Here is a 1,153,433-nt window from a genome sequence, read left to right on the forward strand (position 1 = left end):
TTTCTCTTTTGTTTCAAATTCCTGGATCGAGTCTACTGCTGGTGTAGACTTCCTCAGGGGTACACAGAGTCACCTTCCTTGTTCAACCAGATTTTGAAAAATAATTTGGAGTCATTAGAGATACCTTTGCAATCGACTCTGGCACAGTACATTGATGACCTATTGATCGCATCTAAGACAAGGGATGAGTGTAAGTATGACTCGATTGCCCTGTTGAACCATTTGGGAAAGTATGGCCATAAAGTGTCTCTACTGAAATTGCAGTACTGTCAGAAGGTAGTGAAGTATTTGGGTCATCAAATTGAGAAAGGGTCAAGGAAAATATCCAGGGAGAGGATTACAATGATACTGAAGATAAGTCCCATGACCACACAGAGAGATGTCAGAAGTGAGTCCAGGACTAATGACCCTGCCACTTACTTTTTAGGTCTCGCCTCCTGTTCTGTTTCTGCAGCACCCTCCCACCTGCTCTTCTGTCCCTGTTTTTTGCTGCCCCTCCTGCCCGCCCCTGTCCCTTCTCTCCCCAGCACTTCCTGCCTTCCCAACCCCCTCTTCGTTTATTCTCCCAAAGAAGAAAGAAAAGCGCTATGAAGTAGCCAGCTCTGCCTGTTTCATAGCACTCTTTTTTATCATCTCATCATCCACCCCCACCTGCCCTCCATTACTCACCTCCACTTTCGCCACCCTGCCCCTCCATTAGCCACCCACACCTGATTGTCAAAGCCTGTAGCTCGCCTATAAACGAGACCTAGTAGCTTTGCCAAGGCTGACTTTGGAGGAGGACAAGCCTTATCATGCTCACATAGGGGCATTGTCTGGTTATTTGAAAGCTGTCATTCCAGGTGTGAACGTCACAGTGGGGACCAGTCTGGTTTTCCTCTAGTAAATCACCAACTGTCACGGGGTGGACTTCACCTGCGTGAATGCATGGAAATCCTCCCACCTATCAGATTCTGGCCAACTTTTTGTGTGTCTCCTTAATGAGTACTCACTTCATGTAGCAAGAACTGGACAACGACGGAGAAACACAATCAGATGAATTGAATGAACATTCAATATAAACATTGTGGTTTAAAACCGATTTCATATTCTGCGTGTTTAAATCTACTAAGCGATGATTAATTGTGACGCTTTTATTTTTGTAGAGTTTGGTATTGTTACGGGACAGCAAATATATTTCTTACAATATCTACTGTAGACAGAATATAAACATTATTTGTTTGTCACACAAATGCAGACTACCTATGGTCGTCATTAAAAGAAATGGTGAAAATAACACAAAAAATGAATATTTAACATGGTGCTAATGTTCCACAGAATGCATCAACAAACTAGACCCTAAGGAATATCCCTAATTGAAGAATGACAGCACCATTTCACCAGTCACCTCACAATCGTTATAAGGCAACACAATAGTTCTAAACAGAGGGTGACTGCATAGAAACTTTAATTATCTGATACCTGAAAGATCTGCAGCTGTCTGAAGGAGCAAATATACCATCATGTTACAAAAAGGCTGTGTCCTTTATTTAATGAGTATCATACATTTTTGTTTAATAGATTCCGAACAAATGTTATCCTCTAGGAATCGTTTTAGTTATCTGTAGACCATGCAGCTTGACCAGCACTCATACAAATAACTACCCGAGTTGTCATGTGTAACAATATCATGGACTCTTGGGAATAATCAACGGAGTTCATTTAGCTCTACAACACAAATGAAAATCCAGTGGGTAGCCAGTGTGTCTTGGGCCATAGTGCAAGGACTCCTGTGCAGCCAACCCCTGACTATTGCCCAGCGTTTAATATTATCTGTTTGTCATGGTAGCAATGGTTCAAACCATAGTTACCTAAAGGCAACAGTATTTTTTGAGACTCAAAATTAAGCAGCATGTATAGCAGTGATAACTGAGGAAAGTTGTGGCAGGAGAGCCAAGATCAGGTTTATGTCTAGCTAGTGAAAGGTTTAGCTCTTCGAAGAGCTAATACTTCTTCAAGAACCTTAGAAGGACTGTGCTGTGTCTCCGACGTGTGACTGGTTCAGGGCACCCTTCCTTTCTGATTGGTGGTTTTGTATAATGCAATGATTCTTTGCTGCCAAAGCCTGTGTTCGGTGCAGCAGCCAATCAGAACTAACAGAATGGACATTTTGAAATTGATGTCCAGCATCCATTTTTGCTACTAGAGTGGGATTTCCTTGCTCTGTGATTGAGCTTGCCATTGCACTGTAAAAACAGAAAGATCTAGAAAGTTGTAGTAGTATTGCTAATATAATTTGGTTCTGCTGAGCCTGAAAATAAGGTGCACTGTGCTCTCTTGCAAAGTTGCCAGACCTTACTGAATGTTTGTTGAAGCTAACAATAGACATAGGCATGGATATAAGCATAGTATACTTATGTGAACACAGTGACACTGCATGAATGGATGCTGAATTGCAGTGGCCATATCATCAGACTGAGTCTCAAAAGCAATTCACCTCATCCTTAAGAAAATAACGCCAGCCAAAGCTTCCTGCATAAACTGACGCTCTGTCGCAACCTCCCTTTTCCCAGCAAGATCATGGAAAAAGAGCTCACAAGACATCTCTTGTATGTTAAACAAAAGCAACTCCTACTTGATCTCCAGTCCACAAATTCTAACTTTCCAGGGGCTCTGAGTCAGCACCAATATACGGGAGCACCAATGAACGGAAGGAAATCCAAATTTCCATGGAGGAAGACATGAAAAAGTATATTGGGTTCCTTGTCGTTTGCAGTCTACAACACTCTTGATCATAAAATACTATTGGAAAGGTTGGATTAGTGGCACGGATATCTGGAATTTTCATTTAGTGGATCAGATCATTTCTGTCCAACAGCAACCAAAAAGTTAGAATCTGGTATTTCAAAGGATCCCACCTTTAGAGATTACAATGTTCATAATCTGAAAATTAAATATCACATGTAATTTATATGACCTGAACCATGATGAGCTGGCTAGCAAATTAATGGATTGAAGGTATGGTTATAACTTTTGGTTTACTGTTTTATACAAAAGAACTCTGACTAAGCGATTGTGGGTGATGGGTGTAATCTAGAAGAAGCTACTACTTCACATACAAAAACATACATGTGAAACTACTTACCACAATTAAGTACATTTAATTAGACTTTTTGCACTCTGGAGCAATTGAGTGTAAGAGCCTGTCATTTATAAAGTGGGTCATTGGCAATGGAAAGCCTCTTGAAATGTGACATGGATCAGATAATGGTAATGACAAGCAGAAGAGTGTACAAGAGAAATAATGTATGTTTCTCTTGAGTGCTTAACTTGCAAAAGAATGAGTGCTGGTGTTCAAACTCTGCTTAGAAGCCAGTGGCAGGTGCCATTAAACAGTGGTTCACCAATACCAAGGCTGAATAGCCTTCAATCCACCTCATGCCTCTTTAATCCACTACCAGACACTCCCTGCTCCTTTATTTCAACCTTGTAGATACCTGCTTTCCGTCTTTCTCCTCCTCCTTCTTTAGCCCTTAGTTGTGTTTTCCTTCTCTTGCAAATGTCTGATGAGGAAAAATAAGTGCCGAGCCTCAAAAATGAGTGCCGATGTACCCCACTGGCAACCACCAGCCGAAATTCAACATTGATACTTGGGAGAGAGGTACCAACATGTTTTATTGTGTGTTGTGGTGCTGCAAGAGAAAGAGGACTACAAAACACATTGTCGAGCTACCCCAGGCATCACTACAATGCAACTCTTTGTTTCAACATTCTGAAGGAATTGGTATCAGGCAGGCCTCAAAGGCAGAAGCAGAAGCAAAACCAGCAAGTATTGGCAAAGAAAGTAGGTCTGGCGTTATTGTAATGCAGCAGCATGAGCAAATGTGTATCAGATGAATAAATTAATGTTTCTCTATAGAGAAGGCTGTCTTGCCAGTGATATAATCCTATTATGTTTCTTTCTCAAAGAAATGTAAAATGACAAGGGAGAGTTTAGTATTGAATGGCAAGACAACTTTTTCTTTCTAGGAAACTAAAAGATACCCAGCCCCTGAACACTAATTAGAAGCTGTCACAAGGGAAGAGTGGGCTGGGGAAAATAAGAACACAAGTCAAAGGAGGGGGTGTGGTATGCAAGAATGAGAGAGGGTGGATGGAAAATGATGAGCACACAAGCCTATAATCTGGACATGGGGAAAGAGGCGAAGATGCCATAAGGAGGTACAGAGAGGTGGCACACGGTCAGTATGCCGACTGAGGGCAACTATCTTGTAGGAGAATGGAGGGCCTAGGGACCCCCAGAAATTTGACTACAGCTGGGTTCAGTAAATCACTGCATTCACCTGGAGGGGTATTCCTGCCCTCCCGTTTGAAGTCCAAGTAGGTGCTGCTACATCTCTCACTAATGTGTGGGCCCAGGGCAGCACTGAGTCTGTGGCTGCTCTTAGGGCAGTGCATGATCACTAACAGAGCACACTCTCCCTGTTTGCACCGGGATAACTGTTTGAATGTGCGCCATGGCACAAACAGGGACAGTGTGCCTGTTGCATGCTACTGGTCCTGAAAGTTATGGAAATATATGGAAGCAGTGAGAGGTGCCGCTGAAGTGCTGTAAGCAATAAACCTGCAAACGCGGGTCATGTTGCATGGCAGAAGAGATTAGGGTTGATGATGACGAGAACAGACTTTCTGCCTTGTGATATGCACTAAAACACTGTTTGCATGCATATTTTGTAGCAAATCACTCAATTCTCATACACTACATCCTGTAGACAAACTGTAAAGGTTGACCTTTTGAAACTGTTGAATTCAGCATGCACAGACAGTTCAGCTGTTTTACCACTTAGCAAAGATATTGCAATGTTCATTTTGGAAGCCAGTCTCCGAAAAGTGTAATCACCATAGATGTTTAAGGCTACTTTAGGAATCCTAATATTCGCATTCGTAGCACTTTCTCACTGTCATTCTTTTTTGGGGTGACTCTCTTGACCTTTTGTATAGATTATTATAAAAAGAGGCAACAATGGTCTGTATTAATGCACATTCCATTTGTCTTCCAAAAGTGTTAAGGTTTAGGTGCTCATAAGCTCCAACACATCTGTTGCCCTGATGTGAATGGTCTCACCAGAAACAAATCTGCTCAGATTAGTGATACTAACATAAAGTAGAAGAGCACTCTATTTAACAATGTATTGGTAATCAAAACTCAAGAGTATTAGTAAATATTTTACTGTCAATAGACATATACATTGAAGAAAAGAGACAAAGTATTACAGTGTGATAGAAATGCATCAATCGACACAAAATCTAACTTTCTCCTGCATTATTTCAGCATGACACATAGTCCTTGATATAAATGATTATTCATATCCCTCAAGTTGTAGAGGTTGGGATCTGTATAAATGTTCTTAGTCAAGTCGAAGGTTCAGCCAACACGTGTTTCATCCCTGATGAGAGACTTCCTCAAGGCTGATAATCAAAAACTGTGATACACGCTCAAGCTCAAATAACCATAACTGAATTAATCTCACTGTATCCCGAACAGTAAGTGTTGTTCCTTATAATTAAGCTAAATGCTTCATGCATGTCCAAAATATATTTTGTGTATTTGATCACTGTTAGAAATGGGGTTTTTGGTTGGCAGTCAGGTTACCCTCTGTCCAAGCAAAAGCCCTCACTCTAGTCAGGGTAAGTCACACACTATCCAAGATTATCCTGTGCCCACCCTCTGGTAGCTTGGCACGAGCAGTCAGGCTTAACTCAGAAGGCAATGTGTAAAGTATTTGTGCAATAAATCATACAATACCACCATATAACACCACAAAAATACACCACACAGTGTTTAGAAAAATATATAATATTTATCAGGATAATTGTAGGTCAAAAAGAAATAAAGTTGCAATAGAAAATTGTAGAAATATCACAGGGAGGTGATATAAAGTGTCTTAAGTCTTTAGAATATAAACAAAGTCTCTTTCAAGCACAAGTACCTGGTTGGGAGTGGAAAAATCTCCTCAGAGGGCCACAAGCGAAGAGGTGCGTGGAAAAAGGTGTGTGTGCGTCGATTTCTCCCCAGCACACACGGACTTGCGTCGTTATTTTCCACACGGGGAAGTCGGCGTCGGTTTCCGGCGCGCAGACAGTCTCTTTCTGTGGATCGCGGGGATTACCAGATGTCCCGGGTCTGTGCGTGGATTTTCCTGCTTGTTCTCCGGCTGCGCGTCGGTCTGCGGGGCTGCGCGTCGAAGTTACGATCTCACGGCAGGCGTCGCGTCGATTTCTCCTCTAGACTTCGATCTGCGGGGCTGCGCGTTGAAATTACGATCTCACGGCAGGCGTTGCGTCGATTTCTCCTCTAGAGGTCGGGCGGCGTTGTCCTTGCGAGGCCGTGCGTCGGATCTTCGATCGTCCCGAGAGCGTCGCGTCGATCAGCGTCGGAGTGCGGCGTTTTTCTCGCCGCGAAACAAGCTGTGCGTCGAAATTTTCGGCGCACGGAGCGTCCAAGTAAAAGAGGGAAGTCTTTTTGGTCCTGAGACTTCAAGGAACAGGAGGCAAGCTCTATCCAAGCCCTTGGAGAGCACTTTCACAGCCAGACAAGAGTTCAGCAAGGCAGCAGGGCAACAGCAAGGCAGCAGTCCTTTGTAGAAAGCAGGCAGGTGAGTCCTTTGAGCAGCCAGGCAGTTCTTCTTGGCAGGATGTAGGTTCTGGTTCAGGTTTCTTCTCCAGCAAGTGTCTGATGAGGTAGGGCAGAGGCCCTGTTTTATACCCAAATGTGCCTTTGAAGTGGGGGAGACTTCAAAGAGTGGCTAAGAAGTGCACCAGGTCCCCTTTCAGTTCAATCCTGTCTGCCAGGGTCCCAGTAGGGGGTGTGGCAGTCCTTTGTGTGAGAGCAGATCCTCCACCCTCCCAGCCCAGGAAGACCCATTCAAAATGCAGATGTATGCAAGTGAGGCTGACTACCCTGTGTTTGGGGTGTGTCTGAGTGAATGCACAAGGAGCTGTCAACCAAGCCCAGCCAGACGTGGATTGTAAGGCACAGAAGGATTTAAGTGCAAAGAAATGCTCACTTTCTAAAAGTGGCCTTTCTAGAATAGTAATATTAAATCCGACTTCACCAGTCAGTAGGATTTTGTATTACCATTCTGGCCATACTAAATATGACCCTCCTGCTCCGTTCAGATCAGCAGCTGCCACTTCAACAGTGTATGAGGGCAGCCCCAATGTTAGCCTATGAAGGGAGCAGGCCTCACATTAGTGTAAAAAGGAATTTAGGAGTTTTACACTACCAGGACATATAACTACACAGGTACATGTCCTGCCTTTTACCTACACAGCACCCTGCTCTAGGGGTTACCTAGGGCACACATTAAGGGTGACTTATATGAAGAAAAAGGGGAGTTCTAGGCTTGGCAAGTACTTTTAAATGCCAAGTCGAGGTGGCAGTGAAACTGCACACACAGGCCTTGCAATGGCAGGCCTGAGACAAGGAAAAGGGGCTACTTAAGTGGGTGGCACAACCAGTGCTGCTGGCCCACCAGTAGCATTTAATTTACCAGCCCCATGCACATAAAGTGCACCTTACTAGGGACTTCTAAGTAAATTAATAGTCCAATCAGGTATGATTCAAGGTTACCATGTTTTAAGGGAGAGAGCATATGCACTTTAGCACTGGTTAGCAGTGGTAAAGCGCGCAGAGTCTAAAAACCAGCAAAAATGAGGTCAGAAAAAGAAAAGGAGGAAGGCAAAAAGTTTGGGGATGACCCTGTCAAAAAGCCAGGTCCAACAATCACCTTTTGACCACTGATGGAATCTCCAAAGGTAAAGATCATCACCAGGTGATAAAGAATCTGAAAACACCAGTAAAGTACTAAAAACAGAAGGAAAGGAGACAAGTCATGGTACTGTGCTGCATAGATCTAGACAAACCTTTATAAGAGTTAGAAAAACACACCACATGCTCCCAAATAGTGAACATAACAATAAAACTATTACATCAGTAACTGTGCACAAAGATAAACATTAGCACCATGAGATACAAAAAATAAAAGTGAGAAAAGACTAAAGATGACCTGAAATGAAATGATGTGCTTTATGCATCGCCAGACTGCACATATTGCAATTGCCACAGTAGAAAAATCCCTTAGGGGTATCGGGTAGCCATGTTTTCACGGTGTCATCATATAAAGGTGGCAACCAACTATTACATATAAGATCCCTAATAGTTTTACCCCTCTCGTGTATAATTTTTGGCAATCTTAGTCCTGGCTTGATTTATGATTTCCCCAGAATAGCCTCTTTGTTGAAATTTTTCTGAAAGGCAGTCCAATTCTAGCTCGCACACCTCTGGGTCACTGCAGTTTCTCTTAATCCTTAACATTTTACCATAGGGTATTGATGAGATCTGGCAAGCCGGAGGAGCACTACTAGCTACAAATAAATAGTGACCTACTGTAGGTTTACAATATAGTCTGGTCTGTATCTCATTATCATAACTCGAAATTTCAATTTCCAAAAGATGAATAGAACTTTTATTGAATTTGAGTGTGATGTGTTGATTGAAATTATTTCTATTCAGATGCCTATGAAATTCCAACAATGATGTCACAGTTCCTGTCCAAATAAGAAAAATATCTTCAATGTATCTCCCCAAAAATACACATGTTCTGTCAAATGAGGGGGACCCTTGGACCACAAATGCAAAAAGATCAAAGTGACCCATGTAAGGTTAGCAGATGAGGAAGAAAAAAGCAAGCTAATTTCTACTCCTTGGGCTCGTCCATACCACTGTCCTTCATGGACAAAAACATTATTTTCCAAAAAAAAGTCAATCATATCAATAAGCATGTTTGTTTGTTCCATATAAGATGCCGACCTTTTAGATAAAAAATGTATGACTGCTTCTAAGTCCTGATTTTTGGAGATGCAGGTAGAGAGAGATATGACATCCAAGGTGGCCCATGTCATATCTGCTGACCATCGTGGTTGTTCTAATTTATTTAATATGCCTTTAGTATCTTCTAAAAAAGAAGGAAGGTTTCTAACAAATGGTTTTAGGAACATGTCAACATATTCCGATAGTCCCTTCGTGGGAGATCCAGTGCCTGATATAATTGGAAAGCCTGGTGGTTTGACCTTGTCTTTATGTATCCTTGGTAAGAGGTAAATACATGGAACTCTCGGTTGGGGGTTCCAAATGTATGTAATTTCTAAATCCCTAATCAGACATGCATCCTGCCATTTACATATGTCTGCATTTACTTGTGTATTAATATTGGTCAAAGGATTCCCTTTTAGTTTTACATAAGCTATGATAACAACCAGTTGACAATCAATTTCAGCTACATAATCCTGTCTATCTATTAAAACTATCCCTTGTCTGCTTCCTTAATGACAAGGGATTTGTTGTTACTAGTTTTATTGCTAGTTGTAGGAAAGTACCCTCTTTCTTGGCATGGTTACCCCCATTCTCTGCCTGATGTCAGTGTGCTTGACAGTGTTCAGTGGGATCCTGCTAACCAGGACCTCAGTGATTATGCTCTCTCCTCTAAATTTCATTGTTACTTACTATTAACACAGTATTTTACCCATAATTGGCATACTGGTGCCCCCTTATAAGTCCCTAGTATATGGTACCTAGTACCCAGGGCATTGGGGTTCCAGGGGATCCCTATGGGCTGCAGAATGTATTTTGCCACCCACAGGGAGCCCATGCAAAGGCTTCTGCAGGTCTGTCATTGCAGCCAGTGTGAAAAGATGCAAGCACCCTTTCACTGCCATTTACACTGCACCAGGTCACTATAGCAGGCCCTCCAGACCTGAGGGCAGGGTGCAAAGCGCCTGTGTGTGAGGGCACCCCTGCACTAGCAGAGGTATCCCACGACCTCGAGGACCACTTTCCTGGACTTTGTGAGTGCGGGGACGCTATTTTACGCATGTACTGGACATAAGTCACTACCTATGTCCAGCTACATAATGGTAACTCCGAACATAGGCATGTTTGGTATCAAACATGTTAGAATCATACCCCAGGGCTGTTGTAAGCATTGGTTGTATTATTCCATGCACTCTGGGGGCTCCTTAGAGGGCCTCCAGTATTGCCATTTCAGCCTTCTGAGGTTTTCCAGGCAGTCCCAGCTGCTGCCACCTCACAGACAGGTTTCTGCCCTCCTGTTGCTTGCAGGAAGGCAGAACAAAAGATTTCCTTTGTGAGAGGCGTGCTACACCCTCTCCCTTTGGAGGTGTTACATGCCTGCTCAAGCCACTCGAAATACTTTGAAGGGCACATTTGGTGCCCTCCTTGCATAATCCAGTCCACACCGAAGACCCTCAGCCCCTACTCTGGTGCGAAACTGGACAAAGGAAAGGGAGGGATTACTCCCCTGTCCATCACCACCCCAAGGGTGGTGCTCAGAGCTCCTCCAGAGTGTCCCTGGGTTTTGCCATCTGGATTCAAGGTTGGCAGGGAACTCTGGGAGCATCTAAGTGGCCAGTGCCAGCAGGTGACGTCAGAGCCCTCCCCTAATAGGTGCTTACCTGGTTAGGTGACCAATCCCCCTTTCAGGGCTATTTAGGGTCTCTCCTTTGGGTGGTTCTTTAGAGTAGAAATTGCAAGACTTCAGCAGGTACATCTGCATTCCCCACTTCGACTTCTTGCTGCAGGAACTGCATCTGGCCCCTACAGGAACTTTACAAACTGCAACCGAGAAGCAAGACACCTTCTGCAACATTGTATCTTTAGCTCCTGCCATCAACTGCAAATGTTTCCCGGTCGTGCAACCTCTGAAGACAGCCCGTCTACAGCGTGCATCAGAAAAGCAAAGGAATCTCCCTTGGGGTGAAGGAGTCACTCCCCTGCTTCTGCTTACACCAACTGCAACGGAGACTGGATCTCCTCTCCTGCTAAGCTGCGTAGATCCTGCATTACAGGTGGTGGACTGAAGTGATCCCGATGGTCCTCACGTCCAACTGTCCAACTTTGGTAGAGGTAAGAGCTTGCCTCTCCATGCAAGACAGTACCCCCTTGCACCACGTGTTTTGCAGCTGCCAAGGTTTGTTGGCATCGTTCCACCAAGTTCTTCGTGCATCATGCAGCTCCAGCCCCCAGCACTCTGTCCTATGGCGCACAGCTTCCTGAGTGGTTTCCTGGCAACGTGGGAGCCTTTTTCGTAGTGCTTCATGGGCCTATTTTGCACTTTCCTTTTCCCATGCTGTGGGACTCCTGTGCACTCTGCCTGGTCTTCCGTGGGCTCTCTTAGTTGCTGAGAGCCCCCTCTGACTCCCTCTCCTGGGTAGAGCCCACCTGGTCCTTCCTGGTCCAGGGGCAGAGCCATTATCCACTAACCGCAAGCTTTGTGTGTGCCAAGGCTTGTTGGTGGACTCCAGCAATGCAAAGCAGACTGCAATCCTCCATCCAGCGTGGGACATCATTAGCACCAACTAGGAACCAGACTCCGTCTTCTTGGGTGCAGTACTGACTGTTCTTCTTCACCGGTGGTTCTTCTTTTGCACCTTCATCTGGGTTAGCATGGGCTCCTGTTCTCCCTGGACTCTTCTGTGCTTCTTGGACTCAATCCCCTTCTTCCACAGGTCCTCAGGTCCAGGACTCCACTGTTGGTGTTGTGCAGTCTCTTCTGGTTCTTGCACAATTCTTCTTTTCATTTCTGTGTGTGTCCTGGGAATGTTACTGTGTTTTACTCCTGCTTTACTGTCACTGGGGTGGGTTCTAGTACTTACCTTTGGGGTTTTCTAGTACTCCCAGCTCCCCTCTACACACTACACTTGCCTAGGTGGGGGACCGACTTTCACATTCCACTTTCCTAGTATATGGTTTGTGCTTCCCCAGGCCCATTTCTAGCTATTGTGATTTTCACTAATTGCACTGATTTCTAACTGTTTTTATGCCTATTTCTGCATACTAGTGTAAATAATTTGCGTATTACTTGCCTCCTAAGGAAGTATAGTCTCTATGGTATTTTTGGTATGTGTGTCACCAAAACAAAGTAACTTTATTTTTGTAACACTGAGTATTTTCGTCCATGTATGTGAGTACTGTATGACTACAGTGGTGTTGCATGAGCTTTGCATGTCTCCTAGATAAGCCTTGGCTGCTCATCCACAGCTACTTCTAGAAAGCCTGGCTTCTAGACACTGTCTTCGTTTAATTAATAAAGGATAACTAACCTGGTATAAGGTGTAAGTACCATAGGTACCCACTACAAACCAGGCCAGCCTCCTACATTGGTGGTGCAGTGGTGGGATAAGAACTTGCAATTGCCTTATTACTCGGTCACCTGGTACAGGAATTTAGGCCCTCATCATGACATTGGCGGTAAATCCCGCTTACCGCCATGGTGATGGCTGCCAACATACCCCTGCGGTGGCGGATATCCGTTTGCCATATTATGACACACACACCAAACCGACAGAATACAGCCACATACACAAATCCGCCAGCCCAAAGGCAGTGGTAAACTGTCAATACCAACACCATACCGTTACGCCAACAAAACAACGGCCACCACATCATGACCCAAGAATCACCAAGGTGGAAATTCAACGGCTGTAAACCATTGGCGAGACCCACCACCGCGCTCAGAATGGACACCCAAATACTAAATTAGACAACATTGGCTAATTCAAACAAAACACACACCTGACACCCATACAAACACCACACCCACCCACTCACACCACTATAAAACACACACCCACATTACCCACAGCCCCTTACGAATACAAATCATTGCCACTAGACAGACATCAAGACCACTGTGACAACTACACACACACCCATACATCCCTCACGCACTCCACTACGCACACCCAATCACACTACCCAACACCCACACACTTACACACACCACACAACACCCTTGGACCCACAAAGGCACCCCCTTTTCACAGATGAGGAGTTGTGGGTCATGGTGGAGGAAATTGTCAGGGTAGAGCCACAGCTGTTTGGAGCACAGGTACAGCAGATATCCATTGCAAGGAAGATGGAGCTATGGCGGAGAATCGTGGACAGAGTGAACGCTGTGGGACAGCATCCAAGAACAAGGGACGACATCAGGAAGAGGTGGAATGACCTACGGGGGAAGGTAAGTCCAGTCGCAATAAGGCACCAGCTCGCCATACAGAGGACTTGCGGTGGAACTCCTCTTCTCCCCCACAGCATGGGAGGAGCAAGTCTTGGATTACTGCATCCTGAGGGGCTCACTGGAGTAGCTGGAGGACTGGACACTGGAAGGTCAACATTTACCACTTATCACCCCCCCATACCTGCATGCCATCTCACACCCTAACCCTCACTCCCATCACTCCACTCCATCCCACACACTGCACCAACACAGATGACTAACCCCAATGCCAAGCCCTGCATGCCATACCAATGCATGGGCAGCCCTCCCAGCCCTCCATGGACACCCATCACCAAAGCATGCACAGCATAGGGGTACTAACAATCACACAATACATCAACATATACATTCAAAGGTGGCAGGGCAACAGCAACGATAGAGGGGAAGATATGGATGTACAATATGTCACAGGCATGAAGCATAATACATCACTTACATCCCCACAGGTGCCCCAGCCAATGTCAGCGGAGAGAAGGTGCCACGACTATCCAGTCCCCCAAAAGAAGATGCCCCCAGTGATGACAGTAACTCTGGACTTCAGGATCTGGATCAACAACCTGGCCCATCAGGGACCACTGGTCAGTCAGTCACCCCAGCCCACTTACAGTCCACCACAAAGCCTCCACCAACAGTAGCCAACACCACAGCACCCACCCAACATACCCACACCTCTGTTCCCAGGACACGTCAATCAGCAGTGTGCCCCCCTGTACAGGGACCCCAGTCCACACCTCGCCCAAAGACAATCAGGGACCTGGGGTCAGTGGCAGTGGGCACACTGTTCAGGGGACAGAGGCACAGGGCAACAGGAGCACTGGGAGGACCGCTATGCACCAGGGGGAGGACAGGCCCAGGGAACTGACTCTCCACGAGGCACTCACTAATGTCCTGGGGCCTACCAACAATCCCAGGACATGATGGACCAGATCCTTACCAACATGCAGGAGAACAAGCGGCTGCAGGAAGAACACCATCAGGAGATCAGGGAAGACGTACAGGCCCTCAACACTAGCATGATCTCCATAGCAGGGGTGCTGGCAGACATGGCCAACATCATGAGGGAATGGACTGCACAGCAACGGGTCCCTACCACTAGCCAGTCCATTGACCAGACCACCACATCCTCTACAGCTAGTGGACAGGAGGCCCGCCACAGGACCTACTGGCTACCAGCACCCCTCCACCTGCAGAAGGTGAACCACCCCGCAAATGTTCCCTACGACCCACACAGAAGCCAGAGACACTTGCCAAGACCACCTCAAGGAAATGAGACTTTACTGATTGTCCCCCTTGTGTCCCACCCTGTCACTTGGTCCACTTTGAACTGCCTTTGCTCCCCTTCCCATGGCCCCTTAGACACTGGACCTGTGCTACAAACAGACTGGAACAATACCCTGGACTTTCCTCCATCATCGCTCCATTCCATTGCACTTTTCGGTCAATTATTTGCACTACAATAAACACCCTTGACCACAATTTGAGTGACACTGATTTATGTGTTGAAAATGTGCATTTGTGGGAACAGTCACATCTAGTGCAAATGATCTGAAAACTGTGACAGCATATAAATAATGACCTGTAAATGTATGCAAAGATCACATCAGGATATTGTTGTCATATCACCAACATCTGGAAAATGAGAAGCCATAGGTGACAGTAAGTTGAGATGCAAAGGAAGTGAAAGCCATCATGCTACAACCGCACAGAAAACATCATGGTAATGGTCAGTTCCACTGTCTATGTCTCACCTGTGTGTCATTGGAAGTATTGACTTATAACTGATGTTATGTTGTCCTCCTCCTCATCCTCTGCCTCCTCATCCTCACTGTCCCCAGGGTCATCTCCAGTCCCCTCCTCCTGCAGAAAGGCACGTCATCTGAGGGCCAGGTTGGGCAACATGCAGCATGCCACTACTATCTGGCAGACCTTTCTGGGTGAGTAGCACAGGGATCTACCTGTCAGATGGAGGCACCTGAACCTGGCCTTCAGGAGGCCGAAGGTTCGCTCTATTATTCTTCTGGTTCACCCATGTGCCTCATTATAACAGTCCTTAGCCCCTGTCATGGCATTCCTCACAGAGGTCAGGAGCCATGATAGGCTTGGGTAGCCAGAGTCACCTGCAAGTATTGAGGGACAACATGTAGCCTTACACAATCCTATGGGGATAACACCTGAAGGCATACACTGACAAGACAGTGGGTGGGGACTCACCTATTAGCCACACACTGTGCCTCTGTAGCTGGACCATCACATTTGGGATGCTGCTATTCCTCTGGACAAAGGCGTCATGCACCGACCCAGGATACTTGGCAGTGACGTGGGAGATGTTCTGGTCCGCCAGGAACACCATTTGCACATTGAGTGAGTGGAAACTCTTCTGATTCCTGAACACCTGTTCATTCTGGCGGGGGGGACAAACGCAACATGTGTATCGTCAATTGCCCCAATAATATTCGGGATATGCCTTCACAGTGGCCAAACCTTCCACCTGAGTGAAAGCAATGTAGCTGCACATGTGTTTCACCAGGGCAGACAAGACCCTTGCCAGCATGATTGAAAACATTGATTGTGACATTCCAGCTGCCAAGCTCACTGTCACTTGGAAAGAACCAGTTGCCAGGAAATGGAGCACTGATAGCACTTGTACAAGAGGGGGATCCCAGTGGGATGACGGATAGCTGATATCCGGTCAGGCTCCAGTTGGGCACATAGCTCTGTGATTGTGGCCTTGTCCAGTCTATAAGTCAGAATATTGTGCCTGTCCTCCAGTGTAGCCCAAGTCCATAAGGGGGTCTATACAAGGGGGATCGTCTTCTCCTCCCATTTATCTGCAGCGGTAGATATCTAAGGGACACAAGAGTGAGTAGGCTGTCACAGTTTGAACAATGAAACCACCACCTCAGTGTACATAGTGCATTTATGTGATGGGACAGTGGGAATGGCAAGGTATGTGCAAATCTAGGCAGTGATGTTGTTAAGGTTAATCTGATCTTTGCCCACCACCATGAAATGGCGACCGCCTGTCCTGTATGTAGGGACAGGTGGAAGTGAGGTAACTCCGCTGACGTTGGGCGTCCTGGCGGAAGGCGGTCTAGCACTACTGTGCAATTCCTCTTTTGATGATATGGGGCTCTATGGAGTACAGTGGCCAATGGGGATCTGCGCCGACGGTGATGGTGTACACCGCCACGGACGTGACCGCCATCTTCTATCCGATTCCTCACTTGTTTCCTGATCTTCCACAGGAGAACACCTACACTGCGTGTGCTGCTATGACCTGTGTCTGGAACCTAGCATGGCCCGTGTGAGTGGGGAAAGGGCCCCTGCCTTCACTGCGGAGGAGTTGGAGCGATTAGTGGATGTGGTCCTATCCAGTACGGACTGCTGTATGGGCCTCCAGACCAACAGGTGAGTACACCTTGGGCACAATGCATGTGGGAAGGATGGATGGAGATGTGTGTGCAAGAATTGTGTCAAAGGGGGGGATAATGTCTTGTGGTGGTGTACATGGTGTGCACCGGGCGATGTGTGTGCCAAGGTGGTGATGATAACGGGATTAGTGGGCAATATGTGTGACATGCTGGATTGTATGTGTAATGGTGTCCTCCTGTCTGTATCGCCTCTGCAGGTTAGCGCCCATTAAAACTAGGGATTATGGCGTGCCATCGCCAAGGTCATGCGGAACCTGAGGGTCTATGGCAGGCGGCGCACCCACTGTTGGAAGACCACAGAGGCCCAGCTGGGGATGACCTCCCAACAAAGAAGGGGTGCCCGTCGGAACCTGGCCCCTCCTGATGGCCCGCATACTGGCGGTGGCCTACCCAGAGCTGGATGGGCACAAGAGGGCATCACAGCAGCCACAAGGGGGTGAGTACAGTGGCCGTTACAACACAACTTTGTAGGTGACATGTGATCCGGGTGGTGGGTGTTAGTTAGTGGGTGGCCCTTATTGCCAGGCCAAACATTGAAGCATGATCCAGCTCAAGGGTAATGGTTGAAAGGGAAAACAAGGTAACCTAGCTAGGTTGCATTCCATGTCAGACAGGACTTAGTGGGTCCCAGGAGGGGTCCAGTTAGTGGTGGTTGGCTCTCATCTTGATGTTGCATATAGCCAATTGTTCGGCAGTGCAATGCATAGTGTTAAATCCTGATCACTGTGTGTGACGATACTGTGTATGCCTTCTGTGGTGTTGGTGCAGTAGTTGACTTTGTGCCCCCTTCCTCTCTCACCCCATTTTTTCTTCTGTCATCCTGTCCATGTGTGCATTAGCGTCATCTGTCGGAGGAGCAGGGGCACCGACGACAGAGGGAGCTGCATCCCACAGGGCCCAGGAGGCAGAGTCCACCGACGCCAAGGGAACCAGTGGGGTGGAGGGCGATGGGAGCACCACGGCGGAGACAGGAGGTGATAACACTGAGGGGGTCATTCCGACCCCGGCGGGCGGCGGAAACCGCCCAAACACCGCCCCGCGGTCAAATGACCGCGGAGAGCATTCCAACTTTCCTGCTGGGCCGGCAGGCCCCACGACACCCGTTCCCACCAGCCTCTTCCTGGCGGTGTAAACTGCCAGGAACAGGCTGGCGGGAAGGGGGTCGGAATCCCCATGGCGGCGCTGCATGCAGCGCCGCCATGGAGGATTCCCTGGGGCAGGGGAAAACCGGCGGGAAACCGCCGGTTTCCCTTTTCTGACCGCGGCTTTACCGCCGTGGTCAGGATTGCCCCGGAAGCACCGCCAGCCTGTTGGCGGTGCTTCCTCTGCCCTCTGCCCTGGCGGTTAGAATCCGCCAGGGTCAGAATGAGGGCCTGAATCTGATTCTTCCTCCGATGGAAGCTCTCTGGTAGTGGCAGACACTTCTGGGACCACCACAGCTACAGGTACAGCCGCCACCCCGTACCAGCACCGCACTCCCAGTAGCCCCTCTGTGAGTTGCCCGTGCCTGCTCACCCAGGAGGGTGGGCATCTCCTTCGCCCCAGGCACCTCAGGCCCTGCCCCAGTGAGCCCTGCTGCCCTGAGTGAGGAGGTTATTGACCTCCTGAGATTCATCTCTGTAGGGCAGTCAACTATTGTGAATGCCATCCAGGGGCTGGCATCCCAGATGCAGCAATGCAATGCATCCTAGAAGGCATCCAAGGTGGATTGGCGGCCCAACAGAGATTGATTCAAGCTCTGGCCTTCTTTCTGATGCAACCATTGTCCCTGCTACTACCGTCTCCCCTTCAACTACCACTTCCCAGTCCCAGTCTCCTCAACCCCAACCCATTCCATGCACACATACAGACGAGCATGGATGCAAGACATCACAAAAGAGTAGCACAGTCAAACACAGGCACCCCACTTCAGCCCACAGGAACTCATGCAAATACCAGACAGTAGCACACACAACCACATCCACTGTCTCCCCCTCCTCCTCCTCCTCCACCTCCACCTCCCTCACAGTCACCGCCACACTCACACCTGCATGCACTGCACCAACATCCACCACCAGCATCACAACACCAAGCAGCACACACACCTCACTAGCAGGCACCTCCACAACATCCATGCATGCGTCACCTGTGTCCTCTCCTACCCTGTCTGTACCCCCCTAAAGGACACAAATGCAAGCACTCAGACACCCAACAGCCATCCACCTCACACACGCACACTGCCCATGCACCTGCACCCAAGTCCAGCAGACGTACACCTCCAACAACCACTCCCTCAACCTCCATTTCCATCCCTCCTCCCTCTTTCCACCCCATCGCCCCTAAGAAGCTTTTCCTTGCCCAACTTCACCTCTTCCCACCCCCACCCATCCTACCCGTAAGAGCAGGTCACAATGACCCAGCACAGCACCTCAGCCAAACAGTCTTCCCCGACAGTGGAGGCACCTCCTAGTTGTGGAGGCAGGACAGTGATGGATCCCACTCCACCAGCCAGGAAGGGTAAGGATCCCACACATCCTGCCAAGAAGGGGAAGAAGCCCTCGACTCCTGGCATGAAGGAGAAGGATCCCACACCCCCTGCCATGAAGGGGAAGAAGCCCTCGACTCCTGCCATGAAGGGGAAGGAGCCCGCACCTCCTACCATGAAGGGGAAGAAGCCCTTGATTCCTGCCATGAAGGAGAAGGAGCCCTCGACTCCTGCCATGAAGGGGAAGAAGCCCTCGACTCCAGCAGAGGCTGGCAGGGTGACTCCACAACCACCACCAGTGGTCATGGAGCCCTCACTTCCAGCTGAGGCAGTGCAGCCCATTCCTTCTGCAGAGGCTGCACCTACACCTGCTGAGACAGTGCAGCCCTCACCTCCAGCAAAGGCTGCCCAGAAGGCACCTTCACCTGCTGACACAGTGCAGCCCTCACCTCCAGATGAGACAGTGCAGCCCACTCCTCCTGCAGAGGCTGCACCTTCATCTGCTGAGACAGTGTAGCCCTCACCTCCAGCAGAGGTTGCCCAGGAGGCACCTTCACCTGCTGACACAGTTCAGCCCTCAACTCCAGATGAGACAGTGCAGCCCTCACCTCCAGATGAGACAGTGCAGCCGTCACTGCCAGCAGAGTGCATGTAGGCCACCCTTCTGGGACTGCTGTACAAGGAACCCCCTCCAGAAACAGTGAGCAAGTCACCCACCTCAGACACTGTGACCTTGCACTCCCCAGCACAGAGAAATGGGCATGGATCCCCCTCCAGAACCAGTGGGCAAGTCATCCACCTGAGAGACTGTGGCCTTGTACGCCCCAGCACAGAGAAATGGGGTTGGAGCCCCCTCGAGAACCACTGGGCAAGTCACACACTTGAGAGACTGTGGCCTTGTACTCCTCAGCAATGTGAAATGGGCATGGAGCCCCCTCCAGAACCAGTGGGCAAGACATCCACCTGAGAGACTGTGGCCTTGTACTCCCCAGCAATGTGAAATGGGCATGGAGACCCCTCCAGAACCAATGGGCAAGGCACCCACCTGTTAGACTGTGGCCTTGTACGTCCCAGCACAGAGAAATGGGGATGGAGCCCCCTCCAGAACCAGTGGGCAAGTCACCCACCTGAGAGACTGTGGCCTTGTACTCCCCAGCACAGAGAAATGGGGATGGAGCCCCCTCCAGAACCAGTGGTCAAGTTCCAGACTTCAGCTGAGGTGCCCCCCAGCCCCCATCCCCCTGAGGTGCCTGCCCACTTGCAAACTGATGCACCTGCAGAGTTCTCTGCGGATGATGTCAGGGAACAAATTGGGCCTTGGACTGTGCCCTGTGGCCATGTGGGCCCTTTGTACTTTGGGCTGGGCATTGGCCCTTTGTGGACATTTGTACATCTCTATTTTTTTATACAATTGGTTCATTTGGTGGCTCTTCCCGTTCAATACATTCTCATTACTGTCTTCTTGTTGTCCTTGTATTATGCCATGTGTTGTGTGCCATTGGTTTACGCTTGCAGCTGGTTGTGTGTACAGTGTGTGTGTGTCTGGTGTGTGTTGTGCGTGTGTTTGTCACTTTCCTTTTCCTCCCTCCCTCCCTTGCGTGCCAGGCGGATGTACTCACCGTTGTCGTCTTCGTCATCGCTGGTGTTCCAGATCGAGCATGGAAGAGAAGAGCATCGGGAAGACTTGCAGTTCCGGTTCCATGGCAGCTTTGTCCTTCTCTGTGTCTCTGATGGTGAGTATTTGCTCTTCTGTGCAGTGTTTCCGCCAGGCTTTTGATGGCGTTGGGTCCTCCCCGGAAATCGTAGCAGTGTACTTTGTCGTGATATGGTGGGCGGTAGTTTGTCTTCCACCTGGCTGTTGATGGCGACCGCCGGCATGTGTGGTGTTAACGCCCTGGCGGTTGGTGTGGTACATTGGATGTCTATGATTTGGCAGTAATTACTGCTGGCCTGTTGGTGGTATTTCCGCCACTTTATCTCTCACCACCAATGTCATAGTGACCACCTTAGTCTGTTTCCTTCTTTTCTGAGAGACTAGAGGTTAGGTTGGTTAGGTACATCCTACACCACCCTAGCACACATACCATATCTACAGCTGGACCTAGCTCTGAGGTCATGGACTCTCCCCATGAGGGTGTTGTGTAACAATTTTTGTTATAGGTTCATGCATGTTATTTTAGAACACTAGGCCTGCCGCTGTGCACTTTAACCTAGCTATATTTTATTCAGCTTTGTTTATTATTTTAACAATAGCCACATTTGCTGTCTGGTTTTATTTTTCTCTATCTAGCTGTTCTTTGCCTCGGCCAGCACTGCGTTCTTAAACAAGACATTTCTTTCACTCTGTGCTTTCTCAAGGCTGCAGTAAGATAGGTTGCCGGTAAACGTGGTAACGCTTTGTCTCTAGTGTTCATAGAAAAATACACATCCTTATGTAGGGACATTTTCCCAGAACATCAGCTGTTTTATTATAAAAACACTTCTTTGTCCCATACACATTAGAGGGAGATTCCAGCCAGGTGACCACAACTGTATGCTGATTGCTGAATGCTTTGCTACAGCTGCTTATACCAACTTCAGGCGTTTTGCTCAGGTATGAGGGATGATGTCTTCCTAGGGGAACCTGAAGGACAGAACTAGAGCTTAACATGCTGTGCTCTAATATAGCCTAGGTAGGAATTATTTTAATGACTTTAGTGACAATGGTAGTGTTATTTTTATGCTTCACTCTCCTTGTCACAATTTTAATCCTGTCATGCTTCATCGTCCTGGTTATTGCAGTATGTGCCTTATTATCTAAGATGCAGTTGATTCATTAAAATCTTATTAAAACATATACTGCCTCTGACTGTCCTTGGATATGTGAGACTAGTGTAACTGAGAGAAATGGATGTGATCTGAGTGACCAAGATTTCCTTGAGAAGTCAATTGTTTCATGCTCTCGGTTGCCCAATCATCCCTGCTCTTGGGTAGAGATGAGGCACTGCTAGTAGTTAGCCGGAGCAAAACCCGGATTAGGCCAACAGGTGTCACCTGTAGTGGGTTAGACTCAGTCCCCCACACCGCAGGTGATTTTGCTACTCAAATCCAGTAGTCTCATTAGAATAATGAAAGCCTACGCGACAAGGGCATGACCTTCAAGGAATTGAATGGGCTTTGTTCAGAGAGGAAGCTAGACATGGGGAAGAACCCTAACAAGAGTTTTATTCTGTGCCTCCTTCCTCAGGATGACCAGAAACATGTTGGTAGCCAGGAGGAGGAAGAAGACTCTTGCCCCGTTGAGTTAGGAGATAATCTTCCAGGCCAAGGGGAGGGTTCTTCAAAAGATCTTGCCCCTAGCAGACCACATAGTGTAGTTGGTAGTGAGAGGGGAAGTCACTCAGGTAGGGCTCCCTTTACACCCAGAGGACAGGTAACCAGGGTCACTAAGACTAGGGAAAGATCCACTTCTGCTTATTCCCATGTCACCTCAGAGTCTGAGGGGTTACACTGTACAACTCCAGGGGAGGACTCCATAGATAGAGAACTCAGAAAGCTGAGACTGGAGGAGGCCAGGCTGAGGCTGCAGCAGCAACAACTAGCCCTAGATAGGGAGGCCTTGGCAGTGGAGAGGGAGAGGCAGGGGTTGGGGTTGGCACCCCATGGTGGCAGCAGAAGCTCAAGTTTCAGGGTTTGTAGATTCAGGGAGTTCTCCTTTGATTCCAGAAATCTGCACAAAATTGTTCCCCAATACAAGGTGGGGGATGACATCTACAAGTGGTTTGCTGCACTTGAGAGTGCCTATAATGTTCAGGGGGTCCCTCAAAGGAGGTGGGCTGTTATTTTCTGGTTGTCCTTCTCTGACAAGGGGAGGGCTAGACTTCTCACTGTCAGAGAGGAGGATTCACACAATTACAATATCCTTAAGACAGAAATCTTAGATGGTTTTGCTCTCACCACTGAACAATATAGGATCAAGATCAGGGAGACCAGAAAATTCTGTTACATCTTTAGAAGGCTGGTTACATGGCAGCAAAGTGTCTGACTATGAGGGCTTGTATAATCTGTTACTGAGAGAGCATACTTTGAATAACTGTGTGTCTGACTTGTTGCACCAATACTTGGTAGAGTCAGATCGGACCTCTCCCCAAGAATTGGGAAAGAAGGCAGACAAAAGGGTCAGAAGAAGAGTGAGCAGAAAAGCTCATACGAGGGTAACAAAGAGAAGAAGAAGGATGGTAAGTCACAGGACAAAGGTGGAGACAAAGATAAAAACAAAGAGTCTTTATCACGCCCACAAACTTCTTCTCGAAGTGGGTCTAAATCCTCTTCTCACAACAATCAGAATAAAAAGCCTTGATGCTATATTTGTAGAAACAAAGGCCGTAGGGCAGGAGACAGCTCTTGCCCTAAGAAAAGCACCAACCCTCCCATCCCCACTACCCCCGCTGCTACAACTAATGCCCAAAGCAATAGCAGTGGTGGTGGGAAAACTAATGCTACAAATAGTCAGTCCAAGGGTGCAGCAGGGCTCACTCTGGGAAATGTAGTGGGGGTTGGATTATTTAGGAAAATCACTGAAGCTGTTTTAGTCACTGATATTGGCGTTGACCTTGCCACTCTTGTTGCTTGTCCCCTTAATATGGATAAGTACAACAGAAACCCCTAATAAAATGGTGTTCAGGTTGAGGCCTACAGGGACACAGGTGCCAGTGTCACAATGGTGACTGAAAAGCTGGTGGCCCCTGAGCAACACCTACTTGGACATCAGTACCAAGTGACTGATGCCCATAACAACACTGTAGGCCACCCCATGGCTGTTGTTAATCTCAAACAGGGGGGGGGGGGCGATTACTTGTCCTAAAATAGTTCCGGTATCCACAGACCCACTTGTAGAATGTCTACTAGGGAACGACTTGGAGACTTCAGCTTGGGCTGAATTGGAGTTGGAGGCCCATGCAGCCAAAGATATGCACTCCTGGGCATATCTTTGTTTTAACCATGGCTCAGGCTAAGAAGCAAAGAGAACAGGGAAACTTGGATCCTAAAACTATGGACCAAGAGCTTCCCAAGAGCAGGGCTAGGAAGGGTAAAAAGCTATCACCTATCCCTCCCTCCACTGATGATTCCCCCTTTGAGAAGGATGAGTCAACGCCCTGGACAGAACCTACACCTGAAGAACTTCAAGCTGACACAACTGAACTGGTGAAGGGGGCCTGCCAGGGAGGAGTTAAGTGTGGCTCAACAGACTTTTCCCACATTTGAGGGGTTGAGACAGCAAGCTGTCAAAGAAGAAGCAGCGGATATCAGTGGCACCCACAGGGTGTACTGGGAGGGAAATCTCTTGTATTCAGAAGCAAGGGAATCCAAACCTGGTGCCATCAGGAAATTGGTAATCCCTCTGCAATACAAATACTTTTTGTTGACCTTGGCACATGATATTCCCCTTGCTGGACATCTGGGGCAAAGTAAGACCTGGGACAGACTGGTCACTCACTTTCACTGGCCTCACATGTCTGAAGGCACCAAGGAGTTTTGTGTTGCTCCTGTGGCACTTGTCAAGCCAGTGGCAAGACAACTGGCACTCCAAAGTCCCCCTTAATCCCACTGCCAGTTGTTGGGGTATCCTTTGAAAGGGTAGGGGTTGATATTGTTGGCCCCCTTGGCCCCTCCACAGCTTCTGGAAACAGATTTATTTTGGTGGTGGTGGACCATACCACCAGGTATCCAGACCCATACCTCTTAGGACCACTACAGCTCCTGCAGTGGCCAAAGCCCTACTGGGAATTTTTTCCAGGGTAGGTTTCCCAAAAGAGGTTGTATCAGACAGGGGTAGCAACTTCATGTCTGCATACTTGAAAGCAATGTGGAAAGAGTGTGGTGTAACTTATAAATTCACAACACCTTACCATCCCCAGACAAATGGGTTGGTTGAGCGTTTTTACAAAACACTCAAAGGTATGATTAGGGGACTCTCTGAAAAACTCAGGAGGAGATGGGATGTCCTGTTACTATGCCTCCTCTTTGCCTACAGGGAGGTACCCCAAAAAGGAGTGGGCTACAGCCCCTTTGAACTCCTCTTTGGGCACCCAGTTAGGGGTCCATTAGATCTTGTAAAGGAGGGTTGGGAGCAACCTCTAAAGCCCCATAAACAAGATATAGTGGATTATGTGCTTGGCCTAAGATCCAGAATGGCTGAGTACATGAAGAAGGCCACTAAGACCCTTCAGGCAAGCCAAGAATTGCAGAAGCAGTGGCATGACCAGATGGCTGTCTTGATAGTGTACCAACCAGGGCAGAAAGTGTGGGTTCTGGAACATGTGGCACCAAGGGCACTCCAAGACAAACAGAGTGGAACCCTTAAAGCACAAAAACAGGCCATGTGTTCTGCACCTGTTCTAAAAAGCCCAAATTATCTAAGAAGTTCATAGTTCAGACTGATGCTTCGTAGGTAGGGGTGGGGCAGTAGTTTCACGGCTTAGTACAGAGGGCCAAGATAAACCAGTGGCTTTTATCAGCAGAAGGTTGACCCACACAGAATAGCGTTGGTCGGCTATAGAGAGGGAGACCTTTGCTGTGGTCTGGGCCTTGGTACTCACTTCATTGTTCAGACAGACCACAAATTAAAGGAGACAACCTTAAATTGTTGAGGTGGTCCATTTCCCTACAGGGTATTGCCTTTACAGTGGAACATAGACCTGGGGGAAACTACTTCAATGCAGATGGACTCACCAGATATCTCCACTTAGACAATGAAGGATTATCTGGGCAAGGTTCGCCTTATTGTCCCTCGTTTGGGGGTGTTAGTATAGGAAAGTACCCTCTTTCTTGTCATGGTTACCCCCATTTTCTGCCTGATGTCACTGTGCTTGACTGTGGTCACTGGGATCCTGCTATCCTGGACCCCAGTGATTATCCTCTCTCTCTTCTAAATTGGTTGTTAGTTACTGTTAACACAGTATATCACCCACAATGTGCATACTGGTGACCTCTCATAAGACCGTAGTATATGATACCAAGGTACCCAGGGCATTGGGGTCCCAGGGGATCCCTATGGGCTGGAGCATATATTTTGCCACCCATAGGGAGCCCATGCAAAGGCTTCTGCAGGACTGCCATTGCAGCCTGCGTGAAAAGGTACAAGCACCCTTTCACTGCACCAGGTCACTGATAAGTCACCCCTATAGCAGGACCTCCAGCCCAGAGGTCAGGGTGTAAAGTACCAGTGTGTGAGGGCACCCCTGCACTAGTAGAGGTGGCCCCACAACCTCCAGGACCATATTATCGGACTTCGTGAGTGCAGGGACACTATTTTACACGTGTAATGGACATAGGTCACTACCTATATCCAGCTACATAATGGTAACTCCGAACATAGGCATGTTTGGTATCAAACATGTTGGACTCATGGCCCAGGGCTGTTGCAAGCACTCTGGGGCTCCTTAGAGCTCCTCCAGTATTGCCATTTCAGCCTTCTGAGATTTTCCTGGCAGCTCCAGCTTCAGCCACCTCACAGACAGGTTTCTGCCCTCCTGTTGCTTGAAAATTTTGAGCCCAGGAAGGCAGAACAAAGGATTTCCTTTGGGAGAGAGGTGTTACACCCTCTCCCCTTGGAAATAGGTGTTACAGTCTTGGGAGGGGTAGCCTCCCCAAACCACTGGAAATGCTTTGAAGGGCACATTTGGTTCCCTCCCTGCAACGACCCCCAGTCCTTGCTCTGGCATGAAACTGGACAAAGGAAAGGGGAGTGACCACTCCCCTGTCCATCACCACCATAGGGGTGGTCCTCAGAGTTTCTCCAGAGGGTCCCTAGGTTTTGCCATCTTGGAATCAAGGTTGGCAGGGAACTCTTGGAGCATCTGAGTGGCTGGTGCCAGAAGACGACGTCAGAGCCTTCCCTTGATAGGTGCTTACCTGGTTAGGTGACCAATCCCCTTTTAGGGCTACTTAAGGTCTCTCCTTTGGGTGACTCTTCAGATTCGGTTGCAAGACTCCAGCAGGAATCCTCTGCATCCCCCACTTCGACTTCTCACTGTAGAAACTGCAGCTGGACCTTCCAGGAACTCTACAAACTGCAACAAAGAAGCAAGACGCCTTCTGCAACATTGTATCTTCAGCTCCTGCCAGCAACTGCAACTGTTTCCTGGTTGTGTATTCTCTGAAGACAGCTGATCTTCAGCCTTGATCAGAAGAGCAAAGGAATCTCTCTTGGGGTGAAGGAGTCCCTACCCTGCTTCTGCAGTGACCAACTGCAACGACGACCGGGCGTGTGGATCCCCTCTCCTGCTAAGCTGCGTGGATCCTGCATCACGGGTGATGGAGTGAAGTGGTCCCGATGGTCCTCACGTCCAACAGTCCAATTTTGGTTGAGGGAAGAGCTTGCCTCCCCACGAAGGCAGTACGCCCGCACATCACGTGTTTTGCAGCTGCCAAGGCTTGTTGGAATCCATCCATGAATTTCTTCATGCATCATGCAGCTCCAGCCCCCAGCACTCTATTCTGTGATGCACAGCTTCCTGAGTGGTTCCCCGGTGACGTGGGAGCCTTTGTCGTAGTGCTGCGTGGGCCTGTTTTGCACCTTTCTTGTCCCCATGCTGTAGGACGTCCGTGTGCGCTGCCTGATCTTCTGTGGGGTCTAGGAGTTACTGAGAGCCCCCTCTGGCTCCTCCTCCTGGTCCCAGCAAGTGCCATTTTCCTATAACAGCGAGCTTTGTGTGTGCCAAGGCTTGTTGGCGGACTCCAACGATGCAAACCAGGCTGCAATCCTCTATCCAGCGTGTGACATCACTTGCACCAACTAGGAACCCGATTCCGTCGTATTGGGTGCACTACTGACTGTTCTTCTTCATCAGTGGTTCTTCTTTTGCACCTTCATCTGGGTTAACAAGGGCTCCTGTTCTCCCTGGACTCTTCTGTGCGTCTTGGACATGGTCCCCTTCTTCCTCGGGTCCTCAGGTTCAGGAATCCACTGTGGATGTCTTGTAGTCTCTTCTGGTTCTTGCATAATACTTCTTTTCATTTCTGTGTGTGTCCTGGGAAAGTTACTGTGTTTTACTCCTGCTTTCCTGATCACTGGGATGGGTTCTAGTACTTACCTTTGGGGTTTTCTAGTACTCCCAGCTCCCCTCTACACACTACACTTGCCTAGGTGGGGGAACCGACTTTTGCATTCCACTTTCTTAGTATATGGTTTGTGCTCCCCCAGGTCCATTTCTAACTATTGTGATTTTCACTAGTTGCACTATTTTCTAACAGTCTTCATGCCTACTTCTGCATACTAGTGTATATAATTTGTGTATTACTTACTTCCTAAGGGAGTATAGTCTCTATGGTATTTTTGGTATTTGTGTCACCAAAACAAAGTCCCTTTATTTTTGTAACACTGAGTATTTTCTTTCATAAGTATGTGAGTACTGTTTGACTACAGTGGTATTGCATGAGCTTTGCATGTCTCCTATATTAGCCTTGGTTGCTCATCTACAGCTACCTCTGGAGAGCCTGGCTTCTAGACACTGCCTACATTTCACTAATAAGGGATAACTGGACCTAGTACAAGTACCATAGTTACCCACGACAAACCAGGCCAGCATCCTACACTAGTCGTTCCTGATATGTTAGGTTATGGGAATGTTTGTATTTTCCTGAACTTAACTTATGTTTGAATTCATAAACGTCCCTTGTTATTAGTTTATCAAATACATCAATTACATTTGTCAGTGCTAGACAGGGTGTGAAAGCGGATTGAGGTCTTAAACCACTCTCCAGAGTCACATTCTGACAGACACAGAGATCCTGTAATATTTGCGTGTGACCAGATTGTGTCGAGTCATCGTTCTCTAAAGATAACAATATATAGATGTTATGTACATCTTCAATAGTGTGTTCGCTATCAGGTAAGTTGAAATCTTTTGCACAGTATGGGGTATGTTTTTCAGAAAAAAAACTCCTAAGTTTTAGCTGTCTTATAAACCTAAAAAGGTCAATGTGTATTTGCGTTGTGTTGCAATAAGTGGATGAACAAAAACCTAAGCCTTCACTCAAAACATTTATTTGATCTTGTGTCAACATGTGACTAGATAGGTTGACAATGGAAATGTTTCCACCCAAAGAGGCATCTCAATTTCCACTCCCTTCTTGAGCAGACAATACTTTTAATTATTCTTATTTTTGGATCTGGCTCTGGTTTGCATTTCTGAAGTTTCCATTGACCTCCATTCCTCCTTTTACCCCTGCATATTATTTTTGGAGTTTTGGAGTGGGATGTTAAGTGTGTATTCTTTTGTTTTCCAATCTGAATCTTTTTCCCTAGTGTAAGAAACGGGAGGAACTATCTTCCTCTGTTTTTGAGCTGGTACTTGCAACATCACTGCATGTACGTCCATCTTTGTCTGGTCCTCTCGATACATCAGAGAGTTCAGATTCAGTTTCCAATGTGCTATCATTGCCAGTCAATTTAGTGTCTGAGCTTTGTTTGAAATACTGTCAAATTTCTTGGCGAAGGTATAGATTCTGCCATTCTTGTAATCATTATCATCTCTATGAATCTTAGTCAATTTTTTGTATTTGATTTAAGCCTGGTGTTTGTCTAAGACCTCTTTTAGTATTTTGTCATTCTTATTGTTCACTTCAGGTAAGTTTAATGCTGAAATTTATAATTCCAAATCTTTAATTTCCATTAGTGAATATTCTCTTGTTTTCTTCAGCATGTTCAACCAAGATACACATCATGCCCCTTCGGGCCTCAAAAATAAGTTGTTCCCACACTATTATGTGTTTAGGAAATAAGTCATCAAATGATGGAAAGATAATTACTCTTAGTCCCCTAGGAACCTTCTTATCGCCAATATACTTTTTTAATATGGTCGCATCCCACCAACATGATAGCTCTTGTTTCTTCAAATATCAAGAGAGCATGTATTTCCTTTTTATGCCTGCTGGATGTTTAATATTTTGTTCAACTGAAAGATTTTCAGTTGTCTTCTTTCCAAACATTTCCTGAAACATCCTGTCTCTGTCATCATTAAAGAGTGTCATCCTTACTGGAAATAGACCTTCAAGTATAGGTATTGTCTGATCTAATCTGGGAATGCAAAACACCACTAGTATTAACTAATAAAAAAAGAGGCAACAATGGCCTGTAGTGATGCACATCCCATTTGTCTTCCAAAAGATTCAAGGTTTAGGTGCTCATACGCTACAACACACCTGTTGCCCTGATGTGAATGGTCTCACTAGAAACAAAATCTGCTCACATTACTGATACCAATATAAGGCAGTGGAGCCCTCTAATTAATGATGTATTGGTAATCAAATGTCAAGAGTACAAGTAAATATTTTACTGTCAATAGACATATACATTGAATTAAAGGGACAAAGTATTACAATTTGATAAAAATGCATCAATCTACACAAAATCCAATTTTCTTTTGCATTATTCTAGCATGAAACATAGTCCTTGAAATAAATGATGATTCTTATCCATCAAGTTGTAGAGGTTGGGATCCGTATAAATGTTCTTAGTCACGTTGAAGGTTCAGCTGACACGTGTTTCATCACTGATCAGAGACTTCTTCAAGGCTGATAATAAAAAACAGTAACACACTCTCAAGCTCAAATAGCAAAAAAATTAAATTAATCTGACTGTATCCCGACCAACAAGTGTTGTTCCTTATAATTAAGCTTAATGCTTCATGTATGTCAAAAAATATTTTGTATACTTGATCACCTATTGACCAGTGATGGAATCCCCAAAGTTAAAGATTATTACCAGGTGATAAAGGATATTAAAACAACAGTAAAGTACCAAAAACAGAAGGAAAGGAGACAAGAAAAGGTACTGTGCTGCATAGATCTAAACCAACATTTATAAGAGTGAGGAAAACACACAGCATGCTCCCAAATACTGAACATAAGAATAAAACTATTAGATCAGTAACCGTGCACACAGAAAAACATCAGCAGCATGAGATACAAAAATTAAAAGCAATAAAAAGACTAAAGATGTCCTGAAGTGAAATGATGTGTTTTATTAAACGCCAGACTGCACATATTGCAATTGCCACACTTGAAAAATCCCTTAGAGTAATCGGGTAGGCATGTTTTCACAGTGTCATCATATAAAGGTAGCAAACAACTGTTACATAAAAGATCCCTAATCTGCCCCCTCTTGGGTATCAATTTTTTTCGCTCATTTGGAATAATCTGTGAAAGTGTGGCATCTGTATTAAGTATGTGCCAATGCTCACATAATATTTTATAGAGAGCACTGCTTTCCCTACTATATGGTGTACACAAGAAAATGTTGGTTGTTTTTGAATTTTATTTGTGTGTTTTTTCAAAAGAGAGGATTGTGAAACCCTGGCAGTCTTAGTCCTGGCTTGATTTATGATTTCTCCCGAATAGCCTATTTGTTTAAATCTTTTGAAAGGCGGTCCAATTCTAGCTCACACTCTTCCATGTCACTGCAGGTTCTCTTAATCCTTAACATTTCACTATAGGGTATTGATGAGATTTGGCAAGCTGGATGAGCACTACTAGCCAATAATAAAGAGTTACTTGCTGCAGGTTTACAATATAGTCTGATCTGTATCTCATTATTATAGCTCGAAATTGCAATGTCCAAAAATGAATAGACCTTTTATTGAATTTGAATGTCATGTGCATATTAAAATCATTTCTATTCAGATACCTATGAAATTCTAACAATGATGTCTCAGTTCCTGTACAAATAAGTTCTGTCAGGTGAGGGGGACCCTTGGACCGTAAATGCGAAAGCTCAGAGTGCCCCATGTAAAGGTAAGCATATGAGGGAGAAAAGCGCAAGCCCATTGCTACTCCTTCGGCTTGTCTATACCACTGTCCTTCATGGACAAAAACATTATTTTCAAAAATGAAGTCAATCATAACAATAAGCATGTTTGTGTGTGCCATATAAGATGCTTACCTTTTAGAGAAAAAATGTCTGACTGCTTCTAATCCCTGATTTTTTGGGATGCAGGTATAGAGAGATGTGACATCCAAGGTGTCCCATTTCATATCTGCTGACCATTATAGATCTTCTAATTTATTTACTATGTCTTTAGTATCTTTTAAGAAAGAAGGAAGATTTTTAACAAATGGTTTAAGGAACATGTCAACATATTCCAATAGTCTCTCCATGGGAGATCCAATGCCCGATATAATTGGACGGTCTGGTGGTTTGACCTTATCTTTATGTATGTTTGGTAAGACATAAATACATGGAACTCTCGGATGTCGGCTGGAAATGTACTTACATTCTAAGTCCATAATCAGACATAAATCCTGCCATTTACTTAAATCTGCATTTAGTTGTGTTGTAGTATTAGTCAGAGGGTTCCCCTTTAGTTTTACATAAACTGTGATATCAGCCAGTTGACGATCAATTTACTAAATACATCAATTACATAACCAGTGCTAGACTTGGTGTGAAAGTGGATTAAGATTTTAAACCACTCTCCAGACTCACATCCTGACAATATATAGATCTTGTAATATTTGCCTGTATCTAGATTGTGTAGAGTCATACCGTCGCGGCTGGCGACTTGGCATGATGGTGGGGCGGGGTGCAAACAAATGTATATATACATAAAAAAGTGTACTTAGCTCTTCGCCGAGCTGCTCCCGTGTCGCCGCCATCCCACTCTAGGCACAGGCTCCCAGCCTGCCCTGAGCCAATCATGACGCTGCTCAAAGCAACGTCATTATTTGCTGGAGCGCCCCGGCTGGGTGCTCCAGCGCAGACTGGGAGCCTGCGCAGGCTCTCTCCAACGGTGCCGAGATGGAGAGAGCCCTTGTGCGTATGTATGTTTGGCCAGCCCAAGATGGCTGGCCAAACATACACGCGCACTGAGGGGAGTGCTCTGTGCACTCCTCTCACGCTCGTCACCCCCATGGCCCCAACCCTTTAGAAACAAAACAACAATAAACAGCGTTTATTGTTGTTTTGTTTCTAAAGATTGCAGCTCCTGCTGCTGCTGGGGGGGGTGCTGGAGTCATCATCCTCTATAGATAACAATATCTAGATGTTATGTACATCTTCAATAGTGTTTTCGCTAACAGATAAGTTGAAATCTTTTGCACAGTATGGTGTATCGTTTTCAGAAAAATAACTTCCTAAATTTCAGCTGTCTTATAATCCAAAAAGATGAATGTGTATTTGCATTGTGTCGCAATAAGTAGATGAACAAAAACCTAAGCCTTTACTCAAAACATTTATTTGATCTTGTGTCAACATGAGACTAGATAGGATGATGATGGAAATATTTTCGCCTGAAGCGGCATCTCTATTTGCACTCCCTTCCTGAGCAGACAATACTTTTCATTGTTCTCATTCTTGGATCTGGCTCTGGTTTGCATTCTCAAAGTTTCTTTTGACTCCACTTTTACCCCTGCGTATTCTTTTTGGAGTTTTAGAGTGGGATGTTAAGTGTGTATTCTTTTGTTTCCCAATCTGAATCTTTTTGCCTCGCATAACAAACGGGAGGAACTATCTTCCTCTGTTTTTAAGCTGGTACTTGCAACATCACTGCATGTACTTCTGTCATTATCTGGCCCTCTCGATACATCAGAGAGTTCAGATTCAGTTTCTAATGTGCTATCAATGCCAGTCAATTTAGTGCTGGACGCTTTGTTGGAAATACCGCCAAATTTCTTGGCGAAGATATAGATTCTGTCATTCTTGTAATCATTATTATCTCTACAAATCTTAGTCAATTTTTTTGTTTTTGATGTAAGCCTGGTGCTTGTCTAAGACCTCTTTGAGTTTTTTTTATCATTCTTATCCTTTACTTCAGGTAAGTTTAATACTGAAATTTCTAATTCCAAATCTTTTATTTCCTTTTGTAATTTTCCTCTCTTTTTCTTAAGCATGTTCAACAAAGATACACATCATGCCCCTTGAGGCTTCAAAAAGAAGTTGTTCCCACTCCATCATGTGTTTAGGAGATAAGTCATCAAATGATGGAAAGATAATTACTCTCAGTCCCCTAGGAACCTTCTTATCGTCAATATACTTTTTAAATATTGTCGTATCCCACCAAAGTGATAGTTCTTGTTTCCTCAACTTTTCTAGGCGCATGTATTTCCTTTTCATGCCTTGTGGATGTTTAAGATTTTGTCCATTCGAAAGAAATTGTGTTGTCTACCTTCAAAACATTTCCTGAAACATCTTATCTCTGTCATCATTAAAGAGTGTCATCCTGACTGAAAATAGACCTTCAAGTATAAGTATTTTCTGATCTAATCTGGGAGAGCAAAATACCGCTAGTAATAACTATTATAAAAAGATCCAACAATGGTCTGTAGCAATGCACATCCTGTTTGTCTTCCAAAAGTTTCAAGGGTTAGGTGCTCATACACTACAACACACCTGTTGCCCTGATGTGAATGGTCTCACCAGAAACAATTTCTGCTCAGATTACTGATACCAACATAAAGTAGTGGAGAACTCTGATTAACGATGTATTGGTAATCAAAGCGTCAAGAGTATAAATAAATATTTTACTGTTGATAGTGCTATACATTGGAAAAAAGGGACAACATATTACAATTTGATAGAAATGCATCAATCTACCAAAATCCAACTTTCTCCTGCATTAGTTTAGCATGAAACATAGTTCTTGAAATAAATGACGATTCATATCCATCAGGTTGTAGAGGTTGGGATAAGTATAAATGTTGTTAGTCACGTCGAAGGTTCAGTCAACATGTCTTTCATCCCTGATGAGAGACTTCTTCAAGGCTGATAATAAAAAACAGTGATACACCTTCAAGCCCAAATAACCACAACTGAATTAATCTCACTAGATCCCGACCAATAAGTGTTGTTCCTTATAATTGAGCATAATGCATGTCCAAAAAATATTTTGTATATTTGATCACCTATTGACCATTGATGGAATCCCCAAATTTAAAGATCCTTACCAGGTGATAAAGAATATTAAGACACCAGTAAAGTACCAAAAAGAGAAGGAAAGGAGACAAGACACAGTACCGTGCTGCATAGATCTAAACCAACCTAAAGAAGAGTGAGGAAAACACACTGCATGCACCCAAATAGTGAACATAAGAATAAAACTATTAGATCAGTAAATGTGCATAAAGATAAACATCAGCACCATGAGATACAAAAAACAAAAGTGAGAAAAATACTAAAGATGTCGAAAGTGAAATGATATGTTTTATGCATCGCCAGACTGCACATATTCCAATTGTCACACTTGAAAAGTCCCTTAGCGGTGTCGGGTAGCCATGTTTTCACAGTGTCAGCATGTAAAGGTGGCAAAAGAATGTTACATATAAGATCCTCAATGGTTTTACCCCTCTTGTGAAAGATGTTTGGCTTATTTGGAATGATCAGGGAAAGTGTGGCATCTGTACTAAGTATGTGCCAATGTTTACATAATATTTATGAAGGTAATTGCTATCTCTACTATATGGTGTACAAATGAAAATGTTAATTGAGCCTGCTTGTTGAGGTTTATTCATGTGTTTCTTCAAAAGAGATGATCGTGAAACCCCGGCAATCATAGTCCTGGCTTGATTTATGATTTCCCCCGAATCAAGCAGGAATATAGCACAAAGTCCAGTCTTTTTCCCCTTTCACAGGCAGAAGCAGCAACTACAGGATAGCCCAACTTCAAAGAAAAGTTTCTGTTATTTACAGGATCCTGCCTTGCCCAGGCCAGGCTCCAGACACACACCACAGGTTTGGAGACTGATTGTGCACAGCCCATTCAGGTGTAAGTGACCACTCCTCCCTCCACTCTAACACAAATGGCCCATCAGGATATGCAGGCTACATCCTAGCTCCCTTTGTGTCACTGTCTAGATTCACAAACAGCCCAACTGTCAGTCTGACCCAGACAGGGAATCCACAAACAGACAGAATCACAGAATGGTTTCTAAAAGTGGCATTGTCAAACTAACAAACTAAAAACCACCTTCACTAAATGGTGTATTTTTAAATTGTGAATTCAGAGACCCCAAACTCCAGATCCCTATCTGCTCTCAACATGAAACTGTACTTAAAAGATACTTAAAGGCAGCCCCCATGTTAACCTATAAGAGAGGTAGGCCTTGCAACAGTGAAAACCAAATTTGGCAGTATTTTAGTGCCAGGACATGTATTACGCATCAGTACATGTCCCACCTTTAACATACACTGCACCCTGCCCATGGGGCTACTTAGGGCCCACCCTAGGGGTGCCTTACATGTAGAAAAAGGGAAGGTTTGGGCCTGGCAAGTGGGTACACTTGCCAGGTCGAATTGGCAGTTTAAACCTGCACACACAGACACTGTAGTGGCAGGTTTGAGCCATGTTAACAGGGCTACTAGTGTGGGTGGCACAACTAGTGCTGCAGGCCCACTAGTAGCATTTGATTTACCTGCCCTGGGCACCTCTAGTGCACTTGACTAGGGACTTACCAGTAAATCAAATATGCCAATCATGGAAAAGCCAATTACACATACAATTCACACAGAAGCACTTGCACTTTAGCACTAGTCAGCAGTGGTAAAGTGCCCAGGGTACCAAAAACAGCAAAAACAGAGTCCAGCACACAGTCAAAACATGGGAAGCAGAGGCAAAAAAGATAGGAGAGACTACGCCAAGGATGCCAGGTCTAACAGCCTCTTTGTTGAAATCTTTTTGAAATACAGTCCAATTCTAGCTCACACACTTCCGGGTCTCTGCAGTTTCCCTTAATCCTTAACATTTCACCATAGGGTATTGATGAGATCTGGCAAACTGGATGAGCACTATTAGCCAGTAATAAAGAGTTACATGCTGTAGGTTTACAATATAGTCTGGTCTGTATCTCATTATCATAGCTCGAAATTTCAATGTCCAAAAATGAATAGACTTTTTATTGAATTTGAGTGTGATGTTATATTAAAATCATGTTGATTCAGATACCTATGAAATTCTAACAATGATGTCTCGGTTCCTGTCCAAATAAGTAAAATATTATCTATGTATGTACCCCAAAAATACACATGTTCTGTCAGGTGAGGGGACCCTTGGACCATTAATGCAAAAGCTCAAAGTGACCCATGTAAAGGTTAGCAGAGGGAGAAAAGTGCAAGCCCATTGCTACTCCTTGGGCTTGTCGATACCACTGTCCTTCATGGACAAAAACATTATTTTCCAAAATACAGTCAGTCATATCTTGTCTCCTTTCCTTCTGTTTTTGGTACTTCACTAGTGTTTTAATATTCTTTATCACCTGGTAATGATCTTTAACTTTGGGGATTCCATCAATGGTCAATAGGTGATCAAATATACAAAGTATTTTTTGGAAAATGCATGAAGCATTAAGCTTAATTATAAGGAAGGACACTTATTGGTCGGGATACAGTGAGATTAATTCAGTTAAGGTTATTTGGGCTTGAGAGTGTATCACTGTTTTTTATTATCAGCCTTGAAGTAGTCTCTCATTAGGAATGAAACACGTATCAGCTGAACAACCTCTACAACTTGAAGGCTATGAATCATCATTTATTTCAAGGACTGTGTTTCATGCTAAAATAATGCAGGAGAAAGTTGCATTTTGTGTAGATTGATGCATTTCTATGGAATTGTAATACTTTTTCCCGTACATTCAATTTACACGTCTATTGACAGTAGAATATTTACTTATACTCTTGACTTTTGATGACCAATACATCGTTAATTAGGGTGCTCTGCTACTTTATGTTAGTACCTTTTGTATAGATGCCTCTGAGAAGAAATGTGGCCTTATATTGATGGTAAACATAAATGAACACATTATTTATGCAAAACACCGCATATCAAGTATTTATATATGACACACTGTCCTACATTTGTCCTCTTAATGTCAGCAAATCCTACAAGTTGCTGGCAAGTATTATAAATAATATAAAAACATATTTTCAGTGAACTTCGTTCTGGGTGCTATACCACACTGTGAACATTATCTCTATCCAAACATCCTTAATAAAACATGAGTTATTGTTGTATACATACTGGTGGTGTTGGTATAATGGTTGACCCAGTCAATGCAACTGGTAACACTAGTATACACTCCTGGATATTCTTTTCCACAAATACTCCAGCTGGCGATTCCATAAAGAATAAATTCAGAGGTATCTTCTTGCAGACATACCAATGGACCTCCTACATCACCCTGAAACAAAGACGAATCAAACACAGGTACTTGAAATACATTAATTTTCAAGATTTATATATCACCAAGTGGTGTGTAACAAAAAAATTAATACATATTCACACAGTAAAATATACAAAAGACTTGTTTGTGGCTACGTACCCAAAACGTAGTCACCCTACTCAGTGTCCCTTATTTTTGGAGCAAATGATTTATGGATGTTTAAAGGCGTGGGCATTCGTTTCTGCACACTTCATGAAGGTCTTAATACCTGGCAACCCAATAGAGTGAGAACACCTTTCATGTGGAATCTGAAATGCATCACATGATTGAAAAATAGGCACAGCTCTCCAATTTTCGTGGCGGCAGTATTGCCTTATACAAATCGCTAATAAAATAAATGGAAATTAAGGGCATCTTGGAATGCAGAGTGCTTTGAGGCGAGAGGTTTGAAGAATGAATCTGAGGTGAATGAAAATGTTTACAAAATCAGATCTTACAGATAGATACACAATTTACCATACTGACGATTTCGGTTCAGCAAAATATTGTAACAGTCATTTTGTGGCAATGGAAGCTATACAAAAGCAAAGCATAAGCAAGTTACTTTCTGATAGTTCTGAAAAATTCAGCAAATCGATCTGGCATGAAATGTTCAAAATTTAGCAATTAAGCATTTACTGAGTTCCACAGGTGGAATATACATTTTTAACCTCTCAGGTTAAATGAAGCATTAAATTATATGTTTGTTCACAAAGGTATTTCATAGCTATTTTGAACTTGACACTTTATTTTTTACCTTTCACATTCTTCGAGTCACAGAATAAATATTACATCATGATGGTCTAGCATGTAGAATCTGCTTTTGTAACATTTACACTCTATTATTTTAATTCTCTCACCTACCTAAGAATGAAAATTAAATACACTATGGGCTTTATTAAGACTTCGGCAGTAGGAAAAGGCCCCGTCGAAGTCCCACTGTCAGGTTACTGCCAGTGCAGTTCCCTTCCCACGGGCACTATCACAAGTTTCCCACTGGGTCAGCGGGCAGAAACAGAGTTACCGCTCGCTGGCCCAGTGGGAAACAGCCCCTAGCATTGACGCTGGCCCATAATAGAGCTAGCGGCAATGCTGGGGGCATAGGGTGCACCAGTTGCGCTTTTCACTGTCTGCCTTGGCGGTCTTGAGACCGCCAGGGTCATAATGAGGCCCTATATATATCTTTCCATAAATCAATTACTCATCAATCATTAGGACCTTTGTAATCTGTACAAAAAGGTATCCCATTTATGGACATGCAACACCAAGCTGGTCATTACAACATTGGCTGTAAAAGCCGCTTACCGCCGTGCAGAAGACCGCCAACACACTGGTGCGGCTGCGTAATTCCGCCACAGTCATTATGACCCACAGCTCGGAATCCACAAAAATCCAGACACCCACACAAGTCCGCCACACCAAAGGTCAGTGATAAACTGGGAATAACAAAGCCTCCACCATTACGCCAACAGGAATACGCCCACACTATCACGACCACTAATCCACGTGGCGATCTTTCAACCGCGGTATTCCATTGGCGGTACACACCGCCGCGCTCAAAATACAGAGACATTTACAAAACACTACCACATTGGACAATTCCAAATACACACACCTGATACACATACACACACCACTCCCACACACCCAATACAATATAAAACACACACCCACATCACCCACAAACCCTTACGTCAACAATTGCGACTGAAGGCCAGAGAGAGACACCACCATCTACAAACTAGCTTCCACAGGCACTCAACACCATCACTTACACAACATCCAAGCACCTCACACAACACACCTCTAAATATCATCCCACACATCACAACACACACCACCCCACACATCACCCACACCACCCCATGGCCCTGCAAAGACACCCCAGGTTTTCTGAGGAGGAGTTCAGGATCATGGTGGAGGAAACCATCCGGGTAGAACCACAGCTATTCGGATCACAGGTGCAGCACACCACCATAGCTAGGAAGATGGAGCTATGGCGAAGAATCGTGGACAGGTTCAACACAGTGGGACAGCACCCAAGAACACGGGATGACATCAGGAAGAGGTGGAACGACCTATGGGGGAAGGTGCGTTCCGTGGTCTCAAGACACCACCTTGCGGTTCAGAGGACTGGTGGCGGATCCCCACCTCCTCCCCCAGAACTCACTACATGGGAGGAGCAGGTGTTGGCTATACTGCATCCTGAGGGCCTCGCATGAGTAGCAGGAGGAACAGACTTTGGTAAGTCAAACCTTTAACTACTTCATCCCCCACCCACCTGTATGCTATCACATACCCCCACCCTCACCCCCATCACTCCAACTCCTCACGTATGTCCCAATATCACAAACCACACATTCCAAACCCAAGCCCTGCATGTAACACCAAAGCATGGACACCCATCACCAAAGCATGGCCATTGCACATACCCATACACCCCCCTAAACCATTATCACACAAGGTCCTACACAGGTATTCAAGCACTGGGTACATGGTCACCCACCCATTGCACACCATGGCACACACAGATGTAATAATCATGCCTTTACACCCATGCAGGACCCCTACCCAACATCACTGGACAGGAGGGTCCAGATATGTCCGCTCCACCGACAGAAGAGGCCCACAGTGATGAAAGCAGCTCTGTTCAACTGGATCAAGATGACCAGCCTGGCCCATCTGGTACCTCAGGACAGTCGGTCCCATCACACTGGCACAGGCCACTACAGAGCTTCCCCCCTCTGGAAACACCAGCATAGCACCCACCCAGCTGGCCCATACCTCTGTCCCCAAAACACGTCAAGCAGTAGTGTGTCCACCACTACAGGGAACCCAGGCTAACCCACCACCCCAACAACACCAGGTACCTGGGGGCAGAGGTAGTGGGCACACGGTTCAGGGGACAGATGCACAGGAACACAGGGGAACTGGGAGGGCTGCTGTGCGACAGGGGGAGGACAGGCCCAGGGAACCCACTCTCCACGAGGCCCTCTCCAACATCATGGGAGCCTACCACCATTCCCAGGAGACAATGGCAACGGTACTGGCCAAGTATCAGGAGTCCCAGCGGCTGCAGGAGGAACAGTATTCGGGCTACGGGGAGGAACTCAAATCCATCAATTCCACCCTGGGCACCATTGTAGGGATGCTGAAGGAACTCGTGAACACCAGGAGGGACACTGTGGCACAACAAGGGGCCCCTGACACTAGCCTGGACGATGAACTACCCACCACCTCCGCCGGCGCTAGTGGACAGGAGGCACCGCCACAGGACCACCACACCAGCACCCCACACCCTGCAGATGGAGAACCACCCCACAAGCGGTCCCTGAGATCCAGGACAAAGACAGAGAACAATGCCAAGACCCCCGCCAAGAAATGAGACCACCCTGATTGTCATCTTTCTGTCCCACTTTGTCAACCTGTCCATACTTAAAATGGCCTAGCTCCACTTCCTATGCCCCTTTGGACAATGCACCTGTGGGACTAATAGACTGGACTCTGCCATGGACATTCCTCCACCATCACCCCTGACCATTTTACAACCACCTCCACTATTTAGCACTTAAATAAACACCCTTAAATCACAAAGCAATCAGTAGTCTGTCTGTGCTTTCGAAAATGTGTATTAGCAATAACAGTGGCAAAATGCTATATCAAATGTAATGTCAACATACCTATGTCACACAGCTCTAGTCTATGCGGAAACAAAGCAGATGTCACACAGTGGGACCCACATCTGTGAAATTGTAAGGGAAAGTGACAACTCAGTGACCATGCACTGGGTGAAAATGACAGACAGATGAGAGGTAGTAGAATTAAATCAGATGTAGCAGGCAGTGTTGTCTTCTTACCTGTGTCTCACTGGAAGTATTGCAGGATCACTGTGTTCCTGTTGTCTATGTCATCTTCTTCTGCTTCCTCGTCTTCACTGTCCACAGGCTCCACAGCTGCCACAACACCTCCATCTGGACCATCCTCCTGCAGAAAAGGCACCTGTTGTCGCAAAGCCAAGTTGTGAAGCATACAGCAGGCCACGATGATCTGGCACACCTTTGGTGAGTAGAATAGGGAACCACCTGTCATATGGAGGCACTGGAACCTGGGCTTCAGGAGGCCGAAGGTCCGCTCTATAATTCTCCTAGTTCACCCATGGGCCTCATTGTAGCTTTCCTCTGCCCTTGTCCTGGGATTCCTCACTGGGGTCAGTAGCCATGACAGGTTGGGGTAACCAGAGGCACCTTCAAATGTCGAAGGACAACTTTTGAACAAACACTAACTCATAGGAACATCCTCAGACCCAGACACCTAGTCACACTGTATTGGGTCCATGTCCTCACCTAATAGCCACACACAGTGCCTCTGGAGTTGCCCCATCACATAAAGGATGCTGCTATTCCGTAGAATATAAGCGTCATGCACTGAGCCAGGAAATTTGGCATTCACATGGGAGATGTACTGGTCTGCCAAACACACCATCTGCACATTCATCGAATGGTAACTCTTCCGGTTTCTGTACACCTGTTCACTCCTGCGGCGGGGGGGGGACCAAGGCCACATGTGTCCCATCAATGGCACCTATGATGTTGGGGATATGTCCCAGGGCATAGAAATCACCTTTCACTGTAGGCAAATCCTCCACCTGAAGGAAAACGATGTAGCTCCGCATGTGTTTCAGGTGGGCAGACAACACTCTGGACAACACGTTGGAAAACATAGGCTGGGACAACCCTGATGCTATGGCCACTGTAGTTTGAAAAGACTCACTTGCTAGGAAATGGAGTACTGACAGCACCTGCACTTGAGGGGGGATTCCTGTGGGATGGCAGATAGCTGACATCAGGTCTGGCTCCAACTGGGCACACAGTTCCAGGATTGTGGTACAATCAAGTCTGTAGGTGATGATCACATGTCGCTCCTCCATTGTCGACAGGTCCACCAGCAGTCCCTACACCAGAGGATGCCGCCATCTCCTCACACGCCCCCGCGGACGGTGCCTATGGAGGAGAACAGCGAGCAGAGAGTCAACCAACTCTGAGGTATGTAAACACAGCTTAATCAGAAAAAATTAGCAAATCGACATATGCCTTTATTAGTGTTTAAGCAAGGTCTAGATATATGTGAGACAGACCAAAATAATGCCACGTGGGCCCATGAAATGGCGGCTGCCTGACCTGTAAAGTGGGACAAGGGGATATGAGGTAACTGCACTGGCATTGTACACCGTCGTGGTAGGCGGTCGAAGACCGCGGTGCAATCCTGCATTGGTTAACATCGGACCCTATGGGTCCCAGGAGCCAATGACGATGTACGCCGGCAGTGACGGTACACACTGCCGCGGACGTGGCTGACATTTTCTCTCTGTTCAATCACTTGATACCTGATCTTCGACAGGAGAGGATCTACACTGCAAGTGCTGCTGTGACCTCAGTCTGGAAGAGACAATGGCTTGTGCGTCTGGGGAAAGGCCCCCTGCCTTCAGCATGGAGGAGTTGGAGAAACTAGTGGATGGGGTCCTCCCCCAGTACACGCTACTCTACGGTCCTCCAGACAAACAGGTAAGTACACTGTGAGCATGCTGTATGGGCAATGCCTGTGTGGAGTGGTGTGGATGAAAGATGGGGGGGGTGAGAATGAGGCGTGCATGAAACGACAGTGAGTTCATGTGCGTCATGGCAAGGGTAGGGATGCGGGCCAATGACTGTGACGGTGCGGACGGTAATATCTTCTCCTTTTCCCCTGTACTATTCCTGTGGGTCAGCACCCACCAGTGGAAGGACATTTGGCGTGCCATCGTCAAGGAAGTCCGGACCCTGGGGGTCTACCACAGACGAAGCACCCGCTGCTGAAAAAGATGGGAGGACATTCGCCGCTGGAGCAAGAAGTCGGTGGATGGGCCCAACGTGGGAGGGGTGCCCGACGCACCATGACCCCCCTGATGTTCAGGATCCTGGTGGTGGCATACCCGGAGTTGGATGGGCGCTTGAGGGCATCACAGCAGCCACAAGGGGGTGAGTTCACTCTCATTCTGCTGATTCAGTGCGCATTGGAGGTGACTGGGTGTGGGAGGTGGGCTGTGGGTTCCGCTAGGCCAGGGCGAGTTTAGTAGGCAAGGTCCCTTCTTAAGGCAGGCCCTGTGGCACCCCACCCCACCTGTGTACAGTGCCAACTACACCTCGTCAGGCTCCTGTGACATCCATGTGTGCAGCAATCGGGCACAGCCTTGTAACCAATGTCCCTGGGATTGATTAGGGAACTCCAAGTGCACGGAATAGTGCAGGGGGCTTCTGTGTCTGTAGTGTCCGCCAACGGTAGCGGTATTGCATGCACTGAACATGTCTTTCTTCTGTCTCCCCTTTTTGTGGTCTCCCTGTTCTTGTGTGCATTAGCATCATCAGGCAGAGGAGCAGTGGCACTGGAGCAGGAGGGAGCTCCATCCCAAATGGCCCTGGAGGGCGACACAACAGAGTCTGAATTCACCAGTGGGACGGAGGGCGAAGGGAGCTCCACGGCGGGGACAGGAGCTGAGACCAGCGATACGGGCTCCTCCTCTGATGGGAGCTCCCTTGCGGTGGCGGGCCCATCTGTGCCCCCTGCATCTACAGGTACAGCCACCACCCCCCCTACCAGCACCGCCCTCCCAGCAGCCCCTCAGCGTGTGTCCAGTGCCTGCTCACCCGGGAGGGTGGACATCTCCTTCGCACCAGGCACTTCAGCCCCTGCCCCTGTCACCCCTGCTGCCCTCAGTGAGGAGGCCATTGACCTCAACACACAAGGGAAGATCTGGCAAACATAAGCACCACACATCCCACAGGCACTCACGCAAGCATCATACACATGCAGACACACCAACATCCCCTGCCTCCACTGTGTCCCCCTCCTCCTCATCTCTCTCCTCCCTCCCTGTCTCGTCTCCACTCACACCTGCATGCATTACATCCTCAGCCACTACGTCCGTCACCAGCACACCCACCACCACACACCTCTCACGTGCAGTCACCACCCCCACTATCATTCACACATCCCCTGTGTCCTCTACCAGTGTGTCTGTGAGCCTACCTCCCAAGGTAAACAAACGCAGCCACTCACCCACCCAATAGCCATCTACATCACGACAGCCTCCAGCCCATGCACCTTCACCCAAAGTCACCAAACCTACACCTCCTACAACCATTACCTCTTCCTCCACTCCCAAACCCCCTCCATCTACCCGTCCCAGTGTTCCCCAAAAACTTTTTCTGGCCAACCTTGACCTCTTCCCCTCATCTCCCCCACCCCTTCAATCTCCTAGGGCCCGCCTCTCCAGGTCCCAACCCAGCACCTCAGCCACAACATCTGCGGGACCAGTGATGCCAGTAGTAACCGGCTTCTGGAGTGCGCCAGGCAGCAGGGCAGCCAGTGTGGCTAGGAGCCAGAGCACGGACAGTCCCCACCTGTAAAGCACAAAAAGTTGGGCAGTGCCCGGCGGGAGAGAGGAAAGAAATCAGCCACCAAAGCCGCTCCCAGTGGGTACAGTTGGGAGTGTGGAGACAGCTGTGCCACCATCCAAGGTGGGGAAGGTGCACAGTAAAACCGGCAAGTCTGGGAAAATATGCACGGCGGACAAGACCGCCACCAGCACCGCTGCCCAGGACACCACCGCCACCAGCACCGCTGCCCAGGACACCGCCGCCACCAGCTCCCCTGCCCAGGACACCCACGCAACCAGCACCGCTGCCCAGGACACCCACGCAACCAGCACCGCTGCCCAGGACACCGCCGCTACAAGCCCCGCTGCCCAGGACACCCACGCAACCAGCACCACTGTCCAGGACACCCACGCAACCAGCACCGCTGCCCAGGACACCGCCGCCACCAGCACCGCTGCCCAGGACACCGCCGCAGCAAGCACCGCTGCCCAGGACACCGCCGCAGCAAGCACCGCTGCCCAGGACACCGCCGCAACAAGCACCGCAGGCCAGTGAGCGCCAAAGATTCCGGCGCTACTGATGCCGCCACGAGCAGGATGAAGCACTCTGGGCACAAAGCCTCCTCCAGAACCAGTGGAGAAAGGCATCCACTACCTCAGTCCTTGGCAGGATGAAGCACTCTGGGCACAAAGCCCCCTCCAGAACCAGTGGAGAATGTTATCCACTTGAGAGACTGTGGCTTTTCACTCCCCAGGATTAAGCAGTGGGCAAACCACCCACTGTAGAGACTTGAGAGACTGTGGCTTTGCACTTCCCAGGATTGAACAGTGGGCAAACCACCCACTGTAGAGACTTGAGAGACTGTGGCTTTGCACTCCCCAGGATTGAACAGTGGGCAAACCACCCACTGTAGAGACTTGAGAGACTGTGGTTTTGCACTCCCCAGGATTGAACAGTGGGCAAACCACCCACTGTGGAGACTTGAGAGACTGTGGCTTTGCACTCCCCAGGATTGAACAGTGGGCATGGAGCCCCCTCGTGGATCTGGCATTGTGCACTCATCCGGCTGAGGTGCCCCCCCTACCCTTCCCCCTGAGGTGCCTGTTTATTTTCTATCTGATGCACCAGCAGTGTTCTCTCCGTCTTGTTCGGTATTCTTGGTGTATATATTTGTTTACAGTGTACATATCTTTAAATATGTATATGTTTTTGATTACTGTATTTGAATGTATTACAATAATTTGACTCATTTCCGTTTGTACTTGAATTCTTCCAGGGGGCCTTGTGGGGGTGTAACTGTAATTTATCATGATGTATTAGTGTGTGTGTTGTAGTGGGTGAGGGGTGGGGGTTTTGCGTGTTGCGTGTGTGTCACTGTTTTTTCCCTCCCCCCTCCCCTGTGTCGTAGGTGCAGTACTCACTGTGGTCTTCGCCGCCGGCGTTTGTGCTCCTGGTAGAGGAGCAGGAAGATAAAGGCTGGAAGAATCTGGAGCTCGGGTTCCATGGCGTCCTGGTTTCTCGTGGGGTGTGTAGAGGTGAGCGTTTTCCCTTCCAAGTCCTGTTTCCGCCGTGTTTATGTTTGCGGTAAATCCGCCCCAGAAAAGGTGGCGGATTGGACTGTTGTAATTGTGTGGGTGGTAAATTGTCCTCCGCCTGTCTGTTGGCGGTTACCGCCGCGGTGTTTGTTTGTACCGCCTTGGCGTGCAGAGTGTTAAAGTGGCTGTCTCTGTTGGCGGTTTCCGCCACGGTTGGAATTCCATTTTTTTCCGCCGGCCTGTTGGCGGTTTTACCGTAGCTTTAACACCGACCGCCAGGGTTGTAATGACCACCCAAATGTTTTAACTGTGTGCTTCTAAGATTTTCTGAAATGTAAAACCTAGGTCTGTGGATGTATATGTCAGCATCTCCACACATGCCAATGTTGTTGTTAGACCTGATAGCCTTAGAGTGGTCATCCCCCAACTTTTTTGCCTGCCCCCGGCATTTTTCTGACCCTGTTTGTGCTGGTTTTAGGACTCTGCACACTTTACCATTGCTAACCAGCCTTAAACATGTTAACATTGGTTCATCCCTAATTGGCATAACTGATTTACTCATAAGTCCCTAGTAAAGTGTGCTACATGTGCACAGGGCCTGTAAATTAAATGCAACTAGTGGGCCTGCAGCACTGATTGCACCGCCCTCCTAAATAGCCCCTTAACCATGTCCCAGGCCTGCCATTGCAAGGCATGTGTGTGCAGTTTCACTGCCACTTCGACTTGGCATTTAAAAGTACTTGCCAAGCATTAAACTCCAATTTTTCTACATATCAGTCACCCCTAAGGTAGGCCCTAGGTAACCCATAGGGTATGGTGCTATGTAGGTATAAGGCAGGTCATGTACACTTGTGTTTTATATGTCCTGGTAGTGAAAAACTCCTACATTTGTTGTCCACTACTGTGAGGCCTGCTCTTATCATAGGCTAGCATTAGGTCTGCCCTCATATACTTTTTGAGTGGTAGATTCTGATCTGAAAGGGGTAACCAGGTCATATTTAGTATGACCAGAATGGGAATAGAAAATCCTGCTTATTGGTGAAGTTGGATTTTATATTACTATTTTAGAAAGGCCACATTTAGAAAGTGAGCATTTCTCTGCACTTAAAAACCATCTGTGCCTTACAGCCTGTCTCCAATCAACGTCTAAGCTGGGCTGGTTGACCGATCCCTTGTGCATTTCACCCAGACATCAACAAACACAGTACACTCAGTCACACCTGCACTTATCTCCATATTGAATGGGTCTTCCTGGGCTGGAAGGGTGGAGGGCCTGACACATTCAAAGGCTAGTGGCATGCTCTCACACAATGGTCTGCCAAACCCCCTACTGGGTCCCTGGCAGACAGGACTGCACTGAAGGGGAACTTGTGCACTTCAAAACCACTCTTCAAGTCATTTTTTGGTATGTAAACTGGGTCTCTGACCCCACCAACTCAAACACTTCTGGCCCTGCACCAGAACCTTGTCAGAAGACCTGCCTGGCTGCCCAAAGGACTCTCTGGAGTGCTTTGCTTCAAAGGACTGGGGCCCTGTTGTTGCCCTGCTGGCCTCTGCCTGTGCTGGAAGGACTCTCCCTTCCCCCAAAATGCTCTCAAAGGGCTTGGATTGAGCTTGCCTCCTGTTCTGGGGTCTCAGGGACTACAAAGACCTCAACTGCTAGCTTTTTGCTAGTACACCGACTTCGGAATGACTTCAGTGATGCCAGCAACGCCGCAGCCTGCTCCCGCTCTCTGGACCTCACTGCACACAATGACTTCGGCCTGCAATGCAAGTCTGGCATCGCCGCAACTCCGCTGACGTCACTCAGGGTCATCGCAACACTGCAAAGTCGACGTCCTGATGGACCGGAACCAGCGAACCCGCTGGGTCAAGGAATCGACGCATCATGGACAACGATGCATCATCTCCACCTGCATCCAGACGGAGCCGACACCGCACCTCCACCTGCCTCACAGCGCGGAACTGACACCTCTCTCCTCAGATGCCGTAGGGGACTGACGCCGCACTGTCTCCACTGATGCCTCTTTCCGACTCCGTGCGATGTCCTTGATCTTCGTTTTTAAAAGGTACTGTACCTGGGGGTCTGTGTGACTCCATGACCGGCACTGGTGGTGTCAGATTATTGGGAACGATGTGACAGACCCAGCTGGAGCTATTATGTTTTCTAGGTGCTTTAGTTGGATTTCATCTTTAAATACTCACAACTTTGCTTGTGCACATTGGATTTTCATTGTTTGAACAGTATTTTATTCAGATAAATATTCCCTATTTTTTCCAAACCTGTGTGGTGTCTTTTTGTGGTGTTTTCACTGTGTTACTGTATGATTTATTGCACAAATACTTTACACATTGCCTTCTAAGTTAAGCCTGACTGCTCAGCACCATGTTACCAATGGGTGGGTACTGGATAATTTATATTGTGTGTGACTAACCCTGACTAGGATCGTGGTCCCTACTTGGAAAAGGGTGTATACCTCTGCCAATTAGAGACCACATTTCTAACATTTTCTAACAGTTGTCATTTCTACAAGCCATTCCTCAAGTTGTAATTTCCTCATCTTCTTACATTGTTTTGATATGTTTCTCTTGTTGGCCTCTAAAGGCTTTCTTCAACTACAATCAACAAAACCTTTCACTGTTACTTTGTCAGTTCATTGACACCACCAAATAGTTATTTTTCTTCTAATTTTGTACAGTGATCCAATTGATTAAAACATTCATTTATTGTACCCATCTACCAGACATGTTCATATTAATTTCAGGTATTTAGGTATGAGCTTCTCCGATTGTTCCACTCTAACTTATCTGTAATGGGGGATAAATATTGCCCATCTCTCCAAGGTTCGCATGAACAAATTGTCTGTATTGTATTTGTGTTACCCTGGATTTTCTTTAAACATATTCAGGAACTTCTATGTGTGCTTTCAGAATTGCAGATAATGTAATATTTCTATAGGTGGATGTCTGCATCTTGATAGCAATTAAGAGTTTTTTAGATATTCAATTTTTTACGATCATGTGTTTGTTCTTAACTGCTGTGGTTCTTGATTTGTACAGGACCTGATTCACAAAGGTAAACTTACACTTTTGTGTAAGTTCACTACTTTTAAGTAGTCACAAACTACATATCGACTTCTCTGTCTTTTTACTTCCTATCCGTATGTGTGCAGAGTTCTGAGACCTAATTGGGGAGTTTCAAGGTGCGAAGAATTCCACACACATAAGTCTAAGGAGTGCAGAGACATACATCTCTGCACCTAATTTGTGAATACCTAAAAGTAGTAAACAAACAGAAAAATGTAAGTTTACCTTGTGTAACAGGCCCAATTGTTTAGATCCTCCTAATACACAGTAAGGGCATGCCAGAACACTCTTTTAATTGGCACATCACTGAACATAACTTTGCTGTCTTGAAGTTCCAGATGATATTCAAATGCATGTACTTTCTCAATGTATACATCCAACTTGGAGTTTCCTTTCTAATATGGAAGGGGCTTTGCTTTCATGAAAAACTGTCTTTATACATCAGAAAAAACAAAACCATAAGCTTAAAAATGAGAGTGTGCAGTCCTTACACAGACAGTCTGTTTATTTTCTTACCTAATTACATTCTACATTAGTGTTACAAATGGGTTCTCTGGTTGGCAGTCAGTTTGCACTCTGTCCAAGCAGGAACCCTCACTCTACTCAGGGCAATGGATAAACACACTTAGATAACCCATGCTCACCCGCTGGGTAGCCTGGCACAAGCAGTCAGCCTTCTCTCAGAGGCAATGTGTGAAGTATTTGTACCAACACACACAGTAAAAATGGACACCACACCAGTTTAGAAAAATAGGCAATATTTATCTATATTAAACAAGGCCAAAACGACAAAACTCAAACAAATACAAGTAGAGTTATGAGTTTTTAAAGTAAAAAGAGTCTTACTCCATAGAAAACAATGGAAATGTTGTTGTTACACAAAGAACCTGGTTTGCATTAAAAATTAAGCTGCACGAGCAAGCATGCCCTGGAAAAGTCTGCAATGTGTCGATTCCTTACTCACAAGTGAGGCCGTGCGTCGTATTTTTTCCCGGTCAGGTAGGCAATGCTTAGTTTTTCTCTCCTGCAAAAAAGCGATGCGTCGATTTCTGGATGGGGCACCTCGGATCCACACAGGTTTGTGATGATTTTGATGCCCACTGATGATGCATGAGAAATCAGACCGCACAGTGGTGGAAAACTGTGCTGCGTGGGGGTTGCAAGATTTTCAGCAGCTGCAAGCAGATGTTGCGTTGTTTCTCCAGCTGTGATGCAGGTGATGCATCGATTTCCAAGCCGTGATGGAGGTGGTGCGTCGATTTCAGCCCCAAGGCAGGTGGCAAGATGTTTTTACAGCTGCGTTGCAGGTGGTGTGTACAATTTTCTCTGCACAGAATCCTGTGCTTGGATTTCAGTTCTTGTTCTACCAGCTTTACCTTTCAGGGGCCCAGGGACTGGATAGGGCGCCAATTGGCAGGGCAGGAGTCTCAGCAGAGAGTCCAGGTGCTGGCAGAAGAAGTCTTTAATGTCCCTGAGACTTCAAAACAGGAGGCAAACTCAGTCCAAGCTCTTGGAGAAACTTCTCAAGCAGGAATATACCACAAAGTCCAGTCTTTGTCCCCTTTCACAGGCATAAGACGGCCCTTCAGGATATGCAGGCTGCACTCCAGCTCCCTTTGTGTCACTGTCTAGTGGAGAGTCACAAACACCAACTGTCAGTCTGACCCAGACAGGGAATACACAAGCAGGCAGAGTCACAGAATGGTTTAAGCAAGAAAAGGCCCACTTTCTAAAAGTGGCATTTTCAGAATGACAATTGAAAAACCAACTTTACCAAAAGAAGTATTTTTAAATTGTGAGTTCAGAGACCTCTAACTCAATATCTCTATCTGCTGTCAAAAGGAAACTGCAGGTAGAAGATATTTAAAGGCATCCCCCAATGTTAACTTATGAGAGAGGTAGGCCTTGCAACAGTGAAAACAGAACTTGGCAGTATTTCACTGTTAGGACATGTAACACACATCAGTACATGTCCCACCTTTAACATACACTGTGCACCCAGCCCATAGGACTACCTCGGGCCTACCTTAGTGGTGTGTTACATGTATAAAAAGGGAAGGTTTGGGCAAGACCAGGTCAAATTGGCTGGTTAAACGTCATAGACAGACAGTGCACTGGGAGCTCTGAGTCATGTTTACAGAGCTACTCATGTGGGTGGCAAAACCAGTGCTGCAGGCTGCCTAGAAGCATTTGATTTACAGACCCTGGGCACCTTACTAGTGACTTATTAGTAAATCAAATATGTCAGTCATGGAAAAGCCAATCACCATTACAATTTACAAAGAGCTCATATGCACTTTAGCACTGGTTAGCAGTGGTAAAGTGCCCAGAGTCCAAAAGCCAACAGAAACAGGTCAGAAAAAATAGGAGGAAGGAGGCAAAACATTTGGAGATGACCCTACAAAAAGGGCCAGGTCCAACAATTAGTGTGTCTATATTTACATAGTATATTATTTCAATATAAATAATGATGTTACTAAAGGTATAAAGAATCTTAGAGAAGATGTTCTTCTTGATCACGCTCCGCTTTACCCAAAGTACAAAGCAAAGTTTCCTTCATCCATGAGCAACCAATCTGATTGAGTTTGGGACTGCCAGTCATTGTAATGATGTTCAAAACGGTTTTGGTCAGTGTCAATATTCTAGACAGAATCTGCACAGCCAGTAGTGTTGCACAGACGTCTATCATTAAAAGAATGGAAGGTCTAGATCCCTGAGTTTTGTACTCAACACACATTGAAGACATGCATTTGAGGGTGCCCACTTTTTCTCTTTTGGTGTCTAGAATCTTTCTACTAGAATTTCCTTCTCCCATGGGACCACCTCCTATTGTTATAGCCCAAAATATTAGACGGCCTCTCCTCTTTGGTGCAAAGCACTGTGACTGTGTTGATAGGAATACCTTCTATAAATTCCAAACATAAACACATATATCTCTATCCCTGGGTTTCTAATAGAAGATTACAAAACAGAGATGATATGGGGTGTCATTGCTTTGTTTCACATACTCATGTGAAAGTTGTAGATAGAATTCCGTTTGTGGTTGTGTCAACTGCTGACCCCCCGCCCTCCCCGGGAAACCCCCTGATACCATTTTTAATCTTAGTGTTACAGCTTAAGTACAGCAGCATTTGAAAGATTAGAGATTGTCCTAAATTCCTCAATTCTTTTTCAGCAGGCTCAAAAGCTCAGTTGGAAGTTTCTTCTGATCTGAAATTTGAATGATGCTCTGGAGAAGCTGAACAAATGTTGTTATGAGCACGTCACCCAATTAAGAAAACTGTATGCACTTTTGCTGTTAATTGTGTTAAATGCCAGAAACTGTTACCACATAATTTAGATAAACTACCTACATAATTTTATCATCCATACCACATAATCCTAGTAGGACTTGCAATAGTAACAATCTGCAGAGGGCTTAGGGCATGTGATTACGATTACGAAATCCATATCGTACGTGTAGCCATGACATATTTTTCATATTTCATGCACCGGTGTTTATACAGTTTATTTTTTTTGCAATGTGAGCATCTAAATATATAGATCAATTTTTCATTTTGGGGATTACCCACATAAAATACACATGTCTAAAAGACAATTAAAATACTACAAATACAAGTACAAAAATAACCAAGTATACATCAGAAACATTCATAAATTAATTATGGCAACGCAGTCTCCTGCACAAAAGCACAGCCCATTAAAGTCTTTCTTCGATGCCATACATTGCACAAATATTTGCTCACATTAAAAAATCCTTAGAGCTATTTCATAATGTGTTATGCCCACGTTCGTACATAACTGTATATCCACTTGAACTGATGGTGGGGGTAAGCAGGGCAAATAAATAATAAATGTCCCTCAGTTTTAACTGCAGCATCACAAGCTAGGCATAGATTGACTTTCTGTTTGATCCAAATTCATTTGTAGGAAAAGATGTTAACAGACAGTAGTGGGGGTGATTCTTACCTTGGCGGGCGGCGGAGGCCGCCCGCCAAAGTACCCCTGCCGGAACACCGCACCGCGGTCGTCAGACCGCTGCGGTGATTCTGGGTTTTCCACTGGGCTGGCGGGCGACCGCCAAAAGGCCGCCCGCCAGCCCAGTGGAAAACAACCTTCCCACGAGGATGCCGGCTCTGAATGGAGCCGGCGGAGTGGGAAGGTGCGACGGGTGCAGTTGCACCCATTGCGAATTTCACTGTCTGCAATGCAGACAGTGAAATTCAAAGTGGGGCCCTCTTACGGGGGCCCCTGCAGTGCCCATGCCATTGCACTGGAGGGGCCCCCAGGGGCCCCACGACACCCCATGCCGCCATCCTGTTCCTGGCGGCAGAGCCGCCAGGAACAGGATGGCGGTATGGGGTGTCAGAATCCCCATGGCGGCGCAGCTCGGAGGATTCTTTTGGGCAGCGGAAAACCGGCGGGAGACTACAGGTTTTCCACTTCTGACCGCGGCCAAACTGCCGCGGTCAGAATGCCCTGCGGGACACCGCCAGCCTGTTGGCGGTGCTCCCGCCAACCCTGGCCCCGGCGGTCCATGACCGCCGGGGTCAGAATGACCCCCAGTGTCCCCAATGTAAATTTAATATGGAGACATCTAGCAAATAATTGAATTGCGTTATATTAGGGAGTAAATGCTCACATTTAGGGATAGACTTAAATCATAGGAATGTATTTACCAACCCATCACTTTTGGGATCTACTTGCCATCTTTCTATGATATTTGACCAGTATTTAAATTTCATAAGACCCTCAGATGATCCTTTGATACAAATAGGGTCATCCCACAGCTCTTAGACCCACAAAGTATAAATCCATGTTCTTACATGTTTGAGTGACAGGTGGTCTTAAACCCTGTCCAGGAGCAACAGCTCCCAGGGGCCATTCCTATATGACTCCAATTCAGCAATGTACCAGATCCACAGCTAATCCAATAACGTTTTTTAAATGGCTAAATGTGCAAATCGTTTGAGGTCCATGTCAGAAAAATGCGTAATAATGGGATGCAAACCGAGAAATTAACTAATGACCTTACAGATTTGTTTTCTGCAATTGTGAGGTCATGTAAATTATGGAGGCTCCATATTTAAGCCCCATATAGTGCAGCACCCTGAGCCTTTTTGATATGCACTTGCATGACCAGAGTCACAGAACTGGGTCGTGAAACTTTATACATTCTTGTGACAGGCTAAACAAGTCTTTGAGGTTTGGGGGTTCTATACAAACTAGTTGGTCAGTTTTAGACCCAAATAATTAGTGTTGTTGGCTCGTTAAATTAAATAACTTCCCAGTGTTAACCTGTCCTTATAACCACTATAGGGCTTAAAATCCACACATCCATTTTATTTCGAGGTATTAATATCTAATCCTGCTGTTTGCGGAATTTTAAGATCCTGTTGGGTAAGCTTTGAAGAGCCATGGAAGTTTTTGAAAGAATTAAGGTGTTATCTGCAAATAACAATGTAATCAACGTTCTGGTATTGAATTTAGAGGAATCGTTATCAAGTATTCAATTACATCATTAATGTATAAAGAAAACAATGTGGTAGCTAGGGAGCTAATAAAGAACCTTAGGGTACTCCTTTCTGAATACGTATACAATCACTCATCTCCACTTTAGCACCTCATCATACTTGGCATCTGTATAGATCCTAAGCAAAACTGACACCAAATCATCTGGAACACCCACGATTTTGAGAATCTCTTTCATGTAATTTATAGGGACCAGATCATAAGTGCTCTAAATTCAACAAAGGCCACAGTTAGATGTTCCTTAAAAAGGTAAACACTCTTCCAGTGGATATGAGCAAAACAGAAGAACTAGTCTGTAGTCCTGATTTCGAGACGAAACCCAAAACCCTGCTTGAAGGTAAGACAAAATCTGCTGCCACTGCATTCAGTCTAATAGGTTGTCTGCAGAGTTTTTGTTACAGATTATCTGTGAGCCATATTGGTTTATAATTAGTCAGATTGGCCCTATTGTCCTTTTTGTAAACAAGAATAATTGTGGTCCTCTTCCGAGTGTCAGGGACACTAGCACAATATTTGATAATAACAGATGAACGTACAGTACCCAAATGGTAGGTTAGTTGCAAATAGATCACCAGGAATCTTATCAGGCCAAGGGGCTTTCCCTGCATTTCAAAGTCTCAATTGTTTCAAAGTTGTCAGATTATGAGAACGTAACCAGATCAGAGATGCTTGTGTTTGGGGTATCTTTAAATTCAATCAGGTCTGGAGCCAACTTACAGTCTTCTGTTTGATAAGGAAAAGAGTAAAGAACAGAAAAATGAAGGATCCAAACATGAGAGTAGATGAAATGCACCACACTGGTGCTTATGTGTAGGTTCAGATATGCTATATATTATTTGTCTAAATATTTATTATCATTTCACTTTGGTGTTTGAAAGAGATCTTACGAATTGTCTTCCTCCCACTTCCTCCTACTTAGTTTCTCAGACAACTGCACAGTTGTGAGCATTAATCTCAGAGAAAGATTGCTTTTAGCCACCCTCCATTCTTTGGAATATGATGGTGTGATTTTAGTTTTTGGGCTACTAAGACAAAATTCCTTGTAGAAAACCTGGCTTTTATATTTGGCCATTTACCAGACGTGTATTTATTTGTTCTCAGAGGCAAATGAATGTGTGTTTAATTCAACAATCCCAGATCGTGGGTAAGAATGGCTTTCAGTATTACAACGACAGCATCATGATCACTGTCATGACAGGGGAATAATCCCCATTTCTTGGAGATATGGCCAATATTTTAGGTCTAAAATAATAAATCAATTTTGCTTTAGAAACTGTCCCTTTTAAATGTATATTTCCCCCTTCTATCTGAGTGCCTACGACTATTGCAGAAGCAAAGGCCACAGTTGAGGGTGAAGGAGGTTACCTGCAGAACCGTGACTGAGCAGCTCCTTATTGATTTTGCCTGCAATGGTGGAACTCCCCGGACATAATCTTCCACTTCAGTAAGGGTACTCATGCATTCCAATGGTTCACACATCACAGTGAAATCACTGGCAATTAGGAGTGGAAAATACTTAGGATTAGATTCGATATGCCCCCAATGATTTGTAGAGTAAAATATTCTTTGCTTCTAGGTGTGGAGGGGTTGTAAATCTTTATGTATTTTTACCAAGAAGCCCACTGGGAAATAGGTTTCCAGTCCAGGAATATCAGATGAATGTATATCCAGTTTTGTAATTTTACAACCTATGCTGGTTTGAACCCAAATCAAAATACAATATGAAAATAAGGCACACTTCTAATATTATTGAACATGTATGGTGTCATCTTCTTTATTTATTCCTTCAGCTCCAATTCCAGCCCAGACAACACGTGTTTCATCAGGGATGTAACCCAATGACTTCATCAGGGCTGTGAATAATACACATATACAGTATTGTAAAGTCAATTCCAATTTTCTCCTTCCTGTTTTATGCCAGAACCATCTCCCTTATACTTAAGGTGGAAACCAAAATAGTGCATGAAGAACTTTCTAAAATCGAATTTCCATGTGAATGTACTGTACAACTCCATATTTAACCATTGTGTCCTTAAGTCCCATCACTATAAGTCATTACATAATACGTTAATTCTATATTAATCTCCATCCATTTGTCATGTGCGGATTGTGTCCAAACATGGTTCTAAAGTTAGCTTATAGTTTCCTGGCCAGCATGTTGTGCACAATTTGTGCAAATGGAATGGTGGATTAAGCTTCAACTGTATTTCAGAGCTACTATCATGGGAGGTACGCAAATCCATGGCTATCAAGCCTTCCACCATGGTCTTATCTGCTATATACAGTTCAATAAAATCGTGAGATTCAAAATGGGAAGAGAAATGCTGTGCATTGATAACATCAGTGTGAATTACAAAGCAGGAATGTTGGATGTGTCTAATCCAGTGGGTCACCTTATTTTTGAGCGACTCTTGATCCTCTCTCATATTAGGTTTTAACTTTGGAATCTTAATCATGGAAACCAGCCTCCCTTTAACAAGGAACCTCCTTCGGTGGTGATTTAGGCCTGTTCTTGGTGCGATCTCCTGTGGTCAATTGGATGCCTTGCAATACTATCTGTTTTAGTTCTACACAATTCATTTATGTTAGCAACTAGGATAACTCTGGTCTTAATGTCCCTGGAATAACTTGGTTGGATTGCCTTTTATACACCTAAAAGAAGTGAAGGGTTAATCATGGCTTTCCATCCCTTGGTATAATAAACCCCCTTCTCACATCCTCCCAAGGCTGTTGACTCCTGTTCGAACACTGAAGGACTTGGTAAGATAACAATAGGCCTTTACAGTCAGTGGTTTGCAATGTACTACAACCAAGTCACCTGTATTAGTCATGCGAGTACCCATTTATAGGAACTCGTGAAGTTTTAAAAGTAGTGTCAAACCCATTGTTTTCACCTTGCTAACCTCTGCTCTTAGTAATCCTGTAATACCAGTGAGGTTCTTCTTGCTTCTCGGAACTCAATTAGTTTCAGTTTTCCACTATTTTGTATTATCTGGGCTGCCATTGCCTTTGGGGAATCATTAGATTGACTCGCAAATGGCAGGAATCTATTATGATAAACAATGTGGTGTTCCACATGAATAACTGGGGTCAACTGGAAACAGGAGTCAATACCACTGACAGTGAGCTTGTCACTTGAAAGGGATGGAGTTGATTCCACTGTGGCACTAAATATATTCTTAAATGTTACACTGTCCTGTCTCTTGTAGAATTTAGAGTCTTTATCAAAACAATTTAGGGCTCTTCCCATTCTTTTCCTCACTCAAGATCGATTTGTCCTCTTCTATAAGAAGGTTGCTATCTTTAAGTGTACAAAGTTCGGAATTGTTAGCGCGTCAGAACCTTGACAAGTAAACTTACAAGGAGACACGCTTAGGCCGATGGACCTTTTGACCACGTTCGGGGGCTTCCCAGTACCCAATATCTTTTTGGCATCACAATGAATATGACAATAGCTCAATCAATATTCACAATAACGAATCATTAAGCTAATCAATAACACTCAATAAGAATCAATATAAGTGAAAACACCATGACCTTTCAGTAATGAATAACTACACCAATTTAGTTAAGTGTTAGGATATTTATTTCCCTATTGGTTACAATCTAAAGTCATTTCCGTTAATCTCACTAGCAATTCATCTCATTAGTAACTCTTCAAACTTTGTAACTAGACACACAATTAATCAATGCATAGAGAATATTCATTCAACATTAACGCATCATTAATAAGAAGCAGCTTAGCAAAGTCACAGTAATAAATGATTCAACAAAGCAAGAATTCAGTCATTTGTCTATTTGCGTCAGATATTAGTGAACACCTTAACTAACCTCGAGTTAGCATCAGCATGTTGGGCTCCATGCAAAACAATTTAGCAAACACAAATTTGGAAAACATCTAACTATGGCCGCTATCACAAAATCAGTTGGTACCTAGAAAGAAAAGGCAAACAGACAATTACAATTATCATCAGATAGTTACCCTCCAACGAACCAGCAATCAGCGTCAGTCTTCGTCCTCAGGACATCAGTCGATTCACCATCAGCAAGGATAGGACAGGACAAAGTCTCAGCATGGCATAGCTAAAGAATAAGGCACTTCACTCATATGGAGGATAAGTAAGTATCAGAATAATGGCTGATTTCTCCTCGGGTTATGCTGTTGTATCAAAACTGTCGAACTTACTCCTAATTCCTCATTGGATAATATTTGGTGCATCATTATCTCTGTCCAATAATTCTCCATGCACCTCACGAAAATTTTCCACAAACCACAGTTCTCATGTCGTTGATTGGCCCATGTTATTGACATCTTCATCGGTTGGAATGTAGGTAAGAAAAGTTACACTTTGCGCTCCAGTCAGTAGTCCCATTGTTTTCTCCTACTCCAGGCAGCCTTGCACCTGTTATGAATTACACTGTTGGATTCAGCAAGAATGTCTCTTTGAGCAAGTCGGGTCCCATGAGAAGGAATTTACTACGGCTACACACACACACATATTTAGCTTCTGGAAAAGTACAGCTTTGTGTCCTTCAGGAAAACAGCACATTGCACGTTAGAAAAACACAGTTTAATATGAGACCAGGCATCTAGGCCCAGACCCTTGCTAACTAAGGACTAGTAATTAACTTAGCAAAACCCTAATACATAACTCTAATATGATATGCTAATACGAATCCAAACATTAGTACATGTTAATTCATCATCAATGAGTTTCATTAGTCTTCGTATAAATTGGTGGCCACTCCCCGTGGGCACATTTCAGACGCGTGCATTATTTTCTACTTTAACACATTTTCTATGCAGTTTCATTACACAATATATGGCAAGCTTTTCATGTTAATATTAATTTAAAAAGACACACTCCAACAGAAGCATGTTTAGGTACCTTATTAGGTTTGATTATTCCTTGTAAACCGTCCACAGCTTCCTCTTTCCCATGCTCTAGCTGGAAAGTGGAAACCAATTAAATAATGTTGGTTACTGGGAGAAAGTGGACAGCTACGTGAGCAGTTCTGCTTGAAGTCCTATAAGGGATTCTGGGGTTCGGAGTCCGTTATTCGCGTCATTTGCATCCCACGCAGCAGGAATGATAGTGGCACTTTATAACTCATTGACAAGGGAGCGGACCCACCACCTTCCATCCATATTTATTCCTTTCCAGAATTCTGGGGCTTGGACTCTCTATGCCAGTCTTTTGCGGCCCGCACAGTAGAATTGAATAAGGTGCTTCATAAGGCGGTGACAAGGAAGAGGCCCACCTCCTCCGACCCTTCCTCCTACTTGGAATAATGGGGCTTTCAGCCCCCTTTTGCAGTCCTTTGCATCACCTAAAAATGAACACACATGCACACCTCAAAAGAGTGTACTTGGCGCATATTTTTTTCGCTATACATACCTCAGTAAGGTAGTTGAGATTCATAAGGAGGAAATGTATTCCCTGGTTTATTTGAGCATAAATTATATGTGTTGCTGACTTGAATTAGACACAATGGGATCTGATTTATGACAATCTTTTGACTAAACAGTATCTATTAGGATCATATTATAAAGCTAAATCTTCATTCTGAACAGCTCAAACTAACCAAGTAGATTTCTTGCTTGAGAAGGAGCCATCACATCTCAAAGGGCTTTGTGTGAGGAAATACATGCAAGGAATAATGTTTACATGATTTTCTTTCCAAGTTCTGCCTCCATCAGAGCCATATTTCTAAGAAGCACAATCAAAAATTTTTTACAAAGGTATTTAAAAAGCAAGCAATACTTAAGGGCATATTTATAAGCCCCAAGAGCCACCTTGCGCCACATTAGTGCAATTTCTTTTTTTACGCTAATGTGGCCCAACGAGGCCAAAATCCTAACGCCATATTTACAAAGTGGCGCAATGCATGCATTGCACTACTTTGTAAACCTTTGTGCGACATTATGCCTGCGCCAGGCATAATACATGCAAAGGGGGCGTTCCCCTATTAGGGGGGGCAAAAAAACGGTGCAAGGAAATCCAAGAGATTTCCTTGTGTCACTTTGTTTGACACTTTTAACGCCTGCACAGAGAAGGCGTTAAAAGGGGGCTTCTGTTATTTATCATGGGCCCCTATGTACTCTGCAGGAGTAACACCAATATTTTGGCGCTCCTCCTGCAGAGTACAAAAATAGCGTCATGAAAAATGATTCCATTGCCCCCTACCCTGCGCCATGGTGCGTCGTATTTTAAATACAGCGCACACATGGTGGCGGTAGGGGGGGCGCTAAGGGGCGAAGGGAAAATGGCGCTGCGCTCAGTGAAGCGCCACTTTCCATAAATCTGCACCTTAATTTCCTCTTCCTGAATTGGTAAATCCCAAAATGTAGAAACATTTCTGCCAAATCCAGCCAGATCTCTGGTCCTTTACTCCTCTAAAGTTACCTATGAAAATCTCGTTTGGAGATGGGATCTTTGACAGTGGCACTCACAATAGGGGAAGAGTAAGGATATCAACTGAAGACTTGGGGAAACATGGCAATGTGGTAAAGTTATGCAGTAGGAAATTTCAATGTTAAATAACTTAAAGACCCGGGACAAATATTGTAAAGTGATTTATGTAGGGACTAGAGTGCCTATTAGCCTGTGAGTTCTCACAGTCGGTTGGTGACAGCCGAGCCACTCCCTCATCCTTCTCTAAACAGCTATCACAAAGTCTGGTGCAGAGTAGAAATGAGCAGTAATCGTACAAAGGCAAAACATACGCCAAATTCCTTCCGCATTGATGTCAGATGCCTCTGCCTACAGCATCTCCTGTCTCGAAACGCATTATAATGTCCTGAAAATTTCCAGCTCTTGCCCTGTTCCTTTAATGAAAGCATGCAGCCCCACAAAGCCTTCCCTATAAATATTCCACCCATCATCTCGTTTTTCTCTAAAGGTCCCAAGTTCGTACGCCAGTCAATACTTGATCTGCTGCTTCAAAAGTTTAACCTTAGTACATTTTCAGCGCTTCCCACCTTCTGTTCCAATTCAAGCACGAGATTTAATTTTATGTGATCACTGACAATTTGTACCTGTCACAGAACTCTTCAGCTCTTACTTCTGCCGTACATTACTGAAGACAATGAATTCTCTTTTTTGGTAATGCCCACAGCTATATCACAGTTAATAGGCAGATGTCCAATTACGTTTGTAAATAAAATGAAAAGGGAAATTGACATAAAAACGTTTTTTTCACTTACAGTGCATGTGTCTCTTCCTTTGCCCTCCGCAAATCCACCACAAACCATTCTCTTAGTGATACTCCCAGGATGATATTTGTAGATGTCAATGCAAGCGTCTTGATTCAGTATAGGAATTGCCGACTGGTGAAGCTTTGCTGATATTGCCGGTACTTCAAAACAAAATCATTGAAGATCAAGTATGTAGTAGATTCCATACATATGAACATATTACTACTTGTTGCTCTAGCCAAGGCCTCAACTACGTGCTTAATTTTGGATTTGCAAAAATAGGTGACAGCATACAGCGGTGCTCAATTTGTAAAAACCGTAATTGCCAGCAACCTTGTCAGAAGGCTGCTGCAGCTTGCACCACTCATAGCAATGGAAATAACAACATAACTACTGATCACTCCTACATGTGTGATAATTTAGACTTTTCTAAGCCACTCAAAGATTTAAGAATGCCTTGGATGGGAGGAATTAGTTATTTTAATGTGTATTTAATTAATACACAACTGTTGTTGTGCTCATCTCTAAATTAGACAGACAGTGCTACCATTTTTGGCAGACTGTCATAAGTGCCAGTGCTGACAATTAAGTCCCAGTGCAAGCCTTGGAAACCAGTGGGTCAAATTAGGCACTGACATATAGTCCAGTGAATAAGTATTTTGGTTTAGTGCAAGGTGTGTCATTTTTTTACATTTTGCAATCCTTCAAGGTCCTTTTGTTTCCTTTGTAAATATAACTCAACATTCATAATTTTACATGTTCCTAGATGCATCCATATATGTGTATGTTTTAAAGGACCTATAGAAAGTGAATTATTAATTGAGCTGGATGGCAGTTCACCTCAAGTATCCAAAACTGTTAAAAAGTCAAAGAAGCAGCACAGTAAAAATCCAGCTTTAATTTATTTAAAAAAATAAAGTTTTCTAATACAAAAAAGTCACATTCAATACGGGGATCTGGAGATATGACTTTTTGAAAGATTTAAGAGAAAATAAGCATCAAGAAAAGTAAAGCATTAAAAGAAAGTACTGCTTGTGTGTTTCCGGAACCTTTGCGTGATTTCAGGACAACGTCAATGGAACACGGATCAAATATGCCAAGCAGCTTTGTCTCAGTCAAAGTTTTTATCTTCTGACTCAGGGCCTGATTTAGACCTTTGAGGATGGGTTACTCCGTCACAACGGTGATGGATGTACCATCTGCTGAAATCTAAATCCCATAGAACATAATGGGATTTAGATTTCGACAGGCAGGATATCTGTCACTGCTGTGATGGAGAACCTGTCCGAATAGTTCTAAATCAGGCCCTTAGGGCCTGATTATGAGCCTGACGGTCCTTAGATCGCTAGACTCATAATGGAGGTCGGACCACCGCACTCTTGGCTCTACATTACGACCCTGGTGGTTGGACCGTTAGAGGACCGCTGCCACCGCCAGGAACATGGTTCCCGACGGGGTGGCGGTGGTCGGAGTTGTTGACAGTCACGGTGGCGCTGAGTTCAGTACCGCCGTGCTGATCACAAGTCCATTTCCACCAGCCTTTTCATGGCGGGGATTCTGCCATGTAAAGGCGGGCGTAAAGCCAATGCTGGGGGCCACAGGCGGACCCCTGCACTGCCCATGGCATGGGCATTGCAGGGGCCTCCCTGCTCAGCATCCTCGGAATGCACACTGTCTGCTATTACAGTCAGTGTGTATTCCGAGGGTGCTTGGAGCACCCTCTTTGCGATGGCATTGGCCTCCGTTCCATGAGGAGAAGAGGACAATGTCGCTACATGGTTTCCACTGGGCTGACCAGCCCAGTGGAAACCATGCTACTTTCCCCTCAGTATGTTTTCCCAATTCCAGCCCACAAGGTTGCTTGGTATTTAAAAGTGGAACATGTAAGAATTAAAGATTTACATGTTCCTACAGTGACTAAACTTTTCCCTGTCTAGGTATTGTGGCTGTTTGTACAAGAAAAGCTAAATTACAATTAAAGTGCTATTTTTGTGATTTGGTTTGGAAATTCCATACAACCATTGTTTTAAGTATTTATTAAAATTCCAAACAATTGGTGAAGGTGTATTTTGATAAATATATAGGAAACCTGACATTTAGAAAGTGATATGTTTACTGTGTGAAGCTCCAGTAGCCCATTTAGCGTTAGCCTGACTTCTGCTGCCCTGCCTGCCAGCGTTTCACCAGGTGAGGAGTTGTGAAACCTTCTCCCAGACAAGATTTGGGCATGTTAGTAGGAAGTCATTGGTGTGAGGAATGCTGGTCAGCTTACCTCAGGCAGGGGTTTTTTGGATGATCAAGAAACTTTAGTTACTTGAAATGGACCAGGGTGAGGCTATCCATTCATAGTTTAGTGTAAAGTAAGACCTGGGTAGAGAGGGGCCTTTTGAACCCGTGCTACTTTCTAGTCATCCTGACTCCACTCACAGCGGGAGGGAAGCTGTTTCCATCACCAGTTTGATGTTGATGCGTAGGAGGGGACTTTCTCTTACCCTAACCTCTCACCACTGGGTGGACTAAAAGCTGCTGCTAGGCGCAGGAAGAATCTGTCACATTGATTTCCCTGAGAATGGTGTACTGTGGGATTGTTTACAATAAGGCAAACAGGATGTGCTGGGATGTGATGGAAAGGGGGAAGGGTTTCCCTTGGTAAACCTTTTACCCATTAGTTAGGGAGTGTCCAGGACTCATCTTCACCCACCGGCTAAGTCCACTGTACGAAATTGTGCTTCACCTTGAGCTCCACAGAATACATATGGAGCTGTGAATGAGCAGACGCCGAAGACGCCTGCTGTGTTTGACCTGTGTGGAGACCTAACAGACTGGACCTGCTCCCACTTTTACCCAGGACTAAGAAGTGAACTAAAATGCTCAGTTGGCTGACCTCCCTTGTAGCTACAGAGGCACCAAAATCTACAATAGGCCTGTTCCCGTAATGATCAGTGAAAGTGGGATCTGACTGGATTGGGCTGGTGGCCTCTGCTGGAACTGGTCTGTTACTGTATGTGCTGCCCCTGAGATCCTGGGAGAATTTTTTCATTATCTGAGGAACCAGGACTAACCACCCAAGCCCCACACACAATTCACAACCCTAGTAGGCATAAAAAACAGGTTTTTCCTGGTCAGAGACTTTTGCACCAGAAAGAAGGCTTTGACAGATCCAAATGGCTAAAGTATCCATTGCATGCTAACAAGCTATGGATTCCAGGCTTGTCTCATTGGAGATTTTCCAACTCCCATTTTTCAGTAAAGATCTAGCATTCTTCCAGACTTAGTGTAATTCCTTTCAGCTATTTTTTTATACGCTGTTCTATTTTCCTAAGGAAAATTGTGACCTCCACAAGCACATATATATTGGAGTGACTGTCCCCTTTTTGCTGCAGAGCACTGTCAATGAGTAACTTTATGAACCAAGCAAGAATTCAGCAACTAGAACTTAAATGCGCTTGGTCAAATTCTGCTGCCCTATACCCGGTGTATGTTAAAGGCGAGCTGCACCTACTGAAGTTGGCTACTGATAACATATATCTGATAACATATATCATGAGAAAATGGCTGAAGAACTTTCTTTAGATTGAACCAGATTACACAAACCAAACAGGAAGGACGTTTAAAGCAAAACATTTGTGAGATTAGAAAAACTCATAAAGTCAGAGTGCGCTAAACAGTGGGGTGGTTTAACACTAAAATTGAAGTCAAAATGATACCCAGATAAGATGAAACACTTGTTGGCTAGAATCTGTATGTGTTGAAACATAGCGAAGTACTTTATTAGGATAACATGCACAAGCAAAACTGTAGAAATAAATTACTAATGTGCCTTTGCTCACACTACCCCATGTTCATATATGCCCCATCACGTGTATTGCATTGGTTCTCAAAATTAAGTCAGATATCATTAAATACCCATCATTACTATTTCATAATGCAAAATGTCCTGATTTGAAGAAAAAGTCTACTACAGGTTGTAAGAAAATGCCCCTTTTGCGTGGTTGCATACATTTGTTGTTGCATTTTGTTGCTGATTTTTAGAATCTGCACATAGGGACCCTGCCACCCAGTGCCCATTGTGTGTGATCTGAGCCCTAAAACATGTTCAAGTTTTCTAGCCCCTGATATTCACATTTAACTCTCCTCTAAGGCCATAGTATATGGAGTAGAAACTACACCTATGACATGGAAAGGTAAATGTCACCTCTCAACTGCAGCACTTATTGTGCCATCCATTAGTGTGACAAGGAAAACATGACTTCATGCCTACCAATGTCTCATGAATCCTGCAGTTTAAATCTGTAGTCCACCTGTCAAAAGAACTCTTTTGACAGAGAAAGCACTTCCTTTAAAAAAAATATGTCACCCCTGAGTAGGCCTGGTATTACATAAGTAGGGTGCCTAGTGTTAGAAATTTAGTCAATAGCTGGCAGAGTTATGTCCCCTGTCCAAGTAGGGACCACAACCCTAATCAGGGCAAGTCACAACACAACCTAAATTATCTTGTGCTCACCCTCTGGCAGCCTGGCACAGAGCAGGCAGGCTTAACTTAAAAGGCAATGTGTGAACCATTTGTGCAATAACTCATAGAGTAACACTGTGAAAACACCATAAAAAGTACTCCACACCAGTTTAGAAAAATAGATATTATTTATGTGACTAAAATTAGACCAAAGCGACAAAAATCCAATATGCACAAGTCAAGATATCACTTTTTAGAGGTTTAAGTAAGTCTTAACCCTTAGGAATCAATGGATGTATCTCTTTAATACAAAGCACCTGGGATGCATAAAAAATAACAGCTCCCCAGGGCTGCAGGAGGGTGAGGTGTTATAAAATAAAGCAATGCATTCATTTTTCTGGCACAGCGGAGATGACACATTAATTCTTTCCTCGCAGGAAGAGCGATGTGTCGATTTCCAGTCACGCAGCCTCTGTTCCTTATTTTGGTGTCGTGACAAATTGATGCCCAGGGACAATGCATGGAAAATCCAAATGCGCTGTGATGATGAAATAGGCACTGCATCGATTCTGCAGGCGCTGTTTTGGTTGTTTAGCTGCAAGACAGCTGCTGCCTCGATTCTGCAGGCATTCCGTAAATTTTTACAGAATGGTGGATTTTCTCCCTTAGGCGAGGTCTTTGATTTCTGAACAGGAAGCAAGCTGACAAGCCCTTGGGGATCACTTGTGGTAGGAAGGCAAATTCCTTCCAACAGACTCAGGAAGCAGCAGGGCAACAAGCAGGAGAGCAGTCCTTCAAGGAAAGCAGTCCAGATGAGTCCTTTGGGCAGCACTGCAGTCCCTCTAACAGAGTCCAGTTGTATGTCCAGAAGTGTCTGATTTGAGGGGGGTCACAGACCCAGTATATATACCCAAATGTGCCTTTGAAGTGGAGAAGACTTCGAAGAATGGTTTTGAAGTGCACCAGTTCCCCTTTGAACCCAGTCCTGTCTGCCAGCAGATCTGTGGGGGGTTCTTTGTGTGAGGTCAGCCCACTAGCCTTTGAAGTGTGAGAGCTCTTTCTCCCTTCCCTCTCAGGAAGACCCACCAGTATGCAGATGAATGCAGATGCAGCTGTGTGTCCTGTGTTTATGGCTGTCTGGGTGGAATGCAGAAAGTTAGCTGTCAACCAGCACAGACCAGACATGAACTGGAGACAGGCTTTAAGGCACAGAGGGCAGTAAGTGCAGAGAAATGCCTATTTCTAAAAGTGCCATTTCTAAAATAGTAATGTTAAATCCAACTTAACCGGTAAGCAGGATTTCTCACTATCATTCCAACCATACCAAACAGGACTATGCCATTCTTTAGAGATCAGACATTACAACTTAAAAGTATATAAGGAAATTCCCAATGCCCGCCTATGAGAGGAGCAGGCTTCATAATAGTGAAAAATGACTCAGGGTGTTTTTCACTACCGGTACGTGTAAAACTTACAAGTACATGTCCTGCCTTTTACATACATAGCATCTGCCTTATGGGCAACCTAGGGCCTAGCTTACGGGTGACCTATATGTAACAAAAGCAAAGTTTTAGGCTTGGTTGGCTAGTTTTAAATTGCAAGTCAAAGTGGCAATGCAACTGCATACACAGGCCTTGCAATGGGAGGCCTGAGACATGGTTAAGGGACTACTTATTTGGGTAGCAAAATCAGTGCTGCAGGCCCACTAGTAGCATTTAATTTACAGGCCCTGGGCACATCTAGAGCACTTTACTAGGGACTTTTACGTAAATCAGATATGCCAATGGGGTAGGATCCAATGTTACCATGTTTAGGGTAGAGGGAACAATCACTGTAGCACTGGTCAGCAGTGGTAAAGTGTGCAGAGTCCTAAAATCGTCAAAAATGACATCAGAAAAATGGAGGGAGGCAGGTAAAAATTTGGGGGAAGACCAACCTAAGGCTTTCAGGTCTAACAGCTAGTATTTAAAAGTAGGACACATAGAAATTTAGGGGCATATTTACAAGAAAATGGCGCATCAGCTCTGATGCACCACTTTTCTTTCAACGCCCTGTGCCCCCCTAACGTCACTATGGTAGCGCTGTATTTACTATACAGCAAGCAATGGCGCACAATAGCCTCATAATTTATGATGCTACTGTGGCACTTTGCTGGATTAGCACCATGAATGATGGCGCTAGTCCAGCAAAGCACAGGGAGGCCCATAGGTTATTTTGGAAATGTCAGTTTAATGCCTGCACTGGCCAGGCATTAAAAATGATGGAAAAAATGGCGCAGTGAAATGTTGTCAATTTCACTACCCCCTTTTTATGGGCCCCCATGCATGGGAACGCCGCCCCCCTGCATACATTATACCTATCACAGGTATAAAATGGCACAAGGGGTTACAAAATGTCACCTGTGCCATCTTGAATTTCCATTTTAATCATGCAATGTGGGTTAGTTTGCAACAGGGCAAACAGTATATGCTGCTAAATTGGAAAGAAATGCCACTGGGAACTTTTCCTTTTAAGTAGGGAGTGTCCAGCAGTCACCCTCGAGCCACTATCTAGTAAATACTACAAAAGTGGCCCCTCACCCACAGCTCAGCAGAGCACTCTCTGAACCTGTGGAAGAAGAGAAGAGCATTGGATATGCTGCTTAAGACCTATGTGGAGAGCTGAATGCCTAGATCTGTTCCCATTTGTACCATAAGAAATGGACCCGATAAGTCAATTGGCTGGCCCCTTGTGGCTAAAGGGACACATAAAGATACAAGAGGCCTTTTTCCTGAAGCAACTATACTGGACCCTGCTGGTAAGTCCTGGCTCCTATGTGCTGCCCCTGATGTCCTGGGAGCTTTAGAAGTGGCATGGAAGAGCTGCTCCCAAAACTCTGTAAAGTTGAGACTTAGAAGATTTATGAACTACTAGATATCCAGGGGACAAGAACCAAGGACTCAAATCAGTTCACACGAGGCGCACCTTCGCTGATCAGGAAAATAGGATTGGTCACGCTCATAACTTTGTTCCATTTCAAAATCATGTTTAGCAGGTCATCATGGCAAGCTTGCTTGTGTTCGGTGCAATCTTACTTGATACAGCTTGCTGTCTTGGCCTGTTGGAGAATTCTGATCCCTCTCAATAAAAGATTAAGTTCAAAGGTAGAAATCATGAACAGGCAAAGGCTTCAAAAGCAACCAGCCGATGAGAGGAATTCTCTGGGCACAAAAGTTGACTTTCCCTACTCGGAGCTTGCCTGCCCAAACCGGCTTCAGCTGGACCTCTCGCAATGCCTATCTAACTTCAAAGGGACTTCACCAGATATAGCTTGCAGCCTTGCTACGCAGAAGGAATCTGATTTCCATTTCAGAGACTAAGGGGGTCATTCCAACCCTGGCGGTCGGTGATAAAGCGGCGGCCAACCCGCCAACAGGCAGGCAGTAAAAAAAAAGGTATTCTGACCCTGGCGGGAACCGCCAACACAGGCCGCCACTTTAACACTCCGACCGCCACGGCGGGACAGACAAACAGCGCGGCGGTCACCGCCAACAGGCAGGCGGCAGACAATGTACCGCCCACCCTATCACAACTCACCAATCCGCCACCTTTTCCGGGGCGGGTGCCCCGCCAATAAAAACACGGCGGAAACAGACTATGAACGGGAAAACGCTCACCTCTACACACTCCACGAGGAAGGAGGACAGCATGAACCCGAATTAAACATCCTACCAGCTATTGTCTACTTGCTCATCTACCAGGAGTACGAACGCCGGCGCAGACGACAACGGTGAGTACTGCACCTACGACACAGGGGAGGGGGGAGGAGGAAAGCTTACGGGCACACACATGCACCATACACCCACCCCCCAACCCAAATACCTACACCCCAATGCAGAGCAACAAGTCAGAGTGACACCCCCCAAACCCACCGGAATAATGCAAAGACACAATTAAAATGATCCATAAAATATATGTATAAATAGCTCCACTGAAGGTATGGGAAATATGCTATATGAATTATACAAAATAAGGAATGAACATAGTCAAAAATATATACATAGGCAATAAGTCCTGCACATTCTGTCAAAGTTCCATAGTCCGTGGGTCAATGTGCACAAACACATGGGCAAAGCCCACACAGGAGACCAGATACCATTGGAGAGAACACTGCTGGGGCATCAGATGAGAAAACTACAGGCACTTCAGGGGGAAGGGAAGGGGGGGCACCTCAGCCACATGAGTCCACGACGCCAGATCCACGAGGGGCCTCGATGCCCACTGTCCCATCCTGGGGAGTGCAAAGCCACAGTCTCTAAAGTCTCTACAGTGGGTGGCTTGCCCACTGTTCCATCCTGGGAAGTGCCAAGCCACAGTCCATCAGATGGATTACCGACTCCACTGTTAATGGAGGATGCATGGTGCCCAGAGTGCTTCGTGAAGCCCTGCTCGGCACAGAACCGGCACTGTCAATGGGCCAGCGGTGCTTGAGACGGCGTTGCCCAGCGGAGCGGTGCTTGAAAGGAAGGGCCCAGCGGAGCGGTGCTTGAGATGAAGGGCCCAGCGGAGCGGTGCTTGAGATGAATGGCCCAGCGGAGCGGTGCAGAGACGGTGGGGCCCAGCGGAGCGGTGCAGAGACGGCGGGGCCCAGCGGAGCGGTGCTTGAGATGAAGGGCCCAGCGGAGCGGTGATTGAGATGAATGGCCCAGCGGAGCGGTGCAGAGACGGCGGGGCCCAGCGGAGCGGTGCAGAGACGGCGGGGCCCAGCGGAGCGGTGCTTGAGATGAAGGGCCCAGCGGAGCGGTGCTTGAGATGAATAGCCCAGCGGAGCGGTGCTTGACAGGAAGGGCCCAGCGGAGCGGTGCTTGAGATGAATGGCCCAGCGGAGCGGTGCTTGACAGGAAGGGCCCAGCGGAGCGGAGCTTGACAGGAAGGGCCCAGCGGAGCGGTGCTTGACAGGAAGGGCCCAGCGGAGCGGTGCTTGACAGGAAGGGCCCAGCGGAGCGGTGCAGAGACGGCGGGGCCCAGCGGAGCGGTGCTTGAGATGAAGGGCCCAGCGGAGCGGTGCTTGAGATGAATGGCCCAGCGGAGTGGTGCAGAGACGGCGGGGCCCAGCGGAGCGGTGCAGAGACGGCGGGGCCCAGCGGAGCGGTGCTTGAGATGAAGGGCCCAGCGGAGCGGTGATTGAGAGGAATGGCCCAGCGGAGCGGTGCAGAGACGGCGGGGCCCAGCGGAGCGGTGCAGAGACGGCGGGGCCCAGCGGAGCGGTGCTTGAGATGAAGGGCCCTGCGGAGCGGTGCTTGAGATGAATGGCCCAGCGGAGCGGTGCTTGACAGGAAGGGCCCAGCGGAGCGGTGCTTGAGATGAATGGCCCAGCGGAGCGGTGCTTGACAGGAAGGGCCCAGCGGAGCGGAGCTTGACAGGAGGGGCCCAGCGGAGCGGTGCTTGACAGGAAGGGCCCAGCGGAGCGGTGCTTGACAGGAAGGGCCCAGCGGAGCGGTGCAGAGACGGCGGGGCCCAGCGGAGCGGTGCTTGAGATGAAGGGCCCAGCGGAGCGGTGCTTGAGATGAATGGCCCAGCGGAGCGGTGCTTGAGATGAAGGGCCCAGCGGAGCGGTGCTTGAGATGAATGGCCCAGCGGAGCGGTGCTTGAGATGAATGGCCCAGCGGAGCGGTGCTTGACAGGAAGGGCCCAGCGGAGCGGTGCTTGACAGGAAGGGCCCAGCGGAGCGGTGCTTGACATGAAGGGCCCCGCGGAGCGGTGCAGAGACGGCGGGGCCCAGCGGAGCGGTGCTTGAGATGAAGGGCCCAGCGGAGCGGTTCTTGAGATGAAGGGCCCAGCGGAGCGGTTCTTGTCACGGCGGGCCCCTGTTCAGCGGTTCTTGTCAAAGCGGGCCCCTGTTCAGCGGTGCTTCTCCCGGCGGGCCCCTGTTCAGCGGTTCTTGTCACGGCGGGCCCCTGTTCAGCAGTTCTTGTGACGGCGGGCCACTGTTCAGCGGTTCTTGTCACGGCGGGCCCCTGTTCAGCGGTGCTTCTCCCAGCGGGCCCCTGTTCAGCGGTTCTTGTCACGGCGGGCCCCTGTTCAGCGGTTCTTGTCACGGCGTGCCCCTGTTCAGCGGTGCTTCTCCCGGCGGGCCCCTGTTCAGCGGTTCTTGTCACGGCGGGCCCCTGTTCAGCGGTTCTTGTCACGGCGGGCCCCTGTTCAGCGGTGCTTCTCCCGACGGGGCCCTGTTCAGCAGTGCTTGTCCTGTGTTTCTAGGGAGCCAGACCTGGCCAAGACTTCCCGCTCAGTCGCCATCCGACCTTGCGGTCGCGGGCCCTCCTGTGATGGAGTCCTGGGCCCGTGGGTGTCGTCCGTCACAACCGGAATGGGACTGGTGAGGCCCTCCTGGGCAGCTCGCCTGCTGCCTGACTTCTCCGCCCTGCTGCCCTTGCCCTCCGTCGCTGAAGCTCTGTGGCCCTTGCCTCCCTTTGATGATGTGGCAGGTGACGGGGCAAGGCTACTGTCCTTGGTGGCAGCTGTCTCAGGCTTGTCGCGCCGGCCCTTCTTTTTTTTTGTCCTCTTCCCAGGGGGTGGGCTGGCTGTTCCCTTGCTGCTGGCCGTTGTTCCTGCCCTAGGAGCTGGTGGACTCCAATAGCCCTGCACTATGGTCACAGTGGATGCAGGGCTGGTGGTGGCTGAGGTGCTTTTTTTACTCTTACCAGATGGAGGGGGTGGGTCAGTGATTGGAACAAGCTCAAGGTTGGAAAGGAAAAGGACTTGGGAAGGACAGGGACGGGTAGGTGTAGTGGGTATGGGAGTGGAGGAAGAGGATGTGGTTGTAGGAGAGTCAAGTGTGCTGTCTTTGAGTGCAGGTGCTTGTGACGGAGGCTGTCGTGAGGTGGATGGCTGTTGGGTGGGTGGCTGCCTGCGTTTGTGTGCTTTGGAAGAGGGGGTGACAGACACACTAGGGGAGGACACAGGGGACGTGTAAATGGCAGTGGGGGTGGTGACTGCACGTGTGCCGACTGTAATGGAGGGTGTGCTGGTGATGGAAGTACTGGCTGATGGTGGTGTGCATGCAGGTGTGAGTGGAGACGTCACAGGGAGGGAGGAGGGAGATGAGGAGGTGGGGGACACAGAGGTGGTAGTGACTGTTGGCATGTCTGCATCTGGATGTTGCTTGGGTGAATGCTTGTGGGATCTGTGGTGCTTATGTCTGGATGAGCTGCCCTTGGGTGTAGAGGTGTGTGCAGGCTGGTCTGATGGTGTGGATGGGATAGGCAGAGGAACAGGAGACTGGGACTGGGTGGAGGGAGTCAGAAGAGGGAGGCTGGAGACAGGGACAATGGCTGCGTCAGTGCTGAGGCCAGAGCGTTGAACGATCGCTGATGGGCAGCCTGACCCGAATGAATGCCCTCCAGGTATGCATTGCTCCGATGCACCTCCCTTTCTACACCCTGGATGGCATTCAAAAGGGTAGACTGCCCAACAATGACCTCCTCACTGAGGGCAGCAGGGGTAACTGGGGCAGGGCCTGAGGTGCCTGGGGCGAAGGAGATGCCCGTCTTCCTGGGCGAGCGGGCACGGAGCGAAGGCTGAGGGGCTGCTGGGAGGGCGGGGCTGGTGCGCTGGCTGTACCTGTTGTGGCGGTGGGCACGGATGTTGCCGCCACCGCTAGGGAGCTCCCTTCCGAGGACGTGTTGGTGTCGCTGACGTCTCCACGGGTCCCCGTTGTGGAGCTCCACTCGCCCTCCGTCTCACTGGTGTACTCGGAGTCTGTTGTATGGCCCTCTGGGGCCATGTGAGATGCAGCTCCCTCGTGCGCCGATGCCACTTCTCCTCCGCCTGATGATGCTAATGCACACATGAACAGGAAGACAAAGAAAATGGGGGTGGGGGAGAAATGAAGACAGGTTGAGTGCATGCATTGGCAACACCGTTGTCGGAGAGGACAGACACAGAAGCCCCCTGCACTAGGCCGTGCAATCGGGGTACACTACTCAGTTATTGTGACTAGGCCTACAGGTCTATGGACGACAAATGCACACATGGGTGAGGCCGGACCATGGATATCTGTACTTGGCACCCTACAGAGGTGGGGGGCGGGGGCACAGGGCCGTGTCTAACGGAGGGGCCTAGCCTACAGAATGCGCCCTGGCCTAGAGATAGCCACAGCCCTCCTACCCCACCCAGACACCTTCACTGCGCGCAAAGATAGCAGAATGTGCTGATACTCACCCCCTTGTGTCTGCTGCGACCGCCGGCGCACATCGTCATTGGCTCCTGAGACCCATAGGGTTCAATGTTAACCAATGCTGCTTTGCGCCGCGGTCTTCGACCGCCTACCGCCACGGTGTGCCACGCCAGCGCAGTGACCTCACATCCCACTGTCACACTTCACAGGTCAGGCAGCCGCCATTTCAAGGGCCCACATGGCATAATTTCTACTGCGTCACACAGGCCTAGGCCTTGCATTGCCACTCATACAAGCCTTTCAATGCATAGCGATTTGTGTACTGTGCAAGCTGTGTGAACGAACCTGTGGGTTGCTTGACTCTGTGCTCCATGTTGTCATTCCTAGGCACCGTCCGCTGGGACTTGCGAGGAGATGAATCCTCCCGTGTACCGACCGCTGGTGGACCTGTCGACAATGAAAGAACGACATATCATACTTACATACAGGCTTGACAGAGCAACTATACATGAACTATGTGCCCAGCTGGAGCCAGACCTGATGTCCCCCATCCGCCAACCCACAGGGATTCCCCCTCTGGTGCAGGTTCTGTCAGTACTCCATTTTTTGGCAAGTGTGTCTTTTCAGACAACAGTGGCCATATCATCTGGGATGTCTCAGCCTATGTTTTCTAAGGTTTTGTCCAGAGTGTTGTCTGCCCTGATGAAATACATGCGGAGCTACATTATTTTCCCTGAGGTGGGCGAATTGGCTACAGTGAAGGGTGATTTCTATGCCCTTGGACATATCCCCAACATCATTGATGCCATTGATGGGACCCATGTGGCTTTGGTTCCCCCCAAAGAAAGTGAGCAGGTGTACAGAAACAGAAAAAGTTATCATTCGATGAATGTCCAGGTGGTCTGTTTGGCTGACCAGTACATCTCCCATGTAAATGCCAAGTTCCCTGGGTCAGTGCATGACGCGTATGCCATGCGGAATAGCAGCATCCCTTATGTGATGGAACAGCTACAGAGACACCGTGTGTGGCTAATTGGTGACTCTGGTTACCCCAACCTGTCGTGGCTACTGACCCCAGTGAGGAATCCCCGGACCAGGGCAGAGGAACGGTACAATGAGGCCCGTGGGCGAACTAGGAGGATCATAGAAAGGACCTTCGGGGTCCTGAAGGCCAGGTTCAGGTGCCTCCATATGACAGGTGGATCCTTAATGTACTCACCAAAGAAGGTGTGCCATATCATTGTGGCCTGCTGTATGCTTTACAATCTTGCTTTGCGACGCCAGGTGCCTTTTCTGCAGGAGGATGGTCCAGATGGTGGTGTTGTAGCAGCTGTGGAGCCTGTGGAGAGTGAAGAGGAGGAAGACAACGGGGACGACACTGACAACAGGGATACAGTCATACAACAATATTTTCAGTAGCACACAGGTAAGAATCACCCACGCCATTTTACATTTACTTAAGGCCTCATGCGTCTCCACTGTCTGTGTTTCCCCCCAGTTCCTGTTAACTGATTTGTGACTTTCCCTTCCCTTTTCAGAGCTGTATGACCCACTGCCTGACTTCAGCTTTGTTTGCCCACGGACTAAAGCTTATTGAAATTGGTATGTTGTCATCACAAAGTAACTGGACATTATTGCACCGTTATGTGTAATACATTTGTTAAGAATACAAGCAGACTCCTGTCATTTTAAGTGCAATAAGTGATTTATTTTAAGTGCTACATATAGGTACCTGATTGTAAAAGGGTGATGGGTGGGGGTGGAGTAATGTCCATGGCAGAGCCCAGTTCTCAGTCGCACAGGTGCATTGTCCATATGCCTGTGGAAGGATGGAGCAGGGGCAGTTAAAGGTTGGACAGGGTGACAATGTGGGACAGTGGGATGACATCAGGGAGTATCTTAGGCTGGCGGGGGTCTTGCAATCCTACTCTGTCTTCTTGTGAGATCTCAGGTTCCGCTTGCGGGGTGGTTCTTCTTCTGCAGGAGGTGGGGTTCTGGTGGCCTGTTGTTGTGTGGGGGCCTCCTGTCCACTAGTGCCGGCGGAGGTGGTAGGCTGTTCCTGGCCTGGGCTAGTGACAGGGGCCCTTTGGGGTGCCACATGGTCCCGCAATGTGGTGACTATCTGGGTAAGGGCCACGACGATGGTCCCCATTGCGGAACCGATGTTCCTCAGTTCCTCTCGGAACCCCATGTACCGTTCCTCCTGCAGTGCCTGGATCTCCTGGAACCGGGCCAGTACCGTCGCCATCGTCTCCTGGGAGTGGTGGTAAGCTCCCATGATGGAGGAGAGGGCCTCTTGGAGAGTCGGTTCCCTGGGCCTGTCCCCACCCTGTCGCACAGCAGCCCTCCCAGTTCCCCTGTGTTCCTGGGCCTCTGTCCCCTGGACGGTGTGCCCACTACCACTGCCCCCAGGCCCCTGTTGTTGTTGGGGTGGTGGGTCAACCTGGGTGCCCTGTAGTGGTGGACACACCGCTGATTTACGTGTCCTGGAGACAGAGGCATGGGCCCGCTGGGTGGGAGCTGTGCTGGTGTTCCCAGAGGGGGTTGGGTCTGGTGTAGCCTGTGGGTGTCTGTGGGGAACCGACTGTCCAGAGGTCCCCGATGGGCCGGGCTGGTCATCTAGGTCCAGGGAGACAGAGCTGCTGTCATCGCTGGGGGCCTCTTCTGGGGGTGGGATGGACATCTCTGGACCCTCTGTGGCGGTGTGGTGGCGTTCGGGTCCTGCAGGGGTATAAAGGTATGGTTATTGCTTCTGTGTGTGGCATTTCGGGTGATGGGTGGGTGTCCGTGTACCCAAGTGCAGGCATTCCCTTGTGGGGGCTTTTGTGAGGGTAGCTTGTGGGGGTGATGTGTGTGTGCAGTGGGCATGCTTTGGTGATGGGTGTCCATGCTTTGTGGTCGCATGTAGGGCTTGGTGTTGGGATGGGTGGGTTGTGATGGTGAGCCTTTTGCTAGGAGTTGGTGTGATGGGGGTGGGGGTGAGGGTGGGGGTATGATTTGGCATGCAGGTGGGGTGGGGGTGGGAAGCAGTAGTGAAGATTTGCCTTACCAGAGTCCATTCCTCTGCCTACTCCTGCGAGGCCCTCAGGATGCAGGATGTGCAAGACTTCCTCCTCCCATGCTGTAAATTCTGGGGGAGTAGGTGGGGGTCCGCCGCCAGTCTTCTGCACCGCAATGTTGTGCCTTGATACCATGGAACGCACCTTCCCCCGTAGGTCGTTCCAGCGCTTCCTGATGTCCTCCCGATTGCGTGGATGCTGTCCCACTGCGTTGACCCTGTCCACTATCCTTTGCCATAGCTCCATCTTCCTGGCAATTGTGGTGTGCTGCACCTGTGCCCCGAAGAGCTGGGGCTCTACACGGACTATTTCCTCCACCATGACCCTCAGTTCGGCGTCAGTGAACCTGGGGTGTCTTTGGGGTGCCATGGGGTGGTGTGGATGAGGTGTGGGGTGGCGTTTGTGGTGATGAGTGTGGTGCGTGTGGTGGTGTGTGGTGTTTGGTGCGTGGAATCTGTGTGGTTGATGGTGTTGTGTGCCTCTGTGTTGTGGGATTGTCTATTCTGTGCTCTCTCTCTAGCCTTCGTCAATAATTTCGGGTCGTAGGGGTTTGTGGGTGATGTGGGTGTGTGTTTTATATTGTGTTGGGTGTGTGGGAGTGGTGTTAGTATGTGTATCAGGTGTGCGTGTTTCAAACTGACCAATGTGGCTGAGTTTTCTATGTGTGTGTGTATTTTGACCGCGGCGGTGTGTACCGCCAATGGAATACCGCGTTTGAAAGACCGCTGCGTGGATTTGTGGGTCGGAATGGTATGGGCGTATTTCTGTTGGCGTGACGGTGGAGGTTTGGTCATCGCCATTTTTTCACTGACCTTTGGTGTGGCGGACCTTTGTGGTTGTCGGGTTTTTGGCGGTTTGCAGGTTGCGGGTCAGAATGACCGTGGCGGTTTACCGCGGCCGCGGCGGTGTTATGGCGGCCTTCTGACCGGCGGTAAGCGCCTTTTACCGCCGATGTCAGAATGACCCCCTAAGAGCCTCATTATGAGGTTGGCGGGCCGACCGCTGGCCCACCAGCCCTGTGTAGAGGAGACCACTGCGGTGCTGGCGGTCTCCCCTCCCAGCCCTAATACAAGGTTTCCACTGAGCTGACCAGCGGAAACCTCTGAACCTCTGTTGCAAAGGGAGAAAGCAGGAACATGAACAAGTGAGATTAAGGGGCAGGTTGTGTCTGATATTTGATAGTAGAGCTATGAGTTTGATTCAAGACTATGCATTCTTGGTATTAAATGCTCCGACATTTGAAAGCACCAGTGGTGGGTTTCTATTACAGATTAAGCTCTGACAAAAATATAGTGAAATGACTAAATATAGTGCAATGACAATGAACAGATTGAGAGACTGAGAGGGAGAGTGCTACTCATTTGTGAAAAGATGGCAGCAGAAAGAGGTTCTTGACAGGAGTATATTTACAAGTTTTCCTTTGCCCAGTATCTATATACCAAAATGTATTTTCCATAGACATATCTATTGAATACTCATGTGAATTTAGGGGAAGGGAGGCTTGCAGTGCATGCTACGGGCCTGAGTAGGTGTGATCTTTCTGCAAGATATGGCTAGACAGTTCTTTGCAGAAAAAGCTTGTCTAAAATGTAGTGTAATCTTTCTATCCCCTATCAGGTTAGAGAGAAACGAAATTGAGTGGAAAAATGACTTTTCGGGCAGGGTCACTGATTCTAATGACCTGGTAACACTATAATAATATTACAATATTACTTCCGGGTATGTAATCATCAGCTGTGTGTTTTAGGATCTGTGGGCTAAAGGATTACAATGTAAAACTTAAAGCTGCACAAAGCAACCAAGTACACGGTATTGTTTCCTGTTACCATGGATTGCGTTTATTTATTTAGTATTTAATTCAGCACAGGAAAAAAAAAACCTTTGGTTGCACAGAAATGGGTGCTGAACTCTTAGTACCAGGCCTCGTGAGGTGAACGAGGAAATGTAGTGAATCTGCATTGTTAGCTACATACCAGTGGCGCTATAGGATTGTGCTTCAGGTTTAGGTTTCAGGCTGATAAAGGTACCCTGGAAACCCCCTTAAACTGTATTACTGAGCCCTGATTCTTTATAGTCAAGGATATGTTTCACTAACAACCTTTGCATAGGCACCTCCTTATCAATGGTCCGATATAGAACTCAGACATTTGTCAGTGTGGTTAGCCCTGCATTTCAAAAATCAGTAGAAGAGGGTGTAGAAGGCTACCAACCTGTCACTGTTTATCTATGAGATTAATTTGTTTGCGTGGCATTTCAATACTGTATGAGTGACATTTTTGGTGACACATTACTACAAGTACTTAGGTCTTTATATTCAGGAGCGATCCCTCTTTTACAGTCTTGAAGACAAACAAGACTAAGGCGGTGATTCTAACCGCGGCGGGCGGCGGTCGCCGCCCGCCATGCGGTTACCGCCAAATGACCGCACCGCGGTCACAAGACCGCGGCGGCCATTCTGGCTTTCCCGCTGTGCTGGCGGGCGACCGCCAAAAGGCCACCTGCCAGCACAGCGGGAAAGACCCAGCAACGATGAAGCCGGCTCCGAATGGAGCCGGCGGAGTTGCTGGAGTGCGACGGGTGCAGTAGCACCCGTCACGAATTTCAGTGTCTGCTAGGCAGACACTGAAATTCTTTTTGGGGCCAATGGCATGGGCCAATGGCATGGGCACTGCAGGGGCCCCCAGGGGCCCCCAGGGGCCCCGCGGCACCCCCTACCGCCATCCTGTTCCTGGCAGGAGACCCGCCAGGAACAGGATGGCGGTAGGGGGTGTCAGAATCCTCATGGCGGCGGAGCGCGCTCTGCCGCCATGGAGGATTCTCAAGGGCAGCGGAAAGTCGGCGGTACACCGCCGACTTTCCGTTTCTGGCCGCGGCTGAACCGCCGCGGTCAGAATGCCCAGTGGTGCACCGCTAGCCTGTTGGCGGTGCTACCGCGGTCATTCGCCCTGGCGGTTTTTACCGCCAGGGTTAGAATGACCCCCTAAGTAACATATCAAGTAACTAAGTAACATTTCAAGAGGTACTTTGCTTCTCGCACACGTTCCTATCTGCCTCCTAAACCCTGTTTGTCTGCCACACCTCTCAAACATAAACCCAACTCCACTCTTTCCTTACACACTATCTATTCCACCCTTCCAGCCAACACTCCCATCAAGCACTCTATCTACTCTACCCTCTTCAAAAACTCAATCCTGCATTCCTCTGTAGCTCATTCTGATCCCTTCCTCTCAGCCATATATTTATCCTGGATGGACAATCTCACTCAGTCTTTCCTCATCCATTTCTCCTCAGGTGCTCATTTTTCCTTGTTCCCCTCAGTTGTCTCCCAACCCTTTAGCAACCCTCAATAACCTCCATCACCTTCTGATGTCTCTTATCTCTGCCAGTTGTGCTTTCTCATTCACCTCCTTGTTGTACTCTTTCTTTTACATCTCCCTGATACTTGATCCTTCAGTTCTTTCAAGAACTCCTCTACTGTGTTCCAGCCCCAATGCCTAATTTGAGAGGGTTGTTGCCGGTGGGGCTTATCTTTGGGGACTGGCACTTATTTATCTACATTAGACTTTTACCTATAGCACAAGATGAAAAATTTTAAAAAAGTGGAAAGATGGAGGAAGAGAAAGGCGGAAAAACTGTCACAAAGGCAGAAAGCAGGAACCTGCACAAGCTAAATAAAGATTGGTGAATTAAAGAGGAATGTGGTGGATTTAGCACTACGGAGCCTTGGAATATTATTCACGCACATTTAATTGTGTTTTTAGAACAAAGCTTTGGACACCAGCACTCTTTTATTTACAAATTAAGCACTATCAAGCCCACCATATCACTACTGTGTTCTGTAGCTGGGTAATTTCCCTTTTTCCTACAAACTCCAATATTCTTTTCAGTCTTGGCTATGCCTTCATATGTACCAATCCTGACTCCCACCAATGACTTTACTTAGTCTTGGGCCGTATTTTACAAGTGGTTCTAGGTCACATGTGCCACACATAGCCAATTAATCTATTCTCTATGAATTTACTATTTTCTTTCACTGTGGAAATGGCTATAAGAACCATTCAATGATTCATTAACCAAAATGTATATCTGAAACAGAAAGAAAACAGCTCCTAAGAATAGGCCCTCAGAATATTAGGATGAGTTTGCAAAGGATTGTGGGTATATTGATGCCCAGAAGCAGCACATCTGCATTCACAAAGATCATTACATGCTGAATAAAGCCCTACACAGACCGAGAGAAAGATGAATGTCTTTGGAATTAGTTTTTTCTGCTTAAAATGATGAACAACCAGAAGTAGCATGTGCCTAATATTTGGTTCTGAGAGGTGCCCACTGAGAGCATTTCAGAACAGTGTCTAGTAATAGCTGGTGAGCGTACATAAGTGTTTGTGGAGACCACTGACAACCAAAGCTCAAATGGATCCCTGATTGTGGACATTACTTTGATCAGTTTGGTTGGCTTTGGTAACTCTTTTTTCACATTCCAAGTACAGAAGTGCACTCTATTCCATCAAACATCTGAGTTGAAACCTTTGTTAGTATCTTTTGCACCTATTTATTGCCACAGCTGTAGGGAATTACTGGCAGTAAAAAAGCAGTAAAGAATAATACCAAACTACATTTACATTTCTGGGCCATCAACAGAGAATCTCCAGACGAAACAATCTCTTCATCATATTCTGACTATAGACAATCGAAAGCCTACGCTTCAAGTTCTGTAAATAGATATGTGTTTTTCATCTTTGGTACAATACACAGGGCAGATTACAGTTGAAGTCATGTTGCTTGGTACTGTCTTGGTCTATACAACCCCGAACCATATAGTTTCTGTCTGAAGGGGACATGCAGAAACCCAATGTATCCCTGATTTCCCAAAGAGATTGCATCCATGTGGCTTAGTGGTAGAAAACGGTGGCTAAAACTGACCCATTTCTGATGTTCACTAAGCCCGAAATCAATGAGAGTGACTAAACCAGCACCGTGATGAATTACTACCTGTAACAGATGTAAGGTTAGCATTAGCACATACTTTCACAAACCAATAGTACCAGTATAAAGATATCCCCTACCGACCACTGCACCATCATTTTATTTAATACCACCTTGTATGATCAGTGTAAATTTATATGATGACAAACATGCTTTGCAAAGGACAAAACTAGCCCATGTGCCCAGTACTGCTTCGGCCATGCCTGGACTGTGGATTTCAGGAACAGCCAAGTGGTTTCTATAACTTAAAATGTGAAATAAAGTGTGTATTGGGCTGATCTGTGCTCTAAGAGCTTGTCAAAACCTGTTGTTTGATTCTCCTGTCTCACATGTAAGGTAGGTACAACCTTGCAATAAATCATTTTTTATAGCAATTTCAATTGGTAGTCTTATAGCGCTTTGTGTGATACACATCAGTTCATCAAGACATACAGAGTTGATCATTGGAGGCATTGACCATGTATGTTGATAACAAATCTATATAAGCTTTAAGGAAGAGGTAATAGAGTCTGGTAACTGAGCAGGAGGAAGTGTAGAAGAAGATTTTAGGTAGAGGCATAACAGGCACCCCTGCAGCCCCTGCAGTGCGGGAGTCCCAAGTCTTTCGTGAATGAAGTGGGAGCCCTCAGCTTGCCTGTGTGGTAAACATGTCTGTTTCTCTAAAGCAGACTGTTCTGAGCTGACACATGCAGACACACGACTAAAGTTAAACAAAATAGTTCATTTGTTTCTCTTTCAGGTGCAGTCTGCAAGGCCTATTTCAAAAGTGTCTTCAGTAGAGCACTGCTCATGTGAGAAGGAAAGCAGCAGCACTGGACTGACCAGGGCCGCAATTTAGGACCTGCAACGCCTTTGGTACAGGTGGACAGCCAACCCTTTATGGGCCCTCCAATCTTTCAGGGGGCCCATTACGCCCCTAGGCCAGTGAATGTATATGATGCATGGGGAACTGAGGTGCCACTTTTCAAATTCTGCAGGGGCTGCCCACTGGCTTTAGGTGTCTACCGAGCAACCCTGTGTTGGTACATGAGACTTTATCAATAACCTTCTGAATCTGAGAAAGATATATTCCACTCTTTGAAAACTTGGGATTGAATTCCATTCCACAGAGGAGAATCTCACGCGTGAAGGGCATTCCCTCCACATTTCTTGCAGTGGGATGACAGATATGTAAAATAGACCAGCACATTTGACGCTCTGTAGAATCTACTTAAGGGTATCTTTTCCTTAAGTGACTTAATTACAGATCCAAAAGATCTCCTTTTCAGGATACACAGACCCTCACCCACTGAGGCAGGGAATTTGTGAGAAACAATAATCCTTAAGTTCCTTTGTTAGAAAGTGGTCAACATTTTTCTGCCATATTGCCCAATCGAGTCATAGGCATTCTTCAGGACCTATTCAAAGTTATGCCCTAATCTATATACGGATGTCTTGAATGACACAGAAATTGATGAAGGTATCGCAAAACATGTATAAACATACATACAAGGACATAAATGACAACAACAAGTACAGTCACAATGAACCTGGTACCCTGGAGTATTTGGACATGTATAAAAATAATAAGACATTTAGGGCCAGATGTACGACCATTTGTTTTGAGACTTGCAATTTGTGATTTCTTTGTGAAAAGCAAATTGCGAGTTGCAAAACAAAATGTACAACAGTGTCTGAGATACTGTTAGCGATTGCCAGATGGGTTGCAAGGGACTCCCTCATTAATATTCATGAGGCAGGTTGCAATTTGCGACCTATTTGGGAATTGCCACACTCACAGGGGTGGTAGACCACCATGTCTGTGACTTCTTTTTAAAAAAAGCACTTTTGTTAAAACGCATCTCGTTTTCCTTAAAGGAAAACGGTATGCATTTCAAAAATAAAATGAAAAGTTTCAGTTTCATTTTCTCAAAGAATGCAGTGGTCCGTGGGTCCACTTCCTGCTCAGAAAAAATATTTGCCCCCCCATTCACAAAGGGGAAGGGGGTCACTTGGGAACCTCTTTCCGTTTGTGAATAGGTTAACACCAATTTGAAATTGATGTTTACAGCAATTGTTTTGCGACCGCATTTATGGTCACAAAACAATCATACATCCTCTAGTGAGTCGTAATTAGGAAGGGGAGTCACAAATCCTGTTTTACGAGTCAGTAACTGCATACCGACTCACAAAATAGAGATTTGTACATAAGGAAAAGCTCCTTTTGGTTGCAAACGGGCTGATTCTGTGAATTGGCCCGTTTGCGATCAACAGAAAGCAACGTACATGTGCCCCTTAATCCTTTTGAGATATCACTTCCACAAATGTCAGAAGGGGAGTTCTTTTTACTTGCATTGTGAAAACACATACCTATCACCCAGTAGCGTCTTGAGTGGAGCTTAAGAGGTGGGACGGTGTGCGCGGGAAGGGGGGGACTTTGGAATAAACATTTATTGTAATAAAAAAGAAAAAAAACACTTACCTTTCACCACTGATGTACCGCTCCTCTCTGTCGCTGGATACTGCAGGCACAGGCTCCCAGTCTGCCCTGCGCCAATCCTGACGCTGCTCAGGGCAGCGTCAGGATTGGCTGGGAGCGCCAAGCCAGGGCACTCCCAGGCAGACTGGAAGCCTGTGCAGGCTCTCTCAACGGGCTTGAGAGAGCCTCCTGCGCATGTGTGTTTGGCCGGCCTGAGACAGCCGGCCAAACATACATGCACAGTGAGGGGGAGCGCCGCTTGCTGCTCTTCACCCCCGTGGCCCCGCCCCTTTACTAGAAAACGATCATAAACAAAGTTTACAATCATTTCCTGGTAAAGGCTTTGCAGCTGCCGCTGCTGGTGGAGGAGGTGACGCTCGTTCGCCCAAACAGAGGAGCCGCCAATGCTATCACCACACGTGAGCACGGCAAACACATGCATCATCACACTTGTGAGTTTTTGCCAGTGACATATTAAATACGTATAGGCAAGCATATAATTTATTGATAGGGAAGCAAGTGTGTGAGCATGGAGGGTAGGCTTACCCTAGCCCTGGAGATTTTAAGGACCCATGGTCAGGATGGCCCTGTTGTCCTCATAGTCATACTCTGTAAAAAGAAGAGTCAATGTCCGAAGACCTGTCATAACACTTAAAGGTTTCACCCATGCATTCAGAAGGCACTCTGACAGCAACAACTTACTGCGTCAGGAGGAAGCATTAGCAGTTCATCTACTGCTTTGGCTCATGTGCCTGGATTTATCTGGGTAGATGCTGTGCTCTCCTTTAATGGGGATCAGATAGCTGCAGGTGAGCTACAACCCTCCTCAAACTGGTGTGTTTGGCGCCATGGCAATATGTGCATGCGTCTGATTATGTAACGCTCAGGCATTCAATGACATTCCCATTTCAGGGGCTGTTGTGAGTAGCGCACGGCCTGAATGTTACATAAGGGGCTCAACCCCAGGTGCCACAACATAGGAGTTCCTCATCTTTAATACTTATTTGGAATAATTTGAAAACACCTGACATACATTGGTAGAAGGTTCATTTTTTATATTTCCATACAATAGATCAAACAAAACCCATATATCTTAGAAGAGATTGTGTATGTTTATAGGCAGCCTTGGCAACAAGAAAGGGATTTTTACCCAGTGTAATGCAAATTCATTATGTAACCAAAACTCTTTTCCAAATATTTATCAGGCGGACAATAATTTGTGTTGCTAGATGAATGCAGATTTGTGATTGGTTATATCCTTAATTTACGTTCTGTGCTGAAAACAATCATTTCCTAAGAAACAGTGATGAAAGAATGCCATCATCCAGGCCAGGTTGGTGGGTTTTTTCTTGAACACCCATCTGTGTTTTTTCTGAAAAATCTATTATTGATGTTGGTGATTGGGCACCGTTTCTAGAATGATTTAGGAAAGATGGTTCTCACTGTGACCTTTTTCCAAGTTGTTGGTTGTCATTTTAGTAGTTGGCCATCAACAGCAATTCTAGGGATTGAAATATTCTGATCTCCCAGCTGGATCGCTTGGTCATTGACATGTTCAAGGACCATGCCTCTGGGTCAATTAGAACTATATTTATTTGATAGCTGTTAGTGTTCGATTAAACTGTAGGGGCTGGTCCAGGTTGCCTGCCAGGGATCAGTATTAGATGTTTGCTTTCACAGTGTGTCCATGTTTCACCTCTTTTTCTCTCCTGCCTCACCTAGTTTCTCTGCATCCTCGGGGGCTTTAGCAGTGTTTCATCATCTGCGTGGTGACTGTTGTGGTGGGTTAGCTGTCATGGTGTGTTTAACACACTGATTTGCTGAGCAGGTGGCATTTGTGGCCAAATTTTCCCTACGAAAAAAGTGTGCTTTTGTGCAGCAGCTATGTGCTGACTTACGTCTATGTACACAAGCAGGCAGCGGTCAAATTCAGGGTTGCATCTTTTTCCTACTGCAGGGAATTAATGCTGTTTTTAGTATATTTTCCCATAGTAACATCGTTGCTGCAAGCATTCCCGTGATCATATAGGAAGCTGAGATGAATTATTCTAAAAAAGGCGAATAAGATGTTTGTGGGATGCATCGCAACGCTTTATCTTCATTGCACTCAACGCCCCTTTGCATTCAAGTCATTTGTTTCTTGTTCGGTTCTTTTCTGTCCTAGTGTTCTTGTGCTTTGTTGTACTTTGCCCTTGCTGTATCTTTTGATAGTTGGAAAGGTTTTTTTAAGTTCTTCTTTTGTTTCCTCTCTTTAGTTGCTTCGTTTCCTTCTCTTGTTATCTGCTGATGACCTAGGAACTACTATTTTGGAACCTTCTTTCTAGTCTCACTTTCCTTACCTATCCTTTGATGAGAAGTGGGCAGAGTGTCGTCCTGTCCCGAAAAAGGCTGCTTTTATCATCCTAATAGGTTTTGCCTGTCCTAAGGTAAGGGTAGCTCTTAGGTTGTCACCTTACAATTTCTCTTGTTGACAAGCTCACTACCAATCAGTAGGCTATTTTTGTTTGAAAGTAGGCAATAGACCTAATACTTTTTCAAAACGAATTTCTACTGTTTCGTAAATCATCTGAGTCTAGTACATATTGTAGCTTGAAACATTTACACAACCTCCTTAAGAACTAAACTGAGAATGCACAAAAGGTATCTTTAAATGGTCTGGGAACAGTAATGTGGGTCCTTTGAATAATTACTGTGGCTGTCTGAAAAATGCTTTATTCAGGATCTATGTAGAAATAACAGTACATAAAGTATTCTTCAGGCTGCCACCAATCTGACACTGAAGGAAACGTGTGAGAAGTTTAAGGGTGAAAGCAGAAGAGGAGTTACATGACGAAAGGGAGCACCTAGGCCAGTATCACAGAAGAAAACAATTTGAAGGAAATGGCTGAACAGTTTCTGAAATTTGGTATGAGACAATTGCAGTTGTACACCCAAAGCATGATTTTCCATGAGGTGCTCAGGACCAGATAACGTTTGGCATTCCACATCCACACGGAATTAGCACAAAAGTGAACACATCATATCCCCCTAACCACATTCAGTTAAAAAAAATAGATACTCTACCTTCATGATTGGCATTCCATCCAGTGTGTACACAGACTGTAGAAGGAGGCACAATATTGCCTGAATCAGGCAAACAGATTGGCAGAACATAATGATCCAGATGAAAGGGCTCAGCCAGTAGCAGCAGTGCAATATCATAGTCTTTTGAGCCCTTGTTATATTTGGGATGGGGAATAATTTCCTTAACTAAACGTTTCTAGTGAGAGAAAAGAAAACACATCCTCATTAATATAATTGCACTCCATTTCTATTCGATAACTAGATAAAATTGGTTACATCATAAACAGTATCTACATTCCTCCACAGAATGAGGGATGTTGCTCTGTCGGAGGTGACTAATAGATATGCATTACCAAAGCCCAGCATCTGCTGCCATTTTCATAAAAGTATTTCAGGCAACGAACCTTTAATATGTCAAATTATAGTGGTGCCGAACAGCAAAAGCCCCGTAATATTGTGTTTGAGTATAGGGAATGTTCCAGAGGCAAAATTGCATTGCACCATACTTGCGTTTATTTTGAAGTTCTACACAAAGGCACGTAGCTGAGGGTGCCAGAGTGAGGTGGAGCAAGATGGCGTTATAAGCTATGAATTGCTGTGGCCTGTAGAATATCAGAATCCTGATGAAAACCCCACCTACATTATTACCATTACTGCACATGGGAGACAAGGAACTTGAGCTGACAATGACGATGGTGAGATATAACAAATCTGAGTAGTGGAAATAGAGCCATGAGGCAAGGTGCTGACAGGGCAGGTCTGAGCACAAAATATTCTTCATCCATATGTACTCCCAATTCCTCCTCAGTGTTCCTGAATGTTCCACTCTAGAGGGCTCTTGGTTAAAAGATCTATATTATTTCCTGAGCCACCCCATCCGAGCTGCAGTGTTCTGTTTGCTGGCCCTTGACATCATGGGTATTTCTTTGATTGCAAAATATGAGAGCCTACATCTATCTCTGTACTGAACCTCATCAAAATGTCTGGCCATCGGGTAATGTGTATCACTCTTTGTCAACGGGTCTCATACATTCCACAATTATACTTTTGACAATATGTATGGTGCTCAAGTGTTCTGGGGCGTGGGGAAACATAGTGCTGCACTTCAGAAAGTGAGGGTCAATAGATATTAGAGATCTTGAAATCAATGGCCCACTGGGTTGAACTCTAAGGAGGAATTGAGAGTACTTCTAGGCGAAGACTAATCTGTATACATTATGTGTTATTTCCAGGCCGATGATAATTCAAATCTGTCCTTTTGTTGATAGGTTTCCCAATATATGTTTTCAATTTGTGTATATGTTTCATTTTTTTAAAGGAGGAAAGGAAGGGGATCTCATTCAAGATCTCTTGTTGCGGGAGCCCCTTCGCTTTTATTCCATCTTGCAGTTGGGTGCTGGTGTTACAGTTACAGATAAGAGGACTCTTTTTCATGTTTATATATTCCAATGTTTTGCCTTGGAAACCTTGGGGCAATCCATCTACGTACTATAATGCTTATTACATGTTCCGACAAGGGTATCCTACCTTCGATGCTTGTTTCAATTGCATATACGATGCCCACGTGGGCTTTATGTATGTGTTCCCAATACATTGTATATTTATGTTTTGACTTTTGTTGGGGACAGTGAGTCCATGTATCTTGTGGACTGACTCATGTGTAAAACATAAAAAGGTTTGATATTGTATTTGGGTTGATTTCACACGGATATTTTAGTTTTACTACTAGCTGGAGGTAGATACCTAAAATTATGTTGCTTCCAGGTATTGGATGGTTGTGTGTAAAAGAATATGTTTCTGCTGCCTCAGTGCCTTTAATCAATATATTGTATGATAAGCTGCTGTAAAACTGTGGTTTTGTTTACTCTCAAGACCTCTACAGTCAATTATATTTAGGTGTTACTGTGTGTTAGAGTATACACAATTGTTTATTTTTGATTTTGGGCATATTTTGTATATTTCCGATATGCTACACCATTTTTACATGGCGCCCGAAGTGAGCACCTAGACTGCTTTGTATTTCTAGTTCACTGGTGTATTTAGGGATTTGGTAAAATTATGCCTGTCATGTGATCAAGGCTGCTGTAGGCCGAGACGCTGTAGGAGTAATAAACCACTTTTGCACTTCACACCTGGCCCAGAATGAACATTTATTTTGTGATATATATATCCTACTGGCAGTAGCCAGTAGGTAGTTATAGTTAGGACCATGTTTCCATAGAAAAAACATTTTTAGACTTGCCTACATCTTTGCCACTGTTTGACGAATCAAAAAAAGTGTGCTGGTGATTCTTGTTGTGCATGGGAAGAGTCGTGGTGATCTGTCAAGTGGGTCCCGAGTAAAAGGGGAGGCGGCACAAAAAGTATGTTTCCCATGTCAATTCCCGTAGGAGTTTTGAACATGACTACAGCCCGAACCCCCTGGATGGAATTATACCAAATTTGACAGAAAGGTAGCATTCAGTACGCAGATTATGCTTTTTGAGATTTGGTGTAAAGTCGTTCAGAAGTTTAGAGGAATTAAAAGAAATCCAAATTTGTATATCTAGAGCCACAGATTCTCCCCAACATTTTTTTCGTGAACAATAATAGCTTGTGCAGAGATCTTCAGAGCTCTGATTGGCTGCCAACACTTCAACCACGAAGTGTTCGCAGCCATCTTGGGACTCAGCTTCAGCCGAGAACCACAAAAAAAGTAACAAAAAAAGAAAAGGGGCCAGCGTAGGGACACTCTGACCCCTTAGCTCTGGTGCTGGGGTACCAGAGGAGACCCCGCAGGGTAAAAAAACACTTTTTTTGTAAATTATTGCAGCAGATTTGTGACAACGTGGCAAATTTGCAGCAACACTTCTTTTAAAAAAACAAGCGCAGTCTTCTGAGCTTGTTTTAAGGTGGGCCGGGTCCCGGGTCATGTAAAAAATAAAGGAGGGAGCACACAGGGCCCCTCTCCTTGACTTACTTACTGCCCCGGGGACCGCCACCTCCCCGGGGCTTTGATTTAATGGTATGCGGGGGACCACCACCTCCTGTGGAAATTCATTTAAAGAAAAGGGGGGGCATGGTCCCCCGCAAATAAAGGGGGGGCGTGTGGCCCTTGACAGCCCCTAGGATGCCACCTCCCAAGGGCTGGACTAAAATAATGAAGGGGGTCTGTTGCGGACCTCTGGCCACCGGGACCTCCACCTCCCCAGGGCTGTTTACAAATGTTGGAGAGTGGCCCGTGGCCCACTCATGAAGCCAACAATGGCCTTAGGGACCACCACCCCCCAGGGCCGGCTCCTGCTATTACCTGGCATAGCAGGACACACTATGCACATAGGTTGCCCTGTAGGGCGCCAGAACAAATTGGTCGGGAGAAGGGGTCCCCGGGGCCGAGATCAGCCCAGGGAGGGGGGACAACATGGCCCTTTCCCCTGAGAAAAATGTACAAGGCCGACCCCCAAGGGAAGGGGTACCCGGAGCCTACATCAGCCCAAGGAAGGGGGGGTGCGTGCCCCCCTCATGGAATTGTAGTGGGTCCCAGGGGCAGGGTCCCCCACACTGGACATATACCCAATGAGGTAGCACTTACTAACTAACCAGTAGAAAGTGCTCCAGTTGGATAGACACTTTGTGCAAACTGTGGACTCTTGTTGGATAAGTGAGCAGGTGAGCTTCCATTCTGGCCATGATGCTCATTTCACAGAAATTAAGCCTCAGCAGGAAGCACTTACAAATATAAATGTAGCAGATGCCCCATTTGAAGCTCCACTTATGGAAAGGACATATGATCCTAATTCCTGTGCTTAGCGAAGGCAAAGCAAGTTTGTTTACTCCGCAATTCCATGTTGAAAAATGATTTAATATCCTTTGTGGAGGTGAATACATCTTTCATCTATTGGGGTACAATCATATACTGTTCAGACACCTTCGGCCATGCGCGGCATGTGGCTGGGTAGTTCTAATGGAGTTGACCACAGGCAGTGGTTGGAATAACTAAAACCATAGAAATTGACTGAAAAAAACAAAGGTTACAGTGACTTTATTGTTAGGAACTAGAATTTTAAAAAACCTTTGAAATTCACTTAAAAACCAAAGGTTACAGGGACGTTATAGTTATGACTTGTGGCTTAAGGTAACTATAACTCACATCCTCGCCAGGCACTGCTAATTACCTCAGATATTACAGCACTCATGACAAGTTTTATAACATCAATAAAAATATCAATGAAACATTAGAAGTTAAATTAGTGAAGAAAAAACTGTGCATGTTGGGGACAAGAGATATAGGGGGTCATTCTGACCCCGGCGGTCTCTGACCGCCGGGGCCAGGGTCGGCGGGAGCACCGCCGACAGACCGGCGGTGCCCGGCAGGGCATTCTGACCGCGGCGGTTCGGCCGCGGTCAGATGCGGGAAACCGGCGGTCTCCCGCCGGTTTCCCGCCGGTTTCCCGCCGGTTTCCCGCCGGTTTCCCGCCGGTTTCCCGCTGCCCTGCAGAATCCTCCATGGCGGCGGAGCGCGCTCCGCCGCCATGGGGATTCTGACACCCCCTACCGCCATCCTGTTCCTGGCGGGTCTCCCGCCAGGAACAGGATGGCGGTAGGGGGTGCCGCGGGGCCCCTGGGGGCCCCTGCAGTGCACATGCCAATGGCATGGGCACTGCAGGGGCCCCCGTAAGAGGGCCCCACAAAGTATTTCAGTGTCTGCTATGCAGACACTGAAATACGCGACGGGTGCAACAGCACCCGTCGCACCTTCCCGCTCCGCCGGCTCAATTCTGAGCCGGCGTCCTCGTGGGAAGGTTGATTTGCCCTGGGCTGGCGGGCGGCCTTTTGGCGGCCGCCCGCCAGCCCAGGGCAAATCCCAAAATACCCTCAGCGGTCTTTCGACCGCGGAGCAGTATTTTGGTGGGGGAACTTTGGCGGGTGGCCTCCGCCGCCCGCCGAAGTTAGAATCACCCCCATAGTTAACTTAGGCCGCAAGTTATTGTTACTTGAAATAACTCTACCTATAACTGCTGAATGTCTCATGTTTTGTGTGAGTAAATTCAGAACCTTAGTATAACGTCACTGTAACCTTTGGTTTTTTAAAGTGAATATATACATGTATAGTGGGAGGAGTAAGAGAAGTACAATAAGGAGAAATAACAATATTTCTTCTTTTTTCCTCATTCTAGAAAGAGGAAAACGCCTCTTGTGATTGTTTTTGTGCAGGAAGGTGTCCCTTCCTGCACAAAAGCAATCATCCCTGCATTGCAGACACCCTTGCACTATGGTGGAAGGTTCCTTGTGTTGGCACATGGCAGTCCATTGTGCACCAGAGCAGGGGAAAAGGGGAGGATTGTGCTGTATTTTGTAGATACGATGCATTCCTGCCCTTTTGTTTTGTTGCAGGGCAGCACAGCAAGAAGGCTTGTGGCACTGCCCTGTATCAAAACTTTGTAAATATGGCCCTAAGTTTACAAGTGGTGTTGCTTATACTGCACGGTAAGAGTACACTGCTAATGATGGAGCCTCCTGCAGGTAGCATATACTCAAAAGCTGTGGGCCCAGGTTACACCTAAGCTTTGGGTAGACAAACATTAATGCTACTATCTGAGGAAGAAAGTTGTCCCCACTGAAAGAGGCACAATGGGGAAGTGTGAACCTAGGCATGGTAAACTGCACTTTGGCAAAAGATAAAATGACACCAGCATCACAGATTCTGAAGTGGATGGACATACATCTGGCAATAAGGGTTTAAAAAATTTCCTTACAGGAATGAAAGATAGCTTAGCCACCGTACATGGGACCCTTACACCATGTCTGGAATAGATTAAGGAAAAAAGTGACAAACATGCCATTTGATTAGGCATGGCAGAGAGAAGAATATCTGATGCAAATTATGATGCTAGTACCTCAAATAGAAAGTTTCTAAAGTTGGAGAAGTCAACAGACTGTAACCACTCTAAAAATTATGATCTAGAAGGGTGATCATGCCACAATATATATATATTAAGATTATAGGGGTGGCTGAAACAACACTCCTGGGGGATCTGGGAAATTTATAAAAGACTTCAAAACAGCAAAGAAGGATTCTCACAGATATTCACAGAGGAAGGAGCGCATATGTTCCTGAGCCACCTCCCTCTCTCCCCAAACCATCAGGATAGTATCATTGCTACATTTGTAAATTACAGAGATAGTGATGTGGTTCCGTGCCTGACCACATCCAAAAATGCAATATATCATGGAAGTTCAGCCATCTCCTTCTTCCCTGACTTCGCCTCAGTGGAACAGGACACCAGAAGTAAAGAAAGGTTTGTGAAAGATAAACCTAAAGTATTCCATCTTGTGCCCTGCTAAACTGTGGGTTGATTGTAATTGTGAGCCCCACTCCTTTCTGACCCCTATGGCAGCCCTGGACTTCATCAAAATCCATGAAAATCCATGACAGGGAACATTGATGAGCTATCAGAACCACCCTGTTCCGCATATGGTTGGGAAGGAGCCCTCTCACACCCTTACAATAAGCAATGATGGCTAACTAACCTGCTCACCTTGCACTACCAAGCAATGTAACTTGTTGATACTGTTGTGATTAAATTACTGATTAGCTGTAGGTTATCTTGATTATTAGAAAAGTATCGATAGCTGTTTTAACCACAGTGAGATCAGTAAGTGGGTTGCTCCTATGCCCTAAGACTATTGGGGTAATTATTGCACCACTCATTAATGAATACTCTGCATACTAACCAGGCAAAGTAGATGACTGTCATAATATCCCCTAATAATATTCCCTACTTAGCTGCAATATTCTACGCCATAACGATCTCAAGAAGCAAGGCAAGTATTAGCATTCTTTGAAAGACATAGAGCCAGATTTAAGAAAAGTGGTGCTGCACCCAGTGCAGTGACATTTTTCTTGCACCCCGTAACCCCACCATGTATCTTAGATTTCCTTGCACCATTTTTTTGGCCCCCTAACGGGGAAATGCCCCCTTTGCATACTTTATGCCTGGTGCAGGCATAATGTAGCGCAAAGGGTTACAAGTGGTGCAATGCATGCACTGTGCCACTTTGTAAATTTGGTGCAGTGACTTTGGCCTCATTGGGCCACATCAGTGTAAAAAAATGACGCTATTGTGGCACAAGGAGGCACTGGGGGCTCTTATATCAGCCCCATAGTATTGATATAGACATGTTTAAGGCGGCTTACATCCAACCTGAAATTCGATACCCATACACAGACACAGACACTTGTGGCTCCAAAAGATACTTCTTTTCATATAATTTGGAGGAGTGGTTATGTTAACCCCTTCGCTGCCAGGCCTTTTCCCCCTCCTGTGCCAGGCCTTTTTTTTGGCTATTTGGGGCAGTTTGCGCTTAGGCCCTCATAACTTTTTGTCCACATAAGCTAGCCAAGCCAAATGTGTGTCCTTTTTTTCCAACATCCTAGGGATTCTAGAGGTACCCAGACTTTGTGGGTTCCCCTGAAGGAGGCCAAGAAATTAGGCAAAATACAGTGACAATTTTGTTTTTTTCAAAAAAATGGGAAAAAGTGGCTGCATAAGAAGGCTTGTGTTTTTTTCCCTCAAAATGGCATCAACAAAGGGTTTGCAGTGCTAAAATCACCAGCTTCCCAGCTTTCAGGAACAGCAGACTTGAATCGGAAACCCCAACAGTGACAGAAATGGGTGTGAAACCAATGCTGGATCCCAGAAACCTAAATATTTCTGAAAAGTAGACAAAATTCTGAATTCAGCAAGGGTTAATTTGTGTAGATCCTACAAGAGTTTCCTACAGAAAATGACAACTGAAAAAGAAAAATAATGAAATTGAGGTGAAAAAAACAGCAATTTTTCTCTATGTTTTACTCTGTAACTTTTTCCTGCAATGTCAGATTTTCGAAAGCAATATACTGTTACGTCTGCTGGACTCCTCTGGTTGCGGGGATATATAGGGCTTGTAGGTTCATCAAGAACCCAAGGTACCCAGAGCCAATAAATGAGCTGGACCCTGCAGTGCGTTTTCATTCTATACCAGGTATACAGCAATTCATTTGCTGAAATATAAAGAGTGAAAAATAGCTATCAAGAAGACCTTTGTGTTTCCAAAATGGGCACAAGATAAGGTGTTGAGGAGCAGTGGTTATTTGCACATCTCTGAATTCCGGGGTGACCATACTAGCATGTGAATTACAGGGCATTTCTCAAATAGATGTCTTTTTTACACACTCTCTTATATTTGGAAGGAAAAAATGTAGAGAAGGACAAGAGGCAATAACACTTGTTTTGCTAATCTATGTTCCCCCAAGTCTCCCGATAAAAATTATACCTCACTTGTGTGGGTAGGCCTAGCACCCGCAACAGGAAACGCCCCAAAACGCAACGTGGACACATCACATTTTTTTAAAGAAAACAGAGGTGTTTTTTGCAAAGTGCCTACCTGTAGATTTTAGCCTCTAGCTCAGCCGGCACCTAGGGAAACCTACTAAACCTGCGCATTTTTGAAAACTAGAGACCTAGGGGAATCCAAGATGGGGTGACTTGTGGGGCTCTGACCAGGTTTTGTTACCCAGAATCCTTTGCAAACCTCAAAATTTGGCTAAAAAAACACATTTTCCTCACATTTTGCTGACAGAAAGTTCTGGAATCAGAGAGGAGCCAAAAATGTCCTTCCACCCAGCGTTCCCCCAAGTCTCCCGGTAAAAATGATACCTCACTTGTGTGGGTAGGCCTAGCACCCGTGACAGGAAATGCCCCAAAACGCAACGTGGACACATCACCTTTTTTGAAAGAGAACAGAGGTGTTTTTTGCAAAGTGCCTACCTGTAGATTTTGGCCTCTAGCTCAGCCGGCACCTAGGGAAACCTACCAAACCTATGCATTTTTTTAAACTAGAGACCTAGGGGAATCCAAGATGGGGTGACTTGTGGGGCTCTGACCAGGTTCTGTTACCCAGAATCCTTTGCAAACCTCAAAATGTGGCTAAAAAAACACATTTTCCTCACATTTTGGTGACAGAAAGTTCTGGAATCAGAGAGGAGCCACAAATTTCCTTCCACCCAGCATTCCCCCAAATCTCCCGATAAAAATGATACCTCACTTGTGTGGGTAGGACTAGTGCCCGTGACAGGAAATGCCCCAAAACGCAACGTGGACACATCACACTTTTTGAAAGAAAACAGAGGTGTTTTTTGCAAAGTGCCTACCTGTAGATTTTGGCCTGTAGCTCAGCCGGCACCTGGGGAAACCTAGCAAACCAGCGCATTATTGAAAACTAGAAAACGAGGGGAATCCAAGATGGGGTGACTTGCTGGGCTCTGATCAGGTCTGTTACCCAGAATCCTTTGCAAACATAAAAATTTGGCCAAAAAAACACTTTTTCCTCTCATTTCGGTGACAGAAAGTTCTGGAATCTGAGAGGAGCCACAAATGTCCTTCCACCCAGCGTTCCCTCAAGTCTCCCGATAAAAATGATACCTCACTTGTGTGGGTAGGCCTAGCGCCCGTGACAGGAAATGCCCCAAAACACAAAGTGCCTACCTGTAGGTTTTGACCTCTAGCTCAGCCGGCACCTAGGGAAACCTACCAAACCTATGCATTTTTTAAAACTAGAGACCTAGGGGAATCCAGGATGGGGTGACTTGTGGGGCTGTGACCAGGTTCTGTTACCCAGAATCCTTTGCAAACCTCAAAATTTGGCTAAAAAAACACATTTTCCTCACATTTTGGTGACAGAAAGTTCTGGAATCAGAGAGGAGCCACACATTTCCTTCCACCCAGCGTTCCCCTAAGTCTCCTGATAAAAATGATACCTCACTTGTGTGGGTACGCCTAGCGCCCGTGACAGGAAATGCCCCAAAACGCAACGTGGACACATCACATTTTTTGAAAGAAAACAGAGGTGTTTTTTGCAAAGTGCCAACCTGTAGATTTTGGCCTCTAGATCAGCCGGCATTTAGGGAAACCTATCAAACCTGTGCATTTCTGAAAACTAGAGACCTAGGGGAATCCAAGTTGGGGTGACTTGTGGGGCTCTGACCAGGTTCTGTTACCCAGAATCCTTTGCAAACTTCAAAATTTGGCTAAAAAAACACATTTTCCTCACATTTTGGTGACAGAAAGTTCTGGAATCAGAGAGGAGCCACAAATTTCCTTCCACCCAGCATTCCCCCAAATCTCCCGATAAAAATGATACCTCACTTGTGTGGGTAGCGCTAGCGCCCGCAACAGGAGATGCCCCAAAACGCAACGTGGACACATCACATTTTTTGAAAGAAAACAGAGGTGTTTTTTGCAAAATGCCTACCTGTAGATTTTGGCCTGTAGCTCAGCCGACACCTGGGGAAACCTAGCAAACCAGTGCATTTTTTCAAACTAGAAACCCAGGGGAATCCAAGATGGGGTGACTTGCGGGGCTCTGATCAGGTCTGTTACCCAGAATCCTTTGCAAACATCAAAATTTGGCCAAAAAAACACTTTTTCCTCTCATTTCGGTGACAGAAAGTTCTCGAATCTGAGAGGAGCCACAAATTTCCTTCCACCCAGCGTTCCCCTAAGTCTCTCGATAAAAATGGTACCTCACTTCTGTGGGTAGGCCTAGCGCCTACGAAAGGAAATGGCCCAAAATACAACATGAACACATCACATTTTTTCACAGAAAACAGAGGTGTTTTTTGCAAAGTGCCTACCTTCGGATTTTGGCCTCTAGCTAAGCCGGCCCTAGGGGGGGGCAGAAATGGCCTAAAATAAATTTGAACAAACAAAAAAAAATACACAATTTTTTTTTTGCCCTGGTGCCTAGAGGTTTCTGACCCCCCTGGGGGCAGATCGGCCTAATAACAATAGGCAGGGGGGGCAGAAATGGCCTAAAATAAATTTGCCCCCCAACATCCCCCACCCCCCCCGGGAGCGACCCTTGCCTACGGGGTCGCTCCCCCTGCGTTACATTGGCACCAAAAATAAAATCCACGGCGCCTAGTGGTTTCTGCCCCCGTTGGGGGCTGATTGGCGTAGCAAAAAATGTCCGATCTGCCCCCAAATGGGGCAGAAATGGCCTAAATACAATTTTCCCCTCCAGGGGAGTGGCCCTTGTCCAACGGGTCGCTGCCCATCTGTAAAACAAAAAAAACAAAAAAATCCCTGATGCCTAGTGGCTTCTGCCCCCCTTGGGGGCAGATCGGCCTAATCAAAATAGGCTGATCTACCCCCCAGGGGGTAGAAATGGCCTAAATAATTCCCCCCCCCCCAGGGGAGCGACCCTTGCCTAAGGGGTCACTCCTCTTGCGTGAAATTCACGAAAACAAAAAGAACTCCCTGGTGTCTAGTGGTTTTGTGCCCCTCCTGGGGGCAGATTGGCCTCATCAAAATAGGCCAATCTGCCCCCAAGGGGGGCAGAAATGGCCTAAATATAATTTGCCCCCTAGGGGAGCGACCCTTGCCTAAGGGGTCGCTCCCCACCTAAAAAAAACAACAAAAAAACAAATAGAAAAAAAAAAAAAGATCCCTGGTGCCCTAGAGGTTTCTGCCCCCAGAGGGGGCAGAAAAGACCTTCCTAAAAAATGCCCCCCATTGGGAGCGACCCTTGCCCAAGGGGTCGCTCCCTTATGTCTATTTCAATAAATAAAAAAATCCCTGGTGTCTAGTGGGCGTTTCAAAAGCCGGATTGCAAGCAATCCAGCTTTTGAAACGCTTGGAGAGACTTCAAAGGGAAGGAAATACATTTCCTTCCCTTTGAAGCCTCTCCGTGCCTCCCCCACGTGATTGAAAGAGAAATGCTGAGCATTTCTCTTTCAATCGCGCTGGAAGCTCTGGGGAGACCCTGTGACAAATCAGCGCGCACTCGCGCGCTGATGTCACAGGGGGGTGGGGGGGTCGGGGGTGGAAGGGGATGGGCTTCCCCTTCCATCCCCGCCTTGGGTTAGCGCTCCCCCCAGTTCCTGTGCCTTGGACGAGGTGACCTCGTCCAAGGCACACTGGAACTGTAGCCTTGGACGAGGTGACCTCGTCCAAGGCACAGAAGCGGTTAACATGTGTGTCTGTAAACTTTATTATACATAGCTGGACAGCTGATACACAAGGTAGAAATGTAACCATGACAGGGCAACTAAACGCTGACATACCTAGTAACACATGGTCCAAATAAGGGCTGCCAAATTTAATTTGCATTGTCACCACTTTTCATATAATCTGGGAGGTGACTTTACTAATGTAGTGCAGATTTACAGATTGACAGGGCTAGTAAATGCCCCTTGCCCTTCATAGTCAGCTACAGCTACACTTCAGCTAACAATGATGTGCAGTTTGATCAACCAATGTTGAGTTCAAAACCTTACAACAAAACAATTTGCGTATTATTACTCGGACAAGGACGCAATTTCAAGGATAAACATCTGGCTGATATCATGCAGTAGGACTGAATGGCTCCCATACTCTAAGTAAGCTCCCACCAACAGTTAGGGAAGCTTTTATAAATGTGATACTGAAGGAACCTGCTCCTTGTTTCTCCTAAAAACTACTCTTTCTATTAAATATTGATAATAACATTCTAGCAGATCTGAGAGCCTGCTGCCACAAATGTCCTATATTTTGCAACAAGATTAGTCAGTTTTATCCCACAGAGTTCTAATAAGCATATTCTGAAGCTCACAGTAGCCCTCCAACTCATCAACCCATTCCTGATAGCGGCTGCACTCCTGTTGGATGCTGAAAGGGTGTTTGACTCTCTGTGTTGTACTTTTACAAATGAAGTGCTGTGGCACTACATACTGAGAGATACTTTATTTCAATTAACTCAGCTACAACATACTGCCCCTACTGCAGGGATCAGAATGAATGGATTGGTGTAGCAACCCTTTGATTCCTAAAAGGGCTGACCTCTTTCACCGCTTTTCCTGGCCCCAGCCAGAGAACCTTTAGCTTGCATGTTACAAGCATTCCACCCACACCGGTCAGATACATAATGCTTATTTCCCTTTTTTGTAGATGCTATAATGTTACATGTGCAAATCCCCAAAATAATGTTGATCCCATAATCAGAGAAGTAGTAAGGGTATGTGCTGAGATAAGTCTGAAATAATCTTGTTGACTGAGAAATGAACAGCAAATTTCCACTACAATAGAAACCAGACTCGGTCTAATACCTGGGGTTCATGCGTGGCCACTTAGGCTGTGAATGTGAAAATAAAAATGACTCCATCTTGCTTGTGCCACATGAACGCACTGCTATTGCACTAAGCTTCAGTAACTAACAATTAAGGGCGGAGCTCAGCTCCGGATGGCAGGGAAAGGCTAGGGATGAGGTAAGATGCTCTTGTTCTGGCATTTATAAGTAACTTTCAATGTTCCAGCTGAAGTGGGAAGAGCGCCTTCTTTATAAAAATCAGTGTACCAAGAAAAAGTTGTTATATGTTTATATCCACTTATAAATAACTCTTTTGCCAGGCCCAAGCCTTCCTTTTTAATACAACTAAGACACCCCTAAGGTAGTCCCTAGCCAGCCCCAATGGCAGGGGCAGTGTATTTAAAAAGTTAGACATGCACTTTTATGATTTACATGTGATAGTAGTGAAAAACTCTAAACATTTGTCACTACTGCAAGGCCTATCTCTCCCATTGGATAACATTGGGATTGCCTTATTATATTTTATAAGTGTAATACCCAAGTATGAAGTGATAGACCTTTCGTGTTTGGTGTCTCTGGAGTCACAATCTAAAATAGTAAGTTATGCTGAAGTCATATTTTAAATTGCAATTCTGAAAATGCTACTTTTAGGAAAATTGCATTTTCCTTCCTTAGCCATTTGGTGACTGCAGCCTGTCTTTGATCACATGTCTCGGGTGAGTGACATCTAGGCTTTGTGTATTCCCTCTAGACAGCCACACAATGGTAGCGTAGGTGTGACTTGATGGGCCGACTGTGTCTTGATGGGACATCCAGCGCAGGAAGGGAGAGAGGAGCTGGACACAGCCTCACTTACACCTGAACAGGTGGTGTCCTGTCTCCACACAAAGGGCTGAATATCGTCTGTAGTAAGTCTGGAGCCAGAGCAGTGAAGGCAGGACACCTGTGCACTTCAAAGGCCTCTTGCCTGGGAGTGAGAAGGACTGGACCTGCATCTCTCCAACCCAGAACCCCGAGTGACTCCAAGGGTTAGTTGGCTGAAGTCTCAGGGACACAAAATACTTCCAACCATCCTGCTTCTACACCTGGAGTCTGCCATTTGTGAGTCTACTCTGCCAAGTGTTGCCACCACAGTCCTGGACACTTAGAAGTGGATTTACAGTGCTCCCAAACAGGACTGACACATCTACTCTGCTGTGAGATGCATCTCTGAGCAGAACCAAAACATTTTTTTTGGCTGAGCGGCACATATTTGAGCAAAACCGATTCATTGCTGCTACTAAGTGGATTGGACCCCGAGCAGAAGACCTATACTGTTGGTGCATCCCACATCTTGGGTTTGAAGCAAGGCTGCCCGATGCTTCCCTGAGCAGGCCCTTGCATCCCTTGTCGACAGCAGCCTCAATGATGATGCCAAGGCGACGCATCACAGCTTCATTGCTCATTGGAACCTGTGCATTGCCTCAGCTGTGCAATGTTTCTAACACCAGCCTCTGCATTGCAAGTCCATCAACAGGATCCTGAATGTTGACACAACAGGACCTCATGACACAGCCTCGCTATATCTCGGAACCAAACCATTGCATCTGCTGCATGACAAAGCTTTGTCTCACTTCCATGCAACTCTCCGCGATCAGGATTTAAGGTACTTTGTTTAGTTTGCCTAATTGAGTCCCTGTAGCCGGAACACGTTCCATCACAGTTGGCCTGAACTTTTGAATTTGCCCCAGTCCGGCGTGACAAGGTAGCCCCGTTTGGACCTTTTGCTGTTTAAGTGCTATACTACAGTTTATTCTTTACATGCTCATATCTCAAATTCTACTGATTTAGATTTTTGTAATTTTGTCTTGTTTTATTTATTCAATTAAGTTCTATTTTCCTAACCTGGTGTGGAATCCTTTTTGTCTAGTGTTTTCACAATTTTACTGTTTGAAGCGTTGCACAATGTAAGCCTGACTGCTCTGTGTCATTCTACCAGGAGGTGAGAACAGGTTAATCTTGAGTTTGCTTGTGCCTTACCCTGACAAGAATTGTAGTTTGCTGATTGAATAAAACTCACTCCCAGTCAACCAATACAACTTCAAGTTCTCCCTGATTAGCCTTTTTTGCTTTTTCTAAATTTATTCTCATTCTACCTGATTATAGTTTCTGTGACTTCACCTGCAAAGATGGAGTTTGAACTTACCAACCTAGGGAGCTACACTGTGGCCCAGCTCAAGGAGGTTTGTCAGGAGAGGGGGATGCCCACTAAGAGGAGCACGAAAAAGTCAGACCTCAAGAAGGACTTGAAGACATGGGCAGAGGCCCACCAGTCGCCAACAGATGATGAGGATGAGGAAGGATCTGAGCAAGACCACCAAGAGGAGTTTGAAGTCCAATCTGTTGAGAGGGTAACATACTCCCAGGACTGGGCATCCCTCCCCTTGCAGGGAGCAGTGTGTCTTCGAGGGGCCTAACTCCAGAGGAGTTGGAAGACATGAGGGACAGAAGAAAGATCATGTTGGAGCTAGCTAAACTAAAGCTAGAGGTACAGAAAGCTTTGAAGGAGGAAAGGTTGTTGCTAACTCATGAGCGAGTCTAAAGGAGCTGGATTTCAAGGCCAGGCAGGCAGAGTCCAGCAATAATGGAGGCAGCCATTCTTGCGTGCCCTCTGGAGAAAAGAGGGTCCACATTTCTAAAGGTCTCCTACCTGACTATGTTGTGAGAGCCGACACTAACAAGTAGTTGAGGTCTACGAGATTGCCTTACAGATGCACAAGATCCCTGAGGGAGACTGGGAACTAGTCTATGCAGGCATACCCCTAGCAACGTGAGGGACATGCTATTGGCTCATTAAAAGGAGGAAAGAATGAGGTATCCCCACCATGAAGGAAGCACTTGTCAGAAAGTATGATCAGACCCCAGAAAAGTACAGACAGAAGATTAGGTAAGCCAGAAGCTGGCCCAACAGACCTGTGTGGAATGAGTTGATTCCTTTTACAAGTCACTGGATGGTTGGGTGAAGGGCAGCAAAGTAAAAGATTTTTAGGGGCTGTACAGTTTGTTTGCAAGGGAGCATGCATTCAGTCTTTGTTTTCTAGATCTGTGCCAACACCTCATTGACAGTAAGCTCCCTTACCCAAAGGAGTTTTCTAAGGAGGCGGACCACTGGATCAGCCCTTGGGTCCAACAGAAGGCCCAATTTTCAACCCCACTGCTTTGATTGTTCTCAGCTAGGACACACGCAGGGGTACTCTGTCTGTCCTAAGAAACCACCCACTGATGGGACCCCTACAGGGGAGGCTAATGTGTCCTTAGGGGTGAGTAGTCCTCAGGGTTGGGTCCTAGACTGTGCCATGATCTCCCTTAGCTGGGAGGTGGACTCACTTCTACCAGGTAAAAGTGAATGGAGTTCCAGTCACTGCTCTGAGGAACACCCAGGCTAGCCAGACCATGGTAGTGTCCAACTACACCTTCACTGGGGGATCGACGTTACATTCCTGAGCAAGACCTCAAAACTCTTGCCCAACCTTTGGTACTCTCTCCTTATCTTTCTTAAACTCGATCCTCCATTTGGCTACGTGTTTTATCTATGGGTCCAAAAGAATTTACCATATCACATCTATGCTGATGACTCTTCGCTGGCTTCTATTGAAGCTAGGACCGTATGTAAGACTGCTTGTATCATCCACAAAGCTTTCCACAATACCACCCCATTACTACCTTGCAAACAAACTCAAACTATCAGGTGGCTCTAGGCCTTCATGAAATGCTGAAAATCTGCTGCTCAGACCTCCAACTTTCAAAAGGGAAATACTTATGCTGCAATCTTTCTCAGGTAATACAATTAGAATTTTGAACTTGCTACCCCCAAACCTTCGCACCACCACCTCTTTCCGGATCTTCAAAGCGGACCTTAAAATTATTTTCTTCCAAAGGCATTTTTCTCAGTAACTCTCCTCGCTAAGCTGACCACCAGACATATGCCCTCTCATTTTATGGCATGACCCTGACTGTTACATGACACTCTTGAATGTCTTAATGACCCCTCTGCTTTAACTCTATAAATATATAATATGTTTCTGTGCAACCCTAACCACTTTAACTTTGCAAAATATATATTTTGTAGTACATATTGGACTTGCAACTACATAACCATGAATAATCGTAGTAGTTATATGTTGTATCACTTATTACCATGTTACTCTGAATTGCTCATGTAACATTCTTTGCTTGATTGAAAAGTCTCTGAAACCTCTGGGTAATGTTTGTGGTATATAAAAACACATAAAAAATAAATAATTAAATAGTGGAAAGGGTAGTTACCCCAGAGCAATACACCGGTCAGGTTTTTAGGGTAACTCAGACCCATGGACAGGACTTCTTCTGCCTTACAGTCGTGGTATTCCTGGAGTGGGTTAGGATGGTAACCCACAGGAGGTTGGGAATTAGTCCACAGATGCCAATAAACTCGATTCTGGGGAATGAGTTGGCCCTGGTGTCAGGGTAACTTGGAGTACCAGTCCCAAGTGGAGGGTACAGGGAAAGGCAGCCAAAACCCCCATCAGGGCAGAGGAGCAACACCCCTGCTGCCGAGATGAAAAATAAAATGGTAATGAAATCAATTATCATTTTATTTTTCACTGCTTCCAGCCCAGCAGTGTTTGTGGGTGTGGCCATTGTTGCTGACTGGCAGCAGTGGAGTGGCACTCACTCCATGAGTTTACACTGCGCAAGCCACTTTGGACAGCTGTCTTGCAACAGCCAGCCTGACATGCGCAGTGAAAACCTCTCCACCCAGCTGTCTTGGACAGCTGGGTAGAGAACATGCACAGACACTCAGTGTCTGCTAAAGCGTCGAGGCAGCCCGCTCCAGCCAATTCTGATTCTGTTCTCATGCTGCTCATCTGCAGCATGAGAGCAGCATTGGGATTTGCAGAAGGGGATGGCTTAGGCTCCATGAGGTGCCGTTTCGCTGACGGCATTCAAGAAGAAAGCAGGAGGATGAAGAATCGTAGTTCAGGGCATTTTTTCTTTTCTTATTTTTTTTGGCCCAATGACAGGCACTGTGAGAAACTTGCATCGCCTTGAGCCTCAATTCCAGAGCAATCAATCACAACATGTTTTAAATCTTTTAACAAGCCATGATTGAGAGCTCTGGCCGTTGAGCCGAAAGGCATTGTGATTTATTACTGTGTTAGGCTCTATGGGGGTCATTCTGACCCCGGTGGGCGGCGGGAGCCGCCCGCCTGGAGGGAACCGCCAGAATCCCACTGCGCGGTCACAAGACCGCCGCGGGTATTCTGGGTTTCCCACTGGACTGGCGGGCGACCGCCCGCCAGCCCAGTGGGAAACAGCCCTCCATGAGGATGCCGGCTCCGAATGGAGCCGGCGGAGTGGAGGATGTGCGACGGGTGCAGTGGCGCCCGTTGCGAATTCCAGTGTCTGCAAAGCAGACACTGGAATTCAAAGTGGGGCCCTCTTACGGGGGCCCCTGCAGTGCCCATGCCATTGGCATGGGCACTGCAGGGGCCCCCATGGGCCCCACGACACCCCTCACCGCCATCCTGTTCCTGGCGGTCGGAACCGCCAGGAACAGGATGGCGGTGAGGGGGTCGGAATCCCCCATGGCGGCGCAGCAAGCTGCGCCGCCATGGGGGATTCCCAGGGCAGCGGAAAACCGGCGGCAGCCTGCCGGTTTTCCTGGTCTGACCGCGGCCAAACCGCCGCGGTCAGAATGCCCTGCGGGGCACCGCCAGCCTGTTGGCGGTGCTCCCGCATCCCCGGCCCCGGCGGTCCTTGACCGCCGGGGTCGGAATGACCCCCTATGTCCCTTACACACCCCTCCACTGTTGAGGGTCACCGACCCTAGCTGGGTACAGGGTGCCAAATAGAAGAGCAGAGTGAAGGAGAGCTCACCTCTTCTCCTGTTCAGCTTCAAAATAATGACCATGGGGCGGGTGACCAGTTACAGGATACCACCCCTGAACTGGTGAAAGGTAGAGTGGGGAAAGGGTGTAAGACACCTGTGGCTACTGCCCCCCTCTAAGAAACCACTGAGTTCAAAGACCCCTGGATGGCTTGGGGCCTGGCTGTGACACTGACAGCTGTCAATGGCCTATGTTGGTTGTTGTACATATGGGCAGAATTTTCCTTGGCTCTGGGACAGAAGTCTGATCCCAGGGATGAAATGGGTCACATCACTTTGTTGGCCATGGCGGTACTGTCTGCCTACTGGGTTGCATCAGAGAGCAAGTAATGGTTAGGTGCTGCACAGATGGGGTCCACAGATGAAAAGAAAGGTACCCCATGGGTCAGTTCAGTGGCTCAGGAGAGTATAAATAGAGAGATCTAACTGAGTGCAGAGAGCCATAGAACTGACAAAGGCCCCTGCAGTAGAGGGCCACTGTCCAGATTCTATTGCCATAGCAGGGAAGTTCACCAAAGTTTTGATTAGTCTACTGCTGGCTTTAGGCTGAAGGGTGCGGAAATGGCCCTTTCTGCAGGGTCATCCTCAGACTTTTTGCGTTCTTTATCTTCTATTTGTTTGGTGAATTTGTTTTAGTTGACCATGGAACTCTGTGCTCTTTACCACTGCTAACCAGTGCTAAAGTGCTTGTGCTCTCTCCTTAAAACAGTGAAACATCTGCATATACCTATTTGGCATATTTATTTTACTTATAAGTTTCTAGTCTATTGTACCCATGTGCCGGGGCCTGTAAAGTAAATGCTACTAGTGAGGCTGCAACACTGATTGTGGCACCCACGTAAGTAGCCCTTTAAACATGTCTCAGGCCTACCACTGTAACGCCTGTCTGTGCAGTTTTACACTGCCATGTTGATATGGCAAAATAACCCTTTTGCCAGGCCCAAAACGTCCTTTTAGGTACATATGTCACCCCTAAGATAGGCCTAGTTAGCCCGAAGGGCAGGGTGCAGTGTATTTAAATATTTGGAGATGTACTTTTAAGCTTTGCATGTCCTGGTAGTGAAAAACTCTTACATTTGTTTTTCACTACTGCAAGGCCTATCTCTCCCATAGGATAACATTATGATTGCCTTATTGCATTTTATAAATGTAATTCCTAAGTGTGGAGAGATAGACTTTCGAGTTTGGCGTCTCTGGAATCACAATCTAAAATCCTAAATGATGCCGGTCGGATTTTAAATGGCAAATTCTGAAAATGGCTCTTTTAAGAAGTTGGCATTTCATGGCCTTTGATTTTTGTTGCCTTCAGCCTGTCACTGATCACATTTCTGGGATGGGTCATAGCTGGGCTGTGTGCCAGCCCCTAGAAAGCCACACAATGGGAGCTTAGGTGTCACTTGATAGGCCATCCTGGACAGGATGGGAGGAAGGAGTTGGACACAGCCTCACACCTAAATAGGTTGTGTCCTGTCCCCACACAAAGGACAGGGAAGGCAGGACATCTGTGCACTTCAAAGGTCTGTCTTTGAAGTCTCCCCTACATCAAGGGTGCCACTGTGTATAAGAACTGGACCTCAGAAACCAGCACTTCAGTACACATCTGGACCTGTGGATACTCTGCCAGGATGAAGGACTGCTGCACTGCTGAAGGACTGCTACTCTGCTGAGCTGCATTCTGCTGGACTCCTGTTTTTCTTGCTGACCTGTGCCTACTGCCCTCTTGCCTGGGAGTGAAAAGGATGGACCTGCATCTCTCCAACCCAGAACCCAGAGTGACTCCAAAGGCTGGTTGGCTGGACTCCTGATTTAAAGTCTCAGGGAGACAAAAGACTTCCAACCACCCTGCTTCTGGACCTGGATTTTGACATCTGTGAGTCTACCCTGCCAAGTGGTGCCACCGTAGTCCTGGACCCTCGGAAGTGGGATTAAGGTTCTTACCAGCAGAACCAACACATAGTTTCTGCTGAGTAGTGCATCCCAAAGCAGGAGCAATGCATCTTCTTGGCCAAGTGGTGCATCCTCCAACAGAACGGAAGCATCGGAAATACTGCTTGGTTTGGACCTGGTGCAAAAGACTTGCATTGCTGCTGCATCCTGCATCTTGGGTTCGACGCATCACCTTTGGAACCACCGCTGCGCTGCCCATAGCAGGTCCTCACATCCCTCGTCGACGGCAGCCTTGAGGACGACCCCAAATCTCTGCATTGCAGCTTCATCAGTCATTGGAACGGGGGCATTGCCTCAGGCGCACAACGCATCCCTGACACCAGCCTTCATATCACAAGCCCTGTTGATGGGATTCTCAACGCCTACACAACAGGACCTTGCACTGCAGCCTCGCCAGCATCTCGGAACCAATGCAGAGCATCGGCTGCACAACGCCCCTTCATGGATCCATGCAATGTGCTGAAGCCTGGAATTAAGGTACCTTGTTCAGCGGCCTTACTAGGTCATTGTAGCCAGCTCATGCTCCATTGCAGTCAGCCTTAACTTTTGACTTTTTCCCGGTCAGTCGTGACCAGATATCCACAGTTGCCGCTTTTGGCTTTTAAGCAATATGCTTCAGTTTATGCCTTAAAAATTCATAACTTATGTTCTACTTTGTCTTTCTGGTTTTGTTTTATTCATTATATTAAGTTCTAGTTTTCTAACCTGGTGTGGTTCCTTTTGTTTGGTGTTTTCACTGTTTTACTGTTTGAAGTGTTGCTTTACATATTGCTTTCAAGTTAAGACTAACTGCTCTGTGCCAAGCTACCAGAGGGTGAGCACAGGTTTATTTGTTCTTACCCTGACAAGACTGTAGTTGCTGCTTGACCAAGGTTCCCTCCTCAGTCAACCAGCAACCCAATTTATCACAGTGGTCTTGACTAAGGGATGAATTTAAGGTATGGCAGGTGGACAGGCCATTGTTCGAAATGGTGATGGAAGTTATTACCCATTGGCTGGACCTCCACTTGCTATATCTAGAGATCACTGCCAGCCCTGCATTGATCTCTGTGCCTTCATCAGAGCTGCCACCATGGCAGCTCATACCAAGACAAAAATAGTTTGGTGCACATCTGCAATGTTTCTGATGGCTGTGCACCAAACCTTTTTGTTTTTCAGAAATAAACTCCAAAAGTGGGAGTTTGCTTAAGAGAAAAAAAAAAAATCTAATGGCTCCACACCGAAGCAGCTTTGGCCTAGTGTGGGGGTTGTGGGGATTCATTATTCTTTTTCAGTCTGTTACATTCAGGATTTATCTGACGATGTCTGACAGAAAAAAGTACATCAGACCCTCTGCGTAAGTAGGGCAGGCGGTCTTATGCCCTTACTCCATTGGGCTTTCAGAGCATTTTTTTCAATGGTGAAGTCAGAAAAGTGACAGGCCCGACTCATAACTCAGTGGGTGGACCAAGGATTTGGCATACAGGGTACATTGTCATAATGTAATGGAGTATCCTGTCTGCCAAACTCTAGATGGGGCCCTAAGTACAAATCATACTGCCCCAAGAATGTTTATATAAGTTGAGAGGGATACTAATTGGACTTGGTTGGGGGTAGGAAGCACGCTATGTTACCTAAAAATTGCATATGAAGAGAGGAGGTCTTACTGTACTGGACTTCCTTGTCTATCACCTACCAACGCAGGCTAAGTCTTGATTATTCAGTTTTCACCATCATCTCACTGTAAACACTTGGTAAAAGATCCTAGGCTGGCTGAGTTGGGTCACCTACAGGCAATGCTGAGTTGAGAACAAGTCCAAAAATTACCTGAGTTGACTTAGACACAGGAAACCACACAAGTCAAACTGGTGGAGTTTGATATCACTAGTGTGTAGGCAGCATCTATACTCCCTCTTCTTCTATTAATGGATAACCCAAGCTTTCTGCCCACCCTTTAGAAAAAACGTAAACAAATCCTATAGGCCCTGGACATCAACACATTTGGCAACCTGTTTCATTACTTTACTGATGTTTATGGAAATAGGTAAAAATAGCTCATTAGGAAAACTAATATGCAACAGTCTGAAGCACACAGCCAGATTACAATTTAATGATTCAGCAGGCCCCAGAGGAATATTATTAAGTCATCACCAAGATAATTAAAAGAGCAGATGCTAGAAAGATATTATCCTTTATGTATGCTGAAGGCAGTAGGCTGTGACATTACTTCACCATCCAGTTAGAATATGGTGATAGGTGGACCTGCAAAAACAAAGAGGGAGAAGAGGTTGAGGGGCTGGGTCTGTCCTCCTTATAGCCTATATAACATTACAAAGGTTGGGTCCTGTGAGAGTTCTTTTAGTTGGGCCTCTTTTGTAACCTTAGGTAGGTGGACCTGGACCTGGAGTTGGACATGGATGTTACTAAAAAAAACTTGGTAGTTCTCTAGTGAACAGGCATGGAAAGCTCCATTCAATCCTAGACACAAACTAATACATTTTAACTTCCTGCATTTCCTCTTTCTTAGCCATAAACAACTAGCTATGTTCAGAGGAATTATGAATGCCTTAAAGGGGTAACCACTAAAGTGTAATCCACATATTACTGTAGAAGTGGACATTGGCAGACAGTTCATCTTAATTATTTAATAGTTATTTTCATTGAATTAAGCATGATTAAAATATATCCGAAAAAAATCTAGGACAAGCAGGCTAAGATACAATGCTTACAAACATGCACAAGATAAGAAAACAATGTTTTCACAGATATATATTTTACAAGACAAGAGTTCTGTATTCTTTCCCAAAAGCGGGCAAAACTATTCTGCTCACCTGGTGATGCTCCCTTTCAGTCCTTCCACTTATATCATGAGCTCCAGCAACTACAACTAATAAGTCTCTGAATTGTTCCCTGTAGGAAAAAAAACATAGATATATATTTTTATTGTGAAACAATCACATTCAAAAAGTTGAAAAATACGTAAAAATACAATCTCAAATGTTTATTGGTATTTAATACACATGGTCATCATTTTGTCAAGAAGAGTGGCAATATGATATATGGCATTTGGCAAACATTATTAAGCCTTTACCCAAAGGTAAGAATAATGCTAGACTAGTCTTTGTACCTACGCAATTGATTTTTGTCATGTTTGCTGCCCTTTCACAACATCCTGAATTGAGCTTTGGGATCCCAACTAAATATACATATTTTGTTATTTACCTAGGTATGATTTTGCCCCATGTTATAAGGATGTCTTTCCACAAGTGTTATTTTTTCTATCAGCCAACAACATTGAGAATATTGACACTAACAGGTCAAGGCCAATTCTAGTAAAGGTGAAATTACAAGCCCCAGCATTATCAGAGATCTTGGCTGAAAAGTAAGAGAAGGTTGCCTTCGTGACGAGACAAATTGACAGCTATGCAAGTTTAATAATAAACACCACAAAAGAATCATTGTATTTCACGTTTGTAAACTTTTCAGTACATGACACACAAACCAATAAATACATGTGACGCACACAAAGATAAACTTAAAACACAGAAACTTGAAAAAAAAACAATGGAGAGGAACAAAGAATGTGGATCAAGCAAAAGGCAAATGAGGAAAATTTAAAAAGTGTCCCGTACAATCCTTAGAAACATGCATGGCTTAAGTAGTCAAATCACCAACAGGGAACATATGATTCACCAAACCATGTACAAGATGGTTCTACTCTGAGGGCCAGAGCAAGATCCTACATTGGAGGAGTTCTTTCAGTACTGTGGATCTAAATAGGAACACTCGATGCAGGGAATGTAAGAAATGACATTCCCTGTAGTATAGAGAACCTACCATGTATTGCTATTTTAGAGAGAGAGGTCTGCCTTTAATTGGATAGTTGATAACAAATATTGATTGCAAAATACAGAATCAATATGAATTTCCATAACTGTCCAGTGTTGTACAGTGCAACTGCTATATTTGAGCACTCATTACCAAGATTATATTTGAAGCCATGTATTGATAAACTTAGAAGCATCTTAAAAGGAAGGTTAGGCCCTCCCTGTGGAAACCTGTCGGTTTTTTCACTTTTGAACTGCTATGGATGCCTCCCAAATTGAATCTCCATCACTTTAATGCTGCTGTTAAAATGTAATTGAGTTGCAACCTTCTGTGCCTACTTTTTAAGCTAATATCAGCTGCTGTGTCCAGCTGGGGTAAAGAGCTCTCTACAGGATGTCTGCATACGTGTAGAGGGTTGAAGAAGAACTGATTGTCTGACTCAGCCTGACATCTAGACACAGGCAGATGTGTGTACAGATGAAACCCAAATTCAATTGGTTGGGACTGGCCAAGGCCTGATAATTCAATTGGGAAAGCAAAAAATGTTCTGGAAATTTTTAGTTAAGTGTAAATATGTAGTGCTTACATTGTTTTGATAAAGTAGGTCTACTATGTAAATTTTGATTAGCAAAGGTTCTGGTTTATTGGACATCCTGTATAGGTTCTGAGTGGGCTGAGGGACTGTCAAGCAATGCCTCAATTTGTATTTGATTATTCATAAAAATACTGTAGCTAAATAAGGGTCATTACATCTGGCCTTCATGGACCTGAGCACTGCTTTTCATAGTGTTAATAGAGATAAACTATGGGACATTATGTTGCGTCTTAAGTTGGACGTGAACCCTAGTTTCTCTTTTACACAACCTTCATTTTTTTGGGACACAGGAGAATACACTTGTCACTTTAAATTGAAGCAGGGTGTTCAACAAGGCTGCATATTAGCCCCGCTTCTCTTCACACTATAATAATAATTTAGGGGAGGGATTAGTTGAGGGTGGCATCGACTTGCTGCAGATTGGAAGCCATTCCATCCTGGTATTGACCTATGTGGACGATGCCGTCCTTATTGCTAGAACTGCCCGGGCCTGGATCGCTTGCTTAATCGTTTTGTTAATTTTATGGATATGTTTGATTTAAGGATCAGCTTTTCTTTATCTCATATTATGGTATTAGGTCCTCGGTCTACTAAGTCTAGACTTTTTAAAATACTGAAAGATATTATAACCTGTGTTCCTTCTTTTACTTATCTCAGTGTTTAATTTGATTCCTCATTGTCATGGTCCGCCCTGGTGTCTGCTAGAAGCATCTCTTTTACTAGGAGTATTGCTTATGTCTTCGAGTTCGCAAAGAGACTGAGACATAAATCCATTAAGATTTTTCTTGAGCTTTATAGTGCTAAGTGATAGTCACTGTAGCTGCCTATGGTAGTGAAATAATTTGCTATATGGACACTTCTGCTCTAGCAGTAATTGAGAATAAATTCCTAAGAAGACTTTTAGGCCTTCCCCAGAGTACTTCTTGTGGTGTTCTCTGCATATGATTATATGAGTAGAATCACAGGCAGAATAGTGGAATGTAGAATGTGGAACATATGGGTTTGAAGAGGGACGGTTGGGATTTGAAGGAAAACAGCAAAGAGAATGTTGATGGATGAGGTGTTATAAATAAATCTGTTCAATTCAATTAACAGATATTTGGTGCGTTTTTGTTTCATCTGCACCCAACTTTGCATTGGTGATGTGGAGTAAACACCTCAACATGGCAGTGTATCATACGCTATGCTTAAGATAGCTGTGTAACAGCACTTACAGAAGAGAAGAAGCGGAGCGAGTGAAGACGTGTTTTCTTAGATTGTGATGTCGTAGGCCAGTCGGAGTTGTCCTGGAGTGGAGACAGCAGTGACTTTGGCCATTTTGGGAAAAAGGAGAAGCTTGCAGCATCGTTGGGGCCCATGATTGTCACTGGGCCGCATGCTTGTTTCATCACTGGAAAGCATTGTTTCTCAATAACTGAGAGTGTGCATTGTGAGCCCAATCCCCTTTAGAAAGTGAGCGTCAGCACGATTGTGGTGGCCATCTTGGAGATGGCATTTCACCAGAATTTCACTGACAGAGTTGTGATGGTGAATAAAAAAGGAAAAGAAGGAATGAGCGCATTTGGAGGCATGAGTAACTGAAGTATAATCAGTACATACGATGACAGGCACACCACAGCCTATCACCGGACCTGCTACTATTAAAGGGAAATATAACTAGAAGTATCGGTGACAGGCACACCTGAGCCTGGAGTCTCATACTTAGTATTACATTAAGCGTAAGCAGTATTTTGAAGCTAGTCTAAAGACACTTTTGTTGTTAAAAATGCAAAATGTTACGCAGTCCAAGTGAATCTGTTTATTCCTGGGGAAAATGGAAGATAATCACTGTGCAAGGATATGTGATTCCACCTTAAGTGCAGAGAGCAAACATGTATTATTAATGCATTGCCTAGGAGGAAAAGGGCAAGAGGTGTTAGAAAATGTGCCTAATTTGAATGTGGAAGAAGAAAGAAGTTTGAATGAATTTGAAATTTGTTTATTGAAAATGGATAAACATTATTTACCAAGACTGAGCGCGATAATGGAGAGATATTATTTTGGAAAGCGAGAGCAAGGAAATTATGAGTCTGTGAAGGAGTATATAACAAGTTTAAGAAAATAAGCAGCCATGAAAATTTGGCATACTGGTAGATGAAAGGATTTGTGATCAGTTTGTGTTAAAGTATACTAGTGATAAGATTCATGAAGAATTGTGATTGAAGGATGAGCCACCTTTAGAGGAGGTAGTGATGGCGGCAAAGAGAGCTGAGTTTTTGATGAAATGTATTACAGAATTAAGATCTGTTAAAAATAAAACAAGTGATAACACAGGAAAAGTCGAAGAAGTGGTATGTGAAGTAAAAAAACAAGGGTATGGTGAATGAAAAAGAGAAGGATGCATGTGAAAAATGGAAAGGAGAATGTTTCTGATGTGGTGTTAGTGGTCATAAGGCAAATGCAAGTAGTTGTCCAGCTTTGGATGTCCTATGAACTGGCTGTGGGAGAAAAAAGGAAATTTTTACAAGTGTTGTCGCAGTAGGAAGAAAAAGAATAATAACATGGTGAAAGAAGACAAAGAGGTATCTCAAGAAATAGTGTTTCAGGTTAACATGTATTTGGATAAGAATTAACACCCCAGTGAAAATGTTATAGTGGATGAAGTGAAACTATTAATGAGATTTGACTCATGTTCACAATTAACCATTATTACAAAACAATGTTTTGAAAGAATATTTGTGAAAGGAAAGAAATTACTGGCAATGGATGTGAACCCTGGAGGGTATGTAGGTCAGCCACTCAAAATGATAGGTTTCTTTGAAGGATGCTTGGAGTTATGGGGAAGACACATTTTGGGAAAGGTATATATTTTGAATAAAGGAGACAATCCATTAAGTTGAGCACATCAAAAAGTGTTGGGGATAGAGCTTAACCCTAATGCCCATCCTCAGGAGCAGGTTCAAGATGGATTTTGTGCAGAAATTTCCAGAGGTATTCTCTGAATCCTTGGGTTGCCCTAGAGAATACAAACATAGTATTAAGTTGAAGAAAGATGCAGTTCCAGTGGTTGCAAATGTGAGGAAAGTCTCCTTGGCATTACAGGAGTTGGTGAGTACAGAACTTAGGAGACTAGACACTTTAGGAGTAATAGAGAAAATAGACGCAACTGAATGGTTGGCTCCCATAGTTATAGCAAAAGAGAATAATGGAGATATTAGATTTGTGTGGGTCTCAGAGTATTGAGTAGGGAAATGGTAGTTGGCAGGTTCCCTCTACCCAATATTGAAGAAATAGTGTCGATGTTGGGAGGAGCAAAATGTTTCACCACACTAGATTTGACATCTACCTACCATCAGGTGGAGTTGGATGAGAATTCACAGGATCGTACTGCATTTATAACACCTTTCGGAGCATTTAAGTTTAAAAGGATACCGTTCAGCCTTGTTTCAGCTGCATCAGTGTATCAACGTATTATGAGCAAACTCTTAAGAAATTTGGAAGGAGTTAAATGCTACCAGTACGATGTGTTGATATTTGGTAGTATAGTAGAGAAACATGATAGTTGTTTTTGGGTGGTATTATTGTGATTGGGAAAGGCAGGTCTCACTCTCAAAAAGAAGAAGTGCCAGTTTGACATGACTGAGGTTGAGTATTTGGGACATTTGATCTCAGGAGAAGGTGTAAAACCCAAACCAGAATTGGTTAACACCATTAAAAACTTAGTGACACCTCAGTATGAAGAGGAAGTAAGTTTGTTTCTTGGAATGGTTGAGTATTATGGAAAGTACATAAGAAATTTAGCAGAGAAATCAGTGAATATGAGAAGATTGTTGAAGAAATTGAAAAAGCTTTTATGGAGTGAGTTATGTGAGGCAGAGTTTCAGAGAATAAAAGAAGAATTAAAAGAGGCACTGTGCTTACAGGCGTTTATTCCTGGCAGGCAGGCATTATCACTGATGCAAGCTCAAAAGGTTTAGGAGCTGTGATGGTACAAGATGATAAGGGAAAGAAAAGATTGATAGCAAGTTCTTCCAAAACATTTAGTGGTGTAGAAAAAAACTATTCAGTAATTGAAAGGGAGACGTTGGCCATTTTCTGGGCTCTCTTAGGAATTTCATTTGGGGAACTGATTTTGTGGTATTATCAGATCATAAGCTTCTTGTAGAAATATTTAGAAATAAGGGCCTGGATTGTATCTCTGCAAGGATAAGAAGATAGATAATTGGACTGCAAAAATGTAAGTTTAGAGTGGAATATTTACCTGGTATATTAAATGTGAGTGCAAACTGTCTTTCAAGGTTAGGTGACGTCAGTCAAACCAAAGAGGAACAAGAAATGAAATAAGGTGTGGAAGAAGATGTTTGTGAAGTTAATTGGAAGGCGAATGAGATTAACAGAGGAAGAATGAGGAGATGAACTAAGTAAAGACGAAGTGTTGGGGAAAGTCATGGAAGCAATGAATCATGGACATTTTCGCAATTTGGAAATCGTCTGGAATTTAATTAAAGGGAAACTGGCTATTGAGAGATCTCTGTTGTTAAGAGTAACCAGTGTAATTCCACCACTGTCTCTGAGAAATAGAATAATAAAACAAGCTCATGAAGGTCATCTAGGGATTGTTAAAACAAAGGAAAATTTGAGGGCAGGTTTTTGGTGACCAAGAATGAATGTAGAAATTGAACAGGCAGTCCAGGAGCGTATGCAGTGTTCTTGTAGTATCAAAGTATTGAAAACCCGTCAAGTACCTATGGTCTGCAGGAAATTACCAAGCAAACCATGGGATGAGTTGTCCATAGATATTGGGGGTCCATGGCAGGGCAAGCAATTCACTCCTTACTTATCTCATTGTGTTGATGGATTTGTACTCAAAATGGGTAGAAGTTAAAAGTAGAAGAGATAGCTCATCCTTGAGTGTGAGAACATTTCTAGAAGACATTTTCATTAATTCTGTCTTTAAATATGCTGTGATTTGTAAATCCCAGTCCATAATTAAAGAAGACTATATAGTTGGAAAATGCAATTTATGAAAATCTGACCTACCTCAGCTGCTGTAGGATAATTCTTGAAAGGAAAAAAAAACACCCACTTCTAGAAAATTGTTTCTTACTATCAAATTTCATTTGAATCTGCAAGTTCAGCCCTAAAATCTATAGAAGTGTTCTACCAAGGTTTCTTAAGCATGGGTAGAGGTTGAAGTACACCCCAGTGGTCTGTTGTGGGAGGCCTTGACTTGTGCCATTCTTGGACATCAGAAAAACAACTAAAGCTTGTGATATTTGCTGACCTTCAGCTCTGGAAGAGTGGTAACACTATCTTAGAACCTGCTCTCATAATTATTTGCAGGGCAGATACAAAACATCTCCATGGTGTAGCAAAGCTTCCCTTTGCTACCTCTGAGGTTCTTGTGTCAGCTAAGGAGCACAAATGATGAATCCCTGAATTGTGACCTGTTTAAAAAAGGAGTGCTAGTTATCCCTAAATACTGTGTGGATAGCCAATATTATCATGGCAGACATGGGAAGAAAAGTTTTCTCCAAGTATTTGGAGCAGACTCTTCTTCCCATGTCAACCATGATAATGCATCCACCTTTTCATGATGACAAACTTGACTAAACTACATTTGAAAAAGAAGAGCAACCATCAAGCACGAAGGACATCAGTACATTACATAGATGTTAAATGTACCAGGTTTTTATAGTCTGTCCGTACTGTGACTTCATGATGGAACCTTTCTAAATCATTACACCAATGGTTGTGAAGGCTTCCTTGTTTACCAAGAATTCCCTATCATAGATGGTACATTTGCATTCTCTAATAGACAGAGTACAGGAGGAATATGCCACTGGACAAAATGTTTCTGTCTTTGGGGCTCATTGGAATAATACTGCCCGAGCAACAGAGAATGTTTCAATGAGAGGATCGATGTTTGACTGTTGAAGGATGGGAGCACTCATAAAGACTTTCTTTAAACCAAAGAAGGCAAATTTGTGTTTCTTTCCCTACTGAAATAAGATTTATTTTACAGCTGTATTGACCGTAGGTCAAATAATAGTTGGAAAATCCTTACTAAAATGTTTGAAAAACTTGTCTAAGCCCAGAAATGTTTGGTTTCCCTTGAAAACACTAGGGCAAGACTACACTAGCAAACATTGTAACTTGGGGGTATCCATTCCAGTACATTTTGCTGATATTTGAAATCCTAAAAAGAAGATCTCTGATACTTCAAAATGATTTTTCTCAGTGTGAAGGAAATTATTTTCCAGTCATGTGAACACTTCCGTGACATGTTCCCAATGTTAGTGTATATTCTAAAAACAATTGTAAGATGTCATCCAGACATACAGCCACAACAATCTCTAGCAAATCTCTGAAAATGTTGATGACAAAGTGCTGGGAGATAGAGGGGACATTCTTCTGGTTGAATAGCATGACTAGATATTTGTAGTGTTTATATTGTATATTTAATACTGTCTTCCACCCATCTCCCACTTGATCCAAACAAGATTGTATGCTATTCTAAGGACTCTTTTGGAGAAAATCGTGGCTGACTTTATCTCATCAACAAGAAAAATATAAGTGGGGGATAGTAATTTGGGGTAATCAATACACTGCATATACTGCAATTTCATCTTGGTTATAAACAAGTTGGGGCCCTGGCTGGGGAACTGTAATGCTTAATGACTGGCTTATCCAAGGTTTTGTTAGGTATTGCTTGAAGAATTTCCTTCAATTTTACAGTCATATCCTGTTGGGGAGGGTGACTATAATATCTCTTTTTGATTGAAGACCTCAGTGAAGATAGCCTTATTTGCAAGAACAAAATCTCCCTTGCCACTGTTTCCCTTAAAAAGATTTTTAGAGTGTAAAACATTTAAACTCTTCATTTTGCGTTGGTTACGGCATAGTAAAAAGTAAGGAGTAGAATGTGAAATGGTGAGAGTGTTCCAGTTGGTCTCTGGATTATGCATTTTCAAATCAAGTAGTCCCTTCATGCCCTGTCCCTGACATAGAACAATTCCTTGAATATCTTCAGGCTCCTCTTTAATCTTAGTAGGGATGCCTTGTTGCAGTTGAAAGGTACACTCCATGAATAAACAGAGGTGCTTGAGTCAACTAAATTGTAGAGACAAATAGGACCTCCTGGGGTGCTAATGATACATTTGTAAAGGTAAGTGGGATTTAGGAGTGACAAAGTCTGACATGTTTGAAATGCTCAGCATAGATCTGTTTTCTGAGAGATGATAACATTGTCACATGAAATGCCCTATATTTCCAGAATAAAGGCATAGGTTCATTTTCTATCACTGTTCCTTTTCCTCAAAAGTAAAAGTCTTTCTTATGTCTCTCAATTGCATTGCCTTTTCTTTAATGTAAATATAATGGATTCCCCAATTCATTTCAGGTATGGCTAACAGGAAGGAGGGATTCCCAAATCCTCTAGCTGCCACTGTGGTACAACCTCCCCCTGAATTACCAAATAATGACCAGAAGGATAGTCTGTTACTCTGGTTGAAGGCACAGACATTTGGAGAAGAGGTGTAATCTGATTAGTGGGATTTAACAAAAGCACCCTCTCCTGGCAAGCAGTCACGAGGCCAATCTCTATCATTTCCTGAAGACAATTCTCAGTGGGATCTATGTTGGATCTTATTGCCTAGCAAACTATTAAGCTTTGACCTAGGATGCAAATTTGCTCAGAAACCCTGCCCTCCCAGAGTCTCCCTAAAGGTATCAATAACTTAAATACCTCACCAGAGAAAGAAGGATGAATGGCTACTTGGTATGGACTATTATTGTTAATAAGCTGGTGTGCAGACTGGATATCAGGTAGTGAATGTAGGAAGTTCTAAATAAGAAAAGGTAAAAGGCAAAGATGCAAAATGTCAGTGCACAAGAATTACAAAATAAGAGCTAGTGTCGAGATGAGTCGCCATCTGTCAGCATGATTTGCTTACCCTGATCCAAGTTGATGCTGGCAATAATGTGAACAAACTTTTCCCCAGATACCAGACATGATCTTGAGGATGTCAAGAAGCAGAAGATTCCATAAAAGCAACAGGTGGTTGGAAGGACAAACAACATATAAATAAGGCAAAGTGATATGCTCTGAGGGAAAGGGGTGAAGCCTAACCCAAGTGGGATCCAAGAAGTAGGAAAACACCAAAGGTGGTAGGACACACGGGTGGGTGTAAACCTGAGTAAAAGCAAAGAGCTAATACAACCACAAAATGTTGCTAGGCAAGAAGACATGTGTCGTGGTTACGTACTGTGAATGATATAATATGCTGTTAAACCAAGAATTAGCATTGTTATTCTTTTCCGTTGGTCTATAGGTTTTGCTTACATGTAGAAGGCTGTAAATGCATTAACAGGGACTAGAGTGAGACTGGCAGAAGGTGAGCAAGCTAAATGCATGTAAATAAATAAGTCCAGAAATGCTGGATATTTGTAAACAGCTAGAGTTAATAGTTAGAGTCCACTGTTCAATAATATTAGTTAGCATGTAGTGAGAATTACATATTAAACTTATACTAGTCTATGTATTTTTTAGGTCAAGCTTAAGCATGTGGAGTGTTGTATACTTTAGTATACTTCTTGTGGGCTTAAAGCTATTTCATTTGTTTGTTTCAGTGCCCTTTAAAAATCCTTGCTTGCTAGTGGTCAGTACTGCCTCTTTGCCCCTCAAAATCCTCTTTCAGAGCAGGGACTAACTACTGTGTAGTTCCACTCAGGTTCTTAATCTCTTGCTTTGACGGACTACTTTATCATGTTTTTGTTGCTCCTGTTACACTGTGGGTGCTTCAGGCCCACAGCGGCTTGTATTTTATTGCTGTATTTGTCCCTCCCACCTCCTCCCATGTTGCTGTCATTCTTTTACATTCATCCCAGTGCTGTCCTTGCCTCCCTGCAGCTCCTCGAACATCTGCTCCACCATTAAACCCTAATAAAAGGCAGCTCTCGGGTTTTGCTTGTTTTCTTTTCTTTTACGCCAGCCCAGCGCATGTTTGTGGAAGCGAGGGCTGTGTGTTTTCACTTTTGTGTAAACAGGTCTCTAAATGTAATTTCTTAGCCTGTAACTCTAACCATAAATTCTGGATTTGTTAGCTATGCCTTTAGTGCGCAGCTCTGAGCGAGCACTTCAGACAGTAGACAGCAGAACGTCCAAGCTTGATTTTCCACTAGTGACAACTGCATCACTGGATGAGGTTGAGTGAGTCTGCACGAAGAGGAACGTCTGATCCAGGAGCAGTCCCAGTTTACAGACCACCAGTAATGCCATTAACAACACCGCTTTCCCATACAAACTACCAATGCTATCATACAACTTACCCAGAGCATGTCAATGTGTCAGTCATATGTGCATTTGACATCACGCACAGCAACAAACCTTGGAAATATAGCGAAGGTTTCAGACATGTACAATGTGACATGGGAAGGTAAATGTGGAGGTTTGGGGTACAGGACTGTACATGGCACTTGCATGGGCTGGAAGCAGATCTCGCAGAGCTTGTGGAGAGGCAGACATCACCTGTTCAGAGAAGGTGCCCCCTAGAGGGCGACATGGGACTTTAATCACTGGCACTCAGCTCCAGTGGTCTGTGGTTCTAGTGTTCGCTGTGCCGCTGCAATCTAATGTTGTGATGTCGAGCCTTCCCCCAAGGGTTTCCAGATCCCACCATCCCCTATGGGAGGCATGTTCCTATTCCCCGACTTTCCCTTTGTAAATAATTATTTTCTGTTTTGTTAGTTTAGTTAAAGTGTTCAAAGACTACGGCTATCAAAACGTTCTGAATGATATCCCAGCCCCTGAAATGTGATGCCTTGCTGACACTAAGTTATCCAGCAACTTCTCATTTTTTGTATCCTCGGCTACCTTTTATCATCACCCACCCCTTCTCTCAACTATATGTATGTAGATATTACAACTAAAATACCGTAGACTCTGAAAAGAAACACTCAATATAAAGGAAAGGATACCTCTAGTCATACCCGCTGCCTGCCTCCCCCAATTTAAATGGCCATCCCTTGCAATCTGTTTCCATTTCCCATTCGGCCCCTCTGTCTGCTGTTCCCTTTAGTCCATCACCCCCCATTAACCAATTACCTGCTTTGCCTCTGTTTGCTGTGCATGCTGGTGTCCTCCTTTGCTGTGCCCTCTGGACAGAATCATAGCCAAACAGAACCTCTTCTTGGGTGGGGTGGGTTATCATCACCCACCCCTTCTCTCAACTATATGTATGTAGATATTACAACTAAAATACCGTAGACTCTGAAAAGAAACACTCAATATAAAGGAAAGGATACCTCTGGTCATACCCGCTGCCTGCCTCCCCCAATTTAAATGGCCATCCCTTGCAATCTGTTTCCATTTCCCATTCGGCCCCTCTGTCTGCTGTTCCCTTTAGTCCATCACCCCCCATTAACCAATTACCTGCTTTGCCTCTGTTTGCTGTGCATGCTGGTGTCCTCCTTTGCTGTGCCCTCTGGACAGAATCATAGCCAAACAGAACCTCTTCTTGTCAAGTTGTACACATTGCATTAAAATGTGGTCTTAGCACCTGCATTCTCTCTTTACAGCTGATGGAATCACAAGAGGGTGTGCGTTAGGAACGTTTAGAGCGTGGCTGCATTTTATTGCCCAGGAGCTCTTGTTTCTACAGTTCCCTACATGAGTAGAGGACAGGAGCATAGAAGCATGATGGCATCATTAATGAGAGTTGAAGCTTGCGATTCTGTTAGGGAGCAAGAGTGGGAAATGGCCCTTCTGCAGGGTTATCCCCAGACTTTTTGCCTTCCTCCTTCTCTTTTTCTGACCTCATTTTTGCTGGTTTCTAGACTCTGCACACTTTACCACTGCTAACCAGTGCTAAAGTGCATATGCTCTCTCCCTTTAAACATGGTAACATTGGATCATACCCAATTGGACTATTTAATTTACCTATAAGTCCCTAGTAATGTGCACTGTATGTGCCTAGGGCCTGTAGATTAAATGCTACTAGTGGGCCTGCAGCACTGGTTGTGCCACCCACTTAAGTAGCCACTTCCCCTTGTCTCAGGCCTACCATTGCAAGGCCTGTGGGTGCAGTTTCACTGCCACTTCGACTTGGCATTTAAAAGAACTTGCCAAGCCTAAAACTCCCCTTTTTCTACATATACGTCACCCCTGATGTGTGCCCTAGGTAACCCCTAGAGCAGGGTGCTGTGTGGGTAAAAGGCAGGACATGTACCTGTGTAGTTTATATGTCCTGGTAGTGTAAAACTCCTAAATTCGTTTTTACACTACTGTGAGGCCTGCTCCCTTCATAGGCTAACATTGGGGCTGCCCTCATACATTGTTGAGGTGGCAGCTGTTGATCTGAAAGGAGCAGGAAGGTCATATTTAGTATGGTCAGAATGGTAATACAAAATCCTGCTGACTGTTGAAGTCGGATTTAATATTACTATTCTAGAAATGCCACTTTTAGAAAGTGAGCATTTCTTTGCACTTAAATCTTTCTGTGCCTTACAATCAATGTCTGGCTAGGTTTAGTTGACAGCTCCTTGTGCATTCACTCAGACACACCCCAAACACAGGTACTCAGCCTCGCTTGCATACATCTGCATTTTGAATGGGTCTTTCTGGGCAGGGAGGGTGGAGGGCCTGCCCTCACACAAAGGACTGCCATACCCCCTAGTGGGACCCTGGCAGACAGGATTGAACTGAAAGGGGACCTGGTGCACTTCTTAGCCACTCTTTGAAGTCTCCCCCACTTCAAAGGCACATTTGGGTATAAAACGGGGCCTCTGCCCTACCACCGCAGACACTTGCTGGAGAAGAAACCTGAACCAGAACCTGCATCCTGCCAAGAAGAACTGCCTGGCTGCTCAAAGGACTCACCTGTCTGCTTTCTACAAAGGACTGCTGCCTTGCTGTTGGCCTGCTGCCTTGCTGAACTCTTGTCTGGCTCTAAAAGTGCTCTCCAAGGGCTTGGATAGAGCTTGGCTCCTGTTCCCTGAAGTCTCAGGGCCAAAAAGACTTCTCTTTTTCATTTGGACTCCTCGTGTGTGAAAAATTCGACGCACAGCTTGCTCCTCAGTGAGAAAATCGCCGCACGCCGACACTGCTCGACGCGACGCCTACGGGGCGACCGGAACTTCGACGCACGGCCTCACATGGACAACGCCACCTGACTTCCAGAGAGGAAATCGGCGCGACGCCTGCCGCGAGAAACAAAATTCCACGCACAGCCTCCCGGAATGACGCGCAGCCGGATAACAAGCCGAGGAATCCACGCACAGACCCTGGGACATCTGGTAATCCCGCAAACCATAGAAGGAGTTGGCCCCCATGCCGGAAAACGATGCACGTCTTCCCAGAGTGAAAAATATCGACGCAAGTCCGTGTGTGAATGGGCGAAACCGACACACACACCATATTTCTTCCCGCAGAACGACGCACGTGTCCCCGCGTGAAAAATAACGACGCAAGTCTGTGTGTGAAGGGGCGAAACCAACGCACACACCATTTATTCACGCATCTCCTCCTCTGCGGCCCTCTGCGGAGATTTTCCACTCCAAACCAGGTACTTTGTGCTTGAAAGAGACTTTGTTTGCTTTTTAAAGACTTAAGACACTTTGGGGCATATTTATACTCCGTTTGCACCAAATTTGCGTCGTTTTTTTCGATGCAAATTCGGCGCAAAACTAACACCATATTTATACTTTGGCGTTAGACGCGTCTAGCGCCAAAGTATGAGTAAAGAGCGTCATTTTTTTGCGTGAACGCCTTCCTTGCGTTAATGAGATGCAAGGTAGGCGTTCCTGTCCAAAAAAATGACTGCGCCGCAAATGCGTCGTATTTATACTCCCGGGCAAAAATCACGCCCGAGAGTGGGCGGGGCAAAAAACCCCGCATTTGCGCCTCTTTTTAACGCCTGGGTCAGGGCAGGCGTTAAGGGACCTGTGGGCTCAAAATGAGCCCACAGCTGCCCTCCCATGCCCCCAGGGATCCACCCTGCCACCCTTGCCCACCCCAGGAGGACACCCAAGGATGGAGGGACCCACCCCAGGGACATTCAGGTAAGTCCAGGTAAGTATATATTGTTTTTTTTTAATATATTTTTTTTGGCATAGGGGGGCCTGATTTGTGCCCCCCTACATGCCTCAATGCCCAATGACCATGCCCAGGGGACATAAGTCCCCTGGGCATGGCCATTGGGCAAGGGGGCATGGAGTCATGTAAATGGCGTCTGGGCGTCGTTAAAAATGGCGCAAATCGGGTGGAGGCGATTTTTTGCGTCAACCTGACTTGCACCATTTTTAAGACGCCCTAACGCCATTTTTCCCTACGCCGGCGCTGCCTGGTGTACGTGGTTTTTTTCCACGCACACCAGGCAGCGCCGGTCTGCTTGCGCCGGCTAACGCCATTCAATACATACGGCGCCCGCATGGCGCTTCAGAATGGCGTTAGCCGGCGCAAAAATTTTTGACGCTAAACTGCGTTAGCGCAGTTTAGCGTCAAAAAGTATAAATACGGGCCTTTATATCACTTTTCAGTGATATCTCAACAAATTCGTATTGCATCTTTTATTGTGTTGATCTACAAATATCCAGATAAATATTCTATATTTTTCTAAACACTGTGTGGTGTATTTTTGTGGTGCTATATGGTGTTATTGTACGATTTATTGCACAAATACTTTACACATTGCCTTCTAAGTTAAGCCTGACTGCTCGTGCCAAGCTACCAGAGGGTGGGCACAGTATAATTTGGATTGTGTGTGACTTACCCTGACTAGAGTGAGGGTTCTTGCTTGGACGGAGGGTAACCTGACTGCCAACCAAAAACCCAATTTCTAACAACAAGGAATGAGATGGACGAAAACAATATGTTTTCCAGAAAACTAAGTACAGTCTGCAGGCTGCTTATGTCTCTCATAATGTGTACTTTCTATTAAACAGTTACTAATGAGGTGGCAAATGATAATCTCTGGTTTTCCTATTGTTAGGAAGCTGCAGGACTGGCAGCAAGCACTAAATACATTTCCTGGTGATAGTTACATGTTTAGTTTGCATTTTGAACTAACTGCTGTTCTTCCTTTGTGTAATCTAACAACATTAGCTTGTTTTAGTATATAAGTGAGGAGCTTCATGGATGGATTAAAGATTGTGGATCATAGGATTAACCCTTGGGAGACTCATTGATGTGGCTTTCAAGGTTGATGGAAAACTCCTGCTATTTCTGTGATTCTGAGGTGAAAACTCTCCTGGCCACTGTTATCTCTTGGATCATTCCATTCTTCACCTATTTTTAGGCAGAGGCTAGGCAGCGCACACGCGCAGTCTCCCTATATTTTGTAATCTACATCTGTGTGCTTGCAACACAACCATCTCACACCCATCATTTTCATTTGTTCCTTGGCCTGTCTTTCAAAGTTCCCTTGATTTCGTGGGTAAATGCTTTATGTTGGTCGTGGCTTGAGGCTGCTTTGTTACTGCCTTGGAGACTGACCCTGTGACATGGATTATTGCATGATCAGCCATATACCTTAGTGTGGCTCACTACTTTTTTCTTTTACCTCACGCTGAGTGGCCATATGTTGTTTCTTCCTCTTTCTTGTTTTGGGCATGCCACTGTTTCTTTGTGGTGGCTGCGCACAAAGGCTGTAAGCTGGAGGGGGGTTGTTTTTAATTTAGTTAAGATTTTTTTTTTTTAAAGGTTCATATAGCTTAAGCTCGATCGCAGGAGCACTTTACTTGAGGATGTGAAGTTTCATGTAGCGCAAACTCAATTGGAGGAGCGCATTACATGACTACATGAAGTTTCAAATAGCACAACCTCGATTTGAGGAGCGTTTTACATGAGTATCACTTCACAAGTTTATCAGTTGAAAAATATACAAACTGGAATATTTAAAACAGAAAAAACACAGAAATCCTCAAAGCGTCTCTCCCGGCAAAGTGGAAGAGCCGATACTGCAGTATTTACTGCATTCAGGAAACTTGCCCCATGATGCTTTGAGGGGCATTTCTTTTTCAAAACATGCTTGCCCATAACTCAGCATCTGGTGGTCCTCTGACAATGGGACCACAACCAAACCATTCAGCTCAACCCACTCTTTCTGTCTAGGTCATCTCTGGGTCCCCACACTAGGTTGGGAGACCCCAAAATAGTAACCTTTCCCACCATTCAATGTCTTTTTAAGCTCTCTCATGGCTGGAACTTTTGTTTTACAGCTGGGAGTAGTTTGTGTTTTAAGGGCCTTGTTTGTAATAGTGTTGCACCTGCTAGGCCTGAAAAAGTATAATGCACTATGCCCTCATGGGGGCTAAACATATGGTTACACTGCATTACATTCTGCCGTTCTGTTTTCATGTGGTTATGCTCTCTAGGGGCTGACTATTTGGTTACATGACCATGTTTCTTACAAATGTTATTGTTATACTGGTGCACTCTAGGGGCTGGTCTGAGTATTACAGTCAGGATACTACAATATTTGCTACACTTGGAAACTCACCCTATAATGCTTGGCGGGGCATTCCTTTTACAAAACATTTTTGCCCATAACTCACCAGGGACCCCAAAATAATAATTTAAAATTATGCAGCAGAGAGGACCAAATTATGGGGCAGGGTTGACCAATTTATGTGGCAAGAAAAGTCCAATTTTGCATTTACAACACCAATAACTCTAACTCAAGCAAATGCAAGACGTATTGCATTGCAAATGTTTGTTGTGCTGATCTTACGACCCTAGCATATGAGCACCATTTTAAATGTTTCCCATGATCGGTATGCATTTGAATAAACTGAATCTAAATTCATTTATATTTTATATAGGGTTTTTTAGTTTTCAGGTAAGCTCTATTATAACAGATAAAACATCACTACATTAATTTTTTTATTTTCAGTAGTAACAGGGAAACACTGAGTTTCACTGTACTTTTAATATTTTCACACTATCTTGTTTCAAAATAATATATGTGCAGTCCCTACCTCTAAGCAAGCATGTTCCCCTGATGGATGCTCCCACAGTGGTCTACTCGAGCCAGTCACTTAATTTGCCCTTGTGACAATCTGAAATGTATCTGGGTCCCCAGAACCTACTTCCACTAACAGCTTGAGAACATTGCTTATCCCATATTGATTGAGCTCTTCAGTGCATGTTTCTGTAAAGTGGCCAGCAGGCTACAGTTAATGAGGTGTAAACAGGTCTCCATCATTAACATTCTTGCTGTGGGCTGGCGCTGGAATTCTGGTAAGAGGAGCTTGAGTGCTGGGAAATTAAACATGCAGAGGGGAAAGAAATAATGAAATATTACTAAAAGTGCAAATTAAAAGAAAGTTACACAGAAGGGAGTTAGAAGCTGAAAGCTGAAGCTGAAAGTAATAAAGAATAATTCTCTATAGGAATGAATCAGGGAAGAAATAAAAAAGCTAAATTCTTTAAGAGCATTGGAAAAAATCATTTTCAAGGAGCAAAAGAAGTAAGCACTGATAACCATTGATTTTTACAACTCTGAAGAGCATAAAGAACATTGAATATTTTCCACCACAGTTCACAAAAAATAGAAACTGAAAAAGGCATGCCTGTATTAACAATGTAGACATTTTAGGGAATCATACATAAGTTTAGTGTGTTGACATTATGACTATGGCCCTCACTACGACCCTGGTGGTCCGAAGACCCCCAGTGCCGCAGTGACGGTCTTACCGCCGATGGGCCGGTGGAGAAGACCGCCACATCATGAGTGTGGAGGTTTGGCCTCTGCCTAACCACCACATCTCCACTGGTACCGCCAGGGTGGTAGGACAACCGAGCCGGAGGAGAGCACCGCTGGGCTGGTGGTCCTCTGAAGACCGCCGGCGGTATTACAAGTTGCCTTTCCACCAGGGTTTCCATGGCGGTAGCACCTCCATGAAAACCATGGCGGAAAGGCTGCCGGCGACAGGAAATTTCTTTCCTCCCAACCCTCCCTTCCATTACATGAACCCCTCACCCCCTTCCATGACAGCACACCCTTCCCCTGCCCCACCCTCCCTGCATATACACACATACACACTCACATGCGCCCCGCATACACTCATTCACCAACACTTAAATACACGCCTTCACCAACACGCATACATACACTCATTCACTCGCACCAACAGACAAGTATTCACACAAACATACCGAAACGCACTCACTTCAACAATCACACACACATTCACACAAACATACTAACACACATTCATACACACTTACATTCACACACGCTGACATACACCCACTCACACATGCACACACAACACCCTCCACCCTCCCAACCCCCTCCCCTGTCGGACGATCGAATTACCTTGTTTGATGAGGAGGTCGTCCACCAGGGAACGGGACCCCGGTGGTTCCACCGCATCAGCGCCCCACCATCAGGACACCACCAGGCCGATTACTGCTTGTAATACGGCGGATGGAGTCCTTTTGGCATGGCGATGGGGGAACCGCATCTGCACCACTGACTGCCAGCACGACTGCTGATGGACTTCCACCCAAATTGTGGCGGAAATCCTTCAGTAGTCATATTATGCTGGTTGGAAGACAACCAGCCCTGACAGTCTTCTGGCACCCGCCGCTTCGGCAGTCTTAGGAAGAGACTGCCGAAGTCGTAATGAGGGCCTATATGTTTAAGTAGTGAGAAATCACTCCAGGCAAGTTGGGAAACTAAATGCAAGACACTCTGGGCCTGATTCTAACTTTGGAGGACGGTGTTAAACCGTCCCAAAAGTGGCGGATATACCACCTACCGTATTACGAGTCCATTATATCCTATGGAACTCGTAATACGGTAGGTGGTATATCTGCCACTTTTGGGACGGTTTAACACCGTCCTCCAAAGTTAGAATCAGGCCCTCTATGTTAACTGGAAAATGTGCGAAGGTGCAATACATTAAGGGGGATATTTACAAGAAAGTGAGTGACGCATCAGTCCCACTTTCTTAGTCCCCCGTGCCCCACGTAACGACATGATGGCTGTGTTGCATTTAAAATAGGACGCACTATGGCGGTCGTTAAGACAATAGCATCTAAATTTCTTGACGTTATTGTGGCACTTTGCTGCACTAGCGTCAAATATTTTGACACTAGTGCAGCAAAACACAGGGAGGCCCATTGATAAAATGGGTTCGTCATTTCAACGCCTGCTCTGAGCATGCATTAAAAATGACAGAGAAAATGAAATCTTGTAAATTTCACTGTGCCATTTTTTCAGGCCTCCCTGCATCAAGACACCCACCTTCCGTACATTATGCCTGGTATGGATTGTGCCACTTTGTAAATATGGAGCAGGAGAAAGGCCTCCTTAATGCTGCCTTAGAGTAAAAAAAATGGCTCTAGGGGGCGCAAGGTGGCGCTAGGGGCTTGTAAATATGCTCCTAAATTTTGAAAGAACTATCATGCACACATTCACCTAGCTTCTGATTTTATCCATGTTACACCGATTGTTCAAGTTTGTTTGCATTGTTAAGCCATTCCAGAATACAGAGAGTAAAAAACGTAAGCACAACACATGCGTTCTGAAAACTGTTAGTAAGCAAGATTTACAGAATGTATTGACACCAAAATGTAGTGAGTTTGGTACAATGTATCAATTCTGAGACATCTGCCTTATGGAAAGGAATGCAAGAATTGTATTTGTGATCAGGGCACTTTAGTAGCCGTAAATAAAGACATTTCCAGGAAAAAACTAATCCCCAAAGATTGAGACTTTCTTACCTTGGGTAGAAATTAGTGATTAGGGACCAGCATGCGATATGTTGACCGTTTCAGTGGCAGACAGTTCAGTCGAGCTGTTGATTTTGGTCAATTAAGTTTGGCAGAGTGCTAAATTTGAGCAAGAAACTATAAATGCCATTGCCCAAAATTACCAGTGCCGCCCAATTCCTCGACTAGCACTGGCTATTTCTATCACTGTCACCACAGGGTCTACCAGGAAGGAGACGGCGACTGACGGAATACAGTTAGTGTTAGCATAAAGAGAGGAATAGGAGGTCAGTGCAGCAGAAAGAGTGTAGGGCTCTCAGCATAGGGAGAAGTCAGGGTGTAGGAGACTGGAAAATAAAATATTGTGAGGGTGTTGAGCTTTTGTCATAGTGGATGTAAAAGGATTGATTGACTGTGGGTGTAGAAGCAGAACAGAGTGGAGAGGGAGAAAGGATCACTGGAAGTTGTACACAAGAGTGTGATGGCAGATGGTTAGTGTGAGTGAAGGGAAAACAGAAGGTTTGTGTGAAGGGAGTGAGTCTGTGAGTCTTAGTGGAGAAGTACGAGTAAAGGAAGTTTAGGAGAGCAGTTGTAGGAAGAAAAGGTATCATCACAGGAGGAAGAGAGTGGGTGTAGAAGGAGGCCCAAGAGTGCTTGACTAGGAATAGAAGTGTGAGCCCAAGAGGAAGAGAAAGTGTGAGTTCAGGTGGAGGAAATGAGATTACACACAGGAGAAGGGCAAGTGTCAGAAAACGAAAAACATGTCAGTGCTAGAGAAGAGAGGAAGATAAATGCTGTGGACTGATAAGTTAGGTGTTAATGGTGGAAGAAGTTGGTGAAGTAACCTGAGGATCAACTAAGGCCCATATTTATACTTTTTTGGCGCCACATTTTGACGCACAAAAGGCGCAAACTTACAAAATGCAGGCCCATGTTAATACTTTTTTAGCGCCGCATTTGCGCTGCTTTTTTACGCAAAAGCGGCGCAACCTAACAAAATGCTGATTTTTCCCCCAGTATAATTATCCAACATCGGGATGCGATCTATGGCTCCTTTTGTGTGCTTTATATTCTGAGCAGCAACCTATATAGGGTGATGGAGATCTCTTGTTTTCAGTTTCGTCTGAACCCCACACAAATGACTCACTTAAAAGGCCAGCAGCGCTCATTTTATTTGAGTCCCATCTTGGCTGTGGGTAGCTGCATCTTACCACCTTGAGGCAAGTGGTATTGAGGAAACAAAGACACTCAATTAGTCACTCCACAAGTGCTTAAAAGCATAAACTATTTGGTTTGCAGACAGGTTATTTTTACTTTTCCACCCCCTGCATGTAAGAGATATACAAGTACTATAAGAATATCAGATGTACCTATCCGTATGAGTATTTATACTGACATAGCACTTACTAAAATATATTTTTTACTTAAATTATTTTAAAGCACCCCTCTTCCCAATGTAGGATGTCACATCACAGACGTGCAATGAACCATACACGTGTGTAAATGAATATCAAGGACATTTCACATAAGACATTACGCATGACAAGGTTTATTAGTCACATAACAATACAGACAGGCATTACTAATATGATTCGGTTCTGGTGAACAGGGAGCCAGTATTTAAAATGTGTGTGGAGTCTACACAACACAGTGGCTGAGGTTGTCTGTACTAATAACTCTTTATCATTATCCAAAGGAACCCTTTTCAGCAACCTTAACATAACAGCTGATAGAGTAAATCATTAAGGCACCTTGATGTCGTTCATAACTCACGATGCAAGGACCGTAGCATTTGACTTGTAACACAAGGATCTGTGCCACATAAACACTAACCCTATGAACTATCTACATAAAACTCCTATCAGTGACTTGCATGTTACTCGTGCTTTGCCAAAGGCACTTTAAACTTCTATTTAGTTTTATTATGAGTCAAACCAGTGACTAGACTGCACACACACATATCTCTCCACTAAGGGTGTTAACCACCAACGTTACCCAGCTGGTATTATGCTCTGTAAGTTGCTGGGCACACAAAGATCCCTGCATTAGGTGCCTTTATCTCATAAGAGATTTTAAAATGCAGCCTGTTTACAGTCGGATTTACTGCCACACTTGTATTTATTGCCAATTTAGCTGGGCAGAGTTATTTTTTTAAATAAATGTATCGGTTGACTTCGCCATGGAAGGCATCTATGTGTCAACAAGGGTGACATCTGTGGGTTAACAGTTCTATCATGACAATTTTCAATTCTGCTAACTCCAGGGGTCCGCGATCCTTACACTTTGTGCCAATAAGATTTCAGCCCACTAGCACCCCTAAATATAGTACATTTTCTTCAGGATTCCAGCTAGATTTATAACTTAATGGGAGACCAATGACTGTGGTTTTCAACATATTTTTTGTTTCACTAAAATAGAAAGTTGGTTCCGCAGCCCCGCCTAAAAATACTGACACGTAGAACAGTCAATATACATATTTTGTTTGCCATTTTTCACAACATGTATCAAAACAAGGGAAATTCAATCATGCAATATTTTGCCAGTGTAAAGAGAAAGCTGAACATTGATACTGGTATATTTTTCATAGCTTTACAAATTAAAGTATACCATGTGCCTTTACTAAGATATGAGACATGAACATTGATATTTCAGACGTTTTATGCATTTGAGGCAGAACCACAACTCAGCCTCTGTTTTTTTAAATGGTCAAATTTGATTTTATTAAATTAAAATATTAAACTTAGCATGAAAAAACACTGTATACTCCATCACAAATTTTTACAAACAAATTACTTTACTTATGGTGTCATGAAACCCCACTTCTTCGAGGCACACTTGTAAGCCCAAACTGGGTGCGTGTCCCTCACTCCTCACCACAGTGGGTTATGATCATATAGATAAGGAGTGTTATGAGTCAGACAAATGTTTGACCATCAAAGGCCTTGCACAGAAGGGTTTGGCCCCTCTCAGGCAATTGGGCAGCGGAGCTTGGTCACTTCCTGTGGAGTTAGGTGCAGGTTGCCTGAGGGAGTTGGGTACGTGCTTAACTTAAAATATGATTTTAAAAAATCACTGAGGACCTCTAAGGTTAAATCAACATTACAGTTAGGTATTATAATAAAATATTAGCGTACCTTAAAAAAATCCAGAAATTCCCTAAAAAAAAGGCAAAGGTTAGAGTGTCATCACAGTTATTTCTTGAAATAAAATTTGAACCAAAATTAAAAAACTGGAAATACCCTGAAAATTGCCAGTTATAGTTTAGTGAACTAACTATTACTTGTTCCCCTGTCATGCACTGCTTATGACCTCACATATTACATCACTCATGACAGGTTAAACAACATACTTGAGATGTAAGATCAAAAGCCTGGTGTGATGGGGCACAAGTTATGTTTATATTGCCTAACTAACTGCCTACTTTTAGTGATTTTTGGGGTTTCTAACCATAGCTGTACTTTTACCACTTATTGTGTGTTTGTGTAATTTAAATGTATATATATTTATTGAAAAAAACCAAAGATTACAGGGACGTTATAGTTAGGCTCTCATTTAAAACGTACAAAACCATAGAAATTCGCCAGTTATAGTTATGGTTATCTGAAGTAACTACAACTCGTGCCTTAAGGTAACTATAACTCATGCCGTCACCATGCACTGCTAATTATCCACAAATTATGCCACTCATGACATTTTTGATAACATGATGAATGATTTTGTATGTTTAAAATGTGAGCTATAACGTCCCTGTAATCTTTGTTTTCTTACAGTGAATTTCTATGTTTTTTAAATTCTATTTCCTAACTATAACCTCCCTGTAACCTTTGTTTTTTTTGTGAATTTCTATGTTTTTTTTTAACGTATAGTAATTTTCATGACTATAACCACCCAACCTTACACTGTGCATGGCCTTCACCCATGTGCAGCAGAGGTTACCTGCAAGCTTGGCCTGCAAGCCAGACTCTACAATCAACCTCCCTAACCACCCAACCCCATGCTGCGCATTGCCCTTTGGCCGTGTGTGGTGGGAGTTATCCGTGGCCTCCCTGGGTGTGAGGATAGGTGTGAGAGGGCTTATCTAGGGGTGACAGTGGCTGCCAGATTGTCTGTCTGGGTGTGAGAGTGCGAACATCAGTGTTTTAGTGGGTGCGTCAGTATGTGCGGGGGTCTGTGAGTAGGTGCATGCGAGTGTCAGTGGGTGTGTGAGTTTTGTAACTGAGTGTGTCTGTGAGTGGGTGCGTGAGGGTCTGACTGGGGCTGTGAGTACATGAGGGTCTGAGTGGGTCTCTGAGTGGGTGCGTGAGGGTCTGACTGGGGCTGTGAGTACATGAGGGTCTGAGTGGGTCTATGAATGGGTGCAGGTGTGTGTCTGAGTGGGTGCATAAGTGTCTGGGTGTGTCAGAGGGGAGAAAGAGAGACAGAAAGAGAGAAAGAAAGGGAGAGAGAGAGAGAGGGAGAGAGAGAGAGAGAGAGAGAGTTTTTTGGGGTTTAATGTCTGATATACTTAGAATGAATTATTTGTGGGCAAATAAAATCAAAAATGTATTTGCTATTTTAAAAAAAATACTTTTTTTTTTAAAGAATCACTGTTACAATAGTGAAACACATCACCTATCAGTGTGCCTTCTCCTGCATCCAGAGGAAGCACTTCTCCTAAATGAGCTCTTCTGGTTTTACCAGTTGAAACAGCAGCAGCCACCAGAAACTGCTTCTGCTGTTGTGCACTAATAGTGCCTTCTGTGGCTGTTGTGTTTGCCTCAGCACCTATCGGAATCTTGCAGGGGCCCTACGGGTGTCACTTAAAGGAGATGTTATAGGAGTTATTAAAGTCTTTGTTAGATCATCAATATTAGTATCTGATGGCTTGACCGAGGTCGAAAATATGGGGGTGTCAATATTCTCTAGAATGATATTGTAAACACTGACTAGATCCACTAGTAAAGACTTCCCCTTCTTACTAGACAAGCAGCGATTTGAGGATTTTAAAGGACTAGGTAATTTAAGAAGGTATGGCCTGTAAAAAGTTCCCTCGTCTTGGGCCTGCAAAGACAATGGTTACATATGTTTTCCCTTTAATGCTCAAGCTTTTCATATGGAGCAGTTCAGATCTTAACTAGGGCCCGGAACACATGGCTGTTCCTTTTGTGCTGCAAGGCAATGAGCTGCACTGACAGTGAAGGCAACAGTGAGGATGTGACAATACTGAGCACCACAGACATGGTTTTGCTGCTTCTTGGGTGCTCCTTGGCTTCACAAACAGCCTGCTAAACATATTCTTGGGAAACCCTGCCTTTATTGGCATTGGAAATGCTTAATCAACCCTTGGCTCTCACTCATACTCAAGTAGGCACCCCTCACCACATTATTCAAAGGCTTCCAGGAGAAGCAAGCAAGATAAGCATAACGCAGGACCTGTGCAGCCGTTACCTTTGCTGTCATCTAAAGGCTGCTAAGGGAGAGAAAAAGCTGATTCAGTAGAAAGCGGAAGTCAGAGGACGCAAAACGGTATTCCCGTGAAGATAAACTGTATAAAATAATATGACTTAAAAACAAACAAGAGCAGGTGGAGAATCATGCTAGACATTCTAACGTATGCATCACAGGGATTCTACACCATAAGGAGGATAGCACTGGCTCTGTTTCCTTGGCTTAGGCATTAAGAAGGGCATATGTGTGGCCAGAATATTCACTGACTTAACCATTTTGTGAGCCTGCATGGTCAATGCACACATTTCAATTCACACTAAGTATTCTAGAACAGTGTTTCCCATCCTTTTGACTTCTGTGAACCCCTACATTAACATTACTGGAACCCAGGGACCACCACTGAATCATTATTGGAATCCTGGGACCGCTCCACTGAGTCAGTACAGGAAGCCGGGGACCCCGGCCTAAACATTGTTGATGATTTGAACCACAAAACAATACACAAAAAATACAGAAACAAGCATTCATCAAACACACAAACAAATGATTTTATCTAATATGTAACCAAATATAAATAAAAAAAATTAAAATTTAATTTTAACAGGCAGGTTGGAGCTTTTCTAAGTTCAACTGACGTCACACATCGTCCATATTCCTTGACATTGACAGTACGTTATAAAATTTGCAATTGTACATTTAACCACTTTATTTATATGCATTATTAATCTGTTCATATTTTTTAATTTTCTAAGCAGTCACGGACCCCCTGAGGAGGCTTAGCGGAGCCCCAAGGGTCCCCGGACCACAGTTTGGGAACCACTGTTCTAGAACTATGTTGGTGATTTTTTTAGATTATAGACTGAAAGAGATGACTCCTGCCAGAGCTTTTAAGGAGAAACCTTCCTCAACACAAAATATCTTTAGTATTTTCTCAGAAATTAGTGCAGAAAGTGTTTGAAGGCGAAAGGAGTTCAAGAACATAATTTCAAAATTTCAAGCAGCAGGAGCAGAGACTTTGATGCCTCAACTCCCAAGAGTTACAGTGCTATATAAGGATACATTCCAAATGTTTAATTTGGTTAAGGCCTGTTAGACCTGACAGCCTTAAGGTTGTCACCCCTAACTTTTTCCTTGCCTCCCTCCACTTTTTAGATACTGTTTTTGCTATATTTTAGACTCTGTGCACTTTCTCACTTCTAACTAGTGCTAAAGTGCAAATGCTCTGTCCCTTTAAACATGGTAACATTGGATCATACCCAATTGGACTATTTAATTTACTTATAAGTCCCTAGTAGAGTACACTGTATATGTCCAGGGTATGTAGATCAAATGCTATTAGTGGGCATGCAGCACTGATTGTGCCTCCCACTTAAGTAGCCCCTTAACCTTGTCTCAGGCCTGCCATTGCAAGGCCTGTGTGTGCAGTTTCACTGCCAATTCGACTTGGCATTTAAAAGTACTTGCCAAGCCTAAAACTCCCCTTTTTCTACATATAAGACACCCCTAAGGTATGCCCTAGGTAACCCATAGGGAAGGGTGCTGTGTGGGCAAAAGGCAGGACATGTACCTGTGTAGCTTACATCTCTTGGTATTGTAAAGCTCCTAAATTCGTTTTTACACTGATGTGAGGCCTGCTCCTTTCATAGATTAACATTGGGGTTGCCCTCATTCATTGTTTGAGTGGTAGCTGCTGATCTGAAAGGAGTAGGAAGGTCGTATTTAGAATGGCTAGAATGGTGATACAAAATCCTGCTGACTGATGAAGTTGGATTTAATATTACTATTTTAGAAATGCCACTTTTAGAAAGTAAGCATTTCTCTGCACTAACATATTTCTGTTCCTTACAATCCACATCTGGCTGGGTTTAGTTGACAGCTCCCATATGCATTCACTCAGACACACCCCAAACAGAGGATACTCAGCCTGACTTGCATACATCTGCATTTTGAATGGGTCTTCCTGGACTGGGAGGCTGCACACAAATATGTCATTCTTAGTATATCGGACATTAAACCCCCATAAAACTCACTCTTTCTTTCTCTCTTTCTGTCTCTCTTTCAGTCAATTTCTCATACTCACACACCCTCACTTATGCACCCACTCACAGACCCACTTGCATTTCAACGGACACCCTCTACTGGGACCCTGGCAGACAGGATTGAACTGAAAGGGGACCTTGTGCACTTCTAAGCCACTCTTTGAAGTCTCCCCCAATTCAAAGGAACATTTGGGTATTTAAACAGGGCTTCTGCCCCTACCAACTCAGACACTTCCTGGAGAAGAACCTAGAACCAGAACTGCATCCTGCCAAGAAGAACTGCCTGGCTGCCCAAAGGACTCACCTGTCTGGTTTCTGTGAAGGACTGCTGCCTTGCAGTTGCCCTGCTGCCTTGCTGCTCTCTGGCTGTGGTGAAAAAGTGCTCTCCAAGAACTTGGATAGAGCTTGCTTCCTGTTCCCTGAAGTCTCAGGACCAAAAAGACTTCATCTCTACAAGAAGGACTCCTTGTGGGGTGAAATTCGACGCACAGCCTGCCAGAAACAACGCACAGCCTGCGCCGCAGTGACAATTTCACTGAGCGCCGAACCGGTACAACAAAGCCCGACTTCGCATCGAGAAGATCGATGCAGCGCCACCGTAGCTGGCAGAAATTCGACACATGGCCCACCAGATTGACGCACAGCCAAGCCAGAACGATGCAGCCAGACTTCCAAAGAGGAATCGACACAGCACCTGCCATGTGGTAGAAATTAAATGCAACGCCCACCGAATCGACGCCGCTCCTGTGACTTCATCCTGCCAGCGCAGGAAATCCACGCATTGTCCCCGGGGTGTCTGAAAACCCCACAACCCGAAGAGGATCCATGACTGAGCGCCGGAAATCGACACACAGCCGTCCCTGCATGAAAACTAAATGACGCATCGCCATGTGTGGCCCGAGAAATCTACGCACACCCCTTTGTTTCCACGCATCTCCTCCTCTGCGGGTCTTTGCAGAGATTTTTCACACGAACTTGGAACTTTGTGCTTGAAAGAGACTTTGTTTGCTTTTAAAAGACGACACTTTATATCACTTTTACAGTGATATCTCAACGTATACTTATTGCATTGAAATCATTTTGACCTGCATATTTATATATTTTTTAAAACATTGTGTGGTGTATTTTTGTGGTGCTATTTGGTGTTATTGTATGATTTATTGCACAAATACTTTACACATTGCCTGACTGCTCAGTGCCAAGCTACTAGAGGGTGGGCACAGGTTAATTTGGATTGTGTGTGACTTACCCTGACTAGAGTGGGGGTCCTTGCTTGGACAGGGGGTAACCTGACTGCCAACCAAATACCCCATTTCTAACGCTGCCACGTTCTTGGAAACTATAGACTGAATGACATATAGTTGAATTAAAGTATTGAATAGGGTAGAGGTTAGAAAGTGACATGGGTAGAAGAGAAAGCAAAAGATAGGCACCTAAGCATAGTTCTAAGAAGCCACAAGCAAAGGGGGGGGGAGGGTGCGAGGAGAGGGAGATGCAGTGGAACTCCTGCCAGATCACTTAGGGTGTGGGGGCGGAGTGAAGGTTGGAGAGAAAACAAAAGTAGGATTGAAGTACGTTGCACAGGTTATATAAGCACATACAGTATACCAGTAGGTTTGAAAGAATTCGTAGAAGGAGTAGAGTAGGAGTTGATTGGACAGAGGGTTAGGACGAGAATAAAAAAGTTGATGTTAAGGTGAAGGAGAGAGACTTTTGGATTGTCATTTGCACAATATTATTATTTGCACAGTATGTTATATGCAATTGCAAATGAGAAGATTAGGATTTTAGACAAATTGAAACGTGCGGGGAGGGGTGGTGACTCTATATGGGCCTTAGGGTGTTGCTCCTGTATCTGTTGCCCCCATATTAGGTGTGAATTGTGAAAAACATTATTTTTTATATTGCTTTTCTGCCCATAACACCACTTTGCTCTTTCTTTTTCCAGGGTCAGGTGCCTTTCTATAAATGAAGTGGTGGGGTTTAATGACTGCAGGCTAAGCTGAAATTCCACTAAATCATGACTTGAAGTGGGCATGTTGGGTTGGACCACTGCAGTTCTGTGTCCAGGGAGACATGCACACTTGAAGTCTACCCTTACCTGCAAACTTTAGTGAGCCTGGTGAACCACAGCCACAGGACCCCGGTCTCCCAAGGAGCACCAGGTTCACTTGCTCCAGCCAATCCTGGTGCTGCTCTCTTGCTGCTGAGGAACATAATTAGGAAGGGAGGATTGACTGGATTGGCTCAGAGCAGGAGGAGGAGATGCAAGCAGATGTCTATAGTATCGGCATTCATGAAGCAGTGCAGTGGTGAAACATTGACAGACAATGGCCAATCACTGTACTGGCTTTATTTTGAAGCTATGCAGTGATTGGCTATTTCCATCCGTCCCTTGCTCTCTTCCCTTCATGCTCAGTGACAGTAACAGCATTGCACACAAGGGAACGAAAGTAAGGAGTTGTGTGTTTCCTGCTGCTGCCTTCCCCAACTAAGGGAGCAGGTGCATGTGGGGTGGGAGCGGCGGCCTTCCTCTTCAGGAGTTCTGCTTTAATCCACTCTCGGCCCTCAGCAACCACAAGCAAACTACAAGCCCTGTGGTGGATTCACTCACAAAAGAAAACAAAGAATATACATTAAAAAAATAAAGCTGAGCAGGCCGGTTTTATATTTTTTAATGCTCAGACTCTGAGTACACCGTTATATAAATGTTACGATTTCACATTTTTCTTCACTGTTCCTCTGGTTAGGATTGGATCGGGGACACCGCCTCCGTACTCACATTGTTGGTTCTAGCTCCGACTTTCTGCGGTATTTATTTTTCATTTACATCTAGCAACCTTGGGTGCTAATCAATTAATATGCACACTTACTCCCCAAAATGAATCACGAAGCCTGCTGGTCCTGGGTAATTAAACTCTGATAAAGATGGCGGTTTTTATTTTTAGGCTATTTATTGCATACTATGACCATTCCATAAGATTTCCTTAGGATATACGTGTGTGCGCGTTAGCAGATTAATGTCCATGTGCCTGATGTAAATATAAAATACCAGAGAAAGTGAAAGCTAGAAACCAACATTGTGAGCAATGCTTTCCAGTATGATGCTTATTGTCAGCAAAACTTTGTTTAATTCTTGGGCTTTAGCGTTTCATATGTTCAGCAAACATTAAACGTGAACGCTGGCCTGGCTGTTCTGATACTGGTAATTGTTTTCTCCTTGGTGTATGTAACTGAGGGATCAACGCGTGTCTTTTGTGTATGCATGTTATTAGAATCTTGCCGAAGCTATGAGTGTGCGCCTTTGCATTTCATTGCACAATTCTGTACTATGTATTTCTGTGGCTAGCCCAGAAGGTATTAGCACTACTGTTCGATCACTACAGATTTCATTTTAGTAGCATCATGGTAAGGTTTCCTTCTGCAAGCAGCGTGGCTGCTAATAGGCTGTGGATACTCCTTCACTTAAGGATGTTAGTGAGATTGGAGCTCCCCTGAACAGATGAGAGATAAACCGTCCGAATAAAAGTGTAAATCATTTTTTACATTGTTGCAGGTTTTTTCTGCTATTTTGCTAATTACCTGTGTAGATGTGATGCACAGAGACAGAGCTAACTATCCTTATTATTGTGATAAATATATTTTTTGCTGGGTCCTATCATAATGTTTCTTTTCTCCTGTAGTGACCATTTGTTACTGGATTACATTGTCTGTTTATTGAATACTGTTTCTAGTATGTGCAGAAAGGGCTGGGCAGCTTAGTTTTAAGAGTTTGGCAGCCCATTGTCTATTTCTTTTCAATAATATTCAGATATTTCCAAACTCACCACAGTGATTTGAGGCAACCCTTTTAGCGTTTTGTTTCTTTTCAATCTGGTTTTCAACTATTTCCAAAGTTTTTTAAAAGGGTTTCCAGAGCATTTCTTGGGAAGCACCACATAATTATTTCTTCTGTTGTGGATGGGCTAAGTACAAAGTTTGTTCTAAATGTGTCAGGGCTACTAAGAAATGTTATGGATGAAATAGCAGGATATCACAGAGTGGCCAATGCAGCACGTGCTGTAGTTATGTTATGGGTCGTTTGTATTGTGCATGACTTGTGAGGTGGATCAAATCTATAAGAGATGGGCGAAAGGAGGTAATCGAACAGATGAGATGGAGTTCAGTAGCGTGAGCTGCTCCTCATTAAGAGAGTTGAGGGTGAAATAATATTCAGCTTTTTCCTGAATAACTTGTCCACAACATTACCAGTCATCGACGAATACCACAGCAAAAACCTCAACAAATAATGCCAGCGCCTCAACTAGGATTCCAGAAATATAGGTGGAAATATATAGAACATGTGTAACTTTTAAGAACAGCCAGGGGAGGGAAGCATTGTTCACTATATTTTGCTGTCCAAATCTCCTTGCTTTCTCAAATTTACTTTAAATTACACTCCTGGTCAGCATCTGCTAGCTCTCCTCTGTGCAGCACTACCTGTGGCTGCTGCTGTTGCCTCTGCCCCGTTTTGAACTGAGAGCCTGCCTGACTCTCAGTTCGAGGCCCACATCCAGCCGCAGGCTCCTGCCTGCCCCTCATCCCTGGTGGCCTAAAGGCGTTTTACTTTTTGCTTATGTTTCTGTGATCTTTATTTTTTCTTTTCTTTGTTTCTTGTCTCTTTCTCTCTCCTTCAACCTTTCACTCTCCCTGCGTTTCCTGTGTTCCATTCCCTGCCCCTGCGGCCCTGCCCCCCTCCTTCCCTGTGGAGCACTTTTCCGCCCTTTCACCTCCCAGATGATCGGTCCCCCGCCTCACTCCCCTTCTTAATGGCAGCCACTGTGCTCTGAGAGGGCGACTCCTCTGATCTCCTGGTCTCAGAGGAGTCGCTCTGCTCTGCGGAGCTCCACCTGTTGCTGCTGCGGCTGCCTCTGCCACGTTTCAAACTAAGAGCCTGCCTGACTCACAGTTCGAGGCCCACCTCCACCCGCAGGTCCCCACCTGCGCCTCATTCCTGGTGGCGTAGTGTACAGTAAGTATCTTGCTGTCTCTTTTGACTTTTTGCTTATTTTTCTGTCATCTTTATTTTTCCTTTTCTTTCTTTCTTGTCTCTTTCTCTCTTCTTCAGCCTTTCAGTCTCCCTCCATTTCCTGCTTTCCATTCACCGCCACTGCGTCCCCACCGCCCTCCCTCCCAGCAAAGCGCTTTCCCACCCCCCAACTCCCAGCTGACCGGATCCCCTCCTACCTCCCCTTCTTAATGGTGGCCGCTGGGCACGGAGAGGGTGACTCTTTTGACCTCCTGGTCAGTGTCTGCTCGTCTCCTCTGCGCAGCTCCAACTGTTGCTGCTGCTGCCTCTGCCGCATTTCAAAACTGAGAGCCTGGCTGACTCTCAGTTGGAGGCCCACCTCCACCCGGAGGCTCTCGCCTGCGCCTCATTCCTGTTGGACTGGTGGCCATGTGCATGTAAGTATCTTTCTGTCTCTTTTTACTTCTTGCTTAGTCTTCTGTCATCTTTATTTTTCCTTTTCTTTCTTTCTTTTCTTTTTCTATCTCCTTCAGCCTTTCACTCTCCTAGCGTTTCCTGCGTTCCATTCCCTGCCACTGAAGCCCCAGCGGCCCCACTCCCTTCTGTCCCTGTGAAGTGCTTTCCCGCCCTCCCACCTCCCAGCTGACCAGACCCCCAGTCTTCCTCCCCTTCTTAATGGCAGCTGCTTCTCACTGAGAGGGCGACTCCTCTGACCTCCTGGTCAGTGTCTGCTCGCTCTCCTCTTTGCAGTTCCACCTGTTGCTGCTGCTTCTGCTGCATTTTGAACTGAGAGCCTGCCTGACTCTCAGTTTGAGCCCACCTCTACTCATAGGCTCTCACCTGCGCCTCATCCCTGTTGGCTTAGTGGCCAACTGCATGTAAGTATTTTGCTGTCTCTTTTTACTTTTTGATTATTTTTCTGTCATCTTTGTTTTTGCTTTTCTTTCTTTCTTGTCTCTTTCTCCTCTTGTCTCTTTCTCCTCCTTCAGCCCCTCACCCCACGTTTCCTACATTCCATTCCCTGCTGCTGCTGCCCCTGTGGCACTGCCCCCTCCCTCCCTGTAAAGTGATCTCCTGCCCTCTCGCCTCCCAGCGGACCAGATCCCCCACCTCCCACCATTTCGTAATGGCTTATGCTGTGCACTGAGAGGGCAACACCTCTGACCTCCTGGTCAGCATCTGTTTGCTCTACTCTACTTAGCTCCACCTGTTTCTGCTGCCTCTGTGCGTTTCAAACTGGGAGCCTGCCTGACTCTTAGTTGGACGCCCACCTCCTCGCACAGGCTCCCACCTGGGCCTCATCCCTGGTGGCCTAGTGGTTACCTGACAGCAGGGGTTGAGCATAGGGGCTGGCAGCAGGGCCTGGCCTTAGGCTAGGTTACCTGACAACGGTTGCCGAGCATACGGGCTGGCAGTAATACCTGGCCACAGGCTAGGCCACACTGTGTGGCAGACCCCCACACTGAAGATCATGCACGATGGGGGAGGTTGGCCATCTACAGGGTTTTGGGGCCGGGCCTGACCAGAGGTCATCAGCTGTGCTCAGTGGGGGGAGTCGAGTGAATATGAAATTCACTGAAAAAAACAAAGGTTAAAGTGACATTATAGTTAGATAAGGTAATAATATTTTTGCTTATGTTAAAAAGAAAATCATAGCAATTCACTGAAATAATACAAAAACTATAATTTAAAAAACAATAAAAAAACACTGAAGTTCTCCAGTGTAGCTTACTGAGCTAACTATAACTGACGCCCCACCCTGATATGCACTGCCTATGACCTCACGTATTACATCACATGTTAAATGACATCAATGATGACATCATCAATGACATCTCAAATTACATCATTGATGACATCACCGATGATGGCAGTGATGACATCATCCAAGCTACTGGTCATCAAATTTCTCTATAAACCGCCAAAAATTTTTAGGTAGTATGGGCAGTAGTAACACCACAATTGTTTACAGCCTAGATTGACTGATTGTACATAAAGTTGTGAAAAATACAGTTACTGGGCATTAGACAGCTAACTATATATTTTATACAGAATATCAGGAAATGTCTGGAACATGCAAGTTTCAGGAGAATACAAAGTTACTATGAGAAACTCAGTATTACACTCAGGGACATGTGTCACTACACTGCCACTCATTGGCACATTGTAGGCCTGAACAAGCACATCATCACTTACTGCGACAATCTGATGGAGGTAAATATACCAAACTGTACTTAGTCCCACTCAGGGACATGTGTTATCACACAGCCAGAGTTCTAGGGTCCTAGGGGGGCTCTTAGAGACATAAACAAGCACATGTTCACGGGTTCCATGGCAATGCAAATGGAGACAAAGACATTATGACGCCTGCTCAAAAGCCATACCTAAGTTGGGAATAGTTTTTTTCAGCCTCTAAAAGAAGAAACAGCAAACAAAATCCAGTTAGCCTTCCTTGCTCAGGATCCCTTTTGGAAAAGAGTGCAGAAATTTGTAGAAGGACAAGTGCGATTTGAATGTGGAGAGACACAGGGCCTGACTTAGAGCTTGGCGGAGGGGGTTACTCCATCACAAACAGAACAGATATCCCATCCGCCAAATACATATTATAGCCTATGGAGATCATAATACGGCAGTCAAAATATCCATTATGTTAGTGACAGAGTAACCTGTCCGTCAAACATTAAATCACGCCCACAGTTGCAGAAACCAATTAAATGTACTGACATCCAAAATGGCTTAAATGACTTAAAAAGTGGGACATTTGGAAATTACCAGTACAGCCGAGTTTTCATTTTTTTTAGAAAATACCTAGCCTCAAACAATAAAAATGAGTTCATTTGCTATGCAGTCTTTATAAAATGTTATGAGATGGGCAACTCCGATTTTGACGCCGGGAACCCCAAAATGCAAGCTCACTGTCCTGCTCATTAGATTACAGTTGTTTCCTGATCACTTGTCTTTAGGTGACTACAGTTTGCTGAAATAGATTTATAAACCCTTTTTCTAATGTGTTGGATCTATCAATCACTTTGTGGATCTGCTTATCAACCAACAAGAAGTTATTTTATGCTAGTGTGTTCTTCCATTCATATGAGGACAGGACTTTTTGTCAGAGGTCCGAAAAACCCAAAACATTACAGATACTAAACATTTTTGAAAAAATGAGATCACCAATTTGGCTACATACATTACAGATGCAGTTGCTTTTATTAACAGTCAATATGTTATCAAAACAGGACAGCTTTGTTTAGTGCATTTTGATCTAGCCATGAGATCCAAGGTTTGCCACCACTCCCAGTTTTCTGAATCTGTGAGGATAATTGAGAGAATCGTACTGGCTGTTGGGCATGAATTTATTTCACAACCAAAACTCAAGTGAAGGAAAACGCCTCTTTTTGCATGATCACTTTCATTGTTTCTGGCTGATGCTGCTGTATTTTGACTAACCAGGCTCCAGTCCATTCACTCTGACCGAAATTGGCTATACTCTTAATGGCATATTTAACGCATCTGCAAGTACCTAGTATATGGTACAAAGTGTGCCTAGATCCTGTAAGGTAAATGTCACTAGTGGAATGCAGCACTCAGCAACCCACTACTGTGACATTGCAGACATGACAGCAGACCTAATACTGTAGCCTGTCTGCCACAATAACCTCTTTTGATAGGTTTAAAGCTTCCTTTTAAATATTAATAAACCACTCCTAAGTAGGTCTTAATGGCCATAAAGGAGGGTGCATGGGTTTTAAAAGTATGACATGTAAAACTTTAATGTTAAACATGTACTTACAGTGAAAATGCCCCAAGTGCTATTTTCACTGGAGTGATGTTAGCTGTTTTGTAGGAAATCTGTGGGTTACAATATTAAGTTTAATAATGTTATCTTCAGATAGAAAACAGCTATAGAATTAATTTCTGGACTTTTTGAAATATGTATGAGAAGCCCAATTCACTGGTAAAGTTGGGTTCATAATAAATATTTAGGAAAAGGTACTTTTAGAAAGTTATCTTTACCTTGCCTAAAGCACCTAGAAGCCCATTTGCAAGAGCTCCAATGGTCACCTAGCAGCTAAATATCCCCTTGATGAGGTGTGAACTTGTTAGCACAGTATTTGGTGTGGGAAGGCATTCTGTTCCTCTGGAGGGATGGCCATTTTGGCTGTTCACAGGAACCTAATTAACCTCAAAGAGGCCTACTGTATCACCGGCAAATGTCAGCTGACACCTGGTTAGTGCCTATTTTGTTCACCTAGACAGGTAGGCACCCAATTCTATTGGAAAAGGAGCTTCCCCTAGAACTGGTTTACAGTGACCACAAAGGAAGGGCCACTGATTTATCAATTTAGGATAAATTTAGGATTTAGGTAGAGAGGTGAAGTGTGGGGTTGTTTACTGTAAGGCAAAGAGCAACTATTGTAAAACTAGGAAGGGTTAACTGTGGGATCTCTTTGGTCAAGGAGGGCCCAGGATTCTCCCCCACCCAAAAGCTAGTAACAGGCAAAAATGTAGCACCCCTAGGTATCTTCTTCAGAACACTACTGTACCTGTGGAAGACAAAATAAGGATTGCACCTGCTGCTGAGACCTTTGAAACAGAACCCTAAGGGCTGCCAATCAAACTCAGGACAAAGAAGCAGATTTGGCTGACCTCCTATTAAGCTACATGCACAAAACAAGCTACCAGAAGCCCTTTTCCTGAAGAGCCCAGCTGACTAGTTCTAACTCAACCTGTCCTGGACTCTGCTGGGCTTCTGCTGGAGTGAGTTGTGACCCTCAAATGCTGTTCCTGAGGGCCTGAGACCCTTTGCTGTGTCAAAGCGCACTCCTCGTTATATCCTGAGAGACCTTGGGCTTAGAAATGATTTGGCTCCAAAGATCTCCAGAGGACTCGGACAAACCTGCCAAGTCAATTTGATGAAGGTGCTTTGCCACTGAGCCAACAAGACCTGTTCATCCCACTAGAAGCTTTTCTGTAGCAGCAAATCCATTTAAGCAGGACATCACAGAGAGGGTACAGCTTGCAGCCTTGCCCTGCTGGGTGAATGCACCAAAGAATCTGGCTGGTGAAGGACCTTCTTTGGGTGCACATTTTAAATTTCTCCTATTTAAAGCTTTCCTGCCAAAAGCCAACGGCTTTAGTGTGATCTCCTCTGATAGCTATTTGGCTCATGGAGTCCTTCTTGGCCATAGCCTGCTGCTTTGCCTCACTGAGGAATTCTGACTTTCATTTCAGAAACTAAGTCACAAAGTAAAACGTCCAACAGGGTCAAACCTGGTTTCTGTAGCTGACTTGTGCTCTATTGCAGTCGGACTTACATCATGCCTAAGTACTGGTCAAGCACAACCAAATGGCCATGGTTGGTGCTTAATGCTTTCTAGTGATATATTTTTTTACAAAAATTAAAAAAATAATACCCCTGGATCCCCTTATTAGATTTTTGTCATTTTGATCAATAATGTATTCTCTATTTTTATAAATTATAGTGGTTCTTTTAGTGAGTTGTGTTTTTGACTTTTTAACTGATCCGGTACATCTATCTGTTTTACACATTTTCTTAAGCCTAAATGCTCTGGCCATAGCTACCATTTGTTGAGCTCAGGATTAAATTACTGAAGCCTTTACTGGACCTATGCAAGAATAGTGATATTATCACTAGTGGTTTGCTACAGTTTGAAATAACCATCTTGTGTATGATATTCCCCTAGAATTTTGCCTTCCTTTGTTAAACCCATTTTTTGCCACCATACTCTTTATACATTACTCCTGCTAAGCAGTAGTGAAGGTTGTGCTCTCCTTTTTCAACATATTGAAACTGGGATATACCTGAATGGCATATTTAAATTACATCTCTAGTATATGGTACTACATGTTCCCAAGGCTTGTGCTCGTAAATAAAGTGCTACTAGTGGGCTGCAACACTCATTGTGCCCCTAAAGTATCACTTTAAAACATGGCTCTAGGCCTGCCTCTGCAGTCTGGGTAGGCAGATTTAAACTACTGTTGCTGTTAGACCTTTCATCCTTGGTGTGGTTTCCCCTGTCTTTTTGCCTCTACTTCCTGTATTTTTGACTGTGTGCTGGACTTCGTTTTTGCTGGTTTTGGTACTCTGGGTACTTTACCACTGCTGACCAGTGCTAAAGTGCAAGTGCTCCCTGTGTAAATTGTGATAATGAGTGGTTATCCCTGATTTGCCTACTTGATTTACTAGTACGTCCCTAGTAGAGCACACTAGAGGTGCCCAGGGCCTGTAAATACAATGTTACTGGTAGGCCTGCAGCATTGATTGTGCTACCCACATAAGTAGCCCTGTAAACATGTCTCAGACCTGCCACTGCAGTGTCTGTGTGTGCAGTCTTGCACTGCCAATACAACCTGCAAGTGCACCCATTTGTCAGGCCCAAACCTTCCCTTTTACTACATGTACGTCACCCCTAATGTAGGCCCAAGGTAGCCCCATTCGCAGGGTGCAGTGTATTTAAAAGGTAGGACAAGTACTGGTGTGTTTTACATGTCCTGACAGTGAACTACTGTTAAATTTAGTTTTCAATATTGCATGGCCTATCTCTCCCATAGGTTAACATGGGGACTGCCTTTAAATATATTTTAAGTGCAGCTTTCCATTGGGAGCAGATAGAGATATCGAGTATGGGGTCTCTGTACTCACAATTTAAAAATACATCTTTTGTTAGAGTTGTTTTTTAGACTGTCTGTTTGAAAATGGCACTTTTTCCACGTTTAGAAAATGGGCATTTTCTTGCTTAACCATTCTGCGCCTCTGCCTGCCTGTGGAATCCACTTCTGGGTCAGACTGACAGTTGGGCTGTTTGTGAATTTCCTCTAAACAGTGTCCTACATATCCTGATGAGTCCTCCTGGGCTAGAGTGGGGAGGGAGGAACTGACATCTGCACCTGAAAGGGCTGTGCCTGTCCTCACACAATGCAGTATCCAACCCCGTGGAGTGTGTCTTGTGCCATGCCTAGACAAGGCAGGATCTTGTGAACAACAGAGACTTTCCTTTGAAGTGTGCCTACTTTAAGTAGTGGACCCAAAACCCCACACTTTTAGAATACTTCTGGATCGAAAGGAACCTCTGCCAAGGAGAAGAGTGGAAGAGCTGGAGGCGGAGTACTGCCCTTTTGCTATGTGTGCCTTGCTGTGTTGGCCTGCAGTTGCTGCTGTTTCTGCCATAAAGAGGAGAAAGACTGGACTTTGCTGTGTATCCTGCTAGAGCTTACCTCCTGTTGGAAGTCTCAGGGATATCAAAGACTTCAGGTTCATCTGCCTACAGCACTAGGAACTGTGTGTTTTGTGCTGCAACAGAAGAAAAACCAACATAACGCCATCAATGATGCTGCTGCCTGCACCGTGATCTGACGATGCTGCACGGAGCCGTGCCATGCTTAGCACCGCAACCCTGGTCTCACCGACGCCACCACCGGATTCTGTCACTGAGCTGCTGCTTGCCCCGTGACCTGTGGGCCCGACCTCCACATCACCTTGCTCACACTGTCTCCTTGGTATCCCCGGCACCGCCGCTCCACGCTGACACCAATGCTGCTGCCTGCACTGTGGCCTGAGGACATCCCTAGTGAGGTACATGAAGCACCGCCCGTCCCACACCGCAGCCCTGGCCCACCAACGCTAGCACCATCGATTCCAGCCTTCTCAACAGACACCCATGCCTGCACCATGACCCGTGGGCACTCCACGGAGCCTGCCCCACATCGTACCGCCGCCTTGGGCATACCAACAACAGTGCTTCAGCAACGACGCCACCACTGCCTTCACCGTGACCTGGAGACACCGCACATCACACCAACTGCTTCACACCGCTGCCCTGATGCCATCAATGCCAGCACTCCATACTTTGTCATCCATCCGGAGTTCGATCTGTAACACGTGTGTCTTCAAGGGCCTGACGACCCCTGCACTGACCTCTGGACCCAAAGCCTGCCATCGCCAGTGATGCCGCACTCTGGATCTCATCACGAGGACCATGACACCCTAAATTTCCAAGGTACTGTTTGTGGGTCTTACCTAGACCTTAGCTGGCCTGTGACCCTGCAGTCGGCCTGAACTGCTGGATTTGTTCTTCACGATGCCCCAGACGGAACTATCGACTTTAAAGAACTGTATTTTTAAGATAATTCTTGCAAAATTCACATCTTTATTACTGTATGTTGGATTTTTCTCGTTTAGGTCTTGTTTTACACAAATAAATATTGGCTACTTTTCTAACACTGGTGTCGTGTCCTTTTGTAGTGTTTTCATTATATTACTGTGTATTATGTTCAAATGCTTTGCACATTGCTTCTGAGATAAGCATGACTTCTCATGCCAAGCAACGCAGGGAGTGAGCAGGGGTTATGTGAGCTGGGTATCCCCCTTGCCCTGACTAGAGTGAGAATCCCTACTTGGATAGGGTGTAAACTGACTGCCAACCAGAGACTCCATTTCTAAAAACTACCATTTTATCCTGGAAAAATAAACTTTTTCCCAAGCCTAAAACGTGTGTTTAATACTTACCCCAAAAGGTGCCCTAAATGCCTATAGGTCACCCTTTATATTTAAAGTTTTACATGTCCTAGAAGTGAAAAACCTAACACATAATTTTTCACTCCTGCAAGGCTGGCTTTCTTATTGGAAAACAACAGGTTACAGTATAACACCTTAGAATGATTAGCTTCAGTTTGGGAATAGCTAAAGAATAATTCAATGACTCATTTTAACAGTAATTTAAAATCCAACTAAATGATAAAGTTGGATTTATATTACTATTTTGGAAATGACATGTTAATACAGTTGCAATTTCCCTGCCTAAATGCAAAGGTTTTACTACCAGTAGCCAGTGTCACCTGACACCTGATAGCTCCCCTGGGGTCATTTGCATATTGCTCGGAGACAATGGATCTGCCGAAGGTAGAACGCCGGACGGCCTGACATCACGGTGGCTTTCACTGCGTTCTTCCTTGGAGCAGCAAATCCTGTTCAACAGTCCTTCGTCAAAGTGGTATCCGACGTCCTGGAACTGTCTTCAGCTACAGCCTTCTGTCTCGATGTGCTAGAGATTTATGACTTCCCTAAAGGTGACTAAGTCCAAAAGTAGAAATCTTCACCATGACTTTGTCCAGCGGCTCTTTGACAACAACCCTCTATCTTCGGACGGCGCCTGCAGCCTTGCCACTATGAACTTTACCATCTCAGAACATTTTCTTGAAAATTCTCAGTCTGAAAGGAAGCCCCAACCGGGCCCCATCCAGTTCTTATATCCGACCCGCGCACAATCGCGGTTGGCCACATTTTTCAATTTTGACCCGGTCTTGCGCAACTAGATGTTCGCAGTTTCATTTTTCAGGTGCTAGTTTTTACTAAAAACTTTAAAAATTCATAAGTCCAGTTCTACTGATCTATTTCTGTCACTTTGGTGTCAAATCATTTATAAAAATTTACTGTATTGCACTATTTTTCTTTTCTGTGTGTGCGCTGCATAAATACTTTACACATTGCCTCTACATTAAGCCTAACTGCTTTGTGTGCCAAGCTACCTACGGTTAAGCACAGGTTAATTTAGTGACTTTTTGTGGTTCACCTGTTAAGGATAGTGGCTGTTACTTGATCAGGGCTCACATCCCAGTCAACCAACAACCCAATTTTTCACACCTGTACATTTCTTATTAGCTAGTGAGGACAATGATGAGTAGCAGCTTTATTTCCATGTTAGGAATTACTCAGTTCCACTTAATGCTGTGCAAAGGTTGTGTTTATAGTGAATTGGCACTCTGCAAGTTGTAATTAAATGGGATACGTGATGATGATGGCATGTACGAGGACAACACTGAGGTGTGGTGCATTGTGCTGTGACTTCAACATTCAGGCCCATATTTATACTTTTCGAGGCAAAACTGCGCTGACCAGTTTTGCGTCAAAAATATTACCACCGGCTAACGCCATTTCTGTGCGCTGTGCGGGCATCAAATTTATACTTAGACGCACGGCGGCGCAAACCACAGGTGTGAGTCATTTTCTTTGACGCACACCACAGCGTCACATCGCAAAGGAAAACAACGTTAATGCTGCGGAAATGACTGTGAGCTGATTTACGACACCCCAAACCAGATATGCGGTGTTTTTTGATGCAATAGCGTCAAAACTCGCCACAAACACAGCAATTTGTGCAGAGGAGAGCCAAAATGGATCCCAGATGCTTGCACAGACCCCAGGAAGATGACAACAGACCAGGAACCAGCCAGGAGGACCCACACAAGACCCAGGACAGGGAGAAGAAGAAAAGAAAGTGTTGCTTCAGTGCAGAGGAGCAGGAAAGTCTGGTTAAAGAGGTGACGGAACACTAGCACCAACTGTTTGTCACCTCAAAGTTGCCAATCAGTAGGAGAGAGGCAATATGGCAACAAATTGTTGACAAGATTAACCGTGTGGCAGAAGTACCCAAAACAGTCATCGAGTGCAAGAAACGCTGGCATGACTGCAAGCACAGGACCAAGGAAAATATGGACAGGAACAGGAAGGCAGCACTGCAGACTGGAGGTGGGAGTCTAGCACCACAGGAGGCCCTGGACCAAATGGAGGAGATGGTTGCAGCCGTCATCCCTGAGGAGATCGTCACCGGGATCCAAGGACAGGACAGTGCAGACTACCAGGAGACAACGCACATGCAGGGAAAGTCGCATGGGGAATTAAAATGCACAAATGTTAACTGCCAGCGGGGGGAATGCCTACTACACAATGCATGTAAGTCATTATATACATGGAGTGGCATGGGTAAAGGGGCACGGCACCGGGCCATGGCCCGTTCAGAGGAAACCTTGGGCACACCACTACACAACCCCAACAACCTTTCAATGGGTGTATGCTGCCATGCCAACGATGTTGCAAAGGTAAAGCCAGGCCAGGAGGGAAGGGCACAACGTCAAACTGGCATCCCGTCACACGTCAGCCACTATACTCGCTACATTAACTAGGGCACAATTAACCACCTCTAGCCATACCTACAACTGGAAAGTAACATTGACAACAGTTGCCACTACCACCTCTGCCGTGTGTGCTGGTCAAGTAGCTAATGGCAGTAACGTCCCCATGGATCAACCACACCCAAATTAGAGGGTTTAGGATGACAATGTTAACAATCCTCTGAAACAAGACAAATGTTCCAGTCCTGTCAAATGTGAATGTCCATAGTTGCCGCAAACATCAGCCAATGTCATCCACATTAGGACAGCACTAATGTCACACCTATGCTGCATATGTTAGGGTTCATCCTGTGCCTGGGTCACAATGCAACATCCCAAATGTCATACCGCTCAGACAGCAGCCTTGAGGGGGAGGGCACATGTAACTGGTCACAGAAATACACCTGCACAGTCAGAGGAGGAAATAGGGCACTGCTATGACTATCAGGGCAATCCAATGTACCACACATTCCCCAACATCAGCAGTACACATTACCAATGCTGATATCCATATTGTGCCACAACAATGATATACATAGTATACGCTACATTTCAACTACATATAGGTGGATGTGAAAGATCAGAGACTGGGGCAGGTCCAGATTGTTAAGTGTGCTGCTAGTGCCATCAGAGCACCCACAGCCAGTGAAAGGCCTCACCATGAGAATGGAAGTAGACGGAGGGTTGAGTAGGACAAGAAGGTGGCAAATCACTATTTGGCCAGAACCAACACCTAGAGGAGATGATGCTGACAAGTCCACAAACTGACCACAATACATGTGACATGCAGGTGGGGCATAGGCCTGGGAGAATGCCCATCTGAAAGACAGGAGCAATGAACAGGAACCAAGATCACAATGTGTAAATCATCAGAAGGAAGGCATGTCACATTACAAAGCCCACAACACTGACACACTAATTGTACCGTATTTCATTGCAGAGGACGATGGATCTCCTGCGGATATGCCTGTCCAGGACTACCCTGATGACATGGATGACCAGCTGACAAACATCAGCCAGCAGACCCTCCAAGAGGTCCTTGAAACCCTCCAGACCCCACCTTCAGTCACAAGGAGGAGCATAGATACAGCAGCCATCACAGAGGACCCACCCACCACCCCAATTGTACGACCTGCCAGCTCCAATACAGCTGAGGACTCTGGCACCAGCTTTGAGAGAACTGTAGTCGGAGTACAGCGGGAGCTGGCCAAGGAGGTGCGGGTGGGGATGCAAACTATGGCAGCCAGCCTAGAGGGGGTGCGTTCGTGCATGATGTCAACTGAAGAACAGGCAGCAGCTATACAAGGGCAAACAACTATCTTGCAGGAAGTAGAAAAATGGCTGAAGGAAATCAGCACAGCTGTAATACAGTTGACCCAACACCTACAACAGCAATCCTGTCAACGCGTGCAGGAATGCAACATTGAACCCCTCAAGGCCGACCTGGATGCCTACCATCGTGATGTGGCTGCTATTCTTAAGAACCAGCAGATCCTCCTTGCAGCAGTACTGCCCTTAAGACCCCCACAGGTAGCAGCTACCGGGATGTCTGACTCCACGTCTACACACACTGAGGTGTGTGTTGCCCCTTCACAACCACCACCACCAAGGGCAGAGGAGGCAACACACACATCAGAAGATGAAGACCAGGAACAGATCACCTTCACACGTCAGAGTACCCGGTAGCACTAGTCCCTGCCACATGGCCACCTATTACCAAGGTCCTGTGCTTTGTAACATGCCAGTCTTGCAACAACTGTACTCAAGCACTGTTTTGCAAACCACTATTTATCTTGTCAGCCTGCCCAGTGATTGCCTCCCACTAACTCATTGGCAAGTCCTGTCCCTCTGCACTCTCTGACACTTCACCCCAGCATGTCCAATGACATGTCCTTTTGCACTCGTGTAGGATCACAATGGAAGATGTCACTTTAATGGACTCACAATCGTGGACGATGTACATATAGCACTACAGCACTTTTAAATAAATAGCACATACACAACCACTTTGTCTCTGTGTCATCACTGAATTTTGCCTCCAGTCAATTATCATAGATTGTCAATACAACTGTCCTGAAATAATGTGGGCTGATAACTATGCACTGTGGCCTGGATTCTACTGCCCCTTCCAGAGGGTTATTTCTGAGGAAAAGAGAAACTATACACCATAATGCTGTGTTGGACAGAATAACGCTTCCTCAAGGGATGTCACAACCAGAAAATAGTGCCTTCAAATTGTTGCTTCAATGCAAAACTAACGTATGTGACATTTCCCACAAACTTAAGCTAACACACACCAAACTGCATGAATGGAGGTGTATGAGTTTACATCCAAATAAGTAATCATGGTGAACAGTGTAACAAATGATCTATGTGAGTTATGTACACTATACTACAAGAGAGCTTATAAGGATTTCCTTGGACATCAGACTGTAGCCCGACTTAAGACAGTGTCCCCAGTACTAAATGTGGAAGCACAGTATGTGACATTGAAAACATACATCATGAAAATACCACACTTTGGGATCCATAGTAACTGTGATTGGTGGTTGCAATGAAAGGCCGAATCTTAGCTAAGTAGCTTTGGGGTAGCTGCCAATGTTACAGCTCAGTTGGGATTTGTTTGCAGCATAGGGCACAAAATCTAATACAAAAAAGACACTGTACACTCATGCCAAGGCCCTGATCTACAAGCATTTGACACATACTGTAAAGGGTTACCTAGATATTTATTAAACAGTAAAAACAGAAGTGAAAACTCGGGGAAAGACCTTACCTACCCTAATCTACTCTAACTACTCATTACCCACAACTGTCCCTAACTAACCTAAGCTAAACTTACTTATCACATTTAACGAAATGTTCTAAACATCAACCCCTCACCCCCCCTTATGAGACGGGACACATGGAGGACAACAGATACTAACCTAAACACATACCATCCTATACTAAACAAATATATATATATATATTTTTTTAAACCTTTTTTTTTTTTAAACACAAGAACCCCAACATTGCCCCCCGTCCACCCACATAACAACAAGCAGTAGAAATATTCAGGCATCCCCAGCCCCCACCCACTAACACTAACTAAACTAACAGCCTATACTAACCTAACACTAAGCCCCTTAAACCCACAAAGTATAAGAACCAGGAAAGAGGAGGAAGGGGAGGGAATCATGTCCGTCTACATGTCTATAGGTTGGCCCTCCGGAGGGTCTTGTTGATGGAACGCACCCACCGGTTGAACTGTCGCACCTCCTGCCGCAGTCTGCTCATCTTTCGAAGGACACGGTCCAATTTCCTTTGCATTTGTGAAAAAGCAGCAGGGTCAATGGCTGCAGCAGGGGTGGTCTGGGTGCCAGCCGAGGAAGTATGGGCCCGTGTTGTGGCAATGGCTGTAGGCTGCCCTGCAGGTGGTGCTGTGCTTGGTCCAGGAGTAGTTGCTATGGATGGTCCCGCAAAGGTCCCAGCTGCTGGTGGTGCCACCTGGGTGGTAGTGGTGGTGGTGGTTGTGGTAGGCAAAGAAGGGCCGCCTTGTGCAAATGCCCTCCAGGCTCCAGAGGCTCGTTCATTGCAATATCTGCCAGCCATGTTGCGGTACCCAGACTCGACCTCAAGCATGTGGCGGTATCTCATTGCCCGCTGTTGAAACTCCCTGACCTGGATGGGAGTCATATTTGCAGCTGTTAAGACAAATAGAAAATCTAACATTCGGTACTGCATTGTGTGAAATAGCACAAGAAGTAAATCAGAGAATACATCTATTGTACTTGTAAGAGCCCATATCATCATACAGATCATTGATTGTCCCTGAGGAAGTACATGGCAAGTCAGCCTACAAAGGTCCTATCACACATAGTACATCCAAACCCTACAAGATGGGTAACAACTGGCATGATTTTGGCATCATAGTTCTGCCAGTTGTCAGCTAAAAATCATGCTGCACATCCTCCACCACTGCCAGGGCTACAAATGTCATTGTACGGGATGGAAATCTAGGGCCACATGATCTGCGAGTTGTAAATGGACTTGCCAGTATAGTAAGCATGTGCTAATCATGAGTGTGTATACTAGGTTCAGACAAGTTATTCACTGATTTACATGTCTGTGTACCAAACTTGTATCATCAGTCCTAGGTACACTATTCACAACCCTATGCCTGTGTCTGGGGGGGGCGTGGACTATCAACTAATAATTTCAACAACAAGGACACCCAGGAAACTTAGGAAAGCTGGACATGGGTTTGGCCCAGCACACACACCACAGGTAAGGAGGATCTCCAAATTGGAGACAGCTAACCCTTGACCGATCCCATCGACACTCATGTTTGGAAATGCAGATCTTTGTCCACATCATTTACTACCAGTAAACCATGACTTAGAACAAACAGAGAGATGCAAGAACACCGCTGGCCATGAGTTGCATGCACACCTAGGCCATTGCACTCAAGTGCCACATACTCGTAGGACTACATGTGGAGCTACATGCTGCTAGGGAGTTTAACATACAGTTCAATAAGTACATTAGTGTGTAGGGAAGCAGAAGTCTGTGGGCAAGCATTTGGCATCCCTAATCTGGGAGAATTCGGGTCTGACTGTCTGACTAATTCACTAATATGGTCCAGTGCGTCTTTTTCTGAATCAAGTTTCATCCACATGACTCATCCCAATTCACATTGCCGTGCCTACAGGACTGACCTAGAATACCAAAATATGGCAATACGATAAGGATTGGCCAACTCAAAGATGGTGATAAAATGATTTCCACTCATGGAAAAAAACAAATGATTGGCTAGCGCATCACACCTTGCTATGTGTCCAACACACAGGAGTCCATCACACATCACCAGCAAACACAACACATAACAGACATATCAACACTTACTGGAGTTGTCTGGGTCCTCAAATCGAGCCACCTCGCCAACAGTGTAGGGTGCCAGTCCACCTGTAAGGCATGGAAGGGAGAAATGTGCTCAATGTCTGTGCACTGTACAACAATTCCAAAGACAAATACTATTTGTAAGATTACATCAGAAAGTAAAGACTCTCAGACATGATGATACTGCATCCTACATACCACAGTAAACATGTACAGACCCAGGGACTCCAGTGAATGATACACACATATCTGCACACATGCAGTGGCCCTAACTATCATGTGGTGGCAAACATGCTCCTTCATTAGTGAGCAGACAAAATCATGGAGTGTATTCGTCTCATCATGTGTATCCATGAGAGACATCCAAAGCCACTTTCCGTGAGGACTGCATTACCGGTCAACCAGCCATTGTGACTATGACAAATTTATGAAACACAGGTACAATGTACAGAGGGCCAGGGACAGTTATTAGACCTCATTTTGTTACAGTTTCTTCATTTGATGTTGCACAGCTATGATGAGTTGCACCAACCATAGAGATATGAACCAATGTGCATACCTTTGGCCAGCCATCCATAATTGAAATGTGGCACTACAAACTCCAAATACCAGTCTAAGATGTTAGCTGAGTGCAGCTAGAACTTGTTACCTATGTGTACAAATCCAGATCAGACATGTATCTGAAATAACTGAGGAGGGGCACAATAATCCCTAAGATTTTCGGGATTTCCATGATCGGTTTCCTCTCCAAACACACATGAGACATATGTTTGCACCACATTGCTATCATCAATTGACGTGGAGCCTGCACTAATTTTCAGCCTCCTGTTGTGTTTAGAAAGTCAGTCTAGCTGTTGCGTCAACAAATGACAGTAATGAGTCAGAAAATTCTATACCTCAAAGGCAACTGTGGCCTATGTCTATACATAATTGGCTCCTGATTTGTGTTGCTGTTTGACACAAAGGCGGCACTAACTTACATAATACAAATGTATTCAGTAAGTTTGCGGAGCTCTTGCTTCCAAACAGCTCGCAATTGTGGTCCTTAACAAAGTAGAAATATGACCCTGTATGTTTCAGTAGCATTCCACACACTCAACAACATTGCCGGCAGATATTGTAAAAATCAGCTGATGTCACTACAGAGCATTTAAACGTGCACATTAACATGATTTGTACTCACCAACAGGGCCACCAAACACAATCCCCAGGTGGTCCAGCAGATCTTGCTCCCTGGAGACAAGGTCAGCCTAGCGGTGCTTCAGCTGGTGGTCGTTTCTGGGTGTGTTGTTAATCCTTTGCAGATGATGCAACACCTTCGCCCACCGGAGCCTCTGTGCCTCAGTGTGATACCCCTGTATCACACGCCCACGTGCCTCAATCATAGTAAATGGCACACCAGCCAAATGAACCAACCCAGCTCCTCCTCTCCCATCCTGCCAAGACGAGGTCTACCTAACATATTGGTACAAAAAGAGAAATAGGGGATAAAGGGGAACAAAGGAGAACAGGGGGAAAGTAGGACAGGAAAAAATCAAATAAACTACTAACACAGCCCAACTATACCCAAACTAACACTAACCACAACAGACTCCCAACCAAACAAAGACAATAGTTTACAACACAAATGACCACAAAAAACACTCAGACAGGATACTACAACAAGTTTTTAATCACAAAAAGACAATAAAAAGACCACACAGGAGACAAATTCACTAAATGCACAAAGACAAATTGAGACACAGCCACACAGTCAGGAAATATCACAGACTGCAAAGTGAAAGTGAAAGTACACCCACTGTACCTAGTCTGTAAACAGGATATCCTATTACATCACTTCGTGCCTAAAATGGTAGGTGTTTTTATTGTCATGCGTCAAAATATTTTGACGCATACAGTCTGCACGTTATTTTTATCGACGAACAGGAGTAGATTTAAGCCCGCATCCATATGGTTCTAAATTGTTTCAAACATAACCAATTTTCGGAGGTGCAGTGTGGAAGATACTGCTCAGGGCCAATGGTTCTTTCAGGGCATTATGCGTCATTTTTAGGCCATAAGCATCATTTTTAGACACATGTGCATCATTTTTTGACACGTATGCGGCAACATTTCAGGCATTAACTGGGTTTGGGTTGTTTTACCATTTTAATGGTACATTACAGTTGTGACAATACTGAGATAGGCTGATTGCACCCACTTTGGGCACGACGGTGTATGGACAGATGTGACACATCATACTACTGCGGACCATGATCCGCTACTTCATGTACAAGATTTTCACTCTTGACTGACGCAATAGATGGCCAAACGTGTGGCCTACATGTATGTATTAGACAAATTGGGCATGTTTGGCGTCAGGAGAGGATAGCAAGGTGACGCACATAAGTTCAATACCTCAATGCCTAGGGCTCAATGTGTGTGCTTTGGCTACTAATATTGTTGTTGACCCACTGTGTGACCATCACAAGATGCATTATTGCAAATATGCTTGTATGCATGTGGAGTCAATGTGTCCAACCCTCAGATGCAAGTCAGTGTGGAAATGAGAGAGGGCATGTGTTAGTCATACATGTAGCAACAACTGGTGTGTGCACTTTCTAGTTTTTAGGTAACACAAACACCACAAATGACAAAGCATGCACCGGATAGAGAGCAGATGGTTGTTCATGTCAATGGTCCAAAACTTGGCCATCACATGTCCTGGAATTTTGGATACTGCTTCCTAGGCACTTGTTGGTAAACCCACCATGAGTCAGGCACATGTACATACTAAGTGGGCACTGTGTTTGTGACACGGAGAGCCAAAGATAAACCACATTTGTAATGTCACGCCACAGTTAAGGTCATATAACTGAGCGACAACTCTCCTGTGGCAGTGCAGGACCAGCAGACCAAGCAGCACGTGGCCACATATTTCCAGTGATCAATTGCACAGAGGTGTATGGTTCATGTGTGTGGGCCAATGTTTATCCTGTATATTTTTAGGGGTCTATGTTGTCACAGTTACATTCAGGTCTAGTCATGAGTCTGTGGTGGCTATTCCTGTATCTACTGAGTATCCTCCGGAGATCAATGGAAGTAAAGCCAATGAGGATTTGAGAACCCACATGGGGATGGTCCTACCCTGTCACTGCAGACGTGTTATGAGACTGTCAACAGGGCAACCTTGGTGTGCTGAGTAAGATCATATCTCAGGATTCATGTACGAGCAGGTGTCATCACAACATTTGTACACAGGTTGGCCTCTAAAATTCCCACTGCATCTGGGAACATCATAGCCTCTGTGCTGATTATTCTCACAGCTATTCACCACGCACGGGTCATCAATATGTTGTGGGCAATGTGAATCAGCGTGTGAACTGTCAGGGTCCTAACATGTGTGGACTTTTCATGCACCTTATCTGACGTTGCTGGTTCTGCTGGAGGCACCATACCCAATCCCTGCATACGGCCATGGTACACTGTCACATTTTGTCGCTCATGCACAGATGAGACCCAGACAAGGGATAGGCCATGATTTGGGTATTTGGAGTCAAGTTCCCAACAAAGGTACGATAAATAAGCAGATTATGCTATACAATGTATTTGAGTATGCATAGAAGAACCACCTGACAAAATACCCCAGGAGGAATGTGAGGGTTGGGAAAGCAACTATGATACATATGTAGCCACAAGGAACCTTTAGGGTAACGCACAGACAGGTGCCAGTCAGGCTAACAGGATGCAGGTTCAATCAGGATCTAGCAATTTCACAAGGTACATACTCAGTGGTCTGACTGAGAGTGGTCGGTGGAGGAACAAGACAGTTGACATGCAAAACTGTGTTTGTCCTGTGTTTTAGAAGGTGACACATTAACTCAAGGGCTGGGCTGTGCTACACAGCTGATTCTTATGGCAATGCATAACAGAGTAATCGATAAAATGGCAGCTTCTATACTGTTCCAAGCATCTGCATGGGCAGTACATGTTAAAATGGCTGGTCTGCATGGAGGTGCTCACAGGTGTTTGCTGCATCAGTCTCTCACAAGTCCTGTAGGTGGGATTCTAGTTTAAATGGCCAACAGTACCTTTCACATGGGAAGCAATCTACAGGTGATAACAGGGCTTAGAGACTACAAGCCAGTGCATTATTTAACCTGAGGTCCATGCAGACAGATGTACAATGACTATGCATACCATACTAAAGGGTGAAGCACACTGGATTAACATTGTGAGTCTGTGTGTGTGTAGAGGAGGGAATATCTGGGTACACACATTACCATTCCAGTGACCTCTTAAGACAGGTAGTGTGAGACCGGGAACATGGGTGTATCAGGACTTAGGACATGGGCTGACATGTACATGGAATGTCATGTGCGCAATGCTTGTCATATGTGTGGCACTTGTGCTATCTATGTTCTGCTTATATGGAACTCTAGTCACACATGGCCCTTGCAAAGATAAGTGATGTAACAGTTACTGCTGTCAAGGGTCTGGCCATACATTAATGTTACTGTTGCAATTGCTCATCCACTGCCTCATGTATGATGCTTTTTGTTCCATTATTGGCTGATAGTGTCTTAGTTGTGTGCCATATGCTGCAATGAATCATGTTGTATGTGTGAAATAGGTGTGGTCCTCTGCTATTGCCCTTCAAAGGTGAAATGTACAGGATATATGTCATTTACGTTGTGTGTGAATGTGACTATTGATTAATACGCATCACAATTGCTTTGGAAATTTCTGTGTCCTGATCGGTATATCAGCAATGCTCCACGAGGCTACACTCTTATTCTGATAGTTAGAGATAAAGGTGAGCAAAAATGATTACCCAGACCATGATATGGTGATTATTATAGGTGTTTATTTACATATATTAATACAGTGGTGATGGTGAGTTGATTCAAAAGAAATTGTTGACAATATGTTGGCGCCTATGCAATCCTACAGCTGTGTTTGGTTGGTCCCCCTCATGTTGATGGCCAGCATGCTCCTCTTCCTCCTCTTCAGGCAGTTGTGGCTCTGGTTCTAATAGGGGAATGTTCCTTCGTACACAAATGTTGTGCAGGATGGCACAGGTTAAAATGATCTTGCAGACCATTTCTGGTGAGTATAGGAGGCTGCCTCCAGTGATGTCGAGGCACCTGAATCTTGACTTCAGGATGCCAAAGGTCCTCTCGACTATGGTGCATGTCCTCCTATGTGCCTCATTGTAGGCACGCTCTGCTGCAGTGCTTGGGTTGCCAAATGGGGTCATAATCCATGGCTGGATCCCATACCCCTGATCAGCTGAAAGAGAAAATGATTGAGATCATGTTGATGTAGCTTGCCCCATTAATATCACCTTGCATGGCAGTAGTTCTCTTGTGTTGTCTGTGACTCATTTGTGTTTGTGTTATTGTGTCGATTCCTAGGCTTCTAGGATGTACCATCAGCATTCGGTTGTTTCCTTGGCTGAACAAGTGCTTGGCTGCTGACCCATTGTCAGCAGTATATTTTGAGAGTTGCAGTACAGTGTGTACTCCCTTGCATTGTGACTTGTGATACAGGTGTCCCTGTGTCTTTACTGGGGATGAGATGATAGTTCCATACACAGAGTCAATTCGACAGTGGTGGTAATACGTTTGCATCTATGTACCATGGACATCCCATACAATTTGACATATGCAATAGATTAATTTAAACATCAGTGAGACACTTACATTTTCCAAGGTGCCAATTAGCCAAACTTCTCCATACGTTGTGATCATTGATGTCTTAACATTTGACTGTACACTAATTTCACAATTGTGACAAGTTCACTGCAGACCTATTTCTCTGCCCTTGGCAAGTTGACTCAGGTTGTAACGTCTACCTAGACTACTGCACATGGTCTAGTTCAGCTGGCTAACTTGGTTGTGAGGTTGTCGTTTTGAGTTTCAGAAGGTCCGTATGTCAGTACATCTGTTGTGTGTGTGTTAATTTGTCACAATGCGCATGTGTAGGAATGTGCACCTTCCATATAGTACCATCAAGATGTGTTCTTTGCACAGTCCACTTGCCTCCTGGTAGTGGGCAATGTGAGAGCAGGAGTTATGTGAGATATTGGAATGGCCTCAATGATTGCATGTGACCTTTATTGTAGTCATCATAATGTTATGTGAGCCATGGTGTTTGACCTGCAGAAAATTACATTCCACACCCCTTACACAGTACGTATTGGCTGGAAGGGTGTTTGTTTGGGTGTTATTGATGTGTTATTGGAGTTTTATCTTCGCAGATATAATGCCAGTTGGCACCATGTGTTTGTCATTGTGTTGTTTTGCATTTCCCCCTTGTGTCTGTGGAGTGGCATCATTTTTTTTTTGGAACTGTACTTTGTCCCTAGGTGTGTCTCCAATTGGGTGAGGATATCAAACATGGCTAGCGGTGACACAACCTCAGTGTGTTCCTGTTCACATGTCGCTGTCGTGAAGTATGTCTTGTTTGTCCTAGAGGGTTGCTGTGCAGTGTGCATATAAGTAGGCTTCTGTACTTACCAACAAGTAGTCCATTTCCATATCGTCCATCCTGGAAGTGTTGATTGATGGTACAGTGACGGAAAATGAATGAATCATGTACACTCCCAGGATACTTTGCCACGATGTTGGTGATCAATCCCTGGTGATCCACAATGGCCTGCACATTGATGGAGTGTGTGTGCTTCCTGTTGCGGTATAGTTGTTCAGTTGCAGCAGGTGGCACAAGGCGTACATGTGTGCCGTCAATGGCACCAAGGACGTGTGGAAATCCATTAATGAGGTAAAACCCCTGTTTTGTCTCCTGCTGCTTCTGCTGTGTGTTGGGGAAGCAGATGTGGCGGGGTGTGAGTGTGATGATGACATCCAGTACCTTGGGCAGGAAGGCGGAGAATGATGGCTGTGAGATCCCAGCAACCAGGGCGCCAGTAGTTTGAAAGGAGCCACTTGCCAACATGTGTAGTACAGCTAGCAGCTTGGTTTCTGGTGGGATGGTGCGGGGTGTCTGCAAGCTGGGTGCCAACTGTGGCTCAATGTTGAGCAGCAGCTGCTGAAAGGATTGCCAGTTCAACCTGTACCTCTGGATGATGTCATGTTCCCTGAGGCCATGAAGGGTTGTCCTGGTGCGGAATATCCTCTCCTGCCTTCTGCGTTGCCTTTGGGGTCCCTGCTGGTGTTGTGGAAGCTGCTGTTGCTGGTCCTGTGCTCTGCGTCTCCATGCACGCTGGATGTAAAGCACCTCCATGTTTTCCTTTTGGAGCTCTGCTGTTGCTCCTGTGTGTTTTCATTAAATACAGGTGTGTTTGCCCCATTTTAACGCCTGCCCTGACCCAGGCATACATTTTTTACGCAAATCGGGCTGTGCGTCATTTTACGACTCCACCTTCCGGCCGTGCGGGATTTTTGCGCGGTAGCATAAATAAGGTGCACGGGTGTTTGTGTCATTTTTTAGACGGGAATGCCTACCTTGCACATCATTAACGCAAGACGGTTTCCTGCATCCAGAAGATGACGCACATGGCGGGATTTTGACGTCCGCGGGCGTCAAAGTTTAAATATGGTGCACTGTTTGTGTCGAATGTGCGTCAAATGTTTTGATGCACATTCGGCTTCAGACGTAGTATAAATATGCCTCTGAATGTGCTTTTGGTACAATTTCAATTTTGCTGCTACCCTCCTTGATGTATACTTGATATAATCTTGATAATATACAGTCTAATTTACCTGAAGCTTTATCTTCTAGTCCAGTGGATCTTAACAGTTTTACTTATGTGGAGTCCCACTTAATCATTACTAGAACCTAGGGAGCTATACCGAATCATTACTGGATTACAGGGTCCCCCACAGAGTCCTTGCTGAGAGCCGGGGACTCCGGCCTAAGCATTTTAGATGAACTAGAAAACAATACAAAAAATACGGAAACAAGCTTTCATAAAGAAATAAACACATGATTAAATATTTTATTCAATTGATAAATATAAACCAATCAAAATGTTAACTTTAATTGGAAAGTTGGTGCTTTTCTGAATTCGAGTGGGGCCACCCATAGTTCAAAGTATAGTCTGTTTGATGCACTTTCACTGTTCCCCCAAATCAATCTGAAGATACTAACTAAATGTTTAGCCTCCAACTTCAAATTCATTCACATTTGCTGAATATTTATAGTGTTTTCAATTTTATATGTCGCTTCTTTTTTATACGTACTTTATTAATCTGTTAATGTTATTTCATTTTATAAACAGTGGCAGACCTCCTGTGTAGACTTTGCAGAGACCAAGGGTATCCCCGGACCACAGGTTAACAACTGCTGCTCTAGCCCTCCCCTTGGCATATTTGGTGAGAACATAATAGAAAGAAATGCTGGATTTCTGTCACTCAGTTTGCTTGGTTTCATGTGTGAGAATAAAATCAATTGAAATTGTTTTGGTGGCATATTGAATCAGATGAACAAACTGAATGTTGGCCATCCCTTTGATGCAAGATATATGAAAGTAGAAACCGTGTCCATTCTTTTATGCCGCTCAGTTTATTTGTGGACAATCTTTTATGAACAACACAAGGTAGTAGGAAATGGTTAAAGATAATATCAATACATTTGCTTACCAGTTACTTTGGAAAGAATTTCAAAGCATTCTTACCTATAATATCAGCTGAAATCGGAATAAATAATCCGAGCAGAATGGTCACCTTGGATCATATGATCAGCTGGGTCCTACCTTATGCATTCTTTAGCAACAATGATGTTGCTTCTTTTGCCACACTAATCAGTACAACATGCTTGAGCTCTCTCCCTTAAACATGGCAACATTAGCTTACATCCAGTTGGCACATTCAATGTACTTTTAAGGCTCTAGTAACTAGTCACTATATGTGCGACTCACTTAAGTAGCCTTTTTAAACATGTCTCAGGCCTGCCACTGTAGCCTTTGTGTGAAGTTTTAAACTGCTAATTTGACCAGACAAAATAAACCCTTTTGCCAGACCTAATACTTCTTTTTTAATACATATAGGCCACCCACAGGGTAGGTTCTAAATAGCCCTCAGGGCAGGGTGCGGTGTACTGAAAAAGTTGGACATGTACTTTTAACTTTTTCATGTCAAACTCTTAAAACCTTTTTTTCACTATTGCAAGACTACCTCTCCTATAGGATAAGACTGGATTACCTTATTAAATTATTTAATGAGTTCCAATCTTTAATTGGGATGAACTAGGAAAGAAGAGTTTGGTGTCAAAAGAATTGTACTTTGAACCCTCTTTAATGGTAAAGTCAGATTTTAAGTCACAGTTCTGAAAAAGTCTTTCTTAGAAATTTGCCATTTTCTTGTCCAAACCATTTAGTGCCTGCAGCCTGTATCCTAGGTCACATGACTAAGTGTAGCTGGCAGTTAGCCTTTGTGTATTGCTCCCAGACAATGAAACAGAGGGGAATGGGTGTTGGCGGGATAGGTCACCTCTGACATGATGGGGGGGGGAGAAGTCACCTCTCAAACTTGCACATCACAAAGGCTCTGCCTGAGCACACTCACAAAGGATTTGACAGTATTCTTTTGTGACCCAATGCAAGCTGGGGCAGGAAAGCAGAAATTCCAAGCCTCTCTGGGGGTGGAAACCTCCAGAACCTTCCTGTACTTCAAAATGGGCACCAGGTATAAATAATGTCCTGAGACCTAACTGTTCAGTATATCTCTGGACCTATGGAAGGCTCAGAAGGATAGCTCTGCTTCTCTGCAAGAAGGGCTGCTACTCTGTTGTCCTGTTGTCCTGTTGCCCTGATGCCTTGGTGCCTGGCTGAGGAGGACTGGACCTGTATCTTGAACCTAGGACCACAAGAGTGACTCTAAGGTCTAGTTTGCTGGCATCCTGATAAGAGCCTCAGGGACAGAAAAGGCTCCAACCACCTTGAACACCACACCTAGACTCTGTCTGCTGTGAGTCCTACCCACTAAGTGGTGCCACCAAAGAGACGTACCCTGGGAAGTGGGCTAAAAGGTGCTCTGCCAGCTTTGTAGGCAGAACCAATGCAGTGTGACGCATCCTTAGTGCTGGATCTTGCTACATAGCCCGCAGTCTCCATGGAACCGCAGCCGCGTGATGCATCCTCGACACAGGCTTTTGCATTGCAAGTCCGTCATCAGTGGCATCTTTGATGACGACACGGGAGTCTGCATCGCAGCACCGCAGCTTCCTCTGAACCACCGCTGTGTGATGCATCTTCGACTCAGGATCTCGCTACATTCCGTAAACCAGGATTTAAGGTACTTTGTTCAGTGGGGTTAACTTGGTTCATGTATCAGGCCTGCACTCCATCATGGTCGGCCTGAACTTCTAACTTTGTCCTAGTCGTGCGCGACAGGATAACCACAATTGGTGCTTTGTGCTTTGAAACACTATTTTCACTTAAATCTTTGAAATTGCATATACCTGATTTAACTGATTGGATTTCTGTTGTTTTGGTCACAAATGATTTATTACATTTTACACTATGTTTATAATTAGTGAGTATTTTTCTTGTGTTGTGTGTTCACTTTATATCTGTTTGACTTGCTACATAAATACTTTACACATTGCCTCTAACTGAAGCCTGACTGCTTGTGCCAAGTTACTAGAGGATTACTCACAGGTTAATTCGGGGTTTGCTTGTGACTTCACCCTAACAGAAGTTCTGGTTGCTGTTTGAGAAGGGTTTTACCCTCCTCAAGCAGTAACCCAATTCCTACATATATCCATTACACAGAACAATATAAGTAATGCTGTTATACAAAGGAAAAACATTACACTGTTTCACACATAAAACATCTTAAGAGAATTCCCTGTGCATAAAGACTTTACCACTGACGTGGAGCCTATTTGGCAATACATTGTGTGCCTCTCAGAAAACAGATATGTATCACTCAACTGGGCTCATGCTCCTATTATGAAAACTGCACCCACCTGTAAGAGGATAGAAACTGTGGACCAAATCAAAAGGTGGTCTACATTTTGTAGCCTTTCCTCCCTGATCCTGAGTATGTGCTCCGTAAAGGTAAGGTGAGAGAACACTGGCTTGGAATGAGATTGGTTTCTCTCAAAACTGTGCTCCTAGGCCCAGACCCCAGATTCCCTGCCACCACACTTTTGAGCCCATACAATAATTGCACTTGCCCTTCAAAAACCCCAAGTACATGATGGAGTATAAGTGAATGAGTTCGAAGTTCTGTCATACATGCAATGCACTGTGTGGTGCAACAAAAAGCATAAACCATCTGCCACAAAGGTGAAAAGTGAGAAGTGATAGGAATTCCAGTGTACATGAAAGGTAACAAGCACCCCAGTTTTGCATCTCTAAAAATGAAATTATTTATGACAGTGCATATCCATCTTGATGCTTACAATCCAATCCTACCTGTAGTTAAAGCAGTGAGCAGCAGTGACAATCCAGTCCTTTTTTATAATTGTTCCTCCACAGATGTGACTGTCTGCTATCTGTAGGCTGACTTGCCAAGGCCAAGAGTAGGGCTCTGCTTCCTCTCCTTCAACTAACTGATGCGAAGGAAACCTGGGAGGGAATGAAGAAACTCCACAAATGTCGTCTGATAAAAGAAAAGCATAAAGAGTTCAAATGTACTGTTTACAAATGTTTCTTTTATTATGCTGTCCTAAATGCTTCATTGGCTTTCACATTGAAAGTCATGTTCCCCAACTAATTCATCCCTTCCCACAGTCGTCTGTGAGACATGCAGAGAAAACTGGAGAAGCCAAATGAAATATCACTTAACTGCTCACCAGCTAAGGGTAGATTCTTACATTACTTTTAGCTAAAGCTTACACCTCTTTAATTGGACATCTGTTTTAAATGATCAACACAAGTCTTCCCCTGGCTCCCTCTAAAAGTGTGATCTTAGTGACATTGACCCAAGGATATCCTATTGACTGAACACTTTCATGGGAGAAATCTTTGCAAGAGACACAGGAGATAAGGGCCAGTTTTTCGGAAAACGTTGATTATCTGTCAGATGAAGATAACCCATATGTAAAACAGATTTATTGAAATGTTTAAGATAAAAATGTGAATGAGGAACATTGGAAGCTCAGATTTGCTATAGAAACTCAGGTTTTGGGTTTTGATAGAGTTGTACCTCAAGGAGTGCTCAATCAAAATCTTAAAAAGATGTCACCTCATAATAAAGTGCCATTATGAAATAACTCTCAATACTTTATGCCTATGCTATTAGCAGTATGGGTTTTATGTACCTCCTTTAAAGGCATCTGGTGATTTTGCTTCCTTACACATACATCTTTGAAAGAGGATTGACTTAAAGTTAAGATGTAACAGACTCCATCCCAATACTTGTTTCCCCTAGTGCTTTTTCTTTGATCCCTTCTGGTTTTCTTGTAGGATCCTCCTAGCCAGACCCATGTATCACTGCAGCTTTAATTGTAACAGCTATTTTAGCTCTAGCATTAAGATGGAAAGATGTTCAGGTACCCATATACCATAAGTCTAAATGCAGGAAGCTGCATCACTATAAAATGGACGAAGATATGCATGTAAGGAAAAATAAAAGAGGATACTTGAGAGGATTTTGTTTGCATACTCAGTTCCTTTTCTTTAATTATGTGATTTATAGGAATGGCTAAGGTCAGTGGTTCTTACATCTTTTACGTCTGTGTACCCCACTTAATCATTACTGGAATCTAGGGACCCCCCCCCACTGAATCAGTGGAGTCCAGGAACCACCAATGGATCATTACTGAGAGCTGCGGACCCTGACCTAAGCAATTTTGATTATTTGAACCTCACAACACACAAATTTATAGGCATAATCATACACAAATGATGAAATACTTAGTTTAATTCAAACAAATATAAAAAAATCAAGGGGGGCGTGGCCAAGGGGTCAGGATGGCGGACGCACTTTTGTAGTGCTCTGGACCCCTCCGTCACCTGCCTTCAAATATGCCCATAATCCGCCTTCATCAGCGGCATCCTCTCGCATGGGGGGCTTTGTCATTCCCCTCCCAGCGCACTGAAGATATCGACCGGCTCCACGGCCGGCTGTGAGGTGGCAGAGAGCCAGGGAGGCTCGCGCCCAAGATGGTGGCCGGCGCAGGTGACCGGCGGCACGAGTCGTGCTGAGAGTCAGGGTGAGCGGTTGCAGTTCCCCTGCTGTGGCTGCTGGGTGACGGAGACGAGGTGGTGAAGGACTGTGCCTGGGTGGCTGGCGCGTCCTCCGGCTGCGGGGACCGGCACAGGACCGGATTGCGTCGGCCCGGCGCTGAAGACGGAGACAGAGTTATGGTATGGGGGGTGGAGGAGCAGGGAAGGGCCCGGGACATCGAGGGGGGGCTGTGCTGGCATCTGGAGGGGAAGCCCCCCTCTCGTCTCTCACCCCTTTCCCCCCCTCGCTCTGGGCAATAATGGTGAAGACACATTGAGGCCAACAGAGACAGAGACTACAGCGCATCGCGGGACTTCCCCTGCCGTCTCCTTTCCCCCCTTCCCATGAGGGGCTGCGGCTTGGGGAGCGGGAGGTCGGAGGGGGCTGCACCGCCCCAGAGGAAGACTTAGCTTGGTCACCTCCCGGGGTCCACTGACGATAGCTGTGAAAGACTGGCAACTGAGATCACGTTGGGCCATAATTGGGCAATGGCGAGCCCCGTTCCCTGAGGCTCCGCCAGTGGCCCACCGAAGGAAGGAGTATGCACTTGGCCATCACCGGTGGCGTCGGTGGCCCAGAGCCACACAGAGTACCCGGACTGGCCCTTTCCAATAGATCTCTACCTGGATATCGTGATACACTCACCGGAGAGGAACCGGTAAACGAACTATGTGCAAAGACAAATCAGCGCGGCAAACGACAGTGCAAACACGCATAGATCAATTCACCACAGGTACAAGCGGACCCCGAAAGGAGGATCGCACCCCGGGTGACAAGGAGGACCAACCGGCGGCGGCCGGAGACTTAGCAACAATCCTCCATGCTATTCATGCATCCCAGGCAGCAGTGGAGTCCAACATAGGAGAAGTCAGAGTAGATGTGGCCCTGGTCCGGCAGGACCTCCGCAACGCCACAGCCCGAATCACAGAGGTGGAAACGAGGATCTCTGTAATGGAAGACGACATGAACGTTCCCAAGGCACAGGTCTCTGCACTCACGTCTCGTACGTCAGAGCAATACTGGAGGGCCGAGGATGCTGAGAACAGGTCTAGGCGGAACAATCTTAGGGTAGTGGGTCTTCCGAAGATCACAGCAGTGACATCCCTTGTCACGTTCCTAGAAGAATGGATTAGCTCCTGGATGCCATCGGACCGTCTTACCCCGTGGTTCGCCATCGAACGAGCTCAGGGGGCTCTACAGTTAAAGCCCCCGCCGGGCTCCCCTCCAAGACTGGTGATACTCCGTGTCTTTAATTTTAAGGCCAATAATGCGGTGCTACAGGAGGCACGCTCCAAAGGAGACCTCTTTTGCAATGGGGTTAAGGTCCTCCTCTTTCCCGACTACACAAGGAATGTGCAACAACAACGGCGTTCATTTCTTGAAATCAAACAAAAACTGAGGGAAATAGACATACAGTATTGTCTTTTATTCCCTTCGAATTTACGTGTGGTTCACGGAAATAAAACTCTTTTTTTTCAGCAACCAACTGCGGCGTGGACGTGGCTGACTGAAGAGATGCCGCTTGGATCGCTGGGTGAGCGCCTCAGACAGACGCAGGCAAGAGAACAGCCTAGCATCCAACAGAAACGACTGGCTGCCAAGCGGCATCGCACACGCTCGAGAAAACGCAGGGAACACCGCAGTTCTCGTTCGAACTCCCCCCGGAGGCCCCATCTGTCAATCCGAAAGGTCAGCAGCCAGTGAAAGGGCTGGGGGAACTGAGAGAGACCTGAAGCTGCAAAGTTCACTGCGGGCCAGATCTGACTCACCAGAGAGCTTTGACCTATCCTGCAGCCAGGCATTGTAATCTTCTGAACGAAGAAACAACTCCAGAGAGGGTGCTACTTACCATGATGAAGAACTAGTATTATAAATAACTAACTACTACAAATTGCATTTCTTTAAGAGATCTGACGAGATGGAGGGGTCCACCCCTGCTGACTCAGATATTGTTTTACCTCACTAGGTTAGAGGGTGAGATGCTAATGTATAGGGGCGACAGATGCTTCTGTGGGGAAGTATGGGGAGGGGTGGGAGTTGGGGGGGATGGGGAGTTCATAAGGGGCAGAATAGGGGGAACCTCAGACCCAAAAACGGCTACACCCAGGGGTAGTGCTGTGACATCTTCCAACAACTATTTAGATGAGTCCGATACAGGCTATGTCGTGGAATGTTAATGGTCTTTTAGATAAAATCAAACGCTATGCAGTATTTACCTTCATACATAGATATCGACCCGATTTGCTCCTGATGCTGGAAACACACATCTCGCGGGAGCATTGCCCCTTCCTGGCACGGAGGGGTTTTGATAGAGTGTACCACGCAGGGTTCATGTGGAGATCGCGGGGAGTTGCGATTCTATGACGCCGCTCCTTTCCTTTGACAGTGGTCCAAGTTTGGAATGACAGTCATGGCCGTTTTGTGGCCATTACTGGGAGGGTCGAGGGGGTAACGGTCAATGTGGTCAGTGTGTACACCCCTCCGGTGCTGGTGCGCGGGACTTTCAAGGACCTAACCCAGTTTCTCGTGGACCTGCCCCCGGGGCTCACTATGCTGGTGGGATATTTCAATGCAGCTCCAGATCCCACTTTGGATGTGGTCGGTCCTGTATCGGCCCACAGGTGCGCTATGGCGGCGAGTCTCATGGACTGGCTCTCGGCTGCGGGGCTCTGTGACACGTGGCGGATGTGACACCTGAGACAGAGGCAATTTACTCATACCTCGGCAGCCCACGGCTCAAAGTCCTGAATTGACTTGATATTGCTGCCCAGCACTGACTGTGGTGCCCTCTCCCATATAGAGGTTTTAGCACGGGGTATCTCCGACCATACACCCCTTCGCTTTGTGATTGGCCATGACCGATCGCTAAACCGGCCTATGCGGAGACTGAATGCTTGGTATCTGCAGGACGAATCATTTGTGGGGCAGCTGCGACAGGCGCAGAGTGAATACTTTGCCCTTAACGATGATTCTGTGTCCTCTCCTGGTACCCTGTGGGCTGCGGGGTTCGGCCAGAGGTTTGATACGAGAGCTAGAACGCTCAAGAACCCAACGTATTGAGCTACTGGTATTGCGGGCATCACGTCTCGAAAGCTAGAGCCCAATGAAGTGGTGTTGCAACAGCTTTCATTAAGACATGAGGAAATTCCAGATTTATCTCTAGAGGCAGTGAAGGCTTTATGGCGAGCGAGCAACGCGAGAATCTATGGTTGGGGGGATAAGACTGGAAAGTTGCTATACTGGTTGATTTCCCATCATCGGTCCTCTAGTATTATTCCCAAAATTTGGGATGGGGAGGCAGGTCGAATTGCGGGGCACCAAGAAATAGCGGAGGCCTTCACTCGCTATTATGGAGTGCTATATAGGGCCTTGGCCTCAGTAGACTTGACCCATACCCACCGGCAACTAGAAGACGTTTCTTTGCCGCGGTTGCCCCTGAATGAGGTGCAAATCCTGGATGAACCTCTCAGTGTAAAAGGGGTCAGAGAAGCCATCTCTGAATTGAGAACAGGGAAAACTCCTGGTCCTGACGGTTTCCCATCAGAATACTATAAGACGTATAAGGATTATTTGGTACCCCGCTTGGTGGCCCTCTTCATGGAGGCGGAGCGGCGGGGGTCCTTTCCGAGGGGACTGGACGCCGCCACTATTGTGGTGCTCCCCAAAACCCAACCCTTATCGCTACACTGTGCAGACTATAGGCCGATATCTCTGATTAACTGTGAGGTGAAAAATCTACACTACTATCCTTGCAACGAGCCTCAAAAGAGTCTTGCCGCAATTAATTCATCCCGATCAATGCAGGTTTATGGCAACTCGGAGTACTCGCCATTGTATCCGCTGGCTACACTTGGCCCTTGCTGAGCTTCACCGACTGCCCCGAGATCTAGCTCTTTTATTCATTGACTTTGAGAAGGCTTTTGATTCAGTGGACTGGGGATTTCTCTTTTTGGTGCTCCAGCGGGTGGGAATCGGACCGAGGTTTTGTCGCCTGGTCCGGGCGCTGTAAGGGTGCGGGTCAACGGGACCCTGTCGTCGATCTTTAAAGCCCGACGGGATACGAGGCAGGGCTGCCAACTGTCCCCCCTTCTCTTTACCCTAGTTGTTGAACCACTGGCTCAGATGTTCAGGATGGATCCAATATACTGTGGCTGGAGGTAGGGGTGCGCCCGCGAGGACAGACTAACCCTATACGCTGACGATGTTCTGCTGTACAAGGGCACTCCAAGTGAGTCGGGTCAATGCAGCCTTCATCTTTTAAGATGCTATGAACTGGCGTCAGGTTTAAAAATGAATCCTACAAAGTCAGTGCTGGTCCCCTTCGTGAACACCCGTGATAGTTTCGACTGGCAAGATACGAAACCCCTCCTTAGAATTAGCTTTAAATATCTCGGTATTTGGGTGACTCTCCTACCGGAGCTAACTTGAGCGAAGAATCTAGATCCGCTTCTGGCACGTGTCAGGACGGACTTGCAGAGATGGCAGGCACTGCAGTTGAATATAATGGCCTGTGTTGCCCTATTCAAGATGATGGTCTTGCCTAGGTTTCTGTATGTTCTCCAGAACTTTCCCCTCCCGATCCTACGTTCATGGTTCCGAGCTTTGGAGGTAGCCGTGGCGCTGTTCCTCTGGAAGGGGTTCAGACATCGAGTGGCAGCGCAGTACTGCCGAAGAGGAATATATGAAGGGGGCCTAGGTGCCTCTGACCCATATCTATACTACCTGGCGACCCAGTTGCTGGTGATTCATGATTGGTTTACTGGAGGATGGTCGGATCCAGCATATCAGGTAGAATTGGAAATCCTGGGCTTCCCGCGTATCCTTGATATGTTGTATGGTACACCCCTCCCCCAAAGCATGGAAGCGATTACCAGGGAGGTTTTCTTGGCATGGTGGGCTGCGCGGCGACACACCCATTGGAATGCTGTTGTTACTCTCCAGATGCCACTATGGAGGGGGGAATGGATGAGCGCAACTGCGGCTCTAGAGGGGTTTGCGGAGTGGGACTTGCTGGGGATTTCATTGGTAGGAGATGTATGGAGAGGAGAGTCGCTAAAGACATTTCAGGAACTGCAGACAGACTTTCAGTTATCCCGAACACAATTCTTTAGATACCTCCAGCTTAGACATGCCCTGGGAATGCACCTCCCGAGGGCACGCCCTCTACTGGAATTCAGCCCACTCGAAGCCAAATTACTCATGGGGAATTTAGGTGGGAAAGGGATTTCACAGGTCTATTAAATGCTAATCAATAATACACCGGACGGCCTGGCCTCGACTAGAGCAAAATGGGAGGCGTGGGTGGAGACCCTTGACGACTTGGAATGGTTGGAGGCACTGAGGGCTCCCAGGACTCTGGCTGTGTCGGCGAGAATTCGCACAGTGGTATTCTATTTTCTACATAGAGCATATCTAACACCTGTCAGGCTCTGCCGGGCCGGGTTGCGTCCCAATGGCCAATGTCCACGATGTGCGGGGGACTCTGCAGATTATTTCCATATGGTATGGTCCTGTCCAATAATGCAGATATACTGGGGTAAGGTGTTAAACGAATTAAATATGATACTGGAGCCGGAGCTACAGCTCTCTGCTAGATTAGTTTTACTAGGGGTGATGGAGGATGTGGTGAGATCCCGAGCGAGCCGTGCTCTTGTTGGCACGGCCCTGCTTGCTCGACAAGAGAGACATTGCCGCCGCCTGGAGCTTGCCCTCCAGTCCATCCTTACAAAAATGGAGAAGAGGAATGGACTGGTGCGCAAACCAGGAGAAGTGAGTGTATGAGTCGAGGGGATGTCCCCGGAAACACGAGAAGATATGGGGTGGATAATTGGGGTTGTTGTCATAGGTCAGAGTGGGTGACAATTGCCTCATTGCTGAATTTAGCTAAGGAAATGCACATGCCTCCTGAAATACCATATGGTCAAAGGTCAAGGATACTTGGAGTTGAAACCTGCGTGCTGTCTGTACCAAATGTTTGGTGATTTTCATTTTGAAAACAATAAAAATTTATTTATAAAAAAAAATAGCAAAATGTTAAATTTAATGGGAAGGATGGAGCTTTTCAAAATTACCGGTGTCACTTGTCATCCATATTATAGTCTGTTTGATGCAATTGCACTGCTCTTACAAATCAATCTCAAGATATCAACATATTTTTTAGCCTCTAATTTCAAATTCTTCACATTTACAGAACGTTTTAACATTTTCAATTTTACATTTTGCTTCTTGAGTTATATAATGTAATGAATCAGTTAATATTAATAAATTTTCTAAGCAGTCACGGACACACAGGGGTTGCCAGACCACAGGTTAAGAACTGCTGTGTTAGGTAATTCATGATAGGGCACAGTGAGCATGATTTGACACTCAATTTGAATGATATGTGCTAACACAATGCATGTCTAACTCTTTTACCCCTTCAATTAATGTGTTTTGAATTTTACTAATGTTATTTATTGATATTATTCAAGTGAGGTTCATTATTTTTCATTTTCATTTTTCTGCCTTTATTCCTGATATTCAATATTTTCTCATGCTTCAATCTGGAAAGTTAATACAAATTTCAAAAGGCCCCAGTGCAGCAACATAGGAATAATTGTGCCATTTATTATTTACTTTGCATTCCCATGGCTCTTCTTAGGTCTTGGTATCTCCACTTGTTGTGTTTGGAATTAGCCAGGAACTTTTGTTTGAAAAAAACATCTTGAAAAATGCATACATGTAGACATACATAAAGGCTTTGGGCCTTTGTTCTTCATTTATTGGTCTGTTCAATTGTCATTCACATGTTGTTTCCTCCCACCACAATACACAGCATGGGGCAGTGCGTTGGTCCCTTCTGTCACTAGCTTTCCTTAATGTCAGTGACGCCATTTTGTTTCTACACATGTGCACATCCAAATAAAGGTTAGTCTGGTGCTAGCGCTGGTAGTCCAATCAGTGTAGTTTTTTTCTTATTTGTTTTTTTGGTGCCACTGACCTCCCTTCCTATCGTTGCTTAAAATATTTATTTCAAGGTAACATTTTAAAAGATAGAGTCCTTAAAATAAAATTAGGGATCATTTGATTTGCAGGTACGAAAGGCTGGATACGTGCCTCGACGAAAAAACATCACACATTCGTAATGAATCTGTACACCGCTGTCACTACAAAAAAATCATACAAAGCAGATAATGAAATTACTTTTACCCAACTAAATACTAACAAAGCAGTTTGTATAGTATCTCCTGTGGCGTGAGCTGTTAGCATTGGTAATTGTTAACGAGGGTTTTTTGTTCATCTCAACCACTTCTTTTTTTCAAGCACGATGTTACAGATACTAAAAGGAAAATATAATTCCACCAGGACAAGTTCTGACATACCGTATGGGGTTCTTTTCGCACTTGAAATGCTTCGCATACTCTTTCTGTAATAGCTTCTTATACCCGTGACACATTGTGAGTCTGTGTCATGTTAGTAATAGTCATTTTTTAAATTACTTATATTTGGGATACTATGACCACCATGTCGATCTTCATTTGCGATATTTATTTTCAGATTACATTTTCAAAAAGAGATCGTTAATTGTATGGAACCTTTTATTTACGATGAAAGCCTTCAGTGCCTGTGTAGGCAAGTCAGTAGACATCACAACACACCTTGCTTGTAGATTATGTTTCTTTGTGAGAGAGAATTCAGCACCCCTCACTCCATTTTGTGTGTAAAAGGCCGCTTTATTGGAAACAGGTGCACTCACAGTGTTTTATCCCTTGGCCTTCTGCCTTACAAAACTAAATCCTCACTATACATAAATTCTCCTATCAACCGTCCCCCCCCCCAAACCTCCCTCCCCCCTCCCTTCCCCCTCTTTATACTTGCAGCTCATTAGTCCAGTCCTCCTTACTTCCCGCTCCTGTTTTATCTGTCTAGTACCTTAATAGTCAGGTGCTATCGTCTTGAGCGTGCAAGTCACCAGCCCCTAAATGTCCATCTTATCTTCGTAGCCCTGTTACTGTCCATCCTCTTCCAATCTGCGTTTGTCTTGTCCTATTTTCACCCCGCCCGTTCTCCTCTGTCATGTGCCCGTTCTCGGTCTCCGCCTGCACCTGTTCCAAGCGACAATACATCAAAACCCCATGCCCGTGCACCCTTTTCAAACGAAGCAACCTTAAAATTAAACTTTCAATAACAAAAACTACCCTCCGCCCCCCTAATCCATACCTTAATCTGGGAGGGAGGACGAGGAAAAAGCCTGCCGCACTTGCAAACAGCCACCAACAAAATGGTGGCCCCTCAAAATGTCTACCCCCATTTATAAGGTAGCCCCGGCTACCAGCCCACAAAGCCCAAAACCAGCCCAAACGGCGCCCAAAACGGCGCGAATGGGCTGTTCCACCTCTGGCAAACCTTCCGGGGGGAAGACTGCCAAGTATGGCGCTCCCCCCCAAAACCCCCTTGCGAGAGAGAATTCAGCACCCCCCACTAATTCATGCCAACACATTCCCCCTTTGCCTTCCCACCGTACCCTATGCCGCACCCTGTCTAAACCCAAGTTGGTCCCCAGCGTAGTTGACTGCGCCTGCTTCGCCGCCCACTTGACAAATGAGTGTCCCACGAGCCAAATTGACAAGAACTGCACAGCTGGCCCCGGAACCGAACCTGCATCAAGAAGAAAACATGTTACTAACCCTCTCCCCTACTCCTTATCGCACATACCTCCTATATGCATTTGACTTCCATCTCCCCAGCTCTAAAAAAACTGCAGCCTTCCGCCACCCGCCACCCGCGCCGACCTGCTTCTGTCGCCATGCCAATCCTAAATGAATGTGTGCCATATTGCGCAGCGTTTAAACCTAGGTACCGCAAGCAGGCCCTCAAAACTGACATTAACTGATAAGCTGACACCGCCTCGCCACTCACATGACGGAAAACCAAGCCCTCCTTGACTGTCAAATTTCGTTGCAATCCTTGAGCTAAGCGCACCGGGCATAAAGTCCCCTTGGGATAAGCCCGTAAAAATACTTGCCGCCCTTTTCCTTGCTGATCAGTCTTCGACCGTACCAATGATATTGCCACCCCTTTAGCTGAGATACAAACATACTGCCATTGAATCCCGCCCCAGTCTGCAGAACCCAATAGCTCCGACACCCTGAACGCTACAAAAAACAACCAAGACATCAATGTCCTGAACAACGCGCATTCCGCTGCACCCTTACAAACTGCATCCACAGCCCGCAAAAGCTTCTCTAATAACTCTAACGTAATCGGCTGTCGCTTCTGTGTTTGAGTCCCCTGTTCCCTGGCCCAACCTTCCAAAATGCGCTGCCCCAATTACCCCACCGACGGAGCATAACCCCACAACAGCTTACCCATAAAAGCCACAGCGGCCAACTTCCCTGCCATGGACACTCTGGACAGTCCTAAATCCACCATGTCCATGATGAAGTTAACCACGTCATGAACCCGCTCCTGCTCATGTCGACGACGACGAGCCGCCGACTCCAAAAAAGCCCGCCAAGCCTGTACATATGTGCGTTGCGTCGACGGGGCCAAGGAATTCACCACGAATCGCAGAATCCTCTGCTGCCTATGCTCCAGAGCGCCACCGGCATCACCGTCCTGCTCACCTGTTCGTCCACGACCAACCCACGGAATCTCTCCCACTGCGAACGAGATAACGCATCCGCAATGTCTATGTTCACCCCTGGCACGTGTCTCGCCCTGAAATAAATGTCACGCCGCAAACATTCAAAAACAAAAACACGAAGAAGCTGTAGGACCTGCGGATCTCTAGCAGATTGCCGACTGATCACTTGTACCACTGCCATGTTATCTACCCTGAAAAGCACTCTTTTGTGCTGTAAATAGTGCCCCCACACACACACTGCAACCACCAATAGAAACAACTCCAGAAAAGCAATGCTCCTCCCACCCGAACGCCATGCTTCCGGCCACTGTTCTGCACAATACTTCCCCTGCCAGTAGATACCAAAACCCGACGCCCCCACGCGTCCGAAAAAATCTGCACATCCCACTCGCACAGCGGCCATGCCTGAATGGGAATTCCGTTGAATGACTCCAAGAAAACACACCACATTCGCAAATCCTCTTTTGACCCCGCGCTAAGCCGTACATGATGGTGCGGCATGGTGCCCCCCGACAAAGCCATACCAAGTCTCCTGCAAAATGTCCTACCCGCCCGTACCACTCGGCACGCAAAATTTAAATGGCCCAACAACACTTGAATTTCCCTCACTGTCGCCTTCTGTTTCATCACCACGTGTCTCATCTTTTCCAACATGGTCCTCTTTTTTTCCTCAGGCAGACGTGCCACCATAGCCACAGTATCTAGCTCAATTCCTAAGAAAGATAAGGCCGTACAGGGCCCCACCGTCTTTTCGGGGGCCAGGGGCACTCCCAGGTCCCCCATGATGCACTGAAAATTCTGCAATGCCACCTTGCAGGACTCTGACTCCTTTGGCCCTGCAAAGAAAAAATCGTCCAAATAATGCGTCACCGCTCTACGGCCCGTGGCCATTACAAAAACCCACTGCAGGAAAGTGCTGAAGCATTCAAACAATGAACATGAACTCGAACAACCCATGGGCAGAGCCTTATCAACATACCAGTTGCCTTGAAATTGGATGCCCAATAACTCAAAATCCCGCGGGTGCACCAGTAGAAGCCGAAAGGCGGATTTTATATCCGTTTTTGCCATGAGGGTGCCCGGACCCAATTCCTCCACCAATGCCACTGCCACGTCTACTGAGGCATACGACACCTTAGAAAGTTCCTCCGGAATAAAATCATTCACAGATGTCCCTTCCGGCCATGACAAATGGTGTATCAACCTATACTGGCCCGGCTCCTTTTTGGGCACTACCCCAATAGGGGACACAATCAAGTTTTTAGGAGGCCAATCCAAAAAAGGGCCTGCCATTCTCCCCTCCGCCACTTCCTTGCCAAGTTTGAGCCGCACCAGCTCCTCCTTGCCTCTCCGTAAATTCTCTGCCCACCGACGCTGTCTCGGACCGTTATATCCCAGTTCAAAACCGTCCGAAAAACCGCACAACAGCAATTGCCCTTGAATCTCATTACCATAAAGACCCACCCAGAACGCCAACTTGTCCAACTTAATTGGCGTAATAGCTTTTTCCCAACACTGGTCCTTTCTGTTTGGATTGACCCTGATTTGCATTGGCACCACCCCCCCTGTTGCTGACTGCTGCCCGACGCCGGCTCCCCGGTAACAATTGGTAAGGGGATGTTTTCCCCCGCACTTGGAGCACTCATGCCTGAACTTAGAGTACTCCCTCGTGCATAACCCTTTGTTAAAGTCCCAGCAGGCACCGGACTCCTTCCCTCCCGGACCTGCAGCCCCGGACACCCCTTTGTCTCCAGTGTTGCTGTTAGGATTGGCCCCACCCTGGGTGGGGCGATCCCGAAAGGGCCGATAAGTAATTGGTAAACCACTGGCCGTAAAAATCGTCTTTCCGAATTTCGCAGGCCCCATCATATGCTGCCACAAGTCTGCATCTATTTCGCCCCATTGGGCCTCTTCATCCGCGGCCATACGCGCCCGAAACTCCTCATCATACTGAGCCCACGCATAACCACCGTAGTTCAAATAAGCCTTGCAAATCACATCCATATATTTTAGCAGCGCCACAGAATGCTCCGGGAATCACTCGCAATAAACGCTCGCAAATATAAGAAACGCCGCCGTCCAATTCTCGATCGTCACTGGGATTCTGGGCCTCTTTGACAGTTCAAATTCCTCCTCCTTCGAGCCTTCTTTCGCCCGAACCTCCCTGTGCAACAACTTTAAAATTTCCACGTACTCCCCTTTCCATATTTTTTCTTTCGTCGCCTGCATTAGATGGGCACCCAGAGGCTTCGCCGTCCCCATATATGGCAACCTTTTACACTTTCCCCCTACTTTTCCCACCCCGTGCTCCACCCCTTTTTTACCTGTCTCCTCGTCCCGTTCTTTACCTACTTGCTCCTTCACATCCTCCGTGGCGACTCCCACATCTGTCACATAGACATCTTTGCGCAGCCGCTCCCCCGTGCCCCCAAACGCGTCGTCCATCCCAGCCGCCACCCCTATTGATTTCAACACTTTTTGCGCATTACCTGTCTGAAGCAAGGGGGGGCGCTCCGTAGCTTTCTGTCTGGGTTCCTTCCTCGCCCTTGACTCGATACCTGTAACATCTCACAAACATTATTAGACTCCCCCCCCCGTCGCCCACCAGGCATCCTCCTCAAAATCTCTCCTTCTTCCACGCTATCATCATCATAATCCAATTGTACGTTCCCCCCAATGTCCTCTATGTCACTACACTCCACCCTCGTCCCCAACCGTGCCTTCTTTACGAAGTCCTCTACTTGCGCCGCCGCACAATACGGTCGCCGCGAGGCCGCCTGATCCCCTTCCCGGTGCGCCGAAGGGCCAGGCCACTCCCCCGTACTCACCAATTTCCTGGTGGGCGCAACACCCAATCCAGGCTGGCTTCTCTGTACTAGTGCCTTGGCCCGTACCGCAGAACCACCACGTTGAGAGTCGATCCAGCCAGCCGCACTGGGCCCCGCCTTCTCTTCTTCCCAGGGCTCAGAGCCCGCCCAAGGCTCACCTGGGTCCCCCTTCTCACTACCGCTCTTCTCCCCCTGCAAAATGTCCAATGTGTCGGTGAGCAGGAACCCGTCATCTAACCCCGCCCCCCTTTGTTTGCCCCTTCTGACCCCTCCCCTCTGAAGCTCAACACTGTCCGAACTGCTTGATCTCGACAGCACCTGCCCTTTTTCCCCACTCCTGACCCCCCCATAAGTCCGTAGGGGAGGCCGCACCTTAAGGGTAATGCCATCCTCCTCCACCTCCTGTCCTTCCTCCTCCTCCACCTCCTGTCCTTCTTCATCGCTCCATTCCCACTGAAAACCCCACCCACTATCTTGCTTCTGCCCCCACCTGACTCCTTCCTTTTCCCCACCCTGCCCCCCTTGCAATCCCCCACCACCCACACCCATCCCACCCAATTCTATTCCCTTTTCCATCTTCCTCCCCCCTTGCACTGAGCCCCCTGCTTCCCACCCGCCCTGTCTGCCCATCTGGCGGCTTACCTCCGCCCCCACTTGTTCCGACCGTGCACCATAAACGGGACTCGCTCCCCCTGGCATCCTCGGGGTATTCCTGTTTAATAACGCCCCCAGCCCTGCCTTTTTTGCTTCGCCCGCCCTCTTAGGCAGGCCACCTTGTGCTTGCCGCGCCCCCAATGGGCGCGGCTCCCTTGACGCCATTCCCCCAGCCCTGAAAACCGCGGGCGGATCACTCCCGATGACGCCCCCGGCTCTGCCCTTCGTCACACTTGCTGGCGGCCTCGCCCCCAAGGGGCCCGGCCGCTGCACTCTCGCCGACACAACGCGCCGGGCAGGCGCGCTTGCCTTCCCTGCCTGCCCCTTCCCAAAGCCAAGACCCCTTACCTGCGTGGCCCGCCGGCCCCCACTACCACGTGGGGGAGAGCATGCTGCTACAGCGGCTGCCACTCCGCTCGCCGCTTGATGCGCTGGACGCTCGTGGCGAGCCCCGACTTCCACCAACAAGTCCAGGCGGCCCGCTTCTTTTAGGAGCTGCATCGCTTGGCGGACACGTGGATCCATCGTGCTCCCCAGGTAAGCGCCCGATTTTGCGTCGCTGCCCTAGCTCTAGTTTTACTATCTAGTTCAAATACCTATTCTCCTCCTCCGACCAAACTCCTATCCGTGCCTTAACCGACAATTCTTGCTATGACCTGCCACCCAAACTTCTGGAAACCCTACTATAACCTGCCAAAAAACGCTTGCCACACTGGCAAGGAAAAAGCCTGCCGCACTGGCAAACAGCCACCAACAAAATGGTGGCCCCTCAAAATGTCTACCCCCATTTATAAGGTAGCCCCGGCTACCAGCCCACAAAGCCCAAAACCAGCCCAAACGGGGCCCAAAACGGCGTGCATGGGCTGTTCCACCTCTCGCAAACCTTTTGGGGGGGAGACTGCCAAGTATGGCGCTCCCCCCCAAAACCCCCTTCTCCTGAATTATTTTAAATGGTCATAACCAGCAGTTAAAGTAAGTCTTTACTATTAACTGCACAGTAACAAAGATAAATCTTAAGGGGAATTGTGCCGTAAGGGGTTAGCATGGTTACCTTTTAACTTGAAACTTTGGAGTTGGAGCCTAGCCAAGATACTTTTTTGATGGCAGTGATCAACACATTTTTTAAAACAGATTGGTGAAATAGTGATACTTTTATTCATTGTGATGAGAGGCTGAACTAAGGGCACAGACGCAGCAGTAAACATCACAACAATCTTTGTACACAGCTGTCTCCTGATTTATTTTAAATGTTCATACATGGCAAATATTAGACTGTTCAATGAACTACAACTGTATATTAACAGCACCCCTTATCCCACTGGGTCTGTGACCTAAGTGGATATGGCACTCAGCTGTTATTGGCAAGATTTTATTTCAAGCACGCCCAGGACCATTTATTTTCAGACATGATATTTGTAGATAGTAGTATTAAGTTACATTTTAATCAAGATCAAATTGATTTCTGAACGGTAACACTATTGGTGCTTTTCACCACCTGAAACGCTACATCTATATTTTTTTATTAATTTTCTCTGTGACAAAAGATCCTACTTGTAGTTATTGCAGTTGTTGATATCTATGTTGGGCACTGCATGCATCTGCTATAAAAGCTGAGATGATGTTGCCCTTATTTTGACACTCTCCACATAATGAAATGGAAATGGAACTTCTGAGGCAGGTTCCTGAGATTTGGATGGAAGTAAAACCAGAGCTGACCTATCTTGCAGCTGCATCCTTCTGATACTGTTAGAGTGAGAACCCTGCATACATTTCTCAAAGCACCTAATTCCAGCTATTTTATTAGGAATCAGCATGCAAAACACTTTGTTCCAATCCCTGCATGTACTAAAATGCGTCTCTAATTACTCTTCATTCCAGTTATGCAGCACCTCCTACTGCCTTTCTGGTTTTCTGCTTATGTAGCAACCCTCTATCCTGCACTACAGTACCTCCACCACTATTGCCTCTATCAACACACACATCAGTACTACCACTATCATGACCACAATCTCCAACATAACTATTATATGCATAGTAATATAACACCACTAACATCTCCATCAACGCCATTACTACTATTAGTTTTATCCTCGCCATCACTACCACCACATCACAGCTACCGCAATCACTACCACTATCATCACCACTGTCACCATCACCTTTTCCACTAATGCCAACATTGCCACCACTGCTACCTCAACAGGCACTATCACAACTACTCTTTCTACAATTACCACTGCAATCTACCACCACTATCCACTACTATCACCACCAACAGTACTACCACCATCACCCCTACTTCTTCCACAACTTTTGGTATGACCACTGTTAGCACTATCATCCCCACTGCTAACCACCTCTAACTTCACCATTTTCTAGGCAACACACAATCAGGATTCAGAAAGAGCCACAGCACCGAAAAAAACAGTCATTGCGGCCACCAACGACATTCGAAACATCCTGGACCGAAGAGAAAGAGCATCCCTCATTCTGCTCGATCTCTCTGTGGCCTTAGATGCTGTCTCCCACAATACCCTTATCAGAAGACTGTACGGGATTGGCATGTGAGGTTCCACTCTCAAATGGATCTGTTCCTTCCTCAAAGGAACAACCTAAAGGGTCATGCTGCTGTACTTCACACCAGAGATCAAGAAACTGATATGCGATGACCCACATGGATTGTCCCTCAGCACCACTCTTGTCAATATTTACTTGACACTGCTCATTAACATAATTCGATCACAAGACATCACCATCAACTACTACGCCAATGACACCCAACTCATTCTGTCCCTGATGGACAAGACAAATAACAGCAGAAACAACTCTGACTGCATGACAATGGTAACAGACTGGATCAGAACCAACCTTCAGAAGTTCAACTCTGACAAGATCGAAGCTCTTGGCTTCAGCAACAAGACCTCCTCATGGGATTCCACCTGGTGGCCGTCGGAGTTAGGACCAACACCCACAGAACACACAAAAATCTAGGGATCCTCCTAGATGACAAGCTCAACATGATGGCTCAAGTCAACACAGTGTGCACTTCTTGCTTTTGCATCCTGCGCATGCTGCAAAAGATCCTCAGATGGTTGCCTCGGAACACCAGACATACCAGCACACAATCACTCATCACCACTAGGCTGATTTACAGTAACACTCTCAACACTGGAATCTCCAAACAACTACAACACAGACTCCAGACAATGCAGAATGCAGCTGCAAAACACATACTTGACCTCCCACGCTGCACCCACAACACACCACACCTCAGGAACCTTCCCAGGCTCCCCATTTACAAGCTCAGCCAATTCAAACTTCTAACAAACATACAAAGCCCTGCACAACACAGGACCAGTATACCTGAACAGCTGCATACACTTTCACCAACCCACCATACAAGACTGGAGGTCGCTCATTCTCCTACATTGCTCCCATGACATTGAATGGCCTCCCTCAACATATCACGGCCTCCTCCTTCTCATTTACTGAGTTCCGAAAGAAGCTGAAGTCCTGGCTCTTTACATAAACTCCTTTGGACCACACACCAACACACCTTTCCCAAATGCCTGGATACCCTCTTGAGTGATTAGTGCATTACACAAATCAACATAACATAACATAATATCATCACTACTACCATCATCACCAGTTCTACCTCTACCACAATGGCCACGGGATTGTGTCTGTATGTGTATAAAAGAGCTGCATTATTCAAGCTGTTTTGTATGTGTAAGTGAAAGAGTAATATGGACATATACAAATAAATAATCAATAAAATCCAGGATTTGTAAAGTGAGGCAGATCACCCATAAGGGTCTCAAGGCACTGAAGTGTAGGCACTAGGATATCAAGTGATTTGCCCAGAATCACAGGATGTTGAGCCTTTGCCGAGGCTCAAACCTGGTTCTCCAGCTCCGATGTTGGCAGCTCAGGCCGATACACCACACCCTCTCCCTAACAAATGACACAGTAAGTGCTTTTGGTGAAAAAGCCAGACCTATTGGCTTTGTCAATGCTTATTTATTTTTAGCTTTCCTATTGGAATAGAAGAAATGTTGAATGTCAATATGAGGTTTAAATGGAGGCAACAGAATTTATACAGGACCTTGAAGAGTGCAGCTGAAATAGATTGTACACAATTAACAGTTGCCTCTGAGGTACCTTAGTTAGATCATCAAGATAAGCTTTATTCGATTTTTTATATAAAAATTTGAAAAGCACACACTACATAATGCAATATCATATGTACGTTAAAATAAGACACACATAAATATATTAAGAAGAATATAAAACCATCAGAAACAGAATTGCGATATAAGAAGCTAATACAAACAGCACAATTATAATCAATAAAAATGAGTAGCAGGGACAAAATGGAGAAAACAAGCGTTTGTCTGTGGATGGTCCATGCTTAGGATAGTACAATAAATGAATGCAGTTGGCAGGGTTTACAAGGGCAGATAGACCAGGCGACACAGTACAAATTTTGATTCTTTAGAGACATGTACTAATAAAACTGCCTCAAGTCATTTTTTATCGTCATCATGTAAACAAATATTGGCATAGACACATACTGTATCGGGATAAAAATACAAAACCGTAATCCCAGAACCACCCTATTTCCCCACTGCTCACCTAAGGTGGAATGCTGCAGAAATATACTTGTACACCATCAAACAGCTGTACTCTGTTTGTAAAAACTGCAGGTAAAATAGGGCTGGCCTGCACTGCTGGATATTTCCTAACTTCAGCAAGGGCAATAAGAATAGTTTCCTTGGGATGACATAAAGTTTACAGAAGAACATAAATGTAACAGACACTGAGGAGTCATTGAGTCACATGGACAAGGCTCTAAACAGGAATCATGAAAAGAATGGCTGGGATATTCTACCACAAAGTGTGCAATTCCAAATCTAAACCTAATTAGATAAAAGCGCTGGGTATGAGATTATGGAAACAGAAGATGTGGCTCCATAGTATGTGTAGTTACGGGGGAAGATAGCTCCCCACTCTCTGTTTCCCTATTTCAGTTGATAGACCATTCTCTCAAGGCAAAGAAGTCATCCCAAAGTTGTTTTTTGGAGATGTTGATCAGTAACAGAGGATTATGATAGCAATCCTCTCTACCTAATAGGGAAGGCTGCTCCTTCACGTAGCTTAACCATTTATATTTACAGGCCAAGCCAGATGACTTGGCATGATTAATTATAGATTCGTTGAGCAGAGTTTTCTGTTTAACCCAGATTGCTCTGCATAACAACAGGGGCCTAATTTAATGTGGTCTTCTAGCGGAACCAACCCCAGTTCAAAGTGGCATACTGTGATAGGGAAGCTATTTGGAACTGAAAGAAGCGTTCTTAGAAAATTATTTTCAGCCACTTGCAAGTTGATAGTTTGACAATAACACCAAACTCCTGCACCAAATATAGCCAATAATAGACATGTTTCACAATAAATATTCAACATTACACCAAGTGGTTTTACGCCCAATCTCTGAGCAAATCTAAAAAAAAGTTGTAGTAGCTTGCTCAACTTTAAGCCTTCTACAGCTAATCAGATGGGTCCAAGAACTATTAAAATCAAACAGAATGTCAAGGTATGTGAAGGTTCTTACATTTAATATTTTTTCCTCATTTAAAAACCGGGATTTAGGCATATTAGAGGAAGGCCCAATAACCCTAATGTGGGATTTGGAAGTATTTGTTTTTAAGCCTAGACCATTCATAAACAAAAAGAACCCATTTAACAGTTTTTGTAGGCGTACACCCACTCTAGATATTAATAGATAGAATTAAAACACAGACATCAGCATACAATAGAGTAAGTAGTTTCCTGGGACCAACTTTTGGAGGATCTGCCTCCACTGCATGAAGATGCTTTTCTAAATCATTTATATAAAGACAAAATAAGAAGGGTGCCAAAATGCAGCCTTGCCTAACACCACATTTGATGTCAAACGCATCAGTAAGCTCACCATTTTTCCCATATCTTACCCTTGCCATTACCCCATTGTGCATCTGAGCTCAAAAATAAACCAAGGCCTAATCAAAACCCAAAACAAGCATGATGGACCAAAGCTTCCCTCTGTCCACCCAGTCAAAAGCCGCTGAAAGATCCATAAAGCCCAGATGGATGCTCCCTCTACTGCTCATGGTATACTTTGAAATCAAAAGATGAAGCTTGAGGCATTGTTCTACAGTGCCTAGTCCTTGTCTGAACCTATATTGGACACCTGAAAAACAACCATTATCCGCCACCAACGCCTCGAGTCTCTCCAAGAGGGTTCTGCCTATAAGTTTGCATATAGAGTTGATCAGTGAGATCGGGTGGTATCAGCGGGGATCTGATCTATTACCCTTTTTAAAAATGGGTATTATATTCGCACTGCACCACAATTTCAAAGGACCTACTTTAGCCACAGATCTCAAAATGTTGGCCATTAATGGGGCCCAAAGTTCTTGACTATCTAAAGAAATATCAACAGGAACTTCCTCTGGACCAGGGGCCTTGTTTTTCCTTGACCGACTCAGGGCAGAAATCACCTCTCCATAGGCTAGGTGATCTAGAGACAGTTTTTCAGGGATGCCCTTGAAGATATCACTTGATAAGGTACTGTCCACTTCCTTGCTACTACAATAAATGGTCAAGAAGTGCTCAACCCAATCTTGAGAAGAGATATTAACACCCATAGGCGTATTATGTGCATAGTTTAAAAAAGTGGATCATATACTGTTTTCCAGAATAACAGTGCATCGCCACTCATAATTGCTCTATTAAGTTTATCTCCGTCATCTCTCACAATATCCTTTTTTCTCTGTGTTATAGCCTGTTTGTATTCATGTCTAAGATGCACCACCAACCCCCTGTCGCATGGGACCTGCTTCAATGCACCCACTAGGTTTCTATGAGCCCTTGAAGAGCTGTTGTCGAACCGCCGCTGGCCTTTGGGTTCGGCTGCATTCTCTTCTGAGGTCAAGAGCCCAGCAAGCGATTTACAGACTATCAAAAAAGCACTTATAACCTCGCTAGGGGAAAGAGCATCACTTAAACAATCTGAAACTTGGATCCCCCACCTCGTTCAATAATCCCCTGTGGACAAGAGAAGAATTCATTGTTGCCCACTTACCGGTAATCTGGCATCTCTTACAGGGGCAATATTCACAGTAGGCTTACCAGTGTCAATATGCAAAAACAGTGGATAGTGATCACTTAACCCGTTATGCAAAATTCCAAACCTCATTTCCTGTGGCTTTTAGGATTGAGTGAGCACAATAAAATCTACCAGACTCCTTTTCCTTCTCCCCAGAATAAATAATATTCTTCTGTAGGAATCTATTGTTAGAGAGAGGGATAGCCTGCACAACATTGAATTAAAAAGGTCCCCACAGGGAGAATGTTCAAAATGGGCAGGATCTTCAGCATCCCAATCAAGCACACCACAGACATTTAAGTCTCTAACGCAGCACAAATTCAAATTAAAATCACCACTCCAAATAATAAAATAATGGGTCATAATTTCATGTAAAACAGAACTCAAAGTACTATCTAGTGAGATGCAATGTCTGCATTGTTTCGAAAGTAGTTATTATGACAAAAACTTAACTACAAGAAGAACTAGTTTGTCACCAAATGAGATGGTTAAAATTTGAAGATGGGGGGACTCTAAATAGGTCTTGAGAATCCTTCTTGTTGAGGAAGTAGAAAATAAACTAAGGAGGCTTACCATGCTGTGACCACCTCTTGACATTTCAAACAGGGTATGAGCAGAGTGAAACCCATCAATATAAACACCCACTCTGGACCAGGTCTCTTGCAAACAGACAATATCATACCCTGACCTTGCTTGCAACGTCAGCCACGTTTCAAAATAAACATTTAAAATCATAGGGGGTTATTCTAACTTTGGAGGAGTGTTAATCCGTCCCAAAAGTGACGGTAAAGTGACGGATATACCACCAGCCGTATTACGAGTTCCATAGGATATAATGGACTCGTAATACGGCTGGTGGTAAATCCGTCACTTTTCCGTCACTTTTGGGACGGATTAACACCTCCTCCAAAGTTAGAATAACCCCCATAATGTTCTAAAGTGACTGGCTGTTGGGAAGCCTTAATAGGTGCTAATAGCTTTGCTGGAGCTGACACTCTATTGGTGTTCATACTAAATACGTTGCTATCAATACTACAATAGGAGGGTGATAGAATAGGAAACGTAGAGAGACAGGGCATTCTCACAATCTCAAGGGGAACAGTAGGGGACCCCAGACCATCTGCAGATAGAAAAATCTGATTAGTGGGTGTCAGTCACTCAACCTGTTGCAGTGTAGAAAAAAAGTAAAATGTAGGGACATTATACACATTGAGGCCATGCAAATTTCCACATACAAATCTTAGTGCATGGACAGCAAGACTTTTATAAAATTACCACAGGGGAATTGCCTTTATGCTTTTCGCTGGAGAACTGACCCAAGCAAAATATTCCAGTAGTGCACCCAAGATTGACCTCTGGACAAAGTTTACAACTATACAATCCCCCACCTAACTTTTTGGCTGGGGGCCGACGCAGTGCACTTGCTCCACATTTATAGTAGCATTCAAGTCCAGATCATGGGCATAAAGATCAGAATGTTTGGCAAAACAATGAGTAACCTTGTTCTTTAGTTGGTCTTAGGCCTCCTCCTGGCCTTGTGCAAGAGCAGGAACACTTTTCAAGCCCACAACCAGTGGAGTAGCCTCTGGGGGAGATGGAGTACTCTCGCCCTATTCAAACACTTCCTCCTAAAATATGGGGTTGGTGTACAACAACTTATATCCCCATTAGCTAAAGTAGCAGACGGAGTAAGAATATGTGGAGTAGATGAACTCAGATCCCTAGCTAGTTGATCAACTGGAGGGCCAGGCAAAATTATCCTAGATGATAAAGAAATTATGGCAGTTTCTGTAGAGGGACATGGGGGTACCGTAGTAACAGTTTCCTGCTGGGTGTGGCAGAAGGCAAGAATTTTCCCCATTTCAATCTCAAGATTGTCCAACTTTTCCCAGATTGGTGTGAAAAGCTTTTTCACAGAAGCCATCAGATCTTTCAAGGCAGAGGCCCATAAGGGATCAGTAAAAGGAGTGCCCATAGTGTTAACCAGCCCCAGACTGGATAGAACTTCAGCCACACCCCTGCTCTTCCGCTTGCACTTGACAGCAAGTGAGCAAACCATTGCAGAGGGAGCTGAAACTGATAAAACGTCACTAAGCCGAGGGTAAACTCCCAAAGGAAGGCACATCCAGGGATAGGACAGGCTAAGTTCGCTCTACTTCATCTGGACTTACTGACTGACCTACAACCGCATTCACATCTGTGGTTTTGTCCGTCTCTGAATGCGCAGCTGGCCCAGCAAGACCCAGGGACAGACACCTTTCAACCAGGTCAATTTCTATGGACATAACTCCACCCGCCCCAGCAAGAACATAATATGTTGTAGTGGTGATTGGTGGCAGTCGCTAAAGTGGTACTTACAGCCTTTTTTTGCCCATCTTCCTTAGAAATGCCCCACCACTTAAGTGTTATAGTGCTAGCAAAGTTAATATAACAGAGCCAAGACTGGCAGGTAGAAAGTGACTAAGATAAGAAGGGAAAGCCAATTAATAGAAGGGCACCTCAATCCCTGTTGCAGAACCAGAGGCCTGAAGGGGAGAGATAATATGGATGAAATAAATAAACCCTAAAGCAAAAACACCAGGACCAAGACAGAAGGCCCAGCACAGTGTCAACTGGCCGCAGATGGGTGCACTCTTGGCCTGGTCTTCACCTGGGCACACGCCTGGGCATATCCTACCCTGTGGGAGAACAACAGGTGCTTCATAGCGTCGTGAGTGGGGGGGCTGTCCTCCTTGCTGGCCCCACCTCAAGCAAGTCCCTCAGCAGAAGTAAAGTCAGACCCAGGTCACAAACAGACCCTCCGTCCAGCGACCGGCTAAAGCAGAAAACCCTAGACCGGATCACCACTGAAAGCGCCTTAATTAACTATGGGACCCATGCTTCTGAGATTCCTTTTAAGGTCAATAGTATGAGTTCTGACAAGAGATTGAAAAAGAGTGTAACCTGTTGAATGCACTTTAATTATATGTTTTCAAGGCAGAGACCATCACAAAAAATATTTGATTTATGTATGTATTATTTATTTGTACACAATGTAGATTCTCCTAGTAAATTATCCTGCCTGATTTTTAATAGCAGCAGTCAAGACAGCAAAGAAAACTACAAATCCCATGAGGCGAAGGTTACATAGCCAACAGGAAGAAAGACGTAGTCCAAAGTAATCCACCAATCACAGACATACGAACTCTATAACACTTAACTTGACTGTGAACAGCCCTTACGTGAGTGATTAATAAGTATTGAACATTGGAAAAATAGAAAACAAAGGGCCAGATGTATCATCACTGCCCTTTGTGAGTCGGAAATAGCGATTTTTAAGAAATCGCTATTTCCGACTCGCAAAGTGCCAATGTATCACATTTGCGATTCGGTAATAGCGATTTCTTAAAAATCGCAAATGCTATTACTGAATCGCAAATTGCAATACCGGCCCCATTCGCAGCTATGGGTCTGTTGGCCCATAGCTGCGAATGTTTTGCATTTTCAAAATTGCGATTTCTGAACCAGAAATCACAATTTTGGACATGCAAATGCCCAGGGTGCTGGGGGCCTAAGGCCCCCTCTGCTGCACCCCAAAAATGGGCATGTGTGCTTTACATGTTCAATTTAAAAATGCATTTTAAATTTTTTACATTTTGCACCAGGTTACCACCTGGTTTCATTTCATGGTATTTTGCACGTGCAAAATGCCATTCTGCGAAAAATCGGAATTTACGATTTTTTGCAGCATTGCCTTTGATGTGGATTTTGCGAATCGCAAATTGCGACTCGCAAAACCAGGTCGCAAGGCAAGAAATCGCAATTTTAGAGATTTCTTATTTGTGGTCTGCGAACGCCTTTCATGCATCGCAGACCACTTTTTTGCACTCGCAAATGGCCGAATTTTGCGATTCGCAATGTTTGCGAGTGCAAAAAAGTTCATACATCTGGCCCAAAATGAATAATGACATAATAAGAGAAAACAGTTATTGGCAAAAGTTCACAAATCCTGGATATCCCAGTCTGGAAGCAACAGTTTCAGCAGCCGACATCTTGTGGAGACCCAGAGGAGGTGAAGAAACAGGTCCTTTACTCGGAAATGGAAAAGCATTATTGGGAAGAAGATTGCATAGAAGTTGGAGTCGCTGTTAGGGGGGATAGAAAACAGAAGGCGAAAATAATATGTTGTGGTGGATAATACTCGCCTCCGTGTCTTTTAACAAAATTAAGACTTTCCTTAATAATTTACTAGGAAAATCTACATTTTACATCAAAAGTGGAGGCTCCTATTATGCCTGTTTAAAGTGAATTAATAACAGTTAAAGGAGCTTGATGTACAGGTTCAGCTGATCTGAGAATGTACTTGAGCGGGAAACCTGCCCAGAAGGCTTTTGAAGCCATCACTCCCCTGGAGGAATGTGCTCCAAAAGAAGAAGTGTCAATGCCACATGACCCACTGGGTGAGGGTAGGAGAATAAACTGGTTTGTGGGGTTTCCTGAAGAAAATCAGGAGTTGTTATGCAGAAGACATTTCCGTTCATAAACCTTTAGGCATTGTCCAACACATAGTTTGGGTTGTTTGGAGAAATAAGGATAAAACACTGTTGATAAGTTAGTTTTTGTACGTCTATAACCTGTGAATAAGACACCTGTTGGGGTGAATTGACAAGATTAAATATCTAAAGCTTTAACATCTGAAAATCTCCTAATAGATATAAGGCATTACAACATAGTAAGCTTAGCAGATAAAATTTTTAGAGAAAGAAGTTCATTGCCAGGCCAAGATGTAAATAGATGTACATCCACATTAACATCCCATAGAGAACTGTTTTAGGAAGAGGAGGATTACAAAATTGTACTCCCTTTAACAGACGGCACACAAGCGAGTGTTCGCCCACGGTTTTCCATTAATGTACGGATGGTTAATTGATATGGCTTACCTATATAAACTGATTGTGCAATAAGTCTTACCTTTGCTAACCTCTGCAGCTAGGAAATTGACAATAAAAGTCACATCCCCTGAAAAGGAACTGATGTATTTTCCCATGCAGCAGCCGACCCATTAAGACCAAGCTAATTTGTAAGCTTTGTAGTTCCTGGAGCCCTGAACTGTTCGATATAGTTTGAAGCTTCTGTCGAAATAAGTGGCACTGGTTGGGTATTCCCGAAAGTTTCCACGCTGAGAGGTTAAGAAGATTGTCTATAATTAATTTGTGAGAGAGACCTAGAGGGTCTGATAGAAGGTTCAGAAAAGAAGGAAGAAAAATCAGGAAGTCTATAGTCAGTTCTAGAAGAGGAGGAAACCACACTTGGCATTGCCAAAAGGGGGCTATGAGTACTAAGAGTGCTTGTTGTCTTCTTAACTGTGCTAACACTCTGTTGATCATGATGAAAGGTGGAAAATCATAATTCAGTGAAGTTGACCAGTTCTGTAAAAAGGCATCTGAGGCTAATGCCAAGGGATCCAGGCACCAGGTTGTAAAATTGGGGAAGTTAGGATTTGAGGTGAGAACCAAAAAGATCTATTTGGAATGGACCCCATTTCTGTTGGAGGGGCTCGATTACAGAGAGATGCAGCTTCCAATCGCTTGAATCTTGAAGGTGATGCGAATGCCAGTCTACTATGGGGTTTGGATTGCATGGTAAATATTCTGCCTGTATAGAAATTCTGTTTTGGAGGCAGAAACCCCAAAAACCTTTTGCTAGTTACGCTAAAGGATTGGATTTTGTGCATCCTAGATGGTTGATATAGCGTACTGCTGAGAGGTTGTCCATTTTGAGAAGAATCGAACAGCAAACTCTGCTTTTTGTTAGGCTTCTGATTGCAAAGGAGCCTGCAAACAATTGATGTGCAATTTGGACCCCTCTTGCTGCCATATGCCTCCAGTTGAGATTGGTCCATAATTGCGCCCTAACCTGCGCAGCTGGCATCTGATTCTAACACAAGATCTGGGGCTGACGGGAAGAAAGTCTTGCCATTGCAGACATCTAAATGGTCTATCCACCACTGCAGTTCTATGCAAGATTCTTCCTCTAAAGAGACGTTGTCTGAGTAAGCGAGGCATTTCTGGAGATGACAGATCTTTAGTCTTTGAAGGGCCTGATAATGTAATGGACCTTGAAATATGGCGTGGATAGAAGAAGAAAGAAGGCCTACTACCCTGGCTAGGGATCTGAGAGAAATTTGAGAACTGCGTGAAGTTTAAAGGAGGCCTGTGAGGAGCCACATCCTATGTCTTGTGTGAAGAATATTCACTAACCTATAGCACCACTTTATGGGATTATTTTTAGGTAATAGACACTTTCTGCTATCCCCCACAGAATGGGACAAAATCGTCTTGGAAACAGAATGTTCTAAATTCTTAGTTAACTTATCCATGAAGGCAGAACCTGCCTGTTCAACTGAGACTTGAATAAAGTAATTTAAAGGATCTTTTACAAACTCATCATCCTCATTAGTATCATGTGGTAGAGGAGAACTATCAATCTCCATGATATGTAATTTATGGAGAGCAGCAACACAATACATAAAACAGGCAAAAAAGGGGTTAAATGAGCAACAGGGAAAGAGGAAGGATAAAGCTCCAGCTTTGGGTGGTGACAAAGGGTGTATCGTGTGAAGGGACAAGGTGGGGATGGAGGAAGGCAGGACCGATCCTTCAAGCATGCAGAGACTTGTGAAACTGCCGAGAGAAATGGAAGGCACCAGTATTATCCTACCAAATGCGATGCCAACAGGAAAACAGAAAAGCTGGAAAGCTATAAATAATCAGCACAGTGGAGGACAGTTTGGAGAATCTAAGATTTTATGGACTTCACTTTTCCTGAGGGAAGATGTAAGGTGGCTGAGATCAAGTTTTCAAGGAAACCTAATAACTCTGTCTGTTGAGAAGGAATTAGAAGAGATTTTTCTGGATTGATTATAAAACCGAGGTCTGAGAACAGAGAACAAGTTAGTTGAATTTGAGACTGTAGAGATGGAAGGTTTTGGTTCATGAGTAGGATGTCGTCTAGATAGATGATCAACCTAAATCCTTTGCTCTGAGGAAGGCAACCACCGGTTTCATGAGGTTTGTAAAGTTCCATGGAGGGGAGGAAAGACCGAAAGGCAAAGAGGAAAAGTGAAACATTTGATTTATCCATTCGAATTGTAAGTACTTCCTTAAGCCTGGATGTATGGGGACAGTAAGATACATGTCTTGCAGAGCCAAACAAATCATCCAGTCGTTTTGGAGTAGAAAGTCTCTGAGATGGATAATGGTCTCCATCGTGAAAATGTCAGTAAATAACTTAATGATTGAAGTGTTTTAGACTGATGACTGGTCTGTTTTTTTATTTTTATTTTGTACAAAAAATACAGAGCTGAGTAAACCTGAACGATTGAGATGACAAGGAGCAATTACTTGTTTTTGAAGAAGAGCCTGAATTTCCATTGAAATGAGATGGGGCATTTATGTTGTGAACTGAGGACGATGAGGAAAAGACAACCGAAAAGGTTCTGAATACATTTCTATAGCATAACCTTACACGGTGTTTAACACCTAGGGGTCTGAAGTTGTTGAACGCCATTTTGGGAGAAAAAATAGAAGTCCTCCTACAGGAAAAAGGCCAGAAGGGAGAATGGCCTGTTTGTGTGGAATATCTGGAAGTTGTATTTATTTGGTTCATTGGTTCATTAGTTATTGTAGCCTCAGCCGGCAATGCGGTTCCTGCCTCTGGCGGCCTCAGTGGAAACCTGGTTGGAAAACATCTTCTTTAAAGACTGCTGGGCCTTGTCAAGAGAGGCAAACATGGCTACGTACTTGCCGAGCTCCGTTATGAAGGTGTCACCAAAGAGAAGGCCTTCAGCTTTGATTCCTGGATCAACCACAGCTAGGTTTTATAGTTTTGAGTCTAATTTTAGAAGAAGACCGTTTCTGCACTTGTGGGTAAGGGCCGAATTGGCATTGCCAAGTAAGCAAAAGGCACGTTGGACCCACAAAGACAGTTTCTCTGGATTGATTGGAGTTTCTTGAAGTTTGGATGCTTTGGCTAGGTCAAAAATGCAGGTTAACGATCCAACTATGTCCTACAATTTATCATGACATGTGTACCATGCTTTGTCGACCCCTTTATGGGGATTTTTTCCGAATTTGGAGAAGACGGTTAGGAGGGAAGGATCTATGGATAGGGTAGAAGTGATTTTTGAGGGAAGAGATGGGCGTGGACACTCTGACTTAAGTTTGGCTCTAATCTGTTTGTGCGTAACCTGGATCAGACATCCCACAAGGTCTGCAGGTAGATACTCTGTGGAATTAGGGTGATGGATATTATTAGGTTCGAACATTGGAACCCCTTACAAATCTGTGACCAAAGTAGGTTTTGAGACCTCTTGCGGATTTTAGGTTTCTTTGTGGGGGGTGGGGCAAAGAGGTCATCATTTTCGTTATTGAGTTTACCATTGTCTGAATCCACATCACCAATGTCATCATCAGTATCAAATTATTATGGATGAGGAAATATGTTTTGTTTTTGCCTTACATTTTAGAGATGATTTAGTTTGAATATTCCCCTCCTTTAACGGAGGCCTGTGAGGAGCCGCATCCTCTGGCTTGTGTGAAGGATATTCACTAACCTATAGCACCACTTTATGGGATTATTATTAGGTAATAGACGCTTTCTGCTATCCCCCACAGAATGGGCCAAAATCGTCTTGGAAACAGAATGTTCTAAATTCTTAGTTAACTTATCCATGAAGGCAGAACCTGCCTGTTCAACTGCGACTTGAATAAAGTCATTTAAAGGATCTTTTACAGACTCATCATCCTCATTAGTATCATGTGTTAGAGGAGAACTATCAATCTCCATGATATGTAATTTATGGAGAGCAGCAACACAATACATAAAACAGGCAAAAAAGGGGTTAAATGAGCAACAGGGAAAGAGGAAGGATGAAGCTCCAGCTTTGGGTGGTGACAAAGGGTGTATCGTGTGAAGGGACAAGGTGGGGATGGAGGAGGGCAGGACCGATCCTTCAAGCATGCAGAGACTTGTGAAACTGCCGAGAGGAATGAAAGGCACCAGTATTATCCTACCAAATGCGATGCCAACAGGAAAATAGAAAACTTGGAAAGCTATAAATAATCAGCACAGTGGAGGACAGTTTGGAGAATCTAAGATTTTATGGAATTCACTTTTCCTGAGGGAAGATGTAAGGTGGCTGAGATCGAGTTTTCAAGGAAACCTAATAACTCTGTCTGTTGAAAAGGAATTAGAAGAGATTTTTCTGGATTGATTATAAAACCGAGGTCTGAGAACAGAGAACAAGTTAGTTGAATTTGAGACTGTAGAGATGGAAGGTTTTGGTTCATGAGTAGGATGTCGTCTAGATAGATGATCAACCTGAATCCTTTGCTCTGAGGAAGGCAACCACCGGTTTCATGAGCTTTGTAAAGTTCCATGGAGGGGAGGAAAGACCGAAAGGGAAAGAGGAAAAGTGAAACATTTGATTTATCCATTCGAATTGTAAGTAATTCCTTAAACCTGGATGTATGTGGACAGTAAGATACATGTCTTGCAGAGCCAAACAAATCATCCAGTCGTTTTCGAGTAGAGAGTCTCTGAGATGGATAATGGTCTCCATCTTGGAATTGTCAGTAAATAACGAAATGATTGAAGTGTTTTAGACTGATGACTGGTCTGTTTTTTTATTTTTATTTTGTACAAAAAATACAGAGCTGAGTAAACCTGAACGATTGAGATGACAAGGAGCAATTGCTTGTTTTTGAAGAAGAGCCTGAATTTCCATTGAAATGAGATGGGGCATTTATGTTGTGAACTGAGGACGATGAGGAAAAGACAACCGAAAAGGTTCTGAATAAATTTCTATAGCATAACCTTACACAGTGTTTCACATCTATCGGTCTGAAGTTGTTGAACGCCATTTTGGGAGAAAAAATAGAAGAAGTCCTCCTACAGGAAAAAGGCCAGAAGGGAGAATGGCCTGTTTGTGTGGAATATCTGGAAGTTGTATTTATTTGGTTCATTGGTTCATTAGTTATTGTAGCCTCAGCCGGCAATGCGGTTCCTGCCTCTGGCGGCCTCAGTGGAAACCTGGTTGGAAAACATCTTCTTTAAAGACTGCTGGGCCTTGTCAAGAGAGGCAAACATGGCTACGTACTTGCCGAGCTCCGTTATGAAGGTTTCACCAAAGAGAAGGCCTTCAGCTTTGATTCCTGGATCAACCACAGCTAGGTTTTATAGTTTTGAGTCTAATTTTAGAAGAAGACCCTTTCTGCACTTGTGGGTAAGGGCCGAATTGGCATTGCCAAGTAAGCAAAAGGCACGTTGGACCCACAAAGACAGTTTCTCTGGATTGATTGGAGTTTCTTGAAGTTTGGATGCTTTGGCTAGGTCAAAAATGCAGGTTAACGATCCAACTATGTCCTACAATGTATCATGACATGTGTACCATGCTTTGTCGACCCCTTTATGGGGATCTTTTCCGAATTTGGAGAAGACGGTTAGGAGGGAAGGATCTATGGATAGGGTAGAAGTGAATTTTGAGGGAAGAGATGGGCGTGGACACTCTGACTTAAGTTTGGCTCTAATCTGTTTGTGCGTAACCTGGATCAGACATCCCACAAGGTCTGCAGGTAGATACTCTGTGGAATTAGGGTGATGGATATTATTAGGTTCGAACATTGGAACTCCTTACAAATCTGTGACCAAAGTAGGTTTTGAGACCTCTTGCGGATTTTAGGTTTATTTGTGGGGTGTGGGGCAAAGAGGTCATCATTTTCGTTATTGAGTTTACCATTGTCTGAATCCACATCACCCATGTCATCATCAGTATCAAATTATTATGGATGAGGAAATATGTTTTGTTTTTGCCTTACATTTTAGAGATGATTTAGTTTGAATATTCCCCTCCTTTAACGGAGGCCTGTGAGGAGCCGCATCCTCTGTCTTGTGTGAAGGATATTCACTAACCTATAGCACCACTTTATGGGATTATTATTAGGTAATAGACGCTTTCTGCTATCCCCCACAGAATGGGCCAACATCGTCTTAGAAACAGAATGTTCTAAATTCTTAGTTAACTTATCCATGAAGGCAGAACCTGCCTGTTCAACTGAGACTTGAATAAAGTCATTTAAAGGATCTTTTACAGACTCATCATCCTCATTAGTATCATGTGTTAGAGGAGAACTATCAATCTCCATGATATGTAATTCATGGAGAGCAGCAACACAATACATAAAACAGGCAAAAAAGGGGTTAAATGAGCAACAGGGAAAGAGGAAGGATGAAGCTCCAGCTTTGGGTGGTGACAAAGGGTGTATCGTGTAAAGGGACAAGGTGGGGATGGAGGAGGGCAGGAGCGATCCTTCAAGCATGCAGAGACTTGTGAAACTGCCGAGAGGAATGGAAGGCACCAGTATTATCCTACCAAATGCGATGCCAACAGGAAAACAGAAAACCTGGAAAGCTATAAATAATCAGCACAGTGGAGGACAGTTTGGAGAATCTAAGATTTTATGGAATTCACTTTTCCTGAGGGAAGATGTAAGGTGGCTGAGATCGAGTTTTCAAGGAAACCTAATAACTCTGTCTGTTGAAAAGGAATTAGAAGAGATTTTTCTGGATTGATTATAAAACCGAGGTCTGAGAACAGAGAACAAGTTAGTTGAATTTGAGGCGGTAGAGATGTAAGGTTTTGGTTCATGAGTAGGATGTCGTCTAGATAGATGATCAACCTGAATCCTTTGCTCTGAGGAAGGCAACCACCGGTTTCATGAGCTTTGTAAAGTTCCATGGAGGGGAGGAAAGACTGAAAGGGAAAGAGGAAAAGTGAAACATTTGATTTATCCATTCGAATTGTAAGTACTTCCTTAAGCCTGGATGTATGGGGACAGTAAGATACATGTCTTGCAGAGCCAAACAAATCATCCAGTCGTTTTGGAGTAGAGAGTCTCTGAGATGGATAATGGTCTCCATCTTGAAAATGTCAGTAAATAAAGAAATGATTGAAGTGTTTTAGACTGATGACTGGTCTGTTTTTTAATTTTTATTTTGTACAAAAAATACAGAGCTGAGTAAACCTGAACGATTGAGATGACAAGGAGCAATTGCTTGTTTTTGAAGAAGAGCCTGAATTTCCATTGAAATGAGATTGGGCATTTATGTTGTGAACTGAGGATGATGATGAAAAGACAACCGAAAAGGTTCTGAATAAATTTCTATAGCATAACCTTACACAGTGTTTAACACCTATTGGTCTGAAGTTGTTGAACGCCATTTTGGGAGACAAAATAGAAGAAGTCCTCCTACAGGAAAAAGGCCAGAAGGGAGAATGGCCTGTTTGTGTGGAATATCTGGAAGTTGTATTTATTTGGTTCATTAGTTATTGTAGCCTCAGCCGACAATGCGGTTCCTGCCTCTGGCGGCCTCAGTGGAAACCTGGTTGGAAAACATCTTCTTTAAAGACTGCTGGGCCTTGTCAAGAGAGGCAAACATGGCTACGTACTTGCCGAGCTCCGTTATGAAGGTGTCACCAAAGAGAAGGCCTTCAGCTTTGATTCCTGGATCAACCACAGCTAGGTTTTATAGTTTTGAGTCTAATTTTAGAAGAAGACCCTTTCTGCACTTGTGGGTAAGGGCCGAATTGGCATTGCCAAGTAAGCAAAAGGCACATTGGACCCACAAAGACAGTTTCTCTGGATTGATTGGAGTTTCTTGAAGTTTGGATGCTTTGGCTAGGTCAAAAATGCAGGTTAACGATCCAACTATGTCCTACAATTTATCATGACATGTGTACCATGCTTTGTCGACCCCTTTATGGGGATCTTTTCCGAATTTGGAGAAGACGGTTAGGAGGGAAGGATCTATGGATAGGGTAGAAGTGATTTTTGAGGGAAGAGATGGGCGTGGACACTCTGACTTAAGTTTGGCTCTAATCTGTTTGTGCGTAACCTGGATCAGACATCCCACAAGGTCTGCAGGTAGATACTCTGTGGAATTAGGGTGATGGATATTATTAGGTTCGAACATTGGAACCCCTTACAAATCTGTGACCAAAGTAGGTTTTGAGACCTCTTGCGGATTTTAGGTTTCTTTGTGGGGGGTGGGGCAAAGAGATCATAATTTTCGTTATTGAGTTTACCATTGTCTGAATCCACATCACCCATGTCATCATCAGTATCAAATTATTATGGATGAGGAAATATGTTTTGTTTTTGCCTTACATTTTAGAGATGATTTAGTTTGAATATTCCCCTCCTTTAACGGAGGCCTGTGAGGAGCCGCATCCTCTGTCTTGTGTGAAGGATATTCACTAACCTATAGCACCACTTTATGGGATTATTATTAGGTAATAGACGCTTTCTGTTATCCCCCACAGAATTGGCCAAAAAGGTCTTGGGAACAGAATGTTCGAAATTCTTAGTTAACTTATCCATGAAGGCAGAACCTGCCTGTTCAACTGAGACTTGAATAAAGTAATTTAAAGGATCTTTTACAGACTCATCATCCTCATTAGTATCATGTGTTAGAGGAGAACTATCAATCTCCATGATATGTAATTTATGGAGAGCAGCAACACAATACATAAAACAAGCAAAAAAGGGGTTAAATGAGCAACAGGGAAAGAGGAAGGATGAAGCTCCAGCTTTGGGTGGTGACAAAGGGTGTATCGTGTGAAGGGACAAGGTGGGGATGGAGGAGGGCAGGACCGATCCTTCAAGCATGCAGAGACTTGTGAAACTGCCGAGAGGAATGGAAGGCATCAGTATTATCCTACCAAATGCGATGCCAACAGGAAAACAGAAAACCTGGAAAGCTATAAATAATCAGTACAGTGGAGGACAGTTTGGAGAATCTAAGATTTTTTGGACTTCACTTTTCCTGAGGGAAGATGTAAGGTGGCTGGCGTCAAGTTTTCAAGGAAATCTAATAACTCAGTCTGTTGAGAAGGAATTAGAAGAGATTTTTCTGGATTGATTATAAAACCGAGGTCTGAGAACAGAGAACAAGTTAGTTGAATTTGAGACTGTAGAGATGGAAGGTTTTGGTTCATGAGTAGGATGTCGTCTAGATAGATGATCAACCTGAATCCTTTGCTCTGAGGAAGGCAACCACCGGTTTCATGAGCTTTGTAAAGTTCCATGGAGGGGAGGAAAGACCGAAAGGGAAAGAGGAAAAGTGAAACATTTGATTTATCCATTCGAATTGAAAGTACTTCCTTAAGCCTGGATGTATGGGGACAGTAAGATACATGTCTTGCAGAGCCAAACAAATCATCCAGTCGTTTTGGATTAGAAAGTCTCTGAGATGGATAATGGTCTCCATCTTGAAAATGTCAGTAAATAACGAAATGATTGAAGTGTTTTAGACTGATGACTTGTCTGTTTTTTTATTTTTATTTTGCACAAAAAATACAGAGCTGAGTAAACCTGAACGATTGAGATGACAAGGAGCAATTGCTTGTTTTTGAAGAAGAGCCTGAATTTCCATTGAAATGAGATGGGGCATTTATGTTGTGAACTGAGGACGATGAGGAAAAGACAACCGAAAAGGTTCTGAATAAATTTCTATAGCATAACCTTACACGGTGTTTAACACCTATGGGTCTGAAGTTGCTGAACGCCATTTTGGGAGAAAAAATAGAAGTCCTTCTACAGGAAAAAGGCCAGAAGGGAGAATGGCATGTTTGTGTGGAATATCTGGAAGTTGTATTTATTTGGTTCATTGGTTCATTAGTTATTGTAGCCTCAGCCGGCAATGCGGTTCCTGCCTCTGGCGGCTCAGTGGAAACCTGGTTGGAAAACATCTTCTTTAAAGACTGCTGGGCCTTGTCAAGAGAGGCAAACATGGCTACGTCCTTGCCGAGCTCTGTTATGAAGGTGTCACCAAAGAGAAGGCCTTCAGCTTTGATTCCTGGATCAACCACAGCTAGGTTTTATAGTTTTGAGTCTAATTTTAGAAGAAGACCCTTTCTGCACTTGTGGGTAAGGGCCGAATTGGCATTGCCAAGTAAGCAAAAGGCACGTTGGACCCACAAAGACAGTTTCTCTGGATTGATTGGAGTTTCTTGAAGTTTGGATGCTTTGGCTAGGTCAAAAATGCAGGTTAACGATCCAACTATGTCCTACAATTTATCATGACATGTGTACCATGCTTTGTCGACCCCTTTATGGGGATCTTTTCCGAATTTGGAGAAGACGGTTAGGAGTGAAGGATCTATGGATAGGGTAGAAGTGATTTTTGAGGGAAGAGATGGGCGTGGACACTCTGACTTAAGTTTGGCTCTAATCTGTTTGTGCGTAACCTGGATCAGACATCCCACAAGGTCTGCAGGTAGATACTCTGTGGAATTAGGGTGATGGATATTATTAGGTTCGAACATTGGAACCCCTTACAAATCTGTGACCAAAGTAGGTTTTGAGACCTCTTGCAGATTTTAGGTTTCTTTGTGGGGGGTGGGGCAAAGAGGTCATCATTTTCGTTATTGAGTTTACCATTGTCTGAATCCACATCACCAATGTCATCATCAGTATCAAATTATTATGGATGAGGAAATATGTTTTGTTTTTGCCTTACATTTTAGAGATGATTTAGTTTCAATATTCCCCTCCTTTAATGGAGGCCTGTGAGGAGCCACATCCTCTGTCTTGTGTGAAGGATATTCACTAACCTATAGCACCACTTTATGGGATTATTATTAGGTAATAGACGCTTTCTGCTATCCCCCACAGAATGGGCCAAAATCGTCTTGGAAACAGAATGTTCTAAATTCTTAGTTAACTTATCCATGAAGGCAGAACCTGCCTGTTCAACTGAGACTTGAATAAAGTCATTTAAAGGATCTTTTACAGACTCATCATCCTCATTAGTATCATGTGTTAGAGGAGAACTATCAATCTCCATGATATGTAATTTATGGAGAGCAGCAACACAATACATAAAACAGGCAAAAAAGGGGTTAAATGAGCAACAGGGAAAGAGGAAGGATGAAGCTCCAGCTTTGGGTGGTGACAAAGGGTGTATCGTGTGAAGGGACAAGGTGGGGATGGAGGAGGGCAGGACCGATCCTTCAAGCATGCAGAGACTTGTGAAAATGCCGAGAGGAATGGAAGGCACCAGTATTATCCTACCAAATGCGATGCCAACAGGAAAACAGAAAACCTGGAAAGCTATAAATAATCAGCACAGTGGAGGACAGTTTGGAGAATCTAAGATTTTATGGAATTCACTTTTCCTGAGGGAAGATGTAAGATGGCTGAGATCGAGTTTTCAAGGAAACCTAATAACTCTGTCTGTTGAAAAGGAATTAGAAGAGATTTTTCTGGATTGATTATAAAACCGAGGTCTGAGAACAGAGAACAAGTTAGTTGAATTTGAGACTGTAGAGATGGAAGGTTTTGGTTCATGAGTAGGATGTCGTCTAGATAGATGATCAACCTGAATCCTTTGCTCTGAGGAAGGCAACCACCGGTTTCATGAGCTTTGTAAAGTTCCATGGAGGGGAGGAAAGACCGAAAGGCAAAGAGGAAAAGTGAAACATTTGATTTATCCATTCGAATTGTAAGTACTTCCTTAAACCTGGATGTATGGGGACAGTAAGATACATGTCTTGCAGAGCCAAACAAATCATCCAGTCGTTTTGGAGTAGAGAGTCTCTGAGATGGATAATGGTCTCCATCTTGAAAATGTCAGTAAATAACTAAATGATTGAAGTGTTTTAGACTGATGACTGGTCTGTTTTTTTATTTTTATTTTGTACAAAAAATACAGAGCTGAGTAAACCTGAACGATTGAGATGACAAGGAGAAATTGCTTGTTTTTGAAGAAGAGCCTGAATTTCCATTGAAATGAGATGGGGCATTTATGTCGTGAACTGAAGACGATGAGGAAAAGACAACCGAAAAGGTTCTGAATAAATTTCTATAGCATAACCTTACACAGTGTTTAACACCTATGGGTCTGAAGTTGTTGAACGCCATTTTGGGAGAAAAAATAGAAGAAGTCCTCCTACAGGAAAAAGGCCAGAAGGGAGAATGGCCTGTTTGTGTGGAATATCTGGAAGTTGTATTTATTTGGTTCATTGGTTCATTAGTTATTGTAGCCTCAGCCGGCAATGCGGTTCCTGCCTCTGGCGGCCTCAGTGGAAACCTGGTTGGAAAACATCTTCTTTAAAGACTGCTGGGCCTTGTCAAGAGAGGCAAACATGGCTACGTACTTGCCGAGCTCCATTATGAAGGTTTCACCAAAGAGAAGGCCTTCAGCTTTGATTCCTGGATCAACCACAGCTAGGTTTTATAGTTTTGAGTCTAATTTTAGAAGAAGACCCTTTCTGCACTTGTGGGTAAGGGCCGAATTGGCATTGCCAAGTAAGCAAAAGGCACGTTGGACCCACAAAGACAGTTTCTCTGGATTGATTGGAGTTTCTTGAAGTTTGGATGCTTTGGCTAGGTCAAAAATGCAGGTTAACGATCCAACTATGTCCTACAATGTATCATGACATGTGTACCATGCTTTGTCGACCCCTTTATGGGGATCTTTTCCGAATTTGGAGAAGACGGTTAGGAGGGAAGGATCTATGGATAGGGTAGAAGTGATTTTTGAGGGAAGAGATGGGCGTGGACACTCTGACTTAAGTTTGGCTCTAATCTGTTTGTGCGTAACCTGGATCAGACATCCCACAAGGTCTGCAGGTAGATACTCTGTGGAATTAGGGTGATGGATATTATTAGGTCCGAACATTGGAACCCCTTACAAATCTGTGACCAAAGTAGGTTTTGAGACCTCTTGCGGATTTTAGGTTTCTTTGTGGGGGGTGGGGCAAAGAGGTCATCATCTTCGTTATTGAGTTTACCATTGTCAGAATCCACATCACCCATGTCATCATCAGTATCAAATTATTATGGATGAGGAAATATGTTTTGTTTTTGCCTTACATTTTAGAGATGATTTAGTTTGAATATTCCCCTCCTTTAACGGAGGCCTGTGAGGAGCCGCATCCTCTGTCTTGTGTGAAGGAAATTCACTAACCTATAGCACCACTTTATGGGATTATTATTAGGTAATAGACGCTTTCTGCTATCCCCACAGAATTGGCCAAAATCGTCTTGGAAACAGAATGTTCTAAATTCTTAGTTAACTTATCCATGAAGGCAGAACCTGCCTGTTCAACTGAGACTTGAATAAAGTCATTTAAAGGATCTTTTACAGACTCATCATCCTCATTAGTATCATGTGTTAGAGGAGAACTATCAATCTCCATGATATGTAATTTATGGAGAGCAGCAACACAATACATAAAACAGGCAAAAAAGGGGTTAAATGAGCAACAGGGAAAGAGGAAGGATGAAGTCCAGCTTTGGGTGGTGACAAAGGGTGTATCGTGTGAAGGGACAAGGTGGGGATGGAGGAGGGCAGGACCGATCCTTCAAGCATGCAGAGACTTGTGAAACTGCCGAGAGGAATGGAAGGCACCAGTATTATCCTACCAAATGCGATGCCAACAGGAAAACAGAAAACCTGGAAAGCTATAAATAATCAGCACAGTGGAGGACAGTTTGGAGAATCTAAGATTTTATGGACTTCACTTTTCCTGAGGGAAGATGTAAGGTGGCTGAGATCAAGTTTTCAAGGAAACCTAATAACTCAGTCTGTTGAGAAGGAATTAGAAGAGATTTTTCTGGATTGATTATAAAACCGAGGTCTGAGAACAGAGAACAAGTTAGTTGAATTTGAGACTGTAGAGATGGAAGGTTTTGGTTCATGAGTAGGATGTCGTCTAGATAGATGATCAACCTGAATCCTTTGCTCTGAGGAAGGCAACCACCGGTTTCATGAGCTTTGTAAAGTTCCATGGAGGGGAGGAAAGACCGAAAGGGAAAGAGGAAAAGTGAAACATTTGATTTATCCATTTGAATTGAAAGTACTTCCTTAAGCCTGGATGTATGGGGACAGTAAGATACATGTCTTGCAGAGCCAAACAAATCATCCAGTCGTTTTGGAGTAGAAAGTCTCTGAGATGGATAATGGTCTCCATCTTGAAAATGTCAGTAAATAATAAAATGATTGAAGTGTTTTAGACTGATGACTGGTCTGTTTTTTTATTTTTATTTTGTACAAAAAATACAGAGCTGAGTAAACCTGAACAATTGATATGACAAGGAGCAATTGCTTGTTTTTGAAGAAGAGCCTGAATTTCCATTGAAATGAGATGGAACATTTATGTTGTGAACTGAGGACGATGAGGAAAAGACAACTGAAAAGGTTCTGAATAAATTTCTATAGCATAACCTTACACGGTGTTTAACACCTATGGGTCTGAAGTTGTTGAACGCCATTTTGGGAGAAAAAATAGAAGTCCTCCTACAGGAAAAAGGCCAGAAGGGAGAATGGCCTGTTTGTGTGGAATATCTGGAAGTTGTATTTATTTGGTTCATTGGTTCATTAGTTATTGTAGCCTCAGCCGGCAATGCGGTTCCTGCCTCTGGCGGCCTCAGTGGAAACCTGGTTGGAAAACATCTTCTTTAAAGACTGCTGGGCCTTGTCAAGAGAGGCAAACATGGCTACGTACTTGCTGAGCTCCGTTATGAAGGTGTCACCAAAGAGAAGGCCTTCAGCTTTGATTCCTGGATCAACCACAGCTAGGTTTTATAGTTTTGAGTCTAATTTTAGAAGAAGACCCTTTCTGCACTTGTGGGTAAGGGCCGAATTGGCATTGCCAAGTAAGCAAAAGGCACGTTGGACCCACAAAGACAGTTTCTCTGGATTGATTGGAGTTTCTTGAAGTTTGGATGCTTTGGCTAGGTCAAAAATGCAGGTTAACGATCCAACTATGTCCTACAATTTATCATGGCATGTGTACCATGCTTTGTCGACCCCTTTATGGGGATCTTTTCCGAATTTGGAGAAGACGGTTAGGAGGGAAGGATCTATGGATAGGGTAGAAGTGATTTTTGAGGGAAGAGATGGGCGTGGACACTCTGACTTAAGTTTGGCTCTAATCTGTTTGTGCGTAACCTGGATCAGACATCCCACAAGGTCTGCAGGTAGATACTCTGTGGAATTAGGGTGATGGATATTATTAGGTTCGAACATTGGAACCCCTTACAAATCTGTGACCAAAGTAGGTTTTGAGACCTCTTGCGGATTTTAGGTTTCTTTGTGGGGGGTGGTGCAAGGAGGTCATCATTTTCGTTATTGAGTTTACCATTGTCTGAATCCACATCACCCATGTCATCATCAGTATCAAATTATTATGGATGAGGAAATATGTTTTGTTTTTGCCTTACATTTTAGAGATGATTTAGTTTGAATATTCCCCTCCTTTAACGGAGGCCTGTGAGGAGCCGCATCCTCTGTCTTGTGTGAAGGCTATTCACTAACCTATAGCACCACTTTATGGGATTATTATTAGGTAATAGATGCTTTCTGCTATCCCCACAGAATTGGCCAAAATCGTCTTGGAAACAGAATGTTCTAAATTCTTAGTTAACTTATCCATGAAGGCAGAACCTGCCTGTTCAACCGAGACTTGAATAAAGTCATTTAAAGGATCTTTTACAGACTCATCATCCTCATTAGTATCATGTGTTAGAGGAGAACTATCAATCTCCATGATATGTAATTTATGGAGAGCAGCAACACAATACATAAAACAGTCAAAAAAGGGGTTAAATGAGCAACAGGGAAAGAGGAAGGATGAAGTCCAGCTTTGGGTGGTGACAAAGGGTGTATTGTGTGAAGGGACAAGGTGGGGATGGTGGAGGGCAGGACCGATCCTTCAAGCATGCAGAGACTTGTGAAACTGCCGAGAGGAATGGAAGGCACCAGTATTATCCTACCAAATGCGATGCCAACAGGAAAACAGAAAACCTGGAAAGCTATAAATAATCAGCACAGTGGACGACAGTTTGGAGAATCTAAGATTTTTTGGACTTCACTTTTCCTGAGGGAAGATGTAAGGTGGCTGAGATCAAGTTTTCAAGGAAATCTAATAACTCAGTCTGTTGAGAAGGAATTAGAAGAGATTTTTCTGGATTGATTATAAAACCGAGGTCTGAGAACAGAGAACAAGTTAGTTGAATTTGAGACTGTAGAGATGGAAGGTTTTGGTTCATGAGTAGGATGTCGTCTAGATAGATGATCAACCTGAATCCTTTGCTCTGAGGAAGGCAACCACCGGTTTCATGAGCTTTGTAAAGTTCCATGGAGGGAAGGAAAGACCGAAAGGGAAAGAGGAAAAGTGAAACATTTGATTTATCCATTCGAATTGGAAGTACTTCCTTAAGCCTGGATGTATGGGGACAGTAAGATACATGTCTTGCAGAGCCAAACAAATCATCCAGTCGTTTTGGAGTAGAAAGTCTCTGAGATGGATAGTGGTCTCCATCTTGAAAATGTCAGTAAATAACGAAATGATTGAAGTGTTTTAGACTGATGACTGGTCTGTTTTTTTATTTTTATTTTGTACCAAAAATATAGAGCTGAGTAAACCTGAACGATTGAGATGACAAGGAGCAATTGCTTGTTTTTGAAGAAGAGCCTGAATTTCCATTGAAATGAGATGGGGCATTTATGTCGTGAACTGAGGACGATGAGGAAAAGACAATCGAAAAAGGTTCTGAATAAATTTCTATAGCATAACCTTACACGGTGTTTAACACCTATGGGTCTGAAGTTGTTGAACGCCATTTTGGGAGAAAAAATAGAAGTCCTCCTACAGGAAAAAGGCCAGAAGGGAGAATGGCGTGTTTGTGTGGAATATCTGGAAGTTGTATTTATTTGGTTCATTGGTTCATTAGTTATTGTAGCCTCAGCCGGCAATGCGGTTCCTGCCTCTGGCGGCCTCAGTGGAAACCTGGTTGGAAAACATCTTCTTTAAAGACTGCTGGGCCTTGTCAAGAGAGGCAAACATGGCTACGTACTTGCCGAGCTCCATTATGAAGGTTTCACCAAAGAGAAGGCCTTCAGCTTTGATTCCTGGATCAACCACAGCTAGGTTTTATAGTTTTGAGTCTAATTTTAGAAGAAGACCCTTTCTGCACTTGTGGGTAAGGGCCGAATTGGCATTGCCAAGTAAGCAAAAGGCACGTTGGACCCACAAAGACAGTTTCTCTGGATTGATTGGAGTTTCTTGAAGTTTGGATGCTTTGGCTAGGTCAAAAATGCAGGTTAACGATCCAACTATGTCCTACAATTTATCATGGCATGTGTACCATGCTTTGTCGACCCCTTTATGGGGATCTTTTCCGAATTTGGAGAAGACGGTTAGGAGGGAAGGATCTATGGATAGGGTAGAAGTGATTTTTGAGGGAAGAGATGGGCATGGACACTCTGACTTAAGTTTGGCTCTAATCTGTTTGTGCGTAACCTGGATCAGACATCCCACAAGGTCTGCAGGTAGATACTCTGTGGAATTAGGGGGATGGATATTATTAGGTTCGAACATTGGAACCCATTACAAATCTGTGACCAAAGTAGGTTTTTCAGACCTCTTGCGGATTTTAGGTTTCTTTGTGGGGGGTGGTGCAAAGAGGTCATCATTTTCGTTATTGAGTTTACCATTGTCTGAATCCACATCACCCATGTCATCATCAGTATCAAATTATTATGGATGAGGAAATATGTTTTGTTTTTGCCTTACATTTTAGAGATGATTTAGTTTGAATATTCCCCTCCTTTAACGGAGGCCTGTGAGGAGCCGCATCCTCTGTCTTGTGTGAAGGATATTCACTAACCTATAGCACCACTTTATGGGATTATTATTAGGTAATAGACGCTTTCTGCTATCCCCACAGAATTGGCCAAAATCGTCTTGGAAACAGAATGTTCTAAATTCTTAGTTAACTTATCCATGAAGGCAGAACCTGCCTGTTCAACTGAGACTTGAATAAAGTCATTTAAAGGATCTTTTACAGACTCATCATCCTCATTAGTATCATGTGTTAGAGGAGAACTATCAATCTCCATGATATGTAATTTATGGAGAGCAGCAACACAATACATAAAACAGGCAAAAAAGGGGTTAAATGAGCAACAGGGAAAGAGGAAGGATGAAGTCCAGCTTTGGGTGGTGACAAAGGGTGTATCGTGTGAAGGGACAAGGTGGGGATGGAGGAGGGCAGGACCGATCCTTCAAGCATGCAGAGACTTGTGAAACTGCCGAGAGGAATGGAAGGCACCAGTATTATCCTACCAAATGCGATGCCAACAGGAAAACAGAAAACCTGGAAAGCTATAAATAATCAGCACAGTGGAGGACAGTTTGGAGAATCTAAGATTTTATGGACTTCACTTTTCCTGAGGGAAGATGTAAGGTGGCTGAGATCAAGTTTTCAAGGAAACCTAATAACTCAGTCTGTTGAGAAGGAATTAGAAGAGATTTTTCTGGATTGATTATAAAACCGAGGTCTGAGAACAGAGAACAAGTTAGTTGAATTTGAGACTGTAGAGATGGAAGGTTTTGGTTCATGAGTAGGATGTCGTCTAGATAGATGATCAACCTGAATCCTTTGCTCTGAGGAAGGCAACCACCGGTTTCATGAGCTTTGTAAAGTTCCATGGAGGGAAGGAAAGACCGAAAGGGAAAGAGGAAAAGTGAAACATTTGATTTATCCATTCGAATTGGAAGTACTTCCTTAAGCCTGGATGTATGGGGACAGTAAGATACATGTCTTGCAGAGCCAAACAAATCATCCAGTCGTTTTGGAGTAGAAAGTCTCTGAGATGGATAATGGTCTCCATCTTGAAAATGTCAGTAAATAACGAAATGATTGAAGTGTTTTAGACTGATGACTGGTCTGTTTTTTTATTTTTATTTTGTACCAAAATATAGAGCTGAGTAAACCTGAACGATTGAGATGACAAGGAGCAATTGCTTGTTTTTGAAGAAGAGCCTGAATTTCCATTGAAATGAGATGGGGCATTTATGTCGTGAACTGAGGACGATGAGGAAAAGACAATCGAAAAAGGTTCTGAATAAATTTCTATAGCATAACCTTACACGGTGTTTAACACCTATGGGTCTGAAGTTGTTGAACGCCATTTTGGGAGAAAAAATAGAAGTCCTCCTACAGGAAAAAGGCCAGAAGGGAGAATGGCGTGTTTGTGTGGAATATCTGGAAGTTGTATTCATTTGGTTCATTGGTTCATTAGTTATTGTAGCCTCAGCCGGCAATGCGGTTCCTGCCTCTGGCGGCCTCAGTGGAAACCTGGTTGGAAAACATCTTCTTTAAAGACTGCTGGGCCTTGTCAAGAGAGGCAAACATGGCTACGTACTTGCCGAGCTCCATTATGAAGGTTTCACCAAAGAGAAGGCCTTCAGCTTTGATTCCTGGATCAACCACAGCTAGGTTTTATAGTTTTGAGTCTAATTTTAGAAGAAGACCCTTTCTGCACTTGTGGGTAAGGGCCGAATTGGCATTGCCAAGTAAGCAAAAGGCACGTTGGACCCACAAAGACAGTTTCTCTGGATTGATTGGAGTTTCTTGAAGTTTGGATGCTTTGGCTAGGTCAAAAATGCAGGTTAACGATCCAACTATGTCCTACAATTTATCATGGCATGTGTACCATGCTTTTTCGACCCCTTTATGGGGATCTTTTCCGAATTTGGAGAAGACGGTTAGGAGGGAAGGATCTATGGATAGGGTAGAAGTGATTTTTGAGGGAAGAGATGGGCATGGACACTCTGACTTAAGTTTGGCTCTAATCTGTTTGTGCGTAACCTGGATCAGACATCCCACAAGGTCTGCAGGTAGATACTCTGTGGAATTAGGGTGATGGATATTATTAGGTTCGAACATTGGAACCCATTACAAATCTGTGACCAAAGTAGGTTTTTCAGACCTCTTGCGGATTTTAGGTTTCTTTGTGGGGGGTGGTGCAAAGAGGTCATCATTTTCGTTATTGAGTTTACCATTGTCTGAATCCACATCACCCATGTCATCATCAGTATCAAATTATTATGGATGAGGAAATATGTTTTGTTTTTGCCTTACATTTTAGAGATGATTTAGTTTGAATATTCCCCTCCTTTAACGGAGGCCTGTGAGGAGCCGCATCCTCTGTCTTGTGTGAAGGATATTCACTAACCTATAGCACCACTTTATGGGATTATTATTAGGTAATAGACGCTTTCTGCTATCCCCACAGAATTGGCCAAAATCGTCTTGGAAACAGAATGTTCTAAATTCTTAGTTAACTTATCCATGAAGGCAGAACCTGCCTGTTCAACTGAGACTTGAATAAAGTCATTTAAAGGATCTTTTACAGACTCATCATCCTCATTAGTATCACGTGTTAGAGGAGAACTATCAATCTCCATGATATGTAATTTATGGAGAGCAGCAACACAATACATAAAACAGGCAAAAAAGGGGTTAAATGAGCAACAGGGAAAGAGGAAGGATGAAGTCCAGCTTTGGGTGGTGACAAAGGGTGTATCGTGTGAAGGGACAAGGTGGGGATGGAGGAGGGCAGGACCGATCCTTCAAGCATGCAGAGACTTGTGAAACTACCGAGAGGAATGGAAGGCACCAGTATTATCCTACCAAATGCGATGCCAACAGGAAAACAGAAAACCTGGAAAGCTATAAATAATCAGCACAGTGGAGGACAGTTTGGAGAATCTAAGATTTTTTGCACTTCACTTTTCCTGAGGGAAGATGTAAGATGGCTGAGATCGAGTTTTCAAGGAAACCTAATAACTCTGTCTGTTGAAAAGGAATTAGAAGAGATTTTTCTGGATTGATTATAAAACCGAGGTCTGAGAACAGAGAACAAGTTAGTTGAATTTGAGACTGTAGAGATGGAAGGTTTTGGTTCATGAGTAGGATGTCGTCTAGATAGATGATCAACCTGAATCCTTTGCTCTGAGGAAGGCTACCACCGGTTTCATGAGCTTTGTAAAGTTCCATGGAGGGGAGGAAAGACCGAAAGGCAAAGAGGAAAAGTGAAACATTTGATTTATCCATTCGAATTGTAAGTACTTCCTTAAACCTGGATGTATGGGGACAGTAAGATACATGTCTTGCAGAGCCAAACAAATCATCCAGTCGTTTTGGAGTAGAGAGTCTCTGAGATGGATAATGGTCTCCATCTTGAAAATGTCAGTAAATAACTAAATGATTGAAGTGTTTTAGACTGATGACTGGTCTGTTTTTTTATTTTTATTTTGTACAAAAAATACAGAGCTGAGTAAACCTGAACGATTGAGATGACAAGGAGAAATTGCTTGTTTTTGAAGAAGAGCCTGAATTTCCATTGAAATGAGATGGGGCATTTATGTCGTGAACTGAAGACGATGAGGAAAAGACAACCGAAAAGGTTCTGAATAAATTTCTATAGCATAACCTTACACAGTGTTTAACACCTATGGGTCTGAAGTTGTTGAACGCCATTTTGGGAGAAAAAATAGAAGAAGTCCTCCTACAGGAAAAAGGCCAGAAGGGAGAATGGCCTGTTTGTGTGGAATATCTGGAAGTTGTATTTATTTGGTTCATTGGTTCATTAGTTATTGTAGCCTCAGCCGGCAATGCAGTTCCTGCCTCTGGCGGCCTCAGTGGAAACCTGGTTGGAAAACATCTTCTTTAAAGACTGCTGGGCCTTCTCAAGAGAGGCAAACATGGCTACGTACTTGCTGAGCTCCATTATGAAGGTTTCACCAAAGAGAAGGCCTTCAGCTTTGATTCCTGGATCAACCACAGCTAGGTTTTATAGTTTTGAGTCTAATTTTAGAAGAAGACCCTTTCTGCACTTGTGGGTAAGGGCCGAATTGGCATTGCCAAGTAAGCAAAAGGCACGTTGGACCCACAAAGACAGTTTCTCTGGATTGATTGGAGTTTCTTGAAGTTTGGATGCTTTGGCTAGGTCAAAAATGCAGGTTAACGATCCAACTATGTCCTACAATGTATCATGACATGTGTACCATGCTTTGTCAACCCCTTTATGGGGATCTTTTCCGAATTTGGAGAAGACGGTTAGGAGGGAAGGATCTATGGATAGGGTAGAAGTGATTTTTGAGGGAAGAGATGGGCGTGGACACTCTGACTTAAGTTTGGCTCTAATCTGTTTGTGCGTAACCTGGATCAGACATCCCACAAGGTCTGCAGGTAGATACTCTGTGGAATTAGGGTGATGGATATTATTAGGTTCGAACATTGGAACCCCTTACAAATCTGTGACCAAAGTAGGTTTTGAGACCTCTTGCGGATTTTAGGTTTCTTTGTGGGGGGTGGTGCAAGGAGGTCATCATTTTCGTTATTGAGTTTACCATTGTCTGAATCCACATCACCCATGTCATCATCAGTATCAAATTATTATGGATGAGGAAATATGTTTTGTTTTTGCCTTACATTTTAGAGATGATTTAGTTTGAATATTCCCCTCCTTTAACGGAGGCCTGTGAGGAGCCGCATCCTCTGTCTTGTGTGAAGGCTATTCACTAACCTATAGCACCACTTTATGGGATTATTATTAGGTAATAGACGCTTTCTGCTATCCCCACAGAATTGGCCAAAATCGTCTTGGAAACAGAATGTTCTAAATTCTTAGTTAACTTATCCATGAAGGCAGAACCTGCCTGTTCAACCGAGACTTGAATAAAGTCATTTAAAGGATCTTTTACAGACTCATCATCCTCATTAGTATCATGTGTTAGAGGAGAACTATCAATCTCCATGATATGTAATTTATGGAGAGCAGCAACACAATACATAAAACAGGCAAAAAAGGGGTTAAATGAGCAACAGGGAAAGAGGAAGGATGAAGTCCAGCTTTGGGTGGTGACAAAGGGTGTATTGTGTGAAGGGACAAGGTGGGGATGGAGGAGGGCAGGACCAATCCTTCAAGCATGCAGAGACTTGTGAAACTGCCGAGAGGAATGGAAGGCACCAGTATTATCCTACCAAATGCGATGCCAACAGGAAAACAGAAAACCTGGAAAGCTATAAATAATCAGCACAGTGGAGGACAGTTTGGAGAATCTAAGATTTTTTGGACTTCACTTTTCCTGAGGGAAGATGTAAGGTGGCTGAGATCAAGTTTTCAAGGAAATCTAATAACTCAGTCTGTTGAGAAGGAATTAGAAGAGATTTTTCTGGATTGATTATAAAACCGAGGTCTGAGAACAGAGAACAAGTTAGTTGAATTTGAGACTGTAGAGATGGAAGGTTTTGGTTCATGAGTAGGATGTCGTCTAGATAGATGATCAACCTGAATCCTTTGCTCTGAGGAAGGCAACCACCGGTTTCATGAGCTTTGTAAAGTTCCATGGAGGAAAGGAAAGACCGAAAGGGAAAGAGGAAAAGTGAAACATTTGATTTATCCATTCGAATTGGAAGTACTTCCTTAAGCCTGGATGTATGGGGACAGTAAGATACATGTCTTGCAGAGCCAAACAAATCATCCAGTCGTTTTGGAGTAGAAAGTCTCTGAGATGGATAATGGTCTCCATCTTGAAAATGTCAGTAAATAACGAAATGATTGAAGTGTTTTAGACTGATGACTGGTCTGTTTTTTTATTTTTATTTTGTACCAAAAATATAGAGCTGAGAAAACCTGAACGATTGAGATGACAAGGAGCAATTGCTTGTTTTTGAAGAAGAGCCTGAATTTCCATTGAAATGAGATGGGGCATTTATGTCGTGAACTGAGGACGATGAGGAAAAGACAATCGAAAAAGGTTCTGAATAAATTTCTATAGCATAACCTTACACGGTGTTTAACACCTATGGGTCTGAAGTTGTTGAACGCCATTTTGGGAGAAAAAATAGAAGTCCTCCTACAGGAAAAAGGCCAGAAGGGAGAATGGCGTGTTTGTGTGGAATATCTGGAAGTTGTATTTATTTGGTTCATTGGTTCATTAGTTATTGTAGCCTCAGCCGGCAATGCGGTTCCTGCCTCTGGCGGCCTCAGTGGAAACCTGGTTGGAAAACATCTTCTTTAAAGACTGCTGGGCCTTGTCAAGAGAGGCAAACATGGCTACGTACTTGCCGAGCTCCATTATGAAGGTTTCACCAAAGAGAAGGCCTTCAGCTTTGATTCCTGGATCAACCACAGCTAGGTTTTATAGTTTTGAGTCTAATTTTAGAAGAAGACCCTTTCTGCACTTGTGGGTAAGGGCCGAATTGGCATTGCCAAGTAAGCAAAAGGCACGTTGGACCCACAAAGACAGTTTCTCTGGATTGATTGGAGTTTCTTGAAGTTTGGATGCTTTGGCTAGGTCAAAAATGCAGGTTAACGATCCAACTATGTCCTACAATGTATCATGACATGTGTACCATGCTTTGTCGACCCCTTTATGGGGATCTTTTCCGAATTTGGAGAAGACGGTTAGGAGGGAAGGATCTATGGATAGGGTAGAAGTGATTTTTGAGGGAAGAGATGGGCGTGGACACTCTGACTTAAGTTTGGCTCTAATCTGTTTGTGCGTAACCTGGATCAGACATCCCACAAGGTCTGCAGGTAGATACTCTGTGGAATTAGGGTGATGGATATTATTAGGTCCGAACATTGGAACCCCTTACAAATCTGTGACCAAAGTAGGTTTTGAGACCTCTTGCGGATTTTAGGTTTCTTTGTGGGGGGTGGGGCAAAGAGGTCATCATCTTCGTTATTGAGTTTACCATTGTCAGAATCCACATCACCCATGTCATCATCAGTATCAAATTATTATGGATGAGGAAATATGTTTTGTTTTTGCCTTACATTTTAGAGATGATTTAGTTTGAATATTCCCCTCCTTTAACGGAGGCCTGTGAGGAGCCGCATCCTCTGTCTTGTGTGAAGGAAATTCACTAACCTATAGCACCACTTTATGGGATTATTATTAGGTAATAGACGCTTTCTGCTATCCCCACAGAATTGGCCAAAATCGTCTTGGAAACAGAATGTTCTAAATTCTTAGTTAACTTATCCATGAAGGCAGAACCTGCCTGTTCAACTGAGACTTGAATAAAGTCATTTAAAGGATCTTTTACAGACTCATCATCCTCATTAGTATCATGTGTTAGAGGAGAACTATCAATCTCCATGATATGTAATTCATGGAGAGCAGCAACACAATACATAAAACAGGCAAAAAAGGGGTTAAATGAGCAACAGGGAAAGAGGAAGGATGAAGTCCAGCTTTGGGTGGTGACAAAGGGTGTATCGTGTGAAGGGACAAGGTGGGGATGGAGGAGGGCAGGACCGATCCTTCAAGCATGCAGAGACTTGTGAAACTGCCGAGAGGAATGGAAGGCACCAGTATTATCCTACCAAATGCGATGCCAACAGGAAAACAGAAAACCTGGAAAGCTATAAATAATCAGCACAGTGGAGGACAGTTTGGAGAATCTAAGATTTTTTGCACTTCACTTTTCCTGAGGGAAGATGTAAGGTGGCTGAGATCAAGTTTTCAAGGAAACCTAATAACTCAGTCTGTTGAGAAGGAATTAGAAGAGATTTTTCTGGATTGATTATAAAACCGAGGTCTGAGAACAGAGAACAAGTTAGTTGAATTTGAGACTGTAGAGATGGAAGGTTTTGGTTCATGAGTAGGATGTCGTCTAGATAGATGATCAACCTGAATCCTTTGCTCTGAGGAAGGCAACCACCGGTTTCATGAGCTTTGTAAAGTTCCATGGAGGGGAGGAAAGACCGAAAGGGAAAGAGGAAAAGTGAAACATTTGATTTATCCATTTGAATTGAAAGTACTTCCTTAAGCCTGGATGTATGGGGACAGTAAGATACATGTCTTGCAGAGCCAAACAAATCATCCAGTCGTTTTGGAGTAGAAAGTCTCTGAGATGGATAATGGTCTCCATCTTGAAAATGTCAGTAAATAATAAAATGATTGAAGTGTTTTAGACTGATGACTGGTCTGTTTTTTTATTTTTATTTTGTACAAAAAATACAGAGCTGAGTAAACCTGAACAATTGATATGACAAGGAGCAATTGCTTGTTTTTGAAGAAGAGCCTGAATTTCCATTGAAATGAGATGGAACATTTATGTTGTGAACTGAGGACGATGAGGAAAAGACAACTGAAAAGGTTCTGAATAAATTTCTATAGCATAACCTTACACGGTGTTTAACACCTATGGGTCTGAAGTTGTTGAACGCCATTTTGGGAGAAAAAATAGAAGTCCTCCTACAGGAAAAAGGCCAGAAGGGAGAATGGCCTGTTTGTGTGGAATATCTGGAAGTTGTATTTATTTGGTTCATTGGTTCATTAGTTATTGTAGCCTCAGCCGGCAATGCGGTTCCTGCCTCTGGCGGCCTCAGTGGAAACCTGGTTGGAAAACATCTTCTTTAAAGACTGCTGGGCCTTGTCAAGAGAGGCAAACATGGCTACGTACTTGCTGAGCTCCGTTATGAAGGTGTCACCAAAGAGAAGGCCTTCAGCTTTGATTCCTGGATCAACCACAGCTAGGTTTTATAGTTTTGAGTCTAATTTTAGAAGAAGACCCTTTCTGCACTTGTGGGTAAGGGCCGAATTGGCATTGCCAAGTAAGCAAAAGGCACGTTGGACCCACAAAGACAGTTTCTCTGGATTGATTGGAGTTTCTTGAAGTTTGGATGCTTTGGCTAGGTCAAAAATGCAGGTTAACGATCCAACTATGTCCTACAATTTATCATGGCATGTGTACCATGCTTTGTCGACCCCTTTATGGGGATCTTTTCCGAATTTGGAGAAGACGGTTAGGAGGGAAGGATCTATGGATAGGGTAGAAGTGATTTTTGAGGGAAGAGATGGGCGTGGACACTCTGACTTAAGTTTGGCTCTAATCTGTTTGTGCGTAACCTGGATCAGACATCCCACAAGGTCTGCAGGTAGATACTCTGTGGAATTAGGGTGATGGATATTATTAGGTTCGAACATTGGAACCCCTTACAAATCTGTGACCAAAGTAGGTTTTGAGACCTCTTGCGGATTTTAGGTTTCTTTGTGGGGGGTGGTGCAAGGAGGTCATCATTTTCGTTATTGAGTTTACCATTGTCTGAATCCACATCACCCATGTCATCATCAGTATCAAATTATTATGGATGAGGAAATATGTTTTGTTTTTGCCTTACATTTTAGAGATGATTTAGTTTGAATATTCCCCTCCTTTAACGGAGGCCTGTGAGGAGCCGCATCCTCTGTCTTGTGTGAAGGCTATTCACTAACCTATAGCACCACTTTATGGGATTATTATTAGGTAATAGATGCTTTCTGCTATCCCCACAGAATTGGCCAAAATCGTCTTGGAAACAGAATGTTCTAAATTCTTAGTTAACTTATCCATGAAGGCAGAACCTGCCTGTTCAACCGAGACTTGAATAAAGTCATTTAAAGGATCTTTTACAGACTCATCATCCTCATTAGTATCATGTGTTAGAGGAGAACTATCAATCTCCATGATATGTAATTTATGGAGAGCAGCAACACAATACATAAAACAGTCAAAAAAGGGGTTAAATGAGCAACAGGGAAAGAGGAAGGATGAAGTCCAGCTTTGGGTGGTGACAAAGGGTGTATTGTGTGAAGGGACAAGGTGGGGATGGTGGAGGGCAGGACCGATCCTTCAAGCATGCAGAGACTTGTGAAACTGCCGAGAGGAATGGAAGGCACCAGTATTATCCTACCAAATGCGATGCCAACAGGAAAACAGAAAACCTGGAAAGCTATAAATAATCAGCACAGTGGACGACAGTTTGGAGAATCTAAGATTTTTTGGACTTCACTTTTCCTGAGGGAAGATGTAAGGTGGCTGAGATCAAGTTTTCAAGGAAATCTAATAACTCAGTCTGTTGAGAAGGAATTAGAAGAGATTTTTCTGGATTGATTATAAAACCGAGGTCTGAGAACAGAGAACAAGTTAGTTGAATTTGAGACTGTAGAGATGGAAGGTTTTGGTTCATGAGTAGGATGTCGTCTAGATAGATGATCAACCTGAATCCTTTGCTCTGAGGAAGGCAACCACCGGTTTCATGAGCTTTGTAAAGTTCCATGGAGGGAAGGAAAGACCGAAAGGGAAAGAGGAAAAGTGAAACATTTGATTTATCCATTCGAATTGGAAGTACTTCCTTAAGCCTGGATGTATGGGGACAGTAAGATACATGTCTTGCAGAGCCAAACAAATCATCCAGTCGTTTTGGAGTAGAAAGTCTCTGAGATGGATAGTGGTCTCCATCTTGAAAATGTCAGTAAATAACGAAATGATTGAAGTGTTTTAGACTGATGACTGGTCTGTTTTTTTATTTTTATTTTGTACCAAAAATATAGAGCTGAGTAAACCTGAACGATTGAGATGACAAGGAGCAATTGCTTGTTTTTGAAGAAGAGCCTGAATTTCCATTGAAATGAGATGGGGCATTTATGTCGTGAACTGAGGACGATGAGGAAAAGACAATCGAAAAAGGTTCTGAATAAATTTCTATAGCATAACCTTACACGGTGTTTAACACCTATGGGTCTGAAGTTGTTGAACGCCATTTTGGGAGAAAAAATAGAAGTCCTCCTACAGGAAAAAGGCCAGAAGGGAGAATGGCGTGTTTGTGTGGAATATCTGGAAGTTGTATTTATTTGGTTCATTGGTTCATTAGTTATTGTAGCCTCAGCCGGCAATGCGGTTCCTGCCTCTGGCGGCCTCAGTGGAAACCTGGTTGGAAAACATCTTCTTTAAAGACTGCTGGGCCTTGTCAAGAGAGGCAAACATGGCTACGTACTTGCCGAGCTCCATTATGAAGGTTTCACCAAAGAGAAGGCCTTCAGCTTTGATTCCTGGATCAACCACAGCTAGGTTTTATAGTTTTGAGTCTAATTTTAGAAGAAGACCCTTTCTGCACTTGTGGGTAAGGGCCGAATTGGCATTGCCAAGTAAGCAAAAGGCACGTTGGACCCACAAAGACAGTTTCTCTGGATTGATTGGAGTTTCTTGAAGTTTGGATGCTTTGGCTAGGTCAAAAATGCAGGTTAACGATCCAACTATGTCCTACAATTTATCATGGCATGTGTACCATGCTTTGTCGACCCCTTTATGGGGATCTTTTCCGAATTTGGAGAAGACGGTTAGGAGGGAAGGATCTATGGATAGGGTAGAAGTGATTTTTGAGGGAAGAGATGGGCATGGACACTCTGACTTAAGTTTGGCTCTAATCTGTTTGTGCGTAACCTGGATCAGACATCCCACAAGGTCTGCAGGTAGATACTCTGTGGAATTAGGGGGATGGATATTATTAGGTTCGAACATTGGAACCCATTACAAATCTGTGACCAAAGTAGGTTTTTCAGACCTCTTGCGGATTTTAGGTTTCTTTGTGGGGGGTGGTGCAAAGAGGTCATCATTTTCGTTATTGAGTTTACCATTGTCTGAATCCACATCACCCATGTCATCATCAGTATCAAATTATTATGGATGAGGAAATATGTTTTGTTTTTGCCTTACATTTTAGAGATGATTTAGTTTGAATATTCCCCTCCTTTAACGGAGGCCTGTGAGGAGCCGCATCCTCTGTCTTGTGTGAAGGATATTCACTAACCTATAGCACCACTTTATGGGATTATTATTAGGTAATAGACGCTTTCTGCTATCCCCACAGAATTGGCCAAAATCGTCTTGGAAACAGAATGTTCTAAATTCTTAGTTAACTTATCCATGAAGGCAGAACCTGCCTGTTCAACTGAGACTTGAATAAAGTCATTTAAAGGATCTTTTACAGACTCATCATCCTCATTAGTATCATGTGTTAGAGGAGAACTATCAATCTCCATGATATGTAATTTATGGAGAGCAGCAACACAATACATAAAACAGGCAAAAAAGGGGTTAAATGAGCAACAGGGAAAGAGGAAGGATGAAGTCCAGCTTTGGGTGGTGACAAAGGGTGTATCGTGTGAAGGGACAAGGTGGGGATGGAGGAGGGCAGGACCGATCCTTCAAGCATGCAGAGACTTGTGAAACTGCCGAGAGGAATGGAAGGCACCAGTATTATCCTACCAAATGCGATGCCAACAGGAAAACAGAAAACCTGGAAAGCTATAAATAATCAGCACAGTGGAGGACAGTTTGGAGAATCTAAGATTTTATGGACTTCACTTTTCCTGAGGGAAGATGTAAGGTGGCTGAGATCAAGTTTTCAAGGAAACCTAATAACTCAGTCTGTTGAGAAGGAATTAGAAGAGATTTTTCTGGATTGATTATAAAACCGAGGTCTGAGAACAGAGAACAAGTTAGTTGAATTTGAGACTGTAGAGATGGAAGGTTTTGGTTCATGAGTAGGATGTCGTCTAGATAGATGATCAACCTGAATCCTTTGCTCTGAGGAAGGCAACCACCGGTTTCATGAGCTTTGTAAAGTTCCATGGAGGGAAGGAAAGACCGAAAGGGAAAGAGGAAAAGTGAAACATTTGATTTATCCATTCGAATTGGAAGTACTTCCTTAAGCCTGGATGTATGGGGACAGTAAGATACATGTCTTGCAGAGCCAAACAAATCATCCAGTCGTTTTGGAGTAGAAAGTCTCTGAGATGGATAATGGTCTCCATCTTGAAAATGTCAGTAAATAACGAAATGATTGAAGTGTTTTAGACTGATGACTGGTCTGTTTTTTTATTTTTATTTTGTACCAAAATATAGAGCTGAGTAAACCTGAACGATTGAGATGACAAGGAGCAATTGCTTGTTTTTGAAGAAGAGCCTGAATTTCCATTGAAATGAGATGGGGCATTTATGTCGTGAACTGAGGACGATGAGGAAAAGACAATCGAAAAAGGTTCTGAATAAATTTCTATAGCATAACCTTACACGGTGTTTAACACCTATGGGTCTGAAGTTGTTGAACGCCATTTTGGGAGAAAAAATAGAAGTCCTCCTACAGGAAAAAGGCCAGAAGGGAGAATGGCGTGTTTGTGTGGAATATCTGGAAGTTGTATTCATTTGGTTCATTGGTTCATTAGTTATTGTAGCCTCAGCCGGCAATGCGGTTCCTGCCTCTGGCGGCCTCAGTGGAAACCTGGTTGGAAAACATCTTCTTTAAAGACTGCTGGGCCTTGTCAAGAGAGGCAAACATGGCTACGTACTTGCCGAGCTCCATTATGAAGGTTTCACCAAAGAGAAGGCCTTCAGCTTTGATTCCTGGATCAACCACAGCTAGGTTTTATAGTTTTGAGTCTAATTTTAGAAGAAGACCCTTTCTGCACTTGTGGGTAAGGGCCGAATTGGCATTGCCAAGTAAGCAAAAGGCACGTTGGACCCACAAAGACAGTTTCTCTGGATTGATTGGAGTTTCTTGAAGTTTGGATGCTTTGGCTAGGTCAAAAATGCAGGTTAACGATCCAACTATGTCCTACAATTTATCATGGCATGTGTACCATGCTTTTTCGACCCCTTTATGGGGATCTTTTCCGAATTTGGAGAAGACGGTTAGGAGGGAAGGATCTATGGATAGGGTAGAAGTGATTTTTGAGGGAAGAGATGGGCATGGACACTCTGACTTAAGTTTGGCTCTAATCTGTTTGTGCGTAACCTGGATCAGACATCCCACAAGGTCTGCAGGTAGATACTCTGTGGAATTAGGGTGATGGATATTATTAGGTTCGAACATTGGAACCCATTACAAATCTGTGACCAAAGTAGGTTTTTCAGACCTCTTGCGGATTTTAGGTTTCTTTGTGGGGGGTGGTGCAAAGAGGTCATCATTTTCGTTATTGAGTTTACCATTGTCTGAATCCACATCACCCATGTCATCATCAGTATCAAATTATTATGGATGAGGAAATATGTTTTGTTTTTGCCTTACATTTTAGAGATGATTTAGTTTGAATATTCCCCTCCTTTAACGGAGGCCTGTGAGGAGCCGCATCCTCTGTCTTGTGTGAAGGATATTCACTAACCTATAGCACCACTTTATGGGATTATTATTAGGTAATAGACGCTTTCTGCTATCCCCACAGAATTGGCCAAAATCGTCTTGGAAACAGAATGTTCTAAATTCTTAGTTAACTTATCCATGAAGGCAGAACCTGCCTGTTCAACTGAGACTTGAATAAAGTCATTTAAAGGATCTTTTACAGACTCATCATCCTCATTAGTATCACGTGTTAGAGGAGAACTATCAATCTCCATGATATGTAATTTATGGAGAGCAGCAACACAATACATAAAACAGGCAAAAAAGGGGTTAAATGAGCAACAGGGAAAGAGGAAGGATGAAGTCCAGCTTTGGGTGGTGACAAAGGGTGTATCGTGTGAAGGGACAAGGTGGGGATGGAGGAGGGCAGGACCGATCCTTCAAGCATGCAGAGACTTGTGAAACTACCGAGAGGAATGGAAGGCACCAGTATTATCCTACCAAATGCGATGCCAACAGGAAAACAGAAAACCTGGAAAGCTATAAATAATCAGCACAGTGGAGGACAGTTTGGAGAATCTAAGATTTTTTGCACTTCACTTTTCCTGAGGGAAGATGTAAGATGGCTGAGATCGAGTTTTCAAGGAAACCTAATAACTCTGTCTGTTGAAAAGGAATTAGAAGAGATTTTTCTGGATTGATTATAAAACCGAGGTCTGAGAACAGAGAACAAGTTAGTTGAATTTGAGACTGTAGAGATGGAAGGTTTTGGTTCATGAGTAGGATGTCGTCTAGATAGATGATCAACCTGAATCCTTTGCTCTGAGGAAGGCTACCACCGGTTTCATGAGCTTTGTAAAGTTCCATGGAGGGGAGGAAAGACCGAAAGGCAAAGAGGAAAAGTGAAACATTTGATTTATCCATTCGAATTGTAAGTACTTCCTTAAACCTGGATGTATGGGGACAGTAAGATACATGTCTTGCAGAGCCAAACAAATCATCCAGTCGTTTTGGAGTAGAGAGTCTCTGAGATGGATAATGGTCTCCATCTTGAAAATGTCAGTAAATAACTAAATGATTGAAGTGTTTTAGACTGATGACTGGTCTGTTTTTTTATTTTTATTTTGTACAAAAAATACAGAGCTGAGTAAACCTGAACGATTGAGATGACAAGGAGAAATTGCTTGTTTTTGAAGAAGAGCCTGAATTTCCATTGAAATGAGATGGGGCATTTATGTCGTGAACTGAAGACGATGAGGAAAAGACAACCGAAAAGGTTCTGAATAAATTTCTATAGCATAACCTTACACAGTGTTTAACACCTATGGGTCTGAAGTTGTTGAACGCCATTTTGGGAGAAAAAATAGAAGAAGTCCTCCTACAGGAAAAAGGCCAGAAGGGAGAATGGCCTGTTTGTGTGGAATATCTGGAAGTTGTATTTATTTGGTTCATTGGTTCATTAGTTATTGTAGCCTCAGCCGGCAATGCAGTTCCTGCCTCTGGCGGCCTCAGTGGAAACCTGGTTGGAAAACATCTTCTTTAAAGACTGCTGGGCCTTCTCAAGAGAGGCAAACATGGCTACGTACTTGCTGAGCTCCATTATGAAGGTTTCACCAAAGAGAAGGCCTTCAGCTTTGATTCCTGGATCAACCACAGCTAGGTTTTATAGTTTTGAGTCTAATTTTAGAAGAAGACCCTTTCTGCACTTGTGGGTAAGGGCCGAATTGGCATTGCCAAGTAAGCAAAAGGCACGTTGGACCCACAAAGACAGTTTCTCTGGATTGATTGGAGTTTCTTGAAGTTTGGATGCTTTGGCTAGGTCAAAAATGCAGGTTAACGATCCAACTATGTCCTACAATGTATCATGACATGTGTACCATGCTTTGTCAACCCCTTTATGGGGATCTTTTCCGAATTTGGAGAAGACGGTTAGGAGGGAAGGATCTATGGATAGGGTAGAAGTGATTTTTGAGGGAAGAGATGGGCGTGGACACTCTGACTTAAGTTTGGCTCTAATCTGTTTGTGCGTAACCTGGATCAGACATCCCACAAGGTCTGCAGGTAGATACTCTGTGGAATTAGGGTGATGGATATTATTAGGTTCGAACATTGGAACCCCTTACAAATCTGTGACCAAAGTAGGTTTTGAGACCTCTTGCGGATTTTAGGTTTCTTTGTGGGGGGTGGTGCAAGGAGGTCATCATTTTCGTTATTGAGTTTACCATTGTCTGAATCCACATCACCCATGTCATCATCAGTATCAAATTATTATGGATGAGGAAATATGTTTTGTTTTTGCCTTACATTTTAGAGATGATTTAGTTTGAATATTCCCCTCCTTTAACGGAGGCCTGTGAGGAGCCGCATCCTCTGTCTTGTGTGAAGGCTATTCACTAACCTATAGCACCACTTTATGGGATTATTATTAGGTAATAGACGCTTTCTGCTATCCCCACAGAATTGGCCAAAATCGTCTTGGAAACAGAATGTTCTAAATTCTTAGTTAACTTATCCATGAAGGCAGAACCTGCCTGTTCAACCGAGACTTGAATAAAGTCATTTAAAGGATCTTTTACAGACTCATCATCCTCATTAGTATCATGTGTTAGAGGAGAACTATCAATCTCCATGATATGTAATTTATGGAGAGCAGCAACACAATACATAAAACAGGCAAAAAAGGGGTTAAATGAGCAACAGGGAAAGAGGAAGGATGAAGTCCAGCTTTGGGTGGTGACAAAGGGTGTATTGTGTGAAGGGACAAGGTGGGGATGGAGGAGGGCAGGACCAATCCTTCAAGCATGCAGAGACTTGTGAAACTGCCGAGAGGAATGGAAGGCACCAGTATTATCCTACCAAATGCGATGCCAACAGGAAAACAGAAAACCTGGAAAGCTATAAATAATCAGCACAGTGGAGGACAGTTTGGAGAATCTAAGATTTTTTGGACTTCACTTTTCCTGAGGGAAGATGTAAGGTGGCTGAGATCAAGTTTTCAAGGAAATCTAATAACTCAGTCTGTTGAGAAGGAATTAGAAGAGATTTTTCTGGATTGATTATAAAACCGAGGTCTGAGAACAGAGAACAAGTTAGTTGAATTTGAGACTGTAGAGATGGAAGGTTTTGGTTCATGAGTAGGATGTCGTCTAGATAGATGATCAACCTGAATCCTTTGCTCTGAGGAAGGCAACCACCGGTTTCATGAGCTTTGTAAAGTTCCATGGAGGAAAGGAAAGACCGAAAGGGAAAGAGGAAAAGTGAAACATTTGATTTATCCATTCGAATTGGAAGTACTTCCTTAAGCCTGGATGTATGGGGACAGTAAGATACATGTCTTGCAGAGCCAAACAAATCATCCAGTCGTTTTGGAGTAGAAAGTCTCTGAGATGGATAATGGTCTCCATCTTGAAAATGTCAGTAAATAACGAAATGATTGAAGTGTTTTAGACTGATGACTGGTCTGTTTTTTTATTTTTATTTTGTACCAAAAATATAGAGCTGAGAAAACCTGAACGATTGAGATGACAAGGAGCAATTGCTTGTTTTTGAAGAAGAGCCTGAATTTCCATTGAAATGAGATGGGGCATTTATGTCGTGAACTGAGGACGATGAGGAAAAGACAATCGAAAAAGGTTCTGAATAAATTTCTATAGCATAACCTTACACGGTGTTTAACACCTATGGGTCTGAAGTTGTTGAACGCCATTTTGGGAGAAAAAATAGAAGTCCTCCTACAGGAAAAAGGCCAGAAGGGAGAATGGCGTGTTTGTGTGGAATATCTGGAAGTTGTATTTATTTGGTTCATTGGTTCATTAGTTATTGTAGCCTCAGCCGGCAATGCGGTTCCTGCCTCTGGCGGCCTCAGTGGAAACCTGGTTGGAAAACATCTTCTTTAAAGACTGCTGGGCCTTGTCAAGAGAGGCAAACATGGCTACGTACTTGCCGAGCTCCATTATGAAGGTTTCACCAAAGAGAAGGCCTTCAGCTTTGATTCCTGGATCAACCACAGCTAGGTTTTATAGTTTTGAGTCTAATTTTAGAAGAAGACCCTTTCTGCACTTGTGGGTAAGGGCCGAATTGGCATTGCCAAGTAAGCAAAAGGCACGTTGGACCCACAAAGACAGTTTCTCTGGATTGATTGGAGTTTCTTGAAGTTTGGATGCTTTGGCTAGGTCAAAAATGCAGGTTAACGATCCAACTATGTCCTACAATGTATCATGACATGTGTACCATGCTTTGTCGACCCCTTTATGGGGATCTTTTCCGAATTTGGAGAAGACGGTTAGGAGGGAAGGATCTATGGATAGGGTAGAAGTGATTTTTGAGGGAAGAGATGGGCGTGGACACTCTGACTTAAGTTTGGCTCTAATCTGTTTGTGCGTAACTTGGATCAGACATCCCACAAGGTCTGCAGGTAGATACTCTGTGGAATTAGGGTGATGGATATTATTAGGTCCGAACATTGGAACCCCTTACAAATCTGTGACCAAAGTAGGTTTTGAGACCTCTTGCGGATTTTAGGTTTCTTTGTGGGGGGTGGGGCAAAGAGGTCATCATCTTCGTTATTGAGTTTACCATTGTCAGAATCCACATCACCCATGTCATCATCAGTATCAAATTATTATGGATGAGGAAATATGTTTTGTTTTTGCCTTACATTTTAGAGATGATTTAGTTTGAATATTCCCCTCCTTTAACGGAGGCCTGTGAGGAGCCGCATCCTCTGTCTTGTGTGAAGGAAATTCACTAACCTATAGCACCACTTTATGGGATTATTATTAGGTAATAGACGCTTTCTGCTATCCCCACAGAATTGGCCAAAATCGTCTTGGAAACAGAATGTTCTAAATTCTTAGTTAACTTATCCATGAAGGCAGAACCTGCCTGTTCAACTGAGACTTGAATAAAGTCATTTAAAGGATCTTTTACAGACTCATCATCCTCATTAGTATCATGTGTTAGAGGAGAACTATCAATCTCCATGATATGTAATTCATGGAGAGCAGCAACACAATACATAAAACAGGCAAAAAAGGGGTTAAATGAGCAACAGGGAAAGAGGAAGGATGAAGTCCAGCTTTGGGTGGTGACAAAGGGTGTATCGTGTGAAGGGACAAGGTGGGGATGGAGGAGGGCAGGACCGATCCTTCAAGCATGCAGAGACTTGTGAAACTGCCGAGAGGAATGGAAGGCACCAGTATTATCCTACCAAATGCGATGCCAACAGGAAAACAGAAAACCTGGAAAGCTATAAATAATCAGCACAGTGGAGGACAGTTTGGAGAATCTAAGATTTTTTGCACTTCACTTTTCCTGAGGGAAGATGTAAGGTGGCTGAGATCAAGTTTTCAAGGAAACCTAATAACTCAGTCTGTTGAGAAGGAATTAGAAGAGATTTTTCTGGATTGATTATAAAACCGAGGTCTGAGAACAGAGAACAAGTTAGTTGAATTTGAGACTGTAGAGATGGAAGGTTTTGGTTCATGAGTAGGATGTCGTCTAGATAGATGATCAACCTGAATCCTTTGCTCTGAGGAAGGCAACCACCGGTTTCATGAGCTTTGTAAAGTTCCATGGAGGGGAGGAAAGACCGAAAGGGAAAGAGGAAAAGTGAAACATTTAATTTATCCATTTGAATTGAAAGTACTTCCTTAAGCCTGGATGTATGGGGACAGTAAGATACATGTCTTGCAGAGCCAAACAAATCATCCAGTCGTTTTGGAGTAGAAAGTCTCTGAGATGGATAATGGTCTCCATCTTGAAAATGTCAGTAAATAATAAAATGATTGAAGTGTTTTAGACTGATGACTGGTCTGTTTTTTTATTTTTATTTTGTACAAAAAATACAGAGCTGAGTAAACCTGAACAATTGATATGACAAGGAGCAATTGCTTGTTTTTGAAGAAGAGCCTGAATTTCCATTGAAATGAGATGGAACATTTATGTTGTGAACTGAGGACGATGAGGAAAAGACAACTGAAAAGGTTCTGAATAAATTTCTATAGCATAACCTTACACGGTGTTTAACACCTATGGGTCTGAAGTTGTTGAACGCCATTTTGGGAGAAAAAATAGAAGTCCTCCTACAGGAAAAAGGCCAGAAGGGAGAATGGCCTGTTTGTGTGGAATATCTGGAAGTTGTATTTATTTGGTTCATTGGTTCATTAGTTATTGTAGCCTCAGCCGGCAATGCGGTTCCTGCCTCTGGCGGCCTCAGTGGAAACCTGGTTGGAAAACATCTTCTTTAAAGACTGCTGGGCCTTGTCAAGAGAGGCAAACATGGCTACGTACTTGCTGAGCTCCGTTATGAAGGTGTCACCAAATCAAGGCCTTCAGCTTTGATTCCTGGATCAACCACAGCTAGGTTTTATAGTTTTGAGTCTAATTTTAGAAGAAGACCCTTTCTGCACTTGTGGGTAAGGGCCGAATTGGCATTGCCAAGTAAGCAAAAGGCACGTTGGACCCACAAAGACAGTTTCTCTGGATTGATTGGAGTTTCTTGAAGTTTGGATGCTTTGGCTAGGTCAAAAATGCAGGTTAACGATCCAACTATGTCCTACAATTTATCATGGCATGTGTACCATGCTTTGACGACCCCTTTATGGGGATCTTTTCCGAATTTGGAGAAGACGGTTAGGAGGGAAGGATCTATGGATAGGGTAGAAGTGATTTTTGAGGGAAGAGATGGGCGTGGACACTCTGACTTAAGTTTGGCTCTAATCTGTTTGTGCGTAACCTGGATCAGACATCCCACAAGGTCTGCAGGTAGATACTCTGTGGAATTAGGGTGATGGATATTATTAGGTTCGAACATTGGAACCCCTTACAAATCTGTGACCAAAGTAGGTTTTGAGACCTCTTGCGGATTTTAGGTTTCTTTGTGGGGGGTGGTGCAAGGAGGTCATCATTTTCGTTATTGAGTTTACCATTGTCTGAATCCACATCACCCATGTCATCATCAGTATCAAATTATTATGGATGAGGAAATATGTTTTGTTTTTGCCTTACATTTTAGAGATGATTTAGTTTGAATATTCCCCTCCTTTAACGGAGGCCTGTGAGGAGCCGCATCCTCTGTCTTGTGTGAAGGCTATTCACTAACCTATAGCACCACTTTATGGGATTATTATTAGGTAATAGACGCTTTCTGCTATCCCCACAGAATTGGCCAAAATCGTCTTGGAAACAGAATGTTCTAAATTCTTAGTTAACTTATCCATGAAGGCAGAACCTGCCTGTTCAACCGAGACTTGAATAAAGTCATTTAAAGGATCTTTTACAGACTCATCATCCTCATTAGTATCATGTGTTAGAGGAGAACTATCAATCTCCATGATATGTAATTTATGGAGAGCAGCAACACAATACATAAAACAGTCAAAAAAGGGGTTAAATGAGCAACAGGGAAAGAGGAAGGATGAAGTCCAGCTTTGGGTGGTGACAAAGGGTGTATTGTGTGAAGGGACAAGGTGGGGATGGTGGAGGGCAGGACCGATCCTTCAAGCATGCAGAGACTTGTGAAACTGCCGAGAGGAATGGAAGGCACCAGTATTATCCTACCAAATGCGATGCCAACAGGAAAACAGAAAACCTGGAAAGCTATAAATAATCAGCACAGTGGACGACAGTTTGGAGAATCTAAGATTTTTTGGACTTCACTTTTCCTGAGGGAAGATGTAAGGTGGCTGAGATCAAGTTTTCAAGGAAATCTAATAACTCAGTCTGTTGAGAAGGAATTAGAAGAGATTTTTCTGGATTGATTATAAAACCGAGGTCTGAGAACAGAGAACAAGTTAGTTGAATTTGAGACTGTAGAGATGGAAGGTTTTGGTTCATGAGTAGGATGTCGTCTAGATAGATGATCAACCTGAATCCTTTGCTCTGAGGAAGGCAACCACCGGTTTCATGAGCTTTGTAAAGTTCCATGGAGGGAAGGAAAGACCGAAAGGGAAAGAGGAAAAGTGAAACATTTGATTTATCCATTCGAATTGGAAGTACTTCCTTAAGCCTGGATGTATGGGGACAGTAAGATACATGTCTTGCAGAGCCAAACAAATCATCCAGTCGTTTTGGAGTAGAAAGTCTCTGAGATGGATAATGGTCTCCATCTTGAAAATGTCAGTAAATAACGAAATGATTGAAGTGTTTTAGACTGATGACTGGTCTGTTTTTTTATTTTTATTTTGTACCAAAAATATAGAGCTGAGTAAACCTGAACGATTGAGATGACAAGGAGCAATTGCTTGTTTTTGAAGAAGAGCCTGAATTTCCATTGAAATGAGATGGGGCATTTATGTCGTGAACTGAGGACGATGAGGAAAAGACAATCGAAAAAGGTTCTGAATAAATTTCTATTGCATAACCTTACACGGTGTTTAACACCTATGGGTCTGAAGTTGTTGAACGCCATTTTGGGAGAAAAAATAGAAGTCCTCCTACAGGAAAAAGGCCAGAAGGGAGAATGGCGTGTTTGTGTGGAATATCTGGAAGTTGTATTTATTTGGTTCATTGGTTCATTAGTTATTGTAGCCTCAGCCGGCAATGTGGTTCCTGCCTCTGGCGGCCTCAGTGGAAACCTGGTTGGAAAACATCTTCTTTAAAGACTGCTGGGCCTTGTCAAGAGAGGCAAACATGGCTACGTACTTGCCGAGCTCCATTATGAAGGTTTCACCAAAGAGAAGGCCTTCAGCTTTGATTCCTGGATCAACCACAGCTAGGTTTTATAGTTTTGAGTCTAATTTTAGAAGAAGACCCTTTCTGCACTTGTGGGTAAGGGCCGAATTGGCATTGCCAAGTAAGCAAAAGGCACGTTGGACCCACAAAGACAGTTTCTCTGGATTGATTGGAGTTTCTTGAAGTTTGGATGCTTTGGCTAGGTCAAAAATGCAGGTTAACGATCCAACTATGTCCTACAATTTATCATGGCATGTGTACCATGCTTTGTCGACCCCTTTATGGGGATCTTTTCCGAATTTGGAGAAGACGGTTAGGAGGGAAGGATCTATGGATAGGGTAGAAGTGATTTTTGAGGGAAGAGATGGGCATGGACACTCTGACTTAAGTTTGGCTCTAATCTGTTTGTGCGTAACCTGGATCAGACATCCCACAAGGTCTGCAGGTAGATACTCTGTGGAATTAGGGGGATGGATATTATTAGGTTCGAACATTGGAACCCATTACAAATCTGTGACCAAAGTAGGTTTTTCAGACCTCTTGCGGATTTTAGGTTTCTTTGTGGGGGGTGGTGCAAAGAGGTCATCATTTTCGTTATTGAGTTTACCATTGTCTGAATCCACATCACCCATGTCATCATCAGTATCAAATTATTATGGATGAGGAAATATGTTTTGTTTTTGCCTTACATTTTAGAGATGATTTAGTTTGAATATTCCCCTCCTTTAACGGAGGCCTGTGAGGAGCCGCATCCTCTGTCTTGTGTGAAGGATATTCACTAACCTATAGCACCACTTTATGGGATTATTATTAGGTAATAGACGCTTTCTGCTATCCCCACAGAATTGGCCAAAATCGTCTTGGAAACAGAATGTTCTAAATTCTTAGTTAACTTATCCATGAAGGCAGAACCTGCCTGTTCAACTGAGACTTGAATAAAGTCATTTAAAGGATCTTTTACAGACTCATCATCCTCATTAGTATCATGTGTTAGAGGAGAACTATCAATCTCCATGATATGTAATTTATGGAGAGCAGCAACACAATACATAAAACAGGCAAAAAAGGGGTTAAATGAGCAACAGGGAAAGAGGAAGGATGAAGTCCAGCTTTGGGTGGTGACAAAGGGTGTATCGTGTGAAGGGACAAGGTGGGGATGGAGGAGGGCAGGACCGATCCTTCAAGCATGCAGAGACTTGTGAAACTGCCGAGAGGAATGGAAGGCACCAGTATTATCCTACCAAATGCGATGCCAACAGGAAAACAGAAAACCTGGAAAGCTATAAATAATCAGCACAGTGGAGGACAGTTTGGAGAATCTAAGATTTTATGGACTTCACTTTTCCTGAGGGAAGATGTAAGGTGGCTGAGATCAAGTTTTCAAGGAAACCTAATAACTCAGTCTGTTGAGAAGGAATTAGAAGAGATTTTTCTGGATTGATTATAAAACCGAGGTCTGAGAACAGAGAACAAGTTAGTTGAATTTGAGACTGTAGAGATGGAAGGTTTTGGTTCATGAGTAGGATGTCGTCTAGATAGATGATCAACCTGAATCCTTTGCTCTGAGGAAGGCAACCACCGGTTTCATGAGCTTTGTAAAGTTCCATGGAGGGAAGGAAAGACCGAAAGGGAAAGAGGAAAAGTGAAACATTTGATTTATCCATTCGAATTGGAAGTACTTCCTTAAGCCTGGATGTATGGGGACAGTAAGATACATGTCTTGCAGAGCCAAACAAATCATCCAGTCGTTTTGGAGTAGAAAGTCTCTGAGATGGATAATGGTCTCCATCTTGAAAATGTCAGTAAATAACGAAATGATTGAAGTGTTTTAGACTGATGACTGGTCTGTTTTTTTATTTTTATTTTGTACCAAAAATATAGAGCTGAGTAAACCTGAACGATTGAGATGACAAGGAGCAATTGCTTGTTTTTGAAGAAGAGCCTGAATTTCCATTGAAATGAGATGGGGCATTTATGTCGTGAACTGAGGACGATGAGGAAAAGACAATCGAAAAAGGTTCTGAATAAATTTCTATAGCATAACCTTACACGGTGTTTAACACCTATGGGTCTGAAGTTGTTGAACGCCATTTTGGGAGAAAAAATAGAAGTCCTCCTACAGGAAAAAGGCCAGAAGGGAGAATGGCGTGTTTGTGTGGAATATCTGGAAGTTGTATTTATTTGGTTCATTGGTTCATTAGTTATTGTAGCCTCAGCCGGCAATGCGGTTCCTGCCTCTGGCGGCCTCAGTGGAAACCTGGTTGGAAAACATCTTCTTTAAAGACTGCTGGGCCTTGTCAAGAGAGGCAAACATGGCTACGTACTTGCCGAGCTCCATTATGAAGGTTTCACCAAAGAGAAGGCCTTCAGCTTTGATTCCTGGATCAACCACAGCTAGGTTTTATAGTTTTGAGTCTAATTTTAGAAGAAGACCCTTTCTGCACTTGAGGGTAAGGGCCGAATTGGCATTGCCAAGTAAGCAAAAGGCACGTTGGACCCACAAAGACAGTTTCTCTGGATTGATTGGAGTTTCTTGAAGTTTGGATGCTTTGGCTAGGTCAAAAATGCAGGTTAACGATCCAACTATGTCCTACAATTTATCATGACATGTGTACCATGCTTTGTCGACCCCTTTATGGTGATCTTTTCCGAATTTGGAGAAGACGGTTAGGAGGGAAGGATCTATGGATAGGGTAGAAGTGATTTTTGAGGGAAGAGATGGGCGTGGACACTCTGACTTAAGTTTGGCTCTAATCTGTTTGTGCGTAACCTGGATCAGACATCCCTCAAGGTCTGCAGGTAGATACTCTGTGGAATTAGGGTGATGGATATTATTAGCTCCGAACATTGGAACCCCTTACAAATCTGTGACCAAAGTAGGTTTTGAGACCTCTTGCGGATTTTAGGTTTCTTTGTGGGGGGTGGGGCAAAGAGGTCATCAATTTCATTATTGAGTTTACCATTGTCTGAATCCACATCACCCATGTCATCATCAGTATCAAATTATTATGGATGAGGAAATATGTTTTGTTTTTGCCTTACATTTTAGAGATGATTTAGTTTGAATATTCCCCTCCTTTAACGGAGGCCTGTGAGGAGCCGCATCCTCTGTCTTGTGTGAAGGATATTCACTAACCTATAGCACCACTTTATGGGATTATTATTAGGTAATAGACGCTTTCTGCTATCCCCACAGAATTGGCCAAAATCGTCTTGGAAACAGAATGTTCTAAATTCTTAGTTAACTTATCCATGAAGGCAGAACCTGCCTGTTCAACTGAGACTTGAATAAAGTCATTTAAAGGATCTTTTACAGACTCATCATCCTCATTAGTATCATGTGTTAGAGGAGAACTATCAATCTCCATGATATGTAATTTATGGAGAGCAGCAACACAATACATAAAACAGGCAAAAAAGGGGTTAAATGAGCAACAGGGAAAGAGGAAGGATGAAGTCCAGCTTTGGGTGGTGACAATGGGTGTATCGTGTGAAGGGACAAGGTGGGGATGGAGGAGGGCAGGACCGATCCTTCAAGCATGCAGAGACTTGTGAAACTGCCGAGAGGAATGGAAGGCACCAGTATTATCCTACCAAATGCGATGCCAACAGGAAAACAGAAAACCTGGAAAGCTATAAATAATCAGCACAGTGGAGGACAGTTTGGAGAATCTAAGATTTTATGGACTTCACTTTTCCTGAGGGAAGATGTAAGGTGGCTGAGATCAAGTTTTCAAGGAAACCTAATAACTCAGTCTGTTGAGAAGGAATTAGAAGAGATTTTTCTGGATTGATTATAAAACCGAGGTCTGAGAACAGAGAACAAGTTAGTTGAATTTGAGACTGTAGAGATGGAAGGTTTTGGTTCATGAGTAGGATGTCGTCTAGATAGATGATCAACCTGAATCCTTTGCTCTGAGGAAGGCAACCACCGGTTTCATGAGCTTTGTAAAGTTCCATGGAGGGGAGGAAAGACCGAAAGGGAAAGAGGAAAAGTGAAACATTTGATTTATCCATTTGAATTGAAAGTACTTCCTTAAGCCTGGATGTATGGGGACAGTAAGATACATGTCTTGCAGAGCCAAACAAATCATCCAGTCATTTTGGAGTAGAAAGTCTCTGAGATGGATAATGGTCTCCATCTTGAAAATGTCAGTAAATAATAAAATGATTGAAGTGTTTTAGACTGATGACTGGTCTGTTTTTTTATTTTTATTTTGTACAAAAAATACAGAGCTGAGTAAACCTGAACGATTGAGATGACAAGGAGCAATTGCTTGTTTTTGAAGAAGAGCCTGAATTTCCATTGAAATGAGATGAAACATTTATGTCGTGAACTGAGGACGATGAGGAAAAGACAACCGAAAAGGTTCTGAATAAATTTCTATAGCATAACCTTACACGGTGTTTAACACCTATGGGTCTGAAGTTGTTGAACGCCATTTTGGGAGAAAAATAGAAGTCCTCCTACAGGAAAAAGGCCAGAAGGGAGAATGGCCTGTTTGTGTGGAATATCTGGAAGTTGTATTTATTTGGTTCATTGGTTCATTAGTTATTGTAGCCTCAGCCGGCAATGCGGTTCCTGCCTCTGGCGGCCTCAGTGGAAACCTGGTTGGAAAACATCTTCTTTAAAGACTGCTGGGCCTTGTCAAGAGAGGCAAACATGGCTACGTACTTGCTGAGCTCCGTTATGAAGGTGTCACCAAAGAGAAGGCCTTCAGCTTTGATTCCTGGATCAACCACAGCTAGGTTTTATAGTTTTGAGTCTAATTTTAGAAGAAGACCCTTTCTGCACTTGTGGGTAAGGGCCGAATTGGCATTGCCAAGTAAGCAAAAGGCACGTTGGACCCACAAAGACAGTTTCTCTGGATTGATTGGAGTTTCTTGAAGTTTGGATGCTTTGGCTAGGTCAAAAATGCAGGTTAACGATCCAACTATGTCCTACAATTTATCATGGCATGTGTACCATGCTTTGTCGACCCCTTTATGGGGATCTTTTCCGAATTTGGAGAAGACGGTTAGGAGGGAAGGATCTATGGATAGGGTAGAAGTGATTTTTGAGGGAAGAGATGGGCATGGACACTCTGACTTAAGTTTGGCTCTAATCTGTTTGTGAGTAACATGGATCAGACATCCCACAAGGTCTGCAGGTAGATACTCTGTGGAATTAGGGTGATGGATATTATTAGGTTCGAACATTGGAACCCATTACAAATCTGTGACCAAAGTAGGTTTTTCAGACCTCTTGCGGATTCTAGGTTTCTTTGTGGGGGGTGGTGCAAAGAGGTCATCATTTTCGTTATTGAGTTTACCATTGTCTGAATCCACATCACCCATGTCATCATCAGTATCAAATTATTATGGATGAGGAAATATGTTTTGTTTTTGCCTTACATTTTAGAGATGATTTAGTTTGAATATTCCCCTCCTTTAACGGAGGCCTGTGAGGAGCCGCATCCTCTGTCTTGTGTGAAGGATATTCACTAACCTATAGCACCACTTTATGGGATTATTATTAGGTAATAGACGCTTTCTGCTATCCCCACAGAATTGGCCAAAATCGTCTTGGAAACAGAATGTTGTAAATTCTTAGTTAACTTATCCATGAAGGCAGAACCTGCCTGTTCAACTGAGACTTGAATAAAGTCATTTAAAGGATCTTTTACAGACTCATCATCCTCATTAGTATCATGTGTTAGAGGAGAACTATCAATCTCCATGATATGTAATTTATGGAGAGCAGCAACACAATACATAAAACAGGCAAAAAAGGGGTTAAATGAGCAACAGGGAAAGAGGAAGGATGAAGTCCAGCTTTGGGTGGTGACAAAGGGTGTATCGTGTGAAGGGACAAGGTGGGGATGGAGGAGGGCAGGACCGATCCTTCAAGCATGCAGAGACTTGTGAAACTGCCGAGAGGAATGGAAGGCACCAGTATTATCCTACCAAATGCGATGCCAACAGGAAAACAGAAAACCTGGAAAGCTATAAATAATCAGCACAGTGGAGGACAGTTTGGAGAATCTAAGATTTTTTGCACTTCACTTTTCCTGAGGGAAGATATAAGGTGGCTGAGATCAAGTTTTCAAGGAAATCTAATAACTCAGTCTGTTGAGAAGGAATTAGATGAGATTTTTCTGGATTGATTATAAAACCGAGGTCTGAGAACAGAGAACAAGTTAGTTGAATTTGAGACTGTAGAGATGGAAGGTTTTGGTTCATGAGTAGGATGTCGTCTAGATAGATGATCAACCTGAATCCTTTGCTCTGAGGAAGGCAACCACCAGTTTCATGAGCTTTGTAAAGTTCCATGGAGGGGAGGAAAGACCGAAAGGGAAAGAGGAAAAGTGAAACATTTGATTTATCCATTCGAATTGTAAGTACTTCCTTAAGCCTGGATGTATGGGGACAGTAAGATACATGTCTTGCAGAGCCAAACAAATCATCCAGTCGTTTTGGAGTAGAAAGTCTCTGAGATGGATAATGGTCTCCATCTTGAAAATTTCAGTAAATAACGAAATGATTGAAGTGTTTTAGACTGATGACTGGTCTGTTTTTTTATTTTTATTTTGTACAAAAAATACAGAGCTGAGTAAACCTGAACGATTGAGATGACAAGGAGCAATTGCTTGTTTTTGAAGAAGAGCCCGAATTTCCATTGAAATGAGATGGGGCATTTATGTCGTGAACTGAGGACGATGAGGAAAAGACAACCGAAAAGGTTCTGAATAAATTTCTATAGCATAACCTTACACGGTGTTTAACACCTATGGGTCTGAAGTTGTTGAACGCCATTTTGGGAGAAAAAATAGAAGTCCTCCTACAGGAAAAAGGCCAGAAGGGAGAATGGCGTGTTTGTGTGGAATATCTGGAAGTTGTATTTATTTGGTTCATTGGTTCATTAGTTATTGTAACCTCAGCCGGCAATGCGGTTCCTGCCTCTGGCGGCCTCAGTGGAAACCTGGTTGGAAAACATCTTCTTTAAAGACTGCTGGGCCTTGTCAAGAGAGGCAAACATGGCTACGTACTTGCCGAGCTCTGTTATGAAGGTGTCACCAAAGAGAAGGCCTTCAGCTTTGATTCCTGGATCAACCACAGCTAGGTTTTATAGTTTTGAGTCTAATTTTAGAAGAAGACCCTTTCTGCACTTGTGGGTAAGGGCCGAATTGGCATTGCCAAGTAAGCAAAAGGCACGTTGGACCCACAAAGACAGTTTCTCTGGATTGATTGGAGTTTCTTGAAGTTTGGATGCTTTGGCTAGGTCAAAAATGCAGGTTAACGATCCAACTATGTCCTACAATTTATCATGACATGTGTACCATGCTTTGTCGACCCCTTTATGGGGATCTTTTCCGAATTTGGAGAAGACGGTTAGGAGGGAAGGATCTATGGATAGGGTAGAAGTGATTTTTGAGGGAAGAGATGGGCGTGGACACTCTGACTTAAGTTTGGCTCTAATCTGTTTGTGCGTAACCTGGATCAGATATCCCACAAGGTCTGCAGGTAGATACTCTGAGGAATTAGGGTGATGGATATTATTAGGTTCGAACATTGGAACCCCTTACAAATCTGTGACCAAAGTAGGTTTTGAGACCTCTTGCGGATTTTGGGTTTCTTTGTGGGGGGTGGGGCAAAGAGGTCATCATTTTCGTTATTGAGTTTACCATTGTCTGAATCCACATCACCAATGTCATCATCAGTATCAAATTATTATGGATGAGGAAATATGTTTTGTTTTTGCCTTACATTTTAGAGATGATTTAGGTTCAATATTCCCCTCCTTTAATGGAGGCCTGTGAGGATCCACATCCTCTGTCTTGTGTGAAGGATATTCACTAACCTATAGCACCACTTTATGGGATTATTATTAGGTAATAGACGCTTTCTGCTATCCCCACAGAATTGGCCAAAATCGTCTTGGAAACAGAATGTTCTAAATTCTTAGTTAACTTATCCATGAAGGCAGAACCTGCCTGTTCAACTGAGACTTGAATAAAGTCATTTAAAGGATCTTTTACAGACTCATCATCCTCATTAGTATCATGTGTTAGAGGAGAACTATCAATCTCCATGATATGTAATTTATGGAGAGCAGCAACACAATACATAAAACAGGCAAAAAAGGGGTTAAATGAGCAACAGGGAAAGAGGAAGGATGAAGTCCAGCTTTGGGTGGTGACAAAGGGTGTATCGTGTGAAGGGACAAGGTGGGGATGGAGGAGGGCAGGACCGATCCTTCAAGCATGCAGAGACTTGTGAAACTGCCGAGAGGAATGGAAGGCACCAGTATTATCCTACCAAATGCGATGCCAACAGGAAAACAGAAAACCTGGAAAGCTATAAATAATCAGCACAGTGGAGGACAGTTTGGAGAATCTAAGATTTTATGGAATTCACTTTTCCTGAGGGAAGATGTAAGGTGGCTGAGATCGAGTTTTCAAGGAAACCTAATAACTCTGTCTGTTGAAAAGGAATTAGAAGAGATTTTTCTGGATTGATTATAAAACCGAGGTCTGAGAACAGAGAACAAGTTAGTTGAATTTGAGACTGTAGAGATGGAAGGTTTTGGTTCATGAGTAGGATGTCGTCTAGATAGATGATCAACCTGAATCCTTTGCTCTGAGGAAGGCAACCACCGGTTTCATGAGCTTTGTAAAGTTCCATGGAGGGGAGGAAAGACCGAAAGGGAAAGAGGAAAAGTGAAACATTTGATTTATCCATTCGAATTGTAAGTACTTCCTTAAACCTGGATGTATGGGGACAGTAAGATACATGTCTTGCAGAGCCAAACAAATCATCCAGTCGTTTTGGAGTAGAGAGTCTCTGAGATGGATAATGGTCTCCATCTTGAAAATGTCAGTAAATAACTAAATGATTGAAGTGTTTTAGACTGATGACTGGTCTGTTTTTTTATTTTTATTTTGTACAAAAAATACAGAGCTGAGTAAACCTGAACGATTGAGATGACAAGGAGCAATTGCTTGTTTTTGAAGAAGAGCCTGAATTTCCATTGAAATGAGATGGAACATTTATGTCGTGAACTGAGGACGATGAGGAAAAGACAACCGAAAAGGTTCTGAATAAATTTCTATAGCATAACCTTACACAGTGTTTAACACCTATGGGTCTGAAGTTGTTGAACGCCATTTTGGGAGAAAAAATAGAAGTCCTCCTACAGGAAAAAGGCCAGAAGGGAGAATGGCGTGTTTGTGTGGAATATCTGGAAGTTGTATTTATTTGGTTCATTGGTTCATTAGTTATTGTAGCCTCAGCCGGCAATGCGGTTCCTGCCTCTGGCGGCCTCAGTGGAAACCTGGTTGGAAAACATCTTCTTTAAAGACTGCTGGGCCTTGTCAAGAGAGGCAAACATGGCTACGTACTTGCTGAGCTCCGTTATGAAGGTGTCACCAAAGAGAAGGCCTTCAGCTTTGATTCCTGGATCAACCACAGCTAGGTTTTATAGTTTTGAGTCTAATTTTAGAAGAAGACCCTATCTGCACTTGTGGGTAAGGGCCGAATTGGCATTGCCAAGTAAGCAAAAGGCACGTTGGACCCACAAAGACAGTTTCTCTGGATTGATTGGAGTTTCTTGAAGTTTGGATGCTTTGGCTAGGTCAAAAATGCAGGTTAACGATCCAACTATGTCCTACAATTTATCATGGCATGTGTACCATGCTTTGTCGACCCCTTTATGGGGATCTTTTCCGAATTTGGAGAAGACGGTTAGGAGGGAAGGATCTATGGATAGGGTAGAAGTGATTTTTGAGGGAAGAGATGGGCGTGGACACTCTGATTTAAGTTTGGCTCTAATCTGTTTGTGCGTAACCTGGATCAGACATCCACCAAAAGGTCTGTAGGTAGATACTCTGTGGAATTAGGGTGATGGATATTATTAGGTTCGAACATTGGAACCCCTTACAAATCTGTGACCAAAGTAGGTTTTGAGACCTCTTGCGGATTTTAGGTTTCTTTGTGGGGGGTGGGACAAAGAGGTCATCATTTTAGTTATTGAGTTTACAATTGTCTGAATCCACATCACCAATGTCATCATCAGTATCAAATTATTATGGATGAGGAAATATGTTTTGTTTTTGCCTTACATTTTAGAGATGATTTAGTTTCAATATTCCCCTCCTTTAATGGAGGCCTGTGAGGAGCCACATCCTCTGTCTTGTGTGAAGGATATTCACTAACCTATAGCACCACTTTATGGGATTATTATTAGGTAATAGACGCTTTCTGCTATCCCCCACAGAATGGGCCAAAATCGTCTTGGAAACAGAATGTTCTAAATTCTTAGTTAACTTATCCATGAAGGCAGAACCTGCCTGTTCAACTGAGACTTGAATAAAGTCATTTAAAGGATCATTTACAGACTCATCATCCTCATTAGTATCATGTGTTAGAGGAGAACTATCACTCTCCATGATATGTAATTTATGGAGAGCAGCAACACAATACATAAAACAGGCAAAAAAGGGGTTAAATGAGCAACAGGGAAAGAGGAAGGATGAAGCTCCAGCTTTGGGTGGTGACAAAGGGTGTATCGTGTGAAGGGACAAGGTGGGGATGGAGGAGGGCAGGACCGATCCTTCAAGCATGCAGAGACTTGTGAAACTGCCGAGAGGAATGGAAGGCACCAGTATTATCCTACCAAATGCGATGCCAACAGGAAAACAGAAAACCTGGAAAGCTATAAATAATCAGCACAGTGGAGGACAGTTTGGAGAATCTAAGATTTTATGGAATTCACTTTTCCTGAGGGAAGATGTAAGGTGGCTGAGATCGAGTTTTCAAGGAAACCTAATAACTCTGTCTGTTGTAAAGGAATTAGAAGAGATTTTTCTGGATTGATTATAAAACCGAGGTCTGAGAACAGAGAACAAGTTAGTTGAATTTGAGACTGTAGAGATGGAAGGGTTTGGTTCATGAGTAGGATGTCGTCTAGATAGATGATCAACCTGAATCCTTTGCTCTGAGGAAGGCAACCACCGGTTTCATGAGCTTTGTAAAGTTCCATGGAGGGGAGGAAAGACCGAAAGGCAAAGAGGAAAAGTGAAACATTTGATTTATCCATTCGAATTGTAAGTACTTCCTTAAACCTGGATGCATGGGGACAGTAAGATACATGTCTTGGAGAGCCAAACAAATCATCCAGTCGTTTTGGAGTAGAGAGTCTCTGAGATGGATAATGGTCTCCATCTTGAAAATGTCAGTAAATAACTAAATGATTGAAGTGTTTTAGACTGATGACTGGTCTGTTTTTTTATTTTTATTTTGTACAAAAAACTACAGAGCTGAGTAAACCTGAATGATTGAGATGACAAGGAGCAATTGCTTGTTTTTGAAGAAGAGCCGGAATTTCCATTGAAATGAGATGGGGCATTTATGTCGTGAACTGAGGACGATGAGGAAAAGACAACCGAAAAGGTTCTGAATAAATTTCTATAGCATAACCTTACACAGTGTTTAACAGCTATGGGTCTGAAGTTGTTGAACGCCATTTTGGGAGAAAAAATAGAAGTCCTCCTACAGGAAAAAGGCCAGAAGGGAGAATGGCCTGTTTGTGTGGAATATCTGGAAGTTGTATTTATTTGGTTCATTGGTTCATTAGTTATTGTAGCCTCAGCCGGCAATGCGGTTCCTGACTCTGGCGGCCTCAGTGGAAACCTGGTTGGAAAACATCTTCTTTAAAGACTGCTGGGCCTTGTCAAGAGAGGCAAACATGGCTACGTACTTGCCGAGCTCCGTTATGAAGGTTTCACCAAAGAGAAGGCCTTCAGCTTTGATTCCTGGATCAACCACAGCTAGGTTTTATAGTTTTGAGTCTAATTTTAGAAGAAGACCCTTTCTGCACTTGTGGGTAAGGGCCGAATTGGCATTGCCAAGTAAGCAAAAGGCACGTTGGACCCATAAAGAGAGTTTCTCTGGATTGATTGGAGTTTCTTGAAGTTTGGATGCTTTGGCTAGGTCAAAAATGCAGGTTAACGATCCAACTATGTCCTACAATGTATCATGACATGTGTACCATGCTTTGTCGACCCCTTTATGGGGATCTTTTCTGAATTTGGAGAAGACGGTTAGGAGGGAAGGATCTATGGATAGGGTAGAAGTGATTTTTGAGGGAAGAGATGGGCGTGGACACTCTGACTTAAGTTTGGCTCTAATCTGTTTGTGCGTAACCTGGATCAGACATCCCACAAGGTCTGCAGGTAGATACTCTGTGGAATTAGGGTGATGGATATTATTAGGTTCGAACATTGGAACCCCTTACAAATCTGTGACCAAAGTAGGTTTTGAGACCTCTTGCGGATTTTAGGTTTCTTTGTGGGGGGTGGGGCAAAGAGGTCATCATTTTCGTTATTGAGTTTACCATTGTCTGAATCCACATCACCCATGTCATCATCAGTATCAAATTATTATGGATGAGGAAATATGTTTTGTTTTTGCCTTACATTTTAGAGATGATTTAGTTTGAATATTCCCCTCCTTTAACGGAGGCCTGAGAGGAGCCGCATCCTCTGTCTTCTGTGAAGGATATTCACTAACCTATAGCACCACTTTATGGGATTATTATTAGGTAATAGATGCTTTCTGCTATCCCCACAGAATTGGCCAAAATCGTCTTGGAAACAGAATGTTCTAAATTCTTAGTTAACTTATCCATGAAGGCAGAACCTGCCTGTTCAACTGAGACTTGAATAAAGTCATTTAAAGGATCTTTTACAGACTCATCATCCTCATTAGTATCATGTGTTAGAGGAGAACTATCAATCTCCATGATATGTAATTTATGGAGAGCAGCAACACAATACATAAAACAGGCAAAAAAGGGGTTAAATGAGCAACAGGGAAAGAGGAAGGATGAAGTCCAGCTTTGGGTGGTGACAAAGGGTGTATCGTGTGAAGGGACAAGGTGGGGATGGAGGAGGGCAGGACCGATCCTTCAAGCATGCAGAGACTTGTGAAACTGCCGAGAGGAATGGAAGGCACCAGTATTATCCTACCAAATGCGATGCCAACAAGAAAACAGAAAACCTGGAAAGCTATAAATAATCAGCACAGTGGAGGACAGTTTGGAGAATCTAAGATTTTATGGAATTCACTTTTCCTGAGGGAAGATGTAAGGTGGCTGAGATCGAGTTTTCAAGGAAACCTAATAACTCTGTCTGTTGAGAAGGAATTAGAAGAGATTTTTCTGGATTGATTATAAAACCGAGGTCTGAGAACAGAGAACAAGTTAGTTGAATTTGAGGCTGTAGAGATGGAAGGTTTTGGTTCATGAGTAGGATGTCGTCTAGATAGATGATCAACCTGAATCCTTTGCTCTGAGGAAGGCAACCACCGGTTTCATGAGCTTTGTAAAGTTCCATGGAGGGGAGGAAAGACCGAAAGGGAAAGAGGAAAAGTGAAACATTGGATTTATCCATTCAAATTGTAAGTACTTCCTTAAGCCTGGATGTTTGGGGACAGTAAGATACATGTCTTGCAGAGCCAAACAAATCATCCAGTCGTTTTGGAGTAGAGAGTCTCTGAGATGGATAATGGTCTCCATCTTGAAAATGTCAGTAAATAACGAAATGATTGAAGTGTTTTAGACTGATGACTGGTCTGTTTTTTTATTTTTATTTTGTACAAAAAAAACAGAGCTGAGTAAACCGGAACGATTGAGATGACAAGGAGCAATTGCTTGTTTTTGAAGAAGACCCTGAATTTCCATTGAAATGAGATGGGGCATTTATGTCGTGAACTGAGGACGATGAGGAAAAGACAACCGAAAAGGTTCTGAATAAATTTCTATAGCATAACCTTACACAGTGTTTAACACCTATTGGTCTGAAGTTGTTGAACGCCATTTTGGGAGACAAAATAGAAGAAGTCCTCCTACAGGAAAAAGGCCAGAAGGGAGAATGGCCTGTTTGTGTGGAATATCTGGAAGTTGTATTTATTTGGTTCATTGGTTCATTAGTTATTGTAGCCTCAGCCGGCAATGCGGTTCCTGCCTCTGGCGGCCTCAGTGGAAACCTGGTTGGAAAACATCTTCTTTAAAGACTGCTGGGCCTTGTCAAGAGAGGCAAAAATGGCTACGTACTTGCCGAGCTCCGTTATGAAGGTGTCACCAAAGAGAAGGCCTTCAGCTTTGATTCCTGAATCAACCACAGCTAGGTTTTATAGTTTTGAGTCTAATTTTAGAAGTAGACCCTTTCTGTACTTGTGGGTAAGGGCCAAATTGGCATTGCCAAGTAAGCAAAAGGCACGTTGGACCCACAAAGACAGTTTCTCTGGATTGATTGGAGTTTCTTGAAGTTTGGATGCTTTGGCTAGGTCAAAAATGCAGGTTAACGATCCAACTATATGCTACAATTTATCATGACATGTGTACCATGCTTTGTCGACCCCTTTATGGGGATCTTTTCCGAATTTGGAGAAGACGGTTAGGAGGGAAGGATCTATGGATAGGGTAGAAGTGATTTTTAAAGGAAGAGATGGGCGTGGACACTCTGACTTAAGTTTGGCTCTAATCAGTTTGTGCGTAACCTGGATCAGACATCCCACAAGGTCTGCAGGTGGATACTCTGTGGAATTAGGGTGATGGATATTATTAGGTTCGAACATTGAAACCCCTTACAAATCTGTGACCAAAGTAGGTTTTGAGACCTCTTGCGGATTTTAGGTTTCTTTGTGGGGGGTGGGGCAAAGAGGTACTCATTTTCGTTATTGAGTTTACCATTGTCTGAATCCACATCACCCATGTCATCATCAGTATGAAATTATTATGGATGAGGAAATATGTTTTGTTTTTGCCTTACATTTTAGATATGATTTAGTTTGAATATTCCCCTCCTTTAACGGAGGCCTGTGAGGAGCCGCATCCTCTGTCTTGTGTGAAGGATATTCACTAACCTATAGCACCACTTTATGGGATTATTATAAGGTAATAGACGCTTTCTGCTATCCCCTGCAGAATTGGCCAAAAAGGTCTTGGAAACAGAATGTTCGAAATTCTTAGTTAACTTATCCATGAAGGCAGAACCTGCCTGTTCAACTGAGACTTGAATAAAGTCATTTAAAGGATCTTTTACAGACTCATCATCCTCATTAGTATCATGTGTTAGAGGAGAACTATCAATCTCCATGATATGTAATTTATGGAGAGCAGCAACACAATACATAAAAAATGCAAAAAAGGGGTTAAATGAGCAACAGGGAAAGAGGAAGGATGAAGCTCCAGCTTTGGGTGGTGACAAAGGGTGTATCGTGTGAAGGGACAAGGTGGGGATGGAGGAGGGCAGGACCGATCCTTCAAGCATGCAGAGACTTGTGAAACTGCCGAGAGGAATGGAAGGCACCAGCATTATCCTACCAAATGCGATGCCAACAGGAAAACAGAAAACCTGGAAAGCTATAAATAATCAGCAAAGTGGAGGACAGTTTGGAGAATCTAAGATTTTATGGACTTCACTTTTCCTGAGGGAAGATGTAAGGTGGCTGAGATCGAGTTTTCAAGGAAACCTAATAACTCTGTCTGTTGAGAAGGAATTAGAAGAGATTTTTCTGGATTGATTATAAAACCGAGGTCTGAGAACAGAGAACAAGTTAGTTGAATTTGAGACTGTAGAGATGGAAGGTTTTGGTTCATGAGTAGGATGTCGTCTAGATAGATGATCAACCTGAATCCTTTGCTCTGAGGAAGGCAACCACCGGTTTCATGAGCTTTGTAAAGTTCCATGGAGGGGAGGAAAGACCGAAAGGGAAAGAGGAAAAGTGAAACATTTGATTTATCCATTCGAATTGTAAGTACTTCCTTAAGCCTGGATGTATGGGGACAGTAAGATACATGTCTTGCAGAGCCAAAAAAATCATCCAGTCGTTTTGGAGTAGAGAGTCTCTGAGATGGATAATGGTCTCCATCTTGAAAATGTCAGTAAATAACGAAATGATTGAAGTGTTTTAGACTGATGACTGGTCTGTTTTTTTATTTTGTAAAAAAAATACAGAGCTGAGTAAACCTGAACGATTGAGATGACAAGGAGCAATTGCTTGTTTTTGAAGAAGAGCCCGAATTTCCATTGAAATGAGATGGGGCATTTATGTCGTGAACTGAGGACGATGAGGAAAAGACAACCGAAAAGGTTCTGAATAAATTTCTATAGCATAACCTTACACGGTGTTTAACACCTATGGGTCTGAAGTTGTTGAACGCCATTTTGGGAGAAAAAATAGAAGTCCTCCTACAGGAAAAAAGGCCAGAAGGGAGAATGGCCTGTTTGTGTGGAATATGTGGAAGTTGTATTTATTTGGTTCATTGGTTCATTAGTTATTGTAGCCTCAGCCGGCAATGCGGTTCCTGCCTCTGGCGGCCTCAGTGGAAACCTGGTTGGAAAACATCTTCTTTAAAGACTGCTGGGCCTTGTCAAGAGAGGCAAACATGGCTACGTACTTGCCGAGCTCCGTTATGAAGGTGTCACCAAAGAGAAGGCCTTCAGCTTTGATTCCTGAATCAACCACAGCTAGGTCTTATAGTTTTGAGTCTAATTTTAGAAGACCCTTTCTGTACTTGTGGGTAAGGGCCGAATTGGCATTGCCAAGTAAGCAAAAGGCACGTTGGACCCACAAAGACAGTTTCTCTGGATTGATTGGAGTTTCTTGAAGTTTGGATGCTTTGGCTAGGTCAAAAATGCAGGTTAACGATCCAACTATGTCCTACAATTTATCATGACATGTGTACCATGCTTTGTCGACCCCTTTATGGGGATCTTTTCCGAATTTGGAGAATACGGTTAGGAGGGAAGGATCTATGGATAGGGTAGAAGTGATTTTTGAGGGAAGAGATGGGCATGGACACTCTGACTTAAGTTTGGCTCTAATCTGTTTGTGCGTAACCTGGATCAGACATCCCACAAGGTCTGCAGGTAGATACTCTGTGGAATTAGGGTGATGGATATTATTAGGTTCGAACATTGGAACCCCTTACATATCTGTGACCAAAGTAGGTTTTGAGACCTCTTGCAGATTTTAGGTTTCTTTGTGGGGGGTGGGGCAAAGAGGTCATCATTTTCGTTATTGAGTTTACCATTGTCTGAATCCACATCACCCATGTCATCATCAGTATGAAATTATTATGGATGAGGAAGTATGTTTTGTTTTTGCCTTACATTTTAGAGATGATTTAGTTTGAATATTCCCCTCATTTAACAGAGGCCTGTGAGGAGCCGCATCCTCTGTCTTGTGTGAAGGATATTCACTAACCTATAGCACCACTTTATGGGATTATTATTAGGTAATAGACGCTTTCTGCTATCCCCCACAGAATGGGCCAAAATCGTCTTAGAAACAGAATGTTCTAAATTCTTAGTTAACTTATCCATGAAGGCAGAACCTGCCTGTTCAACTGAGACTTGAATAAAGTCATTTAAAGGATCTTTTACAGACTCATCATCCTCATTAGTATCATGTGTTAGAGGAGAACTATCAATCTCCATGATATGTAATTTATGGAGAGCAGCAACACAATACATAAAACAGGCAAAAAAGGGGTTAAATGAGCAACAGGGAAAGAGGAAGGATGAAGCTCCAGCTTTGGGTGGTGACAAAGGGTGTATCGTGTGAAGGGACAAGGTGGGGATGGAGGAGGGCAGGACCGATCCTTCAAGCATGCAGAGACTTGTGAAACTGCCGAGAGGAATGGAAGGCACCAGTATTATCCTACCAAATGCGATGCCAACAGGAAAACAGAAAACCTGGAAAGCTATAAATAATCAGCACAGTGGAGGACAGTTTGGAGAATCTAAGATTTTATGGACTTCACTTTTCCTGAGGGAAGATGTAAGGTGGCTGAGATCGAGTTTTCAAGGAAACCTAATAACTCTGTCTGTTGAGAAGGAATTAGACAAGATTTTTCTGGATTGATTATAAAACCGAGGTCTGAGAACAGAGAACAAGTTAGTTGAATTTGAGACTGTAGAGATGGAAGGTTTTGGTTCATGAGTAGGATGTCGTCTAGATAGATGATCAACCTGAATCCTTTGCTCTGAGGAAGGCAACCACCGGTTTCATGAGCTTTGTAAAGTTCCATGGAGGGGAGGAAAGACAGAAAGGGAAAGAGGAAAAGTGAAACATTTGATTTATCCATTCAAATTGTAAGTACTTCCTTCAGCCTGGATGTATGGGGACAGTAAGATACATGTCTTGCAGAGCCAAACAAATCATCAAGTCGTTTTGGAGTAGAGAGTCTCTGAGATGGATAATGGTCTCCATCTTGAAAATGTCAGTAAATAACGAAATGATTGAAATGTTTTAGACTGATGACTGGTCTGTTTTTTTATTTTTATTTTGTACAAAAAATACAGAGCTGAGTAAACCTGAACGATTGAGATGACAAGGAGAAATTGCTTGTTTTTGAAGAAGAGCCTGAGTTTCCATTGAAATGAGATGGGGCATTTATGTCGTGAACTGAGGACGATGAGGAAAAGACAACCGAAAAGGTTCTGAATAAATTTCTATAGCATAACCTTACACAGTGTTTAACACCTATGGGTCTGAAGTTGTTGATCGCCATTTTGGGAGAAAAAATAGAAGTCCTCCTCCAGGAAAAAGGCCAGAAGGGAGAATGGCCTGTTTGTGTGGAATATCTGGAAGTTGTATTTATTTGGTTCATTGGTTCATTAGTTATTGTAGCCTCAGCCGGCAATGCGGTTCCTGCCTCTGGCAGCCTCAGTGGAAACCTGGTTGGAAAACATCTTCTTTAAAGACTGCTGGGCCTTGTCAAGAGAGGCAAACATGGCTACGTACTTGCCGAGCTCCGTTATGAAGGTGTCACCAAAGAGAAGGCCTTCAGCTTTGATTCCTGGATCAACCACAGCTAGGTTTTATAGTTTTGGGTCTAATTTTAGAAGAAGACCCTTTCTGCACTTGTGGGTAAGGGCCGAATTGGCATTGCCAAGTAAGCAAAAGGCAAGTTGGACCCACAAAGACAGTTTCTCTGGATTGATTGGAGTTTCTTGAAGTTTGGATGCTTTGGCTAGGTCAAAAATGCACGTTAACGATCCAACTATGTCCTACAATTTATCATGACATGTGTACCATGCTTTGTCGACCCCTTTATGGGGATCTTTTCCGAATTTGGAGAAGACGGTTAGGAGGGAAGGATCTATGGATAGGGTAGAAGTGATTTTTGAGGGAAGAGATGGGCGTGGACAATCTGACTTAAGTTTGGCTCTAATCTGTTTGTGCGTAACCTGGATCAGACATCCCACAAGGTCTGCAGGTAGATACTCTGTGGAATTAGGGTGATGGATATTATTAGGTTCGAACATTGGAACCCCTTACAAATCTGTGACCAAAGTAGGTTTTGAGACCTCTTGCGGATTTTAGGTTTCTTTGTGGGGGGTGGGGCAAAGAGGTCATTATTTTCGTTATTGAGTTTACCATTGTCTGAATCCACATCACCCATGTCATCATCAGTATCAAATTATTATGGATGAGGAAATATGTTTTGTTTTTGCCTTACATTTTAGAGATGATTTAGTTTGAATATTCCCCTCATTTAACGGAGGCCTGTGAGGAGCCGCATCCTCTGTCTTGTGTGAAGGATATTCACTAACCTATAGCACCACTTTATGGGATTATTATTAGGTAATAGACACTTTCTGCTATCCCCCACAGAATGGGCCAAAATCGTCTGATAAACAGAATGTTCTAAATTCTTAGTTAACTTATCCATGAAGGCAGAACCTGCCTGTTTAACTGAGACTTGAATAAAGTCATTTAAAGGATCTTTTACAGACTCATCATCCTCATTAGTATCATGTGTTAGAGGAGAACTATCAATCTCCATGATATGTAATTTATGGAGAGCAGCAACACAATACATAAAACAGGCAAAAAAGGGGTTAAATGAGCAACAGGGAAAGAGGAAGGATGAAGCTCCAGCTTTGGGTGGTGACAAAGGGTGTATCGTGTGAAGGGACAAGGTGGGGATGGAGGAGGGCAGGACCGATCCTTCAAGCATGCAGAGACTTGTGAAACTGCCGAGAGGAATGGAAGGCACCAGTATTATCCTACCAAATGCGATGGCAACAGGAAAACAGAAAACCTGGAAAGCTATAAATAATCAGCACAGTGGAGGACAGTTTGGAGAATCTAAGATTTTATGGACTTCACTTTTCCTGAGGGAAGATGTAAGGTGGCTGAGATCGAGTTTTCAAGGAAACCTAATAACTCTGTCTGTTGAGAAGGAATTAGAAGAGATTTTTCTGGATTGATTATAAAACCGAGGTCTGAGAACAGAGAACAAGTTAGTTGAATTTGAGACTGTAGAGATGGAAGGTTTTGGTTCATGAGTAGGATGTCGTCTAGATAGATGATCAACCTGAATCCTTTGCTCTGAGGAAGGCAACCACCGGTTTCATGAGCTTTGTAAAGTTCCATGGAGGGGAGGAAAGACCGAAAGGGAAAGAGGAAAAGTGAAACATTTGATTTATCCATTCGAATTGTAAGTACTTCCTTAAGCCTGGATGTATGGGGACAGTAAGATACATGTCTTGCAGAGCCAAACAAATCATCCAGTCGTTTTGGAGTAGAGAGTCTCTGAGATGGATAATGGTCTCCATCTTGAAAATGTCAGTAAATAACGAAATGATTGAAGTGTTTTAGACTGATGACTGGTCTGTTTTTTTATTTTGTAAAAAAAATACAGAGCTGAGTAAACCTGAACGATTGAGATGACAAGGAGCAATTGCTTGTTTTTGAAGAAGAGCCTGAATTTCCATTGAAATGAGATGGGGCATTTATGTCGTGAACTGAGGACGATGAGGAAAAGACAACCGAAAAGGTTCTGAATAAATTTCTATAGCATAACCTTACACGGTGTTTAACACCTATGGGTCTGAAGTTGTTGAACGCCATTTTGGGAGAAAAAATAGAAGTCCTCCTACAGGAAAAAAGGCCAGAAGGGAGAATGGCCTGTTTGTGTGGAATATGTGGAAGTTGTATTTATTTGGTTCATTGGTTCATTAGTTATTGTAGCCTCAGCCGGCAATGCGGTTCCTGCCTCTGGCGGCCTCAGTGGAAACCTGGTTGGAAAACATCTTCTTTAAAGACTGCTGGGCCTTGTCAAGAGAGGCAAACATGGCTACGTACTTGCCGAGCTCCGTTATGAAGGTGTCACCAAAGAGAAGGCCTTCAGCTTTGATTCCTGAATCAACCACAGCTAGGTTTTATAGTTTTGAGTCTAATTTTAGAAGACCCTTTCTGTACTTGTGGGTAAGGGCCGAATTGGCATTGCCAAGTAAGCAAAAGGCACGTTGGACCCACAAAGACAGTTTCTCTGGATTGATTGGAGTTTCTTGAAGTTTGGATGCTTTGGCTAGGTCAAAAATGCAGGTTAACGATCCAACTATGTCCTACAATTTATCATGACATGTGTACCATGCTTTGTCGACCCCTTTATGGGGATCTTTTCCGAATTTGGAGAATACGGTTAGGAGGGAAGGATCTATGGATAGGGTAGAAGTGATTTTTGAGGGAAGAGATGGGCATGGACACTCTGACTTAAGTTTGGCTCTAATCTGTTTGTGCGTAACCTGGATCAGACATCCCACAAGGTCTGCAGGTAGATACTCTGTGGAATTAGGGTGATGGATATTATTAGGTTCGAACATTGGAACCCCTTACATATCTGTGACCAAAGTAGGTTTTGAGACCTCTTGCGGATTTTAGGTTTCTTTGTGGGGGGTGGGGCAAAGAGGTCATCATTTTCGTTATTGAGTTTACCATTGTCTGAATCCACATCACCCATGTCATCATCAGTATGAAATTATTATGGATGAGGAAGTATGTTTTGTTTTTGCCTTACATTTTAGAGATGATTTAGTTTGAATATTCCCCTCATTTAACAGAGGCCTGTGAGGAGCCGCATCCTCTGTCTTGTGTGAAGGATATTCACTAACCTATAGCACCACTTTATGGGATTATTATTAGGTAATAGACGCTTTCTGCTATCCCCCACAGAATGGGCCAAAATCGTCTTAGAAACAGAATGTTCTAAATTCTTAGTTAACTTATCCATGAAGGCAGAACCTGCCTGTTCAACTGAGACTTGAATAAAGTCATTTAAAGGATCTTTTACAGACTCATCATCCTCATTAGTATCATGTGTTAGAGGAGAACTATCAATCTCCATGATATGTAATTTATGGAGAGCAGCAACACAATACATAAAACAGGCAAAAAAGGGGTTAAATGAGCAACAGGGAAAGAGGAAGGATGAAGCTCCAGCTTTGGGTGGTGACAAAGGGTGTATCGTGTGAAGGGACAAGGTGGGGATGGAGGAGGGCAGGACCGATCCTTCAAGCATGCAGAGACTTGTGAAACTGCCGAGAGGAATGGAAGGCACCAGTATTATCCTACCAAATGCGATGCCAACAGGAAAACAGAAAACCTGGAAAGCTATAAATAATCAGCACAGTGGAGGACAGTTTGGAGAATCTAAGATTTTATGGACTTCACTTTTCCTGAGGGAAGATGTAAGGTGGCTGAGATCGAGTTTTCAAGGAAACCTAATAACTCTGTCTGTTGAGAAGGAATTAGACAAGATTTTTCTGGATTGATTATAAAACCGAGGTCTGAGAACAGAGAACAAGTTAGTTGAATTTGAGACTGTAGAGATGGAAGGTTTTGGTTCATGAGTAGGATGTCGTCTAGATAGATGATCAACCTGAATCCTTTGCTCTGAGGAAGGCAACCACCGGTTTCATGAGCTTTGTAAAGTTCCATGGAGGGGAGGAAAGACAGAAAGGGAAAGAGGAAAAGTGAAACATTTGATTTATCCATTCAAATTGTAAGTACTTCCTTCAGCCTGGATGTATGGGGACAGTAAGATACATGTCTTGCAGAGCCAAACAAATCATCAAGTCGTTTTGGAGTAGAGAGTCTCTGAGATGGATAATGGTCTCCATCTTGAAAATGTCAGTAAATAACGAAATGATTGAAGTGTTTTAGACTGATGACTGGTCTGTTTTTTTATTTTTATTTTGTACAAAAAATACAGAGCTGAGTAAACCTGAACGATTGAGATGACAAGGAGAAATTGCTTGTTTTTGAAGAAGAGCCTGAGTTTCCATTGAAATGAGATGGGGCATTTATGTCGTGAACTGAGGACGATGAGGAAAAGACAACCGAAAAGGTTCTGAATAAATTTCTATAGCATAACCTTACACAGTGTTTAACACCTATGGGTCTGAAGTTGTTGATCGCCATTTTGGGAGAAAAAATAGAAGTCCTCCTCCAGGAAAAAGGCCAGAAGGGAGAATGGCCTGTTTGTGTGGAATATCTGGAAGTTGTATTTATTTGGTTCATTGGTTCATTAGTTATTGTAGCCTCAGCCGGCAATGCGGTTCCTGCCTCTGGCAGCCTCAGTGGAAACCTGGTTGGAAAACATCTTCTTTAAAGACTGCTGGGCCTTGTCAAGAGAGGCAAACATGGCTACGTACTTGCCGAGCTCCGTTATGAAGGTGTCACCAAAGAGAAGGCCTTCAGCTTTGATTCCTGGATCAACCACAGCTAGGTTTTATAGTTTTGGGTCTAATTTTAGAAGAAGACCCTTTCTGCACTTGTGGGTAAGGGCCGAATTGGCATTGCCAAGTAAGCAAAAGGCAAGTTGGACCCACAAAGACAGTTTCTCTGGATTGATTGGAGTTTCTTGAAGTTTGGATGCTTTGGCTAGGTCAAAAATGCACGTTAACGATCCAACTATGTCCTACAATTTATCATGACATGTGTACCATGCTTTGTCGACCCCTTTATGGGGATCTTTTCCGAATTTGGAGAAGACGGTTAGGAGGGAAGGATCTATGGATAGGGTAGAAGTGATTTTTGAGGGAAGAGATGGGCGTGGACAATCTGACTTAAGTTTGGCTCTAATCTGTTTGTGCGTAACCTGGATCAGACATCCCACAAGGTCTGCAGGTAGATACTCTGTGGAATTAGGGTGATGGATATTATTAGGTTCGAACATTGGAACCCCTTACAAATCTGTGACCAAAGTAGGTTTTGAGACCTCTTGCGGATTTTAGGTTTCTTTGTGGGGGGTGGGGCAAAGAGGTCATTATTTTCGTTATTGAGTTTACCATTGTCTGAATCCACATCACCCATGTCATCATCAGTATCAAATTATTATGGATGAGGAAATATGTTTTGTTTTTGCCTTACATTTTAGAGATGATTTAGTTTGAATATTCCCCTCATTTAACGGAGGCCTGTGAGGAGCCGCATCCTCTGTCTTGTGTGAAGGATATTCACTAACCTATAGCACCACTTTATGGGATTATTATTAGGTAATAGACACTTTCTGCTATCCCCCACAGAATGGGCCAAAATCGTCTGATAAACAGAATGTTCTAAATTCTTAGTTAACTTATCCATGAAGGCAGAACCTGCCTGTTTAACTGAGACTTGAATAAAGTCATTTAAAGGATCTTTTACAGACTAATCATCCTCATTAGTATCATGTGTTAGAGGAGAACTATCAATCTCCATGATATGTAATTTATGGAGAGCAGCAACACAATACATAAAACAGGCAAAAAAGGGGTTAAATGAGCAACAGGGAAAGAGGAAGGATGAAGCTCCAGCTTTGGGTGGTGACAAAGGGTGTATCGTGTGAAGGGACAAGGTGGGGATGGAGGAGGGCAGGACCGATCCTTCAAGCATGCAGAGACTTGTGAAACTGCCGAGAGGAATGGAAGGCACCAGTATTATCCTACCAAATGCGATGGCAACAGGAAAACAGAAAACCTGGAAAGCTATAAATAATCAGCACAGTGGAGGACAGTTTGGAGAATCTAAGATTTTATGGACTTCACTTTTCCTGAGGGAAGATGTAAGGTTGCTGAGATCGAGTTTTCAAGGAAACCTAATAACTCTGTCTGTTGAGAAGGAATTAGAAGAGATTTTTCTGGATTGATTATAAAACCGAGGTCTGAGAACAGAGAACAAGTTAGTTGAATTTGAGACTGTAGAGATGGAAGGTTTTGGTTCATGAGTAGGATGTCGTCTAGATAGATGATCAACCTGAATCCTTTGCTCTGAGGAAGGCAACCACCGGTTTCATGAGCTTTTTAAGTTCCATGGAGGGGAGGAAAGACCGAAAGGCAAAGAGGAAAAGTGAAACATTTGATTTATCCATTCGAATTGTAAGTACATCCTTAAGCCTGGATGTATGGGGACAGTAAGATACATGTCTTGCAGAGCCAAACAAATCATCCAGTCGTTTTGGAGTAGAAAGTCTCTGAGATGGATAATGGTCTCCATCTTGAAAATGTCAGTAAATAACGAAATGATTGAAGTGTTTTAGACTGATGACTGGTCTGTTTTTTTATTTTTATTTTGTACAAAAAATACAGAGCTGAGTAAATCTGAACGATTGAGATGACAAGGAGCAATTGCTTGTTTTTGAAGAAGAGCCTGAATTTCCATTGAAATGAGATGGGGCATTTATGTCGTGAACTGAGGACGATGAGGAAAAGACAACCGAAAAGGTTCTGAATAAATTTCTATAGCGTAACCTTACACGGTGTTTAACACCTATGGGTCTGAAGTTGTTGAACGCCATTTTGGGAGAAAAAATAGAAGTCCTCCTACAGGAAAACGGGCAAAAGGGAGAATGGCCTGTTTGTGTGGAATATCTGGAAGTTGTATTTATTTGGTTCATTGATTCATTAGTTATTGTAGCCTCAGCCGGCAATGCGGTTCCTGCCTCTGGCGGCCTCAGTGGAAACCTGGTTGGAAAACATCTTCTTTAAAGACTGCTGGGCCTTGTCAAGAGAGGCAAACATGGCTACGTACTTGCCGAGCTCCGTTATGAAGGTGTCACCAAAGAGAAGGCCTTCAGCTTTGATTCCTGGATGAACCACAGCTAGGTTTTATAGTTTTGAGTCTAATTTTAGAAGAAGACACTTTCTGCACTTGTGGGTAAGGGCCGAATTGGCATTGCCAAGTAAGCAAAAGGCACGTTGGACCCACAAAGACAGTTTCTCTGGATTGATTGGAGTTTCTTGAAGTTTGGATGCTTTGGCTAGGTCAAAAATGCAGGTTAACGATCCAACTATGTCCTACAATTTATCATGACATGTGTACCATGCTTTGTCGACCCCTTTATGGGGATCTTTTCCGAATTTGGAGAAGACGGTTAGGAGGGAAGGATCTATGGATAGGGTAGAAGTGATTTTTGAGGGAAGAGATGGGCGTGGACACTCTGACTTAAGTTTGGCTCTAATCTGTTTGTGCGTAACCTGGATCAGACATCCCACAAGGTCTGCAGGTAGATACTCTGTGGAATTAGGGTGATGGATATTATTAGGTTCGAACATTGGAACCCCTTACAAATCTGTGACCAAAGTAGGTTTTGAGACCTCTTGCGGATTTTAGGTTTCTTTGTGGGGGGTGGGGCAAAGAGGTCATCATTTTCGTTATTGAGTTTACCATTGTCTGAATCCACATCACCCATGTCATCATCAGTATGAAATTATTATGGATGAGGAAGTATGTTTTGTTTTTGCCTTACATTTTAGAGATGATTTAGTTTGAATATTCCCCTCCTTTAACGGAGACCTGTGAGGAGCCGCATCCTCTGTCTTGTGTGAAGGATATTCAGCAACCTATAGCACCACTTTATGGGATTATTATTAGGTAATAGACGCTTTCTGCTATCCCCCACAGAATTGGCCAAAATCGTCTTGGAAACAGAATGTTCTAAATTCTTAGTTAACTTATCCATGAAGGCAGAACCTGCCTGTTCAACTGAGACTTGAATAAAGTCATTTAAAGGATCTTTTACAGACTCATCATCCTCATTAGTATCTTGTGTTAGAGGAGAACTATCAATCTCCATGATATGTAATTTATGGAGAGCAGCAACACAATATATAAAAAAGGCAAAAAAGGGGTTAAATGAGCAACAGGGAAAGAGGAAGGATGAAGCTCCAGCTTTGGGTGGTGACAAAGGGTGTATCGTGTGAAGGGACAAGGTGGGGATGGAGGAGGGCAGGACCGATCCTTCAAGCATGCAGAGACTTGTGAAACTGCCGAGAGGAATGGAAGGCACCAGTATTATCCTACCAAATGCGATGCCAACAGGAAAACAGAAAACCTGGAAAGCTATAAATAATCAGCACAGTGGAGGACAGTTTGGAGAATCTAAGATTTTATGGACTTCACTTTTCCTGAGGGAAGATGTAAGGTGGCTGAGATCGAGTTTTCAAGGAAACCTAATAACTCTGTCTGTTGAGAAGGAATTAGAAGAGATTTTTCTGGATTGAATTTAAAACCGAGGTCTGAGAACAGAGAACAAGTTAGTTGAATTTGAGAGTGTAGAGATGGAAGGTTTTGGTTCATGAGTAGGATGTTGTCTAGATAGATGATCAACCTGAATCCTTTGCTCTGAGGAAGGCAACCACCGGTTTCATGAGCTTTGTAAAGTTCCATGGAGGGGAGGAAAGACCGAAAGGGAAAGAGGAAAAGTGAAACATTTGATTTATCCATTCGAATTGTAAGTACTTCCTTAAGCCTGGATGTATGGGGACAGTAAGATACATGTCTTGCAGAGCCAAACAAATCATCCAGTCGTTTTGGAGTAGAGAGTCTCTGAGATGGATAATGGTCTCCATCTTGAAAATGTCAGTAAATAACGAAATGATTGAAGTGTTTTAGACTGATGACTGGTCTGTTTTTTTATTTTTATTTTGTAAAAAAAATACAGAGCTGAGTAAACCTGAACGATTGAGATGACAAGGAGCAATTGCTTGTTTTTGAAGAAGAGCCTGAATTTCCATTGAAATGAGATGGGGCATTTATTTTGTGAACTGAGGACGATGAGGAAAAGACAACCGAAAAGGTTCTGAATAAATTTCTATAGCATAACCTTACACAGTGTTTAACACCTAAGGGTCTGAAGTTGTTGAACGCCATTTTGGGAGAAAAAATAGAAGAAGTCCTCCTACAGGAAAAAGGCCAGAAGGGAGAATGGCCTGTTTGTGTGGAATATCTGGAAGTTGTATTTATTTGGTTCATTGGTTCATTAGTTATTGTAGCCTCAGCCGGCAATGCGGTTCCTGCCTCTGGCGGCCTCAGTGGAAACCTGGTTGGAAAACATCTTCTTTAAAGACTGCTGGGCCTTGTCAAGAGAGGCAAACATGGCTACGTACTTGCCGAGCTCCGTTATGAAGGTGTCACCAAAGAGAAGGCCTTCAGCTTTGATTCCTGGATCAACCACAGCTAGGTTTTATAGTTTTGAGTCTAATTTTAGAAGAAGACCCTTTCTGCACTTGTGGGTAAGGGCCGAATTGGCATTGCCAAGTAAGCAAAAGGCACGTTGGACCCACAAAGACAGTTTCTCTGGATTGATTGGAGTTTCTTGAAGTTTGGATGCTTTGGCTAGGTCAAAAATGCAGGTTAACGATCCAACTATGTCCTACAATTTATCATGACATGTGTACCATGGTTTGTCGACCCCTTTATGGGGATCTTTTCCGAATTTGGAGAAGACGGTTAGGAGGGAAGGATCTATGGATAGGATAGAAGTGATTTTTGAGGGAAGAGATGGGCGTGGACACTCTGACTTAAGTTTGGCTCTAATCTGTTTGTGCGTAACCTGGATCAGACATCCCACAAGGTCTGCAGGTAGATACTCTGTGGAATTAGGGTGATGGATATTATTAGGTTCGAACATTGGAACCCCTTACAAATCTGTGACCAAAGTAGGTTTTGAGACCTCTTGCGGATTTTAGGTTTCTTTGTGGGGGGTGGGGCAAAGAGGTCATCATTTTCGTTATTGAGTTTACCATTGTCTGAATCCACATCACCCATGTCATCATCAGTATCAAATTATTATGGATGAGGAAATATGTTTTGTTTTTGCCTTACATTTTAGAGATGATTTAGTTTAAATATTCCCCTCCTTTAACGGAGGCCTTTGAGGAGCCGCATCCTCTGTCTTGTGTGAAGGATATTCACTAACCTATAGCACCACTTTATGGGATTATTATTAGGTAATAGACGCTTTCTGCTATCCCCCACAGAATTGGCCAAAATCGTCTTGGAAACAGAATGTTCTAAATTCTTAGTTAACTTATCCATGAACGCAGAACCTGCCTGTTCAACTGAGACTTGAATAAAGTCATTTTAAGGATCTTTTACAGACTCATCATCCTCATTAGTATCATGTGTTAGAGGAGAACTATCAATCTCCATGATATGTAATTTATGGAGAGCAGCAACACAATAAATACATAAAACAGGCAAAAAAGGGGTTAAATGAGCAACAGGGAAAGAGGAAGGATGAAGCTCCAGCTTTGGGTGGTGACAAAGGGTGTATCGTGTGAAGGGACAGGTGGGGATGGAGGAGGGCAGGACCGATCCTTCAAGCATGCAGAGACTTGTGAAACTGCTGAGAGGAATGGAAGGCACCAGTATTATCCTACCAAAAGCGATGCCAACAAGAAAACAGAAAACCTGGAAAGCTATAAATAATTAGCACAGTGGAGGTGTCTGGCACGCTGAGAAAGAAAATGCAAGAAGCTGGTGAGGTAAGACGACGATTAATAAAATGGATACCACAGTCTGAGGAGAACGTCGGAGACAGAGCAGGAGGGACGCATCTCTCGAGGGTAGTGCAGCAACATGTCGACTAGCGGAATATGTTAACACCATTAAAGTGCATTAAAGAAAGGATGAGGTAATACATTAAAGCGACAATAAAGGTATATTGTACAATGGTATAATATTAAAGTAAGACACTTATCTTGACTGCGAGCAGGAAGAAAAGAAGGCTATTCACAGTCAAGTTAAGTGTTATAGGGTTCGTATGTCTGTGATTGCTGTATTACTTTTGAGTACATTTTTGTTCCCATTGGCTATGTAACCTTCGCCTCATGGGATTTGTAGTTTACTTTGATGTCTTGACTCCTGCTATTAAAAATCCGGCAGGAAAAGAAAGCATTACAGGAGTCTCCGGTCTTGATATAAAATTAGCTATAGCGAGGTTGTCTTCAGTCAGGTGGCTTAGATTTATTCAGTCACAGCATTCAGAGATCATGGTATGTTTTGACTCAAAGCTCATTTACCCACATGCACTGCTCTGGAGCATTCAGTTACAAATGAAGGCATCAGACATTGAAAAACTAGATACATCTTATAGCATTTATTGCTGGACCCGTCAATAGATGTATTCAAATACACCCTAGTTGAATTTAGTACACTTAAATACAAATGTTATACTAGTAATCATATTTGGCATACTTTTGCCTTTCATTGATTAAGATCAAATGTACAATTTGAAGTCACACTGAATTTCCAGAACTATTACCCGTGCAGCGAGTACTGACCAATGTCAGTACATCGCCGTCCAAGCATTTTGTAACAAGGCATAACTCCAGCTACTAATTTTGAATGTTATCTTCAAAAATCATATCTGTGATTTCTCAGGGATTCATCCACTTTGACCAAACAATCCACCGAAACGTAATTTGTTTTGCCAGCTCCAGATTACAAGCCTATCTTTAAAAAAAGCAAAGATGGGAGTTTCTTGAGATGCACTTAACGCACTAATATTTGCTAAGAATGGATATTTTTGTGGTGTAATTTTATGCATCATTTCTAAAAAGAGAGATTCTACAAACTTACCAAAATTCATCCGTACATGTTGTCTCTCTTGCAGGGGCTCTGCGATCTTTAAAGGTATAGGCAGGTTAAGATCTATAGAAAAACAAGTACCACAGTAAGTATGCAGTAACAGCTTCTCTGTTTTCACGATTAAATTCATATGGGCACTTAGTGTTGATTGATCTTCAAATCTTTTCCACTGTTGCCAAACACCTTTACTCTCTATTTATTATTGTTTTGTGGGAGGGAGAAAAAACAGAAGCAACGTGCATCTTTCACACAGATTTAGCAATTAGACATCTTCTCCAAGGAAAACATTTTTCAGCCTTCATAATGCATTTATGTTGTGGGTGATTCAGGTTGATAAAGGATCCAGTTGAAGTGAACTTGGGGTGCCATTTAAGTTGTCATTACAAGCGGCTTACTATTTCACCTGTTTCCCTCTAACTCTCCAGAATTACTGATTCCAGAAATCCCGTTAGCGCTGTGTGGGGGCTTTACCAAATTCTTCATGGCCATGTGGTATTTTACATTTATTTCCGGGCATTTTCCCCAGTCAGAAAGCCAGAGACACCGTTCCTATAAACAGGGAAAGTCTCTTGATGAAATACCCCAGCCTTGATGGTGCGTAACTCACGTTACCGGTGCCATGTGGCATCTAATGTTAATGGTCCCATCGAAATTTTCAAGCAAGCTGTAGTTAGGGCCTTAGAGGAGTGACTGAGCGGGGCATGCATATAATGTGCGCAAATGACTGGAAGCAGTATGGCAGTAGTAGTCATTGTATTACAAATCTTTTTCATGCCTCTAGCTGACGAAGCCTGTTGAGGAGAACCGTAGGTCCTTGGGATCTGCAGGAATGTAGAGCACTGCTGATGTTTTCCAGCATGCAGGCCACAGGTGCCAAACCAAGTGCATAGAGGCATTGTGCTGCTCTGCTCCCAGAGGACAGCAGGTGCTGGAGCATAGAACTCAAAGAGTATCTTCAGGCAGAAAGCTCCAGAGCTGCGAGTATCCCTAAAGGTCCTGAATCCTGGCTCGAGAGATTGAGTTGTGTGTCACAAGCCACACAGGACAGACCTTCTATCACTTGAAACTGAAATTAATTCGAAGTAGGGAGTCATACGCAATGGTGTAAGACCCAGACCTGTTTAAGTCTACAGCTCAGCTATGGACCTGCGTGTCTGCATATAGAAACCTTTAGATATAAACATTGGCAAATGGAATGTGAGTAGATTAGTTAGTAGCTGAGCACCTAATGGGGTGATCTGGCATCAATTGTAGAGGGTTGTATGGTGGCACAACAGCAGGGGAACAAACAGAAAATGCACTGTAGTTCGACCAGCACTAATTTTCATTGAAACTTTGTCTCCTATCTCGTGTTTATCAATCACTAGGTGACTACGATACCAGATGTACCCTTTTAAGGATGCCATGCCAATATGTGTCTCTGTGATAAAAGCATCAATGAAAAGCAAAGGGGAACAATTAGTGTCCAAATTTGTCAGGTTTCCTAAAGCCATTGCAAGAGGGTTGCCCAATTTCTGCTCCCATTTTTCCCATAAAAGACGTCTATGTCCAGCACAGTGATTTATCTCTCAAATTATTTTTTTGCATGTTTAAAGAAATCCAATAAATTCACAGTAGGGTGATCCTCTCACTCCAGGTAAATAGAGACAATCTAGTCCTGAACCTTACACCTACAATTCATTGATTTCAGGTGTGTTGGTCAAGTTACTGCAAAGAAAGCAAAACAAAACTACAAAACCCAGAATGCATTAGGCTATTTTACAAAAGTCAAGGAATGAAAAGAGGGTTCTTAATGACCTAGGGAAGGTGGTCACTCTACTTCACAATATGAGCCTTTGTTGTGTTTATATCGTTGCCAGGCTTAGGCTGATTTTTAAATACTTCCCATGTAACTTGACCAAGTACAAACTGGGATTTGAATTCCAAATGTCCCCAAAGAACCACAAGCCCTTGTGAGGCATAAAGTTCATAGATACAGATACCCCTATCCCCCAGTACTCAAGAGTGGCTACACTGGTAAAAAAAAAAGTTGACAAGACTCTATGGAAGAAGTTGAAAAAGGCATCTTCATTGCTACTTGAGAGGTGGCTTTTCTTCACCTGAAATGCCGAATCACTGAAATCTCTTTTACCAACAATAGCTTCTGGAAAAAATGCAACAGGGAACCATAGATTTTCCAGTCCATACCAGCTAAAATCCGGGAAACAGGAAGAAATACTGGAAATGAATTGGCCATATGTGCCTGCCCATTCACACACGCATGAGTACATTCCCTGCTACCTTATCTAACCCAGCAGTGACAAGGCCTCAAAGCCTAAAGGTTCTATGAGCAAAATTTCAATACTTAGTTCCAAAAGCATTTTTTTTTAGAATGAAGAGAATATTCTCTGTAAGTAGGGACGATTTCTTTGAAGTGGGTGCTGTAAATGAGTTATGCACCAGGAATGCAGCCAGTTAGGGATAGAGGAGTGAGATCAGGCTAAGGCTCCAGTGGTGGCTGGCTCGCAGATAACAGGAAAGAGAAGATGCAATCATGAAACATCCCACTACATTAGATTCAGCGAGGACCAATCTGGAAATAAAGATCACGATTATTCCTAATAATGCAGAAAAAAGCAGATCAATCACACTCAGAAAGAAACACTGGGGACCCAAGATGTATATCTTCACAAGTGAGGAATGTTCAATGTTCTGAAACAAAAGAAGAGCAAAACTAAGGGCCTCATATAGAGTTTGGGGAGTAGGATGTCTATCACAAACATATTGGCTACCGCATCGGCAGTCTTAGAAGTGCATTATTTCCTATGGCACTTGTAATATGGCGTACATTATAAACGTGACATTTGTGAGAAGTATCCCATCTGCCGAAATCTAAATCAAGTCCTGGATGTGCTCCTGATTGGCTGCCTATTGATTAGATTTGTATTTTGCTAACAGGGACCCTCAAAGAAATTAAATGTTTGCAACCTGAAGAGAAGGGAACATAATTGTATGTGTTTCTCCTTTCTCAACCTTGCACAAGTTTAGCTTATGCCACAAAACATTTTATAAAGTAATATATTAAATTGGAAATTATGCAGTGTGATGTTATCAAGTTTGATCTGCATTGATATGACCTGCATCTGAATAAAGAGGCACACTTTTGTTACCAATGTTGCCATCTATTAATCATATATTCTGATAAGTCACACCCTGGCAACAGAATGTAAAATCGCAATACTTGAGACTCATTTTTACCTTTCCTGTCAGTGCTGTTATCTGCACTTTACCTGCTGTATTGATGAAAACGTAAGTGGCTCGAAATCCTTTGTACACTTCACTGTCGTCTGTAGAAAAAGTAATGTGCATCAAGTTGCTGGTACTCATCACGGGTGGCGGAACCTCCGAGCCGCACAATGTAACTGAAAAATGAGAATTCCGAAAAACAACCATCAACAATGAAGACTTAAGAACACAGACCAAATAGCTTTTAACAATCAGATGTTATATAACAATTGCACAGTTGCGCAAAAATGCCAAGGGTTCAAGAGTATTTGTTGATTGTTTAAATCCTACACTAAATTTGATAGGTTTTATAAAGTTTAGAATTATTAATTGTGATAGCAGTTAAGGATACCTACAAATTACACAGATTAAATATCGCTAATGTTCTCATCAAGCTAATTATAATAATGAATCTTGTAACGTCCTAATCATGGTGGGTAATGCAGCTTCTTGGTGGCTCAAAAGTATGAAACAGTAGTTAGGGGCATAATTATACTTTTTGGTGCAAAACTGCACTAAAGCAGTTTTGAATTCAAAAAGGTTTGCACCTGCTTGCACCATTCTTGAGCGCCAACCGGGCACAATATTTATGGAATGGTAGGGTAGGCTAGCGTAAAAAAAAATGAAGTTAGCTAAGTCGGGGTAGCGGTATGGAAGAAGGGGATTTTGCACAAAAATTGACCTTAGGCAGGTTAGAGTAAAAAAAATGACTCTAACCAGCCTAATGTCATTTTCTGATGCAAAACCATCCATACCACATGACTCCTGTCTTAAGAAAAGACACGAGTCATGCCCACCACCACAATGGCCAGCACAGGGTACCACGGTCCCCTGGGCATGGCCATTGCACCCAGTGCCATGTAGGGGGTCCCATTTCAGAGCCCCGATGGCACTTTGAAAAAAAAACCTTACCTGTACTTACCTATCCTTACCTGGGATGGGGTCCCCCATCCTCCGCTGTCCCTCTGGTGTGCGTGAGGGTGTCCCTGGGGAGGGCACCTGTGGGCTTATTCCATAGTGTTCCACCATGGAAATAGGCCCACAGGTCCCCTAACGCCTGCCATGACCCTGGCACCATTATTTGACCCCTCCTCCCCCGTGCGTGATTTTAGCACGAGGGGATAAATATGGCACTAAGGCCATAGAGTAATTTTTTGGCACAGGAACGCCTACCTTGCATCTCATTGACGCAAAGTAGGTTTACACATCCAAATAAATTACTTTAACTCCATAACTTTGGCACTAGACAGGCCTAGCGCCAAAGTATAAATATGGAGTTCGTTTTTCACTGAATTTGTGTAAAACAATGACGCACATTTGGCGCAAAACAAGTATAAATATGCCCCTTAATATCTGCCGCAATGTAGGAGAGATGACGTTATAAACTACTGAGTAGTTTATACCAATACTAGAGCCAACCTCTCTCTTGTTTCACTACTGCCACCACTGGATATGTGTACTTCTGGATATGTGGCCCGTATTTCAGTGACGCCTAATGATCTTTAAAGGTGGTGAGTGTAATCCTTGCCGTAAATTCCAGTGAAAGTTCAGGTTGACAGGGGTTCTTCCATCAATAACATTTTGAAATAAATAGGGCAAACATTGCTCAAAACCATAGGCTTTGGTAAAACATTCACTAAATACTGAAGTACTTTCAGATGTGCCAAACCACTATCTCATTATAATTTAGGCTCACTTATACTCATTCACTTTGATTAGTAATTTTCAGTCGTATTTTCATTTTCACTCACTGCTACCTATTCTCACTTATTTCCCTTCACTCTTTCTCATGCACACCTTCACACATGCTCTGTCTCATACACATATACACGTACACAACATTTCAGAGTTTATTTTTATTTTACTTACCTCAGCTGTCTTTCTTGGTCCACTTGCTTCAGTTACTAGTGCAGTAGGACCCTCAGGCAGGAACATACCTTACTCGAGCCTCCAGCACTGAAGCAGGAAACTGAAAGTTGGAGTCACCACAGTGATGTGTAGACTCCAGTTTTCAATTTCCTGCTTTTTCATCTCACTCTTGGTGGTGTGGGGGTCAGTGAGGCTCTTGAGGGGGCAGCCTGATTGATGGGTAGAATCGAGCACTGCAAGACTGAAACCTAAAGCACCTATGCTCATATTTAAAAGAAAATGACAGAGCACGATGCTGTGCCAAAATTGGCAGAGCCGTGCTCCGTCATTTTTACAATGCAGGGATGCACCGTATTTAATTGAATGCGGTGCACCCCTGTGTTGTCCCCTGCGCTGGCGCTAAATTGAGCAGCTTAGCCCCAACGCAGGCATACTTGCAGTATCATGCAAGGATGCCTGCGTTGAGGGGTTTGATTGTTTATGTGTGGGAAGGTGTCCCTTCCTGCACATAAACATTCACTAATGGTGATTTTATATTTCTGTGTGTGCTGCAAAATGTAGCACACACAGAAGTGCCAAAGCGTAATATTGAAATGATTGTTTATGTGCAGGAAGAGACACCTTCCCACACATAAAAAATCATGTCTGGCCTTTTGCTCTTTATATGTATGCTGCAGAATGCAGCACACATGGAAAAAGCAAAAAACGAGGAGGAATGAAAGTATTCCTCTTCGTTGCTCCTTGCTAATGCCACCCCTGGGGTGGCGTTAGATTTTGGCACTGCCTCAGGTTTTCAAAATCTCATAAATTTGAGGCAGTGTCAAAATGCAATGGCTGTTGGTGTGGCACATCCACAGCAACACCCATTGCATGTCCCTTCCACGCAAAGGGCTGCGTGTTAAGGGGCTGTATTTACAAGGTGGCGTTAAGCCACAAAAAGTGGTTTAACACTACCTTGTATATACAGCGCAGGGCATAGCTCCACCGGAGCGTCACTAAAAGTGACGCTACGGTGGCACTAGGGGCTCTTAAATATGCCCCCTAGTGCAACCTATAACAGTGATACTGCAGTATGTCACTACTAAAGAGGCCCTGAGACGTGGTAGGCCTCTTAAGCCAGGGTTAATTTATGTTACTGGTGCCTAAAATAGTGTGAAAAACTCACTCCAACAGGAGTATTCAGGAGCTAGCCTTGGGAAAACGGACAAATAAGCTGGAATGGCAAATAGCAAGTTTTTTAAATTTGAAAATACACATTTTTAACAAATTAACAACATTTTGCCAAGTGTGAATCTGCATTGGCAACTTGTTCCACTGTGACTGTACGAGAGGGGAAAAGGAAAGGCTCCAATTTCTAACCATTTGAATTAGATGAGGAGTGCCAAGAGCAGTGCCTAAACATCTGAGACTTCTAGCTGGATGATAAAACCCCATTTTAGGGCACAAATAGTCAGGGCCTGTTCAACACAGAGCTCTTTGGACATGGCAAAGGAGTATAAAAATATATTGCTTCCTAACAGTAAGCAAGTGTAATGATTTTAAACATGGTGATGAAGTTGTGCCCCATGAAGGTGATAAATCAGATGTGCAGCTGTGTTCAGAAATACCTGCATACGAGACAGAAGTGATTCATCTGAAGCTCCTAAAAGAGCATTAGCAGAATCTATGTGACTTCTGATAAGAGTCAGTCTGATGGTCCATCTACAGTTTAGAGGAAGCCAAACAAAAGCTTTTCAAGCAGGTGAAATATTCCAAAACAGGAACCACACATTGCATTCACCTGGAAGACCATTAACAATTTATTAACTAGTAAATTGCCAAGATTTTTATCACCTTTTTTGGGGGGCAGTGGGATTTCCCAGTTCCTTAGGCCACAATCTTCAAACCAGGCCAGGTTAGATTTACCAAATAGCAGAATCTCTGTCTTTACCCCATTAAGTTGAAGACAGTTCTGCATCATCTATAAAGCCACGGCACACATATGATCACCAAACCTGGCCTTTGTAGCTTCCAGGTTTTGTTCACCTTGCTGCGCTGCCCCATGCCAAAATAAAAGGGCAGGAATGCACCGTATTTATCAATATGGCACATCCATGTCCTTTCCCCCTGCACTGCTGCCGTTTCGGTGGCCTAGCACCAATGCAGGCACCCTTGCCCCATGGTGTTGTCAGCAGGATTGTTCTTGTGCAGGTTGGGGCAAATTCCTGCACAAAAACAATTCTGAGTGGCTTTTTCCTCTTTCCATGTGTGCTGCAATATGCAGCACACATGGAAGGAGGAAAAAACTAGGAGAAAAAAAGTAATTTCACCTCATTACGCCTCACTTCAGGAGGTGTAATGCTTTGGTGCATCCCCAGGTTTACATGGTTTTGTAAATCTGTGAAAGCATAAAAATGTATGGGTGTTGCGTGGGAACACCCACTACAACACCCATGGAATGCCTCTCAAGCACAGTAGTAGTATGCGCTGCCTTGCCTTACTCAATATGTATGAGGCCATTCAAAGCCAGCCAGGCAAAGTCACTTTGTGTGGCCTCATGGATATGATTTTGTAGTTTGTGCGTCACAAAAAGTGACACTCCAGCGGCACCAGGGGCTAATAAATATACCATAATCCATAAATCTCTCCATGTGCTCACAAGAAGCTATCTCTCAAAAGCTTTCCTCTTCTCCTAGCCTCTTGAGATTTGTCTCTGTGAACAAGCTTGCTGTTTGTCAAATTTGGAGAAATACAATATTTTGTGTGCATCCTCATGGTACTGAACACAGTACTTCTCTCCTTCAAAAGCAAAAGGAATTTATTAAGGTTTAGGAGAAGACCTTAAAACGTACCTCCTTACTCAACCTTGCGCTACTCAGTTTTGATAACATCATTTACTCCTTGTAGACTAGTACTTGCCTATACATCGGTCAGGAGACTGAAGGTGGCTTACCACCACCCAGAATTACTCAAGCCTCCTCTAGCTTCCCTTCAATTGCATGGTCATATTCACAGGTTCCCCGGAGTGCATGCGTATTGGCATCTTACTGTCCCAACTTTCATTGTGGACTACATCTTCTCTGTTGAGCATAATTGATCCTGCCTGATGTCATGTGATTTGTACACTTCATGTATGCCTAGTACTATGAAATGGACCTAATGTGGTATGCTGCACTTGACAAATGCTTAACATATAAAATAAAACACCCTCCTACATTTGAGATCTTTGGCCTTCTAAAGCCACATGGCACTTGTGATTTGATGCTCCTTCTTTATGAGGAGTGAAATCCCTACAAAAATCATGTGTAGATCCTTCCAGCTTTGGTCAGCTGAGGAGCTGCGTTTAGAAAGGTGCATATGTTGTGATTGGGCAGTTGCTTTTCAGCAGTGTTTCTAGTTTGCCTTACATACTGGACCTTTGGAACCAGTACTTTGTAATCATTTTGGGCTTTAGTTTATGACAAATCACTATGGCCCTCATTCCAACCCTGGCGGTCACAGACCGCCAGGGTGGCTGATGACGGAAGCACCGCCAACAGGCTGGCGGTGCTTCATTCGTCATTCCGACTGCGGCGGTACAGCCGCGGTCGCCCAGCCGGGTCCGGCGGTTCCCCCCGGATTAACCCCGGCTGGGAGAATCCTCCATGGCGGCGCTGGATTCTGACCCCCTTCCCGCCAGCCTGTTTCTGGCGGTTTTCACCGCCAGGAACAGGATGGCGGGAACGGGTGTCCTTGGGCCCCTGGGGGCCCCTGCACTGCCCATGCCACTGGCATGGGCAGTGCAGGGGCCCCCTAACAGGGCCCCATGAAGCTTTTCACTGTCTGCTTAGCAGACAGTGAAAAGCGCGACGGGTGCAACTGCACCCGTCGCACACCTGCAACACCGCCGGCTCCATTCGGAGCCGGCTTCAGTGTTGCAGGCCTCTTTCCCGCTGGGCCGGCGGGCGCTATATTGGCTAGCGCCTGCCGGCCCAACGGGAAAGTCAGAATGGCCCCAGCGGTCTTTCGACTGCGGTGCGGCCATATGGCGGTTCCCGCCAGGCGGGCGGCGCCCGCCGCCCGCCAGGGTCGGAATTACCCCCTATGTGTATGTTTGTGGATGTTTCACAATCATTCGGGACATTCTGGCACAGGAATGCCCACATTTCACCCAATGGGGGCCTCACTCATACAGTAAATCTTTATATGAATGTGAGAAATTGGGTTGTTGGTTGCCTGGAGTGTGAGTCCTGGTCAAGGAACAGCTGCAATCCGTTGCAGAGTGAACCACAAAAAGTCCCTAATTTAACCTGTGCTGAACAGTGGGTAGCTTGGCACAAAAGGCAGTCAGGCTAAACTTAGGGGCAATGTGTTAAGTATTTATGCAGCACACAAACAGCAACACAGTGAAAACACAACACAATAAAAATCCCAATACAATTTAGAAAGAGCAAGAACATTTTAATAAATTATTTGACACCAAAACCATCAAAAACCAATTAGTAGAACTACACTTATGAATTTTTAAAGTTTAATGTTGAAAACAGCAAAAGCAGTCCTTCCTGGTACAGCATTGGTCTGGTAGAGTGCACAGCAGGTCACAGTAGCAAGCAGTCCTTCCTCAGGTCCAGTAGTAAACTGAAGAGTAGGTCTGAGAACCCTATTTTTATACCCTTGTGCCCTGCTTCCAGACGTTGGGAGAAAGTTCCAGAAGGGTTCTTTAAAGTCCCAGATGTTTCCTGCCTCCCCTGCCCTGGCTCCTATCTATCTGTACTGACAATACAGGGTTGTTAAGTCTATTGTATGGTGGCAGAGCCCAGCCTTTTCAGGTGCAAGTGGGACTGTGCTTAGCTCTGAACCCATCAAGTCAATTAATGGCCCATTCAGGCTCTGCTAATCCCACTATTGTTTGACTGTCTGGGTTGAATTTACAAAGCCTCAACTGCCAGTTGCACCCATTCATGTAACATAGGTCAGGCTGCAGGCACATAGGGCCAAGGGCAAGAAAATGTCAACATTCTAAAAGTGGCATTTTCAAACTTGTAATGAAAAATCCACCTTTACCATTAAAGGGGGATTATCATTAGAAGCGTATAGACACCACATATGACATATCTACCACCTCTGGTTTAGGAATTACAGCTTATTAAATATAATAAGGAATCCCCAATTTTATCCTGGTGAGGGGTAGGCGTCACCATAGTGAAAAACGAATTTGGGAGTTTTTCACTACCAGGACATGTAAAACTAAACTTTACATGTCCTACCTTTTAATTACACAGCACCCTGCCCCTTTAGGCTACTTAAGGCCTAATTTAGGGGTGACATATGTAATAAAAGGGTAGATTAAGGCTTGGCAAGGGGTTTTAAATGCCAAGACGACATGGCAGTGGGACACTGTCTTCAGGCTGCCATGGCAGGCCTGGGACAAGTTTTAAGGTGCTACGTAAGTGGGGGGCACTATAAGTGCTGCAGGTCCACTGGTAGCATTTAATTAACAGGCCTTGGGTATATGGTACACCACTCTACAAGGGACTTACATGTAAATTAAATATGTCAATCAGGTATATGCCCATGAAACCATGTTTTACGGTGACAGCACATGCGGGGATTAACAGTGGTAAAGTGCCAAGAGTCCTAAAGCGAACAAAAAACGAATGAGGAAGGCAAAAATTCTGGGGGTGACCCTGTAGAAAAGGCCATTTCCAAAAATGAGTAAATCTGATTATGAAGGTGAAACTGACTTCTATGAATTTGGAACATTGTGCACTCTTTTAAAAAAAGTTATTGGCTGGAGCAAGTCAAGCTTGCAGGTGGAAAGAGCTCTGTGAATGAAGCCATCGGTCTAGCAATAGAAATAAAATGTTTTAATTTCTACATTAGTGTGGGCTCAGTGGCATTCCTCGTGTCACATATTTGTAAGAATGTTTTAACTAGGCTGCACTTGTCTGCTGCTCGGGCTGCTAATGAATCCATGTTCAGCCATGGGGAGAAGCACTGTGAACAGTTCAGAAAACCAACGTCGGAGCACAGGTTTAGTCCTTTATGAATTTACTTACATAAAGAAATGTTTAAAGACTGCGGAATGCGAACACGAATGTTAAATGCAGATAGGGACTGGAACGCCTCACTACTGCTCTGTGTATTAGAGTAGCAATTAACTAACAGGAAAGTGTTTCATGTTTCCAATTCAATAACTGCTGGCGCCCCTTCCCATTAATTGCACTCATGGTGATTCCATGCACAATCACATTTTCGTGATACTACACGTTAACCATTTTTGCAATCAAGTAATAAATGAATAGCCATATGAATGCATGACAAGGTGTTTGATGAATTAACTTGGCCTATTTTGTCTAGATAAGGCACATGGATTTACTCTTACAGACAGTGCTAAATGTCTGCCCCTGTTTTCCTGTGCTGGCCACAGGTACATATTTATCATAGCCTACCACATGGTGGCGCTAACTGGTTTTGAGCAGAGTGTTTAACAATTCTGTATCCATTAGATATATTAGTACCCCTGCCCCCAGGCCAGATTTACGGTTTTGGGTGACCTGAAATAATCCAAATTGTCACATTTGCTAGAGTAGGATAGTTAATAGACAGCACTGGTACTGCCATTTGGCCGCTCTGGTAAGGGCCATGGATAGTTAAAGCTGCAGTGACATCCTGATAAAAGCATTGGGCCTTGTCACTTACTTTTTCACAAATTAAGCATTCCTTGAGGGTTTGAACATTTACCTATGCCTGAGCAGCCTGAATTCTTGGATAAATTATGAAGGGATGTATTTATAATACTCTTTGTGAACTCAATTTACACCTTGTTTTTATCATACTATGTACTTACACAGCACCGTATTCCTTATACGTACCACATTACACACTGACTGTTTTTTCATACTTTGAAGACATAGTTAGTTTGTGCGGAAGCTAACAAAGATTTATTCTGATAAAGAAAACCCATTAGGCAAAGAGAAATGTTTTAATTTGTTTGGACCTATTTTTTTTTAATGTGTTGGATATTAATATCATATGTAATATGAACCTCTGTTTATGTAGGCATGTGGATCATGGAATTGTGCCATAAAGCGTCGATTATGAATAATTGTTAGTGAACGATAAGGAGCAATTGCCCTGATTTATTTGTAATGGAGAGCACAGATCACAAACATGCAAAACACTAGGAGCAAAGTCCTTAAAACTGTTTGAAACCAAAGCCTGCTGAAAATTGGTATCTGGATCTGGACTCTCTTGAAACTTACCTAACTATGGCCCTCATGACAATGGCAGTAAATCCCACTTCCGCCATGCTGACTGCTGCCAACATACCGCCCCCGCAGCAAATTACCGCCACCCATATTATGACCCACACATAGCAATCCGTCACTATACAGCCACACACACAAGTCCGCTAGCCCAAAGGTCAGTGATAAACTGGCGGTACCAAAACCCACACCGTTATGCCAACAGAAGTACGCCCACAGCATTATGACCCACGAATCACCGCGGCGGACATTCAATGGCGCTACATACTGCTGCGCTCAAAATACACACAGTAACAAAACAACACCGCCTTGGACAATTTGAATAACACACACCTGACACACATACACACACCACACACCACTATAAAACACATACACACAATACCCACAACCCTTTACCATCACAAATAAGTGCGACAAGAGAGATAGCAAACCCTCCAACAAGACCACAGACACACACCACCATCACCTATACACCATCCACGCACCTTAAATCACACACCCCAATACAGCACCCCACACACACTCACCCACACCACCCACAATACACCCATGGCACCACAACAACACCCCATGTTCTCAGAGGAGGAGCTCAGGGTCATGGTGGAGGAAATCATCCGGGTAGAGCCACAGCTATTCAGATCACAGGTGCAGCAGATGTCCATTGCAAGGAAGATGGAGCTATGCGGAGGATCGTGGACAGAGTCAATGCCGTGGGACGGCACCCCTGAACAAGGGATGACAAGACACCAAATAGCTGTACAGAGGACTGGCGGTGGACCCCCGCCTCCTCCCCCAAAATTAACAACATGAGAGGAGCAAGTCTTGGCAATCATGCATCCTGAGGGCCTGGCAGGAGTAGGAGGAGGACTGGACTCTGGTAAGTAAAATCCCTATTACTATCACCCACCCTACCTGCATGCCATCACATACCCTTAACCTTACTCTCACTCCCATCATTCCACCAACTCCCACACACACCATCACAACCCACCCCTCCCAATACCAAGCCCTGCATGTAACACCAATGCACGGACCCCCATCACAGACCTGCATGGACACCCATCACTAACGCATGCACATGAGAGAGAATCACCCAGCCCACAAAACACTACTCACACAAGGCAAAGCTGGCAGGGCAATAACAACCATATAGGGCAACACACCCATGCACAAGATAACACTGCATTTACATCCCCCCGCAAGTCCCCCACCCAATGTCACCGGAGAGAAGGTGCCCGCAACTTCCAGTCCACCCCCAGAAGAGGCCTACAGTGCTGACAGCAGCTCAGGACGCCTGGATTTGGATGACCAACCTGCCTCATCAGGGATCTCCAGACAGTCGGTTACCCAGGCATAGTTCCATACCACAACAGAGCCTCCCCCCTCAGGAAACACCACCACAGTACCCACCCAGCAGTCCCATACCTCTGTCCACAGGACACGTCAATCAGCAGTGTGTCCACCACTACAGGGACCCCAGGCCACCCCACAAACACAGGACAATCAGGGACCTGGGGTCAGTGGCGGTGGACACACAGTTCAGGGGACAGAGCCACAGAAGAACAGGGAAGCTGGGAGGACTGCTGTGCGACTGCTGGAGGACGGGCCCAGGGAAGCGACTCTTCAGGAGGCACTCACCAACATCCTGGGAGCATACCACCATTCCCAGGAGACGATGGGCCAGATACTGGACAAATTGCAGGAGACCCAGTGGCTGCAGGAGGGACAGTACCTGGGGATCAGGGAGGACTTGAAGGACATCCACACCACCCTGGTCACCATTGCAGGGGTGCAGGCAGACATGGCCAACACCATGAGGGAGGCAGTGGCACACCACCAGGCCCCTGACACTAGCCAAATCGATGAACAGCCTTCCACCTCCGCTCCCGCTAGTGGACAGGAGGCCACGCCACAGGAACAACAGGCCACCAGCACCCACCTCCTGCAGAAGGAGAACCACCCCACAAACGGTCCCTGCAATCCTGGCAGAAGCCAGAGAACATTGTCAAGACCCCTGCCAGGAAATAAGACTCCCCAGAATGTCACCCTTGTGTCCCACTCTGTCACCCTGTCTACCTTGGACTGCCATTGCTCCACTTCCTATGCCCCCTTGGACAATGCACCTGTGATACAAATAGACTGGACTCTATCCTGGACTTTCTTTCATCATCACCCCAGCCCATTGCACATCACCCTCTAATCATTAGCACTTAAATAAACACCATTTAAATAATACAAGTATGGCGTCTGTCAAATCATGTAACCATATATTTGTTTAACAAGCTTTAAACACTGCAATATAGCTGTACAACATTGTATACATAGGAATTACTTGTAGTTGGCTGCAGTCAACACACTAGGAGCGATAGTGGGGCACAAATATCTGAAAATAGAGATGCCAAAGGGTACAGTAAGTGGCCATAGAAGTTGGAAAATCAGCCTGCCAGTGACAATGTCAAATACAAAACTGTCAATGTAAAGTGTAATTACAGTGTCTTCCCTGTGTGTCATTGGAAGTACTGTCTTATAATAGCACTCTGTCCTCATCCTCATCCTCTGCCTCTTCATCTTCACTGTCCACAGGGTCCACTGCTGCCACACGCCCATTTCCAGCCTCATGCTACTGCAGAAAAAGCACCTTGCGACGTAAGGCAAGGTTGTGCAACATACAGCATGCCACGATGATCTGGCACACCTTCTTGGGGGAGTAGTACAGGGATCCACCTGTTAGATGGAGGCAACGAAACCTGGCCTTCAGGAGGCCGGATGTCCTTTCTATTTTTCTTCTTGTTCGCCCATGTGCCTCATTGTAACGTTCCGCTGCCCTTGTCCTGGGATTCCTCACAGGGGTCAGTAGCCATGAGATGTTGGGGTAACCAGAGTCACCTGCAAATATCGAGGGACAACTGTTAGTCACACACTAACCATTAGGGCCCACATCATACCCATACGGGAACCAGGGCTCACCTATTAGCTACACCCGGTGCCTCTGGAGTTGAGCCATCACATATGGGATGCTGCGATTCCTCAGTATAAAGGCATCATGCACAGACCCAGGATACTTTGCATTGACATGGGAGATGTACTGGTCCGCCAGGCACACTATCTGCACATTCATGGAGTGAAAGCTCTTTCGATTTCTACACACCTGTTCATTTCTCCGGGGGGGGGGACAAATGCAATATGTGTACCATCAATCGCCCCAATAATGTTGGGGATATGTCCCATAGCATAGCAATCAGCTTTCACTGTGGCCAAACCCTCCACCTGGGGGAAAATGATGTAGCTGCACATGTGTTTAATCAGGGCAGACAATACTCTGATCAGCACTATTGAGAACATTGGCTGAGGATTTGCACAAGAGAGGGGGGATCCCGGTGGGCTGACAGATAGCAAATATCAGGTCAGGTTCCAATTGGGCACACAGCTCTGTGATTGTGGCCCTGTCCAGTCTGTAGGTGAGGATAATGTGCCTGTCCTCCATTTCTGCCAAGACCACCAAGACCACCAGGGGCCTGTACACGGTGGGTGTCGCCATCTCCTATTCATACGCATTGTCTGCAATCTAGGGGGCAAACGGTGAGTAGCTGGTCAGTATTCCATATTTACAAACGCTACACTGCAGTGCATCTTGTGACTGTAACACAATATTGTTGTATAGGTCCAAATGGTGCCTATGTGTACTGTGACGCAGTTAGGTGTCATGGCCTGCTTCTCCCTGAAATGGTGTCCACCTGTCCTGTATGGACGTTGTGCGACGTTGCGGGAGGCAGTCGAAAACCACTGTGCAACTCCTCATTGGATTCCATTTGGCCCTATGGGTTACAGTGGCCAATGGTGATGTACGCCGGCAGTGACGGTACGCACCACCACGGATGTGACTGCCATTTTCTATCTGTTTACCCACTTGCTACCTGACCTTCAACAGAAGAGGACCTACACCGCAAGGGCTACTATGACCTGTGTCTGGAACCGACCATGGCTCGTGTCACTGGGGAAAGGGCCCCTGCCTTCACCGCTGCAGAGTTGGAGAGACTGGTGGATGGGGTCCTACCCCAGTACCGAATGCTGTATTGGCCTCCAGACCAACAGGTGAGTACACTGTGAGCACAATGCATGGGGCATGAATGCATGGAGTGCTGTGTGTGAGGTCCTCGTGTAGGGGGGGTTGGTGGAAGGGCCCTGGGCTGTGTGCTGCATGTATGGTGGGCAATGTCAGTGTGTAAGGGGATGAGAGGGCTATGGTGGGACATGAGTGTAACAGGCCGGACGGTCTGACTGATACCTTTTTCTATGTGTATATTTCTGCAGTTTAGTGCCCATCAGAAAAAGGGTATATGGCGTGCCATCGCCAAGGACATGCGCACCCTGGGGGTTTATGGCAGGAGAAGCACCCACTGTCGCAAACAGTGGGAGGACCTGAGGCGCTGGGCAAGGAAGACGGCGGAGGCCCAGCTGGGAATGGCCTCCTAATAAGGAAGGGGTGCCCGTCAAACCCTGACCCCCCTGATGGCCTGCATACTGGCAGTGGCCTATCCGGAGCTGGATGGGTGCTTGAGAGCATCACAGCAGCCACAAGGGGGTGAGTACAGTTTCCCAATATACTACTTGTGCGTGGTGGGGTGGTCTCCGGGTGGGGATGTGGGCCTGTGGGTGCCCTTAGGCCAGGCCGGACACTGCAGGGTAGGTCCCATGTTGGGCAGGGTATGATGTGAACCACCTCCAACCAAGTTTGTAGGCATCCACTACTGGGGAGGGGCCTGTGGGTCTCAGGTATGCTGTTATTGGTCTTAGGTATTACTGTCCATGGCCTGGTGACTAGTATTGTGACTGGTAGTGCATTGCCTAATGTGGAGGGCTGTCCCCTGTGTATGTGTGTGTGTCATGTACGCCATCAGTTGTGTTGCTGCAGCCATTGACCAAGTTTAGCCTTTGTCTCCCCCCCTTTTTGTTTTGTCACCCTGTCCTTCTGTGCATTAGCATAATCTGGCGGAGGAGCAGAGGCACCCGCGATGGTGGGAGCTGCATCCCACATGGGCCAGGAGGCCGAATCCACCGAAGGTGAGGGCACCAGTGGGACGGAGGGTAAGGGGAGCACCACGGCGGAGACAGGAGGGGAGAGTCCTGACAGTGGTACCTCCTTCGATGGAAGTTCCTTGGTGGTGGCGGACACCTCTGTGGCCAACCCAACTATAGGTACAGCCGCCACCCCTGTACCAGCACCACCTCCCAGTAGCCCCTCAGCATGTTTCCCATGCCCACTCACCCAGGAGGGTGGGCATCTCCTTCGTCCCAGGCATCTCAGGTCCTGTCCCAGTTACACCTGCTGCCCTGAGTGAGGAGGCTATTGACCTCCTGTGATCCATCTCTGTTGGGCAGTGTTAGAAATGGGGTCCTTGTTTGACAGTCAGGTTACCCCCTGTTCAAGCAAGGACCCTCACTCTAGTCAGGGTAAAAGAGAATCACCCTCAGCTAACCCCTGCTTACCCCCTTGGTAGCTTGGTTGAGCAGTAGGCTTAATTTCACAGTGCTAGGTGTAAAGTATTTGTACCAACACACACAGTAACTTAATGACAACACTACAAAATGACACAACACCAGTTTAGACAAATAGGAAATATTTATCTAAACAAAACAAGACCAAAACGACAAACATCCGACATACACAAGCCAAGTTATGATTTTTTAAAGATTAAACTAAAAAATAGCACTTAGAAACACAAAATGCTTCGATGAGGTGTTAACACTACATCGTGACGGAGTCGTTCCCAACAAGCCGACACCAGCTGCGCCAGACACGGAGTTGCGTAGACCCCCAAGTACAGTACCTTTGGTGAAGAGTGAAAACAAGTTGATGCGCGAAGTCGTGGATCGCAGTGTATGTGCGACACATTGAATCCGTGCACTTCGATCGGTGTCGGTCATGACGTGGTGTGGTGACTTCCACGGAGTCGCGGACTTCAGCAGGGCTGAAGCGGCGTCAGACCTGCAAAGATCGTTGTGTTCCAGTGAAGATCACGGAGTTGGTTGCAGGCGGCATAACCGGATTTAGCAGCGGCGGCGGTCCGAAGTCGTCCAAAGTCGATTTCCTTGGATTTCCACCAGCTTCCCTTTCAAGGACCCAGGGACTGGATAGGGCACCACTTGTCAGAGCAGGAGTCTCTCCAGAGACTCCAGGTGCTGGCAGAAAGAAGTCTTTGCTGTCCCTGAGACTTCAAACAACAGGAGGCAAGCTCTAAATCAAGCCCTTGGAGATTTTTTCACAAGATGGAAGGCACACAAAGTCTAGTCTTTGCCCTCTAACTCTGGCAGAAGCAGCAACTGCTGGATAGCTCCACAAAGCACAGTCACAGGCAGGGCAGCACTTCTCCTCAGCTCTTCAGCTCTTCTCCAGGCAGAGGTTCCTCTTGCTGTCCAGAAGTGATCTAAAGTCTGTGGTTTTGGGTGCCCTTCTTATACCCAATTTCTCCTTTGAAGTAGGCCTACTTCAAAGTAAAGTCTCTTTTGAATGTGAAATCCTGCCTTTCCCAGTCCAGGCCCCAAACACTCACCAGGGGGTCAGAGACTGCATTGTGTGAGGACAGGCACAGCCCTTTCAGGTGTAAGTGACCACTCTTCCCCTCCCTCCTAGCACAGATGGCTCATCAGGAAAAGCAGGAAAAGCAGACTACACCCCAGCTCCCTTTGTGTCACTGTCTAGTGTGAGGTGCAACCAGCCCAACTGTCAAACTGACCCAGACAGGGAATCCACAAACAGGCAGAGGCACAGAAATGGTATAAGCAAGAAAATGCTCACTTTCTAAAAATTTATTTTTAAATTGTGAGCTCAGAGACACCAAACTCCACACGTCCAGCCGCTCCCAAAGGGAATCTACACTTTAATCAGATTTAAAGGTAGCCCCCATGTTAACCTATGAGAGGGACAGGCCTGGCAACAGTGAAAAACGAATTTAGCAATATTTCACTGTCAGGACATATAGCACACATTACTATATGTCCCACCTTAACCATACGCTGCACCCTTCCCTTGGGACTACCTAGGGCCTACCTTAGGGGTGCCTTACATGTAAGAAAAGGGAAGGTTTAGGACTGGCAAGTGGGTACACTTGCCAAGTTGAATTTACAGTTAAAACTGCACACACAGACACTGCAGTGGCAGGTCTGAGACATGATTACAGAGCTACTTATGTGGGTGGCACATCCAGTGCTGCAGGCCCACTAGTAGCATTTGATTTACAGGCCCTGGCACCTCCAGTGCACTTTACTAGGGACTTACTAATACATCAAATATGCCAATCATGGATAAGCCAATTACCTTACAATTTACACAGAGAGCATATGCACGTTAGCACTGGTTAACAGTGGTAAAGTGCTCAGAGTTCAAAAGCCAACAGCAACAGGTCAGAACACATAGGAGGCAGGAGGTAAAAAGATTGGGGATGACCCTGCATAAGCAAAAAAGTCCAACAGGCAGTCAACCATTGTGATTGCCATCCAGGGGCTGGCAGGCCATTTGCAACAAACAAATGCATTCTTGGAGGGCATTCACTCTGGCATGGCGGCCCAACAGAGATCAATTAAGGCTCTGGCCTCCTCTTTATGGCAGCCATTGTCCCTGTTTCTAGCCTGCCCCCTACAACTTCCTCTACCCAATCCCATTCCCCTCAACCCCAACAGGCAGACCTGCATGCACACAGGACAACACATAGGAGTGGTTCAGGTAAACACAAGCACCACACATCATCCCACAGGCATTCACACAAACACCATCCAGATGCAGACATACCAACATCCACTGACTCCACTGTGCACTCCTCCTCCTTGTCATCCACTTCCCCCCCAGTAGCGCCTCTACTCACACCTGCATGCACTACATCCTCATCCACTACCTCCATCACCAGCACGCCTATCACTACACACCCCTCACTGGTAGTCACCACCCCCACATCCATGCACATGTCCTCTGTGTCCTCTCCCACTGTGTCTGTGCCCCCTCCTCCCAAAGTTCACAAACACAAGCACTCAGACACCCAGCAGCCATCCACCTCACAACAGCATCCATCCACCTCACAACAGCATCCAGCCCATGCACCTGCACCCAAACACAGCAGACAGACACCTCCTACAACCACTTCCTCTTCCTCCACTCCCAACCTTCACCCTCTTCCTGACCCAATGTCCCTAAGAAACTTTTCCTCTCCACCGTTGACCGTCCTTCACGTCGGCCCAGGGTGGTCAGAACCTAGGCGAGCACCTCAGCCACCCAGTCCACGGCCACAGTAGTGTCGACAACTACTGCAGGTGGGAGAGGATTCCAGGAACCAGCCAGCAGCACTGAAAGTGTGTCTGCACCAGGTGCATCAAGGAGGGGCAAGGAGGCAACACCAGCTGCAAAAGGGAAGGGCAAGGAGGCACCACCAGCTGCGAAAGGGAAGGGCAAGGAGGCGCTACCAGCTGTGAAAGGGAACGGCAAGGGGCATGCACTTGCAGGCAGGAAGGACAGGAGGCCTCGTGCTGGTACTCATTCGGAGCCCCCACCACCAACCATGGCGATTCAGCCATCCGAGGCTGCAGGAGAAGGGCTGGAGCCTACCCCCACCACTGCCAGCACTGCCACCAGCACCGCCACCAGCACCAATGACAGCAGCAGCAGCCCCAGTGGGCAGCTGTCCGAGGCTGCCGGGGAAGGGCTGGATCCTCCCCCCACCACTGCTGGCACCGCCACCAGCACCACTGCCAGCAGCAGCAGCCCCAGTGGGCAGCCTTCCGAGGCTGCAGGGGAAGGGCTGGAGCCTACCCCCACCGTCACCAGCACAGGCACCAGCACCGCCACCAGCACCACTGCCAGCAGCAGCAGCCCCAGTGGGCAGCCGCCGAGGCTGCAGGGGAAGGGCTGGAGCCTACCACCACCACTGCCAGCCCCGACACCATTCCTGCCACTGCCACCACTGAGCAGCCATCACCACCGGCGGGCAGTGTGTAGTCCTGCCTCCATGGGCTGTAGTGCGTCCTGGACCCTGCAAATCCTGTAGGTGTGATACCCAGGTGAGAGACTGTGACCTTGCACTCCCCAAGATCTGCATCACAGGACACAATGCCCCCTCCAGAACAGTGGAAGAAGCCATGCACTCACTGCATCCTTCCCGGGATGAAGCACACTGGGCACAATGCCCCCTCCAGAACCAGTGGAAGAAGCCATCCACTCACCGCATCCTTCCCAGGATGAAGCACACTGGGCACAATGCCCCCTCCACAACCAGTGGAAGAAGCCATCCGCTCACTGCATCCTACCCAGGATGAAGCATACTGGGCACAATGCTCACTCCAGAACTAGTGGAAGAAGCCATCCACTCACTGCATCCTTCCAAGGATGAAGATCACTGGGCACAATGTCTCTTCAGAACCAGTGGAAGAAGCCATCCATTAGAGAGACTGTGGCCTTGCACTCCTCAGGACCAAGCAGTGGGCAAACCACCCACTTGGGAGACTGTGGCCTTGCACTCCCCAGGACCAAGCAGTGGGCAACCCACCCACTTGAGAGACTGTGGCCTTGCACTCCCCAGGACATTGCACAGGGCATGTAGCCCCACCTCCAGGACCAGTGGCTTTGTATCATCTTCCCAATGAAGTGCCCACCAATTCCCTGTCCCCCTGAGGTGCCTGTGTATTTTCGAACTGCAGTGTTTTCTCCATGTTGTTGCAGGAGTGAGGTGGGGCCTTGGACTATGTGATGTGGCCCTGTGGCCCACGGACATTGAGGACTGGGCAGTGTCCCTCCATTTGTAAATATGTATATACATTTGGATTTTGTTGCACCTATTCATGTTAAGGTACTCCATTTTATTTTATTTTAATAGACATGCTATGGGTGGTCGTGCTTTCTGAGACAGATTTAGCCATGAATCAGGGGAAGTATTGAAAGGCTGGGAAGAGACCAATATGAGAATGCAGTGAGAATAGTCTCAGGACCCCACACACTCACTGCTGAGTTACTGCTACATCTTGAGGCTCCCACCACATGGAATTTAGGAACAGTGACTGGAACTTGAATAATCTAGAAAGACATCTTGCATGGCAAATGATAGACTGAGGGCTTGGATCTGGCTTTCTCTTGAACCAGAAGCTTTGGACTGGATGTTTTTCATAAAAAACCTGGGTAGGCCCTCCTGAAGTCCACAGGGAAAGCAAGAAAAAACATTTAGAAAACCCAGTTGTGCTGCAGTTTTGATTGTGACATGAAGAAGGAGGGATGAAGAAGCCTGTGTTACTAATGGCTTAGATCTGTAGGGAAGGTCCTAAACGTTTGAGAGCAATAGGAGTTCTTTTGAATACGTTTGAGTTTTGTGCAGTGAAGTTAGAAGTATCCACCTGACAATGGACCATGTATCTCAGGCAACCTTGACCAGCTGCAGATCCCAGCCCAGACTCACTGGAAGAACCAGAGGAGTTTGAGCTTCAAAACATGATTAAGTCCAAAAATACATCATGAAAATGGGAAAGGGAGCAAAGTGACCCTAGAGGCAACAGGACTTCAGCTTTTTCTGGTTTTCATTTCATCCCACAATATGTTTTTGGCACCCAAACTGCAGTCTTCAGCTGGCATAAAAACTCTGCATATCCACAACTACAACTACATGAAACCTGCAGTGCTCAGAGGAATTTTTTCTTGGTGGCAGCACAGCCTTTGCTTTGTTTGTAATCAATAATCCAGATCCTCATAGGGTGTTAATAAGAAGGTCAAGAGAAGAAGCTTGGAGAAGCATTTTGGAGACAAATGCTGTGATCAGATGGGATATCGTCGCTGACAGACTTAGCATGATGCTGTTATTCATCTTTTATGCCTTTAGAACTTGGTAGTGTAGTACTGCTGTTTCTAACCAGGCATGTGCAATATACAATTTTCATTAAATGACAGCAAGTTATCAGTCTGAGTAAATTAGAAGGATTCATGAAAGAATGTTTATCTTCAGGTAATGCACCTGGAATACCGAATAGGTTAGTTCTTCCTTTTGTTTTCAAATTTCAGGTCTAAAAATGTCTAGTAAACAGGTGATTATGAACATTCAAACACCTACATACCACATAGGCTTTGATTTTGAGTTTTGCGTAGCAACATCACTGTATGGAATTTTAATCTGCCTGATTCAGGGTGTGCCAGAACCTTACCTATTTTATTCAGCTGGTGATTCTGGATGGAGAAATTGTATGAGGCGTTGGCTCACTGCCCATTTATTTTGAAGGGAGGAGAATACAATGCACCCCTGCCATAAAAACCCTTCACCTTCTCTTTCTCTACTCCCTCCACTATTCTTACTCCCTCCCCACACAACCCATTTGACCTGGAGTACATTTACCACCAGCATTTAGCAGGTGGTAAACATATGTGTTAAAGTCTCATAAAAATGGGTATTATGTGCTGTTCTTCACCACAAAATTGGTCCCAAAAGGTAATTTCCCATTCCTTGGGGCTTTACATGTAAGAGCATGGTACTGGTGCAATTTACCACACACTTATGGCAGTACCATGCAACTTGTTATCAGGTACATAGCGTTGAATTACTTGCTCTTATCTTGCTCTTATCTTAGAGACAAGAAATGTTACCTATATGTAAATGATTTCATTGATTGACTTCTCATTGTATACTTATGATGAAAACCATGCGGATTGAACATACATTCAACAACCACTCGAGAAGGAAAATCAGTGACTAATGTGGGCAAAATTAATCAATCATTTCTTTGACACTCATGTTATATAATCTTCCAATGTACACTGTTTATATTAGCTTTTAGCACTCTTATCTAGGGCTGCATGATGGAAGATTTTCTCAGTTCTGAATATTCCTCTTGATCCCTGGTATTGCAACCTTCCACCAGCACAAACTGCCATTCTTGGGCTTGCTTTGCATGTTTCTTTTTTGGATCTTATTATGGTTGGTTTTCTGAATTTTGTTGCTTTGCTATGGGGTTGTGTGTTAATTCTTTTTATGTTATTTTACTTTATTTTAATCGTCTCATTGTCTGTGGCATTATCTTTTTATAATTGTTGTTTTTAAAATATTAATTCCTTTCCAAAATATTTCAAGCATCAAAGTGTGGTCTTTGCCTTCTGCCATTTGTAGAGACAGTAGGGGCATTGTTCCTATGACAAATCCCATCTCTGATGAGTATCACAATAATATTTTCTTAGAGTTCTTTTTTATTATATTATTTTGATATATAAATTATATAAATTCTCCTCAAAGCCCTTATCTGAGCATTCCACTATGCTGGTGGTAGCAGGAGTTCTCCAGGTAGGTCTTGCCTTTCTACTATGGTACTTATCCCACCATAGCTGTATTCTCCATGAGCTGCAGAGGTGGTGGTTGCCTAACTACTTCTCAGTAATCCAGATTATTCTGAGGCCAAGATTTCCTTGGGAAAGCCCTTGTATTTCTACTGTCGCTCATCTTGAGGTTCAATGGTAAAGGATTAGGCATAACATATTAGGTAGATGTGATGATAAACAGAGAAGCTCATACATATGTGCAAGTGAGTTTACACATATACAAATATGTGACATAGGGCAAAAAGCACTAAGCCAGTTTGTGGCTCACAAAATCACAGGGTTGGCAACCGACAAAAGGACTTTTTAGTATGTACTAACCCTATTTTGCAATTCTGTAAAGGGTTACCCAATCATGAAATGAATACTGAATTGCAGTTTTGAAGGGGCATGTTTAGAGAGTCACTTCCAAATTGTGATTTGGTATGTAACATACCACTGATTTACTACTCCGGTTCTGGTCGCAAACCCTTGAAAAGGTACCAACTCTTCAAAGGACCTGGAACCCAGGAGAAGAGAAGAGAGCTCCCTACCCCTTTCTGAAATGTTGAAAAATATTTGTTTAGGAGTAAGTCTAGATCAAGAAGACAACTGCCAAACTGCCAACTTTTAAACAATTAAAAAAAACACGAACTTATTTTTTTTTAAGCACCGCCAGTTTACTTGAAGCAAACGTTTACTTTATTGAAATGCAATCACAGACATGGTGGCCGGCTGAACCTAACAGGCCACCTTCCCTATGATAGCCTCCAATCATGCATATTAATGAGATAGGCCAAATTGTAATCCAATGCAAATCCTTCTTTTGGAAACCAACCTATTAGTACATGGGTCAGTTTGCAAAATCTGACTTCTTTGCAAAACTTTGGTGCACAACTTGTACCTGATTTTCGAGAATGAAATGTTAGTGCATCTGGCCCATAGTTTTAAGGTGTTTGGGGCCTCATTTTGACTTTGGCAGTCCAACCACTGCACCACCAAAGCAGCAGGGAGCACGCCCCACCATGGCAGTGGCGTCCCCTTTCCCTATAACAATGTTCCTGCCGGTCTGACCAGAGGGAACATTGCGATAGTGCATTCTTGCCGGTCAGACCAGCAGGAAAAGTGCTACGAGCTAGCACTCGGCTTCCTTAATGTTGCCGAGTGCTATCTCGTAGTTCAGGGAGGGACGACCAGCACCCTCGGAATGCACAGACAGCACGGCTTCCGATGGTGCTGGTCAAGGGGGGCCCTGCATTGCCCATGCCGATGGGTATGGGCAATGCAGGGGCCCCTCAGTGGACCCCAGCACACCCTCACAGGCAGGCTTTCCATGCCAGTCACAACATCATGGAAAGGCTGAGTACAACTCTGACCACAGTCATGCCATCAGGAGCCATGTTCCTGTTGTGGATGGCGTCCCCTGTTGGGTTTGCCTGTCAAGGTTGTAATTGGGTGATTGGACTGCCCGGAGTCCAGCAGTCCAACTGTAAACACGAGTGTGGCGTTCCTCAGAGCTTTTTTTGCAGCTTCTGAGTACCCCATGTTTTTGTTGACACTGCAGGGGCACCACATTTGACTCACTTGCTGTATTCTTTTTGGCGACTGCAGTGTTGTTCTGTGAGATAGGTTGTGCGCCATGGAAGCCATGGCATGAATTTGGCACAAGCCGTGTAGCGGGGCAGCTGTAGGGGCGCCGCTATGACATGTTCGTTGGAGCATGTCTGTGTCCTGGTCCTTTAAGGTGGCTGCAGCAGTGATGTGTTTTTGATTATTTGTTGTACACCCTGGAGGAGACTGCTGAAACACAGGATGACATTCAGGGATCTTCCCTTCTTTCTGGCTTTCTTCTTCTTTAGGGGTCCCTGTTTGCAATACCTGGAAGTTTGTTGGGCCCCACTTATCTGGACGGTTTCTACTGGCGCTGTTTGGTTGTGGTTGACTGGCTTCTTTCATCTGGATTGCTCAGGGTGGGTACAAAGTCTCTCTTTTTTAAACCCATTGGTGCTGGCTAGAGGCTTCCCTTAGGTCCTTTGCCTCTCTTCTCAGGCATTGTGCTGGTTGTTCCTTGGGTCCTTTTTGGCCTTGTATGCTTTTTCTTTCTCCATCTGTGGCATATTCTCTGCCTGTTGAGCATGGGGAATCATACAGGCCTCCTGGGGGGTTTGTTGTGGGGGTATTGACATCATTCCCCTCCTGTTTCTGAGGCACATCTTCAAGATATGGCTAGTAAGCTGTGTTAGGCTTTTAATAGGCACCAGGGGAAGATGTCACCACTATCTCCTGCCTCTTCCTCCGGTTCTGCCTGGTCAGTTTCTTCCCTTTCTTCTGTTACCTTCTGGCCCTCTCTGGATTATGATGAGTAGGATCAGGATTTTCCTGCTAGTCTTCTAGGGGGAAGTATATTCTAAAGGGGGACCTGGAGCCTGTGGTGTCTTACTTGTTTTCCAATCTTCAGCTTCCAGCAGATACGGAACAGAGCATCCCTAGTGGGAAGAGGTTCCATCAGTTTCAGTGCCCTTCTGTTCCTAAACTTCCTATCATTCCTGCTATTCAATCATTGTTGCAGCAGCATGAATGGAGAATTCCTGACATGGTTTCAGTGTTTTGGTTCATGGGACGGCTTTAGCCTTCTCTAGGAGGGACTGAAGTTCCTCAAGTCCTCACCATGGTTCCTTTGATTGCCAATCCCACTGGGAAACCGTCCTTGTTATCCGAGGATGTGACTTTGAGTGACTCAGTGGATAAGAAGGTGGAGTCTGCTTTGAAGAGTTTCACAATGGCCTCACTCTTTCCTTGCGGTTTAAGATTTATGGGGTTTACTCCTCTCAGTTCTTAGTCAAGGATTTCCATTCTCTTTCTGCTGCTATTCAGGAGGGAGAGGATTTTTCTGACTTGTTATGCTGTACGGAGGTACAGGCTAAGTTTCTTTCTGACTAAGCCTTTGATTTCCCTCGGGCTTCTGCTCTGGCCAAAGCCAGTTTGAATGCTGCAATGCGTCATCTTCATTTACAGGTTTGGAAGGTGGAGCCCACTGAAAATAACTGTTTATTACAAATGCCCTTTGGGGGTAGGTAACACTTTGGTGATGAACTGGAAGAGGTCCTCAGGAAGTCTTTCAAAAGTCAGAAGCATGCCCAGCCTTCCCTTCAAAAACTGAAGTTCTGGGAGGGCAGAAGGAGGCGTGCTGATCAGTTCAGGAGAGGGAGGACTGATTTTCAGCAGAATTGTCCAGGTTGCAATGGAAGGGTTCCCAATCTCTCATCAGCCAAGTGCTCAGGGTGGTCCTAAACAGCCTTCCTGACTAGTCCGACCCCCCCCCCTTTCTATCCAGTAGGGGGGCGACTGGGCCATTTCTTTGGAGTTTGGACAGCTGGGTTCTTTAGATTGTATCTCAAGTTGTCTGTCTGGATGTTTCCAGGGAATTTTTGGAACCCCACTTCATTCTGAACACCTGGCCTCGGTATCCTGGAAAGAAACTAGCTCTGCAAGAAATTATCACCTCTCATCGAAGTTCCATCTCAGGAGAGGGGTTGCGGTTGTTATTTTCATGTGTTTCAGGTCAGGAAGGGCACAGGGATTATAGAATGATAACAGACCTGCATTTCCTGAACAGCTATCTTCCAACACTGCACTTCAAGATGAACACCTTGCAGCAGGTTTCGATTTCTCCTGGAGATTACTTGTCCAAAATCGATCCTCAGGATTCATATCTCCTGAGAGTGTTTCAGTGGCATCTGCCTCTCAGCGGTCACTGAGGTTTGGTGTGGGATCCAGGCACTGGCACTTCCGGGTGCTCCTGTTTGGACTGAAGTCCTCTCCCCGGATTTACAAAAAGGTCTTAGCCCTGGTAATGAGACTTCTTCATTCTTGGAGTATGGTGGTCCACCCATATCTTGACCTTCTGCTTATTCAGGCCCCCTCTCTTCAGAAATCACTGGCAGACACAGCCAGCACTGTCCCCAAGTTGAAGGACTTTGGTTTTCTGATCAATATTCCTAAATCTCGCCTGGTTCCTTCTCAGAGGCTGGAGTATATTGGGGCCTTTTTCAACACCATCCATGGGACAGTTACTCTTCCCAAATCAAAGCGTGACAGACTAAGATAATCCATTCGGAACCTGTTGAAAGTCCGGGAGACCTATGCAACGGTTTGGTTGCAACTTCAGGAACAGATGGCAGGTTTATTTTTTGCTGTTGACCCTTTCTTGCCTAGACCCTGTTGTCTCTGTGGTTGTTTCTGTTACTATTCTGCTGTCTCCTTTTGTCTTTTTAGGGAGCAACATTGGAGTTCATACCTTGGGACCATCTTCACCTCAGCCCAATTGTGCATCACATTCTGCTCCACTGGAAACCGGCCAAGGGTGACTATGGTGCTCAGATTCCAGTATCTCCTCCCTAGTATCTCCTCCTGTCTGGGAGGTGCTCAGCTGGTGGTTACATCCTCCGTCTCTGGAGCCCGGCTGCCTGCTTCACTTGCTGGATCCTGTGAATTTGTCTATCGATGACAGCAGCTTGGGTTGGGGAGCTGTGTCCTGGCTGGAGGGCTTTCTTTTCAGTCTGAAGGCTATCCACATTTAGGTTGTATTGAATTGTCAGTTGGATCGGTTAAGTCAGGAATTCTTGTCCTCCCAGGAGTTTGTTGCGGCCTTTTTGGTGTTCAACAAGTTTTGCAATAGTTAGGGAGTGTTGTAGTGAATCTTTTATTCCTACCCCTTTGAATACCAAGCTTCCTCTCTTTTTTACCAGGTTCCTTTCTTAGAATGCCTTGGAAGCCTATGCCCTGACCAGTCCTTGGCCTCCGTGTCTTCTCTACGCTTTCCCACCAATTTCCCTGATTCAGAGTTTTCTGACTTGACTGCTCAGGGAAGAGGCAGAGTTGGTGTTAGCTCTTCCTTTATGGGTTCAAAGACCTTGGTTCCCTCTTCTCAGATGTGGCTTCTTTCTCAGGAGCCTTCTCCCCTATCTGTCCCTCTTCTTACGGTGCAGACTCAAGTTACTTCACTCGGACTGGAGGATGAGAGGGAGTGTCTCGTGAATAAGGGTCTCTCTGTACAGGCGTCCTGTTCTCTTCAGTCTTCTAGTTGCATCTCCATGAATAGTGTGTATGCACATCATTGAGGTTCCTTTGATATGTGGTGCAAGGAAATGTCCTTGTCTCCTGTGTCAACTCCCACCCCGAAATTTTTAAATTTCTTCAGGAAGGATTTGATAAGGGCCTTTCACTTGCTATACTTAAACTTTAGTGGGGCTCCATTAAGACTTTTCATGCCCCCAGGGATAATCTGTCTTCTATTAAGTGCATGGCCTCTAGAATGTTCCAGGGTTTTCAGCTTCTGAGGCCTAAACTCCGTGACCCTTTTATTCCTTGGGATCTCCCTCTGATCCTTTCTCATTTGAAGTCCTCTCTATATGAGCCTTTGGAGTCAGTCTCCCTGAAGTTCCTTACCTTGAAAGGATTTTTTTGGGTGGCTATTACTACAGCCAAACATTTGGGGGAACTGAGGAGCCTGGTTTGTCACCATCTTTACTTGCATATCTTTGATGACAGGGTCATTCGTTCTCTTGATCCTAAGTTACTGCAGAAGCTGAACACCTACTTTCACCATTAACAGGACATTTTTCTGCCTGTGTTGCTTCAAGATCATTTGATCGCCGATCCTTCTTTGTCTTTTTCTCAACTTTGGCCCTGTAAGGAAGGACAAAAAGCCTTCCTTCTTTACATTGCACCGTTGGGTGAAGACAGTGATTTTTTTGGGCTCATCAGACTCTTGACAGAGAGATCCCAGGTGGGGTTAATGCCCATTCCACTCAGGGGATGGCTGCGTCTTGGGTGAAATGGTCTGGTGTTCCCCTCATGACATCTGCAAGGCTGTTAGTTGGTCCTTTCCATCCACCTTAATTTCCCATTACAGGTTGCATTTTGCACAGAGTTCGAATGTTTCTTTTTGTTCTGGAATCCTGATGGCCACTAGCTTTTCTTCTTAGGTGGTGTATGTACTCGTTCCTTTGTTCCTTCAAATGCTTCTGTTTCTGTCCTGGGAGACCTTTGGTTTGAAGGCTGCTTCTTTGTTTGTGGTTTTTGAATGCTGAATAAAGATTATATTTGCTAGTCTTTGCACTGTTCCTTGTTGCCCCTTGGGGGGCTGTTGAAAAAGGTATTTGCTTGGGCATTCTCGCACATAGTATGGAATGGGACAAGGAAGGGAAGGTGAGGAGATAATGCTCGGATTACTTACTGGTAATCTTCATTACTCGAATTCCTCCGACCTTCCTTCTCTTTCCTCTCTTTTATTAGCTCATGGTTTGGTGCTTGGTGATAAAAAAGATGTTAAGTAGAAAGGGGATGGGCTACATACTCTTCGACCTTTCCCTTTCATAGAAAGTGAAGAAACAGCTTTAACAGTGTGTCAAGGGGGGTGAATGGTAACACTCGCTCCACATAGCACAGAAAGGGACGAGGAAGGAAGAATCAGAGTAGTGAAGATTACTGGTAAGTAATCCAAGCATTGCATTAGATTAATTAGCAACTGTTCTTTCCTGAAAGGCCTAGAGTGAAACTGATATTGAACAACATTTAATCAACATTTAAGTTTATCAATGTAATACTGATTGAGATAAAGACTCACCCATGAGTTTGTCTTCTTCTACAAGATCGCTGAACACTCGTATAGCATCACAGCCACAGATCTTACACTGTTCAAGATTGAAGTCCTGGAATGTGAGCTAATAGAAAATACTGATCAACTTTATTATTTGTATAAAGTATTTGTACTTTTAAATATAACTTCACAAAGTAGAAGAGGTGATTACGGACAAAATCCATGTGAGTTTACGTTTGATCTTATTCACATTCACTAACTAATAAGGTGGCGTACAGTTATGTTGATTAATAAAAAAATAACACACAAAGGTGATGTACAGGGGGAGTCTGTCCATATGAGCCTAGGGATGTCCCTCAAGTCTTGGAGGAGGGAAGAGGGGAGATTGATGGCCTGGTCAGAAACTCTCAAAATTCCTGGTCTGGCAGGGGAGAGCAGCAGTGTAGTGCAGGGACACACTAGATGCATGATAGATCGCAAACTTCAATATCACATAAATATTGAATGCACTGTGTGTTTCTGTGAGGCAACAACATGGACAGGTAATTATGCTCTGGCCCATGATGAGCGATGGGCATTGAAACACATTGCTGCTTTTGCTGGGGCCAGTAGCTCCCTCCCGACAGCACATTCTACGGCCACCTACCACACAGAATAATGGTAAGAAACTGTGATCTCAGCCACATAGAGGTAAGAGGAGGCCTTTGGCTGAGCTTATGTGAGTACGTATGTGAGTTAAGATGTATATCTGTTTGTAAGGGAGCCGGTATGAATCACCATGTCCTCATTGTGTGTACCTGTGCATGATGATGTACTATGACTAGGAAACAGAGCTGGCAGGTGACTGACAGAGTTCTACCACTTTCAAAGTTCACAAGCTGCCACTGGTGATACAAGAATGGATAAGAGAAAGGCAACATTGTCAAAGACAGGAGAGAATAGAAGGACCAGAAGAGAACCATGAAAGAAAGCCAGGAGATCAAGGTGGTGTTAGTAAAGTATAATAACTAGAGACCAATACAAAATATCTTTGGAAAATAATTTTTTACAGTGATATAGACATTCATTGGTGCATTTGTAATACGTGTGACGCTGCCTAATATTTTGTTTCTAATAGCAATCTGAAATGCAACATGCATGCATTGAGGGTTGAGAGGGTCACCTTTCTCACTATCATGACTTAACAGTACAAGAGAGAGTACTCTAAGCTGAGATCTTGTTCAGATAGTATCTTTTTGATCCTGCAGAATCATTTCATTAGAAGCTGTATGCTTTTAGCCTTGACATTAATTTGAGACTACAGGTTTTGTCATTTGTCCAGAAAGAAGTTCAATGATTTTGTACTATGAAATATAGCATTATTACAATCAAGGGTACTGATTTCATAAAGACAACACCAAAAAGGTTTAGGTAAAGATTGAAAATAATCTCAGTCAAAAAGGAATCTTGGTGTACTTATTGCCGTCAATTAACAGGACTTCAAAAGGATCTGGCAATTTAGAAACACTGAGATTCATTTGTCAAGTGTGATATGGACCTGTTTAGGACCTTACCATAAATACCTATAAAATATTTGATGATTAACTATGTTAAAGGCAGAAGATAAATCACAGAAAAACAGTAGACAATAATTTCAACTGTCATGTATGCACAGCACAACAAAACAAAGAAGCACAGGGCTATAGTGCTGCACTCTCATCTAAAGGATAATTGTAAAATTTCAATTAATTGTCAGATATACATTGATCAACTAAGGCACACAAATGTCAATAACTTTTGGTTAGAAGGGAAGACCTGAGGTAAGACATAATTTGTTGAGATCAGCATCTACTGATGACTTTCCACAAGGGAAATGGCTTGGGCACTTGGCCAATTTTAAAGCAACTTGAGAATACTGATTGTTCAAACGATAAGGTAACTGCGTTGGGCCACCATGTAGATAGGTCAATCTTTTAGCAATATTTCATAGGATCAGGTCTGTGAAATGGTTTTATGGTTTCATCTCAACAATACTTTTAGAAATGTGTTCTTGAGATTTTTTGAAGCATGACTAACTAACCCAGGAACTTCAGTTAAGGTTTAGGGATCTCCAAGTATCATGAAGTTCATGCAACTGGAGCTTAATATGTTTAGGCTCATATGTATGGAAGGCTTGCGCTATTCCAATGCCACATGAACGTCATTTTATTTACGCTAATGTGGCGTTGGAAAGAGCAAAACCGCAGTGTCAGATTTACAAGGTGGCACAATGCTTGCATTGCTCCACTTTGTAATCCCTTACGCCATATTATGCCTGCACCAGGCATAATGCATGCAAGGGGGGTGTTCTGGCACTAGGTGGGCTGTAAAAATGGCGCAAAGGAATCTATAAGATTCCTTTGCGCCATTTTCATCAGCATTTTTTAACGCATTTTTTAATGCCTGCTAAATGCAGGCGTTAAAAAGAGGCTCCCATTGATTACAATGAGCCTCTGGTTGCTTTGCAGGATTAGCATCATAATTTTTTCCTGCAAAGCGCCAGACTAGCATAAAAAATTATGACGCTAGTCAACCTAACTACCGCCATAGTGCGCCGTATATTAAATACAGCGCACACATGATGGAGTTAGGGGGGCACTAAGGGGCGCAAGAAAAGTGGAGGTGCACTAGGTGCAGTGCCACATTTTATAAATCTGCCCCTCAGCTTTATAAGCTAATAACCCAAGGTTGGTGTTCAAGATCAGGGAGTAGGAACAGATGAGGAAAACAACTGCCCATTTTTGTTGGACAAGGCCAGGTAAATTCCTCAAAACATCCATTCTCCATGGCAAAGCTGGGGTTGATTTTGAAATCCCTCTGGTCCTGGGTAGTCAAGTGGGAACATGGGGAAGGCTCATTTCTTTATTGATCAATATGATTCTTTGTACTCATCCCTTTAATATATTAGTGCGATTTGGTCGCATCCCCATGCATTATTATTTTCATTCTTTGTGTCCCACGCAGGTTTGAAGTATTAATTTACTGTTGTCATTTGTGATTACCCTTTGCAGTTCACAGTCCAGTGATGAATAAAATTGTGAAAAAATCTTACACTTAGGTTGGTGTCAGATGGCATCCTCACAAAGAGTCTTGGCTTCAGTTTTTCCTATTTCACTGTGAGGTTTATAGACCATTTGTATTTAAGAGAATGTTGCTGCCTAACAAACCCACACTTCACTTGAGTGAGCTTCCTTGCTTCCCTGCCTATTTGAAATCAATATTAATAATATTATTTTGTGGAAATACACATGTATACATTATTGCATGTACATCTGCAGAAATAATAAATCATTAAATTCCAATTGGGACATGAAAATTTATTATTTTTTAACAGAGTACTTCTGTCCTTAATGATTAATTATCTTACATTTGATGCCATCAATGTTGAAATTGACTATGACAAGTAATATCTTATTTTTTATGACATCATTGAGGTCACTTAATATCATTAGCGATGAAAACAAAGTCTATAACAATGAAACTATTCTGAGATGATAATGTGAATGGTGTTTTTGTTCTGTGGCCCAACTTAAGCTTCAATAGTTTGGGCTGCGTCTTAGAACTCTGAATTACTTCAATACTTTCTTCAATACATTTTTCTGAAATATGTTGTGCAGTGTATATTGTCTCTGCCATTTTGATTCAAATCTCAGTGAGGCTTTGAAACTAAATATTTTGGCAATGAACATAGTAGACCAATGTGAAGAGAGCATTATTTTCTATGTTGAACAGTACCTTCACAATGTAATGTTTCGGAGCATAAATAACCCAGTGACAACTTGCCAAATTGTTGTACGCATTAGGATAGTTCATACTTTGGATCTCCCCTTCTTCAAAAAGTACAGATGTTGACCCACATCCAGAATCTGGAAAAGAACAGTGATTACTGGCCCACAATAAAAACTGTTGCTAAAAATGTTCATTTCAGACTACACTCTTACTTTAATTTCACAATACAAGCTAAGTAATTTCCATAAAGCTACCCAGACATTAGAGATTAACGCATCCATCCATGAAGTCCAGAATTTGTTGAAGAAATCACAGCAAATTTAGGGTTATTCAAACCTCTCAGGTTACAGGTCTGCTGAGAGCAGTATTTCCATCACAACAATATGTGCTAAGATGAGTACAAGCCAAACTTTACCATTTTACTAAACATTATAAAACAGGTGAAATCACTGTAAATATAGTTCTTACTACTAATGATGTTTTGACCTTGGTCTCAATGGCATGTTACTGGGGAGATGTCTTGGACACAGTACTGCTAGTAAATATAAAACTATAGTATTGCAACTTCAGCCTAGAGTCACTCAGCTCCTTGCTACTAGTAAGAGATTTGTATTATTTAGCTATCTTGCAGATTGAAAATAAACCAATTTTAGATTTGACAATAGGTTGCCTTTTTCCATACACCTTAAAGTCTCATCAATACAAAGGTATGAGAAAACTGGGTAGGTATGTCCTCATAGGCTATCCTTTAATCTGAAAACATATTATGCTACCTCTTTTCCAAATGTAACCTGTGCAGCCCTCTACAATCAGAAGACTCATGAAAAAATCTGAAGTGTCCTTGCAGCCACAACAAACTATTACAAAACTTAATCACCTCTCCCCACTGTCATCCTAAAAACCGATGGTAAACTAATCACATTCAATCTAAGCCCATAACAAAGTTAATACTCATATCCATATATTTCCTGCTGGCTTTGGCATGTACTTCAATTCTAGTATAAACAGAATTGTACCTCCTCTCTCTCTACCTTGTTCATAGATCCTGCTCTTATGTCTTTCATGCCACCCCATACAAATGTGCATGCCAACTTAACCTCCTCAACCATGTCTCTGCATTTGTTAATTCTTTAATCCAATCTTTTAGTTCCTTCCCTGTGCCCTTACCTCATATATCTCAGGTCATTGTTTCTATCTTAAAACAATTTAACCCATTTCTAACCTTTGTCATCTACCTACACTTTTTCAGGAATGCACTGGTTGTACTACTCATGAAACAAACGCAAGAGCTGACCACGTTTATCCTTGAGACTTTTGTCTGGTTTTCTAACAACCTTTCTTCTTCAAAGTCTTGGCTGATGTTTAAAAGAGTCACACTGTAACTTTGGCCTGACAAACAACTTGACAATTACCAGCCTAGCAATTATATGCTCTTCATTCCGTTGAGATTGCTCTAGTGTCTCCTGTAAAATCAAGTTAAAAGTGTATGGACAAATTGAACAACTTGGTTCACCATCAAACAGTTAGGAACAAACATACAAAAGGAGGTTGAACAATTATCAGTGCAAGATTAGGTTAAAAAAAGTAAAAAACCCTACAATAATCGAATTAATGCATACCAGTAAAACGTGAATTAAAATCAATAAATTTACTGAAGCCAAGAATGGCACTACAATTCTCGCTCAAAATACAATAAAAAATTGGCTACTAAGCTAATTTAACTAGAATATCTTATGCTACATTAACTTAGTGCACTACATCTGTGCTCATACTTCTTCACTTTTTAGCTGGCTTTAATAGAGACAATTCTTCTCTTGACATCCCCATCCCCTGAATACTGCTGGTACTACCACTCTTGTTAATATGCCTAAATTCACTCCTCTCCTCCTCCTCCAATGGGTAACCATTAGGGGTTGCTCCTGGGATCTCTAGCCTTTCCACTGTACACATTTGTACACATTTGTATTCTCCTTAACCTTCATGGCAGTGACACACAAATCATCATTCCTTTACACTCTTTCACACTTTTGTACTCAAATTCCCAACTGTCTTACCACTATCCAACACTGGTTGGTTCTAAAATCCTTCAAGTTCAAATATTCAAAAACTGAAATCTTCTATTTTATAGCTTTCTCAACCCCTTTACGATGTCTTCACCAATCTCTATTACCTATATGATCTTGCTCATTCCCCGCTAGATGCCTGCTCAGTAGCAAAGGTATCTGCCTATAAGTCTACTACACAAGTCATTTATAAACACGATTATCAGGAGCATACTAAACTATTCTATCTGTCTACTTGCAGGTCTTGTTAAGTATGCCTTCTTCTCCCTTGCTTTTAGCTCTCCCTTAACATCAGACAACCCATCCACTGATGACAGCCTTGCTCGCCTACGACCAAAAGGTCAGCTCAGTGAAAGCTCTACACCTTGATCTTTACATTCACTTATGGGCGATCCCACATTGGCTAAAATTGTTTCTTACCACTAAGATTCTGAACCTCTCAACTAACCTTCAAATCCTTCCTGCTCCTAAACAGAACTGTGCGTTATTCCACTATTGGTTATTCCATCTTCTTGTCCCACTACAGTGGAATGCCAAGCTACTCAATCACAGACCTATACTAATTAAAAACTAATCTCCTGACCATGTGATTTGCCAGCACTGAGATTCACAGCTCAATACTGCCCCCCCCATTGCCTCTTGGCCTAATGCATACCATGGAACATATGTGCCAGATGTTCCACTAAAAGATTAACCAGACAGATACACTTTCAAATTATCAGCAAATGTCTATATTGAAAAAATAACTATTTTCAAAAATGATTCTTATAGCATCCTGGGGTTAGGCACACACTCCAGTCATCTTTTTGCATCATTCTTGTCAGGGGGTCAAATCCTGGTAATGCCCAGTTAACCCCTAATCCTTTTGGGGTCAACATATGGAACACAATTGGAATTGGGTATGGGCAGTAAGTATAAATGGTGAAAATGGTGGCATGAAGCACTCAGTACAAACTAAGCTACTAATATTCATTTAGTGATGAAAATGTTGTATTTTGCGGCTAACCACTCTCTTCATTTGTATACACTCCTTTATGTAATGTAATCAGTAGCATCTGCCATGTTTACTACAACTGTTGTTTCCTTTTTGTGCGATTACCATGAATCAGTAGCTTTGTCAGACACAGCAATTTCAAAATCGCTATTTTTAGTTCTATGATGAGCTACTCTTGCATGGATCTAGAAATACTGAGAGATGTTTATTCAATCAGCTAGTGGGTGAACTATTAACTGTGATATAAAATGCATGATTTCATGATTGCATGATTGAATAGATACAAAGCGGTAATGCTATCAGAGGTCTCTCTAGAACTTCTGCTAGGTTACAACATGAACTATCATGATAATATTTTCGCATTGTACTTGATAGGTAGGCAGCTCTCATTATTTTACTATAAACATATTAATTAACACAATATAAAGAACACACATTAAATATTTTATGAATCAAGAGGACCAGAATTTTTAAGTTGCCGTTACCTGGAACTCTGTTGTACGGGACCGCTGTGAAATGCAGTGTAAATCCACTTCTACGTTCTCTAAAATCAGAGACAAATTTCAGTTGCACTTTGCTAGATGAAACCAAAATGGGTAATGGGCGAACATCTCCACAGTACTTCCCTAAAAATTAAATTTTGACAAAAAGGAAAAATGAAGACATCCCACGTTAAAGACAAACTCATAAATTTATCAGAGAATGCTAGAGAGAACATTACCACCTCATTTGTCTTCAGCTTCAGAGTTCCTACATACTGAGGTAATGTCTCCCGCAACAATTTACAATCCATCCCCTAAATCCTGGACTTTACCTTTCATTTGTTTTTCAAATACATCCTTCTCAACTTTTCATTTCTATAAGAAGCCCAGCCACACCAGGAAGTTTGTGTCTATTTCTGCCAGAATTTGATACACAACAAACGTGCTGTAATTCATGTAAATATTACTTTTACTACTTATAGTTTGACAAGTGCTCTACAAGTGGATTCCTACATTAAAATTTTACATCTTTTAAAATATTTAGAGAAAAAAAAGTTCAGCAACATTCTTTCTGTTTCTAAGTAAAGCAGAGCATGGTTTCAAAAATGATACCTTAAAAGGCACTTTAAGTACAGGCAACAAAATGCTAAATAGAAACTGACAAGATATACAATGAAAGACAGGCATCTCTTGCCACTCCGGACATAGAGATATGTGTAAAATGGCTTTCATTGTTAAAAATGCAAAGCCCCCTTCCTATGGTTTTTAACACTGGGTTTACAATGTGAAACTATTTCCTCTTGCATTTGTCAACTTTCATAATGTAAAACCCCTTCCTATTGTGTCTTCAGAGAGTTTACAAGGTAAACTTCCTGAAGTAACTTGCTGTACACCCTACAAAGGTAAGAAAGAGCAAGTTTATTTTATAAGTGTGCCTGCAAGGGAGACTCTTCGGCAACTGTCACCCGATAGTTCTAAGAAAGATCTTTCCCACAGCAAAACACTCGGCAGCGCCCAGTTGCTCGTGCATGGAACCCAACACATGGAACATAACATATCCCCTTCCCTCATTAGTTTACACAAAAACATTTAAGAAACTTGTAATGAAATAATTAGAACGTACTAAAAATGCAAACTTTTTGAAATTCTAGCACTAACCTCAAATGAAATCATTACTAAGCTTGCATTGAATTCATAAGACATAACATTACAAAACTTGAGGTTTGATGAATGCCCTATTGTTTTTTTCTTAAAGAAAAACTTATTAAATTTCAAAAATCTTCTAATGTTTTAGGCAACCTTATCATTGCCTTGCCTCGGAGATGTGGAATATGTTGACTTCCTCCCGATATAGTTGACTCTGAGCTATCTCGAGTTAACACCTTTTGATCAATACACTCTGGAATCTTCACAACATTTCTTCAATTCCACACCTTTCCATCAGTTAACAATAGAATACTTATATTCTTTCACTACCTTCAAATGTTTGGAAAATGTAGACTCACACTTTTTGACCCTACCCCTCCTCAGAACGAGTACCCAATCACCAATCTCAAAATCCTCCTCCACATTTTCTCCTACCACTTTCTTCCTCTCTACCCCTTTCGAAAGCAAAGCGCTATGCTTCAGCCCCCTCCACCCTTCAAAAGACTTTTCTGTCACACTGTGGGGAGTTGTGCGGTATGACCATATAAGTTCCTTAAATGCTTTATGCCAACCCACACCATTGCTTATTATCAACTGCAAACCTTCTTTCAAAGTTCTGTTCCACCTCTCAACCAGTCTGTTGCTCTGGGGGTAGTATACGACGCTCTTATGTGTTTGATTTCATACATTTAAAAAAAACAGTCATAACATTAGACACAAAGCGTACTTCATTGTCAGAAACAATAGCTTCAGGTATACCTTTGAACTCAAATAAATCAATTAAGAACTCTACCAATACTTCAGTAGTGACATTTTCAACAAGCTTTACCACCGGCCATTGTGAAAAGTAGCCTACCACCACCAAAGCATACCTTAGGTATCTTACCCAAAGCATAACATGGACCCATGACATCAAAGCCTATTTTCTTCCATCCAGGGCCAATCAGACTTATTTGATTCAATAAAGGTTTTTTCACCACATTCTGACATTTGTCACTCCATGCACACATAACACACTCTCTGATCTGGTGCTCTACATCTCTGTTAACTCCAGGCCACCGGGACTCTAATCTGATATGTTGCGCTCATGCCCAAATGGCCTTCATGAGCAAGTTTCATCACACATTCTTACAATGAAGCAGGAACCACCAATTGTTCTCCTCTCATCATAACACATCCTTCCCTGGATAATTCCACACTTACTTGATGGAAACATTCTACTTCCATAGAAGCAACTCCCCTCAATGGCCATCCCTCTTGCATATGTTTCATGACTTCCTGCAGAATGGAATCTCCCTGCGTCTCTGCTAACCACTCTTCATGTGAAATACTTCCCCTAGAAACCCTGCCTACATCGGTTCTCCTCCACTCCGTCCCTAACAAGCAGCCTTGATAAACAGTCCGCTGATACATTTTAGCTATACTCTAACATCTCCTCATCACCCAGTGGGCTATTGTAGGTGTGGCCCTTCCAGTACCTTTGGTGGAGAAAACCTCAATCAAAGGTTGATGATCCGTCCTAATGGCAAAATCAGTTCCCCACTCATACTTCCTAAAAGAGCTGACGCCCCACCAACAAGCAAGAATTTCTCTTTCTATGGTGGAGTAATTTTTTCCCTGCCTCTTTCAAGGGTGTGGACACATATACAATGGTTATTTTCTTGCCCTCCCTCACTTGCAATAACACTGCACCTAAACCAATGCAACTTGTATCTGTGTTAATGATGGCGTGATCCTTGCTGTCAAACGTTTTAGCTCAGGCACGCATTCTATCGCTATTTTTTACTCATCAGCTTTATCATACACCTGGGGCCTCATTACGAGTCTGGTGGTCCAACCGCCAGCACTGCCAGGTTGCCCCCAGCCAATAAGTTAAATCCAACAACAAATAACATAAACCAAAAGCTCTCATATTACGAACAAAAATGGGTCTGGAGATTACGTACAGATACCACAGGACTCAATGGTGAAATACCATGGTCTTCATTAAGTAAATAGAGGGTACTATGATGCTCTCCATGTCAATCTGGTTCTCTCCCCTCTTTCTAGTCTCCTTCTTCTTCTTCCCCTCGTCCTCCTCTTTGCCCTCCCCTCCCTCTTTCCTCTTCTCTTTTGGGTTCATTTCATCCTCTTTTCTCCCTTTTCCTCTTCTGGTTCGGTTTAATTTCCCTCTATTCCCTCTTCCTGCTCATACTCCCTTCTTCTTTCCTTCCTTTTTCCCATGTTTTTTTCCCCCCAAACCTCCCTTTTCCCTTCCCTCCCCCGACGCTAGCACAACACCAGTCGCCGGCCCACCAACCCATTAGGTACAAACAATGGATTCTCACCTGGTGTTATTCCGTTAGACCCCTAACTATTCCCATACTCAGGAGACTTGTACCAGGGCATCCAGTTCTCCTACCCACCCCGGATGTAGACAATGTTCTCCTGCCTTCTGCTGCACTAATTGTGTTCTCTCCCATCTCTGCCGGCTTTCTCTTTTATAGTGTGTGACTATAAGGGGATACTCTCTCCCTCCCCCAGATCAGGGTCTATTTGCCCTCCATTGACAGGGTAGGAGACCACACCTTCTCCCGCATCTAGTGGGTTGAGGTCCCACTTAGCAGTGTACCTACTATGACTGATTTGATGTATTGCATGGTTATGTGCCTGTTTTAGCATTTAGTATCCCTTGCCGTGTGTAGTGGTTTGCTGTGTCTAGCCTCACATATATGTAATTTGCTAGCATGCAAAGTTCAAGTATTTGTTTTCTTTCATCTACAGGCCTCCCTTGTTAAGCAATCCACAGGTAGGCCTATTTTATTACATAGATCCAGCCACCTCCTACTGAGGTTAGGAATCCCCTTAAGTGCATGACCTTTTAGTGCATGACCCTAGGGATACAAGGCCCTGACGAATGCCACAGACCTTCTTTGGCTTTATCTAGTGGGCAGAAACATGTTGGCCAGTAAGACATTGGCGACTCTCCGAGTCATTATTCTCTAGAAGCGCCCTGTTGTGTTTTTAATCTTACCAACAAACACCGCTAATAAAGGTGTAAAAATACACAGGTGGTTGATTAGGTAATTTTAGTACAACTGGATCCCGATACTATCCAGACAATCTTTATTTTCGTACTCCCTCGAAGTTCTTTTAATGACGTGGTTGAGTCTGCCCACCTAACTGGATGGGGGAAGGTGGTAATGTGATGAAGCATGACAATCTATAGTGTCTGAGACCACCTAGTCCATAAGGAGCAATTCCCCTTAGCCCCTTTTTTTAGCTCCCTAACCACAAGAACATGAACAAATCCCGTAGTCTAGGACACACTGACGCTCCAGGATAATCAAATATTATTTTATCCTTACGTGATACCCCATACTCTTTGTGTAGGTTTTAGTTGCCACCAGCTGACGGCGTGGCGTGCCGGCAGTCTCAATCCACCAGGGCAGTGCTGGTCTCCGGATTACAACACGAGTTTCCGCCAGCCTTTGCATGGTGGTGCCTTTCCATGGCGGTCCCACCACCATGCAACAGCTGGCGGAAAGGGGGTGCCAGGGGCCACATGGGGGCCTCTGCACTGCCCATATGCTTGGCATGAGCAGTGTATGATACCCCAGGGACAGCCCGTTGTGTTATTCACTGCCCGAATTACAGGCAGTGAAAAGCGCAAAGGGTGCTGTTGCACCCCACGCACTGCAACATTACGAGCCGGCATCAATGTTGTGGTGTGTTTTCCGTGGGGCCGGTGGCAAAATCGTAATAGGTACAGCGGAGGGATGGCTGCATATGCAGTCATCCTGACGTGGGACCGCCACAGTCATAATGTGGGCCTCAGTTTTATCTGCTAACATAGGAATACATTTTTAATCATAATCAGCTAATCCCAAGGAAAATCTGAGCTGATCCTTGTTTTTAGGAGAAGGTGCATTTTCAATAGCCGACACCAATTTCAATTTAGGAGAAATACCATTTTGGTCTATCCAATGACCCAAATATTCTACCCCAGAAACACCAATATTGCAAGTTTCCTGTTTCATGTTCAACCCACTCTCCTGCAAAATCTCAAGGACTGTTCTCATGGCATGATCGTGGTCATTATGATTTTCCCCAAACACCAAATATTGTCCTGGAAATATGTCACTTATGATATTTCTTTCAACAATTGATACATGGCCCTTTAAAACAAAGTTGATGCCAAAGATAGACCGAAAGGCATGCGTCAAAACCTGTAAGCACCCCCTGGAGTGATGAAAGATGCCCAGAACTCAGGATGCAGCACTATCTGATGATAGGCAGATGACAAATCCTGGGTAGAAAATACCTTAGCTCCCTTTTAATGAGTTAGCATTCTCCCAATGTTAGGCAATGGGTGCCTATCTACACAGATGGCTGCACTGAGGTACTGGGGATCCACACACAAGCGCGGCTCCCCATTGCTCTTCTTCGCCATCACCACATGGTTCTCTCATCACAATTGAAACACGACATGGCATGTGGACTTTGGGAATGCCTTGTTTTATTATAAGCTTGTGCATCAATCACCTACATGTTCCCAAATCCTTTCAAAATACCAGAAGATACTCTTCCACAAAATTTGATTATTTTACAACTGTCACTTACATGCGTGTCCTCAAGACCTGATCTGGATGATTAGGATCAAAACGTATTCCTAGATCTCTTTGTAGTGATCATCCTAAAAGACTAGCCCCTTCTTTAACAAAATACACCTTGGATTTCACACCCACATCCTGAAATTCCAGCTTGGCTTCCATGTAGTCCACCAAACCTATTGGTTTATTTCTGTATACCACCAAATGCAAATCAGGAGGCTTGATTTCACAATCAGAAAATCTAGGTATTTCTTTCCCAATTAAAGTGGACCACGCCTCTGAATCAGTTGTCACTCTCATTTCAACCCCATCAGTACTGATAACACAATGAGGGCCATCCACGTTTACACTCCCTACATCTAGTATTTGTAGAATAACTTGTTGACATTGCTCTCCTTCACTGTCACATTTCACAGAATAGATCACACTCTTGTTTTTTTCTTACTTTACTTTGTTTCCCCTTGCACATTCTCGCCAAATGTCCCTTAGCTGCCCTTTTAAGTCACAGTTAAAACAGGTCAAGTAATTTCTTTCTTCTTTTTTCGCAGGTGTATTGGATTGCTTTGTTCTTTTAAATTTGAGAGTGATACGTTGGACAGAACTCACTATCCCTATTGGTGATGGCAACTCCTTTAAACCCTAATTTGTTATTTCTGCTCTTTTCATTATGATTATTACCATTTGTAGTGTTAAATCCTTTGTGTTTAATAATTTTTCCTGTATCTTCTTATTGTATACCTTCAAAACTTATTGGTCCCTTAGCATCTCGTCCTGGAAATTCTTGTAATTGTATGTCGATGCTAGAGCTCTCAACCTAGTTTCATGGCTCTCCACAGACTTTCCAGGAAGTTGGCCCACTCCACCACCTCATTCTTTTTCTCTAAAAAATGTGTATCCAATTGATCCATTGCTAGATCATACTTGTCTCTGTGTTCTACTTCTTCATCCTCCGGGTCCGGCAAATATCTTCAAATGCATATGCCTTTGGCTCCCAAATAATATTTAACATCACACATTTACTAGATGCTGTAAAAATGTCACCACCCACTGCTAAAACATAAGCCTCAAATCCCTCTTTCCAATCCTTCCAGGGTTTAAGTAGTTCTCCCGAAGACTGGAGAGTTGAGGAATAATGCAGGGGCTGCAAAACCTTTCATGGCAGACTAAAGCTGGATAAGTGAATAATTAGGTTAGCACAAATATGAGTCACACCAAGAACCAGCCCGATATTAATTTCTGCTTCTATATATTATTGTCACCAGTATATGTCAACTTTGAAATGGCATGCCTATTGGCTAAATATATGGTGCAAAGGCACTCAAATTATTCAAATTAATTTTTCCTCTTTTTTTTCTTTTAATAGCATGCCTATCGCTGATTTCCACTAAATTACTGCAGCAGTGACGTGGCTCCTGAAATTATCTGTCTTATAGCTGGCACAGGCACTAAAGTGTAGGTAAGGGCGTGTCTATCGCTGCAAGGATCAAATCATTGAATCGTTGCTTTACCACTCTAACTCTTAGGCCCATATTTATACTTTTTGATGCAAAACTGCGGTGACGCTGTTTTGCGTCAAAAATATTACTGCCGGCTAACGCCATTTCTTTGCGCCATGCGGGTGTCAAATTTATACTTTGGCGCACTGTGGCGCACACCACAGGTGTGAGTCATTTTTTTTACTCAAACCACTGCGTTACTTCGTAAAGGAAAACAACGTTAACGCAACGAAAATGACTGTGAGCCGGTTTACGACGCCGCAAACTGGATACATGCCGTTTTTTTACACAATTGCGTCAAAAAGTGCCACAAACACTGCAAAATGTGCATAGGAGTGCCAAAATGGATCCCAGATGCTTGGACAGACCCCAGGAAGATGACAACAGACCAGGAACCAGCCAGGAGGACCCACACAAGACCTAGGACCGTGAGAAGAAGAAAATAAAGTGTTGCTTCAGTGCAGAAGAGCAGGAAATTCTGGTTAAAGAGGTGACGTAACACCAACGGCAACTGTTTGTCACCTCAAAGTTGCCAATCAGTAGGAGAGAGGCAATATGGCAACAAATTGTTGACAAGATCAACAGTGTGGCAACTACGGAGAACAGTCATCGAGTGCAAGAAACGCTGGCATGACTGCAAGCGCAGGACCAAGGAAAAGATGGCCAGGAACAGAAAGGCAGCACTGCAGACTGGAGGTGGGAGTCCAGCACACCAGGAGACCCTGGACCACATGGAGGAGATGATCGCAGCCATCATCCCTGAGGAGATCGTCACAGGGATTCAAGGACAGGACAGCGCAGACTACCAGGAGACAACACACATGCAGGGTAAGTCGCATGGGAAACTAAAATGGGGTGGACATACCTACTACACAATGCATGTAAGTCATGATATTCAGGGAGTGGAATGGGTAAAGAGGCACGGCACGGGGGCATGGCCCATTCTGAGGAAACCTGGGGCACACTACTACACAACACCAACGACCTTTGCATGGGGGTATGCTGCCATGCCAAGGATGTTGCAAAGGTAAAGCCAGGACAGGAGGGCACGGTACAGTGTAAAACTGGCAGTCCGTCACACGTCAGCCAGTATTCTCCCTACAGTAACTAGGGCCCAATTAACAACCTCTGGCCATACCTGCAAGTGGAAAGTAACATTGACAACAGTTGCCACTACCACCTCTGCTGTGTGTGCAGGTCAAGTAGCTAATGGCAGTAACGTCCCCATGGATCAAACACACCCAAATTAGAGGGTTCAGGATGGCAACGTTATCAATCCCCTGAAATCAAGACAAATGTTTCAATCCAGTCAAATGTGATTATCCAAAGTTGCTACAAACATCAGCCATTGTCATTAACATTAGGAGGTACACAGCACTAATGACATACCCATGCTGCATATGTCAGGGTCCACCCTGTGTCTGGGTCACAATAGCTCCAATGACACCATGCAACATCCCAAATGTCATACTGCTCAGACAACAGCATTGAGGGGGAGGACACATGTAACTGGTTACAGAAATACACCTGCACAGTCAGAGGCGGAAATCGAACACTGCTACGACTATCAGTGCAATCCAATGTACCACACATTCCCCAACATCAGCAGTACACATTACCAAAGTTGACATCCATATTGTGCCATAACAAAGCTAGACATAGTATATGCTACATCTCAACTACATATAGGTGGATGTGAAAGATCAGAGACTGGGGCAGGTCCAGATTGTTAAGTGTGGTGCTTGTTCCATCAGAGCACCCACACCATGAGAATGGAAGTAGACGGAGGGTTGAGTAGGACAAGAAGGTGGCAAATCACAATTTGGCCTGAACCAACACCTAGAGGATGTGATGCTGACAAGTCCACAAACTGACCACAATACATGTGACATGCAGGTGGGGCATAGGCCTGGGAGAATACTAATATGAAAGACAGGAACAATGAACAGGAACCAAGATCAAAATGTTAAAATATTCAAAAGGCAGGCATGTCACATTACAAAGCCCACAACACAGACACACTAATTGTACTGTATCTCATTGCAGAGGATGATGGCTCTCCTGCAGATATGTCTGTCCTGGACTTCCCTGATGACATGGATGACGAGCTGACAAACATCATCTAGCAGACCCTCCAAGATGTCCTTGGAACCCTCCAGACCCCACCTTCAGTCACAAGGAGGAGCACAGATACAGCAGCCATCACAGAGGAGCCTTCCACCACCCCAATTGTACGACCTGCCAGCTTCTACACAGCTGAGGACCCTGGCGACAGCTTCGAGCGAACTGTAGTCAGAGTACAGCGGGAGCTGGCCAAGAAGGTGCGGGTGGGGATGCAAACTATGGCAGCCAGCCTAGAGGGGGTGCGTTCGTGCATGATGTCAACCGAAGAACAGGCAGAAGCTATGCAAGGGCAAACAACAATCTTGCAGGAAGTTGAAAAAAGGTTGAAGGAAATCAGCAGTAATAGAGTTGACCCAACACCTACAACAACAATCAACGTGTGCACGAATGCAATATTGGACCCCTCAGGGCCGACCTGGCTGCCTACCACCGTGATGTGGCTGCTATTCTTAAGAACCAGCAGCTCCTCCTTGCTGCAGTACTGCCATTAAGACCCCCACAGTTAGCAACTACCGGGATGTCTGACTCCACGTCTTCAAACACTAATGTGTGTGTTGCCCCTTCACAGCCACCACCACCAAGGGCAGAGGAGACTACACACACATCAGAAGATGAAGACGTGGAGCAGGTCACCTTCACCCGTAAGAGTACCCGGAAGCACTAGTCCCTGCCACATGGCCACCTATTACCAAGGTCCTGTGCTTTGTAACATGCCAGTCTTGCAACAACTGTACTCAAGCACTGTTCTTCAACCCACTGTTTATCTTGTCAGCCTGCCCTGTGATTGTCTCTCACTAACTGAATGGCAAATCCTGTCCCTCTGCACTGTCTGACACTTCACCCCAGCATGTCCAATGACATGTCCTTTTGCACTTGTGTAGGATCACAATGGAAGAAGTCAATCTAATGGACTCACAATCATGGACAATGTACATATAGCACTACAGCACTTTTAAATATATAGCACTTACACAACAACTTTGTCTCTGTGTAATGTGACACACCAACCGTGATGGCCATCAGTGATGTTAACCTCAGGTCAAGGATCATTGATTGTCTATACACCTCACCTGAACAATTCTTGGCTGATAACTATTATGCACAATGGCCTGGATTGTACCATCATCTGCCCTCCCTGAGGGTTATTTCTGAGGAAAATATAAACTATCCACCAAAATGCTGTGTTGTACAGAATAACGCCTTCTCAAGGGATGTCTAAGCCCGAAAATAGTGCTTTCGATTGTTACTGAAAGTCAAAACTTACATATGTGACATTTTCACCAATTTTTACCTAATACACACCAAACAGCATGAATTGATGTGTATGAGTTTCCATACAAATAAGTAACCGTGCTGAACATTGTAACAAATGATATGTGTGAGTTATGTATACCATACTACATGAGAGCATACTACCACTCACATTATAAGGATTTTCTTGGACATCAGCCTGCAGGCAGACCTAACACAGTGTCCCCAATACCAAATCTGGTAGCAAAGTATGTGAAATTGAAAACATACAGCACAAAATAACCACACTTTGGGATCCATAGTAACCGTGAGTGGTGGGTGCAATGGATGGCCGAATCTTAGCTAAGTAGCTTTGGTATAGCTGCCAATGTAACAGCTCAGTTGGGATATGGTTGCAGCATGGGACACAAAAGCTAATACAAAAGAGACACTGTTCACTCATGGCAAGGCCCTGATCTACAAGCATTTGACACATACTGTAAAGGGTTACCTAGATATGTATTAAACAGTAAAAACAGAAGCTAAAACCAGGGGAATCACCTAACCTAACCTAATCTACTCTAACTACACATTACCCACAACTGTTCCTAACTAACCTAAGCTAAACTTACTTATCACATTTAACGAAACGATCTAAACATCACCCGCCCACCCCCCTTATAAGACGGGACACATGGAGGACAACAGATACTAACCTACACACATACTATCTAATACTAAACAAATATATATATTTTTTTTTCATTTTTTTGTAAAACATTTTTTTCATTTTTAAAACACCAAAACCCCAACATTGCCCGCCACCCACATAACAAAAAAACAGTTGAAAGAAGTATGAAACCCCCACCCCCCATCCACTACTACTAACTAAACTAACAGCCTATACCAACCTAACACTAAGCCCCCTAAACCCACTAAGTTTAAGAACCAGCAAAGAGGAGGGAGGGGAGGGATTCATGTCTGAGTATAAGCCTACAAGTTGGTCCTCCTCAGGGTCTTTTTGATGGCACGCACCCTCCGGTTAACTTGTGCCACCTCCTGCTGCAGGCTGGTCATTTTCCGTGGGACACGGTCCAAGTTCCTTTGCATCTGGGCAAAAGCTGGTGGGTCTATGGCTGCAGCAGGGGTGGTCTGGGTGCCAGTGGATGAAGAATGGGCCCTTGTTGGTGCCATGTCCATAGGCTGAGGTGCAGGTGGTGTTGTGACTAGTCCTGCAGCTGTTGCTGTAGATGGTACAGCAAAGGTCCCAGCTACTGTTGGTGCCACCTGGGTGGTAGTGGTGGTGCTGGTAGTGGTGGCTGTGGTGGACACGGAAGGGCCCCCTTGTGCAAATGCCCTCCACACTCCGGAGGCTCTTTCATGGCGATATCGTCTTGCCATGTTGGGGTACCCAGACTCCACATCCAGAATGTGGCGGTAACACATTGCCCTGCGCTGAAACTCTCGAAGCTGGATGGGAGTCATATTGGCAGCTGTTAAGACAAATAGAAAACCAAACATTAGGTACTGCATTGTGTGAAATGGCTCAAGAAGTAAATCAGACAATACATCTAATGTACCTGTAACAGCGCATATCATCATAGAGATCACTGATAGTCCCTGAGTAAGTACATGGCAAGCCAGCCATGTCCTATCATCAAATAGCACACCCAAACCCTACAAGATGGGTAACAATTGGAATGATTTTGGCATCATTGTTCTGCCAGTAGCCAGGTAAAAATCATGCTGCATATCCTCCACCACTGACAGGCCAACAAATTTCTATGTTCTGGATGGCAATCTAGGGCCCCAAGATCGGTGAGTTGTAAATGGAATTGCCAGTATAGAATGTATGTGCTAATCATGAGTGGGTATCCTAGGTTTGGACAAGTGATTTACTGATTTACATTTCTGTGAACCAAACTTGGATGATCAGTCCTAGGTACACTATTCACAACGCTACGCCTGTGTCTGAGGGGGGAGGGGTGAACAAGCAACTAATAATTTCTAATAACAAGGACACCCAGGAAACTTTGGAAAGCTGTACATGGGTTTGGCCAGCACACCACAGGTAAGGAGGAACTCCAAATAGGATACACCCAAACCTTGGACAATCCCATCAACACTTATCTTTGGAAATGCAGACCATTGTCTACATCATTTCCTACCAGTAAGCCATGACATACAACAAACAGATAGATGCAAGCACACCTCTGGCCATGAGCTGCATGCACACGTAGGCCATTGTACTCAAGTGCCTCATACTCGTAGCACAACATGTGGAGCTAAATGCTGCTAGGAAGTTAAACATACAGTCAAACATGTTCATTAGTGAATAGGAAAGCTGAAGTCTGTGGGTAAGACTTTGGCATCCCTATTCTGGGAGAATCAGGGTCTGACTGGCTGACTAATTAACTGATATGGTCCACTGTTACATTTTCTGATTTCAAGTTTTATCCACATAACTCATCCCTATTCACATTGCCGTGCCTACAGGACTGACCTTGAATCCCAAAATATGACATTACGATAAAGATTGGCCAACACAAAGATGGTGATAAAATGATACTCCACTCAAGGAACAAAACAGATGATTGACTAGCCCATCACACCTTGCTATGTGTCCAACACACAGGAGTCAATCACACATTATCAGCAAACACATCACAGAACAGAAATATCAACACTTACTGGAGATGTCTGGGTCCTCAAATCGAGCCACCTCTTCAATAGTGTAGGGTGCAGGTCCACCTGTAAGGCATGGAAGGGAGAAATGTGCTCAATGTCTGTGCACTGTACAACACTTCAAAATTAAAATACTATGTGTAATATTAACTCAGAAAGTAAAGCCTCTCAGACATGACGATACTGCATCCTACATACCACTGCAAACATGTACAGACCCAGGGACTCTAGTGAGTGATACACACATATCCGCACATATGCAGTGCCCTGACTATCATGTGGTGGCAAACATGATCCTTCATCAGTGAGCAAACAAAATCATGGAGTGTATTCCTCTCATCATGTGTATCCATGAGAGACATCCAAAGCCACTTTCCGTGAGGACTGCAATACCAGTCACCCAGACATTGTGACTAAGACCAATTTTAGACACACAGGTACAATGTACAGAGGGCCAGGGACAGTTGTTAGCCCTCAATTTGTATCATTTTCTTCATTTGATGTGCCACAGCTAAGGTGAGTTGCACCAACCATAGAGATATGAACCCATGTGCATACCTTTTGCCAGCCATCCCTAATTGAAATGTGGCACTACAAACTCAAAATATCAGTCTAAGATTTTACCAGAGGCAAGCTATAACTTGTTACGTATGTGTGAGAATCCAGTTCAGACATGTATCCAAAAACAATTGAGGGACACAATATTTCTGGGAAAGTTCTGAATTTCCAAGATATGTTTCCTGATACACTCACCGACCACACATGAAACATATGTTTGAGCCACATTGCCATCATCAATTGACGTGAAGCCAGCACTAATTTTCAGGCTCCTGTTGTGTTTAGAAAGTTAGCCTAGCTGTTGCTTCAACAAATGAAAGTAATGTGTAGGAAATGTGTATACCTCACAGGCAACTGTGGCCCATATCTATACATATTTGACACCGCATTTGTGTTGCTGTTTGACACAAAGGCGGCGCAAACTTACAAAATTCTAATGTATTTTGTATGATTTCGCGCTGCTCTTGCTTCAAAACAGGTCACAATTGCGGTGCTAACAAAGTATCAATATGGCCCTGTATGTTTCACTAGCATTCCACATGTTCAAAAACATTGCCGGCAGAATATGAAAAAATCAGCTACTGTCACTACAGAGCATTTAAACGTGCACATTACTCTGATTTGTACTCACCAACAGGGCCACCAATCACAATCCCCAGGTGGTCCAGCAGTCCTTTCTCCCTGGCAACAAGGTCAGCCCAGAGGTGCTTCAGCTGGTGGTGATTTCACGTGTGTTGTATATTCTCTGCAGATGGTACAACACCTTTGCCCACCGGAGCCTCCTTGCCTCTGTGTGATGGTCTTGGATCACACAACCACCTGCCTCTATCATCAGGGGTAGGAAGTGGCACACCAGCCAAATAAACCCACCCAGCTCCTCCTCTTCCATCCTGCTAAGACGAGGCCTACCCAACATTATTGCACCAAAAATAAAGAGAGGATAAATGGGTACAAAGGAGAATAGAGGGAAAGTAGGACAGGAAAATGCAAAATAACTACGAACACAGCCCAACTATACCCAAACTACCACTACCCACAACAGACTCCCAACACAACAAAGACAAATGTTGACAACACAAATGACCACAAAAACACTCAGACAGGATACCACAGACAGTTATTATACACAAAAGACAATGTAAAGACCACACTGGAGACAAAATCACAAAATGCACAAAGAGACAAGTCTATACGCAGCCACACAGTCAGGAAATATCACAGACTGCAAAGTGAAAGTGAAAGTACACCAACTGTAGCAAATCTGTAAACAGGATATCCTATTACATCACTTCCTGCCTCAAATGCGGTGCGTTTTTCTTGTTATGCGTCAAAATATTATGACGCTTGCAGTCTGTGCATCATATTGTTTTTACGCACATGATAAGAAATAACCCCGCTTCCATATTGTTAAATATGTTTCATACTTAACCAATTTCCGGGGGGACAGTGTGGAAATTACCGCTCAGGGCCAATTGATGTTTCAGGGCATTGTACGTCATATTTTGACGCATATGCGTCAACATTTCTGTCATTAACAGGGTTTGGGTTATTTCTCATTTTGAATGGGACTTGACAATTGTGACAATACAGATATAGGCTGATTGCACCCACATTGGGCATTACGGTGTATGGGCACATGTGACAGATCATACTACTGAGGACCATGATCCTCTACTTGGTATACCGGATTTTCACTCTTCACTGTCGCAATAGATGGCCAAACGTGTGGGATACAATTATGTATTACCGAGTTTGGGCATGTTTTGCGTCAAGAGAGGATAGCAAGGTGATAAACTCACTACAATAACTCAATGCCTATGGGTCAATGTGTGTGATTTGGCCACTACTATTGTTGTTGACCCACTGTGTGAACATCACAAGATGCATTTTTGCGAATCTGCTTGTATGCATGTGGTGTCAATGTGTCCAACCCTCAGATGCAAGTCAGTGTGGAAATGAGAGAGGACATGTGTTAGTCATACACATAGCAACAACTGCTGTGTGCACTTCCTAGGTTTTTTTGGAACATAAACACCACCAATGACAAAGCATGCACTGAATAGATAGCAGACGGTTGTTCATGTCAATGTTCCAAAACGTAGCCATCACATGTCCTGGAATGTTGGATACTACTTCCTAGCCACTTGTTTGTTAACCCACCATGAGTCAGGCATGGGATCATACTATGTGGGTACGGTATTTGTGACACAGAGTCCCAAATATAATACACAATTGTAATGTTACGCCACAGTTGGAGTCATATAACAGAGCCATGTCTCTCCTGTGGCAGTGGAGGACCAGCAGACCAAGCAGCACGTGTTCACATATTTCCAGTGGTAAAATGCACAGTGGTGTCTGGTTCATGTGTGTGGGCCAATGTTTAGCCTGTATAATTATTGGGGTCTATGTTGTCACAGTTACGTGCAGGTCTAGTCATGAGTCTGTGGAGCTATTTCCTGTATCTACAAAGTATCCTTCACAGATCAATAGAAGGAAAGCCAATGAGGATTTGAGAACACACCTGGGGATGGTCCAACCCTGGCACTACAGATGTGTTATGAGACTGTCAACAGGGCAACCTTGGTGTGATGACAAAGTTATTGTCTCAGGATTCTTATACCGGCAGGTTTCCTCACAACATTTGTACACATGATGGCCTCTAAAATTCCCACAGCATCTGGGAACATCAGTGCCTCTGTGCTGATTACTCTCACAGCTATTCACCACACAAGCCCCATCAATATGTTGGGAGCAATGTGAATCAGCGTGTGGACTGTCAGGGTCCTAACATGTGTAGGCATTTCATGCACATTATCTGACATTGTTTGTTGTGCTGGAGGCACCATACCCAATCCATGCATACAGCCATGGTACACTGTCACAATTTGTCACTCAGGTATACATGAGACCCAGACAAGGGATAGGTCATGATTCGGATATTTGGAGACAAGTTCCCCCATGGAACAATAAATAAACTGATTATGCTATACAATGTATTTGAGTATGCATCGTAGACCCACCTTACACAATACCCCAGGAGGAATATGATGGTTGGGAAAGCAACTATGATACAAATGTAGGCCCAAGGAACCTTTAGGGTAACACAAAGACAGGAGCCAGTCAGGCTAACAGGATGCAGGGTCAATCAGGATCCAAACATTTCAAAAGGTAAATACACAGTGGTCAGACTGAGAGTGGTCAAAGGAGGAACAAGACAGTGGAAACGGAAAAGTGTGTTTGTCCTGTGTATTGGAACGTAACACATTAACCCAAGGTCTGAGTTACACAGCTGATATGCTGCTCCAAGCAGCTGCAAGGGCAGTGCATGTTCAAATGGCTGGTCTCAATGGCGGTGCTCACAGGTGTGTGCAGCATCAGTCTCTCACAAGTCCTGTAGGTGAGATTTAAGTTCAAAGGGCCAACAGTACCTTTCACATGGGAAGCAATGTACAGGTGATAACAGGTCTTAGAGACTACAAGCCAGTGCATTATTTAACCTGACGTCCATGCAGACAGAAGTACAATGACTATGGCATACCATACTAAAGAGGGAAGCACACTGCATTTACATTGTAAGTCTGGGAGTGTGTAGAGGAGGGATTATCTGGGGACACATATTACCATTCCAGGGACCTCTGAAGAAGGGTGGGGGGAGACCGGGAACATGGGTGTGTCAGGACTTAGGACATGGGGTGCCATGTGCAGGGGATGTCATGTGAGCAATGCTAGTCATACCTGGGGCACTTGTGCTATGAATCTGCTGCTTGTATGGAAATCTGGTCACACATAGTCCTTGCAAAGATAGGTGATGTACGACCTACTGCTGTCAAGGGTCTGGTCATACATTCCTGTTACCAATGCAATAGCACATCCACTGCCTCATGTATGAGGCATTGTTTTACCTTATTGACTGATGGTGTCTAAGTTGTGTGCCATATGCTGCAATGAACCATGTTGCCAACATGTATGTGTGAAATAGGTGTGATCCTCTGCTATTGCCTTTCAAGTGTGAAATGGACAGGATATATATAATTTATTGTGTGAGTGAATGTGGCTGTAATTCATATGCATCAAACTAGTTTAGGAGTGTTCTGTGTCCTAAACGGTATTTCAGCAATGCTGAGAGTTAGAGATAATGTTATGCAAAAATGATTATCCAGACCATGAAATAGTGATTGATATAGGTGTTTATTTACATGTGGTAAGACAGTGGTAATAGGTGAGTAGAGTTAAAAGAAATTTGGGGCAATACGTTGTCTCCGATGCAATCCTGCAGCTGTGTTTGGATGGTCCCCCTCATTTTGATGGACAGCATCCTCCCCTTCATCCTCTTCAGGCATTTGTGGGTCGGGTTCATATAGGGGAATGTTCCTTCTTACACATATGTTGTGCAGGATGGCACAGGTCAAAATTATTTTGCACACCATTTGAGTATAGGAGGCTGCCGCCGGTGATGTTGAGGCACCTGAATCTTGGCTTCAGGATGCCAAAGGTCCTCTCGACTATGGTGCGTGTCCTCCTATGTGCCTCATTATTTGCTGCAGTGCTTGGGTTTGCAAATGGGGTCATGCTCCATGGCTGGATCCCATACCCCTGATCAGCCGAAAAAGAAAATGAGTGAGAACATGTTGAAGTAGCTTGCATCATAAATATCACTTTGCATGGCAGTTGTTCTCTTGTGTTGTCTGTCACTCATTGGTGTTTGTGTTATTGTGTGGATTCCTAGGCTTCTAGGATGTACCATCAGCATTGGGTTGTTTCCCTATCTGAATGGGTGTTTGGCTGTTGACCGGATGTCAGCAGAATTTTTGTAGAGTTGCAGTACAGTGTGTACTCACCTGGAAAGTGTCTTGTGAAATAGGTGTCCCTGTGTCTTAACTGGGGGTGAGATGATACTTCCATACACAGAATCAATTCGACAGTGGTGGTAACACGGTTGCATCTATGTACCCTGGACATTCCATACAATTTGACATATGCAATAGATTTATTTAACCATCAGTGAGACCCTTAGATTTTGCAAGGTGAAAATGTGCAAAACATCTCCGTACGTTGTGAGCACTGACGTGTTAACAATTGACTATGCACTAATTTCACATGTGTGACAAGTTCACTGCAGACCTATTTCTCTGCACTTGCCAAGTCGACTCAGGTTGTAACGTGTACCTATACTACTGAACATGTTCTAGTTCAGATGGCTAACTTGGTTTTGAGGTTGTCATTTTGAGTTTCAGAAGGTCTGTATGCCAGTACATCTGTTGTGTGTGTGTTAATTTATCACAATGCGTATGTGTAGGAATGTGCACTTTCAAAATTGTCCCATCAAGATGTGTTCTTCGCACAGTTCACTTGCTTCTTGGTAGTGGGCAATGTGAGAGCAGGACTGATGTGAGATATTGGTACAGCCTCAATGATTGCACGTGACCTTCATTGTAGTCATCATCATGCTATGTGTGTAATGGTGTGTCATGGTGTTTGACCTGCAGCAAAACACATTACACACCCCTTACACAGTACGTATTGTTTTGAAGGGTGATGGATTGAGTGTTATTGATGTGATATTGAAATATTAATCTTCCCAAATGTACTGCCAGTTGGGGCCATGTGTTTGTCATTGTGTTGTTTTAAATTGTTCCCTTGTGTCTATGGAGTGGCATCTGTTGTTATTTGGAACTGTCATTTGTCCCTAGGTGTGTCTCCCATTGGGGGAGGATATCAAACATGCCTAGCGGTGTCACAACCTCAGTGTGTTCCTGTCGACGTGTCAATGTCATGGTGTATGTGTTGTGTATCCTAGCGGGTTGCTGTGCAGTGTGTATATAAGTAGGTTTCTGTACTTACCAACAAGTAGGCCATTGCCAGATCGTCCATCCTGGAAGTGTTGATTGATGGTGCAGTGACGGAAGATGAATGAATCATGTACACTCCCAGGATACACTGCCACGATGTTGGTGATCAAACATGGGTGATCAACAATGGCCTGCACATTATTGGAGTGTGTGTGCTTCCTGTTGCGGTATAGATGTTCGGTTGCAGCAGGTGGCACAATGCGTACATGTGTGCAGTCAATGGCACCAACGACATGTGGGAAGCCATGAATTTGGTAAAACCCCTGTTTTATCTCCTGCTGCTTCTGCTGTGTGTTGGGGAAGCTGATGTGGTGGGGTGTGAGTGAGGTGATGGAATCCAGTACCTTGGGTAGGAAGGCGGAGAATGATGGCTGTGAAATCCCAGCAACCAGGGCGGCAGTGGTTTGAAAGGAGCCACTTGCCAACATGTGTAGTACAGCTAGCAGCTTGGTTTCTGGTGGAATGGTGCGGGGTGTCTGCAAGCTGGGTGCCAACTGTGGCTAAATGTTGTGCAGCAGCTGCTGAATGGCTTGCCAGTTAAGCCTGTACCTCTGAATGATGTCTTGTTGACGGAGTCCCAGAAGGGTTGTCCTGGTGCGGAATATCCTCTCCTGCCTTCTGCGTTGCCTTTGGGGCCCATGCTGGTGTTGTGGAAGCTGCTGTTGTTGGTCCTGTGCTCTGCGTCTGCGTGCATGCTGGATGAAAAGCACCTCCATGTCTTCCTTTTGGAGCTTTGCTGTTGCTTCTGTATGTTTTCCTTAAGTAGTGGTGTGTTTGCCCCATTTTATCGCCTGCCCTGACCCAGGCGTTATTTTTTTACGCAAATTGGGTTGTGCGTCATTTTCCGACTCTGCCTCCCGGCCGTGCGTCATTTTTGCACGGAAGCATAAATAAGGCGCCCGGGCGTTTAAGTCATTTTTTGGACGGGAACGCCTACCTTGCATGTCATTAACGCAAGGCGGTTTCCTGCATCCAGAAAATTGCGCACATGGTGGGATTTTGGCGTTTGCGGGCGTCAAAGTTTAAATATGGTGCACAGTTTGCACCGATTGTGCGTCAAAATTTTTGACGCACATTCGGCGCAAACAGAGTATAAATATGCCCCTTAGTTCTTTCTAGCTGGTATAAGCACTCAAGAGTAAGTAAGGTATGCCTATTGCCACAAGAACTGAAATGTTTGATTGTTGCTAAGCAACGTTGCTTCAGTGTGTGGTGTCTTGACATGAGCTGTGAGCTTAGCAACACGCCTGAGTTGTGCTGACATAATTTTACTTTTGCGTGACTCTCAGCGTCGAATTGCACCAAAATAACCAGTTTATGCTCTTCCAACTTCTCATCCATGCGACGATTCTACTCATGGTGAACTATCCACCGTCTTTCCAGCCAGCCGCAGCTCTATCGGCAGCGCAAACCTGAAAAACACCACAATCGCCTATAGGAAGCTTCAACAATCGCTCCAACAAAACCAGATTCAATGCTGGATCTGCGACGTTGTCTCTCTTCTTGGTCACTGAAGCCGCTCGTCACCAGTGAAATAACGTGCTGTACACCATAAGCAAGTAAGAAAGAGCAAGTTTATTTTATACATGTGACTGGAAGGAAGATCCTCCAGCAACTATCACCCGATAGTTACAAAGAAGACCTTTCCAGCAGTGCATGGCTGCTCGCACATGGAACCCAACAAATGGAACATAACACTCCCTTCCCACTGTTCATGACTCAGGATCTGCATTAACAATGCCTCCATTTATTATCAGCAATGGACCCACTTCATAGGTAGGCTAGCAAAATTGCTGTCCAATCAAATGCCCATAAAGGAGATAAACAAAGGGGTGCAGTGAAAGCTCCTCTATCTATACTAATCTTTAATTACATTTTTAAATACATGAGCTTTGGTGGACAGATAAAGCCGTCTCTACATAGTCCTGTCGAATCCTGAGTTTGGGCTGGGTTCTGTCTATATAACCCTTCCTAAGCTTGTGGCAACTGCTTCCTCCTTCAATAACCATAAATGTAGAAGTTTGAGTTATAAACTCCAGTTGTGATTAGGGTTTCTATATTTCCAAGTCTGTTAATAAATGTACTTTTATGTTCTTCCAATAGACATATGCACAGTGTTTGCCATGGGTTAGTGAGGCCAGCTAGGTGACTCAATTATCTAGGTTTTCATAATTGTCATTCTACTGGCCTAGAGGTTGTTGAGTCAGATCTCAGTGCAGCTGATTCAACCTTTCATACTTCTGCAATGTTTGATTTAGTAGCCATTAAATTGAGTGTGAGTACCAATTATGATTGCTGTCCTACAAAGCCTTGATAAAAAACACAATAACAAATCCTTGTAGACCTTTTGATTTAAAGCTTCAGTGACACATTATTGATTCACTAGTCTATGTGAGAATTAAACTAGATATGTAGAGTGTATAATGGGGATAGCAGTCGGATTGGTACTAGATGTCCTAAGGAATTTATTAGTTAATGAGTTAATGTTAACAAAATATATATACTCACATCATTGAGGTTGTTGCTTTACCAGAATTTCAGTATTGTGGAATCTTAATTCATGTGCATAATGGTTTGGTACGAATGAATAACATTCCGTTCAGATATTAATTTGTTCTACCTAGTTGGCATGCATGAGTCACTTGAAAAGCCAGGGACGAATCCCAGCTGTTTCTAAATTGTACATGAATGTTCATAGCTGCCAGAAATGTTTATGTGGCACTCTATGCATTCGGTGCCGATATCATGTCCTTCACAATGTGTAGCATTAAGGTACTGGTCGTTGTTCCTCCACTAATGGTTTTCCAACATTTATTTATGCCTGGTCATCCCCTTCCCAATCATCTGTAAACTGAAAAGTCAGCCCTGCAAGCCCTGTGATTGCCACTGAAATCAATGTTATGCTCAGGTAGAAGATTCACGTCCAGCAGTGCTGATTCAATTTTTATATCTATCCACTTATTATTTCACCTCTTCAGGCCTCCAGATAAGTCTCATCAATTTCTTTCTGACCTTTTTTTCAAGATGGCCTAAATGTCCTTTTGTATAGGTAAGGAACCAAAAGTGAACAATGCATCCTGCAACTCACTTCTGAATTTCAAATCCCAACTTGTAATTAATATGTTGTAGCACTTCCAGGAGTTAAGTCCCCTGAACCAGTTTCCCTCTGTGTGGTTCAGACTTTACTTCATCAGCCTTTTACTGATCCTCAGGCTCCAAACAAGGGGCCAGAGTTACAGGACCCTAGCACCTCTTAGCACCACACGTGTCATTTTGTTACGCTAATGTAGCATTAAGGAGGCCATTCTCCTTCGCCATAAATACAAAGTGAAGCAATGTATGCATTGCACCACTTTTTAAGCCCCTGTGCCACAATATGCCTATAACAGGCATAATGTGTGCAGTGGGGGGCATACCCATGCAGGGAGGCCCATCAAAATGGCGCAGTGAAATTTCCAACATTTCACTGCACCATTTTTAGCATAATTTTCAATGCCTGCCTAAGGCAGATGTTAAAATGAAATGCCCATTACTTTCAAGCAGCCTCCCTTTACTTTTCAGGATTAGCGCCACAATTTGTGGCGCTAATCCTGCAATGTACCACAATAGTGCCAAAACTCTTTAACGCGATGGTCCTAATATGGATCCATGGTGCGCCATATTGTAAATATGGCACACACATAGGGCCTCATTATGACTTTGGCGGTCTTTTTGTGAGACCACTGAAGCCACTGCAGGCAACAGACCACCAGTGCCATTTATGGGCGGAAGTCCGATTATGAAGAGGTGGTTGCATCGCCAGCTCCACACACTAGCAAGACTCCTCCCACTGTATTACAAGCCGTAATATGGCTTGGCGGAGTGCTGCTGGCATGGTGTGCTGGCAGTGCAAGACCACCAGGACCCATCTCCTCCCGGATGACCTTCTCGACGGAGATGTAAGTGGTTGTCCGAAAAGGGGGGGGTCTGTGTGTGTTTGGGTGCATGTGTGAGTGTATGCAGAGGGGGGTGTAATGTGAGTGCATCTATGCGGCAGGGGAGGGGGTGGTGAATGCGTGAGTGTATGCCATTGAATGTGAATGTTTGTAAGCGTGTATGTGCACGTGTATGGGGGTCTGAGTGCACGTGTGCGAGTGAGTGGGGGTCTGTGTCTGCATGTTTGCGAATGAGTGGGGGTGTGTGTCTGCATGTTTGCGAGTGAGTGGTGGTGTCTGTGTGGATGAATGGGTATGCCAAGGGGTGTGTATGCATGTGTGCATGAAGGGGTGGGGGGTGTTTGTAAGTGTGTGGACGTGTAGGGGAGTCTGTGCATGTGTGTGGACGTGGGTGGGTGCGTGTGCCAGCAATAGGAATGGGGATTCCTATCACCTGGGTCCATTTCTGCCAGGGTTTTTGTGGCAGGATGACTGCCATGGAAAGCCTGGCGGTTTCCAGTTATGTAACTAGCTAGTAGGCTGAGTCCTGCTGCCGGGTTGGATATGCTCTCCCCCGGCCACGGCGGTTCGACCGCACCGGTGCGGCCAGGCAATGTTGTGGAGGTTTGGCGTCTGCCAAACCCCACAACTCGTGATGTGGCTGTCTTTACCTCCGGGTCCACGGCGGTAAGACCGCCACAGCGAGGCTGGCTGTCTCATGACCGCCAGCCTCATAATGAGGCCCATAGTGTTGTTAAGGGGGGCGTAAGAAAAGTGGAACATCAAAGCTGATGCTCCACTTTCTTGTAAATATGGCTCATGGTATCTCTAGCTGAGGATTTAATAGAAAGCAAGACACTTGGCTGCAGATGGAGACAGGTGATAGCAGGGATCACGGTGCTGTAGATGTAGCTTAAGAAAGGGAAGTGTGCCAATAGTAAAAGGACTAGCAACACTTAATCCGAAAAAAACCTTTACTTATACAATGCAGATTAAAAGGCGATGACTTGCCTGTTTATTGGGTGAGAACTCATTCTCATGAAGTACGAACTGGGATGAGGATCCAGAGTAATGAGGATTACTGGAAAAAGCACAGTGAGGCAGCATACTTTCGATGCTGGTGCTGTATCTTATAATGATTTCCAAGTGCATGTGACTCCAAGTGTTTTGGTAGCATCAATTAGTCTCATAGTGGAAAACCCCTTTTGTCATAACAAAGCCTGCAAATAGCAAAAACACTGATCGAGATCACAAAAGAATGTTTTGTTATGTGAAAACTGTGAACCTTCCAAATTGAAGGGCACACCTGGAATGATTTTCTCAGCTTCAAGGTGATTTTGCTTATTGCTCCCATTTTGTAAAAGAGAAAAACTGCCCCTGCCTAAGAAATTCGTATCTGCAGGGGTTATTTGGAGAAGTATGGACTTTCACTAAGTTTTCCGAAAGCAGCAGACACAAACAGCAGTTAGTGTTGTATAATTGTTTTTGTATTATGTACAGTTCTCACACTAACCTTGTGTATCATAATGATGAATCTTTGTATTGTAACCTCAACAGCCATTACATAGAATAAATGGAACATCAAAAAGACAATTGATTTTATATCATGCACACCTGCTGTCAGAAATAATTAGTCTAAATTCTACCTAATTCCTAAATTATCAGCCGCCGTTGCCTGAATGATTAATATTTTCCCTTGTTACCTTGTGTAAAGCAATGTATTATCCACACATACTTGTACAAAGCTCTCAGGTCTGCAGTCAGATATCAGTTCTGCGGCATATCCCCCAAGCAACCAGTCTTCAGTTCTGCCTTTCCTAAATTCTTAGGTCTCTTTATACCTTCATCAACAATGATCCTTTTTGGAAAGAGGAGAGGGAGCCTCTGTGTAGTCTCTTGTGTTTGCATCACTGAGTGTACAATGCTTCAGTTAGAGACATATTCAAAGGGAAAGCAATTGTGTCAAAAACATGCTTCCTTCCACATTGGCCAGGTGGAACAACCCTGCAACATTGCTTACTACTTGTAGTTCTCTGGACAGTAGAAGGGAAGTTTCTTCTTTTCTGCATTTCTGTTATTTGTGTTAGCACAACTAATATTAGCCTGCTTATAATATAATATATCATGCTTATCATACAATATGGCAATCTCAAGGATGCTGTGAGCTATTATCATCATGCTAAGACTTATGCCCTCATTACAACCCTGGTGGTAAATCCTGCTTTCCGCCATGCAGAAGACCGCCAACATACCGCAGGGGCCACAGAATTCCGCTACAGGTATTACGACCCACAGCTCGGAATCCGCCACAATACAGACACCCACACAAGTCTGCCACACCAAAGGTCAGTGATAAACTGGCGATAACAAAACCTCCACCATCACGCCAACAGGAATACGCCCACAGTATCACGACCCACGAATCAACGCAGCGGTTTTTCAACGGCGGTATTCCATTGCCGGTACACACTGCCGCGCTCAAAACACACACACATTTACAAAACACAAGCACATTGGACAATTCGAAATATACACACCTGATACACATACACACACCACTCCCACACACCCAATCCAATATAAAACACACACCCACATCACCCACAAACCCTTACTACCAATTTTTTTAAAGAAGGCCAGAGAGAGACACTACCAAAAACAACACCAGCACCCACAGACACACAACACCATCTCTTATACAACATCCACGCACCTCAAACAACACACACCAACACATCCCCTCACACATCTCAACAGATACTACCTCACACATCACCCACACTACATCATGGCACCTCAACAACACTCCAGGTTTTCTGAGGAGGACCTCAGGGTCATGGTGGAGGAAATCGTCCGGGTAGAGCCACAGCTACTCGGATCACAGGTGCAGCAAACATCCATTGCTAGGAAGATGGAGCTATGGGGGAGAATCGTCGACAGGGTCAACGCAGTGGGACAGCATCCAAGAACACGGGATGACATCAGGAAGAGGTTGAACGACCTACGGGGGAAGGTACGTTCTGTGGTATCCAGACACCAGATTGTCGTACAGAGGACTGGCGGTGGGCCCCCACCCACTCCCCCACAACTAACAACATGGGAGGAGCAAGTCTTGGCAATAATGCATCCTGAGGGCCTCGCAGGCGTAGCAGGAGGACTGGACTCCGGTAAGACATATCTTTATTAATTTATCCCCCACACCCCACCTGCATGCCATCACATACCCCCACCCTTACCCTCACACCCATCACCCCAACAACCCACAGATACCCCACTAACACAACTCCCACATCCCAAAACCAAGCCCTGCATGTAACACCAATGCATGGACACCCATCACCAAAGCATGTCCAGTACAGAGACTCAATCATGCTTCAAAATCACCAATCACACAAGGACCAAGTCAATAAAGCAAGCACAGGAGTAGAGGGTCACTCACCCATTGCACAAGATGGCACACACAGATACAATAACTACACATTTACATCCCAACAGGACCCATGTCCAACATCACTGGACAGGATGTGCCAGACATATCCAGCCCCCCCACAGAAGAGACCCATAGTGATGACAGCAGCTCTGCATGCCTGGATCAAGATGACCAGCCCGGCCCATCTGGGACCTTGGAATAGTCGGTTCCCCTGACACAGTCACAAAGCACCACAGAGCCTCCCCCCTCAGGAAACACCAGCACAGCACCCACCCAGCGGGCCCATCCCTCTGTCCCCAGGACACGTCAATCAGCAGTGTGTCCACCACTACAGGGAACCCAGGCAACCCCACTAACACAGGACGATCAGGGACCTGGGGGCAGTGGCAGTGGGCACACGGTTCAGGGGACAGAGGCACAAGATAACTGGGAAGCTGGGAGGACTGCTGTGCAACAGGGGGAGTACAGGCCCAGGGGACCCACTCTCCACGAGGCACTCTCCAACATCATTGGAGCTTACCACCATTCCCAGGAGACCATGGGCATGGTACTGGCCAAGTTTCAGGAGACCCAGCGGCTGCAGGAGGAACACTACCTGGGGATCAGGGAGGACTTGAAGTCCATCAACACCACCCTGGTCACCATTGCAGGGGTGCTGGCAGACCTTCTCAACACCAGGAGGGACACAGTGGCACACCAACGGGCCCCTGACACTAGCCTGGGTGATGAACAGCCCTCCACCTCCGCCGGCGCTAGTGGACAGGAAGCACCGCCACAAAGGAACAACAGGAAACCAGCACCCCACCGCGTGCAGATGGAAAACCACCCCGCAAACGGTCCCTGAGATCCAGGAACAAGACAGAGAACATTGCCAAGACCCCCGCCAGGAAATAAGACTCTCCTGAATGTCACCCCTCTGTCCCACTATGTCACCCTGTCCATCCTTAAACTGCCATTGCTCAACTTCCTATGCCCCTTTGGACAATGCACCTGTGAAACAAAGCGACTTGTCTCTGCCATGGACATACCTCCACCATCACCCCAGCCCATTTTACAACCCCCTCCACTTATTTGCACAGGAATAAACATACTTCAATCACAAAACAATCTGGAGTCAGTCTGTTTTTTTCACAAATGTGTAATTGCAATATCAATGGAACATAGCAATGTCAATTTACTTGTTCACATACCAATGTAACACAGCTGTAGGCCAGGAGTAAACATAGCAGAGGGCACAAAGTGGGACCCAGATCTGTGAAATGGAAAGTCAAAGTGACATGTCAAGGTCCATACACTGAGTGAAATGACAGACTCATGCTAGCTGCTAGAATAGTATGAGATGTGGGAAGCAGTAACATCTTCTTACCTGTGTCTCACTGGAAGTATTGCATGATGATGTTGTTTCTGTTGTCGATATCCTCTTCTTCTGCCTCCTCTTCTTCACTGTCCACAGGCTCCACAGTTGCCACAAGACCACCATCTGGCCCATCCTCCTGCAGAATAGGCACCTGGCGTCGCAAAGCCAGGTTGTGCAGCATACAGCAGGCCACGATTATCTGGCACACCTTCTTCGGTGAGTAGTATAGGGAACCACCTGCCAGATGGAGGCACAGGAATCTGGCCTTCAGGAGGCCGAAGGTGCGTTTGATTGTCCTCCTAGTTCACCCATGTGCCTCATTGTAGCGTTCCTCTGCCCTTGTCCTGGGATTCCTCACTGGGGTCAGTAGCCATGACAGGTTGGAGTAACCAGAGTCACCTGCAAATGTCGAGGGAAAACTGTTAGACACACACTAACCCTTAGAGATTACCCCAGACCCAGACACCTATGTCAACTGTATTGGGATCTTGGCTTCACCTATTAGCCACACACGGTGCCTCTAGAGTTGCCCCTTCACATAAGGGATGCTGCTATTCCTCAAAATGTAAGCGTCATGCACAGAGCCAGGATACTTGGCATTGACATGGGAGATGTACTGGTCTGCCAAACACACCATCTGCACATTCATCGAATGGTAGCTCTTCCAGTTTCTGTACACTTGTTCATTCCTGCGGGGGGGGGACAAATGCCACATGTGTACCATCAATGGCACCAATGATGTTGGGGATATGTCCCAGGGCATAGAAGTCACCTTTCACTGTGGGCAAATCCTCCACCTGAGGGAAAACAATGTAGTTGCGCATGTGTTTCAGCAGGGCAGATAACACTCTGGACAACACGTTAGAGAACATTGGCTGGGACATCCCTGATGCCATGGCCACTGTTGTTTGAAAAGACCAACTGGCTAGGAAATGGAGTACAGACAGGACCTGTACTAGAGGGGGTATCCCTGTGGGATGACGGATAGCTGACATCAGGTCTGGCTCAAACTGGGCACACAGTTCCTGGATTGTTGCACGATCAAGTCTCTATGTGATAATTATGTGTCTCTCTTCCATTGTCGACAGGTCCACCAGGGGTCTGTACACCGGAGAATGCCGCCATCTCATCACCTGCCCCAGCAGACGTGCCCTATGGAGAAGAACAGCGAGCAGAGAGTGATCCAACACTGAGGTATCACAATGTGTTATTTGCTGAAACGTTAGTAGTCCGCTATGTGCTGGTATCTGCCTGTATTCTCGGCCTACATAGGTGTGACGCAGTTTATTTCCATGCCATGTGGCCCCCTGAAATGGCGGCTGCCTGACCTGTAATGTGGGACAAGGGGATATAAGGTAACTGTGCTGTCGAAGACCGTGGCGCAATTCTGCATTGGTTAACATTGGGCCCTATGGGTTTCAGGAGCCAATGATGATGTACGCCAGCGGTGACGGTACGCACCGCCATGGACGTGACCGCCATTTTCTGTCTGTTCACTCACTTGATACCTGAACTTCAACAGGAGAGGACCTACACTGCAATTGTTGCTGTGACCTGTGTCTGGAAGCGACAATGGCTACAGTGTCTGGGGAAAGGGCCCCTGCCTTGACTTCGGATGAGTTGGAGAAACTAGTGGATGGGAGCCTCCCCCAGTACACGCAACTGTACGGTCCTCCAGACAAACAGATGAGTACATTGTGAGCATGCTGCATGGGCAATGCCTGCTTTGAGTGGTATGGATGGAAGAAAAATGGGGCGGGGGCTGAGGCCTGCATGTACGGATGGTGAGTGCATGTGCGTCAGGGCGGGACTGGTGGGCAATGACTATGACAGTCCGGATGGCTGAGTAATTTCCTTTCCCTGTGTACCATTCCTCTAGGTCAGCGCCCACCAGAAGAAGGGTATTTGGCGTGCCATCCCAAGGACGTCCGGACCCTCGGGGTCTACCACAAACGGAGCACCCACTGCCGAAAAAGATGAGAGGACCTGTGCCGCTGGAGCAAGAAGACGGCGGAGGCCCAGCTGGGGATGGCATCCCAACGTGGAAGGGGTGCCTATCGCACCATGACCCCCTGATGTCCCGGATCCTGGCGGTGGCGTATCCAGAGTTGGATGCGCGCTTGAGGGCATCACAGCAGCCACAGAGGGGGTGAGTAGACTCTCCTTCAGCTGACTCTGTGCGCATAACAAGGTGTCTGGGTGGGGGAGGTGGTCAGTGGGTTCCCCTAGGCCAGGGCGAACTTGGTAGGCAAGGTCCCTTGTGAGGCAGGCTATGTGGCACCCCAACACCACTAGTGGTAAGAGCCATCTACACCTAGTCAGGCTTCTGTGACTTCCAGGTGTGCAGCAATTGGGGTTAGTCCTCGTCCCCCATGGGCATGTGAAATTTCTAGGAACTGTTAGTGCATGGCGTAGTGCAGAGGGCTGCTCCCTGTGTGTTGTGTCCGCCAACGGTAGTGGTGTTGCATGCACTGAACATGTTTTTCTTCTGTCTTTCCCCCCCTTTTTGTGGTCTCCGTTTTCTTTTGTGCAATAGCATCATCAGGCAGAGGAGCAGTGGCACCGGAGCAGGAGGGAGCTGCAACCCACTTGGCCCTGGAGGGTGAAGCAACGGAGTCTGAAGCCACCAGTGGGACAGAGGGCAAGGCGAGCTCCACGGCAAGGACAGGAGCATACACCAGTGACAGCGACACCTCCTTTGATGTGAGCTCCCTTGCGGTGGTGGGCACCTCTGTGCCCACCGCATCAACAGGTACAGCCGCCACACCCCCTACCAGCACCGCCCTCCCAGCAGCCCCTCAGCGTGTGTCCTGTGCCCGCTCACCCAGGAGGGTGGGCATCTCCTTCGCCCCAAGCACCTGCGGCCCTGCCCCAGTCAGCCCTGCTGCCCTCAGTGAGGAGGCTATTGACCTCCTGAGATCCCTCACTGTTGGGCAATCTACCATTTTGAATGCCATCCAGGGTGTTCAGAGGCATTTGCAACAAACAAATGCATACCTGGAGGCATTCATTCTGGGCAGGCGGCCCAACAGAGAGCATTTCCGGCTCTGGCCTCAGCACTCATTGCAGCCATTGTCTCTGTGTCCAGCCTTCTCCCTCCAACTTCCTCTACCCAGACCCAATCCCCTGAACCTCAGCCTATCCCAACCACACCATCAGACCAGCATGCACACACATCAACACACAAGGGTGGCTCAGGCAAACATAAGAACCACACATCCCACAGGCACTCACACAAGCACCATCCCCATGCAGACACACCAACATCCACTCTCTCCACTGTGTCCCCGCCTCTACGTCCACCTCCTCCCTCCCTGTCTCATCTCCACTCACAGCTGCATGCACTACATCCTCAGCCACTACCTCTGTCACCAGCACGCCCATCACCACACACCGCTCACGGGCAATCACCACCCCCACTACCATTTACACATCCCCAGTGTCCTCTCCCAGTGTGTCTGTGAGCCCTCCTCCCAAACTACACAGATGCAGGCACACACCCACCCAACAGCCATCCACCTCACAACAGCCTCTGGCCCATGCACCTTCACCCAAATTGAGCAGAGGTACACCTCCTACAACCACGACCTCTTCCGCCACTCCCAAACCCCCTCCATCTTCCCATCCCAGTGTGTCTAAAAAACATTTCCTTGCAAACTTTGAGCTCTTCCCTTCACCTCTCCCCGTCCTTCCCCAAAGCCAGGCTTTCCAGGTCCCAGCCCAGCACCTCAGCCACCAAATCCCCAGACACAGTGGTGCCAGGAACTGCGGGGTCATCGAGTGCGCCACCCATCAGGGCTGCCAGTGTGCCACGTAGTGAGGGCAAGGACATTCCGACCAACTCCCAAGGAGAAAAAGGTGCCCACATCCCAGAGGGAGAAGCCGAAACAACCAGCCACCAAGGCCTCAGCAAAAATAAAAGGGGATAGTGGCAAGACAACTGTGGCACCATCAAAGGTGGGGAAGGACCAAAAGCAGAAGAGCAGGTTAGGAGAGGGCATGGTAGCACGGACTGAGGGACCAGTGTCACACCTTACGTCCATGACCACACCAACCTGTATGGCGGCGAACACAACTAGCTGCCCCGCCACCTGCACCGCCACCTGCACCACCACCGGCACGTCTACAGCCTCAGCGACAGTCCCCAGTCTCTTCCCCAGTGGGCAGCCGTCCAAGGCTGCAGGAGACATCCTGCTGTGTCCTTCAGCAGATGCTGACCCATGCACCGCCGCCAGAACCACCGCCACAGACACCGCCGCAGGCACTGCCGCCACAGACACCGCCGCAAGCACCGCAGCCACAGACACCGCCGCAAGCACCGCCGGCAGCCCCTCGACATGCTCGGACAATGGCACCACCGCTGACATGGCTACCATCCCCAGTGGTCAATCGTCCGAGGCTGGAGGAGAGTTCCTGGACCCTGGGCAGCTTCCTTGAGGCATGACTTCCATCACTGTTTGCTCCTGCAGGTGGAAGGCGAAGCCGCATCAGTGTGGGGTATGTCTCTGCCTCCATGGCGTAACATGCTACCTGTACCTTGGCAATCTCGTGGCACACACACCCAGGTGAGGGAATTGTACCGGCCACACTGCACGTCGAGCACTCTGGGCACCAAGCCCCCTCCAGAACCAGTGGAGATTCACATCCACTTCCTCAGTCCTTGGCAGGATAAAGCACTCTGGGCACTAAGTCCCCACCAGAACCAGTGGAGAGATACATCCACTTCCTCAGTCCTTGGGATGAAGCACTCTGGGCACAAAGCCCCCTCCAGAACCAGTGGAGAGATACATCCCCTACCTCAGTCCTTGGCAGGATGAAGCACTTTGGGAACAAAGCCCCCTCCAGAACCAGTGGAGAGATACATCCACTACCTCAGTCCTTGGCAGGATGAAGCACTCTGGGCACAAAGCCCCCTCCAGAACCAGTGGAGAGATACATCCACTACCTCAGTCCGTGTCAGGGTGAAGCACACTGGGCACAAAGCCCCCTCCAGAACCAGTGGAGACTGTTATCCACTTGAGAGACTGTGGCTTTGCACTCGCCAGGATAAAGCAGTGGGCAAACCACCCACTGGAAAGACTTGAGAGACTGTGGCTTTGCACTCCCCAGGATAAAGCAGTGGGCAAACCACCCACTTGAGAGACTGTGGTTTTGCACTCCCAAGGAGAAAGCAGTGGGCAAACCACCAACTGGAAAGACTTGAGAGACTGTGGCTTTGCACTCCCCAGGATAAAGCAGTGGGCAAACCACCCACTGGAAAGACTTGAGAGACTGTGGCTTTGCACTCCCCAAGATAAAGCAGTGGGCAAACCACTCACTTGAGAGACTTGAGAGACTGTGGCTTTGCACTCCCCAGGATAAAGCAGTGGGCAAACCACCCACTGGAAAGACTGTGGCTTTGCACTCCCCAGGATAAAGCAGTGGGCAAACCACCCACTTGAGAGACTTGAGAGACTGTGGCTTTGCACTCCCCAGGATAAAGCAGTGGGCATGGAGCCCCCTCGTGCAGCAGTGGCGTTGTGATTTCATCTGGCTGAGGTGTCCCCCTTCCCCTCACCCTGAGGTGCCTGTGTATTTTTGGTGTGATGCCCCAGCTGTGTTCTCTCCATTTCGAGTCAGGTATCATGTGTGGGCTTCGCCCATGCATTTTGGGCCCAGTGGTCCACGGACAATGATTGGTACACTATCCGGACTTGTGTAGTTGGTGTACATATTTGTATATACAGAATTTTGAATTTTTACCATCTGATTTTTCATGATTACAATCGTTACAATCATTTCCTTTTGTCCTTGCATTCTTCCAGGGGGTGGGAGGCGGGAATATGTAATGTTGCTGCATGTATTTGTGTGTATGTTGTTGTGGGTGAGGGTGGGGGTGGGGGTATTGAGTGTTGCGTGGGTGTGTCACTCTCCCCCCCCCTGTGTTGTAGGTGCAGTACTCACCGTGGTCGTTGCCGCCGCCGTTCATACTCCTGGTAGATGAGAAGATACACCAGCATGGGCAGTACGTGTAACTCGGGCTCCATGGCGTCCTGGTTCCTCATTGGGTGTCGAGAGGTGAGTGTTTTCCCTTCTGTGTACTGTTTCGGCCGTGCTTTTGATCGCGTTGGTACAGCCCCGGAAAAGGTGGCGGATAGGCGTCTTGAAATACAATGGGCGGTACTTTGTCTTCCGCATGTCTGTTGGCGGTGACCGCTGCTGTGTTTGTTTCCACCGCCGTGGCGGTCGGAGTGTTAAAGTGGCTGTCTATGTTGGCGGTTTCTGCCATGGTCGTGATTCCATTTTGTTTCCGCCGGCCTGTTGGCGGTATTACCGCCGCTTTAACAGCGACCGCCAAGGTTGTAATGAGGGCCTTACTTTTGTAGGTTCTAGGCCTTCACAAGCACACTCTAAAGAGTTAGTGCCCTAATGTTTGCCATACAATCAGGCCACATATGTCATTGCGAATCACATCTGAGGGGGTATAAAAGGATGTCCCCCTCCTATTTGTGAGTTGCAATAGGATGTAACAGCGGTTCATCACTACTATTGCATTTATAAACCACTGATCAATTATCCCTCCCTGACCTGACCTGGGGTGGTAACCTATTCACTAAATGGAAGCTGTTCCACCCCAATGTCTTCCCCAGATGTCACCACTTCTTTTTGTTGCAGCACCTGTCCAGTTATGGGACAAGGTCTGATTTCAGAGTTTGACATGCTGGGATGTGACTATATTGATTGAGGTCTGCTGAAACTCATAGGTCTTCATCCATGCATCTGCAGGCATTTGTTGACAGTCATAAAATAGGACTTGTCTCATTAATCTTAAACAGGCATTCCATAATGCTGATTAGATCGCAAAAAGTTAATACAATATTTTTACCCACTGTTTGCTACCCGCCCAGTGGTAGATAAGGCCCAAGGATCCACTTTTAGCACCTTAGTCCCTACTAGAGCCTGCTCACTCAATAAGTGATGGCATTGTGATTTGTTTGATACAAAGTCAGTGCTTGATTTGTAAAATAATGAGTGCTGGTGCCCAAAGCTCTGCTCAGCAGCCCACGGCCAGTAAAGCTAAATATTAGTGCGCCAAATACTGAGGTTGTGTATTCTTGAAAACAACTCATGCCTCCTTAATCCACTGCAAGACACTTCCTGCCCCTTCCTCTTCCACTCTTTCAGGTTTCTGCTTTCTCCCTTTACGACAGTTTCTCAATCTTTCTCTTCCTCCATCTTTCCGCTTCGATTATTATTCACTTTCTTGGTCTCAGTAAAGGTCTAATGCAGGAAATTAAGGTTGGCGACCTCCTCGCCGGAGTCCTTATGAGTTTCCCGCTAGATCGGCAGCGGAATCCTGAGTTTCTCCAGCTCGTAATCAAGCCGGCAGTAATGCTGCAGCCAGCAGGGTGCACCAGCATTCTCACAAAGTTCACAAAGCAGACAGTAAACATTGCAATGGTGCTGGGCAGGTGGGCCATGCACTGTCCATGCCAAGTCATGGGCAGTGCAGGGGCCTCCCTGCGGCCCCCTGCACCTGTTTCCCACCAGAAATGTGTTCTGTTACTGCCATGAAAAGGCTGGCGGAGAACAAGGTCGTAATCCGTAGGGCAGCACTTCTTGCAGCACTGCCCTGGTGGATTACAATCTCCGCCACCACCAGGCTGCAGGGATCCATGTCGGTCCAACTGCCAGGGTTTCAATATGGCGGTCGGACCACCACATCCAAGACGGTCCTGACCACCATACTCGTAATGATCCCTTAAGTGCCAGTACCCAAAAAAGAGTGCTGGTGGACCCCACTGGCAACTACGGTCTCAAATAAGCACTGGGTATGATCACATAAGAATTATGGGACATATGGGTTTTTCATTGGGTCTGTCAACCAGATCCACACACTCTTGGTTTATTGATGAATGCTAGTAAGCTTCTCATTTCAGCCTGTATAGGAATTTGGTTTGCACGCTTAAATATATTAGATTTATATAATTAATGCAACCTGACAGTGTATACTAAAAACAGAAATTAGGGTCATGGACAGGAATATGTGATGAAGATTAGTTATTATTAGGCTGCAAAGTGAGAGAGAAAAATCTATTAATACCTGGGAGCCCAATTACTACCTCCGTTAATTGGAAAGGCCATGAGGGTATTTTGCCATAGTACTAAACAAAAGAGACTAGAATATTGTAATTGAATTCAGGGACAAAGTGCTTCTCTCTAATTGCACTTCTGTATCCAGCTGAAGCAAGGGTTTGGACTATCTTATACTACGCAACCCTGGTAGGAACAGAATGCAATATGAAGCAGTTAAACTGAACATATTTTAAAAAGATTGCTGTTGCACCCGAACATTTCAACACCCAAAGTAGTGGCTCAAGTCGAAACTAGAGAGATAGTGTAAGAAGAAAAATGAATCATGATTTATGATTTGCATCTAGAAACAAAAGTCATTTTTGGGTGATGGTATACTAATAAATCTTTATATAAATTAGTTATTGTTTCTGTGTCAGCGATTACCGTTTAGCTGTGGCGCCTGCTTGGATTGAAATGATCCACTATGGTTAAATATAATTTAAAATCTCTTTTCAAGATGCCCCCAAGGGAGTTTTTACTATAAGGAAAAAATTCAGCAATCTGTGCCTCTGCAGATCTTTCTCCAACAATAATCTATATCCAAACTTTGCAACTGGCCTAATTTTTGAGATTCACTGCCACTCAATATACATTTATCACTGTACGTGGTCCATGGATGTTTTTATTGAGATAATCATGTTTTTAATTTAAAGCTGAAAATTATGATGCATGTATTATTCAAAACTGTGTTGCAGCCGCACTCCAACAATTCAGCATCATTTTCCATCTCATATTTTATATCTCGTTCTCCTTTTTTGGGTTCCCATGGTATAGACGGCCTTGTATTTGAATATTTCTAAATTCATCTGCTACAGCACAACTGCAGTTTTTAAAGACACATTCTCATGTGGTCATGCATTATGATCAAAGTAGTCATTCAAGTGATACATTCTCTATTTGATTCAGGTCGAAGCCCGACATGTGTTGTCTCTTGCACAGCCACGCATGGCCAGCTGCGATTAAACTGGTTTTGGAGGGTCATTGAAGGATTGCAGTTGGCCTGAGAGATCAGCATTAGCAAAATCAATATAGGAAATGACTATTGCTGGGACAACTGAATTTAAATCAGTCAGTGTGAAGAGATGCTTAATTTTCTTAAGGGTGTGGTCATAAAATGCTATGGATTTTATGGTCTTTTGATTCTGCCTTCAACTATTACATAAGAACCAATCCTGAAGGAACCCCAACACATTGGACTGTGAAACCAATATGAGAATAGATATGGCATGAAGTGTTTTTTTTTTCTTCTGGAAATAACTAGGTAGTTCGGTTTATTGATGGATAAGCAGATGTTTTTTGTTCAGTAATTATCATTTTTCCTCTAGCCATAGTTTGAGAAACTAAATACCCTGATGGGATATTGTCCTGCATACATTATTGATTGCCATTCATATATTGATTAATGGTAACGCTGTTCCAAGGACAGACTAAATTATGAGGGGACTAATGTGAAACCCTAGAAGACTCTATATAACATTTCAGGATGCTCAGAAAGCAAACATATCTGTAACTTCAATAGAGGTGTACAGTATTTTAGCTAGTGCCCTCTGGTCATCTGTATTGAAAGTATAAGATAGCGAAAAGGACATGTAGACATGAGCCATCTTTGTTCAGCTGGCAGACAGCGTCACATGGCACTTGATGCCATCTGTTTCTATGCAGCAATCAAATAAAGGTTTTGCTGTACAATTTAATCAGAAATATATGACAATATTTTTTAATGGTTTTGCCCTGCCATGTGACGTTGATAATGAGGTGGAAGTTAGCAAGGACTTTTGGGTGATGGTGTGTCTCTAACAATATAATTTGTTGTGCTCTGGAAGAATTGATAATGTCGCACCAAAAACTGTTAAAAGCTTTTATATCTGATGTGCTAAAATAGCGTTTTATAGTAGTTGGAAAGTATCTACAAACAATATAGGGTAGTTTGTTTCTGGGAATAATCTCTGTATAATAAAGAGCTAGGCAATGAATGTGTTAACAACATTGGCAAGAGGCTGTTCTGCATGATTCATCAGTAAGACAGAGATGCAGTGAGCCGAGTGGCCCACGGACTTCTTGAAGAACTTAGATCAGATAGACCACAGAAGAAGGCAAAAGCTGGAAAAATAACTTAGGGCCTCATTATGAGTTTGGCTGTCGGACCGCCAGACTTCCATGTTGGCGGTTGTGTTTCAGACCACCCTATTACGAGTCATACAAGCAGGACTGCCGACCATCAACCATAAAAGGCAGTAGCGTGGCAGCCGACCTCCTGTGCCAAAAGCACAGTGATCAACCACTGACCTTATTACAAGCACACAGTCATTGTGGCGGACCCCATGGTGGTCAGCCATCGGCAGTCTGAATCACGGCAGTTCGCAGGTCAGCAAAGTAATACACAACTGCATATTGGATGAATTTTTAAACAACACAGCTGACACACGGGTAACTCAACAAGCGGCCTTTGGTTGAATATTGCAGAGTATCAGTTCCCTAGTTGTTTCTACAACGCTCAACTCCACACATTCTCACAACTTCAGTTCATTGTACAGTCACAGCTATTACATCACTTACACTCATGAAAAGTAGCTGTTGAGTAGATCGTCCAGCAAGTCAGCCCCTTTCTCTTCACCACTGTCATCATCACTTGGCATTTCAGGAGTCTCCTTCTGGGATGTACAGGATTTCCCTCCACTGGGCAATGTTCTGGAGTATGAAACTTGCCACAGTGATCTGACACACTTTCCTGGGTGAGCAGCAGAGGGCTCCACCAGTCTGGTCCAGATACCTAAATCTGGCCTTCAGGAGCCCAAAATCACACTCCAATAATACCTGCCATGTTCTTCCAAGGCCTTCATTTAAGCAGACTTCCCCTGGCGTAGTTCAATTCCTTAGTGGTGTCAACAACCAAGGACAGTTTGGATATGGGGAGTCTCCTGTTAAGGAATGTGACATATGTGCAACAATGAGTCACTAAGTTCATGATTGTAGCACCTGACATTGCACACACACACAATCAGGACAGGTGTGACTTACCAACCAGCAAGGCCCTCTCTGGGTACAGTTGTGACATCAGCTGGGGTATGGTGCTGTTCTGCATTATGCAGGAATCATGTGCTGAACCCATAAAATGGACACACACAGTTGAAAAGTAAAGACCTGCTAAACAGACAACTTGCACTTTCATAGAATAGAAGTTCCTTCTGTCACAATGAACTTGTTCATTAGCCTGAGGTGGCACCAAGCCAACACGTATGCCATCAATGGCCCGCACTACATGTGGAAGGCATGCAAAACCATGAAAGTCAGTCTTCACATGGGCTAAATCCTCACGTCGAGGAAACCGGATATCACTATCAAGGTGTTTCAACATTGCTGAGAGGACATCCTTCAACACCAGACTTAACATAGGTTTGGACATATCAGCAGATAGGGCAACTGTATGTTGGAAGGACCCTGTGGCTAGGAAGTGCAATACTGACATGACTTGTACAATCAGTGGTATGCAGGTTAGATAACTAATAGCTGGCATCAGATCTGACTCCAACTGACGACATAAGTCCACTATTGTTTGCCTATCCAGACATGATAATGTGCCTCTGCTCCTTGGCCTGAAGGTCTGGCAGTGGACGCCAGACAGGAGGTTGTCACATTCACCCTCTCCCAGGGTACCTATTTATAACAGGCATGATTTCTAACATTAGTCAGTGTGTCCACAGCAACATACATGAAGCATTTCAATGATATTACGTGACAAACATTTCTGACTGTATAGACATGACACCCGGTACACATCACAGTTGCCAATTACACAAGGCTCACAAATGACCTCCATGGTTTTCAACACATGTGTCCACAACATTGATTTGGACAAAATTCAAAGATTTGCAACACAATTGCCCCTCGAAATGTGGCTGTTTATTCCGGCCACCAAAATGACCATGAGCAGTGGTGGGCTGTGCCCCGCTGTTAAATGTCCTCTTTGCCCTGCAACATACTATAATGGTGGTTGAGTAGTAAGACATAAATGGCAAGACAGGATTGAGATGTTTGTGAGGTAAAAAAAAAACTTGTTTTGTATGTGTTTTGCAGTTTATAAAGCCCATTGCAGCATTTCAGGCTGCCAAAATGGCAGATGCCTGACCTACTCAATTGGGCATTAGTAACTGCCCGCAACCACCGGTGGAAGTCGTCATGGTGGTAGGCAGTTCCAACCGTGATGGACACAGCCCCAGGCTAACATTGTTGCCAGTTGCGGTCTCGAGCCAATGGCTGTGTCCACCGACAGTGACGACCGCGTACATGGCAGACATGACCATCATATTCTGCAGATTCACTCACTTGACTCCTTACTACTATCAGCAGCACCTCCATGACCTGAGCTGCTGTGTGCCATCTCTGGGAGCAATCATACCATATCCAGCCGGTGGTAGGGCCCCTACCTTCTCTCCAGAGGAGCTGGAGAGGCTTGTGACTAAGGTATGGTTTATAGACAGCTCTATGGCTCACCAGAATAGCAGGTAAGTACACTATTTTATATGTACTTCACCATCCTTTTCCTCCTCACAGACTACAACGTGCCAGTTGGACTTCTTGTGTGCCTGTTGTTGCAGTCTGTATGGCATCAATAGGATGTGGAATGTGCAGGTATTGGTGGCCAGTATCATATGTTAAGTTCAGTCACATTGAGTTTTGTGAGTTTTTTGGGGCCCTAGAACATCCTTGTATTTGATGCACATAACGAGGTAAGGAGACATTGCTGCCATCTAATGATAGCTCTTTCCTCATGATTGTTGTAAATGTTGGACAACATATATGTATATGACAGCTTGAGCTGTTTATGCACCGTTTATGAGCCATTTGAGAATCATGTGAGCAATGTGTATAGTGTCACATATCTTTCAAACCACATCTGGCCTTGCTAAACTGTTGTGTTGAAGACATATCATGACTCACTGTGCCCTTCAGGTTACCACACACACCACATGTCAAATTGCTGATGACCTCATGATGAACTGTCATGCATGGAAGTGATGGGAATGGAGTGTCATGTAGGTTCTGTCTGCTCAGCCTGCAGGGACCAGGGCCTGTCAAAGCCAAGAATGGGATCTAATCCATGCTGCAGGAGAATCACTATGGCTATGCAACTGTGGCAAGGTGCCCGTACCCCAGTGTAATGTGAAGATGGCCATCATACATGTGACAGTGCATACAGTTTTTGGGGCTGCAGCTATAGATCAATACTTTCTCTTGGTAAGTGGGAATGTCTATTGACATGATTTACGTGCTGTCACTGTTGCCAAAATTCCTTGTGCCTACATGTCAGTATGTGTCCTTTTCTCTTCAGAAAAACATTTATAAGGTGCTGTTTCATGCATGGTCTATCTGTTTTGAATGGATAATTTCTGTATTCCCTCACATAAGTGTGCATGCTAACCTGTGTGTGGATTAGGACATTTACATTGGGGTATATTTCATGTTGTGCCACAGGCAGAAGTGTGTATCCAGTGATTATTGGCTGACACATACCCTCACCCAGTAGAGCATCTCATTTAGCGTGTACAACAGCAGCAGCAATGAGGGACATGACAGGTAGGCCTAGAGTTTTTATCCACAATGTGCATTTTCATGCCATTGATGCAGACTCATGTAGCAAGGTGCTTTGCACAATGTGAAATGGGGAAGGTATGTAACGTGACTCTTGGCATGCATAATGGAGTGCCTTACAGTTATGTTGCAAACACATGTTTCTGTACAAGCATTAGTCCACAGACATCTGGGTTTGCAGGACCAAAATGGAGACAATAATGTAGCTTCCAATTGGGCAACTGGCCTTATACAACTATTTGCACATCTCTGGGCCTCTCCAACATCCAACGGACTAATGGTGTCTACTGATGCACTCAGAGTATGCCATTGTAAGGGGTACCAGACATTAGTGGTGATTTCCCTTGGGCTTGCTGATTCATTGTGTTGTGGAATTTAGAGGTATATCTCCCTGATATTTTGCACATTTTGTCTACAGTGTGCATTTCCATGCCAAATGTGTCACCTATCTGAGCAACATTAGTGCTACCTCCATTGGGACAAATATCACTGGGTGAAGTGTGCACTGTGGAACTGTTTCCAGTATGACATGAGTATTTCCATGTCACCGTCTCCAGGCTATTGTACTGTTGTCAGCAACATGGCATGTTCTGGCAGCATAACTTTTTTTTTGTGTCATTGTGTATGTGATAAATAGATGTGTGCATGACCTTGTGTGGGATCTGTGGGAATGGAGTTGGCATTGACCTACTTTTATATGACAACAGGTAACTGAGGTATGCCCCATGAGGCAAAGTATTGAAGGTGATGTGGTCTCCTACATGTTCAATGATTACTGTGATTACACAACTTCAGTCATGCAATTGTAGTTGTCTGAAATCCTGTTTGTCCTGTGGGCAACTGTTTACAGTTCAGATGACATGCATGCACATAGTATGGTACATGTATGGACCACTTAGGTGGAGTCTGTTGCTGTTGCTCACTAGACAACAAGGTAATGTTTGCTAATCACAGCTGTTGTTCAAGTGTGATCATGGACATGTGATTACCCTATTTATCTTTGTACTTGCAGCATCAGCCCAGGGAAGCGAAGGAGACAGGGCACAGCCGAGTGGGGAAACATCTGGCCATGGGACCTCGGGTCAAGACACTACCGACACAGAGGAACCCAGTGTCCCGGACAGTGGGGGGAGTGCCAGGGGGAGACCAGATCAACATCCTACTCATCATCGGATTCCTCCTCCAGTGGCCACTCCCTAGTGGTGGAGGACCCATCTTTGTCTGCCACCCCCAGTTCTATTGCCACCCTCCCTGTTGCTCCCCACCCAATTGACTGTGCCTGCTCACCCAAGAGCATTGGTGTTTCATTTGCCACAAGCACCTCTGGCTCAGCCCCGGTTACTCCTGCTGCCCCCAGTGAGGAGGCCATTCTCTTGAGGAGTATTTCTGTGGGTCAGACAGCCATAGTGAATGCTATCCAGGGGCTGTCCACCCAACAGCAGCAGACAAATGCATTCCTGGAAGGCATTCATAGTGCAATGTCTGGCCTAAAGGGATCTTTTCAGACTCTGGCCTCCACACTAACAGCAGCCAGTCACCCCCCCCCCCACTTTCTGACCCCCTTCACCTACCTCTTCCCAATCCAAATCCCCCATTCCTCTACCTATCCAAAGCACACAGATTGATCCACATGCACCCATCTCATCACACAGAAGAGCAGCACCCATAAACACGACCATCACAAAACATACTGGCATGCAAGCACTGAACAGACGCAACATCAGCAAGCACTTCCCTAGGCACCACCACAGCACTCAGCACCAGGAACACACCCACCACACCCACCATACCCACACACACCACCCCAACAGACACACAGACATACACGACATCCAGCAACCCCACAGCCACCACCCCAAAAGACACAAAGACATCCACCAGATCCACCATACCTGCATACAACACCCCAACAGACACACACACACACATCCACCACTCACACATGCAACAGACACCACCTAAACAGAAGCATCCCTGACACATGCACACACCTAAGACATCCACTTTGACACAGCAGACAACCACTCCCTCAACCTCCAAATTCCCACCCCTTCCTCTGACCATCCCTGTTTTCCTAAGACAGATTTTTAGTTTCAGCTTGCCCTTTCCCCTTTCCCCTGTTCCCTCAACCCCCGTACCAACCCCAAGAGGCCCCCACCCACCTCCCAACCCATTCCTTCCACCTCTAAATTCTCCCCTGTAACACCTCCCCCCTGCAAGCACTGATACCCCTTGCCCCTAGAAGAAATCCACCCTCCTAAAAAACATTCCAACTCTCCTGAGTAACATGTATTGGCTGCCTACAGCTGTGTGTGTTCCAGCCTGCTTGCTGATTCATTTGCAGTGTCTGGCTTTGTGGGAAGTGCTGGTTTCACCTAAGACAAAGGTAGATGTTGACTGTATGGATATGTGGGTGTTAATGCAATTGTGGTGTCATAGCATTGTTTTCTGTTTGGGTATGGTTACTATTTCATCTTGTGTTGTCCAATGTGAGCATGTATGGTGTTAGACTTGCCCCCCTGATATGGATTATAGATTCATCTACTGTGTGGGAGCTTGAGTTTTGTTTGTGCAGACATGGAGTGTGTTCAATCGTGCTACTTTGGTTTGTATTTGACTGTGCATGTGCCCATTTAGCTGTGTGTACCTTGCAGCTACTTCATGTAGATGTAGGTCCCATGCAGTTGGAGTTGTATTTGCTTTGTTGCCTTGAACGTCTACATTGGACAGATAGGCATATCATTTGTAGAGATGATGTTGCTCTGTTGTTGGTGTTGTGTGACACAATGTTGTGAACACTTCACTGTCCCTGTGCCTGAGATGGTCAGACGTGTGTTTTTTTGTAGTGTTGCAGTGTAGTGTGAGTGACCTGTCCAAAGTGGGCTATTTTGTGACTGTGAATGTGTCCTTCTTTGTATATGATTCTTACCAATGACACAATGACACGTGTACTTGGTGCACATAGCGTGACCCTCATATGATGTGGCTGACGGTGCAGCAAATTGTTGTTGAGCATAATGACACAGGTAAGTGAGTGTACTTACGGTCATTTGCATCCACAGTGATGTGGATTTTGTGCAACTTTGATGATCAGCGGCAGGAGAAGTATGATGGGCTCCATGGCGGCACCAGACGTGTAAGGCTGTCTGCAGGTGAGTGTCTTCCTTTATACCCCATTTCTACCTGCTGAGATTTGGTGGTTGGACCACCACGGTCACATTGGTGGTAGACAACCTTATAATGTGTCCGGCAGAAACATAGGCTCAGCCAGTCTGTTTGTGGTGCCTCCTCACCACGGTGGTTTGTGATGTCTGGTGGTGCCGCCAGTACCATGCTGGTCTTTGCACCACAGGCCCGTCTGACTCATAATATGGCAGTTCAACCCCAAACACTAATCAGGACCTCAGTCTCTTAAACATGGCCTTCATTTGCTTGATTAGTGACTTAAGGGGTCATTCTGACCTCGGCGGTAAAAGGCGCTTACCGCCGGTCAGAAGACCGCCATAACACCGACGCGGTAAACCACCACGGTCATTCTGACCCGCAACTGGCAAACCGCCAAAAACCCGACATCAACAAAAGTCCGCCACACCAACGGCCAGCGAAAAACTGCCGATGACCAAACCTCCACCGTCACGCCAACAGAAATACGCCCATTCCATTCCGACCCACAAATCCCCGCAGCGGTCTTTCAACTGCGGTATTCCATTGGCGGTACACACCGCCGCGGTCAAAATACACACACCTTTACAAAACACAGCCACATTGGACAATTCAAAACACACACACTTGAGACACATACACACAACACTCCCACACACCCAATACAATATAAAAAACACACCCACATCACCCACAAACCCTTACGACCACAATTGCGACTGAAGGCCAGAGAGAGACAGCACAGAATAGAGTACACCATCACACAGAGGCAAATCACAACATCACCCACACAATATCCACGCACAAAACACCACACACCACCACACTCACCACACTCTACAACACATACCCCACCCCACACCTCATCCACACCACCCCATGGCACCCAAAGACACCCCAGGTTTTCTGACGCAGAACTCATTGTCATGGTGGAGGAAATAGTTCGGGTAGAGCCCCAGCTCTTCGGGACACAGGTGCAGCACACCACCATTGCCAGGAAGATGGAGCTATGGCAAAGAATAGTGGACAGCGTCAACGCTGTGGGACAGCATCCACGAAATCGGGACGATATCAGGAAGCGGTGGAACGACCTACGGGGGAAGGTGCGTTCCATGGTATCAAGGCACAACATCGCGGTGCAGAAGACTGGTGGCGGACCCCCACCTACTCCCTCAGAATTTACAGCATGGGAGGAGCAAGTCTTGCACATCCTGCATCCTGAGGGCCTCGCAGGAGTAGCTGGAGGAATGGATTCTGGTAAGTCAAATCTTCACTACTTCATTCCCCCCACCCCACCTGCATGCCAAATCATACCCCCACCCTCACCACCACCCCCATCACACCAACTCCTTGCAAATGGCTCACCATCACAACCCACCCATCCCAACACCTAGCCCTGCATGCGTCCACAAAGCATGGACACCCATCACCAAAGCATGCCCACTGCACATACCCATCTCACCCACAAGCCACCGTCACAACAGCCCCCACAAGGGAATGCCAGCAGTGGGGTACACGGCCACCCACCCATTGCACACTATGGCACACACAGAAGCAATAACCATACTCTTATACCCCTGCAGGACCCGAACGCCACCACACCACCCAGGAGGGTCCAGAAATGTCCATCCCACCCCCAGAAGAGGCCCCCAGTGATGACAGCAGCTCTGTCTCCCTGGACCCAGATGACCAGCCGGGCCCATCGGGGACCTCAGGACAGTCGGTCCCCCTCACACAGCCACAGGCCACAGCAGACCCACCCCCCTCTGGGAACACCAGCACAGCTCCCACCCAGCGGGCCCATGCCTCTGTCTCCAGGACACGTCAATCAGCGGTGTGTCCACCACTACAGGGCACCCAGGTTGACCCACCACCCCAACAACAGGGACCTGGGGGCAGTGGTAGTGGGCACACGGTCCAGGGGACAGAGGCCCAGGGAAACAGGGAAACTGGGAGGGCTGCTGTGCGACAGGGGGGGGACAGGCCCAGGGAACCCACTCTCCACGAGGCCCTCTCCTCCATCATGGGAGCATACCACCACTCCCAGGAGACGATGGCTACAGTACTGGCCAGGTACCAGGAGATCCAGGTACTGCAGGAGGAACAGTACATGGGGTTCAGGGAAGAACTCCGAACCACTAGTTCCGCAATGGGGACCATCGTCGTGGCTTTTAACCAGATTGTCACCACATTGCGGGACCATGTGGCACCACAAAGGGCCCCTGTCACTAGCATGGACCAAGAACAGGCTACCACCTCCGCCGGCGCTAGTGGACAGGAGGCCCCCACACAACGACAGGCCACCAGAACCCCACCTCCTGCAGAAGAAGAACCACCCCGCAAGCGGGGCCTCAGATCTCGGAAGAAGACAGAGTAGGATGCCAAGACCCCCGCCAGCAAAGGATACCCCCTGATGTCATCCCACTGTCCCACATTGTCACCCTGTCCAACCTTAAACTGCCCCTGCTCCATCCTTCCACAGGCATATGGACAATGCACCTGTGAGACTGAAAATCTGGACTCTGCCATGGACATTACTCCACCATCACCCATCACCGATTTTCAACCATGTCCCTAAATTTAGCACTTAAATAAAATCACTTATTGCACTAAAAATATCTGGAGTCTGCTTGTATTTTGAACAAATGTATTAGACATAACGGTGCCAAAATGTTCAGTTACATTGTGATGACAACATACCACTGTCACACAGCTGTAGTCCATGGGCAAACAAAGCAGAGGTCACGCAGTGGGGCCCACATCTCTGAAAACGGAAGGGAAAGTCACAACTCAGTTAACATAAACTGGGGGGAAACACAGACAGTAGAGAGGCAGGAGACTGTAAGTACATGTAAAATGGCGGTGTTGATTCGTACCTGTGTGCTATTGAAAATACTGTTGTATCACTGTGTCCCTGTTGTCTGTGTCGTCCCTGTCGTCTTCCTCCTCTTCACTCTCCACAGGCTCCACAGCTGCCACAACACCACCCTCTGGACCATCCTCCTGCAGGAAAGGCACCTGGCGTCTCAAAGCCAGGTTGTGAAGCATACAGCAGGCCACGATGATCTGGCACACCTTCTTCGGTGAGTACATTAGGGATCCACCTGTCATATGCATGCACATAAACCTGGCCTTCAGGAGGCCGAAGGTCCGCTCGATCACCCTCCTAGTCCGCCCATGGGCCTCATTGTACCGACAGGTTGGGGTAACCAGAGTCACCAATTAGCCACACACCGTGTCTCTGTAGCTGTTCCATCACATAAGGGATGCTGCTATTTCGCATGATGTACGCGTCATGCACTGACCCAGGGAACTTGGCATTTACATGGGAGATGTAGTGGTCAGCCAAACAGACCACCTGGACATTCATCGAATGATAACTTTTTCTGTTCCTGTACACCTGCTCACTTTCCCTGGGGGGAACCAAAGCCACATGGGTCCCATCAATGGCACCAATTATGTTGGGAATATGTCCAAGGGCATAGAAATCACCCTTCACTGTAGCCAAATCGCCCACCTCAGGGAAAACAATGTAGCTCCGCGTGTATTTCATCAGGGCAGACAACACTCTGGACAAAACCTTAGAAAACATAGGCTGAGACATCCCTGATGAAATGGCCACTGTTGTTTGGAATGATCCACTTGCCAAAAAATGGAGTACTGACAGCACCTGCACCAGAGGGGGAATCCCTGTGGGTTGGCGAATGGGTGACATCAGGTCTGGCTCCAGCTGGGCACACAGTTCCTGTATAGTGGCTCGGTCAAGTCTGTATGTCAGTATGACATGTCTTTCTTCCATTGTCGACAGGTCCACCAGCGGTCTGTACACGGGAACATTCCTCCATCTCCTCGCAAGTCCCAGCGGACGGTGCCTAGGAAGGACAACATAGAGCACAGAGTCAAGCAAACCACAGGTACGTTCCCACAGCTTGCACAGTACACGATTCGCTATGCATTGAATGGCTTGTATGAGTGGCAATGCAAGGCCTAGGCCTGTGTGACGCAGTAGAAATTAAGCCATGTGGGCCCTTGAAATGGCGGCTGCCTGACCTGTGAAGTGTGACAATGGGATGTGAGGTCAATGCGCTGGCGTGGCACACCGTGGCGGTAGGCGGTCGAAGACCGCGGTGCAAAGCCGCATTGGTTAACATAGAACCCTATGGGTTTCAGGAGCCAATGACGAAGTGCGCCGGCGGTCGCTGTACGCACCACCGCGGTACGCACCGCCACGGGTGTGACCGCCATTTTCTATCAGCTTAATCACTCGAGACCTGATCATCCACAGGAGAGGACCTATTCTGCAAGTGCTGCTGTGACCTCGGTCTGGAAGAGACAATGGCTGATGCGACTGGGGAAAGGGCCCCTGCCTTCACTTCTGAAGAATTGGAGAAACTCGTGGATGGGGTCCTCCCCCAGTATGCGCTACTCTACGGTCCTCCAGACCAACAGGTTAGTACACTGGGACCATGCTTTGTGGGCAATGCCTGGGTTGAGTGGGGTGAATGAACGATGGTGCGGAGGGGAGCGTATGAGGCATGCATCAAACGACAGATGGGAGCATGTGCCACATGGCAAGGGTGGGGATGGGGGGACACTCACATCGAGCATGCAGAAAATGATGATATTGTATTTTCTCTCCCTGTACGTGTCACATAGGTCAGCGCCCATCAGAAAGTCGACATTTGGCGTGCCATCGCCAAGGACGTCCGGACCCTGGGGGTCCACAACAGACGGGGCACCCACTGCCGCAAGAGGTCGGAGGACAGCTCTGCTGGGGATGGCCTCCCAACGTAGGAGGGGTGCCACTCGTCAATTGACCCCCCTGATGTCTCGGATCCTGGCGGTGGCCTACCCAGATTTGGATGGGCGCGTGAGGACATCACAGCAGACACAAGGGGGTGAGTACAAGCACATTCTGCTATCTTAGCGCGCAGTGGAGGTGTCTGGGTGGGGGAGGAGGGATGTGGGCATCCCTAGGCCAGGGGAATTTCTGTAGGCTAGTCTCCTCCGTAAGGCATGGCCCTGTGCCCCCGCCCTCCACCTCTGTAGGGTGCCAAGTACAGCTATCCATGGCCTTGTGTCACCTATGTGTGCAGATGTCATCCATTGGCTTGTAGGCCAAGTCTCACTGATTGAGTAGTGTACCCCAAGTGCGCGGCGTAGTGCAGGGGGCTTCTGTGTCTGTCCTCTCCGCCAACTGTGTTGCCAATGCATGCACTCAACATGTCTTTATTCCCCCCCCCTTTTTTGTTCTGCTCTTCCTGTTCATGTGTGCATTAGCATCATCTGGCGTAGGAGAAATGGCATTGGAGCACGAGGGAACTGCATCTCACATGGCCCCGCAGGGCCATGCAACGGACTCTGATTTCACCAGTGAGACGGAGGGCGAGGGGGGCTCCACAACGGGGACACGTGGAGACATCAGCGACACCGACACGTCCTCGGAAGGGAGCTCCCTTGTGGTGGCGGCAACATCCGTGCCCACCGCAACAACAGGTACAGCCGCCACCCAGCGCACCAGCTCCGCCCTCCAAACAGCCCCTCAGCGTTCGCCCCGTGCCCGCTCGCACACCAAGGCGGGCATCTCCTTCGCCCCAGGCACCTCAGGCCCTGCCCCAGTTACCCCTGCTGCCCTCAGACGCTCATTGTTGGGCAGTCTACCCTTTTGAATGCCATCCAGGGGGTGGAAAGGGAGGTGCATCGGAGCAATGCATACCTGGAGGGCATTCATTCGGGTCAGGCTGCCCATCAGCAATCGTTCAACGCTCTGGCCTCAGCACTGACGGCAGCCATTGTCCCTGTCTCCTGCCTCCCTCCTCCAACTCCCTCCACCCAGTCCCACTCCCCTGTTCCTCTGCCTATCCCAGACACACATACAGACCAGCCTGCACACACCTCAAAACCCAAGGTCAGCTCATCCAAACATAAGCACCACACATCCCACAAGCATTCACACAAGCAACATCCACATGCAGACATGCCAACAGCCACTGCCTCCTCTGTGTCCCCCTCCTCCCTCCCTGTGACGTCTCCACTCACACTTGCATGCACCACTTCATCAGCCACTACGTCCATCACCAGCACACCCACCAGAACACTCCGCACACGTGCAGTCACCACCCCCACTGCCATTTACACGTCCCCTGTGTCCTCTCCCAGTGTGTCTGTCACCCCCTCTTCCAAACCACACAAACGCAGGCAGCCACCCACCCAACAGCCATCCACCTCACAACAGCCTCCGTCACAAGCACCTGCACCCAAAGACAGCACACTTGACTCTCCTACAACCACATCCTCTTCCTCCACTCCCATACCCACTGCACCTACCCTTCCCATTGCTCCTAAAAAGTTTTTCCTCTCCAAAATTAACCTCTTTCCATCACCTGACCCACCCCTCCATCTCGTAAAAGTCCAATCTGCACCTCAGCCACCACAACCCCTGGACCTACAAGGACCATAGTCCAGGGATATTGGAGTCCACCACCTTCGAGGGCAGCTACATCGGCCAGCAGCAAAGGGACAGCCAGCCCACCCCCTGGGAAAAAATCCAAAAAAGGCAAGGGCCGGCTCGAGAGGACAGAGACGGCAGCCTCCACAGGCACCACCCTGGCACCGTCAGGGAGTGGGGTACCACCTGGCACATCTCCAAAGGGAGGCAAGGGCCACAGAGGATCAGGCAAGGATGGCAAGGGCAGCAGGGCCGACAAGTCCGGCAGCAGGCGAGCTGCCCAGGAGGGCCCCACAAGCCCCATTCCGGGGGTGAAGGAGTACAACCACGGGCACGGGACACCAGCACAGGAGGGCCCAGCAAGCGAGAAGTCGGATGGCGAGTGAACACCATATATTGGCCGGATCTGGTGCCCTGGAGACACATGTGAAGAACCGCTGAACAGGGCCCTTCAAGACAAGCACCGCTGAACAGGGCACCGCCGTCTCAAGAACTGCTGAACAGGGCCCTTCAAGACAAGAACCGCTGAACAGGGCCCTTCAAGACAAGCACCGCTGAACAGGGCTCTTCAAGACAAGCACCGCTGAACAGGGCACCGCCGTCTCAAGAACCGCTGAACAGGGCCCTTCAAGACAAGCACCGCTGAACAGGGCACCGCCGTCTCAAGAACCGCTGAACAGGGCCCTTCAAGACAAGCACCGCTGAACAGGGCACCGCCGTCTCAAGAACCGCTGAACAGGGCCCTTCAAGACAAGCACCGCTGAACAGGGCACCGCCGTCTCAAGAACCGCTGAACAGGGCCCTTCAAGACAAGAACCGCTGAACAGGGCCCTTCAAGACAAGCACCGCTGAACAGGGCACCGCCGTCTCAAGAACCGCTGAACAGGGCCCTTCAAGACAAGCACCGCTGAACAGGGCACCGCCGTCTCAAGAACCGCTGAACAGGGCCCTTCAAGACAAGCACCGCTGAACAGGGCACCGCCGTCTCAAGAACCGCTGAACAGGGCCCTTCAAGACAAGCACCGCTGAACAGGGCACCGCCGTCTCAAGAACCGCTGAACAGGGCCCTTCAAGACAAGCACCGCTGAACAGGGCACCGCCGTCTCAAGAACCGCTGAACAGGGCCCTTCAAGACAAGCACCGCTGAACAGGGCACAGCCGTCTCAAGAACCGATGAACAGGGCCCTTCAATACAAGCACCGCTCTGCTGGGCACTTCAACTCAAGCACCGCTCCGCTGGGCACCGCCGTCTCTGCACCGCTCCGCTGGGCCCTTCATCTCAAGCACTGCTCTGCGGGGCCCTTCATCTCAAACACCGTTCCGCTGGGCCCTTCAACTCTAGCACCGCTCTGCTGGGCCCTTCATCTCAAGCACCGCTCCGCTGGGCCCTTCATCTCAAGCACCGCTCCGCTGGGCACCGTCGTCTCTGCACCGCTCTGCTGGGCCCTTCATCTCAAGCACCGCTCCGCTGGGCCCTTCATCTCAAGCACCGCTCCACTGGGCACCGCCGTCTCTGCACCGCTCCGCTGGGCCCTTCATCTCAAGCACCGCTCCGCTGGGCCCTTCATCTCAAGCACCGCTCCGCTGGGCACCGCCGTCTCTGCACCGCTCCGCTGGGCCCTTAATCTCAAGCACCGCTCCGCTGGGCCCTTCAACTCAGGCACCGCTCCGCTGGGCCCTTCATCTCAAGCACCGCTCCGCTGGGCACCGTCGTCTCTGCACCGCTCCGCTGGGCCCTTCATCTCAAGCACCGCTCCGCTGGGCCCTTCATCTCAAGCACCGCTCCGCTGGGCACCGCCGTCTCTACACCGCTCCGCTGGGCCCTTCAACTCTAGCACCGCTCCGCTGGGCCCTTCAACTCAAGCACCGCTGACACATTGGCAGAAGAGGCAGGCCCGGATCAGTGTCGGACAGGGCTGCACGATACACTCTGGGCACCAAGAGTCCTCCAGTACCGCTGGAGTCTGTCATCCACTTGAGAGACTGTGGCTTTGCACTCCCCAGGATGGCACAGTGGGCAAGCCACCCACTGTAGAGACTTGAGAGACTGTGGCTTTGCACTCCCCAGGATGGCACAGTGGGCAACCCACCCACTGTAGAGACTTGAGAGACTGTGGCTTTGCACTCCCCAGGATGGCACAGTGGGCAACCCACCCACTGTAGAGACTTGAGAGACTGTGGCTTTGCACTCCCCAGGATGGCACAGTGGGCAAGCCACCCACTGTAGAGACTTGTGAGACTGTGGCTTTGCACTCCCCAGGATTGAACAGTCGCCGTGGAGGCCCCTCGTGGATCTGGCGTCGTGGACTCATGTGGCTGAGGTGCCCCCCCTTCCCTTCCCCCTGAGGTGCCTGTAGTTTTCCTATCTGATGCCCCTGCAGTGTTCTCTCCAATGGATTCGGGTCTCATGTGTGGGCTTTGCCCATGTGTTGAGGACCATTGGCCCACGTACAATGACAGAAAGCCAATTTTGACAGGACAATTTACATATGTGAATATAGTTATGGGATGTTCGACTTACTTATTTACTTAGCCTTACAATATATTTGAATTCCAATAACATATTATTTTGTCTTTGCATTCTTCCGGGGGGGTTGGGGGGTGTCACTCTGAGTTGTTGCTCTGCATTGGTGTGTAGGTAGTTGGGGGGGGGGGGTGTCGCGTATGTGTGTGCCCGTATTCTTTTCTCCTCCCCCCTCCCCTGTGTCGTAGGTGCAGTACTCACCGTTGTCTTCTGCGCCGGCGTTCGTGCTCCTGGTAGAGGAGCAGGTAGACAATTGCTGGTAGGATGTGTAGTTCTGGTTCCATGCTGTCCAGATTCCTCGTGGAGTGTGTAGGGTGAGCGTTTTCCCGTTCGTAGTCTGTTTCTGCCGTGTTTTTATTGACGGGGCTCCCGCCCCGGAAAAGGTGGCGGATTGGTGAGTTGTGATAGGGTGGGCGGTACATTGTCTGCCGCCTGTCTGTTGGCGATGACCGCCGCGCTGCTTGTCTGTACCGCCGTGGCGGTCGGAGTGTTAAAGTGGCGGTCTGTGTTGGCGGTTCCCGCCAGGGTCAGAATTCCATTTTTTGGGCCGCCTGCCTGTTTGCGGGTTGGCCGCCGCTTTAACACCGACCGCCAGGGTTGGAATGACCCCCAAAGTCTTCACAGAGCTAGACTCAAAATAAGCATGATCGCGTACTGCTCAAACTGTATTCTGAAGGACAGGCAATGGTTCCTTGCCCTTCTAATGCTTGAGAAGCAATAAGAAACCTTGCTTGCTCAATAATAAGAACACCTTTAAGGACAAGACTTGTGTGCAAAAGTATCATAAGGTCTAGAAAGTTCCTAAACAGAAAATTCCCAGCAATCTACATATTTAATTCTGTGCAACTTCAATTTAGGAGACATCTGCTACATGTATTAGCCAAAGCGCAGGACAGGAATTTGGAGCTGCAGTTCCCAGGTGTGTTTAGACATTTTGGTTGGACTGCTGCATGGATGCTCCATGCATCATATGGAAAGGGAAGTGTTGGGTTCTTTCGTTGCTATAAATATATATATATATATATATATATATATATATATATATATATATATATATATATATATATATATATATATATATATATCAAACAAAGGCCCTTTCAGGGTTAGAGCGACGCATAAATTATGCAAAAAACAAAGGAGAACTCTGGGAAGTTCCCAATTTTAGGTGGAGAGCTGCTCTAGTAAGGAGCACCCTGCAACACCAGCGACACTCTAGATTTGCTCACCTCAAATGTCTGCTTATCTAGCAAAGTTTTTAAGCATAGGATCAGCACAGTGCTATCCTCGCCGAGCTAGATAGTGACAAAGTCTTTTGCCATTTGTACAGCAAAATCTTTAAGCATAGGATTGACACAGTGTCATCCTCGCCAAGCTGCAAAATGACAAAAGCCATTTACCACTCCAGGCACAGTATTACAGCTTTGGACTGGTCAAATACCGTCCAAGCCAACCTGGAATGAGTAAAGCAACCCCTGACACGTGTTTCGCTCTCATTAGAGCTCTTCAGAGGAGTATAGCTTTGTCCAGACACAAGGGAGCACCCAGTATAAGTCAAACAAAGGCCCTTTCAGGGTTAGAGCGACGCATAAATTATGCAAAAAACAAAGGAGAACTCTGGGAAGTTCCCAATTTTAGGTGGAGAGCTGCTCTAGTAAGGAGCACCCTGCAACACCAGCGACACTCTAGATTTGCTCACCTCAAATGTCTGCTTATCTAGCAAAGTTTTTAAGCATAGGATCAGCACAGTGCTATCCTCGCCGAGCTAGATAGTGACAAAGTCTTTTGCCATTTGTACAGCAAAATCTTTAAGCATAGGATTGACACAGTGTCATCCTCGCCGAGCTGCAAAATGACAAAAGCCATTTACCACTCCAGGCACAGTATTACAGCTTTGGACTGGTCAAATACCGTCCAAGCCAACCTGGAATGAGTAAAGCAACCCCTGACACGTGTTTCGCTCTCATTAGAGCTCTTCAGAGGAGTATAGCTTTGTCCAGACACAAGGGAGCACCCAGTATAAGTCAAACAAAGGCCCTTTCAGGGTTAGAGCGACGCATAAATTATTTGAGGTATTCTCCTTTGTTTTTTGCATATATATATATATATATATATATATATATATATATAAATATATATATATATATACATATATATATATAGAGAGAGAGTTAGAATTGAATACATCTTTCAATATTTACTTGATCATATTTCATTTCATCATTAGCTTATTGTCATAGTATCTTGCTTAAACCTCAGCTCCAGGTCTGGCATGCTTTCTTCTGGTGCGGCATAGTTCATAACTCAAACAACTTGGTCCCGAGTCATACAGCATCTGTTACTGCAGGGGTGTACAGGATCAAAGTAATGAAAACACCCACATGGAGAAATCAGCCTCCATGTACAATGTATCTGATATCCTGCTTGCAGCTGGTATGGGGTCTACTAAATTCATGGTTGGTGTAAGATTTCCAAATATTTTGGTTAGCTGTTTGCCGGTAATGGGTACAAATTCTGTCCAAGAATTCTTAAAATGGGTGAGAAAATCGCCATAATCTACATGAAGTTGAATATGGGTGAAAAATGGAAATGCAGGACACAGAGAAGAAAGCAACAGTCGCTAAGTTTACTTTGATGTATATTGTACAGACTGGAGTGTGAGGATCAGTAATAAATAAATTACACATATTACCTATGATGCATCTATAAAGAGTATTGGGACTGTTTTGTACTAATACCCTGGCTAAACAGTAATAGAGCTTGTCTCTGAGGTACACCCAGTCATTAGTGATTATTATAGTCACCCATGAATATGTTTTCAGGATAAAATATTTGTTTTTGATAAATTCAGTATGATTCTCAAAGGACACTTTTCGCCTCTTTGTGAAATGATAAACTATAGGGGATTAGATGGTCTTGATTGAGGGACTAGAAGTGACGTTTTAAAAGATTCAAGGGTGGAAAATGAAACATTGTTCATATTTTGAAAAAAGGTGTCTTAAAAGCAATTTGTTGATGTTATAGGGTAGAATATCTGCATTTTTCTGCATGGATGCCATTGCTGATTTGTAATTGTGAACTAAATATGCTAAATACAGATCAAAGGTAGCTCGGAGCTGCACATACTTATCACCAAGGTTCCATATACTGGCTCATGTCATAAGGTACTAACCGTGTACTCTAGATCAAATTAAAGCGATGCACTCGTCTGTCCCTCACTGCAAAAATGACTGACTACACATAGAATGACTTGTGAGACAAATAGTGAAGGTGGGGAAGGGGAATGGGATACGAGAGAAAGCAAAGACACACAATATCTACTGGTAGAAATTGGTATCTAAAATAATTATAACATCCTTAATGCTCAGCATCTAACTTTAACAGTCACAGCTATATATACGTTCACGCTAGATTTGTATAACCGTCCTTCATATGAAGCTGACTCTCCTGAAAACTAATATGATACAAAACATACGTAATAGAATAAACACATATAACCTTTCCTTTCTGTAAATGAGATAAATACTGTCAAATTCTCATGTATATGCCCACTGATATAGATGTGCTTTCAGTTTTGATTTATTTGTAGAACAGCTGGAAAATAATTTGCATGAATTATCTCACTGTAATTCCTAATCGTAAACACATACGTATCACCTTCCTACTACTGCCAATACCTTAAATGTTCTTCACATATACATATTATAATCACATGTGCTTGATGACAGAATTTCTTCTGTTACTTAATTAAATAATTCATATTCACTGAACTCTGCCAGAGTCCAAAAGTCTTTGAGTCGGAAAGTATAAGGTCAAACAATTAGTTCAAACTTCATTTTCTGAGTGACGTGATACTCCAGAATACTTGCCTGAAAATCCAGAATTAAGTAAATAATAGTTCATACAAAACCTGATGCATGAAACCACAAAACAAGGCCCTGGGTGCAACACCTTCAAAACCTGATTACCTAATAAGGACACCGTGAAACATGAAGGGCGTTATATTGTGCGAGATGGTCGCTGTCAGCTCAACCCTTATGAAAGTCCTAAGGGTTCGGTAACTTGTACTTATAGTTCTCTATAAAGTGGAGTTGCGTAGAGAATCCTCCTTGAGCACACAGCCTTCCTCTGAGCCAAGGCTACACTTGCTGTGCAACATAAGTTTATTTGCCTTCGAGCATCACTGAACGTGGGCAGATTCAAATAATGAGACCCTCATATTCGTCTCACTACTAGTTGCAAGCCCTGACTACTGGCACCTCATACCTGCTTACTTCAACATCACTCTTCCTTTTAACACTTCTTCACCACTTGACACTGAGCTCTGCTTTTGTAAATGCACTCTAGATTATTTTTGTCCTCCTCTTCCTTAAACCCCATGCTCGATCTTGCCCTTCTAAACTGCTGTTCTGTATTTGTTAATCATTATATGATCATGTTTTTCATTGATTTTTGTTACGCAAACCAAACATCCTCCAAAGAGTCACAATACATATAAAACTACATTAAGCATTATTCAATAAAATAGTTTAATTTCCCTTTTCTTCGGTATTATTTTACTTTCAAGAAGGTTCATTTTTCGGAATTTTAAAGAAACATGTTGCATACTTTTTTTTTAAGCTGATTTCTCTATGTGGCTACAGTATTTGTAGAGATGTTCCTCTAACTATTTCCTGCATTGTTTCAGAATGTTGAAGCCAATAGGTCACAAACAAATCTGGGTTCCCCGAGGTAGCTGTACATCACTTCACCAGAACTGTAGCACCTAATGACAAAAGGAACAGGCCACTTTCTAATAGCCATCTCCTTTGATGATCTTATCTAAAAGGTCATACAGTTAACCAGATTGCCCTGTGGCAATTGAGTGCAGGGTTTGTGCTCAGAGATATGGTCCAGGATTTGTGCTCAGAGATGTGGTCTCTGTTTTATAAGCAGTGGGCTCTGGCTTGCAATAAAAGTTTCTTGTGGTTAAGAGAAGCAGCTACTGTTCCAACCTTGGCATTGGAATTAATCTGGAGAAGGGTTCACACTGTCATAAGGAACGCTGACAGAGGCATGCCAAGTCAATCATCTGTTGGCAAATGCAAGACTCTGCTGTTTTCATTTTGTATTCCAGTCTCTTGACAGACATCTATATTGGAGATTAATCTTGACTTAATTCAGCATCTCTAAATGTAAATGGAAAAACAGACGTGGTGGAATTCTGAGGTCCTAAATGAACTGATCAGAAAGTCATCTTCTCCTTAAAGGAACTAATGCACAACTGAGATTGTAAGGACTACTGGTCTAAACGGTTGTAAGAGGTTTCTAGGTTAGGAAGGAAACTATAGGTACTACACAGCTGATGCATATTTTAAGAATGGAGAGAAAGATGAAGATTCTTTGTATTGACGTTTGTTTGTTTGAGGATCTCCCCATTCCACTTACCAACAAAGCAAAGGGTTGAGGTTTTTTGGTTCTATCTATCCAATAACCAATTGCATTGGTAAGTACATTTACCTGCTGAAGAAACAAGCTATTTCTTTAAGTGCAAGCAAGAGGCACATTTGCACAGAACTTGGCTGAGTTATGGATTCACTATTGCCGCAATCTAGTCCTTTTTGCCACAGCACATTATTGCCCATCCTGCAGTGTCACTCAGGATTTTTTGCCATTTTCTTGAACCCTATTTTTGTCACTTGTAGAACTCTGCGCACTTTACCTCTGTTAACCAGTGGTAAACCACTTGTGCTCTCCCCGTTAAACCTGGTATAATTGGTATACACTTGGTTGGCACATTTATTTTACTTATAAGTCTGGAGCATATATGTTACTATCTGTACCCAATGGTTGGTAAATTAAAATGCTACTATTGAGCTGCAACAGTTGTTGTCCACCGGTAAAGTAGCACTGTAAAACATGTCCCCAGGTCTGTCACCACTGCTCTGGTGTGCACTTTTTAATTGCCATTTCAACCTGGCAAAATGTACCTTTTGCTAGGACTAAGGGGGTGATTCTAAGCTAACCGCCAGAAGACCATACCGCGGTCAAAAGACCGCGGCGGTCATTCTGGGTTTCCCACTGGGCTGGCGGGCGACCGCCGAAAGTCCGCCCGCCAGCCCAGCGGGAAACACCCTTCCCACGAGGACGCCGGCTCAGAATGGAGCCGGCGGAGTGGGAAGGTGCGACGGGTGCAGTTGCAATTTGAAATTCTTTGTGGGGCCCTCTTACGGGGGCCCCTGCAGTGCCCATGCCATTGGCATGGGCACTGAAGGGGCCCCCAGGGGCCCCACGGCACCCCATACCGCCATCCTGTTCCTGGCAGGCGAACCGCCAGGAACAGGATGGCGGTATGCGGTGTCAGAATCCCCATGGCGGCGCAGCAAGCTGCGCCGCCATGGCGGATTCCCATGGGCAGCGGTAAGTCGGCGGTACACCGCCGGCTTTCCGCTTCTGGCCGCGGCTGTACCGCCGCGGTCAGAATGCCCGGCGGTGCACCGCCAGCCTGTTGGCGGTGCTACCGCCAACCTCCGCCCTGGCGGTATTTACCGCCAGGGTCAGAATGACCCCCTAAATCTTCCTTTTTATACTTATTAGTCCCACCTGAGGTAGGCGTTACAAGCACACAGGGCAGGGTGCATGGTATTTGAAAGTTGAACATGTATATTTAATATTATACATATCATGGCAATGAAAAAAACTTTTCTTGACTGTGCCAAGGCTGCTCTGTCATAGATTAACACCTATTTACCCTATTACTTTTAATAAGTGCCACATATATGTATGGGACTAGCAGAAAACTATTTTGAGGAGTCATTTTAATAGTAATTTAAAATCTAACTTCATGCCAAGATGGATTTGATATTAATATTTTAGAAATGGCACTTTTAGAAAGTTGTCATTTTATTGCCTCATACAGCTTTCCTGCCAGCATGCAGTGACTCCTAATGGCTCCCAATGGTGAGATGTCTATTGCTCCCAGAGAGTGGACACTGGACTTTTGGTGTGACGAGGGGGATTTCTCTCCTAGCAGGATGGCCTGCGAGATGTCCCCAATCCCTTCCTGAGCTTGTCACTGGCAGATAACTTTCACACCTAGTCCTGCCTCCCTTTTTCTCTATCTTGTCAGATGGGCTTCAAACCAGAGGGAGTGGAGGAACTGACCAGGACTGGTTAAGGGGGTGGAAGAAGACTTGCCCCCACCCACAGCCTGGCAGTGGGTATATAAGTGGACCCCTCATTGCTCTTGTCAGAACTCTCCTTGACCTGAATTCTGGAATCAGAAGAAGGATGGCTCTGCTGTCTGAGGAACCTAAAGGAAGACTGGATCCAGAAGTGAATACAAGGGTCAGTTGGCTGGCCTACAATTTGAGCTACAGGGCTGGCCAGCAGACCAGTTCTGTAAGTGCTCTAGACAATGCTGTTGGCTTCATTTGGAGTAGGGTCAAGTGGTGTTCCCCAGGTCCTGGGCCCTTGGTTGGTGGTAGACTGTACTCCTTCAGTCCCCAGACTTCATAAAGTGGAACGTAGAAACTTTTTGCCAATTTTCTGCCTGGAGAACCATAGGAGACTGGGATCACAATCAAAGCAACAACTGTCAGGACTTGGAACAAATACGTCCAGTTATATGTGAACTCTTACTGACAATCAGAGACAGGAGAAGAATGGGTGGAATCACCAATGGTTGTTGCCTTAACATATGTTTCTCAGCATTTGGTTCCTCCAATTACTGTTGTATACATTTGGGAAACAAAGAATTCAGTAAAATTGAATGTGTGACAGACATGTTGTGTCTACCTTTGGATCTGTGGTCTAGTGGTTCAGTCTGCAGTCATGTACTACATTGTGCATGATGAAAGAATCATAAGACAAAGTCTTGCGGGTGATTAGAATTAACTGACACTCCCTCATTGCTTTGATCAATGGTTACCATGGATATTATCACAGACATGCCAGAAGATCAATGTTATGACAATGTTTTTGTAATAATTGATGCTTTAACTGAGATGTCTAATTTTAATCCAGTTAAAGGATTACATACTGCCAAGGCTACAAGTCAGTTATTCTTCGAAGCATAGATTCCAGTTCATGGGTTACCCTGTTAGGTGATTTCAGAGAGAGAAGGGCGATTTGTATCCCAATTCTGGACAGCCTTTTGGGGATCTGTTGATATGGAGGTGGTTTGTGCTCATCACCCTAGACAGATGGGCAGACAGAATGCATTAATTAAGAGTCAGAAAAGTATCTCTACTGCTATCCTACTGATAACAAAAGTGGGTACAACAATTAGGGCGTGCACAATACAGCTACAGTAACCCTCTTCTCAGTGATACAAGACATACACGATTTTTCAGCATACAGGGATAGCACACCGGAATGCAAACTAATCTGTTGTCTACATCTATACAGAATCCCAAAGTTACACAGGAACTCAAAGATCTGCAAAGCGAATGGAAAAAGATAAAGCAACATGTGCAGAATGCTAAACACCAAGATAAATTGGAAGGTGATAAGAAGAAAAAGGAAAAGCCAAATGATGTTCCTGGTTCTAAGGTATGGCTTTCTACTACATATCACTGTCTACATGGCATACCTAAGGTGCTACCTTGCTTTATTGGTCCATATAAGGTACAGAAACATGTCAGTACAGTTGCAGTGAGATTACTGCTTCCTTCTTGATTACATGTGCACTCTGTCTCCCTTTTAAAACCTGTTGTTCTTGGCACACAGTTTCAGAAAGTACCTTCCCCACTTATGGTGAAATTTGAACCTGAATATGGGATAGAGGCTGGTCTAGATTCTCATCTTGTCTGGGGCAAATTACAAAAAAAAATTGTTTGGAAGGGATATAGTCCAGCGGAGAGGTCATGGGAGTATGTTTCTGAAGACCATGCCTCTCACCTGATTACATTCCATCTCTATTATGCAATTAAGATGGGGTCTGTGACAGGGTCTCACAGGGGAGTACTGCCAAGACTCCGAATTAACACGTGTGGTTATATGTGAAATACACTCATACTTACAGAGACAGGAGAAGAATGAATAGAAACACAGAAGGTTGTTGCCTTAACATATGTTTTTCATCATTCAGTTCCTCCAATTCCTACTTTATACATTCAGGTAACAAGAAAAGATTCAGTATAATTGAACTTCTACTCATGTGTCACAGACATGTTGAGTGTACATTTGAGCCTGTGGTCTAGTGTTTCAGCCTTCAGTCATGTTCTACATTGTTGTGTCTATTTAAACAGAGCTGGAACAGAGATGTGTGGTTCCTATCTGCTTTTCCTCTGCCAGTGGTTGAAGGAGGCCGCAGTAATCGCTACCTTTCATGATATTCTGTTTCAAGAATTCTTGACTGCTGTCTGGAAGAAAACAGGTTTTGTTTTTCTGCTAATTATTTAAGTATTGCCGCAGTTACCAGAAGCTGATATCCTCTGTTTTTATCTTGTGTGAGTTAAAGAGATTGGAACTCAGGAAGCGTTGGTAATTACTTCAGGACTGATGCAGCTTTCCAAAGCCGATATTCTATGTGTTTCTTTTAATGATTAAAAGAGACTGGAACTCAGACGGTATTTTTTGACACAAGTTGATTCTATTTGTGTTAAGGAAGGATCACCATACCTAACTAGTGACTAAAAGCAGAACTATTCTAGGAATTAATTAAATTAACTTAAAGGTCAGCATTCTGCCTTATTTTGTTTGAAGAAAGAGAACTATAGAGGAGTGTGAATAACAGTTCTGCAATTATTGTAGACATAAAGTGAATGTCATGGACATAGATAATTATATTCTAATCACCAGATAAGCATACTTGGGAATTTGTGCACACATGCTTTGAATGCATATATTAATGTCCATTTAAATCATATAAGATTATGATTTCTCAATACATTTTGCTTTCCAGATATCAGTCAGTCAAGTACTTTGATGGAGCTGAAAGCCATAAAAAGATAAAATATCATCAACACACAGATACATACAAACAGGTAACCAGTATAAAATTACCAGAAATTAATGCATGTGTGTATCAAGGCATATAGTACATTTTTATAACATAAAATCTTCAATTTAGACAAACCTATAAAAAGTAAACATGGCTAAACCAGAAACCTTAAACTAGGATGCATGATAGAAAGGTTCAGGTTTGTCAAAAGTTATACAAATTCTCCTCTCTCCTAATTCAAAGTGCTTGCTGAACATAACTTATAACAGCTACACAGCAATACTCTGAGTCTGGAAAAGGTGTAATCATTGCAAGCCTAAAATATATGATCTAAAACCATATGAACTCAATAATTGACATACAAATTGAAGTCTAGGACACAAATAAAAATCACACAAAAAAAAAATGGGAAAGCGATTGTTCAGAGGTATTGTCGCAAGGGCAATAAGTTAAAATAGAGAACTAGGTGCCCTGCTGAGGGTATGTTACCAGAAAGTGCAAAATGCCTAATTTAAAATGAGTCAAGTACAATCTGTGTTCAGGGTTCAAAATCCACAACAAATATAGTTCTGTACCTTCTGTGGATTTTATATCTAGGTAACGACAAAGCAATCTCATAGATAAACACAGAGTCAGGACTGATTTCTGTGTTGATTAAAAAGGGATTTCACCAAATTCTTTGAATTATTATCAATTTCATTGGGAGAGTAAAACAGGTATAGCAGACCAAGGTCAGAGAAAGTACCCTTGATGTAGGCTAATTGGGGGATGAGTGTTTATGTTGCTGTTTAGATATTGACCATTGGTTCTATGACTGGCTGCTGCCTTCTCCATCGCTTCTCCTTTTTTTCTAGGGGACTCTGCACTTTAACATAGATATTGGAGGTTGAGATTCAGTGGGGCTAGGTGTGCGTATTTTTCTGCAGTTCATGATATATCTGTGGTGGAATTCAGGCACAATAGTCTATATAGATGTATCAGTAGCTGCCTCAGCTTGTTGGTTTGCCCACTGAAGGAAATCTGAGTTCCAGAAACGTTTCTATGTCCGAACATAGATGGCTTCATTGGACCGACACTGAGCAGCAGCCAACAACTTGAAGACAACCACTTTTAATCCATAAAAAGATTCTATTATATTTAACGGGGATGAACTGTTCCCCCGTCAGACCAGTGATTCATCATGGTCGGCTTTAGATTTGACTTTGACCTGCTTTAGTGTGAGCGGTAACTGTGGTTCCCCCATGTGCTTTTTGGTGCCATTTTTAAATCAGACTGTAAAAATTCATATTTCTGGTGATTATTGTCATTTTGGTGTAATTCTTTCATTAAAATATTTTCTATTTTCTATATTGGATTGGGTGTTTTCTTGTGTTGTGTTTCACTGTATTACTGCTTGCGTACTGCATATATACTTTACACATTGACTAGGTTAAGCCTGACTGCTTTGTGCCCAGTTACCAGAGGTTTAAGACCAGATTTATTAAATGACTTTAGAATTGGGTTGCCAGAGTGATTGTGAGTATTCATGGATTTAATCATATTTATTTAGTGTTTCCTCCACTAGTTCCCTCTGAAGTCAAAGATAATATTTTTAGGGTTTGTTCACTTTCACAAAGTCTTACACCTAACCACCCCCGAACCATAATACCCCTTCATGAAGCTGTGCTTGCCAAATCAACATACGAGGACAACCCATATGACGACAACCTATGCAAAACTGGTTTGTTTTTGCTCCTATGGGACCCTTTGCAGCAAATGTTATCATTGGGTAGACCCACAAGGTGAAGGAACCTCACCTTATCACCGAAACTGTTGATGGATTACAAGGTGTTTAAGGAAAGACTACAAACATATGTTTTCCCTGATGGTTATACTGGACTTGCAAAATACTTTTACTGCAGAATAGCATAGGGCTTGACATTTTGGGGGGCAGCAGTGAGGCTGATTGATGTTTGATTGGGAATAGGGATATTACAGCTAATGGGTTCAATCCTAGCAGGTCAGAGATTTGATGAATACATTTTTTAAATTTTTTTTTATAGATTTTATTAAAGTTTTGAAACATAGCAATAACGTTGATATGGTGATTACTCTACTTAAATAACTGATCCCTCTACCCTCCCCTCATGCAACTCCGATTGTGTGATATAGTTCACTGTTGGTGAGTCTCAGTAGGTTTAGCTGCTGTTTTTTTCTTTCGCAGAGCTTTATTGTTCGAGTGCCGTGTTTGAGTCGGTATCGATATCCGAGGTAGTTACACTTGCTTCTATGGTAGATGTGTTTGGGGATTTGAGTTTTTCCAGAATTGAGTCCCATTGCGTGGCGTCGTCTCTGGGTCTTTGCTCCTGAAGTGCTTCGCGCAATAGAACTGATCCTTCTGTGTCTGCCCATTTCTCAAATGTGTTTTGCCATCTGGTCATTTGTGGGCCTGTTGGGGACTTCCAGTTTGTGGTGATTTCTCGTCTTGCCAGGATTAGGGCTAGGTCTATAAACTTGTTGGATATTTTAAGGGCTGAAGGTCTTGGGAAATCCCCTAGTAGAGCCACTGTTGGAGAGTTATTCAGTGATCTTTCAGTACAAGCTGATATTTTTGCAAAGACCCCCTCCCAGAATGCGTTGAGTTGAGGACAGTTCCAGAGCATGTGTAAGAAGCCTGCTATAGGTTCCGTGCATCTAGGGCATTTTGCGTTATTTGTATCATAGATTTTAAAGATCATTTGTGGGGTTAGATAAGCCCTGTGGAAGATGTATAGATTTATTAATTTGAACCTGGCATTTCTGGATACTGGGTAGACACGTGATATGATCTGGTCCCATTGTGTTTCATCCCAGGTGGTTCCTAGTTCTGTTTGCCATTTGGATTTAAGTTTTACTAATGGCAGGCATGTGCAAGCTTGTAGTGTTTTGTATATTCTTGATACCACTCCTTTTTGGTCTCCTATTGAGCAAATAATTTTGCAACTGTTATGGGAGGGGGGTTCGAGGGTCCCTGTTCTCCATGCTTTGTGGGCGATTTTGATGATGGCATTGTGGGTGATAAATAAACCGGGGGGGAGGTTGTATTGGTTTTGTAGTTCAGCGTAGGTGAACATTTTCCCTCCATTGTATAGGTCTCCCAATTTAGTAATGTTGTGAGATATCAATTTGTTGAGACCCGGGATGGTTTGTTTCCCTGAACTATTAGTCAGACAGGACAGCTGGAGTTCCGGTGCATATGGGGTTTTGATGTGAGAGTGTTTTAGGTATTGGGACCAGCAATGTCTGGTCGACTCCCATTATATTGGAAGTCTATTTTGGATTTCCAGGGGTTCAATAGTATTCCCATTATTTTGTCAATAGAGCAGTTTAAGGGGAGGTGCAGTTCAGCAGTGTTTGGGGGGTTGCATAGTAGTTTTGCAATCCATTGTAGTTGGCCTGCCCAGTAATAGATTTCCATGTCTGGGGCTGCTAAGCCTCCCTCGGCTGTGGGTCTTTGGAGAGTTCATATTGCTATTCTATGTCTGCTCTGACCCCATATGAAATTTGTTGACATGGTCTCTATTTCTTTGAATGTTGATTTCGGGATTACGAGTGGGATAGTTGAAAAACAGTATAGCAATCTAGGTAGCACTATCATTTTAAGGAGAGCAATTCTGCCCGTGACTGTTAGAGGTAGTGTTTCCCAGAAGCGCATTCTGGTTCTAATCCCTCTAATTGCTCCTTGGATGTTCCCTTCTAGTAGATCGTTTACTGAGTGGTAGATCCTTACTCATAGGTATTTAAATGTGTTAGGAGACCATGGAAGACCTCTTGTGTTGATGGGTTCTGTGGTGTCAGTGTGCAGTGGGAAAATGGATGACTTCCTCCAGTTAATCCGGAGTCCGGAAGCAGCTCTGTAATTGTCTAGCATACTCATGGCCCCTGGTTGTTCCGTCTCTAAGTTTTGTAGGAAGAGTAGCATGTCATCCGCGTACAAAGCGATGTAGTGAGTCCAGTTATTGATTGGGATGCCCTTATAGTAGGAGCAGGATCTTGCCATTTGGGCTAGTGGTTCTATTGCAATTGCAAAGAGAAGGGGGGACAGTGGGCACCCTTGTCTTGTACCCCTTCCGACCTGTAGTGGGGGGGATATGTAATTGCCTGTTCTTACTCTTGCAGTCGGATTAGCATATAACAGTTTGGTCCATTTTACAAACCGTTTGCCTAGTCCCATTTTCAGCATGGCTTGTTCTAGATAGTCCCACCTCAGACTATCGAAGGCTTTCTCTATGTCAACCGAAATGATCGCCGCATTTGGTAGATTTGGGGGCAAGGAGTGAAGTATTGATGTTAGGCGTCTAATATTTTGGGATGTGCTGTGTTTGGGTATGAAGCCTGATTGGTCTTGATGTATCAGTGAGGTCATGTGGGGAAGTAGCCTATCGGCTAGGATACGGCTAAGTATTTTATAGTCTATATTGAGCATGGATAAGGGGCGGTAAGAGCGGACGTCTGTGGCGGGTCTATCCGGTTTCAGCAATGGGATCATAATGGCTACATTAGTCGATTGAGGTAGAGTATTGCTATTCCATGCTTCTGCGTATAATGTGCAGAGGTGGGGGGCTAGCAGGTCTTGGTACTGATGGTAAAATTCTGATGGAAGCCCATCAGCTCCTGGGACTTTACCCCTTGCCATGCTTTGGATGGCTGCTTTTATTTCGGCAATTGTTATAGGTAGTGCTAGGGATGACTTTATTTCTGCAGCCAGGCCGGGGGGGGAGGGCTTCCAATTTGCGTAACTGGGTGGTGGTCAATGCTTCGGAGGGAGGTGCATATAGATTTGCATAGTAATCATAGAAGACGGCATTTATCTCTTTTTGAGTATATACCTGTGTGCCCTGCGAGTTTTCTATTTCAACTATGATGGTTTGTTTTTTGGGGGTTGCGCAAGCCAGGCTAGTAAGGCGCTAGCTTTGTCCCCTTCTGAATGTTGTGTGGCTAAGTATTGTTTGTAATCAAAACGAGCAAGTTTGTTGCTTGCTGCATAGATTTTTGTCCTGGTTACTACCAGCGTGGGGTGTAAGTCGGGTTGTGTGGGGCGCCTTCTTTCTAGGTCTTTAAGAGATTCTTCCAATTGTAAAAGTTCTGCTTCTATTGATTTTCGGACAACTATGTTTTTGGCAATGCACTTGCCCCGGATCACTATTTTAAAAGTCTCCCATTCGATGGATCTAGTGGATGCGGTTCCTCCATTATATTAAAAAAATCTCCTTTGGCTGTGTGTAGTGTGTATTTGAACGCTTCGTCTTTGAGCATTTCTACTCTAAGGCGCCATGTTGGGATTGTGGGCTTTTCTCTGCCCCAGGATAGAGTGGATAACAGGGGGTTGTGATCTGATATTGTTCGAATAAGGTATTCAGCTGCTATCATGTCGCTCTGTATTTCGAGAGACACCAGAATGGTGTCGAGTCTAACGTGTAGGTCGTGTACCAGTGAGTAATATGAATAGTCCCTTGACTGTGGGTTAGTTGTTCTCCAGCTATCTATTAGTTGCCAGTGTTGTTGCCATTCTACGAACTGCTTTGCAGTTTTCAGTGATTGGGATATTGGTGTCTAAAGTGTTACTAGCTATGCAGTTGAAGTCCCCCCCTATTATATTTCTGCCTGCCAGCAGAGGGTCTATTTCTAGTGACAGTTTGTCTAGGAATTTACTTTGATCGTGATTTGGCACGTATATACTTCCTATAGTTATTTTTCTTCCTCCTAGTCTTCCATTTATCACCACATATCTTCCCTCTTTGTCAATGATCTTGTGAAGTATTTGGAGGGGGACCCCAAGGCGGATCCACGTCAGTGCCCCTCTAGCGTAAGCGGAATAGTTAGTGGCTATTATTTGACCCCTCCATCTTTTGCTAAGGGCTTTGACTTCCTGCTCTGTGAGGTGGGTTTCTTGTAATAGGGCTATATGGATTCCCCTACGCTTGAGGTAGTTGTGGACTTTATATCGTTTGGACATGTTATTTAGGCATTCCAGGTTATTATTTTATACTGTGTTGTCATTGTCTTGATTGATCTGTACTACATTGACAGGATTAGATGTTTGCTCTGTGGTGTGTGCGGTCTGGTTTAGTGACCTATGTTTGGTTTGAGCTCCTCCAACTATTGTGGTTGTGTGTGCATGAGTTGTTCCCTCCCCATCTCTAACAAAGGTTTTCCCCAACTCCCTCTCCCCAGGACCGGATAATAAAACTTTCCCCGTCCAAACCATATTGGTGGTGGAAGGTGTGCCAGGTCCGAGAGCTTGCACTCCAGGCCGTTCTCGGGGCCCGGTAGAGGTATATCTGCTGCCCTTGGCAGATTATTCAAAGTTTATTCTTTACTTTTAGTTGCGTGTCGAGTTCTCCTCGGTGGGGGCCGTATGTTAGTGATGATCAAAGGGTAGTTTAAGTTTGCTGTGTTCGATTCAAGAGGTATTAAATGATTTCTTCTGCTGTTCTGGGGGTGATTTTTGGGAGGTTAGTGCAGGTATCTTGCGAAGAAATGGAGAAGCTCCCACAGCTTGAATCGTGGTCTGCGGTGTCTCCTGAGGCTTGCGAGTGATGTAAGGTTCCTTTGCTCAGGGCTGCTGCTGTGTCTATTGCCTCGTGCATTTCCTGTAAAGATTGGTGTCTAGGAGGTGCTATGTCCACTACCCTATTAGTGGATCTACCCCGTCTTTTGCCAAGTGTGCTGGAGGATCTACTCTGAGTACTTGGAGGTGTGAAGTTAAGAGTTTCCATCCAGTCTCCTGCCAGCTGTGGGGTTGAGAAAAAGTGTGTCTTGCCTTCATGTTCGATTCTCAGTTTCGCTGGGAATAGCATTGCGTATTTGATGCCTTTTTCGCGTAGGATGCGTTTACAGTCATTGTATGAGGCTCTCTGGGATTGGGTTTCCTTGGTAAAGTCGGGGAATATCATAAAACACTGGCTATTTAGTGTGATTTCCCCTTTAGTGCGGGTTTGCGACAGGATGTAGTCCCTGTCCTTAAAGTGCAGTAGTTTGGCTATAATAGGGCGAGGTCTGGATCCCGGTGGGGGGGTCTGCCGGGGACCCGGTGGGCTCTTTCGATCGCAAAAAATGCTGAGAGGCCTTCGGAAGGGACTGTGTCTTTGATCCAGTTTTCTAAAAATGTTTCCATATTTGCCGCAGAAGATTCCGACCCCTCCGGCACTCCGATTAGTCTCAAGTTGCTCCTGCGGGAGTGGTTTTCCACATCATCTGCTCTGGCCTCCAGTGTTTTGATTCATGCTGTGAGCTCGGCCGTCTCTATGGTCGTTGTTGTTTGAGTGGACGTCACCAAGTTTAGGGTTTTCTCCGCAGTTCCTACTCTCGTCTCGTAATAGTGATACATCCACGGTTAGATTATCTATTTTCTGTTCAAGAACTTCACGAGATTCTCTTATGGCCTGCAGGAGTGTGTCCAGGGTTGTTTCTTGTTGAGTTGATGTGGTCTTGGGGGCCGGATGAGGAGGTTGTCCCGGCATCTTGTTGGCCATCGGATCTTCTTGGTTTTGTCCATCTCGTTTTTTGATGTTCCCATTTTGCTGTTCTCATCGTTGGGTGGCGTGTGAGGAGAATCCCGGCCGCAGCGGTTGTCCTGGGCCCAGGCGATTGGCTGCCGTCGCCGGGTGGTTCAGGTGTGTTGCAGTTTTAAGTCAGGTGGAGGATTATTGGGTAGGGATTTTAATCTGTGGCAGGGAGAGCGCTCTGTATCATGTTCCTCGCCGCTGGGTTCTCCGCCGGGGCGCAAGCGCAACCCGGGCACCTGTTGACGGGTTGGGTTTCCTTCTGTGTATGAATCTCCAGTGGCCCGGGGGGGTGATGATCGCTGCATCTTTCTGGCTCCTGGTTGACTGGTGGAGTTTGATGGGCAGGTTCGTATGTATGAGGTGGGGTTCAGCTAGCTGTACTTGAAACGCTTTTGGCCGAGTAGTAGTTTCTCTGGGGTGGCTCCTTGTGTAGGTTTAGATATCTCTAAGAGGTGTTTGTGTCCCTTATTATGTACAGCGCCAGTGTTAGTTTAATGTCTTTCCCCAGTCTCGTTTGTGCATGTTGTTTTTTTCTTTCTTTTTCTTTTTTCTGATTTCAAGGTGTTTGATCTTTCGGCTGCTTCCTGCTCTCCCGGCTGCACGGTAACTCGGCTCTCGCTCGCAAAGGGCCCCTGTGTTGTGTGCTAGGTCACGGTCCTGCCACGCCTTCTGCCATGGGATCCCCCCGCAGCGGTGAACGCTTAATTATGTTAGGACACCAATGGGAGCAAGTATTCTTGGGTTGGTGGTGTCCCTGAGCTAGTCGTTTGCGGTGCAACCCGCTGTTTCAGCGTTAATTTTCTCTTTGTTTTTCCCTTGCCTCTGCCCCTCGGTCCGCCTGGCTCTGCGCTCTCACCTGGGTTTCACATATATTCCGCTGTTCTTCTTTTCCGCTCCTTTTGTTCTCCGGGTCGCACCAACTTTTCTTCCCCAGTTCAGCACGGGGAGTCGGGTGTCTGGGTCCGCGGTTCCCAATTTGGGTGCTCCTCAGTTTCATCGTGGCGGAGTTGGTTTCCCGATGCGGCAGCCATTTTGGGACCCGCGCGTGGTGTAGCTCGCTCGCATTTTTCCTTCCGTACGTCCGCTCTTGGGCGATATCACCTCACAGGCTTCTGCTCGGGGATCCCCTATTATTGGGACCGCTTGTAGTTACGTTTTTGGGCTTCTTTAAGGCAGGATTCTGTCTAGGTCCCGTTCTCGGCCCCGGAGAGCTGCTCTCACACGTGCAGCCTCATCGGCTGCTGGCCACGCCCCCGAGATTTGATGAATACATGATAGTAACTTGTATGTGCCAGAATCATCTGCAGGATGGGAAGTTGCAACATCCATTACTCAGAATCACAAGTCCTGTCAGAGACAGTTACGGATAATCCCAGTGATCCTGTAAGATTGCCATCAAGAACTGTGAGAGGGATGCAATATGCACACTGGAGAAAGAGATTAAGAGACTCTTTCAACTTCCCAACATGGACCAGGTGAGGTTCATTGCTAGTTCGGCATCTCCTTAATCAATTGGTTATAGGCAGTTGCAGAAGCATAGACAAACACAATGTGCTGCATTTTTTCCAATGTGGCACCAGGAAATACTGCACTACAAGAATGCCGAATAATGGACGAGGCCTCGTATTATTATAGATAATGTTATACATTTTGTATAAATTGTATATATTGCTGATTAAATAAATGTGTCTTGCATACTTTTAAAAACAAATCTTGTGAAGTGGTTTAGTTGTTTGCATTTTTGAACATGCTATTGTTGTTGGCACAGTTACTTTCCCAATAAGACAGCTCAGTTTCTGTCTCTATCTGTAAGAAAGTAGATTACTCGTTGAGGGGGGGTGGGAGTCCCATTCAGGCAACAACCACAATCTTTGTCACGGTAAACCACAAAAGCCACTAAATTAACCTGTGCTTATCCATCTGATAGCTTGGCACAAAGTAGTGCAGCTTAATTTACAGTAAAGGTGTAAAGTATTTTCGCAGCACAGAAACACTAATAAAGCAAAAACACAACACAAGTGAAATCCCAAAACAATATAGAAAAATAGCATAAAACTTAATGAAATGTCACAGTGGAATAAATGGAGTTTTATTCAAGTTCTTAGTGCAAAATAGTGGCTAAAAGATAAAAGCACTGACAGCGTCATCTAGTCAAACAAGACTGGGGCAAAGTCTAAAGTTAAGCCTAACCATAATGGAACACGGTTTGGATACACAAGGTTGATTGGGCTCGGCCTTGGTCTATCTTCGGACTAAGAAGACATTTTGAAGAACATTTCTGGAGAAGGAATGGCACGACAGACAGCGGCATCATCAAGGAGCTGCTGGATGGAGTTATGATGAAGAGTTTTACCTTTGGGCTCTGTCACTTTTTTGGAAGCCTAAAATCTCCAGTGACAAACCTGCAGGTGTAGCCAACAAAGGCTCACATATCTGCACGCCTTTGCCAAGAGGTCCAACTGACAGGATTTGCTGCTGTGGAGAAACACGTAGCAGGAGTCACCACAAAGTCAGACCTACCTGTGATGCACCTTGGGTGAATCAGCTGGCACGTAGGTCCGGTTCTCCTGACAGTTCTCAGGGATCTTGTTGGTACAAACGTTTCTCAGTCTCAAGTTTTAGGGTTAGGTAGGAGTAGCACCTCTAACACTACTTGCAAGGTTACAGTGGGCACTACTTTGGGAATTAAGATTCACTCCAGCAGAGGCCAATTGCAGTGTTCAAAGTCTCTGGAGCTTGTTATGGTCCTGTAGCTCATGCAGGAGGCCAGCCAACTATCCCTTGAATTCCCTTCTGGAGGTCCTGGGTGCAATCCCTTCTCAAGGTCCTGGGCTCAAGGAGATGGTCCAGTTCTCCTTCAAGCAGCAGGGTAGTCATCTGGTAGCAACAGGGCAGTCCTCTGGAGATACAAGCAGTCCTTCTGAAGTCTTCTGCAGGTCCTTGAGCATAATGAAATAGTGTACTAAGGATGCAATAGTATACCTGATGTCAGCATTTAAAGTGGGAGGACATACTGGGTTACTCCCACATCTGCTTCTGGAAAGTTCTTCTCTTCCCGTTGCCAAGGCTCCAAGAAATCAGAAGCGACAACACGCTGGTGTCAGGTTCTTTTGTGTGTGCTATAAGCAAGCCCTTTGAAGTGTAACTGGGGCTGGGAACAGCTCTGCCGCCAGCCAGGATGGCCCATCCTGCCTACACTCAGTCAACTTTGTCTCACTGTCTGGCTGGAATACACATACACCGGCAGTGCCATCCACAGCAAACTGTGATTTAAAATCCAACTTTACCATTAATGAGAAGTTAATATTACAATTCATTTGAGTCCAAACATGATATTTGTACCAGTTCCTAATCAAAAGTTAACACTTATTGAATGTAATAGGTAACCCAATGTTATCCAATGGGAGAGATAATCCTTACAGAAGTGAAAAACAAATTTAGGAGTTTTTCAATACAGGACATGTAAAAGCTAAACCCACATGTCCTACATTTAAATACAATGCTCTCAGCCCTATGGGCCCTAAGGGTCTTTATGGTCAACCTTAGGGGTGACTTATATGTAATAAAAAGGTTGATTTAGGCCTGGCAAAAGGTTTATTTTGGTGGGTGGTACAAAGAGTACTGCTGGCTTACTAGTAGCATTTAATTTACTAAGTACTACAATGTACTACCATATACTGGGGATGTATAAGTAAAATAAATGTGCCAATCAGGTATAAGACAATTTTATCACGTTTTAGGGAGAGAGAACAAGCACTTTAGCAGCACTGGTTATCAGTGATTAAAAAGTCCTAATGTCAACAAAAAGCAATCAGAAACCAGGAAGGGTGAAGGCAAAAATTCTGGGAGCACCAGCCTAACAAATGTGGATTTCCAATGAGTTAATCAGAGCACCATTCTCATCACCACGACACACATGGTTAAATCTATTTTCCAACCGCAGAGCGCATTAACTAGTATCACAAAGATTGCCAACCCCAAAAGGGGTTTCTATTATTCAAGTGCATTGTCTGGCTAAGGGCACTCCTTTCTCTCATCCATGGACTTCAAGTGCATGCCTGAATCAAAAATGAAAAATGGAGGTCATGCTCTGTGTAGTCACTGAGGCAATCCAATCCTGTCTCACAGCTGTGGAACATAAAGGTTTATCCCTACTTTTGACCACAAGCACCCAATCCATGGCTTCTACAGGAGCAGTCACTTCTCTTCAACAATCATACAGGGAATGCTTCTCAGACAGCTCGATGTAGCTCCGAGAAACAAACATTTAGGCAACCATCCAACCATGGGTCCTATTACTGCTTAATAGGGACTGTACCCTTCTGGCTAAAATGTCTAATCCTTGTCTTGCTGTTATCAAAGAATTATTTAAGGAGTGGTGCCACATAACAAAGGGTAACATGTAGTGGATTATTTCTCACTTAATTTCAGCCTCTGGCAAATAACAATAATCTTCCTGTACTCCTTAGTTTTCTACAAATCTGTATTAGCAAAAATAGAACTTTATAAAAGCTGAGGAAGTTTACCTCTAGTAGAATCTCCTTCATCAGAAGTCAAGTACTTGCCTGACTCAAATTCTCGAATAACATGCAAAAAGAATTAAGCCCATTTTTACGGAGGGCTTGCGCCATTCCAATACCACATTAGCGTAATTCTTTTTATGCTAATGTGGCATTGGAAGGGCACAAACGCTGCACCATATTTACAAAGTGACACAATGATTGCATTGCGCCACTTTGTAACCCCTTGTGCCACATTATGCCTGCGCCAGGAGGCATAATGTATGCAAGGGGGGCATTCCTGCGCTGGGGGGGCGTAAAACTGGCACAAAGGAATCTATGAGATTCCTTTGTACCGTTTGTATCTGCATTTTTTAACACCTGCTAAGTGCAGGCGTTAAAAAGATGCTCCCATTGATTACAATGGGCCTCTCGGTGCTTTGCAGGATTAGCGTCATAATTTGTTTATGCTAATCCTGCACAGCACCGGACAAGCGTAAAAAATTATGACTCTAGTCACCCTAACTACTTCCATGGTGCGCCATATATTAAATACAGCGCACACATGGTGGCATTAGGGGGCGCTAAGGGACACAAGAAAAGTGGTGCTGCACTAGGTAGAGTGCCACTTTTCATGAATCTGTCCATTAGAGACAAGCTTTCTCAGTCTAAACTTTCTTCAAAAAGACACAGGATATCTCTCAAGAGAACCCAGTCAGAACATCTCTCAAGAGAGCCCAGTAAAGATTTACTTGTACTATCTGAATTCAGAGCACTCTCCACTCACTCTGCTTGAGACTGTACTGAACTCATTTGTCCTTTTCCTGAAGCTAACTATATTCCTGCTTCTCCTTATCTAGTAAACACTGAATTGCATCCACATCAGTGCAGTGACTACTATATTTCTATATACGTTCCATGTTCACAGTCCAGTACTCTGTTGCTTAGCAAGCCCAGGAGGAACTTTTATAAGTGTCTAAATAAAATATATGAGAAAATTCAAATTATTTCTATGACAATAAAATACAGAAACAGGATTCAGCACTGGCACACATGCACTAAAACATTTATTAATTTAATTTATTTTATTAACCTGAACTAAATATAAAAGGCACCACAAATAAATGGCAGGATACGTATTGACTTTATAATTGTTTTTTAAATAGACAATCACAATCTTCTTATAACTTAAGGAAGTTGAAATTACAGACAATTCAACAATTTTGACACATTTGAAAGGATAATCATAGATAAAAAACAAAGAAAACATATATATTCAGTTTAATCAAGTTGTCAACAAAGGCCATATACTTTGATATATTTAGGAGATTCAAGACTCTTTCCTATATTCTTTAAGAATTAGCAATTCTAAGGTCCCCATTTTCAATCATAAGGCTTGAGCAAGACTTCCGTACTGTCAGAATACGTTTCTTAGCAATTAATGAAGCTTTTACATAAGCTTTTGAGAGCCATTCTCTTGTGCTGATGTGCGAAAACACACTTTTTGAGATTATAAAAATGCTACAATGTGATATATTTAAATTGATTTATAACACAGATACGAGTTGATCAAATCACTATTCAAAATGCTTTTACACTACTGCAGCTACACAACATATGTCCATATGTCCTAGTGTTCTTTCATGCTATTGATAGTAATAGTGACACAGATAATTCTTATAGAGAGCACAAATGCCGAAAGGCATCCTGCCGCTAAGTCTGCAGACATAGAGGTAGAAGAAACATAAAAGCACAGTGTTACTGACGGTCAGACCTCTATCTATTCATATCCCATGGGAGAACAGCCATGTTTTAATTTTTAAGAAGCATCTTAAAACTATGATGATTGGGCTGACTTCTAAGTTGGAAGGATAATTTATTCCACAGTTAAGGCTTAAAGTAAGTAAAATTCTCGCCTCCCCAGCACCTTCTTCTGAATTTGGAGACGTTCACTGTCCTAGAATGTGCTGATCACAAGGTTCTCCTGGGAATAGACGAGGAAAAATGTCTTGACAAGTGAGCTTGATCTTTACCATGGAAAGATTTGTGTGCTACACATTAGACTTTAAAGACTACTCTTTTCCTTACAAGGAGCCAATGAAGCTCATGCAGTGCCTCAGCCACTGACTCAAATTTGGGTATTTTCTTTAGAAGTCGAGCCACGCGTTTTGTACGCTCTGAGGTTTCGCTCGGAAACATTGCTGAATGCCTACATATAGGGCATTACAGTAGTCTACCCTTGATAAAATTAAGGCAGTAACAACTGATTTCTGCAGATCCCATCGAATAAAAGGAAGAACTGTTTTTAGAATGAAGTGCAAAAAATAGCAGGAATAAGAGAGTTTATTGTTCTGTGCGTTAAATGAAAGGCTAGTGTAAAAAATGATGCCTACATTTCTGACCAAAGTTACCAGTAGGGGAAGAGGGCCGAGAAACTGAAGCCACAAAGATTGATTTCAGAATGTTGTGTCTTTACCGAGAAGCAAAACTTAAATTTTATCAGAGTTCAACATGAGACTGTTCATTCAACCTACTGTATAATAGCACCTATACAGTTGTTAAAATGGTATGCAGTCTCATCAACATTATTAGAGATTGACACAATCATTTGTGTATTATCAGTGCAGGCCACCGGGGCGAAGCCAAAGGAGTGATTCATTCTGGTCAAATGAGCAACATAAATATTAAGGAGCGTTGGACTGAATGAAGAGCTCTGGGAAACACCACACAGTAGCGAAAAGGGCTTAGATGTAAAATCTCCCAGTGCGACTGATTGCTCTCTATCACAGAGAAAGGAGAGAAATAGTTTGAGGGCCGAGCTCCCAATTCAAATTTCCCTCAAGCGGTCCAGCAGAATCGCATGGTTCATGGTATCGTAAGCTGCCAATAGATCCAGCAGGATCATCGCCACCTCCCGCCTTCATCAAGGATTTTCATCAGTTGCTACTACAAGCGCCGACTCAGTACTGTGATTGGGTCTAATCCCAAATTGTGCTGAATCTAAGATGTCATTTTCTTCTAGATATTTGGAAAGCAAGCTGTTCACATCTTTTTCCAAAATTTTAGCAGGCAAAGGTAAAGGGAGGAAGATTACCTTCTGTACCTGAATTTTACTGAAAACTGCATGATTAGGAAAGCTCTCTAATCTCAGACATTGCCAATGCTGAAATTGGCTGAGAGTAGCTTAAATAGAACTGACGTCAAATGGACATAAATATCAAGTTCTTTTAACTACGCTTGTATAGTTACTAAAATGTTGTATTTATCTATGTTCTTTAGAATAAATATTTATTTATAAATTAAGTAGAATTTCTCCATAGCAATCCTTTAGAATATAATAAATATATTACCCCCCCCATTCAAGAAAGGGAGTAGAGTAGATACTGCAATTGCAATTTCACCACTGGTATCTGTTGACAATAAATAGCCTAATGGTGGAATACTAACAGATTGCCAATCATATCTAAACTGAGGACTTGGGCTAGATTAGTGTGTAGAAGACAGAATGTTTTTTTACAACTCAAAAATTCTCAATGTTTCTTTCTAAAATGTATGTTTTGCAGTATTATACATTTCCTTTCTGCCACACCATAAAAACTTCATAAAACTGTAGTGGATAGCGTTGTTGGAGATTGTGTGCATTTTATAAATGTGTGCATTAATAACAACGTGCAAGATGTGGATTCACTTTCACATTTACATGTACTCACAGACATGGTGCTGTTGCATTTGAAACAGATTTGCTAGTAGTCGTTAGTGTGTTTTTCAGGGCTTACCTTAATTAGATCTTAAGTTTTTCAAGGTCTTTTCACTAGTCCATTGTATTGCATTAATTCACAATAATTTTATTTTGTTATTTTTACTAATTTGTCTTGTCATCTCTGAATGACATTAGCATATAGTGGGCAACATCAATACCCATGTAGTGGAAGAGTACTTAGATGGTAAGGCAATATGACATTTCATAAAACTGCTCTGATTTGCCACAAAATGATTATGTTGCATGCACCATGATGATGTTGAAGAAATTGATGCTTTCCAATGCAGGTAAGCTATTTATAAACCCTCAAATTTGGGGATGGCTAAGGTGATTTTCCGGATTCTTTCAATCTTACTAGGGATACCAGCCGATTTATTCTTGATTTTGCTGCTCATTTGGGACTCAGAATTATTCTGATTTTGCACATCATCCTGCTTCGCTGAATTCCTTTCTGACAATTATTTAATGCATTTGCATTTATACATTCTGTAGCAAGCCTTTTGAATTGTTGCAGTAAATTTATAAAATCTCAATTTCTGCTCTAGAACTCAATTATTGAGTCTCACCTTACTTAAGGGCCTGAATTTTGACAGGCTATAATGTGCCTTATCTTGGGGATACATTGCCTCATTAATTTCAGGTTTAACAATGTCACTGATTCATAAACTTGTGGGCATGATGTTGAGGTAATATTTTTGGATTGAAAAATTCATCCATTCCTGCGAACACAAAGTTTTGGTAGTAAAGGACACTTGTGAGATAAGACCACCTCCTTTCTGTCTTAGGGAGTTCATTTTGCCCTATTTCCCTAGTTTGGCCTCTTACTGCATTCTTAAAGTCACTGTAGATTTTCCTTAGTTGATTTTCCTGGTGGATTTCTTGATTAGTTCTTGACTTGCAGTACTGTTCCTGGGCAAAGAAGACTGTAAGTATAAATATGGCAGAAAGATTCTTGAGATTGAGAGAGTTCTGGTGTGTTATTGAATTATTATGATGTATCGTGTGATGGACTGTTTAATTGTATATGAGGTTTTTAGCAATGCAATTTGGATTCTTTGTTCGTTTGATCATTGTGATTTTGATAAATTTATCCTATTCACAATTTGTGTTGAAGAGGTTTGAAGTTTTGGTTTTTATACTGGCTGATTTGGTAGTTGTATTTATTAAAATCCAAGATCTCAAGTTATTTTGTTGAATTTGTCTGCAAAAAAAGTAGCGTTTTGCAAAGTTCTACATTCATAAAGATAACAATAAATGTCACCCCCACCAACTATTAATTAACTATTCGAAAAACACAAAGCAGTACTTCAATCCCTTGTGTCAATATCTTATTCATTTGACCTCTTTTTTAAATATAAATCAAACTGTTTACACACAATCTCCTTAAACCAACAAGTAGGTATCCAGCATTTGTGGTTCAATGTGCCATTTGTGCCAAAAGAGAAAACAAACAACATAAAAGACAACACAATTATCTACAGCACAGTTACTGTGACATCATAACAAAGTGTACATTTATGTATACATATATAAACACGTGTATGCTAACTCAAAAATAATAACACAGCCTCATCAGTTTCTCAAGATGATATGCTTTCCATGCATTAGTCTCTTGATAGCATAACTAAAATTAAGACACCCAATAAAGCCAGAGGAAAATGTTTCTAAGCATAAAATATCCCCTCATATCAGATTCAGGTATTCTTATTTTATGTGGATTAAATCGGGACATTCAGTGCAGATCTAAGGGAATCATGTGTCCATTCTCTGGTCCTAAATAGCTAACGCATTTTGACCTCAACGTGTAGGGCAAGTATATTCTGATGAGGTCAGCATCAGGGCTTATCATTTTACTTAAGAAGCGGTCTATATAAAGAACAAATGTGTCTTCTTAGGGTTTGTTTTAAAATATCTAGCCATTTATTCATGCAACTATAAAGACTTCCCTCAGTTCAATAAAAGGTGCGAGGGTTAGATACAGTGCGCCTTTTAGGGCTTAGTCCCATGTTACCGCATTCAATTGTAAAATTACCCCAAACAAGTGCTCATGCGCTTTTAAAGAATGCGCTCACCCACCTTGCGATTACAAACAGGGATCCTTCCAGGACGGGTGTGTGTGCTGAAAACAAAACACTCATTGTTTACAGATGCCTATCTGTGCACTTCAGAGGTCCCTTTCCAAATGAGGCATTCATTACCTTTGTTTCAGTTTTTGTGACTTCCAAACCCCTTAATTGGGATCAGAACATTACAACAGTTCAGCGTTCTCCATCATTTGAGGCTGAGCCTGAAACCAAATGATTTTAAAAATGCTACGCGCTTGGTGCACATGTGACATCAAAGCACTCTAAACAGTTCTTGGGACTCATACTGTGATCAACAATTTACTGTATAGTTGTATTTATCCAATAGAGCTTTAACATAATTTTACATCTGCCATTATTATACATCCTGTAGGTAACAGGCTTCATCATGCCGGTTAACCTAAAAAAGTACTTTGAGTAATGCTGAGGCCTATATCCTTGTCCACAGGATATTAGAGTGGCTGAGGTCACTTAGCTGAGCCCACACTGGGGAAGTTAGAACACATTAGTGATTTCAAACGTTTCATTTAAGCCTGTCTCTGCGGCTCGCAATTTCATTATCATAAAGGCTTCCTGTCTTAGTAGCATTCCTTCACTAGCATTTTTCATTTGTCACGGAATGGTCCATCGTATATCAGACAGTTTAGGTCCCATTACGAGTCTGGCGGTCACTAGACCACCAAACTCTGGGTGGAGGCCGGACCGCCTCTAATGCAGTGGTCCGAACACTATATTATGACCACGGCAGCTGTGCCGCAGCCGGACTTCCAGCACCACGAGGATCAGAGATCCTGGCGGTCTGACGGTTGCGGCAGTCCTAATCCAGGGATTTCATGGCGGTAGCACTGCCACAAAAAGGCTGGTAGAGAACAGGAGTAGGGGTCCCCCGGGGGGGGTCCCTGCACTGGCCATTCACTTGGCGTGTGCAGTGCAGGGGTCCCCCTGGCCATCACCCTTGCAATGTTCACTGTCTGTTTTGCAGACAGTGAACATTGCGAGGGTGCTGGTGCACCCTACATCTTACAACATTGCTACTGGCTCGATTACAAGCCAGAGACAATGCTGTAGGTTGTTTCCCACTAGGCCAGAAGGCGGAAACCCAAATTACCACCCGCTGGCCTAGCGGGAATCTCTTAATGGGCCCAGAGGGGAGGTAGCCACTATGGCAGCAACCTCCCCGCCAGACGTTCTGCGGACGGCCTAAACCATTTGCCGAACTCATAATGATGCCCTTTGTGATTATTCTGAGTAAAGTGTTGAATCAATGGAGCGGACATCAACTGGTACCGTATCTGCGATTTATGTTCAGTGATGTGATGTTGAATTTCTTGACATGTCTGACCAATATAATCCTTGTCATATGGACATAGTATACAGTAGATCACATTCTTGGACCAACAGTTATTAGACTCATAATTTCAATGCTGTAAACAAAGCTGCCCCCTTCAAGAGTTCTTTTGCATGCCATAAAGTTCCTGCATTCATGATGGCCTGAGACAGGAGGAAGTCCTAACATGCTTTAAGATTCTGTTGTGCTCTCCTCTCAGTATTCAAATGAACCAATCTATCTTTTAGATTCTTATTTCTCTTTAGTGCAAAAACCGGTAGTTCCATAAATAGTAATAAAGTGGGTACCATGTCCCAGTGATTCCGAATGATTTTCTTGATCTCATTGGTTTGGGAGTTGTTACGCATACCAACTTGTTAGATCTATCTTTTTCCTGGTGATGAAGTAAACAATTATGAGGGGTGTAGCACGCACTCTTCAGAGCCATTTTCAAGAGTCGATACGGGTATCCTCTTTGCTGTAGTTTCTGTACAAGTAAATTAGCGTGCCAAAAGAAATCTTCCAATTCATATAGATGGCGACTTTTCTGAATTAATGAAATTCTTTTCTAAGGTTTGCATGTCAAATTAGGTTAGTGTTATTGGCTCTTTGGTGCCCATCAGTAAGTACTCTAGCAGAGGTGGATTGCCGCTGGATGGGCATTTGGTGTAGTCTAAATTGATGTTGACAAGTCCCATGTACGTACTAGTCTTGTTTCTATTGTTTGTGAGATTTATTTCAGTCTAACTTACATTCTTTATTTTGTGTGTTTATTCAAAAAGGTAATGTGTTAGAAATGGGGTCTTTGGTTGGCAGTCAGGTTACCCCTTGTCCAAGCAAGGTCCCTCACTCTAGTCAGGGTAAGTCACACACAATCCAAATTATCCTGTGCCCACCCTCTGATAGCTTGGCACTGAGCAGTCAAGCTTAACTTAGAAGGCAATGTGTAAAGTATTTGTGCAATAAATCATACATTAACACCATATAGCACCACAAAAATACACCACACATTATATTTATCTGGATAAATGCAGGTCAAAACGATTAAAATGCAATAAGTAGATGTTGAGATATCACTGTAAACGTGATATAAAGGGGGTCATTCTGACCCCGGCGGTCTTTGACCGCCGGGGCCAGGGTCGGCGGGAGCACCGCCAACAGACCGGCGGTGCCCCGCAGGGCATTCTGACCGCGGCGGTTCGGCCGCGGTCAGATGCGGGAAACCGGCGGTCTACCGCCGGTTTCCCGCTGCCCTGCAGAATCCTCCATGGCGGCGGAGCGCGCTCCGCCGCCATGGGGATTCTGACACCCCCTACCGCCATCCTGTTCCTGGCGGGTCTCCCGCCAGGAACAGGATGGCGGTAGGGGGTGCCGCAGGGGCCCCCGTAAGAGGGCCCCACAAAGTATTTCAGTGTCTGCTATGCAGACACTGAAATACGCGACGGGTGCCACTGCACCCGTCGCACCCCTGCAACTCCGCCGGCTCCATTCGGAGCCGGCATCCTCGTTGCAGGGGCATTTCCGCTGGGCCGGAGGGCGCTCTTTTGGAGAGCGCCCGCCGGCCCAGCGGAAATGTATGAATGGCCGCCGCGGTCTTTTGACCGCGGTGCGGTCATTTGTCGGCGGGACCTTGGCGGGCGGCCTCGGCCGCCCGCCAAGGTCTGAATCAGGCCCAAAGTGTCTTAAGTCTTTGCAAAACAAATAAATGTCTCTTAAAAACAATAAAGGTCTCTTGCAAACACAAAGTACCCGGTTCGCGTTCAAAATCTCCGCAAGGGACTGCAGAGGAGGTGATGCGTGGAAAACGGGGAGCTGTGCGTCGGTTTCGCCCCTTCGCACACTGACTTGCGTCATTATTTTCCACACAGGGGAAGGCTTTGCGTCGATTTCTGGCTCACAGACTTGGTTCCTCTTCGGGTTATGGGGGTTTATGGCACCCCGGGGACTGTGCGTGGAATCCTGGTGATGTGGAGCAAAGTCACAAGCGCTGCTTTGATCCAGTGGGCGTTGCGTGGAAATTTCTCCCGCATGGCAGGTGCAGTGTCGATTCCTCTCAGGAAGTTGCGCTGTGTCGTTCGGGTCGGCTGTGAGTCGATCCAGTGGACAGTGCGTCGAAGTTCCAGTCGCAACTCAGGCGCTGCATTGATCTTCTCCTTGCGTAGTCGGGCTGCGTCGTTCCCGTTCGGCGTGTGGTCAATTTCTCACTGTGGGCCAGGCCTTGCGTCATTTTTAGCAGGCTGTGCCTTCACCGCACAAGTAGTCCAGTTGTAGGAGTGAAGAATTTTTGGTCCTGAGACTTCAGGGAACACGAGGCAAGCTCTATCCAAGCTCTTGGAGAGCACTTCTCAGCACAGCCAGGGAGCAGCAAGGCAGCAGGGCAACAGCAAGGCAGCAGCCCTTGTCAGAAAAGCAGTCCCAGCAAGTCCTCAGGGATTCATCACCAGTTGGTTTCTTGTCCAGATGTGTCTGTGAGGTAGAGTGTCTACCCCAAGAAGTGTCTAAAGTCTGTGGTGTTGGGTCCTCTTCTTATACCCATTTTGGCTGTTGAAGTAGGCTTACTTCAAAGGAAAGTGTCACTTGTTTGTGAAATCCTGCCTTGCCCAGGAAAGGCCTCAGACACACACCAGGGGGTTGGAGTCTGCATTGTGTGAGGGCAGGCACAGCCCTTTCAGGTGCGAGTGACCACTCCTCCCCTCCCTCCTAGCACAGATGGCTCATCAGAATATGCAGGCTACACCCCAACCCCCTTGGTGTCACTGTCTGGAGAGAGGTGCAAACAGCTTAACTGTTAAACTAACCCAATCAGGGAATCCACAAACAGGCAGAGTCACAAAAATGGTTCAAGCAACAAAATGGTCACTTTCTAAAAGTGGCATTTTCAAACACACAATCTTAAAATCAACTTTACTAAAAGATGTATTTTTAAATTGTGATTTCAGAGGTCCCAAACTCCACATGTCCATCTGCTCCCAAAGGGAAGCTACACTTTAATCATGTTTAAAGGCAGCCCCCAGGTTAACCTATGAGAGAGACAGGCCTTTCAACAGTGAAAAACAAATTTGGCAGTATTTCACTGTCAGGACATATAAAACACATTAGTATATGTCCTACCTTAACCATACACTGCACCCTGCCCATGGGACTACCTAGGACTTATCTTAGGGGTGTCTTATATGTAGGAAAAGGGAAGGCTTAGGCCTGGCAAGAGGGGATACTTTCCAAGTCGAATTTACAGTTTAAAACTACACACACAAACACTGCAGGGCTACTTGTGTGGGTGGCACAAACAGTGCTGCAGGCACACTAGTAGCATTTGATTCACAGGCCCTGGGCACCTCTAGTGCACTTTACTAGGGATTTACCAGTAAATAAAATATGCCAGTCATGGATAAACCAATTAACAATACAATTTACACAGAGAGCATATGCACTTTTGCACTGGTTAGCAGTGGTAAAGTGCTCAGAGTTCAAAAACCAACAGAAACAGGTCAGGAAAAGTAGGAGGAAGGAGGCAAAAAGTTTGGGGATCACCCTGCAAAAAGGGCATGGTCCAACATAATGCAATTGTTTTTTTCATTCACAGAGAAAACACACTGTGATTGGCTAATCAGCTGAGGAGCAATGCTGGGTTTTGTAAAACTTCACCACAGAGTCACACTGTGATTGGTTGGTTGCTGTAAAAGTCATGCTGTGATTGGTTGACCTTTTGATAGCCCCTATACGATTGGTTGTTGTTTGCTTGCTTCTTTTGTGCTGTTTTTGAATTATTTTGAATGAGAACAATGGCCGCTGTATTGAAAAAGCTTGAGGCCACTAGCATGTTTGCCAAGGAGGAACAGAAAATTCCTGTGGAGAATTTGTCTGCATATGAACTGTTGATGAATATTGGCTCTATACGTGAACCTGGATTCACGATTGCCACAAATACAACTCTGTTGATGAGGACTTGCAATTTCCGTTAGAGCAGTGATTCTTAACCTTTAGGCCTCTGTAGACCCATACATAATCATTACTGGAAGCCAGCAACCCCCACTGTATCATTATTGGAATCTGGGGACTCCCACTGAGTCATCACAGGAAGCCAGGGACCCTTGCCCAAGCAGTTTTGATGATTTGAAACGCAAGACAATACACAAAAGAAAACAGGAACAAGCATTCATAAAACAAATACACAAATGATGAAACAATGTATTTAATTCACAAACAAATATAAATAAATGTAAATTGTAATTTTAATTGGAAGGATGAACCTTTTCTAAGTTCAATCAAGGCCACTCTTTTTTAAAATTTCCATCTAGACATTTTGCTTCTTTAATTATATCCACTTTATTGATCCAATGATATTGTTTCATTTTCTTAGCATTCACAGATCCCCGGAGTAGTTTTCGTGGACCTCCGGAGGTACCCAGACAACAGGTTAAGAACCATTGCTTTAGAGGGTATCTTTAATGTAAGACACCTTGATTTCCCAAGACAGACAATGAATGAGAGAAAGCCATTTTCTAGACCTACACAATTTGAGGCATTGAATAAATGGTAGTGGATGGCCTTGAAGAGAGAAAGAAAATTAAAAACACCAAAAGGGTTCATTTAGACAATGGTTGGAAAGCAAGTGGAACAATCAGGGAAGATGCTGGAGAAAGAATATAGTAGAAGGAGTGAGTGTTGTTCCTGCAACAGTTACAGAACCAGCAGATATGTGGATTAGAGAGTCAGAGATGCAGCACCAAGAAAAGGATTTGGATGAGGACAAACATTTTTAAATAATCTTTTAATTCCAAACCTCCTCTGTATACTGATGGTATACAGAGACAGGGTGAAGTATCCTCAGTGCCTGGTATGGATGTAGCAGGGTAGGTTATGCACCTACAGGCATCAACAACACTTGTAGTAGTGGGTGCATCAGCAAGTGCCCCACCCAAGAATACATAAATAACTTTGTCAAGTAATAGCAGAGAAACTACTATTGTCTCACCAGTTTCTGATTACATGCCTGCTACTGTCCCTGTGGAGCCTCCAAAGGAGAGGGAAATAATATTGAACTTTTAAAGATTGAATTTAGAGACTTTTTTACAAGTGACAGTTGATTTAATTACATTTATGTGTTAGAATGTGGAAAAAAGAGATATTTAATCAGAGAAGTAGCAAGGTGTGCAAATGAACCACATGATAAAGCTGAGGAATTAGCTGGGAAGTATGAGGTTGACATTAGTAGAATCATGAATGTATGGAGAAATTACAAAGTGGATTTTACTAAAGAAGAAATAAATGAATTGTGTTTGATGACTTTACAAGCTCACATTGAGGACCTACTGGGGAAAATAAAAGAATGGAGAAATTAGAAGTAGTACAGAGATAAAAGTGGAAAAAGAAAGTTATTACTAGGAAGAAAGACACAGAGGCAGAAAAGAAAGCAAAGGTGATTGTTAGTGTTTCAGAAGCAGATAATGTGTTACAGTTTCATCTGAGAGAAGGACATGGAAGGAATTATTTGTGTATACCTTGGACCTGAGGTGATCCTTATGCATTTACAGCAAATTTTCCAAAATTAAGAAAGGAACCCGATAATTCATACAAAGAAGTTCATAAATTAATGACAACTTTTGACAATGCTTTAGATTGATTTAGATACGTTATTTGAGATTATTGTTCCTAGTGATCTATGGACTGCATTTTAGTCTGCTGTGGCTTATCAGACTGCGAGGCCAGCTGGAGTTGCACCTAATAAAGCTCCATCTGAAATAGTTGCTGACAAATATAAAGCAGTTATAAGTAATTTGAGAAAGAAGATGCCAGAGAAGGAAGTGAACCAGGAAATTATATTGAGAGCTACGCAGGAGCTAAAGGAGTTTATGCATGTCCATTATGAGAGGATTATGCAGATTTTTTGAAAGCACAGAGGAGTTGAACAGCCCGAAAAAGAAGATGTTAGCAGTTTCGTATCAGCTGTTTTGGGTTTTACACCCTGAGCTTACTTTGCATATTCAGCACAGTGTGATGCAATAGCAGACTAACAGAATTTGTGAGATCTTCAAATATGCCAAGTATTGGAGTGATTCGTTTGACAGAAAGCACAATGATTAAGAGGAAGCTGATGACTGCACAAACACACCCGATTCAGAGATTCAGAGAAAGTGTCAATAATCAGATGATGAGTTCTGATTTGGATTTTCTGTTGCCTGATAATGAATTAAACTCATCCCATGAAAGGTTTTGGAAGAGGACTTGTGAATAATTCTGGAGTGAATGCAAGAATTATTTGCTAGAGAGATATGCTGCTTGTCATTTCTATGGCAAAATTGGGTACCGGAAGCATGAGTGCAGGCAAAATCCAGACCGGATCCAGAATGATTTTTTTTTCCCAGATGCAGTGAAACACGAATTAGATGCAAACACAGTTAGATACCCCAGCCCTATCAGCTTCTGCGCAGAATGTGCAAAATCAAGGGCGACCTGTATGAATCTGCCTTTAGCTCCAATGATGCAGCAAAACATCCGAAATACAATGGCTTACATTCATGGGTACCAGCACCCAATGATTCTGAATACTGATTTCCTCAGTTTAGTGGCATACAGGCCTGGGACATTTTCAAGGCTGTTTAAGTATTATTAGTTACCACTAAAGGGTGAAACTTGTTGGCTAGTCTACTTTCTTTGCTGTCTAGCAATGAAATAGAGGCTTTTGTTGGTTTTCAACTGCATTAGAGTAAACGTATGTGTTGATTAGTACGTACCCTCTGACACTATTTTATTCAAGGAATATCAAACCACATTTATTATTATTATTGACGATTGCCTATTCTACCTACTTAAATATATTTCATAGCTGTGGCTATGGGAGTATTGCCCTCATAAGGTAAGCAGTCAACACTGCTGAGTCAATACTAGTCAACTTAACTCTAGAATTGTAGCGCCATCCCCTTCCCACCCGATAACGACAATTTTTTAAGCAGGTTGCAGCAGATGTGCCAGTTAAAATTGAATCAAAGGAAAACAATCTTTAGGTAAAGAGATAGGAATGATAAAAAGTGCAAATGCTGTTAGGATTAATGTCAAACCCAACACAGTTTGTCCTAGAATTAGGCAATGCAGGCTTCCAAAAGAAGCAGAGAAAGGAATGAAGCCAGTTGTATAAAAATGATAGAACAAGACATTCTCTATTCCTCTGCATTTCTACAGTCAAATGGCCAGGTTTATGTAGGAAGGTACCCAAGCTCTAGAACTTTCAGAAAGTTATTTTTCAATTCAAAGTTTATAAATGTTGCAGAATATCTGAGTCAAATATGTGTAATTTGTCAGAGAAAAAATCAAGGAAAGAGGATAGTGGTTGTTATGAGCCACATTAGCAAGTCAGAGGGCCCATTTACAAGCCTCCAAGCAGAATTCATAGAGATGCCAGTTTACAATGGCCTTAAATGTATTTTGGTGACTGTCTGCTTTTTCTCCAAATCGTTGATACCCAGAGGTCTGTCAGTATGACAGTTGCCAAACTCTCATTACGGGTACTGATACCACAGATTGACTTACCAACCAATACTGAGATAGATCATGGAACTCATTTAAAAAATAAGATTCTTAAATTGATTTTTACAGCTCTCCAGATTGATCAGAGGTTCTATCGTAGTTATTGTCCTCAATCATCAGGCATAATAGAGAATATCAATGGGGCTGCCCATAACAAGCTGACTAAAGTGTGCATCGATCAGTTTGAAATGGCCAGATGCTCTTCCTCTTGTTCTCATAAGCATAAGAGGTACCCCAGGCAAAAAGATTGGACTCAAATCCTGTCTTAATGGGCAGAGTAATGAGATGAGCCTACATATCCTCAGCAACACTTGTATCAATAACTGATGACATTGTGTAGATAATAGCAAAGGTCTGGCACAAGTAGTAAAATCTTTCTCTCATAAGGTGAATTTGTCAATGGCACCATCATAAGAAACTCATTGCCATCCGCTGCAACTAGTTGACGGGATTCTGGTAAAAAAGCAGGTTCACAAATGGTGCCTAAAAAAGAGCATTGGAAAGATCCTCACCAGATTGTGCTTGTGAGTAACACTGCTGTGAAGTATGCTTGAGTCCCACAGTGGATCCATGTCATTCACCAGATAGCAGATGAAGAAGCGGTGACAACAACCCCTGATTCACAGAGTCAAGCTCACATGTTGGAAATTTTGAGACTGGTGAAGTTGCTGATGACGGCTGATTTCTAGTGAAGGTACTAGTGGCCAGTTTCAAATTGAGGTTCAAAGTAAAGAGCTGTTGCAAAGTCATGAGTTGCAGCAAGAAGAAATTGTTTCTGACCCAGCTCATGAAAATCTTCAATTGAGAATTTGAGTCTCAAGAACCATTGGACGAAAAAAGCAGTTCACAGTGAGTTGAGTTACTTTGGCAGATCGAAGTTAATCAGTGAGTGCAGACTCAGCAGTAGTCACAAGTGAAGATGCAAGAGCTGTAACACACAAGGCAGTGGGAATAAACAGTAGTTACAAGTGAAGATGCTAGAGCTGTAACACCCCAGGCAGTGAAAATAATTTACACGAGAAACAGTGGGAGAATGGAAGGTTAGAATCAATCAATGAAGAACAGAAGTAGGTTACCTCAATTCAGAGAACAATGAGAGTGAATTGCCTGGTGCTAAAAGACCAATAAAAGAGAATTCTAAAGAGAAAACATGGCGACTGCATTGTGTGAGGGCAGGCACAGCCCTTCCAGGTGTGAGTGGCCACTCCTGCCCTCCCTCCTAGCACAGATGGCTCATCAGGAAATGCAGACTACATCCAGCTCCCTTTTTGTCACTGCCTAGTGAGAGGTGCAACCAGCTCAACTGTCAAACTGACCCAGACAGGGAATCCACAAGCAGGCAGAGTCACAGAAATGGTATAAGCAAGAAAATGCTCACTTGCCAAAAGTGGCATTTTCAAACACACAATCTTAAAATCAACTTTACTAAAATATGTATTTTTTAATTGTGAGCTCAGAGAAGCCAAACTCTACATGTCTATCCGCTCCCAAAGGGCATCTACACTTTAATCAGATTTAAAGGTATCCCCCATGTTAACTTATGAGAGGGACAGGCCTTGCAACAGTGAAAAACGTAGTTAGCAATATTTCACCGTTAAGACAATAAAACACATTACTATAGGTCCTACCTTAACCATACATTGCATCCTGCCCTTGGGGCTACCTAGGCCCTACCTTAGTCGTGTCTTACATGTAAGAAAAGGGAGGGTTTAGGCCTGGCTAGTGGGTACACTTGCCAAGTTGATTTTACAGTTAAAACTGCACACACAGACACTGCAGTGGCAGTTCTGAGACATGATTAAAGAGCTACTTATGTGGGTGGCACAACCAGTGCTGCAGGCTCACTAGTAACATTGGATTTACAGGCCCTGGGCACCTCTAGTGCACTATACTAGGGACTTACTAGTAAATCAAATATGTCAATTATGGATGAACCAATTACATACACATTTTATAAAGGAGCACTTGCACTTTAGCACTGGTTAGTAGTGGTAAAGTGCCCAGAGTAACAAAAACAGCATAAACAGAGGCCAGCACAAATCAACAACCTGGGAAACGGAGACAAAAAGTTAAGGGAGACTACGCCAAGGATGAAAAGTCTAACAACACCTTACCCAGTACACGACTCCTATTTGAAGGCAATCAACTCAGAACTTAGAACACTGCTCCGGAATGGAGGTCTGGCCAGATTAGCACTACACAAACTCACCAAGGGGATCATCCCTGGCAGACCTCCCAAAAATATTATTGGGCAGCTCCGATCACCTCCATAAACTGGTAGGCTCACATTACCCCACATGAACCAGCTTTTCACCTGGACAGATTCCTTATGCAGCCATCAGATTACCTGAACACGCCTGCATATATCTGGCCCTACAGCCACCGTAGTCACCCTTTGGCATACTGCCTTGAATGCATTGGGATAGATGGGCAAAGTAATGGAAGCAACCCTCTTATGGGATGCTGAAGCACTGGGCACAATAGGCACACTGCTGAGGTTTGATAAACGGGGCCTTATTGGTTTCTTTAAAGTTGGGCACCACTGGGTGAATGGGGAAGTAACACCCTCCGAGGTTTACTGCTATCTCCAGGTACACTGCTCAATTATGGCAATATTGCTTAAGGGAACCTCCCTGCCCAAGTTTTTGCCCCTGGAATACCGGTTACTGGATGAACATATGCCCCGGAAAACAACCTCTCTAACAGACAGGAAGCTACTCCACAAAACCCTTAACAGCCTAATACTCCTAAAGGAAAAATGGGCACATGACCTAGGAAAAATGGAGTATGACGAGTGGGTGTAGGCCCTGGCATCCCCACAGGAAGTGGCCACATGTGCATGGTTTAGACAAGTACAGTTAAGAGTACTCCATAGAACATAGTATGATCAATCATTATTGTTTAAAATGGGTTGAGTGGGGAGGAGGACACCTGATGTGGACGTGGACACCCCGGTATGTTCCACCACACTTTATGTGCCTGCCCCATAATGCAAACCTTCTGTACAGAGGTGGTGGAGTGTATAAGTGCAGGGAGCTCCCTCATGGCATCGGCAAAGTGGTGTCTCCTGAATATCTGGAGAGAGACTGAGGTGACACGTATAACACAAATGTGGTGGACACACTGGTTCTTGTGGTAGCCAATGCAACATCTCAAGACTATAGCGGGTAGAACAGTTGACCCGGTCAGAAGACCGGAAAAAGATATGGATTGGATCATGCTAACCGAAAGGGTGGTGTTTGAAGGTTTTTTGTGCCCCTGCAAATGGACAAAGATTTGGGGACCTTGGGACACATAGAGAGGAGGCATCTGTAATGGCCTTACCTAAAGTTCAGGCCCAGGTTCACAGGGGCTCCATATGACTGCCGACTGATATATGGACAAGCTGGAATTAGGGAAGGGGGATGGTAAACACTGTATGGATCTTGTGAATGATGTCATCAAATGCTGTCATGTTTTGTCTCCACCGTTTAACTGTTAATAAACAGAATTATAAAAAAAAAAATACTGGATCTTGAAAATCCACAATTTAAAATGACTTTACAGGCAGAAAATTAGAAGGGCTTAAAAAATGTAAAACAATATAACAAAAATACCAGGAAATATGACAATTAAAGTAAAAAACTATGGTAATTGTTGAGAGAAATAAAACTCAAGCAACAATAGCAGCTATGGACAGAACTTAATGAGTGCATTAGAAACAAGAATTCAAAGATGTTTTGGTCATTAAAAGGACTTGGCCGGGACAGGAAAACAAGTCAGGCGAGTACTATATAAATAACTTTTATACTTTGCAGATCTGTATGGTTTTGCTGATCAATCCCCAATTACATAATGCTGCAGTTTCCTCAACTTCCAAAATCAAAACAATTGAGGAGATAAGTACTTGTATTACATAGACCGAAACCTCTAGCTCTCCTGGTCTCTTGGTCTCAACAGATCTCAAAAGCCATAATAAGGAAAAGAACAGCAAATTGGTCTACGCTCTTAATCTCTATGTTCAATGTAATTCTGTCTATCGTTAACATTCCTTCATCTTAGAAAGGATCCATTTTGCAAACAATATACAACCAAGGACCTAATTCAGAACCGAGCAGCTACCGTATGAAAGCTTTACTTAACATGGATGGCAAAATCTTCCGCAAATTATTGTTAAAGAAACTACAAGCAAGGGTGGTGAGGTCCTCACTAAATTCCCCCATCAGACTGGTTTTAAGTCAGGTTATTCAACCATGGAAATTTTATTGCCTTGTCAAAAATACTTTTCACTTTAAAAGTAAAAATCTAGCAACCTTGACTATTCTAACGTCTTTGACATGGTGGTTCTTAATAAACTTTGGTCAAATTTGGCATTTTGGGAAATTAATGAGACACTCTTAAACTCAATAATCAAGTTACACTTGGGTACCTGGATTCAAGTTAAATTAAGCGAAGTTAGGGGGTTGACACCCTGCATTAAAATGTCTAATGGTTTAAAATAAGGATCCATTTAAGCTGTTTCATTATTTTTGTTATATATTGCAGATTTATCTGCAATTTTAGACAATAAGGAGGAATTACCTAGTTTTGCTGAAATGCCCTCATTAACTAGTCTTGCTTCCAAGAACAGGTGGATCTGTAAAAAGTTAACTACACAAGCAATTCATTTATTGCAATTTAAAGCAGATCAGGGGAGATCCTTAGGACAAAAAAATGTTTGTTATCTGCAAAATCCTTACAGACATTTAAACCGTAAACTTTGCACTTGTATAGTGCACTACTCACCCTTTAGGGTCTCAAGGTGCTGTAAGCATACCACTGTGGAACCCCTCCTGGCTTTTCCCTGTGAGGGACCCACTCTTGGACAGCCCCAGGGTAAAGCCAGGCATCCAAGCGCTGTGAGGGCTGTTATGGTGATTAAGCAAGCTATTGCCCAGAGGGGGACTCATTAATTAGATTAGGCACTGAGACGAGAATTACCTGGTGCAAGGGAATTGAGCCCAAGACCTGCCAAGGTGGGAATTGAACCCTGGTACCGGGCTAGATCTATGCATCAGGGTCTGCTGCTCTAACCATTGTGCCACACTTCTCCAACACATATAAATCCATCACTGAATAATGGATTTTAAGGACTTTACCTTCTCTAAATTCCACTTGCCCAATTTGAGGGCTCTTGGAACAAAGGAGTGAATCATATGGCATTATGCTGTCTTTGCTCTATGAGTAAGAAATCAATTAAGCATGTTCCTTACATTTATCCCAAGCTGCTTAATACTTGGAAAAAAATAAATCCATAGATTGCATGGAATGGGAACACCCAAGGATGCAGGCAAGTTTGTTTTACGGGGTTTTCAGAGAAAATAATAGGGAGGGTGTTGAACATTCATGGCCTTAATGGAAGAGCCCTTTAAACATGCGATCTGACTGTCTTATGAATATAATATTGCACAGTTCTTTCTAAGTGTTTCAATCCTCTCAGTGTTTTATTGTAAATTAGTTTAAGAAATCTAAACAATAAACTGTTACAATTGCAATTAGAAGATCACCTACGCTCAGACATAGCCTTGCTTCTAATACTGCTGGAGCACTAATGCAGTTTAATACAGAATGAGTTGGTATGCATGCAATGATAATGCAAAACCGATTAGCAAGAGATATCCTTCTTGCAAAGCAAGGGCGAGTTTGCAATGTTTTGAGGGTAATTCCCTATAACAGTAGGGTTATTAATTCCTATGTCCATAAAATAACGAATATTTCTTGTGAAGTCTTATCTTTAGAAGAGAATGGCTTGTGGGAAGCAGTAGGTTCCCGGGTTAGAGAGAAAGGTAAAAGGTTTGGTAATGTTAGTGAATGGACTGACAGTTTAGTAAGTGGTATGTTTAGAATTTTCTGACATGATATTTCTAAACTGTGAGTGTAAAGAGAAAACAGGGTCATCTAAGAGAAAGCAAGATAAAGCTGAGATGAAGGATGCCAGAGATTGAGTATATAATCAACTGATGCTGTTGGAGGAATCAAATGACAAAAACAGAAAGTGATACAGACTGTATTACAATTGTTAGATTAATTGTGGGTTTTTGGTGACTGTAATAATTAATTATTTATCAGAGGGGGAAGGTTTTTTTTAGAATTTGTGTGCATTTTAAACGTACAGAATGTGGATTCACTTTGAATGTAACTGTGGCACAAAATCAAGCAGAGTCATGTTTGATTATTTCCATTAATGTTATTCTTGAAGAAAACTTTCTGACACAGACACTGAAATGTTGCATTTTCCAAGGTCTTTCTGAAATAAGCTTTACCACAGATGTAGTATTTTTTAAAATGTCTATAATCAAACCAACCAAAACTTGGCTGTTTCCCTTGGCATAAATGTCCAGTTTTCTGCCTTTCTACACTCATTTGGTAGTTGTTACAACGTACAAAGAAATTGGGAGTTTGCAAGAAGAAAATACTAATTAATCATCATCACGCACACATTCGACTCAATGCCCCAATATTATATTTAAAAAATAGTATGCTTCCATACAAAATTGTACCAACTTCAACTTGTTAGAATTACATTGATTGTGTTAGTATGGAGGGCTTCAAATACCACTGTATTAAGTAAAGAAATTTGCATTAGAAGGAGAAATATTTTTGTATTTATTCTAGGAGAATGGCAATATCTAATTAAAATTGGTGGATTTCAAGATACTTTTTATTACTTACCAACAAGATGTTCAGCAATATACACTGCTACAAAATCCAAGGTACATGACACATCAAATTCGGTATCCATGCGCGAAAAATTCAATAAGATCTGCATTTCATCAGAGACTTCTATGGTCCATATACACAATCTAAAATTATAGGTCACATTTATTTTATTTGCCATATATGTATATATATATATATATATATATATATATTGTTGTTGTAAACCACATTCTTTGGAAATGTGTCTTTATACTCACTCATTGTTTTCATAAAGTTGATTTTGTATTCCAGGGAAATCTAATACTCCTTCATTGTTTAGCAAGGGACCATCTTGCACACTGCAACTCACTGCATGAGGTTAGAAAGGCCACACAAAATATAAGTGATAGTAAAATCAGTGAGGAAAAATAATAAAAAATGTCAACAATAACCAAGAAATGTCTCACATCTGAGTTTATGTGTAGTGAATGAGACCCACAAGGACTTACTTTTGAGTTATAACTTTAAAATCAGCTTTAAAGGATACATTCAGTTAATGTATCAGTGAAAATGATGAGAAAGTGTCACATTTTTACAAAGATATATTACACAGTGGTGGTGGACATTGTGTACTTATGGTTAAGTCAGTTTTGACACAAGGACATATTATGTTTCTTTAATATCTTTTGTGTTGTTTGAAGAATCTGCTTGAAACTAAAAAAATATATCACTTTGGCGCTTTCATGGACATGTTTGTTCTGATTTGTCAAGTGGGGGCCTAGAATAAGGGGGTACCAAAAATTGTGATATCCCATGTTATTTGCCATACAAAGGTTTGCTCTCACGTACAGAAAGAAATGTCTGAACGGAATTACATCAAATTTGGCAGAAGTTAGAACTTTATTAATAAGGCATGCTTTATGTCACTTGGTGTTAACCCATTTGCCATTTTAGAGAAATCAATATTTAAAGAGGGGCTTATTTTGGGTGTGAATAGATTATCACTGGTAAAACTTTATAGATATCTGGACAGCTGGACTCTAGATATGCTCTAATTGGGACCATTTGAATGGCTTGACAGATCCTTCTTTGGCTGGCCACAACATGAAAAATATGTTGTGGCAGCCATTACAGGTCTCGGGGATTGGCCAAGGAGCCCTGAAAAAAAAGAAATCAAAGGCCACTTACAGGGGCAGGGTGAGCAGCCCTGACCTCAAGGCCATGTGGGGTGAAGATCCCAAGGAATCTTTATGAGGTAAATGAGGTAAAACTTTATAAAAAAATATATTTCCACATGCTTTAGCAAGAATATATACGGAGGTTGCAGGTACTATCAATAACTTAATCATGAAGCACCCATGTCAACATGTTGACCTTCTGTTATCTCCGCTCATAATAAGTTGTTCTCCTTATTAAGGAATCATACCTTTAAAGCTGCTTTATCAACTGTGAAAAAGAGGGAAATAAACTCCAGGTTTTCAAAAAACTGCAGAAAGGCCAAATGTGGCTTAGTAGAGGCAACTAAAATGGGCAATTGGGAAAATATAAAAACAGCTAGGGCCAATGTAGGAATCAAGTGGCAGTAAAATGTCTTAAGAGGAAAACATTTTATCTGATCCTACTGAAGCCTTAAAAAGGAATACTCACTAAGGGTCTAATTTTAATTTCAGCGGACAAGTTAATCTGTCACAATGGTGACAGTTATCCTGTCCGCCAAAATATAGAGCCTATAGGATATAATGGAATTTATATTTTGGTGGACAGGATATCCCTCACCGATGTGATGTGGTAACCCATTTGCCGAAACTTAAATGAGGCCCTAAGGCGTAGTGTTATGGAGGGCTTGCGCCATTCCAATGCCACACAAGCATAATTATTTTTACACTAATGTGCTGTTGAAAGGGCAAAACCGCTGCACCATATTTATATTGCATCTATTGCATTGCGCCACTTTGTAACCCCTTGCGCCACATTGTGCCTGTGCCAGGTATAATGTATGCAATGGGGCATTCCGGTGCTAGTGGGGCCTTAAAAATGGACCAAAGGAATCTAAGAGAATTCTTTGGCCATTTTTCAACGCCTGCTAACTACAGGCGTTAAAAAGAGGCTCCCATTGATTACAATGGGCATCTGGGTGTTTTGCAGGATTAGCGTCATCATTTTTGTCGCTAATCCTGGAAAGCGCAGGATTAGCGTCAAAACGTATGATGCTTGTCACCCTAACTACCACCATGCATATTAAATATGATGCACACATGGTGGAGTTAGGGGGGCGATGAGGGGCGCAAGAAAGGTGGTGCTGCAGTAGGTGCAGTGCCACTTTTCATAAATCTGCCCCTATGTGTTTTGACATATTATAGCTCATGGCAGCCAACATGTGGATTGCCATATCCAATCTATGGATGAAACACCTTGGTGACATAGTCCATCCCACAACCGGCAGACAGTATGAATAATATGTTGTGTAACCTAAACTTAAATACAGCACATAACGAACAGGGACTTGCATTTACCTTATATGATACTATTTCGGCAATAGGCTTGATAAAACGGGGCTAGGCTAGGCACTGACAAAATTCTTGGAGACCTGTACCTTTCTGAACCTAAGATCTGGGCTCCAAATGTAAATGAGGTGCCAAAAGCAATAGCGTCTGGGTCGGACGTTCCTGAGGAGTTGGAGGGGGTGGTAATTGTTCTTATTCCACAAAAAGAAAAGTAAGGAGGGATAGACCCAATTAGTTTAACTGACATGCTGCAGGCAATGTTCTGCAGTCAGGTGTTTAAGGAATGGATGAGAAAGAGCAACGTCCTCATCCATCTACAAGCTGTATTTAGGAGTAAGGTGAGCACGACTGATCAGGTCTTTAGATTTGCAATGAGCTATTGAAAGACAGTTATTTTTAAAATGAGGACATTTGTATCTGGCCTTTCTTAATCTTCAATCAGCACTGACATGATTCCCAGATCTAGAGTATGGACAGTAACAGATAGGGGGTAAGACAGGGATGCATGTTAGCACAGTCTTTGTTTGTCTTTGAATGTTAATTGAGTTGTGGACTACTTTAACTCCAGTACATAAAATGCCCCAAGTGTGGTGGAGAGCAAAGTTTTTGGCCTTGCTATTCACAGCAGATACTTTATTTATTTAAAAAAGTTACAGTCTTTGCTGAATGGGTTTGTGGCTTTTGTGAGGATTGATGGACCCACAGGAGATTTAAGGCGTGAATGATATCTTGGCACAGTGGGAGCTCCATTGCAATTGCAATGGAGTTCCATTCCTTTCAAGACTATGGTCCTCCAGCCCAATTTAAATGTGGGAGGGCCATAGTTTGATGACAGTGGAGACTACTCCATCTCCGCAGTGGTCAAACTCCTCCAATGGTCAATGGAGTAAGGGCCATCAGAGGTTGGGCTGCAAGCCTGCCAACCTAATTTAGATGAGCAGACATATAGCTGTTTTTCAAAGCCTGGAAAAACCTGGCAGTAAGGGCCACTGAAAAGTGCTCAATTACCTGCTTGACATGGGCTGAAACTCCCATGGGGAGGAGGGCATTGTTTTTTAAAAAGAAATGCCCACCTTTGGATTTTCTTTAAAAAAATAAAAGAATGTAACTTTGACATACAGCTCTTTCATGTTTGATGGAGCCATCAGTTAAATGTAGAATCCATTAACAGGAACCACTGTGACAGCAGTTCCTGTCAATGCTTGAAATATCTGCTGGACCAGTGGCCATTTTATTATTTGGTGGGTGGCATGTCTATATGGAGTAATTTACTCCATCACCCTGGAAGATGACAAGCCATTCACAAAATAAAAAATCAGGCCCAAAACATATGTCCTTTAGCTCTCATAAATTGCACAAATGGCCAAAGCATAGGCTGATTTGAGCCGTTCAAGTATAGATGGATGATAAACTTTGATTATCTCAGGGTAATTAATTAGTAATATGTCATGGACAGCTCATATTAGTAACAGTCAGTTAACCCTGCAAATCAGTGAATCCGCTACCCTAAATTTATTAAAATGACCAAGCTCTAGACATGTTTGCCTGCCTTGAACATTTACAAATCTAGTGCCTTGGGTGCAGCTCTTTACAGCATTGAGCTGTGGGGTTATAGTGATCTCACAGGCCTGTGCAAAGAACAGATTCTTAAGAGTCCCGGTTAAATTTTCTCATAGTTCTCCTACATTGCCCTTACACCTAGACAAGGGTCTGAAGGGTATAGAAGACATGTCCCACATGTTTACTAGAAAGAGAAATGGAAGCCCACTTTTTTCTGCCCTTGTTCTAAAATGCAAAGGAGGAGGTGGATAATACATATTTGTCACCTATCAGGTAGGTAAAAACACTTGGTGGCTTTACACCTACCTAAAACTAATACCAATGGCCCAGTTGTGTTTAGTGTGTCTGATTACTTAGTTACAACATGGGCTCAGTAAAAAAAGCCACATGTGTCTGAAACTAGAGGATTCGATCTTAAAAACATTGTGTACTCATGTGTTTGTGTTATTCACTGTATAAATGCACATGCAACTGCATTTTTTTCTTGTTTTATTTGAAATGTTATATATTATAACTGTATTCGCATATATTTATTGTAAATGGTGGTTCCCCTTGAAATAAACAAAATAATCTGAGAAAAAATGATTTTGGGTTGTGGGTACTGGGGTTAGGGCACCTTTTCCATAAGACCACACCTGTGGTAACATGGTACTGGTAACTGAACTGTGGTGCAGGTAGCATTAATTAAAAAGTAGCAGACCCAGCTGCCACCTGTCATTGTGCAAGCAGTAGACTGTGGGCAGTGGGAACTGACTACCTGCTGTGGGTTGGGTGCAGGATCAACCCCCTGCTGTGCACGACTGAAGGATGTGCGCAGCTGCGGGGTTGCATGTCCATGGGTTGGTGGGCACACACAGGGGAGAGCACGATATGGCTACTCAATCCAGGTAAATGTAAATGGTGACAAACAGTACTCCGTGGCCGGACACATTAAAGAGTTTCATGCTGGTGATGTCACAAAACTACAAATGGTACTTATGGACAGGATTGTGCCCAACTTGAGAGGAAGTGACAGGTCTAGAGTCTAAGATGCTTAGAGTCACGTTATATAATCAAATTTAACACAAAGACTCCGCTAGGTTTAAATTCTGATGAGGAACTAGCAGTACCTGAGTTGAGAAGCCGTATGGTACACTGGGGGACTGACTCTCACTCATACATGAAGCAGTAATATATAGCTTGGATTAAGTTAAGTTGAGTAGTTTTTAATCTGAAAGCTGAGACCATACCTGTTTGGGAATCACTTCCGGGTTCAGACAGACCACATGCCCCTCAGACGGCTCATGCAGATGAGGGGTGAAAGTACTAAACTCTTCAGGTGGTCCATTTCCCTACAGGGGATGGAATTTACGGTGGAGCATCACCCAGGGAATGACAACGCCAATGCTGATGGTCTCTCCAGATACTTCCGCCTTAGCGATGAGAGCTCCCAAGGGGTTGGGCAGCTCTACCCACTTTCAGCTGGGGGGGACATGTTAGACATTACTGCCTCAGGGTGGTCACCCCACACTTTTTTGCTTGCCTCCCTCCACTTTTTGACACTGTTTCTGCTGGTTTTAGGACTCTGCACACTTTACCACTGCCAACCAGTGCTAAACTGCATATGCTCTCTCCCTTAAAACATGGTGACATTGGCTTATACCCAGTTGGCATATATAATTTACTTGTAAGTCCCTAGTAAAGTCCACTGCATATGCCCTGGGTGTATAAATTAAATGCTACTAGTGGGCCTGCAGCACTCACTGTGCTACCCACATACATATGGCCTTAACCATGTCTCAGGTCTGCCATTGCAAGGCCTCTGTGTGCAGTTTCACTGCCACTTTGACTTGGCATGTAAAAGTACTTGCCAAGCCTGAAACTCCCCTTTTTCTACATATATGCCACCCCTAAGGTAGGCCCTAGTTAACCCACAGGGCAGGGTGCTATGTAGGTAAAAGGCAGGACATATACATGGGTGTTTTATATGTCCTGGTAGTGGAAAACCCATAAATTAATTTTCCGCTGCTGTGAGGCTTGCTCCTTTCATAGGCTAACAATAGGGCTACCATCATCAACCGTTTGAGTGGTAGGTTCTGATCAGAAAGGGGTAGACAGGTCATATTTAGTGTTGGAAAATGGGTTATTGGTAAGGGCAGGTAGGTACCTACACCTAGCAACAAGCCACTAACCTCCACTTAGGTCCAGTTAGGTCTCAGTAAATTAACCCCAGCTCAACTCTTGGTAGCTTGGCAACGAGCGTCAAGGCTTAACTTAGGAGACAGTGTGTAAAGCATTCAAATATCACAAAACAGTACTTAAATAAAACACAGGAAACAGTTTAAAAATCCAAAACCAATTTATAAAAATAGTTTATATTTTTATCTTTAAAATGACACCAAAACGAATAAAATCGGATAAAGGGAACCGGAGATATGAATTTTTAAAGAATTATTATTTTTCTAGCGCTTAGAAACAAAAAGCGCCAATCGGGTCATCTGGTTGCACCTCGACAGGGGCAAAGTCAAAGTTTCAGGCCGACCGCGATGGAGCCCTGCTCGGCTACAGGTCGCGGGAGGCCTCGGTTAAAAAGTTACCTTCTGACTTAGTCTTTATTTTGAAGATTTTCTTCAGCGGGACGAACCTGCCAGTCCTATCCGACCTCCTGGAGCCCTTCTCCGGATACGCGATGCTGGATTCCTCGGTGGAGATTTTTACCTTCGGACTTAGTCGTTTTTTCGAGGTGAAAATCCTTCGACCGGGGTAAACCTGGATCTTGATCCGACGTCCATGGAGCCCTTCTCGGATACGATGGCTGGGAGGTCCCGGTCAACTTTTCACCTTCGGACTTAGTCTCTTTTTCGGAGATTTTTCTTTACCGGGACGAACCACCAAATCAGGCCGGGTCGCGGTTGAGGCAAGACGGCTAGAATTTCCACGGCGGGTCGGTCCCTCTATGGAGCTTTTTTACAAAAATTCTCAAATCTTCTCCAAACTTCTGGGGCTTCACCCATATGTTCTTTTAAGGTTCTTTTGGGGTCCACAGCTCACCCCAAGGGTCCAGAAGTTCTGAGATGGTCCTTGGGGGGTGCGGACTACCACTCCCAGAATGCACCTGGCGCAAACTCCTTTTTGGCCACTGGACAGTGGTCAGCTGGTCACTTTCTTCAGGAGTTGGTGCAGGGGACTCTGGATAGCAATTTCTCACCTGTAGCAAACAGGGAGTCCCTCCTTGAACCAGTTGAAGCCAGGCAAAGTCCTTCTTGTGGTGAAGCCCAAGTGTGCAGCTGGTGCAGTCCTTCTGAGTGCAGGTTCCAGGTGCAGGCCAGGGGTCCAGCAGGGCAGTCCTTCTTCTCCTTTAGTTCTTTTCTTGTTGAAATCTGGTGGGGATCTGAGGTGTGGGTGCAGGTCTGCCACTTTTATCCTTGCTCCTGGGTGAAAAGCAGGGGGGTCCTGGTTCTCCAATCAGGTACAGGGTCGTCCCCCTGTGATGACCACTTCCTGGGAAGTGTGGCAAAAATCCATCCCAGAAGGCAACATTCTCTAAAAATCCAACATGGCTGAATCTGATTTTTGGAGGTTACATCTGGCTGAGCCCACCCACTGGTGTGGCTAAAAATCATAAACACACCCCTCTCCTGCCCTCTCCTAATCTAATCAAGGGGGCACCTAGTTGTCTGGGGTTGCAGGATGTGGGGGTGTTGCTGGTTGCTCCAAATGTCCTTCTCTGCCTTTGAAGACCAGTTTGGCAGCCCTCCCCCTTCCTGCCTCACCATCTGCTGAGGGGAGATTCTCTCCCACAAGCACATTCCTTTGTGTGAAGCCAGGCCACTTCACACCTCATCAAGGCAGCTTGGCTAAGCTGCTGCAGGCTGGCCAATCAGAGCACAGCAGCAAAAACAATGCAGGGCTGAAATTGGCAACTTTTTAGGTAAAGTCTAAAACTTTTTACCTGAACAAGTTATATTAAATCCAACAACTGGAAGTTGTGGGATTTATTACAACAATTAATTTGATACCAAATTCTTGGTATGCATCTTTTAAGGAGACTTTAAAATTTAAAACAAAGTCTCCCCATTCTAGCCTATGAAGGCCATTTACTACAATGAGGGAAAAACGAATTTGGCTGTTTTTACCTCACCAGGGCTTATAAAACTATTTTTATAAAGTCCCTGCTTATAGTTACATGGCACCCAGCCCTAGGGGCACATAGGGCACACCTTAGGGGTGACTTATATGTACAAATAAGGTAGTTTAAGACTTTGGAACTACTTTTAATTCCAAAGTCGAATTTGCATATAACTTTAATTTAAAAGCAGCCAGCAAGACAGGCCTGCCTTTAAAATGACACTGGGCACCTCAGCAGTGCACCTATGGGTGCACTACCTATGCTGTGGTCCCTAAACCTACATGCCCTACCATATACTAGGGACTTATAGGTAGGTTAACTTAGCCAATTATAATTAGCCCAATTTGCATATTGATTTTACACAGAGCACAGGCCCTGGGACTGGTTAGCAGTACCCAGGGCACCATCAGAGTCAGGAAAACACCAGCATAAAGTGGAAAAGGGGGGCAAAAAGTTAGGGGGCCTCTGCAATCAGCCCTGTTTTCTCACATTTAATATGGCCAGAATGTTAATACAAAATCCTGCTGACTGGTGAGGTTGGATTTTATATTACTATTTTAGAAATGCCACTTTTAGAAAGTAAGTATTTCTCTGCACTTAAAATCCTTCTGTGCCTTCCAGCCTATCTCCAGTCCACATCTGAGCTGGGCTGGTTGACAGCTCCCTGGTGCATTTCACCCAGACAACCACAAAAACAGGATGCTCAGTCACACCTGCACACATCTGCATACTGAATGGGTCTTCCCGGGCTAGAAGGGTGGAGGGCCTGACATTTACATTTCAAAGGACAGTGGCCTGCCCTCAAACAATGTACTGCCAAAGCCCGAACTGGGACCCTACCAATAAGACACTTCCTGGGACAGATACTCTGAACCAGATCCTGCAACCTTCCAAGAGGAGCTGCCTGGCTGCCCAAAGGACTCACCTGAACTGCTTTGCTGTGAAGGACTGCTGCCTTGCTGTTGCCCTGCTGCCTTGCTGGTCTCTGGCTTTGCTGAGAAGTGCTCTCCAATGGCTTGAATTGAGCTTGCATCCTGTTCCTGAGGGCCAAAAAGACTTCATCTCTGCAAAACACTCCTTGTGTGGTAAAAATCAACGCACAGCCTGCCGGAATCGACGCACAGCCTGCCTAGTGGTGAAGGAATCACTGCATCGCTGAACTTTAATGACGCAGCCAGGCACCCCGAGTGGAGATCAACGCAGCGCCAACGTTGCGACCGGAACTTTGACGCACAGACCACTGGACAGACGCATCGCTGAGCCAAAATGACGTGGCCTGACTTCCTGCGGTAGGAATCGACGCAGAGCCTGCTGCGCAGCAGAAACTCCAACTCATCACCACTGGATTGACACAGCACCTGTGATTTCATCCTGCACACCCAGGATTTCCATGCATCGTCCCTGGGCATCAAAAGACACCCCATTGCAAAGAGGATTCAAGCCTTAGAGCTGGAATTTGACGCAAAGTCCTTGCCGTGTGGACAAGAATCGACGCATGGTCTGTGTGCACCCGGAAATCCAACGCACAGCCTTCGTTTTCCACACATCTCCTCCTCTGCGGTCCCTGTGGGTGTCATTTTGACACACTCCAGGTACTTTGTTCTTGGAAGAGACACTTGTTGCTTTTCAAAGATTTAAGACTCTTCTTATCATTACAAAAGTGATATTTCAACGTATACTTATCAAATCCTGATAGTTTTGACCTTAATTCATTCAGATAAATATCTTATATTTTTCTAAACCTGTGTGGTGTATTTTTGTGGTGTTTTCACTGTGTTATTACATGATTTATTGCACAAATACTTTACACATTGCCTTCTAAGTTAAGCCTGACTGCTCATTGCCAAGTTACCAGAGGGTGGGCACAGGATAACTTGGATTGTGTGTGACTTACCCTGACTAGGATTGTGGTCCCTACTTGGACAAGGGTGTATACTTCTGCGAACTAGGGACCCCTTTTCTAACAGCATGTATGTATTTTAGACCAGGGGTAGTGCAATATATCTTAAACCAAAATTGATTTAGCCCACTTGGGCTGAAATGTTCACAGTTGCATTGCCTTATTAGAGGTTGGTTTCGAACTGGGCTTAGGTTGATCATTGAAGTCATACATTTGCGGGGATGGAGTATTTATGTTGCAAACTGCCTATATAATATTAATTAGCAATTATTTAGAACAACTTAAGGGCTCCAATGAAGCAATTGGACCACACATTATGATGTAACCAGTCTTAAATTGTGACTTCTAATCAAATTGTGTGTCAGTACTCATTGCTATTCTTTGTGTACAGTAATGCACTGTCACTTGATTAATACGAACATGCAATGGTAGTAATGGAGATATGTGGCAAAATATGGATCAGGCTAGGGCAGTAAATTTTAAAACTTTCTATAACACAGTGAAGTTGAAAATGTTAGCCTACTTTGGGAAACTGCCTCTGTTACCTTTACGTAGGAATGGCCCACCGGGTCTATTTCCTTCACAGGCACCCTGATGAAGTATTGTATGTTACTTTCAGAGTGCTATATTTGGATGTATATAAGTTGGAAATTGTGATGCTATATGCATGAATATGTACTGAAATTCAGCATTTTTTTGTACTGGAATATTGTATGGAAAGATGAATGCCAATCACTCATATTGATGCATAGGCTCCACTGATGTAATTGACCCATACATACGATAAAATCAGTTTAAAATGGCGACTCCCAGATTTTATGTCTATTGGCTCCTATTGCTGTAAGTCTGCTTTTTGACATGCACCGTCACTTTAAAATCACGAAAGAGTATTGTGTATAAGTTGGCCCATGAACAACAGGTTCAGAACACCGAAACACGTTGGGTAGCAGCTGTTGCCAATAAAATATGGACCACTTTTTGCACATGAGAGCCGCTTCCTTTTTACTGCAAAAGTGAAGCTTGAGTTGCACAATTTAAATCTGGACACGTTCATGCCCGTTGACGCAAGCCGCCGCATGAAGAAGGCCAGGGAACCAAGTGGATGTTGGTATTTATAGATATATTATTATTCCAGAGTGGTGACAGCCACTCTGTAGTAAGAGTTAGGGTGACCAGAAAGAGGGATTTTTCTGATTTTTGTCCCTTTATAACTTTGCACCTGTTTGACGGATGTGTGTGAAACTTTCCAGGCCTGCTTCTCCTATTTCATTTTCGAAGGACTGACAGATTTGCGGGGTTTGGTCAAGAACATGCAGAGAAAAAAGGGGGGGGTCCCAAAACGGGCTTTGTATCCAATACATTTTCCATGGACTTTTGCAAAACCCATCAGCCAGATATATATGAAATGTGGCAGTATTACATATTATGGGGGGCAGATGATTCTGTGGGCTATTGCAGGTAAGTAGGGTGAGTAATTGTTAAGTTATTAATTGCAATTTGGAATAGACTGTTACCCCCTTCAGTTGGGGTGAGAGGCATTTATTGTATTGTATTTTGTTGTAATTCCCTTGGTCATAGTAGGCTGTCTGCCCCTGAGGGGCAGATCAAGGGTAATTACCCCATCTGCCCCCTAAGGGGGCAGCAAGACTTTGTTCCAGTTTATTTGGGGTGGGGGCATGGCCATGCCCCATCCCTCTTTTTTTAAATAAAAATCTTCCCTGGTGTCTAGTGGGTTTTCTGCCCGGGCGGGCAGACCAGGGGTAATAATCCTCATCTGCCTCCCCAGGATCAAAAAGACTGTGTCTTTTTTGGGGGGGATAGTGCATTGCCATGCACATTCTGGGCAGCACCCACCTCTACACTAGTTCCTGGTGTCTGGTGGGCTTTCTGTCCTCCCAGACTGAAAATGTTATAAAACACTGAGGGAGCAAAAGCCCTTGCCCAAGGGCTGCTCCTCTTCCCTGGTGTCTAGTGAAATGTACCACTGTTGGGGAACACCCTTGTTGGGTGGTCCCCAAGCAGGGATCCACTTGGCTGGGGTACCATTGGAAAGGGGACATTCTCCCCTTTCCAACTATACCTCTCCCGTCTGGATCGGTGCCCGTGGGGCTGAGATGCACCAATGCAGATAAAGTGAAAAAATCTGATCAGCACAAGACACATTAATTGTCCCATGATGTAAACCCATAAACAAATAAATAACAAATACAATAGATAAAAAGAAAGAAATCACATTAAATCTGATTGATTGATTATAGTTAGTGTTCCCAAAGATAGGGATTCCTCGGATTTTACCTCCCTAATAGCTTTCCACCCATTTGACGAGTCACCACAAACCTTTCCAGACATATAGCATTTTCTACATTTTGGAGATGAAGTACATTTTTGTGCTCAATCATTAAGGGGGAGACAAGATAAAAGGGAATCCCAAAATCCTTTTTCCACAAATGCATTTTCCATAGACTATTTTATTTGATGTAGCACCAAAACGGCTGAATAGATTTACATGAAATTTGACAGGAATATAAATTATGGTGCAAAGATGATGCTTTTTGGGTAATGCAGTTAAGTAGGGTAAGTATTTGATAAGTTTTAAGGCATTTGAACTTAATGATATCTGTCACCGCTGTACTTTCACAAACTTTCACCAAATTTTTGTAACTACAGCGGTACATTTCCGTAAATTTATTTTAAAACTCTTTAATGAAGTGGTCATAGACTACTTACCTATATCCTAGGCCCTAACATTGAACACAGCCAAAGTGTAGTAAAAACAGCCATTACCCAATTATATATGGGCTTGTCATTGTCATGTACCACAGTTTCCTGCAAAGTTAGCACAGGATACCAAGGCCCAACATATAACTAAGGCCTAGCTTTATTACTGGATTGTGTTACCCTTGTGCCACTCATGGTGGCACATGGGCATTACAACAGTTACCTTGCATTGATTGGTAAATCTGTAGAAACAGAAGACACCGCAATTCACTGTATTGCATTACTCTGCACACCACAATCTACGTTGCTGCTAAATTGCACACACACCTGTATCCCACATCACTTTAGCCACTCCACTAGAAGCTATGCAACATTACTGGAGGCCACTCCATGCCTCTCCACTGTACGAGACTCCACTCTATGCCACTTCACTCTATGCTACTACACTGCATTCTACGTCATCGCACCACACTTCAGTCTATGTCAGTCCACTGTACCCCTCTCCATTGGACGCTACTCCACTATATGCTATTCCACTCTACACCATTCTACTATGCGCCACCACACGCTACTCTATCCCGCTGTATAACCCACCACTCTACAATGTTCCATTGTATGCTATTTTACTCCATGCCACTCTACGCCACTGCACGACATTCCAGTCTGCACCACTCAATTATATGCCACACCACTGTATGCTATTCTACTATACAGTATTAGATTCTACGCCACTCCACTGTTCAACAATCCACTCTATGCCACTCCACTCTAAGCTATTACACTGTACACAATTCCAGTCTACACCAGTCTGCACTATTACACTGTATGCAACTCTGCTCTACACCTCTTTAGTGTGCCCCACTCAACTCTATGCCACTCGCTCTACTCTACTCCAGTATATGCTATCCCAAACTAGGCCATTCCGCTATATGCCACTTTACTCTATGCCACTCCAGTGTATGGCACTTCACTCTGTGCTACTTCATTTTACGTTATTTGATTGGACACCCCCACCAATGTACAGCACTCCACTGTATGCCATTTCACCCTACCCCACACCATTGTATGCCACTCCAGTCTACACTTATCCACTATTACACTCTGCGCCACTCCAATGTACAACACTCAGCTCTACGCCAGTCCACTCAACGTTATTACATTGTATGCAACCCCACTCTATGCCTCTTCAGTGTGTGCTACTTCACTGTATGCCACTCCTCTATAGCTACTCCAGTATATGCTATTCCACTGCATGCCAATCCACTGTATGCCACTACACTCTTTGCTATTTGACTGTATGCCACTCCACCATATGCTGCTTCTCCACTCTTTGCCACTCCAGTGTATGCCCCTCCACTCTACTTCACTCGATTGTATTCAATTCCATTGGAGACCTCTCCACTCTATGACACTCCACTGTATGCTGTGACACTCTACACCATATCCCAGGGGAGCCTGTGATTAGTGAAGGGGGTTGCTGGACCCCAGTTCCTCTATAAATTTCCCCACCTGTTTTCAATCATTGTGTGCTGCAAAGAGATGTGCTCAGGCACACCCAAGGGCATGCTGCTCTTCATGACGGGCTATTTAGGGAATCACATAGAACGTTCATGCAGGGTACGCATACAATGGGAGTCCCGCTGGATTGCCAAAGGTTTGCCTAAGGCAAGTCCCCCTCGCCGTTTGGATTTGCAGAGTATACCACACAAGAGTTACTCAAGAGACCCGCTTCTAGCCCTTAAATCCCCAGGTAACACTTTTATCTGCCCAAAATTGAGCCCCTCTACTCCAGATATGATTCAAACTAGCTGGCAAGTATGTGGCACTAGAGTTATTTACCTGAATCCTCAAAGAGATGGTGTGCCGACAGTCATAGAGAAACCGCAAGTGATTAACAAATCCACTTACATAGGATTTAAAATTAGTTGTGCTTTGATAAATACCAGGTTTCTGGTCAAACACAATTTTGAATTCTCTGATTTTCTGGGTGCTCATTGGCCAGACCTGGTATCTGTAACAGAAACCTGGCCTGACCAGATGTCAGGCCCTGAGATGACTGCAGCGGTACCCATTTTTAACACTATTTTCAGATTAGACAGACTTCACAAGAAGGGAAGTGGGATAGCGGTTATATGCCATGATTCACTTCCCTCTAGTCTTGCTATGTTTACGCCAGTCATGTCTTCTGAGTATGAAGCATTAATGTTTAAACTTGAACTAACCAGAACACAGCCCTTTAATAGCCTTCAGGGCCAAGAGCCTCCTTCACGCAGGTGGTTGGTTCCCTTCCGTTTAGAAGCTTTCATTCTTAAATCTGATTTCACCATATTGGTGACTTTAATTTCCACTTTGAGAACCAGTCGGATCCAGACACGTAACTATTAGTAAACATTTTGTCCTGTTTTGGATTCACTCAGTTAGTTGTTAGCCTTAAGCACTTGGGCGGGCATATTCTTAATGAAACATTTACAAATAACTCTACCATCACTAGCCCGGTCACATTCCCCTTAGCTTGGTCAGACCACAGTGCAGACCTCTAGGACAGTGGTTCCCAATCTTTTGACTCCTGAGGACCCCCAATGAATCATTACTGAAAGTCGGGGACCCCAGCAATTTGTATGACTTAAATTTCAAACATTAAAACAATAATTCACAAAAAATATAACAAGTACACACCAAACAAATACTCAAATTACTAAAGATATAATTATTTTGTATTGAAAGAAAATATGCAAAAATAAAAACTTTTTATTGGGAAGGTTGGCGCTGCATCTCGGCGACTACCTTTTCATTGTTTGGTTTTATTTAGGAAAAGTGAATCCTCGGGTCAGATTCTACATTTCCGGAGCGATTTCTGTTTTGATATTTTTTAGGTATGTAAGATCTGAGAAAGCTTTTTCACATAAATGAGTGATGGGGAAAGGAAGTAAACCATAGGGGCCTCTCATCTCTCCCTAGCCTCTCCCTCACATGTACTTCATTTGTTTTAAAGCACCTCTCATACCACTGTAGGGTGTCAGGGCACTTTACAGGGGACTTAAGGTGTAGGATTCACATGTCATCCACACTGGTAGGCATTTTCTAAGAGTGCTTGGTCTGGAGAAGCACAAACTTAGGACTGAGAACACAGCACAGTGATTAGCGAGGATGTTAGTAATAGGAATGTATTTCTACAGAAGCAAACTTTTTTTAGCAGCATAATAAAAATGAAATACTAGGGAAAAAACAACTTTCTAATTTGTGCCATGCGGTTTGCATGTAGCTCTTTAACGGCAGTTCATAGCTCACTGTGCTAGATTATTATTATGAACTGCACAGTAACAAAAGAATCTCTGTGACAAAAGCAGTAACCCACTGTGCCATGCCCATAAAATACTGTTCTTTGCATGATACACGTTCTTTGCAGCAGGCATATTAACCATCTGCTCTACCTTTGAGTCAAAACTGCCACTTCCCAAAGCTCTCATTCCTCTCCAGGAGGTACATTAATCAATAGACTTCTCTTGACACTTTTATTTTTGTTGTACACGAGCTTTGCAGTGCTTTTAAAACTGCTGAACAAAGTAATAAATATAAAAACACAACTCACATGTTTGTCAGAGGCCCCACTGGAGAAGTGTCTTTCTCCCAGCCCTGGCCTGCGGACCCCCTGGGAATGTGTAACGGACCCCTGGGGGTCCACGGACCACAGATTGGGAACCACTGCTCTAGGAGATTAAGCTTCCCGGTAAAACTCCCTCTTCTGAAATTTCTGGGAAGTCACTGGTCTCTTACGTGTGGCATAGGGATCAAGACTATGAGCTAAATTCCCTTCTTGCTGGATCTCAGTCACAGGAGAAAAATTACATTGATATATGTCTGCGAACGATTCAGTCTGGTTGAAATCTGCCATTAATAACCATTAATAAGCTAGCCCCCGCTTATACCAAAATACTTCAGAGAAATAAGCCCTATGCACCTTGGTTTAATAGTAAAGTTAAGGCTAAAAAAATAAAGCTGCTGAAGGCAACAACACAATTGGAGAAGAACTTATGATCTGACAGAGAAAGATAAATATAAACACTGTATTACAGAGTACAAACACGTCATGCTGACTGAAAAATTTCTTCATTATATTAAGCAAATAAAGTGAGCTAGCAACTCCAATAAAGCACTGTTCCAAACCATTACCATTCTTACTACGTCACCTACGGGGAACTCAGCAAGAAGCAGCCAGGCTTTCTGCAATTCCTTAGCAAATTTATTTCAAGAGAAAGTTGAGGTAGTCTTTAACACATTTTCCTCTAATAACTCCAAATATCATATGAGTGATGTTCTGCCAGTGGCGGACTCTAGAATGATCACTTTCAGCAAATTTGATCACCATACAGATGAACAAGTTAAACTGGCTTTCCTGAACAAAAAGCAGGATCTCCTTTGGACCTGTGTCCACCTAAGATTGTTCATCTAGTGTCCAACTCAATGGCTTCTTAGCTGACGAAGAGCCTGATTTAGATCTTAGTGGAGGGGTTACTCTATCGCAACTGTGACAGATATCCTGTCCGTTGAAGTCTATACACCAAAGAAAAGAATGGTATATCCCAAATCGTTTTCTCTATCGATTGAGGATGCATCCGTGAAGACATTAGATAGGGCTGTGTCTAGGCCATTAATATATAAAAGAAACTATAAGGGTACCAGGACACAGTCCTGGCGCACCCCTCTCTCCAGCTTAAATCAGTCTGTCTGTTTGCCTGAAGAGCTGTACCTGACTGAGAAGGTCATAGTATAGGGCTCTGAGAAACTGTTCCAAATCATTCTCTACGTCTAAACTAGCTGCAATATCCAACAGATTGGACCTAACTACACTGTTAAAGGTACAGGAAAGATCCATGAAGGCAAGGCAAACATTACTGTGCTTTACAATGGTGTACTTAGAAACTAACAGGTGTAGATTTAAACATTGCCTAGCCCCTCCCGAAATACATACTGCACCTCCGAAACCTTGTTACTCTCCCTCACCCAAGTTAGGAGACACTTTAGTACGACCCTACCTGCCAACTTCACACATGAATCCAGCAAGAATATTGGGCAATTGCACTCTGGCAGATGATGGTTGCTCATCTTAAAATTCAGCACAATAACAGCAGTGTGCCATGATTGTGGAAGTCCCGCCTTACAAACAGTGTTAAAACAGTTACATAAGAGATGGGTCCACAGTTTAGGTGAGGCATTGTACAAATCCACGGGCACACCATCAGGGGTTTGGGCCTTGTGGGAAGGGCTCCTAGTAATTGCCTCTGTAACCTCCTTAATGGTGGTGGAGAATTCCAAATCTAAGGAGAACAACTCCTCCTCCTCAACATGTTTGTCAATTATGCTATGTTTGTAAACTTTTTAAAAATGTTTAACCTAAGCTTCCAGGCTGACAGTGGATGGGTTTAGGGCTCACAGATTTAGAATTCTTAGCCTCCCGCCAAAAGGCCCTAGAATCTTTCAGCCTACAAGCCCTGACCATCTTCCCACAGGATTTGTTTTGTAGTTCTTTTTTCCTGTACCATAATGGGGCCTTAAACTCTGCTCTACGCTGTTGAAGTTTACCTACATTTTAAAGCCTCATGTAATAACACCAAGGCCTTTTAACAATGCTGGTCGAATCACTTAGTCTTGTGTGACCCTGATTTACAAGCGTTCAGAAGCCTGCCACTGATGGCTAAATTAAGCTGGACAACTTGATTGGCTGTCACCCGGGGATCATCATAAACAGTGAGACATTTTAATACCAGGGAAAGATGGTTCGAGCAAAGTTTTGACAAAATGAGGGTTATATCAAAAAATTTCCATGCCAAGCACAGGCCTTGTCACTTAACCATTAACACATCCATGGCCTCATACTAGGCCCCCTAACCCCCTTAGCTTATGGGGTTGTGGTCACTAACAACATTGCCAGCTCTAGGAACCCTGGGCAACAAATCACAAGTAACACAAATATAATCAATAGTAAAGGAATATTCTCCCCTTTCAAAGGTAGCTTTAGAGTAATAATTAGGATCCCTAAGTTCAGTTACATTAGTCAGATCAAAAGTCTTAATTAAATGAAGAACAGCTTTCCCACTGTGATCCCTTGGGAAATAATTGTATCCCATACCATTGTTGTCAAACATGTTGCTCTCATTGTCCAGCTGTGAGGTCTCAAGTTTAGCGTTGAAATTCCCTCTAAAATAATTTCAGATCTTTTGTGCAAATTAGCAATTGAACTCCCAGATGACAGATGACATCATGTAATCTGTTAAAATTTGCAGTAATATCTGTATCAAAGTACCCATTGTAGACATGGATAGAAACAACATTTAATCGATTGGGCCACATAAGTAGAAGTGATTGAAGTGATTGAAATAAAGAGCAACCAGAGGTAACCAGGCTGAGTTTACATTCCAAAGTAACTTTAAGCCAAGAGGTGAGGACTGCCCTGGCTCCGCAAGACGGAGTTGGAACTGTGGAGGCAATGTGGAAACAATAACCATCCAAGCTGATGGTTTCAGTAGACCAAGTCTCTTGGAAAAAAATGATATCATAGTTCCATAGTTCCACATAAAGTTTATCCACTCCTCACACACACCTTACTTGCTAGACTGTGCAATATTCCAAAAAAGGATTTGAATCATTTGGGTGTGACCCTTTGTAGATGTAATGCCCTCTTTGCAGCTCAACACAGGGGTTTCTGTAGGGTTTACATTTGGCTGGCCCTCGTAATGTGACAGTTCATAAAGTAGACATGCCCTAAGGGCAACTCATCCGTACTTGCCTCCTTTGCATAGACCTTCTTAGCCTCACAAGGAGCACACAGTCAGTCATCCTGTGAATGTCACTCAATGCGGAAAAATGATTTTGAGTAGGTATATTCAATGAGCATGGCAAGGCAGGCCTCACACGGAAGGGACTCACCCTATCACCGGGGTTTGTCATCAATTTTCTGTAGAAATATCCCAGGGGAAGTATCTTAATATTACTGAGTCTGACATGCTCCTGCTTGGAGGTGCAGAGAAGATCACCTGCCACTCTGAGATTTCTAAATGACACAGTCACCAGTGAATTCCTTGCGGCTCTTCCCAATCCAGCCCTCTCGTATTGCCATAAGTACTTCAGAATAAATATGATTTCTGCTCCTGATGTTCCTGTGGATTCAATGGGTAGCCTTATAAATCAGTTCTACAGCAAACTCATTAACTTTGGGGTGTAGTCTCGGGGAATTTGCTGGGGCAATCAGATAAGGACATGTCGCAGGCGGTATGTCACAATGAGAGACGCTTTTCTGGGCCAAGCCCTCCTGGGCAAGGAGTATCAGGGGACCAGCCTGGAGAGGATCTGTCAAGCGGCAGTAATCACCAATGTGGGAGTAAGAAGCCCCCACAGCCTCCTCCATGCTCCGACAGGCCCACTCTTGGCCCTGTCTTCCCCCTGGGCATGTCACATGTGTGTCCCGTGCTTCTGGGTTATACAGCGCTTATCAGCGAGATTAGGCAGTGCAGACAGCGTCATCAGGTGCAGTGTGGTCTGGGGTATGCAGTCCTCGGCAGTCCCCAGGCAAGCAAAGTCATCAAACGGTGGGAGTAAATTTATGCCATGTTTCCTGTTGACCGAGTATCTGGGGCAGAGGAAGTACCAGTCGCAACTGGAGGGTGCCAGTGATGGGTAGAGAACAACCTCTACAGAAAAAAGCGAGGTGACCCAGCAGCTGGCTTCTCTGGTCAGGGCCCTGTGGACTCTGGACTACACCCCCAATATCAGTTAAAATAAAACCACTGAAATTCACCAGTTATAGTCATCTCAAGTAACTACAACTCGTTCCCTAAAATAACTATAACTCGTGACCCCTTCATGCACAGTGCTGCATAAATGATGTAATTTGACATGGATGTTGCAGTGATATCATGACTGATGTCATAGAACATATCATGAGTGATGTAGTATGAGAGATAATTATCAGTTCATGGGAAGAGCTTGAGTTATAATTACTATAGGTTAACTTTCAGTTTTTCAAGTTACTTTCTAAGGGTTTTTAATGATTAGTATGATATTGGTACACTTCTTAACTATAACAACATTTAAACTTTTGCTTTTTTCAGTGATTTTATTTTGTAATGTCCTTTTCCGGGGGTTGGGTGCAGGGCCTGTCATTCTAAGTAGGGCAGACCTATTGGATTTGTCAAAGGGTCAAATCATCAAACATCAAACAAACAGCAAACAAAAAACAGGGGGTATATTGGCTTTATCAAGGGATCAGCTCATAAACATATATAAAGTAGACCTATAGGCTACAGACCTATAGGCTTTGTCATAACGTTGCCCACAACTGTAATCAAATGTATATTTTAGGAATTTACACTTTGCACTGTTTAATAATATTGATTATCACAATAAGTTTTCAATAAAGCATTTTTAAAATAAAAACATGAAAATCCCTTTAAGTCTTTTGCAACATTTTTAGGCCATAAAATGTAGCCATAGACCAAACCACAAGTGGTCCCTGCACTGAAGAGCATACAGCCATAGCTCAGAGTGCTTTAAAAATATGGTAAACTCTCCTGTGTCCGGATCGAGTGTTTTTCTAAAGTTGCTGGAGCTTGCTGCACTCCCTGCAGTAACCCACAAGATCAAAAAATATGTCTGTGATGCTCCTGCCCAGCTAGGGGTAAGACCAGTAAGAAAAATATAACAGACATATTTACAAGGAGCTTGAGCTGCCATTGAGTCTTTTTTTTATGCATTGGTGGTGCATTCTCCACTCCGCATTGCCCCTTATTTTCAAAGTGAAGCATTAGATTGAATGAGTCAGCTTTTGTAGGCCTGCGTCAAAAAATACCTGCACTAGAACAGGCTGTGCCATGCAGTTTATAATGTATGCCGGGTAAGTGTTCCCTTGTAAAAACCCACTGAGACTGACGCAGTGATATTTACAAGTTTTTCAATTTATGACGCATCTTTGAGATACATTGCGCTAAGCCTGGAATGCATAAAAATTCCAATGCCTCTTCAACCCAGGCATAGGAATTGACGCATTGGCTTCCTAATAGGAATCTGACCACCTGAAGTAATTTAACACACTGTAATAAGTAAGTAAATCACATTCCCTCAATGTGTAGTGGGCCTACACATGTAACAATGATGTTGTAGGATCCCCTTGACCGACCTGTGACCATGGCACCTGAGATATTGACATACACTTGATGTGCTGCCCTGTGTCAAACGAAAAAAAAAAGGAACGGTCAGTATCTATGATATATGACACATTCCTGTCCTCTTCCACTGCACTGGCGCACAACTGGCTGCCATGCGCCAATGCAGGCACGCTTGCACCATGGTGCAAGGATCTCTACATTGTAGGAATTATTGTTTTTGTGCAAGAAGGGACACCTTCCTGCAGAAAAACAACCAATGGAGGCGTTTTCCTCCTTTTACGCGTGCTGCAGAATGCAACACACATAGAAAGAGGAAAAAAATGAGGAGAAATATCCTTATCACGCCCCCCCTCTGGAGGCATAGGCTTTGATGCATTCTCAGGTTTACAAATTCGGGAATGTGTCAAAATCCATGGTTGTTGTGTGGGAATACATACTGCAATGCCCATGGAATACCTCTTTGACTCACAGTAAGGCAATGCAGCGACTTGTGCTGCATTGTCTTACTCCCTATCTACAAGGCCATGAAAAGCCACGCAGAGTGGCTTCGCGTGGCCTTATAGATATGAGTCTGCAGCCAGGCTGCTGGCCCATCACAAAAAGAGATGCACTGGGGGCGCAAGCCACTTGTAAATATGCCCCCAAAAGCTTTTCCTCTGGTCTACCTGTCCATACCCCAGGAAACATAGATGTACTTTTAGAAATGATTTCAGGAAGCCGCATTTGTGTAATATGGTGGTGGTACCCTTGCCTAGATTGGGGCAAAACAAAGCAAGAACAAATATGTAAATTAGCCCACAAAGGACATTATTGGGTGCCTTTTGCTGTGGGCCATATTCTTTATATTTTGGGGTGCCTCAGTCCGACTGGGGATCTCCACAGATGCATATATTGATCTGGGGTTATGTGAGAGCCCCTGCAGCCCTGCTTCCTATCCAGCCAGCACCCATCCTAGGTGGTAGTGCAGGGGCTAGCCACAGTTTTTTATTTTTCGCAGGAGCTTTTTTTTTATTTTTTATTGTCGATCCTTTTAGAGAATTCTGCCATTTTCTGCCCTTGTTTTTTCATTTTGGTCCCAGGGGCGTCCCTCTGGGTCCCCTTTGTGAGGAGTGGGGGTCAGGGTATTCCCTCCCCGTCCTCTTCTATTATTTTTTTGTAACTTGAAGACATGAGAATAAGGGCCTGAGGTAGATCTTGGTGGAGGGAATGCTCCGTCACAAACGTGACGGATATCTCGTCCACTGTATTACGATACCCATCCGATATAATAGGATCGTAATACAGCCAACATGATCTCAGTCACATTTGTGGTGGAGTATTCCCCTTCGGCAAGATCTAAAACAGACCCCAAGTTCTGAGTCCTCTAATGGCTGCCACCAACATTTTTCTCATGGTGCTGGCAGCCAATCAAAGTGCTCACTCTCATGGGAGCCTGACTCTCATGGGAGCAAGATGCCCCAAGGGAAATAAAGCTTCCTGGACCACTCAGAAGATTTCATTTTTAAATTGGTGCTCCTGCAAAAGTCTTGAGAGATCTAGCGGGCCCATACATCGGAATATCTATATTTTTTTCACCCTTAATTTCTCAAAAACTACTAAGTGGGTTTACACCAAGTCACAAAAGGCACATTCTGCAAACCTTCAAAAAACAACAAAGAGGGGCAAAAGTGGGAGATTCGGAGGGAGTACTCCTGGTCCTGTGTGTAAAGCTCCCAACAGTCAATAAATCAGAAAAAGGGGTACACACGGTTCCAAAAAAGGCAGAAGGTTTCTTTCACACTTAATGGTTCTGAATTCAATGGAAACCAAAAATGGTTGAAGCAAGGGCCCTCACTCACCTTCCGGTGACATGCTTCATCATAGGGCCAAGCTCCACGTCAGGCCGGCACTGCAATGCCTGACGGGCCCCACATGGGGGCTCTTTGCCGGAGATCTTTTAGAAGTGATGCACCACCGGTCAAAAATCGTGAAGGATTGATGTTGGAAAAGTTAAAAATGACTAGAGGTAGCAGATCTATAAATTTATTCTATTACTGAAACCTCTGACATGATTAAAAACGATACATAGGGATATAGTAGATTAATGTCTACACTCCCCATATAAAAAAAATAAAGAAACAAGAAACATGTTGGCCTATGATATAGAGTAACACAGGGGACCCTGTGGTTACTTCTTTTTACTACTCTCGATTATGAGATTTAGTAACTATACTACTTTATTTTTTTTATATGGGGAGTGTAGACATTAATCTACTATATCCCTATGTATCGCTTTTAATCATGTCAGAGGTTTCAGTAATAGAATAAATTTATAGATCTGCTACCTCTAGTCATTTTTAACTTTTCCAACACCAATCCTTCACGATTTTTGACCGGTTGTGCATCACTTCTAAAAGATCTCCGGCAAAGAGCCCCCATGTGGGGCCCGTCAGGCATTGCAGTGCCGGCCTGACGTGGAGCTTGGCCCTATGATGAAGCATGTCACCGGAAGGTGAGTGAGGGCCCTTGCTTCAACCATTTTTGGTTTCCATTGAATTCCGAACCATTAAGTTTGAAAGAAACCTTCTGCCTTTTTTGGAACCGTGTGTACCCCTTTTTCTGATTTATTGACATTCTGCAAACCAACATCTAGCTTCCTGACGAATTTGGTGCAATTCCGTTCAGCAGTTTTTTCTGCAGCCTGACTTAAAGAAGTCTTTGGAAAATGCAGGAGGATTATGCGTTTTGGACCCCCCCTTTGTTCTAGGGCCCAGCTTGACAAACAACCCAAAACTTTCCTTGCACAAACTAGTTTAAAAGTAGCACCTTTTTGCAAAGTTCTGTGGAGATTTGTCAAACGGTGCAAAAGTTATTAGCAGAACCTACGGAAAAGCAATCATAACTATAACTATTTACAAATGGTGTATGTCATCTTACAGACAATAACACATATCACATTAGCCTTACCACTTTGACATGAAATTAGTATAATTAATTTGTGTGATTATGTGCTGTTTAATGACATTTAAGTTTAAGTTGTTATCTTTTGGTATAATAATAGGTCATAAGGATTGCATCTGATGTGCGAGTTATGGTTTGAATGGTTGTTGTGTAATTTAGGAAGTGTTCTACTAATCATAATATGCTGATGCCTTCAGGCATAAAATATATAATGTAGGCAACCTTGCTCACACATTAAAAATACTGGTTAAAACCGAGAAATAATGATATATTATTGCCAAAAATGTTATTTTGTCAACCGTGCCACATAATTCCAGTGGCCCAGATTATAGGTAACTACCTGTAACCGGGAACATGTTTCCGAATTAAAACATAAATTCAATATTGTTTTGAACTTAAACATGCAATGTATCAAACATTCATTCAAATTTTGAAGTTCATATTCAACAAGCAATTATTGTTCCAACTCACGTCGCCACATTTGTATAATATATCATTAAGAAAAAATTATATCAAATTTTGCAACATGGTGAGGATCCTTCTTCTTCCTTGAGTAAAAAAATCAGGATATGCTCAAAAATACAACTTTATAACCTTTAAAGATAGTTCTGAAACAGTAATTTACCAATTAGAATTTGTCTACAAAACACAAATAGATTTCTACGAATACCTCATCTTGTTCAGTTCAGGCTTTTATGATCAAAAGATGATCACAAACAGATTTTCCATAATTTGGGCAACATGTTCCTTGCTGCACCAGCAATGTATCTCAGTAGTCAAGCAAGAACACTGAGGAACATGAGGAGCTTCTACTCAGTAACTTCATTATGGGGATATCACTGGTAAACATTATGCGAGTCTCGTTTTTTCATGGGACTTTTAATTTCCTTTGCTGTGTTTCGGTATCTTTTTAGGGTGCATCTAGTGAACATAGAGAGCCTCTCCCCTATCTATAAGCGGCACCAACACTCTGTGTGCAACACCAGCCTTTGCATCCTATGAATGTGTGCACTGCCTGCCAGTTTGGAGTACCAACGTCATGCTCTTGTCAAGAGTAAAGAGGTGAGTACAGTTCACAGATCATGACAAAAGTGCAGTGGGAATGATGGGTAACTTTCTTTGGCAGGAGATTGATGTGTAATGAGTTGTAGTTCGTGACTAGCTATGTGGTTCTGTGGTGAATGAATGTTGGCATAAGAGATGTGTGCATAACTGCTCACACGATGAGATCTATATGCCAAACTAATCACTTTGCTTGAATGACTGTTAGTAGTTCTGTTTGTGTTTTGTTATGTGTACCAATGGTGCACTTGTATAATTTATGGAATAAATCACCGGCCCAGGATTGAGTAGTGAAAATCCTCCACAATCTATATATTTTGTTTTCAAGTAAACGTGTTGGAGGATTTTTAATTGTACTGTCAATGTCTTGATTTTTTGGTAGGGCTTCTCAATTAGCTTTCCACGGCATTTGCACAATTGTTTCAGCAAGGGCCAAAAATTTGGCTGAGAAATGCTAACAACGAGCTTCTCAAAGAGTCAAATTTTAAGAGGGTAGATAGCTGCTATATTTTTGCCCAGGAATATCCAACAACTGAAAACCGCTACCATCCTTTGTTATTTTTGAGAACTGATGCAGGAAGGGGTTCTAGAGAGCTCTTCCTTGATTGGATCCCTGAATTATGCTGAAAAATACAAAATTTCCACCCTACTTCCGTGACAGATGGCCACAGTGTTTGACCCAGAGAGCAGCTGGCATTCAGGGAACCCTACCAACCTCAGACATTTCTCATAGAATTCCAGAGTAGTGTGCTTTGCATGTAACCCACTACTTTTTCTTACCCAGAATGTCCTGCTAATAGCAGGTTAGGTGATATCACAGAATGCCCTCACATTTCTGTGACAGAATGGTAGTGAGTCTGTGGGAAATGACAAATTTCCTACCAACCAGTGTTCCAACACTTTTACTAATAAAAAATGGTACCTTTCTGGAGAGGTAAAAAATTATGTCATCAGATTTTATTCAATGTCATCAATTCTTGAGATGTTGGTAGCTGGGAGATTTAAGCCCAGGGTCAGACAGGTGCCAGAAAAACCTACCAACCCCCAGCTTTCCTGAAAACCAGAGACCTAGGGGAATATAGGTTGGTAAAGAATGCATGAATTTCACAGTGTTTTCTTACACAGAATTTCATGCACACATAAAATGTTGGGGAATTCAAATAATATTCTCACATTTCTTTGAGGAACGTTCCAGAATCTGCAAATAATGACTAAAGTTCTACTGCCCAGTGTTCCCACATTTCTCCAAACAAAAACAGTGCTCCCCTTATGTGGGTCGGCCTATTTCCAGCAAAGAGTCAAACGTGATTTATAAAAATGTAAATATTTTAGCTGTGAAATTCAGTGATACTTGGGCTGTTGGTAGCTGCAGGATATGGTCCAGGGTTGGCTCAAACCAAGGTCTCACAACAAGCCCAATTCCTACTGACATTAACAACACTATATTTTAATAACATTGCTTCATCAAAGGGCTGTCATTTTTTATTTATTTCATGAATCTTGTTAACAGAACACCACCACCTCCGAAATTCTAATAATGCCAGGCACGTTTCTTCCTTTTTCACCCATTATATCCAATTGAGTGAGAAACTTTTGCACGTTCTCCAAAATGAGTATACCATGTTCAGTGCTACCTGTGAACTTTAGAAAATATCAGTGTATTGTTACTGTGGTCATGCTCTGATATTTACACATCCCCCTCAGCCTTAAAGGTGTTACTTACATGTGCTTATCTGTGTGAGCAATGCCATTACAAATATTTGTGAATCTCTTCTACCTTAAGATTGAATGAATGCTCTTTACATTGGCATGTGAATTTCCTTACGATTCCCTAGAAGCATATTTCGAAATGCTCTGTTTTGTAACTTCTATTAAAAGTTACCACAGCATCATAATGGATAATTCCCTTTCCTAAAAACTGTATCTATAAAAATAATCTTGGAATTCCACAGCTTTGATAACCTTTGTTCTGTTAAATACATCAAATGTAATGCAGTAAACTGTGATTAATTTACAAAACAAGAAAACAGCCGCTTTAACATCCTTAGAAATATGTGTCTTTCTCCTGTCTTATTTCCAATTCTACCTTAAAGCAATCTGACGTGCATATTTTGATTAAGCGGGTGTGAAATGTTCCACCTGAGCTAATCAGCCAATGATGTCATAATTACATGTATATTTTCAAGTGTGCCAAAAAATAAACCAGTAATTTCCAATAAAAGTGATTGCTGCGGTCAATGCACTGTAGTAATTTAATGCGTAAGCTGTTAGAAACTGAAACTGAAATAAAAAATACTACATAAAATATGCACCCACAAATATATAGTCAAGGGCAGCTTCTTCGCAATGGTGAAGGAGCGTCGCACCCCCAGGCTAAGCCAGAAGATGGAAGATAAACGATATTTAATTATCGTTTTATGCTTCATCTGCTGGCTCAGCCAGCAGTGTGTTCAAGGTGGGGCAGGGAAGGGCTGTGGGAGGGGGAGGAGGGGAGAGTGCACTAAGTGTGCATTTGTGTTTGGTCAGCCGTCTCAGGCCAGCCAAACACACATGCGCACTTAGGTTTCTCCAACCTGGTTGTATACACAGCCGGGCTGAAGAAACAGCACAGACCCCAGGCTTGCGTATGACTGGCATTCTGAGCCGCACAGAACTATTCTGATGCTGCTTACATGCTATGTTTAGCATGTAAACAGTGCCAGGATTGCTGGGTAGCCAGTGCTGGTGTCCCTTGCGAATGCTGTGACACCACAAGAAGACCAGAAGAGCAACGCGGCATGAGGCGGCAGCGGAGATGACAGGAAAAAGGTACGTTTTTGTAATTATATATTTTTTATTTATTCCCCTGTCCCTCTCCCCGTCTCCCCCCTCGAGGTATGCGCTGGCTGTCGCTGGATCCAGTTATCCTATCTGTGTTAGGCGTATTGAGTCTTATTGAGTCCTGCATCGTATAAGAGTATTGCCTGAAAGATACAGTTTAGATACAATGCTGATGGTTAACAATATATAAATAAATTGGTACTCACTTGTAGCTTTCTTATATGTTGCATCTAAACAAAAAAACAAAGATTTTGTGAAAATTTGAGCTTTAATTAAATGCTGTCTGTTTTATTCTATCGATAATTGTCAGGTATGTCAAAACAGTATACATGGATTTTCAAGGTTAAAAATATAAGAAAAAAATCAGCCCTCCTAAAACACTTTGCATGTACTTTTCAGGTCAAATAATCTGCTTACTGAAGATCTCTTAGGATAGACCAGGTGTTGCATACTATGGGTATGGACCCTCAACAATGGCGCTTAAAATCAGGAATATAATAGCAGACTAATGGCCCAATTTATAATTTTGTGCATGAAGTATTCTCCATTGGCATGCATGGATGTCAATGCACCAAGGGTAGCGGAAGTGACATCACATGTAATTTCATTTTAACTTTCAATCTCACACACATGCAAACACGCACATTCACTCATATACACACTCTTTTACATAAGCACACTCTCACATGCAAGCATGCACAACATACATGTAAATGCAATTTTACTTACTTCAGCTACCAATGAGGGTTATATTCCAGATAATTGTACTCCATTTTTATGGGCGAGCGCAAAGCGCTCCATCCCATTCTGTAATCTCTCTTTGGGCTTCAAACCACACCCATGCCACGTCAGTCACTTACATTGATTTGTGGGCTTGCCTTTTAGAATCCGCTTGCTTTCATTTGTGAAAGGCATGCATACGTCATGCCTTTTCCAGTGTTTATCCCACCTACACAGCACCGGTAAACTACTAAAAACATGCGAGGCTCGATGTTTTCAGCATGGTGTCTGTACTACTTTATCTGTTTATTTTCCACACAGCGCGCTCGCGCTGCATCTTTTTGTCTTTACAACGCTAATAGCTCTAACTTGTTTTATTTAAGAGTTGACATTCTCTCTAAATATCACTGACCCTTTTCTCTGCTGTCTCACATAATGTCACGGCCTCTTTAGAACCCATTCGTTGAAGCGGAAAGAGGCGAGCGGTGACATTGATAGAAAAAAAAACACTACCATCTGTGCCCTGCAGGAGAGGGACCGCTCCCAGTGAACCGCATGCTGCTGTCTCTGTCATGCCGCCCACTTGCTTGGTAATTAAATTCTAATGCAGTTTGGAGGCAATGAAAGTGCTACCCCGACTTGTAAGCCGCTCGCTGCTCACGTGGTGCGGGGTACACAAACTTAAACGATCTCCTGCTCTTTGTGTACCTTCCTGTCACTCTCTGGGGCTCCCAGTTCCAAGGTGTGTGTTTGAGACACGATGCTATCCCTGGGACCTGGGAAGGTCAATGAAGTGGATCATCCAATGGCATCCCTTAGTCGCAGAGCAGTCATCCTCGTGCAGCTTGTGTGTCTGAAGCATTCAATGACAATTCTGGAGCAATAGGGATAGGGCCACTGGAATTATGGGCAACAGAGGAATAAAGAACTCAGCAGAGTTGACTACATTATGTTGCAGGAATAGGCAAATTATGCAGCATGGTGCAGCGCATCTTGTATCAATATAATCTCACTATTTTGTCCAAATCGACTAAAAGTTATACCACATTAGTACCGGTTTAACACCTGTATACAACAATCAGCAGCTGAAAGGTGTTCAGTGCAACAGGGTCTGCCACTGCGCAGCGCCAGGTGTGCCACTTCTTTTTAGTAAATGTTTGACCTGTTTGAGCTAAAAACTTATTTTTTGTGGAAACATGCACATTATACAGCAGATGGTGGATTATGCTGCAAGTAGGGTTTGCATGAATAGGCATCTTAATAGTAGTGTTATCAATATGTTTTTTGAAGAGGTGTTGACGATGGGCCGCAATTGATGTCCAAGGGGATATGTGAATTTTTTAGGGTGAATTATATTAACCCCTTTGGTGCCAGGCCTTTCCCCCTCCTGTGTCGCGCCTTTTTTTGGCTATTTGGGGCAGTTCGCGCTTAGGCCCTCATAACTTTTTCTCCAAATAAGCTACCCATGCCAAATTTGCGTCCTTTTTTTTCTAACATCCTAGGGATTCTAGAGGTACCCAGACTTTGTGGGTTTCCCTGAAGGAGACCAATACATTAACCAAAATACAGCAAAAAATGTGTTTTTTTCAAAACAATGGGAAAAAAGGGCTGCAGAAAAAAGCTTGTGGTATTTTCCCTGAAAATGGTATCAACAAAGGATTTGCAGTGGTAAACTCACCATCTTCCCAGCTTTCAGGAACAGGCAGACTTGAATTGGAAAACCCTATTTTTCAACACAATTTTTAAATTTTACTGGGACATACCCCATTTTTACAATTGTTTGTGCTTTCAGTCTCCTTCCAGTTAGTGACAGAAATGGGTGAGAAATCAATGCTGGATCCCAGACAGCTAAACATTTCTGAAAAGTAGACAACATTCTGAATTCAGCAAGGGGTCATTTGTGTAGATCCTACAAGTGGTTCCTACACCAAAGAACAGCTGAAATAAAAGAATACTGAAATTGAGGTGACAAAAACAGCCATTTTTCTCCACTTTTTACTCTGTAACTTTGCCTGTGATGTCAAATTCTTTAAAGCAATATACCATTACGTCTGCTGGACTCTTCTGGTTGCGGGGATATATAGGGCTTGCAGGTTCATCAAGAACCCTCAGTGCCCAGAGCCAATAAATGAGCTGCACCTTACAATGGTTTTTCATTCTATACCGGGTATACAGCAATTAATTTGCTGAAATATAGAAAGTGAAAAATAGGTATCAAGAAAACCCTTGTATTTCCAGAATGGCCACAATATAAGGTGTTGAGAAGCAGTGGTTATTTGCACATCTCTGAATTCCGGGGTGCCCTTACTAGCATGTGAATTACAGGGCATTTCTCAAATAGACGTCTTTTTTGCACACTCTCTTACATTTGGAAGGTCAAAATGTAGAGAAAGACAAGGGACAATAACACTTGTTTTGGTATTCTGTGTTCCCCCAAGTCTCCTGATAAAATGTTACCTCACTTGCATGGGTAGGCCTAATGCTCGCGACAGGAAACACACATTTTTACATTGAAATCTGACATGTTCTTTGCAAAGTGCCTAGCTGTAGATTTTGGCCTCTAGCTCAGCCGGCACCGGCGCAGTTTAGAAACCTACACACCTAGGGGAATCCAAGATGGGGTGACTTGTGGGGCTCTGACCAGGTTCTGTTACCCAGAATCCTTTGCAAACCTCACAATTTGGCCAAAAAAACACTTTTTCCTCTCATTTGATGACAGAAAGTTCTGGAATCTGAGAGGAGCCACAAATTTCCTTCCACCCAGCGTTCCCCCAAGTCTCCTGATAAAAATGGTTCCTCACTTGTGGGGGTAGGCCTAGCGCCCGCGACAGGAAATGCCCCAAAACACAACATGGACACATCACATTTTCACAAAGAAAATAGAGCTGTTTTTTGCAAAGTGCCTAGCTGTGGATTTTGGCCTCTAGCTCAGCCGGGACCTAGGGAAACCTAGCAAACTTTCACATATTTGAAAACGAGGCACCTAGGGGAATCCAAGATAGGGTGACTTGTGGGGCTCTGGCCAGGTTCTGTTACCCAGAATTCTTTGCAAACCTCAAAATTTGACCAAAAAACCACTTTCTCCTCTCATTTCGGTGACAGAAAGTTCTGGAATCAGAGAGGAGCCACAAATTTCCTTCCACCCAGCATTTCCCCAAGTCTCCCCATAAAAATGGTACCTCACTTTTGTGGGTATGCCTACTGCCTGCAAAAGGAAATGCCCAAAAACACTATCTGGACACATCAATTTTATCAAATACAAAACTACCTGTTTTTGCGGGGGGTACCTGCGTTTTTGGTCCTGGACTCAGCAGCCATCTAGGGAAACCTACCAAACTCAGACATTTCTGAAAAATAGACACCCGAGGAAGTTCAGGGAGGTGTGACTTGCATGGATCCCCCAATGTTTTCTTACCCAGAATCCTCAGCAAAAAATCTAATTTTTCTCACATTTCTGTGTGGGATCACCGCACCAGGAGAAATTTCATCCCACCCAATGTTCCCCTCAGCCTCCCGGTAAAAATTATATCTGATTTGTGTAGGTGGGCCAAGTGCTTCTGACAGGGAAGAGCCAAAAACATGTTGAAATTGAGCGGGAACCAAAGCGGGTCCAAAAGGGCAGTTTGAGAAAAAACATTTTTAGGCTGACAAGTGCAGCAGAATTTTTATCGGTATAGATGAGACTATGCTGGGTGGCAGGAATTTTGTGGATTCCTGCAGATTCAGGAAGGTTCCATCACTAAAATGTGGGAAAATGTGTGATTTCCAGAAAAGTTGGAGGTTTGCAGGGCATTGTGGGTAAGAAAATGGTGCCGGGTGCATGTGAAACACACCACCCTGGAATCACCCAGATGTTTAGTTTTCAGATGTATCTAGGTCTTGTGGATTTTTCTACATGGCAGCGTCCCAAAGTTCATAAAGTGCAGCCCTCACTGTTCCAAGTGGGACGATTTTGAGAGTTAGCCAAGCTTTCATGGCCCAAATGTAAAACCAAAACCCAAAATAATCAAATGTCCTTTTGCTTGCCATGGGATAAGATGTTTTAGTGTGCGGGGGAGAGCTGAAAGTCTGCTACCCCCTTCAGTTGGGGTGGGGGCATAACCAGGCCCATACTGGTTGTTAGCCACCACCCCACTATTTTTTTATTTTATTTTTAATTCCCTGGCATCTAGTAGACTTTCTGCCCCCGGGGTGTGGATCAGGGGTAATTGCCCCATCTGCCCACTGGTAGGCAGAACAAGTTTGGCCCCATGTATTTGGGTTGGGGGTATGGCCATACCCCCACCCTCTTATTTTGGAGAAAAAAAACTTCCCTGGTCTCTGGTGGGCTTTCTGCCCCCCCTTGGGGACAGATGGGCCTTCCAAAAATAGGCCAACAATAATGTGCCCCCATGGGTAGCGACCCTTACCCAAGGGGCTGCCCCCCTAAAGAAAACACACACATGCACACACACCAATCCCTGGTGCCTAAGTGGTTTCTGCCCCCCCGGGGGCAGATTGGCCTAATTGAAATAGCAGAAATAGCCTAAAATAAATATGCACCCCCCCCCCGGGAGCGACCCTTGCATGAAATTGGCGCAAAAAAAAAATCCCCGGTGCCAAACAAAAATTGACCGATCTGCCCCCAAGGGAAATGGTCTAAATACAATTTGTCCCCCAGGGGAGCGACCCTTGCCGAAGGGGTCGCTCTCCACCTCTAAAAACACAAAACAAAACGTAAAAAAAAATCCAAAGAAATGATCCCTGGTGCCTAGAGGTTTCTGTCCCCCCCGGGGGCAGATTGGCCTAATAACAATAGGCCGATCTTCCCCCGGGGGGCAGAAATGGCCTAAAATAAATTTGCCCCCCCGGGGAGCCACCCTCGTCTAAGGGGTCGCTCCACATGCGTGAAATTGGTGCAAAAAAAAAAAAACGGTGCCTCGTGGTTTCTGCCTGCCTTGGGGGCAGATTGGCCTAACAAAAATCGGCCGATCTGCCCCCAAGGGGGGCAGAAATGGTTTAAATACAATTTGCCCCCCAGGGGAGCGAATTGTACAAAAGGGGTCGCTCCCCACCACTAAAAAAAATAAAAAAAAGATCCCTGGCGCCTAGAGGTTTGTGCCCCCCTTGGGGGCAGAAATGGCCTAAAATAAATTTGCCCCCTCCCCCACCGGGGAGCGACCCTTGCCTAAGGGGTCGCGACCCTTGCTGAATTCACCTTCAAATAAAAACTCCCTGGTGTCTAGTGGTTTCTGCCCTTGGGGGCAGATTGGCCTCATAAAAATATGCCAATCTGCCCCCAAGGGGGGCTGAAATGGCCTAAAGATAATTTCCCCCCTAGGGGAGCGACCCACCTCTAAAAAACAACAAAGCAAAAAGAAAAACAACAACAAAAAAATGATCTCTGGTGCCTAGAAGTTTCTGCCCCCGGGGGCAGATTGGCCTAATAACAATAGGCCGATCTGCCCCCAGGGAGGGGCAGAAAAGGCCTTGAAAAAAATTGCCTCACTGGGGAGCGACCCTTGCCCAAGAGGTAGCTCCCCTTATGCCAATTTCATTATTTTTTTTTAAATCCCTGGTGTCTAGTGGGCATTTTAGAAGCGGATGGTGAATGCTCTGAAAGACTTCAAAGGGAAGGAAATTCCTTTCCTTCCCTTCCCTTTGAAGCCTTTCAGGCCCCCATCACATGATCGGAAGAAAAATGCTTTGCATTTCTCTTTCGATCGAGCTGGAAGCTGAGCTTCCAGCACGATGGGGAAGTGGCCTCTGATGAGGTTAGCGCACGAATTCACCCTGACATCATCAGACGTCACTGGGGGGGTCAGCGGGGGCTCGGGGGTGGAAGGGGAAGGGCTACCCCTTCCATCCCTGCCTTTTAAGCCCCTAGCGCTCCCTCCGAGCTCCAGGCCGTGGACGTAACCATTACGTCCTCAGCACAGAAGGGGTTAAGCTTATTAGAACTGCGCGGTATCCTCCCCGCAGTACTGGTCTTGTTGAGAGTCAACCTGTATCATATGATCAAGGATCAGTTGCAACTGGAATTGGTAAATGGTTTGTGTTGGGAAAAAGCAATAAGGGATATGTTAAGGGCAATGAGAACAGTGCCACATATTAGTACAGGTATTGCTCCTTTTTAGGGGCGAGCGCAAAGCGCTCCGTCCTGTGTTGTAATCTCTCTTTGGGCTTCAAACCACGCCCATCTGCCTCAGTCTCTTTCATTGGTTTGTGGGCTTGCCTTTTAAAATCTGCCTGCTTTCATTAGTGAAAGGCATGCATAAGTCATGCCTTTTCCGGTGTTTAGTCCTCCTCGAGCACAGAGACCAAGTACTGAAAACATACGAGGCTCCACGGTTTCTGTCCGGTTTCTGGACTACTTTTTCACTTTTTTTGCAGCATGATCTCACTGGGCAGAAGTAGAGCACTTTGCATGACATTGAACCTGTTACATAGTTGCAAATTGCTGATAGGTTTCACTACGAGCGAACTTTTATTTCCGTTTGTGTGTCTGCTTTGATGGCGGCTGTCAGCTCGTTTATGTGAAACTTTTACTTTTCAGTTTATATGGCAAGAAAAGTCCAGTTAGTTATGTGAAACTGTTTTATTTTCATTTTCAATTTATGTGGCAAGAAACGTTCAGTTAGGAGTTTACAATGCTAATTGCTCTAGCTCAAGCAAACGCAAGACCCATTGCATTGCAAATGCTTGTTTATTACACTAATAGTGAATTATATATTATATGATTCACCATTAATGTAACAAAAAAACTATTTGAAAACAAGGAAGGGGACCCCCAACCAATGTCCTTAAGGACGAGCTGCCATTGTGTTCCTGGCACTGATTTTGCCACCTCTGAGGCCAGGGGTCACAAAGCAACTGCCAGGGGTCGCAAGGGGCAAGCTGGGGGTCGCAGCTGCGACCTGTGGCGACCCCTAAATGATGACCATGTTTGCATGGTGAGGACTTACAGTCTCCTGGGCTGAGACTACTCCGCCTGTCAAATCTTGTAAGTCAGTTACAAAGCATTAGCAGGAATCGACTTCATGGCAGTTCAAGTCTATGCTTTTTTAAGTTTGGGGCAGGGCTACATCAACATGACAGACCTAAGCACTATTTTTTTAATTTAAAAAAAAAATCCTGAAGATGGATTTTCTTTAAATATTTTTTGAAATTAGAATTTTTTTGAAAATAGAAAAGACAACGTCTCTCTTGCCATGTGAGCCCTCTCCCATGGTGAAAGGAGCACATAACAGGTATCATTGCCCATTACGACCAGGGTTCTCCTGGCGATGAAGGTCAGTGAAAAAATTACATCTAATACTCATCTAAATTATGTGGGCAGACTTAGAGGTCTGCCTCCGATGGCCCATACGCCACAGGGCCGTCAAAGGGAATTAATCATGGCAGAGACGGAGCAGTCTTCGAGGTGATTAAACCACAGATCTTCCCGCATATAAATTTGGCAGGCAGACCACAGTCTTGGTGGTGTAGATACTCCGTTACCATTTCAACGGAGTATCTATACCCTCAGGATGTAAATCAGGCCCCCAATCCTTCCCTCATAAAGGTGTGCCATAGGGAACTTGCTGCTTAGCATGACAGACTAATGAAAGGAAGTAACTGGTAGTTCTAAATTACAATTAGTAATATGGTGTTTGGAATAAATAGCCATAGTTTCATCAATTCAGCCTGATTAGTCATAGGCAATTCTGAAAGAAGCTGATCAATAAATTGAAAATATTGAGTAGATGTTCCCAGGAAGTGTAGGAGCTCTGAAAATGGCTTTGAAAAATGATTTCTGGGTTGCTCCACAAAGTCTGAACTGCTGTTGGCTTTAGAATGACAGGCAATGCTTCTCTGAAATGCTGATCACTATGTCTGTAAGATCTTAGTTGCAGTGTAGGCTTGGCTATGTTGACTATGGTGAACCTACTGTACTGCCGACCAACTGAGAGTAAACCTCCTACATGTTTAAGAACAAAAGGGAGTCCTCCTTTTCAGTGGTTGGGGCTCATAGGTGTAGAGGTTAACTGTTGTCAATAAGAAATGGAAAACCAATCACTATCCTCCGTTAATAAATTAATACTAACTACAGTGACTATAGTGAGAATCTGACTACTGCAGATTGTCCTGAGACTTCCAGCTCAATGATTACCCTAAAACAATAGATATATTCCTGCTCAAAACTAAACTCTAGAATGTGCCATCCTCATGGTAGAGCTTCAAAAGTACCAGTAGCATAATGACCTTTATGATACAAAACAAATAGGAAGAATGGGAAAGTGAGGCAAGAATAAACACCCTGAAGATGATAATTTTATGGATCTTATGCCCCTGGCCAGCTGTATATGGATGGAAGAATATAATGGGGCCTAAATATCAAGATCTAAATATCGAGAATCAGAATATTATGAATGTGCCTATAGGTAAGTATAGATTTAATATTCATGATTCCAACTCCATATATCCAGAAGGTATATATCATTAATCATATATATGTAAAGTTACGTACATTACACCTATACCTATCTAGGTATACTTGACAATATTTTCTGTTCTCACTATTTAAGCCTTAGTATTTTGGCCTCACAATATGTTTTCTTAATCTTTTAGCGGAAAACCCTTTAACTCATGAAAACACCACAGGGCGAGTAGTTGCACCAGTTATAAACATGCCTTGAGCATCAAAGTATTGTGAGATTAGCAGTTCTCACTCAGGAACAACATTAGCATACCATGTGGCACTTAACTCTTAACTCCGTATTGGCTCAGAGAAGCTTGGAATAATACAATTAAAATACCTCCAAAGCAACCACAGCACAGTAGTTATTTCTGGTACAAAACTGTAATATTGTAAGCATCAGATCCATAGACAATGGGTCTGATTATGATCTTGGCGGATGGGATATTCCATCACAAATGTGACAGATATCCCGTCCACCGAATTACTAGTTCCATTATATCCTGTGGAACTTGTAATACTGCGGACGGGATGTCCGTCATGTTTGTGATCTGGCCCAATATCTTAACATTTATGGTACTTTGTACTCGACTGGAAGAGAAGGCCTTAGTCCTTTTTTGCCTGCTTCTGAGACTGGGATCACTTTTTGTGGTGATCACGACATTATATAAATTGAGTGTTTTCAGGAAAAACTGAAACAATATAGTCTGACATCAACTATCTGAGCAAGATGGAGGGCCTGATTCACAAACTGCACTTTGTAGTTGTTAGAAATGGGGTCTTTGGTTGGCAGTCAGGTTACCCCCTGTCCAAGCAAGGACCCTCACTCTAGTCAGTGTAAAAGAGAATCATCCTCAGCTACCCCATGCTTACCCCCTTGGTAGCTTGGCACGAGCAGTAGGCTTAACTTCAGAGTGCTAGGTGTAAAGTATTTGTACCAAAACACACAGGTGGTCATTACAACCCTTACGGACGGTGTCAAAGCGGCTGTAAGACCGCCAACAGGCCGGCGGTAAAAAAATTGGAATTACAACCGTTGCGGAAACCGCCAACATAGACAGCCACTTTAACACTCCGACCGCCACGGCAGTACAGACAAACAGCTTGGCGGTCACCGCCAACAGACAGGCGGAAGACAAAGTACCACCCACAGTATCACAACCTACCAATCCGCCACCTTTTCCGGGGCGGATTCACCGCGGACAAAAACACGGCGGAAACAGGACTTCGAAGGGAAAACGCTCACCTCTACACACCCCACGAGGAATCCGGCGCCATGGAACCCGAGCTGCACATCCTGCCAGCCCTCATCTTCTTGCTCCTCTACCAGGAGCATGAACGCCGGCGGCAAAGACAACGATGAGTACTGCACCTACAACACAGGGAAGGGGGGAGGGAAAAAACAGGGACACACACACGCAACACCCCCACCCCCACCCTCACCCACTACAACACACACACTAATACATATTTATACATTATAGTTACACCTCCCAACCCCCCCAGAAGAATGCAAAGACAAAAGGAAATGAGCGTAACCATTGTAATATATTAATAGCAAGTACGTCAAAATATATATATACACCATAAACAAAATATGCTTAGTAGTCTTAGTAGTCCAGGTGGTGCTCCAATTAAGTCCGTGGAACACTGGGCCCACACGGTATGGGCGAGGCCCACACAAGATCCCCGACCATGACGGAGAGAACACTGCAGGGGCATCAGAGAGCATGAAAACAGGCACCTCAGGGGGAGGGAAAGGGGGGCACCTCAGCCGTTTGAGTGTACAACACCAAATCCACGAGGGGGCCACATGCCCACTGTTCAATCCTGGGGAGTGCAATGCCACAGTCTCTCAAGTCTATACAGTGGGTGAGTTTCCCACTGTCCCATCCTGGGGAGTGCAAAGCCACAGTCTCTCAAGTCTATACAGTGGGTGGGTTGCCCACTGTTCCATCCTGGGGAGTGCAAAGCCACAATCTCTCAAGTCTATACAGTGGGCGGGTTGCCCACTGTTCCATCCTGGGGAGTGCAAAGCCACAATCTCTCAAGTCTATACAGTGGGAGGGTTGCCCACTGTTCCATCCTGGGGAGTGCAAAGCCACAGTCTTTCAAGTCTATAAAGTGGGCGGTTTGCCCACTGTTCCATCCTGGGGAGTGCAAAGCCACAGTCTCTCAAGTCTATACAGTGGGCGGTTTGCCCACTGTTCAATCCTGGGGAGTGCAAAGCCACAGTCTCTCAAGTCTCTACAGTGGGTGGTTTGCCCACTGCTGCATCCTGGGGAGTGCAAAGCCACAGTTTCTCAAGTCTCTACAGTGGGTGGTTTGCCCACTGCTGCATCCTGGGGAGTGTAAAGCCACAGTCTCTCAAGTGGATGACAGTCTCCACTGGTTCTGGAGGGGGCATGGTGCCTAGAGTGCTTCATCCTGCTAAGGACAGAGGTAGTGGATGACAGTCTCCACTGGTTCTGGAGGGGGCATGGTGCCTAGAGTGCATTATCCAGCTAAGGACAGAGGTAGTGGATGCCTTTCTCCACTGGTTCTGGAGGGGGCATGGTGCCCAGAGTGCTTCATCCTGCTAAGGACAGAGGTAGTGGATGCCTTTCTCCACTGGTTCTGGAGGGGGCATGGTGCCCAGAGTGCTTCATCCTGCTAAGGACAGAGGTAGTGGATGTATCTCTCCACTGGTTCTGGAGGGGGCATGGTGCCCAGAGTGCTTCATCCTGCTAAGGACAGAGGTAGTGGATGTATCTCTCCACTGGTTCTCGAGGGGGCATGGTGCCCAGAGTGCTTCATCCTGCTCATGACGGACTCAGTAGCGTCAGTGCCCTTGGCGCTCATGGGCCAGCGGTGCTTGAGGCGGCGGTGCCCTGTTCAGCGGTGATTGCAGCGGCGGTGCCCTGTTCAGCGGTGCTTGTAGCGGCGGTGCCCTGTTCAGCGGTGCTTGAGGTGGCGGTGCCCTGTTCAGCGGTGCTTGAGGCGGCGGGCTCCTTTGCAGTGACTCAGCTGCTGGCGGTCCTCTCTGTCCCAGCGGGGCTTGTGCTGGCAGTCCTCTCTGTCCCAGCGGGGCTTGTGCTGGCGGTGGCCTCCTGGGCAGCAGGGCAGGTGCTGGCGGTGGCCTCCTGGGCAGCGAGGATGATGGCGATGGCCTCCTGGGCAGCGGGGATGATGGCGGTGGTGACAGGTGGGGGACTGTCCGTGCTGTGGCTCCGTGCCACACTGGCTGCCCTGGTGGCCGGTGCACTCCAGATTCCAGTGACTACAGGCACCACTGGTCCCAGAGATGTTGTGGCTGAGGTGCTAGGTTGGGACCGGAGAGTCGGGCCCTAGGAGACGGACGGGGTGGGGGAGGTGTGGGAAAGAGGTCAAGGTTGGACAGGAAAAGTTTTTGGGAGACACTGGGATGGGTAGCTGGAGGGGATTTGGGAGTGGAGGAAGAGGTTGTGGTTGTAGGAGGTGTTCGTTTGGTGACTTTGGGTGAAGGTGCATGCGCTGTCATGAGGTGGATGGCTGTTGGATGGGTGTGTGCCTGTGTTTGTGTATCTTGGGAGGTGGCGTCACAGACACACTGGGAGAGGACACAGGGGACATGTGAATGGTAGTGGGGGTGGTGACTGCACGTGAGCGGGGTATGGTGGTGGGTGTGCTGGTGATGGCAGTAGGGGCTGTAGATGTAGTGCATGGAGGTGTGAGTGTAGATGAGACTGGGAGGGAGGAGGGAGACGAGGAGGAGCGGGACATAGTGGAGGCAGTGGATGTTGGTGTGTCTGCACGTGTGTGATGTTTGCATGAGTGCCTGTGGGATGTGTGGTGTTTATGTTTGCCTGAGCTTCCCTTGTGTGTTGACGTGTGCGCATGCTGGTCTGAAGGTGTGCTTGGGATAGGCTGGGGTACAGGAGATTGGGTCTGGGTGGAGGAAGTTGGAGGGAGGAGGCTAGAGACAGGGACAATGGCTGCCATCAGTGATGAGGCCAGAGTCTGAAAAGCTCGCTGAAGGGCTGCCTGACCAGAATGAATGCCCTCCAGGAATGCATTTGTTTGTTGCAACTTTCTTTCGACACCCTGGATGGCATTCAAAATGGTAGACTGCCCAACAGTGAGGGACCTGAGGAGGTCAATGGCCTCCTCACTGAGGGCAGTAGGGGTGACTGGGGCAGGGCCTGAGGTACCTGGGGCGAAGGTGATGCCCACCCTCCTGGGTGAGCGGGCACGGGGCAAAGGCTGAGGGGCTGCTGGGAGGGCGGTGCTGGTAGGTGGGGTGGCGGCTGTACCTGTAGATGCGGGGGCACAGATGTTTCCGCCACCACAAGGGAGCTCCCATCAGAGGACGAGTCTGTGTCACTGGTTTCAGCTCCTGTCCCCGCCGTGGAGCTCCCCTCGCCCTCCGTCCCACTGGTGAACTCTGAGTCCGTTGTCTCGCCCTCCAGGGCCATGTGGGATGCAGCTCCCTTGTGCTCCGGTGCCACTGCTCCTCCGCCTGATGATGCTAATGCACACAAGAACAGGGAGACCACAAAAAGGGGGGACGACGACAGAAGAAAGACATGTTCAGTGCATGCATTACCGCTACCGTTGATGAACATGACAGACACAGAAGCCCCCTGCACTACGCCGCGCTCTTGTGCTCCACTGTTCAATCCCAGGGAAATGGCCTACTAGGCTATGGACGACATCTGCACACATGGATGACACAGGGGCATGACTAGGTGTACTTGGCACTCTACAGAGGTGGGGTGGGGTGCCATATGGCCTGCTTTACGGAGGGACCTTGCCTACTAAACTCGCCCTGGCCTAGGGAAACCCACAGTCCACCTCCCCCACCCAGACACCTCCACTGCGCGCACAATCAGCAGGATGAGAGTGTACTCACCCCCTTGTGGCTGCTGTGATGCCCTCAAGCGCCCATCCAACTTCGGGTACGCCACCGCCAGGATCCTGAACACCAGGGGGGTCATGGTGCGACGGGCACCCCTCCCACGTTGGGAGGCCATCCCCAGCTGAGCCTCCGCCGTCTTCTTGCTCCAGCGGCGAATGTCCTCCCATCTTTTACGGCAGTGGGTGCTCCGTCTGTGGTAGACCCCCAGGGTCCGGACGTCCTTGGCGATGGCACGCCAAATATCTTTTTTCTGGTGGGCGCTGACCTACATGAATTGTACAGGGGGAAGAGAAACTTATTACCAACTGCACCGTCACAGTCATTGGCCCCCATCCCTACCCTTGCCATGTGGCACATGCACTCACTGTCGTTTCATGCACGCCGCAATCTCCCCCCCCTTACATCCACCCCACTCCACACATGCATAGCCCATACAGCATGCTCCCAGTGTACTTACCTGTTTGTCTGGAGGACCGTAGAGTAGAGTGTACTGGGGGAAGACCCGTCCACGAGTTTCTCCAACTCCTCCGATGTGAAGGCAGGGGCCCTTTACCCAGACACTCGAGCCATTGTCTTTTCCAGACCGAGGCCACAGCAGCACTTGCAGTGTAGGTCCTCTCCTGTCGAAGATCAGGTATTGAGTGATTGAACAGATAGAAATTGGCAGTCACGTCCACGGCGGTGCGTACCGTCACCGCCGGTGTACATCGTCATTGGCTCCTGGGACCCATATGGTCCAATGTTAACCAATGGAGCATTGCGCCGCGGTCTTCGACCGCCTACCGCGACGGTGTACAACGCCAGCACAGTTACCTCACATCCCATTGTCCCACTTTAGAGGTCAGGCAGCCGCCATTTCAGGGGCCCACATGGCTTCATTTTTAACTGCGTCACACAAACCTAGGCCTAGACTCAACACACATACAGGCCACTTTTCCGATTAGGATTCGTGTTGTGTGTATACTGTGGGTACGTACCTCTGAGTTGGTTGACTCTGTGCTTGCTGTTGTCCTTCATAGGCACCGTCCGCTGGGACATGTGAGGAGATGGCGGCATCCTCCGGTGTACAGACCGCTGGTGGACCTATTGACAATGGAGGAAAGACGTGATCATCACATACAGGCTTGACCGTGCCACAATCCAGGAACTGTGTTCCCAGTTGGAGCCAGACCTGATGTCAGCTATCCGCCATCCCACAGGAATCCCCCCTCAAGTGCAGGTGCTGCCAGTGCTCCATTTCCTTGCAAGTGGGTCATTTCAAACAACAGTGGCCATAGCATCAGGGATGTCCCAGCCTATGTTTTCAAACGTGTTGTCCAGAGTGTTGTCTGCCCTGCTGAAACACATGTGGCGCTACATCGTTTTCCCTCAGGTTGAGGATTTGCCTACAGTGAAAGGTGATTTCTATGCCCTGATACATATCCCCAACATCATAGGTGCCATTGATGGGACACATGTGGCTTTGGTACCCCCCTGCAGGAGTGAACAGGTGTACAGAAACCGGAAGAGTTATCATTCCATGAATGTGCAGATGGTATGCTTGGCAGACCAGTACATCTCCCATGTGAATGCCAAGTTCCCTGGCTCAGTGCATGACGCCTACATCCTGCAGAATAGCAGCATCCCTTATGTGATGGGTCAACTCCAGAGGCACCGTGTGTGGCTATTAGTTGAGCACCTGGAAGCAAGACAGTGGGAATGGTTGTCTAGTTCTGGGGTTATCCCTACAGGTTAGTGTGTGTCTAACACTTGTCCCTCGCCATTTGCAGGTGACTCTGGTTACCCCAACCTGTCATGGCTACTGACCCCAGTGAGGAATCCCAGGACAAGGGCAGAGGAACGCTACAATGAGGCCCATGGGTGAACACAGCGGATAATCGAGCGGACCTTCGGCCTCCTGAAGGCCAGGTTCAGGTGCCTCCATATGACAGGTGGATCCCTATTCTACTCACCAAAGAAGGTGTGAAAGATCATCGTGGCCTGCTGTATGCTTCACAACTTAGCTTTGCGACGACAGGTGCCTTTTCTGCAGGAGGATGGTCCAGATGGCGGTGTTGTTGCAGCTGTGGAGCCTGTGGACAGTGAAGACTAGGAAGCAGAAGAAGAGGACATGGACAACAGGGACTCTGTGATCCTGCAATATTTCCAGTGAGACACAGGTAAGAATACAAACCTGCCTACTACATGTACTTTAACACTACTACATCTCTACTGTCTGTCGTTTTCACACAGTGTGTGGTCACTGAGTTGTCCCTTTCCCTTACGATTTCACAGATGTGGGTCCCACTGTGTGACATCTGCTTTGATTCCTCATGGACTAGAGCTGTGTGACATAGGTATGTTGACATTACAATTGAAAGAGCTTTTTGCCACGGTAATTGCTAATACACTATTCCTAAATCACAGATTGACTCCAGATTGTTTTGTGCTTCAAGGGTATTTATTTAAATGCAAAACATTGGAGGGGGTTGAAAAATGGTGAGGGGTGATGGTGGAGGAATGTCCATGGCAGAGTCCAGTCTATTAGTCTCACAGGTGCATTGCCCAAATGGGCATAGGAAGTGGAGCTGGGGCAGTTTAAGGATGGACAGGGTGACAAAGTGGGACAGAAGGATGACATTCAGGGTGGTCTCATTTCTTGGCGGGGGTCTTTGCATCGTTCTCTGTCTTTGTCCTGGATCTCAGGGACTGTTTGCGGGCTGGTTCTCCCTCTGCAGGGGGTGGGTGCTGGTGTGGTGGTCCTGTGGCGGTGCCTCCTGTCCACTAGCGCCGGCGGAGGTGGAGGGCAGTTCATTGTCCATGCTAGTGTCAGGGGCCCCTTGTTGTGCCACAGTGTCCCTCCTGGTGTTGAGTACTTGCTTCAGCACCCCTACGATGGTGCCCAGGGTGGAATTGATGGCTCTGAGTTCCTCCCTGAAGCCCAAATACTGTTCCTCCTGCATCCGCTGGGTCTCCTGAAACTTGGCCAGTACCGTTGCCATCGTCCCCTAGGAGTGGTGGTAGGCTCCCATGATGGAGGTGAGGGCCTCATGGAGAGTGGGTTCCCGTCCCCTGGACCGTGTGCCCACTGCCACTGCCCCCAGGTCCCTGCTGTTGTTAGGGTGGTGGATTAGCCTGGGTTCCCTGTAGTGGTGGACACACTGCTGATTGACGTGTCCTGGGGACAGAGGTATGGGCCCGCTGGGTGGGTGATGTGCTGGTGTTTCCAGAGGGGGGAAGCTCTGTAGTGGCCTGTGACTGTGTGATGGGAACCGACTGTCCTGAGGTCCCTGATGGGCCGGGCTGGTCATCTAGATCCAGTTGGCAGAGCTGCTGTCATCACTGTGGGCCTCTTCTGTTGGTGGTGTGGACATGTGTGGACCCTCCTGTCCGGTGACGTTGGGTAGGGGTCCTGCAGGGGTATAAAAGGATGTTTGTTACATCTGGGTGTGCCATGGTGTGCAATGGGTGGGTGACCGTGTACCCCAGTGCTTGCATTCCTGTGTGGGACCCTGTGTGATGATGGTTTAGGAGGTGTATGGGTTTGTGCAGTGGGCATGCTTTGGTGATGGGTGTCCATGCTTTGGTGTTGCATGCAGGGCTTGGTGTTGGGATGTGTGGTTTGTGATGTTGGGACATTTGTGAGGAGTTGGAGTGATAGGGGTGAGGGTGGGGGTATGTGATGGCATGCAGGTAGGGTGGGGGATGTAATAGTTAAGATTTGACTTACCAGAGTCCATTCCGCCATCTACTCCTGCGAGGCCCTCAGGATGCAGAATTGCCAAAACCTGCTCCTCCCATGTTGTTAGTTGTGGGGGAGGAGGTGGGGGTCTGCCGCCAGTCCGTTGAACCGCAAGGTGGTGTCTTGACACCACGGAACACACCTTCCCCCGTAGGTCGTTCCACTTCTTCCTGATGTCATCCCGATTTCTTGGGTGCTGTCCCACTGCGTTGACCCTGTCCACTATTCTTCGCCATAGCTCCATCTTCCTTGCAATGGAGGTGTGCTGCACCTGTGCTCGAATAGCTGTGTCTCTACCCGGACGATTTCCTCAACCATGACCCTGAGCTCCTCCTCCGAGAACCTGGGGTGTCTTTGAGGTGCCATGGGGTGGTATGGGTGATGTGTGGGGTGGTGTGTGTGGTGATAAGTGTGCTGATATGTAGTGGCGTGTTGTGTGAGGTGCTTGGAAGTTATGTGGGTGATGGTCTGGTGTGCCTGTGGATGCTAGTAGGGTTGATGGTGGTGTCTCTCTCTGTGCTTCTTTCTGAATTTTTGGTAGTAGAGGTTTGTGGGTGATGCGGGTGATGCGGGTGTGTGTTTTATATTGTATTGGGTGTGTGGGAGTGGTGTGTAGATGTGTATCAGGTGTGTGTATTTTGAATTGTCCAATGTGGCTGTGTTTTGGATGTGTGTGCGTATTTTGAGCGCGGCGGTGTGTACCGCCAATGGAATACCTCGGTTTAAAGACCGCCGCATGGATTTGTGTGTCGTGATAGTGTGGGCGTATTTCTGTTGGCGTGACGGTGGAGGTTTTGTTTTCGCCAGTTTATCACTGACCTTTGGTGTGGCGGACTTGTGTGGGTGTCTTAATTTCGGCGGATTCCGTGCTGTCGGTCATAATAGCTGTGGCGGATTTCCGTGGCGGTGTGTTGGCGGTCTTCTGCACGGCGGAAAGCGGCTTTTACCGCCAATGTTGTAATGAGGGCCACAGTAACTTAATGAAAAACCCTACAAAATAACACAACACAGGTTTAGAAGAATAGAAAATGTTTATCTAAACAAAACAAGACCAAAATGACAAAAAAACACAATACACAAGTCATGTTATCAATTAAAAAGCAAATAGAGTCTTCATGTAGTTTTAAGCACACACTAACACCGTTAGCGTGAAGATGTGCCTTTGGTACGTTAAAAATAACCCCGCACGGGCGAGTGTGCGGCAAAAAGGGCTTGCGATGCGTCGATTTCACTCACGAGCGAGACCTTGCATCGTTTTTTCTTTTGTCGGGTCGGGCGCATTGTTTTTTCTATATGCAGGAGAGCGATGCGTCTATCTGGTCAGAACTCTCGGGTCCAGGCAGGCCTTGCGTTGTTTTTACACGCCGAGCTGTACTTGTGTCAGAAATCCAGCTGCATGATGATCCGAAAACCACGCATCGTGGGTTGCGATCTCACCAGCCTTTGTCAGCGATGCTGCGAGCTGTTTCTCCAGCTCCGTGCATCGATTCTTCGGTTGCGTTACAGGTGAGCGTCGATTTTCAGCTGCGAAGCCGGCGGCACGTCAATTTCCCAGCCGCAGATCGGAGTTGTGTCGATCTTTCCCCTGCACTGCGTTCTGTGCATGGATATCTTCCTCTTAGGCTGCCAGCTTCTCCTTTCAGGGTCCCTGGAACTGGATGGGCACCTCAGGGCAGAGTAGGAGTCTCTCCAGAGACTCCAGGTGCTGGCAGAGAGAAGTCTTTGCTGTCCTTGAGACTTCAAACAACAGGAGGCAAGCTCTAAATCAAGCCCTTGGTGATCTTCACAAGATGGAAGGCACACAAAGTCCAGTCTTTGTCCTCTTACTCTGGCAGAAGCAGCAACTGCAGGATAGCTCCACAAAGCACAGTCACAAGCAGGGCAGCTCTTCTTCCTCAGCTCTTCTTCCTCAGCTCTTCTCCAGGCAGAGGTTTCTCTTCGTTTCCAGAAGTATTCTAAAGTCTGTGGTTTTGGGTGCCCTTCTTATACTCATTTTCTCCTTTGAAGTAGGCCTAATTCAAAGCAAATCTCTCCTGATTGTGAAATCCTGCATTGCCCAGGCCAGGCCTCAGACACTCACCATGGGGTTGGAGACTGCATTGTGTGAGGACAGACACAGCCCTTTCAGGTGTAAGTGACCACTCCTCCCCTCCCTCCTAGCACAGATGGCTCATCAGGAAATGCAAACTACACCCCAGCTCTAAAGGTAGCCCCCATATTAAACTATGAGAGGGACAGGCCTTGCAACAGTGAAAAACAAATTTAGCAATATTTCAATGTCAGGACATATAAAACACATTACTATGGGGGTCATTCTGACCCTGGCGGCCGGTGGCCGCCAGGGCCACCGACCACGGGAGCACCGCCAACAGGCTGGCGGTGCTCCCACGAGCATTCTGACCGCGGCGGTTCAGCCGCGGTCAGAAGCGGAAAGTCGGCGGTCTCCCGCCGACTTCCCGCTGCTCGGGGGAATCCTCCATGGCGGCGGAGCGCGCTCCGCCGCCATGGGGATTCTGACACCCCCTACCGCCATCCTGTTCCTGGCGGGAGGATGGCGGTAGGGGGTGCCGCGGGGCCCCATGCCCATGGCATGGGCACTGCAGGGGCCCCCGTAAGAGGGGCTGTGCACTGTGCAATGCAGACACTGAAATACGCGACGGGTGCAAACTGCACCCGTCGCACCCCTGCAACTACGCTGGCTCAATTCTGAGCCGGCGTCCTCGTTGCAGGGGCATTTCCTCTGGGCCGGCGGCCGCTCTTTTGGAGAGCGCCCGCCGGCCCAGAGGAAATGTCTGAATGGCCGCCGCAGTCTTTTGAGCCCCTATATGTCCAACCTTAACCATACACTGCACCCTGCCTGTGGGGCTACCTACGGCCTACCTTAGAGGTGTCTTACATGTAAGAAAAGGGAAGGTTTAGGCCTGGCAAGTGGGTACATTTGCCAAGTCGATTTTACAGTTAAAACTGCACAGACAGACACTGCAGTGGCAGGTCCGTGACATGATTACAGAGCTACTTATGTGGGTGGCACAACCAGTGCTGCAGGCCCACTAGTAGCATTTGAACGGCCCTGGCAACTCTAGTACACTTTACTAGGGACTTACTAGTAAATCAAGTATGCCAATCATGGATAAACCAATTACATACAATTTACACAGAGAGCATATGCACTTTAGCACTGGTTAGCAGTGGTAAAGTGCTCAGAGTTCAGAAGTTAACAGCAACAGGTCAGAAAAAATAGGAGGCAGGAGGCAAAAAGATTGGGGATGGCCCTGCATAAACTAAAAAGTCTAACAGTAGTACTAGAAAACATGCTACAAAGGTTTGCCTATACTTATATGTGTGAAGCCCTGACTGCGGTGTCTCCACACATGTAAGCATAGATTTTAGTACTAAGGCCCATATTTATGCTTTTTTTGCGCCGCATTTGCATCATTTATTTACGCAAAAGCGGCTCAAACTTACAAAATACAGTTGTATTTTGTAAGTTTGCACCGCTTTTGCATCCAAAAGCAGCGCAAATGTGGAGCTAAAAAAGTATAAATATGGGCCTAAATGTGGGAGGAACACAGGTGAGTGGGTGGGAAACAGGGCAAACTTAACAGTAAAGAGGGTGGGATTGGGGAAGAGAAATTTACTACTAAAGGGGATTGGATTATGGAGAAAGAAATGGGGTTTAGGGAGTAGCCCACACAAGAGTAAGCAAAACACACTACTCTGGATGAGGAGACATGTAACAAAGTTTTTTAGTAAATTTACACTCAGAGTATAAAAATACCGAAAATAGAAAATTTACCATAAAGTGTAAACGTATTCAAAAGAGTAACTCAGCTTTGTGAATTAGGCTAGAGTTTGTAAATCTGCATTTATTTCAAAGAGTGGAAAAATTAGCAATCACATGTAAGGTAGCTTCACCAATCAGAACTATTTCTGTTTCTAGAAGAGTTATCATTGTGACATAAAAGTGTAAATGTATTGTAAAATATAATGCGATGAGGGCACTTGTACGAGTAATGAAAAATCAATTACTTCTGATCGAGCAAGTCGCATTGTATGCAGCAAAGTAGCAAACTTAAACCTGGAAACTTGGGGGGCCTTGCTTGCTTGAACTTGATTTTTAAGTTGTAATCTCTCTGGGGAAGACTGCAGACAGACAATGACGCTGCTGGTTTTATTCATTTCTCATTAAAACTAATTCTATCTAAACTTGTCTATGGAACAGGGGCGGTTGGTGTTCAAGGGCTAAGGGGCTGCGCCCCTAGCCTTTTCTGGCCTCTTTAGTGAAGCGTATATTTAATTACATGATGAAAGTAAAACATTTTCTGCACAACATTTTCCGAGTGAAAGTTGTGCACTTTGAAAAGCCCCACTGCGCCTGCGTCAGTATGTGGCTGAAAGCTGCACAGTAAGGCTGACAGGGCTTGCCCACGCAAAGCCCTTACATTTTCTCAGAACGCAGTGACGTCCCTGGTTTATCTCCTCCTCCACCAGAAGCCCTGATAGTAAACAGCCTGGAATGTTTTTGTTCAGCCCGGGTTTCTGAAAACTTCATGTCACTCAATATTATTCTCCACCCTTTCCTATTTACTCAAATGGTGGGGTGTGATCAGAAGGGTCTATGTACCAGAGGTCACATTTTATTAAAAGAATGTGGCATTGCGCAAAGAAAATCTCCTTTTCCTGCATTACAAGCAGTCTGTGGCAAAGAAATGGAATAAATACAATAAATAACTCCATCCAGGGCTCATGGGGAGACAGGTGTGTGACCTGAAGACCTCAAGTCATAAATATGCCAAAGACAACCCTGCACACAAGTAAGTTGGAGCTCTATCTTTTTTACAGACAATAAGAAAAAAATCTGTTCTCTCAGCTCTCCTCTCCTTTCACTGCCTCTGTAGGTGATTTCGTCTCTCAAAGGCAGTAATGGTTCCTGTAATTTATCATGGCTAGTTATTGTTTTATTTCTTCTGCAGACTAATGACGTGATATGTCATATTAAACATGTAATCTGCAGCTCAAATAAACGTGTACCTTTTATCACTGAAACTGCTGGATACTGGATGGGTGAGGCAATGTGTAATTGTTTGAATGTGTTTGCAGGGCTTGACTGAGTGGCTGAGAAAATGTGGGTGTCTGTGTATAAGAGTTGTGTGAATGGCAGTGAATGACAATGTGGATGAGTAAATGGGTAGGTGACCAAAGGCAGTGGGTGAGTAGATGAATGGAAATACGTGGGTAGTGAGGCTCACTCACAAGGTGCAATTCCGTCTTGTATTTGTGCCCCACCACTGCTTTCAGTCACCAGCCACCACTGCTATGGAATATAAATTAAGATCCGATGACGATGAGGAGTGGTTCTCTATTGTGATCGTATATTTGTGCAAATTTGGAAGCCACTAGAACTGTACTTAGCATTATAGCCCCTCCATATTTTCAAATATTTAACAGACATTTACGATTAAACTCTAGTAACCTAAACCACTTTGTAACAAAGGTTTGGAAGAGGAGGCTCTGCTAGAGTTGATAAGCATTTATGATTCAGCCTTTAATTTGCTCTTTTCTTAGTGTATCAAAGAGTCTAGATGACCAGAAATCTCACAAGTGAGCTGAGAAGGAAGGGGCGATGGCACGGAACCTCAAGACCAACTCTCAGTAAAAACACATTTCAGAATTTTGTGTCTTACTTTAAAATACCTGCCTCCTATTAACTGTACAGTGACGACGGAGTTGAACCTGACCCACTCATTCATATAGAATGGGATCACATCCTAACACATTAGTAAAACCCTTTTGTGTGACAGCAGTGTACAGTTAGATAATTTCTTGGTTATCTCTGCAGTGATGCTCTCTCATAGCTTGGACCTGTTATTCAGTGGCGCATTGTGACGAATAAAGACATATGATGACATCAACCCTAATATCCTGATAAAAAATAAATGCATTTTGACCCCCTTTTCATTTTAGAAAAGAAATTAGAGCCTGCAGCTATTCAAACGTCCAAGATGGCCATAGATTTCCACAACATTGGAAGGTTCTCCCATTTTGGACGATACCACAGAGTGTGTGGCGAAGTAATGAGAGACACGCATGCATGATGCAACACTTCATACGTTTTTAGAGTGTATTGAGTTCACATGCTGCTATTGGAGAAAAGAGCTAGTTACCTCTTTCCCTGTTCAGTGGGCAAGTGAGGTGTAACTGTTTAAGACCACCTACAGATACAGCCCACTTGAACTACCAGTACCAGGGGCTCCATGGTGGCAGTGCCCATGTAGGCTTAACCACTTCCAGAGGGGTCAGCAGTGTGCAAGGAAGAGGAACATCCTCATGTGGAGATTACATGAAGGATCCTGAAGAAACAGCAGTGTTTTCCTTTAATCAGATTGTTACTATTAACTAGGGGTTGGTCACGTAACCCACGGTGGGGAGCTGGTGCAGTGACATGGGACGAAAAGGTGAGCGTGGTCCTCCAGCCTATCCTGAACAAGCTGCACTTATTTTGGAGGCTGTCCTTTCTGAATTTTTTAAACCTAGAGCCTGCCTTAGATATGGCTTGGTGTTTACTCTTTGAGGCGGGTGTAAGTGGAGGGGAATGGATGGAGAAGAAGATAAGAGAGAAATGGATGAGTGGAAAGGGATGAAAGAAATTACAATGGTAAAGAATAGAAAGGTGATGAGGAGGTGAGACGAAAACTTAGAAAAGATGTTAAGGCTTTAAGGATCAGAGATTATGAAAAAAGAGGGAAGAACAAGCAAAAGAAGCAAGGTGAGAGGAAAAGAAAGGGGCAGTTAGAAGAACATAAGAAGAGAAGGGAGAAAGGAGTTATGGAAGAGTGATAGACAGAAGAGGGGCCAGGAAGAAAATAGGGAGGAGGGTGTGAAAGGGAGGAAGGTGATGAAAAAGAGATGGAGCTTTTCTTTGGAAGACAGGTAGAATTTGGAAAACCATAAGCAGTAGTGTGGCTCTCATTAGTGAAGCATGTGTAGTGATGGTGAGGTCCAGGGACATGATCAGCTCACAGCATTCCCAAAAGACTAAGGTGGTCATTCATTTCGGGAGCACTGAGGATAAGTAGGTGGAACTACGGCGTGTGGGAATTCCACAACCCTGTTGGACCATGCAATCCTGGTGTTTCTCCCAAGGGGCCCATCCTCTAAAATCATGGAGGGTTCCTTAATCAAAATATTCCCTATTATGGGCTACCAAGTATTTAAGGATTAGGTAGGTGTTTTCGGTCCTGAAGAATCGCACTAGATCAATTTTTTGACTACTAGCGAGAAACATGTCGACCAAGATGCAAGAGTAGTACAGGGGATCCTGTCTCTACCTTCACTAACCTCTATACTGGGAGACTTAGGGGGTCATTCTGACCCTGGCGGTTCGAGACCGCCAGGGCCATTCTGACCGCAAGCACCGCCAACAGGCTAGCGGTGATTTTTTTCCCATTCCGACCGCGGCGGTAAAGCCGAGGGCGGACCGCCGGGGCCGGCGGTTTTCTGCCATTTCTGCCCCGGCGGCTATAATCCACCAGGGCAGCGCTGCTTGCAGCGCTGCCCTGGGGATTATGACCCCCTTACCGCCAGCCTGTCTCTGGCGGTTTTCACCGCCAGGAAGAGGCTGGCGGTAAGGGGTGTCTTGGGGCCCCCTAACAGGGCCCCGGCCTGCTTTTCACTGTCTGCATGGCCATTAGGAGCCGGCTCTTGTGTTGCAGCCTCATTCCCGCTGGGCCGGCGGGCGCTAACACGGTAGCCGCCCGCCAAGGTTGGAATCACCCCCTTAGTGATTACTAAGAACATTTCTTGATTTTTTAGGGGAGTTTAGACATTGTCCTATTTTCTCCCCGATATGTGTTTTTAATCATGTCAGAGGTCAAATACCTAATTAAATTATAGTGTACCTCTAGTAATTTTTAACTGTTTTTTTCTCTTTATACCAATCCAGTATTCATTTTTGACCGGCTTGTCATTATCTGCAAAAGATTTCTGGCAAAGAGACCCCTGTGGGGCCCGTCAGGCATTGCAGCACCAGCCTGACAAGGAGCAGAGCCCTATGATGAAGCATGTCACCGAACGGTGAGTGAGGGCTCTTGCTTCAAAGATTTTGACTCCTAGGGACCTGTGATTTATGGTTACATTTTGTATATTGGAACTGTGTGTACACTTTTTTGATTTATAGGTCATTCTGACACAGCATCCCCAAAAGACTGAGGTGGTCATTCTGATTTTGGCTGCCTTTTCCTCAGCCCGCAAAGCCGCAGGAGCCAGAAGACCCTCAGTGCTGGCAGTCTTCTGACCACCATATCACAAGTACTGAAGGATTTCAGCCATAATGTGGGCAGAAATTGTCCAGTAGTCGTGCTGGCGGTCGGAGCAGTAATATGTCCTATTGGTGTTCTGGTGGCAGGTGCTGCTGGTGGTGGGAGCGCCGGGTCCCGTCCCCTCAGGGAGGAGCACCTTGTCAGACGAGGTAAGTGTCCTCCGCAAGGGGAGTGGAGTGGGACGTGTGAAAGGATGTGTGTGAGTGTGTGTATGCGTGTCATGAAAGGGGGGTGGAACAGGGTGTGTTTGTGCATGTCTGTATGTAAATGTGATGGTGATGCTTGTGTGGGTGAATGTGAATCCTGGATCGGGTGCATGTGTGCATGTATGTAGACAGGGGTGGGCTTGTGTGTGTATGTATGTTGAGGAAAGGAGGGGATGGGGATAGAGTGCGTGTGCGTGTCAATGTGGTGAACGTAGTGAGTGTGTGTGTGAGTGGGGGTGTTGTGTGTGTATGTGTGTATGGATTTGGGGGGTGTTGCATCTGTGTGTGTGAGTGTGAGGATGTTGTGAGTGAGTGAGTGTCAGAGTGTGGGTGTCTGTGGGTGCGTGGGGTAAGTACGGGGATTGAGAGTGCAGGGATTACTGGGGGGTTTGGGGAGGTAAGTGGTGGGAATGTTGTATGGGGGGGCTCTTGGGTAGATGGTGGGGTGGGGAGTTGTCTTCCACCAGGGATTGCGTGGCGGTGCTACCGCCATGAAATTCCTGGCGGAAAGGGGACTTGTGATACCGCTGGTGGTATTGGGTGGCCCACCGGGATGAAGATGCTTAACTCTGACCCGCCGGTCCGACTGCCCTGGCGGGATGCATGGGAAAGTGTCAGTTTGGCACAGGCTAAACCGCCACATTTGTAATGTGGTGGTCTTCACCGCCGGCCCATCGACAGTGAGACCGCCACCGTGGCGAAGACCACCAGGGTTGGAATGACCACCTGAGTGTTGATACCAGCAGAATCCATTGCACAAGTCAGGGTCAGTGAAGACACTGGACCTTGTAGCTCCATGAAAGAAATATAACTGTAAGCTATTATTTTCAATTCATATTCTTTAATACTGGGGGCAATTGTGGTGCCGTACCCCTTGACAAATTTCCTGTAGTGCCTGGTGAGACCTAAAAAGGCTCTGGGTCTTTGAGGGGTGCCCAAGCAGGAATTGGTGCAATCTTGGCTTGTAGAGGGACCACCTGGCTGCTCTCTACCTGGTGTTCCAAATACACCAAAGACCCCTGACCTATGTGCACTTGCTGGCCTTGATAGTGAGGCATGCACTTTACAGAGCCCTCAACACTTCCTGGAGGTGGTACAAGTGGTCCTCCCAGCTAGAGCTGAAGACAGAAATGTCACCTAGGTAGGCGGCACTGAAGTTCTCCAACCCAGCCAGGGCCTGGTTGACCAGCCTCTGGAAGGTGGCAGGGCGTTCTTCAACCCAAAGGGCATGCCACAGAACTGATAATGCCCCTCTGGCATTGAGAGCGCTGATCTCTCTTTGGCCCTCTCGGTTAAGGCAATCTGCCAGTACCCAGACATTAGATCCAATGTGATAAGGAATTTGGCAGCTCCCAACCGGTTGATGAGCTCATCAGCTCAGGGTTATGGGGTGCGCGTCAGTCTTGGTGACAGCATGGAGCCCCCAGTAGTCAACACAAAACCTCAGTTTGGGTGTGACGCTGGGTGGAGTAGCTTTTGGGACCAGAACCACTGGGCTGGACCAAGGACTGTTGGAGTGCTCAATTACCCCTAACTCCAGCATCTTAAAGACTTCCTCTTTGATGCTGTTCCTCGCTCCATCAGTCACCCTGTAAGACTTGTGCTTAACAGGTAGGTTGCCCCCACTGTCAATGTCATGAGTACACCATTGAGTGACTCCAGGGGTGAGTGAGAACATGGAGGCGAACTGTCCCTGTAAGTGAGGACACTCCCTCTGCTGCTCTAGGATCAGAGTATGGGAGAAGTTCATACCCTCCACTGACCCATCCTGCTGCATGTCTCCAAGGCAGGTGACATTACTCTTGCCCTCCTTCACCTCAAATGGTACAGACCAATGGTCATGGAGAGCACAGGGCTCTACCGCGGTCACCAACCACACTTTTTGTCCCGGCTGAAACTCAACCAGAGTGGTATTCTTGTTGTACCAGTGTTTCATATCCTCTTGGCTAGCTTATATATTCTCCTGGGTGAGTTTCTGGAAGCGTGCCGTCTGGCTCCTGAAGGCCAGGTTATAGCCAAATACATTCTGGGGTAGCTTCTTAGGAGCTTGATCGCAGCCCTCCTTCACCAAACTGCAAGGCCCGCTCACAGGGTGCCCATACAGAAGTTCAAAAGGGCTGTAGCCAACACCCTTCTGCAGTATCTTCCTGTAGGCAAACAACAGGCATGGTAACAGGACGTCCCACTTATGCCTCATGGGTTCTGAGAGACCCATGATCATGCCCTTCAGGGTACGGTTGAACCTTTCAACCAACCCACTGCTTTGGGAGTGGTAAGGAGTGGCGAACCTGTAGGTAACACCACACGTCTTTCATGCACAGACATGATATTGGTACCCAGGTCAGATACCACCTCCTTGGAGAAACACACACCGTTAAAGATCCCCATGAGTACCCTGGCCAGAGTGGGTGCAGTCACTGTCCTCAGAGGGATAGCTTCTGGATAATGGGTAGTATGGTCCACCAAGGCCAGAATAAACCTATTGCCCATGGCTGTCTTAGGATCCAGATGCCCTACAATGTCAATGCCCACCCACTCAAAAGGGGTGCTCATGACAGGAAGAGGTTGAAGAGAAGCCTCGCACCCAGCAGGAAGGCTCTGAAACACTGGGGTACCACCAGCACACGGGCTTCCCCAGGCTCCGTAACCTTAGGCTCGCTATACAGGAGATCATTCTCCCAGTAAACCAGGTGAGATCCAGAGGCGTAACCAGCTTCCTGCGCATTAGCCTGTTTCTGAAGGCCCTCCCTCATGGGGCCTCCTTCCCACTGCTATTGGTTCAGCCCAGGTAGGTCCTCCAGTTCAGCCACTTCTTCTCCTGTGGGTTGTGGGGTGACCTGCTCAGGTTCAGCCTCCTCCCAGACCGTGGGAATCTCAGGAGTGGGTTTACCACACCTCTTGCCCCTCCTCCTCCTGGTATCCACCTTGGCCACTGTTTCAGGCTCCAGGTCCTTCGGAACACCCTCTCTGGTGGCCATGGACCATGTGGTCATGCACACCCACTCTGGCAATCCTGAAATCTCCAGGTGCGACCTGAGCTCCATCTCCTTCCAGGTGGTATGTTCCAGGTTGCTCCTCAGCAGACAGTCAACAGGCATGGATGGACTCACAGCTACCCTAAAGGAACCTGAGACCCCCCCTATTCAAAGGAAACCTCAGCTACTAAGCATTGACACCTACTGTTGTCTACTGGTACAAGCTGGTAGACCACATAAGGGATTACCTGCTCTTCAGACACCAGATGACAGCGGACAGTTGTCATACTGACTCCTGTGTCTCTCAGAGCCTCTACTCGCCTCTTGTTGATGGTCACCCACTGCCTGTACTTTCTAGTGTTGACAGGCATGAGGGTTGTCTGGACCACCTCTCCCTCACCCAGGGAGACTAGGGTTAACTCAGCTGGCTCCCCACCACCAACTGGGGCCAACTGCTCCCCAAGCTCTACACTCGCCACCTCTACTGTCTGCCCACCAGTAGGGAACTGTGTCCGCATGGGACACTTGGGACTCCCCCTGAAATACCCTTCCTGATTACAGGCAAAAGACTTGAGGAGTTCTTTCCCTGTAGGCTTACCTGAAGGGAACCAACTTTTCTTTTCAATAAGGGGCTGGGAATCCTCATTCTGGGAACTGGTTTGGGGCCCTTTAAAGAACTCCCTACTTTTATCCTTGTCCCCCCTCCTTCTTCTGTTGGGGACCCTGCCTATCCTTGGCTGAGTCTCCCACGTACAACTTCTTTTGGATGCTGGTGCTGAGCCAGCGGTCCATCTCCTTGGCAACTTTCCTGAGGTCAGTAAACTTGCTGTCAATCAAGTGCTGGCACAGCTCTGGAATACAACAACTAGAGAAGTGTTCCTATGCAATCAATTGTAAAAGTAAATTTGCATATACAAAAATCTTCGTGCAGATCCCATGCATTTTCGAACTTTTTTTCAAACGGGAATTTTTTTTTCCTTGTGGAGAAACTTCTACCCTTATACTTGCAGAGATTTGGGGGTATTTTCTGCCCATTGCACCCTGAAATGGGATTTAATTCATCCTTGAACTTGGAGTAAATCTCCATCTGGGTGGAACTGGGTAGTGTTTGTGAATACCCAGAAACACACTACTTTGTGTATCAGGGTCTTTGGTTGACAGTCAGGTTACCCCATGTTCAAGCAAGGACCCTCACTCTAGTCAGGGTAAAAAAGAATCACCCTCAGCTAACCCCTGTGTACCCCCTTGGTAGCTTAGCAAAGCAGTAGGCTTAACTTCAGAGTGCTAGGTGTAAAGTATTGGTACCAACACACACAGCAACTTAATGAAAACACTACAAAATGACACAACACAGGTTTAGAAAAATAGTAAATATTTATCTAAACAAAACAAGACAAAAAAAGACAAAAATCCACCATACACAAGTCAAGTTATCAATTAAAATGCAAAAAGAGTCTTTCTGTAGTTTAAAACACACACTAACACTGTTAGTGTGAAAATGTACTTTGGGTGTGTCAAAAATAACTCCGCACGGGCGAGTGTGCGTCAAAAAGGGCTTGCGATGCGTTGATTCCACTCACGAGTGGGACCTTGCGTGGTTTCTCCTTTCGTCGGGTTGGTGCACGTCGTTTCTTCACTCCACAGGAGAGCGATGCTTCGATCCGGTCGGCACTCACTGGTCCGGGCAGGCCTTGCGTTGTTTTTACAGGCCCAGCTGTACTTGCATCGGAAATCCAGCCGCACAATGATTAATAAACCACGCAGCGTGGGTTTCGATCTCTGAGTTTCTATCAGCGATACTTTGCATCGTTTCTCCAGCTCCATGCGTCGATTATTCGGGCGCGTTTCCAGCGAGCGTCGATTTTCAGCCGCAGATCGGAGTTGCGTCGATGTTTTCCCCTAATAGCGCTCTGTGAGTGGATTTCAAACTCTTGGGCTGACAGCTTCTCTTTTCAGGGTCCCAGGAACTGGATGGGCACCACAGGGCAGAGTAGGAGTCTCTCCAGAGACGCCAGGTGACGGCAGAGAGAAGTCTTTGCTGTCCCTGAGACTTCAAACAACAGGAGGCAAGCTCTATATCAAACCCTTGGAGATTTCTTCTCAAGATGGAAGGCACACAAAGTCCAGTCTTTGCCCTCTTACTCTGTCAGAAGCCGCAACTGCAGCATAGCTCCACACAGCACAGTCACAGCCAGGGCAGCTCTTCTTCCTCAGCTCTTCAGCTCCTCTCCAGGCAGAGGTATCTCTTGGTTTCCAGAAGTGTTCTAAAGTCTACAGTTTTGGGTATCTTTCTTATACCCAATTTCTCCTTTGAAGTAGGCCTACTTCAAAGTAAAGTCTCTTTTGAATGTGAAATCCTGCATTCCCCAGGCCAGGCCCCAGACACTCACCAGGGGGTTGGAGACTGCATTGTGTGAGGGCAGGCTCAGCCTTTTTCAGGTGTAAGTGACCACTCCCCTCCTAGCACAGATGGCTCATCAGGAAATGCAGACTACACCCCAGCTCCCTTTGTGTCACTGTCTAGTGAGAGGTGCAACCAGCCCAACTGTCAAACTGACCCAGACTGAGAATCTCCAAACAGGCAGTGTCACAGAAATGGTTTAAGCAAGAAAATGCTCACTTTCTAAAAGTGGCATTTTCAAACACACAGTCTCAAAATAAACTTTACTAAAAAAATTATTTTTAAATTGTGAGCTCAGACACCCCAAATTCCACATGTATATCTGCTCCCAAATGGAATCTACACTTTAATCATATTTAAAGGTAGCCCCCATGTTAACCTATGAGAGGGACGGGCCTTGCAACAGTGAAAACCGAATTTAGCAATATTTCACTGTCAGGACATTTAAAACACATTACTATGGGGGTCATTCTGACCCCCGCGGGCGGCGGGAGCCGCCCGCCTGGAGGGAGCCGCCATATGGCCGCTCCGCGGTCGAAAGACCGCGGAGGCCATTCTGGCTTTCCCGCTGGGCTGGCGGGCGACCGCCAGAAGGCCGCCCGCCAGCCCAGCGGGAAACCCCTCCCCACGAGGAAGCCGGCTCCGAATGGAGCCGGCGGAGTGGGTATGTGCGACGGGTGCAGTGGCACCCATCGCGTATTTCAGTGTCTGCAAAGCAGACACTGAAATACAAAGTGGGGCCCTCTTACCCCAGGGGCCCCACAACACCCCATACCGCCATCCTGTTCCTGGCGGGTCGGATGGCGGTATGGGGTGTCAGAATGGAGGATTCTGCAGGACAGCGGAAAACCGGCGGGAGACCGCCGGTTTTCCTGTTCTGACCGCGGCTGAACCGCCGTGGTCAGAATGTCCTGAGGAGCACCGCCAGCCTGTTGGCGGTGCTCCATCATCCCCGGCCCCGGCGGTCCATGACCGCCGGGGTCGGAATGACCCCCTATATGTCCAACCTTAACCATACATTGCATCCTGCCCCTGGGGATGCCTACGGCCTACCTTAGTGGTGTCTGACATGTAAAAAAAGGGAAGCTTTAGGCCTGGCAAGTGGGTACACTTGCCAAGTTGAATTTACAGTTAGAAACTGCACACACAGACAATGCAATGGCAGGTCTGAGATATGATTACAGAGCTACTTATGTGGGTGGCACAACCAGTGCTGAAGGCCCACTATTAGCATTTGATTTACAGGCCCTGGCACCTCTAGTGCACTTTACTAGGGACTTACTAGTAAACCAAATATGCCAATCATGGATAAAACAATTACAAACACATTTTGTAAAGGAGCACTTGCAATTTAGCACTGGTTAGCAGTGGTAAAGTGCCCAGAGTAACAAAAACAGCAAATTCAGAGTCCAGCACACATCAACAACCTGGGGAACAAAAGCAAAAAGTTAAGAGAAACCACGCCAAGGATGAATAGTCTAACAGTAATCCTGTCCTGAAAAACTCTCCTCCCACTCCTGGGAGTGGATTTTCTCACAAAAAATCATTGTGTGTCTAAGGACCCAAATCATAAATTAATTTGCGCTCGTAATACACTTTTACAAGCGTTAACAGCAAGATTTATGACTGCTAAGCATTCACTGAATGTAATCTTATACTTGTAAATCACGCTACCCTTGCATATTTGCACCTCACATTAAAATATGATGCTGGAATGAATCTCATGCAAGGATGGGAATGGACATTCAATTCCACACTGAAGAAATACCAATGCAAAACACAGAAAAGTAACATCACTTTCCCAGGTTTGCAGATCCGAAAATCATTTTTAAGGCCTCAATGTTACCAAATCGGCAATTTTCTGTCTTTTATGCAAATGACTGCAGGTGCACATTTACAATTGTTTTCTTGGTTTTATTTGGCTTTAAATCTATTAATTATTGCAAACTCACCTTTTGTGAATATGAAAACACGTGACACTAGAAAAAAGCATCTATTAGTAAATGTGAGTTGAGCATGAAGGTGCAAATAACTTTGAGAATCACCCCCTTTATTAGTGATATGGAATGTTTAGGTACAAAATGTGAGTACATTACACTACAAAACAGTACTATGCGGGTCACCACTTGAGAATCACAGAGGGGTTCCCCACAGCAAAGTTGGAAATTAAATTTTCACTTGCACTGGAAAGGGATGTTTAAGAAGAAGGAAAAATAGATATATATGAAAAACCTCTGCTTAAGAGGCACACTAATTAGTCCTTTTAGGACGATCGTACAGTGAAGAACTCGTCTGCCTGGTGCATCCCCGAGGATGAGGCGGAGAAATCCTGGGCATGCAGGACAAAGGGCCTCATTACGACTTTGGCGGGCGGCGGAGGCCGCCCGCCAAAGCACCGCCGTCAGAATAGCGCTGCGCGTTCAAAAGACCGCCGCGGTAATTCTGAGTTTCCCGCTGGGCTGGCGGGTGACCGCCAGAAGGCCGCCCGGCAGCCCAGCGGGAAACCCCCTTCCACGAGGATGCCGGCTCCGAATGGAGCCGGCGGAGAGGAAAGGGTGCGACGGGTGCAGTTGCACCCGTTGCGATTTTCAGTGTCTGCTTGGCAGACACTGAAAATCTTGGTGGGGCCCTGTTAGGGGGCCCCTGCAGTGCCCATGCCATTGGCATGGGCACTGCAGGGGCCGCCAGGGGCCCCACAACACCAGTTACCGCCAGCCAGGTTCTGGCGGTCAAAACCGCCAGAACCAGGCCGGCGGTAAGGGGGTCGGAATCCCCATGGCAGCGGGAAACCGGCGGAGCACCGCTGGTTTCCCGTTTCTGACCGCGGCTGTACCGCCGCAGTCAGAATGCCCATGGGAGCACCGCCAGCCTGTTGGTGGTGCTCCCGCGGTCGTTGGCCCTGGCGGTCCATGACCGCCAGGGTCAGAATGACCCCCTAAGTGTGAAGGTAAACTTTTAACCGAGGCCTCCCGTGGCCTGTAGCCGAGCAGGGCTCCATCCGGTCGGCCTTAAACTTTGACTTTGCCCCGGTCGAGGTGCAACCAGATGACCCGATTGGCGCTTTTTGTTTCTAGGCGCTAAAAAAATAATAATTCTTTAAAAATTCATATCTCCGGTTCCCCTTATCCGATTTTATTCATTTTGGTGTCATTTTAAAGATAAAAATATATTCTATTTTTATAAATTGGTTTTGGATTTTTAAACTGTTTCCTGTGTTTTATTTAATTACTGTTTTGTGATATTTGAATGCTTTACACTCTGTCTCCTAAGTTAAGCCTTGACGCTCGTTGCCAAGCTACCAAGGGTTGAGCTGGGGTTAATTTACTGAGACCTAACTGGACCTTAGTGGAGGTTAGTGACCTATTGCTAAGTTTAGGTACCTACCTGCCCTTACCAATAACACATTTTCCAACAATAATCAATCCAGAAAAATCTCTTCTAATTCCTTCTCAACAGACAGAGTTATTAGGTTTCCTTGAAAACTCGATCTCAGCCAACTTACATCTTCCCTCAGGAAAAGTGAAGTCCATAAAATCTTAGATTCTCCAAACTGTCCTCCACTGTGCTGATTATTTATAGCTTTCCAGGTTTTCTGTTTTCCTGTTGGCATCGCATTTGGTAGGATAATACTGGTGCCTTCCATTCCTCTCGGCAGTTTCACAAGTCTCTGCATGCTTGAAGGATCGGTCCTGCCCTCCTCCATCCCCACCTTGTCCCTTCACATGAAACACCCTTTGTCACCACCCAAAGCTGGAGCTTCATCCTTCTTCTTTCCCTGTTGCTCATTTAACCCCTTTTTTGCCTGTTTTATGTATTGTGTCATGGAGATTGATAGTTCTCCTCTAACACATGATACTAATGAGGATGATGAGTCTGTAAAAGATCCTTTAAATGACCTTATTCAAGTCTCAGTTGAACAGACAGGTTCTGCCTTCATGGATAAGTTAACTAAGAATTTAGAACATTCTGTTTCCAAGACGATTTTGGCCCATTCTGTGGGGGATAGCAGAAAGCGTCTATTACCTAATAATAATCCCATAAAGTGGTGCTATAGGTTAGTGAATATCCTTCACACAAGACAGAGGATGCGGCTCCTCACAGGCCTCCGTTAAAGGAGGGGAAGATTCATGGGCACTGCAGGGGCCCCCAGGGGCCCCACCACACCCGTTACCGCCAACCAGGTTCCGGCGGTCAAAACCGCCAGAACCAGGCTGGCGGTAAGGGGGTCGGAATCCCCATGGCGGCGCTGCCTGCAGCGCCGCCATGGAGGATTCCTCAGGCCAGGGGAAAACCGGAGGGAAACCGCCGGTTTCCCTTTTCTGACCGCGGCTTTACCGCCGCGGTCAGAATAGGCCTGGATGCACCGCCAGCCTGTTGGCGGTGCATCCGCGGTCCCCGGCCCTGGCGGTCCATGACCACCAGGGTCGTAATGACCCCCAAAGTCACAAGAGATGTGTTGATCGAGTGGGCGATGCAGGGAAATTTCTGTTGCACGGCAGGCGCTGGATCAATTCTTCTTGCAGGAAGTCGGGCTGCGTCATTCTGTGTCGGAGATGTGTTGATTCAGTGAGCCGTGCATCGAAGTTCCAATCGCAACACTGGCGCTGCGTCGATCTCCACTCTGGGAGCCGGGCTGCGTCGTTCCTGTTCGGCGTGCTGTGATTTTCTCACCACAGGGCAGGCTGTGCGTTGATTCCGGCAGACTGTGCATCGTTTTTTGCCCCACAAGGAGTTCTTTGCGGAGATTAAGGGGGTCATTACAACATTGGCAGTAAAATGCGCTTACCGCTGTGCAGAAGACCGCCAACACACCGCCGCAGCCGCAGAATTCCGCCACAGACATTATGACCCACAGCTCGGAATCCGCCAAAATTCAGACACCCACCCAAGTCCGCCACACCAAAGGTCAGTGATAAACTGGCGAAAACAAATCCTCCACTGTCACGCCAACAGAAATACACCCACATTATCACAACCCACGAATCCATGCGGTATTCCATTGACGGTACACACCGCCGCGCTCAAAATACACACACATATACAAAACACAGCCACATTGGACAATTCGGAATACACACACCTGATACACATACACACACCACTCCCACACACCCAATACAATATAAGACACACACCCACATCACCCACAAACCCATACGACCACAATTGCGATAGAAGGCCAGAGAGAGACACCACAATCTATAACCAGGCATCCACAGGCACACAACACCATCACCCACATAACATCCACGCACCTCACACAACACACCACTAAATATCACCCCACATATCATAACACACACCACCCCACACATCACCCACACCACCCCATGGCACGGCAAAGACACCCCAGGTTCTCTGAGGAGGAGCTCAGGGTCATGGTGGAGGAAATCATTTGGGTAGAGCCACAGCTATTCGGATCACAGGTACAGCACACCTCCATAGCTAGGAAGATGGAGCTATGGCGCAGAATAGTGAACAGGGTCAACGCAGTGGGACAGCAACCAAGAAATAGGGATGACATCAGGAAGAGGTGGAACGACCTACGGGGGAAGGTGCGTTTTGTGGTATCCAGACACCACCTTGCGGTACAGAGGACTGGCGGCGGACCCCCACTTCCTCCCCCACAACTAACAACATGGGAGGAGCAGGTCTTGGTGATTCTGCATCCTGAGGGCCTCGAAGGAGTAGCTGGAGGAATGGACTCTGGTAAGCCAAACATTAACTACCTTATCCCCCACCCTACCTGCATGCTATCACATACCCCCACCCTCGCCCTCACCCCCATCACTCCAACTCCTCACACATGTCCCAATATCACTAACCACACATCCCAAACCCAAGCCCTGCATGCAAAACAAAGCATGGACACCCATCACCAAAGCATGGCCGCTGCACATACCCATACACCCCCCTAAACCATTATCACACAAGGTCCCACACAGGAATGCAAGCACTGGGGTACACGGTCACCCACCCATTGCACACCATGGTACACACAGATGCAATAATCATGCTTTTACACCCCTGCAGGACCCCTACCCAATGTCACCTCACAGGAGGGTCCAGACATGTCCACTCCACACACAGAAGATGCCCACAGTGATGACAGCAGCTCTGTCCAACTGGATCTAGACGACCAGCCCGGCCCATCTGGGACCTCAGGACAGTCGGTTCCCCTCACACAGTCACAGGCCACCACAGAGCTTCCCCCCTCTGGAAACACCAGCACAGCACCCACCCAGCGGGCCCATACCTCTGTCCCCAGGACACGTCAATCAGCAGTGTGTTCACCACTACAGGGAACCCAGGCTAATCCATCACCCCAACAACAACGGGGACCTGGGGGCAGTGGGCATTGGGCACACCGTTCAGGGACAGAGACCCAGGGAAACAGGGGAACTGGGAGGGCTTCTGTGCGACAGGGGAGGACAGGCTCAGGGAACCCACTCTCCACGAGGCCCTCTCCAACATCATGGGAGCGTACCATCATTCCCAGGAGACGATGGCAACGGTACTGACCAAGTTTCAGGAGACCCAGCGGCTGCAGGAGGAACAGTATTTGGGCACCATTGTAGGGGTGCTGAAGGAAGTCCTCAACACCAGGAGGGACACTGTGGCACAACAAGGGGCCCCTGACACTAGCCTGGACGATGAACTGCCCACCACCTCCGCCGGCGCTAGTGGACAGGAGGCACCGCCACAGGACCACCACACCAGCACCCCACCACCTGCAGATGGAGAACCACCCCACAAACGGTCCCTGAGATCCAGGACAAAGACAGAGAACGATGCCAAGAGCCCCGCCAAGAAATGAGACCACCCTGAATGTCATCCTTTTGTCCCACCTTGTCACCCTGTCCATCCTCAAACTGCCCCAGCTCCACTTCCCCCCTTTGGACAATGCACCTGTGAGACTGATAGACTGGACTCCGCCATGGACATTCCTCCACCATCACCCCTCCCCATTTTACAGCACCCTCCAATATTGAGCACCTAAATAAACACCCTTAAGGCACAAAACAATCTGGAGTCTGTCTGTGATTTCAAATTTATGTATTAGCAATTACAGTGACAAAATGCTCTTAGAATTGTAATGTCAACATACTCATGTCACACAGCTCTAGTCCATGAGGAAACAAAGCAGATGTCACACAGTGGGACCCACATATGTGAAATCGTAAGGGAAAGTGAAAACTCAGTGACCATACACTGGGTGAAAAGGACAGACAGTAGAGAGGTAGTAGTGTTAAATTACATGTAGTAGGCAGGTTTGTCTTCTTACCTGTGTCTCACTGGAAGTATTGCAGGATAACCGAGTTCCTGTTGTTGATGTCCTCTTCTACTGCTTTCTCGTCTTCACGGTCCACAGGCTCCACAGCTGCAACAACACCGCCATCTGGACCATCCTCCTGCAGATAAGGCACCTGTCGTTGCAAAGCCAAGTTGTGAAGCATACAGTAGGCCACCATGATCTGGCACACCTTCTTCGGTGAGTAGAATAGGGAACCTCCTGTCATATGGAGGCACCTGAACCTGGCCTTCAGGAGGCCGAAGGTCGGCTCTATAATCCTCCTAGTTCGCCCAGGGGCCTCATTATAGCTTTCCTCTGCCCTTGTCCTGGGATTCCTCACTGGGGTCAGTAGCCATGACAGGTTGGGGTAACCAGAGTCACCTGAAAAAGGCGAGGGACAACTGTTAGACACACACTAGCCTGTAGGGATATCCCCAGACCCAGACAACTATTCCCACTGATGTGGTTCCAGGTGCTCACCTAATAGCCACACACGGTGCCTCTGGAGTTGCCCCATCACATAAGGGATGCTGCTATTCCACAGGATGTAAGCTTCATGCACTGAGCCAGGGAATTTGGCATTCACATGGGAGATGTACTGGTCTGCCAAACACACCATCTGCACATTCATGGAATGATAACTCTTCCGGTTTCTGTACACCTGTTCACTCCGGGGGGGATACCAAGGCCACATGTGTCCCATCAATGGCACCTATGATGTTGGGGATATGTCCCAGGGCATAGAAGTCACCTTTCACTGTAGGCAAATCCTCCACCTGAGCGAAAACGATGTAGCTCCGCATGTGTTTTAGCATGGCAGACTACACTCTGGACAACACGTTGGAAAACATAGGTTAGGACATCCCTGATGCTATGGCCACTGTTGTTTGAAATGACCTACTTGCAAGGAAATGGAGTACTGACAGCACCTGCACTTGAGGGGGGATTCCTGTGGGATGGCGGATAGCTGACATCAGGTCTGGCTCCAACTGGGCACACAGTTCCAGGATTGTGGCACGATCTAGCCTGTATGTGATGATTACATGTCTTTCCTCCATTGTCGACAGGTCCACCAGCGGTCTGTAAACCGGAGGATGCCGCCATCTCCTCACATGTCCCAGCGGACGGTGCCTATGAAGGACAACAGCGAGCACAGAGTCAACCAACTCAGAGGTACGTACACACAGTTTACACAGAACACGATTCATAATCCGAAATAAGCATGTATGTGTGCTGCGGCAAGGCCTAGTTATGTGTGACGCAGTTAAAAATAGAGCCATGTTGGCCCCTGAAATGGCGGCTGCCTGACCTGTAAAGCGTGACAATGGGATATGAGGTAACTGCGCTGGCGTTGTACACCGTCGCGGAAGGCGGTCAAAGACCATGGCGCAATTCTGTATTGGTTAACATTGGACCCTATGGGTCCCAGGAGCCAATGACGATGTACGCCGGTGGTGACAGTACGCACCGCCGCAGACGTGACCGCCATTTTCTACCTGTTCAATCACTTGATACCTGATCTTCGACAGGAGAGGACCTACACTGCAAGTGCTGCTGTGACCTCGGTCTGGAAGAGACAATGGCTTGTGCGTCTGGGGAAAGGGCCCCTGCCTTCACATCGGAGGAGTTGGAGAAACTTGTGGATGGGGGCCTCCCCCAGTACACGCTACTCTACGGTCCTCCAGACAAACAGGTAAGTACACTGGGAGCATGCTGTATGGACTATGCCTGTGTGGAGTGGGGTGGATGAAAGATAGGGGGGTGAGAATGATGCGTGCATGAAACGACGGTGAGTGCATGTGCCACATGGCAAGGGGAGGGATGCGGGCCAATGACTGTGACGGTGCAGTTGGAAATAACTTCTCTTTTTCCCCTGTACAATTGCTGTAGGTCAGCGCCCACCAGAAGAAGGATATTTGGCGTGCCATCGCCAAGGACGTCCAGACCCTGGGGGTCTATCACAGATGGAGCACCCACTGCCGTAAGAGATGGGAGGACATTCGCCGCTGGAGCAAGAAGACGGCGGAGGCCCAGCTGGGGATGGCCTCCCAACGTGGGAGGGGTGCCCGTCGCACCGTGACCCCCCTGATGTTCAGGATCCTGGCGGTGGCGTACCCGGAGTTGGATGGGCGCTTGAGGGCATCACAGCAGCAACAAGGGGGTGAGTACACTCTCATTCTGCTGATTCAGCGTGCAGTGGAGGTGTCTGGGTGGGGGAGGTAGGCTGTGGGTTCCCCTAGGCCAGGGCAAGGGTGCTAGTTAGGTCTCCTTTTTCTGGCAGGCCCTGTGGCACCCCACCCCACCTGGGTACAACCAACTACACCTAGTCAGGCTCCTGTGACATCCATGTGTGCAGATGTTGCCCATAGCCCTGTAGGGCATGTCCCAGGGATTGTATAGTGGGCCCCAAGTGTGCGGCATAGTGCAGGGGGCTTCTGTGTCTGTCGTGTCCGCCAACGGTAGCAGTAATGCATGCACTCGACATGTCTTTCTTCTGTCACCTTCGCCCCAGGCACCTCAGGCCCTGCCCTATTCACCCCTGCTGCCCTCAGTGAGGAGGCCATTGACCTCCTCAGGTCTCTCACTGTTGGGCAGTCTACCGTTTTGAATGCCATCAATGGTGTAGAGAGGCAGTTGCAACAGACGAATGCATTCCTGGAGGGCATTCATTCTGGTCAGGCAACCCTTCACAAGCTTTTCAGACTCTGGCCTCAGCACTGATGGCAGCCATTGTCCCTGTCTCTAGCATCCCCCCTCCAACTTCCTCTACCCAGACCCACACCCCTGTACCTCAGCCTACCCCAAGCACACCATCAGACGAGCATGCAGACATAGCAACATCCACTGCCTCCACTGTGTCCCCCTCCTCCTCGTCTCCCTCCTCCCTCCCAGTCTCGTCTCCACTCACAACTGCATGCACTATATCTACACCACTACTTCCATCACCACCACACCCCGCTCACGTGCAGTCACCACCCCCACTACAATTCACACATTCCCTGTGTCCTCTCCCAGTGTGTCTGTGACGCCACCTCCCAAGGTACACAAATGCAGGCACAAATGAACCCAACAGCCATCCACCTCACGACACCCTCCAGCACATGCACCTTCATCCAAAGTCATCAAACGTACGCCTCCTACAACCACAACCTCTTTCTCCACTCCCAAACCCCCTCCAGCTACCCGTCCCAGTGCTCCCAAGAAACGTTTCCTGTCCACCCTTGACCTCTTTCCCTCAACCCCCCACCCCGTCAGTCCCCTAAGGCCCGACTCTCCAGGTCCCAACCTAGCACCTCAGCCATAACATCGCCGGGATCAGTGGTGCCAGTAGTCACCGGATTATGGAGTGCACCAGGCAGCAGGGCAGGCAGTGTGGCAAGGAGCCACAGCACGGACAGCCCCCCACCTGTCAAGCATCGAAAGTTGGCCAGTGCCTGGCGGGAGAGGGGGAAGACACCAGCCATCAAAGCCGCTCCCAGGGGTACAGGTGGGAGTGTGGAGTCAGCTGCGACACCTTCCAAGGTGGGGAAGGGGCAAAAGAAACTGGCAAGTCTGGGAGGATCGGCACGGCAGAGAAGACCACCATCAGCCCCGCTGCCCAGAAGGCGACCGCCATCAGCCCTGCTGCCCAGGAGGCGACCGCCATCAGCCTCGCTGCCCAGAAGGCGACCGCCATCAGCCCCGCTGCCCAGGAGGCGACCGCCATCAGCCCCGCTGCCCAGGAGGCGACTGCCAGCACCAGCCCCACTGCCCAGGAGGCGGCCGCCATCAGCCCCGCTGCCCAGGAGGCGACCGCCAGCAGCCCCGCTGCCCAGGATGCGACCGCCAGCACCAGCCCCGCTGCCCAGGAGGCGACCGCCATCAGCCCCGCTGCCCAGGAGGCGAACTGCTGCCCAGGAGGCGACCGCCAGCACCAGCCCCGCTGCCCAGGAGGCGACCGCCATCAGCCCCGCTGCCCAGGAGGCGATCACCAGCAGCAGCCCCGCTGGCCCAGACAGGACTGCCAGCACCAGCCCCGCTGGCCCAGACAGGACCGCCAGCACCAGCCCCGCTGCCCAGGAGGCGACCGCCAGCAGCAGCCCCGCTGGCCAGGAGGCGACCGCCAACACCAGCCCTGCTGGCCCAGACAGGACCGCAAGCACCAGCCCCACAGGCCCAGACAGGACCGCCAGCACCAGCTCCGCTTGCCAGGATGCGACCCCCAGCACCAGCCCCGCAGGCCCAGACAGGACCACCAGCCCCGCAGGCCCAGACAGGACCGCCAGCACCAGCCCCGCTGGCCCAGACAGGACCGCCAACACCAGCTCCGCAGGCCCTGACAGGACCGCTAGCAGCAGCCCCGCAGGCCCAGACAGGACCGCCAGCAGCAGCCCTGCAGGCCCAGACAGGACCGCCAGCACCAGCCCCGTTGGCCCAGACAGGACCGCCAGCAGCTGAGTCGCTGCAATGGACACCGCCGCCACAGGCACCGCTGCAATGGACACCGCCGCCACAGGCACCGCTGCAATGGACACCACCGCCACAAGCACCGCTGGACCATGAGCGCAAAGAGCACTGACGCTACTGAGTCCGCTACGAGCAGGATGAAGCACTCTGGGCACAAAGCCCCCTCCAGAACCAGTGGAGATTTACATCCACTACCTCTGTCCTTGGCAGGATGAAGCACTCTGGGCACAAAGCCCCCTCCAGAACCAGTGGAGATTTACATCCACTACCTCTGTCCTTGGCAGGATGAAGCACTCTGGGCACAATGCCCCCTCCAGAACCAGTGGAGACTGTTATCCACTACCTCTGTCCTTGGCAGGATGAAGCACTCTGGGCACCAAGCCCCCTCCAGAACCAGTGGAGACAGGCATCCACTACCTCTGTCCTTGTCAGGATGAAGCACTCTGGGCACCAAGCCCCCTCCAGAACCAGTGGAGACAGGCATCCACTACCTCTGTCCTTGGCAGGATGAAGCACTCTGGGCACAAAGCCCCCTACAGAACCAGTGGAGACTGTTATCCACTTGAGAGACTGTGGCTTTGCACTCCCCAGGATTGAACAGTGGGCAAACCACCCACTGTAGAGACTTGAGAGACTGTAGCTTTGCACTCCCCAGGATTGAACAGTGGGCAAACTACCCACAGTAGAGACTTGAGAGACTGTGGCTTTGCATTCCCCAGGATTGAACGGTGGGCAACCCACCCACTGTAGAGACTTGTGAGACTGTGGCTTTGCACTCCCCAGGATTGAACAGTGGGCAAACCACCCACTGTAGAGACTTGAGAGACTGTGGCTTTGCACTCCCCAGGATTGAACAGTGGGCAACCCACCCACTGTAGAGACTTGTGAGACTGTGGCTTTGCACTCCCCAGGATTGAACAGTGGGCAACCCACCCACTGTAGAGACTTGTGAGACTGTGGCTTTGCACTCCCAGGATTGAACAGTGGGCATGGGGCCCCCTCGTTGATTTGGCGTTGTGCACTCATCCGGCTGAGGTGCCCCCCTTTTCCTTCCCCCTGATGTGCCTGTTTTATTTCTATCTGATGCCCCTGCAGTGCTCTCTCCGTCATGTTCGGGTACCTTGTGTAGGCCTCGCCCATGCAGTGTGGGCCCAGTGTTCCACGGACATAAATGGAGCAATACCTGGAATCTATTCTTAGTGCATATATTTGTTAATAGTGTATATATTTTTTTGCGCACTGGATTTTAATAGTTTACAATGGTTACACTCCTTTCCTTTTGTCTTTGCATTCTTCCAGGGGGGTTGAGGGTGTAACTGTGATGTATCAATATGTATTAGTGTGTGTGTTGTCGTGGGTGAGGGTGGGGTTGGGGGTGTTGCGTGTGTGTGTCCCTGTTTTTTCTCTCCCCTGTGATGTAGGTGCAGTACTCACCGTGGTCTTCGCCACCGGCGTTCGTGCTCCTGGTACAGGAGCAAGAAGATGAAAGCTGGGAAAATGTGAAGCTCTGGTTCCATGGCATGCTCGCACCAGAGGGATTTCCAGTGCTATGTGTGTGGACAGCAGAGGGCAGTTCAACACACATGAGCACTGCAGAGTTGGACGGCTCCTGGCCGTCCGACACACACCAATGGTTAATTGTGTAGACTTGGAAGACTACAATAGTACGGAGACAATTGTGTTCTCAAAAGGCCCATTGGAACTGTATGGGCTCTTGAAACAAATAGTTTTTTTCACCGTTAAAGTATCTGCAGCAATGAAGACATATTTCCTCACAGGCTTGCTGAGCAACCGAATCATATTACAATTGATGCCTGTACCCTTTCATTTTTCCCTTTGGGGATGTCAGCAAACCTTAAATTCGATCTTCTAAAATGTTTTTCTATGTCTTCATGTTATGAAAACAAATCTTGATACCACCCAGCACTCTTATCCTGCTCCATCTTCACTGTAGTCTCCAAGGTAGAAATTATAGCTCCTTATCCACAGCTTCAACTTTGAATGTAAGAACTTACATTTTAGAATATAATCAGGCTAAGCCTCCTTTAAAGTGATTGCTTCCTTTAAAATTCCACTATTCGTCTTTGCAGGCATATGATTAAAAGCATGGGAGCTGCATAAGTCAGAATGAGCAAAGACAGGCCTCTCTCCGATTTCTTTCTCTTGCTACGCACCCATCTGCTTCATTGTCAGGTGAGGTCCAGAGTTTTCTGTCTCACTGATTTTCAAGGACTGAGAGATCCTTCATTTCTGGATATGGGAATACACAGCAGAGTCCATAGGGGAGTTTAGCATTTTATGCAGTATGGTTTGCATGAAGGAGACTGAAGCTTACAATTTCATATTGTTCTGTGCACGTAGGCTTTTGGTAAGTCAGTTGAATCAATAGGTTGTCACTTCACGCCAAGTGAGCACCTTTGCAAAACCATGGTAAATAACCCTTGAAAGTTCCTGTTGCTGTGTATGGTAAAGTGTAATTTTGGTAGTTTGTGGAGATTCCAAAGGTTGCCATTGTGTTACATCTACTATAATTTCCCTTATAATAGGTTATGAATGTTGGCAACATTTGTTGTGGCTTTGAGACTGACTTCATAAATAAAAAGTAACTATTTATCTTTTTTTGTTTTAGCAAACCTTTCTTTCTTTATTCTTTTATTCAACTTTGCCCCTTTCCTAAATCTCCTGTTTCTCTTCAGACAACATCATTCTTAAACTCTCTCTTTTTGAGACACTTGTCCTTCCCACTCAGTAAGTGCTCATTTATTAATCCTCAGGGACATTCTCAGGTTCTCGCTGTAAGGACTGGGAAGAGGAAGATAGATGAGATATCATGGTACTGTTAGTTGCTTTGGCACTTTCTCCAATTATACAGTAGTCTTAAAAACCCATTGTTAGAAGGTGAATTATTAGTAGATGCCAGTATGTACCTACAGCGAGCAGTAAGGCCACAATCACACATGAGGTCCAGCCAAGGGCTCATTAAATTAATCCTTGCTCAACCCTTGGTAGCTTGGCTGTGGGTAGACAGGCTCATCTAAGTAAACAAGTGTTTCAAGCATTTAAAACAGCAATACATTAAATAAGTAAGACACAAAACATAATAGAAATCCCACACTGATTTATAAAAATATCTTATATTTTTACGATTAAAATGACACCAAAATGACAAAAATCAAATGTAGGGAACCAGAGACATGATTTTTTAAATATTCAAAGTAAAACTAGCGATTTGAAGCAAATAGCGCTCCAAGGGATAAAAAAAGGTTGTGCTGGACTGGGACAAGGTCAAGAGGTCTGGCCACCAACAATGTAACAATTTTACGCTTACTTCCAGTAGTGTTTCTTGATGCAGGAAAGTGGTCCACAAAACTAATCCAAGGTTCCAGAAATCTGTGAGTTGCTCCTTGGGACATTGGGACTACAATTCTCACAATGCACCTTGCCAAATCCTTAGAGGTCCACTGAACACTGTGCAGCGGGGCTCTTCTGGCAGGAGTTGATTCAAGTAACTCTTAGTAGTTCCTTTATACCTGTTGCTTACAGTGACTCCACTCCTGAATCCTTTAAAAGCTAGGAAACATCCCTTTTGAGCTGAAGACCAAAGTGTGAAGCACGTGCAGTCTTCTCTTGTGCAGTGCAAGGGTCTAGCAGGACAGTCCTTCTTCTTGTTTCCATGAAGGGATCTTTGGGCATCCACAACACCAATCCAAAAGTCTAGAAGCTCTGAGATGGTCCTCGGGATGGTGGGACTACGTTTCCCAGAATGCACCTGGCCAATTCCTTCAAAGGCCACTGGAGGCTGTCCAGCTGGGGACTTCTTGAGGGAGATGGTGCAGGTGAAGTTCTGCTAACCTGTTGCTGTCAGGGAGTCCACTCCTTCATTTCTTGAAGCCAGGTAAAGTCCTTAGAGCTGTAGTTCCTCAGTGTGCAGCAAGTGCAGTCATGCAGAGTGCAGACCTTTGGGGTTCAGGCTAGGGTTCCAACAGTGCAGTACTTCTTCTCCTTTTAGTTTCAGGCAGGGATCTGAGTTGCTGGGCAATTCTCCCATATTTCTCCAGTGTTCCTGGGCTGGCAAGCAGGGGGGCACCCCTGACCTATGGGTTGCAGGGTGCCAACCTCTGGGGTGACCACTTCCTGCTACGTGTAGCAAAACTGTCAACACCAGGGCAGTGGTGATTAGAATGCAAAAACCCAGCACTCTCAAAACAACGTAATTTATGCATTGTGCTGACATGTTGTTGTTTAACCTTTTGTATTGCAGAGTTCAATCCTGAAGACTTATTTTTAATGTGCTTACAAATGCTGTTCATTTGCAATGTATTGCTGCAGGCTTTCAGAGTGTGCTAGGGTGTGGTCCCTTTCCAGGGCCTTCTAGAGACTTTCCCTGCAACAGGCCTGGGTGTGGTTGTGGGATGGGCCAAGACTCTATAAAAAGGAGCCAGCCCAGCTCCAAGTGCTCACTATTCAGAGGTCCAGGTGCAGAGCAGCAGCTACTTCCTGAGCTCCTGTCCCGGTGGCCTATTTGATCTTCCAGACATCTGACTTTCATCCTTCATTTGGAGATCCTTGTTCTGGGCGGTAAGACGGTGGTTGTGCTGGCCTCCTGACGCCGTTATCGAGAACTCTCATGTTCTTGGGCCTAATTTTTTTATGATTTGACAGAGTACTTTGCACGTGTGAAATACGCACTTGAGTGTTTGTGACATTTGCAGGGTGACTTGCGAATCGGCAAGACGCGCAATTAGTTTCATGATAATTTAATCTTGTTATTCATTGCACGCTACCATTTCTTGACATTTGCATGGTGGTTTAAGAATCGGCAAGACGCGCAATTTGTTTTATGGTGTTTTAACTTTGCTGTTCATTGCGCGCTACAATTTCTTGACATTTACATGGTGGCTTAGGAATCGGCAAAAGACGCGCGATTCGTTTCATTGTACTTTGATCTTGTTCATTGTGAGCTGTTATTTCTTGGCATTTACATCGTGGTTTACGAACCGGCAGGACGCGCGATTTGTTTAATGATGATTTGACTTTGATATTCATTGCGTACTATCATTTCTTGGCATTTTACATGGTGACACTTGAATCGGCAAGATGCATCTTCTCTCCTCGAGTTTAATTCATGTTGTTTATTGTATGCCACTATTCTAAGATATTTATCATGTAATATTAGAGTTGACAAGTTATGTGATTTGTTTTCTTGAATCCATATTGTGTTATTCATGGTGCACATTCCTTTTATGGTGTATACTATATATATATATATATATATATATATATAAATCTACAATATGCGCAATTTTTGTTGAAACATTTTAAGAGTACACAGAAGATCAGAGTTTCTAGATGCAATATTGTATGGTTCTAGTATGCATTCTCAAAAAAGGATTTATATGACTGGTTTAAAATTTAGTCAGAATGTTTTTCTGATTCTCATTTAAAGGAAAGTAGTTGATTAAGAAAGTTTTCATTTAATCCATCTTGATTCCCTTACAGGTATACGGCCATCTTGAAACTTAGTCATTTTAAACTTAATTCTTAGATTGTTCATGTTTTCAGAATGATTATGCTTAGGATCATAGTCTAGTATTGATTTCAGGAGATATAATTTTCATATTGTGTGTTCTAACCTTTTTCTTACTACAGGTCTCCTTCCCAGCTGTTTCCCTTCCTAATCCCCTCTTCCCCTCTTGAACTCTCTTAGATTTATCTATCAGAGTCTTGGAGCTGTTCAGTGGTGGACGTGTTGGGAACGTGCGCAAACCCCGAGGATCTGGTGACTCTGACAGAATAGTGAGCCCACGAATTATTATCCTCCTGGTTTGTGTATGCTCTCAGCATGGCCTTGCTGGACGAGTTAGTTAAAGCTATCACCCAGCTCCAGGCAGAGGTGGTATCATCCAAAGAATTGACAACTAGCTTAGCTGAGAGAGTGAGTCAGTTGCAAGATAAGGTAGAGAAGAAGGAACAAAGTCCCACAGGTGTGTCCTGGCCAGGTACTTCTTCTCAGCCTTCTGAAAGTAATCCAACAAACATTTCCCTAAATGTTCCTTCCGCAATTCCTTTAGATCCCCCAGAACGTTTCTCAGGTGACCCTTTCAAAGCGCAATCTTTCCTGGTTCAAGTGGGACTACACTTCACCTGCAGACCACATACTTTCCCCGATGCCCAGTCCAAAGTAGCTTTCTTGTTATCATATTTGACTGAGGATGCAGCTACTTGGGCAATTCCTCTTGTGCGTAAAAATAGTCCCTTGTTGTACAACTGGAGAAATTTTGTTTGTGAGTTTGAGAGAGTTTTTGATCGTAGAACTGTAACACAGTCAGTAGATTGCGAATTATTAAATTTACACCAAGGGAATCAAGACCTAGTGTCGTATTTAGCCAACTTTCCAGGGCCTTCTAGAGCTCCGCAGCTTGCAGATCTCCACCCACCAGATGTCCATTGTCTCAATGTAGGCCACTTCACATCACATCAAGGCAGCTTGGCTCAGCCTGGCAGGGGCTGACTGATCAGAGAAGGGCTCCTGGAAGGCTAGATTTTGTCTCATCGAATACTCCAGGAGCCAAATGTAAAGGCAAAACTAAGCACTTTGAGAACAGTGCACAAAAGATTGTGATCTTTACCATTCATGATACGGATAATGATCCTCATTCTGACAATGCTACTAACAATCCAGACAATTCAGATTTTTGGTTCGGTCCAGTTCCTAAAAAACAAAAAATAATTGTCGCACCTAATGATCCTTTTGACTCCAAAACTGTTTTGGACTCGGAAGGTAATCCTATGTTTGACCCTAAACTCATCCACCATCCCAACTCTACCAAGTGGCTTCCCTCACAACATGTAGGGGCATATACTATAGCCAAACTACATCTTCCTCTGGATAAGCAAACAAGAGATAAATTGAAGGCTGAAGTCCAAGACCCTCATTACCCCTACATATTACTGTCACTTCCACAATCGATCCTTCAATGCAGACATTCTTTACAAAATTTGGCAAAGACCCACCCAAAGGGGTCGACAGGACATGGTCTATGTGCCAAGACAAAATGCTGGATATGGTGGGTCCTTTATCTCCTATTTTTGATATGGCTGAGACAGCCAGATTGGACAATACTGCTATTGATCCAGAAGAATTGTCCTTATGGACTCAAAGAGGCTTCTGTCCTCAATTTTACCCGAAAAGATCAAGAGGCTTCAGATGCAAGGGTCAGCACCTCTACAAGACTTCTCAACCCGCAAGTAAGTGTTCCTTCTGGCCATCTTTTTGTAGAGGGTTGTCTAAAATTTCTCCTCCACAGATGGGAATCCATCAGTTCGGATCCATGGGTGTTAAACACTGTTCAGGGGTATTCTATAGAGCTTTACGACACCCCTTTTCAGACTTGTCTCCCTCCCCTCTAAAGTTCTCTGCAGAAATGACTTCTCTGGTGTCTCAGGAAATCCAGTCCCTTCTACAAAAGCATGCAATTCAACATACTTCCCCTCATCACCTAGGCTTCCTAAGTTTAATATTTTTGGTACACAAGAAAAACAAAAAAATGAGACCAGTCATAAATCTAAGGCCCATATTTATACTTTTTTTGCGCTGCATTTGCGTCATTTTTTGACACAAAAGTGGCGCAAACTTACAAAATGCAATTGTATTTTGTAAGTTTGCGCTGATTTTGCCTCAAAAAATGACGCAAATGCGGTGCAAAAAAGTATAAATATGGGCCCAAGAGTCTTCAACCAATTTGTTGTATGCCGTCATTTCAAAATGAAAACCATTTTGCATCTCAGAGATGCTATTTTACAAAATGCCTGGTTGGTTAGTTTGGATTTACAAGACGCTTACCTTCCTATTCCTATTCATCGTGATCACAGGAGATTTCTCCAATTTCAATGGCAGCTCCTTGGTGTTTCACCAAACTAATGAAGCCAGTAGTGGCCTATCTCAGGGCCCAAGGTATATGATTAACCATCTATCTGGACGACATTTTGTTGATGGGACAGAATCTTCAATCCCTTCTCTCCCAAATGCAATACACTTGTTCTCTTCTACCAGACCTGGGTTTTCTCATAAACAAACAAAAATTGAATCTTGTCCCTTCTCAAAACATGGAGTTTCTAGAGTTCCTTATAAACTCCATAGAAGCGACTCTTCACCTACCCAAGTCAAAAGTGAAAGATATAAAGTCAGAGATGATCCAATCTTTAAGCCTTCCATCCATCTCCCTAAGATCTCTTGCAAGGATTGTAGGACTGCTTTCCTCATCAATTCAAGCCATATTCCCAGGCCCTCTCCACTATCGTGCTCTTCAGAGATTGAAAATTCGTCATCTTTGCAGGGGTCTAGCTTATTCAGACTCCATCCCCCTAGATCACAAATCCTGTATTGAACTCCAATGGTGGCTAGATAAGCTTGAAGCTTGGAATGACAGGACTTGTCATGGTCGGCACATCTCTTACTGCCATAGGCTGCAGTACTTGCATGGACGCCTGGTTTCTTAATGGCTCTGGACTGACCAAGATAAGGGCGACCCCTTCTAGTAGCCACAGTGTTGCCAACTGGAAAAACCACCTCCAGAAGGAGTCCCAGAGGAAAAACCCAAGTAATGGGAAAAAACCTCCATCATAGGATCTCCTGAAAAAGAAGACAACAAATAAACAATGAAAAAAGACAGAAATATAGGTCAAAACTGCAAGAAAAAAGCAGGAGCGAGTGGAAAACTGAAAACAGGAGCGAGGATCACCACCAAGACGGAAGTGTTTGCAAAGCAAAGAAAGAAGGAACTGCACTACTGATATGCTGTTAAACAGGAAGTGACAAAACAGGAAAACGAATGACACCATTTTCTATTGGGAAAGTCTACACAGAAATGAATGGGAAGAAAAGTCAAGTAGAAAAGAAAGATACAATGCATGCTGGGAAGACAACCACGACACAAGAAGACAATATGGAGACCCAAGAAGAAAGAAGACAAGACGCAAGAAGACAAAGAAGAAAAATAAGTAAAAAGAACTGAGTAGCTAAGTGGGGTACAAGGTCAGGAAGGCTGCCAGTGCTCAATGCGCGAACCAGAGCTCAAAACAAGACTCTTGGGGCGCATTACAGCAGGAAAATTCAGGGCGATAACAAAAGATGGGCTGTAGCGGTTCCGGCGTCCCGAGATGCAGACTTTCGGCCTGACTGTGGCCCAAAAAAGGGACGCCGCGGTATTCCGCGGCATCACAGGACTATCTTTGCCTCAGCTCCAGATCTTGCATTATAATCCGATGCAAGTCTGACCGGTTGGGGTGAAAGGTGTGTTCGAATATTGACTGGAGGTACATTGTCTCCACAGGAATCTCCATTGCAGATCAACTGTCTAGAGATGCTTGCAGGCTCTCTTGCGATAAAAAGTTTTATAAAAATCTAAGCTCAATCTTCCATACTTCTTCGAATGGACAACTTGTTGGCAGTCAGGTACATCAATCACCTAGAGGGCACCAAGTACAAACCTTTAGCAGAGTTAGCAAAAAGCTTCTGGTAGTTTTGTCTATGAAAAAAGGAATCCATTTGGGCTAAAAAATTACCAGGGAAATTCAATTTAGTTGCAGATTGGAATTCCTGATTCCTGTTCCACTCCAGTGACTGGAGGACAGATCCTTCCATCTTCAATATCCTGCTTCATAAATGTGGACCTCTACAGATAGAGCTCTATGCACCCCTCTTGAATACTCAGCTTCCTCAATTCTTCAGCTGGGCCAGGATCCTCTAGCTTTAGCAACGGATGCTTTTCAACAAGATTGGTCTCAGTAGATCAATACGCCTTTCCTCCATTCCAAATGATCAACAGGGTTCTCACTCAAGTACGATGACAAAAGGCAATTCTAGTCCTATTGGATCCACTCTGGCAGTCTCAGGTATGGGATCCTCCCCTTCTAGAACTTGCAGAAGACTTTCCATTTCTTCTCCCATCCTTTCCCGAACTCCTTCTCAACCCAGAAAGGTTCCAGCACAATCTGATCCTCAACAATTCTCTACACCTATCAACTTAGAAGGTAGCAGGGCTTCCCAATCTTATCCAGGAATTTTGAAAGAAGCTACGGAGTACATCTCCAAATCTTGGGCTCCTTGAACTACAAAAGTGTACAAATCAGCATGTGTAGGAAATTGCCTGAAAACATGCGAACAAAAGACTGTCCTCTAATATGCAACTTCTTATTTCCTTCAAGAAACCTCATTAAACCAGTTTTCTCTCCCAATCCAACTTGTAGGGTCAAATGGGTAATGTCCCTTGAAGGTTTTGATACTTCCAGATTTGGAGCTCATTCATCCCAGGGAGCTTTTGGCCAGGCTCTCGAATAGAGGACATTCTGAGATTGGCTGACTGGTCTAATAATGTCATCTTTCTTATCTCTTATTGTAAACTGGTTAATACAGTTTCTTCTGTAGTGATTGCTTTGCTTTAAAGAAGCATAATATGAGCCTCTGGTCTTGACATAAAATGTAGATTTTCCTAGTAAATTACGAAGGAAAGTCTTAATATTATTAAAGACACGGAGGCTAGTATTATCCCACTGCAACATCATAATAATTATGTTCTTTTCCACCCTAACAGTTTCATTTCTGCTGCATCATCAAACAACTGAAAAGGATCGAGCTCTTCAAGTTTCTTTAAAGTCACCTTGACATATCACACCTTCTCCTTCATGCAAATTCTGGTCAGAACTGTTTCCACCCGTTAGTGTTGTATTTCTTCATATAGACTTCATACAAGACTGTTTCTCTTTGGTTTTGGCTATTTCTATATTTGTTGCATTTTGCCAATGTATAATACTTATTCATGAGTCTTCTTGCAAAAGAAGGCTACTTGCAGTCAAGTTAGGTTTATCTTATGTTTACCGTATATTGATTGGTTCATCATGTTGGTTCTATTTTGTTCCCATTGGCAGAGTTTCTTCCTTGGCCTATTGGGATTCGTAGTTTTTTCTCTTGACTGTGGCTGCTATTTAAATAAAGCAAGGAAAGAAAGCATAATACTCACCTCCGTGTCTTTAATACAATTAAGACTTTCCTTCGTACTTTACTAGGAAGATCTACATTAAATCGTAATTGTCAAGTGTTAATACTATTCTACTTAGATTTGTTTACTCACTTAAGACCAAAACTTGTTCGCTGTTGTAGTACATTACCATCAGCAACTTGGTATTTGGAACACTTACCCTTGAGTATGCAAGAAATCAGAACACGTGTGGTGGGCTGATTGAACACATTGAAGTAAACCTGACATTCTAAATGCAAAATAAACTTACTAATATTTTGTCCAGAAAACTCACATTTGATAATATAGCCCTCACAGAGAGGGCAACTAACAACTATAAAAGATGTTTACTATTTTCCGTTTTTCCAGAATCTTGTATGCAATAGAACGGTTCTTGCTCTCTCTCATTCAAACTGTGATGGTTTGGATACTCTTTTTCGGGCAAACAAAACTTCAGTTTGACACAACTCCCAATCTACAACTATTGTATGGATTGTCAAATGGACCCAGTTCCAGCATTTATTTTTAAGTCAGCTAATGATGCAATTATTCCAAGCTGACGTATGTTTGACACTTTTCCTTATCAAGTGAGCTTGTACCTACGGACTGAAAACATTCCTTGGCCACAACATTGTTGAAAAAAAAAGTATTGACAAATCTGAGAGGCCTGGCTTGTACTGCAAGTCTTTTGGCTGTTTAATGCTTCTTTTGTTCTGGGTTTTGCAAATATTTAAGTATGGAGGACGATGTCAGGCCCTCATCAATCTAACAAAAGTTGTCCAAAAGAAAACATATTTTTGGGCTGAAAAAGCATACATTGCCATTGTAGCCCCTGGCACAGAAATTAACTTGAGTGTGGATCTGCTCCTTTTGAAACGGAGAATGCAATCACTCGCAGTAAATTTAGGAAATGGCCATCTTTTTCTTGCTGTCCCACCAGCCATATCATTTTTTTCTGGTTGTAAACCTCTGTGCACGTCATCTCTACTACCAGTAGTAAAGTGTCTGTGCTCCCCCTGTTAACATTGGTGAATTGGTATAACCCTAATTAGCATTATTAACTTACCTATATGTCCTTAGTACATGGTTCAAAGTAGACTGACAGCCTGTGAGTAAAATGTCAATGGTGGACTGTAGCACCTATTTTGCCATTCACTACAGTGGCAGTGCAAACATGGTTTCAGGCCTATCATTCTATGCTAACAGAAGCAGTTGAAAAACTGCAATTGGAACTGTGAAAATAAAGATTTTTGACAAGTTTGCTATTTAAAAGTAGGGCATGTAAAAATTCCATGTCCTCATTGGGACTAAAAGCTACTTTTGCTGTAGCCTGCTGGCTCCTCAGTAGGGAAACACTTTGATGCACTCTTACATTTAAATAATGTTTTGTTTGGCTAGGAAACATCATTTTTGGACTCTTTGTAATATTTATTCAAAGTTCATTTCAGTGGTAAAGTTGGATTTTGTTTAATAAATATTAGGGAAAATATACTTTGAGAAAGTTACCTTACTCCTGCCTAAATCCTCTAGAGGCTCATTTGGGTAAGCCTCAAAATGCATCCCTCTAAGAAGTGCTAAAGCCCCAAAGCTCCAGATGAGGTTTGAATACTGCTTCCAAAGTAGCGACAAAAGCCTGAATATGAGAAGCTGCTTTCTATTCCTCTGTCACAGGCTGATGTCAGAATACACCTGGACAGGCCCCTTCTTTTTGTCTCATGTCAGGCAGGCAATAATCCCAGTGTAAGGGAGCTACCTCTATAACTGGTTTGCAGTGAACAGATTGTTGCTTATTTCCCTGGCCACAGCTCTGGGGTTTTACCCCATTGGTAACAGGGCTTCAACCACACCAACAAGTTGGTACCGGGCATAAATGTGACATCCCCAGACCCCCTTCAGAATACTACTGGGCCTGAGGCAGATCAGAAGAAGATGACTGAACCTTCTGTTTGAGACCTGAGAAGAACTCTGAAGGACTGGACCTGCTCCCTTTTATATACAGGAAAAGAATTGGACTCCAAAGATCATAAGGCTGATCTCCTGTTCATACTACAAGGGCAAAACAAGCTACAGATCGTTCTCAAATATTCCCAGCTGACTAGTCTCAACTGGACATGACCTGGGCTCTGCTGGTGGCCTCTAATGGAGAGAGTACTGACGTACCAGTGCTGTTCTTGAAATCCTGGACCCCTGACTCCATCTGGCTGGACTTCTACCACTTCTGAAAAACTGGGACGTAGAAACTTTTTGGCTCCAAAAGACCTCCGGAGGACCAGGACAAACCTGCCAAACTGATCCAACCGAGGTGTGGTGCCCCTGGGCAGGAAACAATTATTTCTCTGCCCAGAGATTTTTCATGACAGCAAATCCACTGCAGCAAGACCTTTCAGGAATCCTATCCTGTCCTATGAAGCTCTGTTCGGACACACCCTGCAACATTTCTCGGCTTTAAGAACCTGAGCTCCAAAAAAGCAAAGACATGCAAATGGAGAAATCATGACTGAGTGAAAGAGCTTTCCTTCCACAAACCAACAGCTTCATTCGGAACTCAGTTGAGGCTTTTTGATCTCATGGAGCCTTCCTCAGCTACTGCCTGCTGTCCTGCCCCACCAAAGACTAAGAGACTAAGGACCCAATTTAATTCTTGGTGGTAAGGATAGTCCGTAACAATGATGATAGAATATCCTTACCACCAGGAATGTGGTCCACTTGCCACGTTTAGATGAGGGCAGACGTTTAGGTAAATCAAGGTGGAAACTACACTGTATCTACCATAATAAACCCCCTTCCGACAGCCTTGGGGAGCACGGTCCATCAGAGAAATGACTACATGTCCACCCTCCCAACTTGGGTTGGCGGACATGAAGTCATTATTTTACTGTTTCTTACTGCCACGTAAAACTTGGTGGTAAGGAACAGTAAAACATTTTAATTCTCATCCTCCATGGGAGAATCTTCCCACTGCAAGGGGAGGATTACTTTTTTCTTTACCAAAGAAAATCCTTCTTCAGGATTTTCTTTTTTTTAAAGAAAAAAAGATTACTGTTTGTTACAGGGCTGCGTCTTTCCTACTCATCCTTACAACAAACAGTAAAATGCATTGACAGGAACGACCATGATGGCGATTCCTGCCAATGACTTTATAAATGACTGCCTGCTATGACATTTATAAATTTGGTGGGCTGAGTAGTCTTGGACTGGCAGACATAAAGTCATCTGCCATGCCATGCCATTGGTGACTACTCTGTCCGCCAAGATTTAAATCAGGCCCTAGGTCCCAAGATAAATACTTTGACTGGGTTGAACCTGGTCCCTTTATCAAATCTGTGCTCTATCATGCTCAACCTCAAATCACACCTAGGTCCTACTCTAGTGCTTAATGTTTTTTTGGATATTTTTCTAATTCAGTCTGGGATTTTTATTGTGTTGTGTTTAGACTTTATTACTGTTTTGGTACTGCATACATATTTAATGTGTTGCCTCTAAATTAAGCCAATCTTCTCTGTGTGATAGCTACCAGGGGGTTGAGCTCAGGTTAGTTTAGTGACTTTAGTGATTCACCAAGACAAGGATTGTGTTTGTTGCTTAAAGTGGGTAGTCACACACTTTCACTAATAACCCAATTTCTTACAGTGAAATTAACCAATGGCTGAAGTGGGCCTACCATCTGCCTCAATTTTTTTGTGCCAGCGGAGGAATCTCTGAGTGACACAATAAAAGACCTTTGGAGGATGGGGGCTGACTGAAGTCTTCTTAAGTAAGTACAAACAACAAAACAAAAGGGCTTGGCTAATGCCAGGCCTAAAATTGAAAACAGTGATCCAGAAGTTACCATATTCTGGCCAATATCTCTTCTGCCATATGTAAGAAAATGGGTCAAAAGTTGTGTGGACTGCTCAAACAATGGGTCCCCGGGAACCAAACACCCCATTGTAGCGCTTGACTCCCTTAGGGTAGCAAAGCAGAGCAGTCCAAGGCCTACTCAAGGGAGGTGGTGTGGGCTAGTAATCACCATTCACAGATGCACAATGATAGCACTCCATAAATCATTGTCTCATGAGGAACAGAGAAGGCACTGTGACTTTCACTTTGTCATCTTCAATGTTGTCTCCCATAAGGTCTTTCTATCCCAACTGTACCGGAAAGCATTAAAGACAGTGCACTAGACTGAATAGCCTCATATTCTAAATACAGAGCTGAAACGGCATCCCTTTCCCTATTAATCTGCTTGCAAAGCAATGGGACATAGAGTTTGATAGGCCTCGTCTTTCAGCTTCATGTTTTTCAATATATTTTTGTATCTAGTGGCCCAGATGATAAGGATCTTTGCCAAGTCATTGGTGGCATATGCTAACAACATTGTCATTCATCTGCATGGGCTTTTTGGGTGGTCATGGAATGATTTTCAAGACTGTCTGATAGTTGTATCCAACAGGATGACGATAACGATTTTAAAACTCAACTCAGACAAAACAGAGGTGTAGGCGGCACGGAAGGACACTACTTGGTGAGCATCCAAATTGTGGCATAGGAATCTGGGTCTTTCCCTCTCTAGTCCAAGCAGTATAGCATTTTGACATTCTCTTGGATCAAGAGCTGATTTTCGGTGGTTGGATAAATAAAGTCACGTTTACATGGTATTTTTACATCATGCTGCTGCAGAAGATGTGCTTATTAAATTCTCGGTCTATCAGTTATTTAGGCGCTTGTATTGCCCTAATTAGTTTTCTTGAATATCTCTATTTGATTGCATGTGTATTTACTTGACAGGTTGCAAATAGTTCAAAATGTATGTGTTCACCTTATTTTAGGTATCCAAAGTGTTCACAACTCTACAATCTGTCAGCATTGCTTTGGCTCTCAGTAGGGAAGAGGTTTATGTGCAGAGCTCAGCATTTTGTAAAGGTTACTGCTACTTACAGGATACGTTCAAGAGCTATCACTCTATTAGATCCATTTGCTCTCTTACTTTAGTATCATCAAGAAAACCCCAATGGGTGTCACTAATTTTCTTTCTATATAGCCAAGCCGTGTAACTGTCTTTCTCTCAGTCTACCGATTATGAAGGACCACTGAAAGTTGTACAAGCTCTTGCTGTTCTAGCCTTCTAGGCACACCATCTATTTTTTATGTGGTTGCTTAACATTGTCAGGAGACACTTTTTGGGTAATCACGCACTATACAAAATCACATTCAGTCATTCATTCTGCTATGATTTTTATTAAGAACTATTTAACTTATTCTGTAAACTGTTAATTATATGTTGTGTTTACCTTTATTGATGCCACAATAGATCCATGAAATAAGTTCTGATATGTTTGTGAAGATTCCAGGGGATCCTCTGTACTCTGGCATTTTGAAAAGATTGCTTTCCCAGCTGCGAGCACATCCTAGCCCCCAAGAGACCACTCCGACTAGAACTGGGGCGCCATGACTACGTCTGCAGATGAAAGGGCCACCAGAATCCCCCTGCATGAGAAAAAGCAAGCTTTGATGAGGAATAAGGCGCTTGAGTATCAGCCACACAGTATGTTGTTCTTGTAACGTAATTCTGACAATAATATGATTACCCCAAAATTTATTTTCTGTCAAAAGTACAAATAAAATCAGTTCCCATAATGCAAAGAGTATTAGCCAGATGGTTGTATTATCAGCAATTCTTGCAATATGAACATCACTGCTTTGCTGCTGCTTAACGGGTGTGTGTCCACACCTGGTAAAATTTGGTCCAGTGTACCTGCACCCATAATTGTATGCCCTGGAACATTAGACCACTCAGAATTGGCTGCAGGTGTATATCCCAGAACATAATATTATAGTCAACTCGCACTGAGGGTCCAAGGGCCTGATTACGAATTTGGCAGTTGGACTGCAGGACCACCATGTTGGTGGTCCTGAATAGACCGCCATTCCGGCGGTCTTCCAGACTGCCCTGTTACAAGTGACACAGGCAGGACTACCAACCACCAAGCAAAAAAGGCAGACCGCCAGCTGCGCGGCGGCCTTGAAATTGGCAGACCGACCTCCAGCGTTGTCAGCACCGCGACCAACCACTGAGCATATTCCCATCACAAAGTCGCCATGGCAATCCTCTGGTGGTTGTCAGCCAATGGCCATCCGGACCATGGTGGTTCGCGGTCAGCAAAGTTAAATGCAACTGCACATTTGATTGATTTAAAAACAACAGAGCTGACATACATTGTCACAGTGGACACACCTGCAAAGGACACTCTAAAACACACCCCTCCACTAACCACAATCATTTGCATTTCCACAGCAAGACACAGAAGCCAGAGCACCAGATTTTCCATAGACTACATAGATTAGGCACCCCTATTTTTCACCATTCTATTGAACACCCTCAAATACTTTTGTCCATTCACACCCTATTGCACTTCCCCTGTTAAGTAAGTGCTGTCACCTGTAGTTTTCGCCCACAATGTCACGTTTTAATAATCCTAGTTTTTCTGTAGATGAGTTAAGAGTCATGGCAGATGAAGTATTGAGTTTAGAGCCACAGTTGTTTGAAACACAAGTCCAGTATACTCCTCCCAGCACGAAAATGGAAATGTGGGACAGGATCATCAACAGAGTGAATGCTGTGGGCACCACCCTGTGCACTAAGGACGACATAAGGAAGAGGTGGAACAACTTCAGGGACAAGGTTCATTCCCTGGTCTCCAGGCACAACTGGTGGCAAAGATGACTGGAGGTTGCCCTCCCAATACCCCAGTAAGTCTCTTTTCCTTGGAGGATAAAGTCTTGGGCATCCTGCATCCTGAGGGCTAAACAGGAATGCCTGTGGGAGTGGAGTCTGGTAAGTCACAAAATAAAAATGTCACCAAAATGCAATGCCATGCATACTCACAGCTCACCTTTACCAACGTGCCCATTGTCTTATTCATGTACATCACCAACATTCAATGCCCAGAGTTTCTGTGTTGTAACACTCTCAATGTGTATTGTTTTCTCAAACATCACAGTTACCAAGGCCAATGACAAGCCATGTGCCAAATGGTGCCTGTAAGTCTTTCAATATCAAAAAATCATCCAAGACCTTATGCATGTCTCAACATGTTCATGTATATTCAAACCTAAATGCAATCTGCATATAGATATGTAATACTCAACATATGTATGTGTGTAGTACAGAGAATGACTTGGATGCACCCCCAGAAGGCACTGTTTCTATAACTCCAACCACCAGCACAGTAATCACATGCCCAAATACATCTGTCAGTTAACTCTCAAATGAAGTTTACTCACCGGGGGAGGTTACATTTGTCACCCAACCACCAGCACAGTGGTTACATGCCCCAATGCATCTGTTTGTCAACTCTCAAATGATGTTTACTCACCTGGGGAGGATACATTTGTCAAGTGGGTGTAGTACAGGGAGTGACCTGACTGCATCTCCCAGCAGGCCCTGTTTCTGTAACTCAAAACACCACCACAATAGTCCTTGCCCCAGTAGCCCTGTTTGTCAACTCTCAAATGAAGTTCACTCACCTTGGGGGAGAACATATGCATAGTGTGTGTAGTAGATAGAGTGACCAGACTGCAACTTCCAGCAGGCCCTCTGTAAGGCCCAACCACCAGCACAGTTGTCACTTGCCCCAATACCCCTGTTTGACAACTCTCAAATTAAGGTTAGTCATCTGGGGAGGTTACATTTGTCAAGTGTGTGTAGTAGAGAGAGTGACCTGATTGCAACTCCCAGCAGGTCCTGTTTCTGTAACTCAGACCACCAGCACAGTGGTCATATGCCCTAATACATCTGTTTGTCAACTCTCAAATGAATTTGATTCAACTTGGGAGGATACTTTTGTCAAGTGTGTGTAATAGAGAGAGTTACCTGACTGCAACTCCCAGCAGGTCTTGTTGCTATACCTCCAACCACCAGCACAGTAGTCACTTGTCCCAATACATCTGTTTGTCAACTCTCAAATGAAGTCTACTCACCTGGAGAGGTTACATTTGTCAAGTGTGTGATAGAGAGAGTGAAGTGACTGCAACTCCCAGAAGGTCCTGTTTCTGTAACTCCAAACACCAGCACAGTGCCCACTTGCCCAAAGACCCCTGTCTGTCAAATCCCAAATGAAGTGTACTCACCTGGGAGTCATCAGGCATAGATCATTCACAAGAAGTGTCTGTCGACATAGCTCCATCTGTACTTGCTAACCCAAACTGAAACTATTGAGGACAGAAATTACACATTACCCAGTGTGTACAACAAGTATTCCGAAGGCCTCAAGATGCATCACCAGATTGGTATAGGCAGCAAACACATTGACACAGCACTGTCTACATGATGACTCTAATCACATGTGCAACAGTCCTATGCCTGCTGCCTTCCTGCATCCCACTCAATTAGGCCTCAAAATTGTCAAAGCCATATCCTGCACTGTGTTGGCTGCATCGTTGGCAAGATGTCATTTTCAGGCCTTCCTCCCAAATGCAACTGATCTGCACATCTCAGCAGCTGCTTGAGTCAAATTGGGTGTCTAATCACCCAATACCATAGTTACTTGGCACAAATGGATTAACTACAACTTAACTTTGTACAGGCTCCCTGCTTACTGTAACACTACACTGTTGGAGGTAGATGTCACAATACAACCATGTACATTTTACATCAACAGGTCGAGCTGCCTCTGGGCAAACAGAGGCCATGGAAAAGACTGCCACTACCCCCCCACCCAGTGATGAAGCCCTCAGTGAAGACAACACTCCTGGACTTCTGGTAGTGGAGGACGGTTCTGACCCATCTGGGCAACCTGGTCAGACAGCAACAGTGAGTCTCACTGTGCCCATAACTTCACCTCCCAGCCCTGTTGATTCCACCTCACAGAAAGCCATTTGCTCTGCCATCTGTGTCACGAGCATAGTGTCTACCATCTTATGCCCCTCCAAGTTAGGGGTCCTGAGGAGCAGCTCCACAATACGGACACTGAGGGTCCAGTAACAAGGTGGAGGGGGCACCCTGTGGCAAAGGCACAGGCCAGTTGAGGTAGGGTGCATGGGATGGATGATGTGGGCCATGCTGGAACCACTCATGCCTTAACAATGCGGTCAGAACAACGACTGCGTTGTTTCCACACATGCCTTTACCATGCATGCCCATACAATGAATTTTCATTGTAAAAGCATGCCTAGTAAATGCATGTGTAGAAATGGCATGCAAAATGGCGTGCTTGGTTCTATCATACCACCCCAACCCGCCCTGAGGCCCAAAACAACCCCCACCCCATACATAAACTACCCCAACACCCCCCACCCACCCTAAAAAAAACTATCCCAACACCTCCACCCTCACCCCTATAAAATAAAGTACCTCGACCCCCTCCACCTGCCCTCAACCTAAAAACAAACTATCCTGACCCTCCCCCACATAAAATTCAACTACCCCGACATCCCCCACGCACCCTGAGCCTAAAGAAAAAACTATCCCAACTCCTGCACCCCTTAAAAATAAACTACCCCAAACCCCCACCTGCCCCGAGCCCTATAAAAAAACTACCTCTATCCCCACCCCTAAAAGCTAAACTACCATGACATCCCCATCCCTGAGCTCTAAAACCTTGCCCCCTAATAAGTAAACTACCCAAGCCCCTTCCCCATCCTAAACCCTAAAAAAATAAACTAATAAACTATCTTGATCCCCACACCCCAGCCCCTAAGAACGAAATTACCTGCAACCCCCACCCACCTGAGCCATAAAACAAACAAAAATACTGTGACCCCCACCCCTAAAAATTAAAGCTAAAGCACTTCGAAACCCCAACCCACCTTCAGCCTTAAATCTGCCCCACCGCTAAAAACTACCAACCAACCCTGCTTCAACCCCAATTACCTCACTGTGTTCTATCCTGATCCTTCCTCCTCTTCTCTCCTCCCTCCCTTCCTTAAGCCTTCCCCATCCCTTTAAAATTAAACTACCCTGCCCCCACCCTAAATAAAAAAACTACCTAAACCCCTACCCCGCTCCTTAAAAAAATAACCCGTCTCCTGCCCCCCACCCTCCCCAACCCCTTAATCCACCCCTCCCCTGCCTCAGCCCCACTCACCTCACCACGTCACTGTGTGACAATTAAACTTCTTGTGTGCCTGTTGTGGCTGTCTGTGTGGCATCAATGGGATGTACATTGTGAAGGTATTGGTGGTCAGTACTATATGTTGTGTTCATTCAAATTCTATTGTGTGATTTTTTTGGGGTCCTAGATCGTCCTTATGTTGGATGCACACAAATAGGCAAGGATACTTTAATATCATCCAATGACATTTCTTTCTTTAAGATGGTTGTAAATGGTGGACAACATGCATGTGCATGAGAGCATGAACTGTGTATGCATCATGTCTGAGTCATTTGAGGCTCGTGTAAGCAATGTGTATAGTCCCACAGATTTTTCAACCCACATCTGACCTTGCAAAGCTATTGTCTCGAAGGCATGTCATGACTCACTGTGCCCTTCAGGTTACCACACAAACCACATGCCACATTGCTGATGGCCACATGATGTACTGTCATTCATGGAATAGATGGAAATGTGAGTGTCATGTAGGTTCTGTATGCTCAGCCTACAGAAATCAGGTCCTGTCACATGTATCTCCCAGTATGGGATCCTGTCCAGGCTGTGAGAGAGTTACTGTGGCTATTCAACTGTGGCATAGTGCCCACTCCCTGTACACCAGCAGATCCTGTGACATTTCAGATGAAATGCATGCATATGGTATGGTACAAGTAGGAGGCACTTTATGTAGTTTGTTGCTGACATCATGGTAATATTTGCTAATCACAGCTGTGTTCAAGTGTTAACAGGAACAGGTGTTGACCCTTTTCTCTTTGTATTTTGTCTTTGTATTTGCAGCATCATCCCAGGCAAGCAAAGGAGACAGGGCACAACCAAGTGGGGAAGCATCTGGCCATGGTACCTCTGGTCTAGACACCACCGACACAGAAGGACCCAGTGGCCCAGAGAGTGAGGGGTGTGCCACAGAGGAGACCAGAGCTACATCCTCATCATCTGATTCAACCTCCAATGGCCACTCCCTAAGACATACTCCTATACCATCATTGTCTGCCACCCCCAGTTCTGTCACCACCCTCCCTGTTGCTCCACACACGCTTGGCCATGCCCGCTCACCAAAGATTGTGGGTGTCTCCTTTTCTGAAGGCACTTCTGTCCGAGCCCCTGTTACCCCTGCTGCCCTGAGTGAGGAGACTATTGACCTCCAGAGGAGCATCTCTGGGTGTCAGCCTGCCATTGGGAATGCCATCCAGGCATTGGCCAGCCAAATTCAGAAAACCAATTCTTTCCTGAAAGGCATTTGTAGTACCATGTCTGGAATACAGAGGTCTTTTCAGGCTCTGGCCTCCTCACTTATAGCAGCCAATCACCCCCACATTCCAGCCCCCTACACCTCCTTCTTCCCAATCCAAATTCCCCATTCCCCTACGTATCCCAAGCTCACAGACACATCCACACTCACCCACTTCAACACACAAACCAGCACACATAACCACAAACAACACAAGACACACTAGCATGCAGGAACTCAACACACACCCACAAACACATCATCAACTACTTCCCCAGACACCCCCATTAACCCACACACTACATCCAGCATACCCACAGACACACCAGAACAACCAGTGACACATCCACCATACCCACCAAATCCATAGACACAATAAAACACCATATCCACTATTCCTGCAGACACCAGCCCAACAGACACACAGACATCCACCACATCCACCATACCTGTAGACACTACCCCAACAGACACACAAACATCCACCACATCCACCATACCCACAGACACCACACCAACAGACGCACACATCCACATTATGCAGATAGGCATGTCTCTTAGCTCTATAATGTCCCTGAGATACATGAAGGGCCAGTAGCTGTGCAAATAGTGTTTTAGGTGTGTGTGCAAAGTGATATGTGTCCCAGGTCAGTGTTTTTCCATGAGTGCTCCTGATGTTGTCACTCCTATTGTGCAGGAATTGTTTACATACTGACAATTGTGCATCCCATTGTCGGTCCATTGTGTTGCAATGCGGATGATGTGTGGCTCCATTACAGGGATGTTTAATGGGAGGGATGTTAGTGTTCTATGACACATCCATACATATTTGTGTTGAATCTGATGACAGTCCTTTGCATGTGTGCAATGTGAGGGTGTAAGCTGTATTGGTAGATATGATGTTGCTGTGGTATTGCTGTTGTGCAACACAATGCTGTGTACACTTCACTGTCCCTGTGCCTAAGATGTGAAGATGTGTGTTTTTGTGTAGCATGGTGGTGCAGTGTCAGTGACAGCCCAAAGGGGGCATTTAATGGCTGTGAATGACTCAGGCTGTGTACAAAATGATATGTGTAATTGGTGCCCCTAGCATGAGCCCCATATCATGTGGACGATGGCGCAACGATCTGCTGTTAAGATTGATGGCACAGGTAGGTGTGGGTACTTACCGGCAGTTAGGTCCACAGTGGCATGGATTTTGGGTTCCATCAATGAACAGCAGCAGCAGCAGGATGTGTGAGATGGGCTCCATAGTGGCACAGTTCCTATAACACTACCTGCAGGTGAGTTGCTCCCTTTATACTCTCCATTTCTGCCTGCTGAGACGTGGTGGTTGGGCTGCCATGGTCACATTGGCAGTATGCAACATCATAATGTGTCCCTTTTTGCGGATTCATCCCCAGACTTTTTGCTTCCTTCCTCCTATTTTTTCTGACCTCTTACTGTTGGCCCTAGGACTCTGAGCACTGTATCACTGCTGATCAGTGCTAAAGTGCAGATGCTCACGCCATCTAAAGTTGGTATGATTGGCTTATACCTAATTGGCATGTTTAATTTACCTGTTAGTCCCTTGTACAGTGGTATCCCTTTACCCAGGGCCTGTAAATTAAATGGTACAGGTAGGCCTGCAGCACTGCTTGCGCCACCCACAAAAGTAGCCTTTCAAACCTGTCTCAGGCCTGCCAGCGCAGGACGTGCATGTGCTGTTTTTTGCCACAGGGACCTAGCATCTAAATTTACTTGCCAGGCCTAGAACTCCCCTTTTTCTATATGTAGGTCACCCCTAAGGTAGGCCCAAGCTAGCTCTATGGGAAGGGTGCGGTGTATGTAGAAGGCAGGACATGTGCCTAGTAGTGTGGCCTGTCCTAGTACTGACAAACAGCCTATTTGGTTTCTTACTGCTGTGAATGCTGCCCTCTCATAGGATTGCATTGGAAATGCCCTACCCTATGTCTTGGGGGTATTGTCTGATTTATGAGGGGTAGCGTAGGCATGTTTGGTATGGTTGTAATGTTAGTGAGAAATGCTGCTTACTGATGTAAGTGGATATTTTATTACTATTACAGAAATGCCTCTTCTAGAAAGTGAGCATTTCTCTGTGCTTATGACTCTGGTGTTTTGCAGCTTGGCTCCAATCCACATCTGGGCAGAGTGACCGTTGGGCTTTGTGCATACTTTTCAGACAGCCTGTACACAGAGAGGGTGGCGGTGTCACAGAGGAGCATCTGCATTTTGACTTGAAACTGGACACAGAATGCTGCTGGAGGGACTTACCAGGAACTACCTTGGACTGCTGCTGCTTTGCTGACCTGTGACCTGATAGGTCACTTGAAGGAACTGCCACTGTCTGCATCCCCTTTGTGCTGGTCTGTGCTAGGCCCTGCCACCAGTGCTCCACCTTTTCTGTCCCCAGAAGCTCTGCAACCTTTTGGATTCCACTCTTAAAGCGCATGAGGAGCGCTTTCCTTTTCATGGGTGTAGAGCCTAGAGAGCGCTTTTCTTGATGCCCTAGCGCCTTGAGAGCGCTTCCCTTTCAATTTACTAAGCACCTTGAAAGCGCTTCGTTTGCAAGCCCTGCAGAAATCACAGCCGCAACCAGGGCGTTTTCCGATCGCCGAGCGCATCAGAAGCACACTCCTTCCAGTGCCCCAGGGGCACGAAGAAAGCAAGAGCGGAGCGTGCGGGCTCATATCGGTGCCTTCGGGCGAGGTACGCTCCGAGGAGCACCCCCGGGGCACCAGAGGCCCTTCCTTCTGGTGCCCCAGGAGCCTGTGGTACACTCACTCAACAGGTCGGGTGTGGGCGAGTGAGGAGCTGACAGTCCCAGGAGGGAGAGGAGCCTCATCAGAGACCCCTCTGGACCCCCAGGGCTGCACAAAGAGCAGGACACGGGGGGAAGGTGAGGGTGAGTCCCCCCTCCTTCCGGTCGCTGCCAAAGGACCGTGAAGCTCCAGTTATTCTGCTAGGGGGCCCTTATCATCGCTGGGCCCCCTTGTTTGTTTTTTTACTTTGCCCCTCCCTCTTTGAGTGTCTGTAGTGGTCCGGGGGGGGGACCCCAGAGATTGTGGGTCCCAGGAGGGGCCCAATAGAAAAAACAGAGGGGAGGCGTGCCACCTCCTATCCCCCCAAATCACCAAACAGCCCCCATTCTGCGCAGGGAGACCGGGGGCCCTCCTTGATATATTTCATGGCACTAGAGGTACCTTTCCATCATCAGAACAGGTACTTTTTGTAACATTTACAGGGATAAGGCTGCTGCTCAGGCGTTGCCTGTCTTTTCTTGATGTTCCTTTTACGGACTTGCTGGGACTGCTCTGCTAACCTGTTTTCTATATGATGTGCAATATGTGTGCTGATGTTCCTTTTATGGGCATGACATGCTGATATGTTTTTATGACTTGCCATATGTTCTCTAATGTTCCTCGTATGGGCATGTATGACACTTTCATGACAACTGCATTTCAATGGTGATGTTTATCCTGACTACTGCTTATGTTGCAGAATAATGAGTGACCAGAGTTTTATATGTGACTACTGCTGATTTCTGCAGGGTAGCAGTATTGTGCAATGTTCTGACAACTGCTTGGGTAGCAGGGTATTACTGCCATGTTGTGTTTGGTCTAATAATATTGTGCACAATACAGTTTATTTTTATATAACTTGGTGTTGTGTTTTCTTTGTGGTGGGGATAGGGCATCACGTATGTTGTGTGTGCTGTGCAAATGCTTTACACATTGCCTCTGGGATAGGCCTGACTGCTCATGCCAAGCTACCAAGGGGGGTGAGCACGAGCTATCTTGGACCCGTTATTCCTTTGCCCTGACTAGAGTGGGTGGGTTCTGCCTGGCTTAGGTACATACCCTAGCCAACCACAAACCCCATTTCTAACAGGTGGAAACACCGGCTCTGTCGGCCTGTTTGTCCTCCTTATCACTGCAACTGTCTGCCCTGCATGTAGGTGCCGGTGGGACTGCGGCGGTCTTCGCTTCATAGGACTGCCAAGATCGTAATACAGTGGTCACACCGCCAAACCGATGGCGGTCGGGCCGCTACCGCTACCGCCGCCATGGCAGTGCATGGACTGCCAAACTCAGAAGCAGGCCCTAAGTCTAAGCTTGTGCATACCCTCCTCCACATTCTTTAATAGACAATGTTCAGTGGTCAATGTATGCGTTTCCTGAATCTATAAAATCTAACACAGGCCTTACATTAACAAAGAGAGCTTTTAAGAGTTATGCTTTGAAGGTAGCAGCATTCCATGGACATTTGTTTTATGTATTTAATTTATTTTATCTGTATCAAATAAAATACAGGATTTGATGCATCATGTCCTACTTACAGATGCACAATGGATATTAAAAAAGTGAGCTTACATAGGGTTTACTCAGCGCACAACTGTGCAGATTTCTAGTGTAAAGCAAAGTGGGAAGTTCTGGGAATCTAGTGACCTAGACATCCATACATTCTGTGCAGAGTTGATTATTTGCCAGTGTGCAGTGCAGTGTTCTGGGCAGAAGAAGAAGAAATGAGATTCTCAATTTATGTCCCCACATTATGTGCAAGGGGATCAGTCTGAAATGGAAGTAGTGACGGGGTATGGGAAGAATAAGAAAGACAAATAATATGCCACAAGAAAAGGAGTCAATGGAAATCTCTGGGCTTGTAGTGATATGGTCAAAGCATTGGTGTGAAACTGGGTTGTTGATTGAAAGAATGAACCTCTACTCAAGCAACAACCACAATCCTTGTCAGGGTGAACCACAAACAGTCACAAAATTAACGTGTGCTTAACCGCTCTAGAATCTTGGCACAAAACCAATCCAGCTTAATTTAGAGGCAATGTGTAAAGTATTTATGTAGCACACAAGCAGCTATAAAGTGAAAATACAACACAAGAAAAATCATACAAGAATTTAGTAAATTTGATAAATTGACACTAGAACAACAAAAATCCAATCAATGTAACCAAAGATACACAATTTTAAAGGTTTCAGATAATTATAGCATCTGAAGGCACAAAGTGTCACTCACTTTATTTAGTCATATGAGACCAGGTGACAGTCACAAGTTCAAGCCTACTACAATAGACCACAGGACGAATACAAGGACCAGGTTAGTTCCAAATTCCCTTTTAAAGTCTTGCATGAAGAGTTCCGTTTGTAGTGGTGGAGGCTGTGAGGAGCTGGGAGAGCATCTCAGAGGTTGTCGCTGTATCATGAAGTGCAGATCTTGAGTTGCTGGTTGTTGCGGACGGTCCCTGTTGCACAAAGACTTAGGTTCACTGGAGCTTTGCATTGGCGGTTGGAGTGGGCAGCAAGATTGTGGCGCAAATAGGCACATTTGTGGTCGCAAAGAGCCAAAAACATCAGGATTTCTCCTTTTCTTCAGGGAGGAGTTCAACTGATGCCAAACCAAGGGGCCAAGACCTGGTAGGCACTTCTTGGGAAGGAGGAACTCAGTCCAGTACGGGCCAGCAAGATGTAGGAAGGTCCAGTTGCAGCAGGTCAGAGGCCTCTGGAGCTTGTTGTGTCGCTGGATATCAGAACAGGAGGTCAGTCAGCTAACCCTTGGAGTCACTTCAGCACGAATGAAGGGTTCAGGCCTGGTCTTCCTTGTCAGCAAGCAAGGCATGCCTAAACAAAGCAGGAAGCATAATGTCCTTCTTCTGTAATATCCACAGGGCCAAAAATGTATCAAATCGTCGGTCCGAGGGTCTCATTTCTATACCTGGTGCCCCTTTTGAAGTGGGAGAAGTGGGACTATTCCCACTACAGAGGTGTCTGGAATTTCCTGCATCACTTCCCTGATCTCAGTTTGCCTCAGCTCACAATAGGCTAGTGTGAAGTCCTTTGTGTGTGGACTGACTGCCTTTGAAGTGCCAGTGTGGGAGGTGACTGATCCGCCCCCCATCAAGTCAGGATGGGGGGGCCAACACCCAGACTCTCAATTGTGATACTGTCTGGGAGGAATACACAAGGACCAACTGCCAACTGCACCGAGTTATTTGATCTAGAATACAGGCTGTGGGCGGTAAATGCTTTGGACAAGAAAATACCAACTTTCTAAAAGTGGTATTTTTAGGATTGTGACTTAAAATATGACTTTACCATTAAATAGAGTTTTAAAGTACAATTGCTCAGGCATCATGCATGACATTCCTACCTGCTCCCAAACAAATGATATCACTTATTAAATGTAATAAGGTAACCCAATGTTATCCTATGGGTGAGGTAGGCCTTGCGATAGTGAAAACAAATTTGAGAGTTTTTCACTACCAGGACACGTAAAACCTAAACCTACATGTCTAACTTTTAAATATAACACACCCTGCCTGATTGGCCATGTAAGTCCTAACCAAAGGCCTAATGTACATATTTAAAAAGGAAGGTGTAGTCCTGGTAAAAGGTTTATTTTGCCAGGTTGAAATGGCAGTTTAAAACTGCACTCACAGGCTGAAATGGGATGGGATTCAATGGCATGCCTAGAACAACTTTAAAAAGGCACAATAGGTCCTGCAGACCCACAAGTAGTATTTAATTTACAGGCCCCAGGTACATATAGTACCATTTTACAGGGGACTTACAAGTCAAGCAAAAGAGCTAATTGGGAGAGAATTCACTATGTTTAAAGGAGAGAACACAAACAATTTACTACAGGTTAGCAGTAGTGAAGTGAAAAGAGCCCTAAACACCAACAAAAACAGGCTCCGAAAGCAGGAGGTGAAAGCAAAACTTTGGGGGTGACCCTGCAGAGAGTGCCAAGTCCAAGCTCACTGCTTATATAAGCATATTAACTAACAAACCAAAAATAAACAATAGGGTACTGCACAAGCATAAATCTCATTGCTGTCAGAACCTTGGGCCAGATGTAGGAAAAAAACAAATTGCGACTTGCAATTTGCAAGTCCGTGCGACTCGCAAATTGCAACTCGCAATTTGCTATGCAGAATGGTGTCTCAGACACATTCTGCAACTCGCAATGGGGTCGCAAAGACCCACCTCATTAATATTAATGAGGTGGGTCGCATTTTGCGACCCCATTGCGAGTATGGGCACTCACGGGGATGGTGGCCTGCTGGAGTCAGCAGACCACCATGTCCGTGACTGCTTTTTAATAAAGCATTTTTTTTTTTTCTATCTGCAGCCCGTTTTCCTTAAAGGAAAACGAGCTGCACTTAGAAAAAAAACCGAAACCTTTTGTTTCGGTATTTTTCAGAGCAGGCAGTGGTCCATAGGACCACTATCTGCTCTGAAAAATTATTTTTGTTTCCATTCACAAAGGGGAAGGGGTCCCGTGGGGACCCCCTCCCGTTTGCGATTGGGTTACCATCCACTTCAAGTGGATGGTAACTGCGATTTCATTTGCGACCGATTTCACGGTCGCAAATGAAATTGAATAGCATTGCGAGTCGCTAATAGGAAGGGAACACCCCTTCCTATTTGCGAGTCGGAAATGCATTTTGCGAGTCGGATCCGACTCGCAAAATGCATTTCTGCATAGCAAAGAGGCTTTTGCGCCTCGCAAACGGCGTTTTTCGCTGTTTGCGAGGCGCAAACACTTTGCTACATCTGGCCCCTTATTCTTTCATACTCCACATTTCTGTGAGAACACTTACAAGGGATGTGCAGCACAATTGATGTACTTTAAGTTCATTAGATTTCCTGTCTTGGATGTTACTAATAATAAAATATTTATAAACCAACTTCCTATTCCATTTAGTTAAATGTTCTGTACTGTCTAATGCAACCAGCTCTCATTTAATGTAAATCAGAGAGACCCTTCAGAATAAATGGATATGCTAAAATATCTATCTTAATGCCATGAGTGCGAATAACATTATTTTGTGATCATAGAACTACCTGAAACAGCATTGGGATTATGTTGATAGTAGTCAGTAGTAGTCCAATCCCTTACCCCATATATCATTAAGATAATGTCCATAGCTACCAAATATGCTTTTTTCTCTTTGCAAAGCACATTTATTGGTTTCCACAAAGATAAAGGGTGCTTCCATTTGCACGTGTCATAATGATACATCTCTCTAAATACAGGTAAAATTGTTCTAATTTATATAAAATTGTATTTCTAAACACCTAAAGGACAATGGATCTTCCTGGGCTTTATATTTTTACATCTGTATTTGATTATCTTTTTTAATTTCATAGTACTAAGGCCCATATTTATACTTTTTGACGCTAAACTGCACTAACGCAGTTTAGCGTCAAAAAGTTTAGCGCCGTCTAACGCCATTCTGAAGCGCCATGCGGGCGCCGTATTTATGGAATGGCGTTAGCCGGCGCTAGCAGACCGGCGCTGCCTGGTGTGCGTGGAAAAAAACCACGTAGACCAGGCAGCTCCGGCGTAGGGGGAAAATGGCGTTAGGGCGTCTTAAAATGGGGCAAGTCAGGTTGAGGCAAAAAAATCGCCTCAACCCGATTTGCGCCATTTTTTCCGACGCCCAGACGCCATTTAAATGACTCCTGTCTTAGTAAAGACAGGAGTCATGCCCCCTTGCCCAATGGCCATGCCCAGGGGACTTATGTCCCCTGGGCATGGTCATTGGGCATAGTGGCATGTAGGGGGGCACAAATAAGGCCCCCCTATGCCACCAAAAAAAATTAAAAAATATAAAAAATTATACTTACCTGAACTTACCTGAATGTCCCTGGAGTGGGTCCCTCCATCCTTGGGTGTCCTCCTGGGGTGGGCAGGGGTGGCAGGGGGGGTCCCTGGGGGCAGGGGAGGGCACCTGTGGGCTCATTTTGAGCCCACAGGCCCCTTAACGCCTACCTTGACCCAGGCGTTAAATAGTGGCGCAAATGCGGGGTTTTTTGACCTGCCAACTCCCGGGCGTGATTTTTGCCCGGGAGTATAAATACGACGCATTTGCGTCGCCGTAATTTTTTTAGACGGGAACGCCTTCCTTGCATCTCATTAACGCAAGGAAGGCGTTCACGCAAAAAAATTACGTTATTTGCCCATACTTTGGCGCTAGACGCGTCTAACGCCAAAGTATAAATATGGCGTTAGTTTTGCGCCGAATTTGCGTCGAAAAAAACGACGCTAATTCGGCGCAAACGGAGTATAAATACGGGCCTAAGGCCCATATTTATACTTTTTGACGCTAAACTGCGCTAACGCAGTTTAGCGTCAAAAAATTTTGCGCCGTCTAACGCCATTCTGAAGCGCCATGCGGGCGCCGTATTTATGGAATGGCGTTAGCCGGTGCAAGCGGACCGGCGCTGCCTGGTGTGCGTGGAAAAAAACCACGTAGAACAGGCAGCGCCGGCGTAGGGGGAAAATGGCGTTAGGGCGTCTTAAAATGGGGCAAGTCAGGTTGAGGCAAAAAAATCTCCTCAACCCGATTTGCGCCATTTTTTTTCGACGCCCAGACGCCATTTAAATGACTCCTGTCTTAGTAAAGACAGGAGTCATGCCCCCTTGCCCAATGGCCATGCCCAGGGGACTTATGTCCCCTGGGCATGGTCATTGGGCATAGTGGCATGTAGGGGGGCACAAATAAGGCCCCCCTATGCCACCAAAAAAAATAAAAAATATAAAAATATATACTTACCTGAACTTACCTGAATGTCCCTGGGATGGGTCCCTCCATCCTTGGGTGTCCTCCTGGGGAGGGCAAGGGTGGCAGGGGGGGTCCCTGGGGGCAGGGGAGGGCACCTGTGGGCTCATTTTGAGCCCACAGGCCCCTTAACGCCTACCCTGACCCAGGCGTTAAAAAGTGGCGCAAATGCGGGGTTTTTTGACCCGACCACTCCCGGGCGTGATTTTTGCCCGGGAGTATAAATACAACGCATTTGCGTCGCCGTCATTTTTTTAGACGGGAACGCCTTCCTTGCATCTCATTAACGCAAGGAAGGCGTTCACGCAAAAAAATGACGCTATTTGCCCATACTTTGGCGCTAGACGCGTCTAACGCCAAAGTATAAATATGGCGTTAGTTTTGCGCCGAATTTGCGTCGAAAAAAACAACGCTAATTCGGCGCAAACGGAGTATAAATACGGGCCTAAATGTTATAGAAAAAAAGAACAAACAAAATGTCATGAAACAGCGGTTTGACACAAGTTGAAAAAAAACTAGTAGGATGGGATATTCTCTTGTACAAAACTGCTTATTACAATAAAAGCAAAATAACACAATAAAATAGAGCTGATGAGAGAACAAAATAAGAAAAAGCAACCAATGATTCAATGTAGAACATAAAAATAAGAAAAAATAAGTTAAGAAATTGTAACTGTAGGCATGACAACCCTGGATTATGAAATGGTAGAAAACCTGATTCAGACCCGTAGACAATTGAAAATGCAACAGAAGATTTCATGAGAAATTATGTCAGAAAAAACCCTTTCAGGAGACATTATGGAGTTCATGGTGGCTTGGTGGTGCTGAAATAGTTATCCAGTGTCTTCTTGAGAGATCTAGACTGTGCTTTCCAGGGGTAATGTTGAAAGGACATGTTATCCGCACACCTTCGGTAAGGGATCAAGGTCAACCAGGATTTGAAAGAGGTGGCAGAAGTATTTTTCCAGTTGTTGAGGATGAACTTACAGGCCACAGACAATAATATATCTAACAGGAGGCGATCATGATGTGACATGACCCTTGGGTCAATGAAACCTTGAATAAGTGAAAGGAAGTCTTGTTTCAGTTGTTCAGTCCTCCAAAGAGGATTAAAATAAAATAAAATACATGGGGGCATATTTATACTCTGTCTGCGCCGAATGTGCGTCAAAACATTTGACGCACATTCGGCGCAAACCTTGCCCCATATTTAAACTTTGACGCCCGAGTCCGCGGATGTCAAAATCCTGCCGTGTGCGTCATTTTCTGGATGCGGCAAACCGTCTTGCGTTAATCATCTGCAAGGTAGGCGTTCCCGTCCAAAAAATGACTTAAACGTCCGTGCGTCGTATTTATGCTACCGGGCAAAAATCCTGCACGGCCGGGAGGCGGAGTAGGAAAATGACGCACAGCCCGATTTGCGTCAACACTTAACGCCTGGGTCAGGGCAGGCGTTAAAGTGGGGCAAACACACCTGTATTTAATCAGAACACACAGAAGCAACAGCAGAGCAGCAAAAGGGAGACATGGAGGTGCTTCTCATCCAGCGTGCACGCAGACGCAGAGCACAGCAACAACAACAGCAGCTACCACAACACCAGCAGGGACCCCCAAGGCAACGCAGAAGGCAGGAGAGGATATTCCGCCCCAGGACAACCCTTCAGGGCCTCAAGGAACATGGCATCATCCAGAGGTACGGGTTGAACTGGCAAGCCATTCAGCAGCTGCTGCGCAACATTGAGCCACAGTTGGCACCCAGCTTGCTGACACCCCGCACCATCACAACAGAAACCAAGCTGCTAGCTGTATTACACATGTTGGCAAGTGGCTCCTTTCAAACCACTGGCGCCCTGGTTCCTGGGATATCACAGCCACCATTCTCCGCCTTCCAGCCCAAGGTACTGGATGCCATCATCGGACTCACATCCTGCCATATCTGCTTCCCAAACACACAGCAGATGCAGCAGGAGACAAAACATTAATCTCATTAATGGATTCCCACATGTCCTTGGTGCCATTGACTGCACACATGTACGCCTTGTGCCACCTGCTGCAACTGAACACCTATACCGCAACAGGAAGCACACACACTCCATCAATGTGCAGGCCATTGTGGATTACCAAGGATTGATCACCAACATCGTGGCAAAGTATCCTGGGAGTGTACATGACTCATTCATCTTCCGTCACTGTGCCATCCATCAACACTTCCAGGATGGACCATATGGCAATGGACTACTTGTTGGTAAGTACAGAAACCTACTTATATACACACTGCACAGCAACCCTCTAGGACAAACAACACATACACCACAACAGCGACATGTGAACAAGAACACACTGAGGTTGTGACACCGCTAGGCATGTTTGATAGGTCTGCAGTGAACGTGTCACACATCTGAAATTAGTGTACGGTCTAATGTCAAGACGTCAATGATCACAACGTATGGAGAGGTTTGGCTAATTGTCACCTTACAAAATGTAAGCGTCTCACTGATGTTTAAATTAATCCATTGCATACGTCTAAAGGTATGGGTTGTCCAGGGTACATAGATGCTAACGTGTTACCACCACTGTCAAATTGAATCTGTGTATGGAACTATCATCTCACCCCCAGAGAAGATACAGGAACACCTGTATCACAAGTCACAATGCTAGGGAGTGCACACTGTACTGCAAATCCCAAAACATACTGCTGACAACCGTGGGTCCCGGGCTCACTGTGCCACTGGATTCAAGTTAGCCTGGCTGATGAGGGGTGAAACCCCGAAACCGGTCCCAGGATGCTTGTTTCCGGTCCAGGGAGAACCTGGCCTGGCAGTTCGGACTGGACTGTTCCCATGAGGAACAGGGTCAAGACTGATTTGCATATGGCTGGGTTCAAACTGGGGTAGCATGGTGAGCAAAATAATGGATGGATTAAACCCAGATCTGTGACTGGGGGTGAATGTTTGATTGGTTCTGCATTCCGTCCATCCAGTTACAGTTACGCTCTCCCACAGCATTTGTGTTTTGCTTTGCTTTTGCCGCCCTAAGTGTGCCGGGTATGCCCAGACATGGGTCCCGGGCTCACTGTGCCACTGGATTCAAGCTAGCCTGGCTGATGAGGGGTGAAACCCAAAAACCGGTCTCAGGATGCTTGTTTCCGGTCCAGGGAGAACCTGGCCTGGCAGTTCGGACTGGACTGTTCCTATGAGGAACAGGGTCAAGACTGATTTGCATATGGCTGGGTTCAAACTGGGGTGACATGGTGAGCAAAATAATGGATGGATTAAACCCAGATCTGTGACTGGGGGTGAATGTTTGATTGGTTCCGCATTCCGTACATCCAGTTATGCTATCCCACAGCGCTTGTGTTTTACTTTGCTTTTGCCGCCCTAAGTGCGCCGGGTATGCCCAGATGTGGGTCCCGGGCTCACTGTGCCACTGGATTCAAGCTAGCCTGGCTGATGAGGGGTGAAACCCCGAAACCAGTCCCAGGATGCTTGTTTCTGGTCCAGGGAGAACCTGGCCTGGCAGTTCGGACTGGACTGTTCCCATGAGGAACAGGGTCAAGACTGATTTGCATATGGCTGGGTTCAAACTGGGGTGGCATGGTGAGAAAAATAATGGATGGATTAAACCCAGATCTGTGACTGGGGGTGAATGTTTGATTGGTTCCGCATTCCGTCCATCCAGTTACGCTATCCCACAGCGTTTGTGTTTTGCTTTGCTTTTGCTGCCCTAAGTGCGCCGGGTATGCCCAGACGTGGGTCCCGGGCTCACTGTGCCACTGGATTCAAGCTAGTCTGGCTGATGAGGGGTGAAACCCTGAAACTGGTCCCAGGATGCTTGTTTGTGGTCCAGGGAGAACCTGGCCTGGCAGTTCGGACTGGACTGTTCCCATGAGGAACAGGGTCAAGACTGATTTGCATATGGCTGGGTTCAACCTGGGGTCGCATGGTGAGCAAATTAATGGATGGATTAAACCCAGATCTGTGACTGGGGGTGAATGTTTGATTGGTTCCGCATTCCGTCCATCCAGTTACGCTATTCCACAGCGTTTGTGCTTTGCTTTTGCCACCCTAAGTGCGCCGGGTATGCCCAGATGTGGGTCCCGGGCTCACTGTGCCACTGGATTCAAGCTAGCCTGGCTGATGAGGGGTGAAACCCCGAAACCGGTCCCAGGATGCTTGTTTCCGGTCCAGGGAGAACCTGGCCTGGCAGTTCGGACTGGACTGTTCCCATGAGGAACAGGGTCAAGACTGATTTGCATATGCTGGGTTCAAACTGGGGTGGCATGGTGAGCAAAATAATGGATGGATTAAACCCAGATCTGTGACTGGGGGTGAATGTTTGATTGGTTCCGCATTCCGTCCATCCAGTTACGCTATCCCACAGCGTTTGTGTTTTGCTTTGCTTTTGCCGCCCTAAGTGCGCCGGGTATGCCCTGACGTGGGTCCCGGGCTCACTGTGCCACTGGATTCAAGCTAGCCTGGCTGATGAGGGGTGAAACCCCGAAACCGGTCCCAGGATGCTTGTTTCTGGTCCAGGGAGAACCTGGCCTGGCAGTTCGGACTGGACTGTTTCCATTAGGAACAGGGTCAAGACTGATTTGCATATGGCTGGGTTCAAACTGGGGTGGCATGGTGAGCAAAATAATGGATGGATTAAACCCAGATCTGGGACTGGGGGTGAATGTTTGATTGGTTCCGCATTCCGTCCATCCAGTTACGCTATCCCACAGCGTTTGTGTTTTGCTGTGTTGAGAGTTTTGTCTGGTCAAATTGTGCTTTTGTCTCCTGTTTTGGCCATTTCTTGTCAACTTGTGAATAAAATATTGTTGTTGTATCCTGTCTGAGTGTTTATTGTGTACAATTGTGTTGTATAGTATTGTCTTAGTTTTGTTGGGAGTCTGTTGTTGGTAGTATTAGTTTGGGTCTAGTTGGGCTGTTTTAGTTGTTTAGTTTAAGTTTTTCATATTCTACTTTCCCCCCATTCTCCTTTGTTCCCCTATATCCCCTATTTATCTTTTGTTGCTAAGATGTTGGGTAGGCCTCGTCTTGGCAAGATGGGTGAGGAGGAGCTGGGTGGTTTTATATGGCTTGTGTGCCATTTCCTCCCCCTTATGATTGAGGCAGGTGGGCGGGTGATACAAGGGTATCACACTGAGGCACGGAGGCTCCGGTGGCCAAAGGTCTTGCATCACCTGCAACGCATTTATCGGACACCAAGGAATGACGACCAGTTGAAGCACCGCTGGGCTGACCTCATCTCCAGGGAGCAAGATCTGCTGGACCACCTGGGGATTGTGATTGGTGGCCCTGTTGGTGAGTACAAATCATGTAAATGTGCACGATTAAATGCTCTGTAGTGACATCAGATGAGTTGTACAATATCTGCTGGCAATGTTGTTGAGTGTGTGGAATGCTTTGGAAACATACAGGGTCATGTATGTACTATGTTAAGGACCACAATTGCTAGCTGTTAGGAAGCAAGAGCTCTGCAAACTTACTGAATACTTTTGCTTTATGTAAGTTGGTGCCGCCTTTGTGTCAAACAGCAACACAAATCAGGAGCCAATTATGTATAGATATAGGTAACATTTGGCTGTGAGGTATAGAAATTTCCAATTCATTATTACCAACATTTGTTGACGCAACAGCTAGACTGACTTTTGAAACACTGCATGAGGCTGTAAATGAGTGCAGGCTTCACGTCAATTGATGATAGCAATGTGGCCCAAACATATGTCTTGTGTGTTTGGTGAGTGTGTGAGGAAAGCGATCACGGAAATTCCAAAAATCTTAGGGATTATTGTGGCCCTTCTTCATTTCGGATACATGTAAGATCTGGATTTGGCGACATAGGGAACAAGTTCTAGCTGCCCTCAGCTAACATCTTAGACTGGTATTTGGTGTTCGTTGTTCCACCTTTTGTTTAGGGATGGCTGGCCAAAGGTATGCACATGGGTTCATATATCTACGGTTGGTGCAACTCATCATAGCTGGGCCACATCAAATGAAGAAACTGTAACAACATGAAGGCTAACAACTGTCCATGCCTTACAGGTGGATGGGCACCCTACACTGATGGCGAGGTGGCTAAATTCAAGGACCCAGACTACTCCAGTAAGTGTTGATATGTCTGTAATGTGTTGTGTTTGTTGGTGATGTGTGTTGGACTCCTGTGTGTTTAACACATAGCAAGATGTGATACGCTGGCCAATCATTTGTTTTGTTCCATGAGTGGAATTTCATTTTATCACCATCTTTGAGTTGCCCAGTCCTTATCCTATTGTCTTATTTATGGATTCTAGGTCAGTCCTGTAGTCCCCGCAATGTGAATTGGGGTGAGTCATGTGGATAACACTTGTATCAACAAGAGTCGCACTGGACCTAATCTCAGATTTAGTCTGCCTGTCAGACCCACATACTCCCAGAATGGGGCTGCAAAATGCTAACCCACAGACTTCTGCTTCCCTATTCACTAATGTACTTATGAAACTATAAGTTGAACTAGCAGCATGTAGCTCCACATGTAGTGCTCCAAGTATGTGGCACTTGAGTGCAATGGCCTAGGTGTGCATGCAAATCATGGCCAGGGGTGTTCTTGCAACTCTGTGTCTGTTGTAAGTCATGCCTTACTGGAAGTATATGATGTGGACAAAGGTCTGCATTTCCAGACATGTGTGGCGCTGGGATTGGTCAAGGGTTTGCTGTCTCCTATTTGTAGATACACCTTACCTGTGGTGTGTGTGTTGAGCCAAACACATGTCCAGCTTTCCTAAGCTTCCTGGGTGTCCTTGTTGTTTGAAATTGTTAGTTGTTTCTTCACACCCCCACCCTCAAACACAGGCATGGGTTTGTGAATAGTGTACCTAGGACTGATGATACAAGTATGTTACACAGACATGTAAATCAGTGAATCTTTGGTCGGAACCTAGTATACCCACTCAGCTATAGCACGAGTACTATACTAGCAAGTCCATTTACAACTTGCAGATCATGAGGCCCTAGATTTCCATCCCGTACACTGACATTTGTAGCACTGGCAATGGCGGAGGATGTGCTGCATGATTGTTAGCTAACAACTATCAGAACTCTGATGCCAAATTCATGCCAGTTGTTCACCATCTTGTAGGGTTTGGATGTGCTATGTGTGATACGACCTTTGTAGGCTGGCCTGCCATGTACTTCCTCAGGGACATTCAATGATCTGTATGATGATCTGAGCTGTTACAAGTACAGTAGATGTACTGTCTGATTTTACTTCTTGTGCCATTTCACACAATGCAGTTCCTAATGTAATTTTTTGCCTTTGTCTTCACAGCTGCTAACATGACACCCATCCAGGTCCGTGAGTTTCAGAGGCGGCCAATGCATTACCAGCATTTCCTGCTGGTAGAGTCGGCTCAGTTTTGCGTCAAAAAGTTTAAATATGGGCCACAGTCTTAAACACGTGAGACAGCACTGCAATAAAAGAACAAACGGTGAAGGTCACCAGTGGCATTGTTAGTTGAATCCACTCTGAGAGACAATTAATGAAGATGAGATGGTATCCAGAATCTTCTGTGCAAGAGCCAGTATTTCATTTGGGATAGGGAGGAAATGATTTTATGAGAGACAACAAATTTACAAATCAGTCCCCAATCCTCATAGCTCCAAATATGTTTAATTTCTTCAGTATGTTTGAGTTTAGGCCTGTGGATTTGGGTTTTAAGAGGTGATAGAATTTGGAGGTTTGGTGGCCAGACTTATTAAAGAAGAAATGAAAACAGCGGGGTCCACACTGGAGTATTTAGTTTTGGATAAACTAGGTTTAAGCTTGGGTAAGTAAAAAAAGTCTATGGCCCTCATTACAACCCTGACGGACGGTGCAAATCAATCAATCAATCAAGGATTTATAGAGCGCACTAATCACCCGTTAGGGTCTCAAGGCGCTGGGGGGGAGCTACTGGTCGTAGAGCCATGTCTTGAGGCGTTTCCTGAATGTCAAGAGGTCTTGGGTCTGGCGAAGGTGAAGCGGTAGGGAGTTCCATGTCTTGGCGTCTAGGTGAGAGAAGGATCTTCCTCCAGCGATGGTGTGGCGGATGCGGGGGACGGAGGCTGGCGGAGTAAAGATTGCGGATGGGGGTGTGAAAGGTGAGTCTATCATTGAGGTAGGCCGGGCCTGTGTCGTGGAGGGCCTTGTGTGCGTGGATGAGGAGTTTGAAGGTGATCCCCTTTGATACTGGTAGCCAGTGAAGGTCTCTGAGGTGGGGGGAAATGTGGTTGCGGCGTGGGACGTCCAGAATGAGGTGGTGGATGCGTTCTGGATTCTTAGCAGCTTTGTTAGGAGTTTGGTTGTTATTTCTGCATATAGGGCATTTCCGTAGTCCAATCGCCTGCTGACCAGGGCGTGGGTGACAGTTTTCCTGGTTTCAACGGGAATCCACTTGAAGATTTTGTGGAGCATGCGGTGGCTGTTGTAGCAGGAAGAAGAGATGGCATTGACCTGCTGAGTCATGCAGTCATGAGTGGAGTCCAAGATGAAGCCCAGGTTCCGTGCGTGGGTGGTGGGTGAGGGCGCCGCTCCTAGAGAGGTGGGCCACCAGGAGTCATTCCAAGCTGAGGGGTTGGTGCCAAAGATGAGGATTTCTGTCTTGTCTGTGTTTAACTTGAGGTGGCTTGATTCCATCCAGCTGGCTATGGCGTGAAGTCCATTGTGGAGGTTGTTCTTTGCAGTTGTAGGGTCTTTCGTGAGGGAGAGGATGAGCTGAGTGTCATCTGCGTTGGAAACTATGTTGATGTGGTGGGTTCGTGCGATGTTGGTGAGGGGGGCCATGTAAACTTTGAAGACCGTGGGGCTGAGCGGAGATCCTTGGGGGACGCCACAGATGATTCTGGAGGCTTCTGACAGGAACGGTGGGAGGCGGACTCTCTGGGTTCTGCCTGAGAGAAATGACGAGATCCAGTTGAGTGTCTTGTCGTGGATTCCAGCATTGTGGAGGCGTGTGTGGAGAGTTTGATGACATACGGTGTCGAAAGCTGCGGAGAGGTCCAGGAGGATGAGTGCTGCTGTTTCTTCTTCGTCGAGCATGGTCGTAATGTCACCTGTGGCAGCAATGAGTGCAGTCTCGGTGCTGGGGTTTCTGCAGAATCCAGATTGGGAGGTGTCGAGTACCTTGCTGTCTTCCAGGAACCGAGATAGTTGGCTGTTTATGATTTTTTCGATGACCTTGGCTGGGAGGGGGAGGAGTGAGATCGTCCGGTAGTTCTTGGGGTCATCTGGGTCTGCCTTTGGTTTCTTCAGGAGGGCGTTGATTTCTGCGTGCTTCCATCTTTCTGGGAAGGTGGCTGACTCGAAGGAGCTGTTGATGGTTTTGCAGAGGTGGGGGGCGATGATGATGTTTGCCTTATTTAAGATGGCCTTGATTCTGTGGGAGGTGTTTGGGGGGTTTTTGAGCGGTGCAAGGGTGTTGGCGCAATCTTCTATCCAACGATGCAGGTTGGTGGTGGCTGTGTTGGGGTCCGGGGTCCCAGGGGTTGGGGCCCGGGCGAGAGTGGAGATCAGTTGATCCGTTGATATTTTGCTCCAGTTGCGTCGGGGGGTTATGTGCGGTGGTGGTGAGTGACTGGTTTCTGGTAAGAGAAGGGGATGCAGCGGTGGTCTGTCCAGCTGAGGTTGGTGGCGTGGCTGAAACAGATGTGGTTGCTGGCTGAGAAGATAGGGTCGAGTGTGTGGCCTGCGGAGTGGGTGGGTGAAGTGACGAGTTGCTTGAGGCCAAAGTTGGCGAGGTTCTCGATTAGGTTGGTGGTGTTGATATCGTTATTTTCTAGGTGGAAGTTTAGGTCATGTAGGAGGATGTAGTCTTTTGAGGCGAGGGTTTGGGAGCTGATGGTGCCAGCGATGTCGTCGCAGAACTGTGGTCTGGGGCCACGGGGTCTGTAGACCAGTGTTCCTCTGAGTGTGTTGTTGGCGTTGATGTGGATTTTGAAGTGGAGGTTCTCAGCGGAGTTAATGGTGTCGTGGGAGTTGGTGAAGAGTCTTATGATGTTTTTGTGGACTATGGCGATTCCTCCTCCTGGTCTGTTGATTCGGTCTCTTCTGGTGATCTTGTAGTTTTCTGGTATTGCTATGGCTACGTCTGGTTCTGAGGCTGAATTCATCCAGGTTTCAGTGAGGAATGCGACATTGGGCGAGTATGTGGTCAGGAGGTCCCAGAGTTCAATTGCATGTTTGTGGACGGAGCGGGTTTTAAGTAGGATGCATCTTAGGCGGTTGTCTGTTTTGATTTGGGGTTTGGAGGATAGGTTGCAGATGAAATTGCAGGGTTTGCAGGAGAAGGGTCCTTTGGTGCGCATGGGTGTGGACTGGAAGCAGATGGAGGAGCGTCCTGGATTAAGGGCATGGAGTTCGTTGGCAGTGTAAAGGTGTTCGGTGGCGCGGGTTGGCGTGTTGGCCAGGGCGTCTGGTGCTGGGCGTGTTCTTGGCGCGGACAGGCGCAGACGTGCTTGCCTTTGGCGCTGCGGCTGGCATAAGAGGGGAGGTGGGAGGGAGTGGCAGCTGGGAGGATTGAGGGAAACCTCCAATGAGAGTGCGGGGCGGGGGCAGCAGGAGTCAGGAGCGGGAAGAGCTCCGAGGAGGAGGGAGTGGGGCGGGGCCGCGGGGAAGCAGCGGTGTGAACCTTCCGGGACACGAGAAGCCAAGAAGCCCAAACAAAGCGCAAAACAATAGCAGCAGTGGTGAGGAGGAAGCAACCTGCCTGCAAGGATGCAGGGTCAGAGCTCGCCGGTAAAGACCGCAAACAGGCCAGCGGTCATTACCGCTCCATTATGACATTGGCGGTTTGGCATAAGCCAAACCGCCAATGTCCCACACCATCCGCCACGGTCTCCAGCCTGGTGGCCGTCACTAGTCTGCTGCCCGTAACAGGACCCCGCATACCGCCATGGATTTCGTGGGGTTTTCAAGCGCCACAAAATCCATGGCGGTATGCACCATCAGTGCCAGGGAATTCGTTCTCTGGCACTGATTGGGGGTCTCCCCCTTTCCCTCCCCCTCCCCTGAGTCCTCCCCCAACACCCACGACTCCCCTACCAACCCCAAAGGTAGATAGGACCCCCTCACCATCCCCCACCCTCTCACCCCCATTGAAACCCCCACACATACCCCCCACACTCCCCTAAACGCACGCTCTCACTTTTCACACACACGCACATACATGCACACATGCACACATACATACAAGTTACATTTCCACCACACACATTACATCCCCGCATGCATACACGCTCCCACACAACCCCTCTACACACTCACTCGCACACTCCCATGCACAAACACAACACACAAAACTCCCCGCCCCCTCCCCCAACGGACGATCACCTTACCTGTTCCGGTGATCCTCCAGGAGGGAACGGGATCGATGGGGGCTGCTCCGCCGCCATCACTCCATAACCATAACACTGCCACGCTGAATACTAGGTCGTATTACGGTGGGCAGTGTTCTGATGACGTAGCGGTGACGGTGGAGCAGTCTCCACTTTACCGCCAACCGCCAGTATGGCTGCTGGTGGCTCTCCATCCAAAAAAGGGCAGAGGGTTGCCAGCCATCATAATATGGTTGGCGGAAGACCGCCAACAATGGCGGTCTTCGGCCCAGCGGTACCTCAAAGACCTCCGAGGTTGAAATGAGGGCCTACATCTGATAGAGAATATTGCAGTTGCAATTCTCTGAGAAAGAGGGCTTGTTTCAAGAAATTAATGCGTTGAGATGCCCACGAGTGCCAAAATAGGGGCTCATCTTGAATCTTGCTTTTGGGTTATACCAGAGTGAAGCCATGTTTGAGTGGGCAACTGGCGTATCCAATAATTTATCAATCCTCAAAAAAGCCCTTTTGTGTTATTTAGAATATATTTAGCTGAGAGGGAGGGAATGGTTCTACTAGACAGAAGCAATATAGGGTGTAAATCTCCCAAAATGTCTTTTTCAGGATTTAACCAGGTGGGGAAGTCGTTCTGAGAAGTGAAAAACCATAAAGAGCCTTGTCTGGCTAAGAAAGCAGTTTTATATTTTCTGAAAATCAGCTATGTTAATTCCTCCAAGAGTTGTTGGGAGGCGTATTTTTTTAATGGAAATTCTGCCATGTAAATGTATCTAATAATTTGTCAAGTTTACAGTGGAAGTCATCAGACAATATTAGGGGGAGCAAGCATATAAGGTAGTTGACATTCAGGGGTAACCATCATTTTGATAGTCTCTTTGTGACCCCACCAGACGAGGAGTCAATTTTTCATTATGTTGAAGGGTTTCTAATAAATCCTAGTTAAATTTTGGGCCCAAATATTTTATGAATTGTGGTTGCCACGACAGATTGAAGGAGCTTAGCAGGTCACAAGTACACAGAATGTTTAATCCTGTGACTTCCAATTTATCTCTATTTAATTTATACACAACAACTACAGTGTATTCGTCAATCATCTATATTAAAGGGAGGAATGAATTGATTGATATATTCTAGTGTGACCTGTGACTTTCACCATAGTCTTGTTGAAGAAACCACTGGAGATGGACATGTTCCTCTGAACACTACAAAGTCAGGATTCAAGGGTCAAAATAAATTAAGAAGGGGCGAGAAGGCATCCTTGTCTAGTGCCCTTTTCAAGATTCAAAGAAGAGGGCATTAGTCCTCCAGTTCTCACTATGGCATATATGCCACCTTAAAGACTGTGTCCATTTTGGCAAAGGTTTCGCCGAATTTAGGTTTTAGAAGAGTTTCAAATAGGAAAGTCCTGGAGATTCGGTTGAATGCCTTTTCGGCATCTAATGTCATTGCCACAGTATTTAAATATCTATAATGTGGCACTTCATCAAGATCCCTAGGTGCCCAGAGCCAATAAATGAGCTGCACCTTGCAATGGGTTATCATTGTGTGCAGGTTATACAGCAATTCATTTGGTGAAATATAAAGAGTTAAAAATAGGTGTCAAAGAAACCTTTGTATTTCCAAAATGGGCACAAGATAAGGTATTGATAAGCAGTGGTTATTTGCACATCTCTAAATTCCGGGCCCCAATACTAGCATGTGAATTACAGGGCATTTCTCAAATAGACGTCTTTTTTACACACTGTCTTACATTTGGAAGGAAAAAATGTAGAGAAAGGCAATGGGTAATAACAATTGCTCTTCTATTCTGTGTTCCCCCAACTCTCCCAAAAAAATATGGTACCTCACTTCTGTGGGTAGGCCTTGTGCCCGCGACAGGAAACGCAACATGGACACATCGCATTTTTACATTGAAATCTAAGGTGTATTTTAGAAAGTGCCTAGCGGTGAATTTTGACCTATAGCTCGGTTGACCCCAAAGGAAACCTACCAAACTTGTGCATTTTTTTAAACTAGACACCTAGGGGAATCAAGGATGGGGTGACTTGAGGGGCTCTCGCCAGGTTCTGTTGCCCAGAATCCTTTGCAAACCTCAAAGTTTGGCAGAAAACAACACTTTTCCCTCAGTTTTCAGCGCTGCAAAGTTCTCGAATCTGAGAGGAGCTACAAACATCCTTCCACCTAGCATTCCCCCAAGTCTCCCGATTAAAATGGTAACTCACTTGTGTGGGTAGGCCTAGTGCCCGTGATAGGAAATGCCCCAAAATACAATGTGGAACTCAGGATGCAGTAGCTTGTGGCACTCTCATCAGGTTCTGTTAACCAGAATCCTTTGCAAACCTCAAAATTTGGCAAAAAATACACTTTTTTCCCCACATTTCAGTGATAGAATGTTCTGGAATCTGAGAGGAGCCACACATTTCCTTCCACGGAGCATTCCCCCAAGTCTCCCGATAAAAATGGTACCTCACTTGTGTGGGTAGGCCTAGTGCCCTTGTCACGAATGGATCACACAACAGTCAATGTTAGTCCTTACATGAGGGCAACTGTTGACTCTGGGGTGATCCATTCCTGACGCAGGCACTAGGTACAGGCACTCAAGAGGGGTAGCGGTTTTATCAGGACAGGTGGGGAAACATTGGGTAGTAGGAATTTTGTGGATCCCAGCCTATTCCTGTAGTTTGTGTGACAGAAATGCAAGAAAAAATAGAGTTTTTATTCAACATTTCACTTTTGCAGGGTATTCTGAAAAAGAAAACATTGGGGAATCCATACAAGCCTCACCTCTGTGGACTCCCCCGGGTGTCTAGTTTCCAGAAATATATGGGTTTCGTAAGTTTCCCTATATGGCCGCCAAGCCCAGGACCAAAAACACAGGTGCCTGCCTTACAAAACTAGGTCGTTTTGTGATAGATAATTTTGATGTCTCCGCAATAAGATTTCGGCAGTGGAATTTGGTGCTGAACTAAATTGGTGAGCTCCCAGGAGAGCACTCTCTCTGTGCTTGCTGACACATGCACCTGCTCTCTGGGTTGGTCTAACCCGCTGTTGTCCTGCTGCACAGACTGTGCTTGCAAAGAGACAGCAGAGCTGTCCTCATCACCTCCCTCAGAATCACTGGAAGAGGAGTTGTTGGATGGGACTCCTCTGACTGAAAAATCACTCTCAGTCTGTGCCATTGTCCTATCCCTCAAATGCTATCTGCTGTCTCATTCTCTGATCTTACGTCACAGCTGTCCTCTATAACCCAAGTTAGGGCTTGAGCAGCAGTCATCCAACAAGACGCCTTCTCTGCTACTGGCTAAACTGTCGCTTAAAAAAACAAGCCTACATAGACAGTCACAAAATTGCTGGTGGGTGTGTGTGATGCGTTCAACAGTAAAGGTCACCTTACCATCTCTTGTTCCCTCAATCAGCGCCTTCTCTCAAGACACTCAAGAAAACAAAAAAGACACACTATTACTTCACCTTGTCACATGCCAACTGTCACAGTCTTTAGCGCCTCTGGCACCCAGTCCGACAATCATTATTGGTGCTCCCACTCCCATGACCTCCTCCTTGGATTCCCTCACTACCACTCAGCAAAAAAGCCCTTCATCTCTCCATAGCTCCTCTGGCACATGCATTTCATTTGTATTGTAGCGCAAGTAATGGCTGGCTTTACTAATCCACTCAGCTATTCATATAAAATACAGATTTGATCTTTGAAGTAGGTATATAAAATTTCTGCGCTACTTTATGGCATCAAAACTGCCACTAGACAAAAGTCAGATCCTTTTCTAGCATAATCACAAGGTTAAGCTTGACTTTTTTATTGCTACCTAAAAGCTATAGTTGAAACGCGTCAGTTGGAGTATGTGCATTGCTTTGAAAACTCAAGCTGCAAGAGAACTGTTGGCAAATATATATATATATATATATATATATATATATATATATATATATATATATATATATATATATATATATATATATATATCTGTGTATATATATATGTATGTAATAGATTACTTTTATATGAGGGTGTAGTTTCCCTGGGGGCCGATCGCAGCCCCCAGGGAAACCAAGCACGCATTGACAAAAGTGATCTCCCTAGATATATATAGATATATTTATAGATATATATATATATATATATATATCTATAAAGACATACATATCTATATCTATATATATCTATATCAATAGATATATCTATCTATATATATATATATATATATATATAAACCATACAGGTATTTTAAAAAATTGCCCCAAGAGGGGGTCAGCCCCGTCAGTTTAATTCTTTTCCATTTTTTATTTTTTTACTATTTTGTATCCCCTGGGTGGCACAATCGCGCTCCCCAGGGGTAAACTAACATTTATTTGTAAAAAATATGCACATTTTAAGGGCTCAACTGGGTATCAGTACTAGATCTTAAAAACATTCTGTCTGGAAGAAGACTTTTGTCCCACAAAAGAGACTGCCACTTTGTTAACTGATCTGCTGTGTTGGCCTGCTTCCTGCTGATTGCTGTGCTGTAGTAGGGACTGACACTTTGCTATCTGCATTGTTGTGTTGGACTGCTGCCTCCTGCCTTGGAGTGAGAAGGGCAGGACCTGCACTCTGCATCCTTGAACGCACGTTTCTCCGAGAGCTTGATGGCTTGCCCCTATTCTCATGCAGTCTCAGGGACATCAAAGACTGCCTGCAACTCACCTGGTTCTCCTGGTTCTGCTAGACTCTGCCATCTGTGAGTCCTACTCTTTCCTCAGATGACCCCTCCAGTCCAGGGCCTCAGAAATGCATTCTACATCTGTTTTCTGCTAAAACCGATGCCTCATCACCACTGCACCAGTTGGGACTGATGCATTGCCTTTGAAAGCTGATGCAAAGGTTGTTCGATGACAGCAGATCCACAGCTTGCATGGCCTGATGCCAACACTTTCTGCACCTCAATGATGACGCACTGCATTAATCTCAGTAGAGTTCCACACAGACGTGGGACCCAACTGCGTGGAAAAGATCGACGCTTCACCTTCACATTTGCTCCTAGACATCCACGCTTGCTCCACCCAAGGTACTGTTTCAGCAGACCCTGCATAGGTTCTGTAGCCACCCTAACTTCCATAGTTATCATCCTGAACTTTGGATTTGCACCAGTTCAGTTTAAATATTTAAATCTTGACCTCTACTTATTGGACGTTTGTTGTTTTGGTCTTGTTTAAATCAGATAAATACTCTCTATTTTTCTAAACTGGTGTGGAGTCTTTTTGAGGTGCCCTTCACTGTGTTTATGTAATTAGGTGTTGCACAAATATTTTACATATTGCCTCTTACGAGCCAGACTGCTCTGTTCTAAGCTACCAGAGGGTGAGCACAGGTTAATTTAGGGTGTGTACCAGACTCATCCTGACTAGGATTATGGTCCCTACTTGGACAGGGTGCATACCTCTGCCAACTAGAGACCCAATTTCCAACAATATATGTACATATATGAACATATTATCTCAGTGGGAGTCACCACTGGTTAGTTGTAGTTAGGATTGCTTTTCCATAGACACAGCATTTTTTGGGTTGCTAATAACTTTGGTGCCATTTGATGAATCTTCACAAAACTTTACAAAAAAAGCAAATTCACTTTAGCTCCTTTTTGGAAAGGTTTGGTGTGATCCATCAAGCAGGGAAAGAGAAAAAAGAAAAAAGGGGGTCCCAAAAGAAAATGTCTCTATGCATTTTCCATAGCCTTCTTTAAGCAGCACTATCACAAAAACTGTTGAACAGAATTACATCAAATTTAGCAGGAAGCGAGATCTTGGCAAGCAGGTTGTGTTTTATGGGATTTGGTGTAAATCTGTTTAGTGGTTTTTTTGAGACATTAAGGTTAAAGGGCATTAGAATATGTTAGAAGGCTGGGTCCACCACCCAGGAGCTTTTTTCCCCTTAGGTCAGGTTGCTCCCGCAGGAGCAAGTGTTCTGATTGGCTGCCAGCAACATTAGAAAAATGTTGTGTGCAGCCATTACAGGACTCGGGGGCCTAGTCCCCTGTTCTGCACTTTACAAAAAAATGATATAAGGGGGTAGGGTAGGAGTAGGTTGCCCCACTAGGCCCCACGAGGAGCCTAGAGGACCCCATGGCCAAAATGTAAAAAGAAATTGGCAGATATTGCCATGATCCTGCAGGTATCCTGAAGATTGTGGCAAAAAAATGGCTGCCACAATTTTGTAATATCTATCTATCTATCTATCTATCTATCTATCAATCTATCTATCTATCTATCTATCTATCTATCTATCTATCTATCTATCTATCTATCTATCTATCTATCTATATTTGGGAAGAGGGCATCAGTAGGGCCCCCAGCCCATTTAGGGCCCTAGGGATCACATCCCCCAAGGCCAGGTATATTTAAGGAGGGGCGGTGTGGCACCTCTCTCTGAGCCTCTGGTGGCCCTGGGGAAAGGTGTGGGGGGGCTCATGGTCCCCTATCCCCAAGCCTGTGAAGGACCCAGAGTCCCCATCCCCCAAGGTAATTATTTTTTAGGAAGGAGGGGGGCATACAGCCCCCCCACCCCTCTGAGCCTATGTAGGTCCCAAGGACCTCACCCCCAGGCTGAAATAATTTTTAAAAAGAAGGGGGCATGCACCCCCTTCACATGTTTTAAAAAGGTCTTGGGGACCCCATCCTCTGGGGAAGGCTCACTTACTGTGCCCCAGGGAGCTCACCCTTGAGACACAGTAGTTTCCCTGCCCAAACTGGCATGGACACAGAAACATGTGTTTTCCTGTCTGTGGAAGCATTTTTTAATCTCTCACCAAAGGGACAGACTTGTATTCTGTTTCCCTGCCCACACAAATGGGGGAAGGAAATAAAAAAAACATGTTGCTCCCATCTGGCAGGAGCATACAAAAAGTAGCTGCTCCCTCTGGGCAGAAGCAATGCTGGCTCCCGCACTATGCATGGAGCCATCTGGGGTTTCAGGGGCCCTAGCGCTCCCACTATGGCCCCCAATGTCTTTTTTTGTGGGTGCCCTAGGTGGGCACCAGGCAACAGAACTATAATGGAGGAAGGCCTCAGGGGAAGGATGGTTCCCAGAGGTCATAACAGACTGGAGGAGGAGTACTGTATGGCCCCTCCCTTTTTAAATAAGGCATGGCACCAGGGGATGGATTCCTCTGGGCCACGTGACCCCCTCTGCTTTTTAATAAAATACGGCGTGTGTGATGGGGTCCCTGGGACCTAAAAAGGCTTGGGGAGGGGTGCCATTTGGCTCCCTCCCCTTTTAATAAAAAAACCGCTCCAGGCAATGAGGTTCCCAGGGCCTGAAAAGGCTCGGGGAGGGGGAGTGCAAGGCTCCTCTCCTCGTTTTTATTATTCTTGACCCCAGGGACGGGGTGCCCAGGACATATTAGGGCTTGGGGAGGGGACTGAGAGGCCCCCTCCCCTAAGATTTTAGCCCTGGGGGATGGGGTTCCTAAGGCCCAAGAAGGCTCATGGAGGGGTGCTGTGAAGCCTCTTTTTTAAACAATAAAACAAATTAGCACACTCAGTGGATGATAGCATCTGTGATGGCACCAATGATGTCATTTGAGATGTCATCAGTGATGCCATAAAGTATGTCATAGAACATGTTGTGAGTGATGTAATATGTGTGGTCATAAGCAGAGCATGGTGGGGCAGGTTATAGAAATCTCTGCTAACTATAGCGGGTTAATTTCCATGATTTTCTGAGTTCAAACATTATTGACATATTCACCTAATTATAATGCAACTATAATGCAACTTAAGCCTTCTGATTTTCAGTGAAGTTTTACGTTTTTTAATCAACAACAGATCTTTCTATCATACCTAACAATACCATTACTTTACCCTTTGTTTTTTTTAGTGAAAACAAATAAACAAAAATATATGTATATATTCACAATTATAAACTGAAAAATATATGCTTACATCTTACCTGCAAAGTAAAGTACTCTTGATGTACAATACCGCAATGTAATGGTACTCCTGATGTAGTGAACACAATGTAGTGGCTTCTGATGTAATTGAACATGATGTATTAACTGACATTCCACAACAGCCATATTGTGGAAATGATAATAAAATAAGGATGCATACTAGGCTTGTTGTAAGGGATCATTTCATACTTTGTCCTGACAACATTGTCTTTCCAATAGCCAAGTAACTCTGGAAAATCTGAAAATACACTGTGAACTCACAATGTTTCAAACCTCTCATAATTAATATAATTAAAGCAATACACTAATCAAGCATCCATTGCACATCCTGAATAAAAAATACACTTCTGAAAAGTAAAAAAAGTTAAAATCCAAACTAGTACACTGCTGTAACAGTAAACATTGACCTATATAGTCACATAAATATTTGGACCACTTAAACTCCCAACACTTAATACACTCAAAGTACTTTTGTGTCTGGATCCTGTTATAGGTGCTGCAGTTTATCCTTTATAAGTCTACAGACTCACCTGTGCCAATATTTAACAATTTACTCCAACATTATTTTGGGTTAGCAATATGCTTGTAGAGAGTACACTTTGAAAGCAATTCATATTTCCAAAATAACTTTTCATCTTTTATATTTTATTCAGTCTATTACAAAAAAGTGCAATAAACCTTGACACAGAAATTCTTTGTGACCTATACATAAACTAACCATACTGATTATGTTGTTAGTGATTTCTTATGAAATGTCATGAGTGATGCAATCACTTTTGTCATTTGAGGTGTCATTAATATCATACACATTTGGCTCACAAACCACATTCCCTCCATAGTTTTTCCAGTTTATAATATTTTAGAGCCTGATTTAGAGCTTGACAGATAGGGTTACTCTGTCACAAATGTGACAGATTTCCCGTCCACCATATTACGAGTCCATGCTGTCCTATGGACATCGCACTACAGCGGGCGGAATATCCTTCACTTTTGTGATGGAGTAACCCATCCGCCAAACTCTAAATCAGGCCCTAAGTTATAATTGGCTAGGGTTTCATACTATACCATTGTTTAACATTTTTGTCTTTCTACAAGGAACACAACACATATATACAAATGTAAATATCTATCAAATGGGCAAAGCATTGAATCTTAGATGCATTATTGTGTTTCATACACTGTGGCTGGGAAGTTACTTTTCTTTAATATCTCAATGGTCATAATTCAATGCAAATGGCGTAACATTTGAACCAGTCACAAAACATGAATTACAAAATTGGCCATACAAAAAGCCATATAGTATTATGTAAATAAAACAAATTCAATCCTGTTATATCTTCTGGAATGTTAATAAAACCTGTTTATTCTATTGCTTTAAAGACAGAAAGAGGAAAGGGCACAAAACAACTGTAGATTAGCATGTCAGAACACTAAAGAGTGCTAGCCAAAAACTGTCCTATTAACAAATTTGTTTATATAAATATTTCTGACATTATAAATGTTATAAACATTATTATATAGTGTAAATATGAAGACAAATTACATGTTTTATGGATGTTCAGTTATAGGTTCCTCAGAAATATAGTTTGACCAATCAAGGAAAGTAAAACAGTAAGATCAAAGTTTTTTCATTCAGTCCATTAAAACCACATTAAAAATAAATTGATTTAATGTATGATGCCTTGCAAATACAGTTTTTTTAGTTATATTTTATATGAGTTTTAACTTAACAGCTCATTACAAGCTGAACCTTTGTAAAAAAAATGTTTACACATAACAATGTGTTTATGGTGATGCTAGTCACACGTCCCTCTCTTCTACAACTTCAATCCCTCCAAAGTCCACAAGATACCTCTGTAATGTGTATTGCAATGGGTTTTCCCATGTCATCCCAGTGCCCAGGGCTGGGGCTTCCTCCCATTCAGCCGTATGGGGTGGGTCTATTCTTTTCAATCCTAGTGTGTTGGTTTCAGGTTCCTACAGCACTAGATAACCTGTGGGCCATCCTTTCCATATTTTTCGTATTTTTGTGGGCAGCCCCTTCTAACATATATTATTTTGGCTTTGACCTGCATAGTTCCATTCCCATTCTCCAGTCTTGGAGTCTTGGGCATGCCTGGCTAACCAATTTCCTGGTGATTTTCCTTATCACTAGCAGGAATCCTAAATTAATCAGTAATCTCTTTCAGGATGTTGCCTCACAGTCCCTCTATATTCCCAGTAATATGAGTGGAGACTGTGCTTTGATAGTTACTGCTGAGGCCTCTTCCAGTTTACGTACTACCCCTTCCCAGAATATTCGGAGTAAGGGGCGGTTTTATAGTGCCATAATGTATGCAAAAATCTCCTTGTTCAATTTTGGGTGGGCAGACCTCGCAGAGCTTCACTGCATGGAATTTCACTGAGTTACACAAAAACTCTTGGAGATTCTGAGGAGTTCCACCAACAGGCAGAAACATTGCAGCTCACGCTGCAATTTAGTGTAGATAGCATGAGCAGCACTGAAAACTCAGAGCGAATGGCACCATGTGTTGCGCAAGAGTGAGTGGCCATTCGAGTTGATTGTGGTTTCTGGCACTCAAGTAGAAAATGTACTAGAGCTATAGCAAATCTTCCTGAGCAGCAGTCCTCTAACCCCAACCAAGTGTTCGAAAATTGCACTAAGGGGTGTCAAAACTCACTTTCTGGACTCTTGCACAAGAAAAATTCCTCCATGTGGCGATTGGTGGAATTCAGCTAGAACTCTGTGTTAAAGAGTAACGTGGAATGAACCAAATTCTGCCATTTCCACAGATGAAAAGAAACATCCTGCCCACCTCTACTTTTGTCCACAGTTTCTCAGGCAGGTATCATCTTAGACTCTACCTGTTTTGAGCAACAGTGCTCTAGTACAGTATTTTTTAAAGAGTATTTTCAGCTGAATGAGGCATTACGTTGTCTTTGTTTTAGCCACTCCTTTAGGGAATTGCAATGTGTCCCTCCAGTAGTTTTCATCCAATGTGCCTGACTGTCTGCCATCGGGCTCTTAATATACCCAGGTTGTCCTGTGTGTTGTTAAATAAGGTAGCATATGTGAGGTAAATGGCCTTCACAGTCAACTGTCCTTTCAGTAATTCCTCTCCAGCGGGGAGTCCTCTTTGGTCTCCTCATCAGGAGGAATTGTCACCTCTAGGGCATGGCAGAGTTGAAGGTACTTAAAGATCTGTGTCTTTACCATCTTGAGTTCCGTTTGTAGGTACTCAAAGGGCACAATATGATTTAAATCCCATACATCCTTTAGTGTTGAGAGGCCAATTGTGTCCCATTATTTGAACCCTTTTAACACGGTCACCGGGCCAAGTCTTGTTCCCAACCATAATGGGGTCGTAGGGGTCATTCTCTTGCCCCATCTAGCATATACAATTTGAAGTGAACATGTATGTCTTTATTTGGCAAGTACACTGAAATGTCTCTTTAACCAAGTCCCAAGGTTATCAACAAATAGAGACATTTAAAATCAGCATGGTTTCAAACCACCATGGAACATATAGGACAGAATTTAAGCTTAAAATGAAAAACATAAACATACAAATTGTCAAATTAAGGCTTATGGATAATTAGTGAATAACACATACTCACAAAATGTTGCTCTGTAAACAGAATACATTAGATCCCCATAATGTAACAATATTTATTTATAGGCTCTCAGTTTTGGTGTAATTTTATTTGACCATGTTATTCTACACAGACAATTTGATTTAGCAATACTCATTTTATCCAAAATATGTTTACACAGGCACAGGCAATTTGAAATATAGATTGGGAAATCGAGGAAATACTTGAAGATTGTGTTTGCTATTTTATGCAAAATAGCTATAGTATTTAAGAATCAAAATATACCTAGTTAACACCCATTGTAAAAATGTGCTAGTTTGGAATTTGGACTTGCAATAATAACATAAGAACACCTTGGATCAATTTTTCTCTTGGTGTTCATTATAATTTGAAATTACTGCCACTGATCATGTTTTCTCATTTGTGTAATATCCACAGAATGTATAGAGAGCTAAATATAGTGCCTTATCCTCTTAACTTAGCACACAGATGAAAAGCTGTTCTTTCATAAAGTAGAAGGAATAAACATCTTTATTTGCAGCTGAATCAAGCAATACACTTGAATGTCATTTATGTCTGAGTATAACACTGTGGTCTTGTCTACTATAATTTTAGGTTTCATTGCTGGAGCCACTGTTAATTGGTAAGCAAATCTCATGATGATTTTGATTTCTCCACAGTGAAAAGTGTCTCCAAAGTATTTGAGAAATGTTTAATTATATAGCGTCCGAACTCTCAACTGAATTTGGATTGCCTTCAATCATTTTTTTTCAACTGTTTCCAAAATCAAAATGGCACAGCAGAAAATCATAAAAGAAACGTTAGAAATTCACTGAAAAAAACAAAGATTTAAGTGAAGTTATGGGTAGGTCAAAATGTCAGTTAAACCACACCATTTTAAATAACCAAAATCACTGCAATTCACCAATTATAATAACATCAGGTAAATATAACTTGAGCTGTAAATTAACCATTACTTGTGTCCTTGCCATGCAATGCTAATTGCCTCCCATACTACATCGCTCATGACATCTTTTATGACATCACCTATTACATCACTGCAACATCTGAAATTACATCATTGATGTTGGAAAATGGGTTATTGGTAAGGGCAGGTAGGTACCTACACTTAGCAATAGGCCACTAACCTCCACTAAGGTCCTGTTAGGTCTCAGTAAATTAACCCCAGCTCAACCCTTGGTAGCTTGGCAACGAGCATCAAGGCTTAACTTAGGAGACAGAGTGTAAAGCATTCAAATATCACAAAACAGTAATTAAATAAAACTCAGGAAACAGTTTAAAAATCCAAAACCAATTTATAATAATAGATTATATTTTTATCTTTAAAATGACACCAAAACGAATAAAATCAGATAAGGGGAACCGGAGATATGAATTTTTAAAGAATTATTATTTTTTTTGCGCCTAGAAACAAAAAGCGCAAATCGGGTCATCTGGTTGCACCTCGACCGGGGCAAAGTCAAAGTTTCAGGCCGACTGCGATGGAGCCCTGCTCGGCTACAGGCCGCGGGAGGCCTCGGTTAAAAGTTTACCTTCACACTTTTTGGAAGATTTTCTTCAGCGGGACGAACCTGCCAGTCGAATCCGACCTCCTGGAGCCCTTCTCCGGATACGCGATGCTGGAATCCTCGATGGAGATTTTTACCTTCTGACTTAGTCGTTTTTTCAAGGTGAAAATCCTTCGACCGGGGTAAACCTGGATCTTGATCCGACGTCCATGGAGCCCTCCTCGTATACGCTGGCTGTGAGGTCCCGGTCAACTTTTTACCTTCGGACTTAGTCTCTTTTTCTGAGAATTTCTTTACCGGGCCGAACCAGCAAATCAGGCCGGGTCGCGGTTGAGGCAAGCCAGCTAGAGCTGCCGCAGCGGGTCGGTCCCTCTATGGAGCTTTTTTTACAAAAGTTGTCCAAACTTCTCCAAACTTCTGGGGCTTCTCCCAGATGTCCTTTTAAGGTTCTTTCGGGATCCACAGCTCACCCCAAGGGTCCAGAAGTTCTGAGATGGTCCTTGGGGGGTGCAGACTACAACTCCCAGAATGCACCTGGCGCAAACTCCTTTTTTGGCCACTGGACAGTGGTCAGCTGGTCGCTTTCTTCAGGAGTTGGTGCAGGGGACTCTGGATAGCAATTTTTCACCTGTAGCAAACAGGGAGTCCCTCCTTGAACCAGTTGAAGCCAGGCAAAGTCCTTCTTGTGGTGAAGCCCAAGTGTGCAGCTGGTGCAGTCCTTCTGAGTGCAGGTTCCAGGTGCAGGCCAGGGGTCCAGCAGGGCAGTACTTCTTCTTCTGTTATTCTTCCTTGTTGGATGTGGTAGGGAACTGAGGTGTGGGTGCAGGTCTGCCAGTTCTATCCTTGCTCCTGGGTGAAAAGCAGGGCGGTCCTAGTTCTCCAATCAGGTGCAGGGTCCTTCCCCCTGTGATGACCACTTCCTGGGAAGTGTGGCAAAAATCAGTCCCAGGAGGCAACGTTCTCCAAAAATCCATCATGGCTGAATCTGATTTTTGGAGGTTACATCTGGCTGAGCCCACCCACTGGTGTGGCTAAAAATCATACACACACCCCTCTCCTAATCTAATCAAGGGGGCACATAGTTGTCTGGGGTTGCAGGATGTGTGGGTGTTGCTGGTTGCTCCAAATGTCCTTCTCTGCCTTTGAAGACCAGTTTGGCAGCCCTCCCCCTTCCTGCCTCACCATCTGCTGAGGGGAGATTCTCTCCCACAAGCACATTCCTTTGTGTGAAGCCAGGCCACTTCACACCTCATCAAGGCAGCTTGGCTAAGCTGCTGCAGGCTGGCCAATCAGAGCACAGCAGCAAAAACAATGCAGGGCTGAAATTGGCAACTTTTCAGGTAAAGTTTAAAACTCTTTACCTGAACAAGTTATATTAAATCCCACAACTAGAAGTTGTGGGATTTATTACAACAATTAATTTGATACCATACTAAAGTCTCCCCATTCTAGCCTATGAAGGCCATTTACTACAATGAGGGAAAAACGAATTTGTCTGTTTTTACCTCACCAGGGCTTATAAAACTATTTTATAAAGTCCCTGCTTATAGTTACATGGCACCCAGCCCTAGGGGCACATAGGGCACACCTTAGGGGTGACTTATATGTAAAAATAAGGTAGTTTAAGACTTTGGAACTACTTTTAATTCCAAAGTCGAATTTGCATATAACTTTATTTTAAAAGCAGCCAGCAAGGTAGGCGTGCCTTTAAAATGACACTGGGCACCTCAGCAGTGCACCTATGGGTGCACTACCTATGCTGTGGTCCCTAAACCTACATGCCCTACCATATACTAGGGACTTATCGGTAGGTTAACTTAGCCAATTATAATTAGCCTAATTTGCATATCCATTTTACACAGAGCACAGGCCCTGGGACTGGTTAGCAGTACCCAGGGCACCATCAGAGTCAGGAAAACACCAGCAAAAAGTGGGAAATGGGGGCAAAAAGTTAGGGGACCTCTGCAATCAGCTCTGTTTTCTCACAATTGATGAAAACACTGCTTGGCGGGGGCACAAGTTTGTGTTAATTTACAGCATGAGCAATACACACTAATGTACATTAGTGACATAAAATGATGATGGTATGCTACTTATCCCATTGCTTTCATCACCTTTGAAATCTATAGCCTCTTCATACACCTACATTACATCTCCAAGATCATAGTGCCACTGACTTGCAATCAAGACTTAATCAAAGTCCTTGAATGTTCCAGAAATTATTTTTTCTTTTTTTGGTGATTTATTGAAGATCCAAGAAAAAAATACACAATACTGCACAGCACAAATTTTAAACAGTCTGTGCTACATTGAGCATATATCTTTTGATTCTTCTTACATAGGTTATAAAAAAATATATTAGTTTGTGATGGATGGAAGTCCACCACAAATAATAAAGTCACTAACCTGTTAGGCACAGTCTAAGGTTCCAGTAATTTAAACCTCAGCGCAATCACTGGTAGCTAAGGCACAGAGAAGACAGGCTTAACTTAGAGATAATATGTAAAGCAATTAGAAGTACCAAACAGTTAACAAGTCAAAGAAACAACACAATAATGAACTCACTCCAATTCATGAAAATAGGAAAACATTGAATAAGTAAAATGACACCAAAGCAGAAAACATTCAATAAAGGAAACCAGGAATGTGAATTTCTAAAGATTTAAGAAGAAAAAGCACCAAGAAAATAAAAGGGCCAATTAAAGTCAATAGTCATGGATCGAGATCCAAAGTGCAATTTCAGGCCAGTACTGATGGTTGACTACACAAAGTTGATTGGTCCTGGTGAAAGTCTGGCATTCAAAACAAAAAGTCAAAATAGGGACTTTTCACATTTGCCAAAGAAATCCTCCCTGAGTGGGTCCCTGTGGAAACTAAAGCTGTTGCTGTGGAACCGAAAGCCAGATACCTGAAGAAGTGTCTGGCAGGTTCCGGTCTAGGGCTAGTTGCTACTGGTCAGCAGGGCACTGCAGGAAAAGGCCTCTAGAAGCTTGTTTTGTCACTATATCCATGGAGGAAGTCAACCAACTGATCATTGGAGGTTTCTTTTTGTGCAGAGTACAATTTGGAGCAGGTCAACCCTTCAGGTCTCCTCATAGGTCTCATGCAGCAGGTGCAGTCTTTTTGTTCTTCTGCAGGTCTAAAACTGTTCTGAGGATACTGCATTTGGGTGCTACAGTGATGCATGGCACTAGGTGGTGTGTGGGGGTGACACTTGGCTCTTAACTTCGCAATGTGATAAATGTTCCTGGGGCAATCATACCCACTTTTACAGCAGTCACTGTTTGTCTTAGTGCAAACAACACCACATTGGCCTTATTTCCAATATCCATCATGGGGAAACACTTCTCCCTTGGTGCAGAGCCTGTCTGCCAACCAAGAGGTGTGGCTAGGGTAATGTCTGTCCTCTTCTCTGAGGTCATTCACAACCAGTTTTTAGAGGTAGCTTTCCTCCCAATGGGCTAAGTATCCCTCTGATGAGGAGGACAAAGGCCAGGCCTTTCCAGGTGTGACTTGACATCTGATTGTAACAGGGAAGGCCCTTTTGAATGCCAGACCCAAATGGTATTTCTGCCAAGGGAAAAACACCTCCTCACTCTCAGACAATTGTCCCTGTTCTGGGAGGAGTCTTCACACCTCATTAAGGTCAAGTACTTGATTGACTGTGGCTGGAAAGCTAATGCAGATTACCCTATAGGTGTTTCAGGCATGAAAAAGGTAACTTCCATACATTACTCTTTTTAAATATTTATTAAAACTCCAACCCCACAATTGAACTGAGCTCAATTTTGCAAAGACTGGTTAAACTGCTTTTCTAGCTGGTCCCAAACCTGAGTCACAAGATTAATATTTTAATCTGTATTCTATTTTTCTCATAGGATAACCAGTGCTTTTCACAGTCAAAATAGCTTTTGGGGCTTGTAAGTATGGGATATTGGAAGATTACATTTCAACAAGTCCCATTTTTAATAATATGCACTCAACCTTGTGAGCCACAAAGTGTATCTAGGGTTGATATTAATTTCAAAGGAAGTTTTTTTCCCAGTTAATTACTGTTATTTTGACAGGTTGGGCTACAAGTTTAAACTGTAGTATTCAGGCTACCTAGGTAGGCCTGAAGCCATGTTTTCCTTGTCACAGTAGTGGTTGGTACAATAAGTGATATTTAACTTTATATGCCATTGGTGCATTTTCTGCATGCTGCACCACTGCCTTATAATAAAGATTAAAATGTTAAGTGCACTGATGCCTCAAAAAGAAGTATCCTGGTGCTGTCAATGTATACCTAAACAGAGCAAAGCAAATGGTAGAAAAAACTGCTTAGTTGTCATATTAAACAGATAGTTCTTCAGTATAATTTCCTAAGACTTTCATGATTGGATTGAACATGGACAGGAATGGGCAACATGCTACATGCTTTAGACATCACATTTGACGGAGTGGCTCCCATCCTGTTTTTTTTTATTTGGGGGCTGCAATCAGATGTTGTGTTTGACAGTTCAGGGTATGAGTGAAAGAGTGCCATGAAAATATGGAGGGCATGTAGGTGTCAGGTCCAACCTTATACACCACTTTATGACAGAGACATAATGCTGTAAAAAGACTTATGAAAGTGATGGGCAAACAGTGAAGTTGGCAGATGTGTTGAGAAACAGGTGGGCTTCTTTTTAGTCCCAAAAGTGCTCATGCCGCCATATATTTTAGTACCTGTAACCTATGTGTTAGATATTGGAGATGTCCAACTAAACAAGGAATTCCCCTTGTCCAACTAGGGAATAATCATAGCCTGCGCAGGTCTTTCCTATAGGAAGATGGGAGGAAATGGAGTCTTCCTTATAATGGTTAACAAACAAAAGCAGGTAGTGGTAAGTGAGTTACTGTGTTACTCAAAGGTAAATTTGGAATCAAACATGATCCCTAGACTTCAGCAATATTAAGGTAGAATCAGAGGAGTGCCCAGTGATTCTGGCCATCATTCCACAGACCACAGGGTTGGCAAATAAGCCAGTTAGGAGTTATCCAATTTCTACATACTCTAGGGATCAAAATACATATGCTGGGTACTGGGAAGCACTGCCCCAGTGTGCAGGGTCTACAAACCAGCAGCATCAGTCCACAAATGCCGTTAACAACACAAAAAGGGAAATTTTCCCATAATTAAAGTTGAAATTAAATGCATTTCTCATTCGCTACACAAATAATATTGGTCCCTTCTCATTACGCACAAATAAGCAGTATATTATGCAAAATATGGAAAAGAAAGTCCTGTCTCAATGTATTTACAGGTAAGAACTGTTGCTTTGACATGCATGGAAGCTAAACAATCCTTTCCCATACAATTCAATTTTTTATAGAATCAAATACAATGTGTTTGGAACATAAACAAAAAAAAATATGGAGTGAATTATAATCATTTCTCCAGTACTCATAAATGTGCCCGAAAGTTTGAGACTCCATACCTGGCATGCATCCTTTCCTCCTGCCGGAAAACCAGCACATATGATAGTTTTACACTGAAATGGACCTCTTAGACTGGACATCACATGCCTACATTCTTCAGGTGCAATGATTGGTAAATCAACTTCTTGTAATCGAGAAGGTAGAAATCCATCTACAAACATTATTAGAAATAATGGAATTATTCAAACAATTTTTGTTTTCTTTTAAAATTAGTGAAACAATTGATAAATTAAGGAAAATAAATTATAGTATTTAGAGGTTATTTTTTATCCATCTTTATTAACCCTTTCTCTGAGACCACTTCATGCTTTTCTGTATAAAAGTGTTCGCAACAAACAAAAAGTGGTTTATTACCTTCATTCAGATTGCTTCAAGTGAAAAACATCACTGATGCACTTGCACTTTGCTGTAAAGCTGATAACCCATTGATTTATAATGCAGCAGCTCCTTAAGTATGTGCTGCATGGTACATCAGTTGGCAGGCTGTGAGAAAGGCTATGTGGAAGTTCCTGTAACTTAAAATCGTAAAGCCAGATACCGCTCTTTGTATTTTAGACAAAGGAAAATTTGGATTGTTTCAATTTGAGTTGTTTGGATATTTATTTTTTATAACATCTTTCATTATTACTTGATTATCCTATTATGGTAGTTCATTTTAGATGAATTACAATGCTAAAGTTTGTGATTGTGAATGTTTTAACCCATTTTATTTGTTGTGGCTTAAGCTGAAAACAACAAAAGTTATGAATGTATAAAGTCACACCACAAATTGGACCCTATCAAAAAGTTAACCCCTCAAGCATAAGAAAATAACAGCCAGCCATGGAAAAAAATCAGATCCCAAGAGATACAATGAGTCACAAAAAAATTAAATATCCAAGAACGAAATACCTCAAACAGATGGATTCACCAAAGAACAAGGATATATTTCTACAACAAAGTTTCAGTTTATGTCTTCCTTAGGTAATACAAGATGGATTGCTCAGTGATTGCACAGCTGACATGCTAGATTTTCAAAGAACAACATGAGTGATAATATACTTCCAGCTAAATTACAGGTACAATTACCAATTAGAACAAAAATTATGAAAAAAGCACTGCAGTCCATAACTCCCACAACAGAAATGCAAACCATAACTCAGAGACCAAATGCAATGCCCAACACCGCATTCTTAATGTGACAGATGCAACTACAAATTACATAAACAGTTGTTACAGGAGTAAGTATCAAAATAGAATTACACTACAAGACATGAATATAGTGTTACTTATTAGCATTAGTTGTGTTATGTGTTAATGAAGTTGTGGTTTTAGTTGTTACTGCTAAGAATGTTTTGTGGTCGTAAGCATTGCATTTGATGTCGCAGTTTACGGATTCTCAGAGGGGTTCGAGAATCCATATGGCAAAGATACTTTTTGCATTTAAATTTTGGACAGACGTTTGTGGATCCCACCACCTAGGCGTGGCAGTCAGGGTATGTCCAGCTTGACCCATTATATGTTTTTTACATGTTTTTGGACACAGGGATTATGTACCACTTTCTGTAATGGCAGCCCGAGAGTACATTTTCTCATATGGCCAGCAAATAATAGGCTATGGGTCAGATGACTCACCTTTGATTTGATGGACCCGAAACAGAAAGTGCCTCGTGTAAGGAAGAATCTTTATTGTTTAAATCAGAGTGCAGAGTCCCACTCAGACACATACTTTAGGACTGTTTCCAAACAGTCCGTGTGTATCTAACCTTTAAAGCTTTGAAGCCCACCTGCCAAATTCCTGTAATGTTAATTACAACCTATGTAACCTTCCAAGACAAAGCCACTATTTTGAGTACAGTTCTAGTTTCAGGCCAAGTTAGGTGTAGTTCCTTTCAGTGTTTTTACCTGTAGAGGAGAGCAAGTATTTCAGAGGGAATACAAAAACTACTGCTATTATTACCCCCATTTAATTTCCCACCTGGACGGATCTGCACATTATTTGTGAAGTCGAAGACAAGGCAATCTTTTTTACAAATGTTATATTCAGAGTCATCAAAAGCACCAAACTATTAGAAAAACAATACTTAAAGGGAAGCTCTGATTTAACCACAACAACAGGGTCACTATTACCAAAGCTCTATTATATGGACTTATATTTTACTTTTTACCCTTTCGTGGTTCTATATTTTTATCAGGGGGTTCTGGTGACTTCATAAATCACAAACTGTAAACTCCGTTGTCTGTAAATGTCACTAGAACACCACCAAAATGGCAGTATTGGACCATATTCCATTAGAAAGTCGTTATGTGTTTTTTGAAGTGCCTGATTAATATGGTGCAACCTGAAGAAAACACAGTTTTTTTCCAAGCAGGGAAATGTTGAATTGGAACAGTAAATGAAACACTGGAGTATACTTTCTGTCTGCAGTGAAAAGACGAATAAGAGCCTGATTACACCTTTGACGGTCGAACCGCCAGAGAAAACCCACTGCCCCAGCTCTGTCAGCCCGCTGTATTATGGTTTTCCAGACGGGCCAGTGGGCTATTCTGCCACAGCATAGCCCTCTGGCCCGTCGGGAAAATCATAATACAAAGGGGATGACAGAGCTGTACAATGTGTGCACAACAGGAAACACATGTATATATTGTGTGTGTAGTACAGTGAATGTAGACATGTTTAATGTATGTGTCGCTCTATCTGCAAGTTCACGGACTGTTGGTATGCATAATGTAGACGTGATGGTGTCTCCTACCTCTGATTACGGGAACAATGGGGTGCAGAGCATCATGGCCAGGTGGGTGCAGCACAGGAGGGACCTGAACACACACACATGCTGCAGTGGAACCCCGAAAAAGGTGAGTTTTTACCTTTTTTTCTACCTTTCCACCTACTTTTGCATGGCGGTCTCCCCGCCACGAAAAGCTCTGCTGAAAGGCAGGTCATGATCTGGATTGTGGTGACCGTTGCAGTACAGCCTCCTGTGGCCGCGGCGTACTTCACCGCCATGGCGGCAATAGGAGTCTTGATGGCTGTCCAGCAGCTGTCTTGAAGCTGGCTTTCCGACAGCATCGTAATCTGTCTGTAGGACCTCCGGGCTGAGGGCAAGACAAATTTGAAGCATGAAATGGGAGAGTATTGAAGAATATGAAAGTAGCTTTTCTGATAATACCTTGGAATTAGAACATATTAATTTTGAATGAACATGTACCATGCCGACGAATCAGGTGATTGTTTGCAAAGCCTACTTAGGGCCACATTAAGGGCCAGATGTAGGAACGAAAAGATTTGCGAGTCGGAAACAGCGACTCCATGCAAATTGCTATTTCCGATTCGCAAAACGATATTCTAGTAAAAATCGATATTCCAATTAACGAGTCGCAGCGGAGTCGCAACGCATTTTGAGACCTCGCAAAAAGCGAGATCGCAAATTGCACGAAGGGTGTGGTCCGGTGTCGCAAATTGCGACTGACTCGCAAATTGCATGCAGGTGGAATTAAACTTTTGAAATACCCACTTCCTGGTTCTAAGTGATGACATCAGAACCAGGAAGTAACCACATGGAACAGAGAGTAGGGAGGAGCCCACCCAGCCCAAACTGCAGAGCCACACCCAGGTGAGAGGAGATGCAGCAACAATGGCTACACAGGAGAAGGAGACACCCAGTGGAGGCAGAAAATGCAAAATCAAGTTTTCTGACAAGGAGTTGGAGGTGCTGACCGAGGAGTGCTGCCTGCACCATGAAGAATTATTTGGCAAGGCAGCAATGAGTGTCTCTGACATCCAAAAAAAGAAGATCTGGCAGGATATCCAGAACAAGATCAATGCCATTGGTGTAAGCCACAGCACCCTGGATGAAATACGCAAAAGGTGGTATGACCTTCGCTCCAGGACCAAGGAGAGGGTGGCGGAACGCATGAGGGAGATGCATGGCACTGGACGAGGGCCATCTACTGTTCCACCCCAAACAGCAATCGAAAGCATGGTGGAGACAACTCTGGAGCCGGAGGCTGTACTGGGCATTGGAGACGTAGACAGTTCTGCACCAGGAACATCAAAAAGTAAGTACCAAAATATATGGATTCACACCCGCATATGCACTATGCACACAATCCCAGTACACATCAGCAGGCACCTCCAGAGTAGCTCCATTCACATTTTTACAATCTATAGAATCGTGCATTATGGGTAATGTAGTACAGTAGTCAAAATATAGGCAAATGTTTATTTTGAGGCATCAAACATATGTGCGAGACTGACAGTTTATCCCCTATGTTCCACAGGTCTCCCAAAAGGCCCCCGCATCAGCGCCACTGTGCAGGGAGAGGAACATGGCACAGACACACAGGAGGAGGCTGCCACAGACACTGCAGGGGAGTGCAGGACAACACCACCCATGGAATTGGCACAGGAGACCATGGACGATCCTGCACTGGGTATGGAGGCAGCCACTGGAACACAAGGGCCAAAGCCTATGGAAAGGCGAACACATGGATCATCAGGGGCAGTGCGTAGACGACGACGCACAATGCAGTCTGTGCGTAGTGAGGATGTGTCCGATGTAGATTTTGTGGGAAGTGAGGCATCCTTATTGAAGAGACAGCACCTGCAAAATAGGCAAATGAGGTTAATGAACTGTAACCTCTCAAGACTGAAGACCACTATCACACATGGGCTGGCAAATGTGGACAACCAGTTCACAACAGTGAACACTCACTTGGGTAACCTGACTACCGCCATAGACAATTTGGTCAGGGAACTGGTGGCTGACAGGGCACAGGCACGGTGCAGGGAGCGCAACACTGCTGCCCGTTTAGACAGGCTAGGTGTGTCCATAGGGCACCTGGCAACCAATACAACCTGCCTGTCAAGGCGCACTGCCAGCCTACAAGTGGAACTAGGGCATTTTGCAGGAGATGTGGTACGTGGACTTGGCTGCATCCGCCATGTGGTGGATCTGCTGGAGACCAGACAGGCTGCAAGGGGCATTGGGGATACCCCGCAGGATAGTGAAGAGGGCACCACTGTGAGTAGTGTGTCTGCCACTGATGCACGTGTGTTGCGGAGTAGCAGTGCACGGCAGGGCTCAGGGGACCAAGCTGGAGTGAGCCATGGTGGCCGCAGTTATAGGAGGCTGTGAAACTGACACGTACTGTTACAGAGGCACATGGACATAATGTGTCCGATTTGACTGTTTTTTTTCCATACTGTAGCATAGTTCACAATGATTTCAACATTGTGGTCCTGCAATAAAAGAGTTCGTTTGTTTGACTACACAACTGGGCTATGTGTGTCTTACATTAGTGAGTGTTGTTATGGTTGCTATGTACCTGCCAAAGTAGTGGGTTGCAATGTGGTTACGTCTCTGTCTGCCCTCCATTGCGATGCTTCTATCCCCAGGCTGTTGGTGTGGTAGCTCTTGCTCCTCATCCTCCGTATCTGTGTCTTCAGGGGTGAGATATAGCCCACGTCTGGTGGCAATGTTGTGTAGGATGGCACAGGTGGCAACTATCCTGCATGCTGTTTCTGGGGCATACTGAAGTGTTCCTCCACTTTTGTGGAGGCATCGGAATCTTGACTTCAACAAGCCAAACGTCCTCTCGACTACAGTTCTGGTCCACTGATGTGCAATGTTGTATTGCCTCTCATTTTGATTGCCAGGTGTTAGGTATGGGGTGAGTATCCATGGTCTCAGGGCATATGCACTGTCACCTGTTTGACAAAAGAGGCAGATTTAGCAGGGCATCGCAGGGTTACACAGTGACCTGTATGTAAGGCTTCAGAGTGTACTCGCCAGTACCTAATAAATATCCTTCTCCAAACTCCCCACGTTCTAGGCGTTGGTGTATCCCACTGTGCCTGAATATGTATGCTTCATGTGTACTCCCTGAATATTTAGCCACGATGTCAGTAATTACATTATGGGCATCACATACCACCTGGATGTTTAATGAGTGGGTACATTTCCTATTGCAGAACACATATTCCAGATTTGCTGGTGGGCAAATTGGTATATGTGTTCCGTCCACACACCCTATTACATGGGGAAAGTTGGCAATTTTGTAGAAGTCCAACTTGGTGCTGTTCATTTCTACCTCATTTCTGGGAAGGTATATATATCTGGACATGTGTGCGAGTATGGCATCTAGGAAACATCTGAAGTTTCGTGAGAGTGCACTTGGGATACCCCACCTGCCACAGCAATTACCCCCTGATAGCTACTCGAGGCCAAGCAGTGCAGTGAGCATAGCACTTGCACATGTGTGGGGATGGCGCTGCATTGCATTGTCTGGCGTTCAAGCTGAGGTTTTAGCAGTTCAATTATCTCTAAGATAACAGCGCTGCTCAGTCTGTGTTTATCATATATCTTCTCAGTTTGTTGAAATAGTGTCTGCCTGGTTCGATATATCCTCTCTTGTCTCTGCCTCCTCCTCCTCTGCTGGGCAGGTTGGACTCTCCTCCTCCATGCAATCATGTATAGTGCAGCCATTTTGAGTAGCCCAGATGCCTTCTGGGTCTCCTTTTATACTTTGGTTCTGGTTACCACCTGCTCTGAATCAGTGGTAATCTGGGTGTGCAAAACGGGCTTTTTGCGACTAGTGGCAATTTGCGACTGACTTTTGCATACATTTTGTCACAAAATCAGGTCGCACTTTTTGTGAGTTGGTAATGGGTCGCATCGCTATTTGGTGCTCCGAAATGGGATTTGAACATCCCATTTTGCATATTGCGGGGTCGCAAATAGAGCTGTGAGCCATTTGCGACTCGCAAACATTTGCTACATTTGACCCTAAGAGTGGTGTTGGTGGTCCGATCTCTGTCGGGTTGGGGGTTGGACAGCTGAATTACGAGTCATTCGGCCCCTGGAGCAAAGACCGCCGCTGTTCCGCCGGCACCGCCAGGCAGCACAGACCGCCATGGTCATGAGGTAGCACAAACAGGCCAGAAGAGACAGTGTATCTGCAGGACACATTATGAGGTTGCACACTGCCAATGTGACTATAGCAATCCAACCACCACATCTCAACAGGCGGAAACAGACAGTATAAAGGGATACACTCACCTGTAGGCACCCTCACGGTGCCGCCATGGAGCCCATCATACACGTCCTGCTGATGCTGCTGATCATCGATGGAGCCCAAAATCCATGTCGCCATGGGCACAACCGATCATAAGTACACATACCTACCTGTGTCATTAAACTGAACAATAGATCGCCGCACCGTCAGCCACATCATATGGGGGGTCACGCTACCGGCACCAAGTACACTTGTCATTGTGTCCCGCGTTGGAATCTCACCCGAAGAAGGACCCATGCACAATCACAATACGTCCCCTTTGGGCAGGTCACTCACACTGCACTGCACCTCTACACAAAATCACTCCTCTGCTCACCTCAGGCACAGGGACAGCAAACTGTACACAATATTGTCTCACACAACACCAACATCACACCAACATCACATCTACAAATGCAACTCACACACTCACATTGCATACATGCCATGGACTGTCGTCAAATTCAACAAACATATGTATGGATGTGGCATGGTACACAAACACCACTTCTATTAAACAGCCCTGTAATGGACCCATAGATCAAACACACTGCAATACAATGGAAGGACAATGGAACTAACAATAGTTTGAGAGACAAATATCCAAAGCTCACTATGCAAACAATTCCTGCACAATAGGGATGAGGCCAGCAGGAGCACTCAGGGAAGGAGGCTGCGTTGGGACACATATCACTTTGAACACACCCCTAAACCAACATTTGCACAGGAATTGGCCCTTAAGGTATCTGTGGGACAAACAATACTAGAACCAAATGGCTTATCTGAACAATGTGGAAGTGCAAGACAACAAAGCACATACAACTTCAACTGCATAGGACATACCTTTACATCAACTAGCTGCAAGGTACACGCAGCTAAATGAACACATGCACAGGTAAATGCAAACACAAACAAAGGTAGCACAACTGAACACACTCCATGTCTGCACAAACAAAACTCAAGCTCCCACACATTAGATTAATTCATAAACCATATCGGGAGACAAGTCTAACACCATACATGCACACATTGGACAACACAAGATGAAATACTTACCATAACAAGCAGTGTACAATGCCTTGACACCACCATTGCATTTTCAACCACATATCCATACAGTCAGCATATACCCTTGTCTTGGGGTACATTAGCACAGCCCAAAAAGTCAGACACTGCGAACAACAGCAAATGAATCAGCAAGCAGGCTGAAACACACACAACTGTAGGCAGAGAACACAAGTCACTCAGGAACAACATTAAGGTACAAAAGGAATTGCAGGACAAATGTATACCCCCCAAAAAACATCTGTTTGGGTTTATTAACTTCAAAGCCAAAATGTCCACGGTCAATGGGCAATGCACATCACTGTGCTCACACTTGACTACTAACTGACAGGTATGACCACAGGAAGGGGCATCAAGTGGGGAGGCAGGCACCTCAGGGATCATCTTCTTTGGGGGGGTCAGATTTGGGAGGGGGGTTTGGTCTTGGGTGTGGGAGGGGTGGATGGCTTTTTGTGAGGGGTGTGCTTCTTCTTGGGGGAGGCGTATAGGTGCTTGCAGGTGGGTCAAGGGAGGCCTTGGAGGTGGAGGGAAGGAGTTGGAAGGTGGGTGGGGGCCTCTTGGGTTTAAAACAGAGGTGGAGGGAACAGGGGAAAGATGAAGGTCAAACAACAAAAACTTTCTTGGGGACACAGGGATGGTCAGCAGGAGGGGGTGGGGATTTGGAGGTCAAGGGAGTGGGTGTCTGCTGTGTCGATGTGGATGTTGTGGGTGTGTGCTTCTGGGAGGTATGCTTGTGTTGGTTGGTATCTGTTGTGTTGGTGAGTGAGAGTGTTTGTGTGTCTTGGAGGTCTGGGAGGTAGAGATGCTGGGGGTTGGAGTGGTGGATGTGTGTGTGTGTCTGTTGGTGTGGTGTTTGTGGGTATGCTGGTAGTGGTGGATGTCTGTGTTTCTTTTGGGGTGGTGTCTGCAGGTAGGTGGTTGTGGTGGATGTCTGGGTGTGTGTTGGTGTGGTGTCTGCGAGTATGCTGGGTGTGGTGGGTGTGTCATTGACTGTTGTGGTGGTGCTTGGGTATGCTAGATGCTGTGTGTGTTACCCTGGGGGTAGTGGGGGTTCCGGGGAAGTGGTGACTGTTGTTTTGTCTGTGGGGGTCTATTGTTTGCTTGTGTGCCAGTGTGGTTTGTGGTGACTGTGCCTGTGTATGCTGCTCTTGTATGTTGAGGTGTATGCTTGCGGATTGCTCTGTGTTCTTTGGGTAGGTAGAGGAAGGGCGGATTTGGATTGGAAAGAGAGAGGTTGAGGGGGGGATGGAAAGTGGGGGTGACTGGCTGCAGTCAGTGTGGAGGCCAGAGCCTGAAAAGATCTCTGTAGGGCATAGCAACAAAAAAGCCTTCCAGGAACGCATTTGTTTGCTGCAATTGGGTTGTGAATCCCTGGATGGCATTCACAATGGCTGTCAGACCCATAGAGATACTTCTCAGGAGGTCAATAGCCTTCTTACTGAGGAAGCAGAGGTAACAGGGTCTGGGGCAGAGGTGCCAGCGGCAAAGAACACACCCACCCTCTTCGATGAGCAGGCACAGGGAAATAGGTGGGGAGTAGCAGGAAAGGGGGTGACAGAACTGGGGGTGGCAGACAAAGATGATACAGGGGGATACCCCGACGGGTCCGTCACCACTAGGGAGTGTCCACTGGAGGAAGAATCTGATGATGAAGAGGATGTTCCGGTCTCCCCTGTGGCACTCTCCTGGCTGTCCAGGCCAATGGGTCCCTCTGTGTTGGTGGTGTCTTGACCCAAGGTCCAGTGGCCAGATGCTTCCCCACTGGGCTGTGCCCCGTCTCCTTTGCTTGCTGATGCTGCAACTACAAAGAGAAATAGGGTCATCACATGTCCATGGTCACTCTTGAGCAACAGCTCTGATTAGAAAACATTTCCATTGTATCAAATAGGCCCCAACAACAAACTCCCCCTAAGTGGCCAATAATTGTGCCATACCATATGCATGCATGCCATCTGAATTGCCAACAGTTGTCCACAGGAAAATCAGGATCTCAGACAACTACAATTGCAAGGCTGAAGTTGTGCAATCACAGTAACCATTCAACAAGTAGAAGACCTCATCACCCTCAAAGCGTGGCCCAATGGAGCAGACCTTATTTACCTGTTGTCATACAATAGTAGGCCGATGCAAAACGCATTCCCAAAGATCCCATACAAGGTCATGCATACATCTGTTTGTCACATACACAGTGACCCAACAATATGAAATAATACTCAAAAACTCGACTATATTGATGACAAAAGTACAATAGCTTGGAGAAGGTAATCCATAACACACTGAATTAGCAAACCCCAGGGTAATCACCACTACTGTCTGCACCCCTTAAAATTACATACTCTGAGTACATCAGTAGACACCATTAGTCCCTTGGATGTTACAGAGGCCTGCAAGTACTTGTTGAAGGCCATCAACATATTGCCCAATTGGAAGCTAAATCGTTGTCTCCATTATGGTCATGCAGACCCAGATGTCTGTCTGTGGATGAATGCTTGTACCCAAACACATGTGATTTCAACATAACTGCAAGTCACTTCATGATGCATGCCAACACTCAGGTCACAAACCTTACCCATTACACATGTGCAGTATACTTTGCTACTTGCTGCCACATCAAGGGCATAGCAATGCACATTGTGGCTCAAATACGCTAGGCCTACCTGTCATGTCCCTCATTGCTACTGCAGTTTTATATGCCAAATGACATGCTATGACACACGAAGGAATGTGCCAGCCAATAAACAATGGTGACACACTCCTATATGGTACAGCATGAAATGTACTCACCTTGTACATCACGAAGCCCACACACAATTTGCCATGCACGTATATGTAAGGGCATACAGACATTATCCCATCAGCACAGGTAGATAATACATGAAACAGCAGCTTACAAATATTGTCCAAAAGAGAAAGTGGTACATGTTGACATGTAGGTACAAGCAATGTTGGCAACAGTGATGGCACATAAATCATGTCAATGCACATTCCCCACTTACCAAGGGAAAGTATTGATCTATAGCTGCATCCAAAGAACAATGTAGGCTCTGTCACATATGTGATGGCCATCTTCACATTACAGACTTCAGTGAGGCACCAGCACCCATCATACGCTGAAGGCAACTAGCCTCTGGGTAGCAGATGCCAATATACTCATTTACCCAGACACATGGCTGAGGACAGTGATCCATCACTTACTTACCTTTGGCCAGTAACACTCAAGAGTAGTGGTCTGTTGCATAGACATTGCATGCACTACAACAACAAACAGTACTTGATTGAATGGACCAACGCATTCACACTCTGTAAGAATGACTCACTGCATACAGAAAGTGTATTCCCTGTCTATGTGTAGACATGTGGAATAACAAATGCAGACTCATGCCACTTCAGGGGTTGGGGTTATGTGCTATGTACCTGTACCACAGAACACTCCTTTGGACATATGTGCCCTTCCTGCAGAAATTGCATCTAACAAAGGCATGCATTATACAGTTTCTGCTATGTGACCCTGCTGCTGTGTCTGTCTGCACTGTTGGGCAGTCAGTTATGCATTAAGCCTCTATAGGACAAATATGACTTGTGGGGAGGTGACCACAGACCTGTGGGAGTAAGGGACCTGTCATGAGAGTGAGACACACACTGACAATGATGCTAAGTGCACATATGGAACAGATTAATGATTTACTTCTGTATACATTCCAAATTTAGTCTAAGAAATGAGGCATTCAGGGTAGGTTTTGCCACCAGAGCCTCATATTGGCCACTTGACAAGATCTGCTGGGGTGCAGGGAGTGGGCAAAGAGCCACAGTTACATTGCCACAGTGACTCTCCCACAGCCTGGAGTAGGTACCATGCTGGGAGATACATGTCAGAGACGCTGGTCTCTGCAGGCTGAGCTGACAGAACCTACATGACATTCCTTTCCCATCACTTCCATGAATGACAGTACATCATGTAGCCAACCGCAATTTGTCATGTGGTGTGTGTGGCAACCTAAAGGGCACAGTGAGTCATGATATGCCTTACAAACAACAGTTTACAAGGGCAGATGTGGCGTTCAATATCTGTGGAACTATACACATTGCTCACATGACTCTCAACTGACTCATACAACGTGCATACACAGCTCATGCTGTCATGCACATACATGTTGTCTGACATTTACAACAATCATGAGGAAAGAGGTGTCAGTGAATGGCAGTAATGTTTTCTCATCTAACTATGTTTATCCAAAACAATCTAGGACGCCAAAAACCTGCACATTGCCCCTCCCATTGATGCCACACAAACTGCAACAAAAGGCATGTGAGTAGTAAAACTGGCACGCATTGGCACGTTCTAGCCTGTGGGGAGGGAAAGGATGGTGAACTACAGAGAAAATCTGAACTTCAGGGACTTACCTGCTCCTCTGGTGAGCCATATAGCTGTTCATACAGGGGTAGGACCTCATTAGCTAGCCTCTCCAACTCATCTGGAGATAAGGCTTGGGCCCTATCACCTGCTGGAATTGGCATGATTGCTCCCAGAGGCAGCAAACATCATCTCAGGTCGTAGAGGTGTTACTGACGGCAGTGTCAGGAGTCAAGTTAGTGAATCTGCAGAACATGGCAGTCACATCAGGCATGTACACAGTCATTACCACCAGTGGACACAACCATTGGCCTGTGATCGCCACTGGCAACGTTAGCCTATTTCTGTGTCTGCTGCAGTTGTAACTGCCTGCCACCACGACGACTTCCACTGGCGGTCATGGGCGATTCTTAATGTCCAGTGGAGTAGGTCATGCAGCCGTCATTTTGATGGCCTGAAATGCTGCATTGGGCTATATTAAGTGCATCACACTTGTGAAAATGTATTTTTGCCCTCACAAACAGGCTTATCCTGTCCTGACATGTAGGTCCTATAGCTCAAACACTATTGTAATATGTTGCAGGGCATAGATGGCATTTAACCGTGGGGCAATGTCCACCAATGCCGACGGTCATTTTGGGGGTAGGAATATCCAGTCACCTTTCAAAGGGCAATTGCTTTGCATATCTTTGAGTTTGGTCTGTATACATGTTGTGACCACATGGTGGGAAATCCATGCTGGCCACATGTGACTCTTGTGTTTTTTGCAGCTGTGAAGTGTACTGATTGCCATGTCTATCCATTGAGAAATGCCTTGTCACATGATATCATTGACATGCACCATGTATGTTGTGCTCGACACAATGACAGTTAGGAATCATGCTTTGTCATACATAGGTACCCAGGGAAAGGGAGGATGTGACAAATTCCTGTCTACTGTCCACTTCCAGACCTTCAGACCATGGAAGAATGATACATAATCCTGCTGTACCATTTAAATAGGCAAAAAAATAGTAGGCTTATGTCATCAGTTGGAGCCAGATCTGATGCAAGCTATTAGTTATTCAACCAGCATACCACCCATTGTACATGTCATGTCAGTATTGCTTCCTAGCCACAGGGTCCTTCCAACATACAGTGACCCTATCAGCTGGCATGTCCCCACCTATCTCATTCTGGTGCTGAATGATGTCTTCTCAGCAATGTTGAAACACCTGGACACCTATGTCGAGTTTTCCCGATGTGAGGATTTAGCCCATGTGGAGGCTGACCTTTATGGTTTTACACGCATCCCACATGTGATGGGGGCCATTGATGGTACACATGTTGGCTTGGTGCCACCACAGGTCAATAAACAATTATACTGCAACAGAAGGAACTTCCATTCCATCAATGTGCAAGTTGCCTGTTTGGCAAATCTCTACATTTCACAGGTCTGTGCCCGTTATCTGGGTTCAGCCCATGATTCCTTCATACTGCAGAAAGGCACCATACCTCAGCTGATGTCACAACTGTACCCAGAGAGGGCTTTGCTGGTTGGTAAGTCTTATCTGTCCTGTTTTTGTGTGTGCAATGTCTTGTGCTACAATCATGAAGTGAGTGACTCATTGTTGCACATATGTCACATTCCTTGACATGAGACTCCGCATATCCAAACTGTTCATGGTTGTTGACGCCAATGAGGAATCCAACTATGCCAGGGGAAGTCCACTTCAGTGAGGCCAATGGAAGAAAAAAGCGGATAATGGAGTGAGTTTTTGGGCTCCTGAAAGTCAGATGTTGCTGTCTTGACCAGACTAGTGGAGCTCTCCTCTACTCACCCGAGAAAATGTGTCAGATCACTGTAGCATGCTGCATGCTCCACAACATCGCAATGCGGATGAATATCCTGTACACCCCAGAAGGGAGGGAGCCTGCAGTACCACAAGGTGAGACCCATGAAATGCTAAGTGAGGATGACAGTAGTGAAGAAGGAGCTGGCTTTTGGGAAGATCTCATCAACAGCTCCTTTTCATTAGTGTATGTCATGTGATGTAATGACTGTGACTGTACAATGTACTATAGGTCTGAGAATGTGTGGAGATGAGTGTTTTGGCAACAACTAGGGAGCTGATCCTCAGCAATCTTCAGCCAAAGGCTACTTGAAGAGTTAACGTTTGACATATCTCCACCTTGATGATGCTGCTTTGGTGTGTCAGTCTCATTGCAATGTAATTTCCTTTCCAGATGCTTGCTTTGTGATTTGTGTAATAGGTATGTTTTTAAGCTTTTACTCCTTGGTTTGTCTTTGTTCAGGTACCTTCACTCTGACATCCTCATGTGGGCATTTCAGAGTTGTGACATTGGCAGGAATCTGATGCTGTTCTTATATACAGAGTGGACATGGATTGTTCCAGGTAATGTACGTCACAGATGTGGGGTGTTTTAGACCTGTGCCAAGGCAGCTTGCACAGTGTTTGTGTGGAAGGTTTGAAGTGCAGGTTGGACTTGTTTAGTGTGGTGTGTCAGATGTTCTCATCATTGCAGGCCACAGTGCCTGTGCCACAACACCGACGTATGTTTGTGTCATACCACCAGATGCATGGTCATTGGATAATGATGGGCCTGTGATCAGGAGCTGTTGTACTGCCCTCCATGGTGGATTACTCTGGTGTGTTATGTGATAAGGCTCAAGCTGGTGACACCATCCACTTTTCTGTTTGTCTATTCTACAGCACAATGTCTGACAAAGCCCTTCCCTTATGGTCTGGGGGACTGTACCTTGGCATGTGTACCTTGACTCAATATGAGTCAGCAATTCTTGGCGATGACAGTCCAGACATTTCAACAGCCTATGTGCTGTACAGTGCAATAAAATGTGTGATGTGGCCAGCCGATTGTAGCAGTGTGTTTGTGGGTTTTGGTAGTAAGCCTTAGCAGGACATTGTAATATACCCCTCCTTGCATTAGTATCTTGTGTCTTCCTTATTTCCTTCACATGATCTTACATCCCTCCATAGCAAAATGTGGAATAGAGGCAGACAGACAATGACTTTGTGAGAGGTAGATCTATTGAAAATTTGAGCAGAAAATAAAATTGGGGCATGATGGAACAGAAAAGTGAACGGGTCATGGTGGATGAAATCAGTGGAGTAGATGTCACACCATTGGAAGTCCAAGGTCCAGTGTACTCCTCCCATTTGAAGAAGATGGTGGTTGAAGAACAGAGTGAATAAGTGGCACACAAAGGAGGTAATTTTGAAAGACGTCACTTGCTGGCAGTGAGGGTGTTTTGCCATCTTCATCTCCTGGATTCTTATTTGAATGTCTCTGCTTGTCTGGGGGTGGGGTCTGCTGCTACAGAGGCAGGGGGGTCTGAGACGGTTTCTTTCCCTGACAGGGCCTCCCTTCCAGTGGCTAGCATCAAAGAAGGGCCTGGTATAGATGCACCAAAGGAAGGAATAGAGTTTTGTTTTCGATCTCTGCTCAGGGTGGCATTAATGTACCTCAGCACCCCTTTTAGGGAGGCCATGTTGATGTTGTGACGCTCCCACTGTCCACACATTTCCTGATGGAAGTCCCTCTTCAGCTGCTTCATTTCCCGTAGTTCTGAAAGTACCTGGCCCATCATGCCTTGGGACTCCTGATAGACACCCACGACTTGGCCAATGGTGTCCTGGCCATGAGCAGCCCCAGTGGCCTCACCCCACTGGCCCACAGAATCCCTCCCACACACCCTACCCCTAGGGGTCTGTCCCATTGACAGGGTGCCCTCTCCCACTGGTTCCTGGACCATCATTGTCAGAGGTGTTGTGCTGTGACTTAGGACCCTGGACTGGGGGGCACACAATGATTGACACTGTGCTATGGACACAGGTTTGAGGGTGCATGGTTGCCCGTGATGTGGAGGCAACCGGGCTAGGAGGTGATGTGATGACCACAGTGAGACTCATTGTTGGCTCCAGAACCGTCTTCCGCGTCCAGTTGTCCAGGAGTATCTTCATCCACAGGTGTAGTGGCAGTCTCTTCAGTGGCCTCTGTGTGGCCAGTGGCAGCTCAGATTGTTAATGTGAAAGATGCAATGTTACTGGTTGTACTGTGACATCTACCTCCAAAACCTTACAGTGACATTTGCAAAGACCTTGTACATAGTTGATTTGCAAGTAATCCTATTGTGACATGTACACGTGGTATTGGTTGTATTGACATGAGATTTGTGGAGCATACCAGATCTCCTTGCCTGAAACTGCTGCATTGTCCCTAATGGGGATGGCCACAGAAAGTCATCTTGCCACCAGTGCAGGCTAAACAATGGCTAGGCAAGCTAGGTTTTTGATTACTTTTGAGGCCCAGTTGAATGTGATGCAGACAGACCCATGGGTTTGTAGTGTATGCAACAGTAGTCTGGATGTGGTCAGTGCTTTGTGAATGTGTCTGCTGCCAATGCCATTCTTGTGATGCATCTTGCGGCCCTTGGGGTCATGGTTTAGCACACTGGGTAAGCTGTCCTTCCTGCCCTCAATAGTTTCATCTTGGGTTAGCAAGTCACTATGGAGCTAGGTAGCCAGACATATCTCAGAGTTGGGCATGATCTGTATCCTGGTCACTCCCAAATGAGTAAACCTCAAATCTGACATAGCAGGCAAGGGTTTTTGATCAAGTGGTGTGGTGTTTTGACTTGGGGAAACGGTGCCTCCTGGGAGTTACAGCTATGTCACTGTTTCTACTGCACACACTTGACCATTTTTATCCTCCCTGGTGTGTAGAGTTATTGTCAGAGTACCTTGATTTGATTTCCTCAGGAGCAGATGATAAATCCTCAGTCCCAACCCAGACTACTCGCAATGAGTTAAAACCTCCGTATTGAGCACCCTGGAAGGGGAAAGGGGAATGGGACTCAGAGAGACTGCCTCAGAGATGATGTACGTCAATACTCTGACTGCCACCTTACGTCTTATATGATTGGATAACGGCACCTGAAAAAAATCACATTCACAATTACTAGGGACACACTAAATCAGTCACTATGCTTTCTTATTAATTAACCTTTTATTCTCTTTAGTTTTCTATATTATTTTCACTCACCCTGAGCTCCCTGAGTTCTTGTTTCTCTCTATTTAAATATTATGGATGTGATAATGAACTTCGTTGAATGAATGCCAAATAAACACGAAGAGTTGTCTGCTTCTTTACTTATATGATGGAATTTTGTGTTCTGAATACGTTTCTCTGCACTTTCTTAATTAATTTGTTGAGTTGCAATATATATGTATATATATAGTTGTTTATGGGTGAACTAGATAAGGTATATTTCCTCTTGATATATATAGTTGTTTATGGGTGAACTAGATAAGGTATATTTCCTCTTGACTGTCTTTTAAATGCTGTATCTGTAAATGCTTATTCGTTATAGTTTGTTTCTTCTGCAAACTCATTAAAGCTGTCTAGAACCTTTTTAGGAACTGTAAATGCTTATTTGCTATAGTTTGTTCCTTTCGTAAGCTCGTTTGAGTTGCCAAGAACTTTTTGTATTTGTAAATGTTTATTCGCTATAGTTCGCTTCTTTCGTAAGCTCGTTAGAGCTGTCAAGAACTTCCTTTAACTGCAAACGCTTCTTGCAATAGTTCCTTCCTGCATAAACTCTGTTGAATTGTCAAAACATTCTGTAGGCTGTAAATACTTGTTGTCTCTGGATTATATTTATTTGTGGTTAACTGGTTATCTGTAAAATTGCATACAACATCTAGTTTTCCTCATAAAACGTTTACCTCAAAAGCGTGCTCTCTCCACTCATCTGGATTCCTGTCAAACCTCAGTTGAAGTGCGAAGCTTCCAAGCGGCCCTGCGTATCCTAGCAACTAAACTGAATGCAACACTAGCACTGCAACTTAACCTTCTGGATTCTCGTCGACCATCTTTGATTTCTCTCTTTGGCCTTTTCTTTGTATTAAACGTAATACTGCTTGGCAAACCTTCTTCCAGCTAGGACATTGCTGTTTCCACTGTGGATACCTTTTTGTCTGCATCCTTATTGCTTTTCTTAGATGTTTAGCCGTCACAGCATGGCAAGTTTGAGTGGTCATGACAGGTTTTGTGGGAGTTCTCTACTAGATGGTTTTGACAAGGGAAACTGGTTTTGCTGTTGGAGTTGGGGAAACAGGGCCAATAGAGATTTGCATTATGGTTACTCCCTGTACGTCTTACTGTTTTTCATACGGTATCCCTACAGGTGAGTGAACTTAAATTGGGATTTCACAGACATGGCTGTTTGGGTATTTGGACCCTGGGCTTGTGTCTAGAGTGAGAGATACAGAGCCTCCTGGCCTTAGCAGTCAGGCCACTCCCCCTACTACACACACTATACAAATGGTATCCTCACATCTTAGTAAACTTACATTGAGATGTGCCAAACTGGGCTATTTGATCGAATGTACACTGATCTGGTGTTTGGAGTTGCTGAAACAGTGTCTCCTGTGAGTTGCAGTTAGGTTATTCTATCGACTTCACACACTTGACCAATGTCATCCCCCCAGGTGAATAAACCTCATTTGTGAGTTGACAAACAGGGTTCTTTGGACAAGGGAACACCGAGTTGGTGATTGGACTTACTGGAACAGGGCCTATTGTGATTTGCATTCAGATCACTCTCTCTACCACACACTATACATATTTCATCCCCCCAGGTGTGTAAACTTCATTCGGAAGTTACCAAACAAGGGTATTTGGAGAGGAGGACAATATACAGGTGGTTGGGTTAACAGTATCAGAGCCTCTTGGGAGTTGCCTTCGTGCAGCCCCTTTACTATACACACCATCCATATGTTGTCCCCACAGGTGAGCACACTTCATTTGTGAGTTGACAAACAAGGGTATTTGGAGAAGGAAGCACTGGGATGGTGTTTGGACTTGGGGTAACAGTGCCTATTGGGCTTTTCTATCAGGTCACTCCCTCTACTTCCCAGCATTTGAGGAATGCTATTTTCCTAGGTGACTGATGGGCAGTAAAGGGATGAAAAATGGTTATGTGGGCAAGTGTACACTTGGCTGGTGTTCGGTTTTGGAGGAACTGGGCAATTAGGCTTTACAGTCATGTCACTCCCTCTACTTCCCAACAGTTAGCCCATGGTATTCTCCCAGATGAGCACACTTCAATTGGGAGTTCACAAGCAGGAGTATTTGGAGAAGAGGACACTGTGCTGGTAGTTGGAGTTATTAAAACAGTGCCTCCTGGGGGTTGCAGTCATGTCAGTCCCTGTACTATGCACCCTATACAGATGTTGACACCCGCGGTGAGTACACTTCATTTGTGATTTACCAAACAAGGGAATCTGGAGAAGGAAACACTGGGCTGATGGTTTGAGTAACAGTAACAGTGCATCCTGGGAGTTGTAGTCATGTGACTCCCTCTACTTCCCAACAGTTAGAACATGGTGTCCCCACAGGTGAGTACACTACAATTGGGAGTTCATAAACAGGTGTATTTGGAGAAGAGGACACTGTGAGGTGAGTGGAGTGACAGTTAATGTGGGAAAAGGTTAGCTATAAGCATGCACATCGTTGCATTTTGGTGACATTGTTAGTGTTGTGACTTACCAGACTCCACTATCACATGTATTCCTGTCAAGCCCTCAGGATGCAGGATGGACAAGACCTTCTCCTCCCTTGGAAAGAGATGTAGTGGGACACTGGAAGGGCCACCACCAGTCTTCTTGGCCTGCAGCTGGTGCCTGGAGACCAGGGAAAGGACCTTGTCCATGAGGTTGTGCCACCTTTCTAATCTCCTCCTTTGTGCGCAGGATGGTACCTACAGCATTGACTCTGTTGACTATCCTGTCCCACATTTCCATTTTTCTACTGAGAGAAGTGTGCTCGACTTGTGCTCCAAACAATTATGGCTCTACTCTTATGATTACCATATTTCATGTTTGAGAGTGATTTGCAGATGAATTGAACAGTTAACTGTGACAATTGTTGCATACACATGATATTCACATATGTTCCAAATCTGTCAAGTCCCATCTCACATTTACTGTTGAATCTGGGTCTGATAAATGTACAATTATACAAATGGACACACTCCTATTCCCATTTAGTGCACTTTCCAGCAAAAAGGTTGACAACATGCCAAATATCACACAATACAGTACAGCTTCACAATGTAATGCTTCAGCATAGGTGTGAATAACAAGCATCCCACAGACTAATGAAGTTAGGGACATGTCAGTGTTTGTCTATCCAAATAGGTAAACAGGTTCGATGTGTCATCAGCTAAACCTTATCACATACCCATACCATACCTCCCAAATGACCATACCCCATATTACTGACTGAGGTCAGTACAACTGTCTCCAGTCATGGAGCCTTCCACTCACCATGGTCAGGTATCTGTAGGCATGCAGCTCACCTATGTCACTCTTGATACACATACACAGTGGCCTGCAATGAGGAAATACAGTGGCAGCTACATACAATTCAAATAGTATCATTATCAACCCAATGAGTAGGTTGAGGTGATGGAGTTCACAGGATGACACGTGTCAGTTACACAAGACCACGCATATGACATCATTGGACCCAGAAAACATGGCACACAAGTCTATTGTGTGGAACAGTACACTACCATCCCACTGTCCTGACAGACTGGGCATGGAACTCAGACACCACCAATATGATACCATACAGTACCTGGACTTATCCATGTTCACTTCACCTGTCAGACCTGCAAATCTCACCTGCCTGTGACACAATTCAGAACTGACCACATAAGGATGACCTTGTGAAAAAATCTGCAAAGTAAAAATGTAATACCAAGAGTATAGGCAGGTAATAATAATAAAGACCCATAAAGACATGTCCTAAATGCAATTGTAACACTGATTGTGCAGTGTGATAAACATTAACAAAAGAGATCATCATGGTAGTCACAACTTCATGTACAATTTTGCATGCATACTTGAGCTATGTACTGCTAAGCAACCAATGAGCTGTCCGATGGTCACACAAAGACCCTTCACAAAGATCCCCAAGCCCCCTAAAAGCCCACTGAGTCAAGTATTTCACAGAACACAGACCTAGAGTCAGTTAAAATACTAATTTATGAGATCTGCACGGTTGTCTCCATCTTCGCACTTATCACTGCCATCCTCACTTGGTAATTCTGCTTTCTCACCCGCTGGAACTGCTTGCTCCCCCTCATCTGGTATATATGGGATCTGACATGTCAGGGCAAGGTTGTGGAGCATGCAGCAGGCAACAATAATTTGACAGCCTTTGGCTGGTGAGTAGAGGAGGACTCCACCAAACTTATCAATGCAACAAAATCTAGCCTTTAGGAGCCCGAAAGTCCCCCACAACACACCTTGTCCTTCTGTTGATCTCACTGAAGTGAACTTTCCCTGGAGTGGTAGGGTGCCTCACTGGTGTCAACAACCAGGGATGGTTTGGGCCTCCATAATCCCATGTAAGGAATAATAACAGGTGTGCAAACATAAATATTGGAAATCCTTACATTTGGCAACAGACATAAAATACTGACGCTTATCACCTATATGACTTACTAACTAGCCAGGCCCTCTCTGTGTATTGTTGTGTCATCGTCTGTGGGATATTGCTATTCCGCATAATGAAGGCATTATGAACTGAACCCAAGTACTTTGCACATACTTGGGAAATGTAGAGGTCCGCCAAACAGACTACTTGGACATTTACAAGTGGAAGTTCTTCCTGTTCTGATACACTTTTTCATTGGCACTTGGGGGAACCAAGGCTACATGAGTACCATCAACGGCTCCCACCACGTGTGGGATGTGCGTCAAAGCATAAAAATCAGCCTTAATATGTGACAAATCCTTAAGTTGTGAAAATCGGATGTAGCTATCCAGGTGTTTCAACAGGGCTGAGAAGACATCCTTCAAGACCAAACTGAACATAGGCTGTGACATCCCTGCAGTTAGGGCCACAGTATTTTGAAAGGAGCCTATGGCTAGGAAGTGCAGCACTGGCATGACTTGTAAAATGGGTGGAATTCTATTGGAATGGCGAATGGCAGGCATCAGATCTGGCTCCAACTGTCGACAGAGATCCATGATTGTCTGCCTATCCAACCGGTAGATCTGGGTGACATGTTGATCCTCCAAGGTCTGCTAGTGGACAGTACACTGGAGGCTGTCTGACCTTTCTCATTCCAGGGTAACTAGATGAAGGAAAATAAGGAGGTATGACTATCAGTCATTGTGTCAATTGTAAGTGCGAAAACACATGTCACACATGATGCCTGGACATGTCATATGAAACAGTAAAAACATGGTACATAGGACATACCTAGGGAAATAATGGCGTATTGCTGCAACGTCATCCCCTTACCTCAATTATGACTTGGAAATAGATACCAAGTCACTGAAAGTCTCAGTGATAATTACATTATTACTATGTTTACACATAATAGACACAAATACCACAAATACCATCTATCCAATTGCCATGAGGGTGCAGAATATGCCACTAATGATACATTACTCACATATCATGAATATTACAACATGTATTTGAATTGTATTTCAAAAACATGGTTGCTCATAGCCAGCACTGAAAACGATGGCATAGATATGTTTCTGACCCCATAAGGCATCTTTAATTTATCTTTCCCAACCATCTAAGGACCTTAAAATGGCAGCTTCCTGGCCTACTGTCCTGGACATTAGGAAATAACCTACGTCTGCCAGTGGAAGTCATTATGGCAGTAGGCGGATACTACCGCTGTGGATATTGCCATTGGAACACATAGCAGCCTTTGGTGGTGTTGGGCCAATGGTGATGACCGCCTGCCGTGATGATCTCTTACGTGGTGGACGTCACCGCCATTTCATACTTCATCTCTCACTTGACTCCTGATGCTGCTGCCAGCAGGACCACTATGACTTTCTGCTATGTACTGCCTCTGGGAGCAATCATGCCACGTCCTACAGGTAAGTGGACCCCTGCCTTCTCACCTGAGGAGCTGAAGATGCTGGTGGAGGAAGTCTACCCCTGTATGAACAGCTCTATGGTGCACTACAGGAGCAGGTAAGTGCACCATGTACACAAATATTTCATTAGCTCAACTAAAGTTTGTTTTACTAAAGGCTGATGAGCAATGTTTCAGTGGTGTACTTGAAGTCTGTATGAAGCCCAAGTTGGGATAGAAGGGGATGAGTTCCTGGTCATGTACTTATGTTTGGTGACAGATTTTGAGTCCTGAAACATTGTGGAGAGTGGTTGATGTATGTTCCCTGACCCACCATGTGACTGTTGCACAAGGTTAGTGGAGCTGGTATACAAGACTCCTCCTGAAATACCATATTTGCACATGTGTTGGCTGTCTGGCATAAATGATAACATGACAGCTGGTGCTGGAGATGCATGTTGTCTGCCTGTTTCCACCTCACATCTGGCCTCACTGCATATGCTCATCTATCAGTTGAGGGGATGGTAAAGACAGTCAGTATTTAGCTTGTTGTACTAACTACTAAGTAACCCTGCCGGTTTTAGCATGGTACATGTGGACATGACAAACTTTTTTATCTATGTCATCCATGCAGGTCAACGCCCATCAGAAGAAGAGGATCTGTCGTGCCATAGCCAAGAAAGTGCAGACCTTGGGGGTCAACAGCCAGCCGAGCACCCACTGTCAGAAGAGGTGGGAGGACCTGAGACGCTGGGCCCAGAAGATCACAGAGACCCAGCTGGGGATGTCCTCCCAATGAGGACGGGGTGCCTGTCGGAAAATAACCCTTCTAATGGCCCGCAATTTGGATGTGGCCTACCCTGAGTTGGATGGGCATTTGATGGCAGCACAAGAGCCTCAAGGTGGTAAGTACAGACCTAACTCATGTTTGTCCCTTCATCAGGTGATTGAGTGAGGGAATGTTGGTTTAGACAATGTGGTAAGTGCAAAGTGTCACAGATCTCCTGTGTAAACATTGATATACCGTATCCATCTATAGCACACAGGTGCTCACATACAAATGTATTTAGAGACCTGTTACTCAACTATGTTGTCCCCTCAGTACAATATCATATCATGGTGCACATATGACTGTGTCATATGTGTACCAATATACAGCATTTTCAACTCATACCCGCCAACAGGTCAATCCTCCCAATGTCATGGTGGTAAGGTGTGTAAGTCCTTGATCTCAGTCCTCTGCAATGTCTCAAGATTCCTGTCTATGTGCAACATAGAGTCAGACATATTCAAGTCTTCTCCAGTTATCTAATGATATCTGATAAGTGAAAGCAGCATGTGAGTCTGTTATGTCCATCTGGCATGTCACATGACATACACGGTGAACACCTTCACACCTGTTACAAGATAATCCCCCTTGGTAAGTGAGGGATGTACATTGACAATTGCAAGTCTCATCAGAGTAGGCAACATGCATGTTGGATAACCTTGAGGTGTTGCAACATTTCTATGGGCACACATATATTGGTCTCAGAGGGTAGGAATGTTACTACCTTGGTAATGTTGTGTTAATGGAAAGTGGCTGAACAGCAATGTCATTGGGCACACAGTTGTAAGCATGACACATAGGCAATGGTAGCCTGTTCACAGTTACAATCTTGACAGATATATATCAACATCATGTATCAATTGACAGGCTCAGTAATGTATCAGCATTGACAATAGTCATGTCTACTTGCTGTTGCTATGAAGAATGTGGCAAATGAGATGAGTCCTGGCTGTTTGGGAACCTAATTTTGGCAATGACACCTATGTGGTGCAGGTGTGGTAGTTCACATACACATGTGACCAGTATTGTAAGTGTATGTAGGCTTGTGGCTTGCATCGTGGTAAGTGTACCTGTTATGTTAGCAACACATGCACTTTGGCCCTGATAATCCTCTGCAGACAGATGTAAGGCTTGCCATGTCTGATGTGTGTGTAGTGGTGTACCCACTCAGTCACTTGGCTATTATTGGACTAATTGCATTAATACGTAGGTCTGAATGTCATCTTTCTGCACAGTATGTTAGTCCATATGTAAGGTACACTCTTTGTGACATCTTGTGGTTGTGTGTGGCATGTAGGTCTGAGCTTACTTGGCTCTTACTTTACTGATAAAGTTTGTTTTCAGAAGATCAATGACCTAGATGACTCGGTCCACATTGTATTTTGAATCCTTGATACATCACTATTGATGCATGTGTGTATGACACGTGTTCTAACTCCCTAACCTTAAATTGGAATGTATGACCATTTGAGTTGTTATAGATTTGTATATGTCCATTGTGTATGGTTGTAAGTATGTGACATGAAGAAGGTATGGCTTGTCTACACTAGACTTGCTTGCCTTTACTTTACAACATGTGTCATAGCCTGGTGCATGCCAGTAGAGTGAAATATTTGTATTTGATGAGTATGTGCTTTGATTAGGGATAAGCAATTTCACATTCCTAAACTATTGGTTGATTGGTGCTTGACTATGTTGTTGTGAATAGGGAACCTGTATCATGTGGCAAAGTCACCTTGTCATGGTTTGATAAGTGCGATTGGTCAACTTCATTCATGGTATTGTTGGTGTCAGTTAGGTAGCTTAACTGGTGTTTCACAATTTTCATATCAAGGGACATACATCATATTTTGTCGTGACATGATGAGCACCAGCAGGTGAAGGAGACGGGGGCACAGCCGAGTGGGGAAGCTTCTGGCCATGGGACCTCTAGTCACGAGAACACTGACAGCGAGGTACCCAGTGGCCTAGAGGGTGAGGGGAGTGCCATAGGGAGACGGATCCAGTACATCTTCTTCAGAATCCTCCAACAGTGGCAACTCCCTAATGGTGGCAGACCCATCTGGGTCTACACCAGTACCTTCTCTGTCCACAACTCCCCATTCTATCACCACCCTCCCTGTAGCTCCACACCCAGGTGGGCATACAGAAATCATTTCAGGCTCCTGCTGCCACACTGACAGCAGCCAGTCACCCCTTGTCTAGCACCCCCCCTCCACACTTTTCGTCCCTTTCCGAATCCCCCTTTCCTTAACCCAACCAAAGACAGGCATGCATCCACCTCAACATCCAAGGGTAGCGCAGACACACATAAGCAACACAAGACACTCCACCAGCACGCTCAGACAATATCCACCTGCAAACACACCAGCATGCACAACTTTCCCTGACACCCACACCACCCCCAACATCAAAGACACAACACCTAACACACCTGCAGACACCAGACCAACATTCACTGATCCAGGCACCACACATATCCTACCTGCAGACTGTACCCCATCAGACCCTCAGACATCCACCCCAGTCACCACACCCACAGACACCGCAACCACTGACTCTGTTGTCTGAGCAGTCTGTGAGGTTGCGTGCAGTGCTTTTGTCCCCCTGGGATAGGGTGTGTAGTTTGTGTGATGGGTATGTGTATGTAGCTGAAATGTTGTTGTCATGGTGGTGTGTTGTGTTAGTGTTGATATGTGTTTGTTGCAGTGCTGTGTGGATTTATTTGTTTGGATTGTTTGAGTCTGCGTGTGTTATGAGCATGGCATAATAGGTTTGGTGTACTATGCATGTGTGTGATGTGTATGTCAATTACTAGGTTGGATGATGGTGTAATTGTGTGTGTTTCATCACAGATGGTTGTATATTGTGTTGTATGTGTGTGGAGTCCCTGGCCAGTGTGTTGTGAGTGTTTGACATGTGTTTATATTTGTGCATTTGTAGTGTTGTTGTTACAAGTTCGTAGTTGAATATGTGAGGCTGGGCCTATGCTGTATTGCCATGCATAAGTGTGTTATTGACGTCTGGTGTATGTGTACTGGCTGCAGTGCGTGGGCTGTGTATGTGTGGGTATATTTGTTGCTGTATATGTGTCACTGTACTATTACGTGTTAGCATAGCCCTCTCACCGACCTCCCTATGGTATGTCATATAACAGTTCTAATATGTACATTTTACAACTGTAACAGGTGAGTATGTGTACTTATGGATATTGTCTTCCTCGTCGGCGAGGAGTCCATTGTGTTTCCGTGAGCAGGAGCAGCAGGATGATGTCCAGTTGTGGCTCCATGGCGGGTCTGGACTAGTATGACTTCCTGGAGGTGTCTCATTTTATACTGTTCGTTTCCGCCTGGTGTTCTGTGGTGGACCGTGGCGGAAATCTTGGCAGTGTACAACCTTGTAATGAGTCCGGCGGAAACATGGTCTCCACCAGATTGGTGGTGGCTCCAATCGACCCCGGCGATCTGACCACACTGGCAGTGCCGGCAGTGCTTTGGCGGGATTCTGTGTGTCATCGGACCGCCAAGCTCATAATGAGGCCTATATAGATAACATGCTTTTTTACGAAAGTACAGTTATTTAAAAAAAATCAGTTGATCTCATATTGTATTTTTCATTATTGTGATTATTATTTCTAGGATGGCCACCGTGCAGGTCAGATAGTGTGATATGATATAGACACATAAAGTGCATTTTACACAATAAACAGCAAATAAAAAAAGCAAAATGCCTTGACAGTGTTGTTATCAAACCAGAATGGGTGATCATTGACCATTGGGTTAAGATATATCTATAAAAATATAAGAACGACGTGATCTTCCTGGTAATTGGGTGGTTTAATTAGAACAGACAACAATGACAAATGTTCTGAACTACAAATCCTGAGTAGAGGAGCATATATATTTATGGCATCCCCTTAGAGGACATTAAATTGAATTGAAGAAATTATTGAACTAACAAACAATTGATCAGAATCATTGTTTGCTTTACTGACTTAAGGTTTAAGATTTACAGGAGTTAATCATAAGTGTAGATGGCTATAGGGTTGAGTATTTTTGTGGATTTGAAAATGTATATTTTAATTATATGCATGTTTTTATATACTTTAGAAATAAAAGCAAAATGAGATTGGTATGTTAATGCTGTAGGTGTATCTAATTGTGGATTATATCATTTTGATTTACAATATATGAGTGATTACATCTGAAGTGCTGCTTTTGTGGAGTGGAGCTTATTGAACCCCCCCCACACACACACAAAAAGGTGGAATCAGGAATTTTGAACAATTTCTCAAACAAAAGTTATATGATTTCAATAAATTAATGTGTTTAAATTTCAGTACTTTGGTCATAATTTTTAGATTTTAACCATTCACTTAGTTGTTTAACTTTATTCCTAACATTTTTTAAATGCATGTATGGGAGGAGTACATTCTCCTACATGTATTACAACCTTCAAAAAATGTATTGAACATTTGTAGAATAGTAATAATCATTAACCCCTCGAGTGCTAAGGGTGAGATGGCTTCATACTCAGCTGTGTTGGAGCTGGCAGTGCTGAGGACAAGCTCAACTTGTCACTTATGTGGCTACAATACTTTGATTGAACGACTGTATTTAGTTCCATCATTGCATCAACAGTGATTATATAAATATGGCTAACTGTGACATTTCACCCATAATATGGTATCATATTGTTTTTATTTAGTTTTTCAAATGAGTTTACATTGTAAAGATATTTAAAAATACTCTCAGCAATTTGGATATGTTTTAAGATGGATTTTTGCTGTCTTAAAGAATGGATTTTCTGCAGTGTGTAACTATTTCTTTTTAAATGTCTATACTCTGTAACATTTTTTATGTTTATGATACATATACTAAAAATAAGACACACTGTTACTCCTGTGAGAAAGGACGACAGGCCATAATGCATAATTTCAAACACCCACTATAATAAATGAATAAGCAATCAATGAATAAACACAATTTGGGCCTCATAGTTTGACAGTCCTAGGACCCACCCCTAAGACACAGAAGTTTCCCTGCTCACACCATTGCAGGCAGGGAAACATATGTTTGCTCCCATCTGGCAGGAGCATTTTTAAATCTCCTGCCAGATGGAAGCAAAAACTGAAAGTCTATACCCAGCCAGCTTTAAACATGTTCCCACCGGATGGGAGCAAACTTCTGTTCTGTTTCCGTGCCCACTGGATAGACACATATTGCTCCGGACCGCAGAGAGCATGCATAAATAGCTGCTTTGGCCGGGAACAATGCTGGCTTCTGCACTAGATGGGAAGCAGGCTGAGGCCGTGGGGGACAGGCACCTACCCCGTGGCCCCCAACGTGGCGGTTGGTGCGTGACCTGGGTGGACACTGGGGCACCCACCTATAAATTAATGCAGGTCCCGGGGGATGGGGTGCCCGGGGACAAAATAGGTTTGGGGATGTGGGACTGTGCTCCCCCTTTCCTTTTTTATTATATTTGACCCCAAGGATGGGCTTTGCGGCATCTAATAAGGCTCAGGGAGGGACTGCTTAGCCTACCTCCCCTTTTTATAATATTTCATCTGGGAGATAGGGTAAGCAGGGGTAAGAAGCTCAGGGAAAGTGAGGTGCATGGACCCTTCCCTTTTATAATAACATGTGGCATGGGGATAGGATACCCAGGGCCTGATAAGGTTTGGGGAAGGGATGCCCTCTCCTTTTTATTGTATATGGCCCTGGGGAAAGGGGTCGCCAAGGCTCAGGGAGCTGCATGCCCTTCCCCTTAGTATATATGTTTTGGCCCCAGGGAATGGGTTCCACAGAGTCCGAAGGCTAACCTTAATCCTTGCATGCTAAAGGCTGTGGGCAGCACTGGGTTGGCAGTGTGCTGAAGGTTTCAGCACAGGGCCTGGTGGCCGGCGAAGCCCTGGGGGAAATTCCCCACTGAACACATCCAAAGACCATTCATTGAGTGGGGTTGGCTGCCTGCAGAGAGTTGGACACAGAGCATGCTGCAGGCCAAACAAATGCCACACATGACCAAAGGCCATGCGCAGCATGGGGTTGGTTGTCAGTAGTGTGTTGAATATAGGGCCTAACTACATGACAGACCCTGCAGCAAACCCCACACTATGCACGGCCAAAGGCCCGGTGGCTGCCTTCTGGGAGTTGGACACATGTCTTGGCTGCAAGCCAGGCCCTTGAGCCAAACCCAAGTGTCACGTGATGAAGTGCTGTTCACAACGTGGGGATGGCTGCCTGTTAGGGGGTCGGCTGCCTCCAGGTAGGTCGGCCACAGGCTAGGCTCTGATGCCAACCCTTGCTGTGAGCAGCCAAAGGCTGTGCGCATCATGGAGTTTTCTGCATGTTTGTAGTTGCTGCAGTTCCTGGCCACAGGCTAGGTCCTGAGGCCAGCCACTTGCTACTCATGGCCGAAGGCCTTCTGTTTGAGGGGGTGTTGGCATTAAAAATGGTAATAAAATATTACTTTATGTTAAATAAAAGCTTGCAATTCACTGACAAAAAACAAAGGTTAGGGTAATGTTATAGTTAGGAATGATAAAATGATCTGTTTTTGTTTATCAAAAAAAACAAAACATTAACTGGAAAAATAATGGTTTAAGTAACATTATAGTTAGGTGTGATGAAAAGACAGATATTGACCAGTTATAACCAGAGCTAACTATAACTTGCCCCGCATGCACTGGCTATGGCCTCACATGTTAAATCCCTCATGACATGTTTTATGACATTGATGTCACTGATGACATCTCAAATGACATAATTTGTGACATCTCTGACTGTGTTAGTTTGTTTTATAGTTAACGTTACATAGTGGAGGGTAAATATAATACACCATATACTGTTAGCAAAACAGCATACCAAATAGTATACCATTTCTTGGTGGAAACAACAATTGCAAATCCCTTCTAAACAGGAGCCTGACAGATCATGCACCTAGAAGAAAAGTCATAGGGTAGAAATTAATCCCCAAATCCTATTTTTTTAAATCTTTAATTTGTGTGCCTGCAGGTCCTAAACCATACAATACCAATATCCCTAACTAGGCCGGTTGAAATTACGGGCCAGATGGATCATGCATTTTTGCAATCGCAAACAGCCCAATCGGGCCGCTTTCATTCACAAAAATGCATTTTGGTATGTATTAATTCCAATTTGCAATTCGGTAACTTCGGCAAATTGGAATTGCAACTCCATACTGATTCAGTATTAGGAGGGGGCGTGTCAAGGACGTCCCTTCCTAATACCAAATCACAGTGGTATGTAGGAATGTTTTGTGACCCAAAATATGGTCGCAAAACATTCGCAGTTTACTGCCTACTTCAAGTAGGTGGTAACCCATTCGCAAACAGGAAGGGGTCCCCAGGGCACCCCTTCCCCCTTTATTTAAAAGCAAAAGCAGACATGGTGGTCTGCTGAGCCTAGCTGGCCACCATCCCTGTGATCATAGCTATTTACAATGGGTTACAATTTGCAACCTACCTCATGAATATTAATGTGGTAGGTCTATTTGTGAGCCATTGGGAATCGCTAAATGAAACTCCTTGAGTTTTATAGATACAGATAGCAATTGTGTAATTGTGATTAGCAGATAATCACAATTAGGTAATTGCTATGTGGTAAAATGATACATCTGGCCCTACATGTCTACATGTGTATAACTACCAATATCCTTAATGAGGCCAATTGCTAATACAGGAATTCTGAATGATCAACATAGGCCTATAGATTTTGTCAAGGTAATAACAATCAATAAGAAAAGCCTTCTGTGTTTGACAATCCATTTACACTTCTTAAACAAGCTTCCACACAATTGAAACAAGTGTATAAAGCCTCTGTTTAAAGGGATATAAAACAAGCTTCAGGTAGACTTAACACATTTCAACATTAACAATAACGTCCTCACCAAGAGACAAACATTAAATATGATCGGACCTGAGAAAATAAATGTTACCATTAAAAACAGGGTCTCACCCACAATCTAAATAAAAGTCCAGTTGTATTACATTTTTTACAGTGATAACCACCATTTCTCTGGGAAGCCATTCTTAAACTCCTCAGTTTCTTGACAACCCTCGGCACCCTGTAACCATGTCATGGCTTTCCACGCCAGGCCCTTTACAAAAGTTATACTCCAGGCAAGCAGCACTGTCCAGAAGCCCCCTTGTTCTTGGGCACCTATGCTCTCTTCCTGGTGGAATACGTCAGCCACCATTACCACCTTTCAAGGGCTTCCTGACCATCTGAGGTGGAACATTTAGTCATTTATCATTCCTGCAATGCTGTGGTCTCCTTTTCTACACACTATATATGACAGTAGCAGCCCCTATGCCATACAAACCTGGACAGTCAGCATATACTCAAAACAATTGTTCATCTGGAATTCGCTCATACAAACATTATAGATAACAAAGAAATATATTCTAAGCATACAGTTAATGTAGTAAAACAACTAATACACTCTAGCCTTATCAGTACTTTTAATTAAACCAGAAAAGTATGGTACCTACAGTAATAGTGTAGTAATTTGTAGGCCACAAATAGATTGTACAAATGTTACATATAAGGTCGGATAAGCAGGTAAATCAATCAACGTGCATGTTATTCCAAAGTGAAAACCCACATAGAAGTAAACAGGTGACAACTGTACGAACAGGCAACAACTTTCAATATGTTTATAAATGCACACATGTGTGAATCAAACAAAACAGACAGATTCTTTTAAGGGCCTGATTATGACCATGGCATAGGGGATTACTTCATCACAAATATGATGTATATCCTGCCCCCTGTATTACAAGTTCCATTATACCCTAAGGAACTTGTAATACTGCAGACGGGAAATCCATCATTTTTGTGATGGAGTAATGCCCTCCGCCATAGTTGTAATCAGGCCCATAGTGTGCTTTGGTGTCTATGGCGTTTCAGACTCTTAGGAATATTGAGTTCTCTTCAGTACTATGAAATAAAAGGGACACCTATGTGGGGATCGAATGAAATTATGGTTAATAGAGGAAGGGAATTTCTATTTTTGGTGTGCTACAGTAATAACAGGAATATTACATGAGTAAAGGGCACTCACGAGGTTGTGATTAGATGACAGAGCCTATGGGTATGATAGATAAAAGCATTTAGTGCATTGTCGCAGAAGGCAAACAATGGAATGGGTATGAGTTAACAAAGAACTCACTAGGATTTGTAAGAGTTCCAGTGACACTCAATTGTGATAGATCAAATGTACTTACTGTGTTGTACATGGAAGAGTAATCAGCTATTAACGGGGTAATTCTTATAGCGTTAATATTAATTTATGGCTGTTAGCAATTAAACTTAGCGAGTTGTGTCACTGTGTGCAATTGATTTGTGTTATAACCCTGTGGGTTGGTTACTAAGGGACAAATATCCTCTTAGTAATGAATGTATCCTGTGTAAGTTAAGCAGCACGATCGAGGTGCTGGCAGCATACCTTGTGTTGATCAGTAGGAGTGAGTAGGCCCTTTTTAACCTGTGTCACTGGAGTGAGGCCTACAGGCTCCTTCATTCAATGTTCTACTGCTGTGTGCTTAATTCACCCCTTGGCCTACATCCTATTGATGTGGAGTGCTGTGCAGTGCATGAGTGGTTTATCTGTGCTGGGTGTATGTGTGCCTACGAAGGCTACAATACAGGGCTAATACAGTACAGTGCAGTGCATGCATGTAAAATGTATGTTCTGGGTGTAGCTGTGAATGATACAATACATGATAGGCTATGGGATCCATTTTAAGACACCAAGGTTTGCATTGTAAAACATGAGAGGAGGAATCCCCCCATATAGATTTGTGCACTCTTGTAAGCTGGATGGGATACATTGGAGAAGGGAGAGCCAGGCTTCCACTGTACACATTGAAGGGTGCTCTTTGATTCAGTGAGAGAGGTCACAAGGAAGGTTTCTGGGAGCATCTCAGGAATGAGATGAGGCTGATAAGAGAATCATATAGAGTCAGGCTGAGGCCCTGAGCTAACCTTTTGAAACACATATCATTCAGGTGTGAACGCTAGTCACTCCCATGGCCTGTGTTGTGGGACTATCAGATTTAGAGTCTCTTCTGCTCTGATGGACTGCTTTCAAGAGAAAGAGAGCGCAGAGGAGTGAGCACTTCAAAAAGAAGCAGACCCCCAAAATAAACTTCAAAGACTCAGGGCCTGATATAGATTTGGGCAGGCAGGGTACTCCGTGACAAGGCTGACGGATATCCCCTCCCCCAAAACATAAATCCCATAGGAAACCATGGGATTTATATTTTGGAGGATCAGATATCTGTCACCGTTGTGATGGAGTAATGTGTCTGCTGAAATCTAAATTGGTCCCTCAGACTTTAAATCACATTTGGTGTCTCTTAATGGACTTTATGAATGTGAGCGTGAGACTTAAAAAATTGTAAACTGCCAAGCAGCAGATGGGCTGTGTGAGGCGGGGAAGCTCTGCATGACTTACACCTGTAAGTAAGACTGGGGGTCAAGGCCTGCTAGACTCCTTGCTAGGTGAAGAGCAATCAGCCTCCTTGCTAGGTGAAGAGCAATCAGCCAGGGAATCCAAGACCACCTCCCTCAAAGCCCGGACCACCTTTGCCTTCCTGCTTGCCAAGACCAGTGCTTCCTGTAAGGAAGAAGACACCGTTAGAGGAAGCAAGGTCCAGTGGGGAGCCCCTTTAAATGGACTCCCCCTGAGAGGTGTGAGGAGATGGCTGCTACACCAAATGGTTCATTCCCATATGCAGGATGAAGTTGAAGACCCTCGTATGCCATAGGAGGGCCACCATGAAGTGAGCCATGTACATTACTCCCTGTATGCCAGGAAGGGGCACTGTGATAAAATTGGTGTGTACACCACCTCTGATATCTAGGGTACCGCTGTTACCTATTCCAGGAGTAAATGCCTTAGGTGGGTAGAGTTCAGCAGAGACCCTTAGCTAACAGTTGGCGCTTCAGAAAGCTAAGGCTGAAGAAGATGAGAAGACCAGAGAACTGGAGATGGAGAAGCTAAGACTAGCTCACCAGGAATGAGAGGGAAAAAAACGAGAGTGGGAGGAGAAGCCGGAAGAAAAGGAAAGAGAGGTATGAAAGGGAAAGGGTAGCCCTTCAGGGAAAGAAATGAAGGGTGCAGCAATGACAACTCCATCTAAGATAAGTAACTATACATCCAGTTCAAGCCAGGTTGTAGCCAAGGTTCCAAAAGATCTTCAGCATGTATGTTTGGATGGTGAGGATATCTTGGAATGGATTGTGATCTTTGAAGTTGCTTGTAAGGCACAGGCCTTAAATGAGGTGTCTAAGGTAGATGCCTCAAGGGGTGCATGCCTTTGGAAGGGACAGCCGTCCGTGGGAGAATGCCTATCACAGACTGGATAGTCTATGAGTGACGAAGGACGCTATAATTAAGCAGTTTGAGATGAAGCCAGTGCAATACCTTTGGAGATTTCGGGACTAAAAGAGAGCAGATGGTGTTCTGCTTGAAAATTGGATTCATGGTGGGTTGCAGGATTGGAATGAGTGGGTAAGAGGGATGGAAGCTAAAGACTTTTATTCTCTTAACCAGGTGATGATGATAGAGAGTTTCATCTTGCTTAGGTAATATCTGTCTGATTTGACAGAGAGTGATCCAGAGTAACTTGCAGTGTTGGCTGACAGGTGGTTAGTTAACAGAGTTTACACAGAGCTACAGCAACATGGTGGTAAGCAAAAGGGGACGAATAACTTTCTGCAGGCTGGTTCTAAATCTGAATGTAAAGGGCAGGGTCATTCTAATGGACTGGAGGCGTGCCCAAGACACGTGGAAATGTTAATGGTGCGTCCAGGAATGAGCATCATGAGAAGGGAAGACAGGGAAGTTATTCCAGTTCCAAGGTGGTGACTTGCTTGAAGTACCACCATGGGGGACACTTTAGAAGAGATAGTCAGGCAAAAGATTGTGGCCCAGCAACACCTGTGTTAGCAGGCATGGTACATGTGGATGAATAAACTCAAGAGGGTCCAGTCATGTTCACCCTAGAAGCTATGGACATCTGGGAGAGGGACCCAGATGCTCTGAAGCACATTCATCCTGACACAAAGGGCTTTGTGCAGGAAGTTAGTATCAATGGGAAGAAAGTGACTGTCCTGAGGGACACTTAGCCTTCCGCACTATTGTTGCGAGGAAGTACTCCCTGGCACCAAGGTTACAGGTTTGGTAGTTAGTGGAGACGGCATGGAGTATCCTCTTGCCAGTGTTGACATTAAGCGCAATGGCAAGGCGACCATGACTGATCTCTGGGAAAGGGAAAAGCAAGATGTTCCATACCTCTTGGGCAATGATTTGATTGCCCATGGCTTGGTGCTAGGATCAGAAGCCTTTACGGCTTGGGCAACATCAATTGCGTTCACCAGAGTTCAGCCTGCACCTCAGAGTAGGACTGGGATCATTACTGATTTGCAGGGACCACGACAAAGAAGTTTGCAGGAAAGGGCATGTTGGGAAGGCTATGGCTGTGAAGAACATCACTTCTGCTCCAGAGCAAGGGGAGGGTGAGACATCTGAAGTGGATTAGTTGCTGGCAACCAGGGTGCTTCCAGAGCAGAAGTTTTTGGTAAGTGCTGGATGGCCTACTGGGAAGGGTTTTGCAGGGCACAAGAGGAATGCCCTGCACTTGGTGGGTGTTTGAAGGGAGCTCAGGAACAGGTCAGCAAAGGAGTTGTCAGGAAATGCTTTGTTGGCTGGCAGAATGGCCTATTTTATAGCGAGGCTGTGAATCCTGAGCTGGGAAATTAGTGCACAGAAACCTCATGTTGTCACTATACCTTGGAGTACCCTTAGCAGGACGATGAGGGATTAAAAAAATCTAGAATAGTTTGGACCCTCTATTCTATTGACCATGGATGTGCAGAGACACTGAGAGGCTCTGTAGAACGTGTCCCATTTGCCAGATGAGTTGTAAGACAGGAGAGAAGACTAAGGCACTGTTAATGTCTCTACCAGTTTTAGGTGTTCTGTTTGAGCCTAAGGGAATAGACATAATTGGTCCATTCAACAGCCCCTCACAATCAGACAACAAGTATATCTTGGTTGTGGTGGATCTTGCCACCAGATGCCTGGAAGCTTTACCTCTGAGTAGCATGACTGCAAGAGTAGTAGCGAGAGCCCTCCTGGAGCGTCTGCGATTCTGGCTTTCAGGGAGCCTTCACCTTGAAGTGTACATCAGGAGTGAGTCTGTGTTGGAAACTTCGGCTGCTGGGGTGGATGATTCCACAACTGGACAGCTGAGCCCATGCTGTATCGAGGACACATAGAGGATTTCTACCATGCACCTCGCTGTGGTAAGTGAGGCGTTGTGTCTCCCCCCATGGCCTTTGCTAACTATTAAGGTGTCAAGCAGCAGAGGAGCACAAAGGAGCGCAAGTCCCCTACATATCGAAGGGTGAAGGAAGGGTACAGAAAGGGTGACAAATGGCAGGGTATGTACCAGAATAAGACACCTCTCCACTGGCATGCTTGTTTTTTATATTTTTTTTATTGTTTTATTGTAAGCACTGCAAGATGGTACAAAACCCAAGAGGGACTGAGGTCCCAACATTTATAAACAATAATACATAATAAGTCAAAGTATATAGGCAACAAATGGAGCAATGGGACATTGGGGGTCATTCCGACCCCGGCGGAAACCGCCCAAACACTGCCGGTCAAATGAGCATACTAACTTTCCGGCTGGGCCGGCGGGCGATCTTCAAAAGATCACCCGCCGGCCCAGCGGGAAAGCCCCAGCAAAGATGAAGCCGGCTCCGAATTTGCTGGGGTGCGACGGGTGCAGTTGCACCCGTCGCGATTTTCAGTGTCTGCTTTGAAAATCTTAATGGGGCCCTGTTAGGGGGCCCCTGCAGTGCCCATGCCAGTGGCATGGGCACTGCAGGGGCCCCCAGGGGCCCCACAACACCCATTCCCGCCAGCCTCTTCCTGGCGGTGTAAACCGCCAGGAACAGGCTGGCGGGAAGGGGGTCGGAATCCCCATGGCGGCGCTGCATGCAGCGCCGCCATGGAGGATTCCCTGGGGCAGGGGAAAACCGGCGGGAAACCGCTGGTTCCCTTTTTCTGACCGCGGCTTTACCGCCGCGGTCAGAATTGCCCCGGAAGCACCGCCAGCCTGTTGGCGGTGCTTCCTCTGCCCTCTGCCCTGGCAGTTACAAACCGCCAGGGTCAGAATGAGGGCCATTGTCAGTTGTTCTTCGAAACCGTTGCCTTAGTGATCACAGTAATCACAATGATAATAACAATCAGAAAAAGCAGTAAAGAGAACAGAGAGTAGAGGGGAAGGGGAAATAAAGGTCGGGATGGGGGATAAGCAGAACTTCATGTTAGAGGACATCCTTGTACGGGGGCAAAAAAGGGATGGGGGGGTAGACCACTGTATAGGGTGGTGGGAGCTGGGTTACAGTGTCGTCTAGCCCCTAGGGAGTGGGGAGTTCACTCCTCGCTGTGCCGGCAGCCGGCTTGTAAGCAAGTCGCAGCGCCTGTATACAGTGTGATATCAAATTGCGGTTGGGCATCTTTACGTTGGGAGGCGGCCTTTCGGAGTGGTAATATACGCCTGGGTAGTGAATTGCCGGGATAGCGAATCAATCTGGATATGAGGGTCTGAGTTCTTTGGCTTCTCTCGCCACAGTTCATGCTTGTTACTTAGTGTTCTTATGCCGACTCGGATGTATGGGTCTACGACCGAAGGTTACTGATAAAAGTGTAATAGGCCTGGATCGTGCCCCTGACGGAACTGAGGAAGAGGGAGAGGAAGAAAGAAAGAAGACAGAGAGAGGGAAGAGGAGAGAGAGGAGAAAAGAGAGGATAATGAGAGAAGAGGGAGAAGGGTAATCTATCAAAGGAAAAAAGAGGGGCAGAGGGTGGGGGATGGGAAGGGGGAGAATGAAAGTGGAGGGGAAGGAGGGAATGGTAGGTGATTTCAGGCAGCCTACGGTCGTCCCCCAGTGAGGAAGGGGGTCCATACTTGGTTGAATAATTGGTCTTGGTCTTGTAGGTTAGATGATTCTTTCATGCGTGGCGATGCGGGTCAGAGCTATGATCCATTCTTCCGGGGTTAGAGAGACAGTCGATCGCCAGTGGCGTAGGATACAGATTTTTGCAGTGGCTAGCGCTGTGTGTAGCAACCTCTTGTGTGGTCTGGTTAAGTCTGGGAGAGAGGTTGTGTCGTGCAAAAGTATGAGGGGGGGAGTGGTACCAGGAGTATCATAGATTCAGCCACGGTAGAGCCCACCACATCCCACAGCGATCGGGCCGTTTGGCAATCTGTTATGATATGTTTGAGATCGCAGTATGACTCTGGGCATCGCCAGCACTTCGCGTGTGGGAGAAGTCCTGTCCTTTGCAGTTTTGCTGGGGACCAGTGACAGTCATGTAAGACCTTAAAGAGGCAGAACTTTAAACGTGCCTCTCGGGTACCTCTGATCAGAGCCTCTAGAATGTCTTCCCACTCTTCTGGGTCTAGTGTCTGTTGTAGTCGGGTTTGCCATTTTAAAAGCAGCATTTCCGAGAGGGGTTTGGGAATAGAGCTGTCGGATGATTAGGTCATAGAGACCCGCCATGACTCCCCTATGTTGCCCCCACTGTTGTCAGTAGGCCACTATGGGTGAAGACCGGGATCCCCATTGGATAACCTCGGTCCCCTGACAGATGCAGTGTTTGAGTTGCAAATATCGCCACTCTTGGCTCGGTTGGAGATTGAATTCCTCCCGTAGCCTGGGGAAGGATTTAAGCGTGTCGTTTTCCAGAATCTGGGAAATGGTATGGATGCCAGCCCTCCTCCGCTGCGGCCAGTCCAGCACTTCACCGCCTATCCGGAGTCCGCTGTTACGCCACAGAGGTGCTTGGGCATGAAGAAGAGGGTGGACCCTGAACAGGCGGTGGGCCCTACGCCAGGCCGCTTGTGTCGCCTTCAAGACGGGGTTCACCCAACTGGTAGATGGAAGGTCGTCGCGGTGAGGCCCTCCGAGTCCCTCCTTCGCAGACAGCAATAGCGTCTCCACAGCTATCCACTGGGGCGGGTCCGGCACTCTGGACAGAGTGTGTGACAGCTGGGACAGGTGTAGTGCAAGTGAATAATGCTCTACTGACGGTAGCCCCATGCCCCCGTGGGAGCGGCGGGCTAGGAGTTTAGCGGATGATAAGCGTGGTCGCATTGAACCCCATACGAATGATCTGATGAGTGTATTTATGTTTCGCAGTTTATGGAGAGGCACCTGTAGGGGGAGGAGTCCTAGAATATAGGTGAAATGGGGCACCGTGACCATCCTTACTGCTTGTACTCGACCCCACATGGACAGGCCCAGTTGGCTCCATTTTGCAAAATCAAGCTTCGTCCGCGCAATGAGGGGGTCAATATTGTCCACCACCATGTGGGCTAGGCCTGGATTGACTAGCACTCCCAAGTATTTAAGGCGTTTCGGTGTCCAGCGAAATGGGAAGCCAAGTAGAGCTGCTCTTATAGTCATCCGCGAGAGGGGGAGTGCCTCGCTCTTATCCCTGTTGATGCTGTAGCCGGAGAGGATTGCAAATCCATCGATAATCTCCATCAGGGCTGGTATGGATCTTTCTAGATCCATGAGAGTTAGTAGGACATCATCAGCATATAGATAGATTTTAGAAATGCCAACCGGTAGTGTGAGACCTGTGATGGAGGGGGAGGAGCAGATAGCCGCAGCAAGGGGCTCCATTGCTAACAGGAACAGGAGTGGTGAGAGGGGTCAGCCCTTCGTGTGCCTCTTCGGATAGGAAAGGGGTCTGAGAGGAAGCCTCCGCAATTGACTCTTGCCGCGGGTTGGTCGTAGAGTAGCCGCACCATTGAGATAAAACTGTCTCCCAGACCAAATCTCTCCAGCGTTGAAAACAGATAAGACCACTCTATGCGATCGGATGCCTTTTCCGCGTCCAAAGACAGGGCCAGCGCCTCCTCTTATAGGTCCCTAGAGGCCCAAAGGGTATGGCATAGGGTGCGCAGGTGGTTCCTCCAGGTGCGACCTGGTACAAACCCCACTTGTGTGTGGTGGATCAGAGACGGTATGACTTTGCGTAGTCTATTGGCCAGGATACTCGCTAGGATTTTGATGTCACTGTTTAAGAGAGATATGGGTCGATAGCTGCCACACAGCAGGGGGTCTCTCCTAAGTTTTGGTATGACGGCTATCATGGCGTTGTTGGATATGGCCCCCAGGGTATGTGTGGAGCAAGCTTCATTCAAAGCTGCGTGTAGTATGTCAATTGCATTCCTCCATATCCATTTATAGAACTCTGCCGGGAATCCATCCTCCCCCGGTGATTTGTGGTAAGGGAGGTCGGAGATGCCTCTTTCTGTTTCCTGCCTGCTTATTTCCCCTTCTAGGAGGTTGCGTCCCTCCTCTGACAGGGAGTGTAGGTCGATACCCGCCAGAAAAGCTGTACACTGCGCTGGGCTGGATGTATTCTCCGATGTATAAATGTGTCTGTAGAAGGACGCAAATTCGTTAGTAATGGCTTGTGGGTGTGTTAGTATTTCTCCAGAGGAGGCGTGGATGGCGGGGATGGCCAGGGCAGCTGTCCTCTGCCGAAGCTGGGCTGCCAGCAGGCGCCCTGCCTTCTCTTCCTGTTCGTAATGTCTTCCTTGTAGTCTCTGTAGAGCATACTCTGCCTGAGAGGTATACAGCTCGTTGAGGGCCATTTGGGCACTCTCTAAGTTTCAGCGCCCCGGGAGAGAGGGGTGTGCGGTATATTGTCTAGTGAACCGGTGTATGTCAAGTTCCAGAGCCGCCTGTTTCTCTTTTCTGTCTCTAATTGCCAGTGCCGCGTCTCGCATAAGTTGCCCCTGCACCGAGGCCTTGGCTGCGGCCCACATAATTCGGTTAGAATTCATGGAGCCTAGGTTATTTTGAGCGAAGGAGGATGCATGGTCCTGTAACTGCAGCTTACCCTGGGGCGAACGGTAGCGATGGACCGCAAATCTTCAAGGTTTACGGCCCGGGGATACAAGGCCCAGGTGGATGCCTATGCAAATCGGGGAGTGGTCCGAAAGGCCGCCCTCCAATATGTGAGTATCGTGGGTACGGGCGACGAGGTTGTGGGACAGGAGAAAGTAGTCAAGTCGGGATTGGGTGCCATGTACCGATGAGATAAAAGTGAATTCTCGCTCTGTGGGGTGGGTCAGCCTCCAGTGGTCCACTAGGCCGTTGTCCGATAATATGTCGGTCTGTAGGGCTCGTTCTGCGTTGTTACTAACGTCCAAGGGGCCCGTTCTGTCAAGTGCTGGATCTCTGGCTATGTTCCAGTCCCCTCCTATTACATAGCTGGATGCCCCTATCTCGGTCAGGAGTCGGTTGATTTGGAGGAAAAAGAGGCGTTTTGGGCCCGTTGGTGCGTAGACCGAGCCCACGCACAGTGAGGAGTCACCCATCTTTAATTTGGCGAACATGAAACGGCCCTCGGGATCGGTCCATGACTTATGAACGGTAGGAGTGAGGGTTTTGCGCAGTAATAATGCCACACCGCATTTTCTTGAGGTGGTCTCTGTGCTGGGGGAGGAGGGGGGTACAACCAAACAGGGCGGTGCCCACCCAATCGCGTCACAGTTTATCGGATTCTGGACCATCTAACTGTGTCTCTTGTAAGAGGGCAATGTCAGTCTGTTTGGAATTGAGATAGGATAGAACCTTTTTCCGCTTTATGAAGTGGGTAAGGCCATTTACGTTCCAAGAAATGATTCGCAGGGGTGCTGCTGGCACTCTGCTTATGTCGGACATCCTTGCGCCTTATTGAGGTCTAGCCGGGTGTAGGAGCACTTGGGACAGGGCAGAGAGGAGATGCTGGGGGGGATTGGGTAGAGAAGGGGTAGGGACTTGACAGAAACTCTAAAGCTGGGGAGGATGAGCAATAGGGGGGAGGAAAGGGCAGGAGACAAGTAGGAGGTGGAAGAAGGAGGAGGAGAGGGATTAACTTCTAAAGGATAAGACAGGTAAACGGAGCTGAAGGAGAAAAGGAGAATTAAGAAAGATTAAGAAAAGGAAGAGAAAAACAGGACAAAAGTCCTGACGGTCTAGGACTGTAACCTGTGGGTCTAAAACCCAGGCCTATCGAGCTTCGTTGCCCGGCCAGCGGGCCCCGGACAGAGGGAGGCGGCGCACACGAGGCACCTCGTCCCCCATAATCTGGCTCTCCCATCTACCCGCAGATCCGAGTAGCATAAAGGGGAGGAGGGGGTGGGGGGTAGGGAGGCAGGGAACAGAGGGGAGGGGGGGAAAGGGCCGTGTGTAGGATGCGTATGGCCAGAGCTGGGTGGGGAGGAGACGTGGAGGTGGAAGTGCGGGTGGGTTACTGTTAGGAAGAAGGGGGTACCACGCTACTATTGTAAATCACTCAGATCAACTGCAATGATACGTTATCAATCGTAGTAAACATTTAGCAACCGTAATTGAAGGTAATCTAAATTAAAACAAATTATTAATGGATAAAAACAGTGTAACAGTTCTGAGGAAATGCTCAAGATCTATTTGAAAGACAAACGGGAGCTATGCTATTGAAAGAGGACGTATTACTAGGTCTCTAAGAAGAGGGAGAACAAAGGAGGATATGCTAAAGCACGTGATAATAAGCAAGAGTATTCAAACACTATCTAGAACAAGCAGAGGCATTAGCCCCCTATGATCATATGTCTATGAGTTCACAAAAAAAGGTACTCATCTCTCCTTTTCGTCTTCTCCGCAGCAAGGGCCCTTTGGTGCGATCGTGCGAGCTCTTGGTCGATTGTAGGAAGGGTCCTGAGGGGCCTACTGTTCTTTTTGTCCTCAGGAGGGGTCCATCGTGGGTTTCAGGGGGGGGGGGCAGGATTTGTCTCTTTCTGATAGCTGTGTGTGCTTGAAGTACTTGGCCCCGGTCGTCGTAGCTTTTCGCGAGTCTCTCAAAATCTCTTCCCCTGCTTTGGGGGTCTGTGGTAGAATGTATTTCAGGTTCAGGTGTGGGTATCGGGTGGGCAGTACTCAGGAGTGGGCCCCGTGTGGTCTGGGGGAGCTGGGCAGTCGTTTCCATGGACTGGGTTTGATCTTGCAGTCCTTCTAAGAATGTTCTCAGGTCCTCCGGATCGTAGAAGTTCCTTGATTCCCCCTTTTTGGTGATCCACATCCTGGTCGGCTCAAATAGACCAAATTTCACATCTAGGCGACGGAGTTGGGTGCGGAAGGACAGGAAGGCTTTCCTCCGATCAGCAGTCTCCTTGGAAAAGTCAGCTGATATCCGGATCTCCAGGTTACCCGATCGGAACAACCCTTGTGTGCGAGCCGTCTGTAGTAGTTGGCGGGCCTGCAAGGGTCGCAGCATGCAGACTATAATTGGGCGAGGGCAGCCATTTCCATCATGTCTCTTGGGGTCCAGCCTGTGCGCCCTCTGGGACTCTCCAAAGGAGGATCAAATGTTATATCTGTTAGCTTGGGTAGTATGTCCCGCAAGTGGGAGAATATGTCTGCACCTTCAACGCCTTCCGGGAATCCAAGGAGGCAAACATTATTCCTGTGGCTCCTGTCCTCCAAGTCCGTCAGCTTGCTACGAAGGTGTGAGAGTTCAAGGTCTCTGTCGGTCCAGGAGGCTATTTGAGTTTCCACAGTTGTCACTCGTTGATCGAGCCCGGACATCTGCAATTGAAAGCCGGCTATGTCCAGACGCAAAGATCTCGTCTCCGCTGTCAGCGCCACCATGGCGTTGTCCATGCCCTCCAGCTTACAGCTCACCGCCGATATCTCCTGCAATATACGGTCCATTGTCGCACCTTGTGTGTCATCCACCATGTTGGAGCAAGGGAGGGGTGGAGAGTCCTCTACTGAGGGATGTTTCTGCTGGCGAAGGGCTTCAGAGAATAGTAGTTGGCTAGCTGGTTTACCCGTTGCTTTGCCCGTCGTCTTGCCCCTGGGCATTGCGGGTCCCCCCATTCAGGTAGAAAAAAAAGTGTCAGACCGTGACGCAACTGGTGCTTGGGACAAAATCTCAAGAGTCAGGCCTCTGGGCGTCCAGACAGCGTGCAGATCCAGGCACAGGTACAGACCCTGGTGTTCCCCCACTTGTCCGAGACAGGGAGGGGGGGGGGGTCGATGTGGTGGTAGGTCTGGGTGGGTGTTAGTTGGAAGTATGGGGGTCGTAGGTGTTCTCCGCGTAAGCACCGGTGGTCTCCCCACTCACCCGGATGGCCCCGGAGCATCTGGGGACACCAGGGGGTGGGGGGGCGGAAGCCCAGTGGTCCTCTGTTCCCGGCCGGGAGAAGGAAAGAGAAGGGAGGGGGAGATCCCCGGTGCTGCCTCTGTTCCCCTTACGCCGTCCAGGCGCCAGCGCTGTGGTCGCCAAGAAAGGAGTCCACTAAGCGCCAAGCGAAGGGGCACGTAAGACCCCACCACCCCCACAGTCCATAAAGAAAGATATGAGGCGCGCCTCCTGCGTCCGCGCTCCTGTCAGTCAGGGGGTCCGGCGGGCATTTGACGTAGTCAGGTATGGAGAAAAAAAAAAGAAAAATAATTCTCTTTTCCTTTTCCCCTGTTCTCCTCCCTGTTTGCCTTTTGCTGCCAATTATTTTTTTTTCCTTGTAATCTTTATTTTTGTAATTTCCTTTCTCTCCCCTTTTGTCTTCCTTCCCTCCTTACTTCCAATCCACCCCATCCCCGTTGGGGCCACGGTGTGGGGGAGGAACAAGCGGGGTGCCACCAGCGATGCCCCCACTTCCCGAAAGGCAGCAGCAGTCCTGAGGTTGCAGTCGTTGTTGAAAAAGGGACTCCACGGGTCCCGGGTTCTGCAGTGGGGGGAGGGAGGGTCACGCGATGTTGCTGCCACTCTCTCCGCGGGCCACCCAGGTCTCCGGCGCGCCCGCGGGGGGCCGTCAGTCTCCAGGAGAGGAAAGGAAGGAGAGGAGCGAGGCGAGCGGTGAGAGCCTCCAGACTCCCACCTCCTCCGGCAGGCAGAGGGGGAGGCGTGGTCCCCAGTCCGGATCCGCCAGCTACTTTGAGGACCCATTGGCCATACCAAATTTGCAAATCAATAATGCAGAACCAATCCCTGAATGCTGTCTTTGGTTTTGGACATGGGGAGGAGACATAACTAGGTCCAGGTCTTCCCAGTTCTAGCGACAGGCAGTGGCCGATTGGTAGATGAAACTGAAAGGGGCCACACAAGAGACAATCAGGGGCCAGTAGAAATGTGAAAGGAATGGACAAGGGGTTAAAGGATTACCCATTGTGTGCAAAAAATTGCCAGACATGCAATGAGTCTGTAGGTGGTGGTGAGCCTGATAAATCCACCCCAGAATATGCAATGGCACCTTTAGGCAAGGAAGACGAAGAGGTAAGCCTCACTCAGGCCCAGTACTCAATCCACTCGATGCAAGATCCATCCTCATATATGCTTAGGCTTCATCAAAGTCGGCCTATGAACAGCCACAGCAGGAAACAACAACCATGCACTTACCATCTCAGATTGGGAAAGAATGTGATATAGGCATTGTCTCAACTATTGTGGGTATGCAGGCCTACAGTTCAATTCATGCAAGTTACCCTACAGCACGACAGTTCCAATTCCTCTTAGAAACCATCCTGGCAGAAATTCGGGCTTTAAGGTGTCACAGGCTCAAGAAATTGAAGCGCTGAATCAAAGACTACACAAAATAGATGAGATCATGCAGCAGGTACTGGTGAAAATAAAAGAAATCGAGCAAACAGTATCAGATCTTGAGGACCTCTCTTTTGATTGGGTCAAAGACATTGACATTAACCAAAAGGAGTTACAGGGTTCGCAAAGTGAAATTGCTGAAATGGAAAATTGCACAAGAAGATCAAATCTGCATGTTATGGGGATCCTGGAGGTGGCAGAAAATATGGGAGGCCATGAGAGCCCTCTCTAGTTCATGGAAACATTGAATAAAACAGATATCCACAAGAATGTCCCTGTGGATCTTTCCATCAGGCGGCCCACCGGGACCCTGCTCAATGCACATCCACTGCACAATATCCAAAGCAATGATTGTCAACTTTGCGGTTATTGTATCAAGGAGGATATTCTTATCAAAGCAATCCATAAGAACTTCTTCCTGTTCCCTGATAAAACACAGATCAGGGTATTTTCTGATATGTTGGCGGTGGCAGATTTTCAACGGAAAGACTTCTTAGAGCTAAATGATTTAAGGCAGCTGGGACTCAGGCTTCAATAGTCCGGCAATCCAAAAGGAAAATATTGTTCAAGGGCCAATTTTATTTATGTGTTATCCTAAAGGAGGCACAAAATGTTCTTCAGAAAGTTCTAAGTTAAAAAGCCATGCAGGCCCTGTACAATATGAAGGCTTAAATGGCTGCTCTTTCCCACCATTAGTTGTCTTAGACCTGCTGTCAGCGATAAAAGCTGCCTCAATGTGCATTTAGAACTTTTTTGTGTGTCATCATATCATTTTATCATGCTGCTAAAATTAAAATTAATTTCTACTTAGGAATCAAGGTCCTGATCATGACTTGGGCGGTCGGGAGCACGCTGCCAAATTGGTGGCCTCCCCACCGCCGCATTATGACACTACCCCCAGACTGGCAGTAGTGTCTGCGGTGGTGTCACTGTGACGGCATGCTTCAGCACATGCCGCTGTAGTCCAGAGCCAGATGCACGTCGGGAGCACTGTTGCCATGTACAAAGTTGTGCATGGCAACAGTTCACCGACACTGCAGGCATAAGTCGGCACAACATGTGCCGCCAGCCACACTGCCCAATGGGCTTACAATCGCCCAGTGACCCTGTCTGGGGCCATTTCCTGCCTTTTTGCCTAGCTTTCCATGGTGGGGTCCCGACATGAAAAGCTTAACAGAAAGGCAGGTTGTGATCAGCACGGCAGTGCCAGCATCCATCGGCACCGCCCCAGCTGACTACGACTTTCCCTAATGCTGCCGCCACAGGACCCAAGATACTGCCAGTCGTGGCAGTCTTGTGATGTTTGGCAATATCCTTGTAATCTGGCAGTCGAACTGCTGACGATGCGGCGGTCAGACCGCCACCAAAGGTACGGCGGTCTCAGGACAACCATACTCGTAATTATGCCCTAAATCTATGTCAGCCTAGTTATCTTGTATTCAGTACTTTCTCTCTTTTACTCTGCCGACTTGCTAAGCTTCCATACAATTTACTTGCACTCAGGCACTAAGATACCTTTTCTCTTCAATTTAGATGACATTGGTCTTGGTGGCCCCAGTTTGTTATGGTACAAGCCATCTGTTGAGGTTATGTTGAGAGTGTGCTATTCACTCCCTTGATGTGTCCAGGTGTGTAGATTTATTTGAAAAATTGCATACCTCATGATCAGCAAGCCTGGGTAGGCATGCGATTTTAGTTTTATCCACTGGGAGTGAATCTAGCTGTTTTAGTATGACTAAGGCATGCTGTCATCCACCAGTTGGGGTAGGAGGGTCATCTGGAACATATTCAGGTGCAGTAATAGGACACTTGAGTAACAAAGTAAGGCTGATCATGGGTGTGCTGGGCAATGTGAAAGTGTAAATGTCTGCTCTTCCCCACCATTAGTCAAGTCATTTATACGCTTTCAAATTTCAATGTACCGTTCTAGAAATGATAACGGCTGCAATGTGTGTTCAGCACTTAGTACTTCGCAATGTGAAGGTTTAGAGGGATGCTCTTCCCCGCCATTAGTTACCTTAGACCTGCTGTCAGTTATAAAAGCTGCTCCTATGTGTGTTCAGCACTTAGCACTGTCATGTTGGCTCTCATTATAACAATGAGACTGCTGGATTTGGGCAGGAGGACCATGGGATTGTGGGGAACTGGGTCCAATTCCACAACGTGTGACAACTGTTGGCCTAACCCTTCTGGCCAGCTAGCAGTACCTCACTAGTATCCAAGAGTAGAGATGATTTGTGGCAGCCGTGTACATGACATTCTGATTTCTCAGGGAAATCATGGTGGAACAGATATTGCCCCGTTCTCTCAGCTACATTCGTCTTCCACATGCAAAGACAAACAAAAGCAGGAATTGGTTAAATAAATGTAATTTACTCAGCTGCATCCTAGATAATAAGATGCACTGCAATTATAAAGATAATGAAACATAATATTAGCAGAGCAGTGACGAATAAAGTGAAACATAGGAAAAGTCCCACCATAGTATCACAATGCTAGGTTTTAGAATACCTACAGCGAACGACAGATAAAAAAATAAAATATCACCGAAAAATTAAGCTTCCTCTAAAATAATAAAATTAATTGTTTCTTAGGCTAAAAGGCACCAGCTGCAGGCCTATGGCTAAAATAAAGTGCCCATAAAATGCTGCTAAAATAATCTCAAAACAGCACTTCACACTCAGCACTTTGCCCTTTTTGTGTGTCATCATATTATATCATGCTGCTAAAATAAGTATTCATTTGTACTCAGATACCAAGAGCCTCATTACGAGTCTGTCGGTCTTTTGGCAAGACCCCTGCTGTGGTGGCCGCCAAAAGCCCGGTATGTTGGCAGTACTCTGACAGCTGTATTACAACTCACACTGTGAAGACCTCTGAAAAACAGCCCAAAATCCCAAACTACCAGGACATAAGAGATGGAAAAGAGGCGGTCCCACCACTACCACCACTAACCCGAAAAAAATCCACCCACCAGATTACGAGTCACAAATCACCACAGTGGTGTTTCCATGGCGGAAAACTATTGGCGTGCAAACCACTGTGGTCACAACTCACTACAGTCAGAACACCACACCACATTGGATAGTTTCAATACCCCACACCTAACACACATCCACACACTTGACACACCTACTCACTGCACTATATAACACACCCCAACCCAACCCACAATCCTTTGCAAACAGAACGCCATTCAGATACTCTGAGAAGCCAAAAATATAGATTTAGCTCTTCTACACTATAGACACACATACACATCTCACTGCACAACAGCACACCTATCACAATACACACATCACTAGCGCACACAATCCACAACAACAGTCTCTAACTCACATCGCAGCACCCACACCTCACCAACTACCTAACACTGCGCCCTTACACACACAACACCCACACACACCGTCTACATAACCACTACCATGTCCCCACAAAAACACACATGTTTCACTGATGACGAGTTGAGGGTCATGGTGGATGAAAGTGTCAGGGTAGAGCCATACCTGTTTGGAGCACAGGTCCAACAAACATCTACTGCCAGGAAAAATTGAGTTGTGGCAAAGGATAGTCGACAGGGTGAATACTGTAGGCAGTCATCCACGCACAATGGACAACATCAGGAAAAGGTGGAACGACCTATGGGGAAAGGTGTGTTCCATGGCATCCAGGTACCAGATAGCCATGCAGAAGACTTTCAGTCTTCTGGCGGTTACTCCGCCACAGTGCACATCATGGGAGGAGAAGGTCTTGGATATACTGCATTCTGAGGGCTGGACAGGAATACCTGCGGGACTGGAGTCATTCATGTCACACAATTGACTAGTCCTACATGCTTGCTCACCACCCAAATCTTCCATATTTAACTATTTTAGCCACTACACCTCTCACCTAATCACCTAAAGCCCCTCTCTGGCATGCCACCTCTGCTCTCAGCCCAACTGCCCTCACAGCCCTTGGAAATGGCACGTTACCTACAGGCTGATCAGTTCACTACGACTCCCAGAATGCACTAACCCATCATTGTGAAAACCTAGATTGTGCACATTACATCACAAGTTATGCATGTACAACTAAGGTACTAGCTACACCATCTAGAATGTTCTAGTGAGGACCAGTACACGGCAATGGCAGCAATACAATGGCACACTCACAATAGCAACCAAAGTAAAACACAGCTACAGCTGAGAGTCCATTCCCAATGGCCACAGATCAAATATCCCGAAATAGACAGAACGGGGTTGGAAAGCAAGATGGTAAAGTCAATGCACATGCACAACATCTAATTACAGTACAATTTCCCCTGCATACTCACATACTGTGTTCCCACTAGGACACCATGGTGCATTGTGCAGATTTAATGTGTGACATATAGCAAGCCTGACTGTTTACTAGGTAACAGTGCTGAACAGTCATGTCATATATTAGACATAATCAGATTGCATCTTCACAAAATTCCGTACACAATTAGTATGACAGTTCTCAACATGGAGTAAGGGAAACAATTTCCAGAGTTGTATGTACAACTAAGGTATGCTGTGCTGCTATTGTCAATGCCATTGCAGGGAATCATGTTAAACCACTGTCTGCATCTCACAAAAAAAACAACCAAACACAATTTCTAAGCTGAACTCTGTGACTCACTCCCTCCATCAGTAGGCTTGCCATTGCCACCGTGGAGAGGATACCTGAGACTCTCAGTTCCCGTCAAGTTAAGGCCCCAGTGAGGACAACACCCTCGGATGTCTGGACACTGATGAACAACCTGGCCCATCTGGGACAGCAGGTCAGTCAACAACTCTAAGCCTCATTCTGTCCACATCAACTTCCCCTAACACTGTAGCATCCACATCACAGGCAACTATTCGCCCCCAAACCTGTGTCTCATAGACTGTTCAATCTATTGTGTGCCCCAAAGTACAGGGACCTGAGTCTAACCTCGACACCCCTGACAATGATAGACCTCCAACCACTGTGAGTGGGCACACTGTGCCAGGGGCACAGGCATGTGGGGTTGGGTGCATGGGAGGAATGCTATGGGCCAAAGGATGGGGCTTCAAAGAGACACAACTGACCGGGAAACCATCTTCAAAGTCTTGGGAACTTACCAAAGTTCCCAAGACAAGATGGGCCAAATTACCACCATGTTAGGGGAAAATCAAAGGCTGCAGAGGAAACACCACCAGGAAGTCATGCAACAGTGGCAGGTACACAATTACCACATGGCTACCATTGCAGGGGTACTGAGGGACATCAAAACCACCATGATTTGTTTCCCCACACAACATCAGGCCCCTTCCACTAGCAATGTTACATCTGCCCCTTCTAAATCTGTGGCAGCTGGTGGAATGGAGGCCCTGCCAGGGGAAGGACATGCCTCAGACACACCACCCTCTGAAGCTGAAGAACACCCCCCCCCCCCCCCACAAATGTGCACATCCATCCAGACATCCTGCTGGAGAAGATGCCAAAACCAAACCCACTGCCAGGAAATGAACCTCTCTTGATTTGACACCCTTGTGTGCCACACAAACACCCTGTTGACTGTTCAGAGACCTACCTCCATTTTCCCATGGTACAAGAACACTGGACTTGTGTAAGCAACTGTTGTAGCAGCTGCCCTGATGAATACATCAACCATGACTTCACTCATCACTTTTATTTTCTTTTGTGCACTTTAATTGTAACCGATAGTGTTTTGATATGCAAAATAATTCACTATTAAACACAGCTATGGTGTATGTGTCTTTTATAACACATGTACAATAGTCATGCTTGCCAAATATGGTGTGGTTATGCCCCCCTCCATCGAGGAGCCAGTGTAATGGTCATCAGGCAGAGGCTCCCTCAGCAGGAGACACATTACAACAGAAATGTCATAGGACAGATGTCAGAGAGGTTGAAATCCAGGTCAACACAATTGTATAGTCAGTATTCCAATCTGCAAATAGAGTATGACAGAGAGTACCATCAGGATGTAAACCATGGTGTCATACAATGTACATACACAGGTTATAAAAGACAGGCCCATGGAAATGTACCTACAAAGCATGGACACACAGATAGCTCCTCCCTACCACCAGGAAGAGGCTGTTCACATAACCATACCATAGTTACAATATCACATATCACAAGGAGCACACAAAGAACATAACAGAGAAACCCAGTACTTAAAATATACATTAACATAGGCCCCATACCTGTAGGATTGGCACTCACCTATGTCAGAATACAGTTACATGCACCTCGAACACCAAAGTTAAAACACAAACAGCTAGGTCCCATGGCCATCACAAAGTACTCCACCCATTGTGAAGTGAGTGGCCATGATCAAACCATCACAACACTGCCACTAACTTCACAAGACACATTCTACACCATTTTACATCCTCCCCAAATCCACAGGTACAAGAAAAGGACTAAGCATTTACCACCCCACTTGTATGAAGGATAAACTATTAAAGTACCACCTTACTGAAACTCATCTAATTTTACCAGGTACCTGTCAGGTACACCTCTCATGTCTGTCAGCAATAACCATTGGCTACTAACACTGACTACCTCAAGCCTAGGTTGCAGAGCCAAACAGGATATAGCTAAATCAGTGAGTGGAAGGAAATGAGAATAGGAGATTGCACGACACATAGCTCATATCTGAGAAGTCTTTACTAGGAGTGTATGTTAGCATCTGCTGTTGCAGTACATGAAAAAGCAGACCATTCTGTCCTGTACGCATTACAATTTATCAGTCTGCATCCACAACTCACACATAGACATTGGAGCTCATTCCACCCCCACTGATAGAGCAAGAAATTAGGTGTAATGGCAGCCATCTACTTCAGGTTGTGCACATTCATCACAACAAATGGTCCATTTCACATACCTGTATGTCAGTTGAAGTACTGATTGATGAGATAAGACCTAGAGTCACCTGCTCCTTCTTCCTCTGGCTCTTCATCAATTGCCATAGCATCATTTACAGTCACTGGTCCAGCTGCCTCCCCAGCATCTGCTATCAATGGTATCTGATGTCTCAGGGCTAGATTGTGGAGCATTCAACAGGCAACAATTATTTGCTAAACCTTGTGGGGCTAGTAGAGGAGGGCTCCACCAGATAGGTCCAGGCACCTAAATCTTGCCTTCAGGAGCCCAAATGTGCACCCTATTACATGCCTTGTCTTCCCATGGGCCTCATTGTAATGGAGTTCCCCTGGCGTGGTTGGGTACCTCACTGATGTCAACAGCCAAGGACGGTTTGGATAGCTTGAGTCACCTGTGAACACAATGGCTAAACAACTCAAAAATTGCATGTGTGACTTGCTATATTGTGATGACAGGAGACATAACTCACTTACACACACAACAATGGAAACTTACCAACCAGCCAGGCCCTCTCTGTGTGGAGTTGTGCCATTAGCTGTGGGACATTGCTGTTCTGCATGATGTAGGAATCATGCACAGATCCTGGATACTTGGCTGTGACTTGTGAGATGTACTGGTCAGCCAGACACACCACCTGGACGTCAACTGAGTGGTAGTTCTTCCTGTTCCTATGTACTGGGAGGAACCAAGGCTACACTGGTGCCGTCAATGGCTGCCTTCACATAGGCCAAATCCGCTCAGTGGGTTAACCTGATGTAGCTGTCTAGGTGTCTCAACAATGCACATAGTACATCCTTCAAAACCAGACTGAACATGGGCTAAGACATCCCTGTCGTTAAAGCCACTGTATTCTGAAAGGAGCCTGTGGTCAGGAAGTGTAGCACTGACAAGACCTGAACGATGGGAGGTATGCCATAGGGATTGAGAATCACCGGCATCAGATCTGGCTCAACTGAGTACATAGATCTATGATGTTATGACGATTAAGATGATATGTCTGGATGACATGCCTTTCCCTCCATGGTGTCCAGGTCTACTAGTGGACGGTACACTAGTGGTTGTCTCACTCTACTCATGGCTGGATAACTATGTTGAGAGAAGTGGAAATACTATGATTTGTTCAGTATGCACACGTGTACACTTTGTTTATTCCCTCACACCTAACATCTGTATAGGATGCCTAGCACATCTGACATGTACAGAACAGCCCATAGCTATGCACTGATTTCACCCTTCTTGGTGCACATTGGCAACCATGACAATGGGATTGGACATATGATACTAATGTTAGAGCATATGTCTGTAAGACTTAGCTGTCCTGCACTAATCACACATATGTTTTGGTAAAGGTCAATATCTTTCTGTGGACTAAGCACCTCTGAGTGGCTGTACATGGTTATCACCATATTTATCAACAAAAAGAGGGATCGGGAGAATTGAAGGTCCAGTGTACGTACTCCCAATACGTCTAATCAATACAAAAAGTACACTGTTCCTAACACTAGGGTGAACAATTAAAGTTTAGGAGCTAGAGCCCTCACACACCCGAAAGGGTGTCATGCTTCATCATCGGGAAGCTCCTCGTCAGACCGGCTGGTGCAATATCTGACGGACTCCCCTTTCGGGGGCTCTTTGCCGGAGATCTTTTTATATATGGTGGCTGCCGTTGAATCAAGAAGGTCAGGCACTCAGTATGGCAGGAGAGTGAAAGAATTTAAGATTGATTAGAGACCCCTTAACTAATCTGTTTACTGGCAATCCAAAAGGGTCACGATTAAGATTAAAAACATAATTAAGTGGAAAATTAGAATAACGCTCAACCACTTTAAAAGCCTGGAGTACTGGGAAATTGTCACCTGACCCCTAGGGTCTGGTCAACATGTTTCGCGTAATTGTGGTCGTGAAAGATCCTCTAATGCTTCATCAGGACCTATATCAAACTAGACTTCTCCCGGCTATATATAAAAGATAACACTAACCAATTATGTGTGTGAGAAATAGGTACCAGTCACTTACATTTTGAGTAAACTGTCCCGTCAAGAGTCTCAAACAAAAAAAGGTCGCCCGCCCTCTTCATGTGGGGGGCCCCTTGGGGAGTAGCATGATCCAGCCTATTGCTTTTTTAAATAGGCGTCCTCGATTTGAGTCACCTACCCGCGGCGTGCTCACCCCGGAGATGAAACGTTAGAGGATCTTTCACAACCACAATTACGTGAAACATGTTGACCAGACCCTAGGGGTCAGGTGACAATTTCCCAGTACTCCAGGCTTTTAAAGTGGTTGAGCATTATTCTCATTTTCCACTTAATTATGTTTTTAATCTTGATCGTGACCCTTTTGGATTGCCAGTAAACAGATTAGTTAAGGGGTCTCTAATCAATCTTAAATTCTTTCACTCTCCTGCCATACTGAGTGCCTGACCTTCTTGATTCAACGGCAGCCACCATATATAAAAATATCTCCGGCAAAGAGCCCCCGAAAGGGGAGCCCGTCAGATATTGCACCAGCCGGTCTGACGAGGAGCTTCCCGATGATGAAGCATGACACCCTTTCGGGTGTGTGAGGGCTCTATCACCATATTTACTCACTCAATACAGCTTTTACTTCCCATTTGCACATTATGGTACACAAACATGATGGCAGTACATACAGATATACAGCAATTTAGGGGATTAAGTGAATGACGGAGATTAGAATATACTTCCATCTATGAAAATGGCAGGTGCCTGACCTACTGGACTCAACAGGTGGAAGTGACCTAAGTCCGCCAGCGGAAGTCGTCATGGCGGTAGGTGGTCGCAACCTCCGTGTAACTTGCCATTGGAAAACATTGGTGTCTTTGGAGTACTTGGCCCAATAGGTATGAACGCCGGTGGTCACTGTCATGTACGTACAGTCGTGACCGCCATCTTCTGCACTACTGCTTATTTGACTCCTGACACTGTTGCTAGCAAGACCTCCAAAACGTGAGCTGCTGTGTGATAGATGTTCTGAGTGACGTTGTATCAGGCATGTGAACTTGTGGGGGTGTTGATGCATGCAAATGGCATAATGTGGAGGCATGTGTGCAGAGACGATTGGTATGTGAGCCTACTTGCTGTGACTGATGTGTACTGACCACTCCTACTGGTATGGTGCATATTTACATGACCTTCTCCTTTTGTCTATGTCATCCATGCAGGTCAACGTCCATCAGAAGAAGGGGATTTGGCGTGCCACCGCCAAGCAAGTGTGGACTCTGGTGGTCCACAGCCGGTGGATCACCTATTGCAGAAAGCGGTGGGAGGACCTGAGATGCTGGGCCCCAGAAGACAGCTGTGGTCCAGCTGGGGATTTCCTTCCAACAAGGGAGGTGTGCCCGTTGGACCCTGACCCCACTAATGGCCCGTATTTTGGCTGTGGCCTACCCTGAGGTTGATGCGAGTTTGAAGGCAGCACAGCAGCCACAAGAGGGTAAGTACTAACTGACTCCATGTACTTTACTGTGGCAGTTAGGTGTTTGCTCTCACACTTTAGCAGCTGTGACACTGTAGTAGGTGCTACAGGTATGCTAACTACTGAGATACATAGTACTCAAGTTGCCTGACTAAAAGATAGAGATCTGGCTTAGGGAATGCGAATATCAATGTTTAGATCACCTATGTCAAGGAATATCTGTGACTGCATTTGGAGATGCAAAACTGCTAGTGCCACATGTGTGACTCTACCCAGCCATATATATGTATGTAAGCTGCTGTATAATCCTACCCATCTAGTATTTCCTGGTCCATTAATCTAATTGTATGAATATGTAGCCATAAGATGTTGGACCACTCCCATCTTTTAAGATCAGATATATGTGCTACATAGTGCCTGACAAATTTGATACAGGGGCTAGTTACCCTGTGTCCTGATAAAGGTATTGACTCCATGTGAGTCAGGCATCTCATTCAGTCAAAACATATAGCCAATATTGGACTGTTCATATGGGTTTATGGAGGTGTCCCTATTGTCCCTTCATAATCATACTATGGGGTAGGTGAAGGTAGTAACGGAAGGACATCCAACTATGGGTGTCTGATTTTGTCTATTTGCCCTTACCAAGCATCTCCATGCCATTGAAATGTGGAAAAATCACTTTTATCCCAATGCCTTTGTTTTGGAGGAGGTAAGTGGGTAGGCTGTCCTACCCTTTGAAAATGTGCAATGTCCATGCCAAATGTGCCAATGCCCTACCAATAAGAGAGCAAAATATAGTACTAACTGCCTACATCATGTCTAAATGGTTACTTCGAGGCAGATCTTGTAGAGTTGGACAATCATTGCTACCCTGAGCCTAGCTGATGTGGGCAGTTTGGACAGGAATTGGTGTTGGCTCACCTCATGTTTCAAGATGTTATGGTTTAGCTGTACTACTATTTCTCATACAGGTGTTGCCGTAGTGGGATATGTTGTCAGTGCAATGGCAGTCATGTAGGTCCATGTGTACATGTCTTTTCAGTGGAATATGTGTGTTGTCTGGACTTAGCTACTGGAATTCACATGTCAGGAATGGTGTGAGTGACATCGGTTTACTCATGGGGTAATTTCGTGGCTCTGTATCTGCATGTCAGATGGAATGTAATGGGCCCTATTAGGAATAAGTAGGCTGTCCTTCGTTTAGTTGTTGTAACTATGCTCTATGTGATTGTCAGTGGATGTCTCATGTGTTCTAGGTAGGCCACTGTAGCTGTACATGCATATCTGGTGTGACATTGAATATCTGTGAATAGTGACTAAAACAATTATTCCTCAAAGATTTGGTGCATGTAGTGACATAGCTGTTCTTCAGACATGGAATTAAAAAATGTGATGGCAACTGTATGGGACTGCCACATGTCTTCCTCAGAGATTGTTGCCATCTTATAATATATGTACAGAGGGAATAGCTAGGCTTGTGATTGGAATGGCAGGTGCTGTGTCGTTTGTGAAGAGACTTCTCTTTACTTGCATGGAACGTGACTTATGGTCAGGGACTGGTCAGGTGTAGATTCGGAATATGCATGATATGGTGTTATCATCAAACTGCATTTCCTAAAGGTGATAGGATAATGGAGAATTATGACTGGATCAGGACAATATATCATCTTTAGCCAGGGCATGATGAGCATGCTGACGTAGATTTACAGATGATTTGATGGGATGCTCTGGTTGTGCTACCTTACATGGATTATGATGTTGGTGAGAGAGATGTCAAATGGCTTAGATAGAAGTAACATGTTTTGTCATGATGTAGGATCTGTGGGTTTCAACATGAGACTACCTTGCCAGGAGACGTATACCTACAGTTGTGCATTTTGTAATGTGTGTATGTGAAAGATGTGATGACCCTCTCTCCCCCTCTCTAGCTCTCCCTTCCTCTCTGTGTGCATCAGCATCGGCAGGCAAAGGAGACAGGGTACAGGCGAGTGGGGATGCTGCCGGCCATGGGACCAGGAGTGCTGATAGCACCGACAGCGAGGGACCCAGTGGCCCGGAGGGCGAGGGAGTGCCACAGGGGGGACTGGAACTAGCACATCATCTTAGAAATCCTCCTCCAGTGGACACTCCCTTGTGGTGGTGGACCCATCTGGGACCACCCCAGCACCATCTTTGTCCGCCACCTCCCTTTCTACCACCACCCTCCCTGTAGCTCCCCATCCGGTTGTCCATGGCAGCTCACCCAAGTGAGTGGGCGTCTCCTTTGTGGCAGGCACCTCTGCCCCTGCCCCTTTCAACCCTGCTGCCCTCAGTGAGGAGGCTATTGACCTCCTGAGGTTGATCTCTGTGGGTCAGTCAACCATCATGAATGCCATCCAGGGACTGGCAACTCAGATACAACAGAGTAATGTGTTCCTGGAGGGCATTCACAGTGCACTGGCTGGTCTACAGAGATAATTTCAGGCTCTGGCCTCCACACTGATGGCAGCCAGTCACCCTTTGTCTTCCGTTGACTCAGCCACAGCGCACAAACAGACAGGCATGCATCCACCTCAACATCCAAGGGTGGCGCTGCCAAATACAAGCACCACAAATCCCACCAAAGGCATGCACACAAGCAACATACACCTGCAGACACATCAACAGTCACTACCTGACCTGACACCCCCACTACCACCAGCATCACATACACAATACCTGACACACCAACATTCACTGATACAGCCACACCAATTATCCTACCCACATTCAGCACAATAGCAGACCCTCAGACATCAACCCCAACCACCACATCCGCTGACACCACAATCACAGACATGCCTACATCCAGCACATCCACCATGCCTGCAGTCACCACCCCAACAGACACTCATCCATCCACCACAGCAACATGGTCTCTGCTAGCCTGCAGGTGGCTACCGTCGACCGTGACAGCCTGACCGCAGTGGCAGTGTCGGCAGTGGTTTTGCTGCATTCTGTTGGGATTACTGCCATGGTCATATTTTGGTGGTCTTATCCCCCAGCCTGTTGGGGGTACGACCGCCACCGCCAACATTTTGGTCCTGAGTCAGCCAAACTCATAATGGTCCCCCAAAAGTCTCTGTCTGCCTAGATATCTTGTATTCATCACTTTCTTTCTTCCACTCTGTCGACTTGTTATGCTGCTATAAAATTTACTTGCACTCAGGTACTAAGACACTTTTTCTCCTCAATTTAGACAATATGGGTCTGGGTGGTGTTTAAACTAAGACATCTTGTCATCCACCAGCAATGGGAGGGGATTCCCGATAGTAGCCAGATGCATTAACAGGGCACTCTCATCTGGAGAGTAGTCAGAGGCATTAACAGTGCACTCTATTAACAAGGTAGGGATGATAAGAAGAATGGTGGGTGATAGAAATGGGGTATTTGGTTGGCAGTCAGGTTACCCCCTGTCCAAGCAAGGACCTTCAGTCTAGTCGGGGTAAAGGAGAATCACCCTCAGTTAACCCCCACTCTTCCCCTTGGTAGCTTGGCACAAGCAGGCAGACTTAACTTCAGAAGCAATGTGTAAAGTATTTGTAAGACACACACAGTAAATCAGTGAAAGCACTACAAAATGACACAACACAGGTTTAGAAAAATAGGTAATATTTATCTATACAAAACAAGACCATAACGACAAAAATCCAACATACACAAGTCAAGTTATGAATTTAAAAAGTAAAAGAGTCTTAAATCCTTTAGAAAACAGTGAGAACACTGTTAACGTACAAAAGTACCTGGAAAGCGTCAAAATAAAGCTGCACGGGTGATTGTGTGTTGAAAAAGGCCAACAATGCATTGATTTCTCACCCGCAAGTGAGAATGTGCGTCGTTCCTTCTACGGTCGGGTTGGCGGGTGTCGTTTCTTCTCTCCCCCAAGAGAGCCATGCGTTGATCCAGATGATCACCTCAGATCCAGGCAGACTTTGCGTTTATTTTCGGCACACAGCAATAATGCGTTGCAATCCGGTCACACGGTGTCCAGAAACCGCGCTGCGTGGGGGCTTGCGTCATTAACAGCAGCCGCTCTGGGTGTTGCGTGTCGTTTCTCTAGCCACGTTGCGTCGATCTTCCAAACGCGATGCAGGTGGAGCGTCGATGTTAGCTGCGAGGCCGGTAGTGCATCGTTTTTCAGCAGCGAGGCGGATGGTGCATTGAAAGTTTCCCCGCACGGCAGTCTTTACGTGGATTTTTGTCCTTTTCCACCAGCTGCACCTTTCAAGGGCCCAGAGAAAGGTTAGGGCACCCCTTGGCAGGTAGTACTCTCAGCAGAAAGCTCAAGTACTGGCAGAAAGAAGTCTTTGATGTCCTTGAGACTTCAACAACAGGAGGCAAACTCAATTCAAGCCCTTGGAGATTCTTCACCAGTTGTGACGCCATGCTCTACCGCGGTGTCCCTTCTTCGAGCTGTGGTAGGGCCGCCGCTCCGAGTATCGGAGCGCTGGCATCGCTGCAGCCCGCGTTTTTACATTTCTTCTCTCGCGGCATGGCCCAGAAAGCACATTTCATGCTCCCGATCGCGCCGCTTTCCCAGCTTGCCTTCCTGATATTTTTTCCCTTCCTTACTTGGGGGGAATCCTCTTCTTTCTTCCTTTTTTCTTCTTCTTTTCTTTCCACTTTGCTTCCTTCCTGGTTCTGGTATCCATGTTGTCGTTTTCTTGGTGTTCTTTTTCCCAGCATGCCTTTTTTCTTTTTCCTTTTATACTTCTACTTTTTTCCTATTCTTTCATATTCTGCCTTTCCCAATCCAAGATGGTGTCGCTGTTTCTACCTGTTTGTCACTTCCTGTCTCCTGTTATATAAGCCTTTCAGTTCTGGTCTTCCTTGTGTTGCAAACACTTCCGCTTGGTGGTGATCCTCGCTCCTGTTTCTTCGTATTTTTCTCAAGTTCCTGTTGCTCTTGGCAAGAGATTATTCAATTTTTTCCCTTTTTTTCATTATCTTTTTCCCTCTTTTTCAGGAGTTCCTGTCTTGAGGTTTTTCCCACATTTTGGGATTTTTCCTCTGGGACTCCTTCTGGAGGCTACGGTCTGCATAGGTGTTTCCAGTCAAGCAGCATTGTGGCTACTAGAAAGGGTCACCTTATCTTGGTCAGTCCAGAGCCAGCAGACAACCGAGTGCTCCTTCAAGTTCTTCATCCAATGGAGGAAAGCGACATGCAGACCGTGACACCAGTGGGAAGTCACACGAAAGTCAGTCTTTGTCCTCTCTCAGGCAGAAGCAGTTACTACAGGAAAACCCAGCAAAGCACAGTCACAGTCAAAGGGACGGTACTCCTCCACCAGCTTCCAGCTCTTCTCCTTGGCAGAGGTTCCTCTTGGTTCCAGAAGTAATCTGATTTTCAGGGGTTTTGGGTGCTCTTCTTATACCCCTTTCTGCTTTTGAAGTAGGCCTATTTATAAGAGAAGTCTCTGTTGTTTTCAAGATCCTGCCTTGCCCAGGCCAGGCCCCAGAATCACACCAGGGGGTTGGAGACTGCATTGTGTGAGGGCAGCCACAGCCTTTTCAGGTGTAAGTGACCATTCCTCCCCTCCCCTCAGCCTAGATGGCCCATCAGAATATGCAGGCTATACCCCAGCTCCCTTTGTGTCACTGTCTAGAGGAGAGATGCAAACAGCCAAACTGTCAACTGACACAGACAGGGAATCCAGAAAGAAGCAGAGACACAGAATGGTTTAAGCAAGAAAATGGCTGCTTTCTAAAAGTGGCATTTTCAAACCCACAATCTAAAAACCAACTTCACTAAAAGATGTATTTTTAAATTGTGAGTTCAGAGACCCCAGACTCCTCATTTCTATCTGCTCCCAAAGGGAATCTACACCTTAATCATATTTAAAGGCAGCCCCCATGTTAACCTATGAGAGAGATAGGCCTTGCAACAGCGAAAACTGAATTTGGCAGTATTTCACTGCCAGAGCATGTAAAACACATAAGTACATGTCCCACCTTTAGCATACACTGCACCCGGCCCAAGGGCTACCTAGGGTCTGCCTTAGGGGTGCCTTATATGTATAACAAGGGAAGGTTAAGGCCTGGCAAGTGGGTACACTTGCCAAGTCGAATTGGCAGTTTAAAACTGCACTCACAGTCACTGCAGTGGCAGGTCTGAGCCATGTTTACAGGGCTACAGATGTGGGTGGCACAACCAGTGCTGCAGGCCCACTAGTAACATTTGATTTACAGGCCCTGGGCACCTCCAGTGCACTTTACTAGGGACTTACTAGTAAATCAAATATGGCAATCAAGGATAAGCCAATGTGCACATATAATTCATATAGGGAACACTTACACTTTAGCACTGGTCAGCAGTGGTAAAGTGTCTAGGGCTAACAAAGCAGAAGAAACAGAGGGGGTGATTCTAACTCCGCCGCCCGCCGAAGTTCCCCCACCAAAATACCGCTCCGCGGTCGAAAGACCGCTGAGGGTATTTTGGGATTTGCCCTGGGCTGGCGGGCGGCCGCCAAAAGGCCGCCCGCCAGCCCAGGGCAAATCAACCTTCCTACTAAGATGCCGGCTCAGAATTGAGCCGGCGGAGTGGGAAGGTGCGACGGGTGCAGTTGCACCCGTCGCGTATTTCAGTGTCTGCTAGGCAGACACTGAAATACTTTGTGGGGCCCTCTTACGGGGGCCCCTGCCGTGCCCATGCCATTGGCATGGGCACGGCAGGGGCCCCCAGGGGCCCCGCGGCACCCCCTACCGCCATCCTGTTCCTGGCGGGCGAACCGCCAGGAACAGGATGGCGGTAGGGGGTGTCAGAATCCCCCATGGCGGCGCAGCAAGCTGCGCCGCCATGGGGGATTCTAAGGGCAGCGGTAAACCGGCGGGAGACCGCCGGTTTACCCTTTCTGACCGCGGCCAAACCGCCGCGGTCAGAATGCCCTGCGGGGCACCGCCGGTCTGTCGGCGGTGCTTCCGCCGACCCTGGCCCCGGCGGTCTGAGACCGCCGGGGTTAGAATGAGGGCCAGAGTCCAGCACACAGAAACAAGCTGGGAAGTAGAGGCACAAAGTTAGGGAAGACCATGCCAGTGATGCCAAGTCTAACAGTTGGCATGCTTCCCTTTCAGGCTGGGTGTTGGGGATGGGGAGAGAGTGCTTCACTGGAGCAGAAAAAATTAACAGCTACATTACCAAGGCTTTTTTGTTCCTTAAGGTTCAGTCAAATTATATCCATTTAGGTGGCAACAGTAAGCATACAAAATGGTGGCAGCTATTACCCCAAAGCTAGACTAAGCACTGATAAACTTCATAGCACAAAAAGTTAAGATCATTTCATGTAACGCCAACAGGACAATAAACAAGAGTAAACAATGCGCCCTGTTTAGATGGCTGTCAACATTTAAGCCAGAAGTGTTTTTTCTTCAAGAGTCTCACCTTAAAGGTAATTTTTCTAAGTCCTTCATTCCTAAAAGACACTCCCACTCGTTTTATGCATCGGCATGGCTGCCATGAGAAGGTAGCAATTTTCTTGGCCAGTACAATTGATTGACCAGTACGGGGTGTTATTTGGGACAATAAAGGGCAGTGACTCTGGGTTAAGATGTCAGTCATGGGCAATCGGTTAAACTTGATAAATTATTATGGCCCTATTAGTGATGATGTAGAGCCCCTAGTACAACTGCATAATCTAGCAATGGCCGCTAAAGGCCCAATGATTTGGGGGGCGTTTTCAACTTTATTCAAGATCTTGGGCTCAACACTTCCAATAAGGTAGAAAAAGGTGCAAAGGCTTGCACGCTTCAATTCCTCACAGTGGAAAAACATAACATTCTTCTAATAGACTCATGGCATATGGAGCATCCACATCTTAAGCAATACATTTGCTTTTCACAACAATTCAATTTGGCTTCTCGATTCGATTTTATTCTCATCACTGGTTCGATTCAGTGCCCAGAAACTTGTATTTGGGCCAGTGCATATTTTATTTGATTCAATTTCAGTTAAATGTACAGCAAAGAGACCAACCCAGAAGGTATTTCAACCACACGTTAGTCTCTGATACATTGTGGCTAGAAAATATGAGATATTTTATTAATTAGTACTTTAAGAATAAGCGAGGCACCGCAAATGATTCAATTTCTATGGGAGGCCTTCAAGGCCGCTTTTCGCAGCCATGTCAAATCAAATCAAATCAAATCATTAACATTTATAAAGCGCGCTACTCACCCGTGCGGGTCTCAAGGCGCTAGGGGGGAAAGGGGGGGTTATCGCTGCTCGAACAGCCAAGTCTTTAGGAGTCTCCGGAAAGCGGAGTGGTCCTGGGTGGTCCTGAGGCTGGTGGGGAGGGAGTTCCAGGTCTTGGCCGCCAGGAAGGAGAAAGATCTCCCACCCGCCGTGGAGCGGCGGGTGCGAGGGATGGCAGCAAGTGCGAGGCCAGCGGAGCGGAGGGGGCGGGTGGGGACGTAGAAGCTGAGGCGTCTGTTGAGGTATTCCGGTCCCTTGTTGTGGAGGGCTTTGTGTGCGTGGGTGAGAAGACGGAAGGTGATCCTTTTGCTGACTGGGAGCCAATGCAGGTGTCTCAGGTGTGCGGAGATGTGGCTGTTGCGGGGTACGTCGAGGATGAGGCGGGCCGAGGCGTTTTGGATGCGTTGCAGGCGGTTTTGGAGTTTGGCGGTGGTCCCGGCGTAGAGGGTGTTGCCGTAGTCCAGGCGACTCGTGACAAGGGCGTGGGTCACGGTTTTTCTGGTGTTGGCGGGGATCCAGCGGAAGATCTTGCGGAGCATGCGGAGAGTGAGGAAGCAGGCGGAGGACACGGCGTTGACTTGCTTGGTCATGGTGAGAAGAGGGTCCAAGATGAAGCCGAGGTTGCGGGCGTGGTCTGCGGGGGTCGGTGCGGTGCCGAGGGCCGTGGGCCACCAGGAGTCGTCCCAGGCGGACGGGGTGTTGCCGAGGATGAGGACTTCCGTTTTTTCAGAGTTCAGCTTTAGGCGGCTGAGCCTCATCCAATCTGCGACGTCCTTCATACCCTCTTGTAGGTTGGTCTTGGCGCTGGCGGGGTCCTTGGTGAGGGAGAGTACAAGTTGGGTGTCGTCGGCGTAGGAGGTGATGATGATGTCGTGCTTGCATACGATGTCGGCGAGGGGGCTCATGTAGACATTGAAGAGTGTCGGGCTGAGCGATGAGCCTTGAGGTACGCCGCAGATGATCTTGGTGGGTTCTGAGCGAAACGGAGGGAGGTAAACTCTTTGGGAGCGGTTAGCGAGGAAGGAGGCGATCCAGTCCAGGGCCTGGCCTTGGATCCCGGTGGAGCGTAGGCGGGTGATTAGGGTGCGGTGACAGACGGTGTCAAAGGCAGCCGAGAGGTCGAGGAGAATGAGGGCGACTGTTTCACCGTTGTCCATCAGGGTTCTGATGTCGTCTGTGACTGAGATGAGGGCGGTTTCCGTGCTGTGGCCTATCAGGCCCACAAAAATAAAGAATACAATCAGTGCTTAATTTGTGCTTGTTGTTTCCGGTGCTGAGCACCAGCACTTATTCTTCGCCCTCAAGCATCGCCTGCGGGCAAAAGGCACATATGGGAAAGATGGAGGAAGAGAAAAACAAAAAAGCGTCACAATAAGAGAAAGCAGAAAGCTGCTAGAGTGAGCTGAAGTGGCAGGGAGCGGCTTTAAATTAAATGAAGTGGCCCAAGATGGCTTCAGGATTATGCTACCTCAATATTCCGTGTTCGCATATTTAATTGCAACAGCTGCATTTTTAAGAGGAGAGCTTTCCGCACCGGCACCTTGTTATTTACAAATTAAGCGCTGAATACAATACTCAAGTCTGCCCACTGCAAGCGGTGATGAAACGCGCTGTAAATACAAATATGTCTATAGGGAACATAGAGGCGAGGAAACAACAGCTTGCCAGACCCAAACAGGAGCTGCATGATTTTTTCCTAATTTAAAAGATTAACAGTCACCAAGCATTTCAACAAAAAATCTACAAGGAAAGGCAGCATATTGGCAAATTTCTTGCAAGGTCCAATAGAATCAGAAAGAATAAACAGGCAATAGATACGATTGAAATCCCAGACACCCATCTTTTAGTGAATGAAAGTAGAGAGATCGCTGAGGTTTTTATTCAGAACTACCAAAACCTGTTTGAGAAAACAGAGGATGTCTCAAGATTCAGGCTAGAACAGTTCTTTCAAACTCTCATGTTGCTGCAATTGATGAGAGAACAAATAGAGGCAGTTATGGAGGAAATACAGGTTGCTGAGGTAATGTGTGCACTTAGACGTAGGCCTAATGGTAAGGCCTGTGGTAGTGACTTTATTCCCATAGAAGTGCTTAAAGCTTTTGCCAAGTAATTACTACCTTATTAAGTTAGCTTGTTTAATCAGTTTAGGGTTGAGAAGGCTATTCCTCGGTCTTTTAAGGAATCAATAGTTGTTAGTTTCCTTAAAAAGATAAGAGTGCCACCAATGTCAATTCTTATAGACCAATCATTCTCCTGAATTCTGATTATACATTCTTTACAGAAATTTGGACTTTGCATATTATTTCACTAGCCAGCAACCTTATTCATAAGGACCCGAGTGGCTTTTCACCTGGCATGCAAATATCTGCGAACACCTGGTTTTTAATTTAAGCAAACAATTACTTTTCTTGTAATAAGGACATAACTGCCATCTAGATGATGGACGCATAAAAAGCACTCAATTCGGTCAATTGTGATGCACTGTTTTTTATTCTCAGGAAATCTGGCTTTCCTGAGTAATTTTTAACAATGCTGTGGAAACTTTATCAACGTGCATTGGCCAAAGTGATTGTCAACTCAAAAGAAGCAGGTGAAGTGAAAATTGATCAGGGCACTCATCAGGGCTGCCCTAAGTTCTCAGTACTGTTTACTATTTTCATTGAACTGCTAGCAATAAGAATTTGTAATGATGCAACAATAGTCCCACCATTAATCAGGATGCCTAAGATCAAGCTCTTTGCTGGTGATAATATATTCTACTTAAAAACTGATAAGGTGACTATCCGGAACGTGTTCAATGTAATCACAAAATGTGCAGGGGTGGGTGTCTGGGGGTGCAAGGGTAACCAAGCTAAAACATAAATTCTACTGTTCAAATTGTTGTGTAGCCATTTTAGTTATAGCTCCATGCACGTTATTTTAACACACTAGACCGCTGTGCACTTTAACCTAGATATATTTTATTCGGGTTTGCATTATTATTATTACAATAACCATTTTTACTGTCTTGTTTTATTTTCATCTATCTAACTGTTTTTGCCTAGCCCAGAACTCTGTTCTCAAACAAGACATTCTTGATCACTCTGTCCTTCATTCAAGGCTACAGTTCGGTACATTGCCGTTGAACGTGGTAGAAGTTTAGTCTCCAACATTCGTAGAAAATACACATCCTTACGTAGGGACATTATTTCAGAATATCAGCTGTGTTGTTAAATAAACACTTCCTTGTCCCTTACATGTTAGAGGGAGACTCCAGCCAGGGAACCATGACTGTATGCTGATTGCTGAATGCTTCGCTACAGATGCTAAAGCAGACCACAGGCCTTTGCTCAGGTATGGGGGTTGATGTCTTCCCAGGGGAACCTGAAAGGGAGAACTAGAGCTTAACATGCTGTGCTCAAATTATAACTTAGATAGGAAACAGTCCATTGATCATAGTGACAATATGATAGCGTTGTTTTTATGCTTCACTCTTCTTGTCACAATTTTAATATTGTCATGTTGTGTCGTCCTGGTTATTGCAGCTCACGCTTTGCTATCTAAGATGCAGTTGTTTTATTAAACTTATTATTGAAACATATACTGCTTCTGTTCGTCATTTCTATATGAGATTCAGTTGGTAAATGAGAGAAATGGGTGCGACCTGAGTGACCACGACTTCCCTGAGAAACCTAGTATGTCATGCGCTCAGCTGCCCAATCATCACTATCCTTTGGTTGAGATGAGGCACTGCTAGTTAGCTGGAGCAAAATCTGTATTTAGAGTGATAGGTGTCACCCGCAGTGGGTTAGACTCAGTCTCCCACACTGCGGACGATCCTGCTGCTCAAAATCCAGTAGTCTCATTGGAATAATGAGAGCCTACGCGATATGGCGCCGCCAACGTTTGGTCAGGCTCTAATTTTCGGGTTCTCCGGAGTATCTCTGTCTCATTATATATAATGACGCCTCAATACCGTATGCAGAGACGTCTGTGGTACTGAGGATTCCCACCACAGCTGCGTAGGCTATCCTACTGCAGCTGTAGGTTGTTCAAGCTTGAACCTTAAAAGGAAAGCCCTATTTGGTGTGCCTTCTCTGAACTTATAGTGACACTACAATGGCAAATCCACAGCAGGTACAGATAGAGGTTAATATGAGACAACCTCTAACTACACATTTATTAGCGATTGGCCTAATGGCCCAGCGGGGTCCAGTCACATTTGTGGTGGATGCCCATGCAGCTTATAGAACAGAACTTTTTTATTCTTGGGTCACATTTCCAGCAGTTGATGGGAACACAAATACATTTCACCAATAAACACCTGCAAATGTGCCTGGACAATACAAAGCATACACATATTTAGAAATACCTTTCTCTTATCAAGAACATAATTGGCTTGATGGCATCCTACCCCACACAATATTACCAGTAAGGTTAGGTCCTCTAAATAATGACAGTCCTACCTGGCCTTTATTTGCCACTTATACACCACATCCTGCGGTTGCAAATTTGGCAATAGCTGAGGTTCGTTGCTTATATATTGAACTATCAGCGATATAGAGATGATTAGTACAATTTGTAATGCAAACATTAAATACAAACCCAGCACGTGCTGCTCCAGCACATCCACATGCAGCAACGCCAGGTTTAAATCCTGCGACTGTACATTCGATCATGGGTAAAATACCCGCCAAACGAGAGGAAACTCCGTTTTGATTAGCACAAAAGATTAATGCGCTGGAGGCAGTATTTCCCCATACGGGACCTCAGGATAAACATAGAATATTAACAATGTGCTTGCCCTTTGGGATGGTCCCTACAGTAGATAACTGTAATACCTGGGGCACGGTGTTTGCCGCGCTCTATACAACCGCACATGGAACACCGACACTTGCCAATTTACCGGAGATGTTGAAACAAATTCAAGATGAATATGGGTCTGCCCCGGCCCTAGATCTAGGGATGCAATTGATGGGCAATTTTGTCACAGTATCCTCAATCATTTTAAGTAATCTTAAAGGGGAAGCGGTGGCAGCTCCGTGACGTTCTGCAACAGGATCAGGAATGAGAGCTGCCTAAAATAATCGCAGAGACCTATTCAAGTATTGGTCGAGATAGTCTAGGGGCCAGACCACAAAAACCACAATTTCAGAGTAAATCAAGTAAAGATTCCCCCAAACAAGCACCTGAGGGTAATAAGAAACGCTGGGATAAAAAGCCACAAACTCCTAAAAAAAAGAGGGGAGAATCTCCGCGTATGGAGACCCCACAGACTAGATATAACCTCAGAAACAGAGATAATATAAAAACGCCTGTTAGATATCAATATACTGATACACGCCAATCTTTTTCCTTTCAGAACTCATCGGAAAAAAGAAATGAGAGAGGTGGGCGATCAGAGCAAAGGACAGAGTACGTGAAATCAAGACAGGAATCACAACACTCTGGAGGTTTCTGTTAAAAAGGAAGAGAAACCTGCCCAACAAAAACCACAATTCAAAAAGAAAAAGGTGGCAGCAGTCACAGTCCGACTCAGGAAGAGGGTCCTCTTGAAGAACAAGAAATGGGCTCCAGCACTGCTAGACTGCGCGGCAGAGGTTACAATAGTTTGCCGAAATCTTCTAGAGCATCTGGAGGTGAAAGCAACTGATGACTTTATACAAGTAGAGACTGCGGACATGCGTGTCTCCACGCCTGATAGGGTGTATAAGGTAACGCTACAGTTAGAAGGAGACATTGAACGCTTAATAGACGCACTCTTTTGGGATCGCGTAGTTAACATATATGATGTCTTGTTGGCCGAACAAGAGTGGCCACCTGAATTTGTCCGTACCTGCCCATATGGAGAAGAAGTCATTAAGCCTTCCTTCTGGCCCCTTGTTCCAGAGGAACTCGTTGAATCCTATTCCACTGAATGGGCTTTAGCACAAGCACCCGCATTATACAGAAATCACGTAGGATGGGATAAAGAATCCCCCTACCATGTAATCCCAATTAAAAGTGAACCTCAACCACAACCACAATATCCTATAAAACATGAAGCAAAAGCACCAGTGAGAGAAATACTCACGCAATTAGAGTACTAGGGCGTAATTGAACCCTATGTCTCGCCAATGAATAATCCATTATTCCCAGTAGCTAAGCCAGACCATTCATATAGCATAGTCTTAGATTACAGGCATTTAAACAGTCATACATGCACATATGCTATCCAAAACTCGCATAACACAGCACTAATGAACAACATATTGCGTAAAAAATAAAAAACAACACTGGACATATCCAATGTTTTTTTCTGCCAGAATATAGCACCTGAGAGTAGAGACTTGACAAGTTTCAGTGCACTAGGCTCCCAGAAAAAAATCTGTCATTTACCTCAGGGGTATAAGAACAGCCCAGGACTGTTTGCAGCTCGTGTTACTGCAATTTTGCACGAGATTGACCCTGAAGCATTGTCCTGTGTAGATGATATCTATTTTACGGATGATGAATTGCTACAACATTTAAGACGGGAAGCCCTCATTGTTGTCGGATTTGCCGAATTTGGCTACAAATTCAACTTCAAAAAAACAAAAATTGCCTTCCTTAGCGTCTTGTTCCTGGGAAAAAGAGCTGTCAAGTGAAGGAAAGAGCATATCGCCACAATTCTTAGAGGAATGCACACAGTTACAACCACCAGATACGATTAAACAAAACTCCAGTCTCTATTGGCTTTCCTCAATTTTGGCAGAACCTACATTCCAGATTATGATACATGCATAAAACCTCTATATGATCTAATACATCCCGATTTTTCAAGTAAATTCTGGACAATTGAACATACACGCATTCTTCGAGAGTTGCAGACAGACATGCTTGCAGCACAACACTTACACACGAGGGACAACAAAACACATTTGGTTATCAGAGTAATAGCTGGGGCCAGTGGTTTCACCTATGTGACATTCAATGAAGGTAGATAGTCCCGATTGCATACAAATCAATCTTATATTCAGCGGCAGAACAACGCTTTGCTCCCATTGCGAAAATTCTCACTGCTGTACAGATGGCCGTCATTAAAGACTTGCCCAAGGAAAACGCATTATTGTCATTTCTCCGATCCCAGCCCTAGAGGCTGTTACAAAAGCCAGCGTTCCAAATGCAAAGGCATTACATCCTCATTGGATACAATGGGCTACATCTCTGACAGCCACTGACGTAGACTACATTTTTGACCCAAAGTTACAAACTCAAGAATTTCTACAATACGAAATAGAATACCCAGTTCCAGCAAGTACATTGCCTATTGAACAATATTATAGAATAATGTACACCGATGGCTCAGCACAACCTGCAATTGGAACTAAACACCAATATTCTGCTGCTTGTGCGGTCGTAGGTGGCTACATGGAGGGCAATAAATGTTGTCCTCTACATACCTTTACGCAAACCCTAGGTGATTGCACAGCACAATTGGCAGAACTAAAAGCTCTGCTGATGGCACTGGAACATACGGATCCTCCACAGCTTACGCTGATTGTTTGTGATTCGTATTATTGTGTCCAGTCCTATAGTGAATACCTGCATTATTGGTGCCAGAATGGGTTCAGAGATTCCAAAGGTAACACCATTAAACACAGATTTCTGTGGGGGAAAGTAGCAGATCTGAAAGAGACTCTACCAAATGTCCACATTGTACACACACTTGGACACCAGCGCGTTGGAATACACGTTGCTGGAAATACATTGGCTGATGAAGCCGCAAAGTCAGCAGTGGCTGTGGCCGCTGTAGCTGCAGTGACTCGTTCGAGTTCCAAACCGGACGCAGACATTTGGGCTGCCGTGACAGCTACGAGTAATGGTAAGCCCCATCCTGAAGGATTTCCTAATAAATATTCATACCAAATTGGGGATCGCCTGAACGCTGAAATTAGAATACCAGGTGTAGGCGAATGGGACATTCCCAACAAAGATATAAGACAAGGGTTGATTAAAGCAGCACATGAGGGGGTGGCATCTGCCCATGGTGGTGTGGCGGCTGCAATTTCGATCCTGCAGGCCCGTTATTGGTGGCCACGTCTCTACAAAGAGACCAAGCAGTATGTCCTTTGTTGTGACATTTGTCAACAAATTAAAGTTTCCACTGCCAAGCGCCCGCCGCAGACACCACTCTTAATTTCCAACAAACCATTACAATGTGTGTACTTGGACCACTGTGGTCGCTTAACACCTGATAGTGCATACAAATATATTTTAGTAGCTGTTGGTTCATGCTCCAGATTTTTATGGGTGTGGCCACAGCGCTCGGCTGATGCTTGGACTGTTATTAAAGATTTGCGAGTCTTTATCGGTACATATGCGGTTGCGCCCTTCCATTCGGACCAGGGCCCTGTTTTCACCTCAAGGGCTTACAGGGACGCCATGGCTTTGTTGGGGGTCCAACTCCAGTACTCGTCTCCATTTCACCCCGAGGTAAATAGTGAAGTGGAGCGATTAAACCATGATTTAAAGCAATCCTTAACAGCCAGAGTCTTAGGTATGGGTCGTAGCTGGCTTAATCACCTATATGGAGTCCAGAGAGCACTAAATAATCTGCCTAGAAGGTCCCTGGGGGGTCGCACTTCTTATGAGTGCCTGTTCAGAACTCAAATGTATGTTCCAGATCTTGATGGTCCTGTCATGGAGGCAGCAGAAACACCTTTTGACATAAATGAACGTGTCAGTGTCTTACTGGAATTGCAACAGTTCCGTGATGATAGTTCTTCTAACAGTGCCGCTTCCACAGGAATCAAGGATGTGCCTGTAACATCTACCGTCTGGATTCCCAAAGTTGGGGGTCTTGTACGTGAGAAAGTCGCTGTGAAAAAGGAATTTGGCCCTTCTTATCAAGCACCAGTCCCAGTACTAGGGATACACAGTACCAGAACTGTAATTGTACCACCGCTGGCAGGTGCCAAAGAAAATCGTTTTGTCACCATCCACAATGTCAAACTACACCATGTGGCCGATCCTGTACAGCCGACCAAGAGGAACATCCAGTAGTTACCGAATCCCTCTCACTACTGGTGAAGAAGTTCCTCTACAAGTTGTATATACCAACACCAACACCTCTCCGAGCTTGGGAAGGGTGGAAGATGATCTTGCATTAGTTCCACTAACATCAACTAATTTAGAAACATCTGACCAAGTTAACTCAACTCCAACACAGACGGATGGTGCTATCTATAGTGTGCCACCACAGGAAACACCTACTACACCACTGACAACGGCTCCGCCATTTGCACAAACTACCTCTGGATATTTGGCTGACTTCAACGACGACTTTTCAGACTCAATCGCCTCTTCGGCAGCTGACTTGTTAAGTGCACGTAAGCTAAAAAACTGGCTTAAAGAAACGTATTTTATTTTTCCATGGAGCTATCTATGGCTCTCTCTGACTGTCTTAGCCTTTATACTTTGGATTAGTTCTGTCATCACCTTTTTCTTATTAATACATGGTCACTTTCTTCCTGAAAGATCAACAGTTGAACTGGTGGAAGAGGTTTTAAAGCCACATTTTTCATCACATAAAGTCCGAAGAGAATTATCCTTTGTGAACATTTCCGCAGTACCAACTCCTGATGGGATTGTTTGGGACAAAGTAATGTTTGATATATATGGTACCACGGAAGTTATTCAAATACCGTATGTGTTCAAATTATCAATGAATGATATAGTAATACCAGGCATTGTTTCTGATGATTGGGATGTGAACACAGTTCATTCCATGATGACTGAATTGCAATATTATACTGTCTTTGAAAACGAAGATGTTTACCAATTTAAAGAAAATTATGGTGATATGTTTTGCTATAATTATTATGGGCACCATTTCAGACATAGAGCGAGCAGCCCCAGAACTGTTTTTAATTTTATGCAATGGGAACATTGCCCGACTCCGCCACAGGGGAGTTCCAAAACATACTCTGAAAAGTTTGCATATTTTTCTGGGCATAATGTGAAAAATGCTGTCATATTATTTTTAAGTACCACCGACTAAGGATATATATATACTTATGACCAATACGAAATGTATATATTTGGAATCCTTTGTTTCCCGGTTATCGATAGAAGGCTATGAATATTGGCTGAAAATGATTGATCGGAAAAGTGTGTGGAGAACAAGAAATTGGCAAATTAAGGGAAAGGAAGCTGTGTTTAGAGCATGCTTTATTCCTGTACAAATGATCTTTTTAAATGAAACAGTACAACAGACAAGTTGTTTGGGCTTAGCTAAAATTAAGGAATTGAACATGCCCAGTATACCTGCCCCCGCAAAGTTTTATAAATGGCAAAAAGATACAAATGCAACTGAAAATCAGCTCGACGAATGGGTCCAGAATGGTACGTTTAATGCATGACTGACACGTCCTGGTGGGTGGTTATTGTGGCCAATAGATACCAATGGGTGTCATCAACGTTTTATTAACTCTACGGGGGGTTTTAGGACGAGTAGGCCAGACCCTCGCTATATATCATCAGAACATGCGGGTATAGTTACAACATATAGGTGGTCATTCTGACCTCGGCGGTAAAAGGCGCCTACCGCCGGTCAGAAATCCTCCATAATTCCGCCGCGGTCGCGGTAACCCGCCACGGTCATTCTGACCCGCAGCAGCCAAACCTCCGAAAATCCGACAGCCACAACAGACCGCCAGACCAGCGGTCGGCGGAAAAGTGGAGGTGACCAAACCTCCACCGTCACGCCAACAGAAATACGCCCATGCCATTACGACCCACGAATCCACGCGGCGGTCTTTCAAACGCGGTTTTCCATTGGCGGTACACACCGCCGCGGTCAGAATACACACAAACGAACAAAACTTAGCCACATTGGCCGATTTGAATTCCACACACCTGATACACATACACACACCACTCCCACACACACAATACAATATAAAACACACACCCACATCACCCACAAACCCCTACGACCAAAAATTCAGAAAGAAGCACTGAGAGACACAGCAGCGATCACAGAATACCATCACACAGAGGCACACTACACCATCACCCACACAATATCCACACACAAAACAACACACACCACCACACTCAACACACTTAACTACACATACTCCACCCCACACATCATACACACCACTCCATGGCACCCCAAAGACACCCCCGCTTCTCAGACGAAGAACTCAGGGTCATGGTGGAGGAAATCGTTCGGGTAGAGCCCCAGCTCTTCGGCACATAGGTCCAATACACCAGCATTGCCCGGAGGACGGAGCTATGGCAGAGGATTGTCGACAGGGTCAACGCTGTGGGACAGCACCCCAGAAATCGGAAAGACATCAGGAAGCGATGGAACGACCTACGGGGGAAGGTGCGTTCCATGGTATCCAGGCACAACATCGCCGTGCAGAAGACTGGCGGAGGACCCCCACCTCAACCCCCACAATTCACAACATGGGAGGAGGAAGTCTTGAACATCCTGCATCCTGACGGCCTCGCAGGAGTCGGCGGAGGAATGGATACTGGTAAGTTGAAGCTTCACTACTGCTTCCCCCCCACCTGCATGCCAAATCATACCCCAACCCTCACCCCCATCCTCGAACCCCACCCTCACCCCCACCCCCATCCTCACCCCCACCCTCACCCCCACCACCATCCTCACCCCCACCCCCAGCACACCTATTCCCTGCCAATGTCTCACCATCACAACCCACACATCCCAAAACCTAGGCCTGCATGCGTCCACTAAGCATGGACACCCATCACCAAAGCATGCCCAATGCATATACACATCCCCCCCACAAGCCACCCTCACCAAAGCCCCCACACACGAATGCCAGCACTTGGGGACACGGGAACCCACAGATACACCCATATGCCACACATTGAAACTATAACCATACCTCTATACCCCTGCAGGACCCGACCGTCAACACACCGCCACGGAGGGCCCAGAATTCTCCACACCCCCCACCCAAGAGGCCGTCAGCGATGACAGCAGCTCTGTCGACCTGGACACCGATGACCAGCCCGGACCATCGGGGACCTCTGGACAGTCGGTTCCCCTCACACAGGCACAGGCCACTACAGACCCAAACCCCTCTGGGAACACCAGCACAGCTCCCACCCAGCGGGCCCATGCCTCTGTCTACAGGGCGCGTCAATCTGCGGTGTGTCTACCACTACAGGGCACCCAGGATAACCCACCACCCCAACAACAACAGGGACCTGGGGGCAGTGGTAGTGGGCACACCGGCCAGGGGGCAGAGGCCCAGGGAAACAGGGCAACTCGGAGGGCAGCTGTGCGACAGGGGGGGGACAGGCCCAGGGAACCCACTCTCCACGAGGCCCTCACCACCATCATGGGAGCATACAACCGCTCCCAGGAGACGATGGCGACGGTACTGGCCCGGTTCCAGGAGATCCAGGTACTGCAGGAGGAACACTATCGGGGGTACAGGGAGGACATCAGAGCCCTCACCTCCACCCTGGTTACCATGGTAGGGCTGCTGCAGGACCTCATCAACACCAGGACGGACACTCAACAACAACAAAGGGCCCCTGCCACTAGCCTGGACCAAGAACAGCCAACCACCTCCGCCGGCGCTAGTGGACAGGAGGCCCCCGCACAACAGCAGCCCACCAGACCCCCACCTCCTGCAGGAGAAGAACCACCCCGCAAGAGGGCCCTGAGATCTCGCAAGAAGACAGAGTAGGATGTCAAGACCCCCGCCAGCAAAGGATACCACCTGATGTCATCCCACTGTCCCACATTGTCACCCTGTCCATCCTTGAACTGCCCATGCTCCATCTCTCCACAGGCCTCTGGACAATGCACCTGTGTGACTGTTACTCTGGACTCTGCCATGGACATTCCTTCACCATAGCCCCCACCCACTTGAAACCACCTATCCCATTTTGAGCACTGAAATAAACACCCATTTTGCACAAAACTATCTGGAGTCTGGCTGTGATTTCAAAATATTGTAATTGACATGACAGTGCAAATATGTCCTTGTACATAGTGAAGTCAACAAACAGCTGCCACAAAGCTGTAGTCCATGGGGAAACGAAGCACAGGACTCGTAGTGGGGACCCCAGATCTGAAATAGGGAGGGAAAAGCCACAACTCAGTCATCATACACTGGGGCAAATAGACAGGCAGCAGAGATGCAGGAGAGTAGTTCACATTTACTAAATTATGTTAGAATTGTTACCTGTGTCCTATTGGAAGTACTGTTCAATGATTCTGTCCCTGTTGTCTGTTTCAGCCCCGTCGTCTTCCTCCTCGTCACTCTCCACAGGTTCCACAGCTGCCACTACACCACCGTCTCGACCATCCTCCTGCAGGAAAGGCACCTGGCGGCGCAAAGCCAGGTTGTGAAGCATGCAGCAGGCCACGATGATGTGACACACCTTCTTAGGTGAGTACATTAGGGATCCACCTGTCATATGCAGGCACCTAAACCTGGCCTTTAGGAGGCCAAAGGTGCGTTCGATCACCCTCCTAGTACGCCCATGGGCCTCATTGTACCGTTCCTCTGCCCTGGTCCGGGGATTCCTTACTGGGGTCAGTAGCCACGACAGGTTGGGGTACCCAGAGTCCCCCAATAGCCATACACGGTGTCTCTCTAGCTGTTCCATCACGTAAGGGATGCTGCTATTCCTCAGGATGTAGGCGTCATGCACTGACCCAGGGAACTTGGCATTTACATGCGAGATGTACTGGTCAGCCAAACACACCACCTGGATGTTCATGGAATGGTAACTTTTTCTGTTCCTGTACACCTGCTCCCTGTCTCTTGGGGGAACCAAAGCCACATGGGTCCCATCAATGGCACCAATGACGTTGGGAATATGTCCAAGGGCGTAGAAATCACCCTTCACTGTAGCCAATTCGCCCACCTCAGGGAAAATGATGTAGCTCCTCACGTATTTCATCAGGGCAGACAACACTCTGGATAACACCTTCGAAAACATGGGCTGAGACATCCCAGAAGCAATTCCCACTGTTGTCTGAAATGACCCACTTGCAAAGAAATGGAGTACTGACAGGACCTGCACCAGAGGGGGAATCCCTGTGGGTTGGCGGATGGGGGACATCAGGTCGGGCTCCAGCTGGGCACACAGTTCATGTATAGTGGCACGGTCAAGCCGGTAGGTCAGGATAATGTGGCGTTCTTCCATTGTCGACAGGTCCACCAGCGGTCGGTACACGCGAGGATTCATCCGTCTCCTCGCCAAACCCAGTGGACGGTGCCTAGGAAGGACAACATGGAGCACACAGTCAAGCAACCCACAGGTACGTACTCACAGCTTGCACAGTAAACGATTCTCTATGCAGTGAATGGCGTGTCTGAGTGGCTATGCAAGGCCTAGGCCTGTGTGACGCAGTTGAAATTGAGCCATGTGGACCCTCGAAATGGCGGCTGCCTGACCTGTGAAGTGTGACAATGGGATGTGAGGTCAATGCGCTGGCGTGGCACACCGCGGCGGTCGGCGGTCGAAGACCGCGGCGCGAAGCCGCATTGGTTAACATTGAAGCCTATGGGTTTCAGGAGCCAATGGCGAAGGGCGCCGGCGGTGGCGGTACGCACCGCCGCGGTACGCACCGCCGCGGGCGTGACCGCCATTTTCTATCTACTTATCCACTTGCGACTTGAACTTTCACAGGAGAGGACCTATACTGCAAGTGTTGCTGTGACCTCGGTCTGGAAGGGACAATGGCTGCTGCGACTGGGGAAAGGGCCCCTGCCTTCACTGGAGAGGAGTTGGAGAAACTTGTGGATGGGGTCCTCCCCCAGTATGCGCTACTCTACGGTCCTCCAGACCAACAAGTGAGTTTAATTCAATATGGATTTGGGGCCACTGGCTGGCATGTTGGGCCTGGCGGGGGGCATGGCGGGGGGCCTGGCGGGGATGGCGGGCATGTTGGGCCTGGCGGGGGGCCTGGCGGGGATGGGGGGCATGTTGGGTCTGGCGGGGGGCATGGCGGGGGGCCTGGCGGGGATGGGGGGCATGTTGGGCCTGGCGGGGGGCCTGGCGGGGATGGGGGGCATGTTGGGCCTGGCGGGGGCATGGCGGGTGGCCTGGCGGGGATGGGGGGCATGTTGGGCCTGGCGGGGGGCATGGCGGGGGGCCTGGCGGGGATGGGGGGCGTTGGGCCACTGGCAACGAAAATGCAGACAAACTTGAACGTGGTATTTCTCCCTCCCTGTACGTGTCACATAGGTCCGCGCCCATGAGAAGATCGGGATTTGGCGTGCCATCGCCAAGGAAGTCCGGACCCTGGGGGTCCACCATCGACGGGGCACCCACTGCCGCAAGAGGTGGGAGGACATCCGCCGCGGGACCAAGAAGACCGCCGAGTCTCTGCTGGGGATGGCCTCCCAACGTAGGCGGGGTGCCTGCCGTCAACTGACCCCCCTGATGTTCCGGATCCTGGCGGTGGCCTACCCTGATTTGGATGGGCGCGTGAGGGCAGCACAGCAGACACAAGGGGGTGAGAACAAGCATTATCTACTCTGTTGTCGCGCAGTGGAGGTGTCTGGGTGGGGGAGGAGGGCTGTGGGTCCCCCTAGGCCAGGGCGATATCTGTAGGCTGGGCACCCCCGTAAGCCCCTGTGTCCCCAGCCACCACCCTCAGTAGTGTGTCAGTACAGCCATCCCTGGGCCGTGTCATCCATGGGTGCAGTTGTCAACTCTAGGCGTGTAGGGCATGTTCCACGGAATGCGTAGCGGACCCCAAGTGCGCAACTTAGTGCAGGGGGCATCTGTGTCTGTCATGTCCGCTAACTGTACCGGTGATCCATGTCCTCAAAATCTCTTTATTTCTCTCCACCCCCCCCCCTTTTTGTTTGTCTTTCTGTGCTTGTGTGCATCAGCATCATCAGGCGGAGGAGAAGTGGCATCGGGGCAGGAGGGAGCTGCATCTCACATGGCCCAGGAGGGACATGCCACAGAGTCTGACTGGACCAGTGAGACGGAGGGCGAGGGGAGCTCCACAACGGGGACGACTGGAGCCTGCAGCGACACGGACACGTCCTCGGAAGGGAGCTCCCTTGCGGGGGTGGCACCATCCGTGCCCCCGCCATTACAGGTACAGCCGCCACCCAGCGCACCATCTCCGCCCTCCCAGCAGCCCCTCAGCGTTCGCCCCGTGCCCGCTCTGCCAGGAAGCCGGGCATCTCCTTCGCCCCAGGCACCTCAGGCCCTGCCCCTGTTACCCCCGCTGCCCTCAGTGAGGAGGTCATTGACCTCCTCCGAACGCTCATTGTTGGGCAGACTACCCTTTTGAATGCCATCCAGGGGGTGGAGAGGGAGGTTCATCGCAGCAATGCATACCTGGAGGGCATTCATTCGGGTCAGGCTGCCCATCAGCGATCGTTCCAGGCTCTGGCCTCAGCACTGACGGCAGCCATTGTCCCTGTCTCCTGCCTCCCTCTACTGACTACCTCCTCCCAGTCTCCTGTTCCTCTGCCTGTCCCACCCACACCATCAGACCAGCCTGCACACACCTCAACACCCAAGAGCAGCTCATCCAAACACAAGCACCACAGATCACGCAGACATTCACACAAGCAACATTCCGATGCAGACATGCCAACAGTCACTTCCACCTCTGTGACCCCCACCTCCTCGTCTCCCTCCTCCCTCCCTGTGACGTCTACACTCACACCTTCATTCACCTCACCATCACCCAGTGTTTCCATCACCAGCACACCCTCCAGTACAGTCCGCACACGTGCAGTCACCACCCCCACTGCCATTTACACGTCCCCTGTGTCCTCTCCCACTGTGTCTGTCACCCCCTCTTCCACACCACACAAACGCAGCCACCCACCCACCCAACAGCCATCCACCTCACGACAGCCTCCCGCTCCTGCACCTGCACCCAAAGACAGCAAACTTGTCTCGCCTACAACCACATCCTCTCCCTCCACTCCCATACCCACTGTACCTACCACTATCCATTGTCCCAAGAAAATCTATCTCTCTACTGCTACCTTCTTTCCTGACCCTGAGCCCCCCCCTCCTTCTCGTCGGGGTAAGAAGATCACCTCAGCCACCACCAGCCCTGCAGCCCCCTTGACAAGGGTGCAGGGGTATTGGAGCCCACCAGCCCGCAGGTCTGGATCTTCGCCCAGCAGCAAGGGGACAGCCAGCCCACCCCCTGGGAAGAGGAGCAGAAGGCGGAAGGGCCGCCGCAGGAGCCCGGGTTCTATATCCCCCCAGGACACTAGCCAGCCACAGTCAACAGCCACAGCTCCAAAGGGAGGAAAGGGCCACAGACTCCCGACTAAGGAGGGCAAGGGCAGCAAGGCGGAGAAGTCAGGCAGCAGGCCTGCTGCCCATGGAGGACCCGTCACAGCTGCCCAGGAGGAGCCCGCAACCCCCATAGCCGCTGCCCAGGGAGGAACCGTCACAGCTGCCCAGGGAGAGCCCACCACCCCCATAGCCGCTGCCCAGGGAGGACCCAGCCCAGCTGGCCAGGAGGGCCCCACCACCCACAGCCCAGGTGGGCATTGAAGGAGCACCATCCCCGCTGCCCAGGAGGGCACCACCAGGCAATGAGCAGTTGGCCATAGAATGGCCGCCGTCTCCAGCACCGCTCCGCTGGGGACCGCCGTCTCAAGATCCGCTGAACTAGGCCCTTCAAGGCAAGAACCGCTGAACTGGGCCCTTCAAGGCAAGAACCGCTGAACTGGGCCCTTCAAGGCAAGAACCGCTGAACTGGGCCCTTCAAGGCAAGAACCGCTGAACTGGGCCCTTCAAGGCAAGAACCGCTGAACTGGGCCCGCCGTCTCCAGCACCGCTTCGCTGGGGACCGCCGTCTCAAGAACCGCTGAACTGGGCCCTTCCAGGCAAGAACCGCTGAACTGGGCCCTTCAAGGCAAGAACCGCTGAACTGGGCCCCGCCGTCTCCAGCACCGCTCCGCTGGGGACCGCCGTCTCAAGATCCGCTGAACTGGGCCCTTCAAGGCAAGATCCGCTGAACTGGGCCCTTCAAGGCAAGAACCGCTGAACTGGGCCCTTCAAGGCAAGAACCGCTGAACTGGGCCCTTCAAGGCAAGAACCGCTGAACTGGGCCCTTCAAGGCAAGAACCGCTGAACTGGGCCCCGCCGTCTCCAGCACCGCTCCTCTGGGGACCGCCGTCTCAAGAACCGCTGAACTGGGCCCTTCAAGGCAAGAACCGCTGAACTGGGCCCCGCCGTCTCCAGCACCGCTCCGCTGGGGACCGCCGTCTCAAGAACAGCTGAACTGGGCCCTTCAAGGCAAGAACCGCTGAACTGGGCCCCGCCGTCTCCAGCACCGCTCCGCTGGGGACCGCCATCTCAAGAACCGCTGAACTGGGCCCTTCAAGGCAAGAACCGCTGAACTGGGCCCCGCCGTCTCCAGCACCGCTCCGCTGGGGACCGCCGTCTCAAGAACCTCTGAACTGGGCCCTTCAAGGCAAGAACCGCTGAACTGGGCCCTTCAAGGCAAGAACCGCTGGCCCTTTGGCAGACGTGGCAGGGCAGGATCTGTCTCGGGCAGGGCTGCAGGATGTCCTCTGGCCAACATGCCTCCTCCAGTGGCAGTGGAGTCTGTTATGGACTGTATGGACTGTGGCTTTGCTCTCCCCAGGATGGCCCAGTGGGCAGGCCACCCACTGTATGGACTGTATGGACTGTGGCTTTGCTCTCCCCAGGATGGCCCAGTGGGCAGGCCACCCACTGTATGGACTGTATGGACTGTGGCTTTGCTCTCCCCAGGATGGCCCAGTGGGCAGGCCACCCACTGTATGGACTGTATGGACTGTGGCTTTGCTCTCCCCAGGATGGGCCAGTGGTCATGGAGTCCCCTCGTCGATCTGGCGTCGTGTACTCAAGTGGCTGAGGTGCCCCCCCTTCCCTTCCCCCTGAGGTGCCTGTCCTTTTTTCTTTCTGATGCCCCTGCAGTGTTCTCTCCGTGGAGTTCTTGTCGTGGGACTGGGCCTTGCCCCATTGCTCAGGACCCCTGTGGTCCACGGACAGTGGTTGGACTACATTTAGTAGCTGTATATATTTTGTACATAGTTTATTTATTTATTGGTATTACTGCTGTCCATATTTCAATATATCTGCCCGTTTAAGTTCTCTTCTTTTGGTCTTTGCATTATTTCGGAGGGGGGGGTTTGTGGGTTGTGACAGTGATCTGTGGGAATGCATTGATGTGTGTGTTGTAGTGGGTGTGGGTGGGTGGGTGTGTGCCGGTAATCTTTTCCCTCCCCTGTGTCGTAGGTGCAGTACTCACCGATGTCTTCCGCGCCTTCGGGCGTGCTCCTGGTACAGGAGCAGGTATAGGAGTGCGGGGATGACCTGCAACTCGGGTTCCATACTGCCGGAATCTCGCGTGGAGTATGTGGAGGTGAGCGTTTTCCCGTTCGTAGTCTGTTTCCGCCGTGTTTTTATCGGCGGTGCTCCCGCCCCGGAAAAGGTGGCGGATTGGTGGGTCGTGATAGGGTGGGCGGTACATTGTCTGCCGCCTGGCTGTTGGCGGGGACCGCCGCGCTGTTTGTTTGTTCCGCCGTGGCGGGCGGAGTGTTAATGCGGCGGGCTGTGTTGGCGGTTCCCGCCAGGGTCAGAATTGCATATTTTGGACCGCCGGCCTGTTGGCGGGTTGGCCGCCGCTTTATCACCGACCGCCAGGGTCAGAATGAGGGCCATAGTGTGGGAAAATTTTGCCAACATTGGTTAAAATCATCCTCACTAGATGCGGTTAGAGAACACCTCAGTCTCCTATCTAACACCATTGATTTACAAGACTTCCTGTTAGGCCCCAGAACACCACGCCAGAAGCGTTTCTTGTATGCGGTATATAATGAAATTTGGAAACTTTCCCAACAAGATGCTGCTGCCCGGTTAAGGCAAATAGGTCAGGAAAATCTAAAAAAGGCATTAGCTGTTGTGGACAACAGGATTTACACCTTATCCGACCGGATATATACCATAAATAATATCGTCTCTTCTGCTATAGACATTATAAAATCAGATATGCCTTCTTTTCACCACAGACAGAGTCAGATCAGGTCCATCATGCAGTTGGGTTGGACGCTTCAAACATTGAAGGCGGGTCGCATTCTCTGGCAGCATGTCAGTGCAAGGGAGATATTTTCTTCCTTTAATCTAATGTGACAACAACAACTAATGGCTAAGAAGGAAGCGACTTATGTCATGCTTAACATCGAGAAATTAGAAAAGCTGCCTTTTACTGTGGCCGAAATACCATCTTCTGAGTGGTTAATACATGGGGTTATAAATCTGCTTATTTCAACACTTCAATTCACCTCCTGTTTAAAACACATTCCGGTAGGCAGATATGAAAAGCTGGGAGACAGTTATATTCATGAGGTGTGGGAGCTTCCCTTCTCGTACAAATGCTTCAGTGGCATAAAAGAAGTCTGTCTTAGCGGTAGTGAATGCGAGACTTCAGTCAGCCACTCAATGGTTTGTAAACAGCTGCCTTTGAATGGGGCGTGTGACGAGTCTGCTGTGAACTTGGCTTGTTATCTGAAGGGAGTTCCAGTCCCCTTGATTAGACCTACATTCCAGGTGCTTTCAAACGGCAGCTACGTCCTCCTCAATGGTGAAGACTGTTGTGGCATGCGGGTCGGAATAGTTTACGTTGTTTCGGTCTCTAAGGTCGTTACATGCTGCGGGAACGTACTCTTTCCCCCCACTAAAGTTAGGGAGGTAGCCGATATTTGGCCTCACATTGCTACTTCAAACGTGAATTTTGACAAGTTAAGCAGACTCAAGGCCTTACTGTTTCAAAAGCATGTGGCCCTTACATCTGCGCGCGAGACCTACACAGTTTAAGTAGCAAGGTCATCAACAGAATTACAGTCCCTGTTAAATGCAAACTTTCCGAGACACTTTGGTGAACTCATGGGACGAATATTCAATGCGTCCAGTACAACTGGAATCGCACTGTTTTTCAAAGCTGTTGGTTCTGGTTTCATTCACACATTCTCCTCTGTGTTCGGTTTGATACCTTCAGCTATCCACTCAATTTTCGGTAGTATTTTGGGGGGATTTCCGATGACTTTGGCTTTATTAGCTGGCATCCTCCTGTTGCTGTTGTTTATGTGCAATGGCTGTCCCGCCACAACGAGGAGAAATGACGGCGCTCCCATCAGCACAGCTGTGTCGTGAACGTATGATGCAGTATTTTGGAGCAACACTCCTGGAGCAATTGGAGTGTGGCTGGTCTTTGTCATTCAGACCGGTTTTGCATTGTGTGCAGCCCGTGTTTCGGTGCCTCTGGTGCTCTACAACATGCACTGGAGATCTGCCTTTCACAGCAGCACTTGCCTGCAGTAGACACTGATCTGTTGATGTTCTCGCTGAGGGTTCATTACCGGACATGCGGATTGAGGTTGCGTTTGCTGCGTGAAGCTACTTATGAGTTACCCTTCCTGGAGGAAGTTGTTGACAGCTCATCAATGGGCACACCACGGGATGCCGCCTTGGTTGACACTGGGGCTACGGAACACACCTGCTCCTTGATCCTTCTTGGCGAGGACTTTCCGATCTTAACATTGGCCGAAGTGGAAGATCTCCTGTTCTCCATGACTCGTACATAGATTGGAACTTTTCTAAATTGACGTGCCCTTCAAATTCGGTTTTATGCCACATGCTCATGTTTTAAGTTGTCACGTTGGATGCTTGTGTGTCCCTTTAACTTGTCCGAATTGACTTTGCTTTTATACATATATCTTAGGTTGAGCTTTTTAGCAATGAAATTTTAGCTTTGGCTTTAAACCACTTTCAACCGACAAGGGGAGGGTGTTGTGTAGCCATTTTAGTTATAGCTCCATGCACGTTATTTTAACACACTAGGCCGCTGTGCACTTTAACCTAGATATATTTTATTCGGCTTCGCATTATTATTATTACAATAACCATTTTTACGGTCTTGTTTTATTTTCATCTATCTAACTGTTTTTGCCTAGCCCAGCACTCTGTTCTCAAACAAGACATTCTTGATCACTCTGTGCTTCATTCAAGGCTACAGTTTGGTACATTGCCGGGGAACATGGTAGAAGTTTAGTCTCCAACATTTGTAGAAAATACACATCCTTACGTAGGGACATTTTCTCAGAACATCAGCTGTGTTGTTATATAAACACTTCCTTGTCCCTTACACGTTAGAGGGAGATTCCAGCCAGGGAACCACGACTGTATGCTGATTGCTGAATGCTTCGCTACAGATGCTAAAGCAGACCACAGGCCTTTGCTCAGGTATGGGGGTTGATGTCTTCCCAGGGGAACCTGAAAGGGAGAACTAGAACTTAACATGCTGTGCTCAAATTATAACTTAGATAGGAAATAGTCCATCGATCATAGTGACAATTTTATAGCGTTGTTTTTATGCTCGTCACAATTTTAATATTGCCATGTTGTGTCGTCCTGGTTATTGCAGCTCAAGCTTTGCTATCTAAGATGCAGTTGTTTTATTAAACTTATTATTGAAATATATACTGCTTCTGTTCGTCATTTCTATATGAGACTAAGTCGTAAATGAGAGAAACGGGTGCGACCTGGGTGACCACGACTGCCCTGAGAAGCCTCGAAGTAAAAAATCTCAATTTTTTGTTCCTTACCACTTGGATATCCCTGGCCGAACAGGGCTGGATCCTTTATCTGCCTTGGATGGTGGACTTTCTCTCCAGTTCTCGAATACCTTTTGATCAGCACTTTATCAGGTATTATATCTGATCCAATGCACTTATTACTCGAGTTTCACGGTGTGTTTCAACTTTATGGGTTTCAATTCATAAACACCCATTATATGTTGTTTGTTCACTTGGTTACTTCCACTATACTTATATGTACTCATCGGTTTTACTGCACCGCATATAAATGCTCTCAAGTCACTTAATATCTCATCACATACGATGCTAATTTTATTCTTCACACATCACTACGCACTCCGGTTACGGAAATGTTTACGACACGATTTTTCACATGATTTTTAGCATCCCTTTTTGCAATTTCTCTCTTGGCATTTTTCTGGTACATACACCTTGAAAACCTGGTTGTATTGTCACATATTAATTTTGGCAACTCTTCATTATACCAATGTACCAATGTATACACATTGTCTATCTAATCCACAGCCTTGACAAAGTCTAGGAGACGAAACACGTGTCGGCTGTTTTGCTGTACATTTGACGACTTGTTGTACACTGGATTGTTGCCTGGATATTGGCATTACCTTTGCACATTGTCAATAAAACTCTACTTGCACCCAAGTTGCTGTCCTCGACCTTGATTTTACGATCACCTGGATCGATCACACAGGACTGCTTGCGGTGTGCCCTGGTACTCCATATACCTACTCGACATTACTGACTGCCCTCGCAGTCAGTAACTCTGAACACTTTGGTGGACAAGTGTTCCTACCGGGTTGGCACCCACCCTCTCTCCAATATTTGCTGTCACAAAGGACCTTTTTCAATGACATTGTATCCACATATAGTTGGATGTGTGGGCACTTTTGGCATTCTCCACCCCTGTTGTTTGTGTTCTAGGTGTGAGAGGGTGTCTCTGAGTGTGAGAGTTTCTGTCTGGGTGTGAGAGAGGGTGCGTGAGGGTCTGAGTAGTTCTGTGAGTGGATGTGGGACGTCTGAGTGGGTCTGTGAGTGGGAGCATCATTGTCTGAGTGGGTCTGTGAGTGGGGTGCTTCAGTGTCTGTGTGGGTCTGTAAGTGGGTGCATGAGGGCCTGAGTGGATCTGTGTGTGGATGTGTAAGTGTATGAGTGGGTCTATGAGTGGGAGCATGAGTGTCTAAGTGGGTCTGTGAATGGGTGTGTGAGGGTTTGAGTGGGTCTGTGAAGGGGTGCAGAAGGGTCTGAGTACGTCTGTGAGTGGATGTGTAAGTGTGTGAGTGGGTCTGTCAGTGGGTGAATGAGGGTATGAGTGGGTTTGTACGTGGATGCGTGAGTGTCTGAGTGGGTCTGAAAGTGGGTGTATGACTCTATGAGTGGGTCTGTAAGTTGATGCATGAGTGTCTGAGTGCTTCTATGAGGGAATGATTTACTGTATGAAGGAATCCGTTAACTTTTTTAAAATGTTCTCAACGACATTTGCGAATTCAACGCAACATTACATAGAGGGCCGCGCTGAACGTTGTGACGCATTGTGAATATTGCATGGCATGAAAAAATATATTTTAAGATCATAATTTGACCCTCAAAGACCCCTATATCACAGCCCTGGGGTCAAGGCACCTCCACCCTGATCCCTTATTCTACTTTTCATTTTATTTTTCGGCCCGAGGACCGTGTCCTATTACCTAAAATGGTGGTATCGAATATGCCACGGTCGGCGCAAAATGTTTTGCAACTGATCCGTGACCCTAAATATAACAATTTATTTCCCCTTTAATATCTCAAAAACTACTGAATGCATTTACACCAAATATCCAAAAGCATAATCTGCATACTGAAACCTATCTTTCTGCCAAATTTGGTGTAATTCCATCCAGCGGTTCAGCCTGAAGTCTTGTTCAAAACTCCAACAGGAACTAACATGGGAAAAACACGTTTTTTGACCCCCCCTTTTTTTCAGCCCACCCTTGACGGCTCACCATGAAACTTTCCATGCGCAACAAGAATCACCAGCACACTTTTTGAAAAATTATGTGAAGTTTTGTCAAATGGTGCCAAAGATATAGGCAAGTCCAAAAATGTTTTTTTTATGGAACCAGCTCAAGAGCATGGAGATCGAACTAGGAGTGGTTATTGTTTTTCTTTTTCAATGGTGCTGGCGAGCTGCTGCACTCCCTATTTGGTGGTGGCCTTGACTCGTCTAGGGGGCACCACAAGCATGAAAATATATTTAGTGAAAATGCCATAGGGCATTATGGGTTGCTCCTTGCTAGGAGCAGTGAGTAATAAAATGTGCTGCTAATTTATTTATTTTTAAATGTTTTGGGTGTCCAACTGCCCACCTGGGACACCCAGATCTTTTCTATTGTTTTATATCAGAGGGTCCCCTTTCTCTGAGCTTTTACAGACCGCAGGGACCTCCCCACCCCCAATGGTTAATTTCTTTTTTGGGGGAAGGCACACACTCTCCCTCTTCCAGTCTTTACAAGCTCAGAAACCCCATACCCAGGGGTCGTATTAATTTTAAAGGAGAATGGGTGCTTAAACCCCTCTCCCTGACCCTTTTTGGGCCCTGGGGACCTCATCCCTTGGGGGCCTTTTATATTAGGGAAGGTGGGTGCAGACCCCTTCCCTGCCCTGAGTATTTATGGATCTAGGTATCCCATACTCTGAGGCCTAATGTGGGTGCTTATGTGTCTACCTGAGGCACCTAAAAGACACAATGTTGGGACCAGCGGGGGGAGTCCCAGGGTCCACGCAGCCCAGCCAGCTCCCGGCATGCATCCATCCTGGGAGATTCGGGAGCAGGCATTGCTCCCATCTGGCAGGAGCAAGTATTTTTCTCTGGTCCCGCCAGGTGGGAGCAATCTGACTTTCCCTACCTTCAGGATTGTGAGCAGGGAAATAAATGTTGGGTCCCACCCAGTGTGAACATTTCTGCAGCTCCCGACAGGTTTTCCCTGTCTGTGCTGGTCAGTGCAGGAAAACTGTGTGCCTTGACACAAGAAGTGAGTCAGCCGCGGGTGTTGGGGTCCCTGGGGCCTTACGTTGCTTGTGTAGAGGGCCTGCGTGCCCCTTTCCCTTTTCATAAGGATTCCAGGGGATGGGGTCTCTGGGGCCATAATCAACTCAGGAAGGGCGGATGTGTGCACCCTCCCCTTTGAATATTATACCCGGCCCCTTAGAATGGGGCCCCCGGGGCTACAATTCGCTCGGGTTGGGGAGCCATACCCTCTTCCCATTTCACAATGATGTCGGGCCCTGTGGGATAGGGTCTCCCAGGCCGGAATCGGCTTGGAGAGGTCAGCTCCACACTCCCACTTCCCAGTATATATTTTAACTGACCAGGAGGTCAGATTTTCATAGGTGGTCGTAGGATATCAGAGAGGTTGCAGCCTAGAGGTCTCACTTGTTTTGGAGAGACAGAAGACAACCAATGGGGCGTGACCGTGCACCGCTGCCTCCATGTGGATCCTGTCTCACTCAGTCTCCAAAATTGCCCATTCGAATAGCACTCGAAGCTGGGCTACTTGGTAGTACTTTTTGACATCATGGAGGCCTAGCCCTCCTGATTGTTTGGCCATCCTCAACACCCTCCTAGAACTCTTTGCACACTTACACACCCAAGCAAAATGATCTGTTGCCTTTTGTAGCGCTTGAAGGTCCTGCTCTGATATTTTGAATGGGAGGGCTTGAAATAGATATAGCAATTGAAGCAACACATTTTGTTTAACTGCTGCCACCCACCCCAGTCAGGGGACATTTGCATTTCACCATCAGAGCAGGTTAGCCTTAATAGCGCTAAGAATCCAGGAGTAGTTGTATCAAATTCTTTTGCCTGTGGCCCAGCGCAAAGTTGTCTGGGTGGAGTGCAGGTGCCTGATTCCCAGTATTTTGGAATTGCCATAGTTGACTTTAAATCCCGACATCTGGCATAGGTAGGTAGCACTTGCAGGACTTTGAGGGTCAAGAGGGTCAGCTTGGTTAGTGTGAGGAGAATATCATCTGCAAAAGGATGGGTTTTATGATATTCCCCACCAAAGGTCATGTCCTCAATATCCTCTAGTCAGCAGATGGTCGCCAGCAGAGTCCCCAACGCAAATGCAAAAAGGTAAGGGGAAAGGGGACACCCATTCTGCATCCCTCTGTGAAAGAAAAGTATATTGGAGTAGTCCTTATTGACAAGTATGCATGCCGTTGGACACTGATATATTGCTGATATCCGTGTATGAATCAGGGGACCCAATCCTATAGCATTCACCACTCTCATAAGAAAAGGCCAGTCGACCCTATCAAAGACATTTTCAGCATCTAATGACAGGACCAACATGGGAAGATTCATGGAATTAGCAATTTCAATGAGATAAAGAACTCTACTGATGTTACCCTCTGCCTATAGCTGCAAAATGAACCATGACTAGTCAGAATCGATAATATAGGGCATATGAGGAGATAATCTATTCACACATATCCTCATGAGGATCTTAGCATCTGTGTTCAATACACTGGCCTTGGATAGCCGCCTTAAAGGTGTCTCAGAGAGTGCTTGGTGGTGTCTTGTCATGTGTGATCTCTTCAAAGTAATGGGTTATAACTTTATTAAGATGCTATCAAGGGTGTCTGTTCTTTAGAATAGCCTTGTCAAATTTCGAGCTAGGGCAGGTTTTATAGTTGAAGAATCCCCTACCCTCCCAGTATATCAGGACATGGTGGGATACAGTTATTGGTTCGCAGGTGATAGTGTGCACATTGTCCACTACATCAAGGGTTCCCCACAGTAGGTTTATGTGGGAACAGGTTCTGGGGATATGAGAGAAAAAAGTAAAGTTCTTTGTGTCCGAGTGTGTAGTACATCACCGATCAACCAAGTCCACCTCCCTCATCCCGTGGAGTAGTGCATGTGATATTGAGCTATGCAGGTATCGATCTTGAGGGTGTCTATCAAAGAGGGTGTCCTGAGCCAAGTTAAAATCCCCCATCCATATTAAACTAATTCTGCTATTTTAGTAAGTAGGTGGGTCAGCAATTGCTTTTATGACTGATTGGGGACGTGCTTGTTAAGTATGTTGTAAGGAGGACCCTGATGGTTCCCTTCCAGGTAGATGCAGCAGCCCTCAGCTGTCTCTTTAGGTATTCTAGTTTTCTCGTAATAGAAGCCTTTGTGGAGAGCTGTTATATCCCCTCCCTTTTTGTTAGTCGTGGCTGCAAAATATTGAGTAGGGTAGAGTTTGTGAGCCATTTATCTCATATCATTGGTTCATAGGTATCTATCCTCCAGGCACAACATGTCAGGAAATATATTTTTCACTTCCCTCCAGATTTTGTGGCATTTCATTGGTGAGTTTTACCCATTTACATTCCAGCAAATGATCTTAGCAATTATCTAGTAAGTATGGTGGAGTAAGTACTGTGTAGTTGCCTTCGTCTGTCTACAGAAGCGAGTTACAATAGTTGGTATAATACATTAACTCTTAATCAACAGTTGGTTGATGGTGTTCACATCCCCAGTCCCTCCCCTCTTTCCCTCTGCCCCCTAACTCCTTTAAGTCCCCCTTCCCGAACAAGGGAGCACCCATTTCACTCCCAGTCAGAGGGTAGGGAATAGATCATTCCCTCACTTGTGCATGAGTTGCATTGCGACTTCCATATCCTCCTCTAAATCCACTTGAGCCACTAGAATATCAACAGGAGGGTGGAAGATTTCAGGCTGATTTTGTGCCTGAGTGGATATCCCAGTGTCTGCTGTAGGCATCATGTAGGGAGGTTCTTTCACCTCCCTCGTCAAAAGTGATTTTCCTAGACTAGAGCTGGTGTGTTATTCAGAATCAAGTATTTATATATATATATATATATATATATATATATATATATATATATATATATATATATATATATATATATATATAAAAGGGTGTACAATAGCTGGCTCCAAGATGTCAGTGACTTAATCAGGTGTGTGTATAGTATGTTTAAAACCCAAGGGCAAATGGAAATGTACGTCAGTGTCTTAGTTCCATATATTTATTTGAAATATTTTCAGGACATGAGACTAAGTCCACGAGTCTGTAATGGCCACCACAAAATTTGTGTTCATGTTGCAGCCAACTAATCAGAGCACTCACTAACACAGTGCCTTCGTTCCCGTGGTAGCGAAATGGCCCAAGGGGAAAAAAGCCCCGTGGGACAATCCGATCGTTCTATTTTTTTAAGTTGTGCTCTTAGTACTCTCACAAGGGTCCCTCAAACCTAACTGTCCAGATATACAAATATTTTTTTAACCTTAATTTCTCAAAAACTACTGAATGGATTTACACCAAATCACAAAAAGCATGGTACTTCCATTCAGCAGTTTTTGTAGTAGCAAGTTCCAAAAATGTTTCTGGAAAATGCATGGAGACTGTGTGTTGGGACCCCCTTTCTCGGCCCTCGCTTGACGGATCAGTCCGATGCATGAAAGAGCTGAGGAAAAAAGAACACTTTTTTTGGAATATTTCATGAAGATTCATCAAACTCTGTCAAAGTTATTGGCAAACCGAAAAATGCCTAACTAGGTGCACCATGTTTCAGGTTACCATGAGCCTTAGTTAAGGGGAGTGGACCCACCACCTTTCAAAATCAATTTGCTATGCATAGAAACAGACTAGTTACATTTCATGACCAAAAGCAGATGTTGGCAGATGCAAACAATTCGTGACGTTACAATATCCCAAATCATATATCAAAGGTTAAAAAAAAATAAAAAACAATGCATCCAGTGATCACAATAATAATTCGGAAACATAATATCCCAATATAGACATAGCTTTAAATGCATCACTCCAATGTTTCTACAGACATAACAATAACAATAATCATGAAAAGTGCTAATCATCAACAAAAAAGGATTAAACACTGCAATCCATTATTCAGAAGGGCACCTATATTGATCAATGCCTAGAGACTGTAAAAATCAGATTGATGCTGTCCAAGTGGGCTTTTCCATGATCAGACTTATTTCTACCAACCCTAGACAACTACAGCATAGGACTCGCACCAATTCTTGCTGACACAGAAAATGTGTGCTACAGTTGGTTGATTTTGATGTGACTTTCAGGGGCGGCTCCTCCATTAGGGCGGAGAAGCATTGCTCCTCCGCCAGCAGCGGCAGCTACAAAACCTTTAAAAGAAAATGATAATAAACTTTGTTTATTATCATATTCTTTTAAAGGGGTGGGGCCACGGGGGTGACAAGCAGTGCGGGGGAGTGCACATCACTCCACCTCACTGCGCAGGGTTGGAGATAGCTTCGCAGGCTCCTAGTCTGCCTTGGAGCACCCTGGCCGCACGCTGCCAGCCAATCCTGACGCTGTTCTGAGCAGCGTCAGGATTGGCCGCAGGGCAGGCTGGGAGCCTGTGCCTGCCTGTAGCAGAGGAGTGGCACGGCAGAAGAGAAGGTAAGTGTTTTTTTAATTAATAAATTTAACTTTTATTCCTCCCCTGCACCACCTGACCCCTTCCGCGCCCCGCGAGCCGCTGCTGGTGACTATGTGACATTCTTCACTTTGCAAGCATGTGAGGCATGGTCATGACATAAGATGCTCCTTGAGCCACCTACTAAGCTTAATTTCAAGTGTGCTATCATTAGGCCTCAGCATTAATGAGAAAATGTTGCCAAACTTCTTGCTTTTTATGCAGGTGGAGCAAGCACAGAGTTCCATGATGAAACAAGAGACGAGTAGCAATAGGTAATCAAAAAGGCATAGCTTGCATTTTTAGTTATAAGGCAGACCTATTAGCTTTGCTGATTCTTATTTTGTTATGTAACAAGCACCCATAGGAGCGTATGTATTTCCTTGCTCTCTTCCCCGATTGTCCCTGTGTTCTCCATATGCTCTCATTTTGCTACCTTTCCCCGTCCCTGATCCTTAGTACTCCCCATTCTGCTTCCTCTCCCATTTAATTTTTTTTTTAACCCTTTTTAGGGGCAAGCGCAAAGCGCTCCGTCCCCTGATGTAATCTCTCTTTGGGCTTCTAACATCAGGTCGCATCAGTCTCTTACATTGGTTCGTGGGCTTGCCTTTTAAAATCCGCTTGCTTTCATTAATGAAAGGGATGCATATGTCATGCCTTTTCCGGTGTTTAGCTCTACTCGAGGGCACCGACCAAATAATGGAACCATATGAGGCTCCATGTTTTCCGCATGGTTCCTGGACTACTTTTTCTATGTATTTAGCAGCGCGATCGCGCTCGTTTATTTTTCTCCATTTAATGTGGCAAGAAAAGTCCGGTTAGGAGATTACAACGCTAATAGCTCTAACTCGGCAAAATGAGAGACCCGTTGCATTGCAAATGCTTGTTTGTTTTTACAAGGAGCAAGTGGCTACAAAGTGCTACACGACTTCTTGGTTTATTTTCTCCATATATGCACACTTCTTTAACATTTTTCCATTGAATTTACCATTTTAACATTACTGTCCGCCATGCTAAGACCGTAAATGAAAATAGCGGTCATGCATCACAACACACCCATGTGCATCAGCGGCCACCTTAAAGTGAGTTTCCTTTAATAGAAAACTCATTGCCAACTTGCTGGCCATGCATGTGCATGGTTTAGGCTTAAATCGCCGAGACCTATTGGCTTTGCCAGCGATTATACCTTTTTTCTTGTGTTCCTCCAGAAGACCTTTTATGGTACAGCTTTAATTTAGCACCATACTGCATATGATGTTGATGTGTGTTTAGAAAGTAAAAATACAAAAAGTTCTACAATGTAAATGTTTGAAACACATCAATATGATGTTATGTACTGATAAAGTAAGAGAGAAAGCCACAATTCGTTTCAAACCTGGGCAGAAAAGTAACATAAAGATCATAAACATAAAGTGCGAACAAAAGATTTAGCAGTGGTCAGATTCAAAGCTCTTTGACGTATATGTGGCAAGGATAAAATATGGGACATTAATGTGAAGGCTTACTTTCTGTCGTCCTTCCCCATCCATAGACAGAGCAAACAAGGCCTGGTTCAAATACTTCATCGAGCGCTGGTAGACACGCAGGCTGAACACTTGGACCTAAAATTTAAGACATGCATTTTTATTAATTTTTTTGAATCGATAACATAAATTGTGTTTTTAATGTAAATTATGTTTTTGTTACCAATTAGGTATTCGTGTTAAACTGACACGAGGGACCTAATTAACAAAACAAGGCTGTCATAGGCCCAATGCAGCTGCTGCGCTGAGTGTTTCCAAAATTTCGGACGAACTAACACTTTCCTGTACATCGAGGCACACCCTGCCTGCCCCACTGTCGTTTATTATAATGCTGTATTTGGCTTTCAGTGTTACGATAATGGGCTGGGAAAGAATGCGCAGGGCCCCAGGATGACAGACTTCCTTCAATGATGGCTTCAGCTTTCCTAGTGCAACAGCAATGGGAAACAATGGGCAGAATCATGGAGGCGACTGAGGCGAGCAGTCTTGCATAGCACACATGTGTGTCTGTTTTCATGTGAGGACGTTTTCCAAAATGCGTATAATTTAACTCGGAATTTCCCCATGTGGTGTAACATCGCACAGCTCGAAAACAGAGTAAAGCAAAAATGTATCACTGTTTCTGTTCTCTGCTGTCACCAGAGCATGTACTATCTTGGAGAAATGCAGAGTGAAATCTATGTGATTCAGAATGCACAACTGCATACAAATAGGTCCACTGCCTTTGCCCTGCACGGCCACACATCTTTCATGATACCTCAGGTAACATTTAGATGTGACCCCAGGTTGTTAAAGTAGCAGGGGTTTAAAGTTCATCAGCAGTGCTTTGTGATACTGACATTCCAAGAGCAACTATTTGCCCTGGTCCAAGGTCCATTGGTCCAAGCCCTACTGCTTCCACTTCCAACAGACTTAGCACATAAAGCTGCATCTCCAATTCAAGGGCAACGCACACTTTACAAATGCTTACTGTCTAGCTTTGGCAGGCATTTGCAATTTACTGCTTTGTATCCTCGAGATCAATCACGTAGCAGGGAAATAGACTTTCTTTGCCAATCTTTTCTTTGTGATTGTTCATAACATACGTTTGCACTGAGACTCAATCATTGCAAATAAGAGCTTTGGATTCACAAAGTCATTACACTTGTTCTCCGCCAACTTTGTAAGCAAAGGTCGTTTTGTCCATTTTCCCATGGTCTCTGCACTTATATAGAAGACTTCTGTGAATGATCAATGGTGTTGGTTACATCTTCCTTCTTACACAGTGTAAGAATATTCCATTCCACCTCTGGGAGTGCAGCAATCTTTTGTGGAAAATGTTATGAGGGTCTGGTCTTAACCCTATGCTGGCACCGGCAGTCAGCGTGCTCTGCTTTTCAGACCATTTGTGTTGTAATCAAAATATAAGCGGAGGCACCCAGTTTTGTGGAATGGAAACATCTTGGAAGGACACAGGTGGCGAGGAAATGCCAATTTCTTGCGTGTGTACTACACACTTGGAGACGGAGAAATATGACATTTCAAACGCGCCTTGCGCCATCCTGTAACTAGTGGGACATCCTTATCAAGAGGTTTGGTGAGTTGATGTCCTGCAAGTATCGTGCCACAACACCGATGCAGCCCTGACTGAATATCGATTCAGGGTAACGGGCCTGAGGCAATGCAGTAAATCTTAATTTTAATTGTCACAGAGACAGAGTTAAGGGGCTTGTGAAGGAGTTATTTTGAATAACGTGCTTGAACGCTTTACTGAAATGTTCGAACACACGTTCTGTTAAGAAAGCAACTCTGTGAATGTCGTCTCTATTAATGAAAGTATGAATATAAGAGCACTGAGCATAAATGATACAGAGACTTTTCTGACCTCTCATAGTGTGTGTGTTTTTGATATTAGCAGAACGCAAAAGCCACAGTGAAATAAGGACTCTGAGAGCGGCACTTTCAACTACAACTCCCAGGATGCCCCTGTGACTATATAATGCAGGCAAATGAGAATCATGTGTGCCTTCAAACGGAAACCACCTGAGGAAGACATGATGTTGAAACACGGTGTGGTGTTTGATAAGTTACTCTGTGAATAAATGGAATCTGCTATTTCGTACCTCTGGGAATGCAGCAATCTTTTGTGGAAAATGTTATGAGGGTCGTGGTCTTAACCCAATGCTGGCACAGGCCATAAGCATGCTCCGCTTTTCAGACCATTTGTGTTGCAATCAAAATATAAGTGGAGGCCCCCGGTTTTGTGGAATGGAAACATTTTGGAAGGACACAGGTGGCGAGGAAATACCAATTTCCTGCGTGTGTACTACACACTTGGAGACAGAGAAATATGAAACTTCAAATGCACCTTGCGCCATCCTGTAACTAGTGAGACATCCTTATTAAGAGGTTTGGTGAGTTGATGTCCTGCAAGTATCGTGCCCAAACACCGATGCAGCCCTAACTGAATATCGATTCAGGGTAAAGGGCCTGAGGCAATGCAGTAAATCTTAATTTTAATTGTCACAGAGACAGAGTTAAGGGGCTTGTGAAGGTGTTATTTTGAATAACGTGCCTGAACGCTTTACTGAAATGTTTGAACACACGTTCTGTTAAGAAAGTAACTCTATGTGAATGTCATCTCTATTAATGAAAGTGTGAATATAAGAGCACTGAGCATAAATGATGCAGAGACTTTTATGACCTCTCATAGTGTGTGTGTTTTTGATATTAGCCGAACGCAAAAGCCACAGTGAAATAAGGACTCTGAGAGCGGCACTTTGAACTACAACTCCCAGGATGCCCCTGTGACTATATAAGGCAGGCAAATGAGAATCATGTGTGCCTTTAAAACGGAAACCACCTGAGGAAGACATGATGTTGAAACGCGTTGTGGTGTTTGATAAGTTACTCTGTGAATAAATGGAATCTGCTATTTCGTACCTCTGGGAGTGCAGAAATCTTTTGTGGAAAATGTTATGAGGGTTGTGGTCTTAACCCAATGCTGGCACTGGCAGTCAGCATGCTCCGCTTTTCAGACCATTTGTGTTGCAATCAAAATATAAGTGGAGGCACCCGGTTTTGTGGAATGGAAACATCTTGGAAGGACACAAATGGCAAGGAAATACCAATTTCCTGCGTGTGTACTACACACTTGGAGACAGAGAAATATGACATTTCAAACGCGCCTTGCGCCATCCTGTAACTAGTGGGACATCCTTATCAAGAGGTTTGGTGAGTTGATGTCCTGCAAGTATCGTGCCACAACACCGATGCAGCCCTGACTGAATATCGTTTCAGGATGAAGGGCCTGAGGCAATGGAGTAAATCTTAATTTTAATTGTCACAGAGACAGAGTTAAGGGGCTTGTGAAGGTGTTATTTTGAATAAAAATGCCTGACCGCTCTACTGAAATGTTTGAACACACGTTCTGTTAAGAAAGTAACTCTATGTGAATGTCTCTATTAATGAAAGTATGAATATAAGAGCACTGAGCATAAATGATACAGAGACTTTTCTGACCTCTCATAGTGTGTGTGTTTTTGATATTAGCAGAACGCAAAAGCCACAGTGAAATAAGGACTCTGAGAGCGGCACTTTGAACTACAACTCCCAGGATGCCCCTGTGACTATATAATGCAGGCAAATGAGAATCATGTGTGCCTTCAAACGGAAACCACCTGAGGAAGACATGATGTTGAAACACGTTGTGGTGTTTGATAAGTTACTCTGTGAATAAATGGAATCTGCTATTTCGTACCTCTGGGAATGCAGCAATCTTTTGTGGAAAATGTTATGAGGGTCGTGGTCTTAACCCAATGCTGGCACAGGCCATCAGCGTGCTCCGCTTTTCAGACCATTTGTGTTGCAATCAAAATATAAGTGGAGGCACCTGGTTTTGTGGAATGGAAACATTTTGGAAGGACACAGGTGGCGAGGAAATACCAATTTCCTGCGTGTGTACTACACACTTGGAGACAGAGAAATATGAAACTTCAAACGCGCCTTGCGCCATCCTGTAACTAATGAGACATCCTTATTAAGAGGTTTGGTGAGTTGATGTCCTGCAAGTATCGTGCGCAAACACCGATGCAGCCCTGACTGAATATCGATTCAGGGTAAAGGGCCTGAGGCAATGCAGTAAATCTTAATTTTAATTGTCACAGAGACAGAGTTAAGGGGCTTGTGAAGGTGTTATTTTGAATAACGTGCCTGAACGCTTTACTGAAATGTTTGAACACACGTTCTGTTAAGAAAGTAACTCTATGTGAATGTCGTCTCTATTAATGAAAGTGTGAATATAAGAGCACTGAGCATAAATGATGCAGAGACTTTTATGACCTCTCATAGTGTGTGTGTTTTTGATGTTAGCAGAACGCAAAAGCCACAGTGAAATAAGGGCTCTGAGAGCGGCACTTTGAACTACAACTACCAGGATGCCCCTGTGACTATATAAGGCAGGCAAATGAGAATCATGTGTGCCTTTAAAACGGAAACCACCTGAGGAAGACATGATGTTGAAACGCGTTGTGGTGTTTGATAAGTTACTCTGTGAATAAATGGAATCGGCTATTTCGTACCTCTGGGAGTGCAGAAATCTTTTGTGGAAAATGTTATGAGGGTCGTGGTCTTAACCCTATGCTGGCACTGGCAGTCAGCATGCTCCGCTTTTCAGACCATTTGTGTTGCAATCAAAATATAAGTGGGGGCACCCGTTTTTGTGGAATGGAAACATCTTGGAAGGACACAAATGGCAAGGAAATACCAATTTCCTGCGTGTGTACTACACACTTGGAGACAGAGAAATATGACATTTTAAACGAGCCTTGCGCCATCCTGTAACTAGTGGAACATCCTTATCAAGAGGTTTGGTGAGTTGATGTCCTGCAAGTATCGTGCCACAACACCGATGCAGCCCTGACTGAATATCGTTTCAGGGTGAAGGGCCTGAGGCAATGCAGTAAATCTTAATTTTAATTGTCACAGAGACAGAGTTAAGGGGCTTGTGAAGGTGTTATTTGGAATAACATGCCTGAACGCTCTACTGAAATGTTTGAACACACGTTCTGTTAAGAAAGTAACTCTATGTGAATGTCTCTATTAATGAAAGTATGAATATAAGAGCACTGAGCATAAATGATACAGAGACTTTTCTGACCTCGCATAGTGTGTGTGTTTTTGATATTAGCAGAACGCAAAAGCCACAGTGAAATAAGGACTCTGAGAGCGGCACTTTCAATTACAACTCCCAGGATGCCCCTGTGACTATATATTGCAGGCAAATGAGAATCATGTGTGCCTTCAAACGGAAACCACCTGAGGAAGACATGATGTTGAAACACAGTGTGGTGTTTGATAAGTTACTCTGTGAATAAATGGAATCTGCTATTTCGTACCTCTGGGAATGCAGCAATCTTTTGTGGAAAATGTTATGAGGGTCGTGGTCTTAACCCAATGCTGGCAGAGGCCATCAGCGTGCTCCGCTTTTCAGACCATTTGTGTTGCAATCAAAATATAAGTGGAGGCACCTGGTTTTGTGGAATGGAAACATTTTGGAAGGACACAGGTGGCGAGGAAATACCAATTTCCTGCGTGTGTACTACACACTTGGAGACAGAGAAATATGAAACTTCAAATGCGCCTTGCGCCATCCTGTAACTAGTGAGACATCCTTATTAAGAGGTTTGGTGAGTTGATGTCCTGCAAGTATCGTGCGCAAACACCGATGCAGCCCTGACTGAATATCGATTCAGGGTAAAGGGCCTGAGGCAATGCAGTAAATCTTAATTTTAATTGTGACAGAGACAGAGTTAAGGGGCTTGTGAAGGTGTTATTTTGAATAATGTGCCTGAACGCTTTACTGAAATGTTTGAACACACGTTCTGTTAAGAAAGTAACTCTATGTGAATGTCGTCTCTTTTAATGAAAGTGTGAATATAAGAGCACTGAGCATAAATGATGCAGAGACTTTTATGACCTCTCATAGTGTGTGTGTTTTTGACATTAACAGAACACAAAAGCCACAGTGAAATAAGGATTCTGAGAGCGGCACTTTGAACTACAACTCCCAGGATGCCCCTGTGACTATATAAGGCAGGCAAATGAGAATCATGTGTGCCTTTAAAACAGAAACCACCTGAGGAAGACATGATGTTGAAACGCGTTGTGGTGTTTGATAAGTTACTCTGTGAATAAATGGAATCTGCTATTTCGTACCTCTGGGAGTGCAGCAATCTTTTGTGGGAAAAAAAAAATATATATATATATATACATATATATATATATATATATATATATATATATATATATATATTCCACAACAAATCACTTCTTAAAAAGAAGAGAAAGTTACAGCCACTCGTGTCACTAAAAGTAAATTTAATGTGGCAGAATAAACAAAACAGCTGACAAAAAAACTCTCTAACGCGTTTCAGGAGGCAAAGCTCCCTTGTTCACAGAGATGTTTTCAGCCCCCATTTCCCTCTCTATTTTACATACTACCAAGAGCAATAACATAAAAAACGGACTAAATTTCCTTTACAGAATAATGGCTGCCATCTTTAAATGTACCACTAGTACCATTAACATAATCACTAATAAACATGAAAATCAACCTTATTCACTGAATTCTCCATATAATTGTAATCCACTTATATATTTTTTATATATTTTTATATCTAATATCACTTCCCGTGTACTTATAACAGTTGACTTTATATATATTCCCCAAACATTACTTGTGACTTTTTATCAATCGATCATTCAATCAATCAGGAATTTGTAAAGCACACTACTCACCCTTGAGGGTCTCAAGGCGCTGAGGAAAGGGGGTGGAGAAAGTGGGGGTGCTGCTCGAACAGCCAGGTCTTGAGAAGTTTCATGAAGGTAAGGAGGTCTTTGGTCTGGCGGAGGTGGGTGGGAAGAGTGTTTCACGTTTTGGCAGTGAGGTGCGAGAATAATCTTCTGCTAGTTGTAGTTCTGCAGACGCGTGGGACGGTTGCGAGGGCGAGGTCAGCGGAGCAGAGATGCTGAGTTGGGGTGTAGAAGGAGAGCCGTCTGTTGAGGTATTCTGGACCAGTGTTGTGCAGTGCTATGTGAGCGTGGGTGAGGAGTTTGAAGGTGATTCTCTTGTTGATTGGGGGCCAGTGCAGGTTTCTCAGGTGGTCTGCGATGTGGCAGTGGCGGGGGATGTCCAGGATGAGGTGTGCAGAGGCGTTTTGGAAGTGTTGCAGCCTCTTCTGGAGTTTGGCCGTGGTTCCTGCATAGAGGGCATTACCGTAGTCCAGTTTGCTGCTTACATGGGCTTGGGTGACTGTTCTTCTATCAATGGTTTCAGGGCTAACAAAAAAAGTGTTTGCACCCTAAACTGAAAAAGATGTTTTTAATATATGAGGAGGCGTGAGTTATAGTTACCTTAGAGCACGAGTTATAGTTACTTGAAAGAACTCTGACTATGACTGCTGAATTTCTATGGTTTTGTGCAAGTAAATTCAGAACTATAACATCCCTGCAACCTCTATTTTTTAAAGTGAATTATATATATATATATATATATATATATATATGTATATATATATATATATATTTATATATATATATACTTTTAGTTTTCATCATATCCTTTATTTTGACACATGCCATTAATGTACAAATACAAATAAGCAATATTAAAAATCACAATTAAAACAAGCTAGCATCAATAAATTACATAAAATACAAATACATTTAAAGCTAAAGGAAGCAGGGTCATAATAAATTCATAAAAAGATAAGTGAACTTTATAGATCGCTAAAAAAGATGAGACGGCCACCACAAGTCATAAAACGATATTCCTGTGCCGAATGCCTACATATTTAATAAGAACTGGAAAACTGCAAAGACAACTGGTTGTGTTGTAACAGTCATTAATAGTCTTATAGTCTCTGGACCCAAAATTCCGGCACAATGGCAAAAGCCACCTCACCCTATAAGCATGATACATGGAACAAAAGATGAAAATATGCTTAAAAGAGCAAAAGGGGCAATACGGGTCGAGATCAGAGCCTGATTGATACCATTTAGCAGTTACTGTACGCAAGGGCAGAGTCCCTAATAGCAATTTCCCATACAATGACCTTGCTAAAGGTGGCTCGATCTCGTCCATGTAACCTTCCATTTTCAAATCATCTGTATGTTCAATAAAGTGAGCAATAACTGACTCCTCTCCCACACCTAAATAATCTATCATCCATGTACCACCAATAAGCCCCCTTAAACTCACATTTAGAGAGTACATAAGCACTCACTGAAGTTGTCTAAAGCTCCCCATGTCCAATTTCGATGAGGTGGTTTTAAGTAAACTGAAATAAGTACCTGGTGGGACTCCAAGTCCCAGGCTCCTTCTTGTTGCTGCCTGCTCCCCCCCACCTGGGGCCACTTTGCTTTGATCGCGGGCGTTATAAAGGGCACTGCGCAATACCGCTCCTGGTTGCTGCCATAAGAGCCTGGTGGGACTCCAAGTCCCAGGCTCCTTCTTGTTGCTGCCTGCTCCCCCCCACCTGGGGCCACTTTGCTTTGATCGCGGCTGTCAGAGACCGAAGGAGGCCGGGCTGGGCACCCCCTCTGGCCCCTAAGGTACGCTACTAGTCTACTTAGTGCTGGGAAGCACTTTTAAAACTCTTTTTTTTGCATCGTTTTTGTAGCTGTAATCCTCAATGGGGAAGCTTAAGGCGAAAGGCAGCCCGCACTGGGCTCTGCAAAATCTAAAATACTCAAAACTAATAAAGCAACGTTACCACACACCAACTGTGTTGCTAAGGAAATAGATGATTTGATTGAAGAAGTTGAACAGATCTTAAGTAATAAGGAGAGGGTCCGACGAAAGGAGCCGAAATCTGGTACCCTCATCCCGTTTTTGACCTCAAGTTCGTGTACTGCCCCCAAATCGCAAACTGTTACTTCACCTCATCAGGTGTCAGCTCTCCAAGGCCCTACTAATATTGGCAGTTCTTCTTCTCTATCTGCACCTCATCTTGATCCTGAAGTACCAAACGACAATGTTACATACTTCACAATTCCTTGTTCTAACCGTTTTTCCTCTCTGGCCCCCCAAGTTCTGGAAAATCCTCTATTAATTTCCACGACTTTGTCACATACGGAGAGTGTTCCTTTACTAAATGACTTGCCAGCACTGGTGTTTAGCCTTAAGAGTGAAATAGGTGAGCTGAAATCTTTATTGCTTGAAATCACTACTCTTCTCAAAAGCAAATTTCTTCTCCCTATCGGTGAGCCCAAGCCAAACTCTACAACACCCAAACACTCATATGTAAAAATTGTTTCCTCAACTGAGCCCCTGCCACCGCCAATAAGCGCAGCAGCCCTTATGGAAGGGCAGCGTTCTTATAGCCAGCATATGTCCTCTTTCGAACGCAATATTCCTCCTTCTTCTAATGTCCCTCTTAAATGGGACACTACTAAAGCTCCCCGCCAAAATTTTAATCCAACTAAGAACAACTATATATATATGTGTAATGTTCCACCTTTGCCCCCAAATACACGGGAAGATAAAGCCTCACTAGCCAATAAGGCCTCGCATTGGCTAATACACGTTAGAGGTTGTGGCTCAGTCATCCATGATGACATTTTATCTGCTGAATGAGCAAATGGTCTTCCTGGCTGTCGAGACTCCATAAAACTCAATTTAAAAAACCCTCATCTGGTAACAGGTCTTTTAGATATGGAAGCACGCAACACAAATAGGAAGTCATCTGCTATTTTTCTCAGCGCCAGTCGCCCCACTGTTGGTCACATGAAGCCGAACTTCCCCTCTAGAACAGCCAACTGGGTCTCGAGCCGTTCTACAGACCATCGAGATTTCAGGCCATCAGGCCCAAAAAGGTGTATCATCTGACCCTGCCCCAATGACCAGCTCCGGTCTTACTTTTAGTGGCCAACCAGCATGCGATTTCGATCTCCAGGTTGCCACCTCTGACATTGATTGACTATACTCCACTAATTCCTGCGTCTCCATTCCTAGCTCAGACCGACGGGCTACAGGTTCCTCACTCCACCTAGTCCAGGTGTTGTTCCTTCTTTGGATTCACAACTTGTTAACATCAATAATTTTACAAACCTGCTTATGGAGAAGCTTATTGACAGCGACCTTCCAGATGACACCCTCGTGAAATCAAGCTGCTTTATTGCCCAGACACCAGCAAAACTTTTGTCCTGGAATGTGGCTGGCATCAATGGCAAACTCGCAGACACCGAGTGGGGGGCATTTGTTGAAAATTTTAATGTATGTATGTTCCAGGAAACTTGGGCCAAACACTGCACATATAGACAGGGGTTTAGTTCTTTTTTTAAACCGGCTAAGCCGTCTTTAGCAGGCAGGGCAGTAGGGGGCTTATGTACCTGGGTAAAATCGACAGAGGTGGGAGGAATAAAGGAGATATATGTGGACTCCCATGATATTTTGGCTATTGCTATCCAACCAATCTCAGGCTCCCCCGTTCTCTGTGTAAATATTTATAGTAGGCCGGGACCCTCTAACCATTGCTCTAGTATTATCGAGCTATTAAACACTCTAATCTCAGACTTCCGTCTTAAATATCACATTATAATAGCAGGGGATTTTAATGTCCAACTTGAATTTAATTTAGACCTTATAGAGGTTATGCAGCCTGAAGATAGTGTATGGAACATTCCTCCCCATTCCACCCAGCAAAACTCATACAAACCTTGCGTTAGGGCTACGCAGTTAATATATCTTATGATATTACATGGTCTCCGTCTTGGCAATGGCCGTTTTCCAGCTGACACTCCTGCAAGACCAACTTTTTTTAGGGGTCCTTATAGTAATAAACTAGATTACATTTTTTTTTATTTAAGAGTTTGGCACCACATACTACATGTGGATGTGGGTAATCCACATACTAGTGATCATGCCCCTCTACAGATTACGTATAAGAGATCTCTCCTAGCAGGAGCCGTATTTCTTTCTGCTTCTCCTGTTGTTATGGAGTTGTCTAGCAACAGCAGCACAGTAAGATGGGACTCTTTTGAGAGATCGAACAAGCTCCGAGAAAAACTGTGTGCTTTAATTTCTTCTCAACAGTTATTTGACCATAGTCTTACTTTTTCTCCAATCGAAGTTACGTCCCTCTTCGCTACCCTGAAAGAGTTGTTTTCTAAACGTGCAAGGCCGCTGACTAACTCTTGTCCCCAACCCTGCTCCAAATGGTATAACAAGAGGTGTAGAGAAGCTAAAAAATACCCTGGTTAGTGTTTTAAGGTCAAAGGACAGACTTGGTATTATTAATGCTAGACATAATTATGCTTTCATATGTAATAAGAGCAAACATGAGCATGAAGAGGAGCTCTGGAGTGACCTATTTGAGGCAGCTAGGACTCACGACTCCAAACGATTTTGGTTTCTGGTATCTCGCAGTGATCAGAACCGAGCCCCCTATTTGGAGTCTCATATTACTCCTGATGCCTGGCTTTCCCATTTCAAAGAACTGTACGGCTCTCCACTGGACCTCGATGCCCCAAATTTGGGACAGCCGATAACATCTCACTCGCCCGCGTCCTCTTTGCCTCTCTTTACATTGAATGAAACTGCGCAGGCCATCACTGCCCAAAAAGCAGCGAAGGCCCCTGGGTCAGATGGGATACCCTCCGATATGTTTAAAGCGGACCAGAACACCTGGAGCCCGTATATTAACAGGCTCTCTAATGCCATTTTGACTACCAGATCCTATCCTGACTCATGGAAAGAGACAATCATTGTGCCTATTTATAAGAAAGGAGAGAGGAATTCCCCGGGAAACTACAGACCCATCAGCCTCCTCGACAATCTCCAAAAAATATTTTGCCATACAATGTTGAGTAGACTGAGTAAATGGATAGTGGAAAACCAAATTTTAACCCACCTCCAAGCGGGCTTTAGAGAAAAAATCAGCACAATAGACCAGATATTCCGCTTCATTTCTATTAAATGGAAAGTTGTTGATGTGAATTCAGTCCACCTATTTGTAGCATTTGTTGACCTAAAATCAGCTTTTGATTTGGTACCCCGCAATAAATTGTGGGAGGTCTTGTCTAAAACGGGAGTCCCTTGCCCTATTTTAAATATCATCAGAGATCTCTACACTGGTAATTATGGTAGAATCAGATGGGGTCGGCAAGGGGAACTAACTGAAAAATTTCCCACTGCTCGTGGCGTGAGGCAAGGCTGTGTACTCGCCCCTACCTTATTTCTCCTTTTCATAAATGCATGCATTCCGTATCTTATGGAGTGCTCCAATGATGCCCCGAAATTAGGAGGGCAGAAGATTCCCTGCCTCCTATTTGCTGATGATACCTTGTTGATATCCCAAACAGCCACAGGTCTCTCAACCCTGCTTTCGAGATTCGTGGCCTTTTGTAACGACCACGGCCTGGAAATCAATCGATTAAAAACTAAGGGGGTCATTCAGACCCTGGCGGGCGGCGGGAGCCGCCCGCCTGGAGGCAACCGCCATATGGCCGCTCCGCGGTCGAAAGACCGCGGAGGCCATTCTGGCTTTCCCGCTGGGCTGGCAGGCGACCGCCAGAAGGCCGCCCGCCAGCCCAGCGGGACACCCCTTCCCACGAGGAAGCCGGCTCCGAATGGAGCCGGCGGAGTGGGAAGGTGCGACGGGTGCAGTTGCACCCGTCGCGAATTCCAGTGTCTGCTGAGCAGACACTGGAATTCAAAGTGGGGCCCTCTTATGGGGGCCCCATGACACCCCTCACCGCCATCCTGTTTCTGGCGGTCGGAACCGCCAGGAACAGGATGGCGGTGAGGGGGTCGGAATCCCCCACGGCGGCGCAGCAAGCTGCGCCGCCGTGGGGGATTCCCAGGGCAGCGGAAAACCGGCGGGAGACCGCCGGTTTTCCTGGTCTGACCGCGGCCAAACCACCGCGGTCAGAATGCCCTGCGGGGCACCGCCAGCCTGTTGGCGGTGCTCCCGCATCCCCGGCCCCGGCGGTCCTTGACCGCCGGGGTCGGAATGACCCCCTAAGTGTATGGTGTTTGGGGATAAAAAAGGTAGGATGCGGCTTGGAAAGAGTTGGCGATTTTGAATATCTAGGCCTGAAACTAGAAGACTCGCACAAGTGGCATTTTCATCTTCAGAAAGCAAATTTCCGTTTGAAACAACGGACGAGTGGTATTGTAAGATTTGCAGCTAGATCTCCTAGCTTTGCCGTGACACCCGCAATCGAAATCTACAAATTACAAGCAAGGGGGGGAGCCCTTTATGGAGCCGAACTGTGGGGCCACTGTAATTTAGATGATTTGACAAAGGTGGAAAACTCTTTTTTAAGGTCCTTGTTAAGAGTTCCTTCCAGTACCCCAATGCTTCCTATTCGAATGGACCTAAATTTGCCTCCTATTTGCCAGATTGCTGCTCTCAGGCCTTTGTTGTTTTGGATCCGTTTATGGTCATTAGACTCTCTTATTCCCTACAGATGTGGGCTAGTTAACCTGATGGCCAATAATACTAGTTCAAAAATCAAGTGGTGTGCGTACGTAGAAAGGATTTTCACACTACTTGGCTTGGGGTCTTATTGGAAGGATCCGCTATCTATTCCAAAAAATGCAACACAGATATTAAAGGATGCATTTTGGCTCCATGTGCATCTTTCACAATTGTCTGTTGTTTCACCATCTTCCATGACGGGCAGTTTCTTACAAATTAAATGCCATTATGAATCTGCGCAATATATGGACATAGTTCTCTCTCCATGTGCACGTGCATTGTATATTAGATTTAGGATAGGCTCTCTCCCTTTGCACATTCTAACATATAAATGGGCCAACACTAGCTGCACTTTGAAGATGTGCCCAATGGGCTGTGCCAGGGAAGAATCTATAACCCATGTCCTTTTTCAATGTCCTGCATATTATAATCAGAGAGTTCGTTGGATTATTCCCTTGTGTAGGAAAATGGGTTTTAAGAACTGTCCACTGGCTTTGAGAATTTTTTAATCTGATCCATCCGTTCTAGTGGCTTGCTGTCTGGCAAAATATTTAGATTCCATCTGGCACTGTAGACTGAACATGCTTAAAAAAATAGAGGTAAACTTAACTATAGACGTGGGGAGTGGCTGTTGATGAACTCACTCGTGAATTTTAATGTAGGCACCTATTACTTTTTATCGCTTAAAGTATTTTTATGTCTAGATATTTTTCATATTTTTTTTAAATAGAAATGTCTTATTATATGTGATACGTCTGGCTAAGCTTGTATCTGATTCTTGATACTCATTATGCAAAATTTTGCATTCTTATATGATCTTATAATATGGTTTGAATTTTTAAAGGGAAACTTTTTATGTTTAATATATACACTTTTATTGTCTAAAGTATTTTTTATGCTTAGATATTTTTATACTTTCAAATAGAAATGTTCTATTTTTTGTGACATGTTCGGTTAGGCTTGTATTTGAATCTTGATATCTTGCACTATTATACGATCTTATAATACGGTATGAATTTCCAGAGGGAAAACCCTCATGTTTAATATTTTTTTATGTAGTCCAACCTTTTATGTTTGAAACTTTTTGTACACAACTTGCTGTTTTGCAAAACTGTGAATTATGGTGTGCTTTTATGGTATTTATACGAACGAACGAAACCAAGATATCTTGGTGGTGCCTGGTAACCTCAAGATTTCCTCCAGCCCCTGGCAAAATGTCAACAAATTGGGAGAAGCCCATACAGGAGGAGGCTAGTTCTAGCCTCTGGGGAACAAGAGAGATGCTAGATGCAAGATTAACTTTTAGTTCTATTTCTACTTTTACTTTTAATAATACAAATACACTTTTACTTCAAACATGACCCCCCCTTTCTTTTTGTGATTTCCTATTCATTACATTTTCCTTTTCTCACACAGCAATTGGTGATTTGAAATGTTTTTCAAGAGGCATGCAGCACCAAAAAACTCAATTAACAAAAAAATTGAACTGAAATACCCAGAAATACAACAGACTAAATACCTACGATAACCCCCTCATTGGCTTCTCCTCCTCCCAGATCTTGCACATGAGGGTGTGTCCCTCCCCCTGCAGGCGTAGCACATCTGTATTGCTTCTATTTTTATTTATTTAATGTTAACTATCCCCTTTCACCGCACCTCCTCTTGTTTTTGTTACTGTTCTGATGGATCGATTATCAAAGCGGTAAGCATATTTCTCTCCTTGCATTTATTTATAAAAAAGGCTTACATGTTGCTCTGCAGTCCCCGTCTGCTTTCGGTGGGGAACCGCTTCGCTTATTGGGCAGTTCTGTATCACTATATCGGCCTGGGACATGCTCCCTGTTCATTTGCAGAGCTGGGGCAGGGAGGTGAGCTGCATCCTGGGCCAGGTAGTTTGGGAGACAAGTGTGTGGCATCCTGAGCCACAGCCGGTGTGTTTATGAGTGTGTCAAGTGGGGGAAGGTGGCAGATGTTATTGGGAAACCAGATCTTGTAGGAAGTGATCTGATTGATTGGTAACACTGTTTAAAAAGGAAATACATGCTGCTTTTAGTGCTTTGTACCTTTCCTGTAAGGAGTTATGTTAAAGTGAGTGAAGAAGCAAAGAAATCTTCGGCCCTCGGAACATGGGGAATCTGATGAGGAGTTGCTGCATATTTCTAGAGAGGACCTGCAATCCTTCACTAAGCAGTCTGTGGATATGGCCATAGTTCCTGGAACAATATAATTCTGTGAACAGAGATACTTTACCATTGCATGATATTTTCCAGTCTCTCATCTGTAGAAAATGGAAAGACATTGCTAAGCCTGCCTCATCCAGTCCTCACTTCCTCGGCAAATGTTATGTATTGGAGGGGTTTGGGGATCAGTTTCTACAGAATGCTAAGATTAACACAATTATGGCTGCTATGTCGTCTTCATCCTTTTTGGCGTCAGACGATTTCTTGAGTGATAATGTGGATAAGAAGGTGAAATCTGCCTTAAAGAGAGCCTATGCAGCCTTAAACTATGGTAGCTGCGCAAACACCTAAGCGGCATATGCCACTCGACTCTTCTTAAGGATTTTCATGATCTATTTGATCAGTGCTGGTGACTTTCGACCGCTGGCCCCGCCCCACCAAGAGGACTCCGCCACCTGTATTACGAGCAGTAATACAGCCTGGTGGTGTCCTGATGGTGGGGCGCTGCTGGCGGTGGGAGCGCCGGGTCCCATCCCCTCAAGGAGGAGCACCTTATCGGACGAGGTGAGTGTCCTCCACAAGGGGAGGGGGTGGGGTGTGTGAATGGATGTGTGTGAGTGTGTGTATGCGTGTCATGAATGGGGGCGTGGGAGGGGTGTGTTTGTGCATCCATGCATGTGTGCCTGTGTAAATGGGGTGATGGAGATGCGTGTGTGGGTGAATATGAATGCTGGGTCGCGGTGCATGTGCATGCATGTAGACAGGGGTGGGGGTTGTGTGTGTATGTATGTTGAGAAAAGGAGGTGGGTGGGGGATGGAGTGTGTATGCGTGTCAATGGGGGTGAATGTAGTGAGTGCATGTGTGAGTGGAAGTGTTGTGCATGTGTGCGTGAATGGATTTGGAGGGGTGTTGCATGTGTGTATGTATGTGCGTGTGAGTGTAAGGGTGTTGTGAGTGCCAGTGAGTGAGTGTCAGGTGTGCGTGTCTGTGGGTGCGTGTGGGTGAGTACCTTTATGTCAGGGTGTGGGGGGTAAGTACGGGAACCGGGGGTGGGGGTTCACTACTAGGATCAGGGGTTCTCTTCTGGGAGCAGGGGGTGGGGGGATTACTGGGGGTTTGGGGATGTGTGGGGTGGGCATGTTGTAAGGGAAGAGGGGGTCTTGGGTAAATAGGGGGTTGGGGGAGTCATCGACAGGCGACAGTAATGCAAATTCCTGTCACTGGTAGCCTTTCCACCAGGGATTTTGTGACGGTGCTACCGCTACGAACCCTTGGCGGAAAGGGGACTCGTGACACCTCTGATGGTATTGGGTGGAACGCCAGGTTGGAGTTGCTCATCTCCGGCCCCGCGGGTCCAACAACCCTGGCGGTAGGAACGGGTAGGTGGTGGTTTGGCACAGGCCAAACTGCCACATGTAATCTGGCGGTCTTCACCGCCAGCCAGTCAGCAGTGAAGTCTGTCACTGCGGACCTGGCGTTCAAAGACCACCAGGGTCAGAATGACCACCTCAGTGTATGACAGTTTATGGGCTTCAACTTCTGCAGCATGAGCCTTTATTGCAGGAAGTAGGATTCTGTGGTGAACACCATGGAAATAAGAACCTAATCGAGATCACTCATTTATAATCTGCCCTTCTTAGGTCCAAAGTTGTTTGGTCCTGAGTTGAAAGAAATGGTGGAAAAAGCAGCAGAGATAAAACCATTACAAAATGTACCTGATAAGAAGCAGTTTTGGTATATAAAGGGCATTTTTCAATCTGGGGATAAGCGTCCCTTTTGAGGCTGGGCCAGTGGTTGAGGACCAAACTTTTGTAACAAATCCCACCGGACTTCTTTTCGCAATCATGACGTCCAGCAGTCCAAATGACTACATGACAGTAAGAGGATGGATCAAGTTCTTTTTCCACCTTTGGAAGAAGGAGGTTTCAGACTCATGGGTCTTTTTGATAGCAGATCATGGTTATCAGATCAAAATTCAAAGATCATCTGCCCAACCCTTGCTTCTGAGTTACTCCTTCTCCAAAAGACGCTATAAAACTTCAGCGTCTACTGTCCGGAGTACAAAGTCAGGCAATAATCAGTGTACCAAAGGACCAGGGAGGGTTGGGATTCTACTCCAACCTGTTTCTAGTCCCAAAACCAGATGGGCCTATAGTCCAATTCACAGTCTCAAAGCTTTAAACACTTTTCTTCTGCTAGAGCATTTCAGGATGGTTTCACTCCAGTCCATCATACCCCTGATCATAAAGGGATATTATACTGCAACACTTGACCTACAGGATGCCTACTTTCATGTGCCTGTTTATGTAGAGAGCCAAGCCTCTTTGAAGTCTGCAGTTGACTACCATCATTTTCAATTTCAAGTTCTGCCATTTAGCCTAGGGAATTCTCCTTGCATGTTTACAAAGGTAGTGCTTTCTTACAATTGAAAAGTGTTGTTTTGTTTGCTTACTTAGATGATTGCTTATTGACTGTCCCTTCTCTTTTTAAGGCGCAACAAGATGTGTACCTGGTTCTTTAGTCCCTGAAAGACTTTGGTCTCTTGATGAATCTACAGAAATCACATCTGATTTCTTCTCAGGTAAAGAATTTGATCAGGGCTCGATGGGAAACTCGAGCAGGAGCAGAGTTTCTCCCATCCGACAGGATTCATTCTCTTCAGTCCAGTGTGAGAGAATTGTTGACACATTCACAGAGTTGTGAGTTGTGCAAAATCCTGGTTACGAGAGCAAGGATTCAACAGATGTAGTCCCATGGGCAAGGTTTCATTTGAAACTAGTGGTGAATCACATTCTCAATCACTGGAAACCCAGTTCACATAACTATGAACTGATGATACCTCGTTCAGCTCAAATTTCACAAGACCTCTCTTGATGATTGGTGCAGGAACATCTATTGAAGGGGGTCCCATTCCAGCTGCTGCCTCTGATGCTTCTGACCATAGATGCCAGTGTGTAGTGTTGGGGATTAGGGTTGGATCAACAAGAGAGGAGGGCTTTTTGGTCCAGTTGGGAGAGTTGCCAGTCCTTGAATTAAAAGGAGTTGATAGCAATCAGGCTGGCGTTGGTTGCTTTTCAGGAAAATTTGAAAGGAAAGAATGTGGTGTTATGGATGAACCATCAAGTGACAAGGGCATTTTGGAACAGTACAAGGAGCTTGCCCCTCAATTTGATTGCATCCCTGATTTGTACATGAGCGGAGGCTCATGTTCTAACAGTTTACATTCAGCAGGACATGAACGTCTGGGCAGACAATCTAAGCAAAAACATGCCATCTTCGGTGAGGTACCATATGTTTCTTCCTCAGTATCACCTGGTCTATCAGAAATCCCTGTGGTTGTATCTGTTTGCTTCCTCGGACAATGAAGTATCCTATTTCTGCACAGAGATGCCTTCTCCTCGAGCATGGATTGTAGATGTGCTAGCAATCCCTTGACCTCAGGGATTGCTGTGTGCTTTCCCCTAATTCCTCTCCGTCCAAGAGTTCTCCAGAAGGTCAGAATGGAATTGGCCTATGTAATCCTGATTGCACCTTATTGGCACAAACGCCATTGTCCAGGGGTCAGTTTTTTAATCTCCTTCACAGTCACTCTCCCCTTCAGTTCCCTGTATTGTCTTTTCAAGTTGTCAAATGGTTGTATCTAACAGATTAGCTGTTGAATGAGTAGGTTTAGAAGAGTTGGGCTGCTCCATACTGGTTGCCTTTGAGATTCAGTGTTCTTGTAAACAATCTACTTTGAAATCCTTTAAGAAACACTGGAACTCCTTTTCTAAATGGTGCTCCTCTCTTTCTAACGATCCAGCTGTGATTGATTTCTTCAAAATACTAGATTTGTTTTGGGATGGTTTTGTGAATGTATTAACACCTACTAATCTTTCCACTCAGTGGACTGCAATAAAGGCTTTTCATACCTCTCGGACTTTTTCTCCACTGGTATTATACTGCAACACTTGACCTACAGGATGCTTACTTTCATGTGCCTGTTTATGTAGAGAGCCAAGCCTCTTTGAAGTCTGCAGTTGACTACCATCATTTTCAATTTCAAGTTCTGCCATTTAGCCTAGGGAATTCTCCTTGCATGTTTACAAAGGTAGTGCTTTCTTACAATTGAAAAGTGTTGTTTTGTTTGCTTACTTAGATGATTGCTTATTGACTGTCCCTTCTCTTTTTAAGGCGCAGCAAGATGTGTACCTGGTTCTTTAGTCCCTGAAAGACTTTGGTCTTTTGGTCTCATTGGTATTCAGGTTACTTAAGAGTTTAAGTCTCAGAAACCTTTTCTTCAAAAATAGATTCCTTCTTGCCTATTGTTTTATAGGGGTTACCATGTGATACCTTTGAACCTCTTGAAGAGACAGAGTTGGTCTAACTATCTGTTAAGATGGCGTTCTTGGTGGCCATAACTTCTGCACCACGTTTGGGAGAAATTAAATTGGAGGCACTCATGGCAGTTCTTCCCTATCTGAAGTTCTTTACTGACCATATGGTGCTTAGACTAGACCCCAAGTTTATTCCTAAGGTCTTCTTCATTATGCTCAAGAAGTAATTGTACATGTACTTACAGACCCTTTCACAGATTCAATTCCTTGTACTTTAGATGTCAGAAGGGCTCTTCTGATTTATCTGGAACACACTAAACCTTTTCAATTGTCTAATTCTCTGCTTATTGCTCATGGCTTTGTTGCAAGGAGTAAAAGGTTGTCTACCCAAACACTGAGTAGATGGGTCCATTAAGCCATTTCTTGGGCATATTTGAGCCTCTTCCTGCTGATGTCCAGGGATTTTCTACTATGGTGGTCTCCCTCTCTTGGGCAGAGATAGGGGCAGTTTCCTTGTGTGAGATTTACCAAGCAGCTACCTGGCCGTCATAACAGACTTGCATTGAACAGTACCATCTTTCTGCTTGTGATGGTTTAGATGGCCATTTTGGTTCTAAAGTTCTTACTGCAGCAATGAAGTAATTCTTGTATTTCTGATAAACATATCTTGCATGTGTATGGCATGTGTTCAAAATGGGGTCTTTGGTTGGCAGTCAGGTAAACCCCTGTCCAAGCAAGGACCCTCACTTTAGTCAAGGCAAAGGAGAAACACACCTGGTTAACCCCCTACTCACCTGTTTGGTCGCTTGGCATGAGCAGGAAAGCTTAACCCAGAAGCAATGTGTAAAGTATTTGTACAAATACACACAGTAATACAGTGAAAACACTCCAAAATGGACACCAAACCAGCATAGAAAAATAGGCAATATTTATCTAAATCAAACCAGACCAATATGACAAATATTCAACATATACAAGTAAAAATATGAATTTTCAAAAGAATAAGAGTCTTACTCGATAGAAAACAACAGAAACATTGATTTCACACAAAGTACCTGGTTAGCGTAAAAAATAAAACCTCACAGGCATGCATGCATTAAAAAAGTCTGCGATACGTTGATTCCTTCCTCACAAATGTGGCTGTGCATTGTTTCTTCTCCGGTCGGGTTGGCGATGCATCATTTTAATTCCTCGCAAGACAACGATGTGATGATTTCCAGATGGGGCACCTCGGATCTGCACAGGTTCACGATGAATTTGACGCTCAGTGATGATGTGCGAGAAATCCGGTTGCACAGTGTTAGAAAATCGCACTGTGTGGGTTTGTGTCATTATCAGCAGCCGCAAGCGGGTGTTGCGTCACTTCTCCAGCCATGATGCGTCGATCTCCCAGCCGCAATGCAGGTGGAGCATCCATTCTTGCCGCGGACAGGTGTTGTGTTATCAGCCGCGTTGTAGATGATGCATCGAAGATTTCCCCGCACATCGTTCAGTGCATGGATTTTTGGTCTTGTTCTGCCAACTTCACCTTTTAAGGGCCATGGGACTCGATAGGGCACCACTTGACAGGGCAGGAGTCTCAGCAGAGAGTCCAGGTGCTGGCAGAGGAAGTCTTTGATGGCCCTGAGACTTCAAAACAGGAAGCAAGCTCAGTTCAAGCCCTTGGAGATTCTTCTTCAAGCAGGAATGCAAAACAAAGTCCAGTTTTTGTCCCTTTTCACAGGCAGAAGCAGCTACTGCAGGATAGCCCAACAAAGCACAGTCACTGGCAGGGGCAGCACTTCTATTCAGCTCTTCTCCTTGGCAGAGGTTCCTCTTGGTTCCAGAAGTGATCTAAAGTCTGGGGTTTTGGGTCCACTACTTATACCCCTTTCTGCCTTTGAAGTAGGCAAACTTCAAAGGAAAGTCTCTGTTGTTTACAAGATACTGCCTTGCCCAGGCCAGGCCCCAGACACACACCAGGGGGCTGGATACTGCATTGTGTGAGGGCAGGCACAGCCTATTCAGGTGTAAGTGACCACTCCTCCCTCCACACTAGCTCAGATGGCTTAAATTGTGAGTTCAGAGACACCAAACTCCACAGTTCTAGCTGCTCTCAAAGGGAATCTGTACTTTAAGAATAGTTAAAGGCAACCCCTATGTTAGCCTATGAGAGAGATAGGCCTTGCAACAGTGAAAACTGAATTCGGCAGTATTTCAATGTTAGGACATGTGAAATACATCAGTACATGTCCTACCTTTAACATACACTGCACCCTGCCCCTGGGGCTACCTAGGGCTTACATTAGGGGTGCCTTACATGTATAAAAAGGGAACGTTTGGGCCTGGCAAGGGGTACGCTTGCCAGGTTGAATTGCCCACACAGACACTGCAGTGATAGATCTGAACCATGTTTACAGGGTTACTAATGTGGGTGGCACAACCAGTGCTGCAGGCCCACTAGTAGCATTTGATTTACATGCCCAGGGCACTTCTAGTGCACTTTATTAGGTGCTTTACTAGTAAATCAAGTGTGCCAATCATGGAAAAGCCAATTACACATACATTTTACATAGGAGAACTTGCACTTTAGCACTGGTAAAGTGCCCAGCACACAGTCAAAACATGTGGAGCAGAGAAAAAAAGACAGGGGAGACCATGCCAAGGATGCCAGGTCTAACATGTGTCCCCCCCAGCTGACAGTTGGGAGAACTGCCGTACCTCATGGGAGTTCTCATCACTAAGACAGAAGAATCTGGACAGACCATCAGCATTGGCGTGTTCTGTTCCAGGGCGGTGTTTCACCGTAAAGTCCAACCACCTCAACAGTTTTGGATTCAATCATCAATTTCCATACGGGGCACCTCGGATCCACACAGGTTCCCAATGACTTTGACACCCAGGGACAATGCATGAGAAATCTGGTAGCATGGAGGTAGAACACCACGCTGAGTGGGGTTTGCGTCGTTATCAGCAGCCGCAAGTGGGTGTTGCATCGTTTCTCCAGCCGCAATGCATTGATCTTCCAGCTGCGATGCAGGTGGAGCATCGATTCTTGCTGTGAAGCGGATTGCGCATCGTTTATCAGCTAATTTGCAGATGGTGTGCTGAAAAATTTCCCACACGGCTTTCTGTGCGTGGGTTTCAGGTCTTGTTCTGCCAATTTCACCTTTGTAGGGCTTAGGGATTGGAAAGGGCACCACTTGACAGGGCAGGAGTCTCAGCAGGGAGTCCAGGTGCTGGCAGAGGAAGTCTTTGATGGCCCTGAGACTTCAAAACAGGAGGCAAGCTCAGTTCAAGCCCTTGGAGATTCTTCTTCAAGCAGGAATGCACAACAAAGTCCAGTTTTTGTCCCCTTTCACAGGCAGAAGCAGCAACTGCAGGATAGCCCAACAAAGCACAGTCACAGGCAGGGGAAGCACTTCACTTCAGCTCTTCTCCTTGGCAGAGGTTCCTCTTGGTTCCAGAAGTGATTTAAGGTCTGGGGTTTTCACGACTTATACCCCTTTCTGCCTTTGAAGAAGGCAAACTTCAAAGGAAAGACTCTGGTTGTTAAAAGATCCTGCCTTGCCCCAGACACATACCAGAGGGTTAGAGACAGCATTGTGTCAGGGCAGGCGCAGCACATTCAGGTGTAAGTGACCACTCTTCCCTCCACTCTAGCTCAGATGACTCATCAGAAAATGCAAGCTACACCCCAGCTTCCTTCGTCTCACTGTCTAGAAGGGATTCACAAACAGCCTAACTGTCAGTCTGACACAGACAGGGAATCCACAAACAGGCAGAGTCACAGAATGTTTAAACAAGAAAATACCCACTTTCTAAAAGTGACATTTTCAAACTAACAATCTAAAAAACAACTGCACTAAAAGATTTGTTTTTAAGTTGTGAGTTCAGAGACACCAAACTCCAAATTTCTCTCTGCTCTCAAAGGGAACCTGTACTTAAAGAATATTTAAAGGCAGCCCCCATGTTAACCTATGCAGGAGATAGGCCTTGCAACTGTGAAAACTGAATTTTGCAGTATTTCACAGTTATGACATGTAAACACATCAGTACATGTTCCTCCTTTAACCCCTTCGCTGCCAGGCCTTTTCCCCCTCCTGTGCCGAGCCTTTTTCTGGCTATTTGGGGCAGTTCGCGCTTAGGCCCTCATAACTTTTTGTTCACATAAGCTACCCACGCCAAATTTGCGTCCTCTTTTTCCAACATCCTAGGGATTCTAGAGGTACCCAGACTTTGTGGGTTCCCCAGAAGGAGGCCAAGAAATTAGCCAAAATACAGTGAAAATTTTGTTTTTTTCAAAAACATGGGAAAAAGGGGCTGCAGAAGAAGGCTTGTGTTTTTTTCCCTGAAAATGGCATCAACAAAGGGTTTGTGGTGCTAAAATCACCAGCTTCCCAGCTTTCAGGATCAGGCAGACTTGAATCAGAAAACCCAATTTTTCAACACAATTTTGGCATTTTACTGGGACATACCCCATTTTTATGTTTTTTGTGTGCTTTCAGTCTCCTTCTAGTCAGTGACAGAAATGGGCATGAAACCAATGCTGGATCCCAGAAACGGAGAAACGGCAACATTTCTGAAAAGTAGACAAAATTCTGAATTCAGCAAGGGGTAATTTGTATAGATCCTACAAGGGTTTCCTACAGAAAATAACAACTGAAAAAAAATATATTGAAATTGAGGTGAAAAAATCTGCAATTTTTCTCTACGTTTCACTCTGTACCTTTTTCCTGCAATTTCAGATTTTTGAACGCAATATACTATTACATCTGCTGGACTCTTCTGGTTGCGGGGATATATAGGGCTTGTAGGTTCATCAAGAACTCTTGGTAACCAGAGCCAATAAATGACTCAGTGGGTTTTCATTCTATACCGGGTATACAGCAATTCATTTGCTGAAATATAAAGAGTAAAAAATAGCTATCAAGAAAACCTTTGTATTTCCAAAATGGGCACCAGATAAGGTGTTGAGGAGCAGTGGTTATTTGCACATCTCTGAATTCCGGGGTGCCCATACTAGCATGTGAATTACAGGGCATTTCTCAAATAGACGTCTTTTTTACACACTGTCTCATATTTTCAAGGAAAAAATGTAGAGAAAGACAAGGGGCAATAACACTTGTTTTGCTATTCTATGTTTCCCCAAGTCTCCCGATAAAAATGATACCTCACTTGTGTGGGTAGGCCTAGCGCCCGCGACAGGAAATGCCCCAAAACGCAACGTGGACACATCACATTTTTTTAAACAAAACAGAGGTGTTTTTTGCAAAGTGCCTACCTGTAGATTTTGGCCTCTAGCTCAGCCGGCACCTAGGGAAACCTACCAAACCTGTGCATTTTTTTAAACTAGAGGCCTAGGGGAATCCAAGATGGGGTGACTTGTAGGGCTCTGACCAGGTTCTGTTACCCAGAATCCTTTGCAAACCTCAAAATTTGGCTAACAAAACACATTTTTCTCACATTTCGGTGACAGAAAGTTCTGGAATCTGAGAGGAGCCACAAATTTCCTTCCACCCAACGTTCCCCCAAGTCTCCCGATAAAAATGGTACCTCACTTGTGGGGGTAGGCCTAGCGCCCACGAAAAGAAATGGCCCAAAACACAACGTGGACACATCCCATTTTTTTTACAGAAAACAGAGGTGTTTTTTGCAAAGTACCTACCTGTGGATTTTGGCCCCTAGCTCAGCCGGCACCTAGGGAAACCTACCAAACCTGTGCATTTTTTAAAACTAGAGACCAAGGGGAATTCAAGATGGGGTGACTTGTGGGGCTCTGACCAGGTTCTGTTACCCAGAATCCTTTGCAAACCTCAAAATTTGGCTAAAAAAACAAATTTTCCTCACATTTCTGTAACAGAAAGTTCTGGAATCTGAGCGGAGCCACAAATTTCCTTCCACCCAGCGTTCCCCCAAGTCTCCCGATAAAAATGGTACCTCAGTTGTGCGGGTAGGCCCAGCACCCACGAAAGGAAATGGCCCAAAACACAACGTGGACACATCCCATTTTTTTACAGAAAACAGAGGTGTTTTTTGCAAAGTGCCTACCTGTAGATTTTGGCCCCTAGATCAGCCAGCACCTGGGTAAACCTAGCAAACCAGCACATTTCTGAAAACTAGAGACCTAGGGGAATCAAAGATGGGGTGACTTGTGGGGCTCTGACCAGGTTCTGTTACCCAGAATCCTTTGCAAACCTCAAATTTGGCCCAAAAAACACTTTTTCCTCTAATTTCGGTGACAGAAAGTTCTGGAATCTGAGAGGAACCACAAATGTCCTTCCACCCAGCGTTCCCCCAAGTCTCCCGATGAAAATGGTACCTCACTTGTGTGGGTAGGTTTAGCGCACGCGACAGGAAATGGCCCAAAACACAACGTGGACACATCACATTTTTTGAAAGAAAACAGAGGTGTTTTATGCAAAGTGCCTACCTGTAGATTTTGGCCTCTAGCTCAGCCGGCACGTAGGGAAACCTACCAAACCTGTGCATTTTTAAAACTAGAGACCTAGGGAAATCCAAGATGGGGTGACTTGTGGGGCTTTGACCAGGTTCTGTTACCCAGAGTCCTTTGCAAACCTCGAGATTTGGCTAAATAAACACATTTTCCTCACATTTCAGTGACAGAAAGTTCTGGAATCTGAGAGGAACCACAAATGTCCTTCCACCCAGCGTTCCCCCAAGTCTCCCGATAAAAATGGTACCTCACTTGTGTGGGTAGGCCTAGCGTACGCAACAGGAAATGGCCCAAATCACAACGTGGACACATCACATTTTTTTAAAGAAAACAGAGGTGTGTTTTGCAAAGTGCCTACCTGTAGATTTTGGCCCCTAGCTCAGCCAGCACCTAGGGAAACCTACCAAACCTGTGCATTTTTAAAACTAGAGACCTAGGGAAATCCAAGATGGGGTGACTTGTGGGGCTTTGACCAGGTTCTGTTACCCAGAGTCCTTTGCAAACCTCGAGATTTGGCTAAATAAACACATTTTCCTCACATTTCAGTGACAGAAAGTTCTGGAATCTGAGAGGAGCCCCAAATTTCCTTCCACCCAGCGTTCCCCCAAGTCTCCCGATAAAAATGGTACCTCAACTGTGCGGATAGGCCTAGCGCCCATGAAAGGAAATGGCCCAAAACACAACGTGGACACATCGCAGTTTTTTTTACAGAAAACAGATGTGTTTTTTGCAATGTGCCTACCTGTAGATTTTGGCTCCTAGCTCAGCCAGCACCTAGGGAAACCTACCAAACCTGTGCATTTTTGAAAATTAGAGAACTAGGGGAATCCAAGATGGGGTGACTTATGGGGCTTTGACCAGGTTCTGTTTCCCAGAGTCCATTGCAAACCTCGAAATTTGGCTAAATAATCACATTTTCCTCACATTTCAGTGACAGAAAGTTCTGGAATCTGAGAGGAGCCACAAATTTCCTTCCACCCAACGTTCCCCCAAGTCTCCCGATAAAAATGGTACCTCACTTGTGGGGGTAGGCCTAGCGCCCACGAAAGGAAATGGCCCAAAACACAACGTGGACACATCCCATTTTTTTACAGAAAACAGAGGTGTTTTTTGCAAAGTACCTACCTGTAGATTTTGGCCCCTAGCTCAGCCGGCACCTAGGGAAACCTACCAAACCTGTGCATTTTTTAAAACTAGAGCCCAAGGGGAATTCAAGATGGGGTGACTTGTGGGGCTCTGACCAGGTTCTGTTACCCAGAATCCTTTGCAAACCTCAAAATTTGGCTAAAAAAACAAATTTTCCTCACATTTCTGTAACAGAAAGTTCTGGAATATGAGCGGAGCCACAAATTTCTTTCCACCCAGCGTTCCCCCAAGTCTCCCGATAAAAATGGTACCTCACTTGTGCGGGTAGGCCCAGCACCCACGAAAGGAAATGGCCCAAAACACAACGTGGACACATCCCATTTTTTTACAGAAAACAGAGGTGTTTTTTGCAAAGTGCCTACCTGTAGATTTTGGCCCCTAGATCAGCCAGCACCTGGGTAAACCTAGCAAACCAGCACATTTCTGAAAACTAGAGACCTAGGGGAATCAAAGATGGGGTGACTTGTGGGGCTCTGACCAGGTTCTGTTACCCAGAATCCTTTGCAAACCTCAAATTTGGCCCAAAAAACACTTTTTCCTCTCATTTCGGTGACAGAAAGTTCTGGAATCTGAGAGGAACCACAAATGTCCTTCCACCCAGCGTTCCCCCAAGTCTCCCGATGAAAATGGTACCCCACTTGTGTGGGTAGGCCTAGCGCACGCGACAGGAAATGGCCCAAAACACAACGTGGACACATCACATTTTTTGAAAGAAAACAGAGGTGTTTTATGCAAAGTGCCTACCTGTAGATTTTGGCCTCTAGCTCAGCCGGCACCTAGGGAAACCTACCAAACCTGTGCATTTTTGAAAACTAGAGGCCTAGGGGAATCCAAGATGGGGTGACTTGTGGGGCTCTGACCAGGTTCTGTTACCCAGAATCCTTTGCAAACCTCAAAATTTGGCTAACAAAACACATTTTCCTCACATTTCGGTGACAGAAAGTTCTGGAATCTGAGAGGAACCACAAATTGCCTTCCACCCAGCGTTCCCCCAAGTCTCCCGATAAAAATGGTACCTCACTTGTGCGGGTAGGCCTAGCGCCCACGAAAGGAAATGGCCCAAAACACAACGTGGACACGTCCCATTTTTTTTACAGAAAACAGATGTGTTTTTTGCAAAGTGCCTACCTGTAGATTTTGGCCCCTAGCTCAGCCAGCACCTAGGGAAACCTACCAAACCTGTGCATTTTTGAAAACTAGAGACCTAGGGGAATCCAAGATGGGGTGACTTGTGGGGCTTTGACCAGTTTCTGTTACCCTGAGTCCTTTGCAAACCTCGAAATTTGGCTAAATAAACACATTTTCCTCACATTTCAGTGACAGAAAGTTCTGGAATCTGAGAGGAGCTGCAAATTTCCTTCCACCCAGCGTTCCCCCAAGTCTCCCGATAAAAATGGTACCTCACTTGTGCGGGTAGGCCTAGCGCCCACGAAAAGAAATGGCCCAAAACACAACGTGGACACATCCCATTTTTTTACAGAAAACAGAGGTGATTTTTGCAAAGTGCCTACCTGTAGATTTTGGCCCCTAGCTCAGCCAGCACCTGGGTAAACCTAGCAAACCAGCACATTTCTGAAAACTAGAGATCTAGGGGAATCCGAGATGGGGTGACTTGTGGGGCTCTGACCAGGTTCTGTTACCCAGAATCCTTTGCAAACCTCAACATTTGGCCAAAAAAGCACTTTTTCCTCTCATTTCGGTGACAGAAAGTTCTGGAATCTGAGAGGAGCCACAAATGTCCTTCCACCCAGCGTTCCCCCAAGTCTACCGATAAAAATGTTACCTCACTTGTGTGGGTGGGCCTAGCGCCCACGAAAGGAAAGGGCCCAAAACACAACGTGGACACATCCCATTTTTGGAAAGAAAACAGAGGTGTTTTTTGCAAAGTGCCTACCTGTAGATTTTGGCCTCTAGCTCAGCCGGCACCTAGGGAAACCTACCAAACCTGTGCATTTTTGAAAACTAGAGGCCTAGGGGAATCCAAGATGGGGTGACTTGTGGGGCTCAGACCAGGTTCTGTTACCCAGAATCCTTTGCAAACCTCAAAATTTGGCTAACAAAACACATTTTCCTCACATTTCGGTGACAGAAAGTTCTGGAATCTGAGAGGAGCCACAAATTTCCTTCCACCCAGCGTTCCCCCAAGTCTCCCGATAAAAATGGTACCTCACTTGTGCGGGTAGGCCTAGCGCACGCGAAAGGAAATGGCCCAAAACACAACGTGGACACATCCCATTTTTTTACAGAAAACAGAGGTGTTTTTTGCAAAGTACCTACCTGTAGATTTTGGCCCCTAGCTCAGCCGGCACCTAGGGAAACCTACCAAACCTGTGCATTTTTTAAAACTAGAGACCAAGGGGAATTCAAGATGGAGTGACTTGTGGGGCTCTGACCAGGTTCTGTTACCCAGAATCCTTTGCAAACCTCAAAATTTGGCTAAAAAAACAAATTTATCTCACATTTCTGTAACAGAAAGTTCTGGAATCTGAGCGGAGCCACAAATTTCCTTCCACCCAGCGTTCCCCCAAGTCTCCCGATAAAAATGGTACCTCAGTTGTGCGGGTAGGCCCAGCACCCACGAAAGGAAATGGCCCAAAACACAACGTGGACACATCCCATTTTTTTACAGAAAACAGAGGTGTTTTTTGCAAAGTGCCTACCTGTAGATTTTGGCCCCTAGATCAGCCAGCACCTGGGTAAACCTAGCAAACCAGCACATTTCTGAAAACTAGAGACCTAGGGGAATCAAAGATGGGGTGACTTGTGGGGCTCTGACCAGGTTCTGTTACCCAGAATCCTTTGCAAACCTCAAATTTGGCCCAAAAAACACTTTTTCCTCTAATTTCGGTGACAGAAAGTTCTGGAATCTGAGAGGAACCACAAATGTCCTTCCACCCAGCGTTCCCCCAAGTCTCCCGATGAAAATGGTACCTCACTTGTGTGGGTAGGCCTAGCGCACGCGACAGGAAATGGCCCAAAACACAACGTGGACACATCACATTTTTTTAAAGAAAACAGAGGTGTTTTATGCAAAGTGCCTACCTGTAGATTTTGGCCACTAGCTCAGCCGGCACCTAGGGAAACCTACCAAACCTGTGCATTTTTAAAACTAGAGACCTAGGGAAATCCAAGATGGGGTGACTTGTGGGGCTTTGACCAGGTTCTGTTACCCAGAGTCCTTTGCAAACCTCGAGATTTGGCTAAATAAACACATTTTCCTCACATTTCAGTGACAGAAAGTTCTGGAATCTGAGAGGAACCACAAATGTCCTTCCACCCACAGTTCCCCCAAGTCTCCCGATAAAAATGGTACCTCACTTGTGTGGGTAGGCCTAGCGCACGCGACAGGAAATGGCCCAAAACACAACGTGGACACATCACATTTTTTTAAAGAAAACAGAGGTGTTTTTTGCAAAGTGCCTACCTGTAGATTTTGGCCCCTAGCTCAGCCAGCACCTAGGGAAACCTACCAAACCTGTGCATTTTTAAAACTAGAGACCTAGGGAAATCCAAGATGGGGTGACTTGTGGGGCTTTGACCAGGTTCTGTTACCCAGAGTCCTTTGCAAACCTCGAGATTTGGCTAAATAAACACATTTTCCTCACATTTCAGTGACAGAAAGTTCTGGAATCTGAGAGGAGCCCCAAATTTCCTTCCACCCAGCGTTCCCCCAAGTCTCCCGATAAAAATGGTACCTCAACTGTGCGGATAGGCCTAGCGCCCATGAAAGGAAATGGCCCAAAACACAACGTGGACACATCCCATTTTTTTTTACAGAAAACAGATGTGTTTTTTGCAATGTCCCTACCTGTAGATTTTGGCTCCTAGCTCAGCCAGCACCTAGGGAAACCTACCAAACCTGTGCATTTTTGAAAATTAGAGAACTAGGGGAATCCAAGATGGGGTGACTTATGGGGCTTTGACCAGGTTCTGTTACCCAGAGTCCATTGCAAACCTCGAAATTTGGCTAAATAAACACATTTTCCTCACATTTCAGTGACAGAAAGTTCTGGAATCTGAGAGGAGCCACATATTTCCTTCCACCCAACGTTTCCCCAAGTCTCCCGATAAAAATGGTACCTCACTTGTGGGGGTAGGCCTAGCGCCCACGAAAGGAAATGGCCCAAAACACAACGTGGACACATCCCATTTTTTTACAGAAAACAGAGGTGTTTTTTGCAAAGTACCTACCTGTAGATTTTGGCCCCTAGCTCAGCCGGCACCTAGGGAAACCTACCAAACCTGTGCATTTTTTAAAACTAGAGACCAAGGGGAATTCAAGATGGGGTGACTTGTGGGGCTCTGACCAGGTTCTGTTACCCAGAATCCTTTGCAAACCTCAAAATTTGGCTAAAAAAACAAATTTTCCTCACATTTCTGTAACAGAAAGTTCTGGAATATGAGCGGAGCCACAAATTTCCTTCCACCCAGCGTTCCCCCAAGTCTCCCGATAAAAATGGTACCTCACTTGTGCGGGTAGGCACAGCACCCACGAAAGGAAATGGCCCAAAACACAACGTGGACACATCCCATTTTTTTACAGAAAACAGAGGTGTTTTTTGCAAAGTGCCTACCTGTAGATTTTGGCCCCTAGATCAGCCAGCACCTGGGTAAACCTAGCAAACCAGCACATTTCTGAAAACTAGAGACCTAGGGGAATCAAAGATGGGGTGACTTGTGGGGCTCTGACCAGGTTCTGTTACCCAGAATCCTTTGCAAACCTCAAATTTGGCCAAAAAAACACTTTTTCCTCTCATTTCGGTGACAGAAAGTTCTGGAATCTGAGAGGAACCACAAATGTCCTTCCACACAGCGTTCCCCCAAGTCTCCCGATGAAAATGGTACCTCACTTGTGTGGGTAGGCCTAGCGCACGCGACAGGAAATGGCCCAAAACACAACGTGGACACATCACATTTTTTGAAAGAAAACAGAGGTGTTTTATGCAAAGTGCCTACCTGTAGATTTTGGCCTCTAGCTCAGCCGGCACCTAGGGAAACCTACCAAACCTGTGCATTTTTGAAAACTAGAGGCCTAGGGGAATCCAAGATGGGGTGACTTGTGGGGCTCTGACCAGGTTCTGTTACCCAGAATCCTTTGCAAACCTCAAAATTTGGATAACAAAACACATTTTCCTCACATTTCGGTGACAGAAAGTTCTGGAATCTGAGAGGAGCCACAAATTTCCTTCCACCCAGCGTTCCCCCAAGTCTCCCGATAAAAATGGTACCTCACTTGTGCGGGTAGGCCTAGCGCCCAGGAAAGGAAATGGCCCAAAACACAACGTGGACACGTCCCATTTTTTTTACAGAAAACAGATGTTTTTTTTGCAAAGTGCCTACCTGTAGATTTTGGCCCCTAGCTCAGCCAGCACCTAGGGAAACCTACCAAACCTGTGCATTTTTGAAAACTAGAGACCTAGGGGAATCCAAGATGGGGTAACTTGTGGGGCTTTGACCAGTTTCTGTTACCCTGAGTCCTTTGCAAACCTCGAGATTTGGCTAAATAAACACATTTTCCTCACATTTCAGTGACAGAAAGTTCTGGAATCTGAGAGGAGCCCCAAATTTCCTTCCACCCAGCGTTCCCCCAAGTCTCCCGATAAAAATGGTACCTCAACTGTGCGGATAGGCCTAGCGCCCATGAAAGGAAATGGCCCAAAACACAAAGTGGACACATCGCAGTTTTTTTTACAGAAAACAGATGTGTTTTTTGCAATGTGCCTACCTGTAGATTTTGGCTCCTAGCTCAGCCAGCACCTAGGGAAACCTACCAAACCTGTGCATTTTTGAAAACTAGAGACCTAGGGGAATCCAAGATGGGGTGACTTGTGGGGCTTTGACCAGGTTCTGTTACCCAGAGTCCTTTGCAAACCTCGAGATTTGGCTAAATAAACACATTTTCCTCACATTTCAGTGACAGAAAGTTCTGGAATCTGAGAGGAACCACAAATGTCCTTCCACCCAGAGTTCCCCCAAGTCTCCCGATAAAAATGGTACCTCACTTGTGTGGGTAGGCCTAGCGCACGCGACAGGAAATGGCCCAAAACACAACGTGGACACATCACATTTTTTTAAAGAAAACAGAGGTGTTTTTTGCAAAGTGCCTACCTGTAGATTTTGGCCCCTAGCTCAGCCAGCACCTAGGGAAACCTACCAAACCTGTGCATTTTTAAAACTAGAGACCTAGGGAAATCCAAGATGGGGTGACTTGTGGGGCTTTGACCAGGTTCTGTTACCCAGAGTCCTTTGCAAACCTCGAGATTTGGCTAAATAAACACATTTTCCTCACATTTCAGTGACAGAAAGTTCTGGAATCTGAGAGGAGCCCCAAATTTCCTTCCACCCAGCGTTCCCCCAAGTCTCCCGATAAAAATGGTACCTCAACTGTGCGGATAGGCCTAGCGCCCATGAAAGGAAATGGCCCAAAACACAACGTGGACACATCCCATTTTTTTTTACAGAAAACAGATGTGTTTTTTGCAATGTCCCTACCTGTAGATTTTGGCTCCTAGCTCAGCCAGCACCTAGGGAAACCTACCAAACCTGTGCATTTTTGAAAATTAGAGAACTAGGGGAATCCAAGATGGGGTGACTTATGGGGCTTTGACCAGGTTCTGTTACCCAGAGTCCATTGCAAACCTCGAAATTTGGCTAAATAAACACATTTTCCTCACATTTCAGTGACAGAAAGTTCTGGAATCTGAGAGGAGCCACAAATTTCCTTCCACCCAACGTTCCCCCAAGTCTCCCGATAAAAATGGTACCTCACTTGTGGGGGTAGGCCTAGCGCCCACGAAAGGAAATGGCCCAAAACACAACGTGGACACATCCCATTTTTTTACAGAAAACAGAGGTGTTTTTTGCAAAGTACCTACCTGTAGATTTTGGCCCCTAGCTCAGCCGGCACCTAGGGAAACCTACCAAACCTGTGCATTTTTTAAAACTAGAGACCAAGGGGAATTCAAGATGGGGTGACTTGTGGGGCTCTGACCAGGTTCTGTTACCCAGAATCCTTTGCAAACCTCAAAATTTGGCAAAAAAAACAAATTTTCCTCACATTTCTGTAACAGAAAGTTCTGGAATATGAGCGGAGCCACAAATTTCCTTCCACCCAGCGTTCCCCCAAGTCTCCCGATAAAAATGGTACCTCACTTGTGCGGGTAGGCCCAGCACCCACGAAAGGAAATGGCCCAAAACACAACGTGGACACATCCCATTTTTTTACAGAAAACAGAGGTGTTTTTTGCAAAGTGCCTACCTGTAGATTTTGGCCCCTAGATCAGCCAGCACCTGGGTAAACCTAGCAAACCAGCACATTTCTGAAAACTAGAGACCTAGGGGAATCAAAGATGGGGTGACTTGTGGGGCTCTGACCAGGTTCTGTTACCCAGAATCCTTTGCAAACCTCAAATTTGGCCAAAAAAACACTTTTTCCTCTCATTTCGGTGACAGAAAGTTCTGGAATCTGAGAGGAACCACAAATGTCCTTCCACACAGCGTTCCCCCAAGTCTCCCGATGAAAATGGTACCTCACTTGTGTGGGTAGGCCTAGCGCACGCGACAGGAAATGGCCCAAAACACAACGTGGACACATCACATTTTTTGAAAGAAAACAGAGGTGTTTTATGCAAAGTGCCTACCTGTAGATTTTGGCCTCTAGCTCAGCCGGCACCTAGGGAAACCTACCAAACCTGTGCATTTTTGAAAACTAGAGGCCTAGGGGAATCCAAGATGGGGTGACTTGTGGGGCTCTGACCAGGTTCTGTTACCCAGAATCCTTTGCAAACCTCAAAATTTGGATAACAAAACACATTTTCCTCACATTTCGGTGACAGAAAGTTCTGGAATCTGAGAGGAGCCACAAATTTCCTTCCACCCAGCGTTCCCCCAAGTCTCCCGATAAAAATGGTACCTCACTTGTGCGGGTAGGCCTAGCGCCCAGGAAAGGAAATGGCCCAAAACACAACGTGGACACGTCCCATTTTTTTTACAGAAAACAGATGTTTTTTTTGCAAAGTGCCTACCTGTAGATTTTGGCCCCTAGCTCATCCAGCACCTAGGGAAACCTACCAAACCTGTGCATTTTTGAAAACTAGAGACCTAGGGGAATCCAAGATGGGGTAACTTGTGGGGCTTTGACCAGTTTCTGTTACCCTGAGTCCTTTGCAAACCTCGAAATTTGGCTAAATAAACACATTTTCCTCACATTTCAGTGACAGAAAGTTCTGGAATCTGAGAGGAGCTGCAAATTTCCTTCCACCCAGCGTTCCCCCAAGTCTCCCGATAAAAATGGTACCTCACTTGTGAGGGTAGGCCTAGCGCCCACGAAAAGAAATGGCCCAAAACACAACGTGGACACATCCCATTTTTTTACAGAAAACAGAGGTGATTTTTGCAAAGTGCCTACCTGTAGATTTTGGCCCCTAGCTCAGCCAGCACCTGGGTAAACCTAGCAAACCAGCACATTTCTGAAAACTAGAGATCTAGGGGAATCCGAGATGGGGTGACTTGTGGGGCTCTGACCAGGTTCTGTTACCCAGAATCCTTTGCAAACCTCAAAATTTGGCCAAAAAAACACTTTTTCCTCTCATTTCGGTGACAGAAAGTTCTGGAATCTGAGAGGAGCCACAAATGTCCTTCCACCCAGCGTTCCCCCAAGTCTACCGATAAAAATGTTACCTCACTTGTGTGGGTGGGCCTAGCGCCCACGAAAGGAAAGGGCCCAAAACACAACGTGGACACATCCCATTTTTTGAAAGAAAACAGAGGTGTTTTTTGCAAAGTGCCTACCTGTAGATTTTGGCCTCTAGCTCAGCCGGCACCTAGGGAAACCTACCAAACCTGTGCATTTTTTAAAACTAGAGGCCTAGGGGAATCCAAGATGGGGTGACTTGTGGGGCTCAGACCAGGTTCTGTTACCCAGAATCCTTTGCAAACCTCAAAATTTGGCTAACAAAACACATTTTCCTCACATTTCGGTGACAGAAAGTTCTGGAATCTGAGAGGAGCCACAAATTTCCTTCCACCCAGCGTTCCCCCAAGTCTCCCGATAAAAATGGTACCTCACTTGTGCGGGTAGGCCTAGCGCCCACGAAAGGAAATGGCCCAAAACACAACGTGGACACATCCCATTTTTTTACAGAAAACAGAGGTGATTTTTGCAAAGTGCCTACCTGTAGATTTTGGCCCCTAGCTCAGCCAGCACCTGGGTAAACCTAGCAATCCAGCACATTTCTGAAAACTAGAGATCTAGGGGAATCCGAGATGGGGTGACTTGTGGGGCTCTGACCAGGTTCTGTTACCCAGAATCCTTTGCAAACCTCAAAATTTGGCCAAAAAAGCACTTTTTCCTCTCATTTCGGTGACAGAAAGTTCTGGAATCTGAGAGGAGCCACAAATGTCCTTCCACCCAGCGTTCCCCCAAGTCTCCCGATAAAAATGGTACCTCACTTGTGTGGGTGGGCCTAGCGCCCACGAAAGGAAAGGGCCCAAAACACAATGTGGACACATCACATTTTTTCACAGAAAACAGAGGTGTTTTTTGCAAAGTGCCTACCTGTAGATTTTGGCCTCTAGCTCAGCCGGCACCTAGGGAAACCTACCAAACCTGTGCATTTTTGAAAACTAGAGGCTTAGGGGAATCCAAGATGGGGTGACTTGTGGGGCTCAGACCAGGTTCTGTTACCCAGAATCCTTTGCAAACCTCAAAATTTGGCTCACAAAACACATTTTCCTCACATTTCGGTGACAGAAAGTTCTGGAATCTGAGAGGAGCCACAAATTTCCTTCCACCCAGCGTTCCCCCAAGTCTCTCGATAAAAATGGTACCTCACTTGTGCGGGTAGGCCTAGCGCCCACGAAAGGAAATGGCCCAAAACACAACGTGGACACGTCCCATTTTTTTTACAGAAAACAGATGTGTTTTTTGCAAAGTGCCTACCTGTAGATTTTGGCCCCTAGCTCAGTCAGCACCTAGGGAAACCTACCAAACCTGTGCATTTTTGAAAACTAGAGACCTAGGGGAATCCAAGATGGGGTGACTTGTGGGGCTTTGACCAGTTTCTGTTACCCTGAGTCCTTTGCAAACCTCGAAATTTGGCTAAATAAACACATTTTCCTCACATTTCAGTGACAGAAAGTTCTGGAATCTGAGAGGAGCTGCAAATTTCCTTCCACCCAGCGTTCCCCCAAGTCTCCCGATAAAAATGGTACCTCACTTGTGCGGGTAGGCCTAGCGCCCACGAAAAGAAATGGCCCAAAACACAACGTGGACACATCCCATTTTTTTACAGAAAACAGAGGTGATTTTTGCAAAGTGCCTACCTGTAGATTTTGGCCCCTAGCTCAGCCAGCACCTGGGTAAACCTAGCAAACCAGCACATTTCTGAAAACTAGAGATCTAGGGGAATCCGAGATGGGGTGACTTGTGGGGCTCTGACCAGGTTCTGTTACCCAGAATCCTTTGTAAACCTCAAAATTTGGCCAAAAAAGCACTTTTTCCTCTCATTTCGGTGACAGAAAGTTCTGGAATCTGAGAGGAGCCACAAATGTCCTTCCACCCAGCGTTCCCCCAAGTCTACCGATAAAAATGTTACCTCACTTGTGTGGGTGGGCCTAGCGCCCACGAAAGGAAAGGGCCCAAAACACAACGTGGACACATCCCATTTTTTGAAAGAAAACAGAGGTGTTTTTTGCAAAGTGCCTACCTGTAGATTTTGGCCTCTAGCTCAGCCGGCACCTAGGGAAACCTACCAAACCTGTGCATTTTTTAAAACTAGAGGCCTAGGGGAATCCAAGATGGGGTGACTTGTGGGGCTCAGACCAGGTTCTGTTACCCAGAATCCTTTGCAAACCTCAAAATTTGGCTAACAAAACACATTTTCCTCACATTTCGGTGACAGAAAGTTCTGGAATCTGAGAGGAGCCACAAATTTCCTTCCACCCAGCGTTCCCCCAAGTCTCCCGATAAAAATGGTACCTCACTTGTGCGGGTAGGCCTAGCGCCCACGAAAGGAAATGGCCCAAAACACAACGTGGACACATCCCATTTTTTTACAGAAAACAGAGGTGATTTTTGCAAAGTGCCTACCTGTAGATTTTGGCCCCTAGCTCAGCCAGCACCTGGGTAAACCTAGCAATCCAGCACATTTCTGAAAACTAGAGATCTAGGGGAATCCGAGATGGGGTGACTTGTGGGGCTCTGACCAGGTTCTGTTACCCAGAATCCTTTGCAAACCTCAAAATTTGGCCAAAAAAGCACTTTTTCCTCTCATTTCGGTGACAGAAAGTTCTGGAATCTGAGAGGAGCCACAAATGTCCTTCCACCCAGCGTTCCCCCAAGTCTCCCGATAAAAATGGTACCTCACTTGTGTGGGTGGGCCTAGCGCCCACGAAAGGAAATGGCCCAAAACACAATGTGGACACATCACATTTTTTCACAGAAAACAGAGGTGTTTTTTGCAAAGTGCCTATCTATGGATTTTGGCGTCTAGCTCAGCCGGCCCCAGGGGGGGCAGAAATGGCCTAAAATAAATTTGCCCCCTCACCCCCCCCGAGGAGTGACCCTTGCCTACAAGGTCGCTCCCCTTGCGTGACGGCACAAAAATAAGATCCCTGGTGCCTAGTGGTTTCTGCCCCCCTTGGGGGCAGATTGACCTAAAATCAGCCGATCTGCCCCCAAAGCGGGCAGAAATTGCCTAAATACAATTTGCCCCTCCAGGGGAGCGACCCTTGCCTAAGGGGTCGTTCCCCATCTCTAAAAAAAAATAAAAAAAAATATATATTTGCCCTGGCGCCTAGAGGTTTCTGCCCTCAGGGGGGGCAGAAATGGCCTAAAATAAATTTGCCCCCCACACCCCTGGGGAGCGACCCTTGCCTACAAGGTCGCTTCCCTTGCGTGACGGCGCAAAAAAAAGATCCCTGGTGCCTAGTGGTTTCTGCCCCCCTTGGGGGCAGATTGACCTAAAATAGGCCGATCTGCCCCCAAAGCAGGCGGAAATGGCCTAAATACAATTTTCCCCTCCAGGGGAGCGACCCTTGCCTAAGGGGACGCTCCCGATCTGTAAAACAACAACAACAACAAAATCCCTGGTGCCTAGTGGTTTCTGCCCCCCGGGGCAGATCGGCCTAATTAAAATAGTCTGATCTGCCCCCATGGGGGGCAGAAATGGCCTAAAATAAATTTGCACCCCAGGGGAACGACCCTTGCCTAAGGGGTCGCTCCCCTTATGAGAAAAACGAACAAAAAAAAAACTCCATGGTGTCTAGCGGTTTCTGCCCCCCTTGGGGGCAGATTGGCCTCATAAAAATAGACCAATGTGCCCCCAAGGGGGGCAGAAATGGCCTAAATATAATTTGCCCCCTAGGGGAGCGACCCTTGCCTAAGGGGTCGCTCCCCACCTCAAAAACCAAAAACTAAACAAAAAAAACAAAAACAAAAAAAATTATCCCTGGTGCCTAGAGGTTTCTGCCCCCCATGGGGGCAGAAAAGGCCTTAAAAAAAATGTCCCCCCGGGAGAGACCCTTGCCCTAGGCACCTCTAGTGCACTTTACTAGGGACCTTACTAGTAAATCAAACGTGCCAATCATGGAAAAGCCAATTACACATATATTTTACACAGGAGCACTTGCACATTAGCACTGGTCAGCAGTGGTAAAGTGCACAGAGTACCAAAAACAGCAAGTCCAGCACACAGTCAAAACATATGGGGCAGACGCAAAAAAGAAAAGGGGATACCACACCAAGGATGCCAGGTCTAGCGTGGTGCAACGTTTTTTATTGCTTGTCTACATCCTCATGTGTAAGGACTGGGAGGACCAGGAACCCATGAGGGGGTAACAAATCCATTACTTATCGGTAATCTTCATTACCCCAATTAGTGGGGTCCTCCATGTCCAAATTATCTTTGCTCTCTTCCCCTCTGTTTGCCTCTACTTTGCCCTCAGCTTAGTAACATAACAGAAGAAGCTGAAGAGATTGGGGATATTAAAAAATAAAATGAAAATAAAAGAATACTTACATGCTACACCTGTTTGGGGAACAAACCCTCATGTGAAAGGACTGGGACAAAGAGGACCCCTAATTGGGGTAATGAAGATTACCCTTAGGTAACAGGTTCATTAATTTTGGCTGGTGAACCTTCTATTGCCTGCGAAACAGATAATTCTGAGTTGTACACCAATGAGTGGTAATTGACTGGTAAATAGGAGCACAATGAACTCATAAAAACTAAGAGGGACTTGATATATTTTTCCTTTCATTTTTGTGGATAATCATTTATTCTTTTTCAGCAAGTAGGGTACAAGAAGCATTCCACCCCGCTCGATTTTCTATAAGGAGTGTCTCTGGATATTGCATCATATCCATGTGGAACTCGATATTGGTGATTCTGGGTAAAATCAGATTACAAGAAGACTAAAAACAGGTCTATATAAGGTCTCGCATCAATCCTGAGTGGTAATAGTTTGCATATACAAGATACTTCCCTGAGAATAACTGACTACTGAACCCTGGAGCTATGGTCCAGGAACCTGAGAAGAAAATGTGAGCAGGAGCAATTACTTCAACCTGCCTCTTTCCTTTATTCTCATGACCCTCCATTGCTGTCCTGGGCCATCTTCACCCTATTTGCCTGAGATGAAGGAATGGGGATTACCAGCAATCCCTCATGTCTTCCTCTATTGGTTCAGTCTCAATGTCTCCCTTCCAGCATTTTATGCCCCAGACTGTGGTCCAGGTGCACCTCACTAGGTGTGTTGCCATATAATGTACAAGGACCCTTTGGAAGCTCCACCCCTTGTTTAAGCCGGAATGTTCTTATTGTCAGGAATTCATGCTATTGTCAATGAGGCCCCTCCTCTTTTAATGCGTAGCTCCACCTTTCTCTTTCGAACAGCATTTGGCACAGCAGCACCCTGCGTAGCCCTTTCAAAGTCTTTTTGTGTCAGCAAGGAGTCGGTACAGGTCTTTCCCAGGTCCCTGTCCACACAGATACCCCTGTCACATACCACTGTCGCACCAATCACAGATGCCAGTAGAGATTACATTTTAGACTGCCTGCAAAAGGGCCTGCCCCAGTCTTCTCACTAATGTGACACCTGAAATCCTACCTGATTGGTTTGCGGTCTTTGCTCTGCAGACTGGTGAATCAGGGGACCTACACCCTTTCAAGTAGATGTTTGTTTGAAAAGGCTGGAGTCATATATAAAAAATAAGGGGAGTGAGGATTTCAAAGGATATTATGGCCACAATGCCAGAGAAACATGATCAGCTGGAGTTTGTGGGAGTGGTAGCAGGCCTTTATGATCTAGAATGAAAATCTCTGAAAGATCAAGGTGGCATAAAAGGAAGATTGAAATTACCTGCACATGTCTTAACTTAACTTCAGAAGGTATGGTGATGTCATGGTCTAGAAGAAGTTACATATGAACCAAAGACGGTGTTGAACGCTAACTGCACGTGTTTTAATACATTTAAAGTAAGTGGAAGATCCACATTGTGGTGTAATCTCTGAGATTTTTGAATTGGGGCATGCTTAAAATTGCTGTGAACTTCAAGCCCTAATAGAGGAACAGCTATGTGCATCTTGTTCCATTCGCCCTTTGAAGGGTTTCCTTCCCAGTAGAACATAATGTCACATAAGAGGAATATTGTCAGGGTATCACCTGGCTTCTTTGATGGTACAAGGGACCCTCAGGGGCGAGCAGCTAAGACTAATACACGCAAAGAAAAATACTGGAAGGAAGGATGCTCTGATTCTCCTGGAACAGTGAGTGATGCAGTGGCATAAGATCCTTCCCTCGAGCAGTCACTGAGATTCACTGTAGACAAGGGTGAGCAAATTATCTGGGCATTAGCCACAACGTGTAGTAACATAAATGGAGAGCTGTGTATGTGTAATCATAAAATACCTTTCTATTGAAAGCAGCAGTTCCAACTGATGCCCTTTAGAAGAAAGGTTAAATTACGCGCAGGTAATCTTCATTACCTGGAATCGTAGTCCTCTTCGTCCCAGTCATACCATGAGGCAATCTGCCTCCAGACAGAATTAAGATTATCAGTAAGTCATTGAAGCTTTACCCTCTTGTCTTATCCTCCTCATTACAGTCATAATAAAATGAGAACATACCAAGCCATATAAACTGCACTGACAACCAAGTGATGCCAAATCTGTGTTTTCTTGAGATGACAATTGCTTCACTGCTCAGCGTAATATACTGGAGCCAAAATGTTCCTCATTCTGATCCAATTTATGGCGTCTGAAAAAAGTTTCATGGGAATACCATGTTGCAGCCCTACATATTTTTGGTAAAGATGGGCCACCTGTTTCAGCCCAAGTAGCTGAACTTGCTCTTGTAGTCCTCCCCTAAATGTGAACTGGAAGCAAAACATATGTAACTTTTTAAACATGTGAGATTGCCAGGTGAACCCACCTCCTTATAGTCTAATTTGACACCTTCTTGACCTTCTTTGCTGTTCCACATGTTACAAAAAGAGATTTTGAAATTCTAAATTCCTTTTATTGACAGTGCTCTACATACAACCAGGGATGAGGGAATCCCCTTCTAAGGGAAACACAAATAATATGAGTTCTTGACAAAATGAAAAGTGGAATAACACTTAGGAACAAACTTCAGGTCGAATCTTAGGACCAACCTGTTCAGAAAAAAATCATACATGAAAAAGAGACAACCAAAGCCCCCAATTCACTGAACCTCTGTGCGCAGGTAATAGCAACCACAAATTAGGTGTGGACCGAACTCACAGAGTTTTACTCTGGGGAATTCATCAGAGTTATATAAAAACTCCGTGAGATTTTGTGAAGTTCTACCCAACCCTAGATTTACAACCCTTCCATCAAGGGCAGATTCTTTGTGGTCAAAAGGAACGCACGTACAAGTAGAAACAAATCAAAGACAGCCGTTTATCTCTCAGCAATTAAGATTATGTAGATTATGGCGGTCATTCTGACCCTGGCGGTTTAAAACCGCCAGGGCAGAGTGCCGCGGAAGCACCGCCAACAGGCTGGCGGTGCTTCATGGGCAATTCTGACCGCGGCGGTAAAGCCGCGGTCAGAAAAGGGCAACCGGCGGTTTCCCGCCGGTTTACCCCTGCCCCAAAGAATCCTCCATGGCGGCGCTGCTCGCAGCACCGCCATGGGGATTCCGACCCCCTTCCCGCCATCCTGGTCCTGGCGGTAAAAACCGCCAGGAACAGGATGGCGGGAATGGGTGTCGTGGGGCCCCTGGGGGCCCCTGCACTGCCCATGCCACAGGCATGGGTAGTGCAGGGGCCCCCTAACAGGGCCCCATAATGATTTTCAGTGTCTGCCTAGCAGACACTGAAAATCGCGACGGGTGCCACTGCACCCGTCGCACCCCTTCAACTCCGCCGGCTCCATTCGGAGCCGGCTTCATTGTTGAAAGGGCTTTCCTGCTGGGCCGGTGGGCGGCCTTCTGGCGGTCACCCGCCGGCCCAGCGGGAAAGTCAGAATGACCGCCGCGGTCATTTGACCGCGGTACGGTCTTCTGGCGGTTCCCACCAGGCGGGCGGCTTCCGCCACCCGCCGGGGTCGGAATGACCCCCTATGTAACATTTGCTGCTACACGCTTACACAGGGAAAGAGGAGGGCCACAGTTTTATACATTTCCAAGCACCAATTAACATTTCCCTTAACTAAGTGCTTGTTAACCTGCCTCCCGCTTGCTTCAAAACTAAACTCCCTCAACTTTATCACTCACTCCCCTGGGGAGATTGTTTCTACTCTTCTTCACATCAGCCGATCAGTATATTTCAGGTGTCCGTTTACATTAAGAAAGCTAAGTAATTACGTAAAGAGTGAGACATGCTGAAAGATCAAAAATCAGACCTGTGCCCAGACTGGCACTGCAGAATCTCCAAACAAGGGTCAATGCATATTAGACAGAGGTTCACTAAAGAATAAAGGTTTTGTTCACTGAAAATTGTCGACAAATGAAAACACCCCCTCTACAGACCCATGGAGACATGACACCGCACTATTACTCAAGCTCTTCTGACATATAAACGTAGAAGGGCCCTTCTCACCAGGCAGCGGTATGGGGGTACAGACCATCTGGTAACTTACGGGATCCACACCAGCCCCCTCAGTGCCCATACGGAATTCCTCTTCTCCCCACACTAAAATCCAATCACCTCCAGGCCTTCAGCACTTATCCTTGTGTTTGCACCACCCACTAACTAAAATACTGTTGGGCCCGCAGCAGCGCATCTTTGAAGTGCATCACTGACTCCTCGGGCGGTGCGGTGGAGCTGACATTGGGTGGTAGAATAGTCCGCTATAGCAGATGCACTCCTTCCTCTCTCACTGTGTTGTGAAGAAAGGGAATATTGGCTGCTATGTAGAGGTGTCAGCAGCCCTTCACCCCGGGTAACTACTGACAACTATGGCCCATGCAGGTGCTTGCATAACAAGCACAAGTGTTTGCCAGAAGAAGCTCTACACTGAAAAAACAAAGCCCAAAACAAACATGGCCTTAAAACAAAACGATTAGGTTAAGAAAGGACATGTGAGCACACTACTAGTTGTAAGTAACTAGTACTGAATGATTAATTACACTGGTGGAGCGGTGGTATTTATTGTAGTTTACTAAATTCCTCCAATTCTTTCGGCTGAATTAAAAGTTCCGCCTACCCTTACCAAAAATGCTGTCTTACATGACAACCAATTGGGACTCGTGCATAAGCGACTGCAAGCACCAGCAGCTCTCTGTCCAAAGATGGGGCAAAAAAACTGGAACACCCTACACATGTGCTATGTAGTGCAGGAAGGAAGGCCACTGAGCAGGACGTGTGCACAAGGGACTGCAAGTATCAGCAGCCCTCTGTCCAAGGAACAGGCAGAGAAATCTGGTCACACCTAAGACAAGCACTATGTAGTGAGAGGATGCCCACCGCACGTAGCGCATGCAGTCTATGCCGGGGTTAAGCCTGGGCCAAAGGTGGGTGTATTTTGCCCTTCATTACCAGGAAGTGTTGGGCTGGACAGCCCTCCTTGGTTTCATCCTTGTCCAGGTAAAATGATTCCTGTCACATTTTGAGGAATTGATTGAGACTCCGTATTATTTGACTATTGGTTTGAAATTGGAAACTGGAATTGGAATCACTTTTCATCTGGCCCCATTAGCCTCTTAAATTTGGTGAAGTGATTAAGCGTAAAGTACGTTAGTCACTAACTAGTAATGTTACACTCCCTAAAGCCCCCAGACTTGCAGCAGATTTAATTGAGAAAGTTGAAACTCTTTTGATTCACGAAGGAATTGCATCGAAAGAATACAATCCTCCAGCAAAGATAACTCATTTTTATCAGAGGAAGGCAAAGGGTTCATGCACAAAATCCAAAATAAATAATGACAATGCTTCTACTTCAAATGTGATTAATTCAGTTAACTTAAGTAAGCTATTGTTTTACCGGCATCAGCTCCTATTATAGACATTTCTCACCTCTTTCATATGTGTTCAATCAATTCTACCTGTGAACAACTCCGAAACTTCCCATGTGCTTTGACCTGAGCCTTCTTGTGAATTACACAATGCTCAAAAAGGACAAGGAACATGTTCTGTCTCCAGATTTGGAAGTTGTTGCTGAATCTGTTAGTGGTTTACTTAGAAGAATTGATGTGTATAACTATGCTAGCCCTAAGTCTGTTGCTAGTGATCCTATATCACTTAGACATGATGTATGAGGGAATGTAACTGGAAGAAGGGCCCATGCTAATAGGGCAACTGTGGTTTATATGGTTAGTGTCCCTAAACTAGGAGAGTGAATTAGAGAAGAAAGCAACTCTCTAAAGAACATGGTCATCTACTGGAGCAGGTTAGAGCAGAGTTGTTTAGCCATCATTCATTCTGATATTGCGGATGCATTTTGAATATCAAGAAGAGGGAATTTGTTCAATATGATCAAGCTCGTTCTAGCAGACCGCAATTTAGTATATGGGCTAATTTCAATGGACGCACGCTCCTTTCTGCCGCCCTTCCAGAAGATTTAATTTAAGTCCCAATTTTTCCTCATTGATTATTCCTGGTCATCAAATAGGCCTGTATCTGACCCAAATGATGTATCTCCCAAAAAGAATATAGCTCTTTTCAACCTTAGTCCTTCTGGTTTGGCAAAGAGAATGACTGACCACCTCTCATTCCTGCAGTTTCACATCCCTCTGACTCATATAATTATTTTGCAGGGAAAACTAGTAGTACTAATAGTAACACAGAAACTGTTTCCACTCTAGCTATCATACATATGTCTGCTCCCATTACAGTTGATAGCTCTAACAGCCCAGGAGAGGCCACAGATAGAGTATTGGGTATGTCCTCTTTTGGGATTTGTTGTCTTTCACAGGAACCAACAAGGAACAGTCCTTCAAATTATTGTCATGGAACATAGCAGGATTACTTTCTAAGTTACTTGATCAGGAATGGCTTGATGTGGAAGACAGCTATCATGTTTTAGTGTTTCATGGACAGCTGAACCTATCCAAAGAATGGGCTATACAACCTTGTTCACAGGTGAATGACTTTTTTTACCAGCTAGCGCTCCAGGTGGGTTGATTATCTGGGTAAAGATATCACTGAATTGTATCATAAAATTACTACTGATTGAATCTCCAGAAATAATGGGCCTAAGTCTTTTTGGACCTCAATGCCTGAGGGTTAAGCTTTATTCAGTTTATAACTGCCCACTGTATTGTTATAGGAAGTCCCTAACCATTGCTCTTCTTGATCTGCAGCTTTTTAGATTAAGATATAGGCCTCACCTTTTGATTGGTACAGATTTTAATGTCACCCTTGAGCCAATAAAGAGTGTAAGTGTTGTGATAAAAGAGGAAGATGAAGTTAGGAGTACCCCTTACTGAAGCCTAGGTTTTTCCCATGAATTGTAAGTGCAGTTCAGATTGCCTAACTGACTCTTTCCCACAGTTTGAGGGCCTGCAATGGTCAATCAAAAACTGATAAAGTAAGATTGTATACCTTTAAACAAGGAAGGTATAAAAGTACGATAGACTACATTACTATGAATATAGTTCTATGGGATAAGACGCTTGATTTTTCAGTAAGTCAAAGAACTGATAGTGATCATTCGCTGCTACACTTAGTCCAATCTCAGGCTGGCCTACACATCATCTCCAGCAAAGTAGAACAAATCAAATAGAGCTCTCCGTCAGTAATAATTATAGATCCATCAACTGGCCAAAGGTGCTGGGTAATTGTAAAATTCAAACAGAGATTAAAAACACTTTTTATTTGGCAGTTGCTCAATATGCAGATGTTCTGAAGTATTGACGTTATTGAGTCCTCATTCATTGGAGTATTGACAAATTGAGTTCACATTCATTAATTTCATGATCTAAGGAATCTATTTCAACAGCCTGCTCGTAATTCACCATCTACCTTGCCTGTTAGAAGAGGAATATGTGGCTTAATACAGAATCCCATAAAGCCAAAACTTTCTTTATTGGTGCAATCAAATCCTGGATTCCATTTAAGATCAGGAAAGCTAGATCTGATTATAGGTGCATATTTATCAAAAGTAAAAGAGAATGGGATGACACTGTTTAGCCACCCCCTTGATTACTGGAAACTACCTACAGTATGGGTCTCTCATTTTGAGACCCTTTGTTCCTCTGTGTCTGGATTGGAGGCCTCTATAACAATATATTCCAATGTGCCTTATAGACCTTGTCCCTCCAGTCCTGGTGATTTTGTTTTATATGGTTGCTACTATGGCTGATATAGACACAGTAAAACCAGGCAAAGTTGAACAAACTTGAATGGCAGATAGAAACATTCTATCCACTTTCCAAGCAGGTTTCAGAGCCTAAGTAGGCACAGTCAACAAAATGTTTAGTTTTGCATTTATTTACTGCAAATATGTTGTCGGTCATAGGGATCACTTATATATTGCATTTGTTGATCTCAAGTCAGCGTTTGATTTGGTCCCAAGGCACTTAGGGGCCAGATGTAGGTAGGTTTCCTTTTGCGAGTTGCAAATTGCGAGTCCCAGCGACTCGCAATTTGCAACTCGCAAAAGGAAATGCAGAAAGGTGTCTCAGACACCTTCTGCGACTCGCTATGGGGTCGCAAAGACCCACCTCATAAATATTTATGAGGTGGGTCGCAGTTTGCGACCCCATAGCGAGTCTAGGCACTCACGGGGATGGTGGCCTGCTGGAGACAGCAGACCACCATGTCTGTGACTGCTTTTAAATAAAGCAGTTTTTTAAAAATCTTTGCAGCCCGTTTTCCTTAAAGGAAAACGAGCTGCAAATAGTAAAAATACCGAAACCTTTTTGTTTCGGTTTTTTTCAGAGTAGGCAGTGGTCCATGGGACCACTGCCTGCTCTGAAATAAAAGTTTTGTTTGCATTCACAAAGGGGAAGGGGTCCCATGGGGACCCCTTCCCGTTTGCGAATGAGTTACCATCCACTTCAAGTGGATGGTAACTGCAAGTTGATTTGCGACCGCTTCGCGGTCACAAATCAACTCTACATCGCGATGCGGTCGCAAATAGGAAGGGAACACCCCTTCCTATTTGCGAGTTGGAATCACATTTTACGAGTCGGTACCAACTCGCGAAATGTGATTCTGCATTGCGTAAGGGCTTTTGCGCGTCGCCAATTGGCGTTTTTCGCCGTTTGCGAGGCGCAAAAGCCTTCCTACATCTGGCGCTTAGGCCCATATTTATACTTTTTTTGTGCCGCATTTGCGTCATTTTGTGACGCAAAAGCAGCGCAAACTTACAAAATATAATTTTGTAAGTTTGCGCTGCTTTTGCATCAAAACGTGACACAAATGCGGCGCAAAAGAGGTATAAATATGCGCCTTATTGAGGAAAACGTTGAGATCAATGGGTCTGCCTGGCTCTTTATTAACGATCATCATTAGTTTGTGTGAGAACAACTACACTCAGGTGCCTTGGGGCAAACAGGATGAGCATACGGAACATATTCTTGTGCAAAGGAGGGTGAGACAAGGGTGTGTTCTCACCCACGCTCTTTTTTCCCTTTTTATTAGGATGTTGTCATGATTCCCTAAATTAAATGACTTCCCTACTCTTCATTATGCTTTGCAGATGATACCCTTTTATGTCTAGAATACCAAGGCCTTAAAAATTTTCTTGCTAAATTCAAGACTATTGTGATTATAAGGGCTTGGAAATTAATACCATGAAAACCAAACATATGGCATTAAATACCCATAGATCTTGTACGGGAAATGGCTCCATAGGCACTACACAACCCAAAAAGGTGGAGAACTTTGAATACTTGGAAACAAAGATTGATAGTAGATTGTCTTGGGGGCCTCAAATAAAGAAAAGTAGATCTACATTGCAGCACTTTTAGGGTTTGAACATGCTTCTGCTACCAGACCTGCTACCCCAGCCTTGGAGATTTATAAGGCCAGGGCTCAGACAGCAGCCCTCTAAGGGGCTGAGATTTTGGGCTATGTAAATGTATCAAGGCTGATAATATCATAAAATATGTTTGTTAGATCTCTTCTTAATTTTCCTCAATCCACTCCTTTGACACCGTTGTTTTTTGATTTAGTGCTACAAAGAGTTGAGCACTTGGTTGCTTTGAGACTTCTTTTATACTGGGTACATGTGTGTACCACAAGTGAACTATCCTCCTTCAATGCGTCTCTTTGAAATAAAGACATATTTTATGTTTAACACTATACCCTGGCTCAACCATGTAAATTCCTGGTTAGTTACATTAGAATTGGGAAGTTTGTGGACAGAACCCTCATCCTTCACTACTTTGGCTAAGTTTACTGTTAAAAGATTTTATGGCTCATATGTCATAGACCGGATACAGCGGGACACTGCAGAAGGGAGCGTACCTGGCTAGCATTTGGAGCATAGACCCTCACCCTTTTTAGAGATATTTGTAGATGTGATCTATCCACCCTTATCAAGGGCACTATTTATGAGATTTCTGTATGGTACTCTGTGCATCAAATGTTTTACTTCAAGTTGGTCCATTTTACAATTCTCCAATGAGCACTGTTCACTTTGTAACTGTCTGGCAGTTAAGAACACAGAACTATTGTTCAATGTACTATTATTCCATGTACTATTCTTCTGCCAGGCTTACTACACAGCTAGGAGGAAGTGGATCCATCCTATTTGTATTAATTTGGGTACATGTCAGTGTTTGCTAACACTGAGGATCTTTCAATCTGATATCTCTTGGGCAATTGAGTTTGCATTAAGCAAATACTTACTGTGTGTGGCTCATTTGGAAACGCTTGTGTCTGCCGTTATAAAACCAGCATTACCTCCTTAAACTTTTTAACAGGAGTTGCAGGGCCTATTAAGGTATATATTGTTTCAAAAGGGATATATTTCTAATATTCACATGTTTGAGTATTTGAAAGCTGGGTGAATCCTATTATCAATATGCAGTCAATTATATACCTAATCATGGTGTTTTTTAACTATATTTGCAATATTATGAATTATTTATAATGTGTTTTTAGGTGTTCATGTTTGGTTTTATCCCCAAAATAAACTTCATTGATTGAATGACATGACAGCCAATTGTAAGAGGCTTGGTCCAGAAACTCAAAGAGGCTTTAATGTAAGCCTTGCAGAACTACAGAAAAATCCCATATTGGAAAGGGGGAAGGCACCCTGGGTCTTTTAAATGGAAAACCTATAAGAAGCCTTTGAACAAGTGGCGATATAAAAGTACATCTGTCTACATCTTGAACAGACTTAATGGCCAACCATTGGGCAGATAATGTAGAGGTCCACAAGCCCCAAGACAAGCCCTGGTCTGAGGAAGTCCAGGATCAGAAACCCAAGTGAAAAACAATGATTGCAGCCCATAGAGCTACACCAATCTTGAAAAGTACACCAGTGTTACTTATAAGACAAAAGGGTCAATGGTTGTCTTGAGGCCAGAATATCTTGGACAACCTCTAAAGAACAACCCATTTGCTGTAAGCCATAGATGACAAATCTGAAGCAGTGACAGATACAGAAATTGAAGCAGAGAAGGTTGTAGTGAAAGCTGTGCATACCCTGCCTCTGCCATTAACATCAGTGAGGAAAACCAGTGGTATCTGAGTCAGAAAGGTGCTATCAACAGAATTGAGGCTTTCAAAGCACCATGGGGAAGAAAAGAATCAGAAGAAAGCACAGAAATTACCCTGGGGCAGAGAGCAATTAATGTATCCACTGTCCATACCCAAGAACAGTCTATCTCGAAACAGAAGAATTACAGAATTGCATTCTAAGAGGTGGTAAGCAGTTCTATCCACAGTCTATTGAAGTGATGACAAATTATATTGAATTCCTAAGCACACAAGTGATACATCACTGATGAGGGAAGATTCCCCCTGAGTCTATATGCCTGAAAATTAAATCGTCCCTGAATGAAAACTGTCCAGTAAGGACAACATGTTTGTCTCTGCACAAAGAAGAAGAACAAGTAATGGACGGAATGCTGAACAATGTCAAACATTCACCCCCAGTACAGAGATCTGGGCCTGAATCCATCGTTTTTTTGCTGCCCATGCCATTCCAGTTTGGACCCAGCCATATGCAAATCAGTCTTGACCCTGTTCCCCATGGGAACAGCCCAGCCCGAACTGCCAGGCCAGGTCTTCCCTGGACTGGAAACAAGCATCCTGGGACCGGTTTCGAGGTTTCACCCCTCATCAGCCAGGCTAGCTTGAATCCAGTGGCATGGGAAGCACCGGACCCATGTCTGGGCATACCCTTCCCACTTAGGGCGACAAATGCAAAAAGAACAAGTGATCGACGGAATGCTGAACAATGTCAAACATTCACCTGCACAAAGAAGATCCGAATGGCCCCAGCATTCATTTCTTGGCTGTTGGTATTCAAATAGAATTTCGCTGCCTGATTGCCTGTCTTGATCACCAGATTGACATCCTTCAACTGAGGGTAATAAACCCACAAAGCTTGCCAGACCATTGCTAATTCTCTCCAGTTGGAGGAGCGACAGCTGTCCTCCACTGACCACTGGCTGCTTGTTTCCTGATCCCCCAGAGTTGCTCCCCATTCCACTTGGTGGTATCTGTAGTCAGCTGAAGGAGAAGAAGCATATATAAAATAACACCTTTTGAAATATTGTCCTCCTACATCCACCACTCCAGGGACTCTTTGATGTGATGGGTGACTGAGATGAGAGTCTCGTAATTTTTGGAATTCATGACCAAACTATCAAATTGTGGTTACCAAGAGCTTGGAGTGAAGCTGTGTTCATGGCACAACTGTCGTAGATGCTGCCATCAATCCTTGTATCCTTAATCATTCTCTCTTTGACATAAAGGGTTGAGTCTACAGACTTCACAGATGAGATTGGAGTATCACTATCATAGTCTGAAGAAGAACCACTCGACCTAGATTGGTGTTGAATTGGGCTCCAATAAACTTCTTGAACTGAGCTGGCTGGAGATGTGATTTCTTGAAGATGATGATGAATCTGAGCCTCTGCAACACAATTTTGATCTTCTGCACATCCTCTTCCTCCATAGATAGAGATGCAGATAACAACCAAACATCTAAATATAGGAATAGTGTGCAACCAGACAATTGAAGGTGTGCATTTGTGTGTGCCAACAGATTGGTGACAACTCTGGTTGATGTTGCCAAGCCGAATGACAAGACTTGAAACTGAAAATGATCCTCTCCCACTGCTAGTTTCAGAACATGTAAATACAAATCCTGCAGATCCAGGATTACCATGAAATCATTTTCTGCAATCAATGAGATTAGACTAGAGAAAAACCATGTGAAACATCTTGAATTGATGTATCTTTATTGTTTATGGTTATTTAAAACCATTACAATTAACAAAGCGAACTGGGCGCGTGACGCAGAGTTAACTATAAATATTTACGATAAAAAAAGAAATCCATTAATAAATATACTCTAAAAATACAGTACAAAGTTAACAAGATGAAAAATAGCATCAAAATTATCAATAGAAAGTGCGATAAACAGTAAGATAAACTGTTTTCGCTCAAGTATATCAGCCAACAGTATAATTAAAAAGTTAATCTTTGGAGCAGACACTCAAAAATGCAATGAATTAATTAAGTGTTAGTGTAACATCAAACAGCATAATAAATCCTTATGGCAGCCATTCTGCACATAAAGGCCCTCATTATGACATTGGTGGTAAATTCCACTTATCGCCATGCTGACTGCCCTCAACATACCGCCGCGGCGGATATCCGATCACCATATTATGACACACACACACACCAATCCGTCACTATTCAGTCACAGACACAAGTCCGACACACCAAAGGTCTGTGATAAACTGGGGGTATCCAAACCCACACCGTTACGCCAACAGAACAACGCCCATCACATTATAACCCATGAATCCCCATGGTGGACATTCAATGGCGCTAAACCATTGGCGGTACATACCGCCACGCTCAAAATACACACACACATACAAAACAACACCACATTGGACAATTCAAATTACACACACCTGACACACATACACACACCACACCCACACCACTATAAAACACACACCCACATTACCCACAACCCTATACGAATACAAACAATTGCCATAACATAGACACCACGACCACAGAAAAGACCAGAGCCACACACCACAATCACCTACACACCACCCACGCACCTCACAACACACACCCCAACACATCACCATACACACCCTCACCCACACTACTCACGCAACACCAGTGGCACCACAACGACACGCCAGATTCTCTGAGGAGGAGCTAAGGGTCATGGTTGAGGAAATTATCCGGGTAGAGACTCCGCTATTTGGAGCACAGGTGCAGCAGATATCCATTGCTAAGAAGATGGAGCTATGGTGGAAGATCGTGAACAGGGTCAACGTTGTGGGACAGCACCCTAGAACAAGGGATGATATCAGGAAGAGGTGGAATGATCTACGGGGGAAGGTACGTTCCATTGTAGCAAGACACCAGCTCGCTGTACAGAGGACTGGTGGTGGACCCCCACCTCCTCACCCACAACTAACAACATGGGAGGGGCAAGTCTTTGCAGTCATGCATCCTGAGGGCCTGGCAGGAGTAGGAGAAGGACTGGACTCTGGTAAGTCAACTCTATACTACTAATACCCCCCTACCTGCATGCCATCACATACCCCCACCCTCACTCTCATCACTCCACCACTTCCCACACACCCCACCTGTTGCGCCGCGCAGCGCGTTCTCAGGACGCGGCGCGCCCCAAGTCTTCTTTGTACAGCGCGAGGCCCCAGATATTATTTTGGGCCTCGCTCTGCCTTCTGTGGTGTCCCTGTTCTCCCCTGACCCCTCCTTACCTGTTTCTTTTTCTTTCTTCTTCTACTTTTTCTTCTTTACCTTTTCGAGGCATTTTTTGTCCTTTCTTTATGTCTTTCCCCCTTCCCATGTTACCTTTTTCTTCCCAGCATTCCTTGGTCCCTATTTTCTATGGTTCCTGTTCTATTCTATCCTATGTACTTTTTCCCTATCTAAAATGGTGTCTTTTTACTTCCTGTTGGTCACTTCCTGTTTCTTGGTATATAAGGACTCTGTTTTCTCCCTTTCCTTGCGCTGCATCACTTTCTGCTCAGATTGTGTCTTCGCTCCTGATTCTTAGCCTTCGGTTCTGAATCTTTTCAATTTTGCATTTACCTGCATTTTGTTCCTGTTTGATTCCTGGTTTTGTTTTCGTTTCAGGAATCCATTTTTTGGAGTTTTTTTCCCCTTTATTGGGGTTTTTTCCCTCTGGCACTAATTCTAAAGGGCACGGTCTGTTCTTGGCGTTTCCACTGCCTGCAGCACCGTGGCTACTAGAAAGAGTCGCCCCTTTCTGGGCCAAAGCCGAACCCTCAAGACCTACGCCACTAGATCTGCGGTTTCCAGGCGCCAGCAGCACGTGAGTCGTGACAGAATGCAGCGCCAAACCATTCCGACATCTTCTGATACTATGGATGACACAGTGGCGGCGGCTGCAGATCCTGATTCATCTTTTTTGACTACTATTCAACAACAAGCTCAGGAATTGCAACAATTGCGCAACGAGAATGCGGTCTTACGACAGGCTTTGGCCCTCCGCAGTGGCGATGTTCCGACTATCTCCGCCTCAACGCCTCGCTTCTCTGGTGAACCAACTAAACTGCGTGAATTCCTGGATGCATTAACGGTTTACTTCGCCTTCAGACCTAGCCAATTCTCTCATGACAGGACAAAGGTGGGATATCTTATTAGTGCATTATCCGGTCCTGCCTTGGCCTGGGCAACCCCGATGGTGTCATCCAACGATCCAGTATTGTCGGACTATTCTGCCTTCGTGACCCGCTTCAAACAAATGTTTAGTCGCCCAGGATTGGAAGCCTCGGCAGAGGAAGCATTATGTGATATCCAGCAAGGTTCCCAGGATGTCCTCCGATATATTACACGTTTCCGTCAATTAGCGGCAGAGACCACTTGGGTGGAGCGTACCCTGGTAACTTTGTTTCGCAGAGGACTTAAGGAAGAAATTAAGGATGAATTAGTACATTCCACCAGAGTTGAAGATCTTCGTGGCCTCATGGATCAAGCACTTTCCATCGAGTATCGTCTTCAAGAACGACGAATGGAGAAGAGAAGGAGTAGAGGAGCGTCTCAGCCAAGCTCTTCACGGATGTATCCACCTCATCCTGAGGAATCTCGTCCTCCTGCTAAAGATATAGAAGGGGAACCCATGCAAGTGGATACTGCTCGAGGGCCACTCTCTGCTAGTGAGAAGGAAGACAGACGGAAGAAGGGATTGTGCCTCTACTGTGGTTCTGCTGGTCACCTGCTTCGTACATGTCCTGTACGTCCACCTAGACCCTTGGGAAACGCCACCTCCCGTCCTCTGTAAGAAGGGAGGGGACGGGATCATCGGCTATACCTTCTATCAGCTCATTCAACGACAATACAACTTACTTGTTCGTGTTACCAGTCATATTACAACTACCTGATGGCCGCCAAGAAAGAACTATGGCATTATTGGATTGTGGTGCTAGTGGTATATACATGGATAAGACATGGGCCACTCATCTGCAAATTCCCACTCAACCCAAAGACATTCCTGAACAAGTACACACCGTGGATGGATCTTTAATATCCTCAGGTCCAGTCGATACTACGACCTTGATGTTAAATTTACAGTTTGGTAATCATCAAGAACACCTCTCTTTTGATCTCATTTCATCTCCCAACCATACCATTATTCTCGGAATTCCATGGTTTACTAGACATAACCCATATGTGAACTGGGTAACCTGGACAATTTCTTTATCCTCACAGTTTTGTCAAGAAAATTGCTTTGCTTCCGATAAATATTGGTCACCAAACAGATTAACACCTATGAAGAGTACTACGGAGTATTCCATCAACACTGTCCAAGGGGTTCCTGAACATTATTTAGAGTTCCAAGACGTGTTTCAAAAACCATCCAGACCTGTATTACCTCCACATCGAGAGTACGATTGTGCTATTCCTTTGGAACCTGGAACAGTCGTTCCCTTTGGGAGGATGTATTCTCTCACGGAACCTGAAAAGGAAGTTCTTAAGGAGTATCTGGAGGAAAATGTACAGGGTGGTCTCATTGTTCCATCATCTTCTCCAGCAGGGGCTCCTCTCTTTTTTGTACCTAAGAAGACCAAAGATCTTCGTCCTTGCATAGACTTTCGAGGCCTAAACAAGATAACTATAAAGGATCGTTATCCTTTGCCCCTCATTAAGGATATTTTAGAGGCAGTCAGAGGGGCTCAACGTTTTACCAAGTTGGATCTTCGGGGAGCTTACCACCTTTTACGTATAAAAGAAGGAGACGAGTGGAAAACAGCATTCAGGACACCGTTCGGTCATTTTGAATATAAAGTCATGCCCTTTGGTCTTACGAACGCTCCTGCTATATTTCAAAGGTTTATGGACTCAATATTTTCCGATCTCTTGAACCAGACACTCGTAATCTACTTGGACGACATCCTTATTTTTTCCAGACACCCCGAACTCCATTCTTCTCATGTGAAACAAGTCCTTCACAGACTCCGAGCACATCAACTATTCTGTAAACCTGAAAAGTGTGAGTTCGATAAGACGGAAGTCAAATATCTGGGTTATCATTTAAGTTCCACCGGCATAGCTATGGACCTAGAAAAGGTACAAGCAATTCTAGAGTGGCCTTCTCCCTCTTCTATCAAAGAAACACAATGTTTCCTAGGATTAGCAAATTTTTACCGACAGTTCATTCAAGACTTTGCTAAACAGACCAGCCATATAACCCATACCTTAAAGAAGGAAAATCTAAAACAGGGGTTTGTCTGGACCAAGGCGGCTGAAACAGCTTTTCAAGAATTAAAGAAGGCATTCACTCAAGCTCCCATCTTGAGACATCCAGATACCAATAAACAGTTTATCGTAGTTACCGATGCTTCCGAAAAAGCTATTGGAGCAGTCTTGCTTCAACTTCAAGAAGATGATGGTCTTGAACATCCTGTTTTCTATTTGTCCCATATTCTCTCTTCAGCTGAACAACATTACTCTGTACTAGAAAGAGAGTTGTTAGCTCTGAAGACAGCCTGCATCGAATGGAGACAGTTTCTGATGGGATCCAAGGAGCCTTTCGAGGCGAGAACAGATCACCGTAATCTGCAATGTCTACGTAATTTTGTATGCCAAAATAGTCGCCAGGCGCGTTGGGCCTTTTTCTTTAGTCAGTATGACTTTTACATCACCTATATTCCTGGATCTCAAAACATTCTGGCTGATGCTCTGTCTCGACGCTATCCAGATTGTACTCCTTCCCCATCTCAGTTTCTACTGGAGCCTAGTAAGATCATTGGAGTTGCTCAATCTTTTCTGGATGAGGTACAACTGGAGTATTCCAGCCTGTCTAATAGCGAAATAGAGAAATTAAGAACCTTTTTATGCAAGAAAGAAGGATTCTTTTTTCATCAGAAGCTGTTATTCCTCCCTACTAACAGAGTGCGAGACAAAGCATTACAGATGTGCCATGATTCACCGGTTGCTGGACATAGAGGTATTAAGGCCACACAAGAACTTCTTTCGCGATCTTTCTGGTGGCCTACCTGGAAATCAGATGTCGAAAGATATGTTCAGGCTTGTCCCATATGTGCCCAAGTCAAGATTCCCCGTAGCAGACCTGCAGGATTACTACAGCCTTTGCCAGTTCCACCAACGCCATGGCATACTATTTCCACTGACTTTATGTGTTCACTTCTGCCATCAGCTGGAAACCAGGTTATCATGGTCACTGATGATTCTTTCACTAAGATGGCCCACTTTACTGCTCTAAAGAAATTACCAACATCCCAAGAATTGAGCCAGATATTTATCGACCATATTTTCCGTCTCCATGGACTTCCACATACCATTGTGTCTGACAGGGGTCCCCAGTATATTTCCCGGTTTTGGAAACATTTTTGCAAGACACTGAATATCAATATAGCACTATCATCCGGTTTCCATCCTCAGACCAATGGACAAACTGAGCGTTTGAATCAAGGACTAGAACAATACCTTCGTTGTTTTTGTAATTCCACCCAAAGCAACTGGAACACTTATCTTCCTATTGCTGAATATTCCTACAACAATTCTGTCCATAGTGCCTCCAAGGTCACTCCCTTTTTCTGTTCCTATGGCTATCATCCGACCTCTTTTCCTACTGCTCCTGAATCTACCTCTCCTCTGCCTGCCATTACATCTTTTTCCAAACGTCTCCTGCAACTCCATAAGCTCATTAGATCTAATTTATTGCACACTAAGAGGTATATGAAGAAGATCGCTGATAAGAAACGTGGACCCACTCCCGATTATCACCCTCAGGATAAAGTCTGGCTTTCTTCCAAATTCTTGCCCTCTCGTCTTTCTCTGAATAAGTTCACGCCTCGCTATTATGGGCCTTTTCGTATTCTTCAGTTGCTCAATCCTGTCACTGTTCGTCTTCGCTTGCCTCATACTTGGAAAATTCATCCGGTCTTTCATGTATCCCAACTCAAACCTTATGTCCCTGATCCTTTCTCTCGTCAGTTTCCTTGTCCTCCTCCTGTGTTGGTGAATGATGTCCCTGAATATGAGGTTCAAGAAATTTGTGACTCTCGCCTTTTTCACCGGCGTCTTCAGTATTTGATTCACTGGAAGGGTTATCCTCTTAGTGAATGCTCTTGGGAAGATGCTTCTTCTGTTCACGCCCCTCTTTTGATTTCTCGTTTTCATCGTTTGTTTCCCTTTAAACCTGGACCTTCGGGGGGGGGACCTACTGTTGCGCCGCGTGGTGCGGCGCGAGCCGAGCATTCGGCTCGCGCTGCGCAGCGCGTTCTCAGGACGCGGCGCGCCCCAAGTCTTCTTTGTACAGCGCGAGGCCCCAGATATTATTTTGGGCCTCGCTCTGCCTTCTGTGGTGTCCCTGTTCTCCCCTGACCCCTCCTTACCTGTTTCTTTTTCTTTCTTCTTCTACTTTTTCTTCTTTACCTTTTCGAGGCATTTTTTGTCCTTTCTTTATGTCTTTCCCCCTTCCCATGTTACCTTTTTCTTCCCAGCATTCCTTGGTCCCTATTTTCTATGGTTCCTGTTCTATTCTATCCTATGTACTTTTTCCCTATCTAAAATGGTGTCTTTTTACTTCCTGTTGGTCACTTCCTGTTTCTTGGTATATAAGGGCTCTGTTTTCTCCCTTTCCTTGCGCTGCATCACTTTCTGCTCAGATTGTGTCTTCGCTCCTGATTCTTAGCCTTCGGTTCTGAATCTTTTCAATTTTGCATTTACCTGCATTTTGTTCCTGTTTGATTCCTGGTTTTGTTTTCGTTTCAGGAATCCATTTTTTGGAGGTTTTTTCCCCTTTATTGGGGTTTTTTCCCTCTGGCACTAATTCTAAAGGGCACGGTCTGTTCTTGGCATTTCCACTGCCTGCAGCACCGTGGCTACTAGAAAGAGTCGCCCCTTTCTGGGCCAAAGCCGAACCCTCAAGACCTACGCCACTAGATCTGCGGTTTCCAGGCGCCAGCAGCACGTGAGTCGTGACACCACCATCACAACTCACTCATCCCAGTGGCAAGCCTTGCATGCCATACCAATGCAAGTGCGCCACTCACTGACCTGCATGGACACCTATCACTAAAGCATGCACTCTAGAGAGAATCAGCTAGTCCCCCACACACCAACACACACAAGTTAAAGCTGCCAGGTCAAATACAAACAAAGAGGGCAACCCACCCATGCACAATATGTCACACACAGAAACAATAACACTGCATTTACATCCCCACAGGTATCCCAGCCAATGTCATTAGTGAAGAGGTGCCAGCACTATCCAGTCCCCCCACAGAAGAGGCCCACAGTGATGACAGCGACTCTGGTCGCCTGGATCTGGATGACCAACCTGGCCCATCAGGGACCTCAGGACAGTTGGTTGCCCAGGCACAGTCACACACCACCACAGAGCCTCCCCCTCAGGAAACACCACCACAGTACCCACCCAGGGTACTCATACCTCTGTCCCCAGGACACGCCAATCAGCAGTGTGTCCACCTCCACAGGGACCCCAGGGCACACCTCATACACAAGACAGTCAGTCAGTTGCAGTGGGCACACCGTTCAAGGACAGAAGCACAGGACAACCGGGAAACTGGGAAGACTGTTGTGTACCAGGGGGAGGACAGGCCCAAGGAACAGACTCTCCAGGAGGCCCTCACTGAGATCCTGGGAGCATACCAACATTCCCAGGATACGCTGGGCCAGATCCTGGACAATGTGCAGGAGAACAAGCGGCTGCAGGAGGGACAGTACCAGGTGATGAGGGAGGACTTGAAGGACATTAACACCACCCGGGTCTCCATTGCAGGGGTGCTGGAAGACATGGCCAACATCTTACAACAGCAGGCCCCTGCCACTAGCCAGACTACTGAACTGCCCACCACCTCTGCTGCGGCTAGTGGACAGGAGGCCCCGCCACAGGACCAACATGCCACCAGCACCCATCCCCCTGCAGAAGGAGAACCACCCCGCAAATGTTCCCTGTGATCCAGGCAGAAGCCAGAGTCTATTGCCAAGACCCTCACCAGGTAATAAGACTCTCCTGATTGTCACCCTTGTGTCCCACTCTGTCACCCTGTCTACCTTGAACTGCCATAGCTCCCCTTCCTATGCCCCCTTGGACAATGCACCTGTGCTACAAATGGACTGGAACAATTCCCTGGACTTTCCTCCATCATCACCCCAGCCCATTGCACTTCCCCCTTTTCTTCCTAGCACTGCAATAAACACACTTTGAAAAAATACATGTATGGAGTATGTGAAATGATTTAAGTGTATATTTGTTTAACAATGTTCAAACATTGGAAATCAACTGTACAGTAATGTTCAAATAGGATAGAACTGTAGTTGGCTGCAGTGAACACACCAGGAGCGATAGTGGGGCACCACCATCTGCAAAAAAAGTTGCCAAAGGGTACATTGAGTTGGCATAGAAGTGGGAATTCACAGCCTGCCAGTGACAATGTTAAACACAAAAATGACAATGAAATGTGAAGTTACACTGTCTTACCTGTGTGTCATTGTAAGTATTGTCTAATCACTGCAGTTCTGTTGTCCTCATCCTCATCCTCTGCCTCCTCGTCTTCACTGTCCACAGGGTCCACTGCTGCCACATGGCCATCTCCAGCCTCCTCCTCCTGCAGAAACGGCACATGGCATCTCAAGGCAAGGTTATGCAACATGCAGCATGCCACGATTATCTGGCAGACCTTCTTGGGTGAGTAGCACAGGGATCCACCTGTTAGATGGAGGCACCAAAACCTGGCCTTCAGGAGGCCAAAGGTACGTTCAATGATCCTTCTTGTTCCCCCAGGTGCCTCATTGTGACGTTCCTTAGCCCTTGTCCTGGGATTCCTCACAGAGGTCAGTAGCCATGATAGGTTGGGGTAACCAGAGTCACCTGCAAATATGGTGGGACAACATTTAGCCACACACTATCACTTATGGCCCACACCAAACCCATACACCAACATATGATGGGTGGGAACCACAGCTCACCTATTAGCCAGTACCTCTGTAGTTGGGCCATCACATTTGGTATGCTGCTATTCCTCAGGATAAAGGCATCATGCACAGACCCAGGATACTTCGCATTGACATGGGAGATGTACTGGTCCGCTAGGCACACCATCTGGACATTCATTGAGTGAAAACTCTTTCGATTTCTGAAGACCTGTTCATTTTGCCAGGGGGGGCAAATGAAATATGCATCAATCGCCCCAGTGATGTTGGGGATATGTCCCATTGCATAGAAGTCAGCCTTCACTGTGGCCAAATTCTCCATGTGGGGGAAAACAATGAAGCTGCACATGTGTTTAATCAGGGCAGACAACACTCTTGTTAGCACTCTTGAGAACATTGGCTGTGACATTCCTGTTGCCAAGCCTACTGTCACTTGGAAAGAACCAGTTGCCAAGAAATGGAGCACAGATAGCACTTGCACAAGAGGGGGGATCCCAGTGGGGTGACAGATAGCAGATATCAGGTCAGGGTCCAGTTGGGCACACAGCTCCATGATTGTGGCCCTGTCAAGTCTGTAGGTGAGGATAATGTGCCTGTCCTCCATTGTTACCAAGTCTACCAGGGGTCTGTACACAGGGGTATGTCTCCATCTGCTATTCATCCACAGCGGTTGCAATCTATGGGGCAAAAGAGTGAGGAGCCGGTCATAAACTGTACATTGTAGCCACAACAGTACAAAGCATGATGTTAATTTGAAATGTATTAGTGGCATTTGTCCTGTATTTACAATTGTGAACTGTGATGCAGTGATAATCCAGGGCCTGCCCCCAAACCCCCCTGAAATGGCATCTGCCGGTCCTGTGTGGAGAGACAGGTGGAAGTGAGGTAATTCCGCTGAACCGCGGTGCAACACCTCATTGGATAATATTTGGCCCTATGGGGTACAGTGGCCAATGGTGATGTACGCCGGTGGTGATGGTATGCAGCGCCGTGGACGTCACCACCATTTCTATCTGTTCACTCACTATCTGACCTTCAACAGGAGAGGACCTACACTGCATGTGCTGCGGTGACCTGTGTCTAGAACCTACCATGGCCCGTGTGACTGGGGAAAGGGCCCTGCCTTCACCTCAGCGGAGTTGGAGTGACTAGTGGATGGGGTCCTACCCCAGTATGGACTGCTGTATGGGCCTCCAGACCAACAGGTGAGTACACTGCGAGCACAATGCATGGGGCATGAATGTATGGAGTGGTGTGGGTGAAGGCCTCGTGTGGGGGGTTGGTGGATGTCCCCTGGGGCGTGCAGCTTGTGTGCTGGGCCATGTCTGTGCAAATGAGAAGGGATATGGTGGCCCATAAGTGTAACAGGCAGGACGGTCTGACTGTAGGTCAGCACCCATCAAAAGAAGGGTATATGGTGTGCTATCGCCAAGGACGTGCAGACCCTGGGGATCTACGGCAGGCGGAGTACTCACGAATGGAAATGGTGGGAGGACCTGAGATGCTGGACACAGAAGACGGCGGAGGCCCAGCGGGGGGTGGCCTCCCAATGAGGAAGGGGTGCCCGTCGAACCCTGATCCCCCTGATGGTCCACATACTGGCGGTGGCCTATCCGGAGCTGGATGGGCACTTTAGGGCATCACAGCAACCACAAGGGGGTGAGTACAGTGCCCATCATTATTACTTAAGCCTGGTGGGGTGGTATCCGGGTGAGGGTGTGTGTCTGTGGGTGCCCCTAAGCCAGGCCTGACATTGCAGAGTAGGACCCATGTTGGGCATGGTTCTGATGTGATATTCCTGCTACCTAGCTAGTAGGCATCCACTACTGGGCAGGGTTGTGTGGGTCTCAGGTACGCTGCAGTTGGCAGTATGTGTCCCTCCCCATGCCCTGGTGACTAGCATTGTTACTGGTAGTGCATTGCATAGTGCGTAGGGCTGTTCCCTGTGTGTGAGGGTGCTGTGTACGCCAACGGTAGTGTTGGTGCAGCCATTGACCCTGTGTATCCTTTTCTATCACACCCCTTTTTGTCTTGTCATCCTTTCCTTATGTGCATTAGCATCATCTGGCAGAGGAGCAGAGGCACTGGCGGACGAGGGAGCTGCATCCCACAGGACCCAGGAGGCAGAGTCCATCAACGCTGAGGGCACCAGTGGGACAGAGGGCAAGGGGAGCACCATGGCGGAGATTGGAGCAGACAGTTCGGACACAGATACCTCCTCCAATGGAAGCTCCCTGGTGGTGGCGGACACCTCTGTGCCCACCCCAGGTACAGCCTCCACACCCCATACCAGCACCACCCTCCTAGCAACCCTTCACCGAGTTGCCTGTGCCCGCTCACCCAGGAAGGTGGGCATCTCCTTCGTCCCTGGCACCTCAGGCCCTGCCCCAGTTAGCCCTGCTGTCCTGAGTGAGGAGGCTATTGACCTCCTGAGATCCATCTCTGTTTGGCAGTCAACCATTGTGGATGCTATCCAGGGGCTGGCAGCCCAAATGCAACAAACCAATGCATTTCTGGAGGGCATTCACACTGGCTTGGCGGCCCAACAGAGATCAATCCAGGCTCTGGCCTCCTCTCTGAAGGCAGCCATTGTCCCTATTTCCACACTCCCCCTCCAACATCCTCTACCCAATCCCATTCCCCTCAACCTCAACCTAGCCAAGCACACAGGCAGATCAGCATGCACACAAGACAACACACAAGAGTGGTTCAGACAAACACAAGCACCACGCTTCATCCCACAGGCACTCACACAAACACCATCCAGATGCAGGTATACCAACATCCATTGCCTCCACTGTGTCCCCCTCCTCCTCGTCCTGCACCTTCCTCCCAGTTGGATCTACACTCACACCTGCATGCAATACATCCTCATCCACTACCGCCATCACCAGCACACCTATCAGAACACACACCTCACTGGCAGACACCGCCCCAACAGCCATGCACATGTCCCCTGTGTCCTCGCCCACTGTGTCTGTGCCCCCCCTCACAAGGTACACAAACGCAAGCACTCAGACACCCAACAGCCATCCCCCTCACAACAGCATCCAGCCCATGCACCTGCACCCAAACACAGCGGACAGACACCTCCTACAACCACTCCCTCTTCCTCCACTCCCAAACTTTCTCCCACTTCCCACCCCAATGTCCTTAAGGCGTTTTTCCTCTCCACTATTGACCTCTTCCCCATCCCTCCCACCGTCCTTCAAGTCTGGCCAGGATGGGTAAACCCCAGGCCAGCACCTCAGGCACCTAATCTACGGAACCAGTAGTCTCCACAGGCACTCGTGGAGGGAAAAGATCCAGGGCACCAGGCAGCCTCACGGAAAGTGTGCCTGCCCCAAGTGCTGGCCGGAAGGGCAAGGAGCCATCCCCAGCTGCTGCCAGGAAGGGCAAGAAGCCATCCCTAGCTGCTGGCAGGAAGGACAAGGGGCCTTCACCACCTGCTGCCCTGAAGAGCAAGGAGCCATCCCCAGCTGCAGCCAGGAAGGGCAAAGGGTCTGCACCAGGAGGCAGGAAGGGCAAGAGGCCTGGTGCTGGGACTCAGTCGGAGCCCCCACCACCAACCATGGTGGTGCAGCCATCCGAGGCTGCAGGGGATGGGCTGGTGCCTCCCCCCACCAGCAGCAGCAGCACCACTACCACCAGTGGGCAGCCGTCCAAGGCTGCAGGGGATGGGCTGGAGCTTCCCCCCACCACCACCAGTAACAGCAGCACCACTACCACCAGTGGGCAACCGTCTGAGGCTCCAGGGGATGGGCTGGAGCTTCCCCCCACCAGCAGCAGCAGCACCAGTAGGCAGCCATCCAAGGCTGCAGGGGATGGGCCGGAGCCTCCCCCCAACACCACCACCAGCATCAGCAGCACTACCACTGAGCAGCCGTCACTGCTGGTGGACAGTCTGTAGTCCTGCGTCCATGGGCTGTGGTGCAGCCTGCCCCCTGCAAATCCTGTGGGTATGACACCCACCTGAGAGACTGTGACCTTGCACTCCCCAAGATCTGCATCACGGGACTCAATACCCCCTCCACCAGAACCAGTGGGTATGGCATCCACTCACCCCATCCTCCCCAGGATGAAGATCACAGGGCACAATGCCCCCTCCAGAACCAGTGGGGAAAACACCCACTCACCCCATCCTCCCCAGGATGAAGATCACAGAGCCCGATGCCCCCTCCGGAACCAGTGGGTATGGCACCCACTCACCCCATCCTCCCCAGGATGAAGATCACAGGGCATGATGCCCCCTCCAGGACCAGTGGGTAAGGCACCCACCCGAGAGACTGTGGCCATGCACTCCCCAGGACCAAGCAGAGGCAAATCACCCACTTGAGAGACTGTGGCCTTGCACTCCCCAGGACCGAGCAGTGGGCAAATCACCCACTTGAGAGACTATGGCCTTGCACTCCCAGGACCGAGCAGTGGGCAAATCACCTACTTGAGAGACTGTGGCCTTACACTCCCCAGGACCAAGCACAGATCATGTTGCCCCCTCCAGGAACAGTGGTGTTGTTCCATCTGTCGGCTGAGGTGCCCCCTGTTCTCCGTCCCCCTGAGGTGCCTGCCTATTTTCAAACTGATGACCCTGCAGTGTTCTCTCCCTGTTGGTGCAGGAGACAAGTGAGGCCTTGGACTTTGTCATGTTGCCCTGTGGCCCACTCACTTTGAGGACTGGGCAGTGTCCCTTTATTTGTACATATGTATATACTTTTAGATTGGATGTACGTATTTCTACTGTATTTATATTATTACACTCACTTTCATCTAGTCCTGTGGTCCTTGCATTATTCCTGAGGGTTACGGGATAAATATGTTTTCTTACTGCATCTGATTGTGTGTATGGTGCTGGAGGTGGGAGGATGTGTGTGTTGTGTGTGTATGTCACTCTCTTTTTCCACCCCCCTCCCCTGTGTGCTAGGTGGCTGAACTTACTGTGGTCGTCTTGGCTGTCATTGGTGTTCGTGGTGGAGCAGGACGTAGAAGATCATTGGAAAAATGTGCAGCTCGGCCTCCATGGCGGTGTGGTTCTTCCCTGTGTCTCCAAACGTGAGTCATTTCCCTTCTGAGGTCTGTTTCCACCAGGCTTTTGATATCATTGGTACTGCCCCGGAAAAGGTGGCAGATTGGATTGTCATTATACGCTGGGCGGAACATTGACTTCCGCTTGTCTGTAGGCGGCTACCACTGTGGTGGCTGTTGTTTCCACCATGGCGGTCGGTGTGGTAAAGTGGTTGTCTATCTGGGCTCTTTCCGCCATGGTCATAATTTGGTGGTATTTACCACCAGCCTGTTGGCAGTATTACCGCCACTTTATCACCGACTGCCAGGGTTACAATGAGGGCCAAAGTCACTTGGGTTAACCTCAGAGGACCCCTTCGGCTAGTAGCGACGAGGTAAGACACAGGTTATCCCATAAAAGATAGTAGACTGATTAATAAAGTGCTAGTACAACATCGAAAAGTATAGAATGTAAATCCTTAGAGAAGCCATTCTACACATGAAGTCACTTAAACCCAGGGGGCCCACTCGGCTAGCTGGCAGAGAGTTAGGCGTAAATTGTCACTCAGTAAGTAGTGGTGCAAAGCTTAAATAAAGTGCTAGTGAATTGCCTCACTCAATCCATCATTAATGTAACATATTATCTCACAATTGACCAATAATCATCAATGTAAGGCTGATGCCCTGATTACAAAAAGAACTATACAAAAGCTCTTGAGAGATAATTGACAAATGATTAAGGAGTGTCTATGAGGCCACAGGCCCAGCCCCTAGCCAACTGAGCTTGGAGGACACAGCGAGAACATATTTCGCTAGCAAAATGTTCAAAACTGTGTTATCTGGGTTTAGGGAGGCAATGATTGCCTGCCGGCATATGCGTACTCCCAGACTGTTCCACTTCACCTACAGTCTACTCCTGCATTCATTCAGTAAAGCTGGGCAGAGGCACATAACATGTTTGAAGGATTCATCACTACCATGACAGCCCCTGCATACTGTATTCTCACTTGGGCCCTGCCAGCTACATAAATGTTTCAGAAATGGCCACTCCCCTGGTGTGAGGCCTATAAATCTTGCCATCAGCTCGGTGGAATATGTGCAAGAAAGGTACGATGCTGGGATTGCTGGTTGGTAACTGCTCATAACGTCCAAGGCGTTAGTGCGTTTAGCAAGTAAGGCTCTGTCTGAATGAAATGACAAAAGGTGGATGTGTTTTTTAATACTCATTTTAAAGTTGAGGTGACTGAGGTTGCCCATCCAAAGATCATCTGTATCCAGCAATCACTTATATTCTTTAAAAAAACGACAATGTGCTTTGCCAAAGCTGCCGCTACTGATTTCGGACCATAATAGTGCCTCTAAACTGCCAATCCAGGCCCCTTGTAGTTTATGACACAGATTAAGGTAGGCACTGACAGCCTGTTGGTCTGGTAAATCAAATTCAAGCCTAATCTGAGCAGAGGATGAGTACTTCGGGAGGTACAATACTTGCTTATAGATTTTTACAATTAGTTTGTTCAGCAAGCTATTGTCCTCGCCTAATAAGATTTCCTTTCTGTGGGACAATGAAGGAGAAGTCTTGGCTGTTGGAAATGGCCCTTTTTGCAGGGTCATCTCTAAACGTTTTGCCTTCTTCCTTCTATTTTGTCTGACCTGTTTTTGTTGGCTTTAGGACTCTGGGCACTTTACCACTGCTAACCAGTGTTAAAGTGCATAGACCCTCTGTATAAATTGTATTGTTGACTGGCTTATCCATGATTGGCATATTTACTAGTACGTCCCTAGTAAAGTGCATTAGAGGTGCCTAGGGCCTGTAAATCAAATGCTACTAGTGGGCCTGCAGCACTGGTTGTGCCACCCACATTAGTAGCCCTGTAAAATGTAGTCTGTGTGTGCAGTTTTAAGCTGCCAATTTGACTTGGCAAGTTTACAGTGTGCAGTGTATGTTAGAGGTCAGACATGTACTGGTGTGTGTTCCATGTCCTAACAATGAAATATTGCTAAATTCAGTCTCCACTGTTGAAAGGCCTGTCTCTCTCATAGGTTTATATGGGGGCTGCCTTTAAATAATATTAAAGCGTAGATTCCCTTAGAGAGCAGATAGAAATATGGAGTTTGGGTCTCTGAACACACAATTTAAAAATACATCTTTTAGTGATGTTGGGTTTTAGATTATTAGTTTGAAAATGCCACTTTTAGAAAGTAGGCATTTTTTTGCTTAAACTATTCTGTGACTCTGCCTGTTTGTGGATTGCCTGTCTGGGTCAGTTTGACAGTTGAGCTGTTTGTGAATCCCCTTTAGACCGTGAGACAAAGGGAGCTGGGGTGTAGCCTGAATGTCCTGATGAGCCACCTGTGCTAGAGTGGAGGGAGAAGTGGTCACTTACACCTGAAAGGGCTGTGCCTGCCCTCACACAATGCAGACTCCAACCTCCTGCTGTGTGTCTGGGGCCTGGCCTGGGCAAGGCAGGATCTTGTGAACAACAGAGACTTTCCTTTAAAGTAGGTTTACTTCAAAGGCAGAATGGGGTATAAGTATTGGACCCAAAACCCCTGAAAATGAGATCACTTCTGGAACCAAGATGAACCTCTGCCAAGAAGAAGAGCTGAGGAGGAGTGCTGCCCCTGCCTGTGACTGTGCTTTGTTGGGCCATCCTGTGGTTGCTGCTTCTGGCTGTGAAAGGGAACATAGACTGGACTTTGTGGTATATTTCTGCTTGTGAAGAATCTCCAGGGGCTTGAACTGAGCTTACCTCCTCTTTTGAAGTCTCAGGGCCATCAAGGACCTCCTCTGATAGCATCTGAACTCACTGCTGATACTCCTACCCTGCCAACTGGTGTCCTATCCAGTCACTGGGCCCTTGAAAGGCGAAGTTGGCAGACAAGAGCTGAAAATCCCCGCACAGAATGCTGTGCAGGAAAAGTTTTGATGCACCATCTGCAAAGTGGCTGATAAATGACGCGCCGCCGGCTTCGCAGCTAAAATCGACGTGCAACACCCGCTTGTAGCTGCTGATAATGATGCAAACCCCATGCAGTGCAGTTTTCTAACACTGTGCAACAGGATTTTCCACGCATCGTCCCTGGGCATCAAAGTCAATCCAACTGTGCCCGGATCCGAGGTGCCCCGTCTGGAAATCGATGCATCGCTCTCTTGCGATGGAGAAAAATGACGCATCTCTGACCCAATCGCGGCCTTCCTTGCGAAGAAGGACTCAACGAATCGCTGCCTTTTCCGATGCACACTTGTCTGCGCAGCTTTTTTTTTAATGCTAACCAGGTACTTCGTGCAAAATCATTGTTTCCTAAGGAGCAAGACCCTTATTCTTTTGAAAGTTCATATTTTAACTTGTCTATGTTCGATTTTTGTTGTTTTGGTCTTGTTTGATTTAGATAAATATTACCTATTTTTCTAAACTGGTGTGGTGTCAATTTTGTAGTGTTTTCACTGTATTAATGTGTGTGTTGGTACAAATACTTTACACATTGCTCTTGAGTTAAGCCTGCCTTCTCGTGCCAACTGAGCAAGGGGGTGAGAGGGGGCTAATCAGGTGTGTTTCACCATTTGCCCTGACTAGAATGAGGGTCCTAGCGTGGGTAGGGGGTAACCTGACTGCCAACCAAAGACCCTCTTTTTAACATTGTCCCCCATAAAGTTTAACCCCTTTGGTGCGGGCCTCCCTGGTGCAGGTCACGACCAGTGGCCAACACCAGGGAGGGGGTTAGAAAATCGCACCCGAGGATTATTTTTTTTTTTTTAAACCCCTGGGAGACACGGAAGCTCTTCCGTGTCTCCCCCGCCCCTTTGTTAGGTCAGCACACCGTGAGGCGCGCTGATGTCACATTGTTTTTTTCCCCATTGGAGTGGGGGGTCTGCCCCATCGGAAAATGGGGCGCCCCCTCTCCCCGGGGTTATATTTTTTTATTTGAAGGTAGCGCTCGATCATGCCCCCCCCGGGCCTTATTTTCGAAATAAAAAATAAAAATACAAAAATAAAATGACACGGGTCGCTCGTGGGCAGGGCGACCCCCTGTGGGGGCAATACTTTTTTTATTAGTTGTAGGGTTTCCCTGGGGGCCAAAGGAAACCCTACAACTGAAGAAAAAAAAAAAGATCTAGATATATATATATCTATATATAGTTATATATAGATATATCAATCCATGTGGATAGATATATCTACATAGATATATAGATCTATCTATAGATATATTCATGTAGATATATATATATATGTGTATAGGGCAGGTGATTGTTGAGCTGTAGACGAAGTTAACTGAGCCTGAATAAATGAAATTTGTGAAACAAGAGATCCCGGAGTGCGGTCGTTCGTGAAGTATTTCATGAATGTTGTTGATATATATATAAATATATATAGATCACTTTTGTCAATGCATGTGTGGTTTCCCTGGGGGCTGCGATCGGCCCCCAGGAAAACCAGACCCACATATAAAAGTGATGTATATATATATATATATATATATATATAATAAATCAAAAACGCGGTGCCGTCTAATAGTGCACCAACAAGCCGCACAATATCCAAAAGCTCGGACTGAATGAAAAAATGAACACAATTGCAAATTAAATGCAATAAATGTTGGCTCTATTTATTTAAAGAAAATTCATGAATGAGACGGCACTTTAGAAAATCATATACAAAACGAGTAAAGCAATAAAGTGCCAAAAACAAACAACTCACACATGCTGTCCCGGCCAAATGTCAATGCGTTTCGGCAAAAGCCTTCAACTGGACATTCAAATATATATTTGCCACCCGTTGTCTTGCAGTTGCAGCTTGCGTCTTCAAAGCAATGCACATACTTCAACTGACGCATTTCAACTGTAGCTTTTAGGCAGCAATAAAAAATTCAAGTAAGTCTTGTGAGTATGTTTCTGCTACAAAAGGATGCCTACTGCAAAGAGCAAATCTGTATTTTATGTAAATAGCTGAGTACATTAGTAAAGTCAGCCATTACCTGCGCGAAATACAAAATAAATGTATGTGCAGGGTGGGGGGTGGCTATGGAGAGATGAAGAGCACTTTTGCTGGGAGATAATGAGGGAATCCGAGGAGGAGGACATGGGGGTGGGAACACCAATAATGATTGTTAGAGTGGGCGCAGGAGGTGCTAAAGACTGTGACGAATGGTATGTGACAAGGTGTTTTTTGAGTGTCTTGAAAGAACGTGCTGATTGAGGGAAGAAGCGCAGGTAAGGTGGCATCTACTGTTGCACGAATCACACACACACACCAGCTATTTTGTGACTGTCTACGTAGGCTAGTGTTTTAGAGCAACAGTTTAGCCAATAGCAGAGATGGCATTCTGATGGATGACTGCTGCTGACGCCGTCACCCGGGTTATAGAGGACAGCTCTGACATAGGATCAGAGACTGAGACAGCAGATACTGAGACAGCATCTGAGGGATAGGACAATGGTGCAGACTCTGGGAGTGATTTTTCAGTCGGAGTCCCATTGGATAACTCTTCTTCCAGTAAATTGTGAGGGAGGTGATGAGGGCAGTCATGTTGTCCCTTCGCAAGCACAGTCTGTGCAACGGGGCAATAGTGGGTTAGCCCAACCTAGAGAGCAGGTGAATGCGGGGGCAAGCACAGAGAGTGTGCTCTCTTGGGAGCTCCCCAATTTAGTTCAGCCCCAAATTTCACTGCCCAAATCATAGTGTGGAGACATCAAAATTATGTGTTTTTGGTCCTGGTTCGGTGGCCATATAGGGAAACATACTAAACCCAAACATTTCTGGAAACTAGACATCTGGGGGAGTCCACAGAGGTGTGACTTGTGTGGATTCCATAAAGTGTTCTTACCCAGAATACCATACAATGCTGAAATGTTGAATACAAACTCTATTTTCTTGCATTTCTTTCACACAAACTAAAGGAATATGCTGCGATCCACAAAATTCCTTCCACGCAGTGATTCCTCACCTGTCCTGATAAAAACACTACCCCACTTGAGTGCCTATACCTAGTGCCTGCGCCAGGAATGGATCACCCCAGGATCAACAGTTGCCTCATGTAAGAACCAACATTGACCGTTGTGTGATCTATTCCTGTCGCGGGCACTAGGCCTACCCACACAAGTCGGGAGACTTGGGGGAATGCTGGGTGGAAGGAAATTTGTGGCTCCTCTCAGATTCCAGAACTTTCTATCACCGAAATGTGAGGAAAAAGTGTTTTTTTTCCAAATATTGAGGCTAGCAAAGGATTCTGGGTAACAGAACCTGATCAGAGCCCCACAAGTCACCCCGTCTTGGATTCCCCTACATGTCTAGTTTTCAAAAATTCACAGGTTTTGTAGGTTTCCCTAGGTAACAGCTGAGCTAGAGGCCAAAATCCACAGCTAGGCACTTTGCAAAAAACAGTTTTGTTTTCTTCATGAAAATGTGATGTGTCCACATTGTGTTTTGTGGCATTTCCTGTTGCAGGGGCTAGGCCTACCCACACAGGTGAGGTACCATTTTTATCAGGAGACTTGGGGGAACGCTGGGTGGAAGGAAATTTGTGGCTCCTCTCAGATTCCAGAACTTTATGTCAACGAAATTTGAGGAAAAAGTGTTTTTTTGGTCACATTTTGAGGTTTGCAAGGGATTCTGGGTAACAGAACCTGGTGAGAGCCCCACAGGTCAGCCCATCCTGGATTCTCCTAGGTGTTTAGTTTTCAAAAATGCACAGGTTTGGTAGGTTTCCCTAGGTGCCGGCTGAGCTAGAGGCCAAACTCTACAGCTAGGCACTTTGCAAAAAACACATCAGATTTCAATGTTAAAATGTGATGTGTCCATGTTGCCTTTCCTGTCGTGAGCATTAGGCCTACCCACGCAAGTGAGGTACCATTTTTATCGGGAGACTTGGGGGAACACTGAATAGCACAACAAGTATTATCGCCCCCTTGTCTTTCTCTACATTTTTTCCTTTCAACTGTAAGACAGTGTGTAAAAAGGAAGTCTATTTGAGAAATGGCCTGTAATTCACATGCTAGTATGGCCACCCCAGAATTCAGAGATGTGCAAATAACCACTGCTTCTCAATACCTTATCTTATGCCCATTCTGGAAATACAAAGGTTTTCTTGATACCTATTTTTCACACTTTATATTTCAGCAAATGAATTGAGGTATACCCGGTATAGAATGAAAACCCATTGCAAGGTGCAGCTCATTTATTGCCTCTGGGTATCTAGGGATATATCCCTGCAAACAGAAGAGTCCAGCACACGTAATAGTATATTGCTTTAAAAAAATCTGACATTGCAGGAAAAAGTTACAGAGTAAAATGTGGAGAAAAATGGCTGGTTTTTTCAGCTCAATTTCAATATTTTTTTATTTCAGCTGTTATTTTCTGTAGGAAAACCTCATAGGATCTACACAAATGACCCCTTGCTAAATTCAGAATTTTGTCTACTTTTCAGAAATGCTTAGCTTTCCGGGATCCAGCATTGGTTTCACACCCATTCCTGTCACTAACTGGAAGGAGGCTGAAAGCACCAAAAATAGTCAAAATGAAGTTTGTCTCAGTAAAATGCCAAAATTGTGTTGCAAAATGTCGTTTTCTGATTCAAGTCTGCCTGTTTCTGAAGGCTGGGAAGATGGTGATTTTAGCACTGCAAAACCCTTTGTTGGTGCCATTTCCAGGGAAAAGAACCACAAGCCTTCTTTGGCAGCCCTTTTTTGGAAAAAAACGAAATTTTAGCTGTATTTTGGCTAATTTCGTGGTCTCCTCCAGGGGAACCCACAAACTCTGGATACCTTTAGAATCCCTAGGATGTTGGAAAAAAGGACGCAAATTTGGTGTGGATAGCTTATGCGGACAAAAACTTATGAAGGCATAAGCGCGAACTATCCCAAATAGCCAAAAAATGGGTTAGCACTGGGGTAGGGGGAGGGGGAAGGCCCAGCAGCTAAGAGGTTAATAATGGCAGGAGGCTTCAAGAAGAAGCCTCTGGCATCGAGGTAAACCCCTAAGTATTTATAGAATTGATCCACTGTCATTTTGTTACTGTTGTAGTACCAGCCTCTACCCCTGTATTTTTTCCTGCCAAATGTTACACCCTTCTTTTACTTCAGATTCACCTCTAAGTTATTAGTGGCTGTATAAATGTGCAGCTGGTCAAGTAAGCGTTGCAGTCCCATTCTAGTATGACTGAATAAGGCAAGGTCATCTGCATACATCAGATTGCTGATAGGCACACCAACTATTTTAGGAGGATGGCTACTGATGGTATTGAGTAGCTGTGTTAAATCTGCCAAGAACAAATTAAACAACAGTGGTGCTAAAACGCATCCTTGCTTCACTCCTTGTGACATACAAATTTTCCTGGACAAGTGTGTACCTTCCTCCAGCTTAATCCGTATCCACATGCCTCTATGTAGCCGAATTATGGCATCCAGAAGCTTCCAGGGGATTCCTCAACTCTGTAATTTGGACCACAGGGCTCCCCCATTGGAACTCAGTCAAACGATGCCCTGAAATCGACAGAACAGCAGTGCATCAAACTTTTTGAGACTGTTACTTTAGCCATAAGGACAGTTATGGCCATTAAATTGGATAAGGTACCTGACTTTGTTGTAAACACTGTTTGATTGAATTGAAGGGGACTAGCTGCACTTCTTCTGCCCAAAGCCGTATGTCCTGCAGGAGCAGACTGGCATAGTACTTTGCCTCATTATCCAGGAAAGTTATTAACCTGTAGTTATTTGGGTCAGCTTTGGAGCCTCTTTTGTGGATCGCTTGTATTATAGCATCACACCATGAGTCAGGTATCAATGAAGCCCTCAGGCAATGGTCGAAGAGACTAGTAAAATACCCAGCCCAAAAAGGAATATCATGTTTATAGAGAGCCTGGGGTAGGACATTTAGTCCTGGCGCCCCATTTGATGTTCCTTTTCTTATGAAATGCTCTATGTGAGTTGTAAGAGAAGCCAAATCCCAGTCATCAGGGTTAGAAAAGTATGAGCCTTGAGGCGGGGGGTAAGCAAACATTTTCACACTGTTGCCCTTATGCCTAACCTCCTCCTCTGTGGCCAGTAAATGCTTAGTTAAGAAGGAGGCTCACTCTACTTCTGAAATGTTAGCACAGTCCAGGCCCCTTTGATTGTTTACTTGCCTGTTCAGTAAAGCCCTAAAGCCCCTCAAGTTGGAATTTTTGCTGGCACAGAGGAGCTTGGCACAGAAATGCTACCGTTTTTTGCACTTCTCGGTAAAAGACACTTACCTGTAGGCTTTTCTGGGCCCGCTTAAATTCATTACATAGCTCCTTGTCTCCTGGAGACTTCCTAGCTTGCCTCAGGGCTCTATTACATGTTCTCCTCTGATCTTTGATCATAGCTGATGTTGAGATGACACTAGACTGTGTTGGCTGACAAATCGATCGAGGGAATTTTATCAGCAGCTAGGGGATAAAATTAATCCATTCCATGATCTGAGAAGCACTATGAGGATGATTTACTAATAAGGACTCCTTGCATATGGCCATCATTGCACAGCTAACTGAACCGTTCCATTAAAGTTGTTTGAGATTCTCTGTGCACAATCCACTATGTGTCACCTGTGCCTGGGAGTGATACGACAATGATAATGACAGCGTAATGGCCTGTGGACGATGATCACTCTCAGCCCGCGGAGAGATTGTAAAAAGACTCCATAAAGGGATACATTTCAGCATTGCAGATTTTTGGGTCAAAGTAGGAGCAGGTTTTCCCATCAGATCTTGTCCAGTTGGGCGGCTCATCTTGGGGGAAGATGCCATTCGATATTATATGACCCATGCAGCTGAGCTGCAAGACCATATATTCGCCTAGTGTGCTGCTCAGACATTTACTTGGCTTAACCTGATCACTAACATTTCAGAGATTCCCCTGATTGGAATTCTCATGGCTGTCAGGAAAATCCTGAAATAGATTTGCATTGAAATCCCCAGTAATTAAACATGCTGCTTTTGTGTAATCGCTTGCAAGAGAGCACAAAACTTTTATTTAGTGATTAAGTTTGAACCTTTTCTCCTTTACATTTGGGCTGATGTATAAATTAATCAATAAAACATTTTCTGCGATCACAGATTGAAGATCACAACACTCCCTTTTATCTTGACTGAAGTATAAATGGATAGCCCACCTTCAGATATGCCATGCATGTGAGGGTATCCCTTAAAGCATTGTACCATCCCTTTTATTCAGATTGTCACTTGGCACTGCAACGTCACCACGTAGGAGCACCTTTACAATTTTTGAATATTAATTGCCAAGTGAGTTTGAGATTGATTTTTGAGAATATGAATAAATTACATAAAAATGTCTGAGTAATGCCCCCCACCCCTTTTTTTGGGAAGGGTTCCACTTGTGTCCTAGATTTATTGTATACCCTGGTCCCTGGGTTATGGGTTATTACCCTTTTTCTAAAAATATAATGACCCTAACAGACCACAGTCAGAACTCTGAGGGGGCTGCTGATCACTCCGAGGCCCTGGCCCTGTGTGGCCGGTCCCTGGGGCCATAATACCTTCAGTTGCCGAGATACTGAGTGTTGATCGATGGACTTCTTTTTCCAAGCTGGAGGTTGAATTAGAGACTTCCTGCGCCTTAGTGGGGCATTGGATAGCTGCACCAGTCGCTTGGTGGCTTAGACCTTGATCCCCATGGCGTCTCTTGATTTCAGTCAATACTGTTTTAAGAAACGTCAGGAGCAAGGATAAACTTCCAATTATTGGAGAACAGCTGCACACTGATTGCACCAGGTCTGTGTTGGATTGCGTTTTAGTAATCAGCTTATTTAAGTTATCCAATTTACTATTGATTCCAGTCGTAAAAATGGCCAATGAAGTAAGACGATCTACTTGCACGTCTAATTTGTCTGTGTGATAATTTAAAGCTGAAACCATGAATTGCAGGGTTTGAAGGAGTTGAGGCCAAATTGTGCCAGGGTGGTCTGTTGTTATGTTGGGGACAGGAATGTCTTGCTGACCTGAGCATCTAATGGGATTTGTGCAGTAGAAGGACAGTTACATAAGGGACTGATCATTCAGACCCATGCCTTCAGGTTTGTTTACAAGATTTTCTGTGCTGTCCACTAGAATAGATTTCATAAGTGTAAGTGATATTATGTCTCCAGTTGGTGCTCGGGTCCATTGAGCCACAGGCAGGCTAGAGATGTTACTGATGACTAAAACTGACCTATTCCCCCATGGGTGCCTTGCATTGTAGAGCAGAGTTGGCGAGGAATCACTTGATATAATTATCGGTGAAAAGTTATGATGGGATGGATTTGTCCGAGAAGATCTAGCTGTTTATTGTAAACTAATGTTGCCAGACATGCTTTTTTTACGGAAGGTTCTATATTTGCTACATCAATATCCTTCAGTGGACTGCTGATGAGACCAGACTAAACCTCGGTGGTGGAGGCCAATGTAGTGTAGTGTGGAATCTGAATAATGAGGGTCTCGCCTCCGCATGCTCTGAGGTGGGATGCTTGAAAGAGACATTGGGCATCATTATGATCCTGGCGGTCTTGGGACCGCCAGGGTTAATGTGGTGGTATCACCACCAACAGGCTGGCAGTGTATACCGCCACATTATGAATGGGCAACCCACCACATCTCCACTCATACTGCCATGGCGGTATGAGCAGCTGGGCCAGAGATGTTAATCTCTGACCCAGCGGCCCACAGAGTACCATGAAAACCATGGCGGTAAAGACTACTGGTGACAGGGAATTCCCTGTCACCGGTAGGCGGCTCCCCCACCCCCCAGCAGACACCTAACCCCCCCACCCAACCCCATTCAAACTCACCCCCCACCCGCGATTCAAACACACACTCCCCCACCCCCTCCGATACATACACACACCCTCACCCCCAACCCCTCCGATACTTACACACCCCCTCCAATACATACACACCCACCAACCCCCTCTGATACTTACACACACACAACCCCACTCCCTCCAATTCATACAGCCCCACCCTCTCCGATTCATGCACACACACCCCCACCCCCTCTGATTCTTACACACACACCCGCCCCCTCCGATTCATATACAAAGACCCCCATACATCCACACACCTGCAGACACGCACACACAACACCCATTCATGCACACACAGACATGCATCCATCACCCAACTGCCCCCACAGCAATACATGCACACAGCCACACACACTCACATCGCCCCCCCACCCCTCTACAGTCACAGCGCCCCTCACCTCACACCTCTCTCCCCACACACACACACACACACACACACACAGACACCCACACACACCACACATACACCCATTCACCTACACTTCCATACATGCATCCACTCACACTCATACATACACACATTCACTCAAACATACAAACGCATTCAGGTACACATTCATACAGACATACTCACACATTCATACACACATACATACAGACATCCTAACACCCATTCAGGCACGCATACACACTGATATGCAGACACTCACTCACTTCGCCTTTCATACATGCATTTACTCACACATATACAACCATGCATACACCACAACACTCACAGATGCATTTACACACACACACACACATACATACACACAGGCTGACAACACGCACTCACCCCACCCTCGGACCTACCTCCCCTGTCAGACGCTCAATTTACCGTGTCTGGCGAGGAGGTCACCCAGCAGGTCTTAATACGGCTGGCGGCATCTTACTGGTTGGGCGGTGCTGGTGTTAGCAGTGCCAGGGTGCCATCGTCCGCCAGCATGGCTACTGCAGGATTTCCGCCCTTATTGTGGGGGAAATCCTGCAGTATCCATAATATGGCGAGCGGAAGACCGCCACCACTGGCGGTCTTCTGGCGCCTGTTGCATCGGCGGTATTCATGGAATACCGCTGATGTCAAAATGAGGGCCACTGTCTTTTCCTGCTGCTGCAGCTCAAGTCTTTCCAGCCGTGTCCGTGACAGAGATCTTTTTTAAAAAGTCACAAAACATAGTCCTGCAAAGGCCTGAGGGGCCTGCTATGTCACTTTTTTGCAGCATGACTGGTGCCAAGCCACTGCAGCGTGTTTTCACAGGATCCATGCTTTTGGTTTTCATAAATGACGACTCCAAGGAGGATGGTGATGAAAAAATTTATGAAGAATATTGATGCTTAGGCCTCGCAATTGGCGGGCAGGGCTCCGTGGGCTTGCTAAGGAGCTTAACACAGCCCTTCTTGTTCCTCCCACTTTGCTAGGTCATCAATGGCTGTTTCCTGGTTCTGCCTGATCTCATGACTCCTTGGTAGTAACCTGGGGCCAGATGTAGGTAGAAAGCAAATTGCGCGTTGCAAATTGCGAGTCCTTCCGACTCGCAATTTGCAACTCGCAATTTGCTATGCAGAAAGGTGTTTCAGACACCTTCTGCGACTCGCTAATATTCATGAGGTGGGTCGCTGTTTGCGACCCCATAGCGAGTCTAGGCACTCACGGACGGGGATGGAGGCCTGCTGGAGACAGCAGACCACCATGTCCGTGACTGCTTTTAAATAAAGCAGTTTTTTTTTTCTATCTGCAGTCCATTGTACCACTGCCTGCACTGAAAAAATACTTTTGTGATCATTCAGAAAGGGGAAGGGGTCCCATGGGGACCCCTTCCCGTTTGCGAAGGAGTTACCATCCACTTCAAGTGGATGGTAACTGCGAGTTGATTTGCGACCGCTTTCGCGGTCACAAATCAACTTACATCGCGGTGCAAGTCGGAAATAGGAAGGGAACACCCCTTCCTATTTGCAAGTCGGAAACAGATTTTGCAAGTCGGTTCCGACTCGCAAAATGTGTTTCTGCATCGCGTGCGGGCATTAGCGCCTCGCAAACTGCATTTTTCGCCGTTTGTGAGGCGGTAATGCCTCGCTACATCTGGCCCCTGGTTCCTAGAACCTGGAACTATAGCACCACCTCACCTACCCCCAACAAGCGCTCCACAGCACTGGGATAGGGGCATGAGTACACTATCTCTTGTCGTCTTGGAAGGTATGCGGCTCTGGAACTGTAGCCTACTATTATGAGGGACTCTGTTGCAGCAAGTTCAAGGACTGTGTTTTTTTTTGGGGTGGTTCTGGATATGCCACACCAACATAATGCTGGACACTGCCACACCAATCATGGTCGTGATGCTGCCCTATGGTCTTGTCTTGCACTCACCCACATACTTGTGCCTCCACTAATAAGATTGACACCTGCAGCTCATGCTACACTAGTTCCACCTGGTCCTGCTCTTGGTTTGACTGCTGATCCACTGATGCAGGGATAGGGGCATGAGCTGCCTCACCCTTCTCTGTGGACAACCCATTTCACAATCCTCCTTGTGTGCTTCAAGGGGGAAGGGCAGTGGCCTAATTGCGTTGATGCCACTGAGAATGGAGGTGATAGCTAAAGGTGGCTGAAAGGGCATAGCAGAATGGAATTGATTCTGGTGGGACTGGCAGGGCTGGCAATACTAGCAAAAGTGCCTCAGTTAAAAGTCAAAAGAGCCAGTGAAGGGGGCCTGCAACTGGGCAGACAGCACAAGGGTTAGTGTGGTGTAACGGCTCAAACCCCAAGCAGTGATGACAGAAGGCAAGCTTTGAGCCACAATGAAAGTTCCAGCGGCTGTAGGGTGAAAAAAGGCAGGGAAAGAAGAAAAGGGTGGGAACAAATTGTCATGCTTAATATTTCCTTCCTGTTGGAGACAGGAAGTAAAAGAAGTGGGGGCTAGGGGAGGCCTGCTGTTCCATTATAATCAGTGACATCAGTGACAGAGAAGAAGAACACAAAATCTAGGTATAGACTCCCATAGTGTGCTACATTTTCCGTCTGGAGTCAGACAGCCTCATGTTGTCATGACTGAGACAAGATGAGAGGCTAATGGAAGACTAGCCTTGCCATAACTGAAGCAGAAGAGGGGCATGTTCCTGTTCCTGTTACAGCAAAATTTGAGGAAAGAACGAAAGCGAAAAAAACAGGCTGCAAGGGCTAAACTAGTGTTGCTAAAATGGCTTAAGCAGCCAGATTTTAGGTCTCATAGACTACTGACTTCTAGACTCTCCGTTGGCTGCGATTAATGCACCTCCTCCTGCCCCACTTGGGGCACACGCTGTGGTTATTTGATCTACAACAAGTGAAGGACATAGCAAAAAGAATATATCAAAAGGGGAATAAAGAGAAATACAATAAAGTGGAAAAATCAGGATATACAAAAAAGGAGCAATCAAGGTTACACCCTGTACATCTAGGATTATTAACCCTGCCATGGCCAGCACCTGTGCCAACACAGCCTGTCTACCAGCGGTCTGCTACTTCACAGTGCACCATAGGTGGTTAGACACACCACAGTGAGTTTTGACACCAAATTTATTTTTCTTCTCTTTCGTGCTGGTCTCACCAGGACCTGAGAGAGAAGGAGAGGAAGTCTGACCCTGCCCCCCAGTGACTGGGAGCTGGTACATCTACAATTGACAAAAGAAAAGGGGGGAGAGCCCATGAAGGTGCTCATTGATCGGAACAGCACCTGAGGGAGCACACCGGCCCCACGACCCCTATCGCTACTCTGCCAAGGAAGCAGCCTACACCCAACCCAACGTGGCGGATGACTGGCAGCGGCAGCGCTCTCTATACATTTTCCACAACAGCATACCATGGTAGGGGTACTACAACTGTTTAGAGAACTTGCAGACCCCACAACTGCCACACTTTGCTGGAAGATATGTTTAGGGAGGTTAGCAAATTACTTTGTTGCTACTCGTGAATGGAATGGAGTTATGAAGAGGTCACGCCCCCTACATGTTGACTGGGATGTAATCTATAAACTTTTCAGGCACCTCTCCAGCACCGGTGCAGTTGATGAGCACGATGCAGCAGTAAAAGCTTTCAATGCTCATTTCGACCCTTAACTAAACCCAGACTTCGGGCAGTTCAAGTTCCGCCAAGCACACCAACAAGAGGGACAATCAATAGACCAGTTCTATGCCAGGCCGAGAGAACTAGCCATCATGTGTACAGCCGATGACCAGCTGAAGGAAATAGAAGCACAAATTGTCCAGGGGTGCTGCAATAAAATGCTCATAGGCCTCATCCTTAGGCAACCTTACCTTAGCTTGGGTGACATTCTCATCATGGTGAGGTCACATGACCTTTCAGCAGCCACAGCCACCGAGATGGACGCCGCAATAAGACAAGCCCCTAAGAAAACCCTCACCATAAAATGGGAAGACCTGCCCCCATGAAACAACAGCCCTTGTTGCATGTACTGCCGGTGAGAAGAACATGCCCCAAAGGACTGCCCAGCACAAGGCTGAATATGCTCCAACTGTGGAAAGATGAACCATTTTGCAACCGTATGCTGAGAGGGCACCAAAGGAAGAGGGGCAAGAGGACGGTATGCGCCCTCAAGAGAAATGAAACAACGGTCTCTAGATGAACCAAAATCACCCTAGGTAACTCCTTATATGCGGAGGCAGAGAAATGCCCCCGAAGACTCATTGCCTGAGGAGGAGGACATTTTCCTCATATCATTCACAAATGACTTGGAGTGACACCAACATGTGTGATTGAGATTGTGGGATCTCAGGTGAAAGTTCTCATAGACACAGGTGCCTCAGTCAACATCTTGGGTGTCCAGCAATGCCGGTGCCTCTAACCCCGGCCAACACTGGTGCCCTTGAGCATGAGACTATTCATATATGGGAGCATCACACCTCTACTACTGAAAGGACACATGATGGTGAGTATCAAGTCAGATGACAAAGAGATCCAAACCACTTTTCACATAGTTGACAGGGAAGCAGACAAGCACCTTGCAGCCACTCAGCTGAGGACTTAGGACTAGTGTCATTCACCAGGAGTTTGAGGGTGTTTCAAAAAGACAAATTTCTATGCAAATTCCCTGAACTGTTTACCAGTCTAGGATGTCTGAAACCCCCACCAATTAATTTGTGCATCAACAAGTCAGCGAAGCCCACCGTCCCTCTACACATGGTGCATCCCCTTCCACTTCCGTCCACTGGTACAGGAGAAACTGGACAAGCTGGGGAGCCAAGGCATGACAGAGAAGGTGTCCGGCCTGACACTCTGCATGTCCCCTATGGTGATTGTGGAAAAGCCTAAGCAGCCACGGAAAATATGGCTATATATTGACCTACATTTACCTAACCAAACAATAAAGTGGGAGAGGCACATCACGCTCACCATAGACAACATAATTGTCGATCTGAACAGTTCCAGATGGTTCTCTAAGTTAGACCTGAATGCTGGATACCATCAGCTATGCCTGTCCAAAGAGAGTAGGTAAATAACTTCCTTCTCCAAATACTTGGGGCTGCGCCAATACAAGCAACTAAGTTACAGCATCTCTACAAACGAGGCGTTCAAGAATGCCATTCAAGTAACCCTGTCAGGACTCCAAGGCATCATGAACGTGAGTGATGACATTCTCAACCATTCCACGAATGCTGCGGATCATCACCGGCATCTTCAAGCTACTCTAAAATACCTGTTGGAGCACAGCCTCACTCTTCACAAGAACAAATGTTAATTTCTCCAGATATCAATTGAATTATTTGCTTACATTTTTGGCCAAGAGGGAGTGCAAGTTGATTCATGACAATCACAGACCATCAAACATGATCAAGCACCGAAGACTGTAATTGTGGTACGCATTTTCCTAGGAATGGCCACCTACTGTGGCAGATTCATACCAAACCTTGCCACGATTGTGGAGCCACTCAGGGCCCCCACCAAAGCAGATGTTCCCTGGTTGTGGGGTCAAAGAGAGGAGGAAGCATTCCAAACCATAAAAGAAGATCTGCTGAACAAAATAACGACAACCTACTTTGACCCTATGAAGAAGACAGAGCTCATAGTAGACACCATCCCAGTGGGGCTTGGAGAAGTCCTCACTCAGGAATTTGAACAAGGAAGATGGGCACCGCTGGCATTTGCGAGTAAATCTCTTATTATAAAGTTATATGCACAGATTGAGAGCGAAGTCCTTCCAATCAAATGAGCCTGTGAACACTTCCACCTCTACCTATGTGGCAGGCTATTCAGAGCGGTCACCAACCACTTGCCTCCCTGTTCCAAGGCACTGCACCACACCCCCCACCATGAATAGAACTATGGGATATTCAGCTTCAACATTACTTCATGGAGGTATCATACTGCCTACGTGCTATGAAACTGGCAGACTCTTTTTGTGTCACCCACTACAACCAGCAGAGAACAGCAGAACCACTGATGAAGCGGCAAAAGAATACATGCAAGTACTAGCCTACAAAGCCTGCCGAAGAACACAGAACCCGAGCAAAATATTGGATGTCACAGCCAATTATGCACTGCTCACAAAGTAAAAAAATGCCCTTGCCAGAGAATCATGGAAATATTTCCTCAAGGATGAGAATGACTGGACAGACCCAGAGAAGGAAAGACTAATGAAGTTTTGGAGGGACCGTAATGAGCTCAGCACAACTCAAAATGGTCTTGTCTTGCGAGGACACCAGCTGGTGATCCCTGCCAGTCTCCAAAAAAGTGACCAGGCTAGCTCCTGGAGACACCAGGAAACACCAAATGTGAAGTTGTACGTGCCGGACAGAGTGAGATTTTCCCATCTAGAAGGCAATGTTGATGACTTTGAAAAGCAATGCCCTACATGCCAACACATAAGTGTTCAAGAAGCTCAAGCACCCATCATAACAGAGGAGCAGTGTGCCACGCCCAGGTCCAAAGTCAGTCTGGATTTTTGGATCTTCCCAGATTGAAGGACCACCCTAATCTTGGTAGATGGATACTCTAAGTATAAGATCATTGAAGTAATTGACTCTACTGCATTTGCCAAAGTAGCCAGCATTTTGAAAAAGGTGTTCGCGATGTTTGGACTCCCCGAGGAAATTAAGATCGACAACGAACCCCCCCCCTTTCAAGTGACAGAGTTCAAAGATCTGCTGGAATGATTAGGAATATAGCACCGCCACATCACTGCTCAATGGCCGCAGGCGAATGGTTAAGTCATATGCTTTATGCGCACACTGAACACAGGCCTCTGGATTGCCACAATGGAAGCAGCTTACCTCGAGCTCAGCCTCCAAAGATTCCTATATGCAACGGCCCCTCTGGTCGCTTATGTTGAACGAAGCAAAGCATGATAACATGCCAACTTGCCCTGACTGGTCGCAGCCTCCCTACTACCCTAAAGCGACTCAGGCAAGACAATTGCAAAACAACGCATGGATGAGCAAAAGGCGACATGCAGCAACACAACATCTATATCCTGGCAACCATGTAATCATCAGGGACAGGAGACCTGGATGGAAGTCCCAGACACCTTTTGAACCTGGGGTGAGGACGGTCCTTGCCATGGCTTGCACAATGGTCACTGCCCAAAAGGGGGTCAAACAAGTGAACAGGAACACCTCATAGTACCATTTCCAGAATTCAAAGAAGCCCCTGACCGAAAACACTACATGGGACATGCCCATTGAGGAAAGGGTGCCCAAAGAGCCAACAGCCAGTGATCCTACACCAAACAGGGAGTCCGAGAATGAGCAACTGATAGCCACCTGGACTCCCGGGAAGATACAAGCCTCTCTCATCACCAAGCTAGAGACTCAAAGACTTTGTGTGCTACAGGGCAGGAAGAACATTAACACAGAGTTGGGGAGGGATGTAATGAGCCACCTGGCATCCCCTCTATGAACTTTTTCACCTGGATGCACACCTTGAACATCATTTGGCCAGGCGTGGCCAACGACTATAAATAAACAAGGCTGGACCACACGGGGTAGTTCACCCATACCCTACTGCTGAGTGTGTGTCCTGTCAATCTTGACACAGTGCTTGTGAGACCTGGTCCTATTGGTTTCAGGTGACCCTGCTAATTAGTCACTAAAGAAAGAAATACATTGAAATTCTTTTGGGTCCTTTTATGGTTTTCTCATTAGCCGCACATGTGCAGAAGTTTTTCTTTCTGTCCAGTTGCTTGTGTTTTTTATAGAGCTTGCTACACTTAATGAGGGGTAGATGATGGTTTGTTAGGCTTTAGGAAAGGAGGCCCACAAATAGCACAGAGTGAGAGACTACAGGGAGTGCAGAATTATTAGGCAAATGAGTATTTTGACCACATCATCCTCTTTATGCATGTTGTCTTACTCCAAGCTGTATAGGCTCGAAAGCCTACTACCAATTAAGCATATTAGGTGATGTGCATCTCTGTAATGAGAAGGGGTGTGGTCTAATGATATCACCACCCTATATCAGGTGTGCATAATTATTAGGCAACTTCCTTTCCTTTGGCAAAATGGGTCAAAAGAAGGACTTGACAGGCTCAGAAAAGTCAAAAATAGTGAGATATCTTGCAGAGGGATGCAGCACTCTTAAAATTGCAAAGCTTCTGAAGCGTGATCATCGAACAATCAAGCGTTTCATTCAAAATAGTCAACAGGGTCGCAAGAAGCGTGTGGAAAAACCAAGGCGCAAAATAACTGCCCATGAACTGAGAAAAGTCAAGCGTGCAGCTGCCACGATGCCACTTGCCACCAGTTTGGCCATATTTCAGAGCTGCAACATCACTGCAGTGCCCAAAAGCACAAGGTGTGCAATACTCAGAGACATGGCCAAGGTAAGAAAGGCTGAAAGACGACCACCACTGAACAAGACACACAAGCTGAAACGTCAAGACTGGGCCAAGAAATATCTCAAGACTGATTTTCTAAGGTTTTATGGACTGATGAAATGAGAGTGAGTCTTGATGGGCCAGATGGATGGGCCCGTGGCTGGATTGGTAAAGGGCAGAGAGCTCCAGTCCGACTCAGACGCCAGCAAGGTGGAGGTGGAGTACTGGTTTGGGCTGGTATCATCAAAGATGAGCTTGTGGGGCCTTTTCGGGTTGAGGATGGAGTCAAGCTCAACTCCCAGTCCGACTGCCAGTTCCTGGTAGACACCTTCTTCAAGCAGTGGTACAGGAAGAAGTCTGCATCCTTCAAGAAAAACATGATTTTCATGCAGGACAATGCTCCATCACACGCGTCCAAGTACTCCACAGCGTGGCTGGCAAGAAAGGGTATAAAAGAAGGAAATCTAATGACATGGCCTCCTTGTTCACCTGATCTGAACCCCATTGAGAACCTGTGGTCCATCATCAAATGTGAGATTTACAAGGAGGGAAAACAGTACACCTCTCTGAACAGTGTCTGGGAGGCTGTGGTTGCTGCTGCACGCAATGTTGATGGTGAACAGATCAAAACACTGACAGAATCCATGGATGGCAGGCTTTTGAGTGTCCTTGCAAAGAAAGGTGGCTATATTGGTCACTGATTTGTTTTTGTTTTGTTTTTGAATGTCAGACATGTATATTTGTGAAGGATGAGATGTTATATTGGTTTCACTGGTAATAATAAATAATTGAAATGGGTATATATTTGTTTTTTGTTAAGTTGCCTAATAATTATGCACAGTAATGGTCACCTGCACACACAGATATCCCCCTAACATAGCTAAAACTAAAAACAAACTAAAAACTACTTCCAAAAATATTCAGCTTTGATATTAATGAGTTTTTTGGTTTCATTGAGAACATGGTTGTTGTTCAATAATAAAATTAATCCTCAAAAATACAACTTGCCTAATAATTCTGCACTCCCTGTAATGTGTAGCTGATTGGTTTTCTTTCCCTATACATCCTACAATACGCAGGAGCGCAGACTGGAATGATTTATGTGTATTAGTAATTTGTAAGAGGTCATACCAAGTAGAAACTGTGGCTCAGGTCTGCGGGGCAGTGGTAATGCTGTAGACTGCTCTACGGTGTAGGTTGAATCCGACTACTTCTTCCCAAACTGGAAAGGTGTTTTTTCCTAACACTAAATTGATGAGTTTTAGAAGAAAACCTCATAGAGGTAGCATGCATGCTGATAACTCAATGCCTTCTTTGTTTGAAATGTCACAATTTGCTTTTATCCACTCTACACTTCCAGAGAACTCCACACATTGGAATATGGAAGGAGTTTGCCCGTTTTAGGGTTGTATAACTGCGAGGTCCAAAGGGCCCTGATAATCAACAGTGTCTTTGGAGCTGTGATAGTGAACCCCTGGGCTATCTGACAGACATTCTCTCTCCAAGTGCGCTTTTATTTCTAAGCATGAGGTCCTCAAAGCGATCTTAATGTTTCAGTCAAAGCGGCCTTTTAGGTAGTACGATATAAAAACTGTACTTGGAAAATCCTTCTTATTGTCAAAAATAAAGAGCATCACAGTGACAAAAACCACAAGTACCAGTGAATTATATAATGCATTTTTTCAGAGCTTTCCAAGTATGTGTCTTTGTAATTTTAGTGACCATATTCAGTAAACTGGATGTTAAATATAAAGTTGTGCACCTGCACTCACCTGTTCTAAACAAATACACATGGTTTTGGGGTCCAAGGAAGATATTGATATGCATCATTAACTTTGACCGTGTCTTTAGCTACAAGTGTTTCAGATTTGTTAATGTGATTTTCCTATGCCTGACATTTCACTTTTAGCTGTTGGGAGGCAAAGTATGAACATTTAAAGACTGTGCCTGATAGTACACTGCACGGTTTTCAAAATCTACATGTAATAGGTCATTGTGATGTTTATATCGGAATGTTTGTTTTGTCCCTCACTGGTTTAGTGTAGCCTCTGAGAAGAATTTGAAGTGGTTTTGTGCGTTTCACTGAAAATTGCATTACTAAGCAGCTTTAAAAAGATAGGGGATCATTGACATAGTGGGGCTGCAAATGACGGTGCTAAGTGTTGATATAACAAGGCGCCTTAAAAGTTTCTTTCAGTGCTCCCAACTCCTATACTAATGAAATTGGCTATTTGCGCAAAGAACACATTGTAGGCAATCTCACACAAATCAATGGACTTTTTTCAGTCTGGCATTTGAGAGAGCTTAAGCTATCTTGTTAACCCATTATGTTTTCAAAAAGTTCATATGCAACATGTAAACATATAATGGATTTTAGTTAGCAGGCTTCACCAATTGGTGGGACAAACTGTTACTCACATTTTGCTTCCACCCACCACAGCATACAGCATAGGGTGGGCAACAGGTCAACAGAGTTTACCCTTTGGCCCCCAGCAATTTGAGTAACTTTGCAAAACCTCAATGACAAAGCTGTTCAATGTGTGACTTTTTACATTTGTTTTTTATTTTAACTTTAAATACTGGCTATTTATCTGACTGGGCATTGCCAGTCAAGTTAGATGGGGATTTAATATTCTCGTTTTTAGGTCAGGCATTCGAGACCTCTTGTACATACTTTAGTATATACTTCTATACTTCTTTGTGGGGTCTCTGCTTTTTCACTGGTTTGTTTTAGTGTTCTTTAAAATCCTTGCTTGCTAGTGGTCAATCCTTGCTCTTTGTCCCACCTTTTCCACAGTTGTACACTCCCCTGGAGCATGGCCCTAGTACTTGTACCCTTCCACTTGTTCCTCTGTAGCATGTGCTTAGGGATTACTTTTTTTCAAAGGCTAATAGCATTTGACTAGAGTGCTGGATGTTTCAGTGGTTCCAGTCTGTTTTTGTCAACAGGGCTCTAGTCTATTACTTATTTTCATCTGCAGTCACCTGTGATGTTGTTTATTCCATTCCTTACTCACGCATTTTGAGTTCCTTGAATCTTACTGCAGCATTCATTCCTCCCACCTCCTCCTCCTAAAACAGAAAAGACCAGCTGTTGTGCTCTGATCTGAGCTGCTCTCTCCTGAAAGAGAGCTAGAAATGTGCTCAGCAGGACAAACAAAGGCACAAATGTTTTACTGGCTCTGTTTTCTTTTCTTACTGGTATTATTTTTGTTTTATTAGTTTCCTGCTTGTGTTTCAGGTTTTGCTCCTTTATTTTGTACTCTATCTGCCTGTCTTTTTCTCCTCACTGCTCTACTTTTCGCAGAGCATTCTTGCTCAGAGGTCCTCTTTGTCTTTGCAAATAGGCCTGCACAGCATCTCCCTGTTTCTGTGAAAGTATGTAATTGTTTATTTAAATGTTAACATTTATTGGTTCATTTGTGCAAAGGCAGCACCTCTCTTTAGTTTCCGAGATTTGCTTGTTTCAGAAGAAGGGTGGCCATCTGTTCACCCTGTGTACACATCAGCAGGGAGACAGAGACATCAACCCTGCTGTGACTAATTAACCAGGCAGGCAGCAAGACAAAAGCCATAAAGTATGTCGATTGTGGCCAAGGCACAGTGTTTTGACAGGATTGTATACATGTGTAAACCTTTGCCAGGCATTAGTACCACGAGTGAGCAGACAAAATACTGTAAATTACTATACTTGTACTTGCATTGGAAAGGAAGTTGCACTTAAGGCATCTGGGCGGAAAAAGCTCAAATTGCTGGAAAACAGCAACAAATTATATTTCAAGCCGAGTCTCTCCTCTGTCGCAGTCTCTTCTCACCCCCTCTAGCTGTTTTCTTTCCTTGCTTTTCTCTCCATTGCTTTCTCCTTCGTTTACTTTTTCACGCTTATCACCCTCTCTCCCTTCATCTTAGATTTCTCTCTCTGCAGCTCTTTCTCTCCTCCAACCTCGAAAAGAACCCAACTTTTGGTTGGGATATGTGGGGCCTTTTCCCTTCTAACACATTGTCTAGCGTATTGCTTGACATCCCTTGCACAATTTATTTTTATCATTTAACTAATGCTTCTCTGAGAGTGACTGGCTGTACTTTCGTCTCCTATGCTCTCCATTTTGCTATTTTGGACAGCTTTCTCCACCAGGGCCACTTTTGGAATGAGGAACCTTGGCACTGTTGAAGCTCAATATACAGTAGCTATAGAAATTATGGGAAGGGAATATAAAAACATATGTTAATAAATAAAGCAAGGGCCAAAGTCCAAAAAAAAAGGATTTGATTTGAGACAGTGTTTTTTTGTGGGGCATATCTGCTTATTTTCATAGATTGGCACTTCTTTATTTGCATCACTCAGTTACTGCGAGCAAAAGATGCATATGGGAAAAACGGAGGAAGAGATTTTTTTTTTATAAAGGAATAAAACAGAAAGCTGCACGAGTGAGCTGAATTGGCAATGAGTTAAATGGGTTAAAGAGACCCAAGATCACTTCATCATTACACAGCTTCATTATTCCCTGTTCGCATATTAAGTTGTAGCAGCTGTGAGTTTCAGAGAGCTCTGGGCACCAGTACTTCTTCATTCACAAATTAAGCACTACCAAAAATACAATAGTAATATTCCCGCATAAAGTTAATTTACTTAAAAAGTAAGGTTTTTCTACAGTATATGACAACATATCAGAGTGACTGTGATTCCTACTGCTTTGGTTACACTAAACATAAACCATACGCCAAGTGTCGCATGTGTATTCATTTCAGACTGCGAAGCAGGTGTCTGCATTAGTAAGCTGAATTAGCTATATTTGCCTATATATTAATTAAAGAGGCCAGAAATTGCTTCAATACTACACAGCTTTAGTATTCTGTGCTTGCACATTTAGTTGCAACAGCTGTGAGTTTTAGAGGAGAGTTTTGGGCACTAGCACATTTTTATTTACAAATTAAGCAGTGAAATAATTGCAAGAGTAATATATCCCTGCACGAAGTTTAACTTAATTAGTAATTAAGGTTTTTCGCAGTACAGAAACATACATCGGAATGAATGTGATTCCTACTGCTATGGTTATACTGAATTTAAACACTACATTTTAGTATTTTGATTTACTGTTTCTGTCAGGAAGGAAGACGTTTGTGCTGGCACTTATGTTTAATATATAGTGCCTACGGCTCATTTACATTTGTCTCACAAGATAAGATCTTCAGACATGGAAGATGCAGGAACCTTTAACACTATTTCTAAAGGTTTCTTTTTACTTTGATCTTTTATACCTCAGCAGTATTCACCATTGTGAGAAGGTAGCCTCTTTCTAGCATTGTTACCCACACTTTTGGCCTGTGTGTGAGTATATGTCAGTGTGTTTTTACTGTCTCACTGGGATTTGGTAGCCAGGGCCCCAGTGCTCATAGTGAAACCCCTATTTGTCAGTATGTTTTGTCTGTCTCACTGGGATCCTGCTAGCCAGGACCCCAGTGCTCATAGTTTGTGACCTAATGTGTGTGTTGTCAGTAGTGCTTGACTGTGTCACTGAGGCTCTGCTAACCAGAACCTCAGTGCTTATGCTCTCTCCGTCTTTATATTTGTCACTATAGGCTAGTGACCACCTTTACCAATTTCAATTGGCATACTGGAACACCCTTATAATTCCCTAGTATATGGTACCTAGGTACCCAGGGTATTGAGGTCCCAGGAGATCCCTATGGGCTACAACATTTCTTTTGCCACCCATAGAGAGCTCAGACAAACATTTACACAGGACTGCCATTGCAGCCTGAGTGAAATAACGCACACGTTATTTCACAGCCATTTTTACTGCACTTAAGTAACTTATAAGTCACCTATATCTCTAACCTTCACTTGCTGAAAGTTAGGTGCAAAGTTACTAAGTGTGAGGGCACCCTGGCACTAGCAAAGGTGCCCCCACATAGTTCAGGACCATTTCCCCGAACTTTGTGAGTGCGGAGACACGATTACATGCGTGACCTACATATAGGTAAATACCTATATGTAGCTTCACAATGGTAACTATGAATATGGCCATGTAACATGTCTAAGATCATAGAATTGTCCCCCCATTCCAAATCTGGTATTGGGGAGCCAATTCCATGCATCCCTGGGGCTCCACTATGGACCCTGGGTACTGCCAAACCAGCTCTCACGGGTTTTCTCTGCAGCTACTGCTGCTGCCACCCGACAGACAGGGTTCTGCCCTCCTGGGGTCTGGGCAGCCCAGTCCCAGGAAGACAGAACAAACAATTTCCTCTGAGAGAGGGTGTTACACCCTCTCCCTTTGGAAATAGGTGTTAAAGGCTGGGGAGGGGTAGCTTCTCCCAGCCTCTGGAAATGCTTTGAAGGGCACAGACGGTGCCGTCCTTGCATAAGCCAGTCTACACCGGTTTAGGGAACCCCCAGTCCCTGCTCTGGTGCGAAACTGGGCAAAGGAAAGGGAAGTGACCACTCCCCTGTCCATCACCACCCCAGCCCATCCTCCAGTGTGTCCCAGACCTCTGCCATCATGTTTCCAGAGGTGTGAGGGCACTCTGGAGGCCTCTGAGTGGCCAGTTCCAGCAGGTGACATCAGAGACCCCTCCTGATAGGTGCTTACCTGACTAGGTGGCCAATCCTCCTCTGAGGGCTATTTAGGGTCTCTCCAGTGGGCTTTTCCTCAGATAACAACTTGCAAGAATCCAGCAGGACTCCTCTGCACTTCTCTCTTTGACTTCTGTCAAGGATCGACCACTGACTGCTCCAGGACGCCTGCAAAACTGCAACAAAGTAGCAAGAAGACTACCAGCAACATTGTAGCACCTAATCCTGCAGGCATTCTCGACTGTTTCCTGGTGATGCATGCTGTGGGGCCTGCCTGCCTTCATCCTGCACTGGAAGCCACAAAGAAATCTCCAGTGGGTCGACTGAATCTTCCCCCTGCTTCAGCAGGCACCAAACTTGAGCGTCTCCGGTACTCTGGGACCCCTCTCATCCTGATGAGCCGGGCCCCTGGAACACAGGTGGTGTACCCAAGTGACCCAGACAGTCCAGTGGTCCAACTGTCCAAATTTGGAGGGGGTACGTCCTTGCCTCCCCTCTCCAGACAGTAATCCTGTACACGACGTGAACTGCAGCTACAAGGGCTTCTATGCACATTTCCACAAACTCCTGCATGCACAGCCAAGCCTAGGTCCCCAGCACTCTGTCCTGCAATGCTCAGCTCCCTGAGTTGATCTTCGGTGTTGTGGGACCCTCTTTTACAGTGTTGAGACGACCGCCATGTTCAGACTTCTTGAACCTGTGTTCAAGGACTTCTGCGGGTGCAACCTTCTTGTACGTGGGCTCTCTACATTGCTGAGGGCCCCCGTTGTCTCCTCTCCCAAGTGGCAACATCCTGGTCCTTCCTAGGCCCGGGCAGCACCCTTTTTCTTCAACCGCAGCTCTTGCAGCAAGGCTTGTTTGCGGTATTTTGCCAAAGAAACAACTCTGCATCCTCCAGCACTCCGTGGAACATCGTCTGCATGAAGGAGAAGCTCCTAGCACCTTTCATTGTTGCAGAATCTTCAGCTTCTTCCATCCGAAGGCAGCCATTTTGCACCTTCATCTGGGGTTTACTGGACTCCGGCCCCCCTGGACACTTTCGCGACTCTTGGACTTGGGTCCAGGAATCCATCTTCAGTGCTTTGCAGTCTGTTGTGGTCTTTGCAAAATCCTTTGTCCCGACTTTAGTGTGTTTCTGGGGAAATAATAGTACTTTACTCCTACTTTCCAGGGTCTTGGGGTGGGGTATCTTGGACACCCTTAGGGGGTCATTCCGACCCTGGCGGTCGGTGTAAAAGCGGCGGCCAAAAAAATGGAATTCAGACCCTGGCGGGAACCGCCAACACAGCCCGCCACTTTAACACTCCGACTGCCACGGCGGTACCGACAAGCAGCGCGGCGGTCACCGCCAACAGACAGGCGGCAGACAATGTACCGCCCACCCTATCACAACTCACCAATCCGCCACCTTTTCCGGGGCGGGAGCCCCGCCGATAAAAACACGTCGGAAACAGACTTTGAACGGGAAAACGCTCACCTCCATACACCCCATGAGGAATCTGGACAGCATGGAACCCGAACTACACATCCTACCAGCTATTGTCTACCTGCTCCTCTACCAGGAGCACGAACGCCGGCGCAGAAGACAACGGTGAGTACTGCACCTACGACACAGGGGAGGCGGGAGGCAAAATATTACGGGGACACACATACGCCACACACCCACCCCCACCCTCACCCACTACAACACACACATCAATGCAGAGCAACAAGTCAGAGTGACACCCCCCAACCCCCCCGGAAGAATGCAAAAACAAAATAAAATGATCATTAAAAAGGAAGTATATTATAGCATAATTGAAGTTAAGTGAAATATGAAAATATAAATAAAATATATTACATCATGAACAATATATACATAGGTCAAAAGTCCGGCCCATATTGGCTATCATCCATTGTTCGTGGGCCAATGGGCCTAAACACATGGGCAAAGCCCACACACGAGACTCGATTCCATTGGAGAGAACACTGCAGGGGCATAAGATAGTAAAACTACAGGCACCTCAGGGGGAAGGGAAGGGGGGGCACCTCAGCCAGTTCAGTCCACGATGCCAGATCCACAAGGGGCCTCCATGGCCACTGTACCATCCTGGGGAGTGCAAAGCCACAGTCCATCAAGTGGATTACAGACTCCACTGGTTCTGGAGGAGGCATGGTGCCCAGAGTGCTTCGTGAAGCCCTGGCCGACACAGATCCGGCCCTGCCAATGGGCCAGCGGTGCTTGAGATGAAGGGCCCAGCGGAGCGGTGCTTGACAGGAAGGGCCCAGCGGAGCGGTGCTTGACAGGAAGGGCCCAGCGGAGCGGTGCTTGAGAGGAAGGGCCAAGCGGAGCGGTGCTTGAGATGAAGAGCCCAGCGGAGCGGTGCTTGACAGGAAGGGCCCAGCGGAGCGGTGCTTGAGATGAAGGGCCCAGCGGAGCGGTGCTTGACAGGAAGGGCCCAGCGGAGCGGTGCTTGACAGGAAGGGCCCAGCGGAGCGGTGCTTGACAGGAAGGGCCCAGCGGAGCGGTGCTTGAGATGAAGGGCCCAGCGGAGCGGTGCTTGACAGGAAGGGCCCAGCGGAGCGGTGCTTGACAGGAAGGGCCCAGCGGAGCGGTGCTTGACAGGAAGGGCCCAGCCTCCCTTTGTGGATGTGCCAGGTGACGGTGCCAGGGTGCCTTTGGGGGCTGCCGTCTCTGGCCTCTCGCGCCGGCCCTTCCCTTTTTTAGTTTTTTTCCCAGGGGGTGGGCTGGCTGTCCCCTTGCTGCTGGCCGATGTTGCTGCCCTAGAAGCTGGTGGACTCCAATAGCCCTGGACTATGGTCCTTGTAGGTGCAGGGCTTGTGGTGGCTGAGGTGCTGTTTGGACTCTTACGAGATGGAGGGGGTGGGTCAGGTGATGCAAAGAGGTTAATTTTGGAGAGGAAAAACTTTTTAGGAGCAGTGGGAAGGGTAGGTGCAGTGGGTATGGGAGTGGAGGAAGATGATGTGGTTGTAGGAGAGTCAAGTGTGCTGTCTTTGGGTGCAGGTGCTTGTGACAGAGGCTGTTGTGAGGTGGATGGCTGTTGGGTGGGTGGCTGCCTGCGTTTGTGTGGTTTGGAAGAGGGGGTGACCGACACACTGGGAGAGGACACAGGGGACGTGTAAATGGCAGTGGGGTGGTGACTGCACGTGTGCGGAGTGGTCTGGTGGGTGTGCTGGTGATGGACGTACTGGCTGATGGTGGTGTGCATGCAGGTGTGAGTGGAGACGTCACAGGGAGGGAGGAGGGAGACGAGGAGGAGGGGGACACAGAGGAGGCAGTGGCTGTTGGCATGTCTGCATGTGGATGTTGCATGTGTGAATGCTTGTGTGATCTGTGGTGCTTATGTCTGGATGAGCTGCCCTTGTGTGTTGATGTGTGTGCAGGCTGGTCTGTAGGTGTGGCTGGGATAGGCAGAGGAACAGGGGAGTGGGACTGGGATGAGGTAATTGGAGGGGGGAGGCAGGAGACAGGGACAATGGCTTCCGTCAGTGCTGAGGCCAGAGCGTTGAACGATCGCTGATGGGCAGCCTGACCCGAATGAATGCCCTCCAGGTATGCATTGCTCTGGTGCACCTCCCTTTCTACACCCTGGATGGCATTCAAAAGGGTACACTGCCCAACAATGAGCGTCTGGAGGAGGTCAATGATCTCCTCACTGAGGGCAGCAGGGGTAACTGGGGCAGGGCCTGAGGTGCCTGGGGCGAAGGAGATGCCCGCCTTCTTGGCCGAGCGGGCATGGGGCGAACGCTGAGGGGCTGCTTGGAGGGCGGAGCTGGTGCGTGGGGTGGCGGCTGTACCTGTTGTAGCGGTGGGCACGGATGTTGCCGCCACCACAAGGGAGCTCCCTTCCGAGGACGTGTCTGTGTCGCTGACGTCTCCATGGGTCCCCGTTGTGGAGCTCCCCTCGCCCTCCGTCTCACTGGTGAACTCTGAGTCGGTTGCATGGCCCTCCGGGACCATGTGAGATGCAGCTCCCTCATGCTCCAATGCCACTTCTCCTCCGCATGATGATGCTAATGCACACATGAACAGGAAGACCACAAATAAGGGGGGGGGGAGAAAAAATTACATGTTGAGTGCATGCATTGGCGACACCGTTGGCGGAGAGGACAGACACAGAAGCCCCCTGCACTACGCCACACACTCGGTGTACACTACTCAATTATTGTGACTTGGCCTACAAGCCTATGGACGACAACTGCACACATAGGTGCCCCAGGGCCATGGATAGCTGTACTTAGCACCCTACAGAGGTGGGGGGCGGGGCACAGGGCCATGCCTTACGGAGGGGACCAGCCTACAGAAGTCGCCCTGGCCTAGAGATACCCACAGCCCTCCTCCCCCACCCAGACACCTCCACTGTGCGCTAACATAGCAGAATGTGCTGGTACTCACCCCCTTGTGTCTGCTGTGATGTCCTCTCGTGCCCATCCAAATCGGGGTAGGCCACCGCCAGGATCCGGGACATCAGGGGGGTCAATTGACGGGAGCCACCCCTCCTACGTTGGGAGGCCATCCCCAGCAGAGCCTCCGCGGTCTTCCTGCTCCCGCGGCGGATGTCCTCCCACCTCTTGCGGCAGTGAGTGCCCCGCCTGTTGTGGACCCCCAGGGTCCGGACGTCCTTGGCGATGGCACGCCAAATGTCGATCTTCTGATGGGCGCTGACATATGTGACATGGACAGGGTGGGGAAAAAAATATCATCATTTTCTGCAGGGTCGATGTGAGTGGCCCCCCCTCCCCAACTTTGCCATATGGCAAATGCTCTCATCTGTTGTGCGATGCATGCCTCATTCGCTCCCCTCCACACCATCTTTCATCCACCCGACTCAACACAGGCATTGCCCACAAAGCATGGCCCCATGTACTTACCTGTTGGTCTGGAGGACCGTAGAGTAGCGCATACTGGGGGAGGACCCCATCAACAAGTTTCTTCAATTCCTCAGATGTGAAGGCAGGGGCCCTTTCCCCAGTCGCAGCAGCCATTGTATCTTCCAGACCGAGGTCACAGCAGCACTTGCAGTATAGGTCCTCTCCTGTGGATGATCAGGTCTCGAGTGATTAAGCAGATAGAAGATGGCGGTCACGCCCGCGGCGGTGCGTACCGCGGCGGTGCGTACCGCGACCGCCGGCGCACATCGTCATTGGCTCCTGAGACCCATAGGGTTCAATGTTAACCAATGCTGCTTTGTGCCGCGGTCTTCGACCGCCTACCGCCACGGTGTGCCACGCCAGCGCATTGACCTCACATCCCATTGTCACACTTCACAGGTCAGGCAGCCGCCATTTCAAGGGCCCACATGGCTTAATTTGTACTGCGTCACACAGGCCTAGGCCTTGCATTGCCACTCATACAAGCCATTCAATGCATAGCGAATCGTGTTCTGTGCAAGCTGTGGTTACGTACCTGTGGGTTGCTTGACTCTGTGCTCCATGTTGTCCTTCCTAGGCACCGTCCGCTGGGACTTGCGAGGAGATGGAGGAATATTCTCGTGTACAGACCGCTGGTGGACCTATCGACAATGGAAGAAAGACATGTCATACTGACATACAGACTTGACCGAGCCACTATACAGGAACTGTGTGCCCAGCTGGAGCCAGACCTGATGTCCCCCATTCGCCAACCCACAGGGATTCCCCCTCTGGTGCAGGTTCTGTCAGTACTCCATTTTTTGGCAAGTGGATCATTCCAAACAACAGTGGCCATATCATCAGGGATGTCTCAGCCTATGTTTTCTAAGGTTTTGTCCAGAGTGTTGTCTGCCCTGATGAAATACATGCAGAGCTACATTGTTTTCCCTGAGGTGGGCGATTTGGCTACAGTGAAGGGTGATTTCTATGCCCTTCGCCATATCCCCAACATCATTGGTGCCATTGATGGGACCCATGTGGCTTTGATTCCCCCCAGTGGAAGTGAGCAGGTGTACAGGAACAGAAAAAGTTATCATTCGATGAATGTCCAGGTGGTCTGTTTGGCTGACCAGTACATCTCCCATGTAAATGCAAAGTTCCCTGGGTCAGTGCATGACGCGTACATCATGCGAAATAGCAGCATCCCTTACGTGATGGAACAGCTACAGAGACACCGTGTGTGGCTAATTGGTGACTCTGGTTACCCCAACCTGTCGTGGCTACTGACCCCAGTGAGGAATCCCAGGACCAGGGCAGAGGAACGGTACAATGAGGCCCATGGGCGTACTAGGAGGTTGATCGAGCGGACCTTCGGCCTCCTGAAGGCCAGGTTTAGGTGCCTGCATATGACAGGTGGATCCCTACTGTACTCACCAAAGAAGGTGTGCCAGATCATCGTGGCCTGCTGTATGGTTCACAACCTGGCTTTGCGACGCCAGGTGCCTTTCCTGCAGGAGGATGGTCCAGAGGGTGGTGTTGTAGCAGCTGTGGAGCCTGTGGAGAGTGAAGAGGAGGAAGACGACGGGGACGAGACAGACAACAGGGACACAGTGATACAACAGTATTTTCAGTAGCACACATGTACGAATCAACCCCGCCATTTTACATTTACTTAAAGTCTCCTGCCTCTCTGCTGTCTGTGTTTCCCCCCAGTTCCTGTTAACTGAGTTGTGACTTTCCCTTCCGTTTTCAGAGCTGTGGGCCTCACTGCGTGACCTCTGCTTTGTTTGCCCATGGACTACAGCTGTGTGACAGTGGTATGTTGTCATCACAATGTAACTGAACATTTTGGCAACGTTATGTCTAATACATTTGTTCAAAATACAAGCAGACTCCAGATTTTTAAAGTGCAATAAGTGATTTTATTTAAAGTGCTAAATTTAGGGACATGATTGTAAAACGGTGATGGATGATGGTGGAGTAATGTCCATGGCAGAGTCCAGTTTTCAGTCTCACAGGTGCATTGTCCATATGCCTGTGGAAGGATGGAGCAGGGGCAGTTTAAGTTTGGACAGGGTGACAATGTGGGACAGTGGGATGACATCAGGGGGTATCGTTTGCTGGCGGGGGTCTTGGCATCCTACTCTGTCTTGTGAGATCTCAGGTTCCGCTTGCGGGGTGGTTCTTCTTCTGCAGGAGGTGAGGTTCTGGTGGCCTGTTGTTGTGTGGGGGCCTCCTGTCCACTAGCGCCGGCAGAGGTGGTAGGCTGTTCCTGGTCCATGCTAGTGACAGGGGCCCTTTGTGGTGCCACATGGTCCCGCAATGTGGTGACTATCTGGTTAAGGGCCACGACGATGGTCCCCATTGCGGAACTAATGTTTCTCAGTTCCTCTCTGAACCCCATGTACTGTTCCTCCTGCAGTACCTGGATCTCCTGGAACCTGGCCAGTACCGTAGCCATCGTCTCCTAGGAGTGGTGGTATGCTACCATGATGGAGGAGAGGGCCTCTTGGAGAGTCGGTTCCCTGGGCCTGTCCCCCCCCTGTTGCACAGCAGCCCTCCCAGTTCCCCTGTTTCCCTGGGCCTCTGTCCCCTGGACCGTGTGCCCACTACCACTGCCCCCAGGTCCCTGTTGTTGTTGGGGTGGTGGGTCAACCTGGGTGCCCTGTAGTGGTGGACACACCGCTGATTGACGTGTCCTGGATACAGAGGCATGGGCCCGCTGGGTGGGAGCTGTGCTGGTGTTCCCAGAGGGGGTTAGGTCTGCTGTAGCCTGTGGCTGTCTGTGGGGAACCGACTGTCCCGAGGTCCCCGATGGGCCGGGCTGGTCATCTGGGTCCAGGGAGACAGAGCTGCTGTCATCACTGGGGGCCTCTTCTGGGGGTGGGATGGACATCTCTGGACCCTCCTGGGCGGTGTGGTCGCGTTCGGGTCCTGCAGGGGTATAAGAGTATGGTTATTGCTTCTGTGTGTGCCATTTCGTGTAATGGGTGGGTGGCCGTGTAACCCAGTGCTGGCATTCCCTTGTGGGGGCTTTTGTGACGGTGGCTTGTGGGGGAGATGGGTATGTGCAGTGGGCATGCTTTGGTGATGGGTGTCCATGCTTTGGGGAGGCATGCAGGGCTAGGTTTTGGGATGGGTGGGTTGTGATGGTGAGCCATTTGCAAGGAGTTGGTGTGATGGGGTGGGGGTGAGGGTGGGGGTATGATTTGGCATGCAGATGGGGTGGGGGGAATGAAGTAGTGAAGCTTTGACTTACCAGAGTCCATTCCTCCGCCTACTCCTGCGAGGCCCTCAGGATGCAGGATGTGCAAGACTTCCTCCTCCCATGCTGTGAATTCTGGGGGAGGAGGTGGGGGTCCGCCTCCAGTCCGCTGTACCGCGATGTTGTGCCTTGATACCATGGAACTCACCTTCCCCCGTAGGTCGTTCCACCGCTTCCTGATGTCGTCCCGATTTCGTGGATGCTGTCCCACAGCGTTGACCCTGTCCACTATTCTGCTCCATAGCTCCATCTTCCTGGCAATGGTGGTGTGCTGCACCTGTGCCCCGAAGAGCTCGGGCTCTACCCGAACTATTTCCTCCACCATGACCCTGAGTTCTGCGTCAGAGAACCTGGGGTGTCTTTGGGGTGCCATGAGGTGGTGTGGATGGGGTGAGGGGTGGTGTATGTGTTGTAGAGTGTGGTGAGTGTGGTGGTGTATGGTGTTTTGTGCGTGGAAATTGTGTGGGTGATGTTGTGATTTGCCTCTGTGTGCTGGTCTTCTCTATGCTGTGCTGTCTCTCTCTGTCCTTCAGTCGCAATTGTGGTCGTAAGGGTTTGTGGGTGATGTGGGTGTGTGATTTATATTTAATTGGGTGTGTGGGAGTGGTGTGTGTATGTGTCTCAGGTGTGTGTATTTTGAATTGGCCAATGTGGTAGTGTTTTGTAAAGGTGTGTGTATTTTGACCGCGGCGGTGTGTACTGCCAATGGAATACCGCGGTTGAAAGACCGCTGCGGGGATTTGTGGGTCGGAATGGCATGGGCGTATTTCTGTTGGCGTGACGGTGGAGGTTTGGTCATCGCCAGTTTTTCGCAGGCCGTTGCTGTGGCGGACTTTTGTTGATGTCGGGTTTTTGGCGGTTTGCCAGTTGCGGGTCTGAATGACGTTGGCGGTTTACCGCGACCGCGGCGGTGTTAGGGCGGTCTTCTGACCGGCGGTAAGCGCCTTTTACCGCCGAGGTCAGAATGACCACCTTAGTGTTTTCTTACACTCCCAGCGACCCTCTACACGCTACACTAGCCTAGGGGTCCATTTGTGGTGTGCATTCCACTTTCTTAGTAGATGTTTTGTGTTGCCCCTAGGCCTATTGCATCCTATTGTATTCTAGTGTTTGCATTACTCTCTGACTGTTTTACTTACCTGACTTGGTTTTCTGTGTATATTTTGTGTATTTTACTTACCTCCTAAGGGAGTATAACCCCCTGAACTCCAGTGGAGGCCAGCAGATGGGCCCAGGGTAGGCCCAGTTGGAACTCCTGTTCAAACTACAGGGACACAACAAGCTACAAGAGCCCTTTTCTGCAACTACCCAGATGATCAGTTCCAACTGGGCCTACCCTGGGCCCATCTGCTGGCCTCCACTGGAGTGAGTCTTGACCCCTAAGTGCTGTACACAAGGTCCGGGACACTAAGCTGATTTCAAAGTGCCCTCACTGAAACCTGGCTCTTAAAACCTTTTAGCTTCAAACTCCTTCAGGACCAACCTGCCAAGCCAATATGACGAAGGTGTGTTGCTGCTGTGCCAGAGATTTCATTTGTTCCAACTAGGAGCTTTTCTGCAGCAGCAAACCTGATTCAGCAGGATCTTGGGGAGAAGGTATCATGCCTTGTTGAGTCCTCTTTCGCTACAGATGGCAGCCTTGCTCGGCTGGAAGAATCCGAGGACCAAAAAAGTGCCTAAGTCAGAAGGTACAAATCTTCACTGCAAAGTATCCAGCTGGTGACTGACCTTCTCTGGGCATGAACAAGCTTTCCTACCAAACAAGGTCAATGGCTTTACCAAGACCTCTTCCAGCACTGACGTGAAGAATTCTTTGGCTGCAGCCTGCTACCTTGTCCCGACAAGGATTTTTGGTGTCCATTTCAGAGAAGGTAAAGCTTCTGACTGTGTTGAACGTGGTTTCAATGTTTGACCATTACTTCATCACAGTTGTCCTTAACTTTTGCCTAGGCACTGGTCAAGCGTAACCAGCATACATAGTTTACTCTTAATGCTTTTGGCTCTATTTTAAACCTTAAACTTTAAAAATTTAGAACACTGGTTTCCCTTTCTGATATTTTAGTGCCCTTTCATTTATTTATTAAAATGTACTCTAAATTGGTTTGTGATTTTTCTTGTGTTGTGTTTTGATTTGGTACTGCATAAATACTTTACACATTGCCTCTAAGTTAAGCCTTTCTGTTCTATGCCATAGCTACCAGGATGTTCAGCTCAAGTTACTTTAATGAGTTTCTTAGGTTGTTCTGAAATAAAATGCATTATTACTTGAGATGGGTACTTATGTACTCAACTAATACCCCCATTTGTTAGATTGGTGGCAGCTGTGAGATCCATGACTTGTGTTTTGCAGCACCACTCAGTGATTGAATTTAAAATAAAAAATCCCTTAGTAATCTGTCACCAAAATTGACTTTTATTTATCAAATTAACCTCTAATTTTAATTGTACATATTTTGATTTCATTCCTACCCTGTAATTTTTTACAAGGATGTAAGTGGATTTTAGCAGTATTGAGAGCCTCAGCATGGCAAAGCTGAGAAAACTGTCCAAGGAGAAAAGGCTGAAGTTGGCAAAAGGGTCCATGACAATGGGCTATCAGATAGTCCTCAGAGCATGGAAGGAGGTTCGCCTGCCACAGTCCAGCACACAAGGGCAGGAGGATGATGAATTGGAGGAGGAGACAAAAATGTAGGAAGAGGGAGAAGGCAATGCAGATGCCACAGTATCAGAGGAGGATGAGCCGACAAGAAAGGATGACAAGGTGTCCAGGATTTTTCAGGTCAGTCCTGTTTATTGATCATCTGCCTCTGGCACATTTCAATAAATTCATCACTTGTTCCGGTTTTAGAGAGAATCAACTCATTAAGCTTTTCTGGTGAATGATTAAGTACAAGCCTTTTCAGAAATCAAGTTAAATAGCACTTATTCTACCCTGTGTAAAAGTTATTTTTAATGTTTTCCCCCTAGTGTCTTCGTGTCTGTGTTTTCTACATAGGTGAGTGCTGTCTTCTAAATCATTCTGGCCATTTAAAAATCTGGTTACCCTATTACAGGAGCCAGATCCCCTGCCTTGTCCAGGGCAGTGTGCTTAGGCTCTTCCAACAGTTTGGCCCAGTCAAAGTTGGAGGACAGGCAGGGTGAAATTGGCTGTTAAAGCCTTTGAAGAGGAAAAAGCTGACATGGCAGCTGAGGAGAAAAAGGCAACAGTAGAGATGGCACTAGAGGGGGAAACAATAACCTTGGCCTTGGAGGAGAAGAAGGCCCCCTTGGTCCATGAGAGAGGCCAAAGAGACTAGACGTTAGAGCCAAGAGGGCTTCTGAATCCAGTGAAAATTGTGGTGGCAACAGTGAAGTACGTAGGTGTGGTAAAAGAGTCCACACCCCCAAAGGCCTGGTGTCTAGCTATGTGGTGGGGATCCCATAGATAAATGGCAACATATGAGGTAGACCTGATAGTAGATAAAGACCAAGAAGAGGACAGGGTATCTAGTATATGGAAGTATATGCTAATTTCTGGGAGGGATACTGTTGTAGATTACCATCTTGACTTTTTATACTGAAACAATTTTTGTTGACCATTACGACCCTGCACACATTACCCCTGGTGACCAATGGTAATGTCATGTGTTCTCCCTTTTAAACATGGTAAAATTGGCATACACCTCATTGACACTGAGACCCCGATTTATACTTTTTGGTGCAAAACTGCACTAATGCAGTATTGCACCAAAACGTTTAGCACCGGCTTGCACCATTTCTGTGCACCAGCCGGGCACCATATTTATGGAATGGTGCAAGCCTGTGCAGAGGGTAGGCTAGAGTATAAAAAAAAGACATTAGTCGGGTGGGGCTGGCGGTATGGAAGAAGGGGGTTTTGCACCAAAAAATGACGTTAGGCAGGTTAGAGTAAAAAAAATGACTCTAACCTGGGTAGAGTCATTTTCTGACGCAAAACCATCAATACCACATGACTCCTGTCTAAGAAAAAACAGAAGTCATGCCCACCACCCCATGGCCTGCACAGGGGACCAGGGTCCCCTGGGCATGGCCATTGCACCCAGTGCCATGTAGGGGGAGAATTTCAGGGCCCCCAATGGCACTTAAAAAAAAACACTTACCTATACTTACCTATACTTACCTGGGATGGGGTCCCCCATCCTTCGCTGTCCCTCTGGTGTGGGTTGGGGTGTCCCTGGGGCCTGGGGAGGGCACCTGTGGGCTTATTCCATGGTGTTCCACCATGGAAATAGGCCCACAGGCCCCCTAACACCTGCCCTGACCCAGACATTAACAAATGGTTTTTTGACCCCTCCTCCCTCCGTGCATGATTTTTGCACGGGAGGATAAATAAGGCGCTAGGGCATTAGAGTCATTTTTTGCCCAGGAACGCCTACCTTGCATCTCATAGACACAAGGTAGTTTTCTGCAGGCAAAAAATTACTTTAACTCCAATATTTTGGCGCTAAACATGTCTAGTGCCAAAATATAAATATGGAGTTAAGTTTGCACCAGATTTGCGTAAAAAGAAATGACGCAAATCCAGCACAAACAGAGTATAAATATGCCCCTGAGTCTCTGGTATATGGTATTACATGTACTCAGGGCTTGTATATTAAACGTTATTAGTAGGCTGCCACACTCATTGTATCACCTGCTAAAGCAGCACTGTAAAGCATGTCTCTAGGCCTGTCACTGCAGCCTGAGCGAATAGTTCTAAATCTGCATTTCAACCTGACAAAATAAACAGTTTCAACAAAATTGTATTAAGCACTCTGAATTCACCCAAAATGAATGTTTCCTTAGCTTATCTTTTTAATAGATGTAACTCATTTTAACAAATTGTGGCATGATCACTGGAACACGCTTTGCCAAATGCACAAACTAAAATGAGTAGAGAAGCTGAACCACAAAAGTAACTTGGTGCTAGTGTGCACTGCCTAGGACAACCACATGCAGCTATTTATCAATACTTCAAAACTAAACAACCAACAATGTTTTAAACAAAATTTGTATTTTCAAAACCAGTTATCAAATGCCCATAACACAAGATGTAATAAACCCAGTTCTGACAATTCATGTACAATTAGTGCTGGTAATTCAAAATGTGCATGGAGAAGAATTCTTGAATTTCATTCAATCAGTGGACTGTATCAAAATCCAAAGCACTGCGGGACCAAAGCATCCCTTCTTCAGGGGTAACCAGAATTAGGAAAAGAACAATTGGGAAACAAGGAGGGACAAAGTGTGTTTATTACATTTTGTGTTATGGACATTTGAAAATAGGAGTAGCTGCCCAAACCTTTTTAGAGTGACCACAGAGGAGGGGTTTTCCATTTCCATACTGACACTTCTGGGTGGGCACCGGGAGCTCTGACCAAGGGAAGTGAGGTTCTGCCATATTGGTTTTAGGGAAAGAGGTACATAATGGGATAGTTTACAGTAAAACACAGGTAGTGCTGAAAAAAGTGGGTATGGTCACCCCTGGGAACCTTTACCCAATTGTTCAGAGTAGGTAGGGGTTTTCTCCACCTACAGGCTGGCACTGGGCATAAATTAAGCATCCCAAGTAAGCTCCTAGGGACAATTCTGGACCTGGGAAGAACCAGAAGAACGACTGCTCTTTCTGAAGAACCCGAAGGAGGATTGAATCTGCTTGCCTTGAACTCAGGGCTCCAGAAGTGTTTCTGTTTGAGTTACAGGGACACAACAGGTTTCCAGAAGCATCTCTCCCTGCAACTGCCCGGTTGACCTGTTTCAACTGGACCAGTCCTGGTCCCTGCTGCTAGTGTCTATTGGAGTGAGTCATAAACCCAAGGTGGTGCCACTCAATATGGTCCCTTAGCCGATGTCAGAGCGTAAAGCACCCATCCCTCAAACTGCAAGAAGTTTGACTTGTAAGCTTTTTGTCAACTATTTGCTGGAAAAACAGTGGAGACTGTGGAACCTGCAGTCATCAGCACTGAATTGCAGGTTGGCCTCAACTGGTCGGTTTGCCCTGCTTAAGGAGATCTGGCTTCTAGAAAAGCTTCTAAGTCAGAATGTAAAGGGCTTCACCAAGACAGACATTGAGCTAAAGTTGATCCACATTGAAACCTTGGTAGGCACAGGGTTAGAATTCAACTGCTCAGAGTTTGCCTGCCTTTGTCGATGACCACACTGGGACCTGCTCATCAGCACCCAAATGTTGTCGACCCCCACTTTGGTTTCAGCTTGCCTCGCTGGCAGCTTGTCTCCATAAAAGGTTTTAAGTCAGAAAGAAACTTTCCACTGGGAGGAATCGGGTCCATGTATTCAACCCATGCTTCATCGAGGTCAGCCATAACGTTTAAGACCCGGTCTAGCATGCTTTGGTGCTTTTTGGCCCTATTTGTAATTCAAACTTTCAACATTCATATCTCCGGTTTTACTTATTGAAATGTTGTTTTGGTGTCCTTTATTTAATAAATACACTTTTTCATTCTAAATTGGTTTGGGAATGTGAGTTGTGTTTTCTCTGTATTACTGTTTTAATACATGCAGAAATACTTTACACATTGCTTCCAAGTTAAACTTGACTGCTTTGTACCAAGCTACGCGAGGATTAAGCACAGTTTTATTTAGTGATTTTAAATAGTGGTTCACTATCACAAGGATTATGGGTTCTCACCCCCCTCAAAGAATACTCTAATTTCTTACAGATATCCTATTGGCCCTAGAGGAAGCTGACCAAATGAAATATAACACCAGGAAGGAGCCTTTTTTACAAAGTTTGGTCTGACCTCTGAGAGGTAATGCCTTAAGTAGAGTAATAGCCAGACAAAAGTCACGCCAATCATGGGTAGTCTTTGGTGAATCACCAAGTATGGCACTGAACGTTTGGGTGAAAGGCAGCAAAGTAAATGGTTAGGATGGGCCTTATAATTTGATGATGAAGGAACATATGCTTAATAATTGCCTTACGGAATTGGGCCTGATTCTAATTGATTCCATGCTAACAAGCCTGCTGCTTTGACCTCGTAAGGTTTTTTTAACTTCCATTTCAAGGACTCCGAACCAGGTTTCTGTATCTGAGTTAGCCTTAACTTGCACCTTTATACCAGTCAAGTGCAACTAGATGACCTCTGTTGGCACTTAATTACTATTTTGAACCCAAAAGTTTAAAAACTGACAACTCTGGGTTGTCTTATTGGATTTTTATTGTTTTGGTGCCATGTTATGTACTAAATTTTACTTTATTTTTTTAAATTAGTTTGCAATTGTTCTTGTGTTGTGCTTTGATTTTATTACTGTTTTGGTACTACATAAATTATGTATACATTGCTCTCAGGTTAAGTCTGCCTTCTGGGCTCAGTAGCTCCCAGGGGGTTGAGCTCCAATTAATATTGCATGAGTGCTGCATGAATACTTTACACATTGCCTCTAAGTTAAGCTCGACTACTTTTGTGCTAAGATACAAAGGGTTAAGTACACGTTAATTTAGTGATTTTTTAAGTTCACCCTGACAAGGATTGTGGCTGTTGCTTGAGAACAACTCAACAACCCAATTTCTCACACTCTCTGTGTACCCGTTTTTTAACACATGTAAAATAACTTTTTTGATCTTTTAACCGTGGCTTCAACAAGCAAACTGTATTCACTAGAACACCTTCAGCAGCATATAGGTATGCCACTCTACATATTGCATGGGTGTGCACAGGGTTATCAGAACCTTCAATAAGACAATCACAACATTTTCACAGTACTTTCTTAGGAGATGGACCACACAAATCCCACCTTGTCAGTATTTATTCTCATTAGACCTGCAGAATTTAGAACAGTTTCATAAAGCATCAACTTCACAACCCAGCTAACTTGTGAGTGACAAAACCTAGGAGGCTCATGCTCTGGGCAGCATCTACAGTGCAACTCACACTGATTACCCCTTGTGATCGAAAATACAACTCTGGATTTACCAATTGAGAGAAACTGTACAAAGGAACAAGAATAATAACTTCCATCCTGCTTTTGGAAACTAGACTGAAGATTCAAAATGCTTATGATAGTTTATTGGAATGTATCTTCAAACTATTTTGTCATACATGTTTGGATGTTTTTTTGAAAAAATATATATAACAGTTTTTTGCATTCAGATATACACCTTTTGCATTGTGTTCAAGTCAATCTAAGTCAATTAATATGTATATATTAATTTACACAAATACTCATGACTAATATTAGTGTTTCAGCTAAAAACATGGTTCTGCATTAAATAGACAGAGGAATCATCAGTTAATATATATATATATATATATATATATATATATATATATATATATATATATATATATATGTATATATTCACAATAGACAAACCCTGTGGTCTTAGAACAGACCAAGCACCCTTCTCTATATAGACCCGGTGGCACAGGAGAGCTATTGTGGGAAAAGGTTTCCAGAGCCAGTTGGGAGTCTGTCCAGCTTTGGTTACTCAGAGGAAATTATGGTTGAAACCCCTCTACTTGCGGTTAAATATTAGATTTTATAGAGAGGCCCTAGATTTATGTTAAAACCCTCTTAATGAAAGATTTTGTTATAGGATTTTTAATTTTTTTCAAACCTTCTTGAAGTTATATTGATCTTCTGTGATCAGATCGCCTCTCGGACCCTGGCGTGGAAATTAAACTAAATATTGCAGGGACTGTAGGGGTCTTCCTACAGTTTTTTTATGGGCTCTGAGGGTGGTGGGACCTCTCCATTCCCCATGAAATTTACGTTGTCACGTTTTAAAGAGAAATTCTACGGATGAAGGAAGGGAAGGGTATTTCCCTCAATTTTGTTGAGCGAGGACTCTTCGAATTTAAGATTTGGTGTCTGTAGTAGGAGGTTAAATTTATGTTATTTTTATATTAAATATTGCCATTTATTGGTAGTTCTTGTAATGTGTGAAGCATGTAGGATTGAACTGATGGTTTGGAGTTGTATTTATTTTTAGAAAGTGTATTAATTTATTATGTATTTATGTGGTTTTGTATAGTTATACATGTGGATCTCTTTGGAGTTCCAAATCATTTTTTTTTTTTTGTCCTCATTTCGCCACCCTCGCTTTGGCTAAGAGAAAAAAGGCAAAGGCCGAGGCCCTTAAAGTATGATTCCAAGTGCGCGGTCCACAGCACTGCTGGGCCACCCCACCTGTTCTACATACTGCACTTTTCCCCATCGACTGCCATCGACCACGTCTTACTGTTTTCTTCAAGACATGATCATAACCAAAGCGGCACCCAATTAGGTGAGGGGAGTTCTAATCATTGGACTTAACTTCCAGGAGGAGGAGACCAGAAAAACAAACCACAAAACAAAAATTATACAACTGAAACTACTCCAAACTTATAAGCTACTGGTAAGCATTTTCCCAATCCATCCCAAAATTGTCTCTTCTAGTATGAGGACCACATTGTTCCATTTTACACAATCGATTTACTGATAATTGCCAGTCCTGAACAAGGGGGGGAGATGGATCCACCCATTTACAACATATTTCCCGTCTAGCCAAAAGCATTAGTACAAACAACAAGTGCTCCTGTTGTACTGAGATTTTCTGATAATTTATGCCCAGTTCACAAACCCCAAACACCACCATAAGAAGATTTATTCTTAAATTTACATCAAAAATTACCCTAAGAATACTTCCTATATCTTTCCAATATTTGGTCAAAATTGAGCATTGCCAAAACATATGAACATCATCTGCATTGGTTTCCCCACACCGTGGACAGTTTTTATTGAATTTCCCGATAGCCGTTAATCTAGCTGGTGACCAATATACCCTGTGTAGTGTAAACAAATGGTTTTTCTTCAACCCCGCAGGTTTAATAGTAAACCACAACTGAACATGACTTCTGCCACAAAGATGTAACTTCTAGGGTTGGAAAAATTCTCCCCCATTTCAACAAAGGGAGGGAAGAAGCGTCTTCTACTGTTTCCAACTGTGCATGATACCAAAAAGCAATTTCTTTTTTAATACATGTCTGATTTAGTTTCCCTTCCCATGAGCTCCTCTATATTTCTCCTACTCGTCGAGACTTAACCCAACTAGATAACTGAAGATACTTAAACTTAGAGATTGTCCCTCTAGTACACTCCTGCAATGCAAACCAGGTTAACAATTCAGAACCTTCTATAATCTGACCCCATTTTACCATCCCGCTTATTCTCAAAGGAATTGATAATTTGTCCATAAGAGTTCCAAATCATGATAATAAAAATTGAATTTGATTTTAATTTTAGTCTGGAGGATATTATTAAAGTGAGGAATCTTCAAGAAGATGTATACATCAGAAATACCAGGGATGCGGATAATATGTTATGGTTGTTCACAACATTATGTAAATAATACCAGTTACATGCAATGATGTGCCAAGTTTATGCCATGTTTATGCAGCAATGGCAACGGAGTACATTCTCGGCTAAACGGAAGATCCACCCGCCTCATTTACAGTCAAGCAGACCTTAAGTATGTCACCCATGGAGCCTGCTCTGGCTCAGTCACTGACATACTCCTTGACTGCCCAACGGAGTAAGGGTCATCATGGTTTTGACCATTTAACTGCTCACCTGATTTGTCTGGGTTACTGATTGGTTAGTTTCTATTATTCCTGGTGATAAGGGACAGTTATTTTTTTTAAATGACCCTCATCATGGAAGAAACTTTTTAAAAACAAAATCAAGTTTTGTAATTTTATTTTTGAAGAAACAAAAGCAAGTTAAAAGTTTGACACGCAGCCGTTATGCTTAACTAGCTGTCTGTCAAACATTTAACTCATTGACAGGAACCACTATGGCTGCGGTTCCTGTCAATGAATAGAGTTGTCCTCAGAGCTGACTGGTAATTCTAAATACAGAGTGTGGGTGCTCCATCCTCCACCTCCCAGACATAGTAAATACTGTACGCAGTTCTCTTAGTCAGGCCCCCTGTATTTAGGTCCTGCATTTAGTCAGCTTGACAAAGTATTTGAGGAATCAGAAGCTATATCCTTGTTTGTGTATATATATATAAATAAATGCCAGGAAGAGAGTGGCATTAAATTATCACCAGGCAAAAGTTTGTTAGCTATTCATTGCTGCTTTATCTACATCTGATCTTAATACACATGAGATGCTGAGAGCAGGTCAGTACATCTCTACCACCTACAGTACAAGTCTCTCTTTTTAGGTTTGGTGTTAACCAAGACCTTGTGATGTTACTACAAATATATGCACAATATTCTATCTTACAGGGGCTTTCAGCCACTTCTCTTCATCCATTGGCTTGTTCTTCTGTCATTCAAATTTAGCTTCTGCCCACTACAGCGTACAGCATGGGGCAATAGGTCAGTCTACTTCAGGCACTAATTAACTGCACTTTGAGTGACTGCATTTAGCCCTGTCACAGGAGCACACCTGCACACAAGGTAGTACCCTTCAATGCTAGTGTGTTTGCTCTTACTTTATTATCACTTTAGTATTGCCTTTTTTGTAAAGTCTGATTTGATAGAAGGACACTTTCTACCAGATGTGAGCACATTCCAATTTCAGCTACATCAGATGCTGTCTCCTGCCACTGTCTTTGTAAATTCCTTTTGGAGTGGTCTTTGTTTATCTCACTAGTGCTTTTTCACACCATACTAAAATGTGTTGATTTGAAAATCTTCTGTATTAAGATATGCAGCCATTGACCTTCTGGTGCTGCATATTCTTTGAATGGTAAACATTCTTTGTGTGATAACGTATGAGTGAAATAAACAGTTCATATAAAAATCACAATGCTGTAATAACAAAAGTACACCAAATCTGGTACTGGTCCGAAAAAGTTGTACAGAACAAAGCCTTTTGAAGGACAATAGTAATACAAAGATAAACTCGGGCGACCTGTGAACATAAGCTTATCAGGGTGCTTTAGCTGTGCACCCATGTCTGTTCATCTTTCTTTCATTCCTTCTTTGTTTCTTTCCTTCCTTCCTTCTTTTATCTTTCTTTCCTTCTATCTTCCTTTTCCTCTTCAATTCTTTCATTATTTCCTTCTTTCTTTACTAGGTCTTTTTTCTTTCTTTCCTTCGTTCTTTCCATTTTCTTTCTTGCCTTCCTCTTTATTTTTTTCCCATTTTCGTTTTTTTGTTTCTTTGTTTCTTTCTCTTTTTTCTTTCCTCTTCTTTCCTCTCTCTTTTTTCCTTCCTCATTCCTTCTTTTCTTTCTTCTGTCTTTCTTTCCTTCCTTCTTTCTTTCTTTTCCTTTCATGCATTCCCTGCTTTGTTTCTTTGTTTGTTTCTTTCTTTCTTTTTTCCTTCCTCTTTTTCTTTCCCTACTTCCTTTCTACTTTCTTTCCTTCTTTGTTTTTCTTCCTCTCTTTCTTTCTCTCTCTCTCTTGTTTTTGCTCTTTCTTGCCTTCTTTCTCAAAGGCAGGAGGTTGATAGCCAATGTCATAACTGGCTTTTCTTTCTTTCATCTTTCTTTTCTTTCTTCTTCTTTCCTTCTTTCCTTCATTCCTTCCTTCTTTCTTTGCTTCTTTCTTTTTCATTTCTTTACATTCATGCTTCTTTTGTTCTTTCCTTCCTTCTTTCTTGCTTTCTTTCTTTTTTCTTTCTTCCAACTTTCATTCTTTCCTCTTTCTTCCTCTTGCCTTCCTCTTTACTTCTTTTTTCTTTTCTTCCTTACTTTGCGTACTCTGCAGTGTGAGAGTAGGGAAGTTGTTGAACTTCACATGTGTGTGGCACTTTGTGCTGAAAAATTGTCACATGGTTGTTGTTGTACGGACCCTGTGTGGTCTAAGACTCTGGAGTATATTGAAAAGTGTATGAGGCACTTGGTTTTATGTTGTAATCTGTTTGGTTTAGTAGGTTGATCAGGCGTGGTTGACAAGTCAGTGTGTGAGTAAAGTGAGTGAAAGAAATTTTTTGACTGAGATTTGGCAGTTTGTGTGAATCAGAGTTTGGGAGGACAAGCCACAAGACTTTGTCAGCCGCAGTACGTGTGAGTGTGATGTCATTGGAGCTGCGCTGGGATAGGGTCGTTAGTGAGAAGGATCGCGCACAGATTGGCAGCCATTAGTAAGATGCAATTGGTTGAGAAAGTGGGTGAAAAGAATCTTGGGATTAAAAGTCACTTCCTGATTTGATTTTGAATAGCAAATTTTTTGACTGATTTTTGGCAAGTCCTGTCTGCCCCAGGACAGACCCATTGATCAGTTGAAAGTGAAATTTGCGGGTCGAGTTTTGCTTGCGAATCTGGAAGTCTGAAAAAGAAAGAGTGTGGGAAGAGCCGTCAGTGACAAATCCGTAAGGTTTCCAAAGCAATTGTGTTACCTTTCCTGTAGTAAACCAGATTTGTTTTTGGTTTCTGATGAGTGCTTGCAATTTTTACATTAGTTTGTGTGAATCAGAGTTTGGGAGGACAAGCCGCAAGACTGTCAGCCGAAGTACGTGTGAGTGTGACGTCATTGGAGCCACGCTGGGATAGGTTGGTTAGTGAGAAGGGTCACGCACAGATTGGCAGCCGTTCGTAAGAGGCAATTGGTTGAAAAAGTGGGTGAAAGAAATCTTGGGATTAAAAGTCACTTCCTGATTTGATTTTGAATAGCAAGAAGGTCAAAAAATGAAATTTTTCAAAGCTGTAAAGAGTGCCCTAAGGGGAGATATGTATATTACAACAAGTGTAGGCGAAGCTACACCAACAGAAGGTATACCAACTTACATTGTAATGGAAGAGAAAGGTGTCATGCCATATTTTTGACTAAAGAAATGGTGCAAATTGACAGAAAAAGACAGGAACTTAGCATTTCCTACAAATGGAACATTCAATTTGAGGGTCTTGGAGCATTTAAGGATGGTGCTATATGAATTGAAGCCCCTTCAGAGACCAGCACAGTTTGAGGCATTAGCGATTTGGGAGTTAGTAGCCAGACAACAATAGCAACAGAAGTTTGAGAGAAGGATGAGAAAGGCAGAAAAGACTCCAGCAGAGGCTAGGTGGGACAGCGGTCAGAGAGTTTGGAGGATGGAGACTTTGCACGGAAATAATTGTTTCCGGCAATTACATAGGAGAATCAGAAGGAAGGAAAGAAAGCTACTATGAAGACTAACAAAAGTCCATCTGAGAGTAAGGAGGCTAGAAAGTCTTCAACAGTAGAGGAAAAATCAGATGATGATGAGTTTATTGCGCAGTTATTGAGGGATCGCCTCCCACCATATACAGTACATGAGAGAGGTCTGACTACCAGTGCTGATCCAACAGCCTGACACAGCGAAAGGGAACAATGAATCTGATGCAGGTTAATGCTAGCCTGACACAGACCGCGATGCAGAATGGTCTTAATGCACCTACTACTCCTGTAGTACAAAACCAGGTGCATCTGCCACAGGTTCATAGAATTTATCCTGATGGAAACAACTTTGAACTTAATTGTGCCTACTAAACAGGTTTATCCGAGACTCATATTGGTTCAGATTGAACCAACTCCAATTTTACTGCCCCAGTGCAGCCGCAGTTAATGCCAAGATTTACTCCAGTAAAAGGGACCCAGTCAGGCATGACTCCGATGATAAATCAGAATATGGGAGCTACTCTCCCACAGAATGTAAGTGCCAGAACAGCTCCAGATGCTATATTGCCACCTATTACTGTTGGTCCAGCTGTACCCTTATTTGCACGGAAGAAACCTACCGTAGGTGAACAGGGAGCAATGTCCCAGGATACAATGAGAGGTGGACATAATGAAAATGTTCAGATAGCCTCTCCTGTGGGACAGACGTTTGACGGATCAAGATCATTGATAGACCTTAGTCCATTTGTAGCACTTCCAGATACTATGGCAGGGTCAAACGTTAGCCAGAGTTTGAAATTGTTGACTCCGCAGAACCCGAATGTAGTTGCACAGCAGATGCTACTGGTCCAAGCAGGTAACATCTCTTTACAAGGATTGACAGCTCAGCAGTTGATTGAATAGTTAGACAAGTTGAATACCCCACAGAACGCTCCTAAGGGAGAGGAGCATTTGAATTATACTAGGCTAAGCATGGAAGCGGGTGAACTTATTGAGGGAACGATGGGGATGAATAGTTTGGAATCCTACACAGAGGCAGAACTGAGATATTTGTGTCCAAAGATCACGAGGGAAGTGAGCAATGTTCATCAGAAATAAGCAGATTTGGCAGAGAAGTACGGCATAGAAACAGAGAAAATGAAACAATTGAAAAGGAGTTACAGATTAGATTTTGAGGCTAAAGATTTTGAACACATGAGATCTGCCGGAACGAAGGCACACCTTAAGGAATTGCTTCGAAGTGCTCAGACCTGGGGAGCATTAGACAAATGGGAAGGCAGATGGGTAAAGAAAAGAGACAAGAGAAAAAGGGATTCTTTGGAACTGACTGCAAATGTGCAGCAAGATAAAGATCCAGTGAAATTTTTTCCAATGAGAGAGATTCCAGGGGGGAATTTTGTTCATGTCCCGTGGAGCATAAGTGACATTCTGTCATTCACAAATGATTATCCAAAATTGCGAGAAAAGCCAGTAGAGTGGTATCAGCAGACAGATAGGTTTGTGAAACTTGCGAAGTGTTTGTGGGAAGACTTGAACACATTACTAGAGATAGTGGTTCCAGCTGATCTGTTGATCAAATGTAAGAGAAGTGTAGATTGGCCAACAAGTGAAACAGAGAGAGAGAGAGACAAAAATGCAGGTGCACCATCTCCTGAGATAATGAAATGTTACTATAAGGTGATTGAATTTTTGAAATTGAGAATTTCGCCCAAGAATATTGATTGGCAGAGAACTGTCAGGAAAGCTCAGGAAGCAAAGGAGTCGATACATGCATACTATGAGAGATTGTTGCAGGCATTCAAGCATTACAGTGGTACAGAAACAATCGAGGTGATAGACATGCTCCATTTTGTGTTCAGATTTGCGGAAGGATTGAGACCGGAAATTAGCCAGATGATTAAGAGTCATTTGATTTGTTGGCAAGCAACGCCGATTGATGAGGTGTTGCAGTATGTGAAATACTGTAGTGATGAGATTGAGTTGAAGCAGAAAAAGTTGAAAGAGAAGGCAATGGTGATGCAGATTATAGCAGCTCAAACAAGAGTGCAAGGGAATTTTCCACAGCAGTTGCAGCAGCAGCAGGGAAACATGATGTTTCAGCCCCAGATGATAGGTAGAGGTCATGGAGGAAACATGAATTGTGGTCCAGACTTGAATACTGTAGTGGTTCAGAATGATGTGCAGAGAATGAAGAAGGTATTGCCATGTCACATTTGCAGAGCCGTTGGACATTGGAAACGGGATTGTCCAATGATGGTGCAGGAAGGTGTAGTTCAGGAGAGTAATGACACCAATTCATTACGAGGACCGAGAGTGAGAGGTCCTAATCCGAATTTTCAGAATGATGTGAATCAAGTGCAAAATTTCCAACCGATGTAGCAGGTGCAAATGCCATGTGCACAAATGTAACAGTTGCACCCAATGCAACAGCTGGATACAACTGTACCTAGACAGTAAATTCAAATACCTCAAGCCCCGATGGAACAGCAACAGATGATGCTTTCTCAACAGGTCACAGGTCAGAGGCATAACCAAAGTAGTAACACATTGCACCAATTCCCGTTACACAGTGAGAATTGAATAAATGATGAGTGGACGAATGACAGTTCAGATGAGGAGCCATGTGTGCTTGCAGCTTCCTTAGAAGTAGATCAAAGAGGTTCCTATGTGAAGGGTAGGGTTATGGGTCACAGAGTTTCATTCTTGGCTGCTACGGGAGCGACACGCTCTACAGTGAGAAGTGCAGAAGTTACAAATTTGCCCCTTTCAGGTAGAACAGTTCAGGTCGAGGGAGTAGCAAACCAGTATTTGACAAACCCAATTACAGATCCAGTTCAAGTTGAGATTGGCAACTTTCAGGGATTGCATAAATTTGTAGTCTGAGCTTCAAATCCGGTATCCCTACTGGGAAGATACTGTCTGTGTAAAATGCAGAGTTTGATTACTGGTTGAAATGAGGGAATCGAGATCCAGACGAATAGTGATGATGAAGATGACCCAGCCCCAGAGGTGGAGTGTGAAACTACAAATGAGGAGTACCCTCTGATTGAATTCTTCCGGATGTTCACAGTGAAACAGCTTCATCCTGATTTGCAGGGAATGGTTAAAGAGAAGGTGTGGGATCTGACAGGAAGTAGGTTTGATAAAGGGAGTTAAGCCATTTAATGTTACTGGGAAGCCAAATGCACTTTTCCCTCAACTTCCACAGTACCACATGCCGCAAGTTGTCCTGAAGAAAGTAGCTCAGATAATTGCAGACTTTGTAAAGCAAGGGGTTCTGAAGGAAGTATTGAGCAGTCCATGTCATTCACCGATAATGGGTTTGAAAAAGCCCTGTGGGAAAGTTTGAATTTTTCTGGATTTGAGAAAAATAAATGAGATTGTGGTCAAATGTTGTCCCGTGGTGCCAAATCCAGCTGTGATAATGTTTCATATTCCATGTGATGCCGAGTGGTTCACTGTCATTGATTTGTCACACACCTTCTTTTCTGTGCCTCTTCATGAGGATAGCTAATTTCTCGTTTGTTTCAAATTCTTGGATCAAGTTTATTGTTGGTGCAGAATTCCTTAAGGGTTTTCAGAGACACCTTCCATATTCAATAAGATCTTGAAAAAGAATTTGGAGTCATTGGAATTGCCTTTACAATCAACCTTGGTGTAGTACATTGATGACTTGCTGATTGCGTTCAAAACAAGGGACGAGTGCAAGTATGATACGATTGCCCTGTTGAACCATTTACCATTTAGGAAAGAATGGTCAGAAAGTGTCTCCGCTTAAATTTCAGTACTGTCAGAAAGTAGTAAAGTACTTGGGTCACCAGATCCAGAAGGGTTCAAGAAAAATATCCAGAGAAAGGATTACCACCATATTGCAGATAAACCCCCCGACCACCAAGAGAGATGTCATGATGTTTTTAGGGATGGTAAGCTATTGTCGTCAATTGGTTCAAAAAATTTCAGTCATTTCGAGACCATTGCAGAAGCTAGCTCATACGGAAGTCACTGATCCTATAGTGTTAGATCAGACTGAAATGAAAGCGTTCACTGAATTGAGAGAGAGTGTGTGCAGGGCTCCAGCATTGGGTATGCCTGATTATATGAAACCTTTCACATTGTTTTGTCATGAGCATGATGCATGTTCTTTGATTGTCTTGACACAGGTCCACGGAGGCCTAAACCGCCCTGTAGCATATTTTTTAGCTAATTTGGACCCAGTTGCAGGAGCCTTATCGGGTTGTTTGCGCACAGTTGTAGCAGTTCGTCAAAGCCTTACACAGTGTGAAGGCATTGTGATGGGACATCCCCTGACTGTAATAGCCCCTCACTCTATTGAGATTTTACCTACAAGGACGAAAACCCAATATTTGACTGGTGCAAGGTTGACCAGATACGAAACGAGTATTCTAGGGTCCCCAAATGTGTCATTGAAAAGATGTACAGTGCTGAACCCGGGAACCTAACTTCCAAATGAAAATGTCAAAATTGAAAAAGAGGAAGATGTTGAGCATGATTGTCTTAAGGTAACTGACTTGTGCACAAAACAGAGACATGACACTAGAGATACCCGATTGGAAGTAAATGACCAAATTATCTTTGTTGATGGTTCTTATCTGCGAGACAATACAGGGACATTGAGAGCAGGATATGCTGTGTGCACAATTACTGTTCCTTGGAAGCATCTTGACTTCGAGTAGTGTGTTCTGCCCAGGTAGCGGAACTGGTAGCCCTTACTAGAGCGTGCCATGTTTCTGCTCAGATGAAAGTTATACGGATAGCCAGTATGGATTTGGAATAGTTCATGATTTTGGCCAGTTGTGGTCACAGAGAGGTTTCAGTAAGAAATAATGAGAGAATCAAAGAATTGTTACATGCTATTCAAATGCCTGAAAACATTGCTGTGGTGAAATGCAGTGCACATCTGAAGTCGCAGGACTTTGTGTCATTGGGAAATGGATATGCGGATCAAGTCGCAAGGCTTTGCACATTGAACGGTACATCATTCAAAGACAAGTGGGAACTGTTACCTGAAGAAGATATAACACTTTGAAAGAATTGAAAACGTTGCAGAATAATGTTGACAGGGAGGAAAAGCGTTCATGGAGCAAAATGAAATGTGTGCAAAGACAATATGAATTGTGGGTTTCAGAAGAGGGTCAGTTGGTTTTGCCAAATAGCCTGTATCTCAAATGGTGAGATATTATCATGGTCATGCACATATTGGGAGGGATGCAATGATAAGTTTGCTCAAACATGTTTGGTTCAACCTAAACTTTAGACAAGTTGCTGAAGCAGTTTGACATCGTTGTGTCATTTGCCAATAGTTAAATGCAGGGAAAGGGACAGCAGTTAATTTGAGCCACATTGGAAGAGCAGGAGGTCCATTCAGCGGAATGCAGATGGATTTTTTTTAGATTCCTGTGTGTGGAGGTTTGAGATATGCTTTGGTGATCGTATGCATCTTTAGTCACTGGATTGAAGCTTACCCTACACGAAGAAATGATAGTCTCACAGTAGTGAAACTACTGCTTAGGGAACTGATATCGCGTTCCAGATTTCCGATCTCTTTAGAATCAGATAGGGAAAGTCACTACAACAATGAAGTAATTAAATTACTGTGCGCAGCATTGATCACTGAGCAGAAGTTGCATTGTAGTTACCACCCTGAAGCATCAGAACTAGTGGAACAGATGAATGGTACCTTGAAGTCAAAGGTTGCAAAGATGTGTGCATCCACGAATTTGAAATGGCCTGACGCATTGCTTTAGTGTAGATGTCAATGAGAAACACACCTAACAGGAAGGTAGGATTGTTGCTGCATGAAATCCTCATGGGCAGAGCAATGAGGTTGCCAGCGGTGCCTGCAAATGCACTTGTCAACATTACAGATAATATGGTGTTGGATTACTGCAAAGGTCTGGCTGATGTGGTTCGTTCTTTCTCTCAGCAGGCAGAAGCCACCACACTGCCACCGATCCATGACCCAGGGCACAATCTGAAAGCCGGAGACTGGGTTGTGGTCCAGAAACACGTAAGGAAAACATGTTTGGAGCCTCATTGGAAGGGACCTTATCAGGTAGTTCTGACGACTACCACAGCAGTGAAGTGTTTCGGAATTCAAAACTGGATCCATGCAAGTCACACAAAGAAAGTGGCATGTCTACTAGATCACGAAGAAGTGTTATTGAGAGTACCAACAACAGCAAGACAAGGCTCAGAGCCGGAAAGTGAACAAAGGGGAACTGAAACCAGATCTGAGCCCGTTGAGGACTGTTCAAGCACTCCTGTGGGAGACGAAGGAGAAGACCTCCATGAGGGTGACGGAGAGCCTATCTCAATTGAGGCAGCAGGAGAGCCTAGTCAGAGGAGGGCTTTCCCAGAAGCACATGATCTTAAGAGACAAACAGAGCAATTGCCAGACTCAGAGGGGAAAGAAGTTGAGGTGGATCAAAGCCATTGTGATCTGACTCCTCCTGAACCTGTCTGTCAAGAGAAAACACCACAGAACAGGGAGAAGGTTCAAGTTCGACTCTGAAGAGAACACTGACAAAGGGTCCACGGAAAGGAGATAAGTGGCCGGAGTCACAAGCAGAAAGAGGAAAAGAAGTGGTTGTTGAACCAACAATCGAGGAAGAAATAGATACCACAAGGAGAGAAGATCTAAGTGAAGGAGAACTGAATGGTAATCGAAAATTGAAAAGAAAAAAAATAGCAAGTCGAAGATACGCAGGTCCTGAATGGGCGTATGAAACTTTGAATGAATGGCAGCAAGAGTTTTTGTCTTTTTGTTTTGATAGAGAGATTCTGGGTCGGTATTTTGGAACTTGAAGAAAGCTGATGAAATGAACTGTTGAAACAATCTGAGAAAATAAATTTTTTGAGAAAGAGGCTGTTGAAAGTAACCGGAAAAGACATTGATAACCTGATTTGACTTTTGAAACCTGATTTAGACAAGGTGCTTACTGTTTACAACAATGGATCCTGGAAGTGAAACTGAGAGCTGTAAATAACTGCTGAGGGAATATTTGGCTATTTTTCTGCTTTCTGATTCTTTACAGATCATGAGTGACATTAGTCAACAAGGTAGAAATGCTAGGTGCTGTAAATATAAGAGTATTGGTTTGGTGATTATGTGTGAGATATTGTTTGTGGTGTTGATTGTGGGTATGTCTGTTCTTGATAAGAGAAAAGCTAACTTCTGCTTTTGAGATGACTACTGCACTAACGGCAATAGGGAAGTTTAGGTTAGATGAAAAATATTTGCATGAGGATACAAATGTGCAAAGAGAACTTTCTTCTAATGTTTTCTATCGCTTGTTGAGTGAGTACGTTGAGTCAATAGATGTGAAGAATTGTTATGTGTGTACACAGATTCCTTCATCTGTCGAGGAAGGAGTCACCTACCATAGCTTGACACTAACTTATGAAATTAGTTGAAGTCTACTACTAACAAGGCTTTATAACCAGGAGTACATTCAGTACTTTTACTCGAATTATGATGTAGTGTTTTCGTTTGTTCCTATAATTGGGTATTGGAGTACAGTACCTAAAGATAATGACATAGTAATAGTTAGAGGTTTCTTTGAACCTACATTGATGTTTGGCACAGCTTATTCACACCACAATAATCTGACATGCTTGCTTACACCCTTAGGGAAAAGCTTCTTAGATCACACAGGTGATGGGAGAAAGGCATTAAAGGGGAAATTAGAAAAAGGCTTACAGAAAAGGACCTACAGGAATGATTATGCTCACAGTGCAATTAAAACGCAAGGCAAATTAGCTTTAAATGCACAACACATAGGGAAACTTTCTATATATAGGCCTAAATTGCGCACTGACACTTTATTTGTGGGAACGAGTGAATGTAGGCAGGTGTTTTTTTTTCAGGGTAAATGGACGTTTATCTTGAATGGACAGGACCCTGTTATTCCTGGGATTTATTACATCTGTGGTCTTAATGCTTATTACCGTCTTCCAAGAGGATGGTATGGGACATGTTATTTGGGGATAGTTTTCCCAAAGATTTATCAAATGGAGGATTTGAAAAAGTTTCCAAAAGTGACTAATCACATCATAAAAGACAGAGGAGGGAGTCTTCTTCTGGTATAGTGGGAGTCATTCTGAATTCGATAAAGATTCGAAAGTTGTCTGCTATTGTGGATAACATGCTGACAAATTTTTCAGGAGCCATACTCTTGATAGATACTGAATTAACTGCTGATAGAGCTATGACTCTTCAAAATCGTCTTGCTTTAGACATTCTTTTAGCAAAGGATGGTGGAGTCTGTAGAATGATTAATTCTAGGCATTGTTTTTTTATTTTTTTTAAACCAGATTTTATTAAGATTTTCAAAAGGTCATTTTATACATCAACAGTATAATTCTCTGTAGGGCTACATTTAGTAACATATTTAGCAGATTAAATGAACACATTGTCAAATGTCCTGGTGAACTAATTACTAAGTCATTACTAATCACTCCCCCCCTCCCGAACTCACCTCAAACCCTCCCCTTAGAGAACCCTGATTCATATTTTAACAGTGTTTGTGGAGTAACCCATGTCATGTTTGTGTGAGGTTTAATAACTGGGGCTAGGTGCATCATAGTTCATCTTATTTTAGATTCTCAAACCCGAGTTTCAGGGCTCGGGCTGGGGTCTCAATAGCTATGCAAGCTTGTGCCATGTAAGCCTCCCGACTCAGGCTATCACCAGAAGAGTACTCAGGACTGGGTGTCGGCTCTAAGTGTGTCCATTTTCGCCTGCCAGCCGTCTGCTACTTTGCAGGGGTCTAATCCCTCTCTTGGCCTCACGTGGAGGTTTGTCCCTTCAGTGTTCGCCCATTTCAGTAATTCACTTTTCCAATAGGGCATTCTATGTCGCCTCGGGTTTTTCCAAGTAGATGCGATCTCTCATTTAGCCAGTGATAAGGCCAAGTCTTGGAATCTATCCGTGACTTTGTGTTTGGCAGAGTGAGTAAAACCATTCAAGAGGCAGTGGGCCATGGAGCAGGGCACATCTCTACTCAGAAGGCGCTCCAGGGTCTGGCATACCTCTGACCAGAAAGGCTCCAGCAGGGGGCATCCCCAGAACATGTAACTGAATTCTGCCCCAATCGACCCACATCTCGGGCAGCACTCTGTTACCTTCCCAAAGTAGTTGTTAATGAGTGCTGGAGTCAGGTATGCTCGGTGCAGAACATAGAAATGTATTAGCTTAAATCTGGCATTTCGTGTCGCCTTAGGGAGGCCCTTCAAAATACACCCCCATTCCTCCTCTGGGATATCCCGATTTAGATCACTCTCCCAAGTTTGTTTAAGGGAGGTCAGGGGGGACACTCTGTCTGTTCGTATCAGTCCATATAGGGTTGAGACTACTTTAAATTTGCCATTTGCAGACGTCAAATAAGTGCACACCACCTGTGTGGTAGGTTCGGTCCCCCTCCTTCGCCAGTGTCTATGAATACAGGCTGTTATTGCCCCATATATTAAAAAGTGTCCCACTGGTAGACCAAAATCCGTCCTGAGGGCTTCAAAGGACATCAATTTGCCATCCCTAAACAGGGCCCCCACCGTAACGATCCCAGCCTCCACCCAATCCCTAAGCTCACCCCAAGTGCCCCTATGTGGTAGGGCCTGTAAAGACAAGAGGGGTAGCTCTGGTGAATAGGGTGTCTCCACCTTCAGCCTACGCAGGAAGGTCTTCCAACACTGAGTCAGGATTTTGAATTCAGGAGGGTCCTGTTTCCCATCTCCGGGGGTTCTCAATATATTCTCAAACAGTCTATGTTCCTGCGGGGTGAACGCCTTCGCGCTTTTTCTTGCATCTAATCTATCTGACATCCAATGCGCCAATGACTGTAGCTGTGCCGCTAAGAAATAGGTCTCGAAGTCAGGGACCGCCATACCTCCATCTGTGGACTGTCGTTGCAGTTTAGCTAGGGCTACCCTCCTCCGTCCCTCTCCCCATATGAATGTTATCACCATGGTGTTTAATTCTTTAAAGATGGCTTTAGGAATCCAAATTGGTAGCACTGTGAAATTATACAGCAGTCTAGGCAGAACAATCATTTTGAGGACTGCTATCCGCCCAGCCACTGATAGTGGCAATGTCTGCCAAAAAGCCATGCAGGCTTTTTTTGAGTGCATAGAGCTTCCAATATTGCCCTCAAGGATATCCTGGGAATCGTGATACATTCTCACTCCCAGGTAAGGGAGTCCGTTTGGAACCCACCTGACTAATCCCAGGTTCGGCGGTGGCGCACGTGGTCCCCCCAATGGGAACAAGCCAGTTTTGTCCCAATTCACTTTTAAGCTCGAATGACCCTCAAACCTGGAAAGCATCTGCTGCACTCGGGGCAAATCTCTCTGGACATCTTCTAGGAATCTTAAAAACATTGTCTGCGTAGAGAGCTATACAATGCCTCACGCCACGCTAGTATACCCGGACCCCCCCTTCCTGCCCTGGCTGCAGCTGCTAATGGTTCCATTGCCAAAGCAAAAAAGAGAGGAGACAATGAGCAGCCCTGCCTAGTTCCACGTTCAACCTTATAGCTATTGGATATTGTGTGTCCTGTGCGCACTCTGGCCGTGGGTTTTGCGTATAGTAGTTTTACCCATGAGATGTAATCGGGTCCAAGTCAGAGTTTGCCCATCACTGTGTAAAAGAATTCACAGTCTAAACTATCAAAAGCTTTCTCTATGTCTACTGCCAGGACTCCTGTAAGGGTAGCTGTAGAGGCCTGGTCTCTCATGATGGCTATTAGTCTGCGGATGTTCCCAGCGGTATTTAGCCCAGGGATGAAACCTGTCTGGTCTGGGTGTATTAATGAGGCCATTATTGGGAGGAGTCTAGTTGCTAGGATCTTATTAAGGATTTTGTAATCGAGGTTCAGCATGGATAACGGTCTATAGGCCCCCACCCCAGTTGGGACTTTGCCAGGTTTGAGGAGAGGGACTCTGACCGCCTCTCGGGTGGATTCCGGCAGTGCGCCCCGTTCCCTGGAGACTTTATATAGGTTTTCTAATCTTGGAGAGAGTATGTCCATGTAGGTGGCGTAAAATTCAATGGGGAGTCCATCTGTCCCGGGGGATTTCCCTCTAGCTAGACCCTTCAAGGCCTCCCTAATTTCGGCTAGTGTGATGTGCCCCTCTAGTTGCTCTGAGAACTCTGGCAACAATGGTTTCAGCTGTAGTTCAGTTAAGTAGTCTTCAGTGGATTCCCCAACGTAATTAAGTCTTTTCTCATATAAACCTTCATAGAAGGACATGAAATGTGAGTTAATTTGCTCTTGCTCATAAATGTGATTCCCCTGGGCAGTGGTTAAGTCCATAATAGGAGGGAACCTGATGGAATGAGATACCACCCAAGCGAGTAGTCGGCCTGCCTTGTCCCTCTCTCCATGCACCCGAGTCAGATAATTTCTATAATCAAAGCATCAAAGGCGTTCAGTGCAATGGGCCACCTCTGCCCTAAGCTCCTGCACGGTACTCTGTACTTGTGGATTCCCAGGTCTGTTTTTCTCAGCCTCTCGTAGCTTGTCCTCAGCCCTTTCCGTGTCCCCTAGTAGGGTCCTACGCACTCTCACCGTCCCTGCTATACATCTCCCTCGCACCACCACCTTCAAAGGCATCCCATTCAACTAAGGGGCTAGCAGTGGAGGCTTCATTATCCTCAAAATACTGAGCAACACTTTGTCGCAGCTCATCACGGAAGAGTGCATCTTCCAGAATTTCAGGTTTGAGCTTCCAGGTGGGGATGCGAGGAATAGTGGACCCCCACCTCAAAGACAGTAAAAGGGGATTGTGGTCTGAAATTGTACAGGTCAAATATTCTGCATCGGGTATTTGTGAGTATACGTCTGCTGAACAGAGGAATGTATCCAACCAAACATGTAATTCATGTAGGTGGGAGAAAAAAGAGTAATCCCTCATGGTGGGATGCAACCTACGCCAGGCATCGATTAGTCCCCAGTTTGTTTGCCAGGTAGAGAATTGTCGAGCCACTCTCACCAAGGGGGAGTTATTTAGTGGTGGATGCGATCTGTCCAAACTGGGATCCCTCACGCAATTGAAGTCACCTCCCAGTACCACCGATGTTTGTAGGTATGGGGCTAGTAAATTGGATATTTGTGTGAAAAACTCTCGCTGGACGGTGTTGGGTGCATAGACATTAATCAGTGTTAGGTCTCTGCCCTCTAACCTGCCCCGGACTGCCACAAACCAACCCTCAGGATCTATAAGGTTATCTACCATCTGGAAGGGAATTCTGGCTTGGATCCATATCAGAGTGCCCCTTGAGTAGGCGGAATAAGAAGTGTAGTATGCCTGGCCTCTCCATCTTTTTTGAAGGGCCTTACCTTCTGCCTGTTTTAGATGGGTTTCTTGGAGCATAGCTATCTGAATTCCCCTTCTCTGTAAATATGAAAAAATCTTATATCTTTTAACCATCGAGTGCATGCCCCTGATGTTCCACGTGAGGAATTTATAGGATTTTAGCATTGCCATATTGGGAATTTTCCCCCCAATTTCAAACAACCCCAGCAAGGTGGAAGCTCCCACACCCTCCTGCCATATTAGTAGTTTCAATGGGCAACTCCTTTTTCTCTATAAGGGCTCTTAAGGGCTCATCTAACCCCATATCTACTACCCAACATGTAACTCCCCAACTCCCCATCCCCAGGACAAAAGTAGGAACATCTCTCATCCAAACTAGAAAAAATATAACCAGTCTATCAGTGTAGGGGGTGCTCTGAGAGCAATCCAAAAGTGTACCGTGGCACCGTCTCCCCGCCTCTCTGGAAAACTTAACATGGGGATTTTGTAGCCCCAGTTCTGTCATACGCTCAGCTGAACTCATGATACTGGGTTAGGCGGCGGTCTCGCCTCCAATCGCAAATGTAACTGTGGACTCTGCAGATTTCCCTTCCTGACTTCTTGTGATCCCTGCGGGTGAGTCCATGTGATGATCCATCAGATGATACAGTCTGAAGTACCTGGTGTCAAATCAGGTCCATGTTTGTCGGAGGAGTGTGAAAACTCAGATTCTTGCTCTGACTCTGAATGTTCTGGATCTTCTTGAGATTGTTTAGCGGAACCTTGATCCGAGCCGCTCAGGGAGGCGGCCACCTCCATTGCTTTTTGTCTCTCTTTCAATATTTCCAGCGGGGACGGACTACCCACTCTACTGGATTTGTTGTGTCTGCTTTTTTCCTTTCGATCCGGGTAAAGATTCTCAGGTCTGCATTCTCCTTCCTCCATTGTCTGCGTGTCGATCCATTGCCAGGTCTCCTCTGCTGTGCCGAAGAATGGTGTGCCAGTTTTGGTCATTACTCTCAACCTGGCCGGGAACATCATCCCATATTGGATCACCATCTTGCGAAGTTTTTGTTTGGCATCTCTAAAGGATGCTCTCTGTCTCTCTACTTCTTTGGAGAAGTCGGGAAAGATACGGATCACGTGGTTATAAGGCATGCAGTCTCCTTTCTTCCCGCTTTGGTTTAGTAGGTAGTCCCTGTGTCTATAATGAAGCAGCCTGGCTATTACTGGTCTAGGGGGGGCCCCAGGCGGGGGAGAGCGAGCCGGGACCCTGTGGGCTCTTTCGATAGCAAAGAAAGGGGACAGTCCGTCCTCCGCCACATTCTCTCTTAGCCAGCCCTCACGGAATTCCACTAGGTTGGATTTTTCAGTTTGTTCTGGTAATCCTATCACGCAAATATTATTTTGCCATGATCTATTTTCGGCATCTTCAGCTCGCGGTTCTAGTTCTCTAATCCGCTTTTCCATTTGGTGTGTTAGTTTAGTATTGTCTTTTATTTCAGGCCATAGCTCCTCTACTTGTTTGTCTGTGGCGGCCACTTTTTCAGCTAGTCGGCGGTGGTCATTCCTGAACACCGTAAAGTCTGTGGCCAGTGCATCTATTTTCCCCTCCAGGGCTATCCGAGAGGCTGTTATGGCCAACAGCACATCTTGGAGGGTAGGATCGCTTTTCCCCCCCTCCTGGGCGGGGTTCGTGGTGTCCCCTGTTCGGCCATCTCTTTGGTGGGGGGACCGGTATTGTGATCCGTGTCCCATCAGCAGCCTGTTTTGCCCATTTTGTAGGACTATGAATGTGTTGGTCAAAAGCGGTTCCACCTCAGTTCACCGGGATCCACTCAGGCAGTGGGTCAAGTTGAGGAGCTACAGCCGCGACCCACAAACTGAAAACGTGTTCCCAGAGCCAGGGGGGCCACACCAGAGCTCCCGGGCGCCCCCGCGTCAGCAATGTCTCCCTCCACCTGGTGCAGGCTCTTGGCTATGGTCTCCTCGGGGACCGGGTCAGTCTCATCTCCTTTTGCCGCTTACCAGGTCCGGGGGTATACATATTATTGTTGCAGGGTCTCTCACCTCATCGTCACAGAGAAGCAGCTGCCCCCTCAATGTCTCTGGAGGTCAACACTCCGCGCTCTGGGCGGAGGCCCCCAGGCCTGTTCCTCCAGGGTTCTAAGTCGTGGGGTCCCGCCAAATCTGCCCTCAGCCACTGGGCAGATATCAGAAAATTAATGGGGTGCAGAATGAGGAGATGAGGTGCTAAGGATGGCAAATTACCCTAAATATTATGACCGGGGAACCAAACAAGGGAAACACCCTACCCTTAGAGGCATAGATCACCTCAAAACAAGAACAATACACAGTGAGGTTCCCCACTTATGGAACCAAGTATAGAATAGTATGATGAATAGACAGTATCATAAGAGTCCATGGCTCATAGAGCAAGTATTAGAGTCCATTCATGAATCCAAAAGTTTATTGGAAATATTCAGAACATCAAAGGTAGATTGCACTTCCAGCCACTTCCAGCCAACACGTGTTTCGTCTTGGGAAATTATAACATCCCTAACGACTTCTTCAGGACTAGAAATCATAAAGATAACACACGAGTTAAGATCAAAGTTCTCAAACGCCCAGTTCACAACAAGTGTGTAACACAAAAACCAAAGGAAGGAGTTAGTGTTTATATTAATATTTCAAAAAAAGGTTAGGGGAAATAGGTCAACAACAAAAACCCATCTAAAAGACGTTTGCTAAAACACCTGTGAATAATAAGAGAACACCAGCTACAACATGTTAACCTACACGTGAAAGACCAAAGAAAGAACACCAAATAAAATCACCTATAGCCCATAGTGTGTTAAAGTCCCAAAGAAAATTCAATTACACTCAAATACCTTATAAATCCACTAGAAATTCAAGAGACAAATAGTCATCAATATGCATCCATTCAATTACGTTCTCCAAACAAAACTGCTATCAATCTATGTTTCAAATCTAATCTGTAGAAAAGGGAGAAATAAATATGTTGCAATAAACTAATAGTTCGTGAAGGCAGATACTTTTATAGCTCTTACTTGTACAGAATAAACATTGACTAATAATCCATATTTGTGACACCCAAACAGGGATCATACCATACAACCGAGAGTAACTAATGAATCGTAGTAAACAAGTGCGAAAAAAATCTCCAAAGTACCGTTAATAACTTAATTTGTACATTTAAACTACTAGCAAGATGTGCACATACCTAACAAGCTCCAAATATCATTATCGATAACTTACCCCAAATTATTCCATAAACAATTAAGTATTCAAGAGAAAAACGGCGTCTTTCGGTATGGACGCCTAGCGTGTACGCTAAACGAGTACACCCGAACCCGGAGGTTAAATATACTTCCGGGTTCGACGTCCCGATTGACCGGGGCGTTGTCATCGAAGACGGACAGCCACTCCGTCTACCATTGTGGTTGTAATACAATTCAGTGAATCACACACACTAACCAAAAATAAGAAGGAAACGAAAAATCGGAGGAAAGAAGAAAAAGGATACAATAAATCTTCATGAGTACGGAAGTATTTTGCGCAACACACATCAATTACTTAACCAATATCTAGACCCCACTATTTAAATTGAATTATCAAAAGAAATCAAATATAGCACAATAGCTGCTTGTTACACTAATGTTATAAGCCAAAACCACATTAAATAAAAATAAAATATAATAAAATAGATAAGCCACCAGAAAAAATGCACAGATAAGGCACTTACACTATTAAAATACAAGTAAATAATAATCTTTCTGACGAACTGAATATATCATTTTGCCATTCCTATGCAATAAGTCACCTCTTATTTCAAAAGTCAAAAAGAAGAGGAATAAAGTCAAAAAGGGGAAAAAGATCAAATCCCCACTTACTAGTTGTGAGTAATTGCACGTTTGAGAACCATTGATCATCACTTCGTATGTGCACAATATACAATGAAAATCAGTAGTACACTAAAAGCACATTTGTGACACAAATTATTTACAAGTGTACAGGATAACGGATAATGAGAGCTAATCAATTACATCATACAGGAAGTAGTAGTTTTTCAGTCCCCTAGGAAGAATTCCAATTCCCTATCCGAATTCAATCCTGTTTCCACTGTTCTGAGTCTCATAATCCACAGTGCTTCTTGTCTGCGTAGACGCAACTCTCTATTGCCCCCTCTTGGATCACGGGGGACATGTTCCAGCCCAAAAAATTCAAAACACTTTTTGGTTGGTTGTGAGTCACAAGATAACATGTGTGCTACTAAGGGATATCTCACATCCCCATTCTTGAGTACCCGAACATGTTCCCCTATTCTGATTTTAAGTGATCTTATAGTGCTACCAACATACAATTTAGAACATTTACACCGAATTATGTATAATTATTATGTATAATTCGACAAACCCCGCAAGAGCCACATTTGTAAAGATAGATAGAAAAGAGACTTTAAAACTCAAAGTTCTAAAAGAGACCAAGGAGACTTCTAATGTAATGAGATTTATAACAGATTTTAATGATGCTTCCTTGATCCTAAAGAGATTTATGAACAAGCACTGGAATTTACTTATGCAGGATGAGACATTGAGGGACGTGGTGACTGGAGGAGTCACCACATCTTTTCGTAAAGGCAGAACCTTGAGAAATATACTGAGTCCTAGCTACACCACCATCTCCCCGACAAAAACATGGTTACCTCAGAGAGGGGTGGGTTTTTACAAATGTGGCTCTTGCGGGGTTTGTCGGTGGGCTTGTCATAAAATGCAAGAATTCTGTCATGTCGGTAAAACATTTGTTCTGTGTTCCATTATTGATTGCAACTCCAATTTTGTTATATACATAATTCGGTGTAAATGTTCTAAATTGTATGTTGGTAGCACTATAAGATCACTTAAAATCAGAATAGGAGAACATGTTCGGGTACTCAAGAATGGGGATGTGAGATATCCCTTAGTAGCACACATGTTATCTTGTGACTCACAACCAACCAAAAAGTGTTTTGAATTTTTTGGGCTGGAACATGTCCCCCGTGATCCAAGAGGGGGCAATAGAGAGTTGCGTCTACGCAGACAAGAAGCACTGTGGATTATGAGACTCAGAACAGTGGAAACAGGATTGAATTCGGATAGGGAATTGGAATTCTTCCTAGGGGACTGAAAAACTACTACTTCCTGTATGATGTAATTGATTAGCTCTCATTATCCGTTATCCTGTACACTTGTAAATAATTTGTGTCACAAATGTGCTTTTAGTGTACTACTGATTTTCATTGTATATTGTGCACATACGAAGTGATGATCAATGGTTCTCAAACGTGCAATTACTCACAACTAGTAAGTGGGGATTTGATCTTTTTCCCCTTTTTGACTTTATTCCTCTTCTTTTTGACTTTTGAAATAGGAGGTGACTTATTGCATAGGAATGGCAAAATGATATATTCAGTTCGTCAGAAAGATTATTATTTACTTGTATTTTAATAGTGTAAGTGCCTTATCTTTGCATCTTTTCTGGTGGCTTATCTATTTTATTATATTTTATTTTTATTTAATGTGGTTTTGGCTTATAACCTTAGTGTAACGAGCAGCTATTGTGCTATATTTGATTTCTTTTGATAATTCAATTTAAATAGTGGGGTCTAGATATTGGTTAAGTAATTGATGTGTGTTGCGCAAAATACTTCCGTACTCATGAAGATTTATTGTATCCTTTTTCTTCTTTCCTCCGATTTTTCGTTTCCTTCTTATTTTTGGTTAGTGTGTGTGATTCACTGAATTGTATTACAACCACAATGGTAGACGGAGTGGCTGTCCGTCTTCGATGACAACGCCCCGGTCAATCGGGACGTCGAACCCGGAAGTATATTTAACCTCCGGGTTCGGGTGTACTCGTTTAGCGTACACGCTAGGCGTCCATACCGAAAGACGCCGTTTTTCTCTTGAATACTTAATTGTTTATGGAATAATTTGGGGTAAGTTATCGATAATGATATTTGGAGCTTGTTAGGTATGTGCACATCTTGCTAGTAGTTTAAATGTACAAATTAAGTTATTAACGGCACTTTGGAGATTTTTTTCGAACTTGTTTACTACGATTCATTAGTTACTCTCGGTTGTATGGTATGATCCCTGTTTGGGTGTCACAAATATGGATTATTAGTCAATGTTTATTCTGTACAAGTAAGAGCTATAAAAGTATCTGCCTTCACGAACTATTAGTTTATTGCAACATATTTATTTTTCCCTTTTCTTCAGATTAGATTTGAAACATAGATTGATAGCAGTTTTGTTTGGAGAACGTAATTGAATGGATGCATATTGATGACTATTTGTCTCTTGAATTTCTGGTGGATTTATAAGGTATTTGAGTGTAATTGAATTTTCTTTGGGACTTTAACACACTATGGGCTATAGATGATTTTATTTGGTGTTCTTTCTTTGGTCTTTCACGTGTAGGTTAACATGTTGTAGCTGGTGTTCTCTTATTATTCACAGGTGTTTTAGCAAACGTCTTTTAGATGGGTTTTTGTTGTTGACCTATTTCCCCTAACCTTTTTTTGATATATTAATATAAACACTAACTCCTTCCTTTGGTTTTTGTGTTACACACTTGTTGTGAACTGGGCGTTTGAGAACTTTGATCTTAACTCGTGTGTTATCTTTATGATTTCTAGCCCTGAAGAAGTCGTTAGGGATGTTATCATTTCCCAAGACGAAACACGTGTTGGCTGGAAGTGGCTGGAAGTGCAATCTACCTTTGATGTTCTGAATATTTCCAATAAACTTTTGGATTCATCAATGGACTCTAATTCTTGCTCTATGAGCCATGGACTCTTATGATACTGTCTATTCATCATACTATTCTATACTTGGTTCCATAAGTGGGGAACCTCACTGTGTATTGCACTGGGCAGATATCACCTGCGATCTGGTCTTCTGCCCCCGGAAACCTCGGGGGGTCGGAGGCGAGCACGGCTCCACTCAGCGTGGCGTTCTCGTGCAAGCCGGTTCTCCACCGGCGTCTGAGCTGCCCCGCGGGCCCTGCAGCACTGGAAGACGGCCATTGCGTCAGGAGGCACACCGGTCGCCCCGCATCGCGAAAGGCATGAAGGGCGTCTTCACTCGGCGCTAGACGGGTGCCGGCTTGTAATTAAGACGGCGGCCGCCATCTTAGGACCCTCCGCAGGTCCGCTTCGCTCCATATTGGCGCCCCCGGAGAGGACCACGGGGATCCGGGCCGCCTATTATTGGACCGGAAGGCTCCCCACAACTTCCGCTCACCAGCTGCTTGCTTTTTGGGGCTACAGTAGGACAGAAAGCCCAGAGACGGGGAGACTGGGGCGGAAGCCTCAAGGAGAGGTTGCAACCGCCATGGCGTCCGGACACCCCCCCCTAATTCTAGGCATTGTTGTTCGTATATTCCTAATAACAGTAGAGAGATAAGAGACTTAGGGGGTCATTCTGACCTCGGTGGTAAAAGTCGCTTACCACCGGTCAGAAGGCCGCCATAACACCGCCGCGGTAAACCACCACGGTCATTCTGACCCGCAACTGGCAAACCGCCAAAAACCCGACATCCTCAAAAATCCACCACACCAAAGGTCAGCGAAAAAATGGCGCTGACCAAACCTCCACCGTCACGCAAACAGAAATACGCCCATACCATTCCGACCCACAAATCCACGCGGCGGTCTTTCAAACGCGGTATTCCATTGGCGGTACACACCGCCGCGGTCAAAATACACACACCCATAGAAAACTCAGCCACATTGGTCAGTTCGAAATACACACACCTGATACACATACTAACACCACTCCCACACACCCAACACAATATAAAACACACACCCACATCACCCACAAGCCCCTACGACCCGAAATCATTGACGAAGGCTAGAGACAGAGCACAGAATAGAGAATCCCACAACACAGAGGCACACAACACCATCACCCACACAGAATCCACGCACCAAACACCACACACCACCACACGCACCACACTCATCACCACAAACGCCACCCCACACCTCAACCACACCACCCCATGGCACCCCAAAGACACCCCAGGTTCAGTGACGCCGAACTCAGGGTCATGGTGGAGGAAATAGTCCGTGTAGAGCCCCAGCTCTTCGGGGCACAGGTGCAGCACACCACCATTGCCAGGAAGATGGAGCTATGGCAAAGGATAGTGGACAGGGTTAACGCGGTGGGACAGCATCCACGCAATCGGGAGGACATCAGGAAGAGATGGAACGACCTACGGGGGAAGGTGCGTTCCTTGGTATCAAGGCACAACATTGCGGTGCAGAAGACTGGCGGCGGACCCCCACCTACTCCCCCCGGAATTTACCGCGTGGGAGGAGGAAGTCTTGCACATCCTGCATCCTGAGGGCCTCGCAGGAGTAGGCGGAGGAATGGACTCTGGTAAGGCAAATCTTCACTACTGCTTCCCACCCCCACCCCACCTGCATGCCAAATCATACCTCCACCCTCACCCCTCCCCATCACACCAACCCCTAGCAAAAGGCTCACCATCACAACCCACCCATCCCAACACCAAGCCCTGCATGCGACCCCAAAGCATGGACACCCATCACCAAAGCACGCCCACTGCACACACACATCACCCCCACAAGCCACCCTCACAAAAGCCCCCACAAGGAAATGCCTGCACATGGGTACACGGACACCCACCCATCACATGAAATGCCACACACAGAAGCAATAACCATACCTTTATACCCCTGCAGGACCCGAACGCCACCACACCGCCACGGAGGGTCCAGAGATGTCCATCCCACCCCCAGAAGAGGCCCCCAGCGATGACAGCAGCTCTGTCTCCCTGGAGCCAGACGACCAGCCCGGCCCATCGGGGACCTCTGGACAGTCGGTTCCCCACAGACAGCCACAGGCTACACCAGACCCAACCCCCTCTGGGAACACCAGCACAGCTCCTACCCAGCGGGCCCATGCCTCTGTCTCCAGGGCACGTAAATAAGCGGTGTGTCCACCACTACAGGGCACCCAGGTTGACCCACCACCCCAACAACAACAGGGACCTGGGGGCAGTGGTAGTGGGCACACCGTCCAGGGGACAGAGGCCCAGGAACACAGGGGAACTGGGAGGGCTGCTGTGCGACAGGGGGGGGACAGGCCCGGGGAACCGACTCTCCAAGAGGCCCTCTCCTCCATCATGGGAGCATACCACCGCTCCCAGGAGACGATGGCGACGGTACTGGCCCAATTCCAGGAGATCCGGGAACTGCAGGAAGAACGGTACATGGGGTTCAGGGAGGAACTGAGGAACATCGGTTCCGCAATGGGGACCATCGTCCTGGCCCTTACCCAGATCGTCACCACATTGCGGGACCATGTGGCACCCCAAAGGGCCCCTGTCACTAGCCCAGGCCAGGAACAGCCTACCACCTCCGCCGGCGCTAGTGGACAGGAGGCCCCCACACAACGACAGGCCACCAGAACCCCACCTCCTGCAGAAGAAGAACCACCCCGCAAGCGGAACCTGAGATCTCACAAGAAGACAGAGAAGGATTGCAAGACCCCCGCCAGCCTACGATACCCCCTGATGTCATCCCACTGTCCCACATTGTCACCCTGTCCAACCTTGAACTGCCCCTGCTCCATACTTTCACAGGCATATGGACAATGCACCTGTGCGACTGAGAACTGGACTCTGCCATGGACATTACTCCACCCCCACCCATCCCCGCTTCCCAATCATTTACCTATATGTAGCACTTAAAGTAAATCACTTATTCCACTTAAATAAACAGGAGTCTGCTTGTATTCTTAACAAATGTATTACACATAACGGTTCAATAATGTCCAGTTACTTTGTGATGACAACATACCAATTTCAATAAGCTTTAGTCCATGGGCAAACAAAGCTGAAGTCAGGCAGTGGGTCATACAGCTCTGAAAAGGGAAGGGAAAGTCACAAATCAGTTAACAGGAACTGGGGGGAAACATAGACAGTGGATACGCATGAGGCCTCAAGTAAATGTAAATTGGGGTGGCTGTTTCTTACCTGTGTGCTACTGAAAGTATTGTTGTATGACTGTATCCCTGTTGTCCGTGTCGTCCCCGTCGTCTTCCTCCTCTTCACTCTCCACAGGCTCCACAGCTGCAACAACACCACCATCTGGACCAGCCTCCTGCAGAAAAGGCACCTGGCGTCGCAATGCAAGATTGTGAACCATACAGCAGGCCACGATGATCTGGCACACCTTCTTTGGTGAGTACATGAGGGATCCCCCTGTCATATGCAGGCACCTAAACCTGGCCTTCAGGACCCCGAAGGTCCTTTCTATGATCCTCCTAGATCGCCCATGGGCCTCATTGTACCGTTCCTCTGCCCTGGTCCGGGGATTCCTCACTGGGGTCAGTAGCCACGACAGGTTGGGGTAACCAGAGTCACCAATTAGCCACACACGTTGTCTCTGTAGCTGTTCCATCACATAAGGGATGCTGCTATTTCGCATGACATACGCGTCATGCACTGACCCAGGGAACTTGGCATTTACATGGGAGATGTACTGGTCAGCCAAACAGACCACCTGGACATTCATCGAATGATAACTTTTTCTGTTGCGGTACACCTGCTCACTTTCTTTGGGGGGAACCAAAGCCACATGGGTCCCATCAATGGCACCAATGATGTTGGGGATATGTCCAAGGGCATAGAAATCACCCTTCACTGTAGCCAATTTGCCCACCTCATGGAAAATAATGTAGCTCCGCATGTATTTCATCAGGGCAGACAACACTCTGGACAAAACCTTAGAAAACATAGGCTGAGACATCCCAGATGATATGGCCACTGTTGTCTGGAAAGACCCACTTGCCAAAAAATGGAGTACTGACAGAACCTGCACCAGAGGGGGAATCCCTGTGGGTTGGCGGATGGGGGACATCAGGTCTGTCTCCAGCTGGGCACATAGTTCATGTATAGTTGCTCTGTCAAGCCGGTATGTAAGTATGATATGTCGTTCTTCCATTGTCGACAGGTCCACCAGCGGTCGGTACAAGGGAGGATTCATCCTTCTCCTCGCAAGTCCCAGCGGACGGTGCCTAGGAAGGACAACATGGAGCACAGAGTCAAGCAACCCACAGGTTAGTTCACACAGCTTGCACAGTACACGAATCGCTATGCATGGAACGGCTTGTATGAGTGGTAATGCAAGGGCTAGGCCTCTGTGACGCAGTAGAAATCATGCCATGTGGGCCCTTGAAATGGCGGCTGCCTGACCTGTGAAGTGTGACGGTGGGATGTGAGGTCACTGCGCTGGCGTGGCACACCGTGGCGGTAGGCGGTCGAAGACCGCGGCGCAAAGCAGCATTGGTTAACATTGAACCCTATGGGTCTCAGGAGCCAATGACGATGTGCGCCGGCGGTCGCGGTACCCACCGCCGCAGTACGCACCGCCGCGGGCGTGGCCGCCATTTTCTATCTGATTAATCACTCGAGACCTGATCATCCACAGGAGACGACCTATACTGCAAGTGCTGCTGTGACCTCGGTCTGGGAGATACAATGGCTGCTGCGACTGGGGAAAGGGCCCCTGCCTTCACTGCCGAAGAATTGGAGAAACTTGTTGATGGGGTCCTCCCCCAGTATGCGCTACTCTACGGTCCTCCAGACCAACAGGTTAGTACAGAGGGTGCACGTTGAATGGGCTATGCCTGTGTTGAGTGGGGTGTATGTAAGATGGTGGGGAGGGGAGCGAATGAGGAGTGCAACGCACGAAAGATGAGAGCATGTGCCACATGGCAAGGTTGGGGAGGGGGGGGCCACTCACATTGACCAGGCAAAAAACTGATGCGAATTCCTTTACCACCCTGTACATGTCACATAGGTCAGCGCCCATCAGAAGATTGACATTTGGCGTGCCATCGCCAAGGACGTCGGGGCCCTGGGGGTCCACAACAGACGGGGCACCCACTGCCGAAAGAGGTGGGAGGACATCCGCTGCGGGACCAGAAAGACCGCCGAGTCTCTGCTGGGGATGGCCTCCCAAACGTAGGAGGGGTGCCAGCCGGCAATTGACCCCCCTGATGTCCCGGATCCTGGCGGTGGCCTACCCCGATTTGGATGGGCGCGTGAGGGCATCACAGCAGACACAAGGGGGTGAGTATCAGCACATTCTGCTATCTTTGCGCGCAGTGAAGGTGTCTGGGTGGGGGAGGAGGGCTGTGGCTATCTCCAGGCCAGGGCGCATTCTGTAGGCTAGGCCACTCCGTTAGACACGGCCCTGTGCCCCCGCCCCCCACCTCTGTAGGGTGCCAAGTACAGCTAGCCATGGTCCGGCCCCACCCATGTGTGCATTTGTCGTCCATAGACCCGTAGGCCTAGTCACAATAACTGAGTAGTGTACCCCCATTGCGCGGCCTAGTTCAGGGGGCTTCTGTGTCTGTCCTCTCCGCCAACGGTGTTGCCAATGCATGCACTCAACCTGTCTTCATTTCTCCCCCCCCCCATTTTCTTTGTCTTCCTGTTCATGTGTGCATTAGCATCATCAGGCGGAGGAGAAGTGGCATCGGCGCACGAGGGAGCTGCATCTCACATGGCCCCGGAGGGCCATACAACAGACTCTGAGTACACCAGTGAAACGGAGGGCGAGTGGAGCTCCACAACGGGGACCCGTGGAGACGTCAGCGACACCGACAAGTCCTCGGAAGGGAGCTCCCTAGCAACATCCGTGCCCACCGCCACAAGAGGTACAGCCGCCACCCAGCGCACCAGCCCCGCCCTCCCAGCAGCCCCTCAGCCTTCGCTCCGTGCCCGCTCGCCCAGGAAGGCGGGCATCTCCTTCGCCCCAGGCACCTCAGGCCCTGCCCCAGTTACCCCTGCTGTCCTCAGTGAGGAGGTCATTGACCTCCTCAGGACACTCATTGTTGGGCAGTCTACCCTTTTGAATGCCATCCAGGGTGTAGAAAGGGAGGTGCATCGGAGCAATGCATACCTGGAGGGCATTCATTCGGGTCAGGCTGCCCATCAGCGATCGTTCAACGCTCTGGCCTCAGCACTGACGGCAGCCATTGTCCCTGTCTCCAGCCTCCCTCTGCTTACTACCTCCACCCAGTCCCAGTCTCCTGTTCCTCTGCCTATCCCATCCACACCATCAGACCAGCCTGCACACACCTCTACACCCAAGGGCAGCTCATCCAGACATAAGCACCACAGATCCCACAAGCATTCACACAAGCAACATCCAGATGCAGACATGCCAACAGTCACTACCACCTCTGTGTCCCCCACCTCCTCATCTCCCTCCTCCCTCCCTGTGACGTCTCCACTCACACCTGCATGCACACCACCATCAGCCAGTACTTCCATCACCAGCACACCCTCCATTACAGTCCGCACACGTGCAGTCACCACCCCCACTGCCATTTACACGTCCCCTGTGTCCTCTCCCAGTGTTTCTGTCACCCCCTCTTCCAAAGCACACAAACGCAGGCAGCCACCCACCCAACAGCCATCCACCTCACGACAGCCTCCGTCACAAGCACCTGCACCCAAAGACAGCACACTTGACTCTCCTACAACCACATACTCTTCCTCCACTCCCATACCCACTACAGCTACCCGTCCCTGTCCTTCCCAAGTCGTTTTCCTTTCCAACCTTGAGCTCATTCCAATCCCTGACCCACCCCCTCCATCTGGTAAGAGTAAATAAAGCACCTCAGCCACCACCAGCCCTGCATCTACTGTGACCATAGTGCAGGGCTATTGGAGTCCACCAGATCCTAGGGCAGGAACATCGGCCAGCAGCAAGGGGACAGCCAGCCCCCCCCCTGGGAAGAGGACAAAAAAGAAGAAGGCCCGGCGCGACAAGCCTGAGACGGCTGCCACCAAGGACAGTAGCATTGCCCCGTCACCTGCCACATCATCCAAGGGAGGCAAGGGCCACAGAGCTCCAGCGAAGGAGGGCAAGGGCAGCAGGGCGGAGAAGTCAGGCAGCAGGCGTGCTGCCCAGGAGGGCCCCACCAGCCCCATTCCGGGTGTGACGGACGACACCCACGGGCCCAGGACTCCATCACAGGAGGGCGTCGCGACCGCAAGTTCGGAGGGTGAATGAGCGGGAAGTCTTGCCCAGGTCTGGCTCCCTAGACACACAGGACAAGCACCGCTGAACAGGGCCCGATGGGAGGAGCACCGCTGAACAGGGCCCCGCCGGGACAAGAACCGCTGAACGGGCCCCGCCGGGAGGAGCACCGCTGAACAGGGCCCCGCCGGGACAAGAACCGCTGAACAGGGCCCCGGCGGGACAAGAACCGCACCGCTGGGCCCTTCCTGTCAAGCACCGCACCGCTGGGCCCTTCATCTCAAGCACCGCACCGCTGGGCCCCGCCGTCTCAAGCACCGCTCCGCTGGGCCCTTCATCTCAAGCAACGCTCCGCTGGGCCCTTCCTGTCAAGCACCGCTCGGCTGGGCCCTTCATCTCAAGCACCGCACCGCTGGGCCCCGCCGTCTCAAGCACCGCTCAGCTGGGCCCTTCATCTCAAGCACCGCTCCGCTGGGCCCCGCCGTCTCAAGCACCGCTCCGCTGGGCCCTTCATCTCAAGCACCGCTCCGCTGGGCCCTTCATCTCAAGCACCGCACCGCTGGGCCCCGCCGTCTCAAGCACCGCTCCGCTGGGCCCCGCCGTCTCGAGCACCGCTCCGCTGGGCCCTTCCTGTCAAGCACCGCTCCGCTGGGCCCTTCATCTCAAGCACCGCTGGCCCATTGACAGTGCCGGTTCTGTGTCGAGCAGGGCTTCAGGAAGCACTCTGGGCACCATGCCTCCTCCAATAACAGTGGAGTCGGTAATCCATCTGATGGACTGTGGCTTTGCACTCCCCAGGATGGTCCAGTGGGCAAGCCTCCCACTGTAGACACTTGAGAGACTGTGGCTTTGCACTCCCCAGGATGGTCCAGTGGGCAAGCCTCCCACTGTAGGGACTTGTGAGACTGTGGCTTTGCACTCCCCAGGATGGGACAGTGGGCAAGCCTCCCACTGTAGGGACTTGTGAGACTGTGGCTTTGCACTCCCCAGGATGGGACAGTGGGCATGGAGGCCCCTCGTGGATCTGGCATCGTGGACTCATGTGGCTGAGGTGCCCTCCTTCCCTTCCCCCTGAGGTGCCTGTAGTTTTATCATCTGATGCCCCTGCAGTGTTCTCTCCAATGGTATCTGGTCTCCTGTGTGGGCTTTGCCCATGTGTTTGTGCACATTGGCCCACGGACTATGGAACTTTGACGGAATGTGCTGGACTTTTTGACCAAGGATATATTGTTGCCTATGTTCATTCCTTATTTTTGTATCTTTTATATGGCATATTTGCCATTCCTTCAATGGAGCTATTTATACATATATTTTATAGATCATTTAAATTGTGTCTTTGCATTATTCCGGGGGGTTTGTGTGGTGTCACTCTGACTTGTTGCTCGGCATTGGGTTTAGGTATTTGTGGTGGGGGGGTGGGTGTATGGCGCATGTGTGTGCCCGTAAGCTTTCCTCCTCCCCCCTCGCCTGTGTCGTAGGTGCAGTACTCACCGTTGTCGTCTGCGCCGGCGTTCGTACTCCTGGTAGATGAGCAGGTAGACAATAGCTGGTAGGATGTGTAATTCGGGCTCCATGCTGTCCTCCTTCCTCGTGGAGTGTGTATAGGTGAGCGTTTTCCCGTTCGTAGTCTGTTTCCGCCGTGTTTTTATCGGCGGGGCTCCCGCCCCGGAAAAGGTGGCGGATTGGTGAGTTGTGATAGGGTGGGCGGTACATTGTCTGCCGCCTGCCTGTTGGCGGTGACCGCCGCGCTGTTTGTCGGTCCCGCCGTGGCGGTCGGAGTGTTAAAGTGGCAGCCTGTGTTGGCGGTTCCCGCCAGGGTTAGAATTCCATTTTTTGGACCGCCGGCCTGTTTGCGGGTTGGCCGCCGCTTTTTCACCGACCGCCAGGGTCAGAATGACCCCCTTACTTACTAATATGACTAATGAAAGTGCTGATTTGAAAGAATTGAAGAACCAGGTGTTTGGGAAAAGATTGGCAAAGGTTTTGCATCAGTGGGAAATTGGCTCAGCAACATTTGTAATGGGATACTATTGAAAATCGTGCAAGGGATAATAATTGTTGTGGTTTGTCTAATTGGAATATGGGGATTGTACAAATTATGCAAAAGAATTAAATTGAAAAGGTCAAATTATAATCAGAGAAGGGAAGAAAGGAAAAGGGAAAATTGTTTAGGGAAAATTCATAAAAGAAACAAAAGTATGAAGGGATTGAATTCGCAGAATTTTAGCCAATGCAAAAAATTGTAGGTAATAGTTAGTGTGATGATACATTTAGTCATCAGAGGAGGGATTGCTAGTGCAGGTGTATTAATAAAAATTATTAATGAGTGTTTATGTATTCTGAATAATACGTTTATGTAGAAAATAATAACGCAGAAAAATAGTGCAACCATTTGAAAATGTGATTACGAAGAATGGCCACCAATGTTAACAAGGTATACTAATCAATGATTTAATATTAAGAAATGTTGAATATACGTTTGACTAATTTAGTAATACATTATATTAAGGGTTATGTATTATGTTTCAGTTCTATTAATTGTAGGCCTTAACTTAGCAAATATCTTGGCCTGTATTTCTTAACGTTTAATAAAATGGCTGTCCTTGAAAGTTAAACTGTGGTTTCTATGGTATTGTTTAAATGGGCTCATAACGGAAGCTTTCTCATGAGAACCAACTGCTAGAAGATGATGTTCCTGTGAATGCAACATTTTATGTGTAATGTATGTGAGACTGGCTTTCTCAGGAGAAGAACAATGGAGATACTGGCTGGAGTGGAAGCTGCAACAATATTGTTACCTGACAAGCCGGATGATGAGGACATTGCAGGACAAACCAATCTTGGGCATGTGAACGGAGTAATAGTAGAATTCAGAGATTTGAAGTTTTAGTTTTATTAGACAAAGGGGGTCATTCCGACCCCGGCGGGCGGCGGGCACCGCCCGCCGGGCGGAGACCGCCAAAAGACCGCACCGCGGTCAAATGACCGCGGCGGTCATTCTAACTTTCCCGCTGGGCCGGCGGGCGATCTCCAAAAGATCGCCCGCCGGCCCAGCGGGAAAGCCCCTGCAAAGAGGAAGCCGGCTCCGAATGGAGCCGGCAGATTTGCAGGGGTGCGACCGGTGCAGTGGCACCCGTCACGATTTTCAGTGTCTGCAAAGCAGACACTGAAAATCTTTGTGGGGCCCTGTTAGGGGGCCCCTGCACTGCCCATGCCAGTGGCATGGGCAGTGCAGGGGCCCCCAGGGGCCCCACGACACCCGTTCCCGCCATCCTGTTCCGCCAAGAACAGGATGGTGGGAAGGGGGTCGGAATCCCCATGGCGGCGGGGCAAGCAGCGCCGCCATGGAGGATTCCCTGGGCCAGGGGTAAACCGGCGGGAAACCGCCGGTTCCCCTTTTCTGACCGCGGCTTTACCGCCGCAGTCAGAATGGCCCAGGAAGCACCGCCAGCCTGTTGGCGGTGCTTCCGCGGTCGTTGGCCCTGGCGGTCGGTGACCGCCAGGGTCAGAATGACCCCCAAAGTGTGAACATGCAATTAACTGACGGATATGGATTTGGGAAGTAGGTTTACTAGTTTTAATATAACGATACTACACTGAGAGAAGATACCGTCATTTGCCCATTTTCTTCTTGACCAAAAGGTTATTATTATTTCTTGTGCGTCTTGACTATCGGCGTGCTTAACTTTAATGCTTAGAAACTTTGCGTTTTCTGAACTTTGATGCTGAACCCTGATGCCTTGCTGATCGACTGATGTCCTGAGGATGAAGACTGACTCTGCTTGCTGTTCCACACTGAAGATAGGTATAATGTAACAGACTGTTGATTATTATGCATATTTGTTTTTCCTTTCTAGGTACCAACTGCACTGTTTTGATAGAGCTGTAGTTAGATGTTTTTACAAATTTGTCTTACTAAATTGTTTTGCATGAAGCCCATCATGCTGACGCTACTCTGGTGTTAGTTAAGGATCCTCACTAATGAAATCATGCTAATAGGGATTAATGCTTGATGAATTTCTCTGTTAAACTTAATGTATGAAATTACTTCGACGCAGCTGATTTAGTTACTGATTTGCATCATAATTTTAGAATGTGTTGTAGTTCAAGCTTTGATTAGATTACGCTTCTTCCACCACTTTGGACAGCCAGTATTGTTTCTGTATGTGTTCCATTTGATTTTGAAATTAATTTACATGACCTTAGCATTGTTAATATAGGGAAATAAATATTCAAACTTTTACTAAAAGGTGTGGTTATTCATGACTGAAAGATCATGGTGCGTGACCGTTACTGACTCCTTTGATTATTACTGTTATTGATTTGTTGATTATTATTGATTATTGTGTATTGGTTATTGATTATGTAGTGGAGCTATGGTAAGAGCATCTTAATTGCGAGTCAAAAGGTTCATCGACCTATTCGCGTCCCCTTGTAAGTTCACTTATTAAGGTCAGACACGCTAGCAGAACAGAATGATAAAAAACACAATATGAGTCTCTCTTCACCTGATTCCAACAACATAAAGTATTGTTGTTAATGAAATGTAATGGGTGAGGTCTGCCCCCATTCAGACGCTGTTTGTTTGTTTGAGGGAGAGTGTGACCAGCGTGTGCTGGTTTGGGAAGGATCAATCACCGCAGAGATGCGGTACACACTTCAGAAACTTTTAGGGACGTACAGCAAAGAGATGGTGAAAGGACATGCTACCTCCGACCTGTTGTGCCTGGTGTATGCAACCGGAAATCTGTTGATCATTTCATCTGCCTTACACATAACACATATTCTGAAACAAGTTTTTCGTGTTTGTCAGACAGCACCTTTTAATTTGTTCTTGCATTCCTAGACTGTTCAAATAAGATGTTTCCATTTTAGCTACTTCTAACCTGCTTCTAGTTTTCTAGAGCTGAATTTTCAGTCTACAAAATTGCCCTGTTTTTTTAGTGAAATCAGTATACAGCCAATCTTCCCTAAACGTTTTACAGTCAACTTTCGAACAGTGATGCAACTTCCACTTCCTCCTTTTGGCCATTCCATTACACTTTAATTGACTCACCAACTCCCCATCAACTTTCTATTACAGAGGAACAACATATATCCTTAATTTAATGTCTGGATTACAATGAAGGCTTCTGATTTCCTTGAAGATGGTAGGGGTGGAGTAGGAACTTGTATAGAAGAGTGTGAGGCTTTGAATGCTTACCAATGCACACCACCTGAAATAGGCCTAAAGTTACCTATCTTGAGTTCTGTGTAATTTTTTCAAAAGCCAAGTAACTGCTGTCAGAAATATTGCATGAATAAAAAGCATACAGATATTTGTTAATAAGGATAAATGTGTACGTTTGTGTATGTTTACCACATTTGCAATACCATCTTCGATTGGACTTGCATGGGACCCCATTCCTATCCCTTCCCGCAACAAGTGTGGAAATATGCAGGGGTGGACGATTTTTCTGCAATCTGCAAAATGTGGGGGGAGGGGCAGGGGATTCAAAATTCCGTAGATCCTGATTTTATTGATTAGGATTTGCGATTCCTGGTCACAGATGCAGCTTGTCACAGATGTCGCTGTGACATACATGCCCAAAAATTGTTAGATCCCAAGGTACAAAGATAGTGAAGGAAGTGATTGATCATTGTGCACTTAGTGTATGATTGAAAAGAACATAATAAATACAAATTGTCAATAATGAGTCACAAACGCCTGCATTATTTTGGCATCAACCACCGTGATGTTCGATGCAATATTCAAGGCAGTAATGTTCATTAAACCAGAATATTACCGAATATGATTTCCTTTTCCAGCTCGATCAGCGCAATGTCATAATTAATTGGTTTACGTCTGTCAAACTCTGGATGAATAATGATGGATTTTATTCGAAATGCTTGTTCTCCTTCCTCCCTCTGGGACACATCATGGCATCCAACAACTACCGTCGAGAAAAACTTCGTACTACTGTATAGGAAAAACAGATAAGAGGGAAAAATACAGACAAAATCGAGTTAGTATATTTCCTAAGAGACGTTGTGTATGCTTGATATACATCTGATAGTTATAGCTTAATATATAGGCTAATGTTTAGAAAGGACGCAGTTTTTATGATGTATTGCTCCGTTATTTACCTACGAGAGCAATGAAAAGTTCCCAAAAAAACAATTTCTCCAAGTCAGAAAGTCTGCCTCTGATTCCTAAAATGAATGTTAAGGAACAGATTTACCGAAGACTTACATTGTTCTTGCGTGACACCTCATCACAAAGCAAAGAAGGTCCTGAACTGGCTTTCACTAGGCTATGCAAGCCACTTTGGATGCATTTGCGTCGGGTAGGCGTTATCCCGGCCTCATGTGTGCGCACCATTTTAAAGCTAACCCAGGTTTCCACACTTTAGTAAATCCATGGGTGGATACAGAGGAACACCCATGCTCCATCCCTGGAACGCCTCCCCAACGCAAGATAACACAACAGCGCTGCCTCGCGTTACATTTTTTTTTCTAAGCAACACAAAGCCAAGCAAATCAAGCTTTGTAGGATTTACTGAATCCGAAATACATTTTGTGTCAGGGCTGTGCCACAAAAGTGACGCAACTCGACACAAAATGGTAGTAAGTCTGGGCCTAAATACATTTTCCTGGCGCCATACAGTAGGAGATATAGGAATTTAATTTAACAACCACTATCTTTCTCTGTGCTTTGCTGTACATCCTAATGGGATTCTTAGGAAGCAGTATTCCTGCCTTAGAGAATTGCCAATACACCCGATATCAGAAATTCGGGGTATAGGAATACTTCATTGGTACTTCTGCACTCCTCACAATGGAGGGTTTTCTTATTTATCTGGTTATCAGATTTACTGATACATTAATTACATATTTCTGTTTTGTAGTATTGCTTTTATGATTCTTAAGCACAGTTCTACTACTTTTATTGTCTCTCAAGTATTTCACGTCAGTGACTGTGTGTCTCCTTTGGGTTTGTTGGCATGGTACAAATTAATATTATCTGTATCAGCACATTAGTGCTTTTACTATTTTTTACACGCAGGCTACTCCTGTTTCTTGTAATAAGAAAAAGGTACATATAAAATGTCGCTTATTAAACTCACTGTGAGCCAGTTAAAGGTACCATCTCTGTGTGCGGATAACAAGTGTTCAGCACTGTGTGTGCTAGAAATAGACATTCCAATTCATGATTAAAGCCGCGCCAACTACAGTGTGCCTAAGCATCATGAGTCGTCCATGTATCAGAATATAACGCTATAATTGAGCATGGTATCTGCACCAACAAGCCGCTTGCCTAACATGACTGTAGATGCAACGAATAAGTAACACCTTATGGGCTGTAACTATCCCACAACTATGTGTTGTGAGCAGCGTCTCCGTTCTTACGACCTCTTTCAGCATCCCCTCCAATTTATTCACATCCAGCAGTCAAAGTGGAAGACAAACCTGCCTTTGGATTTATTCAAGAACTTCTCACAACACTGTATACCCCCTACGTAAGTGCCCACATTTTGCATCAACGCAAAAACGGCATCCCAAAGTGGGAGTTAGGTGGCATGTTTGGTATAAAATCACCTAAAAAACTGCGCGCATGCCTGTGCTTTTGAGGCTCCGCTAGACGTATGAACATTTCTTTGCGTATGAGCCTACATCTGCACTGGTGGAAGATGGAAGTAGCTGGACATTTGAGATCAGTTGAGATCATAACTGGAGATTTTAGATTCTAATCGAACAATTGAGGCTACATAAGCTCTTAGGGGGGTTTGCCTGGGTATTTGACGGTATAACTGGGCATTTTGTGGTAGTTCTTGGGCATACTATTTTTGTGTCTGAGCTGTTTCTAAGTTTAGCTTGGGCATCAGAAACTGACGGTGGGCATTTAAAGCTATAGTTATATGAATTTACACAGGCACATATGACTGCTTGGCCTCGGAATGATGGGAGCAGGCATTAAAAGGAGGCTTCCATTGGTTACAATGGGCCTCTGGGTGCTTTGCAAGATTAGCGGCAAAAATTTTTACACTGATCCTGCAAAGCTCCGCACTATCATAAACAATTCTAACGCTAGTCCCGTAACTACCGCTGTGGTACGCTGTTTTGTAAATATGATGCACACATGGTGGCGTTAGGGTGGCGCTAAGGGTCGCAAGGAAAGTGGCGCAGCACCACTTTTTTCAAATATGCCCCAAAGGGGCATATTTAAGAGCCCTTAGTGCCATTCTAACGGCACATTAGTGTAATTTTTTTTACGCTAATGTGGCGTTAGAAGGCCAATAACACTGCACCATATTTACAAAGTGATGCAATCCACTTTGTAACCCTTTCACTTCATTATGCCTGAGCCATGCATATTGTATGCAAAGGGGGCATCCCCCCGTTAGGGGGGCCAAAACAACGGTGCAAATAAATCTGACAGATTTCTTTGCCTCATTTTTTTCCAGCACTTTTAATGCCTGCTCAGAGCAGGCATTAAAATGAGGCTTCCATAGGTTACAGTGGGCCTGTAGGTGCTTTGCAGGATTAGATTCAAAATTGTTGATGCTAATCCAGCAAAGCACCAGACTAGCATAATAAATTCTGCTGCTAGTCCCCTAACTATCACCATGGTGTGCCGTATTTTAAATATGAGGCACACATGGTAGCGTTAGGGGGTGCTAAGAGATACAAGAAAAATGACGCAGCACTGTGTGCAACGCCACTTGTTTCAAATATGCCTCATAGGGCAGTGCTTAATTTATAAATAAAAAGGTGCCATGTCCAAAGCCCTCCTCTTAAACATGTGGCTGCTGCAATTAAATGTGTGAACGCGGAGTACAGAGGCAGCGTAATACTGAAGCCTTCCTCGGACCTCTTCAGTCCACTTACAGGCACTCCCTGCCCTGTTAGCTCAGTCTTGCGGATTTCTGCTTTTTCCCATTGTGACGCTTTTTCGTTTTTCTCTTCCTCCGTCTTTCCCATAGGTGTCTTTTTCTTGCAGCAAATGCTTGAGGCAGAAAAATAAGTGCTGGTGCTCCGCACCGGAAACAACAGGCACAAATTAAGTACTGCCATAGGGGCATATTTAAGACCCCCTAGTGCCATTCTAACGCCACATCAGTGTCATTTGTTTTACACTAATGTGCCGTTAGAAGGCCAAAAACTTTGTGCCATATTTACAGACACAATGCAAGCATTGTACCACTTTGTGAACCCTTTGCACTACATTATGCCTGCACCAGGCATAATGCATGCAAAGGGGGCATCCCCCGTTAGGGGGGCCAAAAAAATGACACTAAGAAATCTGTCAGATTTCTTTGTGTCATTTTTGTTCTGGCACTTTTAACGCCTGCTCAGAGCAGGCATTAAAAGGAGGCTTCCATTGGTTACAATGGGCCTCTGGGTGCTTTGTAAGATTAGCTGCAACATTTTTGACACTAATCCTGCAAAGCGCCGGACTAGCATAAAAAATTCTGATGCTAGTCCCCTAACTACCGCCACGGTGTGCCATAGTTGAAATATAACGCACACATCGTGGCGTTAGGGGGGCACTAAGGGGTGCAAGAAAACTGGCGCTGCACTGTGTGCAGCTCCACTTTTCTTAAATATGGCCTATTGTTCTGTTTTTAGCAGCAGGCATACATATTAACCCTCTATGCTACTTTATGTTGAGTCACTAGGCAAAACTCCCATCTCTCTCTCTAGCAGGAACATTAATCACAAGCGGTATCTTGCCATTTTAATTGTTTCTTGAAGGCTAAACGCACAAGGAACTTTTCAGCAGTTGCTTTTAAATCACAAGTGTCGGAAGTTATTGCTAAACACAGCGCCCCCCTGAGGTCAGCGCCCGGTGCGGTTGCACTGCTCGCACCGCCCGTAAGCCGGCCCTGCTCTGATTCCACTGGCTCCATCTTGTGGCGAAATTACAAACTGCAATCGCTAGTGCCAGAGTGGAAGCATGCAGCATTCAGCATTAAGAAAGTTGTTATATTTTGAACGAAGTGGTACTGTGGGTCATTGTACCAAGCGCCCTGAAGTGAACCACGAGTACCTAGAAGTACCGTTTCAGTCGCAATAATTCGAGGTTCCTACGAAGTAATACCCCGCTCCACTTGTGGCTATGCCAGTGATGGAAGTGGGTTCCTGATCTCTAAAGAAACATTTGCGCACCTGAACTTATTTATCCGTTGTTAAATTGAGAACTGGTAATAATATTTTCTGTGAGTGGAATGTTCCTTGCCTTCTACGAACTATGAACTGTGATGTTAAGAGGGACTTTTATGGTTTGGGGGGACGAGATATAATAAAACATTATAAAACAGGAGAGGAGGGAAGTCTGTTAAAGTTTTGATAATATTGTAAAGGGCATCCTGAGACAGAGTAACGAATGAGCTCTACTTCAGTATTTTGGCGCGGTTTCAGGCTCGGCAACCAGCTTCATGGTGCAAATATGTTGCCATATTTTGTCAATTTCCTTGTTAATTTATCTATTTGGTAGATCTAGCTACATGGGCAACATAGCGCTTTTCAGATAATCGAATAAACATAGGTTAAGCATAACGCAGAACAGTGTAAACAGGTTAAATGCAACAGTGGTAGAAAAGTGGTTAATGATGGGAACAGTGGAGGAGGACGGTCTTGTAGCAGGCAATGAATAAATATGTCTTCCGATTCCTCCTTAATGATAGTCAGGTGGTTTTGTTTAGTCGTGGTCCCTAGGCAGGCTGTGCCTAAATCTTGGAGCCTGGCAAGAAAAGGCTTAGTTAAGAGTCCTGGACTTCTTTACTTTCGAGACTTTTAGTATAAGACGAGACGTTTCTGGTGCTTCTGTTCCCTTTGGTGATAGTGAGTTTTTCTTTTAGGCTGGAGAGTAGTGCAAGGTGCTTTATGTATGATGCAGCATAACAAAGTTGTTTCCACCATCTACTAGGAGCCAATGGAGGTCTCTCATGATGGTGGCAACATGATCTCACTTCTGTGCCTATCTGATGAGACCAGCAGCCATATAAAGGATGGCTCTAGAAGGGGTAGTTTTGAAAACAGTGTTGGATCACAGTGCATGAGTTTTGGATGGGACTGAGACGGACAACAGATCACAGTAAATAGTATTTTTTCTCAGTAATACCTTTAGTTATTGCGTTTAGATATAAGCTATCCATGGTCTGTGATGTTTAGTAAGTATTTGGTTCTGGTGTTTTATGACACTGGAATATGTGTGTGGATAGTACTTGCACTAGCATTTTTAAAACCGGCAAATCTCTATTTTGCTGCTACTGAGCTCCTGCGATTGAAATGGGATCACAAGTATAAGCCTGATTTAATTTATTTAGGTTTTTACCTTTATGCCCCTCAACAGTGTTGATTTTATTACTCAGACAGTCCTTTAATGTTAGAGTGAGCAAGAAATGGTGAAGAGGGTTCAGTGGAAGAATGACCTTTAATCTAACTAGGCAAGTTATCCGTCACCCAGGTGTTTTGCTAATTTAGGATGCATGACACAATGAGATCATTACAACCCTGGCGGTCGGTGTTAATATGGCGGTAAGTACTGCCAACAAGCTGGCGGTACTTATCGCTATATTATCCATCTCCAGCCCGGCAGCCGTCATTGTTCTGCCTTCGGGATTATGACCCCGCCTTCCGCCATGGTTTTCGTGGCTTTTTTAACGCCATGAAAACCATGGCGGTAGGCACTATCTGTGGGAGCTACTGGTCGTAGAGCCATGTCTTGAGGCGTTTCCTGAATGTCAAGAGGTCTAGGGTCTGGCAAAGGTGGAGCGGTAGGGAGTTCCAGGTCTTGGCAGCTAGGTGAGAGAAGGATCTTCCTCCGGCGGTGGTGTGGCAGATGCGGGGGATGGAGGCAAGGGCTAGGCTGGTTGAGTGAAGATTGCAGGTGGGGTTGTGGAAGGTGAGTCTGTCGCTGAGGTAGGCTGGGCCTGTGTCGTGGAGAGCCTTGTGTGCGTGGATGAGGAGTTTGAAGGTGATCCTCTTTGATACTGGTAGCCAGTGAAGGTCTCTGAGGTGCGGGGAAATGTGGTCACGGCGTGGGATGTCCAGAATGAGGCGGGTGGATGCGTTCTGGATTCTTTGCAGCTTTTTTAGGAGTTTGGTTGTTATTCCTGCATATAGGGTGTTTCCGTAGTACAATCGGCTGCTGACCAGGGCGTGGGTGACAGTTTTCCTGGTTTCGACGGGAATCCACTTGAAGATTTTGCGGAGCATGCGGAGAGTGTTGTAGCAGGAAGAGGAGATGGCATTGACCTGCTGAGTCATGCTGAGTGTGGAGTCCAAGATGAAGTCTAGGTTGCATGCATGGGTGGTGGGTGAGGGCGCAGTTCCTAGGGAGGTGGGCCACCAGTTGCGAAAGATGAGGATTACGTCTTGTCTGTGTTTAACTTGAGGTGGCTTGATTCCATCCAGCTTGCGATGGCTTGAAGTCTGTTGTGGAGGTTGTTCTTTGTAGTTGTAGGGTCTTTCGTGAGGGAGAGGATGAGCTGGGTGTCGTCTGCCTAGGAAACTATGTTGATGTGGTGGGTTCGTGCGATGTTGGCGAGGGGGGCCATGCAAACGTTGAAGAGCGTGGGGCTGAGCGAAGATTCTTGGGGAATGCCACAGATGATTCTGGAAGCTTCTGACAGGAACGGTGGGAGGCGGACTCTCTGGGTTCTGCCTGAGAGAAATTATGAGATCCAGTCGAGTGCCTTGTCGCGGATTCCAGTGTTGTGAAGGTGTGTGTGGAGAGTGTGATGAAATACTGTGTCGAAAGCTGCGGAGAGGTCCAGGAGGATGAGTGCTGCTGTTTCGTCTTCGTCGAGCATGGACCTAATGTCGTCTGTGGCAGTGTTGAGTGCAGTCTCTGTGCTGTGGTTTCTGCGGAATCCGGACTGGGAGGTGTCGAGTACCTTGCTGTCTTCCAGGAACTGGGATAGTTGGCTGTTTACGATTTTTTGATGATCTGCTTCCCACATTACATATCCTCCTCTCTCTGTCAGGCTGAGCAAATCCGGGATACCCTATTGGGTGATGTCACGTTCCACAACTCCAGCTAACACAACATAACATAACATAACATAACATCCTGTTGTGGAATGTATTAAACCACAAGAACTTTCATAAAAACACAGTTCCCACCAGGACCCTAAGACTCAGTTCTTTCATCAAAAAAACTGAAGGAGGGTAACACAGGTTGTCTCCAAATCCAGCTGATGGAATAGAAAAACATGCATCTTATTATTCTAACATCTCTATTCACTTGTCTCAGAGTCTATCTTGGTCACTTAGATACTCCTTTTCTTCCATGCAACACTCACGGTGTCCAAAAGAATCAATTGAGCTGGTTATAAATAATTAAAATCACACTTGTTGCTATTGAGTGGCATGGAGCAAGTCTGATTTTTAAACAGATATTTCAGAAAGTGACCATTACATGAGTGGAAAAAGATTTGGTGTTTTGCCTGAGTGTTCTATGCAAAAGGAAAGCTCATCTTATGGCATTATTTCTATAGGCTAAAATTTCTACCTCAAGGAGTGTTCCATTATGCTTCTGGGAAGCAACGTATGGGTCATGCTACAGGGTTCAATAGGTAAAAGTAAATTTTCATGTCAGGACATTTTTATTCATATTGCACATCAATTGCTGTATTTTTTCATTGACATTAGTAAAAAAATGTAAAGGGTTTGATCAGTATAGCCTGAAAGTTTTAGTGGTGGAGCTGCAAATACAAACATCTTTGATACCTACTACCACAAAATAGCAATGCATTTCATAAATGTACATTGTGTGAATTAAATGTTGTCATTTTACATGGTGCTTTACAATATCATTGAGATTTGACTAATCTTTTTAATTTTTGTTGCTATGGAGCAGACTGTTGTATTTTGACGTTGCATACTTTTGACACAACAAAAATGTGATAGTTCAATTCAGTGCCCTGATAAGCATGCTATAATGAATGAATGAAACCTATATAGCACACTGTTACTTGAAGAAAAGTCCTGGCAGCAGAGCAGAATGGTTGTATGTGATTTCATAGAAAAACTATTTCAAGGAATAGCATTACCGAGAAAACATTTCATATAAACTGTTTAATGGAAATTTTCATAATGAAAGGCATGTGTCTTTTTGTGGAGACCAATTCACAGAATGTCTTTTTGGTCGAAATTGGCTTTTGAATGCTTATTTTTAATGTGTAAGGGCACCTATTGCAGGTCTTACTTTCAGGAACATGTTTGTTGGAGAAATTTATTTCAGTTGTTTACTTCAGGGGACATTATTTATTATTATATATTTTACATTGTCAAACAATTACTTATGATGCTTTTAATTTGCTGACCCCTCACAATCCTTACACACGATCAATCCCTGCCCCTTAAAACGCCCCACTACACTACACTCATCCCTGACTCCTAACAGCCCTTTCTACCCAAAACATCCGCCATCCCTGAACAATAAAATAATTCACTACCCCTAACTCCACCTATTCCTGAAACCTAAAAACTTCTTTCAATGCTTAAACCCCACCCATCCCATACCCCTTGAAACACTTCAGCACACCCAAACACCACCCATCCCTCAACCGTAAAAAAACCCTCACCGTCCTTAAACACCAGTCATTCATGATACATAGCAACTCCTCATCACCCTTAACTACTCATCCCTGAACCCTAAAAACCCCTATCAACATCTAAACTCCATCCATCACTGAATCATTAAAACCATTCATCAACCTAAACTCCACCCCACCCTGAAACCTAAAAACTCTTCACGAAACCAGCTGCTACTCATAATTGAATCTTTAAAACACTGACCAGCCCTAAAACCAACCCATCCATGAACCCTAAAACTCCTTTGTAGGAAAATGGCTCCTTGTTGCAGTTACCTCAACACCTTTTGCCTGATATTGATGCTGACTTGACTGAGAGTGTGCTGGGAGCCTGCTACCCAGGCCCCAGCACTAGTGTTCTTTCACTAAAAATGTACAATTGTTTCCACAATTGGCACACCCCTGGCACACAGATAAGTCCCTTGTAAAAGGTACCAGTGGTACCATGGGCCATGTGATCAGGGAAGGGACCTAAGGTCTGCAGCATGTGCTGTGCCACCCTAAGAGACCCCTCACTTAACACATGCACACTGCCATTGCAGACTGTGTGTTTAGGTGGGGAGAAAAAGGCAAAGTCTACATGGCATCCCTCTCAGGGTGCCATGCACACAAAAGACTGCCTGTGGCATAGGTAAGTCACCCCTCTAGCACACTTTAAAGCTCTGAGGCAGGTTGCACTATACCAAAGGTGAGGGCGTAGCTGCATGAGAAATATGCCCCTACAGTGTTTAAGTCCATTATTAGACATTGTAAGTACAGTGTGGCCATATTAAGTATATGGTCTGGGAGGTTGTCAAAACAAACTCAACAGTTCCATAATGGCTACGCTGAATACAGGGAAGTTTGGAAACATACTTCTCAGAATAATAAACCCACACTGATGCCAGTGTTGGATTTATTACAAAATGCAGACAGAGGGCATCTTAGAGATGCCCCCTGTATTTTACCCAACCCTTCAGTGCAGGACTGAATGGTCTGTGCCAGCCTGCCACTGAGAGACAAGTTTCTGACCCCCTGGGGTGAGAGCCTTTGTGCTCTCTGGGGCCAGAAACAAAGGTTGCTCTGGGTGGAGGTTCTTCACATCTCCCCCCCTGCAGGAACTGTAACACCTGGCGGTGAGCCTCAAAGACACTCCAGCCAGTGGAGAGGCCCGCCCCTTGTATGAGCCCCTACGTTTGACGGCAAGTACAGAAGGATAATGAAAAAACAAGGAGGAGTCACCCCCTCAGCCAGGACCACCCCTAAGGTGTCCAGAGTTGAAGTGATCCCCTCCTTGAGAAATCCTCCATCTTGCTTTGGAGGATTAGTACCAATAGGGATGGGGATATGCCCCCCTCCACAGAGGGAGTGGGCACAAGGAGGGTATATCCACCCTCAGGGACAGTGGCCACTGGCCACTGGCTACTGCCCCCTACCCTAACACACCCCTAAATTTAGTATTGAGGGGCTCCCCTGAACCCAGATCATCAGATTCCTGACGACCTCACAAGAAGAAGGAGGACTGCTGAGCTGAAAATCCTGCAAAGAAGAAAAGGAGACAACAACTGACTTGGCCCCAACCCTACTGGTCTTTCTCCTGCTTCAAAGACCCTGCAACCAAAAAGCGACATGTGCTGCAGGACCAGCGACCCCTGAAAAGCCTCCAGGGGACTGCTTGCATCACAAGGACCACGAACTGCAGTGGGCAGCGGATCTGCCCAACAAGAAGAAAAGACATCCATCTTTAAAGGGACTCCCACCTCACTCCAGAAGCATGAGTCCCCACCACTCTGCACCCAACGCCCTCGCCCGTGTCCAGAGAAACCAACTACTCAGAGAGGACCCCCAGGTGACTCTGACAACGGGTTCCCCCTGGGATGACCTCTCTGCAGCCCCCACGACGACGCCTTCAGAGGGAATCCCGAGGACCCCCCTGACGGCGGCTACCCAGGACAAAGATATCCGAAGCCTGGAGAAGCACTGCACCCGCAGCCCCCAGGCCTGTGAGAAACTGACCACCAATGCAGCAATGACCAGCAGGTGGCCCTCACCCTTGCCCAGTCGGTGGCTTTCCCGAGAGGTCCCCCTGTGCCCTGCCTGCAGCACCTAAGTGACCCCAGGGTCCCTCCATAGGGTTCTATTGAGAACCCAACGCCCTGTTTGCACGCTGCATCCGACTGCCTCCGTGCCGCTGAGGGTGTGGTTTGTGTGCCTACTTGGGCCCCCCCAGTACTCCTACAACACCCCCTGGTTTGCCCTCCGACAATGCAGGTACTTACCTGCTAGCAGACTGGAACCGGAATACCCCCTGTCTCCATAGGCACCCACATTGTTTTGACTCCTGTTTGACCTCTGCACCTGACCGGCCCTGTGTTGCTGGTGCTGGGTGTTTAGGGTTGCCTTGAACCCCCAACGGTGGACTACCAATACCCCGGAGACTGAACCCATAAGTGTAGTACTTACCTCTGAAACTGTACTGCACTTACCTCTCCCAGGAACTGTTGAAAATTGCAGTGTCCACTTTTAAAATAGCGTTTTGCCATTTTAATGAAAACTGTGTACAATATTGAATCTATTCAAAGTCTCAACTATTACTATGCAAAGTACCTTTCATTGAATGTACTTACCTGCTAAATGAATCTTGTGGTTCTAAAAATAAATTAACAAAATAATATTTTTCTATATAAAAACCTATTGGCCTGGAGTTAAGTCATTGAGTGTGTGTTTTCACTTATTGCTTGTGTGTGTACAACACATGCTTAACACTACCCTCTGATAAGCCTAACTGCTCGACCACACTACCACAAATAGAGCATTAGTACTATCTATTATTGCCTCTGTCAAGCCTCTTGGGGAACCCCTGGACTCTGTGCACACTATATCTCATTCTAATATAGTATACACAGAGTCAGCTTCCTACACACTTAACACCCTTCCACTGCAGTCATACCTGAAACCTAAAAACACCTCACACTCCTAAACACCACTCACCTGTGTACCCTAAAAAACCCTCATCACCCCTACACTGCATCAATTTCTGAACCCTAAAAACCCTTTTCTATGCCAATTATTGCTGACCACTAAAAATCCCTCATCACCCTAAAAATTATCTGTCCCTGAATGTAAAAGACCCCACAGTAGCCCTAGCCTCCACCCAAGTTTAATGTAATTTTGGAGTTTTCCTTAAAATTATCTTTCCTTTAAAATGTTTACTTAAATTTGACTTACCTTAAAATCGTTTTTGCATGATTTGTTATCTGCAATGTGCTTTCTCAATTCATTTTCAATTAATTCTCACACATCACAAGACAATGGCTTATTAACAGTGGCATTAATAATTTTCCGTGGCACCAAATCATATCCTGGGTCATACATAAACCCAGTTTGTTATTTGTTCCTCATTGAGTTACATATGGTGATTTTGTATGCATGAAAAGTGTTCTTCCCAAGACTCCTCAACTAAATTTGAACTTTTTGATCTCAGTTCTTTTAGTTCATACTTAATAGGGGCCATCTGGCAACTGGACATAATGGAGAAGAAGCCAATATCTGATTCCATGCTACAGTGGGAAAGCTTGAGTGCAATTTGAAGAGCCATTTCTAAACATTTCTCTCATGGTGAACCACACAATGTGTGGACTTGTCCATCTCCCATAGTTCTATTCCATACGAGAATTGCCTTCCAACTTTTGGCTGGAAGACTTTATCAATAAAATGGAAAAATGGATGGCTGTGTTTATGCACCTGTTATTAGTTGAAGATGATGGGAGTCTTACCCAAGTAATAAGTCAGAAAGTCCTGTAAGCTCTTTTACAGTTTCAGTAAATTAAACCTAGGTTCAACCCCAGCAGCCATGGCACACAGAAGGCAGGCTTGACTTCTGATAGTCTGTTAAGTAGTTAGCAACGCTAAAACAGTCAAAAAGTAAAAAACACAATTGAATACAAATCTCACACTCTATTCGTAAAAATTAAGAAAAATGTCCTTAGAAAAATGACACCAAAATGACCAAAATAAAATAAGGGAGACAGAAGATACACATTTTTAAAGTTTAAAGGTAAAAAGCACCAAGAAAAAGTAAAGTGCCAATCAGAAATGTTTGTTCACAGTTGTCCTGGACATAAACACAATTTCAGGCTGATCACAATGCAGTGGAGATTGCATACACCAAGCAAGTCATCCCGGTCAAGGTTTTTGTTTTTCTGTCCTAGTTTTATGATAGACATCAATATTGTCCAATGGAGCAAGGTTGAAGGCTGTATTCAATGAAGTCCCTCCAAATTTGAATTTGAATTGAGCTGCTGGACGAGGTACAGCTGAAGTACTTAGTTGTAGTGGGAAAAGTTCTGAGCAGGAAACATTTAATTTTGTGGTGGCTGAAGTCCTCTCATCAGGTCCACATTGTTTGCACCTTCACATGTTCAAGGGTTGTACCTTCAGACTTAGGCCCTCATTATGACAATGGCGGTAAATGCTGCTGTAGGAAAGTACCATCTTGCCTGGCATGTTACCCCCATATTTCACTGTATATATGTTGTTTCAGTTGTATGTGTCACTGGGACCCTGCCAGCCAGGGCCCCAGTGCTCATAAGTGTGCCCTGTATGTGTTACCTGTGTTATGACTAACTGTCTCACTGAGGCTCTGCTAACCAGAACCTCAGTGGTTATGCTCTCTCATTTCTTTCAAATTGTCACTAACAGGCTAGTGACCAATTTCACCAATTCAGATTGGCATACTGGAACACCCTTATAATTCCCTAGTATATGGGACTGAGGTACCCAGGGTATTGGGGTTCCAGGAGATCCCTATGGGCTGCAGCATTTCTTTTGCCACCCATAGGGAGCTCTGACAATTCTTACACAGGCCTGCCACTGCAGCCTGAGTGAAATAACGTCCACGCTATTTCACAGCCATTTTACACTGCACTTAAATAACTTATAAGTCACCTATATGTCTAACCTTTACCTGTTAAAGGTTGGGTGCTAAGTTACTTAGTGTGTGGGAACCCTGGCACTAGCCAAGGTGTCCCCACATTGTTCAGGGCCAATTCCCCGGACTTTGTGAGTGCGGGGACACCATTACACGCGTGCACTACATATAGGTCACTACCTATGTGTAGCTTCACAATGGTAACTCCGAATATGGCCATGTAACATGTCTAAGATCATGGAATTGCCCCCTCTATGCCATCCTAGCATTGTTGGCACAATCCCATGATCCCACGGGTTTCTAGCACAGACCCGGGTACTGCCAAACTGCCTTTTCAGGGCTTTCACTGCAGCTGCTTCTGCTGCCAACCCCTCAGACAGGTTTCTGCTCTCCTGGGGTCCAGCCAGGCTTGGCCCAGGAAGGCAGAACGAAGGACTTCCTCAGAGAGAGGGGTTTACACCCTCTCCCTTTGGAATAAGGTGTTAAGGCAGGGGAGGAGTAGCCTCCCCCAGCCTCTGGAAATGCTTTCATGGGCACAGATGGTGCCCATTTCTGCATAAGCCAGTCTACACCGGTTCAGGGACCCCTCAGCCCTGCTCTGGCGTGAAACTGGACAAAGGAAAGGGGAGTGACCACTCCCCTGACCTGCACCTCCCCTGGGAAGTGCCCAGAGCTCCTCCAGTGTGCTCCAGACCTCTGCCATCTTGGAAACAGAGGTGCTGGACTACTCTGAGTGGCCAGGGCCAGCAGGTGACGTCAGAGACTCCTTCTGATAGGCTCCTTCAGGAGTTGCTAGCCTATCCTCTCTCCTAAGTAGCCAAACCCTCTTTTCTGGCTATTTAGGGTCTCTGCTTTGGGGAATTCCTTAGATAACGAATGCAAGAGCTCATCCGAGTTCCTCTGCATCTCTCTCTTCACCTTCTGCCAAAGAATCGACTGCTGACCGCGCTGGAAGCCTGCCAAACTGCAACAAAGTAGCGAAGACGACTACTGCAACTCTGTAACGCTGATCCTGCCGCCTTCTCGACTGTTTTCCTGGTGGTGCATGCTGTGGGGGTAGTCTGCCTCCTCTCTGCACTAGAAGCTCCGAAGAAATCTCCTGTGGGTCGACGGAATCTTCCCCCTGCAACCGCAGGCACCAAAGAACTGCATCACCGGTCCCCTGGGTCTCCTCTCAGCACAACGAGCGAGGTCCCTTGAATCCAGCAACTCTGTCCAAGTGACTCCCACAGTCCAGTGACTCTTCAGTCCAAGTTTGGTGGAGGTAAGTCCTTGCCTCCCCACGCCAGACTGCATTGCTGGGAACCGCGTCTTTTGCAGCTACTCCGGCTCCTGTGCACTTTCTGAGGGAATCCTTTGTGCACAGCCAAGCCTGGGTCCACAGCACTCTAACCTGCATTGCACGACCTCCTGAGTTGTCCTCCGGCGGCGTGGGACTCTCTTGTGCAACTTCGGGTGAGCACCATTTTACTCCACTTTGTAGTGCCTGTTCTGGCACTTCTCCGGGTGCTGCTTGCTTCTGAGAGGGCTCCTTGTCTTGCTGGATGCCCCCTCTGTCCCCTCACGCAATTTGCAACATCCTGGTCCCTCCTGGGCCACACCAGTATCCAAAAACTCTAAACCGCGAGCTTACAGCTAGCAAGGCTTGTTGGCAGTCTTTCGGCAGGAAAATACTTCTGCACGACTCTTCATGACGTGGGACACCCATCCTCCAAAGGGGAAGTTTCTAGCCCTTGTTGTTCCTGCAGAATCCTCAGCTTCTACTGTCCAGTAGCAGCTTCTTTGCACCCACAGCTGGCATTTCCTGGGCATCTGCCCACTCTCGACTTGATCGTGACTTTTGGACTTGGTCCCCTTGTTCCACAGGTACCCTAGTCTGGAAAACCATCATTGTTGCATTGCTGGTTTTGGTCTTTCCTGCAGAATTCCCCTATCACGAGTTCTGTGCTCTTTGGGGAACTTTAGTGCACTTTGCACTCACTTTTCAGGGTCTTGGGGTGGGCTATTTTTCTAACCCTCACTGTTTTCTTACAGTCCCAGCGACCCTCTACAAGGTCACATAGGTTTGGGGTCCATTCGTGGTTCGCATTCCACTTTTGGAGTATATGGTTTGTGTTGCCCCTATCCCTATGTGTCCCCATTGCATCCTATTGTAACTATACATTGTTTGCACTGTTTTCCATTACTATACTGCATATTTTTGGTATTGTGTACATATATCTTGTGTATATTTGCTATCCTCATACTGAGGGTACTCACTGAGATACTTTGGCATATTGTCATAAAAATAAAGTACCTTTATTTTTAGTATATCTGTGTATTGTGTTTTCTTATGATATTGTGCATATGACACTAGTGGTACTGTAGGAGCTTCACTCGTCTCCTAGTTCAGCCTAAGCTGCTCTGCTAAGCTACCATTATCTATCAGCCTAAGCTGCTAGACACCCTATACACTAATAAGGGATACCTGGGCCTGGTGCAAGGTGTAAGTACCCCTTGGTACTCACTACAAGCCAGTCCAGCCTCCTACAGCTGCTTACCGCCATCCTGACGGCCACCAACTTATCACCGCGTTGGTGAATATCTGTTCACCATATTATGACACACACACCAATCCGACAAAATACAGCCACATACACAAATCCGCCAGCCCAAAGGTCAATGATAAACTAGCCGTCCCAAAACCCACCCCGTTACGCCAACAGAACAATACCCATCACATTATGACCCACGAATCACCACGGCGGACATTCAAAGGCAGTAAACCATTGGCGGTACATACCACAGCGCTCACAATGGATACCCTGTAGGAGGCTGGCCTGGCTTATAGTGGGTACCAATGGTAGTTACATCTTGTGCCAGGTCCAGTTATCCCTTATTAGTAGAGTAGGAGTTCTAGCAGCTTAGGCTGCTAGAGGTAGCTATAGCAGAGCAGCCAAGGCTGAACTAGGAGACATGCACGGCTCCTACTATACCACCCATTTCATATAGGTACTATATCATAAGAAAGACAATACTGAGGGTTACTAAAAATAAAGGTACTTTATTTTAGTGGCAATGTGCCAAAAATATCTCAGAGGATATACTCCCTTAGGAGGTAAGTAAAATACACAAAATATACACACAAACCAAAATCAGGTAAGTAAAATAGTCAGAAAGTAGTGCAAACACTGTAGAATACAATAGGATGCAATTGGCCTAGGGACAACACAAACCATATACTAAGAAAGTGGAATGCGAACCACGACTGGACCCCTAAGCTAGTGAAGTGTGTAGAGGGTCACTGGGAGTGTAAGAAAACACTAAGGGTGTCCAAGATACCCCACCCCAAGACCCTGGAAAGTAGGAGTAAAGTATTACTATTTCCCCAGGAACACACTAAAGTCGTGATAAGGGGTTTTGCAAAGACCACAACAGACTGCAAAGCACTGAAGATGGATTCCTGGACCTGAGGACCTGCAAAGGAAGGGGACCAAGTCCAAGAGTCGCGAAAGTGTCCAGGGGGGGCAACAGCCCACTAAACCCCAGATAAAGGTGCAAATTGGCTGCCTCTGGATGGAAGAAGCTGAAGATTCTGCTACAACGAAAGGTGCTAGGAACTTCTCCTTTGTGCAGAAGATGTCCCACTGCGTGCTGGAGGATGCAGAGTTGTTTCCTTGGCAAAATACCGCCTTGCTAGCTGCAAGAGTCGCAGTTAGAGAAAAAGGGTGCTGCCCGGGCCCAGGAAGGACCATGATGCCGCCACTTGGGTGAGGAGACAGAGAGGGCCCCCAGCAACGTAGAGAGCCCATGCACAAGCAGGAAGCATCCACAGAAGTCCTTGAACATGGGTTCAAGAAGTCTGAACATGGCGGTCGTCTCAACACTGTAAAAGAGGGTCCCACAACACCGAAGATCAACTCAGGGAGCTGAGCATCGCAGGACAGAGTGCTGGGGACCTAGGCTCGGCTGTGCATGCAGGATTTCTTGAAAATGTGCACAGAAGCCCTTATAGCTGCAGTTCACACAGTGCACAGGATTACTGTCTGGAGAGGGGAGGCAAGGACTTACTTCGTCCAAATTTGGACAGTTGGACCACTGGACAGTCTGGAGCTCTTGGGTCCACCATCTGTGTTCCAGGGGCCACGCTCGTCAGGATGAGAGGGGTCCCAGAGTACAGGTGAAGCTGAAGTTTGGTGCCTGCTGAAGCAGGGGGAAGATTCCATCAACCCACAGAAGATTTATTTGTGGCTTCCAGTGCAGGATGAAGGCAGGCAGCTCCCAAAGCATGCACCATCAGGAAACAGTCAAGAAAGCCGTCAGGATTAGGCGCTACAATGTCGCTGGTAGTCTTCTTGCTATTTTGTTGCAGTTTTGCAGGCGTCCTGGAGCAGTCAGCGGTCGATCCTTGGCAGAAGTCGAAGAGAGACATGCAGAGGAACTCTGGTGAATTCTTGCAAGTCGTTATCTGAGGAAAAGCCCACTGAGGAGGATTGGTCACCTAGTCAGGTAAGCACCTATCAGGAGGGGTATCTGATGTCACCTGCAGGCACTGGCCACTCAGAGGCCTCCAGAGTGTCCCACACCTCTGGAAACAAGATGGCAGAGGTCTGGGACACACTGGAGGAGCTCTGGGCACCACCCCTGGGGTGGTGATGGACAGGGGAGTGGTCACTCCCCTTTCCTTTATCCAGTTTCACACCAGAGCAAAGACTGGATGTTCCCTAAACCTGTGTAGACTAGCGTATGCAAGGAGGGCACCATCTGTGCCCTTCAAAGCATTTCCAGAGGCTGGGAGAGGCTACCCCTCCCCAGCCTTTAACACCTAGTTCCAACACCCTCTCTCAGAGGAAATTCTTTGTTCTGCCTTCCTGGGACTGGGCTGCCCAGACCCCAGGAGGGCAGAACCCTGTCTGTGGGGTGGCAGCAGCGGTAGCTGCAGAGAAAACCCAGAGAGCTGGTTAGGCAGTACCCGGGGTCCATAGTGGAGCCCCTGGGAAACATGGAATTGGCTCCCCAATACCAGATTTGGAATGGGGGGACAATTCCATGATCTTAGACATGTTACATGGCCATATTCGGACTTACCATTGTGAAGCTACATAAAGGTATTGGCCTATATGTATTGCACGCGTGTAATGGTGTTCCCGCATTCACAAAGTTAGGGGAAATGGCCCTAAACAATGTGGGGGCACCCATGCTAGTGCAAGGGTGCCCTCACACTTAGTAACTTTGCACCTAACCTTCAGCAAGTGAGGTTAGACATTTAGGTGACATATAAGTTACTTAAATGCAGTGAAAATTACTGTGAGATAACGTGCGTTTTTTCACTCAGGCTGCTGAAGCAGTCTTGTGTAAAGGTTTGTCTGAGCTCCTTATGGGTGGCAAAATAAATGCTGCAGCCCATAGGGATCTCCTGGAACCCCAATACCCGGGGTACCTAGGTACCACATGCTAGGGAATTATAAGGGTGTTCCAGAGTGCCAATTGAAATTGGTAAAAGTAGTCACTAGCCTATAGTGACAAATTTGAAGGCAGAGAGAGCAAAAGCACTGAGGTTCTGATTAGCAGAGCCTCAGTGATACAGTTAGTCACCAAACAGGTATACACATTCAGGCCACAAACTATGAGCACTGGGGTCCTGGCTAGCAGGATCCCAGTGAGGTAGGCAAAAACAAACTTACATACATGTAAAAATGAGGATAACATGCCAAGCAAGATGGTACTTTCCTACACACCCACAGACAAAACCACACCATATTGGACAATTCAAACAACACACACCTGACACTCATACACACACCACCCCCACACGCCCACAACACTATAAAACACACACCCACATTACACACAACTCTTTACCAACAACAATTACTGCCAGAAGATTGACACAAACAGCACAGAGACAACAAGGCACACACCACTCACACCCATACACCCCTCACGCACTCCACATCACACACCCCAACACATTACCCAACACACCCTCACCAACACACATCATATAACACCCATGGCACCACAAAGGCACCCCTGTTTCACTGAGGAGGAGTTAAGGGTCATGGTGGAGGAAATCATCAGGGTAGAACTACAGCTCTTTGGAGCACAGGTGCAGCAGATATCAATAGCAAGGAAGATGGAGCTGTGGCGGAGAATCGTGGACAGGGTCAATGCTGTGGGACAGCATCCAAGAACAAGGGACGACATCAGGAAGCGATGGAATGACCTACGGGGGAAGGTATGTTCCGTAGCAGCAAGACACCAGCTCCCCACTTCCTCCTCCACAACTCACAGCATGGGAGGAGAAGGTATTAACCTAGGAGGCAAATCCTCAACCTGGGGGAAAGCAATGGAGTTGCACATGTGTTTTATCAGGGCAGAAAACACTCTTAGCACCTTTGAGAACATTGGCTGTGACATTCCTGCTGCCAAGCCCACTGTCACTTGGAAAGAACCAGTTGCCAGGAAATGGAGCACTGATAGCACTTACACAAGAAGGGGGATCCCAGTGGGGTGACGGATAGCAGATATCAGGGCAGGTTCCAATTTGGCACACAGCTCTGTGTTTATGGCCCTGTCCAGTCTATAGGTGAGTATTATGTGCCTGTCCTCCAGTGTAGCCAAGTCCACAAGGGGTCTGTACACAGGGGTATGTCTCCATCTCCTATTCATCAGCAGCGGTAGTTATCTAAGGGACACAAGAGTGAGTAGGCTGTCACAGACTGAACAATGGAGCCACAACAGCAGTCCGCAATGTGCAAACATGTTATGGGACAGTGTGTTATCCTGTGACTCAGCAATAATCGATAGGCCTGTTCACCCTCCCCTGAAATGGTGACCGCCTGTCCTGTGTGTAGGGACACGGGGAAGTGAGGTAATGCTGCTGACATTGTGCGCTGTGGCGGTAGGCAGTCGTGAACCGCCGTGCAATTCCTCATTGGTTAATATTGGGCCCTATGGGGTACAGTGGCCAATGGTGATCTATGCTGGTGGTGATGGTATGCAACGGCGCGGACGTGACTGCCATTTTCTATCTGATTCCTTACTTGTTTCCTGACCTTCCATAGGAGAGGACCTACACTGCATGTGCTGCTGTGACCTGTGTCTGGAACCTACCATGGTCCGTGTGACCGGGGAAAGGCCCCCAGCCTTCGCTTCTGAGGAGTTGGAGCGACTGGTGGATGGGGTCAAACCCCAGTACGGACTGCTTTATGGTCCTCCAGACCAACAGGTGAGTACACCTTGTGCACGATGCATCTGTGAGAAGGCCTCATGTAAGGGGGGGGTGTGGATGTCCTCTTGGCTGTGTACATGTTGTGGGCTGGGCTATGTGTGTGCCAGTGGTGATGCAAATGGGTATGGTGGGCCATTTGTGTGACAGGCTGGACTGTTTGTCTAATGGTGTTCTCCTGTCTGTATTGCCTATGCAGGTCAGCGCCCATCAAAAGAGGGGAATACGGCATGCCATTGCCAAGGAGGTGCGGAACCTGGGTATCTATGGCAGGCGGAGCACCCACTGTTGCAAATGGTGGGAGGAGCTGAGACGCTGGGCACGGAGACCGCAGAGGCCCAGCTGGGGATGGTCTCCAAATGAGGAAGGGGTGCCAGTCAAACCTTGACCCCGTGATGGCCTGCATACTGGCAGTGGGCTACCCTGAGCGGGATGGGCGCTTGAGGGCATCACAGCAGCCACAAGGGGGTGAGTACAGTGGCTATCATTACAACTTACGGCTAGTGGTGTTGTATCCAGGTGGTGGTTGTGTGTCCTTGGGTGCCCCTAGCAGTGTAGGTCCTCTGGTGGCCAAGGGTTTGAATGTGAAATACAGCTTAACTAGCTTGTTAGTATTCACTCCTGCACAGGGCTGCGTGGGTCCCAGGTGTGCTGCAGTTGGCGGTGTGTGCCCCTCTTCATTCCTTGGTGACTAGCCATTTCACTGGCTCCCCGTCAACAAAAGGATCGTCTTCAAGCTCCTGATACATGCTCACAAAGCTCTCCACAACACCGAACTGGCCTACCTCAACGAGCACCTCAACTTCCACATCCCTACATGCCAACTCCTCTCCGCCAACCTCTCCATTGCTACCGTTCTCCGCATTTACCACACCACATCTGGCGGTAGATCCTTCAACCACCTTGCCGCAAAAACCTGGAACTCCCTCCCCGTCAACCTACGTCTGACCCAGGACCTCCTGACTTTCAGGAAGCACCTCAAGACCTGGCTCTTCGGGCAGTAGCACCCCCAAACCGCCACCCCCAGCACCTTGAGACCCTGCCGGGTGAGTAGCCCGCTTAACAAATCACTGATTGCATGATTGATTGACTGGTAGTGCCATGCATAGTGCGTAGGCCTGTCCCCTGTGGGTGAGGATGCTGTGTACACCAACAGTGGTGTTGGTGCACTCATTGACCTTGTGTATCCTTTGTCTCTCTTCCGCTCTTTCTTGTTTTGTCACCCTGTCCTTATATGCATTAGTATCATCTGGCAGAGGAGCACACTGACGCTGAGGGCACCAGTGGGACAGAGGGCGAGGGAAGCACCACAGCGGAGACTGGAGGGGACAACACAGACTCGGATACCTCCTCCGATGGGAGTTCCCTGGTGGTGGCGGACACCTCTGTGACCACCCCAGCTGAAGGTACAACCATCACCCCATACCAGCACCGCCCTCCCAGTAGCCACTCAGTGTGTTACCCGTGCCCATCCTCATCCAGGAGGGTGGGCATCTCCTTCGCCCCAGGCACCTCAGGCCCTGCCCCAGTGAACCCTGCTGCCCTGAGTGAGGAGGCTATTGACCTCCTGATATCCATCTCTGTAGGGCAAACAGCTATTGTGAATGCCATCCAGGTGCTGGCAGCCCAGATGCAGCAATCAAATGCATTCCTCGAGGGCATTCACAGCGGATTGGTGGCCCAACAGAGATCGATTCATGCTCTGGCCTCCTCAATGCTGATGGCAGCCATTGTCCCTGTTTTAACCGTCCCCCTCCAACTTCCACTTCCCAGTCCCATTCTCCGGAACCTCAACCCATCCCAAGCACACAGCCATATGAGCATGCACACAAGACAACACCCAAGAGTGGCACGGGCAAACACAAGCACCACACTTCATTACACAGGCACTCACACAAATACCATTCAGTTGCAGACACGACAACATCCACTATCTCCACTGTCTCCCCCTACTCCTCCACCTCCTACCAGTTACGCCTACACTCACACCTGCATGCACTACATCAATATCCACTGCCAGCATCATTATCACATCAAGCAGAACACACACCTCACTGGCAGACACCTCCACAACATCCATGCACACGTCCCCTGTGTCCTCTCCCACCGTGTCTGTCCACCCCCTCCTAAAGGATACAAACGCAAGCACTCAGACAACCAACAGCCATCCACCTCACAACAGCATACAGCCCATGCACCTGCACCCAAATCCAGCAGACAAACACCTCCAACAACCAGTCCCTCATCATCCGCTCCCATTACTCCCTCTTCCTGCCCCAACATCCCTAAAAAGCTTTTCCTTTCCATGATTGACCTCTTCCCTACCCCTAACCCCATCCTGCACGTATGGGCAGGGTAGCAAGGACCCAGCCCAGCACCTCAGCCAAACAGTCCACTGGCCCAGTGGTAGCACCACCTACTTGTGGTAGTAGGGATTCCAGACCAACAATACTGAAGGGGAAGGAGCCTGCACCAGCTGCAAAGAAGGTGAAGGAGCCTGCACCAGCTGGTAGGAAGGAGAAGGAGCCTGCGCCAGGTAGAAAGAAGGGGAAGGAGCCTGCACCAGCTGGTAAGAAGGGGAAGGAGCCTGCACCAGCTGGAAAGAAGGGAAAGGAGCCCGCACCAGCTGGTAAGAAGGGGAAGGAGCCTGCAGTAGCTGGAAAGAAGGGGAAGGAGCCTGCACCAGCAGGCAGAGGGGGAAGAGCCCATCCACCCCTGCCAGGAAGAGTAAGGGATCCCCAACCCATGAACAGGAGGAAAAGAGGCAATCTATGCCAGCAGAAGCTGCCAACCAAACACCCCCACCACCACCAGCTGTCACAGGGCCCCAACCGCCAGCTGTGGTTGTGCAGCCATCAGAGAGTGCAGGGGCTGAGCATGAGCCTTCCCCAACCACCGCCACAGTGCAGCCATCAGTGAGTGCAGGGGCCGAGCAGGAGCCTCCCCCAACCACCACCACAGTGCAGCCATCAAATGGTGCAGGGGCTGAGCAGAAGCCTCCCCCAACCACCACCACAGTGCAGCCGTCAGAGGGTGCAGGGGTTGAACAGGAGCCTCCCACAACCAAAACCACAGTGCAGCCATCACAGCCAGCAGACGCGATATAGTCCAGCCTCCAAGGGCTGCTGAGTGGCCTGCCCCCACCAGAACCAGTGGGGTATTCAAGCACTCCAGAGACTGTGGCCTTGCAATCCCCAGGACAAAGCACAGTGCATGTTGCCCCCTCGAGAAATAGTGGGAAAGACACCCACTCCAAAGATTGTGGCCTTGCACGCTCCAGGACAAAGCGCAATGGGCATGTTGCCCCCTCCAGAACTAGCGGGAAAGACACCCACACCAGAGACTGTGGCCTTGCACTCCCCAGGATAAAGAGCAATGGGCATGTTGCCCCCTCTAGAACCAGTGGGCTTGTTCCCGCATCCAGCTGAGGTGCACCCCCTCCGAGGTGCCTGCCTATTTAACAACTGATGCCCCTGCAGTGTTCTATCTGGATTGGTGCAGGATTCGAGTGGGGCCTTGTACTGTGCCCTGTGGCCATGTGGGCACTTTAAACTATGAACTAGGCAGTGTCCCTTTTTTTATACAAGTGTGCATGGCCAATTCAGATTGTTGCTTTTATTGTTCGACTGATTACAATCACTTTCATCAATTCCTGTTGTCCTTGCATTATTCTGCTGATTTTTGTGGTCATATTGTTTTAGTAATGCATATGGTTGTGTGTATGGCGTGTGTATGTCAGGTATGTATGGTGCGTGTGTGTGTCACTCTCTTTTACCTCCCACTCTCCCTTGTGTGCTAGGTGGCTGTATTCGCCGCCGTCGTCTTTGCCGGCGTTAGTGTTCCAGGTGGAGCATAACAGAGAAGATCATCGTAAAGACTTGTTGCTCGGGTTCCATGGCAGCGTGGTTCTTCCCTGTGTCTCCAATGGTGAGTCCTTTGATTTTTGTGCTCTGTTTCTGCCAGGCGTTTGATGGCATTGGTACCGCCCCGGAAAAGGTGGTGGAATCTTGTGTCAAGATATGGTGGGTGGTACTTTGTCTTCCGCCTGGCTGTAGGCGACTACCGCTGTGGTGTCTGTTGTTTCCGCCTGGCGGTCGGTGTGGTACTTTGGCTGACTATCGGAGATATCACTGCCATGGTCCTAATTTGTCTGTAATTACCACCAGCCTGTTGGCGGTATTACCACCACTTTCTCACCCACCTCCAGGGTCATAGTGAGGGCCTTAGTCTCTCCTTTTGTAGATCAAAAGTATCTAGATAGGCAAGCTTGAAGCTGAATCTGATTAAGTTGTTCTGAAATCAGTCAACATTGCTTTGAGGTCCTGCTGAAGAGCCAGAAGTTCTGGAAATCAAATCATTTTTAAGTACCAGCACTTCTATGGCTCCTAGGTCCTCAGAGGGAACAGCACTTAAGGTCTAGTACACACTCCTGCACACACCACCAACAAACTCCAGTCATGTGCCAGTTGTAACTGGTCAGTAAAGGAAAAGGCCTCTTGCAGCTTTTGATGTCCCATTAGCCACACAGTAGGCTTTGTTTCCTTGTGGTCACCGTTTGCAACCACTTTGTAGTCATGTGTTCAAGTAAGAGCCGGTCCATCCCTTTGGCTATCCACAGAGATTACAGATAGCAGGCCCAGTCCACTCTGTTATGCCACAGGCCCAAAAAGTGTTCTGTTGAGCTTGAGGTGTTACTTTTGTTGAATTCATTAGCTGTTGGTGGGGTGATTCCTGGACACTCCCTGAACAATTGGTGAAATATTCTCAAGGGCAAATCTCTCCACTTTTGCAGTACAACCTGTTTGCCTCACTGCAAACTATCCCACAGTGCATGATGCTCTGTAAAATCCAACTTGGCAGGCACCTTGTGGCACACTGAGAGGTGTGTTTAGGGTAATGAGAAATACCCTCTTCCTCGATAACCCCAAACTGGTTCTGTTGCCAGATCCCTCCCACACTGAGACTAAAGCCAGGAGGCTACAGTATGTTTTGGGACCAAACAACTCCTCATCTCCAAGCTTCTCCTGTCGCTAAACTATAAAAGTACAGGTCTCCACTGGGCCCCTTTTACATTAGTGAAGTTCCTGGTCGCTCCTAAACTGCTGTGCCATGTTTAAGTTAGGTCACATCCCCCCCTCCCAAAGCCATCCCAATAGGCCCAAGATGTTATCTTTGCTGTGAGAGCAATATTTCACACCTGATTAAAGCAACATTGACCACTGAAGACAGGCCCTTGCTTACTACCCTGCAAGGGCTTCGGGCAGAGAAAGTACATTTTTTCAAAAGTTACTTTTCCTGTATATTTAATGAAAATCCCATGCCACCATTGAAATAGATTTTACTTACTGCCTGTCATGCTGGCTGGCACTAATGACAGCAGTGAAGGACCTCAACTTTTGCCTGTCTTGGGAACATTTCTGTAGGGTACCCCAGTTCAATTCAGCATCTTCAAACCTGCTCCAAGGTTTACCTACAGGTGTTATTTGGTCTGCCTCTCTTTCATTTGTCTTATGGGGTTCAATGGAGAGCTATTCTTGTGATAAAATCATGTTCTCTTCTGATGATGTGTCCTATCCATCTCTATCTTCTTCTCATAATGATTATTCCCATCCTTTCTTGCTTGAATCCAGTGAAAAGCTCCTGGTTGGACATAGTTTGGGGCCAGGAAATGCAACAGATTAGGTTACTGGTGCGGAAAGGCTTTTATTTTATTTTATTGCTTTTAGTGATCCACCACCATTCTGGTCCATACATGAGTGCTGCTCTGGTAAAGCCTTGGCTTGGTATTGGTGCAGTACTGAGAATGACCTCCACACATTGTTCAGCATCCTGAAGGCATTCATTGCCTTGTTCATGGTGCTCTTGATGTCACTGCCAGCCCCAACAATATGATTGATTGTACTGCCTAGGTAGGTGAACTCTTCATTTCTGACTTTGTCCTCCCCATCCACCTTGATTGATAAAGGGTTTGGGATGTCGAAATGCATGACCTCTCATTTCTAAGTTTGATTTTCAGGCCCACTTGCAGTTCATAGATGTTGAGGTGAGATTTTAATAAACATTAAAACAGTGGTTGAACAAACTCAATAGCATATGCGGTTAACACATTAAACATATGTCTGCTATTTCTTCATAAAATCAGATCTGCTCTAACAGTAAAAATTAGACTCCGAGGCTAGCCACTGTAGGAACTTGCAAACATTCAGGCCCTCATTCTAACAATGGCGGTAAAACCCACCTACCGCCACGGCCGCCAAAAGACCGTCGCGACAGCTAGCAGCCATCCCCCATATTATGACCGCAGCCAGATTTCCGCCACAAGAATGTCGGAAATCTGGCTGTGGCCATACCGGTGGATGGCGGTAAGGTGGCACTGCTACCACCAGCAACACCACACCAGTAGACCGCCGCCAGCCGTATTATGAGAAATAATATGGCCTGGTGGTCTTTTGCTTGTGGGCACTGCTGGTGGTAGCAGCTCCCTGTCCCGCCTCCTGCCCCCCTGGATCCAGGTGAGTCAGGTCTCCAACAGGGGTGGGAGGTGGGGAGTGTTGTTTGTGTGTGGGGGTGTGTGTGAATGTATGTGTGCGTGAATGCGGGTGTGTGTTGAGTGTTGAATGCATGTGTGCATGTACAGATGTGTGAGTGCATGTATGTTGTGAAATGTGAATGCGTGTCTGCGTGTATGTTTGGAAGTGTGTGCGGATGTGTGTGTGATTGGAAGTATGCATACGTGTATGTATGTGTGAATGAGTGTATGCGTGTGTGTGAAGGGGCCTGAATGTAGTGGGGAGTGAGGGGGTAACTGGAGAGGCAGGGGTGTGGGGGGTAACTGGAGAGGTGTGGGGGGAGACCCCCATCCCTTTTTACTGATATGGCCTACCGCCATGGTTTTCATGGAGTTACGAATTCCATGAAAACAATGGTGGTAGATGGGGTCATAATCCCGCAGGCGGAACAATGGTCGCCGCTGGGCTGGAGATGGACATCTCCAGCCCGGCAGCTGTTACCGCCATGGTAGTGGGAGTGGTACATTGATGGGTTGGCTTTAGCCAACCTGCCAATGTCATAATGTGGCGACAAGTACCGCCAGCCTGTTGGCGGTACTTACCGCCACATTATTGCCGACCGCCGGGGTCGAAATGACCCCCTAAGTTCTTACATGCTCCACTTTTTAAGTAACAGGTGCTCTACCTTGTGGGCTACAAGGCCTATTTAAAAATGACATACTTTATGTGTAAAAAGTAGTTCTTCTGTTCTACAAAATGTTATTTTGGCAGCTTTGCCTGCAGGTTAAAAAACTACATGAGTCAGGCTACACATGTTGGCTTGAAGCAATGTTTTCCTTGCCAGGCTAGTGAATGGCACAATAGTTGCAACAATGTATTTGTGACATGTATTTATATTATGGCCTTAGTGAAAAAATGAACATGCCAATTGGGAATTAGCCAATTTAACCATGTTTGGGTGTCAAAGCCTATATATTGGTGTTAGACCTGTCAGCTCTTGGCGTGGCTTCCCCTGTTTATTTTGGCTTTTGTCCTCCTGTTATGATCCTGTGAAGAACTTTGTTTTTGCTGGCTTTAGGACTCTGGGCACTTTACCACTGCTGACCAGTACTAAAGTGCAAGAGCTCTCTGTCTAAGTTGGATTGGTAATTGGTTTATTCATGATTGGCATATTTAATTTACTAGTAAGTCCCTAGTAAAGTGCACCAGAGGTGCCCAGGGCCTGTACATCAACTGCTACTAGTGGGCCTGCAGCAATGATTGTGCCACTCACATGAGTAGCCCTGTAAACATGTCTCACATCTGTCACTGCAGTGTCTGTGTGGGCAGTTTCATACTGCACCCACTTACCAGAACCAAACCTTCCCTTTTGTTATGTGTAAGTCACACTAAGGTAGGCCCAATGTTGCCCCATGGACAGGGTGCAGAATATTTAAAAGGTAGGACATGTCTGAGTGTGTTTTGCATGTCTTGATAGTGAAATACTGCTACATTTGTGTTCCACTATTGCAAGGTCTATCTCACCCATAGGAAAACATGGGGATTGCCTACAATATCCTTTAAGTGTGATTTCCCATTGGGAGCAGATACAGACTTGGAGTTTGGGGTCTCTGAACTCACAATTTAAAAGTGCATCTTTTGGTAAAGATGGTTTTGAGACTGTAAGCTTGAAAGTGCCACTTTTAGAAAGGGGTCATGTTCTTGCTTAACCATTCTGTGCCTCTGCCTAGCTACTAAATACATGTCTGGGTCAGGCTGACAGTTGGGCTGTTTGTGAATTCACTCTAGACAGTAACACAAAGGGAGCTGAGGTGTATCCTGCCTATCCTGATGTGTCTTTCTGGGCTAGAATGGAGGGAGGAGCTGACACTTGCACCTGAATAGGGCTGTGCCTGTCCTCACACAATACATTCTCCAAACCCCCAGAGTGTGTCTGGGTCCAGGACAGAGAGACACAGGGTCTTGTGAGTTTTCTCACTTCAAAGGCAGAAATGCAGATAAGTATTGGACAGCTGACCCCACAACTTCGGAACCCTTCTGGGCTGAGGACATTCTGCCAGGGAGAAGAAGAGCTGGATGCTTGAGGAGGACCTGCCACTCAGCCTGTTGCTTTACTTTGCTGGCCTGCTGATGCTACCTCTGCCTTAGGAATGAAAGGACTGAACTTTGCTTTCTAAATCCTGCTTTCCAAGGTTTTCCAAGGGCTTGAGCAGAGCGTTCCTCCTGTTAGATGTCTCAGGGCCATCAAAGACTTCATCTGCCAGCACATGGGCTTTTTACTGTGAGTACTGACTTGTCAAGTGGTGCCAAATTCAGATTCCTGGCCCTTGGAATTGAATTCTGGTGAAAAACAAGAAGAACCAGGCACATCGATTCCGGATGACTCCAGAACCGGCGCAACTACCCGACTTCGTGCGGCTACTTGCATTTGAAACTGTAGTCCCTGCTGAAGGGCAACGACCGCGATAGATGCTGCAAATCCAGCACCACTGTACCGAAGCCACTGCAGCACCTCTGAAGTCCAGCGACATCATGAGTCCTGAGAGCTGTTTTACCGACGTCCATGAAACCTGAGTCTGCCACAGCACCTGTGGCCCCATGGTGTGACCGCAACCCTGAGACTTTGCCCAATCGCATCTTGACCCGCCAGATTCATTGACCAGGCTTAATCATAAGTAACCGATGCCTCGCCACTGATGCTGCATCTCCTCCCCTGTAACTGTAAAGAACCAACACCTCACCTCCACTGCCTCAACCAGGAACCAAGGCCTTACCTCCCCCGTAGCAGTAAAGAATTGATGACGCACTGGCTCCAACGATGCTTCGATTCCATGCAACATCTTTGTTTCTTCATTTTCAAATGTACTGTACCTGGGGGTCCAGGTAACTCCGTGACTGGTACTATACTCCCTCATGTGTGTCGTCAGACTGTTTGGCTCGAATCTGACAATGACGTCATGATAGCCCCAGTTAGAGCCATTGTGTTTTTAAATGCTTTATTTGGATTTAATATTTGAAAATGTGCATCTTTGTTTGTGTATTTGGAGTTTTGTTGTTTTGGTCTTGTTTTACTCAGATAAATATTGGGTATTTTTCTAAACTGGTATGGTTTACTTTTGTGATGTTTTCAGTCTGTTACTTTGTGTGTGTGTGTGTACAAATACTCAAAACATTGCCTCTTAGATAAGCCTGACTGCTCATGCCAAACTACCAAGGGGTGAGCAGGGGTTGCCTTAGGTGTGTGACTCCCTTTACCTGATTAGAGTGAGGCTCCCCCTGGACAGGGTGCAAACCACTGGCAACTAGACCCCATTTCTAACATTTGGGGACCAGTGCACAGATTTTCAAAACCAGCAGCATCAGGCAAGGTAAAATGAAAGGAGAACACTTAAAAGAGGCACTTTTTTAGACTTAGCATTTTGAAAAACCTAAGAATTAATTTAATTCCTGAAACTAGAGAGGAATATGCTGCAAAAAATGGACAGGAATAGTAAGTGTGACTAGAAAACATCTAGGCCTGATATGGCATGACCAAAATACTGTTCTGGTTTAACAATATCGCAAGCAGAAATACATGACATAATAATAATATTATGGTAATAATACTATGTCACACAAAATGCAATGGCCTGAACACAGCAGTAAACTGTATTTGCAGGTCAGTTGTGGGCTTCCTAGAGAGCTTACATTTTCAGTGGACATTGGTTCAGGTCAAAGCTGATTGTGGTTCTGTGACCTTGGATTTGATTTGGAGGATCACTGGAATTTCTTGGCGACCCTCTGTTTGTAGGAAGTGGATCTACATACTGAGCTCTACAACATTCTTCAACCTACGCACTGTAGGAGTTTTTTGGGCGAATATTAACAGAATACATGAGTATTGACTAGTGCATTCAGGTAAAGGAAGTGCTCAGAAAGTGTCCTTCATTTCGCAGTATTGATGGGTCATTGCACTGTCACCTGAAGCACCGCATTCTAAAAGAAGGAATGAAGATACTGAACACCATTCAGGATGGGCTGTCTGGAATGGTGCTCATTAGAGTGTGGGTTTGTTACTAGGATGTTTACCTGCATGGGAAGCGGGTGTGAAGGGCTGACCTGAGTCACAACAGGATCGTGAATGTGGCTATGTTCTTGAAATGTAATTAGGCTTTTCTGCTTGATAAAAAATCACATCCACTTAAAACATTTTACAGCGTGTCCTTTAATGTAAACTCATCCGTTAAATAATATCTTCTGGTACCTGTCTGCAACACAATGAGCAGCCGTGAGCACCCACACTTCAGAGACAATCGTTGCGCCACAGAAATGTCGTCCTTGCTTTCTCAAGGAGGCCTGCGTTAAAAACAATATGTAATAGCGGATAAGCAATAACCAATAAGCAAAAACGTTTTTATAAACATGCAGTCTTGCAAGGAAAATATTTGTAGCAGGCAAACAAACTTGTGGATATTAGAATTCAGATACATTGGCATGGCATCCTCACTCACACATTTACAAGCACTTTAAATAGTAAGCTGACAACAGGCGTAACATAAAATAGCAATACATACAAAATGAAATGAAAGCAAGTTATAATGGTAGTTTCCAGTCAATGGCAAAGAAATGGAGTATTAAACAAAATGTCGGCAATACTATTTGGTTGGAAGCCAGAAAAGCGTGCACACCTTTCCTCCTCGTCCACCTCATCATCCCAGTCCTAACATTATGAGGATTTGCTTGTGGCACAAAAAACGTGCTTATCCAAGTCAAAAAAAATATCAAACAATTTATTTGATCAGGATAGTCTTTGTTCAAAAGACTCTTTCTGTGTGTATTTTAATTCAGCTTCATTCTACTGAGAGCGGGAAAAGCACATCTGTGCATTCCCCAGAAACAGCTTTAAAACTTAGGAAACCTGAATGACAAACCTCTGCCATTTGAGGGCCTGGCTGGATAGATTGGAGGGAAAGATTTTGACACTTGACCTCTCGGAACCAAATTATGGCACCACTAAAGATAAAGATCTGCATTCCACAGCCCCTTGGCAGACAGGACTGAAATTTAGGGGAGACATCTGTGGTTCACAGGAGACCCCTTTGATCCACCCCCAACTTCAAAGGAACACTTAAGTATAACTGTGAGTACCGAACTTCAGCACCTTAGCTGTACACTAGCAGGACTATGGGACCAGTATGGCTGGACAGCATGGTGAACACTGCCAGAGGAACCTGTTGTGCAAAGGAGTATTTACTGTTGTTGAAAGGAATCTGCACACCCTTCCTGCATTTTGGCTGGCCTGGGCAGGCTGCCTGCTATTGTGTGGAACTCTGAAGTGTGCTCTCCAAGGGCTTGTTGGCTGGCCTCCTGCTCTGTCTGGAGATCTCAGGTACATCAAAGGCATTTTGCGAGGGACCTACACCATCTACTGGTGTCATCTGGAAAGCGGTGCCCTTCTCTCCACCTACATTGCCTGCTGGACTCCACCTGGTAGCAGCGGTGTGAGCGTAGAATAAGTATTGTGCCTGGAGACCAGAAATGCTTAGTGAGGAGCCTTCAAAGTACTGCCTGCAATTACAGAGTGTGGAACTTCATCATGCGACCACTACATGCATCAGCGTCCTGTTTGTTGTGAGTGTGTTCACCGGTTGTGGGACTCCACGTGGCCCTCTTTTATCAAGTGCGTCACATTTCTTTTGTGCAACACCCGACTACATGCTCATCGTGTGCGGTGCCTGATTCATATGTTGCCACCCTCGGAGCTGGGAGTGCAACCGGAGAAGTGCTGCATTGTACCTCATGTGGCACCACTGAACTTAAGTCTTTGTGTGTGATTGGATTTTCTGGTTCGACTCAAGTCATTGAGCACTAGACATTGTGCTTCATTCCAGGGAGTTACGGAATTGGAGCTACCTGTGTGTGACCGAGTTGTCTGGTGTGACTCAAGTTATCGTGCACCAGATGTTGTGCCTCATTCCAGGGAGGTAGGGAACTGAAGTTCCTTGTGTATGACTGGATTGTCAAGTGCAGCTCAAGTCATCATGCACCTGACTAGTGCCTCATTCTGTGGAGGTACTGTATTCGAAACCTTTTTGACTGATTGAACTGTCTGGGGCAACTCAAGCCATCATGCCCCAGACGGTGTGCCTCCTTCCAGGGAGGCACGACATCAAGCACTTTATGTGTGGGATTGGAATTGTCTGGTGCAACTCAGGTTATCGTGCCCCAGATGCTGTGCCTTCTTATATGGAGGTATGGACCTGGTTACTCTTCGGATACAACCGGAATTGTCAGGATGGCTCATGTCATCACACCTCAGAAGTGTGCCTCCTTCCCGGGAGGAATGGATTTGCTAACTATTTGGCTACTGGAGTGCTTGGGTGGGCTGGGAACCACCGTGGCACCAGCAACCGTCTCCCTGTGCTTTGTAGAGCATTAAATTACCCAAACCTCTATATGTTAACTGTTGCCAGATCAGGCGTAATCTCTGTCTACTTCCCAACTTGTCTCCGAGGATCCTGAGAAGTGCGACTTTGGCCGTGAGCAGCCTAAGATGCAGGGAAAGGTTGCTTCATCTCCGGCTCATGGGGCGTGGCATAGCAGGAACTGTTTGGCGGGTGGGGGTGGTTTGGGGACCTGGGTGTCTGTGAACACAGTGACATTACAACAAACACAAAAATACAACTGCTCTTTCCATCATTTTTATTATAAAGGACACCTCTCGAATGACCTTCATGGGCTCACTAGACCACACTAGGGTTATTCCCTGTTATGGAAGTAGAAGTCTGACACAATTCACAGTGTAATGCTTCATCCTTGAGTTCTACTCCGCTCTTCGGTAGGATCAATGCCACCGGGGAGGACTTAACCATCTAGCTCCTTTTGAGCAGAGGGGAGTTTATTATAGGAATGCAATGGATTGATATTCTGTTTAAAAATAATGGTGTGCATGTGAAAATATACATAACTAATAAGGCATCAAAGGCCATATGTACGAAAGCTTTTTCCCATAGACACAGAATGGGTAAAATCCTTTCGTACATCTGGCCCCAAATCTCTTAGGGTGGCATCATCAGAAAGACTTAAATATTGTGCTTGATCCCAATGCCAAAGAACCAGTTATGATTGTAGAATCAGGAAAATCAAGACACAGATATAGAATGGTGTGAAAAACTAATGGGTAGATTTCCGAAAGGTTTTACTGACTGGGTAAGCTAAACAAATGTACACATCAAATAATTTTAAAGCAAAGTGCTGTACCCATCATTCATAAAGTGAGACCTATGCTATTCCTAAGGAGAGAACTATTTCAGCAAGAACTGAACAAGTTATTAGAAGAGAAAAATTTGGAACCAATAGAGTCATCTGACTGGTTGGCGCCGATAGTCGTGGCCCCAAAAAAGGGAAACAAGATCCGTTTGTGTATAGATTTGACGGATCTCAATAAAAACATTTGGGTGGACAGACAACCCTTGCCTAATGTTGCAGAAATGCTGAGTATGATGAGTGGTGGCAATGTATACAGTGTGTTGGATATGTCAGCAGCATATCATCAGGGCAACTTGCATCCTGAATCTCGTCCTTTAACTTCTTTTGTAATGCTTTTGGGAGTGCATCGTTGTTGTAGAATGCCTTTTGGACTGGCATCAGCCTCGGCTGTATTTCAGCAAATACTGCAGAACAATTTTCAAGGAATAGACAATGTATTATGTTTTCAAGACGACATAATAGTAATGGGAAATTCCTTGACAGAACATGATGAGTTATTGGTAAGAGTATTGGAAAAAATTGCGGATCATGGGTTGAGCATAAAAAAAGAGAAATGTCAATTGAGAAAAGAATGAGTAAACTATTTGGGACACAAGATATCTGCTAAAGGAATAAAACCCAAGAAGAGCATAGTAAGAGCAAACAGTGACGCTCCACAACAGTGCAACAAAGACCAATTGAAGTCATTTCTGGGACTGGCGGAGTACTGTTCTAAATTTGTACATAACTTTGCTGATGTTGTAGAACCTATGAGAGTGTTGTTAAAGAAAAGTGCAATGTTCGAATGGGGAGCAGAATGTGAAAAACCATTTGCTAACATTAAACCGTCTATTGCTCATGCTCCAACATTGGGGCACTTTGATGTTAATAGAAAAACTGTTGTGATGAAAGATGCCAGTGGTGTGGGTCCTGGTGTGGTGCTGATTCAAATGATGGATAATGAGGAGAGAAATATTGGATTTGCATCTCAACGGTTACAGGGGGCTGAATGATCATACTCTGCCATTGAGAAGGAAGCACTAGCTTGTTTCTGGGATATAAACCACTTAAAGTATTACTTGTGGGGATTACCTTTTGTCCACAGGCATGCATGACAAACAATCAGCCACTACATTTATCTTTCCATTATTGCAAATTTTCAAATGTGGTCGGGGTTTAGAAGGGAGTGTAACACCTTGTATTTCTAGATGGCTGACTATGGTTATTGATTTTAATTTTGTTGTGGAAAATGTAGGATGAAAGAGAAATGTAGTGACTGATTGTTTGTCATGCATTCTGTGGACGAAATTCCAGAAGAAATTTCACTCACATGTGTGATGGAGTCACAGACATTTTCCATTGATGAAGAGTTAGCCTTAGGGCATGAAGAATGGAACAATGCAATTGTTGAAGACGAGGAGTGTAAGGAATTAAACAAATTCATAAGTGGTGCTTGGCAGGAGACGACTGTCTTACATGGAAATCTGAGACAGTATTTGGAAGTGAAGGATGAGTTGAGTATTCAGGGTGAGAAGATTTTGAGGCACAATCGAATTGTTCCTCCTATGGCGTTGAGGGCAAGGTTTGTAGGAATTGTGCATGAAGGACACCTAAGAAAGAGTTTGACGAAGAGGAGGTTTGCGACAATTCTTTTGGTGGCCTGGAATGGACTAGGATGTTGAACCAATAGTCAATGACTGTCAAGCGTGTGGCAATAGTGATAAAGCCAAAGTTGTCAGACAACCGCCTATGGGGTGCATGCAATATCCTGCGGGACCATGGTAAAGGTTGGCTTTGGATTTTCTAGGTCCCGTGGATAGACTGGGTAGAAGAAATCATTTTCTCATAATTCTGGTTGATTATCATAGTACGTGGATTGTAGTCACGACTGGGGGACCGTGGAGCAAATAACAACTAGCAATGTTATAGTGTTCCTAAGGGAAGTATTCTTGGAAGAAGGAATATCAAAGTCCTATTTATGGATAATGGTGTGCATTTAGTTTCTGTGGCTATGACAGATTTTTTTTACTAGTTTAAGGATCAGACATGATAGAGTGGCATTATTTCGGCCACAAGCTAATGGTTTGGTAGAGTGAGTAAACCGAATAATTATGGAGAACATTGAACTTTATTTGGCAAATGGGCTGATGTAGAGAGAAGAGTTGAACAAGATGATATGCACACATAGAATAACACCTCATTCGATGACTGGGGTGTCTCCTTTTATTGCTCTTAAAGGGAGGGTGCCAGCAACAAAGGAATCTCCTTTGTGGTTATGAAAAGAAACAGGTATGGGTCGATCATGAGGGCATGAAAGTGAGGGTGACAAATTTACAGAAACAGAATAAAATGAGTTACAATAGCAGAAAGGGAGTGAAGAACATTTGCATGAAAAGTGGTGGCTGGGTGGCAGTGAGAACATTTGGTCATGTGAAAAAAGTTGAGAGCAAGTTTCTTAAACCACAGAGAATAACCAAGGTAATGAATTCCGGTGTTAAATTGGATGACGGTAAGGAGTGGAGTATAGAAAATCTGTGCAAAGTTCAAATGCCGGTGAATGAGTAGTGATATAATAATGTATTTCTACAGGTATTTCTATGGTTCAGTAGTCATACTATGTTTTTTTCTAAAAAAGAAAAGTTTTCTTTTTGAGCTTACAAGTTTGAGCACAGGTAAAAACATAAGGTGGAACCACGATAATAATGATTTGTGATTCTCACACAAGCCAAGTTGTTCCTGCCCATTCTACAAGCCCTTTTGGGTTTCAGGCATTCATCAGGGCATTGGATTCCTGTTCATTACGCGAATATTTGTGTCAAACAGCTATAGTGTACCCTACAAAATAATGTGAAAGGAAACACCCAAAAAAGGTCCTACCTTACTTCGGTATACATCCATGTTAGGCACCTGTAAAAACAAAAAAGGTCACCTCAAATGATTTACATTGTTATAGAAACAAAAAAACCACTACCAAGCCCAGTGTTCACCCATAAGGATATACATTTGCATTACAAATAGTGACACACACTGGTAAAGTTTACGCAACAAATCCACTAGAGTGTGTGTCTGGTGAAAAGAGTTTCTGTTAGCAGTACATTCTTATGCTCTTACCCTTAATTTGGGAGTCACTCTTTTCATGCTCCATGAGAGGGGCGACGCCCCTTATAGTCTCACCCTGGGGAACAACTGACTGCTCACAAAAACGATCTTTGCTTTTCAAAAAAAATGTTTTTTTCCATAGTGTCTACCAGTGTGTGTCACTATTTGTAATGCAAATTTATATCCTCATGGATGAACACTGGGCTTGGTAATGGGATTTGTGTTTCTATAACAATGTAAATATATTTGGGGTGACCTGTGACACTGAGACGTTCTCTTTTTAATGTAGATCATTTATTAGTATCCACCAGAAGATAATACCACAAAGCACAGTCCAGTAGCTCCTTCCTTCCAGTTCCCCTCAATTTTCTCTCATGGAATCTCAAATCATGAAATTCCACTCCTTGACATCATCATTTAAAGGAATACCCATACAGTTATAACCACAACACATCTCCTTCCTTTAAATGGCACACCTAATACCAACCTCCTTCCACACTAATACAGCAATAAAACTATAATGAACAAGAAAAATGACTTTATATATTGAGAAACAGAAAGAACAACAAACAAAACATTATACATGCAAAAACTATACAATAACTTCTCTATTGAACCTGTAAAGGACATAGGTAAACTGTTCACATATATGTTACATCAATAAATTCACAAAATCCTCGAGATTTTTAGGATACGTCCTCTTCCTCATACTCCCCCTCAATCCTTCACTCCCCCACAAACTACCACCCAACTTCTCTTCATATATACTCTGTTACATAGTCTCACTATTAGGATATATGGCTAAACGAGACATACTCCAAACGTCACCACCCTCAAGAACCACCACATTCTTTCTCATTCTATTATTCTTTTTGGTCCTACAAATTTGGATTCTCCTTTGGGACACCACATCGGTCTTTTGATATATACCATATCTCCTTCACACCAATCCGTTTGACTCACACAATGTCTCTCATCTAATCTCCTCTTGTACTTAGCTTGGTTTGCAATCACTCTGGCATGAATAAGTTTAGAACTATCTGGTGATGTTATGTTATTTCTGGTTCTTGAACACAACCACAACGGGATTTTGCTTAGAGACGGCTAATCTGCCCGTCAATATTCGAAAAGGAGACATCCCAGTAACAGCATTGGGTGCATTTTTATGAGCCCACACTTTTTCTCTAAGCACAACTTTTAAAGGAAGCCTATTTTCAAGAGAAATCTGTACACTTGCTTTCACCAACTGATTCATCCAAACCATTACCTTGAGGAGCATAGAGTGCAGTACGGTAGTGAGAAATTGCTAAACTCTTAAGAAAATTCCTCATCTCTTGTGAGGTGAACTGAATACCTTTGTCTGTAACTATCACTTTAGGAACACCTTCACAAGTGAAAACATCAGTCAAAAATTCTATAACAGTTTTGGTGGTGATCGAATGTACACAACTAGCGGTGACCCACTTAGAGGTGTAATCAATTAAGACAATAACAAAACTCTCACTGGGTGGTAAAGTTGTAAATGGTCCAATCAAATCCAACCCAAATTTGAACGACGGTTCATCCAGAACAGGGACAGTCCACATAACTCTTGACTTGTCATTACTTTGTATACAATCCTTTACAGTCACCTCCACTTGCCTGTCTAAACCTGGCCGCCAGTAACACTCTTTGATGCTAGCTTTAGTAAACTTCCTACCTAATTGTCCCTCATGGGCTAGATTGATTATTTTCTCATACACCATACAGGTGGAACCAATCTCTCATTCCTATTTAAATTACCTTCTATGATGCTCAGTTCATCTTTGACACACCAAAACGTCTTAGTTCCTTCCAGGCAGTTGTTTAAACTGAGCCGCTCTTGCACTACATAATCCGAGACTAACCTGCAACCCGGGTCTTTTTCACATTCTATATACCGTTCTCCTTTATCAATGGCTGATTCCTAACCCACAGTATCAGAATTTGTGCATCTGAATTAGAATCTGCTAATGACGACCTGGAAAGGAAATCCGCTGGAATATTCTTATTTCCCAGAAAATACCCAACCTAGAAGATAAAGTCCATTAAACTTTCTACCCAGCGTTTGATGCATGGTGTAGTGTTTTCAATACTTTGATAGCCAAATATCTGTACAAGAGGTCTATGATCACTCCTAAGTACAAATTGTAGACCCCAAAGATAATAATTGAAATGATTTATGGCCCAGGTGGAAGCTAGTGCCTCCGGCTCTGCTACAGAATATCATTCCTCTGATCCTTTAAGAGAACGTGATGTGAAAGCTACCATTTTCCCCTCTCCATCCACTACTTATGAGAGAACTACACCAAGACCTTTTAAACTGGCATCAGTGGACAATAATGTTTTGCGTCTTACACAAAATGGCCTAAAACAGGCATTCTTCCAGTATAACCATTCACTGCATTAAAACCCTCCTCACACTCTGGGGACCACTCAAACTTCACACCTTTCTTCAATATCACTCATGAAGGATGTACCACACAAGCAAAATTCTTAGTGAACTTAGAGTAAAACTCATCAAGCCCAAGGAATGATCATACTTGGTCCTTAGCAGTAGGTGCCAACACTGATATAATTGATTTAGCTAATTCTAATTTGGGCTTAATACCATATTCAGAAATGGTGTGAACTAGAAATGAAACAGTATCAACTCTAAATTGACATTTTACCTCTTTAAAGTCAAGCCATTGTCCTTCAACCTCCTGAGTACTGTTCTTAAAATTGCATTGTGCTTGTTAGTATTTTCACCATAAACAAGTATATCATCCTAAAAAAACAATACAGAATCGAGGCCCTTGAGTACTTCCTTCATCACCCTTTGGAAACATGCAGAAGCTAACCCAAAACGCATTGTAATAAACCTGAATGTTCCCAAAGGGGGAACAACGGAAGTAAGGTGTCTCGAATGCTCATTAAGTAAAATCTGATGATACACTGCTGATAAGTGCATTACACTGAATACTTTGGCTCCAGTTAGCATGGTCAGAGTCTCATTAATATTAGGTAAAGGTTGAGGATTTACCCATATACATTGATTGAGACCCCTAAGGTCAATGCACAATCTTATTTTTGATCCATTATCTTTGGGAGCTAAAACTATAGGAGCCAACCATTCTGAGGCCTCAATTTCTTCAATGACTCCCAACTCCAATAATCTGTTGAGTTCTTCTTGAAAAGGGTTCAACATCAAATGTGGTACTTTCCTCACTTTATATACAACTGGTTTTCCACTAGACTTCAAAAAAATAATTGTGTTTGAATTTCTCAGTAACCCATGTTTATCATTCAAAACTTCTGGGAAGTCATTAACAATGTCATCATCACTCACATGTGATATACTTGGTCAGGTACATTTGGATTCAAAACAATACCCAAATCTCTCTGATGCCGCCAGCCTAAACGATTATTGGCATGTTTTGCTAGATAAACCTTTCCTACTGTCTCCCGTCCTTTAAATGTTATTGATATGACAGAGTAGCCAAATAAATCAATTTTCTGTCCACCATACCCCACAGGATCAATGTCTGGTGGAATTAATTTGATTTTGTCACCCCCAAAAATTGTCTCCCAGTTCTTGTCACCAATTAATGTAAAAGGAGATCCAGAATCTGCAAGGACCGATACAGTCTTTCCACCAATTCCAATATCACACCTTGGCATGACTTTTTTTTTCCCCCATCAAGTTGCTAGTTTTCACTACTTGCACAGTCAACATGTAATATCATTTGTTGATTTACCACAGTCTCATCCACCATGTTTACTTTGAAATTCCTACAAACTTTCACTAAATGCAAAGTTCTCACAGCCAATACCAATTAAATAAGAATCAAACAAGTGTATCCATTTTCTCTGAGGTAATATGGGTTTACCGTGTTCAGATTAAAATTATGGTGGTTGAAACATACTTAGAGGAGAGTGGTGTGACATGTTATGAGTCTAGTACAGTAGTTACCAACCTTTTGATTTCTGTGGTCCCCCACTTTAACATTAATGGAACCCAGGGACCCCACTGAATCATCATGGGAATCCGGGGACTCCCGCCTGAGTCATAACTGGAAGCTGGGGACCTAATTTGTCAATATTTGTTAATATTTTTTAATTTTCTAGGCTCTCACGGACCAGCTGAGAAGGCTTCTCAGACTCCCAGGAGTCCCCGGACCACAGGTTGGGAACCACTGGTCTAGCATAATGAACCAAAAGACCAGATTAAAAAAAAAAATTACTATAACAGGCAAATATAAAAAATTAATAAAACTATCTGAAATAAAAAAAATCCTTTCTTTTCTTTTCTTTTCTTATATTTTCTTTTCTTCTCTTTTCTTTTATTTTTCTTCAGCAGCTTTCCTTAATTTTCCCAATACAACATCCTCACTTCCTCAATATCCAAAATTGACAACAGGAAATGGCAGAAGCATTCTAGTTTTTTTTCAGCCCGACGTAGTGCCAGAGAAAACTTCAGATGGAGGAAAGGAAATGCCTCAAAACCCTTTCCTCTTTAAACGCAATTCCAACATTTAAATCCCAATAAAATCATTTTGTTGAAATACTTTGTCACGTCGTCATGTGGCAACTTCACGCGCTCGTGTGTTCGCTGCGCGGAGCGCTCTTCCTAATATCAACATGTGCATAGTTGTATGACAACTTACACTCTGTTGTGCTTGTAGTGCAATCGTTTAGTCGTTTCATGAAAACTGTTCCATAAAAGTTAAACGGCAGCAAAATAAAGCTTTTCAGATCATGACAACAGCATGCCATGAAGAATTGTGCTAGTCTATACCGAGGAGAGTAAATTTTCACAAATTACAATACCCTTTCCTCATGGAATGGCCTCCATCAACTGGTAGACAATGAAATTGCACGTAGAGTCAATCGAAAAATAGGTGAATGCCTCAGCTCGTCGCCACTTGACACCGAGACGTTCTCTTTTTAACATAGATCATTTATTAGCGTCAACCAGAAGATAGCACCACAAAGCACAGTCCAGTAGCTTCTTCCTTCCAGTTCCCCTCAACAGTCTCTCATGAAATCTCACTTCATAAAATTCCACTCCTTAACAAGGAATACCCATACAGCTATATCCACAACAACCTGTTTTTGTTTTTACAGATGACTAACATAGATGTGTACCGACGTAAGGTAGGACCTTTTCTGGGTGTTTCCTTGCACATTATTTTGTAGGGTACACTATAGGTGTTTGACACAAAAAGTTGCGTAATGAACAGGGATCCGATGCCCTAATGAATGCCCGAGACCCGAAAGGTCTTATAAGAATGGGCAGAAACATGTTGGCTTGAGTGAACATCACAAATCATTATTATTGTGTTTTCACCTTATGTTTTTAACAATACCTGTGTTCCCCATCTAATAAAGGAAGTACCATGGTTGATCACAAGGTATTTTACAAATCTGGATCCCAGTCTTTTTTATCCAGTTATCATTTATCAAGAACTCCCCTCTGTTCAAAAGCAGCTAGATGGTCAATCCTCCCCAGTGGCGGTGATCCTTCCGAAGAGGGGAGTAGAAGTCAAGGATGAAGCATGACACTATGAAGTGTGTGAGACTTCTACTTCCATAACAGGAAATGACCCTAGCGTGGTCTAGTGAGCCCATGAAGTTCAGTCAAGTGGTGTCCTTTATGATAAAAATAGGAAGATGACTTGCCTAGAGCAGTCGTATTTTTGTGTTTGTTGTTATGAATAGGAGTATTATGACTTTTCCCTTATGTTTCCCTTCTCTCTAATTATTGTGTTCTGAGAACACAATGACATTAACCAGTCGGATATCAGTGCACGGCATCAGATTGCTATAAGTGAGTGTGTGTGAGTACGAGCCACCTGATATCTGTGGCACGGCGTAGCAGTGCGGCGTGAATGCAATGGAGTGGGTGCGGGTGAGTGATAGAACAACATGGTGTTGTTGCCATACCTGTTATTTCTTGCTAGAGGCCTCTCACAGTTGACATTGAGCTTTACTTATGCGGCCAAGGCCGAAGATCTAATTAAAAGTGCTGCAAGTCTTAGTATGTACATATTGCTGCTAACATTGTGGACTGGGGAGCACCCTGCAACAGTATGCTATTGATTTGGAGTAATCTCTAAGGTGGGTCTTGTGCTTATAATGATTGGCACTGCATGAGGGTGCTGGGAGGGAAAGTATTATTTTTCTCTTGGGTACATACTGTTTACAGTGTTTAACACTGTTGGGCCTAGTACTGCGAGTAATAAATATAAATGTGATTTCTGACCAAATTTACATGATGATCATGCTGTGTTAATAATGTGTGTGTTGAATACAACTGAGTTTTACATACACCTCGTTTGAAGTCTCTTTTGTGATGCTCACTGTAATTGCTGTGTAAAAGTGCTATGCCATTGCTTTTATACATTACCCCTGTGATCAGCCTGACTGGTCTGTGTCAAGCTACCCAAGGGTGGCAGCAGGTTATACAATGAGTGCAATCACCCACCCCTGACAGGTGTGGGAGGTTCTGTCTGGCTAGGTCATCAACTCAGCCAACCAGAATATGCCTTATCCAACAAGCCTTCTCCACCTATCAAGACCCCCCCCAGCTCCTTTCCACAAGGGAGATTATTTGTAACTAATGGTTCAGCAGGTCAAGATCAAAACCACCCACAAGAATCCTTAGTAATTGGCTTCATTTAGCAATTTTCCTGACGCTCCACCACTGTCAAGGGTTCACACAGGGAACATGAAAAACTGACGGCTAAGGATTTTTAAAAATATATCTTTATTCACATTTTGAGTGTGCAAACATTACAATACAAGTAGCAAAAAGTATAAAAACTGCTAGGGTTAATATCCTTAGTCATAACATAGAAAACAGCAAAATATTCTGCAACCCAGAAGCCCCTCATCTCTCAGGGGTTGTTCAATATGGGCATTGCACTTTTGCCATTTAGGGGTTGGCACAAAAAAAGGGGGGGGGAACGACACCTGAATACACACATATAGTAGCCAGGGGACCAATAATTGATTTTTTATTTGGGGGACAGGGCGAGGGGAGGGGGCAGCAACATTGCACCATCCATCTATAACACATCTTAATCACATCCCGCAGTCATCCCACTATGCAGTCCATCTTGCCTCCACTGGAAAGACATGGGGCTGTCGGGGCATGATAGAGCTAGACTTGGTCCACAGCCCCCATCTTCTGGGCTTCCGCCGGGGCCTCAGGCAAGCTCAAGGTAGAGTCTTCAATTACTGCTTCACTGCCCTCTCCCAGGAAGTCTATCATTGCACCCAGCAGCTCGAAGTCCCTTTCCACAATATCATCTATGTGGATTTTCAAAGCCTACATTCTTCCAACAATGCCCATTACAATAAGTCAAGCCTTCCATTTACCCCTTATCGGTGGCATAGGACTGGACAATTGAGTGGTGATGCACTGTCTGGCCAGCACCAGTTCCATTTGAGCAAATCTGTACCTTATCTTTTTATCTAGCTTGGGGAGTGCTTCGGCTGTAAGCAAAACCTCAGGAAGTGTCTTCTCCCAATTATGTCCGTCTTCACACAACAAAAGGAGCATACTGGAGCAGTCCAACCAGATAGCATAGCAAGGTCTGGAAGTCCCAGTCCGCTCTCCAATTTTAAGACCGCTAGTCAGAATATGCTTATTTTTCCTGCCCACACCAAGGATACCAACAGCCTGTCAAGCTGTTGAAATAAGGAGTTTGGTAGGATGCAGAGCGAGTTTTGCAAAGCGTAAAGGCACCTGTGCATCAAGACCATTTTACTTAGTGCCAATCTGTCCATAACAGATAGCGGTACTATATTCCAAAATTAGATGGAGGCTGTAAGGCCGTCCACCACCCTTCCCATATTTAACTCGTACTGGTGGTGTTGTTCATGCAGTATTTGCATTCCCAGGTAACATAATTGCTGCCTCTCCTAGGGCTACCCTTTCAACCAAGGACCCGAGAGGAACAAGCACTGTTTTGTGGCTTTTGACGTATTGAACAGATATTCCTCATGAGTCAACCACAAGACACAGGGGGCAAAGCACAGATCGCTCCGGGTTGGTGACATATATCACGGTGTCGTCATGGACATGGTATGTATCACTTCTCCCACTTGCATTCTCCAATCCTTCAGTTTGGCCTTTAGATGTATTGCCAGTTGCTCCATGGCAAGGGTGAAGAGGAATGAGGATAGTGGGCATCCCTGCTTAGTACCCATCTCTATGCTGAATACGCGGGATACCACCTGTCCATTGCGCACTATCACCTTGGGGTACGTATTTTAAAGGGGCCCGAGGATAAGAATCCTGGTCCCAACCTCTGCAGCACCTCCCATAGGAACTCCCAAAACAGGGTATCAGATTTCTTCTCGATGCCTAGGGCAACCAGTTCTGTCCATACGCTGTTCCCCGGGTATCACTTAGCAAGTGGATAATCCACCGTAGGTTCATATGGGTGCCCCCTCTAGCCTAAAGCCACATTGGTCTGTGCACTAAGTGCGTGACCACTTGGCCCAGCCACATCACAAGCACTTTTGCATGCGGTTTTCTACTGACATTAAGCATAGATAGTGTTCGGTACAAACTATTGTCTAAAGGATTCTCACCTGGCTTATTATTAAGGTTTCTTGCATATGGATTGGTAGTGCTCCATTTGCTCAAGCCTCCAAAAGTAAAGGAAGAAAGGTGGTGAAGTAAGTCTGGTAAAATTCAGCTGGGAGTCTGTGGAGTCCTGGGTGTTTCCCGCAAGTTATATCCTGGAGGGCCTCCAATAGCTCCTCCAACCATATGTCTTCATCTAGGCCCTCTCTCTTGGCCAGCGACAGTCGGGGGACCATGATCCCATTCAAGAAATTTGCCACTCCATGTGCCTCATTTCCACTGGGGCCACACACACCCCTGCCAGGTGGTCTTGCAGCATCAAATTTATCACTGCCTGCCTCACAACCATTCCTGCCATCAGGCAGAGTGAGGGAAGAATCATCCACGGGGGCCTTTCCTATTTGAGAAACCAAGCCATTATGTGCCCCTACCGGTTCCCTTCCCTGCAGAGTCGCTGTCTATAATTCCTCCACACAAGGTAATCTAATCTGTCCCAGGTGGTTGCAACCCCATCTGTCAGTTCTGTATCTCCTGGTGCCTGCCCCACTGTCTATTGTTGCAGTCGGGTAAGGAGTTCCACCACTCCCCTCAACTCTGTTCCAGTTTCTTTCTGGTGCCATAAGTCTTGCTAAGACTGTCACCCCGAACAACTACATTTAAAGCACCCCACTCTGCTCCACCTGACCCAGTAGTGTTCCAGTTGGTGTCAGTTGGTGTCAAAGTAGCCCTATAGCATCAGATGCATGTCTGCCTTATATTCAAGTTCTCCCAGCATTGCTGGTTGCAAACTTCACAGCAGGCTGCTTGGCCTTTATACATGCACCCTAAATTCCAACAACAGAGGATCATGATCTGACAGAAAGAGGACCTGGTCTCTCCCCTCCCGAACGTCTAGCCATCCATTAATAAAAATCTGTCCAGCTGACTAAGGGCCTGGTTCATGGGTGTGTATAAGAAAATTCCCAGGCTGGAAGGTGGAGTTCCCTCCGGATGCCTACGGACTGTTCTGTGGCCATTGCCTCTCACAATGTCAACACCATATGTGGTTTTGTACCCAGTCTGGGGGGTGCCTGTCCAGGTGTCCACCTAGGACAGAGTTGAAATCCCCAACACAAATAATGGGCACTCCAACATAGGGTAGGAGCTCAGTCTTCAGGTCCCCAAATCACTCACCGTCATCCGTGTTTGGTGCGTGTATGTTAAGAAGGTATATCTCCCTTCGATCTAGTGCGCCATGCAGGAGCACATATCGCCCCACAACATCAGCATGGTGACTGCGCAGCTAGAACGGGACCCTGGATGCCACCCAAACATATACCCCCTGACATATGCTATATTGTTCTTCAATATTTGGGCTTCCCTATCTGTTAGATGTGTCTCTTGTAGCAGCAGGATGTAAACGCCGACCCATCTCAGGTAAGTGTGAGTCCTGTATCACTTAACTAATAAGTTCAGTCCCCTCACATTCCATGTGAGAAAATGCATGAGTTAATATACATTACGTCAGGCCCTAACTACTGTCCACTGCCCCTACCCTGCCACCCACCAGAGCAAATATCCCCACATTCTGCATGAAGTAAAACTCTAACCTTCAACTGCCCACCCACTGCCTTCCCTGGGTAAACACATTGGAACTCAACTAGTATCTCCCCAGCCATTAGTCTGCACCCACCCACCCATGATACCAAACCTACACTATGTTAGTGTGTGTCCACACCTATACTTTACCTCAATAACAGTTCAAGGGGCAAAGGGCAATCCTGAAGAGCCCTAATGCAGCCCGAAGTGCAGTTCAGTCACTGTGTCAGCCCTCTAGGTCCCACACACACTTTTCCACCTACTTCAAACACAACCAAAAGCAAAAGAAAAAGAGAGGTGGGGCTAGAGATAGTGTCCTGAGCCCACTCAGTGATAACACCCCTGGGCTCCAGCATCAACCTGCTTGAAATATTTGTCCTGGACTGAGCCTCAACAAAGACTAAAGTTTGATTTGTCTCTTCCAGTGGCATGGAATTGTAGACAATAATATACAGTACCTTGTCTGTCATGCCCCTACCACAAGGCAAGCATCCAATCATGCCCAAACCTGTTATCTGCAAAGCAGCAGACAGAAGATTTTGACCAGCACCACTCACTAAACTAGGTCTCTCTCGGTCTCAGGAGTCTGTGTGTCATCTACTAGATCCGAACCAGTTCCGAAGGATGTGGCGGAGGTAGGTGCCTCCACCAGTGCCCTGGCTTCTCCCATTCCTGGCACTGCAATTCCAAGTCCATGTGCCATCCTGATGCACCTCCACCTTTGTTCCGGATGCGGAGTACCATCTGTGTCTGCTTCTCTTCTTCAATGTGGGTGCAGTCAACTTTCCTCTCGGAGTTTCCTTATGGCTGCTTCCGGATGTTGCGGCTGGGATCAGTTGCCTCCACAAATTTCTAACCAATCCCATCCCTCCTCCGGCTTTGTGAAAAAGTGTGATTGCCTGTTGTGTAGCACTTTTAATTTAGATGGATAGAGCAACATATACGTGAGCCCTATTGCTTTTAGTTTTTGCTTGATCACCCTAAAGGACTGCCTTTGTAGTTGAACAGTTTTGTGTATAGTCTGGGAAGATGCATATGACATGTTTCTCAAAGACACACTTCCCGTAGGATGGCATCTTCGTCTGTGTAGTTAAGGATTTTTCTATGATGGCTCTTGGGACACCTCCCCAGTGGCAGAGGCAATGACCACTCCATCCTCTCCACCTCAAACAGTTGTGACTGCATTCAGGAGCACCGCTCCGAACCAGTCTTCCAGGAACGATTCAGAGGCAGCAACCTCGGCCCCTTCAGGGAACCCCAAAAACCTCAGATTGCACCTGCAGGATTGTCCTTCTGCGTCTTCCACTCATGTATCTAATTTCTGTGATCGGGTCTTGAGTGCAGCCACTGTGTCCCTCAACATAATAATTTCCTTTCGTATTTGGATACCCGCTGCCAGGTAGCTCTGCTGTCCCAACCGGCTGGAGGTAACCGCCCCGTCCAGGCCCAACTCCTCAGCACCTCGCCCGAGGCTCGTCTACAGGCAGCGGGTTCTCGGTCTCCTGGCAGCCAGCACCTCTGCATTCACCCCCCAATGTGATTGGAGATGCAAGCTATGCAGGGTCCGCAGGGTGGCAGGATACATTAGGATAATTAAAACAGGCCAGGAGCTCATGCTCTACAGTGCAAGTCGGCTATCGCCCCCAAGGCTAAGGATTGATACACTCATGGAAGTGGTGGAACTTATGGCTATCAGGTGATATAAAAACTCTTCAAAAAGAAAATACACCCTTTGCTTAACCCCTCATAGACAATCCTCACAAACTGATTTCTTTGGAACAGCTCAGCCATTATAGATGAGTGGCTCAGAGATCCTTCTAAGTCCTAATACCAAAATCAAATCAAAGAAACTAAAATCCTACAATTTTGTACATAGACATGTTAAAGATATTTGATAAACTCTCATTCCACATAACATGCTGTTGGTGGTTTTGGTGGGGAGGTGCATCATGAAGATAATTCCAAGGACATGATAACCAGAAGAGATGAGTCATGCAAATTACTCATCACCATAATACAGTTCTGCAGGTTTTTAAACAATAATACTCAAACTTATATTTAATCAGTATACAGATCATTACACAAAAGACAGCGGATTTTCTCAGTACTGGTGAATGATTTTTTTTTATTTTGGGCAATGATTTTCTGTTAGATAACTTTAACCCTGCATTACGGTATTAGCCTCTGGTAGAGCTGCCGGACAGATAATATAGTGACATTTTTTCTAGAAATTCCTAAATTAATTTAAACAACAAACATCCTGGTTCTTGATCTTATGCCATGATAGAGGACTTAAAAAAAGACAAAGGATCTACTGACTGTAGGTACCATAGACCAATTTCTTTGTTGAATTTGGACTCTGAATTATTTGTAAACATTTAGCACTAGGGTTAACAGAATTATCACTTATTTAACATGTGACACACAGGATAGCATCATACCTGAAAAGACAGCAACTTCTTGACAAACTTTGGTGTGGCCGTTACAGATCACACAGATACTCTTTAAGAACCAGTGGTACTAATTGATGTTGAAAAACCTTTCATCCTGGGTAAGAGTTACGAACCATGGACTTACACCCAGCCTATATCAGATAGCTTCAGACTTTATTCCACTCTTTGAAGGATCTATCTGCGTTAATAGTAATACTTCATTACTAATCGACAACAAATGAGGTACCAGACACGGCTGGCCACTCCAGCCATCACCATATGTACCATACAGTGGATCCTACATTAGAAACTTACAATCTCTTCTACCACCAAGAAAGAAATTAATCTCTCCAGCTTCAATTGTTGTTTATGCTGTTGCTGTTGCAGTTTTCTCTTCCAATGTACTTACTAATTAACATTATCATGCAGATGGCTGCTGACTTTGGTTTATCATCAGGATACAAATTTAAAACAACAAAGTCACAAGCTACCCTGCCGGAGATGCAAAATCTAATGGTCTTAGGCTCACAAAGTTTGCTCAATACTTTGGTATTACACTGACTCCAAGCAGAGACTGGGATTTTGGATATAATTACTCCACTTTCTTTTGGCAAATTAAGCAATAGTTGGAAAAATTGAAACATTTACTAATCTCACTAATCTGCTGAATCTTTTTTTTTCAAGAAATCAGATTCTATGATCACACACTTTATCAGGAATAATAAGGTGCCTAGGAGACTACTTACATTCCTTACTCTCCCAACCATAAAAGGTGAATGGGCTTTGCCTGACTGGAAGCTTTATGACTGGGTTAGCATGGGGGCCTGGCTGAGATTCCTTCACTTAAACAATCCCCCTCCAGGTTGCTGGACTATTATCCTAGTCAAAGGCGATGGCAGCACACTCAGCAAATTTGGTGATCGAAAGTTCTTCAAGAAAGTCATTAGAGAAGATGTGAAAGATTTGGACCAGGACTACACAAATCCTTTGGATCATAATGCCCCTTTAACTGATTGTTCTTTTATGGAATATTGGAGAGAACAGAGCGAAGTGATTCCTATTTTTATTAATAATTTCTATTAAGATTTTATGACAGTGAGATATAACAGCCATTGTGAAAGTATACCAATTGCATGATTATGCAACAGGGAGACATTATTTTAAAATGGTACATTACATTGATTATGGCATGTAAGGTGGGAAAGAAGTTGGGTGAAGGTAGCCTTGTAAGTGTTAGTTGTTGATGAAGGGATGATTCTTGTTTATTCGGGGGGTGGGGTTCTAAATCAAAATAGTAAAATGCTGAATGGGGTCACCCCAAATTAGAAGCTGTTAGAACAGAAAAAGTAGAAACGAAGGATAGAAAAGCTTGAGAAGAGATTAGAGTCAGAGGGGGGCATGGGGAATTGAGGGGAGGATATGGATGTGGAAGGAGGTGTTTGGGGCAAGGGGGAAGATTATGAGATGGGTATGATTATGGGAGTGTGGTGAGTATGTAGTTGTCTAATCTGGAACATATATTTTCTTTCCTTCTTGAATTTGCTTTCAGATATGAATTTAGAGAATTATCTGCTCCTCTAGTACATTGTAACCATTCCCACCAAGTGTGGGGGATAGTTTGGATAGGCTTATCCATTCAGAGAATATGTTTTTTAGAGTGGTTGAAACCAGGATGTCCAATAACAGGTGGTCATCCTTTTTTAGCTTACGATTGGGGGGAAAGGGGTGGGGAAATACCTAAGGTGATTGAGGCTAAGTCTGGTTTCCGTTGTATTTTTAGGGCTTGTGATATGGTTTTGCCTATTTCTGCCCAGAAGTTTTTCTGAAAGATGCGGCCTAGCAGCATATGGCCTATACCACCAGGCTCTTTTTTTGCAACTCCAGCAAGTGTCAGAGTCTCGAAGACCAAGTTTGTATAGTGTGGAGGGGGTCAGTAGGCCATGTAGGCCAACCAGTATCTACTTTGAACAAGGGATGATGTGATTTTGTTCAAGGTTAGGTTTACCCAGATGTGAGGCCAGTCTAATTGTGTTTCTTGCGGGAGATCAGGGGAGACCTTTTAGCTGAGCAGAAAGAGTAGGAGGTTTTGTTATGTTTTGTCAGTATTGAGGCATTGGGGGGGAGAGCCCTCACCAGCTCCTAGGGGTAGTCAGTGCAGCAGGGTTGCCTCAGAGCGTCAGAGCTCCAAACTCACTTATTGATCCTCAGATTCCTAGACATTGATCGCTGGTAGGTTAGCACTGAGGTCAGAGTAGGGTTTTATAATTGGGAATCTTCTACATTAGAGTATGGTGGCCATCTTAGGGTCAGGCGCTGAGTTGCATGAATTTGTGATATAGCATGAAGTAAAATGTAAAAGGTTAAGTGGTGAGCACACCTACCAGATTTCAGGTGCAAGGTGGGTGGCTCTGAATAACTACAAGCATTGCCCACCGAAGACTCAGAAGTTGGATGCGACGCGGGCTCACTCCCATTAGCAAAGCGTCATTGATTCAGCCATTTTGAAGTCAGGCCAGCATCAGAGGGGAGTCCGAGGACCGAAAGTGCTTCCCTTGTTGTGGCCTCGTAAGTAGCCGTCTGTAGCTGAGTCGGGTCCTAAGCCTCTCAGTATGCCTCTGAAATGTGCGGGCATCCCCTCTAAGCAGTTTCTCGTTTAATTTGGATGGTAGTGAGCTATTAGAAGGTTCGGTGGAGATCACCACTTAGACAGCCATCTTCTTAGGAGGTAGCCTGCCCCCAGAGCCAAATGGCTCCTATGTAATCAGTTGAAACATGAAGCACTGTTGTGGTCCTTTCATTTAATGCACTATTTGACAATACAGATCTGCGTACTGAACTGTTTCATAAGTTGCAAAGTGAATATGGCCTGAACAAACATGATTTTGGGAAATTCAGCGATGTCACTTCCTGTGCAAATAGCTGATGGTAAATGAAGTTCTCTTGCTCTCCTTCTTCTTTTAAAGCTAGTTTTAGAGGGAAAACAGTGTTGTTTATTGAAGTTCTGGCAATAAAGAAGTAACCAGTTTCTTACTGCCACCCAGTGTTAGTGGTCACTTCTTCATAGTCAGATCAGTAATATGACAACTGATAATAGGTGCAAGGAGATTGACAGCCAAAACAGGGAGAAGATCATTAGGGGAGCCTGACTCAAGATTCCTGGTCTGCTTAAAAACCATGACCTGGATAACTGGCAAAACTAGGGAGAAGAAGGACAAGTAGTTATTATAGGCTAGATAGAGACATTCGAGGAGTAGGTAGACCTGTACACCTTGAAAGTATTGATACTGTAATAGGTAGTCTGGGTATGAGATCCCCAGTATTTATTTATAAGGCCACTAGCCGCTGTATTGCATAATACATTGGAAAGAGAACAATTCTCTGATGTTGACGTTAGGGAAAAAGTTAAGATTCCATATCCCGGCATACTGGCAAGTGCTTCTATTTCCATATAAGCATATGTAGTGCTGCTGCAAATACTTGTGTTATGTGGTTGCACTATGATATTGTTGAACTGTCAAAGGATATATGCCATCATTTCCACTATCCCTCACCTTTCAGTGAATAAATGTCACAGAACATAGCAATGTTTTATAAACTGTTCAGTGCTGAAGCGCTTAAACATGATGCTATGTACAGTAGACAAGACAAGGTTGGCAGCCGCACACACTGATTGTCATTTCAATGAAAGCAAAGAAACAATGCTGGGTGTTGGGGAAGCTCCCTCCCGGCTCCTGAGGCTGTTTATTTTTTAAAGATTTCAAGTGCCACGTGTGCAGACAGCCGGGAGTCGTATGACACACATTAGCACTGCAGCATCAGACAGCTCCCAGCCGTCTGACATCAGACATTTAGGGGGTCATTCTGACCCCGGCGGGCGGCGGGAGCCGCCCGCCTGGAGGGAACCGCCAGAATACCGCTGCGCGGTCAAAAGACCGCTGCGGGTATTCTGGGTTTCCCACTGGGCTGGCGGGCGACCGCCAAAAGGCCGCCCGCCAGCCCAGTGGGAAACACCCCTCCATGAGGATGCCGGCTCCGAATGGAGCCCAGGGGCCCCACGACACCCCTCACCGCCATCCTGTTCCTGGCGGGCGGAACCGCCAGGAACAGGATGGCGGTGAGGGGGTCGGATTCCCATGGGCAGCGGAAAGTCGGCGGTACACCGCCGACTTTCCGTTTCTGGCCGCGGCTGTACCGCCGTGGTCAGAATGCCCGGCGGAGCACCGCCAGCCTGTTGGCGGTGCTACCGCCGACCCCGGCCCCGGCGGTCCTTGACCGCCAGGGTCAGAGTGACCCCCTTAATTGGTTAAAAGTGTGTCACATGATCCAGGAGGGTGGGAGGGATCTAGTGTGATGAGGTGGACAATCCTAAGGGTAATGAAGATTACTAGTAAGTAAGAGTTCATTACCCCTTCGTCTGGTCCTCCTTGTCATAGTGCTTACATGAAAGGATGTATCAAGGCCAAGAAAAGATAGACAAAATTTGATTCTGCTCCCAAAAAATCAATGTATCTGTAATTCAACAATTACTTCATTGCTGATTTCAGTATGAGAACACCAAAATTACCAATATCATACATAAAGAGCTGCAACTCGTAGTGCGTGAGAAAAGTATTCGGAATTGTCCATGTAGTGACCCTACAAATCTCCTCTAAGAAACCCCTCATACTTCTTCCTGCCCACGAGGTAACAATGCCTCTAATTGATCTTTCTAGCACATTATCTGGTAATGTTTTTCCCAAAGAGATAGGCTTGGGGAATTGCTTGTTTCACATACCTACTTATGGTGGTCATTGTTGCTTTCTTTCCCTTGTTGGCAGAACCAAAAGACATGACAAGGGGTTAGGACTTCAAATCTGATTCTTGAAAGATTGGAAGGATTATCTCCTGATAAGAGTGAAAGTGAGCTTAGACGTTTGGCTTAAATTTCAGGTCTAAACAAAGGGCCAACCTGTCAGGAAAAAAATATCAATTTAGGATAAGAAATGAGAAGAGAGGTCAACTCTCCTCAAATGTCTGACAGAATTTACTGCAGGCCAAAAGGCAACATTTGCAGAAACTTACAAAATGTTGTCCTGAGCAAGAAGCTCCAAGGGACCTTTCTGTAAACCTTCCAGAACTAAAGAGAGATCCCAGGAAGGAATAGGATTGGAAACGTTTGTTTTTCTTCAATCTCAAGGACTTCAGAAGTTTCTGTACCAGGCCCACTAAATGAGACAAATCACAATTTTCTTTATGGCCACCCACTGGGCTGTTAAGGTAGAAGTCTACAAACCTTTAGAAAAACTTTACCATAAGAAAGCCAGATCCTGTGTAAATCACCTAAAACAGGATCCAAACCTGGTTTTGAACAGCAAGAAGAAAAAATCCGCCAACATTTGAGATATGATTTAAGACATGATTTCTTTGTAGAGCATTGCATGTCACATGCCACCTCTTTGGAACATCCTAGGTTTTTGTAACTTACGTCTCTCAATTTCCAGGCCATCAATCACAACTGTCATGAGTATTAGTCTGTTAGCATTGAGTACAGAAGTGGTCTGGGCCAAAAGGTAAGGATGATATGGGGCTCCATTGCCATTTTTGTCAGGAGAAAACCATGCTTTCTTCAACCAAAATGGAGCAGTCAGGATCACAATGGAGTCCTCCCTTCGAATCCTCTGAAGCATCTTTGGAAGGAGAGGAAGTGGAGGGAAGACATGCACAAGCTCCTGAGGCCAGGTAATCACAAGAGTATCTCTCCCCCATGCTTGTTTGCAAATTTGATCGTTGCAAAACCAGGGAAGTAGGCCATTCTCTCTTCTCCTTTCTCCTTTTCCCCCCAAGTTCATTCCTAACAAAGGTAGAGGAAGGACTTCTCAGTATACCCAATGGGCAAGCTGCTTTACTTCAAGTAACCATTTTTTTTTGTTTTTATTGACTTCTACTATAAAGAGCCGCATTGAGCATTAACAACTTATTTTCAGTAACGTTCATCCGCCACATGGTTTGAGAGGCTTTTACAGCCTAATGCACCATTCATGTGAAGAAGCAGACACTGGCCCTCATTACAACCTCGGGGTCTTTGCAAAACATCGCTGAGGCTGCAGGAGCCAGAATACCGCCAGTGCAGGCGGTATGTCTGGCTTTCTATTATGACTTTTCTGCTGGGCCAGCGGAAGGTAACAGTGTTACCGTCCGCTGACCCAGCGGAAAAATCACATCAACATTGCTGCCGGCGGCACTGCTGATGTGCAGCGGGTGCAGTAGCACCCATCGCACATTTCACTGCCCGCAATTCGGGCAGTGAAATGCGCGACTGGGCTACGCCTAGGGGCCCCTGCACTGCCCATGCCAAGTGCATAGGCAGTGCAGGGGCACCCCGAGTCCTCTTACCGCCAACAGGCTGGCGGTAAAGGGAGTCGAAATCCCCAGGGCAACGCTGCTTGCCACACTGCCCTGGCAGATTATGACTGCCGGGACCGCCATGAAGGTATACCGCAGCTCCCGGCGGTGTTGCCGTAGCGAAACCACCGCAGTCATAATATGGTGACTATTACCGCCAGCCTGTTGGCGGTACTAGTGCCACTATAGCCCTGGTGGTCACCGACCGCCAGGGCTATAATGAGGGCCATTGTCTAGACGAGGTATTTTGCCGTCCCTTCTCTGCAATTGGAAGACTCATTGTTCATCATTATTGGTGAACTTCTTCATGGGTTTTATAGCATTCTTACATTCAGACCAGACCTGCTTTTTCAACGTTTTTTTATTTTAATTATTTAGGTTGCTCCACATCCATCCCCATGTCCTGATGAAGGCCCTTCCTGATGGTTTTGAGGTACCACACTAATCTCTGGGTTGAAACGTTGATGTCTTCTAATGGTCTTCCCCTCCCCGAGACTGCTAAGAATCCTTCATAATGGATGAACTGTGTCTCATTTGTTGCACCAGACAGCCAACAGGCAGCTCTTGCACTGTTTGTGAATTTATGTGTGTATTTTATCTTCAGCTTTAGTCACTTTTAATATTTACGAGACAGTAAATATTGTTTAGCAAATTAATACATAGTGTGAGCAATGACATTTTACCACGTACTGTGTTTCATTAATTTCTTCATGTGAAAATTGTTTCCAAGGTTCTGTGTTTGGGTTCCTTAAAGCAACATAGCTTCCTGAAAGCAGTGTTTGTTATTATAGGTTCCGACAGGGCCATTAGTTTGTAATGGTCTTTATTACAAGGTCATCCGATTGCAGCCAGAAAAACGTATCTCTCGTACATGGTAAAAGAAGATTCAAGGACGCTCAGCCTGATCCAACTTCCATGGCTTAAGCCACAACAGCCATCTTGCTGAAATGGAACTTAAAAATTGAATAAATAAAAGTAAATAAAATATTTTCAATAGTAAATGGTGTATTTTTAAATACCGTTTATCAAAATACATTTATGTACATTTTTAAAAAGTTAAAAAAATTAGTTTAATTTAACACTATTTATTTTGGAGTGCTATGTTGAATCCCTACTGCCAATATTTTCCATGGAAGCGTATTAATTGTCTTTGTAATGGTCTCTCAGTTCAATGCACCTTGCACTTTATGTTCCTCTGCCCCTATTATGTTGTGCCACATAATAATGATACAAAATTTGTATATGTGTGTGTGTGTGTGTGTGTGTATAAATATATATACAGGGAGTGCAGAATTATTAGGCAAATGAGTATTTTGACCACATCATCCTCTTTATGCATGTTGTCTTACTCCAAGCTGTATAGGCTCGAAAGCCTACTACCAATTAAGCATATTAGGTGATGTGCATCTCTGTAATGAGAAAGGGTGTGGTCTAATGACATCAACACCCTATATCAGGTGTGCATAATTATTAGGCAACTTCCTTTCCTTTGGCAAAATGGGTCAAAAGAAGGACTTGACAGGCTCAGAAAAGTCAAAAATAGTGAGATATCTTGCAGAGGGATGCAGCACTCTTAAAATTGCAAAGCTTCTGAAGCGTGATCATCGAACAATCAAGCGTTTCATTCAAAATAGTCAACAGGGTCGCAAGAAGCGTGTGGAAAAACCAAGGCGCAAAATAACTGCCCATGAACTGAGAAAAGTCAAGCGTGCAGCTGCCACAATGCCACTTGCCACCAGTTTGGCCATATTTCAGAGCTGCAACATCACTGGAGTGCCCAAAAATACAAGGTGTGCAATACTCAGAGACATGGCCAAGGTAAGAAAGGCTGAAAGACGACCACCACTGAACAAGACACACAAGCTGAAACGTCAAGACTGGGCCAAGAAATATCTCAAGACTGATTTTTCGAAGGTTTTATGGACTGATGAAATGAGAGTGAGTCTTGATGGGCCAGATGGATGGGCCCGTGGCTGGATTGGTAAAGGGCAGATAGCTCCAGTCCGACTCAGACGCCAGCAAGGTGGAGGTGGAGTACTGGTTTGGGCTGGTATCATCAAAGATGAGCTTGTGGGGCCTTTTCGGGTTGAGGATGGGGTCAAGCTCAACTCCCAGTCCTACTGCCAGTTCCTGGAAGACACCTTCTTCAAGCAGTGGTACAGGAAGAAGTCTGCATCCTTCAAGAAAAACATGATTTTCATGCAGGACAATGCTCCATCACACGCATCCAAGTACTCCACAGCGTGGCTGGCAAGAAAGGGTATAAAAGAAGGAAATCTAATGACATGGCCTCCTTGTTCACCTGATCTGAACCCCATTGAGAACCTGTGGTCCATCATCAAATGTGAGATTTACAAGGAGGGAAAACAGTACACCTCTCTGAACAGTGTCTGGGAGGCTGTGGTTGCTGCTGCACGCAATGTTGATGGTGAACAGATCAAAACACTGACAGAATCCATGGATGGCAGGCTTTTGAGTGTCCTTGCAAAGAAAGGTGGCTATATTGGTCACTGATTTGTTTTTGTTTTGTTTTTGAATGTCAGAAATGTATATTTGTGAATGTTGAGATGTTATATTGGTTTCACTGGTAATTATAAATAATTGAAATGGGTATATATTTTTTTTGTTAAGTTGCCTAATAATTATGCACAGTAATAGTCACCTGCACACACAGATATCCCCCTAACATAGCTAAAACTAAAAACAAACTAAAAACTACTTCCAAAAATATTCAGCTTTGATATTAATGAGTTTTTTGGGTTCATTGAGAACATGGTTGTTGTTCAATAATAAAATTAATCCTCAAAAATACAACTTGCCTAATAATTCTGCACTCCCTGTATATATAAAATTATAAATACAAATATTATATATATATATTTATTTATATATATATATAAAATTATAAATACAAATATTATATTTTTACTCTCTTGTAATCTTTACTTTGTCTACCCATCACCATATGTCATGTCTCTATCAATCTATCCTTCATTCCCACTCTGACTCATTCCAAATCCATTCTACTACTTTCATCTCCTAATAACCCTGCCTAAGCTCTTCCATCCTCTTCCACATCTAACTCACCCAAACCTCAATTTACTACCATGATCTCCCAAAACAACCCTACTAAATTCTCCCTCATTTATCTCACCATTAACTCATCAAAAACCCCTCCTGCTACTATGATCTCCCTAACGCTTTCCACAGACTCTTCCCTCCTCCATCCCCTTATACTCATCCATCCTATACTATGATCTTCCTAACCCATTCCACAGACTTTTCCCTCCTCCATCCCCCTTTACTCATCCCAAGCCTAAACTCTATTACTATAAACTCCCAATTGGATCCTTCCCTCCTCTACCCCTCCATTACTCCATTCAGTCCAACTAACAAACTCACATATCCGCGGCTCAAATTAACTCATAATAATACAAAAACTGTACTCATATTTCCCTATACTAATCCATCACTAATTCCTTTTTGGGTTCCAGAGTAGCGTGCTACTCACTAAAAAGCGATTCAACGCCTCGTCAGGGGTAGTAAGCGCTATATAAATACTATTACAGTGCAATACAATACAATACAATACAATACAATAATAAATATATCCTATCTAACCTTCATGAGTACAATTTTAAGCAGTGTCAACCCGCTTTGCTGTTTTTTAAACAATTGAATTCTTTGGCAATTTGCTGCAAAATGTCTTGCTTTTTAGGGTCCGTGTTTCGAATATGGAAACACCTTAACAACAGTGGTTGGTGTTTTGAAAATTGCCTGCACTTCAGTTGTAACTATGTACTTTGTATTTTGTTTATGTGTTTGCTTTTATGACTTTTAATAGAAAATCAAATAAAGCTGAGACGACTGACTGACTTGACTAAGCTGCGTGTTCACAGAAGTAGTGAACTCAGAAAGAGAATCAAAAGATTCAAGCCCTTGGGTGCAGTCTGTGGCCACAGGTGTTATGTTTTTAGCTTTGTGGGTAGTGAATGATTGTACTGGACAATCTGAGGATGCATGATTATCTTGAGCAGACGTGTCAGAAATATCTGTTGTATGCAAGGCAGTGCTGCTTGATCACTCAGGTGAAATTATAATGTTCATCCAATGAATGCCCCCAATGAATTAGGGGCGTATTTCGTAATAGTGGTTGACCATGTGTGGTGTTAAACATACTCCTGTTCTGAGTACAGTTAGTACTGCTTGGTACCTTTTGGGTTCAAGTATAAAAGTACAGTTTGCCAATAAAAATGGACTTACTCTTTTTTGGGTGGGTTAATGTCCCTTCCTAAACTATTCATAGCCCACTCTTTACCGCTACTTACTCCTTCACCCTTACCCCTCGGTTGTGAGAATTCCCCGTATTCCAGCCACTCCTATCTGCCCCTTCCACATTTACTACTGAAACGTATACCCACACGTGCAAGATCTCCAGTGTTAGGATAGAGATCTCAGCAAAGAAATTAGATGTGACTAAGCATTTTGCAGTATCCTAGTAGCACTAATACTAATACTACTAAACGTACAATAAAATGCAGTTTATCAATAGGCCCTTTGAATTTGTGCAGCAGACAACATTTCCAAAATTAAAAATGTACTTCAGATGTAGCAAAATGTGACAGTTACTGTCGCTATGAAGAGACTGTTTCTGCAGAGTTGGCCTCCTGCCACTGGCAGTAGAGGACAGTTTACTTTCTGATTCTTGCAGATGATTACTGACACATCTGTTGCCTGGTCTTCTCAGTACTGACTGAAGAGGTCAGAAGGCGCACATCTCCGAGTGTGTGGTCTGATGTTGGCTGTGTATTCTTAGCGTGTACCACATCAGATCGAGTGATCTAGTTAATAGGGGTGTTTGATGTGTTCTATGATGTGGGGCTGGTATCTGGTGCAATCTAAATTGTTAGCACTATTCTAACCATCTTAGTGAATAGGTGAAGGCCTACTGACATTTGCTGCATTTATTGCAGCCTCAACTTTCTGTAGGTACTTCTGCCAGTCCAGGGGAGTAGTTGGTGTCGAGGGACCCGGTCCCCCAATTGTATTGTGTGCTGTTCTGTAACGATGGAGGCTCTTAGGTCCAATACCCATATGCGGGGCAATGGGGTACAGCAGATTTTCAACACATGGCTATCCAATGCTTTGCTTGCAAGATCTATTAATTTATTAATCAGCTTGCAAACTGCTGAGCGAGATGTGAGTCATAGTAGGCAGTATGTGTCCACCCTTTGGAAGGGAATGTCCAGTGCTTCCGTGAGGAACTCAGTAACTTCATCCTAAAAGGGGGACAGTTAAGGGCAGTTCCATATCATATGTGGGAAGCCCATCCTCAAGTGTTTGTAACGTCTGGAAGAGCCCCTAGATCTTTGCCTTGTTATGCGTTTTGTGCAAAGTCTCATAGTTGTCTCATGAACGTGGCTTATAATAGGAAGGAGCCCTGTTGAATACCAAAGTTGCCACTAGGCTGTTCAACTTGATGAGTATCTTGTCTGTGAATATATATGTGAATATATCTCCCCACTCAGTAATACCAGCTTCGATCCAAGACGTTGCTTCTGGGCCCGTTTGTAACGCCCGGCAGTGCCCATAGCGACATCTCTGGCGCATGTGGCGGGCGTTCGCACGTATTGAACACATATTTAGACCAGCACTTTTTGGGTGCAAGCGTGAGGTCACCCCTGCCTTTCGCAGGCATCTGAGTCCGACCCCATCAGCCACTGTAAGACAGGGGGAAAGGTGTCTACCCAAACCTGTCCCAATTCAATTATATTTTGGCCTGTTAACCATCACATAGGCTACTGTAGTGAGGGGGCTGTGTAATACTGTTGGTAGTTGGGGGCTCCAAGCCCCCGATCTACGGGGCATACAATTTGGTCAATGTTACATACCATCAGTCTGTACCCCATATTAAGCATGTGAGGAGTGTTGCAATTCAGCGAATCGTTGTGTGGTTAATTGTACTGGTATAGCAGAGAAGTATAGTAGCCTGGAAAGGAGCATCCTCTTTGAGATAGCCCCCTTCCCATCTGTGCAAGTGACAGGTACATCCAGAATGAGAGGGAGGATCTTGTAGTTGCGATGGCTCTGCCCATGTTGACCTCCATGAGATCATTATCTGAATGATATACCTGGAGCCCCAGATATTTAATGGTTGTACAGGACCATGGGTTAGGGGTGGTCGGTAACTCCATCTGTTGTGTCTCAGTGAGGGCTGTAATTGGAAACAGTTGGGATTTATCCCAGTTCACTTTTAGGCCAAACACCTCTCCAAACTGCCTGAGAAGGTCCATGACATGAGCCAGTACTGCAACATAATTTCTCAAATAAAAGAGTGTGTAATATTATGTGCCAGCATCCATTGGCTTGGACTCATCATTGTAGGGTGCAAACTCTGAGTGCACATGCTAGGGGTTCCATCACCAGAGCAAATATTATCAGGGATAGTGGCCAACCCTATTACATACTGTGTTCTCTCTTCAATGGTTCTGATATAATCCTGTCTTGACCCGACTAGTGGTGCGTTATAAAGCAGGGCTTTCCAGTGAAGGAACTTGGGACTAATCCCAATCTTTGCCAGGACCACCTTCAGATATTCTGATCCAAGGGTGTCAAATGCCTTCTCTGTGTCCAGTGATGCCACCCAGGAGTTTGTGTTTGTGGAGAGTGACCAGTCCATTAACACGAACAGGCATAGCAAGTTCAGAAAGGTATAAACCTGTTTTGGTTGGGATGCCCTATGGTCTGTGCTATGAGGACCAGTTAATTGACTAACACATTTACTAATATCTAGTAGTTAGTGTTCAGCAGAGCTAGTGCTCTGTATAACCCCATTAACAGTGGATCCCTGTCAGGGTTAGGAAGAATCACTAACGTTACCTCTCAAAGCGAGTTTGGGAGAACTCTTCTCATGAGGGCTGCACTATACATTTTAAGTATTTGGGGGGTGAGCTTGGATAAAAAGGCTGCGTAGAATTCTATTGCCCAGCCATCAGCTCCTAGGGTTTGCCCGTGCCATTTGCTTGACCGCATCTGCAATCTCCGTTTCAGTTATAGGGGCTTAAAGATAAGCTCACTGTGATACCAGCAATTGCGGCAGCTGCAATGCACCCAGGAAGGAACTAATCTGATTGGTATCTATGTGGTGTGTGGCAGTATACAGCTCGGCATAATAGGAGGGAATCTCTGTGTTAATGGCCTCCTGTGTGTTGAGGGCCATGCTCATCCCGTTGCGTATTGCAGTGATGGAGAGTCATGCCATGCCAGAGTCTGCACGTTTTCCAAGGCAGGCATCATCAGATGTGTTTCTTGTAAAAATGTGCCTATGTAGCTATTGGTAAACCCAATAACACTTCATGTAACTGGCCAGCACCCATTAAATTTCACGTTAGTATGGGGTAATGAGTTTCAGTTCCCATTTCATGCATATCTGCCCAGCAACAACCATTGTGTAAAGCTGTGAGTTTGTTACCCTGCCTCCCACAGTCTCCCCACCACCATCTAGCCCCCCAACTCCTTGTCCCCAAATCCAGTGTCTTATAGCATTAAGCAAGGCTTCAGTAATGAACATGTAACATAAATTCATAACAATCAGCAAGACCGGCGTCCCCCGCCTGGGCACCAAACTTATTACACCTATATGCAACTAGAAAAAGAACAAGCATGATATTCATAATCTGTAATAGCGTGTGAATGTGGGGGTTTGGTCCTCGAACCAGTACTAGTGGCAGAGGGCCTCATTCTGAGGCTGGCGGGTGGCGGTAGCCGCCCGCCTGGCTGGAACCGCCAATGGCCGCTCCGCGGTCGAAAGACCGCGGAGGCCATTCTGGTTTTCCCGCTGGGCTGGCGGGCGACCGCCAGGAGGCCGCCCGCCAGCCCAGCGGGAAACCCCTTCCCACGAGGAAGCCGGCTCCGAATGGAGCCGGCGGAGTGGGAAGGTGCGACGGGTGCAGTTGCACCCGTCGCGTATTTCAGTGTCTGCAAAGCAGACACTGAAATACTTTGTGGGGCCCTCTTACGGGGGCCCCTGCAGTGCCCATGCCATTGGCATGGGCACTGCAGGGGCCCCACAACACCCCTCACAGCCATCCTGTTCCTGGCGGTCGGAGCCGCCAGGAACAGGATGGCGGTGAGGGGGTCGGAATCCCCCATGGCGGCGCAGCAAGCTGCGCCGCCATGGGGGATTCCCAGGGCAGCGGAAAACCGGCAGGAGACCGCCGGTTTTCCTCTTCTGACCGCGGCCAAACCGCCGCGGTCAGAATGCCCTGCGGGGCACCGACAGCCTGTTGGCGGTGCTCCCGCATCCCCGGCGCCGGCGGTCCTTGACCGCCGGGGTCGGAATGACCCCCAGAGTCCCATATGAGACTTTTTGATGTCCATAATTATATCACATCGTCTGATGTCTGAGGGGTGACTCTTGGGCATCCACCAAGCAGTTGATCAACCAGCTCCGATGGAATATCCTGTGTCTACTTGTCAAGGTTGCTTTCTGCAGATCTGATAGGAGACAACTCTTTCTTTGACCTCAGAAATAATCTGAGCTCTTTCCCTGGCTGCCTGTTCTCTTGAGGAATCCAGTACCGGCCCTGGTGCCTGGATCAATGGCATTCTTGTGTTTTACCCCATGCAGTTATGTTGGTCTGGCCGGGGTTCAGGGTGGTTATTTCTCTTCATTGTAGTCAGTTCCATGCCTTGTCAGGAGTCTTGCAGAAGTTGGTACTATCCCCTGTATTATTTTTAGTGTGGCCAGGAATTGCAAAGCATACTTGATATCATGTTGCAGAGGCACAGTTTCACAGGTAGAAAGGATGACCGCTGTCTTTGCATGTCCATTGTGTAATCTGGGAAAATGTTGACTTGGGCATTTTCCACTGTCGATAGGCTTCTTCCTCAGGTGACCTGCAGAATGTGATTCCTGTCTCTGTAAAGAAAGAGACAGGCTACCATCAGTTGTGGTGAGGCCTCCACAGGGGCAAGGATGGGGTGAGACTCTCTGAGCTTGTTCCACTGAGAAGAAGGATGAGTGCTTACCCTTGAAGATCATTGTGGAAAACCATTCCTCTAAATAAAGTTCTATAATGGGGACTTCAAGACATTCCGGAAGGCCTACGATCCTGATAATGTTTCTTCATGACCTGCTTTCCTGATCTTCGGCCCTACGACAAAGGTGGTTTACCTTGTCTTGTAAGGCCTTAAAGTGTGCCAGGTCTAATTGAGGTCAGTGCAGATTCTGTGTTCTCGAGTCGGTTCATCAATTTTTCATGATCTTCCCTCAAGAAACCCATATCAATCTGCAAAGTGTCAATCTTGGATTCCAATGTAGTTTTGATGTCCATCACAGCCGCTCATATGTCATCAAATCTGTGTGAGGGGATGATCAATGTAGTCTTGAGAGCTCCACCAGTAGAATGCTCAGCTTCACCTCCAGACGTCTTGTCTTGTTTTGGGCAGACCATAGTGATTGTTCTGCAGTATATATATGTGGTGCTGAGGGTCTGAGTATCAGGACACAGGGGGTCATTCCAACCATGGCGGTCGGTGATAAAGCGGCGGCCAACCCGCCAACAGGCAGGCGGTCCAAAAAATGGAATTCTGACCCTGGCGGGAACCGCCTACACAGCCCGCCACCTTAACACTCCGACCGCCACGGCGGGACACACAAACAGCGCGGCGGTCACTGCCAACAGGCAGGCGGCAGACAATGTACCGCCCACACTATCACAACTCACCAATCTGCCACCTTTTCCGGGGAGGGAGCCCCGCCGATAAAAACACGGCGGAAACAGACTACAAACGGGAAAACGCTCACCTATACACACTCCACGAGGACGGAGAACAGCATGGAACCCGAATTAAACATCCTACTAGCTATTGTCTACCTGCTCATCTACCACGAGTACGAATGCCGGTGCAGACGACAACGGTGAGTACTGCACCTACGACACAGGGGAGGGGGGAGGAGGAAAGCTTACGGGCACACACATATGCGACCCTCCCCCCCCCCAACTATCTACACACCAATGCAGAGCACCAAGTCACAGTGACACCACCCAAACCCCCCGGAATAATGCAAAGACATAATTAAAGTGAGAAACAAAATTTATGTATAAAAGAGGTTCTTTGAAGTCATGGTAAAATAGCAATATGAATTGTAAAAAATCAAGTAAGAACATTGCGAAACCGATAAACATAGGCAATAAGTCCTGCACAGTCACTTAAATTTCCACTGTCCGTGGGCCAAAGTGTATCAACACATGGGCAAAGCCCACACAGGAGACCTGAGTCAGTTGGAGAGAACACTGCTGGGGCATCAGATGACAAAACTACAGGCACCTCAAGGGGAAGGGAAGGGGGGGCACCTCAGCCACATGAGTCCACGACGCCAGATCTACGAAGGGTCCACCATGCCCACTGTGCCATCCTGGGGAGTGCAAAGCCACAGTCTCACAAGTCTCTACAGTGGGTGGTCTGCCCACTGTGCCATCTTGGGGAGTGCAGAGACACAGGCCATCAGGTGGATTACAGACTCCACAGGTAATGGAGGAGGCAGGGTGCCCGAGTGCAGCGTGAACACTAGCTCGACACAGAACCGGCACTGTCAATGGGCCAGCGGTGCTTGACAGGAAGGGCCCAGCGGAGCGGTGCTTGAGACGGCGGGGCCCAGCGGAGCGGTGCTTGACAGGAAGGGCCCAGCGGAGCGGTGCTTGAGATGGCGGGGCCCAGCGGAGCGGTGCTTGACAGGAAGGGCCCAGCGGAGCGGTGCTTGAGACGGCGGGCCCAGCGGAGCGGTGCATGAGACGGCGGGGCCCAGCGGAGCGGTGCTTGACAGGAAGGGCCCAGTGGAGCGGTGCTTGAGACGGCGGGGCCCAGCGGAGCGGTGCTTGAGACGGCGGGGCCCAGCGGAGCGGTGCTTGACAGGAAGGGCCCAGCGGAGCGGTGCTTGAGACGGCGGGCCCAGCGGAGCGGTGCTTGACAGGAAGGGCCCAGCGGAGCGGTGCTTGAGACGGCGGGGCCCAGCGGAGCGGTGCTTGACAGGAAGGGCCCAGCGGAGCGGTGCTTGAGACGGCGGGGCCCAGCGGAGCGGTGCTTGACAGGAAGGGCCCAGCAGAGCGGTGCTTGAGACGGCGGGGCCCAGCAGAGCGGTGCTTGACAGGAAGGGCCCAGAGGAGCGGTGCTTGACAGGAAGGGCCCAGCGGAGCGGTGCTTGAGACGGCGGGGCCCAGCGGAGCGGTGCTTGACAGGAAGGGCCCAACGGAGAGGTGCTTGAGACGGCGGGGCCCAGCGGAGCGGTGCTTGACAGGAAGGGCCCAGCGGAGCGGTGCTTGAGACGGCGGGGCCCAGCGGAACGGTGCCTGAGACGGCGGGGCCCAGCGGAGCGGTGCTTGACAGGAAGGGCCCAGCGGAGCGGTGCTTGAGACGGCGGGGCCCAGCGGAGCGGTGCCTGAGACGGCGGGGCCCAGCGGAGCGGTGCTTGACAGGAAGGGCCCAGCGGAGCGGTGCCTGAGACGGCGGGGCCCAGCGGAGCGGTGCTTGAGACGGCGGGGCCCAGCGGAGCGGTGCCTTTCTGCACGGTGGGGCCCTCTTCAGCGGTGTCTTTCTGCATGGCGGGGCCCTCTTCAGCGGTGCCTTTCTGCACGGCGGGCCCTCTTCAGCGGTGCCTTTCTGCACGGCGGGCCCTCTTCAGCGGTGTCTTTCTGCACGGCGGGGCCCTCTTCAGCGGTGTCTTTCTGCACGGCGGGGCCCTCTTCAGCGGTGCCTTTCTGCACGGCGGGGCCCTCTTCAGCGGTGCTTGTCCAGTCATTCAAGGGAGCCAGACCTGGCCAGGACTCCCTGCTTAGTCGCCCTCCGACCGTGCAGTTGCTGTACCCTTCTGTGACGGAGTCCTGGGCCCGTGGGTGTCCTCCCTTACACCCGGGATGGGGCTTGTGGGGCCCTCCTGGTCCGCGCCCCTGCTGGCTGACTTCTCCGCCCTGCTGCCCTTGCCCTCCTTCGATGAGGCTCTCTGGCCCTTGCCTCCCCTGGATGTTGTGGCAGGTGACGGCCCAGGACTTTGCTCCTTGGGGGCAGCCGTGTCAGTCTTCTCGCGGCGGCCCTTGATTTTACGGGTCCTCTTTCCAGGGGGGGGGCAGGCTGTCCCCTTGCTGCTGGCCGATGTATCAGTACTGGGAAAGGGTGGACTCCAAAACCCGTGCACAATGGTGACACTTGAAGCAGGGCTGGTGGTGGCTGAGGTGCTCTTGGGACTCTTAGCAGATGGAGGGGGTGGGTCAGGTGGGGCAAAGAGGTTAAGTTTGGAGAGGTAAAGTTTTTTAGGACCAATGTAAAGGGTAGGTGTAGTGGGTATGGGAGTGGAGGAAGAGGATGTGGTTGTAGGAGAGTCAGGTGTGCTGTCTTTGGGTGCAGGTGCTTGTGACGTACGCTGTCGTGAGGTGGTTGGCTGTTGGGTTGGTGGCTGCCTGCGTTTGTGTGTCTTGGAAGAGGGGGTGACAGACACAGTGGGAGAGGACACAGGGGACGTGTAAATGGCAGTGGGGGTGGTGACTGCACGTGTGCGGACTGTACTGGAGGGTGTGCTGATGATGGAAGTACTGGCTGATGGTGGTGTGCATGCAGGTGTGAGGGGAGACGTCACAGGGAGGGAGGAGGGAGACGAGGAGGAGGGGGACACAGAGGTGGTAGTGACTGTTGGCATGTCTGCATCTGGGTGTTGCTTGGGTGAATGCTTGTGTGATCTGTGGTGCTTATGTCTGGATGAGCTGCCCTTGGGTGTTGAGGTGTGTGCAGGCTGGTCTGATGGTGTGGATGGGATAGGCTGAGGAACAGGAGACAGAGACAGGGTGGAGGCAGTTAGAAGAGGGAGGCTGGAAACAGGGACAATGGCTGCCGTCAGTGCTGAGGCCAGAGCATTGAACGATCGTTGATGGGCAGCCTGACCCGAATGAATGCCATCCAGGTATGCATTGCTCCGATGCACCTCCCTCTCTACCCCCTGGATGGCATTCAAAAGGGTAGACTGCCCAACAATGATGGTCTGTAGGAGGTCAATGACCTCCTCACTGAGGGCAGCAGGGGTAACAGGGGCAGGGCTTGAGGTGCCTGGGGCGAAGGAGATGCCCGCCTTCTTGGGCGAGCGGGCACGGAGCGAAGGCTGAGGGGCTGCTGGGAGGGCGGAGCTGGTGCGCTGGGTGGCGGCTGTACCTGTAGAGGCGGGGGGCCCGGATGTTGCCGCCACCGCTAGGGAGCTCCCTTCCGAGGACGTGTCGGTGTCGCTGGTGTCACCACGGGTCCCCGTTGTGGTGCTCCCCTCGCCCTCCGTATCACTGGTGACCTCGGTGTCTGTACCATGGCCTTGTGAGTTGCAGCTCCCTTGTGCTCCGATGCCAATTCTCCTCCACCTGATGATGCTAATGCACACATGCACAAGAAGATAAAGAAAAAGGGTGGGGGGAGAAATAAAAACAGGTTGAGTGCATGCATTGTCAACACCGTTGGCGGAGAGGACAGACACAGGAGCCTCATGCACTACGCCGCGCAATCGGGGTACACTACTCAGTACTTGTGACTAGGCCAACAAGTCTATGGACAACAAATGCACACATGGGTGATGCTGGACCATGGATTGCTGTACTTGGCACCCTACAGAGTGGGGGGCGGGGGCACAGGGCCATGCCTAAAGGAGGGGACTACACTACAGAAAGCGCCCTGGCCTAATGTCACCCACAGCCCTCCTCCCCCACCCAGACGCCTCCACTGCGTGTAAAGATAGCAGAATGTGCTGGTACTCACCCCCTTGTGTCTGCTGTGATGTCCTCACGCGCCCATCCAAATCGGGGTAGGCCACCGCCAGGATCCGGGACATCAGGGGGGTCAAGGTACGACTGGCACCCCTCCTACGTTGGGAGGCCATCCCCAGCAGTGACTCGGCGGTCTTCCTGGTCCCGCGGCGGATGTCCTCCCACCTCTTTCGGCAGTGGGTGCCCCGTCTCTTGTGGACCCCCAGGGCCCGGACTTCCTTGGCGATGGCACGCCAAATGTCGACTTTCTGATGGGTGCTGACCTATTTGACATGTACAGGGTGGGAAAGGAATTTTCAACATTTTTCTGCATGTTAGATGTGATTGCCCCCCCCTCCCCAACCCTGCCATGTGGCACATGCTCTCATCTGTCGTGCCTTGCACTCCTCATTCGCTCCCCACCCCACCATCTTACATCCACCATACACAACCCAGGCATAGCCTATTCAACGTGCACCCAGTGTACTTACCTGTTGGTCTGGAGGACCGTAGATTAGCGCATACTGGGGCAGGACCCCATCCACAAGTTTCACCAACTCTTCTGAAGTGAAGGCAGGGGCCCTTTCCCCAGTCGCAGCAGCCATTGTCTCTTCCAGACCGAGGTCACAGCAGCACTTGCAGTATAGGTCCTCTCCTGTGGATGGTCAGGTCTCGAGTGGTTAAGCAGATAGAAAATGGCAGTCACGCCCGCGGCGGTGCGTACCGCCGCGGTGCGTACCGCGACCGCCGGCGCACATCGTCATTGGCTCCTGAGACCCATAGGGTGCAATGTTAACCAATGCGCCTTCGCACAGCGGTCTTCGACCGCCTACCGCCACGGTGTGCCACGCCAGCGCGTTGACCTCACATCCCACTGTCACACTTCTCAGGTCAGGCAGCCACCATTACAAGGGCCCACATGGCTTAATTGCTACTGCGTCACACAGGCCTAGGCCTTGCATTGCCACTCATACAAGCCTTTCAATGCATAGCGATTTGTGTACTGTGCAAGCTGTGTGAACGAACCTGTGGGTTGCTTGACTCTGTGCTCCATGTTGTCCTTCCCTGGCACCGTCCGCTGGGACTTGCGAGAAGAAGGATGAATCCTCCCGTGTACCGACCGCTGGTGGACCTGTCGACAATGGAAGAACGACATATTATACTTCGATACCGACTTGACAGAGCCACTATACATGAACTGTGTGCCCAGCTGGAGCCAGACCTGATGTCCCCCATCCGCCAACCCACAGGGATTCCCCCTCTGGTGCAGGTTCTGTCAGTACTCCATTTTTTGGCAAGTGGGTCTTTTCAGACAACAGTGGCCATGTCATCAGGGATGTCTCAGCCTATGTTTTCTAAGGTTTTGTCCAGAGTGTTGTCTGCCCTGATGAAATACATGCGGAGATACATTGTTTTCCCTGAGGAGGGTGATTTGGCCACTGTGAAGGGTGATTTCTATGCCCTTGGACATATCCCCAACATCATTGGTGCCATTGATGGGACCCATGTGGCTCTAGTACCCCCAAAAGACAATGAGCAGGTGTACAGAAATAGAAAAAATTACCATTCGATGAATGTCCAGGTGGTCTGTTTGGCTGACCAGTACATCTCCCATCTAAATGCCAAGTTCCCGGGGTCAGTGCATGACGCGTATGTCATGCGAAATAGCAGCATCCCTTATGTGATGGAACAGCTACAGAGACACCGTGTGTGGCTAATAGGTGACTCTGGTTACCCCAACCTGCCTTGGCTATTGACCCCAGTGAGGAATCCCCGGACCAGGGCAGAGGAACGGTACAATGAGGCACATGGGCGAACTAGGAGGATTATAGAACGGACCTTCGGGGTCCTGAAGGCCAGGTTTAGGTGCCTGCATATGACAGGTGGATCCCTAATGTACTCACCAAAGAAGGTGTGTCATATCATCGTGGCCTGCTGTATGCTTCACAATCTTGCATTGCGACGCCAGGTGCCTTTCCTGCAGGAGGATGGTCCAGATGGTGGTGTTGTAGCAGCTGTGGAGCCTGTGGAGAGTGAAGAGGAGGAAGACGACGGGGACGACACGGACAACAGGGACACAGTTATACAACAGTATTTTCAGTAGCACACAGGTAAGAATCACCCACGCCATTTTACATTTACTTCTGGCCTCCTGCATCTCTACTTTCTGTGTTTCCCCCCAGTTCCTTTTAACTGATTTTTGACTTTCCCTTCCCTTTTCAGAGCTGTATGACCCACAGCGTGACTTCTGCTTTGTTTGCCCATGGACTAATGCTTATTGACACTGGTATGTTGTCATCACAATGTAAATGAACATTATTGCACTGTTATGTGTAATACATTTGTTAAGAATACAAGCAGACTCCTGACATTTGAAGTGCAATTGGTGATTTATTTGAAGTGCTGCGTATAGGTCCATGATAGTAAAACGGTGATGGGTGGGGGTGGAGTAATGTCCATGGCAGAGTCCAGTTCTCAGTAGCACAGGTGCATTGCCCATATGCCTGTGGAAGGATGGAGCAGGGGCAGTTCAAGGTTGGACAGGGTGACAATGTGGGACAGTGGGATGACATCAGGGGGTATCGTTTGCTGGCGGGGGTCTTGGCATCCTACTCTGTCTTCTTGTGTGATCTCAGGTTCCGCTTGCGGGGTGGTTGATCTTCAGCAGGAGGTAGGGTTCTGGTGGCCTGTCGTTGTGTGGGGGCCTCCTGTCCACTAGCGCCGGCGGAGGTGGTAGGCTGTTCATCGTCCGGGCTGGTGACAGGGGCCCTTTGGGGTGCCACATGGTCCCGCAATGTGGTGACTATCTGGTTGAGGGCCAGGACGATGGTCCCCATTGCGGTACCGATGTTCCTGAGTTCGTCTCTGAACCCCATGTACCATTCCTCCTGCTGTGCCTGGATCCCCTGGAACCTGGCCAGTACCGTCGCAATCGTCTCCTGGGAGTGGTGGTATGCTCCCATGATGGTGGTGAGGGCCTCTTGGAGAGTGGGTTCCCTGGGCCGGTCAACCCCCTCTCACACAGCAGCCCTCCCAGTTCCCCTGTTTCCCCGGGCCTCTGTCCCCTGGACGGTGTGCCCACTACCACTGCCCCCAGGTCCCTGTTGTTGTTGGGGTGGTGGGTCAGCCTGGGTGCCCTGTAGTGGCGGACACACCGCTGATTGACGCGTCCTGGAGACAGAGGCATGGGCCCGCTGGGTGGGAGCTGTGCTGGTATTCCCAGAGGGGGTTGGGTCTGCTGTGGCCTGTGTCTGTGTGTGGGGAACCGACTGTCCAGAGGTCCCCGATGGTCCGGGCTGGTCATCAGGTTCTAGGTCGACAGAGCTGCTGTCATCACTGGGGGCCTGTTCTGGGGGCGGGATGGACAAATCTGGACCCTCCTGGCCGGTGTGTTGGCGTTCGGGCCCTGCAGGGGTAAAAGAGTATGGTTATTGCTTCTGTGTGTGCCATGGCGTGCGATTTGTGGGTGCCCTTGTCCCCCAGTGCTGGCATTCCCTTGTGGGAGGAGTTGTGAGGGTGGTTTGTGGGGGGGGGGTATGTGCAGTGGTCATGCTTGGGTGTCCATGGTTTGTGTTGGCATTCAGGGATTGGTGTTGTGTTGGGTGGGTTGTGCTGGTGAGACATTGGCAGGGAGGATGTGTGCTGGGGGGTTGGGGGTGAGGGTGGGGGTGTGGGTTGGCATGCTGGTGGTTGGGGGGGTGAAGTAGTTGGGATTAGACTTACCAGAGTCCATTCCTCCACCTACTCCAGCGAGGCCCTCAGGATGCAGGATGTTCAAGACCTCTTGCTCCCATGCTGTGAATTCGGGTGGAGTGGGTGGGGGTCCGCCGCCAGTCTTCTGCACAGCGATGTTGTGTCTTGACACTATCGACCGCACCTTCCCCCGTAGGTCGTTCCAGCGCTTTCGGATGTCTTCCCGGTTTCTGGGATGCTGTCCCACAGCGTTGACCCTGTCGACGATCCTTTGCCATAGCTCCACCTTCCTGGCTATTGTGGTGTGCTGCACCTGTGTGCCGAATAGCTGGGGCTCTACCCTAATTATTTCCTCCACCATGACCCTGAGTTCTTGGTCCGAGAACCTGGGGTGTCTTTGGGGTGCCATGGGGTGGTGTGGGGTGGTGTTTGTGGTGATGAGTGTGGTGTGTGTGGTGGTGTGTGGTGTTTTGTGCGTGGATGTAGTGTGGGTGATGATGTTGTGTTCCTCTGTGTGTTGGGGTTTTCGATAGCTGTGCTCTCTCTCTCTCTCGCCTTCTCTCCGAATTTCTAGTAGTGGGGGTTTGTGGGTGATGTGGGTGTGTGTTTTATAGTTGATTGGATGTGTGGGTGTGGTGTGTGTATGTGTATCAGGTGTGTGTATTTCGAATTGTCCAATGTGGCTGTGTTTTGTAAAGGTGTGTGTATTTTGACCGCGGCGGTGTGTACCGCCAATGGAATACCGCAGTTGAAAGACCGCCGCGTGGATTCGTGGATTCGTGGGTCGTAATGGCATGGGCGTGTCTGTGTTGGCGTGATGGTGGAGGTTTGGTCATCTCCAGTTTATCGCTGACCGCTGATGAGGCGGCCTTCCGTGGATGTCGGGTTTTTGGCGGTTTGGCAGTTGTGGGTCAGAATGACCGTGGCGGTTTACCGCGGCCGCGGCGGTAGAATGGCGGACTTCGGCCCGGCGGTAAGAGCCTTTTACCACCGAGGTCAGAATGACCCCCACAGTGAGTTAAGGATCCTTTAGTGCTCCCTGTTTATTAATGTGATTCAGGTGATAACAGGCTGATCCTCAGCATGAGGAAGATTTTATGTACACTTTTGCCTCTAGAAGTAATGTGAGTGAAGTTGGAGAGTGACACCCTGCACTATTCACATGGGGGCCCCTTGTGATTTGCAGCATCTGAATCATGGGGGGAGGGGTGTTATAGTGAGCACTGACAATGCGATGTGCTGAGGGAAGGATGGGGGTGCTGTCCTCATCCCCCCGCTGGTATCTCACGACGGACTTGGGGTGAAAATGTGCTGTATTCCTTTTACCCCTGATACCACATGTAGGCACTGATTAGCTGCCTTGTGTGCAGGGGAGGGGTGGCGGATCACCGTGTTTCCTCCCCTCCCCAGGTGATTGTACTGCAAAGTCTGCCCCCCCTCCGCTCACCTGATCGTGTGCCTCCACACTCGCATGTCTCTGCTGGTTCGGTGCAGTCCAGGTCCTGGTCGGAGGTTTCTAGACCAGCAGCTGAGATGTCGGCTCTGGGGTGCGATCACTTGGTTTGCCTGAGTCTCAGCAGGCATCTCCATCAGACCGCTCCAGCATCCAGCTCACCTGCCTGTCAACGGCTGCTTCCCCAACTGGCCAGATTATCTGAAGCAAGGAAAGGCGGTCTTTCTCGATCCTCTCCTGGTCCCGCCAAGCCCCAATTACTGCTGGGGAGTATTTCTAAGGCATCAAGATATTATATAGAGGCCAGGGGTTGCAGAGCTCCACAATGTGCGACTAACTCCATCGCCATCTTGGCCACGCCCCCATGGTACGTTTCTTCTTAGTTATAGATTTATTTTATGTTTAGTTGGAGCACTGGGATTTTTTAGTTTAGTGTTCATGCTATAGGTTCTAGGTATGGTAGGCCTTTTTTGTTTACAAGTGCTTGTACTTTGACCTGTATGATTTGATTATTTTCGTTCGTTGTTTGGTTACTTTTAGCTGGGTAATAGATTGTTAGAGGATAGGGTGGCTTTGGCCTGGTTTGACTTAGTTGGTCTCTCTTTCACTGCATTGTTTGCCTTGGTCACTTGAACCATGATGCTGCCATATATATTCCATAATGGTATTTCATACTTGAGTTGGCATCTGTGACCAGAGCTGTGTGGTCTGCCAACGCAAACATCTTCAAAACAGTCAATTAGGAGGAGATAGTTTATATTTGTGTGTTTGATAGTAGGGAGATTGTATGAGGAGGTTATAGTGGTTTGCTACTTCTTTCACTAGGACATATCCCAGGGTAATTAATATTTCTTATCTTGTAGGTAATATGGGTATTTGTGTAATCTAGAAAGTTTTGGAGGTGTTTTCTAATGCTTTGGCTGAAAGGATAGAAACAGCCTTGTAGAACTGTATGGTGGTATGTTTTTAACAGGGAACAAATCATTGCTTATTCTAAGTCAACAATAATATTTTGGATTTTATTTTAGTTAATAATTTATAATGTGTTGCACTTTGTTAGGTAGAAGTGCGTACACTAAAGGTATGTTCGTGTTATGGTACTCACCATGTTTCGTGTACATTTGTGAGAATGGTGGAGGGCACAATCTAAATGTGTCATCCTTCATCCATGTCCTGCTTTGTGTCAATCTTAGCAGACTGTTTTATTTTGCACAATGTATTAGTATTCTGTTGTTATTAGTGTTATCATACATTAGAAGAGCCGCAGGGGCTTCGTTTGTAGATTTACTGGTTCATACAATAACTGTTTTTTAAGTTTGGAATATATGGGAGGTGCCCTGTAGTATCAGGATGTATTTTGTATGGTATGTTTTAAAATAGTTCCTGTAGGTTCTTGGAAATTAGTGTTTGCTTCCCTAAGACCTTGTAAAATATTTGTAACTTCTATTTCTCTGATGTTTGTCAGGTGATTGTCTTTTCAACGTTCAGTACTACATTTTTTCTAGCCATAGCCCTCTCATAACCTGTATTCAAATATTACTTTGCACATTTCCAGTGCTCATTTACTGTGCTTAGGCTTTCTTGATTGTAATTACATCCCATATGAGACAGTAACAGTTTTCCTTTTTGATATATGATCTAAGTGGCTTTTTTCACTATTATACCTTTGAATTTTACAGTGATAAACTAAATGTTCATAATAAATACACTTTTATTACCATTAATATTTGCAGGTTTGATTTAGTATTCTTAAAGAGATGTTTGTTGTTCTGATTATTTATTTTTGCAAGTTATGAGGCAGGGGCTTGATTGTTGCCTGTTTAAAAAAAGTTTTTTTAGAATTGTTTGTTTGAAAAATAGTTTTATTTATTTATAGGGTTTTATTTTAGGTTGGCTTTGTTTTTAAACTATACAGGAGTTAGGGTTTTTATCTCATAGAGTTTTTGTGGAGTTTTTAGTTTAGAAAAGTGATTCTTCTATCTTTATATTTTCAAATTTGCTCTGCTACTGTTTCCTCTGTTGGGGAAATATAAATTGTATTCATTTTTTATTTACTTTTTAAGCTTGTTTGATTATGTTCCTTACTTTTCAAGTTGGCTGTCTTTTTAGTAATTAGAGTGTTTTTTTTCTGTGTGTAGAATCTGGCAGAGTGCTGCTTTCTTCAAGTCATGGGGTTTGTGCTGCAAATAATGCACATTTTGTATTGTGGGAATTTAATTGTAAGTGTTTATTTTGATTCATTAGTTTTCATTTTATATTATTGGCTGTTTGTTCAGTGTCTGAATTTTTTGGTGTTAAGTCCTTATTTGGTGGCTGCTAATGAATGCTTGTATTTTAATATATTATTATTATTGCAATATGTTTATATTTTTGTGTTTATATATTACAAACACTAATTTTAATATTTGTTACCTATTTATTAGTTTTTGTTGTTTTATAATCTTAGTTTAATGGAATTTAAATTTAGTTATACTTTTTTATATGTTATTAATGGTATTTTGGTACTTGATGTTGTTTTTGATGTTTGGGTAGAGTTCTAAATTTTTACGGTGATTGAGAGATTCTGTATTTCTTTATTTTTGCTATCGATAGTTGAGAATTTTTTATAATATTAGGGGATTTTACATAATATTTCCAGCAATATTTTTGCAGCCGATATTTCCATTTTCTTATTAGTAATTTGTAAATTATATTATTTTGGCAGTATTTTTGTAAATCAAGAGTGTTGTGGCCAATAATATGCCAGACAACCCTTCGCATTATCTGTTATACCACATTTTGGAATACCCAATTGGTATTCATGCCCTACACAGAGGGAGGGCCACATTTATAATTTATAGATGATTTCCAAACCTTTTCATTAGATTTCCCATCCTAATTTAGCTTCCAGACTTATGAGTACAAACGTAGAACAGGTGGTGTTGGAAAGTGTTCCAAAATATACCCATTATTTCAGGTGTTGTAAAAGAGAAGAGTTCTTCACACAGAATACATTTTCTCATTATATACAAAAAAGAAAAAAATGTGGAAAAACAAGATCTGCAAACACACATTTTTTCTAAGTACTTGATGCAAATCTACGAATGTTGTGGAATACTTAGGTGCATGTTTGTCAATTCAAAAAAGGGGAATGGACAGAAATGATAGGCATTCTCCTAACATTGCATTGATTTCCAATATTTTTGTGAATGGACATGTAAATTCAAAAGATGGAAACCTCATTTTTAAACTTTCTTCCTGTGACAGCTCTCTATCCCACCTCCTTCTCCTAAGTTCCCTGCTCCCAAGTCTAACACACTTTTGCTTTCAGACACTTTCCATTTCACCTTTGCTTCTACTTTCGACCTATGAAATTATCATCCTGTCCTTTCCTAGTCACTGGGACTGCTCTACTGCCTCTCTCAGGTGCTCCCCTTATCTCTATCTCCATCACATCCACTACCCTTCCTTTTATCCACTCATTGTTCAATACATTTCATCCTGGACATCAGTCCATTGCACACCTAAAAACACAAACATAAAAATCATATTGAAACATATTAAAAAGGTGTGGAATTGACTGACAGAGGAACTGACAATGAAATATCCTTGAAGACTTTAACAATGTGGTGTAAGCCTACTAGAGCTATATACAGGAAGCAATAATGTTGCAAATATCCCCCTTGGGCTTGATAATCTATATAATACATAACAGGCTATCAATCAATCAGCAATTTGTAAAGTGCTGCTTATCACCCATTGGGTCTCAAGGTGCTGTCATGGGTTCTGATCAGTCGAAGAGCAAGGTATTGATGTCCTTTCTGAAATGATTCAGCAAGGGGGACTGCCGGAGGTAGTTTGGTATTGTGTTCCAAGTCTGTGCTGCTAAGTAGCAAAAGGATCTGCCTCCCACTGTGCTCTTCCTGATTCTAGGAGTGGCGGCGAAAGCAAGTTGAGAAGATCTAAGTTGTCTGGCGGGGGTGTAGAAATATAGGAGGTGGTTGAGGTTGGCAGGTTCGATATTGTGCAGGACCTTGTAGGCATGTGTCAGGAGCTTAAACGGGATATGTTTGTTGATGGGGAGCCAGTGCAGGTCTCTAACCTGGGCAGAGTCTATAAATCATGCATTTATTTTCTGGGAAACAAAACACACAACACATGTCATAGCTCACATCAGTCATAGCTGATCCTTTCCTGTGCTGTTGGCAATTGGTGTATTGATTATGGTCTGTGGCATGAGTTACGACACGCTTTGTGCGCATTGCTTGCCGTAACTGAAGGATTTTAGTGATTTTTCACATTTGAGAACAATAACTCAGTGTTTAACTTTGGCTTTGACAGTGAAATTCTGAAGTTCCTTTTATGATATATTATACTGTACTTTTATGGCAATTGCCGAATAAAGTTATTTGACTGACTGACTGATATACTATATTTCCAACCTCTGCTGCATGTAACTTTTGGCCGGGTGTATTGGTCTTTGCCACAGGGTCTGGCCTGTGGCCAGACGTTGCACACAACCCAACATGGGGCCTGGCCCCCTGTCGACACACCTGTGCTGCAAGGTGATTTTGACTGTGTACTGCTCGGTTTGGCAGCTCAACCTGGCCCTAGATTCATCCCCATTTGTGCCCAGCATTTGCCGATGTGCAGTGTAAGTTTGTTGCAGGGTTTATTAGAGATGTAGTCATTTTTTTGCTGGCTAGCAAAATAACCTTTTTTGGGGTGTTTTTTTCTTTTTGGAGAATTTATGTGTTTTTAAGTTTTTTTGCAGTTGTAGTGGCAAACAGGCACATGTATCTTTTATTTTGCTTTTTTAAACTTATGATTCTCCTGGAAGTGCTCTTCCTTTTTCCCCTCATCAGTTCTTTTATTCTCCTCTCCAAATTGATCACAGACCTTGTATTTCATATAGTTCTTAGAGAAGACTCTGAGGTACAGTGTAATTTTCTCCTCCTGATGATCCAGCAAATACTGCAGGAACCTTGATAGAGTGTCAGTCAGCTCCATCCCAATTCTATTCTGCTCTGCTAGTACCTCATGAACCCATTCTCATACTTTGACATGAGGGGTATTTACATGGTTTTAGACCTGTCATCCTTGATATGGTCTTACCCCAAACTATTTGCTGTCACTTTTCCTGTTTTCTTGAACTCGTTATTATTGGCTTTAGAACTCTGTGTCCTTTTCTACTTCTATCCAAAGCTAAAGTATCTTTACTCACTCCCTAAAACATAGTATAATTGGTTTACAACTGATCAGTATATTCAATTTACCTATAGGTCCCTAGTATGTAGTATTACATGTATCCATGGCCTGTAAATTAAATGTTACTAGTGAGTCTGCAGCACTCATTGTGCCACCCACTTAAGTAGCACTTTTAAAACATGCTTCAGGCCTGCCTTTGCAGCCTGTAGTGCAGTTTCGAAACTGCCAATTTGACTTGGCAAAATAAACCTTTTGCCAAGCCTATCTTTTCCTTTTTAAATCATACATATCATCCCTAGGTTAGGCCCTAAACAGTAAGGACACAGGGCAGGGTTCATTGTATTCCAAAGGTAAAACATCTGTTTTTAAATTGTACATGTCCTGGTAGTTAAAACCACCTAAAAGTCAGTTTTCCCTACTGCAAGGCCTACCTCTCCCATTGGATAACATTGGGCTACCTTATTAAATTTAATAAGTGTTAACGTTTGATTACATTTAATTTGCTTGGGAACATATAGGAATCTAAAGTTTGGACTCAAATGAATCGTAATTTAAAATTCTCTTTAATTATAAAGTTGGACTTTATGTCACCATTCTAAAAATGGCACTTTTAGAAAGTTGATATTTTCTTGTCCTGGACAATTTGTGCCTGCTGCCTGTGTCCTGATTTGCATGACTGTGAATAGCTTGGCAGTTGGCCTTTATGTATTCTTCCCAGTCAGTGAGACAAAGGGAGACTAGATGTTGACAGGATGGGCTATCCTACCAGGATGGATGAGTGGAGCTGTTCTCTGCCCTACTTACATTACAAAAGGCTGCCGCCAGCATACTGATAAAAGCACCTGACACCAGTCTTTTGTCACCCTACATTACTTGGAGCCTTGGCAGAGTAAGGGGAGGACAGCGGTCAGTCTTAATTGGCAGGCATGAAGAAATGTTTTCCTTTGTCACATAGGTGATTCCCACAATAAGTGCTGCAGTCCACAGGTGACAATTACCTTTTCATGCAATGGATGTATTCCAGTACCATATACCATAGCCTGATAGGCAACTTAAATAAGGCAATCTCAGATAAGCCAGATTTTATATTTTAGGTGTCAGAGGACATACACTGGGTACTTGACAGCACTGCCCCATTGTGCAGGGTCTAAAAACCACCAGCATGCTGGACGTTCACCAAAGATGTAATCTGCCCACAGTTATTGGGGTTACACACGCTAGATTTACAAAGCCCAAACATGGAAAGTGCAGCCTTTTCTGAGAAAAGGCAAACAGGCACTCACTCCTCCCAATCAGTTATTCTAATTTATATAGGAGTGTTAAAAGTCAGACAGACCTAAAAGAGATCTCTCATCAGCAGGTGGCTTTGCAGAGTCCCACCAGGAATCCTAAAAGCATTCCACAGACCCGTACAGGCATTTTACAATCAAATAATTGTTTATTATATATGACTCTTCCAATAATCATGTGAGAACTACCATATTTAACAAATCAGCAAATTAAACTATTATTGAATTGCACTGGAGATATACTTCATTCATCCCACATCCCTACACAATCAATCTAGAACTGTATCTAAGTTACTAACAACTGTCTACTATAAATATATACCACATCATTCTATGGGAAGTCATGTGTAATGTGAAACCCCCCACATATACTAGGCTTGAAGACAGAATCTGACAAAAGAATAATGAGTGCACTGTTCCAAATTAGAGACCATCAAGCACCTCTCACAGGCATGCAATAATACTGAAGCAGGGGCCCTCATGTATCATCATCGGGCTACGCTCCACGTCAGACTGGCACTGCAATGTCTGACGGGGTCCTACAAGGGACCATCTAACCATAAAAATTGTATGGATCCCAGTACCAAATATCTTAGGTTACTAAGAAACAACTGTAGAGATACAAAAATAAAATTGGCTCGGGCACCTCCTCAATGTAGGAGAATTTTAATAAAGAGCGAGGACCCGGTCAAGGTTAAAAACACAAGAAAAGTGAGGGGGAAATAATGATCCCACACTTTACATAATCACAGCCTAAAGCATAATTTAACCACTACAAAAAGTCAACATGTTTTGCGTATAAAATTTTCCAAAAAGGAACTACTGGCACTTCATCAGGACTCAAACAAAAATCTTTCTCCAGATCATCAGGTGTGCAAATACAATCTATTCATTCAATAATCAGTATGTACAATAATAAAGGGAGTAAAACTTTACTCACTACAGTTCTGTGTATACTAGCACAAAACTACTGGAAACCAGCCATAATCAGAAGAAGAACTTCCAAAGAGGATATATGTCAAAAATCATTTGAAGTATTTTATTGCCGTAAAAATCAACAGCGCAATCTGGTTTTGGGCCGCGTTCCTGAACTTCGAGAACAGAATCACCTGTTAGTATCAATTTAGCAACTGATCCATCTCCCTTGCTCCACCCAAAACATTTGCACCTTTTACATATTTTTAATATTTGATGGTCTATGGATCAAGGTGGATAGGGGCATACGTCATACTCCATTCTGGTACTAAATGTAGAGAATAGTTAAACAATGCTACAGTTTTAGTTTCCGGAAGCACATGGGAGCTATTGCCTATTTTATCTTCTTCAGTTCTATATCGGGGAGATTACTGGAGGACATTTTATACTGAAGCATCCCTAGCTACTGTGTGATGTTAAATGCTGTGAAGAGTGGAAGAATCTCTTCTCAGGCCTGTTATGAGCAACAGAAAAATATGACGAACTCAAGAAATTTTAATTTTGTAAAGCGCATTTCCTGAATGTTTTCATTCTCATTCATTATGATCTACAGGAGTATGTTAACATAAAGCGAGGCCCGCATTGTAGAAAATATTACAAAATTGTACAAATAATCATGCTATATATCACAACCCCATTTTGCGCAAGATTGTCAACTTTAACAATTTTGTAGTCCTTTCCTTGTATGCAGATTAATACATAACATGATATAATACATATCTGCATATAAAAGCAAGTCAATAATTTGTTAATTACATTGGAGATATCAAACTGTAACATCTCTAGTCACCTGTAATTAGAAATTCACTTAGTAGCTCAGACTTTATGTTATTGCAGTTGAGGTGTAATGTCATAATCCCTGATCCCTAAGTCACTAGCCAAGGGATAATGCAGGTCACATAGCATGATTACACCTGGAGTGGAAATAAGGAAAATGTAAACTTCCTTTTCCTTCTTCTGACTTGTCTTTCTAAACTGAACAGTGATCCGCAGAAATTAGATACTGATAGGAACATCTTATTTTTTGGCATGTTTCTTCACATTCTAAGCCACAGATTTTTTTAACCTGACTTACATTAAACTGATTTCAATGTGTTTTGCATGAAAACTATGAGCTGTTTTTTGGTGTGTTTAATTTTGTGCTAGAGATTCTACTTTAATTCTTTGTCGGCTAACATCCTATCTTGTTCATATGAAAGCGCAGGACACCAAAGATTTAAGGGGTTAGTAGGAATGGTGATGGTGTGCCATCTATTATAAACAATAAAATTCCCAATGCCATACATTAAAATTATATTGCAAATCACTTCCGAGGTCCATGACTTTCTAAAGGAACTCAGCCTTTTGGCTATTTACTCTGTGTGGTGACAGAATCCCTTAGTGACTTAAAATTTTAATGCATGGTAGTGTTACTTTTTCCCATACGTAATGATACTTTTATAATTTTAATGCATGGTAGTGTTACTTTTTCCCATACGTAATGATACTTTTTATTCAATGTGCAGTTCAATTAGATGTTGGATTTTAGGAAACATTGCCCAGTGTTTTAGACTAATAATTTTTAAGTTTGTGTTGTTCTTCAGTGACTCAGTCAATTGAGCACAGTAACAAGTTCGGATCCATACCTGTGTTTTCTTCAATGTAGAACTATGGGCCTCATTATGAGACTGGAGTAAGGACCACCAGCCTTGTGGCGGCGGTTGGACTGCTGCTACTGTGGAGGTTAGACCGCCCCATTACTGCCAGGAACATTGTTCCCGGCGGGGTGACGGAGTTTTGAGATGTACTCAGCCAGCAACACGCTGAAATCAGCGCCACCTTGCTGATTAAAACCCACCTTACCACCAGCCTTTTCATGGTGGTCCCATGTCCTGGAAAGGCTGGCAGTAACTGTGTGCTTGGGACCACAGATGGGGGGCCCTGTCCAGCACTCTCAGAATCCACACTGTCTGCTTTGCAGTCAGTGTGCATTCCGAGGGTGCTGTGTGCTATGATTTTGGCCTCAGCTCCCTTAAAGGAGCCAAGCCCAATATCTTAGCACTGTTCCTGCTAGTCAGCCTGGCGGGAATGTGTATTACAATGTTCCCGCCGGGCTTGTAATAGGCTCGTGGGGATGTCCTCCCAGCAAGTTTGGAGGTCCCGCAGTGGGACGACCAAACTCATGATTAGGCCCTATGATTCTTACAGAATGCTCTTTTCTCAGTTATTAGTTTGTATGTTCATGTTTATTTTTACTACCAGTACTTAGCTGACCATGCAAAATACCCTAATTCTGGCCATGACTACAGGTCTTCTTATTCTCTTCAATGCACAAATAGGAATTTCTAAAGCCAAGCTCACCTGCACCCTTCCACACACTGTCCATACTTATAGTCATTTGGACTACATATGTCAGATGCCCCTCCCACTTTGTTACTTATACGAGGGAGCAACTCTACCAACTTCTGTTTTCCTTAAGGTAATAACCTCTCTCCTACCGCCTTGGCTAAGATCTGCCCAGACTGCCAATTTAAATTATCACAACCGCCCGCCTCCCAAACAATATTGTTTTCTTTTAAATTTGAGGTCTTTCATCTAACACTGTGCTGAAATAAGAGATATTATTCAAGATTTAGAACCCAATATTTCTGTTTTAATGGGAATAAGAATGGGAATAAGAATGAATGGTCAACCCAGTATTACTATTGTTTTGGAAATCCATAACTTCATTATTACCAAGGTGAGCAGGTGATGGACTTGAGATTATCACAAAAACAACCCATTTTGATGTCCATTTTGCTTACCCTTGCCTGAGATGCTGCCAAACTCTGATGGCCATTTACTGCATGTCCGCTACCTGTACTGTATTTTTCTACACTATATTCACCCTTCATGGATAGCCACTAATGTCAGTAAATACTTGCTTGACATCATAATGCAATTTGCATTGCAAGCCTTTTCAATTCATCTCACTAAGGGTCCTATTTAGAGTTTTGTGGATGGGATACACTGTCACAAAAGTGGCATTGTCCCAACTGCCATATTACTAGTGCATTATAGCCTACAGCACTTGTAATATAGCAGGCAAGATATCCACCAATTTGTTTTCCATATATTCCATTTGTCAAACTCTAAATACGGTCCTAAGTGATTTCAGTGACTGGACTGATGAGCCTCATTGCCTTGATGCCATTAACCTTTCTGAAGAAGTGCATCACACTATTGTATTGTCTCTGGTCTTGTCGCATCAACTTGTCTAGCCAGTCACACTCTTGAAAACTTATAATTCAATAATGGTATCCAGGGCACTCTAATGCCAACACACCTTTCTTTTTGATCCTCTGCCTAGGAAAATTGTCCTTTCAGCAGCTGATACCACCCTGTCTCTCATGGAAGATGGACGTTATTAATTTATCTATGCCATAGTCCCAATGTGCTAGAAACAAACTGTTATGCTTACCTTATCAAAAAATAGCTCAAGCAGATACATCTGTTCTTTGCAACACCAGGCCAATTTCTTTTATGTTTTTCTGCCCCAAACAACTGTTGATCTTCAATTTGTTACCTTTATTGAAATGTATTCTAGGCTGCAGTGGCCTGGACTTAATTTTGCCTGTGCCAGAGAACTGAGGCCCTAATTACGATTTTCGTGGATGGAAAAGGCCTCCCGCCAAACTCCCTCAGTCAGAATACTGCCAGTGCGGTCTCCTTCCTGCCGGCCCTATTATGAGTTTCACATTGGGTCAGTGAGTGGAAACAGTTTCTGCCCGCTGACCCAGTGGGAAATGCACAACAACATTGACACCGGCTCATAATAAAGATGGTGGCAATGCTGTTGTGCGTCGGGTGCACAAGCACCCGTTGCACAAATCACTGTCTGTAAAGCGAACAGTGAGTTGCGCAACAGGGCTGGCTGGGGGGGTCAGTAGGGCAGTGCTACTTGCAGCACTTTCCTGGCAGATTGGGACCACTTGTACTGGCAGGCCGTCGGGCAAAAGAAAACTGGCGATGTCAGCGGTCTGATGATGGCGGTAACACCACAATCGTAATGATGTAGTCGGACTGCCGCTTTGGCAGTAGTTCGACTGCAGCGGTGACCCAGGCGGTCTTGAGACCTCCAGGGTCATAATGAGGGCCTGAGTCTGTCTTGCTTATACACAAATTGATAGCCAGATGACTCTGGATTCAGAATCCACCTGGATCTTTCCACTGCCCGTGATACAGAGCCGCACTCTGTCCTCATCTTCAGGTGGACTGCATGGCCCTGCTCTGGGTTGCATAACCTCTTACCTGGTAGACCTAGAGAGGCAGCTACAGTTTCTTTCTGTTAATATGTTTTTTGTGCTCTACCTTTTGACTTTCCTCAACGGTCCTGTATGAGCTTAACAGTTGTTTCCATATGAGCACAAAAATAAATACATACAAGTGTGATCAAATCATTTAAAATCAGGAGGTCAAATAAAATCGTTTGTTGGTTAAAAAGGAAGTGTTCACCCTTATAGCAGCAAAGTTCATAAAGTGCATTCATGATCAATAATAAAAGCCCAGTCACAAACCAATATAAAAAACATGTTTTGCCAAAAATTCATACATAACTGGAGAGACAGATCGACAACAGTTCGTTTAAGGAATTAAATTGTTTTGCCAAATCCATCACATATTTAATAGAAAATGCAAGACAGCAAAAATGAAAGGTAGAGATGTGTTGGTTCTTAACATCCTGATCACATTCTTATAGTCCCTAATCCCAAAGTTGCGGCATTGAGGCAAAATTCACCTCCTCGTGGGTTCATGATAGGTAGGGCAGAACATAAGAACATGTTCAACAGATTCTAATGCCTCAGGACAAAAGAGCTATTCTGGCACTATACCGGGGTGCTGCCATTTTCCGGTGACTGTACACAATGGCAGGATCCCAATTCGAAACCTCACATAAAGTGTCATCACTAATGGAAGCTCAATCTCATTCAACTAGCCTTCCAATGAAAACACATCTTAAAACTCCAGAAAGGTTGTAGCGAGAGAGCCCACCCCCTATTCCTACAGATCCCTTCATCCATATATCTCCAATAAATCCCCTTGAGCATGGATTTAGAGACCACACAAGCATTCTGTGGCACAGACCACAAATTCTCACATCCAACAAGGGATCTATTTCCCATCCCAAGCCGCTGTGGAATGAGCGGTACTAACTGGGAGACTGATTAGAGAGTGAAGGAACTAGTTCCAGCTCACCAACATTTACATGTCCCTAGAGTTCCCCCATATATTCATGCTCCGAGGGCTTGCACATCATAAATTTGTACCTCTAGGGAAATAGGATTAAGTGAGGAGCCTCATATGGCCATCACAATACCCCCTGTGTATTGCTCCAAATTTAATCTATTCTTTTGGATCTGTGTCATCCAGCCAAATTGCTCCATGAGCATGAACCCCAAGTATTCAAATTTATGAATTCTCTACAAGGGGACAACATCTAACGCAAGAGGGAATTGTGCTGGCAGGCAAGAAATGAAAGCCATATACTTGGTTTTGGAAAGGTTATTTTCCAAGCCTCTCTGCTTGCAGAAAACTCCAAACCAGTTTAATAGGATTTGGATACCTATAGGGAATTTAGAAACCAACAGGGTGTCATCTTTAAACAGGAGCGCTGGAACCTTCATGTTAGCCAGGATCGGACCATCATGATTGCATAGCTCTAGGTGGGTCACCAAATCATTAATATATAATAGAAACAGAGTTGGTGCAAGGTTGCACCCTTGCCATACCACCCCGTGTGACCGGAAAGAGTGAGGTCAATTCCCCAAGAGAGTCTGTGCATAATTGTTTAGATGGAGCCTATTGATGGCATCAATAAGGTACTTTAGGATTCCCAAGTCAGTCATAACCCTCCACAGGGCCTCCCTTGGCAAAAGGTCAAAGGTAGATCAGAGGTCCACAAAAGCCACACAGAGACAACCTACCCCCCCCCGGTGACATATTTCCAAAATATAAGTTGTAAACAAAACACTGTTGATGGTGCTAGTCCCAGCCCTAAATTCTTCCTGCAAAGGAGTCAACAAACCCACATCTTCTATCCAAGCATGCAGTCTACTTAGCATAATCCCGCTAAAGAGTTTCAGGGAGAAGTTGATCAGGCTAATGGGCCAATAATCAGAGGGTAACGATCTTATGCCCTTGTTAAAAATTTAGATGATCTCTGTCCCTGCACACATGGAGAGCATGTGGGCACTCCCATAATGGCATTGAAATACAAGGTGAAATAAATGCTTCAAATATCCTTATCTGCCTTGAATAAGTCCCCTGACATTTTGTCTAACCAGGCGCTTTGCCTTGGGTACTCCAGTCAATCACTTCTGTGACCTCATTGGCCAATTCTTTTCCCATGCCAAATGGAGCATCTGCCCTGCAAACAACACCCCACCCCAGCAACAGCAGGCACCACTGAGTCAGAGATTCTGAAAGTTGTATCCGTGCCACCAGGATCATTCATAAGTGGACCGTCCCCTCCTCTGGGAACAGGAAATCCCAACACACCAAGCTCAGCACTCCTCAGCCACAGTCACTGGATATAACTGAGTGCAGTGGGCTGCCCAGACATCAGACTGTCAGCCTAGATGTGCCAGAACAAATGATGGTCTTTATTTCTAACAGCATTCAACATAGATTTCCATTTGGCCTGTTCACAATCTCTTTTGGCCCTGTAACAGCTGTGTAAGAGTGCCTTGCTCTCTGGATTTGAAGCCTGCACCATCCCTTTATAGCATCTGTAAGTGCCGGTCTTGCTATTCTGCAAGCTTTAGTACACCATGACAACGGCCTCCGTTTTTTTTGGAAGAGCCTTAGACTCAACTGTAAAAAAAAACGTTAAGAGTGGAGAACATAGTGTTGTGAATGGCAGCGAGGTCTCCCCAGGAGGTAGAGTGGTGAGGACTGACTCCGACTTGCTCCACAGCTACTAAAGCTGAAATAAATTCCTCATAAATCTGAACCCGAGTGCCTGGGCTGTTAGCTGCAATGCTCCATTTTAGTCTACAACCATTGTTGGTGGGTTCTAGCCTCCTGTCAAAGAGATCATTGTTGAAACCTCTTAAACTAGAGCCCAGTGATCTAGCGACAATGCTCATTGTGGTCATTGTCCTGGCGGGATACTACTTCTATATCAATCATTTGTTGCCACAATCTAAAATCCAGCAAATTGTAATCTATCAAGCTGGAGCTACCCTGCCAGTTGAATGTATGTTTCCCCGACCTTTCCCAGATGACTGAGCAGATCAATTGAAACTAGCAAACTCAGAGTGAATATGGGGGCTTGATGCCCAAGTCTCCTGGAATAAGCAAATGTCTAAATGATCTATAAACTTGCCACGCTCTTGGCATGGGAGCTTATTCTTTAACCCAGCAAGGTTCCTAAAGGGAGGGCGGTGAAACCAGCACCTGGCATATCTGCCTTACAGCCAGATTTGATCAAGCGTAGAGCCAGTGCTGGATGTCTACAGTTAATCACCGCACAGTCCCCTTCAATTGACTTCACCAGGCAGCTGATCCATCCCACTCTGCTGACTAGAAGAATGTCATTATATTCAGAGATGGGATGAAAAATCTGCTTTCCAAGCTAGCCAGTGATAAACTTTATATTTTAGTTCCAGGTAAGACTCCTTCTTGCTAATAGATAGAGACGGTACATCAGCCAATACCACCACATATGGCCAGCAGGTAGGGGGTAAATCCAGGCTGGGAAAGTAGCACACATGACTGAGCTGAGACATGGTGGCCGGAGAACACGGGAAAGAGGAGGCACAATCAGATCTCTCTTGCCCTCGGTGACCATGACCAGCATGGTCACAGTTAGGGCTTGTCATACCACCCCACCGTCGCTAAATGCACTAAAATGTTGGAGAGAATAGGAGTACCAAGAGAGGGTGCAGCCCTTTGTTCCAAGAAATTGGTTGACTCATTAGAATAATTTAAAATGGTGCAAGCTAGGTCTCTTTGGTTTGGGGGAGCCATTCGGGTGGTGGATTGCCACCCCTTGTTTTTTAGTCGAACCAGGATCAGGGCCTTGCTTAATTTTTCTCTTTTTCCTTGCAGAGGGTTCATAGATGATAGAACTCATGGAGACAACAGCACTGAGCACCTTGCTTAGGCTGACAAGGGAGATTGGCCAGGATCTACTATATTGGGCAGGCTGGTGTAAAATGGGGAGACCACGTTTGTATGTATCTGGTGATGCAACATTGGCCAGGATGGTGAGGCACACGATCCTGCTCCCAGATGAAGGGTCCAATGCCTCTCCACCAGGTCAGTCTCTTTTGAAATCACACCTACGGCACAGGCAATGAAGGAGCAAAGCATGGCCCCTGTATGTAACTTAAAAGTAGCGCTATCTTTTTCTCCTATCAATTTCCTCTTGGCCATGGTTTCCACTCACGCTGATGCAGCCTAATATGATCAAAAGATGTATGGCTATGAGCCTCACCAGTGACACTAGACAATGCTAAACAATGACAGCCAAGGGGGGTGGCCCAGCCCAGCCTCTTCCAGGCAATGATTGGTGAAGACGGGCCCGGTCTTTGTCCTATCTTCTCCTGGGTGCATGCACACTTGTTAGTGCATGCAGGAAACCATCAAAACCACCTGCGCCGCGGGACTGCCAAAAGACTTTTACTGCATCTTCTCCTGGGCCCCAGGGGGTCGTAGTCTCACCCCAGACAGTAGTTCAGCTATGTCAATAGTGCAGGCAGGAAACCACCAAGAACAGTTTTTTAGTAGTTACATGGCCCCCCCTAATTAACTTTACTCATTTCTTTGAGATGCATTTTTGTTCCCACACAGATTATAGTGAGCAAATTTTGAAATTAGAGACTTTAAATTAACAGCAAACATTTCAGAACTGAGTTATGGCTGTATGGAATTGGATAGATTAGGGACATCTGAAACTGAATAATGACAAAGTGGTGGCTGATAATCTTGGCAATTCTATTTTATCATGGAGTAAATCATGATGGCTTATTGCTATGGGCACCTGTCTAGTCCAGCTCAAGCAGGCAAGAAACCATCTGCCATAAAGCAGTACATGTTAGAGGCTCGACCTTGCAAACCCTATGTCTATACTCCTAAACGTCATGCCAGATTTTCGACTGCTTTTTTTCTGTTGACTTAATCTAGCAAACGGGCATGTAGTGCTAGCAGATCCTTTTCATCTTTAGCTACCCACCTATGAAATTTCCTGTCCTCTTCCATCTGTCTGATTAGCAATTAACTAGCCTTTGGCAAAGCCTTAAAAACCTAGCTGTTTCTCCCTACACAATCTTGAGCTTGTATCACTTCTTCGCTACTTAGACGAACAGCACAAAGGTATTTTACTTAATTCAGGTCAAAAGTATCTATTAATGTATTAATTATTTCATTCAAGAATTCATTCTAATATGACCAATGGGTTCGGTTTCAGAAGAGCGTACTGCAAACACTTATATTGTGTATGATCCTAGTATTTCTTTGAACAAGCAGCACGCGGAAAGAAACTCAAAGTTAAAGGAATTGCTGCAGTACAGCCATGTGCAGGAACTCGCAGACCTGTAGCTGCGTGCACTGGAGGGTAACAAAAGTATAATATGTAATATTGTGTTTTTTTGACTGATTAAGTTAAATCTGGAGAAACAACTAGCGCTGTCTCCAGCATATCCTTAAAAAGAGATGTACATTTTGGTTTCAATTGCAAATACAGTTACACTCACTAAGAAGCATAAATATCCGAATTGTACATAATTCCACACAAAATGGATGTTTAAAGAGTGTAATAGAATTTTTGCTAAAGGCGAAAGAATAAGTATGACTGGTATGCATGAATGCAGCAAAGTGCCCCTAAGAAATGTACACTTTTGAATTTGTGAAATACTTCCTCCATCTTACCCCTATAAATGTCTCAGCTTTTTCTGATCCATCTGATTATTTATCCCTCGAATATTTACTTAATTTCTGTTAAGTTCCATTCCAAACACGTTTGATGCACTGGAAATATGGCATTCATTGTAATCTCCTATGTTGTAGACTCAGAAATGTGACATAATTTAATAGCTATGGCTATATTGTAATTGTAATTCAATGTGTCCTTAAGGTACATAGACATTTGAAAAAAATGGCATTTAAGACTTAGTTACACTGACTAACCCTGGCCAATGACAAGACATACTTGACTAAACATCCAAAGATTTGTACAAATTCACCATTTCAATGTTATCACAATAGAGTGCTTCACAATTAAACGCTTCCCAAGATGACAATAAAAGGGATACCACTGAATAAAATAGCTCTCCCACATTATGTGAGTGAGTTTCAGGATGTGCACATTCGAAATGAGAATGAATAAATAAGTCCTTTGTTGAATAGTTTAAAAACATCTCAGTGTAGAAAACATTAGAATTACTAAGATCTCTCACCATGGTACTCAATACAGAAACTAAAAAGGCATTAGTCATGGGTGTGAGGAAGCAAGTACAAAAATAACTATTGCGATAACAGTTAAAATATTAAAATTCTAAACAGTATGCCAAAAAAAAGCTAATGTGGATCATACCACTGTATTACAAAGTCACCGTTGTAGATGTACATGATTGAAAACATGTTCACAGCATCTGCGCATGTTCTAATTTATACTCTTCTAAGGAGCAGTAACATATATAAATTTCGAACTTGGTAAAAAAAATTACAAACGCAGAATAAGTTATGTATTTGTACAACTGTTAGACCTGGCATCTTTGCAGTGGTTCCCCCTAACCTTTTGTGTTCAGACATCTTGTTTTTGCTGACTTAATTTTTGCTGGCCTTAGAACACTTTTCCACTGCACACCAGTGTAAAAGTGGTAGTGGTCGCCGCTCAAAACATGGTAACATTGGCTTATACCCAATTGGCATTCTAAATTTACTGATACGTCCCTAGTAGAGTGCACTACATGTGCCCAGGGCTTGTAAATTAAATGCTACTAGTAAGCCTTTAGCACTGATTGTGCCAGCCACTTAAGTAGCCCTTTAAACTTCGCAGTTTTACCATTCCAGTACCTGTGTGTCCGCTTTAAAACTGCTATGTTGACCTGGCTAAATAAACCTTTTGCCAGGCCCAAATCTTCATTTTTAATACATATATGTCACCCCTAGGGAAGGCCCTGGAAAAGCTTGAAGGACAGGGTGCAGTGTGTTTAAAAAGTTGAACATGTACTTTAAACTTTTACATGTCCTTGTGGTGAAAAACTCTTCAATTCGTTTTTCACTACAGCAGGGCCTATCTCTGCCATAGGATAACATTGGAGTTGCCTTAATAAATTTTATAAGTTGTTAGAAATGAGGTTTCTCGTTAGCTAGGGTATGCACCTAAGCAAGGCAGAACCCACCCACTCTAGTCAGGGCAAGGGAGTTACACGTCCAAGATAACCCCTGCTCACCCCCTTGGTAGCTTGGCACGAGCAGCCAGGCCTAACCCGGAGGCAATGTGTAAAGCGTTTGCACAACACACGCAACACAGGTGACATACTATCCCCACCACAAAGGAAACACAACACCAAGTCATATGAAAATATCCTGTATTGTACACAACACAATTATTAGACCAAACATCACATATCAGTAGTATCCTGCTACCTTAGCAGTTGTCAGAACGGTACACGTTAGTTACTCTGCAAACTAGCAGTAGTCCCATATAACACATAGGTTACTCAGTATTCTGCAACATAAGCAGTAATCAGGAAATACGTTATTACACCAAAGCACTTGTCATAAGAATATCATAAACGTCCATATTAGGAACATTATAAAACATGGCAAGTCAGAAAAAAAACATATTAGCATGTTATGCCCATAAAAGGAACATTGGCATACACATATGAAACACTTCATCAAAGTGGATAGGTTAGCATAACATTTTCAGCATGCCCAGATAAGGAACATTAACAACTGCATGGGTCATATCAAAAACACATATCCACAATGTCCCAACTGTCATCACTGAAATTATGCAGGGTATGGAACATTCTCATATGCCCATATTATCAGCAGTACCTTCCTAGGAGTGCCACAACGACTATCAGATAAGCACCTGCGCTTATTTTACCAACGGGGTGGCAAACTCCAGCCTCCTTCGTGAAGCACAGGAGCTCGTCTTTGGGGAAATACGGTACTCCGAGGAGCACTAGTATACCGGGTGTATCTCCGGCGGAAAAAGGGAGCTTGGCAGGGACGGGGCGTCCAGTGAGGGCTCCCTTCCCGTCCTGTGAGCTGCCCAGCAAGGCAGTGCTTCTAGGAGCACCACGGAATTAAGGAGGAGCTCACGCGCTCCTGACTCATCTGACACTGCTGAATGGGGCTCGGCAAGGACAGAGCCCTCGGTGAGGTTTCCTTCCGGCCCTGCCTGAGTGTAACTTCTGAGAGGAGAGGTGGGAGTGGGCCCTCACCACCGGGCCACGAAGGGGGACCTTGCTCCGCCTCCCTGGCTTCGGGATTCACTGGCCATCGGCCCTGTCACTAGGAGCAATACAGTATTTTTCTGGCCAAGCCTCCACGGCTCAGGAGGCACGACCGGTTGGGCCGTGCCTACAGGATGCCTCTAATGTGGGCCCAACAGATGCTCCCTGAGGCTGTGGTTGCCCAGACGGACCCTGGAAATGCTGGCACCCTCCATGGGGTGACCAAAGGGCACAAAAGGGCCGCCGCCCTCCTCCCTGAGTCACAGGCAACAGCACTCACCACGCGCTGCAGAACAAGGAATGTGCAGTCGCGGTGGTGATTTTCCAAGGCAACTGTCGGAGTGAGCCTCCCAATGCGAGGGCCCTTACGAACAGATGGCGCTCCTCCAGGCGATAGACCCACAAGGTCAAAGTGTGGCTCCAGGCACGATACAGCCACAAAGGAAACCCTCCTCATGTGCTTGAAGTAGATAGTTGCAGGGGTCAGGGGCCACGGCACCCTCCCCCTGGGGGACAACAGTGAAAAGAAAAGAAGCACAAGTGGCAGAGCACAGCAGGGGGCCAGCCCAAGAAGAATGCAGGCAGTGGGCAGTTCCTCAAAGTGACCAAGCAGGTCACAGGTCAGCACAGCAGCAGCAGCAGTCCATGGTGGTTCCTGGTGAGTCCCTGCAGCAGCATTGTGTCCAGTTCCAAAATGTCAAAAAGTGTCTCCAAATTGTGGGGAAAATTCCCCTGTACTTATACTCAGTCCTTACAGTGTTTTACAATGGTGGGGAAACGAGGTTCCAACCAGTTACAACTGGTTCTGGGTGTGCCCCCTCTCTCCTCCAGCACAGGCTCCAAACATCAGTTGGGGTAAACAACCCTACTGTGTGAGGTCAAGTACAGCCTTTACAAATGTAGGTGTGCCCCGCCTCTCCCTTCCCTTAGCCCAGGAAGACTATTCAGTATGCAGATGCACCTCTGTGACACCTCACCCTCCCTGTGTACAGGCTGCCTGAAAAGTATGCACAAAGCCCCAACTGTCAATCTGCCCAGACGTGGATTGGAGTCAAGCTGCAAAACACCAGAGTCATAAGCACAGAGAAATGCGCACTTTCTGGAAGTGGCATTTCTATAATAGTAATAACAAATACACCTACACCAGTAAGCAGCATTTATTATCACCATCACAACCAAACCAAACATGCCTACGCTACCCTTCATAAATCAGACAATACCCCTTAAACATAAGGCAGGGCATTTCTAATGCAATACTATGAGAAGGGAGCACTCACAGCACTGAGACACTAGGTTAGGCTGTTTGTCACTACCAGGACAGGCGGCGCAACCTGGCACATGTCCTGCCTTCTACATACATGGCACCCTGCCCATAGGGCTAGCTGGGGCGTACCTTAGGGGTGACTTACATGGAGTAAAAGGGGAGTTCTGTGCCTGGAAAATAAATTTAGATGCCAGGTCCCTATGGCAGAAAACTGTGCACACAGTTTGAAAGTATACTTCAGTGGGTGGCGCAAGCAGTGCTGCAGGCCCACTAGTAGTATTTAATTTACAGGCCCTGGGTATAGAGAAACCACCGTACAAGGGACTCATAGGTAAATTAGGTATAAGCCAATCGTACCAACTTGAGATGGGAGAGCACCTGCACTTTAGCACTGGTCAGCAGTGATAAAGCGCTCAGAGTCCTAGAACCAACAGCGACAGGTCAGAAAAAATAGGAGGCATGAGGCAAAAAGACTGAGGATCGCCCCATGTCATTTCCAAATGGGGCGAGATAACTGTTTGGTGTCTCTGGAATGCTAATTTAACATCCTTAATTGTGGTGAAGTTGGATTTTAAATTACAATTCTGAAAATGCCACTTTTAGAAAGTTGGCATTTTCTTGCCTTAGCCATTGGGCCCCATTTTAGCGCCACATTTGCTTAATTGTTTGACACAAAAGTGGTGCAAACTTACAAATACAATTATATTTTGCAAGTTTACACTGCTTTTGCATCAAAAATTGATGCAAAAGCACCGCTAAAAAAGAATAAATATGGGCCTTGGTGTCTGCAGCCAGTCTGTGGTCACATGGCTTGTGTAGTTGAAGTTGGGATTTGTGTATTTCTCCTAGACAGCCACAAGCAGTGGAAACTTAGGTGTGACTAGATGGGCCATCACTGCCAGGATGGGAGGAAGGAGCTGGAATCAGCCTCACTAGCACCTGAATAGGCTGTGTCCTGCCCACACATAAAGGATGTAACAACCCTGCATTGTCACTCCAGCCAGCTTGGAGCCTAGGCCGGGGACGCAGGGATTCTTTGCACTTCAAAGCCGCTGTCTAGAAGCTTCTTCCATCTTCTGGAACCAGGGCACCATGGTTTAAAAGATGGATCTCAGACACAACCACTTCATTATACTTCTTGCACTGTGGATACTCTGCCATGAAGAAGGACTGCTGTGCTGCTGTGCTGCTGAAGGACTGGCTCTCTGCTGGACTCTACCCTGCTGGGCTTCTGCTTTGCTGTGTCGACATGCTGCATGCTGCCCTTTTGCCTGGGTGAGAAGGACTGGATCTGAAACTCTTGAACTCAGGACCCAAACTGATTCCAAGGGCTAGTCGGCTGGCCTCCTGTTCTGAAGCCCCAGGGACATCACATGCTTCCAATGACCTTGCATCTGCACCTGAACTCTGCCATCTGTGAGTCTGTCCTGCCAAGTGGTGCCACCCCAGTTGTGGACTCTTGCTAATGGGCCTAAGGCGCTCGTCCAGCCTGAGGATCCAGCGGAATCGACTCATCTTCTCTGCTGCTTGGTGCCGTGCCAAGCCGTACCAGTGCATTGCCGCCGCTGCGTGGATTGGACCTGTTGTAAAGACTTGCATTGCCACCGCAATCCCATCACCTTCAGAACCATTCCTGTGTGATGCTTTCCCAGCACAGCTCCTTGCATCTCTTATGAACTGCAGCCTTGACAGTGATGCCGGACTCTGCTTCGTAACTCTTTGGAAACCACGCATCACCCGACTGAGCACTCCATCCCCTCCACAGACCTCGAATCACAAGCTCCTTTCGATGGAATCCTCAGTATCAACACAACAGGGCCTCACACCGCAGCCTAGCTGCATCTTGGAACCAATGGCTTGCCTTTGGCTGTGTGATGCATCTTCGACACGAATCAATGCAACGCTGCACAAACCAGGATTTAAGATACTTTTGTTCAGCGGGCCTAACTGGGTCCCTGTAGCAGGCCCATACTCCATTTTGGTCAGCCTGAATTTGTAACATTGTCACAGTCTGTCGCAACCAGATATCCACAGTTGTTGCTTCACACCCTTTGACACTATTTTTACCTAAAACTTTAAAATTCAATAGCTCTGGATTATGGTCAGTCTGAATTTGTGACATTGTCACAGTCTGGCGCAACCAGATATCCGCAGTTGTCGCTTCACACACTTTGGCGCTATTTTTACCCAAAACTTTAAAATTCAATAGCTCTGGTTCTACTAATTGGATTTTTATTGTTTTGGTCATGTTTTATTTATTAAATTACACTCTGTTTTTCTAACCTGGTTTGATGTTTTAACTGTCTTTCTGTTTGAAGTGTTGCACAAATACTTTACACATTGCCTCTACTTTTATTCTGATTGCTCTATGCCAAGCTCCAGGAGGTTGAGCAAAGGTTAATTTGGATTTTGCTTATGTCTTATCCTGACTAAGATTGTGGGTGCTGCTTGACACAGGCTCACTCCCCAGTCAACCGGTAACCCAATTCCTAGAAATAACCTGAATTATCAAATCATCATTGTTGTTTGTAATCACTCAGGTCAAACACGGCAAAGCACATTCTCAGATAGATTATTTTAATCTTTGAGGGAAGTGGGCTAGTAGACAAAGACATTGTCCTGTCCCTTAAAAGCAATGTCTGGACAGTAAATGCCCATAAACTAAATTGTTCTCTAAATACTTCATTTCCACTTGACTTTTAAGGGTCTGTATAAGTGTGTTCTGGGTAAGGTTTGCTCCAAGATACACCCACACCCCAGGAGATTTTGGGCTGTTCACACGTAAATGTCATGATTCATACCACACTAGGGGCCAGATGTAGGAAGAAAAATAATTACAAGTCAGAAATAGAGACTCCTTTCGAATTGCTATTTCCGACTCGCAAAACGAGATGCATGAAAATATCGCAATACCAAATTGCGATTCGGTGCGGAGTTGCACCACAATTTGCGACCTCACAATTTACGAAATCGCTATTTGCGAGTTCACAATTTGCGAGGTTGCAAATTGCAAAAGGGTGTGGTCCGGAGTCGCAAATTGCGACTGGGTCACAAATTGCACGCAGGTGCAAAAAAAATAGTTAAAATCACACTTCCTGGTTCTGAGTGATGACATCAGAACCAAGAAGTACCCCCATGGAACAGGGAGGAGCCTACCCAGCACAAAAAGCAGAGTCACACCCAGATGAGAGGAGCTACTGCAACCATGTCAGCTCAGGACAAGAAGACACCCAGTGCTGGCAGGAAAAGGAAACTGAAGTTTTCTGAAAAGGAGCTGGAGGTCCTAACAGAGGAGTGCTGTCTGCACCATGATGTCTTGTTTGGTAAGGCAGCAATGAGTGTCCCTGACACCCAAAAGAAGAAAATCTGGCAGGACATCCTTTCCAAGATAAATGCCATTGGAGTCAGCCATTGCACAATAGGTGATACGACCTCTGGTCCAGGACCAAGGAAAGGGTGGCTGAGCGGATGAGGGAGATGCATGGCACTGGAGGAGGACCATCTACAGTACAATCCCCTATAGCCATAGAGGGCCTGGTGGAGACCACTATGGAGCCGGAGGCTGTAATCGGAATTGGAGACCTTGACAGTTCTGCTCCAGGAACATCTAAAAGTAAGTACCAAAATTCACTTATTTACACCACTCAATGCACCATGCACACAACCACAGTACACATAAGCATGCATCCTCCAGATTTGCTCCATGCCTTAATTGCAACCTATAGAACAGTTCATTATAGGCAATGTAGTACAGTAGTCCAACTTTTGAGAAATATTTATTCTGAGACATCGAACATATGTGAGGCACTGACAGTGTATCCCCTGTGTCCCACAGGTCTACCACAAGGACCCACCCAACAACCCTACTGTGCGGGGAGATGAACCAGCCACAAACACAACAGATGAGGCAGCCATTGTAACTGCTGGGGAGTGCATGGCTACACCACCCGTCCAACATGCACCAGAGAACATCGATGAGACTGATCTGGGTCTTGAGGCAGGCAACCTGACACCGGGGCCACTGATGAGTGGGAGTCAGTCACATAGGTCAGCTGGGTCTGTGCGGAGACGGCAACGCCCAATGCAGTCAGCCAGTGAGGAGGATGTCACCGACGAACAATTTTTAGGACTGGAGGCATCCTTACTGCAAAGTCACCGGCTGCAAAACAAACAAATGTGGGTGATGAATAGGAACCTGAACAAACTGCAGCAGACACTCTCTCAGGGTTTTGCCAATGTGGACAACCAATTTACTGCCATGAACACAAACATGGCAAACCTTACAAGCTCCATAAACTACTTGGTCAGGGAAATGGTGGCAGACAGGGCACATGGAAGGCGCAGAGAGTGCAAAACTGCTGCCTGTTTGGACCGACTGAGTGTATCAATTGGGCACCTTTTAACCACGACTACATTCCTGTCAAGGCGCACAGTGAAGCTGCAGGTGGAACTTGGCCATTTTGCTGGTGATGTGGCAAGAGGACTAGAGCGCATCAGCCATGTAGTGGACCTGATAGAGACCAGCCAGGCAGCAAGGGGCATTGGCGATACCCCTCAGGATAGCGAGGAGATCTCCAGCGTCAGCAGTGTATCTGCCTCTGATGCACGGATCCTGCGTATTAGCAGTGCCTGGCAAAGATCAGGGGACCAACCTGGATTTGGCCAGGGTGGCCGTAGTCACAGGAGGATGTGAGCTACCAATCTGTGTTTTGACTGAGGCACATGAACTTAATGTGTCAGACATTACTTTTTGCTTTTTACGTGCATTTGAGTTGACAATATTTTCTGCATTATATTCCTGAAATTAAAGGGATAATTTGTTGTACTACACAACAGGGCTATGTGTGTCTTACATTTGTGAGTGTTGTCACGGTTTCCACGTACCTGCCAAAGTAGTGGGTTGCAATGTGGTTCCGTCTCTGTCTGCCCTCCATTGCGATGCTTCCAACCCCAGGCTGTTGGTGTGGTAGCTCTTGCTCCTCATCCTCCGAATCTGTGTCGTCGAAGGTGAGATATAGTCCACGTCAGGTAGCAATGTTGTGGAGGATGGCACAAGTTGCAACGATCTTGCATGCAGTTTCTGGGGCATACTGGAGTGCCCCTCCACTTTTGTGCAGGCATCGGAAACGTGACTTCAACAAGCCAAAGGTCCTCTCAATGATGGCTCTGGTCTGCCGATGTCCTATGTTGTATCGCCTCTCATTCTGATTGCCAGGTGTTAGATATGGGGTGAGTATCCATGGTCTCAGGGCATATGCACTATCACCTGTGTGACAAAAGAGCCAAAATTAGTAGGGCACCACAGGGTTACGCAGTGACATGTATTTAAGGCATCAGAGTTTACTCAACAGTACCTAATAAATAGCCTTCGCCAAACTCCCCACATTCTAGGCGTTGGTGTATCCCACTGTGCCTGAATATGTGTGCATCATGTGTACTCCCTGGATATTTAGTCACAATGTCTGTAATGACATTATGGGCATCACATACCACCTGGATGTTTAGTGAGTGGGTACATTTCCTATTGCGGAACACATATTCCAGACTTGCTGGTTGGCAAATTGGTATATGTGTCCCATCCACACAACCGATTACATGGGGGAAGTTGCCAATTCTGTAAAAGTCCAACTTGGTGCTGTTAATTTCCACCTCATTCCTGGGAAGGTATATATATCTGGACATGTGTGCGAGTATGGCATCTAGAAAACGTCTGAAGAATCATGAGAGGGCACTTTGGGATACCCCACCTGCCATTGTAATCACCCCCTGATAGCTACCTGAGGCCAAGAGGTGCAGTGAGCAGAGCACTTGCACAAGTGTGCGGATGGAGCAGCTGTGCATTGTCTGGCGTTAAAGCTGAGGTTTCAGCAGTTCAATGATCTCTAGGATAACTGCGCTGCTCAGACTGTATTTATCATAAATCTCATCCTCAGTTTGTTGAAATAGTGTCTGCCTGGTTCGGTACATCGTCTCCTGTCACTGCCTCCTCCTCCTCTGCTGGGCAGCCTGGACTCTCCTCCTCCATGCAATCACGTATAGTGCAGCCATTTTAAGAAAGCCAGATGCCTTCTGGGTCTCCTTTTATACTTTGGTTCTGGTTACCACCTGTTCAGAATCAGTGCTAATCTGGGTGTGCAAAATGGGCATTTTGTGACTAGCCGCAATTAGCGACTGCCTTGTGCATTTGGTTTGCAACTCGCAATTTGTGACTTCGTAATTGCGAGTCGCAATTTCAGGTCGCAATTTTTGTGAGTCGGTAATGGGTTGCATCGCTATTTGGAACTCCGAAATGGCATTGGTACATATCATTTCACTTTTTGCAAGCTCGCAAATAGCGCTGCAACCCATTTGCGACTCACAAAACTTTCGTACATCTGGCCCTAGGTGCTTTACTGTTCCCAGCAAAGCCTCCCTGGCTTTATGTCAGAAGTGAACTAAAGCAGCATCCATATCCAAGGCGTTCTTGACCAAACTGAACTTTAGGTGTATCTGTGCCTGAGAATTCTCACTGGGGAGATAGAATATTTGTCTAAAAGCTGATATTGAATTAAATCAAGTCATTTGTCGAAGAGACCTGGAAGAGCTTCTAATCTCTATTTTATTGTAAGAATGTGCTTGTTTAGCTTTAATGACATCTAATGGAGGTTTTTTTAAAGAAAAGACCTGTCAAAGATTTCAGCAACTTTTCTCAGGGCAAAGTAAGTGCTGTGGACTTATACTTTAGAAAATAAAAATGTGCAGCTCATGATCCTCTTTCATGAAATGCGATACCTGTATATTTGTATACTTGAGATGAAACTACCTTCCAGAGCCCAGTGATTACCCATTTTAAAAGATTTATGAAAACACTAGGGGTCATATTTACATGCCCTTTGCGCTGCCTTAGTGACGCTATACCATAAAAAAAAATTATGTGAAGGTGGCACTAATGTGCCCTATCCCCAGCGCCACATGCATGCATGATATCACTTTGCAACCCCTTGCACCACATTGTGTCTGCTCCATTATGTATGCCGATGGAGGTAGGCCTGAAAAAATGGCACAGTTACGACATTTCACTGCATCATTTTTTCCAGCATTTTTAACCTTGCTCAAGGCAGGTGTTAAAATGATGCACCTATTAAAATCAATGGGCCTCCCTGTGCTTTGCTGCACCAGCATCAAATTCTTTGAAGGTAGTGCAGCAAAGCACCACAATAGTGCAAACAATTCTGACGCTGTTGTGGTAATGACTGCCATAGTGTGCCGTATGGTAAATATGGCACAACCATGGTGTAGTTAGGTGGAGCAAGGGCGATGCAAGAGAAGTGGCGCATCAGGACCGATGCTCCACTTTCCATTAATATGCCCCTAGATTTTGCAGCATTTACTATGATGTTGTTTCCAAACTATACATACAAAAGTCTCTTACAGTGTGTTGCAAATCTGTACTGGTTCCATCTAATAAGGCTATGTCAGCTTGTTGGAACATCTGCATTAAAATGCCTCCTGGCTTCACGGACATGCACTTTGTTTATGGACAGGTATTCCTAGATCAGAAATGTGCAAATTAAAAGAACAAAAAAGGGACAAGGACACAGCCTTCTTTAAGTTCTGGTTGGTAGATCCTCTATGGTAAATGGAAATTATCACCTCATCTAATACATTCCAAACCAAAATAAAGGCGGCCCCTGGTTAGTGACCTAAAACTATGTTTGCAAACTGGAACGCGCTGTATACTGTTTGCAAAGTATGGATGCATGTATGGATCTGAGCATGCTTCAGGCAGTCGTTGTGTAATATGAGGAAAATGAATATATAAATCGACCCATTAGATCCAGCCCACAAACAGAAAACTAAAAGGTCCAGCCTTTTCGGAGCACCGAAATATATTGAATCTTATTTTTGATTTGTAATCAATAAACTGCTAATTGAATAAAAGGTACAAGTGATGTAATAACTATTTTTAGACACAAAAGTTTCTACAATTTTTTAATTATTGCCATGGAAGTCAAGGGTTAAATTCCCCCCTTGGGGCCAGTTTTTTCTGTTAATATTTGTTTATTTTTTTCTGTTATATACTTACGTATCCAGGTCCCGGAGTTATTGGGTTTTGCCTCATTTTCTTCTAATCATTAATGCACTTTGGGCCGAAAATTTGAACATTACAGTTTGGTCACGGCACTTTTTTTGTAATTCTTTTTACCCTTATGGCAAAAGCCCAGATACTGATAATGGTCGAATGGAACAATTGTCAGAGGTATCCCTATTTTTGGGCCAACCCACTCTTCCCTGCTCAGGTAAATAATAAAGCGCTGCTACAAACTCTGCCCACTCCTGCAGGGGCACACGAGTACCTGTTCATTTATTTAAGATTGCCTGTAAGTTGTTATTGTTTTCCCAAAGTTTCTTGGAGTCTCCAGTGTTACCCATTGTTTGTCTTCATAGGTGTGCCTTGCTGCTCACACAGCCTTTTCATATTATTCGCTAAGGTCCCTCAACCAGTTCAGAGCATGTACTTCTCCCTTCCCCAAGAGCAAGTGTTCTCCTCAGAAGGCATCCAGCAGAGGTATACCAGGGAGGTTTACTATGTGGTGCCAATTTATTTGTGTTGGATAGTCTTGTCCTGGCCTTTTTCAGCAGAGTCAACCCCAGATTGTTGCCTTATATTGCTAAACCCCATTTTTTGTTGGCATTAGGAGTCTGTGTAATTTTTCTCTGCTAAGCAGTGTTATTCCTATGTCTGTGTGCTGTGACTCTAAAACATGGTTAAATTGGACTACACCTAATTGGCACATTTAGGCCCAGATTTAAGAGGGCTTAGCTCCATTACAATGCCACACTAGCCATAATTTTTGTTTACGCTAATGTGACACTGGAAGGCCAAAAACGCTGCTCCATATTTACAAAGTGGAACAATATATGCATTACGCCACTTTGTAACCCCTTGCACCACATTATGCCTGCGCCAAGCATAATGTATGCAAAGGGGGCATTCAACACATGTTGTTGCTTACACTGTTGCTGTTGGTCATCTTTTGCTGCCTCTTTCACCCCTCCTGCTCTACATCGTCGTACTGCCCCCTCCTGCTGTCCATCATCCGTTTTTCTCAAGAATCAATCAAAATAAATAATTGGATTTGAGTTCATGATAGGGAAACTGATATAATGGAAGCATCATCTTGCTAACGGTCCCTGGAAAGTTCTACTGATGCGCCTTGTGAGAAACATTTAGGCCCTCGTTACAACCTTGGCGATCGGTGATAAAGCGGCGGTAATACCGCCAACAGCCCGGTGGTAACAAAAATGGAATTATGACCACGGCGGAAACCACTCAGACAGCCAGCCATTTTAACACACCGACTGCCACGGCGGTATCTACAAGCACCATGGTGGTAACCGCCAACAGCCAGGCAGAAGACAATGTACGGCCCACTGTATTACGACAGGCCTATCTGCGACCTTTTCCAGGGCGGTACCAACAACATCAAAAGCATGGCAGAAACAGAACACAGAAGTCAAGGGACTCACCTCTGGAGACTCAGGGAACAACCACAATGCCATGGAGCCCGAGCTGCACATATTTCCCATGCTCGTCTACCTTTTCCTGCATTATGAGCAGCAACGCCAGCAAAGACGACCACAGTGAGTACTGCCGTCTAGCACACAAGGGAGGGGAGAGGCAAAAGAGAGTGACACACACAAGCAACACGCAATCCCCCCACCCCCAACACCATACACACAACCAGATGCACAAACATTACATATCCACCCCGTACCCCTCAGGAATAATGCAAGGACAAAACGATTGGAAGAAAGTGAGTGTAATACGATAAAATAACATGAATAAGTGCATCAAAATACAAAGGTATATACTTATTTACAAACGGAGGGACACTGCCCAGTCCTTAATGTCCGAGGGCCACAAGGCCACATCACATAGGCCAAGGCCCCACCTCACTCCTGCAACAACACTGAGACAACACTGCAGGGGCATCAGGTTGAAAATACACAGGGTCCTCAGGGGGCAATGGGGGGGGCACCTCAGCCAGAAGATGGTACAACACCACTGGTCCTGGAGGGGCCAACATGCCCTGTGCGCTGTACTGGGAGTGCAAGGCCACAGTCTCTCAAGTGGGTGGTTTGCCCACTGCTTGGTTCTGGGGAGTGCAAGGCCACAGTCTCTCAAGTGGGTGGTTTGCCCACTGCTTGGTCCTGGGGAGTGTAAGGCCACAGTCTCTCAAGTGGATGGTATGCCCACTGATTGGTCCTCGGGAGTGCAAGGCCACAGTCTCTCAAGTGGGTGGTTTGCCCACTGCTTGGTCCTGGGGAGTGCAAGGCCACAGTCTCTCAAGTGGATGGCTTCTCCACTGGTTCTGGAGGGGGCCTTGTGCCCAGTGTGCTTCATCCTGGGAAGGATGCGGTGAGTGTTGGGCTTCTTCCACTGGTTCTGGAGGGGGTATTGTGCCCTGTGATGCAGATCTTGGGGAGGGCAAGGTCACAGTCTCTCACCTGAGTGTCAGACCCACAGGATTTGTTGGGGCAAGAAAGCACAACAGTCCATGGAGGCAGGACTACACACTGTCCGCCGGCGGTGATGGCTGCTTAGTGGTGACAGTGGTGGTGCTGCCAGTGGTGGAGGGAGGCTACAGCCCATCCCCTGCAGCCTCAGACGGCTGCCCAGTGGGGCTGCTGCTGCTGTCAGTGGTGCTGGTGGCAGTGCTGGTGGAGGTGCTGGTGGCAGTGCTGGCAGTGTTGGGGGGGAGGCTCCAGCCCATCCCCTGCAGCCTCGGACGGCTGCCTACTGGGGCTGCTGCTGCTGGCAGTGGTGCTGGTGGCTGTCTTGGCAGTGGTGGGGGGAGGCTCCAGCCCATCTCCTGCAGCCTCAGACGGCTGCCCACTAAGGCTGCTGCTGCTGGCAGTGGTGCTGGTGGCAGTGCTGGCAGTGGTGGGGGAGAGGCCCCAGCCCTTCCCCTGCAGCCTCAGACGGCTGAACCACCATGGTTGGTGGTGGGGGCTCAGAATGAGTCCCAGCACCAGGCCTCCTGTCCTTCCTGCCTGCTAGTGCAGGCCCCTTGCCCTTCCAGTCAGCAGCCGGGGATTGCCCCTTGCCCTTCCCTGTGGCAGCTGGTGGTGCCTCCTTCCCCTTCCTTGATGCACCTGGTGCAGGCACCCTGTCAGTGTTGCTGCCTGGTGCCCGGGATCCTCTCCCACCTGCAGTAGCTGTCGACACTACTGTGGCCATGGACTGGGTGGCTGAGGTGCTCACCTGGGTTCTGACCACCATGGCCCAACGAGAAGGACGGGGGGAGTGGTAGGGAAGAGGTCAAGGCTGGAGAGGAAAAGCTTCTTATGGACATTGGGGCGGGAAGAGGGTGAAGGTTTGGGAGTGGAGGAAGAGGAAGTGGTTGTAGGAGGTGTCTGTCTGCTGTGTTTGGGTGCATGGGATGGATGCTGTTGTGAGGTGGATGGCTGTTGGGTGTCTGAGTGCTTGCGTATGTGTACTTTGGGAGGAGGGGGCACAGACACAGTGGGAGAGGACACAGGGGACGTGTGCATGGATGTGGGGGTGGTGACTGCCAGTGAGGGGCGTGTAATGATAGGCGTGATGGTGGTAATGGATGAGGATGTAGTGCATGCAGGTGTGAGTGTAGACTCAACTGGGAGGGAGGTGGATGACGAAGAAGAGGGGGACACAGAGGAGGGAGTGGATTTTGGTATGTCTGATTCTGTATGGTGTTTGTGTGAGTGCCTGTGGGATGATGTGTGCCGCTTGTTTGCCTGAACCACTCCAGTGTGTTGTCCTGGGTGCATGCTGGTCTGCCTGTGTGCTTGGGATAGGTTGGGGTTGAGGGGAATGGGATTGGGCAGAGGAAGTTGGAGGGGGGAGGCTAGAAACAGGGACAATGGCTGGGTACTGAGCTGGAGTTTCCTGAGGGGGGAGGCTCTGAGGTGGTATGGGACTGTGCCTGGGTAACTGACTGTCCAGAGATCCCGGATGGGCCAGGTTGGTCATCCTGATCCAGGCGTCCAGAGCTGCTGTCATCACTGTGGGCCTCTTCTGAGGGGGGACTGGATGTTGCTGGCACCTCCTCTACAGTGATGGTGGGTGGGGGACCTGTGGGTATGTAAATGCAGTGTTATTGTTTCTGTGTGTGTCATCTTGTGAATGGGTGTGTTGCCCTCTATGGTTGTTATTGCCCTGTCAGCTTTGCCTTGTGTGAATAGTTATTTTGTGGGCTAGATGCTTCTCTCTATTGTGCATGCTTTAGTGATAGGTGTCCATGCAGATCTGTGATGGTGGTCCGTGCATTGGTGTTACATGCAGGGCTTGGTATTGCGAGGGGTAGTTTGTGATGGTGGGGTGTGTGTGAGGTGGTGGAGTGATAGGAGTGAGGGTAATGGTGGGGTTTTGTGATGCAATGCAGGTGGGGGCGTGATAGTAATAGAGAGTTGACTTACCAGAGTCCAGTCCTCCTCCTACTCCTGACAGGCCCTCAGGATGCATGGTTGCCAAGACTTGCTCCTCCCATGTTGTTAGTTGTGGGGGTAGAGGTGGGGGTCCACCACCAGTTCTCTGTACAGCTATTTGGTGTCTTGTTGCAGTGGAACGCACTTTCCCCGTGGGTTGTTCCACCTCTTCCTGATGTTGTCCCTTGTTCTGGGGTGCTGTCCCACGGTGTTGACCCTGTCCATGATTCTCCGCCATAGCTCCATCTTCCTTGCAATGGATGTCTGCTGCACCTGTGACCCGAATAGCTGTGGCTCTACCTAGATGATTTCTTCCACCATGATCTTTAGCTCTTCCTCTGAGAACCTAGGGTGTCGTTGTGGTGCCATGAGTGTAGTGTGAGCGGTGTGGGTGAGGGTGTGTGGGGTGATTTGTTGGGGTGTGTGATGTAAGGTGCGTGGATGGTGTATAGGTGATGGTGGTGTGTGGCTGTGGTCTTGTCTGTGGTCTTGCTATCTCTCTTGTGGCTATTGTTTTTAATCGTAAAGGGTTGTGGTTTGTGTATGTGTGTCAGGTGTGTGTAGTTTGAATTATCCAATGTGGTGTTGTTTTGATAGGTTGTGTGTATTTTGAGCGCAGCGGTATGTACCACCAATGGTTTAGCGCCATTGAATGTCCGCCGTGGTGATTCGTGGGTCATAATGCTGTGGGCGTTGTTCTATTGCCGTAACAGTGTGGGTTTTGCTACTGCCAGTTTGCTGATACAATCAAGGCAAATGCAAAGCTTGCCCTGACATTGCCCAAAAATCACAGGATTTAGGCCCATATTTATACTCTTTTTGCACTGCATTTGCGTCATTTTTAGACGCAAAAGTGGCGCAAACTTAAAATATACAATTATATTTTGTAAGTTTGAGCCGCTTTTGCATCAAAAAATTATGTAAATACGGTGCAAAAAAGTATAAATATGGGCCTTAGAGTTGACGCAGCGAATTGAACCTGGTTCCCCAGTTCCAAAGTGGGCAGCTTTGGCTCTACGCTAAATCCTGGCTATTGTACCCCACTGCTGTTTCCTGTCTATATATAAATATTTTTATTACCCTGACTGGTGTTGTTCATCAATTAAATCTGCGACGCAATACTTAATTGCTTGTGTGACATATGAGTTGTGTATTGAGGGGCTATTAATGACACAATGACACAATGTAATTACAAAACTCAGGCCAAAAATTCAGGGATTTGGACAGAAATTTACAAGGTGCTCAGTCACACGGTTTAATCTACGTGCCCGACTTAACAGCAAAAACCAACCCCTCTCTTCCCTCCATCTCAGTCCATTCTAAACCTAAGGTTTATAATAGGGAAGAGGCTATTTACAGCCCATGGACTCCTAAACGAGTTGTTAATTGCCAGTCAAGAGACTGGTGCCACTCATTTAGAGGGCAGGCTCACTCCAAGTATCCAATCCCGCTCCGTAACGTCATCCAGGCTTTTTATGAGTGGCAGGAAATTCAGCCTTTTTCAGGTCAAGAATGTAGGTAAATCCATGCAGTGTTCCGTGGGCATATCCGTTTAAGAATCAAAATAAACAAAATAACGATAAGTTCTAATAGCTGTATTCAATTAAGAAAGAAGAGCACAATATCAGTAATATTAAAGATCAATAACTAAAATATTGAAACAACATCAGCAGTGAAAACAATGCATGCTAATAATAACTGCTTATACAAGTCAGGCTAAACGTCCCTGTATGCATGCCTTCCTCTCTAAGGCATTTCTCAGGACCTCCCCATTGGAAGATGTACCAGTTGAGAGCGGGATGGATCCCTATTGTACAGTTGTTCTTTTCTGCTTTGTGGCTCATTTATCAGCCACAAGGACTGAGGCTTTTGCATCCGCCATAAAATGTATTTTGTTTTTTTCAGAAGCTCTCGTCAAGGCTGAGAAATATCAGATCCACACAAGACCGTGAGAACGTTTGACCCTGATTGCTCAAATGATGAAGGATGGTGCCCATTGATCTTTGCTAGAAGATGACTTTACCGACTGAACTTATGGAAAATTAATTGTATAAATTGCAGATTTCTGTAGCAGACCCATTAATGTACTGAAAACTTTATTTTGCTAGGGTTCATATTTTTGACCTGCAGTTTAAACCTTGACCTCTGCAGCAGGCACCTTACTTGCTGAACAGCCTCTCTGTTACTGAGGCCTCTGGCCTTCGGAATCACACACAAACCCACAGCCCTGTGACTCGTACATCATTCCAATTAATTACTTACTGTTTTTAAAATAATAATTTGAATGTAAACCTTAGGAAGAGGAACATTAACCCACTGAGCTATTGTACTAACTCTTCCTCCTGTCCCCTGCCATAGGCAGCTAGGGAGAGTAGAATATTGTGCTAGCTGTACACTGTGAAAGAACCGGATGCAGTGGAACAGAAATAGCAGCTCTAATTTCAGTATAGTAAACGTGGCATTGTGTGGAACCAAGAGCATGGCAGGAAAGCCCCCGACTCAGAATGCTGAATTTTCTATCATTGCACATCCCAGGACTGCCAGCGCCCATCACAGGTCTGCCATTGCACATCCCAAGACTGCCAACACCCATAGCAGGGCTTCTGGTCCACATTCATAGACTGACAGGCCACAACGTGCCCATCTCATGGCTTCCTTTGCACATCCCAGAACTGACAGTGCACATCCCAGTGGCATGACTGCAGGAATTAAGGGCCAGATGTAGCAAGGGTTTTGCGACTCGCAAATGGCCAAAAACGCCGTTTGCGAGTCGCAAAAGCCTTACCGGAATGCAGAAATGCATTTTGCGAGTCGGCTCCGACTCGCAAAATGCATTTCCGACTCGCAAATAGGAAGGGGTGTTCCCTTCCTATTTGCGACTCGCAGTGGGATGCAATTCCATTTGCGACCGCGTACGCGGTCGCAAATGGAGTCGCAGTTACCATCCACTTCAAGTGGATGGTAACCCACTCGCAAATTGGAAGGGGTCCCCATGGGACCCCTTCCACTTTGTGAATGGACCCAAAAATATTTTTTCAGGGCAGGGAGTGGTCCAAGGGACCACTCCCTGCCCTGAAAAAATACCGAAACTAAAGGTTTCGTTTTTTTTTTTTAAGTGCAGCTCGTTTTCCTTTAAGGAAAACGGGCTACACTTAAAAAAAAAAAAACTGCTTTATTTAAAGCAGTCACGAACACGGAGGTCTGCTGACTACAGCAGGCCTCCATGTTTGCGAGTGTCTCTACTCGCTATGGGGCCGCAATTTGCGACCCACCTCATGAATATTCATGAGGTGGGTCATTGCGACCCCATAGCGAGTCGCAGTCGGTGTCTGAGACACCGTACTGCATTCCAAATTGCGAGTTGCAATTTGCGAGTCGCAGGGACTCGCAAATTGCAAGTCGCAATTTGGAAGATTGCTACATCTGGCCCTAACTTACCTGTGCCTGGTCCGCATGCCACTGGTTTTGTGGTGTGCAGCCACGCACTGCTTGCTCCTTGTTGGGAACTATCAATGACCACCTTGTGCCAGCATTTTGTTAGGCTCAAGCCAGTAAATTAAAAGATCAGGTGATCTGAAGCAGCCAGCTAACTCAAATTGCAGCTAGGCAAAACAAGGACCAGAACTTATTTATGCATTTGTTTTACAAAGGTTTGAGCAAGTGAATCCAACATTAATTAAACAGTCTAGTGCAGACTGTATCATACGTAATATAAAAGTGTTCACTGTTATATCATACAAGGCGAGCAACATGTAAAAAAAATTTTACAAAGGCGATAGATCTTTCATAGGCCCAACCTATTGACTTTGCCAATGCTTGTTAATACTGAATATATGTCGGAACGACGCCTGCCGGAACAACGAATGCCTGAACAACGAGGTCGGAACAACGACCTCGTTGTTACCACGAATGCCTTTACCACGAATGCCTTAACAACGATTTTTCGTTGTAAAGGCATTAGTGATAGGCATCCATTGTTCCTGCATGCGTCCCCCCTGGCCCCCCACCCCTAAAAATTACCACGAACCCCCAACCCCCAAAACCACACCAACTCCCCACCCTTGCGCCTAAAACTACCCCGCCCCTAAAAGTAAACCCCACCCTACCCCAAAACCTAAAACAACCCCAACCCCCACCCCATCCCTGAAACCTAAATACCCCCAGCCCTAAAACTACTCCAAGCCCCCCACCCTGCCCCTAAACCTAAACCCCCCCAACCCATCACCCCACCCCTAAAATTACCTGACCCCAACCCACCCCTAAAACCTAAAACCCCAACCCCCCACCACATCTCAAAACTGAAAATACCATGACCCCCACCCCTGCCCCTAAAACTACTCCGAGCCCCCCACCTTGCCCATAAACCTAAACCCCCCCAACCCATCACCCCACCCCTAAAATTACCCACCCCAACCCACCCCTAAAACCTAAAACCCCAACCCCCCACCCCACCCCAAAACTGAAATTACCCCGACCCCCACCCCTGCCCCTAAAACTACTCTGAGCCCTCCACTCTGCCCCTAAACCTAAATCCCCCTAACCCCCCATCCCGCCCCTAAAATTACCCGACCCAACACACCCCTAAAACCTAAAACCCCAACCCTCCACCCCCACCCCCTAAAACTGAAAATACTCCAACCCCCCACCCCGCCCCTAAAACTAAAACCCCGACCCCCCGCCCGCCCCTAAAACAGAAAATACCCCCACCCCAGCCCTAAAACTAAAACTCGACCCTCCAACCACCCACCCTAGCCCTAAAACTAAAACCCCGACCCCCCAACCCCGCCCCAAAAACTGAAAATACCACCACCCCGGCCCTGAAACTAACGTTGACCAGGACTTCATTGTTCCAGAGTCAGCCTTAAGGGCGTTTCCTGTTAATACTTATTACCAGCCCTCTTCTGTTAGGATTTGTGCATTGCTTCACAATAGTGACTCAAAAGGGGCATAGGTGTGGACAGAATGGATCATTCTGACAGAATGACTGATGGAGAGCTGCACACAGCCCCCCCTTACACTTCAAAGGGCTTTGCCAACAGCACACACAAAGGAAACTGAAACCAGGCCTGCAGTTTTGGTAGCAGAATTTGATGGTTATGTCTCTTTTTTTGCTTGGGATTTATTGATTTTTAAATTGATGCAAATTATGGAGAAGATGTGTCCCTAATCGTCCAAGGTGACTTACCCCGGTCCTTGGTGTCTGCTTATGTTGGTGGGGAGTGTTCTCAGCGTTTTATTGTTAGGTTGAATTAAGTAGCTTATGCGCGTGCACAGCTTTAGTTAATTTGCAGGTGATTGAGTTGTTTGTGAGATTTTAGGGGAGTTGGTGCACTCCAAATGTTGAAGAAGGGTTTTGCGTACTCCAAATGTTGCTGAAGAAGGGGTCTGCATGATCCAAATGATGTTGTACAAGGGGTTTGCATACTCCGAAGTGTGAGAGTAGGGAAGTCAGCAAACTTCACGTGTGCGGAGCTTGGTGATAAAAAATTGTCCATGTGGTTGTTGGTATATGGACCCTGTGGTAGGTCTAAGACTCTGGAGTATATTAAAAGTATATGGAGACACTTGGTGCCTGATTTATGAAAAGTTAGCGCTGCTTTTACGTCATTTTTTGATGCAAAAGTGTCACAAACTTACAAAATATAATCATAGTTTGTAAGTTGGCGCCGCTTTTGCGTAAAAAAAAGACATAAAGGCGGCATTAACTTTTCATAAGTCAGGCCGATGGTTTTTTGTTTTTATTTGTCTATTTAGTAGGCAAATATGACGTGGTTGGCAAGTCGAGTTTGTGAGACAAGTCGAGTGTAAGGTCTTTTTGACTGAGATTTGGTGAGTCTTATGTGCACCAGGACAGTTTCCATTGATCAATTGAGAGTAAAATTTTCGGGTTGAATTTTGCTTGCAAATCGGGGGAGCTGAGAAAGAGGAATAGCTATTAGAGCGAAAAGCCGTCAGTGAAAATCCATAAGGTTCCTGAGGCAATTGTATTACCCTACCTGTAGTAAATAGACACATTTGTTTTTGGTTTTGATGAAGTGGTATTTTGATAATATCACATTAGTTTTGAATGTTTTGAGTTTAGGAAGACAAGCCACAGGACTTTGTCAGCCGATGTGTGTAAGTGTATTGTCTTTTTGTGCCGTGATAGGCTAGGTTGGTTTGTTAGGAGGGTCGCGCACGGATTGGTGGACAATCGTGAAGCCCAATTGGTTGAGAAGGAAGACGATGAGGATTGTGGGATTAGAAGTCACACCTTATTATTGATTTTTTACATACATTTTTGAAACATGAAGTTTTTCAAAGCTTTAAAAAGTGCTCTTAGGGGAGATGAAATATTCCAGCAAGGATAAGAGATATTTGTCTGCCAGAAGGTACTCCAGCATATATCGTATTTGAAGAGAAAGGTACAGGACCATGCCTTTGGTTAAAAAATTGGTGCAAAATCACAGGAAAAGAAGGGAGCTAAGCGTTTCCTGAAAATGGGACATTTAATTTCAACATTTTAGGGAACTGAGACAGTGATGTATAGTTTGAAACCTCTGCCAAGACCAGCTCAGTTCAAAGCATTAGCAATCTGGGAAGTAGTAGCCAGACAACAACAAGCATTGAAATTTGAGAAGAAAATGAGAAGAGCAGAGAAGACACTAGCAGACGTGAGGTGGGGTAATGACCAGAGACATTGGAGACCCAATACCTTACATGTTACTGGAATGTTTCCTGCAATTTCAGAAAACAGTGAGAAAGAAGTGAATAAGGCTTCTTAGAAATCAAAAAGGAGTTCATCTTCAGATGAAAATCAGAAACCGAAAGAGATGTCTTTATCTGTAACTCCTGATGAGGAATTGGATGATGATGATTTAACTTTACAGTTGTTAAGAAATCGTCCACCATCATATGTGGCACAAGAAGGACCATGTACTGGTGTGAATCCTACTGCACCAACACCAGTTAGCATAATACAGAGGTCAGTGCAGAGAAATCATAACACGACTGAGAGCTCTGTACAGGTTAATCCTAACGTAAACCAGAGCGCAGTACAGATTAGGAATTGTCCATTAGTGCAAATACCAATGTAGATCTTGTTCAATTTGTCAGTTAACACTGTACAGCTTCCACAATCTAATGTCCCTAGGATCTACCCAGATGTGCCTGTTGTAAATACAACAACTAATCTAATAGTGCCACCAGGACAGGTTTACCCGAAACCACAGAGTGGTTAGAAAAGTTGAACACTTCACAAGATGTTTCTACTGGAGGAATTTTATTAACTACACTAGGCTTTCAATGAAAGCAAGTGAGCTTGTTGAAGGAACTATAAGTATAAATAGATTACAGTCCTACACTGAAGCAAATTTAGTTACGTGTGTCTGAAGATTACAAAAGAAGCAGGTGAAATACATAAACAGTTTGCGGATGTAGCAGACAAACATGGGATGATTAATCAAAAATGAAACATTTGAAAAGAAGTTACAGGTTTGATTTCGAGGCAAAGGATTTTGAACACATGAAATCTGCAGAGATGAAAACGCACCTTAGAGTTTCGCTTCAAGGTATTCAGATATGGAGAGTATTAGACAAATGGGAAGGCAGATGGATGAAGAAAAGAGACAAGTCGAAAAAAGGTCCTGATACTTTTTCTTCAGAAACATAGCAGAATAGGTAAGCAATTAAAGTTTTACCAATGAGAGAAATTCAAGGAGGGAATTTTGTACATGTCCTTTGGAGTAGAAGTGACATTTTGTCATTTACGAATGATTGCCACAGGTTGAGGGAGAAACCAGTAGAACTGTACCAGCAAACAAATAGGTTTGTGAAGCTTTCAAAATGCCTGTGGGAGGATTTGAACACTGTTTTGGAAATAGTTATTCCAGCAGATTTATGGATTGAATGTAAAAAAGAGTGTAGATTGGCCAACAAGTGAGCTGTCAAGAGATCCAGAAACAGGTGCACCATCTCCTGAAGTAATGAAAGCTTACTATAAAAGTCATTTAGTTTTTGAAAACGAGAATTTTTCCAAAAAACACTGATTGGCAGCACGTAGATAGGACAGCTCAAGAAGCAAAAGAATCAATTCATGCATACTATGAAATGTTGCTAAAAGCATTTAAGCATTACAGTGGAACCAAAATAATGAACCGAAAGACATGATTAACTTTGTGTTCAGGTTTATTGAAGGACTCAGGCCAGAAATTAGTCAGATGATTAAGAGCCATTTGATTTGTTGCAAGCCAAGCCGATTGATGAGGTGCTGCAGTATGCGACATACTGTAGTGATGAGATTGAATTGAAACAGAAAACGTTGAAGGAGAAAGCAATGGTGATGCAGATCCAGGCTGAACAGACAGGGATTCAGGGACGTTTTCAGCCTAGGCATCAGCAGGAAAATGGCATGTTTCAGAATCAAGGTACGTTTCAGAATGGAGCCAGAAGTAGAGGTTGTGGTGGAATGGGAAGTGTAAATCATGGTTTGGATTTGAATACAGTAATGATACAAGGAGAGCAGCAAGGAAAGAGAATGTTAGAGCATAATTCAGTGTTGACTAACTGTGTGATTAATTAGTTAAACTGATGTATGTTAAACAGTGCACAAATGAAATAACATGAGCACACGTTTAAATTGTGGCCTACACTTTACTAATGAATGCACAATGTTACATGAATGTATTTCAGAAATAAACACACCATGAAATGTATTTCGTATTTTGCTAACTATGAACAATGCTTAACTAATGATTTCAATAAATGAAAATGTTTTAGTTTAGAGCTTCTGAAATGTTTATACTGCACATTTTAAGTGGGTGTTTTCTTTCAGCTGAAAACCACGTTGGGTCAGAACTCGACTTTTAGAGAAAAGTTTAGAATTCATGATGCGAAGAGAAGAGATTATCTCATTCTTTCCCAGAGCTTGGCGCAGACCATGAGAAATGTTTTGTAGCTGCAACATATTTGTAACTTTCTTAGCTGATAGTGTGCTCGGGAAGGACAATGGCTTACAGGTTACATTGTGTGAACACCGTGAGAAGCGGTTGGTGAAATCTCTGCATGTGAACAAGAACCTGGAAGATGACACATAAGAAAGCTGTTATATTATGAAACTTATTCGACTTTTTCATTGGTTCTTTCCTAGTTACCATAGTAATTGTCCAATGGCAGACAATTTTGATATTTCCTGAGGTTTTAATAAAAACCTTGAGTGATGAGGAGGAGTTGAGTTTAGTTTTTCCAGTCTGTCAGTCTCCCTCACTCTGTCTCTTGCAGGTTCAGCTTTCTATTCAGTTGCTCTTTAAATATTTTTCTGTTATTTCATATTTCAATTGCTTTGCAAATTCTTGTGCAGTCTTTCCTGTTCTGTTTGTGATGCTTAACCTTAGCTACTGCTATTGATGGTTAAGGTACTTTAGGCCCACTTTTTAATGAACCATTCTCTTATGTCACTGCCCATCTGAAGCTGACCATGAAGATGCTCTGCTGAAGAAAATCCACGCTGCATGCTGAACCCAATTAAGGAAAGGTATATACGTATCTGTTTTTCTTGCAGATTTTGATGTTTTCCCACCTAGAAGCATACCGCTGATTTTTGTTAGCCCCATATGTAGATGTTTTCCAAATTATATTTTGGCCTGATTTTTCCTTTTGCGTGAAGCCCAACATGCGCAATCTGATTAGGGTAATAGATTAGGGTGCCAGACACATGCCAAATTTGACTGTTGTTTGAAACTGGTATTTAATTCATCTGCCACAACTCAATGTATTCTGTTTCAATTATTCAATTGATACTGTTGCCATTCTGTACAATTATTCTAGAGGGCTTAATAATATTAATTTTGCAGAAGTTGCAATTCTTTAGGAGACTTAGAAAACCAGTGTTATTTGTGTACCTTTATAATATTGTTCTGCACTCGCTTTACGTGATTTTAGCATTGTTAATCTAGGAAAAATAAATGTTTAAATTTTACTAAACTAGTGTGGTGATTTGTGGCGACATAGGTCATGGTGCGTTCAAGTTACTGACTCCCTATCTGGATTTGTGATATTATTGTTTGAAATGTTTGTTGATGAGTTGTTTTGAGACCATACCCTTTCTCACTGTCAAAGTCCAAAGGTCCATGCGACCTCCACCAATGTGTTCCCTTATAAAATATAATATCAAAAGAAATATAAGGTCTAAAGGATGCACCAGCAGTTTTGGTAGCCAGAGGATGTTTTTGTCTTTATAGTGAGAGGGTAATGGTCTTCTCTTGGTAAGAGTTGGTTTTACCAATGCTTGTTTGAAAATTTGAAATTTTGAAATTTGGATCTGCCAATGCTTGTTTGCAATGTTTCTCAGCGTTCCTATTGTGATTTTATGAATGGATTAGTATTTGCGCTTGCATAGCTTAATCAAATTGCAGATGAATTGTGATGTTTGTGAGAATTAGGGAGTTTGCGTACTCCAAAGGGTGCATGTAGGGAAGTTGTCAAACTTTATTTGAGAATGCCACTTTGTGCTAAAAAATTGCCCACGTGGTTGTTGATGTGCGGACCCTGCGATGGTCTAAGAGTCCAGAGTATTACAAGTATATGAGATACCTGGTTGTTGTTGTAATTTGTCTGTTTTAGTAGGTCAATTGGGCATGGTTGACAAAAATTCCTGAGTTTGCGAGTGTTGAAGGGAGTGGTAGTTTGACTGATATTGGTAATTCTTGAGGGCCCAAGGAGGATCAGGGATTGGTAAAAGGTAACATTTCCTGGTAGAATTTTACTTGCGCGTCAGAGGAAGCTTCAGAATCAGTAGTTGTCAGAGCTAAATGTGCAATATGAACATTCTGTGAGGCTTCCAAAGTGATTGTGTTCCCTACCTGTAGAAAGGAGACACATTGGTGTGTTGATTTTTATTAGTGATCCCAATATTCTGCATTAGTTTTGTGAGATTTTGAGTATTGGGAGGACAAGTAGCAAGACTTTGTCAGCTCGTGTGAGTGACATCACATAGGTCCTTGCTGAGATAGGTTGGTTGGTGAAAAGAGTTGCAAGCGGATTGGCGGAAAACCGTGAAAGACTATTGGTCTTGGGAGACAAGCGGAAAGGATTTGGGGATTGAATTACTTCCTGCTTTGAAATTTTGTAGTTTTGAGTCACATTTGAGCAAGAATGAATTTTTCCAAGCATTAAAGAGTGCGCTAAGGGGAGATGGGTATATTCCAGATAGAGTAGGAGAAATTTGTCCACCAGAAGGTGCTCCAGCATCCATCGTAATTGAGGAGAAAGGTACAGAAGCATGTCTTTGGCTAAAACATTGGTGCAAAATCAGAGAGAACGAAGGGAGTTTAGCATTTCTTGTACATGGAACCTTTAACTTGAAAATATTACAGAATTTGAGACAATTGCTGCATGATTTAAAACCTCAGCCGAGACAGCACAATTTGAAGCATTAGTTATTTGGGTATTAGTGGCAGGACAAAAAGAGAAATTAAAATTTGAGAGAAGAATGAGAAAAGCAGAAAAGGCAATAGCAGAAGCTAGATGGGACAACGAGTTAAAGTTTTGGAGAAGTGAAACTTTACAGGGAATTAAAATGTTTCCTGCAATTACACAGGAGACAGAGAGCTGTGTCAAACAGAGGGCTAAAACGAAGAACAGAGACTCTTCAGAAGAGGAGGAGTCAAAGTCAGCTGAGGCAAGAAAATCATTGACTTATGATGAAGATTCAGACAATGAGGACTTTATATTATAGTTACTGAGAAATCGGCCCCCACCATATGCCAATCAAGAACCACTACCAAGTACTAGTACTAATCCAAGTGCCCCAATGTCACTGCCACTTGAGGGTACACAGGGCCAATGTCAGGTTACAACTAATGTTTCTGTTATAACGGTTACACAGACACCAGTGATGCAGACAGAGGAGCCGCCTAAGATTTATCCTACTATTCTGGCTGTAAGTTCTGAGGCAATTATTACAATACCTCTAGTACAACCAGAAGTTTACCAGAGACCAGTGACAGTCCAGATAGAGCCCGTACCTAGATCACTGCCCCCAGTACAAGTTCAGACTATTCAGAGAGATACTCAGATTTCTGTATATCCAGAGCGAGTTCAGAACATTCCAAATTATACACAGGTTACGAATCTTCAACCGAATCCTACAGTACTGACAGGCCAGAGTGCAGGAATAAGTTACCGAAGAAATCAGAACGTTGAGACAAGTCCAGAAGCATTAACACTACCATTAACAATTGGACCAGTTGTTCCGTTGTTTTCCCAGGAAAATAACGAAAAGAAATTACAGTGTATTCACTTCAAACGCAGAAATGGAGAGATTGAATTTTCATACAGGAGTCATAATTCCATAGAACCAGACCCCAATGATCCCAACCCCTATAGTCCAAGCTCCAGCAAACCAAGCTTTTGAAATAACAGATCTACTGATTGATTTGAGCTGCTCCAGATCTTCACAGATTCTGGGAACACCGAGAACCACACCTCAAAATATATCCAGGATAGACAGTAATAAGGTTTCATTACAGGGAATGACAGCCCAACAATTGACAGATTGGCTGGAAAAGTTGAGTGAAACAAGGACGAGGACACTTACTGATAGGGAGAGTTCAATGAACATGACAATGCTTAAATTTGAGTTAAAATAAATAATTGAAGAAGGGATCGATGTATGTAGGACAGATGCATACACTGAAGACAAACTATTTTACGTATGCAGAGTGATAACACACAAGGCAGGACTGACTCACCGAAAACTAACAGATCTGGCAGAGAAATATGATGTAGAACTTGACAATACGAAGCAGGTGAGGAGAAGTTATCAATTAGAATTTGACTCAAAGGATTTCGAGACCATGAGAATACCAGGAATGAAAATTCATATTAGGGAATTAATTAAATGTATCCAACTATGGGGAGCATTAGATAAATTGGAAGGCAGATGGGAGAAGAAGAGAGACAAAAAGAAAGTGGAGCCTGTAAACACAAATACTCCCTTGACTTTGAATGTACAACAAAATAATTCAGTTGGGGCATTTCCGATGAGAGAAATTCCAGGAGGAAATTTTGTACATGTCCCTTGGAGCAGAAGTGATATTTTGTCATTTACAAATGACTAACCGAGATTGAGAGAGAAGACAGTGGAGTGGTACCAGCAAACAGATTGGTTTGTGAAACTTGCAAAGTGTCTGTGGGAGGACCTAAATACCTTATTAGAGATGGTGGTTCCAGCAGACCTGTGGGTCAAATGTAAAAGGAGTGTAGATTGGACAACAAAAGAGCCTCCATGAGATCCAGTCACAGGTGCACCGCTGCCTGAGGTAACGAAGTCATACTACAAAGTGATCGAATTCATGAAAATGAGAATTTTCCTCAAGAATATTGATTGGCAGAGAACCGATAGGATAGCACAGGAAGCGAAAGAGTCCATACATGCTTACTATGAGAGATTGCTGCAAGCATTTAAACATTATAGTGGAACCCAGACAATCGAGCGGAAAGACATGATTCACTTTGTGTTTAGATTTGTTGAAGGTCTCAGACCTGAAATTAGCCAGATGCTTCAGAGTCATTTGATTTGTTGGCAACCAAAACTGGTTGATGAGGTGTTGGAGTTTGCAAAATACTGTAGTGATGAGATTGAAATGAAGCAGAAAAAATTGAAGGAAAAGGCAATGGTGATGCAAATTAAAGCGGAGCAATCAGGGATGTAGGGAAATTTTCCACAGCAGCAAGGAATTTATCGCCAGCAACAGGGAAACGTGTTGTTTCAGAATTAGGCAAGAGGTAGAGGTTGTGGTGGATTCGAATGCGGTGGCCAATTCAGGTGATATGCAGGTAATGGAAAAGATGTTACCTTGTCACAGTTGTGGAAATTTTAGGCATTGGAAGCGTTAATGTCCGATGATGGTGCAGGATGGTGTAGTTATGCAGATGAATGAAAGCAATCATTTCCCAAATTCGAAAGGTCTGAGGATGAGGGGTCAAAATTTTAATGTCCAAAGTAATCAGATACAGATCTGTCCAAAGTAATCAGATACAGATTCCTCAACGCAAAGTCCCCAATAAATGCAACCAGTGCAACAAATGCAGATGCCACATTATCATATGCCACAGACTCAGTTAATGCAGCCTCAGGTACAAATGGTACCAAAGCAGCAAATGCAGATACCTCAAGCTCCAATGGTCCAGCAGCAGACGATACTTCCTCAGCAGAACATGGGTCAAATGTTAAATCACAGAAATCAAACTGCACAACAGTTTACACTTCACAGTGAGGATGAGTCAAATGATGAAATGGTGAGTGAGAGTTCGGATGAGGGAGAATGTGTGTTGGCAGCTTCATTAGAAGTGGATCAGAAGGGTCCCTATGTAAACGGAAAGATAATGGGTCATAATGTCTCATTTCTAGTTGCTACAGGAGCGACACGCTCCACTATCATAACAGCGGAAGTCCCAAATGTACCACTTTCTGGGTAAACAATCCAGATATTAGAAGTAGCAAATCAGTTACTAACAAACCCAATTACTGAACCAGTCCCTGTTACAATTGGCAATTTTGAGGGAATGCATACATTTGTAGTTTGTGACTCAAGTCCAGTCTGCTTGCTCGGAAGAGATTTATTGTGCAAAACAAAGTGCTCCATGACCTATTCAAGTGTTGGGATTGCTAGTCAGATGAATAGTGATGATGAGGATGATTCATCTGTGCAAACAAAATATGATTCAGTTAATGAGGAGTTTCCACTGATTAGTTTCTATCCTGCTTTCACAGTAAAGGATTTGCCAACTGATTTAAAGGCTACAGTTAATTTGAAAGTGTGAGACCTATCTGGAAAATGATATTGGTCTGATCAAAGGAGTTGATCCAGTCAAAGTCGTAGTCAAGCTTAATGCAGTTTTCTCACAAACACCCAATATCACATTGCACCAGATGTAACAGAAGGAGTAAATCCTGTAATTGAGGATTTTGAGAAACAGGGAGTTCTGAGGGAAGTGCTGAGCAGCCCATGTAAGTCGCCTATTATGGGTTTGCAAAAACCAAGTGGCAAATTCCGAACTGTTCAAGATTTGAGAAACATTTATGAAATAGTAGTGAAATGTTGTCCAGTGGTACCGAATTCAGCAGTGATTCTGTTTCAGATTCCATGGTGATGCAGAATGATTCACAGTGGTGGATCATTCACAAGCATTCTTTTCTATGCCTCTTCATGATGTTAGCCAATTTCTCTTCAGCTTTAAATTCTGTAATAAAGTATACAGTTGGTGTAGGATCCCACAAGGTTTTTCAGAGTCACAGTCAATATTTAATCAGGTTTTGAAAAAGAATTTGGAACCATCGGAAATGTCTTTCCAATCAGAATTAGTTCAGTACATTGATGATGTTTTGGTTGCTTCAAAGACAAGAGAAGCATGCAGGCAAGAAACAATTGATTTGTTGAATCATTTTGGAGAGAGCAGACATGAAGTGTCCTCAGAGAAAATACAGTATTGTCAGAAAGAAGTAAAATATTTGGGACACCAAATAGAAAAAGGTACAAGGAAAGTTTCCAGAGAGAGGGTTACAGCCATCTTACAAATGAATCCCCCGATTACACAGCAGGATGTCAGGATGCTTCTGGGAATTATGAGCTATTGCTGCCAGTGGATTTCCAATTTCTCTATGATTTCGAAGCCTTTGCAAAGATTGACACACACAGATGTCCCAGAACTGGTCCCAGCTGACGAAGCTTGCATGAAAGCCTTTAATGAGTTGAGAGAGTTTGTGCAGAGCACCTGCTTTAAGAATGCCTGACTACACGAAACCATTTATGTTGTTTTGTCATGAGAGAGATTTTTGTGCACTTTCTGTCCTGGTACAGGTACATGGTGGTGTAAACTGCCTGTAGCATATTTGTCTGCTACTTTGGATCCAGGTGCATCAGCTTTACCTGGCTGTTTGAGATCTGTTGCTGCGGTTTTTGTTTCATTGTCCCAGTGCGAAGGCATAGTAATGGGACATCCCATTACAGTTTTGGTCCCTCACTCTGTTGAAATTTTATTGACACGTACAAAGACCCAGCACCTGACTAATTCCAAAATGTTAGTCCCTTATACTGGGCTCACCCAATGGAACTCTGAAAAGGTGTATAGTACTTAACCCAGCAACATTACTCCCCATCGAAAATGTTGAGCCTGAGATGTTGCAAGAAGTTTAATATGATTGTTTGGAAGTAACTGAATTGTGCACGAAACCCAGATCTGATATTCAAGACACCCCTTTAGAAGGAAATGTCCAAATTATTTTCGTCGATGGTTCCTGTTTAAGGGATAATGCAGGTAACCTGAGAGCTGGATATGCTGTGTGCACAATTTCTGGTAAACTCAAAGCTTCATGGCTTCAAAGAGTATTTCTGCACAAGTTGCTGAATTAGTAGCCCTTACAAGAGCCTGTTGGTCAGTGCATGACTCAAAGTTACAATTTTTACTGACAGCCAATATGGATTCGGAATAGTGCACGACTTTGGCCAGCTGTGGTCAAAGAGAGGTTTCATGACCTTATCTGGTTAACCTGTTAGAAATGGTGATAGAATGCATGATTTGTTACAAGCCCTACAGTTACCCGAAAGAATTGCTGTGGTTAAATGCAGTGCACATCAGAGATCCACTGATGTAATTTAAGAGGAAATGTATATGCTAATCAAGTAACTAGATACTGTGCCCTGAACTGTATAACTATTACTGAAGAACGTCCGAAAATTGATAATAATGAGAAAAATGCAAATGACCTGTTCACCACAGTTTGCACACGGGGTGAGATCAAGAATATGCAGGAAGGAGTATCTGATGAGGAGAGGAAATCATGGGAGAAAAGCAAATGTGTTCAAAGGGATGTTGATGATTTATGGGTTACACACAAAGGACAAGTGGTTTTGCCAGTCTACTGACGCAAATAGCGAGACATTATCATAATCAAGCACACATTGGTAGAGATGCGATGATTTGTACCTTTACAAAATACTGGTTTAATCCAAAGTTCAGACAAGTCGCTGAAGCAATTTGTCATTGGTGCATCATTTGTCAGATAAATAATTGGGGTAAAAGGACAGTTGTTAGTAAAAGTTACCTTGGAAGAGCTTGAGGACCATTTAACAGAATGCAAATGGATTTCATTGAAATATCCGTGTGTAGTGGTTTGAGATATTTGTTGGTGATTGTGTGCATGTTCAGCCATTGGATTGAAGCTTACCCTACATGTAGAAATGAAGTCCCACAGTAGCAAAACTTTTACTTAGGGAATTGTCACCAAGATTCGGTTTTCCAGCCTCTTTAGAATCAGATAGAGGAAGTCACTTCAACAGTGAAGTAATAAAATTGCTTTATTCAGCATTGAACAGAAGCTGTACTGTAGCTACCAACCTGAAGCCTCTAGATTAGTAGAGCAAATGAATAGTATACTAAAAGCACAGACGGCGAAGATGTGTGCCTCCACAAATCTGAAATGGCCAGATGCTTTGCCCTTGGTCCTGATGAGCATGAGAAACACTCCTGACAGGAGAACAGGACTTTCTCCCCATGAAATTCTGATGGCTCGAGCAATGAGATTACCAGCTGTCCCCGCAAATGCTCTTATAAACCTAACAGATGATATCGTACTGGATTAAAGCAAGAACCTAGCTGATGTGGTTCGCTCTTTCGCTCATGAGATGGAAGTGACAAACAAGCCCCCACCCCAAGACCATTGTCACAGTCTGCAGGTTGGCGACTGGGTGGTTGCTCAAGAAGCACATGAGAAAACCTTCTCTTGAACCTACATGGAAGGGGCCACACCAAGTTGTCCTTCTTACAACGACTGCTGTGAAGTCGTTGTAAGAAGGACAACTTTGGCTGTGAAGTGTGCAGGGATCCTGAACTGGATCCATGCCAGCCACACAAAAAAAGTGCCCTACGCACTAGAAGAAACGGAAGATGTGTTGTTAAGAGTAGCAACAACTGATGTGCAGTCTCAAGAGGCAAGGAAAGAAACTGTAGAGATGGAGACAGAGACAGTGCAAAAAACTGGAGAAGATCAAGATACACCTCTGAGAGATGAAATAGAGGTTCCTGAAGTTGCTGGAGAATCAGCAAATGTAGCAGGAGAGTTAAGTCAGCGTAGAACTCTCTCAGAAGCAGACGAGTGGGAAGATCAGTTGAGACGTATTACGTTTCCTGAAGGAGCTGATGAAGGAGTTGAATTAGATCAAAGCCATGCCAATTTGACTCCTCCGGATTTGGAGGATGGTGCAGGTAAATCAGGTCAATGTGTTAATCCTGCAGAAGAAGTAAGTCCAGTTTCACAAGAGACACTATCTGACAAATCACTAAAAGGAGATAAGTGGCCTAAGTGAAAAAGTTCCAGATGTACTGCAGACAATAACCCAAGAGCCAGACACAACAACAAGAGCAAATACAGGTGATGATCTGAGTGAAGGAGAAGAACTTGCAAACAGAAGAACAGAAAGGAGGAAAGTCATAAATAGAAAGTGCTCTGGTCCTGAATGGGTGTTTTGGACAACAGATGAGTGGCAACAGGAATTTTTGTCTTTTTGTTTTGATCGTGAGTTTCCAGATCAAGATTTTGGAACTTGAATTTGCCTTTGTGTTGAAATTTGAGACTAAAGTACCAGCTGAACAAGAAGAACATTTCATTCTGCAGGTGCAAATGAAGGTAATTACTTGAAAGACTGTGATCTATTGAAAGAGACTTTGAAATCTGATTTTGACAAGTTGAAACAGCTTTTGACAAGCTGCTGAACGGATTTTTGACGACAGCCCAGGAAAAGAACTAAGAGCTCGGAGCTGTAACTATTCACAAAGTAGATATTTTTGTTTTTGATTTTTGCTGTATAGCATAAAATGTTCTCTTTTTATTACTTCAACTTTCTGATTCTTTACAGGATGTATAGCAAGCCAACTAGATTAAAACCTAAATGGTGTTGTAAGTATGTGTGTACTGCTTTGGGAATTGTGTGTGTGTTAGTGTGCTTATTAATAATTGTAATTGACTGTTAATTACACACCCGAGAATAGTCACATTAGTCCTACCGAAACTACTACACTTTCAGAGATAAGGAGGTATAATAGGCATGAGAAATACTTGCACATAGACAACTCACATCTTTCTTCTAACGTTTTCTATCGTTTGCTGTATGAATATGTTGAAGCAATGGATGTGAGAGAGTGTTATGTGTGTGTGTAAATTCCTTCTTCTGTCCAGGGAGGAGTTACCTATCATAGTCTTCCTTTAATGTATGGCATTAGTTGCAGTCATTTACTAACAAGATTCTATAACCAGGGGTACATTCAGTATTTCTATTCTAATCTAGATTTTGGGCCTTATTATGACCCTGGTGGACGGCGGTAAGCTGGCGGTAACACCACCAACAGGCTGGCGGTGTTCCGCCAGCTATTATGACCGTGACGCAATAGCCACGACCATACCGCCAGCTCCTCCACTATACCGCCAGGCTTTCGCCTGTCGGTCATAATCCCCATGGCAGCGGCTTACCTATCATAGTCTTCCTTTAACGTATGGCATTAGTTGCAGTCATTTACTAACAAGATTCTATAACAAGGAGTACATTAAGTATTTCAATTTTAATCTAGATTTTCTGCCTCATTATGTCCCTGGTGGCCAGCGGTAAGCTGGTGGAAACACCGCCAACAGGCTGGCGGTGTTCCGCCAGCTATTATGATCGTGGCGCAATAGCCACGGCCATACCGCTGGCCCCTCCACTATACCACCAGGCCTTCGCTTGGCGGTCATAATCCCCAGGGCAGCGGTGCAAGCCCTGGGGATTATGAGTCCCCAACCGCCAGCCTGACACCGCCATGGAAAGGCTGGCAGTAAGGGAGACTTGGGGTGCCCCTGGGGGCCCCTGCACTGCCCATGCACTTGGCATGGGCAGTACAGGGGCTCCCAGGCATCGCCCCGTTGCGCATTTCACTGCTTTATTTCGGGCAGTGAAATACGCTGCACATCAGCATTGTCGTTGGTTCTATTACGAACTGGCAGCAATGTTGATGTGACATAATAGGGAGTCAGAAATACCACTGGCACTGGCGGTATTCTGGCTCCCGCAGTCTCGGTTGTAATGAGTGCCTTAGTGTTTTCCTATATTCCACTTAACCCGCACTTGAGTAAAATGGCTAAAGAGAAGAAGATAGATATAGTGGGACGTTTTGAGCCGACGCAAACATTTGAGATAGCATATGCACACAGGAATAACCTGACGTGCTTGCTTTCGCCAGTAGAAAATACTTTCTTAGATCACACTGACAACACGAGAAAAGCATTGAAGGAAACTATAGAGAAGGGATTTGTGTTGAGGACCTACAAGAATTATTTTGCTTATTTGGTAGTCAAAACGCAAGGAAAGCTTGCTTTAGATGCCCTGCACGTAGGAAAGCTGTGTAAATTTAGACCACAGTCGAAGATTGATACTAAATTTGTTGGAACAAGTGAGTGCAGACATGTATTTCTTTTTAAGAAAACATGGGACTTTATGCTTAATGTTTAGGATCCAGCTGTTCCCAGTGTTTACTATATTTGTGGGAAAAATGACTATTATCATCTTCCTAAAGGATGGTATGGGACTTGTTACCTGGGAGTTGTACTTCCAAAGATATATCAAGCTGACAAAATAGATGACAAACCAAATTTGAAGGAAATACCAAAAATAAGATCAAAAAGGGAGAGTACTTCTGGGATAATTGGAGATATATTTGGAGCAAAAATTCACTCTGTGGAAGTTGTTCTGAATTTCATAAAGATTAGAAAGTTGTCTACTATTGTGGGTAACATGTTGATGAAAATTACTGGAGCTGAAACGTTGACAAATACTTAAATGACTGCAGTACGAGCGATGGTTCTTCAGATCCGCCTTGCATTAGACATCCTCTTAGCAAAGGAAGGCGGAGTCTGTAAATTTTTCAAATCTGGACATTGTTGTACGTATATACCTAACAATAGTAAAGAGAGTGGGAATTAAGAACCTGACAAATTTGAGTACTGACTTAAAAAATCTGAAAGAACATGGGGTTTGGGAGAAAACTGGGAAAGGTATTAAAATTGTGAAAAATTGGCTAAGCAACCTTGGAAAGAGAATCAGGGAAAATACTGACCCCATTCTTGATTGTGATTGCATGTGTCATCTGTGCTACAGGATCTTATTATCTTTTCAAACTGATAAAAATAAAATGGGTGAGAAATTATCTGAGGAGGGAGGAGATATGACTTCAAAAAAAGAGCAGCAAAAATTATCACGATTTAAGACTTAACGACAGAAAGATAAATAAAAGTAATGATAGAGATTTTAGAGGAACTTCTTTTTAAACTAATGAGAATTAATACAAGTATTAATTGATGTGACTTTTGTGATGACATCTTTAGTCATCAGAGGAGGGATTGAGAGAGTGTAATTTAGTGTTGACTAATTGTGCGATTAATTAATTAAATTAATGTATGTTAAACAGTGCATAAATGAAATAGTATGAGCACACGTTTAAAATGTGCCTACACTTTACTAATGAATGCACAAGGTTGCATGAATGTATTTCTGAAATAAACACACTGTGAAATGTATTTCAAATTTTACTAACTATGAACAATGATTAACTAATGATTCTATGAAATGAAAACATTTTAGTTTAGAGCTTCTGAAATGTTTATACTACACATTTTAAATGTGTGTTTTCTTTCAGCAGAATACCACTTTTTGTCAGAACTCGACATGTAGAGAAAGATTTAGAATTTATGATGTGAAGGGAAGAGGTTATCTCACTCTTTCCCAGAGCTTGGTGCAGCACATGAGAAATGTTTCATAGCTGCAAAATATTTGTAACTTTCTTAGCTGATAGTGTGCTGGGGAAGGACAATGGCTTACAGTTTGCATTTTGTGAACACCCTGAGAAGCAGTTGGTGAAATCTCTGCTTGTGAACAAGAACCTGGAAGATGCCACATAAGAAAGCTGTTACATTATGAAACATATTTGACTTTTTCATTGGTACTTTCCTAGTCACCTTAGTAATTGTTCAATGGCAGACAATTTAGATATTTACTGAGGCTTTAATAAAAACCTCGAGTGATGACGAGTAGCTCATTTTAGTTTTTCCAGTCTGTCAGTCTCTCTCACTCTGTCTCTTGCAGGTTCAGCTTTCTATTCAGTTGTTTTTTAAATGCTTTTTTGTTCTTTCATATTTCACTTGGTTTGCAAATTATTGTGCAGTCTTTTCTGTTCTGTTCTTGATGCTCAACCTTAGCTACTGCCATTGATGGTTCAGGTTCTTTAAGCCCACTTTTTACTGAACCATTCCCTTATGTCACTGCCCATCAGAGCTGACCATGAAGATGCTCTGCTGAAGAAAATCCTCGCTGCATGCTGAGTAAGGAAAGGTAGATATGTATCTGTTTTTCTTGCAGGTTTTTATGTTTTCCCATCTAGAAGCAAACCACTTATTTTTGTTAGCGCCATATGTAGATGTTTTCCAAATTATATTTTGCCCTGATTTTTCCTTTTGAATGAAGCCCAACATGCGCAATCTGATTAGGGTAATAGATTAGGGTGCCACACATACGCCAAATTTGACTGTTGCTTGAAACTGACTGTTATTTAATTCATCTGCCATAACTCAATGTATTCTGTTTCAATTATTCATTTGATACTGATGCTATTCTGTATGATTAGTCTAGAGGGCTTAAAATATTAATTTTTAAGAAGCTGAATTTCCTTAGGAGATTGGGAAAGTGAGTGTTATTTGTGTATCTTTATAATATTGTTGTGCGCTTGATTTATGTTATCTTAGCATTGTTAAGCTAGGGAACTAAATGTTTAAACTTTACTAAATTGGTGTGGTGATTCGTGGCCACATAGGTCATGATTCGTTCAAGTTACTGACTCCCATCTGAACTTCCGATATTATTGATTAAAATGTTTATTGATGAGTTGTTTTGAGACCATACCCTTTCTCACTGTCGAAGTCCAATTGTCTATGCGACCTCCTCCAATGTGTCCCATTATAAAATAAAATATCAAAAGAAATAGAAGATCTAAAGGATCCGTCAGCACTATGAATGGCTCTTCTGTTAGGGTTTGTGTATTGCTTCACCATAGTGACACAAAAGCGGCATAGGTGTGGACAGAATGGACTATTCTGACAGGATGTCTGATGCAGAGCTGTACCCAGCCCCCCCTTACACTTCAAAGGGCTTTGCCAACAGAACAAACTGAAACCAGGCCTGTCCTGCCTTTTGTCACTTCAGACAGTTTGGAGACTTGACCGGGAAAAGGGAAGGAACTTTCTAGACCTAGTGGTAGGGATGGAAAAGGGAATCCTTCTAACAGAGACTGGCACCAGGTATAAATATTGGCCCTCCAGAGCCACTCATGAGAACACTTCTGGACCTGTGGAAGATTCAGAAGAAGGACTGCCCTGCTGCTTAAAGGACTGCTTTCCTATCTGCAAAGAAAGACTGAGTCTTCTTTACTTACTACCAGGCTACTTAAAGTGACTCCAAATGTCAGTTGGCTGACCTCCTGAGTTAGCTACAGGGACATAACAAGCTTCAAATGCATCCCTGCAACTGCCCAGAAGACCAGCTGTAACTGGACCTACTTGGACCACCCTCAGCCCTGCTGCTGGCATCTGCTGAGTGAGCCCTGAGCCAAAAGAGGTGCCCCCAAGGTCCGTGGCCCTTGGCTGGCATCTGTGAGACCTCCGCCTAAGAAAAAAGGTGAAATACCTGAAATTTAGGCTCTTCAACACTGTGAATGAGCCCATTCATACTGATTTGCACCAAAACTGTGCTGCCAGTGACAGCTGCCAACTCGAAGCCCTGGTGAGACCTGCTCTTCCCATCAACAGCAACCACCTGCGATGACCAGCAATGTGATACCTATACTTCGTGCTACAGCAACGACAGCTGGTGATGACTGCCAGTGCGAAGTTCCAGTGGTGACCAGATCGTTAGGGTACAGCACTGACCTTCCACAAAGCTTGACCAGCTCTTCATGCCGAAGGCTCCTCCTCGGGGCCTCCCCCAATGTGAACTGAATTCTTGGCACCCCACTTGAGAAGGGAACTCTTCAGTGGACTAACCTAGTCCCTGTATCTGCCTCACACTCCATTGTGGTCAGCCTGAACATGTGATTTTCCACCAGTCTACTACCACCAGATAGCTGCAAATATTTAGGCTCTATTTTCACCTACAACTTTAAAATAGATTAGAACATTAGAATGCTGGGGGCTCCATTGAAAACAATGGAGTGGTGCGGGCTTTTACTGGCCGGTAAAAGCCCGCAGCGCCAACATTCCAATGTTCGCTTTGTTCACAGCAGCAGCTGTGAACAAAGCCTCACGGAGCCCGAGGGGATTTTAATCCCCTCGGGCTCCGTGAACATTTTTATTTTTAATAGAACATTCTGCCCTGAGTGGCAGAATGTTCTAATAGCCTTAGAACCTGCCGTAGCGGGCTCTACCGGCTATTAAAGTCCCTCTCCCTTGTTAAATGCCCTTGCCTTCGGCTCGGGCATTTAACGCGGGGAGCGGGCTTTTAATAGCCGGTAGAGCCCGCTATGGCGGGTCCTAAGGCTATAATATCTCTGGTTCTACTGATTGCATTTTTGTGGTTCTAGTATCATTTTATTTATTACAATTCATCCTAATTTTCTGAATTTGCTTTGTGATTTTTCTTGTGTTGTGTTTTCACTTTGTACTGTTTGTGTGTTGTATAAATACTTTACACATTGGCTCTAAACTAAGCCTGACTGATTTTATGCCAAGCTACCAGAAGGTTAAACTAATGTTAATTTAGCAGCTTTTGTGGGTCACCATGACAAGGATTGTGGTTGGTGCCTGAGTGGGGCTTCAGCCCCCTCAATCAGTGACCCAAATTCTTACAATTAGTATTTCTGAGGGGAGTAACAATTCCACTAGTGATATATATGTATATAAACTAGACCACTGGCAAGTCAGACTCAACCTAAGATCTTGTGGAGAACGTTGTAAGAATTAGATTGATTCCAGTGTGTGGATCCCATGTAATTTGTTTGTGCTGCTGTAAGCCTGTCATTTGGCCTAATGCCATACTGTTTATACCATACATTCTTGAAGGTCCCCACATTAGAGAAATTAAAGAAAACCATTTGAGGAAGTGGTTGGTCCCTTTTCATCTTCAACATTATAGAAAAATCGGAGCTCACGTGCAATAAATGTAGAGATGCAAAGGTGTCATCTTAAACAACAGGGCAGTGTTTTGACACCTAAGTATAATCTAGTAGGGGATCTCAGGCAACATAGCTATGAAACTGTGCAGAAACAAGAGTGTAGTCAAAACTAAAATATATTTTCTTTGCAAAGCTGTGAAGCTGTCATGAATTTTCCAATAAGATTCACAGTCAGCACAGGTGCTAATCTGCATGAGTTTTAAATTAAAATCGACAAACACAATAACTTTGGCCTTATCGTTGGAGGTGAATAAATGAATCAGAACTTCTTCCAAATAGTTTATTATGGATTTCATGGTGCTCTTGTTTGGGAGAACAGGTTAAACATTTTCAAAACGTTCCGTCTGAAGTCTGTTTCAGACCTTTCTAATTTAATAGCTACTGCTGACTGTGAGTCAGAGTTGAAATCAAAAAATTGTATAGCATAATCAGTAACAACAAAAAAGGTCAAGCTAGGTCTTCCCTTGCTAGTGAGTTTAGTAGCAAGTTTTATGAATTGGTCGATCTGCTAAACTCCAAGATACTTGGATTAATATGATATCATGAGACAGGGAAGAAGGATACAGCCTTCTTATCTTTCATTATGAGCGCCCACCCTCCCACATTTCAAGACCATACATGTATACTTCCTAACTCAAGGGTTGAACATTTAGGCTAATAATTGTCATTGATATCTACCAAACATAAAGTTGATGGCACCATGTGTATTCTGCATCAATGGAAGGCCTATACATCTGCACCATTTTAAAAATTCTGCTGCTGTCATGTCCTCTTTTAATTATTAAATACTTATTTAAATCACACCCCTGGGCTTCTGTGCCTTGGGCCATTCTCAGGCCAGGTATTTTAGTGAGTGCACTGCTTCTCCTGGACTCTGTGGCAGTTGGATATAACAAAGATAGGTAACGAGTGACATCGGGTTTCTTTAAAATAATCCCCCAGTTAGCAAATACATATCCATGGAAATAAACTTCTTTAGCTGTGAATGGGTTTGTATATCTCACTATAGTGCATCATAACAATCTTGCTTTGTAGGAGGGCAGACGTTAAGGCTGACAATTGCTGATGAATCCAGCAGGCTTACGTGGAAGAATGCTGAGAGTAAACACAGTGGGCTTGAGTCACAAAAGTAAACATACATGTCTATGTGTACCCCATCTCCATTTAATCCTACAATTTCTCTCCAGTTGTTTTCTATTTACTGTTTCTGGGTGGAGAGCTACACCTAAATGTAGACTTCAGTATCTCAACACCCTCAAGTGAGGGTTGAAACGACCTACAGCAGAATTCACCTACGTAAAATAACTACTACTATCTTTTCACTTGTTGGTGGATAATTCGACCACCATAGTGGAGATCTCTTGATTGGAAAGCTTAGGGAAATGTATTAAAGTTTATTCTCTTGTTAAAACATTGTACAAGTATATTAATGTGTAATATAAATGTAAATTAATTAAATATAGTGATTATTAACCTAGAAATAATCAAACAAAATTTGATAGCACATTAACTCACCAAATTAAATGTGTTTAGATAACAATATATTTTAAAATAATAATTCAATATTTAAATATTGTGTTTGAACAATAGTTGCAAAAATACCTAGCCTCACTGACATTGTTATTTCTTACTTAGTAAACTTGGATAAAAGTCTGATATATGTAATTAATGTAAACATATTGTAATTTTTTTTAATACATATATAATCTTGAACTCATCCGAATATTTTAACATTATTTTAAGTTACTATACGGTATTATTTTAAATCCCTTTTGCCATTGGTTTCTATAAGTGTGTGTAGCAGTACCAGTGGGTGGCTAGGTGTGGTGCTTCCTTTACTCCAAGGCTGGGCAGGAGCACTTTTACACCTTTAGAACTGCAGTAAATTTAGATGGGTATTTAATGAATTGGAAATGTTCTACTTTTTTTTGTGTGTGTGTTTTTTATGAGCATGTCCCTTCCTAAAAAATTATTCCCCATTTTCCTCACCCTCCTGGACCCTCCCAGATTTATTGCAAAATTGTCAGAGATCTCCAAACAGGTAAAAGAAGAGAGAAGGAGGTCTCCAGCCATAGATATGGATCATTTGTAGTACACTGTAGTACTTCTCTACATACTACAAAATGTAGTTTTTGAATCATGCTCTATGTTTCCACAGTTAAGAAGATCCATGAGGCCTTTCAATGTCTACTAGGTGAGAGTTACAGGTTATGTTTGTGTGCCTTTTGATTTTCTTTAATATTAGAAGCCATTATCTGTCTGCCACAAGCCCCAAAAAGGATTTGTAAATTGCACAGCCTGACCAGCATGGTGGTCCAGCACTCCAAGAGAAGACAGGTTACCTGGCACAGCCCAGATCAGACAGCCAAGAATGCTCGACATATATACATACACAGAGAAGACGATTGGCAAATGTAGAAGCAGATTTGCTAAGAATTCATGCAACTCACTGAAAGGCAAGTTGGTGTGCTGCATTGCATGAATGGGAGAGAGCTGAAGAGTGCCACATTAACAAAGATATGGCTCTCTTCAGCTCTCTTCTAGCACTAGTGCGCTTGTGGCAGACTGGCACCAACACAGGCACCATTGCACCATACTTCAAGAGGCCAGTGTTACAGGCAGGATTTTTTTGTGCGGGAAGGGATACCTTCCCACACAACAACAATCCAGAGAGGCATTTTCATCTTTCTATGTGTGATGCAGAATGCATCAGCATATAAAGAAGAAGTAATGAGGAGAAATAAACATATTTTTCTTTGTTACGCCTCTTTGTGGTAGGTGTACTCATTGCGCAAAATTCCAGATTCACAAACCTTAACAAATCTGCAATTGAATGAAATCCATGGGTGGGTGCACAGGACACCACTGTGTTGTGTTACATTTCTCTACAAAGCTATGTAAGGCCATTCAAATCAGGCCTTGCGTGGCTTTATAAATCACAAATAAGCCTTTGCATTGTCCTGCTTCGCCTGCGTAGCCTGCGTCGTCTTGCACAATTTAAAGTCTTCGTAAACCTGGGCCTAAACGTGCACTGAAAATCTTCTCATTTGCACATGTTCGCCAAAATAAATGCACATATTCCATTCTACTTTTCTAAAGTAAAACCAGCCATATCATTGAAAAATGTTGTAGAGCTGCTTGTTTTCACCAATAGCTTTCCTAGCCATCTCAATTATACCCACTTTCTAACTTTTACTGACGTGTGCTTCAAGGACCAAATTATGTGATCAATCAAGAAATTAAACAATGTAACAGTCCCCCAAAACTAGTTTACCTTTTGCAATGCAATGCATTTTATTTTCACTGAAACGTTTTAAACTATACTTTTTAAGAATTTCTAAGGATGTCTTTAATATATCAGCCGAGAAATAAAATGGAAATTATAACACTTTTTTGACAAATAAAATCACTTATATCATGCCATAACATTTTCTTTTAAAATAATGGCTGTTTTTTATGACTTTGAAATGTAAATGTGCAAGAGGTGCACATCATGTTTGTATGTAGCTTCCTCTACTATTCATTCCATAGGCCTTTGAAATACTTGGAATGCTGAGTCCTCACTCACAGGATTTGACTCTTGGGCCGTTTACGTTTTTTTATCGCCCCAGAGGTTTATGTACCCTCCTGAGAGATCACTCTTACGTGGCTGCATGATGTTCATTGATTTTGAAAGGGAATACAGCACAAGCATACATACTATGAGAAGATAGCAAAAGCATGTTAAGTTGGAACTGGCTCAGCAATGTCAGAAATGATGGAGTATTGGAATTTGAACAAGTTATTTCGTGTCATGGGTTTGTGGTACAAGGTTAACCATTGTTCTATGCCAAAGAACGTGGTACAAGGTTAACCATTGTTCTATGCCAAAGAACGTGTAAGATTTTGACATTTTTTATGCATATGATTCTCATAACGTGTTGGAATTTAAAGAAATGGGCAGGAAGTGTGTGTTGTGGGAATGCCACTTAGGATGAATGCCGAAGTGGGAGAAGAAGACAAAAGGAGTGGAAGCGAGAGAGTGCTAGTAAGGAGCGGATCCCCACTGAGGGCTAAAGCTGAAATGCCAGAGAAAGCTTCAAAAAGAAAAATATAGTTCAACGCTACAATCAGCTAAAGGATGCATTCAACCATTCAAAGAGCAGGATGAAAACAAAATGCTCCAGGTGTGTGACAAATAGAAGAAAAGGGAGGAAACCCATTGATTCACAAACAGAGAACGGTAATAGAAAAGAGAGCCATCCAGTCACGAGCAATTATATGAGCTTAGTTTATTTTAAAGTATTGGTTATACTGCTGTCTGTGAGTGAGAATTCAAGAATGGGATGGAATTCTTCATGGACTCAAATCATCAAAATGGGGTAGCGGAAGTGATATCACACAACATTCTGGGGGTCATTATGACAATGGCGGTAAGTGCTGCTTACCGCCATGCTGACTGCCGCCAACAGACCACGACGCAGCGGTATGTTGCTACCTGTATTATGACCCACACATAGAATTCCGTCACTATACAGACACACACAGGTCTGCCAGCCCAAAGGTCAGTGATAAACTGGTGGTACCAAAACCTACACCATTACGCCAACAGAACTACGCCCACAGCATTATGACCCATGAATCACTGCAGCGGACATTCAACCGCGGTAAACCATTGGCGGTACATACTGCTGCGCTCAAAATACACACACACACAAAACTACATCACATTGGACAATTCAAACTACACACACCTGACACACATACACACACCACACCCACATACCCACACCACTATAAAACACACACACACACAATACCCACAACCCTTTACGACTTTAAAAGATGTTACTACTGAGAGAGAGAGCCACCAAGAGCACCCACAGAACCAGAGCCACAGAACACCATCACCCATACACCATCCACGCACCTCACAGCACACACCCCAACACATCACCACACACACCCTCACACACACCACTCACACTACACCCATGGCACCACAACGACACCCCAGGTTCTCAGAGGAGGAGCTAAGGGCCATGGTGGAGGAAATCATCAGGGTAGAGTCACAGATATTCGGATCACAGGTGCAGCAGACATCCATTGCTAGGAAGATGGAGCTATGGTGGAGAATCATGGACAGGGTCAACACCGTGGGACAGCACCCCAGAACAAGGGATGTCATCAGTAAGAGGTAGAATGACCTACGTGGGAAGGTGTTTTCCATGCTTGCAAGACACCAGATAGCTGTACAGAGGACTGGTGGTGGACCCCCACCTCCTCCCCTACAACTAACAACATGGGAGGAGCAAGTCTTGACAATACTGCATCCTGAGGGCCTGGCAGGAGTAGCAGGAGGACTGGACTCTGGCAAGTCAAATCTCTATTACTAGCACCCCCCCTACCTGTATGTCGTCACAAACCCCTACCTCTACCCTCACCCCCATAACTCCACCTCACATATACCCCACCATCACACCCCACCCATCCCAATGCCAAGCCCTGCATGCACCACCAATGCATGGACACCAATCACAGACGTACATGGACAACCATCACCATTGCATGCACACTAGAGACAATCACCTAGCCTGCCAAATAACTCACACGAAGGCTAATCTGCCATGGCAATATCAACTATAGAGGGCAACATACTCATGCACAACATGCAGTCCCCCCCAGAAGAGGCCCAAAGTGATGACAGCAGCTCTGCACGCCTGGATCAGGATAACCAACCTGGCCCATCAGGGACCTCCGGACAGTCAGTTACCTAGGCACAGTCCCATACCACCACTGACCCTCCCCCCTCAGGAAACACCACCACAGCATCCACCCAGCTGGCCCATACCACTGTCCCCAGGACATGTCAATCAGCGGTGTGCCCACAAACACTGGACAAGCAGAGACCTGGGGTCAGTGGCAGTGGGCACACGGTTCAGGTGACAGAGGCACAGGACAACAGGGAAGCTGGGAGGACTGCTGTGCGACAGGAGGAGGACAGGCCCAGGGAACGGACTCTCCACAAGGTACTTGCAGGGATCCTGGGAGCATACCACCATTCCCAGGAGACGATGGGCCAGATACTGGCCAAGTTGCAGGAGTTCCAGCGGCTGCAGGAGGGACAATACCTGGGGATCAGGGAGGACTTGAAGAACATAAACACCACCCTGGTCACCATTGCAGGGGTGCTGGATGACATGGCCAACACCATGAGGGTGGCAGTGGCACACCAACGGGCCCCTGACACTAGCCACACTGATGAACAGCCCGCCATCTCCGCCAACGCTAGTGAACAGGAGGCCCCGTCACAGGAACAACAGACCACCAGCACCCCATCCCCTGCAGAAGAAGAACCACCATGCAAATGGGCCCTGCAATACAGGCAGAAGCCAGAGAACATTGCCAAGACCTCCGCCAGGAAATAGGACTCTCCTGATTGTCACCTTTGTGTCCCACTCTGTTACCCTGTCACTTTGAACCTCCATTACTCCCCTTCCTATGCCCCTTTGGACCTGTGATACAAATAGACTGGACTCTATCCTGGACTTTCCTCCACCATAGGCCAGCCCACTGCACATCCTCATTTACTTCTCAGCAACTAAATAAACACCCTTTGAAAAAATACAAGTATGGAGTATGTCAAATGATTAAGGATGTATTAGCTTAACAATCTGTAGACATTGCAATTAGACTGTACAGTTATGTATACATAGGTATGACCTGTAATGTGCTGCAGTCAATACACCAGGAGCCAGAGTAGGGCACAAATAGCTGTGAATAGTCATGTCAAAGGGTACAGTAAGTGGCCATAGTAGTGGGAACAGCAGCCTGCCAGAGAAAATTCACTACACAAAACAGCAATGGAAGGTGAAGTTATATGGGGTCATTACAACATTGGCGGGTGGCAACCGCCAATGTTGCAACCGCCAGTGGCATGGGCAGTGCAGGGGCCCCCAGGGGCCCCGCGACTCCCTGTACCGCCAGCCTTTTCCTGGCAGTTCAAACTGCCAGGAAAAGGCTGGCGGTAGGGGGACTCATAATCCCTTGGGCAGTGCTGCTAGCAGTGCTGCCCTGGCGGATTACTACCGCCGGGGCCATTGTTGTGGGCGCTTCTGCTGCGGTCGTAATGACCAGCGAAGCACCACCAGCCTGTTGGCGGTGCTTCTGTCATTTCAGCCCTGGCGGCCTTGTACCGCCAGGGTTGTAATGCCCCCAAAGTGTCTTACCAGTGTGTCACTGGAAGTACTGTTGAATGATAGTTGTTCTGTTGTCCACATCCTCATCCTCTGCCTCCTCTTCGTCATTGTCCACAGGCTCCACCGCTGCCACACGCCCATCACCAGCCCCATCTTCCTGCAGAAAAGGCACCTGGCGAATCAAAGCAAGGTTGTGCAACATGCAACATGCCACGATGATCTGGCACACCTTCTTTGCTGTGTAGCACAGGGATCCACCTGTCAGATGGAGGCACCTGAACCTGGCCTTCAGGAGGCCAAAGGTGAGCTCAATAATTCTTCTTGTTCGCCCATGTGCCTAATTGTAACGTTCCTCTGCCCTTGTCCTGGCATTCCTCACTGAGGTCAGTAGCCATGAGAGGTTGGGGTAACCAGAGTCACCTGCAAATATCGAGGGATACCTGTTTGCCACACACTCACCCTTAGGGCCAAGCCCACACCCATATACCAACATACACAGGGTGAGGACCATGGGCTCACCTATTAGCCACACTGCTGTGGAGTTTGAGAGGCTGGTGGATGGGGTCCTACCCCAGTACCGATTGCTTTATTGGCCTCCAGACCAACAGGTGTGTACACTGTGTGCACAATGCATGGGGCATGAATGCATGGAGTGCTGTGTGTGAAGGCCTTGTGTAATGGGGGGGTGGTTCAATCAATCAAAAAATGTATAGAGCGCGCTACTCATCCGTGAGGGTCTCAAGGTGCTGGTGGAGGAGGGGTAGAAGGGGTTACTGTTTGAACAGCCATGTCTTGAGGGGTTTTTTGAAGAGCAGGAGGTCCTGGGTCTTGCGGAGGTTGGTAGGGAGGGAGTTCCAGGCCTTGGGGGCGAGGTAGGAGAATGATCTGCCTCCGGTGGTGGTGCGTTGGATGCAGGGGTCTGTGGCAAGTGCGAGGTCGGTGGAGCGAAGGTGGCGAGTGGGAGTGTGGAAGTTCACACTTTGGTTGAGGTAGGTTGGTCCGGTGTTGTGGAGGGATTTGTGTGTGTGGATGAGGATTTTGAAGGTGATCCTCTTGTCGGTAGTTCAGTGGTTGAGGGGTCCTGGCCAGAGTGCTGCATGTATGGTGGTCAATGTATGTGTGTTAGGGGATGGGAGAGATATGGTGGGCCACGGGTATAACAGGCCGGACAGTATGACTGATCCCTTCTTATATGTTCTTTTTTTCTGACGGTCAGTGCCCATCCGAAAAAGGATATATGGCGTGCCATCGCCAAGGATGTGCGGACCCTGTGGGTCTACGGCAGACGGAGCACCCAGTCGCAAACGGTAGGAGGATCTGAGACGCTGGGCAAGGAAGACGGCGGAGGCCCAGCTGGGTATGGCCTCCCAACGAGGAAGGTGTGCCCCTCGAACCCTGACCCCCTGATGTTCTGCGTACTGGCAGTGGATTATCCGGGGTTGGATGGGTGCTTGAGGACATCACAGCAGTCACAAGGGGGTGAGTACTGTTACCAATTCTGAAAATTGAGCATGGTGTGGTGTTGTCTGGGTGAGGGATGTGGGCCTGTGGGTGCCCCTAGGCCAGGTCGGACATTGCAGGGTAGGTGCCATGTTGGGCAAGGTCTGTTGCACTCCACCCCCAAACATGCTAGTGGGCATCTACTACTGGGCAGGGATCTGTGGGTCTCAGGTAAGCTGCTATTGGCGTTAGGCATTATTCGCCATGACTGTTAGTGCATTGCCGAGTGCATAGGGATGCTCCCTGTGTGCTGTGTACGCCAACAGTGGTGTTGTTGGTGGTATTGGCCAAGTGTATCCTCTGTCTCTCCCCACCCCCCTTTTTTGTTTTGTCACCCTGTCCTTATGTGCATTAGCATCATCTGGCGGAGAAGCAGAGGCACCGGCGACGGAGGGAACTGCATCCCACATGGCCCATGAGGCTGAATCCACTGACGGTGAGGGCACCAGTGGGACAGAGGGAAAGGGGAGCACCACGGCGGAGACTTGAGGGGACAGTTCTGACAGTGATACCTCCTCTGATGGAAGCTCCCTGGTGGTGGCGGACACCTCTGTGCCCCAACTACAGGTACAGCTGCCACCCCGTACCAGCACCACCCTCTCAACAGCCCCTCAGCGTGATCCCCGTGCCCGCTCACCCAGGAGGGTGGGTATCTCCTTCGCCCCAGGCACCTCAGGCCCTGCCCAGACAGCCCTGCTGCCCTGATTGAGGAATCTATTGACCTCCTGAGATCCATCTATGTTGGGCAGTCAACCATAGTGAATGCCATCCAGGGACTGGCAGGACATTTGCAAAAAACAAATGCATTCCTGGAGGGCATTCACTCTGGCGTGGTGGCCCAGCAGAAATCATTCCAGGCTCTGGCCTCTTCCCTGATGGCAGCCATTGTTCCTGTCTCTAGCATCCCCCCTCCAACTACAACTACCCAGTCCCATTCCCCTCAACCCCAACCTATCCCAAGCACACCATCGGACCACCATGCACCCAAGACAACACACAGGAGTGGCTCAGGCAAACATAAGCACCATCATCACACAAGCACTCACATAAACACCATCCAGATGCAGACATGTCAACATCCACTGCCTCTACTGTGTCCCCATCCTCCTCCTCGTCCACCTCCCACCCAGTAGCATCTCCACTCACATCTGCATGCACTACACCCTCATCCACTACCTCCATCACCAGCATGCCTATCAGTACACACCCCTCACTGGCAGTCACCACCCACACATTCATGCACACGTCCCCTGTGTCCTCCCCCACTGTGTCTGTGCCCCCTCCTCCCAAAGTACCCAAACGCAAGCACTCAGACACCCAATAGCCATCCACCTCACAACAGCATCCAGCCCATGCACCTGTACCCAAACACAGCAGACAGACACCTCCAACCACCACTCCCTCTTCCGCTATTCCCAAACCTTCACCCTCTTCCTGCCCCAGTGTCCCTAAGAAGCTTCTCCTCTTCCCCCTTGACCTCTTCCCTGCCCCTCCCCCTCTGTCCTTCACTTCGTACCAGGGTGGCCAGAACCCAGGCCAGCACCTCAGCCACCCGGTTCACGGCCACTGTAGTTTAGGCAGCTACTGCAGGTGTGAGAGACACCCATCAGAACTGCTAGTGTGCCTGCACCAGCTGCCAAGGGCAAGGAGGCACCAGCAGCTGGCAAGGGCAACAAGGAACCACCAGCTGCCAAGGGCAAGAAGGCACCAGCAGCTGCCCAGGGCAAGAAGGAACCACCAGCTGCCAAGGGCAAGGACAAAGTGCCGGCCACTGCAGGCAGAAAGGATAGTGGGCCTGGTGCTGAAGCAGAATCTGAGCACACAACACCAACCATGGCACTTCAGCCGTCCGAGGCTGCAGGGGAAGGGCTGGTGCCTCCCCCTACCACTGATGGCGCTGCCACCAGCACCGCCGCCAGAATCAATGGCAGCAGCAGCATCTCCAGTGGGCAGCCGTCCGAGGCTGCAGCGGAAGGGCTGGTGCCTCCCCCTACCACTGACAGGACCGCCCCCAGCACCGCCACCAACACCAGCATCACTGGCAGCAGCTGCAGCCCCAGTGGGCAGCCGTCCAATCTGCTGGGGAAGGGCTGGAGCCTCCCCCTACCACTGACAGCGCTGCCACCAGCACCGCCGCCAGCATCAATGGCAGCAGCAGCAGCTCCAGTGGGCAGCCGTCCGAGGCTGCAGCAGAAGGGCTGGTGCCTCCCCCTACCACTGACAGGACCGCCCCCAGCACCACCACCAACACCACCACCAGCATCACTGGCAGCAGCTGCAGCCCCAGTGGGCAGCCGTCCGAGGCTGCAGGGAAGGGCTGGCGCCTCCCCCACCACTGACAGCACCACCACCAGCACCACCACCAGCATCAGTGGCAGCAGCCCCAGTGGGCAGCCGTCCAAATCTGCTGGGGATGGCTGGAGCCTCCCCCCACCACTGACAGCACCAGCACTGCGACCACTGTGCAGCCATCGCTGCCGGCGGATGGACTGTAGTCCTGCCTCCATGAAGTGTCATGCATCGTGCCCACAGAAAAGCTCATGGGTCTGATGCCCAGCTGAGAGACTGTGACCTTGCACTCCCCAAGATCTGCATCACTGGGAAAAGATCCCCCTCAAGAACCAGTGGGAGAAGACATCCACTCACCCCCTCCTTGCCAGGAGGAAGCACACTGGGCACAAAGCCCCCTCCAGAACCAGTGGAAGAAACCATCCACTCACCCACTCCTTGTAGGGATGAAGCACACTGGACACAGATCCGCCTCCAGAACCAGTGGAAGAAGCCATCCACTCACCGGCTCCTTGCCAGGATGAAGCACACTGGGCACAAACCCCCTCCGGAACCAGTGGAAGAAGCCATCCACTCACCCCATCCTTGCCAGGATGAAGCACACTGGGCACAAAGCCCCCTCCAGAACTAGTGGAAGAAGCCATCCACTTGCAAGACTATGGCCTTGCACTCCCCTGGACCAAGTAGTGGGCAAACCACCCACTTGAGAGACTGTGGCTTTGCACTCCTCAGGACCAAGCAGTGGGCAAACCACCCACTTGAGAGACTGTGGCTTTACGCTCCCCAGGACCAAGCAGTGGACAAACCACCCACTAGAGACACTATGGCATTGCACTCCCCAGGACCAGGCAGTGGGCAAACCACCCACTTGAGAGACTGTGGCCTTGCACTCCCCAGGACCAAGCAGTGGGCAAACCACCCACTTGAGAGACTGTGGCCTTGCACTCCCCAGGACAATGGGCATGTAGCCCTCTCCAGGAGCAGTGGCGTAGTACCGTCTTCCAGCTCCCCAGGACCAAGCAGTGGACAAACCACCCACTAGAGACACTATGGCATTGCACTCCCCAGGACCAGGCAGTGGGCAAACCACCCACTTGAGAGACTGTGGCCTTGCACTCCCCAGGACCAAGCAGTGGGCAAACCACCCACTTGAGAGACTGTGGCCTTGCACTCCCCAGGACAATGGGCATGTAGCCCTCTCCAGGAGCAGTGGCGTAGTACCGTCTTCCAGCTGAGGTGCCCCCCTCCCTTCCCACTGAGGTGTGTATTTATGAGCTGATGCCCCTGCAGTGTTCTCTCCGTATTGAAGCAGGAGTCAAGTGGGGCCTTGGCCTATGTGATATGGCCATGTGGCCCACGGACATTATGGACTGGGCAGTGCCCCTCCATTTGTATATCTGTACATACTGTTAATAATTTCAGGAAGTTTTTCAGGATTTTGATCTTATTACATTCACTTCAATCACTTACTTTTGTCCTTGCATTATTCCTGAGGGGCACGGGGTGGATATGTAAAGTTAGTGCATCTGTTTGTGGGTATGGTGTTGGGGTGGGGTTTTTGTGTGTTGCCTGTGTGTGTCACTCTCTTTTTCCTCCCCCCTCCTCTGTGTGCCAGGGGCGGTACTCACGTGGTCGTCTTCGTTGGCGTTGGTATTCCTGGTGAAGGAGGAGGGAGACCAGCATGTGTAACACCTATAGTTCGGGCTCTATGGCGTCGTGGTTGTTCCCTGGGTGTCCAGAGGTGAGTTATTTCCCTTCTGCGTACTGTTTATGCTGTGCTTTTGATGGCGTTGGTACCGCCCCGGAAAAAGGTTGTGGATTGGTGTCTCCTAATACTGTGGGCATTACATTGTCTTCCACCTGGCTGTTGGCAGTTACCGCCGTGGTTCTTATTGCTACCGCTGTGGCAGTCGGTGTGTTAAAGTGGCTGTCTGGGTTTGGGGTTTCAGCCGTGGTCATAATTCAATTTATTTTACCGCCGGTTTGTTGGCGGTATTACTGCCGCTTTATCACTGACTGCCAGGGTTGGAATGAGGCCCTCTATCTTAACTTTCACTCACACACACATGCTTACACATACACACACATTCACTGATACACACACTCTCTCACACAAACACACTCTCAACCGCAAATACACACACAACATAGGTTTAAAAGTCTTTTTTACTAACCTCAGCTGCCAAGGGATTCATATTCCAGCTAACTGTACTCCATTGTTTAGGACACTAATAGTGAATAACATATTATTCATTATTACTGTAATACAAAACTCATTTAAAGTAAGGAAGTGAAGCCCCAAGCAATGTCCATGAGGAAGAGCTGCCCTTATGTTCCTGGCACTGATTTTGAAACCTCTGAGGCCAGGAGTCGCAGGGGCAGTGCCAGGGGTCGCAAGGGTCAAGCTGGGGGTCGCAGCTTAACCCTGGCGACCCCTAAATGATGTCCATGGAATTCTGTCGAACACATTCCTAAAATAAAATAAAATATGAGGAACTGACACCCAGAGCACCTTTCACTATTAGAAGCTTGGCAGTGATATTACAAAAGTTACCTGGTCAAATGCAAAGCACTTTTACCTGCCATAAGCAGTGCAGCCTAAACTAATATGCTGTGTGTTCTTTACAAGGATAACAAGCACCCTAAATGCATTTCTACCAAACAGGGGCCCAGATTTCCAAAATTGTTACGCAGCACAGTGCAGCAGCCAAAAATGCTGTGCTGCATGAGAAGGAGAAAGCATGGGAGCGCCGTATCTACAGAGATGTGGCTCTCTCCTCCTCTCTGTGTAGCGCTAGCCCTGATTTTAGCTGCTGTGTGCCACACACACACCTTTTGCGCCATAGTGCAAGGGTGCGTGACTGAGTCTAGCATAGTTTTTGTACTGGGAGGGTACCCTTCGAGTACAAAATACTTTGGTTAGACACACTTTAAAACTTGTCCTACTTTGTATGCACGCTGCACAGTGCAGCACATATGCATAGTCGGAAAAGAAATGAGAAATGAAAACAGTTCTCCAGTTGATGCCTGCTTTCACATACATTAGCTTATGGCACAAGGCCATGTCTACCATTGATATGGTTTTGCGTCAAAAGGCATTGGAGGTTGCATGGGATTGCTCATGTTCAACCCATGTAACACCCCTCTGGCGTTAAGTAACGTAAAGCCACTCCAGCCACTCCAGCCACTGCCACTCTCCAGCGCAAACAAGTTTTGTACTGGAAAGTAAATTAGGAAAAAACATTTTGTGATGGCTAGCGTCAATTTTCATGAAAATAAACGTGATTATTCTTAATTCTGTGCACTTCTTAATTTTGTGGGATTAATTCTCACAGTCCAGCCACTTATGACTGAATGTCGCTCCACATTTCAAGACTGGGCTCGCCAAATAAAAGTCAGTCTGGCCAGCAAAGAGCAGTGCAGCCTGACCTTTTTGTCAGGATGCTTTTAATTAACAACAGGCAATGCAAACATCTTTCTGACTCGTTGGGCTTTAACAATGAGGTGAAGTCTCAGTCTTAAAGCACAGCAAGCAAGTCATACTCATACATATGTAGCACATCAATTCAACAACGTAATTTTTTTAATATTACCATAGAACACGTAGGTTTGCCAGATCATTCTCCCTTCAAAAATCGCTGGAAGCTCAATGTTCAAAGAAATATAAATATCTGCCCTCAAGGTTCCATCTCTGTTTATGTGTAAATTTTGGGAATCTATAATGGTTTTTAAGAGTACTCTTGGAAAACATAAGTGAATCCCCCATCTACATAGATGGAACAGAATTTCAGCCCAAGTAATTGCACTTAGTCTATGTAGTAGAAATTATAGTGATCGAGAAAATGCAATCTGGTTTGTTTTCAGACTTGTGGTATTTTGACCTCAGTGGTATGGGAATGGGACTCCGTGAAGGAGTCTCATCCACTGTAATGCTCTGCTTAAGTCGATTTTAGTTACAATCTCCAGGGTCTAAATGAGAATTAAGTGAGCTGCTGTGTACAATTGATGTAAGGGGCTCTGGACAGGGTGCACATGACGTGCTGGTGCAGCATGGGAAACTAATGTTTGATTCAACCTTGCATTGCTCATGGTTATCCGTTTTGCAGTTCGGCACCCAGTCTATATTGGTATATTATATTTGGAGACTAAAAGATACTGTGCCACTAACATTGGGTAAAGTGCATCAATGTGTAGAATGTATTTCTCTTTATGTACCTTATTTATTTATTGTGCTTATTCAGTAACTCTAGATTGAGCCCTGTGCCATATCTCAGAGTCACTGACTTGTACCTATACATTTGATGTTCCAAAAGTCATCTCTCTGGTTTTTTTAACCCCTTATTAAGTCTTTAAGATAGTTTATGAAAGGACGTATTTCCTGAGTCATTGAACTTTAATGAGGCTCGCCCTTGAGCTGCCTAGTTAAATTAGGTCATTGTTGTATCACCTGACAGATCAAAGGTATCAGTAGATAATGGGCCATTCCTGGGAGGATTAAGGCTCTCCTGCTGGAGAAAGGATTTGAGTTTGATATATCTACAGCCATTAAAAGCAGTTGCCTGGTAATTAAAGGGAGAAAAGCTCCCAAGAGTTGGCAATGGAAATATCCAGGCTTCTCTGTCTCCAGCTGTGGGTCTGTTTGAAGGTTCTTGAAGGGAAGAGTCGGCTCATATGGGCAGATATTAATTCAGAAAAAGAGATGCTATTGATTTTGGAGTGGGTTGTCATATGTAATCCTACCTAGAATGCTAATTAGGTGCAGGACAGATAGTGGGTTCGCTTTTTGAGTGTCATTCAGAGGTGGATCAATGATGTGCCTTCGCTAGATTTGGTGAGTGCCTCACCAATCATGGAAACTCCAAGTACCTTATTAAGCCCCTGCATAGGTGCAGGAGGTTGAGAAGGTGCCTCAAAGACACAGAAGAACGACCAGTACAGCTGTTGATTTTCTGTCAGGAGCTAGGGGTACACCCACGTGTGAGGGTCACTCTGAAATGTGTAGACTCTCAAGTGCTGGTGACATGAAAACAACCCCATGACCCTATCCCAGAACAACTGGAAGGAACAGTTGCTGGAGATACTGAAGGAGGATACCTCCTCCTTGTTGCTGGCTCTCGCCTTGCCCGAGAGCCTATTCATTTTGTTTTTGACAGACATGCTGTCCCCGGTGTCAATATCATGGGTGCACCAAGTCCTCCTCCACACCATCATCTGTCACCATGAGCATTGTTACCTCAGACCTCTTGAACTGGGGTTCAAGGCAGTTGACATGTAGGACCCTTAAATGGTTCCTTGGGGTCTTGAGGTCCATCAGGTAGGTGATTTCCCCTTGCGCTTCTTGACTTCAAAGGGCCCCACTTCAGTTTGCCAGCCAGCCATATCAATAAGTCCCCCAGGGCAGTAATGTATTCCCCTTTGTGTCCAGGGCATCACCTTCAGTCTCACCCTCCTCCGAGACCATGGAGGTCTCAGGGGGTTGGGTTCTCACATCCCTTACCCTTTCTCTTTTTGGCAGGTGTCTGAGCCACTCGTCCAGGCTAAAAGTCTTTTGGAGTTCCCTCTCAGGCTGCCATGGACCATATGGACAGGTACACCCACTCAGGCAACCCTAGCATCTCCAAGTGGGACCAGAGCTCCAACTCGTTCCTGAAGGTGTGCTTTATGTCATGCCCAAGTAGACAATCCACAGGTATGGCTGGGATCACAACTGCCCTTAAGTAACCTGAGCTCCCCCACCCCATTCAAAAGGCCAAGAGCCACGAGATAGTGACTCTTGTGGTCGTCAGCTGTCACAAACCAATGGAATACATTAGGGATTACCTGCTCTGAGGATATTAGATGACATTTAACAGTAGTCATGCAGGCTCCTGTGTCTCGTAGAGCCTCCACACTCTGCCCATTAATGGTGACTGCTAGAAAGGGGGTCTTTGATTGGCAGTCAGGTTACCCCCTCTTTCCAAGCAAGGACCCTCACTCTAGTCAGGGTAAGTCACACACAATCCAAATTATCCTGTGCCCAACCTCTGGTAGCTTGGCACTGAGCAGTCAGGCTTCACTTAGAAGGCAATGTGTAAAGTATTTGTGCAATAAATCATGCAATAACACAGTAGAACACCACAAAAATACACCACACAGTGTTTAGAAAAATATGTAATGTTTATCTGGTAAGATGCAGGTCAAAACAACTAAGATGCAATTAGTATAGTTGGAAATATCACTGTAAAAATTATATAAAGTATCTTTAGTCTCTTAAAAGCAACAAATGTCTCTTGCAAGCACAAAGTACCTGGTTTGTGTTCAAAATCTCTGCAAGGGACCGCAGGGGAGGAGATGCGTGGAAAGCAGGGAGGTGTGCGTCGATTTCTCAGGCCGCACACGGTGATACGTTGTTTATATTTCATGCAGGGAAGGCATTGCGTTGACTTCTGGCACTCAGTCTTGGATCCTCTTCAGGTTGCGGGGTTTTCGGACACCGCGGGGATGATGCATTGAAATCCGGCACTGACAGGACAAAGTCACAGGGTCTGCGTCGATCAGGTGGGCGTTGTGTGGAAATTTCTACCGCACGGCAGGCGCTGCGTCATTTTCTGCCAGCTGTTCATTGATTTCCGCCGAACAGGGAGTTCTTCTTGCAGGAATTAAGGGGGTCATTCTGACCCCGGCGGTCATGGACCGCCGGGGCCAGGGTTGGCGGGAGCACCGCCAACAGGCTGGCGGTGCCCCGCAGGGCATTCTGACCGCGGCGGTTTGGCCGCGGTCAGATGTGGAAAACTGGCGGTCTCCCGCCGGTTTTCCGCTGCCCTATGGAATCCTCCATGGCGGCGCAGCTTGCTGCGCCGCCATGGGGATTCTGACACCCCATACCGCCATCCTGTTCCTGGCGGTTCGCCCGCCAGGAACAGGATGGCGGTATGGGGTGTCATGGGGCCCCCGTAAGAGGGCCCCACTTTGTATTTCAGTGTCGGCTTTGCAGACACTGAAATACGCGACGGGTGCCACTGCACCCGTCGCACCTTCCCACTCCGCCGGCTCCATTCAGAGCCGGCGTCCTCGTGGGAAGGTTGTTTTCCACTGGGCTGGCGGGCGGCCTTTTGGCGGTCGCCCGCCAGCCCAGTGGAAAACCCAGAATCACCGCAGCGGTCTGACGACCGCGGTGCAGTGTTCTGGCGGGGGTACTTTGGCGGGCGGCCTCCGCCGCCCGCCAAGGTAAGAATCACCCCCTAAGTCTTTTTGGTCCTGAGACTTCAGGGAACATAAGACAAGCTCTATCCAAGCCCTTGGAGAGCACTTCTCAGCACAGCCAGAGAACAGCAAGGCAGCAGGGCAACAGCAAGGCAGCAGTCCTTCTCAGAAAGCAGTCAGGTGAGTCCTTTGGGCAGCCAGGCAGTTCTTCTTGGCAGGTTGCAGGTTCTGGTTCAGGTTCTCTTCTCAAGGAAGTGTCTGTGACAAGAGTGTCTTGTCAAAAAGTGTCTAAGTTGGTAGGGTCAGAGACCATGCTTAAATACCTAAATGTGCCTTTGAAGTGGGGGAGACTTCAAAGATTGCCTTAGAAGTGCACAAGGCCCCCTTTCAGTTCCATCCTGCCAGATTCCCAATAGGGCGTGTGGCAGTCCTTTGTGTGAGAACAGGCATCTGTCCTTTGACATGTAAGTGTCAGGCCCTCCACCCTCCCAGCCCAGGAAGACCCATTCAATATGCTGATGCATACAAGTGAGGCTGAGCATCCTGTGTTTTGGGTTGTCTGGGTGAATGCACAAGGGAGCTGTCAACTAAACCTAGCCAGACATGGATTGGAAGGCACAGAAGGATTTAGGTGTAGAGAAATGCTAACTTTCTAAAAGTAGCATTTCTAAAATAGTAATATAAAATCCAACTTCACCATTAAGCAGGATTTTGTATCACCATTCTGGCCATACTAAATATGACCTGGCTACTCCTTTCAGATCAGGATCTACCACTCAAACAGTATATGAGGGTAGCCCTAATGCTATCCTATGAAAGGAGCAGGCCTCACAGCAGTGTAAAAATGAAATTAGGAGTAATACATTACCAGGACATATAGAACACACATGTTCATGTCCTGCCTTTTATGTGCATAGCACCCTACCCTATATGCTACCTAGGGCTTACCTTAGGGGTGACTTATATGTAGAAAAAGGAGAGTTTAAGGCTTGGTAAGTACTTTTAAATGCAAAGTCGAAGTGGCAGTGAAACTGCACACACAGGCACTGCAGTGGAAGGCCTGAGACATGGTTAGGGGGCTACTTATGTGGGTGGCACAACCAGTGCTGCAGCGCAGTAGTAACATTTAATTTACAGGCCCTGGGCACATGTAGTGCACTTGATTAGGGACTTACAAGTAAATTAAATAAGCCAATTGGGTTACCTTTGGGTGTGACCCTGCAGAAAGGGCATTTCCAACAGTAACCCACTGCGTATACTTTTTAGTATTGTTAGGCATATGAGCCTTTGGTACCATCTGTATCACCCAGGGACACTAGGGTAACATCTGCACTACCCGCCCCACTAACTGAGACAGCCGCCTACCCAAGCACGACACTTGTCATCCCTTGGGTCTGCACACAAGTGTGGGGGGGATGCTGCCTTTTTAGGTAGAAGGTATCCCCCTTAATGTGCCCCTGAATGTACCAGTCAGGTAAAAAGTGAACTGAGAGCTGCTTCTCCGGAAAACTGCCCGGGAACCCTTCCCCTCAAGGCTCTTTTTGAAGGGCCTTGCAAGAACTCTTTGGTGGTTTTATCCTTGTCTCCCCCCTACTTTCTCCTGGTGGTGTCACTATTGACTCTTATGGTGATCCCCCAGGTAAAATCTTGGACACTCTGGTGCTTATCCAAAGATCTTCTTCCTTAGCAAGCTCCTTGGGTACAGTGCACTTGGTATCTATCAGGTGTTGACACAACTCTGTAAAGCAATTACTGAGCATGGTCAGGTTAAACCACCCATCAACATCACTCATATTGCATCCCCTCACCCAACCATTTAGTGCTGTCCCATAGTATTCCACAAACTTCACTCAAGACTGGTTAGACAGCTTCTGGCTGTCCATAAATTTTAATCTGTACTTATGAGGGGTGAGACCAAACTGGGTGACAAGGCTGCTGTCATAGAACATAGGTCACCCAGTCAACTACTTATGAGCCCTACAAGGGATCCCTCCCATAATTTGGCATATGCTTCCAGAAGTGATCCCTCGACCTCCTCTGAGACCCTATGCATGTGCAGGGCTACCTCATATGCAGCAAACCACTTGTCAATACCATCCACTACCACATAAATAGGCACCAGGCCTTTAGGGTTGCACTACCTTCTGTCTCCACTCTATTGTCACTGCAACCACTGCCACTGGACTCTTTGAGATTATTTACTTTCAGGTCCAGTTCCTTCATTGAGCCAACAACAAAGGCCCTTTCAGCCTCACGCTGCTCCTTGACTAACACTACTACTCTCTTCCAGTGCCATCCTTATTCAGCAGCCTCCTGCTTGGCTGCTTCCAATTTCCACTTGGTTAGCTGCAGTTGAAACTCTCTCTTATCTCTCCTGTCCTCCAGCTTCTCAGAGAACAGGTTGTGGGAGAACACACGGCTTCCTGCCCTAGCAGGGGACCTCACTCCTGTGGGCAAGTGGTCCTCCTTTGCCAGCTGCTACACTTCTATGCATATGCCCAGGCCATTTCCTTCCTCATCTTCCATATCCGCCTACTCATCCTTAGGGTTGATCCCTCCTGCTCCTCTGCTGCAATTTATATCCTGTGGGCCTCCTCAAAGGCTCTGGGGGCTATTTGAAAGTCTACCTTTGTGGCCCTCTTCCCCACAGTCAGCTTTCTCTCACTGCAGAGTTTCAACTCTGTCACCATGAGGCTATCAATGCTGTGGAGCAGCAAACCTATCTTCTAAAGCAAGAGTAGGAGGTGCACAAATGTGAGGCAGGAGTTAAATTTGGAAAAAGGAAAGAATATGGGCAATCAAAGAGAATATAAAAATAAATCAATTATAATGTCACATTATTGGTAGGGACTCTTAGTTTTACACAAACCACTGAGCAACACTGCACAAACACAAGTACTGGATCCTCCCATTGAACACCAATGTAAGAAATTAGTTAATTAGTTGGGAGGGGTGGAAGCCCCATTCAAATAATAAATGCAATCCTTTTCAGAGTGAATCACAAAAATCGTAAGTCATCCTGTGCTTAACCCCCTGGTAGCTTGGTGCAAATCAATAGGGCTTAACTTAGAAGCAATGTGTAACATATTTATGCACCAAACAGTAATAACATGAATATAAATCATAAGAAAAATCCAAAACCAATTTAAAAGAATCTGGTCAATGTTAATAAATAAAATGACACCAAAATGGCAAAAATGCAACTAGTAGAACTGGAGATGTGTGTTTTTAAAGTTTTAGGTGGAAATAGTGCCAATGACCACAAAGCACCAGCTGCAGTTATCTGATTGCACTGAACTGGGACAAAATCACAAGTTCAGACTTGCCACAAGGGGTACGGGTCGGGTATATGATTGATTTTGGCCCCTGGGGTTTCTACCTTTTTGTCCTTGGTGCAGCACTTTGAGGTCCTGGGTGGTTCTGTGCCGAGCTGGGCCAGTTCTGGTGAAGGCGCCGATCAGGATCTGTGAGGTGTTGTAATGTGAGGTCCTGAGTTGGTCTGCACCGCGCTGCATTGGTTCCAGTGAAGCCATCAATCAGGAACTGCGAGGTGCTGTGATGCAAGTTCCTGCATTTGTCTGTGTTGACTCCAGTGAAACCTTTAGTTGCACAGGGAGGAGTACGCTATGACTCCAACCAAGGGTCTAGGACCTTGAGGACAGCACTAGGAGGTAGAGCCAGGGATCTTTCCCACAGAGGCCAACGGAGGAGACGAGGCCAGGTCTAGTTGGGTCTGGTCAGCTGGAAAAGCAGAGCACGGCTTTGGACACTTGTTGCTTTCTTGTAGCTCAAACAAGAGGTCAGCCAACTAACCCTTGCGGTTACTTTTAGAGGCCTGGGTTCAAGGCAAGACAGTCCAGTCTTCTTTCTTTGCCAGCAGGGCAGTCCTTCTGCTGAATCTTCCACAGGTCCAGGAGTATTCTAATGGGGGATTCTAAAGGTTCCATTTTTATACCTGGTGCCAGCCTTTGTGTGGGGAAATCCCCTACCTACCCCAAAAACGGTTCTTGTCAGTTCTTCCCCTTCCCCCAGTCGTGGTTCCAAACTGTTTAGGGGTACAAAGGCAAGGGCAGGCCTGTGTCAGATTTCTCAGTGTGTGCTGCAAGCAAAGACCTTTGAAAAGTAATTAGCACAGGGTAAAGCTTCTCCCTAGCCATCCTGTCGGGAAGACTGTCTCCCTTGGTACCTAGGCTTCCTTTGTCTCATTGTATGGAAGGATTGCACAACTCACAACATCAGAGACATTCACAGCCATCTGATCCAGGGAACTGGGAGAAAGGCACATTTGGTTTGGGTAGAAAAATGACGACTTTCTAAAAGTGGCATTTTTTTAAATTGTAACTTAAAATCCGACTTTGCCATTAAAGAGGACTTTAAATTACAATTCATTTGAATATAAACATAATTTCCCTATCTGCTCCTAATCTGAAGTTGGCACTTATTAAGTGTAATAAGGCAACCCTACGTTAGTCTATGGGAGAGATGGGCCTTACAACAGTAAAGACGAATTTAGGAGTTTTTCTCTGCCAAGACATGTCAAATGTAAACCCATATGTCCTACCTTTTATATTCCATGCACCCTGCTCTAGGGGTGGTTAAGGCCTACTTTACGGGTGATTTATAAGTTTTAAAGAGGAAGGTTTTATCAGGTCGAAATGGCAATTTAAAACTGCCCTACAGGCTGCATTGGCAAGCCTGAAACATGTTTTAGAAGGCTACCTTAGTGAATGACACAGTGAGTGTTTCTGCCCACTTAGTAGCATTTAACATGGGTGCATGGGGTACAATTTGAATTAAATATAGGTGTCGGACAATTTTGCCATGTTTTAGGAAGAGAGCACAAGCATGTTAGCACTAGTTAGCAGGGGTAAGGTGCTCAGGATCCTAATGCCAACAAAAATAATCTAAAAATCAGGGAGAAAAGGGAAAATGTTCGGAGAAAAACCACACCAAGGATGGCAGCTCTAACAGTCACATCTTATTACAATAGACCTTTTCAGCGGTATTGTTGATTTTTAGAGTTAAGGGATTTTTAGATGTCTTATAGGTGCACGGATTTTCACATGGTACTTCACATATCTCTGAAACAGACTATATTTACAAGGTTAATTGCCCCCTTTGATAAGTTTTTAGGGTGTCTGATTAGCACCATGGTTATTGAGCGAGGCCCTGTTAGGAGGGTTCCAGTTTGTTAATCTATCTAAAAACTTGAATATGTGTGCAAAGTACTTAGATGTGAGCACCTTAGAATGCTTTTTCTTTCCAAGTAAAACATTGCTAGCATATTGTTTTATTAAACATCCTCCATTTCTAGCACTTAGCATCCCGCAGACTCATCCTTGAACTTCTAGCCTTCAGCACTTCTGCCTCGTTACGCTAGACGGTCAAGTGCTCAAAGGAGTACTAGGTCCATGATGCAGATGCACCAGGACAGCAAGCTGAAAACTCCCACTGACACACCTGGGGCCCAGCAACACCGAATTTCACTGGGGCCCCAGAACTGGATTTCTTATAGTTTACGGTTGCGCTTATAAAAAGGGATATGCATTTGTGTAACTGTAATTTCTTTTCTACAATTTTATCTACACCAGGATCACTTTTAGAGATAGTCCCTGCCCATTATCATGCGCAAAACAGATTTCATCCTGCCCAATGTGGTAATGTGTCATGGAAATCTGGGTAATTGACTACAATTACGTTAGTTTGTACATTTACACAAAAGGCCCAGGGCATACCGGCCCTGAAGCACTTACTCTCTGCCCTTGGGGCAGGTTTATTTCCAAGTAATATACATCCTGGGATATACACCATACCTATTTCATGTCAAATAAAGGTTTTGCATTAGACAAGAAATATAGCAAATCCTACGTTATTTTTTTATTATTTTATATGCCTCGCTATGTGGTTCTGTTTTTGAGTACTAAAAATGAGTTCATGCAATTAATCACAGTAATGAGGAAAAGTACAGACGACAGAGACCAATTTTGAGAGGGATGGTGTTACTAGAAGTCTGCCACACCTTGACATGGTTCATACAGCTATCACCACAACACATACTTGCTACAAAGTGCTCTTGGAGGAAATGTGCTTCCTTTTACCAGTACCAGTGGGCAACCAATTGAAACAGCAGATAATAAATTAGCGCCTGAGAAACTCAAACCTAAATTCTGAGGCACAGCTCTTGCAAACCAGTGTCTTAATCAAAACCATGCTAGAGCAGAGCCCTCTAGTCACTTCTTTGTTATTCTGTACAATGAGTCACCATGAGGCGAGCCAGAGCCGGCAAGTCAAACTGGACAACAAAAATGTAGCAGAAAAGATGGACCACAGACGTCCAAACTAAGGGGAATTTTACCCCTCAAGCAGCATCAAATTAATGCATGTAAGAATGTATTTAAGTGTATAGCATGAACTTGAACGGAGCTTGGTCGAACATCGGCGGGGCACATATTATGAACTATGCTTGTTATCTCGGCAGAAGTAACATGGACTTCCCAGCGACATAGTAGTATTGGAAGGTTAAAAAAAAAACATTGCAAACACATTGCAACAACATGAACATAATACGTACAATCAGTACCAATTTGCGCAATCGTGCCGCGGACTACAAATTAAGGCCCATGTTTATACTTTTTTTTGCGCCGCATTTACGTCATTTTTTTGACGCAAAAGCGGCACAAACTTACAAAATACAATTATATTCTGTAAGTTTGTGCCGCTTTTTCATCAAAAAATTACGCAAATGCGGGGCAAAAAAAAGTATAATTATGGGCCTAAAATTAAAATTAATCACGAGCCTATGCATCATAACATGGACTGTTCGTTCGGGCCCTGGTGCTCCTTTTCGGTGGGAGCAGGGGTGATATGTATGTATCTGATCCCCATCTCTAACCTCAAGGGCGAGCGAATACAAAACGAAAAGTCCTCTGACCAACTCAAATTAACCGTTCGAGTAATTAAAAGGTGGCAGGCCAAGCATTTGCCTTGCACTTCCTGTGATGTGTCAAAGCACCATTCAGTAGAGGGCGCGGACTAACCCATCCATTTTGGGCAGCACCGCTGAACATTAATGGCGTACATCTCACGGCCGCTCGCGCTGCTTACCATCCATGCATGTGATCCTCGGGCCGCCTCCTTGCCGCCAACAATACGCGAAAGTAAAGTAAAGATGCCAAAAGGGTTCCTATTCAAAGGCTCAGCTCCACACCTGCTTCCTAGGAAGCAAATGAAAGTTATAGATTTTAATATTTTAACAAAGACACGTGTCCACAAACTGCCTATTAACGCTATAGTATAGTTCAGTCCTTCATTATTGTCTGACCTAGCAAACGTACCACGTTTCATAACATTTTTTGATTTTCCGTCGCTGTCCTACAGCAGATATTTATGTCCATATAAGTGTTAATGAATTGTAGCAATTTTTCAGGCAGTCACAGATTGTCACAGATCCGGTGTCAAGTGAACCCAGGAAGATAAAGGTTGAGAATAGGGCACCCTTAAAATGCATGAGTAACATATGGTTTCTAGAAGTAATGTGGAATTTTAGTCATTTTAAAGTCAATAAATACAAATAATTTCCTAATTATGCTACACTATTATGGATTTTAATGTATATTGATGTCTACCCTAAATAAACCTTCACAAAAGTATTTCCTATGACATAATAATTGTCTCATGGGCAATCATTTTCTGTGGAGGAGATAACTATAAGGTTTTGAATAAAAAAAACAAAAAAACATATAATGTATTTCAACAAAAATCTACATCAAAAGAAGTTTCAATTGCGCACTTCCCAATCGTGGCAAAGAACTAGTCAGTGGTCAATTTTTGCGCAGGTTGGTTAATGCAAACAAGCTTGGTCTATCAGCAATAGGGTAACGCCAAACAGACAGACCCGAAAGACCAGTTTGGGCTTTTTTTGGGTCAACATAGCCTGGTTTCATGGAAAACTAATTCCCCCTCCTCCCCCTCAAATTGTTGTAACGTCTGCCTTATTACGGCGCCGGAACGCCCATTGGGGCAGCTGTTGTCCTTTGCAGACATGTTCATTTATTATTTAAAACAAACACATAAACTACAAACCCTAATGCTCACTGCTCACAACCAAAAGTGACTACCCTACATCCAGAAAATACGTTGCAGCTCAAAAGGATAAAACATGTAACACACAAAGCGGCCGATCGTAAAAAGGACCAAGACATCAGCAAGGCCAATCACGAAGAGCTCGGCTGGTTCAGCGCAGACCGTCCGTGTTTATGAGCCAGCTCCAGACAGCACAGTTCAGAAGCAGAAATAGGAAAGCCTTCCTCACTGTTTCCAAGCTGTACTGTCTTAAAATCAAGCTTTAACTCGGAGAAATGTAGGGTAAAACGAATTGATTTTACTGCAGACACATAAAAACAGCCACTCGGCTCAGCCCTGAGGCAATGGAGCCCGTCATGGTACGGTCCCAGTCATTTCCGAAAACACTCAAACATTTCCTTTCTAAATAAGCTGATGACGCTGCACTTTATTCCAGAAGAGGCGTCCATGTGAAATCCTGTTCACTGAATCACCCTCTACTAGACCTGTCAATTCACTCATTTATGTGCATGCAAAGTGGGGTAGCATAAAATGATGCCCTGACCCCCCTGCAGAATGTGATTAGGGGCCCCTGAGGTTCCCACAGCTCACATATACTCATCCACCTTGGATGAATGGGGCCTTTTGAAGGGTTGGGGGTCCCGCTGAGCCGCAGGGGGCTGGGTAATGCCCCTGCACAAGTTGCCTCTTGCAGAGCTATGACAGACTGACCCAACCATGCTCGGGTTAGAACTTGAGCCACTGCTGCAGTGCAATTTAACACAACTATTCGGCGGTAATAAAAAAGGCACAAACGCAACTTGAACAGATTTCCTTGCAAGAGATTGACCATGAACGCAGTGCGTTTAATAATTTGGAAAAGAGCTGTCTGCTATCAATTTCCTGATTGTTTACTTTTCTGTTTTTTTTCAAATCCTTGTATCAATCTGACATCATGGTAATACCAATCTGATGCAATCTTTGCCGCAACAATTTTAAAAGCCAATGGATTAATACATGCTTCATGTTTCATCTTCGAACCACACTCTGAAATGGCGAAATTCTTACAGTACATATGGTTTACCCTCCTGCTTTGCTTCGAAGTGTCACTTACACCGAGCGCACGTCACAATAAAGACTCGGGTAGAAAAATCTAGGAGGAGAGCAGGGCCTTGCTCCGCCTTTTAAAGACGTGGCCCCATCTTTTGGCTACAAATTTGCCTATGTAAACCCTATGCTTATGTATTCCGTTAAGCCAGTTTTTAATACCTAGAACACCACATTGCACTACCGGTAGAGTATAACACTAGTTTATCGAGAGATAGATGAATTATCGAACAAAAACCTCACAAAACGAGCAGAAATAAGCCATGAATTACCTGTTCCATTACCTTGGTTTCCTTCCATGGGATTCCCGTGCCCTTGTCCAAGGCAGAACCCTAAGATTATGAGCAGAAGGATTTTACTGAGCGACTCCTGCGGTGGCATGTTGAGACTGCAAGTGACACCTTAACAGATGAGCAGAATTTTATAAGGGAGAAAAGAGAAGCGAGTCACTGTGGGAGGGCCCTCTTCGACTAATTAAAGTCTGTTACTCATTGACCCAGCTGTGGCATAAGCATTGGACAATTTGAACCAATGGTGGTCTTCGATTCGGCCATGCATGCAGACTTTCTTAAACGTACTGGTCAGTGCCTTCACATTGTAGATTTATTACCACAAAAAAAAAACGTAATAATGAGGAGCGTAGCGTACCGGAACAGTCAAGTTCAACTGCACACTTCAGCAACTAAGCTGCATCGTATATATTACTGAGGCATGTGCCCATGATTTATGAATTCCAGTAACACAAGTTGCAGTCTATTGTTCATGGTCAATTACAACAGGGATGTATTCCAAAGCTTAGGTTCACATGTCTGCAAATACAGTTGAAGTGGAGGAAATGTATCTCGAATTTTTGTGTGAAAGTATTTTTGAGTAAATTGGAAGTCTGGAAGTCTCCAAGCCGCATGTTTTCATTTTTCCGTCTGCTCATTGGACACCTGTGGGTGTCAAAGTGTCAAATATGCTTTTGAATGCAGGTAATTATTAATAGCTTTAGAAACTGCTGTGAGGCATAGAAACCTACTTTCTGTGCTGCCACCCAAAGTAGCTCAAATATCTATTTAAATACGTTTAATTGGATACTATCGTTTGGGCCAACGGGAAACATTTTGGAGCAGCCTCTGTTGGGCCATTTTGAACACCATCCTTACCAAAATTCGGTAAACCAGAGAAGATTGTGGAAGGAAGGTCTCCAGTACTTTCCCCCATTTTTCTGACTCCATGTGTATGATTCACATTTTTTTTCTCGATTTTAGTATGAATTCTTTGTTGTGGCACTTATCTGGCATTCTCCCTACACAAAAACAAGCATTTGCAAAACCAACAGGTCTCACTATTGGGAAATATTGGCTTTGGAAGTGGATTTCAGCAATGCTGTGCAGCATGGTAAAGAGGAACCCCCAAAAAGAACTAGGAACAGCCACTTTCTCATTTTGTAGGCACATGCATGAGCCTTCAAAATGTGTGGATAACTTTTCTTCTTTTTATTTACTGATTCAAGTTAGATAGGTAAAAAAAAAGTATTGCCAAAACATTTAAAAAGTGGGGGAGGTAGGCAACAAGGAGAATAGGGGTGGAATCAACAAGGAGGTCACTGAAGGAGGAAGGTTAATGGAGGACGGTGTTGGAAGCATATTGGAGGATGGCTGGAGAACTCCACAACAAGGGCGAGAGAGAGCAACATGGAGTGTGGGGGAACAGAACCATACAGGCAAGAGAGAGCACAACATGGAATGGGGAAGAAGTGCATAGGTGAAAAAGCAATGCAGAGGGAGAAGCACACAAGGGCATGCAGAACAAGTAGAGACATGGGGGGAGAAAGAACACAGCCAAGAGCGACATGGAGCATGGAGGTGGAGCGAAGAGAAGTACACGTGGGAGACAGATGGAAAACACATGAACGTTCTTGGAGTTCTTCATTAAAAAGAAAAAGAAGTGCCTGGATAATAAGCAGCAGAAAGAACACAAGTAATGTGCCATGCTCCAGCAAAGAGGCAACACACAAGAAGAGGAAGGAAAGCCTACACACAACCTTTTAAGAAGGATTACCTGCATTTGTAGATTGCTCTATTAAACAGCATGCCATGTAATGTGATGAACACTAAGGGCCTGATTTAGATTTCGGCGGACGGGTTACTCTGTCACAACAGTGATGGATATCCAGTCTACCAAAATATAAATCCCACAGGAAATAAAAGGATTTCTATTTTGGTGGACGGGATAGCTGTCACCGTTGTGACGGAGTAACCCGTTTGCCAAAATCTAAATCAAGCCCTAAGTTTTCTTATTCCCACTGCACAGTAATTGAAAAGTACAAGACAAACAAATATGAATTTTATGAAAAGTGAATCTGCCCAACAAGCACTCGCTCTAGGATTCACAGCATCATCCTACCGTAGAGGTCATTCTCAGCATTCACAGATTGATTTCCATAGATACGCCCAACAGGTAGTTAACTGTAGCAGATGTGTAAATATTTTTAAATCTTTGATATGACTTAGCTTTACTGGATACCTAGATGCATAGTTTCAGACGTGAACCAGATTTTTGAGTAAAAACAAACACAAACATAGGCCACAACATTCCATGAAAAGAACATTTCAGAAAGGAGCTGGGGGGCTTGGCCAACATGACGGCCAGAGTGGTCGCATAAAACACAGCTCTGCTCTCGGCCCGAATAAAAACCCTCCACAAGACGCCTCCGTTTCCTAAAAAACGGTAGGCGCCGAATGTGCGACCATCGGAACCCCTCTGGCGGCTCTGAACATACCCTGGATGCCCCTGAGGGGCGGTGCCGTGACTGCGGGGACAGGCGCGGAGACCGAACGCTGGGGTGGGCAGCGCGACCACGTGAGGAGCCGGACTCCACGGCCCCTGCGCCCCGGTCAGGGGAGGAGTTGAAACAAAGCCGGAGCCCGCGAGCGGACTGAAAGATCTGGCGAGGCGGCTGCAGAGGCGGCGCGGGATTCGGGAGACAGGTGAGAGCCCCCGGGGACGGCGAGAAGAGACCTCGGAGGCCTCCCGGCTAGGCCATAACGGCCTAAGATGGCGGGCCCATCCCCGGACAGCTAATATACACAGGGCATGGTCAAACAAGGGCATCAACTGGCAGCATTTACTTACTGGTGTCCTCGCGGGCGGTGTATCCGGCCCGTGGTTGGTGGTGGTGGCGCGGGCAAGAGGGGCCCGAGCGGTCACACACAGGCAGAGGACGGCGCAGGGCTGCGCACCAAATATCCAACGCTTGTAAAAGCCCTACACTCTGCGGACCATAATTGTGAGCCCTATCGGCAGCATTGACGGGGCCGCAGGGCCCCCCAAAATATATCAGACACCACACAGGTGCCCAGACGACGCAATAACTGTCCCGCAGCAGGGCGCTGTTTGTAAGGGCACCACATAGCGCACCGTGGCTGTCCACATTAGGCTACGCACCAAATATCCAACGCTTGTAAATACCCTACACTCCGCGGAGTACAATTGCGAGCCCTTTCGGCGGCATTGACCGGGCTGCAGGGCCCCCCCAACGTATATCAGACACCACACAAGTGCCCAGAAGACGCAATAACTGTCCCATAGCAACGTGCTGTCTGTAAGGGCACCATATAGCGCACTGTGGCTGTCCACATCAGGCAGCTTTCAACAACTACAGCTCGCTACAAAATAAAGGTACACCGTATACGTATTACGTAACCGCATCAACCAATTCTACGAGGGATAGGCCAGACCACCATTGCTGGAGCTATCCTGAATGCAACAGAGCCAGAAAACACCGGCGAACTCGATTAATACAGCTCTCAGATTGACCTGTAAGTGCCGCACCAGCTTACCCGCAACAAATCAAACTACACTCGCACCATTAATGGGCAAACCAAAGACCCCGCAAGCACCACCAGGCAACATGGAGCCAAACAAACCGACTCCACCGCCAGAGCCCTCGGTCACACACCAGGCACTCCAGAAGCTTGAGGCAAGCTTACAGTTGCACACTACTCAATTCGAGAAAATACTACAAGCCATCCTGGATACCAAATCCACATTAGAGGCAAAAATAGGAACGATCACGGAAGATGTTAACCTTCTACGCACGGACCAACAAGCATTGGCGGAAAGAGTAACAACGCTCTAAGAGGATACGGCACGGTTAACGCCATCGATAAAGGACCTTCAACTACAACTGTTGACAGTAACAACTGAAGTCGAAGCCCTGAAGCGCAGGGCCGAGGACGGTGAGGGCAGATCACGCCGGAACAATGTCCGATCCGTGGGATTTCCAGAACGGGCAGAAGGACCCAGTGCAGAGCTATTTATCGAGCAATGGCTAACGAACACAATACTACAAAATAATATCCCAATTTTTTTTTCAGTGGAACGAGCACATAGAGTGCCCGGAAGACCCCCCCCCTCTAGGGGCCCAGCCCCGTCCGCTCATAGCAAGACTCCTTAACTTCCGTGACAGAGACCTTATCCTGCAACTGTTCCGAAAATCAGACCCTGTAAGCTTTGAAAATGCAGAGATCACGGCCTATCCAGATTTCACTGCGGAAGTACAAAAGTAACGCAATTCCTTTTTTAAGGTCAAAGAAAGACTGCGCGAACATAAAATTAAATATGCCCTTCTGTTCCCTGCAAAATTGCATATTCAAAACGACACTCGCACTCTCTTCTTCACTATTCCTGAGGACACCTGGACCTGACTGCACGCTAAAGGCCTGGCCAACCAAACAAACCTGAGAAACCCAGCGGAAAAATGGTCTTCCCCTAAGTCTAGGCGCAAACCTCGAAGAAAACAGGACGTTAAACCTTCACCTGAACAGTCTCAAGCAGAACGCTCTTCACTACTACAGGCCACAACACGCTTCATCAACACGTCTCCAATGTCCCAGTCCACCCAAAACGAAGTTGAGCTAGAACTCGAAACACAATACGACTCCACAGACTCCAACCGCGGCCCTAATCTAACTCAGCGCACAGCAGATGACATTTGCTAAACAAGCAAGCCCAGAATAACTTTACAACCAGGAACAAACCTCCTCCCAGAGTAAAAAGCCCACCTAGCCTGATGACTAGCAAGGGTGCGGAGTATTGCCAAACCTGGCGACCAGCCAGGATCGCGGACCTGCAGCCGCCGGGGTCCCTGAGAGGACACACAAGCACTAGGAGTGGAGCGGGCCGAGAAGCTCGTCGACTCGGATACATTGACCCACAGCGTCCCCTACTCCATATGGACCGGTTCTTTAAGAAGGCAGACACAGGCTCTTTTCTAGCCGTGTTGTATGCACAGTTACAGTTATACATATTTGTTGTTTTAAATGTTACTAGATGTGATTCACTCAAGGCACATACCGTAGCCTACGATCGTAGTAATAGGCGTTGTAAAAAAATCCCTCAACACAAATGTCGTACTCATTACCACAGCTGGTAACACCCTAACTAAAAAACACAATTGGGAATGCCGGGTGGGGCACAACACACAGACAATATACCCCCCAAGCTCAACAAAACAACACACATACCATGGCACCCCAACATAACCTAAACATCCCACAATATAAAATAATCACATGGAACATCAGGGGCATGGTAGCTATACGTAAACGGCAACAAATTCATGCGTATCTTAAGCGACACCGGATACACATACCCATGCTACAAGAGACTCATCTCAATGGGGCCTTGCTAGAAAACCTACACGCAAAATGCGGGCCAAATATATGGTACCATCTTCTCATCCTTCGCTCGCGGGGTGGCGATATGGGTTGCACCAGGGGTGCCGTTTGTAATGTCCCGCACGCAGATTGATCCAAACGGAAGGTATGTGATACCGGAAGGGGAACTAGATGGTCACCCTTTAGCACTAATTGCTCTATATACCCCGAATACAGGCCAACGCAAATTTCTATGGACACTTAACAACAGCAAACTTAGAGATCCATCTGAGCCTAGTATATGGGGTGGGGTTTTTAACTCGGTACTAGACATACACATGGACCGATCAATCCCTCCACTGATCACTGCCCCAGCCAGATGCACAACTGCCGACCTAGTAGAGTGGGCTACAAACAACGGCCTGAAAGAAATATGGAGGGCGGGACATCCCACGCACCGCGAATACTCTTACTACTCATCAGTACATAAAAAACACACAAGAATAGACATGCTATTCGCAACGCCTGCCATAATTCACAAAATAAATAAATTGGAATATCTAGCTCGCACTATCTCGGACCACAATCCACTACATGCCACAATAGCATGGGTACACACACATGCCCGTATTCCAACTTGGCGCCTACAATCAGAAGCCCTCACAGACCCCCTCTTCCAAGCAGAGTTGTCCAAATGCTTATTAAATTATTTTACGTCAAACAAAGACACCGCCTCAACACGCGCTATTGAATGGGCTGCCCATAAAGCTGTGACCTGTGGCCACTGCTAAGCGGCCACAGTGGGAGTCAGAACAGTGCTCACTAAAGAACTACAGGAATTAGAAATTAAAATGCGCAGGGCGGAAGTTGAGGTCTCAACAAACCCATCCTCACTACAAACACTGAGTGATCTCAGAGCAAACCACGAGGAAACAGACACCAGACTATGCAAACATGATTATAGACACCTACAGGCGAGACAACATGCAGAGGGCGATAGATCCGGAAAATTATTAGCTTGGTTGGTCCGTCAACCAATGCAGGCATCACCTTTAGGTGTGATTAAACTTTACACAGGCCTTGTTGTCAATACCCAAGTCGAAATTAACACAGCCTTCCATACGTATTATTGTACTCTATACCAAGCCTCTAATCCTCCTCCTAAACAACAGCTATCTGCATTACTAACAATGATTCCCCAAAATCCACACATAATAAGCAACTCAGAAATGCTAGACGGCCCTATCACAATAGAAGAGCTACGAACGTCTCTTTCGCAAATGGCAAGCAACAAGGCCCCTGGCCCTGACGGATTGCCAGTGGAATACTATAAATCACATCCTAATCATTTATTACAACCCCTCCTCGAGGTGTTTAATGAAGCCCACAGCAGAAAGCAACTCCCAGATTCCATGCGTGAAGCACTAATAGTCGTGCTCCCAAAACAAGGCCGTGACCCCTTAGACGTCAGGTCATACAGACCCCTGACGCTCATTAACTCTGACTGTAAACTCCTAGGGGAGATCCTAGCAAACTGACTACTCCCTTACATACCAGAACTAATACACCCAGATCAATCTGGGTTCATACCAGGCAGAAATACTTTTTTAAATATTAGAAGACTAATTCGTTTAATGCATGGCACCATCGGGGTGAAAGCAGTAGCCATGTCCCTGGACAAAGAAAAAGCTTTTGACACACTCAGCTGGGAATATCTCTACCGAACATTGGAAGCAGTTGGGTTCCAACGCGGCTTCATAAATTGGATTAGGACGCTATATCACAAGCCCATAGCACTTGTCAAAGACAGGTCAAATTATATCCGAAGAACTTCCAATAGGCAGAGGCACCCGGCAAGGCTGCCCGCTGTCTCCCCTATTATTTGCTATTGCAATGGAACCACTGGCAATTAGACTTCGTAGAGACGCTCACAAATGGGGCATACCAGAAGCTGACCATTATCACATTGTGTCACTATACGCTGACGATACCCTAATCTACCTACGTCAGCACCCAACATCTATCACAGAAATAATGCTAATACTAGATAGCTTTGCACGGGTCTCTGGATTACATATAAATTGGTCCAAATCATGCATTTTCCCCCTAGTCCCCACACCAAATGAACAACACAACAGTCTACTTCAATATCAGTTACCCTGGGCTACCTCAACCTTTAAGTACTTAGGCATACAGATTTACCACTCTATGACAGACCTAAAGGAGGGCAATCTGGACCGTCTGCTCAGATCCACCCAGAGCTCCCTGTCATTCTGGACGTCGCTCCCACTATCCCTCATGGGCCGTACCACAATAGCTAAAATGCTAATTCTACTGCGTTTTCTGTACTATTTCACAGCCCTCCCGCTGACCTTACCACGCACATTCTTCCATAAACTGCATTCCCTCCTAACTGAATTGCTATGGGGCAGAGATAGACGAAGAGTATCGCTAGCTATTACACAACACCCACAAGTGGAAGGTGGTTTGGGTATGCCAAACCTGGAATTATACTATGCAGCGGCCCAACTGCAATGGATAGCTTCATGGTTCAACAACTCAACGTCCCCAGAAAGCGTAGCAATGAATGAATACACAACATCACAAACAATATTAACAACATTATTAGCGGGCTCCCCTTCCCCACCCAATAGAGCCCCAATATTGGAAGCTGCTAAATTTTGCTGGAAAAGATATGTCCAGGGCAAGTCCAACCACCCCCCATACTCACCTACAATACCCTTATCCCAGATCCCGAAAATACAGAACCTAACACTTCACCATGATATTCGGGAAACTACAACTTTAAATGTGGGCGACCTATACTCTAATTCCCATATAAAAACTTTCGCGGAACAGGTGACGATGGGAGTAATGCACACTGGAGCTTTTTTAATGTATGGGGCCATCACCAAACTGATACGTAGCCTGTGGGGCAACAGTAATAATGAGCCCAACGAATCCGGGTTGCTCACAATACTCCTGACAATAGGCAACACTAAGGGCACTATTTCAATGATATACAAAGCTCTAACAACAAATGTCCGCGTAGACTTATCCCCAGCTAAATCTCGCTGGGACACCGCCCTAGCTGCTCCAATCTCCCAAAAAACATGGGAAATCATTCTTGCCACGGTTAAAACAGTATCACGAAACACTAGCATGAGATACACTCAGTTTAACTATATCCATCAGACGTACTTAACCCCTGCACGCATCAACAGAATTTATCCAACTGCCAAATCGGAATGTCCTTGATGTGCCACACCTACTGCCAATTTCTACCACATGGTCTGGGAATGCTCCTCAATAAATGCAAGCTGGCAGAGAATTACAGAAACTACCTCAGAAGTCGCTGACCACGCACTCGCCCCCTCCCCAGAATCATGTCTCCTAGAAATCCGCCACCGCTCCAAAGGTGACAAACATCAACACAAATTCATAGATTTGGCATTTGTAGTGTACAAATGCTTGATCGCTATACATTAGAAGGCGCCCCAAACCCCCCCTTACATAGCCTGGCTGCGCGACCTATACAACCGTACACAAGCAGAAGCCCACACATTGAAACAAGTACAACAGGCGGGCCAGCCACAAGAAGGAGTTGAAATATGGGACAGCTTAGTGGTTAAAATAGAAACTAGAGATGACATGTTCCCCCCATGACTCCCTACATTTCCTTCACCAATAGCGCTGACACTAGAACATCCAATTAATACATAACCTAAGGAACTATCAAGATTCCCCAAGACAGATTGTCCATACACTCCACCAAACTAATAAACATATGCCAGGCCCACTCAAAAACATACACCCCTGGTTAAAGTCTGTACCCACATTAGTTGTGCACCTCTACCCCCCCATGCACCCCAAGGACAATTCCAATGTTCAAAACGCCATTAAGTACACATGCATAAAAAAATACAACCAGAGTGACCACAGTTATATAATGTATAGTTTTTCTCTTTATTGTCTCTTCTCTGCTCTCTCTTTCGATGCATATCATTAAAAGCTTCTTGTTGTCTACGAAGCTATATGAGCTAAGAAGCAGCATACTCCTTTGAAACAATTGTATTGCATTGTCAGTTTCTATATCTTGCTTAATAAACAGATTAAAAAAAAAAAAAAAAGAAAGGAGCTAAAAATTGTTACTAAACAAAGAAGCGCTTCTACAGGGATTGAAAACCACATCCAGTGAAAGGGTGGTGGTGGTTAGTGTAGGGAGGTTAGAGTAGTTGTTTTGAGTTTGTGGTGAAGATGGTGAGGGTAGTAGTGGTATTGATGGTGGTGTGATAGTGGTAAGACTGGTGAGGTGGCTGTGGAAAGGCTGGTGAGGGTGTTGGTAGTGGTTAGGGTGGTGAAGGTGTTGGTTAGGGTGGTGGCTAGGATACTGGTGGTGGTTAGGTTGGTGTGTTGGTGCGTGGTGTGTTGGCAATTAGAGTGGTTGTTAGGGTAAGGTGGTGGTGGTTAGGATGGGATAGTGGTGGTTAGGATGGTGGTGTTTAGTAGGGTGATGGGGGCTAGGATTGTGGTAGGGAGGTGGTGGGCTGTTGGAGGTAGGTGTTGGAGGTAGTAGGGTGGTGATAAGGCAGTGTCATGGTGGTGAGGGTGGTGGTGGTTTTGGATAGAGTAGTGGTGAATATGGTAGGGTGGAGCTTAGGACAGGATGACAGTGGTTAGGATAGGGTGGTGGTTAGGGTAGTGTGGTGGTGGAGTAGAGGAGGCTAGGGTGGTGGTGGTTTGTAGGATGGTGGTGAGTAGGATGTTGTAGGAAGAGGGTAGAGGTGGTGGTGGTAGGTGAAGGAGGTAGGGGTGGTTGTGGTATGGTTGGCGTGATGGAGTTAAAACAGTAGTAGCTAGGGTGGTGCTTAGGGTGGTGATATGTCAGGGTGGTGAATGTAGTGGTGGTAGGGTAGAGTAGCAGTAGCTAGGGTAGTGGCGCTTATGGTACAGTGGTCATTAGGTAGGGTGTTGGTGGTTAGGGTAGAGTGATTGTGGTGGTTATATTAGTGGGGTGGCAGTGGTTAGGGTGGTTGTGTTAGTAGGGTGGAATTGGTAGTTAGGGTAGGGGTGTGCGGCTTAGGGCAGGGTGCTGGGTAGGCTAGTGGTGGTTGGGGTAGATAGGGTGGTGATAGGGTGGTGGCAGTGGCCAGGGTGGTCAAGCTGGTTCAGTAGTGGTTGGGTGGTGATTTTGGTGATGTTAGGGTGGCTATGTGGGTGGTGATAGTTAGGATGATGTTAGGGTGGTGGTGGCAATGGAGATGGTGAAGTGGTGGTGGCCGTGACTAGAGTGGTGGTGCTTAACATACGGTGTTGGTGGTAGCTAGTAAGATGGTGGTGGTTAGGGTGGTGGGGAGGTTGGTGGAGAAAGGTGGTAGGGGTGATGGTAGAGGTCAGGTTGATGATTGCTTTTAGACTAGTGGATGGGTTTGTAGTAGGGAGGTTTAGGGGTGGTGGTGGTTAGGGTGTTGGTGGTGTTTAGAGTGGTGGTGGTTATGGTAGGGTGGTGGTGGTAGGGTGGGCTAGGGTGGTGTTAGTGGTTGGGATGGTGGTAGGGTGGTAAGGGTGCCTGCAGTTGTGGTAGGAATGTATGTTGTGGTAGGGTGGTGTGCTGTTGGTGGAGTAGTGGTGGTAGGGTGGTGATGGTAGGGTGGTGGATAGGGTGGATAGTGTTGTGAGGTACACATACTGATGTGAGAGGGGACAGGGGAACAAGCAACAACAAGGATGACTGGAAGAAGAAAGAAAATAAATGCAACTTGATCCCATCACGAGCAGCAAACAGACGCTAATCAAAAAGAAGCAATCAGTACTTGGTCCAGCCTCCACCAAAGGGAGGAATGAGCAAAATCAGCATGCACTAATCAATCTGAAGTCAGCAAATAAAAGTGACAATGAGGCTATCGAATGGTAAGCAATGGATGGGTTCCATGCCCTCTTTAGTTAACAAATTGTCTCACAAGCGACATCATGTGTGCTATTTCTGGTGAAATGTACAAAGGAATACCCAATTCAATAATGTTGACCTGTATTGCTCCTGCTTTGACTCCACTCCTAGAATGCTCCCAGAGAGTCTAAAAACTCTTCTTAGCAACATTAAGTAACAAGTTCAATAAGAAATAACAGCACCCCACAAAATCTATTTTCTAAGTATTGGCAGAAAAGATTTTGAGGACCAAATTGGTGCCTTAGTGCAGGTTGTCTATGGCAAGGAGATTTCACTCACTGACATCTTTCCCATAACCAGAAAAGACTTTCATGCCATGTTCTGAAAGAACATTTCACACTTGTATGCTCAGGTTTGCAATGAGGCCTTCTCTTGGCATGAAACTAGGGTACAGATTATGTAGTTGTCTGAACTTGGTCTTTCGACTACCATAACTCTTTTTAGGTTTCTTTGTTTAGGTTTTAGGTCCTGTTCTTCTTTGACTGGATGACTTATGTCCTTTCAGTGCTTGCATTTGAGGAACTAATTTTTAGGTGGAGCATAAGCGTTCAACCTTGTGTATACTTTTAGTGTACATCTTATGGCTTAAAGCAATTTCATTTGTTGGTTGCAATGTCCTTTAGAAATTCTTGCACACTAGTGGTCAGTTCTGCCATTTTCTCCCAACTTTTTCTGTTTTAGAGTAGTGACCAACCACTGTATTATTCCACTTTGATTTCTTTATCTGTTGCTGTGACGGGCTATTTTTGTTATTTCTGTGGTGCTCCCCTTTCACTGTGAGTTTTTTAGGCTGGTAGCTGCCTGTGTTTTATTGCAGCATTCTGTTACTCCTATCTCCTCCCATGTTCCCAACATTTGTTTTGGCTTCATTCCAGTGCTGTCCTCGTTTACCTCTGGCTTCTAAAACAAGCTTCTTTTACAAAAGAAACACCCGGTCCTTTAGCTCACTTCTCACGAAAGACACAATATGCCCTTTCTGCTAGAATTTAGCTAAACCTAGAAGCAATTATGTGACACTTGCTTAGCCTCGCATCACATGTCGTCTCTCTCTCTCTCCAGGGCCCCTGCCTCACTCAGGACATCGCAAACAGGGCATTGCTTACCTCCTTGTTTGGGGCCAGAAATCTTCTCAGGTTGCTCTGCTCCTTAAAATTTGAGGCAAGAATGCTTGTAGGACTTTTCATTCTGTTAAAAGAAAAAGAAAATACTTTTCAAGCCTTATTTTCAAATTTCTGTTCAGACGTTTACACAACACGAGGCAGTGCAGTCATCTTCTCATCTTTCCTCAAGGGCTTGTGATTTCTGATGTCAGTAGCCACCAGTGACCACCAAAACATGGATGGGAAAACACAAAATTATGAGACAGGGTTGACCAATTCATGTGGCAAGAGAAGTCCTGTTCTGAACTCACAATGCCAAAAGCTCTAACAGAAGAAAATGCAAGACCTATTGCATTGCAAATGATTGTTTTCTTTTTCTTCCCACACGTGATGGGAGTGTTTGTGCTTTCCTGCTCTCTTCCTTGGTGACTCCTTCCTCCCTCAAATTCTCATAGACAACCTATTACTCGCCCATCATTTTCAGCGATTCCATTTCTCCACCCATCACTCCCCATCTGGCTTATTTAAACATTTTTAAATCTTCTGCTCTTCCATTGCTCCGTTGTAAGCTGGTCTTGTGTCCCTGCCAGTGGTTAATTTGTAAATGAAAAGGTTCCAGTGGCTAAAGCCCTCTTCTAAAACACGGGGCTGATGCAATTAAATGTGCAAACACAGAATACTGAGGCAGCGTAATCCTGAAGCCATCTTGGGCCTCTTCAATCCATTTAATCCATTGAATCCATTTAAAGCCACTCCCTACCCCTTCGGCTCACTGTTGCAGCTTTCTGCTTTCTCCTATTGTGACGCTTTTTCGTTTTGCTCTTTCTCCGTCTTTCCCATATGTGTCTTTGGCTCGCAGTAAATGCTTAAGGCAGAAAAATAAGTGCTGGTGCTCCATACTGGAAACAATAAAGCACAAATTAAGCACTGGTCTCTGCTTCCTCTCCCCACTTCCACTTCTCCTCGTTTGCGTCTCTGCACCTTCCTTTTTTGGAAGGCCCTTAAGCTGCATTGTTCTACTGGGCAGTTTCTTTTTCATGTGCTTTCATGCATATTTTTTTTTAGTTTACTGCTTCAGGATTGGTGTTTGACTTTAGGAATGGTTGACTGAAAAAGACAAAATGGCACATGCATGATGTATGCGGCCATATGTGATGATGCATGCTGGCGTATAAATCCTCACGCTATAGAATAATGATGCATATGGCGCATGCATGATGATGCATGAATGCGTTTGTGTGTATATATATATATATATATATATATATATATATATATATATATATATATATATATATATATATATATATATATGTTCAGCATTAAAATAACAATTTTTTGCTGTTTTTTTATGATGCTGCATTTAATTGGTTAAAGACATTAGGAAGCCAGTAGGTCTGAAGCCAGGGTTAGGGTAACAACTGCTAACTCTCCTTTCCAGGTTTGGGGGTAATAAGGTAGGGAAATTCAAAGATTCCACAAAGACAGGCTATCTGGCTCATACTTCAAGGAGAGAGCTGACAAACAGATAAGCAGTGGCGCTGGAGGTGCTCTTGGAAGATGTTGATGCTACTGTAAAGACAAGGGTCTGTGAAGGAGCTTAGGCGACCCAATACGACACAATTATTGTGGCATCAGAAGAGACCTACACCTTTCGACTTTGGGTGTGGTTCAAGATTACTGAGGCACCCCCAGAACAAGAGACTGCACTGACATCTCAAGTGGAAGGTGCCTGACGAATATGATGGAGCAAATTCTGAAGCCAAGTATCTAGCACTGAGAAGCAAGCAGGTGCTGGAGAAAGCAAACTGGTCACGGTTGTAGTGCCATGAAGAGTTTGCACCAGTGCTAGGATAACACTGCTGTCACCCGTGGCGGGGCACCAAGCTTGTTAGGGTGATGGGTTGTGACTGGATCCAAGGAAGAAAGACCACCCAAACTGCAAGCACTGTGACTCTCTAATGCAGCCTCTCTTCACTGGTGTTTGTGGTATTACTCCTGCTAACCTGATTGGCCAGTGCCATCACTCTTAGCGCAAGGGCACAAATATGTCGGCTGGGCCACAGACAGCACCATGACCTTTTAAGTGAGCTATGCCAGATACATACCACTGTGGCGGGGTTCCCCTTCTGGCAGCTACATCAGCAGGCATGCCCTATAACAAAGAACTAAATGAAGTAGGCCATACAGACAGGCACCATGACATTGAACCCAGATGAGGGAGGGAAATAGTGATCTACCTGGACTATTGAGAGACAGTGATTGAATTGTGCTACAGGGCTCCTCATAGGCCAAAACACTTTACTGCCATACACTGTCCTTGTGGATCCCTTTAATACTACTCTTGTTAGTGATCATAAGAAATGTCCTCTATTAATTATGTTCAGTAATCCTAATTGTGTGGGTACTAATAAGGTTCCTTTCTTTCTATAAACCAAAGTACTGGTTGAACATGATTTAGTGACATCAGCTTGATACTAGTTGAGTGTTCATAGTCTTATTTGCCATCCCCTGGTGCCACCAGAGAGTAAGTTTCAGTGATGCTCCGGTGGTGCTGTGCCCATTTCCACATTTACAAGGCGCTGCTAAGCCACTTTGTGTGGCTTAACGCCACCTTGTAAATATGGGCCTCCTGATGCAGTTTTCTGCGGCAGAGGGGCATGCAATGGTTGTTGCTGTGGGCATTTCCACACAACACCGACTGCTTTTGACACTGCTCCAGATTTACGAGAAATCGAAATCTGAGGCAGCGCCAAAAACTAACGTGCAACAAGAAGAAATACTTTTATTCCTCCTCCTTTTTGCTTTTTCCATGTGTGCTGCATTCTGCAGCACAAATAGAAAAAGCAAACACCATTAATGATTGTTTATGTGCCAGAGGGTGTCCCTTCCTGCACATAAACAATCATTAAATAATGACGATTCGCTACTTCTTTGTATGCTTTATTCTGCAGGACACATAGAAGTAACAAATTGCCATTAGTGATTGTTGTTAAGGTGTCCCTTCCTGCGCATAAACATTTATTCCCTGCAATGCAGGCACCCTTGCACTATGGCACGAGGGTACCTACGTTAGCACTAGGCACCTAATTTTAACCCCAGTGCAGGGGAAGAAAAAGAAATGTGCCATATCTTGTAGATATAGCACATTTCTGCCCTTTCCCGGTGGTCCCTGGTGGCGCAGCAAGACACTTGTTGCACCGCCCTGTGCCACAGGGGCTTGTAAATAAGCCCCTCAGTTTCTAACCCTACACAACCTCCCTGGTTAAGCCTTGGACATCTCCATTTCACTATCAGGAGTGAAATGCTAAAGAAGTATAGTTGAGGACCAGTTTTGAGTCTAATAGTAGGGGTAAGCCCTGGGAAACCAATGGTAAATGACTGTGATTGGCACAAATTGAGCCCTGTAATGCCCGCTTGCCCTTGGACTCCAGAACATTTTTCCACATTTACTAATGCATTTCATGAAAGAGAAAACAGTTAAGCCTGACATCTGAAGATATATACACAAAATCTGCATTTCTGTTTGAGCAAAAGTAAAACAGAAGTCATACCAAGGGAGCCAGGGTCACCAAGTTAGTGGGCAGGCCCATGCCAGGTTTTATGAACTACATTGACATGCTATGTCTTGTGCCGATAGCCAGTGGGAAAGACACAGGCATGACCACAGTCCCCAAATGAAGAAGAAGCCACTGGAGAAGCATTTTAAAAATGCCAAAAATATATGCAAAAATAATGTGCAAAGTTAATGATGTTTAAAAATGTGTGTTAATGCAAATATTTAGTAGGCAACCATACTTAAACGTGCTAGGCCTGAAATATGAAGACACTGCCATTTTATAGTTAACTAAACTAAAAGAATTGCAGAATCAGAAATCTGCACAAGGCTTGAACTTGACCTGATAAAAAGGCCTGTTTTTCACAATGACTAGTTGTTGCGCAAAATGTTTTTCTTCTCGTTTATACAGATGTTTCTGTTTCCATAAAGACCACTGTTAGCTGATGAGTGGACTTGTTATTTAGAAAAGACAAATAGGAATGCGTACTTGAATGGAAGAATGAGTCATGAGAAACTAGACGCAATAGTTACATGATAAGACTCAATTGTGGTCCTAGAAGTTGCTGTCGGACAATTATTGTGTTCCTGTGATAAGAAAGGATGTAAACATGTTCCCTCTGACGCTTTGGAAGCTGACTGGCCAACTGAAGAAAGCAGAAGCAACAAGTTGCAACTATGAATTGTGTGTGTTTACAATAGTGTGTGTTCTTAGAGTAGATCTACAGATGCCATTCTTTATTTTGCCTTTGCTGTTCATGCCAGACCCGCTGGAGACTACACTGAGTTTCTTGAACCTCTACATCAGAAGTTCTGCTTTGATAGATTCTGAATGACTGAACTGACTATTGATGCTGAAGCATTATGCTTGACCTCTCTCAAAATCAGACCTCTTTGTAGGTTTCTGAAATTGAAACCTTTCCTTCTCATTCTGGGATAGGGATTATTTCCTTTATGCAATATACATAATGCTTTTATTGATTGCTAAAACAAAATTCTAGTGACTGAGATTAATATACTTATTATTTTACTTTAAAAAAAGCTAAATTACTAATACGATTTTGAAGAATAAAATCCTTTAACTCATACTAAATTGTCTTTATTGAGTGAAATAGAATTCGAAATTGTTATGATTTTAAATGCGATGTACAGCTCCTGAATAATCTCCATCAACATCAAAGATCCATCCACCTGAATCCGAAAGGTCATGAGGTTTCCCTGATGAGTTGCCTAACTTGTGGGAAACTGAACTTTAACAGAAAAATCCCCGCTCCTGCACCACTAAATTATAAATTGTGTATAACAACAGCCATCCAGTGCCGGTCTTCCAAGCTGCCCTACTTTGAACCCCGAAAATGACAAGCTGCCCTACTTTAAACCCCGAAAATGAGACACAAGACCAAAAAATAGGTGGAGGACTAATTATCTTTGACAATCTGTAATCATGTTGCTGCACCGGCCAAAAAAATGCCACATTCCTATCTGCTAGTCACTCGAATGGGAAGGAGTCAATTTTCTATTCAAACCTGAGGTGCATACTTTGACCGTTATATATTAAATGTACTTTTAAATATATGAGTAGCACATAACATACATGTTCATATATAACATACATTCATGGCTATCATTTTTTTATCTGTTACTGCAAAGCAGCAGTGAATGTCAGATGCAATGTTTAGACTTACATTAAAAAAACTCTACGTGCATTTATAAATATTCAATCATAACATACATGCAATAAAACGGAGAATGGATACATGCTTTAACTAGTTATGTACTCGTATTCTACCATTCTTCCTGTATGCTTCTAATCAAATGAACATAGATGATGATAATGTATGCCAAATGGGTGTATGTGTGCTGTGCCAAAGAGTGCAGCACGAGGCTTGAGTGCAGCTTTCCACTTAGGGACCTCACAGTTTTGGGATCACGATTCGTTTGTGGATCTGGTAAACGTACCCAGTACTTTTCATACGTGTATGGAGTTATTTATCTTTTAAGTGACAAAAAGTGATTAGATTTGAAAACAACTTGGAGAAAGTTTCGGTTGGTACTTTCAAAAAGGTCTGTTTTCAGAGAGTAAAATACATCTTTGAGTGTATTTTATGAAATCAGGAAAGATAACATTCCGCTAAGCGTTAAGATGGCTTTCATGTGCAGCTGCATTGTGCGCCTTCCCTGTCCACTACTGGCACGTGAATAGCGCCAACACCTTTTCAAATTCTGTCAGAAAGCAGACGGCATCTGGCCATAGTGTGTAGATCTTAGGGGAGAAAGGGGTTTTGCTTCTCTTCCTCGGGTGCCCTGTCCTCGGTTTCTTTTCTTTAGTTCAATTAAATGGACATCATCACCTTCCCCTTCAACCTCTGTCACGTCAGTGCAAATTTAACAATCTCCATTCTTGAATGATTGGCAGGGACATGACCAAATATAACCTAGTGTAGGAGGCTGGACTGGCTTGTAGTGAGTACCTAGGGGTACTTGCACCTTGCACCAGGCCCAGTTATCCCTTATTAGTGTATAGGGTGGCTAGCAGCATAGGCTGATAGATAATGGTAGCTTAGCAGAGCAGCTTAGGCTGAACTAGGAGACGAGTGAAGCTCCTACAGTACCACTTAGTGTCATATGCACAATATCATAAGAAAACACAATACACAGATATACTAAAAATAAAGGTACTTTATTTTTATGACAATATGCCAAAGTATCTCAGAGTGTACCCTCAGTGAGAGGATAGGAAATATACACAAGATAAGTATACACAATACCAAAATATGCAGTAATAGTCTTAGAAAACAGTGCAAACAATGTATAGTTACAATAGGATGCAATGGAGACACATAGGGATAGGGGCAACACAAACCATATACTCCAAAAGTGGAATGCGAACCACGAATGGACCCCAAACCTATGTGACCTTGCAGAGGGTCGCTGGGACTATTAGAAAATAGTAAGGGTTAGAAAAATAGCCCACCCCAAGACCCTGAAAAGTGAGTGCAAAGTGCACTAAAGTTCCCCAAAGGACATAGAAGTCGTGATAGGGGAATTCTGCAGGAAAGACACAAACCAGCAATGCAACAATGATGGATTTCCAGTCGAGGGTACCTGTGGAACAAGGGGACCAAGTCCAAAAGTCACAAGCAAGTCGGAGATGGGCAGATGCCCAGGAAATGCCAGCTGCGGGTGCAAAGAAGCTGCTACTGGACTGTAGAAGCTTAGGTTTCTGCAGGAACGACAAGAGCTAGAGACTTCCCCTTTAGAGGACGGATTGCTCACGCCGTGGAGAGTTGTGCAGAAGTGTTTTCCTGCCGAAAGGCCGCCAACAAGCCTTGCTAGCTGCAAATCGTGTGGTAAGCGTTTTTGGATGCTGCTGTAGCTCAGGAGGGACCAGGATGTCGCAAATTGCGTCAGGAGAGAGAGGGGACGTCGAGCAAGACAAGGAGCCCTCTCAGCAGCAGGTAGCACCCAGAGAAGTGCCAGAAACAGGCACTACAAGGATGCGTGAAACGGTGCTCACCCGAAGTCGCACAAAGAAGTCCCACGTCGCCGGAGAACAACTTAGTAGGTCGTGCAATGCAGGTTAGAGTGCCGTGGACCCAGGCTGGACTGTGCACAAAGGATTTCTGCCGAAAGTGCTCGGAGGCCGGAGTAGCTGCAAAAGTTGCGGTTCCCAGCAATGCAGTCTGGCGTGGGGAGGCAAGGACTTACCTTCACCAAACTTGGACTGAAGAGTCACTGGACTATGGGAGTCACTTGGACAGAGTTGCTGGATTCGAGGGACCTCACTCGTCGTGCTGAGAGGAGACCCAAGGGACCGGTAATGCAGCTTTTTGATGCCTGTGGTTGCAGGGGGAAGATTCCGTCGACCCACGGGAGATTTCTTCGGAGCTTCTAGTGCAGAGAGGAGGCAGACTACCCCCACAGCATGCACCACCAGGAAAACAGTCGAGAAGGCGACAGGATCAGCGTTACAGAGTTGCAGTAGTCGTCTTTGCTACTATGTTGCAGTTTTGCAGGCTTCCAGCGCGGTCAGCAGTCGATTCCTTGGCAGAAGGTGAAGAGAGAGATGCAGAGGAACTCGGATGAGCTCTTGCATTCGTTATCTAAAGTTTCCCCAGAGACAGAGACCCTAAATAGCCAGAAAAGAGGGTTTGGCTACCTAGGAGAGAGGATAGGCTAGCAACACCTGAAGGAGCCTATCAGAAGGAGTCTCTGACGTCACCTGGTGGCACTGGCCACTCAGAGCAGTCCAGTGTGCCAGCAGCACCTCTGTTTCCAAGATGGCAGAGGTCTGGAGCACACTGGAGGAGCTCTGGACACCTCCCAGGGGAGGTGCAGGTCAGGGGAGTGGTCACTCCCCTTTCCTTTGTCCAGTTTCGCGCCAGAGCAGGGCTAAGGGGTCCCTGAACCGGTGTAGACTGGCTTATGCAGAAATGGGCACCAAAAGTGCCCATGAAAGCATTTCCAGAGGCTGGGGGAGGCTACTCCTCCCCTGCCTTCACACCATTTTCCAAAGGGAGAGGGTGTAACACCCTCTCTCAGAGGAAGTCCTTTGTTCTGCCATCCTGGGACAAGCCTGGCTTGACCCCAGGAGGGCAGACACCTGTCTGAGGGGTTGGCAGCAGCAGCAGCTGCAGTGAAACCCCAGGAAAGGCAGTTTGGCAGTACCAGGGTCTGTGCTACAGACCACTGGGATCATGGGATTGTGCCAACTATGCCAGGATGGCATAGAGGGGGCAATTCCATGATCATAGACATGTTACATGGCCATATTCGGAGTTACCATTGTGAAGCTACATATAGGTAGTGACCTATATGTAGTGCACGCGTGTAATGGTGTCCCCGCACTCACAAAGTCCGGGGAATTGGCCCTGAACAATGTGGGGGCACCTTGGCTAGTGCCAGGGTGCCCACACACTAAGTAACTTTGCACCTAACCTTTACCAGGTAAAGGTTAGACATATAGGTGACTTATAAGTTACTTAAGTGCAGTGTAAAATGGCTGTGAAATAACGTGGACGTTATTTCACTCAGGCTGCAGTGGCAGGCCTGTGTAGGAATTGTCAGAGCTCCCTATGGGTGGCAAAAGAAATGCTGCAGCCCATAGGGATCTCCTGGAACCCCAATACCCTGGGTACCTCAGTACCATATACTAGGGAATTATAAGGGTGTTCCAGTAAGCCAATGTAAATTGGTAAAATTGGTCACTAGCCTGTTAGTGACAATTTGAAAGAAATGAGAGAGCATAACCACTGAGGTTCTGGTTAGCAGAGCCTCAGTGAGACAGTTAGGCACCACACAGGGAACACATACATATAGGCCACAAACTTATGAGCACTGGGGTCCTGACTAGCAGGGTCCCAGTGATACATAACAAACATACTGAAAACATAGGGTTTTCACTATGAGCACTGGGCCATGGCTAGCAGGATCCCAGTGAGACAGTGAAAACACCCTGACATACACTCACAAACAGGCCAAAAGTGGGGGTAACAAGGCTAGAAAGAGGCTACTTTCTCACACCTAGCCCCTGCGCCTGTAATCTTCAACTCTGTATCTTGTGTTTACGTGGCCGATTTGCTTTGCTAATGTGTGTAAATGCCACAGTTGAAGTGTCGAGCCATACCTATCTATGTTTGTTCTGCTTTTGTTAAGATGGGGAGGCCAATCTCTCGATGCGTTCTAAATCGCTAAAATGTTTGTTTTACCCTTTGATCATTCGGATTATTCCCTGAATGAGTATGGGCATGAATGATTTGTAGGCCACATTTATTTGGACTAGGTTCCTGTGAAAGCACATTTTTGAGATATAGATGTTTGGGAATTACGTCTCCACTCTCATTGATTAAAGTTCCACTGAGGCTCTTAACTCTTGTATTTTTGGCCAATAATTTTGTAACTTTGCGCTGTCCAGTCTTCTGTTCTCTAAGGCATGATTACAATTTTCATCCGTCTACTCACTGGGGACTAGTTTTGCCCTCATCTACATTTCAACTTTGGGCAGTAACTGTTTTGTCCTGACGATGTTAGTCCCTTTTGGTGGTAATACGAACCAAAACATCGGTGCTCTTAGTTGGAATCATCTACAGTAGCTCCTCTTCTAATAGCAAATACACCTCCCCCATGGACTGGAATGAGTGATATTTTGACGAATCTTTGTTGATGCTTTGTCTATATATTTTGTAATAAATATTTGTACACACGTATATCTCTTGTGCTCTACGTATATATATTTTTATTCATTGCAATGTTGATTTGCATTCCTTTATCTGTATCGATAAAAGACCTTTAACTGAGCTATTTTCTCAGCAAGTGGAGTCTGCATTTCTCTTTTAAGAAATTGTAAAGATGAATGCCCACGCTCTTCTTATTGGATTAATTGGTATTTATTACCAAGAGAGAAAGTAACGTCTGGTACATAAAAGGGCACAGAAAGCAACTGCCAAATGGAAACATAGAACACATCTATGTCACACATTCCACAGATGTCATCATGGGCCAGATGTAGCAAAATTGCAAATTGCGACTTGCAATTTGCGAGTCCTTCCGACTCGCAAATTGCAAGTCGCAATTTGCAATGCAGAACGGTGTCTCAGACACCGTCTGCTAGTCGCTATGGGGTCGCAAAGACCCACCTCATTAATATTAATGAGGTGGGTCGCATTTTGCGACCCCATAGCGACTATGGGCACTCGCAAACATGGAGGCCTGCTGTAGTCAGCAGACCTCCATGTTCGTGACTGCTTTTAAATAAAGCAGTTTTTTGGTTTTTTTAAGTGTAGCCCATTTTCCTTAAAGGAAAACGAGCTGCACTTTAAAAGAAAAACGAAACCTTTAGTTTCGGTATTTTTTTAGGGCAGGTAGTGGTCTCTTGGACCACTACCTGCCCTGAAAAAATAATTTGTGGTCCATTCACAAAGGGGAAGGGGTCCCATGTGGAGCCCTTCCAATTTGCGAGTGGGTTACCATCCACCTCAAGTGGATGGTAACTGCGACACCATTTGCGACCGCATATGCGGTCGCAAATGGTATTGCATACCACTGCGAATCGCAAATAGGAAGGGAACACCCCTTCCTATTTGCGATTCGGAAATGCATTTTGCGAGTCCGTCCCGACTCGCAAAATGCATTTCTGCATAGAAAACTGCGATTTGCGACTCGCAAACGGCATTTTTTGCCGTTTGCGAGTCGCAAATCGTTTCCTACATCTGGCCCCATGTTCTATGCTCCTCCAGTGATATCACCACAGGAATCCTCTGCACGTTTGATCCAAATAACTGTATAATTTATAAATTGTCAGCATAGAACCTTAGCCACAGGGTTTGGGGCCAATTCAGTCCAATTATCAGCAGCACAGGATGCCCCATAGGATCCTTGGATCTCTTAGTACCTTATCTCTTTTCTCCAGTACATCACACCAGCATGCTGCATGTCTGAGCATTGACCTAAAAACCACAAGAAATAATGGGTGGCCTGACAAGACAGCTTTTAAATTAAGCTGCGAGTACATTAAACCTGAACTTGCACTCATAAAGCAAGCCATTTGAATATTTACATTGAAACTGAGGGCTACATTTATCAAACTTTTGCGCTGTGCAGCAAGCCACCTTGCTGCACTTCCTGAAAGGGGCGTAATGCACTGTATTCAATATCATAAGGTGCATTCCTGTCCTTTTCTTGGGCTAGCACCCTTTTGGCTGCCGAGTGCCAATGCAAGCACCATTGTGGCCTGGTTCCTGTATATTGTGGGCAGGATTGTTTTAGTGCAGGAAGGCGCAGGACTCCTTCACACGTCCATGACTTCAAATCTGCCAAAGTTTGGCAGATTTGCAGTAATGGATGAGGGAACGAGCCACGACACACAGCCCTGGATTTCAGCAACTGAGTTTAAAGGTGACCATGAAGAGATACGCAGCTATCAAATAAAATATTAAGGACTTGGGGCCAGATGTATGAAGCGATTTTGCATTCGCAAACGGTGCGAATCGCTAAATTCGGCAGTTTGCGAATGCAAAAATGCCTTTCAGAATGTATGAAAGGCATTCGCAGTGCAATTTTAAGGAATCGCTAAAATAGCGATTCCTTCAAATTGCGACCACATTTAGAGAATCGCAAATTGCGATTCTCTAAATAGGAAATCGCAAATAAGGAATCCTTATTTGCGATTTCTTAAGCACATGTATCAAGCATTTCCTAAATGCAAATTGGGCATTTAGGAAATGCAATTACCACCAACAAAAGTTTGGTGGTAACCATGTGCAAATTTTAAAAATGCATTTTAAATTCATTTTTAAAATTGACATGTAGCGGGGCATGTGTGTGCTTCACATGTCCGCAAAAATATTTTTGGGGTGCAGCAGAGGGGCCCTTAGGCCCTTAGCGCCCTGGGATTTGCATTTCCTAAATTGCGAATTCCTAACTGGAATTCGCAATTTAGGAAGTGCAAAACCATTTGCAGCAGGCCCATAGGTGCAAATGGAGTTGGATTCTCTATTTGCGATTTGGCAATAGCATTTGCGAATTTTAAGAAATCGCTATTACCGAATCGCAAAAATCATACATACCATTTTGCATTTCTTAAATAACGATTTCTTAAAATTCGCTATTTAAGAAATGCAATTTGGTTTCTTGATACATCTGGCCCATTGTTTGCTATGATTTGGATAGTGACACATGGTGAGCCCTGATGAAGCTTGATTGTGAGTGAAATGCGTTGGCTGCCTGTGTATGGAGAAACAATAAATAAAAAAATCATCTAAATGAACTTGGCTGGAATTGACTTCTATACTCCAGTTGTGTAACTGATTGCCATCATTGTTGGATGTGGCTTGATACATCTTGGGTAGGTTTTCAGTCACCCTTCTGCCCCCTTGCATGGCGCAAGGGTGATGCAAAACCCTTGATAAATGTGGCCCTTAGTATGCAAGTGGCTTTGTGAACTGAGACCATAGTCCACGATGGAACTGGTTAAAATGCCTGTTGACCATTAACTTCTAGACAAGCTGTACAGATTTTGTGGTTATTTTCTTATCAATGGGTTTATTTCTTTGCTACTTCACTTCTGAGTGTTGACACATTTTAAGTCTTCCAAATACAATACAGCAATAGCATCCAGGATTGTACTGCACTCTTGAGAATTACCCTGAGGCATTTTGGCTGTCAAATCAGCTGAACTCTTCAGAAGAGAAAAGGGTGGAACCTGGGCAGCCATCAGAGAAATCAAGCGCAGTATTAACAGAAAAAATCACAATTTCTCAGGGAGGTATCATGGTCCCACTTCCACATTTTGCAATTGCTAACGGAGGTTCCACGTTACTGATGCCGTTTAACCACAAAGGTTGGGATGCGGGCTTATGGGTAATTTCATGACTGTTAACAAACAATGATTTTAGATATCGAATTTGGATTGTACAACAACGTTTTTACCTTTTTTTTTTTTTAAACTGCAATTGTCTGATTTTATTTAAAAGACCTTTATAGCTCTATTTGTTTCTTTTATGAAAGGAAAGCGTTGTACACTGCGTCCACAGGGTTCCTGTCACTCTGTGTTCCAGTTATAATCAAAACATGTTAATAATGAACTTATTTCTAGATCGATGCAAACAAAGGTCCAAGCACGTACATGCTTAACAGTCAGAACAACGTCTGACGCCTGGAGTGCCATTAGTTTCTCCTAATCACATGGAGCAGTCATTAAATACTGCACCTTCGGATCTGGCACACCATCTGCGCAAATCTTTTGTTGGAGTTTTACAATACTGGCAAAGTTTGCACTAGTTTTACCTGTGGTAAAGAAAGATTTTTGTGCTGAGGCTAAAAGGCTCTGTTAGGGCACAATTGTCAGTGGCGGCAGTGAAATTGCAGATTCTCTTAGCTATCTGTGAAGGAGAGTCCTGGTTTTCTGAAGGATTGGGATGCAAATATTCTCTTCTTACTGTTTATTCACAGCACTTACAAGCACTACATATATCATAATGCATTTCGCTTCACAATACAAGAAATGACACAAAACAACCATTAATGCCCAGTCTATAAAAGGGCCACCAGCTCCACCTCTTTTCTTGACGTGACGAAGTTATAAACTATGTGTGAATCTAAGGAACACAATTATAGAAGACAAATGACATCATGCCATCTTTGCTCAGACTCTCTCTGGGAAGTCCATCTGTGATACACATACGAAAGTCCAAATTCCACATCCTAGCTTGGTTGGTCAGACTGTTATGTGATTCATTGATGGCACTAGGAGAAATCAGAAACATATTAGTACAGGCAAAAAGTAGAGAAGTGGGATAATATTTTTCTCCATGTTCCTAATGAAATCAGGATTCGCCTTCAAAACCAGCTAGGAGAATCTGCAATTTTATTACGGGAAGAAAGGCTCGTGTTATATATGTTCAAAGCATATCCATTACAGCTGTTGCCAAATGGTCTACTGGCTTACAACAGAACGTTCTCAACATTGAACCCCTAGACCAGTTTGATGCTTTTAACATATCCTTTTGTCTGACACTCACCCAAAATGCTTTGGATCTCAAAGGAGCCAGCAAGAAACTCGAAACGGTTGATAGGAATGATGACTCCCTCTCTCATCATCTTCCCTGTTAGACCTGATACCCTTGGGTTGTAGTCCAACAAACCCTTTGCCTTCAGTCATCCTGTTTTGTTAAATTTGTTTTTGTTGGCTCTAGAACTCTGCACACTTTACTGCTGCTAAACAGTGCTAAAGTGCTTGTGTTCTACCCCTAAACATGGTACAATTGCCCTACACCTAACTGGCATATTTAAGGGCCAGTAAATTAAATTCTATTAGTGGGCCTGCAGGTTTGTTTGTGGCACCCACTAAATTAGTACTTTAAAACATCTCAGGCCTGCCACTGAAGCCTGTAAGGCACTTTTAAAATGACATTGCGATTTGGCAAAATACATCTTTTGCCAGGCCTAAATTTTCATTTTTGAACGTAGGCCCTAAAAACCCATAGGGCATGGTATTTAGAAAGTAAGACACGTGGGTTTAGGTTTTACATGTCCTGGCAGTCAAAAATGTCTCAAATTGGTTCTCTATATTGTAAAGCCTATCTTTCCCGTAGATTAACACTGGATTGCCTTATTACATTTCATAAATGCTAACTTTAGATTGAGAGCAATTAGGAAAATACCTATTGGACTCTCTTGAATTGTCACATAAAAACCTCTTTAATGGTAAAGTCGGATTTTAAGTTATATGTCCAAAAATGCCACTTTTAGTAAGTAGCTATTTTTGTGCCCCAACCAACTGAGCCTTTCTGCCAGGAGCCTGGGTCACATGACTGTGGCTGTCTCCCCTGTGATTGGTTGTTGACTCCTGCCACCAGGCCCGTCCTTGCTTTTTGTCACCCTAGACAGTTTGGAGCCGGACTCAGGAAGGGACAACAAAGAGGGCTCCCCAACATTCAAGCAGGCAATGAGGGTAGAAGTTGGAGCTCTCAGACCTCACATCACCTTACATCTGAACCTATGGAAGACTCATAAGAAGGATTGTCGTCCTGCCCTCCTATTTGAAGGACTTCCCTGTTGCCCTAAGAAGGAAGACTGGACCTGGTCTCTTGCACCCAGGACTACCTGAGTGACACTAAGGGCTAGTTAGCTGGGTTCCTGTGAGAGCTACAGGGACACAACAAACTCAAGAGACCTGCCCTGTAGCTGCCCGCCTGCCCTGAACCAACAAGGCCTGATTGAGTTCTGCTGCTGGCCTCTGCTGCAGTGAGAACTGATCCCCAGGAGGTGCTCCCCAGGTCCTTCACCCTTGGCTGAAGCCAGTGTTTTTCTCCAGGCACATTTAAAGGTGTCAGTTCAATCGACGCAGCGCAATGCACGCAGATGCCTGACCTTGTACTGTAGCTTCTAGTTGGCAGCTTCATATGAACCTGCACAGCATGAAGCAACCCAATGAGGGACCTTGAATCACAGCACCTCACAGTTCCTGGTCAGCAGCTTCATCAGAAAAGGTAGCGCAATGTGGCCCAATGTAGAAATTTGCAGCTCCTGATTGGGAGCCTCATCAGACCCAAAGCACTGTGGCGCAGAATGAGGCAGGACCTCGCATCTCAACACCAAGGACACAAAGGTAAAACTCCCAGTGAGCCACACGTGGTGTTGAACTCGGCCTGCACCTCATTGTGGATGCCTGAACTTCTGACTTTGACCCAGTGTCGCGCAGCCAGGTACCCACATTGGCGCTTTGTCCTTTTTGGTGCTGTTAGAAATGGGGTCAATGGCTGGAAGTCAGTTTGCACTCTGTCAAAGCAGGGACCCTCACTCCAGTCAGGGTAAAGTAGCAACACACCTGGTTAACCCCCGCTCACCCCCTTGCTAGCTTGGTATGAACAGAAAGACTTAAGCCCAGAAGCAATGTGTAAAGTATTTGTACCAACACACACAGTAATAGAGTGAAACATTACAAAATGGACACCACACCAGTTTAGAAAAATAGGTAATATTTATCTAAATCAAAGAAGACAAGAACAATAAAAATCCAACATACACAAGTCAAGGTATGAATTTAAAAAAGAATAAGAGTCTTAATTCATAGAAAACACTGGAAACATTGATTTTGCACAAAGTACCTGTTTAGCGTAAAAAATAAAGCAGCACGGGCGAACGTGCGTCAGAAAAGGCAGCAATGCGCGATGCCTTCCTCTCGCAAGGGAGGCCGTGTGTCGTTTCTCCTCAGGTTGGGTTGGCAATGCTGCATTTTTCTCCCTTGCAAGACAGCGATACGCTGATTTCCAGATGGGGCACCTTGGATCTGTGCAGAGTCAGGTTGACTTTGACGCCCAGGGACAATGTGTGGAAAATCCTGTTGCACGGTGTTAGAAAACCATGCTGCGTGGGGGTTGCGTCATTATCAGCAGCCACAAGCTGATGTTGCGTGTCATTTCTCCAGCCGTGAATTTTCGATCTGCCAGCCACGATGCAGGTGGAGCGTCAATTTTAGCCATGAGGACGGTGGCACATCGTTTATCAGCCGCGCTGCAGATGGTGTGTCAAAAACTTCCCCAAACAGCATTCTGTGCATGGATTTTCAGCTCTTGTTCGTCCAACTTCACCTTTCAGGGGCCCAGGGACTGGATAGGGCACCACCTGTCAGGCAGGAGCCTCAGCTGAGAGTCCAGGTGCTGGCAGAGGAAGTCTTTGATGGCCCTGACACTTCAAAACCGGAGGCAAGCTCAGTTCAAGCCCTTGGAGATTCTTCACAAGCAGGAATATACCACAAAGTCCAGTCTTTGTCCCCTTTCACAGGCAGAAGCATCAACTGCAGGATAGCTCAACAAAGCACAGCCACAGGCAGGGGCAGCACTTCTCCTCATCTTTTCTCCTTGGCAGAGGTTCCTCTTGGTTCTGGAAGTGATCTAATTTTCAGGTGTGTTGGGTTCAATGCTTATACCCCTTTCTGCCTTTGAAGTAAACCTACTTCAAAGGAAAGTCTATGTTGTTAACAAGATCCTGCCTTGCTCAGGCCATGCCCCAGACACACACCAGGGGGTGGAAGACTACATTGTGAAAGGGTAGGCACAGCCCATTCAGGTGTAAGTGACCACTCCTCCCTCCACTCCAGCACAGATGGCTCATTAGGATATGCAGTCTACACCCCAGCTCCCTTTGCCTCACTGTCTAGAGGGAATTCACAAACAGCCCAACTGTCAATCTGACCTAGACAGGCAATCTACAAACATGAAGAGTCACAGAATGGTTTAAGCAAAAAAATGCCTACTTTCTAAAAGGGGCATTTTCAAATTAACAATCTAAAAACTAACTTCACTAAAATATGTATTTTTAAATTGGGAGGTCAGAGACCCCAAACTCCACATTTCTATCTGCTCTCAAAGGAATCTGCACTTTAATAATATTTAAAGGCAGCCCTCATGTTTACCTAGGAGAGAGATAGGCCTTGCAACTGTGATGACTGAATTTAGCAGTATTTCACTGTTAGGACGTGTAACACACATCAGTTTATGTCCCACCTTTAACATAAACTGCACCCTGCCAATAGGGCTACCTAGGGCCTACCTTAGGGGTGCCTTGCATGTATGAAAAGGAAAGGTTTAGGCCTGGCAAGTGGGTACACTTGCCAAGTCGAATTGGAAGTTTAAAACTGTAACATTACAAAAGAGGCCGACATCCTTCACTTCCGCAACCCCTTTTTAATCATACCACCTCCAAGAGATCTATTAAATCATTGAGATTACTAGGAGACAGACATTTTTGACTCACCCAAGACCCCACCACTCCTATCCCTCCTGTGATTCACATTGGTGAGACTACATCAGTGATCCCACATATTCTGTAGGTCGTAGCAAGCCCACTCTGTAGCAGAACGGGAAGAAACCCAATGATGAAGCATGCCACCAAGGGGTAACCTTGGTGGGTGAGGGTTTTTCTAACTGGAAAATCCTGTTTCCTATTCATCCTGTGGTAGTTCTTTTAGCTGGGTCTCTTTTGTAATGTTGTATAAGCTATAAGGAGGACAGACCCAGCCCCACAACCTCCTTCGCCCTCTTTGTTTTTGTAGTTTAAAAATGTACACACAGACACTGCAATGGCAGGTCTAAGCCATATTTACAGGGCTACTAAGGTGGGTTGCACAACCAGTGCTGCATGCCCACTAGTATAATTTGATTTACAGGCCCTGGGCACCTCTAGTGCACTCTACTAGGGACTTCTTAGTAAATTAAATATGCCAATCATGGATAAGCCAATTACACAGACATTTTAGATAGGAGCACTTGCACGTTAGCACTGGTTAGCAGTGGTAAAGTGCAGAGTATAAAAAAAAAACAGCAAAAACAGAGTCCAACAAACATCAACAAACTAGGAAGCAGAGGCAAAAGTTAGGGGAGACCACACCAAGGATGCCAAGTCTAACAGAAATGTTAAGCCACTCCCACAGGGATTCCACCAATATACAGCCATCGCCTTCCTCATCACTAAGCTGCGGATGTCACTGCACTGGAGTGTCATTTAATCTCCTGCTGTAACAGCATGGCTAAATGACTTATCCTACTGTGATACCACCTCCGAGCTTTATGCTTCTTTGCAACTGGCTACTTCCAGCCCCAAGGATATGTGGCAGCCACTGTGTGACTCTCTCTCAACGCTGGCTACTGATGATCGTAACGATGTGGACTAAAAGTTCGTTCCTCAGTGACAGCCCTGGGCAGATGGTGATATTTTTTCCACAAGTTGGGCTTGTGATGCCCGCCTTTATTCCTTCACCAATTTTTGATGTAATATATAATTTACTGTTTTTTGATTTTCAGACTTGTCATTCTAGTCTTGCATGTATGTTTTTGTTACTTAGTACATTTTAATTTCTTGCTGTACTGGATATGTCACCAAAGCCCTTCGTGCCCTTTTTTATTGGATTGGCTTCTATGTTTGTATTGTTTCAAAATAAAAAAAACGAAATAAAGTTAAAAAAATAAATGTTGCCTAGAAACCAGATTGCTCTCTGTGGCCCAGTTAGATATTACATCTGGGGTTTCCTCTGTGACTTTAGCAGCGTCTGCTGTACCAAAAATGTTCACTAAGGGCCCCGGAACATCCAATGCTTTGTCCTGGTAGGAGGACCAGGCCCTATCAACTCCTATCCTGGGATATGTGCCATTTTTACCTAGAAAGGTTACTATTTTTCAGTCTAGGACTGGTACCACTGCCACATTACTTGAGATAGTTGGCCTGGGACATTACAGCTTCATTTTCATCCTGGTTTCCTTATCTAAGGCAGTCCTAATACTCCCTTTATTATATTCATCATAAATGAAGGTGGAAACTTTACTGCCAAATTAGGGTGGTGTATAGGGGCAAGGCCAAACATGAAATCCCTTTTGTATGCAGGTAAACTTCCTGAGAGGCATCAGTTTTAGGAGAAGCAATGTCTCCATTGTTATTAAATATGCTGTAGTATGTATCATCATCTTTGTACACATCATGTATTGAGTCTATTGGTCTTTTAATTTGGCCTCCATAGGATTTAAATATGAATCAGAACATGTGGGACTTGTGCCTAAACCACTCTTCAGAACAGAACCACAGCCATCTGCCTGTCTTCTCATGCTACACTGCAAGTCGCAATACTTAAGTTCTGCCATTTTTTCCATTTGATTCCAAAAGAGTACTTAAAATAGCAGAAGCCACCAACTGGCAAACTTCAGAAGCCACCAATTTAATGGAGGTGGAAATCACCTTGGATATGAACTTAGAGACCAAATTGTTGAAGAAGTTGCATAGCTTCTGTTAAAAAAGTTCTCATCCCAAACATCCTGGGTATTGGACCCATCTCTTTTAGAAGTTGTTTTCTCTTCTCTCTTTTTCCTTTTTTCCACATATGGATATGCATCAACGGGGAACAGAACCACCACTTATAACTGGAAGTTTAAATCACAGTTCATCTGTGTATCACAATGTACATACATACAAAGTTGCATTATACAATATTGTAAGCAAATGCCTCTTTTTATATGATTACACCCAAGTTTTTTGGACTGATGATGCTGGGTTTTCGACACGGAAGGTGCACACAATTGGTGTAAGTTAACTTACTTAGCAGTCCCTAATATGTGGTACTTGGGGGTACCCAGGGCCTGTATTTTAAAGGGTGTCTTGTGGACTTCAGCACTTATGTGTAACAAAACAAAGCATGACTCCCTGCCTGCCACTGCTGGCTGGTAGAGCAGTTTCAAACTGCTAATTCAACTTTGTCATTTAAAGCAAGGCAAAGGCCCTGCAGTTGGAAGAAGCTTGCCTTCTTGGGTTGGTAGCTAAGAACGCGTGACCAAAACTGTTTGCCGAAGTGCAGCCTAGGAGACCGAGTCCCAGACCTCACAAGTTGCACCTGAGTTTACATGACCGGAGAAAGTCGTAAAAATGCAGTTGCAAAACAAGGAAGTTACTGGCAGATAAAGAGAGCTGCTGGTTTTGCTGTAACCAGAGACCAGCAGACCAGTGGCAACTAGTTTTTGGCTGAACTTCAACTGGACTTCAAAGGACATAGACCTCTGGGGCAAAAGTTGCCCCACTGTGTCAATTCACCAAGGGGGTGGCCCCAGGAAAACCCCGCCACAGGTTCAGCATCCTTGAACATTTTCAGCATCCTGTATCCTTTACATTAGATCAGGGCAACTCCATTAAAGTCTACTGCGATTCACCCATAGAGTCTGGAATAGAACTTGAGACTTCTTTGACTGTGAGATACTGGTCAAGTGGATTTTGTTTGGACCCTGTTACCAGATCCCTGTACGTATCTGTGCGATGGCAGTACACAATGCATAAGTGTGATGACATTCATTTCAGTATGTGGAGCTATGTTGAGTGGAAATTCAATGTAATTGTAGATATGACAAATTGTAACACAAAAGTGTAAATGAATGTCACTGAACTGTAGCCAGAAATGTCATAAACTATCTTTTGAGATAATGTGTAATAAGTAGCCTATTCACAGAATAGAAAGAACAGAGAAGCGACTTTTGAGCAGGGGACACATTGAAGATGCTGATGTAGATGAAAAGGCAGGATGAGTAGTAAAACAGGGTAAGGAGATATCAAGTATATGAGAAAGGTACAATGTTAAAGCCTTTTTTGATGGCACAATATTTCAAATTCCAGAAATTTCCTCTCAGTCCTAAATGAAGTACCCTGTTGCCTTCCCTACTGTTTGTTGTGATTTTGAATGGAATACGAAGACCCTACTGTTCTTGTGTCTGATGTCCTCATGCTCCCCTGGAGGGAGTCTGAAGGCCAGTTTTTTATCACATGTTGGTCAGTCTGAAAAGGTTCTTGAAGTTGGTGGTTATTGCTTCCTAGATGTGCCATTTACTAGGCACAGTTAAGTATGTAAATAAAGTGGATGTTGATGCAATTATGCCAGTTTTGACAGAATATGTCCGGTCACCCTGGTACTGCAAGGTTTTGCACCTGCTTCGATGCCACTTGTACGTTACAATTGAAGCTCATTGTGAATATAATTATCTTAAGTTGGCCTACAGTGGGTGTGTTGGATTTGATGGTTGGTTGTCTTTTTAATTCAGATTACTAACCTCTTGATTGTGATTTCTTGGTTTCCCCCTAAGTCATTAAAACTGTCTGTCAGGTATCCGATGGTCAGTTTGTGTAATAAACCTTAATTCAGTTGTTTTCCGGGCATGCAGTCTATTGAAACAGTATTAATATGCCGTTTTATCACTCTCTTCTTTTTGTACACTGGAGTAGAAATGTGTTATGGCCTCCCTGCTGTCCTTGCTACTGTGAGAGCAGATATTTTGTTGTAAATATTTGTCGTTATATAATCATACTTATGTACTAATGTGTGAAATAATTTGATTTTAAATTTATGTTTATGGAAATTGTGCTCTACTTAGTGGCTACCATCAAGTGAAAGGCCTGCATATGTTTTCTGATGTTGTATTAATATTGTGACAAGAAAATATTCTGTCTTTTTAAGAGCATGTTCTCTGTTAAAATAAATACTGAAATAATACGAGTATTTCTTGGCCTCTGCTGGGCTTGAAGCAGAGCAAGGCCACTATGCAACGTTATAGGTATTTAATGTTTCTAGTGTACTCTGTTCTTATGACTTCATGTCCATTGCCTAACAGACTTCCTTCATTGAACTTGCATATTTGTCTGTAGTTACATTTCTAACTCATGTATTTCTCTCTAGGAAATGGTGTGGAGGAAAATGTTTCTATATCTTTGTAGCTACTGTCCTGCAACAGCTCATTCGGAAGGTGCCAAAACAAAAGGGTCCATAGATGCAACCGGAGAAGCAAGTGTGCAAGAAAACATTTAGTATAAAGTTGAACTACGAAAGAAGAACAGCAGCAAATGGATGACTTTGGAGCTAACATTTTATCTAACTGATATCTAATAACTGTCTCATTGGATATATTTTTCTCGCCTCATGTTTTATCCACTCACAGGAATCTAGCAAGTTTAATTTAATGTTGGGGAATCAGACTTTTGGGAATTCGGTCTTCTTACTTTTCTGGGTTCCAGAAACTTTACTTAGTGCTCTTGGTGTGATCTGTCACTTTGACACTTCATGCTTTGCCAGTTAGTCTACTGACATTCTGGTGTTTTATTATTTTCTGAGTTTACTATGTCTGTTCAAATATTGAACTGATGCTCTGATGGTTTAGTAATCTTATAGTCCAAACTCTAAACCATCTCCCCTACCTTGTTCCTGTTCTGATGCAGATGTTTATGTCCCCCTGATGAAGCTATAATCTGATTGCTGACTACCTTAAGGATAGGTAATTATATAGGATCTGTATATTGTGTTTTTCTTTTGTTTTTCAGGTACCAACTGCTATTGTTTTAATACTGCTGCCTACTTTTGATAGCGCAATAGCTAGATGTTTTCTAAATGTGTGTTACTAAATCTTTCAAATGAAGCCCAACATGTGAATGCTAATTAGTGGTTAGTGAGGTGTTACACTCTTACTCATGAATGGTCATTGACTCTTTTCATTTGTTGATTCAATGTATTCAATTTCTCTTCCTCAATTTCCATTACTATGGTTTTGTGTAGTCTCTGTTGAAATCTTAATTCTTACTGCTTTGATTAAGCTTAGGTTCATTTGTTGATTCAATCAGCCTTTATTGTTTCTTTACATGTATCAATTGAACTTGAGAATAATATTCTTGACTTTAGCATTGTTAATATAGGGAAATAAATATTTTAACTTCATAATAAACTGGTGTGGTTATTAATGGTCGCATTGGTTTTATAATGATGTATGGTGAATTGCTTGGCATTTGATTTGATGCCTACGATGTTTTCTTTAAAGCAGATTCAGTTTGGTTCATCGACCTATAGTACAGAATCCGCTATCTAGTGTGCTATGACTAAAATATAGCTGAGATTTCTGCTTTAGCACTACCACCATGCCCTTCAGTACTCATATAAATCAATATTTTTGCCACTGGGGTTGTCTGATGTGCCTGTTTCCGAATCCCAGGCCACTTCAATAGTAGGTTGAGAAAGGTAGTGCATTCCTCCCTGGCACTTCAGCTTTTGTGCCATTCAAGAAAGTGTTTCTCTTACATCCATAAGATAATGTCGACCAGGCAGCTGTGAAGCAGCAGTGGCACACCTCTCTACAGAAAATAATTCAGTTTTATCTTCTTCATCCTGCTGTTCTTTAAAAAACATTCGTCCATTCCTGGGAAGTTCATCTCACTTCAAGAAATGTCTCAATCATTAGTCAAATTGTCTCCTGTGCTAATAGAAGACAACCCAAAAACCCCACTCTTGATAGTAAAAATTTACTAACACAATCAACCAGAGCGGCCTTACCATGGTCACAAAGCCTCAAGAAATCTTGCAGCCCATATTAGGATTGTGAGCATTATGAGCGGCCACTAAGATCCAGTAGATCAGGTAACAGCACTCAGCAACCCATCCAAATTATGAAATCCACTGCAACACCACAAATCTGTTTACGTCCACCAGGATTAAAGTCTGGGGCAAAATTAGAAATTACCTTGAGAATTTGACACAGTTACAGATTCCGCAATTGTCAGGGCAGACTCATGGTTCAACCTATAATCCTGATTAACTCAGTATAGGACCCCCGTGCCGAATTAACAGCCCTGCATCTCGAGACCTCCAAACAAGGCCTTAATGTCTACAAATGTGTATTCCTTCCTCATCGTATCCACTACATAATGTATTGACATACATCATTTACATGTATTAACTTAAAGACCTATCAGTTTGTCTAATAAATGTACAGTTATCACGCTGCTCAAGCAGTAGCAGTGCATGGCGGTTTTGCACATATAGATGTTGATGAAGGAGATAAGGCAAATAAAGAGGTACTTATTATCATTTTTAGAATAGAGGTTCAATGACAGAATTGTTTTTTGTAAATGTGTCCCAACACTCAGAACAAATCTAAGCTTACCCCAAGGGTCAGTGACCTGTGATACAATTCTGGGTACACATTTAGGGCTACTGAATCATGGTCAACTCTGAAGAGCAAAGGAAGTTAAAAAATCGCTCATAATGCTGACTGTATGTTAAGAGGCATACTCGCTCAATAATACTTAGTGGATGTTATGATTTGCATCATCATTCAATAACCCTTTGTGTCTGTCCCAATTGCACCATCAATCAGTGGCCATTAGTGAACGCTCAGATTTGTGTAATCACCCATAAGCCATAAACTTGCACCATCACCAAGAATTCTGAGCATCTGGTCGGATTTATTCTCAGAAACTTGACTTCAGTTTTATTATCAATCAATAATCATAGTTCATACTTAGATTTGTACCCTCACTCGGTAATCATAAATGCATGTTCAAACATACATCATTTACTTTTCACTATCATTACCTATTGCATGCTGACATCACACAGAAATCATTAACACAAGCTTAGGTTTACAACAGTATGCAGAAATCTAACAGTTCACAGTGGTGCTGGTTTTCGGTTAAGTACCTTGTTCATTTTTATCCACCACTTGTTTACTCTGTGTCCAAATTACATTCTTGTTCAATGGACGTCAACACAGGGTGGTGCCAGTTTCAGTCATGTGGTAAATTACCATGTGCATAGTCAGGTTGCATTGTTTTCCATAAAATGCGGCGGTATGCTGTATGTTGTATGAATTCCTGGTGTGTTCTCACCTTTCTGTATTTAGTGGGTTCATTGTCTTAAAAAAATGTTTCTAAACTTCAGTAGCAAGTGTTTAAATAGTGTGATTAGACAAGCTTTTTAACGCAGAATCCATGTCACAAGTGTTCTGTTTTACCAAAATAGACCAAAAAAAACGCGATGTTCCCTTTCTATTAAGGATTACAATACAGAAGCAGCACGAGTTAAGGTTAGTTCGCCCATATCACAATACTTATTTAGTACTAGGTCTATTTAAGTGCAAACCTTATGCTGGGGGCGGATGGATGTCTTCATCCTTTAATGGAGTAGAACAACTTGTGTGGAATGTAAGTCTTTTATTAGCCCGAAAAGAACACGTAAAGATTCCCAAAATATATAAAAACGTGACTGTTTCTCTGCTTTTCCGGTAGGCTAGGCACAATAAAGGATTGGGTAGTAAAAAGTAAAGGTCGCTGTTGTTAAAGATGCTTCGCCTCCATTTCCTGCTGGAAGGAATGTCTGCTGAATAAACATGAGGTTTTTTTAGACGGCCAGAGATATTCCACCGGATGGATGGCTCTTAATGAAGCAACTGAATCATACACTCGGGGCCTCATTTAGGAGGCCCTGAGGCGCAGGTCAGCGCAGCAAGTGCCTTGCTGCCGAGGCCTGCGCCACTGGGAAAGGGCAAAAAATCCGGCACATTTACAAGATACACACATTTGTGTCTTCTACCCCTACGCTGGGGCACAAATTGCTGCCTAGTGCACCATGGTGCAAGGGTGCCTGCACTGTGGGGACGATTGTTTTTGTGCAGGAAGGGACAGCTTCCTGCATAAGACCAATCATGAGGTGTTTTCCTCTTTCTATGTGTGCTGCAAGGTAAAAAAAACAGGATTGTGAATCTGGGAATGCGTCAGATTCCTTCGGGTTCCTTGGGTGTTGCATGGGAACACCCACAGCAACACTCATGGTATGCTCCTTTCACGTAGTGGTACGTCTTAAAGGGGTCCATACTCAAAATGCCATGAAAGCGATACATGGTGGCTTTGTGTGGGATTGTAAATATGTGGGGGAACAGGTCGCCACCGGAGCGAGCACATTTTTTTTTCACTCTGGTGGTGCAGTGTGCAGCTAGGGCCTCATAAATGAGGCCCTCAACGTGAAGTATCACCTTAATTGAATGGCTCTTTGTTCCAGTATCTCTTCTAAAACAGTTTTTTCAGGTTCATTCATGAACCCCCAGGCCCAAAATTCAATTCGCTTGCCCCATGAAATGCTGTTCGAGTCCGTAGTACTGCGTAGCATAGCAGTTGTATCCACCTCTGCAAAACTGTAAAATGATGATTGGAAAGTCCTAGCTTCACAGCATTCCCCCTTAACACATGTTTTACAGAAATGTGTTTTTTTCATGATGAAAAAAAACTTTCAAACAAAATGTCTCCTTCACAAACAAACTGCAAAAACTATCTTGTTAGCAGAATCAATCACAAATGACGTTAAACTATTTCCCAGGCCTTTGAGATAAATAGCAAACAACAATCCTCATTACGAAAGAATTATGACCTACCTGCATGAATTGTATTTTTAACATCTGTGGCAAAAATGGCACTGTATACGAGTTCTACAACAAGCAATGGCAAAGACAGTAGGTCATACTTTTGTTACCTGTTGGCTTTGCCAATGGTTTTAAGCCATAGGGCACATAGCTGCTGTTTAGCGTTGCTAAAGTAAAAAAATAAAATCACAAAACCCTTGGACTCACCCGCTTGCATCATTTGGTAGGAGTGCACATCACGCATGCGCGCACCTACAAATTGACACAGGCGCTTTTGTTTTATTTAGTTACCGATCCAAGTTTAATCAGTAACTAAAAAGAAAATGAAACATGTAAAAATGGAAGCAACAAGTGGGATGGTGGGGAAAGGTATATTGAAGAAATGCAGGGAAGGGTAGGGTGGTGCACTGATCAACATAAAAGAGAATGCAAAAGCAACAGGAAGTCGAGTGCTGAAGTGAACGCAAAAGCAGTAGAGGAGGGTTGGAGGAAGGCAAAAACGACACTGGGGTTGGGGAAAGTAACACAGAGGGCATGGGGGGGAAGCAATGGGGAGCAGGGGTGTAGCTTCAGGAGGGGTTTGGGGTATTATACCCCCTAATAAATATATTTTCTGAAAAATAGTTGTATACAGGTGAATTCAGACAGGTATTGTGAAATGTCAGTCAGATTTCAGCAGGAATGTTTACACACACAAACAAAAGCACACACACTCTCTGCTCAAGTCCTCAAAAACATTGGATATTTTACTCTCTTTTCTCTCTTAGTACTCCTACCAAACCACATTTGTCTCCTATCCCAATGCCCCTCTCATGCATCCTGCTTGTTGTATAATATAACTAAATATTATATGCCAGTGTGATTGTCCATATTCTGAAGCTCACCTCTCCCCTCACCCCCAATCATACTGACCAAGTCACAGCACTGATGAGGAGAAGAACATGGGTGAGCGCTATGGCAAGGGGGGGGGAAAGTGAGAGCAACACATATTGCAGGTGGTGAGACATGCATGAGCAAGGCAGCTCAAAGACACACATACTCTAATATAGTGCTTCATACAAAAGAAACTTGAGGGCTGCTGGCCGAATGTGATGTGCCTGGGAAAGCTAGGCCAAAAGATGTAGAGAATGGGGGCAGGGAAAATAATGTTTGGCAAGAGGTTAGAGTGTGGGACATGAGACAATAAAGAGACTCGTACCACTTCACCAGGTCCATGTTCTTATTTAGGTCCTAGCTTACTAACACTACAACTGGCAACCAATCGGAGCATCAGCCACAGACTCATGCAGTCCCAACTGGAGGGACTGAAATGAGCTACTGCGCCAGATGCATCTAAGACTACACTACCAGGAGCACACCTCTCCGTCACCTGACAAAAGAGAACGCAGACTTGAAATGGTCACACAAGTGCCCACAAACATTTGAAAGAATCAAGATAGCAATAGAAAAGGGAGCTGTCATTGCATACTTTTACCCAAAACTACACAGAGGTGACAGTAGACCTGAGCCCAGTACGGCTGGGGACCATACTAGTGCATACAAAGGTGACTCAGAAGCCCAGAAAAAGGTAGTGGCATATGCCAGCAGGAGACTCTCAGACACAGAAAGAGCCTATTCCCAACTTGAAAACTAGCGCATGCACTCCCAGGCTCAACCCTAAAAAAGCTTGGCAGTTGTCTGGCCTGTGAACACTTCCACACATCCCTCTACTGCAAGCGATTCATCATCGGCAACCCCAAAGCAAAACTGCCCCCAAGGATTGAAATATGGGGGATATACTTACAGGAATACAACACCTTAACCATCCACAAGCTGGAGAAAGAACAGACACAGGTGACTACTTCTCAAGACACCCCTACAGTCGACAAGACCAAACAACTCCATTGCAGAGGAGTTCCTTCACTCCACAACCAGCATAAGTATAGATTCTTTATTTCCGGTTTGGAAAACGTGCTGGTCAAGTGGAGCTGTCATTATCTGGTGTCTTATTCTTGATTTATGTTGGCTGATACAATGACGTATCCCTTGACTTGTTTGTCCAATGCATACTTTAATGCAGGATCATAATATGCAATATACTACATTCTTTGACCTACAGTTGGTGAACTCATTGTGTCTGATCTCAATGTTTTTGTACTTCAATACCCTTACTTCAATTGTTGCTTCACATGAGAAACAATTTCGGCTCTTATGATGACCAGTAACCAGCGGTAAGTCAAGCAAAGATAGGAAGTTCTTTGTTCTGCTCCAGGGATAACACAAGTTTCCAATTTTTTCATACAATCCTTTTGACATCTGTGGTGGTTGAACTACCTATCTTTGCTTTAAAAAGAAACCGGAACATTAGGGACATACTGTTGCACTCAAACACAGGTAGCCAAACACCAAGGCAACACCTTAGGGAGATATTTGTCCAGCACATTTTGCAAACCGGACATGAAGAATCTGATATAAAATGGACAATAATGAGGCAGATAAGGATGCCAATGAAAGATCATTATTATGACAAGAAGCCTTTTTAATTATGAAGTTACGAACAGCGGAAATGGACCTAAACGAAATGTCTCAAAGAGGCCATGTTTTCTAGGAACACATATCTATTGATGGAACATGCCATAGGCTGCCAAAATGACTTTGAACTGTGATAAACCTCTGGTAGAATCTTGGATTAATGACAAAATTGTAATCCCAGTGGGGTCGAATAAATATTGTGCAGTCACTTTTAAAATGTTAATAACGGGCCTTGTTCCCTAGAAACATACTTGTGCTTTTGCTTTTCAAAATACAGTCTCACCAACATAAACCAGGAGCTGTGTTCTGTACCAATGACATTATATTAGTCCCAGTGGGGACGGAACACAGCCTTATATTTAGATGATTGGAAAATCTTTTTTTCGCTTTGGGATCATTCATAGTAATGCGTACTACATTCCCCGTCATATGCCATGCAAAGACTGGAAGGATGATAACTTGAGATGGAGTATGTTGGACCTGGCTCTTTTTTGCAGTGTCATACCCAAACGTTTTGTCTCCTTCCTCCTATTTTTTCTGATCTGTTTTTGCTGGAACTATACCACTGCTAACAAGTGCTTAAGTGCATATACTCTGTGTGTAAACTGTGATTGTGATTGATTTTCCATGATTGTCACATTTGATTTACTGTTAAGCCCCTAGTAAAGTGCACTAGAGGTGCCCAGGGTCTGTAAATCAAATGCTACTAGCGGGCCTGCAGCACTGATTGTGCCTCCCACATGAGTAGGCCTGTAAACATGTCTCAGACCTGCCACTGCATTTTCTGTGTGTAGTTTTTAACTGGCCTGTCGACCTGGCAGGTGCACCCACTTGCCAGGCCCAAACCGTCCATTGTGCTACATGTAAGTCCCCCTTAAGTTAGGCCCAAGGCAGCCCCATGGGCAGAGTCCAGTGTATTTAAAAGGTAGGACATGTACTAGTGTGTTTTACGTGTCCTGAGAGTGAAATACTGCAAAATGTGATTTTCACAATTGCAAGGCCTGTCTCACCCATAGGGTAACATGGGTATTGCCTTGAAATATCTTTTGGGTGCAGCTTCCCATTGGGAGCTTTTGGAGAAATGGGGGATTTTCTTGCTTAACCATTCTGTGCCTCTGCTTGGCTGCTGAATCCACATCTGGATCAGACCGACAGTTGGGCTGTTTTTTGAATTCACTCTAGAAAGCAACACAAAGAGAGCTGAGCTGTGTCCTGCATATCATGATGAGTCTTCCTGGGCTAGAGTGGGCAGGATGAGCTGTCACCTGCAGTTGTGAGGGTTGTGTCTGTCCCCTTACAATATAGTTTCCAACCCACTAGAGTGGGCTGAGTCAGAGCAAGGATGAGGCAGGGTCTTGTGCGCCACAAAGTCTTTCTTTTGAAATTTGCCTACTTCAAAGGCAGAAATGAGTGCAAGTATTGGACTGCTGACCACACAATGTTGGATTACTTCTGGATCAAGAGGAACCTCTGCCAAGGAGAATAGCTTGATGCTTGAGAAGGACCTGAAACTCTTTCTGTTGCTTTGCTGTGCTGACCTGCTACTGTTGCTTCTGCTTTGGGTGTGAAAGGACTGGACTTTGCTTTATGAAATCCTGTTTGTCAAGTTTTCCTAAATTCTTGGAGTGAGCTTTCACCCTGTTCTGAGGTCTAAGGGCCATCAAAGACTCCACCCTGCCATGTTGTGACCCTTTAAAGGAGAAGTTGGTGAACCCAAGGTGAAAATCCTTGCACCGGAGCCGAGCGACAGGAAAATCGATGCAGCGCCTGCATCGTGGCTGAAAAATTGACGCAGTGTGGGTAACATCTATGCATCACCAGCTCAGCACAAATCGCTGCTGTGCATCCGGATTTTCCAAGCATCGTCCCAGGGCATCAAAATCTTCAACATCACTGCACAGACCAGAGGCTGCTTGTCCAGAAATTGATGCATCCCTTCCCTGCGAGGAAAGAATCAACGCATCCCTTCCCTGCGAGGAAAGAATCAACGCATCGCTTACCTGGCAGAGAAAGAATCGATGCATGGCCTCACTTGCGAGTAAGGAATCGACACATCACTTGCTTTTTTAATGAACACTTGCCCCTGCAGCTTTATTTGTGACCCATACTAGGTACATTGTGCTAAAACAATGCATCAATTGATTCTTATGGATTAATTATCTTTTTACTTAAAAATGTGATATCTTTACCTGTGTATGTTGGATTTTTGTCATTTCATGTTTGATTTAGATAAATATTGGCTATTTTTCCAACATGTTCTCATATGGCACTTTGTGGTGTTTTCACTGTGTAACTGTGTGTGTTTGTACACATACCTTACATATTGCCCCTGAGATAGACCGGACTGCTTGTGCCAAGCTACCAAGGGGGGAAGCAGGGGTTATCTGAGCTGCGTATCTCCCTTACCATGACTAGAGTGCTGGTCCCTACTTGGACACTGACTGCCAGCTAGAGACACCATTTCTATCAGAGTACAAGTTTGCAAACAAGATGCTGATGTACTACATTTCCCATCAACCCTTTTATTCAAAATCAAAAGGCCAACCACCAAAGGGGATTTATGTGCACACATAAAGATGGCGTTTATTGAAACGCAACTGAATATTTTCTCTTTAAAAGAAGGAAGCACGAATGGCTCTAAATGATGTGAAGTGATGGGCATTGAGGAAATTGAAAAGCCAAAAGGAAGGAAGTGAAAATGAGGACTGCCTAACGAAGATATGAAAAGGGTGAACTTACCCAAGTTAGTTTGGGGGTGACAATGTATAATACCACATGTGCTATGATGATGCATTCTTTTCTTTAAAACTAGTGACGAGTGTAACAGCGTGCCAGCCCACTACAGAAAGTAACTATTATTCAGGATGGGTGATCGTCCCCATCACCTCTATAGCACCGAGCCTCCACTAAATTTGGGAATTGATAGGGTGATGCACGTTTGTTAAATCGATCGTGGTTACAGGGACACTGAGGTAGCTATACAGAAAGTTGTTAAGTTTGCTAGCACACCTTTAGCTTGCCTTTAGGAAAGCAATGCACATTCTTTTCTAAAAACGCACAGATCACTTTTAATATAAGATAGCCTGTTATTCACACTGCTTGACGTCCTGACAATATGTTTTTTTTAACCCAATCAGAGGTGAACAAATATTGGGATTGGGTAGTAGCTTGCACTACTACTATATTTATTTATTCTTGGTAAAATGTATATGGATACAAGGAATCATTTGTGCAGTGTTGTATAATTTCATGTGAATATGTATATGTTTATAATTATTTAATTTAAAAAAATGGGAAATGAGGTGATGGTGAAAAAAGCAAATGTGAATTGATATATGAATGAAAAAATATTGGTTTATAGACAGGATTGATGTACTGTTGTGTATTAAAGTGGTCAGTCAATAGCCAGTGAGGTCAGATTTTTGGTTTTGACATTACTAATCCACCTAGCCATTGAACACCGCAAGATAACAACACTAGGGCCCCAGGCCACAGGAATCGCTGAACAGTTCACGGCCATCCTAAAAAGAACTGTGCAGCGAGACACCAAAGAAGGTATAATGATCAAGTAAGCACTGTGATAAGTCCTGTGTGCATACCAAACCACTCCACAATCGACGACAAAAGAGAGACTAGCCACCCTTATGTTTGGACTATTTTTCAGAACAATGGACTGTGACTCACAATGTAGACACCGCCACTCTTAAGACAACTGGCAAGGAAAGGAAAGGAAAACAAAAAAGAAAACGTATACAGACACCAAGCAGCAAACAACCCTAGGAAAAGGAGACTGGGTGGTGTTCAAGCAAAAAAAACAGGAAAGCAGACACTCCTTACGACACCGAGCGGCTACAGGTGATGCAACACACACACACTAATATAGTGCAATATAGGTCATGATCACAGCGACTCGTCATAAGAAGTCCATCACAATGATTGCGCCACACTTCCAGCCAACCTCCAATTTACACAGGGAGGCCAGCAATCCCAGGCAAATAGGGGAAAAGCCAGAAGTGCTTGGGCAAGCTGCACGCCTCTCTGTGGTTTTGGTAAGCCATGATATGCTTTGCAACAGACAGCACATGCGCTATCTAGTAGACTTAACTAAAAAGTAATCCATCTTCACCTAATAGAGAGGAAATACACATTGACCCAGGTAAGATTCCCACGTGCCTGGTCATTTCCATCCAGTAGCCCACTCCATCACGTCAGAAGAGATCTAGGGCATGCCTGTTGTGTACCTCCACTGGCAGTGGGCCTTTGCGGATCATTGAGATCGAGTCCTTGCAGCCCCTCACGTGCCTATGGTACATTTTGCTGGTATCTTACATACCTTTTCGCAAAAATGTTACAAAGCACAAGGCTCGTATAAGGAGAAAACATCTCATTCAAGGTGAAAATGCCTTTTGGTGAGACATCTCCTCCTCGAACCAATCTCTGCAGGCAACAATGATGCTAGATTTCACTTTATGTGCAATGGCAAACATTCTTCACATTTCTTAACATGAAATTTAGAAACTACACAGGATTACACAGGCATAACTACATTTTCGCACATGCCTAGTTCTCTTATCTTAGACAGAACAGCCCAATTACACTCTATAATGTTGAATCATTTTCTATTGCCAGTGTTGGAAAGTGGCAGGTCCTAATTTAAATTGAGCATCCAATCCAAATTTGGATGTTTTTGTAATTAGCGGTAATAACTACACGATTGTGGCCCTAACAACTGCTAGGCAGAAGGTACCACCCATTTCCTTTAGGAGACTCTACATTTGTCACAAAGTGCCACACGAGAACATGTACAGAGTTGCATGTGTCTTGTAACAGTATAAATGTACTAACGTCTAATTTCAGTAATATGCCGTGCTGTGATTATATTATTTTGCTCCCGTATCCGCCGCTTAAACAGTTTGTTGTCAATGGTATCTTATTTTGGCCCTGCATAGGACCTGGAATATTGCAGAGTTCCATTTGGTTCCATGGTTCCTCGACTAATCTTTGTTTTATTTCAAAATGTTCACTCTAGTTCCACTCTGGTAAGTTTCTTTCAAATACGTTTCTGTCCCGCTATTAGCGTCTGAAATCCTAGAAAACTATCAACTGAGCAAAAATATCGAAATGTTTAGAAGGCTTTTTCTATGCTGCTTAAATGCTAGCTTGCACCATGGTCATGGAATTACTTTTTATGTCTTTCAGTCAACATCTCATAATTAAACCAGCAATAAAGGTAGAACATCTATGCTTGATCTGTCACCCAACTCGACTTGGATGACTGTGGAACATTAGTAGGGCAACTAGAGGAAATGCTTGTTGATTCAGATCATGTTTTTTCGCTATTTTATGGGCAGTATAGTTTACTTCTTGTCAAAGCATGAGCCATTTGCTTATTTGATGTGGAACTGGTTAAGGAATCCCATATCTTTGCCATTTTTGTATCATGACATTCTCTGATCACTCAGCTGTTGCAATGGAGTGAGACCTTCCATCTGAAGAAGAGAATCCCCCAGGTGGACTGTAAATCGGGCACTACTTCAAGACAAAAAAGTAAGCCAGGTTCTGGATAAAGCGACCTATGATTTCTTTCAAATTAATTCTGGCTCTGCGCTGCCACATATAGTTTGGGATACCTACAAGCCATTCATTTGTGGGATTGTTTGTAAACAAACCTCAATTAAGAACAAGGGTGATCGGGAGGAGTTGAGCTCCATTGAGTGAGAGATTAGGGGCCAGATGTAGCAAGGTTCCATTTTGCTTTGCCTGAATAGCGAAGTTTAAGAAATCGCTATTTAGGTAAGGCAAAATGGAATGTAACAAAATAGCGATTCCCTAAAAGCGTTTTCTGAACATACGCAATCGCTATTAGGGAATGAGACTCCATTCGTTCCGATGGGCCTAAAGGTCCATAGGTGCGAATGGTTTTTCGTTTCCTAAATTGAGAAATCCTATTAGGAATTCGCAACTTAGGTAGTGCAAAGACAAGGGTGCTGAGGACCTAAGACCACCTTTGATGCACCTCCCCAAAACATTGTGCACATACCCTACCGGCTTGTGTGCGCTACATGCCATTTTAAAAATGCAACTTGGAGTTGGTGGTAATTGCATTTCCTAAATGCCCAGTTCGAGTTTAGGAAGTGCTTGATACATGTGCATAGGTAATCGCAAATAGGAATTTTCTATTTGCGATTTCCTATTTAGGGAATCGCGAATTGTGATTCCCTATTTGGAGTCACAGTTTTAGGGAACCGCTAACAATTACGATTCCTTGAATTTGGACTGCGATGCCTTGCATACATTGTGAAAGGCTGTTTTGCATTCACAAACAGTGGAATCTTGCGATTTGCACCGTTTGCGAAAGCAAAATGTTTTTATACATCTGGCCCTATGTCCCTTGAGAGTACTCTACAAGTGCATAATTCACAAATACATAAGTCAATCCCCAAAGAAACTCTAGGAGTTATGAAAGAGCTGTACAGTAATGGTTGAATTTAAGTGTCAGGAGAAATGGAAGGCCAATAGTCTGAGAGTTTTTGAATATGGAGAAAGGTGTGCGTCTCTGCTAGCAAGGAAGGCAAAATCGAACAGATTGAGGAATCATATTAAAGAGCTGATTGTTAATAGCAAGTGGACCACCTCCAATAAAACAGGAGAATTAGAGGAATATTTAATCAATCTATTTAAGCCTCTCTACATGGTAGAGACTAACTGTTAGAAATGGGGTTTTTGGTTGGCAGTTAGGTTGCCCTCTGTCCAAGCAAGAACCCTCACTCTAGTCAGGGTAAGTCACACACAATCCAAAATCAGCCTGTGCTCACCCTCCGGTAGCTTGGCACGAGCAGTCAGGCTTAACTTAGAAGGCAATGTGTAAAGCATTTGTGCAATAAATCATACAACACCATAGTATAACACCACAAAAATACACCACACAGTGTTTAGAAAAATATAGAATATTTATCTGGGTACTTGTAGGTCAAAACGATCAAAGTTGCAATACGAATTTGTAAAGATATCACTGAAAAGTGATATTAAGTGTCTTTAAGTCTTTAAAAAGCAATAAAGTGTCTTTCAAGCACAGAGTACCTGGTTTCTGGTGGGAAATCTCCTCAGAGGGCCACAGGAGAAGAGATGCGTGGAAAAAGGGGTGTGTGCGTCGATTTCTCCTCAGCACACACAGACTTGCGTCGTTCTTTTCCACGCGGGGAAGTCGGGCGTCGTTTTCCGGCGCGCAGACAGTCTCTTTTTGTGGATCGCGGGGATTACCAGATGTCCCGGGTCTGTGCGTGGATTCTCCTGCTTATTTTCCGGCTGCGCGTCGTTCTGCGGGGCTGCGCGTCGAAGTTTCGATCTCACGGTAGGCGTTGCGTCGATTTCTCCTTGGAAGTCGGGCGGCGTTGTCCTTGCGAGGCCGTGCGTCGAAATTTTGGTCTCACGGCAGGCGTCGCGTCGATTTCTCCTTGGAAGTCGGGCGGCGTTGTCCTTGCGAGGCCGTGCGTCAAAGTTTCGCACTCACGGTAGGCGTCGCGTCGATTTATCCTTGGAAGTCGGGCGGCTTTGTCCTTGCGAGGTTGTGCGTCGAAGTCTCGATCGTCCCGAGGGCGTCGCGTTGATCAGCGTCGGTGTGCGGCGTTTTTCTCGCCGCGAAACAAGCTGTGCGTCGAAATTTTCGGCGCACGGAGCGTCCACGTGAAAGGCAGAAGTCTTTTTGGTCCTGAGACTTCAAGGAACAGGAGGCAAGCTCTATCCAAGCCCTTGGAGAGCACTTTCACAGCCAGACAAGAGTTCAGCAAGGCAGCAGGGCAACAGCAAGACAGCAGTCCTTTGGAGAAAGCAGACAGGTGAGTCCTTTGAGCAGCCAGGCAGTTCTTCTTGGCAGGATGTAGTTTCTGGTTCCGGTTTCTTCTCCAGCAAGTGTCTGATGAGGTAGGGCAGAGGCCCTGTTTTATACTAAGTTGTGCCTTTGAAGTGGGGGTGATTTCAAAGAGTCTCTAAGAAATGCACCAAGTTCCCTTTCAGCTCAATCCTGTCTGCCAGAGTCCCAGTAGGGGGTGTGGCAGTCCTTTGTGTGAGGGCAGGCCCTCCACCCTCCCAGCCCAGGAAGACCCATTCAAAATGCAGATGTATGCAAGTGAGGCTGAGTACCCTGTGTTTGGGGTGTGTCTGAGTGAATGCACAAGGAGCTGTCAACTAAACCTAGCCAGACGTGGATTGAAGGGCACAACAAGATTTTAGTGCAAAGAAATGCTCACTTTCTAAAAGTGGCATTTCTAGAATAGTAATATTAAATCCGACTTCACCAGTCAGCAGGATTTTGTATTACCATTCTGGCCATACTAAATATGACCTTCCTGCTCCTTTCAGATCAGCAGCTGCCACTTCAACAGTGTATGAGGGCAGCCCCAATGTTAGCCTATGAAGGGAGCAGGCCTCACAGTAATGTAAAAACGAATTTAGGAGTTTTACACTACCAGGACATATAACTACACAGGTACATGTCCTGCCTTTTACCTACACAGCACCCTGCTCTAGGGGTTACCTAGGGCACACATTAGGGATGACTTATATGTAGAAAAAGGGGAGTCCTAGGCTTGGCAAGTACTTTTAAATGCCAAGTCGAAGTGGCAGTGAAACTGCACACACAGGCCTTGCAATGGCAGGCCTGAGACAAGGTTAGGGGGCTACTGAGGTGGGTGGCACAACCAGTGCTGCAGGCCCACTAGTAGCATTTAATCTACATGCCCTAGGCACATGTAGTGCACTCTACTAGGGACTTACAGGTAAATTAAATAGTCAATCATGGATAAACCAATCAATAGTACAATTTACACAGAGAGCATATGCACTTTAGCACTGGTTAGCAGTGGTAAAGTGCTCAGAGGTCAAAAGCCAACAACAACAGGTCAGAAAAAAAATAGGAGGAAGGAGGCAAAAAGTTTGGGGATGTCCCTGTCAAAAAGCCAGGTCCAACATGACCCCCCACCAGCCTAAAGCCAGGGGAGAACAATCACTATCCTGATGTACTTCCCTGTTTGAGGCGACAGAACAAGGACCCAGGCCCACAACAGCAGTGGCATGCTCCAGTTCTTCGCCTTCCTGACTCCCATTGGATCCCTCTGTCCATGCTCTCAGGGCCCACTAAGCCCATCCATGGGGAACCTTTCTCCTTTCCTGCGGATCCTATCTGTGTAGCACCTAACCTTACTTTGCTCACAGATGTATCCCAGGAGCAGGATAGTACCACCATGACCAACATAGTGGTGTTGCCCACTCTACCCCTGGGGTGTGACACTTGTCCCCTCCCCAGGGATAACTCTGTCCACCCGGACAGCAAGCCACAGTGATTACTGACAGCTGCCAGGGATGAGAGCCAGGCCCCAGGCCTCTCAAAGCTCTCCAACCACTGTGGCTGTGGAGAGTGGGGGGCGGTAGCCCCAGGTGCTGGGCACCCTTTAACCACTCTCCCTTCCACCAGGTCAGGGATGACAGCCTGAACCTGGTCCTCCCCTCTGGGGCTTTGTACCCTCCCTCCTGGAGCGGTACCCCCAGAGTCCAACATGGTCAGGGTGCTTACAGAAGTCACCCTGTACCATTCCTCCACCAGTGCAGGGCTGTTAACCTGCCACTGGCCCTCCAACCTGGGGCCTGTACCTTCAGGTTGGACTAGGGCCCGGGGTGAGGCTTCCCTCCCCTGCCCTCCCTTCTGGGGTCCAGCACCCTCCAACTAGGAGTGGCCTCCTCAGAAGACAACATGGTAGGGGCACTGTTATCAGTAGCCCCTCTCTCCAGGTCCGGGGGGACACCCTGAACCTGGTCTTCCAGCCCAGGGTCTGTACCCTCAGACTGGATCACTGCCTGGCAAACCAGGACTTCCTGGGAGGCACACCTACCCCCCACCAGGTCAGAGTTTAACCTCTGCACTTGCCCATTCAACTCAGAGTCACCACCCTGAAGTTGAACAATTGCCTGGCACGCCAGGACTTCTTGGAGGGCACACTGACCCTCCACCAGGTCAGAGTTTAACCTCTGCACCTGACCATTCAACTCAGAGTCACCACCCTGAAGTTGAACAATTGCCTGGCACACCAGGACTTCCTGGAGGGCACACTGACCCTCCACCAGGTCAGAGTTTAACCTCTGAACTGGGCCATTCAACTCAGAGTCACCACCCTGAAGTTGAACAATTGCCTGGCGCACCAGGACTTTCTGGGAGGCACACCTACCTCCCACCAGGTCAGAGTTTAACCTCTGAGCCTGGTTCCCCAACCCAGGGTCACCACCCTGAGGTTGGGCAATTGCCTGGCACGCCAGGACTTTCTGGGGGGCACACCTACCCCCCACCAGGTCAGAGTTTAACCTCTGAACCCGGTTATCCAACCCAGAGTCAGCACTCTGAGGTTGAACAGTTGCCTGGCACGCCAGGACTTTCTGGAGGGCACACTGACCCTCCACCAGGTCAGAGTTTAACCTCTGAACCTGGTTCTCCAACCTAGGGTCACCATCCTGAGGTTGGACAACTGCCTGGTACACCAGGGCTTTCTGGGGGGCACACCTACCCCCCACCAGGTCAGAGGTTAACCTCTGAACCGGGATATCCAACCCAGAGTCACCACCCTGAGGTTGAACCATTGCCTGGCAGGCCAGGACTTTCAGGGAGGCACACCTACCTCCCACCAGGTCAGAGTTTAACCTCTGAGCCTGGTTCTCCAACCCAGGGTCACCACCCTGAGGTTGAACCATTGCCTGGTATACCAGGACTTTCTGGGGGGCACACCTACCCCCCACCAGGTCAGAGTTTGACCTCTGAACCTGGTTAGCCAACCCAGAGTCACCACCCTGAGGTTGGGCAATTGCCTGGCACCCCAGGACTTTCTGGGAGGCACACCTACCTCCCACCAGGTCAGAGTTTAACCTCTGAACCTGGCCATCCAACCCAGAGTCGAAACCCTGAGGTTGGACAACTGCCTGGCACGCCAGGACTTTCTGGGGGGCACACCTACCCCCCACCAGGTCAGAGTTTAACCTCTGAACCTGACCATCCAACCCAGAGTCAACACCCTGAGGTTGGACAATTGCCTGGCACAGCAGGACTTCTTGGGAGGCACACCTACCTCCCACCCGGTCAGAGTTTGACCTCTTCACCTGGTAAGCCAACCCAGAGTCACCACCCTGAGGTTGAACCATTGCCTGGCATTCCAGGACTTTCTGGGGGGCACATCTACCCCCCACCAGGTCAAAGTTTAACCTCTGAACCCGGTTATCCAACCCAGAGTCACCACCCTGAGGTTGAATCTTTGCCTGGCATGCCAGGACTTCCTGGGGGGCACTCTCACCCCCCACAAGGGACACGCCGTCCCCAAGGGCCACACAAGAGTCTGGTTGGCACAGGTCTCCCGACCTCTGCCCATCAGGCAGAGTCTGGGTTTCCCCCAAACCAGAAACGGTTTCACCTGGGTCATTCCTGGGGGGCTCTGCTCTCAGAGCTGACCCCTGACTTTCAAGATCCTCCACTGGGGTCGGCCACCCCCTCTCAACCCTATGTCTGGACTTCTGCACCCCCTCACTAGGAGTGGTACTGCCAGACACCAGAACTGTTGGGATGCTGTCTACAGTCATCCCCCCAAGTTCTTCTGACACTGCGGGGCTTCCCTCAAAAGGTAGCCCTACGGTACAGGTTAGGCTCTGAGACCTACCTGGAACACTACAATCCTCTCCCACCTCACTTGGTCGGGAACCACCTAGACCACTCCCTTCAGGAGCACCCCCAAATGCCTCTTCAGACTCTCTGGTACTCACCCAGAAGTCTGCCTCCACTGTAAGTTCCCTGGGGTCAGAGAACTCACACTCCACCTGGTGTTGGCGTAGCTCTGGAAAATAAGGACCAGACATATGCTCTCCAGCAATTACATCACTCTGCCCTTCACATGTATTAACCACAGTACCCTTCACCCAACCACCCAGTAACTCAACCTTGGAAAAGCACTCTACTTCACCCTCCTGAGACTGGTGAGACAGTATCTGTCTGTCCCTGACACTCAACCCAAACTCTTCTGGGATGTCTCTACACTCTATATCCAGGACGTCCACCAGGGGGGAACCCTTTTCTCTGTCACTCTCTGCTAGAGTCAGTAAAGTGTCCCTCCCCCCAGTAGGAATATGACTCCCTGTGCCAGTTCCCCAATCCTTCTCAGGGACCCTGTGCATAACGGGAGCTACCTCATACCCTTGAACTGCCTGGGGTGTGTCAACTCCCTTCTTCAAGTTGGGCACCACATCTCTGGGCTTGTGCCCTTCTTCAGCAGTACTAGATGCAAGATTTTTGCTGCCACCATCTGAACTGGACTCAGCCCTTCCGGCCTCCAGTTTCAGCTCTTTACAGCTCAGCTCTTGAGCTGCAATCTTTTCTTCTTCCAGGGCTAAGAGACTTGCTGCCTCAGCCCTTTCAATAAACTCATCTAGCTCTTCCATCCACCGTGCTTGAGCCATGAGCCATTCTTTTTTCACTGGGTCTCTTTCCTCATCTGAGTCGTCCTCCTCCTCCTCTGAGGGGTACTTAGTCATTTGGTTTCTTGCTGCCTCTCTCTCTGCCCATCTGTCTTCCTCCCAGACTATGTAGGCATGTAGCATTTCTGCTTTAGTAGATCTCTTTGCTACAGGAAGGCCACATTCTCTGCAAAGCTTCCTTAGGTCAGCCTTAGTGAGGTGGTCAGTAGGCAAAAAGAATAAGTAGGTAAGCGATCCCATTCTGATAGGATCTTACCAGCAAAAACCAAAATCCAAAGTCCAAAATATCAATAGTATATCCAGGAGGACATCAGAGACCAAAAGTCAAAAAAGAGATAAAAAATCAAGTTGACCTTCAACTGTGGGTAGGTAGTGAAATACTTAGCTACTGTATGTCACTGCACAAACACAAGTCCTATCCTCACCGCTGATCACCAATGTTAGAAATGGGGTTTTTGGTTGGCAGTTAGGTTGCCCTCTGTCCAAGCAAGAACCCTCACTCTAGTCAGGGTAAGTCACACACAATCCAAAATCAGCCTGTGCTCACCCTCCGGTAGCTTGGCACGAGCAGTCAGGCTTAACTTAGAAGGCAATGTGTAAAGCATTTGTGCAATAAATCATACAACACCATAGTATAACACCACAAAAATACACCACACAGTGTTTAGAAAAATATAGAATATTTATCTGGGTACTTGTAGGTCAAAACGATCAAAGTTGCAATACGAATTTGTAAAGATATCACTGAAAAGTGATATTAAGTGTCTTTAAGTCTTTAAAAAGCAATAAAGTGTCTTTCAAGCACAGAGTACCTGGTTTCTGGTGGGAAATCTCCTCAGAGGGCCACAGGAGAAGAGATGCGTGGAAAAAGGGGTGTGTGCGTCGATTTCTCCTCAGCACACACAGACTTGCGTCGTTCTTTTCCACGCGGGGAAGTCGGGCGAGGTTTTCCGGCGCGCAGACAGTCTCTTTTTGTGGATCGCGGGGATTACCAGATGTCCCGGGTCTGTGCGTGGATTCTCCTGCTTATTTTCCGGCTGCGCGTCGTTCTGCGGGGCTGCGCGTCGAAGTTTCGATCTCACGGTAGGCGTCGCGTCGATTTCTCCTTGGAAGTCGGGCGGCGTTGTCCTTGCGAGGCCGTGCGTCGAAATTTTGGTCTCACGGCAGGCGTCGCGTCGATTTCTCCTTGGAAGTCGGGCGGCGTTGTCCTTGCGAGGCCGTGCGTCAAAGTTTCGCACTCACGGTAGGCGTCGCATCGATTTCTCCTTGGAAGTCGGGCGGCTTTGTCCTTGCGAGGTTGTGCGTCGAAGTCTCGATCGTCCCGAGGGCGTCGCGTTGATCAGCGTCGGTGTGCGGCGTTTTTCTCGCCGCGAAACAAGCTGTGCGTCGAAATTTTCGGCGCACGGAGCGTCCACGTGAAAGGCAGAAGTCTTTTTGGTCCTGAGACTTCAAGGAACAGGAGGCAAGCTCTATCCAAGCCCTTGGAGAGCACTTTCACAGCCAGACAAGAGTTCAGCAAGGCAGCAGGGCAACAGCAAGACAGCAGTCCTTTGGAGAAAGCAGACAGGTGAGTCCTTTGAGCAGCCAGGCAGTTCTTCTTGGCAGGATGTAGTTTCTGGTTCCGGTTTCTTCTCCAGCAAGTGTCTGATGAGGTAGGGCAGAGGCCCTGTTTTATACTAAGTTGTGCCTTTGAAGTGGGGGTGATTTCAAAGAGTCTCTAAGAAATGCACCAAGTTCCCTTTCAGCTCAATCCTGTCTGCCAGAGTCCCAGTAGGGGGTGTGGCAGTCCTTTGTGTGAGGGCAGGCCCTCCACCCTCCCAGCCCAGGAAGACCCATTCAAAATGCAGATGTATGCAAGTGAGGCTGAGTACCCTGTGTTTGGGGTGTGTCTGAGTGAATGCACAAGGAGCTGTCAACTAAACCTAGCCAGACGTGGATTGAAGGGCACAACAAGATTTTAGTGCAAAGAAATGCTCACTTTCTAAAAGTGGCATTTCTAGAATAGTAATATTAAATCCGACTTCACCAGTCAGCAGGATTTTGTATTACCATTCTGGCCATACTAAATATGACCTTCCTGCTCCTTTCAGATCAGCAGCTGCCACTTCAACAGTGTATGAGGGCAGCCCCAATGTTAGCCTATGAAGGGAGCAGGCCTCACAGTAATGTAAAAACGAATTTAGGAGTTTTACACTACCAGGACATATAACTACACAGGTACATGTCCTGCCTTTTACCTACACAGCACCCTGCTCTAGGGGTTACCTAGGGCACACATTAGGGATGACTTATATGTAGAAAAAGGGGAGTCCTAGGCTTGGCAAGTACTTTTAAATGCCAAGTCGAAGTGGCAGTGAAACTGCACACACAGGCCTTGCAATGGCAGGCCTGAGACAAGGTTAGGGGGCTACTGAGGTGGGTGGCACAACCAGTGCTGCAGGCCCACTAGTAGCATTTAATCTACATGCCCTAGGCACATGTAGTGCACTCTACTAGGGACTTACAGGTAAATTAAATAGTCAATCATGGATAAACCAATCAATAGTACAATTTACACAGAGAGCATATGCACTTTAGCACTGGTTAGCAGTGGTAAAGTGCTCAGAGGTCAAAAGCCAACAACAACAGGTCAGAAAAAAAATAGGAGGAAGGAGGCAAAAAGTTTGGGGATGTCCCTGTCAAAAAGCCAGGTCCAACACTAACCCAGAAATTCCTAATTTAGGGGACTGGCTGAGTTGCAGAGGTCTGCTGCATTAGCAGATGCGGGGAAACAGCTTTTACAAGCACAGATCACTGAGGAGGAAGTCAGGGAACATCTAAAAAGGTCAAGAATTGGAAAGCTGCAGGTACAGCTGTTATCCATGCAGAGCTTTACAAACTTGTAAAGGAGTTAGATATTACAGTGTGGAAGGACCTGTTTAATTCTCCCTACTCTGGGACAGGCCCAATACCAGATACGTGGAATGAGGCCACTTTGGTACTAATTCTAAAACCTGCAAAAGTATACAGATTCTACATACTATTTATAGACCAATTTCTCTTTTAAATAATGATTACAAAATGTTCATGAGCATCCTTGTTAGTAGGCTGACCAAGCTAGTACCACATATTATTCACCCTACCCAGAAAGGCTTTGTCCTGAAACAGCAGATACACAAGCTTATTCAACAAGGTTACTCAACTCCTAATAGGCTCCATTGACCTTGCAACAACTCATTTGGACCTATTGGTGGTATTAACAATCAATGCTGCCCAGGCTTTTGGGTAGACCTTTGGGATGTTTTGAAGGTCTTGGAGGTTAGCCACAATTTTATCAGGGTTCTTCAAAATATATATGGGTCCTCTTCTACCCAAATCCTGTTTAATGGGTTGTTAACAAAAAAAAGTAACATATTCAGAGGCACTAGGCAAGGCAGCCCTCTCTTTCCACTCCTCATTGATATATATATATGTATATTGAGCTGTTGGAACAATTCCTTAGGTTGGACTCACAGGTAACCCCCTTCATCTCCCAGGACTTCAGAAAATAGATAGCCTCGTATGCAGATAACCTTATAGTCTACATGGCTGACCTGACTAAGACCACCCCCAGATTGGAGAAGGTAATCTGGGACTTCATGAATTTTTCTGGTTACAGCATAAATAAGTCCTTACCATAGATTAAGTGGTGGAATGTGCAATATACAGACAGGGCAGTTAAAAAGGAACTTAAACACTTCAAAATCACCATTATTCATACCCAAGGCAAAATACTACAATACAATTTGGGGAAGGTAGCTAAAGATATCAACCAGCTACTAGCTAAATGGAGGAATCTGCCAGTAACAATCTACATATAAAGATCTGCAGATGTGTTAACCTAATACAAATGTCTATTCTTCCAAAGTGGAGAGATCCTTTTAATACCATCCCTCTCTTTTTCCCTAAAAAACCTTTATCGGATATTCAAAGGAGGATAACATATTTTATCTGGGCTTCTAAGAACAATCAGGCTCTCATGGAAAAAGCTAAGGCAGAGATAGGAGAAAGGGGTTCTAGCACTCCCTGATGTGAGGATATACTGTGATGCCTTCAAATTTAATAAACTGTAGGATGTTTTTTACGTCCCCTGACACTTTGACCTGACTACTAATCTGGGGTCAGTCCTATTTCTCTATAGGATTAGGGAACCCAAATTCTTTAAAAAGGTTCAGCTTAAGTTCCTTTGGGCATCCCTTAGTCTTTGGCTTAGATATGGACACCCTCTGGGTATCAAATATTAATTTGCAGCCTCTGAAGAAAGAGGTCTCCATCTGGTGCTGGAAGGAGGAGCAGCTGAAGCGTGCACACCAGACCTGGTAGGGCTTGATGCTGGAATCAGTGTTAAAATATTTCTGACAAGTATCTTCAAAACTTCTACATTATAAAATTAAATCTGCCACCTTAAAAAGAAAAAAATTCTACATTCTCCATAGTATTTAATGGACTCCTCAGAAGATCCCTAGGTTTGCAACCAACCAGGTATCATGTATAGGTGGACAAAAAAGTTTGCTCCGCCTGTGGAGTTCATGGAGTTTTGCCCACTCCGTGTTGCATTTGGAGGGCAGAGGTTCGGCAAAACTCCTTCAACCCCACCATGGCTGAATTTTTTCTTGCGTGTTACTTTGGCAAGTGAAAATTTGCATCCACTAGTGGAATTTGTGGGTGCTAGAATGCTTCCTGGGAAGATTTCTCAGTGCAGGTGGTCAAGTGGCAGAAAGAAGCAGTGCCCTCTGGTGTGCTGCGTGATGCCATTCGTGATGATTTCACAGCGTGGAAGAAACTTCAGGTGCTAAAAACCAGAGCGAGCAGTGCAACATGCCCGATTCTGCCCACTTGCAGTGTTTTTGTGTACCGCGGAATTTCACTGAGTGAAACTCTATGTGTTCCGCCAAGTCCTAGTACCATGCTGCAAAACGTGCGGCTGCTCTGAGGCTAATGATTAGCATATGTTTGTATCCTGTCAATCCCTCTCTGTCTTTTGGGACACTGTGAAAACTATCATTGCCAAGATCTTTGCAATCAGAATTGAGGTAAGCCCCTTCCTCATCTTATTTGGCCTGGACATGTTATGACACATCCTCCTTGATCTCCCTCAGAGATGCGTGCCATTTTTCTTAATATTGTTTTCTAGAAGGGAGATTTGTAGAAACTGGATAAACTCTACCCCTCCTTTGTTCCATGCATGTCTTGAAGCAGTAGAACCCATGTGCAAATCGGATATTGAGGGGTCTGGTAGTAGAAGGGTGAATGAGGTTTGGTCCTGTTACACCACGTGTGAGGGTAAAACCCCTTACATCAAAGCATTGTCCAATGATTACATCACAGTGGCCAAAGTGGCTTGTGCCATAGCAGCCGGGGTTATTCAGGTTTGGCAAACTTATCTGCATCAGGCAAAGGGCTCTCCTTCCTTTGTGGTCTCTTGCTGGAAGCCATTGTTTGGTGATATGAGGACAAAAAAACGCAGGAAGGAGTAAGTCAAAGAGAATGTCAATTGTAGGTTCTGTAGAAAGTGTATCCATCTTGGTTAATGTTTAATTATGCAAATATGTAGCACGCCATACACCATTTTTCTTGCTACATCAACATAAATCAATCCCCGTCTTCAGGATGGCTATGTTTCCAAAGGAAGTGGTGTAATGTCCATGCTATGTAGAGCTCCGTGGTGGCTGCTCAAAACCCTTTCAGAATGAAAAATGTCCCTGGGTGTGCTAGCTTTTTTTCCCATTCTCCCTTTCAAATTATGGGCCTCATTTCAACCTCGGCGGTCTTTTTTCAAGACTGCCAAGGTACCGCAGTACTGAAGACCACCAGTGCAGGCAGTTTTCCGCGCAGCGCATCATGACTGCTGGCAGCCCTCTGTCCTTTTTCGGACGGAGAGCCGCCAGCAGCCATACTGGCGGTCAGCGGTGAAGTGGAGGCTGCTCCACCTCCACCGCCCGTCATCATAACACCGGCCACCAAATCCCAACCCAGGATTCGGTGTGGCGGTGTTCTGGTGATGGGGAGCTGGTGGCGGAGCAGCCTCCATGGATCCCGTTCCCTCCCGGAGGATCACCGGAACAGGTAAGGTAATCGTCCGTTAGGGGAGGGAGTGTTGTGTGTTGTGTGCGTGCATGGGTGTGTGCGTGTGAGTATGTAGAGGGTGTGTGTGAGTGCGTGTATGCATGCGGGGGTGTGTTGTGTGTCTGGAAAATGTGTGCGGGTCGGTCTGTTTGCATGTCTGTTTGTATGTGTGCGGTTATGTTTTGTAGTGTATGTGTGCGTGTAGAGGTTTGTGTGTGTTAATGTTGGGGGTGGGGAGGGTGTGTTAATGTTGGGGGTGGGGGTGGGGAGGCGGTTTAGTGGGGGGCGGATTCAGGGTGGGGGAGGGGGGCCAGGGTCGTAATGACGGCCTATGTTTGTATGTTTTATAAGATGCAACACTAAAACACATTACTCAACCATAAGCATTTAAAAGATAAGGAATACCATAGAAGATGTTAAAAACTAAACATTTTTTTGGTATATTACTTACAAATGTATCCAGTATAAGAAGCTACATCTCAGTGTTCTTTCTAGCTCAACAACTTTGAAGCTTGGGAACATGTTCTAACAAAATCTTTAATAAACAAAAACACTGTCTTAATGCAACGATGAGCACATAACTATAACAAACAATCCAAAAATATGTGCATAGACAAAAATATCACACTTTAACCAAAGTCTAGTGCTACAGTATGGCTATAACTAAATACATATACTGCCCCAGTCACACAAGTTAACTCTGATACTCCACTTGGAAACCTAATTTCTCATTTTCACACAAGATATTATAGATATTTCCAGAAGCAAGGTAATTCCAGGTATCCTTCGACCAGGACCAAGGACTTCTTTTTACAAGTATACCTGTAAACAACATCTAAATGTTTTTAAAAATTCATGCAACCTTTCATCGGTGTATATTACAATTACTTATAATATTTGAAAAACAATCAATTCTTTTTGTCAATGTCAAAAGTTGTTAGTGGTGATTACAGATGCAGTTTCACCCCGGTGTGAAAATATTGCAACTGTAGCAACCTTCAAGGTATCTGTAAAATGTATCAACCATGTTACAGCTTGAACGTTCCATGGACAGATACTTAGGGCCTGAATTAAAGTCAGGTTACTTTGTCATAAACGTGAAGGATATCCCATCTGCTGTATTGCGATTTTCATAAGATATTATGAAATCATTATAGGGCGGGGTATCCATTATTTTTGTGCCAGAGTAACTCTCTCTGCCAAACTCTAAATCAGGCCCTAAGTTCTGATCTAAATACATGTATAAAGTCTGTTTCAAAACTCTAGACTCTAGTTTAATATAATTTATTTAGCGCCATGATTTTACTCCAGTATCATAGGAGTGGCACACTTTTTTCCTCAATTCCAATAATAAAACATAAAATTCCGAAGCCATCATACAGAAGGTTAAATGTTTTCAATCATAGCATGGTTGTTTATTTTCTAGGTGTCTTTCCAACGCAGGGAATCTAATGAACCACAACCCTAAATATTGGTTGTGATCAACCATTTTCAATTTGATACTATCAAGCCACCAAAGATATCCAAATTTCTTTGCCCAACAAACATGAGGAGCGTTCTTCAATATTATTTATTACTTTATTGCTCAATGTGAGAAATTCGCTTGTTGGTTGAGTGGGGTGAAAACCCTGCTCAAGCAACGGCCAAAGTCCCTGCCAGGGTGAGCAACTACAATTACTAAATTATCATGTGCTTAACCCTGTAGTTGTTTAGCAGAAAGGCAGTCAAGCTTAACTTAGAGGCAATGTGTGATGTATTTATGCAGCACACAAACAGCAATAAAGTAAAAACACAACACAAGAAAAATCCTAGACAAATTTGGAAAACTCAGAATAAATGTTAATAAACTATTTGACACAAAACAACAAAAATCCAATCAATAGAATCAGAGGAATTCAATTTTACAGATTTAGATAAAAATGGTGTCTAAAAACACAAAGTGCCAACTGTGGTTATCTGGTTGCGCCGGATCAGGACAAAGTCACAAGTTCAGTCTAACTGTGATGGAGCGCAAGCCAGATACAGAGGCCAAGTTAGTGCTACTGAATGAAGTACCTTAGATCCTGGTTGCTGAGCGATGCGAGGTTCCGCGTCATGGCTGCATCACACAGCAGTGGTTCAGAGGAGGTGCAGGCTGCGATGCAAGGTCCTGGTGCGGGGACGCATTGTGCAGCAGCGGTTCTCAAGCTGAGCTGCGTCGGTTCTGCTAGGATCACAACTGGGCTGGCAGAGCAGTTTCGGGCACACTTCTGAGGGTCTAGGACTGAGGTAGCATCAATTGGGTGGTTGGGACCCACAGCAGGCAGGGTCCAGGTGCAGGGTTCAAGAGGGCTGCAGTTCTGATCAGGAACCCAGTCAACTAGCCCTTGAATTCACTCTGGTGGTCCTGGGTTCATGATGCAGGTCCATTCCTTCTCACTCAGACAGCAGAGTGGCAGGGCAGCATAATAGCAGTCCTTCATGCAGCAGAGCAGCACAGCATAATAGCAGTCCTTCTTGCAGCAGAGCAGCACAGCAGTCCTTCTTACGGGTCTTCCACAGGTTCAAATGTGCACCGAAGAGTGGGTCTGAGGGTCCTATTTGTATACCTGGTACCTTCTTTAAAGTAGGAGATGTTTCTACAGATTCTCTTTGAGGTGCTTGGAATGTCCTGCCTCCCAGCCTGTCTCCAGGCACAGTGGAGTAGTGTGAAGGTTTTTGTGTGAAGGAAGGGTGCAGTCCTTGCAAGTAGGGTTGTGGCCACCTCCACACCCCATCCTGCAGGTAATGGCCCATCCAAGCACTCATAATCCCTCTATTGTGTGCCTGTCTGAGAGGAATATACAAAGTCCAACTGTCAACTAAACCAAGTCATGTGACCCAAGAACAGGAAGCAGGCACCAAATAGTTAGGGCAGGAAATGCCAAAATTATAAAAGTGACATTTTTAAAACTGTTACATAAAATTGATTTCACCAATAGAGAGGATTTTAGATTACAGTTACAATAGATTTTAGAAAACAAGAATTTCCTAATTGCTCACAATCAAATGTTAACATTTATTAAATGTAATAAGGAAACCCAATGTTGTCAAATTAGAGAGTTAGGCCTCACGGTAGTGAAAATACAAATTTGTTGGTTTTTCAGTATCAAGATATGTAAAACTTAAAAGTACATGTGCAACCTTTTAATTACAATGCACCCTGCCCTATCGGCTACCGGGGGCCTACCAAAGGGGTGACATACATGAATTAAAAGGGTGGTTTAAGTCTTGGTAAGGAGGTTACTTTGCCAAGTCAATTTGGCAATTTAACAGTGCATGTAGGCTGTAATGGCAGACCTGCAACATGTTTTAAAACACTACTTAAGTGGGTGGTATGATAACTGCAGCAGGCCCACGAAAGGCCCTGAATATATGGTATACCACTTTAATAGGGACGTATAAGTAAACTAATGTTAGAAAAGGGGTCTTTGGTTAGCACTCAGGTTACACCCTGTCCAAGCAAGGACCCTCACTCTAGCCAGGGTAAAGCAGAATCATCCTCAGTTAACCCCAGCTCACCCCCTTGGAACCTGGCATGAGCAGGCAGGCTTAACTTCAGAAGCAATGTGTAAAGTATTTGTACCAACACACAGAGTAACTCAGTGCAAATTCTACAAAATGACACATAACAGGCTTAGAAAAATAGATAACAGTTATCTAAACAAAACAAGACCAAAACAACAAAAATCCAACATGCACAAGTCAAGTTATGAATTTAAAAAGAAAAAGTCTTAAATCCTTTAGAAAACAGGGTGAACGTTGTTAGCATACAAAAGTACCTGGGTAGCATCAAAATAAGGCCACACAGGTGAGTGTGCGTCAGAAAAAGCCAGCGATACGTCGATTTCTCACTCTCAAGTGAGAACGTGCATCATTCCCCCTCCGGTCGGGTCGGTGTACGTTGTTTCTTCTCTGCCGCAAGACAGCGATGCATCGATCTGGATGAGCACCTCAGGTCTGGGAAGGCTTTGAGTTGATTTTCCGCACCCAGCGATGTTGTGTTGAAATCCAGTCACATGGTGTTGAGAAACCACGCTGCGTGGGGGCTTGCGTCGTTAACAGCAGCCGCTGCCGGTGTTGCACATCATTTCTCCAGCCGCGTTGCATCGATCTTCCAGCCACGATGCTGATGGAGCGTCGATGTGAGCTGCAGGGCCAGCGGTGCATCTTTTTTCAGCCGTGAGGTAGGTGGTGAGTCAAAAGTTTCCCCGCACAGTAGTTTTTGCATGCATTTCCGTCCTTTTCTACCATCTACACCTTTCAAGGGCCCAGAGACAGGTTAGGGAACCACTTGGCAGGCAGGACTCTCAGCAGGAAGTCCAAGTGCTAGCAGAGAGAAGTCTTTGATGTCCCTGAGACTTCAACAACAGGAGGCAAGCTCAGTTCAAGGCCTTGGAGATTCTTCACCAGTGGGAAGTCACACAAAAGTCAGCCTTTGTCCTCTGTCAGTCAGATGCAGCTACTGCAGGCCAACCCAGCAAAGCTCAGTCACAGGCAAAGGGGCAGTACTCCTCCAGCTCCTTCCAGCTCTTCTCCTCTTGGCAGAGGTTCCTCTTGGTTCCAGAAGTAATCTGATTTTCAGGAGTTTGAGGGCTCTTCTTATACCCCTTTCTGCCTTTGAAATAGGCCTACTTCAAAGAAACGCCTCTGTTGTTTTCAAGATCCCCCCTTGCCCGGGCCAGGCCTCAGACACACACCAGGGGGTTGGAGGCTGCATTGTGTGTGGGCAGCCACAGCCCTTTCAGGTGTAAGTGACCACTCCTCCCCTCCCCCCAGCCCATATGGCCCATCAGGAAATGCAGGCTACACCCCAGCTCCCTTTGTGTCACTGTCTAGAGGAGAGGTGCATACGTCAAACTGACCCAGACAGGCAATCCACAAACAAGCAGAGTCACAGAATGGTTTAGGGTAGAAAATGACTACTTTTTAAAAGTGGCATTTTCAAAACACACAACTTCCCTAAAATATGTATTTTTAAATTGTGACTTCAGAGACCCCATACTCCACATGTCTATCGGCCTCCAAAGGGAATTTGTGCTTTAATCATATTTAAAGGTAGCCACCATGTTAATCTATGAGAGAGATAGACCATGCCACAGTGAAAACCGAATCTGAGAGTATTTCACTCTCAGGACATGTAAAACACATAAGTATGCCCCACCTGTAACATACACTGCACCGAGTCCATGGGGCTACCTAGGTCCTACCTTAGGGGTGCCTTACATGTACAAAAAGGGAAGGTTTAGGCATGGCAAGTTGGTACACTTGCCAAGTTGAACTGGCAGTTTAAAACTGCACTCACAGACACTGAAGGAGCAGGTCTGAGCCATGTTTACAGGGCTACTAATGTGGGCGGCACAACCAGTGCTGCAGGATCACTAATAGCATTTGATTTACAGGCCTTGGGCACCTCTAGTGCACTTTACTAGGGACGTACTAATTAAATCAAACATGCCAATCATGGATGAGCCAATGTACACATATAATTTATACAGGGAACACTTATACTTCAGCACTGGTCAGCAGTGGTAAAGTGTCCAGAGCAACCAAAACATCAAAAACAGAGTCCAGCACACAGAAACAACCTGGGAAGTAGAGGCAAAAGTTAGGGGAGACCATGCCAATGATGCCAAGTCTAACATGTGTCCACCCCAGCTGAAAGTGGGGAGCAACTACCCAACCTCCTGGGAGTTCTCATCACTAAGGCGGAAGAATCTTGACAGACCATCAGCAAAGGCGTGGTCGGTGCCAGGGTGGTGTTCCACCGTAAAGTCCATTCCCTGTAGGGAGATGGACCACCTCAACAATTTGGGATTCTCACCCCTCATCTGCACTAACCATCTGAGGGGCCTGTGGTCTGTCTGAACTCAGAAGTGAGTAACAAACAAGTAGGGTCTTCGCTTCTTCAGTGCCCAGATCACAGCAAAAGCTTCACACTCAATTGCACTCCACCTACGTTCCCTGGGAAGTAACCTCCTGCCAATGAAGGCTACAGGTTGATCTAGGCCCTCTTCATTAAGCTATGAGAGTACTTCTCCAATACCATGCTCTGAGGCATCGGTTTGCACAACAAATTCAGTAATCAGGGGCCTTTAGCACAGGTGCTGTGTACATGGCAACCTTCAGAGCATCAAAAGCTGTCTTGCAAGACTCAGTCCAGATCACATGTCTGGGCTGCGTTTTGGAAGTTAAGTCAAGGGAGCACCAATTGTGCCATACTCCTTGACAAACCTCCTATAGTATCCAGTGAGACCTAAAAAGGCTCTCACCTCAGTCTGGGCCGTGAATAGTTTAAATGTTTGGCTGTAGGGGTGCCACCTGGCCACTCCCCACCTGGTGTCCCAAATACACCACATAACCCTGCCCTATTTGGCACTTGCTTGCCCTAATAGTGAGGCCTCCCCTTGTGCAGGGCCTCAACACTTTGCAGAGGTGTTGCAAGTGGTCCTCCCATGTGGAACTAAAGACAGCAATGTCATCCAGGTAGACGGCACTGAAATCATCCAGTCCAGCCAACACTTTGTTGACCAACCTCTGAAAGGTGGCAGGGGCATTCTTCATTCCAAAGGACATCACCCTAAACTGGTAGTGCCCATCTGGTGTGGAGAATGGAGACCTCTCTTTAGCCCCCTCAGTCAGGGCGAACTGCCAGTACCCAGAGGTAAGATCAAACATACTTAGGTACTTGGCAGCTCCCAACTGGTCAATGAGCTCATCAGCTCGGGGGATGGGGTGCGCGTCAGTCTTGGAGACCGCATTGAGGCCTCAGTAATCCAGACCAAAGCCACAGGGCTGGCCCAAGGTCTGCTGGAAAACGCAATAACCCACAACGCTAACATTTTCGAAACTTCATCTTTAATGTTAGCCCTCACCCTGTAAGTCATTCTGTAAACTTTGTGTTTAACAGGAGGACTGTCCCCAGTATCCACATAATGTGTACACAAGTGTTTGGCCCCAGGGATCAGAGAGAACAGTGAGGCGAGCTGACCCAACACCTGGTGACAGTCCCTCTGCTGCTCTGGGTTCGGGGAGGGGGATAGGGTCATTCCCTCCACAGACCCATCTTTTTCTCCAACAGACAGGAGGTCAGGAAGAGGCCCACTCTCTTCCTCCACCCCATCATCTGTTGCTAGGAGCATTGACAATTCAGTCTGCTCAAAGTGTGGCTTGAGCTGGCTCACATGCAGGACCCTTAAAGGGTCCGCAAGTCCATCAGGTAGGTGACTTCACTCTTGCGCTCCGCCACCTCAAATGGCCCAGTCCCTTGTCCTGGAGCACCCTAGTCTCCACTGGTGCCATCACCCACAGTTTTTGAGCAGGTTGAAACTCGGCCAGAGTGGCATTCTGGTCATACCAGCGTTTCATGTCTTCCTGGCTAGCTTCCAGGTTCTCTTGTGCAAGAGCTCCAAAGCGGGCAGTCTGGTTTCTCAAAGCCAGCATGTAACTGAATACATCCTGGGGGGGTTTACTAGGGGCTTTCTACAAAGTATCCTTTACCAGACTCAAAGGTCCCCTAATAGGGTGGCTATACAACAGCTCAAAAGGACTAAAGCTGAGCCCTTTTTGAGGCACCTCCCTGTAAGCGAACAGAAGGCATGGCAAAAAGGCGTCCCACTTCCACCTCAAGGGCTCTGACAGGCCCATTATCATGCCCTTCAAGGTGCAGTTGAATCTCTCAACCAGACCATTGCTTTGAGGGTGGTAAGGTGTGGTGAACTTGTACGTTACCCCACACCTTCCACAGAGACTTCATATATGTTGATATGAAGTTGGTACCCCTATCGGACACCACCTCCTTGGGGAGCCCCATGCTGGTAAAACCCCCATCAATGCATGGCCCACCACAGCGGCAGTGATCGATCTCAAAGGAATGGCCTCCTGGTACAGGGTGGCATGGTCCACCAAGGCCAGGATAAACCTGTTGCCCATAGCTGTCTTAGGATCCAGAGGGACCAACAATGTCAATACCAACCCTTTCAAAGGGGGTACTAACCACAGGGAAAGGTTGTAGGGGGGCTTTGCATCTCCCCCACTCTTGCCACTTGCCTGACAAGTTGGGCAAGACTTACAATGAGCATCAGAGTGCCTGCGCATTAGGGGCCAGTAAAAGTGGATGACAAGTTGTTCAAAGGTCTTGTCCTGCCCTAAATGTCCAGCTAAAGGCACATCATGAGCCAGACCCAGTAGGAAGGCTCTGAAGCATTGGGGTACCACCAGCACATAGCCTGACCTAGGCTCAGGAACCTTAGGCTCGCTCTATAGGAAGCCATCATCCCAGTGAATCAAATGTGATCCAGGATCCTTGCCAGACGCCTGGTCTGCAGCCTGCCTCCGCAAACCCTCTAGAGCAGGGCATGTTTTCTGTGCCTCACAGAATGCTTTCCTGGTGGGCCCCCCTTCCTGCTGCCACTGTGACAACTCAGGGACCTCACCCAGTTTTGCCACCTGTTCCCCTGTAGGCTCCAGGGCTTCCCCCTCAGGTTCAGCCTCCTCCTGGACAATGGGAACATCTGGGGCTGGTTTTGTGCGCCCCTTGCCCTTCCTTCTTCTGGCAGACACTTGGGCCACTCTTTCAGGCTCCAGGGTCTCCTGACCACCCTGACGGGCTGCCTGCTAGACCGGGTAGACACACACACACACATCCACGCAGACCCAACATCTCCAAGTGTGACCTGCGTTCCACCCCCTGCCAAGGGGAATCCTCCAGGTCATTGCCAAACAAACACTCTACAGACATGGTTGGACTAACAGCTACCTTCAAGGAGCCTAAGACCACCCCCCATTCAAAGGGAACCTGCGCCACTCTGCACAGGTGCTCTGAGTTGTCCACTGAAACTACTTGGTGAAGTACACAGGGTGAAGATCTATCTGATCTTCAGACACCAGGTAGTCACACTGACTCCTCTGTCTCTCAGAGCCTCCACCATCTGTTCATTGATGGTCATCCACTGCCTGTACTTCTTAGTATTATCAGGCGCGAGGGTCCTCTGGACCATCTCATTGTCCCCTAGTGAGACAAGGGTCATCTCAGCTGGCTCCCAACCACCTGGAACCAGCTCCTCCCCAAGCGCTACACTGGCCAAACTCTGTGACTGAGCAACAGTGGGTGGCAGGGTCCACTTGGGACATTTGGGGTCTCCCCTCATATGACCTTCCTGATCACATGCAAAGCACTTGCGGGACCCCTTCTCTGAAGGTTTCCCGTAGAGACCCATGGGGGCTGGGATTCTTTGCCCTGGAAACTAGGTTGGGACCCTTTAGAGAACTTCCCCTGTTTACCCTTACCCCCCATTTCTTCTGATGGGGACCCTGCCCACCATTGGCATGGTCTCCCCCATAGCTCTTTTGGATCCTTATGCTCTCCCAATGGTCCACTTCCTGCGCAAGCTTCCTGGGGTCAGTCAGCTTGCTGTCAATTAGGTGCTGGCATGGCTCTGGAAAACAAACTGTACAAGTGCTCCCAAGCAATCAAATTGTAAAGCCCCTCATACGTTGTTACCTTACTGCCCTTCACCCAACCATCCGGTGACCTGCAAAAAGAATGAGCACATTCCAACTATGTTTGGGATTCCTTCTTCTTATAGGACCTAAACTTGTCCTTATAGTGATCAGGGATGAGACCATAACTAGTGATCAGTGTAGAAGATTGCTCTGTTAGTAGGAAAAAATCTGTCACATAAATTCAGGCCTAGGGAGGCTATTAATCCCTCATTGGCAATGAAAATCAATTTCAACATTTATTCCATTCATTAATTTGAGCAATAAGGATGAAAAATCAATAATCAATAAAAACCAAACAACATTCCAACAATTCCAGACAAATATAATTGAAAATCCATAATCTCACACAGAATTCGCCACTGTTCTCCTAACTCACAAGTAATGTGGTTATGTCCATAAATAATATTATAATCCACATTAATACGATGGTTGTACTCAAAACCACATTTCGAGTTCTAAAGCCACTTCATCTTAATCATAAAGAAATGTGATACACAATCCTTTGTGGGTATGTTAAACCTTACTTACAACCTTGCAATACATCAAAAACAGTTGATGCGTTTCAGCCTCTTCAAATTCGGGCCTCATCAGGACTAATGGAGACTACAATGCCTATTAAACATAAAAAAATCCAAAATGACAGATTAAACATTTGTTTACACTAAAACACTCTCTTTAATCCCTCCACCATATGCAAACTAAAAAAATACTACTTACAAGTAAAAAGACAAACAAAAGAAAAGCAGAAACCCCACTGTAAGTTGGCAAATCCACCACACCAAAAAGGTGTCAAAGTGGTTCACATGTTCTGTTAATGTGAGCGTGAAAATTAAGGGCCAGATGTAGCAAGCAGTTTTGCCCATTCTGTGTCTATGGGAAAATGTGTTTGTACATATGGCCCTAAGGGGGTCATTCCAAGTCTGGCGGCGGCGGAGGCCGCCCGCCAGACTTCCCCCCTCCGAAATACCGCTCCGCGGTCGAAAGACCGCGGAGGGTATTCTAAGTTTTTCCCTGGGCTGGCGGGCGGTCGCCAAAAGAGGATTCCAAAGGGCGGCGGTACACTGGCGGGAGACCGCCAGTGTTGCCGGTCCCACCGCGGCTTTACCGCCGCGGTCGGAATGCCCTTGGGAGCACCGCCAGCCTGTCGGCGGTGCTCCCGCGGTCCTCCAACCCGGCGGTCATTGACCGCCACGGTTGGAATGACCCCCTAAGTGCCTAATTTACAGCTCATTGTGTCTTAGAATTAGCTGTATAGTGACCACACACAGTGCCTCCAGATGGAAAATCAAAGATGTTCATCTTATTCACTACTCAACTCATTTCCACGAACTATGCTTTCAAATTCTAGAAAATAATATTTATATAATATTAAGAAGACCAGTATAACTCTTTCAGTGTTAAACCTAAGGTAAACCTTTCTTTGCGCACTTACTGGATTAACCACAAGATTCTTTCCTGCAGTGACCATCATGGTCTGGCTCTCGGGCACATATGCTCCGAGGTCGCAACACTGAGGAGATGGAAGCACTTCTGATTCCAGCGTGCAGGGCGTTGTAGGAACTGCTTCCGCAACGTGAAACACGGTTACAGTTATAAAATCTAACCACGTTCGTAACTGATCGCGTCAGGAAGTATCAGCCATATTGCTGATAAACTATAGTTGTGTAAACAATGGCCGCCATCTTAGAACAGATATTTATATCTGAAACTGTGTCAAATACTACCAGTAAACCATAATTTGTCTCATACTTAACTCAAGCGGTGAAAACACCGTCTCGTTTATAAAAATGAAACTATTATAACCTATTTAATCCTAAAAATGGCGCACTAGAACTAAATACATTCTGTATTAAAATAAAGAAGGAGGCACCAGCCATCGTATCAGAAAAGCACAATGGTTGTACTTGTTTAACATTTCTTCGTTCGACCCTATATATTAGTGAACTTCATTCCATGTTCTTGTAAAGAAGTTGCTCATTATTCTGGGGATGCCAATACATCTCAAATTCAAAATAACCTTGCGCTTACTTTACAGAAATATTCTTTACTTTTTATGACTACTTATCAGCACATTTTAGTCAAGTCACTTAATTGTAACCACTTAATCTGTGCAATCTTAAATCATATCTGCGGGATTAAAACCAGAAATTACAGAAAGCTATCTATACAGATTACGTTTGCTGCTGAGCATAATGCCTTCATTCATTCTCAATTCTGTATAACCAACATTCAAGGTATTATATAAACATTGTATAAACATTAAATAAACATTAGTCCCAGTCACCATTATAGGAAGTCAAATGTTCTAAATAATAACCACAGAGCAGATTCTATATTAAGGACCATGGTTCATCCATGTCATTCAAGCCTTGTCTAGCTGTTCCGTACTTCTCAATGAATCTTGCCTCCATTCTTATTAGCTTGTTGGATGTAGACCATCCATCTCCTTTAGGGTGTATCACTGCTAGTACAGTCCACCAAATGTCATCTGATTTATGGTTAAATTCACTAAAATGCTTTACCAATGGTGCTCCTCGAATTGTACATTTAATCCTTGATCTATGTTGCAAGATTCTTGATTTAACTGGTTGTGTCGTTTGTCCAATATACACCTGTTCACATGGACACCTAATACAATAAACAACATTCTTAGTATTGCAGTTCGAAAAATTATTTTGTTGGTGTATCATTCCATTCAACAAAATGTCCTTAGTGAATTGACATGCCACACAATATTTATATCTATAGTGTCCCCTAACTGGGGGGAGTTGTAGCATTGTTCTCAAGTATTTCTTTTGACCCGTCAGAAAGGCTGCTTTTGCCCAATAGTCCCACAGGTCTTGTGCTTTTTTTAAAGAAAACAATGTTTTTTCTATGAGTAGCTCTCTCATTATTCTCCAGTTTCTTTCAATGATCGATCTTATCTTCTTAGCTTTGGGGGCTAAAGGTAATGACACACGTCAAAGGGGTGTCCCTTGCTCTTTGTTTGGGAGTTAATAGAGATTCTCTGGGAGTGTACCAGGCTCTTTTAGACACAGCTTTTACTAATTTCCTTGGGTACACTCTATTAATCAGCTTCTTAATCAATTCCCTTGCGTTCTCAAAATAATCATCTTTATTGCTACAGTTTCTTCTGATCCGGAGGAACTGACCGTACAGTAAGTTCTCTCTCAGGGTTCTTGGATGGCCACTGGAAAAGTGTAACAGAGTGTTGCGATCTGTTGTTTTTTTATATAAACTCACTTCTAGTTGTCCTTCTCTGGAAACTATCCATAGATCTAAGAAGGTAATTTTCTGGGCATCACTATTCATTGTGAACTTGAAATCTGGTGTCCGTTGATTAAGCCATTCATGGAAGGATGTCAACATTTCCTGGTCTCCTTCCCAAATCATCAATATATCATCAATGAATCTAAACCATTTTCTAATATTCTTGCTAAAAAGGTGAAGGTCAGCATATACCTACTTTTTCTCAAAGCAGTCCATGACCAAATTTGCTATTTTGGGTGCAAAACTACACCCCATAGCTACTCCTTTAATTTGAAAATACATGGTCTCCTTGTATCTGAAAAAGTTATTTTTAAGGCATAGGGCTGCTAAAGTCACTAGAAATTCTGTTGGAGTGTTTATCAGAAACCCTTGTGCATCTAGTGTATGTCTAATTACTTCAAGGGCATCATCTTGTGGAATATTGGTGTAGAGGGCCTCTATGTCAAAGGTGACCAAGAGTTGCTTCTCCTCATTAAAAAGTACATTTTCTATTTTGTTAATTATGTCCATAGAATCTCGGACATAGGCCTTAGTTTGAACCACAAAAGGTGTCAAAAATACATCAACAAATTGAGCCAGAGGTTCTAAAATCGAACCACATGCTGAAATAATGGGTCTACCTGGAGGCTTCTCTATATTTTTATGAATTTTAGGCAAAATATAAAAACAGGGTATTCTACCCTCATTTTGATTGAGGAATTCATATTCCTTTTTACATATCCAGTTACTATCCAATGCTTCTCTTGTGATGAGCTCAATTTGGGACTGCAAATCCATTATTTCATCTGAGCATATGCTACGGTAGTGATCTGTATTGTTTAACTGTCTCATCCGCTTCCTGATCATACTGGTCTGTCTCCCAAATCACTATTACCCCTCCTTTGTCTGCTGGGTTAATCATAATATCCTGTTTGTTGGCTGAGCCGATCATAGCTTCCTTGTCATCCTTTGAACAGTTACTTCTGAAGAAAATTCTCTTAGAATTGAGGTTATCTAGTTCTTTCAATACTACATCTTCGAAAACCATAATTTCCTTAGGCATTTCATTTCTATCAGGACAAAAAGATGATTTAGGTCTCAATCATGCAGCCGCTGAGGGTGTTGCATACCTAGTGATCAGGGCGTCCTTTATGATAGGGTAACTGAGCCCCTGGGGATCCCCTACGGATGACAAAGTATCTCTTCCCTCTACCTCGAAGTGCTTCCACAGACCTGCCCCCAATGAGCTTCAGGGACTAGATTCATATGGAGAGCAGACTCATACCCCCTGAACCACAACAGTATGTCATCCTCCCTCTTGTAATCCTTCACAAGGTCCTTAGGAATGTGCACCTTCCTCTCAGGCTGCACTGTGTTATTACTGCCACCATCCCTACTAGACTGGCTCCTCTGATCCAGCTCCCTCAAGCTGAGCTCATGAGCCAACAATAGCTTTTTCTCTTCTATGGCCATCCTCATTTTCTCCAACTCCAACTGGTGACCCCTCTTTGCCTGTCTGTCCTGTAACTCTTCAGGAGTCAGACCCTTGGGTGACACACTGCTACCTTTTCCTGGGGACCCTCTCCCTGGACATAACAGGCCCACCCACTACACCATTAGGTTGGATTGCTCTTCCTCCTCCTTATCCTCCTCCTCCCTCTCTGTGTGCCCCTCAGCTTCCTTGGCTGTTACCCAGGCCCTCAGTGCCTTTTGCAGTTCCTCCTTTCCAGTGGAGCCCTTAATGCAACAAGCAAGATTTATGCAGAACTGCCTCAACTGGGCAAGTGTATAGCTTTCCAGTTTCCCTAAATCAAAAGCAGCTCCAGCTGATGCATCTGCAGATTGAGACATGATGAAGAGTTAGAAGTGCAAAGTTCCAATGGTAGAAAACCGAGTTCCCAAATGAAGTTCAAAAGTCAATAAAGGATTACCACCAAACAGAAGTAGGGAAAAATCCAATAACAAGAAAAAATAAAAAATCACAAAGACAATTAATATGTGGTCACGTAATGGTCTGAACTGAAAACAGTAGAGTACACTTAATCACTGTATGTCAAGTAGAAATACAAGTCCAATCCCAACCGCTGATCACCAGTGTTAGAAATTGGGTCTTTGGTTGGCAGTCAGGTTACCCCCTGTCCAAGCAAGGACCCACACTCTAGTCAGGGAAAAGGAGAATCATCCTCAGTTAACCCAAGCTCACTCCCTTGGTAGCTTGGCACGAGCAGGCAGGCTGAATTTCAGAACGAATGTGTAAAGTATTTGTACCAAACCACACAGTAATTCAGTGAAAACACTACAAAATGACAAAACACAGGTTTAGAAAAATAGATAATATTTATCTAAACACAACAAGACCAAAACAACAAAAATCCATTATACACAAGTCAAATTATGAATTTAAAAATCAAAAGAGTCTTAAATCCCTTAGAAAACAGTGTGAACGTTGTTAGCGTACAAAAGTACCTGGGTAGCATCAAAATAAAGCTGCAAAGGCGTCGGAAAGGCCAGTGATGCGTCATTTTTTCACTCACAAGCAAAAAAGTGCATTGTTCCTTTTGTGGTTGGGTCGGTGTGTGTCATTTCTTCTCTCCCGCAAGAGAGTGATGCTTCAATCTGGACAGGCACTTCAGGTCCAGGCAGGCTTTGCATTGATTTTCCACGCATAGCGATTGAGTTGAAATCCGGTCACACAGTGTCAAGAAACCCTGCTACTTGGGGGCTTGCGTTGTTAACAGCAGCCGCTGAGGGTGTTGCATGTTGTTTCTCCAGCCACGTTGCGTCGATCTTCCAGTCGCGATGTAGGTGAAGCATCAATGTTAGCCACGAGGCCGGCAATGCGTCGTTTTTTGGCCACAAGGTGGGTGGTGCATCGAAAGTTTAATGGTTTAAGGTAGAAAATGCCTACTTTTTAAAAGTGGCATTTTCAAACACACAATCTAAAAACCAACTTCACTAAAAGATGTTTTTTAAAATTGTGACTTCAGAGACCCCAAACGCCACATGTCTATCTGTTCCCAAAGGGAATTTGCGCTTTAATCATATTTAAAGGCAGCCTCCATGATAACCTTTGAGAGAGATAGGCCTTGCAACAGTGAAAATTGAATTTGACAGTATTTCACTGTCAGGATATGTAAAACACATAAGTACTTGGTCCACCTTTAACCTACACTGCACCCTGCCCACGGGGCTACCTAGGTCCTACGTTAGGGGTGCCTTACATGTATGAAAAGGGAAGGTTTAGGCCTGGCAAGTGGGTACACTTGCCAAGTTGAACTGGCAGTTTGAAACTGCACTCACAGACACTGGAGGGGCAGGTCTGAGCCATGTTTGCAGGGTTACTAATGTGGGTGGCACAACCAGTGCTGCAGGACCACTAGTAGCATTTCATTTACAGGCCTTGGGCATATCTAGTGCACTTTACTAGGGACTTACTAGTAAATCATATATGACAATCATGGATAAGCTAATGTACACATATAATTTATACAAGGAACACTTACACTTTAGCATTGGTCAGCAGTGGTAAAGTGTCCAGAGCGACCAAAACAGCAAAAACACAGCCAGCACACATAAACAACCTAGGAAGTAGAAGCAAAAAGTTAGGAGAGACCATGCCAATTATGCCAACTCTAACAACTAAATATTCCAGTCAGGTGTAAGCCAATGTCACAATTTTTTAGGTGGTGAGCACAGAGTCCTAAGGCCGGCACAAACTATTTAAAAAAAGAAGGAAGGTGGAGGTAAAAGGTTTGGGGGAAAACCACCCTAAGGCTGAAAAGGTCTAGCACTCAAGTAGTACTTTTGCAGAGCAACATTTATTTCTGTAAAGCAAAAGTTTTTAAATCCCAGATTGCCAAATCATCAGAGAGCTTTGCAGCATGTCTATTTACAATTTTCTCAGAGATCATGAAATGGATTATCCTTCCAGTCAAGCATTTAACAGTCAAACTTGCTAAATCTTCATCAATCTAAAAAAACAATGCTGATGCTAACAAGCATCGTTGATTTAGCGGGTGATTAGTAATCATCTTTTCAGATAATCTATCTTCACTAGAAAAATCAACCTTCGTATATATTTCACTGTGTAATAGTTGGGTGATTGATAATAGCCAAATCTGAATTTCTCGTTTCTGTAACTTAATCCAGAGGATGCCCATGTCCACCGCAAAGGTCCACAAATCAAGAATAAAAAGCACCTATCAGCTCATTGAACCCCCAGGGCCCCTCCCATGGCGCTTAGCAATTATCAGCAGTGGAAAAACCCAATTTAAAACTCACTTTCTCCAGTTGAACTAGCTCAGGGGAAAACACTTATGCCTTTAATTGCAGACATTTTAATTTTGAGGAGTTTTCAGCTATTATTTTCATTAATTAGATACATCTATAACACAGTCTGTGAAACTTTTATTTGTAGGTTTAATTTTTCCACCTATCCAGAATTTTGGGGCTAGCTCGTTATACAACAACCACCTATAAAAAGGTAATATTTGATCTGTCTTTCATTCCACGTTCAGATCCAAAAAACAAGTTTGTTTGCTTTAGGGGCTTACGTCGTAGCATTTGTTTTGCACACAACATATTACCTACTATTATACAATTAATGAATTGTCTTCAATAAAGTAGGACGGCGTGAGCACAGGTAATACAGGCCTATTATCACATTTTAATAATATACATAATTCAAACATGCGCTGAAATTATGTATCCCAAATTGGTGATTGCTGAAGGTACGCTTTAATTTACCAACCTAGAATAAATGCTCCTAATTAGTACACTCATTTCCTGCCAAATCTTAATCTAAGGCAATCTTTGGCTGTCCATTAGTACATTTTTATAATTGGTTCTGTAGGTTTTGTTTCATATATATTTGTATTATTTTCTGCAGTATCATGCCATGTTCAAACAGGATTGCAATTGTTCATTACACTTCATTACTGTAAAGGTTAGGCAATACTCAATGTTGTAATCACAATCAAACAATTTAACAAAAATCCTCAACTACCCACCACCCCCATACTGCTTGCGGTATCTCTCAGGTCTGAGCATGTTGTACATCCAATATCTACTGTCTTTTGTTGTTTGTTTTCGTCCCTCAATATATTTCTCAGCTCTTTAGCAATTTCATCATATTCGCTCTTTACTGGTGTCTGCACCTCACTCCCTAGTCATCCCTTACCCCTCCATTCTATTTGCTTCAGTGAGCCCCATTAACTCCCAACACATGCATATTGTTTAGTCCTCACTCATTTGGTTGAATATCCGGCCCCCTAAGGTCCTGTACCATCTGAGCACAAGCCATTACATCTTCTTCTAATTTGGCATCTGTGAGTACATGTTTCATCTGAACTTCTTCCGCTACTGCCCATTCAGCGAAATCCTGATACCAATCTCCATAGTTCAGGGGAGTGGGGTTAAGCCATTTAATCGCTAAAGACATTTTGCCAACAAGAGTCCCAACACCATAAATTTGCGGCTTAAATGTTTCCCCCTACAAGTAGGCAACAATCCCAGCAGTATCACCTTGGGAGTACGCACCAATTTCCACACCGCAGCCCTCTCCAAAGCTGTTATTATAGTCACCCAGTATGAGTTCAGAGCACTACATTGCCATACATGTGGAAAAAATCTGCAGAAGCTGCAGCACGGGTAGCAAGGGGATCACACAGGGTATGTATGCTCAAGAATGTTCAGGCCAGGTATGTTTGATGATAACAGTTATATTATATGAGTTTGAACCTGGCATTTGAACTGCTAGTCTTACTCACTTCATACACGTGTTTCCATTCTGCAGCTGAAATCTCCTCCTCTAGCACTGCCACCCATTTACGCTGCGCCGCTGGAGTAATACTCGGAGTATCCTCTCTTAGAGCTTTATAAAGGCGTGAAACCAGTCTTTGCTCGCCTACTAGGGACAATAATGAATCCAGGGTGGCAGAAGTCGTGGGTTCATCAGTAAATCCAGGCCACAGACCACATGCTGGTGCCCTATCTTTGCATATTGTAGGAATTGACCTCCCCCAAACTGAAATGCATCCACCGCATCCTGTTGAGTAATGAATTTCCCCCCAAAGGTAGAGATCTCCTGCTAACTCACATCCCCATCTTTCCATCGCTTTATAGAGATATCCAAAGCGATTCCCGCAAAAGCCTGCATATCCCAGATGGGTACATTCCTAGAGTAAGGGTAGCAGCGCAATACAGAGGACACCACTCAGGTACATACATTACACACCTGTTTCACTATGTAAGGGGCCCCTTCCCTCACCACTCGGTTCTCCAGGAGTAAGGCCGAGCAGGTATGTGTGTCCACACCCATTCTGCAGTAGTCTCTTCTCCCATTTAGTTTCAGGTTCAAACCAGTGTACTGCATGCTGCATCTGAGAGGGAAAATAATAAAGTTCCATATGAGGGAGCTCAATTCCCCTGCATTCCCATGTTTGTTGCAGCATCATCATCCCCACTCCCTTCCTTCTACTTGCCCACAATTCCAGAATTAGGCTATTTATTTGTGTAAAGTGTGATCTAGGCACTTCGAATAGTGTATCCTGCAAGCCATATACAGGATAACCATCTTAGTAATGGCCACCCTGTCCATCAGGGAAATCGATAATTCCTTCCAGAATCTGACTGAAGTCCTCAATCCCTCCAGCATTCTGCCATGGTTGAGGTCATAATATTCATCAGCAGTATGTGCCAATCGTATCCCAAGGCACTGAAGGCCCTCAGCTCCTCACAGTAATCCAACCGTCAGTAGAGCATCGATTCAGTCCCCAGCTAGGGCTCCCATTGGGAACAGGTAGGACTTACCAAGACTCACACAAAGTCCAGTGCACTCCCCAAATTCCCCCAATGACCTTAGAAGCACAGGAATCGCTGATTCTGTATAGAGGGAATCACATGGGTAGTCTCCCCAATATGCAGACCACAGGGGTTCAGCAGCTCATACAAGTGCGCTGCTTGTGGCTCCATAGCCATAGAAAACAGGAGAGGGGACATCAGGCAGCCCTGTTGCATCCCTATCCTCAACTGGACACTTTCCGAGACCACTCCCCCAGTCCGCACGTGAGCAACTGGGCTCCGGTGCAAGAGCTGGACCCAGGCAATATACTTCAGGCCGATACCCATCATGGCCACAACCTGCCAAAGATACCCCCAATCTACAGAGTCAAAAGCCTGCCCTGTATCCAGGAGTGCAAACGCTACCAGCTAATGCCACTGTAGATACATGTGATATAGGTGGGTAAGGCGACGAATATTAAACATAGTGCTGCAGTGGAGTATAAAACCACATTGATCCTCATGAATAAGGGAGGCCAAATGCGGGAGCAGATATGTGGCCAGAATGCTTCTTAGTATTTTAAAATCCACATTCAAAAGGGACAGTGGTCTATATGCAGCAGGGTCCGTAGGATCTCTATCCAGCTTGGGGATAAAGGCCACCCAAGACTCCCTCATCGAGTCCAGTAGTCTACCACGGCTGATGCCTCCTGGTATACTGCCAGTAGCTTCTCAGCAACAATATCAATATATTTCTGGTCCCACTCTGCTGGTAGGCTATCAGAACCAGGCGTTTTTGATGTGTTTAACTGTTTTACGGCCTCTTATATTTCTTCCCAATCAAGGAGGGCCTCTAACAGGGCTCAGGCAGTCTGCGTTAGTTGAGGGTGTGTAACTCCATTTAGGAAGGCCGTCCCCGCCTCCTGTGGCCCATCCCCAGGCAGAATAAAAAGTCTGTCCAGATGGTCTCGGCACACCGTATTGATTGCTACCTGTGTACATACTCTTCTGCCTGCAACCTTTAGTACTGCAGTGACAGGCATGCAGTTGGCATGCTGTTTAAGCAGAGGTGCCTGCTTTGTCGCCCTCCACATGTAGTCGCTGGCGGTATGCCTTATAGACATATCTTTCCAGTCATTGTCAATCCTCCAGTAACACCAGTCTAGCCACCACGATGGAACAGCAGGTTGTTTATAACCTTTATTCAAAGGTATTAGGAGCGGGAATGATCCAATATGTAGCGGGACAAATATGTAATAGCTTGTATCTGCAGGGATATGGTCTCAGACACTAAGCAATAGTCCAGTCTACTGTAAGTGTGCCACCGGGGTGTAACAGGAGAACTCCTTGATAGTAGGGTTCGTATGGGGCTAGAGATCCTGCAACTGCAGTTCTCACATAATTCCTAACAGCTGTCCAGTTAGGTGGGGTTTCGTGCATTGTTGCGAAGGGTTCCAGTCCAGCGTACCATTCAGGACACAGTTGCAGTCTCCTACTAATATAATCTCTGCCGTTAGATATGGGGAGGCATCCCGTACTACTCCACCAAAGTGATTTCACCATCTACATTTGGGGCATACACGTTTATCAAGCATATTTCCCAGCTGTCAAGGGTCCTAAACAATACCACATATCTTCCATTTGGATCTAGTACATGACATGTGTTGGAATGGGACCCCGGGGGCTATCCAAATCAGCATCCCCTCGCAAAGCCAGAATAAGAAGTCACGTATAAATTGCCTCTCCATCGTTTTCGGAGACTAGGGATACAGCTCCCCCATGTATGTGTTTCCTGTAGCATTGCTATTGAGACACAGTAGTATCAGAGGTAGGTATGTGCCTGGCTCCGCTTAGCTAGCTGAGTCAAGCCTTGTAGATTCCATGATATTAATGTGTATGTGTCTGCCATGACTGCAACCTAGGGCATTTTCAAAGACAGCTATTCTGTACATCCGAACAAAGAGGTATACTGTTCCAGTAACTATCACAAGCAGTAGAACCCACCGACGAAGAACCAAGAAACGAACAGTCCCCAACTCCCTCCCCCCATAGGCAGTGACCCAACCCCATCCTCTGTGAACCAGAACGGGTTAGAGGCCATCAGACCCTGCCTCATGTCCCAATGAGGCAATAAAAACAGATTAGTAACTTATTGACCAATTATGTTTAGCTTTGTGTTTCGTCAGAGGTCATCACCAAGCCTAACAACGAGGCAGACCTCCAGTGGTCAGAACTTCACATGTACCCCTGTGGGGATATAGAGCCAACCAGCCCACACATTATCATAGGAGATCTCACATTTCTTAGTAATATATAAATCACTGTATAGCACTAGACTAAGGGGGTGATTCTAACCCTGGCGGTCGGTGTTAAAGCGGCGGCCAACCCGCCAACAGGCTGGCGGTAAAAAAAATGGGATTCTGAGCCTGGCGGGAACTGCCAACACAGACAGCCACCTTAACACTCCGACCGCCACGGCGGTACAAACAAACAGCGCGGCGGTCACCGCCAACAGACAGGCGGCAGACAATGTACCGCCCACACTATTCCAACTCACCAATCCGCCACCTTTTCCGGGGCGGGAGCACCGCCGATAAAAACACGGCGGAAACAGACTACGGGAAAACGCTCACCACTACGCACTCCAGGAGGAAGGAGGACAGCATGGAACCCGAATTAAACATCCTACCTGCTCTCGTCTACCTTCTCATCTACCACGAGTACGAAGTCCGGCGCAGACGACAACGGTGAGTACTGCACCTACGACACACGGGAGGGGGAGGACGAAAGGTTACGGCACACACATATGCGACCCCCACCCCCCCCAACTATGTACTCACCAATGCAGAGCACCAAGTCACAGTGACACCACCCAAACACCCCTGAAAAATGCCAGGACATAATCATATTTGGAATAAATATTTATGTACCAAAAAGCTCCAGAAAATTAGCGTACAACCATGAAAGATATCCACAACAAAACTAATGACATACACATCAGTGTATAACTGAAGTAACAAGTCCTGCACATCCTACGAATTCAGCATGTCCGTGGGCCAAAGTCTTGAGAAACAAGGGCAAAGCCCACACAGGAGACCTGAGTCCTTTGGAGAGAACACTGCAGGGGCATCAGATGTAAAAACTACAGGCACCTCAGGGGGAAGGGAAGGGGGGGGGCACCACAGCCACATGAGTCCACGACGCCAGATCCACGAGGAGCCACCATGCCCACAGTCTCTCAATGTCTCTACAGTGGGTGGGCTGCCCACTGGACCATCCTGGGGAGTGCAAAGCCACAGTCTCTCAATGTCTCTACAGTGGGTGGGCTGCCCACTGGACCATCCTGGGGAGTTCAAAGCCACAGTCTCTCAATGTCTCTACAGTGGCTGGGCTGCCCACTGGACCATCCTGGGGAGTGCAAAGCCACAGTCTCTCAATGTCTCTACAGTGGGTGGGCTGCCCACTGGACCATCCTGGGGAGTGCAAAGCCACAGTCTCTCAATGTCTCTACAGTGGGTGGGCTGCCCACTGGACCATCCTGGGGAGTGCAAAGCCACAGTCCATCAGGTGGATGACAGTCTCCACTGGTCAAGGAGGAGGCATGGTGGGCACAGTGAACCATAAACGGTGCTTGAGACGGCGGTGCCCAGCGGAGCGGTGCTTGAGACGGCGGTGCCCAGCGGAGCGGTGCTTGAGAGGAAGGGCCCAGCGGAGCGGTGCCTCAGAGGAAGGGCCCAGCGGAGCGGTGCTTGAGAGGAAGGGCCCAGCGGAGCGGTGCTTGAGACGGCGGTGCCCAGCGGAGCGGTGCTTGAGAGGAAGGGCCCAGCGGAGCGGTGCTTGAGAGGAAGGGCCCAGCGGAGCGGTGCCTCAGAGGAAGGGCCCAGCGGAGCGGTGCTTGAGACGGCGGTGCCCAGCGGAGCGGTGCTTGAGAGGAAGGGCCCAGCGGAGCGGTGCATGAGAGGAAGGGCCCAGCGGAGCGGTGCTTGAGAGGAAGGGCCCAGCGGAGCGGTGCTTGAGAGGAAGGGCCCAGCGGAGCGGTGCTTGAGACGGCGGTGCCCAGCGGAGCGGTGCTTGAGACGGCGGTGCCCAGCGGAGCGGTGCTTGAGAGGAAGTGCCCAGCGGAGCGGTGCTTGAGAGGAAGGGCCCAGCGGAGCGGTGCTTGAGACGGCGGTGCCCAGCGGAGCGGTGCTTGAGACGGCGGTGCCCAGCGGAGCGGTGCTTGAGAGGAAGGGCCCAGCGGAGCGGTGCTTGAGACGGCGGGGCCCAGCGGAGCGGTGCTTGAGAGGAAGGGCCCAGCGGAGCGGTGCCTCAGAGGAAGGGCCCAGCGGAGCGGTGCTTGAGAGGAAGGGCCCAGCGGAGCGGTGCTTGAGACGGCGGTGCCCAGCGGAGCGGTGCTTGAGAGGAAGGGCCCAGCGGAGCGTTGCTTGAGAGGAAGGGCCCAGCGGAGCGGTGCCTCAGAGGAAGGGCCCAGCGGAGCGGTGCTTGAGACGGCGGGGCCCAGCGGAGCGGTGCTTGAGACGGCGGTGCCCAGCGCAGCGGTGCTTGAGAGGAAGGGCCCAGCGGAGCGGTGCTTGAGAGGAAGGGCCCAGCGGAGCGGTGCTTGAGAGGAAGGGCCCAGCGGAGCGGTGCTTGAGAGGAAGGGCCCAGCGGAGCGGTGCTTGAGACGGCGGTGCCCAGCGGAGCGGTGCTTGAGAGGAAGGGCCCAGCGGAGCGGTGCTTGAGAGGAAGGGCCCAGCGGAGCGGTGCTTGAGAGGAAGGGCCCAGCGGAGCGGTGCTTGAGACGGCGGTGCCCAGCGGAGCGGTGCTTGAGACGGCGGTGCCCAGCGGAGCGGTGCTTGAGAGGAAGGGCCCAGCGGAGCGGTGCTTGAGAGGAAGGGCCCAGCGGAGCGGTGCTTGAGAGGAAGGGCCCAGCGGAGCAGTGCTTGAGACGGCGGGGCCCAGCGGAGCGGTGCTTGAGAGGAAGGGCCCAGCGGAGCGGTGCTTGAGAGGAAGGGCCCAGCGGAGCGGTGCCTCAGAGGAAGGGCCCAGCGGAGCGGTGCTTGAGACGGCGGTGCCCTGTTCAGCGGTGCTCTTCTCCACGGCAGGCCCTGTTCAGCGGTGCTCTTCTCCACGGCGGGGCCCTGTTCAGCGGTGCTCTTCTCCACGGCGGGGCCCGGTTCAGCGGTGCTCTTCTGCACCGCGGGCCCTGTTCAGCGGTGCTCTTCTCCACGGCAGGCCCTGTTCAGCGGTGCTCGTCTGCACCGCGGGCCCTGTTCAGCGGTGCTCTTCTCCACGGTGGGGCCCTGTTCAGCGGTGCTCTTCTCCACGGCGGGGCCCTGTTCAGCGGTGCTCTTCTGCACCGCGGGCCCTGTTCAGCGGTGCTCTTCTCCACGGCGGGGCCCTGTTCAGCGGTGCTCTTCTGCACCGCGGGCCCTGTTCAGCGGTGCTCTTCTCCACGGCGGGGCCCTGTTCAGCGGTGCTCTTCTCCACGGCGGGGCCCGGTTCAGCGGTGCTCTTCTGCACCGCGGGCCCTGTTCAGCGGTGCTCTTCTCCACGGCAGGCCCTGTTCAGCGGTGCTCGTCTGCACCGCGGGCCCTGTTCAGCGGTGCCTATCTCCACGGCGGGGCCCTGTTCAGCGGTGCTCTTCTGCACCGCGGGCCCTGTTCAGCGGTGCTCTTCTCCACGGCGGGGCCCTGTTCAGCGGTGCTCTTCTCCACGGCGGGGCCCGGTTCAGCGGTGCTCTTCTCCACGGCGGGGCCCGGTTCAGCTGTGCTCTTCTGCACCGCGGGCCCTGTTCAGCGGTGCTCATCCAGCAGGTCAAGGGAGCCAGACCTGGCCTCGACGCCCTGCTCAGTCGCCCTCGGACCGTGACGTTTCTGGACCCTTCGGGGACGGACTCCTGGCCTCCTTAGTGTCCTCCTTCCCAGCTGGGATGTGGCATGTGGGGTCCACCTTCTCCGCGCTCCTGCTGCCCTTCCGCTCCTTTGATGGGGCTCTCGGGCCCTTGCCTCCCCTAGATGGTGTGGGTGGTGAAGTGGCCGCACATTGCTCCTTGGGGGCAGCCCTGTCGGTCCTCGCACGGCGGTCCTTGTTTTTGCGGGTCCTCTTGCCGGGGGGGGGGGGCTGGACGTGTCCTTGCTGCTGATCGATGTGTCACTGCTGGCAAAGGGTGGGCTCCAGAACCCAGGCACAACAGTGACACCGGAAGCTGGGCTGGTGGTGGCTGCGGTGCTCTTGGGACTCTTTGAAGATGGAGGGGGGAGGTCATCGGGGGGAAAGAGGTTAAGGTTAGCCAGGAAAAGTTTTTTAGGGCCCAGGTAAAGGGTAGGAGAAGTGGAGATGGAAGTGGAGGTAGAGGAGGTGGTTGTAGGAGAGTCAGGTGTGCTGTCATTGGGTGAAGGTGCTGGTGCTGTAGGCTGTCGTGAGGTGGATGGCTGTTGGGTGGGTGGCTGCCTGCGTTTGTGTGTCTTGGAAGAGGGGGTGACAGACACAGTGGGAGAGGACACAGGGGACGTGTACATGGCAGTGGGGGTGGTGACTGCACGAGTGTGGACTGTACTGGAGGGTGAGGTGGTGATGGAAGCACTGGCTGATGTTGGGGTGCATGCAGGTGTGAGTGTAGACGTCACAGGGAGGGAGGAGGGAGACGAGGAGGAGGGGGACACAGGGGTGGCAGTGGCTGTTGGCATGTCTGCATCTGGGTGTTGCTCGGGTGAGTGTTTGCGGGATCTGTGGTGCTTGTGTTTGGATGAGCTTCTCTTGGGTGTTGAGGTGTGTGCAGGCTGGTCTGATGGTGTGGATGGGATAGGCTGAGGAACAGGAGACAGAGACAGGCTGGAGGCAGTCAGAAGAGGGAGGCTGGAAACTGGGACAATGGCTGCCGTCAGTGCTGAGGCCAGAGCAGTGAACGCTCGTTGATGGGCAGCCTGACCCGAATGAATGCCCTCCAGGTACTCATTGCTCTGTTGCACCTCCCTTTGCACACCCTGGATGGCATTCAAAAGGGTCGTCTGCCCAACAATGAGCATCCTGACCAGGTCAATGAGCTCCGCACTGAGGGCAGCAGGGGCAACAGGGGCAGGGGCTGAGGTGCTTGGGGCGAAGGAGACGCGCGCCTTCCTGGGCGAACCGGCACGGAGCGAAGACTGAGGGGCTGCTGGGAGGGCGGGGCTGGTGCGCTGGGTGGCGGCTGTACCTGTAGAGGCGGGGGGCACGGATGTTGCCGCCACCCCTAGGGAGCTCCCATCCGAGGACGTGTCGCTTTTGCTGCTCTCACCAGCGGTCCCCGTCGTGGTGCTCCCCTCGCCCTCCGGATCACTGGTGCCCTCGGTGTCTGTTCCTGGGCCCACCGGGGCCTTGTGTCCTGCAGCTCCCTCGTGCTCCGATGCCATTTCTCCTCCGCCTGATGATGCTAATGCACACATGCACAAGAAGATGAAGAGAAAGGGTGGGGGGAGAAAAAAGAAGTCCAGGTTGAGTGCATGCAATGTCAACACCGTTGGCGGAGAGGACAGACACAGGTGCCTAATGCACTAAGCCGCGCATTCGGGGTACACTACTCAGTACTACTGACTAAGACAACAGGCCAAGAGACGTCAAACGCGCACATGGGAGATGCTGGACCTTCAATGGCTGTACTTGTCACCCTACAGAGGTGGGGGCCGGGGGCACAGGGCCATGCCTAAGGGAGAGGACTACACTACAGAAAGCGCCCTGGCCTAATGTCACCCACAGCCCTCCTCCCCCACCCAGACGCCTCCACTGCGCAGAAAGATAGGAGAATGTGCTGATACTCACCCCCTTGTGTCTGCTGTGATGTCTTAAAGCGCCCATCCAATTCAGGGTAGGCCACCGCCAGGATCCGGGACATCAGGGGGGTCATGGTGCGACTGGCACCCCTCCTAGGTTGGGAGGCCATCCCCAGCAGTGTTTCTGCGGTCTTCCTTGTTCCGCGGCGGATGTCCTCCCACCTCTTGCGGCAGTGGGTGCCCCGTCTGTTGTGGACCCCCAAGGTCCGGACTTCCTTGGCGATGGCACGCCAAATCTCGATCTTCTGATGGGCGCTGACCTATTAGACATGTACAGGGTGGAAAGGAGGAAATCATCAATGACCTGCATGTTAGATGTAATTGGCCCCCACCCACCCACTTTGCCATATGGCACACGCTCTCATCTGTCGGGCGTTGCACTCCTCATTCGCCCCCCACCCCACCAACTTACATCCACCCCAATCCACACAGGCATAGCCCATTCCATTAGCACCCGGTGTACTCACTTGTTGGTCTGGAGGACCGTAGAGTAGCGCATTCTGGGGGAGGACCCCATCCACGAGCTTCTCCAACTCTTCAGACGTGAAGGCAGGGGCCCTTTCCCCAGTCGCAGCAGCCATTGTATCTTCCAGACCGAGGTCACAGCAGCACTTGCAGTATAGGTCCTCTCCTGTGGATGATCAGGTCTCGAGTGATTAAGCAGATAGAAAATGGCGGTCACGCCCGTGGCGGTGCGTACCGCGGCGGTGCGTACCGCGACCGCCGGCGCACTTCGTCATTGGCTCCTGAAACCCATAGGCTTCAATGTTAACCAATGCGGCTTTGCGCCGCGGTCTTCGACCGCCTACCGCCACGGTGTGCCCCGCCAGCGCATTGACCTCACATCCCATTGTCCCACTTCACAGGTCAGGCTGCCGCCATTTCAAGGGCCCACATGGCTTAATTTTGACTGCGACACACAGGCCTAGGCCTTTCATTGCCACACATACACGCCTTTCAAACCATTGCCATTCTTTAACTGTGCAAGCTGTCTGTACGTACCTGTGGTTTGCCTGACTCTGTGCTCCATGTTGTCCTTCCTAGGCACCATCCGCTGGGACTTGCGATGAGAAGGAGGAATCCTCGCGTGTACTGACCGCTGGTGGACCTGTCGACAATGGAAGAACGCCATATAATACTTCGATACAGACTTGACCGTGCCACTATCCATGAACTGTGTGCCCAGCTGGAGCCAGCCCTGATGTCCCCCATCCGCCAACCCACAGGGATTCCCCCTCTGGTGCAGGTTTTGTCAGTCCTCCATTTTTTGGCCAGTGGGTCATTCCAGACCACAGTGACCATGTCATCTGGAATGTCTCAGCCTATGTTTTCTAAGATTTTGAACAGAGTGTTGTCTGCCTTGATGAAACTCATGCGGAGCTACATCATTTTCCCCGAGGAGGGTGACTTGCCTACAGTGAAGGGTGATTTCTATGCCCTTGGACATATCCCCAACATCATTGGTGCCATTGATGGGACCCATGTGGCTTTGGTACCCCCAAAAGACGATGAGCAGGTGTACCGAAACAGAAAAAATTATCATTCGATGAATGTCCAGGTGGTCTGTTTGGCTGACCAGTACATCTCCCATGTAAATGCCAAGTTCCCAGGGTCAGTGAATGACGCGTATGTGATGCGAAATAGCAGCATCCCCTATGTGATGGAGCAGCTACAGAGACAACGTGTGTGGCTAATAGGTGACTCTGGTTACCCCAACCTGCCGTGGCTACTGACCCCAGTGAGGAATCCCCGGACAAGGGCAGAGGAACGGTACAATGAGGCCCATGGGCGTACTAGGAGGGTGATTGAGCGAACCTTTGGCCTCCTGAAGGCCAGGTTTAGGTGCCTGCATATGACAGGTGGATCCCTAATGTACTCACCAAAGAAGGTGTGCCATATCATCGTGGCGTGCTGTATGCTTCACAACCTGGCTTTGCGACGCCAGGTGCCTTTCCTGCAGGAGGATGGTCCAGATGGTGGTGTTGTAGAAGCCGTGGAGCCTGTGGAGAGTGAAGAGGAGGAAGACTCAGAGGACGACACAGACAATAGGGACAGAGTGATACAACAGTATTTCCAGTAACACCCAGGTAAGAATCACCCACGCCATTTCACAATTGCTTATAGCCTCCTGCATCTGTACTTTCTGTAGTTCCCCACAGATGTTTTTCATTAATTTTTGCCTTTCCCTTCCCTTCTCAGTGCTGTCTGACTCAGTACCTGACTTCTGCTTGGTTCGCCCATGAAATACAGCGTATTGACATTGGTATGTTGTCATGACTAATTGACAGAACAGAAATCGAACAGTAATATGTAATACATTTGTCAATAATACAGCATGACTCAAAACAGATTTGTGTGCAAAATGTGATTTATTTACAGTGCTAGATATCGGTACATGTGATTCTAAGGGTGATGGGTGGGGGTGGAGGAATATCCATGGCAGAGTCCAGTTCTCAGTCTCACAGGTGCATTGTCCTTTTGCCTGTGGAAGGATGGAGCATAGGCAGTTCATGGTTGGACAGGGTGGCAATGTGGGACAGTGGGAAGACTTGAGGGGGTATGTCCTTCAGGCGGGGGTCTTGACATCCTACTCTGTCTTTTTCTTTGGTCTCAGGCTCCTCTTACGGGGTGGTTGTTCTTCAGCAGGAGGTGGGGTTCTGGGGGGCTGTCGAGGTGTTGGGACCTCCTGTCCACTAGCGCCGGCGGAGGTGGTAGGCTGTTCCTGGTCCGGGCTAGTGACAGGGGCCCTGTGTGGTGCACCATGGTCCCGCAACGCGTCCTCTATCCTGTGGAGGGCCTGGACGATGGTCCCCATTGCGGTCCCGATGATTCTCAGCTCCTCCCTGAACCCCATGTAGCGTTCCTCCTGCTGTGCCTGGATCTCAGTGAACCTGGCCAGTACCGTCGCCATCGTTTCTTGGGAGTGGTGGTAGGCCCCCATGATGGTGGTGAGGGCCTCTTGGAGAGTGGGTTCCCTGGGCCTCTCCTCCCCCCCCTGTCGCACAGCAGCCCTCCGAGCTGCCCGGTTTCCCCCGGCCTCTGTCCCCTGGACGGTGTGCCCGCTACCACTGCCCCCAGGTCCCTGTTGTTGTTGGGGTGTTGGGTTAGCCTGGGTGCCCTGTAGTGGCAGACACACCGCTGATTGAGCTGTCCTAGAGACAGAGGCATGGGCCCGCTGGGTGGGAGCTGTGCTGGTGTCGGCAGAGGGGGTCGGGTCTGGTGTGGCCTGTGGCTGCCTGAGGGGAACCGACTGCCCAGAGGTCCCCGATGGTCCGGGCTGGTCATCAGGTTCACTGTCGACAGAGCTGCTATCCTCAGTGTGGGCCTGTTCCGGTGGTGGGATGGACACTTCTGGACCCTCCTGGCTGGTGTGTTGTCGTTCGGGTCCTGCATGGGGTAAGAGAGTTTGGTTATTATTTCTGTGTGTGCAATAGCATGCGTGTTGTGGGTGCCCTTGTCCCCCAGTGCAGGCATTCCCTGGAGGGAGGTGTTGTGAGGGTATTTAGTGGGGGGGAGGGGTTAGTGCAGTGGTCATGCTTAGGTGATGGGTGCCCATGATTTGTGTTGGCATGCAGGAGTTGGTGTTGGGATGGGTGGGTTGTGCTGGTGAGACATTGTCAGGGAGGATGTGTGCTGGGGGGTTGGGGGTGAGGGTGGGGGTGTGGGTTGGCATGCTGGTGGGGTGGGGGGGATATAGTAGTTGAGATGGGACTTACCAGAGTCCATTCCTCCGGCTACTCCAGCGAGGCCCTGAGGATGCAGGATGGTCAAGACCTCTTGCTCCCACGATGTAAATTCGGGAGGGGTGGGTGGGGGTCCGCCGCCAGTCTTCTGGACCGCGATGTTGTGCCTGGAGACCATCGATCGGACCTTCCCCCGTAGGTCGTTCCATCTTTTGCGGATGTCCTCCCTATTCCTGGGATGCTGTCCCACCGCGTTGACCCTGTCCACGATCCGCTGCCATAGCTCCGCCTTCCTGGCTATACTGGTGTGCTGCACCTGCGATCCGAAGAGCTGGGGTTCCACTCTTAGGATTTCCTCCACCATGACCCGGAGTTCTTGGTCCGAAAAGCGTGGGTGCCTTTGGGGTGCCATGGGGTGGTGTGGGTGAGGTGTGGGGTGGTGTATGTGATGCGGAGTGTGTTGGTGAGTGGTGCTTTGTGCTACTATGTGGTGTGTGTGATGGTGTAGTGTGCCTCAGTGTGTCTTGCTATGGATTGTCTGCTGTGTCTCTCTCTCCTTCTCTCAGTAATTAGGGTCGCAGGGGTTTGTGGGTGGTGTGGGTGTGTGTTTTATAGTTGGTTGATTGTGTGGGAGTGGTGTGTGTATGTGTATCAGGTGTGTGTATTTCAAATTGTCCAATGTGGCTGTGTTTTGGTGATGTGTGTGTATTCTGACCGCGGCGGTGTGTACCGCCAATGGAATACCGCGTTTGAATGACCGCCGTGTGGATTCGTGGGTCGTAATGGCATGGGCGTATTTCTGTTGGCGTGACGGTGGAGGTTTGGTCATCTCCAGTTTATCGCTGCCCGCCGATGTGGCGGGCTGCAGTGGAGGACGGATTTTTGGAGGTTTGGCCGTTGTGGGTCGGAATGACCGTGGCGGTTGACCGCGGCCGCGGCGGTGTTATGGCGGTCTTATGACCGGCGGTAAGGGCATTTTACCGCCGAGGTCAGAATGACCCCCTAAGTTTGGTCACCAGCAATCATTCTCAGAAGCCGGGTTTCTCTCAGTCACCAATGAGCTTAGTGCAGTTTCCCCCTCGCCCCCATGACCCAAACAGGTCGAAAAGATGAAAATTTTCAAGGCTTTAAAGAGTGCTTTAAGGGGAGATACATACTTTACAGCGAGTATAGGCGAGGCTATACCGCCAGAAGGTACACCAGCTTACATTGTAATGGAAGAGAAGAGTGTTGCGCCACGTCTTTGACAAAAGCAATGGTGCAAAGTGACAGAGAAAGATGGGAACTTAGCATTTCCTACAAATGGAACGTTCAACTTTAGGGTTTTAGAGCATTTAAGGATGGTGCTATATGAATCGAAGCCCCTTCCGAGACCAGCACAGTTTGAGACATTAGCGATCTGGAAGCTAGTAGCCAGACAGCAACAGAAATTCGAGAGGAGAATGAGAAAGGCAGAAAACACTTTAACAGAGGTTAGGTGGGACAGTGTTCAGAGAATCTGGAGAAGGGAGACTTTGCAGGGAATTCAGTTGTTTATGGTGATTACGCAGAACAATGAGAAGGAAGAAAGGACAGCTACTAGAAAAACTAACAGAAGCCCACATGAGAGTAGGGAGGCTAGAAAGTCTTCGACAGTGGAAGGAGAATCAGATGATGATGAGTCCATTTTACAGTTATTGAGGAAGCGTCCACCACCATATGCAGCACATGAGAGTGATCCGAACACCAGTGCTGATCCTTCAGCTCTGACACAGGTTAATGGGACAGTGAGTCTGGTACAGGTCAATACTAGCCTGACACAAAGTATGATGCAGAGTAGTCTTAACGCGCCTACTACTCCAGTGGTACAAAATCAGGTGCAACCGCCACAGGTGCAGAGAATTTACCCTGATGTACCCATTATGGAAATGGCTACAAACGTAATGGTGTGTACGGAACAGGGTTTCCCGAAACCAATGTTGGTTCAGACAGAACCAACTCCACTTTTACTGCCCCAAGTGCAGCCACAAACCATGCCGAGATTCATTCCGGTTACAGGTACCCAGTCAGATATGTCCTCAATGATGAATCAGAACATGGGAGTTATTCTCCCACAAAACGTAAGTACCAGACCAACCCCAGATGCTATATCTCTACCTATTACTGTTGGTTCAGCCGTACACTTATTTGCACAGAAGAAACCTAATGTATGTGAACAGGGTACCATGTCACAGAATGTAATGGGGGGGACACAAAGAAAATACTCAAGTACTTTCTCCTGTGGGACAGACTTCTGACGGATCGAGATCATTGTTGGACCTTAGTCCATTCGGAGTACTTCCAGATACTACGATAGGGTCAAACGTTAGCCAGAGCTTGAAATTGCTGACACAGTAGAACCTGAATGCAGTTGCACAGCAGGTATCACCTGTCCAAGCCAGCAATATTTTGTTGCAAGGTTTAACAGCTCAGCAGTTAACTGAATGGTTAGACACACTGAATACCCCTCAAAGTGCTGCTAAGGGAGAGGAGTGTTTGAATTACGTTAGGTTAAGCAGGGAAGCGGGTGAGCTCATTGAGGGAACAATGGGTGTGAACAGGTTAGAAACCTACACAGAAGCAGAGTTGAGATATATGTGCCCAAAGATTACAAGGAAAGGGAGCAATGTGCATCAGAAGCTAGCAACCTGGCAGAGAAGTGCGGCATAGAAATAGAGAAAATGAAACATTTGAAAAGGAGTTACAGATTAGATTTCGAGACTAAAGATTTTGAGCACATAAGATCTCCCGGAATGAAGGCACACCTCAAAGAACTACTTCAAAGCGACTAGACTTGGGGAGCATTAGACGAATGGGAAGGCAGATGGGTAAAGAAAAGAGACAAAATGAACAGGGATTCTGTGGAGCTGACTGCAAATGTGCAGCAAAGTCAAGATCCTGTGAAGATTTTACCAATGAGAGAGGTTCCAGGAGGGAATGTTGTTCATGTCCCTTGGAGCAGAAGTGATATTCTGTCATTTACAAATGATTATCCAAAATTGAGGGAGAAGCCAGTAGAGTGGTACCAGCAGACAGACAGGTTTGTAAAATTTGCTAAATGCCTGTGGGAGGACCCGAACACTCTATTAGAAATAGTGGTCCCAGCTGCTCTGTGGATAGAGTGAAAGAGGAGTGTAGATTGGCCAACAAGAGAACCAGAGAGAGATAGAACTACAGGCGCACCATCTCCTGAGGTAATAAAACATTACTATAAGGTGATTGAATTTTTGAAAGCGAGAATTTTGCCCAAGGATATTGATTGGCAGAGAATTGACAGGACAGCTCAGGAAGCAAAGGATCAATACATGCATTTTATGAGTGGTTGTTACAGGCGTTTAAGCATTACAGTGATACAGAGACAAATGAGGTGAAAGACATGATTCATTTTGTGTTCAGATTTGTGGAAGGATTGAGACCTGAAATTAGCCAAATCATTAAGAGTAATTTGATTTGCTTGCAAGTAAAGCCGACTGATGAGGTGTTGCAGTATGCAGAGTACTGTAGTGATGAGATTGAGTTGAAGCAGAGAAAGCTGAAAGAAAAGGCGATGGTGATGCAGATGAAAACTGCTCAGACAGGCATGCAAGGGAATTTTCCTCAACAGCAACAACAGCAGCAGTAGGGAAACATGGTGTTTCAGCCCCAGATGAGAGGTAGAGGTTGCGGAGGTAATATGAATCGCGGTCAAGACTTGGGTACTGTATTGGTTCAGAATAATGTGCAGGGAATGAAGACATTTTTGCCTTGTCACGTTTGCGGAGCCGTCGGACGTTGGAAACGGGAGTGTCCGATGTTGGTGCAGGAAGGTGATGTTCAGCAGACTAATGACATCAATTACTTCTAAAACCTGAGAGGACAGAGAACGAGAGGTTCTAATCCAAATTTTCAAAATAATGGGAATCAAGTGCAGAACTTCCAACCCATGCAGCAGGTGCAAATGCCACGTATACAAATGGCACAGTTGCAGCAGATGCAGCAGCAGGCTCCCATGGTACCTAGACAGCAAATTCAAATACCTCAAGCCCCAATGGAACAGCAATAAATGATGCTCTCTCAACAGGTCACAGGTCAGAAGCTTAACCAAAGTAATAACACAGTACACCAATTCCCGCTACACAGTGAGAATGAAATAAACAATGATTGGGGGAGTGAAAGTTAGATGAGGAGCCATGTGTGCTTGGAACCTCCTTAGAAGTAGATCAGAAAGGTCCCTATGTGAAGGGAAAAGTCAGGGGTCACAGGGTTTCATTCTTGGTTGAGAACAGTTGAGGTTCTGATCTTGCCCCTTTCAGGTAAAACAGTTCAGATTGTAGGAGGAGCAAATTAGTATTTGACCAACCCAATTACAGAACCAGTCAGGTTAAAATTGGCAACTTCCAAGGATTGCACAAATTCGTAGTCTGCAATTCAAGTCCAGTATCCCTACTGGGAAGAGACTTGCTGTGCAAAACAAAATGCTTGATTACTTGTTCAAGCGATGGAATTGAGATTCAGACGAATAGTGATGATGAAGATGACCAAGCCCCAGAGATAAAATATGAGACAACAAATGAGGAATACCCTCTGATTATATTTTTACCAGTGTTCACGGTGAAGGAGGTTCATCCTGATTTACAGGGAATGGTTAAGGAAAAGGTGTGGGATCGGACAGGAAAAGAGGTAGGTCTGATAAAAGGAGTTGAGCCAGTTAAAGTTACTTTAAAGCCCAATGCTGTTTTTCCTCAGATTCCCAAGTACCACATGCCTCAAGATGTCCTTATGAAGGTCGCCCAGATAATTGCAGACTTTGTGAAACAAGGGGTTTTGAAGGAAGTATTGAGCAGCCCATGTAATTCATCAATAATGGGTTTGCAAATGCCCTCTAGGAAAGTTCAAATTGTTCAAGATTTGAGAAAAATAAATCACATTGTGGACATATGTTGTCCTGTGGTGCCAAATCCAGTTGTGATAATGTTTCAGATTCCATGTGATGCTGAGTGGTTCACTGTCATTAACTTGTCACAAGCCTTCTTTTCTGTGCCTCTTCATGAGGACAGCAAATGTATCTTCTGTTTCAAATTTTTAGAGCGAGTTTACTGTTGGTGTCAAATTCCTCAAGGGTTTTCAGAGTCACCTTCCATATTCAATCAGATCTTGAAAAATAATTTGGAGTAGTTGAAATTACCTTTCCAATCGACATTGGTACAGTACATTGATGACTTGCTGATTGCGCCCAAAACAAGGGACAGGTGCAAGTATGACACAATTGCTTTGCTGAACCATTTGGGAAAGAATGGTCATAAAGTGTCCCTGCTTAAATTGAAATACTGTCAGAAAGAAGTGAAATACTTAGGTCATCAGACTGAGAAAGAATCAAGAAAGATATCCAGAGTAAGGGTTACAACCATAATGCAGATGAATCCCCTGACCACACAAAGAGATGTCAGGATGTTTCTAGGGATGGTGGGCTACTGCCGCCAATGGATTCCCAGTTTTCAGTCATTTCAAGACCACTGCAGAAGCTGACTCATAAGGAAGTCACCAATCCCATAGTATTAGACCAGGCTGGAATGAAAGCATTCACTGAATTGAGGGAGAGTCTGTGCAAGACTCCGGCTTTGGGTATGCCTGACTACACAAAACCTTTCACATTGTTTTGTCATGAGCGTGATGCATGTTCTTTGTTTGTCTTGACACCGGTGGAGGTGTAAACCCGCCCAGTAGCAAATTTTTCAGCTACTTTGGACCCAGTTGCAGCAGCATTACCAGGTTGTTTGCGTGCAGTTGCAGCGGTTGGACAGACCCTTATACAGTGTGAGGGCATTGTGATGGGATATCTTTTGACTATGAGGGTTCCTCACTCTATTGAGATACCACTTACAAAGACAAAAACGTAATATTTGACTGGTGCAAGATTGACCAGATACGAAACTAGTATTCTAGGGTCACCAAATGTGTCATTGAAAAGATGTACAGTGCCGAGCCCGGCAACCTTACTTCCAAATGAAAATCTTGAAATTTAAAAATTGGAGGATGTTGAGCATAATTGTCTTGAAGTAACTGACTTGTGCACAAAACCGAGACCTGACATTAGAAATACTTGATTGGAAGAAAATGACTAAATTATCTTTGTTGATGGTTCTTGTCTAGGAGAGAATACAGGGGCACTGAGAGCAGGATATGGCGTGTGCACTATTACTGGTATTCTGGAAGCTTCTTGGCTTCAAGGATCGTAGTCTGCCCAAGTAGCGGAACTAGAGCGTGCCACGTTTCTGCCCAGCTGAAAGTTACAATCTATGTGGATAGACAGTATGGATCTGGAACAGTCCATGATTTTGGCCAGTTGTGGTCACAGAGAGGTTTCATGACTTCTTCTGGTTCACCAGTGAGAAATGGTGAGAGCATTAGAGAACTATTGCATGCTATTCAAATGCCTGAAAAGATTGCTGTGGTGATATGCAGTGCACAGCTGAAGTTGCAGGACTTCATGTCATTGGGAAATGGATATGCAGATCAATTCGCAAGGTTTTGCGCATTGAACTGTATATCATTCAAGGATAAGTGGGAGCTGTTACCTGAAGAAAATGAAACATATCCAAGTTTTGCATTGAAAGTAACTGACACACTGGAGGAATTAAAAATGTTGCAGAATAATGTTGACAGGGAGGAGAAACGTTCATGGAGTAAAATGAAAGGTGTGCAAAGACAAGATAAATTGTGGGTTTCAGAAGAGGGTCAATTGGTTTTGCCAAATAGTCTGTTGTCTCAAATGGCTAGGTATGATCATGGTCACGCACATGTTGGGAGGGATTCCATGATTCATTTGTTCAAGCACGATTGGTTCAACCCAAAGTTTAGACAGGTTTGCCATTGTTGCGCCATTTGCCAGCAAATGAATGCAGGGAAAGAGACAGTGGTTAATTTGAGCCTCATTGGAAGAGCAGGAGGTCCATAAAGCAGAATGCAGATGGATTTTATTGCGATGCCTGTGTGTGGAGGTTTAAGATATGTGTTGGTGATTGTTTCCATCTTTAGTCACTGGATTGAAGCATACCCTACACAAAGAAATGACAATTTCACAGTAGCAAAACTACTGCTTAGGGAACTGATACCACGTTTCGGGTTTCCGATCTCTTTAGAATCATATAGGGGAAGTCACCTCAACAATGAAGTAATTAAGTTATTGTGTGCAGCATTGAACATTGAGCAGAAGTTGCATTGTAGCTACCACCTTGAAGGATCAGGACTAGTGGAACAAATCAATGGGACCTTCAAGTCTAGAGTTGCAAAGATGTGCCCGTCCATGAATCTGAAATGGCGTGATGCACTGCCTTTAGTTCTGATGACAATGAGAAATACACTCGACAGGAAGACAGGATTGTCACTGCATGAGATCCTCATGGGCCAAGCCATGAGGTTGCCAGCGGAGCCTGCAAATGCACTTGTTAACATTACAAATGATATGGTGTTGGACTACTGCAAAAGTATGGCTGATGTGGTTCGCTCTTTCTCTCAGCAGGTGGAAGCCACCCCACTGCCACCGATCCATGACCTATGGCACAATATGAGAGCCGGTGACTGGGTTGTGGTCCAGAAACATGTGAGGAAAACATGTTTGGAGCTTCATTGGAAAGGACCTTTCCAGGTAGTTCTGACAACTACCACAGCTGTGAAGTGCGCTGGAGTTCCAAACTGGATCCATGCCAGTCACACGAAGAAAGTGATATGCCCGACTGATAAGGAAGCAGAATTGTTGAATGTACCAACAACTGCAAAACAAGTCTCAGGGCCGGAAGGAAGGGAACTGAGACCGGATCAGAGCCCGTTGAGGATGGTTCAGTCACTCCTGTGAGAGAGGAAGGAGAAGACCTCCAGGAGGGTGATGGAGAGCCTATCTCAATTGAGGCAGCAGGATAGCCTTGTCAGAAGAAGGCTTTCCCAGAAGCAGATGATTTTAAGAAACAAACAGAGCAATTGCCAGACACCGAGGTGGAAGAAGTTGAGGCGGATCAAAGTTACTGTGATCTGACTCCTCCTGAACCAGTTGCAGGTCCTTCAATCGAAAACACCACAGAGCAAGGAGATGTTTCAAGTTCAACACTGAAAAGAACATTGACTAAGGGTCCACTGAAAGGCGATAAGTGGCCGGAGTCACAAGCAAAGAGAAAGGAAGTAGTTGTTGAAACAACAATTGAAGAAGAAGTGGATACATCAAGGAGAGAAGATCTAAGTGAAGGAGAATTGAATGGTGATTGAAAGTTGAAAAGGAAGAGAATAGCAAGTCGAAGATACGCTGGTCCTGAATGGGCGTATGCAATAACAAGTGCATGGCAGAAATATTTTTTGTCTTTTTGTTTTGATAAAGACATTCCGGGTAAATATTTTGGCACTTGAAGTAAGTTGATGAACCGAACTGTTGAAACAATCTGAGAAATATTTTGAGAAAGAGACTGTTGAAAGTAACCAGAAAAGACTTTTTGAAACCTGATTTGACAAGCTGCTTACAGATTTTGACAAGGGATCCTGGAAGAAAGGCTGAGGTCGGTAAATAACTGCTGAAAGAAGATCTTGTTTTGTTTTTTATTTTTGCTGCAGTTTTTCTAAATTTCTCTTCTGCTTTCTGATTCTTTACAGATCATGAGTAACATTAGCCAGCAGTGTAGGAATAATAGGCGCTATAAATACATGAGTACTGATTTGGCGATTACATGTGGGATGTTGTTTGTGGTATTGATTGTGGGAATGTCTGTTCTTGATAAGAGCAGAGCCAACCATACTTCTGCTTTTAAAAAACTACTGCACTATTGGCAATAGAGAAGTTTAGATTAGATGAGAAATATTTGCATGAGGGTACTAATGCCCAAGGAGAACTTTCTTCTAATGTCTTCTATTGCTTGCTGAGTGAGTATGTTGAGACAATCCATGCGAGGAATTGTTATGTGTGTACACAGATTTCTTCATCAGTCGAAGAAGGAGTTACTTATCATAGACTCCCATTAACTTATGGGATAAGTTGTAGTTTGTTACTAACAAGATTCGATAGCCAGGAGTACATTCAGTATTTCTATTCCAATTATGATGTGTTTTCATTTGTCCTTATAATTAGGTATTTAAGTGGAGTAGCTAAGGATAATGACATAGTATTAGTTAGAGATTTCTTTTAACCTACACTGACATTTGGCACAGCTTATGCTCACAAGAACAATCTGACATGCTTGCTTACACCTTTAGAAAAGAGCTTCTTAGATAATACAGATGACAGGAGAAAGGCATTGAAGGAGGATGTAGAAAAGGGCTTAGAGAAAAGGACTTACAAGAATGATTATGCTCATAGTGCAATTAAAACACAAGGGAAATTAGCTCTAGATGCTCAACACGTAGGGAAACTTTGCATTTATAGGCCTAAATCACGCACTAACACTTTATTTGTGGGAACGAGTGAATGTAGACATGTGTTTTTGTTTCAGAGAAAATGGACATTTATGTTGAATGGACACGATCTGGCAATTCATGGGATATATTACATCTGGTATTAGAGGATGGTATGGGACACGTTATTAGGGAATAGTTTTCCCAAAGATTTTTCAAATCGAGGACTTAAAGAAGTTTCCAAAAGTGATTGAAATACTTCATATGAGACAGAGGAGAGAGTCTGCTTCTGGTATGGTGGAGGATATATTTGCAGCAATGATCCCTCAGTGGGAGTTGTTCTGAATTTGATAATGATTCGAAAGTTGTCTACTATTGTGGATAACATGTTGACAAAGCCATACTCCTGATTGATACTGAATTAGCTACTGAAAGAGCTATGACTCTTCAGAATTGTCTTGCTTAAGACATTCTTTTAGCAAAGGAATGGCGGAGTTTGTAGGATGCTTAATTCTAGGCATTGTTGTTCGTTCATTCCTGATAATAGTAAAGAAATTAGAGGCTTACTTACTAATCTGACTAATGAAAGTGCTGATTCGAAAGAATTGAAAGAACCAGGTGTTTGGGAGAAAGTTGGCAAAGGTTTTGCTTCAGTAAGATATTGTCTCAGCAACCTTGGGAAAGGAAATCTGTTGAAAATTATACAGGGGGTATTGATTGTCATGGTTTGCCTAGTTGGAATATGGGGGATATGTAAATTGTGCAAAAGAGTACAATTGAAAAATTCAAAGAATGATCAGAGGAGGGAAGAAAAGAAAAGGAAAAAATTGTTTAGGGAAAATTCAAAAAGGGAACAAAAGTATGAAGGGATTGAAATTACAGAATTTTAGCTGATGCAAAAAACTTGTGAGTGATAGTTTAGTGTGATGAGATATTTAGTCATCAGAGGAGGGATTGCTGTAGCAGGTGTTTTAATAAAAATATTAATGAGTATTCATAGAAAATGTAATAACAGAGAAAAATAATGCATGCATTTGAAAATGTGATCACAATGAGTAGCCCCCAATGTTCACGAAGTATACTTAATTAGTAATCTGCATGTACTGGAGTTATGGTGGGAACATCTTAATTGCGAGTCAAAAGGTTAATCAACCTATTTGCGTCCCCTGGTCAGTTTACTTATTATGGTCAGACTCGCCAACGCATGTTGCCCAGGGTTGTTTATCTTTAAGGCGCTTTTAAATTGTATTTTTATCTTTTTTGATTGTTTCCATCTTGCTATGCTGTTATTATACTTCTTAACGTGGTCGCTTTTTTACATCATTATTGGTGCTTTACTGGTGTAAAGGCCCTCAAATGGGCCCATTCATACTTTGGTTGTATACTTCTGAAATCCATTCTCTGTAATGCTGCAAGATTTTGTTTGCAGAGGAAGGGACTTTAGGCACTGAGGGTAGTGCAGCCATGTTCTCTTTGTTCTTCATGCCTCCATTTTTGTGTGCATTGTGGGCAACCACTATTTTGTGGAGTCAATATGTGTGTCATAGGTTACCATTTTGTCTTTGTTCTCTATGACTGTTTCTTTGCTTGTGATTTGGGCAGACATTATTTTGTGGTGTGTGTGTGTGTGTGTGTGTGTCTCAAAGTTGTCCATTTTGTCTTTGTTCTCCATGCCTCTTTCTTTGTTTGCTGTAAGAAATTAGGTTGTTGGTTGACCGAGGCGTGAGTTCTGGTGAAGCAGCAATGACAGGGTAAGGTACAGCAAAACCCAAATTAACCTGTGCTTAACCCCCTAGTAGCTTTGCACTGAGCAGTCAGTCTTAACTTACAGGCAACATTTAAAGTATTTGTGCAACACTTCAAACAATAAAACAGTGAAAACACCACACAGAAAGGATCCCACGCCAAGTTAGAAAAATAGAACTCAATTTAATAAATTAAACAAGAGCAGAATTACAAAAATTCAATTAGTAGAAACGGACAAGTTGAATTTTTTAGGTAAAATAGCACCAAAAGGTGTAAAGCACCTTCCTGTGGATATCTGGTTGCCTGGACTAGGCTAAAGTCACAAGTTCAGGCTGACAGAGATGGAGAGCAGGCTGGCTACAGGGACCCAATTAGGCCTGCTGAACACAAATACCTTCAATCCTGGTGTGCAGAGCACTGCATGGATTTGCGTCAAAGATGTGTTGCACACCCGAGATGATGCATCACTTCCAAGATGAGGTGAGGCTGTGGTGCAAGGTCCTGTTGCATTGACATTGAGGGTCCCATTGATGGGGCTTGTGATGCAAAATCCAGTGTCAGGGATGCAACTCACAGTCAGTGCGATGCACTGGTTCAGAAGAGCTGTGAGGCTGCGATGCAGAGTCCAGCGACATCAGCGAGGCTGCCATCGATGTGAGAGGCAAAGGTCTGCATGGGGGAAGTGTCTTGCAGCAGCAATTCTGAAAATGATGCAGTTTGCAGTGGCAATGTGACCCTTTGTGGCATGTCCAATCCAAGCAGCAGGCGGGAAGCATCGGTTCTGCTTGGGTTTGGCTGCTCAGAAAAGGAGATGTGTCTTTTCTGCTGGATCTCACAAACTGGCAGAGCACCATAGGCCCACTTCCAAGGGTCCAGGTCTGGGGTGGCACCACTTGGCAGGGCAGTCTCATGGATGGCACAGTCCAGGTGCAGGTGAAAAGTTGTTGGAAGCCTGCTATGCCCCTGGGGCTTCGGATAAGGAGGCCAGCCAATTAGCTATTTGAGTCACTCTGGGTTATGGGTTCAAGAGATACAGATCCAGTCCTTCTCACCCAGGCAAGAGGGCAGCAGACAGCAGGTGAGTACAGCAAAGCAGACGTCCTGCAGAGTGCAGTCCTGCTGAGTGGCAGCCCTTCAGCAGCACAGCAGTCCTTCTCCCTGGCATAGTTTCTACAGGTCCAAAATTGTGCTGAAGTGGTGGTGTCTGAGGTCCATCTTTTATACCCTGGTGTCCTGGTTCTGGAAGGCAGGAGAAGTTTCTAGACGGTTGCTTTGAAGTGCAAAACATTCCCTGCCTTCTCTGCTCTAGTTGCTAGCTGGCTGGGGTGACAATGAATGGTCATTTGGCCCTTTGTGTGGAGACAGGACACAGCCTATTCAGATAAAAAAAAGGCTGTGTTTAGCTCCTCCTTCCCATCCTGCCGGTGATGGCCCTCTAGTCACACCTAAGCTCCATTTGTATGGCTGTCTAGGACGAATACACAAAGCTCAACTGGCAACTACACCCAGTGATGGGACCAGAGACAGGCTGCAGGCACCAAATGGTTAAGGGAAGAAAATGCCTTTCTGAAAATGGCATTTTCAGATGTCTAATGTAAAATCCGACTTCACCATAAATTAGGATTTTAAATTAGGAATCAAGAGACACCAAATATTAATCAGTTATCACTTCTCATTTGAAATTACACTCATAATATGTAATAGGGCACCTCCAATGTTATCCTATGGGATAGATAGGACTTGTAGTAGTGAAAAATAAAATTAAGAGTTTTTCACTAACAGGACATGTTAAACTTAACAGTACATGTCCTACCTTTTAAATACACTGCACCCTGCCCTCTGGGCTGTCCAGGGCCTACCCTAGGAGTGACATATGTGTAAAATGTGAAGGTTTGGGCCAGGAATAAGGTTCATTTTGCAGGTCAAAATGTCAGTTTAAACTGCACACACAAGTTGTGCAATGGTAGGCCTGGGACCCGTGTATAGGGCTACTTAAGTGGGTGCCACAATCAGTGCTACGGATCCACTAGTGGCATTTGATTTACAGGCCTCGGGCACAGGTAGTGCTAGTTTACTGGGGACTTATAAGTAAATTAACTATGCCAATTGGGTAAAAACCAATCTTACATAGCTTAAGGAGAGATCACAAGCACTTTAGTACTAGTTCGCAGCAGTAAGGTGCACAGAGTCTTAAGGATAGCAAAAATGAGTTCAGCAGAAAGTGGAGGGTAAAAGCAAAATGTTTGGGGGTGACCCTGCAGAGAGGGCCAGGTCCTACACTTGGCATGTGTGGAAGCACTATTTTGTGAAGGCACTTTGTATGTCATGGGCAGCTATTGTATGTTTGTTCTCCATTTCTCCTTATTGGCTGTTGAACCAGTGTGTGATTATTAATGATTTTAGGAACATTGACTATTATGGCCCTTCAGGAGCCCACAGTATTTTAGGCTATTTTTATTTTTCAATATATTTTCCTGTTGTATTTATTTGTGCTTGTAGTCTGTAGTAAAAGTAGTTGTTTTGAATTAATTTAGTTTATTTTTATCTGTCTCACATAGTGGACCCCGGAGGGACACCGCATATTAATTGATGTAACACATTTTTTCCTGGCCTCTGACCTTTGAGTCCCACAAATATTGAGATAATTTTTATGTAGTGTTTCCAGAATTTAAGTAGTGTTCCGTTTACCAAGAAAACCAGTTAATTTACAATTGTGGGTATATAATATTGTTATGATTCTTGATGATGATAATTATGCTGACTTGTTTTAAAGAAAATGGCAAGTCTCACTTCTTCCTTCTTCCTTTTTATTGCCTGCAGGTGATCGAGACAACACTGAGATGGAAAGAAGTCTGAGAAATAGCTGACACCAAGGCTGACCAATAACGGAAGAAGAAAAAAAAAAAGGGGCCACAAAGAATCAGGCCACTAGGGAGAAGAACTGGGAAAGAACTCTGTTCCAACCACTGGCATCAAAATCTCTTACTTTTTGCAGCAATGCTGTATACCTGCTGTACTTTCTGCTGGGCATGAAGACACTGGGAGGAGGGTCACCCCTGGTTCAACAATTATATTACCACAGTGGCATAACAAAACCTGAGGGGGCCCCTCTGTAAAGTACATGGAGGACCCCCTTCTGGACTCACTCAGGGGCTCTCAAGCCGGAGTACTGTGGTGAGGGGAACCCCTGAAGCTCGGGCCTCCCACACTGTGGGGCTGTGAGGACCTCTGTCACACCACTGTACTACCACTTAAACTGAAGCAAATATCTCTCTGAGCTGCAGTTACTAAAATTGAATTGCCCCAACAAATCAAATCTTTATGGGAAACTCATTAACTAGAGCAGCCGCGGCCTGCCCGTTAGGGCTCAGGGGCCACGCCCCACCAACATTTGCCCCTCAACAAGAGTGTCTGTCAGTCTGAGCAAAGGTTAGCCTGACGGACACTCTACACTTTCAGGTCAGGCAGCCAATAGCAAGACATGCACTATTTGCACAGCCTCCCAGCTCCCAGAGCTGAACTGTGCTGTCTTGGCTGATAGGAGTGAGTCTAAAATTGAATTGCCCCAACAAATCAAATCTTTATAGGAAACTCATTAGCAACTAGAGCAGCCACGGCCTGCCCTTTAGGGCTTAGGGGCCACGCCCCACCAACATTTGCCCCTCAACAAGAGTGTCTGTCAGGCTGAGCAAAGGTTAGCCCGACGGACACTCTACACTTTCAGGTCAGACAGCCAGTAGAAAGACATGCGCTATTTGCACAGCCTCCCAGCTCCCGGAGCTGAACTGTGTTGGACTGAAGAAGCCTAGCAGAGGTGCCTCAAGGCCCTCTCCCTCATGACGAGGGGGAACGTCACCGATTGCTTCGGACTTCGGCGCTTCAGTTTTAAACCCTGAATGCCCCATGGCCAAATGTCAATCAGTGACACCTTATCACAGAGTAGGGTGGGGTCCACAGTCTCACTGACCCCATCTCATTCTGTGACAAGTTGGGACTGCTACCGCCCCTCATTGGCTGGCCTTAGGTTAGCCAGTGAGTGAAAGCAGCAGTCCAAAACCTCCTGTAACCTCAGAGGCAGAGCTGAAGGTAAGTGTGTGTGTGTGTGTATTTAAATTACTGTTTGGTGCATGTATGTTTGAATATTTGATAATATTTGTTGTGAATGGATGTGTCTGTGCGCATGTGTGAATAAATGAGTGTCCATGTGTGTCCTGTTAGCGCTTCTGACCTTAATAAGTAAACTTACTAGGCAACACGAATAGGTCGATGAACCTTTTGACTCGCAATTAAGACGTTCTTACCATAGATCCAGTACATAAATCCATAATCAACACACAATAGTCAATAATCAATTAGTAATCAATACCATCAATAACCAATAGAGTCAGTAATTGCCACACATCATGACCTTTCAGTCATGAATAGCCAGACCTCTTAGTAAAAGTTTAGAATATTTAATTCCTTATATTAACAATGCTAAGGTCATGTAGATTAATCTCCAAATCAGAAAAAACGCATTTGTCCAAAGCGATGGAAGAAACGCAATCTAATCAAAAGCTTGAACTACAACACATTCCAAGTTTATGGTGCAAAACAATAACAAAGTGAACTGCATCAATGAAATGAAGTACATGAAGTTTAGCAGAGAAATTAATCAAGCATTAGTCCCTGTTATCATATGTGAGAATCCTGAACTAACGTCAGATTAGCATCAGCATGTTGGGCTTCATGCAAAAACAATTTAGTAACACAAATTTTAGAAACACATCCAACTATGGCTCTATCAAAATAGCGCAGTTGGTTCCTAGAAAGAAAAAGCAAATATACCTAATAATTAAAGTTCAGAATATACTTATCCTGAGGTTGGATTAGCAAAGCAGAATCAGTCGATCAGGAAAGCATCAGGCTCAGCATCAGAATTATAAAAGGGCAAAGTCATTAAGCATTAAAGTTAAGCATGTCTCTAATCAAGACATATAAGAAAGTAGTAACCTCTTGGTCAGCAAAAATATGGCAAAATGACTGCATGAAGGCAAGGGCAGAATAAGCCAGAATGTCCTCGAATGTCCGTCTTCTCCTTGTACAGTGTTGTTATATTAAATTTACCTAAACTCTCCCCTAATTCTTATTGGTTAGTTAATCATATGTTCTCAATCTGTCCAATGAAACTAATATCCCAAATCTATGAATTATAATATTTCTCCATTCTCATATTGAGGATTGGTTCGTCTTGCGATTTCCTCATCATCCAGCTTGTCAGGTAACAATATTGTTGCAGCTTCTACTCTAGTCAGTATCTTCATTGTTCTTGTTCTGGGAAAGTCAGTCTCACAGACATTACACATAAAATGTTGCATTAGCAAGAACATCATCTCCTAGCAGTCGGTTCACACGAAAAGCTTCAGTTATGAGCACATTTAAACAATACAATAGACATTCACAGTTTAACTCACTTAGTCAGCTATTGTATTAAACGCTAAGAAATACAGCTTTATATGAGGCTTGACAAGTAGGCCAAGACATTCTCTAAGTTAAGGCCTACAATTAACAAAGCTAAAGCATACTTCATAACCCTCAATATAGCATGTTGCTGCATTAGTCTAGCATATGTTCGACATTTCCTAAGTATTAATCATTGATTAGCACATTTCGCTAACATTGGCAGCCATTCTTATTGACCACATTTTCCATTGTGTGCATTATTTTTCTACGTTATTTGATTTTCTACATAAACTTATTATTCAAGATACATAAACACTCATTAATACATTTTTATTAAAACACCTGTGCTAGCAGTCTCACCTAAAATTACTGACTGCCACCAAACTAGAGACTGATACACCTGATCTTCCAGAGGTAGAAACAGAGGAGGAAGCTGAGCTTGCTGCTCAGCAGGATGTTGTGCCATCTTTTCCACTCAACACAGTGTCTTCACTATCCCCTCTGAGGGAATAAAATATTCCTCCCCCATCTTCTCTAAGCCTCCCTTCAGATGATCATGAGATGGATTGGACCCCTGAGACACACTACAGGAGACAAAGGAAAGGAAAGGTTCCAGAACAACGAGCTGGAATTGAGGAAGATGAAATAGTGATCATTCATGTGATGAGTAGAACAATGGTAGTGAATAAGACTTCTATTCAGTCTGCTCCTGTAGTGTCACCAACACCATATGTTTCCACCTTTCACAAATCCCAAAAATTAGCACCAACTACCACCACTACTGCAGTAGCAGCCGCATCCTATGGAAAAATAAAAACACTGCCTAGCATCAACAGAAAAGTTACTCTTGGCTTTGGTTCTGAAAGGAAGCCTTCCTCCATGGTTAGGGACTTCTTTAGGTAGATATCTCAGATTACATAGTTTGCAGCTAACCAGTGCAAAAAGAAAAGCTATGACATTATGCTACCTAAAAACAACCGGCCCCTCTGAAAGACATGCAATATTGTAGGAATCTCACAAAATAGCTGCTGACGAGACAAGAAGAAAAACGGACAGATATATTGATGGGTGAAAAAAAAATGTAGTTGTCATGTGAAGAAGCTCTGTGGCTTTTGATCTTAGTGTGCACTCATCAATTGCATCTGCCTTGCTATGACATAAGGAAAAGAGGGATATAGTCACCCCAAAGCATCCAAACAGCCTACCTTAGGTCACTTGAGGTGGATATGTTACAAAGAAAACAACAAAACCAACAACCCTATATCACGTTTATGTTCAGCAAGGATTTGCAGTACCACCAAACCCATGGTCTTTTTTATTTTTAAAAGGAAAGCTGAACAAAATGTTAGCAATTCCCCTTCTCCATTTTTTCTTTGGTAGAAGGACATGGGTTTCAAGAATTTGTGGAGAGCCTCTATCTAAAATGAAAGGTTAAAAAAAAAAGATATCTATTTTTCACCAGTTGCTATGCCAATGCTGCACTATCAAGTGCTGGAATGGGTTATTAAAGCAATGAAGGAGAGTAGCTTTCAGAGCATCCACCTTATGACAGACATGTGGACATGCTTTCAAGCCACAGACTACATGCCCATCCCTGCACACTGAGGCCCTAATTATGACATTGGCGGTAAATGCTGCTTACCGCCACGCTGGAGGCCACCAACATACCGCCATGGTGGTAAATATACATTTGCCATATTATGACACACACACACCAATCTGACAGAATACAGCCACATACACAAATCCGCCAGTCCAAAGGTCAGTGCAAAAGTGACAGACCCAACACCCATACTGTTACGCCAACAAAACAACTCCTATCACATTATGACCCACGAATCACCACAAAGGACATTCAACGGCGATAAACCACTGGCGGTACATACCGCTGCGCTCAGAGTGGACACCCACATACAAAACACCACCACACTGGCCAATACTAAAGGCACACACCTGACACTCATACACACACCATACCTACACACCCACACCAACTTAAAACACACACCCACACTACCCACAACCCTTTACGAATACAAATCATTGCCACCAGACTGACACCAAGACCACTGCAACAACTAGACGCACACACCACTTACACCCATACATCCCTCACACACCTCACATCACACACCCCATCACTTTACTCAACACACTCTCACCAACACACACCACACAACACCCATGTCACCACAAAGGCACCCCTGTTTCACTGATGAGGAGTTAAGGGTCATGGTGGAGGAAATAGTGAAGGGTAGAGCCACAGCTCTTTGGAGCACAGGCACAGCAGATATCCATTGCAAGGAAGATGGAGCTATGGTGGAGAATCATGGACAGGGTAAACTCTGTGGGACAGTACCCAAGAACAAGGGACGACATCAGGAAAAGGTGGAACGACCTACAGAGAAGGTGGGTTCCATAGCAGCAAGGCACCAGCTTGCCATACAGAGTTCTGGCGATGGACCCCCACCTCCTCCCTCACAGCTCACAGCATGGGAGGAGCAAGTCTTGGCAATACTGCATACTGGAGTAGCCGGAGGACTGTACACTGATAAATCTACATTTACTACTTATCACCCCCCATACCTGCATGCCATCTCACACCCTCACTCCCATCAGTCCATTCCATCCCACATAATGCACCTACACATATGACTAACCCCAGTTCCAGGCACTGCATGCAATACCAATTCATGGACAGCCCTCCCAACCCTGCATGTACACCCATCACAAAATCATGCACAGCATAGGGAAACTAAAAATCAATACATCACAATACACAAGCAAAAGGTGGCAGGGCAACACCAACGATAGAGGAGAACCCAGGGATGTAAAACGTCATACACATGAAGCATAATACATCACTTACATCCCCACAGGTACCCCAGCCAATGTCAGTGGAGAGGAGGTGACATGACTATCCAGTCCCCCAACAGAAGATGCCCCCAGTGATGACAGTAACTCTGGACGTCAGGATCTGGATGATGCACCTGGCCCATCAGGGACCACTGGACAGCCGGTCACCCAAGCCCACCCACACACCACCAAAGAGCCTCCTTCTTCAGTATCCCACATCACAGCACCCACCCAGCGTACCCACACTTCTGTCCCCAGGACACGTCAATCAGCAGTGTGCTCACCTGTACAGTGACCCCAAGCCACACCTCATACCCAAGACAATTAGGGACCTGGGGTCAGTGGCAGTGGGCACACCGGTCAGGGGACAGGGGCACAGGCCAACAGGGACACTGGGAGGACTGCTGTGCACCAGGGAGAGGACAGGACCAGGGAACCGACTCTCCAGGAGGTGCTCTCAGAAATCCTGGGAGCCTACCAACATTCCCAGGACACGATGGGCCAGATCCTTGACAACGTGCAGGAGAACAGGCAGCTGCAGGAGGAACAGTATCAGGGGATTGGGGATTACTTGCAGGCCATTAACACCATGATCTCCTTAGCAGGGGTGCTGGCAGACATGGGCAACATCATGAGGGAGGCAACAGTACACCAGCGGGCCCCTACCACTAGCCAGTCCATTGACCAGCCCTCCATTACTACTGTCACTAGTGGGCAGGAGGCCCCACCACAGGACCACAGGCCACCAGCATCCCTCCCCCTACAGAAGGTGAACCACCCCACAAATGTTCCCTGCGACCCAGACAGAAGCCAGAGACACTTGCCAAGACCACCACAAGGAAATTAGACTCTCCTGATTATCCCCCTTGTGTCCCACACTGTCACCTTGTCCACTTTTAACTGCCTTTGATTCCCTTCCAATGGCCCCATGGACACTGTACCTGTGCTACAATCAGACTGGAACAATACCCTCCATCATCACCCCATTCCATTGCACTTTTCCCTCAATTTCTTAGCACTACCATAAACACCATTGAACACAACTCGACTACTAGTATTTTATGTGTTGAAAATGCTTATTTATGGAAACAGTCACATCCCTTGCAAATGAACTGTACTCTTTGAGAGCATATAAATAATTACCTGTAGCTGGCTGTAGTCAGCACATCAGTACACAGTTGTTATATCACCAACATCTGTAAAATGACAAACCATAGGTGACAGTAAGTAGAGATACATGGAAGTTAAATGCCATCATGCTACAGCCACACAGAATACACCAATAGTCATAGGAATGTGCAGTGTCTGCAGTGTCTCACCTGTGTGTCATTAGAAGTACTGACGGATAACTGCTGTTCTGTTGTCCTCATCCTCAGCCTCTTCATCCTCACTCTCATAAGGGTCTATTGATGCCACAGGGGCATCTCCTGTCTCCACCTCCTGCAGAAAGGGTACATGGCATCTGAGGGCCAGGTTGTGCAACTTGCAGCTTGTCACTACTATCTGGCAGAACTTCTCGGGTGAGTCGCACAGGGATTCACCTGTCAGATGGAGGCACCTGAACCTGGCCTTCAGGAGACCAAAGGTCCTTTCGATGATCTGTCTGGTTCACCTATGTGCCTCATTATAACATTTTTCTGCCCCTGTCCTGGCATTCCTCACAGGGGTTAGAAGCCACGATAGGTTTGGGTAACCAGAGACACCTGCAAGTATTGAGAGAGCACATTTAGGCACACACAATCCTATGAGGTTAATACCAGAGGCATACACTAACATACAGTGGGGGGGGACCAAGGCTCACCTATTACCCACACTCTGTGCCTCTATAGTTGGGCCATCATATTTGGGATGCTGCTATTCCTCAGAACAAAGGCATCATGCACCAACCCAGGATACTTAGCACTGACGTGGGAGATGTACTGGTCAGCCAGGCACAACATCTGCACATTCAGTGAGTCAATCGGCCCAGTAATATTGGGTATATGTCCTATTGCATAGAATACCACCTTCACAGTGGCTAAATCTTCCACCTGGGGGAAAGCAATGTAGCTGCACATGTGTTTTACAAGGGCAGACAACACTCTTGCCAGCACGATTGAGAACATTGGCTATGACATTCCTGTTGCCAAGCCCACTGTCACTTGTAAAGACCTGTTGCCAGGAAATGGAGCACTGATAGCACTTGCACAAGAGGGGGGATCCCAGTTGGATGACAGATAGATGAGATCAGGTCAGGCTCCAATTGGGCCCACAGCTCTGTGATTGTGGCCCTGTCCAGCCTATAGGTGAGGATTGTCAGGAATAAGGCCATGCGCGGTCCAGGTCCCGCCCGAAACTCCACTGCGCAGCTCTGCAGCGCTTTCTGCGCACCACTTGCCATCCACTCTTGCTCCAAAGGTGGCCATCAGCGTTGTCTGCTCTGTGGCAAAGCTCATAGAGCTGCAGGTTCAGGACATTGGTGAACAAGATGCACTTATCAGTGCTATTCCATGAAGGGACTACAATTCCCATGTGTTTAGAGGCAGCAGCCATCTTGGGGTGTGGAAGGCCTATAAACCCCAGCCACACCTAAGCACGTTGCTCACTATTATGAAGACTTCGATGCAGTCAGACCTCGTGGGGAATTCTCTGAAGAAGAGCAGAGTTCCTGCATGGCATAGTGGCATCCAATCGAAGTATCCTTGTTTCCATGGTGAATTCAAAAACGAGTAGGTCGTACTCGTAGCGGTAAGACCTTGATGACTTAAATTTTTGAGGAAGTCATTACTTCCAGAAGTAAAGCGCCCCTTAGCACAACGAGCAAAGCGTTTTCAGTTTCCAGAGTACAGCGGCCTTGGCGCGATTATCAAAGGCGTTTCAGAGCACAAAAGGGTTCTTTGCACGACAATTCAAGTGCTTTAGTTCACAGATATAAAGCGCTCTTGGCTCGGCAATTCAAGCGCTTCAGTCCACAGGTGTAAAGCGCTCTTGGCACGACAATTCAAGCGCTTCAGTCCACAGGTGTAAAGCGCTCTTGGCACGGCAATTCAAGCGCTTCAGTCCACAGATGTAAAGCGCTCTTGGCACAACAATTCAAGCACCTCAGTCCACAGGTGTAAAGCGCTCTTGGCACTGCAAATCAAGTGCTTCAGTCCACAGGTGTAAAGCACTCTTGGCACGGCAGTTTAAGCGCTTCAGTCCACAGATGTAAAGCGCTCTTGGTACAGCAATTCAAGCGCTTCAGTCCACAGGTGTAAAGTGCTCTTGGCACGGCAATTCAATCGCTTCAGTCCACAGGTGTAAAGCGCTCTTGGCAAGGCAATCAAAGCGCTTCAATTCACAGGAGTAAAAAGCTTTTGGCACAACAATCAAAGTGATTCAGGCCACATGAGTAAAGCACCCCTTAGCATAACGAGCGTAGCGCTTCAGGAAAGACAAGTAAAAGCGCTTCCTGGTATTATAATTAAAGCGCTTTAAGTTCATTGAGTAAAAACTTTTCGGCCTTTATAGTTGTGAATGTGAAAGTATTTTTTTGGAGATAAGCAAATCATAGTTTTCATTGTTTTTTGGAAAGCATAATATGTGAAAAGCATATTTAATTCTTTGAGATTTTCTAGGTCATGATCAAAGGTTTATGTTATGAATGCATAGATATTATAGGATTGATATTCTGTGTATAATCATAGTCCAAAGCTCTTGGTTCTGAGGTCGGAGTTTATTCTTGTTCCATGATGATCATAGTCAAAAGCTCTTGCCATCTCTTGGTTCTGAGGTCGTAGTTTATTCTTGTTCCATGATTCAAAGAAGGGGCTATGCCCTCATTTCAAAAGGGGTCTCCATCTGATATCCGAGACGCATTTAGTCAAGAGTCTATTGATGAGTTATATTTCTATGAATGAGTAAATGCATATTTGTTCTAACCTTTTCTTTTCAGATCTCTCTCTCTGCTGTTCCCTACCCTAATTAACTTCCCCCCGACTGGCTTCATCATAACTCTGTGCTATAATAGCTTTCTGAGTTGGTGACGCTGGAAGGTTGGCCTTTTGTTCAGCAACATGCAGATCCAGAGGAAAGGACACTGTGACAAGGATAATGTGCCTGTCCTCCAGTGTAGCTAAGTCCACCAGGGGTCTGTACACAGGGGTATGTCTCCACCTCCTATTCATCCGCAGCGGTACGTAGCTAAGGGACACAAGAGTGAGTAGGCTGTCACAATTGGTACAATGAAACCACAACTGCAGTCCACATGGTGCACTTATGTATTGGGACAGTGTTAATGGCAAAGTATGTGCCAATCTAATCTGTGATGCAGTAATTGTCAATATGAATTCCTCCCCCCTGAAATGGCGACCTCCTGTCCTGTATGTAGGGACAGGTGGAAGTGAGGTAATTCTACTGACGTTGGGCATTGTGGTGGAAGGTGGTCTTGCATCGCCATGCAATTCCTCATTGGATAATATGGGGCTCTATGGAGTGCAGTGGCCAATGGGGATCCACGCCGGTTTTGACGGTGTACACCACCGCGAACGTGACTGGCATTTTCTATCTGATTCCTCACTTGTTTCTTGACCTTCACTGCGTCTTCTGCTGTGACATGTGTCTAGAACCATGGCTGTGTGACTGGAGAAAGGGTCCCAGCCTTCACTTCGGAGGAGTTGGAGCGACTGGTAGATTGGGTCCTACCCCAGTACAGACAGCTGTATGGGCCTCCAGACCAACAGGTGAGGACACTTTGACCCCGATGCAGGTGTGAAGGATACATGGAGATTTCTGTGCAAGCATCATGTATGGGGTGTGGGGGTGGGGGGAATGTTTTGTGGCGGTGTACATGGTGTGTGATGGGCTATGTGTGTGCCAATGGTGATGGAAACAGGTATTGTGGGCCATTTGTGTGACAGGCTGGACTGTTTGTTTAATGGTGTTCTCCTGTCTGTATTGCCTCTGCAGGACAGCGCCCATCAAAATAAGGGAATATGGTGTGCCATCACCAATGACGTGTAGACCCTGGGGGTCTATGGCAGGCAAGGCATCCACTGTCAGAAACAGTGGGAGGACCTGAGATGCTGGGTACAGAAGACCGCGGAGGCCCAGCTGGGGATAGCTTCCCAACAAGGAAGGGGTGCCCGTTGGACCCTGACCCCACTGATGGCCCGCATACTGGCGGTGGCCTACCCTGAGCTGGATGGGCGCTGGAGGGAATCACAGCAGCCACAGGGGGGTGAGTGCAGTGGGTATCATTACAGATTTTGGCTGGTGGGGTGGTATCCGGGTGGTGGATGTGAATGGGTGCCCCTAGGCCAGGCCAGACATTGCAGCGTAGTTCCTCTGAAGGGTAATGGGTGTTTGGCAAATACAGGTGACCTAGCTTGTTAGCAGTCCATTACAGCTAGGACATTGTGGGTCCCAGGAGTGCTGCAATTGGCGGTGTGTGGTCCTGATCTTGCCTTAGTGACTAGCCATATCACTGGTAGGGCAACCGCCGCTCGCCTAGTTGTATCCGCTGTGCGGCCGCCAATGCGGCCGCACTCCCGCGGTGGCCATTTCAACATCCCCGCTGGGCCGGCAGGCGGAAACCAAGTTTCCACCCGCCGGCCCAGTGGGGATGTCGACCGCAACACGGGAGCCAGTTCCAAATGGAGGTGACGATGTTGCGGCAGTGCGACGGGTGCAGTTGCACCCGTCGCGCTTTTCATTGTCTGCTGTGCAGACAGTGAAAAGCTCCGTGGGGCCCCCAGGGCCCCTGCGACTACCTTTTCCCCCAGCATGGCGGGAGGGGGACTCGTAATCCCCTGGGCAAGCAGCGCTGCCCTGGGGGATTACAACGGCCGGGACCATTGTGGCGGGAAACCGCTGGTCCCGGCAGTGCGACCGCGGCTCTTCCCCCACGGTCGCAATCCCCGAGTTTGTACCGCCAGCCTGTTGGCGGTACAAACTCCAGAACAGTCCTGGCGGTCCTTGACCACCTGGGTTGTAATGAGGCCCATAGTGCTTAAGCCTGTTCCCTGTGCGTGACGGTGATGTGTATGCCAACTGTGGTGTTGGTGCAGTCATTGACCCAGTGTATCCTTAATCTCCCCCCTTCTTGTTTTGTCATCCTGTCCTTGTGTGCATTAGCTTCATCTGGCAGAGAAGCAGGGGAACCGGCGACAGAGGGAGCTGCATCCCACAGGACTCAGGAGGCCACATACACAAATCCGTCAGTCCAAAGGTCAGTGCAAAAGTGGCAGACCCATACTGTTACACCAACAAAACAACGCCTATCACATTATGACCCACGAGTCCACCGACGGCGAGGGAACCAGTGGGACGGAGGGCGAGGGAAGCACCACGGCGGAGACTGGAGGAGACAACACAGAATCAGATACCCATCCGATGGGAGCTCCTTGATGGTGGTGGACACCTCTGTGACCTCGCCAGCTGCAGGTACAGCCGCTACCCCCCATACCAGCACCGCCCTCCCAGAGCCCCTCAGTGAGTTGCCCGTGCCCACTCACCAAGGAGGGTAGGCATCTCCTTCGCCCCAGGCACCTCATTCCCTGCCCCATAGAGCCCTGCTGCCCTGAGTGAGGAGGCTATTGACCTCCTGAGATGTATCTCTGTAGGGCAATCAACCATTGTGAATGCCATCCAGGGGCTGGCATCCCAGATGCAGCAATGCAATGCATTCCTGGAGGGCATTCATGGTGGATTGGTGGCCCAACAAAGATTGATTCAGGCTGTGGCCTCCTCTCTGATGACAGTCTTTGTCCCTGTTTCTACGGTCCCCCCCCCCCTCCAACTAGCACTTCCCAGTCCCATTCTCCTCAACCCCAACCCATCCCAGGCACACATACAGGCAGCCATGCATACAAGACAACACCCAAGAGTGGCACAGGCAACCACAAGCACCACACTTCATCACACAAGCACTCATGCAAACAACATACAGGTGCAGCCACGACAACATCCACTGCCTCCACTGTATCCCCTTCCTCCTCCTCTTCCACCTCCCTCGCAGTCATGTCCACACTCACACATGCATGCACTACATCAACATCTACCACCAGCATCACCACACCAAGCAGCACACACACCTCACTAGCAGACACCTCCACAACAGCCATGCATGCGTCTCCTCTGTCCACTCCCACCCTGTCTGTCCCCCCTCCTAAAGGACACAAACACTCACACACCCAACAGCCATCCACCTCACATCAGCACACAGCCCATGCATCTGCAACCAAATCAAGCAGACATACACCTCCTACAACCACTCCCTCTACTTCCACTCCCATCACTCCTACCTCCTCCCCCCACCATCCCTAAAAAGCTTTTCCTTGCTCAACTTGACCTCTTATCTCCCCCACCCCCCATCCTGCCCGTATGAGCAGGATACCAAAGACCCAGCACCTCAACCAAACAATCCACGGGGACAGTGGTGGCACCACCTACTCGTGGTGGTAAGGAGACCACACCTCCAGGCAAGAAGGGGAAGGAGCCCGCACCTCTATTGAAGAGGGGAAGAAGTCTGCACCTCCATCGAAGAAGGGGAAGGAGTCTGCACCTCCATCAAAGAATGGGAAGGAGTTTCCACCGCCAGGCAAGAAGAGGAAGGAGCCTGCACCTCCATCCAAGAAGGGGAAGAAGCCATCCACCCCTGTCAGGAAGCGTAAGGAATCCACGCCCCATGTAATGGAGGAGACTAAGCCCTCTACCCCAGCGGAGGCTGTCAGGGTGACACCTCCACCACCACCAGCTGTCACAGGGCCCCCACCGCCAGCTGAGGAAGTGCAGCCATCACCAACAGCAGGGGCTGCCCAGGAGGCACCTCCATCCACCACCACACTGCAGTCATAAGCAATTGTAGAGGCTGCCCAGGAGGCACCTCCATCCACCACCAACCTGCAGCCATCACCAACTGCAAAGGCTGCCCAGGAGGCACCTCCATCCATCACCACACTGCAAACATCAGCAACTGCAGAGTCTGCCCAGGAAGCACCTCCATCCGCCAGCACACTGCAGCCGTCACTGCCAGCGGGCGCCATGTAGGTAACCCTTCAGGGGCTGCTGTACAAGGGGCCCCCTCCAGAACCAGTGGGGAAGTCACCCAGCTGAGAGACTGTGGCCTTTCACTCCCCAGGACAGAGCAATGGGCATGGAGCCCCCTCCAGAACCAGTGGACTTGTTCCCGCATCCAGCTGATTTCCCCCTTCTCCCTGAGGTGCCTGCTCATTTGCAAACTGATGCCTCTGCAGAGTTCTATCCGGATGAAGTCAGGATTCGAGTTGGGCCTTAGACTGTGTCTTGTGGCCATATGGAACCTTTGAACATTGGACTTGGCAGAGTCCCTTTGTGTGCATGTGTACATATCTGTTTCATTGACAAAACAATACATTTTTAGATGTTGATTTGAATACAATCACTTTCGTCCATTCTGTTGTCCTTGCATTATTCCACCGTGTATCGAGGGCAAATTGTTTTTCCTGTGTCTCCGATAGTGAGTCCTTTCTCTTCTGTGATGCGTTTCCAGCAGGCTTTTGATGGCGTTGGTACCACCCCAGAAAAGGTGGCAGTTTCCAGTGTATTAATATGGTAGGTGGTACTTTGTCTTCTGCCTGGCTGTTGGCAGTTACTGCCGTGGTGAGTGTTATTTCCACCCTGGCTGTTGGTGTGGTACATGGGCTGTCTGTGGGAGTTCTCACCGCCATGGTCATAATTTGGCGGTAATTACTGCCAGCCTGTTGGCAGTATTACTGACACTTTATCACTCACCTCCAGGGTCGTAATGAGGGCCTGAGTCTCCTTCAAGGGGGTTAAGCGTAGCCTACCTGCTGGACTCACCCTTGCTGATGATCTTCAAGTGATCCGTCCAGGTCTCCAAGTTCCATTGTGCCTTGGTTGTAGGAGGAGGAGCCATGCATCACACCCCTCAAAGCTAAGCCTTGCCACCACGGCGTGGGACGCCTAGAACATCGTTGCTATTCCTGGAGAGGACTCCATTTTTCAGGTTCCATTGTGCCTTGCGCCAGGAGGCCGGTTTTGTGGGGAGGAGCCACGCATCACACTCCTCACAGCGCTGCCTTGCCACCGCGGCATAGGACGCACCCGGGCCATGCCCAGGCAAAGCCAATGCCAAGGACGGGCCCGTCAGCACCAGTTAGAGGCAGGACTGGACCAACCCCCTTGGTTTTCAATTCTTCCTACGGCTTCTCCCTTTATTTTGTTTTTAAGGCTGTGAAATTAGAGCCTTGGTTACTCCCTTGGGCCAATAATAATCTCAAGCCATTGGATAACTTCTTGGGGTCTTATTAAGCCTTGCTAGTGCAGTCCTCTTCCTAATCTATATCTATTTGCTTTCAACCCACGGCGCATAGGGATGGGTAAGAGGAAAGCTTCTGATAAAATGTTGGGGTTGGACGGGGCAAAAAACTTCCCAGACATTCTGCAGAGAACTGCACTTTGACCCAAACTGACAATTTAATCGAGGAAGTAGAAAGCTTATTAGCTCCAAAAACCAAAGTCACCGATGGGGGGGGGGGGGGGGGGGGGTCTGAAGCTCCAGGAAAAGGAATCAATTCTTAATTTTAAAAAGCTGTTCAATGACACCAGGCTCCCAAAGATAATAGGGGAATCCATTCTAGAGGTCACACCGAGGAGGGCCTTGCTGCAGCAACTCCGTTGACTCATTCCCATTCTTTCCAGGATAGGCCTCTCCCCTTTAGAGAATCTCCCGTTGAGTATTTTAACCGTTAGGAACCTCTTGAAGATCTCGGAAGTATTCCTAACAATATTGTAAAATTGTGTGGGGTTGACAACGATGGTGGCAACAAGCGAGAAGCCTCTATTAGGATGCACTTAGTTCAACTGAGGGGCGAAATTAAGAATCTACAAGATTATATAGGTTCTCTAGGCAAAATGTTATAAGAAAACTGGATTGCTTGACGACCATAGTTGCGAAGTTAGAAAACCTCCCCTCTTATTAGATCCCATGCAGATATCTGCACCCCCCACTTTTTCTTTAAATAAACATGATAACCAAGAAAGTGGAAAGGGGCAAACCAACAAACTTAATCCCAGTTCTCAAGGGGGAAGGTTTCCTACAGGGCACCAAGCATCAGTCACTTTTAATTGTTGTAGTTCTAATTTAGTAGGTGGAAAAGAACAGACTTTAGGAGGTGGGAAAGAACAGACTCTAAAAGGAGCATGGCTCATGGGAAACAAGAAGTTTTAGGGAGATCCTCCCAGAACAATAAATTAGGAAAGCATTATGATCTGAATTTTTCGAATGTCCCGAAACTATCTGCAGGCTAAAGAGAAACCCAAGATTCACTTATAAACAAAAAATGTATTGGATTAGGCAAACTAGATGTTGCAGATCAGTGATAAGAGAGGACATAAGACATGCTACGAGAATTAAAGGCTCAGATTTGGGTCAGGACTGTATTGGGCTGATATTAGCCTATCAAGAGCTTGTGGATGGCTTCCTATACCTTGAGCAAAGATTTAGGCCTTTTTTGATGTCACAAATAGGGGTTACACCATTGATTCCCCGTGCCCCTACAGATTGTAGAAACGTGCCCTATATCGGAAGCCCCCCCGCACTCTTCAAATCGTGCTAGCTTGAAATCTTTTGGAGATACGTGTGACGTTGATTGGCAGGAGGTATTACAGCAAATCATGGGGGAAACGTGCAGTGCAAGCAGTAAAAAGTTGGCCAACACTAAATCTATTAGGCCTTTAGTGAATAGAGAGGAGGGGAGCGAATTAAACCACAAAGTGCTTACAGATGAAATCAGGGACTTGGAGGTGACATCAGATGGAACCAAATCATGTAAGGGGGTAGGATTTGGAATGTGCTATAGTGATCCACTTAAGCTCCTTTCATGGAATGTGATGGGCCTGAGAACGAAGTTAAGTGATCCAGAATGGTGTAATTTGATAGATCAGCATCATATTATTATGATTCAGAAAACCTGGGCTCCACTGGTGCTGCATAGAATGGGATACTTGACTTTTCAAAAGTTAGCAGTTCCTTCAACTTCAGGATGTGCCACATGAGGTCTAGTAGTCAGGCTTAAGCAGGATCTATTCTTAAAAGTAAAAGTAATTTCCTGCAGCAGTATGGATACACTGGCTGTAGAACTCAAGATTGCGACCCAAAGGGGGATGAACCATATAGTTATTGTAAATGTTTACATTAGACCTGGCCCTTCAAGCGTCCAAATTTCGATGATGGACCAAATTGTGCACATGCTAACCCAGCTCCCCGGGGGCATGCAGGTTAAAGTGGCCTGGGATTGTAACACCCAGTTGAGACCTAACGAAGATCATCTATCAATGATTTATCCCTACGGTAAATATTTGGGTAGATCAAGACCAGTGCAGGAAAAGATGTGTAGAGTCACGGGGGTAGCAGTACACCTCGAGAATGTAATCACTAATATGTGGTTGAAACAGGTAAATGGAAATACAAGATCAGAATCTCTGGCTTTGCCTACGTTCAGGAGGGGAGCTTACCTGAGTCACCTCAACAATATTGTTTTGGTCCATAGGCTTTGGCCATCTCTCATTGACATGATAGTGGCCTCTAGAGTTGTAAGTGACCATCAGGCCCTTTGTGCAACCTTTTCAGCATCCTTTTTTAAAGACTGCGGCCTGTTTCCATGGGTAGAGGGTAGTAACATCAATCTATTAAATAATAGGAGGAATTTAAGGTGGGCAGAGGTGGCAAATGATGTGAAGGTCCAGGCAATAATTTACCACAGGGTCATAGAGAGCCTGTCTCCTTTGGTGTCTACTCACCTTCCCGTGATCAATTTCGTCCAATTGCATTGTGGTTTGATGGATAAACTGAGGCCTCTTTTCTCAGTGGTGAGAAGTAGAGGGGCGGTTACCTTTAGAAAACCAAGGTGGTTCTGAAAGACCTGAAGATTGGCGAAATCGCAGTTCTTGAATGTGTTGAACAAGGGGAACAAAGAGGACATAAAGGGCACTAGGGGCCTTTATAAAAGAACTCTAAGAGATGCCAAAACGAGGTGGGAAACCAATCAATGGGATAGCCTAAATTCTGTCCTCCGTGATGGGGATTCCAAGATATTCTGGAAGTTGGTGACAGATAGGAAAGATTCTCCTGCTTCTGAGAGTGAACCATCAATCCAGCCTGAGGGATGGGTGATCCATTTCAAAGGACTCTATAAAGAAAGACATAGTGAAAAGATATTAGTAACAGCTACTAGGCATGTTACTGGCAACCCATTACACAGTATGTATGGCCACTCTAGTCCTGACCTGGCAGGATTTACTCTGGACGAAACATCCACAGCCTTGCAGTCCCTAAAGAAGGAGAAAGCACCAGGCCCTGATGGCATCCCGGGTGATTTGTATCGGTCACAACCTGAGGTATGGATACCATATTTAAACACCCTAAGTAATGCCATTCTGAAGGGAGAAGGAGTCCCCCCCACGTGGAGGGGAGCAACAATCGTCCCAATCTGTAAAAAGAGGCACTGAGACTCTGCAGGAAATTACAGACCAATAAGTTTAATTGACATCATCCAAAAGATTTTTTGTAAACAGATTCTGACAAGGTTGCATTCATGGATTGTTGACCATCACATCTTTGCTGATTGGCAGGCTGGATTCCAAAAAGGGGTTAGCACAGTGGATCAAGTCTTTAGGTTTAAATCACTTTGGGGGAACAACCTGACCCTAAAACATGACCATCTCTACGTTGCCTTCATTCGCTTGAAGGCAGCTTTTGACTTGGTTCCACAAGAGTCTCTGTAGAGAGTTTTAAATGCCTATGGTATGGATAGTGACCTCTTGGGGCTAGTAATATATTTGCATGAGGGCACCTACGCTAGAGTTAGGTGGACGGTGGGAGGTAATCTTACTGACCCAATCCCGATTGCAAGAGGGGTGAGACAGGGGTGTGTCTTGGCCCCTACTTTGTTTAGCCTTTATGTTAACTGGGCAGTGGACCAGTTGGCTCAGTGCAATCATGATGCACCCAAATTTAAGGGAATACCAGCGCCTATTCTTATGTTCGCTGACGACACCATGCTTCTATCAAGAACCCCGATGGGACTGCAAAATGAATTAGATTCTTTTACAGTGTTTCGTGAAGCAAGGGGGTTAGGAATTAATCCAGAGAAGTCAAGCTTAATGGCCCTAAATCCACATAAATCCTTTAGGGGGAAAATGGCTATACAGGGTGTCCCCATTGTGCAGGTTAAGCAATTTGATTATTTGGGTATAAGAATGTCAGACAATCTTTCTTGGACTTCACAACTAGAGAAAAGATCCATTATCTTACAGCAGCGGGCAATGGTTATTGGTAGGAGGATAAAGAACTCTTTGGGAGGGTCACTCTCTCCGGCACTCACAGTATATAAAGCTGCAGCAGTGACAGCTTGGGGGGCATTGTAATTCATATAGATTGACCCTGATTGAAAACAAGTTTCTGTGCTCCATGCTACATTTAGAAGTCAGCACCCTACTCAATCCACTTAGATTTGACTTGGCCTTAAACCAAATACATTGTGTGATTGCCTTGCAACCCCTTTTATATTGGGTGCGTCTGTGGTCTTCTGAGCACTTGGGGTCGTATAGGATAGCCATGCTAGAGTTACTATCTTTTTATAAAGTGACATCTATTCGGTGGCTTAATTATATTAAGGACCTGTGCCACTGGATCAAAATGGAGGAGCTATGGCGATGCCCACAGAATATAACAAGAGGTATGGCACTGCGCATAAAAAGGCTATACTGGGAGGTTGCATTAACCCAGATTTGGCAAGTACAGTTAACGGGCAGTAGAACAGAACAATTTTTTCATCATAAGTGCCTGCCTAAATTTGAACACTACGTGGATAATATATATCCAGCACAGGCAAAGAATCTGTTCATCAAATTCAGATTAGGAATTTTGCCATTGAACTCTTTCACCTCTAGATGGGAAAAATGCAGCTGTCTGAACAGTTCCTACCCTACTGCCCAATGGAAGTTGAGTCTTTGGCTCACTTCCTTTTTTTGTCCAAGGTATTCAAAGCCTAGGAGGAAATGGTCCTTCCGCTACGTCGGCACCTTCAGATCAGGAACTATAGGGATTCACAACGTGTATTATCAAGCAACATTAGTGGAAAGGTAGTGTTTGCAGTTACCAGCTTTCTGCTATGTGCCTGGATCGTGAGATCTAAGAGTTGCTCCTCCAATTTGTAGAACACAACCTTTGTATTATGGCCGCTGGTTAGTATGTGGTAGCTATTGTGCTTAAGTCTGACCCATTTTTCAATAGGGTAGCCCCTAACCCATAGAATGAGTATTATTACAAAGGAGGGTTTTATAAGGACTGTGGGCAAATGGCCATTGTCTTTAAGAACCAAAGTATGAATTGCTGTGACAATGACCATTCCAAATGAGTATTTCCTCACTTTTTGGTGATTTTACAATTGTAATTTATTAATGATTTAATGTATTGTGAAAATATTTGTAATCGATTAGGTATTTTTTGCCATTAGTAGGATGTTGCTTTTATGGCTTACAGCTGAAATAAATCTGATGATGATGATGATGAAGTGATCTTTCCACGTGTAATGGTTGTAATGTTTTTCTTGGAGAAATCACATACAGTTGCCAACATCCTGAAATAATTTAATACCAAAGCCTACAAATGCCTTCAATCCTGTGGTCTCAGCACTAGCTTTGTTGCCACAAAAATGCCAACGATATTGTCAAATCCATGGCTGGTGAAAGATATTAAAGAGCCCCAGGTTTAATTAATTTCATAATCTAATTGTGCTGTACTTTATAAAAAAGTTGTATTCAACAGCATACTCGTCACCTAACACAGGATTTGCATTCTTTTCAGTCATTCCTTCAGACACTGAAGTAGCAGAAGATTATTCAGTGTGCGAAGAGGATCCATATAAAACCGTCACATCAGAGAATCCAACCTTTGGAATGCCATATCATACATGCTGCAATGCCTGTTTGAGTAGTACAGCTCTATCAATAATTGTATTCCCTAAAAGAGAGTAGATGTGACGACCAAAGCCATGACAAATTTAGGGGTAGTGCAAAATTAGCATATTTGTTTTTGCATAATCCTTTTTTGATACGAGGACGTGAGGTCTTTTAACTGCTTTAACTGCACTCCTAAAACAGTTCCCTGTCTTACAAATTATTAACTACAAATAATATTTTTCCTTCACTAGATTCATTCATTATTGCTATTGTCACACTAAAGCTATACACAAAATCAGTCCCCAATCTTACACTGCACCTCAGAGAGATGGAGACTGTGCAGAAGCAGAAGAGTCATGGAGCCACACCAACCTCTGAATTTTTCCCTCACTTCATACCAGTTAACCCAAACCTAAGCATACCTTGCTCTCAGACTAGCCTGTATGGCACTTTGGCACTGTAAAATGGGCTAGCTTGAATGGGCTAGTATGTCAACTATTTCTATTTGTCTTGTCATTGCCAATAGGCACAAAAAATAGCAACACACTGCCCTTTCAAGCTGGCCAATCTGCCAGGGCCAGGGTGCCTTACTGCTTGATAAGTCAGTACAACATTGATGGCTCCCACACTGCCTATTGACATCAAAAGTGACTTTCATTTACTATAAAACAATCCCAATAAAGGTCAGTATGAATCACTTGACCTTCACTCCCAACTCTCCTGATACCCTCCCTGATGTGAACCACAAGCACGCCACACTGACAAAGTCTAAAAAACTAAAATGGATCACATGTAAATGTACAAACACATACTAACTTATGCATGTATAAGAGACACTTTCCTAATTATTACATACAAAATAATAATACAAAATGATTAGACATTGCATATGGCTTAGCACTGCACAGAAGTAAAGCTATATTGTCTACAGTGCTAAAAATTATTTTTAATGTCCAAACAATTTTGAACAAATGCAAGTATATGCTAGTGCAAGTGATATCTATAGATATATATGATACATACTGTTAAAAATTGGGTCTCTAGTTGGCAGAGGTATTCACCCTGTCCAAGTAGGAACCACAATCCTAGTTAGGGTAAGCCAGATACACACCCTAAATTAACCTGTGCTCACCCCCTGGCAGCTTGGCACAGAGCAGTAAGGCTCAACTTAAGAGACAATGAGCCTGATTACAACTTTGGAGGAGATGTTAATCTGTCCCAAATGTGACGGATATACCACCAGCCGTATTACGAGTTCCATAGGAAATAATGGACTCGTAATATGGCTGGTGGTATATCCGTCACTTTTGGGACGGATTAACACCTTCCTCCAAAGTTGTAATCAGGCCCTATGTGTACAGTATTTGTGCAACACTAAATTACAGTTGGCGCAAAGAAAGACACCACAGACTCCACATTGTTTGGAACAATAAAGAATATTCATCTGTGTGAAGCAAAAGCAAAACGACAAAAATGCAACATGTAGAAGTTGAGACATTAATTTTTAAAGATTAAATATGAAAACAGAGCTCAGAAGTCACTAGCAGTCAAAAGGTTGCTTGAGGTCAAGAGGGACTGGTGCAAATCCAAAGTTCAGGCTAAACATGATGGAGGGTAGGCCAGCTACAGAACCCATGCAAGGTCCGCTGAAACAGTACCTTTGATGGAGCAAAGACTTGATGTTGAGGGCACGATATGTCGGTTTTTGCAGAAATAAGGTGCAGAACTCACTTCTGAGGCCCAGGACTGAAGGGGGCACCTCAGGCAAGGACAGGACTCACAGATGGCAGAGTCCAGCAGCATCAGGAGAGTTGCAGGCAATCTTTGATGTTCCTGAGACTGCAGAGAACAGGGGCAAGCCAACAAACCCTTGGAGGATCTTGGGTTCAAGGATGTAGAAGCCAGACCCAGTTGTTCTCACTCTATGTAAAGAAGCAGCAGGCTAATACAGCAAAGCAAGTAACAAAGGCCCTCATTCTGACCTTGGCGGGCGGCGGAGGCCGCCCGCCAAAGTCCCGCCGTCAGATTACCGTTCCGCGGTCGAAAGACCGCAGCGGTAATTCTGACTTTCCCGCTGGGCTGGCGGGCGGTCGCCTTCAGACCGCCCGCCAGCCCAGCGGGAAAGAGGCTTCCACGATGAAGCCGGCCTGGAATCGAGCCGGCGGAGTGGAAGCTGTGCGACGGGTGCAGTTGCACCCGTCGCGTATTTCACTGTCTGCGCAGCAGACAGTGAAATACTTGTAGGGGCCCTCTTACGGGGGCCCCTGCAATGCCCATGCCAGTGGCATGGGCACTGCAGGGGCCCCCAGGGGCCCCGCGACCCCCCCCTACCGCCATCCGGATCCCGGCGGTCCGACCGCCGGGATCTGGATGGCGGTAGGGGGGGTCGGAATCCCCGCGGCGGTGCAGCAAGCTGCGCCGCCGCGGAGGATTCAATGGGGCGGCGGTACACTGGCGGGACCCCGCCAGTGGTGCCGGTCCGACCGCGGCTTTACCGCCGCGGTCGGAATCCCCATTGGAGCACCGCCGGCCTGTCGGCGGTGCTCCCGCGGTCCTCCGCCCTGGCGGTCAAAGACCGCCAGGGTCAGAATGACCACCAAAGTGTCAGTCCCTCCTACTGCACAGCTCACAGCAAGAAGTAGGCCAACACAGCAATGCAGGTGCTCAGTGGCTACAACACAGCACTTCTTCTTCCTGAAAGAGTGTCCTTGGTTCCAGTAGAGTTCTGATTTGGTGGGGTTTAGGGCCCAGTACTTATACCCAAGTGTGCTTTTGAAGGGGTGGGGACTTCAACGAGGACTTTGAAGATCACACGGCCCCTGCCCTTCTTTCTCTGGCTCCAGACACTCTACAGGGGGTTATGCAGCCCTTTGTATGAGGGGAGGCAAAGCCCTATTCAGATATAAGTGAGGTAGAGCTAAACTACACCCCCTCATCAAGCCAATTAATGGTCCATTACGGCCCATTAAGTCACACCTAAGCTCCCATTCTGTGTGACTGTCTTGAGGTAATGCACAAGCCCCATCTGTCACCAACACCTAGACATATATGTGGAGACAAGTACAGGTGTAGAATTGTTAAATTAAGAAAATCCAAACTTTCTAAAAGTGGCATTTTCCGACTTACAATTTAAAACCTGAGTTAACTATAAGCTGTAATTTTAAATTGTGAGTCCAGAGATACCTAACTCCCAATTTCCATTTTTTCCTAATTGAAAGTTAAACCTAAAGGATGCTTTAAGGTAAGTAGACGTTAAAGCATAAATAATTTGTAGTTTCAGGAATCAACACTGCAATTTTCAGAGCTCTCTCAATGTTATCCTGTGGAGGAAAGAATGTTCAGCAAACACAGAGTTAACAAAAACGTACGAGGTCAAGCTCAGGGAGGAAAGATAACTAGTGGGCACAGATCAGAACCACACCAACAAGTCACACCAGGCAGTACTGGGGCAGCCGGGTGCAGGGGTGAAGTAAGGCATCGGGTGCCCAATGGTTCTCTTTGGGAGTTGCACCTAGTGACAAACAGGCTGCAGACAGTCTAGGAAGGCATTCAGGGACACCAAACAGATAAGTAGTAGACTTGGAGTGCTCGGGGATGTAGATGCACCTTTGGTCTTTTTCTGTAATGCCCAGGGGCGACGGATGCATGTGTGTCCTTAGGTGTTGTTTTTTTTTGTCCAGGAGTACTTGTGGTCAGGGGATCCTCTGTATTGAGGTTGCAGGTGTTGTTGGGGAGTCTGGCAGGGGTGGACCTAGGGAGGACTCGAGTTTTTAGGAGCTGGGGGACGTCATTGGCACCAGTGTCTCACCTCAGATGGGGTCAGGGGTGGCGGGTGCAATGGTTGCTAGAGGTGTCAGGTTTCCTTTCACCGCAAGGCTGCGGGGGGCTGCTTGCGGAGGCTGCAAGAAACCTGGGGGAGTGTAAGAGGTGTGAAACCTGAGTGTACTACCCCACCCTCGGAATGTCCATCCTGTCTGGGTGAGGTGGTAACACATCCACCCAGTGCAGGCTTTTGCGTCAGGCCCTTGAAAGCTCTGACTCTCACCTTGGGGGATCAGAAACACATCCCTGGTGGCTGAACAGGTCAGGACCAGTCAGTCAGCACACTAGTAGCTGGTAGGTTTTCAGGAGGCACCTCTAAGGTGCCCTCTGTGCATTTATTAATAAATCCATCACTGGATTCAGTGAGCATTCATTATTCTGCGTGTTTGATATCAAACATCCCAGGGTTCTGTTAAACCGTCATGTAGCTGGGGAACTTGTATTGACCAGAGTCCAGCATATGTATTTAAAATGGCTTCCCTGTTCACTTACTATGTTTCAGAATTGACAGAGACATAGCAGGGACATATCTGCTAGTGCATTTGCCCTCTCATGTGCCCTGATGTACCCTGCCTTTGGGGTGACTTACACATGGTACATGTAGTGATAGGGGGCCTGGGGCACATGGGTGAGTGGCAGGTCATGTTTTCAATTCAGCCTGAACCTCTGCACGCAGTCTGCAAGGGTAGCACTGTGTGTGTATGGTGAAGGGTCACTGGGGGTGGCGCAACTAGTCCTCAGGAACCTTCCTTAGTACCACAGACCCTAGGTACCAGGGGTGCCATTTACTTGGGACTTATAGTGGGTGCTAAAGGGTGTGCCAATTGTGCAACACAACTGTGCAGTTTTGGGAAAAGAGATCTGGCACTGGGGACCTGGTTAGCAGGGACTCCGTGCACTAACAGTCAAAGCCACATCAGAAACCAGGCAAAAAGTGGGGGCAAACCATGCCAAAATGGTTGCTTTCCTACTCAGGCCCTGGTAACATATAGTGCACTTTACTAAGGACGTGCAATTAAAATAAATATGCCAATTGTGGATAAGGCAATGTTATCACATTTTAAGGAGAAAGCGCAAGCACTTTAGCACAGGTTAGCAGTGGTAAAGTGCACAGAGTCCTAAAGTCAACCAAAATAAGTTCAGAAAATGAGGAGGGAGGTAAAAAAATCTCAGGATCACTTCGCAGAAAGGGCGATTTCCAACACATACATACTCAAAACAGAAAAGCAGGGAACCCTGGGTAGTTCCCAAGTTTTGAGCAGAGAGCAGCTCCTCCATATGGAGCACTCTACAACACCACTGACTCACTAAAACTGCTCACCTCAAATGTATGTTTTTTTGCAGAGATTTTAAGCACAGAAATAGCACAGTGCCATCCACCCCAAGCTAGAAAAGTGGCAAAGCCCTTTGCCATTCATGCAGCAAAATCATTAAGCATAGGACTAGCTCATGCTAACCTCACCAAGCTAAAAAATGACCAAAGTCTTTTACCATTTGAGAAACCGTAGCATAGCTTCGGATTGATAAAATACCATACATGCCAACCTGAAATAAACAATAGCAGCCTCTAGCACGTGTTTTGCTCTTATTAGAGCTCGTCAGAGAGTCATACCTTTGCCAGACACAAGAGAGGACCCAATGTAAGTTAATTCAATACCCGTTCAGAACTTGAGTGCTGCATAAATTATGCAAAAAAGGAAGCAGGAAACTCAGATAGTTCCCAAGACAAACACACATAAACAAGCCTTGTTCATCATGAACAAGGCTGATTTCAGAGCTGTAACACATTGTGCCATTCCCATAAACAGTGGCGGCTCGCAGGAGGGAAAAGGCACGGGGCGGCATGTGACAGGGGGAGAAAATATAATAAGGAAAAAAAAACGAACCTTTATTGCCAAACATACATGCGCATTGAGAAGGAGTGCTGGTCACAGCCATGAACCCGTCCGCTTTACAAGATAATGTTAATAAACATAGTTTATTATCATTTTCTTGTAAAAGGTTTGCAGCTGCTGCAAAATAATAAATACATTTTAGACGTAATCAGCAATATCACCTCAATGCAAAGAAGGTCCTGTTCATAATCATTATGCCAGTCCAGAGGTGCTTTACCTACCACTGGGTACATGTGACCTCAGTGAGGTGAGACAAACTGAACTACCTTTGCCTAATCGCAACTTCCTCTCAGTGAATATGTATCTCTTGCTGGGCCTGCCACCAATATGAGGGGCAGGTCGCCCTGTACCAAAAAACAAGAGCTGCCACCTGCAGTGCTGTGCAGAGTCACACTTCTCAAAATTTAAACAATATGGCAAAAAAATGAAAAAGGAAAACAGAAAAATACAAGGGCAGGAAAAGAAGAGCAAAAGTGAACAGTTAGACAAATGGGGAGAGGTGGACATGAAAGAGGCATTTTTGCTTCTTTGTGGGCAGGGCACGCTGGAGATGCAATTTACTAATATCACATCGTTTTTTGCCTGTTTCATGTAATTACATGAATTTTACACTCATCTTATTATGATAACTGTTGCTAGTACTAGCTAAATTGCTTCGTAGAGTGCCTCCTGGGGAGTCGGTTCCCTGGTCCTGTGTTCCCCCTGACGCACAGCAGTCCTTCCAGTGTCCCTGTTGGCCTGTGCATCTGTCCCCTGAATGGTGTGCCCACTGCCACTGACTCCAGGTCCCCGATGTCTTGGGTATGAGGTGTGGCCTGGGGTCCCTGTACAGGTGGGCACACTGCTGATTGACATGTCCTGGGGACAGAGGTGTGGGTACGCTGGGTGGGAGCAGTGGTGTTGGATCCTGATGGGGAAGGCTCTGTGGTGGTCTGTGAGTGGGCTTGGGTGACCTGCTGTACAGTGGTCCCTGAAGGGCCAGGTAGGTCATCCAGATCCAGAAGTCCAGAGTTGCTGTCATCACTGGGGGCATCTTCTGTTGGGGGACTGCATAGTCGGGGCACCTCCACTCCACTGACATTGGCTGGGGTACCTGTGAGGATGTGAGGGATGTATTCTTCTTCATGTGTAGGACATATTTTACATCCCTGGCTTCCCTTCTATGGTTGCTGTTGCCCTGCCACCTTTTGCTTGTGTATGGTGATGTATTGTGTGATTGTTAGTTTCCCTATGCTGTGCATGCGTTTGTGATGGGTGTCCATGCAGGGCTAGGAGGGGTGTCCATGCACTGTTATAACATGCAGGATTTGGCATTGGGGTTAGTCATATGTGTAGATGCAGTGTGTGGGTTGTAGTGGAGTGATGGGAGTGAGGATGAGGGTGTGAGAAAGCATGCAGTTATGGGGGTGATAGGTGGTAATTGTTGACTTACCAGTGTCCAGTCCCCCGGCTACTCCTGTGAGTCCCTCAGGATGCAGTATTGCCAAGACTTGCTCCTCCCATGCTGTGAGCTGTGGGGGAGGAAACGGGGGTGGGGGTCCACCGCCAGTCCTCTGTATGACGAGCTGGTGCCTTGTTGCTATGGAACGTACCTTCCCCCATAGGTCGTTCCACCTCTTCCTGATGTTGTCCTTTGTTCTTGCATGTTGTCCCACGGTGTTCACCCTGTCCATGATTCTCTGCCATAGCTCCATCTTCTGGGCAATGGAAATCTGCTGTAACTGTGCTCCAAACAGCTGTGGCTCTACCCTGACAATTTTCTCCACCATGACCCTTAACCTCAGTGAAACAAGGGTGCCCTTGTGGTGCCATGGGTGTTGTATGCTGTGTGTTGGTGAGAGTGTGTTGGGTGATGTGGTGGGGTGTGTGATGTGGGGTGTGTGAGGGATGTATGGGTGTCAGTGGTATATTTGCAGTGATCTCTGTGCTCTTGTGGCTAACTCTTGCAGTCTTTTGGTGTTGGCAAAAGGTTGTGGGTACTGTGGGTGTGTGTTTTATAGTGATGAGGGTGTGTGAGTGTGGTGTGTATGGATGTCAGCTGTGTGTCTTTGGTATTTGCCAATGTGGTGTTGTTTTGTGTGTGGGTGTCCATTCTGAGCGCGGCTGTATATACTTCCAATGGTTTACTGCCGTTGAATGTTCGCCGTGTTGATTCGTGGGTCATAATGTGGTGGGCATTGTTTTGTTGTCGTAATGGTTTGGGTGTTGATACCGCCACTTTATCACTGACCTTTGGGCTGGCAGATTTGTGTGTGTGGCAGTATTCTGTCGGATTGGTGTGTGTGTGTCATAATATGGTTAACGGATATCCGCTACCGTGGTGGTATGTTGGCGCTGTCAGCATAGCGGCAAGCGGGATTTACCACCAGTGTCATAATGAGGGCCATAGTGATGATCTCAACCAAGGGTCAACCTCAATTTTACTGATGTGTGAACAGTGAAAACTCATATTCATCCATGGACAGAGCAAAAAATCCACAAACCCATTCACCCATGCACACAAGCATCCATCATCCATACATGCATGTGTGCATTTCTGATATTTGTGCTTGAGTTTCTCTTTGCCTGCTGGTCTCTGTTTGCATGTGCACAGGTGGGTGTGTTATGCCACTGCGTGTGTGCGTGCCTGTATATGAGTGCTTCGGTGTTTTGTTTGGGTATTTGGTGGCTGCAGGTGTTATTGTATGTGTACATGTATGTGCATTCTCTTTGTGTGGGGATGTTGTTGGCAGTGGTGGCTGGTGTAGTTTAAGAGTGGTGGAGCTGGGCTGGGGGTATGGTGTTGCCAGGCCATTGAGGGTTCACGTTAGGTGGCACAACATTTTTGGGGAGCTGTCACTGTACTTGACGGCACAAGGTTGTTAAACATGAAATTATGAATGATTTGCTCTCTTGTCATTTAAACCACTGATGTGTAGGCTGCACATATTCTTCACCAGTGTCCTCATTAATTTGTTCCCGTAGCATTTAACCAAATACTGCCCACAAAGCTGGTACAACCTTTGCGTAACCCACCACTCTCATTTGTTTTGACTAAGCACCATTCTGCCCCTCAGCCCCTTGCAATATCCCTCGCCTGCATGCACATACAAATGTCAGGGCCCAAACTTTCAGTGCCAAGTTGCCACTAAAGGTTTGAGATTGGCCCTTATAGTCTCTGGGTGTTATCAATTCGAGGTGCTTTTTGGCTCCTTCTTTCTGATTTGCATGCACTTTACGCTACATCAAAACTGCAGGAAAATACACAAAAAGGTAAAGTGAAAGCCTTAACAAAAAGAAAGACAAACGGATACCCACTTACCGCCTGATTTGTATGAAGTGAAACCAGAGGACCTGGGTAAATTTTGGTTTCTCTGCTTACAGTGCATAATCTTAGGCAAATATTTTATTTCACCAAAACTCCTTTTTCATCCTTATAGTGCATGAAAGCACTTTCAAATAGGAGTTTGCAATAACAACTGTACAATAAGCTATTGTGATTGCCTTAATAGACTGTAATATCGCTCTGTAATAATGTGTGCCACATACAGAGTTTACATGACACGTGTCTCATAGTTCACTGATGTTTTATGGTAAAAACTATCACTTTGGATAATTTGTTCTCATTGCAGCTGTCGCAGACGCCGTACTTTTGGCTGTGCCAACAGGTCCCAGAGAGTGTCTGGAGTCAGCTTCAGAGAAAGCTGACTGCCTACATAGTAGCTTGCAAACTGTCCTCAAGCATACCGTGCCTGGCAGACTAAGCAGGTTTGTCTCAATGCTACCGGCTTACCTATAGGATAGCTCAGGGTGTAAAGAGACCATGCTTTTTGTCATAGCACCCAGTTGTCAGGTTCGAACTCTGCTCTGCTACAGCTATTTTGTGGGGGTGAAGCATTGGAGATTATTTAAGGCACTGTCCCATAGAACACTAGAGCATGCAATCTCTTTTGGCTGCAGTAGTGATGTAGACTCCAGACTTAAACAGACCATTTTTTGTTAAAGAAACAGAGGGTTTTTTAAATAGTAATCGTCTGGAAAATATCGGCAATGAGATCCTCTCCACAAAATAAAGGTGGCTAGGACCTTCTCACAGATCGCCAGGCACATAGGCGGTCATTCCAACCTCGGCGGTAAAAGGCGCTTACCGCCAGACAGTAAACCGCCATAACACCGCCGCGGTAAACCGCCACGGTCATTCTGACCCACAACAGGCAAACCGCCAAAATACCGACATCCACAAAAGTCCGCCACACCAAAGGTCAGCGATAAACTGGCGATGACCAAATCTCCACCGTCACGCCAACAGAAATACGCCCATGCCATTACGACCCATGAATCCACGCGGCGGTCTTTCAACCGCGGTATTCTATTTGCGGTACACACCGCCACGGTCGAAATACACATACTCGTACAAAACACTACCACATTGGACAATTCGAAATACACACACCTGATACACATACACACACCACTCCCACACACCCAATACAATATAAAACACACACCCACATCACCCACAAACCCCTACGACCAGAAATTCAGAGAGAAGGCGAGAGAGAGACACCACAGTCAACTACCAAGCATCCACAGGCACACAATACCAATACCCACAGAACTTCCACGCACCTCACACAACACACCACTAAATAGCACCCCACCTATCACTACACACTCCACCCCACACATCATCCACACCACCCCATGGCACCTCAAAGACACCCCAGGTTCTCAGATGCTGAACTCAGGGTCATGGTGGAGGAAATCGTACGAGTAGAGCCCCAGCTGTTCGGGACACAGGTGCAGCACACCACCATTGCCAGGAAGATGGAGCTATGGAGCAGAATAGTCGACAGGGTCAACGCTGTGGGACAGCACCCAAGAAATAGGGACGACATCAGGAAGCGGTGGAACGACCTACGGGGGAAGGTGCGTTCCATGGTATCAAGGCACAACATCGCGGACCCCCGCCATTGGCACACTCAGAAGCAATAACCATACTTTTATACCCCTGCAGGACCCGAACGCCAGGTCACCGCGCAGGAGGGTCCACAAATGTCCCCTCCACCCCCAGAAGAGGCCCACAGTGATGACAGCAGCTCTGTCTCCCTGGATCTAGATGACCAGCCCGGTCCATCGGGGACCTCGGGACAGTCGGTTCCCCTTAGACAGGCACAGGCCACAGCAGACCTTCCCCCCTCTGGGAACACCAGCACAGCACCCACCCAGCGGGCCCACACCTCTGTCCCCAGGACACGTCAATCAGCGGTGTGTCCACCACTACAGGGAACTCAGGCTAACCCACCACCCAACAACAACAGGGACCTGGGGGCAGTGGTAGTGGGCACACGGTCCAGGGGACGGAGGCCCAAGGAAACAGGGGAACTGGGAGGGCTGCTGTGCGACAGGGGGGGGGACAGGCCAAGGGAACCCACTCTCCACGAGGCCCTCTCCTCCATCATGGGAGCACACCACCGCTCCCAGGAGACGATGGCGACGGTCCTGGCCAGGTTTCAGGAAATCCAGCTTCTGCAGGAGCAACAGTATATGGGGTTCAGGGAGGAACTAAGAAACATCACCATCGTAGTGGCCCTGAATGAGTTATTCACCACATTGCGGACCACTGTGGCACCTCAAAGGGCCCCTGACACTAGCATGGACCAAGAACAGGCTACCACCTCCGCCGGCGCTAGTGGACAGGAGGCCCTGACAGAAGACCAACAGGCAACCAGAACCCCACCCTCTGCAGAAGGAGAACCACCCGCAAGCGGGCCCTGAGATCCAGGAAGAAGACAGAGTAACATGTCAAGACCCCCGCCAGCAAAGGATACCGCCCTGATTGTCATCCCACTGTCCCACATTGTCACCCTGTCCAACCTTAAACTGCCCCTGCTCCACTTCCCACAGGCATTTGGACAATGCACCTGTGAACCTGATAGTCTGGACTCTGCCATGGACAATCCTCCACCAGCACCCCTCACCGATTTGCAACCACCCATCCAAATTAGAGCACTTGAATAAACACACTTATTGCACATAAACAATCTGGAGTCTGTCTGTGATTTTAACAAATGTATTAGACATGACAGTGCCAAAATTGTTATTCACATTGTGATGCCAACAAACCGCTGTCACACAGCTGTAGTCCATGGGGAAACAAAGCAGATGTCACGCAGTGGGGCCCACAGCTCTGAAAATGGAAGGGAAAGTCACAACACAGTTACCATACACTGGGGGAAAAAGTCAGACAGTAGAGAGGTAGGAGTCTTTAAGTAAATGTAATATGCCGGTGTATACTCTTACCTGTGTGTCACTGAAAATATTGCTCTATTACTGTGTTCCTGTTGTCTATGTCGTCCTTTTCGGCTTCCTCTTCTTCACTCTCCACAGGCTCCACAGCTGCTACAACACCACCATCTGGACCATCCTCCTGCAGAAAAGGCACCTGGCGGCGCAAAGCCAGGTTGTGAAGCATACAGCAGGCCACGATGATATCTGGCACACCTTCTTTGGTGAGTACATTAGGGATCCACCTGTCATATGGAGGCACCTGAACCTGGCCTTCAGGAGGCCAAAGGTGCTTTCGATCACCCTCCTAGTCCGCCCATGGGCCTCATTGTAGCGTTCCTCTGCCCTGGTCCTGGGATTCCTCACTGGGGTCAGTAGCCAGGACAGGTTGGGGTAACCAGAGTCCCCTAATAGCCACACCCGGTGCCTCTGGAGTTGACCCATCACATACGGGATGCTGCTATTCCGCAGGATGTAGGCGTCATGCACTGACCTAGGGAACTTGGCATTAACATGGGAGATGTACTGGTCTGCCAAACAGACCATCTGTACATTCATTGAATGATAACTTTTCCTGTTCCTGTACACCTGTTCACTCCTGCTGGGGGGTACCAAAGCCACATGTGTCCCATCAATGGCACCTATGATGTTGGGGATATGTCCAAGGGCATAGAAATCACCCTTCACTGTAGGCAAATCCCCCACCTCAGGGAAAATGATGTAGCTCCTCATGTGTTTCAGCAGGGCAGACAACACTCTGGACAACACCTTGGAAAACATAGGTTGAGACATCCCTGATGATATGGCCACTGTTGTTTGAAATGACCCACTTGCTGAGAAATGGACTACTGACAGCACCTGCACTAGAGGGGGGATCCCTGTGGGTTGGCGGATGGGTGACATCAGGTCTGCCTCCAGCTGGGCACACAGTTCATGAATAGTGGCTCGGTCAAGCCTGTATGTCAGTATGACATGTCTTTCCTCCATTGTCGAAAGGTCCACCAGCGGTCTGTACACGGGAAGATTCCTCCATCTCCTCGCATTGCCCAGCGGACGGTGCCTAGGAAGGACAACAGCGAGCACGGAGTCAATCAACCCACAGGTACGTTCCCACAGCTTGCACACAACACGATTCACTATGCATTGAATGGTTTGTATGAGTGTTGAGGAAAGGCCTAGGTATGTGTGACGCATTAGAAATTAAGCCATGTGGGCCCTTGAAATGGCGGCTGCCTGACCTGTGAAGTGTGACAATGGGATGTGAGGTCAATGCGCTGGCGTGGCACACCGTGGCGGTAGGCGGTCGAAGACCGCGGCGCAAAGCCGCATTGGTTAACATAGAACCCTATGGGTTTCACGAGCCAATGACGATGTGCGTCTGCGGTCGCGGTACGCACCGCCGCGGGCGTGACCGGCATTTCCTATCTACTTAATCACTCGATACCTGATCTTCCACAGGAGAGGACCTACACTGCAAGTGCTGCTGTGACCTCGGTCTGGAAGAGACAATGGCTGCTGCGACTGGGGAAAGGGCCCCTGCCTTCACTTCTGAAGAATTGGAGAAACTCGTGGATGGGGTCCTCCCCCAGTATGCGCTACTCAACGGTCCTCCAGACCAACAGGTAAGTACACTGGGACCATGCTTTGTGGGCAATGCCTGGGTTGAGTCGGGTGGATGAAAGATGGTGGGGAGGGGAGCGATTGAGGCATGCATCAGACGACAGATGAGAGCATTGGCCACATGGCAAGGGTGGGGATGGGGGGCCACTCACATCAAGCATGCAGAAGGTGATGATTTTTTTTCTCCCCCTGTACATGTCACATAGGTCAGCGCCCACCAGAAAATCGCTATTTGGTGTGCCATCGCCAAGGACGTCCAGACCCTGGGAGTCCACAACAGACGGGGCACCCACTGCCGGAAGAGGTGGGAGGACATCCGACGCGGGAGCAGGAAGACGGCGGAGCCTCTGCTGGGGATGGCCTCCCAACGTAGGAGGGGTGCCAGTCGTCAATTGACCCCCCTGATGTCCCGGATCCTGGCGATGGCCTACCCCGATTTGGATGGGCTCGTGAGGACATCACAGCAGACACAAGGGGGTGAGTACACTCTCATTCTGGTGACTTTGCGCGCAGTGGAGGTGTCTGGGTGGGGGAGGTGGGCTGTGGGTATCTCTAGGCCAGGGTGATTTCTGTAGGCTAGGCCCCTCCGTAAGGCATGGCCCTGTGCCCCCGCCCCCCACCACTGTAGGGTGCCAAGTACAGCTATTCATGGCCCTGTGTCATCTATGTGTGCAGTTGTCGTCCATAGGCTTGTAGGCCATGTCCCACTGATTGAGTAGTGGACCCCAAGTGCGCAGCGTAGTGCAGGGGGCTTCTGTGTCTGTCCTCTCCGCCAACGGTAGCGGTAATCCATGCACTGAACATGTCTTTCTTTCTCCCCCCCCTTTTTTTGTGGTCTTCCTGTTCATGTGTGCATTAGCATCATCAGGCGGAGGAGAAGTGGCATCGGAGCACAAGGGAGCTGCATCCCACATGGCCCTGGAGGGCCATGCAACGGACTCTGAGTATACCAGTGGGACGGAGGGCGAAGGGAGCTCCACAGCGGGGACTCGTGCTGATGTCAGTGGCAGCGACTCGTCCTCTGAAGGGAGCTCCCTTGTGGTGGCAGCAACATCCGTGCCCCCCGCAACAACAGGTACAGCCGCCACCCAGCGCACCAGCACCGCCCTCCCAGCAGCCCCTCAGCGTTTGCCCCGTGCCCGCTCACCTAGGAAGGGGGGCATCTCCTTCGCCCCAGGCACCTCAGGCCCTGCCCCTGTCACCCCTGCTGCCCTCAGTGAGGAGGTCATTGATCTCCTGAGGACCATCATTGTTGGGCAGTCTACCCTTTTGAATGCCATCCAGGGTGTAGAAAGGGAGGTGCACCGGAGTAATGCATACCTGGAGGGCATTCATTCGGGTCAGGCTGCCCATCAGCGATCGTTCAATGCTCTGGCCCGAGCACTGACGGCAGCAATTGTCCCTGTCTCTAGCCTCCCCCCTTCAACTTCCTCCACCCAGACCCAATCCCCTGTACCTCTGCCTATCCCAGACACACCTACAGACCACCCTGCACACACCTCAACACCCAAGGGAAGCTCATCCAGACATAAGCACCACACATCACATAAGCATTCACACAAGCAACATCCACATGCAGACACACCAACACCCACTGCCTCCACTGTGTCCCCCTCCTCCTCGTCTCCCTCCTCCCTCCCTGTGACATCTCCACTCACACTTGAATGCACAACATCTTCAGCCACTACGTCCATCACCAGCACACCCACCAGAACATTCCGCACACGTGCAGTCACCACCCCCACCCCCACTACCATTTACACGTCCCCTGTGTCCTCTCCCAGTGTGTCTGTCACCCCCTCTTCCAAACCACACAAACGCAGGCAGCCACCCACCCAACAGCCATCTACCTCACGACAGCCTCCAGCCCAAGCACCTGCACCCAAAGACACCAGACTTCACACTCCAACAACCACATCCTCTTCCTCCACTCCCATACCCACTACACCTAGCCGTCCCTCTCTTTCCAAATTGATTTTCCTTTCCAAACTTAACCTCTATCCAACAACTCCCCCACCCCGTCCATCTCATAAGACTGCAATCAGCACCTCAGCCACCACCAACCAAGGACCTATCAAGACTGTTGTCCAAGGACTGTGGAGTCCCCCACCCTCAAGGGCAACTAGTTCTGCTAGGAGCCAAGGCACGGCCAGCCCACCCCCGGAGAAGCACCCAAAGATTACCAGTGCCCGGCGCGAGAGGCCAAGGACACCAGGGACCAAAATCCCTACCCTGGCTCCGGCTGGAAGTGGGGTGCCACCTGGCACACCGCAAAAGGTGGGAAAGGGCCACAGACGACCAGGGAAGGGTGGGAAGGGCAGCACGCCTGACAAGTCCGGCAGCAGGCCAGCTGCCCAGGAGGGCCCCACCAGCCCCATCCCAGGTGTGCAGGAGGACACCCAGAGGCCCGGTGCGGCAGCCCAGGACGGCCCCGCGAGCCACATCCCAGCTGCCCAGGAGGGCCCCGCGAGCCACAGCCCAGCTGCCCAGGAGGGCCCCGCCAGCCACAGCCCAGCTGCCCAGGAGGGCCCCGCCAGCCACAGCCCAGCTGCCCAGGAGGGCCCCGCCAGCCACAGCCCAGCTGGGCAATGAAGGAGCGCCAGCCACAGCCCAGCTGGGCAATGAAGGAGCGCCAGCCACAGCCCAGCTGGGCAATGAAGGAGCGCCAACTCAAGCACCGCTGAACAGGGCAAGGACCGCTGAACAGGGCAAGGACCGCCAAGGCAAGCACCGCTGAACAGGGCAAGGACCGCCAAGGCAAGCACCGCTGAACAGGGCAAGGAACGCCAAGGCATGCACAGCTGAACAGGGCAAGCACCGCTGAACAGAGCAAGGACCGCCAAGGCAAGCACCGCTGAACAGGGCAAGCACCGCTGAACAGGGCAAGCACAGCTGAACAGGGCAAGGACCGCCAAGGCATGCACCGCTGAACAGGGCAAGCACCACTGAACAGGGCAAGCACCGCTGAACAGGGCAAGGACCGCTGAACAGGGCAAGGACCGCCAAGGCAAGCACCGCTGAACAGGGCAAGCACAGCTGAACAGGGCAAGGACCGCCAAGGCATGCACCGCTTAACAGGGCAAGCACCGCTGAACAGGGCAAGCACAGCTGAACAGGGCAAGGACCGCCAAGGCAAGCACCGCTGAACAGGGCAAGGACTGCCAAGGGAAGCACCGCTGAACAGGGCAAGCACAGCTGAACAGGGCAAGGACCGCCAAAGCATGCACCGCTGAACAGGGCAAGCACCGCTGAACAGGGCATGCACAGCTGAACAGGGCAAGGACCGCCAAGGCAAGCACCGCTGAACAGGGCAAGGACTGCCAAGGCAAGCACCGCTGAACAGGGCAAGCACAGCTGAACAGGGCAAGGACCGTCAAGGCATGCACCGCTGAACAGGGCAAGCACCGCTGAACAGGGCAAGCACAGCTGAACAGGGCAAGGACCGCCAAGGCAAGCACCGCTGAACAGGGCAATCACCGCTAAACAGGGCAAGGACCGCCAAGGCAAGCACCGCTGAACAGGGCAAGCACCGCTGAACTGGGCCCTTCATCTCAAGCACCGCTCCGCTGGGCACCTCCGTCTCATGCACTGCTGAACAGGGCCCTTCATCTCAAGCACCGCTCCACTGGGCACCGCCGTCTCAAGCACCGCTGAACTGGGCCCTTCATCTCAAGCACCGCTCCGCTGGGCACCGCCGTCTCAAGCACCGCTGAACTGGGCCCTTCATCTCAAGCACCGCTGCACTGGGCCCTTCATCTCAAGCACCGCTCCACTGGGCCCTTCATCTCAAGCACCGCTCCGCTGGGCACCGCCGTCTCAAGCCCCACTGAACTGGGCCCTTCATCTCAAGCACCGCTCCGCTGGGCACTGCCGTCTCAAGCACCGCTGAACTGGGCCCTTCATCTCAAGCACCGCTCCGCTGGGCACCGCCGTCTCAAGCACAGCTGAACTGGGCCCTTCATCTCAAGCACCGCTGCACTGGGCCCTTCATCTCAAGCACCGCTCCACTGGGCCCTTCATCTCAAGCACCGCTCCGCTGGGCACCGCCATCTCAAGCCCCACTGAACTGGGCCCTTCATCTCAAGCACCGCTCCGCTGGGCACCGCCGTCTCAAGCACCGCTGAACTGGGCCCTTCATCTCAAGCATCTCTCCACTGGGCCCTTCATCTCAAACACCGCTGGCCGATTGGCGGAAGGGGCAGTGCCGCATCTGTGTCGGGCAGGGCTGCACGAAGCACTCTGGGCACCAGTCCCCCTCCAGAACCAGTGGACACCGTCATCCACTTGAGAGACTGTGGCTTTGCACTCCCCAGGATGTAAGAGTGGGCAAACCACCCACTGTAGAGACTTGAGAGACTGTGGCTTTGCACTCCCCAGGATGGTACAGTGGGCAAGCCACCCACTGTATGGACTTGAGAGACTGTGGCTTTGCACTCCCCAGGATGGTACAGTGGGCAAACCACCCACTGTATGGACTTGAGAGACTGTGGCTTTGCACTCCCCAGGATGGGACAGTGGCCATGGAGGCCCCTCGTGGATCTGGCGTCGTGTACTCATGTGGCTGAGGTGCCCCCCCTTCCCTTCCCCCTGAGGTGCCTGTAGTTTTTCTATCTGATGCCCCTGCAGTGTTCTCTCCGTTGGTGTCAGGTATCCTGTGTGGGCCTTGCCCATGTGATTTGGGCCCAGTGGTCCACGGACAATGACTGCTAAAATTATCGGACTTTTAATATTTATGTATATATTAGTTTTAAATGTGTGATATTTTTATATGCCGATAATACAATATATTCGACTGTTTATGATCATTTCATTTTGTCTTTGCATTCTTCCGGGGGGTTTGGGGGTTGTAACAGTGATGTATTGCTATGCATTGATGTGTGTGTTGTAGTGGGTGAGGGTGGTGGTGGGTGTGTAGCGTATGTGTGCCCGTAATGTTTTCTCCTCCCCCCTCCCCTGTGTCGTAGGTGCAGTACTCACCATAGTCTTCTGCGCCGGCGTTCGTGCTCCTGGTAGAGGAGCAGGAATACAATAGCTGGTAGGATGTGTAGTTCGGGTTCCATGCTGTCCAGATTCCTCGTGGGGTGTATGGAGGTGAGTGTTTTCCGTTTGAAATGTCTGTTTCCGCCGTGTTTTTATCGGCGGGGCTACTGCCCCGGTAAATGTGGCGGATTGGTGGGTTGTGATAGGGTGGGTGGTACATTGACTCCCGCCTGTCTGTTGGCGGTGACCGCCGCGCTGTTTGTTTGTCCCGCCGTGGCGGTCGGAGTGTTAATGTGGCGGTCTCTGTTGGCGGTTTCCGCCAGGGTCAGAATTCCATTTTTTAAACCGCCAGCCTGTTTGCGTGTCAGCCGCCGCTTTAACACCGACCGCCAGGGTTGGAATGACCCCCATAGTTTCCTAAGTCACTCGTTTCAAAAGATTACCTTTTGGTTTTATTTTTTTGCAGTTTTATATAGCGCAATGTATTTCGGCGCTCTACATGAGAAACAGTTACATTACATAATTCATTCCTTTTTCGTTTTAGGCACAGATGAAGTGATTAGGCTAAAATTGCTTCTCTACTGGATCAGGCCTAGTTCAGCTGCTAAGTTTTTTCCTGCCTCACACGGTTGGGATTGTGGGGCACCATCTGGATTGGAGGGAAGCTCCTTCAACTTAAAGGTTTAACTAGACTAATGTACGACCTTCTCTGTAGGGCACGGGTCTGCTGGCTGGCAATTAATCATCAGAGCTTAATGGCGTCCGATATTCACTGCAGCCTGGGAAGCATACACCTAGAGTCTGCACATTGTATCTTCCTGCCTGCAGCCACTACTCCACCTCTCCCCAACTCGTCATAGGGTGGGACCCTGTCAGGAGTTGAGAAAGGGTGGGGTGACCATGCTCTCCACTCACTGATTGACATGAAGCCTACGGCGCTAAAGGGCTTCAGACTAATACGCCAGGGGCTAATTGTAAACCCATATCGTCAGGGGGTGGAGACTGGCACTGAAAGCTATGTCTTTGCTGAGCTGATGACCTCACAGGCCTCAGGGCTGTGAGGATGTCAGCCCGGAATATACTGTAGCTTTTGGGGCCGCAGTTTTAGCGTCACTGCAACAAAAAGCACATTGAATGGCACTGTGAAGCAGGCTGCAGCCTCGGTCCCCAGCAACACAAAGGGGGTCATTACAACGCCGCACTCCCGCGGTGCCCATTTGGACATCCCCGCTGGGCCGGCAGGCGGAAAACAAGTTTCCACCAGCCGGCCCAGTGGGGATGTGGTCCGCAACATGGGAGCCGGCTCCAAATGGAGCCGGCGGTGTTGCGGCCATGCGACGGGTGCAGTTGCACCCGTCGCGCTTTTCACTGTCTGCATAGCAGACAGTGAAAAGCCGCATGGGGCCCTGTCAGGGGGCCCCTGCACTGCCCATGCCTGTGGCATGGGCAGTGCAGGGGCCCCCAGGGGCCTCACGACTCCCCGTACCGCCAGCCTTTTCCTGCCAGTTCATACCGCCAGAAAAAGGCTGGCAGTCGGGGACTCGTAATTCCCTGGGAAGCGCTGCTAGCAGCGATGCCCAGGCAGATTATCACCACCGGGGCAAATCTGGCGGAATACCGCCGGCCCCGGCGGTGTGACCGCGGCACTTCCGCAGGGGTCGTAATAGTCCAGGAAGCACCGCCAACGTGTTGGCGGTGCTTCTGTCATTTTAGCCCTGGTACTCTCGGACCGCCAGGGTCAAAATGACCCCCAAAGTCTGTAAATGTGATTTTGAATCAGTTTTCACCCTTAACAATTACTTTGATTTGGTGGGTGAAAGTAAAGGGGGGGGGCGGAGCCCTGACGCCCTCAATAAGAAACCGCCGCTGGTTGTTGGTTATCTGATAATGCACAAATAAAAAGGCAAACCTCTGACTTTTCCAATACTTGAGTGTATGGCCTTACAAATTCATATGGCAATGGAATGCATTTTAAAGCAAAGCCAACCTAAAGTTCAGTTCTAAGGGTATTACAAATGGTGCATGTTTGACCTATGCTGGAGGTAGCAGAGCATATAAAATAAATGACATCGTATATTATCAAACAGTGCTTTGGCATAGTACAAGCGGTTTTTTTTGAAAAAATAGTCCCTGACGGCCACGCCCCCTGCAGATGGTGGACTGGTATAGTGGGATGACTTGAACTGTCAAAATGGAGGAGACCATATATGCGGCAATGGACTGTCTACATAAACATAAAAAATGGGGTAAAAGATGGCGTTTTTACGACACAGCTTGAACGACACCATACCATGGTGTATTATCCGCTGTCTTACATAAACTGACTGTGTGTACTGTGCCTGCTCTTGTTTACTTTTGTACAATGTTAAAAACAATAAAATTTGGTTTAAAAAAACAGTCTATGAATTGTCTTGACTGGTATCCTAATGCCCAGTGATTATTCCATGCTGCTAGAGTTCTTCTGTCCCGAATGTGACAGGAATATGGAATCGGCGCACATTATTTTATGTGCATATTCATTTATTATACGATTTTCTAATACTTTAAAAGTGATCTATTGACGATCAGAAATTTTGAATAGAGCATGAAATTATTCTAATACTGATTGGGTTTTACACTGAAATTATATGTTAATTTCATTTTAATTACAATTACACATTTCTACTTGCAGGAACGAATCGAAAAGTGTTAAGGGTTGCAAATACTTTTTCGGAACCACAAAACTCTCATGGAAACGCCTTTTGTCACTAAATGAGCTGAGAATTAAAACAGCCATAAAAACCTATGTAGCAGTATAAAATGTTACAACAGGTATGAGGCAAATGCAAGCTAATTTAGAATGGAAACACATTCGTGGAAACATTGGAATGTAGTTCAGAAAAGGTTCAGTGCATGGCAGAACAATGTCTAGGAGAAACGAATTACACTTTGTACTGAATTTTTGTATAATTACTTGATCCCTGGCCAGTACCTCCTCGTTCCAACTTCCCATGGTTAGTTTTTTTTTTTTTAAATAACTGTTAGAGCAAACACCATCCATCTAAATACTTTTAGCAATTAACGTGCTCCCTTCACAAGAACCTGTTCCCTACTATCGTCAAGACTGTGAGGTGGAGTTCAGCACCTGGCATTTCATGGTTTCTGATCATAAAATTATGATGCTTAGACGCCAAAGATCTTTAGATGGTCATTAGGTACATCAACGGGACTCATCATTGGGTTAAAAAAACAACCTAAAATGCATTTCCTTGGGAAATCAAATTTTAATATTTAGACCCTGCCCTAATTGCAAAGACAGACGTCACGGGTATTTGCACTCATTTTTAAATTACCGTCCACCGGAAGTTGCGCATCCAGTGCTGGTGGTTGGTAACTATACTAATTTTTGGAGACTGCGACAAACTTTTTATCAGCCGACTCTGGTCGAGAGCAAGAAAGTGAAAGGTGAGGTAAAGAGACGTGAAGAGGGTAGAAGAAAGATGCATGAGGTGGAATCAAAACTAGGCTTCCTTGGCATTATTCAACCCCAGCATTTAGCAGCAGCTGTGGCGCGCTCCTAAGAAAAACTTTCGCCACCCGCACTTATTGATTTTTTGGGCAGTTTAAGCATCTAGAGCACCAGTTACTCTTGCTCATAGTTTCTATTCACTGTTATCAAAAGCTTTTCACCGATGCTAGTTATGAGAACAAAACATATACAACTCATGTGTCCCAAAATGCAAGATATTGCTGGGCTAACACTGTTGGTGAGCACCTTCTTCTACTTGTGTCTACTTTAACTACTAGAAACTTAAACTACCAAAATGCACTTGGTATGCCTAAGAGTGTGCTCCCTCCCTGCTGTAACGAGCACCAACTATGTAAAATGGGCTAATAACATCCACGAAAGAAAAGAAGAAACAGTTTACAAGCATTGTTCCCTATATTAGTACTGATTGGTACATTAGGCTAAAAAAACTAAGTAGGCTGTGGAAAGGCAATCTGTGCCATTTCGTGCTTGGTTTTACTGTTTGTGTCTGAATTTGGCCCAAAAGAATTTATCTTCACAGATATACCACAAACTAGGGAATGGATGAAACATAGCTCCAGATAATTTGATAACTGACATGTGGAAAATGTCCTGGAAGTTTATTTCATAGAGCATTGTACAGAGTCTAGTTACTTATAAATAATATTCATTACTCCGAGTGCTGCTCTTCCTTATCACTAACATTACTAAATTGGGCATTTTGTGTTGCCACAGACATTGCTTACTTACCCAAGTAATAGTGTTGACCTAAAAAAAAAGATTTCTCCTTCCATCCCACCCATATGGAACTTCCCCTTTACGTTATCAATTCCTGCACTATATTAACTAAACTGAGAAAAGAAAAAAATGTAATCTTTGTGTACTCCTTAATTCTCAAGGTGAATGGGTGGGAATTTGAGACTGTGATGAGAAAGACTGGGACCTGGAGTAATTATCTGTACTGTGCACAAATGTGGAGAGGACCAAGGTGCTGTAAAAAAAATATCTTTTTTGAAGCATTGTTAAAAGCTGCCCAACAAGTGGTGACTAATCTGGTGAATTTACTTTGTATTCAGTCTGGCAGACTTTCCACTGCTATAGAATATGCCATAGCTGTTGTAGCATAACCATCAACTTTAGTGCTGAAATGGAAGGGCAGAAACCTTCTTTGTTTGCACCAAATGTGACAAACAAACAGTCCGCTTTCCTAAAGAATGCTTTATGATCAAACGAAAGAGGAAGTGTCCTACACACATCTATGGGATTAAGACATTCTTTCTTTACTGTGGGCATGATCAGTGCTCAATTTGAGCCAGTGGTTTCTGGTGCAGGGCACTTATTTTTGAGGGCCGGCACTTAAGTTTCTGCCTCAAGCATTTACTGACTGCAAACAACACCTATGGGAAAGTTGGAGGAAGAGAAAAAATGTGTCACAAAGGGAAAGAGCAGAAAGCTGCTAGAGTGACATGAAGGGGCAGGAAGTGGCTGTAAATGGAGAAAAGAGGCCCGAGAAGGCTTTAGGATTACACTGCCACAGTATTCCGTGCTTGGAGCAGCTCAGTGTTGTAGAGAAGAGCTTTGAGCACCAGCACATTTTTATTTTCAAATTAAGCTCTGGGTGAGTTCAGAAAAAACTTGCAGAACCAAATTGTGTTCATAATGAAAACTTGCACCCGTTTCCCAATCCTCCTTTCTGAAATACACCCACCTGGAAAAATACTTTTTGCTGAAAGGTATTTTAGGTCTATTGAACCTAAAGGATCAAATGGGAACTCAGTAAGACTTGCAGAACTAGACAAAAAACTATGTGGAGCAGAGGAACATATAACCTGGAGACATACGGAAAAACATTTAATTAATCAAGATGCTAATTCTGAAATCCAGAGAGCACCCCCACTCATGATAGCTTGAATTACTTCCAATTGACTTTTTAGTGAGGATACAGCTAACTCTAAAGTGAATCAATCAGTCAAGAAATGTAAATCTTTCGAATGTTCACAACAGATGGCATGAATATTTTTTGAAGAACATCACCTCTGAAATTTTCGCCAATGTTGTAAGTAAACTTTAAAGATGCAGTCCAGCTTGATAACTGAATCCTGTCTGAAACCTCTTTAGAGCACAGCTCTGTTTCTGATCTCACCCTCTCAAACTCCATACCCCCAGATGGAGCCTCCAATGAGATGACATCAGAAGTTTTGGGACTTGTGGGGGAGGTGATGGGGATATCAGAAACACACAGGTTGAGTGATAGTTATGACAGAAGGGACTATCAAGTGTGGTGAGGACAGCATGGTTCTACTCATAACACCATTGCATGATCATCCCAGATATAGACATAGGGGGTAATTACAACACTGGCGGGCGACAACCGCCGCCCGCCAAGTTGTAACCGCCGTGCAGCCGCCAATGCAGCCGCACTCCCGCAGTGCCCATTATGACATCCCCACCGGCCCAGCGGGGATCTGGGCCGCAACATGGGAGCCGGCTCCAAATGGAGCCGGCGGTGTTGCGGCCGTGCGACGGGTGCAGTTGCACCCGTCGTGCTTTTCACTGTCTGCTATGCAGACAGTGAAAAGCTGCACGGCCCTGTCAGGGGGCCCCTGCACTGCCCATGCCAGTGGCATGGGCAGTGCAGGGGCCCCCAGGGGCTCTGTAACTCCCCGTACCGCCAGCCTTTTCCTGGCAGTTCAAACCACCAGGAAAAGGCTGGCGGTAGGGGGACTCGTAATCCCCTGGGCAGCGCTGGAGGATTATCACCGCTGGGGCAAATGTGGCGGGAAACCACCGGCCCTGGCGGTGCGACCGCGGCGCCACCCCCGCGGTCGTAATCCCCTCTGAAGCACCGCCAGCCTGTTGGCGGTACTTCAGCCAAAACAGCCATGGCGGTCTTGGACCGCCAGGGTTGTAATGAGGGCCATAGTATCTTGTGAATAAGAAGAAATTTAGGTAAATCATAGAAGAGGCACATTTGTGACAGAAGGGAATGTATTCCCCATTCCAAATGGTGCTTTGATGAAACTGGAGAAGTGGGGAAGAATAGAAGTGGCATCCATGTCAAACAGATTTAACCAAGGGTGAAGAATTTGATTGAAATCATCCAAGGAAACTTTGGAAAAAGGGTCATGGTTCTCGAAGAGAGGAATATTGTGCTCTACAAGCCCATTCCCTATCACCGGGAGATGGATGGCTGTCAGAGGCAGTAGCTAGCTCTGTCTATACCATGATTCCTGGTACCAATGGTGATAGTTTTATGGTTCTGGTCCCTCCCTTCCGATTTATATAGATGCATGTCATTTTATTGTTTGTCCTGACTCTCATCACAGTATTTATAAGAAGAGGCAGAAAGTGTAAAAAAACACTTTGAACAGCTGCTAATTCCCTCCAATTGAGGAATTGTTCCTCTTCACCTGGTTCCATACACCCTGAACTGAAAGAGTTGCTTCCCATACTATAACGCTTGTATCAGTTGTTAGAGTCAATGTGGGTAGCAGATCAAAATAAAGATTTAGACTGCTCACTGGTAACCAACACTGAAGTTCTTGTCTGATTTGTGGAGTCACTGGAACTTTGATTACAAAGTTTTCTGAAATCAGGGACCACTAATCAAGGAGAAGTTGGAATAATGGAAGAAGATGTAATCATGTACATGTAACTACTGTGTCTGTGTGTGTTGTACTCCTAGCCACTCCAAAGCAGAAGCCTCTTGCTGAGCCGGTATGATGGAAAGAGGGGAATGCAATTTGTCTTTTTTTTAATACAGGGTATGACTCGCCCCAACCTTGTAAGGAAAGCTACTCTGATAAATTGTAGTTGTTGCATCCGCACTAGGGTGGATTTTTTTTTATTCAGAGGAAATCCATGTAGGTCAATGTCACTATAATCCTGCTGAAAATCTTTGTACCCCTTGAAAACGAGAAGGAACAGATTAGTAAATCATCTAAGTATGGATACACCTGAAAAACAAGAGAATCCAAAATACCCATACATGCTAAAAAGACTTAATGGAAACTCTTAGGCAGATGCATTTTCACATGAAAAGACTTGAAACTGCAAAGATTGTCCTATGCAAAAGCACTTAGCAATGTCTATGAAACTGGATGAATTGGAACATGTAAAAATAGAGCACCAATGATGCCTGATAGTCTTCCAGAATTATTAAGATAATTATTGATTGAAGTGACACCATCTTGAATGTTTGGTGTAGAACACAAGTGTTCACCTTTTTCAACTCCAATACCAGGCGCTAGTCCCCGAAGCTGCTGAATAAGAAACAGCATTGTGCAATATACTAAACCTATCTTGCTCCATTTGAACAAGAAAAATTACTGCTTTGTTCAATATATTCTGAATTCCCTGATAAAGGGCTTGATGGTAAATTGGACATCGTGAATCTGGCTTAGTACGAACACTTTCCACTCTTGAATCTTGAAACAGGATTTGGCCATATGAATTTATAACTTCCAACACACACTTGTCTAACACTGAGGAATTTCTAGCTACGGACAAGAGACTGAGCTAACTGCACCCTTTCAGAGACTCAGTTATTATATAGTCAGAATTTTGATGAAGAAGTGGGTTAGGACGGAGAACACTTCCAGGTTTCTCCATTCTTCAAAGACAGCCCCCCCAGCCTTAACCCTTCCCTGAAAGGGCTGAGGTTGCTATGGCCCAAACAGTTTCTTATAACCAATGTTGCGGCTTCCACTAGGGAAAATCTAGACTATGAGTTCACAATCCTCATTTGATTGTTTCAACCATTTCTTCTAATTGTGGTTTAAATTATTTTGAACCCGACAAGAGCAGATTCACAAGTGTGCCTTCTGTTATACATCAGCTTCCTATGCCCTCTTCCAAATATGTCACTTGACTGCAATTGATGTAACACGTTTTTGCTGTTTCACATAAGCTGTTACAAAGACATCAGTCAAGAAGTTAACTTGTTATTCACTCACCAGCAGTGTAGCAGCACAATCCATTCTTTATCGTAATTGCTTTGCCAGGATCTGAAAATCTTTTAATAATGACTATACTGTTGTGTGGCCATTTTAGTTATAGCTCCATATACGTTATTTTAGTAAACTAGGCCTGGCACTGTGCACTTTAACACTTTAACCTAGATAGATTTTATTCAGCTTTGTTTATTATTTTAACAATAGTCACATTTGTGGTCTTGTTTTATTTCAATCTAGCGGTTCTTTGCCAAGGTCAGCACTGCGTTCTTAAACAAGACATTTCTTACACTCTGTGTTTTTCTCAAGGCTGCAGTAAGATAGGTCACCGGTAAAAGTGGTAACGCTTTGTCTCTAGTGTTCATAGAAACATACACATCCTAACGTAGGGACATTTTCTCGGAACATCAGTTGTTTTATTATAAAAACATTTCTCTGTCCCATAAACGTTAGAGGGAGATTCCAGCCAGATGACCACGACTGTATGCTGATTCCTAAATGCTTCACAACAGCTGCTTATGTGGACTACAGGCCTTTTGCTCACATATGAGCATGTGCTGTGTTCTAAGGTAGCCTAGGTAGGAATTATTTTAATGACTCTAGTGACAACATGGTAGCGTTATTTTTATGCTTTACTCTCCTTGTCACAATTTTAATCCTGTGATGCTTTATCGTCCTGGTTATTGCAGTACATGCTTTATTATCTAAGATGCAGTTGCTTCATTAAAACCTTATTGAAACATATACTGCCATTGATTGTCCTTGTATATGTGAGACTAATGTAAATGAGAGAAACGGATGCAATCTGAGTGACCACAATTTGCCTGAGGAGTCAATTGTGTCATGCGCTCGGCTGCCCAATCATCCCTGCTCTTGGGTGGAGATGAGGCACTGCTAGTTAGCTGGAGCAAAACCAGGCCGACAGGTGTCACCTGTAGTGGGTTAGACTCAGTCCCCCACAGCGCAAGTGATTCTGCCACCCAAATCCAGTAGTCTCATTAGGGTAATGAGAGCCTATGTGACAGTACCATACAAATGGCATAGGTGTGGACCCTTCTGGCAAAATTTAATGCAATATTAGAACATTTTATTGCTATTTCCTCCATCGAGTTCACTGAATCTGATAAAGAGGACTCATCAGAGATAATATTGTCTATACCAATATGCCAGGCGTTAAGGTAGTTATGTTAACAAGTGAGAGAAATTCTTCCAGGAAGAGGTCTAAAGGATATCTCTCCAACCAAAAAATCTTGAAAAACTATGTTGTGGCAGTGACTCTGGATCTTTCCACCTGTAATGATGAAAACATCATCTCCAATTCTTGTGGGATTGGAGTTGGAAAGGAAATGGTATTTCACAAATACTGTATAACCTCTAACAATTCTGCTCCCTCAAAGAATTGACCTTAGCAGCCTTTTCAGGTTCATCACTTTGTTCCTTTGTGTCAACAACCTGGATTCATCAGGTGGGGAGGTATCCCTTGCACTGCAGCCCCAGCCTCTTGATTCACGCACAGAATGAGTTATAGCTAGGGAAGGAGCATCCCCCACAATTGAAGGTTTGTTTGACTGCCTGTACTCCCGAATGAGACTCTTAAGGAGGAGAGTTTTCTATATAATGTTCTTTGCTAGAGCATTTATGAGTCTCTGTGATAGCCAAAAAGTGTAGAGATGTTTGCCCAAAAAGTTACACGTTGGGATTAATAGACAGTTCTTGCCATAGCCCAATTTCTGAGGACAAAAGTCTAGTGGTACAGCTATTCTTGTAAGAGTGTGCCATTTCCTAGACAGGCAATTGCAGCCAGCATGAGGCTTGATCCCGTCAGAAGGCAATCCTTTTATCTGTAAGGGAAAAGTAGTGAAATAAATGATCCCACACCTGCTAAAGCAGATCACGTGAGGACTCACATATGCTAGAAGTGCAGAAAACTTCTAAAAGGTGACTCTGCATACTAATTTGTAGGCAAATGCGGTGGGCCATAGAAGTTTTTTCCACCAATCTAAGTCTGTGGCACATTTTTAGAAAGGAACATTTTGTTGCCTAGGTTTGTTTTGTTAAGCCAAACTGGAGCCTCATTTAGGCCTGAGAGGTATAATCTAGTAACTTGAAGACTGTTCTGTAGGCCTTAGCTGTTAATGTGTTCCAGAGCTTAGCTACCTTTCCTCTTGTTATCTCACAACTGTACGTAATGGTCGGGAGTAGCTTTGTCCATAATTTCTTTCAATCAAGGGTCAAATATTGGGCTTGGTAATGTTCTGCCCAGCATGAAAAATCCTATGGTTGGAGAGGCTAGCTTCATTTTGCTCATCTCTATATGACACCCTCTTGACAAAAGATCCACTTTCCTGTCAGCTACTGTGATTTCATGAGTCCGTGTCTTTGATGGTGGCTTGCAAATTATCGTTTTACAGATTTTACTTGGGTGTAGCAGATTTGAAATTGACTTGTGTTAATCTAGGACCTTCTGGTCAGTCACAGGTTTCTTTTTCTTCAGGAGTGAACTGAGAATGGGTTGCTTCAAACATCTAAACACCCTTGCCTAAAGTAGTGATGTATCGATATGGCCCAAGATGTGTGGGGAAAGTGTTTGGAAAAGGTCATGGAACTCCAGAGTCCCATGAGTGTGTCTGGAGCTCTTTAATGATCTGCAAATGTACTTTCCTCCTTAACTTGTAAAGATTTGAAGGTGAGAAGGACTGAAATTAAAGATGGCAGAGGACCACTGGAAACAGATTCTGCATGGTAATTTTTTTTAAATAAAAAAACATTTTTTTAAATATAAAAATAACATAGAAATGGGTTCTCAGAGCTTCTGGGTTGGTAAACACATATATATTATTTCTCTTGATTCAGTGTCTCATTGTGGTAAATGACATTGTCTATCCCTACTGCCTCTTTACTGCTCTCCATTATCTTCTACTCCACACCTCCCATCTGTATCATTGTTTAAGATTTTCAACTGGTGTTCCAAATGTCTTCCCTTTTGTATCTTGGTTTTTCCTAGTATTTTTGACATATACTTGCTTTCCTGAAAGCGTAATGTAAGAGCAGCCTCTCCTGCTCACACCTGGAGGTACTGCACACCAATTTGGGCCTTCAGGTTGCTGTGAGCTCACCTGCTTATAGTTCAGCTCCCTTCCTCCCAAAAATGAAACTGTTTCCCTCTGGAGGCTGTGCCTCTCCTCAGTGCTTGCCCATTGCCCTCTGAAACAGACACATTGCATGCAGTACCCTTCCACGGGATCCACCCTTTATTACTCATCCAAGTAGGGCATAATACTCCCTTCTTTTCACTTTCACCAGGATGCCTGGGCCTATGACTCCTTCCCTGTGTGAACCAGATAGGACTGTGGGCCAGAAGCGCTATCCACTTCACCCCCACCTTCACATGCTTGCTTGAACTGTATCATGTACTTCCCTTTTCTTGTAATATATCCAACTGTATTTGTTTTGTGTGTTCACTGTTCACATCTTCTCTTAATTTCTTTATGGTAACCCATACTAATGGGTCCCACAGTCCCCACTTTTGAGTGGACCCCATAGGCCCATATTTGTGCTTCATTTTCTGTTGTCCTTTAATAACTTCTCAGCTGCTCTTGTGCATGCTTCCCATAGCATGTACAATAGCTTGCTTAATAATTTCCATTACTATGGGTTTATCCATTAACACACTTGTCTGAACTTTGGGGCATACAGCATAGCTGACGAAGGATTTCAAATCCCATGAGTAGCACCCTTCACACTTTCCAGGCTCCAACCTCTATGTGGTTTAAAATATATCATAAAGACCACTCAAAAGATGGTAAACATCTGTATTTAAAAATGTGTCTATCCTCCCACTTTACTCCTACACCTATGCATAGTAGCAGTGGGGAGCATGAAAAAGCACAGTTTGAGCAGTCTCTGCCACAAACACAAAACACCAAAACAATTCAGATGTGAGGGCTTCTGGGCAGTGCTCAACGTCCATCATGTTTGTTGGTAGTCTCTCTATATTATTATATTGAATTATTATTTTATTAATATTATTATTATTATTATTCACTCCTTTTAAACCCTTCCTGGTGCGCCTTCATCCATTTGCCGACACGGGGGAAGGCTTAAAAGGATCCTCTGTTGCAAGCACTGGAGCATTCCTTTAAAAAAATGCTAGGGGAGATGCGGGAATCCCACTAGGCTAACAGGGAGATTACTTTAAGGGTTGGCTCTCCAGATAAATGGACACTCTCCTCCAGGTACACATTTATTATAAACAATAAAAGTGTTTTTTCCCATAGGGGGTTTGATTGACTCCCCCCCCCACCACAAAGGGATTCTAATTAAATAAAAATAAACTTTAAAACACATACATGAAATTGTCAAGGGGTTGGCCCTTTTGATCACAGGCCAACCCCATGTGGGGCCTAATTAGTATTATTTTTTTTAGAAATGAGTGGTTTCTCTGTGGGCCGCGATCATCGCCCAGGAAAACCACAGATATATAAAAAACATGTGATCTCTATCTATATATAGAGAGAGAGAAAAAGAGAGAGATACTCTCTCTATATATATATTTATTTATATATATATATATATATATATATATTTATTTATATATATATATATATATATATATATATATATATATAAATATATATATTTGTGAGTGAAATTGTCAGGAGGTTGGCCAGTGTGGGCCAAATTTTTTTTCTAAAAAATGTGTGGTTTCCCTGTGGGTCACAATCGGCCCCCAGGGAACTCACACATATACGAAAAAAATTTGATCTCTCTCTCTCTATATATATATACATAGAGAGAGAGAGAGAGAGAGAGCACTGGTAAACCCTGGCATTACCAACAAGAGTATATATCTACCCAAACAAACTCTTTTTTAGCAACATTAAGATATTTCTCTCTATTTCTATGTATATATAGAGAGAGACTCTCTCACTCTCTCTCTCAGTATATATATATATATATATATATATATATATATATATATATATATATATAAAATATATGTAAATATATATATATATATATATATATAAAACAAATGAAAAGTATGTGAGAGAAGGGCTATGGAGAGATGAGGGGCACTTTGTGAGGGAAATCGAGGAGGAGGTCATAGGCCAAAAATGAATGTTTCACTGGGCGCCACAAGCGCTAAAGCCTGTGATGGTGAGTATGTGGCAAGTTGAAATAATATGCTGTCTTTTGGTGTCTCTTTTAGTTTCTTTGGAGAATCTTCAGATTTAGGAAAGAAGATAAGGTAAGGTGACTCCATCCTTATTTACTGTTACACAGATCACTCACACACACACCCACCAACTGTTTTAGAAAAGCAAATCTGCCTTCCATGTTGGATAATGTTTTAGAAGGATGGTTTTAGCCAGTAGCAGAGATAGCACCTTGGTGGATTACTGCTGCCCAAACCCTAACTTAGTTATGGAGGACAGCTCTGAGGCAGGATCAGAGTCTGAGACAGCATATACTGAGACAGCATCTGAGGGAAAGGAAAATGGAGCAGAATCTGGAAATGATTTTTCAAGTCGGCAGAATCCCATCTACCAGCGATTTGGAGGGACACGAGGATGGCAGTCATACTGTCCCTTCGCAAGTCTGTGCAGCAGGGCAACCTTAGCAGGATAACCAACCCAGAGAGCACACACATGCAGCAGCTAGCACAGAAGGAACAATCTCTTGGCAGCCCCCTAATTTAGTTCAGTCCCAATTTTGGCCTTTTGCGGGCGACGCTGAATGTAAAGTCAATACTGTTAATTTTTTCCAATTGACTATGTCCATCTCTTTTTGGATATTGACTTCCATGAGCAAACAAATTTGCATGACAAACTATTTCTGAGAGAGAATGAAGGCACTCTAGGGCTTCATTCAAGGGCACACAAGTGGATTCCACTTCGATTGAGGAGTTTAATACATTTTTGGGTTGTATGTTCAAATTGGGGTTAGTGCAGAAACAAACCTTATAGTCCTACTCGCACGGTTTGGGTAACCCCCATCTTCGCATTGTACATGAGCAGAGATCATTGTTTGCTATTGCAGCGCCAGCTGAATTTTAAATGACAATTCTGCTTCATTGTCCCGAGACCATCCAGACCATGACAGGTTGTTCAAAATTTGGCCTGTCGTAGAACATTTGTCTGCCAGGTTTTCAGAGATTTATACTCCTGGAAAACGTACAGCCATTGATGAGTCCTTGATCCTGTACAAAGAGTGGCTGCTGTTCAGGCAGCACATTGCAAGCAAAATAGCTCAATATGGCATACAACTGCTATGCTGTGTGAGAGCTGTGCTGGCTTTGTTCACAGCTTGAGAGTGTATGCAGGGAAACACTCCACTCTGAACCCTGTAGGTTGCCCTCCCAAGCTACGAATCACAGGAAAGATTGTAAGGGAGCTTGTCCAGTCACTCCTTTAGAAAGATTATAACCTTTATGCGGATGTTTTCCATACAGGAGTAGAGCTGTACAGGGAGTTGAACAAAGTTGAACCTGTGGCCTGCAGTAAAGTTCATTGTCACCACAAATGATTCCTGCAGAAGCTTGTTTGTAAAATGCTCCGGATATATCCCAGACAACTGCTTTGTGTTCCAAAGAACTGCTTGCAGTCAAGTTCTCGGATAGGCGTAATGTGTATATGCTCCCTACAATTCATGATGACACTTCCCACATCATGGTTGGATGTTATATGGCCATATTTCACAAGCCTACCTGCATACTTTATTACAACAAGTATATGGTCAGAGTGGATAAGAACAACCAGTTTCTTCAGCCATACAATGCAGTTGTAAAACTCACACTTGGTACAAGAAACTGTTTACCCACCTGCTCCAGATGGCAACATCTGATGCATATGTTGTTTATCATCAGACAACCACAGGTTAGACTCCTGCCTTTCCTTGACTTTCAGTTATCTATCATTAAAAGTCTTACTACTACAGAAGCAGCAGTCTCCACTTCATATGTTCTGGAGGATGGGGCGAGGCAGCATGAATTACACTTTGCTGATCTCATTCCTGAAACATGTAAAAAAAAATAAAAGCCTCGACCACGTCATCGTTGTAAAGTCTGCTATCAGCAGTAAAAGAGGGAGAAGAGTTATGTTTACTGCCCTCAGAACCCATCTCAGACGGCCCTGTGTTTTCCTACATGTTTTATGTTGTATCATACAAAAGTGATGTACTGGGAAATTGACTGAGATGGAGCTGCCATTAGGTAAACCTTTCAATGACTTTGCAGGGATACCTACCGTCCATAAGCCCCTACTTTGCTAGTCAAGCAGCCAAAGAACTTTAGTTCCTCTACTTGAGGAAATCATCGACTTCCTTATGGTTTGCTCAAAACCTTTATGTGCCTTCAGAATGTGGTAGGGGTTCTGTTCACCGATTGACAAGTGCCTTACATTCCCCAAACTACATATTTAATGGTGGACAGAACATATGCCACTTTGTCACAAAGTAGCATGTATAGCAAAATTCTATAGGCTTTACTAGATTTTGAAGTGCTTTTCAGGGTACTTATGTGTACTACACAAGGACCACTCCCATTGCACATGAAAACCAGAGTAAATCTAATAAATCAAACAAATGTCCTGTGGGACTTATTCACCAACATTTTATTTGCTTTGAAATTGTGCACTCTCAATTATTAACTTATATTATACTCAATGTTATTGAAAAAGGGTAAAGGACACAATGGGGGTTATTCCAACTTTGGAGGAAGTGGTAATCCGTCCCAAAAGTGACGGTAAAGTGACGGATATACCACCAGCCGTATTACGAGTCCATTATATCCTATGGAACTCGTAATACGGCTGGTGGTAAATCCGTCACATTTGGGACGGATTACCACCTCCTCCAAAGTTGGAATAACCACCAATATCTTGTATGATGACTGTTTTCACATCTTTAGTATGAGATGTGAGCACAATCATCATATAAGATATTCTGTCCTTTACCCTTTTTCAATAACATTGGGTATGATACAAGTTAGTAATTGAGTTTTCACACTTTCAAAGCAAAAGTAGAAGTTTCTGTGAGTGAGTCCCACCGGACATTTGTTTGGCATAATACTTTAGGGAACTTAGGCAGCATTTCCCACCATGTTTGCCTTAGTTTCAACAGTATATATACTCATTCAGTTTAAGGAATTGAGAGCTTGAAAGGCACACTCGGACACCCCCAACTTGTAACTGGAAGTAGTTGGATTTAGCACAGTAAGTGCACTGATGGTACATGAAAGACACTGGTGGTCATTCTGACCTCGGCGGTAAAAGGCGCCTACCGCCGGTCAGAAATCCTCCATAATCCCGCCGCGGTCGCGGAAACCCGCCACGGTCATTCTGACCTGCAGCAGCCAAACCTCCGAAAATCCGACAGCCACAACAGACCACCAGACCAGCGGTCGGCGGAAAAGTGGAGGTGACAAAACCTCCACCGTCACGCCAACAGAAATACGCCCATGCCATTACGACCCACGAATCCACGCGGCGGTCTTTCAAACGCGGTTTTCCATTGGCGGGACACACCGCCGCGGTCAGAATACACACAAACGAACAAAACTCAGCCACATTGGCCGAATTGAATTCCACACACCTGATACACATACACACACCACTCCCACACACACAATACAATATAAAACACACACCCACATCACCCACAAACCCCTACGACCAAAAATTCAGAAAGAAGGCCAGAGCGAGACACCACCATCCACAAACTAGCAGCCACAGCCACTCAACACCATCACCCACACAATATCCACACACAAAACAACACACACCACCACACTCAACACACTTAACTACACATACTCCACCCCACACATCATACACACCACCCCATGGCACCCCAAAGACACCCCCGCTTCTCAGACGAAGAACTCAGGGTCATGGTGGAGGAAATCGGTCGGGTAGAGCCCCAGCTGTTCGGCACACAGATCCAATACACCAGCATTGCCCGGAGGACGGAGCTATGGCAGAGGATTGTCGACAGGGTCAACGCTGTGGGACAGCACCCCAGAAATCGGGAAGACATCAGGAAGCGATGGAACGACCTACGGGGGAAGGTGCGTTCCATGGTATCCAGGCACAACATCGCCGTGCAGAAGACTGGCGGAGGACCCCCACCTCAACCCCCACAATTTACAACATGGGAGGAGGAAGTCTTAAACATCCTGCATCCTGATGGCCTCGCAGGGGTCGGCGGAGGAATGGATACTGGTAAGTTGAAGCTTCACTACTGCTTCCCCCCCACCTGCATGCCAAATCATACCCCAACCCTCACCCCCATCCTCGAACCCCACCCTCACCCCCACCCCCATCCTCACCCCCACCCTCACCCCCACCACCATCCTCACCCCCACCACCATCCTCACCCCCACCCCCAGCACACCTATTCCCTGCCAATGTCTCACCATCACAACCCACACATCCCAAAACCTAGGCCTGCATGCGTCCACTAAGCATGGACACCCATCACCAAAGCATGCCCAATGCATATACACATCCCCCCCACAAGCCACCCTCACCAAAGCCCCCACACACGAATGCCAGCACTTGGGGACACGGGAACCCACAGATACACCCATATGCCACACATTGAAACTATAACCATACCTCTATATGCCTGCAGGACCCGACCGTCAACACACCGCCGCGGAGGGCCCAGAATTCTCCACACCCCCCACCCAAGAGGCCGTCAGCGATGACAGCAGCTCTGTCGACCTGGACACTGATGACCAGCCCGGACCATCGGGGACCTCTGGACAGTCGGTTCCCCTCACACAGGCACAGGCCACTACAGACCCAAACCCCTCTGGGAACACCAGCACAGCTCCCACCCAGCGGGCCCATGCCTCTGTCTCCAGGGCGCGTCAATCTGCGGTGTGTCTACCACTACAGGGCACCCAGGATAACCCACCACCCCAACAACAACAGGGACCTGGGGGCAGTGGTAGTGGGCACACCGGCCAGGGGGCAGAGGCCCAGGGAAACAGGGCAACTCGGAGGGCAGCTGTGCGACAGGGGGGGGACGGGCCCAGGGAACCCACTCTCCACGAGGCCCTCACCACCATCATGGGAGCATACAACCGCTCCCAGGAGACGATGGCGACGGTACTGGCCCGGTTCCAGGAGATCCAGGTACTGCAGGAGGAACACTATCGGGGGTACAGGGAGGACATCAGAGCCCTCACCTCCACCCTGGTTACCATGGTCGGGCTGCTGCAGGACCTCATCAACACCAGGACGGACACTCAACAACAACAAAGGGCCCCTGCCACTAGCCTGGACCAAGAACAGCCAACCACCTCTGCCGGCGCTAGTGGACAGGAGGCCCCCGCACAACAGCAGCCCACCAGACCCCCACCTCCTGCAGGAGAAGAACCACCCCGCAAGAGGGCCCTGAGATCTCGCAAGAAGACAGAGTAGGATGTCAAGACCCCCGCCAGCAAAGGATACCACCTGATGTCATCCCACTGTCCCACATTGTCACCCTGTCCATCCTTGAACTGCCCATGCTCCATCTCTCCACAGGCCTCTGGACAATGCACCTGTGTGACTGTTACTCTGGACTCTGCCATGGACATTCCTTCACCATAGCCCCCACCCACTTGAAACCACCCATCCCATTTTGAGCACTGAAATAAACACCTATTTTGCACAAAACTATCTGGAGTCTGGCTGTGATTTCAAAATATTGTAATTGACATGACAGTGCAAATATGTCCTTGTACATAGTGAAGTCAACAAACAGCTGCCACAAAGCTGTAGTCCATGGGGAAACGAAGCACAAGACTCGTAGAGGGGACCCCAGATCTGAAATAGGGAGGGAAAAGCCACAACTCAGTCATCATACACTGGGGCAAATAGACAGGCAGCAGAGATGCAGGAGAGTAGTTCAGATTTACTAAATTATCTTTGAATTGTTACCTGTGTCCTATTGGAAGTACTGTTCAATGATTCTGTCCCTGTTGTCTGTTTCAGCCCCGTCGTCTTCCTCCTCGTCACTCTCCACAGGTTCCACCGCTGCCACAACACCACCGTCTCAACCATCCTCCTGCAGGAAAGGCACCTGGCGGCGCAAAGCCAGGTTGTGAAGCATGCAGCAGGCCACGATGATGTGACACACCTTCTTAGGTGAGTACATTAGGAATCCACCTGTCATATGCAGGCACCTAAACCTGGCCTTTAGGAGGCCAAAGGTGCGTTCGATCACCCTCCTAGTACGCCCATGGGCCTCATTGTACCGTTCCTCTGCCCTGGTCCGGGGATTCCTTACTGGGGTCAGTAGCCACGACAGGTTGGGGTACCCAGAGTCCCCCAATAGCCATACACGGTGTCTCTCTAGCTGTTCCATCACGTAAGGGATGCTGCTATTCCTCAGGATGTAGGCGTAATGCACTGACCCTGGGAATTTGGCATTTACATGCGAGATGTACTGGTCAGCCAAACACACCACCTGGATGTTCATGGAATGGTAACTTTTTCTGTTCCTGTACACCTGCTCCCTGTCTCTTGGGGGAACCAAAGCCACATGGGTCCCATCAATGGCACCAATGACGTTGGGAATATGTCCAAGGGCGTAGAAATCACCCTTCACTGTAGCCAATTCGCCCACCTCAGGGAAAATGATGTAGCTCCTCACGTATTTCATCAGGGCAGACAACACTCTGGATAACACCTTCGAAAACATGGGCTGAGACATCCCAGAAGCAATTCCCACTGTTGTCTGAAATGAGCCACTTGCCAAGAAATGGAGTACTGACAGGACCTGCACCAGAGGGGGAATCCCTGTGGGTTGGCGGATGGGGGACATCAGGTCGGGCTCCAGCTGGGCACACAGTTCATGTATAGTGGCACGGTCAAGACGGTAGGTCAGGATAATGTGGCGTTCTTCCATTGTCGACAGGTCCACCAGCGGTCGGTACACGGGAGGATTCATCCGTCTCCTCGCCAAACCCAGCGGACGGTGCCTAGGAAGGACAACATGGAGCACACAGTCAAGCAACCCACAGGTACGTACTCACAGCTAGCACAGTAAACGATTCTCTATGCAGTGAATGGCGTGTCTGAGTGGCTATGCAAGGCCTAGGCCTGTGTGACGCAGTTGAAATTGAGCCATGTGGACCCTCGAAATGCGGCTGCCTGACCTGTGAAGTGTGACAATGGGATGTGAGGTCAATGCGCTGGCGTGGCACACCGCGGCGGTCAGCGGTCGAAGACCGCGGCGCGAAGCCGCATTGGTTAACATTGAAGCCTATGGGTTTCAGGAGCCAATGGCGAAGGGCGCCGGCGGCGGCGGTACGCACCGCCGCGGACGTGACCGCCATTTTCTATCTACTTATCCACTTGCGACTTGAACTTTCACAGGAGAGGACCTATACTGCAAGTGTTGCTGTGACTGGAAGGGACAATGGCTGCTGCGACTGGGGAAAGGGCCCCTGCCTTCACTGGAGAGGAGTTGGAGAAACTTGTGGATGGGGTCCTCCCCCAGTATGCGCTACTCTACGGTCCTCCAGACCAACAAGTGAGTTTAATTCAATATGGATTTGGGGCCACTGGCTGGCTTGGGGGCCTGGCGGGGGGCCTGGCGGGGATGGGGGGGCATGTTGGGGCTGGCGGGGGGCATGGCGGGGGGCCTGGCGGGGATGGGGGGCATGTTGGGCCTGGCGGGGGGCATGGCGGGGGGCCTGGTGGGGATGGGGGGGCATGTTGGGGCTGGCGGGGGGCCTGGCGGGGATGGGGGGCATGTTGGGCCTGGTGGGGGGCATGGCGGGGGGCCTGGCGGGGATGGGGGGCATGTTGGGCCTGGCGGGGGCATGGCGGGGGCCTGGCGGGGATGGGGGGGCATGTTGGGGCTGGCGGGGGGCCTGGCGGGGATGGGGGGCATGTTGGGCCTGGTGGGGGGCATGGCGGGGGGCCTGGCGGGGATGGGGGGCATGTTGGGCCTGGCGGGGGCATGGCGGGGGCCTGGCGGGGATGGGGGGGCATGTTGGGGCTGGCGGGGGGCCTGGCGGGGATGGGGGGCATGTTGGGCCTGGTGGGGGGCATGGCGGGGGGCCTGGCGGGGATGGGGGGCATGTTGGGCCTGGCGGGGGGCATGGCGGGGGGCCTGGCGGGGATGGGGGGCATGTTGGGGCTGGCGGGGGGCATGGCGGGGGCCTGGCGGGGATGGGGGGCATGTTGGGCCTGGCGGGGTGCATGGCGGGGGGCCTGGCGGGGATGGGGGGCATGTTGGGGCTGGCGGGGGGCCTGGCGGGGGGCCTGGCGGGGATGGGGGGCATGTTGGGCCTGGCGGGGGGCCTGGCGGGGATGGGGGGCATGTTGGGGCTGGCGGGGGGCATGGTGGGGGGCCTGGCGGGGATGGGGGGCGTTGGGCCACTGGCAACGAAAATGCAGACAAACTTGAACGTGGTATTTCTCCCTCCCTGTACGTGTCACATAGGTCCGCGCCCATGAGAAGATCGGGATTTGGCGTGCCATCGCCAAGGAAGTCCGGACCCTGGGGGTCCACCATCGACGGGGCACCCACTGCCGCAAGAGGTGGGAGGACATCCGCCGCGGGACCAAGAAGACCGCTGAGTCTCTGCTGGGGATGGCCTCCCAACGTAGGCGGGGTGCCTGCCGTCAACTGACCCCCCTGATGTTCCGGATCCTGGCGGTGGCCTACCCTGATTTGGATGGGCGCGTGAGGGCAGCACAGCAGACACAAGGGGGTGAGTACAAGCATTATCTACTCTGTTGTGGCGCAGTGGAGGTGTCTGGGTGGGGGAGGAGGGCTGTGGGTCCCCCTAGGCCAGGGCGATATCTGTAGGCTGGGCACCCCCGTAAGCCCCTGTGTCCCCAGCCACCACCCTCAGTAGTGTGTCAGTACAGCCATCCCTGGGCCGTGTCATCCATGGGTGCAGTTGTCAACTCTAGGCGTGTAGGGCATGTTCCACGGAATGCGTAGCGGACCCCAAGTGCGCAACTTAGTGCAGGGGGCATCTGTGTCTGTCATGTCCGCTACCTGTACCGGAGATCCATGTACTCAATATCCCTTTATTTCTCTCTCCCCCCCCCCTTTTTGTTTGTCTTTCTGTGCTTGTGTGCATCAGCATCATCAGGCGGAGGAGAAGGGGCATCGGGGCAGGAGGGAGCTGCATCTCACATGGCCCAGGAGGGCCATGCCACAGAGTCTGACTGGACCAGTGAGACGGAGGGCGAGGGGAGCTCCACAACGGGGACGACTGGACCCTGCAGCGACACGGACACGTCCTCGGAAGGGAGCTCCCTTGCGGGGGTGGCACCATCTGTGCCCCCCGCCATTACAGGTACAGCCGCCACCCAGCGCACCATCTCCGCCCTCCCAGCAGCCCCTCAGCGTTCGCCCCGTGCCCGCTCTGCCAGGAAGCCGGGCATCTCCTTCGCCCCAGGCACCTCAGGCCCTGCCCCTGTGACGTCTACACTCACACCTCCATTCACCTCACCATCAGCCAGTGTTTCCATCACCAGCACACCCTCCAGTCCAGTCCGCACACGTGCAGTCACCACCCCCACTGCCATTTACACGTCCCCTGTGTCCTCTCCCACTGTGTCTGTCACCCCCTCTTCCACACCACACAAACGCAGCCACCCACCCACCCAACAGCCATCCACCTCACGACAGCCTATCCCTCCTGCACCTGCACCCAAAGACAGCAAACGTGACTCACCTACAACCACATCCTCTCCCTCCACTCCCATTCCCACTGTACCTACCACTCTCCATTGTCCCAAGAAACTCTTCCTCGCCACTGCTAACTTCTTTCCTGACCCTGAGCCCCCCCCTCCTTCTCGTCGGGGTAAGAAGAGCACCTCAGCCACCACCAGCCCTGCAGCCCCCTTGACAAGGGTGCAGGTGTATTGGAGCCCACCAGCCCGCATGTCTGGATCTTCGCCCAGCAGCAAGGGGACAGCCAGCCCACCCCCTGGGAAGAGGAGCAGAAGGCGGAAGGGGCGCCGCAGGAGCCCGGCTTCTACATCCCCCCCGGACACCACCCAGACACAGTCACCAGCCACAGCTCCAAAGGGAGGAAAGGGCCACAGACTCCCGACTAAGGAGGGCAAGGGCAGCAAGTCGGAGAGGTCAGGCTGCAGGCCTGCTGCCCAGGAGGAGCCCACCACCCCCATAGCCGCTGGCCAGGGGGGCCCCACCACCCACAGCCCAGGTGGGCATTGAAGGAGCACCATCCCCGCTGCCCAGGAGGGCACCACCAGGCAATGAGCAGTTGGCCATAGACCGGCCGCCGTCTCAAGCACCGCTGAACTGGGCCCCGCCGTCTCAAGAACCGCTGAACTGGGCCCCGCCGTCTCAAGAACCGCTGAACTGGGCCCCGCCGTCTCAAGCACCGCTGAACTGGGCCCCGCCGTCTCAAGCACCGCTGAACTGGGCCCCGCCGTCTCAAGCACCGCTGAACTGGGCCCCGCCGTCTCAAGAACCGCTGAACTGGGCCCCGCCGTCTCAAGCACAGCTCCGCTGGGGACCGCCGTCTCAAGAACCGCTGAACTGGGCCCCGCCGTCTCCAGCACCGCTCCGCTGGGCCCCGCCGTCTCGAGCACCGCTGAACTGGGCCCCGCCGTCTCAAGCACCGCTGAACTGGGCCCGCCGTCTCAAGCACCGCTGAACTGGGCCCCGCCGTCTCAAGCACCGCTGAACTGGGCCCCGCCGTCTCAAGCACAGCTCCGCTGGGGACCGCCGTCTCAAGAACCGCTGAACTGGGCCCCGCCGTCTCCAGCACCGCTCCGCTGGGCCCCGCCGTCTCCAGCATCGCTGAACTGGGCCCCGCCGTCTCCAGCACAGCTCCGCTGGGGACCGCCGTCTCAAGAACCGCTGAACTGGGCCCCGCCGTCTCCAGCACCGCTCCGCTGGGGACCGCCGTCTCAAGAACCGCTGAACTGGGCCCGCCGTCTCAAGAAACGCTGAACTGGGCCCGCCGTCTCAAGCACCGCTGAACTGGGCCCCGCCGTCTCAAGCATCGCTGAACTGGGCCCCGCCGTCTCAAGCACAGCTCCGCTGGGGACCCCCGTCTCAAGAACCGCTGAACTGGGCCCCGCCGTCTCCAGCACCGCTCCGCTGGGCCCCGCCGTCTCCAGCACCGCTGTACTGGGCCCCGCCGTCTCCAGCACAGCTCGATTGGGGACCGCCGTCTCAAGAACCGCTGAACTGGGCCCCGCCGTCTCCAGCACCGCTCCGCTGGGGACCGCCGTCTCAAGAACCGCTGAACTGGGCCCGCCGTCTCAAGAAACGCTGAACTGGGCCCCGCCGTCTCAAGCACCGCTGAACTGGGCCCCGCCGTCTCAAGCACCGCTGAACTGGGCCCCGCCGTCTCAAGCACCGCTGAACTGGGCCCCGCCGTCTCAAGCACCGCTGAACTGGGCCCGCCGTCTCAAGCACCGCTGAACTGGGCCCCGCCGTCTCAAGCACCGCTGAACTGGGCCCCGCCGTCTCAAGAACCGCTGAACTGGGCCCCGCCGTCTCAAGCACCGCTCCGCTGGGGACCGCCGTCTCAAGAACCGCTGAACTGGGCCCTTCAAGGCAAGACCCGCTGAACTGGGCCCTTCAAGGCAAGAAGCGCTGAACTGGGCCCTTCAAGGCAAGAACCGCTGGCCCTTTGGCAGACGTGGCAGGGCAGGATCTGTCTCGGGCAGGGCTGCAGGATGTCCTCTGGCCAACATGCCTCCTTCAGTGGCAGTGGAGTCTGTTATGGACTGTTTGAACTGTGGCTTTGCTCTCCCCAGGATGGCCCAGTGGGCAGGCCACCCACTGTATGGACTGTGGCTTTGCACTCCCCAGGATGGCCCAGTGGGCAGGCCACCCACTGTATGGACTGTATGGACTGTGGCTTTGCTCTCCCCAGGATGGCCCAGTGGGCAGGCCACCCACTGTATGGACTGTATGGACTGTGGCTTTGCTCTCCCCAGGATGGCCCAGTGGGCAGGCCACCCACTGTATGGACTGTATGGACTGTGGCTTTGCTCTCCCCAGGATGGCCCAGTGGGCAGGCCACCCACTGTATGGACTGTATGGACTGTGGCTTTGCTCTCCCCAGGATGGCCCAGTGGGCAGGCCACCCACTGTATGGACTGTATGGACTGTGGCTTTGCACTCCCCAGGATGGCCCAGTGGGCAGGCCACCCACTGTATGGACTGTATGGACTGTGGCTTTGCTCTCCCCAGGATGGCCCAGTGGGCAGGCCACCCACTGTATGGACTGTATGGACTGTGGCTTTGCTCTCCCCAGGATGGGCCAGTGGTCATGGAGTCCCCTCGTGGATCTGGCGTCGTGTACTCAAGTGGCTGAGGTGCCCCCCCTTCCCTTCCCCCTGAGGTGCCTGTCCTATTTTCTTTCTGATGCCCCTGCAGTGTTCTCTCCGTGGAGTTCTTGTCGTGGGACTGGGCCTTGCCCCTTTGCACAGGACCCCTGTGGTCCACGGACAGTGGTTGGACTACATTTAGTAGCTGTATATATTTTGTACATAGTTTATTTATTTATTGGGATTACTGGTGTCCATATTTCAATATATCTGCCCGTTTATGATCTCTTCTTTTGGTCTTTGCATTATTTCGGAGGGGGGGGGTTGTGGGTTGTGACAGTGATCTGTGGGAATGCATTGATGTGTGTGTTGTAGTGGGTGTGGGTGGGTGGGTGTGTGCCGGTACTCTTTTCCCTCCCCTGTGTCGTAGGTGCAGTACTCACCGATGTCTTCCGCGCCGCCGGGCGTGCTCCTGGTACAGGAGCAGGTATAGGAGTGCGGGGATGACCTGCAACTCGGGTTCCATACTGCCGGAATCTCGCGTGGAGTGCGTAGAGGTGAGCGTTTTCCCGTTCGTAGTCTGTTTCCGCCGTGTTTTTATCGGCGGTGCTCCCGCCCCGGAAAAGGTGGCGGATTGGTGGGTCGTGATAGGGTGGGCGGTACATTGTCTGCCGCCTGGCTGTTGGCGGGGACCGCCGCGCTGTTTGTTTGTTCCGCCGTGGCGGGCGGAGTGTTAATGCGGCGGGCTGTGTTGGCGGTTCACGCCAGGGTCAGAATTGCATATTTTGGACCGCCGGCCTGTTGGCGGCTTGGCCGCCGCATTATCACCGACCGCCAGGGTCAGAATGAGGGCCACTGTTTCTTGTGTTTCAAGTAGCTAAGGATGGAAGGCATAGTAGAGGTTCACTTGGCAAGTATACAGGATTAGGCAGGACTCTGATAAGGACAGAGACATGAATGGGTAAGAAAAGCTTATGGTAGGTGCGCTTTTACAGGGATATTGCGTAGGTAGGAGGCAAACAGTAAAGGTAGTAAAGATACACATACCATGACTTCATCTTCACCTACGAATTCAAACCCATTGGCACTGCACTCACCTGATACTGAATTACTGTGGCATGCATGGAAAAATGTGTGTCCTGCTTGCCATGTTCATCCTCCGTAGAACTTAGTAGATGTTCAGTTCACTGTATAAGTGCATTACAGTCACATCACTGCACTTAATGGTGGATGGGACATATGCTATTTTCTCATGGACTACCCCTCAATCAATCAATCAATCAGGGAATTTGTAAAGCACACAACTCACCCGTGAGGGTCTCAAGGCGCTGAGGGAGGGAGGGCTGTTACTGCTCGAACAGCTAAGTCTTGAGATGTCTCCTGAAGGTAAGGAGGTCCTTAGTCTGACGCAGGTGGGTGGGAAGAGATAATCCATGTCTTGGCAGCGAGGTGCGAGAATGATCTGCTGCCGGTGGTTGTTCTGTGGATGCGTGGGACGGTGGTGAGGGCAAGGTCTGCGGAGCGAATCAGTCGGGTTGGGGTGTAGAAGGACAGCCGTCTGTTGAGGTATTCTGGTCTGGTGTTGTGCAGTGCCTTTTGAGCGTGGGTGAGGAGTTTGAAGATGATTCTCTTGTTGACGGGGAGCCAATCCAGGTCTCTCAGGTGGGCTGTGATGTGGCAGTGGTGGGGGATGTCCAGGATGAGGCGTGCGGAGGCGTTCTGGATGCATTGCAGTCTTTTCTGAAGTTTGGCCGTGGTTCCTGCTTAGAGGGCATTGTTGTAGTCCAGTTGGCTGCTTAAAAGGGCTTGGGTGACTGTTCTTCTGGTTCCAGTGGGGATCCATTTGTAGATCTTCCGAAGCATGCGGAGGTTGTTGAAGCAGGAGGAGGAGATGGCATTGACTTGCTGGGTTATAGATAGTGAAGGGTCCAGGATGAATCTCAGGTTGTGTGCGTGGTCGGTGGATGATGGTGCAGTTCCCAGTGTGGCAGGCCACCAGGAGTCGCCCCATGCGGAGAGGGTGGAGCCAAAGATGAGGACCTCAGTCTTGTCAGAATTCAGTTTAAGGCATCTGTTCTTCATCCATTCGGCGATGGCCTTCATTCCTTAGTGGAGGTTGGTCTTGGCGGTGTCCTTGGTGAGGGAGAGGATCAGCTGGGTGTCATCGGCATATGAGATGATGTTGAGGTTGTGAGATCGGGCGATGTTAGGGAGCGGAGCCATGTAGATGTTGAAGAGGGTCAGACTGAGGGATGAACCCTGGGTTACGCTGCAGATGATTTTGGTGACTTCAGAGCAGAATGGGTGGAGGCGGACTCTCTGAGTTCTGCCGGTGAGAAAGGAGGTGATCCAGTCCAGGGCTCTGTTGCAGATTCCTGCGTCTCTGAGGCATGTGCGTAGTTTATGATGTTCTTTTTAGGGAACTTCAGCAGTATTCCCCAGCATGTTTGTCTTAATTTCAAAGGTAGATCTGCTCACTCAGCTTGAAGAATGACAACTCAGAGGTATACATGAATGCTCCCAACCTGTAGCCACATGGAAGGAGATGGTATGTCAACTGTGAGTGCGGTAAAGATGCATGTAAGACGTCTTCCTGAGCCTCATGTGGCAGTCATGGGAGCCATTAGTAAAGGTTCACTAGGCATGAGTTCGATAATGTTCAGAAAAAAAGAGAGTTTACTTGACAGGTGGTAAAATTTAGTCAAACTGATTCCATCCTGTGGCACATGAATGTGATGGCCACTTGCATGGCGGCGGTATGTTGATGTGAGTTTACCGATTGGTTGAATTGGGCCCATGGTCGGTGGTATGAAAGTCTTGTGTGTGGTGAATGAATGGCATGTGAATGGACCATAGAGCGGTTGGTGCCTTGATGTGGCTTTATGGCTCAGCTTCAGAAGTATTGGTTTCATCATTCAGATACTTTGAGAAATATTTGTGCTTTGAAGCTGTCATTTCTGCAGGTGAAAAACCAACCAGCGTAAGCGGCAGATCAACTTTGAAACATTGGTACCAGATTTTTATCTGTGGCTGTAAGATGGTTTTTACTAAGAACACCTTTTTTTCTCATGGGCAGCTGTGAATTTTTGGCCCTAGCTCAGCCAGCACCTAGGCAAACTTGCACATTTGTGAACACTAGGCTATCAGAAGAGTACAGGGGTGTATGAATTGCGTGGGTCTCACCAGGTAATATTACCCAGAAGCCCTTGCAAATGTCAAATTGACATACATTTCCATCACATTTCTGTGAAGGAAAGACATAGGATCTGTGTGGAGACACAGGTTTCCTACCATCCTGTGTTCTCACACGTCTCCCGATAAAAGTAATGCCCTACTTGTGTTGGTGGCCCAAGAGATAATTACACAAAAGGCCCTAAATGGCTATGTTGAGAGCTAAGCAAGAGAGGTAGGTGCAGTATTTGGGGGTGTGCTATGGAGTCACTTATAAAAACCTATAAACTTCAGATTATTTTTGAAAACTAGACAACTAAGGGACTCAGGGGTAGTTTGTCTTGCATGGATCCTACAAGGTTTTCTTACCCACAATGCTCTACAAACCTCAAACTCTGACTGAAATCACATATTTGCCTGCCCTTTCTGTGATGTAAAATTCCAGAGTCTGCAGGAATCCACAAAATTCCTACCATTCTGCATTATTCTACTTGTGCCGATAATAATGCTGCCCCATTGTGTGGCTGGGCCTAGTCCCTGCTACAGGAATGGAATAAATCAAGGTAAACGGAAGCCCTCGCCCGGGACTCCCAGTTGTAGCGCCCCCCCCCCCCCCAGCCTGGGAGCATGTAAATGAATACTCCACACACAGAGCTGTGTAACCAACATTTTTATTCTTCAAGATACTATCGCTCTCTTCTCACATTGCATCATAACTTTCCTAACCACACCATAACACCTCCCACTCAATTACATAATTCCTGTCTAGAGTCCACCCGGGAATGCAAGGACCCTAGTGCGTGAAACCTCAAAGATACTACATCTCCCCCTTTGTTAAATAAAGAGTAGAAACAACATTAGCATCCACTAAGGCACTCACACTGGTCTGCCAGACCAGGTGGTATGAGGTAGTTGAGATACACCGTCATCATGCATCGATGACATAGGCTCAGATGTGTAATCTGGACATTCAGGTGTGGTTGCCTTGCTTGGGATCTCAGGATATTAAGGTAAGTGATTAAAGTGTGACAAGTCCTGTGTGATGGATTTTCTGGGACAACCCACTGTCACCATGTGTCCTTTGCACATCATGAACCCTCAAAGGGTGGACAACAAGCGGAGTGTCTTTTTTCTGCTTCCGTTTCTGTTTGACCAGTACCAAGTCCCCTTTCTCAAAGACTGTTTCCTAGGCACTTTGGCACTCATCAGCATATGTTTAAATTTTGAGCATTCAATGATCGGTCTGATATCCATTGTGGTAGCTCAATTCCGAGGGCTCTCCCAAAAAGCAAGGTGGCAGGGCTCTCACTAGTTGTGGAGTGAGGAGTTGATCAATAGGCATAAATGGCTGGACACAGGGCTTGATTTAGATCGATTCTTCCCTCCATTGACGCTCACTGAGTTACCCTCTTAAAGGTGCCCATAAATTGTACAATAACACCACTGGCTTGGGGCCAGAGAGATGTACTTTTTTGGTGCTCATCGATGAATCAACAAAGGAACTCCTTTAATTATTTGCTATAGAAAAGCAGGCCAATATCAGAATAAAGAATAGTGGGGATGTCCTATGCTGCAAAGATATCATCAAGCAGCTCAATTAACTTATCATGTGTTATTGTTGATAAGTCTTACACCAAAGGAAAATAGGAGCATTCATCAATGGCTACCATGAGATGATGTTCATTTTCTAGACGCCCAAAGAAATCAACTGCAACTCTCTCCCAAGAATGTGCTGGAAGGTCACACATTGTTAATGGATGCTGCATCGCCTTAGGGGATATACAGTTACAAAGATGGTTGCACAATGACTTGTTGTCTCAGGTATGACAATTCTCAAGCCTCTCAAAATAATACCCTCTTGGGTGCCGGATAGCTCACCCAGTACATTTTTTAATTTTTGGAATTCAACATCATCAGCAAAAGGTCGAACACTTGTCTACCAAGATTGCATTGTAATGAGGTCTTTGAGGATGATCATGTCTTTATTTGCTTTGGTAGTAATGATAATCTGTTCAATGGCTAGTGCTGCTGGTGTGCTGGACCTCACAATGATGTTGAGATACTCTACAACCACTTTGGATGTCAGACTGTGGCAATGTAGCGGCACTTGTGAGAAGTCATTTGCAGGGTTTTTGTCTTTCCCCAGTTTGTGTACAATCACATAGCCATATTCTTGTAGGTGCAACCCTCACTTCCTGCTGCAAGAGGGCATCTTAGTTTACGGGTTTTCAAAGATAGTGAGCAACGCCTGGTAATCTGTGATGATAGTGAAATGTTTCCCGTATGAAAACAAATGAAAAGATTTGCAGGCCAACACTAAATTCAAGCTCTCCTTCTCCTGCTGAGAGTAGGCACGTCCTGTTTCAGACAAGCTTCCACTGGCATGAGCCACAATGTGTATCTGGGCATTGGGATGCCCATTGTGTTGAGCAAGGATTGCCCCCAGTCCCACTGGGCTCGCATCTACTGTGATCTCAGTATGTAACTTGGGGTCAAAATAGTCCACTTCTGTTGCATTCCCAATCGCGTGTTTTATTTCTTTGAAACTGTGATCACATTCAGGAGACCACTGAAATGGGCTGTTCTGTTTTGTTGAGTCTCTCAATGGGGCACTCACTGTAGCAAAGTCATAAATGTACCTTGACTAATAACTAGCCATGCCTACGAAGGATCATAGTGCATGGTTACATCTTGTGGGGAGCAGGTGGTTGACAGTGCTAGCACATTATTCGAGGCAGGAGTCATTCCCCCATCAGAGAATATGTGCCCAAAGAATTTAAGTTTAGTTTTGTGAAACTCACACTTTTACTGCATCAGCAAGTAATTAACACACTTGTGTAAGAGCCTTGTCATGCTCCTTTTGTGTTGTCCCATATACCAATATGCAATTCCTGTAACTGAAAGCATGCGTAACAAGTTGAATAATTCAGTGAATAACATCCTGAAATAACTCTGCGGCCAAAAATACTCCAAAACTCAGCCTCAACTCAGCTGCAGGGTCATGTCTGCTATGTGGGGACCAAGATGTCTTTCTCTCTCAATTGCTTTGTTAGCCTGGTGCATATCAGCACAAATACTCACTGCACCTCCACCCACCTTTTTTGGCACCATAACTATTGGCAAACTCATGTCATAGGGCCAGTGGAGCATTCAATGATGTCATGCTTCAACAGTGTTTCTAGTTCTTTCTAAACAGCTGTTTGTAAGTGAAAAGCGACTCTGTAGTGCCATTGAGCAAAAGGGTGAATGTACCATTATTATTCATTGCACTGTCATCTTTTTGAGTCTTCCTAGGCCATGGAATAATGACTGGAACTGACTCACAATTTCAGCCTGGGCATTGATGTTGTAGTTGAGAGATATCGGGTCCCATGTTAGCAGCAGTACCAAAGCTAAGTAGCACGCACTAGATGAAGTTCCTTGAAGGACATGAATTGGCACTTGCACTGACATCATTTTGTGTCACAAAGTTGCTGTAAATGACCCTTGATTCTACAATGGTTGAGAAGCAGCCCAGATGTATACCTTTGTGTTTGATGGAGTAAGGTGTGGCACAGGAGACAGACTGTTGGACTTTTCCACTGGCATGACGTTAATTGATTCACCAATATCTATAATGAAGGTTATGGGCTACACTTTTACCTTTAATGTGATTTTAGGACAATTTCCAAATGAATTTCGTCACTTTGTTTGACGATTCTCTGTTGACTTATGATCTTCTTTGCAAGCAGCTAATCCTACATGTTCATGTTATTCCTTAGTCAATATCATCAATGCACATCCATCTTCTTTGCTAGTGCTTAATAATGACATTGAAGAGCCTTTATATGGTGAATTTGATGATGATCAACTGTGCCTAGTTTCTCCTTGCTGTAACTGCTGTTGCCTTTTGGCCTTGTGGGCATAGCGAGAGTGCTTCTATAAAATTCTGGCATCCATTTTCTCTTCTTGCTGTGTCGCACTTGGTTTCTCTTTCACTTTGCAGACCATTATGGAGTGTTTTTCTTTCCCACAAACTTTGCATGTCTGTCCTATGGCTGGACATTTACCTTCATGGGGAAATGAAACCCACATTGAAATCATAACTTTATCTTCTTCGAAGCCATTGACTTGTGTGCATCTATTGTGTGCTTTTGCTTGCTTTTAATGACCAACGCTAATTCATTACGTGCTGTTCCTGCTTCCATTTCATCAGCTTGTCAATCTGCTCATTCTACTGCTCTTGCAGGAATAAGCATTTTTTCTAAACTGAGTGGCTCTCTCAACATGTATTTTCTGAAGGAATCTGTAAGGAGACATCAGTGACTCAGAGCTGTATGGCCTCTTCATCATTAAAGTCACAGAACCTACAGTGTTTTAGAAGTGCACCAAGTCTCTCAACAAATGTATCCATCATTTCCCCAGCTTGTGGTGCTTGCTTGAAGATGTACCTCTCCTAGTTGACATTCAGCATCGAATTGAACTTGGCATCCAACACTTTTAACTTTTGGTATGATGTTGCATCAGCTTGTGCGACTTTCTTTAGCACTTCTTTCATTCCATCACCAGCAACATTTTCAAATATTTAATGATTTTATTATTGTCCTCTTCTCCTAGTGCATCTATGAAGCCATCAAACGTCTTGATCCATGCAATCAACCAGGCACCAATGTTCTGTTTATTTGCTGTATCTAACAAAGGTGGTGGCTTTAGGAATGTAGGTAGCAGTATATTTCGTGCTCCCTTCTACTGCCATTGAGAGTGTATGCTCTTCAGGGGGCATTCATCACAGAGAATGTCACCTACATCTGCTGCATGCATCTGCCTCTTATCTGAGCCTGGATCATCACGTCTGATTCGAGGTCGAGCAGTGCTTTACTCGCTTGTGCTCATAAGTAAGTTTCTATTTTCATATCTGGTTATCGCTGCCCTTTAGCATTTGCTTCATATTGATGATGGTTCTGTTATGAGGCAGTGCAGTCTCTCTTCTTTCAGCCTTACCAATGGGTTTTGGTGAGCTTTTTGAATGTGCTCCTCTGCCGGGCTGTCAGCTTCTTTGATGGCTGTGTATGGGGTGTAATAGTGTATGATGCCAAAGACACTGCACCACTGACCATGGCTTCATTCTAAACACCCAAGTGAGTTACCATTTTTATTGGGAGACTTAGGCAAATGCCGGTAGATGGAAGTTTGTGACTCCCTGCAGATTCCAGAGCTTTGCATTACAGAAATGTGAAGAAAATGTGTGTTTTGTAGTCAAAGTTTGAGGTTTGCAATGAATTCTGGGTAATAAAAGCCTGGTGAGACCCCACAAGTCAGCCCACCCGTGATACCCCAATGTGTCTTGTTTTAAAAAAGTATAGGTTGGCTAAGTTTCCGCAGGTGCCGGCTGAGCTAGTGTCCAAACCTGCAGCTAGTCACATTGGGAAATAAGGGTCAGTTTTGATGGAAAAATGTGATCTGTCCATGTTGTGTTTTGAGCCGTTTCCTGTTGAGGGCAGTAGGCCTACCCACAAAAGTGAGGTTCAATTTTTAGTCGAAGACTTAGGGGAATGCCAGGTAGATGGAAACCTGTGGCTCTTCACAGATTCCAGAAGTTTTTATCACAGAAATGCGAGGAACATATGTTTTTGTATTCAGATTTTGAGGTTTGCAAGGGATTCTGGCTAAAACACCTTAGGGAAACCCATGCAGTCAGCCCACCCCGGAAGCCCCAAAGCACCGAGGCCCATATTTATACTTTTTTAGCGCAGTATTTGTGTAATTTTTTTACACAAAAGTGGCCCAAACTTGCAAAATACAATTGTATTTTGTTAGTTTGCGCTGTTTTTGCATCAAAAAGCAGGGCAAATGCGGCACTAAAAAAGTATAAATATGGGCCCTGGTTTTTAAAAATGTACAGGTGGGCTAGGTTTCCGTAGGTCTTATGTGGTTCCTACTGTAATAATAGGACTGAGTGTTTAGGACAGCAGAATGTTGGAGTGTGGGAGACAGTCCATCCACACCATTAGTAGTTGTCAGACTAACTCCTGGCTAGCTCACAGTGCTTCATCTGAACCCCAAACCTACCAGAGTGGGAGGTGATCATGGCAAGCTGAACATGACACAATGACTCTCCAGGGAAGCCATGGAAACTGATCTTACCCCTTTCGTATTATTACTCAAGCATGTCAAGGCAAAACACAAAAGATGTGAGATAATTTTTCAATACTTTTATTGAAACTATCTCAATCTGACATACAAGGAGTAAGCTGCGATAATTAGGCAGATAAAACAAAACTTGGTCATCAGCATTACAAACATGGCAAGGAAGATAAAAAATCCAACCACAGTGTATTCCTGACTAACTCTGTGTCTAAGCTGACAGCTTAGTGGTTGTACCCCTCTGCCTGGGCGGAGCTAAAGGATTACCCCCAACCTCGTAACTGGGAGCAGTGTCAGGAGTTAGTGGATGGTGTAGCTGGCAACCCTCTCAAAAGGCTGGTCGATCAGCGCCAACCAAACTGCAGGTCACGCGGCATGCATCCCAGGATAGTCGCGGACAGAATTCCCCCTGCCCCTCTGGGTCAGTGCACCAACCATATAATAAACTTTACTGTATTGCAGGTACATTTCTGATGCAATACAGTGTCTAGATGTTAGAAGCTGACTCATAAATGGGGAACACAACCAGCATATTGTGTGCAGAATTCTTTAGTCTTTGATTGAAAATACAGATTGTGTGTTGTGCAAAGTCTAACTAAAACAAGCAGCTTTGTCCTTATTTTCATAGGATAAGAGCAAGTTGATAAAAGTATGTAAAATAATCGCTAAAAACAGCCTTACTAAAATAAATGGAATATGAACTGTAAAAAGAAAGCTGAAACGGGAGACCAATTAGTGTTCTAGAGGTCCTCACAACACCCTCCCCTTGCCAGTTGGAGAGGAGAGATTCTAATAAACATATCTAAAATACTGGAAACAACACAATGCCTGAAATACTAAAAACAATAACATGTTCACACCAACAAGCAGAGCACACAAGCAAAGGGATCAATTAAAAGTAGTCAATTTACTTAAAAAGGGTCAAATTCAAGAGTCATCGGAGGCTGCCATAATGCCATCCAAAACATAATTGGGAAGGGAGTCCAAGGAAGATCCCACATCTGCAGACCACAGAACCATCAAAGCCTCATTGAGCAAATTGAAGAAATATGATCCAAAGCCCCATCCTCGCCCAGGAAGTAACAACCTGCGCAATGCCTACAGTTGTTGAGCCAGATGAAAACATACTTAGAGCCGTAGCATCCAAATCCACGGATGATGGCTCATAAAAGGCATTTTGACGCAACCATAGTCTCATAGGACAGCTCCAGAAATTAACATAACAAGATCCATGTCAGTAGATAATACAAATTGCTCTGCAAGGCAACCACTTGCTCACTCGCAAGGGCACCAAAGACAGCAGAACCCAGGCTGCACACAACAGAACCATACTGGTTAAAAAGACAAAGACCAGTTGGCATCATTTCCTCCAACCAAGGTACTCCAAAGTGCTGTATCACGCATTCACAACACAGCTGGATGTTCAGTAGTTCCACTAGCATTCGGCTTTGAAATGGGAGCGAAAATAGTAATAGTAAAATACCGCCAATTAATGCCAATAGAACCAGTATACTTTGACAAGCACCTGTAAACAGAGAGTGTATAAAGAATGGAATTACTTTGAAGAAAGCCTGGAAGCTGCTGACAAAACCGTACCCAATGACTCTGCACTGCGTTGTTGGAAGCACTATAAATGTGGCTTGCAAGTTCACCTAAGTGCCTTGGAAAGTTGGCAGTCAAAAGCAACTGTATCTTGGTGGGTGACCTTGCCACTTGCAATTCGAATGCTTCACGGGCAGATGTAAGTTTCATGTATTTTTGAAACAATAGTTTGGCCAAGTTAACATTTAAGGTAGGAATTGAAGGCCACAAACCCACTACCCTAATCGCATGCATGGGGGGGAAATAACATGTTACCACAGCAGGTCTCTTTTTGAGAAACAGAAATCCCATATGGGACACCTGCTCTCATCCCACAGCAGCCTTGGTCCTTCAACATTAAGGCCCTTATTATGAACATGGCGGTAAGCACCACACTGCCGTCGGTACCTACCAGCAACAGGCTAGCGGTCGAGACCGCCAAACAATGAAGCACATGAGAAACAGCCAGAGGGCCAGCCACCCAACGCCATTTTGGTAGTTCTGCCGACGAAGGGGGAGGCCATCTTCAGCCCAGCCAAAAGGTACTACCCGCCCTCCATATAACGAAACACCACACCGCCATCAGTTCCGGGGCGGGAACAACCGCAATGCAAAGCTTGGCAGAAACAACCCATATAAAGGGAAACACTCACCAGAGGCACATAGAACACGCCGACGCCGACATGGAGTGAGAGTTGGAAATAATCCCAGTGCTTCTCCTTGCCCTGTTTCTCCAGGACCGTGACCGCCGATGAAGACGGCGATGGTAAGTAGTGCAACCTAGTACACATGGGGGGAAAGGGCACAATTTCACTTTTCCACCTACCCCACCTACCCCACCCACTCTGCAATGCTCTCCCACCCCCTCCCACCACCCCAAGCTATACATACCCTACCAAAATGTACTTACCAGATACATGCAAACATATATCAGAACCAGTGCACACACCTGTGTACACCACTCCCCCAGAGTGAAACGCTGCACAACTGAACAATATTTCACCAACAGGTCTGCTGGGCACTAAAATTGATTATTTACAGACAATAATAAATGTCCAAACAAGGCCATAGTCCAGTCCAAATTCAAGTCCTGAAAGGGCCAATATAGGCCATACCTGACTCCTATGATGGAAAAATATTCCACTGAGAAAGGGGCATCAATGGGGCAGCCAGGCACCTCAGGGAACAGGGGCAGGGGATGATGGTGGTGGGGACTTAGGTTTGGAAGGGGGGTCTTGGACATTGGGTCTGGAGGTGGTGAGGGTTTGGGTTTGGGCTTGCCCTGGGAAGGAGGAGGATTGGGCCTGGACCAGGGGGTGGCAGAGGGACCAGTGGCAACACAGCCTTCTTCCTCCCTGGGGAAGGGGCACAGGAATGGGAAGGGTGGACTGGGGAGGACTTTGAAGAGGAAGGAGTGGACTTGCTGAGGACAAGAGAACATTTAGGGACAAGACGGGGTGGACCAGTGGGTTCATACAGGTCAACACGGGAGAGGAAAAGCTTTTTAGGTGCAGCTGGAGGGGTTTTGGAAACAGGTTTCGGAGTAGAGGTTGATGGAGTGGTAGTACGAGGTGTAGGTGTGCTGGACTTGGATGCAGGTGCCTGTTTAGTCTGCTTATGTGTGGTGGATGTGTGTGGAGTGGAGTGTGTGGGTGCTTTGGAAGGAGGGGGGTGCCAGTGTATATGGATGTTGTGTGGGTGTCTGCAGGTCTGGTGAGTGTGTTGCAAGTGTCTGTGAATGTATTTGTGGTGAGTGCAGGTGTGGTGTCTGGGGTGCATGACCGGATGTCAACTGTTGTGGTGACTGCAAGAATGGGGCCAGCAGCAGTGACTGAGGGTGCAGTGCATGTGGGTGTGCCTGGTGAGGAGACAGACAGGGAGCAGGGGGAGGGCAACAGACTGTGGGAGGTGGATGTTGGTGTGTCTGCTTTGGTATGTTGGGTGTGTGCCTGCATGTGGCGGGTTGTGTGGTGCTTGTGTTTCTCTATGTGCTTCTTGTGTGTTGATTTGGGTGCATGGCTATCTGTATATGTGCTTTTGATGGGTGAAGGGAGCAGGATGCTGGAAGGGGTAGAGGTGGTGGGAGGGGGGACCAGGGACACTGGCTGCTGTGCAAGTGGAGGCCAGAGCCTGAAAAGATCTCTGTAGGCCAGACATGGCACTATGAATGCCTTCCTGGTATGCACTGCATTGCTGCATCTGGGATGCCAGCCCCTGGATGGCATTCACAATGGTTGTCAGCCCTACAGAGATGGTTCTCAGGAGGTCAATAGCCTCCTCAGTGAGGACAGCAGGGCTGACTGGGTTAGGAGATGAGGTGTCTGGGGCTAAAGAGACGCCCACCCTCCTGGGTGAATGGGCACGGGCAACTCAGTGGGGAGCTACTGGGAGGGCAGTGATAGTATGGGGAGTGGCGGAAGATGGCAAAGAAAGGGTGGGCCCAGTAGGGTCCACCACCACCAGGGAGCTGCCATCAGAGGAGGTATCAGAGTCACTACCTCCAATGGTAATTGCCTCTCACGTGGTACCCCCCACGCCCTCCAACCCACTGGTCCCCTTGGTGTTGGTGGACTCTACCTCCTGGGTCCCGTGGGCTGCAGCATCCCCACTCGCCAGTGCTTCAGCTCCCTTGCCATATGATGCTAAAGTACATAAGGACACAAGAGCACAGGGGGACAAAACACGAAAGAAGAATGTCAATTCCTGAAAAAATATACATGTTGGGACACATACACTCCCACCCATCTCAGGCACTACCCCTCAGCAGACACAATATATACGATATGAATGTGCCCCTGACTAGTAGGCATGATCCCACAGTACACTACATTCCCATCCTTGCCCTCTACTCTAATACACTTTGCAATGTGAAGCAATGAGAGACGGTGGCAAGACAACATATCTGCAAGTCCATGTGGCTACATTAAAACCAATAGCCTAAACAGGAGACCCCTCAGAGGCCTACAATCCCAGCCATAACTCCCTAGGACACTATCCCACAGACATAGAGGGGGCAGGACTGCCTGTCTATGCGCTGCTATGCATGCACCCCTTAGCACCTAACTACACTCATCATAGTAGCATCACAACAATGTTGGTACTCACCCCCTTGTGGCTGCTGTGCTGCTTTCAAGTGCCCATCCAAATCCGGATAGGCCATCGCCAGAATGCGGGCCATTAGGGGGCTCAGGGTCCGATGGGCACCCCTCCCTCACTGGGAGGCTGTCCCCAGCTGGGCCTCTCTGGTCTTCCTGGCTGAGCACCTCAGGTCCTCCCGCTGCTTCCTGCAGTGGGTGTTCTGCCAGTTGTAGACCCCCAGGGTCAGCACTTCCTTGTCAATGGCTTGCCACATTCCTTTCTTCTGATGGGCGCTGGCCTGCATGGGACACACAGAGTAAAGAAACAGATATCAGTGTGGGTGCCCCATACACAAATGCCATGCCAGTTCAACCTCAGATTGCCTATGGAGACATACATATAGACAATAGCCAAGCCAAAAACTACCAGACGCACTATGGGTAAGTATTCACACAGCCAACAAAAATGCCTACAAGCATCCACCACATTCACACACATTTAAGGAGGACAAATAGCAACTCATCTGCTCCTCTGGTCGCTTATACAGCTTTGCATAAAGGGGTAGGACCCGTCCACCAGCTTCTCCAGCTCGTCCATGACGAAGGCTGGGGCCTGTTCCCCTGTAACACGTGCCATCTGAAGGACCAGAGTAAGGACAAAGCAGCACACGCAGTGGAGTCCTTTCCTACTCGAGGTGCAGGAGTCAAGTGGCAAGGGCATGGCAAAATGGCGCTAGATACTGCGGCGATGTGCACAGTCAACGCCGGCGGTGATCATGATTGGCCCTGCTTCCCCATTGACAATAATATTATCCAATGATCAGGTGCACGTCAGTGAACAACACCTACCACCATGATGACTAACGCCAGCGGAATGAAGTCACTTCCTACACTAAACTACCTGTAGGGCACGGGGCTGCCATTTTGCATCCACTACACCTTCATAGTCTGGCCGGGGGCCTAGTCCATGGCTCCACTACCTCTTCCCTTCGTCGAGTACTGTTATGATTACTGGTCGTCCTCATGGAATCATGGAGAGAAGTGCGCCTACACTGTGAAGCTATAAAACATACACATCTCACCACACATTAGCCTAACAGGATTACCACGTTCTTGGAGTCTGTGTGAGGGACAATTGTGCTGCATGTAAAACATGAATAGTGCTACCATGTTATGCAAGTGTTTGTCCCAACTCAATGTGTCTCTCTTCCTCCCCATAGGTACAGACCCATGTGGCAAGGGAGGGCCCCATCTGTTTACAGACCCCTGGTAGATCTGACCACCATGGAGGAACGTCACATCATCATAAATTACCGCCTGAATCGAGCCACAATCATGGAACTCTGTGCACAAATGGAGCCTGTTCTGATGCCAGCTAACAGGAATCCCCATGCCATACCTACAACTGTGCAGACACTATCTGTGCTACATTATTTGTCCACAAGCTCTTTCCAAGTGACAGTGGGCGTAGCGGCCGGTGTATCTTATCCAGTGTTCAGCCACATCCTGTCTAATTTCCCGAATGCATTTGTGCAACACCTGCAAAGTTATGTCCAGTTTCCACAAAGGGCTGATCTCACCACCATCAAGTCAGGATTCTATGCTTTTGTAAATATCCCCCATGTGATAGGTACCATTGATGGTACCTGCATAGCCCTCATACCCCCAAGAGTAAATGAACAGGTGTTCAGGAATCATAAAAACTTTCACTCCATGAATGTCCAGTTGGTGTGTTCTGCTGATCAGTACATTTATCATGTCAATGCAAGGTTCCCAGGATCAGTCCATGATTCCTTAGTTCTGAGAAACAGCAGTGTGCCACACATGATCGGACAACTACAAGGGAACACAGCTTGGCTCATAGATGAGTGTGTATGACACTGTATTAGTGACATACCTGACAGTCAGGCTGTATGCAAGCACAAAGTGTGTGTTTTAACCGTCTTTCACCCACTTTTCCAGGGGATTATGGCTACCGAAACATGCAATGGCTCCTGACACCTTGAGAAATCCCAGGACAGATGTTGAAATCCATTATAATGAGGCACATGTTCGCACTAGGAAGGTGATAGAGTGGACCATAGGACTCCTGAAGGCAAGATTTTGTTGCCTGTATCTCTCTGAAGGATCCCTATGCTATGTCACTGACAAGGTGTCAGATAATGGTGGCCTGCTGCATGCTGCACAACTTGGCTGTGAGGAAAGCTATCCCACTTCTGGAAGAGGAAGATGCTGTCCAACCGCCCCTGCCACCTCAGAGGATGGATGAGTGTTGGAGAAGATGAGGGGGAAGACATCACCTCCAGAACCCAGCTAATCCGGCTATACCTCCAGTGACTCTCAGGTACATTTTCTGTAATGCTAATGGCTTTACTGCATTGTTTCAGGGTGACATATGTACTAAGGGCTGTGGTGTCCCTTACTAGTGATGTGGCATTTGTATGACTGAAGAAACAGATGTGTGTTAAAGCAATGGAATGTACAGTCTGTCAGACCCCCCTCCTGCAATGAAAGCGGCATTATGATGGTAACTGGCTGATGCATGCACATTAACATTTAATTGCTCATATTGAAAAAGGACAGATAGTTTGGTGGTCATTACAACCCTGGCGGACGGTGTTAAAGCGGCGGTAAGACCACAAACAGGCCGGCGGTAAAAAAATGGGAATTATGACCATGGTGGAAACCGGCAACAAAGACAGCCACTTTAACACTCCGACCGCCACGGCGGTACAGACAAACAGCTTGGCGGTCACCGCCAACAGACAGGCGGAAGACAATGTACCGCCCACAGTATCACAACCTACCAATCCGCCACCTTTTCCGGGGCGGATTCACTGTGGATAAAAACACAGCGAAAATAGCCATTTTAAAGGGAAAACGCTCACCTCTACACACTCCACGAGGACGACGACACCATGGAACCGGAACACCAAATCCTCCCTGCAAAAGTCTTCCTGCTCCTATACGACCATCATCAACGCCGGTGCCGAAGACAACGGTGAGTACTGCACCTACGACATAGGGGAGGGGGAGGCAAAAGTCTGGGACACACACATGCAACACCCCCACCCTCACCCACTACAACACACACACCAATGCATATCCAAACATTACAGTAACAACCCCCCGGAAGAATGCAAAGACAAAAGGAAATTAGTTCAACCATTGTAATATATCAAAATACAGTAACCGAATATATACAGATATATATACACATTCAACAAAATATACATCACGATTAGTAGTGCAGGTAATGCACCATTCATTTTCCGTGGACCAGTGGGCCCAAAATGCATGGGCGAGGCCCACATCAGATACCTGATCAAAACGGAGAGAACACTGCCGGGGCAGCTGATAGAAATACAACAGGCACCTCAGGGGGAAGGAAAGGGGGGGCACCTCAGCCGGATGAGTGCAGCACGCCAGATCCACGAGGGGGCTCCATGCCCATTGATGTATCCTGGGGGCTGCAAAGCCACAGTCTCTCAAGTCTCTACATTAGGTGGGTTGCCCACTGTACCATCCTGGGGAGTGCAAAGCCACAGTCTCTCAAGTCTCTACAGTGTGTGGGTTGCCCACTGTTCAATCCTGGGGAGTGCAAAGCCACAGTCTCTCAAGTCTCTACAGTGGGTGGGTTGCCCACTGTACCATCCTGGGGAGTGCAAAGCCACAGTCTCTCAAGTCTCTACAGTTGGTGGGTTGCCCTCTGTACCATCCTGGGGAGTGCAAAGCCACAGTCTCTCAAGTCTGTACAGTGGGTGGGTTGCCCACTGTTCAATCCTGGGGAGTGCAAAGCCACAGTCTCTCAAGTGTCTACAGTGGGTGGTTTGCCCACTGTACCATCCTGGGAGTGCAAAGCCACAGTCTCTCAAGTGGATAACAGTCTCCACTGGTTCTGGATGGGGACTGGTGCCCAGAGTGCTTCATCCTGTTAAGGACAGGCAGAGTGGATGCATGTCTCCACTGGTTCTGGAGGGGGACTGGTGCCCAGAGTGCTTCATCCTGTTAAGGACAGACGGAGTGGATGCATGTCATGCATGTCTCCACTGGTTCTGGAGGGGGACTTGTGCCCAGAGTGCATCACTCTCCCCGTGACGGTCCCAGTTCCATCACTGCCCCTGCCGCACATGGGCTAGCGGTGCTTGAGTTGGCGGTCCTTGCCATGTTCAGCGGTCTTTGCACTGTTCAGCGGTGCTTGCCATGGCGATCTTTGCCCTGTTCAGCGGTGCTTGTCCTGTTCAGCGGTGCTTGCCTTGTTCAGCGGTGCTTGACTTTGCAGTTTCTGACCTGTTCAGCGGTGCTTGCCATGGGGTCTTTGCCCTGTTCAGCGGTGCTTGACTTTGCAGTTTCTGACCTGTTCAGCGGTGCTTGCCATGGCGGTCTTTGCCCTGTTCAGCAGTGCTTGCCCTGTTCAGCGATGCTTCCCATGGCGGTCCTTCATTGCCCAGCTGGGCTGGGGCTGGCGGTCCTTCATTAGGCAGCTGGGCTGTGGCTGCCGGGGCCCTCCTGGGCAGCTGGGCTGTGGCTGGCGGTGGTCTCCTGGGCACTGACTCTGGTGGTGGCCTCCTGGCCAGTGACAATGGGGCTGCCCTCCTGGGCACTGACTCTGGCGATGGCCTCCTGGCCACTGACGATCAGTCTGCCGTCCTGGGCACTGACTCTGGCGGTGGCCTCCTGGCCACTGACGATGGGGCTGCCCTCCTGGGCACTGACTCTGGCGGTGGCCTCCTGGCCAGTGACGATGGGACTGCCCTCCTGGGCACTGACTCTGGCGGTGGCCTCCTGGCCAGTGACGATCGGGCTGGCGGTGGCCTCCTGGGCAGCCTCTTCTCCACCGTGCTGCTCTTCCCAGACTTTGGTGATTTCTTCTGCCCCTTCCCCACCTTGGGAGGAGTCACAGCTGAGTGGACACTCCCCCCGGGACCCTTGTTAGCAGCTTTGCTGGCTGGAGCCTTCCCCCACTCCCGCCGGGCACTGTCCAACTTCTGGTGCTTCACAGGGGGGGGACTGGCTGTTCTGTGGCTCCGTGTCACACTGGCTGCCCTGGAGCCCGGTGCACTCCACATACCTCTAACAGGCACCACTGGTACCGGAGATTTTTTGGCTGAGGTGCTAGTACGGGACCTATGAATTGGAGGAGGGGGTGTGAAAGAGGTCAAGCTTGGTCAGGAAAAGTTTCTTAGGAACAACGGGACTGGTAGGTGGAAGGGTCTGGGAGTGGAGGAAGAGGAGGTGGTTGTAGGAGTTGTAAGTTTTGTGGCTTTGGGTGCAGGTGCATGCGCTGGAGGCTGTCGTGAGGTGGATGTATGTTGGGTGGGTGTGTGCCTGCGTTTGTGTACTTTGGGAGGGGGCGTCACAGACACACTGGGAGAGGACACAGGGGACGTTTAAATGGTAGTGGGGGTGGTGAGTGCAGGTGAGCGGGGTGTGGTGGTGGGTGTGCTGGTGCGGGACCTAGTGGCGGTAGTGCATGCAGGTGAGAGTGTAGACGACACTGGGAGGGAGGAGGGAGACGAGGAGGAGGGGGACACAGTGGAGGCAGTGGATGTTGGTGTGTCTGTATGTGTGTGATGCTTGCATGAGTGCCTGTGGGATGTGTGGTGCTTATGTTTGCCTGAGCTTCCCTTGTGTGTTGAGGTGTGTGCAGGCTGGTCTGATGGTGTGCTTGGGATAGGCTGGGGTACAGGGAATTGGGTCTGGGTGGAGGAAGTTGGAGGGGGGAGGCTAGAGACAGGGACAATGGCTGCCATCAGTGCTGAGGCCAGAGTTTACAGGGTTCGATGAAGGGCAGCCTGACCAGAATGAATGCCCTCCAGGAATGCATTTGTGTGTTGCAATTCCCTTTCTACACCCTGGATGGCATTCAAAATGGTAGACTGCCCAACAGTGAGGGACCTGAGGAGGTCAATGGCCTCCTCACTGAGGGCAGCAGAGGTGACAGGGGCAGGGGCTGAGGTGCCTGGGACGCAGGTGATGCCCACCCTCCTGAGTGAGCGGGCACATGGCGAAGGCTGAGGGGCTGCTGGGAGGGCGGTGCTGGTAGGGGGGGTGGCAGCTGTACCTGTAGAAGTGGGGGGCACAGACTTTTTGCAGCCACCACAAGGGAGCTCCCATCGGAGGACGAGTCCTTGTCACTGGTTGCAGATCCTGTGACCGCCGTGAAGCTCCCCTCGCCCTCCGTCCCACTGGTGTATTCCGAGTCCGTGGTGTGGCCCTCCATGGCCATGTGGGATGCAGCTCCCTCTTGCTCCGGTGCCACTGTACCTCCGCCTGATGATGCTGATGCACACAAGAACAGGGAGACCACAAAAAGGGGGGGGACGACAGAAGAAAGACAGGTTGAGTGCATGGCTTACCGCTACCATTGGTGGACAATAAAGACACAGCAGCTCCCTGCACTACGCCGCGCTGTTGGGCTCTACAGATGCAGTTCCTGTGATATGGCCTACATGGCTATGGTGGCCATCAGCACACATAGATGACACAGGGGCATGTATACCTGTGCTTGGCACTCTACAGAGGTGGGGTGGAGTGCCACATGGCCTGCATTACGAAGGGGCCTAGCCTACGGAACTCGCCCGGGCCTAGTAGAACCCACAGCCCTCCTCCCCCACCCAGACACCTTCACTGCGCGCAAAGTCTGCAGAATGATGTTGTACTCACCCCCTGTGTCTGCTGTGATGCCCTCAAGCGCCCATCCAACTCAGGGTAGGCCACCGCCAGGATCCGGAACATCAGGGTGGTCATGGTGCGACAGGCACCCCTCCCACGTTGGGAGGCCATCACCAGCTGAGCCTCCGCCGTCTTCTTGCTCCAGCAGCGAATGTCCTCCCATCTTTTACGGCAGTGGGTGCTCCGTCTGTGGTGGACCCCCAGGGTCCGGACGTCCTTGGCGATGGCACGCCAAATATCCTTCTTCTGGTGGGAGCTGACCTACATGACATGTACAGGGGAAGAAGAGAAGTCATTACCAACTGCACCGTCAAAGTGAGTGGCCCACATCCCTACCCTTGCCATGTGGCACATGCATTCACAGTCCTTCATGCACGCAGAACAGTGGCCCCTTCCTTCTTACAACCAGCCCTCTCCACACATGCATAGCCCATACAACTTGCTCCCTGTGTACTTACCTGTTGGTCTGGAGGACCGTAGAGTAGCGTGTACTGGGGGAGGACCCCGTCCACGAGCTTCTCCAACTCCTGTGCAGTGAAGGCAGGGGCCCTTTCCCCAGACGCACGAGCCATTGTCTCTTCCAGACCGAGGTCACAGCAGCACTTGCAGTGTAGGTCCTCTCCTGTCGAAGATCAGGTATTGAGTGATTGAACAGATAGAGAATGGCGGTCACGTCCACGACGGTGACTTCCGTGGCGGTGCGTATCATCACCGCCGGCGCACTTCACCATTGACTCCTGGGACCCATAGGGTCCAATGTTAACCAATGCAGCATTGCGCCGCGGTCTTCGTCCGCCTACTGCGACGGTGTACAACGCCAGCGCAGTTACCTCACATCCCATTGTCCCAGTTTAGAGGTCAGGCAGCCACCATTGCAGGGGCCCACATGGCTTCATTTTCCACTGCGTCACACATACCTAGGCCTAGACTCAACACACATACAGACAACTTTTTGGATTATGTTTCATGTTCTGTGTAGACTGTGGGTACATACCTCTGAGTTCTTTGACTCTGTGGTCGCTGTTGTCCTTCCTAGGCAATGTCTGCTGGGACATGTGAGGAGATGGCGGAATCCTCCGGTGTACCGACCGCTGGTGGACCTGTTGACAATGGAGGAGCGACATTTAATCATCACCTACAGGTTTGACCGTGCCACAATCCAGGAACTGTGTACCCAGTTGGAGCCTGACCTGATGTCAGCAATCCGCCATCCCACAGGGATCCCCCCTCAAGTGCAGGTGCTATCAGTGCTCCATTTCCTTGCAAGTGGGTCATTTCAAACAACAGTGGCCATGGCATCAGGGATGTCCCAGCCTATGTTTTCCATCATGTTGTCCAGAGTGTTGTCTGCCCTGCTGAAACACATGCGGAGCTACATCATTTTCCCTCAGGTGGAGGATTTGGCTACAGTTAAAGGTGACTTCTATGCCCTTGGACATATCCCTAACATCATAGGTGCCACTGATGAGACCCATGTAGCTCTGGTCCCCCCCCCACAGGAGTGAACAGGTGTACAGGAACCGGAAGAGTTATCATTCCATGAATGTACAGATGTTATGTTTGGCAGACCATTACATCTCCCAGGTAAATGCTATGTTCCCTGGCTCTGTGCATGACGCTTACATCCTGCGGAATAGCAGCATCCCTTATGTGATGGGTCAACTCCAGAGGCACCGTGTGTGGCTACTAGGGGACTCTGGTTACCCCAACCTGTCATGGCTACTGACCCCAGTGAGGAATCCCAGGACCAGGGCAGAGGAACGCTACCATGAGGCCCATGGCCGGACTTGGAGGGTGATCGAACGCACCTTCGGCCTCCTGAAGGCCAGGTTCAGGTGCCTCCATATGACAGGTGGTTCCCTATTCTACTCACCAAGGAAGGTGTGCCAGATCATCATCGCCTGCTGTATGCATCACAATCTGGCTTTGCGACGCCAGGTGCCTTTTCTGCAGGAGGATGGTCCAGATGACGGTGTTGTGGCAGCTGTGGAGCCTGTGGACAGTGATGAGGAGGAAGCAGAGGAGGAAGACATTGATAACAGGGACTCAGTTATCCAGCAATATTTCCAGTGACACACAGGTGAGAACACATTCCTGCCTACTACAAGTACATTCACACTTCTACCTCTATCCTGTCTGTCGATTTCAAACAGTATATGGTAACTGAGTTGTACATTTCCATTACGGTTTCACAGGTGTGGTTACCAACGTGTGTCATCTGCTTACATTCCTCATGGACTTGAGATGTGTGACATAGGTATGTTGACATTACATTTGAGAACGGATTTTGTCACTGTCATTGTTAATACACATTTTCAAAATCACAGACTGACTCCAGATTGTTTTGTGCTTCAAGGGTGTTTATTGAAGTGCTAAATATTGGAGGGGGGTGGTAAAATGGTGAGGGGTGATGGTGGAGGAATGTCCATGGCAGAGTCCAGTCTATCAGTCTCACAGGTGCACTGCCCATATGGGCATAGGAAGTGGAGCTGGGGCAGTTCCAATATGGACAGGGTTACAAAGTGGGACAGTGGGATGACAATCAGGGTGGTATCATTTCTTGGCGGGGGTCTTGCCATCATGCTCTGTCCTGTTCCTGGATCTCAGGGACCGCTTGCGGGTGGTTCTCCGTCTGCAGCCCAAATACTGTTCCTCCTGCAGGCGCTGGGTCTCCTGAAACTTGGCCAGTACCGTTGCCATCGTCTCCTGGGAGTAGTGGTAGGCTCCCATGATGGATGAGAGGGCCTCGTGGAGAGTGGGTTCCCTTGGCCTGTCCGCCACCTGTCGCACAGCAGCCCTCCCAGTTCCCCTGTGTTCCTGGGCCTCCGTCCCCTGGACCGTGTGCCCACTACCACTACCCCCAGGTCCCTGTTGTTGTTAGGGTGGTGGGTTCTCCTGGGTTCCCTGTAGTGGTGGACACACAGCTGATTGACGTGTCCTGGGTACGGAGGTATGGGCCCGCTGGGTGGGTTCTGTGCTGGTGTTACCAGAGGGTGGAAGCTCTGTGGTGGCCTGTGACTGGGTGTGGGGAACCAACTGTCCCGAGGCCCACGATGGTCTGGGCTGGTCATCTGGATCCAGTTGGACAGAGCTGCTGTCATCACTGTGGGCCTCTTCTGTGGGTCGGGTAGAGATGTCTGGACCCTCCGGTCTGGTGACGTTGGGTAGTGGTCCTGCAGGGGTGTAAAAGCATGATTATTGCATCTGTGTGTGTCATGGTGTGCAATGGGTGGGTGAGTGTGTACCCCAGTGCTAGCATTCCTGTGTGGGGGCTTGTGTGATGATGGTTGGGGGGGTGTTATGGGTATGTGCAGTGGGCATGCTTTAGTGAGGGGTGTCCATGCTTTGTTGTGTCATGCAGGGCTTGGGGTTGTGATGGGTGGTTTGTGTTAGTAGTACATATGTGAGGAGTTGGAGTGATAGGGGAGGGGGTGAGGGTGGGGGTCTGTGATAGCATGCACGTAGGGTGGGGGATATGATAGTTAAGATTTGACTTACCAGAGTCCATTCCTCCACCGGCTCCTCCGAGGCCCTCAGGATGCATTATGGTCAAGACCTGCTCCTCCCATGTTGTTAGTTGTGGGGGAGGAGGTGGAGGTCCGCCGCCAGTCCGCTGGGCACTGACTCTGGCGATGGCCTCCTGGCCACTGACAATCAGTCTGCCGTCCTGGGCACTGACTCTGGCGGTGGCCTCCTGGCCACTGACGATGGGGCTGCCCTCCTGGGCACTGACTCTGGCGGTGGCCTCCTGGCCAGTGACGATGGGACTGCCCTCCTGGGCACTGACTCTGGCGGTGGCCTCCTGGCCAGTGACGATCGGGCTGGCGGTGGCCTCATGGGCAGCGGGGATGATGGCGGTCTTCTCCACCGTGCTGCTCTTCCCAGACTTTGGTGATTTCTTCTGCCCCTTCCCCACCTTGGGAGGAGTCACAGCTGAGTGGACACTCCCCCCGGGACCCTTGTTAGCAGCTTTGCTGGCTGGAGCCTTCCCCCACTCCCGCCGGGCACTGTCCAACTTCTGGTGCTTCACAGGGGGGGGACTGGCTGTTCTGTGGCTCCGTGTCACACTGGCTGCCCTGGAGCCCGGTGCACTCCACATACCTCTAACAGGCACCACTGGTACCGGAGATTTTTTGGCTGAGGTGCTAGTACGGGACCTATGAATTGGAGGAGGGGGTGTGAAAGAGGTCAAGCTTGGTCAGGAAAAGTTTCTTAGGAACAACGGGACTGGTAGGTGGAGGGGTCTGGGAGTGGAGGAAGAGGAGGTGGTTGTAGGAGTTGTAAGTTTTGTGGCTTTGGGTGCAGGTGCATGCGCTGGAGGCTGTCGTGAGGTGGATGTATGTTGGGTGGGTGTGTGCCTGCGTTTGTGTACTTTGGGAGGGGGCGTCACAGACACACTGGGAGAGGACACAGGGGACGTTTAAATGGTAGTGGGGGTGGTGAGTGCAGGTGAGCGGGGTGTGCTGGTGGGTGTGCTGGTGCGGGACCTAGTGGCGGTAGTGCATGCAGGTGAGAGTGTAGACGACACTGGGAGGGAGGAGGGAGACGAGGAGGAGGGGGACACAGTGGAGGCAGTGGATGTTGGTGTGTCTGTATGTGTGTGATGCTTGCATGAGTGCCTGTGGGATGTGTGGTGCTTCTGTTTGCCTGAGCTTCCCTTGTGTGTTGAGGTGTGTGCAGGCTGGTCTGATGGTGTGCTTGGGATAGGCTGGGGTACAGGGAATTGGGTCTGGGTGGAGGAAGTTGGAGGGGGGAGGCTAGAGACAGGGACAATGGCTGCCATCAGTGCTGAGGCCAAAGTTTACAGGGTTCGATGAAGGGCAGCCTGACCAGAATGAATGCCCTCCAGGAATGCATTTGTGTGTTGCAATTCCCTTTCTACAGCCTGGATGGCATTCAAAATTGTAGACTGCCCAACAGTGAGGGACCTGAGGAGGTCAATGGCCTCCTCACTGAGGGCAGCAGAGGTGACAGGGGCAGGGGCTGAGGTGCCTGGGGCGCAGGTGATGCCCACCCTTCTGAGTGAGCGGGCACGGGCGAAGGCTGAGGGGCTGCTGGGAGGGCGGTGCTGGTAGGGGGGGTGGCAGCTGTACCTGTAGAAGTGGGGGGCACAGATTTTTTGCAGCCACCACAAGGGAGCTCCCATCGGAGGAGGAGTCCGTGTCACTGGTTGCAGATCCTGTGACCGCCGTGAAGCTCCCCTCGCCCTCCGTCCCACTGGTGTATTCCGAGTCCGTGGTGTGGCCCTCCATGGCCATGTGGGATGCAGCTCCCTCTTGCTCCGGTGCCACTGTACCTCTGCCTGATGATGCTGATGCACACAAGAACAGGGAGACCACAAAAAGGGGGGGGGGACGACAGAAGAAAGACAGGTTGAGTGCATGGCTTACCGCTACCATTGGCGGACAATACAGACACAGCAGCTCCCTGCACTACGCCGCGCTGTTGGGCCCTACAAATGCAGTTCCTGTGATATGGCCTACATGGCTATGGTGGCCATCAGCACACATAGATGACACAGGGGCATGTATACCTGTGCTTGGCACTCTACAGAGGTGGGGTGGAGTGCGACATGGCGTGCATTACGAAGGGGCCTAGCCTACGGAACTCGCCCGGGCCAAGTAGAACCCACAGCCCTCCTCCCCCACCCAGACACCTTCACTGCGCGGAAAGTCTGCAGAATGATGTTGTACTCACCCCCTTTTGTCTGCTGTGATGCTCTCAAGCGCCCATCCAACTCAGGGTAGGCCACCGCCAGGATCCGGAACATCAGGGTGGTCATGGTGCGACAGGCACCCCTCCCACGTTGGGAGGCCATCCCCAGCTGAGCCTCCGCCGTCTTCTTGCTCCAGCAGCGAATGTCCTCCCATCTTTTACGGCAGTTGGTGCTCCGTCTGTGGTGGACCCCCAGGGTCCGGACGTCCTTGGCGATGGCACGCCAAAAATCCTTCTTCTGGTGGGAGCTGACCTACATGACATGTACAGGGGAAGAAGAGAAGTCATTACCAACTGCACCGTCAAAGTGAGTGGCCCACATCCCTACCCTTGCCATGTGGCACATGCATTAACAGTCCTTCATGCACGCAGAACTGTGGCCCCTTCCTTCTTACAACCAGCCCTCTCCACACAGGCATAGCCCATACAACTTGCTCCCAGTGTACTTACCTGTTGGTCTGGAGGACCGTAGAGTAGCGTGTACTGGGGGAGGACCCCGTCCACGAGCTTCTCCAACTCCTGTGCAGTGAAGGCAGGGGCCCTTTCCCCAGACGCACAAGCCATTGTCTCTTCCAGACCGAGGTCACAGCAGCACTTGCAGTGTAGGTCCTCTCCTGTCGAAGATCAGGTATTGAGTGATTGAACAGATAGAGAATGGCGGTCACGTCCACGGCGGTGACTTCCGCAGCGGTGCGTATCATCACCGCCGGCGCACTTCACCATTGGCTCCTGGGACCCATAGGGTCCAATGTTAACCAATGCAGCATTGCGCCGCGATCTTCGTCCGCCTACTGCGACGGTGTACAACGCCAGCGCAGTTACCTCACATCCCATTGTCCCAGTTTAGAGGTCAGGCAGCCACCATTGCAGGGGCCCACATGGCTTCATTTTCCACTGCGTCACACATACCTAGGCCTAGACTCAACACACATACAGACAACTTTTTGGATTATGTTTCATGTTCTGTGTAGACTGTGGGTACATACCTCTGAGTTCTTTGACTCTGTGGTCGCTGTTGTCCTTCCTAGGCAATGTCTGCTGGGACATGTGAGGAGATGGCGGAATCCTCCGGTGTACCGACCGCTGGTGGACCTGTTGACAATGGAGGAGCGACATTTAATCATCACCTACAGGTTTGACCGTGCCACAATCCAGGAACTGTGTACCCAGTTGGAGCCTGACCTGATGTCAGCAATCCGCCATCCCACAGGGATCTCCCCTCAAGTGCAGGTGCTATCAGTGCTCCATTTCCTTGCAAGTGGGTCATTTCAAACAACAGTGGCCATGGCATCAGGGATGTCCCAGCCTATGTTTTCCAACATGTTGTCCAGAGTGTTGTCTGCCCTGCTGAAACACATGCAGAGCTACATCATTTTCCCTCAGGTGGAGGATTTGGCTACAGTTAAAGGTGACTTCTATGCCCTTGTACATATTCCTAACATCATAGGTGCCACTGATGAGACCCATGTAGCTCTGGTCCCCCCCCCACAGGAGTGAACAGGTGTACAGGAACCGGAAGAGTTATCATTCCATGAATGTACAGATGTTATGTTTGGCAGACCAGTACATCTCCCAGGTAAATGCTATGTTCCCTGGCTCTGTGCATGACGCTTACATCCTGCGGAATAGCAGCATCCCTTATGTGATGGGTCAACTCCAGAGGCACCGTGTGTGGCTACTAGGGGACTCTGGTTACCCCAACCTGTCATGGCTACTGACCCCAGTGAGGAATCCCAGGACCAGGGCAGAGGAACGCTACCATGAGGCCCATGGCCGGACTTGGAGGGTGATCGAACGCACCATCGGCCTCCTGAAGGCCAGGTTCAGGTGCCTCCATATGACAGGTGGTTCCCTATTCTACTCACCAAGGAAGGTGTGCCAGATCATCATCGCCTGCTGTATGCATCACAATCTGGCTTTGCGACGCCAGGTGCCTTTTCTGCAGGAGGATGGTCCAGATGACGGTGTTGTGGCAGCTGTGGAGCCTGTGGACAGTGATGAGGAGGAAGCAGAGGAAGAAGACATTGATAACAGGGACTCAGTTATCCAGCAATATTTCCAGTGACACACAGGTGAGAACACATTCCTGCCTACTACAAGTACATTCACACTTCTACCTCTATCCTGTCTGTCAATTTCAAACAGTATATGGTAACTGAGTTGTACATTTCCATTACGGTTTCCCAGGTGTGGTTACCAACGTGTGTCATCTGCTTACATTCCTCATGGACTTGAGATGTATGACAGGTATGTTGACATTACATTTGAGAACGGATTTTGTCACTGTCATTGCTAATACACATTTTCAAAATCACAGACTGACTCCAGATTGTTTTGTGCTTCAAGGGTGTTTATTGAAGTGCTAAATATTGGAGGGGGGTGGTAAAATGGTGAGGGGTGATGGTGGAGGAATGTCCATGGCAGAGTCCAGTCTATTAGTCTCACAGGTGCACTGCCCATATGGGCATAGGAAGTGGAGCTGGGGCAGTTCCAATATGGACAGGGTTACAAAGTGGGACAGTGGGATGACAATCAGGGTGCTCTCATTTCTTGGCGGGGGTCTTGCCATCATGCTCTGTCCTGTTCCTGGATCTCAGGGACCGCTTGCGGGTGGTTCTCCGTCTGCAGCCCAAATACTGTTCCTCCTGCAGGCGCTGGGTCTCCTGAAACTTGGCCAGTACCGTTGCCATCGTCTCCTGGGAGTGGTGGTAGGCTCCCATGATGGATGAGAGGGCCTCGTGGAGAGTGGGTTCCCTGGGCCTGTCCGCCCCCTGTCGCACAGCAGCCCTCCCAGTTCCCCTGTGTTCCTGGGCCTCCGTCCCCTGGACCGTGTGCCCACTACCACTGCCCCCAGGTCCCTGTTGTTGTTAGGGTGGTGGGTTATCCTGGGTTCCCTGTAGTGGTGGACACACAGCTGATTGACGTGTCCTGGGTATGGAGGTATGGGCCCGCTGGGTGGGTTCTGTGCTGGTGTTACCAGAGGGTGGAAGCTCTGTGGTGGCCTGTGACTGGGTGTGGGGAACCAACTGTCCCGAGGCCCACGATGGTCCGGGCTGGTCATCTGGATCCAGTTGGACAGAGCTGCTGTCATCACTGTGGGCCTCTTCTGTGGGTGGGGTAGAGATGTCTGGACCCTACTGTCTGGTGACGTTGGGTAGTGGTCCTGCAGGGGTGTAAAAGCATGATTATTGCATCGGTGTGTGTCATGGTGTGCAATGGGTGGGTGAGCGTGTACCCCAGTGCTAGCATTCCTGTGTGGGGGCTTGTGTGATGATGGTTGGGGGGGTGTTATGGGTATGTGCAGTGGGCATGCTTTAGTGAGGGGTGTCCATGCTTTGTTGTGTCATGCAGGGCTTGGGGTTGGGATGGGTGGTTTGTGTTAGTAGTACATATGTGAGGAGTTGGAGTGATAGGGGAGGGGGTGAGGGTGGGGGTCTGTGATAGCATGCACGTAGGGTGGGGGATATGATAGTTAAGATTTGACTTACCAGAGTCCATTCCTCCACCGGCTCCTCCGAGGCCCTCAGGATGCATTATGGTCAAGACCTGCTCCTCCCATGTTGTTAGTTGTGGGGGAGGAGGTGGAGGTCCGCCGCCAGTCCGCTGTACCGCGATGTTGTGCCTGGAGACCACGGAACGCACCTTCCCCCATAGGTCGTTCCACCTCTTCCTGATGTCGTCCCGATTTATTGGGTGCTGTCCTACTGCGTTTACCCTGTCGACTATTCTTCGCCATAGCTTCATCTTCCTAGCTATGGAGGTGTGCTGCGCACCTGTGATCCAAATAGCTGTGGCTCTACCCGTACGATTTCCTCCACCATGACCCTGAGCTCCTCCTCCGAGAACCTGGGGTGTCTTTGCTGTGCCATGGGGTGGTGTAGGTGATGTGTGGGGTGGTGTATGTGGTGATGAGTGTGGTGATATGTAGTGGTGTGTGGTGTTTTGTGCGTGAATGTAGTGTGGGTGATGGTGTTGTGTGCCTCTGTGTGGTGGGGTTGTCTATGCTGTGCTGTCTCCCTGGCCTTCGTCAACATTTTTGGTCATAGGAGTTTGTGGGTGATGTGGGTGTGTGTTTTATATAGTATTGATTGTGTGGGAGTGGTGTGTGTATGTGTATCAGGTGTGCGTATTTCGAATTGTCCAATGTGGTGGTGTTTTGGAGATGTGTGTGTATTTTGAGCGTGGCGGTGTGTACCGCCAATGGAATACCGCGGTTGAAGGACCGCAGCGTGGATTCGTGGGTCGTGATAGCATGGGCATGTTTATGTTGGCGTGACGTTGTTGGTTTTGTTTTCGCCAGTTTATCACTGACCTTTGGTGTGGCGGATTTGTGTGGGTGTCTGAATTTTGGTGTATTCCGAGCTGTGGGTCATAATAGCTGTGGCGGAATTCCGCGGCCGCGGCAGTGTGTTTGCGGTCTTCTGCATGGCAGTAAGCGGCTTTTACCGCCAATGTTGTAATGACCCCCTTTGTGTGTACAAGTGTATTTATTTGTAGATAATACATACATGAATGATGGGATAGTGGAAGGGAGTGGGCACATGGTGAACAATACACTCAGGTACATTTGCACAGTTTTTGGTAGCACAAGGGCATAGTCCATGGGGCCATTGAAAGATAGTGAAATGGCAGTGGCATGTAAACAAGGTAGCTCAGTGGCAGACAAGGGAGACAGTTCAGGGCGTAGTCACTTCCTGACGGTGGTCTTGGTCTTGGCTGGTGTTTCAGTGGGATGTCTGGGTCATTTGCGAGGGGGAAGCTGAGCTGCAGGGGAAAGGGTGCCGGTGTCTTGTGAGTCCTCTGGCAGTGCCACCAGTCCAGTAGCTGCTGCAGATGTAGATGGGAGGGCAGTGTCCTGGCTGGTGGAAGAGGCCTGCAGGTGGTTGGAGGACTCAAGCTGGATGTTGGTCTGGCACTGCAGCACCCCTGCAATGGAGGCCATGGTAGCATTGAGCTGTTTCCATTGCTCTATAGCCTTCTGGTGGTGTGCTACCTGCAGCCTCTGATTCTCCTCCAACGTGGCCATGATCTAGCCCATCCTGTCGTGGGAATGGTGGTATGCTCCCAGGACCTCAGCAATGACCACATGGGCAGCAGCATCCCTCCCTGTGCCACCCCTCTGGGCAACTGATACCCTCCCACTGGCCCTAGCCCCTTGTGCCTGTGTCCCCTGCACAGGTCTGGCAGTCCCACTTGCACTGGGCCCTTCATCATCCTGCGTGGTGGTGGGTGGAGACTCTGGCCTCTGTACATGTGGCCAGGCAGTGCGTGGCCTGGAGACACTGGTGTGGGAGCATTGGGCCAGAGCTGATGGTGGTGGCTGAGTGGTAGGGGTGTCAGTGGTGTCCTGGGTGGGGCGTCTGGAGGATAACTGTCCAGGACTGTGGGATGGCCCAGGGATTTCCTCTGTGTCCAGACATCCCCCTGCACTCTCCTGAGTGGGGCCTTAGTCTTCAGGTGGAGGTCTGGCACTCCTTGATGTCTCCGTCCGGGTGGCATGGGTGGTGGTGCCTGTGTGTGAGAGAATAGAGATGTGGGTGTCCTGCACTTTCTTGTCAATTGCAGAACTGGTCAACAGTAATTGGTGGTTACATTCCCATGTTGTGGCATGCAGGGTCCCGTTGTGTACGTTTTGGTGCATTTATTGAGGGGGGTGGTGCATTTTGGGTGTTGTAGTGCTCCTGACATTACATGCATGGGTTGTTGACTGTGCACAAGGGGGCTAGATGGTGATTTCTATGGGGGATTGTGGGCATGAAGGAAACATGGATATGAGTCTGTGGGTGTTGTGGGCTGGGTAGGGGATGGGGGCATGGTGATAGTGAGAGGGATGTGGTGATACATGCATTACAGGTGTGGTGACTGTTAGAATATTGCTGTTGACTTACCCGAGTCCAGTCCTTCAGGGAGTCCAGTGAGACCCTCCGGGTGCAGGATAGCCAAGACCTTCTCCTCCCAGTTGGTGTATTCGGGGGGAGGAGGTGGGGACCACCGCCAGTCTTCTGTACCGCAATGCTGTGTTGTGATGCCATGGAATGCACGTTCCCCTGCAGGTCGTTTAATCTCTTCCTGATGTCATCCCTTGTGCATGGATGGTTTTCCACAGCGTTTACCTTGTTGAATATCCTCTGCCATAGTTCCATCTTCCTGGCCAACGGTGTCTGCTGCACCTGTTCCCCGAATAGCTGTTGCTCGACCCTGGGTATTTCGTCCACCATGGTCCTTAGCTACCTGTCGGTGAAGCGGGGGTGCTTACGGGGTGCCATGGTGTGTGTTGTGGGTGGTGTGTTGTAGGTGTGTTGGTGAGGGTGCTGTTGTGTGGCTGGCTGTGTGGCTTGTGATGGTGGGTGTGCAAGGTATGAGTTTTGGTGGTGGTTTTGTGTCTGTGACTTGTGTGATGGCTAGTTCAGTGTATGCATGTTGTGGTGTCAATATCTGGTGTGCTATTGGTGTTGCAAAGGATTCTGTGGTGTGTATGTGTGTGTTTTATAGTGATGTGGATGTGTGTCAGGTGGGTGCTTTTCAAATTTGCCAATGTGTGCATTTGTTGCTGGTGGTTCCCATTGCTGGCCGTGGAGGTCGGTACCGCCAGTGGTCGTTCAACATTCACTGTCCACCTAGCTGATTTGTGCATCATTATTTGGTGGGCGGGGTTTGTATGCGTAGCAGTGTTGGGTTGAGGTGTACTGTGTTTCTGCTGTCATTGGCCCTGGTGGTGAGTGGAGGTTGCCAAATTTTTGGAGGTTTGTATTTTTGGTATCATTTTACGGCGGTGTGCGTTCCACCGCCACTGGCAGTCTTTTGTTGGCCGTCAGCACAGTGGACGGCGGTGTTTACCACCATGTTCATAATGAGGGCCTAAGTCACTTTCATTTGAAAGTACATGAAACATTGGCCTAATCAAGGGGATGGGAACTCCCTTGAAGTAACAAAGCTTAATTAGCCACTGATGCATTACATACGCCTTGCAGTGGCATCTGTTTACAAATCATTGGGCAGCTTACAGAACTTTCACAATCACTGCCACTGAGAAGCACTTCCTTTTCCGCAGTTATACATTTGTAATCAAAAGGCAGGTCCCACACCTCATGTATAAAACTCTCCCCTAAAGCTTAAAATCTGCCTACCGGAAAATGTTTTAAACCTGATGTGAATTGAAACATGGGGATTGGCAAGGAGATAACTCTGTGTACTAGCCACACTGCTGATCATGTCTCATCCACTGTGAAAGGCAACTTTTCTATATTAAGCATTGTTTCAACCTTATTTGTTGTTTGCTTGTTAAATTGAAGGGCAAGAATAACTCTTTTGAGTTCCTATGCTTCAAGGGCATGCGGTTAGATTTTGGAACCTATAATGTCCAAATCAACTGCATTATGGATCTAAGGGCCAGATGTAGCAAACCTTTGTGAGTTCCAAATGGCCCGAATCACAATTTGCGACCCCGCAAAATCGGAAATGGGATGCAAAAACCCCATTTCCAAATCGCAAATTGCGACGCAAGCCATTACCAATTCGCAAAAATAGCGACCCCATTTTGCGACCTGCAAATAGAAAGTCGCAATTTGCGATTCACAAACCATATGAAACAGCCACTCGCAAATTGCGACCAGTCGCAAAAAGCCATTTTGCACTTCCAATTTACCACAAACTCAGAGCAGGTGGTAACCATAACCAAAGTATAAAAGGGGACCCAGAAGGCACCTGGGTCACTCAAGATGGCGGAGATAGATGTGATAGCAAGGAGGAGGAGAGCCCATGCCGCACAGCAGATGAGGAGGAGGAGCCAGAGACAGGAGAAGATATACCAGACAGACACTTTTCCAACAAACTGAGGAGGAGATATATGATAAATACAGACTTAGCAGTGCAGCAATACTAGATTTAATAGATCTACTCAATCCGCAGCTTCAACGCCAGACTGTGTGCGGCAGCGCCATTCCCACACATGTGCAAGTGCTATGCTCACTGC

At 45.7% G+C, this 1,153,433-nt stretch overlaps 1 protein-coding gene across 2 annotated transcripts; it reads right to left on the reverse strand.

Moving 5' to 3' along the window:
• Positions 1–29,576: 29,576 nt before the first annotated feature.
• Positions 29,577–949,319, reverse strand: OVCH2 (ovochymase 2). 2 transcript variants are annotated; one of them, XM_069223557.1, is made up of 21 exons: positions 949,195–949,319; positions 946,847–946,956; positions 818,783–818,874; positions 787,116–787,288; positions 638,006–638,101; positions 541,034–541,185; positions 495,535–495,730; positions 436,062–436,085; positions 407,364–407,454; positions 407,119–407,249; positions 309,568–309,708; positions 306,032–306,162; positions 302,306–302,402; positions 274,281–274,412; positions 271,003–271,074; positions 172,844–173,030; positions 112,870–112,948; positions 89,119–89,314; positions 62,951–63,102; positions 37,997–38,156; positions 29,577–30,566 (listed from the first exon to the last, which is right to left on the reverse strand). In XM_069223557.1, exons 1-21 carry the CDS (start codon positions 949,289–949,291, stop codon positions 30,523–30,525), a joined length of 2,553 nt encoding a protein of 850 aa, XP_069079658.1. In that variant the 5' UTR covers positions 949,292–949,319; the 3' UTR covers positions 29,577–30,522. The 2 variants fall into 2 exon arrangements, with proteins under 2 accessions (XP_069079658.1, XP_069079657.1); XM_069223556.1 differs by having other exon boundaries at positions 29,578–30,566; positions 949,183–949,319.
• Positions 949,320–1,153,433: the final 204,114 nt, after the last annotated feature.

Source organism: Pleurodeles waltl, chromosome 3_1, assembly GCF_031143425.1.
Source record: "Pleurodeles waltl isolate 20211129_DDA chromosome 3_1, aPleWal1.hap1.20221129, whole genome shotgun sequence".
Taxonomy (NCBI): Eukaryota; Metazoa; Chordata; class Amphibia; order Caudata; family Salamandridae; genus Pleurodeles; species Pleurodeles waltl.

Excerpts from the sequence above, each read along its gene's own strand:
- OVCH2 (XM_069223556.1), bottom strand. The coding sequence starts at position 949,291 with ATGCCACCGCAGGAGTCGCTCAGTAAAATCCTTCTGCTCATAATCTTA. Across the intron at positions 818,875-946,846 it reads GAGGATCACATGCATGGATG|GCCTCCTTGAGAAAGCAAGG; the intron begins GTAAGCAGCGCG and ends TTTTTAACGCAG. Across the intron at positions 89,315-112,869 it reads CTGAAAGGGAGCATCACCAG|AAACGTTTAGTTAAGGAAAT; the intron begins GTGAGCAGAATA and ends TTCTCTCACTAG.